Here is a 1,153,433-nt window from a genome sequence, read left to right as displayed (position 1 = left end):
GCATGTCCTACTTGACACATGTCTTACCTCCTGGAAATTCATCTTTCAACCCAAAGGTTCAGCACCTTTGAAGGAGGAAGAGCTTAAGAGAGAAAAAAGGATTATAGTGAGTACATACAGACCGTCCATGTGAGCACCTGTACTTTCCTTCCAGCCAGAAGGGGTGTGAAGCTGGAATACATTCCATGCTGAAGAGATACATCTGCTATTTCCCAAATAGAAGCATTATCCATGTAAAGTTAGACTATCCTGCCCAAAATTCCTTAACAGAGCTACAAGAAATGACCAGAAGTGGCAAGCTGAGAAACTGGGACACCCAGCCTTAGAAGGATGAGAGCCACTGCCCTCCGTCTCACAGCCTGTCCAAGCTCCAAGCTCCAAAAGTGTCTCATGCCAGTGTCTGGGAAGTCCACCTGGGGATGGAAGATTTGTCCCCTTAGAAACTACAGAAGATCCATGATCTTCTGAACCAACTGATCAGTATTTCCAAAGGTATCTCAAATTCCACTAAATGCCCCTGTTGAGGTAACTGGAGCCTGACCATTCCTGACCATCTGACTCCAACAGTTTGATTTCAAGGAGTGTTTGGACAACGCTCCCAGGACCATGGTGTGATCTTTGGGGTGACCTGTGCAGGGCCAGGGACTGGGCTCAATGATCCTGGTGGGTCCTTTCCAACTCAGCATATTCTATGATCTTCTCCTACACCCACACCCAGCATCTCTACCAGATTTGGAGGTTTAGCTTGTGACTCTTGGTTGCTCAAAGTCCTGAAATGGGCAGGTATTTTTTCCCTTTATGTCCATAGCAAAATTCTCACTGAACTCAGAGAGAAGAACCAGAGATCACAGCCCTCAGTGGTGGGAAATGCATCACAGACAAGGGATGAGGAGGGAAATCACAGAAAACAGCTCAGCTAAGGCTCCTCCAGACCACCAACATGGCCTCCTTCACCTCAGCCTACTCCTCAAGCACACGGACCCCATCTGTGTCCCCAGCTGCCAGGAACATTGTGCTTGGCACCTGATGTGCCTCCCGCAAAAACCCTCAGCTGTGCAGAGCATGGTGGGCTCCAATCTGGAAGCACAAGCCACTCTGAGAAGAGCTCTTCTCCCACTTGCTATGATGGGACAGAACAGGTCAATCCTTTTGCAAGGGTGCTAGGCCAGCTGCCAAGCCTGCCTGTGGGGAATCCATCCAAACTTGACTCATCCTCAAGTGATTCAGATTGTTCCCTTTGGTCCTTTGAAAAAGGTTATCAGACTTCTTGCATCAGGCCAGAGCAGGGTTGATGGATGAGGGAAAAGGCAACATGCACCACACTTGGCCTCCTTAAGAGTGATTTGAGACAGGCTATCCACTCATCCTTCACAGAAATCCACTTTCCACATGTGAAATGAAGGGGTTTGCACTTCTCTACAGCATCTGAGCACCTCAGGAGATGACCTTGGGCTAGCCAAGCATCTTGGCTCTACTGGACTGGGAGCCCATAAAAAGCAAAGCAAGGGCTGAGTCAAGCCCTTGGTATGCTGCCCTTGCAGCAGCTCTCTGCAGTAAATGCACTGGCCAGAGCACAAAGGCCAGGCAAAGAAATAGCACATCCAGTGCCAGCACTTCCTAGAACTAGGAACATCACACCCTCCACAGACATCCCCAAGATCACACTGCTTTCCAGGCTCTGGAGAAACCTGGGAGAAAATGCCTCACCTTTGCTGAGCCACCAAAGCCAGGAGAGGAGATGATCAGCATCAAGCCATGGGTAGTCACTGCTTCTTTCTTCCTCCCTTGGAGCAAACAAGCTCCTCATCCTCACTCTCACAGATGGGTGGGATTTCCCTCACTGGACATATCAGAGAGTTTCCTGGTAAATAACTGTTATGAACCTGTAGGAGGAGGACAGGAAGAGTAGATGGGAAATGGGAAGAGCAGCAGGGATACCTGGAAAGCATCAGTGTGAGCTGGTTCTGCAGCAACACACTCAGCACCACCAGGTTCTACACTTGGTCTTGGAGACTGTCTCCTCTTCTACTGAGCCCACACCTCCCCTTGCAGGCACACCAGGGAGATTTTAAGACCCAGGATAATTTAGGAGGAGATTTAGGCATCCTTTTGACTCAGTAGTGCTGAAAGTGAAAGAACAGAAATGAAACTAAGAACAAAGACCAGAATGTCTCTTAAAAATACAGACTCTTTACAAATAATGGGATATCACAATAGCCCTAATTAGATCAAAGACATAAAAGACAGGTCATAAAAAATATCATCTAGATGGGAAGTCATGCTTATGCCATTGTGTCTCATCCAAAGCAATCAGAAGTGACCTTGGAAGACCTCAGAACCAGAGGCTGACTCTGGTAACAGCACAGAGCAGCTGCACAGCCCCCATTTGTTTCTCAGTGCTTGGGTTTGCCTCAGAGCTGTGCTGGCAGACAAAGATAAATAACATCAGTTTCCCATTAATCTATGCCACATGGTCATTGGGTGCATGGAATCAAAACAATATTGCTGAGATCTACTTCTTTCCCCTGTTTTTATACCCATGGTCTTTTGTCAAAAGCTCCCAAAGCCATCAATACAAACAAATCAATAACAGGACTGAAATAATTTCCAGGAACGAAATGTGTATCTGTTTCTAGTAAAAACTAAAGGAAAGAGTTTCCATTCCTTGCTCAAGTCCACAGAAAGGCTTTATACAGAGAAAATTTAAAAAAAATATAAAATATACCAATGGACTAGCCATTCCTTAAATATTTCATTGCTGCTTTTTGAGTCAATGCATCTTCTTGACAGGCTTTTGGCTGGAGGCAGGTTGGTGGCTACCACCAGTTGTGTAAGTAGAGGGAGGGAGCTCGATGCTTCACCGCACATCAGCCAGGTCTGCACAGCACATCCCCTCCAACAGGCTGGTACAGCACACAGGGGGTGATGTCAGAGGCCAAGTGCACATCAGAAGAGAATCATTTTCTGAGCTCAGAAGGGTAATGACCCATGGCACTCTGTCCTTAGCAGCATCTGCCCAAGTGTGGCCTTGCAGTCATCTCCAAACTGCTGCAGCAAAGGCCGGTCCTGCTTCACCCACCACGACTTCCTGAGCACACATGAGCTCCCACGCTCCTATTCTGCAGAAAGGGTGATTGAGGAACTGCTCCACCATGGGATTAAGCAATGTTTAATTTCTCCAAGACCCTTTAACTTCCAATTCTCTTCTGTCAGTTCCTAAGAACTGACTCCAGCATTTGCCCAGTGCAAATGGGGCAGGAGAAACATGCAGTCGGGTGGGAGGGGAGGGTGAAAAAACTGCAGAGCTGTGACTGAAGCAGAGGAAACAAACAGAACCCCAGGCATGACTCCTGTCCACCCACAGACAGAGACACAACTTCAGAATGTGGCCTCCAGCTCTAGAGAACAGTTCCTTGAGAGCATAACTTTGTCACTACCAGACCCTTCTTACTTTCTCTGTTACTATCTTTATTTCCTCCATGCCAGAGTAGAGATTACAAAAAAAAATTACTACATTTGGATCCCTTTAGGGCTCCTTTGCATCATCACAGGAAATTTTGCATGTTTCAGACTCAGGCTCACAGGTGGATTTGTCTATGGAACATATCCCTACACATAGCACAGAGAATGTTGATGGTTTGGCATATTAATACCAGAAGTTGACCACTTTAAATTGTAGTTCAGACACAGCCCAGCCCTGCCTCTCCAAGGCAGGTTGCTGTCACCCCCTGCTCTGGGTGTAGATAAGGCTACTCAGTAGATACAGGAAGAGGAGCACTCAGCCATAGTCAGCCTGGAATTTAAACAGAAGAGGAATTAAAATAATTTCAGTTCCATCTCAGGTTTCAATTGGTTGGTTTTTAACAAATTGCTTTGGGAAACTCTGTTATCCAAAATGACCATTCTGGAGAAGACCAGGAGCAGATAATGCATCTCAAGTAAAGACACATAAAGTCCTGTGACAGCTCTTGCATTCATGTCACAGTGCACAACACATGGCCTACCATAATTTGTAATCCTGTCTAGAAGCCAAAGGACAGAAAGGAAAACTCCCACTGATTTCATAGAGTCATAGAATCATGGAATGGTCTTGGTTGGAGGAGACATTAAAGATCATCTCGTTCCAACCCCGTACCATGGGCAGGGACACCTCCCATTAGACCAGGTCACTCAGAACCCCCTTCAGACTGGCTTTGAACACTTCCAGGGATGGGACATCCACAGCTTCTCTGGGCAACTTGTGCCAAGGCCTCACCACCCTCACAGGAAAGAATTTCTTCCTAATATCCAGTGTCTGTCAGTTTAAAGCCATTCCCTCCTGGTCTATCACTACATGCCCTTGTCAAAAGTCCCTCTCCACCTTTTTCTACAGGAGATTTAGCTGCAAAACATTAACCCACAGGACTGCATCCATCATGTTCAGATTCTTGACACTTACTCATCAACATGATGGGATTGCCAAGAAGTCCACCTAATTCCAGCCAGCTGACTTTGGCCCAATAAAGTCCTGGCAATTCCTCCATTGGCTGCGCTGATCTACATAAAACAAATGCGCTATTTCTTTTCCAAACATCTCACCTCATCCCAGCCACAGACCTTTGAGTTTGGTACACACTTACAGCAAACTGACTGAGAGAGAACAAGGACACACTTAACAAGAGCAGGACAGGAAGAACATGAGTCCATGAAGCTGGAAATTAAAGGGAATAGATTTTTCCCTCCCTTTTTCTGCTCTATGATAGATAAATCCCTCTAATGTATTATCAGAGATGGTCACAGATTACATACTCACATATGAAATGAAACCACAGAATTACAGAATTATTGAAATAGGAAATGACCCCCAAGATCATTGAGTGCAACTTTTGACCAAACAACATCATGTCAATTAAAAGACAGCACTAAGTGCCACCTCCAGCTGTTTCTTGAACCTCCAAGGGTGGTGACTCCACCACTTCCCTGGGCAGCCCATTCCAACATTAATATTCCTTGCAGTGAAGAATTGCAGGTTACCTGTCAAAAGTCACTTTAAGCAGCCAAGGTACAAGTGCACAAAGGGACATTTCTAAACTGAACTGGCATTTTTCTGACACACAGCTTGTGGTAGCCCTTGTCAAGGTTGGGAACCAGCCCAGCTGGTGTTGGCATTGCTGCTATGCTGCTGGGCACTCATCCCATTGCACAGCAGGGATGAGAGCAGGTGGTTCCATCCAACCTCCTCCATCAAAAGTTAAACTGTGGAAAATTCCCAAGTGCCAGATGATCTGCCATTAACCAATCAGTCATGTGTGCCCTTCTCTGACCAGTTGAACTAGGACCCACATGAGCTGTGCTGTTGACTAATGGAAAGTTAAGCCTTAAGGGCTCTGAAGGTTGGGCCACTGAGCCTCAAAATCTCTCTGCTTTGCCAGTTTGTCTGAGACACTTTGGCCTGTATAGAACATTGCTGTTGGGCTTTTATTTTTATTTTTAATCTTAATTTTAGCCAGAATGGCACAGCAAGAGGATGGAAGAAATGTAGTAAGTGCATTTGAAATGGGCATGGAATTTTACACAGGGCAGAGGTCCCAAAAATAGCTACAAAACAGACTGCTTTAAAAAATTTGAAATGACAGATTTTATTGGTGTTAGAAGAATGATTTCTCAGGGCTGTATTTACTGTGGCAAGCCTAGAAGGAAGGGAACATGTGTTCCTACACAACAGAAAGGAGGAGATGTGCCATCACACAGCCAGACAGCTCATGGGACCAGGCTGCTACACCATGCTTATCACAGTGGCACTGCAGTACTGTATGTTCCAATGCCTTTGTAGATATTGACTAAAGACTCTTGAAGATTTGCTCACATCACAGGAGAAAAAGAGGAAAAGTGAAGACACAGATTGTTTGCAAACTGCTTCTTCACTTGGTCACTGTGGGAAAAAAAATATCCACATGTTCATGTGGTAAGGAAAATCCTCAAGTATAGTTTTGTTTTTCCCTAGGTCTGGTTTCATGCCTAAGTTTCTGTAATATGGGAAAGGAATAAAAGGAAAAGTTCATAACAAAATGAGCTCAGCTAAGTTCCCAGTATCCTCACACTGCAGCTCCTTTCACAGAGGTGCAAAGCAAAGAAACTGCAGGCTCTGAATGTAACCTCCAGCTCAGGCAAAAGCTCACTGGGAGAAACAATAACCCCTGGCAGGGCTCCAAATTAATCATTACATCTTTATGAGCCATTGTTTCCCATTGATGGACCTGCTCTCATTCACAAAAAGCTGCTTTTGTGAGGGAAGAGGAAAAAACACATTTGGAAACACATAAGTGAATCCTTGAGTGGTCAGGGTAGCATGGGAGCGCTGTGAGAATCCAGTTGTTATTTACCCCAGACAGCTGTGTGGACAGTGTTGAAATGTCTTCATGGACAAATCCTCTTGCTGTCTGCTTCTGTCCTTTATTCCTGAAAACTTTGCTGTGGAGTTTTCCCTTTGGAGCTGAAGTCTGGCTACAGCACCTCCAGCAGTTCCTCTTGCTTTCCATCCCACCAACACAACCCACATTGATCACAGGGCCTAAGAATTACTCAAGGGTTTAATGAGGACAAAAGAGGCTGAAATCTGCTCTGTTTCATCCCTCCATTGATCAATTGGCCAAATGACATGACCACTGCCCACTCAGCTTGGGAGATGGTACAGGGCTTCAATTTGGTTGTGCACCTGGTGGCACCTTGAGCCATTGGAGCTGTCCCTTGGTGCTCAGTCATGGCATGTGGAAGCCCATGCAAACAAAGAGCAAACACAAGTGAAGTTAGCACCTCTGAAATGACACCTACATGTGGGCAACAGACTGGGGACCCTCCTGGCTTGTGCCTGAGTCTCTGTGTAGGCTACCCAACTGTGTTGACTGGATGTCCAGTGGCTGGAGCAGGAATCTGGACACCCAGTGAACAGGAAAACAACACTTAGGATTCTTCACACCAGAATCTGTGCTCTGATGTCTAGTGATACCTGAGATGTTTTACTAAAACCTTCACTCCTCACAGGGCTAGGAGATGAGGGACAAGTCCTGCTGAAGATTTGTGAGCTCAGTGGCTTTTCAGAATCTCAGGTGGCACCAGGCATCTCCATACATACAGACAGAGTCCAGCCCCAAGCTTGTCTTCTCTGCTTTCTCCTCCCAGCCAAGCCATGCTGGCCCATGCCATGAAATGCACTGACATGCAGAGCTGAGGATGCCAGGCTGGGCTGGGGACCCAACATGGGGACATGGCCACAAGGTCCTGAGTGCCACTGCCTGCTCTGATGCCTCTCACAGCCCAGCCTGGCTCTGAAGAAGGACACAGCAGGATGGGAAAGGGATGCTTTTTTCAAATGCTACTAAAGCAAAGATCTCCCACTGTGCTCACAAGGATTCCAAGAGTGGTGTGCTATCCTCTACTGGGTGAGAGGCATTTCTTTGGCAGCATGAAGGGCTGAACTCTGGTTTGACTCCACTTCTGGATGTTCACTTTTGGAGAGGCCTCTGCTTTTTCTGGAATGATGCAGATTTGCCTGCCTGCAGAAGTGGTTTGGAAGCAGCTGTTGGAGCAGAGAGCCCATTCTGCTCTCCCTCCCCAGGATACCTTGGATGTTCATGTCTTCAAAGTACAGAGCCAAGCTCCTGCATGGTCCAAGAGCCACCTTTGCTTCCAGCTCTAGGAGCTGCAGGAAATATTTTCTCCCATCTTCAAAAACTCCTCAGATGTGTGCCAGGCTAAATCTACACTCTCCCAGCTGCTCTGTGTTCCTCTACACAGCATGGGATTGGAAAGCTCATCAGCTCATCTAAGTACCTAAAACACTTGGACGTTTGAAGCCTCTGACACTGCCTGGGGCCCCTGTCCTGGAGGAAGAGGGAAGATGGGGAAAGGAGCATCTTGCTTGGAGCCATGAGCAGCTGAATATGTACCAGGGCATCCTAAAGGCAAGGAGCAATCAAACCCTCCCTGCAGGGCCTGGAGAGCTGCTGTTCAGCTTTGAAGAAGAAATATCCCACAGACTGCAGCTCCCCAGCAGAGGATCTGTGGGACCCCATCTTCCTGGAAGGTTTGGGAGCCTTCAGCCTCCCTAGCTCCCACCTCAGGCTCCTATGTCAAAAGCTGTGGTCCTAAACCTCTCTTTCACCAGCTGCTCTGAAACCTGAAGTCTCCAGTGTACCTAGGGGAGCCTTGACAATATTTTTCACTGTGAAGCTGAAGACACCTTCTCAAGCATAGAAGTACCTGTGTTTTCAGATCTGGTCTGCTCACCAGACCCACCTCACCACTGAGTCTTGCTGAGACCAGTGGCAGCTCAGCCCAGGAGGCACCTCAGCACAAGCAGCCCTGCAGAAGAGCACCAAAAAACTAAGAACCTGCTTATTCAAATGTTTTTTATGCAATGTCTTGGAAACTCACTCAAAATAGGGAGAGAACTCTTTTTCTCACTGCAAAGTCCCTCCTATACACAGCAGGGTTCAAATCCACATGACCTGACCCTCAGTTACCAAGATAAAATATCCAGGGATGAGAACCTCACACTCACTGCTGTAGAAATTTCCTGGTTTCCACTAGGACTCCCTGCACAGACAGGGCACATTATTGTGCAGCTCTATAGACAAGGTCATGGAAGAATCTCCACTCTAATGAACATTAAGATACTTAAAAAAAACAGACCCCAAATATATTCCTCCAGAGTTAACAGAGCAAGGACTGCAGGTCTCCAGCAAGGCTTTCTTATCTATGAGACATGACAGAGATCTCTGCCATCCTTGAGTGTTATCATCATCTACCCATCAAGGACTATGTAATGAGAAGTGTCCACTTTTCATTCAAATTGAGATCTCTGAATCATGGCTTTCAAGTTCCTGCAGCCAGGTGCAATCAGTGTAGGGGCAGTAGATCTCATTTCCTGAATGTCTCTGAGAGCTCTAGCCAGGATATGACACTTTGCTTTCAAACTAACACCTATATTATCATAAGATCTCCCTGAACAACCCTTCACACTCACTAAAAGCTGTGAAATACTCTAAAAATGCCTGTCAGGTAAAGGAAGAGTTAATATTCCTGGGAGGTTATCACTAAAATGGGATTCCTGCCCAGGAATGATGGCTTTATGGGCACAGCTTCACCGTGATGCTTTCTTCAGATCTAGCTGATTTGCCTTCCTCTGTTCAGGAGGTCCATTTGTAGTAAAAATCTATAAATAGTCTGATAGGTTGGGAGAAGAGATGAAAAAGGGCCAGTGCTGGGTCATTCAATGTATAGACAAAGACATGTTCACTTCAGCTGTCATGTAAACCTCAACTGCTCAAGTTTATCATTCACTGCCAAAAATGCTATTACAGCAGCTTGAGATTAGAAAGACAGTTTTATTCCTGTTTCTGACTGACCTTTGGATGGATTTTTCAACTTGGAAAAAGAAAAAAAAACACTTTATATGATCTGAACTGAAGCTTAGAAAAGTCTAACACATTTCTAAGTATAGATGTGGTGATTTACAAGGAACTCTTTTTCTGGTTTTTATAAGACTCTGTCTTTCTTCAGCCATGAACAGTGTATTGGTTCTGACAAGGACACCAGGAACCTTGGAGAGTAGAATTATTTATGACTGGGAGTGCACAATCCAATGGATAAGAAACTGGACTTGGCTCTGCCATGGATGTGCTGAACAACAAGAGCTTTCCCTTTCTGTGTCTCTTCTACTCTGCAGTGATGGTACATCAGAGTAAAAAAATATTTTCTCACTTCTGTTTTCCAAACAAATCAGTACAGCCCAATCATCCTGGCAGCACCAGAAGATGCCTCCTTGTCTATAATCCCTGCTCCCTGCAGGGTTTTTTTGGCACAGCCAAGTGTCCTCCAAACCAAATACATCAATGTCATCAGGTCATTGGTGCTCTCAATGAGTCTGGTACCTGGATTCACACAGACCAATCTCAGTGCCTGCTCCTAAAAGTTCACAATAAATTATTTGTATCAAGGTACAGATGGTCTAATAATAGATGATAGACCAATTGTGTTAAGAGCTGGAAAAGTGATCCATGATTCAAAGAGAGCACAGGTTTAATTGTTTAATTACAGTTGGTGCAGCAGCACTGGGGCAAATTCTGTATTTGCCTTACCTGAGGCTCTGAGATCCAAGTGCTCAATGGTTTGCATCACACTACTCAACAGAAACCTAAAAAAAACCTCACCAGCATTTAGGGCATGAAAGCCTGAGTCTGGAATTCCTGGAAGTTATGTGGTCATGCAAAGGCATCTGGCTTTGCTCGTGGCCAAAAGAAACCCTAAACATAGGTGTGATTGATCTGCTATGCACAATTTGGTATTAGTGATCTCACTTTCATGCTCCACTTTCTGATGGTGTTCTCCAAATCCCTCACAAGTATCAGCCCTTTCCACACCCCCTAAAAATGCTCATGCACACTTTGGCTGCACAGTGAGTGCACCGGGCTGGGGGAGGGAAATTCTCTATGTAGAAGGTAGTGAGGTACTGGAACAGGCTGTCCAGAGAGGCTGTGGATGCCCCATCCCTGCAAGTGTTCAAGACCAGGTTGGATGGGACTCTGAGCCACCTGGTCTTGTGGAAAGTGTCCCTGCCCATGGTGGGGGGTTAAAACTAGATGTTCTTTAAGGTTCCTTCCAACTCAAGCCACTCTAGGATTTCTATAATTTCTGTGTGAGGGTCAGGTCTCCAGTGTACCCATCTTCAGGTGATGAGCTACACCCAGGATTACCTGGTCTTCTTCCAGCATGATCCCCTAAAACCTCCCACCGCTGCCTGCTCACATCACAAAACTTCAGCTCATCCTCACTCCTCTCCCTTCCCCACCCCTCCCCTCTCCCCTGAAGACATCCTTTTTACCAAAACGAGCCGTGGAGGCTCCAAAAGACACTGACGTCAACGCAAAAGTAAACCAAGGAGGTCTGGATCCTGTATCATCCATCCCGCGCCGCCCCGAGCGCCGGGAGCGAGCCCACGGCCACTCGCTCCGGGAATCCGCAGCGGGCTCCGGGCTCGGCAGCTGAGATTGCTCATCCCGGCAGGGTGAGTCCTGCCCGAGGCGTGATCCGGGCTGGGAGAGAGCGGGGAGAGGGAGGGACATTCACCGGCTGCGGCTTGGGAAGGCAGCGTGCTCTGATCCCGGCTGGGATGAGAGCTTGGAGGCATCCAGATGGGGATGGGAGTCCTTGGGAGCTGGGTCGGGAGCGGAGCATGAGGGTTTGGATGCGAGGTGGCTCCACGTGGGTGGGAATAGCGCTGGAGAGGAAGGAGAGTGTTCCTCACCAGGTGCTGGAGGGTTGGGGAGTTCAGAGCTGGTGCAAAGGAAAAGAGCATCATCGAGGGAAATGCAGGACCCTTCCTGCTCTCTCTGAATTATCTGTTTGGATGGTAAAGAGCCCTGTGAGGGATTCTGCATGAAAACTTGAGTATTTCTGGTAAACTTCCATATACAGATTACTTGTGTCAAGTCCAGCTGCACACACACCTGTGCATCCCACAAGTGAACCTATATAGGGATGCAGAGTTAGACACAGGATTTTTAGATTCAGGCCATGAAAAAGTGATCTGAGAAGGCTCAAAATGAACTTTATAGTTTAAGGTTAGGAAGCAGAAAACTTTCCCCAGGGAAATGATATGGAAATGTCCTTACTCTGATTGCTGTGTGGGTGGGGGAAGTGGCTGGAATGGCTGAAAGGGATGAATGGCCTCACTAGGTCTGCTGGCAAGTCTCTGCCAAGTGGGACATGTCTGGCCACAGTACAGCACAGAGAGAGCATCTCCCAGTGTTTACACAGCCCGCACTCAGTGGCAGTGTGATGAATTGGCAACGTGGCTCTTCGGAATCATTTCAGCTGTGTTTTGGTGACAGGAGGCGCCTTTTCCTCTAACATTTCTCACATGCCAGGGCCAATTGCTCTTCTTCAGCAAAAAGCCAGCTCTTTTCCTGAAATGACAGCTCCTTCTGCAAAGCTAAAACTTCCCCATTCAGAAATAAAACAGTGGGCATGCAAGTTTAATCCCCATTACTTGCGCGTGACGGTCCCAGTTGAAAACCACCAGGGCGAAAACCTCTGTCACCCACGATTAGATGCAATGCTGCATCCCAGCTCACTCTGTAAATCTCTCCCTGAGCAGGGGAAAGCTGGGCAGCCATGGAAAAACGAGGCAGAAATGCCCACCATCCTCCTATGTAGCATCTCCAGCAAAAGTGAGGGCAGAAGCCTCCCTTTGGCAGAAACCTCTTTACTAATACATTTTCCATCTCCTTTGTGCACAGATATCTCTGCCAACCCACAGTTAGAAGGAAAATCCCCATCTTCCCCCCATCCTTTCTTACAAGAACACATGGCAACTTAGCAATGCAATTGAGAAGCTGCTTTATTAATCTATTTCGGAGCAAATTCCCTCACCCTGCTCAAGCCTCCTTCCGTATGTCCCCAGTGCACTGAGATAAAACACAGACATGGAGCCACTTCTCCCCTCCCCACAGAGCCTAAAGGTGCCAAAAGCACCCCAAGAGTCTTCCTCCCCCAGTTTTGAAGCAGAAGGCAAAGGCCAAGGAAGGATTTGCACATGAAACATCTCTCACAGCACGTTCTCTCCGAGGCAGAGCAAGCAGAACAGAGGAGGCTGCAGAGCACAGCAATAAATCCCACCAGGCGCACGTACAGCACCGCCACAGCTCTGCTCCCCCTCAAGTGCATCATGCCCTTGGGATGACGTGCTTCTCACAGGGATGCAGGCTGTCCTGGCCCTATATCCCCTTTCAAAGGGAGAAGACCAAATCCTGCACTCCAAGTTGTCAGAAGGGCTGCAGGATTTTGGCAGCCCACGTTTAAGGGGCTGGAGACAAGTAAAGGGGATGTTTAGCAGGCAAGTGCTCATCACCTCAGGGTTCAAAGAAACCTCACCCATTAAGGACATGTGAATCTTGATGCCTAAAAACAGGAATCCAAATCCCTGAGCCTTTTTAAAATAGGAGACGAAAATTCCCCATTGGAGTAACATTCTAAGTTCAGATTTTTGGACTTCAAGTCCAGATTGGATGGAGCTTTGGACAACCTTGTCTAGTGGAAGTTGTCCCTGCCATGGCAGGAGGCTTGAAACTAGATGATCTCTAAGGTTTCTTGCAACCCAAGCCATGCTGTGATTCGATGATTCTGTGATTTCTCTTTCCACCCTGGGCTGTTATAGAAGGTTTGTATAAATGTCCAGTCACCATGTTTAGGAGGAGGTGAGACTAATTATTACCTAAAGGTACATGTTAGTGAACATCCCATGACTCCTGGTAAAATCTACAGCCCTTTCTGAGGAATGTCTGCTACTTCTCAGCCAACTCATCTGTAAATACTCTAAGGACCCTTCCTGCTCTCTCTTTTGCCTCTCATTCATTTTTCATCTTTGCATTTTAATTTGTTGCTTTTAGCTGTACATTTTTGCAGATCACAAATAGCTGAGCAAATCCAACTGATGGCTTAGCAGGGAAACACTTCCCATCCAGTAAATCCCAGAGAGGCACAGCAGAGTCCAGCCAAGCATGACAAAGTCCAGAGACAGAAGTAGTCGTGCTGAGGTGAAGGATGAACCAGGGGAATAGAAAAGTGAAGCCCAGAGCCAGAGTGGAGGATCAGTAAAGCTGTGGGGGTCAGATGGGATTAGGCTGAGCTGGCTGTGACAACCAAAGCAATGATGTCACCCATTAGGATGACACTAACCAGGGATGCTGCTGTTCAGTCTCAGCATGATATTTGCTGGGATCGATACACCATTAGTGTATAGACACAGAAGAACTGAATTCTTTATTACCTCTTACACATAATCTATAAAAGATGTACATCTCATCTATCACAGCCTGAAAAGCACCACTACAGTCATTACCACACAACAGAAAGGATGCCTTCTTCCACACTGATGCAAAAAAGATTTACTGTCAAAAGTCCCTTCCTCTTCATGGCTCCAGCCACCTTCTCTACAAATATCTGCCAAAAAGATGAGGCTCTGGGAAATGCCTCTAAGGCTGAAAATGTAGGGAATGGCTTCCAGTGTGCTGGTCCAGCAGACAGCTTCCCATCCTTGAATGTAATTAATTTATCATCCTGTCTATGGGACACATAGAGAGATGGATTTGGGACACTTTGGGGAGCTGCCCCATATTGAGACTGTCACAAGTAGTCTTTAGCCTCATAGACAAGGGCAGGGATGCCTATGGAGGTTTGCCAAATTTTTGTTTCATTCAGAGCTACCAACAACTGCAAAGACCTACACATCAGAGCAAATTGTTTGCTGCAGGTAGGCATTAGCAAGGAGAAACAGCTCTGAGCACACTGACCCACACAGAGACCAGCACTGGCATTTGTAACCCACCAGGGTCTTCTCAGAGTGGTGAACTCAGAAGGATGCAGCAAAGTGGGTACCCAGGCACAGCAGGAGAGGGCACTGAGACAGCCTCAGCAGGAAAAGTGGCTTTTTGCATGACATGAAGGAGGTTTCTAGCACTCAAGTGCAGAGGGCAGGAGACTGCTGGAGGTCACACACCTCCACCACACAGAGCTACTAGTGTGCAACAGCCTCTCCTCTCAGTGGGATCTATGGTCACCCTCTTGCTGGTCTGGCCATGTTCCAGCAGCTGATCCTGAGCAAAGTGAACAGGCAGAGTACACCTTTTCCTGCACCCACCACAGTCTAACTGATCATTACCCATCTCAACAGAGAGGCAGTGCATTATTAGGCTTATCAGAACCACAGAAATACAGAATAGTCTGGGTTGGAAGGTACCTTAAAGGTTGGACCTTACTTCCATCTCTGCTGCCATGGCAGAGACACCTCCCACTATCCCAGGTTGCTCCAAGCCTCATCCAGGCTGGCCTTGAACACTTCCAGGGATGGGACAGCCACAGCTTGCCTGGGTGACCCAGTCCAGACTCTCCTCCCCTTCACAGTGAACAATTTGTTGCTCATATCTAATCTAAATCTATCCTAGTTTAAAATCATTCCTCTTTGTCCTATCAGTAACTCCTTTTTCAAAAAGTATAGAATTATAGAGCAGCTCAGGTTGGAAGAGACCTTAAGGGAGACATTCAGCCAGATGCAGTTTCACCTTTATCCCCCAAGTCTTTTTCTGGCAGGACAGAGAGAGAAAGCTGAGTTGTCATGCTGGGTTTCACCTGCTTGGCACTCACAGAGATGCAGCTCCCCGACAGCCAGGCTGGCTCCTTTTGCCTGGGTTGAATATGCCAAGCAATACATCCTGAGAAAAATCCAGGCTGCCAAGCTGTGTTATGCTGTCTCCAGCTACCAATTATGTGGATAAATTGATTCTTGTTAGAGTGATAAAGTAGCACAACAAATACACTTTCAGGAACCAGGCATTTTTCACACACCAACTTTGAGGTTTCCCGCTGCTTTGATCAAACACACAGAAAATTGTCTGCTGGCTGCAGTGGTGTTAGAGACAGACTTGTGGAGACTGAGGAAAACCAGCAAGAGGCTTAAAATACACCACATTTGTGCACTATTTTGCAAGGCAGGTTGATCAGATGCTTTTTGAAGGGGCCACCATAAAGCTCCCTCTGACCAGCAGCCGCCTCAGAGGATACCCAGGACTGAAATAGCAAGGGGCAGACGTCAGGAATCAGGCACTGGCAGGAGAGGGAAAGGAAGAGGAGTCGTGCTGCCTCTGTCCCTGCCTAGATTAGATCTGTCTCATACCAGGGCTGCTCTTCTCCCACTCACAACAGTATCAAGTTCCCCCAGAGAATCAGAGCTCCTAAGATGCTGACATCAATAATTCCCAAGTGTATTATTCTTTGTGAGCAGCTTACCTAAGGAAGTGTAAGATTATTTTAAACACTCTGATTTATTAATACACCCAGGATGGCTCAAGCCACTTGTTCTTGCCCAAGGGAGTTCAGCAATGGAGCCCAGCATCTTGACTCACAGTATTGGGACTGATATATGACTAGCTATGATCAGATGGCATATCTAAAAATACAGAGCCTGCAGTTTATTTTTCTTGGAAAATAGAAAGACACCCAAAGAAGCAGAGCCCAGTTTAGCAATCACAGCAGGCTGGATTTTTGCTTTAAAGAAGCCAGCAGAATTTGCCCAAAAGGTCCCATCTTAGGTTGTGTTACAGCCATGGGATTAACCTGTGGCTCCAGCACCATGGGGGAACCTCTGGCTGATGCTGTGGCTCTAACTCTGAATGACAGAGGACAGGGATGCTGACTGCACATCCCTGCCCTAGGAGACACAAGCAATAGGATTCCTCTTACCCAAAGGAAGTCTCTACACTGAGACCATCACAAACTGGGCTGATCATCTGGTCCAGACTGGTGTTAATGAACTAAATCATGCAAGACAAACCCACCTTGCACCATTCCCAGGGAAGCTGCCTGGACATCTCCACAGCTGTTATCAGGTTTGCCTTCTGTTGTCTTTTCTGTAAATTAAACAAGCCCAATTCTGCTGGTTTGCCCTCATGGGTCATGTTTGCTGGCCCTCAGGTCATTCCAGCTGGTTTGGTTTGGTTGTTCTCCAACGCATAAACACATCCCCTTTCATTAGTCAATTTAACACTATTTATTACATGTAATAGTGCTTTTGTAGAGAGTAATCCCTCCAGGTGACATGAAAGGCAAATCAAACAGCACCTTGCAGCACTCCCAACATAACAAAGAACTGAAGCTGTCAGTACCAAGATGAAGGTATGGAAAGGAATGATTCAGCAGTGACAGGTGGAGCTTTTGCTCCTGATAAAAAATTTGCTTTGAGACCTTAAGCACAAACTAGAGTAGGGCCTTGGTCCTCCCTCCATCATGCCATCCACTGACCACACCTCAGTGAGTTCAAGACCTCACCAGCAGGGACAACTTGGTGCTGTCTGTAATCACATCCCAGACAGAGAAAATATCCCCTTGGATTTCTGAACTGTCATGTTTCCACCTGACTCAGGTCTCAGCAGGTGGGAGACAAAAGGGTCCATGACCCCATATCCAAACATACCACCACCACCACAAATAGTACCAGCTGGGTTCTGCTGCCCAGCCCCCTCTTCCATTTGTTTTTAGGGGAAAATTTATTATTTTGGTATTGTGGTTTCCAGTAAATCACGTATGTGATTCTCTCCTTTCCTTCCTGAATATTTCCCAGAGCACTTCTGCACATTGTGCTTAGAGGGATGGTTTCAAACATAAGGAAACTGAGGCACCTCCCCAGAAAATTGGGTTTTTGTCCCCAGTGAGGCCCCTCACACAGAACTTGCTTCAAGGACAGGATCTGTAATTCTAAGCAGCTGAGAACACAAAGGAACACATCCCCTCCAAAATAAAAGGAAAAAAAAAATCAGCAAATGTACCAGCTTCTTCCAGAGGCAGCAATTTTAGGAATCACTTGTAAGCAAGCAGCAGGGTGGTTGTTGGGAGTTTTTTTCTTCCCAAATGGGGCCCTTTCTTTTCTTCCCATTCCTACAGGGCTTTTCATCACTGTGGCATTTCCTATGATAATCCCCCAGATTTATGCTGCCCTGTTCCAGATCTGAGCATTGCTGAGCTCTGTGCACGTCTAACAAAAGACAGCCCTGCCCTGAGCCCTTCCAAATCTCTCCAAACCAGGCGAACAAAGGGAATGGGAGAGGAGGATTAACATGTTTGCACAGAGTGAGCAGGGAGAGGATGACTTTCTCTAAAGCCTTTTTTGAGGTTTGTGGGTCCAAGTACCAGATTTTCCAAGTTGCAGGTGTCCTTCCTCCTGGGCTAGGTTACTAATATAGCAAAATCCCTACAAATTGAACAGATGGCCCTGGGAGTCTCCTGCTGCCCCTTTCCAAATTTGTGGTCACTGTTAAATCAGAGCAGGTGGAGACACCAGACTGGGTCCTTAAATTCCCCAAAACTTCCTTTCCATGGGTTTTCATGTGTTCCTCTGGCCTCTGCATCCTTGCAGGGCTCAGCACATCTTGAGTTCAAGGTTTTCTAGCTCAGCCCTGCCACACTGCACTTCCCACTGCCACAAACAGGAGCAGAGCACAGAGAGCTCTCTGGGGGCTCTTCAACCATCCAGAACCAACAATCCTGCCAATTCCTGCTCTGCAGCCTTCAAACCAGAGCTGGGCAAGAGCCACTCCACCCAGCATTGACCTCCCAGGGCATGGTGCCCGAGTTATGCCAAAGCCCAAAGCTTGTGTAGCTTTCCCCTTCAAGCATTAGTGTCCCTGTGTGCCCAGTGACAAACAAAACCAACAGGAAATACTTTGCTGGGAATGGGAAGAGTTCTGCAGTGAGGTTATGACACTGGACATTGAGTTCTTGGCAATTAGCTTCTGAATCTTTGAAAAAAATAGGAAAAAAAAAAAAAAGAGTCCAAGGGTGACTGGCCAGACCTGGCCTTGGGGGCCAGAAAGGTCACAGTGGGACTCTGCAAAGGATCCCAAAGAGGTTTGGATCAGTAGGGGAAGGTGAGAGATTATATGCTTTGTTGGGTGGCCAAAAAGTCCTGGTGGCTCATTTTGCTGATGCCTTGAACTGAGGAACCTTGTGAGAACCCTCACAGTTGTGAGACCTGTGGTAAACTGGGCAGACTGGGATGGAGAGAGGGATCCTGGCTCACCCTCACATGGTGCATTTATAGCAGGTAAGGGACTTCACACCCCCTGTTATGCAAGAACTGGAGACAGTCAGGACCAATGTGCTCCAAACCACTCAGGAAAGACCTCAGGGCTGCCCAGAGGAGCAGCTCTTTGTGCACTGCAGACATCTTCATTTTTCTTTCAGCTCAACAGGTTCATCAGCAAAAATGCCACAGCCTGGGGAGAAAATGGAGGGGGAGTCAGTGGTCAGCAAAGCCAATTCCCAAATATGCAGCAGGCAGGCAGGAAACTGGCTCCTACACTCCTCCTCCCCCATGCCTGACTCACCCAACAGGAGAGCCATGACCATCATTTTAGGGCACCATTTGTCTTTCCCTGTCCCTCATCAAGCAGATGAATCACAGCTGGATCCCAGCAGAGGCCTCATATGGGGAGAGTCTGATCTCCCTCCTTGCACAAACACACAGATGGGGAGCCTGTTCAGAGGCAGGGATACAAAATTATGGTGGCTTCCAGCCCTTGCAGTGCTCTGAGGACAGCAAGTGACAGTCCAGCAAGTGCCTGTGATCCTGAGCAGTTGGCAGAGGACACAGACTGTGTCCTGCAGAGCTGCTGACGTCAGGAAGGTACAGCTGCCTCTGGACCCTGCTGAGATGCCATCAAGAGAGCCAGCTGGACCATCTTTTGTGGCTCTCCACAGCCCCTGTTATCCATGCTGACAGTCAGGTAAAAAGCCCAGGGAGTATTGAATATCACTGGGGGAGCAATCCAAGCCCTCCTTCTCCAGGGATAAGTAGTTCACATTTCTTTGTCTGTTTGGTGTTTCTATCCCAGCATCGCAGGAAAGGGATAAAGGCCATCCCTTGGAACAGATTCTGTCTAAGAATTAAGAGAGAGAACTCTGATCTTTTCCTCCAGTCCTTCCAGCTGCACCTTAGGCATAACCAGCATGAATGTCTCAGGGTTCAGAACCCAAAGCAGTCCCAGGATCTCCCAGATGTCCCAGCATGACACACCTGGATCACTAAAAGAACAGCAAAGAATGACCTCTCAGTAGCCCAGTAGGTGAAGCCACATGTTGCTCTCTTTGGCTCCAAACAAGCAAGGGCCACAAGTTAAAAGCCAGGCTGGAGACAGATGCCAGCCTCAATCTTCAGGGTTCTTTCAACTGGATTTTCCTTGGATTCTACCAAAAGCACCAGAAAAAATCCTGGATCTGCTTTCAGGGTCTGCCCATTTGTCATTATATTTCTTCCATAAAGTACCAGCTCAGAAGACACCAAAGAGGAGTGCTCCCACACACTTCTTTATGATAAGGAAGTGTAGTGGGGTTGAATAACACCTAACATAGGTAGAAAGTTCCTACATATTTGGGGAGAGCACTGTTGTCCTCATATTTCCCCCTAAATCAAAGGTGACTCCTGGAGGGTGGTTCAGTGCAGAAATTTCTCCACACCTGGTCCACCTGTGAGAGCCTGCATGGTTCTCTGGGTTCTGATTCACAGCATCCCATAATAGCCTTGGAGACCATGGACAATCAAGATTTTAGGGCTCCTGGGCAGTGCATATCATAGAGACATAGATGAACGTTTTCCAGCCCTTTTTAAGGCCTAAGGACATTCTAGGGTAGATTTACCAGAAGGAGGAGTAGTTGGAAAGGGTAAAATGGGTGTAAATTCTCCTCAATGCCATTCACTTTATCTGCCATGGTAAAGGGTTACTCACCTGGCAAGCTAAAATTGTTGCCCCTCCATCAAGCCTGCTGCTAAAAAGAGGTTTTCCAGATAGGACAGTGAAGATCCCACCCTTCAGTGTCTTCCATGCAGTGAGGATCCCACTCTTTGGTGACCTGCACACAGTCATGACCATGGGTAAAGGCTCCTCAGTTTTCTGAACTGTTATGTCTATGTCCAACACCTTCTGGGATAACAATTCTCCTTCACTGCTGAAGAAAATAATTCATTTGTGAGGATCTGTTCAGCATAACAGAACATAAATTCAGCTTCCTAAAAAAACACAGGCATGTTTGGAAATTGGATTTGGGTCCTTTCAGAGCTGGTCAACAGAGACACCTTGAAAGCTAATCTGGCCATTTGCCTTGAGCCCATCTCAGCTCTGTTAAAGTTCATTATGCAGTGCCCAATCTCACTCTCTTCTCCCACAGCAGGGGATCAAAGGATGCTCAGTTCCCTTTTTTGAATAGGACTGGAAGAGTACACCCTTCTCCTGACAAAAACAGGGCACATCTCCCCAGAGGGATGTGTGGTATCAGCTTTCTCTCCACCTCCCTCCAGAGCTGTCTGGCCTTCTGCTTTTCTGTGCCACAGAAGATTTTAACCAGAGCCCTATTCTGTATAGCAAGGTTAAGGGATTGCTAGGAATTACCGTAGGCTAGTAGCATCCTTCCCTGATATCATTATTAGTCCTTCTATGTGCTGATTTTGACTGAGCCAATACCTTCTTCCACCTACAATCTCACTCCAATATTTAATACCGTTGTATATTCAATGAACAAGCTTGAAAATTTTCCATTTACTAAAGCTTTACTCTTTTTTTTTTTCCCTGCCTTTCTCGCTCCCTCTGGGAGGATGATAAATGACTGAAAATCAAGAGATGATAGAAGCTCTTCATTTATCAGCTATGGTTGCAACTCCTAAAGCTGAGTGTGGGAACCAGGTCTGGGACAAAGCATGGCCCTGAGCCCGGATGTGCCTTCTCCACCTTAACAGCAGCATCTGCTTCCCAATATGGCATGTTCTGCACTATCTCAGGCACAACTTGAAACTTTGCAGCTGTTGCCACTCAGAGCCTAGCTCTAAATCCAGCAAGGAGGGAGAGGCTGGGATAGTGGGGAGTGGGGGAGTGCAGGGCACTGATTATCCCAGGCACAGCGATGGGAACGCAGCTCTCATGTATCACGTGAAAGTAAAAAACCAAATCAGTCCTCACAAAGGAAGAACCAGACATTCCCAGAGAAGGTGGACAGAGTGCAGGTACCAATAGTTCATCCTGGAGAAAAGTCATCTCTTTCCTAGAGCCTCACAAATGTAACTTCAGAGTCATTCCCTAAATATAAAAATTTTGTTGACAGGCTGGGACAAACTTAAGCATTTGCCACCATAGGCATTGAGATTGACAGAATCATAGAATTCTGGAAAGGTCTGGGTTGGAAGTGACATTGAAGACCATCTAGTTCCAACCCCCTGCCATGGAAGGGACACTTTCCACTACACCAGGTTGCTCCAAGTCCCATCCAGCCTGGCCTTGAACTCTTCCAGGGATGGGGCAGCCACAGCTTCTCTGGGAAACCTGTCCTGGTGCCTCAATTTGGTCTCATTTTACCCACCCTGCCCAAGATTATACCATGGGTTGGTTTCTTCTCTTTGTTTTTACCCCTGTTGAACTTCCAGGATGGAGGGAACTGAAGGCAAGATGATCACCCAGACAGGGCTCATGAAGACTTTCCAATCACACTTGTTTCCCAAGCATAAGGAAGTGAGAAACAAATGAAAGTTCAGGCATGTGCCTGAGCTAGAGGTCAGTTATGGAATGCCTGGATCAGGGGCTCATAAAGCTAAGGAGGATGTTCCTGAAACTGGGGGAACAGTCTGCTCCTCAATGTGCAGAAACTCAAAATAGAAAATCAATAAAATAACCAGACAAAAAGGATCAGCTCAGTCTTGCTGGGAAAGATCCAAGGGTGAAAAAGTAATTCCAGAAAATGAGGTCAACCTTCTCTAATAACCATAGCTACTGTTTGTGCTCCAGTGAGACATGCATGTGTGGAGTTTACCTCTCCTCTATTTATGGATTTGGCCTCTTGACCTGGAATTCAATGCCTCTCAGTTGATCCTGTCGTGTTGTGACAGGCCATATCCTGCGTGTTTATTGCATTGGCACCAGTGTTGTCTTTATCTAAAGTGTGATGCAGGCCAGGGCTGATACTAAAATCCAGCATCCATCCTCTCTGTATTTCTAAACAACCAATCTTGATGTAAGTTCTCTGGTTTTTTCTGCCTTTTCTCCCAGAGGAAACCTCTAAAGCTACTGAAAAGCTCCTGGGGAGAGCATCTGTGCAAATCCCAAAAAAAGATTGGGTTTTGGTACCAGTTTAGAGCAAGAAATGGAACTTGAGATGAAACTTGGGGGACTTTGAGTCCTTAGTGCATCAGCCAGCAGAGATGTCTTGAAAGCTGCTCTAGCTGTGTCATTTGAACCCATCTCAAAAATGGGATCATTCATTAAGCTTTGCACAATGTCAGTATCTTCTCATGTATCCAAGGGTGTAGAGATACTTAAATCCCCACTCTGAGACACCTGACACCCACAATGACTCTACCACCAGTAGGGAAGGGCTGTATGAGGATGGAGGAAATGTTGGAGGGCTTCTTGGTGGACCTCAGACTCTATTGCCACCCATGCTCGGCCATTTCAGCCCTGGATAGATCTCTTTATCTCCTCTCCCAAATGACTGCAGCAGCACTACCCAAGTGTGCAGGGAACCCTTTGGTTCCCTGTGCCAGGGGCTTTCTCAGGCTCTGGACAGCTGGGTTGGTCCAAAGCACATCACAGGCTTTGTGGCATTCGGTTCAGCACCTTCCTGCAGCTGCCAGGGATGCTTCTCTCTATTCCCAGTTCACATCAGGAAGAGGAAAAGAGGGGTATTTTCCTCATGTCACACATGGTGGTGGCATTGCAGTGGCCTTGAGCTGGCAAGTTCCCAGCAAAGAGATTTTGTTCCCACAAAGACACAAGAAAATTGACCTGGGGGCAGTTTTAGTTTACTAGAGATGTTCGGGCATTAGCACCGTGAGTACGGCTGGAGCCCTCTTCAACATTTACAGCAAGTCATAAATTTCAGAGAGATTTAGGGCAAGGAGCCAGATGTTTGGGGAGAAATTCTGAACACTACAGACAAGTGGAAATATTTTTTTTTTGGTAGTGTATATTTTTTCCCATTAGTTGCAAGGCTATATTTAGAAGGGGGATGGGGAGGGGGAAGAGAGGGAGAGAACGCAAGAGACAGATTAGGCATTTCTTCGTATTCTGTAGTCACTCCAGTTGTTCTGCTTGTAGGAACAGATGTCTCTTTCCTGGGCTGATAGCACTCAGGTCCACAAGGAAATTTTCTTACCAGCAGTTCCTCTAACATAGAAGGGAGATCGGGCCAGAGGTAAGTCAGTCCTTCATGCAGGAATACACTGCAGGGACCATTGCAGGGAATGCTTTGGGATATTGGTCAGAGACAAAGAGGGGGCATGGGATGGGGGACAGTGGGAGGCCAGGGAGGATTTGCTGGATATTGGACTCCAAGTCCTGGCTATTGCAACAGAGAGCCCTGGAAGGGGTGGGAGCGGAAAGGGTCCTGCAGTGAACACGTGGATGAGCAGCTCGGGAAGTCTCTGGCTCTGTCCATGCAGCAGGTGTGGAAATCCCTTGGGAAGTGCCTGATCAAAAAAGCCAGGCTGTGCCAGCAGCTATCAGGGGCTGCAAGGAGATTCTCCCTTGTGACTTTCTTTGCTTTTGGGATTTTAGGCAGTGTGAGGATATTTGGTTGTTCTTTAAGGAGATGGAGGTAATGGAAGCGTGCAAAGTTTCAGGCTTTCCTCCTTGAAAAGTACTGTGGCAGCTCTTGTGAGAAGGGGGGTGATGTTTGTGCATGTGTAATCCCAGGTGTAATTAAATTTTGGTGAAATGCATTCAGGAAGGTTTTGGAAGCCAAGAGAAGAGATGGTGCACTGCCTGGAATGGGGTCAGCTGCAAGTGCGAATGTTTTACCTGTTTGGCTATGCAGCAGGGTGCAAGCTCAGCTCTAGGAGAGGTGCTGTCTTCCCTCTCTGAACCCACTGGCTGGGTTAGTAGAGGAGAAAGCAGATCCTTTCCAAGGTCCTTAGCAGACCCCTGCAGAAATGCTCCCTGCTTTCACAGCAGCACACTCACCAACAACGCTGAGCTTTTCCAGGTTAACCTGGTGAATCCAAAATTTGCAGAACTCTGAAGGCACTGTGGGGTCTGCACAGCACTGTCATATGTGCCTTGCTAAGGAAACCAGCCTCCCAAAGGGTTAAGACATGGTTGTCCATCCTGAGATGCCTCAAAAACTCTCTGCTCCCTAACTGGGTCTCCCACCTTGCTGCATTCCCTGGGCCAAGACCACACATTGCTCTGTGCCTCAGTTTCTCCCTGCAGCCAAGAGAGCAGGACAGCTTGGAGTGAGTGCTGGGAGGCAGAGCTGATCCCTCTGCATCATCCCTGCATCCCTACCTGCACTGGTGTCCTGTGCTCCCTGGGCTGTGAGCATTGTTTCACCAGTCCTGCATTCCCTGGCTGTACAGGAGCCCAGGTATTTCCCCAACAGCAGAACTCTGCCGTTGTTCTCCTTTTATTGCCCTTCTCACCTTCTTGCCAACAGACAGAGCAAGCAGGCAGCTGAAGGCAGAAAGAGGAGAAAATTTGCAATTAAAAATTTCCTTCTTAAAAGCAAGCAGCAGCACACAGGCCAGTTATTGTTTTTGCACTTGCCTGTGAAGTTCCTGCATGTGCCTATATGGTAATTTTCACTGCACAGTTCTCCTTGCACACAGCCACAATAGCTGTTATTCCAAACTGACATTTCCAGCACTTTGTCTCAGGCACCCTGGAAACACTCAATGGATTACTGTAATCCCTATAAAATCAAATGCATTTCTTTTTTACTGTTACAACCTCCCAAGAAGACAGGCTCAAATCCATCTTTACTGGCTGGACCCATAGGAGTCCAAATCTATATGTTTTGTTTAAGATGCAACTTTTTTTTTTTTAATGTTAATCATGTTGGAAAAAAATTTTCCCAAAAATATGTGTTTTCCCCTCATGTATAATGGTCCACAAGGGACAGAGAGGGATACACTCAGGAAGTCATGCTCTGATTTCTCTGAAAGTAACAGAGCTGGAAACACACAGCACCTACTGCAGAGATGTCACTCCAAGCTCCCTTGTGACAGATGGCACTTGGTTCGAGCCCTGACAGGGTATGAGATATTGGTCTTTTAAATGCTAGCAGCATGATTGATAGAGCATTCACCAAGACACTTGGCATTTCTTTGATCTGATAACACAGAAAAGAGGGACATGAAAAATACAGTGGAATTGATAAGGCATTGTAGACATCCAAATGTTCAGGAGGGACTTTTCTAAATAGTGTAGTATAAACAAGCAAAAAGAGGCAAACTTCCTTTATTATTACCTTTCTTATAGGTGACCAGTACTAGAAAGCCTCATCAGAGATGTGTTGGGGGACCTCTAGGTGCCCTCCACTGCCGGGTGGATATTTGTAGGTCTGGAAGGGCAAAGTATGTACTATCCCACTTCTCTTTTTGCTTGCACGTGCACATCAGGGCTCGTTCTTTCAAAGATTGAGGCATTTCTGCTGCAAATGGCCATAAAGGAGGTATAAACTCATAAGAAACTCTGCCAGTATGTGAATTTCCTCCTCTGTGTATCTCTGGGAGCTTCATTTCACTGTTTTCATGCACACTCAGGACAAGGGCTGAGAGAAAACCATGCAGACCTTTCCAAGTTTTAAATAGATTGTCTCTGGGGTGTCCAGGACTGTGATCTGTCACCTGGTTTTCAGCAGCAGGTTCAAGCCTGGATGCAGAGAGTTGGTATTTGGTCCAAGCCAAGTGGCTTCAGTCCCATCTGGGTCACTTTGCTCCGTGGAGAAGAGGAATGCACTTTGGAGAGCTGTGCTCTCCCTCATCTAACTGGCAGTGATTCCTCATGGCCTAGGGTGACCTGCTGGACTAAATCATTGCTTGGGCACTCACAGACTATTTCTTGTCACAAAATGAGCTAGGGATGAGTGTGCCTCGCCTTCCAAGGATGTGATTTTGGGCGTGGGCCCACGGAGAGCACAGGATCCACCCATGTGTACACACAGCATTGAACTGGGTGTGGAGGGTGGAGCTCAGATCACAGCACAGGGCAATATCCATTGCCCATCCACAGCAGGGCCTTGGAGATGGAGGAGCACACAGAGGCAAACTGGGCATCTCAGGCAGGAGGCAAACAGCTCAACAGCACATCAGCAACCCAACAACCAGCACTGCATCAGCCTCCACACATCTTCAGTCTGTGATTGCTTACAGGCCTTGAAGGATTACCCCTATGCCTGAGACTGGAGATAGATGTTTTCCCCTTTGCCAGATGGGAAATCTGATTTTCATGGCCAACATTAGAGATTCAAAAGTCAGTTTTGGGGGGTTAATCTCTCTTAGCCTTGAGAGGAAGCTGTATGAGGAGCAGGTGAGCTGACTTGGTCTCTTCAGCCTGGAGGAGACTGAGAGGAGACCTCACTGAAGTTAAAACTTCTTTGTGAGAGGAGGGGCAGGCACTGCTCTTTTCTCTGTGGTGAGCAGTGACAGGACCTGAGGTAATGGCCTGAACTGGTGTCCAGGTAGGCTTATATTGGATATTAGGAAAATGTTCTTCACCCAGAGGGTGGTTGGGCACTGCAACAGGCTCCCCAAGGAACTGGTCACAGCACCAAGCCTGACAGAGCTCAAGGAGCTTTTGGACAACTCTCTTGGGCACATGGTGTGATTCTTGGTCCTGTGCAGGGGCAGGAGTTGGACTCTGTGATCTTTGTGGGTCCCCTCCAACTGGGGATATTCTGTGATTCCAGACAAAACTGTAATTCAGCACATGATCATTCAAACCACCAGACAAAGTAGGGCTTGCTGGGGATCACACTCTTTATGACACATGGGCAAGCAGACCATGGCTGAATAGTGCCAACACCCAGCAATTAGATATCATCTGTCCCAGTCAGGCCAGTTCTCCCATGCTTTGGCATAAATCTGAAATTATTTCTCTTCAGGAAAACAACAAGAAGCAGGCAATACTCTGTTTCACAGAAACCATCCAGCCCTGTTTGCTGTGTTTCAATGCCAAAGCAATTGTGAATTTGCAGGGAATAAGACCTAAATGAAAGGATGTGTAGTGGACAGTGTTAACAAATGACTTGCAGGTTCACATAAGAGGAAACAAGGATCACTCTCAGTGCCTGTTTGTGTGGTTGTCAGCTCCTATTTCCTCTGTCCTCCTAATGTTTTTCAATCTGCTGCCTAATTTTAACTAGAATCTGGCACGAGGGAAAGATCACCTCAATTTTCAGGAAATTAGGCAGCAAAGAAAGGAGAAAGTCAAACAAGTGTTGGAGCCAAGGGAAGAGCTGGAATGTGAGTGCTCATTAAGGCAGCCAAGTGTCCACATGGGAAAAAGTTATAATAAGCATCTCAAGCAGGGCAAAGCATTCCCCCAGCCCTGCAAGCCACTGTGAGACATGAGACTGCAAGAAATCAGGTATCATTTAATCTGACACTCAGAAAACTATGTGCTTTGTGTCTCCAAAGTCCCTTTTATGTCCATGGCATTGGAGGAAAAGGAATAATCCAGCTCTGCTCTGGATTTGGCAATTTCTAACTGCAATTCCTCAGAAGGTGGGTGTTTCACACACTTGCTCCAGCCACCCTCGGACCTGGAGGTTCAAAGGAGACCTCGCTGCCCAGGAATCAAGTGAGAGCAGAGATCTGATGCCCACGAAAATGGGATCTTACCTGCCCTGAGAACAGTCCCATTTCTGCTTTGGAGTAGAATCTCTCTCTCCCAGAATTATCTCTCTTCTCACAGCCCAAGGGTCAGATGGGCACCAGCTTTTTCCTTTCAGCAGCTGGATTCATTCCCTTTCTCTCCCTTTTTTCCTCTGTTCCCCCTGTCAGCAAACCCACCCTCCCCAGGCTGAGCGCAAGACACACAGAGCAAACTACCACATATAGAGGCAAGGCCGACATGCACAAAAACACCATATTTGGCCAGTGTGATCCAGAGTTGAGTGAGAGCTTGCCAGAAAGAGAATCATACAATTTAAATTGAAAGAGAGTAAGTTTAACCCTTCATTTATAAATATGATGATAAATGACCCAGGGAACTTTAAACACCAGAAGGCTGAAAAGCTAAACACACACTGCTGCCACCCCAGGCAGCAGAATATCACCAGCAGGCAGGACAGGGTGAGGGGAACAGGGAGGATGATAGAGGAGCCAGGTTGCCATATCAGATGTTCCAGTTCAGGACAGGGAGATGAGAAAAGCTGGAGCTGTTTATACTAAATTACACTTGTGCTTGTTAACGTCCTTTTCAACTTTCCGATCCCAGTGTGTGGCTCTGGTCTTCTCTGGGTCTGCACACAGAGATCCTTTCTGCACACCAATAAATAATCCTTTTGGCATACAGTTAGGGCAAAACTCAGTTGTCTGACCTGCCTTTTCTTCTGTATCATATTACTTGATTTGCTGAGCCAGATCCAAAAGTCCCCTGGGTTAAGGAAGTGAACCCCGTTAATTTCAGGAAGGTCAGGGTGAGCCTTAAGGCTGTCACCAGGCACAAGGTTGGGTGAAATGGAACATGGGATGGTCAAGGATCTCCTCCTGGAGCAGACACAGCACTGGGCTGCCCATGCTAAGTTAACAAGTGTGATGCCAAGCAGTGAGTGAGTGAGGGAAGAGGCTGCAGGACCTGTTTTCAGCACAGTGACCATCTGTTTCCTATTTGGCCCAAGAACGATGGAACTGGTTGTGTCACACAACAATGAGAAAGTATTTCAGAGCAAGTCCCCCTCTCCCAGTGCTGAGCAGGGACCTTTATCAGAACGAGGGAAAGCAGGTCAACCTCCATTCTCTGTCCCTCCCTTTATCCCATTTCTACCCAGATTCCTGCTGTACTTTTAAGGAAACGCTACCCACAGTTTCCCAGACAGACAGACAAAATCCAGCCTGAGAGGTGTAATATAACAGCCCAGGCCAACTGGCACGGTCAGACAGCACTCAAAAGGATGCATGTTTACCCATCTTGGGCTTTGCAGACTGCCAGCTCCAAGAAACAGGGATTGCATGGAAATCTGTGGGGCTGAGAGATCAGGAAGGTATGAAGTAGACTAAGCTCCAAGCTCTTAAAGGGTTTTAGGAAGGGGGTTAACCCAAAATCTATTTGCTCTGTAAATAAAGGTGGTTCTTGCAGCTCTGCATGAGCTCATGCCATAGTCACAAGTAATAAATAGTGCAAAACACAGCAAAATAAAGGTTTGCAGAGGCTGCAAAGTTTCTCATTAATTTAGCCATGCCCCTCACTGACTTCCATATGCCACCACGTCATGGTGATGAGTAGCTGAAATGACTCACTTTAACACCTGCGTGAGTATGTCTGATGGTAGGGAAAGAGACTTGGTTGAGATAGTATTTGGACTCCATGAGAGGAAGAATTCAAAATCTTTGGAAATGTTTAGCTTTGCTCAGACACAAGGTCAAGCTGCCTTTCTGTGTTGCAAATAGGGGCAATGTACCTTTCTCACAGGCTTGGAGTCCCACAATGGAAAAATCCTTAGCAGCTGTAAACTTGGGGTTTGGTCCAGCTCCATCTCATTAAAAACATTCAGAGGAATTCTGTTGCTTTGCTAGTGCAGTTCTCCATCCTTTCTGCTTGTGAGCCATGAGATGAGAGCAGTCCCACAAAGAAAGGAAGAGGCCATTCACCCAAACATCCATCAGTAACAATTTGATTAGATGAAGATTTTTCCCACCACAGCTCAAGAGGCAGCTTTTCCACAGATTGTCAGGGAGGAAATCTTCAGGATTAATTAAATTTTCTGGGACTTCTTTCATGTAGTTGTTTGGATTTTGAGTTCAGATAGGGCAGCAATGGACAGGGAAAGCTCTAATGCAGCACTTCTTTGCATATTTAATTTGGCAAACACAATGTTACCTGTTGTTTTTCAGCAGTTTACAATATCTGGAGTTTATTTCCTTGCACATGGGGCTTAGTAGAAAAGGTGGCTATGTAAGCCAAGACATTGTATATGCTGATTATTTTAATTTTCTATTTGTCTGTAACACGTCCTACGTCCCTCAAAGGCATTGTGAGGATGAAGAACATTTGAATGTATTTGGAATTGCTGATTTCATTGAAAGAAAGGCAAAATAAGATGAATATCAGGTGTTTGTGATAAGGGATCTCAGACTGAACAAAAATCTCCCAGAGGAGGCAAGCTACTAACAAGAGGCAAAATCAGAGCAAACAGCCAGTGCCATGGAATTACAATGAGAAGACAAATTCATGTGTAATTCTATAGAGTTTAGTGCAAGCTCAGGGATGGGATGGGTGATTTTGTCTTCTCCCCTTGCTCAGGTATGTGTCTGAACACAGACATACACTCTCACAATGCACTCCAGGGACATCAAAGTCTTTCTTTATTCCTTGGCTTCCACAGTGCTCCTCTTGATAGCATCTGCAAAGAGAAAGCTGGGAGCAGATCCAGGCATCTGCTCATTTCAGTTTGTTTTCATAATTAACAAAGCAAAACAAACAAACAGAGAAGATGGTGAGAATTTTAGGAAATCAGTAGAAAATGAGCCAGGATTTTGCATCATCCCCATGCTTCTTTCTCAGGTGCCAGACTTTGCAACTCCACTACCTTCAGCCTACTTTGGGGCCAGTTTTTCCTGGTTTTCTCTGACAGTGTGCTTGGCACAAAATGTGAAGAGACAAGACTCTCCCTCAGGAGCCTGCAGGCTCAGTCAGACCTAGACAAAAAGCCATGAACATGTGTGCCACTTTGGCTGCTACCAGAGCTCAGTGCAGGGGGAGGTAACCTGGTCACTCCCAAAACACATGATGTTCCAATGTCTGGTTTCTGCTGGGGATGGCCTGGAGGGAAAAGGAGACAGAAACTAGCATTGCTCCTCTCTGCCCAGTAGTTCTTTGGGGCATTACAGGTGGTCTGACCCCAGATTTCAGGATTTCAGTCCTGCAGTGTATTCTGGCACTAAGTTGGATCTCAAGAAGACTCTATGTTTCAGCATCAGCCATTCCAATGGTCAATTCAGCTCCTTGGGCTTCAGTGTCTACCTAAATAAAATAAATTTACATTTGATTAGAAATATCTTTCTGAGCTCAAGGACATTAAAAACCAGCTTTTTCCTTCAAACCAGTTCCACAGACTGAGAGGCAAGAAGAAACTAGAGCAATCCCCAGATTCCAGGCCAACAAACCCAAGATCCATCATGATGGCAAAGTCACTTCTCCAAGAATTTTCACACCTGGTCTTCTAAATTCTCAGTCTTAATCTCTGCTTTTTCTCAACAAATGTTCTGCTTCACTCTCACCTGGCTTGAATGAACCAAGCAGAGTAATCACAACTAGGCTGTAGCATTCCATGAGGACTGTTGATCTTGAATGTTGCCAAACACTGGTGAGACACATTAGGAGTGTTGTATGCAGGAAATGCAGAGAGACATGGGGGGCAGGCAGAAGAAGGCTTTGGCACTCATGAGGCAGGCTCAGAGCTGCTGTGGTGTTCTCTGGACTCAGTTAGTACTGTCCCGGCAGAACATTTTCTTTTGGGCAGCAGGAACTCTCCTTAGGACCTACTTTTCACTTTTGTCCTAAGTAGCTTCCTCCTCCACTTTGTACACAGCCACCAACAGCTTGAAGCACCTCACAGGTGATACAGCACCCTTGGTCCATCCTCCTGATCCCCATAAGCACAAAAGGATTGAAGGAAGGGAAAAAAAAATCTGCCAGAGGATGGGGTATGCTTGGGGGAACTGGATGGACATCCTGACTCCCTCAGCAATTCCAGACTTCCACACTGAGACACCCAGCCCAGGCACACTGCAGCTCTGTGAGCACTGGGAGATGTGTTTGCAGCTCCTTGTCTCCCAGTCCTTCTGCATTTGGCTCATTAGCAGGGATTTCAAACCCTCATAAATCAACTCTTTCAGCATCATTCTCTGCTGATCCAAGCTGATTTTTTTAACCTCAAAACCCTGCCCAGCCACTTTGAGATATTCCAGACATTTTTCAACCATTTATTTTTATTGAAACCAGCCAAGTCTCTGTATATATTGTGTCTTTTTTTTTTTTATCTTTTAATATACAAATCAGTTTAAAATAGTGTATAAGTCAGGAATGATTTGCAAATTAAACTGTCAAACCCTGGCAGGACCAGTGGCTTAAAACCTTAACTTGAAATCTTCTGGCTGCTGTTGCTGTGAACACAGATCTGTAGAAGATGCCACATAACCTTCTTCTGCTTTCTCAGACAGTTCAGCCTTTCTTTGATTTCAGAGAAATCTTACAGCTCCTGAAAACACTGCTGCATGTAACTCTCTAATGGGATCACCTGCCCAAGGCAAGGGATATGATATTTTAGGAAACAAATGCTGGGGTTATGGTTATGCAAAGGTCTTCTGGCCTTAAAATCATTTTTGTACAAGGAAGAGGAAGAGAAATTTGAAGTGGGGTGTGTATCTCTTCCCTAAAACATGCATCTGGAACCACTGCAAGGCACTAATTATAAGTCCAGGTATTTCCTTGCAATTATTGGTAATCCCATATTGGTAGATGGGGATCTACTTACTACTCAGGATGTGCAAATATGTTGGTTAAAATGTTTTTAAGTGACAAGATTTTTGAGCCCTAAGGAATGCTGACATATTTATCACTAAACCTCCATTTCTTTTCTTCCAGATTGCTGGAAGTCAGTGACCATGCCGACCTCCTCCACCCAAATGCTACCCCTTGACTCTATCAACTCCACCGAGGAACCTAACTCCAACATCAACTTGTTCTCCAAGTTCCTCAACTCAGACAAACAACTGTTCACAGATTTTTATAACCTGTGGATTGTCCTGATGGTAGTCAATGCCATAATTTTCCTGGTGGGTGTTGTGCTGAACAGCTTAGCGCTGTATGTCTTCTGCTTCCGTACCAAGACAAAAACCACCTCTGTTATTTACACCATCAACTTGATCGTAACTGATCTCCTGGTGGGCTTTTCCTTGCCTGTCCGGATCATCATGTTCTACAGTTCGGGGGATTGCAAGAATTGTTCCTTGGTTCACATCTTTGGCTACTTTGTCAACATGTACTGCAGCATCCTCTTCCTGACATGCATCTGCGTTGACCGCTACCTGGCAATAGTGCAGGTGGAAGCCTCACGTAAATGGAGGAACCCGACCTGTGCCAAGGGCATCTGCATCTTCATTTGGATCTTTGCCACCGTGGTGACTTTCTCCATCCTGACCATGGCGATACGGTTTGCTGAGTGCTGCCTCTCCAAGATCCTGGTCCTGATGGTCTGCGAGTACTTCTTCCCCCTCATCATAATCATCTTCTTCACCACCAGGATTATGTGTGCCCTGTCCAAGCCCAGCCTCATGCACCAGAGTAGGGAGAGGAGAATGAGGGCTGTGCAGCTCCTTATCACCGTCCTCATCATCTTCATGATCTGCTTCACTCCTTTCCACGTGCTACAGGTCGTAATCTCCATCAACCCAGACATGCCCCACAACGTCAGCCTCCTCGTCTACCACGTGACAGTGACTCTGAGTAGCCTCAATAGCTGCATGGACCCCATTGTCTATTGCTTTGTCACCAATAACTTCCAGTCAACCATGAAAAACATCTTCAGGAAAGCCGAACCAGAGCATACTAATGCAGACATCCTGAGTATGAACAAGAACTCCAAGGGTTCCAACGCAAACATTGCCTTCTCAAACACAATAGGAAGCCCTCTGAGCTTGCCATCACCAAGCAGTGTTCAGATATAACCCACATGTGATGGGACATGTTGCAGTAAGCCAGTGCCATGATGCTGGAATATTGATAGGATGCACAGTACTATAGTTTTTGAACTCTTTGTGTTTTAGGCTGAGGTTCAGACCAACAGTGGTGGAATTTATTCCTCAAGAACATTGTGGTCTGTTTGGAAATGGAACCTACAATGCTGTTAGTATCATACAAAAGAGAGTCCATAATTACTGTTCCCAGCAGGGAAGTTTTCTTTGTATTTTAATACAGACATTTTGCTAGCAACAAACTCTTTACTGTGGTTTTCTTTGTGTGTTTGTCATCGTAATGCAGCACTTCTAGGATGGCTTAGAAAGCAGGATAGCTGTGGTTTGTAATGAAAGATTTTGTGCCTATATACTTAAGAATAAAGGACAAGAAGGATGTTTCCAGAGCTATCCACAACAAAGATTTTAGATGCCAATGAAATGGGAAAGAAGTATTCTAGCCCACATGTCACTAGTGACAACTCATTCATTCCTGAAAAAGTCTGAACCTTCTCAGGGAAGAGATTAAGTCAAGCAGTGAAATCTCTTGGCTATAAGAAAAAATACATGTCAATGTATATATTTTCATACACATTGTCTGTGTTGGGGAGAGGTTAAGGATATATTCCACCTGTATTTGGATCACTAAATCCCCTGAATTGCAGATGAGTACACAAAAATCAGTGAAAATGAACATGAATCCCAGCAAACTCTGCTGTTCTGCTCTGTCTCCCTGAGGAACAGCCAAGATGAAAACCAGAACCAGACTATGATGCTATACTACTCTGGTTTGGTTTTTCTTCCTGGCATGTTGTAACATCAGGGCTTGATGTCCTAATTCCCCCAGCAGTCCATCCACTCAGTCACTCAAAAGTCAATACTTACAAGCACAGAAAAAGAATGCATCTCAGGCATCTATGTTGAAATCATTCACCCCAGGACAAACTCACTAGGATGTTTTAAAGAGCCATGTTTAAAGTCTCCTAAAAGCCTAAAGAGGCTAAGGATGCTGCAAAATTCTAGCAGTTTTTGATGACATTATATCAATGAAACAATGCAAATGCAAAAAACCAAAAAAAATTATCCTAGGAAAACTGCAAAACCTGTGGCATGAACAGCAATAACTGCTGTTGTTGCTCTACATTTCCTCACTCATATCTATGGCCACTCCATCTGGAGGGCTATTATGAAATCATCAAGTCTAGTGATCAGCTTTTCCTAGCACTCACTGGTGTTACCTGTCAGAAGAGCAGGCATTGGTCCAAGCTAGAGCATCCTGGAGTAGTACTCTGCTTCCCTGACATCTGACTGTGGTACAGCCATCTCCATTCCACAGAAACACAATATAAACAATGCCTCAAACTGCCTCTTGCAACAGGGTTTGCAAGAGTTTGCTTCTTGCAACACATATATGTTTAAACTAACCCATTTCCCTGACCAACCCAATGGGTATAAAACTTGAACCATCAATATCACTACAATACAGGGAACTGGGTGTTCCAGTACCTGTTCCAGTGGAGTCTGTAATTCCCAAGCAATGCAGCTGAGTCAGTGCCCTTCTGCTGGGACCTCTATTCCTTTGAAGAGGATTTCCCCTCCAGGGGTGGTGATGAGAGCCACCAACACTTTGGCACAATCCCTTGGGAGGTAAAACTGTTGTTCTGGTCATGGTTTCACTTCCCAGGGCCCAACTGTACCATGGCTTCCTTCTGCCTCATATATTTCCTTATTCCTGTAAATCACTGATACAGGCACCTCACAGCCAACATCTGTCAAATGATGCATCAGCACACATGGATCAGGCTCTGACTTCTCAGCCAGGCTGGCCACTTCACATTTCTGACACCATTTTCCACCAGTCCCTCTGTTGGAAAAAGCAATTTTTGGCCTCAGAGATCTGCACTTCCCTGCAAACTCCTGAAAACTCAAGCCTACCAACCCACCACACATGCTCAGATCTTTCCATGCCTCCCAAGATGCTTGTAATGAAAATGTGTGTTACATACACAGAGCTGTTAACAGCACTGTTTTGCCAAGGCTACTCAGAGAAACAGTAGAAAATGTGCAGGCCCTGTGCATAGCTTATTTTAGCTTCTTTGTTCCAACAACCCACAGATTCACACCTCCCATTCTCTTGCTATCAACAGTATTTTTGCCATATACAGAAATGTCTTAACATCTTTCTCAGTTCAGTTGTTCATTTGATGTCAGTATAAAATCTCTAAGATGATTTGCTTAGATTTTTTTAAACTTCCTAAACAACGTCTCGGTCAAAGCTCTGTCTGTCTGCTGTAAACTTCACTTGTGGTAGTCTGAATTCTCCTTACTGTCAGTGTATTATTCACTTCCCATAAAAGCCTCCTGAGACTGGATAATTCTCTTTATTTTTAATGCCTCTTGCCTTATCCAGAGCTTTCAGCAGTTCTTCTTCATTTTATAGCAGCTCCAAAAACAGGGTCTGGTTCCTTATCAAAGACACAGTCTCTGAAAATTGGAAAGATATCAATTTTTGAAAAAAATTAACCTATTTTTTTGGTGACCTATTGAGCTTTCTATTTAATGTATAGTGCTTAACATTGTGCTTTTCCTCAGGATGCAGTACTTGCTAAACTTCTTCCCTATTTAAAATCACCCATTTGTCCTCAGGGCACGAAGTTGAAAACCAGAACCAAAACCACAGCTATCATTATATTTCTATCATATTTCCTAAATATTTCCCCAAATGGCACAGTTTTGGGGGGCACCTTCCACCTGCCAGTTCCTATTGCTGCTGAAGCATCCCTCTGTGTTTCTGGAGACTGGGGCAAGGTCTCTCACCCCCTGATCTGCACCGTCACTCTGCTCAGGGCATCTCCTTGGGTTGCCTCTTATTAATCACCAAAAGGGATTAGAATTGTCCTGTTCCTACTCCAGACTGCCCTTTCTCTAATGAGAACAGCCAGACATGACAAAATAGGGACACTTCCAAGGACAATGTGTGTGATTCCACGCATCACTGAATACATGCAGAGACTGCCAAGGTAAAGCACACACACACAAGTCAGCTTTTGCAGGGCAGCCCTTTATGCAGAGTATTTAAAGATTGAGATGCCAAATTCTCAATGATTTCAAATTCAATCCAGTACTTAGCAGTCTTTGAGGATCTGGATCATTCCCTAGAGGCTGAAATAGTAATCAGGATGGATGGGCATTGCATGTCAAACTACCACCACTGAGTCTGTGGTAGACAGAAATGCGTTCTCTAAAGAGCTTAACAGCAATAAAGAGCTCTGTAAAAAGCCCTGACCTTTCAGGGAATTACAGCATTCATTCCTCTTTGATGTGCTGTGCTTCTCTTGTGCATCTAAAATCCTATAAAGTGAATTAGAAATATCCTCTTCTACCAGCTGCCCAGAGGCCAGCAAAGAAAGATGGTGAAAAATCTCTCACGTATTTCTTGGGAATCTCAGTCATTCCTGGGACACAAAATCTCTGACCAAGAGCCTGAGTCACAGCACACAGATATCTGGAATATGTTGACTTGCTAGGGGAAGGGTCTCCAGATATTATTATCTTTCTCTCCCTGTTGTGTGTCTCACCTGCCTTGTATCCAGCACTTGGATACAATACAGACTTCTGTCTTTGCAAGGTTTTTCCTGTTACAGCCCAGAAACCTGTAGCAAGGCAAAGCTGTACAATAGCCAACCCTCAGTCATACTGCAAACATATCAGGGCCCAGCAAGGCTGAAGATCTCCAATTCTGCACCAGAAAATGAGCCCCTGACCCCACACATTGGGTTATCTGCCAGCCCAGCTTCCTCCTGGGCTCTGAGCAAGCTCTGCCTTCCCTCCACAACCTCTTGGTAACTGCCAAGAGGAAACAACACAGCCACGTGTGAGGGCAATTTCTTCCTTCCTTGACCCTCTGGGGTTTGGTCTCTCTGAGATGTGTGCACAAGAGTCTCATTAGTCAGGCTAATCAACATTATTAAGCACTGCTAGCAGGTGTGGGATCTGTGGACAGAAAGGCTGAGGAAAATGGAATTGCCATTTAGGAATATGAGCCCAGGTCACTCTGCTCTTCTGTACCTGTCTTCCAGGTGTTAGGGCAGGAGTGGCTCTGGGCAAGGATTTGGGAGAAGACAGGTCTGATCTCCACAGCTATTCTAGGACAGAGGAAAATGAGGAAGACACTGCAGAGGAACCCAAGCCACAAAGTAATAAAGGAGGAAGGAGAGGAGAGGGACCCAGCAGGTTAAACAAAAAGTTGAGTTCCATGAAGGGCAGGGCTAGTAAGAACAAGGATGAGGAAAGTAGGACAAGGGAAAACAGACAGGGAATGCAGGGACATGATACCCTCCAAAGGATAACATAGGAAAACAAATGTGGGCTGGCTTGCTTTTCCCCTTCTGGACACAATTAGTCCCAAAACAGGAGCTCTGGGGAGGGTGCCAGTGCTTGGATCAGAGCTGAAAGACTCCCGTTTTAGGAAGAGAAAGCTTTTAAAGCAGGGCACTTTATCGCCTTCCCATGGTGAGGCCCAGGAAAGGGACAAGTGTGATCTCCCCACATTTGTCTGAGCTTTTGTGGTTGTGCAGCAGAAAACAGGAAGGCCTCCAGCGTGCTGAGAAAGAGGAAGAGGGTCTTTATCCCTACACCCTTGGGAAGAGGGTGCTGGGGATGCAGGAGGGGATCTGGTGTGGTGTGGGTGCTCCTGGATTTGTATCAGCATCCATTGTAAATGCTGGCTACATGATGAGCAGGACTGTCACGGGAAGTTCTGAGTGAGGTTTATGATAGGTGGTGCCACCTGAAATGTCATCACATCACAGCACATGTCCCCTGCTCTGCAAGGCATCCCAGGCAGGGCAGACTGGGATTGCAGCATGTCCCCTAACACAAGAAATAATCAATCACTTCACTGTAGTATTTCAGTGCTTTGTGGTGGGCCCTGTTTGGCTATTGGAGCTTAATGGGGATGCCAGGGAGAATATCCACTGCAACCACAGAATTGCAGGATCACTTGGTTGGAAAGGATGTATAAGATCATCAAGTCCAACCCTTCTCTCAGCTATGTCAAGGCCACCACTATGCCCCTAAGTGTCACATCTACATACCTTTCAAATATGTCATAGGATGATGACTAACATACTTCCCACCTTTCTGATTCCTTCTTCTTCAAATGCATCAAAAAGCACCCAAACTTCCCTGGCAGAGATGTGAGTTTCTCTAAGTGTTCTTCTAAGCAGCCAATGCTGGCAGGATATCAAGGTCTTAGTTCCTGAAACTGTCCTTCTTCATGATTCTTGTCAAGAGTGTCAGAGATCAGAATTATTTAGGTATGGGGGTATGGGTCTGAGTTCTAACACAAGGGATTTTGCTTTTCCTTCATGGCTGTATGCAGAGCTAACAGCCCAGCTCAGGACTGAAGTTCTTCTTTCCAGCTGCTATGTAACAAGAAAGAGCCTGTCAGATGAAATAAAGCTGAATTTAAATGCAGGAGAAAGTCCTGGTTCACCTCACAGCAATCTCAGGGAAAGCTCACAGAGAGGAGCTTCTGCCATCCCAGTATCCCAGTGAAAAGGTAATGGAATCATAAAATACCCTGAGTTGGAAGTCACCCACATGGATCACTGAACCCAACTCCTGGCCCAGCACAGGACCATCCCCAAGAGTCACACACCATGTGCTGAGAACTCTGATCCAAATCTATCTCCTCCAAGCACATCACCTGTGATTTTCTCAGCAGGAAAAGCCAAAGAGCAAGGACTAGTCTGAACTCTTGGGAATGTCTTCAAGGCCTTGCAGGATACCCCTAGGCTTCTCTTTGATCCCTCAGTAGACCTTAATATGACCTCACTAACATGACCTTAAAGCAACCAAACAAATTTCCCTCTAGGGGGTTCAAGTACCCAGAAGCAAAATAGTGGTGAAGGTTTTGTTTAGAGCAGTTTTACTTCCGTCTGCTCCAAAAGAGGACTCTAAAAAAGGCCTAGAAGTGCTTGTTTGTCTCTACAAATGGAGAAAAATGGAAATTGCTGCAGATCAATTAAACAGATTCCCCCAAGAGACTTGCCTAGGGGAAGTCCACATGGGAGTAGGGCATGGCATCAAAGCCTTGGACCAGAGCCCAGCTGTTGGCTCATCCGTCCTTTGAACCCACAGTCAGCATCTCTCCAGAGAAGAATCCTTATAAATTCATTCCTGAAGTTCATTAGACAGGAGCTTAGACCAAAGCCCAGTATCCAACCCCTTGATGTTTTGGATAGCTTGGAGACTGCCCAAATCCTGTCTTCCCAGGGAAGGCCTCTCTTGATTGATAGTATTTAGAGCTGGAAATGCCACCCTGCCCACATTGCTTGGAAAACACGGTGTGCTCAAGACGCCGGTTCAGACGGACTCCTCTGTACAGCTGCCCATTTGCAGAGCATGTGGTGGGAATCTGTTGATAGGTTCTTGACAGAAGTTATGGCTTGTTTATCTGGTAGCTTTACTTTGTGCCTCCTACCCAACCCGGAAACCCTTCCTCTTCTAACCTCTTGGCCTGCTATTATACACAGAATTGTCTACACGATAATTTTGGTAACCATGATTCATCTTACGACAAACACTGCGTAAAGCAAGCAGATTTGTATTGTCATAATTAAAGCAAATGATTGGATGGTTTATCCATACAATCCCAACAGTTCTGCCACTGCTAGTATTGTACCTGACCCACAGAGGTTTCAGTAAGTCACTGCAGGATGTATTAACCCATGGAATATTTAAACACAGTACGACCCTCCTGTTTCTCAAGGCTGGAAGGACTTGAAAGCCAGCAGGACTTCTTTCTAAGGTTATTGATTGCCTAATGGAGGTGAGAAAGTCTCTCCCAGTCATCCCAGCATCCACCCATTTAAACTGGAGCCCCTTTTCCTGAAAGCCTCCAGTTCTGCTCTAATTTCTCTGGGGTTTAGAGAAGATACATCTCCTTCTTTGTCTTTGCAGTGTTACATTCCAAAGCCACAGATATTTGCTCTTTGTCTAACAGATAACTACACCCTGAGATGCCAGACCTTTTTTCCCCAGCAAAAGTATTTGTAAACAACCCTCTATTCCTGCATTCCAAAAAAATTAAATTACTCTGTCTCTTCCTAAGAGACGTGTTTGCAGGGTCAGTCTTTCTGGTGGTTATTTGCTGAGCTTCTTCAGATGTTTCAGCTGCCTTTTCCAGGTTGAGGCATGAGAGAACGATGGGAATGGGGAACAGAGGGGAGTTAATCCACCAGTTGATTTAAAATAGGTTAAACCCCTTCTTTACACTGGGGCAGAAGTGGAGTGATACAAATGAACCAAGGAACACAGTTGATGTTCCAAGACACAGGAGCATGGTGCTTCCATACCCACTACCCAGAGCTCCAGATCTGACAGCCTCAAAGACCATCCTAAACATTTTTTGCTTCCTTTCAGCCACCACGCTATCTATCTGGACCTGCCCAGCAAAGCCCACATGCTCTGCACTTACACAGTCACATGTGAAGCCTTCCCAAGCCTAGATGGATTGGAGGAATGGGTGGGAGGGTGTTCTCTGTAGGTTTTCTCTACAGCTGCCATGTCTAATACCAACAGCAGCAGCTGCCACTGCAAGGGACGTGGATGTGCCATTTGTAACTTAACTCTCACAAACAATAGCACAGCTGTTTGTGCTGCAAGATGCTGGGAGGCAAGAAAAATCAATTGGTTCTGCCATGAGCATCCTGGAGGGTTATTTGTCAGCAATGCTGAGCAAGGCAGCAGCAGAATCCCAAGGAATGGATGCACAGAGGAGGGTAGGACACCTGCAGAGAACATAGCTGTGCAGGTAAGGGTGGCAAATATGGAGTGTGTGTTTGCAGTAGCACCTGTGTGATGGACAAACAGGGCAAGGAGCTGGCAGAGGCAGCTGCAGGCAGGGAAGTCCTCTGCTCTGTGGTAGGCAGCAGTAGCCTGCAGGTTGTTTAATATAATACCCTCAAATTCTGCTATGTGATGCAGATAAGACATCACCCAGATCCCAACCCAGCACTCACTTGCAGCCATGGAGGATTTCAGAGGAGTGTCTGGTGTCTGTTCTGGTCTATTTCTGGAAGCCCTTCTCACCTGCAGTTAAGTGGCATTGTGCAGTTGGGGACTTTGCAATATCTCCTGCCCAAGGACCCCAGCACGTGGCTGAACACCTGCAAATGGAAACACCTAAAAATCAGGGGGAAAATGTACTATAAATCCAAAGGGAAAAGTTTGTGCAACAACATGCTTGAGTGTGCCTGTGGTGAGAGAAAGAAATGCCTAAATGTGACTGGGGAGAGGATTCACAGATATTAATTAATTCACCATGAAGGCACAAAGAGACCAGAGAGATGAGAGGCAGGACACAGGTACAGTGAGGAGATGTGGGGTGAAGGCAAGAAGGAAATTGAAGCACAGTGTCTGCATTCAGGTTCTAGTAAAACATGTCAGGAGTTTATCTGCACCACATAAAGGGTGTCCCTAAGGGGTCTGGGAAGTTTCCTCCTTGCCAGGAATGTTTGTGGTGGGAGAGCAGACAGCAGCATGGGCACCAGCAGATGACATGAGCAGATCAAAACCACAAGATAACTTTTGTGGGGGAGGGAACTTTTTAACAACCTCAGTGGGGAAGGAGAGCCCTTCATTCTCCCTCCAGTTCCCCTCAATGACAAAATTTCTTTCCCGTACATGGCAAGGTACATTTTTTTCCCTGCCATCAGCAAAAATCTTTCACAGATTAAATATGTTCTAACAGCTGTCCAGGGCATCCTCTTTGTTCAGCTGTCAGTGCATAAAATCACAGGAAACAGCCTGTCTTAGGACTTTCCTCAGCAACTGGAGAAAAGATAAAGCTGCTGGGACACAGGTGTAAATATCCCATCAGTTCTTTTTAGACTTGGGCTTCATGCTGTGAGGTCTCATCCCTTTTGCCTGCAGCAGGACCAGAGGATGCTCAGCACCAGGCAGAATTGGTGTGAGAACTGTCCTGGGTATTGTAGATGCTCCATTTGGCCCAGGTCCTTTCATCTTTCAATGTTTTCACAGCCCTTTCCATATGGAACCTACAGAATATATTGATTTTGATTAACATGTATAGTTAATTTTTCCTGAACAAGATTTTTACCTAGGTTTCACTTTTAAAAGCCCCATACCTGTGTGGGGAGGAGCACAGACCTATGGCAGGCACACAGAAGGATAAAAGGCTCCAGGTGGGCAGGCAAATCATGGCAAAGTGCTTGATTTAATTTTTGAACTTCACTTCCAGTGCTTCCAGTCTCCAATTCCTCACAAGCTCTGCTCTGCACTTATTCCCCTGTTACAGTCATTCTCCTTCTCTTCTCACCCATCCTCACTCACACCAGCGCATCCAGGAACCCAGCTCTTCCTGCACAGAGCTGGAATCCTAAACCTGGACTACTCCAGCAACCCCAAGGCTCTTCTGCAGTATCACGTTCAATGTCAGGTCAGCTGCCACCAGCCCTGGACACAGCAACTGGCCAGGAATCCCCAGACTTGGCTTCCCTCCCACAGCAGCATCTGCCATGCCAGCATCTACAGGGAAACCATCACAGGAGTTGTCCCCCTTCCCTGGCTTTCTGGAGCACCTCCAGAGGAATTTTGCTGTTTTTAAGTAACTTTCCCAGGACCACTTAAGACACATTGCTAGGTCCAGGTGGCTGGAATCCCTGTGTTGAAGGAATCTCTCCTTTTTTCCACATCTCTTCCCTTCCCACGGGAACAGGATGCCCCAATGACAAGACACTGTATTGTATCCTTCACTCATATGAGCATTACTGGTTACAATTACTGTTTAGGGAAATTTTATAAACACATACAACAGGTTTAAGCTTACTTTTTATTTATTTTCATTAAGTACTTGTGGATAACAAAATGCCAAACTTCTCAAAAAACAGCAGTAAATCTGAAGATCTAAACAAGGTCAAGGAATCATTATCTTTTTCCTTGGAAAGTCTATATTTGTAAACTCACACAGGATGGGAAGAGGGAAGTTTGCTGAATTTCCCCAAGAGACTTCAGTGACCCACCATTACCTCTGCATTACACTGATGCAAGGCAGGGAGGATTTGCTTGCACCATCCTTTTCTACAGCTTTTTGGTATATTCTGCAGCAGAATGATTTCAGCAAATAGCATGGCAGTGTTTTAAGAGGCCTGACACTGCCAGCCAAGCAGTGACCAAACCAACCACTGCCCTCTGCTGAACACAGCCCAGAATCCCCACGGAGCTCCCAGTGATCCAGAAAATTATGGTCAAAACCCTATTTTGCTGTCAGGATGGAAAAACTCAAATTATTCCCTTAGATCATGAATCTTCCCTTCAGATCAGCTGCCAAAAATCTTATATTTCATGGCTTTCACGTCATATTCCTGCTGCAGTGATGCATCTTTGCAGCTCATTTAAGTATCTCCTTCAACCTCAGAATATTAATCACTCTGTTAACTAATGCAGTTTGGGTTCAGTTTCCCTCACTACAAGAGCTCAGGGAGCCCTGGGTGTTTCCTCATGCACACCTTGGTGTGCTGGACCCTGCAGAAATCCCTGGTAGGGTCCCCAGTTCACTGCTGACGATAGCATTGTTTGTTCATGGACCTGGACAGTAAGCACTGGGGAGACTGTACCCCAAATTCTGTGCTCAGTTTTGTGCCCCTAATGACATGAAAGACATTTAGATGCTGGAGTAAGTCCAAAGAAGGGCAGTGGAGCTGAGGAAGGAGCTAAAGCACAAGTCCTGTGAGGAGTGGCTATGGGAGCTGTGGGGCTCAGCCTGGAGAAAAGGAGATTCAGAGGGACCTTATCACTCACTACAACAAGAAGGTTGTAGCCAGGTAGGGGTCAACATCTTCTCCCAAGTAACAAGAGACTGAACAAGAAGAAATGGACTCACGTTGTGCCAGCATAGGTTTAGGTTGGCTATTCGGAAAAATGTCTTCATGAAAAAGATGGCAAAACTGCCCGGGAAAACGAAGGATTCACAAACTTGGAGGCACTTAAAAGACATGTAAATGTGGCACTTAGGTACATGGTTTAATGGGGGACTTGGCAGTGCTGGGTTAATGGCTGAACTTAATGATCTTAAAGGTCTTTTTCCACCTAAATGATTCTATGATTTTGTGGTTTCTTGTCCCACTCAGAGCTTGTCCCCAAATACCCGAGGGTAAGTCACCACTACCCCAGGGCAGTCCCTGCTTCAGGAACTCTGGCATGGCTGGAAATGGTCGCCAGAGCTGCATTTAGGCAAAGACAGAGGGTGAGGAGGCCCTGGCATAGATTGCCCAGAGAATCTCTAGCTGCCCCATCCGTGGAAGTGTTCCAGGCCAGGCTGGACAGGGCTTGGGGCAGCCTGGTGTTGGACAAAGCATCCTTCGGGCACAGCAGTGGGACGGGGTTGATGCTCAGCCTCGTCACGGAGGGGGAGCTGCAGGGCACATCCCCCCTGGGGCCCCTCAACAGGTCCCCGACATGGGCTGGGCCGTGCCCGCTCCTCGCTCTCTCCCGCCCCAGCCCCGTCCGGAGCCCGGCGCTGGTTCCCGGGGCCCGGTCGGGCCGAGGGGAGCGGAGCGGGACCGGCCCCTCAGCAGGTTCTCCACAGGGGCAGGGCCGTGCCTGCTCCTCGTTCTCCTTAGCCCCAGCCCCAGCTCCAGCCCCAGCCGGAGCCCGGCGCTGGTTCCCGAGGCCCGGCCGGGCCGAGGGGAGCGGAGCGGGACGGGCAGCGTGGCCGCCGCGAGATGGCGCTGAGGGAGAGGCCGAGGCGGGAGAGCAGCGGCCCCTCAGGGACGAGACCGCGGCCCCTCCAGGGCGGGCTCAGACCTCGTCCTCCAGAGACAGCATCTCCTCTATCCTGTCCCCTCTCTAGCAGGACCCCCGGTGCCTTGATGTCGGGTACAGCGTCCCCTCAGTGACCGCATCCTCATTCCCTCAGTGGTGGGGCTCAGACCTCGTCCCCTCAGTGGTCGGACGCCCATCCCCTCAGTGCAGGACTCCCCTTCTTTGCAGCAGGGGCTCTGACTACTCTGAGTTCTGCCTCGTCTAAGGCAGAACTCTCACTCTGTCCCTTGGCTGGGGAGGACTCAGATCATGTCCCCTCAGAGACAGGATACCCCTGCCTTGCTGTGAGGCTCAAGGCACACATGAGGCAGGACCTCTGTGGTGGGGCTCAGTCCTTGACCCCTCAAAGCCAGAACCTGCAGACCCTCCATGGAGTGCTGTGTCCCCTAAGAGGCAGGAGCACCCTGCCCTGCAGTGGAGCTCAGATCACATCTCCTCAGGGGCAGGACTTCTGCTCCATCCTTCGGTGGAATGCTCAGACTTCTTCCCCCAAAAGGCAGGGCCCCAACTCTGTCCCCTCGATGACCAGACCCAGGGTGTTGGAATTCTCTGGACACTCCTCCAGCCACCTGCAGTCAGAAGCAGGACCCAGACCAGATTTTGACAGTTGTGGCCAAGGCAAAAACCACTGTGACGATGGCCATAGTAAGAAGCACAGCTTCAGCAATAAAGGAAGCCCACAGATGCGCTGTGCAGCTCTGCTTCCCTCAGCCTGTGATGCAGGAAAGAGGACATTCTCCTCTCTTTGCCCACCCCCACACATAACATAGCTGAGTTGTGGCCCCATTGCTCACCTGCTCTGGGCATTGAACAGCCTACGTGCTCCCAAAACCAGCAGCAGTCAGGCATGGGACATGGTCAGGGCTGGGAATTGTCTTTGGGCATGGTCACAGCTGGGAGTTGGCTTTGGGTGATGCTGCGTAGGGGTAGCTCCTCCAGCTACTGGAAGGGATGTCCACCTGCTACAGGCTCTTCTCCTGTATGGCAACTGTACAAGAAGGGTTGCCCTGTTCTTACCTTCACACATGCTTGTGTAAATGCCATGGGATAGCCCTGGGGATAACCTTTCCCACTACAAATCCTTCCTCTGTATTTGATAAAGCCCTGGTTCAGTCTAAATGGCCCCTTCCATCCTGTAGCCACATGAGGAGGTCACTGTCTCTGTCTTGACTTGTTTGCTGAGCCATGTTCAGTGTCCCAGAAACACTTGGCCAGAGCTGCTGTCATGGTGTGGAACACATCCACTCCAGGACACCTGGTCCAAGCCCAGGCCTTCATGAGAACTGTGGTTATCCAGCATGAGTGCACTGCTGGATCCATGACTGAGAAATGCTCTGGGTCAGTCACATCGCTGAAGCATGTATGGGAATATTTTTTCATCTCCAATACAAACCTGCACAGTTACACACTACACTAGACTCTGACAGTTTCCTGTCTGAAACTGTTTCATTTGTCATATTCTTGAGTTGCTAGCAAATCAGAGGGGGAAAAAATGCTATGACTTATCTCTTCCACCCTGACACACAAAGTGGTCCTGGTTAGGTAATGCCTGCATTAGGAATTTCCTTTACGTTACCAAGTCACTGCAGAAGGAAAAGGTTCTCATAAGTCACCACACACAGTCCTGGGAACTGCTTACCTTGGAGCACAGAGCTCCAAAACAGATCACCATGGTCACCTTATGCATTGTCACCAGGCAGTAACTGCATGTCTGAAAAAGCTTCCCCAAAGCTCTGTTCAGAGTCTTGCTCAAATACAGCCCTTCATGGGCATCTCCAGCAGTTCACAGTGAAGAAAAGACTTGAAATGTAAAGAACTTTAAAGCCTCCAAGTACAATGTGCCATTGCAAAAAGGCAAGAGACAGCAAGTGTGTTGCCAAGGTCATGGATCCATGTCAAATGATGTCACCCACCCTCTGCATTATACAGAAGGAAGGACCCAGCCCAGTTCCTCTCTGACGTTAGGTCTGACTCTAGGACAATTTTTGGGTATGAGAATGAGCTGGGCACTTGAAACATTTTTTTCTTCTTCTAAAAGCATAAGTGGAGTGCTCAACCTTGCCTCAAGCTAATTTTGATGTGGGTCCATCCAATACTAACTGGTAAAGGGGAGAAAAAGATCCCAGGAACAAACTGAACCTGAAGCAAAGTTCTGCATTCCTCCTGGCAGAAACCCTGAAACATGGGAATAATTAAACCCAGTCAAAATGACATGTAACAAACTTAGAACAGCCATGATCATCTCCTTCCAGTACCTCCCTCATGGTATTGATGAATTCCACACCCTCACTCCCTGTGCAGTTCTTTCCTCAACTTTATCTCTTGTACACTGAAGGAGGCTTGATGCCTTTCTTCGGAAAGGTTTCCAAAAAGTCTCAGAGGCTTAGAAACACTATTCTCCTTCTCAAGCTGAATCTGTCCATGTCCAATTTATTCCCACTTGGTCCTCCACTGGTTCTACCTTTTAACAGAAATACTTCTTTTACCACAATATATTTAATATAAATATTTCTTTTTCACCCAGACTTCTTTTGCTTTGCTTACAAACAGCACCTTTCAGCTTTGGTTGACTAAGTGATTTGGATGCTTTTAACAAAAAATACATCTTGCTTTCTCTGATCCAAGCATAGTCTGAATTTCCTGAGGCTGTGCTGCACTCTGTGGACCTGTTTGTAACTCTGTGTGATTAATTCCTCCTTGATTTTCCTTAGGAGCAGAAACTTCTATGGTTCAAAATGCATCAAGGGAGGCAATATTTCCCTTCTCCCACTTCTATCTCTCATTGCACATAGTTCTGTCAGTGACACAGCCTTGCTGCAAGGCCACAAGGCATCCATATGCTGGGAACATTTTTTGACGTTCCTTTCCTAATCCATTTGAAGCCCTTACAATTTGACAGGTCAGGCAGACCTAACAGGTTTTTCTCCCAGCTGGCAGAGCAGAACAGAAGAGCTCATCCCGCTTAAAGCAGGACCCAAACGACCACAGGTGGCCACAACAGCCTCCAGCCCTGTGAAATTCGTGATTCGGTGAGGTGCTCAGGGAGACAATTACCAGTAATCCCGGAGCCTTTCCGTCTAATTCACACTCACAAGGACAGGGCATGTAACCTGCCTGTGACTCATCTCGTTCTCAGGCAAAGTGCCACAAAGGAAGAACACTCAAAATGGTTCCAAGTAAAACAGGAGAAAGAGAGGCAGCTGCAGAGTTGTTTCCAAACAGATCCACAGTGAAATGGTGACACAGCAATTCACACAAGTCCAAAACAGAGGACAGATCTGACATAAGCAGCCTCTTTTACAACCCAGCCTAGGGAGGGGGGCAGCTCACCAGGCTGGGGATTTGATCTGTTTCTGAGTGACAAGTCGATGCAGAAAAAACGTGGTGATGCATCAGTCAGAAAGAATTGTGTGCAGCAGCCAGGCAACTCCAAAAGCTGCTCCTTCCCCTCTTCTCTGCAGAGTTGTGTCCCATAGGTCAACATAGACTGTTGTTTCAGAGGCAGAGGAGTCTCCATCCTTGCAGATGAAATGTAGACTTCATGGAGGAAGTGCAGTGAGTGGCTACATCTGGATAAATTTCCACGTGGAGAAATGTCATCATTACCTCCTCAGCACTGCTGTCCATCAGAGCTCTGGGGTTTCCTATATCCTCTATCCTAAATCATTAACCTACCCTGGTAGATATTATGGTTTTCTCAGTATACTGACCTCTTGCTTTGACCACGTTAAGTTTTTATGTCTGCACTGTGAGAACTAAAGTAACTTTACTTCTAAGCAGTTTCATTCACTTTGTCCTGGTTTAACGCACAGTCTTTCAATTCACCCCTTGGGTAGTCAATTTAAAATGCAACTTCTCTGCAGAGATGAGCTCCCACCGAATTGCTCTGTGCCTTGGCACGCATCACAGCTTTCTTTCTCTGCACTTTAGTTTAGCCTGATTCTAGAAGTGGAAGCTCTGGAAACTGCAGCAGGAAGGACTAACCTGGCTAGTATTTGTAGGGTGCTGTCTACATCCTAGCTGAGACAATTTCAACATAAATGTTGACTGTACTTATTCTCCATTGCATTTGCTCACACAAGACCCACCTAATCCTCTTCCCACTCACATCCATCTGGTGAGCTGAGCCCAACCCTTCAGATCTGAGTTGATACCAAAGCTGCAGTGTGAGAAGGCAGAGAGACATGGGGAGAAGGGCAAATACAGCTACAGCCATCCAGGGAGAGGAGCTGGCATAAGCCAGCCGGAGCAGAATGAATGGGGCAGGTGTCCCTCTGAGACTGTGGGGTTGCTGTCAAGTCTGGAGCCATGGTGGTTGAAGGGAAGAGGAGAGTTCTAACAGCTCAGAGAGCAATAGATAGAGTGTTCTGGTCAGACTTACTCAAAACTCTGAATCCATCTTTTGCATATAGGGAAATTTGGTGGGAGAGGCTCCTCCTTCCATCCCTGAGGACACAACCTCATCAGCAGAGGGTGGTCCCAGCCAAAGACAAGGAAGAAGAAAAAGCATTAGTGACTTTCATGAAGAGGCCCTGCTGCATCCCAAATAATCTTCCTTGCTGAGAGTACAGGAGCCAGCAAAGCTTAGAATCACAGAATCATAGAACACCTGAGTTGGCTTTGTGTAATTCCCTTGGGTGCTGTAACTGGTCACCAGAAGAAAGACACTGATGCTGCCCCTCTGCTTCCCCTTTTGAGAAAGCTGTAGTTTGTCATAAGGACTATCCTCAGTCTCCTTTTCTCCAAGCTGAATAAGCCAAGTGACTTCAACTAGTCCTAATATGACTTCCCCTACAGATGCTTCACCATCCTTTGGATGCTCTCTAACAGCTTAATATCTTTCTTGAATTGTGGTGCCCAAAAAAAGTGCACACAATAATCAACATGAGGCTACCCCACTGCAGAGCAGAGTAGAACAATCCTCTCCCTTGCCCAGCTGATGATGCTGTACCTGATGGCCCCAGGACAGGGTTGGCCCTCTTGGCTGCCAGGGTGCTGCTGACCCACATTCAGCTTTCCATCGACCAGGACCCACAGGTCCCTTTCTGCAGCACTGATCCCAGGCTGTCCATACACCCAAGGTTCTCCCATCCCATGTGCAGAACCCATCAGTTGCCATTGTTGAACTCCATATGGTTGGTGTTTGTCCAGCCCTCTATTTCATCAAAATCTCTCTGTCTTTGAGGGAATCAACAGCTCCTCCCAGTTTAGTTACCAGGGTCATTCCTCCTGCCCTTCTAAAAAACTGAGACATTTGCCAGCTTCCAGCTGGCAAATATATGTAGATCCTACCAAGACAGAGAACATGATGAATGTCTTCAGGAAGGCTATTAAGCATGCAGAGGGAAGCTCACTGAAATGAGGTACTGTATATGTAAAAATGTAAATAATGCCTCTGCTTGTACATCATATTTCCCACAGATTGGAAACTGCATTCTCAGGAATGTCCAAGCTGATCTGTATCTCTGTAAAAGCTTAGTCTTCATTAATCCAAGGAAATGCATCATTTGAAGGAAGCCTTTTTGCACTCCAGACACAAACTTCTCCAAAATCACCCCCAGCTGAGGCAAACTGCTCCAAGACTTCACTCTTCTGCTGCAGTACAGGCAGCCACAGTGTTTCAGCTGACATTCTGGTTCTGGGAGAAGGTTCAAGTCTGCCCAGGATTATAACCAATAAGTGAAATTAGCAGTGGCTTCATCTCAGTTAGCCTCAAATTGCCTCTGTCTACACAGACGTGCCTTGAAGCAATTGAACTCAAGCTTTCCCTTGGCACTGGATCAAGCACCATGGATTTGCATTTGAGTTTTAGCTCATACTTCACATAACATTTATGCAGACAACAGGCATATATGAGCACTTGCCATCAGCTTCCCTTCCTTCTTCCTATTTCCACAGCAAATTGGCAAGGAGTGTTTCTGACAGGCTTTTAAAGCCCAAATGGTCAAAATAAATAGGTATGGTATTTATAGTCTGAGGCTATAGGAATAAAAATAAGAGCTGTAAAGCTCAGATTCAGCCTACATTAAAGCATGACCTTTAGAGGTCCCTTCTGACCCAAACTATTCTATGATTTTATGCAAGCCCCTCCACACACAGCACAAGATTTTACTGTGCATAGAGATTGTATTTACATGTGACACATGATACTACAGGTGAAGAATGCTTTAAAATTGTTCCCTTCAACCCCATCATTCCCAGCATTCTATGGCACAGAGGTCACTGGGACTGCCTTCAGAGATGTAGTTTCACCCACTGAGTCCCACTGCCTTCTCCACTGAGAGACACAGGCAGCTGGAAAAGTCAGTGGTGCTCTGGAGAGCCTGGGAATTTGCTTCATTGCAGCCAGGATCAGGAGCTGGTGATGCAGTTTGTTTATAGCAATGCCAACAATTCTTCATTCTTGCAGAATAAGGTATGGGTGTATCATGGCCACATCTCTATGGCTGCCCCAAAGCTGGCAGCAATACCTTGCTCGGGTGTGCAGATGTAAGAAAACAGAGAAAATTACTTGATGCAGACAAGGACAGAGTTGTGCCCTGTGCTTTCCCAGATCTCCAGGATGTTGTTCAGCACAACACCCTGTGCTTCAGCACACCAAGATCTGCAGAACATCCTTGCTATCACCAGTGATGTGCTACAAAACTTCAGCTAGTGACAAGGCTCTTTGGGATCTGACTAAAGAAATTCAGACACAGGCCAAAAGTGGAAGGTGGCCCATGTGGAAAACAAGTTCTGCTGAGAGACACCAGCCTTCATTCTCCTCTTTTGGGGATAACACCCACTCACAAAATTTGAGCAGTCCATAAAAGTGAAGCAAACTGAATGATGGCTGGAGGAGGTGGCAGAAATCTGTCTCAGAGGTGAGCACAGGCTGAGCTACAGCAGATGTCTGCTTAGACACCAGTTAGACAAAATTCTCTTTTGCCTCTTTCCTTACAAAACCACAGTCAGATAAACATCAAGATCTTTTGATGTTCCTGAAATATTGTGGGGTCTTGGCAAAAGACACAGTGAGATGTCTGGGACTTGTTTACCTGGTGCATTTATGTGGTAGTTCAACAGCATTTCTCATATCAAAAGGAGAGGCTAGGCCTTTTATATTCCAAGTGCACAAAGTCTGAAACCCCCAGATCCCTTCATTTCTGTTTATTTAGCACTTCCTTCGTGCTGATTTTTCATTTCCATCTGAAAACCTTCACTTTTGGATTCAGGTGCTGTGATGCGAATCAGATGCTGTCAAGGAATAACAATCTGTCCTCTTAAAATGACAATGTATCCTTTGCTTTTAAAACAAGAATCGCTGGCATTGATATACTTCACAGTTTCAATATTACTGCCTGCTGATCCCATTCCCCTTTAAACTGTCTCCCTTCCCACTGTCCTTCTGGACAAATGAACACTTGCAGATTATAATTCTGTTTTCCTGTCTTTTGATAAATCCTCCCAGAGTCAACCAGGTAGCCACATGTATCATTGCAAGGAACGTTTTCTACCTCTTCTTTCCTTTCAAACCATTATGCCCTGGAAAAATATCTCCATCCATCACTGCTGTTAAATTTCAGACCATCTTTCTCAGTTCTCTCTAGACACTGCAGGTTCCCACCAGCCCTTAGCCTGCCCTATGGCTCCACAGCCATAAGAGTGGCAGCTCCTGTTGTTTCAAAGATGCTTTTACAGCAGAGGCAAAACAGGAGGAAGGAAGATGCTCACAGAAACTTCCAGAGACTCCTTTCCCTAACAGCTTCAAAGCCCTTAGGATCAAGCAGAGGCATCTGGAAGACACCTGTGCCTCCAAGCCCTTCAGAAACCCTGTGGAATATCTTGGCTGAGCATTCTCACCACACCGTGGGCACTGAGGGGCTGAATGGATGCACTGCTCCTCTAGCAGACATAAAGCACACGCTGCACAGCTCCAGATCCTTTTGCCTTGGCCTGTTTATAAGAAAGGATGTCAGTGTCAGGCACTGCTCACTTAGCTGCGCTGTTCAGCACAGGGAAGGTGCTGGATCAGAGGCTGCTTGTTTTTCCCCTCCTAAACCCCTGGTACTACCCCTCATGGAAACTTCAGCCCAGACTCTGAGCTGTTACAAATGGCTATAGCACCATCAAAGGTGTTTAGGCTGCTGTAAATCAGGAAGGATCTGGATCCCTTGCCTCTGGTGCATCCCTGCATGTGTCGTGACTTTCTAAGCAATAACTAAGAATAACATTTAGCCTCCCAGCCTGAATGCTGTGCAGAATATCAAAGTAATTCACCAGGAGTGCAACAACACGACTTTCTTCTGTCCTTCACGATCATAAAAATGTCCTCGCCTCCCACATCCAGGGAAACAGTGAAGTCACTTATCCCCTAAATTATACAGAAATCAACAGAAGCAGCGGAGTCCTTGTTTTACCTGATGTTCCACTTGAGAAGGAGCAGCGTGAGAGGCTCTGTCATGGCAACTGCTCGTCCCTTGCAGACGAGCTGTCTCCAGGCCTCTCCGATTACATCTTTGCCGTTATAATTCACATCCTGCACTTATTAGTGATAAGGTCAATGGGAGCAATTACAATGGGAGCTGCTGAAAACTCTGTTGTTGCACATGCTCCCAACGACACTCACTGTGCTACAGAAACCAAAAATAACTTCCTGGTCTCCCAGAGCAGCATGGAAAATATTTCCCTGTATTTTCTAGGTTATTGATAACTTCCCTTTAGGTTTGCAGTGGCTATTTCTCCAGGAGAGCCAAATACATATCTCCCTTGGGGCATGTACCGTTTTCCTCTGCTTTCTCCCTGGAGATCTCCGTGTCCTCCTTATGAGGGCAAGAAGTCACTCTCCCTCACTTGTCTGATTCCTATTTACATGTACACAGCTTTAGCTCAGTATTTTTCCCTTTTTCCCAGCATCCTCAGAGTTATCTCAGAGTTATCCTCTTACTTTAAGGCTTTTAATACTTGTATGAAGGTGTGAGCTCTCAGTGCACACCCATGGCAGAGAGCAGTGACATCATTTGTGCCCTCTGTTGTTCCTCTAAATGAAACACATGAAACCCCTGAAAGTCCCAGAGGCTCTTTTTTACTTCCCTTGTAAAGAGAAGGAAGTGTTCCAGGAGCTGCATTTCTTCCCTAAGAGAAAACACATCTGCACTGCCTAGACAGCATGACAGCAATGGACCAGGAAAATTACTTCTGCTCAAGAGATCTAAATTTTCTGCTTCTTCCTACCACTTTCCCATTTCTTCCCATGCTGTCTGTCACTGTCTTCACCTGGGTCTGTCTGTAAGTGGCAAATGCAGAGACTGCTTCTCTGCACTGGCTTAAAAGCTCATAAATTATTTCTGATAGTCTATAAATGTTATTTGTTTTTGAGAAACAGTTGTAAATTACAGAACCACAGTGGATATTAGAGGAGACAGGAATGGAATATGAGAATCCAGCTGTGTTGAGAGTGAGAAAGAGGTGTATCCAGGGACCTTTGTGAAGGTCAGGTCCTGCAGATAAGTCACCGTGCCATAAAAGCCATTGGCACAAATTGTTTTTCTAGGAAGAATCCGAGTCCCTTTTCCCCATGTGTTTGAAAATACAACTCACACACACATGGGGTGACCCTAGAACTGCCATTGCAGTGACACCTGGAAACCTTAGAGGCCAGCAAGGCCCTGCTGTACTGTCCTATGGAGATGAGGTGAATTCCTGATCAAAGTAGGATGAACTGGCAGGGCAGAGAGGGCAGAGCAGGCACAGGCAGTGCTGGGCAGGGGAAGAAGGGATTCAAAGCCTCTTCACTCTAAATTTATTATTGCACTAGCCACAGAGAAAGATTCCTTTGCTGGGGCTGACCTGTCTGGCTGTTCCAGTCTCCCAAAGAAGCACATGATCTTCTGCAGTTTGAAGTATGCTAAAGGCTGTGACTTTCCCTGATCCAGATGCAAAAACCAGCTTTCTTGACAGCTACAGCTGTGGTAAATGACTTGTTGTCAGAGCAAACATCTGTGTCTCATCTAACACATGGGGCAGCACAAAAAGGGATCGAGTTATTCAATAAAGAAACTTTATGGTCAGGCCAAGACAAGGAAGGCTTTAAGCTGGTCTGCACTGTCTGCAGTCTCCAGAATATTATTAAATGTGTGAGGATGTGCAAGGCCTGGAACAGGGATCCCATGGCCTTTCCTGACCTCACATGCTGCATCCAGTTAAGATACCAAGCATCACCCTGTGTAAGCAGGCAGCTGCTCAGGAGGACAGCCTGGATTATGTAGGAAGGGTTGAATCCTGCAGGAGTAGGGTCTCTTCTGAATGGTAAAATTCCCAGCAACCATTCAGATCCCCTCCAAGCCTATGGCCTCTCACCTTCTTCTTCTTGATCATCTGAAACCAAGATCCCAAAACTTGGACTCTACTCTCCACCTCTTTGACCCTGTTCTCCCTGATTCCTGGTCCTTTTCAAGAAGACTTCCATCCATCCATCCATCCATCCATCCATCCATCCATCCATCCACCCATCCATCCATCCCATAAACCTCACCAGTCTTCTTCTTCTTCTACCATGCCTTCTACATATTCCAAGGCCCAAACCTTAGGTGTTTCAGAGCCAGCCAACATAGGGAACAATTTGGTTTGCTCCTGTGTCTTATGGGATCAGATGTGACAGCAGTGAACACAACAGAAAAGCTCTTCACTGGAGGAAGTACAGGGAGACTGGAGTTCAGATCTGATGACTGGGAACCATTTCAAGTGTTAATCATTCTTTGTTGTTCTTTATCCAAGTTGAAGCTAAATCTTAATCTCCTTAATCCCACTATTTCCATGTGAAAGGTCTGCAGGCAATGTGGGAGATAAACTCATTTATTTCTCTTAGAAATTATGTCAAGGATGGGAAGATCTGCATAGGCAGGAATTTTTAGGTACAGTCCCCCAGGGTGTGAGAGCAGTGTTCTTTTTTCAAACCTGATTAATTCTGCATCAGCTGGGCACATAATAGACACCATTTTCCTGAAGTCTACAGTGTATTCCCTGGGCCACAGCTGCTGCTTCTGCCACTACTTGCTATTTGTGGAGTGATTGCATCTGACAAATAGCAATGGGGAGACATTCAGCAATGACTCAGAGGCAAAGGCAATTTTACATCCAATTTTATATCCAAGGACAGCTCTTCACTGGTTACAGAAATATGAATGGATGAGGCTTACTCCCACTGCAGCATACTCTTGGGATCTTATCACATCCTAAGCCATGAGTATCCATCATCCTCCAGCATTTCTCTGCTCCAGGCACCGGGGGCAATGACTATCAAGCCCTCAGCACATTTCTTGGGTTTCTCCCAGGCTGGTGACAGTGTGCTGGGTTTGGATGTACCTATTTATTCCTGAAGGAGCTGCCAGTGATTGATCTCTCCAACCTGAACTACTTTTGCAGGTTATCAGGATTCACTAACTGGCTTTTCTTTCCCAGTCTGGTGTCCTGAGACATTGCACATAGCTGTGCTGGGATCTTGCTGATTTGCTCATCTAGTGGCCATCTACACCTGCCATTTTTGCAGCCCTCTGCTGTTTGTCCCTTCTGGTGCTCCTACACCAATCTTCATCCAATTTCCATTCTTGCCAGTCCCAGCATTTCTATTATAATTCCCCAACACACACAAAATCCCTTCTCCTGCTGACAGCATAACAACACCTTCAAGATGGGACAAGATGCTGCCACAAAGAGTCTGCCCACACAGACCTCATCATCTGAGACATTTCAAACACAGTCTCAAGTTCCTGTGGGAAATACTGCACAATCAACAAATTCAGGCTGCTGCTCTTGAAATCCCTCTGCTAGAAACAACTGTAAACTTTTAACCACTCTGGTGTAATCAGCCAAGAAACACCCTGAGCCAAGGGTTGCATGCTCACACCAAGCTGTCCCTAGAGGAACATTTATCTTTGGTGGCAGAGATTGGTGTGACTTTATCCCAGAGAGGGCTAAGACAACAGTAATCTGCCTTCCTCCCTTTCAGCACCATTGCACAGAGCAGAAGCTCTCTCTGCCCCATCCTGGGGATGTCTGTAACATGCTCCATGTCCACCAGTTTCACAGCACATGGCACTGCTGGGCAATTTGTGGAGTAGGAGCCTGGTTAAGGGCATCCTTATGCTGTAGTGATGAATTATCCATAGGGAACAACCAGCCTGGCAGTGCTGAGTGCTCAAGCTCCATCAGGGCAGTGAGAATTGAGGCTATTTCCCTTCACATCCAGTCCTTTCTGCAGCTCTGTCAAAAGCCCATTCAGGAAACCAAGCAGCAAGCGGCAGATGTCAGTAGCGCAGCTTGCAAGCTGCAACATTGTTGAGCTTCAGATACAATCCCAGAGCTGGCATAATCCCCCAACAATTAAAAATTGATCTGCAGTTCTCAGTTTCCAAAGCACCCACGATATGATGACAGAACATCAGTCAGGGTGGGATATGGCCACAGAGGTGACTGTCCTGCACCTGCAGGACCCACCTGAGAGAAGCCCTGTCCTCCTCTGTAGGAAAAGCTGACACTGTTTCCACATCCCTGCTACCCCTGCACAGAGAATCATCAAATCACAGAATCATTTGGGTTGAACATTACACCTATGATGATTTACAGGCATTAACCCAGCACTGCCAAGCCCATCACTAAACCATGTCCCTAAGTGCCACATCTACACATCTTTTAAATACTTCCAGGTATAATGACTCCATGACTTCCATGGGCAGCCTGTTCTGATGCCTGACCACCCTGGTCAAACCACACTGTTCAAAACCCCATCCAGCCTTGAACACTTCCACGGATGGGGCAGCCACAGCTTCTCTGAACGACCTGTGCCAGGGCCTCACCATCCTCACAGTAAAAAATTCCTACCTAAGATATAATCTTTCATCTTAAAGCCATTTCTTCTTGTCCTATCACTGCCTTTGACAAAAGTCCCTCTCCAGCTCTCTTGTAGCCCCTTTGGGTACTGGCAGGCTGCTGTATGGTCACCCTGGAGCCTTCTCCAGGCTGAAAAACCCCAATTCTCTCAGCCTGTCTTCATATGAGAGGTACTCCAGTCCTCTAAGCATCTTCATGGCCTCCTCTGGACTCACCACAACAGGTCCATATATTTCTAATGTTGGGGACACCAGGGATGGATGCAGCACTCCAGGTGGAATCTCACCAGAGCAGAGCACAGGACAGAATCCCCTCCCTCACCTGCTGCCCTCGCTGCTTTTGTAGCTGCCTAGGACACAATTGGATTTCTGGACTGCCAGTGCATATTGACAGCTCATATCCAGCCTCTCATGCACCACCAAGGCTACCAAGGCTGCTCTCAATCCATCCTAGGTCCAGTTTGTTTGGGAATGCCCCAATGGAAGTGCAGAACTGTGCACTTTGCCTTGTTGAACTTCATGAGTTCTCACAGTAATGGTAATTAACAGTAGACATTAACACCTCATTTTACTTCCATTGTTATTAATATTAATGATAGCAATTGTTGTTATTCCTCTGTTAATTAGAAGAATAGTAGAGTTATTGCAGATATGTGCTGTTGTCATTGACCTCTAACCCCGAAGCACCTCAGAGTGCTCAGCATGGGAGAGAACACCCTGTCCCAGGGTCCTCTGAGCCAGCCATGGTGGCCTGAGCCTCAAAGCACAAGAGGCTGCTTGGGGAGATGCTGGAGGGAGGTGAAGAAGTGGGGACATGAGACATGTCAGCACCCTGGCATGGTGAAAGGGTGCAAGTCGAGGAGTTGAGAGATCCAGAAGCATTCCCCATCTCCATCACAACCTTCCTGCCTGACCTCCAAGGAGGTATTTGGAAAGCCACCAGAGACAGGAGGCAGATGCAGCTTACAATGCTTAATTGCAGGTGTCTCCTTGTGTGTTAATGCCTGGTCTCACATTACAGCCACCAAGGAGCTCATCAGCACTGTCAGCACAGACTAATTAGCAATTTAACTGAGTGAATGTACAGCTAACCCATTTGCCTAAACATAAGCACCACATGTTATTTGAGATGCTGGAATATATCTCTGACTGAAACCTGCTGAATCTCTTCATGGTGCAGCTCCCCACCAGTTACACAGAGATATTACAGCTTGCTCTTCTACAGCTGAGTGTCCTGACATCCCACTCCCTGTGATAAGAGGAGCACAGAGCTCTGTTCTCAACTGAGAGACATCAGTTACATCAGTAACAACACAAGAGTTTTGCTTTGTGGCAATGCCACAAGGGTCAGCACCTGATTAACTCGGTTTTGGGCTTCTATATGAATCTCACATCTGCATGGAAATCTCAAGCCAAACACTACATCTATATTTTGAATATATTTACATATTTCACCCCATCCTGGAAGCTCATAACATCTGTGAATGAGAAGACAAGCCCAGCTGCCTATGCTGACCACATCATTAACAGGGATTCACTGTTCCAGTGAGGAACATTGCAGAAACCAGCATTGGTCCTGCTGGCCACCCTCTGCTCCCCAGGAGTGACACATGACAAACGAAATTCCTTGTCCTTCCCCCACGTGTGCCACAGCTTGTACCAGAGACCTTCCCCTGTCCATTCCAACCTGAATTATCCTGCAATCACAGGCTCTTGCAACAAAGCATGGATGCATGATGTGAATGTTGTGCCCACCAGTGTGGCCTCATGTCAGGAAGGGTTCTTTAAGGGGCAGGTTTTTGTTGATTCTGGAATAACATCACTTGTGCCATTTGTCCTTCTCTCATATCTCCTCTGTGCCAGGAGGCCTGGGGGGCTCTGCCTTGACAGCAGACCCCAGGTTACCCTGGACAGACCTGGCTGTGGAAAGCCTGCCAAGGCAGCGTGGCTGGGGCACCCCTCTGCCTCCATCCAGCTCTGAGCAGCAGCACAGCAGGGCCAGAGCATTGGTTTTGGCCCCCCTCCAGCAGGTCATTGACCTTCCTGCTTCTGAGCAGGGGTTTTGGCAACAAGACCACAATCAGTATTTATTTGTCAGTCAGACAGATAAACAGCAGTTAAGCCATGTCCAGAGAAGGGCAACAGAACTGGGGAAGGGTGTGGAGCATAAGTCTGGTGAAGAAAAGCTGAGGGACCTGGTGGGGCAGGGCTCAGTCTGGAGAAAAGGAGCTTCAGGGATGATCTTCTAGGTCTCTACAACTCACTGAAAGGAGGATGTAGCCGGGTGGGAGTGGGTCTCTTGCCCCAAGTAACATGTGACAGGACAATAGGAAATGGCCTCAAGATGCACCAGGGCAGATTTCAGTTGGATATTATGCAAAATTTCCCCATGGAAGCAGTAGTCAGGCATTGAAACAGGCCACTCAGGGAAGTGGTGGAGTCACCTTTCCTGAAGGAATTCAAAGGAGGTGTAGATGTGGCACTTGGGGAGGTGATTTAGTGGTGGAGTTGGCAGTGCTGAGTGAATGGTTGGACTCAGTGATTTTAGAGGTATTTTCCTACATGACTCTATGGATTCTATTTCAGCTGCCTTTCCTTACGTCCTTCTTTATGCTGGTGACTTGGAGCCTTGGGCTATGGCTGCACAGCCAGCCTGGATCCCCATGCCAGGAATTAACACTGGTGAGGGTTGTTGGATGCAGTTTGTGATTTCCTCCTCCTGGCCCAGGGCCATGGGAAGGACTCTTTGTTACTCAGCACCCTGTTTAATCATTTACAGCAGGGCAAAGCTGGGGCAGGCACGGTGTCCTGTGCTCTCAGGCCTCGGGAGGTGTCACACTGGAGAGCGTCCCAGCCTGCCCATCCTGCTCCTGCAACCCCACACCAGGCTGACCCAGGGACTCCTCCCCTGCTGTGGCACAGCTCTCTGGGAAGGTGAGTTATTTCAAAGAGGTTTCAAAACACTGTTTACTCCACATCTAGTCACAGATCTCCCAGGTAATGCCATTCTTTTGCTTCACACTATGTGCCTACTTGACCCACACCCAGTTCTTTGCCCTCCCCACCCAAGAAGAAATTAACTCCTTCCCACCCACGGCAAGATTCCCTTTCACCCCTAGGGAACCCTGGCCATTCCTGGTGACACAATCTCTGTCCACAATGCTGACACTCTCTCTGAGCCCCAAAAAGTGCCAGTGGGCATCCCAGTACCTCCCTTGGGGTCAGGAGCACCTCTGCAGTTCCCCTCCCCACTGCCATGCTCTGGGGGTATTCACATTCCTGGGTGAGTGCCTTGCTCAAGGATCTCTGTGTGTGTCAATCCCTGAATCCTCCACTCACAGCCCCAGAGCCCCAGGTACTGAAAACAATGTGGGAACAAGAACATTGGTAAGACATAAACAAGCAGACTGTAAGAAGCCTGTGTGTCACTGATGGGAGAGCCCTGTTTCCAGAGAAACTGGGTGGATCTTTAAACCACTGAGAGTGGGATTGGGAAGGACATGAGGAGCTGACCTTGTCCTTCCCTCTGCCCCAAGGCAAGATAAACGTGCCTGAGCCAGTCCTGAGAGCTCTCAGTTTAACCTGCCTTTGGAACATCCAGGCCCACAACATTTGTTGCCTCCAGCTCTGACAAGTTCTCAGTTTCCCTACCTGTAAAAGGAGGAATGGGCAGAACTAGTGGATCCATTGCTGTGTTACTGGAGAGGAAAGAAGTGGGGAGGGAAACTTTTGGCTGGTGACTGATGATTCACAAGCATCTGGTAAAAAGCAGTAACTAAGCCTGGACTATTGTGTACCTATAGGCAGGAACTGTGACCAGATTTCCAGAGGATAACAGGTATCTCCTTTTAACTTGTAGCAAGCCTTGTTTTTTTTATTTTTTGGGTGTGGAGAAGTGTGGGAATCACAGAGCTGGACTTCCTAAGGTCAACATTTGCTAGATTAGGCCAGCCTGCAACTGCAGTCAGCAGAGTGGCAAAAGGAGCATAATTTGTGTCCAACAGTGTGTGTACCTGACACTTGTGCGAGCAGATGATTCCAAGTACACCCAAAAGGGTGTTTTTAAAAGGGCAGCATTTTTATGGCACTTACAGCCTCAAGATTTGAACTCTACTGCCCTGAAAGACATCTTGAGCCTCCAAAACTGGTTATTGTGGGTCCAGGTCTCTGGTCAAGAAGAGTCTGAAGACAGGAGATGACAAACGCTCCAACATAGGCTGTGGGTATCAAAGTAATTTGGGTGCTGGGGCTCATGCAGAGGCACAAACTTATTTCAACTGTCTGAAACCATGGATGGGCTGCACCTCTGCTGGAAAACATTAACAAAAGGAGGCTGAACACCAGGCTTTTAACCCCAGATGCTTTCCTGCACTATAAGCCCATATAATGCATTGTAACAGCATTACAACATACATCCCAGAAACCTCCAATATGACAAAGGAGCAGGAAGAAAAAAATTAAACCAAAAAGGATTTTTTTCTCAAATTTGAACAATAGTTTTGGCACATGCCAGAGAAAACAGCTGAAGTTGATTTGGTGTCCTATATCTTATTATGTTCCTAATTTAGCTCTCAAGTCACTGCTTCAGCCAGTGACTTGATACACTAAACCTGTGTCATTAAATCATCTCACAGCTCTCTGGGGAGCAGATAAGATTCAGGATGGCCTCTCAGCATTACTGTGCAATTTAGGCCTCTGTAATTCCCTTTAGCCAAGAAATATTATGAAAATGTATCTAGGAGACCAGTAATCAGCCATACAGCTTCTATTCTTGACAGATGCACAAGCCCAGCTTTCCACTGATAGTAATTGCTGAGATCCAGGACTTCATGATTTATCCAAGGCTCTTAAGAGCTTGATAGCTGCTGTTCTACCAGCAAGGAAATGCAAAGTTTAAATATAAAACCTGCCTTGAAAAGTTCTGTGCAATCCAATCAGCCAGTATATTTCTTGCAGATGATAGCACACTGATCCTGGCGTAATCCAATGTTTCATAAATGTTTTAGAAGATTAAGGCGTCATTTTCTGCCCAAATGACAGAGGAGATTCACATGTCTGCAGAGTAAACACTGGCAACACTCTTGCATAAGAGCCAGCAATATTGTTAAAATTCTCCTTTGTGCTTCCTTACAAGGGCAATTACATAACCAGAAGCCTTCCATCTATCAAAATAAATCCTTTTCATTAAACAAGATGCTGTAGTGTAAGTGCACAAACACACATCCATGGGAAGGAAGGGAAGGTGGCTGCATTGAATTGCATGACTGACCTGGAAAGAGGATTTTAACCCTGCAGTGACTCACCCCTGCTGGCTATTCTCTTTGGTTGATTTCTAGCTCTGACTCATGAATCACAGACCCCAACACTGTGCTTACAATCACACGTCCCATTCTTTTTAACAGACAAGGGTTGTGCCTGCAAAGGGGAATGGGTCTGGCTGAAAGACCTGCAGGTGCAGAACTGCCAAAGAAACCTCACCAGCTGCTTGCCAAAAAGGATCCTGCTCAGCCAAGCTCCCTTAGGGACTTGTAGTTCTGCTGCTCCCTCTGCCAGAGGCTCTCTTAGTTCCCAGTTTATCCTAAACTGCAGCAAGATCTGCAAGTTACAACAATTCCTGTCTGAATCCTAAGGTGACAGCAGACAGGAGCAGGTGTCAGCACGTGGCCTTTCATCCAGATTCCACAGCATCCATGAGGAGAGACATTCCCAGGATGAGATGTCCTAGTCAAGCCTGTTTCCCTCTGACTATGGAGGGTGAATCTGTCACAATCTGCAGCACCTCTGCATCAGTTCTACAAACAGATACAGCAATGGGCAGCTTTGTCCCCACCTCCTCTGGTACTACACGTAGCAGCTGGCCCAGGAAAAATCACATCAAGGGCCATATATGTGTCATGACTAACCATGTCCAGTTATAGAACCAGCAAATGTGCCAACTAACCTGGAATAAAAGATCCCTGCTGTCTGCTCCCCAGCAAGAGATCCTGGGCTTGCTCCCTCACAGGAAAACTGTGGGATCTCTTGCCCTCACTGGAGCTTCACCTTGAGCTGGCTGCTCAGATTAGGACATATATATTCTCCTCAAGGGACAGAAGGCCAGGTTGTGCAGGGGCTCTGAGGATGCCCCTCAGGAACTGAGACGAGCCTCATGTCTCTTTTTCTTATTGCCATCCATGGTGCAGCTACAAGGGGAAAATTAAGAACAGAAAGGACTGGATTTAATACACAGTATCTGCTCTGAGTCAGCTGAGGAGGGATGTAATTCACCGAAGTGCCTTCCCTCAGAGGCAGAAACTTTCCTGACTACTGATAATGAAATAGCAGGAAACTGTATTTCCCTGCTCAGACCTGATAAGCACACAGCACAGAGGGAAGATTTTTGACAGAGGTCCTCTCAGAGAGCAGATAGTAACATGATAATTGGATGAAGGCAAATGGGAAGCAAGGAGAAGGAGGCCATGATGGCAAGGTCAAAGTCTGCAAGACAGGAGTCTTCCTTGCCTGGAAAGGAAGGGAAACAAGCACAAGGAAAAAGAGATTAAACAAGGAATTAACTGGGACAGGTAGCTAGGGACAGGACATGGGTGTCCCCAGAGAGTCCCCACCAGCAGCAGACACACAACAGACATAGAGCATAGCTGTGACCTGCTGGTGTGTCTGGGCCTCCTAAAGGCTTTTCCCTACAGAGCAAAAACAGGAAACCAGACGAGTTTATTTCTGAAAAGATCCCACCTCATATTTAGCCTCATCCACTTGTGATCTAAAAGTCCCACATTATCTTTCACTGCCATTTCTCTGGCTTCAATTCAGGCCCCTTGGGTTTCAAGGCTAAAACAATGAAGTGCCATAAACTACAGAATGGTTCAGTTGAAAAGGAAAATTAATCTCTGCTTTTGAGGCTGCAGGTGGATCTCATGAATGGCAAAAGGAGTTGATTTAATGAGCATAGTGATCAAGGCTGGAGGATACTTCTGTGGTTCTCCCTTCCATCACCAGCATGACCCAGACCACAAAGCCACCCTCCTGCAGTGGCACTTTTTGTGGTCTCTCAGCTCAAGTCCAGGTCCCAAACTGGGAAACTACAAAGGCAACAAGGTAAGGGAGACAACTTGACAAACCTCTGCTAATAATTCACTGCAATGAACAAGCTGTCCTTGGAGAAGTGGACCAATGAAACTTGCTTTGAAGAGATTGGAATGTTTTTTACAGAGAGATTTTGGAGATTTTTAGAAACTTCTGCTCTGGGGTAATATGTAGTGTCCTCATAGCATTGTATTTCCATTAGTGAAAGCACAAGCACTGAAAGAGACTTTTCCTTTATCCAGCTATTAATATTTGCAAAAGTGATGGGAATTTTGATATCTACCATCATTGGCACTTCACCAGACTTGGCTGAAAAGGGAAAGGATTCAAAGGTATGGAAGATGAAGCAGGAAAGGCACATCAAGAGAAAGCAAGGCAGTATTAGTTTCCTATCTCCAGTATATCAGAAATCAACATCCTTAGCTACTTATTGCAGGAACTAGCCCCTGAAAGGTATGAAAAGATGGCTCAGTAATTTCAGAGGTTCAGGATGATTTTGCCACTTCCCATTAGCATTTTCAGGAAAAGCTGGGCAGCCAATGGGAGGAGGAGAGCAAACACAAGGCGATTGTCTGAGTAACTTTCACATACGTTCACGCAGGCGGCTGTGCACTGAATGCTCCCATTGAAAGCGTTTCAAAGCCAGGCACGAGATTGGTCATAGGAAAAAAAGTTTTTGTTGGAAAGTATTAGCACTGGAACTAAATACCTGTTGTGCTCTGCTCTTGGCAAGGTTGCAGCTTATCTCCCCAGCAGCAAGAAAGCAACACAAGCCCTCCAGCAAAACAGCAAAACAGCAAACAGCAGCAGGATTAATTAATAACACCCAAAAAGGAGAAAGTGCAGCAACAAGCCATTACTACTGCACTCAGAGGCCAGACCTGCTCTAGGAAGCCACTTTCAAGCATTTGAGGATGAGACAAAAAAAGGCTTATAAGATCAATTATTCTTTGCAAAAGACCCCCTGTGATGGAGTTTCCATGGGTCCAGGCAAGGTCACACATAGGTTGTGGTGAGAACCAGGGCCACCATTCAACCTCTGAGTCCCAGCAAGGTAAACACAATGCTTGGGACAGTAGAAATGTCAGAGCCTGCACCAGGCAGAAGAAAAAAATACAAGGAAAATTGCTGATACTGCAGCTGAGGGGATTGAAAAGCTGAACTGACTTAGAGCAGGTCACTTCCACAGTGCTTGGAACTGCCTTCAAATTATCCAGTCAAATGAGTGTTAGATAAGCAGAGTCCTTCTGGGCCTGCAGGGGAATTCAGACAAGAGGGTTATTCAGCAGCTGGGTGATGACTAAAACTTTCTGAGGCAGGTGGGGAATAAATCCCTTCTGTGACCAGAGACTCAGCTGGTGCTGGAGGGCAGGCTGAGAGGGTGCCCAAGGGAACCCGGGTGGCTGAGCTGGGGCAAGGTCAGGGCCCTTGTCTGTGTCTGTCCTGCCCAGTTACCACATCCCTGAGCTCTTTGAGGAACCTTATTTCAAGAAGGGAGTTTTTTTTCCTCAGATTTGTATTTCTGTGAGGTTTCCTGAGTTGCCAGGAAATCCCCTTATGCAATTGCTGTGCATGACTGTAACTCTGCTCCTGACCAACAGTTGTTTACCTCACCAATGCAGGGCTCTCAGAAGTCCAAAGAAAGGTTTTTTCAACACATGATGTGAAAATGGTGAACGAGGAGAGCAAGGTGTTTGGGATCAAAGGGTTTAAGCAAAGCATGGGATCACAGTCTCTCTGTCCCCTCCATAACACCAGAGATGAGGACAAATCCCTGTAGAAAAGCCAGAGGATGCCCACCCTCAGACACACCTCAGGTTGTAGAGATGGACAGGAGATGGAGAGTGTTCCCATCTGGTGGGGATCATCTCTGCCTGCCTGCAGCCAGGGCTGGGCCTGCTCTGGGACCCTGGTGAGCACACTTTGTGCAGAGGAGGGACCTGGAGAGAACCATATCTGCAGTCTGGCACAGGGATATCCTTGGAGATAGCCTGGCTGGAGATGGAGAGGGCTGAGATTGGAGTCTGGCTGCTGCCAGTGTGTCACTGCAGAGCTGGGCAAGCTGCCTGTTCCCTAATGCCTCCACTCCTGGCAGAAACTGGGATACAGCTCTGTCCCCACACTGGGCTCTGAAATCAGCTGAAGGAGGCAGGGGTTGTTCATTAGCCATCCCAGGCCTGTCCCTATGAGCCTTGGGAAGGGAAAGGGCACAGTTTCTCTGCAGCCAGCAGGGTCACATACACAGCTGATGATTCAAAGTGTATCAGTAAGGTCAGTGAAGGGCACTGAAGTTATTGCTTCCCCTTCTCTTTCCTCTCCTGTTGTCTAAACAAAGATCTTCTCTTTTGTATGCTCTGATGAGAATGGAATAATTTTGGTCAGAAAGGTCCTCTGGGTGTCTCCAGTCCAATCTCCTGCTCTGAGAAGGATCATCTCCAAACTTTGGTCAGGATCTTACCCAGGTGACTTGTGGTTATTTCCAGGTGTGGAGATAGCACAGTGTCCTGTGTACCTGTCCCCTCTCCAAGTGAAAAAGATTTCCTTTACCATGCAGGGCTCCATAACAGAAATGTTCAGCCTGGAGGGAAGGTGGATGCTCTGTGTGGGTGCACCAGAAAGAACAAATGGCAGGGAAGGGCTGCACAAGCAGCACATTCTGGTGGCACCTGGCCGAACAGGCCAGCAAGATCCCAGCACATCTCCATACACCACCTCAGGACACTCAGGATAGGACACAAAGGCCAGTGAGTAGATCCTGGTGACTTTCAGACATGGGACAGGATGGAGAGGTTCAGCTGGTGACATCCCTTGTCCTCCATGGTTTGTAGAGAACCCTGGACAGATGACTTGGCCTTGAGTGTTTTGCTGCCAGACTGGTGGGTACACACAGCTGCTGTGGGCATGAAAGTCTGGATGCTGTAAGTGAAAACTTTTGTTTTGATTTGGGTTTAAAATGTAATCAACTCCCAACAAATTCCTCCTGTTATTTGTCAAATATCTGCATGAGCAGCAAGAAAAAGCTCCTGCACCTTTGGCAGCAAATCTTTAAGTATTTGCTGATAACTAACTTTCTCCACTCCATTTCATGTGTCTCCTCTGCTCTGCCTGATAAATTGGCTCCCACATCTCCATCTCTGCTGAGCAAAAACTGATTAGGAGCAAACATAAGAGAAACAAACAATAGAAGGTTCCTGCCAGTTTGGAGATGAAAGGGTGCCTTTAAATCATTAAGAAAATAATTGAGGGGAGTTTTCTTCCTCCAAAGCAGGAGCCTAGATCAGCTTTTAATTATTTCCTCACCCCTACAGCCCCCTTGGGAAGTTATTTCTCCAGCTGGTTGAGCTCATTGAGGCCCAGAAGCAAGAGCAGGAGCTGCAAGACTGGATGTCTGGGCTCCCCTCTGGTTCTGTCCCTGACCTGCTGTGGGAATCACAGCTCAGCCCTGCTCCTGATGGGCTGAGCCTGCCTGAGGGGTGGGTTTGTGCAGCATTTGTAATTTGTCACTGCAGCTGTGGTTTCACTGCCTGACCACTATGGTGCTCTAGTGCTTCCCTGTCTTCTGCGAGTGTCAGGAAGATCAGCTGGTGTTTGCTCAGCACTGGACAGATGTAAGGGGAGGGGGAAGTTTCTCTGCCAGCTCTTCCTTCTCACTGAGCAGATGCAATTCTCTCTCTTGTTTTCAAGGCCTGCCAGGATCCCTGTGCTTGCCTTTGCCTCCTCCTCTCCTGTGGCCCTTGCAGACCAAGGTCCCAGAGCAGAGCCTCTCCACCCAGCATGACAGGAGCCTTGCATGGGAAAAATCAAGGCTCTTAAAAGGCTTTTATTCTCTTTCACATCTTATTTTTGTGTCATCATAGAATGGTTTAGGTTGGAAGAGACCTTCAACATCATCTTGCCCTAAACCCCCTGCCATAGGCAGTGATACCTTCCACTAGACCAGGCTGCTCAGGGCTCCATCCAGCCTGGCCTTGAACACCTCCAGGGATGGGGAAGTCACAGCTTCTCTGGGAAACCTCTGCAAGTGCCTCACCATCCCCACAGTAAAGAATTTTTTTCCTAACATCTAATCTAAATCTGCCCTCTATCAGTTTGAAGCCATTTCCCCTTGTCCTATCACTTGAGGGCCCTTGTCAGAACTCTCTCTGCAGCTCTCCTGTAGCCCTTTTAGGTCCTGGTAGGGGCTCTAAGGTTTCCTCAGAGCCCCAGTTTGTCTTCTCCAGGTGGAACAACCCCAGCACTGACAGCCTCCCTCCATAGCAGAGGTTCTCCATCCCTCAGAGTATGGCTCAAGCTCCACTCTGGACAAGCTGAGAAACATCTACAAAGCTGACTTGGCCATCAGCTCTGGGGTATATAAAGTTCCCCTGCCAGTTCTTCCCTCTGTGCCTTCCTCAGCTCTCCATGCTAATGCACAATTCGCTTTGTCTGAGGGAATAGCAGCACAATTCCCTTTGTCTGAGACACTGTCAGGAGGAACTGAAAGTGGTGTCACAGCCCCACAGGTGACACACACCCCAGTGCCACCACACCAGGGTGCAGAGCAGCCTGGCTGCCTGGCTCTGAGCACACTCTGCAATGCAGGTGCCTTTCTCCCAAGGCTGACCAGCCAAGAGCTGCACCAGCTCAACAGCACAAAGCCAAGGCACGACCTGCCTCTGGCAGGGACATCCCATTTGTCTCATCTGTGGTCCTGCTGGCTTGTCATCCCCATGCTGAGCACTGCCTGCAGTCATTGGGCATCTCCTGATGCCTGCAGGTCTGCTCTGAGCTGGCAGAGAGGGTGCACCAGGGCTGCTGTGTCCCACAGATCCCTTCTGCTGTGTGGGCACAGGTCAGGGTGTAGGAAGGACAGACAGACCATGTGCAGCCAGGCTGATCAATCCCACAGCCCCTGGGGTATGTCAGGAGCTCTGGTTTTGGGGCCATGGCCCATTCTTGGCAGACCTTCCCCTCCCAGCATCTCCTGATCTTCCCAGCTGATGGCCTTCCATGTTTTCTTTGCTCCACCCTTTCTCCAGCCCCAGAACTGATGTAAGCTCATGTGCTCGGCTCTGCTCCACTCTGCAGAGAGCTGTGGCCATTTCTCCAAGCCATGGGGACAAACCCTGTGCTTTTAATGAGCCCCATGGGGAATAACCACAGAGAGTGCAGAAAAACAGCAGCCAAGCAGCACCACAGCCCTGCACAACTGAACTACTGTTTGAGGAATGAAGAAATCCCATTTTCTGTGACCCTGCATTTGCCCTGCTCCACTCCCTCTTTGCTGCCTGAAGCTTAGACACTGCCATGATTCATCCCCAGGAATAAGAGGCAGGTTAGCTCTGAGTTCCTTCCGATCCCTCACACAGTCTGGTGCCCGCAAAATCCCACATTGCCACCAGCTGAACCAGCTGCTGCTGAGTGCTGAGCCAGGCTCTGAGGCTCCTCTGTGTTGCAGATTAGCAGGGATACAAAACCAGCAGCATTGCTTCAGAAGAGCAACAGATATCTGGCTGCAGTGGGGAAAAGGGGATGAATAACTGGACTTGCTTCCAGCTAAAGGCTGACTTCACTGAAGAGCATTTGATTTCATGCCAACCCCAGAGCCAGTGGATCTTGAGGGGGAAAGAAAGAAATCCAACAAAAAAGTTCAAAGTGAAGCATTCCTGTACTTGGAGGGAGGTTTCATGAGGCCTTGACTCACAGGATTTTTTTAAACCTTATCTTTAGCATAACCAAAAGGAGGGCAGGAATCTCAGCAGCTGAGGGGACCTTCCTGTGGCCAAGCAATTCTGAAAGCTTTCTGTCAAGGAGGATTCTCAGGTGACACAGCCATGAGCAATCTCTTCCCACGCTGGAGCCTCTGCTGGGGCAAGGCTCCGGCTGCTGCCAAACTTCCCAACTTCAACAGAGGACAGCAGTCTGAGGCTTCAAGGAGAATTTATGCATCCATCTCCTTGCCCTCCACTTTCTGGTCATGCTTCTGATTAAGCATGTCTCCTTAAAGCCCAGGTTTTCCTCACCAAGCACCTCTCTGGTGCTCCACTCTGCATGTGCACATCCCAGTGCCAAGGGAGCATCTTGGGAAGGAGGGCAGCAAACACAGGGGTGGGCAGGAACCCTGCATGCATTTCTTGCAGGGACACAGGTGTGTTGCAGGTAGAGACATTGCACATCCACATGTTTCACTCATTTCAGGCACCTCTTTCACTGTGTGAGGTCAGTGCAAAGACAAGGCATGAGGAAGGCTCCCTCAAAGTCAAAGTCTCCCCAAATTTGTGTGCACAGGAAGCAGAGATTTTGTAAGCAATGCTGCAGAGCACCTCCTGGCCATGTAACACTCACAAAGCTTCTCATGACTCTGGTTAAGAGGGACCAGTGACCAGCATCTGGTTCAGAGTCACAGGGTTTAAGGCACATGGAATGAACAGTGCTCAGCAATCTGCCCTCTTGCAAAACCCAGCACTGACCACTTCTGCCAAGCCCACAATTTCCTTTTGAGCAATCATTTTGCTGTGTTGATTTGGAGATTTCCAGCAATAGAGAACCTACTGAGCACCAGCTACCACAGGTGGCTGTTCACAGTGGTCTGCAGCCCCCACCAGTCAAAGCCAGCAGGGGATCAGACTGACTGAACACATCTGGCCCCTGCTCCACATCACTGGATGTGGTTTGGTTTTCCCAGTGGGGCTGAAGTGTTGTTCACCCCTTGGAAAGTCTTTGCATCCACCTCATCCAGGTCAGCTCCTTCTTTTCTGAACTTCATTGCTGCTTGGGGCACAGCTGTGTCTCATCATCCACAGTGGCCAAGGACAGCTGTGCTCTGTTCCCTGCTCTGATGCCCCTGATTCCCCTCAGGGCCACGTTACACAAGATCTTCTCAGATGTTTAAAAACCAAGAGCCACATCAGGGCAAGGAAAGGCCAAATCAACATCTGCTGAACAAATTTCTCTCAAAGAAATAACAGAGAGGGTGCAGGACACACACACAGGATCTGTGGATATTATTGTCTGGTTGTACTTTTATTCAGACTCCACATCATGTGCTCTCATAGTCTCCACTGACCCCCAGCACATTTTTGGTGATCCTAGCAGTGCCAGCAGCCTGGGATCTCAGTTCCAGTTATTCTGCCTTCCTGCAGGCCCATGGGTAGAGGCAGGTAATCTGTCCCAAATCATCCTTTCAGCCAGAGGCTGCTTTAAGCCTGGGGACAGCCACTTTCATGGCATTTGTGTCCAGTGTGCAACTTGTTCTCCTTGTTCTCCCCGGGAACATCAGATCCCTGGAGACACTCTGGGCAAGGGAGGTGCCCCATGGTGGAGATGTAGGGGGTGTGGAAAGCCAGGATATGCCTTGTCCTCAAGTCAAACCCCAGACAAGCAGGGTGCTGAATCCCTGTGGAAACCCACCACAAGCACTGATAAACCCAAACCCCTTGTATGATCTCAGTGACCAACAAACTGCTGAGCTCACCCCCATCCCCATCTTGGACATCCTGTGCCCACTCCATCTCTGCTCTGGTTTTCTGACTGTAAAACCTCCTGAAGTAAAACCTCCTCCCCAGCATTCTGTGCCAGCAGAGAAGTCATTCTGTGCCTTTCAGCAGCTGATTTCACAGGAATCTTTGATTTGCCAGCACCTGCCAGGTGGGACACGGCAGGATCCCCGAGCAGCACAGGAGCCGCAGGGATGATCCGCGCAACGCCTGAGCTGCAGCCGGATCTGGAGGGAAAGCGCTCGCCTGTGAGATCTGACACGCTCACAACAATCCCAGCTGGCTGGCACACACACCGAGCCCAAAACACCCCAGGCCACCCCCCTCCCACCCTTCTGATACCATCACACCCCTCAGCAGTTAATTAAAAAAGGATTAAAGCGAGGCGGTAAGGATGTGGGCGATGCTGAGGTCAAGGGGTGCCTTGCAAAGCTACGCCAAGCCCCGCAGCTGGTGCTGGGACAGGGGCTGCCTGCTGGTGACTTCAGCTTCTCCAAGAATAAGGCAGGTCTAATCCAAGACCCAGGCAACCTATCTGGGCTGCTTGCCTGTGGCAGTGCTGCTCTGTACAGAGAGCTGCAGGGCAAGGATTGGGATCAGGGATGTGGGAGCCTGCAGGGTAAGACAGCAAGCAGTTATGGCTTGTTTGCCAATGCTTCCACACTGTCCTGCTGGCCCTTCCAGAGCTCATACCTTTATCCCACATGAGCCACGTGCACCCATCCCAACCCTGGCAGTGAGGTTCATCTCGTGCAAGCAGCTCTGTCACAACAGTACAGGCTGTTCCTACCTGCTCCCTGTTTCCGAAAATATTAATGTTTCACCAGGGCAGCGCTCAGAGGCTTTTTCCAGCCACAGTGATGCCAGGTACATAGGTCCTTCCCACATCCAGCCTCACTGAAAGCCCTGGGAATATGTGTGTGGATGAGGCACAGTGCCAAAGAGTCCCTCAACTTACCTGGCTGAGATGCCATGATCATGGATGGCTGGAAGTCACCTCTGCACGGGGATTAACCCTGGGGTTAAAGCTTCAGTATCAGTGAGTTACACCTTCAAGGGGGGACCTTTTTTTTCATAAGGAGGTGGAAAACAGGCTGGCTGACTCTGAGGACACTCCTACCCTGTTCAAAGGTCTTTGGGAGCAGACTCCATGACATACCTGGGAAGCTCCCACATGGAGAGAAGCAGAGGGCAAAGCTCAGCAAGGTAGGGGCAAATAGAGAGACTGTGGAAAATGCTATTTGCTGGCACAGAAACAAGGCAACAGATACAGGTCTGAAACTCAGCCCTGAGTGACAGGACATGCTGTATGGTGGCAGCAGAAGAGATGTCTCAGGCTGGTGATGGACTGCACCAACATTGCTGATCGGAACCCTCTCAGCTTGTAATCCCTGCATGGAGAACTGTCCCTGCAGGACACAAGTTGGCTCCTCAGCAGCAGATCCATGTCCTAACCAAGCCTATAACATGGGGCCAGTCCCTGCAGGGAAGTCAGTTGAGTCCATGGCACATTTAGTGCTCCCCATTTCACCCAAACCACTCTCACATCCCCCAATGCATTTTGGTTCAGCCTCAAACCCACCTCTTTCAGAGTGAGTTGGCCAAAACAAGCCTGAAGAGCTCAATAAATTTCTTCATAGTCTTTTTACCTCTTTCTTCTATGAAATCATTGCCTTTCCCTCCATCACCTAAGGGACTCCTGCTCCTTAGAACCAGCTGCTCCATGCAGAACCTGACCTTTTTTTTACATCCTAAGCGCTCCCAGTCATAGAATCACAGAATGGTTTGGGTTGGAAGGGACCTTCAAGATTGTCTCATTCCAACCCCCTGCCATGGGCAGGGGCACCTTCCACCAGACCAGGTTGCTCAAGGCTCCACCAGTCAGGCCTGGAACACTTCCAGGGATGGGGCAGCAGCCACAGCTTCTCTGGACAACCTGTGTGAGTCCCAGTGACCTCAGCAATTGCTGCTGTCCCCTAACCAACCCATCCTACTGTCACCCAGCCTTGAAAATTTCCTCCCTCATTACCTTGCACTTGCCAGAGAAGGCTGATTCATCCACTCTCTGCCTCAGGCATCCCACTCAGCCACTGATGATTGAGTTACTTAACAATTAAGCAGAGCCTTAAATCTTTGCAGCACTTAACATGTATTGACTAATTAATCCAAGCCTTATCTGAGGTAGGTTAGTTCAGTCTTGTGTGTAGCTTCCAAACATGCCCACGGCCGCCTCACTGGTCAAAGGCAGAAGCTGCTCTGCAGAGATGATGGGAGGTCCATCATCCCCACTGTCCACCCTGCAAAGAGGGACCCATGTAGCACTGCCCTTCTGTGCTGTTAATTCAGAGATCACTGGGCCCAGGGGACCAGGTCTCCAGGACTCCTGCCAAGCTTGTCCTCAACTGTCCTTTTCTCCTGCACCTTCTCTGGCCCTCCATGATTGCTTCATTGCCTGCTCTCCTACCCAGTGGGCTCTGAGCACATCCACCAGCTGAAGCCAGCTTGCTTGGACAAGCACCAATTTGCCTGAGGCTCTGCCAGACCTGGAGTGCAGGTGGGATAAACCTTCCCCTGGGGTCTGGCTGGCAGCCATCCATGAGTTCTGCTGATGCAGGAGAACAAACCTGGCCTTGGGAGGTGACAGGTGAGCACAGCACACTGCCCTGCTGCCTGCTGCTGAAGGGACACCAGGGCAGCCAGGCTTCCCCTCAGCCTGTTCACAGGGACTGCCTCAGGCACATCAAACCCCACATGCCAGCCCTAGGCCAGGTGTGGGAGGCAGGGAACCCATTCCCTGCATGGATGAGCTGCACAGGAACTTTGTGCAGATGAGTGGGATGGGAGGTGCAGGGACACACCCAGGGTTATGCAGAGAGTCCGTGGCACAGGTCAGTGCCTCAGTGGCTCCTGGCCCTGGGCTTTGGGAGAGGGAAGGGGATGGGGGTTGGCAATAGCTAAAGCCAGGGAGTTGGGGACCTGAGCTGGGTTCCCAGCCACACAAGCCTTGGGGCCTGATCCTGACTAAATCATCTCATTTTCTTCCACTGCAGTCACTCTAGTTCCAAGATTAAAGGAAAATGCCATGTTCCCTGTGCGCCACAGATTCCCAAACATTAGCTAAGACCAAGGCAGACATCAAAACTCTTGCCATGCCACAAGCCTCTTGCACTGGAGCACAGGATCCCCCCAGCAAACAACAGAGACCCAGAGATACAAGATTCTCTTTGACATAACACTGACACCAAAATGTTTCAGCCCACCTGAGTCCTCTGAGCGCCTCTTGCCCTTTCCCTGCCTCCCTGTCACCCCAGGGTTTCAGCTCAGTGATATCCCCAGCCTGACAGGCAGGTGATGAGCCTTGAGAGATGCTTGATGTGAAGGACATGGCAGAAGAAAGGGACTTTGTCAACCTGGGGAGTCATGGAGCAGCCAGGTGGAAGAGATTTTAATCCAAACAACCTCACTCAGGAAAGCCAGGACCAGCAGAGTCTGGATCTGCACAGTTCATGTAGAGCTGTAACAGCAAGGTGCTGGTTTGAGTCAAAAGGCATCAGCCTGCAGGTTATAAAGGCATCTCTGCTGCTTGTAAGGGCACCCTTCACATGCCCTCCACCTCCTGTGGCTAAGAATGGGTTCCTGCCTACCCCATGGATATCACCATTTGCTTGCTTTTTAACACATCTAACACCAAATGCAGAGGAGAAACTCCTCTTCCTATGAAATTCACCCCAGAAAATCCTGAGTAGTAAAGCAGAGCAACTTGTGGACCAACACTTTTCCTCTGGGTCTTAAACCATCACATAGATATTTTTTTTTTCCTTGACTGAATATGTGCTGATCTCATTCATCCTGGGAAAAGCACGGGGTGTTCTCATCCCAGCTATACCTGGCAAGCTGCACACATTGTGACAGAGGGAGAGAACTTCTGATCAGGCTCTGCAGTGGCTGCTGCCCAGCTTCTTGTGGCTCTTTCCTGGAGCGAGAGGCCGGCTTCTTCACCTGGCATTCCTGGGAGACATGAAGGGTAAGTCAGCAAATCAGCTTCATGCACTGCAGACATCCTCAGCTTTCAGCCATAGCAGAATTAGCTCAGGTCGGGATTTGCTGGTAACTGGGCAGAAAAACATCAACAGGGCTTTTTCCCCCTCTCCCCACCTCCTTTGGAGGGAAAAGGCAAGAAAATATTTTTAACGTTCTGGGTACAGGCAGATTGCAGGAGCCGTGGTCCCCGGCATAGCTCAGCAAGCCCTGCCGGGGAAATCAACAGGGAACGTTGCCGATGCTATTTTAGACACCGGCAGAAAACGCCAGATAGCAACACCGAGTTCGACGGGGCTGCGCGAACCCGGAGCGGCGGCGGCGGCACGGAGCGCAGGGACCCGCTCCGCCGCCGTGGGGGCTGCCAGCCGGTTTGGTGATGAGCTCGCTAACCACGACGCTGCTTTGACATGTCAGCTGGCGAGCCGGGATGCCTCGGTGTCATGCAGGCAGCTCGGTCTGAGCCCTGCGGAGAGCAGCTCAGATCCGCCGGCCGGGGTTAGCAATGAGCCGCAGTTAAGCTGCTGCAAGGGATCCGCGCTGCCGCCAACGTGAGTGCTCCGCGCCCGCCCGCGCAGGTGGAAGATGCATGCCGGGCTCCAAGGGGGGATGCAGCTCGGGCCGGGGCGCTGCCGGCTCCATCGGGAGCCTCCTGGCTTGCTTGCCTGGGAGACGATGGAAAGAGGGCATCTTAAGGGATTGCTGCAGCCAGAGGTGCTGCTGAAGGCAGAGTGTGAGATTAACGGCGGTATCTGAGCATAAAGATACCACAACCTTATTTAGGAATAATGAATATAGCAAGGCTGGTTATGTCCCCTTTGTAAATCGGGCTGTTTGGAGCAAAAAAGAGCAATTATGTGGATTCTGCTGCAGCTCATTGTGGTTGGGTTAATTTGGGAAAAGGATGCTTGCTGGCAGCCCGGCAGAGGGGTTAAAATGCACAATTATCAGACCAGGCTGCTGTTTTGAAATGGTACAATAATCCCAAGGCAGGGGAACATCGTTTGGTATGATTTATCTTCTGAGATAGTCAGGAGCAGGAAGACCTTAGCTTAGTGGGCTACTCTTAATAACATTTTTTTAAAAATATTTTCAAAGACTGACCCTGTTTTGCAAAGCCCTGACACCACAATGACAGGCACTGCTGATACCAGCTGTCCTGCCTGCCATCTGAATGCCAGGCCTTCCCAGAAACGCTGCTTGTGAAAGATCCATCACAGGGAAGTTTTTACCACTCCGGTTTTGTGTGTGGGTGTGAAAGCACATCTGTGTTTGGGGAGAAGAGATGTGAACTGCTCCCTGTACCCCAAACCTGGCTGTGCAGCCAAGGAATTTCTGTAGCTCTGATGATGAGTGTTAGGCAGGGCTGTGCTTTTAAAAGGACGGCCTGGCTGGGTTTAACATGGGGATCCCTCCTGGAGCTTTCAGCACTCATGGTCTTGGGCATCTCATGGATAAAACTGGTGCCTGTTCCTCAAAAGCTGGTGTCAAATGCCTGGTGCTCCCATAGGATCTCCTGCATGGACACAGCAAGGACACCAGATCCAAGCTGATTCACAGCTCCAGCTGGGGTGGCATAGTGAAAATGCCATGGAGGGCAACTTGGCAGGGTTTATTTGGACAGGATGGGGATTGGAAAGGCAGGCAAATAGCAGTGAATCTTCCTGGAGAGAAGGTGACCAGGGATCAAAAGAGAGAGGTGGAATTGGTGTGTGCTGGGACAGGTCTGGGATGTGAAGGGGACAAGGATTTGTGATGTCAGGGAGTGCTCTCTGTACTAACCCATCACTGTCTGCACTTGTCAGCAATGCACAAAGCCACAATTGAGAGATATTGTGTGTTTGCAAGAAAAGGGGAATTTGCTCCTTCCTCATTTCTCTACTAAACTTTGCAAACTGTGCCTCAGCTCTCCTTCCAGAGGGAAAAGAGCAGTTGCTGTGAAGGCTTGTTTTTTTAAAAGCAGCAGCACAAGGAACCTAAAGCACAACCTTCCTCTGACACAGCCTTACTCTAATCTCATTCCCAGTGGCTGCTTCAGGACTGACCAGAACCAAATCATTCAGCAGTGTGGGAGCACATCTTCTGCAGAAGCAACAGCCTACCCTCAAGGGCTACTTAATTTTCATTCATTAAATTTACTATTTGTATTATTTTGTTTAATGCTGTTGAGGGAAAAGGACCCTCTCTACTGAGCAATCCTATTAAAACATGCCTGTTAAACCTCACCCCATGAAATCACAGGGGCTAGAGGCAGTCCTGCTGATTCTTCTAGTCCTGAAGGGTACAGGAACCAAGCACAGACCAGCGTTGCTGTTGTCAAAGGCCAGGAGTCTGCTGGTATGAGAGCAAGAACAATGAGGGAAGGAGGGCTTACAGCTCTCTAGCTGGCAGGAGACCCTCCAGATGTCTTTTTCTTTCCCCTTTCATCTAAGGTGAAAAAGGAGATGAAGTGAAGGCTGCCCCTTTGTGCCTTGTTGACAGCTTGCCAGGCAGAGGTTTGGAGGAACCAGTTAACACCTGGGCATTCCTGTAATTTAGTTTTTCCAGCAACTAATGCTGGTTCATGATCTGTGTTTTCAGAAACCTCTCCATCCACTTCTGAAGCACAGTCACTGTTTTGCTCAGCAGGGATCAGAATCCTGGCTATCACTTGCTATTGGCATGAGCATAGCATTTTATCCTTCACACCTTCCCACCACGAAAAGATGAAGCCCCACCAGCAAACTGATCCAGACTGCTCTGTTCTATGGGGTGACATCCACAGGCAGCCTTTCTCTGCCATGGAGCCCTGTGCCAGTGCAAGCTGCTCTGAGAAAGGACCCAGACCCAAAACTGGGTGAGGGCAAGGGCCTCCAACACCCCAGAGCAAAGGGAATTGTATCACATGCACAGCAAACACTTTGCCAGAGGCTGCACCATATACTGAAGCAACCACACAGCCTGGAGCCCTGATACAAAACCACTGACCTGAACAGCAGCCAGATCATTTTTCTTATGAGGATGCACCATTCTTGAGCAATTTTTCCAGCACATCCCACGCAAACAGGTTTTCTGTGAACACTGCATGGCAGCATTTACCATCTCATGCCAGCTCTTGTTTTTCCCTAATGGCAGGCAGGGGTTGGAAGGGCTCTCACATAGCACCGGTGTGTCTGTGCTGGTGGGCACAGAGTCTGAGGAGTATTCTCATGGAAAATTGAGCATTAAACCATTTCAAGTCACCAGTTCTGCTGAAGACAGAATTACAGGATGGTTTCTGTTGGAAGGAATCTTAAAGATTACCTATTTCCAAACTTAAGTTAGACAAGGTCACACCTTTCTGCAGAAATCTGAGATCCTGGACCTTGCATATACATACTAGTCTAATAACACATCCTTCATCTTCTTGTCACTGCAACAGCTTTCCCAGGAAGGGCACAATGACTCTGCCCAGCTGGCATGCAGGGGGTTGCAGAAGCAGTGTTGATCCTTCAACACTGACACTAACTCCTGTTGTTTGGGATGTTAGGCTAAATTAGCTGAATTCTTGGTGGTAAAAAGCAAACATGGAGGGAAATGGATAATGTCTATAGAGTCTCATTTATGGCCCAGTGTATTTTGAGGTCACTCTGACCTGGAGTTTAAGCTACTGTGGAAGCAAGGAGATTTTAAAGCATTTTTTTTGGCCCAATTTATCAACTTCCATTGCACAACAGCACCTCAGGGCAGCCAGGGTGTATCACCAGATACATTAACTGGGCTTCTTAGTGGTGAGTGATGGCCATGTGCTATTTGCTCATAACTAAGAGAAAGAAATGGCCAAAATCCCTCTCTTCCCACATGGCAGAGATGGAGGGATGATTCCACAGGAGCAGCTCTGCTCCTTGGCAGCCACTAGTATTTAATCCAAGCTTGCAATCTTCTCATGTCCCTCATTTCTGTATGCAGGAGGGAGGAGGAAGCAAAAGCAGCTGTGCTTCTCCTACTTGTCTGGCCCTGATACTCCATACACTGATCTGATGGGAAGAGCAGGACAAAAAGGGTATTTATTCAAGATGATCTAATGAACATTTCCCATGTTGTCTCATTTGGTAAGACTGATACTCTATTTCTCCCTTGATTGCCCTGAGAAGTTCATTAATTTTAACCTGCCAAAAAAGGATTGGGGGATATAAAATTTGACCCTCAAGCAAACAAAAAAAAGAGCAGAAATTGAGTGTTTTCCTTTATTTGTAATGCAATGCACTAAATAATGTTAAGAAGCAGAAAATGCCCAGGGAAAAGCATTTCATCATATAATTTTACAAGGGAGAGAAGAAGCAAACCCAATAGTCATGGATTCAGTGGAGAGTGGACTGAGCCCTGTCCCTGTGCAGTACTGGAGTCAGTCTGATCAACGTCCCATGCCTCCTGCACTTGTCCTGTCAGACCTATCTGAGGGTATTTGAGGTAATTCTTACCTAATTGTCAGGCATAGAACCAACTTCTGTCTGGAATCACGACTGTGCCGTGAGCTGGGAACTTCTGGGTTTGGTTCCTGTGTTCACAAACTTCAAGCAAATGCCTGTTGGAGAGAATGAGCTGGGGGTGGTAAGCCAGGTTCTTCTTGCCATGGTCAGAGGATTCATTATGCTTTGGAAGCGAGGCAAGAGACTTTAGGAAACCAATTCTCATATACACAAGTCTACAGAGAAAGCAATGATCAGCATATAAAGAAAAACACAGCTTAACTTTAACAACCTACAAAATTCACAGCAGTGGTGCTGCACATGGGGGGCTTGGCATGATATGTGAAAAAGTTAAGTGGCCCCAAAAGTGAAAAGACAAGGACAGCTGCCAATATATTATGCAGTCCTCATTAGAGCATCCGAATTCCCCCTCAGTGAGCTGTGCTAGGCTGCAGAGCAGTCTGTAATCAGGAAGGTTGGCAGTGATGACAGAGATGTTCCTGGCATCCATTTTGACCAGTCTGTTGTGCAGCCGGGTCTGCAGAGCCTCTCTGGGTACCAGAGAGAACAGAGGCCTCTCCTACAACTGGGCAAGAGCTGTGGCTCTCCACACTTTGGACAGGATCCACCTCAGCCTCCGGCACAAAGCCCTGGGAGCAACGGAGCCGGGGCCACGTTGCCTCTTTGTACCAAGTCTGGGCAGACACATCCAGGTCACTCACTCCAGACAGCATTCATGACCTGTGTCTTTGCTGTTTTTCAGTCACTCAGAGCCTTGGCAGCAGCCCTGTCACAGTCCCCAGAGTCCCTGGGCTGTCCTGCCTGCTGAAGCACGGCGGCGGAGCGTGTGGCAGCTCAGGAACTTGGGAAGAGGCCACCACGTCCAGCTTGGATGTGATGTGCCTCACCCCATGGTGCCTTTTGGGTTCATTCAGGCACTCAGCTCATTCTTCAATGGCTGAAGGGAGATCCAAGAACAGGATTTAGCTGTGGCTCACCCTCCCTTTCTCCTCCTCAATCCTCTAGAAAGAATAACTGCTAAAGAGAGTGAAGGTCATCCATGGCCAAGGCAAGTCCATGCTAATCCCTCTCTGGAGTCTTGGCCTTTAAGTCCTGGGAAGTATTAGGAAATGGATAATAGAACAGGAAATGCCAGATTTTGGTAGCTGTGAAAAGGAGAGACACACATTAGCCATGACATAGAGATAAAGGGGAGGGTTTCCCTCTCCTCCCAGGCTAAGGATGCTAGAACTGAATGAACACGGCGTCCAGACTGGGTGAAAAAAGACTGTGGCACTCGTCTTGTGGGGCTTACAGGGAGGGCCACACTGGGAAAAGCCAATGGCTTGAGGATGACTTTCATGCTTGCTGCCTAACCCCTCCTGTACTTGCCCCCATGGAATTTTTAGTAGGCACCCTTGCATGTATTTCAGATGGAAATAAAACCTGTCTGACAGCCCATTGCTCTAGCAGATCTTCCCTTTCATTTCTGAGCCCAGCTCAAAAAGGACTTTTCTCTGCCATCCTGGAGAAAGAAGTGAAAGTGCATGATCAGCTGAAAAAGGAAGCTCAAGCAGCTGCAAGCAAACCTGACACCTTCTGCAACATCCAAGAGATCAGAAACTTTATTTGCTTTGTTTCTACACAACTGATCAATTGAAACCAATCGATGAAACACTGGGGACTGGCACATTCCTGCCTCCACCCGGTGGGCTCTGCCTGATCCCAACAGCAGCCCAGAGCTGGCTCCCATGCTAATGCAAGCTCAAGCACAGATCCTCCAGTGACATCTGATCCTCCAGGATATCTCATGGGTGTCTAATTATTATCTAAAGCCCAGCCTGGGTAAAACAGAGTTTTTGATATCCCTTTTCTCCCAAACCTTCTCCCTAAATCTTCTCAAAACACAGTGGGCAACATGATGGTTTATCTGCCATGGAGGCAACTGCTCTTGATGCCACTTCATACCTCTCCTTTAAAGCCCATTAATTTAGGCTGCAGTTAAACCTTGCAGAATTTTTCAAGCTCAGCTTCTCCAGCCCTGCAGGTAAATCTCCTGCATATCTCTTCCTTCATCTGTTACTGAAGCACTTCTCGTGGGCCCTGATCACACTTCACTCTTACCATTCACAATACCACCACGGAGATTTTTCTCCTAACCCTTCTCTTTTGTCCTGTTTCTCAGGCTGTATCCCTTCACTGGTTCATCCCATCCCATAACACCAAATTCAGGTCTTTGCTCTCAACACCCTGTGACTTTTCTGTCCATAGCCCTTCCCACCAACAACCAACCCACAATGGTGGCCAACCTCCTTTCTATCATGTCTTTGGAAATGCTCCTCAAAAAACCTCCAAAAATCAGTCTCTGGTAGAAACCCATCTTTGCTCCCAGTATCTGCATACTGGTCATGTTGCCACACAACACATTGGCAAATATCACTTTGCTTCTCCATGTTCCTATTTGTTTGAGCCACCCATTTTCCTATGTCTTAATCTTGGAATGAGCGTGAGGATTTGTTGCATAGCACAGCTCAGCCCAGCTGCAGCTTCTTGTCCTATGGCAACAGGAACCAGGAATAATAACAGCAAGGTGGTGACTCATTAAAACCAATAACCTCAATAATTAGACTTACTTAACTTTTCCAATTGTATAAACAGCTGAGAAAAAAAAAATTAGAATCTTATGCTTTTCCAATATTTTTCCTTCTTCCAGTTTCTCACACAGAAATTGTCAGTATTGGGCACTTGTCACAGTCAAATTTCCTCTCTCTCCACACAACAGTAAATTCATGGAGTGAACTGAAATGTTTGCTTTGTCCATATTCTGTGAGTGCTGAAGACTCTCCAGCATCTCTTTGCTCTGAGCAAGGAGGGGAACAGCTGCAGCTCTGCCTTGGTGCCAACATTGTTCCAGCTGCTGTTGCTATAGGAAAAAGGCAGAACTGTCCAAGTTTCGAGTTCCTGAAAAAATCTGTTTAAGTCAGCAGGGATAGAATCTGGATGCAAATTTCTCTCCACATCTGATGATCAGTGGGTGCCATCCACCACTGCATTCAGCTGCTGCTGGTTGAAGCTGCATCCTGGTACAGCCTCTTTGCTCCCCATCTGACCTGCCCCTCCTAACACTTCCCTGCCCACTGCCTCTATCAGAGGCAGAGAAAGAGGCTTGGACCAAGGAAAAAGCTGCCCATGGGATTAACAGAGGGTGTCTGTGGGACAAGGAGCCATCACAAGTAGGACAGAACTCAGTGCTGGAGGGAAAGGTAGCCTGGGGGCAAAACACTGGGACAAGCTAGCTGGTGAGATAAGGAGCAATCAGGCTGGCAGGGGGTGGGAGAGAGGAGGCAAGGAACCAGGGAGGTTCCTGAAAGGACTGAGATGAAAAGGCAATGAAGTGACCAAACTGGTAAGAGAGATTGGTGTCATCCCTGAGCAGTCCACTCCTCTTTCTCAGTCCTTATCCTTGCATTTTGGGCACACCAGGACCTCATGTTTAACTTTGTCCTTCTTTAATTTCAAAGGATCTCAGTCCCCTGTAGTTGATGTGGCTGCAGAACCAGCACTGCCCTGGAAATGGCTGCTCTGACCCCAGCAGGGCAACTTTCCTGCTGCCAGCATTGAGGGAACCTTAGTATGGATCAGACCTCAGGAACCTGACTGCCAAACCTGCCCCACAGACCTCGCCCCCCTCCCAAAAGAAGCACACCAGTGAGTACAATAATATGGAGTTAAAAATGGAAAGTGCTTTTGGAGAGAGATCAGCTGCTTTGTGAGGCAGCTGTATGTTCTGGAGCTCCTTTTGATGTAAATGTGTGAAATTACACATTTATTGCAGGATTCAAATGTAGCCATGGCAACATGATTATCAAACAGTTTCATATGGAAGTGTAAATCCATACAGGTTTCTGGCTGGTGAGATTAAACTGCCCAGAGACAGAGCTCAGTATATTCCAAGCCCAGACCCTCTGTGCCCAAAAGGATTCATCTCTGGCTTCTGTGCCTGGGAAAAATTCCATTTCTTTGCAAGCAAATTGGCTCCATTCAAGTGAGCCAGCCACCAAACAGATGCAGAAGAGCACTAAACAAGCCAGTACCCTCAGCAGAGAGAACTCACTACTGCACAGGGTGACCCTGTCCTGAAGGCTGGTTTGGACAAACTCCTCTGCTCAGCCTTGCCAGGGTCAGGGACCGTTCAGGCAGGAGCTGTGTCTGCAGAGCAGGTTTCAGTTACACCTCGAGCATCATCAGGCTAAATTCATAGAGTCCTGGGCATGAAAACAGGCTGGGCAGCCAAAGTCACCCCCTCACCCACGGTATCCTCATGTGACAGCGATCTGGTGACATGGTGACATCTGAAGAGGGGACAGCAAAGCTGGCATGTGTACTGGCTGCAAGTGGGAAAGGGCTGTGCCCTTACAGCCTCAAAACAGTGACCTTGACGGTCATTCCTTGGAAACAGGGCCCATCCATTCATTTTCCACAGCTGTCAGTTCCAGGCTGAGCCACAGTGTCACAGCCAAGGAAAGTCAGGCACAGTCTCCTTCCCTGGATATGCAGCAGGCTCTGACACCTCATGTAACAGTGTCTGCACACAGACTGGGCTCAGCTCAGGGACTTCGAGTGTCTGGAGTGATGAGTATCATCAGGTGGACTGTGAAACAACAAGGGGAAAAAAAGGAGGAAAAAGAAAAAGGAAAAGGAAAAGAAAAAGAAAAAGAAAAAGAAAAAGAAAAAGAAAAAGAAAAAGAAAAAGAAAAAGAAAAAGAAAAAGAAAAAGAAAAAGAAAAAGAAAAAGAAAAAGAAAAAGAAAAAGAAAAAGAAAAAGAAAAAGAAAAAGAAAAAGAAAGAAAAAAGGAACATGAACCCCAGTACGGAAACAGACTGGTGGGAAGGAAATAGAGGTTTAAAATAGGCACTAAAAGATTGGCAGAATTTGGCTGTAAATGAAAACAGAGTAGTGGAAGGGCAGAACTTTGTCCTTGTTCTGCTTTTTTTTTTTTTCCCCAGAGCCTTGATGAGGCTCTTTCACTGAGAAACACAAAAGTAGGGCACAGTCCTGCAGCAGGCACCCGGGGTATCCACAGTCCTGAGGTTTGGGGATCTGCAGCAGGAGCCCTGGCATCCATCTGGAACCAGGGGAAAAGCAGGTTATCTCCACAAACATGTGGGGAGCAGCTTCCTGGGACACCTGAAGCATCTGATGGCAATGCCCCCGAGCCACGACCTAGGAATTCACAGGATGGCTTCTCAGTAGGATGTTCCTATAGTTAATTAACCTCTGGTCCTGATTTTCAGCAGGAACATCTCTTGTTTTCATCTCCAACAAATGGGTCTAATAGATTTGACACCTGCTTTCAACTGGCACCCTCTTCTACTGCAGGTTTCTCTGGGCAAAATCCCTTCTCACCTTCCCTGCTGCAGTGTAAACATCCTGGAGCTCCACCACACTCCTGTTTCCAAACCTGTGAAGTCCCAGATGGTCCATCAACCATCCTCCTCAGTTTCTTTCTCTGCATCGTGAGACTTTCTAGCAGAACCTCTTTACCTTTTCTCAGGGACTTTTTTAATAGTGCTGTTTCACAGAGAATTTTTGGGTTGGGAAAAATATTGGCTCTTGGCACTAAACATAGACCCTTCTAGGTAAACATGAGGCTCTTGATTTTGTAAGTGACAAACTTTGCTTCTTAATTTAAAAAAGATTATTTTTCCCAAGCCTATTTAGAAAATAAAGAAAAATTATTGCTGTGCTAATTGCTATTACCAAATGATTTTCACATCATCTCCCACCTGTGGCCACACAAACACAAGTCGTAAAAATGGTCTTGGCATTCCAGGCTGCAGCAGATCAAATATCAGGTTTCTGGTTAACCATGAATTATCACTAAAAACTAAAGGCACTCCAGCCCTGTCATTAATGCTGCCTGAGTACCATGACTTGGGAGTGCTGCTGTGCCGTGCTTCCACGGCATCTGCTCCCCAAATTTGGCCTCTGCTCCTTGAGAGAATGAACCAAACCTCCCTAGCAGGGGAGGTGAAGCTGTTACCCATATCTCCTCATTCCCCTCGCTGCAGTCCTTTCATCTCTACGCTATATTAGCATTCTGGAGAGCACTAATGGGTGTGAAGTGGCTTAAAGCCATTTTCTTTATTGCTGGATTAGTGCTGGAAGGGTATGAAACTGCGGCGCTCGGCTCGAGCACGTTGAGAGCTTTCTGCTCCAAGCAGACACGAGAGCTCATAGCCCCAGTTCAGCTCACTGCTTTTATGAATGGAGTTAGAAACAACACACGCCATGAAGCTGCTGCTTAGAAGCTTTTTATTTTTTTCCTGATGTCCTGACTGGTCTGGCCAATACAAGCCCCAGTGCTCCGGAGCAGCACACGGCCATGAAAACAAGGAAGTGGGCAGAAAAAGCAAAGCACAGGTTCCCTATCTGTTCCCTGCCTGCCTTTAGTTGAGCAATTATACAACTGCAGATCTGTGATTATTCCTGGCAAGGTTTGTTCATCTCATGGGAGACTTTTGGAACAACACGGTGCTTTTGTAGGGAGTGTCAACCACCAGGCGAATGTGTCTTCCAGATCAGATTTTTTTTTTTTTAAATATGTAAGTAATTGTTTCTTTACAGATTGGTTCTTTGCCTTTTAATGACTCACATTTCTACCTTGTCAGCTTTCAGCACGGGCCCTGCCCTCCCTCCCAGTGCTACAATCCTCCCAGATCTCACCCACAGTGCCAGGTCACACCAGGTGAAATCCTGAAGGATGAGAATCCATTTTGTCAGCGCCCTGTCCAGACGTTCTGCTTACAGGGGCTGCTTTTTGGGGGGCTGCAGAAACTACAGGCACAGCAGTCAGAAGGCATAAAAATGAGGTACAAACCTGCCTCTAAAACACTGAAATTGGGGTTTGTCTGTGGTTTATTTTTTGGACAAACCCAGATACATTTTTACGGCAATGGTGACAGATTCTTATCCCCAGCACTGCTGCTGTGCCAAGAGTCTCATTCCCACTCTGGCCTCCTGAGGTGCAAATATGCTCTTGAAAATAAAGAGGGAGAATGCTTAAACACCCCTAAAACTTAAGAGGGTTGGGTTTTTTTTTTTCTGAAGCTTTTCTCCCTTCACTGCTCTCTGCAAATCTATTCAATGTGAGGCAGGGAGCAATTATGGAAAATTTCAGGCTGGATGGTTAAAGCATGGCCAACTTGTAAAGTAATTGGAAATGCAGAAAGAAAATGTTTGGCAACAGGGGATAAAAGGTGCTGTGTAAGTGGAGAATTTTTTCTTATTGCAAACTGTCCTCTCTGATATGTTAATTGTGTTTGGCCTGATCCCTTGACAGTCCATTAATTTTTTGTCCAATTGCAGGCTGCTGAGGGCAGATAAATTTCAGGCTATTATGGGAACACCCTAGAAGTCTGTATAGAAAGGAAACTCTCTGTTTCCTGTATCATCCTTCTGGGGATCTTGAAAGAGTTCACAAAAGCCACTTAAGCAAACTTTCCTTGCTGGATAACGGAAGGAAAGGAAGCTGTGAACAAGCAAACAACACTCAATTCCATGAGACAAGAGATACTCATAGGTCATTTGAGAGAAAGTAAAGTCTGTGAATGAAACACACACACATGCAGAAGATACTTTGTACTCTGAAAATAATGGGTATTTCTGCACCTCTGCACTCTTTCTGATTACAAACAATGTAAATCCTGCAAGCCATCAGTGAGAGAGGTGGTGGAACATCCATCCCTGCAAGGCGTGAATTGTGTGGAGGGTTTTTGTGGTTCAAATAATACATCTCAGGATGAGTTGGAGATGGTCATGGATCAGCTGAACAGCCTTCCTTCCTTCCTTCCTTCCTTCCTTCCTTCCTTCCTTCCTTCCTTCCTTCCTTCCTTCCTTCCTTCCTTCCTTCCTTCCTTCCTTCCTTCCTTCCGACACTTCCTTCCGACACTTCCTTCCGACACTTCCTTCCTTCCTTCCGACACTTCCTTCCTTCCTTCCTTCCTTCCTTCCTTCCTTCCTTCCTTCCTTCCTTCCTTCCTTCCTTCCGACACTTCCTTCCTTCCTTCCTTCCTTCCTTCCTTCCTTCCTTCCTTCCTTCCGACACTTCCTTCCTTCCTTCCTTCCTTCCGACACTTCCTTCCTTCCTTCCTTCCTTCCTTCCTTCCTTCCTTCCTTCCTTCCTTCCTTCCTTCCTTCCTTCCTTCCGACACTTCCTTCCTTCCTTCCTTCCTTCCTTCCTTCCTTCCTTCCTTCCTTCCTTCCTTCCGACACTTCCTTCCTTCCTTCCTTCCTTCCTTCCTTCCTTCCTTCCTTCCTTCCTTCCTTCCTTCCGACACTTCCTTCCGACACTTCCTTCCGACACTTCCTTCCGACACTTCCTTCCTTCCTTCCTTCCGACACTTCCTTCCGACACTTCCTTCCGACACTTCCTTCCAACACTTCCTTCCTTCCGACACTTCCTTCCAACACTTCCTTCCGACACTTCCTTCCGACACTTCCTTCCTTCCTTCCTTCCGACACTTCCTTCTTCCTTTCTTTAACAATGCAGCTGCCACAGTTCTGCTACAACCAGCTCTGTGTTTTTTGTCACCCACAGACAAAAAGCAAAGGCGTGAAGACCTCTAAGTTTCCCCAGGGCTGGCTTCAAGCCCAAAATTCAGACAGAGCTCAGGGAGCTGGGGCAAAACTCAGCGTTCAAGCATACAAAACTCAGTCTTCAAGCCCTGGAAATATTGGGGAGTTCCAATTTATAGGGTTGTCCCTGTCCCTGAATTTTACACCAGTAATCTAAGGAGGTGAGGTTGGTCAAACAGTGTGTCCCTTTTCCTGAGAAGTTTTAAATGCACTGGCTTCAGCTGCATTTTAGAGGGAGATCAAAACCACAGAGAGGATGCAATGGTGCAAGTTTGTTAAAATAAGCTCTTAGAGGAGGAGATTTGTAGCTCATCTGAAATAGGGGGTTTGTGGTATTTGATGTGAGTAAATCCATGTGGTAGAGAGACCTTGTATCTATTCAAACCACAGGAAAACAGGTTCAAGTTTGCAGTCAACAACAAGGCCTGGTCCTTTAAGAAGAAATGGTTTGGGAGAATACTTGGTTAGCAGAAAACTACCTAGGGACTGACTGAAAATTTCTTTAAGGCATTTAGGAAATCAATTCATCAATTGTGAAAACATCTTTTTCTAGCAGATTCTGCAACATATGCCTATGGTCTGACCAAAACTATTAATGGTGGGGCGGGCTGGGGGGTGGGGGGGCAGAGACAGAAAGAGCAAGGAAAATATATTAAATATTGAATATATTAAATATTTGCCAGCTGAAAAAAGAAAAAGGTTTTGGTTTCAAATTTGGGGGAATCCACTCAGGCCAGTTCTTGTTTAATTGGGACTGGGGAAGGCCTTTTCTGACAGAAATATAGCTGATTACCTGACAGGAAAAATCTAAATCTAAATTCATCAAAAACATTTCTCCTGGTCTCTTCTCAAAGTTATCCACAGGAACAGTGCTTCCCTGGGGAGCTTGTTAAACCTCCCAAATAACCTCATTGCTAGGAACTTTCAGTTTTACAAGCTTCTTTATCTTCAGCTGTAACTTCTTGAATCTGCTCTCCAAGTTGCAAATGATCTCCATTCAAATCATCTGTTGTCCTTCTGCGCTCTGGCCTAGATGAGGGCCAGCACATCCCTGTGGAGAGCATCCATCTGCCCAGTGTAATTGCATCACCAGTCCAAAGAAATGGGCTGGAACCCATTCAAGGAGAAAATGACATTATTCTGATAGTAATACAAAACTTTTGGTCCTACCAAAGCAGCCTTGAGTCTTTGAGGTGCTTAAGTTTGGAGCTTAGTTGCCAGGCTCCTGATATAAATAAGGAAAGAAGCTGCTGAACCAATAGGATTGTCTAAGGAAGGAGAGCAGCAGGAAAGCACAATTCCATCCTAATCTTCTTGGTCTCTGCTCTTGGCACAGTGTTCATGCACACAGGACACCTTCAGGTCCCCTTCAGCAGGTTGTGTTCTAGCCCTGGGAAGTGTTTGAGGGAAAATGATGAAATTGCTTGAGGAGAAACTGGAAAATGAAACTGTTTTTATAGGAGTCAGAAGTGAGAACTGGAGGCTGATTTGTTCTGTGAAAGGGCCTGACCATGACCTGCCAGCCTTGGCAGGCTCACACAAGGTGTAGGACCATGGCATGAGTCAAAGTGTGTGGTTTCTTCAACAGAAAATTATATATATATATATATTTTTTTTTTTTTTTTAAATTTTTTTTTTTTTAGGGTTTCCTACCAAATCAACTAGATGAACTGATTCATCCCAAGACTAAACTCTTACAATTCCTTAGGCAGAGTTCTGGGGTTCCACAGTGTATTGCCATGTATTTATCCCCACAAAAATGTCTGCAAATTGCATTACCTATCCCACATTCCAAAAGGCTTCTATCTAGTGCAGTCATTTAAGGAGATCCCTATATTTGTGGGGTTCTTCATAAGGGACCTTACAGAGTTCAAGAAGTGCCTGGACAATGTCATAAGATTTAGTTTTAGGTTCTGCAAGGAACATTGAGCTGGAGTAAAAGACCCTTATGGTCCTTTCCAAATTGAGATATTCTATGATTCTATAGAGCGTGAGGAGATGAAAAGGAAAGGAAAAGTTACTCCTTTCGGGAGTAATTGGTTTTAAAATCATTTAGGTTTAAAAGCAAAACTAGAACCCAAGAACAGTGGTGTGAAGTATCCATGTTTTACTTCAGGTAGAGAGACTTTCACAAGTCCAACACTGCATGAAAATCAATGACTGGAGTGACATTCAGGTCCAGAAAAAAGGGAAAACTGTTAAACACAAGTAACTCAAAACAATTGTTTTAAGTTAATTCCAAAAACTGTGAATGTTTCAGTTTATACTCAGCTTTTAGGAGCAGCAGGTTGGGAGTGGGGGGAATGATTAAAAGAATCCTAAAAAATCCCAGTATTTTGTAGGGGATTTCCACTCCAATCAACGCTGGCTTTTCATTTTTTCCTCAAAGTTTAAAATTACTTTCATAACAAACACTTTAGGGTCTGCAGCTGCTTGGTTCTCTGGTTGTGTTTGGAAATTCAAGCAATTAGAATAAAAAGTATTCACCCAATTTGGTTTCTCAGTCACAAGTAAAACAGCCTGCTTGGGGTTATTCTTGAAACTTGGGTTGCTTAAGTAATTTAAATAGATTTCTATTTCAGAAACAACACAAGAGCCAACAATTTCACAACTAAAAGCTCGAGGGCTACAAAACTTGGCTTCACCTAAGACTCTTAACATTGTTTTTCATTATCTTAATCACTAGGTTCTTTACATACTAATTTTCCATCCCGTTGCCAACCAGTGCCAATCCAACTTGCTTTTCCATCACCCAGGTGAGCGTTACTCATGTTTTCATGGAAATGTGAAAACACTCTGAATACAGTCAGCACAACAGTGTCCATTTCTGTGACTGCTCGCTGGCTTCTGCCAACACTGAGTCATATTTGTAACACAGGTGTAGCTTCTGAGTTCTTTCCTAGGATTTTCCAATTATATGGAGAATGCTGATGGTTGTCCAGATGCAGTTTTGATGACACAGGGCTAAACAATTTGTTTATGCTGGGACCCAAAATATTGCAAACACCAATTAGGTATGTGACTGATTAAGCAAGGGGAGAGATGAGATAAATCACAGCACGTGGTTCTAACAGGCCTTAGCAGAGCAGAGAATAAAGTGAATCCTCCAAGAAGGCTACAGAGGATTCAGGTCCCACCTGGTGATCAAAACAGTGTGCCCAGTAACACCTGCACAGTCTGAATCCAGCTGGAGCCACAAGGCTGCAAAACAAGCAGGCAGTGTGAACAGGGATAAATGCTCAGTTAACTGAAGGTCATCACTCAGTGTCTAGAGCTACAAACTAAGCATTTGTGTGGTGATCAGGAAAGAAATGGGATTTTCTTCTCTCTGAGTTAGCTCAACTGCCTATCACCTATTAATTAATCCATGAAAAAATGTGTATTATGACAAAGCATTAAGTAACCAAGAACTATAGAATGTTTGTGTTGGAAGAGACCTCGAGGCCCATCTCATTCCAATCCCCCTGCCACGGGCAGGGACACCTTCCAATATCCCAGTTTTCTCCAATCCCTATCCAACCTGGTCTTGAACACTTCCAGGGATGGGGCATCCACAGCTTCTCTGGGTTATTCATGCCACTGCTTCACTACCCTCTCAGTAAAGAATTTCTTCTAAATATCTAATCTTAACTCTCCCCTCTTTTAGTTTAAAACTGTTCCCCCTTGTTTTAACACCTTCTGGCTGTATAAAAAGTCCCCTCTCCATCTTTTTTTACAAGCTTCCATTAAGTGTGAAAGGCCACAAGATCTCTGAGATGAAACTTCAGAAAATTTGGCTTTATGGGAGGCAGCAGGAGTCTGTGCAAGCAGAAGACTAACTGCTCTGTTTTTAGACATTCACCAGTGTAAACTGAAAATATTACCAGTCAGCTTTCACCAGGGTAAAGCTAACGTGAATCAAGTCACTTGAAAATCATCTCAGACTTTAACAGTGTCCTGTACTTGAGGCTTGGGTTCAGGATTTTGGTTCTCTGCACACACAATATGATGAAAATATATCTGTTTTTCAATAAAAATAGAGCAACCAAAATACAAATATCCCTGTGCAGCAATGGAAACCTCATAAACATCACAGTCGTGGTTTCATAAGAGGCAGCTCAGAAGGAAAACTGACTAATCTCAGCTCATTGCCCAAGTGCAGAGAAACAGAAAAGTTTCAGAAAAGTAAACAGAATTAAAGAAAAATTAAAAAGAGAGGTTCTGATGTCTCCAAGACAAGGGAAGCAGTGACTGAACTGAACAAGCCCTGCAGTTCTTAAGTGCTGTCTGGCAGCACCTTAACTGCTCTTGGCACTTGAGGACTGAAAGCCACAGTTCTTGAAGGACTGTCACATCACCCCTTGACAACTATAAACTATTCTGAAGCTTAATTCCTCACAGTTTTATTGTGAAGATAATTATAGACCACATAAACTCAAGAGGCAGGATAATTTCTGCAGCCATTAATATCAGGTTTCAGCTGTGCAAACCAGGAAAATAATGACAGGGAACTCTCATTCTTCAAGGCATGAACTCATGATGAGACCTCACAAGTGGCAGAAGCAGCAAACCCAATCTTAAGCCTGTATGAGCACCTTGTAACAGAACTGCCATCATGAGCTCTTTATTTTCTGTAAGAGGGTGATGTGAGAGAAGTTATAGCTACTGCTTTTAGAGTCATACAATCATTTCATTGGAAAAGATCTTTAGGAACATAAAATCCAACCATCAACCCAGCACTGCCAAGTCCACCACTGAACTATCCCCCCAAGAGTGACAGAGATCACCTCTATCATCTCTCTTGTAGACAGTGATAAGGTCACCTCTCAGCCTCCAGGCTGAACACCCCCTGTACCCTCAGCCACTCATCATCCAGACCCTTCCCTAGCTCCACTGTCCTTCTTTGGACACACTCCAGGACCTCAATGTCCTTTTTGTTAGGGGTCCAAAAGTGAAAAAAGGATTAGAGGTGTGACCTCACCAATGCCCAGCACAGGGGGATTCCAGGTTTCAGGGCAGGACGAGGGCAAAGGGAACCAACACCTCCACCAACCTGTTTGCTCAGGACTGTTGACATTGCTCTGGGGTGGCATGAACCAACTGGCCCCACATGGGTGGACTCTGGGCTGGTGACAGGGCAAAGGGCTGAGTCACACTCTACACCTTGAGTTCTCTTGGAAGCCCTTTGGCTCTCAGAATTAGAAGTCAATTTTGGCTAACATGGGCAACGTGAATGGACCTAAAAATCTGCCTGTCTGGGTGCCAGTCACAAATTCAAACAACCTCCTGCTCTTCTTCATAAAACCTTCTTAAGACTTGTCTGTGTCCAGATAAAATATCTTTGGTTGACTAGCCACAAGTTCACATCTGAAAAAAACAGAAGCATCCCAATGCTTTTAGGGAAAAAAAAAATGCATCAAGGGACATGGGCCATTTTGTACAGCCATTAAAGTTCCATTGTAATGACAGAATGTGTTGGGGGAGGGTGGGAAGAAGAAGGACAAACAGCAGTTTCAAGTCCAGAGCCTGGGTCTCCCATCAGATATATCACCCTGGGGCTGAGTTACAGGCCAAATGTGTAAAAGTTGAGACTCATTTTTCATGTCCTGTTTATAAATCTCCTGGCTGGGAGACCTCACCTGGGTTTCTGGGTGCTCAGATTTGCCTCAAGCACAGCCTCAGGCTTCCCAAACCCACGGCCACTCCCAATCAGGAGACACCTCAGAGAGCTGGCTGTGTCAAATATCATTAAGTCTGAAAGCAAGTCAAAACAATAACAATCCCAAGGGCTTCTGTCCATCCACAGGGAGAATTACCTTTTTTTTTTTTTTTTTTCCTAAACTGCAGCTTTGAAAGTATTTAGGAGCAGCAGCGTTCTCGGGAGGTCTGTATAAATCTAGGAATCCCCTTGTTGCATATAAAGCAATTCACACTAGATCTGAACACTGGCAAACAGTCAGCTAAATCCATTATCGCATGATAATGCTCAAACATTTCATTAATTCCTAACCAGCTGTCCTCTGCTCCCTTACCCCTTTCATCATGCAAACATTTCTTTGTCTAAGGGAGGGGAGAAGGGAGGATCAGCCGCAGCCTCGTAAAATTCCTTCACCCGCTTGGCCTGCGGCAAGTTATTTCTTTTGACACGCGTGTAAAATAATATTGGGGGTGGTGTTTGTTTGGCTTGGCTGGATGGTGAGTTTTCATAACAATTCGGTAAGCCAAGTACCTGTGAAATGGAGTACAGAGAACTCATGGCAGCTTGTTGATGAGCCTGCCGTCTGGTTGATTAATATCTCATTAAATAGGGAAGACCCCTCACTCCAGCAACTATGCCAAGACAGAAGGCAAGGTGTTTGAAGCAGGATGCTGCTCTCCAGTGGTTTGAGGTCCTGTAGGTTATTTCTCTTTTAAAGTCCTCGGGCACTCCATGCCAAACAAACCAGAGGAAGCGAGGGGTAAGCAAGGGATCATTACCTTGGGGGCTTCTCCAGCTACGTGACTCACTGAAGTGGATACATGCAGCCAAGAGCCAGAGAGAGATTTTAAGGTGACTTGTGGATGCTTTCTTTACAAAAAGCTTTCCCTGAAGTGCCTCAATTCCTCCACGTTGCTTAGAGACTCTCCAAATAACAGGATTCGCCACCCTGCTGAGGAGAGACCTGAGGGGAGGGCTCAGGGGGTGTCTCCAATCCCGCTCTCAGCCTCCATCCAGGGGATTTTCTCCCAGTCCCTCTCCCAGGCAAAGGCAGCACACGTCTGGACAGCACATCAGGCTCCTGACTGACACTCGTTCCTCCCCTGCCAAGGCATGAGAGTGCGTTTATTTATTATGGGTTAAATATTTGGAGTTGAGTAAGAACCTCAGAGGGAAAAGGTGGGTCTGTTTCCTTGGATTTTTTTCTACCCCCTCACTCAGTATGAAAAATCACATTTTTTTAAACTAAAATGTTTGGTTTATGGAAAAATTCCCCTTTCTGACTTTAGGCTCAGCTAAAAGCTGAGACCTAACTGCTCCTGAGTGAAAATAACATGAGGAAATGCAGTGGAGAAATATCTGGACACGTCTGGACGTGTCTGGACATTGCCAGAACGGGTCTAAAATGTCAGGCTGAGGTAAGGATCACACTTCACCGCAACAGCAGGCAACAAAAGGACTGAAAAAGAAGTATTTTTAATTTTTTTTCAGTTATTTTAAAATGAATGTAAAACATGAGGTAGCTGAGGCTGTCACAAATCCATGGGTAACAAGAAGCAAATCTTAGAAGCTGTAATGATATCTTGAGATCCTTTCTTGGTGTTTTTAGGTATGTTAGGGTCTCAGAATTTCCACTAAAGTCATTCAAGACTTTTTCTTACCACACAACCATTAGACATTTCTATAAGTATAGGTATATTTTGTTTCTTCTGTGGAAAAACCTTTAATGTTTTATTGATGTGTATTGCAGTTTTGATACAATGGATGTTGTTTTACTGTCAAGAGTAGGTGTTACACTGGGCTGTTATGGGTGTGTATCCTTTATCTTCACCATTTGGCTACTTAAGATAATTATTTGGCCACTTTTTGTGTTAATAAACATCGGTAGTATGTCTAAAAACCCAACACTCTTTGAATGGACTTTGGACATCCTCACCAGAGCATGTTTAATTTAGTGAGCTGTGCATGACTGGTCATGCATGCTTTTCCGTCCTCAGTCTGAATTAGCCTAAAACCAAAAACACATTGATAACAGCATCATAGAACAAAATATTGCTCACTTTTTTTTTTTCTTTAGGACTTGTAATAAAGTCCCTCTTTTAGACTCAAGATTTATCTTGCTTTTTAATAGATGTGTACAGTTCTTCCATTTTGCCTTCTGTGGCTTTCCTTTTCTGAAGTCTGGTATGCTTTGTGGTTTATTTATTCATGAGTTGTAGAAAAAGAAGTTCACCATTAAAAAAACTTGTTTTGGAATATCTACTTAATGGTGTGTCAAGAAACAGAAAACAATTACACTTATGCAACGTAATGTGCATTTTTGCATGCCACTTGCAGGCTGCTTTATGTATCCCCAGTTTATGTAAGTAATGAAAATTAAATATCATGCTAGCCTGCACAATGCAGTCAGCACAATTAAAGCTAGAAGACCTTAATTGGGAATAAAAAAAACACACACCAGCACTAAAAACAACAGTCTTTTATGGCAAGTTTGCAGAGGGTTCTTCCAATTTGGCAGGGCTATGGCTGCCATGGGGAATGAAGTGTTTTCATGTCCTGAGAGTCACTAGGCACTGTGTGTTGAGGGTTGTGCTCTGCAGATGTGACAAATACATAATAAATGCCACATGTCATCCTCTCCATGGTGGCCTGGCACATACCCTGTCATAGGGCTGGACATGAGGAGAGGCAGCTCATGGCCTCTGGTGGGCAGAGCAGCAGGGGAAGGTGGGGCGGCAGGATGACACTTTGACTGCAGCCAAACATGAGGAAAAGGTATTATTCTCCTTCATAATGAAGGACAATTTCAGCAGCTTGGGGCCAGCATGTTTGCAGCATCTCAGGCAGAGAACAGCACCCACTCCTGCACTTTCCAAGTCATTGGCTTGCAGCTCTACTTGGCACAACTTTGCCTGAGAGAGGCAAGGGGGTCTGTGCTCTGTTTCTGTTCAAATGCCCACTGCCTTGGCAGGGACAGTGCAGGCAGAGCCTCCATCAGCCCTCAGGTTGCCACTTGTGCTCCCTTTCCAACCAAGAGCCCCTCTTCAACCCAGGAGTGGTGACAACAGGCTCATCATTCAACCCTGGGCAGAGGGAAAAACTCTTGCTACTCAAATGGGGGGATGAGATGCTGGAAAGAGCATTTCAGAAAGGGATCTGAGGGTCCTGATTGATGGCAAGATGAATGTAAGTCAACAGTGTCCTGGCAACCGTGTCCTGGAGCCATAAGGCACAACATCAACAGCTGAGCAAAGGAGGGCATTGCTCTGCTCTGCTCTGCGGTGGCCTCACCTTGAATATTCTGTGTGGGTTTGGGTACCACAATATAAAATAGAAAGCTATCAGAGAGCAACCAAAGGAGGGTAATGAAGATGCTGAAGGGCTTTGAGGAGACAAGGAATAGGAGAAACGGCTGAGGACTTGGTCTGATCATCCTGGAGGAGACTGAGGGGAGACCTTATTGCAGGGGGGAAGAGGACGGGCAGACAGTGATCTCTGCTCTGTGGTGACCAGTGACAAGGCTCAAGGGAATGCCCTGATATCGTGTACGGCAGGTTTAGCTTGGATATTACAAAAAGGATCTTCACCCAGAGGGTAGTTGGGCACCGCAACAGTTTCCCAGGCAAGTGGTCACAGCTCCAAGCGTAGCAGAGCTCAGGGTGTGTTTGGACAGCTCTCGCAGGCACGAGAGTTTGTTTGGATTGTTGGGGATTGTTGGTGCTGTCCTGTGCAGGGCCAGGAGTTGGACTCGACTGGTGAATATTCTGTGTCACTCTGTGACGCTCCCAGCCGCCAACACCGGCCCCGCCATCGCCCGCCTCGGCTCCCCTCACGTGGGCACCCCTGCGGCGCACGCCTGGGCGCCCCCGTAGCCCGCCCGCCGCCCCCCAGCAACGTCCCCCGCCCCCCAGCAACGCCCCCCGCCCGTCCCCACCCTGCCCGAGGCCACGCCCCTCATTACATATTCATGATACACGCCCACAGCCCGAGAGACGCCGCGCCTCTTGATACATATTCATAACCCACACCTCACGTACCCCCGGGAGGCCACGCCTCTCTCGCTGCATATTCATGACCCCGGGGGCGGGAGGGGGCGGAAGCGGAAGCGGAAGCGGGTGCCGGTTCCCGAGGACCCGGTATAAAGCGGCCGCCGCTGCCCGGTGCCGCCGCGCTCGCGCCGCCGTCAGTGACCTCGTCCCTTCCCTCCTTCCCTCCCTCATCCCCCCCGCCCTCCCCGGCGCCGCCGCCTCCCCCCTCCGCCGCACGGAGCAGGTCCCGGGTGCTGGGGGAGACCCGGGGGCAGGTAAGGGGGGCGGCGGGAGCTTGGGCTGTGAGGGGTGTCTGGAGCGAGGGGCGGCTGAGGAGCTGTGGGGTGGCGGGGCTGAGGGGCTGGAAGGCGAGGAAGGGTTTCGGGTGAGGGGGGCTGAGGGGCTGGTGAAGGTGAGGGAGGGCTTGGGGCGAGAAGGTCGTGAGAGTGAGGGAGGTGAAGGCTGGTGAAGGTGAGGAGGGGTTTGGGATGAGGGGCTGGTGAAGGTGAGGAAGGTGAGGGGCTGGGGAAGGTGAGGAAGGGTTGGAGGTGAGGAGCTGGTGGAGATGAGGAAGGGTTTGAGGTGAGGGGCTGGTGAAGGTGAGGAAGGGTTTGGGGTGAGGAATATGAAGGGCTGGTGAAGGTGAAGAAAGTTTTGAGGTGAGGGGCTGGTGAAGTTGAGGAAGGGTTTAGGGTGAGGGCAGTGAGGAAAGGATTGAGGTGGGGGAGATGAGGGGCTGGTGAAAATGAGAAAGATTTGGGGTTAGGGGCTGAAAAAGTTTTTGGGTGAAGGAGTTATGGGACTGGAAAGATGAGAGGGTTGAGGAGCTTTGGGGTGTGAATATGTGAAGTCATGAAGATGGGAAGACAATGAGTATCTTGGGGGTGAGGGAGATGTTAGGTTGCAGAGGTGGAAATCAGAAATACCATGTGCTGTGGTGAGAAATCGGCCAAAGGAGATGTTGGGCTGCAGAGTTTGGGAAGGGATGAGGAATGAGTAAGGTGATGTTGGAGAGACCTGTTTGGGGTGTCTGAGCCACCTCTTTCTCAACAGAATTTGTTAAGTGCCCCTTTAGGATTGTGTTGGGTGGAGACTGCGCTGGAAGAGGACTTGACAAAGGGACCAAAGATGGAAATTAGTGTGCCTTTTCAGACTATTAAACTTCAGTAGTCTGCCATTTGAATAATTCCACACTTAATCTGTCACCTGATCTCAAAGCTTTATCACAAAACAATTGAGTCTCTCCTTGCCTGATATGATGGTGGGAGGGTACTGGGGAAAGAAATTACTTCCAACTTTGCTCTTAAAACTCCATGAATGCAGCAGTTTTCCTTAGGTTCATATTATTAGTGATCTACAAGTCGTGATTTGCCTCAATTTAGCACCTTTAGCAGGTGCAGAAACTCTGCTTGACCTTGCAAAATACTCTCTCCATGGGGCAGTTTTCTGTTGGAGTGCTTTGCTTTCAGTATTCTCTAGGTATAGAGGGGAAAAAGGAGGGGAGGCAAAGATTCTGCCGAGGTTCTGACTTGGCACCGGGTGTGGTGAGTGAATCAATGTTTCTGCAGCCTGGCTAATTCAGGGACTTACAAATGGAAAAGCATAGGAGAGATACTGCAGGATATTGAATGTTAGAGGAGATGTTTTCTCCTTCAGGAAAAGAGATGTTACAAGAATTGGATCTACAAGGAGAGGCAGCACTGGGTACAGACACAGCCAAATAACTGCATCATGATGAGGATCCGTGGGAAGGAATTGCACTGTTACAGCATGTGTCCTCTGTGCTCTGCAAAAACTGCTCCAGTGTGAGCTGTGTCATGTTCCACTGTGTGATCAGAGAGTGCTACTGAAATATTTAATGAAATATGGCTTGAGCAGGTGCTTGAGCTCAAAGCTTTTTGCTTTCCTCCCCAGGTCAGGCTTTTTTGTAAATATCTGGAAGAGTGGGGGGTTGCTGATGTGGTTGCACTGCTTGTGTGGCTTGTGTGACTTCTTCCCTCCTACCAGTACTGTGAAAGATAAGGTTTTCCTTGCTTGGTTTGTTTAGTGATTATACTGGACTGATGAAATGTTCAACATGCCTAATTTTTCCCTTCCTAAATAAGGAAAGAGGTTTCAGACAAGAGATTAAACTATTTACTTGACACTTTGGCTATAAATGCTTACAGAAGTGCTTTTTACTGTAAATTTGAAAAGCTGACACTACCTTAAACTCCTAAAGATGCATCCAGTAGTCTCTGATGCACCCAAACCATCTGTGAGTTCCTGTTTATGTCAAAGGTAGTGGCAGCTGCTGTCTTGGAAGTGAGAGCTTCATTCCTCTATTAATGAGATTAAATTGGATACTTAAGGGAGTTTTCATGACAAAATAACAATTTCCATGATCTAATGGGTGGGATCAGTGGAACAACTTCTATTTTAGTTTGCTATTTGGAGTGTCAGAGGCTGCTTTACATGGCTTGGCTTGTGCCTCTCCAGCAAGTAAATGATAGCAGTTCTTGTGTTCAATTATGTATGACTGAGGCATCTCGAGCAAAAGGAAAATGTGTGGTTCTACAGATAAACCCTCCTGTGTGGCTGTGGGTTAACTCCTGCAGGAGCTGCTGCTCCCTGGGAGTGTTGCTGGGAAAGGAATGAGCAGGATCTGCTGATGTGATCTTGCTTGGATGCTGTGGGACTGCCTGCAATGAGGGCAGTCCTCTCCCTCCAAGCTGAAATGTGCCTAAAGAAATCAGTCTGTTTTAGTACAGTTGTATTGTGCTGCCTTGGGAGGTTGGTTTCTGCTGGAGGTGTCCTTATTAGTCATGTAAAGGTGGCAGGAACACTGACAGCTGGTGAACCTGCTGCTCCTTCTGTGTTGTGTTGCAGCAAAACTCAAGAAGTGCAGCTCTGTTCATTTGCCTTTTCAGTGGGGAGGCACAAGGGGAATATTTTAGTGGCTTCCAGTGAAGCGTGGTGTAACTGTGACTGAAACAATGCACGTGCTTGTATGTCTAAGTGCATGTGACCTGAAGTTTTCACACTGAAGCAAGTGTTGAGCCTGTTTGAGGAGCTTTCTGAAGTAACTGCCTTGATTCCTGCAGGTGGAAATCCAGGCTCTGAGAGCAGGCTGAAGCTGGACCTGTCTCACAGGGCTGTGACCTCCAAGGTTAATTACCTTTAAACTCACTCCACTCCTGGATTCCCTGGCAGATAGAAAGTTAAGAGTTGGTAATATAATGTTGCTCTGCTTGTGTGCTGAGGCAGGAATGCATGGACTCTGCCTCTATCCCTGTATAAACTTAAATGGATCATTTATAAAGGCAAGGAGAAAATTACTATTGGATGGTACCTGCAGAGTAATTCACCAGTGAACCTGCATCTAACATTTGCAAAACATTTAATGCAGTCAAAATATGTTGCCAGCTTAGAAAAGAAGTTGAAGCTTTAGGGGTCATGAATCCCTGGGTGGGAAGATGAGGCTGGCATGACCTGCCAGGTGTGATGCCTGCAGTTGTGAACACAGCTGCAGGTAACACTTCAGGACTTTCAGCAGACACCGATTTAAGCTATAAACAGTTCCTTTACACAGGAGCATTTGATCTTTTCTTGTCTGTAAACTCTGCTTGTGATGCACTTCTTATTTGAGCACCTTATGGCTTCCAGCAGCAATTCCTAGAGTAGAAAGCCAGTTCCACTGGCAGGATGTGGGCACTGCTGCTTGCATGTTGGGCAAAACCAGTGAAATCCTTCACACTGCCCATCACAAGAAGCTGGAGCTGGCAGCTGCTTTTGAGCTTTATTTGTGGTCTGTAACTTCTCTGCCCCTCTAACAACATAAGCCATCCTAAAATAATTTCATCAAATGATCAAGCAGTGTCTGTTGAGCAACAGTGTGTGTGTGCTGGTGTCATGTTTGACATAAAAACAAGCTTCACTTGCCCTTCAAAGTGACTGCAATGCTATAGGCTACTTTTAATAGTGTGAAAGCATGCTGAACAGAGGCAAAGCCAGTGGAGTTGGAGTGGAGCTTTCCAGCTGATCTGCCAGGAGAGCCCTGTGCAAGTGACAAGGCTGTCGTGTCGGAGGAGGAAGCTTTAGCAGCTTGCAGAGGAATGAGTAATATGAAGAACTGTTTGTGCTGTGTTTTAGTTTTGCAAGGGTCACTCCCATGACCTTTATATCTGTAATACTTGTAAGATCCCAGGCTATTCCAGCTATAGGCATAAGATTCACCAGAAATGCCAACAGAACAGCCTTGTGTGCAGTTGTTTCCTTTAGAGATGGATTACCTGATCTGATACCTGTTCTGCTGGAGCTCATGGTGCTTCAGCTTAGTGTCAGCCTCACTGAGCACTTTGATTCAGCAGTAGTCCCTTGACTTGGGGATTACAGAGTGCAGAGAGCATTGCTTAGCTTAATATACCAGCCTTAAACATAACATGAGTGAAACAATACTCTCCTAAGCAGAGCATTACACCTGCCCATAATGGCTGTATCAAGTCCAATAAACTTTCTGGGTATTGTGTGTTTAATGCTCCATGCAAAACCAGAAAACAATCCAGTTGTCAGAGTTGGAGCAGAATGTTGCCAGGATGAGTGTAGCCTGACAGCTGATGTTTCAACCTGAGGGTCATCTTTCAGACAGGAGATCTGGGCAGCCCAGAAACCAAGCATGGCAGCAGACACATTAAGCTGTGGGGTGTTGTGAGCCAGGGGCTGTGTGCTCTCAGTGAGCTGCTGCTGTCAGGTGACTTTTACAGTCAGCAGCTTATCAGTTACCCACACATCTTGCAGTTGGGTCACAGCCCTGCCCAGAGAAACAACCCAAAGCTTCCACTGGTAAACAGATATCATATCCTACTCCTGGGACTGTGAGGGGCTCTTGTATCCAAGCACTGAGTAATTACTGCTCTTCTAAATAAAATCATTACTCTTTAGTGTGGTAAAGAAGCATAGCATTCCTCCAAGTGAAACAAGGTACTCAGCATGCAAAAGAGCTGATTTCCTGCTATAAAATCTAGACCTCCAATAGAGTTGCCCAAGAGTGAATTTGCCTTGAGTTAAAAGCTGGGCTTTGGACATTCAGTGATGGGTTCAGAGCCCTGCAGTGTCTGAGCCATGGAGTGGTTTGTGCTGTGACCTAACTGGCACACGGTGGTTATTAACTAAAGCCCCTTCTTGCTGGTGCTTCCAACAAGTGCTGTGCAGTCATTTGGACTGCAGCTGGCATACGGCTTTGTAACAACTCAGGACAAGCAGCCAGGTTTCCTCATCAAACTTGCTCTTGGCAAGTGACTCTGGCAAGCATCAGGACACAAGGCTTTTGTTGGGTAATGATTGGGTTAGGCTTAAGAGCTGCTCCTGACCTTGGTTTGGCTCTTGCTGGCATGTGTTCTGCTCAAAACATGAATCTCAATCTATAGATGGTGGGAAGTTGGTCTCTACAATGTGGACCACTACCAAAACCTAAGACCCAGTTAAAGATGGGGAAGACTTGATTTCCAGGACTCCCATTTATGGGGGATAAAGGCTATTAAACTTTAGCTTTAGGAGACCTGGCTGGCCTGACACTTCAGGCTTGACTCAATCTCTTTTGCAGTGTTACATGAAGGCTGACTAATCTGGTGGCCTGAGCTGTTCTGGAAGGGGACTGAGACATACTTTCCTTGCACGACTGAAATTGTCAGTCAATAGCTGCTGCTCATGTAGCAAGGCACAAAAGGGTAGGAGATAAGGTTTGGTCTTAAGAGTAAGCCAAAGATACTTTAAAGAAAATTCTAGTCTGTAAATGGCAGTAGAAAGGTGTTATCCTGAATTGTTTGGCTAAACTCTGTTTGAAGTGGATTTTGTCAGTATTCTGGGGAGAGAAGGTTGGTTCTCTCAGCAGAGTGGAGAGAGGACCTAGTTTCCTCATCTTGTTTTAAATGAGGGCTCTAATGTTTTTGTAACTGAAATTGAAACCAGTGTTATGCTGACCCTGCATATTTTCTATCCTCTGCTGGCTGGCCTGGACTACTTCTGCATGCAGTGGAGTTCATTTATTTTGGAGACTTGAAAACAAGCCATTATCACCCTTCAGTGCCAGATAAATAAATGATCTAACTGGGGGCCGAACCCAGTGTTCTTTTACAAAAGCACAACGGCATGGCACTCTTATCTTCTGCATTCTGCCCTTGAATATATGATCAATCTTTCTGGACCACATCCAGAAACCAGGGGCTTAACCCAGCAAGTGATGACTGCAGAGCAGTCAGATTTCTGTGCCACTTAATTTCCTATCATCACTTACACACAGCAAACAGTGAGCACTGTTTAACCTACAACTTTCTTATCAACCACATGGAGGTACAAATAACAGAAACAGGAGTCAACTCTTAAATAGTCTTGATGCTGGATCTGGGCCTCCAGGTAACTTGAGGGGGTGTTGATTTTTTTGGTTGATTTGGGGGGGGGGGGGGGGCAGGGTAAAAAATCCTCCTCCCATTTCATGAGGGGAATATCTGAGCAAGTACACTGGCCTGAGCTGCCTGGCTCTGGGTACTCCCAGAGGAGTGATCTGACAGTCTGAACTATTGCTCCTTAGAGTAGTGTGGCTGGCCAGCTAACTCCCAAGAGTTCAAAAAATAACCCAAAACAAATGCACAGCTTGCTTTAACACCAGCCCTTCTAGTGCACGTCCTGTTTGTTGTCTGATTCATAGCTGGAGGAATCAGCTTGTGATGTAGGCTTGTTCTTGGCTCTTGTTCTGCTTCTAACTTTGGTGTAGAGGGAAAAGACTCCCACATCTCAATGCACAGGTACCCTAATTTTTTCCAACATCATAGCACTTCCACCTTCCTAAAAGTCAAATTCCCTTCAATGAACTGAAAAAAGAGTGAATGGGCAGTTACCTGTTCCCTTTATGTTCTTACAGCTGGAGCTTTTTCTGCTGCTTTGTTTTCAAATCACCTCTCCAATTTGTCATCTTCCAGGTACAGTCTGTTCAAAACTCTCATTATGCAGCTGCATAGCAGATATTTCAGCCTACTGAAGAATTGGAATTGAATCAGATAAGGTGTGTCCCCTTCCAGACAATTGCTCTGGGATAGTTTGCGTGACAGTTCAGGGTGCCAGTTGAAAATAAGCCTCTGACCCTATAGCACTAGTGGGATCTCTAATCTACTTTGTATGCATATGACCTGGACACTGCCATGGCTGTTCAATTGTGTAGTTGCCCCCAGTTAAGCTGTATATAAAAGGGTTTGGGTTCCCATACAGTGAATTTTGTGCTAACATCAGATGCCTGTGTGTCTGGTGAGTTTGGTCTTACACTGTTAGCAAGTCTTTTACTGGTTAGAACAGCAGGATATATTTGTGGCCAAGTAATAGCCTTGGTGTGATGACTTAAGATAAAGCCTCATTATTGTGTCCCAGGGTATTCTTAGCCTGGTCATGGCTAGATGTCTGTAACATCACTTTAATGTCAATGTAAAACCTAATGAGTCTCAGGGATGTACAGTATAAACTTGACTCTGCTCCATGAACAATTTCACTGCATCACCCTGACTTGTTTGTGGTAAAGATACACTAAAACCAAAAAACCCAGTGCTCAATTACTGCAAAGTATGAAACATGCACATTCATCAGACTTCCAGCTCATCCAGCAGCCCAACACTGCATGGCATTTCCCTCAACTGCACTTAGCAGTTTTCTCTTCCTCATTAACTATGCTCCTAAATTAACGCGTTCTAGGAGATCAGTTCCAGTTCTTTGTTAGGGCTGGCTACTGAATAACTGGTTGTAATTAATGCCTGAATTTATCACTGCTACAATACTGGCTACACTGTTCCCTGTGCTTCAGCCTCTTTAAGAAGCTCTTTGTCAACAGGCTCCCTGTCTGGGTGGCTCTGTGAGAGTCTGTGTATTGCTGAGTATCTCACTTGCCGGGTCCTTCAGTGAACCTGCTGAGTTGCCCTGATTGTGGATCACAGCCTCATTCTGTCTGTTGGGAACTTTGTAACTGATGTGTTCCTGATGGCCTTTTGTGACCTTTGAAGTTTTAGGGGCTACCCAGTGACAAAGCCATGCTCTAAGTGGGCCATGGTCAAACATCACTGACAGAGAAAGCTTTAAATCCTTATGTGAAATTATTGTATTGACTGGATATATATATATATATACATATACATATATATATATATATGTATATATATATATATATGCACACACATTCCATAGCTTACAAAAGACAAATTCTTTAAGTAGGGAATAAGATTTCAGCTTTACATGCAGAAATTGCTGCTGTCCAAATGATTTGGAGATCTTGCCCTAGAAGATGGGATAAGAAAGTTGCTGCAGTTCTGTGCTTCAGGCATTCACAGTAAAATTGCTTTCTCTGTGAAAAAAATTGTTTGAAATAAAGAGGTGTTGGTAGTGGTTCTCCAAGGTTTAATGCTAAAGGTGTATTTTCAAATAAGAGCATGTGAATACTTCAGCTCTGTATTTCTAACACCTTCACTATGCACTGTCCTCTCCTTGCATCTAAATGAATGTGGTCAGGGTGAAAGTACTGTGCAAATGAAAGCAACACTTGGTTTATCTCCAGTAGCAGCATTCAGTTCATTAATACTGCATTTCCCTGTGACTTAGTGGAAGCCTGCCTGTGTCAAAATATTAAATAAAAATGGGTTCCTTATTTTTGCATTAGTGACTGTCCAGCATAATTTTTAATTCTCACCTGATGCAGTTATGCTCATGCCATTATAATACTTCATTTTCTTACTCACTGTTGATGTAGGGTTTAAATAACTTCCTTTCTCATTGTCTGGGTAGTAGTCATATCTTTTCAAAGAATGAGAAAAACAAGAACACTGGCCAATTCTTGGCTTTCACCAGAGAAATTTTTAAAATATTGGACTGGACTGAGAGGAAAGCAGGAAGCCAAGGCTGGAAACTTCTCTACTCCATCCTATCTGATAAAGCAAGCAAGAGCCCAGAATTTTCCTTCATTAATTTGTTGGCCTCACAGGACAAACTGGAGCTCTAAGTTGCTTGATGTGAGCAGCTAAGACTAAAGCTACACAAGTCTGTCTTTTTGCATCTGAAAGGGCTTAGGATGGTAATAATGCTGTGACCCTTCAGCCTTGCAGGGAATAATGAAAATACAGCAGGCTTACATGAGCAGTGAATACATCCTGCATTGTTTATATCTGGGCCTGTAATTTCATGTTAGATCTTCACTCCCTTCTAGGACTAATAGTTTAGGTGCAGAATTAAACTGTGGATCATGCAGCAAAAGCCTGAAAGTCTGGGAAGCTTTTTTCATCATAGGTGGGGGGTTTCACTACCAGCCTATGTGGGGAGGATGTATCCAAAGTGACAGACAGATGTCACTGCTCTCAGACTGCTGGGATTCAGCTGTGGCTGCAACATTGAACTGCCAGTGCTTCTGAAATAGTTTAATCTCAGCAAATGCTTGTCCAGCCTGCCCCTCATGGTAGGGAGTATTTAATAAAAAGCATATGAGAAGGCACATACATGTGTGCAGTTTGTTTGCTGTTCAGCAGAGAAATCTGGGATCAAGCCTCTGAAGATCCTACCCAGATGGCTGATTTAGCCCATGTGTCCTAAAGTAAACTGGAGTCTGTTTTGATTACTCTCTTCTTCAGAAGGAGTTCACATTTCATACCTGGGAAATTTGTCTATGTAAATTTCAGTTCCACATTTTGAAGGCTGAGTTTTGCTCTCCTTGCCAGTGAAGGTTTAAGCCTGGTTGATGCTCATTGTAACATGACAAGTATTCTTTCATTGGGTAAAATACAGAATTCAGTTGCACATTTTATATTCATTGTGTTTTTCCAGACTTCATGTATGAGTGGTGAGCAAGGGCACACAAAGTCCTCGGAGGAAGATGAAAAAGCTTTCATAGCAAAAAACTTGTTTGAGTTATGCACGCTGCTGTTCACGTTACTACAGATAAGTAGGAAGAATTTTACAGGCACCATGTGAACTCTTTTCCTGCAGGTTTTATTTTTTCCTGATAAACTAAGACATTGTTATCCCCTAACTCTCTACCCCATAAACTGACTGCAGCTTGACTGAAAACCAGAATACAAGTTAAGTATAATAATGTGTCACATCATGGCTGTTTTAATATGGAATTGAAATTTAAATTTAAATATCTTTGGCCTTAAAAGGAAAGGTTTAAAACAAAATGGAAGTGACCTTTTGAATTAGGCCTGTTTTACTATATGATCATATGTACTTCTCCAAAGAAGTCTATGGGTCAAAAGTCTGCCCATGTGTTTTGCAAAAGTCTTTGTATAGAGGCAATACATTGAACTTTGAAATTTGTTACTGGAAGAATAATAACTTAACAGGAAGATAAATGGATTTCACTTAAATGAGATAACAAGGATGTGGTGTCCCTGTTTTATCTGTTAAATCTTGACTGCTGTACAAAGCAACATTAAATTATTTCAAATCTATTTAGACTCTTAAAACCTAAAACAGTTAAGGATATATTATGGTTAAGTGCTGATTGCTTTAATCAAATCTTATTCCTCTTGAAAATCTGTCAGGTGATTACTCAAATGATAAAAACATTAGTTTATTGCATGTGCTGGTCCTGTAATTGAAAAAGTAAAATGACTAAGCACAATGCTCTCAGTAAAGCTGCCAAAACAAAATACAGCCCAGAAGGGCAAGCCATGCACTTCATTAAAATAAGGTTCACTAAGCATGAAATTTATCACCCTAAGGGCTTCCTCACTCTGACAAGTGACTAAAGTGTAAAATGTCAAATACCTCTGAACTGACCAGTAACTTGCATTACGATTTTGTTAGTCAAATACTGGATGTACTTTCCTGTTCACAAGCTACAAGAAATGAATAGTTTTCTTCCTCAGCTTCCTGTGTTACTGCTGAAGGCTCACACCTACACACAGCACATGCAAATGTCTGTGCCTTTGTGGGCTCTGGGAGATGGGAAACTCTGTGTGCTCACAAGGAGGATGAAGGAATGGCAGGGAGCAACCTCAGCTTGCAGAGCCATGAGAAATTGATCCATGGATGGGACAAGGAAGGAGCGAACCTGCTGTTGTCCTCCCTGTAATGGATAATAGCACTTCTGTTACCCATTGCATCCAGAAAATACTCTCTAATTCTCTAACTTGGCCTAATCATTACCTTCCTCATGGAGAGCTCACATTATGCTGCTCCTTCAACAGCTTCTACATTTGAAACTCTCAGTCAAGACTTTGTTTAGAAATAATCCCATGCCCATCAGACTTTGTAGTCATGTCTTCTGGTTCCTGTCCTTTTGATTATTTCCTCTCTCAGTTTTTTCTGCTTGGCTCAATTTGATGTACAGCATGCTTTGCTCATGAAGTGTTTGGCTTGAATGTTGTTGTGCTTGATGAGGAATCATTTGTCATATGAGGTGATCCTCACCTTTAAAAGGACATTAGGAAAAAGGTGAGAATATCTCCTTTCCACAGGATGAACTGATTGGGTTGTGCTTCTCTGCTGGAATCCACAGGTCTTCCTAAAAAATGTGCAATCCTTTCTCTAAACCACTATCAGGAAGTAGTGTTTGAATAAATATTTGTTAGGTTTTTGGTTTTATGTCACACTATGCTTTTGAAACCTTACAAAGAGATCCCTGTTCAGTAAACCTGCTCTCAGGGCATGGGCTGATAATATTTCTGGACCAACACCAGAAAGCTCCTGAAATCTTTCTTGGGAATACTGTTATGGAATACTCCAGCTACTTGGGAGTACTCCAGCTACTCTTCACAGCAAAATTTGTGGGAGCTGTTGTAATGTCCTTTAAGTCTGAGTGTCCCACCCACTTCAGTTATGGTTTCATCAAAGTTTGACAGAGCCTGAATATATTCAGGAATGCATGGCACATCCTACTGCTTATTAAGACTTGTGAAATCCTATGTGATTGCTAATTTATTAAAGCCTTCAAGTGTTTCAGAGTAGGATTTCCTTGGAAGACTTCTTGAGTGACCCAATTCAGGCAATTCTGCTTGTCTAGAATCAATTCTAAAATCTCTTCCTTGAACCAGAGGCCTATAACAACCTATCCAATATGCCAAAGTGCTTACACAAGGCTTTTAGAAATTCCAGGCAAAGTTAATGTCACCAGGATAACTGCCAGTTCCTCAAAGCCTCATTCACTTTATATTTTTGGTTTGCCTGCTCTTAACAGCTGTATACTTCAAGCAGGTGTAGCACTTCAAATACTTAGGACTATATGTATCACTCTGTGAAGGTAACAACTTTTTGTCTGCTGTTCAAGGACTTGGAGTGGTAAAGCTGAATGACAAGTCTGTACTTATAAATGCCATGCAGACAATGAGACAGCAAAATAATTCAGGAATGAATGTTGTACCCCTTATCAATTCCACATGTGATTAATGGATTTAGCTGGTTGTGATGTTAGAGAAAGGAATCTGTAAGTGTTAACTATCTTCATGGGAACTGGGGTGGGAGCCAAGCCACTATCTTGTACCAGAATAAACTGATAAGAGAAAGTGTTCAGTTAAAAGTAGAGCAGTTGTTTAAAGAAATAGTCTGAAGATGTAAAACTCTTTGAAATGTTGAGATTAGGTAATATGTGCAGTATTCATTCAAGTACCTGACTTCAGTTTTGTAACTTTACCTCACCCCCTTGTAGATATGACAGCTGTCCTCCTGGTCTCCCCCATTTCTTCCCATAGATGCAAGCCTTTGATTTCTTCTGTAGCACAGAAAGAGAACATCCCTTTGAAATTTATCTAGTCAGGAACACCAAGCAGCTTCAGCCAGGTGTGTGTGTGCTCCCATCATCCTTTGTCTGACCTCTGCCATTAGTGATGCTCCTTGCTTGGGATGCTGCTGTGGGCAATTGCCATCTCCTCAAAGATAAACATCAAGACAATTTTAAAAACTGAGAAATTTAATATATTATTGCAAGTAGAATCTTGGAATAATAAGTTGCAAGGAGTTGACAGATCTGGAAATGTGACATCTGGAATACTGTGGGGTCAGGCTCAGCTTTCCAGAGGAGCAGTGAGAAGACTCTGCATCCATTATACTTTTAGGATCAGAGAACAGAAAGCTCTGAGAGCTTACAGAGCTGAGTCCCTGTCTTGGTGTGCCTGTTCCCAACAGCTGCTGCCAAACCATGAAGATGAATAAACCACAGAAAAGAGTAGAGACTAAAACTCTTGCCCTGGTATTTCTTTTGCCATCTGAGCAGAACAGCAGAGATGAATCCAGACTGAATGTGAGTGGAACAAGATGAGGAAAAGTCAGTGATGGAAGCACAGACTTTAGGCACAATAGTAAAGGTGTGTGGATGACAGATTATGAATGAGAGCTATTTAACTGAACTGTCTTCATGAAACCCACACTTTTGTTAGATGCTGTTACTCAAGTTTAGAGAATACTCCTGTCAGTTTGGTGAGATGCACAAGCAGGTAGCCCCAGAGCACTGAAGGCAGCATTCACTGATCAGCTCAGTTTGGTGAGTTCTTCCTCTGTTCTGTGAATAGCCCTACAGTCCCTGAGCTCAGGCCCTTTAGTGTTAGGTGCCTGTTAGACTAATTCTAAAGATTTATCTGAGCAAGATGTTGCTGTTCCTGTTTATCCTTCAAATCAGCCCCCACTCTCCAAGCTGTAGCTGGTGTGCCTTTTAGAATTATTAGGAGACACTCAGTCCTGAATTGAAGCTGTAGCTGTTATTTACACTCAGTCTATGGAGTCCCTTTTACATTCCTCCCTCTGAAGATAGCTTACACTAACTGCACGTGTATTTTGGTGTCTCTTTAAACAATAAAGGCACAAAGCCAAATTTATCTTGTTGGCAGTTCAGGTTTCTACTTCTTTCTCTGGATTTCCCCCTTGGCTTGAGCTTTCAGGATCTATCCAGGGTAATAGAATGAGCAAAAGAGATTGTTTGTTCTCTGAGTGCACTTTGCAAAGAGGATCCCATCCCTTTCTGAGGATATTAGATGTCTAGTAGGATAACCTGCCAGCTCAGCTGTTACACTTCAGTATCAAACTACTTTGTGCACTTCAGTTCTGGTGTTTCCTTCATTGTTTTGCACTTCACATATATTGCTTTCAGTGCCTGTACACATTAAAGCAGCTCTGCCTACTTAGAGAAATACCTGTGATATTATCTGACCACAAATTCATTCTGCCTCTGAGAATGATCTGGAAAGGCACTCCAGCTGGTATGCAATTAGCCTTGCATAAAGAAACAACCACTAGATTAGCTTTGTTTTCTAAACAATCAATCGTGCTTGTATAGGCTGAACCTCTCACTGCCCTGTTCTTTGTGTCAGCAGCCCTGGATCTGCAGAGCGACTCAAGTGCAATCACTTTGAATCTTACAGCTAAATTAACATTGGCTATGACTTGTTGATTTGAAATACCTTTTTAATGCAGAGAAATCTCCCCTTCCTAGAAGAAGCCTGCCTAGTCCTGTAGACACTCTTGCAACAATGTTTTTGTTCTTATGGATATTCAAGAAAAGCAGCTTTAGCATGAGAAAGATTAATTCACTGAGGATGTTTTAGGTAATCCGTCTGTGTTATCTGATAGTAACCTCCAATAAAATGCTTTTGGGAGGTTAGATGCCTTTCAAACAGCATTTGCTTGTTGTTTTGGGTGGGTTGGTTTTGGTTTTGTTTGGCAGGAGTTGGGAATAATATCTCACAAGGGCAACCAATGTTCAAGGTATTTAAATGTACATTAGCATCTCTACTGCCTTTACAACCTGCTTGTGGTAGTCCCAGCTGCCTTGTAACAAATATAGAGCGGCTGCTGAAACCATTGATTCCTCTTAACCACTCTGCCTTGGAAACTTGTCTCTGTGGGGACTTAGAGAGATGCAGGACCCATGATCTGGATGAAATGAGGATGCTTAGAGTCCCATGGATGAGATCTGCCTCCATCTCACAGAGCAGCTCTGTCCCTTGGGTTATATGTTGAGTTTCCCTTGGAGCATGGCAGCTGTCTGCTTTGCAGGAAGAATGCAGGAAAAGTTGTTGGGGCTGACAGAGCATGACTGAATTGTCAGACTCTGACAGGGCTAAGCCTACACTGGCTGTTGGGTTTGCTTTCAAATATTTCCACCTGCAGGAACCTCTACAGCGATGGCACTGATGTGACAGCAGGGTACAAACACTTCTGTGGTGCAGGAGTGCTGCAGGTCTCACCCCAGAGTGTCCAGATGTCTGTCTGCTGTTGAAGTGGCATGGAGGCTGGAGCTTGTGCATCCTCTAAGAGGAGAGCAGCTGACAGTCATTCCCAAATTAGGTAAAAATGCCAAATTCTGGCAAGCCTTTGCCAAGTATTTCATAGTTCTCCAGAGTCACAAATGGAAGAGGTTTGTGTCCTCTAAATATTGCCCTGCTAGCTGGGTTTCATGTATCGAGTCCAACTGCCAAGCACTTGTAACCTCTTATTATTTTAGTGTACATGTCAGTAAATATCTTATCCTGACAGTTCTAACAGGGTTAGAGCTTGGCAAAACACATTCTAAAATAGCATTTGTTCATGGTCCAACATCAAAATGTCCTGATCAAGCTGCTCTTAAATGTGACCATCAGCTTTCTCTGGGGCTGCTTATAAACCAGCTATCTAAAGCATTTTATTTGCACTAAAATGGATGGGTTATAACTTGGCCTAAATACAGTCTGTTTATTACCTGTATTTCTGTCTCCTACAGTGTAACTCTTTTGTGGTGTGGGTTCCCTTCTTTGTTAAAAGTACTGGTTGTGGAAGTTCTTACTGTATTGATCCTAAATGCTGTAAATAAAGTCTGAAATCAGTCTGGTGATGCAACCCTTTAAAGTGCTGATTTTTCCATATTATTGACCAAACAGTAATTCTCTGATTTTAAGGTTTAATAATTATTTGGGTTAAGAGGAAATTATTAATTTTGTTTGTCTTGTTTTGTAATCTTACACCTTACTTAAAATATACAGGCTGTGCATCACTGCTAGGTCAGTTCAAATGTTTATTTAAATAATTGAGAAACGAAATCAAATAGCTCCACTTCATGGCAGTGTACATAAACACGTCTGTCACACTGGTATTTGGGACAGCCTCAAAAACTGGAGCAGGGATCTGCTCAAGTGCTCCAGCAATCCTTTTTATGGAGTGTGCTTTCTCCACGTTTGTTTGTAATTATTTGTGCTGCTAAAGGGAGGCGCTGGAGGTGTTTACCGAAGGTGCTGCACCCTAAACCTGCAGTTTCCTCTGTTAGCACCACCTCGTGCATTGCAGATGTGGGGCCAGAGGGGTGGAAAGCAGCTCTTTACCACACCCTTTGCAGCAGATTTAAGAGGAGGTGGAATTCTTTTGGTGCCAGGAAGTAAGAAAGAAATAAATGTTATCTCTAAACACCTTTTATTCCTTTCTTTCAGTACTGAAGTGATGAGTTCCATTTAATACTTCATCAGGGGGTGTTGGAGTATTTTCCTTGGCTCAGATGGAGGGAATCTCGGCAAAGCTTGCGTGGGGAAGAGAAGGAATCTCTCTCCCTTGTGCTGACAGGAGACAATTTGCAGCAATCGAGATGAGTCGGTGTGGGCTCAGACTGCAGGTTAGGCTGTAAATGCTGGTTTCTTTACCAAGCAATCACGGTGATGAGGTTCCCCTTTGATCTGTGAGTCCACTCAAACACGGCAAAATGAGAGCACTTAGTGCAAGATGATATAACCAGTTATATGTACTTGTTTACAAACCCTTTGGAGAATCTGAAATGTGAGAAACCCTCTTCTGAGTTGTTTTGGTTTTTCTCTGAGGGAGTAAATATTTCCTCAGAGTTACTAAAATCCGGTCAAAACCTGACTTCTCCCTCTTTGTTGGAGGGTGAACAAAATTCTGGGGATGTTTTCAAAAGCTTCCTTTAACAGAGTTTTCTGAGATTGAATGATGGTAATGCGTTTAGGGACTGGTAATTGAAGATAATTCCAATGAATTAGACTTTGCAGACATTAATGATATGCTAGAGGAAGTCGGCTTATGAAGATCTACGCTGTGCTCTTTTTTTGTCTTGATCTATTGAATAGCTTCTGTAATTGTCTAATACATATTCTGTCAGTATTTGGGTTTCTGAAGTATTTGCAGCCTGAAGAAACCAGCCTGTGAATTTTTAGGCAGTGAATGTGATTAGTTTAAATGCCAGTATGTGGAAATAATGTGCTTTTCACAGTAGCATCTGCAAGGGATGTCTAACTTTGCAGATACAGTCTAAGTAATCAGTCCTGGCTTGACTTTTTTAATGGATGAATATTCATGCTAAACTCTAGTCTCAACCTATTATAGAAAGTATTTCTTATTCTGGAAAATCAGCAAAGGTTGCTCTGGTGAATTCCATTTTTCCCACTGCAATTGTGAGGACAGCCTTGGTTGAAAGAACTTGCAAAAAAATGCTACTGGGAACAATGTCCCAGTAGGATTATTCTGGCACCACCTGCCCTGCTGGGTTAGACATTGCCCTTCCTTCTGCAGGAAGGTGGGATTGGTGCAGTTAATCCACTTGGTTGTGTATTAAGATGTTTGCTGATGATAGCCTTAATTTTGTTTTCTTCTGTTGTTCTACTTCACAGAGACAGAGGGAAAAAATCTGTTTAATTCTGATGGGAGATAACATTTGGGGTCAACATGGTTTAAAAACTTGAAGATCTTTTAATAGGACATTCCAAGCTGTACCATAGCTTTAGCTCAAGCCAGAGTGAAGTTTGTGCTTATCTGACCAAATCAGTGAATTTTCTTACTGCCTTGCAGCAGTGTTAGCCCATAACACCATGTTTACACACTGGCCTGAGTGATCTCTGTCCCCATGAGGTTTTGAGTTCTGTGCTTTTGTGGTGACTTGGTTGCTAGCTTTTGGTTTTGAAAGCTCTTAGTGCTTGCTGTTTTGCCCTTTACCTAATTTTGGGTGTAGGACCTGCTAGTTGGAGATGCAGCCATCACAAATCAGGCATGCCTATGTGTTTGCTGTCCTGTGAAACTGCTTCTTAGTGCTTGTTTTCTTCCCAGCAGCCCTGGTCTCAGCTGTTAGGTTTTCCATTAGCTCTGAAGGCTTCTCACTGCTATTTATGCACATTCTCCCTTAGCTGTTTACTTGTTTCATGTATCTGTATTAATAAACATGAAGATAATGTGAGTATATATGACTTTTTTACATATCAGTAAATCAAAATACAAGTTAAATCAGATAATGACACCTCTCCAGTTTAACAAAATGAACTATTTCCTACTAAAAACAGCAGCAGCCGTGATTTAACAATGTAATCTGATCTAATATTAGTAACAGGCTGTGCCTTTAGGGAGCAGTATAATATCCAATCCACTGAATAAAGTCTGTCTCACATTAAATTTTGGATCTCTCTTAAAAAGATGGCGTCCCAGAAATGTTGCAGTAATTGCATAAAGACCCATGATTTCCTACTTATTTTTCCCAGTAATGAATGGAGAAATTATCTTGGCCCCCAAAATACAAATAATGATGAAATAGAGCTGTCTTACAAAGCTGTTCTCCCTAATGTCACAAGCACTTTCACCTCTCCACCTTAGCTCTTGAGCTTTCTATTCCTCCTCATGTGTCCAGGCAGGAAAATTCCCACCTGGGGAGTTTGTCCTGCCCAGATTGCCATCTGTGACTGCAGCACCACCTCTTCCAGCAGGAGCCAGAATCTTCCTCTTGGTCATTTGCTGAGTAAGCGTGAGGGGTGGAAAGAGGGTCCCAGGAAAGCCAAGGGGGTTCTAGTCAAGGCCATGCTTTGTGGAAAGAAGGAAGCAGGAAACTCTATGGAAGATTTAACTTAGGCAGGGCTGGAGTTTGTAAGCCTGTCAGGCTTTAATAATTTCTGGAATTTTGTATACATACTGAGGAAAGGGTGCAACAAGTCTTCATTAACCCTTCCAAAATCAAGCTGTTCACACCCTTCCTTTTATGTTTTGAGTTGTGGTTTGGATATTTATTTGTTGGGGGAGTAGAGGATGTCAGATGTTCAGTGTTAAGAGTAGAAAAGCTGCCAGCATCATCTGCTTCTCTCAGATGAATTTGTATTAGAAACATCATGTTTTGGCTTAAACAGCAAGGTTTTAAGAGACATCAACTGACTTAGAGTGTGAGGAGTCCTGAAGGCAGACAAAAGTTTGTGTTGGAAGAAGTGGGAAAAATGCTGTTTCTCTGTGTGAGGTGGATTGCTGCATATTGTTTTAATTCACAATGTGCTGCAGAATGACTTACCCCTGCCCAGACCTTGCTTCTGTGGCCTAAATTGTGTGGTAGCTTCAAAAGTAGGTCATGATGCAAAAGTACTGTGCTGGTTTCCAGTGGCTCTTTTCTCTTTCTTTTTTTTTTTTTTTTCTTTTTTTCTTTTTTTCAAATCTCAGGTTTCAAGATGAACTTGCTAAGAATCTGACCTGCAGTCAGTATTAGTCATAGGATTGTTTGGGCAAGATGTCCTTGTGGAAGAAGCTGGTTTATGCTGTTGTGTTTCAATGCCTTTGATTACCTAAATGATGAATTAGATGTTAGGACATGTCAAATGTGGTTCTTTATTGCACCCAGTTAGCCTTAACCTTTTTCCTTTGGCAGGGTTTTGTGATTCACAACAGGCCAGTCCAGGGTAATGTAAGACTGTTTTAAAGTGAGAGATTGGCTTTCAGAATCTGGAAGTAACACAGCTCATATATGGAAATGTTGTTAAGTAATACATAATATAATTGATTTTTTAAAAAAATATTCCTGAACAAGTGTAGTCTTCCCCCTCTGATAGGGTTAATACAGTTCTGTTTTTAGAAAGTAGTAGCTACAAAGCTTTCAATGTTTGCATTTAGCTGACAGAAGTCTTAAAGAGAATTGAAACAACTCCCTGCCTATAATTGCTGCCCTTTTGAACCAAAGGCCTTATGACTCACCTATATAGAAAGTCACAGAGTTTGTCTACACTTTTATGCTGGAACAACTTCATCAGATCACAGAAGGATAAAATCCTTCCTCTGAACTTCGAGTAGGGCAGCTGAGCACATTTATGCAGCTGGGCCAAAACTTCCAGGTATGTGTTCTAAATGTTTTTCTTCCTAGTGCAGTGACTGAACACTTCAGTATTGACATGGGCCAAAAAAACATCCCTTGTCACCAGTTCTGTTACTATAAACAGCAGCTAATTATTAGCAACAGAGCCACAGAACTGCCAGGGAGAAAATAGCTGCCTGCTGGCCAAGCCAGTGCTGTTCTGCCTTGCATCTGGCCAGTACAAGGGGAATACAAGAGAGGTCTGCCAGCATGTCTGAGGATCCTCCTGCTCAGCAGGTGTCTGGAGCTGGGCAGATGAGTTTGCTTTTTGACCTTGTAGCCTCAGGGACCCACCAACAGCTCCTTTCCTCTGTGAGCTGCAATTTCACCCTGGCTTTGGGTATTGCTGCCTAAAGGGACACTTCCCTCCCTGTCACTGTGGTGTGGATCCCTGCAGCCAACAGGATTTTAGAAAGGATTTCTTTAGCTGCTTGGACGTGTTTTTGTCAGCTTTGTTTTCAGCCTGGATCAGTTACAGTGTCTGGTTCACTGCTGTGCTGCTGTGTAGCTGCACAGGAAGCAGTGGGAGTGAGGAACAAGGGGCAAAGAAAAGGAAGAGCAGAATGGTGCTCTTAGAGCAAGCACTTGTTTGTACCAGCTCAAAGTGAAGGAGAAACCTAGAGTGTAAGCAGGTGATGTATTTTATTATGTCATATTTCTTTACAAAATCAGTTGCCTGATCTTACAGAGTAGTTTTTAATGTATTTTGGGAATGGACAAGGCTTTGTAAAGTGGTGCAGCCATGCTTGCAGAGGGATTGAAGGTTAGTCTTGCCTTTAAGAACTGCTCTTTTACAGCAGCATTCTCTTTGTCTGTTGGTGTGGTGGAGCACAGAGCATTTGAACTCAAAACACCAGCAATTATGTTTGGTCAAAATCTATTTTACTCTTGGAAAGGCACAAGCCCAAATGATTTGTCCTTTCACAAGCCAGTCAGATGCCAAAGACGAACCCATTGTGCACTTCACATTGAATTGTGGAAGGAATAATAAGTGAAGTTTGTCTGCAACATGGTGGTGGAAGTGCTCAGCCAAACACTTATGCAGCCTAAAGAAAAGACAGATAAACTCAGAATACCTTTCTTTCTAATGCTAATATTAAAGCTAAACTTAAATCAATCTAGATAACTCTTCAAGATATGGCCAGATTACTTGAAAACCTGAACATAAACCAACTTGGCAGAAAAGTATTTGACAAATAAATGGAATGACTGGGAACATACAGGCTTGTCAATCTGATATGATTCACAGGTGAGATAGTGTGGATGTCTGTGGGATGCACTCATTGAAGCATTGGAGGAGGGTGAGTTGTAAGGCTCTGGGGAGGAATGCAAATCCTCTCCTATTAGACTGGCAGCTTCTGCAGTCTTACTCTTTTTTTCCAAGTAAATATTTGAAAATTTCATGAAGAAGTACAGCTACTTGGGGTTTTTTGTTGTTTGGGGCTTTTTGATGTGTTGAGCAGAATGAATCACTGACATGTCTTAATGTGATGATGACAACTGTGACCAGAATTATTAAAACCTATTTAAATTCTGTAATAACTAATTGATTCTTAGCTATTTTCCCTTGGGAAGGTAGTGATAAGCAATGAAAAGTCATTGTATGCAGTGATGGCTCAAGGTGTCTCTTCATCCTTCCTCTCCTCATCAAGAAGATAAAATTAATTTAAACTGTAGAATTAGTGTATTTCCAACATCATTAGAAAATAATTCCTGTGAGCAAAACTGAATGCAGCTCTTCATGATTTGAGACAGCTTTGGTCAGTCTGTACCCTTGCATGTTAAAGAAACTCATGATAATGGAAGGGGCAGATCTTGAAGGCAGGAGATAATTACATGAATGACTGGAAGTTAATGCAATAAACTTCAAGAAGAGGATGAGATAAGGGGTATTTTATCTCTGTTCAGTCCTCTCCTTCTTTCCTTAGATATTCAATAGTGCTTGGGCAGAAGTGTTTCCATCGTTTTCAGTTTGCTCATTCCAGTTTTTCATAGGCTGTGCTTATTTTTGTCATTGTCTTTGGTTTTTATAATCAGTGCACACCATCTCTTCTGAGATTGTTTCTTACACCAATAAATGCCTGAGGAAATGCCCAATGGCTTTATAGGAAGAAAATCACCTGAAAGATTTGAAATCTTCTCCTGGAATCCAGTTGGGCCCATTTCACTGTTTTCTACTTGCCAGGTTTATTACAGCTCAGAAAAATACATTTGTGATTATCTGAAACGTGCTGTGTACTCCACAGCTCACAGTCATATTCTTTGGCACTGGTTCAGAAATTCTAGTTACTTGTCAAACAGTGCATTCCAATTCCGTGTTAGCAAGAGAGATCTGGAAACATGCATTAAAAATAGTTCAATCTTAAACAGTTTGGGCAGGATCACTGTTAACCTCATTTTATTTTGGTATTGATGGGTGTGCTACCAGACCTCCAGATGGTGGCATCACAAATGCAGGAACACTGCTTGTCAAACCCCCAAGTCCTGAACTGAAAAACACATTGAGATGTGTGATAGAAGTCATTTGCCCGAGGCATCATGTTGGATAATTATGTAGCATGAGCTCTTTGTGCATCCTAAGCATTACAGTGCTCCCTAGGGAAAAGAAAACCATGAAATTTTGTGGGCTACAGATATGACCTATATAACACTTGCTCTTCTGTGGCAAGCCCTGAGGAAAGGCAGTGATTTTCCTTTGGTTCTTTGATGGTTTACAGGCTCTGTCTGTGAAGAGTTCCTGTTTGAGGATTACTCATTTGTCAAGCCTGTAACATGTTTTGTGTTTGACACAGTTGTATTATGCCTCAGTGGAAGGTAGGTAGTAAAAGTATAACAAAGATAAGATTGGAAGCAATTTGAGAAGCTTTATAAAATTTTGCTTACAGATTAGGTTTTGGACTATATTACTCACCTGTTTTGTTGGAATATTAACTATTGCTTTATATGTTTTTGTCATTGCTAAAACATGGCCAAAGGTCAGAGTAAAATATGTGCAATTTAGCTGACAAAGAGCCAGTGTCATCAGTCCCCTCCTCCCATAAACACTCGGCAAGATCAGAAATATTTCTGTATCTAAAGTTCTCTTCACACCCAACCTGTGTACAATGCCCAACAGGAATCTTTTCCCATGGATGAAATTCTTCCTTTTTCTGCTTTATTTGTTGTTACTTATGAAAATACCCTTGAAAACCAGCCATGAAAAACAATTAGTGCTGGATGCAGACATCAGAGAATTCTGCACTGGTATTTTAATCCAGCTTCTCTTCAGGTGCCATTTACCTTGGTATTCTTTGCTGCATAAAAGCCTCTGTTATATTTACTTCCATCAGGTAAATGAATTTCTCTCCCTCTTTGAGAAGAAAGAATGCCAGTATTCAATCTTGCCAAATTCAAAATGAACTTGGAAAAAAAGAAGCAGAATATATATCAGTCTAAAATGAACATGAACACAACTGAGCAGGGCTTAGGAAAGAACTGAAGACCTTTCTGAGAGGCTCTTGTTATTCTCTGGCTCTTGTATTAGACGTGCACTTGGAGTCAGATGAAAGTGCTGCAGGAAGTCTAGCGCTGTGCTTACCACAAAATTGACATAATGGAACAGTAATTCTCTGTTCTTTTAGATAAAACCTGTCCATTGTGCCTCCTCCTATTGCACTTGAACACTGTAACTGCTTTTTCTGGCATGTTTAAAATGTGCTGTTCTTATCTGTGTCAATTACAGCTTCAAAGTCTACCTCCATCTACCACCCATTATTCCTGGCTCTTAAATTATCTGATCACTCCCCATCATCTTCCACTTCAGAAATAACTTTTTCAGTCATCCCTAAAGAGCCTTGCTCAAATGGGCTAAATCTCAGATATCTGCTTTTGTCCTGCCTCTTTATCCTTTCCCAGAACAAATGCTCCTGGCTTGGTGTCATCCTCCTTGCCATGTGCAGGCTGCCCCAGTGCAGCACAGAACATTCTGGAATGATGAGCTGCCTTCCTCAGTGCCTCACCCTGGAACTGCATATGGAAGGAGGTGTTTAGGCAAAGGGAATTAAATCCTTCACAGGAGGGGAAATCAGGAGTGAGAAAACAGAAGAGACTGTTTAAAACTTTAAACCATGTGCAGGAGAGTAATCCATGACCCTTAGACTGTAATGCAACATAGATGTTCTGCTGAGGTTTGGATAATAAGGGCTCACATGTATCCTTTCAAATTCTACTGAATGTCGTGATGCCTGAGTCTGCCAGCAGTTAAACATTTTATGACTTGTGTGTAATTAAAATAATTGCTCCTACTCCAGAACATGTATTTTGTAGGCTTTACTCTCTTAGAATTCATGTTATGTAAGGTGGATGTGGTTTTTTTAATACACAGACTACTTTACATTTATGATAAACTACTTACATCTTAATTTCTGTTAATTCTGAGTGGGTAGAGAAATGCTTTCTAAGTCCTTTTTGTTCTGAGCTATTTAATGATTATAGATAAAACCTTGAACTTAAAACTTGATTTATACTCTAGTTCAGTAACTTATTTTAACTTTCTCATGTAATTTTAAGATTTGTCCAGCTCAAAATAAAATTTTAGCATTAGTTTGTTGTTGAGGTGGTCAAATGTGAGAGTTCCAGTAATCTTGGGGAGCCTGGAAGAAGACATGTACCAAAAAAGATGCTTTTGAATGGAAGAATAAAATAAACAACTGTCAGGAGGGTGTCAGCAGGAGGGAGTGCTCAAGATGGTGTTCTCATGATGCACTTTCAGTAGAACAGTGTCTCAGTCCCACTGAAACAGAGCAGCTCTTGTGATTAAACACCAACCATGGCCTCTGTTTCCTAAGGCTCAGTTTTAGGCTCACCACTTAATGATCTGGTGTGTGCTCAGGCCCACAAAGAGTTTTTGTGGCCACAACTGAAGAGATGGGGAATTGCAGAGTGGGGACTTCTGCTGAGGCCAGCTTTGCTGCCAGAGCCAGCACTCATGGAACCATCCCTGAGGGGTTTTGTGCTGGGGTCACAGCTCAGTCACCCTGTGTGCAGAGATGTAAACATGCATCCTTCTAATACAAACTTTATGTTATCTTACTTTTTATAAGAAGCTTTGTTTTCTTCTCCTGAGTGTTTAAACACATTTTGATTGGCCTGGTGCAGTATTTGTACATCTGCTTAGATTTTGTCTGTGCCACAAAGGAGGGAAGGTACAGAAGAAAGTTGTCTTACCTGTTTAGAATATATTTTAATAATTTTAGTGTGGAAGATACTGTACCATTCTGCTTTCACAAATTTCAGCAGCCTCACAGGATGTGGGAGTAAGATGGTCTGGTCTTATGTACAGAAAGAAGATGAATTCATATGCTGTGTATATCTTCATTAAAGTTTAAATATTTAAATATCAATACATCATGGCTTATTTTGCTCATACTTCCTTGAGAAATATCTTCGGTATAAAATGGTGTGATAATTACTGCAAAGTAACTTGTAAGTTCCAAAAATCTAAATGGAGATGTGTGTGTGTGACCATGGTAATTGATGAATCATCTTCCTGGCATAGAACTGGAATATCCTATACTGTTTCTGAAAGCAACCTGCTTTAAATTTCCCAGAATTTTAGTCTTGTGCTCTTGTGTTCTGAGGATCTTGGACAAGTACCCTGACATTCTTCTGTGGCTTTGTGTAGGACCACAAACCAGAGGAACTGGAGTACAGTAAAGCATCATTTAAATACAAGGCACAACTGCTTTTCAATGGAAAGTGCAGAGGTAGGAGGGAACGTGGAATAAAGGACCCTACTCTAGGCAAGGACAATGGAAAGCATGAAGCAGGAAATAGGTTATATGGTTAAGGGGGGGACACAATATCCTGAAAAAGCCTATTGAAATTTTTAAATGCTTGCTTTTTGTTGCAGATTAATCAGCCACTCGATGGGGATTAACAGTGGAGCACCTCTTTGTGTCGCCTTTCCACCTCTGTGTAGCACGAATAACAACTTCAGCACTTCTTCAATAATAATTATGAAACTGGTATTAACTGAATGGCAATTATGGATTTTTAACTCTAACTCACAGTAAACCAGCAAGCCATATGTTGAAATTCTTACCAAATAGCTTTTCATTCTTAATGTCTCGTATCTCTACAAGAAGTTGCAAGATACCTGTTTGTACAAGAGGAATATAAGCATTACTTGCCTGAGGAACAGAAGCTGAAAGAGAAGACACCCTAACTTGTTTGTGGAGTTATGGTAGTATTATTTATATAGATATAACAAAGATATATATTTTTTATGGTAATGAAAATGGCTCCTCAGAATGCTGACTCGGAATCTATGCAAGTTCAAGATCTACCTGTGGCACAGCTTCAGAAAGCAGAAACCAAGGAGAATGAGAGTAGGGAGGAGACCATTAGTGAAGGATCCATAGACCGGATACCGATACGCCTGTGGGTGATGCATGGTGCAGTAATGTTTGGCAGGGAATTTTGTTATGCCATGGAGACAGCTTTGGTAACACCTGTATTGTTACAAATTGGTAAGTAATTCTCATTTCTGTGAGTCAAAGCTTTCTATGTTTATTTGCGTTGATTGAAGCCAGGCAAAGAGGGAAGATGCATCTGCCAGCTACAGGTACACAAGGTAAAAAGGATTTTGGTTTTTTCCTTAGTGACTGTAGCAGAGATTCAGCTGTGTGATTATGTTAAAGTGGGAAGGATTTCTACATTCATTCATCTTCTGTCTAATATTGTTTCCCTCTGTAAAAAATGTAACCTGATTTAATTCTAAAATTCTCTACTACAAGGTAAGTGTCCTAGAAACTAGAAACAATGTTAGGCTATAAAGGATTGCAGTGAAGCATTTTTTTAATTTATGGAGAAATGCTTAAGGTTACAGTACTTTACAATATCTAAACAGTTAGATAAATTGTTTTTTTCCAGTGAACTGCTGCATTTATTTCTAACCACTAGAGAGTCTTATTTTGTGTGATTAATCTGCAGTTTACAGCATGTGAATACACATGAATAAACTCTGATACCAATAGCCTTAGATGATAATGGGGTGAATGGTGTGGTTTAGAATAGGGGTAGTCAGTGTTAAATTTCATGGTGAGTATTTTCAGTAGGTTTCAAATAAACTGTTTACATTATTAAGAGTATCTGATACTGCCTTTATCAAATACAGAAAGTGGTCAATCATATATCAGAAAATATTACATGACACAGAATGGAAATGCCAGACTGAGTGGGGAGTAAACCAACCATGTGTGTGCACTGTACAATTGTTATATATTTGTATATTTTATGTTTGCTTTGGCTTACCTGTGCAGGTGTGCCTTACAGCTTGCTCAGCTGCGGCCAAACAGAAACACTCAACCAACTGAATAATAATGTTCAATGAATACTATTTACAACATTGTTTAAAAATTTCGAGGTTAGCATCTTGAGTTAATCACATGGGGGGTTTTGTTTGTTTGACATGAGAAAAAGGCATTTTAGATTCATCTTGTGAGCATGTGATGTACAAGTCCTTTCATGCAGTCTCACTGCAGTTAAAAATGTGTTTTCATATTAAATTGCTAGCTGGTTTGAGTGAATAATCAGTACAGTTAGTGCCATGGGAGATGCTGAAGAGTGAAGCCTCTATGTTTTCCTGAAAATGTTAATTTTCAGAGCTCATCAGATGGTCTTCACGGATCTGTTGTTTGCATAGTTAAAACAGATTCTAAAAGCTCCAAAAAAGAGCTTTTCTGATCAACCTGACTTGCTAAATAAAACAGATGCAGCTTCATCTAGGAATGTTTGTAATGTTCATAAATTGTTCTGAGGTTTTACCTTCTGGGTAAACTGAGATTTAGAGACTTCAGTACCTTTTACTGGCAGCATTGATTCAATAACTGTCTACCATAAACTCAAAAACTTGCATCCTGCTTTGCATGGGGAAGATCCCTGCTTTTGTAAGTGACCTGTACATTTTTGTTTGCTTGCTTTGTGCTGGCATTTGGATGATTAAAATGTATGGCTGGCTAAGCTGATTTTACCTTACCATAGGGTAAGGTCAGACAGTAAATAAACCATCCTCCTAATTACTGACCTATCTTCCAGTTTACATTTCTTTTGTGAGCTTTTCTAGCTGTTTCCTCCAGATAATTGAAAAATATCTCTTCCCTTCCTTCCCTAACTCCAGTGATCAAAATAACATTGGGATTTGGGGGAAGGGAAGAAGAGGGCTCCCATTTCTAGAAAAGCTGCAAATCGACAAAGCTGCACATTGTCAAAGTCTGTGGGGATGCAGCAGTGATGTTCCAAGCCACAGAGATCAGAAATGGAGGTAGCAGTTACAAATGTCAGTGCTTTGGGAGCTAATTGAAATCTTTCTGCTTGGATTCTGTGTCCTCAGCAGGGCTAAAAACAATGTTGGATTCACTGAAGGGTTAAGTTATTCATGGGTGACTTATCTGGCCTCTTTGTTAATTACCTCTTACATGGCTCTGTTTACCTTTATCAACCTCAACATCTGTCTGCCTCAGCAGGAACTATATTTATTCCTCACTGGAGGGGGTTGCAATATAGCTGTTGAACTGATGTAATATTCCCTTTGCTTCTTGTTTTGGTAAAAGCAAAGATCAGTTTCTGTGAGATTAAATTGACTTGAGAAACTATATTTGAGAATTGGCACTTGGGGAAGTGCAGTGACCCAACCAATTTTGCTTATAATACACTGAAGAACAAGAAGCCTCTTGGGTATCCAAAAAAAGATGACTCTTTACAGAATGTGTTGAATATTAACAATTAAACTTTTCACTGTGTGCCTGTGCTTTTCTGTACCTGGGAAAACTTTGATCACTGAAATAATCTGATATTCTTATCAGATATCATCATGAAAACCTTAGCCACATTAATATGGTGTTACACACTTTCTGCTTGCAAGTATTTGACTTTCTTTGCAGTTTGAGTACCCTGGATCAGAGGTGTAGTTATGATTTGGCAGATGCCCAACCTGTCCTACTTGTTCTGTAAGCCACAAGATGTTATCAGCTGAAGGAGATGGTCACTTGGATGGTCCCTTTCCAGTTCAGTGGTGGTTGAACTCACTGTGTTTAAGTTTCCTGAAGTTCTGAAATTTCAACAACAGAACTTGAAAGCATCAGTGAAAACTGCTTGACTCAATGCATACTGTGAATTGGAAAGGTGCTGAAGCACCCAAATTACTGCACCCCACTGAAAGAAACTCTAATTTCTGACCTTAATCACTGTCTTTATTGCTATAATTGATGTTACTTTGCTGTGTCAGAAATGCAGCTCCAAATCTCTGACAGCCTTGTAGTCATAGCTGGGCTTTAGTAGCCTAGCAACAAGTACAAGCCAAGTATATATTACATGTTTTTTTTAATTACAGCTTGCTCTTTGGTGTCTTAGCATTTGCAGCTTAAGAATTCAAAGTGAAGCAGTGAACTTGTTGAGAATTCAAACAATGTAAAAAAATGCCAAATATGAGAATTCTAGTCAGAGTCCAGATGAAATTATATTAGTTGACACTTGCAGAAGTTATAACCTCAAAAAATCTACATTAACTCTTTTGGGACCTGTTCAATAAGCAGTTTCTACCAGCCAGTGTTAAATTTTACTAGAAAATAAGCTTTCAGCACCTTCAGAACTTAAGTTTTACTTGTTCATGAGTCCAAGGATTTTGAGAAACTGACTCGTTATTCTTGACTATTAACACTGCTGTTTGCTTCCCCTGCACAGAAACTACAAATTCCATAGGAGCAGGATGAGGCCTTTGTCTTCTGAAACATCTGGTACTTAGTGCTGCTTATCTGTGAGAGGGAATTAAAATCCCTGCTATTGTTATAAATGGTAGTGTATTTTCTTCCATCATTAAACTTGGCTTCTAAGGATTAAGTCTCTAAAATCATCCCAGTTCATAAGTTCATGGAAGATTTGGATACATGATAAATTTATTTTGCATGGGATTTTGCAGGAATAAAAGTAAAAGGAGGAGAAACCAAAGACTGGTGTGATGTAAACTTGGAGAAACTGCTTTTTGAAGAGACTTACTCAGTGAAATCACAATACATTTTTCTGTTAAAAACACTCCAAACCATTAATAAATACATAACTTGGCAACTTCAGATTATTTCTACTTTAATTCAAATAAAATTTTGGTTTTAATACAAGATGTAAATACATTTTAGTTCTTGTGAAAGGTAAGATCTCTGTACCTTTTTCATTAGAACTATGGAAGAAAAAAAAATTTAAAATCTGTATTTTGTGACTTGGGGTGGCTGCTGCTTTCAGCATGAAAAACTCACTGTCTGAGTAATGAGTAGTGGTGGCTGTAAACATGAATTCACATTTTATATTTAATATGATAAAAGCTTTGTCAAGCCTTTACTGTTGCTTCAAAGGCTCTTTCAATGCTATTGAGTTTTTTATGAATAGTTAATAGACCCAGAAGTGACTGTCAGCACCAGAGCTGTTCCTCATTTCCCTGCATCAATTAAATATATTACACTGGTGCTCTTTAAAAGTATCTATGTACATTTACATAGTTTCAGAAGGAAACATAAGGAAAATGAGTTTACATGTGCTACTTACCTTTATAATGTCACTTAAATTTAGGGATGTTTGTCTGGTATGCTGCAGGAATAGCTAGGTGTTTTTATGCATTTCATATCTGAGTGCCTCTCTGTGATGGCATCACTTTGTTTTACTGTGAAAGTTAATGGGTTCCTGTAGTAAACATTGGCTAGTCTGCTATTAAATATTGAAGTTGGTCATTTTTAGCTTAACCCTGATCATCAGCGTTGTTTTTAGGCCACTGAAAAATAGAATTTCTGGAAATTGTATATGTCACTGCTAATTATTAGATTTTATTAAAAAGAAAGGCTGAGCTACACAGAGCAGAATATCATAGATTATTTTTGTTTGGAAATTATTTCTCTCATTAGATTATTTCAAATCAGCAAAATGCTGTAGTTGCTCTAGTTTCATATACATTGGAAAGCTGTTCAGGAGTTTGGGCTGTTATTTTACAGCTAAAGCAGTTATATATAATATCTCATTAAAAAAGAAATTGTCTAACATTCAAAATTCATCCAGCCTAAAGCTTAGCAGACTGTGCATAAAGGGTCCTGAAATCTAGTTCATGTGAAATTGCCAGTATGGAAAAAGTGTGCTAAGCAATAATTCAAACTGCTGATTTTGAGAAATCTCTGTGGTAGCTGAGAACTCATTATGCAGAAGAGATTCAATAGTCCAGAGTGAATTATTTTACTTTGCTGTAGTGACTCTCCATTGAAATGTATGTTGATACCTGCCTGAGAAGAATGCTTGTAGGTAAAGGGAGATTATGGAGATGTATTTAGAAACCAAGCATGAAATGTTACAGATGAATTGGCTTCTAGGTCTGTTTCTTCAAAGGAATTAAGGTATCAGTTGCTGACTCAATTCCTGTGGAAGAGGATAGCCTTCCTAAGGCTAAGCCTGAGATGAAAGGGAATCTAAAAACCTGAAAGATTTCTTGGGGAAGAAGGGAGCAAAGGGTTGCCTGGGCTGTTAGAGGCTGCCTGTAATTGAAATGAAAAAGAGCTGAGTGGCTGGAAAGCGTCTTGCAGATGGAGGAAGCTCTTCAGCACAAAGCAGCACTGAGTCTATTTCAGCTCAGCTCCAGGAGCTGAGTTTATTCCTCATCTCTGCCAGAGGTTACATTAAGGTTATGTATTTTTAACTGCCTTTCTGCAAAGCTTCGTCTTCCATTTCAGCTGTGTCCTACCTTACCTTGTCTTACCAGGAAGAAACTGAGTTGCTCTAACCTGAGCTTTTACTCCCAGAGTTAAATTCCTGTTCAATCCAGCTGCATCCCTGCTCCCAGGCATGGCTGCATTTGATGCTGAGAGTGAACTGCAGCATCTCAATTTCTCTTTGGAAGAATTCATGGCTTAAGAGCTGACCTGTCCCAAGAGAGGGCTGTAACACACCTAACCTGAGGGCAAGAACTGAATATACAGTGGATCCAGAAAACCTGGAATAAGAGACAATTCAATCCTTTTTTCAGCCTTGTTAGCTTCAGTTAGTCTGTAAGATCCTGTAAAGTTTGTATTCACATCTCCTGTGGTGGAATGTATGTGACTGCAAATACTGTGCCTGAGGCACATGTTAATTGCTCTATAAAACTTCCCCACCCATCTTTTCTTACTTATTGACTAATTTTATGCCCACTAAGGGGTTGTGTAAGACTAATTTTACTGTACTTTTTTTAAACTAACAAGCAAACAGGCTTTCATATCATGTATCACTCTTACATAAAATATCTTTTGACCTCGAAGCAATAGCAGCCCAGATTTTGAACACAGATAGCCTTAGTGGAAGGTTGGGCTGAAGACATTTTTAAAGCCCTTTTAAAAGAAAGATGCTGTGGAACTGTTAAGATTTTTAATCCTGGGGGCAGTTAGGAGCATGTGCTTTATTTCCATATGAAGGCAAATGCCATGCAGTTTGGCAGTTGTGCAAGAGCTGTTCTTTACAGCATTTTTTATGTCAATGTTCTGTTTTTCTTTAAGTAACACTGAATCTGGCATTCAGAGGCACCACTGATAACACATGGCAGATTTTCAGCTGGGTAATGTGAGGATTCCTGCTGGCTCTAGGGTCCTACAGACTGTGAGTTTGGATGAAAAGCCTTTCTAGGAGAGAGAAGTTAAGTGCAAATACCTTCACAGGCTTCTCCCATAGCATGAAATATGTTTCCTATTGCTACTTACCAGTAGATAACTTTTTGTTCCCTTTTTTTTTTGGCTGAATAAGGCTCACTGGAGAAGCTACTTCTAAAATAAGCTTCATAATTCCTTGAGCTTTTAATTGTGTGCTGAGGGAATGTTAATGTGGTTTGGGTTTTTCCCCCCCTAGCATAAAGTGTTCACAGTAAAATCTGTTGTGTGAACACTCTTTGAATCCTCAGAAGTTTTCACTTTTAGAGTTTGTGTGGTCTGAGGATAGAGCAAGTGACCAGTATATGACACAAGAAATATGAACAGAAAACTGTGGGCTGATAGAAGCAGCACAGTGCAGGTAAAGCAAACTGTGTGAAAATGCATGCTGTCAGCAAGGGATGGAGGTTTAAAAGCAATTTTTTATTCATTGTCACCTCTGTTCTTCAAATCCTCTCTTTTCCTTCAGAAATAGTCATTTTAGCCTGTGATTTGTCAGAAGAGCTTGAATCCTCCAAAAATAATCACTTTCTAAGAAGGAAATGTATGTCTCTATCCTTAGGTAGCTGCTTCTTCCTACCTGTAGATATTCCAGCATGCTTCCTACCTTTTATCTGGAGTAGCCAAGGGTTAGGAGAGGCTGAACTGTTTGTCTTGACTTATGTGTACTTTGAGATCTCTGTTCCCTTTCTTTTCCAAATTCCTTTTCTCCTGCTCAAAGATCTAGTACAGCACAAAAATAAAAACTGTTCACTTACTAACTAACTAACTAACTGGAAGTTTAGTGGTGAACTGGGTATGGGACCTTATTAAATTAAAGAACTTTTTAACAAAATTTTCATATCAGCTAATAGCGTTAAATTCTTTTTTCAGTCTATTATAAACAGGGTTTTATGTTTCTCTTATCACTGGCTGACTTGAAATTCTTTCCTCTCACACATTCCAGCCCCACCTTGTTGTGAGACTCAAGACAAGCCTTTCTGCTGCTTTCATGAGCAGTTCTAGAGTAGAAATGGGCACAGATGGGAATAAAGCAACTGCAGGATCCCTGGATTTTTACTAAGATTTCCTGTGAGTAGTGAGAAAAAGATGAGAGAAGTAGGGACAGACTTTGGCCTCCTGGAAATGCACTAAAATTGAGTGGTTTTAAACACACATTTATGCAACATCTTTCTCAGCCTAAACCCTTTCTCTTAATCTGCTTTTCACTACATGCCCAACATCTCTTTGTACTTCTGTCTAAACATCCTCATCTGGAACAAAAACTCAGGAGAAGCCTTGCATGTACCTGCATGAATTTTTCTGCTCAGAATTTGAGTTTGACCCTCAGCTCTGACCAAGTGGTAACTTTGCCATAGCAATAACAGGTGAAACATGATAGTGCTTCCATGCTCCTTTATTACAAAGTAATTGCCACCAGGGCAGTTTTCCAGCAGGGAATTGCCTGTTCTTTACTGTAAAAAGAAACCTTTTAGCTCTTGGATTGGGTTCTGGTGGCAGAGACTTGCAGATGCACAACTGAGATTTGGATTCCTAGCATTGGAACTGGCAATCCCAGCTTACTTCAGTGGGTTTCTGTTCAATGTGGACTGAGAGGTTATAGAAAGGGAATAGCTGGGAACTTGTTAGTGAACAGGAGTCTTACTTTTCAAGGAAATAGGATTAAAGCCACTTTTGCAATGAAAAGACTGTTAGCAGGCCAACTCTTGTAATGTTTTAATATGGGATTGTCAGAGCTGCAGCCCCCTGAGCTCAGTTCTCCTCAGTCTCCTGTGTGCTTGTTGCAAGATCTTGCAAGAGTCTTTCTGTTGTGATGGCCCTCTGGGACCCCATTTAATCATCCTCTTTTCACCAAACAACAGCTGAAGAGGTTTCAGATACACTTCCTGCAGGCTGTTTTGCAAGAAATTATTGGAAATGTTTTGTGCTACTGATTCAGTTTGATAATATTTAATACAAGTCCATTTAACTAAATAGGGAAAATCCATGTTATGGATTTGTCTGCACTGGTTTGGATAAATCTCCTATAGCTCATGTAACTCCATAAACATTTTCCTCTCCCCGAAGTCTTGAGTAGCTGGCTGCAGAGCAGCACAGATGCAGATTTATCCAGAAACAGATGAACCCAACTCTGTTAACATTCGGTGCTCTTCAGTTGGAGCCTCTAGGTGAATTTTTTTCCAGGGTAGTAGATACAGAGCATGTAAACTGCAGAATTTGAATCTAGCTTCTATTATTTTTAGGGAATGGTGACTGCTGGGCTACAGTTTTCTACAGCAAAGTTAGGTGCCATCTTTCCAGACTTTTTGGAGTGCTCCATGTGAGGAGAGAGCTTCCACACTTGGCTCAAAAATGTCTTAACACACTTCCAGAGCAAGAATGCTTTTCCCCATGGAGGTGCTGGTACAGGGAAGGGTGAACAGAAAGGCTCAGTCCCTGCAGTGGCCTGGTTCTGTCCTTGGTGTAAGCTTTGTCTCTGGCAGGTGTCACATCATGAGGCTGTGCAATTGCTTTTATTATGCCCATAAATTTTGTATAACTTCTGCTCAGATTATCTTCACCTTGAATTTCTATTCTCCCCTGAATCCCAGTGTCTGTTCTTTCTGGCTTAAGTGATAAACAGATCTTGATCATTTTCTATGTGTTCTCTGTATTAGCTGTATAAAAACATGAATTTCCTGCTTTTATCAGTTGTGCTGCTCTGTAAACAATAGTCTTTCAATAATTTAGTCTATCAGAATTGAGCTTACCCACCCCCCCCCCCCCACCCCCCAGGATAATCTGCAAATTCCAAAAATATCCTGCTTTAAATGAGCTCTTGATCTGGAAGTGTTTTAATACCTCTTACAAAAGTTATATCTGGACACTTCTGGAAAGTAAAGTATTTCTTTGGAGAGTAAGTTCAAGTTCATGCCTTTAAGAGTTCATGTAGGTGGCAGGAAAATAAATATTAAATTACATATTCTAAAATTAGTATTAAACTTGGGCACTCGGGGAAGAATCTTCATGAATTTAAACCAAAGTGTCTCGGGTACTCAGATAAATGATTGTTTACTGGGGTTAATTAGTTGTAGTGGAGACAGTTGTGGTATTCATTATGTTTTCTTTGCCTGATATGGAAAGTCAGAGTCAGTGTCCTACCAAGCCAGACATTTTCTGGCAAGGAAGAGTCATTACAGGCATACCTGCTGTCTTACATGGACTGCATCAGGTGACTTCAAACTGATTGTTTATCATACTCAGCTGCAATTTAAACAATTTGTGCAGCGATTGGATGTCACTGAAATATCTGATCTGCTGTTTTCTTCCAAGCTGCAGCAGAAAAGAAGAGCAGAGGCAGTTTGCTGTGCTCTTTTTTCCTCCCCTTAAGTCATTATTCTGCAAAACTTTAAAGGAATAAATTTCTGGTTGCTAGACTTTGGTGTCAGTTTATCACCTTAGTAGTGGTTTTGCACTACATGTGCTGCTTTAGAAAAAAGGGTTTGGGTATTCCTTGCATTAATGCCTTTGTAAAATAGAATCATAGAATGGCTTGGGCTGCAAGGAACCTTCAAAACCATCCAGTTCCATCCCCCTGCCATGGGCAGAGAACCTTCCACTATAAAACCAGGGTGCTCAGAGCTCTGTCCAACCTGGCCTTGGACATTTCCAGGGATGGGGCAGCCACAGCTTCTCTGGGCAACCTGTGCCAGGGCCTCACAGGTAGAATTTTTTCCTGATATCCAATCTAAACCTACCCTCCAACACAAAGCAAGTAAAGCTTACTTAATACTGACCTTAAATAAGAGCAGAAGGAAACTTTGTCATCTGTATGAAATTAAAAGAGAAATTATTTCCTTTTCTTGCTGTTGAAAGCAACAGAGTTATGCCAGAAACAGAGTTTTCAAGCCCAAACTGGCTGACGCCTCAGAGCTCATGGCTGGGCCTGTGGTGAGCAGCAGGGTTGACTTCCCTTCCTCGAAGACTTCCTGGGTCCCCCAGTATGGTCTCACTGTGTAACTTTGGGGAAGCTCAGGAAGTGCACGGGGGAGCCTTCACAATATCTGAGGTTGGCATGAGAAAATAAAATTATGTAATCAGATAAAAGGCTGAGGGTGGTTCTTTCTCTGTAATTTAATTAAGCAATAGTGCACCAAGTGCTCCCCCTTCTCTGAGGTACTCAAAGTCATGCGTCAAATTTTGTGCCAGGGACTCCATCGGTCTGGAGAGAGTCAGTGTGTGCCAGGGGTTATTTTTCTGCACTGTGTATTCCTACCCTATTGATGTGGCAAATGTGTTTAAAATAAGTTTTCAAATGTTTTAAAGCTGTAACATTCAGAAGAAGAGTTTGGTACAACTTTGTCAGGTATGAAAGGATTGCCAAATCTTGCAAATCTTGCAAATTATTTAGGTTTGAATCTTAAAAATTATTCAAGGTCTTTGTTGGATGGCTGAATAATGCTGTGTTGCTACACCTGTAACTTGTGTAGAACTTGTATATATGTATAAATAACTTACGTATATAACATATATAATAATATATAATATATATATCTATAACTTGTTCCATTCTTTTGTAAGATTAAATGGCAAGAAAATATAACATGCGGAGTGATATTAAAGAAAACTGGTTTTCATAATATATAAAGACACTTGTCTAATTGTTGGAATAGAGTTCTGTTTTGCTTCCTCCCCAGCAAGGTCTAACTCTCATAATTTGCACATTTGGAAAGGAAGAGTTTGATGTCATTTGTGCTGGTGTGCTCTGCTTGTTTAACTTCAGGTTTTATTGGTAAATTTATCTTTCCACGTGTAGCTTCACTGATTGGGCAACATAATACATGTGAGTAAAGATCACATTTAAGGGTCTGCAGTAAGAAGTCATATTCATCTTGTGTTATTACATTTTATTCCAGACTATCAATTCCTGTTATTTGGTGCAAAGGGACTCCATGGATCTCATTATCCTTCACGTATAAATGCAGTTGTATAATTTTTAAAGAGCTGAGTGAGGGTGGGGAGCCACTTCTCTGGGACACAGTGAGTGAGTTATTTGGAGTGATGCCTGAGACTCTGCTCTAGTTACTAAAATTTCCTATGAGAGCAAGCCTGTAGTGTGACCCTGCAAGCCCAAAATTCTAAGATCAAGGGGTTTATTAACTAGAATTTAGCAGACTTCAATTTGAAAGCAGCTCTGCTTTTAAATCTCCCCTGTACATGTATAGAACGTGTTTCACGTAAGTTAATGTTCAAGCCAAAACATGCAGGTTAGGAAAGTTTGAAAGTTTGAGGCAGGTTCCATAAAACACCAACAGTGTCTTTAATCAGCCCCAGAATTTCATCTGAGAGGATAGGTTTCTGTAATGCTTTACCACAAGGCAGGTGGTTGGTGGCATGAATAGCTGCAGAGAAAACCCACATTTTTTGGCAGGGAAAATCCTCAGTTGATTAAAACTCTCTGTCTGATAGTCCTCATGCTTATATCTAGAGATTGTTCAGCCTGTGGTGAAGTGCACTGTTTTTCCTGGAGTAGTGTACATGGAAAACTGTGCCTGCAAACTCCAACATGCTGTTCATTTGTTGCAGCAAACGGGGAAAGCACTAATAGGATTTCTGTTCCGCTTGATGTAGCCACATGAGGAATTAACCTCAATAAAGGCAACTGCATAGAGGAATGCAGTTTCTCTGTAGGGGATTAGGATAGGTTATTTGCAAAATTTGCCTGTTTGGCTTTGGTTTTTTTTAAAGCAAACAATGAATAATGAGTTAGAAGAATCAGCGTGTTTCTTTATATATTCATTCATATAATTCAGCAACACTTTTAAAATAGCAAATAATTTAAAAGCAGATGCTGTGTTACCACTCTCTGCTGACTTTCTGGTAGAGCTTCCCAGTAGCACAGTTTTGACCAACATGATCCCAGACAGAGTGTTTATTCCTGTTATAAACAAACCTGTGGTCCAAAAGCTTTTAGAAAGTCCAGAAGGTTGATTTTTCAGCATGGTAACAATTAACAATGCACTTTTTGTAAGCCTGTCATGAGAATGGTGCTTTTTTGTGAGGCTTTGAGTATTGAAAAGGGAAGTAAAGCACTTTGAGACTGCATGATGTCAATGGGCTAAGGAGTGTAGGTAGGATCAATTCAGCTTTTTTCTTTTCTGGCGATTTGAGGGGGAAAATGGCTTTTGGAATATGAAGTGTATATTGGGTAGCTATAACATTTATTAGGTATTACATTTTTTTCTGTTGGGTCAACCAGGGTAATTCTAGAAGGAGCTGCCTGCACCACCTTCTGACCCTTAAAAGGGCTATGAAAATGTGATCCCAGCTGAAATGTAAAGATCAACTGTCTGGTCACTAATCCCCAGGAAGAAAAAGGTTCTCAGATGGTGTTGGCAGGGCTACACAGGTCAAAAAACACCTCCTTAAGTCAATGTTTTCATGTGACTTCCAAGCATGTAGTCAAGTCTAAAAACTGGGGAAGGAAAGAATGATTTTTATCAATATGCAGTGACAAGCTCCTTGCATTTTACTCTTGAGGCTGGAAATGAACTGTTTTCTTTGCTGCTTGCAATTCAAGGGCACAAATATTGTGCTGACCAGACTCTGGCTGCCCACTCAACAACAAAAATACTTTTTTGGCTACCCTCAAGTCTGCTTGCCTTCCTTTTTCAAGTTCTGTTCCTGGATACACTGAGCAGATGCCATGCTGGACTATGTATATGCCAGTCATTTGTTTGGCAGGGTGAGCCAGATCCTTTATGATTCCCTAGGGCTTGGGAGTTGGTGGAGCGGAACAGACACATCAGGGGAAAGTTCTGCTGCAGTGGATAGGAATTAATATCTTGTTGATGCCTTCTAGCCCAGTGTTTGCTACAATGGTGGTTTAAAAGTCTTGGCCAGAGCAAGTCCCAGCCCTGCTGTTCATCTTGTCCTTGCTTAGTTATGTCAATCAGGCTTTCAGCTACCCTTGAGGTTGGGGTGGAGCAGTGTGGAATGGCACTCAAGGCTTCCTTTGGGCACAAACTCCTTGCTGTGTGGAGCAGAACAGCACCAGAGCAAGGAGGGCACAGACTGCACCTACTGCTGCCTCATGGTGCTGCTGGGCAGCCCCATATCGAATAGGTCTCCCTTAAGCCAGTATGATTTTAATTAAAAACTTGTTCTTAAGGTGAAAAGTTGTTTGTTGATCAGATTTTTTTAGGAGGTGGGAGGGCTGCTTCAGTTTGGGTTAAAGACCCAGAGTTAACAGTTGAGGTTTGACTCTCCTTGGAGTTACAGCTAGGGGTTAACACGAGTTTTTGGTTGGGATTTGACTCAGCCATGTAAGTAGATGGTCATATTCTAGGGTATTAATGTGTTAATCACTGCAACAAAAGCTCCACTGTTGATTACCAGAACAGGTTGCTGAAGGATTTTCTCTGTGTGTCTAGGAACCTCTCGGGTTTGGGAATTTTTGAGGAATTCAAGCCAAAGTCCTGTGTTTATAAATTTATCAATATTCTAGAAACAGTGACGAAAACCCCTATTGAGCTTTGGATAAACTGGGATGCTGCATCTCTTCAGGCAACACATGTCACAGTAATTGATGTGTAATCTTGCAGCCAGAGGAGCGGGAAGTGCTGCAGCGTTACGTAATGCCCGAGCCCAAGTGGGGCAGCACGGCCACTGCTGCCTTTCAATTACATCCCATGAGGGCAAGGGAAGGATCAGTGTGCTGAAACAGCTTATTGACTGCTGCACTCATCCATGGGCCTGCATACATTTAGACACTTTGTAGTGAAGGGAAATGGATGCTGATGTTGTGTGTGTGACCTTCGAGTCCTGTGTCTGCAGCTTGCTTAACCAGGCTGGGGATAAATACCCTGACATTGTGAAGTCAGCCTTGGGTGATTCTGTGATACAGAACACCACCTGTGTTTTTCTGGAATACTGAAGAAAGTTTTGACTTTTTTATTTGATGTAAACACCTCTGATATACCCTTAAAACTGCTCAACAGTGTTGGTTAAAAAGAAATTTTTTTATTAGTGCTGGTTCAGCACACTGGAAGTTGCATTAGATTTAATCTATATTCCATTTCAGCTTGTTAAATGCTGTGATGCAAATTTCTTATTAGTGTCAAAGTGATATATTTCCAAATATTGGTTAATAAGTGAGAGAGCAAGAAAAGTTATAAAAACAAGTTTCCCAAGAGCCAAAAAGGACAGCACAGATAATCTGGCAAACTTGAGTGAATCAGCCTCAGCAGTAGGTGGGAGCCCCTGGCAATGTTGTTTCCTTGGTCTCTCTGCAGCTTATTTTCCTGCTGCAGCATGGGGAAAGCTTGTTTGGCATTCTCAGCATTTGAGCATAAAAGGTTCAGCTTCTGTCTTAAGTAAAGCTGTCACTTTACACTGTACCCTGGCAAAAATAAATACTGTGGGTTTGATAAGGATATAATTCAGTGGAACCTGTAGGAATTGCTCATTAGCTACAGTAAAAAAAAAATCTACAACAGCAGTTGATTCTGTGGCCTTTCCTTGAGCAGGGCAGGTCATATGCATTGCTTTTGATTCCTCCTCCTCTGCAGCAGCAGGAGTACCAAATAAATCAAGTAATAGACATATGTCTGTCAATATTGGATAAGGAAGTAGGAAACTGGATTGTTATAAAGGCAGTAAGCCAGAAACAGTCTTCTACCTGAATTACCATAGGTTACCCCTGTGGAAGTAGGTTAGTAGGAGGATTAGAAACTTTAAAATAAATAATGGAAGCTTTAAAAGCTATGCTTGACAGCGTTTGTGATTATGCTAAAAAGAAAATCACATTTGCCTGCCTGCAGATCAGCCCATGTGTTCTCTCTCTGATTCCTCAAACCTCAGCTATTCCCAGGCTTTTGCTTCCCCTCTCCCCCTTCCACACATACCTTTGGCTCACTTCTCTTACCATACGCTTCTCTTTCCTGACACAGCACCATAAAACTGGGTTATAAACCAGAAATTGTCAGGAAAGCCACATAAACCTTTCTACAACTTTGGCAGAGCAGCCGTGCAGCAGCAGAGCTTAATGAAACACTGACGACTCCCACAGCTGCCAAATATGAGAAGGGGAGGACAGTTGTAGGAGGGTGAGAAGCAATAATTGAGCAGAGACAGAAAATGGGAGAGCTGGATGATGAAATCCTTTAAGAGGCCTGTCACTTATTTCCTTAATTCCATTTTCCAGAAGTGTTATTTAACCCACCGAGGTTGCTGCTGGCAAGCTATTGCATAGGGAGTTTCAAAAGGCAGAACAGCCTTGCCAGGAGATATTATTCTTCTGCAGCTTAAAAACACCTCCAGAACTTTCTGTGTGAAACACCACACTAATATTTCTGTATTGAAGCTGTTGAAGGGCAAGGGCTTTCTTTTATTACCAGTTTAGCTGGTCTTTCAAAATGGATGGCACTAGTCTAGGTACAGACATGGCATGAAATAGTTTCCAAATTTTCGGGAGTTAATTCTGCTGTAACAGTGTTGATTTATTTGCATCCAACTCCTAAGGAAATCAGAAATTTGAAATACAAGTTTTTAAAAAATGTCAGTTTTCCTGCATGTCTAACTTAATATCATCATTTTTATTTTCCTATTAATCATTTGTTCCTATGTCTCTAGTGTAGATGCAGATTTTGTCTTGAATCCTGTCCTTATGATGGGGAGTGACTAAAGCAGAAATGTGGGTGCATTTTAAAGGTCTGAATGTGCTGTAGAAGGTTTGAATATCACAGCAATGCAGGAAGCAGGTTCCTGTCCTAGAAGACAGACAGTGCCCAAGCCCCATCCCCTGCAAAGTGTCTCTTTGGTCCTCTGGGCTTTTCCTGACTATTCCAGAGTGGCTGCAGCTGACTTCTGCTGGTAGTTTTGGAAAGAATTTTCTGCTTTTTGCCCTTGGATGTCAGGTTTTTGCAGTGCCACGTTTTTTATGTCTCTGCAATATTCCTATTAATTATTTGTTCTCTTGATTATCACTCTCCTCAGTGCCCATAATGGAGAAATTGTGTTTTATCCCTCCGGTCTTGTGTCCCACAAAAAAATTCCTTGCTTGCACAGAGGAGGCAGCCCTGTACATCCTCCAGAGCAGTAACAGAGCAGCTGAGTGAGCTCAGAGCTCAGCTCCCCAGCCCTTGTGCAGCCATCCCTGCTGACAGGACCTTACAAGAGGGGGATGAGGGACAGGAGAGACTCCTTGCAAGGGGCTGATGTTTGTGTTCCCGCAGTGTTTGGCTTGCAGGGCACACGTGCTCCTGCCTGGGAGATGGGATAACGTGCTGACAGCTCCTGAATGTTGCAGGCTAAGCACAAGAGCTCTGATTCCACAGGCACAAGAGGAATTTCAGGATGTGAATTTTACCAGTGGGAAGATTGAAGGCACAGCTTTGAGATGCTGTTTATGCAGTAGGTTGTTCCTGAGACACTGAGTGAATCAAGATGCCTGACAGCTTGCTGGGCAATCATTTTAATGCAGGAAGTTAAGCAGCAGTGAAAAACCTCACAGTTTTGTTCTGAGTTCTTCCACCTGCTCTCCTGCAACTGAACTGAGCCCCGTGATCACAACTATTGGTCAGTTTTTCACCAGTGTTGTGCTGTTTGCTGCTTCTTCCAAGCAGATTCTGAACAAGCACTTGGCTTGAGCCAGTGCTTTATGCAGGCTGGGCAGGAGTCATTGAATGAAAAGCAAAATTTTAGTCTAAAAATGAAGTCCTGTATAAGCTTAATTTCTTCTCACCCCAGCAGCTGTAAGATATGTAAGATACTGTCACATTAGGGCAAATTAGAGGCTGTCTCGTCTCATGTGCTGCCAGACTCTGATTTCAAGAAGAACTTGAAATTATTTCTTTCTTAAAAGCTTGTACTCTGGCTGCTCAGATCATGGTAATGGGCACCAGGACCAATTACTGGGCTTTCTGTACTTTTTTTTTAGCCCTTCCCTGTTGGTCAGAGTTCCTGTTTCAATCCAGAAGTTAGAATGTGGTTTCTCATGGGTGCAAAAAACTCTATGTACAAGGGCTGACTGTACCTCAGTAGTGCTCAGACCACCAGTCAGGCCTATTCCAGTGCATTGGTTCAACATATGTTGGCTCAGGTGTGGTTTCTCTGGCAGCTCAGGGTCACACTCCATTAAAAATCCTATTATCTGAGGGGAGGTAGCAAGAATCAAAGAATATATGGTCAGTTTCATGTTGTCAGAACAGGCATTGCAGCTTGTTTGCCGTTTCTCTGGGAGACATAAATGTGTGGCAAGTATGTATTTTCATTTTAAATATAAGAGAATGCATATTTGGCTCAATTTATGAAATTTTTCTGAAACTCCTACTCCTTATATAGATCCTCCAAAGCTAAACTGCTTCAGTTTGCAGTGGTTCTTATAATTTTATGTATAAGATGAAAAACAGTTACCAGAGTTTAAACTCTTCCACAGCTTTTTGACAAGGATTGGTTCTGCTTGGTGCACTCCTTAAAAATAGTCTAAACAAAGCAGATTGTATAAGCAATGTAGTTTTAAACAGATCAATGTGAAATATTTTTAGCAGCATGCAGTATTTTATACAAGGATGAAATTGTGGAATAGAAAGCATTTGCAGGGCACGACAGCTTCTTGTGTTCATTGAGAAATTTGTATGGTGTTTATTTAAAGTGTATAAACAAGTCTCTAGGTGATGATTTCTAACAAATGAAAATAGGACCATAGCATCCTATTCCCATATCAGATCTTATTGTTAAGCTTATAAAGAACTATTTTTCCCCCAACAGAACTTATCAAAAAGAGATTTTGAATAGAAACTGGTGCATGGGACTTAATCTTTCTTCCATGTAACTCGTGACCTCACGCAGCCCTTAGACTGATGGTGACACAGTGAGCATTTCCTGTGAACCGTGAGCAGTGCTGGTCCCACTATTGTTGGGCACTTTTTTTGTCTGGGAAAAAACAAACCCTTATTTACTAGAAGCCAGTGTCCTGTTTGTTTGTAGCTGGCTGGGAAATGCCATATTACAAGGGTCTCAGTGGCAGTCGTCACTCCTAACAGAAGCTGTTGTTGTGTTTTGCTTTTTCTCACTGATTTGTATGAGACTTTTGAGTCTGCCTTGTGACCTGCTCCACATTCAGTTCACATTCAGCCACAAATACTAACCTTGTTTACCCAATATGTTTTTTCCCTCCTTGGTGTTTCCTCAGATTAGCTGTCAGTAAAAGGCTAAATAATAATCCTCCAGTTATTATTCCTCCCCCATGAGGCCACCAGGCAGCTTTTCCAAGTTGGTGGATGGCAGTTTGCTCTGAGAGCTCTACCTGGCAAGGCAAGTGTGGAGGTGGAAAATTACAGACAAAATAAAGGAACAGCATTAAATTGGTAATGGGATGCAGCTGCTTTGGCCTTTGAGTCTGCATGTGTGTCTCAGCAGCCTTTGCTAAAGGCATGTGCTGCATGAAACCACTCCTGGCCATACAAAATCCGTCCCAGCTGAGCTGTGGCCTGTTCTAGGGGGACACAGCAGCTCTCAGCAGTTGGGACATTTCACTTCTGGCTGCAAGAGGTTGTGGACAGGCTGTCAAATGGATGACAATCCCATGGCTGTGCTGCCTTGAAATCCAGTCCCAGCCAGCATCTGTGCATCTGTTGTGCACGTCAGAGCCTGGATGCTGCAGGGCTGCTGGCCCAGCACGTAACCATAGCCAAGTTTATTTAAAATACACCCCCCAGCTGAGTCCTTGCCACTGAATGGGGGCGTCACAAGGAACTTCTTGGTGTCAAAACATTCCCTCTGCCTCTACATTTCTGCTTATTGTTGTCTTTCCTGCCTCAGCTGCCTTCTGAACTGTCTTCCCATTTTAAAATATTGCATAAAATGGTGACATTCTGTAGGTTTGGCAGCATACATATACAGAAAAAGGAACCATTAGGATATGCAATTACCTTCCTCAACTTTCTAACACCCTTGCAGACAGAACTTTTATAAAGTTTCATATTTGGAGCCCATTCTTTTGTGGCAGAAAACTTCTGGAAGACTTAGGGAGGTTTCTGTTGTTTTATCACAGACACACACATGCATATATACACACAATTTCTTTAAGTATTTCAATTTTCAGCCTTTTTTTTTTCTTCTCTTGCCAAATCACACAAGCCAACCTAAATATTCATATCATGTATGCAGACATTCAAGATACTAAAATGAGAACAGACTCTTTTAAGGCTAGAATAGTATTTTGGGGTTGGAGTTCTCCTTGTCTGTCTGGAATGTTCTCATTTATATAAAAATGTCTAGCACTAAAGCAAGCTACTGTTGAAATTATGAAGGTCCTGCAGACTCTGCCAGCATGAAGGGTGAATTTTAGGAAAAGCATCTGCAAGGTACCTTTTGAAGTCTCACTTCATGGGGCAGTGGAGGTCGTGCTCAGTGCCTCAGAAAGCTCTTTCCTGGAAAACTCCTGCTAGAACATGGCTGTGAGCTTTACAAAAGTCTGATTTCCCAGCAACAATGCTGAGCACAGACATAAGAGGTGACACCTAAATCTGTACAGAGAAAGAAGACACTTCTGGGCACTAGAGCTCTTCAGAGTTTTGGTTCACTGGGCAGACTGAGTTTATCAATTACACATCTCAACTTTCACATCTAGAAAGCAAACACAAAGGGAAACTCTGGATAATTCACTTTCCTGCCCATTGCTACAATGATTGCTCTGTCTGCCTGTGCATTGCTCAGGTTGAGGAGGGAATTCTCCCAACAGCAGATTAATTTTTTCCTGTACTGCTTTTAGTTTCCTTGTGTGCCTGCTTCCCACCAGGAGTCTTCTCTAACCCCACTCAGTTGTTTTCCACTCGAGTAACCAAAGACATTCTGATGTGACAAACTCACAGTTTACATACTTACAGTAAAGCCATACACATCACTTAATAAATGGCAACAGTTTGGAATTCTGTATAACTGTATGTAAAACACACATGGTGGCTTTATAAACTGCTGGCTTACTCTTGGAATGCAATTTATCAGGGCCCTGCCATTTAGCTCATGCAAGCAGTCCCATGGCATGGCTTCTCCAGCAAGAGAGAAAGCAGGTTGTGCTCATGTCAGTGATTCCTGCCATCACCCAGTCTATGGGAATGGCTCGTGTTTCACTTGAAAGTTATCCCTTTCCTGTTTACTTGGGGGAGCACTCAAAGCTTTTTAGAAATTCTTCCATTTTTCTTGGCATTGGGCTATTAATTCTTGTATAGATTTTTATCGTGGCCTTTTTTTCTAAAGATAGAGATTTTGGCTGCTAATGAGTAGTTCAATAAAACAAAAAAAAAACAAAGTGGTTTTTCTAAAAAAGAATCTTGAGACATAATGTTCTTGGTGTTTCAAGTGTCCTTTTTACCCTTCCATAAAAGCTACATCCATGGCTCTGTTCTGAAATCATTGAGATTCATGTCTTCTGCAAAGTAAGCCATTTTTACTGTAAATATTTAGATTTAGGCTTTTATTTATAATACTTAGATGTTAGGAAGATCACCCTTTGCAATAAATAAAAATAAATTCTTCCCAAGAAAGCATTTCAGTCTCTGTCCTCTGACTCACACATGGAAAGATAAAACTCATTAATTTTAGTCATGCATCAAAGGTTAGGTAAAAAACCTTTTTTCCTTCCTTTTTACTGACCTGTAAAATCAAACCAGACCTTAATCTGATTTTGAGTTATTACATGCAAAGTTGATCTTGAAAGTACTTGAAGTCAAGTACTGATTGTTTTTGTAATAATTTTAGGACATTTTTATGACAGTTAGCTGTGGCTTTAAAGCGTAAAAAATACCTATCTGTCCAGTTTGGAAATGTGTGGGTTTTACAGTTGAAGGAGAAATATTTGTAAACAGTTTTTAGTTCTATGCAGAAGTAATTTCAAATCATCATTTCAAATGGTTTGTGAGTTTTCCAGAACTGTTTTTTTTTGTTAACACACCACAGAGAAGTGTCATTGCAGACTGGAGACAAAGTGGTGGCCTCAAGGACAGAGGGACAGTGAGCTGTGCCAACCCCTGGTGTCCCTGATTTGCACTTCTGTTGCTTCTCTGATCTACCAGTGTTTCCTTGTTGTTTCTGCTCACAGCCTCCATTGAAACAAATTGTTTGTCTCAATGGATGTTGGATTATTAAAAGAGAATCTTTGTGTCCATTTTACTTAAATGTGTCTATTTGATTGTTTATTCACATAAGATGTGATGAGGCTTGTTAGGCTGATGACAGAGCTCTTGCCAGCCTTCACCCCTGTGTTTATTTAAAGTCTCTGTGTGATTTACTGCAAACCATCCCAGCATCTCACAAGTGTTTACTGATGGATGAGCTCCATTGACACGTCCAAGCTCATAACTCACAAGTCACAACATAATTCAGCAAAGAAATGTCTGCTTTCAGCACACAGCCCTCATGCAGTGAAACACCATCAAGTTATCCCAGATGTTGGTGATCACTGCAATAAAGATCCATGACATTGGTTAAGCTGCAGCTTCTCACTGTGTTTGAAACAGACTCTGCAGGGACTTTGGCTCACACAGTAGCAGCCTTGGGTGCTGAACCACTGCTCCCATGATGGCTCTGCAGGCTAAATGGGATGAGTGTTTACATGTTGCCATTTCTTCTGTGTCCTGCAGAAAAATAATTCACCCTAAATGAATCATGCCCAGCCTTTAGTTTTACCTGCCTTGAACTAAAAGTTTCCTCTTCCCCATCGTTAAACCAGCACAGGCACTGATAAGTGTCAGCATCTTGGAGCAGGTGAGGTGCCAGTTAAACATGAGGTGCCTGAACCTGCTTGTGTACTTGGGAAGCTGTTGAACCTGGTGAAGTTAAAGGGAGTGTTAAAACCACAGGGGGATGGAAGTTTTCCTTGCACTTCTGCTTGAATTGCTGGCTTCCTGACTTGCATCTTTGATGAGGATATGGTGCAAATAAATGCTGCTGTCTGGAGGCACTGTGGCTTCTTGAACAAGAGCTTTAGGTCTAATATGCAAACACACAGAGAGTTATGTCTCAGCTAATACTTCCATGTCAGCCAAGACATCACCAAACAGCAGGAAAAGCCAAGCAGGAGATAGTGACTTGAATCATGATATGAATATGGTGCCACCTGTACAAACACAGCCTTTTCCTAAAGATCTGAATTCTTTGGCAAAGGGAATCAACATTTCCATGGTATGTACTGATGTGGAGGCCTCAGTGCAGGCCTGCAGCTGCCTGTGACAAGGAAAGGTGGCTGAAGCACGATGCCATTCCCTGGGGCACAAGGTTCATGGCAAGCACAGGTTGGGAACTTTCAGCAGGGGCAGGTCCCTTCCAATAACTCTGGGCTCATCAGGGCAGCTGTCACTGTTAGCTTGTTCACTAGCCAAAGTTGAGTCAAATCACACAGACCTTGGCCTCAGACCTGGATTTTGAATCCTGGTGATGAAATTGATTATTTATGCCAAAAATTTGCTTGTTTTCCATGATATAATCTCTGTATCACCACAGAGTGTACAACACTCTTGGAAAAATCTGATCTGTCTCGTGGAAGAAGCCGGTGTTGCTAGTGAAGATTTGGTGCTACTTTTAAAAAGCAGCAGATTAGACTTCCTAATTTGCATCAGAGGTTATTTTGGGCAGGGATTGGTATAATCCTGCTTGGTAATGGATGCCTCAATGTGCTGAACAGGGAGCACAAGGTACAGGTTGATCTTGCCAGCAAAGGTCAAATGCTGCTCACACTCACCAAATATGGGTTTGGATAATAAATGGTTTTCCTTCCTGGGATAAAGACACTGAGTTTTTCTGTCTTGGCATCAGTTGGACTGCAAGAAATAGATTGTTTTGTTTTTAACGTTATTCTAAGAACTGTGCTGGAGTGTTACCTGCCCTGTGCTGATAAACGAGCGGGAGGCAGGTCCCAGAGGAGCCAGCCTGGCTGCTGCTGTGGCCAGTCTGCCATCTGCAGGCCACTGCTCCCTGCTGGGGCTGTGCAGAGCCGGGCTTGGGAGCTCTTCTCTAGAAATTATTATTTCTAGCAAGTTGTTGCTTTCTTGTAAGTGCTATGTAGTAAATTGTAATTTGTTCCCATCTGATCCTATGAATAATCATCTCTGTTCTTAAAGAAAGCAAAGACAGTAGGGACAAGGTAACATTGGATTTATCTAAGTTGCTGAATAATTGCTAATTGTTGTTTTTATTGTCTGTAGTTCATTTTTGTAAGTAAACATTTTTGTGCTTAGAAATGGGACATTTCATAAGACATTCAAATTCTGTCCTTCATTCTCAGTCCATTAAATCTTTAATAACTCTTTTGTGGGTCTTAGATGAAAGCAGCACCACCATAATGTTCAATTTTGAATCTTAAAAGTTTGTTGAGCAGGGATTCAATTCTTTCTGTGTATATGACAGCCAAGCAGCTTCCAAGCACCCCAAAATCTTTGGTTTTATGTTCCACAAATCAATAGAGGACTCAGTAGCAGAAATACTCCAATTGTTACCTTCTTATTGCCCAGGTATTTGAGAGGCAAACAATCTTGCTTTCCTTAGCTGTTTTTTAACCATTGCTAAAGAATCTTAAGTTAGTTTTTAAGTTGGGAGAGAATTCACTGTAAATCAATTTACCCTTTTCAGTGCTGTAACAAAACTCCATATATAGAGTGAGATGTTTGGTGTGTACCACATAACCTTTCCATCATTTTTGTCTTCCTTTTAGGTCTTCCTGAACAATACTACAGCCTCACCTGGTTCCTCAGCCCTATCCTGGGCTTGATCTTCACTCCGCTCATAGGTTCGGCCAGTGACCGCTGCACGCTGAGCTGGGGCCGCCGGCGGCCTTTCATCCTTGCTCTCTGCATTGGTGTCCTCTTTGGAGTTGCACTTTTCCTTAATGGCTCTGTGATAGGTAAATAACAGGGAAATGCCCTCCATGCATCCCCTGCTAATGTACATGCTTTGAGATTTTAGTGCAGGAAGTAAAGATAATGTTCTGCAGTTGGTTTACCTCATATTTGATGTTAAAATCATGAGAAATCTCCACAACCCTGCACTTGAGCTCTGTCCATCTTGCCTGTTATTATTTGAATTCAGAGTTACAGCACTGTGCTGAGCATTGTGCAATCCTAGCTGTAACTGGTATTAATAACAATGTTATTAATACAATGGTTGCCAGAATAATGTTTGCAGTCGCTGAGACGAATTTGGTCGATCCTTGACATGGGAAAATTGTAGCAACCTGTTCACAGGGAAATGTTTCCTGTTGTGATCCATTTTCCCTTTAATGCATATCTGGCAACACATCCTGTTTCCAGCATTATTTCAAAAATTATCTTTTCACTTTTTCTTGTGCTTTTCTTAGACCCAGTATTGAAAAAGTCCAGAACACAGTTAATATTTGTTTATCAAAAACTATGTGGGAAAATAATTTTTCCTGAGCCCCCATCAAAGCTGGTAAAAATAGTTTCCCTTGAACATAGTTTACTACGAATTTAATCTACAATCTCTTTGTAAATTTATTGTAGGAGAGGTGACAGCAAGTATGTTTAGGAAAATGTTTACAAGATGATTGGACTGATGCAAACAAAAGGAACTTAGCACCTAATAACATCCTCTTGGCTCTCTTTTATGGGGTTAGATGCAGCTCTATTGTGAAACAGGTCTACTAATTGAGGGAAATGAGTGGAATGTTACCTTGGCTCAGCCTGTTAAAGCCAGACTGGAATACCATATGATTGGCTTCAATTCTCTGCAAACTGCAGTGGATAAACTATTCAAATAGATGACATTTAGTTTATGCTTTTTTAATTTATCCAAACAATAAATATTATTTATTTGAATTGTTATCATATGGCATGGTCCTGGGGTGACTGTATGGTTTGATATCAATTGTATTTAGTTGTCATCAATTGTATTGAGTTGTTGTGTCTCCAAGACTTACTCCTCTTCCTCCAGATGTTTGCAGGATGTTAGGCTGGAACCCCCTTACAAGATTTTAAGTGATAAGAAGCTCTCAGTTCCACACAGTAGTTTAGATCAGGAGTTATTGATACTGGCAAGCAAACCTCAGGCTCTGTTTATAGGCTTATTTTGAAGCCTTTTAATAAATCAGCACAAAATATTGTAGATTTTTCTGCTTTGCTTGCCTATCCTCAATCTCCAGTTACTTGCAATTTGGGACAACAGGAGATGCTGCAAAAACTGTATCAGACCCTGTTTCATAATGTGGCCTCTGGCAGTAGGAGTCATAGGGAGAGGAACCAAAAGCACAGAGGTTGGCTAATCCCAGTTGTGATACAGCCCAGGAGAACACCTTACCCAGCTCCTGTTCTCTCCTGACCTGTTCAGGTTTCCAGCAGATCTGCAGCAGTGTTGGTGTTTTCTGCTGTAGGGTTCAGCTGAATGTGGAACATTTATAAATTTCTTTAGCCTTCAAAGAGCTTGGTATAAATGAGGATTCAATATGCAGGAATCAGCGCTTGAGATTTAGATGATTTTTGGTGCCTTAGCCAGTTCATCTCCTTCCACAGACATTTTAATCAGTTGCACTAATGGTTTTATCAGCCTCACATGTGTAACTTCTAAATCTCTGTGATTCGAGTAATTCGTGCTTTTGTCACTGGTTCATCTCATGACAAATTATCCAGTTCTGCACTAATGCTGCCTTTCTACTCAGGAGACAAAAAGCATTTCATCTTATGCTGTCAACACAAGCTGACTGATGCTTTTTGCAATGCAAAATACATCCATGTTGCTTCATCCTTAAAATTTTTGCTTATAAAAAGCAATCTAGAAAATAGGAATGTTTAAGAAAAGCAAAGAGAGTGATGAAGGGGTTAAATTTCACTTTATCCTGGTGTACTGTGACATTAAACATTGTGTGAGGAGTGCTGCCAGCAGTGCAGTTACCTGTGGATGTGTCTGACAGATGAAATATGTCATTTCGGATGCTCCCTCTACCACCATGGCTGTCTTTTATAAAAATAGCCTTCAGCATCTGAAGGAAAATACAAGGGATGAATATGAAATAATACCCAGTGCTCCCAGAGGTTTAAGAGATGCTTTATAAAATAACATTTTGATAAATTTCAGTCTTAAGAACATAAATCTGTCTGTGTCCCAGGCCTTCCATGATGCTGTGCCAAAGAGCTGAAATTGCCATTTTGCTCCCTAAAGAAGTTTTTGCAGTGAACATATTGGGTCACCTCTCTCTGAAGATGTTAAGTTTGTTCTTAGGAGTTTGCCCTTTTTAAGTGAGATGCTCAGACAGCTCTCCCATTTCTCCCCAGGTCTGGCTATTGGTGATGTCCCGGACAAGCAGCCCATTGGAATTGTTCTCACGGTGCTTGGGGTGGTGGTGTTGGACTTCTGCGCCGATGCCACCGAAGGGCCAATTCGGGCCTACCTGTTGGATGTGGTGGACAGTGAAGAACAAGACATGGCCCTGAACATCCATGCATTTTCAGCTGGTATGGAGTTAGCTGAGATGTTTTTGGCAGCTGTTCAGTCTTTCTGAAGACCAGGTCGTGGCTGAATTGATTATTCTTGAGCTCACTTCTTGCTTTTTTCTGTTCCACAGGTCTTGGAGGAGCAATTGGTTATATGTTAGGAGGGTTGGACTGGACACAGACCTTCTTGGGTAGCATTTTTAAATCTCAAGAGCAAGTCCTTTTTTTCTTTGCTGCCATTATTTTCTCTGTCTCCGTTGCTCTCCACCTTTTCAGCATTGAAGAAGAGCAATATAACCCTCAGCAGGACAGGATTGATGATGAAGGAGACACACTTTCCAGTGCCAAATTCAGTGGCAGTCTCCCCCCGCTGAATCGGCTGAATGTAATTAGTGAGGAAGAGCCCTATGGAGCTTCCATGTTCCATGATGAGGTTCAGTCGGAGCATGACCTCAATATGGAGTTCCTTGAGGTGAACATTGTGAGAAGCAAGAGTGACTCAGTTCTGCACATGCCTGATGCCACATTGGAAATTGAATCGGAGCTGCTTTTCCTGCATGATATAGAACCCTCCATTTTTCAGGATGCTTCATATCCAAACACTCCCCACAACACGAGCCAGGAGATCATGAAGTCCAAGCTCAACCACCTGTCTGCTTTCCTCAGGGAGAACGAGAAGGAGGAGGAAATGTTGCTTGATAATCGTTTAAATGAAGATAAAGTCCCAAACATCAACGGCTCCCTACCAAAGGAGTTCCTCAACGGCCACGCCAGAATAGGCATGAAGCAATCCAGCACTTCCAACTCGATGCGGCGGCGCCGGCACATGTTCTACCGGCAGCCCTCCTACACCTTCTCGTACTACGGCAAGATCGGCTCCCACCGGTACCGCTTCCGCCGCGCCAACGCCATCGTGCTCATCAAGTCCTCGCGCAGCATGAACGACATCTACGACATGCAGAAACGGCAGCGGCAGCGCTGCCGGCACCGCAACCAGAGCGGCACCACCAACTCCAGCGGCGACACAGAGAGCGAGGAGGGCGAGACCGAGACCACCGTCAGGCTCTTGTGGCTCTCCATGCTGAAGATGCCCAAGGAGCTGCTGAGGCTGTGCGTCTGCCACCTCCTGACCTGGTTTTCGATCATTGCTGAAGCTGTGTTCTATACGGATTTCATGGGACAGGTCATCTTCCAGGGTGATCCCAAGGTAGGAGCCGTTCCCATGGGCAGACCTGCTCAGAGTCCCTCATTTCTGAGATGTGATCAGTACAACAAAGTGGTGTTGGTGTCTGTGTTTGTTGCAGGCCCCTTCAAACTCGACTGAGCTGCACGCCTACAATGCTGGGGTTCAGATGGGATGCTGGGGGCTGGTGATTTATGCTGCTACTGCTGCTGTTTGTTCAGGTAAGAGACTGTGCAGTCACACAGTGGAATGCAACTCATGCATATATTTTTAAGGTAAAAGTGAATCATGGAATATTCTGAGCTAAAAGAGACCCACAAAGATCATGCAACTCCTTGCCCTCCTGAAATAGTGTTGCTTCAGTTGGTATCCACCTCCTTGTTTAAGGTAAAGGATATTTTGGAAAAGCATGTCTTGTGGTCATAAGGGGAAGGGCTTCTTTAAGAATCAATATTAAAAAGTTCCTCCAAATGTAGAGGTGGAAATATGAACAGATGGTTAAGTGGCATAAAGCACAAAATGAAATCAAAGGATATTCAGTGGCATTTAACAAGCCTTCAGGAAACTAATCTCAGGCTTGGTAGATTTAAGCATATGCAAGAGGGTTCTTGCAAAGACTGTTTTTAAATCAAAATTATAAATATGTATTTCTGAAAGTCATTCTGCAGATAATTTGCACTTCCAATAGACTCTGAAATTGAGAGTTTTTGCCAAAGTTAAATTCTGCCTTTTGCAGCACACAGCAGGCCATGTCTGCTCAGCTCAGTACTGTGGGGACTGGCTCTTTCTGAAGCAGGAACACATCCTGTTCCCAATGAGACCTGGGCTGTGCCGGTCAGACAGCCCAAATACGAGCATCCACCCCCTGAACAGGATATAGGGCTGCCATGGCCACATCAATCCCCTAAAATTTTAGTGAGTAAACTGATATTTAAGGGGAAATGGCTTCAAACTGAAAGAAAGTAGGTTTAGATTGGATACTGGGAAAAAATTCTTCCCTGTGAGGGTGGTGAGGCTCTGGCACAGGTTGCCCAGAAAGCTGTGGCTGCCCCATCCCTGAAAGTGTTCAGGGCCTGGTTGGATGGGGCTCGGAGCAACTTGGGATAGTGGAAGGTATCCCTGCCCACAGCAGGAGTGGTTGCAACTGGATGGTCTTTAAGGCCCCTTCCAACTCAAACCATTCCATGATTCCTGATTTATTCTTTATCTCTGCAGCCTTGTTGCAGAAATACTTGGACAACTATGACCTTAGCATAAAAGTGATCTACATCCTGGGCACGCTGGGCTTTTCCCTTGGCACTGCAGTGATGGCCATGTTCCCCAACGTGTACGTCACCATGATAATGATCAGCACGATGGGAATTGTCTCCATGAGCATCTCCTACTGCCCCTACGCGCTTCTGGGACAATACCATGAGATAAAACAGGTATGTGGAATATTTGGAGTATGTATGGGAAACAAGGGGAGAACATTCATGTTTCTCTTAGGATCATGGTGGCAAAATAGATTTGTTAAGTCCCATTATTGAAGATACCTGCTTGGCTGAGATGTGTGCCAAAGAATAGCAGGAGCTGGTGCTGAAATCAGATAGTCTTGGCATTGAGTTGGCTCAGAGGGGTTCACAATTGCTTTTTCCAATGCTGAGGTATAAAACAATCTGGGTGCATATGGCAGATGAAGACAAATTAAATTATTATTGGAGTAAATATTTGCTATATATCTAGTTGTTACTCCTGTCTTGATGTGGTATGGTAGTGTTACTCAGGTTTTTCAGTCTTAGATTTTGAAGTGAGTCTGGAAATACAGCTGTAATTTTGGGGATGCATAAAGCAAAACAATTCTGCTGGAAACAAGGATGGTTTTACTTCCCAACAGTGTCATTCCACTGTTCCATTTGGATTACAAACTACAGGAGGAACTTTTATTAGGAGTTCCTGAATTGCGCTTGGGAGGAGGATTCCTTGTTATAATCATAGAATTAATGTTTCATGTAACAACAAATGTTTCATGGAAAGTTGTTTTTACAAAACCTAATCTTGGAGCTGATGTGAGCTAGCAGTGACCCTGTCAATACCTGCCTCGTGCTGCAGGGTCCTGAGGAGGCTGTTGATGAGCAGATAAGGAGGCTCTGGAGTTGTGTCATGGTGCTGCACAAAGATGATGTGAAATTGACCATGGGGCTGAGAAATTTGAGGAAAGTTCTGGTGTTTAAGTATTGCTTTCATCCATTGTTTTACCTCCTACTACCTTTCTTATCTTCTTGCAGTACATTCACCACAGCCCTGGAAACTCCAAGCGAGGGTTTGGCATCGACTGCGCCATCCTGTCGTGTCAGGTTTACATCTCCCAGATCCTGGTGGCCTCCGCGCTCGGCGGCGTGGTGGACATGGTCGGCACGGTCAGAGTCATCCCCATGGTGGCTTCCGTGGGATCCTTCCTGGGGTTTTTGACAGCGACTTTCCTGGTGATTTACCCCGAAGTCAACGAAGAGCCAAAGGAAGAGCCCAAGGGCCTGGGTCCTGCCGAGGCGGCCGAGGGCGCGGAGAAGCCGACGGTGCTGAAGCTGACGCGCAAAGGAGCCGCGGCGGCGGAGCCGGAGGGCGAGTCAGCCGTGTGAGGCCGCCGACACTTGCTCACCCACATTCCAAGGAGTGCAGGTGCAGGATCAAGAACTTTTGTTGTGTTTTTTTTTTTTTTTCAGGAAAGCAAATTAGGACCTTCACTACTTGTAGCTAAAATTTGCAGAAGAAAAGGCAGTTTCATGCAAAATTGTAAATGAAATTCTGTAGTCCTTCCTCTAGGTTTGAGCAGGTCGCTCTGATGCTAATTGCTTTCTCTACAACTTAGAAATGTCATTTCTGAACACTTTTTTATTAAGAATACATTTAGATTTCAAATAAGTTTTATTAATCTGCATGAGACTCACAGTGTATACAATTAGCAGTTAGAAAAATTAAGTTTTCAGCTGTTTTTAAACTAACAGAAAATGGAAGCTATCTCGACCTATAGTCTCTTGCCATTTTTTTGTCTGAACATTTCAGATTTCACTATGCTTAGACATCAATCGATTTTTTTCATGAGCATGATATTACTGGTCCGACAGCTACGTTAATTTTAGACTTCATGTTTTTCTTAGTGCAATTACTGCAGACTCCTTTTATTTGCAATTATTTTCAAGGAAAAAAAAAAAGCAATTACTGCAGTTTCTAAGAAACTGCCGTGAATTCTTTTAGTCATACTATTCACAACCACTCCCAAATCTGCTGCTTGTCAGGAGAGGGTGACACTGGGTGCTGGATGTGAGCTGTAGGTGGAAGGAGCAGCAGCTGGGAGAGGTGACCAGCACTCACAGGTTTCTTTATCACAAGTGCTGCATTTAATGAATGTCGTTGGAATACGCTGTGACAATTTTTAGCTGAGAGTTTCACATGCTGGTGTACTCGGGGGTTTTCTCAGCATTTAAACCTGATCATCTCTGGATGAAGCTGCCATGGAGAAGGGGCATCTCTGAGGGCAGCTTTGTGGAAGGGGGCATGCGGATTCTCTTCCATAGGGAAAGGAAGTCATTGATTAATTGCACTTTTTACAATCCTTTAACCTCCTGGCTGGGAATGCAGCAGCCAAGGTAAAGGCACGGGGTCAGTACAACAAGGAGAACCCAAGGCCTACCTCTGTCACTTTATGGCATAGTCTGGGTGTATAAAAATCTGTGTCAGAAACAGTTTTTAGGCCTTAAAATTCAAATGTTGCTGTTCCAGTCCCTGTGTTGGAGGAATTGTAGGCCAGAGCTCTTCTGAGCTGCCGTACCAATGTTGTCAGCACATCCTCCATGTCCCCTTCTGTGAGTCAGGACACAGCTGCAGCGCAAAGATACTTTTCTGGAAAGAGGTTCAAAGAGTTATGCTAACTTGGTTTAAAATAGGTTTGGATCATTATCCAGCAGCCATTTAAAGGAACTTTCAAAACTTGTGATTCACAAACTTCCGATTGTCATTTGTAAGACACGTTTGTGATGCTGTTGATTCATTTTGGCTTGGGCCCCCCAGGCTGCCTCAAACCGTGTGCTGGACAGGCAAACACAGCACGGTGTGAGATTCCTGCTGCCTCAAACTCCTCCTCCTCCAAGACTTGCAAATGCCTGTGTCAATCATGCTGCAATCCAGGCATTCAGACAAAGAAGCTATATTTCAATATGAAAAGCAGTTTTTAATGAATTACTTGAATTGTCAATGTTTTTGAGAAATGGATGTTTGGGTGTATTTGTAGGTGGCATCTGTGGGTTTCTCTGAAGGCTTCCAGTCAATGCCTATGGCCTCTGCTGTCAAGGGTGATGATGTTTTTAGGCTGGTGACATCACAGAGCACTGAAGTACATGTAATCACACAGGACTTGAGGTTGTGTTTGTTTTTCCAAGTGTCTTGAGGAAGTCTTTCTTTTTCTATGGTGAATATTTTTTATGTAGAACATGTACTGTGAACTGTGTTCAGCTAGGGGAGCAATACTACTGAAGAGTGTGAGACCTTACTGAAGAAAGCAGTTGTGAGAAATTCTGCCGTGAATTTTATCATCTCAGTTACATTTAATATATTCTGGTGATGTTCATGTGTGAGAGATAAGTGTTGTGTTTCACCCTAGAACTGGCATTCATGTAAGTTACATGCTGAGTTACACATTTTAAAGTGGCTTTAATATTTTAGTTTTGAAGCTCCTTGAAGATTCTGCTTTTGGTTAAATAACCGCTGTCAAGTATTCCTTATTTTAATCCCTACTGCTGGAAAGGTTCTTCAACAATTTAAAATCCTGCACCTTCTGACTGGTGCCAGCCTTACCTTTTTCCCAAGGGTTCCATGGACCAGCATGGATCAAATCTCCATTAGTCCACATGGCACTTTGTAAGCCAAGATCTCTTTCACTGCACCATCACACTGACCAAGTAGCTGCAGAGAGGGTGGAGAGGCTGAAGCTCCCTCTGACTTCAGATCCCACAGAGGGAACATGAAACCATTTTAGGAGTGAGCTCACCCATGTTTATGGAGCCTTCTCAGCCAGGGAAGGGCAAGGGCAGAGGAAGGACCTTTCATTTGGAACCCAGAGGCTTCAAGCAAAGGCAGGGCAGGGCCAGTTTTGTCACAGACAGCATTTGGCATGGCTTCATTTCTAAGAACTGGATGTTAAAATCTGTGTTTGGGAGTTGTTTATGGGGCTCATAGCACAGAAATATGCACATTGCCACAGCAGGAAGCTGATTTCACTCCCTGGTAAAGGCAAAGGAAATAATTATTCATTATAAATGTGCTGAAGTTTTTTGTAGTGTTGCCAGAAGAATTAATGTGGGGAGCCCCAGCCAAAGCATCTCCTCCTGTCCTTGGGTCAGCCTGGCAAACCCCCATGCTGGCTTCACCCAGTGAGGTGTCCCAGGGGCTTTTCCTTGGATGTGAAAGTCATCTTTTAGCCCCAGCACTGCTCAGTGTGGAGTGGGCAATGATTTATTTCGTCATCTGTCCCTGACCTTATCTTTTCATACAGAAATGATGTTTTCTTTTGGCCATAATTAAAGTAGTACAGTTTCATGTGTTTGTTGCAGAGCTTGTGGAAAGAGAAGTTTTAGGTGGCTTTTTTCATTATTCCTGGTGACAACTAACATCCTTTGTTTTGTTTGTATTCCTGTCTAGTTGAAGGACCATCAGTGTAGTAGGACTAAGGTTTAGGAGTTCAATTCTGTGTTGTTCAATACTATAAACAATTTTAACATGTTCTGCTGCAGTGCTGTATGCAGAGGCACTGCTGGGGTTGATCAGCTGCACATTTCAAGATGTTTCATGTGAAACCAGAGGAGCTTTAACTTTCACCCCTCAGAAAGGTGCAGTGTGGGTTTGGCCCTGTTGGGTTATTCCAGTCCAGTGAAATGTGTGCTGTTTGTGGACAGCAATTTCAGACTCCAGAAGCAATAATTTCTAAGTTTCTCTTAATTTCTCTTCCTGCTAGTTAGTTGACTTTCATAGAGATTTATTGCCTAAATAGGCTTTTAATAACACAAATATGGTGTTTTGCTGGTGCTGGCTGTGAGTAGCTGTGGAAAGATGGGGGTTGTTCATCATCAGGCGGAGGCCAGTAAATCCAGTGGAGGTTTGTGCTCTTGAAACACACAGTGTCCTTTCCCCTTTCATTTGGAGCCTTTCACTAGGCTCTGAAATATTCCCAGCACATCAATGCCAATGCTGGCACTCAGACCCCAGGATGGAACAGGCTGCATGAGGTTTTCCTCATAGGCAAGGACTGAGTCCTTCTTATCCCTCTCCCACCTCATCTGAACCCCCCAGCACTTGGACTGACAGCAGAACCACGGTGCTTTTTGCCAGGTACCTCATTAAAACCTGGTTTCCATCATTAAGAACATGGTCCAGGATCAGCTTGGCTTCCTCCAGCATCCACCATGAAAAGCGGGATTTTCCTGGCTGCCAGATCTCACAGCCATGCAGGTTGAGGTCACATCTGTGAGTAAAGGCAGAGAGGGTCACACTGTTCTGGGAGAGCTGGGACATCTGGGCAGGAGGGAAGCACAGGAGCAGGTGCTGAGATTTGGGGGTTTTAGGGATGTGTGTGTGTGTCTGTACCTCTGTGTTTTGACATTTCCAGACACACTGCTCAGGCCAAAATACCTTTGAGGGTTGTGTGTTGCTGTCACTGTTCTCCACAATGTTTTCAACTGAGTTCTTCCAGGTTTCCCTCATCCTAGTCTGATGCAAGACAAGCTCAGCTATAAATATGTATCCTATTGAAATGAACAAATGAACTCCTGCATGGTATTCCAAGCACATGTAGCAGCTTCAGCATCTGAAGTGTCTGTGGTGAAAGAGAAGTTGGTTTTCTTTGCAGCTGTTTTGTCCTCGTTTCCTTTGAATAGGCCAAATAAATGTAATGGACACCAAATATTGCACAGAAATGTTATGGATGACTGTGTGGAAGAAATACCAAATTTTATTTTTCTTTGCATAAACTTTATGGTTCCAGAGAGTTCTTTAGCTGTTTTCCTTCCTTAAATGAGAAAGCTGAACGTTTGTAAAGCACGTCACAAAATGGTCATTTGGAAAAATGGAGCTACCCAAAGCTTTTTCTCTTTGTCATGTTGCATCCAAAGGAGCTGCAGCAGCTCAAACACCAACTGGGGTTTGAATTTGAGGCTCAGCAGTTCAGAAACTGCCTTAGAAAACAAAAAAAGGCTCAATTCCTTTTCCTGGCATGGCCCTCACACCCAGTGATCTGCTCATTAAGGTGTTCCAGGTTTTCCTGTCTTTAAATTAAAATCACCTCCTGGAAAACCAGTTTAGTTTGCTTCCTCAGCCCAAGCAGCTTCACCTGAATTTCCACCTCAGCTTCCCTCACCCCTGGGAGTACCAGGGGTGCCCAGGAGGGACAAACACATCCCTCACCAAAAGAGAGAATCTGCTGTAATTAAAGGGCTTTTGATGCCCTTGCAACCTGCTAAAATTTTAAGGAAAATGCAGAGCATGGTTCAATTTGACCTGTTCTAGCACTTTAATTCTTAAATTTGGAAGTTTGGGGTGAAGCTCTGGGAGCATTTAATCAAACTTAGTGTCACCTTATTTACTGTGTACCTACTCAGTCCTTAGCAACAGCCAAATTGTAATAAATTACCCCAAAATCCAGACTTCTCTCTCAACAAATTGGCAGTTCCCAATGTGAATTTGTTTTGCCTGATGTAACATGAACACTAAGCCCTTGAAGTAGCCAAATGACCAGCTTATTTTAAATGCCTCGTATTACTAGAAAGCTGCATATAGGCATCTCATAGCGGGGAAAAAATTTAAAAAAAGAAAAAAAAAAGAAAAAAAGAGAATATTTAGTTCCTTTGTGAACTGGCCATATGACAACTACTTTTTTATCAACTTATTAAGTTGGGGCACTATAATAGCTCTTGCTGAGTTTAGCAATGTTTATAAGCATGTGTTAAACACATAATGTTGTTTTATGAGGAAAAAGGGATAAAGAAAAGTGATGTCACAGATGAATGTTTGAGTGCGTAGATGGCATAATGTATGTATGATTTTTATTTCTACACTGTTGAGCTTATTTTCTGTTTAAAGGTTAAAAAAATTGTTGCATGAGAACTGTTTTATTGTGTTCTGCACTTTCTGTTCTTTTTGTATAATCTTGATTTTTTTTTCATTTATGCATAGAAAAGAAAAAAATCAGTTTAGAAATATTCTACTCCACAAGACATTGTGTTCCAATCTGTTGTTCCGAAGTTCGATCTTAATAAACATTTCAGTAAGAGTTGGTGGCTCATGTCCCTGTGGTGTCTGTAGGGAAGGTGAGCAGAAGGACACCTGGTCCTGAGCTGTGCAAGGCAAATAACACTCACCTGCACCCCAGAGCTTCAGAGTATTTCCAAAAATGCTACAGCCAAACATTGCCTGGCCAGAGTGCAGGTGTTGCAATTCAGAGATGGTTCTGAACTCACCTTGCCAGGGTTCAGGTGTAACCCAGGAGACAGCACAGGTGGAGCAAAATGGGGATCCCTGGGGCAGGTGTGTGTCCCCAGCTCCAGGCTCTGCTCTGACAAAGGGTGGTGGCTGTCACACAGAATCCATCACCACTCATGCCATCATTGAAGAGCTGAGGGTCTCCCCAGTCACCTCTGAGTCTATGATTTAATAGCCACAAGCAGCTCCCAAATAATCAGTTCATATCCAAACTCATCAACCTCTGGGACTACTGACAACAAGAGGGGAAAGCTGGAGCCAGATCACAAACAGCAGCTGATAGGTAAACTTGCAGTGAAGAGCTCACTTGTCCCATTTGGTTTCTAGTTCCCTTGACAGATTTCATCTGTGATTCTTCCTAAAGGAAATTCCTCAGAACAAATATCAGTGGGCCTTGGTTCATTTTTCATAGAATCATCACAGAATCAATTACACTGGAAAATACCTTCAAGATTGAGTCCAGCCTATGACCAATCACCACCTTTGTTAAGTAGACCAGAGTGCTGAGTGTCACATCCAGTTTTTCCTTAAACAACTTGAGGAAAAGTGACTCCACCATCTCCCTGGGCACCCCTCTCAGTGCTTGGCAACCCTTTCCATGAAGAAAGTCTTCCTAATACTCAAACTAAACTTCCCCTAGTGCTAATTGAGGCTATTTCAGCTTGTCTTGTTCATAGGATGGACTTGATGACATCCAAGGTCTTTTCCAACATAGTTGATTCTGTGATTGTATGCTTGTGCCTCAGGAGGAGGCCAACACCCACCGGGCTACAACCTCCCGTCAGGGAGTTGTACAGAGTGACAGAGTCTTGCCTGAGCCTCCTTTCCTCCAGACTGAGAGCCCACAATCCCTCAGCTCCTCCTCACCAGGCTCGTGCTCCAGAGCTTTCCCAGTGCCATTTCCTGTCCCCAGACACGCTTCAGCAGTGCAATGTCTGTCTTGACATAAGGGGCAAACAATAGAAACAACACTCAGGGTGTGGCCTCCCCAGTGCCCAGCACAGAGGGACAGTCACCCCCTGGTCCTGCTGGCCACACCAGTGCTGACACAGAAGCCCAGGATGCCACCCTCCCCCTTGCCCACTTGGCCCACCCCAGCTCAGGTTTGGCCACTGTCAGCCAGCATCTCCAGGGCCTTTCCTGCTGGGCAGATTTGCAGCCACTCTGCCCCAGCCTGGGGCACTGCAGGGGCTTCTTGGGACACAAGGGCAGAACCCTTGCTCTGCTTGAACCTCACCCCACTGGTCTCACAGCACCCAGGCTGTAGAGCCTTGCAACTCTCCAGCACATCAACACTCCCACCCACCTTGTCATCACAATTTTACTGCCGAGGGTTCCCTCTATGACCTTGTCCACATCCACAGGACAGACACGGAACAGGACTGGGCCCAGGGGACACCACTAGTGACCTGACTGTTGTATTGCACTAAATAGGTTATTTAGCTGGTGTTTTGCACTGGGTTTGGTATTTTGCACTGAATAGCACGTTTGTTTCACATGGTTTGTTCCGTTTCTCCCCCAAAGCCCCTGTGGTGGTGGTCTCTCCCCAGGTTACTCCTCCGCTCACCACTCCCACCACTCACTTGTATCCCGTTGGCAGTGGCTCCTTTCCTCCACCCCCCTTCCCTGGGTTTAAAATCTCCCACCATCACACAATCGATCCCTTTTCTCTCTCCTGGACGTCTTGGAGTGGTTCTGTAATAAACGTAGGACGTTCCTTCCGAGGAGAAAGAGCCCCTCCCATCTTTTACCTTTGTCCTTGTGAGATTCAGAGGGGCCAGGGGTCCAGAGCTAGCTGAATCAGACCCTCGAAGGCCCCGAGATCAATCTTACACCAGACAACACTGCATGTGACACCATTCCCCACCACTCTCTGTTCCCGGCCAACCTGACAGTTCTTAACCCAGCCAAGAGCGCCCCTGCACAAGCCCTGGGCTGATGGCTTTTCCAGGACTCTGCTGTGGGAGATGGAGTCAAAGGCTTTGCTCGAGTCCCAGGAAACTCCATGCCCCCCTTTTCTCTCAGGCCTGATGCGGGTCATCCATGGCCCAAGGGACATCAGGTTGCTCAGGCAGCACCTGCCTTTCCTAAACCCAAACTTCCCTAGGCCTGATCCCTCAGCTGCCCTCTCTGGGCCCTGTGATCCCCCTCACCGTGATCTGCTCCAGAACCTTGCTGGGCCTCGAGGTCAGGCTGACAGGCCTGCAGTTCCCCACAGCCTCCCTGTGGCCCTTCTTGGGCCTGGATGTCACACTGCCTCCAGGCATCTGGGACCTCCCCAGCTGGCAGGGAATGATGACAATGAAGGATGGGAGAGAGGCTCTTCCATGGGCTCCCTCAGCAACCCTGGGGGACTCTGGGCCAGGCCCCCACACTTGGATTACAGGGGGTCTGCTCTGCTCCCTGTCCCTGTGTGCCAGCTCAGGGGACTGCTTGTCGTCAGGATAAGCCATCTGACTGTTGAAGGCTGAGGCAAAGAAAGCATTCCATGCCTGAGCCTTTCCTCATCCCTTGTGACCATATTCCCCTCATCCCCACATCGATTAAAGAAGGGTGATTTTCCTTGGTGCTCCTGTGTTCCTAATTTTCTTTAACAAAGACCTTTTGTTCTCTTTGAAGGTAATGGCCAGATGAAATTCAAACAGGTTTTTGCTGTTGTGATGACCTTTCTACCTAGGATCAGGGCAGGGACACGTGGGGGGCTGGGTGGGAATGGCACTTTGGCACAGCACAGGGCTTCTTTGGGGATGTTTAGGGGAAGAACACACAAGGTGGGACAAGAGAGAGCTGCAGGTTGATGAGGGAAGAACAAGTGTCAGCAAATTGAGGGGCAATGGCCTAAACAAGGCCTTTGTGACCAGGGACATCAGCATGGAAACCACTAGGCCTCTGGGACCACGGGTGGCCTTTGTGACCCGCAGTGACATCATGCCCAGAGACCATTGTGACATGTCCATGTCATGGCCCTTGGGGCTATAAATACCCTGCAGTGGCCACTCCCAGGACAGCAGCTTCTCTGGAGGCAGCAGCTCCTCAGGACACAGCAGCTCACCTTGGTGATCCTGGCCAGTGTCTGGCACAAAACCCTGAAGATGTGGAAGCAGCAGGAGGAGAATGCCCATGGCCAGCCCCAGCAGGAGCAGCCCCTGCTCTACAAATGGCTTGGGCCAGTAGCAAGGCTGCCACCAGTGCAAGCCACGCTTGGTGTGCCACTCTGCACTGTGGCCCAGATGGCTTGGAAGCACCTGGGGCACTCTGAGACAGGGCATGGGGGCAACATCTACAGGGATCTGTTCACAGGCCTGGGCCCGTATATGCAGGGGAACAGGTCCACCCTGAGAGCCTCCAGAAGGGTAAACGCCCACCAGGAGGCACAGGGAATTTGGTGGCCTGCCAAGCAAACCGCGTGGCACAAGCGACTGTGCCCAAAGGATGAGGCGGCTTTGGTGAATCATTTGCATAAAAAGAGGGAGGAGCTGGGCAGGTTGGAAGACAAAGTTAATGCAGAGATGTTTAGAGCTACCTTCTCCCTGTACAACAAAAAAAGTCCCATGACATCCAGGAGCATCCTCAGGGATCCACCAAGCCCCATCCTGGAGCCAGTTGCAGGCCATTCAGAAAGGCACAGAACATCCTGTGTGACCAGAGATGTCACAGGAGGGACACCAAAGTACTCAGAGTTTGTGTCTCTCGACCAGCTGTTGGCTGAGCTGTGCCCTGTCTCTGATGACTCTCTGTCCTGTGATACTCCTGTCAAGGAGCTCCTCAAAAACTGGGAGCAAGAAGAGTTCCTGGTCAGAGAAGCAGCAGGACAGTGGGACAGAGAGTCAGAGAGTGCCTTGTTTCTCCCACGGCATAACAAAGAAGGATGTGTCCTCAGGGACACATCAAGTGTCACCCCGGGACTTGCTGCTGGCTCCCAGGGGCTGCACAGCACTTCAGGAGTGACCAAAGACTCAGCAGAGACAGAAAACAACCCAGAGATGACACCTCCTGACTGGCTGGCACATGGGCACTCTGACCCTGGCAATGAGCCATCCTGTGATGCTCTTCTAAAGGAGCTCCTGGCAAAGCGGGAGGCAGGAAAGCTCCATGGCAGAGCCTGGGCAGGAGAGGGGGACAGCGAGGCAGAGAGCTCGTTGTCTTTCACACCAGAAGAAGACGAAGAGCCAGAAACTTCTCCAGACAGCGATCCCTATGGCAGGGGGCACAGCGAGCCTCTCCCCAGGCCAGAGGGGTTTGTGGGTTGCCCCTCGCCTGCCAATGCCACAGACAAGGCCAGGGCAGCAGGCATGGAGGCTGGGCGTGCCCAGGCCGCCCCTCCCCAGGAAAAGTCCCGTGGATGTTGTGGTGTTATGTAACAGCCCGGCTCAGTACCCCGGTTCTTTCCCCAGGTGCGCCAATAACCCCTCCCTTCCCCTCCCTTGCTCCCTGCTTAGTGTTGTCCGTCAATCTCTGCATTCCAGCAAGGGTGTTGTGTGACTGGGGAAGTTCAAAAGTCCTGGGGACATTGGGCCATCCAGGTGTCATTTGTCCCCTGAGACTTCCCCCCCTTTACCTGGTTGGTGGGATCCCTACTCCTTCCTCTCCCTCCCCCTGGGGTTAAAAGACCGGGCAACCACGGGGTTCTTCCATCCTGTTGGAGCTGCTGCTGCATTCAGAGGCTGTGTGCCAGGAATAAAGTTCAGGATCGAAACCCTCCAGCAGAACCGACTCCTTTTCCTTCACCTCACCTTGAAGCCTCTCCACCAGAGGTAAACCTGAGCTCCTGCACGCCTAGACTTGTCCCAAGTGCCCAGCTGCAGCATCCAGCTAAGCCAAAGGTGTCTCTGAGGTGAAACCACCACAGCTGCCACCTTTGGTCAAGCAGCAAGGGCCAGATGAGCCCAGGCACAATCCATCCAGCACTATTGGTATTTAATTCCAAATGTGGGGATGAGCTGCCGGCAGGAGCTTGCCCGGTGCCTGCCCAGCCCCTGGCACGCCGCGTTCCTGCTTGCCCCGCTGGCAGCGCAGCCGTCCCGCAGCCCCCGGCCCCACGGCCATGGCGCTCCATGGCCAAGACGGCTGGGCGGGCTCTGCGCCGCCTTTTCTCCTTCAGCTGCCTCAGGGGGCAGCCAGAGGAGTGAGCCTGGGGCCAGCAGCAGGACGGTGGCCAAAGATGCTGTGTCACCCAGAGGGTGCCCAGCTCCCAGGGGCAGCGGCAGGTCCCAGAGGGAACGGCACCAGGGAGATGAAAAGGCGGGATGCATGGATGGATGGGTGGGTGGATGGATGGATGGATGGATGGATGGATGGATGGATGGATGGATGGATGGTGGCCAAGGCAACCATTTGCCAAAGGTAGGTCCTGCTGCCAGCCCCAGCCCCTCAGCCCATGGCACCAGCAAGGCAGCCTGGTCAGGGAGAGCCGGCTGAGGAAGGATGACAGCACTGCATTGTAGAATCCCTGAGGAGCTGAATGTAGGCCCGGGCTGCATTTTCAGGGGGCATCCCTGCCCTGCCCCAGCCTGGATTTGGAGCTGAGAAATGCTCCTTGGGCCTCAGCATTGCAGGTAAGTAAAGGCAAACACATTCTCTCTTCACATGACAAATGCCTCCCTGCATACCTGCCACAAGGACTGGAGAGAGGTGTTAACCCTGAAAGAAAGACCCAGCATCCTCACCTCTAGAGGCACCATCGGGCCTCCAGTGCAGAGAAACACAAGGTGAGGGAAGACCAAGGGGATGCTACTGGAGCCCAGCCTCTCGGACTGCTGTCTGTTTAATCTCTTCTTCACCTCACCCCAGCCCTACTCTTCCCCATGCCTCAACACCCCAAATTTTCCCCATTCCACCCCAGATCTCCCCAGTCCAACCCTCTATTCTCCACCCCAACCACCCTAAACTTCCCCCTTGTCCCGTTCCTCAGCTGTTCTAATGGCCTGGAAAGGCTCGGGATGGCCTTGGGGCAGCCTGCGCTCCAAAGGATGAAAGGAGTCTTCAGGTTTTTCGGTCTTCAGTGTTGTTTATTAATTCTTATCTACAATATTTTCTCCCGGCCTGACAGAGGTCCTCACAGCAAGCCAGCCATGAGCACACTGACTGCCCTCGGGGCGGTCACTTATCTTTATACCAAAAACTACGTATAAGATATTTACCTTTTTCCCCCAATACCTTTCACCCTTATTGACAAGTGCACATTCAGTAAGAACCAATCTCAAAGTGCCACCATCACCACCGAAGATGGATGACAAGAAGAAGAAGAAGAAGGACAGGACACACCCTAATTCCTCCATCTTGTCCCTTAAAAACACCCCTGTACCAAAATTCCAAAACCTGTGTTTCACACTATAATTAATCTATCTCTCCACCATCTATCCCGGTGTGATCCTCCCATCCTCATACAGCTGTTACGTCCTGTGCAGGATCAAAGTCTAACCACCAAACACTTCTGGCAATGTTCCTGGACCTCCGAGCCCCCCAAGGGTTGTCTTGGTGACTCTGCACATCAGGAATGTTGTGCTGAGTTCCCACACCCCCTCTTTCCTTCTCACCCTCCTCTTTCCTGTCCCTTTCTATCTCTGTACCCCACATTTACAGTGAAATAAATCTCTGTTGTTCACTTTGATAGATGGTCTTTGTGGTGGTTTGACCAGGAAGAAGTGGGAATTCTGGGATGTTGTGGTCAAACCAATGGGTGCTTGGATTTTGATATTGGCACCTGGGGTAGCCAGTGGGTTTTAGGACACACCTCCGAGAACACCCAGGGGTTAAAAGCAGAGCTTCGGCCCTGGGAGGATCTCTTGGGACTTCGAGGGACCGAGGTCAGGTCGGAGCTCTCCCCCGTCCAGCCGCTGCCGCTGGGCGGGGGAGGGGCAGCCATGCGGTAGGCCTGGGCCTGGACAGAGATGGGAGTGAGGAGGCCTTGGAGGATGGAAGGGTGGAGGAAGAGCCCCAAGAGACATCGGACAGCCGTTTCCCCCCCCCCCCCCCCCTTTGGAGACAGACAGAGAGAGAGAGAGTGCAGCCTGTGTCGTTACCTTGAAATTCAGTAAACATGTGCTGGCAGCAGGCAGCCCAGCTGAGGAGATGGGGGGGGGGGGGGTGCAGCCAGGAGTTCAGCCGCCTGGAGGAGTTTTTAACCCCTTTTGGACAATGAAAACCCTACAGAACATTAACCCTTCCTAGACGAGTGATAAGAGTGGAGGAGGACGAAGGAAATGAACCAGTGATGGGGGTCTGGACCAGAGAGAGAGAGAGAGTGAGAGATGTTGAAAGAAGGGAGAAGATGGAGTGGCATTTTATGCTGGACTCTTTTGTGTAGCCATGGACAGAGCCATGTTTCCGTGTGATACAGAGACTGAGTCCAGGGGGAGAAATGTCCCAGTGCCAGAGAAGATTCAGTGTGGGTACCCCTCGGCCCCAGGGGGTATATAAAATATGGGGGGGACGGATGTCCCAGAGGTGAGAAGGTGAGATACTGTGCTTTTCTGGAACTGGACAAAGCATCCTTAAAAAAAGACAACCCTGGAAGCAGCCCTGATCCCTGTTCGGTGGTGAGAGCACCGGAACAAGGACGGAAGAGGCCACCATGACACATGGAAGGACTCCCTCTCCTCTTGGGGAGCTGAAAGTCTGAGCAATCTGAAGGGTGGTGTTGGACCTAGAATTGGTGATTTTGGAGGATGTATTGTATTGGGAATTTAGGGGGGAGGAGGGGGGAGAGTGTTTTTTGTGAGGTTTTTATTTTCCTCATTTTTTTTTTCTCTTTCTTTCCTCTTTTGTGTGTAGTTTAGTAATTGTTTGTGTGTAGCTTAGTTAATAAAATTTTCTTTATATTTAAGTTTGGAGCCTGCTTTGCTTATTCCTGGTCACATCTCACAGCAGACACCGGGGAGAAGGTGTACTCATGGGGGCTCTGGCTTTGCCAGGCCCAAACCATAACAGTCTTGTTGGCACTTAATTTGGGCAGAGTCATCTCTCACTAATCCCATCTCAACAGGGTCACACATCTGCACACAGCACTTGAGCTGTGGCCTCCCCAGTACCCAGCACAGAGGGACAGTCACTGCCATGTCCTGCTGGCCACACTGGTGCTGACACAGAAGGCCAGGAGACCACAGCATCCCTGCTCAGCTGGGCACACACCGGCTCAGGTTTGGCCACTCTCCGGCAGCACCCCAAGTCCTTTCCTGCTGGGCAGATTTCCAGCCACTCTGCCCCCTGGAGCACTGCAGGGGCTTCTTGGGACACCAGGGCAGAACCCAGGCCTTGCTCTTCTTGAACCTCACCCTGCTGGCCTTGCACCATCCATCCAGCCTGTCCACATCACCTTCCTACCCTTCACCACAGTGGCACCCTAACCCAACCTGGTGTTTTCACCCTTGGCATTAAAAACACTGGGGAATGCAGCCACCAATGCTACTACCTCTCATATGCTAAGTGAGCACTGGCAACTGCACTAATTCCCCTTTTGGCCAAACAAAGCTCATCCATACACTTTACCCTGGAATGAGTTTAAGGAAGATGTGAAAACTTTAAACAAAACAGACTGTACATCAGGTATAGCCTATGCAGTTGCTTTTTCACCAGTACAGAGAGGAGAATGGGGACCTTCCTCACTGGTGCAGGAGCCTCTCCAGACACCTGCAGGGCAGCCAGAGAGGGGCTGTGCTGGGTTTGGGTGGAATAGAGCTGAGTTACTTCCTAGTAGCTACTTGCCTCCCCTCCTGGTTCTACTCTGCCTCACCTTGAGGGACACCTGTACCTGGAGAGCCCAAAGTGAGGGGGGATTAGGCGCAAGGGAATTTCCTGCATCCCTGTCTTGTCCTGGCACACTGACAAGTGAAGGGGCCCTGTGCCATGTGTAGGAGGAGGGGAAACCTTGACCCTTCCAGCACCATGGCAGGATGAGGCCTGGAAAGAGGGACAAGAAGCAGAAACTCTTGCAATCCTTTAGGGTGATCCCCCTGCTCTGCTCAGGGGTTGTGACTCATCCCTGGCCCTGTGACTCTGATCCTTGTCCAAGAGAAGGATCACAGGGTGCTGCAGCAGGGGGCTGGACCTGGGCTGGCTGCAGTGTGCTGTGCTGGGGGTGAGCACAGTGGATCTGGGTCAGCCCCTGAGCTGTTGTTTATTACAGAATAACCCACAGTGGCCTTGGAGTGGCTCAGAACAGCCTGAAGAGGAGCTGCTCCAGCACTGCCTCAACTTCCCAGTCTGGACCAAGAACAACCAAAAACCAGTGTTGTACCTCCCCCAGCCCAGTCTGCCCCAGAGGGGACAGTCCCTGCATTCTCCAGGCTCTGCAGCAGCTGGGGTGTTTCCCATCCTGGGGGGCAGGGGTGGCACATTGTCCCCACATCCCCATGTCCATCCCCAGGTGAAACCTCGTGCATTTGCAGACCCTGCAGCAGTGTCAGCCTGGCTGTGGAACCCTCACTGCACACAGAGCTCACTGGGGACAGAGACAATTTTCAGCAGAACAGTGGCCCAAATCCTGGTGACAAGGGTGGCATTCTGTACATTTGTGCAGCAGTGTCCCTGTCCTGACAGCTGGGGTGGCACAGGGTCACCCGCTGCCTCTGAGAGCAGGGGACCTGTGCCAAAACACCAGAGAACTCACCATGGAGAGGGAAGCAAGATGCCAGGGGGAATCCTGCAGGTTACAGTGGCAGAAGAAAAGGATGCACACAGGTAAGGAATGCAATCAGGGGGTGAAGATGGGGTTTAGTTCCATTTGCCTCCAAAAGGACTCAGCTGGCACTGAAGGGAAATGGGGCCTGGTGCTATGAAAGCCCCCAGGAGGAAAATGGGGTCTGGTCCCATGAAAGCCCCCAGGAGGAAAATGGGGTCTGGTCCCATGAAAGCCCCCAGCAGGCTGTGAGCACAGGCTGGGAGGCAGAGGAAGGGGCTGCTTCCTCCCTCCCTGCATGGCCTTACTGGGGAGATGACAGCCAGCACACAACAGCCTGGATTTCCAAGCAGCTCCCATCTCCACAGCTGGGTTATTTCTGGAAGCAGACACTGCCATCCCTTGGTTTGATCAAAGAATCACAGAACAGCTCCATTTGGAAGTGACTTATATGGATCATTGAGTCCAACTCCCTGCTCTACACAGTGCCTCCAAAAACTGGATCATAGGACCAAGAGCACTGTGGGCTCCTGGCAGGTCTCTCTGCTCCTCTCAGGTGTTTCAGGTTGGGAGACCAGGAAAAAAAAAGAACAACAGCAAAAAGAAGCTGAACAAACATTAACCTTGAGGTTTCCAAGAAGCTGCAACATTTCCCTAAGAGAGAAGGGAAGGGGATGGCAGCACCAGCTGGCCTCAGAGTTTCAGAGAGAAGCTGACCAAGCCCAACAGCAGCACGGCCTCAGGGCCAGGGAGGGATGGGGAGTGCTCAGCCCAGTCACTCACAGCCTCCCTTCCCTGCCAGGGGCAGCTCCTGCTCCCTTTGTCCCTTCTCTGGGACACAGTGACTCACAGAGGCACCTACACCTGGCCAGGGTCTCACTGGCACAGTGGAAAAGAGTAGCTCTGAGGAGCTCAGAGGTGCCTCACCACCACCAAGGGACCCATGGGAAGTACCTGAAACTCTGCTGAAAACTGAACAGAACCTCACAGGGCTGTGACTGCAGGTCCATTCCCACAGCTGAAATCCTGGAGCAAAGCTGAGATGGTCAGTGAGCACCTAAAACCCAGCTAAAAAGACAAAAGCACGTCTAAAAAGTATGCCAGGAATGAAAATCAATAAAGACAGCAACAGGTGGGCAGCAGGTTGGTACAGCTGGTTCATTTCTGCAGCCAGGGAAAGTTCGTTAACAGCCCTTGTATGTTCAGTAAATTCAGTATTTAATTCCTGTAATTACCCCAAGCAGCCTAACCAAGCCAGGGCAGGAAAGAAGGAAACTGGAAGTCACAGATATGGGGCTCAAAAGGGGACATGTTACAGCAGAAGCTGTTTCAGAAAGGAGAACATGCAGAGAGAAAACCCCTGGCTATTATTTGTTACAGCACACAGAGGGGAGCAAGTCAGTGCTAAAATCAATATTCTTGGTATCAACAAACAAAGGAAAACAAAGGCCAGAGTATCAATATAGTGTTTAATATTCTTAAATGGATATAAAAGTTTAAAAAAAGGAAAATTTCTGTTACCATGCTATGATAAAAACTTTTATCAGCAGAAATATACAGAGCCATAAAATTTCTAGTCATAATATTTTCCAGTTGTTTATATCCTTTTATTTAGCCCTACACTGGTTTATATTTATTAAGAAAAGTAGCAGCCCATTTTGTCCTTCTATTTACAGTCTTTTAGACACTGTTTTCCACTCTGCACTCATGCAGATAAAACTATTCTGCACAGATTTTTCTGCAGATAAATGTCACCAGTGAAAAACCCCTGTGCATCAGGCACCAGTCAGGGAATGCTGCTCTGGAGACTCTTCCAGGCTGCAGCCCCTGGTGCTTGCTCCAGGGTTTGAGGAGAGGTTTTAGGACTGTGCAGAACTTAAAATAAAGCAGGTTCTACCCAAAATAACAGCAGTTCCTCTGATTGCAGGAACAAGAACTGAAGAGAGGAGGGGCAGAGGTTGGTCTGCACAGAGACTGAGAGGAACTTCCAAAAGCAAGTATAATATATACAGGAATTAAATAAATTAATGCTTCAGTTAAAAAAAAAATCAGTTTCACAAACTGTTCTAAATGCCGAGTGCTGTGCATTGCTTTCAAAGAAAAAAAATACATTTAAAAAAATAAAATATTCATTGGAAAGATGTTGTTTCAGCTGGAGGAGCTTTCAGTGCTGTGGGGAGAGTCTGCCTGTGCCTGCATTTTAAACAACAGCACCAGAAATCCCCCCAAGGGTTAAGGACACTGCCCACCCACAGCTCTGAGCTCAGAAAGACGATCACAGTGACAACTCTGCAAGTCCAAGTGCACTTGGTTTTCTAAAGGCATCATGAAATCCTTTTCTAATCAACCTTGCACTGCTGAGAGAGAGCTCCCATGGAATTACTGAGCTGGCTCTGGGGTTCCCAATGTGACCCCAAACCCTCCCCAGCACCTCATGTCCAGTTGGAGGACAGTGTCCTGTCTTCTCCCATTTCTGTTCCTTTACCAAATGTGCAGGAGCAGGACAAGGTGTGAGGGAAGATTTGCTTCCATTTCCATTTTCTACAACGCAGGGATGGAAACCCAATAAATACAAGACAATAACACTGGCAGGTGCTGAAGTAGATGCAAAATGCTGAAGTAAACACAGTCCCAGGTCTTTGCCTTTCCCCAGAGGAGGCAGAACATCTGGAACAGTGTGGCTATCCAGCCTTCCAGATGGCAATCTTCCCTTCTTCCCTCCCTGAGCCACTGAGGACGTACCTGTCCTCGGCTGAGCACAGCGCCTTCACCGCGTCAGCATGGCCGACCAGCTCCTTGTCCACACTCTTCCTCTCAGCACTGACCACATAGATCTTCCCTTTGCTCTTGCCCTGCAGCTTCCCACTGCTGCCAACCCACAGCTGGGGGAACAAAACAAACCCACATTTTCACTATTTCACATTTCAGTCCAGGAGGTTTATGTGGCACACTGGTACAGTGAAGGTTCCCTCATGCTTGGCTGGAAAAGGGGAACACTGAAAATTTCCTTATCAGTATAAATAAGGGGCTTGGCCACCATTGCTTCTGGCCACCTCAGCTGTTGTGGCATGTGCTGAGGGCTCCTGGAGGTTGCCTCTGTTCCTCAAAGTTCAGGAAACCCCCTGTGCCCCACACTGGAATGTTCAGCTGCTGATTTGGCCTGCAATGGGGCTGCTCTCCCTCACCCCTGTGTAAGGCACAGTGTGCCCAAACTACAAGAGCAGAGGAAATCCAGGGAAGAGCAACTAAAACTGCCAAGAGAAAGGAACAGCTGTGTCCTGGGGTCATATGAGCAAAGATCAGAAAATGGCTTGGGTTGAAGGGGGTTTTGAAGATCTCATTTCAATCCCCTGCCATGGTCAGGGACAGTTTCCATGAGACCAGGCTGCTCAGGGCTCCATCCATGAATGGGATGGGGCAGCCACAGCTTCTCTGGGCATTCTGTGCCAGGGCCTCACCACCCTCACAGGGAAGATGGAAAAGCCAAGACTCCTTAGGTTGGAGAGAAGGCAGCTAAGGAGCCTTTACAAAAGGTTTATGAGCTAACAGAAGAGCAGATAAGCTGAATGTAGAACCCCTGTTCCACCTGAAATTAAGGAAGTCAGGGACATGTAGGAACTAGAAATTGTTCTGTTTCACTGAGAAGAAAGTACTTCTCTGTACAGGGCTGGCAGTGAAATTCATGAACCTGCTGCTCTCCAGGGAACTGTGGCACCAGCAAGTTCAAAATGAAATCACAGCCGCAGAGATTGGGTCAAATACCAGGTAATAAAAGACACAGGCCAAGGTGTCAGACAGAACACATCCTATTTCAGATAGACACAGCAAGCAGCCGGGTTTCTTCCCAGTTTTTTAAAGAAAAACAATGGATTTTTTTTAATTAAAGCCTGTGACTGACAGCCCTACCAATGTTGTTGTCAGCCTTTACCAGGCTGCAAGTTCCCTCTCCATAACTCATTGCTGTAGAGGGAAAAGGAGTGTGAGTGGTGGCACAGGGTCTGCTTGGAGCCTGTCACTAGTGGTGCACCCAAGGGTCACTGCTGGGCTCAGTATTGTTTAACTTATTCATAAATTACTTAAGAAAAAGGAACAAAGTTATTGAGTAGAACAAAAGAGAGCTTAATGCCTTGGGGGGTTCCAAACAATCCTCTCACTCCCTTGAAACAGAGGTTAAATATATCAATCTCTGCCTTGGGGAAGAATATCCTAAAACGATTTTCCATTTTAGTACAAAAGTCTAACCAGAGGCTGAATACAGAGTAAATCTCCCTATTCCATTAAAAAAAAGGAAGGAGGGAAAATCTGAGAAAAGGATTCCAAAAGTCTTTTTCCCAGCAGATATACATTAGCTATGTATTTGCAAAGTAACCTTGAATGGACCCCTGTGATACACAGCTACAATCACTTGCACAGCTCCTGATACCACAGAAAAGCAGGTACACAGAGGCCAACAGTGACATGGACACAAGATGCCAAGGCAGGAATCCATTGGCTCCTTTGGTCTATCCTGAATTAGGAATGTGGTAACTAATCAAGGAAAAGGTCATCTACAAAAACAGGCCAATTAATTGGCATTTGTTGTTTGTCTGGTAACCTTTTTTCAAGGCTTAGTCTGAGGAGCCCCGAGATAAAATATCAAAGGACCTAAACTTTCCATTTCTACAGTTCCCTGGAAATGTCAATGGCTCATAAATGTCACCAGACATTTAACTACTGATGAGGGCTTTTGCTTGCCATGCATTTTGGGGTACACCTGCAACAGCCATTTGTGTTAGGCATCTTTAGCTTCTCTGATTTCAAAGAGGAATCAACATTCCAAACCTCATGTTCTTATGCACCCACCCAGTGAGGAAGCAATGACAGCTGCAAACAAACAAAACTTCAGTACAGAAATCCACAAGAGGCAAAAAACAGCCCAGATGTCTCTCACCTGATTTTTAACTCTTATCATACAAGTAATCTCAGAGCAATCCTGAAGATGAATCTTTTGAGGTGTACTTGAAAGGTCTTTGGTGTTCCAAATGTACAAGTCGCTACTCCCCGAGTAAGAGGCCCACACTTCATCTCTCTAAAGCACAGAAAGATACATTTAAGCACTGCTGACAGAAAATGTATCAAAATAAGCAGGGCTTGTAATGCCACATGGCCCTGCCTCCTTTAAGCTGTCAGAGTAAGTGCAATACCTCTGGAAAGAGCTGGAAGCCAAGGAAAGAGGAGCACACATCCTTCAGGTGCTGCTCGATTTTCATCTGCAGTCGAAACTCCTGAGTTGTCACTACAAGAATGCAACTCCTGGTACCTTCAATATTAAACACACAGAGTTAGTAACAGGTGCCCACTTCTTCCATCTCTACAAAACATGGATGAAAAAAGCAAAAAAAATTGGGACATCCAACAACTGTCTGGTTTCTTTATGTGAAGATGATTTGTGTAATTATTACAATTTGAGGAAGGGACTTACAGCACCACAGTTGGTCACTGTGAAGCTTCATGGAGGTGAGATTTTGGCAGGGCAGCTGACAGACACGGTTCACCTTGAGAGTGCTGATGTTCCAAGCAATCACCATTCCATCTAAACTGCTGGAATATGCTTCACTGCTGGCACAGATTTAAAAAATTAAGAAGTATAGTGTGCATTCATGCTCAGAAGAGAGTGCAAACACAAAAGAGACTTACTTGCAAAATAACCAATTTTACAGTAATCCAAATTAATGTTCATTTTAAATTATCTTCAGTATTATCCTTTACAAACTCTGTATCAACTAGAAACACTGCAGGCTAACTCAGAGCTCAGTGAATGAGAGCACATTACATCTGTATGAGGAGTAGAGCACAACAAAACATTCCCTATAATTCCTCTGAGCAATGTTGTCTGATGGATTTTCTGTTGAGTTGGAACAAAAATATCTCTTATAACATAACAAATATGTTCTTATTTGTTACTGCACCTGAGAAAACAACTTATACTCTCTTATTTTTACCTTTAACATTTGTTGTTTTAGAATGAGCAAAGCTTTTTCAGAAGGATCCAACAACACTTAAATTCTTCCTGAAACCCAGTCACACCTGCTGCACCACTGGCAGATCTACTGACCCTGGAGCTGCTTTTCTTATGGGAAGACAGCAGGTTAAGACCTTCAGCCAACACTCTTTTCAGTGCTACCAAAAGATTAAAAGCATTTTGCCTGAACAGAACAATAAATGTATTATTTTTTTTATAAACAGGCAGGAAAAATCCAGAAGCTTGCTGCAAACATGATGTGCTCAAAGCAAAAGTGAAGTGGTCTTTAAGCTGCATCTGTACCAGTTCTTCACTGGATGCTGCCAGTTCCTGGCTGTTCTCACCTTCATCCAAAAGAGCATTCACTCCTTTATCCTCTTTGTTGCAAACAGCACAGTGCTCTTTATTTAAAAAGGAAATTCTCAGTTGACATACACAATATGGGAGCTACAAAAATGAGCTAAATGAAGATTTTATTAGCAAGATAAACCCTCCCATTTAAAACAAATTCTTTCAACATTTAGGAAAATCAGATTAGATCTACCTGGGTGTTCCATTCTTCTTCTCCACGATGATGTCTGTGACATCAGAGCGATGATCATTCAGTTGTTTGTTACAAGACATACTGTGGGTGTTGATGATGTAAATAATGGAGTCCTGAGAACCAATCCACACTTGACTCTGTTCCACCATGACCATGCAAGTCTGGGGAGAAAAAGCTCAGGGTTAAGTAAAGCCTAGGAGAGAAATCAGTCTTTAATGGAACATGGAAAGGGCTGTGTTCAGATGATCACTGTAGGAGATGCAGACTTGGCTCTCCAGTGTTCTGTCCTTTGCTCTGCTCTATAAATAATGAGAGAACAGATCTCTTTGCAAAGTTTATCCTTCAGTAAATAGGATTAATAATTTATCTTAGGGACTGACTGAAGTGTGCTTCCTGGCCCAAACAAAGTAGAAGTTACAGAGGGGATCAGGGGAACTGGAAAGGTTTGTGTGCTCCTTTCCTCTGGATTGGAATCCAACCAAACTGTCCAATATAGCCACACTTCCTAGTTAATCTAAAAGTAGTGTTTAAGAAAATACTGTCTCCTGTGCTGTCTCTGGAATGTCCTTCCCCTCCATCACACTCTCTTCATTTACCTCCCTCCAGCCACCACTTGCAACTTTTTTAATCTTCTTTTAGGTATCTGACTCTTCTGGAATTCCATCATTCCTCCACCCAGCTCTTCACCATCAGCTTTACCTCTCCCTTTCTGACTCTCTCCCACACTCATCCATAACAATCTCTTATCTTTCACACAAGTGACATGTTCAATCCCTTTTCATGTGTTTTCTCTCTACTTGTGTTTTTCACCCAGGTGGCATGCCTGGTTCAGATTCCCTTTTCACAGAGAGAGTTATTCTTTCAGGTTGTCTTTGACAAACCACTCCCTTTCACCTGCTGCTTGAGACATTTTCTTCTAGAGCTCTATCTCCCTCTCTATAGCTTCTACCTGCTTTCCTTACACCTCCTCCCAATCTCCAGTTCTTCAGTATGGGTGAATTTTTATCTATTCCTAGGATTCCCCTTCTCTTTGGGCTAATTGTCTTTTATTCTTTCTCTTCAACTGTTTCAACCCTGCTTTTCTGCCCCAAAAACCCATCAGGCCCCTCCAAATCCAACCCATCACTTCTCACCACATTGACTTGTTTTACTTTTCATCCATTTATTCTCCTTTCTGTTTTTCTCAAAAATCCCCACTTTTCCAGATTAACTGAAGCCCAAAGAACTCAACAACTTTTAAGGAATGATGTGATTTGGGGTCACAGCAACAAAAGCACAGCCAGCTGCAGCAGGAGCTGTGATCCTGTGCCAGTCTCACCAGTTTAGAGCGGCCCATTTTGAAGCAGTGTTGCTGGATGGACCAGGTAGAGGCATCAAAGACCACAACCTTCCCCTCATTTAAAGCACACCAGAGTTTTGGATGAGCATTGTCCAGTCTTTCTGAAGGGTCAAGATGTCCTAGAAATAAAGTAGAGAAGAGAAGTCAAAGAAAACATAACATTTTTGGAGACCTGTGGGAAAGCCATTATTAGGCAGAGCAGGTTTGTAATGAAATGCATATTCTGGAGTTTGCATCATCAGTTATTGAGTGACACAGTTCTCACAAGGCATTGTGATTGTTAGCATCTGTTTGCTGAGTTCACCCAATGATTAAATCTCACACTCCAAAGATACTCAGAGCAGAGATAATCTCTTTCATTGATGGCTAAGAGCTGAGCTCACTGAGATTGCAGCAAGGCTTTTATGCCCTATGAATACAACTAATAAATTCACTCACTCTTGTCTACTCCATCAAAGCCTCTCTTAGTATGAAGAAAGAAAGAGAGAAGGAAGGAAGGAAGTGGCAGAAGGAAGGGGGAGAGAGAGAGGGGGAGAGAGAAAGAGGGAAAAGGGAAAAGGGAAAAGGGAAAAGGGGAAGAGAAGAGAAGAGAAGAGAAGAGAAGAGAAGAGAAGAGAAGAGAAGAGAAGAGAAGAGAAGAGAAGAGAAGAGAAGAGAAGAGAAGAGAAGAGAAGAGAAGAGAAGAGAAGAGAAAAGAAAAGAAAAGAAAAGAAAAGAAAAGAAAAGAAAAGAAAAGAAAAGAAAAGAAAAGAAAAGAAAAGAAAAGAAAAGAAAAGAAAAGAAAAGAAAAGAAAAGAAAAGCATCACTGAAACCAACACCCTCCACAATGTTCTTTGCATTGTGGTTCAAACTAACTCCCCCCCAGGACTCTGCTGAAAAATAAAAACCTAACAATGAATATTGATCAATGGGGGAGCATCATCCATCCATCCATCCACCTGGCTCAGTAAGTGAGCCAGAAATCTTAATGAGAAATCAGCCCATTAGCACAGAATTGAAGTCTGTGATAAGGGACATGTGCAGAGAAAGGCAAATTAAGACAGTGAAAACTATGCCTTGGAGTATCTTAATGTGCAACATTACTGTTCTTTTTAAATTATTTTTCTGATTTAGTATTCAACACACAACCAATCCATGTCAGAATGTGAACACATCAGGCAGGCATAATACCAGGTGTTCTGAGATAATGTGCTTTATAGGCTAATTAAAGCTGGGCTAACCTAAAGAGAGCAACACATCACCTTACCTGGGGTATAAAGCAAGACATCAATTGCCTGTGGAAATGTCTCACCAGCTGAGGGGTTGATCTTGTGCTTTAGTGTCTCTGAAGTTGTTTTGGGGACCATCATAGGCACTAAAATAGATTTTTAGAAGGTAATGAAGTGCACATTTAAGCCTAAAACACAACTCCAATTCTTACGAGATGTCAATTCTACACCATTCATTCACATTTCTCACTTCTCTTTCCCTCTAGCTTTAGCTGAGAGCCCAAATACCATTTGTATGAATTCTGGTAGCAGAGACATCCACCACCCAAGGAGGCTAAAAAACCAAGACAAAACACAGCATCCAAGATGGAGACAGAAGCAAAAACCAAAACCTAAACAAACAAAAAGGAAAAAAAAAGTGGGGGGAATAAAAAGAAATAAAACCCAAACAAACCCTAAACTTTCTAGTTACAATTAAATAAATTGTATTTGTGAAAGTGCAATCAGGCTAATGTCTTTTTGTATTTCTACACATAACCAGTTTGAAAATATACACACTGAAAGAGCAGAAAGAGATGATGCAGCACCAACAGGCTTTGCAGCATTGCTGTGACTGACCTTCATTTTTCATCCTGTCAAAGTAAGACAGTTTAGAGGCTGCATAGATGCTTTTGGAGGACTGCAGGGCACCAACCACAGCATCCATCAGGAGAACATTTGTCAGAGCTTGCTGGATATACTGAGGATCCTAAAAACAGAAGTCTTACTGTAGTTTATCTGTTGCTCATTATTCTTACAAGACACCATGCTCAAAATCACAACACATGCCATGCTTAGCACAAGCACCAGGCAGGATTGCAGCACAATTCCTGCCACTTGCTGGCAGACCCCACTCCCACACCCCATGTTCCAAGCCAGGAGCAGGGAGTCAGAAGCCAGTGCTATTACAGGAATGCTTCAGATCTGACAAACCTTGATATGCAAACAAAAACAAAAAGCAGACATAAGATGGATACCCATTCCCAAGCTGGATTTTTCTTCATGGGAGAGAAGCACCATAAAATTCTAAGACTAGTGCATGAATTATTTAGAACAGAGACAGCATATTCTTCATATTATTTGGTTACAAATTCCCATATTTATACCTTGTGATCATATGCCATTTTCTTTCCAGCCCACATTTCTTTCACTATCAGGTGCCAGAGATCACACTCAGTTTTAAGGTTGGCTTCAAAGACTTCTTTTTTAGATAATGTTTTAATCCTCAGAGTAGGTATTCTCAAAAGAAGGAAAGCTACAGTTGTGCTCTTAACTTCCTGGAAAGTTACAGGAAAGAGAAAACAAAGAGAATGTATCCAAATAACAGATGATTCAGCACTCAGCTTACAGGGCAGCTTTGCCTAATTACAGCTAATTATTTCAGTTGTCCATACACTCAATTAAGCAGAGCTGGATTTATGAAAATAAATTTAAACACCATCATACAGCCTTGGCTCAACAGTGGATATAAGCTGACCCACTGATACTTCAGCCACATGAGCACATTTAATGCTCATGTTATTAAACTTACCTACTCCATATCCATTTCTCTGAGGGTATAACCTCTTGATTTTCAGTCATGAAATTTTTGGTCCAAATCCCCAGAATTTTACCTGATCACTTTCATAGTGACTTCAGCACTGTTTCCTACTCTCTTTAGTGAAACTTTATGTTGAGAGCCAGCTGATTCTGGAGAATGGGACATAACCTCCCCAGGCATGCCAGAGGAGAGGAAGCTGATGCTCACCTCTATATCCCTGAAAGCAGCAATTGGGACATAGCCAGGCCGGCCTCCCTCGGTCAGCAGGAACAGGCGCTTCTGGGTCAGAGCTATTTTCCCCACACCATAGTTGGTTTTAACTGAGCAGGATAACTTGTACACCCATTCATTTTTATCTAGATGCTCAATTACTGCTGGTGGCAGATTCACCTCTTGAGCTTCTGCTTCAGTTTCTTTCCAGTAGTTGTAGAAATCTCGGAATGTTTCAGGATCAATTTGTTTCTGCTGTCCTAAAAGAATTTTAAAACCCCTTTAGTGTGAGAAACTATTACACAGATTTGTACAGGAAGATGGGTTTGGAAAGACAGTAACTGTCAAATTGTGCCTCTTTATTGTGCCTGTAAGTATAGACATTCCAGGCACATGTCCCCATCCCTAGGTTATCTCAGGCACTATCCTGAGATATCCCCCACCAAGGTACAACCACCCCTCGCTGAGTAAAATGTGTGACTGGAGTCACTCCAGCTCCACCTAAACATAAAGGAATGGTATAAAAGTGAGTTAAGAATGGGGAGAAGTTAGAGAAGATTTCATATAAATTCTGGGATCAGTTAACAGGCTGAACCTGTATTCTCCCCTACAGGATCACCTGCTGGGTAACAATCACACTCTAGGCACACTGAATTATTATTTCCAGCTGGCTCTTACTGGGGATTAGAGCTTGTCCATATAAGGCTTTGAATTAATATATTGCTTTAAATGTATTTTTGCAGTCAAATATTACAACCAGCAATTCTCAGACTTTAACCTCTGATAATTTTACTAATAGAGAGTGTTCTTTAAGCTGTTAATGTGAGTCCTGCAAGGGTGCTGGCAGTGGGTAAAGGGCACCCAGGAGGGGTCTCTCTGTTTTGCTGGGGATCTTCCTCCATGCAGCAGCTGCTCAGTGAATTCCACAATGGAACACTGACAGCCTGGTCAGGCACAAGGGGCTCAGCTCTCCCAGGGCACTGACAGACCAACCAACACTAAGAGTTTGAGTAAATCTCCCTTTTTCATGTCACAATGCTTAATAATAACCAAAAAAACCCCAACAATCTCATACTCACCTACTGTCAGGGCATCGAATAACCGGTGGATCGTGTCTATATCCCTGACAATCCCAGACTCCTGAATTCTCTTCACAAAATCATCCAGCTGCATGTGTGTTTTTGGCAATTCAAAATTTTTTACATGGTCATCCATTTTCAGAGCTTCCCTTTGTTTTTCCATCACTCGACTTATCAGCCTCTTGAGCTCAGGTTTGCGGTCTGCCTGCAAGCGCTCCGAGCGAGGCAGGCTCTCCACTATTTTTCTTACAAGATCAGTAGGGAAAATTCTTAAGTCTGTTTTTTCTAGGTTCTGAAAGTCAGAAAGTGCATTTAGTAGTTTTCCTTGCATCAAGCTAACAAGGCCCCGGAGGTAGAAGTACCTTGCCAGCAAGGCGGAGTTCTCGGGGGGTAAGGCACTGATGGCTTTGCTGAGGTGGTTGAAGAAGTCTGTGTAGTAGGAGTGAACACACTGGAACAGCAGAGGAAAGTGAATTTCAGGGATTTTGAACGTGGTGATGGATTTGGAGGGTGTTCTCATAGCTAGAAATAAACACCAAGAGAGTACATTGATCAGGGAAAGGAGCAGATTGTAAATATCTTCACAATCAGCAATACTACAAACAACAAACAGAATCCCCATCACAGCAACAAGCAGTTACAAGAAACAGGAAAGATTACAGCTGTGCTAGGGACACAAACACATTTCTGCATCTATTTCCCCTATTATGAGAATATTCCCTCATCAGATAACATCAATTCTGGAAAAGTTAAAGAAAAAAGGAAAAAAAAAAAACCCTCATGGAGTTCTTTCTAAACCACGATAAGCTTAAGCCTGTGTTTAAATTAAAGGTAGTAAAGAACTGGACATAAGTTGGGTGAGGACTCAGAAATCAATTCTCCAATATCAATCCCACTGGGACCAATCACTCTTTTGTGTTCCAGCAAAACTTCCAGCAGGATACTTGTGACTTCACAAGCCAGGGGAAGCACAGACAGGCCCCAGCTCAAAGTGACTTGGCCCATCATTTCTTCCCAGTGGCTGACAGTGTTTGTGTGACAATTACAGAATCACAGAATAATGAGGTTGGAAGAGACCTCTAAGATCATCCAGTCCAACCTATGCCCTAATGCCTCAACTAGACTGTAGCACCAAGTGCCATGTCCAGTCTTTCTTTAAACACATCCAGAGATGGTGATTCTACCACCTCCCTGGGAGGAGCATTCCAGTACTTCATTATTCTTTTGGTGAAAAATTTCTTCCTAATATCCAACCTAGACCTTCCCTGACATAGCTTGAGACTGTGTGCTCTGGTTCTGTCAGTGCTGCCTGGTGGAGGAGACCAACCCCACCTGTCTACAGCCTCCCTTTAGGAAGCTGTAGAGATCAATAAGGTCACCTCTGAGCCTCCTCTTCTCCAGGCTAAACAGCCCCAGCTGCTTCAAACGTTCCTCAAACTACTCAGTGATGTCACCCCAAAAGTCAACAGCAGAGTCTTTGTCCATCCCAGTGTTCCCTTACCAACAGCTCTCTCCACTTTTCGAAGTGAGGAGTTCCTGGAGGGCCCCTCTGGCAGTTTGATGTCCTGCAGGTTGGGCATGCTGATCACCATGCGCCGGCTGGCCTTGCGCGCCGCGCTCACGCGCTTGGAGGCCATTTTCTCTATGGTCAGCCTTCTGGGGGAGGGAAACATCAAATCTAACCTGAGAGAAATAGAAACAACACATCACTAGTGTCAGAACTCACACATAGACACTAAATTACTGCCTGTTTTTTTTGTTTTTTGTATAATAGTATTAAATCTACAATTTCAACAGCTGTTCATGTAACTCTTTAACAATAATCATAATTAAATGAGTTAGCAATTAATCATAATCTTACTTATAGATGACCTGAACTCATACCAATATGGACAAAAGGACTTTTATCACTGATACCAACAGAAGATTCAAAACCAGAATAAGAAGTGAGAAATCTTTACCTGTCCTCTTCAGACTGGGTACTCAAGTCAAGGCGAGCAAAAGCATCCATCTTCCTGTTCAGACGAGCTTTAAGGAAAGAGTGGAACATGTAGGTCTCTAAAACCTGTGAGACACAAAGGAGTTAACTGTGGATCATTTATAAATTCACATTTTTATTAGCATGTCTTGCTCATTTTTATTACCTTTACACATGCAAAACTGAGACCTTCCAATTTAGCAAACACAAAAATGAAAAGACTGGAAACTTCAAGAAAAAACTAATTAAGTTTCCATTCACTTTCTGGACTTTGATATTTGCTTAGTGGCAAACAGTAATCTCAAACTGCCCTCCAAGAGGTGAAACCAAACAAAAATGAGAAATACTGAGTAAAACAGAGCTACAAGTTTATTATTATCTTTTCTACTTAAGCCAAGTGCTGATAGTACTGTTTATGGTTTGGAATAAGAAGTTGAACTCTAAATTAACATTATGTCATCATACTGAAAAGACAAGTGAATCATCTTTTCTCCTGGTAATCCCAAAAATTGTTCCCTACTCAGGTAATTATTGTGATGTCATCTAGAAATAACTTTCTAAAAAGCTCAAATTGCTACTTTTAGGATAGAGGACGCAACAAAAAACACCACTCAAAACACCACTCACTGTGGATTAAAAAGAGGGAAAGCCACCACCACTCATCACTGCACAGTTAACAAGATGAAATCTGGGATTTGAGGCAATACAACATGTCTATGATACAAATGTTCAAATGCCTCTTACTTATCCACTTGCAATGCACAATGTAAAAAAAAACATCTCCAAAAGCATTAGCATTCCCAATTTCCAGTATTCCTCCAGTAGGTGGCACAGTTTGCCAGCAATTCTACGACCAGGAGATTCCAAATCTTAGTCCTTTCTAGTGGATTTTTTTGAGTTTTTTTAATATTATTCCAGACACCACTAGTATCTACTTCATAGTGTGTTATTTTCTAAGATTTACCTGAAAGCAAACCTGCCACTTTGCTATTTGGTATTTAAATGAGTCAGCTGCTCAAAGCTCTTCTTAAATATGTACATCTGAGTTTTTAACTAATATTAAACTTCAATTCATAAAATTGCCACCATTTCATTTATAATATTAGAAATTGCTGCTGAAAATATTTTAATTATTTCTATTAATCTGAAATCCTGGTCAAAAGATTTCAAATCAATTTCTCTCCTGAGGATATATTAAGATTTTCCTTTTAGTCTGTTTATTTTTAAGAATGTTTGCACATTGCAACAATATTCCATTGGAATGTTTATCCAAGAAACACTGCTTCTCATGTAGGATTTATTACTTCAAATTTCCAGATATTGGCATTAATCCTAAAATACAAATTTATTAATAGCAGATAATCACAGCACTGAATTTACCTTTTTGTAGAATGGCTGGTCTCCAGTTGCCCTTGTTTTCAGAAATTCTTCACTGTTAAACACTCTGTGTTCATAATTTAGGTGGTCTTTTACCTCTCTGGAGACAAAAATAAATAAATAGATAAATCTGCTTGGAGATTTGTAAGCAAGTCATACTTTTGAAATAGCAGCAGCCCACTGGTACTACTAGAAACATGCTGCAGCATCAGAAGGCAAAATAGAAATGTGCTGCAGTATTAGAAAGCAAACTCAGTTTTAATGAACAAGTGTGTGTTACTGAATCATAGAAAAAAGATTTCAAATTCTTACAAGTAGGGTAGTCTACCTGCTGCCAAACTTACATACACTGTAAGACTTAGCAAACCATGAAGGACAATCTGTGTAAATCATGATTTAGGCTCCAAAGCTGGATTTCCATTTACATACACAGTCCCTGAATCACACACAACCCACTGGAGCACAACAGACAAGTGCACCTAGATGGGCAATTTGAAAGATGTGACCTGACCTCCCACTGTCCCATCACATTGCATCTGTAACAGGGACATGAAAAACAGGGTTCTTACTACATCTTGTTAAAGTTTATCCAACCATATGGGGTCAGGAAAAGGTATGGTCAATGAAAGTACATATTTCTATCTCATTCTGTATAATTTAGCACTGTCTGCTTTAAACATGGAACCTCCACACACAAAATCACTACAATGCTTTGCTGAAGACAGAACAACTGCATCAGAAAGTTACTTTCCTTCAGTCCTGGATGCTGGCAGAGTTAGGAGATAGAAGAAACAAGGCTGAAAAAAAAGAACAAAGACAAAGTTTGAAGGAAAGGAGAAAGAAAGCAAAAGAATCAACTCCTTTGTGATACATATTATCTCTTAGAGAGCAAAGCATCTGTTCATTTTATGCAGCCAAATGTTCAGTGCATTAAAGAGTTCAAGCTGTTATGAGCAAAAATGCATTTGTCCTCATCTTTGTCTGGAATTATTGTTGCCAAACACTGAAATCCACAAAAATCTCACAGTGGAGATAAATGCATTTCAGTTTCCATAATCAACTGTCTGTAAAGACTGTTCTATTTCCCACACCCAGCAGCTACAGTCCTTCTTGGAGGGTCCAGACACCTGCAGGAACTCTCCTTAAGCTGATCCAATAACAGACACCTGGTATTTGGACTCTAAATTAACCCAGCTCCTTCTGACTGGAAGTGTCAAGGAGAATTCCCATGAGCAATTCAGTAGCTGATCCAAAGGGAAGAACCACCTCCAGCAAGAGGCCACATCATTGTTAAAATGCCAGTCCCAAACACAGCCAGTACCCCACATTTCTGACCATAGAATTATGGACTACCCAGAGTAGGAAGAGACCTACAAGGATTGAGTCCAGCTCCTGGCCAATTGTCCTTTCTTGTGCCAAAATTTGCCCTTGAGCTTAAACAGCTCCTCCTTCATTCTCAGGTGTTGCACTCTCCAGGCATCTCATCCATTCTCAGCCCAAACACACCCAGGTTCTGAATTCTTGTTCCTGCTTTCAGCTCTTCTACCCTGTCCTGGTTTGAATTCATGTGCCTCTAATAGGAGGGACCAAAACTTCACTGATATCCCTGCTGGGCCCTAAGCTTTTCCAAAACTTCACTGATATCCCTGCTGGGCCTAAGCTTTTCCAAGAACTGCCCTTCTCTTCCTGAAATCTTCCTTCAAAAGACAAGCTCAAAAGTAGAAGAGTTTTATCTAAAATATTCAAGTAATGTATATATACATCAAAACATCAATGACTTTTATTCCATCAGGCTACAGGATCTCCTTCTCATATTCCCTAACAAAACCTAAGCTTTACAAAGTATCTATAAAGTAAGACAAAATGAGAATATTTTCACTGATGCCTAAAATGCCTTAACCAGTACCACATGCTCTCACAATAGAAAATATTACACCCACTTACCTGAAGATATTAACAATTAACTGCAACATGGTTTGCTGCACATCCATGTTCAGTTTCTGCTGCCAAGCCCTCCTGCGGGTCTGGAGCTCCCCAAGGTCTGTGCAGGCTCGGAGATGGCAGAGCTCCAGATCAAAGTGCAGCTGCAGACCCTCCACCCTACACACAGAACAAAACTATTAACTTACATCCTAACACCAACAATTTTTCATACCTTTAAAAAAAAAAAAAAGTCATTTAGGGCCATGCATCTTACAGCTAGAGAAATGCCAGATTGATTTACAAGTGCTGACAAGCTAACAAGATTCCAGGGAGCCCCACTCAATTAAATCACAGTGCACTCAGTCTTCTTTGTAAAGTTCAGAGTGTAATGTGCATCAGTAATAAAAAGAAACAAGCATTCCAGTTGTTGCAAAATAATTTGACTGCTTAAAGCCACTTCTATACTAATTAATTGAAATTTTCAATTTGCCCTTTTCTAAAATACAGTGGGGTTTATATGAATGAAATAATATAATAATAATAAATAATACAAAATAAAAACTTTGGAGCATCAAGCATGGTTTATGCACTAAGATAGACACATCTTCAAGATCTTGTCACCTTTTTATGAAAGTTTCTGCTGCTTGTGCTGGAACATCTGGAATCTCAAGTTCCTCTTCAACCATTTTTGAATGTGAAATATCTCCATTATCTATATTAATTAGAATTAAATCTTCACCTTCCTTTTAACAAAAGAAAATAGAATGACTGTACATTTATTGCAAAAATATTGAGTTCTTATTTACATACTTCTCAATTAATTTCATCGAGGATGTAAGCCAGAAAAGGACTGAATTTTTTTCCATAAGTAGAAAATTGTACAGGTAACTAAACAACTACATTCAAGAAAAATAAATGCAATTGTCTTAACAGATGTTAATCCCAGTACATAAAACACTTGGTAATCTAATATTCCCTAATATGGAAGGGGACAAATGCACTGCAAGTAAAAATCAGGAGTGGTAATGGTGTGAAACATACCGTGCTCACTTCATCAAAATGATCAACATGGCATCCCATGAGGAAAGATGTTGGAGCCATCACAAAATCCAGCATTTGCCTGGACAGGATGGGCACAAAAGTGTGCTGCCACTGAAGGGGGTGCAGGTACAGCATAAAGCATTCAGCAATGAGTGTCAGCAGAGCCCAGTCAGAAGAGAAGAAAACAATTCTCTGCTCAGTCAAAATACAGGTCATGATCTGGAAAACAAAGCCAGAATGTTAAATGTTTGCAAACAGGTATCTAGAAAAACTAAAAATGCAAATATTTCATCTGTTTGTGAGAGTCAGCTTCAAAATTCTCATTCTTAGTAGTTATCTTACAGAGTTATAAAATGAAATAATGCCCATTTCAAGATGCATCAGCAGCACCATTTAGGATTTGAGATACTTTTATTCATAACATGCATGTTTGGACAAAACCCCCCAAAAAATAAGGCAGAGCTGCCAACTCTCATGACTGAGGAGGTTTCTTAGAGAAAGTGGTTCAGACAAAACTGATGACCTTAAACAATCTAACTTAACTTCACAGGTGGCCTTTGAGCAGGGAATTGGATCAAGAAACCTACAAAGGACACTGCAGCTTACATTATTGTAAAGCTCTGTGAATCACTGAAAAAAATTCTTTGCAAATAGCTTTTTGTATTTCCACACCATTTACATCTTATTTGTATGAGAGTGCCAATTGTCATCAATCCTTCCCACAGGCCCCTTTCTTAAACATGAAAAAATTACTATAAATCTTGTAGAAATGCATGTAGTGAAAATTCAAAATAAAATCTGTCAGTTGGCTTGGGTAGTTACATTTTAAAATATATTCTGAAGAAATTTAACACCAATTTCTAGACCACAGGCAAAGAAATGTAATATCCCTTAATCTAATCAGGTCCACCAATAACAAAATATCTTTAAGAAGTAGTATAGTTTATTTTGCCATAGCTCTAATATTCAGAACTAAGACTATTCTGAATTCCTGGATTTATAAAGTTTTTTGAGCAAATAAACATCTTGATTTTTTTCCTAAACTACAAATTACCAATACTGTCAATCTCTAAAACATTTAAAAGTATGAATTAGTTTTACCTGCAGCACCTGCTCTGGCTTGAAGCACAACAATGGAAGATGGAGGTCCAAGTCAATAATTGGACTGTCTGGATCCTCTCGTGAAGGAATTATTATTTGAAGTGGTTTCATGTGAAATACCTGTAATAACAGATGGTTTCTGTTTACTCCTTAATGAGAATGTTCCCACAGCACATTTAATTCAGGATTTTAGTTCCAACTACAAAATACTAACTTGAATTGAGAGCAAAAAGACAGGTATTTGCACACTGCAGAAAAGTAAAATAAAAAGAGAGGGAAATATTAAGATGTAATGGTAGTTTGAAAGATTAATATGTACTTGTCTCCTCTCATTCTCATAGGGTGACTGGCCAGTATTTTTTAACATCTTTTAACAGAATTAAACTTGCTTTATTATAAGCATAACAAAATAATTGAATTTATATTTGTAGATACAACTGGAAAATCAAAACTGTTGATAAAATTCATACAGGAAACAGAAAAAACTATTAGCAAAATAAGTGAGCATAAGTTGCCATGCTAAGAAAATAAAACAAGCCAAAAGGATGAGGTCTCTCAGAGTTTCAGATACTTCAGCTCAAATCTCTGGGGGTCGGGCCCTGCACGTGCTGCACATTTCAGCACTCACAGCTGGTTTAGCCAATCACTCAGATATTTTCCAGCTATGCTATTTTTCCTCCCCTCCTCACCCCTCATCCCAGGGTCAAGGAAAGCAGCTAAGGAAGAGCCCTTGGCTGAAGTTCTGCTTCCCCAGAAGGCACTGCAGTAGATAACAGAGTGTGTGCTGAAATCACTGACCCAGCTGCCATCTGGCTGGACTTGGGAAGGGTCAGAAAGGAACAAATACACAGCACTGCATACAAATGTTGATGTGAGTTTCCACCCTCAGCTTGCTCTTATCCAGGCAGCAGCCAATTCAACATTTCATCCCCTGCACACTGTCCTGCTGCTTCCAGACCTGCCCAGGCATCATCTCACACCACACATAGTTGGCATGAGCCAAAACCCTCCCAGAGGAGTGTTGAAAACTAAAGAACATGGCTGGTATGCCAGCACTCCAGCCTGAACCATGGTCACACTGTTATTTTCTCTATTAATAATGATTGATTATTAGTAGAGCCTGGTTTTTAAAGCACAGGTATTGACATCAGTTCCACATCACCAAGTAATCTCTGACCTGACACTCATGAATGTCATCCAGTTTATTGAAAACAGCATCTCAGTATCTTAGAAGGCATAATGTTAAAATCATGATGAAATTCAGGAGGAATAATTACCAAGTGGAGTGATCCTGGTGGGGGACTGGGGATTAAAAACAGCTTTGCTGCAAATTCTTTAATGTGCTCCTCGACATCTAAATCCCTCAAAGGTCGTAGCTGCACTAGTAAGCTGTAATTAAATGATAGGAAATTACTTATCAATAGTAACATGCAAACACAAAAAACTCTTTCTGCTGATAATCTAGAAAAAAAAATATTAGGAGTAATGAAGCTATTATTTCTGCTAATTAATTTCTAATTTATTAGATACTTCAGCAGCTTCATTAAATTTTAATGATGCTTCTGTGTCAGAAGCAGAGTTTTTTTGTACTCCCATGCATAAAATACTGCTGCATTATATCCATCAGGGGACACAGCACAGAGGTTTGGTGGCCAAAGGAAACCATGTGTGAGGTATAGCTACAGCATCTTCTAGAGACTGCTTGAGGAACCAACAGCCACAGCTGCAACACCTGGTGCTCCTCCATCCCCTGCATCAGACACCAGCTCAGAGATGGAAAACAGCACCAGAGGAAAAGAGAGGTTGTAGAACCAAGTTTGACTGCAGAGGACTGTGAAGCAAGAGCCATATTTAGCACAAGGCTTAGGCCTGTATGGACACTGCTCTTTGCTGTCATTCCTGCCCACACAAAGAATAAGAACATTTGTGTAAACCTGCTAAATATTTCTGGTTTTAAATTGCATTATCCTAACAAAGATCACATGGTTCACATATTACCCCAAATAAATTCTGTTACATTTAAACATACACACAATCAAGACTGAAAACTACTAACTCCCACAGCATTTCTGAAATGTAACAATTACCAAGTTAGGTATTTGTGGTCACAAAGGGTGTTTTGTTCAATATAAGATTCACTTGCATGTTTATAGGAAAAAAACCCAAATATTTACAAAATCAGAAATCTAGGCCTGCAAATCTATATATAGAGAAACCAGGAACTGAATATGGTTATCTTCTCCCTGGAGGTTTTACTTCAGTTTGCAGCTTTACTGGTTTCCTGCAGAAGAACACTTGCTCTTCAGGAAGGAAGCAACTGAATAGGTTAAGAGATAAATAAGGATCCAGGAAACCTTATTTGTGTACAGCATTTAGATTCCAGAAAAAAAAATCAAAATATATTCTGTCATATAGTACAGCCCTTTCAAATGAAATATTTAAATTCACAAATTTTCCTACTTGAAGACAGTCCTGGGCTGTTATATAAATATTCCCTAAAAGTCTATTAGCTCTTCAGGGGGTCAGAGAAAAGAAGAATTATCAAAGAAAACCAGACAGTTGAACCAATAATTTAAACAAATACTGTGTCACAATTAGTGATGCCTCAGATTTGGCCACACAGAGTAAGCAGACCTGCCTTTTTTTTTTTTCCTTGGAGACAAAAAACTCTTATCAAGACAGTAAATGTCACAGCAGACACAACATGACAGAGAAAGCAGCAGATGTGCAGAGAGGACAGTCAGAGCTCCCTGCTCAGGACATGGAGCCCCATCAATGCAGCCTAACAGCAGCTGACAGCTCTGCACTGCAAACGTCTGCAGAAATAAATGAAGTAATCTCTGAAACACTCAAGTGGAGAGCTCAGGAGTTTATGAACCTTTCATTACTGCTATTAACTGCCCACAGACAGGGGTTTCAGAAAGCAAGAGCAGCTCAGAATGGGCCCTTTGTAGTGCCTCGGTGCTGGCAGCTATTTGCACACTCCACCTTTTCTCAAGGCAGCTGAAAGGACGAACACACAGGTTGGAAGATTTACTGTTTGAATGCAGCCTATTCATCCATCCAAGACAGGAGTTCATCCAGGAGATTACTGCCAGGAATATTTCACTTTTCATGCAGTATAACAGATTAAGGTAATATCACATGTGCAACGTGGCAAAACCTCTGAAGTTTAACTGAACCTTTTCAAAAAAAATGTAGAATAATCCAACAGTCACTGTGCTGTGAAAACATTTAGGTTCACATCTGCTTGCTCTGGAGAAAGGCAGACACACCCCACACAAAATGTTCTGGATTTGAAAGCATTGAGTGCTAGCAATATGGAAATTAGTTATAAAATTAATAGCACAGAATACCAAGACCTTCATTACTATGATGACAGCTTGCAGATTCCCTTGCAGTTCAAAGCACCTACCTGAATTTATAACTTGATGTTGCCTGTGCATCTCAGCTTGGTTCAGTTTTCAGTTGTGATTTCTACTCTGCCACTTGAAAAAGTTTAGGAACCTGGATTTTATCTAGGAATACTTATGTAAAAAAATACTTTTGATGATTGTTCTGACTGAAAACAAGTACCATCTCACCTCTAAGTAATTCTGTGCACTTAGGTACTGAAGAAAATAATCTATGCACAGATTTCTGGAGGAAAAAGAAACCTTTTGCTGCAAAAAATCATCCTGGATGGAAGGAGAACCCCTTTAGATGTTACTTGAACATCAGATCTTCAGGAACAACAGCATTCTTGCACTAGGTATCACAATGAAAGGGCTACACACTGGAAATAGGTGGTTTGAGGTCCACCAGCAAGTGCTTTCAGAACTCCTGCCTGGAGAATGATGAATCAGTTGAAGCATCCTGCAGAACAGCTCTGCAGCCTACCAAGGATACAAGTGTGCTGTTGAAGGTGTTATTATTTGTTAAGTATAAGAGGCACTGCTACCTGAGTACATTCAAGCAACAAAAACACTTAATTAGATTATTAACCCATTGGTCACCTGATGACACACAGTAAGTCCCTTTCTGGTTTACAGAATCACAATGTCAGTGCTTTGTAATGTCCCAAAAAGTCAGAACATCTGCATCTGTACAGGGCACTACACTCAAATATCTCACAGAGGTCTTGGCTGCAATTGTTTATGTTGCAGCCACACACCCCAGCAGCTGTTTCATACCACATGGAAACATTTCAGTAGAACAACCAAAATAAGGAAAACCTGCACCTCTCCACCCCTTCCCTCCCCTCCACCCTAGTGTACTCGGGCATAGTGAAACACTTTTTCTAAAAAAAAAAAACCCAATACACCAAAATCAGAAGGGCAGACATTCTGAAATGAGCCATTAAATACCATAAAGGAAAAGGAAATTAAAAAAAAAAAAAAAAAACAAACAACAGAATAAATTTTAATGGAAACCTAATCAGTGGAGTTTCCAGCACCATGGGAAATGCCAGCTCCAAATTCAGCTCTGTCACTGGCACTCACTCCCCCTCCAGTTACACACACTCCCATCTCACAGATGCAACAGCAAAAAGGGGAAGAGCTGTGCAGCTGTGTGAAAAATTCCCCAGTTAAAAAACCAAGACAACACACAAGACTAATGTAGAAGGTTACTGTCCTGTTGAACTTCCCTATAATTATTAACATATTTACAAATCACTCAAAGCTCAGATTGTACAGCACTGATCAACTGAACTCCTCTCAGAAACCAGTACAGACTCAAAAGACAAATCTATGGACATTAATGCTTTAAATAGGTGCCAAATCCTACTAGATAAAATCAAGGCAGAGGTGTTTCATTATAATGTTTAAATAGTTTTCAAGTTTAAAATACCCACCCAGAGGCAGAAGCAGATCTAGGGGTTAATTCTATCTGGTTACTGTCTCCTCTAAACAGATACAAGAACTAGAAACACTTTTACAACATCTGGAATTTTCCATGGCTGTCCTGAAGATTTTCCCACTTCTCCCTCAGTGGGCTCTTCTAAAATCCATTTGCTAATTGACTGCTTCTCCCAGCTCAGAGATGTCTCACTTCATAGAAGAAATGACTCTTTATGAATACTCTACATAAACCACTGATGAGCACTGTCAAACTGAATCCATCTCCCACCCAGTGCAAAGCTGGTATGAGCTGAGCCCTCTCACAGGCTGAGCTGGCAGTAGAAAAGCAGCAGGAATCTACTATAAAAGCTGGATGGAAACAGTAGGCACAGCTGTAGTCAGAGCTGGAAGGGTTCCATGTGCAGATTAGCAGCAACTTGAGATTTGAGACTTGTAAAAGGCAGCAGTGAATCAGTTCCTGCACTACCAAGGGCTGATGTAATCCACTTAAATATAAAAGGAGGGGGGAGTGATCTGAGCAGGAAAGGAGAAAGGAAAACAAACATTTCCTTTTTATTTCACTGAACATTTATTTTGATTTCACACTGACCTGTGCACACCCTGTTTCCATTATGCTGAAGTGCCTTGTCCACATTAAAGTCCTTCACTAATGCTTTAAAAATGACAGAGCAGAGGTACATGTCCATAAAAGGGCTGCCAGAGTGGCTCATTTCTGATCTCACAGCCGTTTTGAGCCAATGTCTAAAATGCCCAGGAGGAGGGCACTGCCCTGCCCCTCCAGGGCTCTCCTCATGCAGCCCAGGAGAAGGAGTCAGTGCTCCAAGATCCAAATCCACAGCACAGGGAAGAGGAGGTGCATGGCTGGGAAAGGAGTGCTCAGCTCTCATTTGGGCTGGAGCCAGGTCAGGGCTGGGGATGCACCTGAGGTGGCACCCAGGGAGTGTCCCCTGCTCACCTGCTCAGGATATGAGCACCAGCAGAGCACAGGGGAAGGCCCAAGCTCCAGCCTAGAACCCCAACATCTTTCAGCTTATGTACAAGAAGCAAACACCTGCAGCTGGGTTCAGATTTGACTTTAGAAAGCTTGACTGAAATTTAGTGAAGAAAACTCTTCTATCTTTGGACAACAGGTCTGCAAGTGAAGACACACAGTAATGGCCAAAGTACCCAGGCAGGTCCCCTGATGTGAGAAGGTTTTAATCCAAAATAGATGCAAATAGATCTTAACAATTTAACAATAAAGTAACCTCAAAATAAGAGAAATCACTTTATAACATGATAAATCCATGTTCACTTACCTTTTACATCATCTACACTGCAGAGTATTTGACTGTTTCTAACTAGTGTATCCTAAGAATTTCTCTCCTAGCTCTACAACATCCAAGTAACCACTCCACTTCCTCAAGTGACTTGGATTATTTCCCTAATGTGTCATTAACTGCTTATTAATACATATATTCATGTTCTTATGACATTTATTTGGTGAATTAGAAAAAGCTTTTTGTGCTTTGAAAGCAATTTTCATAAGAGTGGAAAAAACCACTCCAAAAAAAAGCCAGCAATATCTGTAAAATATCCATTCCCTACACATTAGCAAAAATCCCCAAAGAAAATGAAGACAACATCATAACTAATACCCTTGGTATTCAGAATTTGAACTTACTGTCTGGGCTACATTGACATAGCATTTCTTCTTTTCCTCTCCCACAAAACCTTAACATAAAACCAACCACTGCTTTAGCATCACACAGCTCTCCCGGCTACATCAAGCAAATTCAGGTATTAAAAACCTGCAGCCATTTCCAGCAGAAACACACAGGGGAGCAAATCTTACCAAGAGAGACAATCCTTGAGGGCACTAAAATATGGGTATCTGGATATAACACAAACAGCACAGGGTACAAAGCAGGCAGGCACCTTCCCAGTCTGTGCAGATTCCCAAGGGCCCTGGCCATTGGAGGAGGAGGAGCCATCCTGCAAGAAAACTGCACATTAATGACTTTGTGTTAATTATCAAATTATGGCTGATATTTTCTTGAGAACCTTAGAGATGTGATATGCTATTCCCTCTATATTTCAAAGGGATTTTGATGTCTATCTCCCTTTAGGTCTTCAGAAAAATGTCAGTCTATGAGACTTAAACAAATGTATTAAAAAGAATTTCAGCACAAAATGTATTTAGGAAGAACATCTTTCATTGTTTGGAAAGAACAATCTTTACCAAAAAAAATCATCCAGGGGATAAAGTCTGCTCCTCAATATCCAAATCTCCTAAATGATATCTGTAGCCATTTTTCCTAATGAAATTTGTTCCAAAGTACTTCATTTAAAATGGCACCATAAAAGTGTGATTTGTCCTGTGCTCCTCCAAACATAACAACACACCTGATAACTAATTTGATAAATCAAATCTCACATTATATTCAAAGTGTTTTGCTTTTATATCTTTTAATAAGTTTTAATAGAAGAATGAGTTAAATCACATACTTGCATTGACTGGTAGTACTGTGCAACAACTCCATATGTTCTGTTACCACAGACATCAGTGAAGACCAGGAAATGGATGTGGTCCTCTTTTAACTCAGAAGTTACATAAAGTCCTCCTGAAATGAAGGCAGCAACCATATTTTTAATTATATATTGAACTACAGTTGTGTGAAAGACAATTCATGACAAATACTGCACATTGCCACTTCATTTCAAGAGAAATGTTTCATTTCAAGGGATTAAAATGTAATATACAGTCAATTTGAACTAAGGGCTGTTACAGAGGTTGTAAGCTGCACATTACTGAAGAAGCAAAGATGAAATTATTCTTCATTTTCAGAGGCAAAATATAAGAAATGGGTATAAATCACTTTTTCCCCCAAGATATCAAAAAGGCCTGCACTAATGACACACATACTAAAATTTCTCCAATTAAACCTGGAGGAAACATTCACTACTTCAGGCTTATCAAAATGAAAAGTGAGAGAGCACTCAGCCATTTTGGGGTGAAAAATATTTTTCAAGTGTGTGCATGTTTGCACTTTGCTCAAACCAAGATTTACCAACAAAGGCTAAAAAATAAGGGCTGAACTATGGGTCAAGTATGATTTACATTAAAACAATCCTCAACAAGAAGTGTGAACCCTCACGTACCTGGGAAGCAGAGCTGTGGCAGAGCAATGAGATCAATGTCCTTTGGAACTGTCACATCCTCTGTGTCAGGTGCTTTCTGCTCCCCATTGAGGCTCTTGACATTTTCAACCTTGGGTCTCTCTTTTTTCTTTCGGAAGGAGCGGCGTTTGCTTTTATTCAAGTTATTGCCAGCATGAATCATCTGAACATCATCTCTGCTGATAAAGGGAGGCACAAATACTGACAGCACTTCTGGATCAAGGGGAGGAGGATTTCTGAGTCTTCTTTGAGTGCCCTATAGAAAAAAAAAAAAACAAACAAACTCTGAGATTACACTCATCCTGATATGTGGGGGTTTTTTCATTATTTTTAATCTTGGTTTTCTTCTACCCCTAAAATTGTGAGTTTCAAATGTATTTTTCTGCTTCCTAAAGAATTGATTTTTACTTTTAAGTTTTTGTTTTATGCTTGTTAATGCAAGGAATTCTTCATCATTCAAAGTGTTCCATATCAGTATTATGCCTTTGGCAAAAGAAACTAACAGATATCAAATACCATATTTCCTCCTTTTCAGTGTTAAGATATACTTAAACTATATTTAAAATAAACACTGGCAACAACAAAAAAAACCCAAAACAACAGGCAATAAATACATGAAAAGAAACAGAAGCAGCTGAGCCTCTTAGATAAGTCTTTGTTTGACTTCAGGAAAAGCTTCCTTTCAACTCAGAACAAATAACATGCACCAAGAAAAAAACCAAAAACAAACCCTAAACAACACAAACACAGACTTTCACAAGACAAGGCTTAATTTTATAAGGCAATTAACAAAGCACAATTAAAAACTACAATCATTGTTACAATAAATACAACTTGAAGACACTGAAGCCATGAGAATCCCTCCATGTACTGATGGCTCAGTGGAACAGGCACCCCAAGAGCATGTATGAAATTACAACATTTTGCACAGGCAGCTTTGCAAAATGTGACTGGCCTGAAAGCCCTGACTGCCCTGCAATGAAATGCTGTGCAGGAAGTGATCAGAGAGATTTCCTCATACTGGGGAGCACTTTTTGTATTCTTCACCACACAGCTGAGCCAAGTAGCTGCATTTCCAATTACTTCATTGTCATTTTAATTCTTCCTGCAAGGTTAAAAAAAACAAGTAAAAGCTTTGTTTAACCAACGGATATTTGGAAACAGGAAAGGCGAGCCCCACTGTGGTAAAATGTTGTTTTGTTTTTAACTTTTTGTAAACATCTTCAAAGTCAGAGGAGGTGAAGCTTACATGGTGTTTTTATCACCAGATATGATGCAAGATGCTCCTTGAGAACCAGTGCTGGCCTCACCCATTATTTCCCTATTTTTTAAAAAAAACAGCTACAACATAGAAAGCTCTGTTGCCAATGTTCCACGCTCCAGGTTTTGAGACAGAAGTCTCAGCTCTTACATCCCAGCAGATATGTCCCCTAATAGTTTTTTTTTCCACATTTGAGCATCATAGGAAAAATGTGAAGCAATGTTTCATGACATGTTAGTTATGGTATCTTAAATTCCATAAACTAAAACCGTAATTATAATAGGATATTCTAATAGGATATTCTAAAGAAATTACTTCACTAAAAGTAAGAAGTGAAAAAACACACTTTTAATGAACAAAGAGCCAGAACTAAAATTAAACTGGTGTGGAAAAGAAAAGTTCAGGTAAGTGTCCAGTAGAACATTCAAAAGATAGCAGTGACTTTAAAAAGCACATCATGAATTGAGATACTGAGTGCCACATCCTCACATGCTAAGAACTTCAAGTGTCATTTCCTTAGTGGGCAGCTGACAAAGGCAATGAAGAAACTGGAAACACAGATAAATTCACCATGATCACCCTCAAATTAATGTGCAACTAAACATTTCAGGAGGAAATGAAGAATTAAGGCTCAGCCGGAGGCTGTTATGCAAGAAAAACACAGACAGTACTCCAGCAGCAGCATTTTCAACTTGGCAGATTTGCCCTGCTGAGGTTTTTACACAGAGCTGCTTTGACAGGGCAATCCCTGACTTACACTGAGGCATCTCTGTGCTCCAAAGTGCTGGATGGCAGCCAGCAGTTCAATGGCCTCACAGCCCAACAGCTCCTGAAATGGCAGATCCTTGATGTCTTGAGCTACTCCAGAGACATTAAAGACCATTTTCCCCCACAGAACAGCTCTGTCAGCACTGTCACTGACCCACTGACTCAGTCTCCAGCATTTGAGTCAGCTCACATTAATGTCTTGGCCAAAGTCACATTTTTACTCCTTGAGTTCAGGGATAGTGTATAAGCAGCAACAGAACAACATTCACTTGTTTCTGCTGTTCTTTGAACATTTTATCTTTTCTGCTGCTAGTGTTACTTTTTCACTTTGAAACACTTCCCTTTTGCAGCTTCTTGCTACCAAATCTCCTTGCATCACACATAGATTTTACCAACAGCAGTGGGGGATTTTACACCATCCCCATTTGAGGGTGTTCCTGTAACAGCACTGCTGGAAAGGACTCTGATACAAGACAGACTTTTACAATGACTGCACTATTTAGACACTAACAGCAATGTGTTGAAACCACAAATCAGAGCATGACTTCAGCTATCTGGTGTTTCCTTGACCTCATTCTCTTTCCATCACTGAAGAAGTTAGTTTCACTTTGAATGTCATGAAAGAACTGGTTTCTTTAACAAATAATTAGGCAGGGAAAGTATGAAGCCTCAGAAAAATTAGATCGGGCAGGACAATTAGGTTGTAGTAATAGGACAAAAGGGAATGGCTTTAAACCAACAGAGGGCAGGTTTAGATTAGATATTAGGAAGAAATTCTTTATTGTGAGGCTGGTGAGGCACTGGAACAGGTTGCCCAGAGAAGCTGTGGATGCTCCATCTCTGGAAGTGTCCAACATCAGGCTGGATGGAGCTCTGAACCAAGGTGGTTCAGTGTAAGGTGTTCCTGCCCCTTGGCAGGGGATTCAGAACTGGGAGATCTTTAAGGTCCCTTCCAACCCAAACAATTGCAGGATGATCTCTGCACATTCTTGTGCAACATTTTGCTCAAACTAGTGATAAGGGTGACATTAGGTCTGGTTGCATTGGGTTTCATCCAGCCAAGTTTCAGAAGTCCCTTGAGAAGGAGATTCTTCCTCCCTTATGCCCCAGCCCTCAGCACAACTTCTTCTGGTCTCACTCCTGTTTGCCAGCAGCTCTCCAGTATGAAGGTACCCAAATGTGGGACAATATTCAAGGGTTTTGAATAATAACAATAATAGCAATAATCCCTTCCCCTTGCCTGTGAGCCACAGCCCTGATGATGCAGGCCACTACACAGTTACTTATCAGACAATCACACAACAGCTTGGGTTGGGAGGAACCATAAATTATCATCTCATTTGAATCCTCCTGCCATGGGCAGGGGCATCTTCCACTAGACTGAGCCACCCAAAGCCCCACCCAATTTGACCTTGAACACTTCCAGGGATGGTGCATCCACAGCTTCCCTGAGCAACCTGTGCCAGGGCCTCATCACCCTCACAGTAAAATTCTCTTTAATATCTTATCTAACCCTGCCCTCTGTGAGTTGAAGCTGTTCCTCCCATTCTATCACTCCATGTCCTTGTCAGAAGAAGTGACATTCTACCACTCCATGTCCTTGTCAGAAGTCCCTCTCCAGCTCTCTTGGAGACCCTTCAGGTACTGAAAATCCTCAATAAAAGGTGACCCCAGAGCCTTTTCTCCTCCAGGCCAAACAGCCTCAACTCTCTCAGCCTTTCCTCATATGACAAGTGCTCCTCTAACAATCCTTGTGGCCCTCTGGACCCACCCCAAGAGCTCCATGTCTTTCCTGTGCTAAGGACCCCAGAGCTGGATTAGCACTCCAGGTACAGCAGAGGGGTTGAATCTCCTCCCTCACCTGCTGCCCACATTGCTTCGGATGCAGCCCAGGACCTGTTTGGCTTTCTGGGCTGCAAGTGCCCATGGCCAGGGCATGTCCAGCATCCACCAGCACTCCAAGTGCTCCCTGGCAGGGCTCCCTGCATCACCCAGTCTGTACCAATAGCTGGGACTGCCTTGACTTAGGGGCAGCACCTTGAACTTGGCTTTGGTGATTCCCAGGGCTCTCATGGATTCACTTCTAGGGCTTTTCCAGGTGCTTTTCACTGCAACAAGCACACACTGCTGACTGAGGCTCAATCTGATCACACCTCATTTCTTTCAGGCATCTTGACAGCCAGGGAGGCATTACAGAAGCAGAAAAAACTGTTTTGGTGAAAAATTGTCTGCATCAACAGGACCAGCTCTGTACCACTGACTGTGGTGGGCAGATACAGAACTCACTGATGGAACCTGTCAAAGATCTGAGACATGTCACAGACAGCTTGCACACACTTGCCAAAACCCAGCTTTGTAGCTGTAGATAACACAGGGAAAAGAAGCATCACTTCTGTTCATTTCATTTTTACTAAATAACAACTTCCAGTGCTAAGAAAGAAACCTCTAGCTGAAAATAGCAGCCTTTGATCTTTTCAAACTGAAATCTCAGAGTGACAATTTTCTTGGCAATAAGGATAAGCAATGGATGACAGCCCAGAAATTTCTGTTTCAGAAGCTTCAGTGGAAAACTATTTCTTTTTTTCCTGGACCCCCCATTGACAACAGGTCAGTCATACAAAATTTTTCTTCCTTTGGGGGTGGGTTATATGATTGTCCCACTGATTTCATTTGCTTTATCACTCCACGTTTAAGTACAGCTAAGAATGCACCAACACATTGTGAAGACCATGATTTGAACAACAATCAGGATTTTTACCCCCTGTAAATCTGTAAATATCATCAGAGATCCACTACTTTCATTTGGAATGTTATCTTCTCTCAGTAAAGCCTTTTCTTTCTACAATCACTAAAATTAGTAATAAAAAATATATTCCACTCTCCTCATGTAGACAGTCTCATGCTGCAGAAGGAAAAGGAAGTGGAGTAAATCTGTAAGCTTTCCCTAAGACAGTGACTGAAAACCCCGTGATGCAACAGTGTGCAGGGACCTTACTGAAGTTCATATTGACAAAAGAAAGGACTACTTTGTTTTCTGATACCTTTTTGTATCCTGAGCAAAGAAACAATTCAGAACCTGCAGTATGATCAGAATATCAGAATGGCTTCTGTAGCAAATTTCTTATTTGTTGTTCCAAAGGTTGGTTTTTTTTCAGAAAGCAGTGAGAACTAAGCAAACTGGAATGAATAAGAAATTCTCTTTCCTTTGGGTTCACTTCTCATGCTTCTGATAAAACACCATGTACACACATATTTCAAAAGTCTGGTGCTGACATTTAGGAACTATTTTCCCATTCTCAAGTACACATGAATGAGATCCTGGCATGTGAACCTCTGCTTGGCTGTTATCACTTAAGAAGCTGACATCAGCAAAAGCCGTCTCCTGAGCGAGCGAACAAGCAACAAGCCCAACAAAGACTTCTTTATCTAATGCTATTAGAGCACAATCAAATTCAAGTTCAAGCAGAGCAACTGAGATCCCTGGGAGCTGTCTGGCCTTTTTTTTCCACGTGCTGGCACCACTGCTCTTCCCACTGCAGGGCAGCTCGTAGGTACAGAACAAACCCAGCAGCACACTCGAACCGAGCAGAACCAGGAGGAGAGGGCTGTCATTGTGAGGCCAAATGCAAAAATTATCAACAAATTATAAACCACATATTCAAAGCAGTAACCGACCCACCAGTATCCAAGTGGTTCACGTTACAACAAACTCAGAGCACTTGAGCTCACGGGGATTTAGATCTGGTGTTTCCTGAGGACAAGAGTTACCAGCCTTTATTCTTTTGCTTTTCTCTGCAGCGGAGACAGGTCGTGCATTAACTCCCAGTAAAGAACGCAGCGTTAAAAGTTTATCTGCCCCTGCTTATACAAACCCACAGTGAGTTCTCCACCTAAACTCAGACCTTGGGGAAAGTGCAGCGACCTCACACCGTTACCAAATTCCCCCTGTTTTGCTGACGTTCGCCTGTCAAAACAACTTTCTGTGGGGACATTTCAGCTCCATGCGCCGACAAACCCAGCCCCATGCACCGGCACAGCCCGCTCGAACCCCGCTCACCTGCAGCAGCGCCCGCACCCGCTCTGTGGGCGCCCCGACCAGCAGACAGATCTCCAGCAGGCCCGAGGGCAGCACGTCCTCCATGGCACAGCCGGGACAGGGCGGCTCCTTCCCTGCGGGCAGCGGCTCCTTCCCTCGGGACAGCGGCGCCTTCCCGCCCTCAGCACCGCCCGTGCCCGCCCCGCGGGGTGGGGCGGAGCGCCCGCTCCGCGCACGGGAACCCTCCCCGCCGGTCGCTACTCTGCGCACGTTGATTGGCTGTTCTCCTGTCACTCTAAGGAGCTGTGACCAATCAGAACGGTGGAACGTGTGGTGGGCCGGGCGGGGGCGGGGCTTTGGGGAGGGCGCTGAGGGGGCGGAGGGCCGGGAGCTGAGGTGCTCCGGTCTGAGGTGTTGAGGGTTGAGGGGTGGAAGATAAGAGATGGGAGCTAAGGTGCTCCGGTCTGAGATGCTGAGGGCTCAGGATTGAGGGATGGAAGATAAGAGGTGAGAGTTGGAAGGATGAAATGCTGGAGGATAATGGGCTCTGGGCTGAGGGGCTCAGGGTTGAGGGACTGAGAGCTGAGGGGTTGAAGGGCTCAGGGCTGAAGGCTGAGGGATTGAGGGTTTAGGGTGCAGGGCTGAGGGGCTGCGATACACTGGCCCCGTTAAAAACTAGTGATGGGGTTTGTGATTTACAGTCACGCGATTTCCACGTTGACATGAGCAAGGACTATAATATTTGCTAGTTTTAAGCATCAAGGTGAGGACTTAATTGTTCCATCTCTTGGAAGTGTTGAATACCAGGCTGGATGGGGCTCTGAGCAGCCTGTCCTAGTGGAAGCTGCTCCCTGGCCATGGCAGCGACTTGCAGCTGGGTCATCTTTAAGTTCTCTTCCAACCCAAACCATTCTGTGATTCTTTGCTCACCTCGTTTCACTGTCACTTCCCGACTCAAGGTCGAGTTAATGTTTTCCTCGTGGGGCTGCTGGCCAGCAGGGGCTGAGGCGCCTCAGGGCTGCCTGTCACTCTGTCAGCCGTGGCTGATGTCATGGTTGGCTCCTTGAGGAGCACGGCCATTCCCTGCTGTTTGCTGCAGGTGACTCAGCAGGACTGTGTCACTTCATCAGGGCTATCACTGCCACTCCACGGGAGTTTTCTCTTTACTTTACCGCAGGTCACAGTTTCCACGGGCCGTAAGCACAGAGCCGGTGCAGGCTGCGCCGTGTTTCCCCTCTGGAGCAGCAGGGGCACAGCACAGGGAACTCCGAGGTTTCTTTCTGAGCTGCTTAATCTAAATACACCATGAGTCACTCCGTGTGTGTAGGCTCTGTGCAGGTCTGCACTGAGAGAATGTAATTCCTCCAGGACCAGAGCAGTACCCGAAACCAGAGATCAGTTTCTCTGAAACTGGAGGTACGAGATAAAGTTTCATCACAACCACAAACATTTTTTTTTTGTGGGCTAGTGTTCCGGTATTTTAAATGCAAAAAACATTCCCTGTCTAAATGGTTCCAGGATTTCATGAACTTCTTGTCAGTTCAGGGGTCAAATCAGGTCTCCTCAAAAAGTGTAAAGAACAAGGTGATTTTATTATTGCATGGGGGTTTTATTATCTGCATTTTTGTGGTGTTAAAGCTCAGGATTATACAAAATTTGAGGAAGACACACATCCAGAATATAGGAAACTGTTCATATAGTAGTGATTAAAAAAAGAAAATTCTTGAAAACCTGGAAGTTTGAGGGATCACTTCTCCAAAGTGGTAGAAGAAGATCCAAGGCTCAAAGATTTATATTCATGAACTCTGAGGTCATAAGGGATTGTTAAAATGTTCATGTTTAGCCTGTGTAGCCCAGGTCACAGAATCAGAGTGAATCCTGTATTAATGCTGTAACTTCTGACTGAGGCCATGCCATAGGAATTGTTAATAGTCACTGCTAAATGTTGGATGTCTCATTTTTAGTTTCACTTTTTAGCTTGGCTCTTTGTCACTGGATTATGTTACATACATTGGCTGTTGCTTGAACAGACTTTTTACTATGAAAAGATTGCTCTCTGCAGAGTTCAAAATTATTAATCTCTATTTCTAAAAGATTACACAACTTATATTTTTAAAACCTTTGGGCATCTTTTCTCAAAAATTTCAAAATTTTCCAGTATTATTTTTGAATTAGGAACAGCAAAACCAAAGCTGTGTTATTGCTTGGTGAATGCTTGGTGTAAATCACATTGCTGTTTCTGACTGATATCCCCACCTAATTAAAACAGAGACAGACACATGAATCATTCAGAGAGGGTGTAGTGTTTAATTAGTTATCCACTGCAACATGATGCAGTTTTCTTAGGGCTGTTACTTCCAACATGAGATCCTACATCTTACATTGCTTGACCTATGACTATGACCAAGCATTTGACCATATTATTTAAAAAATTACAAATGAACCAAGGCTATTAAGCAATTCAGGTCACCCCTAGTTAATTAATCTGTATCATGATCATCTTCTGATTTCTCTGCTATCTGCAATGATAAATACTGGATGATTCTTGTTCATAATTCATGTAGCACTCAAAGCAAAGATACAGTGAGGTTTTTATCAAATCAGAACTCCAAGAGGAAAGGTACTAATGTGAATCTGGTGAAATCTCAAGAACCCTGGAAGCAGCAAACCTGCTATATGGGGTCACTGGTGAGAGACAGAATCATTCACATGGAGAACTCCTCTGTGCTAAAAGAGATTCATGTAGCTGAGTAATTTTCTTCCTAAAAAATATTGTCAACTGAGGAAGAAATGCCAGCTTTTAATATGTGGGGTTCTTTGGTAAGATGACAAATACAGTAAATGTTTATTTGTTAATTCTCTAGGTGTACTGGCTGCTAAATACAGAAAAAACTGTGGTTCTTGGTATGTCTTCAACATGAGAAAGGCTTTATCAGACCTACAGGGCCATATCTGAATAATTAAAGATTCTCTTGGCATAGAATCTAATTTACTTTCCAAATACAGTGTTTCTGTTTTGGTCAGACTGTTAAGGGGAGAAAATCATTTCATCATTGTGTTTCTTTGATGTGATCTTGCTTATAAAATAACTGAGTGACTTGTTGAGTTGTAGACACCTCAGTCCTGAGGGATGTGGGCCAGATGAAGAGTCTGGACTCTGAATGTCAGGAGAGCAAATTTTCAGCTCTGTAAAGAATTAGTGAATGGCACTAATGGGAAACTACTCTCAAGGAGCTGAAAAGAGCTGGCAGCTCTCTGAGGACAAAATTCTTTGAGTGCAAGAGTGTTTAATTCCCATGTGTAAGAAATGAAGGGAGGAAGGCAGGAGAATGGCCTGGGTCAGTCAGGACCTCCTGCTCCACCTGAAGTGGAGGAAGGAAATGCACAAGCAGTAAAACAAGACACAGGTATCCTGGGGAGAATACAGGGACACTGCCCAAATGTGCAGAGATGGGATGAGGAAAGCCAAAAGCACAACTGAAGCAGAATTTGTCAAAGGATTTTATAGGTATGTTGCTCAAAACTGGAAGATTAAAGAAAGAGTCCACACCCACCCCCACCTTGACACACACAAAAAGGACAACTGCAGAAAACCAACATGGAAAAATCTGATTTTCACTCATGCTTGTGCCCCTTTCCAGACAGTGCTGGAAACCACACAGTGACCAACTGAGGGCTTGTGCATCCTGCAGAATTTCACCATGATGGCTGTAAGGTCTGCAGGAATTTTCATTTCACTGAGTACAGACATCACTCATGTTCTGCAGGTTTATTGATAGTTAAATCCTTTCCTTGGGCTTATGATCAAGCTTGTGGCCCAGCAGTATGTGTAGGTGAGAACTGAAACTCAGAGCATTGCTGCCTTGCACTGCCTGGCTCACAGGCATTGTCCAGAGAGGGGATGGTGCCCCATCCATGGAAACATTCAGGTCAGGCTGAGCAGGGTGAAGATGTCCCTGATCATTGCAGGGGGGTTGCACTTGGTGACCTTTAAAGGTCACGTCCAACCCAGACTGTTCCACAATTCTGATTTCTGTGTCCATGCTAAGCACAACTGCATAAATAAGAAATCTTTGTTCTGTCCAGTAAGAACTGTGTGTTCTAGCCAAAGACAAGACAGGACACACAGCTTGACCTGTGCTGCTCTAATACATATCAGACAACTCTTTGCAGTCTGGAAGTCCATTTAAAAACATCACCTCTAAGGATTTTAAACTCATTATCTCTAAATACAGTTCTTATGTCCTTATCATCAAGGTCATTCATAGGGTGAGGGATTTATTTTGAACAAAACTCAGGGAGTGAGGTTGACATCTTCTCTCTAATGTTAGCATTTCTCATTTTATATTCCTTCTTCCAGAATAATGAAGCAGGAGACTTCTGGGAATCTGCAGTAAAAGATCTTTACTGACAGACCTAACATTTCTTTCATTCAGGACAATTCACTTTCTAAATTTACACTGAAATTAGCAACCAAGCAACTACTGAGTATGCAAATCAAATCAGGATTTTCAAATTAGGGCTCTGCACAGCCTTAAAATTCCTCTCTCAGTGCCTCAGAGACTTATTGCCATTCTTAATAATGCTACAAAAACCTACTATGAGAATTCTTTATTGTTTCAGGTGTTGTCTAACTGAGTGCAATGACTTTGGCCTCAAAATTATTCTGTAAGAGATCACCAGGTTGAGCATAGACATGTCAGAGGGGAAGGATGACAGTTCAGAGATCTCTGCACCTATTCAGAGTTTTATTTGCATCTTCTTTCTATTTTACTTGGCTTGTCTGGTTTGTGCTGTCACCATTTATGGTATTACAGGATACAAATTTTCTGCAACATTGCCTGTCATTTGTCATGCATCTCTTTAAGAACACATGGATGTGTTTCACTGGCATTACAGAGAAATGCCAGCATGGAGCAGCTTTTACAATGTGTCACTGTGGGATTTGTGTTCTCAGCTTGAACCTGCCCATGTGCAGAAGTCACCTACTGCCTCTTATTTCCTCAGCTCCTGACCTATGGAAATATACCCCAGTTCAACCTTTTCTAGGGAAACACTCCTTAAAGCTCAGATCCCTGTGATTTATCCCATGTGCCAAAGGATTTTGCTGTGTTGCTGTGTTTCTCTGTCACCTCTGAGAAGGGCAGAGCATGTACTAAAATCAGGCAGCAGAGGCCTGGAGTGGAGCTGTGCTGTCTCCATCCTCAGAGGTTTTCAACAAGAGACTGAAGAAAGCTCTGAGCAAACTGGGCTGACTTGACAGCTGACCCTGCTTTGTGCAGGAGGTTGGAGTTCAGAACTCCTGAGGTTCTCTCTGACATGGATGATTCTGCCATTCTCAGGGGCTCTGTGGACTAACACAGCAGGAGGGTAAAAAATTTGTGTATGAAGGAAACAAGCTGTTAGAATTATAGCAAACAAAACAGGGAAAATCCTCAGCCAGTTGTACAGTCAATGACCTTTCAAATGGACACAATTTTTCTGTGATGGGATAACTGAATCCCAAGGAAATAGCTTTGGGTGTCAATGCAACACTTATTTCTCATCACCTCTCTATTTCTGATAAGGAAGCTGGCTGTAATTTTATTTTTTAAAGAAAAAAAAAAGGTGAAAGTCCTAGGAGGGAAAAAAAGGAGATTAGCTTTATCACAGCCCCCGCATCTAGAGAGATGTAGCAACACAGAGCTGTCAGGCCTTGGCAGAGAACCAGATTAATGGGAGTGCTGTGAATATTAGAAACACTTTGCATTGTAGATACTGTGAGATATTCCCGAGGCTACAGAAGAGCTTATTCCTGAATCTCATCACTCCAGGGGCAGTTTTAGCAGTGTTTTATTTATGTGGGATGCATAATGTGTTCCTCAAATCTGACTGGATTAATATGACATTTATTATACTTCCAGTTCTTTACCAGCTGGCACAATCTCGGGCAGCCAAGGAGATTTTGCAGCTGCTTTTTATAGTAGCATTAAGATTTCATAACATTTGTTCTTTTACAGCGTTGGTGGAAGAGAAATGCAGACTCAGAATTCCTGAAGTGGTGGGACAAGAGAGACAAGAGGTCAATTAGTGCACAAAGATTGTCAGTGAGGTACAGGAAGTTAAATTTCAGATAGACCAGGTTTTGTGTTATAGCTTCTTGTATACATCACTGTAAGAAAACTTAAAATACATTAGCATAGATATCATCCTTCATAACTATGAGCTGCTTTTTGCTTTTTTAAATTTAACCAAGTATGTTTGCTTTTTCTTCCTGGAATCTGGGGGATCTCGTGAGATACTCCAGTGTGTTCAGAAAAGATCTTTCAGCAGTTTCATAGCTGAACAAAAGCACCATATAGTAAACTTCACCCTTAATTATTTTAGCTTAGTTCAGTGCATATTAAAAGCCAAACACTTTCCCTCTTGATATTTTGTAGCAGCCCTTACATCACCCTTGTTATGAAAAAACAGCATATGTAAACAAAATTATTTTTGTTACATAAGAACAATCTTCTCTAAGCTGGTGAACTCTTTATATATGAAAAGGTTTTTCATTTTTACATATTCACATAACAAGGCTGTTGAAGAAGATTAATCCAAGCTTGCATCCAACCAGAATAGCCATCTTGTTTACCATGTAAAATCACCAGCTTCCAAGTGACCTCAGCTTATCTCCAGACAAAAAATGCTTTAAGAGGAACCACAGAAAGGCAGCACAGACCAAGTATCCTTTAGAACAGCCTAACACAGAGAATTCACAGGCATTGGGGAGTGTGGCTGTGGGTAATGTGAGACCATCCCAACTTGTGAGCATTCCACGCTGCCACTCCTCATTCCTAGCAGACAGCGCTACGTTGTGGAGCAAAGCCTCGTGGAAATCTTTTGTAAGCACAGAAGGGACAAAACAATCTCACACCGTTGTAACCAAAACTAGGAAGATGTGGACCAGACAGATGGACCACAAGGTGGTTGAAGGGTTGGGGTGAACAGCTTGAAATCTGAGTGAATGGCATTCCTCAGTGTTTGATGCAGGGCTAGAAACACTTGGCAACTCCCCCATGGATGTGGAGCATGGGGTGAAAGAAGTCCTCAGCAAGCCGTGGGTGCCACCATGGGTGAAGGCTGAAGGGCAGAGCAGCTGTAAGAGAAGGTTAAGGAGAACCCAAGTGCCATTCTCCTAAAGAGAAGTCATAAAGAGTAACACAAACTCAGAGGCACACAGTGGGAGCACAGGAGACAACATCTGGAAGTTGCAGCAAGGGATTTTTGACTGAATACAAGGAAAACAGTTTTCACCATGAGAATGATTAAGCACTTCAGCAGGTTCTCCAAGGAGCCAGTGTGACCTCTGTGGTGTTTGTGAGGTCCCCAGGACAAGATGAGAGATGAGAATTTACCTCCATGTTCTGAGAAGGCTGATTTATTATTTTATGTCATATTATATTAAAGAATGCTATACTAAAACTATACTAAAGAAAGAGAAAGGATACATCAAAAGGCTTCACAAGAATGATAAAGAAAAACCCTCAGAGCCCCAGTGAATCCTCAGAGCCTCGACACACCTGGACCATGATTGGTCATTAAATTAAAACAATTCACATGGTGGATAAACAATTTCCAAATCACATTCCAAAGCAGCAAAACAGGGAGAAGCTGAAGCTTCCCAGGAGAAGAAATCTTGGTGAAGGGATTTTTCAGAAAATATCAGGGTGACATGACCTCCTTCCTTAGAGATTTCTGAAACTTGACTGGATGAGAAGCAGAGCAACCCAATCTAACTTTGAAGTTGTTGCTGCTTTGAGCAAAAAGTCGGACTAGAGACCTCCAAAGGTCCCTTCTAAACAACATTTGTCTTTGATTCTATAATTAAGCCCATATTGCTTTATTTGCATCTCAGGTTCCTTAGAGATTTAACAGTGCGGCAGACAGAAAACAAAGTTCAACTATTTGCATGACTAAACATATTTTTAGGTGTACTGGTATAGCACTATAAAGGGAGTGTATTTAAATATTGCCTGACATATCAAATATAGGAATTAGGCCCGTGTTGCTGTGTCATGTGTGACTGAAACTGGGCAGAACATAACCTCATAAATAATTAACTCCTAGTTAATCATGTGTCAACTTCTGCAGTGAGAACAAGGAAGATTCTGCACAAGTGACTTTATAGAGAAAAGGGCATTTGTATAAACACTACCCTATAGTCTGTGCTTGTTTTCCATGTTGCACTTCTAATGTTAAAAAAGAGAAGCAAATTTTGGGTTGGAAACCTTCACTGACAGTGTGTCCTCACTGTCTTGTTTTCTGTGGTTCTTGTTTATTCCTCTTAGTGACTATTTCAATTTTCTGTAGGGGTATCCAGTTAGTTGAAGAGCAGAGAGAATATCTCACCTACCAGGGTGAATTATTCATCAAAAATATTTTAAATAATTTTAGAGCAATTTAGGCTTCCTTTTCTGGCACAGTTGAATCTAATGTTGTTTGTCTTGTTTCAATTTATTGTTCTGTGGTAGCTGGAAAATTTTTCAGAGTTAATTCACCTGTAATCTATAAGAGAAACCCACCAAAATATTACATTTCACATGAGGAAATAACATAAACTGGCATAAATGGAAATGACTGAAAATTATAAAAGTGAGTTCATAGTCCACAAAGATTAACCTTATGTCCAATTTTCAAGTGTCAGAAAGAGCAAACTATTAATGACATCTGGCCTTCCTAGGGCAGGATGATTCTCCTGAAGGGTGTTCTTAGTTTTCTGTTTGCAGAGCACACACAACACCAGGAGCCCAGCTTGTTTACCTGCCAAGTTATAATTTGTTACAGGAGTGCTCATGGTGACTGTGGGAAAAAAAAAAGAGTTCTTTTATTTTATTAGGAGTTGTTGTGAGGGCAAAGACAGTTACTGGGGTGGAAAAGGAGTTTGTCATATGATTTGGGGGAGCTTCCTCCTAAGAGAAGCAGTGACTCAGAAAACTGCTCATAGCTCCTGTAATATTGTCACCAATGCTGTTCATCTGCTGAGAGTAAAAGTGATGTAATATAAAAACACATGGAATTATAGCGTGTATTAAGTAAGTTTGTATGAAAAACTAAAACCAGGTATAGCCCAAGCTAGAGTTAGAAATAAATTTATTAGTACTTTTATACAGAATGGTAATTACTTTTATGTCCTGTCTAAAAGAAACCAGATTGTTTAGAGTTTTCACATTGTGCCGACTGAACACATAAACAACAACGTTTTCTCATTCATTCTGTTCCCAACTACATTTTTTGTATTGGCAAGTTCACTTGCTGCATCTTTCCTAAAATTAAGCGTTCACCTCCCTTTTTTTTTGTTTTTTATTCCTTAGGATAAGTCCCACACAAGTCATTATCGCATTGCAACCTGAGACTGGAAACGCCTGAGGGCGGGAGGCGTTTCTCGGGGCGCAGCTCAGCCGTCCTGCAGAGCACGGCACGGCTCCGAGGCTGCGGAAACAGCGCAACCATGACCGGCTGCCTTCTGCTATCTCTGCTAGAGTTCTCCATTGTTTTCAAGGAAAGCTGGTTTACATCTCGCAGCAGATTGCCTCGTTTGGCCCCTTCACCGAACATGGCTGGAAGGGAGATTAATATAAATTGTGAAATACATCATTCTGCATTGTCCCTGTTGCACCAAAGGAGAGGTGATTTTTAGAGCGTGTTAGGAATGTGCAGTTTGGCACAGCTGTGTGAGGCATTTTCTTTCAGACCTTTCTCAGGCACTGCAAGTTGCTCATAGGTCAAAAAGCCAATCATACATTGGTAGAATCCACGTGTTTTTGATGACCACAGTACATGCTGCTCATAAAAGCTGGTTCAACAAAATTTCTGGTGCTTTTTCTGTCTTTCTGTGGCTATAATTACAAAAAAGCAGCAGTGTTTAATTGAGAAAGCACATTAGTGGAGTTCATAAATGAATCTACAAACAGATTTTCCTGAAAAGTCTCTTCTTTAATTCATATTTCTCTGGGTTTTCTCCCACATTTAACAAGCTTTTTCATGGAAGCTTTCTTACAGACATTCGGTGCCAATATATTGCAGCACCAGCAGAGAGCTGACTGACTTGAACAAGATACAGTCACCTCTTTATAATGACATGCATGATTACCCCTGCAAATCATGCAATTATGATAAAGATTTCAAAGGAAGGAAGGTAATTTATTTATGCACTGTCCAGAAACATTCAGTCTCTTGTGGAGCAAAACCTGAATCTCAATATGGAAGACTTTAGAGTAACTGTAACAAGACCAATCAGCTAACCAGGAAGGAATCAAAGACTTTATTATTAAAGCAGTGCCAAGAGAAGTGCTACAAGGCACTGTGCTGCAGTATAGAGTTACAATGTGCTATAAAGGCTGCATTTATTTCAATAATAACATCTTTAAAAAGCAGCAAATTTTGTTTGTGAGACTGCAACCCTTGAGTTTCCAAGTGATCTGGACCTTTCTAATTCTTGTCAAATAACAACAGCCAAGCCTTCTGTTTTTCAGCACAGCCAAAAAGCAAGCTTTAAACATAAACAGCATTAAAGCTTTGGCACTGAGTGGGATTTGTAATTCAGCACTAAGCCAACTATTGAATTTATTTTTCCTAGCACCTAAATGTCCCATGGGGCTTATAACACCCCTGATGCTCGGTGCACCACAGCCCCATGGCACAGAAGATCTTACAGAACCCCCAGCCAAGCAACATGGGCTTGTTTTGTCTTCATTCTCTGAGTACAGATGGCATTCAGTTCTGCTTAGTTAAAATAAATATCAGAATTTAAATATAACAGCCACATCCTCCAGACAAGTGATTGCATAAATATGCAAAGTCTGTGGCCTTGCTTTCATATTAATTTTAACTGCATCTCACTTACATCATCAGGCAAGCTTTTCTCCTTATTATCTTTCACTATCTGTCTCATTTCAGACAGCAAAGCCAACTCCAACACTTTCCCACTCTATGATAACACAACATCCATGGCTACCTCTCTGGTCAATAGCAGAGCTCTGACATGGTGTGCTTACCCCTCCAGCTGCCAGCAAGGAAAAGGAGAAGGTGAATGAGATGAAGATTCAAAGGTTGTCAGCGCATAAGCAGCAGATACTGACTTCTGCTTTCCCTTTCTGTTCAAGGTAGAAAGAGCATGCCCAGCTCTTCACAGCTCTCCCACGAGATTTCTAGCTCAGGACATCTCATTCATCCTGTTTCCTGTGCCAGGGAGTGCTGAGTCTCAGCCAGGCATCTGTCCTCACTCCCTTGGATGACAGGGGTCAGATTGTCTGTGATCAGTAACCCTGAACTATGCACAGTAGAAAAATAGGGCTTTTAAAGTATCCTTTGGTGTCTGTGCTCAATATTTGTTAAGGTTGTTTTCACCCAGTAGCTAAAGCACCACTGAAAAGCATGGTGGAAATGCCCAGTGAATAATTTTGTCCTTTGTCATGTACAAGACCTTTTCTGATTTGCCACAGGGAAACATGCAAGGTTTCTGTCAAAGCAAAGGGTCAGGATGGAGGCTGAGATCATCAGTTTTTTCAGTTGTACAGAGTTTAAGGAGTTTACAGACTGCCTGACCCTCACCTTTGGAAATGGAACTCTCAGTTGTTCCTACAGAAGTCATTAGAACTTGTACTCCAGTGGTGCCTAAAGGCATCAGGATCCACATTTTGTTAAATGCAGTATAAATTCGAAGTCTTCCCCTTAGGGAATGTTTTCTCTCCATCTTTCCTCACCCTCATTGCATATTCTGCCCCAAGGCAGAATGGAAGCAGTTAGTGGTAGCTGGAACATGACTGCTGCCATGAGAACACATCTCACTGCAAACTGTGGGGATGCCAATACTGATTTCACATTTACAATTTCGTGGCATTCAGCCACCCTCAGTAATGGTTAAGTCCGAATTGCAAATTAGTTTCTGGTCTCCCCTCCTGCAAATCATCTACCCATCTAGTTTTAATTTCTTCTAATTGATAGAGAAGTGAAATTCCCATTCCTGAGCACCCTAATTTCATTGTTAGTTTTGCTTCAAGCAGGGGGATTAAGCTAGACACCTCCACAGTTCCCTTCCAACTTGAGTTTTAATTTGGTCTTACGTTTTATAAGAGATGCTTTATTGAGTGACCATGTCCAGGCGATGTCAAGGGAGAAGATGCAGGGGTGATGTCTGTGAAAAGAGTTCAAGGACTGCCCTGTGTCAGAGCCAGCTCCAGCCAGCTCCACAATGGACCCACCACAGGACACAACTGGGACAATCAGCTACACTGGTGGCACCTCTGGGAAAACAGTTTGGAAAGGCCAAAAAATCTGCACAGCAGCTGAGAGGAGTGAGAAAAATATGATAGAAGCAACACTGTAGACAGCAAGTTCAGTGAAGAAGGAGGGGAGGAGGTGTTCCAGGCACCAGGGCAGATTCCCTTGTAGCTCATGGAGAAGACTGTGCAGGTTGTTTTCCTGGAGCCTATGGAAGACCCCTCTGGAGGAGGTGGATAAACCTTGAAGGAAGCTCTAGCCTGTGGAGAACCCACACCAGAGAGCTTTATGGCCTGTGGAGAGGAGCCCAATCAGGAGCAGTTTTCTGGCAGGACCTGTGGCCTGTGGGGGACCTGTGTTGGAACAGTCTGTCCCTCAAGGTCTGTGTCCCATGAAAAGGACACACACTGGAGCAGTTCTTGAATAGCCTATGGGAAGGACCCACCCTGGAGAAGTACATGAAAGGGACTCCACACTGCAGCAGAGAAAGAGTGTGAGGAGGAAGGAGCAGCAGAGAGGAAGTGCCATGGCCTCACCACAACCTCTATTCTGCATCCCCCTGCATTGAACAGAGAGAGGCAAGGGTTTAGAAGAGTTCAGAAGAAAGAAGTGAAGTTGAGCCTAGGAAATAGGGTAGAGTGAGAGCAAGGTGTTTTCAGCTGTATCTTTTCCTCTCACTATCCTGCTTTATCTTTAATTGGCAATATATTAAAGTAGTTTCCCTAAGTCTATTTTGCCATGATGGTAACTGGTAAGGGATCTGTCTGTCTTTATATTGACCTTGACCTTTTCCATCTCATTCCTGCCCCCATCGTGTTGAGGAGGGAGAGGGAGAGCAACTGGATGGTGTCTGTCAGCCAGCCAAGGTCAAATTCACCACTGCAAACACTAAAACAATAAAACTTTCAGTTGTCAATTTAAATTCTTTCAATTATTAGTTTAAGTTCTTTACTTTCATTGCTGGTTTTCTTGGTAAATAAATACAAGTTTGATACATGTAGCACAGATGGTTTCTCAGCAGGTTAAGAAAAACAAGAAGTCAATAACAAGGCAGTACTAAAGGCTGGCAAACCAGAGCTACTGCAAACTGAAGGAGTGATTGGTTTCACATCCAAAGGTGAGCAGGAGTCATTGCTATCTACCTTCCTCCACTGCAGCTATTTTCTTTTTAGGTTTTAATCCTCTGCTCTCACTAGTGTCCACTTTTTTCCCAGAAGCAAGAAAAAAAATTACTTCTGGTAGCACTGAAAGGAATAAGCAAAGTACAAGCTTGGAAAAAGGCTGCACATATTTACTGGTGAATCCTGTGCAGTGTTTATCTTGCATGTGTTGATTAAACCTGCTTTGAATGTTTCCAACTGGGTTCTTGCAGATCAAACAGAAACAAAGCTCCCAAACCTCAGCAGCTGCAGAACAGTTCCAGGCCCAATGACAGCTAAGGAATTAGCAATGCCAAGTGAAGAATGTCACAGTGGATTTGCAATTAGATATTAGGAAGAAATTCTTTACTGTGAGGGTGGTGAGGCACTGGCACAGGTTGTCCAGAGAAGCTGTGGATGCCTCATCCCTGGAAGTTTCCAGACCGTATTGGATGGAGCTCTGAGCACCCTGGAAGGTGTCCCTGTCCATGGCAGGGGTTGGAATGAGATGATCTTTCCAGTCCCTTCCAACCCAAACTCTTCTGTGATTCTGTGATAATGATTTTCCTGTGAAAGAAAGGGGAAATGCTGTGTGCTATTGATGCATTTATATAGCAGATATGGCAGCTGTTTGTGGCACCCTGTAACCAGGCATGCTCTTCCTAGAAGGAGCCTGCCTTTGTAAGGGTGTGCAAATATCCTGGATGCAAATGATGTAACTGTAAACAAAGGTCCACTTTTCATTGGTGGTGTGGGCCAATGTGGTGTAAGAAAAGAGTTGTTACTCTGTAACCAGATAATGCCTATCTTCCAAGACTACCACAAGTACCCAACTATGCAAAGCTGCCAACAGGTAAGGGTGTTCCACTGCATTTGAATTTCGGAGCTTCACTGCCAAGTAGTTTTTTATGTTAGCAGGCCAAAGCAAGTGTTCTCTCTAGCCTGTCATGCTTCAGGCCTGTAGATACTGCTGACACCCAGCAGGATATAAAGATGATTGCAAAGTTTTGAAAATGTACTTCCTGCTTGTAACAACTTGGAGCAACTTAGAGCAGCATTCAAACTGACGTTGAGATGAGACCACTGAGAACAGAAGGAGCTTAGACTGGATTTCAGCTTGGACACTTCAGATGGTGCCTAAAGATTGATGTGATAAATCTCAGCTTAATTGTTCTAATAAGAGTTCAGAGATGCAAGAATAAATAATACATACTTGTGGAAAAAATGCAAGTTTCTCAAGAAACATTTGCGTGTCTGCAACTTTCCAGCTACAGCTGATGAGGGAAAAATCCCACGCTGGAAGTCATCTGGCATTCAGTGCTTAGTCTGTCATTGGAATGACTAAGCACTGGAGGGGTTTTTGCACCTTTTTGTTTTGACTGCTAACAATTACTAAGACTGGCAAATGACTCTGCCTGAGAGGTTAGCTCACAGTTTATAGTTCAGATGAACAAAAACTAACAAACTGGATTTGCCTTCCCTGACAGCCCACTCCTGTTTAGTAGTACCAGCAGCATTTTCTGTATGATGCACAGTAATGCTGGTTTTTGTGTCCTCTGGTTTAGAAATAAAATAATTCTATCTGCACCTCTCTTCACCATGTCTCATGTCTGTAATATCACAAGGGAAAAATCAGTGAGCAGCTTTCTTCTCTGTCAGACAATGTTGGTTGCCATCATGCCTTGACACTCAGGACCTGAGCTGCCTTCTTTGTTCCACATCTGTGCAGATAAAACAGATACAGTAGCTCCACAGGATTTATTTTATCCAGCTTATTTACCTTACTCCATCTGTTCAAGGCAAGGAACACTGGGAACAGGGAAGGTAAAAGGCTGAACTAGATGTACAGAGGTAATTACCTCTGTTATATTTTATTCAGCTAGTGCTCTTCAAATTTAATAAACAAGGAGATCTTTCAGGTACAGATGAGTGTACTTTCTTCTTCTATTCTTTCTTTGTAAACACATCCTAAATGGAGGCAAGGAATTTCAAAAGTACCTACTGGTTTGACTCTGTTTTTATGTATTGAGTTTGGAGTAGCTTAATAGAAATTTTCAGAAAGGCTGTCTCTGTGACTGTGGTTTCAGCCAATATAAATTAGATATGTATGGCCATGTGGTTTCTTGGCAGCTGAGGACATCTCTGAGGAAACTTCAGGGAAAATGATTTACCCCTTTCTCTAAAAAACAGAAATCAGATAAAATGCAGTTGAACTGTGGACTTCCTATCACTTCTCTTCTGCTGCTGATAACAGAGGAGAAAAAGCTACAATTATTGTTCCTGCCAGTGTGTGAAATCAAAGTCCTGTTTTCTCCGAAGGATCTACTTGGAATGAACTGTTTCCTGTAACCGAGGGGTTTCCCCCACCACAAAGTACTCCTTTTATCTTCCTTTTTATGTGCAGCGTCTTCCAGCTGAGAAAATCCCAGGTCCTTTTGTCTACAGCCACTTAACTCTTGGTAGGCCTGGTCTTAGATACCCCTGGAAAACTGCCTATTAAATTTTCACTGAGACTCAGCAATCCTGTTTCAGCTTTCACAGGGACTTTAAAAAAAAGTACTTGATGAAATACCCCAGCATATGTGTCCACAGCCACAGAGTGATCTCCTGTCTGAGCTTGCTTGAAACCAGAGCTCAGGACTTGTTAAATTAATTTAACATCAGCCTACACAGATCATCTAACCCAGCACCTCCCTTCAAGGACTGGAAAATACTTCCCATGTCATAAACTTCCCTTTTGGTGTCGGGTGATCAGACACATAATTGTCTGGAAGAGGAAGAATGCTGTTCTTCTGTGGGCTCCAGCTCTGAAGGTCAGGAGGAGAAGACAGGAGTCATTTCAATTTGTAATGACAGAAAATATTCATTCAAATACATTTAGTGTGTCAAGTGGCACTTTAACAATCTTTTGAGGGCAAGATGGACACAGCTGCAGGCAACTGCTTCTGTCTAGGCAGGAATAGGGCACAGAGGGGTCACATTTGCTCAGGCCTGAATTATCTTGCACAAATCACATTAGAAAGATTTTTCTAAAGGCTTTTTGAAAGAGATAAGATTTGACAACCTCAAATTCAGCTCTTTAAACTAGGACAGAGAAAATCTCATAAGTTTAAGAAATAGTAGTAGACAAATCTTTGCAGAAATTCAAAAGTATACAAAACCTGGAGGGTCTGTTTTCTGGGAAATGTATTCAAGATGCTGTTACATGTCACAAATAACTGTAACTTCATACAAAGCCTTTTTCAGAGTGGTGCTCCCAGTTGTCTTCGCTACAGCAGATGAAGAGTGTTCAGGGTCAGTGGGCCATGTCAGGAATTGCCTCTGAGGAGTTTTATGAGATTAAAAGTTGAAGTTCTTTGACAGTTATTTTCTGTTCCAAATAATAGTTTCAAACCCAAATTTTATATGGGTTTAGCTATGGTGCTTCCTTCATTACAGTTCCTCACTTGTGCTGAGATGGGCTTACTGCAGTGACAGGAAAGTGCTGGCTCTAAGTCTTGCGATGTATTTTTGTTCTTCCATGCCAACACACATAAATAGTTCTGTCACCCCCAGTGAGATGTCTTTTATTTCTTGAAATCAACACATACTGTACTGAAGTCAGAGCAGCCACCAGTATTTTAGCCACTGAAAATGAAAATAAAACCCAATCTGATACAGCAGAGACTGCAATTGCTAAAAAATCCCTTTGGCAATTTTCATCTTAATGATTTCCTTTGCTGATATCAAAAGGTTATGGCCTAGCAGCTTCCAATTTCTGCACTCATTGCCTGGCTAAAATCATTCTGCCTTTTTTAAAAAATTATTTCAAGACTTCTCCCTGGCCTGATTCATTTAACAATACTCTTCCATGGTATTTAAACAACTTAGATATGGTCATGAATTAACCTTCATAACCTCCATTACGAATTCATGGATATCATACTTACTACACAAATTAGTTACTGTTAGATGTTCAAACAATCAATTTCACACTTTCTCTCATGCTTTGGGCTTACAAAAATATTTACAGAGCTCTCTCATTAGCTTTTCTCAAATCCTTCATTAAAATTTCTTTTGCAACAATAGAGAAGCCTTGGCAACAGCTCATACCCTGTGCTGGATGCCTATCAATCACACTCATCGATTGCTTCACCGTTGCCTTAAATTCCCCTCCGTGACTGTACCCATCTGTTGTTTCATGTCTTACACCTCAAAAGCAATTTGGGGCAGGATTAGCTTTTCATTTCAGATTTTTATTGCTTCAGTCACAATGGGATCATTTTCTGTGACAGAAATTCCAAAATGCAACATGCACAGCAGCGAACAAATGGGGAAGACAGATAGGGAAAGGCAAAACGAGTTGCTTAAAATATCCTGTGAAAGCTGGGAATCAGGGCACTATTCATCGTTCTGTGTTTGCATCCTTTCTCTCACAGCTGTCATCCTTCTCATTACAGAGGAAGTCCAGGCATTTTAGAAAGGATGAAAATCAAATTAAAAAAAAAAAAAAAGAGAGAGAAAAAATAAAAGAAGAAGATTACAATGGGTAATTCTAGGGAAAGGGAAGAGTTACTCATCCAATTTCCCAAGAGCTCATAAATATGAGCCGAGCTCATATAAAACGTGTCATGGGTGTCTTTAACCACTAGGAGCCGTATTCAGACCATCTCCCGTCTGTAACGGATCTGGCAAATTTTATCATTTAGGTCAGGGGAATAGAATCAGAGAATCAGAGCATCGTTTAGATTGGAAAAGACCTCCAAGATCATTGAGCCCAACCAGTTAAAGTCTAGAGCTTATGCTCTACTTCCAGTCTGGCTTTCCTTGCTGTCCCAGTGCCATCCCATCACATCCAGCACAGACAGACAGTAGTGGCAGAGCTGGAGGGAGGAGAAGTGGTTCTGCTGAATCTTAACACAAAAACTTCAGGCAATATTTTTAAAGAGGATTTTAGGCATTTCTGGTTCTGGAGGGGTTTGTAGCCATAACTCTTTTCAGGATGTCACCTCAGCTAAAGAGCCAGTTTCATTTTCATCCATCCTCTTTTCACAGCACTCTGGAGTGGGGGCAAACATGGCTTGGCTGAGATTGTTAATTGCTGTGGGTTAATATACAAGTTTTTCCTTCTGTTTTCTGAAAAGCTGATGACATTTGGCATTTGATTATTTTCAATACCTGTTCTTGCAAAGCTGGAATGTTCCCCCCTGGGGAATTTTGCACTCCTGTGATATTCATCATTTCAAAGCTCAGATATCCCAAATTATTTTGAAAAGTATGCCAGGTCACCTGCAGAATGATTGGGATCTCTCTATCCACTGCCTGGTTACCAAACAGGCTTGAAAATATGAGAAGCTATTGAAAAAATCCTGATCTCCGCCATTTTCCTCAATCAAGTTCTGTCTAGTGTGACCAATTTACACCCACACAAGTCTGCAAGACAATTCACAAGCTGATACAGAATTCAAAATCTCAGAACATTATTTAGAAGCCAAAACTTTTATTGGATTTTTGCTATCTGAGGAAGTCAATAATACACAGATTTTTAGATATAATGTGCATGATTTATCACAGAAACTTCCACAGCCTTGGTTACACTGGCCACCTCCCTAGAAGCTGAAACCATCATCTCATATTTCCCAGACTACTACAAATGTGAACAGAGAAGATTAATTAATTGGCACTTCAATAGATATTTAATTTCTGTGTGATGCAACAGAACTGCAGAGTTGTGCAGTCCTCACATAAAGAAGCAGCACTGCAGCACTCAATGAACACCTGAATAAGCTACAGATGAATTTTGGTCCCATGGTTTAGAGTTCAACAGGTATGAGCCAAGCACCACTTGCTACAATCACAGGTATGAGAAGCAGCAGCTCTGAAAGTATCTTTAGTGAGGGGTGTGGAAGAGAGTGACCATTGTGTGCTGTTTGCATCATTGTGTGGGTTTGCATCAAAGTGCTTTGCAAACCTCTGATTAGAGGGGTAAATTTGGATGTTTTGTTAAGTAGTACATTAATTATTTCAAAGATCAGACTGCATTTACAGCATGGGGTGTGGACACACTGATGTCCTTTTCTGAGAGGAAGCAGTGATGTAGCTGTGCACCAAGTTTTGCTAAACCAGCTACAAAGAGAACTCTTCATAGCAACGTGCAAAACCTGTAATGTACCTGCACAAGTAATTTTTGAGCATCAGCACCAGTGAATCCTGGTTTCCTGAAGATTTGTGCCCTGATTGACTGACTTCCAAGCAAAATCACCAAGTGAAAGTTTTCCCATAATAGCAGCACCTACCAGATGTCCTTCTCACCTCTATTCTCTAACTATGCATGGGTTTGCAGCCTTTACTTTACTAGCTATGCTTACAGGTGCTTTGTTTTTCTGCCCTGGTTTTTCTGCCTGTATCACAAAGGTGGCTTGAACTTTTGTTCAGCACTTTGCCCTTTTGTCTTATTTGACTGAAAACAGATGTAAATATTATTAGCAAGAAGAGGATGGATGGGAAAATCCATCAGGTGCCATGGTTCTGCAAGTCTCCACAGAAAATCAATCAGAAAATAAGGAATTTAGCTCCAGCCAGCATTGGAGAAAGAGAGGAAGACACAACAGCTGTCATTAGACAGAATGAAAATGCTCTGATGGTACAAAATAACAACTGTTTCACTCTGTGCAGGTTTTTTTAATACAGCACAGAATATCCAAATCTCCTCCTCTGGAATCCAGCACTGAATGGATTTTTTTTAACTCAGCTTGCATATGGTGTTGCTTGGGAAGCACCAACATCTTTATCTGATCTCCATGTCAAAAAGCAAGGATAGATAGGTAAATTAGCAAAATCTGCTTTTCATTTCCTTGTTTAAAGAAAATAAGTTCTGTTGAGGGGGCATGGAGAGAAGGGCTGACAACTTTGTGGAGACACACAAAAGCCTCTTTTGGCTGCATTCCCAGTAGAAAAACATTCACTGTCATGATATTAATTGCATCCCACACATCCACACCTTTTGTGCTTTTGCAGGAGTTCCTACTGGCTGTTGCAGATGCAGCTCTGGTGGAACAAGCCTCCCTGCTCTGCAGGGTTAATGTCTGCAGACAAGTGCACAATCATTTGTTTCTGCTCAGCTGCAGGGACAATGCAGACACAGTTATGTGCAAACAACCCCTCCCCTTGTAGGCAGCAAGTCACATGCCTGACATTAAGTGTAAATCATGTGCAATCTCATCTCTGGCCCTTGTCCAAATCCCTGCCTACCCTCCCATTTCTGAATGTACAGCTTTAGGTGGCACAGAGCACCTCAACTGAAACTCTCCTTGATTTTACTGGAGTAACAACAGGCCACAGTTCCTTTGGTGTTTATAGTCCCACTGGTGGGAACAGCCTTGTGAATCCCAAACTACACACAGAAGGAAGTGCACTAAAAACATTTTACTACATTACTACACCATCTTTACTTCTAACAACAGTTCAGAAACTTCCTCCACAGCCTTGGCAGAGCCTGGCCCCCATGGCCTGGTGGTTGTGGGTAGCAAGTGGCCTGAACTGCTCTCCTGAACTCAGGGTGCCCTGTTATTCATCTGTCACTGACACCATTAGGTATGTCCACACTGTATATCACACCTGCCATGCAGGGTGAGCTGCCCAGCTGGGGCTGGTGCCTGCTTGTGGGTTCCTCCAGCCCTCTCTTCTCTGTCCCCTGCATCACTGAGCAGAGCTGAGCACAGGGTTCAGCTGAAGCAGAGGAAGCAGCAGTGGAACATCAATCTGGAACAGTTCAGTGCCATTCCAGCCCACCCCACTCCACCAAGTTCTAACCCCAGGGTCTCCTAAAGCCTTTGACCCTTTGCTAAAAGGCTCTGGGGCCTGGGGATAGAGGTTTTATGGTGTGATCAACAGGGCCAGGTTTAATATGTGACGTGAACACAGCCAGAGCAAGCAGGTGGGTGAAGTCTGAAATTATATATTATAATGAAGTTATAATTAAATATACACAATTATAGCTATTTAAACACATTCTAGGAGGTTGCTGAGATCTGGATTTGGAATGTTCTGTGCTTGACAGTCCAAATGCTGCTTGTGCACAGCCCGCATAGTGCCAGGGGCCAGCACAGCACTTCACCTGGGAAGAATTCCCTACAGGCTCCTGTGGGAGCAGAGGTTGCTTGTACCCATGGCTCAGCAGAGCATGAGGGCAGCTGAGTACCATCCCCTCACTTGACAGGCTCTGAGATGTGGATACTCACTAATTTAAATATTCTGGCTGGAGGTTGTAGCACTTCAGATATGCTTTTTAACTTCAAAAAAGGCACACCTGACAGCACAAATTAGTCACAGCGAAGGAAAACCTAAGAAAATGCATTAAAATTAGAGCAAAGACTTGGCTCCCAGGAGAGACTAGTGTTTTCATTAGCTGCAAAGTACAGATAAGATTTTGTGGCTGTTTCCTATTTACATTTTGAAAGCCAAAGTTGCTGGATATTCCCTTCAACTGGGAGCTCTTGAGTTGTTTTCCATGATTTCTACACTAAACACTTCTGTTCTGGAAAATTCACTTCAAACCCATATCTGCCTCTAATGCAGGGAATCTTCAAGGATCCAAAGGAATTCTTTTTGCATCTGTCTATTTTTGTATCACTAAAATATTTTCCTGCTGTGGGAGCCTGCAACAAAGTCCTTGCTGTCAAATTCTTACCATCCAAGGTACAATAGAGGAGGAAAACTGGAGGGAAATGTCCCTTTTGCAGGTTGTGGGGAGCCCTTGTGAGCCAAGCCAAGCCACAGATGCACAAATGCCAGATGTGGCCACCTCTCAGCACTCAGGCTGCCCTGCTGCAGCTGGAGCAGGATATTTTGCCAGGAAGGAAATCACCTCCCCACCCCTGGTGGGATTTCAACTGGTTTGCAGATGGCTCTGGTGTGATGAGAAAGCCCCACCACCTCCTAAGCAATTCCTCATCCCCCTCCTGTACCAGCAGGAGCTGCTGCCTCACTGACACCACATTTTCCAGGGAGCAGGAGGCTGCTGGGCAGCTCTCTCAGCCCTGCCCAGGCAGCAGGAACTGTGGGATGAGCAAGGATCTGGCTACAATCAGGAGATCACAGGGCCTTTGGTTTATGGTCCAGCTCTAGCACTCTGCCAAGAAAGTATTTTGCTGAGTTATGTTCAGGACCACTAATTAGACTGTTTCCAGATGTTGCCCAGAGAGGGATGGTGAAAGAGGAAAGGAGGTGGTGGATTTGGTATTTTTATAAAAGGGAGAAGTTTGTTTTATGACAGCTGGATTGCATTTAAACAGCTTGGAAAAACCTTACCTTAGCTTCAAAAAACACATTTTACTACAAAGTGATTTCTGCTACAAAAAAAAAAAAAAAAAAAAAAAAAAAAAAAAAAAAAAAAAAAAAAAAAAATCCAAACAAAAAACCAAAAACAACCCACAGGGGAAATAGGTTGGGTTTTATACAAATATTTCAAATTATCATTTTAGCAGAGAAAGTGAGAAAAAAGGCCAGTTCAAAATTTCACATTATCTTTCCCATGAATAATCCATCACTGTCAATCACAGGCCATGCAGGTGGATGGGAAGGGAAGAGATGAGCTCCTGCTGGAGCAGGACCTGAGAGTTCAGACTCTGAAGGAATTTCTTTGGTGTTATGGTACATGGAGGCAATGCTTAGCCAGCAGTGATGTCCCAAGAGCACAGAAAAACACAAGACTTTCATAACAAAGACAGAATTGTATTTGTGAAGGAACAATTGGTTTAAAGGACAGATAAATTAAAGTTTGGCCATTTACCTGAAGCCTCATATCAACACATTAATCAGGTGGGGAGAAAGGATCCCAGCATGAAGGAAGCAGACAGTGCCAAACCCAGGTCTGTAAAGATTAATCACCACAGAGGCAGAACATGAATATTAATTTAGTAATGAATATTAATTTGTGTACATATGCTTTTTAGGGGCTTGAGATAAACCCTGTTTGAGATGCATTTACCAAAGTCCTGTGCAGTGCTGGGAAATTTGCTCCTAAAATACAGGGCTGAAATCAGAAACACTGTGTTCATACAAATGAGAGCCTTCAGAGATAGGTAGATGGATGGATGGATGGATGGATGGATGGATGGATGGATGGATGGATAGATGATTGATAGATAGATAGATAGATAGATAGATAGATAGATACATACATACATACATACATACATAATTTTGCACTTTGGAGAGATGGCAACCATGATCTATAATAGTTTTAAATTGCTTAAATTTTATAGTGACTAAAAATATGAGGTGAGGGAAATGGGCTGGTCAAGGATGAATGGCTCTGGACCAAAGGGCTTGAGTAAGGTAACTGAAAGTAAGGATTTAGTAAGAGTTCCTGAGAAGACACTGGATCAGGAGAAGAGGTCAGGACCTGGGAGATTCTGAGCATGGCTGTCCTTTACATTGCAGCTGAGATGTCAGTCTCCTACCTGAGCTGTTGCTGAAAGCATGGGGGCTCTTTCCTGGTGACAAATATGTTTCTTTTTGCTCACCATGAACAATTTCCTGCTGGCAGCATCCTACATCACCTCTCACTTGGCTTTTGGACAAGATGCAGCACTTGATGCTTCTGGTTGTGAACTGCCACATGACTGCAGGAGCACATTGTAGGCATTGTGTTGAGGCACCTACCAGACCACCTGTCCCCACCTCCATCCTTCTCCAGGCAGCACCAGAGCTTTCCTTTTGTGTGTGGGCCCTTTGGCACGTGGCCTCTCCCTGCTTTTCCTACCCTGTGGAGGGAGGTGATTTTTTCCTCTCCTTGGGTCCCTCCTCTTCCTCCCTGTGCATGGGCGTTGCTGCCCGTTCACAGCACCAGCGCTGGATACCAGCACCATGAGTAAAAGCTGGGAGGCTACCAGCAGAGGAAATGCTTTGAAAATGAGATCTCCTACTTCTGTGCAGAGGAACAGGCTATTTTAGGAGCAGATTGTGTTGGAGATATGGGCTGGGAAGGGATAACTGCAGCTGCTGAGGGAAGTGCTGCTGTATCCAGCAAAGGCAATAGACATCACATAAAGAAACCCTCCAGTGCATCAGTTCATCTCCTCTCTCTTTGGCTTCGCCGCTGGACTCAGATATGTGGTTTTCCCAACCACAGACTATTGCTGATGTACAGCAATGTAAGAGACTGATCCCACTATTTGCCCCTTCCCAAAAGAATAGAATTTCCACACAGGTTCCAAATGACAGTAGAAGGAAAGAGTTATCTGGCTGTCAATCTTAGGGCAGCACGAAGGACCATGGTAACACAAAACTTCAGTAGTCCTGGGTACATTTAATGACATTATTAAGAAAAATTCAGTCCTGAGCAACTCTGAAGGAAATAACACCCCATTGTCTGCCTGAGATTCTCCCATTCCCTCTCTAACTGCAACTCCCCAGCCATTTAAATTACATCTGATAATTAAACATGCTGTGAAAGCAGCTTCAGTGCTTGTCAAAGCTCTGTTGAGTTTCACCAGAGACGGTTCAGTTGAAGCCTTCAGTTCTTAAATTTCTGGTATGTGGTCTGTTGGGACTGGCAGGACACATATCTTTGTCACCACCTGTATCTCAGTACACAGATCCTGCCTGCTGAGGCAGTGCCCTCCAGCCTACAGTACCCAAAGGCAATCCCAGCAGCCTGACCTGGTGTATGACTTTCCAAGCTAAATCCACGAGCAGGAGGAGCTGCAAGCCAGGCTGCAGAGCCCTGCAGACCTTTGTCCATCACTGTGCTGAACGGTCACCCAGAGAATTACCTGCAGATTTACTGCCCTTCACTGTAACTTGAGACGAATGTTGCTGTCTCTATTCTCACAGAGATTTACAGCTCATTCTGCCTAGAAATGGGGCTTTTTTTTCTTTTTTAATTGAGTGATCTGTCTTTTGGGGAAATATTTTATTTTGTGCTGCATGCTTCAAGGTCTTTCACTGTGTCACTTCCACTTTATTTAGCCACCCTGTCACACCAGCCTTGTGCACTCCCTGCTTCACTATCCATGGCAACATTCATGGCTTGTACATTTCTTTTTCCTTTATGCAGCTCTGTGATTCTTCCCAAACTGACTATAGAGACTGGAGTGTGGCCCTAAATTAGGACTTATCTGCATGGGAGTCCATTCCAGAGATTTTGGGATAGCTTCTCTCTGTGGAAAGCCTTGCTGTGGCATACATGTGCACAGCTGGGAGTTATACTATGGAGCTGCCACAGTTCAGTGTGCCTTTGTGCCACGATAAATTAGGATAAGCACTGACTCAGGAAAAGTCCTTGGCTATTACTGGAGAAAGGTCAGTTGAGAATTGCGTTCGCTGTGTGGCCACATCCGAAAAGCAAACAGAGATGAATCTATATAAAGGATGGGATGAAGGGTTATATAATTCAGTTACACAATGTATGTGATTGCTGTCATCAGAAGACGGTCTTCAGTGCTTGTTAGTCTGTTTCAAAAATAAATAATGGGATTGGGGAGTTCAGGGACAAGCAGCGTTCTCACAGCAATGAACAAAAAACCTGAAGGATTGGAACCATTTATCTGGGAAGGAAGGATAAGATGTAATAAATCAAACTATGAACAGTCTAGGACACATGGATTAAGAGTGCCTGTTTTCCCTTTCATATAATAAAAGAGCAAAGTGTCATTCAAAGAGATGAGAAATAGCAAATTATGATTTTACAGCACAACTTGCTTGACATAGTTACAAATGCGAGAGCACTTGAATTTGCTGAAAACCCAGAACATGAGAAATCTTGATGTGGTAACAGGAACATATACAGTTACAACACTGAAAACTAAAAACTTAACCCTCAAAACCCAGAAGGGAGACAAATACTTTGGTGTCTATTTTACATAGGGAATTATATTACACCATCAGGAAAAAAGAGCTATCAGGGCTTGTTTCCACCCTCTACTGATGTCTCCATTACTAAACACTCTCAGAAACAAGTGATCCCACCAAATGTCCATGGATCCAACAGTACAGTGATGTCTGTGTTCCCAAGGAACAATAACAGCACTGAGGGTAAAGGAGCTGCCTCTCATTTCCAGAAATGTGTAACATCTGCCTATTGTGCCCTTGCTGATGCTTGACATGGCCATGCACACTGGAGTCACTGTTCAGAAACAACTTCCAAAGATGCTAGTTCAGCCACTGAAAAATATTATGTCTGAAAAAGCTTGGATTTGGTGAACTTTCAGCAGAAGTGAATTCCAGCTCTGGTTGCCCTGGAAACACTGGGATGCTGAAGACACCTCATCTCAGGGCAGCTTTGTGCAAAGGCTTTGCTCAGTGCCAGGTTCCTCTCAGCCTCTGCAGCACTTTCCAAGACATCAACTTCAGTTTGACTCAGCAGCTTCAGGGTGGGTCAGATTGCTCCTCTCTGGGATTAACACTGGTTCATATCCAGCCCAGACTTTTTGAGCTGAGTTTTCTTAGTTCCAATGCACATCTGTGCCATATGGCAGCTGTACCTGACTTTGGATTCCTCATTCCCCAAGGTGGGTGTCTCTTATTTGCCCTTACAAAGCAGCAGAGGGAGCTCAGGCAGTTCAAACCCATCCCAAAAGAAAGTGAACAGTGAATATACATCTGACCACTGTATCACAGTCTGCTACCAAACACACAGATGTTCTCCAGTTGCACTGTGAGATGGAGGCAGACTGACTCTGCTCAGCTCCATTACCAGTTTTCCTCTGATCTTTCCAGCCCCCTGACCTCTGCTACATGAGGCTGAGGAACTGCAGCATTCACAGATTTCATTAAGAGTTTTGTGTTCGCAGTGCCTCTTGGACCAGGACCCTCTTTTATCCTGCTCTAGAAGATATTTTGTGGCCAAAGTTTTACAAGGCTTCCCAAGGTTTCACAAAATTCTAATGACAAATTTATGCAGCCAGAATCTATATCCTTAGTTTGTGTCCCTCTACCCAGGCACACTCCGACAGGGATGTTCACTGGTCAAGCTGGTAAAGTCACAGCACCCTGCCACATGAGCACCTTAATTCATCATGATAATCACTGTTCTCTCTGGAGGGCCTTCTACTCCAGAATTTCCAAAAGGTTTTTCTGCTGGTTTAAGTGATGGCTCTGCTCTGTGAGGTGCTTGATACCTGTGACCATGGTGAGTCACTTTAACTTCCACATTGATAGAATGAGGTTAATAAGAACATTCTGTTTCACTGGCAGGGGGATTCAAGATCTTGGGATGTTCGGCTTAGAAGAAGTTAGACTATATCAGTATCTAAGTAAAGAGAATCATGGAGGAAAAAGAGGTAGAGGAAAAAGAGGAAAGCACCAGAGTGAGAAGCTTTTCTGTCCTCCTCATTTGCTGTCAGGCCACCCTGGTAGCACACCAGCCTGAGGCCACCCAGAGGCAAAGTGGAATTGGAGACTGTCTGTGGGCAAGGTTTCCACTGAGGTGTTTCTGGTAAATGCATTCAGACCAAGCAGTCATTAGGACTAAACACGAGCTTTGGTTTAGATTTTTGCTTTCTCAACCCATCCAACCCAACATGAGCTTCCCAGTTGTTCCCTAAGTAACCAGTCCATATGTCAGGATAGCTAAGATTGTATGTATGAGATAAAAAACTAGAGATCCAAACAGTAGCCCATATCTACCTCATTTAGTCAAGAAAGTCACAAAATTTTCTCAGTTTCTATTAATTCTTTTACATACATGGGAGGAAGTATCTGTGGACTAAAAATCATGAAACTGTTATCTCTGCTGTGCATTTCTTGTCTGGCTAGAGAAAGAGGCAATTAGGGTTAAGGGAATGGTATGAAAAGTAACTGCTTCTGAATATTCTTTTCCAATTTTAATCAGTGTTAGATATAACAGTGGAAAAGTCAGTGTTTATATTTAATGACTAAGTTCATAACTCTGCAAATTATAAAGTTATTTTCAGGTAGAAGCAATGATAGGGAGCACATTCCACATTCAGGATGAATGGCTAAGATCAGATAGATATTCATGCTTGATCTTTCATGCCCTTGAATATGCAGGGAATGAAAACAGCATCACACTACTTCTCCAACTAGGTGGAAATAACACAGCCCTAATGTTGAATCAATTCACAGAATAAACCCTGTGAATAGCTGCTGAGGAAATCAATATGAGGAAACAATGAACTGAACATCTATTCTGCAAATGGCCAGAAAAAGAAAAAATAGATTGTGGCTGTTCTGGTTTTGGTACCCCTGGAAATTTGATCCTAAAACCCCCATACACATTAGCAAATTGATTAAGAATCAAGTGGGGAGATGGTGAAGGAAAAGAAAGGAAAAAAATTGAGATGGTGAAGAAAAAAAAAGGAAAAAAATTGAAAATAAAATAAAATAATAAAATAAAAAGAAGGATGATGGAGGAAAGCTGGGCAGTTACAGCTAAGCAGTAGAAGTAGAAATGAGGGAAGGAGCTGTTCAGAAGAAGGTTCAAGGCAGCAGGTGGAGAATAAATTCAACATTTTTCTTTCTGATACAATATGGGAGCGCCAGCAGGAAGCACTCTGTAAGAGAAAAAATTGTGAGATGAAGAGGACGAGACCTCTGAGAAGGTGAAGTGAGAAGAGTGCCAGAAATAGAGCCAAATGTGACTGACCACTAGATTTTATGTCCTATACAGCACAACCCTTAAATTTCACCTGCTGCCCTCTCCCTTTTTGACAAATGGAAGATTTCCCTGAGGTGATGCAGTCTTAAAGACCCAAAGAGCTGAAAAATACCTTGGGTAGCTGTGATCTTGTCTCTGACAGAGGAAGGGTTCCAGGGCCAGCATGAATGAAAGAGGAGGACAGGATGAAGGTGGTTGAAAGGAGTGAGAGTATTCAGAGGTAATGGAAGGGGAGGGTCAGAAAAGAGAAGAATGTCACAGATGAGTCAAAAAACCAGAGTGTAAATAAAGGTTTGTGCTGGTGAGAGGAGGAATGAGGCTGAGAAGGAGAGAAGGAATAGATGAGTGTTCTAATGTCAGAAAGACTGTCTGTGCATTGATGCTTACACAGCAACCAGTTTGTCCAGGCTTGAGGCAGATAATTGATACCATCCTTTGGGAGCTGCCGTTCATCAAAGCCCTTTAGTGTAACCCCAGAAACCACCAATCTCTCCTTGCCCTTAATTTGTTTTAATGGAACACTTTTCCTGCCTCTTGCTGTGTTTTTTAGCAACTCCTTGCAACCTTTCTTTATGCTCAGCACTTGAAGCAAGTGATAAGCTGCTGGTAACCTTGTTTGTAATTTGCAGTTCATTAGAGGTTCAGCCTGCAAGGGCAGCATTTGTGTGCAGGGTAAATTGTTGAGCAGATTGTTTGGTCAGAGCTTTGTCTCCGCCAGCCTCTGGTAGATGCCACCTAATCCTGATCAGTCAGCAGTCACTGGGCTTTCCTGCTCTGCAGCTCTGGTGTCAGTGGTGATAATCATTAAAATGGGGGAAAACCCCAAGTATTACCTGCACAAAACCCACAAAGTTCAACACAACGAGAAAAACAAGGGGCAGCATAAGATGAGCAATAAGGTTGAGAGATTTGTATATGAAAACACAGAGAAGCCCATCTCCACTGGGTACAGTGCCCTAATCATAGACACAGTGCCCCGATTGTAAATATATATTATCATATATACACTGCCCTGATTGTATATACATTGTATCATACATACAGGGACCAGATCACAAACACAGTGCTTAATTGTATCCAGGCAGAAACCTAACACCCTTCTCAGCCGTTCTGGTTTCCTCTGTTACTCCCCAAACATCTTTAAGCATTGAAATAAAGGTGCCAGAAGGAGCAGAGGCAGCTCCCTCATACCCTGAAAGAAACACAGGATTGGGGCCTGTCACATGGGAAATGTGTCCTCCAACACAGAATTTCTAGAAAAGCTGTGGCTCAGCAGGACAACTCCTTATCCATAATCTGTGCAACAGATGCACCAAGCAAAGCATCTCCTATACTGTCAGCTGTTGCTTTAGAGTCTTGTATCTCCAGTTTGCTCTTTTTTCTTTAATCTGCTGGATGGAGGTAATGAATATTTAAGTGCTCGGTGTAAAGCTGTCTGTGCTGGCAGAGTGGCTGGAGCTGCAGAGAGCTGCAGAGCTGAGGATCACTGTAATCTGCTCGATGGGTGGTTCTGCCTGTGGCCAAATGGATTCCATATGTGAGATCATCTGTCATGCAGAAGGCACCATCATTAGTTCCCTTTCTAGGAAGTCCTCCTGCTCTCCTAGGTGAAACATAATGTCACTGACCCCAACGTGTTGATTTGCCATGATGGTGCCATCATGGAATGAGCTCTTTGGTGACTTTTAAAACTCAAGTGCTCCTAGTCATTTTTTCTGGACTTCAGGTAGAGAATGTTACTATTTATTAATTTTATTTTTGATGCAATTTTAAGCCTCTGCATGGAGATCATTGCAGTGTTCAGATATCTTTGAAAAACATCATGTTGGGTAAGGAGAGTAGGCTGGTTTAAAGATATGCTATACCTCTGCTTTTAATTTTAGGCTTACATCACTACCAAAGAGCAAGAAGCTGCTATTCTGCAGATCTTTGTAACATGCTGGACAGTATTTAAAAGCCAACATTTTCATTCTCATTTCTCTTTTTGTAAGGAAGGCAAGTTCTCCTGCCCAGAGCTGCTCAGACAATTGTACATGAGAGTGGGCAAGGTGGCTGTGGAAAGGGAGATTGTAATCTGCTCTTCATGTCCCCTGGGAGTGGGTCAGGTGTGGTGAGTTTAAACTGAAATAAAGGGTTAAATTAGAGATGGCAGAACCTTGTTTGGTGGAGAGGACAGTGCATATATGTCTGGGCAGACTGAGACCTCTGGCACTGGCAGTTTTTCCAATCTGTCTCTCATCTCCCAGGGATTAATCTGGGGCTACTTTGCCAAGATATTTTAACAACCAGGTCTTCAACTCTGCTTTTCACTGTTATTTAGCAGCAGATGTTCAGATCCTGATTTTCCAAAGCTATCCAGTTGTTATTAGGTATAATTAACACCAACATCCTTAATCCATAAGCCTCTTTTAGGTTGGACTCAGTCCCATTCTGTTTACAAAACATTCATGTGAAGATCACCTCTTCAAAAAGCAATTAGCAATCCCAGCTCTTGGGCTCTCCCTGTGAGGAAGAGAAATACTTGGAGAATATGGAAAGCAAGGAATATTACTAGGACATGTAGCTGTTTCTGTAACAGCACCACAACCCAGCTCTCATAAGCTCTCCAAACTTATAGTGCTGAATTAATAAATTATTTATCCATGTATCTAAACTCAAGTGTTCAGGAAAGTGATTAACATTACTCAGAACTAGCAGTTGATGGATCATTGTCAGTAATCAGGTTGTGGTAGTTGAAGATCCCCATTTCCTGTGGTTGACAATGAATTATTCACATAGGATGTGCAACATAACAGAGTTAAGGTTATGGCAGCAAACACACCTTCTGGCATTTGGCCAGCTGACTCACATCATTTGGTAAAGATGAAATTGCATAATTCAGGGGTATTTTTGAGCCCTTGCACTAAACAAACACTGTGCTCATGCATTCTGGAAAACAACAATGTGATAGGAGTAGTCAGTTCACTCTGGGCTCTGGTTAAATAAATTGGAAGTGCATTGCAGTGTTTGGGAGGTTTCAGTTCTAAAGCTATTTCAAGAAACCCATGAGGATTTCACTAAAAATCTGCAGCTGCAGTATGGGCAGGCAAACAGGATGCTGTTCTATCACCAAAGGAATAACAAACAATTCCAGAAGAGGGGATAATTTAGTTAAATATAGCACTTGAAATAATATACCAAGAATTCATATATTTTGTGATCATTGTACCTTTTTTATGCAATGGATAGGAGGAAAATCTTCATTTTTTTAATGACTGCAAATAGTGTTCCCATAAGAGAAATGAAAATTTGGAAATATTAGACCAAAGGATGGAATGGTGAGCACAGGCTGATGGAAACGAGCTGAAAGGAAAATAGCACCTCAATGTCTGAGATCATTGCTTTGTCTGCTTCCCAGGCCACGTCCTTGAGGTCTGTGCTGGTTCTACCTGGGACAATTTTCTTCATAATAGCAATTCTGGGCCGGTGTTTTGGATTTGTGATGAAAACAGTGCTGACAATTCAGGGATGTTTGCATTATTGCAGGGTTTATGCAGAGCCAAGGCCTTTTCTGCTCCTCACCTCACCCCACCAGTGAGTGGGCTGGGAGTGCACAGAGCTGGGAGGGGACACAGGTGGGACAGCTGGCCCTGAGGGACCCAAGGGACATCCCACACCATGGGACATCATTCTCAGCATGGGAGAAGAAGGAGCAGAGGGATATTCAGGGAAGTAGTGTTTAACTTCCCAAGTCACTGTTACATGTGCTGGAGCCCAGCTTTCCTGGGCATGGCCAAACACCTGCCCGTGGGAAGTGGGGAATTAATTCCTTTCTTTTTCTTTGCTTTCATGCGCAGCTTTTGCTTCCCCTATTAAACTGTCTCTGTCTCAACACACAGGTTTTCTCACTTTTCCTATTCTCTCCCCTATCCCACCAGGGAGGAATGAGTGAGAGGTTGTGTAGGGCAGAGTTGGTGGCTGGGATTAAATCATGACAAGATTTTAAATTCACAGCAACACTGAGAAAAATGTGCAACACTCGGACCACTGTGAAGGTGCTGATGGTCAGTGCATTCTCTGATTTCATGCAGCCCAAGAACCAGTTGTCTCTAAGACTCCTTCTCTGATATCAGCCAAAGCAGATGCTTTGGGAAGAGAGTAAAAAGCAGAGTCTCATTTTGCACTCATGTGCAGTTCAGGGACTTCCTGAAAAGGTGGATTTAGTATATTAATAACCCTCAATCTCTCTTCATTGAAGAGCCTGCTTGAAGGGGTGCTTTTAAAGCCAGTTTTTAGTTCCCACAAAACACTGTGGCAGGAAGTTCCAAAGTTTAACTACAGGCATGAAGAGTCATTTCCTTCATTTTCCTTTGAGCTTGTCCTCTCCCACTTAAAATCACTGCTTCCTTCTTCTTTTATTGGAAAGTGCAATGAAAAAATCAATCTCTTCACCTTCTCCATGATGTTCATGATGTTATAGATTTATCCTGGTCAGCTCTTAAATTGAAGAGATAACTTATTTAGCTTTCCCTTACATTGAGTAGTTATGTACTTCTTATCAGCTTTTTAATCCTCTGAACCCTTTTTCACCTATAGTTTCCTTTTCAAGTGAGAGGACCAGAGCTGCACACAGGATACAAGCTAGAAGAGCCATAGATTTATGTATTTATATAATACTACTAATAATTTATATTATAATTTTAAAAAATTATTTATTTAGCAACATTTTCTGATTTGATCTCTGTCCCATTTTCTGGCAATTCCCAACATTTTATTTGCTTTATTGACTGCTACAATATGCTTAGCTGATATTTTCATGGAGCTATCTGTTACAGCCCCAGCTTTTCTAGCTTGGCTACCTCAGTGCCACATGTGAGCTGAGGGCTGCTTTTCCCCTCTGGCATCATTTCTCTGTCCAGTCACTGAGATTCTGCAATTTTTCCCAATTTTTAATCACCTTTATTACCTAGAGGACTTTGTATCATGACTAAACCTTGTCACTTCACAGTTTACTCCTTTCCAGTTCATGAATGAGTTTGTAAGCAAACAGCTCATACCTCCAGGAGACACCACTCCCAGCCTCTACCACAAGACCTGACCATGAGCTCCCACTCTCTGTTTCTTGTTTTTTTAATTCATTCCTTTTTTATTCATCCAGGGACCTTTCCATTTACGCCTTGACTTTCCTTAAAAGCCTTTGGTGAGAGATGCTGTCTGCAGCTCTCAGGAAATACAGGCTGGTTATATCAACAGGATATCCTTTATCCAAAGGCTTGTTGACACCTCCAGAGAGCTCCAGGGACTATGGCAGGACTTCCCTTTACAAAAGCCATTCTGACTACCACAGCACATCACAATTACCTCTGCATCCAATAATTCCTTTTATTTTTTTGCTGCTTCCGACAAAAGCAGCAGCACAATACCAACCTGTTCTTCAGCTTCTTCTGCTGTTGAAGAGCTGACAGCTCATGTTAAGCTGAAGGGCTGGGACTAAGGTGCTCCCACTGGATCTGTATTTTCCAGTCCATGACTTCCAGGTGCTGGAAGTGCAGGAGTTGGGATTTTTTTTCCCAGAGTTTCCTCTTAGTGTTTACTGTTGGTTTTGGTCAGATATAGAAGTGAGTGCACAGCATCCAAAGAGCAGCACGGTTTCCCCATGTCAGGATTCCTCTACCTACCCCAAAATCTCATATGCCAAATTCCCTGCTATAGTCAGTCCTTTCCACACTACCAGAATTGAAAGATGAGCACTCATTCCCTTCCTCTGCACCTCTGAGGGGCAGGAAATGCCTCTTTCTCACCATGTTCCCTAAAAACCTGTGGGTGGGGAGTCCTGCAACCGAGAGGAGGAAACACCAGACAAGCTGGTTGCTGGCAGCTGCTGGTTGCAGTCAGTCCCCCGGGAATGAGGCTATTCAGAGTGTGCTGGAATGAGTCTGTGCAGTGAATCAGGAGCATGGTCACAGCTCCCAGACAGACAAACCTCTCCCTCCCTTTTTAAAGGGAATTTCATGCAGGTGACAGTCTGGTTTCATCAAATAATCCAATGTGAATTATTTCCTGATCATAGCGTGATGATTTTTTGTTTTGAGGGTGCATATTCATCAATCAATTTATCTGCACTGATTGTCCGGCTAAACCATCTTAGTAGTCTCGTACTGTCCTCCTTCATGGGGTGGTGTGGCTATGATTTCTTTAAATTTTGGAAAATATTGAAAGCAAAATAAATGATGGAGAAAGAGCAGCTGCTAAACAGCTCAGAAAGGTCATTTCCTCAAAAATAAACCAGAGAAAGGCAAATAAGCATGCTCTCTTCCCATGAGAAGTACATCTCATCCCTCTTTAAGTTTGAACAATTTTTGAATGAAGGGAAATACCAGCACTTTTGAGATTTGCATTGACTGCATAGATCTTTCTGGACCCCTGAGCTGCCCAAGGAATGTATGGCTTTGAGTCTTTTCCCAAACCCCATTGCTGTATATTGCACAGAGCTCCCATCCCAAAGCTGACCTGCCAGGGAAGCTTGAAGAGGTGTAAAGATTTTAGCAGACACCAGCAGGAACCAGCTGCCCCATTGCAGAGTGACTCATGAGCTCTGCTGGCAGGGCCACAGATGTGCAGGAAGCAAACCTGGGTCAGGCTGAGTAATCCAGGTGAGCACAAAAACAGCACCTGAAGGCACCTACATGCTGGGTGTGATACCCAGGGCTGTGCAACCCCTGTGACCTTGGAGAGATGATTTCAGGGGTCTGTGTTATGGCTGCCCAGTCCTGTGGCTGTGAACCACTGTCTGCTGCCATGGAGAGGAGCTTCCACCTGCCTGCACCAAGGGAATCACACCGTCCATGCCTGCCATTCCTTCTTTCTTTCTCCCAGCCTGGGGATGCTGTGATTACCATTTCAAGAATCTTCTGGTTTGTCCCAAAGGTTCCCAAGATCAAGGCAGACGTGGGAGATGGGATATGAAGGCTGGAAAACCTCAGGACTCACTTTGTTGTTTATGTCATTCCTTTAAGAAGGGAGAGATAGCCTGAACACTATCTGACGTACCATCTCCTGAAGAAGAGACTGCGGTGTTGAAATAAATTATTTTTGAAACAAATTATTTTTGAAACAAATTTCAATACCTTACTTCTCACACTGGAACTGAAGGGCAGCTGCTACAGGATGCACAGCTCCATAGGGGTCTGGGTAACTGTGATTTTTTTAAACACGGGAGCCAACCTACTTTCATGTCCTGCCAAGAAGGATGTCCGGCTCTGTGATGCCGTCCCTGACCCCAACATGCATCCCACAACTTCCCTTTCACCTCACTGCTGTGTCCCTAAGCCACACTGTGCCAGTCCAGGCAGCTAAACCAGCACAGAGCCCTCCAGGTTTTGTGCCACAGAAGGTTTTTTGCTGGTGCAGTTCCCAGCAACAGCATGCAGCAGGATCAACACACAGGATTTAGTGGAAATATGCAGTCTGGTGAGCTTGACCATCCTTTCCAACACCTACCTGCTAATTAGGATCACAAATATGATTAAATCTCAGTCTCAGCCTCCTAATACCACTGTGCCATGCAGAGAACAGCAGTGGATGCCCGGGAAGAAGCAAAGGGCTGCAAAGGGAAGGAACACGCACTCATGAACGACTGTAAGAATTAATTTCCACCATGAAATACGGCTCATAATATGAAATGTCTGTGAACCTTCTCACAACCTTGTCCTCTAGCAGTTAATTTTAAAAGTATTAGTTATGGCTTGACATCACCTGAAAGCAGGCAGATGCCTCATTGCACAGCCTGACAGGCAGGGCTGCAAGCAGGGGAACCTGCAATCCCATTAAGGCGTGGGGACACGAGGACAACCATGGAGAAAAGAGAAAATGAAGGGCTCCAGGTGAAGCTCCTCATGGCAACAAGTACCAGCGTGTGGCTTAGTCATGGGCACAGTGCAGTAGCTTGTTGGAATTCAGGACATCCCTCTGGCTGTCCTGGATTGCCCAAACCCCTGCCAGGGGGCTCAGAGACCCTGGCACAGAGCCCAAGATGCCTGTGACTTTGATTATGACCCATGGAGCAAATTACCAACCTTAGATGAGGATCTGCAAGCCATGAAAGTCTAAGTAGAATAATAATTAGTTTGTCATGGGGTGAAAAATAGATTTTTGGGGTTTTTAGAATGGGGGTTCAGGAGGCAAGATGGATCAATCTGAGCATGTCCAGCCTTTCTCCTTCTTCTTCTTCTTGTCCTCCATCTTCTGGGTGATGTTGGCACATTTAGATTGGTTTAGAGTAGAAGCTCACTGTCTAACATAGGTGATAGGTATTGGGAAGTTATGGTAAATAATGTACAACTAGTTTTTAGTATAAAAAGATAACACTGCCCCAGGGGTGGCCAGAGTGCCTCTGTCTGACCTGGTGAGCAGACCTCTGCAGGCCAGAGAAAGAATTTTATAGATAACAAACAATAAATAACCTTGAGACTGAGAACTGCAGAGTTCTGACTCCTTCTTCAGCAGCCAGGCTGGGAAAAGAGACTTTCTAACGTATCTTGGGGTTACTCTGACCAGCAGAAGTCCCAAGAAGACAGGAAGGAGGGAGAACCTGCCATGTCTGGAAGTGAAGGGACAAGGGGAATATCTGCTTGAAAGCTTTCTGGAAGTTTTTCCTGATGCTTCAGCCCATGGAGACAAGTGGAGAAGGGCAATTGTTAGGGAGGAATCTGAAGGAGAAGGGTCTGCAGTGCTCTCCTGACTCCCAGCAACGCCTTGCGCTGCTGCAGGCGTTGATGCAGAAAGCAAAGCGTGCCAAATCAGAGCACAAACTAGGGGGTGACAGGGACACATCTGCTGCCTGAAACACTGACCTGGAGGAACAGGGAGGGATGTGAGCAGCTGGATGTGTGAGCACGTTTCATATCAATTAGTGAACAGGCTGCTGGAACCGTCACAGCTGCAGCACAAATTACTGAGAGGCACTTCAGTGAGGAGAAAATCCACTAACAAAAAGACCTTTGGAAATACCATCAGAAGATGGTTATTTCTAAATCACTGCCAAAACCAAGTCATATTGTTTGCATAAATTGTTGGCCTGAAGCAGAAAGTTCAGAAGCTGCCAAGGGCAAAGCCAGACACAGGTGAGAGCTCACAAGAGCTTGCCAGCCCCATGGAGTTAAGCTGATCCCATCATGGACAGGAACAATCCAAAGAGAAGCCAGGGTGTGGGAAGAAGGTGCACCAGGTGACCTGCTTCCCTTGGGCATGGTGCTGAGCCAGAGTCTTTGTGTGGTGACAAGAAACACCTCCAGGGGAGCAACATGGCCTAATGTTGTGTGTAAGAGCCATTTTGTGCATCCTTTACATGCAGCCCAATGGATCAATGGTGTTATTCTGCTCCAAGCAGTACAGCAGGAGAGCACTCAATGCAGAAACACTTTGACATTCAAATCATCCCACAAAATAAGAGGCTTGCTGTTATTTTCAGACATGCCACTAAAATCCCACTCAACCCCCTAACCCATGGTTAAAGATAAATTATTCGGGTATCTCCTGTTTACAATTAGATTTAGGAATTATCTCTGCTGCACACTTGCATCATCCCTAGGTGTATGTGCTTTTCATAGTCACCCAGTACTGGCTCTTGAATAAGCTGTAATGTACTGACATCCTCTAAACTGAACCCAGAAGTGTTTACTGGACTGAAAAAGACATCACCAGATGGCTCCAATATCAGCCTAGAAGGATTTCTGTTCCTCAACAGGGGCTAAATGTGTCTGAAAAACCAGCAGGCTGCAGAGTGTCTGCATAGTCAAATCACCTCTAAGAGGCTTTGTAATTGCATTCAGTTCTGCTGTGCTGGAAAATGAGGATAATAAGTTCAATGTATTACACTTACACTGGGGCTAGACTCCATATAGAGTGGTAATAAGAAACACAGGCTGAGGTTTTAACTGCAGTTAGTGGGGCTCAGCACTTTGCTTAGTGCAAAAGGAGATGCCAAGTCACCTTAGCTCCCTTGACAGTTCCAACCATGAGCTCCCAAAAGTCCCCAGAGATGGAGGATCTCCTATTTCAGACAGAATCATAGGCTCATGGAATGGTTTGGGTGGATACTCAGTTTTTTATTTGCCTCACTTTCATTTCTAGCTTTCATTTTGCAGCTCTGTGCTGACAAACTGCACTGAGGAGTTTACTAAGAATTTTCCATGCTATCTACCAAGAAGTCTTGAACACATTTTCATGAACATCTCTGTGCACCAAGTTCTTTTCAACAAAACCTAAAAAAGACCTGGTCTTCTACTATTTTTAGTCTGTTTTTACTGCACTGGGGATGGAGATCTGGATGGATAAGTCAGTAGGAGATAAGTCAGTGAGCAGATGAGTGAATAGATAAGTCACTCCAGTGAGTTTCACTTTAAAGGAGTCCTTTCCCTTCATGCCATAGGTTGGCAAACACTTTCACTGCTACGTCAATTTGAGCAATCCCAACATCTCCTCCTGCTGCCCACTCAGTTGGGTCAGTACAGCATTCCATGGGCTGCCCAATAAATCCTGCAGGGATCGATCTGGGATAATAATAACCTGACCAAACATGACTCTCTTTTTTTTCTTAAGCCCTTTTAACCCTCATTGACTCTACTTAGCTTGGTGCTGTCACTGAAAAATTGCACACCAGGCTGCATCAGGAGCAGAGGGGAATAAATCTGAAAGTTGGTTTCAAATTACCTTAGTGAGTCAAGCAGCCACATCGTGGTATGGAAATTCAGTTCAGTCTCCTGTTTTCATTTACCACCAATCTAGGGTCAGAGAATCTGCAGCCCCACAGACTTTGACTCTGGTTGTAGATCTGTTCCAGGCACAGGCTATTTTTATGTGCTACAAAACCATCAGCAAAATTGGTCCCACCATGGAAGCAAAAGCCCATTGCGAGATCCTGAAATCCTTCTGCAGCCCCTGGGGAGAGCAAGGTATTTTTTACAGACAACATGACCCCACAAACACCAGCCCAGGAGTTATGTAGAATGAACCAACAGGAAACACAAAACCCATGGCTGCACCAGAACATCATTAATGTCCCTTCCAACCCAACCCATTTATGAGTCTAAGACCTCACCACTGGGCAGCACATGGGCTACAAAATGGGCCCCTCCTGTCAGCCTGGCTTTCAAAGATGCTTTCTGGGCCCCAGCTCTGTGGGGAAGAGTGCAGTGTCCACCAAAGCCATCCTCAGCTGGTTTGCCACCCTAAGCGCCCTCTTTGCTTTTGGTTAGGTACATTCAGAGGAATTTTGCTGAAGACTTTTTGGATCAGGCAATGACACTTGGATTATGATTCATCTCATCTCACTTTAGCAGCTCATGAAATGCAGAGCTTGGATACAATTGGCCATCTGCCTACCAGACACCCAGTGCCACATGGGCTACTCTTTGTCACCCCAGACTTCTATCCAGGGCTGGCAGGTGTGACACTGAACACACAGGAGACCTGCAGGTTCTGCAGTGACAACCAGCAGAGCTTTTGTCCCCTTTGCTGAGGCACTTATTCAAGACATCCACCTCTAAACTAAGCTGATGGTCTGGGTGCTCATCAAAGATAGAACTGGTCCAGTCATTAAGTATAGTGTGTTGTTCACCCAAACCATGTAGGTGTCTTCTTCAGGACACTAATTACACCCTGTGTTCAACTGGCAGGTGCCTCTCACCCTACTGATTGCAAAAGTGACCAGGGTGTGGGATCTCAGGATCCACCCTGTAGATCCACCTTTAGTCAGATGGATCCTGGCACTGGAACAGAACCTCCAGGGCGGTGGCCAGAGCACCAAGTCTGCCAGAGCTCAGGCAGTGTTTGGACAATGCTTTCAGGCACAAGGTGTGATTTTTGGAGCTGTTGTGTGCAGGCAGGATTTGGAGTTCAATGATCCTTGCAGATTCCTTCCAGTCCAGGATATTATACAATTCCATGATTTTATGATCTCATGTCCAGGAGTTTTCAGGATGTGGTAGCTGCTTAGGCAGGGTTGGCTGGACTGCAACTCCACCAGAATCACTGCCGAAACCAAGAAGAATTTGCTCATGTGATCCTTTGAACTTCTCAGGACACAGACTGTCACCAGCTGGCAATAAAATGGATGTGTCTTGTAGGGGTCATCAAAGCACTTGGCAAAGCTCATACAAAGACAGTGTCTTGTTCTAAACAGTTGATTGAACTGGTTTGCAAGTTACTGGTTCCAGTGAGGCCTTTGCTCCTTGGATATCAGAGGAGAAGGTCATCTTGTTTGTTTAAGTCTGTTGGTGGCTGTTACCTGACCACTGCCAGTCCAGTGCTCCCATAATTGTTATAATGTGGACCACAAGAGATCAGGGTTGCTTCACACAGCCTTGGCTGGGAACTCCAGCAAAGCCTGCAGAGAAAGTCAGCCTGTGTTGCAGGAGCCACTTCTGACTCAAACTCAGAGTTCTGTCCAAGTTTATCAGTTCTGGTCTCTGGGATTTTCACCTCTTCACATCTCCTTCTAGGCTCATTTTCTCATCTGCATGGTGTAAAACCCCATGGGATCCCCCAGTGCTCAGAACTGGGATGATCTTTCCATCACAGTCACCTGGAGTTGCATTCCAGCCACCAGCTTGTCACTGGAAAGTTTCATGCCATGCTGCCCTCTGATGCCCCACATTTCCTGCAGGCTTGTGGGATGTTTCTGTACAGCCCAGGCTGTAAGTCCCTGCCCAGCATGGACTATTATTACACTGCCTGCATCATTCATTTACGTGGCTCGTTCAAGACAAATCAAATAACCGGGTACTGCCTCATGCTGCAGCTTAAATTAGAAAGAATAGACCACAAAAACAACTGCAGCGGTAGCAGAAGTGGCTATAAATAAATCAAAATGTTTCTCTTAGAAACCTTTGTGCCACAGAGGGAAATTGTAAAAGTGGTCCAGGATATTTTTGTTGCTTCTTTTTAATTTGAAATTTCATCGTTGGAAGCGCTCGCAGACGTCGAGGGCTGTGCAATGTTTTCGCTGCAGTACAGCAATTGCTAAGATTAGCACAGTAACAGATCTTTTCAGAGTAAATTGCATATAATTAATAGGAAGCAGGAGGAAAAGAGGAATAATTGTATTTAATCCAAATGAAAGTTCAGTTCTCCCAGAAGGTGGAATCAGCACTAAGGCCATGCTGAAGATGTGCCTGTTCCTTCCATTTCCTTCAGCTGGGTAGTGGGCAGCAATTATGTGCCCCTGTTGCAAAATTCTCATTTCCAATTTGTTTCAGCAAAGTGCAGGGATGTTCAAGCTGGAATTTCTTTTAGGCCTTTCCTAGCAACGGTGGAGATTATTGGTTTGTGCTCCTGGCTTATTTCCCATCCAATGTCAAAACAAGTTAAAGCATTAAAACAGCATTTCCCTGTGAAAGAGCTATAAAAAAAATCTGTGCAACACAACTTGCATTTTGGCCAAACCCTTTTGGAGTTCATGGTTAATAGGGGACATAGGTGTCCAGCAGGCTGAGTTGATTCTTCCCCTCTCCTCTGCCCTTGTGAGAGCCCACCTGGAGCACTGGATCCAGCTCTGGGGTCCCCAGCAAAGGAGATATTGGGGTGGGTCCAGAGGGGGCCACAAAAATGACCAGAGGGCTGCAGCCTCTCTGCTCTGGAGACAGGCTGAGAGACAGGGGGTTGTTCAGCCTGGAGAGAGATGGCTCTGGGGAGACCTTAGACCCTTCCAGTACACAAAAGGAACTTAGAGAGAGGGAGAGACTTTTCTTACGCAGGCAGATAGTGATAGGACAATGGGGAAGGCCTTTGAACAAAAAGTGGAGATATTTAGATTGGATGTTGGGAAGGAATTCTTTACTGACACTGGCACAGGTTGCTCAGAGAAAGTGTGGATGCCCCATTTCTGGAAGCATTCCAGGCCAGGTTGCATGGGGTTTGGAGCAACCTGGGATGGTGGAAAATGTCCCTGCACATGGCAGAGGGGTTGGAAGAAGATGATCTGTAAGTTCCCTTCCAACCCAAAGCATTTGATGATCCTATGATCTGTGCTGAAGCTTCATGACATGATGCATGATGAGCTACCATCTTCCCTCCCACTAAAGCACCCAAATTTCCCAGTGGATCATTGTGTGCAGCAATATGGAGGGACAAGTCCACACACCTGCTTCCCTCAACACATTTCTCAGCTCTTCACATCCCCACACTGACATTCTTCCCTCAGGCTGCTGCAGCATCCCAATATTGCTCAGATGCACAGCTCAATAGAAGTACTAAAATAAATCATTGCAGCCAAGGTTTCACTTAGCTGCTGTTATTAATCATTAGCAATTGCTATTGCTAATTAATGTCATTACACATCATGACAATCACAATCTGCTGATGCAAGACATATCGTCTCTCGTAGATAAGGAAGAGGAAGAAAGCAAGTGAGCAATAAGCAAACTTGAAAATGATGATGGGCAGTGTTGGCAAATTCACACTGCACACTTCATGCTAAAAGACATGAGACAATGTCCCTACCCTTGTTGCTGCCTCTCAGCTGTGCATGGGCAATGCCATTTGCCAGGAACCCATGAAAACTGGGCATACAGATTTAATATATTACTTAGTATATGACATTTTTTAATGGTACATGATCTTAAGCCATGAGAGAATGAGACTTCCATTAAACTGTCTCATCCATAGCACTGCACTGCTCCCCACTCCCTCCCTAAGACACCCCAATGTTGTCTTTACATCAAAGTCTTTCAGAAAGGGTTAAACTCTTCAGTTCCAATACAAGCTGTTGGACTGTGTGCAGAAATCACTGAGGAAGTGCCCATGACCTTTGCCAGGTAGAAGGTGTGATTAGCTGACCCTACAGATTGTTTGATCCATGAAGCCTCCAAAATGCTATAGTGCAGCAAATCATAAAGTGCTGGGTCATTAGGATGTGTTTGTCATTAGGATTTAAACACTCATTAATCACTGTCTTTTTTTCATTATAAGGAAGGAAAGGGAGATTTCCTTCATTTTATAGTTTAATCTCAAGTGAAAATTTAAATGCAAGAGTGGAATCAATTCTGCAGCTCACAAGATTGATTTGTCCCAGCCCTGAATTTGCAATATTTCCCCTTAAGCAGGAGTCAGAGCTGCAAGCACTCCAGCACTCCTGGTTTCCCTGCAGCACAGGAGAAAGCTCACACAGAGCCTTCAGCTACCTGCCTTCACTCTAATGGACATGGACATTGTCTCTCAGCAATGAAATCTCTAAGCAGGAAGCTCTTGGCAGTGTTTATACATCAATTCCCTGCAGTAGGAACCTCACAAAAGCTCAGGGCAAAGGGCAGGAATATCTGCTGGCTTTGGGTGCACAGACTGGGGTAATGGGGTGCTGAGAATGGTCATGGAGAGGAGGAGTCACCCCTCTGAACGAGGAATTTCTGCTGCATGTTCGGATGGCCACGTCTCCATCTGCCACAGGAGAAAGGGCTGTTGGTCACAGTGGTGAGCTCATTAAAGTGAGATCAATAGAGATTTAATCTAATGCTGAGGATTACTCGAAGTGGAATGCTCAATTAAGTGTGGAGAAAAAAAAAATGTAACACATCAAATGAATTGCCAGCTGATTTCCCTGCTTTATTTGGAATTTAGCCCAATATCAAGGAGGGCTGATAAGCTAAAGCAGAGCTGTGAAAAAACAGCTGATGCTGGTGGTAGCGGTCACCAGTTAAATGTGCCACATCATTACTCACACATTTTGCAGTGAACTCCACAGGTACATAGAGTTTTGCTGGGATTATATACTTCCAATTTCCACTTCTGTTCACACCAGTGGCTCTAAAAATATTTGAAAGCTGCTAAGGTGAGGATTTGCATAAACAGGATTTGCCACGGCTTTTGGCAAATTGGAAGAGTTAAGTGCAGTGACTGCTACAAAATTTGTCTTTCTTTGCTGTTCTTCTGTAATCCAGCCCATTTCTCCCTCTCTGCTTCTCCACCCCCAGAAATGAAACCACTGCCACCTCCCCAGCTCCTTCACCTCTCTGAGCAGCAGCCACACAGGGACAAAGAAGATTCTGTTTTGAATGAAACATTTTATTCTCAAGGCATGAAAACACGGGACCAGGCAGAAAGCCAAGAAGCAAGAAAAGAGAAACATATTCATTAATTAAAACAAGCATTGCTTGCTTTGAACTACGAAAATCATGTTAGAAAAAAATGGAGCAATGAGTTCCTGGCTTCTGGAAGAGAAGAGCACACTCCAGCCTCACCAGGCTGCATTGCTGCAGGAGCAGGGAGGAGCACGGGATGCATTCCCCAAACCCCATAACTGGCAGGCACGGGGCCCCCGTGCTGCTCACAGAGAGAATTCATCCCGACAGGAACAGCTCTGCAGCCTGTTGGCACAATATCACAGCAGTTTTTCCTTCCAACAAGTCACATTTAATCTTTGCCCAGACATTTCAAGGCAGAGCTGTCTTATTTCTCCCATTAGGGCAGGACACCTTCCCACGCCATTCCCTGAAGTCGTAACTTTTGGGAGATAGCAGGATGAGGTCCAGCCAGTCACAATGTCCCTTGTGAGTCTTCTTCTCCTCTTCCTTTAAGAGCCTCACCATCCTTAAGGCTTATGATTGCCTCTAAGAAGCTCAGTAATTTGCCATCCTGAATATTCTGCCCAAGTTCCCACACTCTGCCCCCCTCTTCCTGACCAGGGAGGGTAAAAACACCCCGAGGCTGCCCATTGTGAGCAGCAGATGAAGCAATGCTGCCTCTGAGGTTCTCCATGTTCCTTTGTGTCCTGGGTGGGAAAGGCCAAGCGCAGAGCTGTCTTCTGCTGCTGGTTGCCACGTGGCCCTGCTTCTTTACTATTTATCACTGTTGTTATCACCAGTTATCACTATTATTGTCATCTCTATTTATCTGTGGTCTGGGGTGTGCAGCAGGAGTTTTCCTTCTGTTCTGCCCATGTTGTTCCACGTACTAAAGAGGGAGTTTGTTTTCTAGAGTGCATCGTGATGGGCTCAAGGGTGGGAAAGCCCAGGCAGTACCTGTGGCTATAGATTCCTCAAAACAGCTGACTTTGGTATGTTTTGTTGCAATTCCCCACCAACTGGGAACAATAGTTTTGCAGACCCCCAGCAGCACTCCCTCCACTGTCTGTTCTTCTACTTCTGCAAAGTTTTTCTAATTCTTTTGACAAAGCTGTTTTGAACTCAGAGGGACAAGAGCCACATTGGCACTGGGGGGTTGCTTTACCCAAAACTGGTCAAATGCCTGTGGTATTTGTAGGCTCTTCTGATATTGCCCACAGGAGCCTCTCAGCTGATCCTGCAGAGAAGGAACTGTATTCATCTAGGATTGCAATGCAGAAGGTGCTCAGATTGTCACTCCACATCAATGTCTCTATAGCAAACTGGCAAACAGCACAAAAAAAACAAACTAGCTGTTCTAGGGTGAAACAGAGAGATTTTATAGCAATTCCTTCCAAAGTCTTCTCACGTGTTTATATGGAGGAAGAGCTTCCTGCACCTGTGGGGCACAGCATCCTGCCTTGTCCTGGCACTGCTGATGTCACAGGACCTTCTGAGCCTTGAGAGGACCCAGCAGGGACAGTGAATCTGCCGCAAGAGTTTCAGTGGCAAAAATTCCCCCACCAATGCTTCTGGTGTCAGCGCATGGTCAACAGCTTGTAAAGTCTGGGCTAAAAGCTCCAAAATAAGAGTGACAATCGAAACACAAAAAATTTCCTACATTTCTAAGCTCCTTAACCCCACGATGAGCACACTCCACATGCCAGCAGGTGTGATACTTTCTGTGGCATGAATAGACATGCAAATGGAATTTAGCAGGACCTACAACAGAGTGCAAGGCAGAAAAGCTTGATGGACTCACTAGTTGACTGATGGTGACTACAAAACCCAGAAGGCTTTAACTCTGTACAAATAAAACAGATAAATTCAAAGCAAACAGTATTCCCTGGAAAATGGGTAAATTATGAGGAAAAAAGCCACAGTGTGATTTTTATATAGCATAGATCTATATGCTTGGGCTTTTTACAGTCATAAATTCAAGACTTCCTGTAATATTCTGGCAATATTTTGTCTCAGGGTTATTTTGAGGCTGTTAGGGACAGAGAGTGCCCAGCTTTGATGAAGTGGAGGGCTGCTGGTGCAATTCCACCCTGACCATGCTGTCCCCTAGCAGTGGCCAAAGACAATCAGCACTGGCCCCAATGCCTGTGTGATCCAAGTGCCAGCATCAATATCTTCATTCAGAAATATCACTGTGGCCCAACACTCCTGTGGGCAGCTGAGAAGTACCTGATGCTTCCATTCTAGTCCAGCACCAGGGGAAGCTCTGGGAGATGAAGATAAATGCCCAGGTCAGGGTGTTTTCAAGGAGAAGAACAATCTGGAACTGGTGCAGAATCTATCAGGTCTGCACACACCCTGCATTGTCCCTGGTCATGCAACTCTTTAAAAACAAGCAACTTTTTGCAATTATTTGCTGGCACTCCATGAAAAGCAATGCCTCCTCCAATTCTTTCTTTTTTTTTTTTTTTTTTTTTTTTTTTAATTGAAACCAGGCACTCAAAAAAATCCATTTCTATTGGAAACAGGACATGAGAACAGTTTTTGCCTGTGTGGCAATTTTCTTCTTGTGATTTGCTCCTAGGGGCAGCCTATTCTTCTCCAGGACCTGAACAATGAAGGTCTCAAACAAAGGCAGCTCCCACAGCTGGGGAAAGGATGCTGGAGGTCAGGGCTCCTCCCTTAACCCCTGGTGAGGTCAGTGGGATGGGCTGTGCTGGTGCTGCTTTCCTGGCTGAGACTTCACAGGGAGCTGCGTCACCAAGCCCCCGGGTGGGAATTCCAGGGTCTCCTGCAGGATGGGGCTCATGGTGCTCTCAGACCTGTGGGGTTCAGCCCCTTGTGCTGCAGAGAAGTCATTTCCACCAAGGTCAGCCCTGGGCTGAAGGGCTCCTTCCATCACTCTGATTCCTCTGTAAAAGTAATTTTTAAGCCACAGTTTAGACTTCCTGGTTCTGATGAGATTTTTTAACATTTTCTAAGCCAAATCCACCCATTTAGGAAAACACACACATACAGAAATGCACAAATATATATTTTGTATGCAGCTCTTGAACACTTAATAACACTTTTTTTTTCCCCCCCTTTGGACTCCATGCCCCTCTTTAACATGGAAAACCCATTTGTCTACCTCACTGGGTACTAAGTGGACAAATACATTAACTACTTAGAAGCACATTGGCCTCTTTTTTCCCCAGTCAGAGCAGCAGCCTATCTGCACCTCAGCCAGACTCTGGAAAATCAGTGAACCACATAAACCACAGCACCATGGAGAGACTGAAGTGAGCTAATGCTCAGCTCATACAAACCACATGGTTATTGAAACTCAGGATGAAAAAGAAATCAATGACAGAGCCAGGTAAAGCTGGCACATTTCAGTGTATTTGTGTAGTTAAACTCCTATTTTCTCTGGCTAGGCAAGACACAAATGGCAGAGACTGTCATTGCTCTCTCTATTTTTATTTCCTCCCTGTCACTCAGGGCCAAAATGCCTTTTTTTGGTTGGAAACATTGTCTCTTCCATCCAAATGGTCGTGCCTGGTGCCTCCTCTTGCTGCTCTGGAGCCTTCCTGCCTCAATTTCACAGGTGCAGACATTTCCATAAAATAGTAGTGAGCAAAATCCCCAAAACAGCCACCACAGGCCAACACATTTCCTTCTGCCTGTAAATTGGGAAGGACCTTACACTTTCAGGACAATCATTTCAGCCCCTGGAATCCTCCACAGTGGGAATTCAGCAGGAGCTAAAGAGAATTCCATCTCTTTAATTCAAGTGTGCAACAGAGCAGATTCTTGAGGCTTCAGCTGGCATCAGCTTACTCTGAAATCTGGATGTTGATGCCCTACAGGGGAGTTTTTGACTAAAGGAATGGCCCAATATTAGGTATCACTTAGTTGGTGGTGGCTGTGCCATTATTTGTAGATAAAACCCTGGATGCTTTCATCTTGCACTTAAAGGGCTTCATGACAGGTAACAGAAGTCCAAAATGGTAGAAAAATTAAGGATTTTAAGCCTTTAATGTGAGAAGAATTTTTACCCCAGTCTCCAAGTGTACAAACCTGCAGGTATGCATTTATGCCATTCAAGTTGAGGGGAAAATTCCCCAGTGATGTTAGAAATAGAGATTCCTTCAAGAAATCTCAATGCTCTTGATTTAAAAAGAATGTGTCTGGAGCATGATCCTGCAGTTCAGGATGGAGGGATATGGAGATGCCCTGTCTTTGCCCTCGGTAAAGATGTGGAGCTTTTCACCTATTTGATACAAACATCCATTTTGTGGCAGCAGGAGTAACCTACAAGCACTGGAGCAGCTCCATCCCAGCTTGGAATTCCCTCCTCACCTCTTACACTTGTGTACAGCTGGAGGCCATAATGGAAGTATCCCATTCCCAGTGAGCTGCTGTCACAAAACCATGTTTATTTTTCATCCACTGTGTTTGCAAGTGGGGCGTTTTGGTTCTTTTCTTCAGTATATTTAACAAATTTTTACTGCTGTGGCAGAAAGGAGCTCACTATCATTGATGTGTCAAAAATCAACTCAGCACTGCTGGTTTTGTTACCTTCTGGTAATGTCTGTGTGAAGAATGCAAGAGAAATTCTGAGTCCCTGAGCAAAAAAACCCCACCTCTGTCTTCAAGGACAGCTCTCCCAGCGCCTCTTTTTGATGGTGACAGCCCCAAAGCAGGTGACAGCTGAGCAGACAAGCCCAGGGCTTCATTTCCCTCTGCAGAACAGAATGTGAAATGCAGTCACTTCTGCTGGTCATGGGCCCCCTGTTACTCCTAAACTTTTTAATAACCTCAACTGGAGCCACCTTCTTCTTTGATGTGGTGCTGCTTTCATTAGTAGTCATTCAAGGTGAATGCCTGATTAGCCATGGGGAGCTGGAGGGGTTTATTCTTCCCCTTTTTCTTTCAACTTTCATAACACTTACTACAGACAAAGAGCCCCTGTGCCCTCCTCATGTTAGAAATAAAAGAAGTGGTGTTAGGCCAAAGTGAGTGTGTCCATGTCTGGCAGCTAAAATGAATTGAATCTCACTCACACAGCTCAACTTTTTTGTGCAAGGTTTTTTCCATGCTGGACTTTGTGATGTTTTCAGTCTTTAAGGGCTCTTCTCTCTCTCAAATCCAGGGCAGAATGGCTGGGGACAAATATTTCAGTGCCCCTCAGCACAGTGACTCTGCTGCATGAGGACCATGAGAGATTTGGGAGCACACAAGATCTTACTGCAGGTCTGAATTCTATACCTGCAGGAACTGAGCTCTGCAGATGGATGAGTTTCAGCAAGGTCAAGGCTCTTTCTTCCAGGCTTCTGAAACAGACTTATTGACCCACTGGGAAATAGCCCTTCTGAAATGCCATAGAGACCCTAAATGTCTTTTTATCCCTCCTTTCCTGGGAAATCACTGTAATATGAGACAGATTATTTATATGTGAGTTCAAGTAGTAATTTGGGGAAAAATATAAGAAACATTTGTTTACCAGAGAACTCCTAAGAAAGAGTCATTGAACGTCTTGCAAAAACTTCACAGATTTCTCTCTCTGATTTCCTTCATGATTTTGAAGACAGAAGACACAGTAACAAGTACTCAGGGGCTCATGGAGATGCTACAAGCTGTTGACTGAATTTCAGGCCAGTTTAGACATCACTCCTTCTGCTTTTCCAGAGCCCATCAATGTCTCACTCTGGGTAAGTTCAATTATTGGTACAAAGGGAAAGAAACTTTCTCCTGCTTTGGAATCCTAATGTAACCACAAAAGCAAGCACTTAAAGAGCCATTGTGCACAGGAAATGTCAATTTGGTCTTTAAAATACCACATTACAGGCAGGCAATGGACACAGGGGAAGGTAGTGACTTGCTTGTTGCCATTCAGCAGAGCTGAGATGAGGATACAGGTTCCCTGAGGGGGAATGTAGTGGCTTAGCTAAAGGCAGCTTTACATAAAACCTCCAGCTTTTTCCACAATATTTTTCCATTTCACAGTATTTCTGATTTTGAACTTATTTTTCCCATTTCCTAGTAACATGCCAGGACTCCAGGGCCCAAAATTTTCATCTAGCGACTCTAACATGGGGTTTGACAGCTCATAAGGCTCCATACAAAAGCAGAGAGCCTGTACCTCAAGTGTATCTTGCTGGAACCAGCCTCACCCAGCAGCCTGCTGAGTCTGCTCCCTGTGGCAGACAATGCTGCATCATTCCAGGCAACGCTGAATAAACTTTGTATAATCAAATATCACCAGTGTTCTTACCAGCGTCTCACAGATTCAGAGATTTCTTAAAGGCAGGAAGAACCCACAGCTCAATTCCAGGAGTGCACAGTAGAATCTCCTCCTCTAGACCTGTTCCCAACCCAGTCACCTGGTGCTTCCCCACAAAGCACACAGGCACAGATAGGATGTCACCCTTCGGCTTCTTTTGGATAAACTAAACACACAAAGCTCCTACATCTGGCTACAAATCAGTTCTGGTGATCCTTGGGGTTGTCTCCAGCTTCTCCCTTACACCAACATCAGCTCATCCCAGTCTTCAACCTTTTCTAAATCTGAACATAAAAATGGGACACAGCATTTCAGCCATCTAAGGCCGAAATTCCCCCTGAGCTGCCCCCCAGATTTCCCTGGCAGTGTGGGGACAGTGTAGCTTTGCACCAGTCCACTTTAATGTAAATTTTATTTGTCCCAATCAGTTTATTAAGTCATTTATCTCACACTGAGTGATGTCCTGCCTTTTTAGCAGGATGGGATTTTAATCAAAATTGCCCTCTCACATCACTGTGAAATCAAGGTGGCTGGTCAGCTGGTAAAGTCCTGTTATAGAAGCCCAACTTTCATTCTTTTTATGCTGCTTAAATCCTAGGAAATTATCCCTTTGGAGCTACCCAATATATTCATTACTGTGCAGGTCCATTGAAACAGAGTCCCAGCCATATGTTCCTCAGATACTGTCAGCTTCCAACCAATCTGTCAGAATGGAATCTGAAATACTGTTATCTTGTGTTGGGTGCAATATCTCCTGGGCTAGAAAATGATCACACATCATTTGAGGAACTTCAAATAGATTTATTTCCGGTTATATGAGACTTCCAGCATACATCTTTATGATTGAAATCTCCCATTACCTGGTATTTCTTTCCATTTATTAAGGATAAAAGCTCCAGGAGCAGCTCACCTCTTAATGTGAAGCCATGGTCTGTAATCCCCTTTACAGGCACCACACACTCACCTCTCACTGTATCCCCCTCAACTTTGATAGTTACAGCTTTAATATCTCTGCATTTTACACTAAACAGGTCACAGTCTCTTTTCCTTTCTCTTTCCACCTTTTCTCTTGGGCACACACTGCTATTCACACACAGGTTGGAGTCAGCAGTTTTAATGCTCCAGTCATACAAATCAGCCTCCTCTCACTCCATTTTGGCAATTATCTCCAATTTCTTTTAATTAACAAGCACTTGCAATTCCTGTCATTGTCAGAAACATGAAGAATAAAGAAGCAAAGTGTTCATACAGCCACTGGAAATTAAACTATTTGCTTGGGCATGTGAATTGCCTCAATGGATAAAACAAATCTGCCAGGGGCATTTTGCAAGTTGCTTTCAGGCAAACCACTGCCTGTGCCCTGCTGCACCAGGCAGTGTGACTGAGGAGTGCTATTAAACATTGTCAGTCAGACATCTGGGGAGTAATAAATAAAATTCATAGAAGAAATAATATAAAAGTAGAGAGCTGCAGAGGACTCTACAGCATCTGCAGAAGACATTCAGAGCCAACCTTCTGAGCATCCTGCTCAGAGGAAAACCCTTTGCCTTTGTTTGGGCCTCTGCAGGAAAGGATGTTTATAGGCTGTGTCTTTTAAAGTACACCATGACTGAGTCAGAGCATGTGTTTACATTTGGTTGTTGGGTGTTTTAAATATCAGCACAAAGTCCAAAGAAAAAATTACTACAATGGGAAAATAAAGCAATGCAACTTGGTACTGATGTGACAAATTTTAGTGCTGCAAAGCTGATGGGCAGCAGGACAAGCCTGTGATTGGTGACATACCTGGTGCAGTCCATTTGCAGTGGTTTTGTTCACAAAGCTGAGCCCTGCCAGGTCCATGGAGTTTAGGGACAAAAAACCACACGTAGTGGTACCAAACACCACCTTATGATGGCAGCTTTTTGGTCCAGGGAGATGTAAACAGGCCAGAGAGAAGATGTAGCAATAATTGCTCCAGGCACAGGGGGCAGCCACTCCTGAAATAACCAAAACTTCCTCAAAGTCTCTGAAAATACTCTTCATAACTCCAACAAGAAGGGAATGGCACCAGTTCAAACAAGCACTACACCAGATACTGGTATCCCTCTCCCTGTTGGGGAGTAATTCTCTCTTGAAAGAGCAAAGCATCTTTGAAATCCTTAACCAGACCAGAAGGAGTTAGACATCAGGAAAAAATTATTCACTGAGAGAGTGATTGGGCACTGGAATCGTCTGCCCAGGGAGGTGGTGGAGTCACCATCCCTGGATGTGCTTAATAAAAGACTGGATGTGGCACTCACTGCCATGGTTTAGTTGATGAGGAGGTGTCTGGTCAAGGGTTGGACTTGGTGATCTCAAAGGTCTTTTCCAACCTTGTTCATTCTGTACAATCTTACTGTAATTAAAAGATCATGAAACAGTTTGGGTTGGAATGTCTTGTATTTGTAGGGTGCTCCATGGCTGGAAGGAATGATGAATCTGACTTCATGCTCTTAGAAGGCTAATTTATTAAGATACTATATTATATTAAAGAATACCATACTAAACTATACTGAAGAATACAGAAAGGATACTTACAGAAGGCTAGAGAGATAATAATGAAATCTTGTGACTCTTTCCAGAGCCCCGACACAGCTTGGCACTGATTGGCCAATGAGTGAAAACAACTCATAGCAAAAACCAATGAAACAATCACCTCTTGGATAAACAATCTCCAAACACATTCCAAAGCAGCAAAACACAGGAGAAGCAAATGAGATAATATTGCTTTCCTTTTTCTCTGAGGCTTCCTCAGCTTCCCAGCAGCAAAATCCTGGGCAAGGGGATTTTTCAGAAAATATGACGATGACAGGAATGGACTTCTGAAGTTCATCCAAGCCAACCTACCTGCAAGAGCAGAGACATCAACTAGATCAGGTTCCTCAGAGCCCTGCCTAACCCAGCCTTGAATGTTTCCATGGATGAGGGATCCACCACCTCTCTGAGAAACATTTCCCTGCGTTTCACCTCCCTCTGAGCAAAGAATCTCTTCCTCATAACTAATATCTCCAATTTTCCTAACCAGCTTCCAAGAGCCTGGGCCCATCTCAAAAGAAATTGGTTTCAACTTAGTGGAGAGGTTTGGACATTGTGAAACCCAAATGAATGGGCAGCAGAAAGAGGTAAGAGTGTTGGAGGTGAAGTCTTTAAATAAGCTGGCCCAGTGTTTCCATCAGGAGGGCCTTGTGTGCTGTTCACAATTACTTCCTTCTGTTATGTTTGTTTTATTCTGTATTTTTATACACTGCTGATATGGTGGAGCCCTGCCAAAAATGGATGTTAAAATGCCAAAAGGAGGAGAGGCTCTGCTGGAACCTTTCTAAATCAGTAGGAGCCAGGAAGCAGGGAAGCCACAGGCACTTCTGTTTGTGCACAAGTTCCAGCCCTAGAGGGCTGGCTCCAGAAGCTGCATTTTAGCTAATCATGGATTTAAACCCATAATGGTTCATCACAGCTTTAAGCAGGTGCACTTTTAGCAAGGCTAGTAATTTCCCTGAGAGAGCTGCAGCCCAAAAAACCTAAGAGAGTCCAAATCCCTCTGTGAGGTACTAACACTCACTACTAATTCACACAGAAGACCTTTTTTGTTTGTTTTTAACATGAATGCTGTCCTTGGCATCCTATAAGACATGCTACATTCCCATGGGGATAAATGGAGGTTTGTTGCAGCTTTGACTGGTCTCTTGTCAGACAGACAACATCTAATTCACTGCAGTATTTCTACTTCTCCTGCTCTGGTTGGATGCACATTCTCCCACCATTACACTGCTCCTTCTAGCTGGGACGGTTCAGATCTTCTTTGATTGCCTTATCTCCTGTAAAGCAAATGAAAGGGGGATGGAGCTGGGGATTGGTGTGTGGCTCAGCCCCAAGGCTGACTCAACATGTCTTAAGGGACCTTTCTGTTTGTACAGAATGGTATTGTGGGCTTTCCTCACAAGGGAGCACCCAGTCTCTCTCCCTGGGTGCTCCTCTCATCCCAGCCTGCAACTCTCCTCTAAGTGTCTACATCTGGATTTGGTTTATGATTTAATCATGGAAAGAAGCAGGTTCAGGAAGGATGTGGTTCACCTCAGCTTAAATTTGGCACTGAACCTGTCTGGGTGAACTGTCCCTGGGATGAGTCTTTGCCATCATGACTGAAAAGCTGCTCAGATGGGGCTGTTCTTCTTGTAGGCCTCACTTTTAGGTTAGGTCTGAGGAAAAATGTAGAGACCTGGCCTCTCATTTTCCTTGCTGAGCTGGGAAAGAAAGATTCAGACACAGCACATAAAACACTTCCCTTCCCACAGCCTTTTCCTCCCTTGTCAGTGAGAAGATGACATTTATATTCACACAGCATTCAGAACAAGGCACCCCCACCCCATTTCATCCTTGGGCGCCGCTCTAGTAAAAATAATAAACAGCTGAGTGTGGCAGTGGGGTTTGGGAAGGATTCCAGCTCACAGTTAAAGGACAGACCCAGTTATTCCTTGATGAATAACAGCATTTACAGAAGGCCTTTCACCCTGAGGTGCTCCACAAATTATAAACATACATTGCCACATCACAGAACTGGTGAAACAGCCAACTTCAAAGGCTCAGCTGGGAAAATCCCACAGCCAGCCCAGTGCAGGGAGACACCTGCCAGATAGCAAAGGGCAAGGCGGTGTTACACACAAAACTGCTGCTGCACTGGAGGGATGTCCAAGCTGCAAAGGAGACCACAGCATCACCTTCCTCCTCTCTGAAAATTATCTGTATGGTCTTTAAATGCCTGTGTTTAAACAATTCCACTCCCTCCATGCCAAAGTTGAAACCATCTGTGTTTTATTGTGTTTCAACATGTCTGTAAGGTCCATGTGATTGTTCACCTTTATTTCCTCTCCAAACAAATGTTCCTCTCCATTTCCCTCACACGTGCTTGTGTCAGCCACAAATGATTGCTGGTTGCTGTAACTCTAACCAGTGCAAAGACCCAAAGGAGAAACTAAAAACACGCAGAAAACATGTATAAAACTGACAGCTAAAGGAATTTTTAAAAAGGTGACTCGGGAGTTTAGCTGAGAGTGTGTCAGGAAAATTCAGCTGCCACAATTTGCTGTTACACCTTTGGAAACCTGAGAAAGAGCCTGAACCTGAAGGTGGAAGTGAAGAGTACACCCCAGGGGAGGTAAAGAAGATTTTCAAGCTGCTTGTGTCCTGAGGATCCAGCACCTGGGTCCTGAAATGTGGGACTGAAATGGGCTCATTTCTCACCATCACTGACCACCCATGTGTTTATCCATCTGTCTTCAGGAGCCTGGAGAGGGATCAACAAAAGGAATCTCATTCTCCTATTAAGTGACATTTTTACAGAGGAACCACAGGATAGAAAGTTTGTAAAAAGTCAGTGATCCAGAAAGAAACTTCAGCATCCAACTGGTATCCTTTAGTTGGTATCCACCAGTTTATATTGGGACTTTCTGCTTTTCAGACAGCTCCTTGTCTGTCCCAGTGAAGGTCAAGAGGCTTCAGAGCTGCTGGTGAGCACAGGGGCTTTGCAACTGGGGTTTTCCCCCTGTTTCAGGTAGCACAACAAAGGTTCATTCATTCTCAACTGGAACAGACTGAATCAGCAGATAGATGAGAGAGTAGCAGGACACCATTATTATTTCTTTATTATTCCCCACTCAGAAGTGAATGGGAAATAATAAATTTAAATATTTGGATGTAACTGTCCAAAGAAAAATGTAGGTCATGCAAAAATAAATGTTTCTCAAGAGTGCAGTTTATGAGACTACAAAATAATCACAGAAATGAAATATGGGAACCCCCAAATTTGAGACATCTAGAAACCATCTGACCACTTTGTTCCCCCTCCTAGTTTTCCCAGTGCTCTGACTGCACAGTTAGTTCTGCAAGGCCAGGTTTGGTTTCAGAGTGATTAATGATTACCAGAAGCAACAATTTTTTTCAATCCCTTCTGGAGATCAGGGGAGGAGAAAAAAAATGCAGCTCTGCCCCATGATTCCTGCTCTCAGCAGGGCTGGACTCTTTGAACACCACTGGGAGCTGCGGGTGTAGGAAGATCATTGGAGAGGATTTGCTCCATCTCCCAACTCACCTGCTCATCCCTTCCAAGCTGACTTTCCTTTTCTTTTCTGTTATTTAGGTGAATTAACTCCTCCCCAAAGAGTTTGCTGAGTGATAAGAACTCAGATTACCCATTACCCACCTTGTGCTGGGTGCCTGCTGTGGTTGGAATAAGATTTGCATGTGGTCAGACACACAGTCCTGCAGTCACAGCCTCCCTGAATGCATGTTAGCATCAATCAAAGCCTGGCTGCAGAGATGTTGCCTTCCTATTTTTTGTCTGTAATGGCTTCTGTTCTGTCTGCTGCTGCTGAAAGATCCTTGCTTTGCAATCAAACTGAACCTGAAAGTGTTATTGGGCTTCACCACAAACAAATCAGTTTTAGGCAGCAGATCCAGTTCCCAGTGGAACAGCCTTGCCCTTGCTGAGTTAAGCTCCCTGTGCCAGTGTTTCCTGTTTTCTCATGGTCTTTGGAACTTTATATTTAAGTCATATACAAGCATGAAATCAGAATTTAGGTACACTAAGAAACATTGAAATTATAAATTACCTAATCCTAATAAATGCATAGAAATAAATAGGGATGAAATATTGAAAAGGTATCTCTAGAGTTTCTCCTCAGAGTAGTACAGACAGTGTAGAAGACATGATTATACATTCTTGTGCCAAGTTAGACCATGTGATGCCTAGACATTATCTCATTAGCATCCTCTTCATTCTCAAATCTAAATCCAGATAACAATTGTTTAATTTTAATTTTGTGTGTGCATATATTATTTGTTCATTGTCCACCTTTATGTGAATTGATGACATTCAAGGCTGCTGCAAACACATGAATTTAATTCCTGCAGTAGATGAGCAAATTCTACAGGTCCTTTCTGTGGGTTCAAAAAGTGCCTTTGAAAAGGACAATTGTTTAAATTACTCTCATTTCACCCAAGGAGATGAATGAATTTGTGCTGACCATACCACTCACAGGTCACTAAAATATGTACCATGACCTAAACCCCATTGCTTCCTTCTCTATCAGGGCAAATACATTAGGAGCAATTTCATGTGAGATCCTGCTATAGCTGGAGAAAGGAAAGACAATCTGATAAATCTAATTTCCTGATAAAAATCACACCAGACACCCTGGGGGAAGAGGAAAAACATCCTGTCTCAAAATTTCATTCCACCCATGTTGCCCTCCAAATGCTGGAGAAGTCACTGACGTGCTGCACTTTGTTCACATCTGAATGGAAGCCTGAGGTTACCTTCAACATGTCAGAACTTTTGTTTTTAATCTTCATCTTACAAATTAATTACAAATAAGAGGTTCTCTGGTTACAAAGGGGTGGCATTAGCCCTGGAAAATCAGATTCTCTCCAGGACATTGGTCAGTGGATCATGTAACCGGCTTTCAAAGGGAAAGCCTGACACACCAGCACTGTCTGCAGCAGCTTTTCACCTTGCCGAGAGCAAGGCTGTGGGGGCAAAGATAACTTTTATAGCACTGTGCTGGTGTTCCCACATTGCTGCTGATACCCAAATGTGGCATTTTAACACTGTTATCTCCCATTACCCCAGTTTTAATGCAGCTCAGGGGAGTTTTGTGTTAGATTTTAAGTCTGACTGATGAGGGAATTGATGTTGGACTTCTGTAAGAAATTTGTCTTGTAATAGTACAAAATGTTGATGAAGTAACTAAAACAATACAAAACCACAGTGAAGCAGATTAAATGGATTAAGAATTGGCTTACTTCAAGTCTTAAATATTATTATAACCAGACAAATTTTCTTAGAGTGGGTGTGTGTTTGGACAGATCCCGTAGGGACTACTTCTTGCCTCTATACTATTGTATTTTATCAACAGCTTAGGAAAAAACCCTTTCAATCATTATCAACAAATTTTTCAGATGAAAAAGGCTGGGAAAATGTTCAAAAGAAGGAATCCAGGTCACGGATACCAACAAATAATTGGCAATCTGAAGGTAAGCAAGTACAACCAAGTTAAGTCACAACATTGGAGAAAGAAGATATTTGCCTGGTGGGGCTGCAGTGGTTCTACACTAGAAAGTTGTGACCAAAAAAGGGTTGCAAGTCATGGTGAGTAATCAGCTGTCCATGAACTGACCTAATCTTTGTGTGTATAAGCAGAGGAAATCCAGGGAGAAGAGGGTGATAATGTTGTCTGGGTATTCCCCATCTCCTGAAACTGCTGCCAACCCATTGTGCCCTGCTCCGGCATCCACAAAGCAAGGAGGCTGAGAAGCTGGAGAGAATCCAAGAAAGAGGCACAAGAATGTACACAAGTCTGTGAAAGATGACTTGCAGAGAGAGATTTAAGGAGCTTGGTCCACTTAGCTCATCAAAAGAAAGCTAAAGGGTGGCTGGACACTGATCCAAGAACCTCCAGGGAGAAATTCAGAATCAGTTGTCTTTAGTCTTGCTAACAGGAGTGTCCCATGCCACCAGCCTTGCTCTGAGTTCCCACACCAGGTGCACACCTTGGCCATGTCCTGCCACCTTAGCAGGGGGACACACTGACCTTTCCCTCCAAGAGGAGTCCAGGTGCCTGCTCCAAGCAGAGCTTGGCACACTCTGACAGGTCTCCAGCTGGTTTAGGGACCAGGAGCCTGTTGCACACCAGATTTTCAGTGTGAATGTGGCCAAAGAATTTGGGGCTGGGATCCTCCAGCTCTGTTTTCATTCTGTGGTTTTTGTCTCTGTTCTGATCCTGGTGCCAAAGAACTGTTGCATTGTTCAAGAGATGTGGATCTGGTGGCACAGCCTGGTCTCAGGACAAGCACTCCCAAAGCTCTCATCTGAGCTCCCAAGAGAGAAGCTAAACTAGAAGACAGAGATCACAGGCTCAGGCAGAGAAGTGGTGTGCCTTTCCCCCCAAAATCCAGGAAGGATTATTGCACTGACCATCTTGAGCAAGAGAAAAGAGAAAAGGCTGGAGAGCAGCAACACTTTGGAACCCTGTATATGAGAAAGACATTAAAAATAAGTTATTTACTGAGCTCATATCTCAACAGCATTTATTCCCTCATCCTACCTGCCCCTTTTGGAGACCTCTTATCCCATCACTTCAAAGGCCAGTAGCCAAACACGACAGTCACACAAAGGTCAGACGGGTGGTTCACATCAGGATGACTCCATCTGGCTGCAGATCCTGCCTGCACTGCAAGCCCTCCCTTTGTGTGGGGGTTTTCTTCTCAACTCTGCTGGGAGATGGCTGGAAGCACAATGAGGGGAAAATAACAAAAACGGTGAATACGTAACGGGAACAATTTGTTCTTGGATTTAGGGCTGTCCTCGGACAATATGTAAGGCAGTGTTTAAGTGAAATATTTGACTAATGAACCCTACAAGGATTGGCATAATTAATTAATGCCTGGAAGTGATATGCAGGGTTATGGAGAAGTTGGAAGTGGGTGTAACAGAGTGGGATTACAGCAGTAGCTGAGAAAAGCCCACACCGTTGGAGGTAGCTTTTCATAGGAGAACAAACTGTGAAGAAAGTACGTGCTGAAGAACAAGCTGGATGCTTTAGCACACTTTAAAAGTGTCTTTAACACATTATAAAAATGTGCTAAAAACAGCGTTCCTGTATTTTGCAAGCTGCATATTTTTAATTGCAGCAAATTACTGACTTGCACAAGCTTTACCAGCTCTGCTGAGACTCAGGCTGTTATATTTAAGAATAATTGCACGAACTACTTAAATATTCAAACACTGGTGAATAAACAAGTATTGTTCTTAAGAAGTTATACTTCTCAAGAAATTGTTGCTTCTTGTGCTGAGTGGAAAGACAATTTTCTTATGGCACTGCTAAAAACTTCTGTGCAAGTGCAAGATATAATTTGAGGACTTTTTCCTCAATTGCCCGCTCAGCTGACTCCTACACAACTGCTACATTCCAAAAGGGCAAAATTGGAGCTGTTTGTTTATTTTGTCTTCAGTGGGAAAACTAAGCTTTCCAGGGAGGAGCAACTGCAGCTGAACTGAATTCAGCATCACAATGGCAAAACAAGAAGTGCATTCATGTAGCAGCACGTTCGAGTGTGTGCGCTGGAGCCCCTCCGCAGTGTGGTTGCTATGGTGTCTGTGGGTGGTGGTGGAGATGACAGGAGATTCTCAGCAGAAATGCCAAACCACACTCTAATATATCTCATACTGACCTGCTATTAATTCAGTGGCTGCTCTTTTATCATAAAAGAGAACAAAAAACAAAAATAAAAAGATCAGCTCAACTTTCACTTCCAGAATAGATGTGAAATTTAAACCAGCAGTGGCTGTAGGGGTGTAAAGCACATGACAGAAACTTTAAAGGTTGGGTTTTTTGTTGCTGGGGTTTTCTGAAACCATAGAAGGATTGTGAGGAAATGGGAATAAGCTGATAGTCACATTAAAAAGTGTGACTGTGCACTTGCCCATGGATTCTGCTGTAGAATGTAATGATTGTCAGAAATGTACATTAACTGAAATACAAGGATTTAATTCCCTGTGGGTTTTTCCTAGGCTGATGTCAAACCTGTAGCAGAGCTGAGTATTTCTTTGGTCTTATTCTCTTTATTTACAAAACCTTAGGAGGCTTCTTTTCCTTGATCTGGAGAAGAATCAATAAAAAAAATAATTCTAGGTTCTTTTCCTTGGTACTGTGTTTACCATCTTTGTGCCAGAGGCTGGGACATCTTTTTCAGCTCCATGGAAGCTGTTTTCCATCCATGTGTCCTGCACATGCCTTTGTTTGGGCAGGGACAGCCACAGTTTTGTGTAATTTCAATTATCTGTGTCTTTGTCAAAGATGACTGGCTATTTAACAGTTATATTAACTCTAACACAGCTCCACACCAGTCTTGTGTATTGAAACACAATTATATAGGAAGCAGAAGGAATGGATTTGTGTTTTCTGCTCCAGGTTAGGTCCCCATGAACATCCTGGTGGCTGATGGCTTTGTGCTCTTAGGGAGGTGACACGCAGGCACACACTTCTGGAACTGCTCTGGAGGCTGATGGCAGCGGGAATTCAGGCTCTGCTGCCACTGGGATCATCCCAGGAGAGCAGCTGCCTCAAACCTTCTCTGATGGCTCTGAGAGGTTGTTGTGTGGTGAAAGGTGGGAGTAGGACATTGGTGCTGCTTGCCCTGGGGAGTAAAACCACACCACAAAGCAGCTCAGCAGAGGATGTGAAACTGGCTCAGAGGTGCCAAGGTTTGTCCTGTCTTTCCCTGCATTGTTTCCTGCCCAGCAGATCCTGACCAAGGTCACAGCCAGGGATTTGCCCATTTCCAATCCAAGAGCCAGCCTGAGCAGGGAATACTGAGGCCATTGACAGAGAGCACACAGGCTCACTGCACAGAGGCAGCCAGGGATTCTTGTTCTGTACAAGCATTTCATCTGCCTTTCAGTTCATCTGCCTTTTTCATTCAGCAGCATTAACCTACAGTCTAATACAATTATGTACTATATGCTCTTAAATTTTTAATTTGTTACATGCACTCGAGAGCAAATGGTCCCTTTTTCCCCTGATACACACACAGAACTCCTCTCAGCCTTAATGGGGCTTACATGGGTTTATCAAGTGATAATAAAAGCCAAAACATTGGCTTCTGCTGCCATTCACTGGGTAATTCCTGCTCTCAGCACGTGGGAATGTAACTGGGCACTATTAAGGGCAATGTAAAGAGGAGAAAAAACATTTAAGGTCAATGCTGAGCTTTACCCATGTTACATACATGGTTCTTTTGGAAGTGTTATGACAAGTCCCCCAGAAGGAAGCAAATCAAAGGAAAAACTGATTTAAATGTCGTGGGTGGGTGTTTTCTCCCCTGCAAAGGGCACGTCTGTAGCTTGAAACATCTGGGTGGGTGTCTGTAGGAGGCTGCAGGAGCAGAGCTGTGTGCAGCACCTCACTCTTGCTCTGGGGGATACTTGGAGGAGATAACAGCAGCTGGGCTGCTTTGAGCTATTTCCATGTGCCTACAGTCTCTTGTCAGGCAGGCATGAAGCAACAAGTCCCTCAGTGCTACCTCAGCATTCCTTGGGGCTGGAAATGGGGTTTTCTTCCAAAGGGTGGGATTTACCCCTCCCAGCTTCAGCTCTTTGCACCACAGGTGCCTCCCATGTCCCTAAAGCCTTCTTGTCCCTAAATCATCTCATGTCCTTCCCCCAAAACTAAGAAATAAAACTACTGCACCTAAAGTTCAGTCACAGCAATTCCACCTGAGCTGTCCCTGGCATCTCCATGATTTCTGGCTACAAAACCACAGCCTGGTTTTCCCCCTGGAAATGCCTTGGTCTTTAATGGTGAGAAGAAACTGCTACAAATGGGTGTGCACAAGGTGTGTCCCACCCCTGTTCTGTCCAGGCAGCTTTGGGACAAGAAGGGCCACGTCATAAAGTGGATTACTGAGACACAGCCATTGCCACAGTTGCTCAAAACATTTTAAAAGGTTTTCATAATACCAACATTTTTTAATGCTTTGAGGGCTGAATTTTGCATAAAAGTTTCTCATGCAACACAGAGAAACACACAGCCTGGATGTATTTTCTATGCAGGTTCAGTGCAGAATCTCAGTATTGTTCTCCCAGCCATTTCTGATGTGCCATAGCAGAGATGACTTCTAGAATCATCAAATGGTTTGGATTGGAAGGAACCTTCCAGATCATCCAGTTCCAACCCTCTGCCAAGGACAAGGGCACCTTCTACCAGACCAGGACTTTCAAAGAGGCAGCAGGATGGAAAGGGAGCATGGAAACACAAGCAAATTTATTCATTGTTCATACAAATTCTAGCCACATGCTTAACCACCTCCCAGAGAAGATCGGATTGGTGTTAGCAGGACCATGGATTCATTGGAAAAATTGAACAGGAAAACCTCTGCAGTGCAGGAGTGCTCCAGGCTGAACTGCTGTTGGACACGTGCTGAAAACTGATCTCCCCAAGCCAAAAGGGACACACATTTATTGTGCCCCCATAACACAGCTCCATGGAACAGCCATGTGATCTGCTGCCTTTTATCCAGTGGCTGAAATAAAACAGGAGAGGACTGGGGGGGTTTTAAACTTTTACATTGGAAAACTTGCCTGTTCCAAGTGGAATGTGGTGCAGGCTCAGCTGCAGGCAAATCCAGCCAGAGGCATCCCACACACATACCAGCACATACACAGGGAGCCATACACAATACGCAAACACCCTGAAATCCCCAACAAATATCTCCAAAATCACTTGTGCTCCAGAGGGAACAAAGGGGCCTGCCCACACACAGAATTAACAAGTTAATTAGTGTTTCAATATTTCCTTGCAAGCTCTGGCAGTATTACTGCTACAGTGAGTGTAAAACTAGCAAGAACAAGTGACTGGTGGAAGAAGAATTACTCTGGTTTTCAATATGCTCTGATAAATGATAAAAATCATGCAGGTAAACTGTGCATGGTTTTTATTACAGCTTTACTGTGGCATGCTTGGAAACTGAGGGAAATGCTTCTTTTTAAAAGCATATTCGTTTTGATCTACCAGTGACCTTTTAATATGTTCAGGTCCCTGCAGGGGAGACAAAGGTACTTGTGGTCTTCTGTAAGAAAGGATGAGGAAAAAAAGGCACTTCAAGATGACATAAAAGCCAGGATCAGCCAAGGGGAAATAAATTTTCACCCTCTGAAGTATTCACCAGACTTGATGATTTATTAATTTTGATACATGCCCCTATGTGACCTCATGGGTTTGTTGGCTCTGCCACGAAGACTCACCTGGAGCTAGAGGGGATTGGGGTATCTCTGCTTTAGCTGTGGGCAGTGAATTACCGCTCACCCCTTCCTGCAGTTGTTTTAATATTTGCCCACCTGGGAAGGAAGCTGTGATTTGTTTTGTTATCTCCTTTGAATGCCACCAGCTGAGGTAGTGCTGGGAGAATCAGAGATGTGCACAGCACCTTGCTGAGGTTTTTACTCTCCCTTTTCTGCTGCTGTACAACTCCAGTGGGAATACATGGACGATGGAAAAGAGTATGGATTTATTCTATAATATCTATAATATTCTATATATTCTGTATTCTATATTTATTTATCTATATTATCTATAATATTCTATATATTCTATATTTATTCTATAATATCTTTAATATTCTATATTCTATAATATATCCACACCTTGGGCTTTTCTTTTTTTAATTTTTTTTTATTTTTAATAGAATAGAATAGGATACTTCAGTTGGAGGGAACCTACAATGAACAAACACCTGATCAATACAGCGTTGTTCAAATGTTAAAGCATATCTTCAGAATGTTGTCTGAAGTTTTTTAACTCAGTGGTTTTTAATTTACCCTTAGTTTGCCAAGTTTGTAGGTTGCCTCTGAAGCAACCTTTTGCACCACTTGTGCTGTGAGAATTGAAGCTGTGCACTTCTTTTCAGGTCTTTGGGGACTGAGTTATAATTTAGGTGCTTCTGCTTCCAGAAACATGACTAGCAAGTCAAAATGCAAAGTCCTTGAATACTGCATTTTAAAAGAGCATGAGCAGTGAAGGGTTTGCAGGCTGAGGCACTCTGTGACCAGAATATGTGCTTGCTGAGCTAAGAGTCTGGTAAAAAGCTTTTTTACAGGACCAAGGCTTTATGGAAACATGCATCAAGGAGGGAGAGGGAAAACATGACCACTTTAGTGCCCAGCAATTGCTGCCTGCATTACACAGGTGACAGCCCAACACTTCACAGTTTGCTCCTCTGGAGGGCTGATAAATGGTTTGATTTTGTGTGAGATCCTTTGTCTAGAGAAGTTCCCTGGTATCCACAAGGATCAGATCAATGTTTTGAGCACAGCTGCAGCAAGGCAGCTGGCTGCCATCAGGACATATTAATTCACCTCTCAGTGTTCTCCAGTTTTGCCACCAACTCTTTGTCTGACCTTGAGCAAGGCATTTAATCCATTCAGGTACCTCCTGATGTGCCTGCAGATGGGAATCCTTCTTTCTTTCAGTGACTGCTACCCATTAGCTAAACCTGAACCTCTAATGTGCTTTGAGCTCTTCAGATGACACATCACAGTGGTGCAGGTGTTATTGAAACATGCAGGTAGAAGCACAGAAAAAGTCTTTCTGGAAATGACTCTCACTGCCTCGATTGCCTGTGTGCAATTGTCCTTGGTGCATTCTGGACACAAAGGTCTGAGTGTGGTTTTTTCTTTTAGGCATGAAGAAATGGATCAGGAATGTTAAAATGGCCCAGAAAGCAAATCATGTCCTGGCTGCATCCAAAGCAGTGTGGCCTGAGTGAGGGAGGGGATTCTGCCCCTCTGCTCTGCTCAGACCCCACCTGCAGAGCTGCTCCCGCCCTGGGACCCAGCACAGGAAGGACCTGGAGCTGCTGGAGCCAGTCCAGAGGAGGCACCAGGATGATCAGAGGGATGGAGCAGCTCTGCTGTGAGGAAAGGCTGAGAGAATTGGAATTGTTCAGCCTTTGGGGTGGCCTAATTCTGGCCTTCCAGCACATGAAGGAGCCTGCTGGATTATTTACAAGAGATTATTTACAAGTGCATAGAGTGGCAGGACAAGGAGGAATGGCTTCAGACTGAAATATATATTGGATATTAGGAAGAAATTCTTTACTGTGAGAGTGTTGAGACACCAGAACAGGTTGCACAGAGAAGCTGTGGCTGCCCCAGCCCTGGAAGTGTTCAAGGCCAGGTTGGATGGGACTTTGAGCAATGTGGTTTAATGCAGGCTGTCCCTGCCCCTGGCAGGGGGATTTGGATCTGGATGATCTTGAAGGTCCCTTCTAAACCTAAAAGCATTCCATGAATCTATGATTCTTACTTGTATTCCTTAATTTTGTTAGAAAACAGTTCATCCCTTTAACCATGAGTAAGATAAGAACTAAATAAATGGAAGTAAACCTGAAGGATTTTTTCCTCCCTTCTGGTTTACACAACTGATATGCACACTTGTACTTGCCTTTCAACTTTTAATTATATTTAATGATCATATAAGGTCAAGAAACCAATATAATATGGGTTTTTTGCCAGACAGGCTCCATAGCCCAGTTCCCAACCCAGTCCCTCAAGCATCTTTACTGACACTGCTGCAGTGCACAGGGCTGGAGTGAAAAGCCAGAAATGAGATCTTTAATTGGTTATTGCTTTTGAGGATTTAACATTTCCAAACTCTGTCCCAAAGGACTCTGCCATTAAGAAACTGCAGGCCTGAGAACCCCAAGGGTGCAAAATGTTTCTGCCACAGAGAATGACCCTGGTCCTATCCAAGGAGGGCAGGAACAGGAGAAAGAAGGGAAGGGGAAGAAAAGAACTGTTTAACCTGAGGGAAAAGGCAAACCCAGCACCACAGACAGACTGGTTTATGTTTGAATTCCAGTTCAGGATCAAGCTCATGCCATGAGGTGGTTGGTGGCAGCAGGACACTGCCCTGATGATTTATGAGCTTCCCTTTAGTCTCAACATTCAGGATGACCTAGTCTATATACTGCCAAATTTTTAGCAGGATACATCCCCAATCTTGAGTATTTCCTTGATTAAAAATAATAATGGATACTAAATTGTAGCATTTATTGTAAAATAAATAACAAATATCAATGAAAGCAGAAGATTAAAGGATTGTTCCTCAGCTGGGATGAACAGGGCAGCTCTGCTCATTTCTGTGGCCACCCTACAGCAACAAAGGATTTGGTTCAGATAAAATTAAGCACCAAAAAAAAAGGAATTGATCTTCTTTTCCTCTAGGAGTATCATTAGCTCCTTCCTTAGTCTTTTCTTCCAAAATTCTGCTGAAGAAGAGAGGAAAATGGATGAGTCATTGCAAAGCTGCAAATATTTGGCCAGTCTAAGAGAGTAAAAGCCATTCTCCTACATAATCTCTTCCTCTGTGGGCTCACTGCAGTTTATTTTAGCTCATGCATGAATGTGTCAAGTTATCTCTCGAAATTCAAGACAAATACTTTAATTCAGAGTGAAAAGGCAAAATAATGAAGGATTGTTGTTCCATGTGCTTAAAAATAAACATCATCAAGGCTGTATTTAAGGATGTCAGATATTCCACAGGTGACTTTCCGGTGATTCTAATAATTCATACTACAGCTGCAACAGAAGCCTAAATTCCTCATTTATTGTGGTCAATAGTCATGCATTTGTGTTATTTTTTCTGAGGGGACATTGTTCAGCACAGTAGCTTAAAAATAACACTCCTATTGCTATTGAATTTGTTCTTTTCCATTTTTGTTTCCTGTGAAGTATTTCTCAGGCAGAGACTGACTGAAGTGGGGCAGGGGCTGGATCCATTCACAGAAGAACAAGTGCTGAGGACTTTCTCCTAATTTCTACTAAATGTAAATAAAACTTTTATTTACAGCTCTTTATTAAGAGCTGCAACTCTTCTCCAGCCCTAGAGAAATGGTGTAGTCTGCACTGCAGGGAAATTACAGATTAACTTGAAATTCCAGAAGCTCGACTGCCAAATTTCATGTCTGTAAAATTCATTTTTTTACCTTTCTACAACCACATTGCTTTCAAATAGCTCAGTTGTTAAATCTCTCAGGTACCGCTTTAAATGAACTTGTGTAAGAGAGCAACCCTGTGCACAAAATTAGTTAGACTTCTTTTGGGATACAATTACCTAAGAAAAACATAAATAATTGCTTTAAAATTTTTCAACTCACAAAGACAAATCCAAAGTAAGAGTGAATACATGCATTTGTGATCAAAATAATAACTGGAAAATTAATATATATTTTTATTAATAAATTTTTGTAAAAGAGGAGTACTAATTTATACCATGAATAGTTTTAAATTGAAAGAGAGCAGGTTTAGATTGACATTAGGAAGAAATTCTTTACTCAAAGAGTTGTGAGGCCCTGGCAGGGGTTACCTGTGGATGTCTCATCCCTGCAAGTGTTCAAGGCCAGGTTGGACAGGGTTTGGAACAACCTGGGAGAGTGGAAGGTGTCCCTGCCCGCGGCAGAGGAGTTGGAACTGGATGATTTTGAAGGTCCTTCCACTCCAAACCATTCCAGGATTCCATGGTTCTATGAATGTGTACATCTAGGGACAAGAATTTGCATTTAAAGCATGAAATCTTCCAAATGTCTTAACAGGATTTTTTATTACATATTTATACATATTTTGTAACATATTTACTGCTTCTCTTTATTACATTTTGGTCGGATTAATCTGATTTAAATCATAGTGTAAGACAACACTTAACAGGAGCATGGAAAAAACTCCACATTTGCTGCACCTGCTTGGTAAATAAACAAAGCAGCTCAGCCTGTAGCTAACTCAACATAAACAGATTTTAAAAACAGTCTGACGCAGGGGCTGATGTAGCAACATCAAAACAAAACAGTAAGGAAATCTTTGCTTCTCTGTTATACACAGCTCCAGTCCCTCACTGAAACTGTAGGAGGGTTTTTATTAAGGTACAGATAAGAGGGTTGAGAAAACAACTGTAGGAAGAAAGAGAAAAAAAATCTGGCTTGTACACTTTGTTTTCAGTGTTCAGCAGCTTCAACCTCTTTTCTGAACCTTTCCTAATTGTAACCCCTAGTATCTTCCCTTAGGATCACATTGTTATGCCAATTTTATGGGCACTGACATTAAAAACTACATGAAGTTCAGAGCAGATAAAAAGACCTAACACTGCCCTGCTGGGTCTGACTTGTAAACAATGTGACAGTTAAAATCCTGTGTATCTGTTATGCTGAGAAGTAATAATCTTACAAAGTTAATATTGTGATGTGTAAAATACATGTTTCTAAAGAAAAAGAGTAACATTTCAAGAACAAATTCTGATTAAAAGCTGTATTATAGAAGACACACCTGCTATCAATTCACTTTTCTATGCCTAATGGTGATGTTGATGCAAGAATGCTAGATTGCCCCAAAGAGCAAAATTTCAGTGCAAACTGAAATGCACCTAGCAGGATGAGATGATCTTTCAGGTCCCTTCCAACCCTAAACATTCTTAGTCTGTGATTTTCAGTCAAACCACAAGTCTTCTTCTCTCTCACCTTTTTTTGGTGTGCAATATTCTTCCTACAAAATAAATAAACTCAGGTGAGGTGTTGAGGCTGTCAGATACAAAGGCACTTCACAGGCACCTCAGAAAATTTTTGTGCCTCTACTCAGAGACCCAGGGCAGAATTGTGTGTAGCATGGAGAAGAAATATCTTCTAAACACACCTGCTATGGTTTTAGTTCCATACTTGATGTGGTCCAGAGACTCTCTTGAAAAACTTTGTTTCACTGCAAGAGCAGTGTCTTTATTCTACAGAATCCTGAATGAGAATAAATGTTCAATTTTTAATTAGGCAACTAAAGAGTTCAAGAAAATGACAATGTTCTTTTATTCCATTTTTATTCCAGCTCTCAAAGCAGCACAGCATGAACAAATCAGAGGAGTGAGTGGAATCTTTCTTTGTCCCGGCTGACTTAAATTTATGAGGTCACTGTTTCAGGGGTTCCCAAGTAATGATTTCATGTGGAAAGAAGGGACTCTATGCAGCCATTGTGAAATGGACTCACACAGGTCAGCACCATCTCACCTGTAACTTAGGGTAACTCTTTTTGCCAAGAGGGGAGTGTAATGCAGGAGGATTTTGTCTGAAACAGGATAGAGGACAGGGACACTCACTCCTGAGAGCTGGAGAGGAGCTTTTTCCAAGGGCATGTGCTAAGAGGAACAAGAGGGATTGGCTTCAAACTGACAAGAAATTTGTAGGTAGCACAGATGAACAGACAGAGACTGGAAAATAAAGAAAACATTGTAAGGGTCAATATTAATATACCTTCCAAATAATTCAGTAAGTGTGAGGTTGATCAGCAATGACCACTAGTTCCCACAGAAAACAGTCTCTCTACTTAATGTACTTGGGTCTGTGTTTGAAAACACATTTTCAGAAAATGATTCTCTGCTATCTAAAATGTCATTTGTAGTGTCCAAAAGAATTGCAGAAAGGAGATCTTTCATTATGTTGCTTGCTCACATGTCAGAAAAAAATGTGAGAGAAAAAAAGACAAGTTTTCTCAGATGTGGTCATTGTAACCTTTTAGCTGATGGGCATTCAGAATATTAGCTAAAATTATCATATATGGAGCAAGCTTAACACAGACTTAAAAATAAAGAAGCAGAAATGTTCTGCACCAGCCATCCCTGCTCTCCTTGCTGGATTGATGTCCTGGGGGCCCAGTGGAGATGGAAGGATTGGATCCACACACTCACATCCAAGTGCTGTATGTGTGCTGAAATTTGCATTAAGTACAAGAACCCCTTTGATCAAAACATCTCACACATTTTACACATCAAGGGGCTCTAGGAAAAGTGTAAGCTTCCAGAGCAGCTGGAGGGATTTGGGGAGGGATTTGACAGAGAAGAGAGTATGATGCAACTGTCACAGCTCCTGCAAAAAACTGACTCCATGTTTAATGACAAAGGACTTCATAAGGACAAAATATATTTTTTTAAAAAGAGATTTTTTGATAGCAGCTTGAATAAGTAAAAATAAAAGGATCTGGGGCTGGCTCAGAACTGAAGAGCTGAAAGGCTGTGTCTTTACTGGGAAAGGCACCAAGTGCAATCCTGGAATGTAAGCCCTGGGGCTCCAATCCTGGCTGTCCCAGGAGTGTGCTCCACTGGCTGGACACAGTCCTGAACACCCTCCTTCCCTCCTGAGCCTTCCTGGGAACAGTGGGCACCACAGCTCAAGGCAGCAAAATGATAGAAAACAGCAGAATATGAGTCAAAGAATTCACATGTTTCTAAATATCCTTAAGACCTCCATTCCTTCGTGCTTCTGGGTCTCAAGAGAATGTAATTTTAAAATACATGGTTTGATTTGGCTCAGCACCAAGTTTGCCTGAGGTTTGGTTGGGAGAGGAAAAAACCCCAAGAAGCTGACTTCAGTCTTGGAAGCCAAAATAAAATGCAAAGACAAGAATCTGTGATGGGAAGTTCAGCCCTTCAGGACAGATCATGAATTTTACTTCCCTTGTTATTGAACCAGGGCTCCACCTGAGAGAGTCCTGACTTCATTCCTTCCTTGGAAGCAGCCTCACTAAGCCAATGTGGGATCCTTTCCTTCTAGAAATCAAAGGATTTGATTTTATTTTTTTCTCCTATCAGTCAGGAGAGGGATTTTATTTGGTTTTCTAGAAAGATAAATGAACTCCTGTGTCCCAGGACTGCACCTGGTGCAGGGTCAGGTAAGTGTTGTACAGTACCACTGGGCCAGTGATGCTGCAAACCCACATCAGAAAATGCAGACTCAGTACTGGGAGAGTTCCCTTCATGCCATGTTTGGTTTCAGCCAGTTAAATCCAGAACAGAAATTGTCTTGTTTTTGTTTTGTTTTGTTTCCCACTGGGAAATCTAGGAGGTTATTACCCTGCCTCTAATTAACACATTAACATTTGCTTTGGAGGTCTTAGTTAATAACAGCAACTCATCAAGTGGGTCCCCCAGCTGCTGATTTGTTTTTTTCACACCAGATTTTTTACCTGAAATTTCCTTCCTCATCTTGTGTGGGTTTGCCAGTTTCCCTTGGAGCTTTTCTTAAGAATTTCTTTGTATTTTTTTCTGTTTAATAAATTAGAAAAACTCCACTAGTGACTTTCCTTTCAGCTCCCACTCCAGGCACTGCCGAGAAATGCTGATGTAATATTTTATCTTTTTTAATACAAAAAGAAGCAGAGATGTATAAACATTCACATTTTGGTGCCTTTAATGGTATTTACTATGTACTTTTCCTTTACCAATGCCAAAGTACTATGAAGACTCCTTACATATGCAGTTGACTTCTTCATCTGAGGTTGATTCAGGTGATTTTTAAAAAATCCTTTTACAATAAAGGATGTTACTGTGTATTATGTCAAATATTTAGCATCTTGCCATTTTCTCTTCTCTTTTATTCCCCAAATCCCTATTTCATCAGCACAGCTTGAAATAGCCTGCAGTTCAGAGCTACCTGCTTGTTCTGGTTCCTTTAATGAATATTTACCATCCTGCAGAAAAGTGGAGGATGCCTGGCTGCAGCTGTGCTCCCAAACACCGGAAAGAACTCACTCTCCTCAGAGCCATTACCCCAGCTCTGTCACTTAATAGAAGGAAAGACAATACATGCTACTCTATAATGAAATTTCCTACCTTTTTGTTTATACCAGGTTTAATAAGCCCTGTAAATTAAATGAGGTAATGGCATGGACTGCTCCAATAATACCAGTAGTATTAAACTAAATGTCTTCCCTCCATATTAATCATTCCATAATAAATTATAGGGGACAGTTGCCTTTTCCACCTACCAACAACCTCTGTGGAGACAGAGCAGATGAGAAAATAATTTTACATTTCTACACAAGTTCTGAAGAATCAGAAGAAAACAAGAATTTGGAAGACAAAGGAACAAGTCACAACTTATAGAAGTTTAGCTGAGTAGAGATTTGGGCTAATTAAAGGGCTCTCCACTTAATTGAGAGGGAGGAAGGAAGTGTCGGAAGGAAGTGTCAGAAGGAAGTGTCGGAAGGAAGTGTCGGAAGGAAAGAAGGAAGGAAGGAAGGAAGGAAGGAAGGAAGGAAGGAAGGAAGGAAGGAAGGAAGGAAGGAAGGAAGGAAGGAAGGAAGGAAGGAAGGAAGGAAGGAAGGAAGGAAGGAAGGAAGGAAGGAAGGAAGGAAGGAAGGAAGGAAGGAAGGAAGGAAGGAAGGAAGGAAGGAAGGAAGGAAGGAAGGAAGGAAGGAAGGAAGGAAGGAAGGAAGGAAGGAAGGAAGGAAGTGTCGGAAGGAAGGAAGTGTCGGAAGGAAGGAAGGAAGTGTCGGAAGGAAGTGTCGGAAGGAAGGAAGGAAGTGTCGGAAGGAAGGAAGGAAGGAAGGAAGGAAGGAAGGAAGGAAGGAAGGAAGGAAGGAAGGAAGGAAGGAAGGAAGGAAGGAAGGAAGGAAGGAAGGAAGGAAGGAAGGAAGGAAGGAAGGATTTGTTTGTGGGTGCCTTGTAGAGCTGACAGTAACCCTGACTATCACCCTGCTTGTGCCTCACGAGTTTCTGCTGAGATTATTGGTTTGGATAATGAAAAACCTTTTCACTGGACATCACCACAGTTCCCCTCTCTCAGCTGAGAGCTCAAATTATCAGCTTTTATGGAGCTTTCTCAACATTTGACTAAAACCTGGATTCTGTAACACTAGAGAGATTTCCTCACACTTTTATCAAATCAGTATGTTGCTGAAGGCTTCTGCTTTTACATGCAATTTTCTGAAGAAAGGCAACAAGAAACCAACCAAAAACATGTCACCAGGACCTGAAACAGAATGTTCAGGATTTACTACAAACCATCAATTTGATAGATTATTTTGGGCTTGCCTTCATCCCAATAGAACCAATGGAAAATCTCCCAGGGACTTCAGACAACATTATTTTATTTTTTCCATATGAAAATGAAACTATTAGAAGATAGAACAGGATGTAAGAATCAGATTCACAGCTCTACCACTGCTCTGGATTTATTCTCTTTGCTCCATAAATCACGTAAATAACTCCTTAATAGTTTTTCCACCTGTAAATTGGAGAGAATTGGTACACTGATGTTGTTCAGAGAATCTGCAGAGCATAAAGTTCTAAAAATAGAGGAATAATGACTGTTTATTAAAGCAAGGACATTTGAAAAAATGTCTAAATGAAGAATGCTTATTAAATCTTTACATGAAATCAATTGGATATCCAATGCATGACAGAAAGTAGGTATTGCTGCTGTCCTGAATGCACAGGATACAGACCTGGAGAGGAGTTGTTTGCTTTTAGGCCTGCTCATCCAGTGAATTATCTGTGGTTTTGGCAACTTAAATACTGTTTCAGCTTTCCAATATGCAAAATGGGGATAACTATCTTCTTCAAAAGTTTGCTCACAGGCTACAGCACTCTGACATCTTTGGGTGAAAGCAGGGACAGAGGGGACATGATCAGTAATTGGGATTAAATTCTGGGAAGGGTCATTTAGTGCAATTCACTGCTGTTGGTAATAACTGTATCATAAAAATTTATGAAGCTCCATTTTCCCTTTCATTTTCTGTTTCCAGTATTTGTACCACCTCTTCTCTGTATATTAATCAGAACACATGCTCCTATTTCTCTCAGTCATTTCCTTTCATTTTTACCATTCCAGCCCTCAGGAGCATCTGATTTTTCCTGTGTGTTACCATGAACATCATCTTTATTGAGGTCTCCCAAATTTCTGGCACCAGTAGTTTTAATTAGCACATTTCTACCCTTTCTGGCAAGAGCACCAATAGTGATCCCAAGACCAATAATTATAAAATAAGTGAAATAATCCATCCTTCCTTCCTTCCTTCCTTCCTTCCTTCCTTCCTTCCTTCCTTCCGCCACTTCCTTCCTTCCGCCACTTCCTTCCGCCACTTCCTTCCGCCACTTCCTTCCTTCCTTCCTTCCTTCCTTCCTTCCTTCCTTCCTTCCTTCCTTCCTTCCTTCCTTCCTTCCTTCCTTCCTTCCTTCCTTCCTTCCGACACTTCCTTCCTTCCTTCCTTCCTTCCTTCCTTCCTTCCTTCCTTCCTTCCGACACTTCCTTCCGACACTTCCTTCCGACACTTCCTTCCGACGCTTCCTTCCGACACTTCCTTCCGACACTTCCTTCCTTCCTTCCTTCCGACACTTCCTTCCAACACTTCCTTCCTTCCTTCCGACACTTCCTTCCGACACTTCCTTCCGACACTTCCTTCCGACACTTCCTTCCTTCCTTCCTTCCTTCCTTCCTTCCTTCCTTCCTTCCTTCCTTCCTTCCTTCCTTCCTTCCGACACTTCCTTCCAACACTTCCTTCCTTCCTTGTGATCCAGTAGAAAGTGGTTGTTGTATCCTGTCTCCAGGACAATAGCCTGCTGGTTATGTCCCAGCATTTCTGCAAAAGATGGATGGGAATACTGGATTGCTCTCTAAAAGAGAGTTTCTAGGAATCATTTTTATGGTGCTCAGTGCATTTGTATCATGCTCAGAGCTTACTTAATGGATTGGCTCCTGGAGGGGCTTGGGCATTTCAGGTGGGATTCACCTGGAAAACTGCATTTACAATCTAGGTCTTTACTTGTTCATGTCCCCCTTGGGTTTCCTTACGGCACCTGGTAAACTAATAAATGTAGGTAAGTTTAAGAGTGGGACTTGTCTTACCCTGAAGTAAACTGCCTAGATTTTATCAGTGAAACTCACATTCCAAATAGCATTGAATATATTGAGTAGTTCTCTATCAGCCCTTGTTAGCTGCAGTCCAGGAGCTGGATTCAATGGTCCTTGTGAGTCCCATCCAGCTCAGGATATTCTATGATTCTGTGGCCCTGCCTGCAGTTTCCAGACACATGGTAGCTTCCAGAGGTGCAAATCTGGGATCTCCTCAAGCTCCAGCTGCCTGGGGCAGGCAGGAGAGCAAAACCTGAGTTCAGCTGCCATGAGAGATAAGGGAAAGATTAATAGAGACATTTAAAATGGCTCCTTCCCAGAATCACAGAATCATTAGGGTTGGAAGAGACCTCCAAAATCATTGAACTCAACCTTTGAGCAAACACAACCACATCAACTAAACCACAGCACGAAGTGGCATGTCCAATCATTTCTTGAACACCTCCAGGGATGATGACTCCACCACCTCCCTGGGCAGCCTGTTCCAATGCTTGACAGCCTTTCCCATGAAAAAATTCTTCCTGATTTCCAGCATGAACTTGTCCTGGTGCAGCTTGAGGCCATTTCCTCTTGTCCTGTCACTGGCTGCCTGGGAGAAGAGGCTACAGCTCATTTCATCTGGAATGTCCAGCTCTGGGCTCCTCAGAACAAGATCTGGAGCTCCTGGAGTGGGTTCAGCAGAGATGATGAAGGGACTGGAACATCTCTCTTTTATTGAGGAAAAGCTGAGGCAGCTGGGGATGTTCAGCCTCGGGAAGATATGACTGAGATGGGAACTCATCCCTGTCTGTCAGTGTATGCAGGGAGGGGTCAGAGCATGGACCAGGCTCTACTTGGTGTGCCCAGCAATGGGACAAGAGGAAGGGGCAGGAACTGATGTCCAGGAAGTTCCACCATTGCCCAGAGAGGCTGTGGAGTTTCTTTCACTGGAGATATTCCAGAACTCTCTGGACACAATCCCGTGCCTGTGCTCTGGGATGACCCTGCTTGAGCAGGGAGGTTAGACCAGATTACCCCATTTTGATGCCTTCCAACCTTCCCCATGCCATGATCCTGTGATTTAAAACTTATGTTTAATTAAATACACACAATGACTAATGGGCATTCAAACACTGTGGCCATTTTAGATTTTCCTTGAATTATTTCCTTGAAAGAGATTATCACAGACTCACATAACCACGGACTGGGTAAGGTTGGAAGAGACCAGTGGGTCACAGAACACAGAATATTCTGAGTTGGAAAGGACCCATAAGGATCACCAAATTCAACTTGGCCCACACGGGGACCGAACCTACAACCTTGGCGTGGTGCCCAAGCAGGGTCACTCCAGAGCACAGGGACAGGGACAGCTCCAGGGAGGGCACAGGGCAGCTCCAGGGAGGTTCCACAACCGGAATATCGCAGTGTTAGAACGGGAGAACAGTTGTGCCAGCCGGTGCCACTGAGCCAGAACAAGGGGTTAAACTTCGCCTCTTCCCCAGCAAATTCGCCAGATCCCGTCAGGATCCGCGCTGCCTCGGGGAAGTAGAGAAGCAGGGAGGGAGGCGGGGAAGGGAGAGCCCTTGAGGCGGGCGTGGGGACGGGACGCGCCTTCCCCACCTCCCCCGCCTCGCTCCCTGAGGGGCGGCACCGTGACCCCCCCCAGCCATGTTGGGGGGGGCAGCGCCGCATCCCATGGTGCAGCGCGCCGGGAGGGCGGGGAGAGAGGGACGGAGGGAGGGAGGGGAGGAGAAGGGAGGCGGCACTGCCCGCGCAGACCCTCCGGAGCCTTCTCCTCCTCTTCGTCCTCCTACCTCCTCCTCCAACGCGGCTTCTCCTCGCCGCGGCGCCGGAGGCGGCCGTGCCCGCAGCGCGGTGAGTGCCGGCGGCGAGCGCTGGCCGGGGAGGGGGCGGGCGAAGCGGCCCCGATTTACATCACGGGGAGGGGGTGTAGGGGGGCAGCGGCGTCTCCTTCCGTGTCCCCCGCCCCAGCCCCCGGCTCGGGGAGCGGCGGCGGCTCCGCAGGGAAGGGAAGATTGTCCCCGGTGCCGCCCGTTCCAGTGTGCCCGGGGAGGGGCTGCCGCGGCCACCGGGGCGCAGGAGGCACCGCGCGGTGGGCTGGGGGTCTCTCCGGGCAGAGCCGCTTCCCTCCGCGGGAAGGCAGGATGGGAAGGGGATGGCCGAGGAGGAGGCTGCGGGGAGAGGTCATCTGGTGCCCCGCCTGCCCCGTCCTCCACCCCGGGGGATCCGGCCGCCCCCTGCGCGCTGCCCGCCCCGCAGCCCCGGCCGGTCCCACCGGATGTGTCGGGAGGCGGCGAGGTGGAGCGGGACGGTCCGTAAAGTAAACAAAGGGAAAGGGAAGGGAGGAGGAGGAGGAGGTGTCCCCTCGCTGCCGGAGCCGGGCCGCCTGCCTTTGCCCCTTCCCCTCCTCAGGCGAGCGCGTAAACCAAACCCGTGGCTGCCTCTTGGAGCCGGAGCGGTAGCGCAGGGGAAGTGGTTGAGCTTTCTTCTCTTTAGGATTTAGGGTTTTTTTTTGAGGTGTGTGGGCTTTGGGGGTTTATTTTTGGTTTATTCTGGTACTGCGCTCGCTGGGATCGTGTGATCCAGAGAGATCCGGGGCAGAGCTGCGCTCCCCTGACCCGGGGACAGCCCCGGCGGGGACGGGCAGCGAGCGGCGTCCCCTCACCGCGGCTCCTGTCGGCCCGGGGGTGCCGCAGAACTTGGATCACACTGAGCCGCCTTTGCACTCCTTGGAGAAATGTGATATTTTTTCTTTTTTTTTTTTTTTCGGTTGTAAACCTGATTTTGGAGTACAGTGAGAATTGCAGCTGTAACAGAGAATCGTTCTCCTCAAATCCCCGCGACTAATTGTGAAGCATATGCTGTACGTGTCCAGTTCTGACATCTATTCTCTTCCCAGACCTCCTGTGCTCTGAGGATGCTTTTTTGGGACAGGGGGTAGACTTTACTCTTTGCTTTCCCGTTCTTTTTTGTTGTTGTTTTCTGTCTGAAACAGCGTTGGCTGTGCTGTTTCTGTGTTAGTCCTATTCCAGTGTATCCTGCAGGCCCTGGCACTGGAGCAATGTCAGCCTGGAGCCCAGTTTTTGCCAGTTTCACTGGGATAGGACCAGTGCTCTATGAAGGCATTAAACAAAAAGTTCACTTGTAAAGAGAAGCATTTGGGAATTTCATAGTGAAATATTTAATGCAAATGTTAGTGTAAGAGTGAAGTGGTATTGCAGTGTCCCTTTAAAATTCACACTCCTTTGGCTTTAGGTTGTTTGATATATTTTTTCCCCCTCCTGGATTAATTGGAAAAGTCCCACATTCCTCGAAGCTAATCTGCCTGTAGCGTCTGTGGTTCTGTTAAACCTGGGTAAGGTCAGGAGTGCAGCTGGATTTGGGCCAGAAAATATTAAATGTTACACAGTTATTTGGAACAGTTTGTTGTCCACATCCAAAATTCCACCACCTCCTTTCTCCACCTGTCCCTTTTTTGTTACCCCTGAGATCAGGCTGTTACCCTGCCCCCTTTGTGGGAACACCTTTGCCAGTCTGGTGTGATTTATGGATGGGGAACACAGCCCTTGGATTTTTTAAGCAGGGTTTGTGGCTGAGATTCTGTACAGAATTCGTGTGTGCATCTTTGAGATCAATCCATGCAGGAAATTTAATGGACCTAAAATCTGGGATCCTGTTAACAGGGTAAAAAGGGAAGAGACACTGGTTGCTGGACAAATTGTCTCTCACAGGGCTGTAAAACTCTACAGGCAACTCAACAAGAGAAAAACAGTTCTGAAATTAATTTGTCTTTTGTGCTGTTATGTCTTAAATGCAGTTTCTGTGGAACGTGGCTGGGATTGATGTTTGTGTTGGTTGACCTTTTCTTTTGCAGGAAGGTTAAAATGTATACATGAAAGGAAAATGACATTGTGCTTATCTGTCAAAAGCTCTGTGCTGTTCTTGGCCTCAGCCTTGGGCTTTAAAGGTACTAAACATGTGCAGGGACACAGCAATCAGCTAGTACCTTATTGGAGTACTTCATTCAGAAAGGAATATTCTTAGAATAACACTCATGTCTTGAATGTGTAATTTGCTGAAATAGCTTTAAAAATTCTTTCAAGATATCTAGTGATGTGACTTTGCTTCAGAGTGTGTTACCTGTTGTGGAAAGGGCTTTCTTTTTTCTTTTTTCTTTTTTTTTTTTTTGTAATATAATGGTTTGCCATCTGAGTAATAATTGAATGGGAACTCTCAGTATGATGAACTCCACCAAGCTAATAGATATTTTGGGGAGGATGATAGGAGGAGAGAAAAGCCAGGAGTGTTTTCTAGAGATTAAGTAGTACAAGTGGTGGCTTTGATGGTTTAGGAGATTGTGTTCTGTTTTTTTTTTAGTGCATCCATGAATGTGGTGGGTTGGTTTTTTCTCCACTAGGAGGGAAACTAAAGAATTAATAATTTATTTCTTGCCATTTGTATAACAAAATGATTTTTCCCCCTTGGTAGGCACTGCTGTGTGTAGTAGTATGGTCTTTATTTTGATAGAATATTAATAATAACAATACAGGCTTTTCCTGTTCATTTTACATCTTTTAGGATTTATGTAAAAATGCTTTTCCCTATGAAAAAGAACTTTCTGTCTTCTCAAACTGTAGTTTTAAAGAATAAATAGGTTATAATTTTGCTGTTAAATCTCTACAAAAGCACACAAGATTTGAGCAGTCTCACGTGGTTTCTTAAATTGGACCTTTGTACCTTTACATTTTATGCAGATTACTGCCTAAAGTGTGTTTTCACATTCTGGATAAATGTCAGTAACTGGGCAGAAGGTGCTTAAAAAGGAATTCATACTGGAATTTATATTCCAGATCTGTTTCCTGGTGTGGTTGATATTTAGCTCCATCAGATGTGGTTTCCAGACTAAATGTGTGTTTCCTCTCATCTCATTTTAGTGTAATTCTAAAGTTTCAATACCACAGACAACATGGACATATTGATTTAATCTCTTCAAAAGGTTTTAATTGCAAGTCAGAATTTTAAAAACTGCAACAAGGACATCCTTCCTGCATCACTTTGAGTTCCTGTCTGGGATAAGAGCACAAATGATGGAAAAACATTCTAAAAATCAATTCAGAATACATTTATTTAGCACCTGAACTACAGTGAGCCTTGTCTCCCTGAATGGTAACTTCTGCAGGATACAAATGTGCTAAAGGCTGTCTTTTTTATTCTAAGAAACCACACAAATCTAGAACCTTGATGCAGATGAATGCAAGAGCAGAGTTCATAAATTGTTAGCAATTTCAAGAGAGTCTCTTGGTTTGTATATAATGCCACTTAAAAGCCTTGAAAGTTGTGTGTTCTACCAGTGTTCAATGAATGTGCTTTATTGTGTCTGTCACAAAGACAGGAAGCTGCAAGAATGGGAAATTCAGTGGAAAATGTGGTGTCCAGAGAGATGCCTGGGTTTAAATAGGGGATTTTGGGGTGTAAGAGAGGAAGGACTTCTATGGAGATGATTGAGTAAATCTTTCTAAAAACTTTCATTCCTGCTTTCCATATTCAGGTAGAGGTTGATGGCTAAGAAAAACTATCAAAAAAAAGTGATTGTTTAGGGGCTGAACAGTTAAAAAACCTGTGTGGTTGGGGTTGTAGGCTTAATTTTTTATGTTCCCTGTCCCATTCCTGTATAAATTCTGTGTTTTTTCCACTGTGTAAGCTTCTTCATGTAGGAGTTTCTTGCTTGTCCAGCATTGTGCTCCTGATGCTGGAATAAAAATCTTGTATTTGGGCAGACTTGTGAGTGGTAAGGCTTTTATTTAAAAAAAAAAAAAAAAAAACACAAAAAAAAAAAAAAAACCACAAAAATATGATCAAACAACCAAAAGCACAGAAAACTCTGTGTGGCTTGATCTGTTTTTCTGGATTTGTATTAAAGCAGACTCAAGAGAGCCAGCTGTGATTGCCCAGGTGTGTGGTAGCTTTCCAAGCATCTCCATGCAAATTTCAGCAGTTCAAACGCCTTTCAGTACATCAGAGGGATGTGGTGGTGGAGGGAGTTGACTCAGGGAATCGTGTGTGGAAGGAAAAGTTTCTGAGGTGGCAGGGGAACCACAGAAACTGATTTTCTCTGGCTCTGACAGTGCTGGAAACGTGGAGATGCAGCTCAGTGGTGCTGTCAGTGGTTCATGGATGAGGAAGAAAATGGAAGACAGTTTCTGAAATCTGGTGTGCAGGATTTGAATGCAACTTCTGTCAAGTAAAAATCTGAATGGAAGAGGCAATTAACAATGCTGAAGGCAGCAGGCTTTGTTAGAGAAGCTCTGATTCACTTGCATTACTCTAAATTCTGGGTGTATTTAAATGTTCCTCAGCTCTGCAGCAGTCCTTGGCTGAACTGGCAAAACTCTCCTGGACTGGATTTTCTTTTTTGCCCATAACTTCAAGACTTTTTTCTGCCCTCTGTTTTTCTGCATTGCTCCTCTGCCCCTTTTTGTCACATTCAGTGCAGAAGGGGCACATGAAAGGAGTTTTAGGTAGTTTTTGTTTGCTCCCTGTTGCATGGAAGCATTACATTACCTTTTGTTTTTCTTCTGGGAAGGCAACCTGACAAGCACTCAACTGTGTTTCATTTTCCTGCTGAGTTCCATCTGGGTGACAGTGTAGGATAGGTCAGTTTAGAGTTAATCCCTCTCATGTTGGCTCTTTCCCTGCTCATGGAACTGCAGTTTAACTCATTTCAAGAACCCAGAATAATTTCCTTCCTTTTGCCCAGAAATGTATAAGCAAACCCTCTGCATCAGTGTCCTGCAGCCTCTGCTGTTGATCCAGCTACATTGAACAATAAATTTGGAATATTCAGCTTGTGTGTGTGTCAGGAGTCCTTAAATGAGGCATTTGTTGGCTTTGCAGAGACAGAAGTGACTGAGCTGAAGCAGTTCCAGTGCTTGGGACAGGGAGAAAGGGTCAGAGGGCTCTGCTGACTCCGAGCTGCTCCTGCTTCCTGCTGCCATGCTCAGGCCTTGCATTGTTTACCCACACAGAGAAATTCACAATTCCTGCTTTTGTTTTATTTTGGTTTGGAGGAGGAGAGAGGGAACAAACTGTCTGAGCCTCTGAAGTGTCTTTGGAAGGCAGAGATCATTTTTCCTGTAGTCCCACTGAAGTTTATAGGAAGGATTTGAAACAGCAGATGATTTTTTAAATCTTGTTTCCTGTTTTCTTGCTGCAATAATTAGGTTTCAGGGCAAAACCAGAAGTTTAGTTTAGCAGAGGCTCAGAATGAGTTAAATGATGTATTTTGCAGCTGTGAATGCACCTTTTTAACCAGGTATCCACTTCTTTGCTCGGGCTTAAGCACTGCCTGGAATTGTCAGTGATCTAATCACAGAATCACAGAAATTCTAGGTTGGAAGAGACCTTTAAGATCATCGAGTCCAACCCATGTTCTAACACCTCAACTAGATCATGGCACCAAGTGCCACATCCAGTATTTTTTTAAACACATCGAGGGATGGTGACTCTACCACCTCCCTTGGTAGATGATTCCAGTATTTGACCACTCTTTCTGTAAAATACTTCCTCCTTAATTCTAGCCTGTATCTCCCTTGGCGCAGCTTGAGACTGTGTCCTCTTGTTCTGTCTGTTGTTGCCCGGAGAAAGAGACCGACCCCCAGCTCACCACAGCCACCCTTCAGGAAGTTGAAGAGAGTGATGAGGTCACCCCTGAGTCTCCTTTTCTCCAGGCTGAACAACCCCAGCTCCCTCAGTCGTTCTTCATATGGCTTGTGTTCCAAGCCCCTCACCAGCCTCGTTGCCCTCCTCTGGACACGCTCAAGCATCTCAACGTCCCTCCTAAAGTGAGGGGCCCAGAACTGGACGCAATACTCCAGGTGAGGCCTCACCAGTGCTGAGTACAGGGGAAGAATGACCTCCCTGCTCCTGCTGGCCACACCGTTCCTGATACTGGCCAGGATGCCACTGGCCCTCTTGGCTACCTGGGCACACTGCTGGCTCGTGTTCAGCTGACTGTCAACCAGCACCCCCAGGTCCCTTTCCACCTGAGCACTGTCCAGCCACACCGTCCCCAGCTTATATTGGTGCAGGGGGTTATTGTGGCCGAAGTGCAGGACTCGGCACTTGGACTTACTGAACTTCATCCCATTAGATTCTGCCCATCCATCCAACCGTTCCAATTCCCTCTGCAAAGCCCTCTGTCCCTCTAAAAGATCAACACACGTTCCCAGCTTAGTGTCATCTGCAAATTTGCTAATAAAGGACTCTAAACCCTCATCCATGTCATCAATAAAAATATTAAACAGAACTGGCCCCAGCACAGACCCCTGAGGGACACCACTGGTGACTGGTCGCCAGCTGGATGCAGCACCATTCACCAGCACTCTCTGGGCCTGGCCACCCAGCCAGTTCTGAACCCAGCAAAGAGTGCTCCTGTCCAAGCCACAGCCTGCCAGTTTGTCTAGGAGAATGCTATGGGAGACAGTGTCAAAGGCCTTGCTGAAATCCAAGTAAACAACATCTACAGCCTTCCCTGCATCCATGGGATGTGCAGCAGCCAGTGAGGTCTCTGCTCCATCAGCATTTAACGGGTAATTTCCTTGCAGTGCTTCCAGGATTACTCTATTGAAGGTACTGGTGAGAGACTTAGAAATCCCAATGTCTGAGTTACACCCAGTGCTGGAGATTTACATCAATCAATACCTGTTTCATCCTGGCTGTTGTAGGTTTTATGTTCAGCATGAATGCTGAGGCAAGTTTGTTTTCAGTAATACTCTGCAGCCTTGAGATTCAGAAATTGTGTGATCTTCAAAAGAGAATTTCCTCTTACTGATTTCAGGCAATCTTTTAAATTCTTTTTCTATGAAAGGTAGTAGGAAAACATAAATCTGCCACCATTTTCTTACTTGCACATGGGTGTCTGCTCTTGATTTCTTTTTTTTTTTTAACTGGGCAGTTCCAGCCTTTCTGTCTTCACAGGGGCAAATAGTCTGTGTTCTGGGTTAGTATGCTGGCATTTTTATTGCCTGCTTTTTTCAAGTAAAGGTTAATACAGAAAGAAGAAAAATAAAGTTAGTGTTTAAAAGCGTACAGTTCCTTTTTATTTTTGGTTAACCAACCAAGTTGTTTACCAGTTTTTCCCCCTGCTGTTTCCAATACACTTTTCAAGCAGAAATTCCTTTTGCTGGTGGCTGAATGCTCTTGTGGCTCCTCTATGCCTGGGTGTACCTCAGATTTTAGCAGTCTCCTCCTCCCTCCCTTCTGCTGCTTTACTCATGCTCTGCTCTTTACAGGCAGAGTTAATTCATAATGGATGTCCCAGTGTAGGCACAAAAGGGATGTGTGACAGGTACCTTTGTCATTCAGTTGTTGGAACTAACTTTTTGTAAAGAGGTGAACTTCAAATTTAGTTTGGTACAAGTCCTTACCCCTCTTTCTTTACCTTTTTCCCCCCCAATTTCCAGAACTTGGAGGTGTTGTTGTGTTTTTGCCACTCTCCAGGACCCCTCATGCCTGCTGGTGTTGGTTTTGTCATCCAGGCAGCTGGGAACCACTGACACAGCCACAGTATCAGAAATTGGGACTCATTTTATTTCTCCTCTTGTGGCTTCTTCTTTTCCTTGCAATGGCAGATGAATTCAGCTGCTGTGTTGTTGTTTATTTGCCTTTAATACAAGGACAAAACTGGCACAAAACCACCTCAGTTCTGAGGTGCTTCCTGTGGAGTGCCCATCACAGGAGGAGCACAAACCGTGATGTTGGATCCAAGCTGCGAATTTCAGGTGCCATCTTACAGCTTGGAGTGAACCTGGGCATGGCCACAGCAGTTAATTCATGTTTGTCTGTGCTCCTTACCCCTCATCATGCCTGTTTCAGAAGTCTGATAAATAAAATACGTTTCATTTTACAAATATGGCAGAAAAAGGGCTGATAGTAAGTATATAGAATTGTACCTCCCAATTAATGAGCCACAAGTTGGAAAGTTTTAAAATCTCTTGAGTTCCATTTTTAATTGTATCAAAAACTATTTAATATTGTTTAATTTTAAACTTGTTTTCCATTGGCAGCTTTCACCCAGGAAATCTTCCCAGACTGCTGACATGTGTTGGTCTCTCGCTCTCAGTGAAGCTCTTTGCAAATGTTACAAATTACAGTTTCAGTTCTTGCTCTGGTGTTAACAGCTTCATTATGGGAACACTGTTAATTAATGGCTAAAGAAGTAATTCTGAATTTTTATCAGCTCTCATTTTCTATTTCAGGCTTAAGCACTATATCCTAGAGGCTTCTAGATTTCAGTTAGTTTATTAATTATCTTGTCATTTCCACTTCAGTTTGTATAAATCACAAAGCTGGCTGTTTTCTGCACTTGTTCAGCTCTACAGCCTCTGTTACTACTCCATGTTTAGTGCATTTTGAATTTTGTTGTTCAAATGTTCTGCTCAAAATACGCTTTTAAACTCCTGCAAGCGCTGAGTGAGCTGGGATGTGCAGGTTATTGATTGATGGGTGCTCAGTTTGTGATTAACCTCTGCTGTGCAGGTAAAGAAATGTTCTGCTCTGGTGTAGCAGGGGGGTAAATAATGATTTTTCTACTGGATTCAGCACTGGTAGGATTTAATTAGAATTCTGTTCAGTTTTGGGCACTGGACTTCAAGAAGGGGTTTTCTTTTTTTGGATGCTTTTAGTAGCAGATGCCTGAGAATATGACATCCAAGAACTGAACAAATTAAGATGCTAAGACTTAACAAGAGATAAGAAGTTAAGTTATTCCCATGCATTATGCTGCTACAGGGATAAAGATGATAAAGGATTACAGGGACTAAAGTGAGAATTAGTTGATTTAAATAATGGGACCAAAGACTTGGGTTGCTGCTTGGGGAGCAAGACTTTTAATTTCAAGAATAACAAACCAGTGGAATTGATTAAGGGAGGGACTCATCCCTGACAGTCTCCAAGAGCAAATTAGGCATCTGTCAGAAAGAAGATCTTCTTCATTCCTGCCTGAGGAGTGGCAGCCTGACCAGGTGACCTCTTGAATCCTGCCCAGCACTGGTTTTGGTGGTGAGAGCAGGTAAAGAATGTGGGGTTGTTATTTGCAGAATTATGGTGATAATCAAAAGGGAGCTGAGAATCCCCTGTGAGCTCCTGTGCTCTCTGTGATCTCTGCAGTTGTCTGAGACTGCAGCTCTGATGTGAATCTGTCCCAGGCCAAGCAGGTTGTGTTTCCGTGTTTCCTTTGTGGAAGGCTGGAACAGTCATGGGGAGAAGAACTTTCTGCAGATGGAACTGTCATGTTCTTCTGCAGGTGTTACCTACACAGGGCTTGGAAAACAGCATTATGAACTGGTTACTGATGTTACAACAATTAGTTTAGCTGCTGGTTATCTAATTTCAAGGAGGAAAACATGTAAGACTTTTAAACTCTACAAACAAGTTGGTTAAGTGGTCTTAGGATGACTTTTCTTATTTCTTTTATTATTGCCCTTCAATTAGTTACAATATATTATTATTTACTAATAAGATGAGCTTTGTTTTCAGAATAATAGGAATTTCTTTGTTTTTCTGTCAGTCTTTCACTCTTCACCATGATAGTTTGTATTTGATGTTTTACCACTAGGCTTTGTCTTAATCATAACTTAAATGAATCTGTTTTAAAGCAAGTCAGGATATTTCTCTGCATTTTGACATGGGAGGAACAAGTTGCTACTGAGATTGGGAAGCAAAATTAAGTAATCTTTAGTGAAAATATGTGTGAAGACAAGATGTAATCCTGGCTGGCTGTACCTGGTGCAGCTGCTGCTGAAATTTGGGATTCACAGAGCAGCCTGCATTTGAGATGATCCTTAGGACAGAGTAAATGCATGGATCTGGTAGCTTTTTAATTCTAGGTTAAAAATTAGAGGCAGAAGGTGTTGAAATTAACATTTCAGTGCTGCATCTGAGTTTTTGTGGTGCCTTTAGGCTAAAAGGTGAAGCTGAGAGTGTGGATCTGTGCAATGTGTGGGAATTTGTGTAAACTGCTGTGGTCTGGGGAAATAACTGTCACTTAAGAAGCCCTCAATTGGTGTGGAAGTAAAGGGAAGCCTTTTTCTTGTCATCTGCATTAAAACCTGTTTATTCTGTTCTAAAAACTGGTTTTCTTGTTTAGGATTGTCTTTGTAAATTGTGGGATTTCAAATGGTGGCTGAGGGGAATCTCCACCAAGGAGGAGGATTGCAGTTACTATATCCCTAGTGGATATGTACAGACATTGTTTCATACTTATTAATTAATGGTTATCAGGAAAAATCAATCAGTTTCCATAGGTAAAAAATATTATTTTTATTTTGCCCACATATTTTGATGATACAATTTGAGGATTGAAATGTATAATTTATTTATATATATTTTATATAATTATTATATATAATATTATTATATATAATATATATTACATTACAATAATATAATATTATTATATATAATAAATATTATTATTTATAATTTATAAGAGAAATAGTGGGAAAAAGTAAATGGGATGTGGTTTTTTGGGGAAAAAAACCACATAGTCTGACTTGGTCTTTTCTCAGACATTTTGTGAATATTAGGTTGAGCTTAGTCCCTCTGTTTCTTGGTTATGGATAGGAAAAAAATATCAGTCAGAACCTTTGTAAAACTTAGTCAAAGAGTGGAGTCCAAAGGAGGAGTGGGATGTAACCCTGAATTCACTTCTGTTCCATTTCCTGCCTGGAGTTCCTGACAGTATTTCATTTGTGTAAGAAATGGAGCTTTGGTACTCTGGGAATTTGCTACCTACATGAATTTATTAAATAACCAAGTGATTTTTTGGAAGATTAGGCCCCTTTAGAGGAAGCTGGTGTGCAGCACACAATTAATCCTCAGATGTGAATGAAGCCAGAGCTGAGTTGTGTCCCAGGCTCCCAGCCCCTGCTGATGCAGCTCAGTGAAGGGGGATTTCTCTGTGCTCCCCTCACAGTTCCAGCAGCCACTGTTGGGCCTTGCTCTCCTTTCATCAGAGGAGGAGAGGGAATTCTTCAAGTCAGGAGTGTGTAACATTGGCTTCATTTTACAACTGAATCAGCTTTTTCTTCTCTTAAAGGCAAACAAAACCTTTAAACTGTTTTCACAATCTGAAGAGAGTATTGAACAGAGCTTCCCTTCCTAGGAAACAGATTTTGGAGTTCTGAAATGTATTTGTCTGTGTGGCTTTTTGGTGGTAAATGGGGATTGCACTGTAGTTCCCTCTTTCAGGAACCATTGGTACCTCTGTGGAAATAGTTACTGAGCACCAGTATTCTCCAGTGGGAGTGGGAACATTGGTCATATTAAACTGAGGAAGAGATCATAGAGTGAAAGTACAAAAAGGGTGAGGACTGCACAAGTTGTGAAAATAAATGTACATAAAGCACATTTCTGTGAATACCTTACTCTTGAACTTGATAGAAGTAGAAAAACAAGGCAAGACCTTGTGGGTTGCGGGGCTGAGATTAGTTTTGCAAAGGCAAGATCAAAGTGGTGAGTTTGAGAAGGGGTTTGGAGCACAGTCAAAATGAAGTGAGGAGGGGAGAGTGGTGGTGCCCATGTGCATATAATGTGAGTACTTAATGCACAGCTGTTGCTTGAAATATGATAGTTTTTTGGACTGAGTCTGTGTTACAGCAGTTTGAAGTGTTGTGTTGAACTTGTGTTCTGTGTTGTTAAAGCTGTGTCTTTTTAGCTGATTTTATCTGCTGACTCATGTGAATAGGAGGTGATAGTAAGTATGGACTCAATTGTTTTTTGTGTGTGTTTTTAGTATGATATGGAATTGAGATCTTACTGATGTTTGTACTTCTTTTCCCAATTAAATTATAACAACCTGGTTAAAAATTTCTGCAGGAGTCCTGGTGGTGCAGCTGACAGTGCCATAGGGGGCTGAGTTTTGGGGTGATGTGCTTAGGCTCTATGTTTGGGTCCAATGAGGTGTCCAGATTCTGCTTTATGGACTAGATTCTTCTGGTGAACAAACCAGTATGCAATGGTGAGATGACATTAGTGCTTGTATGCTAATTATTCTGAAACAAAGCTATTAAATCCTCACAGCCTTGCCTGTGAGGTGCTTTTGAGTCTGTCTAGGATTCAGTAACTGCCCTGACTGTTCTGGGCTTCTACTGAGTCATTTGTTAATAGATTATACCCAGGGCTGTGTTGTAATTATCCTTTTGCATGGGGGTGTTTTTGGTGCTGCTGCTGCCAGTTCAGTGCTTGAGGTGTGGGAAAGGGGTGAGATAATCTAGGTTTGCATGGATGTACAAGTTGGAAGGGACCCAGAAGGACCAAAGGACCAAGGCTTGGTGCCATGACTGCTTCCATGGGGAGTTCCAGTGACTGAGCCCCTTTCCTGTGAAGAACCTTTCCTCATGTCCAATCTGAATTCCCCCTCATGCATCTTCATCCCCCTTTTTGTGTCCTAAATGTATATGTTCATACAGACTACATTTTTTCAAAAGACCTATGGAATGCTTCACTTCCTATCTTGTTAAAAAATTAAATCTTAGATCCTTTCTGCCTCCTTAAAACAAGTGGCTGGAGAATAATTCCCTATGAACAGTGTGCAGTTCACTGATGGAAATTTGTTTGTGGTTGCTCAGTGACGAGCCAAAGTTCACTTGGTTCAGTTGTTTGTGCAAGATACAGGAGAGTACAGGAGGAATAACATTGCAGATAACCTGGCTAGAATTGTCTCATCTCTGCTAAAGGAGATTTTACTTGTGCCCAGCAGTTGCTGTTCCTGTTCTTTCCCTGCCCTGACAGAGCTCCTGAAGCCTTTCCTGTCTCCTGGGATCCTTGTGGAGTTTTCCTTTGACGCTGCAGAGCCAAAGGGGCATCAGCAGAGACCAGATTAAGTGTTCTGTAAGGCTGCAGTGCATAAAATTGTTTATTTGCTTTGTTGCTGTGAATCGGTTTGTGGAACCACTACACAGGGTTAGGAGAGGGAAGTGAAACAAATAATGTTGGTTTTTGGTGGTCCCTCTTTGGCTTTGTGGAGATTGAAGTCATTGAGGTCACTGCAGTGTTGAAATGGATTGGAGAATCTGGGAAGAAGAGGTATTGGTGTGTGAAGAGAGTGAAGAGGACAAATTTTCTTGAAGAGAACAATCAAAGAACTTTAAAGGTAGCTGAAAACATAAGGAAGCTGAAAAAGGAGCTCCATGCCTAGAAGATAAATTAGGATTTTTACTCCTGGATACTGGAAATTGTCTAATGGTTCAATCCTTGGGGAAGGATTCAAATTAGAGAGAATAGAATGATCCTGGAGGACAAAACTTGAACTGTCAGGCCTTTTATGTGGACATTTAGATCTACAAATAAATTATCTTTTAATTAGAAATAGGTAGAATTCTGTGTTGATTTTAGGAGCAGAGTAAGGTATTACAGGGGAAGATAAAACAGAATAAGGAAAAATAAGGAAGCAAAACTGGACCAGGTGGGTGACTTGCAGCTGGATGGGACAAATCTAAAAGTTTTTCACCCCAAAAAGTGTTAAATTTAATATTTAAATATTGTCACTTAACTGAAAACCTTTCCCATGTGGAAGAAAGTAGAGAAATTTCAAAAGCTATGAAAAATCCCCCTCCCTTCTAATTTTTTTCCTCTGAGCAGCTATACTTGTTTGGGTTTATTTTATTTAAAGAAACCATTTTGTAAGATCCATAGATTTTTAATTTTTTTTTTTTTTTTTTTTTTTTTTACAAAAAGTCAAAATAAAAGCACAGATCTTCAACCCAAACAATTTTTTTGTTTAATCTTCTTTTGCCCACTTTAGAAGCTTTCAGCATTTTATCCCCATTAGAAGGAGACTAATTGGTCTTTTAAGAAGTGTTCCAACTGCTTGGAGCATAGGAGAGTTCTTGTCACCACTTGCTTCCTAAGTCATTGCTGAATGAAGGAAATCAGCAAGTAACCTGTGAAAACAAATATTGGCAAGGTGTGCCTGGCAAAGGGAGAAGAAATGATGCCATGTTTGGGTTGTCCTGAGTGCATTGCTTGTAGGAACTAATGAACAAATGAGAGGCCCTTGATGTGTCCTCTGGGATTGCCTCCCAACATCAAATCCATCCCAGGGCCGTGCATTTGTACACTGAATTTTACACACGTGGCTGCTTCCATTGAAAATCAGTGAGAGAACTTGTGTGGAAAATTTAACATGTCTGCAAGTGTTTGCATTATTGATGCCTCAGCAATTAAAATAATATTTTTCTAGCATTTGGTGCTTTTTTGATGCTGTGTGTGAGTCCCATGGTATTACACACACAATTATTTTAACAATATTTTATGGGTGCTACTGATGTAACTTCCCAGAGTAGGGAAAGGTCATTACTGCTGGCCTTGGAAATTAAATTTAGCTTTTGCTTTATCAGAAATCATCTTCAGTTAAATCAATCAGTGCATGGGTTTCTCAGTCTGAGAAACAGTCTAATGAGCAATTTGCCATGAGATCATTCCCATTGTGTTAATTATCAGTGTTTTTACAAATTGTCCCCAGTCATGACTAATTCCATAAAACCCTTCAGAGCAGGCATGATTCTGTTGTTTGCCACTCAGTCTGGCAGGGGTGGTGGGACGGCCTGACTTGGCAGATTCTGTTAACCATAAAATCAGGGTTTGGAAACACCATAAAAGCAGCTCAAGTTCTTGCTGGTTTTTTTTTCTGCATGGTGTGGATGTGTGTTTCAGGTAAATTCTGTGACTCTTTTTTCTGGTTTTCATGTTAAAATTAAAGTATTTTATTTTTCTCCCCCCATACCAGTTTATTACAGCTTTGATGAAACCTTAAGAGAAACTGTGCAGAGGTTATTTGAATTTTTTATATTACTTTATCTGATGAGATTTTTTTATGGAAATCTTTTGGTGGCCTTTATGTGTGTGGAAAATTAAGTATCTAAGGTGAATTAAGTTTGGGAAACAAACTTTATTCTTAGAAATCCAGTTCTAAGAGCATAATACATAAGCTTGGGCTTTCTGCTGGTACTGTCTTTGTCCCTATAGTATATATTTGTTTGAAAGGGAAAGAAGAAAAACAACTGGCAAAGTAATTAATACTCTCAACCCTCTGCATTACTTGGCTCTGGAATTCTTATAGCTCAATTGTTTTCTTTAGGAAACAAACCCACAACTCTCTGTGTATTGAGCAATATCTGTGTGTTTGTTACCTCAGCTGAGAGCTGCTTGGCTGCCCTGTGCTGCACACACCCTGAGGAGATAAATGCTTTTCACTGCTTCCTCCCACACACTTTGCATTTTCCAGGGAAGCACTTTCTAATTCTAGATCTGGATGCTGCTGATGTTTTGAATCACTCATCATAGTTTTCAGCACTCGCTTGTTTTTGCTATTAAATGTATATATCAGTAATAAACGTTCATTTTGTGATGTTTTAACCCTTTTCCTTCTTCAAAGGGACAAATCAATATAACTTGGGAAATTTTTAGTTTGCTTTCATGGGAACAACAGGATTTCAGGCAACTTATCTGTTTTGAGTTCAAATATAAGTCTCTGGCTTCTACAAACTTCTGTGTTTTGTTTTAGGGTGGGTTTTTTTGTTCTTTTCCTAAGAAAAGAACATCCAGCTAAATAATCTGCACTTATAAAATAGGATGTGTACTGCAGGTGGTTATCTTGTCTCCATAACATGAATATCAGTTAATTTGTTCTTAAGATTTTTGGATGTTAGACTACTTTGACATTAATTAAGAAAATACCCTAATGAATTCTAAATATTTGTTTCAGATTTCATGTTTCATCCTGTACTGAGCACCTGCTGCTGAGAGCTGGAAAGTCTACTTAGGGTATGTACAACAGTTAATGATTTCAGTTTCACACTGAGTTTTGTTCTGGGCAAAGCAGGTCAAGATGAGATTTCATTTTTGTTGTTTCCTTGTGATTATTGTTGAAAATCCTGATTGTTAACCAGTGGGTGTTAAAACAGAATTTCTTGGTTTGTTTTTTTCCCTGAGCCTCCTGGAATTGGCTTTTCTCTCACAGCCTGTTCATGGTCCCTCCATTCAGCCCAAGGTGGGCGGACCAGTGCACCAATTAATTTATGCAAGGTGTTTTCTCACCTACCAAAGCCACTTGGCTGAAATTTGTCTGACCAGTGCCATGTGCTGCCTTTTGGAGCAAAATACTACAAATAATTCTCTATTCTCATCTTCTGCATTTCTGTAGTACAGAAGAAATGGCTCTTAATAAAACAAAATCTTTGCTGTAGGGGTGCATGGCCTAATCTGAAGAAGTTTAGCTGAAAGCAGGAGTAGAGAATTGCAGCCACAGAATTCTTTGTATTATAGAATTTATTTCTGGTCTGCATGTTTTTGATTCCTTGTGACACCCCCATCCCCAGGGTGAATGGTTATATTTGAAAATTTCAGTTTTACTGCTCAGTGTAGTTGGTATTTCTGACTTCTGCCTTTACTGCAGCTCATATATATGGATGTTTGGAATATTCTTCCATTTGAGTGTGGCTAGAATAACTTGCTGGATCCTTATTTTTTCTTTGTGGTTTGGTTTCCTCCCCTTTCTGCAGCCTTCCCTGTGGTTGGTGGTTTGAGAGCCTGTATTAAATTTATTTTTTTTCTATTGCTTAGGCTTTGGCAGGTAACAAAATTCATCTCCTGCTACTTCAGGAGCACTTTTGAATCTAAGTTGTGGATGTGGTTACCCTTATTTAAAACTTGATATCACCTGGTCTAGAGTCATTGATGTTCTTGCCTGGACTGTGGTACAATTGAGAACAAAGCAGATGTTGCTGCTTGCATTTCACATGGAGCAGGTCCCTAATGGAGCTTCAGGCTGTGATCTTATCCACAATATTTATGTGTTTTCATCTTCAGGAATCAGCAGAGGGTCACTTAATGTCTCCTCACCATCTAAATTTGCAGGGACAGATATCTTTATTCTTCAGTAGCTTACTTCTGGATGTCATCAGCCTTTCTTAAATTTCAGTTTTCAAGCTTATGATGAATATTTGCTTCTCTTCTACAATTTTTTTCCCTTCCCTTTTCTGGTATGGGATGATGTTTGTTTATATTATGCAGTTAGTTTTTCCCAAGGAATTCCATCTACTCTTACTACTCCAAAGAAAAAGTTTGAATGGCTTAAAAAATAGTAGCCTTCACTTAAGTTGGAAAAAACCCAAAATAGTTCAGTTGGAAGCAGTACTGATATTTTTATCAGTTAAAATCAAAATTTGTAGCCTTGTGTCTCATGTTAATTCTGACTTATGATTCAGATGGAAACTCAGACACTTGAAAAATATTTCCTGCACATGGAAAACTAATAGTGTGGGAAATCCAGAAAACAAGGGCAGGGGGATGGGAGCCAAACATTTTATCATATATAAAGGCCTGCAAATCAGATCTGTGAGTTCAGGGGGTTTATAATGCTTCCTTTAATTTTGTTTGACCTTTTGAGAAGAACAGCTCTGCCTGTTGTGATGTCACAAAGAAAAGAAGTGCACTTGTATGTTTTGTGAACTGAAGCCAATTGCTCCCTGGAATACATGGTTCCAGTGAGTCATGTCCTGGTAAAACCATGACAACAAAGTATTTATTAGTTTGTTAGGTAAATAGCTTGCAGTACCTGCCTAGATAAGACTTCATAGAAAACCAGCCCAGTGAATAACAAGGCTGTGAAATATAATGTAGAGTAAGAGGAAACAGTGAGAAATCTTAAATGTAGATTGCAGGTACTTCTGACTTGTCAGGTTTATATTGAAGTCTGGTTTTTTTTGGTTTTTTTTATTTCTGGCTGAGGATTTGATAAGAGGAAGGGATTAGTGCTACTTGCTCTTTGAAAGTGGTATTCTATATGCAAATACTGCAAAGACATTTCCAGTGGAAGTGGCAAAAAATGTGCTGCATCTCTTACTTATCCAGCTGCTTTATAAACTGTTATTTTTTGTATTCATATTGATAGTCTTTTCATCATGTGCTCACAGAGGTTGTGATTGTGTGGAACAAAGTGTTTGCTCCCAGTCCCTTTGTGTGTTCAGGACAGCATTCAAGCCCTTCTCTTACAGGATGGAGTTTTCAAGTGTGCTGTGGTAGTGCTGCCTTCACCTCTCCATCCTGTGGTTTTATTGGTATTTGTACTGGGTGGAGTCTCAGAATTTAGGATGAAAGGTTTCAGTTTTGGCTCTGGGCTGACATGGCTGTTTTTGTTGTAACATTTAAAACTTGCACTCAGAGCAGATCTCTCTCTGATTTGACCAGCACTGAAATCACTTGGCAGTTCTGTATTAAACCCAGCAGGTATCAAGGCCATGAAAGAAAAGCAGGAAACTTGACAAAATCACTCTGCTAACATCATCCTGAATGCATGAAGGAAAGGGGGCTTGGGGAGACCTTATTGCTCTCTACAACTGCCTGACAGGAGGTTGTGGACAGGTGGGGATTGGGCTCTTTTTCCAGGAAACAAGGGACAGGACAAGAGGAAATAGCCTCCAGTTGCTCCAGGGGAGATTTAGATTGGATATTAGGAAAAAATGCTTTCACCAAAGGGTGGTTCAGCATTGGAACAGGCTGCCCAGGGAACTGTTTGAGTCCCCATCCCTGGGAATATTCAAAAGATATGGAGATGTGACACTGGTGACATGGTTTAATGGTGGCCTTGGCAGTGCTGGGTTGATGCTTGGACTCGATGGTCTTAGAGGTCTTTTCCCACCAAAATAATATTATCATTCTCAGATAATGAGTGCAGTGGACATAAATCATGAAATAGGGATTATGAGCAGCAGTTCTGTTTAGCTTTATAATTCTGACTTACTCCTCAGGCCAGTGTTTGAGCACAATATTGGTGCAGGCATTGTGTGGATAAAAATGTGTAATTTTACCTGTACTTATTGTGCGATTTCAAACACTCGTCAGCCATTGACAGGAGGTGCTGGAGCCCTTCCACCTAAGGAGCAGCTTCCAAAGATGTTCTCTGGATTTGTATCTCTACTGCAAGTGACTTCAGGTGCTTTCCAACTTTATGGTTTTATTCCAGGTGGAATTAAACTAGGATTGGATGAGAAACCTTGTTGTATCCAGCATACAGATGGAGAAATTAGTGTCCCTTTTTATATCTTATAGTTAGAAATACTTCCCCAGTGAAATCTCAGAGATCTGGGTTCTTGTGTGTTTTGGATGTTATGCATTTAATTTTGTTTTAATACATTCAGGGCTTTTCTCTTGACATAACATTTGTTTCAAAAGATTTCAGTTGGCACTTGAAGGGGTAAAGAACAAGCACTCTGTTCTCAAGTGTGAAGATAATTAATGGATGTTGCTCCTTGCCAGGAAGACCTACATGCTTATAGCTCCTCCTGGCTTCTGCAAGTGGAATTTTGCTGGGCTTCCTGCCTGGTTTGTTATTCTGGACTTCTGGGTCATTGCAGAAAGATTTACTTTGCCACCAAGGTTAGGATAAACTTCAGCTTCTTCCAGGGAAGCTGGGCTTGCACGTGTGTGAGTTGAGTACAGAACATCCTCTTCTCCCAGGCTGGGCCCTGCCAAGGGCTCTGTGCTCTGTCTGTGCTGACAGGCACCTCCAGGCTTTCACAGCACTTAGCTGGGGTGTGAGGAGCACAAACCTCCCTGGGTGCTGCCTGGTGCCTTCCTGAGCTCTGCCCTGGCCTTTGTTTGGCACAGCTGATCCTCCTCCTCCTGTCCCTAGAGCAATTGTTTTCTCTTCCAGGGGACTAAGTGGGCTTGGGGGATAAATTTCAGTGTTTGGGGTATTGTCCTGCATTGTCTCATCCCTCTGTGAAGTTCAATAAAACTTCAGCCTGTCTGGATTATCCTGGAATATGTTGTGAGATAGAATGAAGCACAGCTTCAGTTTCCCCTCTGGAGGTGCCAAAGGTCTTTTGTATCCCAAAGAAAATATTTGTTTTGGTTGTTAGCCCTCTTGTAAATGTGAACAGGGAAACATCAAGCAGAAAACAGTCTGACTCTGTAAACAGTCCTGCTTTGTGCTGCAGCTTGGATGGGGCTGGAGCAGCACATTCTGATGATGCCAGGGATAGCCAGGCAGTGCTGCTGCTGCTCCAGACTGTTTCAAGGGCAGCTTTAAGTAATGATATTCTGGTTATTATTTGAGGTGGAGTTTGTAGCTCTGCTTCTTTGAGAACACTCAGCTTGCTCAGTGGTAGTGCAAAATTGGCTTTTGATCTTTGTCTTGGTTAATGGGTTAAGATCTGTTCTGTCTGTTGTTTTCTGTAGGAAATGCACAAAAATGTTTAATGCTGGCCTAGGAAAGTTTCTAAAAGCAGCAGAATATTCTGAATCTTTGAACAAGACCATTGTTATACAAAATAATCAGTGACAATGTGCTCCTCACTGCTAGGTGGCAGATTTCTGAACTTTCCATTATGTCCAGGTTTCAGATACATAGTGAATCAGCTCCCTGTCAACCTTGCATGTCCAGATACGCCTTGGTGTTGAAGAAAATCTGAAGAGAATTTTCTGAAAACATAAGAAAACCAAGATTCAAACCAGATGGATTCAAGTCTTTTCAAGGGCTTGAAAAATCCATTTTTATCTTAAAAACTGAGTGAAGGTTTCCAGGCTTTTATGGCAGTGTTTGTTACTGGTGTAGCATCTGGAGTTGTAGTGTGGGGCAGGTTGGAATGAGTGTCCTTACAAGAGAACCAACATTAGAGGATACAAATGTACTGACATGTCATAAAATATAAGGAAAAAAAAGGTCCAGCTTGATAGGCAGCAGGACAGGTTGGTGTGTGCTGTGCTGAGGGAAGGATCTGGGTTATTTCCTGCAGACATTCATGGAGAATTTCCTCTGAAGGGAAGTGGGCTCAAGTGCACTTCCTGCCACGTGTTTTAATCGGCACTGCCTGGGAGGCAGGGAATCTCAAGCCTGGTGTTTTAGCCTGGCCCTTATCAGCACTGTACAAAGTGAAACCATTACTTGTCTCCCTCATTTTTGGCACACCCTGTTCACAAGTACCAACAAAATACTGGTTTTTTATTTATTTTCCGCTTCATCTCAGTAGAATCACAAAGTCTTGAGTTTGAAGAAACTCACAAGGATCACTGAGTTGAACTCAAGTGAATGTCCCATACAGGGATCAAACCCACAGCCTTGGTTTTATCAGCATCAAACCCTGACCAACTGATCCAGCAGTCCTTGTTCACTTTTGATTTACTGAACCCTCCCCGCTTTCTCTGGGATTGCTGTCTTGCTTGTAATCTCATTTTGTTTATGTAGGGTTGGTTATTCTTTCCTAATTTTAAAGCTGGTGGGAAGTCATGGGATGATGTTGGAAGCCTCTGATGTGACTCCTTTCCTTCTCATTGTTTCTAAGACACCCCAGTTACATGTGAGCGCCCTGGGTAAAACCTTTTACATCAGCCTGACTCCCCTTTGTGCCTAGATGCCTGTAGATAATTTAGTTTGATTATTCTCTCTTCCTTTCAGATGTTGCATCAGTCTTCCTGATGCATCACAATTCCTTAGATGCCAATTTCTTTTGCAACTACCGAGTTTTTGAAATAATGCAGTGTTTTCATGAAATCCATTTTCAATAACAAGAATTAGCAAAACTAGTGGCTTGTTTATGCTTTTGTGTGCTGCCCACACAGCAGTGAGTGTAGACTAGGTGACTATGAGAAGTGATATGATTTATTTTATTTCTTTCTGACCAGTAGCTGTGTATCAGTATTCTCTTTTCCAGGCAAGAAATAAAGCAGACAACGTGAATTCCCTGTCAAGAGTCCAGACAAACACAACTTGGGCAGCATTTTTGCAGTAAGGAGGATGAAGGATACACAAAGAGGCAATAAGAATCTGTAGCTGCACCTGAAAATAAATGAATTAAAGGAGATGAAATCTGTACCAAGAAGGGAGCCTTGATCACCTGGCAGGAGTTAATAGCTGCTCCAGGTGCCACTGAAATGCTGCCCTTTAACAACAAGTGGAAGGTTTATTGTTGGCAGTCCAACTCCCAGCTGTGTTGTGGAAGGTGCAGTCTTTAAATTGCTAACCAGGTTTCCCATTTAAAAAAAAAAGGTCATTTCTTATTTTAGGGTTTGGATTGTGCAGAGCAAAAGGGCACACAAAAAGTCACGGCTGTCAGCAGGACTCCAAGTTTGGCATTCCAGGTTATTTTTGGGTGTATTGTAAGCAGGTGGCTGTGTTGTCATTTCCCTCTTTCAGGATCAGTCTACTCAGCTGAAGTTCCAGGAGAGGATGGTAAAAAAGCTTGGCAGAATTGTAGAGAGTTTTAAGGTCCAAAGGAATTGGGACAGCTGTAATCAGGTGTTCTTCCTTCAGCCCATTCCTTTATTCTGCATGATCTTTGTTAAGAGCAATATCCAAAAAGAGTGGTAGGCTTTTTCTAGTAGTAAAAATACATGAGTGTTATACTTCCTTCCATTTCTGAAAGTATTTTTGTGGTTTTTTGCTAGTAGTAATATTCCTGGTAGTCTAAACTGTATTGTGTCATGGTTATTTTGAACAGAACAATTCAGGCTGTAATCCTGTGCCTTTAATGTGACTGCTGCTCACTCTTATAAATCCCTCTCCAAATCAATTTGCATTGGACTCTTAATATGGTGAATAATTTACCTTAGAAGCGTCTGCATAATTATTTTTGGTTTGGGAAAAATCCCAAGCAAGCAGGATGTTAATTTGCACCTCCTTTTTGTGTGATGTTAGAGGCTCTGTATGACTCCTCCTTTGATACCTTAAAAAAACTTTCCCAGGCACAGGTTGTATTTGAATTCAATTTGAGCCTTGTGCTTGTACTCTGTGCTAAATCCTAAACAGGAGTGGCACTGAATGAAGGTGGTAAATGAGCAGTGACTTCTGCATCCTTTTGGAACAGTTTTTTGTGACTTTGTTTTAATTCAAGGCCCACTTTTTCCAGGAGATGTTGTAGTCATGTAAGTATTTAATGAAGAATAGAACATTTGGTGTTGGTGGTGAAATCTGGGCTTCAGTTCAGAGTTCCCCTTGATAAGGGCTGAAGAGAAGCCAAGCCAAAGCTACCTGGAAGATTTTCTTTTTGGGGGGGTGTGTGTATAAACATATGTGGTGTGAAATTTCCACCAGCTACTCCTCAGCTTTGTGAAGGAAAGGGTTAAGTAAGAACTCCAAAATAAATCCAGAGTTAGTGACATAAAATCACTGAATCTTTTTATTAATATAAGGAATTAGTGGTTTTGATGTTATTGTTGTTAATAAACACTTAGCTTTGAAGACATACCCTAATGCAGCTCTCTCCCCATAAAGGAGAAAAGAGGACATGAGTGAAACAGTAATTTACATTGTTTAATATCCTGGTGGTCTCTGTATTCCTATATCCATATGGCCAGAGAATGCTGCTGCCATCCCTGCATTATCTGTGTGCCAGGAGTGTGAGAAATAGGGGTCAGAGGATGCCAGTTTAGCTTTTCTGACTAAAACTCCCACTAAAGAATCAAAGAAAATGTGTGATTGTAGCATTATAGATTTAAAAAGTAGCTGAAATGTTAATACAGAGTTAATTTTTTGTTGGTATCTTATGCTTTTCTGATATAAATTCTGCATTTCCTAATTTTAGTGGGCAAGGTGTGGAAGCACTGAGGTGGGGAAGGAGTGTTGCACTCAACTGGATGGCTCTACCAAGTCACTTCATTCAAATTCCTCACCTGGTTTATATTTTTAAAGAAAACATTTAATTCCTCAATTTGCATCTGAACTGTGAAATATTGTCAGGGAAAAACCCCATTTCTGTATAATTTTAGTGAGTTAGATGGAGTTTAAATTTGTTGCTTTAGTATGGATCTATTTTTTCTTTTTTTATTTTTGAAATAAATTTTCAAGATAAATGACTGTGAACCTGTGGACATTTGAAAAGCAATTTATAGGAAGGACCCAAAGTTTGGCCTCAGGGCTAAATTTTTTCTGGTTAATTCTAGAAGATTACAGAAACTGAACAAAAGGCTGGTTGCTTTGGGGTGGTAGAATTATTGTTTTTCTCAGGTCTGGAAAGTGGCAGCAATGCAGAATTTCTGCACATTGGCCCAATTCAATTAATCCTGGTTTTTTTTCTTTGAAAGCATCCATGTTTTCTGTGTAGCTGATCTGTTCAGGAAATCCTGATAACTTTGCATTTTCTTATTTTACAGTTCTCTCACATCATTAAAATTGCCTAAATGTGTTTTGAAGCAAGAACATGTTTTGATCTGCCCAGTATATCTCAGATTTCTGAAGAATGCAGAAATTTGAAGGAGGGATGGAGTCAGGGGTGTGAACAGCCCAAGGAGAAGAAAACCTCTCCAGTACTACAATATTCCTTTTGGTAGAGAGAGAAATAAGCAGGAAAAAGATGGTCTTTGATAATGCAAATAATAGTTTAGGAACCATTTGTAACTTAAATGGGCTGGTTGTTCACAAATTTTTGTTAAATTCAGGAGGCATTGATAGAAATTACATTGAAATATCCATCTCTAATTGCTGAGGCTGTTGTTGTAGTGCATGTTAGAATTTATTTCATTTTGTGGTTGATAATATATACTTTGTACATAGCTTCTGATACATTTTTAACTCCTACACAGACTGCAAATTAAATGTTGATTTGTGCATTGCTGGGTTTTGAGCTTCAAAACACTTATGAGTTGTGGTTAATTGGTCTCCAGCTCCAAACTAACACATGGAGGTTCTGAGACCAAGGCATCTGAATTATAAATTACTGTATGTTCTACACATGGTTCATGTATTTAACCAGCTTCACAAACTTAGTATTAACCAGGCTTTTTGTGCAATTTGCTCTTCAAAATGCGAAAAATGTGAAAGGAAAATAAGGATAGAAGAAAATAAGAAACAAGCTACTGCTGGCAAGTTTTCTAATGCAAAAATCATTTTAATTGCATTTGAAAATTCTGCACTCTTACCATTGGTGTTGTCCCTCTTGTGTCATTCAGTTTCCCAAAGACCCCAAAAGACCTGGATTTTTCTGGAGCTTTCAGTCACAAATATCAGTGTTTAGGCATTAATCAGGGCTGCAAATCCAGCCCAGGAGTGTTCCCCAAATAGATTTCTGCTCACTTAGTCTCACAACTTAATACACAGGAATTAAATAAGTTTCATCATCTGTCATGTTTTTCTTGAATGACAGGATTTTGTCCCTAAAAATATTTTTTTGTGGCTGCTGTCTGAGGCTATATGAGTTGATTTTAATATTTTATGCTTCTTAAAAATGTTTGGAGTTGTGTCCATTTGATTCTTAATAATGTTAGAATTGGCCAGAGGACAACAGATGCAGCTCCATCCACCAGCAGTTTATAAGGGGACAAATGTGTCCATTCATGTATATGAAATTGTTTTGTGGAAAAAAGTCTGTATTTCCTTATCCCCACTGCAAAACCCAACATATTTGCATTTTGAATGATTGTAGTTTTAGGGTTTGGAATAGAGGCCAAGGAAACAATGAGGAGTCAAATCATCTGGAACTTTTAAGTTATGGAAGAATAAAGTCAGTCGTTTGTTTCTCAGTATATCTTGGTATTTTGGTACTCTGAGGAAGATATGGAGGAGTTGGAATTTTATGATATTAATATTAAATTGTACAAAAGCCAGACTTTTCAGAAATAGACCTTCTGGATGTAGGACACTTCAGGAAGGTGAAACTGAGCAGTCTTTGCATTCAGGTGCTTTGGCAAGAGCTTTTGAGTTGAGTCATAGCAAAGTCACTGCCCAGCCTCAAAGCTGCACTTTGTGAGTTTTGGAACAGTGTCTAATTAATTTGTAGACTTTAAATTTTAGAGCTGTAGGTAATTACCAACCTGTTGGCATTGTCTAATGTCTACAGACAGATGTGACAATGTCTTCATTAGAAAGGTCTGTGTGGGAAATACCCCAAATCCTTTTTGGTTTTGCTTTTTGTGAGGTGAACTAAATGACAGTTAGCTGGTACATTGTGATGATACATCAGTGGGTTAAACCTTTTAGTGCCTGTGCTCAATCCCAGGTGGTTTGGACCAGAAGTTGCCCTTGTTCCCAGCACAGAAACTGCCTTGGACAGAATGGAACACTGCCAGTCACCACCCCTGCCATGTCTCTGTGGTTGTTATTAATGGCAGTATTGTCTGCTCTTACCTCAGTTTCCTAAATAACAAATCTTGTGCTGTTTGCCATCTTTGTTATCTTCTCCTCCATCTATTTTTTGGCCATGACCTGGTTCCTACCAAACTGCAAGAGGCAGAAGCTTCAAACCACAGCTGAACGGAGCTGCTGATTTCAGGCTGCCAACAGGAGCATTCACCCCCAGGATCATGGGATTATTTAGGTTGGAAAAGACCTCTGAGAGCATCAGTTGCAGAGCTCTTTTCCAGCCTAGATGATTCTGTGAGTTCCCCTTGGATGTCCCCCAGACCTGGGACATTTGGAACATTGAATCATTTGCACTGTGAAGGAGGGGGTTGGGGTCAGGTGAGTTTCAGACCTGAGCTGGCTTTGGATAAAGGAGCCACAGTGATGCTGGTGCTGCCTTCTCCTTGCTCAGGGGTGTTCTGAACACTGCCATGGTGTTGAATATAAAGGTGTGTATAAATAATGCTTTCTTAAGCTACTCAGAAAAGTTTCTCAAATTTAAGTCTGGTGTTTCTTAATAATATTTTAAGAAGGTAAAATTGTGTTGGTGGTGAGGCACTGGCAGAGGTTGCTCAGAGAAGCTGTGGCTGCCCCATCCCTGCAAGTGTTCAAGGCCATGTTGGATGGGACTTGGAGCAAATTGGGAGGTGTCCCTGCCTGTGGTGGACAAGCTGGAATTTAGGTGACCTTTGAAGGTCCCTTCCAGCCCAAACCACTGTGATTCCAGCCTTGCTGGGTTACTGGGGAGTGCTGTAGGCATCTGACAGATCTAATCCAGCCAGATCTGCTCCAGGGACCTGAGGAGTTCTCAGGTCAGAGTTGCGCAGTTTACCCCAAATCCTTCTACAGGATTTCTGTGGTTTTTCTCTTGGCTATGGAGATGCACTTCATAGGTTTCCTTAGGGCCTCATGACTTTTGTTACTCTGTGGTTCAGGAACTGGGGAAAAGGGAGATAAATGGATTAAATTAAATTGCATTGAGGTGGCAGCAGAGTTAACATCCCCATCACTTTGGTGAAAAAAATTTTTTTTGGTCCTTGGAGCTTCCTTGTGGTTTGCTCTGAGCTTTCAGTGTCCTTTTACTAAGAACTTGTACATTTTTCCCTCTGTGGGACTGCAGCAGACAAATACAAGTAGAAGTTATTCCAGCTTCAATTCTGTGACAACTTGTTTGCATATGCAGCTTGAAATTCCTTTGTACTGTCACAAATGCTTAGTTTGCAGGATGAGGAAATAAATATTAACTGTACCAGAGCTGACACTGTTGTAAGTACACACTGCAGTTCTCTAATTTGATCTCTTTTTTCATATCAGTGAAAAAGATGTGTTCAGAAGTTCCTCAAATACAGGAATCCTTGTGCAGCACCTGCCTGACTTTGTGCCAGAATTATTTTAATGTATTCAAGCAGATTTAGGTTCATGTCCATTCTGAACCTGATTAGATCTTGAAGGGATTGAAAATGAGTCTCTTTAATAATTACTGGAAATTTGGATAAGGTTTTTAATTTGGACTATTTTCTTTCTCATTTGTGCCTCAAGCTTGAACTCACAGGGTGAGTCTTATGATACATTCAGGAGCAATTTGGAGAGGGAAGGCTGGGGAACTGGAGACCTTGATGAACTAAATGCTTTTTCAATATTTTAATTTAAAATTTTTAATAATCACTGCATATGTAGTCTGCACATTATGAGAGGCAGAAGATACAGTTACAATGTATGCTAAATAATTTAGTGTGCTGGTGTACCTGTCACTTCATACATGATAAATTGAGAACTAGATTATAGAGTAATTAAAAAAATGTTCACCTTCCTCCTGTTACTGAGGTTAGAAGTGCATGAAACAACTGTCAGGTCTGCTCTGGATCATCATTGTGACCAAGTTCAGCTCTTTGTTCTCACTCTGGTGGAATTCAGTGGCATCTGACTCTGTCCAAGTTAGATCAGGAGCAGAGAAAGCTGGATAGGTTTCTTTTTGTTTATCTTCCCTGTTTTCATACCTGATGAATGATCAGAAATGGACAAGCTTTTTAGAGAACAAGTCTCAGATAATACATCCTTGTTTGAAATAACAGAAGAGGTGAGCTGATGTATTTTCATTCTGTGGAGTGGTGGGGCAAGGAATAAACTGCAGTATCAGTGAAGAATTTTAAAAGCTTAACAATGTTTTTCTTGTTTTAGGCTTTATTACTCTTGCTGTCCTTTCTTATGGATTATATTGTGGTACAAAAGATTTTTCTGCCTCCCAGCACTCATTGCTGAGGCAAAAGCCACATTTATACTGTACACTTCTTTGTGGTCTTGAATTCTTATCTTTGTGCAGAAAATATTTGTTCTCTGAGTCCAGCCTACACAGGACTGTACCAAATACCCTTTTATATATAAAATGAGGATACCCTTTTGTAATTAGGATATTTGTGACTCTTTTCTGTTTATTCTTAAAGGACTGCATCATGATTTCTTTATGCTCCAGCTAGCTTGGTTTGCTGATAAGGAATTGTTACACATCAGCAGGGTGGGTATTCACCATTAGTATTACATTTTATATATCAACAAACAAACTGAAGTAAGATGTAATTGTACAAGTGTATACACTATGTAATCCCTTGACATAAATGGAAAAAGCTGTTCCTGAAATATTTTCAAGTGAAGCAGCACTGTTCCTTAACATCAGCAGGAATAATACATTTCAGACTGTTTTAACAGCAGATGCATTTTGTATTTGATTTTTCTTTTCTAAGAAGTCACGTCTAGTTACAAAAGCATAGCTTTAAAATCCATTTCAAATAAACTTGTAACACTCTACTTAAATACTTACAAGGCAAGTGAGAGTTTCTAAGGGACTTAGTGATTCTTAGCTGAGGGAGTAATGAGTGTGCTTTGTGCCGGCAGGATTCCTCTCCCCGCCACTGCCCGCAAAATTGGCTTGTTAGTTATTTATGAGGAAAATTGGTCTGACAGCCCTGAAGGCAGAAGTGTTCCTTTCACAGCACAAGTTGTGCCATGGTGCTGTAGCCCTGGCCATGGCATGAGAGCAGCTGTTCTTGGAGAATCAGCTCCAACCCTGGGACCATTTGGGTATCTCCAGCTCTGGGACTGAACTGTGGATGTGTCTCCTGTAACTTGGGTAATCTTGGAGCTTTAGACTCTCTGTAGAGACCTCCAGACATATTTATGTGGCAGCTTTCTGTCACTGTCTTTTCACCTCCTGTAGATAATCTAAGTAGATGAAATTGAATTTTGGGTAGGGATGTAAGTTGTTTGTTATTTCATCCTGGACCTAGAACATGCTTTATTCTAATCTGTGCCTTTATCCAGCCTGGGTTTGGCCAGAAGCCTACACAGGAGAAGTTGTCTTTGGTATCCTTGTTCCTTCTGCCCTACTGTCTGTGGAGTTTGTCAGCATGGTACAAAAGAGCATTTTAGGAGATCTGACTGCAAAAATCACAGTCATGCCTTGTGTAGGAAGCGTGACACGGGTTGGCTGCTGGGGGGTAATTGCAGCATTAACTAAAAACCCACAGCTTTTAGACTTAGAGTTTATAGCATATCTAATATTTATCTGCCACCCAATATGTAATGAATCTTAAATCTTTCTGCAAGTATTTCTGGTGGTCTTAATCTGTTTCATGCCAGAGGCAGGGAGAAATAATGCTTTCAATTTTGTCAAATTAAGTTTTTACTGTGCATTAAATTGATTAAATAGAGCAGCAGATTAAGGCAAAAAATGCTATCTTAAATTGCAATTCAGGGCTGATAGAATCTTAATGATGCCAAGCTGAACTTTTTCAGTGGTTTGTGGAAATGAGAATCCATTAATCACACACGCTTGACTTTGTGCTGTGCCGAGCTGGAAACAAACTCTTTACTCATCTGGGCAAAGGCATCAAGGCAATGGCTGAGTTGGGAAGGTGCAGCCAAGGGGATGTGGGAGCTGCAGGTGTGTTGTGTTGTGTTCTGTCAAACCAGCTGGGTCTCCTGTTGATCAGGTCCTTGCAGAGCACAGAGCGTTGGGGGTTTCCTGTTAAACCAGCGCCGCTGTTTGAGCCGCTCTCCGACGGCGACACCACAGAACCAATGAGAAGAAAGCCTGTGCCATGTTGTGTGCTGCAGTTCTGTCTGCACTCTTGTTCCCCACTGCCCCTGTTTACCTTCATAATCTCTTTGGGTTTCTTTGTCCTGATGTATGTGTGTATTTTTCTTTTCCTGATTTTATTTTTTTTATTCTGCCCATGGTTCCTCCCTGCCTCACCTGTCATTGTTTTTTGCTGTCTTAATTCATTCTCCATCTATTTTCCATCTGGAAAAGTTTATAAAAGGGGACAGAGAAAACTTTCTCCTAGCTTCTCCTTTGCTTTTTCTCTATTTCTGCTAATGCATCAACGTTGTGGTCTGAGGAGGGAACCAGCCTAAGACAACTACTGCTAACCTGCAGCATATTAAGAAAAGAGCATTTTGTCAGTTTAGATGAATACATAATATATTGCTATGTAATGTCTCTTCTGCTCTTTTCTGATTTGTTCTCTTCTGTTGCCTCTAAACTCCTGTTTACCCTCTGAGGAGAGCTCGGTGTCTTTCTGGCTTATGAAGAACTGTTTATTCTTGTGAAATGACAGAAATAACATTTGGTTTAATCTTGCTAATTCTCATTGCCTCGTGTGTGCTCTGGTGTTTGACAAATAATTTACTTGACCTAGATCAAGTAAATTATTTGTCAATAATTCTTGAATCAATGTTCCTTTGTAATCCAAAGGTTTTGGAAATATTTTTTCATTTTTCTATTAAAACCTCCCCTCAGTAGAATGACACTTGGCAGCATGTTGTGTTTCCAAACACAACACAGAAGTTGGAAGTGGTGTAATTGTGTCCCTGGGAGGATGTGTAACACCCAGGTGACACTAGAGGAGTTGTTCCCATGCATAAGGTGGTGAATTTACTGGACTTTTTCTATCACAGTTGAGTGTCCTTAGTTCTCTTATTTCTAATATGGTTAAGAACCAAAACTGTCTTGTCTTCACTGCAGAGCTGATTTCAGCCTCTGTAGCTGTGGCTGTAAATGCCCATTTGTTGTGAAGGGATGTTGTGCTTCACTTTGAGAACAAGCTCCAGCTGAAGCAAATTCTTTCTCCATCCAGGGTGTCACAGTTGGGCTGAGAAAACCCTGGTATTCTCATTACAAACAAATTTCATCTTATTTCTTGAGGCAGGTTTGTGTACAGAGCAAAACTTGGACAGCTGCTGTCAAACTCGCTTGAATACTTTGGAATATTCCCATTGTGAGCAATAAAACATGTGATTTCTTAGGCACTATGACAGTGCCTAAGAAGTGTTGGAAGTGTTAAGACCTTCTCCCCTCCTTTTTTTTGTGGTGTGTTTTGTTGTTGTTGTTTTGGGGGTGTTTTTTTTGTTTTGGTAACAATGTGTGCGCAAAGATGATAATCTTCTGTTAAACTTCTCACAAACTACTTTGTGTGTTCTTTACTGGAAAACTCTTAAATATTTTCTCCCCGCTCTATGCTGGCTGCATTGATTATCTTCAACCTTCTTTCACCTATCTGTAACTTCAAATAAGAAAAATTTAAAACTTTCATTCCAGCTCCTGAAAAACTGCTGTAACAATGGAATCCATGTGTGGGCCAGAACCATGGAAACAGCATAATTTTACAGTGGTGAAACATGAAAGGAAGTGACTCGCTCAACTTTCTAAGAATTTGTGTTTTAACAAAAAAAACCACCCAAAACTTGCAAAATACTGTTCTAATATTCTGAAATAGAAGCTTTGGGTGGTTTTTTTGTTACATCATTAATCTGTTACTCTAAATTCTTCTAACTAGTTACTGTTTTAAAACCAGAACAAAACTCCTACTTGACCCCATCTAAAAAAACCCTCAAGAAAACAGTTTTCTCTTACATTGTGGTCTGGGATGTGCAGCTCTGTTTTGAGTTTTTGAATATTTTGCCTGAAGTAATTCCTCCTCATCCTTTCCCCTTGTGGTTGTGCCCTTGGCACAGCTCATTTCTGTACCTGGAATCACATTTATTTTACATTCTGGAGCACCTCCGTGCTCTGTGCTAAGTTCCTGTCATACCGAAGCACAACCCAGCCTTCAGTGACATGTAGAGCTAATTTGTATTTCAGTGCAGGAACTACACAATCCTGTCACCTTTTGAAGACGTGGGTGACTTGTGGTGGCACATTGTGTGTCACAAGTCCTTCATGGAAAATGACAAGGGAGCTTCAATCATAGCAAGCAATGTCAAGACAATGTTTCTTGAAAGGAAAACATCCACTGAAGCTATCATTTGGAAGAAGAAGCACTCTGTAGTACAAATAGGGGGTAGCTGCACACGTATAGAATACGTCTACAGCTTTCCCTAAGCCTGCCTGAGGGCCTGAATTGTTATGTTCATAAAATGTCACAATATTTCCATCAGGATTATCACAGATCACAGTGCTGGAAATATTCCTGATAAATCTGAACTAGTGCCAGCACACACATGTCCCTCCTTAAACATCTTAAATGCCTTTAAAGTTTCCTGGGCATGTTTAAACACATCTCCTTTTGTGATAAACCATTAAAAGATAAGAATATTCCTGTAGTGTGGCTGACATTCTTAGAACAGTACTTTTGATTGAGTAGGTGTTCTTATAGGTGATGTTTCAGCTCCTGACTTCACAGAGCCATGACAGGGAGTTTAAGACCATGAGAATCACAAAATCATTTTAGTGTGAAAAGCCCTTTAAAAGGGGTAGTTCCAGCTGTTAACCCAGCAGTGCCAAGGTCACCACTCACCCATGTCCCAGCAGCCTCTTCCAGTGTTTGAATGCCCTTTCTATGAAAGAATTTTTCCTAACCATGCGAAACCTCCCCGTTTGGCTGCCCTTTCTGTGAAATTAGTTTTTCCTAACCATGCTAAACCCCTCCTGACACAACTGGAGGCCATTTCCCCTTGCCCTATTGTTTCTTACTGGGAAAGGGACTGACCCCCACCTGCCTCCAGCTTCTGTGTGGGAGCTGTAGAGAGAGAGGAGATCCCCTCTGAGCCTCCTTTTCTCCAGGCTGAGCCCCTCAGCTGCTCCTTATCAGCCTTGTGCTCCAGCTCTGTTCCCTTCTCTGGACATGCTCCAGCCCCTCAGTGTCTGTCTTGTCATGAGAGCCCCAAATGTGAGCACAGGATTTGAGGTGTGGCCTCCCCAGTGCCCAGCACAGGGGGACAATCACTGGCCACGGTGTTGCTGATGGAGGAGATGCTGCTAAATGAGGCCAAGGGCTGCCCAGCCCAGCCCTGGCCCTCGAGGGCAGCAGGAAATGTTATTTACATGGAGTTTGCATGCCTGGCCCAGTGGCTGGTGGCACCTCTCTGCATCCTTTTCTCTTGCAGGAATTGCAGGGAGCTCAGTGCCTGCTGTGGGGAAGGCACTCTTACTGGTTTGAACCCAATCTCCGGTCATTTCCTCAAATGCTCCCTAATGCTCAGACTGGCAGGGTTTGAGTTGTGGTGCTGCATTGATTTGCTTTTTGTTCTTCTGTTTTCTTCCTCTCTTCTTCCCCTACCCCCTCCACTTGTTCTGTGATCATGTTCACCCTGAGCCTCACATCTTCCCTGCTGAGGGGGGCCCAGATTTGGTAATTTGGCCTTTCCTTGGCAGCTGCTCCATCCCTCAATCCCTTCCTCTGCCCAGCTCCAGACATCTCTGCCTCCTCCTGAACTGGACACAACGTGTTGATGCTTTTTTGTTTTGCACAGTAATGGGTTTAAATGCCATGTTTTCAGTACCCTTCCTAACGAGCCACAATGTTTTATTGCCTTTGGCCAGCTTCTCCAGTTGGAGCTGGTGATTTCAGAGAAAACAGTGACTCAGCCTTCCTCCTGCAGTTGGAGCTGGAGAAAGTGCAAGTGTTACTTGGTAAAGGAGGAATTGCTCAGAAGTTTTTCCCCAGATGCATTACATCACAGCCCTGTGCTGAAGTGCAGCTGCTTTCTTAGCAACTTGCTTAATTTTGTGAAATCCTTGTTGGTTTTTCCCCCATTGATATGACTTTTGCTGACCCATGAGAGCTTAATATGACCTGCAGACTTGCAGAGTTCACTTATACATTTTGTAATGCTGAATAAAACCAATTATTGGGGAACTTCTCCATCCTCTTCTCCATCCAAATGTTTCTTCCCCATAGGCAAAAGGTGTACATAGTACTTGTGTAGATACTGAGACTAAATTCTTTATCTGAGTTGCTTAGATACTGCGTGTTCTGTAACTCAGTATGTAATGAGATTGATCCCACCTGCCCTGAGTAATGACTGAGTGATTTCTCTTGCTCTTCTTAATCTCCTTAAATGTAACTTCCACCAGAACCTTTTCATTTAACATCCCACTGTTCAGTTTGCCTGGTTGAAAATTTGGCTCCTGGTGGCTGCATAGATAACTCGGTGGTCATGCTCAGTGATGTGGTGGAAATGAATTTGAAGTGTTAATGTGCATACAGAGTTCAGGGTAGAGTTCAGCTGACATGGAGGAAAATACAGGTGAATTATTCTGATGGTCTTACTCGGGGTTTGTATTTTTTCAATTTCAAAATCTAGTATTTAAGAAGCATAAGCAAAATGATTTTGGAGTAGTATCAGTAGGAGAGGGGAAATTGAGATTTGAAACTGTTTAATGATTTTTTTTTGGTGTAGATGCTGTAAGCTAAGGAGACCCAATACCAATTTTGTTTTCATATAGGAAGAGGAAAGCAGGTACATATAGAAGAGTGGGGTGGTGAGAGGAATGTGACAGTAAACTGACAACAAATGGAGAAATTATGGAAGCAGATATGAACTGAACGTGTTCCTGAGGTATGGGATGAATAAGCTGGTGCTTGTACTGGTGTAACACCACAAAGCTTTTGCATATTTAGAGGCACTTGAGGTGTGTCAGACATCATCACACCACAGATTGCCTTGTACCTGTTTTATCAACCAAACACTTAATTTGAGAAAACCCTTCATGTTCTGTGCAGTGTTTCAGTTGGTTCTCTCATTTTTCTTGGTTAAATTTTGTGTGGCTTTTGTGTTTCAGAGGCAGCAGCTTGCCTTGGAAGTAGTGCGTGGTTGAAGAGAACTTCTCAAAGGCACAGCACAGGCTGTGCACTCGCAGGGTGTCACAGCGGTTCATTGGCGGCTGCTTGCTCGTTAACCTTTTCAGCAGACAGAAACGAGAGCGTTAAATCATTACTGCTGCTACTCACAGCTGAAGCAAAGATTTCAACCAAGATAATAAGGGACTCCAGTGCAGCGTGGATCTCCTGTGAAGTATGGCTGTAAACACAAGATGTGTGGTTTTGTTTGCTGAATTTCTCTGATCTGGCTAAAGCACAAAAGAACTGCTGCCAGGTTTAGTGGGTGGAGGTGTCTGTCCTGTAGCTGTGCCCCCTCCATCTCTCCCCAGGGGAACAGATGAAGATTTGCAGCTAAGCTGGATGTTCGGCTGCTGCTGTGCCTAAGGCAAATGCAATAAATATGTTAATAGGGGGAAAAAACTCTAATCTGAGTAAACAAATGGTGGTTTTAGTGCTGTTAGGATTGACATTTAAATACTGTATCAGGTATTGGTGTTTGAAAAACGGGGCTGTACTGAAAGCCAAAACAGTTGGAGCATTTAAAGACTTGCAAGTGTAATAAAATGTTTAGGAAAAATGGTCCTTTACAGTGGGGCACTTCAGCCTCTTATTCTACATGGGTAATAAATGAAAGGATTTTAGTGAGTTGCATTGAAAATTGCCCTAAAAAACTGCCTTAATATGAAATGATCTAATAAAAGGTTGTTAGCATTCAGCCCTGCACATTGCTAAATTAGAAATGGATTAGATGTAGGTTACAAATGAGATGCACTTTTAATGATGAAGGGGAAAAAATACATATGTGGAACAATGCAACTGGTGGTTTATACAATCTTTTAATCATACTTTAAAACTTTTTAATAGCTTTTTCTTAATAAGTGTGCTGTCAGGATGTGATTGTGTCTTCAAGGTCTTTGTTCAGTAGATCAGATGGTCATGGATAAATCCTTGAGTTTCTCAACAAGTGTAATTTTACAAAGCTTTTCTTTTTTTTTTTTTTAAGATTACTTGTAGTTTGTGTTTACTTACTTGCTCTTTAAAAAAAAGAAAAATATTTTTGCACAGATGATGAGATCTCAATTTCATTAAAGACCAGAGGAACATCCTTTTAAACCTGCCAGAGAATATAGGAAAGGAGGCTTCCAGATGGTTGGATCCAGCCTCTAAGACAACATCCTTCAGGACCAGTGACACAAAGGCTAAAAGCTGAATATGCATCTGTATTCCTAAATTATTTTGGTACTGTGGCTAAAAAGGAAAATTGTGTTTTATGTTATTGTTTTATGATACTGCTCATCTAGCTGCAAGGATTGTCCAGTGACTTGTGTGTGCTGCTTGGCTTCTTGCAGACTGTGGTCTGTGGTTCCTTGTGTGCTGCAAGCCTCCACTTTTCCCTGGAAAGAGAGATTGGTTTGTGAATTGAATATCTGAATTAATTTCAAGGGAATGCTCTTAGGCTGGAGTCAGCCAGCTCCTGCTGCAGGAGAACAGGATTAAATTTCTTGTGGTCTGCTGCTTACCACAGCTCTGGAAAGAGATCAGTGCTGCAGATGGGGCAGAGTCTGAGCCTCTGGAGTTGTGCACTGAGCCACATTCTGGTTTTACCTTGAGGCAGGAATAGGAAGCTCACAGAACATTCCTGTTTTTGATGTTTAGATGTTACTCTTGGAAGGAGGATTTAAAGTTGCAGCTCCATTTTTAAGAAAACATTCATTGAAACTCTGCAATGTAAAATGCAGAGTTTTATAAAAGCAAATACAGTGCTGGAGAGATCTGGTCCTCAGGGCATCCATAAATCAGAAAAAACTGTTGGTGCTGGGATCCACAAAGCTTGTTTGGGGACTGTAGTGCCCAAAGCCATCTCAGTGCATACAGAAGCAATAATAGTATTTTTTCTTTAAAATACTTTCCTTTCTATTGATGAATTAACTTGCCAAATAAACCAGTTATGTACATTTTCTTTGGCTGAGGATCTTGTTTTGTAGCACCTCTAATGTCATTTCAGCTTGTTCCTGATCTGCTACAATCATCTGTGTCCAATATTACAGAAACCTTGCTTGGAAAGGAGATCTTGAGGCCATCTGCTCCATCCTCCCAATATCTACATGGGATAAAATCAGTTTTCCCTGAGAATTGATTAGCTTTTACAAAGTATATACAGGTTTGGGTATGATAAAGAATATGATGTGAAAGTAATTTTTCTTTCTGCCTGTTCAATCTGGCAGTTTGCTCCCTGCCAAGTAGCCCAGGAAGATACTTAAGAATATAAATGCAGAACATGAGTGATCCCTTGAAAGGATCAGTAGGAGCAGCAGCACTTGAAATATGATTCATTTTAGATTTCACTTTGAAGAACTACTTTGGAGCAGATAAAAAAGTAAGATTGGTTCCTGTTGTACAGCTGCTGTGAATGTGGTTTGTGTGACAGCACTCCAAGCACTCAGAATCTCAGTTGTAGGAGAAAAGTCAGTCCAGGCCTCCCTGGTGTGAGGGAATCCTTCCCAACAGGACAGCTCTCCAAAATGCTCTCAAGCCTCTCATTTTAGTCCCAAAGCAGATTAAAACCCTAACTTTGGGGTTTTTCCTCTTCAGATCTCAGCACTGGTTGAATTTCTCCTCTCTAGAGATTGAAATGCTGTGGTGTGCTTCAGAAAGGGGCAAGTTTTACACAGCAGGGGAGGCAGGTTTGTAAAAGCTACTGAAATGAGTGGCTACCTGAGTGTGTACCCTCAGTTTACTCTCTGTGAGGGAAGTTTGTAAAGCGTGGCCTGAATCCACTCATCTTTTTCAGTGTTAGATTTTACATGAAAAATTGTATTTGTGAATAAAGCTAAGAGGTTTCAAGCCAGAAAATATGAGAGTGGTCTGGAGAGATGGGGCAAACTCAATGGTGAGAAAGTTTCTAAAGTCACTCCACATTTAGAGGAACACCTGAAGGTAATGAGCATTTCACTGATTGTTGTGGTGTCTGGATACACAAAGGAGTGGAGTTGTTAATGTTATCTTTGGAATTGTGAAATACTTATTTCATTTTTGAATTGACATTTCTGTAGTGACTGGTGCTAAAATTAAGATACATCAGCCTGTAGAGGACTTGGTGCTTAATGGAAATAATTGAGTAATGCCATACAAGTAACCTCCTAAGTGCACATGTGCACTTTTGAGTGTACTGATACAACCTTCAGGCTTCAATTTCTTCTCTCCAGTTTGTTTTTAGATCTAATGGATGTCAATTAATGGTAGAAAAGAGTCTCTGGCACTACATTGTAACAGGAGAAGGTGCAGCTGCAGGAAGCTGTTCAGTAAACTTGTCCCAGGGGTGCAGCATCTCCTCTGTTAATGCGCTTGTGGGACTCATTTGCAGTGGAACATGGAAGTAAGAAATCTTCAGAGTGTTTGATTTAAATGTAGCAGCAGTGCTGGTGGTGTCAGTGCCCATTTGGGACGGTCCTGGTGCAGTGACAGGATCTGTGTGAGCCCTGGCAGGAGAGGTGACAATGGAAACAGCAGCTCAGGTGTTGGGGACAAACACTGAGATATGATCGGCTCTTCTTGAAGTTAAAAATCTCTGAAAAATCTCTATGTGTGTCTTAGCTGCAGAGCTTTTCCCTGTTTAAATTCTGAGAGGAAAGTGATTGTTTTCTGCCTGTGTGTATATAATAACAGTAATAACATATTTTTCTGGCGGTTATGTTTGTCATTATTTTCCTGACATCTGTTGTGTAGGCACATTTAGCCAAAGAGTCTGCTTGAAAAGTAATAAATGCTGTGATAAAACATCCCCAATACACAAAAATTAAAAGATTTTAATGCACTTTAAAGTGTTTGTAGTAACTTAAATATTTCAATAGTTGTTAATTAAAAATGGAATTTAAACATATGTTTCTGTCACTGTAGAAAAATTAAAATCAAAACTGGTATTTTCTAATCCACAGTTTTAAATGCTTTACTCATATGGCAGCAGTTCTATTGTATAGCCTGGTGGCAAGCAGGAATTTTTCTGTGACTTCATTTAAAAAAAGAGCCTGGAAACAATTAAGCATACACAAACAAAAAATGATGCAACATTTATCTTCATGAACCTTTCCAAATTAATTGTCCCTGCACATCTCTTTCTGCTGGATGAAAGCTCCATTCCCTGTGTGCTGATCTGGATTCTGTGCAGGAGCTGTTGGGTTTTTGCTTCCTGCAGTTCCTGTTTCTCCTTGACTGCATCACCTGTCTCAAGGCATATCTTACATGTAAGATGGTTTTGTTCCTAAGCAGACAACATGATGAGCATCCTTTAAATGCAATTTACTATCTTTATAAAAATTGTATAAATTTATAATTGTATAAATTCTACCAGACTAGGGTATTGACTATTTTCTCTGGGTTTTTTGTGGTGTCCTGTTTTCTTTTGATTTCCTACTTTAGGTGCATTTCAACTTTCTGTGTTGCTGTTTCATCATCTCCTCAGAGGAGTGCAGTTGATTTTTACAATTTTTAGTGGGATGCCTTTAAATTTTAGGTGTAATTCTCTTTGTTATTGAAGTTTCATCATGTTTTCTGGCCACAGACATGAATTGTAACAATCTGTTGGTGAAAGCAGGGCTAATAAATTTATTAAGCCTCATTATTTCTTGTAATAGGTAGCAGAGCAGTGACCATCTGCCCCTGTAATCTCTGCATCTGTTTCAGCTGCTACACCTGTGGTTAAAGTTCAGTTTCCATGTGGATTTTGTACCCAGTGTGACAATTTATTATTCAGCTTTGCTGTTTCCTTTAACCAAATCACTGTGCAGACCTTTTTCTTAAGTTCAGTTCAGTTTTTCTCTCATTTTATTTTATTATTTGCCCTTTCTCACAGCTCCCCGTCTTGTGTTTATTTCAGTTTTCATTAACCCTGTGATGCCCTGTGATGTGTGTCCCCAGTCCATGTCCTCACAGACTTGAGTAATTATTACTTTCTAGCTCTTTGTGGGTTCTAGTTTTTGTTTTGAACTCTGATGGGCACCTCATGTCCCAGTCATGATGATGTGTACTGAGATGACAATAGAAAAGCAGGCAGGAGCAATATAATGACTTACAGTTTAATATAATGTCTGTTTTTTTAGTGTATACTTTTTTATGTTCTGTTTAGACTCTGAGACAGTGGTCATTGTTTGCAGCTCAAGACAGCCTTAGTATTTACTATAAAAATGTTCAGCAACTGTGTCTAATGTGCCTTGGTGACAAAAATCAGTGTCCTTTCTTTTAATATTATTTCTTGTGTTCTGTGCTTATCTGCTTGCAAGCTTGACTACTTCTTCTCCAAAGATTTAAGAATAAAGAAAACATTCTGTAGAATCCTCTTCATTTGTAAAGACTGTCCCTGACACTTTGAGCTCTGAAGTTCTGTAGGTGATGGTGAATTTTGTATGTAACACTTGATTTGTGTGTAGTGACCTGTATTGTGCTGCAGTAATTACACTCATTGCCTTCAGTATAATCTTTGTCCTTCAGTTAGGTGAGCAAAGCATAATCCTGTTAATGAACAGGGTGAGACAAGGAAAATGCTTTTGATTTGCATGTGGCATTCATAGCAGCCAGCAAATTGCTTCAGATAATGTGCTTTATTAAACAAGTATGGCCTTGCAGAAAAATTATGAGGTCACTGCAGTTGTAGAGCTATTTTTTTCTTCTGTTTCTAAATGTATTTCTTTATTGTTACAGATATTTCAAGACTTCCCTTGCCAGCAGGTAAGTTCTCTTTTTTTTTCAGTTATGTCTTGATGTGACAGCAGGCAGCTTTTAAGGGCTTGCTTATGATACAGTCATGCTTTTATATAATCAGAATATTGGTTCTTACTGGCACTGTCATGGTACTTAGTCATGTGGGGATCTGAGGTCAAAACAAAACCTATTGAGGTACAGATTTTCCCATTTCAGTGGTGTATTTTGACAAGGGGAGGAGGTGACTGAGGTGTATTTATAGGCAGTTGTTAAATATGTGTGTGAGATAGTTAATGCTGAAAGCAGCTCGGCAGAACGTGGGATCCAACTGACAGGGAGCAGATTAGGAGCAGCCACAAATGGTTTTAGTGGTGGTTCAGAGGGGCAGAGTGCAGGGAAATGGGTTTGGGGGTTTATGGGGGAAGGAATCTCCCCAGGTCACAGTGGGGAAGGTGACACAGTGTTCACTTGGTGACACAGGTGACTTGTGGCTGAGCTGCTCTATTGGACTCTTCTATCAGTGGTGTTTAATTTTTTTTAAAAAAATCCCTAAACCTAAAAATAGAGAACAAAACCCCCCAAAAACATGGACCCCACCAAAAAACCCAACCCTGCTGGTCTGATTTTTTTTAAATAGCGTTTTTTGGTTATTGTTTGTTACATTTGGCCTTTAACAAAGTTTTAAAATCCATGCATTCGTTTGTGCTGGGGGCTGGAGTGGTGATGCAGAGCTCAGAGTGAGGATGTCTCCTGATCTTGGCAGGTGGAATTTGTCCATCTATTCCCTGTTGTAATGTGAATTCTGGAATCCTGACTGAAGTGCACTTTTACTCCTGATTGATCAAGGGATTGGATATTCCTTGCCCTCTGCCTTGATGATTTTGGTTATGTATTCATTCTTTCATTTGTTCTTGCTGATGCCAACACCTGCTGTGAAGGTAGCTGCTCTTTCCTGTTGGAAACAAATGGCAATTTCAGTTAAAAGCTTGATAGCTGATATTTTGTAGTCTTTTCCACAAGAACTTCAGAGCAGCTCTTCTGCAAAAAAATCATGTTTTCTTGAAGCAGTGAAGAGAAGTTTAAATGTGGAAGTCTTCTTTTAAGGGTGATGCTTTAAAATTATCTTGAATGCTGAGAGTGGTTGTGAAGCAGGCACTTGTGGAAAATGTTGGAAAAATAAATACCTGATGTTTAGGTCAGGCTGACAGGAAAATAAGGATTATTGTTGGGTTTTTTTCTGCAGCTTCAAGTACAAGGATGTGTGGTGAAACTTTCTCTGAGTTTATATTTGGGACTTGAAGAGTTTGGCTGGTGTGAATCTGAGTCACAATGAGATTATTCTTTTCAGTTTGAGTCTGTGTGTGGGAGTGTCCCAATTGTACTCCTTAACTGTGTCTTGCAAGTACTGATAGAGGGCAGAAGTTTTCCCAGGGTTCTCAAAGGATGAGCTTTTCCCATGGCATGGCAAGAGGACTTTAGAGAGGATATAAAAACTGCACACCATGGCTTACCTGTAGCAGAGATTGGGCAGCACCTCCTGGTAAGGGAAATAAGGAAATTGTTTTGAAAATTTTGGTTAAAATATTGTCAGAAGGGGAGGCTGGAGTCTCACAGAGGTCTGTATTGTCCTGTGGTATTACAGTATTTTTATTAATGACCATGAAAATGGACTCGATTTGTCTTTATCTGCCAGTAACACCAACACAAAAAGAGTTATGAGCACACTGGATGATGTGGTTAAAATTCAAAAGAAATGTGATAAATTGGAGAAGCAGCCTGGATAAGAGATATAATATAGTTGAATAAAGATGAGGTTCTGCATTCAGATGGGAAGTTTAAATCATCAAAACTCATCTTTGCAATAAATAATTGTATTTTCTTATTTAGGGTTTTAAAGAACTATTTTCTCCTGAGTGCCACTTTCAGCAGTGGACAATAGATGTCACTAGAAATGTTCTCACTATTGCCACCTGGTTTTTGTGCTATCAATTTTTGTCATAATGTCAGGGGGGGAGGGGGGCTTTTGCAGTGTTTTAAGATTTTGCAGTAAGGAGGAGACTACTTCAGGTGGTGTCTTTATTGTATTGTCTTGTTTGAAGTTGGATTACACATAAATTTGATATAGGCAGTGTATATGCAGGTCATGCAGAACACTTATTTCACAGTGAAATCTTGTAAGGAAGGATTGTTTCTGTGCAGGAGAATGCATTAGTTGATGAGGTTGTTAGTTAAATCATTGCTCAGGAGAGTTATCCTGAATTCATCTCTATCACTGCTTTGAAGTTCATGGGTAACTTGGGTTTTTACTGCCTTGTAATTGAGGCTGTGGAGATGAGCATAGAGAATTTTTGGAATGTCAGCCAGGAGGGGTTTGGAGAACAATTTGCTAAAATATTATAATTTTGAAGGTGGGTAGAGCACACAGTTCTTGTGTCTATAAGTGAAGTTCTCTTGCAACACAAGTGTGTTCACAGCATGCCTGGGGGCATGAAAGTCTAGTTTCCTCTGGTAAATGCAGTTAAACTTTCTCTGTTGACACTGTTGGGATTCAAAGCAATCCCTCCTGGATTTATTTTACTCTGAATTTAAAACAGCTCCAGCATCTGTGTGATGTAGGTGACTTTTCCTAAGAGCTGGTCCTTTGTTCCTGATCCTGCAGTGCAAATATGTCTTCATTACCAGAATGAAGAAATAGTAAGGAAGCAAGAAACTGTCTCAAAGAACTAGAGGAAAATGAAGACAAATACAAGAAACAAACATACACTGGATTTTTGGTTTAAAATTCAATAAAACATTATGTCAAAATTGAATCTCAGCTACAATTGTTTATTCTCAAAGACTCCTCCAGATAATATCTGGCGAGTCAAATAATATCTTGCTGGCTCCTAACATAAAGTATTAAAAAATTAATAGGAAATACACATCTTTTGCTTAGGTCTTGTTTCAGATATGCAGCATATTTTAAATGTGATGGATTTGTGTTCACTTTTTGCTGTATAATGTACAATTTAGGTAAGCACTATTTGCACACTGTCATTGTTATCTTGAAATATTAAATGGTTTTGTAACTATTTTTACTTCCAAGTCCTCATTTAGGACAAAAAAAAAAAAAAGAGTTACACAATTTCAGCTCAACCTAAAGATGTTCCTGAATTAAAGGCATGTCCTCATTCAGTCTCTTGGTGTGTTTGGCCTTTCTGCTTACACAGGGCCTGCTCATGATCCACTTAAGGAAATCAGATTCAGCTCCTGGCACTTTCCAGAGCCTTGAACAACCTCCTGCTTCCCCTTCCTCTTACCCACTGGGCAGGAGATGGGATATTTGATGTTGTGCTGTGCAAAAGATTCTCCTTATCCTAAACCTACGCCTGCCTGGGTGATGAACTTAAATACAGCAACCAGAATTTCCAAAGCCCTAAAGAGTTGGGTTCTTCCTATGATGTTAAAAGACAGAAAATTAAAAATCAGTTGAGGTATTGCCAGAGTTGCAGTAGGCAAGAATTGACAGAATTGAGGTTATGCAGAATTCTTAAAATAAATGTTCACATGTATTACAGAGGGTAATAAATTATGCAGCGATTATTCATGCAGCTGAGAATAAACTCAGTAGCATGAGCAGAGAACTGTTGTTAATATCCCTGCTTAAAGGGGGGGAAAAGGTAACCAACTGTGTAGGCACAAATAAAAAAGTACCAAATAGTGGCTTTTTGATTTGTCACCTCAGTTTTAAGTAAGAATTAAATACAAGCTGCACTAAGACTGAACAGTTTCTCCCATTTTAGAATCCCTAGCATGGTGCTGAAGAGATTGCACAAGGAAACCTGTACTGCTTCTCTAAAAGCTGTACTTTCAGTAATCCCTTCAAAAATCAGGATTTTTTTTTTCTTTTTTCCTAGGAATCTTTGCAAATGTTACTAAAAATTCTGGTTTTTAAGCAACAGTAAACTTAGTTTTCATAGATTTGTGATGGCTTGGATTGTAATGATTTTATTTGTGTGATGAGTATGGAACTGAAAACAAGTTTATGAAGTATCAGTGCTGTCAAGTTAGAATAGCTGCCTGCATGCCCTGTACAGCTCTGAAAATGTGAAAGAACTTTTCTTTTGATGCAGATATGGCCTGTAGCTTGAATTCTTTTCACTACCAGCAAGGCAGGTGTTTTTGCTGGATTTCTAAATTCCCTGTCACGAAACTGCTATTACTGCTGGATGAGGTTATTGCTGACAAAGCTTAAATGTCACTTGGAAGAAGTTTCTCTTGTTATTTGTGCATTAACTCTTCCTATTTTAGAATTTAGTTGAGTAGTTTTAAAAGGTCAATCATCTGTACCTCATAAAATGCATTTTCCCGTTGTTCTATACCTCTGATATTAGGAAAAGCAATGTAGCTTTTTGTTTGTTTGTTTGTTTTTGTTTTGAAGGCTTGGGGAGGTGACAGCTTAGACCTCGACAGGAAATCTGTGTCTTTGCCAACCTTTCCAGTGAAACTTTCTTGGCTTATTTTGGCTTTGTTTTTGACACTGCCCTCTTCCTTGCATTCCCATCTGTATTTCAGAGGTCATTGCCCACACAGGGCAAGAGCAACATTATGATTTGGGAAGAAAAACATTTTTATTAGTGAGGCTGACCTGTGTAGTAGTACTGAGGTGAGATATATTCAACACCTCAAGAAACTGCAAATTAGCTAAATTGTAGTGTTTTTCCTTTAGAAATTTGAGCCTGACAGTCCAGACACTTTCCAGGCCATCTCTGTCCGTTTGTTCAGTCCATAACTTCATCAGTTTGAGTATCATGGTGCTGCCATGGGAGACAGTGTTGAAAGTCTTGCTGAAGTTAAGAGAAATGACAACATCTTCTTCAAGCTTGTATTTTAATCACAGAAGTTCATTCGGTTGATCAGGCATGTTTTCCCTTTCATAAATCCTTGCTGACTATTTCTAATCACCTTATTGTCCTCATTTGTTTAGAAATGGCCTCCAGTGTTGTTACTTCCTTCACTTTGTCGGTGATGGAGGTGAGGGTGACCAGCCTTAGTCATCCAGGCCCTCCCCTCTTCAGGTTCCATTTGCTTTCTTCCAGCTGTCAGGATCCTCCCCCATTTGCCAGGGCAGTCTGTGAGATGATTTATAGTTAAGAAACTTGCCCTGGCTGCAGAACATTGTTTTTCTGGGATTGTGTATGGGGATAGAGGAAGAAGGAGGAGGGGAGGGAGAAGAAAAGAAGTTTCAATATAGACAATTGAGAGTATGTATTAAAAAAAATAAAAATCAGGACATAAACCAGGTTTATTGGGAACGATGTGGCACCCCTGGTATCTGCTCTAGACTGATTTTATGCTCAAATAAAGTGAAATTTGATATACTGGGCACTTAATGGGACTATGGCATGATTGCATAAGGAGGCAGAATGTAAGATTTGATGACATGAAAGGTCCTTCAGGTCCCCTGTCCTGTGTCCCTATGAATCTTAACAAGCTGGATCAATAAAGTCTGACACTTTAAAATAAACAAAAAATCAGCAGTTCAGCACATTCCCCAATCATTTCCTGTAGTTTGGGCTCCCATGGCTTTGGAGACACCCACACTGCTGTGAGGATTGTTCTTGCCTTATTCCTGGGAATTCTTCAAAGTAGAAGAATTCCAGCAATCAAGGGTGCATCATATGCAAATGTACCACTTGAATCTATAGTATCTAAGATTTTTTTCTTTGTTTTAATTAATTTCTTATTTAGAAAAAATTGGAAATTTTTATTTCCTTCCTTAGAAATTGATATTTCAAATGATATCTTTAGGAATTATGCTGGAGGGATAAGGATACTTTTTCTAGGGAAAATTGTTCTTTTGCAAGAGGCAGAAAAAGGTGTGGCTGCTCCACCCTGGATAACCTGAAATATTCTGAATTACAGTTGAGCAGTTCAGCTTTGAATGAAGTCAGCTGCACATACTCTTCATTTTTTAGATAGAGAATGTGATTTTATTCCTAGTTTGGAAAGTTAGTTTTAGAAATAATGAGATTATATTCATTTTCTTGCTGAGGATGGACAAGAAACTTGAGCCTCAGTATCATGTGGACACCTGGTGACAGTCCTCAGGCAGGTTTACCAGGGAGAGATTGGTCAATCTTCCATCTGAGAGGTGGTGAATTTGTGAATTTGTCTTGTGTGGTTAAGGGTGCAGGGAGTGGGGATCATTCAGTGCTTTATTTTAAACATACTAACAATTGGCATTCTTCTCAAGGAAAAAGACAGGAGAAAAAAAAGGCAATTTATAGACCTTTTGGACAAACTATAAAAGAGGAAAACCTTGACAATTCTTAAGGGTTTATTTTGTTGTGGGGTTGAAGGGACACCTTGGACAGAAACTATTGAATGTGAACTACAGATTTTTGTTGGTACAATATCAGAGTAATTGCAGAGGAACTTGGAGCTCTGTACTACATGCTGTCAAAAAATAACTTGTGGTAATGTTTTGCTTGGAACAGGATGCTTATGTACTCTGAGAAGATGTTTACCTGTTTTGGTGTCAAAGGAATACAGAGCAAAAATGGTTCCTTGTGGGTCCTGTGCCATTTAGTGCAGGTGGATATGCAGGACCTGACAGTTCATAGTCAGAAAAGTTCTTTGCACTCTGTACAGCCACATGGATGTTCTTGCTGGCAAACTGGCTGCTGCTGGTTGTGCAGAAACAGCTGGAGGGGTGTTGGCAAGGGTTATTCTAATGATGCACTTGGAGACCTGGATTAAAATTTTGTCTGGACTTTCTCAAAGTTACAAAAATGGGACATTTAAAAATGATTTTTAAAGGGTTTTTGATAAGTGGTTAGGGGTTTCAGGATTGTTTTTTGCTTTTGTCACAGCAGGTTTTTTTGGTTTGTAAAAGTTTTTGTATAGGCAAGGTGGAGGATGTGTATCTGCAAAGAGTGATTGGAGAATTCATCTATCTTCTTCTACAGGAGAAAAAACAAATCCAAAATCAGAGGCAGCCTGGCACATGGAGAACAGTGTGCAATAATCAGGGCATCAGGATTTTGGGAATGAGCTTCTGCTGCTCCTTTACAGCACAAAACCTTCAGCGGCAGCCACTGAAAGTGTCTTGTTCTGGTGCAGAATTACTTAAGAAGATGAAATTTGGCAAACTGAGGAGTCCAACAATCATGATTCCTAAATATGTGTCTTTAGTCTGTTCTGCTGATGCTCACAATGCACTCACTGTTTGTATGGAACTGTTCCACAGCAAGTGCAGCTCCTGTGAATTTCTGTAACCCCTTGCTGTAGTGTTGGAGTGTGTCACCACCCAGGGTCTTCACAGCAACAGCTATGGAGTAAAGGAAGGGTGGGGTTAACACTGTGACTGAGAGAAAGAGTCTCAATATCAAGCTGGATCTTGTGTAGTTGGCTCATACAGAATGTTAGTTATTAGTGTGTGTTTTGTTCTGCAAGACCTGGGCTGGGAGTGGCTTGGGATCTTCTCCCAAAATACACACGAGCTTGTTTGGAGAGGAACATCACTGACTGCAGTGAACCAAGAGGAAAAACATTCCATGGTGAACTTTCACCAACTGTTTTGTTGTAAGTTACGCCTAAAATGACCATAAATAAAGGATTCTATGATCTTTCCTTTAGTTTATTTTTACATCCTTAATGTATAGTTTGAACCCTCTCCTTGTGCCCTTAGCTCATAACTTGTTTGTGCTGGCTTTGTTTGTGCAGTGAAGACTGGGAAAAGGAAGTAAGAACAAAAATGGATACCTATGGCTCCCCCTTTCCCTTTTTTCTTTTCAGAAGAAAATATTATATTTAATATTTAAAATAAGAACATATTTAAGATATGATAGTTTGCGGGTCTTTTCCCTAGGGACCACTAATTTGAATATGAAAAACTGCAAAAATTTTTTGTCAGATATAAAGCTGGTCTTCTTCAGGTTTTCATATGGAAGGGTCAAACTTAACAACAACTAAGTCTGTTCTTGTAGCAAGTACATTTTTCCTCAGGACTTTACTCTGAGGAAGGGTCAGGGTAACAGAAGTGGGCTGTTAAATGCCTGTGCTTCCATTAGTGGGCTGGAATTACACTTGAGATAGATGAAAAACTTCTTAAGAAATTCTTACATTGTTTAACTCTGGCACAAAGATGTTTTCCAGATTATATCTTTGTGCACTAATTATTCCTTTAAGAAGATCTTTGAAGTTTCTGGTTATTGTCCATTCAGATGACTTACTGTAATGGTTTCACATGGTTTGATTTTTTTTTTTTCCATGACAATGAGGGAGAATTATCTGTCATAACTCTTTTTGTGAAAGGCTTAATACAGAGAAATACTGGAACTGTATTTCCAGGATTAATAGACTTTATGTTGTGATTCACATTGTCTTCAGATGTCTTAGTGGAGCCAATTTTCATGGATTTGAAGAGCAGCTGAACAAGTATCTCTATCTCCACTACAGGTCACTTCTCTGTGGTGACCAGGACCCGAGGGAATGGCCTGAAACTGTGTCAGGGGAAGTTTAGGTTGATTTTAGGAAAAGGAACAGATTCCCCAGGGAAATGGTCGCAGCACCACTCCTGACAGTCTGGGAGTGTTGGACAACTCTCTCAGGCACATGGTGGGATTGTCTGGGTTCCTGTGCTGGGCCAGGAGTTGGACTTGATGATCCTTGTGGGTCCCTTCCAACTTAGGGAATTTTATGGTACTGAGGAAAGGTCAGACCAAGATTTTTAGTCCCAGTAAAAAATTTATTGATCAGCACTGAAATTCCTGCTGACTGTTCTCTGGTCATCTCCTTGCCCTCCAAGAGGTGGAGTAAAAGGTGTTATTGAAACTTGGGGCTTTGCAATAGAGAAGGGTGAGGAAGCCAAATAACCCAGTGAGGTGTTAGAGGTAGTGACTACCACTGAGCTTCTGGAAACATCAGTAACATAATTACTGAGATTTTTATATAGAACTTCTAAAAGCAGAGTATTAAGTAGAAATTTTAAGGACAGTGATCAGGCTTTGTCTAATGACTTCAAAACTTGAGGGGTGAAGGAATTCTGTCCTACCCCAAGGCAGATGTGACTTAAGTCATTCCTTGAAGATATTTAAGCTATTAGATGACAGTTTTACATCTTCTTCTGCAATTTAAAAATTATTATTAGGCATTTATTTCAGGGTCCTTGAACTTTCCTACACCCAGTTTAAGTTTATGACTTTTCTTCTTGTCTGTGTGGCAGGACAAGGTTTATATTTTTCCTCTTGTTTGTGCAGGCTCTGATATTTCTTTGTCCTGATCTCGTGTTCACTTAAAAGCTTGAGTGCTGAGTCTTGAAATGCATCAAATGGGATTGTGGAGAGCAGTACCAGAGGATTTTTGGGAGCTGTGCTCTGCAGCTCAGAACTGTGCAAGAGATGAGCTCTTGGCCCTGTCAGATGCTGTTACATGCTGACAGTGCTGGCCCTGTGATGTTTGCTAAAGTAGGTCATTCAGGCTGCCATCAGAAAGGAGTTTTTTTGGCTTTTTGATCTTTTGTTTATCATCTGAAGACACAGGATACTTACTTAACATCCCTTCTTCAGATCTGAAGAAGGGCTGTGCCCAAACATCTTTCCCAGCTGTATCAGTTGGTTTTGTACATCTTGGCCTTGCCTATTTTCATTTTTATAGCAGCATTCTTGCACATCTGTTTCCAGCTTCATCAAAGCCTTTTGAGCTGAAGTTGTCAAGTCCCTGGGTAAATATTACTGCATGTAAAGCTCAGCTGAGTTTGGAGCTACAGAGCAGAGGTTTGGTCTGCTCATCAATTCCCAGCTCTGAAAGGATGCACAGAGGGGATTTGTGGGTGTGTGCTGCCTTTGACACTCTGAGTGCTGCTCCATCCTGTAACAGCTCCATAACTTCAGCTGCATTTGGTGCTGAGCTCCTGGAAGCCTTTCTTAAAATGAAGCAACAAGTTCTTGTGTTTCTGAGCTCTTTGACACCACTCTGCAGGCATTTTCCTAGGTAAACAGAACTTGTTCAGCAGAACTGTGCAGGCTTGTGTAATTGGAGGAGCAAACGAGGCTATTTAAGGTGGTGGATTTTGCATTGAATAAAAGATTTTGTGTTAGCTGAGGATGACCTTTAATTCCCTGTAGCAGCATAAAATGACTGCCTGAGGAGCTGTTCCTCAGAAGTTTATTGCTGATCTCACAAAGCAGCAATGTAGCTGAAAGTTCCTGAAAAGTGAATATCCCTTCTTGGTACAAAATGGGAAGAGGGATTTATTAAAGTGAATAGGAATTGAATTTTCTGTGGCTTAGAGGCTCAGCTACACCTGGCCTCTACTAGAGGTTCTCCTAAACAAAGCATCAAACTATTTTTTGGAATTTTTCAATCCCAAATTTTGCTAATTACAGAGGGAAAGGGGGATTTGTGCCTATTAACAATATTTTCTTATTTTTTTAAAATATGTGTTTCTTTGCTTGATAGCTCAGGCACTGAATTTGCTTGGTAATAGAGCAGCATTAATGTTTGTGTTATAAAACTTTAAAAAATGTTCTGTAAGAATTAAAAATTAATTTTTAATTTCTGCTTTCTTAGACTCGAAGGGCATCAGCATTGGCTTGTTGATTTGTTCTGTGACTCTGGAATTTTAAACTTAAATAGCTCTTTGTTTTAGCCTATAAGAGTTTGTTTATATAGAAGGGATTTACGCTATGCTCATCCTTCACTAAGAAATAAAATATGAACTGTTTCATCAGTGTGTTTTCATACATAAATGGAAAAATACTGCATTATTGTGAGGTCATGGATTACTGTTTTATTCAGTTTGTAATTGCATTTAGTAGCTTGGGAGTCTGAGGAGTTACTGATGTTATATCTGTGCTTTATGTAACACTGGGAGTCCGGTTCAACTTCTTCCTAAAAAGATGTTTGCAGCTGAAAGGGGTTTGATGAGCTGTTGTTTTAGCTTTGTATTTGCCATCTGGAGGAGAAGCAGGACAGGAAAGACACATCCAGGTGACACCATTTTTGGTAAATAACTGACTCTACATGGCTGCACAGCTCTCTTACTTTCTTTGTTTAATTGCTTCTTAGATAGATGAGAGAGAAAGCAGCAGATAGGAGACACTGAAGAGATTTGCTGACCCAGAAGCAACTTCATTTTCCTAGATCCCTCTTAGAAGATGTGGCTAATTATTTCTAGGCTTCCCTTGGATTAATAAAGGTGGATTTTAAGAATCTGTAAGGTCAACTGATCCACTTCTGGATCCCCTCCACTGAACAAAAGTAATCCTCACAAAATGCAATTCCTTTAAACAGCATCAAAGGGCTGGGTCCTTCCCCTTCAGATACCTTCTGCTGTGTTTACCTCATAAATTGAAGGGTTTTGCCATAAAAAAGGGAAGTTTTGTAAGGTGAAGGAAGGTTCTGGTGACCATTTGGATTGCCTATGGACTCCTTCTCCAGTCACCCCATATTGGAGGTTGAAGATAGGCAGTGCAAACTGATAAGCACAGTGAATCTGTCACAGACCAAATTATATTTTGCAGTAAAATAAGGAATGGCATGTATAGGATTCACCTTTTCTCTTTTTTTCACCTCTTCTCTCCAGGTGTCCATGAAGTAGACTTTAGCTTTAAGCAATGGAATAGTGAATGAACTTCTCAAAGATGTCCTGAGGATAGAAATGGTTTTGTTGGGTGGATTTTTTTGTAAATAGCCTAGAACAAGAAGAAACAGAGATTTTGAATGTGTCCTAAGGAAGGAGTAATTTTAAACCTTTTTCATCTTTCATGGCAATGACTTTATCCTTCTCTGTGCAGTAAAGTCTTCAAAAAGTAAATGGAAGGAAGTGGGAGAAGATGAGCAGCTTAGTCCACCCACAGGGAAATCTGCTACAACTTTCATGCCTGAAAACTAATACAACCCATATGGGCTTAAAAAATGGCCAGTCTTTATTTATGGAATAATAAAATTAAAGTTAACTTAGTGTCCCTTTTAATATCTGTTGTCTTAACAGCATAGGCTGGGAGGCTGCACTGCTGCCTGCTCTGCTGCACAGCATCACAGGATTCCTTGGACAGGGGAGGTGTGGGAAACCTCATTAACACTGAATTCCTCCTGCTCCCTCCCAGCACCCTGATCTGTCCTGCTCCCCACCTCACTACTGCCAATAGGTTAAGATTTGAAAATAAAACCAATGAATTCTGACAACTGCTATTATAAAATGTAGCTCAGATGATCATAAAGCCTAACAGGTGATCTTGGTTCAGAAGGTCACAAAGTTTTGTTTTAAAACTCCGAACTTTTTGGGAATACCCAAGATTATTCTACTATTAAGCTCACCAAATGGAGAAATATAACAATAAATTCAGTATTGGACTGACTTTTTGCCAGAAAAATGTCCTAAGCAGAGATCCTCCGCAGTTTATATTCTAGAATGAGTTTATCTGAGTGCTCTCTATCTTTCTTCTTCAGGAGAAAAATGGCCTAATGTAGTCTGGAGCATGGAATTAGAGTTTGCTCATATTGCAAAATCTAAAATGAATTCATGGAGGTGATGCTGCCTCTCAGATGTGCTGAATCATTTCTGTTGAAAAACCAGGCTTGGATTTTGACACTTAAAGTAAAATACCATTTTTCTTTCAGTTCTGCCTGTCAGGATGCTCAGAGTTAAATAAGAAAGGCCATCTCTGGTGGCAGGATAATGATGACAGAGGTTCTCAGTCTGCAGAGACTCTTGGAGGTCCTGGAGCCCATCACCTTGTTCTCCTCTGTGCCCTTTGGAAAAGGGTGTTCAGGAGGAAACTGAGCCAGAGGAGGGGTGAGTGGAGCAGAAAGGGCTCCTTGGGGGCAAGGGTGACAGATTTAGAGACCAGGTAATCCAAGGCAGATTTCCAAACCAACCTTAGCAAACCTGAGTTTAGAGTAAGGCAGAGGTCAGGAGTTGTCATTTTGGATTTGTTATAATTACCATGCACCATTTTTCAGTAGTTCCTGTGAATAAAGATGATGTTTGTTTGACTTTGGCTAAGAGGAAACTTAGGTAGATAATGTTTTCCACTTTTAAATAATGCATACACCCAAAGAATAATTAGAATATTTAGAAAAAACTCACACAAAGAACTAACTTGAGGGAATGAGGATGAATGAAGATTACAGTGCAGTTAGAGTGTCTGGACAGCATGTTTGGGGAATTCTGGATACTAACAAGGAAAAGCACATTAATTCAGATGCAGAAGACTGTCACTTGATCAATAAACAAGTTTAATTTTTAGAACATTCATCAGCCACTCTCAGCTTTGTGGGCTGCAGTTGTCATGGTAGAAAGCATTTGTGGCTTTACCAAAAAAATCCTGCACTTTTTCTGAGGGTAAATTTTGTTTGACAACTTTCTTTATCAGCTAGATGAATGCAATGAACTCTTCTTCCATCTCCTACAGGAATTTGCAGATCTCCTTCAAAACATTGCCTTTGTTCTTCAGCTTCTAGAAATTACTAGAGTGATAAACAGTAGCCCATGAAGTAGTTAAGACTGTGAATTATTAAATCCAAAATAATAATAATAAGCATCTCCATCATCATCAGAACAGTTTAGGTTCGGCAGGACCTTCAAGATCAGCTACTTCCCACCCCCTGTTATGGACATTGTCACCTTATACCAGACCAGGTTGCTCAAAGCTCCATCCAGCCTGGCCTTGAGCACTTCCAGGGATGGGGCATCCATGATTTCTCTGGATGTGTCTCACCATCCTCATAGTGAAGAATATCTTCCTAATAATTAATTGAAACACATATTCTTTCCGTTCAAAGCCATTCTTCCTTGTCCTATCACCATGTGCCCTGGTCAGAAGTCCCTCTGCCGGGACTGGAAGGGGCTCCAAGATCTCTCTGGAGCCTTCTCCAGGCTGAACATTCCCCACTCTCTCCTGTCTCCAGAGCAGAGGTGCCTCCAGCCCCAGTGCTGATGTCATGGCTGTGCTCTGGGCTGTGGCTCTTTGTTTTTCTTCTAACAAGTGAATGTGCTGCTCTTTTCTCCCTTGGAGGAGATCTCTGTTGCTGTTCTGCTCATCTGGTGGCTGAGGTGTTGAAGGAGAGGAGCTGAAAAGCAAATTTCTGTTCTGCTCTCCAGCACTACCCCAGTACCAATCTGTCTGTTTTCATCACAGTTTCCAAACCCTGAGTTCAGTTTGATTTCTCAGCAGAGTGGAACTTGGACAAGAATTCCCTGTTTGGATCTGTCCTAGTCCCCTTCCTAACAATGCTCCAACTTGCCAGCCAGTTTGGTCAAAATTTGATTAATAAAGATATTAAATGTGGAAAAAAAAATAGTTGAATAGCAGAGAGTTCCTAAAGATGGCATTTACTGAGGGAGAAGCTGGGGTCAGTTCTGTGCTGATGAGATCTCTGGGACACCCCCAGGAGCTCCAGCTCTGGACATGACCATGGGGAAAGCCAAGGTTTGCCAGTTTGTCTGATGGGCCTGATCTTTGTTTTTGTTTGGATAAGCTTGAGTGGAAAAAATCAGACAACCTTTTATATGTGTCACAATTGTACAAAACCCCAAAACCCTGCTGTTTAACCCTTTGTTCCCCAGAGCTTTTTGATTTTTGAAGGTGACATCAATAGGAGACAGGCTCAGCACCACAAAGAAAATTTTAAAAACTTAATGCCTTGATACAATTTTCAAAAATGCTTCTGATTTTTTTCCTCCCCTCTTGCTTTCCAAAAGCTGATGCTGATAATCAGTACTCTTTAAAAGCAAGCTGAAATTGAGCAACCAAGATCATAGTCATAGCAGAAAAGTCTTAACTTGAATTTCCTTGGGGCAGAATGCCATTTCCTAGCTGACCTTGCCTGTCTGTTGTTATTGGGGTAGTCTGAGGTTTTTTCCTGGTTAGAATGTGTGCTAAGGAAAATGGTCAATGCTTCTGCATATTCTTAGTAAAAACTTATGAATTCTCCTTTTTGTAGAAATACAGTTTTAGGTTTTTCTTTGATAGCTGTTATCATCCTTGCTTACACAGAGACTGCTACACACATACTATCAGTGTGTGTCAGCAAATGCATCTTGCACAATGAGAACCAACGCTCCTGTTCACAGCCCTAATTTCTGACAGATGTTTCTTACCTCAGTAAATGCTCTAATCTGATTGGCATTACTTAAAACAGATTACATAAATGCTGCCCAGATACCTCCTTGAGGAGCAGTATTTATAAAATGTTGTAAATACTCAGTATACTCTGTGTACTGGAGATGTATTTAACTTCTCAGGTTTGTTTTCTAACTTTGTGCCTTGTCTGCTTCCTCCCTGCAACTTGGAATTTTGGGGTTTCTGAACATCTCCATAACATAAATTTTATGCTTTTGGCTTTTTTTTTTTTTTTTTTTTTTTTTTTTTTTTTTTTTTTTTGTGCAGAAAAAGATTATCATGTTATTTGAAAGAAGAGATGAGCATATGTCCACTGTGTACTTCTTATAATAACAAATAGATATTAAGTATTTTTTAAAAAGCATCAAGGAAGCACTTGGTTTAAGTGAAAAAATACATATTCCGGGTGTAAAATGTTGGACAGCTTCTAAAATTGAATTTAAAAAATTGTCATGTTATGAAGTACTTAGTTTTCACCTTCATTTTGTAGTTTAATACAAAACCAAGAATTTATGTCCTTGAGAAGAATGAATATAATACTGGTATTATATGAGCAGGCAGTATCTCTTGACACTTGGATTGATAATCTGTATTAGCCTCATCTGTTAAAAGTGTAAAGAATACAGAGTCCACACATTCTGTTTATTAAAACTGTCCTTGGTAATGCACTTACGAGTTGATATTTAAAGGGTTTTGTTTTCATAAATAAATTTTAAATTAGACCTTCCCCTTTTTACTTCTTGATATTTTTTTATCTGCTTTTCTGGAAAGCATTTTCTTTTCATAGAAGAAACACATTTTTAAAAATATATTTTACACCCTAGAGCACAGATCAAACCAATTTAAGGAGAACTGAAGAAGTATCTGCAGTTTCCTTTTTTGAAGGAAACAAGTCTGACTTGCTCAAGGTCACCAAGGGAGCCCATGGCAGAGCTGGATGTGTAAAAGCAGATTTCCTGCCCTGCCAGCATGAACCAGAGGGACACTGAGCCTGTCTGTGCCCCTTCTGTACCCACACAACTACAATAATTGGGGCTTTAAATATTTACTGTAGCGTGTTTTGCTTTATTACTGAAGGTAAATATAATCGACCTTGTCACCAGAAGTGTTTGTCTGTGTGTGTAGCACTGAGGGGCTTGGAAAACTTTGTGGTGGGGGGAGGAAGGCACCCAGGCATGTCTTCAGTTCCCTTTGGCTTTCTTCAGCCCCAGAAGGAGCTTTGTGCCGGAGCAGTGATGCAGAACATCTGATGGGCCTGCTTGTGGCCTAATCTCTCTCTCTCTTTTTTTTTTTTTTTTTACCACAGAATATTTTTTCTCGTTTAAATAGAGAAGCAGACAACAGTTAAATGCAGTTACTGCTTCCTTTCTTCTTCTTTTTTTTTTTTATCAAGAATTTTGACATCCACCACTAATTCTGCAAGGCCAGTCAGTATATTGAGAAATGAGATGGCAGTAAAGAATGGTAATTAAACATATGCTGTAGCCCAGTGCATGCTGCTACAAGTAGGCAGATAGGTTAAGTTGAAGGCTGCTGGCTTTAGATTAATTCCCTTTTGGTTCTAGTCTTGGATAAGCCTCACGCCTTACTGCTGAGGGCTGGGAGTGAGAAGAGATTACCGTGGAATATATAAAGAGCTTTAATGAGAAGTGTGAATCTTGTTCCTGTTGATTTTAATAGGTGTTCTAGCTGAAACAGTTATTTATAATTTTTGTGAAGTACTTTGCTGTAAAATGGATATTTGCTTTATTTCTATACACACATTGTGCCTGGTTGTGTGATTATTATAAACATTGGCTTCTGCAGTATTTATACTCACCATTTGAAAAGAAAACTATTTTAAGCAGTTTTGGTGTTAGGTGCTACAAAATTAAGAAGAAACAAAGGCCGTTCACCATCTGGGGTGAATGTTTAAGGTGACCTTTGCCTTCTGATGAGAAATCAATAAAGGGTTTAGAGGGGGCTGGATGTGGCACTAAGGACTGGCATGGGCTGCAATATTCATTCTTTAGGGCCAAGCAGCACTGCCGGGCTTCTTCCATCCATAATCTCGTGGAGTTAGGCAAGTGCTGATGGAGAGCGTGACCCCGATTCCTGCTGAAGTTTGGGGAAGTTCTCCAGCGCTTTTAGGGAAGTTCTGTGCGCTTAGAGCCAAGTTTTGCTTTTAGGATGCCTGGTGTCGGTAAGCGGACACAGCAAATGTGTAAAAGCGGTGGCAGAACGCGGGTGCGGCAGGGGAGGGGCGGTGCGGGGCCAGGAACATCAGCGGTGGTGAAGCGAGGCCGGTCCGCAGCCGGGCCGGGCGGCGTTTCCAGCGCTCTGCCTCTGCGCACAGGGTGAACCGGAGCCGGCCGGGCGCGGGCAGCAGACGGGGATTAGCATATTAATGGAAGCCGGGTAATCGCCTCCCGCCCCTGCCCGCCCTCCTCCGCAGGGCTCACTCCGCCTCGGCACCGCTCCCGGCGAGGAGGAGAAGGGCGAGGAGGTGGATGATGCTCCGGGGCGGGGGGAGATGAGGCAGCGACGCGGCCTCCCCTCAGCGCAGCGCGCTGGAGCCCCGGGCGGGCCGGGGCACCGCGCTCCCCCCGCGGCCAGGTGAAGGCGCACCGCCCCGGGGAGGGCCGGGGCTCCCTCCTCTGCCCGGGATCCGGCACGGCCAGGCGGCTCCCGCCTCCCCCCGCAGGAGCCCGGAGCGCTGAATCGGGACATTGTGTGCCGGAGCTGGCCGGCATCGAGCACGCTCCGTGTATGTGGCTGCTGGAGGTGGCCGGGCAGCAGCCCCCGAGGCGGGCAGGTGCGGGCTGCATGGAGAAAAGCGGCTGCAGCCCTTTCCCCATGTGCTGGGCTAAAGGTACTCCGACCTTTTATTTATATATAAATGTGTGTGTCTATATATATGTATATAGCTGTATGCATTTCTCTCTCCCTCTTAATTTAACGTTTTACCACCTGTGGTTCTATGGTTTTTTCCTTCTCAAAGCCAAGCTAGAAAATAAATATTCTGGTCATGCGCTTGCAGTGCGGAGCTGCCCCTCTGCAGGAGCTGCTTCACCTGACAGCTGGGATGCTTCGGGTTTTGTAGGGTTTTTTTTTTCTCCCTCTGCCTTTAAGAATGATTTGAAATGAAAAGAGCGCTTGAGCTGTTTGGTTTGTACTTGTACTGATGTGAGGATCTGACGGCTTTGTTTGTGATCTTTGTATGTTTGAAGCCGCTGCGAGGGTGATCCTGCTTTCACTCACCTTTTAGAAGAATTAGTTTTTAAGTGTCTGATCCTGATCGTAGGGAGCGAAAGACTCACATGTTTTTACTTGATGTCTCTGAATTTGCCACCCCTATTACCCACCCCCAAACGGAGACCATAAGTAGCCACAGAGCATGAATTTATTCCAATGAGACGGTTGGACTTGAAATTGAGGCTTAACAATAGTTAGATGGACATGGGAAAGTCATTCACGTGATAATCTTAATTTGCACCCCAAGACTTTTATATTTACCGTATTATCATTTGGATGTTACTTGTATATTGGAGTTGTGGATGTGACTTTACAGGGATTAAGGTCGAAATTTTGTTAGTAGCTAAAGAATCAAATCTTCCTTAGATGGAAAACAACTGTAAAAAGTTTAATGTTGCTGATTGTAAGCATAACCTTCCTCGTGCTTGCTTTCACTTCAATGTACTTTCTTTTTTGGAAGAGAAAGTGGCAGTGAAGTATTGCGTCACCGTCATCTTGGATCACGCACAGCTAGTTACTTCGGAAGTACGGGGCAGACGTATCTAACTAAGGATTCGATAGGCATAGCTGCTGATTAGTTGTTTGAAAAAAAAATTAAATTTATTTACAGTTTTTATTGTCTAGTAATTAGGAGGACACAAGAAAAAGCATTTAACACTTTATCTTGCCTGCTTTCTGCACCTTTAGGAAATATTCAGGCTAAACTAATAATATGTCACACATTCACATATTATACTACATAGAGTAGAATCGACTTAGAAATGGGAGAAGTGGAACACCACACCCTGGTTTCATGAAGTGCAGAACCTGTCAGCTCACAAGGGAATAATATTTAGTAAACAATGAGTAACGGTAGCTGGAAACAAAGCTAATACAGAGTGTCCTTTGCTCTTAGTAAAACTTGTTTACCGTGAAGGGGGTAACAACAATGCCAGATCTGTGTGTCATAAATTGGGTAACAGAAGTATTAGATGAAATTGGGATTCCTCTCCTTGGACTGTTGTGAGGCTCAGGATGAAGGTACCTCCCAGAAAGTAACTTTTTAAAGTAGAGAAGAAGAATCTTCTGAAAGCAAAAATCAAGCTTTTGCCATCTGCTGTTCAGGCTGCTTAGTACTGAGGTATCGATTTCTCCCCCCTACTCCAGTCCCAGAGGATGCCCCAGCAGGGCTGGGGATGGCTGCATTGGGCCATGATAAAAGGTATTGATTCCCCCCCACCCATTCCAGCTACTGAAAAGAATGAAAAATGATCCCACCTCTTCCTCTGGTCGCCTGTGTTCTCAGAACATGACTTCAGGGAAGATTGCTTGTCCATCCCCTCTGCCCCAAATCTGGAGAGCGGCCCTGTAATCTCTTGTTATTCCTGGTGGGGGAGAAGGGGAACACCAGGGGTTACATAAGAGGACAAAGGCACCAGGATCTTCACAGCTGCCAGTTGTGATGATTTCTAGAAAAAGCTTCATCACAGCCTCCCAAAAAATAGGACAGATGAGAAATAACTTGAGCTATATTTGTCATTGAATGGTGGCCATGCCTTAGTGGATGATTACTTTGTGTACTGTTCACCGGCTTAACCTTAGGGAAATGAGACGGATCTGGCCTACTTTGATAAGGGCTCTGAGATATCTGCAGTCCAAGAAAGGTAATATATTAATGAGAGAACCATTTAGTTCTGATGTCTTTATTCTGCCTCTTTGGTTTTTCTGGTAAAGTGTCAGGTTACCTGTAGCAAAAACTGATAAAACTTTTAAAGTATTTTATAATGTCTTAAAATGGATCTTGATGTATGTTTTATTATCCATAACTTTCTAAGTGCTCTGTTCTCTTTTGAATGGGACAGATTGAGCTTTCATTGCACCAGGTGTGATCTCAGCAAATGTTTGTTCTTTGAAAAGGCTTTGAAATATTTCAGTGAGTCTGTGTTCATACAGAGGTTCCACTTTTTTTTAGCGTTCTTAAATCTGAAATCGTCAAATCTTCTTAGCGATAGCGTGGGATGACCTAATTGCAGCCAATTCTGTGCCTCTGTCTGTAGGGCTGCTACAGAGAATAAGATATTTACTTGCTTTAGAAAGTACTTGTGTGAATCTGTGTTGTTGCTTTTTGCCTCCTCTCCACATCTAAATCTAATCTAAGTAGTGTTACTGAATTGAATAATTTAGTCTGGATCTGCACACTCTGGATTTGAGGGTATTCTGGTGGATGAATGAAGAAAAAGTGTGTACTTTGTTGCTGGCATATTTCTTCTCAGTAAGTCTGTATTTCTTTATCAGGATAGCAGTAAGACATTTTTGGCTGCTTCCTCCCTCTCATTAAGTAATTTGAAACTTCAAATGTCAGGTCTTGTGGACTGATCATCCTTAAGCTCAGTTACAACTTCAGGGATGCTGAAGTGCCTGTCTTGATCCCTGAGCAGTCACCACTCCTTTCCCAGCTAAGTGCTGAAACTTTGTGCTGCTGTCATCCAGGACTGATTACTTTCTGCCTCTAACAGCAGAATAGAAAGTGATCATGGGTCATTAAAGACTTTTCACTAACATCTCTGAAATTTGTTAAAATCATTAACAGTATAATGTATTACACTTCAACCTAGATACTTTTGCTGGTAACTTTTTTCTTGTGTTCCCTGTGAATTTTAACTGTGCACAATAACTGGGTGAAATCAGTGTAAATGTGACAGCCAAGGGTAGTTGGGCAGCTCTGCTATAGGTCTGTGAATTATCCACCCCAAGGAGGAGGAAGTTGCTTGAATATCTTCCAGAAATGCTCTGTTTAGTCATTTATGAACAATTAATTGGTGTAATTCAGTGTGTGCCATGTGAGTTGTTACTGCAGGGTGACCACAGTCCTTGAACTCAGCCATTCAAACTAACATGGAAAATCTATACTGGCTTTAAATAATTGAGCCAAATTCAGTCAAAAACCTGCTCTTGACTAAAAGAAATATTAAAAATTTTAACCTGTGTTGTGAAGTGTATTTAATCTGCTGTGAAGGAGTTTTGCCCTATTGCAGATGTTGCAATCTTTTTCTAAAGAGAGAAGCAGTTCCAAGTGCAATGTTGTGGGTTTGTTTTTTGGGGAGCCCTGCTGATTGAGGGGGTGTGCTCAGATGGGACCTGCTGGTCATGTGTTGAATATAAGTAAGGCAGTTGGATGCATAAGAGAGGAGGTCAGAGCTGTTTCTCCTTCATCTCCATGTCATAAATCTCTGCTGTTTTGCTGACAGAGTGATAACATTCAGTCCAACAGGCCCTAGGTTTTTATGTGATAGGTGATCACTAAGAGGGACACAGTCATAGAAAATGGAGTAAAGGAAGTTGCTATGAAGGCTGTAGGCAGGTAAATAATCTCTAAAGAAAGATATCCTGCTTCTTTGCCATAGCCATTGTATATCTAACATGGAAATATAATTGTTCTTGTGTATAGAAAGGAAAAAAAAACTATTCTGTTTGTATGATTGTTCTGCTACATCTTCTCAGTGAGCTTCAGCTGAAGTGACTGGAGGGAAGCACCTGCTCTTGCATTTTTCTTTGCTCTATAGGTGTAGTTTAGGAGTGACATTTGGTGCTTTTCCCGTGGTGTCTGAGGGGAAAACAACTGGGAAAAGTCTGGTCTGTCATTTGTCAGTCTGTTGTTGGCTAACCACATGGGCTACATTGGCCATTTCCTTCTGAATGGTAATGTTGCCTAAACTTTTGTTAAACTTAGTGATAACTTTGTAGCTTCTTGAGCTATGAGACTTGAAAACCATGAAAAGCATCTCTTCAATTCCTGTTTTTTGGGGAGGTTTTTGTAGAAAGAAGAAAAATAATGTTAATCTCATCAAACCACTAAATTTTATAGGCAAAAAGTTCATAGAAGCACAGAATGCTTTGGGCTGGTAGGGACCTTAAATATCTGTCTAGTTCCAGCTCCCCTGCCCATGGCACCTTCCACTAGACTGGATTGCTCAGAGTATCATATTCCTGATATGCCTGGATATATTTAAAGGTGGAAAATAATCTGGAAAAGCAAGGGGAGTTCCCTTCCAGTGTTACAGCACAACGTGTGGTAGCTCAATATTCTTGAAAATACAAGAACTGTGCAGCTCAGGGAGTCTGCTGCGTTCCCACTGGGGTGATTGTTCGCATTCAAAGACGACTGGAATGGAAGATGGAGCTGGAGATATTCTTACAAGAAAGGAAAGTGATTGTTTTAAAGGGCTGGGGGAGCATTTGCTGTTCCCTGGGTAATGGAGATGTGTGATCTTATCAATTGTAGCACCTGGTAATGAGCCAGTGAAGCAGCTTGGAATTAAATTCTGAGCTGCCTGGAAAAAACCTGAAACTTCAATAAGGAAAACAAAATGTTTGAAAGATCCTTTTAAAGAAGGATTGGAAAACAAGTGTAACTGTGAAGTGTGGAAGTTGGAACCCAAATGAATGTTTCATTGTTGGAAATGATGCATTAAGCGGAAAAGTTAACCAGGAGTTTATCACCCTAATTGCTTTCTTATGCAGTTTATATTTGAAATTTCTTTATCGCAAGTCCCATTATGTGTTTGTGTATATTTATTTTCTGTATGTAAAATACATCTACAGACATGTGCATAATTTGATTTGCCCAGTTAACCTGGCAAGACTTGCTGTATTTCAACATTAGGTACCAAAGATGATCTCTTACCTGTTTTTGTGTTCTTAGCAAATGCATTTAATTGGGCAATGTCTCTTTTGGAAGCTTTTTTTTGTGGGACTGTGGTACTGAAATGAGCTTTTGTGACTGGTGTTGTATTTGTAAGAAATGTTTTAGGTTGTCTCAGCTCTTCACTTGATGTAGTGCTGCTGAAATTGAACAGTTGCAAATTCATGTTTTGTAAAAATGTTGATATGCCAGCAAAGATGATGTACTTTTCATTAGTTGTGTGGAAAAAAACCCTCACTCGTATTCCTAAATTCATGACCTGATACGGATTTGTTCATGGAATTATTAAAAACTGGAGACTTTATAGATTAATATACACTATAACAATATATAGGGAAACCTGTACAAGCTGCTGAATTCTATAACCCAGCACAACAGCCAAAAGCCAGACATAAGGAAATATCTTTGTTAAATACTATATAAAAGAAGCTTAAGTACAGGACATCATAGGAGTATTTGCTTATAGGAGTTACAGAAATACTGTATCATTCATGAAGATTTCATCATCGTGCTAAAGCAATGAGATCCCTGCAGTATCTCCTGTTGAATCCATGTTGAGAGCTGCCAGTGCCAGCTTTCCCTGCTGGGTTTGCAAGGACGGGGCTTGCTGAGGTCTGCAGGTGATTGAGGTGTGGAGGTCACTGGTGGTTGCCCAGCATGGATTTATTGGCATATGGAAAGAGGGTGGGATTGTCCTCTTCTGATATTTAATGTAGCTTAGCACAGATAGTAAGAAAAGCATTTCTGTGTGTATTCAGTCCTGCTGAGTCATTTTATTGAAAATAACCTGTAAACAAACTCCCCTTTCCCATGTATTGATTTGATAACCAAGGTTTGTTACTTTATCAGAAGGGAGATTGGTTAATCCTCTCCCCAGGCACTGTCACTGCTTTCTGAAGTGTTTCTCCTGCCAGTGATTTCAGATCCATAACAGCAAGCACTGGGGGTTTGTACTTCCTATTTAAATTGGAATCTGCTAATGAAGTGTTGTCCCTTGATTTACCAGGGAAATGTCTAAGGAGAAACAGCTTTTTCCATGGCCTGAGTCTCCTCATCTTGAGTGAATACAGGAGTAAAACCAGTGTGTGCTTCAGTTCTGCTGTGCCTTGGGACAGCAGCTCACAGCACCTGAGCTCTTCAGTGGTGTCTTGTGCAGCATCACATCAGCAGGGGATGAGGGTAATGAACTCAACAGTGGCATTTTGAGACCCAAAGCTGAACTTTTTACTTCATGTAGAACTAAAAGTAAAACCAGACTTTCCTCACTTGAACCATACCTCTCAATAAAGTAAAATTAATCACTGAATTGCCAGTATTTTGTCATGGATTCCCATACCATTTGAGTTTTCTCCTTTAACATCCATCTAGAGGTCATAGGAGCAAGGAACATTTTCATCATAAGTGATTGCAGGGTGAGTAATGGTCTGCAGTCCTGTTACATCTTTATTTCTGGGAAGGAACTGGGTGTGGTCTGTAGCTTCTTTGCTGATTTTTGAAGATAAGGGGCAATAGGATTGAAACTTCTCAGAACTTTTCTGCTAATATGTTTGCAACTCAGCAATGATCTGTTCTTGCTGGTATGGGGAGATAGTAGGAATCATGTTCCTGGAATCTCTGTGTTCAGCTCAAAGGGGGTTTTGTCTCAGCCTGTGTCACGATGGTTGGTCAAGATAATCTGAAGAATTGCAACAAAGGTACTTTGGAGTCAGCAGCCTTGTCAATTTGATCCTAACAAATGATTCCTATGCAACAAATTGCATTGCCAGGTACTTGAACAGCAGCTTTTTGTCCATTCAGGTGTTTGATTGCAGCAGTCCTGACTCATGCTGGCAGAATTAAAAGGTCTCTGATTTATGGTTCTGTAGAGCTGTACCTGTCAAATAGGAGCATGTGGATGCTGCAGATATCCATCCCAGCCCCTCCCCAGAGGGAAAGGGTGACAGGAGCTGTGTATCTGTTCCCAGTTCAGGGCTGATTCCTGTGTCATGTTTATCATGAGAGCGGCAAAGAAATTAAGATTTACACCCTGAGCTGTTCCAATCAGTGTCCTGTGGCATGGAAGTGGGATGGGCACGTAGGGATGGTGCCTGTCAGGTCAGTGAGTTAAGGTTTTATCAGCTAACCAGGTTCAGCAGAAGGTGGGCTTTTCTGCATGTGCTTCTGAAACTAAAATTAGGGGGACTTTGTTCTGGTTGTAATTGTGAGGACTTAGTGCCTGTGGTGTTCTTAGACAGAGTTGGGAGGATGCTGTAGAACCTCAGAATAGTTTGGGTTGGAAGGAATCTCCAAGATCATTTCACTCCAACCCCCTCAGCCATGGGCAGGGGCACCTTCCACTGTCCCAGGTTGCTCCAAGCCCCATCCAAACTGACCGTGAACACTTCCAGGGATGGGGCAGCCACAGCTTCTCTGGGAAATCTGTGCCAGGGCCTCATCACCCTCACACTAGAGAATTTCTTCCTTGTTCCTGTCCTTGAAATGAAAGATTTGTCCCTTCAATATTTTGCTTTTATATTTCTTAAATACATACACATAATATTTCATAGACTATCTAATTTAAAATATATTATATACTGTTTTATAGATACAGAATATAAAAACTGAATATATTAATAAAAGGCATCATCAGGTCTTTTGGTAGAAAAACATCCATTATTTTTCTTCTTTCCAGAGTAATTTTGGTGTTTGTATAGGTTCTGGTTTTATGTGATACTGAATAAACTTTTTGCTGGTTTTGGTTGCATTAATTTAGTTCTTCTGGAACAAGCTGTGTGGCCTGTATTGACCAGTAGTGTTGGACTTCATGTTCAAAGTACCAAACTTGCACATCTAAATATAATTTAAGTGTCTTTTGTCAGTCTAGGGGTGCAATAAAAATGCTTTTAGGATAATGTTCTAATCTGCCACATCTCACTTCTCTTCCCAGCTCTGGCTGTGATACATTTGGGCAGTTTAAGTAATCTCCCACACTGATGAAAACCAAGGTGTTGTCAGGAGCACTTGCTGTGGCTGTGGCTGCCAAATCATTTCTGTGCTAAACCCTCCTTCAGGTAGTCTTCTGCTCAGAATTATCCAAATCCTTAATTGCTGATGCTGAAATCAGACTGGAATCTCTGAAATTGTTCCTTCCTAAAATTTGAAGGGATAATTGTTGTCCTTTCTCTGTGTCTGGTGTGTTCTGGGAGGGAGCAGTGACTGTTGGAGATGGGAATGGGAATTATCTGAAATCAGGAACAAGCACACCCTGGGTGCTCCTGGATACACAGCAAGGTCATGTTCACAATTCCTGTTCCATCCTGTAGGAAAAGCCAGGCAAGTTAAAACACACTTCCTGTTTATCCAGCAGAGAAAAGCAATGGCAACCAGTCACTTCTGTTTAATCCAGATTTATCTCTAGTTTGTTTTTTTTTAATGTTAAAATCACAGCCAAGCCAAAGTAAAATAAACCACAGTGAGAGGATTTGGGTGTAAATATATCAGGAACAAGATAAAAAGCATCAAAATGGGGAAAAGCTCTCATACTTGAAACTGGCTGTAAGATGGGATCAAACTTGGGTCTGTATTTATGAGTTCACAGAGGTCAGAAATACTGCCTGAAGGATTTTTTAAATCCAGGTGTCTCAGGTTACTTGTGTGGTTGCAAAGGCTTGTGCATCTTCAGAAGAATGAGAAACGAGGACAGGTTTGAAACTTGCAGTCACAAATCTTCTGTGTTTTTTCAGCATGGTATTGGGAAATTCAGGAAAGATTAGTATGAACACAGTATTTGGAGACATAAAATTAAGAGGGAGGACACCAAACCTCAACTTAAAATAGTTTTTTTATGTCTGCAAAGAATAATAATTTTATTTTATGAATCAGTCACTGATGTCTCAATCCAGTGAGTATTTTCCTGTTCAGTGGTAGGAATATAAACAAGAGTTGTGATTTTTTGGAATAATGCTACATTTTGGGAAGTGAGAGTCATTCCCTTTCCCTAATGTGGGAATTATCATGAATTTCAGTTTTGTTGCTGTCTGTGGTACACGTGATGCTTCAGCCCTACAATAATTGTACAAAATAATAGTTAATCTATAACTTTTTGTAGGTTATTACCACAAAATTCTTGACTATTTTTCCTTCTCTTTTTAGAGCTCTCCTTGCTCTGTATATCCAGTCTGCACTCACATAATTAATGTTGCCAGTTTTGTTGTAAATGGGAATTAAAATGTGCAGCTTTATTTCTTTTCTCTGCTAGGAAAGTATCTCAGATCAGGCAGCGAGACTTGAGCTGTGCCCTTCTCTTCTCCCAAGGACAACCTCCTGCTCTGCAGTAAAGCTGCTCATAAAATGTGTCCTTTGTGACTGACTGGGCAGATTTTATAGAGCTGGGTCCTTTCAGGTGCAGATTTTATTGGGCTGGATCCTTTCAGGTGCTGAAATCTTCCTCCTTCCTCATCCAGGGCACTCAGCTACTCCAGCACTCAGCACCACCACACTTGTGTATTCCAGTCTGCTGGAAATCCACAGGGGTCGGTGTTGCTTTGTGTGATCAAGGCCCTACTGAAGAAGAAAAGTGGATCTGGAACACTTTAGGTTGTGGATTTGTCAATTCTGGCCTGTATTTTCTTTGTCATTGATGGTACAGTGTAATTTGGCACTAAATTTTTAGATGGACTGTTATTTTTTCGCTTAATTATTACTTTGTGGGTTTTTTCTTTTTTCTCTTTCGTTTCAGACCAGAGAGGTGCTGTTTGTTTTATCACTGTGAACTGTTTTCTTTAGCATATAAGAGAAGATTATATAATGTTATAATAACTTGATTTATAAGCTCAGAGCTTTCTGTCAAAACAACATGTTTATAGTCATACTCCCAGCCTAATTTGTTGTCTCCTTTTAATCTTAATTTTCTTGCATTGAAACAAACAAACATGGAATTTAAGCCTTTCCTCTAAAATATCCTATAAGAATTGACAAATTCTATCCCAAATAATTTCTTTGTAAATACCTTGTATTGGTGTACATCTTTGCTAAGTGCCTTTTAAAGCATTGAGATCAATCTGTATGTTTCATATATGCTGTACAGCAGTATATTGTCTTCTTTAAATTAGACTCTGAAAGAACAAATCCAATTTAAAATTTATGTCTTACATCTGAAAAATGAGGGAAAAAAGTATTTAGCATTTTTTTTCTGGGCATTTATCCAGTTTCTAAAAGCAACAACTCTGATTTTAGGTTGGATTTTTAACATCAGATATTGAAGGTGACAGAACTTAACAATGAAGGCAGACACATCAGGGAAATAATTTAACTTTTTTCAAGTCCTGTCCTGTTAAATGCTATGACTGAATTGTGATTCAAAGGAAGATGCAGAAGAGATATTTTTTTAAAATTACCTTGATATCATAAAAGTGATGTAAATAAAGACTGAACCAGGGTTGTGTTTAGTTTTGGTATTAGTTGTTTACATCTCCAAAGTCTTTATGCTCTGAGTTTCTTTTGATTCATTAGAACAGTGAAGAATCTTGAGTTGTCTAGTTAAAAAAAAAATAAAATGAGCATGCACTGGTGTCAAGAAAAACTTCCACAGTTCGAGTTGGTCCCAGAAACTTCAAATATGACGAAGAAGTTCTGAAATAAACTGAGTTTTCTGACCTTGAGCATGGCAGGGGATCATTGCAGTGAGTGGGGAAATGGGGCTGGGCTGTGCTGCCAAACCCGCCGGGATCTGTTCCTGGGGGATTTTTCTCTCAGCTTCACCCCCTCTGTGCCTGTCTCACTTCTGCTCTGTCACAGGCTGTGCAGCTCGGGTTCTTGCTGTGAAAAATGCATTTTCCACAAAGAAGGGTGGAACAGGGATGTTTTCAGTCGCTGTTAAGTGACATCTTAAATAAGGAATTAGTGTTGCCCATTAATGAATCAGAATTTGGTCTTTCTTAAAACTTTTAAAATGTGTAGGATTGCTGTAAGTGGAAAATAGTGGCTTGGGGCTGTTGGTTTAGGGGCTTGATCTTTATTTATTTATTTTTAAAAATTTATTTATTTTGCCTAAAGGGGTAGGGTAAACCATGAAGTCTCATCAAGTATGCTGCTCTGTACTCTTCTTTGTATTAGCAAAGTATTCTTCTGTTCACCTCTTAAAGTGGGAAAACTAATTTCCTTCTGGAGTGTGAAAATCATTTGCAGCTCATTTCTTCAGAGCAAATCCTATTAACTCTTGATGTCTCAGGTTTTCCTCTCAGTGGTGTTGTCTTTGACAGAAGAACATAACTGCGTTTTAAGTGAGCTTTTCTTGTGGAATTCCTGTCAGCCATGGAACTCACTTGCTAAGTGAAATATTCTGCAGCTGATTAAAATGTAATGAAATCATGTTCCTGACAAATGCTGAGCATCTTTAAAGACCATACTTTGACATTTGCAAAATAATGGGAAATAATTAGAGGTTAGTTGTGCTTATGCTGCTGTTGGCTGTGCCAGGCATATCTCAAATTAACCTTTTCCTTTACATTTCATTGTAGTTACTTGTTCTGTCATGTGTTCAGCTGGTCTCTGGTGGAAAAGAAGCACCTCATTACATCTTAAAAGTTCCTGTCACCTCTTTAAAATTCCAGTGCCTGGCGGGAGAGCTGTGGATGGTGCCGTGATAGTCACTGATCAGCTGTCTTGTTGATTTTGGTGCAAATTACAGGTGCTCATCGCCTTCCTCAGATGCAAACAAACCTTACTTGTTTATCCTGTTCCCGCAGAATTCCATCAACTTCTGCCCCTTTAAAGATCCTTGGTCTTTTTTATTCACATCTATCTGATTAGTTGGTCAAACTTGTCCGGGTACCAGCTAACAGTTAATAAATGCCTTTAAAGAAAGAGGAAAAAGTTGGAAATTACACTTGAATTTGTAATACTGGTATTTTTCACCTAATTATGTTTGTCTTCTTCATTTCAGTGGAATAGTTGTTCTTCATCTCCTACTTCTTCTCTGTCCCCCTTTGCCTTTCATCTTCACTTCTCTCTTGACCAGGTATTGAAAATCAGTAAATGTTATTGAATAGATTAGCAGCAGAGGCTTAGAGTGTCAGTTTTAGACTGTGAACCCCAAGAAAAATTAAACCCCCACCAAAACCAGAAAAAAATAAGGCCAGACTGATTTATTCTGTCTTAATGTGTAAAAGCAACTCAAAAATCATTTAAGCAGTAGGGCTCAGAGGGAAGCAAGGGCTCCATGGTTGGGGAGAGTGGATGAGGAAATGCTTGGCAGGGAGGAAAGGGGTGGCAAATTCTGCAGCTTTGGCAGCAGCAAGGACAGATTATTAAGTTGGTGAAGCAGCCTCTGGTGACAACTTGCTTGCCTTTGAAAAATTAACTCAAACCTCTGTACAAATACACTCTTCAGAAATGACCATTTATCAATTTTGTAGCTCCTAACACAGGCATGTCTGAGAAACCAGACAAATTCATTTAATGATCTTTGGATGTTAAACTATACATGGGAACTTAAACTGTGTGCAAGAAAATATTTTTCACAGAAACTTGAAAAATAAGGCCTGAGTGATGGGACATCTTTAATTTTCTTAGTTTTTGGTTGTTTGTTTTTTTTTTTTAAACATACTTATGTGAACCCTTATAAAGGATCAGACTATATTCAGTGTAGGCTTTTTGGATGTGTTCATAGATGGGCTTTTTTTCATAGGGTTGTTTATTTTTCTGAGCTGTTCTATAATAAAAATAGTTTTCTTTTAGTTTTCTGACTTGATTTCAGGCTTTTCTAAGCATGGACATCATTGTTTTGCACTGGCATCTATTGACTTGATAAATGTAGTCTGTGCAAAACCTTCCAAGGCTGTGTAGCTGTATTTTCATCTGAACTTTTTGGAAGCCCCAAGGGTTATATCTGACCTTTGGAACAAGTCCAGGAGAGACCATTAAGTTGATCATGGGGCTGGAGCACCTTGGCTTTAGAGACAAACCAGAAGAGTTGGGGTTGTTCAGCCTGGAGAGGAAAAGGCTCCAGGGAGAGCTTGGAGCCCCTTGCAGTGCCTGAAGGGGCTACAAGAGAGCTGAGAGGGATTTGGGACAAGGGCCTGGAGTGGCAGGAGGAGAGGGAGCCACTTTAACATGAAGGACAGGAGGTTTAGATTAGATATTAGGAAGAAATTCTTCCCTGTGAGGGAGGTGAGGCCCTGGCACAGGTTGCCCAGAGAGGTTGTGGATGTTCCATCCCTGGAAGTGTCCAAGGCCAGGTTGGATGGGGCTTGGAGCAACCTGGGATTGTGGAAGGTGTCCCTGCCCATGGCAGGAGTTGAAATGAGATGAACTTGAAGGTCCCTTCCAACCCAAACCATTCCAGAATTCTGTATTTCACCTTCAATTGCAGAAGCAAAAAGTGAAGCTTTTATGGATGTTCTTAATGTTAAAATAATTTAACCCATCAGTGATTGTCTCTTTGGACAGCATCTCCTACTTGTGACTCTCTCAGGAGAATGTGTGAGCATCAATGTTATCTACAGCCTGTCCTTAGATTTCTTCATTATCCACTGCATTGGAGAGTTCTAGAGAATCTTTTAATATCAGTTTATCCTTCCTTGTGGATCTTGTAAATATTGATCAAGCTCCCATCTGGAGTCCTGCCATTTTTAGGCTGCCTTCACGAGGCTCCTGCTCTGCCCCTTCATTATTTTAGTTGTGCTTCTCTGGACTTTTGAACAATGCAGAAGATGTTCTGGAAATTCCATTGACTTTTCTGTTGAACCTTAGGGCTAAAATAGAAAAAAATTAATCCATAATTCTCTGCTGGCAGGGGTTGTGTAATGCTGAAGACACCCCTTGCCTTTAGTAAGCATTGACAGAACCTCTTCCAAGTCACAAAGATCCCAAAGACCCAGTTTCAGGCAAAAATTGGTAATCTGATGAAAGACTTTGTCATCTTTGAATATTTCATAATTTTATTAATTTGTGCAGTTTTTCCTAATTCTTGCTCCTATTCACTTAAGGTAGGGTTTAAAGTGTTTCCAGGTACTTCTGACCCTGGTACCTCTGACTTGCTGCATGTTTATGGTATGGAAGGTGTATTGTCACAACATCCAGGTTTTGTGCAGAAATATTTTCATACATACTAAAGCACACACACTCCTTGCTGAAGGAGATTGTTCTTCTGTTTTCTCTCTAGCTACTGTGAAGTATTTATTTTAAAATTAATTCAAGCATATTAAGAGCACAGATTGCAAATAGGTAAGAACTCTGCTTCCTGAAGCTCATGTGCAAAGGTGTTTTAATTGCCAGATCCTTTTGCATTGTGTTCTCAGGCCAAGTCAGTTCAGCATTTCAAAACTGCACGTGTACAAGTGCATCCCCCCTCTCCAATTAATATTCCTGTGTGTTCTAGTAGAGGCTTGAAGGGGGATGGATTGATACCTCTGTGTGTGGGGTGTTAGCTTATGGAGGTGTCTTGTTTGTGTCACACCAACTTAATTTATTACCACCTGCTGTTTCTGCAAATGGTGAGATTGTCACACACAAATTGCATATTTCATCACCGTGATGGTGGGAATTGATTTATTGTTTCCAGGGAAATAATTGAATAGAAGAAAAATGCACTGTAAAGTAAGTTGCATCTTTATGAGCTTCTTACTTAATACCTGTCCATTATCAAATATATTCTAAAAAGGTGCAGTAAATTCTTGTGGGGCTGGTGAAACCTGCTGACTTGGTGCCTTCAGGTGTGCCTGAATATCTCCACCATGAAGATGTTAAACCATGAGGATGTTAAACCTGTCTCCTTTGCTCCCCTGCCATGATGAGGATATGCTCACACTGGTGGTTTGGGACCTCAGTGCTGCTGGGTCTGTGCTGATCCACCATGGATGGGCTGTCACAGAACCTGCAAAAACTCATTTTACTTCTGAGTTTGAAATGTGTAGCAGTAGAATTAGATATTTCTGGTATTTCTGACCCCATTCCCTGTTGTTTGAAATTACATAACAAATCAATATCTGGGTTATCTCAGGTGGGATGAGATGGATTAGATGGAGCAACCCAAACAGCTGCTTTAGTGGAAGAGGCTGATGTGGGTTTTGGCACAGGCTGTGTTGTAATTATGGCTCATGTGTTGCAAAGCATGATGAGGTTTTGAGCCAGGGTGTCTCCTGTCAGGGGGGGTTGGAGAGGAGATGAAAATAGTGCCACATGTACTGTGATTGATTATTCCTGTGGTGTTCTGCATGATTCCTTCCACAACTGGAAGTGGCAAAACTGAGGAAACTTAATTGTACTGAAGCTTGTCTTGCTTTAGGGAATTGAACCCACCTCTTCCAGGTTCCAATTAATTTTTCTACCACAGACCCAATATTTTATCCTTTTAAGTACTAAATTCCACTTTCAGAGAGCTCTCTTTAAGGAAGCCCTAAATTAAATGTATTTGGGCTGGTTAATACCAGTTGGAATGGCTTCCTTCCCCTAGCTGACAAACCTCAGGAAATAGTGACTCAGTTGGAAGTAGAATGGTCTAATGGCAGCTGTTACCTTCTTTAGCTCTTCTAGAAATTTTAACCCTTCTGGTCATTTGTGTCTCATGCAAAGCCAAATTTTTAGCTGATCTGACATATATAGTGGAGATGGTTCTGAAAAATGAATTTGTTTTTCTAACATCAGTTCTTTGGTAAGCTGTTGTCTGAGTCCTCTCTGTTTACTGCAGGTTGAAGAAACCCCTAAAACACACATTCTGAACCCACTTTATATTGTAATCATGTTATTTTGGTGAGAGCTTTCCCTTAAAATTGTGAATTCCTTATTTCTCAGTAGAGTATAAATGTCAAACTTCAGGCCCGGTGGTATATTAGACTTGCTTTAATTAATTAAGAAAGGTTCAGTATACCTGTGTTAGATTGAAGGTAAAGGACTGAAAAGTGCTTTGACTGGACACCAAAGGTGTTCTCTTGGATGATTCCAATTTTGTGAGCCTTTCAGTGTTGATGGTTCCATTCAGAGATTTAATGATGCACTCACTGGAAAACCCCACCAGAAACCTCAGAGCTTCATTGGGATTGAAAAGAGCAAAAGCCCTGAATGCCCTTCCCTTAGCAGGGCAGTGCACAGCACAGAAATCCCTTTTTTCTGGAGCGAGTGTGGGAACAAGGGACCCTGTCCAAGGCAGAATTCCAGCTGTCCAAGGCAGAATTCCAGCTGCAGAATTCCAGCTGGTTGGTGAGTTCTGGGTTTGGATTCAGCCCTGCACTGCACGTCAGGAGCACCCACCTGGGATGGATGCACTGGTGGGGAATCCATAAATTGTGTTCTGATCCAAAGCAGTATGGAATCATTGGTGCTGACTCCAGGAGCCTGATGATCTATTTGGAGTGGATGAAGTGTTTTAAATTGCCTTTTTAAGGCTTTATTATGTTTTGTTGGTTTTTGGTTTTTTTAAATACAAATCTTGAAGTGGTCCATGCAGTGTATGTTTATCTGTTTCTAGCTTGACTTAGCCAGAGTACAGAGTAAGGAATCATGTTTTTCTTGATTTCTGCCTATATACCAGAGGCTGTTGTTACTGGCTTTGAGAAACACCTGAGTCAGAATAAACCCAAGGAAAACTTTTTACAGGTCATTGAATTTTGTAAGAGGCCATTGCCCTGCCAGCAACAGCAAGGCTGTTGTCATGCTGTTCCTCCTGAACACTTAAGTGCCTTTTATCTCACACTTAAAATTATTAAAAGGTGTTAAACATTAAAAGATAGCTGGAACATTTTGAATTATAGGCTGGGATGGTGTCATTCAGTAATATAAAACCAGGAGTTCCCAGGTAAAATCGAATGGTGGCCAAAGCCAAATGTGTTAAGCCTTGACAGTGTGTAGTTGGGATATCTCATTGCTCTCCTCAGCTGCCTCTAGTTTCAGGGAGTTCTGGTTTTTAATTTCAGTGAAGCAGCCTTGCATCATCACCATTCTCATTAGTTTTTACCATTCAAGAAGGACAGTAAACTCTTCCTGCTTCTATTTTCTTCTAAAGCTGTTTGGAAGAACAGCTGGGCTATGTGGGTCCTCCTTGGAGCAATATTTCACACAGGAGTGTTAGAAAAGATTATTTGAATTCATTCCTTCAGTCCCATATTTCAATTTTCATAGCAAGGGCTGCTGCCAACAAGTAGTGCAGCTTCAAAATACACAGAAATTAATTTAAATCTTTATTTTAAAATTGCACAGTTGTTACTTGCTCATTTCTCTGGTGTCTTTTGAAATAAAACTGCACCCCTCTAATTCTCCAGAGTTTTCTAGAAGCAAGCAACAGAAAATTCAAGGGGAGATTAGTGTTTATTTGAATTTCAGTGGTGCCAGGGGACCACAGTGAAAGTTCAGAGTGCTGTTGAGAAATTAGGCAAGTATCTAACTGGATACTGTGTTCTAATTAAAGCTTGTACAGACATTGATTTTCTTGTATTCCCAACACAACTGATGTTTCCTCACTATTTAATTTTTTAATATTAAAAATAGAAAACGGTGCTGACTCCAAAGGGAATTGCTGATAGCGCAGATTATGTAATGTTCCAATAAAATTGGGTTAAACTGAGTATTTAAAGGTACATTAGGGCTTAATCATGTGGGATTTTTAGTGAGAAGGATGGGAGGTACTTTGAATGCAGGCTGGATGAGCACAAGACTTTTTGGGACATTTGGAAAATTGCTGCTTGACAGGACAAGCGTTTAACCATTGGTCTGTCCCCTGAAACTTTGTCAATCCTGTCATCCCAAGGTGCAGCTACCCCAGTAACAGCACTCAGCAAAATCCACTCTGAGTTCTTCAGCAGCCTTTGACCATAGCAGCTGTACAGGGAATATGGCATGGTTTAATTTAATTTAGGTGATGCATTAATTTATTTATACTTTGTTTATTATTGATTTTTAGTGAGTTATCCTTGTCTTACATTTACAGGCCCAGGATTGTCATATTGCTTCACTTCATGAGGGTCTTGTAGTTCATGCTGTGTCTGAATTCCTCCTTCATGCTTCCTTGAATGTTTAATCTCCTAAAACATTATTATAATTGAAATAAATGTTCCCATATTGGCAATTTGTATTGCTAAACTTGTTTTGACTTTGGTTTGTATTATCTTTCAACTGTATTGAGACACAGATTTAGTAACTTTTCAGGCAGTATTCCCTGAGGGGGAAAAATGGAATTGCCAGTACTGGTTTTCTATTCCATACTAATGCAGTGAAGTACATGGTGAGATGATTTAGGCTAAAATAGGTACTAAGAACTTGATTTTAAAATTGTTTTAATGTGTCTGGGTTTATACTTTGACCTGAGAACCTTGATAAATGCTTTTGACTACAAATACTGCACTTAAAAATAAATACATTTGGAGTAGGGAGAAAGCAGTGACCAGGGAGGGACTAAAAAGTGGCAGCAAGAGAAATAAATAAATAAATGTGTTCTTGGATGTAGTCATAGCAAATATTACCAAAACCAGTGAACATAGCTGAAAGGCAGGGTAAAGTGGAACAAAGGATTGCTCCTTTTTTCTTTTGCTTTTGAACATCAGCATTAGCTGAAAGAAGAAGTACAAGAAAAATAAACTCAGCAGGGAACAGACAGGGACATTCCAAAGTGATTTTTGGAAATAGCTGAAATTACTGAATGTCTTTAAAGGCTAAAGTGATGATAAAAGGAAAAAATAGCCCTTGTCCTTTCTTTCTGAGTCCATCCCTAATTTGAAATCACAAATCTGATGGTTTTCTCCAGGTTTCATCCTTAAATGTGTAACAAGATGTTGACATCAAGGAAATGCAAAAAGGGCTTGTCACACACCTGGCACCTTTGCTGCTTCTGTGCTGTGGATGTGTTTGTATCAGGTGATGGAATACCAAAAGTCAGCAATGTGCTGACTCTCAACACAGGCCCCAAAAATACAGCCTTTGTCATGGGGATCCTAGTTAAAATTGTACTTTACACCTTTCCTGTCTGTGAGGTTGAGATAGTCAAGTTAATATTTGCAAGGTGAGTTACAGCAGGATTTAATACAAGCTGTGAAAATGGATTGAGCTTGAAATGCACGAGATGTTTACTCTCTGATGTGAGATGTATTCTGGATGATTTATGATTTTAGAGTGTGAAATAAATCCTTAATTTGGTTTTTATTGCCAAATAACAAAATTTCAGATGTTGCAAGGCACCTGTGGAGATTTATCCTCCTCTGCCTCTGCTCAGAGCAGGGTCAGCCTACAGCAGCTTGCTCAGGACTGTGTCCAGCTGTGATCTGAATACACACAGATGGAGATTCCACAACCTCTGGGCAACCTGTTGCAGTGTTCAGCCGCCTGTGTAGTGCAAAAACTTTCTCCTAATACTTAAAATGGAAATTCCTGTTTTGTCCCTTCATGCCCAAATAAATAAATGTATCACTGGGCACCACTGGGAGCAGTCTGGCTCCATCTTTACTGCATTTACAAATTCACACATTTGGAAAATCTCCCTGAGCTTTTTTTCCCCAGGCCAAACTATCCCATTTATTTAAACCCTTCCTTCTATGACAGACACTGAAATTCCTGACCTGTTTTTGTGGCCCTTCATTGGACTCTCTCCATAATGTCCCTGTCTCTCTTGTCAGGATGGGAACAAAGCCCAGGAGCCTGATGGTTGCAAGGACACTTTGCTGGCTCATGGTTGGCTTGGTGTCACCAAGATATCCAGGTCCTCTGGAAAGCTGCTTTGCAGTCAGTCTGTCTAGTAAAGCAGCTGTTTGTCAAAGGTGCAAGCAATCTAAATCTAATCTTTTATTTACTTTAATAATTAAGTCATATTTGAAAGTATTTTAAGTCTTGCAGAAGGATTATTGTACCAGGACCAGAGAGCAAAATGAACTCTGAATCCTTACTGTATTCTTAGCTTTTCTAACAGATTTTATAGATTTTTTCAGATTTGTATAGGTTTGAATTTAGATGGACCAAGTTATTTTGCAGAAATGCCACCTGGAAGGGGCTTTAGCTCACAGATGTCAAAGCCTTCAAGCCTTAGATGGGGATCAGAATGTAGAGGTTAAAGAATAATAAGATTTCATGGTATCTACAAAGGACAATGTGGAGTCACAGTGTGAATAATGTGAGTAATTACAGCTTGGTTCCTTGTAACATGAACTTGTTAGCACTGCATTGTTGGCCATCAGCCAACACTAATAAGAGGAAGTGTTGTTTATTTTTTATATTATTTTTTATTATCAAACTGCTGATGTTGAAGACATTATTTGCATTGAAACCATTTTCCTTATGAGATGCCTCTACTATCACTTTATTAACCAATTTGCAGTTAATTGATTTAAATATTTTTTAATGACTTTTGACTGTCTCATTAGTGGAAATTATTTAATTTCTGAGTACTCAAAGCTCATAGTGAAACGTGACTTAGAACTTTGATTGTGCTACTGGAAGTCATAACACTGACTTTGTTTCTGATATAGTCAGCAAATGTGGGAATGTGTCAGGAGGAGTTACACTGAGAGGAAATAACTTCTAGACAGATTCAACTTGCCTAAATCTCAGGTACTCCCACCACAGTAAAGAAAACCCTCTCAGCAATAGTAAATACATCTTGTGTTGTAGTCTGGTACAACTGCAGCATCTCAGCAGGGCTGGTTTGCTTTGCTGGTTTGCTTTGCTCCTCCCCCAGTCTTGGAATAGTCCTTGACATTACTGAGAAAACACAGGGGTTTCTCTGAAGTGCAAGCCCTGGGAGAACAATAGTCCTTCCTCTTGGAAGCTCTGAGGGACGCTGGCACAGAGCCTTGCATACAAAGAAATTTGACGATGCTTGACTTTAGACCATTAGCTTTTTACACCACAAGATCCAATAAAATACAGTAGAATTAAGTCATAGAATCATGGAATGCTTTGGGTTGGGAAAGATCTTGAAGATCATCTAGTTCCAGCTTCCCTGCCATGAGCATGAGCTCCTTTCACTAGACCAGGTTGCTCTGTCCAAAATTTCTGATTTATATGCAGTCTAAATCTGCCTTCTTTTAGTTGACTGTAGCTTGTTTCTGGCCCATGGTAGCACACTCTACCTGTCTATTTAATACCAAGAGGATTAAAGCTGCTCATTTAAACTGAGATGTGTAATTGCAGCATTACTCACCAGTCTGGTTTGAATTTAGAACAGCCCAAATAAGCATCGTGGTGTTGTTACCTGAGCTTTCTTTGTATCGTAAAACAACCAGCAGCTCTTGTAAAGTAGTTGTTTAACAGCAGCTGTGTTTTACAAAGTTTTGGCCTGGGGCAGAGTTTTACAGTCACACTACAAGCTCAAACCCTGGGGCTGGTTTTAATGGGAATGTTAATAGGTCCATAAGCAGGGATATGGCATGTGTTTCTATACCTGGAGCTATCAGATTTATTGCTGCTTTGGTGCTTCATAAAGTAAACGTTGGGCTTTTTAAAAGAAGTTGTAAGGAACCAGTGATGATCAAATACTGAAGGAAAACTGCTATTCTAATTTTGTGGAGGGGGTTGTTTTACTTTGAAAAACCTCTGTGAAATATAACCGTGTGAAAACGGACCCTGTACCCAGTACTGTCAGTCTGATGTCTAATTCCACATTTTGATGAATATGGAAACATTATAATAGTGGTTTGCCTGTCCATTGAAATGACACCTTGTAAAGCACTTCAGTGTGTAGGTACTGGAGTCTTGCATTGCTTTCCTGTTTGCTGCTCCCAAGGGATGGAGATTGTCCATATTTAAGCCTATGGCTAGACATGTAAATGCTTGGTTTGGTGTTTCCCCAATAGCTTTTCTCCCTCCATAGCTGTTCTTCAGCCACATAAAACCTGATGAATTGTGTATTAAGTGGCTGGAGTGTGGTGAATTAATACTAAAGCAGGCATTCTTATGGTTCTCTGGGAAGACGTGACTCAATTTCGCTTTGTGTTGTAGCAATTCTCCCTGCTGTCTGCTTATGTAAACTTTAAATAAAGCTCAGCAGTTTCACCAGTGACCTTGAGGTAGAGTGGGTTGTTCTGAAGGATGCAGAGCATCCTGTACAAGGTCAGTGGCCTTGTCTGAGCCTGAAAACTGCAATTTCACTCCAAACAGTTGGAAGTTGGGATTCATCTGCCTGAATTTGTCCTGGTGAAACTCCCTACCCTGAGGACCTTTGGGGTTTAGCAATGGCTATTTTAACCTTACAGGAGAGAGTCTTGCACTTTGGAGCTTGTATAGTCTTGTTGTCTTGGTGTTACTGTGCCAGAGGGGAGATTTTGGTGCCTGTTTCAGCTTTAAAGTCAATGTTTGTGTAAAAACAGCTCACGGGCTCCTTTGGTGAGGAGAAGTCAAAGAGTTCCTGAGGGGCTGCTGTCATTTTCAGATCTGTGTCTGTTCATGAGGGGTAAAGAGGAGGAGAGGCTTTAATTTGGGTCTAAGGTTGGCTTAATTAATTTTAATTTATGGCCAGAAAAGAGGAACAATGAAGCTGTAGTGGTTTCTTGAGTTTTCACAGAGATAGGAAACTGGGTGGGGGAAGTCCCTCAAGGGTGAAACACTGGGGGAATGTTGGGAGAAGCTTCTCCTTGGCTTCTCTCACCATCTCCCCTGAGGGCAGGACATCAGAGGCCTTTTGTCTGTCCAGTGTAAGTTCCTGCCTTTCCCTTGGATTAATGCAGTTCAGCCATTTATTCAAAGAGGTAAAGACATCCTGCCCAGATGGGCTGTTGTTTCTTCTCTGTCTGGTGGGTCAGAATTTCATAGATGCTTAATACTTCCAGTCAGGTTTTAGCCTCACAAATGTTATCTACGATCTGGAGATTTCAAGCACTGATATTGCTGGTGCTAATTCCTGTTAGCTGAGCTCATGGTTTGTTACTGTGGCTGGTGTGGGCACAGCTGCTGCTGGAGGGGAGATGCTCTCCCTCACCCTGATCACTGCTTCTCTTCCTGTTCAGCACCTCAGGCATGGAACTAAGCCAGTTCTGAACACCAAATCAGCTGGGTTTTGTTTTGATTTCCCCCCCCCCCCCCCCCCAATAGTTTTCTGAGCCATTTTTTGGGCAGGTGACAGGGTGATGATGGCTGAAGCTCTGAGGGGCAGCCAGGCATTACAGGAGCTCAGCTGGAAGCAGGGGGGTCTCTCTTGTCCCTCTCAGTGAGGTGAACCAGGGCTCAGACATTCAGTTTACTACCAGCAAGACGTTCAGAGCGCTTTGCCAAAAAGATCAAGTTTAGTTTATTTTTAACTCACATTTTCAAAACTGCCTCCCTGTGAGGAGGAGGTAGGGAAAGCTCTGTGCACTTGCCCAAGGCCTGGAGCAGAGCCCTGCAGTCCTTTGCTCTCTGCAGCCAGCAGACTGGAATGATGCTCTGGGCTGGCAGGCAGGGAGGAGGTGCTCTTTGCTCTTTTTCTCTTGGACTGCATTGATTTCTCAGACACCATCTGCTTGTGGCTGACTAATTAGAAGCAGTAGCCAAGAGGCAATTTTCTTCTTTTTCCTTTGACATGCAGACTCATACCACTGTGCCTTTTGCCATCAGACTTTGAAATCGGGCTAGTGAAAAATAAAACTTAGCCACTTGTTCAGAAATTGCTGAGAGGGGGGATAGCTGTGATCTGAATGGTTCCTCACTGAATAATGAACTTCAGTCTGGGTGGGTTTGTGTGCCACTGGTTCCCAAACTAGAACAAAAGGAGTGAAGATTTCATTGTTTTAGCCTTGGAACAGGAGAGCCTGGTGTTGGTGTGTGGCTTCTTAGTGGGGAGCCTCCAGTTCAGTGCAGGGGTTTCCTTATCCCTCTTTAGAGGTTTGTTGTAGGAGCAGACTTGGCAAATTCTAGGGATGAAAACTGTTTGAACTGAAAGCTGCTATTTGGTGTTGAGGGCTTTGTCAGGGACCTGGGTTAAGTCACTGAGAAACAAATGGAAGAGGTTTTGCTAAAGATACCACTTCTGTAAATAATTGTGGTGTTCAAGTTCAGATCACTTGCTCCAAGGGGCTTTCAGTTTCTCTGGTAGTCATCTGGATAAGTTTTTATGTTTGTAGATGCATAAATATTTTAGTTGCTTTCCAAAAGGAAGTGAATCTTCATGGTTTTCTGGTAAATGCTTTGTATGAAGAAGTATAAGATTCATGCATAACTAAAATTAATTTCTTTCTTTTTTTCCCTTTCCCTAGAATATGACAGATACCTAGCATCTAGCAAAACCATGGCAGCAGCTTACCTTGACCCAAACTTGAATCACACCCCAAGTTCAGGTGCAAAGACTCACCTCAGTACTGGCATGGAACGTTCCCCAGGGGCCATGGAACGAGTCCTGAAGGTTTTCCACTACTTTGAAATCAACAGTGAGCCAACAACGTGGGCCAGCAACATCCGGCATGGAGACGCCACCGATGTCCGAGTGAGTCCCTTTTTTAGCTTTCTTGTGCCATCCTTAGCTGAAGTGTTATCTTCAAAAATGGGAGGTAAAAATGGGAAGCAAACAAACATAAAAGTTTCATGGTTTATTTTAAAATAATCTTAACCCTTTGTATATTTTGCATAAAATCAGGAACTTTAAGTGGTACCAACCTGTGTGACACCTCAAGGCAGGGATGAAAGTGACATTAAATGACATTTTGCATGTTTTAAAGAAATAATAAGAAATTAGTGTGTTTAATTGTAAGATGTGTGTATTTACGTGCTTAAAATGGTTAAATATAATGTGTACATCACTTAGGGAAAGAAATACTGTTTGGTTTTTCCCCCAGACAGTCATTCCATCCTCTCCCCCTCTAGTCACCTGCTGCTTGTGTTTTTATAATATTGTTCTTCAGTTCATCTATGGAAAAACCCAAAAGTTGTGACTTTCTAGAGAATAAGTATCTGTAATCTTTAGAGTTCTGTGGAAATGTTATATATGCATGAGAACACTTTATTGTGACTTACATCCTCTCTAATGTTGAGATCTTACCTTTTCTGCATTTATCCTTTAAATTTTTGAGGTTTTGTGGTATCTAAACTGTAACTAAGCCTAGTTTAGCATGTCAAATGCTTTTGTGGTTTGCTTGTTTTTTAATTATCCTCCAAGAGCAGAATCTTGCAGGGTGGTAGGTGGTGTGTGGGGTTGTTTTCTGCTGTGAGGTACTTGCTGTGGAAGCAGGTCCCCATCTGCTCCTTCCTTCCAACAGCTCTTCAAATTCCACTGCAAAGATTCTGCTGGGGAGAGAGGGTTGTCATGGAGTGATGGAGACTTGTTTCTCCTTCTATCCTCTATTAATTTTCCTTTGTGCAAGAGAAAATTAAATTAATAAAAAAACACGAAGAGTTTTCAATGTTTATCTCCCTTTCCCACTATTTATTTCCTAGCATGGCTGTATGTGCAAAGGCCCAAGAGAATTCCTCAGTGGGGGAGTTCTTGTAATCTTGAACACAGACCTGTGAAATCCAGGGATTTTCATTGGTGATGATCAGAAAATCTCTCTTGTCAATTCAATAAGCTCCAATTTGTGTTTAGGGATAATGTAGTGAGCAGAGGTTCAGCAACAGGAATCATTATCAGCAATTGCATACATATTTTATGTGGAGTAAAGTTTTTTTGGGTGCCGCTGGAAATGTTCTTGCTCCTTGACTTAAGTATTAATGGTTTGCTATCTCTAATCTGATTGATTTGTTTCATAAAGTGCATTACTCAGTACAAGAGGAGCAAAACTATGTCTCAGTATGTTTTTAACCTTGCAAACCTCTCCTGTGGATAAATGTCTAGGGCTCTTAATGTGGTACTTGAAATGAAGGCTGTCTTTCCAGAGAAGTATGTAAAACCCTGGAAAACAAAAGCAGATATTAAGTCTGTTTTTTTCCAGCTCAGGAATACCTGTGGTTATGGACTTGAAAGATACAAAACTTGGATTTGCTAAGAAATTCAGTGCTGAGTTCAGTTGGCAGTTGTATATTGTTTTTGAAAGCAAGAATATGCCATTTTTTAATAAAAGCAGGATCAAAAGAACAGGCACATAGCAGTTACTTGAGGCTTGCCTTAATTTTTAATTTTTACATGTATTTTAATTTGACGGATACTTCAAAAAAAAATGGGTTATTTGTATTGTTCTGATGGGTTGCTGTTAAACTTCCTTCTTTTAGCAAATGTCCTTCTTTTGTAATTTTGTGCAACTGGGACAGTGGCTGTTGAATGTGAATGTGCAGGTAGTAAAGGTCTAGCACTGATGTATTACCATGACATTTATTTTAGAAACAGTAAACCCTTGTTGGAGTACAAGCCTACATTCCATTGGAATGACTGCTGTTCGACCAAGCTGAATAATTTAAGATTAAAATAGCCTGTAAGGTTTTTATGCCTCCTTTTGTGGAGGATACTCTGCCATTTCTTCTGAATTACAGCTTGAGGGAGGAGACTGGAGCTGGGGTTGTTTCCAAGGAGCTCTGAAGGAATATTCAAAGGTGAATGTCTTTGGGACAGCTCTGCCATTAAAATGAAAAGAAATAAAGTCTTCCATGGCTGCTCCCTGGTCAGCACAGCTGCTGGTGATAGCTGGGCAGCATTTCCAGTATTTGGGGTACATTCCCAGTGTTAGAAGTCACACTTGGTCAGAAGTCTCCAGATGAGCCAGTTAAAGGTGTTTCTGCTGCTAAAGTCAGAGGACTTTATGGAATCTACCCAGGGAAAGTAAAGTTGGAACTTTCTTTCCTGATTTGTGATTCCTGACATCATCTGTTTCTAAGAAAGTGCAGTTTGCCTTTGAGAATGAAGGATATGTTTGAGAGTCAAACCAGCAATAAAAAAAAAAAAATCTTAAATATCCTAGAGTGTAGAGTAGAAACAGTGATTTAGCTGTATACCTTCTATGCAATTCCTTGGTCATAAAGGTAAACACTTTTTATTAAAACTTAGGTGGCTAAGCTCATATGAACAGAACTCGGCTTTCTGTAGGAGTCCTTAAAAGGATGGGCTGTGATTTCCTTGCTGTTTGTTTTAAAATATCTTTCACCAAGACAGCAGTGTGGCTCCACATAGGCTTTGCTTTGAGGAGAACTTTGGGCTGTGCACCTCTGCTTATTCTGGATGGATTTAGTCCCTCAAAAACTTGTATCCTCAGAGGGATGAAGGCTGTGCTCTGCAGTGGATGCAAGAGCAGCTTCTCAATTCTGGGAACTGCTTTCTTGGATTTCAAAGAACTGGCATGCTCTCATTACCCTCTTTTTCTTTGGTGTTATACTGAAGACATGCTTCATTTCCAAAAGAAAGAAAAGGCTTTTATGGATGTGCAAACAGTGGTCTCCTCCTGTGAATGTGTATGCAGACACAGCCAAACATTTGCCAGGGGAAGAAAAGTTGTTTATCTTCCTTGTTTATCTTGGTATGGCTTGTTTGGATGTGGTGTCTGGGTGCTTGTGCACAAAGGGATTTCCAGGGAGGGAATGCAGGGCATTCTGTGCCCTGCTCACAGCCTCAGGTGTGGCATGTGAGGAGGTGGCTGTTGCTGAGATGGAATTTTTTGGTCTCAAGTGCACCCTGAAAGTCAACACTGCTACTGGGTCTTGATCAGCACTTAGGAGAAAATCACCTCTGTTTTCAGATATGGTTGAAGCAGAATTGTAACCATCATTAAGGAAAAAAAAAAAAGACTGCGATGCATGTAGCAGATTGAATGGGTAGAGAAGATCTGGGATTTTTGGAAAATGGGCATTGGGAAACCTTGTGTGAGTCCTTAGAGGTGACTTTTTATAAAGTGCAGATCTTCTGTGCAGTCTCCTTTCCCATCCCAGAGGTGCCCAGCTTGCATCAATTACACCTTTTTTAAAAGTTCTAGCCTTTAAAGCTTGTCCTTGATTCTTAACCAGTTGTTGTGAGAAGTAAAGACATTATTTATGTGGAAATAACGAACACAAATCTCAAACCAGGTTATTGCCAGTCATGTGTTGTATATTGATTATCAGAAAGGTTTTTTTCTTTCCAATTTTGTTATACTGTCTACAACCTAAGCTGGATAGAGATAGCATTAAAACATTTAACCTGTCAGATTGGTCCTTATTTTTGTAGTTGAAGAGAAGCATGGTTAGAGCTCTTGAACAAATAAAGGTAATGTTTGGGGTTGCCTTAACCTGGTCACAATTCAGATCTCCTTCCTTTTCTATGCAGTACCACCTTGAAATGTCAGCTTCCTTAGTGTTGACAGAATAAGAACTCAAAAAGCTGAATTTAACAAGTACAGTAGCTAAGGGGAAGGATATTATCTAACTTTACAAAACCCTAAATGCAAGAAGCATTGGCTACATCCCATCCCATCCCATTTGCAAAAAGACCAGAGCAAATTCCTCAGCTTCTCTGCCCACCTGCAAAACCCTGCTCCTCCCAGGTATAAGGCACATGTGCAGGTTGGAAAGCTGTGTGCTCTGGTCTGTTCCCTAAGCTGAGTGCTTTAGGGGAAGGGCTGAAGCACACTCAGCTGGGTCTTCACTGAGCAGTTAATTCAGCTGTTACTGTGTTCCTGTGTTGCATCTTCTTTCCTGTCTGCCTCTCCCATTCAGTCCATGCTGTACTTTCCCCTATTGGTGCAAGAGAGCAGAATGTTTGAGTGGAGATCCAGTTTGTGGTGGAGGAATGGGAAGATCCTGCAATGCAAAGGTTTGAAATTCAAATGTTGTCCTGGTAAAGACACGAGTGTCATTGGCAGCTGGGCCAGCTCCCTCTTGCTGTTTGTTTTCTCATGCTGCCACTGTAGCTGTGCTGGCACAGGTGGTGTGACTGTTTTGGCAAACTCATCCAAGTTTAAATGAATGATTGTTTTGCTGTTGTTGCAAATCCAGATCAGTTCTGTAATCTTGTTAGCTGCATTGTCTTGCACCCTGACACAGCTGAAAAGGCTGGGGGGAGAAAGGAAATGCCTGTTCATGCTGGCACTGAGGGGACAGAGTATTAAAGCCTTGTTGATGAACATCCCTTGTCATCCTCAGCAGCATTCCTGGTTTCCAAGCATTTCCCAAGAAGGATATTGCCTGTTCTGAAAAAGGGCAAGAGGCTTGTCAGTCCAGCCTCAGTGCCAGATGTGATTCCACCCACTCACCTCCAAGTCTCCTTTTTCAAACCTGGGTTATTTAGAGCCAATGTCTGGACAAAAGGTGCCACACATTGACTGTGGCTACTCTGGAGCAGATCTGTGCTGCCCAATACTGATCCTGAACTCTCTGCTGCCCAGCTGTGGAATGGCCAGATGTGCTTTATTGCTGCTCAGTTCCTCCCAAGCCAGAAGCTTGAAGAGTTGTAGGAGAATGGGCATGGGGTGGAGCTGCTCTGGTGTTTCTACTGCAATCTGAAAGGAAATGCAAATATATTAATTGGATGAGTTTTTATCTACTGGGTTTTTCTTTTAAAATAGATTCCTACTAGATTTAAAATAGGTTCTTACTGGGTTTAGTAACAGGGAAAGCAGCTTGGTCACACAAAGCTCTGTGGAAAGAGGCTGTGAGTGCTGGCAGGAGTCAAAGCTGGATTAATATTTTTGGTGAAGTCAGCTCTTTACAGCAATGGTTGCATATTCAAATCTCATTTCTGTGTGAGTGCAGTGATATATGTGCTTTGAGGCAGTGGAATTATTTGATGTACAGAAGCAGACTGGAGTGCAGTGATTCAAACATCAAATAGATGTGTGTAAAAAATGTATAAAATCATTCCTGGTCTAATATAAGAGCTAGAAAATTGGTGTGATTTACCTTTTTTCTTTCCTTTTCTCTGCTGTGTGCCTGCATGAACTGCACCAGATAACAAGGCATAGTTGTATTGTTACTTCGTAGGTGCCTCCCTTCTGAGAACCTGAGAAAAGTAGCAAGAATTCAAAATTTTGAATCTTGAAATGTAAACAAAAAGGTGTATGGTATAGTGCTAATCAGTATACTAAGACTGAAGTATCCTTGGGCTTTGGAATGGCTGTTTTACTTGTGCAAAATACTCTTGATACCCTCAGATGAGTCACACATGCGAAATAACATTTTAAACCTAATCTCAATAGCCCTTTGACATTTTTCTGAAAACATCTAGATGTGTAGATGGGTTCAAGTCAATGTCCTGCATCAGTGTTATAACTGTACAAAAACTGGATCCAAGGGGGCTCTCAGACTTTGCCAGGGCACCTGAGGATAGGGAGTAGTGAAATACAGAATCACAGAAAAATCTGGGTTAGAAAGGACATTTAAAGGTTGTCTATTCCAGCCCTGCTGCAATGAGCAGGGACATTCTCAACTTCCCTGATCAGGTTGCTCAGAGCCCAATCTCACCTGGCCTTGAGTGTTCGTGGGGATGGGGCATCCACCACATCTCTGGGCAGCCTGGTCCAGTGTTTTACCCCATCACTGTAAAAAACTTCATAAATCTAACCTAAACCTTCTCTCTTTCTATTTAAAGCCATTTGCCTGTATCCTGTCACTTCATACCCTTGCAGAAAGTCCCTCTCCAGCTCTCTTGGAGTCCCTTTGGGCGCTGGAAGGGGCTTAAGGTTCTCTCTGGAGCTTCTCTTCTCCAGGCTTAGCAGCCCCAGCTCACCCAGCCTGGCTCCATGGGAGAGCTGCTCCATCTCTCTGATGGTCTTGGTGGCCTCTGGACCTGCTTCAGGAGCTCCATGTCCTTCCTGTGCTGGGCCCCCAGGGCTGGATGCAGCTCTGCAGGTGGGGTCTGACCAGAGGGGACAGAGGGGCAGAATCCCCTCCCTCACCTGCTGCCCACACTCAAAACTAAATTTATTGTCAGCTTTTCAAACAGCATTGCATTAATTTGGGAAGTGTGCAGTAGGATCAGAAAAGTGCTGATTAATGCAAGAAGACTGGAAAGCGGGGCTGTAGCAGCTCTGCTCTGTCAGTGCTGTCAGTGTGTGCTTGGAAGGTTCCCTGTGGGATTCTGTGTGGGTGTGAGAGGTATTTGGGGTGACAGATGTGAGCATGGTTGAATGTGAAAGGCTCTGAGGCTCTTGGGTGGATGTGCTGCTTGGGCTGAGGTGTCTCAGTGCTGGGATGGTGACAGGATCCTGGCCAGCAGGACAGTCTGTCTGCAGGCTGTGCTTTCAGAATTATCTTGTTGGGCTTCAGGGGCAGAGTTCTTGTGCAGCCCCATCAGTTTCCCAGTCTTGTTTATCATATGATACACAAATGTGCTTGCTGGATAAGCACAGGAATGAGAAAAGAGGAATGTGGGCTTTGTGCTTTGACTGTCAGTGTTATCAGAGGACAGCCCAGATTTTGGTATAGCGGGCACATTCTCCTGTATGAAAATGATAAATTAATTTTCATCAGACCTTTGCCATTTACTTTTGTTCAGCTTTTCATTTAAGCCCCCCATATAAATCTGTCATCAGGAGTTGCAATACTTGATATATCAATAGTGTTTGACATCTTTGAAGTGTTGCACAAACATTAGCACGCTGTGCCTCTGTCAGAGCTGCTACTTAAAGACCTTTTCTGGTGCAAGAAACTTTGTCCTTCCAACTAAATAAGGAAATTAGGTTTGTAGTCACACTGGGAGTATATTATTCTGTCTTCAATTTATTCATAGTAGCACATCAGTCTTGTTAAATTACAAGCAATCAATTCATTTTGACTCATTTACAGAAGCAAAGTGTTATTGATACATACTGGGAGAGCCAAGGGTACTGTGTGCCCTTCGGCCTTTCTCTGGTCTGTCTTGATTTTTCAACATTCTCCTAAATATATTGTACTGTAAATTCTAATTTTGGGCACATTCTCCTAATGTAGGGCAAATATTAATCTATTTTTTAAATTAGCTGTGATGCAGATCTGTGTTTCTTTGGACAAATGAGTAAAGATGAGAGCTATCCAGGTTTCTACATGAAGAAAAGCCTGCTATCCAGGTTTCTACCTTTTTCTTCTTCTCTCTGGGGTAAAGGGAGTGAAAGGTCACCTATCCCTTGCCTGTTATTGATAAGAAATTCCTCTGAAGGCTTCCCACTGTCTCCTGCTCAGCTGCACTAGTCTATTTTATGTTCAGAATGTAAATGTCAGCTTCAGAAACTTAATTAAAATCAATGTGGTTACACTAAACCACATTCAAGTGGCAGCTGATTGTGTGACTGCCTTGCAGTTGTAGGGAGCTGCCAACAGACACATGAAAACTCCTCATAGGAATTTATATTCATGTAGGGATGGATCCTCTGTACCCAAAAAGAAATCTCATTCTGGATTAGGTTTTTGCTGGAGTCAAGCTCTTTAACAAGCATTAATTTGAGGTCAAGAGTTTGTAGTCAGGTTGAAACTGCTGGTCCTTACCTGGTTTTTTTCCACTCAGCAATCCCTGTGAGGAGTTTCCTGAGCTGCTGGTTGCAGTAGAGTTTGGAGAGATTTCAGATTTCCTTGGCTGTGCTTGCAGCTGGAGGATTGTGGTGACATGTCTCAGCAGGATGCTGGAGTTGCTATTGTGCAGTGGTTAAGCAGTTAAGTTGTTTGTCTGGAAACTTCTGATGAAACGTTCTCATCAGTGCCACACACAGCATCAGGCTGCTCTGGCAGGGCTCCTCAGAGGCTGTCACCCAGCCTGGGGTGATGGCAGTGGCTTTGTTGGACACTCCAGGAGTCCCCACTGGTTCTGTGGAGCTTGCCCAGGAGCTGAGGAGGCTGAACATGTTATTTACTACTGATGGGAGTTAAATGCACTGACCTGATGCTGCCTGCAGCGCCAGTGCAAGCCTTGGGGATTAATCTTGGAATGTTTATAAAGAGCAGCCAGGCTGGGCAAGTCCCTGGGGCTGGATGAGGCTCCCTGTTCTGTGCTGGGTTCTCCTGATGGGACTAAATGTGTGGCTCTAAATGTTTTAGAATTCAAATCCTCTGGTTTATTAATAAAAAATTATATAAGCAAATAGTTGTTTTACTAGAGACTGCAAACCAGCCATTTTGGATATCTAAATCACCATGTTTCCTTATTTCTCCAGTTTTTGGTTCTGACTGTGAGTTGATAGCACCTGGAATGAGCTCTGCAGCTTTCCTAAACAACTGCAAAGAGAAGCACTTGATGTGTTTGTTTCACATAAAGCACCACTTCCTTCCTGACAATACATGGCTTTTTAGAATGTATTTTCCAACACTTGTACTTGACCTCCTGTGCACCTGTTCTGCTTTCTCCTTAGTGTTTGTGCTTTTTCTTGAGTTGCAGCATGTGCTAATTGTTGCTAATTATTTTCTTGGGCTGACAACAACTACCTCACTCCATACCTCACCCTTCTTATATAAATCAGAAAATATGTCTATTTTTGATTTTAGATTCTGTGATGGCTTTAGATTTGATTGATGATACAGAAAAGGCTTAAAATTTTGCTTGATTTTGGTGGGAATTAGGACACCTGACTTCTTAAGTCCCTTTGAAATCCTGAGAGGGTCTGAGATGTCCATCTTGATTCTTTCCTGAGTAAGCACTAATGGTTTCAGCTGAGCCTTATGCATCAGTTGTCTCAGTAGTTCATAGTCATAGATAATTTTACCATAATTTTTTCCTTTCCGAAACCATTTCTTATCACAGCAGGCATAACTATCATCTGAGAACACATACCTCCATTTTCATTATCAACTGACAGTGTCAGAGATGGGGGAGGGATGGATTTCAAAAATGTAATGCTGTATGCTGCATGTTCTGTGCAGGGTGCAGGGAGGGATGAAAATGAGTGAATCTCCTCTGTTTGCATAGAGAGAAGCTGGCACCATTCCCTTTGGATGAGATGCTAAAATGTTAGGCTTTATTAACTAAGCAGAGCTTGTCTTTTGGGTGAAGAAGAGGTTAAATATGCCTCAGTCTCTTCTGAGAGTACTTGGTGGTGGTGAGTGTTTCCAGGGATACAGGCAACTGCTCTCCTTTGTAGTTCGTGATACAAAGAGCCTCAAATGCAGGCAAGAAACAAACTTAAACAATTTACATTAAATGCACATTTAAAACCTGTTCACTGACCTGATAACAGACCTTTGGAATTGCTGGGGAAGGTTGCAAAAAATGAATTGCTGTAAGAGGAGACAGGATGAGTAATTGGAAGAGTTTCACTGTAGGCTGATGAATGACAGAAACAATGCTTGGCTTGGGAAATCCACTGGGATAAAAATAGGCTGGGGTTAGGAGAGCACTTGGGGGAAGTGTTCCCTTGTGCTTGCCTCGTGTTGCCTCATCCCTGGCACCCATCTGTGGCCTCTCTGCTTCCTCCTTGAGTTGTTTTCCCGAGGAGCCTGCAGGGAGCTGCTTCTTTGCTTCAGACCTTTGTTCCCAGCAGCTCAGGCACCTTCTGGCTGTCGGGACAGGCTGTGGCTGGTGAGTCTGTGCTGCTGCCAGCTGCTTGAGAGCTTGGATTTGCCCACAGTGTGGTGAAGTTTCCCTCCCACGCAATCCCAGCCTCTGCAAGCCTCCTGCTTGCTCTGCTGCTGTCCATCTTCCTTCAGGTCTGGGCTCGCCCTCCACTTTGCCCTGGGTCCAACCCCAGAATTGGAAGATAAGGGAAAAGGCTCTGAACCAAAAAGATGCTTCTGAGGGTGCTCACATTGCTGCTCTTGTTCACAGGGTCCTGTTGGGCTTGATGGAGCCTCTTCTTACTCAGTCTCCATGAGCTTACTAAACATGGCTTGTGCTTCCTTCCTGTAGGCTTGAAAGAATTTTGTTTTACATTTCTCTGTGCACTGTGTTGCTTCTGAGGGATTATTTAAAGGTTGCAGTTTGAAGAGATGTGTGAGCTGATTTAACAGCTTGATATCATCTCACCAACAGCATGATTCCACTCCTACATGTGTCATCTTCCCCCTCTATTTAGTGCTTCCTTAGTTCTCTTTTTGCAGTTAGTTTTCTGCTTGCTTAATTTGCAGAATCAGGGTTTTAAACATTTTCTTTGGGGTATAAAACAATAAATTTTAGGAAGCGATCACAGAGTCATTTAGGTTGGGAAAGACTGCTTAGGTCATCAGATCCAGCTCTGAGCCCAGCACCAAGTTCACCACTAAACAGTGTCCTCAAGTGCCACATCCACATGGTTTTTGAACACTTCAAGGCCTGATGACTCCACCACTTCCACAGGCCAGCCAGTTCCAAGGCTTTCACTCTTTCAGTGAAGAAATTGTTCCTAATACCCAATTTAAACCTTCCTTGGTGCAGCTTGGAGCCATTTCCTCTCATTCTTTTTCCATTTTCCCTGGGAGAAGAGTCTGAGCCCCACCTGGCTTCCCCTTCCTGTCAGGGACTTGACAACATTAATGCCCCCCTGAGCCTCCTTTTCTCCAGGCTGACAGCACCATCCTGTAGAAACCCCTTTCACCTAACTCACTGCAGAAGATCACCTCTGGCTCCTGTAGAACTTGCTCTGGTTATGTGCTGAGGTTTTGTTGGAATTCTGAGCAAGAATCCCTTGTGCATCTCTGCCTGCATCTCTGTGTGTGTGCACCTGTATGAGCATTTTCAGTAGGAAATTTCCAGACCATTCCAGGCACAGAAGCAAAGCCTGTTTATGTAAAAGACTCCTTTCTTGGGCAAGAGATCTTTAAACTCTGAAATTTACCTCGGGGCAAACAACATTTGTTGTGTTTGAGAATGTTCCTAAATAATTGTCTCTTGCCTGGTTTTATAAGAGATCTCTGCTGAATCTCAAATAAGTCAGGGAGGAGGGGGAAGGAAACCCAAGGGGCTGTGGTGTGACCTATGAAATCCTGGCTGTTGGGGCATTGAAGAGGATGAAAGTCCAAGATGATTTTCTGGTTCTTGATGGAGAGTGACTTTTAAAGACTGCTGGTGGGCTTTTTGAACTAATGCATCTTGCTTTCATCCACAAACCTGCTTTTGAAATATTGGCTTTTATATTATTCTGTTTTACATAGAGGAACTACTGGCCTGAATCTGATAAAATGCATGGAACATATTTATTGATGTTTTCTGAAGTCTTGCTGGTAAAACTTCAGCAATTATATTGGTTGTGTGAAAGAAAAAATGGCTTACAATAAAATATGTTTAGTATTTTTAATAAAGTCACTACCTATGTGCTGCTTAGTATTTTGTGTAGGGTATTACATGGTAATATTTAAAATTAAAATATATATATATGTAAAATTATTGTATTTTACAGCTTGTAAGGAGTGTGTATTTCTCTGTTTTAGGGCATAATTCAGAAGATTGTGGACAGTCAGAAAGTGAAGAATGTGGCCTGCTATGGGTTACGGCTCAGCCACCTGCAGTCTGAGGAGGTTCACTGGCTGCACCTGGACATGGGGGTGTCCAGTGTGAGAGAGAAATTTGAACTAGCCCACCCTCCAGAAGAATGGAAGTAAGAATGTAACTCTGTTCAATGTCAGTCATATAAGTCTTCCTGTCTTATTTTAAAAAATACTCTGTGGTTTAGTTTACTAAGATCTTGTAGTGGAATAGAGCTGGTAGAATGGGGGAAATAAACTCACCAAATTCCTCACTAAAAGCTGTGAACAATGTTTTGTTTGCTTTAAGGGTTTTTTGTTGTTTTAAGGGGTTTCCTGCAAACTGAAGAGAAACCTAGGATTTAGAGGAAGCATTAAATAGGAACAGAAATCTCCTAGTCATTTGTGCTGGAATCTGCGTTTTGTCATGCTTAAAAGTTTTAGGAAAAGAATGGTATTCCTAGTTGTGGTATAAGCACATGGCTGCAGTTTTAAAAGGATGAATCTTGTTATTTAAATAAAGCCAAAAGGATATTGTTAAATAGTGGTTGTACTTATTTATAGACTGAGCAGGAGAAATGTGGTTTGAAAAGAGTGAAATGCAGTCAGAAATAATTTTATCCCTCTGCTTTTGAAAACCTCTCAGTTGTTAAAACTTTCTTATATTGGGACCCAGAGCAGTAAGTGACATCTGCCTTCCTTCTGACTGTAATCTTCTGAAGTTATACCAGGAGCAACGCACAGTAGAAAGATAACTGCAGAATTTTGGGGTTTTTCATAGCCTGAGCATATTTGCTGAGGTTTTTCATGCTGCTGGTTAGTTGATTGAAAGAAGTGCCATAACCTAAGTTTCTTTAGCTTTTTAGGAGGGTAAGCTGTGATACCCACTCAGGACAGGAGGGAAGGAAACTCTCTCCACTTTCCTGGTAGAAAGACAAGAGGAAACTAAAATTTATTTGCAGAAGGACACAGTAGTCTACTAGAGGAAATGAGGAGCTCAGAGTTGTAAAATACCAATAAACCAAATAGAGATTAAACCAAAGGATAGATTAATGTGGTTACTTGTTCCACAGGGGTGTTGTGCATCTATTTCTGTGGTTTATGCTCATAACCACAATTGTGATGAAGTTGCTGGTTGTTTTAAAGGATGCACATACCTTCTGCAAAAGTATTGTAAATAGTCAATAATTTCTCACAAGTGGAGTTATTATATTTTAGCAGATGTCTCATTTGGCAATATTTAGTTTGTAAATTCTCTTTAGGGTCCCAATTTTAACAAATCCCACAAATTCAAAGAAATTAGGAATATTTAAAACCTGTGTTTCAAGAATGTTGCATATTCTCTTTTATGCATGTTATATTTTATTGTTTCAGTGATCTACACAAGTATTTTCCCTTTCATTGATAATATTGTGAAATCACACCTTAGAAAGGAGGAGATTCTTGAGTCCTTTTTGTGATTAGTGGTGTTATCAAGTGGTGGGTGAGATGTGAATAATTTATGCTGTGGAAATTTGTTACCTTGTGTACCAGTGTCAATTCCATTTTTATAAGGCAATGCAACTTGCATGGTACACATTGCAGAACACATTTAATTGGTTTTTAAAACAAAGTTAGATGTTGTTTTGAAGCTTGTGGAAAGGAATTGTGTAAAATGCTCGTGAAAGAGCTATGATAAGGTGTAAATTATTCAATACCTTTCCAAGTGTCATTTAGTATGTTATCAAATACATGCAGCCTGACATACCTTTTAAACCCAGAGAGATTTGCTGTGCATAATCAAAATGCTGCTGTCATATTTGTAATGCCAGAACACAAAGTGTCTAAGATCATATGACAGTACTTGTAGAAATATTTAGATTACTAAAGGGGAGGTAGTCTTGGAATGGTTCTTAAATTAAAAGCTTCCTATAGTGTTAGTAAACCACCAAATACCTCACGTGATTATTTTGTTTTTATCATCCAAATTAAAGGTTTGTGTATTCAGTGTTCAGAAATTACAGCTTGGAATTCTTCTGGACTAATCCAGATACCAGAAGTTACAGGAATTGTCAGTAGGTTGCACACAAAAGTTACCAGGGTAAAATCCATCCCCCAGCTGGGTGAGCCAGGGTTAGCAGGATGTGGGGTTTTAAATCACAGATACACAAAATGATGAGGGTGGGTGTCAATACTGAGCCTTGAGCAGCAGGCACAGCTGCTCTCCTTCATGCCTCTGTCAAAACCCTCTGTGCCAGAGCCCTGTTCCTTTTGCTGGTGTTTTGTGTCACACAAAAGAATATCAGGAGGTTCACATATCAAGTTATGTGTGTTGGAGCACCCTGTTCCCCTCAGGGCAGACACCTCCTAGCTCTGTTGGGGTTTGTGGAGCAGGTCCCTGTGACCAGGTGACATCCATGCTGTGGCTCTGACAGGCAGGAGCCACCCCAGTGCTCAGCAGTCCTGGACTCTGAGTTTTGGTAGCTGTGATGCAAAAGCCCTGGCACAGGTACAAGGCCAGATCACCTCTGGGATGGTTTGATGAGTTGACCAAGTTGCTATAACAGACCTGTCCCTCTCCCTGCTGCACTCTGTCTTCTCTCTTCTCTGGTTTCCAGTTATCCATTTCTTTTCCTTTCCTTCTGTGAGCCTTAATACTTCTATGAGCTGCAGTGAGCTGGTTCAGTTCATTAAACTCACACAAGACTTCCCCTCTGTCTGCCCCTTTGGTTCTCATCTTCTCTGTTCTGGTTACTTTGCTGTTGATGTGAACTGAATCAGAACCTGCTGGAAGTAGGGTTGGAATTGGCAAGGTTATTTCTTTCAGTGGCACAAATTGTTAAGAGTTGGATCATCGTTTTTCTTTTGGCTCCATCAGCTGCCCTGTAGTGCTTGCAGAAGCAGAGTGGTGATCTTCCAGGAATAATTTATCACACATAAGGGGAGTGATCATCAGCTGAGATGTTTGCTCTGAGAGCAGACCTGGTTTGTGAGAAAGGGACATGTCATCCTTGTCAGTTGGCTGCATTTCAAAGCCAGTAGAGGATGTTGAAAATTGAGCCCATCCTTGTGTTGGCCTTTGGAAGTCAGCTCCTTCATTCCCACAGGCAGAGATGAGGTTATAAATAGCTAATGAAGGTCACTCACAGTCACTGGCCCAGCTGAGCTGCTTTGCCTTACCTGATTTTCTCATGAGATCCTGTTGCAAGAAGCAGCACTTCAATGGCTGATCAGTTAAGAGGACAAGTCCCTGTAAAGGAGAGAGGTGGATTTTCCTATGTGGTTTGCTTTTTTGGTTTTTGTTTTGTTTTGTTTATTAATCCCAGAGAGTAATAGCGTTCTGCATCCTAGAATGACAGAATCAGTTGGGCTGGAAGACACCTCTAAAGTCATCAAGCCCTGCAGTTAACCCAGCTCTGCCAAGGCCACTACTAAACCATGTCCCCAAGTGCCACCCCTACTTTAAATCCCTCCAGGGATGTGATGCCACCACTTTCCTGAGCAGCCCCTTCCAATCTCTGACAGCCCATGAAGAAATTTGTTCTGATATTGAATATCTAGTTTTCTGATCTATAATTCAGTCTAAACCTCTCCTGGTGCAACTTGGGATGGTTTCTTCTCATCCTATTACTTGTTACTTAGGAGAAGAACCTGACCCCTACCTAGCTACATTCTCCTGTAGAGAGTTTTAGAGAGTGATGAGGTCTCCCCTGAGCCTCCTTTGCTTCCTCAGCTGCTTCTCCCCATATTTGTGCTCCAGGAGAGATTTAGGTTGGATATTAGAAAAAAATTCTTAATGGAAAGGGTTGTCAAGCACTGGAACAGGCTGCCCAGGGAAGCAATGGAGTAACCATCCTTGCAAGTGCTCCAAAGAAAGTGGATTTGGTACTTGAGGATGCTGTTTAGCGGTGAACATGCTGGTGGTGCTGGGTTGATGGTTGGACTTGAAGGTCTTAAAGACCTTTTCCAACCTTAATGATTCTGTCATTCTAAAACACACTGGATTATAGAGTCCCCAAAAAGAAGGAAGTCTTTTATACAGACTTGTTTTATTCCCTGTCAGTCTCTGCAGTTGTGTTCAGTAGATTTTAGTGGATATGGCAGAATAAAAAACAGGAGAGGCTCTGCTTTTCTGGACAGGGTGCTTGTGCCGCCTTCTCTCCCTGACACATAAACACCTGCAGGTACAATTCGGCTGACACCTAAATTTTAGTGAATAACCAGTTATCTGCTGGGGATCATGAAATGTAAAGGCTGATCAGCAATAGAAGGTGATTCTATGTTCCCTTACATATGAGCGTAACCTGTGAAAGTTTGTCTTTAAAGACTTGGAGTCTTTTTTTGTTTATCTGTGTCTGTGTCCTGTGTCACAGAATGGTTTGGACTGAGAAGGACATTTAAGGATCACTGAGTCCAACCCAGTGACAGGGCAGGGACACCTTCCACTATCCCTGGTTGCTCCAAGCCCCATCCAGCCTGGCCTTGAACACTTCCAGGGATGGGGCAGCCACAGCTTTTCTGGGCAACCTGTGCCAGGGCCTCACCACATTTAGAGTGAAATATTTCTCCCTTGTATCTACTGTAAATCTACTCCCTGTCAGGTGTTCTCAGCCTCCTGCATTTCACTCTTTAATTTAACAACATGTTTTCTGTGCACAGGACTTAGGAAATATATTGTCATACTACAACAAGGCATCATTCTAGTATTCTTTGTTTGTATACAGTGTGTGTATTTACAGTTTCCAAATTTTTTCCTTATTTTAATGGTTTCTAACAGGACAGTGTTTTTTCAATTAATTCTAAGTAAATAAGGATATTGCAAGTTCTGCTTGCTGTGGAATCCTAGGCAGCACTTACCCCTAGTAGATTTTTACCAAATCACCACATAAATCTTTATTACAGGCAGCCAAATCACTTGCTGAAAAGTATTTCTTGTTCTGCTGAAACCAATTGATTGAAATGTTGTAATATTTGCTCTTATCACGAGCAGATTATTAAATATACTTACTTTGGGAAGTGCTGTTAAGAGTGTGTGGTAGGATATGCTGTGTTGGCACAGCCCAGGGGATGGAGATATTCATTATCAGACTTTTCATTGAAGGAATGTGTCAGAGGAAGAAGCAAACAGTCTGTGTCAAACACCATAGGCTGTTACCACAGGACAAGCAATAATACTAAACTTAGGGATTGAAAGCAGAAGTTTATGACAAGAAATATTACTAAATTTAGGGGCTGAAAGCAGAAGTTAAGGTTTGAGAAGTGATTCAGATTAGGTGTAGGTTGTGGGTCAAGGCTCATTCTGAATTTCCCTCACTTCTAGTGTAGAATTACCTTTAAAAATATGACTGTCAGGTTCAAAACTGTTTGGCTTTTGCATGTGTCTTGATGATGAATAAGGGAGCAGAGAACCTTTTTACAGAGAAATCCCTTCAAAACCTATGGAAAATCCAGGGGTGAGTATTGGAGCACGGATCAGAGAAGGAGCAGGGTCCTGTTCCTTTGGTTCCCTGGTGAGTGACACTGTTTGTCACTCCTGGAGCAGCAGGATCAGCGTTTTCAGTCCCTCATGTGAGAAGCAGAGATGAAAGCTGTGTCCAGGGGTCATGTCAGGGCTTGTGGCAGCTCATCTGTTGTCACCTAACTGGGGCCTCCCTTCCCATGGATCTGGAGCTTATCTGCTCCAAGTCTTGATGCTTGGTCCTCTCTGAAGCTCTGAGAAGGCAGCAAGGCTCTGTTTGCTTCTGTTACAAAGGTCCTTTGTAAATATCTCTGTGAAATGTCTGTTACACATAAATTCCAGTTTAGTTCTCTTGAGTAATCAAAAAGGAAGTTTTTCATTAGTTTTCTAAGCTTATTTTGAGTTTATTTGTATTTTTAAGAATGTTGTGAGGAAATCTCAATTTTAATTCTGCTCAAAAGTCACTTTTTCTTGCTTTTCAGATATGAATTGAGAATTCGGTATTTGCCAAAAGGATTTCTAAACCAGTTCACTGAGGACAAACCAACTCTAAATTTTTTCTATCAGCAGGTATGTTTTGTTCTTCTGCTCAAAATCTTTTGCTGATTTTGCTGAATTTAGAGAACTCTGGGTTTGTTTGTGTGGGTAGCATATTACTGCAGAAGCAGAAAAATGGAAAAACTAAAGGTTGCATGTATAAGGCAGAAAGGGCACAAAGCCCATGGCATCTTTCTGCTTGAGAAGTGGTGAGGAATATGTTCCAAAACCGAGGTGATTCTGCAAGTGATAATTGTCCTAACTCAGATAAAATTGACTGTTGTTCCACTGGCTTCTTACAGTTCATTCACACTTGATTAAACTCATGAATTTCTTTATTTTTATTTTTAAGTGTGAGCGACAATTTCACTACAAACCATCAAATGCTTTTCCCACTCACATTTTTAGGTTATTTTCTTGGGTTTAAAATATCTTCTGGATTACTAAAACTGCATAATAGTCAAAGTTTCTATAAATTAAACATTAAATTCTGATTTTATTCAGGTAAATGGTTTTAATCTGCTTTTACATCAACAAGCTCACAATAAAACCGCTTGGGGGTATTTTGAGGGAGTTAGGACTAAAATGGTTACCCTAACTCCAGAAAGCACAATTGTGCACAAAACATTCTTGTCTTAGGTAAATTTTTTTTTTTTTTTTTTTTTTACTGTGTGATCCAATTTTTGTATTGATCTATGATGAAGTTGACTTCTGAAAAGACACTTCTCCTGCAGTGCTTCCTTGGACTTCACATTCTAGTTTAAGTGATTTGTGTGATATGCTGGATTCAGCCTAAAATGTCTGAATTTGGTGAGTTTTTAGTGTAGTACTGCCAGGGGATCTTGTACAACAAAACGATGTTCTCTTTTCCTTTAGCAGCAAGGAACTTCCTTCATACTGGTTTTAAACACAGGAGATTTCTGTTTCCCATGATAAGTTCCAAAATAATTCCCTGAACTTCATCACTTTCCTGTTCAACACCTGGCAAGCCTGCAGTGCCCTCTTATTTCTGCTTCAGGGAAATGCTTCTATAAAGCAAGGAGCTTGAAATGCCAGAGGAATATTTGTTAACTTCTAACTAAATTTGGAGAAATCATTACAAATGGCTCAGAATAGAAGGTTTTGGAAGGTCATTGGGACTGATAGGCAATGCTGACAGCTGCCTGTACCTGCAGTGCCCTGAATCCCAGTGCTGTTATAAAATGAAAATCAGAGGTTCTTGTCTCCTTGCTCTTCACACAATCCCATTTATTTTCTCTTCCCCTTTCTTTTTCACCTTATAGTGAGGTATTTCTGAATCCAGTTCTTTAAAAGTCACTGCTCTTTGTTTTGGGGTGCTCTGAGGTATTTGGGTCTCCGTTGTCATGGAAATCAGGTGCAGAACTTTCCAGAGCTGTCATTCTCTATCCATGATTCTGCTTTGCTCCATAAATTTCACTTGTCCTCTTGGATAAACTAGGACAATAACTTCTGTGTGGTAAAGTGTTAAGGCAGCAGCAGTGATGTATGAAAAGAAGGCAAGAGAACAGTTTAAGCAGTAACACTGCATCATAAACCAGGCCTACAGCAGAGAGGGGGATAAAAAACCAGGGAAAGATGATTTTTCACATTTTGCTATCTCAGTGTCATTCCTGCAACATTTTAACATCTTTTGCTTAACCACTGCTCTCAGTCAGATGCATCATGTTGTGTGTAGGCAAGAACAACAGAATGTACAGAATTCATACATGCATACATAGATATCCTGAGCTTTCTGCACAGAGGCAACTGTCACAGATAAGGAGTGTAGAACTCAGGTAAAAAATTTTAAAAATCTGACAGAAACAACGGCTCTGTTGTCGAATTAGGTTTTCTCAATGTAAAACTCAAAGACATTGCTGTCTTGTATGTTACAAATGTGTAAAAAAGATTTTTGTGAGGACCAGATGCCTTTGATTTTCTTGACAGGATGAGACTGGGAACCTTTTTTCTAATTTGGTAATATCCAAACACGTTGTTTGCCTTACTAAAGATGTAATTTTTAAAAAAATGTAATTTTAAAAAATGCAACAGATATAAAAGTTCATGGAGAAGGAGAAGAAACATGGTTCCCTCTGTCACCCATGGAATTTGAAATTTTAATGATTTTCTTGAATCTGAGTTGGAAGCCACAGTATTGTTAAAAAAAAAAAGTTTAAATCCTCAAGTGATCTTCTGGAAAAGTACAGAGCATTTTGTAAAGATAACAAAATGTTACTTTAATCACTGTCAACAGGCAGGGTTTATTCATGCAGCTCACCCAAAGCACAATTACCAGGCTGTTAAACCAAGGCTGGCACACGTTTGTGCTGCACATGCATGACTGCTCCCATTCACTGCAGCGACTGCTCTGCCCTCTGCAAATCACTGCATTTCAGGCTTCTCAGCTCGGGCTTGATATGTCAAATCACTATTTTCTCCTTGATGCTTGACTGTTTTAAGGATGCTGTGACCTTTGTTTGGTTTTAAATATTCTTCATCTTCAAGAGTCTTGACCAGATCAGGAGCCTGTGCCCAGAAGTGTTTGTGGCTGGACGTGCTGCTCGTTCTGCCATCTGCGGTGGGCGGGAGCTGCTCTTAATTGGGAGTGTAAAGCAGGGCACTTAATGAGACCTTTCATTCTGCAAGCTGTACAGCAAGGGATTAAAATTAGTGTGTGGGAGCAGGGGGAACCACACAACTCGTTAATAACATCAGAATCAGTCCCACTAACGATGCTCTTGTGCTCAGGCTGTGCCTCAGCTTTGAGGCCAGAGATGGGGAGAGGCTGATCTTTAGGTCATTCCCCTTCACTGGAGGAGCAGTGTGTTCCAGTCATGTCATTTCACATCCCATTTGAGAGCTCTGATCAACAAACTCATACTGGAACTGTGCCTTTTTGTTTTGTTGCTGCTCTCTTTGGCAGGTGTCAGAGGTAGTGGGTGACAGGGCTTCAAGGGTGTCCTCTCTTTTTTCAATCTGTGGAGCATTAAGGTGCTGATTCTGCATGGACTGCATTACTCCCTTGGGCCCAACTGCTTACAGTTTCAGCCAAATTAGGCAAATTGGATCCCACCCAGTGCTGTTGGAACTGTGAGGCTGAAATATTCAAAAATCAGGAAAAGCCAGATTTATGGTTGTCTCCACAGTTGGCAGATGCTCACTGCACAGGTTTTATGTGCCAGCCTTCAGTTGTGTCCTGTGGTATTGAATATCCAAATCTGAACCAAAGTGAGCTCTAATCCCACCCACAAAACCTGGAAAGTGTAGTACAGTGAATAAAAATACTGTAAGTTAAGATTTATCAAGAAGTGGCATTCTCTGTGTGTGTGTGTGTGTTCTGTTGACTGTTTTGTAAATCTCTGGTGAAGATACCTAGATTTTTGTATGATTTATTTACATTTTTCAGAGAAAACAAACATAAAGGTACAAAAGGAGAATTAAAAATCGCAGATTTTGAGTAATGAAATAAGATTTCACCATTTTCCTGTCCTTTTTGGGAGTATTTCCAGTTGCTTTAAATAAGTGTTGGTGAAATTCCTAGTGAGTGCCTTCCTTTCCCTGTGTTCCAGTGACATGGCAGTTGGGAAGTGGAAATAAAGGGGACAGGCTCCTCTGTTTTGCCTTAGTAGCTGAGTGGGCAATGAAGCCATAGCTCAAATGAAGATAGAATACAGCTTTTAAAAACATTCATGTAATGAGAATCAGACGTAAGCTACTTGAATTGCCTTCCTTTTGCACACATTTATCCTTGAATAACATGTTAGCCTGCAGTAATTGGAGATGGTTTATCCCTTGATGAAAAGGGAGTAAGCATCTGTATGGGGGGTGGGGGCAGCTCTTGGGCATCAGCTGTTCCATTGTTGCTGTCCTTGTGCTCAAACAGAAGACTTTTAAAGTAACTTTTTGGGGTTTTTTTTTTTTTAGACCCAGTGAAGAAGAAAAGGTTGTTTTTATCAGTGTTGAATTTTTCTCTGCTGCAGTGTGGAGCTAGCCTGGAAATGTTAATATATATAAAGTAAAGGAGACCACAGGACTGAACTGTTTTGAATTTGTTTTTTAAAATTAACCAAAGTTTGTGTAAGAAGAAATTGCAAGCAGGGGATGATCTCGAAGTTAGGGCAGGTCAGTGATGCTCTAAAAAACTGAGCTGAATTCTGTGCCACGAGGGCTCTGTGCCTCACCAGATAAGTACACTGCAGGTTCATTTTCATAAGAAAACTCTTTTTAAAAAGTAAAGATCAAAAAAACCCCCAACTTTCTCCTTATTAAAAAATAAAGGCAAAAACATGCTCAGAAAAAGTGGAGAAAAAGTTTTTGTGACCAATTGACACTTTTTTCCTCTGTAGTGTCTGTAAAGATTATGTTCACACTCAAAAGGTATTTCATTAAATGAAATATCTCTTTATATTGTGACAGATAAATACTTCATGCAAATTAAATTATTTTTATAACTCTGTTCCTGACATGTAGGAAGTTTTAAGTCCAGGCAATTATTGTAATAACTTAATGATTAAAGTTTTATAAGGCTTAGGTGCGTGAGATGTAATTTGAAATGCAGGGTGGGAATTAGACTCTTTAACCTAATTAAATAACAACATCTCTTACACCCTAATAAAAATAGGAGACCTAAAGCAAACTACTTTGACAGGAAAAGCTTTGAAGGAAATGAAGGACATTAGGAGAAAAACTGGCCTTGTTCCTGATGTTGGCAGCCTATTTAAAACAAAAAAAAAAACCTCAGCAAAACAAAAAAAACCCACCCCAAACCCAACAGATCTTTCATGGAGAGTTAAAGGCTGAGGCAAAAACTGTGCCCTGCAGGAAGGTGGCAATATAAGAACTGCAGCTGATTAAAAAGATACTAAAAATATATTTTTTGATAAAACTGTGAATTAATCTGGGCCTCTCCTGTCTGCTCTTTACAGCTTAAAAAGACAAAAGTGAGATTTCCTTGACAGGGGTAAATTTCTGAAGTTGCTGATATTCACAGTATCCTATGAAGTATTTTTTCTCTTGTAAAAGTTAATTGACCCCCTCCAAACTCTGCTGGCATTCTTGTTTTAGACTCTGCTGTTTGTATAGTTGTGGAACTGCTTTGGCTGCAAATGTTGTGTGCCCAATGTCTGCTTTCCCTTAGTGCTCTGTGGTGGGAATGTGAAACTTCTTATTCCTTAACACCTCCTAAGTGCTCAGCCAAGCTCAGGACAAAGGGAAGGGCTTGCTTTGATTTAAAATTTCCACCTGGCAGCCAGAACAGTGAAAATCTTCCTTTGTGGGCTTTTCTAAAATAGCTCATATTCAGCCTGATAGATTTTAAATTCCAGAGCCAGGTTTCCATGGACTGATGTGTGTAAATGTCTCTTTAGTAGTCTGGAACAAAACGTGACTGCAATTAGCAGGTTAAATTGTGTATAACAACAATAAAAACCCACAGAAAAGTTGATTTACCTTGATGCTAGGACTCTCCTGATCTGGAAACTCTGTGTTGGAAAGGAGAAGCATAAAAAGAGCTGGGAGCAAGGCTTGTTCAGCAGGTTGAGTTCTGCATGGCTCCCAGGAGTCCAGCCCTACTTTGTGCTGGAGGCAGCCGCGTCTCCTGCAGTGACATCTGGAGCTCAGCCCGCCCGCACAGACGGCACCATTTTTAGCTGCTCTGCCCCTAACAATGCCTTGTCACAAGTTGGTTTCCCTCCAGCCCATCTCTAATGCCCTTATTATTAACAGAGGAGCTTCCAAAATTAGTTAGAGATGTCAAAGATCAGCCCTAGATAATATAGAGACTGTGACCTTGGGACACGAAGAGGAGGAGCAGCTGAGGGCAGATGGCAGATGAATGTTATCCTGATACTGGATCTGGGCTTTTAACTCCCCTAGATGAGGCCAAAGCCCTAATTTTCCCTAATATTGACTTATCTCCTATAGCAAATTTAATACTATCAGATGGGTAAATAGGGGTGGGAACACATATGTGTTTCCCTCCTGTGTGTATTTTAAAAACTACCATTATGATCATTAAGGTGGTTTCTAAAAATACTGATGACATTAAAAGCAGACATTGGGCTTTTGTACATATGGGGCTTCATTCAGAGCAGATGAGGCACAAATCTTTCAGGGTTAATGCTGCATCAGATTTCTGAGGCTGTAGTAGTGAGGGTTGGGACCCTGTTCTTCAAGCTGATTTTGTAGTGATGAAAATTTGGTGTCCTACATAAACCTGGAAAACCAGGATTGAGGAGCAGTTTGATCCTTACAGATATCAGAATTTATACTGGGTGGCTGTTCCACATTAACCCAATCATGTGTCTGTCCTACAGTGATGCTGTGATGTGTTTAACACTACAAGGAGCAATACAGCTGAAAGCAGAGAATTGTGCATTTCCCAAATTATGCATTTCATAGCAGTAGCAGGCAATATCTGAGATCATTCTTTTTGGTGGAATGCACAGAATTGTGTCATGGACTGGGTTGGAATTGTGTGCTGTACCTGCTGCAGGTGCAGAGCAGAGCAATGTTCTTCGTTTTGAATGGGAAATTTTGGGGAAAACAAACGAGCTGTATACTTGGATTTTTGTCCTGGTCACAAAAGTGGTTGCTGAAGATCAGCTTTTCCCATGGATATATTGAGATATTCTGGTCTTTCATTACAGAAGCTGGAACTGGTAAATGGCAGGAATAATTTCTGTGGATTTTGGTGGGATGGGTGTCACCAGAAGTGTTGTGTGTTGTTGTAAAACAGGTAGATCCTGGTTGAATTCTGTGGTGGCTGAGGGCAAACTATAACATACAAAACCTAACACCAAATTACCTTCCAGAGTTAGAAACCTGAATGTTTAAAAGCAGGTGCTAGAACACACCTGAGCTGTTAAAAATAAATCCAGAGAAGTTACTGAGAATAAATAAATTATTGCATATACAGGACAATTAAGGGGCAGGTTGTATTTTTTTAACATAAATTTCACCAACTAAGTGGAAGTACATAATTTCCCAATATATAAAAGCACCAGCTAAAAATAAATGTGTAGAACAAATGTGTAGAAAAAATGATGTATTATAAATCTTTGTTTTCATGCTTCATTAAATGATTGTAATTAGTGTTTGTGTTCTATGTACTGAATGGAGAACAGAAGACATTTTCTTTGTTTGGCTGCTTATCTAAATATCTCCTATGTTGGGATGATTCTTTTTGGGTCTTTAACTTTTCAGTGGGAACTTAGTCACTGAAGGGTTGTTTAAATGCAGTGTTCAAAGAAGTGCAAATTTGGGAAAAAAATAGAAATAAAAAAGGACGAAGTTGTGTAAGTAGGTCACAGAGATTGAAAGAAAAGCAAGAGAAATAGATTGCTTATTTTTAAACTGTCCTCCTAAAAAATTGGAGTTTATCCTGTGGGAAATTTCTTGGTAACATTAAGCTGGGAAAGCCAGTAGTGGCTAATTATTGGTATTTGCCCTTTATGAGACACCATTTGATAGTACTGCTGCTAAAGAATTTCCACAGTATTTATGCTTGAAAATTCAATGTCAAGTTTAATAATTTTATGTAATAATTTATAAGGCTATAAACAAGTTTAAACCTAAAATATCTTTTTAGGACACAGTATCTAATAGCTTTTTTTAAAAATCCCTAAACTGGAAAGCATTTGCCAAGTTCAGAATTATTTTGCTGTTGTTCTTAATAAAGAAATCTAAATCCAGCATGGTGTTTTTATGAACTGCTTGTCAGCCTGGGTGAACCTTCTTCTGAAATACTGCAGCTGCATAAAAAACTCGTGTGCAGGAAAATGAAGCAGATGGCTTCTGAAAGTAGCAGCTGGTATAGAAAATACAAGGCCAGTGATAGATTTCTCCTTAAATCATAGCACAGGGCTGTTCTTCAATTTCTCCATCTTCACAAACATGGGCTTTCCTCTGTTTTCAATTTTTATTTTAAATTGTTCCATCTGGGATTGGCTGTCCATTTCTGTAGCTGGGAAACTGCCCATTATTTTCTGGTAAATTTTGAGAAGTTAGAAGTGACAGCATCAATAATTTCCCCATTCAAGTAAAAGAACAAATATTTTATAAGTCTTGACATCATAAATAAAACTGGCCTTATGTTTATGTGCCCATCTTCCATGTGGGAGAAGCCTTTTAGTTCACATTGTGTTCACCTCCTTTCTTTTGTTGTGATTTAGGAGTATCTTTGAACTTTTAATGTCCAAAATACTGGAGACAGAAAAAAGATTTCTGTTCTGGCTAAAAAGGGAAGAGTGATTAAAAAATTATAATATTGTTAAGAATAAAAAGGTGTTTTAAATAAAGTGAATTGTTGCTGAATATCAGGGCAGTAATAAATCAGGAAATATGGTGGAGGATTGTGTTGGATTTCAAAATCCCTTTTTCTTTGGATATTACTGCCCTTTCTAAGCATTTATTCACTGATGCTGGGTGATGTACATTCTGTATGTAGGGGCAATGTGAATTTTGTTTCATTTTTAATTTTATCAGAACACGTGAAAGAGTTCTTTTTCCTGCCTCTGAGAGGTGCCTTTATGCTTAGCATTCCTATTTTCCCCACTGCAGCTCTTTTTTGTACCAGACTTTTGTAGCTGTTGTGGCCAAGAAGTCAACTCCAAATGTGAAGTTTAGGTCATACTTTAATTCTGATTTGCCATCCTGTGAATGAACAAATTTCAGTAGAGTTGCTTCCTCTGACGCTGGCACTGCAGTAGCACTTGCCTGGAAGCCTGAAGCAGTTTTTATTTCCATTATTCCATGTTTAATGGAACTTAAATAGACTAATCCTTTCCCCCCAAAGCATGCACCTGCTTGACTGTAAATCTGACTTCAGCTTCTTAGAACATACTAAAAAAAAATCCAAGGGAAAAGGTTCTGAAAATCAGCACAGCAACTTGCAGCAATAAATTACTTTTGTCTCTTATCCTCCTTTAAACTGTTCTCCAATGTATTTTTCTCAGGGAGTTGAGATAAGCACATTATGTGGGAATACAAAATGAGTAACTCAGTGGAAGCAAATATGTTACAAGCAACATACACCAAAGTGACTCACTTCTGTTAGCATATTTTGGGGTTGGATTGTTACCAAATAAAAAGTATACAGGATTTTAGCAGTGTTGACACTTGAATTCTTAATCCTGGTGTCAGTCCAAGTGTTTGCCTTGTTGATCTTTCTGCATTTTCATTGCTGTGACATTGTGACCATAAACTATTGGAGATAAATACAGATTTCATGTCATTTTATCACTGCCAGAGCATCTGGTCTCCAGTATGGGGTGTAAATGATGTAGTGGCACAGAGGTTTAGCAGGAACACCTTAAAGGCTTTGCTGAGCTTGAGAAAGAGATCAAAGGTTGCTGTTCTGATTTTTTGTTTGGACACTTGGGTTTTTGGGGTGGCTTTTCTAAATCAGATTTGTGTGACAAGTTTGTATTAAACAGTTTTGTCTTACAAACTAGGTGAAATTAAGGTGTATTAAATAGCATCCTACAGGGTTTTGCCTTTGGAAGGATCCCATTCTGAACAATTAAATTGTAGAGAAGATTATGGCAGTGGCGTTTGATCTGCTTGAAAATTATCTGTGTGTGTTTATACATCTGTATATATAGACAGATGTGTTCTTCAGCTTCTCCAGGTTTTGCACAATTACTCAAATTTCCAAGCCATAGGAGGTGCAGCCAAAGGTCTGCACACACTGCCAGGGCGTGTGACAAGCTCACAGATAACAGGATCTCCAAACCCCACAGGGAAGGCTTCATCCTCTCTCTTAACATGCTTCTGAATTTGTAGTCAGCAGAAAAAAAACTGATGGGTTTTGTTAGATTTCTAAGAGTTCAGGTTTTGTGCCTTTGTATGTATATAGGCTTTGTGCTCTTGAAGATGGGGCCTTTGTTTGTCTAACCCAGAAAATATTCTCATTTCTCTCATTTAATTATATTAACAATAATAATAATAATAAAAGTTATAATTGAGCAAACACAAAAGGCTTCTTGGGAAACTATTCAATTGCCTTGTGACAGTGCATTTAATTACCATTAAATTATCTCTTATGTCTCTTCCACTTAATATTTGCTCGGGCTTTTTCCTTAGGAGGTTGTGCTGAACCTCCTGTGAAATTCTTATCTCATCTCTGCGCAGGCATTAGTTAATGCATTGATCTGATGCCATCTCAAAGAGAATAGTCAAGCAAAATTAAAGGTGATAAGAGAAGTTCTCATTGGTATTCTGGCAGTAGAAATTGAATCTGCTTTTTTTTTTCCTTGCTGAAATTGAAAGAAGAATGTGTGCAGGCAGGTTTATGAAAAAAGGGAAGATTCAAGCACCTTTGGTTATCCATAGTAGGACACTGTTAAATCCAGACCACTGGATTCTCACCACAGGTTTCCTAAAGCTTAAAATCTTTTATAACTCACAAAGTTTAAACACTGAAACAGGTGTACCTAATGTAAAATACTTCTTTTTCCCCTTCCATTTTGTTGGAATGGGGGATGGTATTTTACATTTTCTTAGTCAATATCTGATGTCTGTAGTTGCAGAGTCAGACTGGGAGCATGACTGGAATTTGTGAAAGCTCACAAGCTGCAGGGCAAGAGGAGATAAACCCCAAACTTTAAATATTTGGGTAATGTTGCTTATTTATTTGTGGAATAGGAGGCTACCAGCGTTTTAAAATCATGTTTGCATCAGACTGGAGATGCTCTTAAACTGTTTAGTTTAACAAATCAAGGACTGGGATCCACAAGGCAAAGAACTGTGAAGATAAATGAATCCACATTTGATTATAATACACTGGGCTTGAAATTATCATTGTTCCTGTGAGTGGAGGTTTGGTGTGTCAGGACTGAAAAATCACTTTGCTACAGCCAGTTCTTCTTGGGGTCTGAATACCTCAAGTAATAGGAGGATAACGGCTTTGAAATGTCCTGGTGATACAAAATTGTTGAAATGGTTCAAAAAATTGAATCTGTAGTTTTGGGGAAAATAAATAGTTCAGTGAAATAGAAGTGATCAGTCAGTGGGTATTTGATTTGGGTGGATATAGGACAGGTTAGCCAAGGGATTTTGTGAACAGATTCACTTGGTAGGTGGAGTAGTTTGGGCTGGACATGAAGGTAAATTCTCAGGAAAATACCATGAGAATTTCTGGAATTTGGGTATCCATGTATGATCTGACCCCATGTTCAACACTTTTTTTTTCATTTGGAGGTATCCCACATAGACCTGAGGATAAGGAGGGCTGTGCTGTTGGTCACCACCCACGTGTGTTTGCTGAGGTCATTTATAACAGTTTGTGCAGCCTGAAACTCCATTCCTGATTTACCTGCCCTGAGCTCCTGTCTGACAGTTTTAGTGCAGGAGCTGCTTAAAGTCCTTTCTCAGCAATAGAAAACCTGGTGTAATTTATTGCATTTTGCTGTTTATAGGATCACAGAACCATTTAGGCTGTAAAAGACTTGGAATATCAACCACTAACCCAGCACTGCCACCTCCACAGCTGAGCCATGTCCCCAAGGGCTGCAGCCACACTTGGAATGGCTCCAGGGATGGTGATTCCACCACTTTCCTGCACAGTTTCCAATCCCACCCTTTCAGTGGAGAAATCATCCTAATATCCAATCTAAATCAAATTATTTAAAATTGTGAGCATAATAAAGAGAATTATGAATTCATATTGTGTATACTATTACTGTGGGAATACAGAATTATTATTTCCATATGTGTGTACAAATAGCACACTATATGATGCTGAAGGGCAATTATTCTCCTGTCTCGTTAGTATTTGTAGGAATTGAATTGAGAAGAGTTAAAAGCTCATTATTTTGTCATATTGAGTGCCTGTATGAATTCAAATGTAAGAAGCTTTTTTCTCATGTTTCAGCTACTGTAATAATTAATTTCTTATTCTTGCACAGTTTATCATATTTCTTCTTTCATGTCTTTCAATAACAAATTAAAACTTCTAATGCAGTTCAGGTCCAGGACATTTTTAGGGATTTGTCTGTAGTTTGGAGCAGGAGCAGCTGCCACAGTGGTGCTGAGGGAATGCTGAGGTGGATGCTCACATGTTCCAAGGAAAATGCAGAGTGGAGAACACCTCCAGCTGTTGGATCCTCTGCTGTGCTTCCTTACCTCCAATTTATGCATTTCCCTGCAGTAGTAGTTTGAACTAATTGTTCTTACAACTTGTCATCACTCACCAAACCCACTGGGTGAAGTGTGCTGCATCATCTCCTCTTAGATCCACAAGTCAGTTCGTGGATTTTTGTGGGATTTCAGGACTTGCTGCAACTTCAGGATCTCAATAGTAACCTGATGTTTTCATAAGAGGAAAACAGGAGCTGTGAAGGAAAATCTGCTGAGATTTGTTACTGGAGCAAGATTTGCAGAGTGAAGTTCTTGGGAGCTCCTTCTGTTCTCTCTTTCTGCCTGAATTTTTTGTTGTTAGTACAGGTCAATTTCTTACTCCAGTGTGGTGAAACATTACCTAAAAAATAGGATTCTGCCCAAATCCATGCTGGTAAATAAAACAAGATGAAGATTTGAAGTGTTTCCTACTCTAGATGGTCACCACCCAGTTTCATTCACTCTTTGTTCTTCTTGCTATTTCAGCATTATTTTATGCCAGTGTGCAGTACAGTGTGTACATTCTTCTCTCTTTACTTCTATTTTTATTTTCACTGTAATTCCTAGGCATTTATCAGTTTTACCTGCATGATTAGATCTGCCTAGACAATTAAATCCTGTTGACCAGGATGGTTCAAGAACACAGCCTGGAATGCAGGTGTAACCATCTGCTCAGTCCCTCTGAATTTTGATAATATTTAATAAAACATAAGCAATATTGACATACACAAGAAATTTTTCAATCAAATTCATTGTGGTCAAAATGTGTGTCTTACCAAAGAAATTTGTGGAGAATTGTGTCTGCTCATTTGTGGAGAATTTGAGCACAAATTCTTATTTCTCTTCCTGGACTGTGAATTGCCATTCCAGAAAATTAAGATGTATTCATTCAAAAGTTGTTGGGGAGTATTTTAGTCTGTGTTGGCACTGAACTGATCTTTCTGTGATGCCTCCCTGCTTCTTTTGCTGTAGGTGAAAAATGACTATATGTTAGAAATAGCAGATCAAGTGGACCAGGAAATTGCTTTGAAACTAGGTTGCCTTGAAATCCGGTAAGCTGATAATTTAATTTATTATTCAACATCTTTCTGACAGAATATATACATTAATTTTGAAACTGCTTAAAGTTCATCAATTTCTGACCAGTGGAGTTGAATAAAACATCATAAGACCTTTTTTGCTATGAAGCAGTTTGAAGAAAAACTGAATACACTGTATTGTAACTAATTTCTAGTGATTTTTAAATTAACATTATTTTAAAATTTTAATTTAATTACATCTTGATACTTCCTTTTGGGTGAGTTCTTCCTCTGAATAATTCAAAGGCCTGTAGAGTACATTGAAGTATGTTTAAAAAAAAAAAAGCATCTGTGGTGTTATTTAGTAAATAGTCTTGTTATTCTGCATATATAAATCCTGCAGCTAAAGAATGTAATTATAGATAAGTGCTGCTACCTTTCCTCTCTGTATTTACTCAATTTTTAATGTGCTGTTTTGAAATTATTAAATCTTAAGGATCCTTTTGGGTGTTTTTGGTGTTCTTGTCAACTGTATAGACAGCTGGAAAATAAAGATAAATATATCAGATTAACAGATCCTTGAGAGAGTTCCCAGCTTTGAAATGCATGTGTTGGGTTTTGCTAATTTATGGAGAATTTCCAGCCTGAAACATTTGCTTTAGTTATGCTGGTGTCTCACACAGGGAGATTAGAGAAGTAAAATTGATAAGAAATTAATGACAAATGTAAACTTGTTAGGAGAGAATAAAAGTGTCCTTTGAACAGTACTTTCCAAATTAAAACAAAATTTAGGTTTATGAAATTTCCCAGGTACCACAGGAGAACCTGATGCCTTTGTTGTAAGTTTTGCTGGTAGCCCCAGAGAAAACAAAAATTCTTTGTGTAACTGCAAACTCCTGATGCACTTACAAAATCATTGTGCCTTATTTCAAAACATGTGATGAATGTAATAATCTGTGATTATGTTGTCAGCCAGGTCCTGCCTTCCCTGCCTCTCAAGCTGTGGCTCTTCAGAGCATTTTGATGAGATATTTCTCATAAATGAACTTGTGAAACTCTTAGAATGAGCATTTCTGGTCCATTTTATTCTGTGACAACGATGATCTCAGCTCTCTCCTAACAAAGCTATTTATTAATTTACTTGTTAATGTGAGCATGGCTGGATTGGAGCAGTTTTCATCATTCCTGTTCCATGCACAGGGGGCTCTCAGGGGGAAGTGCAGCATGAGGTGGAAAGGAGCTGCTCAAGGCCAGGTCAGGTCACTTTTGGTGGCAACAGTTCTGAAAATGCAATTAATTTGTAAAATCAAAATCTGCTCCATTGAGGTAGAATAATAATGTACTTCATACTTACCTTTGAATTCATTCTGCCAGTGTTTTCTGATGCTGAGTGGAAGTTTTGATTATTTGATGTTGTAGTTTTAAGCTGAATTATCCAATAATTGTTGCTTTCAAATATTTTTCCTGACTTCAGGAGATCCTACGGAGAGATGAGAGGCAATGCATTAGAAAAGAAGTCCAACTATGAAGTGTTAGAGTAAGTATTGTGAGGTTTGAACTGTCCCTTCTCTGCAGCAGGAACAATAAATTCAGTTCAGTGACAGAACTCTCTGTTCTAAGTTTTCTGTTCCATTAAGGTGGTTAAAATGCTTTAATGTAACAAAAGGATGATGAAACCCTTGATTGATATGTAGAAGTAGGAAAAATGCCTTTAACTCTCCAGAGAAACAGGTTTGGAGTAGTTTAAACTTGATCAGGAGGTTCACTGTGGTTTTCAGCAATTTTGCAAATGTTTATGGGATTCACAACTCTGCTTGTGAGGTGATTTTATTCCTCAGTGTTTTTCTGTGCCCAGTTGCATTCTTCAGCTGTGACTCATTTGTGGTAAAGTTTGAGTTACTTGAAAATGTTTGTGATATTGTTTTTGTTTCTGTTTGCTCACTGTAGGCATTTTCTGAGATGTGACCTTGCAGTTAACAAGGTTATTGTTTATCTGAGTATCCCAAATTTTAAGAAGACCAAGGAGCATCCTTGTAATGAAATATTTTGTTTGTAATGAAATTTATTGTTTACTTATTCATGTTGTACAGGAGATGGCTTCAGTTCAAACAAGCCAAAGTCCTTCAGCTTTTTAGCAAAAACCTGAAAACTGGTTTTATTTGTATTAATATAGTGGATAAGGTTTCAGACATACATGCAACAATGACATGCTCATCTCTACTAATTACCCTTGTGAAAAGATCCTGTACAGTTTAACACAAAATTGGGATAAAAGGTTGTTGCAGCAGTGAAGTCTCGATTTTTTAAATCTTATTTTTAATGACAAATGGTTGCCAACTTTTAGAGATGTGAAATTAGAGCATTTGGAGGAGGAAGGTAAGATTTTATACAACAATGAATAAGTTTACAAGGATTTTTGAGGGATCTATGATATTACTAGGTAAAGATAACTTTGATAAATAGCCTGCTTATTTAGCATTTCTGTAGTGCTCCTTTATTTATTCAGATTTCTTTTAAAACTCTGATTTTGTTTGAATTAGGGACTTCTAAAGTTTTTTTTAAGACTTCAGGTTTTTGTCTGTAGAAACATTAGTAGAAATATCCTGGTTGAGGAAACACATCACAAAATGAGAAAAGACTAATAAAAATAAAGGAGATGAGCAGATAGACAAGACTAAAAGGGGATATAAAAAAAGATTTGAAAGTATGTGAGTTATGGTTGGTGTAGTTTACATACATATTTTCAAGTAAGAACTTGAGTAAAGTGTTTTAAAGTCAGTTTTTTAGCAAGTCAGAAGCTACAAGCATGAGTAATTAGGTTAATGACTTTGGAAACAATGAGACAAAGGAAAGCAGGGTCATAACAGGTCACACAAAGTATAAATTAATAATGTAACAGGTGAGAGTTCCAGGAGGATTCAGTGTGGGGCTGCTTTCAGTTTAACAGTGATTTCTTTCCTTCAGTCTGTGTTTTCCAAACAGTGACTGCTTTGGTAGGAAATAATAAATTGCTGCTGTGAAAGGCATAGTGAAACAAAACCCTGAAATGCAAAATGTAACAGCTTAATGCCATGCGGAATTGGATGTGGAGAATTTTGCATTTCAGAAGTTTTTTCTTTTTTGAGAACCAGGATGTAATTTGTATGGGATTTAGCTGGGAGAGATGAAGGATAAAAACACCTTAAACTGACTGTACTACAGATAATTACAGACTGGAAAGGGTCTGCAGAAAGTGCCAGTGATCCCCAAAATGCATTAATTCGATCTTATCACCTTAATAGCCCATAAATGTTGAACTGCACAAGTAATATTTATTGCTCAAGTGATGCTTTTTGGTGTTTTTTGTGGGGGGATTGCTGGTTTTAGTACATCATGAGGCACTTAACCAGCTGAGAGCAATTTTTAAATGACCCTTTTTTGCATTGGGGGTGATTGCTCCTTGGCTGCCTTTGTCAGATGCATGTTTCATGTATATTTGTCTTTGATCAGATTGTCATATGAGAACAGATCTGGATGGGAAATGGTAGATGGGATCAAATTGTTAAGTAGCCTTTAATAATTGGGCCTTCATAGAGTGAAAGAAGAATTTCTTCCTAATAAATGTGAAGCCTGTTAGTGAGAACAGGGATAATTACAAGTACAGAAATGGAATAGGAAGGAACAGGTGCAGCCACAATTTGGTAAAAGGCATGTTCAAGTCTATTATGTTAATCTAGTATTACTTTTTTGTTGTTGTAACTTGAATTGAGGTGAAAATTACATGATACATGCTGCCTAAAGCTGCTTATCACTGTAAGACAAGCAGTATCACCTATCTGTAGTTGGTGTTTTATTAATCCAATTGAAGTTTGTACATTTAAAAATGGAATTCAGATTTAAGCCCACAAGTAGGCTGGAGTAGATGAGGTTGAGTACAAAGCTGCAGTAGAACTGCCTGAACAGTGCTGGTTATCTCTTGTTGGCAATCAGAAACCACATGGCTGAATCCTTCATCCAGAGCCCTGAGTTGGTTTCTCCCTTGTTGGCCATCCCACCCCCACACAGCACAGCTGGGAAGGAGTTTGTAGGGTTGTGTGTGTAAAACTGTTTGTATGTTCCAATTTCCAGGGCTTATTCTCTTATTTATAGGTATCCATAAGTTGTTGCTGGCCAGGGCATTAAATCTGTGTGGTTCTTTTTGTTAAATTCTCCTCCAGTAAATAAGTTTGCTGTCTCAGCTAAATACAGGAAATGCTTTATTAACAAGTTTTGTTAAGAGTTGTGCTCTGTTTTACTCTGCATAAGAATTTCTTCTCAGATTGTTGCTCCCAGATCTGTACAAAAGGCTGCTCAGCTTGTCCTGGTAATGAACCAAATGAGGCAGTGGCAGCCTCCCTGTGCTGCAGGACTGTTCAAATCAGGGATACCAGGGTGATGGGAGGTGCTTCATTTCAGAAGCACCAACTCTCTCTAAAATGCTTAATGTTAAACTAATATATCCCTGTCAAAATGTCTTTGCACATTATATAGATGGTAATAGTGTGTTAGATTCATTTAACTGTGTGGATGATAAACCAAGTATCATTTGCATTTGAGAAGAAATGCATGGAAGGAATTAACATTTATGAAGTTTTATAATCCTGCAGCTTACTGTCATTGCACAGATGCCAGTGCTGCACATGAACATTCTGCTCCTCCTGCTTGAGGATGTTTTTAGTATGAAATTGTATGCTACTCATCTTCAGAGAGCTTTAAAAATACCCTGGTTTATTCTTCTGAGTGAGCTTTTTATATTGACTTTAGTGTTGGCTTTGTTCTCGTGCTCCTAGGTAGCAGTAAATAAATCCTGAATATCTCTGCCTGCTAACAGCTTCTCCTTGCTTTGCCAAGTGTAAGAATTCCAGATGTATTTCTGTGAATGTTCAAAGCATGCACTCATGGAAAGCTCACTTTCATACTTGTTCCAGAAGCAGATAAGAATGTTTGAAAGAGATGGTAACATGCTAAATTTAAAGGAAAAAAGTCAATAACACCTTTGAGTTATAAATCCTTTTCCTATTTATATTTTTCTCTTATTTTTCCTTTTTTACGTGAGAGTTTTTTTACACTTGGTTGTTCAGTGGTGTTTTCTGCACTAATGTCATTGGCAACTTCTCAAGCACCTTTTTTTGAGGCTGATATTCAGTAGTAGTGACACAAACACATGTCAGACATAACATCAGAGCATAGAAATATTTACTGGCTCTGGTTTTCAAACCAGGGCTACAACCCAATTTATAGGTGTGAACATGAGCTTGATAAATTCAGTTTGCAAATTCTGAGCTCACAGTCACCTAATTGACAGTGGCAAGAAGTGAGGCTGCTTGCAAGAAATGTTGGTAATTTTAATTTGCTTAGTATGAGGAAAAAATAATGGTAGAAATCTAAAAAACCCCTTAATTACAGTGCTTCAAAGGGTAAAACAGTAGTAGAATTGCACTCAGCAGGCTTTGTGAGGTGATATCATGGGTATTCCTTTATGGATTCCTGGGTTCCTTAGGCCAGGTCGGGGCTCTGAGCAACCTGGTCTAGTGGAACATGTCCCTGTCAACTGGATGGTCATTGGGGTCCCTTCAAACCAAACCATTCTGGAATTCTTTTTATATCTTCTGCTCCGTTCTAACAGGGGTTTATCAGGGTATTCCATTTCCATGTTGCTCCCTTTTCACCTGACTACATGCTCTAAGAATATTCTTTCTATATGTTTGCAATTATTTAAAAATGTACAAATACCAGTTTTTATTCTCAAAACTCCTCTGTGCCCAAGCCACCATTTCAAATAACAGACTTTCCATACAGGTACCTGGTTAAATAATAGTAGGAATATAACAATATTTCTACAATTTCAACAATATCCTCAATATCCTTTGGGATTTAAACTAGAAGGTGCTGCTGTGCCACATTTGATGTTGGAGTGGCTCTAGTTAGAATTTTAATGGTAATGTTTGTCACTCTGAGGTTTTCAAGGACGTTGTTAGAAAAATGGTTTAGTAATCATATATGCTAGTTAAAAACAAAACAAAAAACAGACCCAAAGCACCATCTTGAAAAGAGAAATGTGATACTGCACAATGTTTTTGGTATTAATGGTGTGTGTATTTTCTCTTTTAGGAAAGATGTTGGTTTGAGACGGTTTTTCCCGAAGAGTTTGCTAGATTCAGTGAAGGTAATTAGAGTCCCAGTCAATCCTGTACTGCTGTAAAGTGTCAGAAATCTGAAAATGGCATTATAGTTTTCACTGTACAGTCCTAAGGGAATTGCTGTGCAGTTTTGCTTTGTGAAAACACATCCAAGCTGTCCATGGGATTGGTGGGATCTGAATCCCCGTCGTGCATCTGGCAGGACAAGGATAAAGTGATTCACACAGCCTTGCTGAGCTGCTGTGAGAGGGGCACAGCTCTGCCTCTCAAACCTTGGGGGTAAAAGTGCAAAACAAGTCCTTGGAGCCTCTTGGGTCAAATACCTTTTTTTTTTCTTTTCCTTCCCTAAAAGAAAAATGACATTTCTGGAGAAAGAGGAGGGGAACGTGTAAGAAAAAAGAGTATTTTATATTTTACTGGGAACTTGATAAACTTGATGCCTTCCTTGCTCAAGACTGTATCCAACTTATTCAAGGAAGATTTCCAGGAATTTCTGCTTAGGTTAATCCTAGCTAAGACTATAAACGTTCCTGAATCTCAGTGCCATTGAAGTCCATATGTTCTCAGAGTAAAAAATGCAAATTTGTCTAAAGTGTGTTGAAAAGGGGGATTAAGAATGGTCACCAAGTATTTTACATTTATAGCCACCTCAATATGAATGTCCTGGTAAAATGTCTCTTACAATTCATACATGAAAGTATAAATCATAAATTGCCATTTTGGAGCTGGTTTTGGTGAGCAGTGGAGCTTTATAGAAATAATAGAATTCAACTTGAGATTTGGAAAGAATCTGCATTGTAATTTAAATGGGTAAACACAAAAGGTCTGTCATGACAAGGTTTTGTTTCAAAAGACTTTTGAAAATCAGAAGCTAATGAAGTCAAGTGGATTTAAGTAATCCCCTCTGCATTTTAATTTAAGCAATTATCTGAAACTGTATTTTCTGCTAACGGGAAAAATTGTGGTGAAAGGCTCCAGACGTACAAGCATGAATAACTGTCTCAAAAATAATATTATGGAGCCAGAAAACTGACTGACCAAGAAAACTGCACTTTGGAAATCCTGAAGTGGGGAAAATAGCAGAAAGAAGTAACAAGAGTTGCCAGAAGGTGAAGCTGAGTGGGAACCTTGTAAAGAAATGAAGAAAAATGTTGGACATATGAAGAAGAAAAACAAGGGACGGAGAAATGTGTCTGCTTTTCAATGAAAATGAAATCCCTATTCAAAGTAGTACAGGATTTAAATCCTTAAATTGCTCTTCCACTTTGTGAAAACCAGGGAATTTGAACTGGCAGGCAAAGGAAGGTTCCCAATAGCTGTGAAATACAAAATTAATTATTTCTCTCAATTCTCTCTGCTTTGAACAAACACAAAGGGGGAACAAAACAGTGGTTCTTAGAAATACTTTTAAGATCACGTTTTCAGTGTAATTTGTTTGAAGTTGCTATTTGGAGATATTTCTGATAGGTGCTTCTGTTATGGAGGAGTTGTGGTTTTGGGGGCTGTTCAACCTGGAGAAGAGAAAAAACCTGGGGAAACCTGAAAGCTCCTTCCAATGCCTAAAGGGGCTGGCAGAGAGCTGGGGAGGGACTTGGGACAAGAAACGGAGTGAGAGGACACAGGGAATGCTTCACACTGGCAGGGGCTGGGGGCTGGATGGGATATTGGGGGGAAATTCTTCCCTGTGGGGATGGTGAGGCCCTGGCACAGGATTCCCAGAGAAGCTGTGGCTGCTCCATCCCTGCAAGTGTCCAAGACCAGGTTGGATGGGGCTTGGAGCAACCAGGGACAGTGAAAAATGTCCCTGCTCATGGCAAAGGGGTGGAACATGATGGACTTTTAAAAGTCCCTTCCAACCCAAACCAGCCTGTGACCCTGATGGACTTTCTATCTTTACACCTTGCTCATGATGTTAAAATTTAAAGTAACCAATGCTTCTTGGTAGACTGAAAAGAGCCAGATAACATATGCCAGAATTCCTGGCAGGAAATGTGATGCTGGAATTGGTCAGGAAAACAATCCATGGGCAGAATCTTTATTCAACTGAGTGGCTGAAATACTTGGGACGCCTTGAGCTGGCAAATGTTTCTTTATTTTGTTGTGTCTTGCTCCTGGTATTTGCCAGTGATAAGCTAAGGCTGAGGTTTGCACTTTACCTTGGAGTTGGTTTTGGTTTTCTCTGTAAAAATAAAGATACCCGGGAGGTGCAGTGTGGAGTGTCTGAGTCCCTCCAAAGCCTGAGGCAGCTCTGGGTGCCCGAGGGAATTTCCTGACTGCTCTGCAGCCTCCTTAATGATCCACCTGAGAGTTGGGTCTGCTAAATTGACAAAAGAATTCGAAATTACACAAAAGTTACAGATTTCTTTGTTAATTTGATGTGTATGCATCATTGCAAAACTGATCATTTTGTGAATATGCAACACCCTAGGATTACTGCTACTGGAGTAACTCCTAAACACCCCACAGAAACATTTCTGGCTATTTTGACTTCTGAACGTTCTGTAAAGGCTTTCTAAAAATGAGTGTCTAATCTGCCTGGAAGTGCTAACGACTAAAGGAAATTGGTATTTGTGTAGTGCCTGGGGCTGTTAACAGGCAGAGTGGGAGAATAAAGAGTTTTACTGCTGTTGAAATGGGACATTCAGATATGTTTGCATGGAGGAACAGTGGTAATTCCTGTCTTAACCTTGACATATTGCAAAGATAAGTGTGGTTTTGCTTTCTGTCATTGTTGGTAGTTGGAAGATGAATTAAAACTGGATTTTTTTAAGGCCATTCAGTCACTTTAGACAGATGTTTTTATTCACAATTCTTGATGGTTTGTTCAGATTGGGGGCATCTTAGAGATACTGCTTCTCAGGCCCTATTTTTATTTTCATATGAGTGGCTGCCTTTCAGGGATTATATATTTTGTAGAGGCAGATAATTCAGTTTTTTTAAGTGTTAGTTTAGCTGTCCTTTGTGCTGCTCCAAGTGGTTAGTTGTACTCTGAAAACAGGTAATAAAGTGCTAGACTACATAATTCATATAGTTTAGTTTAAAGGTTTGGTTTACTTTTTACACTTAGCCTACTATTTAAATTTCATCTATTTATATTGAAGGGGTTTTTTGCTTATTATCAGACTGAAAGAATCCACTTTATTATGGATAGTCTAAGTTATTGTGTGCAGAGATTAAGATACAGCTACAGCTGGCTTGTTATTGCCAGGTAAGAGAGAGAATGGTGGTTTTGATTTAAAAGATCATATGAAGGTATAAATTATTCTGGGTTTTTTTGTGGTGGGACACAGTTCAGAAGTTGAAAGAAATGAGGAACTTAGAACAAATTTTCCTGGAAGGGTTAACATGTGGTCTTCTATTTTAACTTATTTAAAATGTTATTAAATATCCTCTCTATGATATAGCAGAAATAATCTTGATCCTAAGCAGAAGTCAAAAGGCAGAACTGCTGCTTACATTTGGAAGCGTTTTTTTATTCCTTGAGAATTGTCTGCATTTCATTGATAAAGACACTGTTAGTACTACTGAGTGACCAAAACTCGTAAAATATCCCTCAGCTGGTAGATTTGAAATAATTATTCTCCAAATGTTTTGATACACAGGCCAAAACACTACGGAAATTAATCCAACAAACATTTCGACAATTTGCCAACCTCAATAGAGAAGAAAGTATTTTGAAGTTCTTTGAGATCCTCTCTCCAGTGTACAGATTTGACAAGGAATGCTTCAAGTGTGCTCTTGGTGTAAGTAGAGGAATGTGACAATCATTAGAATCCATTCTGGAGCTTTCAGTCAAATTGCTTTTGCTTGGTTCTGCAATAATTTTTTGCTTACATCCTTTTTTATTTAATTAGATTTCATTAGCAACAAATGGTATTTATTGATTTTATTTAGAGCTTTCTCTATTGACTGTCTAAAATAAATAATCATTCATTACTTGGATAAAAATTGTATGTAAAAGAAAATATTTTATAGGTGCTTTGTTTGTGCACTTTTTCAGCTGTTTCCACAAGGAAATGTCAACTTCTGTTAGTAAATTTTCACCTAATACCTTTTAATCTCTACCTATTTCAAGCAAATTTTGAAGAAGGGCCCCAAGTTTGGACAGTTTGTGAAAATGGAGACTCCAGCAGAAATTAGAACTTGAATATCAATGTTCATGAGAAGAGGAAATACAGGAAATACAGGAAATCCATAATTCTCATGTAGACCTAAGATAAAATGCATGGAAATGCAGTTTGAGTAGCAGAGATCCCCAGGAAACCAGTCATGAGCGGTTTTGCCACTTACAGAATTACTTGATTTGAATATAATTTTGTTTAAAGAGTTGAAAAGCTTCTAGATATTAATTACTAAAACCTGTAATTACCACATTGGATTATAGTGTTCCTTAGCAAGGCCTTGTCTTATTACTGAAATTCTGCTCTTTCTCCTTTGACTCCCAAGTCAAGCTGGATTATTTCAGTGGAGCTGGCAATTGGCCCAGAAGAAGGAATCAGTTACCTGACAGACAAGGGTGCAAATGTAAGTCTGCTCCTGGTTTGTGTTTTTTTTCTCAGTCACTGTGTTAACAGCCATGACCTGTTGTGAACTGGATGTCACAGAAAGGGGAGTGACCAGTCTGATCTCTGGGTTAAACACAGCAGAGCTGGGAGCTCTCAGCATGTACAGCTCTAAGTCAGGTATTAATTTGTGATTTGGGATCAGAGGAAAGGCTCTGGTCTTAGGTACAAAGACTGTGTCAGCTTTAGCACTGAATTTGTTGGTTTTTCTACCCAGTGAATTGTAGAGTTTGAAGTATTGGTGGTGGGGACTGAATTTCTTGGCTTGCAGAATTTGAAGCATTGGTGGGGACTTTTTACCAATGAAACATTAATTATTCTGAGTTGTTCTCTTTCTTAGGAATGTGTAAATGCAGAGCTTGTTTAACCAGTTGGTGAGCACATCTGTGCAGGCACTGCTTATTTACTTTCTTCATATCCTTCACAGCCTTTTCCTTACTTGATTCCAGCTGTATTTCAGTGTTTCCTGTGCACCCCCATGGTGCAAGGAGCTCTGTCCTGACAAATCCTTCAGCAAAATGTTTGGGAAATTTGCAATCACAACTTAAGCTGAGCCCATGTCCAGTTTTCTATTGAAATGAATTCAAAAGCAGTGAGAAGATGGGGAAATCAGGAGCACAGAGCTAAGAACAAACCTTTTCCAGCAGTCTAGGGGGATGCTGGGAATGTGTCAGTGCAGGTTCCATGTGGTTTGAACCTGTTGAGTTTTCTGTGTTGACACCCAAGAGGTTGTTCTGTGCCTGGCGCTGCTCAACAGTGACCTCTGTGGGCACAGTGGAGCTGGGTTCCTTTTCCAGCCGCTCTGGGTGTTTGTGTGTGTTGGGAGTGAGTGGCAATGAAACTCTAGAAGGAAACAGAGAACAGATTTCTGCACGTGTAGTTTGAGGATCAAAGTCTCCCTGTGCTTTTGCAACACCAGGGATTACAGCAGGCTATTTTGCTATAATTTTGATTTTTTTTTCCCTCATTTTTTGGTGTTGTCTTTCTGCAGCCAACCCATCTAGCAGATTTCAATCAAGTGCAAACCATTCAGTATTCAAACAGTGAAGACAAGGACAGAAAAGGGATGTTGCAACTCAAGATAGCAGGTGCACCTGAGGTATGTAATTGATATTGTATGTGCTGATAAACTAGCTACTTTGTGTTTCCTTGCAAGGAGTGGGATGTAACACATTCCTAATGTGGATGTTCTCTATATTGGACTTTTGTTCAGGGTTTAGTTTTAAAATAGATTTAAAGTTCATTCATGTTTTATGTTTTGCATCTGGTGCTTGTAGACTTTGATATTCACAGAAGAAGCTTAATATAAAAACAGGAGCTCTTAAATGCAATTTATTAGCAGCTTGTGCATGTGTATTGCATCCTGGAGAGGAAACAGCAATTCCACATTTATGTAAGGAGGAAATATAAAAGAAGGAAAATTTGTTCCCTTGTATTACATGGAATCAGTGCTGGAAGTGAAATCAAATAATTTCCTTGGTCCATTGCACCAGAAAACAGTGGAAGAGCAGGACTGAGGGAGGGTGGCAGATCTGTGCACAGAATGATGAATGTTGGTGCTATTGAACTTTATAGCTTGCCTCTATGTCTTTCATCTCTCTTTCCACTGTACATATTTTATTTTTTTTTAAATCTTTCTTGAAATGGAGAAGGGCTGTTTTTAGGCAAAGAACAAATACTGCAGAGAGTAGGGAAAAAGATTCCACCTGTGAGAGCTTTAAGGCATAAGCAACTTCTTCAGAATTGTCTTAATTGTAACTCTGGAAGTCATAGCAGTTGTATTCAACAGTTGTTTACACTTCATAAGCCCAAGTTAACACTACATTAGGTGGAGGGTTTTACCAGCTGTGCTTTCTGAACCTCCTGTTTGAAATTTGCTGCCCAAAAGCTCAAGCAGGAATCTCCCTGCTCACCCACATTGTTCTGTTTACGCTTTGTAGGCATGTGTAAAGTTCTGATGCAATGACACAGCTGTTCCACTCAGTGGCTGCAACTGCAATAATTCCTCTTTGTTGGTGCCTTGTTTTTTTCCCTTCTGTAGCCTCTGACAGTGACAGCACCATCCTTAACCATTGCAGAGAACATGGCAGACCTGATCGACGGCTACTGCCGCCTGGTCAACGGGGCCACGCAGTCCTTCATCATCAGGCCTCAGAAAGGTAAGGACACCTCCAGAGCTGCTCCCAGCTTATTCTGCTTTGAATACAAGACAGAGGTAGCAGAAAAACCCTCCCTTGGAGGCTCTTTTCTTTCAGGGAGGGGCCGTGAGAAACGCTGGTAGTAAATTGTCACTGCAGCAAAAATTGCTTAGTGGCTGAGGATTTAGGCTGATTCAGCAATCACTGCTTTGCACTAATTCCAAACTTAACTGGCAGAATTAATTGTAATTATTAAAGGCACTCCTAACAAGGGTGTGTTATCTTGTAACATGATTTCCAATATACACAGGGAAATTCAGTGAGGTTGGTTAGGATGCATTTGTATAAGTACTAATTTTTTAGTTTCTGCCTTTCTGCTAGGTACTCAAATATCTCCATTTAAAAAATAAAAATCTTGAGAGGTCTCATGAGTTTCTGTCATAAAATAGAACTAAAGCAGAGATACATTTTATAGTGGCTATCAGTTGTTTTTATAGCATCTCTTTCAAAAAGTGAGATGAGGTTGCAGGTACCCCTTGTTTTACAAAGAATTTGATTACATTTCATTAAAATTTTTTCCAGTTTCAGACAGCTTTAATTATTGAAAAACATGCAAGCAAAGCTGCTCAAGAATGAAATTTTCTTCTTTCATGTTGTGCTCATCTTTACTCATGGGAATTCATCCAACTTTGCTGCTTTCTAAAACAATAAATTATTTCCTTTTTCCGTGTTTGTAGTACAGGAAAGTACACAAACTATCCCAGCATCTCTCCAATGTGAGACTGAGTCTCTTTTAGCCACATGCTTGCTTTTTTCTGCCACAGGTTTTCCCTGGGGTGATGTTGTCAAAATAATTCAGGTCTTTTCCAGGTCCATCTATAACATCCTCCCTGTGTGTGGCTCAAAAAACCCCAAACTTAAACTTGAGCATTCACTAATAAAGAAATGTGATGTTAGGATCTTAGGTGTTTTGACAGCACATGGTAATTGTTCAGATTATTATTAAATTTGCATGTTTTTTGTTATCTCTGACCTTTAGTGTGTGTGTGTGATATTTAGCTCCAACACAAGCAGTTTTGTTAGAAGCTGTGTGAGTTGTACAGCCTTATCTCCACACAAATTAAAATCTTCCCTCAGCACAAACTCAGCTCTCCAAGCCACCCTGATGCACAACTTGGTGATGATGAACCATTGGCCCCAAAATCAGACACTAAAAGGATAAGCTAGAATCAGAGATAATTACAGTTTATTTTCTAAAAATAAAATAGGCATCACAATCCAAGATTTCCATGTCTCTAGACTAGTGTGTGCCCATGAGTCTTTTGTGCCTCTTCTTCTCTAAGAAATCATGGTTTGGGGTCTGCTACAATCCTTATTATTCACTGCCAGAACTTTCCTTCTAATGCCAGTGGATTCGCTGTGTCCGAGCCTGAAATGTTGTAGCCACACTTAATCCTATAAAACTTTTCATGTCTATACATGACCTCTTCCCTGAATTAATGGATGATTCTGACTCTGTCTCTGCGTTTCCTTTAGGGGCACACATGGACTTTGTCCAGTTCTTGCCACTTCCACACTGGTGGTGGCGCCCATCAAAACTGATCTGTTCTATTTGCAATTTTTCTTTCTAATTCCTGTCCTGCTCCTACCTGACTTTCTTAGCAACAACTGCTACATCTTCTAGGCTGACTGAGCTCTCTGAGGGGCAGTATCTCTGATTTTTCTGTGCCCTGCACAGAAAACTGAGGTTTTAACTGAGGTTTCTGGTAGGTGTGAATGCAGGATAAATCAGTGTTTCTCATGCAGGGTGTTTATTTGTGTGCTATTCTTATAACACAGAATTTGAACATGGAGCAAATGAGCAGTGATTGAACAGGAACATCAGATAGCACTGTGGGAACACTTCTCTTTATGCATACATGAAGAAAACCCCTCTAAAAATAAATTCTGGGTTTCTTTTGTCTGAGGTTTCTTTTTTTGAAGTTCATAGCAATACCCAACATATTCATTAAACATTTCAAAGGAGAGCTGTCCCCATCATGATCTGCATTCCCAGGTCCCTCCACAGTGAGCTTTGATTGTGTAAAACACATCAGAAAAAAATCATGGGGCAACTCTTGATCCCACAGATGTGTTTGATCCCCCTTTTGAGCTTTCCCATCCCCTTTTTGTTGTAAATTTACATTTATTGCAAGTGTCCTCAGAAATTGTCTTTCTTGATTACTAACAGAGTCTGGTTTTGGGATATCTGTTGTTCTATCCATTAATGATCCAATTCTTCTTAATTTGGGGAGAGCACTTGATAGTGTTTAGGACCTGGACAGTATTTGGCATTTTTCCATTAATATTTTGATGTTCAGGTCCCTTTAGACCCATGTGGAAATGTTACACTTAATATGTGTATTTCCATTATTACACTTACACCTCTGACAGGCCAAGAACACAAATTAAAAAATTCATAAACAGTTGAGCTGATTATCAGCTTTTAGGTTGTGGGGTGTTTATCACTCTCTACAAGCACTTGAAAGGAAGTTGTGGCCAGGTAGCAAATTGCAGACATGAGCAAACAGCCCCAGGTTGCTCCAGAGAAGGCTTGAATTGGATGTTGGGAAAATTTCTTCCCCAAAAGGGTGGTTAGGCATTGGGACAAGCTGCCCAGGGAAGTGTTCAAAAACACCAAATCTGAATAGTTGGTGAAGTTCTCCACTTAAATGCTTTCTGTTTTCACCCAGATTTACCCTGGGCAGGAATTTCATTTTAACAGATTGATAATGTGTTCCCATTTTTATGATACTGTTCTCTCTGTAGTTTGGCCCCTCACAGATTTTGCCCTCACAACAATTTCAGTCAGGTGAGGACAATTTCCAGTCCCCCAGGCTGGGAGCACTGGAGCTGCCTGGGTTCTGCTGTGTCCAGCATGGAGCTCTGCTCAGACCTGGACAATCCAAAGGAAAACCCAGCAGAGCCATGCATCTCCCATTTCTTTAAAAAATGTAGAATTGGGCAAAAATGTTTGGGTTTCAACTTGTGAAAAACAACATATGCCTTAACTGGGATGCTGTTAGTAAGAAATTTTGACTTCAGACCTGCAGGGGTACTAATGAATATTTGGTATTTTATTTGGGATATAAACTGTAAAAGGATGAGCACCAGTGCCTGAAGTGAGCAGTTTGTATCCAGAGCCTGTGGGCGTCTGCAGGATCAGGAGTTCCATGCTGATTAGTTTTTTCTTTAATTATATCCAGTGATGGAGGAGACATAGAATCATGGAAGAATCACATAATAGTTCAGGTTTGCTGATACCTTTAAAAATCATCTGTTCCAACCCCCTAGTACTACAACCCCTGGGCACCTCTTAACACTTAATAGTGTATGAGGTTTTTTTGATACCTTTGTGTGTTTTTTTTTTTTTTTTTAAACATCTACTTGCTTTTCCAGCTTCCCCTGTCCATTTACAGCCCTGCACTTGACACATCTCCAGCACACAAAAATGGGGTGTGTTGTCCCTGTAGCCCATCCCTGCAGGCACCAGGCTGTGGCTTCCAGGCAGTTCTGGGTGCTCCTTCCTTCTCCCTAGGGCTGAGCCTGCCTTTTCCACATCTCCCAGTTCCACAGGATCCAGATCTCTTGCTCTGATGCAGATGAGCACAAAGCCAGTTATGTCCTGTGGAATTCAGCACATTCAGTGAGAAGGGGGATGATCAGATGGAACAGTTTTGGGTGTGGTGGACCCATGAGTGCTGCTTGGTTTCCCAGTGGATCTGGAAGCAAATTCTCATTTCACTTGGATCAGAGTCTCTGCTTTTCTCTGTCTATCCCTATCTTTTCCTCACAGTTTTCCAGACTGCTTCAGTTCTCACCTTTCCTTCACTTTCTCTTCAATTCTTTCACATTTCCTTCACGTCTTTTCTTGTTTTTCAAACTCATTGACTACATCATACTGCTACTCACTGTGTAAAACCACTTCTATTCACATTCTCCTTATCTCACAAAGGGCTGAGAAAAGATTTGCTATTACAATGGAATCAAGATTTTGTTTTGTTATGATTTATTACATTTTATTATGACCTTTGCACTGATAGGAAACTGTTCAGAAAGTTGGATGGAGCCTTGTGGGAACAGAATGAGATTCTCTTCTTTAAGGAAATTTAATACCACAGTGGAAAGTCAGATTCTCTTTTTATCTCCTTTAGATCCTCTTTGATAGGTAGTGTTTGACTTCAGCACACATTAGCAGTTGCCACCTGTGGTATTTCTCACTTTCTTAGGAGGTTGGAGGAGGGAAAAAGTCAGATCTGATCTGATCTCAGCATCTTGAACATATGAAGCATTGTGGCCCTGCAAGTGTTGTGAAATCATAACTATCAAGTCAAATGAAATCATTCACTGATCTTTCTGAAGTCCCCAAATATGATACTCTACCAAAAAGAAGCCTTAGGGGAAATTAAAATTCCATCTTTAGAATGCAGTTTGAATAGGATGCAGTTAACATGAAATAGAGCTACATATTAAAGAGCAAGGAAAATTATTTTGAGTAGCTGCTTATTAATTGTGCATCCATTACCTTGATTTAAAAACACAGAATAATAAGGTAACTGCAATTCAGTGAAATTCTTTTAAAGCAGAGGAAGACTCTGTGTTCCACCAGTAACATGTGTGATTAATCAGCACCATCTAAGCCTTACATCCATTGCCAAGTCTAAGAGCAGCATTGGAACAACCAGCAGCATAAATTGGTGCAAAGCAGAACCCAGGATGATTTCACAACTAATGCTGACAGCTGTAGGTGTCATGTAAAATTTAAGGTTCTTTTACAGCCCTGGGGAGGCTTGCAAGCAGTGGGCAGAACTCTTGTGCCTTTTCCTTCCAGCTTGGTGTCTTTTGCCCAGTTTCAGCCAGGTTTTACCTCTTGTGCCCATCGCATTCTCTTTTTTGGGTACCTGTCCCCAGTCTTTTACTGCCAGGCTGCACCTCCACACCATTGCTCTCATATTTGTTACTCCACACTATCTCAGAGGATCTGTGCCTTTTGTTTCCTTCCCAAAAGGTATCACTTACCCAAACATATCACAGTACCTTTATCTCCCACCTGCTCATATAATCTTACTGTCCTCCCTCTGCCCCCCAGTTCCAAGTGCTTGTTTTTGTCACTGCTGAGCTGCTCCAGGGCTTTGAAATTGCAGCTTCTGGTTTCCCTTCTTTTCTGCAACTTCTTTTTCCACACCCTCCATCAGGCAGATCAAAACAGACTGATGTTGCTGAGCCAAATGTTGCTTTTCTACCTGTAGACAGCAGAAAAAATGAGCATAATAGTTTTTTGCCATGTTGAGTGTGGCTTTTGGGCATTCCTCTGCTCAGTCTCTTAATACACAAAGGTGAGACTTGTTTACACCTGTAAGTCCTGGAAATTATAACATGGGAGAAGAAGAAATTAGAATTTACATTTTTTTGTTAAAAAGTGTACATCACCATTTTCTGCAAGTGTGGCTGTTCTCTCAGGTCACTTTATCAGAGCTACATTAATTTAGAAAGTGAAACACACTTTATTGCCCATCTTCTCTCCTTCCCTGCATACTCCAATCTGCTGAAAAGGTGTTTTGCTGAAGGATTAGTAACTTCCTCACAGGAATGCCAAGGGTTTCATTAAATCCAAGAGGAAAAAAAAAAACCCTTTGAATAGGTACATCCAAGGTCTCACACACACTACCATTTTCAAAGAAAGACTGGCAAGGATTTGAATGTAGTGTACAAAAAGCTGACACTCTCTGGCACAAAACATTATTATTGTATAGTCTCAAGCCAGTGTGAAATCAATATGATAATATGTGCTTTAATGATTTATTTCAGTTGTCTTACTTGGAAATCCAAGTTGGATTGAATTGTTTTATTTATACATTAGAACTTAGGACATCTTGGAGATAAAAGAAAAGCATTTCTTACCAGAGATGAGATAGTGTCACACCTTCTGCAAGTGATTTATTGGAGTTATTTGTTAAGAATAAAACCAGCTTTTATATTCTGTGTACGTTGTTTCCTCAGATGAGAGTTTGCCTAAAGGTCTGTGTGAGTAGGTAGAAGGAGTTGTTGATAATGCTGCTGTTTATATATGTCTAGAACATTCTTTGAGCTCTCTCAGTTTCCCTGAGAGATTGTGATGCTTATTGTTTCAGGCATGTATATATTTCACTTTGAGAGAGGTTATTTGAAAACGTGCAAAAGCTTTAATCCTGTTTTCTTCTTGTTTACACAGAAGGTGAAAGAGCTTTACCATCAATACCAAAGTAAGTTTTGTGCTTTCCTTTCTCATATATTAAAAAAAGATGTTTTGAAAAATAGTGATGCTTTTGGAATTTCTTTATAACAGTAATTTTTATTGTTGTTTTTGGATTCCAGGACAAATAGCAGGTAGGGCATTAAAAGTTTACAGTAATATTAAACTACAAAGATAGCAGAAGAAAATCAGAGAACAAAAGTGCCTAATGCTTCCCATATTTGACAATAACAAAAGCAGGTTGTTTTGGAAAAGACTTGGCTGGGGTTCGGTAAATTTAATTATAGGAGTAATGCTAAATAGTTTGTACTGTTTATTTATAAATAACTACATTTAAATGTGATTGGTTTTCTATGTTTGACATGTAAATCAATTCAAAATAGTACAGGATGAGTCTTTTTACAGACAGAAACTCAATTCATACTCCATTTCCCACAGATCACACAGAAAGTATGAGCACACTCAGGTTACACAGATCTTAAAAGTGTGCACAGTTTGGCTTTTGTGGTTTCCTTCCAACTGCCCAGGTTTCTGTGGCTGGTTGTGCTGATTGAAAGCCACTCTCACTCCCCCAGGCAGGATGCAGTGGTAGATTCCTCTGTGCCTGGGGAGGTGGCTCAGCCCTGCTCATCACAGTAGGTGCCTGCTGGGAGAGCTCCCAGTGCTTGTGGAGAATGTCCAGCATTCAGCACTTCCAACTTCTGTTTTCCAGGCTGGCCAACAATGAGAAGCAAGGAGTGAGGTCTCACACGGTCTCTGTGTCAGGTAAGGCTCATCCAAAGCCAGCAGCTGAGTTTATTTCTGGGGCTGGCAGAGGTGCAGGAAGCTTTTCCAGGGCTGCTGACTGCCCCAGACTGGAGCTCTGCTCTAAGGAGAAACTTTGATGCAACAGCCACATCTGTGCAGTTACTGCAAAGCTTGTCAGAATTTCCACTTAACTTTGGGATGAAGTAGAATGTCTTGGCTAGAACTGAAATTACCTGAGTATGTGCTAATTGTGAGGGAGCAGCTTTGAAAAGGGAAAATAGGCAATTAAATATTAATCATTGCTTTACAGAAAGGAGAAACCTAATAGCTGTTTTTCTGTGGCTGTTTAGATAAAAGCATTTAATTTTTGCTATTGAAAATGACAAGTTAATTGAAGGATGGGTATGTGAGGTAATACATGTTGTTTCTGTTCTTTATAGAGTTCTAAGAATTCTCTAAGGTAACATGGAGGTTTTATGCTTGAGAGAGAATATGTTCCTGTTACAGAATCTTAAATAATTTTGAAGGATTGAGTCTTAGTAGTGTCTTAGTAGAAAATGTATTTCTAAATCAGTATGGATAAGGTTTATTAAGGGGATTTTAATGCCAAAAAGTATTTATAGTATGATCTATATTATTAAGATTTGTATTATGATTATATTATGTTTTAATAGGTTTCTGATATTTGGTCACTACTTGAAGAACCAATACTGTGACTCAGTGGATTTCCCTCCCACTTTTACATTTATTGAGCTCTTAGTGGCAAAAACTCAAAACCCCAACATATTTCATATAATAAGGAGGAAAGATACATAGACATTTAATTAATTTTCTACTTCTCAGATTCCTTTCCCCACCCTTACTCACTTCTAAAAGATATTTCAGATTCACTGCTTGGCATAGGAAACCCAAGTAGACACTGCTGGAATACAGGGGAGAGGATGTAAGTTAAAATGAGGAAAAAGCTGCAGTGGGGTAATAGAGCTTCACCAGCTCTCAGAGTCAAATAGCAGCTCTTCTTCCTCCAGTGCCTGGCAAGCAAGCATGCTAGATCAGGTGGATAAGCATGAAGCGTGGTCAGCACGTTCTCTTTGGATTCTTACCTGTATGGCTCATTTTAGCTGTTAAAAAAAGTTGGAATTTCTGAAGTGATTAGCTCTGTGCTTTTGTAATTATTCCACTCACCCTCCAAAAGGCCAATCTTCAGGACAAAAAAAAACTGTCTGCATCCTCAGATGTTCACTCCTTCACATTTTCTGAGCATGCCAGTAATACTTTTAATAATGAAAACAATAATAGTGTTGACTTCATGAACCTTTCTTCCTGTCAGTCTGCCTTTGCAAATTTAAGTGTCTTCTGAAGTTCTTAGGTGTTTCAAAGCACAAACACTTCTTTTTAAAGTAGCATTTTGAAATTAGTGTAGGAAGTGAGTTGTGCTACCCCCAGCTCTGGCATTGAGGGTTTCACATAAGAGTGGATGAGGGGGAAATGAGAGCAGTGCTGGGGGTGAGCTGCTTGTTCAGGTGAATGTCAGGGACACTGCAAACCTGGCTCCTGTGAGCTGTGCAGTCAAATTAAACCAGAAATATCATCCTCATTCTTGCCAGTACCAAAAACACCAATTAGGTATTATTTTTGTATTGTAGGAATGTTTTATATCTTTCCACAATAAAATTATTGTGCTCAATGCTTGTTTTTATACCATGTTAATAGTTTTTATACTATTTTAAACCACTGAAAATGCTGGAATGGTTTGAGCCAATGCATTTAATATTAAATCTCAAAGGTTTGTTCTTCTTGTAATATAATGACACAGAACACATGAATACTTTTTTGTTGTTGTTGTGTTTTTCCCCCCAAAGTTAGTTAAAATGCACTGAGTGTGCCATCACATTAAATTTAAAGCAGAGGCAGATTGCTGAGATGAACCCACATGACAGGGGTTATTCTCAGGAGCTGCTTTCTGTAAGAATCTCTTGAATCCCCCCAAGGAATCAGGGTGCTGTAAATGAAGTGATGCTTGGTATGGATGTGGAGAAGTGTCACTGCTGCTGTCAGATGGAACCCATCCATCAGTGGGACAGGGGAGGCAACAGCCCAGCCCAGGGCAGCCAGGGCAGAGGCAGCAGAGGGGCTGCTGCTCTGGGGTGCAGAACAGGAGCTTTTCTCTGCTGACACTGCAGGGGCTCAGAGCCAGAGGTTTCAGATAAGAAACCTACCATTTTTTGTAGCTCAATGACATCTGTAACTGCTCCACACCTTTGATGGTTTAAATCATGAATTAACTCTGCTGTTTGATTTCACTGACACTGCTCCCCTTTGTTTAGACCTCTCCCAATGGTAAAGAGCAAAAATGTAAAACAGAGATTCAGCAAAAAAAATTAAAAGTCATATACATTTATAGTATTAACACACTTAGTTGAAAAGGGAAGTTTCACAGTGAGTTCCCCACCACAACTGGGATAAACCAGCAATATCCAAACCCAGTGTGAAACATGATTTATTCAGGTATTTGTCTGAAGCTTTGCAAGTTTAAAAAGGAACCTGTTAATGAAAGACACCTTGTCTTTTTTAAGTACTTACTAACATACTTTGGAATATTTCTTGTCTAGTGAAGTGAAAACTTGGTCTTTTCCAAGTGCTCCAATACTCCAAAGCACACAAAAATAGAAGGTTTGTAAATCCTCTTGATTATTTTTCCTCCTGTACATAAAGCTCCTTTCAAACTAGTGAGGGATGAAGTTGGTTTCAGGAATCCAAAGCAGCAAATTGCTTGATCTGGGAGTCACTGAACCAGGTTTCACCACAAACTTCTTGCTGCTTCTCTTTCTTCTAGTGTTGTCTACCTTGATTCCTCAAATTCTCTGTTCCTTGCAGTGGACACTGTGTATAACCAAGATGCCTGCCAGATTCCCCTCCTTTTAAAAAGTATAGTGATTTTATGCCATTGGGGTGTGTGTAAGATTATAAATTACTGTAAATAAGCTAAACCAAATCAGTTGGATTTTAGATTTCTATGATAATCATCTGATGTTTTGGCTGAAGTTGCTGTGGTTCACCAGAAACAATGAGTGTTTCAGCTTATAGGGAATTGCAGCTTTTACCTCCTTCTCCCTCTGCATCTGCATTAAAAAAAGAGTTCTTTGTCCTTAGCCAAGGGTGTACACTCAGGAAATGGTAAGGCTAAACTATTTGCTCTGTGCAAATAATATATCAAATGTGTAAGAAGCAGCACACCAGTTAACTCTAATTTTATTGATTGTATTTCCACTGTTTAGCTTGGAGACACCTTATTAAAATGCTCTGCTCTAGTCTAAAGGAACTTACTTTGGCCAGCACTTTGTTTTTAAATAGCAAACATTAGCCTTGGTAAGGTGATCTTGTATTTCCAGATTCACATATTTCCAAAAATAATAACTTATCTGGTCCGTTCTATATTACAAAAAGTTTTTCATAAAATGAAATCAGTTCAGCAGTAGCTGCTTGCTTCCTTTCTACATAAATTCCTCCTGACACTGAGTTCTTTGGTTTCTTCTGCCCCTTCCTTGCTTATGTAAATATGACTAGGAAGAATAAATATGCTTTTGCATCCCCTGGCTGATCACTGTGCCTCCTTTGCCCTGGAGAATTCATGAATTTTTTTAATCCTAGCTCAAATGCTGCTTTCCATGCAGTGCCGCAGAGTATGACATTTCAAGCCCATGTGTTTCACTGAACAGGCAGAGGATTCAACAAGTCTTTGCAAGTTCTTGGCACTGCTGGGTTAATGGGTGGATTAGATGATTTTAAGGGTCTTTTTCAAGCTAAAGGCTCCTGTGATTCCAAGCAGTCCCTCCTGGCATTTGGTATTCAGGTACTATTGTAAAATGATGTTTTGGTGGGGAGGGAGCTGTGAGTGGGAAGATGACAGGAAGGGAGAGGAGAGCTGTCCTGCAGTAGCCAGCACAAGGGATGTGTCTGAAGGGGATTTTAGGATGTCCCACAGGGTTGGTCTTGCTTAAAGCAGGTGCTGGTTTTGCAGCTTTAGTATGAGCTTATTTGGTGAAGGTAATTAAAAGGTCTCTGAAAATACAGTCCCTGTTCCAGCTGATAAAGCAAAGTGTTCAAGGCACCTGAGTAGCAAACCCCAGGACACAAACCTTTAAGAGGGAAATAAATATATTTAAGAGAAACTGGTTTGTTATCCTGTTCTGCAGCTGCTGTCACTAACACAGGCAGCATTTTAGACTCAAAGGGGTGCAGTTTTTAAGTGCATCGTGAAATTTCTAATAATTCTGGTTGTGCCATTGCCTCTCCCATGGTTTAGATATATTCAGTAGCATGCCCCAAGGAGGATTTGATCTCTTCGAGCAAATATCTGTATAGAAGCTGAAGGATTTTAGGATCCTGAAAGAAGCTCCTTCTCAGCAACTTTCCAGGTTCTGCTTTAAAATCACAAATTTGTAACGTAACAATGTTAAATTTTAATCACTGTGATTAACTCCTGATCATGGCAGTGAAATGAGAGCTGCTGCTTAGGAGCAGATCCTGTTTAAGAGAGCTTCCAGTTTAGTCCTGGCATTGAGCTGAAATTTTAGTTTGAATGGAAAAAATCCCTTGTTTTGAAGGAGGTGAGCCTGATGTAAGTGGGATTTTATCATGAAGAAAAAAAACCAAAAACCTCTGTGGTATAGTTTGTGAGTAAAAGAGACTTTCAGGAGGTTTCCCATAGAGGAGAAGCCAAATGTGAAAATACAATAAACAGGAGAAGGAAAAAAAAAAATCTATTAGGCTGATGTGAGTGTTGCAGCACTTTGAAGTGCTCTGAATGAAGGAGATGCTGGCTTGTGAAAGGCCCTGTGTGCCCTGGGTTGAGGCTGATCACCAGCAAAGCTGTGAGCAGGATGGAAAAACAAATTTGATTTTATTGAATCACTTCTGCTTGCAGAGCACAGAGCAGGCTCTGTGACACAATTCCTGTGCTCTACATGAAGGTCTGCCCTGTACCGAGGTCTGAAAGGGTTTCTTGTGCAGGACTTGTGTTTCTTAGCTCCTTTTGAGTTAGTTGGTGAGGAAAAAGGTGCCCTTTGCTTGAGGGTGAAAAATTATTGGCAGTTTTTTAGCATCCATTTTGTCAAGACACTACAAAAAGACAAAGCTGAGAAGTGTAAGTAAATTTTTAGATGAAAAATTGTATCTTGAGCACTCAGGATTGTGTCACAGCTCAGCTTTGTTGCACTGCACAGCTCACTTCTGAAAAGAAAGACTTAAGAGTCTTGCCATAAATGACATAGTTATAAATTCAAATCAAGTAATTATTAAGTAATTTGAGGAATATAAAGACTTTGTTAGAGCTTTAGCTCTACCATATGGTCACAGCACTGGGAGACATTCAAGCTTAAAGTTTACTGCAGATTAATTTTACAAACCTTGAGCAAGTCATTAATCTCCAGGTTCATGGAGGAGGGAGTTGCTCTTAACTCACCCAGCTATGTCACTGATTAATAAGATAATATAGTTGAAAATGCCCTCAATGCTAATAAATTACAGTATTTCAGATTCCCATCACAGTTGAATAGACTGGTGCTGTTATCTTTTCCTATTTTAGCCTGACTGAAAGGCTTCTTTTCATGCATAAAGAGACCAGAATGAATTGTGGTGACAGTCTGAAGAGATTTCTTCCATATCAGTGTCCAGGAAATTCCTGCAATGATTCCATCAGCCTGTGGTGCTGGTTAAAGTTTTAATCAGTTTTTTATTCTCCTGTGCTCCTCCTCTGTGAGCCTCTTACTGGATTTGAGCAGACACTTCTGCTGTGCAAATAGTACCAGTGTGGTGTGAGTGGAGAAATATTCCATGTAGGTTTTGGGGGTTTGTTGTTCATGTAGAAACATATTTGATGTGCCAACCCCATAGTGCTCATTGGAGTTCAAAAGCTTAAAAATCAATTGATTTATTCTTTCTACAGGTTTTTGTTTCAGGGTTTTTCCTCAGACTGATTCAAGAATATATAATGAAATAGAATGGGATATTTTCAGGTTCAGCCTTTCCAGTGTTTGCTCTCTGCCCATACAAGGAGCTCCAGTAGTAACTGCCCTGTTAAAAAAGGACAGTAAAAACCTGGCCTCTTTCTTTCTGACATAGTTATTGCACAGCAACTGATTTCTTTCCTTATTTTTGCCTTTTTTTTTCACAATAATTTTAGTGAATACTGCATAGAGGAACTAAATCAATTAAGAAGTCCTGTGCAGTTTTCAGCAGCATTCTTGAGCACCAGTTATATCCTGGCTGGAAGCTGCTGTGGAATGCTGGAAATCCTTCTAAGTTGTATTCATTTCATTATGGCATTCTCTAGACTCCTGAGAAAGTGTTAGAACTTCTATTTTTTTAAAAATTTCAAACCAACTCTTTGGAATCAACTTCCTTTTGTAGCTAGACTTGCAGATGTGGTAAGTTTAAGGCAAAGCATCTTCCATTCATTGTGGCAGAACAGCTGAACAAGCTCAAATTGTTGACAGCAAATCATAAAGGCAGAGTTTAAATGCAAGGGCAGAATTGGACCATCACAGGGCATGAGGGCATGCACATGAATTAAAAACACTTTTACCTTTGCAGTGTGCCCTCATTTGAAATAGGCTTGCTCAGGTTTCAGCAGCTTGTGCCTCCCACCTATCAGTGTGAGGCTGAGCAGCATTTCAGCACTTTGGGCTTAATTTAGCTCTGTATCCTGAGCAGGCAGGTCAGGAGTTGAAGCATCTCTTCCCTTTTGGAGCTTGCATTGCCTGCAGTGACTCTATACCTGTTCTTCTCTTTCAGCACAGTGTTGGGTTCCCTCATTCTCATGTCAACACCCCTTCAGTGGTTGCTTAAACCAGCTGCAGTATTTTTTCCTTTTCTTTCCTAGTGTGTCTTAAGCTTTTTATGAGTGTTACCTGAGGTTTGTGCTAGAATGACAGTGCTGAAAATTGTCTGCCATGTGATGTTAGGAAGAGAAATCCCTTAGGAGTATCAAGGGGAAGAACTCAGAGTGTTCCCCTTTAAATTGTCTGAAACCAAGACAAATGGAAATACTGATACACTGACTTAGTCAAAAATTTTCCCCTCTCCTTGCACCTCTTTTAGTTTTCAGCATTGAATCTGATTAATGTTCTGTCTCTCTCTCTTATATGTGCATTTTCCCACTAGATTAATGATTCCTGTTTGCTCAGTCACCCAGCTGTTTTTATGATGGTAGTTTTTGTTGATTGTAGAAGTGACTTTTATTAAAATATAATTTTCCTTTTCTACCCTTCCTGCACTCCTCCCACCACTGAGGGTTCACTGTCCAGTAGCTGCTGCTTTGAAACTGGGCTTCTCTTTTAACACCTGCATCCCCACCCTGTGTAACTCCAGGTGGCTGCACCTCACTCCTGAGTTTTGGCTGTGAAGAGCTACCAGCCCCAAGATGCAGGTTTTTTGTTTAATTGGCTTTTTAAACCACTTCTCATATTTCCTTGGGGAGAGGAAAAAGGGGAAAGCAGAGAGGAGCAAGCAGGTAACAAGAGAAATAAAAGGAGCAGGTATCACCTCAGGTGCTGTGTGTCATCTTGTGTCCTTCTTTCTCACCTTGTGTGGCTTCTTTGTATTTTTTCCTACTCCAAAATTTCCCTTGTCCTAATGAGCACTTTGCTAAAACATTGTCAACCCTGCAGTGGGGTGACTGGGAAGGAGGTAGTGAGGGTGCCAGAGGTCCTTGCAGAGCTGGAATATCCATTGGCAGGGCAGGTCTGCACTGAGAATAAGACTGGTGGCAGATTTGAAATCATAGAATCTGTCAATGCTGTATTTCAGGGGACAGGGAAACCATGTTTTCCCTTGTTCTGTGTAACCCTGCTTATGTGAAATACTCCTATGTTGTTTTAAGGGTTCAGAGAGTCAGTACGTACATGTTTAAGTCTGGTGATTGCCACTTTAGCTGGAATACAGCTGTCACACAAGTCTGACAGATCATAGATGACAAACTTGGAAAAGCAGGTTGCACTTCTGGGATAAATGTTCTTTGTGTTGTTAATGAGTGGTGTACATAGCTGGCATAATCTGACTTTTTACTGGGTTCTAGTCTTCTAAAAACTGAAATATGAGTTACTGTAGAAAGGAATTTGAAGGAAAACACCAAAAATGCTTTACAGTTTCAGAGACTTTTGTATTTTTGTTTGGGTATACAGAATTTTAATGTAAACCTTTACTTTTATGTTCATTCGTTGTAGATGTTCTCTTCAGTCTCTTTTCTTTTATTTCCAAATAATTTGTTTCTGTTTTTTTTTTTCTCTTTCCTTTTCTTGCCTCTTTGTAAAGGAGTCAATCACTGTCAGCATAAAGTAAAGAAAGCTAGACGCTTTCTGCCTTTCGTCTTCTGTGCCCATGAGTCGCCGCCCAAGGGTACTGCTCTGCTCTTTGTCTAGGCTGCCTTATTAACCCAAAAGCTGAATTTACTAACTCAGTTACTGTTTGTAAACTACTTTAGCCTCAGGTAAACAGAGTTCCAAGAATAATTTTGTTACGTTTTCCTGCTGTTGAATTGGATTTTCGTGCAGCTTGCTGGTCCCCGTTTTTATGGGGAACGTGTTTTCGAACATCGTATGCTACAATGACAAACATATTAAATTGTTTTATTTATATAGTCATGCAGCCCTTGACTGCCATCTTTTTTTTTTGTAAATATATTTTGACTTCATTCTTGGACCCCTGACACAGCATGCTTATGGATGAAACAGAATAGCAACAATAAGCATCAGCTGAGATCACTTTGAATTAAACACGGACTACAGCGATGCTTTTGGCTGCATACTGGTCCAGCACTGGTCTAGACCAGTTTGGCTTTATTAGGGGTAAGAAGAATTTCCTATTATCTGTAGAAACTGTCTAAAATATTTGCCTTAGCTTGTGCCGTGGGGTTTGGTGCTCAGTAGGGCTGCTACAGTACACGTGGAATCTGGTGTTTGTTTGAAATCTTCCCTCTAGAGTTGCTCTCTTTGCCACTTGTTTAAATTTCAGCCTTGCACAAGTAATGCTCTGTGTCATTAAAACTTAGATGGTTCCATTTCTCTCTCATGTCTTGGTGATAGCTCAGGAGTGCATTTCTTCTGGAAGGGTCAACACCAACTCTGCTTTTCAAAGTCCTCAGTGTATGTGCAGAGTCAAGTTGAGCCGACTCATCTGGCTGTAGGAGAGCTGCTTTAAAGTATTGAATAAACCCAGAAATTTACTATTTTTAACAATGCATTAAAAGAACTAATTCCAGTTCCAAATTTAATTTTTGTCTACCTTTGTGTTTGAAAGTCATTAACTCTGTTTCATCATAAAAGCTTCTTAGAGCATATCTCTGTCCCTTGGGTTTTAGGTGAGAAGTCTTAAATTCTGCTGCTTTTCTGGTTTCTCTTGAGTCAGGTATATAAGATAACTACAGTCTGAATACTTTTGGATTACTCATGAATTTAATAGTATATTTTCCCCTCCCCCTTCTCTGTCCCCTCTCTCTCCCCCTCTTTTTTCTCTCTCCTTGCATGCCACCTGGATCTGCAGATGAAATTAGTGGGGACGGTAATATGTTTTCTAGTCTGTGTGTTACTAACGTGCAATATGCAACTCTTATCTCCATATACCACTTAATGCACATTTCAGTAATACATTTTATCCAGCTTTTAGTGTTCAAAAGTGGTCTGCTTTGGGTATTAGCTGATAAATATTGTACTTTACAGGCTGTGCAACTAATGCTGTCTGCTAAACTGGAATTGGAAAAGGAAAAATTCTATTTCAAACACAGGGATGTGGTGGTGCATGTGTTTGCAATGAGACTTGTGGCATGATGCAAAGAAGGTTTAGAGATTTGCAAGTGTCCAGTTTGATTGAAATGGTTACATTATCATTAATCTGGTCAGTGGGTGAGATCAGTGGGTGTAACACCTGAGAAATGAGTCTACTGAGGAATGCTTTAAAGGCATCAAAGTGCTCCTTGCATTAAAAGAAGCTGTACAAGATAGATTAATGTAGATTGAATACATGAATATTAACCAGGTTTCAGCTATTCAAACTAATAATTTTAAAGACAGGTTTTAATGTTTGGGGTTTCCTTTTAAAAGCTTTGAAACTTACTACAAAATATTTCACTTCTGAAGACTTTTAAAGTCTTTTTTCTTCTTAAAAGAAGTTGGGGTTTGATTTTTTAAGAGATTTTTGGCTATTTTTCTAAAGGATTTCCATCTGATATTGGGAAGGAATCAAACTGCTGCTACTGGTAGTGTGTACCTTTATTCTTCTAAGTAGGAGTCACAAAGGGCATAAAAGCAATATGCAAAGGAGGGTGATAAGAGGAAGTAGAGATCGTGTCTTGTGACCTTCCTTTCAGTAAAATATGAAGGAAGTTTATTAACTTTTCATCTCTTTCCCTTCAGATATAAGCTAAAGATAATACCACACCATTTTCTTCCTTTTCTTAAACATCAAAAGGACATTTTTTCTGCCATAAATTTAAAAATTATATTTCAGATACTACCCCCTACATAGTTTTTTATTGAAACTTGCCTTCTTTTATAAATTACAAGCTCTGATAAATGGGATAAATTATGAAAAAGAGAAGTTCAAATGTGTGCCTAAGGTCCTGGATTAACTATTATGGATTTAATACCCTTGGATGTTTCTCTCTACATTTAATAAATGAATTTAGATTCAGTAAAGCTCAGATTGGCTTATTCATGTGAGTGATCACCACTACCTTTTCCTGAAAGCAACTTGTTCATTTTGCCATCTCCAGGAATCATAGCAAGTGATGCTGCTGGGTTTAAAAAGTGCAGGAGGGCAGCATGATGAGCCCCCTTACTAAATCTGAGTTTTTCTAGACTTACCAAGGACATCTGGTATCCCAGGATGTGTTCAGCTCTTGAGGGTGCTGTGACACATCCTCCTTTGTGGAGCAGCCTGGAGAGCCCTGCCCAGCTCAGATTTGCTTCAGGCTCAGTGGAGGTTCTGGAATCTCTTAGCAGACACAGTTCTGGCAATTTGGTGACATTCTCAGTCTGCCATGAATGCTGGGCCCAAGCCCCTCTGAGGAGGTCAATTCTCTTTGTTCCAGACCACTTTGAGCACAGCCTGGACTGAATTTTCCTCTAATTCCCAAAACCAATGCCAGACATACATAGGAATTATTTTTTTATATATTTCTCTCCAGATTGTTAAATGTGGAACAAGAAATGTTTGTGTAGTTAATTGTGTACATTTAATTTATTTGGATTGATTATGAAGACTTCTGGTTTCATGATGGTTTTGGGCAATGTATCAAAAGCATGTAAAGTGCTCTGTGCTGCTCTGAGAATGCTTTTAGTATGAATTAACTCATTAATTTAAAATAGAGAGATGAACAAGCCCTGCCATTGATCACGTTCTGAAAGCAGGATTCTGTAACCTAGTGTGAAAAGTGTTTGGGGTCCTTTAAGTGGCACCAGTTTGGTTTCCAGGCTTCAAAAAATTTTCTTAGATGTGTTTACAATATTTTTTATCCAGTCAAGTTTCTAACATAAAGAACTTTCTGATATCTTCAACAAAATCCTATCACAATATTGGAGGAAATCAGAGTGATTTGTCTCCATCATGTTGGGGATTTTTTTAAAGCTTATTTTTAAAATCAAAGGCTTATTTTTACAAAGGCTTATTTTTACAAAAACATTAGTTTGTAATGTAGGAAAGAAAATAAAATACCAAGAAAGAGATAAGTGCTTCTGGAGTGTCCTGCCTGTTCAGAATTGTGCACTGTCTTTAGAATTTATTGCATTTTAATTAGATGATTGTGTTTTGCTATGTCCCAAATAGAAATTGCCTAACAAAATTTAAAACTACATGGAATGTCTCAATTCTGCTTTTACCTGGTGTATTCCTACAGGAGTTCAAAAGAAAAAAACAGCTTTAACTTTATTTAAAGAGTAAGAAACTAGGATCATAAAATTACACTTACTCCCTGAAGTAGGTTGAACTTCAAAGGTTATAGGCAACCTGTACTTTCCTAATTGTTGAATATTCAGTTTGCCTGAAAACTGAGCCTCTTGCTTGTCTGTGTGTGAAATACTGATGAGCCTGGCTCTGGTTTCAGGGCTGGGTTCAGCTCAGGGTCCATCCCATCCTTCTTCCCACTCACTGTGGCTGTCCCAGTCCAAGCCAAGGCTCTGGAATGAGGCCAGGCAGCTGCAGGGATGTATCCATGTGCTCCAGGGCAGATGGGGGAAAAGGGGGAGGAAATCATCACTTCCAGAGGCTTTCCAGTGCGTGATCAACTCAAATTAACCACAAAAACTGCACAATAGGTTTGGAAATTACTCAGTTTTGAGAACCTCTCTTTGTGGTGAGTAGAATTTGACAGCCTTGAAGTAAAAAATGAACCCACTGTTGTGGACTGGCTTTAAAACCCCTGGAGGAGTTGATCTGACCTTTAGGAAATGACCTCCACACACTGGAAGTTCTTTAGGACAAGGGAAGGACCTTCTGATAGGACTTGACACCATTTAAACCATTATGAGAACAGATGATGTAAAAATTGCAATTTTAAAACAGATGAAGAAGTGCGCTGTCATTCTTCTGAAAATTTTAGGGAGTTGTTTCCAAAACCTGTCCATGAAATCTTGAGTCCTGACAGCAAAACTAGTGGTGAATTTCCACTAAACAAGGAAAATTGTAAGAAAAATGGGGAAGAGAGTGTGGCTTAAAAAGGTCTTTGTGCTCTAGAAGATTCTGTGGTAAATAACTCACCTGGCCACATTGACAGTAGGGGAAGCTGCCCTGGAACATCATTGGTGTCTTCTGCCTGTTTGACATAAAAAATAGCAAACTGTTATTGCCAGTTTATTGAAGGTAAAGCAATTTAACTCGTTCATAATTTTTTCTCATTACTGCAATGGAATTTGCTGTTTAAAAGATTTTAAATCAACAGTTTAGATGGGTCTCAATTGCAAAACTTGAACTTTTTTGAACACAAACGAATCTTCCTTTTCTTCTTTGTTGAGTGCATCTCTGTGATGTAATGCAGTTGGCACTGAGGTCATTATCATATCATGAATTATGCATGAGCAAGTTTTAGTCATGCTGTATTAAATGTGACCCAGCAATGCTGAGCTTGGGATTTGGGACATACCAGCCTTGGTACATTGGAGTTGTTGTTCTGGAATTGTTTTCATCTGCTCTTCCCGAAACTCTTCAATTCCTCCCTTTGCAGAGACTGATGACTATGCAGAGATTATAGATGAAGAAGACACTTACACAATGCCCTCAAGTAAGTGCCATGGTTAACGTGGGAAATTTCCTATCGAAAAGTTTCCTTGGTTTAGCAGGAACTAAAATATTTCAGCCTTATTTAATAAATGTGCAAAGAAAATGTTCTGCTTTCCTGCTGTGATTTCACAGTAAAGTTTTTTTTTTGTCTCAAAATGCAGAATTTTTTTTGATTGTGATGCTGAACATAACACTTAAAGACTGGATAAGGTCTCTGTGATGAGAGCAGTGTGGCAAGCTGTGTGGATTGCTGTTTGTCAGTATCTCACCTTGCTCTGTGACAGATCTGGTGCTCTCCAGTTCCATGAGAAAGGAACACTCAACTCTACCACATGCAATTTTGTTAAAGATGAAAGACTGCAAGAACAAAAATAGAAATTCAAAGTTCTGCTGACTCTTCATCTTTGAAGTAAAAACAGTGGTGCTGTAGCCACCACAAGGATTTTGTGTTACAGCTTGTTTGAATTATGATACAATCCTAAACTGTCAAGTCATTTAACATGAAAGTCCAATATTCTGATTTTAAAAGCTGCATCTGGGAAATTCCAGTTGCATTTGGGCCACCAAGGATTTCTCTGGAAGCAGACAATCCATTGGTGCAGAATCCTGCCAAAAGCATCAGGTTTGGTCAGTGTGAGAGGGGAGGATGGTGCTGTGCTGGGGCCACAATCTGCTGAAGGACCATGAACTTGTGCAGATTTCTGAGCTCTCCATGGGGCAGAATGGTTCATGATCACTTCAGTGTTCACAGCATTGTTTCCACAGCTGTGGAAAACCTTTGAAAAGCAAGAATATATGTTTACAAAACATATATATATATTTGAACATCAGTATTTGAAAAGCAAGAATATATGTTTTCCAGAAATAAACTGAGCATTTTTAATATCTTGCAGTTAAGTGACTACATATTGTTTTAACATAGTTTCAGGTTCAAAACATACTGATAAATTATATCCTTTATTTTTGTTAACAAATTAACTTTGTGTAATTTATTCCTCCCCACCCCCCCAACCTTTTTATTTAAATTCTCATGGCAGTAATTACTTGTGGGCCCAGCCCTGGCTGTGCTGAACACTTGAAGATGGCTTCAATGCAAAACCCATGAGATGGGCTGTGGAGGGAAATTCATTAAGTGCTTTGCTGGATTGAAGGGGACTCAAGTGTTCAGCTCCCAAAGGACTGAGTCAGTAAAGATCACAAAAATAGACCTGTGACTTCTAATGTAAACTTTAAATTGCATCAGTATATTTCTTCTTTTTTTCTCTTATGTTGAAAAATGTTTGTCCTGTTTTGATTTTAAGAAGCTCTATCTAAGTAAGCATTTGATTTTTCTCTTAATTGCACTGCAGAAAGCTATGGAATAGATGAAGGTAACAGGAGACCCTTTACCCATCCCTGTATGCTTGCAGTTTGGAATGATGTGGAATTTTAAAGCTTACTATTCACTTTCATTTAATAAACATTATTTATTTATAGTTAAACCAATTAGCTTTGGGATTTTAAAGAGGAAAATGCAGTACTTTAAAAAAAGAGATGAAAAAGGCATTTATCACCTTGTTAGCCAGCTCTACATGACATTACTTCTGTAGTGTTAATGATGTCAAAGTCAAGGTTATGAAGTTCTAAGCTGGTTGGTTATGATTTTTTCTCTGCATAATTCAAGTAGAGGTGAAAACATATACTGTGCATGCTTTTCTGCTATTCCTGGAAGATTTTTCCATGTCTGCTAGAAATTAAATTGCAAATGAAATCATTCAATTGCAATTGATTACATGTTTTGCTGAAGTGCTGACCCATTTTTATCAGTATTATTCTCAGCCTATTAAACTGTGACATTAACAAAATTGCATAAGGCCACCAAACATCTCAATTTTACTTCAGTTACAATGGCAGAGGTGTAGTGCACTCAAAATTCTGCTCTTTCATTTTGTCTTTATTTGCCATCCTCTTGTTCCTGTATTTTTTTCTTGCAGTTACCTCTTTAAAAGTTCTCTGGGCTTTTTTGATGGTTCCAAAATCTAAACCAGCACATGGTGGAGTCCTCTTAAACAGCCAAAGGGATGTGTGCTGAGTTTAACATCATTGGTGTTGCCTTAAACTGTTTGTGTGCTTTGTCTTTCACCAGCTGTAATTAAAAAGGATTTAATTATACTTATTGCACTGAAATAAGTGCATTGTAATTAAATTAACAATCTCACAGTTCTTTTCCTGTTGCTTTGGTTCAAACTGAGAGGTTTGAGAGGTCTCCACTGTGTGTGTGCAGCATCTCTAGAGGTTGGTGTGCAGCAAATGTTAATCTTAGTTTTTCATATGTGAGACATTCGAGTGACTTACTTTGAGTTTTGTGTCTTGTGGATTATTTCCTTGCCCTTCAGCAGAAACTTAATATTTCAAGTGCATTATATTCTTGTAGCCAGAGATTATGAAATTCAAAGGGAGAGGATTGAGCTGGGGCGCTGCATTGGGGAAGGACAGTTTGGAGATGTGCACCAAGGAGTTTACATGAGCCCGGTAAGCCTCACTTCTCAAAGCAAAATTAGCAATAAAACTCTGCTAGGTTAAAAAAAATTAGAGTATTCCATAGAGGTCTTGGTCTGAGTCTTCCAGAACAAATAAAAATTTGGTCCAGTGACAGTCTTGCTGTCTCTCTCACAGCAAAGCCTAATAAAATTCATAAGTTCCTAATAAAGTTCCTTAAGTTTTCCTGAAATAAAATACAAAATACTTGGACACTGATCCAGCAAAATCCCAAAGCACAAGAGTCACCTCAGTGAAACCAGGGACTTGTGTGCTCATGAGTTTTTCTACAAAGACCAAGATTTCAGTTCAAATAGACCAAAAAAATGGTGTAAAATAGTAAGAGAAAGCTGCAAAAAAAAGTTAATTTCAACAAAGACCCCTAATAAAATATATATTTCATATTTGAAGAAACTGTTGGAATTTTGATAGATTATGCAATAATTCTTGTGGACAATAATATAGTTCTAACTTCAGCAACAGCTGGTTAGGGTCCTGGGCTGCGTGGGTTAAATAATCTTCAGTGCAATAATTAAGCAAATAAGGATAAATGTTCTGTTTCAGGCAAGTTTGAGGTCTGATCTGATACCTTATTTAGAAAGCACATCTGTTATAATTTGCATTGAGAGAGATTCTTATTTTTTATTTCATTCTGTCCAAGTTAACAGGAGTACCAAGGAATAGTGGTTCACTCACTTGGTGGATGATGGATAAGTCTAGAGCTCTGTAAAACTAATTAAAGACCATTTTCTTATGGGCTGTTGTTTTGAAAATGTTGGATTTTACTCAGGCATTCTTTGTTGAGGTTTTTAAACAACCACCTGTGGATTTATTTTATTGATAAGAATGTACTTCATTTAGGACACTGGGATATGTGAAAGTGAAACAGAACAGTGATGTCATTAAATTTTAATGTTCTGGTCACAGAGTGTAACTTACACTCTGGGAAGAAATCTTAAAATCAATGTAAGATTAGTTCTAATAACATGGTAGTGTACCCTTTATATGTTCAGCTTGAGTGCAAAAATATAAGGGATATTCCTTGCCTTTTGTTCTGCTAGCTCAAAGCTGAATCTCAAAAATTCCGTTTATCCCTGTTCATTGCACCTGCAAAGTCCTGATTCAGCATCCACCTCTCCCAGGTATTCCTGAAGGGTCGCAGCCAGCCTCAGGTGTAGGGTGCTGAATGGAAAATGGGTTTATAGCATCCTATTGCTCAGTTTTAACAATCCCAGGAATCCCAGATTGTCTTTAAAGGCTGGTTAACTGTGGAATTAATCCCAAAGTGTCATTTAAAAAACCATTCCCTGCTCAGTACAGAAAATGTGTCCAGTCTGATACATTCTCTCTGGTTTGTCTCCTTATCCAAAACCAAAAGGTCAACAAACCCCCAATATCAGACCTTTTCCAACAATTATTCTTCAAAATCTCTTTGCTGTTTTCAGACACTCAGATTCTTCCCTTTGATGCCCCTGTTGGTTAAAGGATATTTCAATACCTTGATGTTTAACACAGGAGAGGGATGGGTCTGGCAGGCATCCAGAGGTCTCATCCCCAGGCTGATTGTTCAATCCTGATTTCATAAGGGAATAATAAAATCATGATTTACCATCAGCTTTTTCAGTTAGTTTACTGGCGTTTGATGTGTGAGAAAAGGATCAGATCAATATTTTCCTGCAAAGTCAACTTGAAGATCTCTTTTGTGAGCAACTTTGAAAATAAGATACTTTATCCTGCAAAATAGAAATACTATTCTAATTCTGGTAATCTTTGTCTGTAAACAGATTTAAAATAGACCAAGCATGAGCAGAGATGGAACATAATTCTGAATCTTCATTTCCTACTGGCCTTAAAAATTGGATGAGGATATTCATCAGTGCTGTAGCATTTTGAGGAAAGGTTCATTTGTAAACTGCTCATTTAACAATGGACAATTCCCAGTTTCCCACTTGGAAGGAGGACATTCAGCCTCTTGAATAAGCCCATTCCAGTGTAGAAACTTAGTTTTAAAACACTTCAGCTGCTCTCAAGCCATCAATAACTTCTCATTTTTGGATATTCAGATAAGATTTTGATTTTCAATACATGTGGTTCAATTGAACCTGGTGTTAAAGCCTTGATCTGACTGACTGTGAAGATAATGTGTAAAAATCTTTGTTTTACTTTCCTTTTTAGTCTGGGCTCACATCTACAGCCAGTCTTTGCTGTGAAAAAGCCACAAAAAGTCTTTCATTTGGCTTTCTGGGTTGCTTGCTTGTATAAGCCAAGTGTGGTTTTTAGGCACATATCTCTTTCTTTACTCTATTTTTGCTAAATATTGTCAAGAGTTTACCTTCCTCAATAGCACAAAAAGTTTCAGTACTATTCAGTTAAACTTACCATCTTTTGTCATAATTTTTCAACAGTTTAACACACATTAAATATTTTCAAGACACATTAGATGTAAATGTTGTATGCAAGTTGTCTTGATTATAGTGGTATTTTAACACAGAAGCTTTCAACATGTAATTTCTCAGCTAAAGTTATTTTTTTTAATAGTAATTTTTTCCAAAGTAGTTTTACCAGACTTCTAAGGGCCGGCTTTTAGTGGGCTGGTTTTGGTGGTTTGTATTTCAGCTATTTCTCAATAATATTTTTCAGGAAAATCCAGCTATGGCTGTTGCAATCAAAACATGTAAAAACTGCACTTCAGACAGTGTTAGAGAAAAATTCTTACAAGAAGCCTGTGAGTATGAAGCAACTTCTTTTGGGATCATTTCTGTAACTTCTCCTTGCAAAGACTGTGGCCACCTATGCCAGAAAATTCTTACACTGATGTAAATATTTCAGTAATATATACCCTGATGTTTTCCCCTCCTACAGTATGTGCCAGGGGACTGCTCTACATCCTTGCATGGCCCATGTGTGTGACTGGATGTGGGTTCTTTGATTTTCCAAATTGAGTGGTGATGTCTGGCTCCTGTAGGGTTTTAGAACCAATTTTGGAACATTTGATGTGATCCTGTGATCCTCTATTTCCTTCTTTTTCCTTAAATGAATTTTTAAAAACCACAGCACCTTCTCCACTTTATTGCTTTGGAAGATCAGGTAGTTGTCCTTGCTAGAAATGATCTAACAGAGATCTGCTCTGAAAATTCAGAATTAAGATCTATGCCAGAATAGGCCATTTTTCTAAATAATTGCCCACAACTGTTGCATTCTCCAAGAAACACATTTCATGTGTGGAGGAAAGCTTTTTGCTGGGGTGAATAGGAACAGAAACTTTTAAAAGAATATTAAAGTTACTGATTCCTCTGTTGTTTGATTTTGCAAGCAAATTAAGATATGGCACTTAGGCCTTAATTTTTGCCTATTATCCCCTGCTGTTGTATACCTCTAAATGTTGTAAATGTATTGTATTTTATCAGTAAAGTAATTGGTTGCAGTCAGATGTTACAATATATTTTATTCACTATTCCTTTATTCAAGGAGTTTTTTCAACTCCTTCAGAAGACCTGTGTTAATAGCTAATGGATTCTCATTTTTGAATGTCATATTTTTTTGTAAATTACTGTAATTTTTTCAATTGCATTTCTATCTGTTGGAACAGTAAATACCATTGCTTACAGTAATAACTCAGCAGTCACAAGGTAGGCTGCTGTCTCCTGGCAGTGTAGAAAATAATTGTTCATTGAATGCTCCTTATTACGCTTCAAGTTTGACAGATTAGGAAATGCTGCTGTAGTCGACACATAAATAATACTTTTCAATTTTGATTTAATAGTTTTGCCATTTCTTCTTCCTCTTTTTCATTCTAATTCCCATCTGTTGCCTTTGTCTTGTGTTCAGACTGCAAATTTGCTCAGAACAGTTGCTTAGTTCACTGAATTAATACATTTCTTTCCTAATATTTTACTATTAAGAATATTAAGATATTTTGAGGTTTGCCTATGGTGGAGTTTCAATGCTGAAAAGATTTAGCAGCTGTTATTGCCTGTATGACATTTCATGTTATTTATTCCCTAAGCTATGCCAATGATAGGGATGTTTACTTTATTGCCATTTTCCCTGTATTATTCATAACAGTAATATTTTGAAGAATATATTATCTCCCATAAAGTTTCTTGTCAGGAAGATATGTTACTAAACTGTATAATTTTTGGTCTTGTAAACACAGTTACCCAAGGATTTTTTTGGGGGGGTTACTGTGTATCCAGAAGTAGAGAGTTCAGAGCTTATCAGACTATAAATACAGAAACACCTCCTGGTTTTAGTTTGTGGTTTGTGTAAAACAGAAGAAAATGGGATTTATTCTTGCCTAACTTGAGGCAGGACTCTTTATCAGGGAAGGCAGGGATAGGACCAGGGGTGATGGGTTTACCTGAAGGAGGGCAGGTTAAATTTGATTTTAGGATAAATTCTGTGAGGAGGGTGGTGATACCCTGGCACAGGTTGCCCAGAGAAGCTGTGGCTGCCCCATCCTTGGAGGTGTTCAGCACCAGGATGGATGGGGCTTGGGGCCTGCAAGGTGGAAGGTGTCCCCTGCCCCAAGGTAGGGGAATTGGAACTGGTTGGTCTTGATGGTCCCTTCCAACCCAAACCATTCTATGATTCTGTGATTCATGTGTCATACTGCATAAAACATACTGTGGCTGTGCTGCCAGGACTGAAATTAGCTCCATGGGACATAAAATGATGTAATGATTAAATAAGATTTTTGTCCATATCATAATCTGGCAAGCATGTTTTTTCCAGTAATTGAATTATACAGACTCTTTTTACCTCCTCTTCCAGTAGAAAGGCACAGATTAACTGGTTGTGCACTGGTTTAAAGGTTGTTTTATAAACTTAGGTTATGGCCATAACCAGATCCAGGGCTGAGAGGCAGAGCCTGACCTGACTGGCACCTTCCACAGCAGTTTGCATTTTTGTGAGTGCAGAACAGCACAGCTCAAGCAATCAGTGTTTGTTTCTACCTGCCCTCAGCACATGGAATGACCAGAAATCACTGCTTGCAACAGTTCTTTAAAGTCTATGATTATCTTCTCTGCTCATGGGCTAAATGCTTAACCAACAGGGGTTTTTTATTTTTAAGAAAGGTTTTATGTGATGCACTGAATTATTTGCTTTCCTTTCAGTAACAATGCGTCAGTTTGATCACCCCCACATTGTGAAGCTCATTGGGGTTATCACAGAAAACCCAGTCTGGATAATCATGGAGCTCTGTACACTTGGAGAGGTAGGAGAAATCCTCGTGCAGCTCTGCTCTCCTCTCTTTTAGCTCCCAGAAAAGGCTGAAAAAACACTTCACAGTACTAACACATGCTATCAAGCATGATATCATACTCCTTTGCAGGGTTATGGACTCAGAAACAGGAGTGGCAGCTTTTGACCTTCTCCTCCACCGGGGGAACTGCATCACCTCATTCCAGAGTGATTTAGTCAGAGTTTTCAGAACATTCAATTGCAGATCCAGAGTGAGAGCATGACCTTTGTCAAGATGATGATAATGTGATAATCAGTTAAACAGCATTTGCAAACATACCTTCCAGAAGTAAACTGTACATCCTTTATTCTTCCTGAGTAATGCTGCATTTTCCCTTGAAATTTGAATTTCTTATGTTGTTTTTTTTTTTTTTCCTGATATCTGCAGCAGGGGCTCTAGATAAGATGACTTCCCTCATTATTATGTTTTTTGGATGAATGCTTTAAAGAAAACGAGATCTCACTTTCTATAATCAATTTGTTTTCTTTGAGCCACGTTTCTGAAAATGTGAGCTGCAGTGATATTTCATACAACATTATATGATTGTCATTGCAATTATCAAACTCCAAAATAAAATAGCAGGGATAGATAGAAAAACCTATAGTGGAGATGTAATTTTCTGTGAATAGATTTCCTTTCCAGCGTTCAAATCACTTTTCAAAGCCTTGTTTTGATCCATAAGGACACTCTAATGCCACCTTCCAGTATGTTCTGCCTGCCTTATACTGGGAATAGAGCTGACAAATATTCTGTACTCACATTGGCCACTCTGAGCTAAATACAGTTGTTTTAGCACATATAGGTTAAAACTAATTATTAACATGAATGCTCCTAAAACAATACTGATCAATCTGTGTTTGGGTTGGCCAGGTTCTGTTCAGTTCTGAAGTGATTTAGGCCATAAATTGAGGCTGCACTCAAGGGTAGAAAAAACCAAAAAGTCCAAGAGTGCTTCACTCTGGAACAGCAACAGCAGATGCTTTTCAAAAAGAGACTGAAAGAATGCACAAAATTACAGTTATTTTTTAGTTTAACAGTTTTCATGTAGAAAAACTGTGCTTGAATTCTACTGCAGTCACAATTCTTGATGGGAAGTGGTTTTCTTTTCCTCATCCAGCCTTTAAGGCAAGGAAGTCATGCCCATTGATACTCATGTAAACTTCACAATTTGAAATATGCCTTTTTCAGCTTTGTTATTTTCTTGTCCTAATTTCTTTCTCTTTTTTTCTCCTTGGTGCAAAAAGCTGAGGTCGTTCTTGCAAGTAAGGAAGTACAGCTTGGACCTGGCCTCTCTGATACTCTATGCTTACCAGCTTAGCACAGCTCTTGCCTACTTGGAGAGCAAAAGATTTGTACATAGGTAAGATTTCATAAATATTTATCCCTACCTGTCTCTTTTTATATGTCACTGCTCATAACATTTTAGGGAGTGTCATTTTTGCAGAGGTTTCCATGAAATGACACCCTTTTCAAGGGTGACACCTGCTGGTTCACTCCTGGATTGACTTGGAGCTGGTGCCAGATTTCAATCGGAATCATTTTCAGTTGTTGCTTTGTGGTTACAGTATTTTTTCAAGCTGTGAGTCAACTGTAATCATTCAAATCTAGAAAAGCAAAACAAGGGCAGATGGCTTCTTAAGTAAAGAGGAATGGAAATAAAATATTTATAAAATACAAGTACTTGCTTAACCAGAAAATGAACCTAAATTTCCTTCATGGTGTGTTTTGAATTTTACTTCCTTGAATATGAACATGAGTTTTTAATGAGAAGAGACTGGCTTCACCTTCTTATTGTGTGCAACTAAGAGTTCACAAAACTCCAGTTATGAAGTAGAAGTAATTTTAAACTTAAGCAATTCCCTTGTGTTTAAATACTGGCTATGTAATTCTATATATGTTGTAGTAATGTATAAGCAAACACTTGCATGTAAAGTAATAGCTGTGCATAGATATGTAGATATTTATGTTAAAACATGTAAATAACAATGGGTGAGAAAAGGAGGCTCAGGAAGGATCTTGTTGTTTTCTGCAATGAGAACTTGAGCTCCTTACTAGGAAACCTACAGGACTGCAATCCTAAACCAGTTGCTTACCTTTGCAAGGCAGGAGATAAATTTTCTTCAGGTGATGATACTTCACCACTTCATGTTTTGAAGTTACTAGAAATATTGTTTCTTCTGTTTGGCAGGGATATTGCTGCTAGAAATGTGCTGGTGTCTACCACTGACTGTGTGAAACTGGGTGACTTTGGATTGTCCCGATACATGGAAGACAGTACTTACTACAAAGGTGAGGGCACCTCTGGGGCCTTCTTGCAGTGAAAACACACTTGCTTCTCACATTGCTGAGGAATTAACCAGATTTCCTTGGTCTAGCTGGTGCATTTGTATAAAAAGGCAAGTTATTCAATACTTAATTAATGGCAGTAAATTGCTATGTGTGCTTAAGAAGAAGGATCACAAGGTGTGATTTAAGGTGCAAAGATGATCAAATTCACATGTAGATTCAGATGAATGCTGAGTTTGTGTTGTCACTGCATGCTGCATATTCAGATGCCACTGGACTAGGGAGATTCAGTACCAAACTACCTTTGAAGGCTACTTTTGCCCCATTTTGGGTGGAATCCTGAGCTTTGATGTCTCCAGCAGCTGAGAGATGTCCTGCAGTGCTGAGAGATGGGAAATGCAGCAGGAAAATAAAGATTGCATATTGGGTGCCAAACAGTAGCATTCCAAAGCTGGTTTATATTATTAAACCATGACTACATAAATCTCATCTTTAATATTTTTCTGGTTTCATGTCTTTTAAATTATCCATTATCTGTCCCCTTACACTCTGTTGTGTTTCCTCATTTTATTTGTCTCACTTTGCTGAGCTACTTTTTATCTTTTTAATTGCTAAGAGGGGAAATAATTTTGACATGATCATTTCTTGGTGTGTTTTGGGGTTTGTTATTGGGGTCTTTAAGGGAGGTTTGGGGGGTAATTATTATTATTTTGGGTTTTGTTGGTTCATTTTCCATTTCATGTAAAGCCAAACAGCTTATATATCAATATTTGAAGTACTTCACTGGAGATTGGTTTTGCCTGTGAATTATTTCACTGGGAACAGAATCTATTTTTGAGCTCTGTAGTGGGGATAACAATCTGCCCTCTCTTGCCTTCCCTGTAGCTTCCAAAGGAAAATTACCCATCAAATGGATGGCTCCAGAGTCCATCAATTTCCGACGGTTTACCTCAGCTAGCGATGTGTGGATGTTTGGTAAGTGAAAACCAAGTGGGGAGGGTTCTTTGTGTCGTCTTGGACAAGCCCAGTGTTGATTTTGACTGCTATAAATGAATAATATCCAAATATTTGTCACAGTTTTTACTGTGCATTCTGAAAATCCAGTTTCTTCCAGCATGTTTTCCACCTCTGTATTTTTCTTTCCTTTTCCTGTTCAACAAGCCTGAATTTGTATGAATTTTTTACCTCTGGTAAGAAGCTGGCAGAAATGAAAGTGCAAGGAAATTAGCTCATAGTTATGACAGAGATTATTTTTGTCTGTTGGGTTTGGTTTGGTTTTTTTGTGTTATACCATTGTCATTTGCTGTTTCTCTGTTGCATTTTGACTTTTCCTTTATGTTGATATACATTTCCTTGCTTAATGTGCAAACATCCCATGAGATACCAAATTTCCAGATCTTTAATGCTAGATTCTTTAAAAAAATGCTAAATTAAAAGAATTAATTTGTCTTTCATAGCTGCTGGCCTCTTAAAAAATACAACCAGAAGCTCCTTAAATACAAGGGTAAATAGACATGTCCTGAAACCTTGATCTTTTTTCCCAAATATACAACATTTTATAATAATCTGATGTCCTGTGCTCCAACTGGTCCTGACTGCTGGCCTGTACAGACAGAACACAAAAGTGATGACACTTGAAATAAGAGCAGGATAATGAAGTGAGAGTTCAATTTAAAATTTGACTGTTTTTAAGTGAAGGCTTTGTAATAGTTTAAAGAAAACTCCACTATTGTCAGAGTTGGAAAAATGAAGCCTATGGAACATTTTGGCCAATTCTAAAGTGACAGACCACATTCTTCTAATGCCGTTTCAATAGAAATTGGTTTATTACACGTTTTCAGCACAAAAAAATGTGGATCAATGCCAACCCTAAAAACCCTCAAAGTGAAAATGCACTCTACATGTCAGAGCAGGAAGAAGGAGTCAGAGGGAAAAGCAAACACATTCTACCTTATAAGAGAGGAGATTTGAATATGAGCAAGCAGTGGTTTAGGGCAGGTAAAAGACTGTGTGAGGCAGCTGTGGGTCACTGTGCCTCATCAGTAGGTGAGGCTGGTGCTGTGTGTGTGATCCTGCTGCAGGTAAGTCCAAACCAAGTCCCTGGTTATATATTTTGGAAGAAATTGCATTATTAGTACAAAACTAGGGCTTGCTTCTCTTTGGGCAGCTCTGATTGTTTGCTGACAGTGAAGAAAAGGTGGTTTTGTGTGTGTCCCTCAGGTGTGTGTATGTGGGAGATCCTCATGCACGGGGTAAAGCCCTTCCAGGGAGTGAAGAACAATGATGTGATTGGGCGGATCGAGAACGGTGAGCGGCTCCCAATGCCTCCAAACTGCCCTCCCACCCTCTACAGCCTTATGACCAAGTGCTGGGCCTACGACCCCAGCAGGAGACCCAGGTTTACTGAACTTAAAGCACAACTCAGGTAGGGTTTGACTTCTGAGAGGTCATTTGCTTTGTTCAGAAATATTTCTTTTCACTTTATCTTCTGTTACGGTGTTTTGGTTCTGTGGAAAATCCGAGGCACGGTGTTTGGAGTTTTTATCTTCAAATGGCCAGGTTGTTGCTGGTCTTTGGGAAAACTGGGCTTTATCTGGTAGAGAAAATGAGATTAGGCAGTAAATTTAAATAACTGGAAATATGAATCACCTCCTTTCTCTCCCAAGAAAAACTCCACGTTTTACTTGCAATTTGTTTATAATTTTAGTTACAATCCTTGGGGAAGGAGGGAAAAAGAATTTAGAGTGATTATCTAAACAAACCTGCTGTGGGCTTCTGGGGCAGAGATATATCTTAAATAAATGAAGCATCAGGTTAGTGCTGTTGGAAGTTACTTTCTTGACATGTAGCACAATAGTTGCACAGTCAGAGCTGTCACAGGGCAATTGCAGAGCCTGCAGTAAATGCAATATCATAGACAGAAATTCCTTTGCCCTTTGTAAACCAGGATATAAACTACCTTTATGTTTATCTTGGAATGAGTGTGAGCACACACCTTGCAGACCAGTCTAAATTCACACCTTAGTTTATTCTGCAGTAATGTATTCCAGTGATTTCACCAGCCCCAAACTGGGAGGGATATTTAAGCTTTGAAACATCACTGAGATAATGTGCAGGCACATTTGATATTTGTGACCAAATTGGGTCACAAATGTTGTGACTTTTGGATTTCATGACTGCTCAGGATGTGTTATGCATAAGTCAGTGCAAGCTTTGAGTAACACTTAGGTTTTGCTCACTGACAATCCACACTGGGAATTCTTGTAATTCGCTGTTGAATTCTTTGCTTTGACTACAGGTTTTGTTTCAAAGTTGTGCTTTGTGGCATGTTTTATTTTCATAGTATTATGTTTTTGCTGTCACTGAATGTTGATGGTTTAAGATAATTCACTGGTGGTTAAATGAGAGACAATTTGAATGTAATTATGATGTTATCTCAGAGCTGATGTGTGGACAAGTGGAAGAAAGTTTTTTCTTAATTCTTAACATTTCACACAGTTCCACCATCTGTTACTCTGGGAATTCCTGTGTAGACTAATTATTTGTCGAAGTAAGGAAAGGCTTGACCCTTCTCACAGATAACTTCCCATCCTCTTGACTCTGTGGATTTAACACAAAGGGAGGAATGTCAGGGACTGCAAGAAAAAGATGTGACACAGTTGTGTGATTTGGGTAATAGGTGGAAATTGGCAATTCAGTTGCTTTTTGTCTCTTTTTGGCTCTGAAAGTACAGGATGATTGATAATTTGCAGCCAGGTTGTTAACTTAAAGCTGGTTGGCACAGATGAGAATGAAGCCCTTTAAAGAGTGACTGGAAGATGGCTGTGGTTTGGAAAGCCAAGCAGGGAGAGTATTTCACCAGGAAGGAAAGAGGATGAGTAAATCCAGAGTGTGCCCAAGAGCCTGGCTCTCCTCAGAACCAGCACTCAGGGCATGCAGCAAGGCAGGGGCTCATTGGTTACACATCAGAATGTTTCCCAGTGTGCTTGGGTGAGCTCTGAAACAGGTCACCCAGAAAGACTCTGGAATTTCCGTGCTGGCAGACATTGAGATTTGGACTGGAAAAGGCTCAGAGCACCTGGCCCTTGCTGAGCAGGGAGCCAGCCCAGCTTCAGCAGGAGATGAGAGCTGAGACCTCCAAGCACCTCTTCCATCTCATTCTGCATGGAAAGTGCGCCCACTGTGGAGGGGTGTTGGCTCCTCTGCTCGTGCTGGGACAATTGAAGCTTTGTTTACAGGGCAGCCTCTCTCCTGGGACCACTGCAACCCTAAAATCCAGTTTTCACTCTGTTCCCACCAAAGCATAGAACTTTCTGCCCCACCAAACCAGTGACCTTTATCTCCCAAATTTAGGCAGCATGGTTTTCCTTAGGGCTGCTTTTGCTGCTCCAGACAGAGCCAGCCTCTCACTGGAAATGTTGCCAATTCCCTGATGATGAGGCAGTCTCAGGCAGGATTTGGTTTCAGAACTCAAATTCCCATGAACTTGCAAAAACAATCTATTTCCCTGGTGGCCTTTCCCTGTGGTGTTGCTGCTGCTCGTTCTGGATGCTGTCCAGAGCAGTCTCTTCAAGCTGAGAGCGGGCTGGATGTTTCTTTGGAGCCAGATACAGCACTGCAGCATTCATTCCTCTCTGGTTTAATGAAAAAAAAAAATTCATGGCTTTGGGAAAAATCTTCTGCATCTGGAATAGCATAGATGGGAGCATAAGCATTTCACATGCTCTCTGTTATTTCGTGCTTTTCTGTTTCATAGTAACAGCTGCTTTACCCAAACTGAATTTGCAGCAGATTGTGCAAGGCAAAGGTGCTGATTTCTGCACAATTTATGCACTGTTATTTGTTGCTACATATGAATTTAAGTACTGTTATTAGAGTAGTAATTTTATAGCATTTGATATGTCTGAAGTGGATGTGGTTGAGTCAGTGTTCCCAGCAAACACAGAAACAAATGGGTGGATTGTGGATTTCCAAATGTAATTTATCATTGCATTCCAAGTCCCCTTTTCAACTGGTGGAGGGGGGTTAAAAGTCAGATTAGGTCAGGGCAGTGAGGTGCTACCCTGCTACTCTTGCAATTCTGACTTGGTCAGAATTAAAATATAGGGTTTTTTAAAATTGGGAAGTGTGTGTTGCCTTGCTGGTTTTGTGTAGAAGAGATTTTTTTGTCTTGCAAAATAATATAAATAATATAAATGGTAAATAATATGTAAATGGTAAATAATATAAAAGGATTTTAATTTTAAATTTTCAAATTAATGTCATTTCATCACATTTTTCACTGTGTCTTGGAACAAATTTTGTTTAAAGTACCTTTGCTACAAATAGCAAAACAAGGAGCAGTTGTGTCATAGCAGAGGTGACAGTGTCACTGTGTCCCATTGCAGGTCACAGATTTTACAGAGTGTTTCACCCCACTGGTGTCCTGGGGCTGCAGGTCACATTGTAACAGCTCTGAAATGAATGTGGGGACAAAAGAGACAGATACTATGCTTTTAAAGTCTGGTTTTATGACAACAGTGAGATAATTAACTGATGAGAGCTGGACCTGAGTCTTTTTGTTACTGCATTTGATGTAGATCCTGAAATGTTGCTTATAAATGAAAATTGGTATGGGTGAGGGCAGTTTGAGTCTTCTTTTATGGCATTCTAACAAAAAAAAGACTAACGCCTACCTCAAATGCATGATGGAGGCTTCAAAATGCTTTGCTGTTCTTCTGTTCTTTGCTTGTGACCATTAATAGTCTATAATCCATATAAAAGTGCTTTCATATTAGAGCAATATTGCAAGTATGTTCCTCTGCATCCAACTTTGTATTTCTGGGTGGCAGAAGGAAATAAAAAGCTGCTTTTTGGGGGTCAGCACTTGATGTAGGTTCCCACACCACTGTAGAGGAGACACTGGTGCTGCTGTACCTTTTGGAATATGAGGATACAATTTAGTAATTTAAATATTCCTACACTGAAGGTCCCCATAAATGTTTCCTTTTTGCTGTCACAGGCCAATTTCAGCAAGAAGTTCTTTGTAAATTAAGTAAGTTTATCAATTATGCAAACTTTTAATAGTTGAGATTTTTCTTGAGCCTTCACCTCGCAGAGTTGAGTTAAATTTGCCTGTGCTACCTCAAGGTTTGCTAGGTGAACCACAGGGATAGAATTCTCTGCTTGCTCCTCTTTGCTGCTAAAAATATGTGCAGTTTGGGAAAATATGCCTAGATCTGACTTCTCCTGACCTTCTGCAAATTCTAATAAACTGTTCAGAGAACTTGAGCAGCTGCACTGAGGAAACGTCAAAAATATCTCTTGGCACACTCTTCCTTCATCCACAGGCTGGTCTTCCCTTTGTGAAAACAAAGACCTTTCTGTGAGTCATTTTATTCCTTGTGGTTTTTTCTAGTAGTGCTTCTCTGAGGCATTTCTATTTTATATTCTTGTCAGCAGAATCAAGGGCATCCAAGTACAGATGCTGCTGCTGCAGCCCATCAGCCTCTGGCCAGGCTGCTCTGGGCTGCTGGGAAAGAACCTCCTGATGGCACAAGCAGGGAGGATGAACAGCCATTTTAAGGCAAAAAGCTGAGGTTGTGTTAAGAAAAAGAAGTAATTTCAAAAGAAATTTGTCATTTCAGGTGATACAAGCTGATGGTGTTGCACATTGGGGCACCAGAGATAAAATGGCTTTGATAGCAAAGCAGAGATATTGGGGTTTCATTCCTTTTTATGGAAAACCAGGACTGTGCTGTGACAAATTCCACACATGGCCCCAAATTGTCAGTAAGCCATCTCTAAATTTAGCCAGCTACTACCAGCCAACTCCATTCTATTCTTTTGTTCAGAGTAGAGCAACTGCTGTACCAACAGCTTGGTTAAAAACCTAAAAACCTACATTTTATTCATTTCTCTTTCATTAATCTGGGCAAACTTCTTTTTTCCCTTTTTTTTTTTTTTGGTCTTGTTTTGGAAGTGTGAGATAGTTCTAAAGCAGGGGTTCTTCATAGGTTCAAGTAGAAAATCTTGCATTTTCCTTATTCTGAAGGAAAAGAGAGGTAAAATAGAATGATTCTCTCTTCATTCCCTCTGTTAGGCTGTAGCTGTGTTTCCATGGTAGTTCTAGCAGGGTGACTTTTACAAATAACTTGTCTGATTTTGCTTTTGTTCCACATTCTTGCGTTGCTTCAGCAATGATGGATTGAAATTGCAGCAATAGTTATAAACTTGATTTAGCTGTAGAGAGACAAGCTTCTCTGCTTTTTAGAAGTGGCATAGTTTGGGGTTTTTTTGGCTGAGTAAGGAAAAGCAAAGTTCTTGTCTCCAGCAGGAATTTATTCTTGAAATAAGCAGTGAAGTTTCACGATGAGAATAGATTGCTGGAGTTGATCTCATCCCCTGAATGAGTAATTCTGGGTGGTTGTTTAACAGACTGAACAGGAGATTATAAACTCAGAACTTAGCTTTGTTTCTGGAAACTCCTGAGTGATAAAGAAACTGGAGTAGCTCCTCCACAGGATTGCCTTTACCCTGGGGACAGTGATATGGAAATAATCTGCCCTGCTCACATCTCCAGAGCGTCCGCGTAGCGTGCGGCTCCAAGGAATTGGCAGCTCCCTCTCTCAAAGCTTCTCTCTGAGTCTTTTTCAAATGGCAAATATCCAACATTAATAAGCCACATAGCAGAGCTGGGAGGAGGCTGGCTGTGGGGGCAGCAGGAGCACGTTCAGCTTCAAACAGGCTTTTTAATAGTCAGAACAGTGGTAAGTAGCAAACTGGTTTTACTACTGTCTTGTACTTTGTGAAAATGCAGCCTTTTGACCTGAATGCTTAGAAGCTGAGTGAATACTGTCAGATCTTTCTGTTTTGCTAAATTGCTTTGCTGAATGTGTTCCTGGTTAGGCTAAAATGTAAGAGCTGAAGAAGTATTTTTGACTGCTTTCTTTTAAAAAAGAAAAAAAAGTCCCAGTGATCTGAAGCTCTTGAGTTTCAGTAAAGAACATTTTCGGTTTGTTTTGAACCTTTGCAGCAGTTCAGTAGAATATTTTCTTGTGAAGATTAAGCTTTCATGCAAGTAAGTGCTTGATTGATTGTCTTTGAGGACTTCTCTGTGTAATTGCACATAAAAAGAACTGTTATGGAAAAAAAAATTGTGTGTGAGATCAACCACAGCTTTCTGAAAATTGATGCTGTTTTCATTGTTGAAAGCACCCTGGTAATCCTACAGAAATATTTCTTCCTGATACTGGTTTTCAGACACAAAACCAGTGGATGTAAAATAAGTTTGGCTCTCAGTGATTTTATAGAATTTCAAGTGAAGTACTGTTTATTAGTCTGAAAAATGCAAGGGCTGTGGGGAGAGGTTTGTTAGTCACTGAAATTGGAGTTTTGCTTGATTGCAATGTGTTTTCCTTAGTACAATACTGGAGGAAGAGAAGCTGCAGCAAGAAGAACGAATGAGAATGGAATCCAGGCGACAAGTCACGGTGTCCTGGGACTCAGGAGGATCAGATGAAGCTCCTCCCAAGGTAGCTAAGACTGCAAATTATGTGTGTTTAACAACAAACAAACAGAAACTTGCTTTTTATTCAGTTTATTTCTTCAGAGCCTGCCCTGATGGGTTGGTTCAGACCACGGCATTTTGGCCACTTCTGTCCCCATCTGGGAATCTTTGCCTGAAATGACCCAGCTCTGCTTGAACTGTGCTCAGAACTGATCTGTACTGTGATACTGCTTTAAAGGTTTTCTGTTGCTACTTGAAATTGTAAAAAAACCCCCATAGCTGCCACAAAACTGTCTCCTGGCTTTTTCTTTCCCTTCTTGCTTGTAGCACTCCTGTAAATTGTTGGCTAATGAGCTCTCAGGCCAGCATGAAGTTTATTTATAACACATTAGTGACAGGACAGGAGTCAGCTAATTGCATTTTCCTTCTTCTGGACAGAAAATGAGGGGCTTGTTTCCAAGTAACGTACGTGGTTTAGTTTCCACTTCATTTTCATTTCTGTCCTGTTTGGATGTCACTGATGGCTTCTGCAGCTGTGGGAGTCCAACCTCTCCAGTTCCCTCTCACTCTGCTTCCCCTCAGAGTTATTTTTGCAAGTTGTTGCTTGAAAGTTCAAGCCTGTATGTTGAAGAATTTATTTGTGTGCAGTCACCACTGTATTGTCTGTGTCCTGATAGCTTGTGGTGAATTCCTGGTTCTGGAATAATAATTAATTATTAATAATTCTGATAATAATTCCAGGAGTACTTGTGTGGCATCTTGTGCTGCACACATTCTCCAGCACTCATAGAAAGGCAAATTCTTGTGTTGATTTGAAGGGAGGGGGAGAGTTTGTGTTTGTCTGGGGATTTTGGGGTGTTTTTCTCTCCATTTCCAGGTTGTTGCCTGATAGATCAGATTTCTGAGCTTAGTTCTGCATTTTGGTATCTTGATGGCAAATAGAAAATGTGGGCAGTGGAATTGCTGCTTTCATTTCAGAGTTAGAAACACCAAACAATCCATCAGCCTGTTCAGTCATCTGAGATGAATTAGCAGGATTTGGTGTTTATCTAAACAATGTTCCAAGTTACAGAGGCAGATAAACTGCATAAATTGGACCAGCATAATGCTTAATTTGAAATGAGCACCTTTATGTTGATGTTAAAAATGCAGTTAATTCTTCCACTGGAGAGAATCTGTTTTGAGGGGGTTGCTGTGTCCTTGTAGAAATTCACTGTATTTCTGATGCTGTTGTTGGTTAGCTTTTTTTATACATTTCTTTTGTGTAAAATATGAATGTGCTTAATAATGACATTGGAACAAGTGGAATCTTGTAGGTATGAGGCTTTAAGTGTCTCTTTGATTATTATCTAATTTTTTAATGTGACAACTGATTTTTTTTATTCTTCTGCTCATTCATTGTATTGCAGGTCTTAAAGCTCCTGCACATCCTCAAACAATTCCCAGGTCTCACAATCCATCACTTGTATGAGATCACTTGTATCTCACAGTGATATTTCTGTTAGAATCCTGAGACAGAAAACATCCTAGTCCAGAATGAGAATGAATTTTTTGATCAAGCAATGATAAATTCTGCAGTATCCAATTGATATGGCCTTTAACTGCCAGAAGGACTGAGAGAGCCCTTTGCAGAATGATGAAGTTTGGGGTTTTTTTCCCTCTTTTGTTAATTTTTGTCCTCCTGAAATACCCAGCAATGCTGTTCCTTATTCAAAAAGAAACCCTCAACTATACCTTTGGAGATATTCTGAATAAGATCAAAAGCAATTTCCATGTTGAGGTAATTAGTTACACAGAAGTTAATAATCAGAACTAACTTTATACCTCAGAATACCACATGGAAATAGCCATGCAAATAAATCCATTTGGTTTGTGTTATTCTTACTGGAACAAAAGAAATTTACTTTTGAGAACAGTCACAAAAGCAGCAAATTAACAGCAAAAATTGGAAACAAGGCTGTATTGCACCTGGAATTTTGATTTAAGACTTAGGTTCTTAGATGATGTTCTCTCTAGAGTTGAACAGAACAGAGCAGGTCATTGAGTGCAAGCAATTAAATAAATACAAAGAATTCACAGAGCAAGAATTATTTATTGACATACTGAGCAAACAATTCAGCTGCATCCATTGCCAAGCAAAAATGGACGAAAACTTAATTTTAGTTGTTTAAAAAAAGTAATTACAGAAAATCTGTTTTGGAGTTTTTTTGAAGTTTGCCAAACCTGTAAATGTTTGTCTCAATGAAACATAATTTTCTGTGTTTAGCTGTGTGTGTTTAATGATTCTAAAAATTCCTTTTTCTTTACAGCCCAGTAGACCTGGTTACCCCAGCCCCAGATCCAGTGAAGGCTTTTATCCAAGCCCACAGCATATGGTACAGCCAAATCATTACCAGGTATTACATTTAATACCATGCATGTTGGTTTTTTTTACAAATGTGGGTTTAGATGCAGCTGGTGGGATTGATGCACTTCTTACATGGTTTATTTTAATTCAGTTCAGTTCTGAGTTTTGTTTTACATAGGGGAAAAAAAAAAACAAAACAAACTGAGCCTGGTAGGTTTACTCCAGATGGTAAATATTTCCACATCTGATGTGGTACTCAGATTCCTGAAACTGCAGTGAAACACATCAGCCATTTCCATATTTATTGAGGGAGTGTGGTGTTCATGTTGACATTTGTGCTGAGCTGTGAAATCCCTGGCCTTATAAAATGGCATTAACTGGGGGCCTTTCCTTGGGGTCATTGGTATTTTATTTTCTGTGTCCTGATAGCTGCTGCCTTTAGCTCCACCACGTTGTATACTCACAGGTTTTGCTTTTCTTTCTAAAACTGCTAAAGAAATTCAGAACAAAAGTTTGTCTTTAAAGGACTTTGAGCAATTTTAGGTTTTTCAAGGCTCCAGCCATATTACAGCTGTCTCAGTCAAGGGGATTTTTTTCCATGAAGAGAGGGAGGTTTTCATTGATTTAATAAGTACTTCAGGCTCATTAAAACTACTTGGATTTTCCTGTGGAGAAGTTCCCAGGCCACTCAGCTCAGCACACTAATTACATGCTGCCACTCAAGCCTTAAGCCTGTAAGATACAGCAGGGAGTACATTTTTATGGGGATCTGTAGGGTGATGTTTGCAGGCTCCTATTATCTGGAGCATGAACTCTGCATGTGGAGCTCTTACATATGTATCTATAGATTGAGTTTTGTCCTCAGAGGACTTTGATCTCCTTGCCTGCAGAGGTTAGAGCATGCTCTGATGCTGCTGGTTTGATAGGCACCATAAAATACTTCTCCTCAAAAGCTGTATTTGTGTCCTGTTGCAGTTATTCTAAAATAGTTATGTTATGATGAGCATCCTCAAAGACCTAAAACAGAGGTATCATATTTTGGCTCAGCTTCCTTCTGATGTTGCTTCTCCTCCTTCCTCTCAGTGTCTGCTTGAATTGAGTAATTTCTGTGCTTTCATGTCTTGGAGGAGATGTTTCCATTATAGGGAAGCACAGGTCTTACTAATATCTCTGTTTTTCTCTTTATTTTTGCCCCTGTGGGGTTTTTTGCCCCCTAAAGGTGTCTGGCTACCCTGGTTCTCATGGGATACCAGCCATGGCAGGCAGCATTTATCCTGGGCAGGCTTCTCTCCTGGATCAAACAGATTCCTGGAACCATCGGCCTCAGGAAATACCAGTGTGGCAACCAAACATGGAGGTAGGAGATCTGACACTGTGTCCTGTACAGTTCAATGCACTTTTTATTATTATAAATTGTATTACTTCTATTATTTAGGTAGATCTGTTAGAGGGGAACTGAGTTTTTCTGGTACTTTTAAAATTGCCTCACTGCAGTCAACTGGGTCTTGTATTTTCTGAGACCCTTGTCAAAGGAATGATGAATCTGACTCCATGTTCTTAGAAGGCTAATTTATTATTTTATAATGTATATTGTATTAAAGAATACTAAACTAAACTATTCTATAGAATAGAGAAAGGATACAGACAGAAGGCTAAAAGATACTAAAGAAAAACTCGTGACTCCTTTCAGAGTCCCAGCACAGCCTGACTGTGATTGGTCATTAAGTAAAAACAATTCACATATTGGATAAATAATCTCCAACCACATTCCAAAGCAGCAAAACACAGGAGAAGCAAATGAGATAACATTGTTTTCCTTTTTCTCTGAGGCTTCTCAGCTTCCCAGAAGAATCCTGGGCAAAGAGATTTTTCAGAAAATATTATGGTGACAGCTGGGCATGAAGTGTCACTTCACATGAATTCTTGATGAAGTTGTTACTACTTATCTAACTGAGTGATAGCAAATATTTGGTGTTTGTTAAGAGAAGGCTTTACTGGAACTTACTGCTGTTCACAGAGATGGGAACAGTCATAAAATAATCTCTTGGGAGATACCCAGCACAGCTGAAGGATTCTTTGTGACTTACCCAGAAGAGAAAATGAGAGGGTCTGAAAGACTGTTCTGAGCTGAGTTCCTTATGGGTGCTCTCCAGCCTGTCATGATTGCACTGAGCTGCTGAGGAATATCAAATTAATTCCCCCTTTAACCTCCTGTCTTTTTTTTTTCCTGTTCTCCATTGTTGTACACTTTTTAATTCCATTTTCACCTTCCACAAAGATTCAGTTTGTGCAGCTTCTGTCTTAATTTTTTTTCTTCTCTAACCAGCTCTATTCCCTGTGTTCTTGATAAACATTTAAGTGGTCTCTGAAATACAGGGAATTCTGTTACCAAATTTCCCTTGGCTTTTAAAAAAATACTAATTTATACACTATTTCCTAATGATTTCCAGGCAGCATTGGGGTATGGTATGTGGAGTATTTGTAAGCTTAAGACAGGCATAAATATTTGGTCAAAAATTCATTAAAAAATATTTTTGTGACATGCTTTGTAAGCTTAAGACAGCCATAAATATTTGGACAAAAATTCATTAAAAAATGTTTTTGTGACATGCTTTGCCACTGTTGGCTAACACTGAAGAGTGTGTTTGTTTTGATTTTAAAAAATGTATCTTGTAGCTTTTAACAACTGGATGGTTACATTATTGCTCAAGACCAAGAAAACAAGATTGATAAGTCTGGTTTTGTTGTCCAGCTTAAATGAAGTGCAACACAGGAAGTGACAATGTTGCTGAAAAACAGAACAGAATCTTTCAAATCTTTTTTGGTTGCAGTGACTAAGAGCAAGGCAGATAAAAACTTCAGGGTTGGAGGGTGTTTCTTCCAGTGCTCTGCTTCAGCTTTTTGAGGAGCTGAAGAAACTCTGCTTGACTGCTGCTGAGAATTGACTTGTAAAAAACTTTCCTTTTATCATCTCTAAGTTCTTGCACCTGTTGATAGGAATTGGAAATTGTGAGACTGAGTAACTTTCCTGTGGATTGCAGGATTCAGGCACTTTGGACATCCGTGGGATGAGCCAGGTTCTGCCCACACACCTCATGGAGGAGAGGTTGATACGGCAGCAGCAGGAGATGGAGGAGGATCAGCGCTGGCTCGAAAAAGAAGAACGATTCCTGGTAATTCTTTGTTTCACAGAGCTTCTTAATTCCTTCTGATTTTGGGGTTTTGTACTGCAGCTGGTTAAAACTGGTCATTTCTGTGAAATGAGAAAATTTACAGGATACAGGACCCCCAAAATGTGGGTTTGGAAACAGGTGTTAAAATAAGTGTTGGGCTAGTGAGAGCTGTATTTCAGATCTCTTGAACAGCTGTGGCTTTTGGTGAATTTTATCCTGTTGAGTGTTTGTGTGGGGGAAGTTGTGTGTATAATTCTATGCCCATCTGGAGGTTGCCTGTTGGTTCTTAGACAGAACTCTACCCCTAAAGAAGATGTAACCATCTAAGGGTAGTGGCTGTGCTAAGAGTTGTACCCAGCCTTGCCCTGGAGGAATAATGGCACATGTCAGTGGGAAGAAATAGTATAAGAGAGAGCTCTGTGAGGAGGGAAAAGCTCTGAACCTCACCACGAGCAGGAAGAAGAATTCATTGGTAATGGGATGTTCTGATGGTGTTTCTCTGCAATTCCATAGAGAAATGTTGTCAGTGCCACTCGTGTATGGTTTTTGGTTCAGCTCTGGCTTCCCAGTTGTCAAAATTCAAGTTGAGTGTTAAATTTCTCCTGCTTGAGGCTGATGGCTACGGATGGAGTAGAAGGTGGGAGTAGAATGTCACCAGGAGCCTGTGGGTGCCTGAGGCTCAGGGGACAGGGGAGAATTTACAGAGCTGTGTGTGGGTTGTGACAGACAGCCCTGTGCTTGACCTTAGGCATATTTCAAGGAATGTTTCAGGTTGGAAATCTCCTGTGTTGGAGCTGCTGGTAGATGCCCCCATGTCCAGGACATGTTCTAGCTGAGATCCACATTGTCCCTGAGCTAAGAAGAGACTTTTGATTAATGGGAGTTAAAACTGGTTTCCTTTAAAGTCCCCTTAGGAATTTGCATTTTCCCATTGGGATGACAGCAAACAAACCCCTGTGCCCAGATTGCTTGGTCTGAAGAGAGGGAGAGGAAAGGAAAATTTCTTCCCTAATTTAGGCATTAGCTTTTCCAGTCTTGTGTGGCACCACTTGCTTGTGACCTACACAACCCAGGAGGTCAAACTCCTCCCACTGACAATTAAAACTTGAAAGATGCTCAAGAACTTGTTGTGGAATCAGCTTTCTTGGGAAAAGGGCATTGACATTGCAAGTGGTGGCAGTAGATTGTGTGGAAACTTTCTGCAGAAAACTCTCTGATTTTTTGTGTAGAATAAATGATTATTTGTAGTGTTTGTTGATTCAGTCTCTGGACCATTAGGGTGTTTATCATCCCCCAAATTGACATTGAGAAGGAACTTGCTGATTTTTCTTATATCTGTAATACACTCATAGCATCTGTTTGGGAGAGATTTGCTGTGTTTCCATTTTGTGTTAGTTTTATTGTGAGGAAACACCATATCACTTGCATCTATTCTGTTGGGGAGTTGTAATCCATAAGAAATTTCAGTTCTTTTTCTTTCCACATTAACATTTTGACTGTACAGACTTTGAGGTTCACCCTTGGATGCCTATTAAAAATTTATACCCCCTGTTAGGAGCTAAATGAGCTGCTGATAGTCACAGGGTGCCTTTGAGCCCATAGCAGGATGTGTGTCAGGAGAATATTCAGTTTGTAGGTGGGTGTTTCTTGGAAAAGGAATGTGGGTGAGTTTCTAGATTTAGCCCTGAGGAAGTGAAGATGTGGAAAAGTCATAGTGGGGAGTCACTCTTTAAAGCTTTGCAGGTGTCCTGAAGATATCCACATTTCAGACATGAGAGTCCAAACATGTGAAAATAAGTGATTTATTGAGGCATTAAGGCCATGTAATGATGTCCAGCATAGAAATAAGCCAGGTGTTACACACACATGCTCCTTGTGTCCTCTAGTGAGTGACAACATTTCTGCTCTGAGAAGAAGGGCCTCCCCTATTTTCATTCCACATGATTTAGAGAGAAGAAATCTGGCCCTCCCTTGCCTGCTTTAGACAAGTTTCAAATAATATTTGTCCTTTTCAGCACAGAGAACAACAGAATAGAGTCAGATTTTAATATTTAACTTACTTAACTATAATATTTAACTTTTGTAACCATGTGTGGTGTTCTCAGTGTAAACTGTCTGCTTCCAAAACCAGTTCTATTTACCCAATCCTCAGGCTCTACAGCACATCCCACTTGTACTGCTGAGAGTTGGACTCACAGGGGAGCAACTGCAAATGATTTATTGTAAGACACTGCAACAAGATGGAAAATCCTCTGTGGGTTTGTGTTGGTACAATTTTTGTTTCCCCAGAGTAACACCAACTTGCTCATGACTTGAAATTTATTGCTGCTTCTGCAGGGAGAAAATACAGCTCACAGCACATTGGTACAGGGATAAACAGCACTGATGGTGCTGGAGGGGACTCCCCAGATGGGGAATTCAGTGCAGTGGCATTGAAATGGAAATGTGCTGGTCTTTGGGGAGCTTGTTATCAGTGTAAGCAGTTTGCTTGAAACTGGTCCTTGGAGAACATGGGACTAGTTAGTACTTGAAAGGATAAAAGTGTTGTTTTCAAGCTGCAGCCTTAACAGAATCCAGGATTGTGGAAATTCTGCTGTAAAAAGGGGAAACAAACAGGTCTCTCCTTGTGGGAAGCTCCCTAATGAAAATAAATCCATTGTGTAAAAGCTGAAGAGTAAAGAAGTGTTTGATTTTAAATTGTTCCAAATACATTCATTGGAGAGTGAGGAGAGAACTGGTGGAGGGGTTGATTTTGGGGGGTCCAGGACTGACACCTCAGCCCCTGACAGGGAGGGGAGGCAGCACTTCAGCTCTGCCAGCTTTAATGGACACTGATTAAAAATTGTGATCATTAAATTTTCATGCTCTATTGATAAAAGTGCTGTGGAGAGAATCATCTCCAGGAAGGACAGAAATAGGTGAGTTATTTTTGAGAAAGCTGAAGTGGAGACACAAAGCATTAGTGCCCCTAAAGCTTAATGCAGATCATTACAGGACACAGTCTCTGTCCAGGGCACCTTCAGATGAAATGGCTGCAGTACAAACAATCTAAAACAATCAAAAATTATCTCTGAACATTTTACACATCTCTTCTTTTGGGCCTAATTAATTGCCTGCTCCTTCCTTTATTTGGAGTTTCCACTTTGAACCTTCCTTTCTGGCTGGGCTGATGTTATGTACATTATTTTTAATCAGATAAATAAAGATATATATGTGCATGCCTGTTAGTAACTCCTCAGCAGACAGAACGGTTTTGTACTAAGAAATTTATAGTCCCTTCTGGGATAGCTTAAGAAGAAATAACTCACATATTTTCCTTATCATGCTTGGGTTCATTGTTTTTTTTTTCTGAAATTCCCACATAGTTGTGGTTTTTGTCCTATTTTGACACTGAGAACTTCAATTCACGTCTAATTGATGTGAACTGTTGCTAAAATAAGATTCTAATTTTAAGCCTGAGAAAATCCCACCAAGACATTACAATTCAGCATGTCCTGAGAACTCCAATGCTTACATATTCTTTTATTAGCAAGTAACCAGAAATACTGGAAATAAAGTGGATTATGTCCCACTTTGTCAACATACACTTCCTGTCTGAAAATTCCTCTTGACATTTCCAAAGATTTCAGATAGTAGGCTTATTTATTTAAAAAAAAAAAAAAAATCCATTTACTTTTGAAGGACTTCGTGTTTCTGGAAGATTTTAACAACAGTTTTTTATCTCTGTGGTTTTTTGGGAGGTCCAGAGCCATGGCAGGGACTGGGAAGATGGCAGGGTGTTCTCTGGAACTGTGAAATGGTGAAGTACAGAACAGGTTTGGTGTGAGGCTGAGTGTTAACCTAGAGAATGTTGCATTAAACGGCTGAAGGATCACAGAATTAAAAATTCAGCAATGCATTGTTCTTGTGGCAGCACGAGGGGCTCAAAGCTCTTGAAACTGCAGAAGTGGAAGAATTACTGCTGAATCATACTTTAAAATACAATGGGAGTTTGATCATCAAAATCACTTTTACTGTAAAATAATTTGCCTTCTGACATTTCCACATCTACACAAAAGAATAAACCAGAAAATCATTCAGTCAAATGGAGTTGTTAGAATTTATTAGAACATTAAAATCAGTAAATATAGAATTGGGACTTTTCTCAGTCATTGGACACAAAAGTTGAACCCTTCTCTTTTGTTCCATGTGTTCCTGACTGCCCAGGTTTTGATGGAGCAGAGGAGAATGTTTGTGGAAACTGAAAGAAGTTTATGTCCTGCTAAAGGATTTTTTCCTTATTTCTGAGGTGTAGCTGCTCAGGGTCCCTCAGCTTTGCCATCACCCCCTGGCACTTGGGATCTGCAGTTTGGGATCAGATTCTTGGAGATGCCAGGGCAGCACCACAGCCTTGTTTGGGTGGGGACCAAGTTAATAATCACCATTTTTGTGATGTTTGGTGAGCATTTTCAACTTTTCTGCACAGCCATTCCTGGGCTGTGGGTTGTGTGCTATCCAAGATGGGGTGTCCTGGAGGGAACTCAACATTCTGCATGTTGGCTGCTGGTGGAGACTTGGGGAATGAATTGTTCCTGTGACTTGGAGCCTTTGGATGCTGGAAGGAGGGACCTTCTCAGCAAGACAAGGAGAGGAGGAGATGGGTTTTGTGTCTGCTAATTTCAGTTTTTGCTTATATTACTAGGAAAAAAAGTCCTGTTACTTGGACTTTTGTGCATTTTTGTGCTTCTGACTCTTCTAAAATGCTCGATATTTCATTGTCTCTGGATTCTGGTCTGAGGGATGTGCTCTAGATGCTCCAGGGGAAGGTGCTCCTGGCAGGAGGTTGGAATGAGATCTCTAAGGTCCCTTCCAGCCCAAACCATTCCTGGTTTAAGGTGCATTTTTTGAGTAATAAATTGCTGTAACTGTAAAGAGCATTAAAGACCTCTGTGATAAAACAGTCTTTGGTTATTTCCAAAGAGTTTGGGAACTTCCCTGGCTAGAAATGAACATGAAACAATGGCAAATTGTGAGCATCACGGTAATAGAAATGTAGTTTGTCATATGCTTTATATGGATATTTAACAAGGGTAACTATTTGATTTAGCTGAAGAATACAATGAGAATCATGACTTTACCTGTCTAGTGAACTTTCAGACATACTCATATCAAATGAGACTTTAATCAGAAAAGAATTCATGTATCGTAATAAGGAAATAAACTGGAGATGAGTCATGGTAAGTTTCATCTTGAAATTTGTCACAAATTCCTGGAAAAACATGAGGAGACCACTTGTGTCTGTTTCAGTTCTTCACGATAAGAGAGGGTTAAATATTTCCCTGTCTGATATGATTTTCTATTTTTAATCTGCAAGTTCTTTCAGACAGTGACTGTCTCTGGCTGTGCCCCACTCAGTCTGCAGAAGACTGAATGAAAATCCCAAATGTGAGCCCTTCTGACATGGCAGCACAACTGGACTGTTCTTAATGACAGAAGATCACTATTAGTGTGTGTTTGCAGGTTCCTTCTGCCCTGTTGGTTTTTAGGGTCATTTAGTAGGATTTGTGAGTTGGAATTATTCTTTCATATTCTTACAGGAGGAAGGAATCTCAAATAGCCTTAAAACAAGAAAAGGATGTATTTGTCCCCTGAAATTAACCCTGAAAGAACATGTGGTCAGTTTAGTGACACTGTGTTTAGTTACATCTACATTTCTCTGAATTAAAAAAATGTTATTTCCATATTATGTGTGACCACTTTATCCCTTAAGTTATCAGTGACTCCTCATCTAGTCTTGTAGGAGAAAGTCAGATAAATCCTGGTTTTAAGTGCCAGAATTGGTGCACAAGAAGCACACTGTAATTTTGCTGAGCTTGTGTGTTCAGATCAGTGTTAACTTTGGCTTCATATCCACTATTCCTTTGTCTTCCCATGTAATCAGTGTTGTCCTTGAAGAATAAATAAAACATACCTGGGTTTCCTGGGGAGATAAGTGGGGTTTTCCTGTGCAGGGCCAGAAGTTGGATTTAGTGGTTTTTGTGAGTCCCTTCCAACTCTAGCATATTCTGTGAGAAAATGATTGGTTCATGTGTGAAGAAAAAAAAAAATCAGAATCAGTGTGGTTTTATTTTTGCTTTTAGAAACAACCAAGCCCCAGATTCCTGTATTGTGCTGCAAACACATGAAATATAAATTTGTTTGTTGCTTGTATGGGAAGAAAAGGGCATCTGGATGGCTTTGTTGGCTGGCTGCATGCACATGGAGTGTTTAGAGAGCTCCAGTAATTGGCCCCATTTGCTTGCAGAGGGAGCCAAGTACATTTAAGCCATCCTGGGGCAGGAAGCGGGAATTAATGCGCAGCGTTTCTCATCCTGTGGTTGAAATTTTGCTGTTGGGAAGCAAGCTTTTTTATTTTTCAGAAAAAAAACCAACTTTTGCTGCCTTTGAGAAAACTAAAATGCAAATTTTCCAGTGTTGTGTCAGCTCAGGGGTACTTTGGATATTTATTGGATATTTATTGGAGCATTTTGAGTCCTGTGCTGGGGGCGGCTGCAGGAGGAGCAGCCGAGGCTCCAGCGGGGGCGCAGGGGCTGGAGTGAAACGACATCTGGATTTGTCAGTGTGCATTTGGAGCAGCATTCTCCTGTCTTTGCACTGCCTCTAAGCCAAGGGCACACCACTGGGTGAGCAGAGCACAGAGTGAATCCCTGGATTTCTGTTTCAGAAACCCGACATGAGGCACTCCAGAGGCAGCATTGACCGCGAGGACGGAGCTCTGCAGGGGCCTGTAAGTGTGGGGGATCTTTTCCTCTCCCAGCTCTTCCTCCAGTTTCCTGCTAGAACGTTCTGTACACTGGCTTGGGGGTGGGAGATGATTTAAAGGTTTTGCTAAATGTTTCCACTGTTATTACATGGTGGTACAGCTTTCCAAGAGGCTCAGCTTCTGTGGGAACTGCAGCCACAGCAAAGTGGTTCATGCAGCAGTTTGGGGGATTTGGGGTTTATTGGTTGTTTTTTGTTTTTATCCCTTGAAGCTGTTCTTGAAACAAATATTAAAATGTTTCCACAAATATGTTACAATAATTTCCAAGGGCTCATGTGCTGTAGAATTGGGCCTTTTATTTAAAAATGGGGATTGTTTTCTGCAAGTTCTGTCAACAGGAAGCAGGATTAAAGTAACTTATGCAGTTGTTTAAATATCTGAAGGGTTTTCTTACAAGGAATGTAAATGTTGCTGTTGTATTACTCAGAAATCTGTTTGGGGTAAATGATCCACTATAAAACAATTGGAATAAACCCCACAGCCATTCCTTTATTCCCAGACAGCAGCTGCAGCTTGGGTGTTCTTTCTTAGTGGCTTAACTCCTGACTGTTTAATTTAATTAAAACCATTTTTTCAATTGTTGAATTGCCATTGGAATCTCTGGATCATACTGTTGGAAAAGGGGGATTAGGCTAGGCACTGCTCATGATACAAACCTGGTCTTCATCCACTGTTTCTCCCAAGAAAGCGGTGGATATTTTAAATCCACCCTCCTGTTTCATTTGGGATGGGACTGTTAACTCCTGCTTTGCCTTCAGCATTTCTTCACTTTTTAGGAATTTTGGGATTCTTCCTGCATTTGCATCCAAGACAGTCATGAATGAGTATATCAGTGACACACTGCAGCACAGTCTCTGGAGACATTCATGTCTGGAAACTCCTAAGATTTTTTTCCATGAATTTGGAAAAGATTCTTAGTTGCTGTTAGGCCTTGGCTGTTGTTGCATCTTTATGTAAGAGCAAGAAAAGTGTTGCTGCATTTTGTGCTGCTTGTGAAGATGCTTTGAGATGCCCCGGAGATTTTCAGGTCATGCCACAGGTTACAGATCCCAAACTGTTTCCAGGGAAAGTCCTGCCTGCCCAGATGAGGTGGTCCAATATCCCACCTCATTTGAAGAGTGTGAAAAAAACACTTCATGGTCATGGACAAAATGGGTTTTAAAAGAGACTCTAATTCGTGGTAACTGCATTTCTGGTCACAGAATTTGATCTTGTAGTTCTCAGTAGATTCAGAACATAACTCTGACTTCATTTGCAGTGGGAAATGCTTAATGCTGCTGTGAGTCAATTTGAGTTTCTGACAGAGGATGAGAAACTGGGCAGTGATACAAATGAGAAGTTACCACCCACATTTTGGCAGTTCCTGTCTGATCACATTCTTTTGACCTGTACTTTCAATACACAATTTTGTGGAAATAAAAATGCAAGAATTCTTCTAGTGGGATACCATTATTCTGCCTCTCTCTTGCTCTCTTCCTTTCCCCCTGGGGTTATGAGATTTGAAATATTTATGTTAACAGCACAAGTCAAAGATAATGACATGATTGAATGTCTCTATTTCATGTCCCTGTCTTTGAGGTGACCAACCTCACAGAGCAACAGACCAGTGTCATTTCTGCATCTCCTGTTGTTGTTGACATTTTTAAAAAGCCCTTCTTGTGGTGCTGTCCAGCTGAAACTGCAGTCAAGCTTTGTCAGCACCAATTCTCTCCCTGCAGTGGCAAGCAGCATCTCTGTAGGGATGCCACCTGTCCTTTTTCCAAAGTCCGTACATTTCCTTTGTCCTCCTAACTTCTAGAAGATCCCTGCTCTGCCAGGCCCTTTTCTGCCCTGCTTGCTTGATGTCCAGCACTCTGAATTGTGCTCTTGAAAATCACCTGACATCCATGGACTCCAGTTCTTTCAAAAGCAGATTCCCAGGGAACCTCACTATTTCCTGGAAAGCACCCAAAGTCCACTCTCTCCATAGCCAAGGTTTTGCTGGAATTTTTTCTGCTACCTCCAACAATTTGAAGCTCAACTCCTTTGTGGTTGCCATGACTGAGGCAGCCACTGCTCAGCACTTGGCCCATGAATCCCTCTCTGTTTACAAACAGCAATTCCAGCAATCACCTTTCCCAGTATTCCTTCATACCTGCACCCAGAAGTTACTTTCACAGGAATTTCCTGGACTTCTTTGTGTCCACTGTGTGATATTCTCAGTTGAATTTTGGGAAGTTAAAATCACCCCTGAGGGCCAGGGCTGTGGACACAGAGATATTCTTTAATTCTGTGACTCTTGGGCTGCTCACAGCGGTGATGAGGTTGGTGTGAAGGATGGATGAATGCCATTACCAGGGAAAGTCTCTTCAGTCTGTTACTAAATTTCTTCCAAGTGGATGAGCAAATGGGCCTTGACTAAGAGCTTTGCAACAAAACCAAAAAGCAAACCAGTTTTAAAGCGTGTTCCCATTACAGAAGCATTCAGCAGGAAGTTCTGCAGTTTCTCTGTTGTCATTTCTCCTTCACCACCATGACCTCTAAGTTGGATCTCTGGGCACAGACTGAAAATGCCTGTGACTGTCTCACCACCTTTGAGTAATAAGGATGAACTGCAATGTGGAAGCCAGGACTGTTGTGAGCAGTACAAAATACATGCAAATTCTTTTATTGCTCTATAAGTAATAGACCTGTAGTGAGGGACTGATGATGGTGAATTGGGATGTATTTTCAGCTGGTAGGAAATGTGCTGAGAGCTGGCTGCTCTTGCTGTTTGAGATTGAGATAGTGCTGATGAGAGCTGCAAGCACTGCAATAACTACTTTATATGTTTATTTTATTTTATTTTATAGGCTGGTAACCAGCACATATATCAGCCTGTGGGAAAACCAGGTAAGCAGATGCTAACATTTTGAGTATTTGATTACAAGTCTTGTAGCAGCAGCAGTCAACAAAAGTTCATGGCAATATTTCCATACAGAGAGGATTCAGTTCCATACACATTGATGTTTGTGTGCTGTGTGTTCAGGTTCCCCATGCAGGCCCCAGACATGCAGTCAGCAAAGGCAAGGAAGTGTTTAGATCAACAAGCAGGAAATTTCTAGAGCAAGCTGAGTCAGAGTGGGAATTCACCCAGGGTGGAGTTCAGACATGTAAAACAGCAGCAGACACCTAAAATTGGGTTTCTCAGTCTCAAAAGTGAATCACACAATTTGCTGCTGGGAAGAAATCCAGTTTCCCAGATTCACACAGCATGTGGTACCAGGGATGACACCATCACAGTGCTGGGGTAGCTGTGCCCAGAGCAGCAGCAGTTACCCCACAAAAGGAGTTTCAAATATTTAACTAAAACAATCCTGCTCTCCTAAAGTGCAGCTCCCACAAACAGTGAATTTCCTGCAGCACACCCAAAGATCTCCCATCTGTGGCAGAGAAGAGCCCATGCAGCCTTTGCAGGGCAGAGCAGGAGGGTGCCAGGTGCCTCTGACACTTTGCTGCTCTAAAATCACAATTTTTTGTCGCAGATCACGCGGCTCCGCCAAAGAAGCCCCCACGCCCCGGAGCCCCAGGGCACCTGGGCAGCCTGGCCAGCCTCAACAGCCCCGTGGACAGCTACAACGAGGGTGTGAAGGTAGGGGAACACCCAGAAAATGGAACATTCCCAGGGCCACTTTGTTCATTACCAGTGAAACAGCCCCAGCAAATCAAACATGGCAGCTCTGAGGTAGTTTGGTGTTCCTGAAGTAGAGAGCATGGAAAGCAAAGGGGACAGAATTCATGAGTAAATAATGTCATGGGGCAAACAGCTCCAGGGGAGTGGGGAGGGAACTCAGGGTCTCCCTGGCTGTGATTTAGTGTGCTCCTCACCTAGAACCTGCCCAGGTGAGCTTATTTCCAATGTGGAATGATGAGGTGTCCCAAATGGACCCAGCTCCCTGTTGGGCAGGGTGGAGCATGCCCAGGGATCCCAGTTGCTCAGATGGTACCAAAGTCTTCTGTCTTTGGTCACAGGAGGTGAGACCTCTCCTGCAGTGCTCAAAAAGCTCTTGCTGCAGCACCAGAGCTCCTCAAATACTACCAGCTCTGGGGAGCAAGGGAAGAGGGGAAATGGGCTGTCTGACCTGGGAGGGAGATACTTCCTGATGTGTTCTTTCATTTCCCATAAATAGCAATAAAGCCAAAACTGAAACTTGACAGTGGTTTTGTAGGAGAGGTGCTGCTGCAGGGTGCAGTGTCCTGCCCCTGCTGCAATTGGTGTCCACAGAACAGCTCCTAAGGATGTCAGGCACTCCCAAAATCATCCCTTTGTGTGCTGTTTCCTGCCTGTGGGACTCTGCCACCTTTCTAATCTCCAGGAAACAGCCCTGCCAGGCCCGTAGTAAAGAACAGGAATCCATGGCGTGGTGGCCACAGCAGTTGGGATGAGTGACCCTTATTTTAGGTGATTTAAGGAAATACAGAAAAAGCCCAGTTCATCTGAACATGAAATTCAGAACTGCCATCAGAGCAGTGTGTTCAGCACAACTTGATCCCAGCCACTGCCAGCCTGCCTCACTCCTGCTCGTGTTCTGGGATTATTGGAATGTTTAAGAACCAGTGTAAATAGCCAGCAGTGGTGAATTTGAGCAGGATTATTTATCATAAACTGATGCCAGTGCTTTACAAGCTGCCAAGCCTTAGAAAATGTCAAAAAGCAGTAACAGATGTGTTCCTAAACTCAGCTTCTCTGAAATTTCCTTTCTAAATGCTGATGCTGGAACATGAAATAATGTTTTTGAAATAAATCCTTCTGACAACAAACAAACCTGAGCAGTCAGAGACATCAGTAGTGACAAGTGAACGGGATTTGTGTACTAAATAGCTCTTTGAGTAGAAAAGAAGGGCTGATTTTTTTTCTTCTGTCAAAATTTTCTTGGAATTGGATTGTTTTATGCCCCTTGAAGAAAACAGCCCATTACTTTTTTGGCATAGGTTTGTTAATGGTTGCAATCCTAAACTGAAGATGCTTCTGGGGTTCATTTCAGACTCCCTTTTCTGTATCCCCAGTTCAGACTCCCCTTTTTAGGGAGAGCACAGATGAAGAGGATTGGAATTTCCAGCCCTTGGGAGCCTTCAGAGCAGGCTCCAGAGAGTTCAGCCAGTTCCACAAAGAAACTCAAAATTCTGCAGAGTAGTGGTGTTGATATTGGGGATAAGCAAAGAGAAACCAAGGTCTGAGAAACACAGTGTCCATAGTCTTGAAAAGTTTGGGTCTGGAGTTCTGAGGGTTGGGAATCATCTGGAATGGGTTCTGGGTAGTTCCTGGCCATGGCTGTGATGAGTTCTTGTGAACAAGTCCTGCACAGTTAAATCGCCCGTGTATTTTCCATCTCGACTTACCTAAACAAGAAGTTCCAGAAAGATGAATACAAAATTTGTATCCTAGACTGTTTGTGCAGAGGGACCAGCAGAGTTCCCAGGACAGGTTTCCCAGGCCCTTGCTCCACTCAGCACTCTGCCACACTGGCTTGCTCCTGTCAGCTTTGCATGATCTCCTGCCCGTGTGTTGAGTCAGGAGGAAGCATGGGGTGCATGGCAAACCCTTCCACTGCCCACAGGGGTGCACAGCAGCTCTTCTGTCACACAGGCCCCAGAGCTAACACGGGTGGCTGCCAGTTCTGGTGAGGATGTGTTTTCGTTGCAGGCTTTTTAACTGGTCTCTGATTGCTACACGTTTTGGGTTTGTTTGGTTTTATTTTTTTTTTTTTCTGCTGAGTTTTATTAATATTGTTTTTCTTTTTTTCCCTTCTTTTGGTAAATTTCTTTAACTTCCCCCCACATTCTGCTCAACCATAGCCATGGAGGGTAAGCAGTGCGTGAGCGTGTGTGTCCGTGCCCTATTCCAAAATGTCTTTGCATGTGACTTTGCCAAATGACTGTTTTAACTTCTTGATTGCTGAAACTGATTCGAATCACAGCCTTTTCCTGCTGATTGAAGCAATTACAGTGTTCTTTTTCCTAAGGTATTTTCTGATCAATGCACTAGATTGAATCTCTGTGGTAGCTGTTGGTATCCACTTAATGAAATGCTACAGAATGGAATCACCTTGTACTGAATCCTGCACTCCTTCCTTAGAGAAAGTCTCACCAAAGCATTCCACAGTTTCCTCAGGGCAGTGGATCAGGGGCTTGCAGTGAAACTGTCCTGGAGCTGGGACCAGTCCTGAGAGCCAGCAGTGACCCACTGTAGGGAGCTGAAGCACCATGAGCCATCTCAGATCCAGGAGGAAATCAGGAATTTTTTAACTTTCTACTCACATTGAGTTGTTGCTTGGGCATCCCATTGTAGGGAATAGCTGCAGGAGACTGGGATGCGTGGTAGTTTTACAGTTCTGAGATACTGAGGACCTTACAAAGGATGTTTGCAAAGTTTGTTTCATTTCAGACCTGGGATTAATTAAGTCTGTCTTGGATTTAACTCCAGACATGTTGGAAGTTTGACCTGAGTAAAGACCATAGGATTTTTAACTTAGGAGTTTTTTTCTGATCTCTTGGAAATCAACTGCCTAAAAGTGTTCTATGTTTCCCACCTGTACTGGTGACACCATTTTTGTTGCGCCTGCTGTAGATTTTCACTAACAGAAGAATAATGTAATAGAATCATGGAATAGTTTGGCTTGGAAGGATGATCTCATTCCAGTTCTCTCTTTAATATATCAGTTCTCTCTTCAACATATCAGTATGTTAACGTGTGCTCTGACATTATTTTGGAGCACAAAAATCCCTTCTGGAATGAGGGACCTGATATCTGTTGCCCTCGCAGTGGAACTTGAACCACTGGGACATGTTAAGTACTCAGTACTCTCATGCCTCAAATTATTCCCTTCTCTGTTGAGTGTTCCACTGGAAGCTCTTCAGGGAAACCCTGGTGAAAGTTGCCCAGTGTCATTTCAGAGATCAGGTTCAGTCAGAAGAACTATAAGAAACCTCCTCCATCCCGGAGCCAGCTCAGGCAGCCGCGGGGCCGGGCGGGGCTGTGGGAGCCGGGGAAGCCGAGCCCTTCCCGGCTGGGAGGTGGCCGAGCCCCACCTGCTGGGGACGGGAGCTCCAGCAGCCGCTCTGTGCTTGCAGATCCAGCCGCAGGAGATCAGCCCTCCCCCCACGGCCAACCTGGACCGCTCCAATGACAAAGTCTACGAGAACGTCACGGGGCTGGTGAAGGCAGTGATAGAAATGTCCAGTAAGATCCAGCCGGCCCCACCCGAGGAGTACGTGCCCATGGTGAAGGTATGGGGGCAGTGCCTGAACTTGGGGTGTATTCCTACTCTGAATGAGCTCTTCAAGTGGTGTAGGGGAAATCTTCTGGAATGCTGGAAGTAGAAAAACTGTTTGTGTTCATGTGGTCAGAGGTTGGAGCTTTGGATTCCATGCCCACTATTGTGACAGCACTGCTTCATGCCCAGCTTGCCTGTGCTTGTCCAGAGTCCTGAGTAGTGTGCTGTCTTCTCCACATTTTCACTTTTTATGAGAAAAACTTGTTCTTAAGTCTTTGGCATCTTGTTTTGATGCTGATAGACACAATTGCAGGGGGGATTGTGAAGTGCCATAGGCACATTCCAACTCTTTCCTTATCCAGATGAGCAATTAAATGTATCCACTGCCTCCTTGCACTCCTAAAATTCTCTCATCCATTTCTTCCAAGTCTTTGATTTCTTTAATCTTTTTTTTTCTTAGGAGGTTGGTCTGGCACTAAGAACTTTACTGGCAACAGTAGATGAGACCCTCCCAGTGCTCCCTGCAAGCACCCACAGAGAGGTACGTAGAGCTCTGCTTACCTGCTGCTCAGCCACTGCCTTCCCAGTGAGCCTCAGCTCACTGGGACAGGTTTTGGTGCTCCCTTCATGGCACAGACCTTTTGGTTCCCTGAGCAATCTGAACTCCTGGGTTATAATTCTGCATAAAATTAATTTAATTTAAATTGCTGCATGAACTTAGGCTTGGTATTAGCGAGGATTCTTAAACTGGATATAGGTGTCACCTATAGGAAGTGACATAAACACCAGTGTTCCACAGCAGGGAATCGGCTGAGGGTTAATTCTTAGTGCAGATGTCACTTGTCATTTGCTTGCACACCAAATCATTGAAGAGGTAATTGGGCAGAGCTTGGTACAGCTGGAAGGTTGTCTGTAGTTCTGGATAAGGAGTGACTGAGAGCTTTCAACGAAGTTCATAATTAAAACAGTTTTCCTCCAAACCTTGAATGAGTGGGGTTCTGTAAGTGCCATCTCAGAGGTTCAGGCTGACTTAGCTGTGTGCTTAAGTAACCTGTATCTGCCTTCTTGTTTCATTTTTTAGAGCTGCTTCTATGCTTTAGAGCTGCTTCAGTAGTAAAGAGAGTAAAGCTAACAAGAACCTGAAAGCCCATTACAAGCTGTTAATGCCAAGTTGTGGTTTAAAATCCAGTGCTTGGGTCTTGGTGCTGTTTAGCAGTGGGTGGCTCAGCAGGTGCCAAATCCCATCTGCTGCTCCCCGTGGTATTGCAGAAACAGCCCAGCTGCAGTCAGGGATCAGCAGGGGCTGTGGCTCTGTGGAATTGCTGTGAGTGCAGGGTTTCAAACCCCCAGGGCTGATGGAGTTGTCTCGTTGCAGATTGAGATGGCACAGAAGCTGCTGAACTCGGACCTGGCCGAGCTCATCAACAAGATGAAGCTGGCCCAGCAGTACGTCATGACCAGCCTGCAGCAGGAGTACAAGAAGCAAATGCTGACGGCTGCTCACGCCCTGGCTGTGGATGCCAAAAACCTGCTGGATGTCATTGATCAAGCCAGACTGAAAATCAGCCAGTCCAGACCGCACTAAGCACTGAGGGAAGAGCATCGTCAGCCTCGGAATTCTGCTCGCGCCAGGATGTTCCTTCACCTTCCACCAGCAGTGAGGATTCACCCAGCGCAGTCCTGGCCGCCCCCTGGGGGTCTCTCATTGCAACAGTTGAAGCGAGCGGCTCTGCTGGAGCCGGGCTGGCTTCGGGCCGTGGTTAGCGGCAGCTGAGTTTGTACAGGAGCCCTCGGAGCTGGGGCACGGGGCAGTCACTCCATCATCGCATGGGACACGCTTCGCACCGAGCTGCCACCATTGAGCTGCCCCCGGGCCACGGCCTCGGAGCCAAAACTGTTGGAGCAGCAGATGGGAGAAAGATATTGTGAAGTGAAGAATTCGGGGAAACCTCAGGGCTGAGAATTCTTGCCCACAGTATATGAACTATCCAGACTGGAATTTTTTTTATTAGAACACTTACGTCGCAATATGCTAATCACAATTTACAGAGAAAGAATAAAAAGCTATATTTTCAAGACTTCAGTCATTTCAAGACAAACTAAAGCCCTCTTCATCTTCCTGCCTTTTACTTTGACGTGACTGTGTGAAGCATTTGTTTGGAACTAGCTGTAGGACACAACTGAACACTTGAGTTTTTCACCAGGATAACGTGCCAGTTCTTTTGTAGCAATGTTGTTTTCCTTGGAAGTGAAAATGCTGCTTTGTACCAGAGCAATTCAGAGCTGCATTTTGAGGAGACCTGTAACCATTCATGTCCCCCATTTTTATATAATTTATAATGACAGATTAAAGCCATGATGACTATTTTAAACCCACTGTAGTTAACTAACCCATCCTTTTGTCTATCTTGCCTGGGAGGAGTTACAGTAGAGCAGTGTAATTAGATTTTCCTTGGTTTTCCAGTTATGCCATCTGTTCTGTTAAAATAAAAACCACACTCCCTTTTTGCTGTTGAGGGATATAAATTATTCTCAGGAAGAATATAATGAACTGTACAGTTACTTTGACCTATTAAAAAGGTGTTACCAGTGAAACTCTGACTCTTTATTTCATGTGTGTGCACTGCAAAAGAATTCTTCCCTGGGTACCTGTGTCTTTTTAAAAATGAGTTGATAATACAAATACCTACCATTCTGTCATGAAGTTGTTATATAAATGTAAAAGGTGGGACAGTGCAGAGTCTATCAGTGTTTGTGGAAGTCTCCCTCCACAAGTTTGGTGTCTCTTATACACCTGGAATTCTGTAATGCCTCAAATGCTTTGGAATACCCACTTGGAACATGACTCTTCCCTTGTTCAACTGCTCTGGAAAAGTCCTGTTCAGAAGTTATTTATGAAATTCATGCCTTTTAAGAACTCCTTTCCATTGCAGTGTGACCTCACCTCCCACACCAGGTAAATACATCCTGTACCTTCCACAACCTCAGCCCTTCACCTGAGCATTGCAGCCTTTTCCCCACTGTGAAAAGCCCCTGGCCTTGCTGTGCCACAGCTGTCACCACACCCCTGCTCACTGGGATTTCATCCCTCCCTCCATCCAAAGGCTGTGGGTGCCTTTTAGAGCTTTAACTGTTCTTGTGAAACACCAAAAAACTGACAGGGGAAGCTGTAAAGCCCCAGCTGAGCACTCATGACAGCAGCTTCAGGAGCTGCAGGTAACCTGGCCACAAACATCCACCTGAGACAAGAGTACAAGCAGATGTTCTTTATTACAGGCTGGTACAAAACTAATTAGTCAAAAAGACCAAAGCCCATGTCATCATCAGATTCCTCTGATTCTTCCTTCTTTTCCTCTTCTTTCTTCTCCTCAGCTGGAAAAGAAACAGATTTATATTTCAATTTATCAGCTCATAGAAGTCACTTGTCACAAAAGGTGTCACATGCAATGATTAACATCAAGTAGTCCTAAAACCTAAGCCAACAGCCCAAGAATGTTGTTTGTGCTATTAGCAAAGTGGTTTTGTTCAGAATTAATTTCCAGCAAACCCGAAAAATTTTGAGAAGATGCTGATGCTCTGATCCTGATGACACACAGGAAGAGCAGTTTTAATTCTGAGGGAACACTAATGATGTGCAATGCTCCCTTTCTCAAGGGGAGGGCGTGCTTTTCTCCAGAACACTCACGCACACCGCATGGCAGAAACCACACGTGAACAGCTCCTGTACCACTCACACCCTCTGCATGGCAAAACCCACATGCCAACAGCTCCTGTAACTAGTGCTTGCAAAGCTGCGGCTGCCCCATCCCTGCAAGTGTTGGATGGGGCTCTGAACAGCCCGGTGTAGAGGACGGTGTCCCTGCCCACGGCAGGAGTTTGCAAAGAGATGGCCATAAAGCTCTTCCTAACTGAAGCCATTCCATGGATCCCTGGATCCACGTTCCGAGCCTCGGTCGGACGCGGCCGCCACTTACCGGGGGCGGCTCCGCCGGCGGGCGCGGCACCACCCGCGGGAGCGGCGGCAGCCGGAGCCCCGCCACCGCCCGCTCCCACGTTACAGATCAGGCTCCCGATGTCAATGTTCGCCAGGGCCTGCAGGGAACGACAAGCGGCAGCGAAGCCTCGTTAATACGGGCGGGAGGAGCGCTGGGGAGCCCCACACGCCGCCCACCCCCGGCCCGCGGCCCCTCTCGCCCACCTTAGCGAAGAGCCCCGGCCAGAAAGGCTCCACGTTCACTCCGGCTGCCTTGATGAGCGCGTTGATCTTGTCCTCCTGCAACGAGACAGCGGCGCTCAGAGCCCGCCCGGCCCGGTCCGGCGCGGCCCCTCAGGCGGCCATGCCGCGCGGCCGCCGCCATCTTGTGCGGCCGCACTCACCGTCACGGTGACCTCGTCGTCGTGCAGGATGAGGGCGGAGTAGATGCAGGCGAGCTCGGAGACGGAGGCCATGGCGGGGCGCGGTGCTGGTCGCCGGGTGGTTCGGCCTTAGCTTCGTACGAAGGACTCAGCACCTTGGGCCGCCGCGGAACGAAAGGGGCCGGCTTCCGCGGCGCGGATTTATAATGGCGATGCGCGTTGCGTCATCGGTGACGTCACCCCGTGACCCGCCGCGCATGGCAGGTACGCGCTCTCCCTCCCTCCCTCAGCGCCCTCACGGGGAATAATTCACCCTAAAACCGAGAATGGCGCCGGGTCCGGCCGCTGCCCCATCCCTGCCAGCCTCAGCCGTGCCCCGAGTGCCACATCCCCACGGCTTTTGTATCCCTCCACTACCCTGGGTGAAAACTCTGCTGAGGCCATTTTTCCAGGATCCAAACTAAACCTCCCTGGCACAGCTTGAGGGGCCCAAGCCCTCCTCCCCCACAACTACTTCAGGTGTCACTGCCTCGCTTAAACACTCCGTTTTCTGTATGTAATAAAACGGGGAGAAAAGGTGCTGAATAAGCCCTTGGTACAGGATTGTGTACTGTGATTTTTTTCCACCCAAACATGAGCAAGAGCATCTTTCCCATCAATGACCAAGCACTGAGCAGTTTGCCCAGAGAGGGTGTGGGGTCTCCCTCACTGGAGATATTCCAGCACTGTCTGCCCACAATCCTGAGCCTCTGCTGGAGCAGAGAGGTGGCACCAGGTGACCCCACCGTAGTCCCTTCCAACCTCATCATTCTGTGGTTCTGGGATTCTGATGAGCCTGAGCAAATTCCAGAGTTTTGCTCCAACGGCATCATTGGATTGTGAAAAATGAATGTTCTCTGGGTTTTATTTTGTGTCTTCTTGACAGATATGTGTTTGATGAGTCTCAGCTCAGTGGCTGGGCAGATCATGGAACAGCTTTCCTGCAAGCTGTGCTGGGGCACTCCTGGAGGACGTGGAGGGGCTTTGGGACAGCCACAGCTCCATCAAGGTCAAGTCCTGCTTGATCAACTGAGGGGCCTTCTATGATGGAGTGACTGTGCAAAACGCCAGTCACTTGTTCTTAAAATTTTAAAAGTTTAATAGTAATAAAATGGTTATAAAAATAGCAATATAATTAGAGTAATAATAATTTGGACAATTTGGATTACGACAATATGAGACAATAGAAACAAAAGGTTATGGAAGTCCGGGTACTTTTTTGGGCAGCATAAGCCCGAAAAAGGACACACATTAACAGAGGATTAACCCTTAAAAACAACAGCCTCTTGCATATTCATACAGCTCATACATGATGCATAAATTCCATTCAAACACAGGATTATGTCTGGTCAGTGCCAACTTCTTTCTCTTAATCCTGACGTCGTGTTCATGGCTAAGCAAGTCAGGAGGAAGTTCATTTCTTCTGATAATGGGGCAATAAATTCTCTTTCTCTGGAAGATTTAGGTGTCCTGTGGCTGCTATCTGGTGTGAGTACCTCATTCCTTTCTTAAAAAAATATCTCACGTACATAGTTTCTATTTTAACATTATAACCTAAACCATATTTAACACACTACTTAAAAAAATTAATTCAGCATAACTTTCTAACATATAATATTCACTTTAATATTTGCAAAAAGCCAATCATAAAATACACATTTTTCACATGTTCTGATGAGCCCGAGCAAATTCCAGAGTTTTGCTCCAACGGCATCATCGGATTATGAAAAATGAATGTTCTCTGGGTTTTATTTTGTGGCTTCTTGACAGATGTGCATTTGATGAGCCTCACCTTGGAGGCAGATCATGGAAGAGATTTCCTAGAAGCTGTGCTGGAGGACATTGAGGGGATTTGGGACAGCCAGGACTCCATCAAGGTCAAGTCCTGCTTGATCAACTGAGGGAGCTTCTATGATGGAGTGACCACACGGAATGGACATGGGAAGGTCTATGGATTTCACCTGTCTGGGCTTCTATAAAGCCTTTAGCACAGTCCCACACAACATCCTGCTGTCTAATTGGAGAGAGATGGGTTTTATGGATGGGCAGTTTGGTGGATGAGGAATTGGCTGGATGCTCACACCCACAGTGCAGTGATTGACCCAATGTCCAGATGGAGATCAGTGATGTGTCCCTCAGCTCTGTTTGGCCCATTATGATTTGAAGTCTTCATCAAAGACATGAACAGAGAGATCAGGTGCACCCTCAGCAGATTTGCAGATAACTCCAAGCTGAGTGGTGTGGCTGACATGCCTGAGGGACAGGATTCCTGCCAGGCTGGACTGGGCTCTGAACAACCTGATCCAGGTGAAGATATTCCTGTGCACTGCAGTGGGGCTGGGCTATCTCACCCTCAAAGGTCCCTTCCAACACAAACCAAATAAGTAAAATTATAAAAAAATAAGCTTAAGTAAAATTATTCCAAAAAATGCAAAAAGCTTGAAATTTTAGAATCCTAAAATGACAACTTTCTATTACCAGCAAAGTGTATCCAGCCTGCTTTTGTAGTGCTCCTTTATAGAAATCTCAGGATTTGTTAGACCATTACAAGTGAAAACTGAGGTAGGCAAGAGGGACTTTACCTCTTGTACCGATCCCTTCCTAAGGATCACAAACAATTGAGAATTTCACTGAACAAAGATCTAACACTGCTCACTGCTGGAGATGATAAATGCACAGCGATGCAGTGCATAATTTGTGGGTGTTTATCCCTATTAGTGGAGTCAACAGCTCTGAATTTAAGCATTTACTTAAACTTCCTCTTCAAGGCACAGGACAATTGTCTACATTTTTATACCTAACTCAAAGCACAAATAAATGCACCTTTCCAGTAGGATTAAATATCCAGGAACCTCTGTCTTTGCTGGGTGCTTGAGGATGGGATCTCACAGGGACTTCACAGTGTGAGCCTCACTCCAGGGCTGCCAAAGCCCCCAGTGCTCCATGAGATGATGATCTGACTGAAAAGTAGCAGCAGAGAAATAAGATTCCTTTTCAATCAAATAAACTTGCAAATGTTGCTGGCCTGGGAGATGAGCACTGGAAGTGTGCAGGCAGTCAACAAAATTGTATATTTAATAAGACATGGTTTTGTAACAGTTCTGATATAACAGTCCTTAAGCTAAAAGTTATTAGAAATGCTGATGGGCTGTTAAAAAATAAAATATGAAGACCTAAAATTTAAATGTGACATTCACATAAGCTTAGGCTTTGGTTGGCAAAGATGTTAATTAAATGAGATTTGCCTGCATCCTTGCTTCATGGCTGTCTTGCTGCATCTATTGAGTGACACTGATAAAGCTGCTCTGTAGGAGCCCAGAAGAAAGTTCTGATGAAAACAAATCACTGTGTAAAAGAAAGCAAAAAAAAAAAACCAAAAAACAAAAAAACAACAAAAGAAACCCCAGTTTTGCTGCTTCTGAAAGGTTTTGGAAGCCTGGATATGTGATCGGGATTGCTGGTTAATAAAGCTTAATTAATAAAGCTGGTTAATAAAGCAGAACAAGGTTCTAGAAATTTGCAGTGGAAATTTTTCACCTCTGATCCTGTAACTGTCTGTACTTTTACTGTCTAACACATCACCATCCTTTTGGAGCAGAAGTCTCTGTTCTGGATGAATCTACAGCAAATAGATGGAGGCTTAAAAAAAACCCCAAAATCAAACAACAAAGCCCCTTACATTCTTAAACCCCCTTACATTCTTCTGTGAATTCTGCTATTCCAGGGTGGTGAGTTATTCCCAGGCTGGTGAGGTTTAGGAGGATGATCCAGCTGTGTGCTTGCAGGCTGCTGCAGGATCACACAGGGCTCTCTTCATGATAAACAAAACAAGTGACTTGGCTGGGAAGGTTCCCTGGGGTGGATATTTGACACTTGGGGGATGGATGGTGAGGAGCAGTGGCAGAGATCTGGCTGGAGGTGCCTGTGCATTGCCAAGGAAGATGAGAACATCAGCAGGATCTGTCATTATCATACCCAGAGCAGTCAGCCCTTAGCACCTCACCCTGAATTCACTGTGTGATGTTCACACAGAGCTGATTCTGAGTGTTAGAACATGATAGAACATGACCAAGGCCACTGGTGGTCACCAAAGTGGTCAGACTCAAGAGGTCTTTACCAAGGAGAGTTGAAGTTCTTTTTTCTTGTCCTTGCTTAACTATTTTGTTGCTGCTTTTAACCTTCCTGAGGTGATTCTTGTCTCCTTAAGTCTCAGGATCTCTCCCTGGTCAGTGACCGCGAGAAAAGTTCGAAAGTCTCTTTTCCCAGCCTGGCACTCAAAGGAGTCAGAGCTCTTCATTTCTCAGTCTCAAGGTTGTTATTTATTGTTCCTTATCTATAAAATATTTTCTCCTGTCCAGCTGGGGTCCTCTCAGCAAGACAGCCCAGGCACTCTGCCTGTTCCTGGGGCAGTGTTATGTCTTTATACTAAAAACTACGTATACAATATTTACAATTACTTTCCAATACCTATCACCTCTGTCAGACAGTGAGCTTCTACTCTAAACCAATCTAAAACCAACATCACAGCAGAAGATGGAGGCCAAGAAGAAGAAAGAGAAAGGCTGGACATGCCCAGATCCCTCCATCTTGCCCCCCCTGAACCCCCATTCTAAAAACCCCCAAATCTACTTTTTCACCTTGTGATAAATTCAGTCATTCTACTTAAACTGTTTGTGGCTTGCAGATCTTCATGTAAGGTTGATAACTTGCTCCATGGGTCATAAACAAAACCACAGGGGCATTTTGGGCTCTGTCCCAGGGTCTCTGAGCCCCCTGGCAGGGGCCTTGGCTGCTCAGGACAGCCAGAGGGATGTCCTGGGTTCTGACACTTAATCCACCTCTCTCCAGCTCCCAAGGCTGCAGTTTCTCAGTGACCAAAGGCCAAGTGTGGCCAGCAGGACCAGGGCAGTGATTGTCCCCTGTACTGAGCACTGGGGAGGCCACACCTCGAGTCCTGGGCTCAGATTTGGGTACAAAAAGGACATTGGAGCCTGTCTGAAGAACAGGAACAAAGCTGGGGAGGGAAGGAGCTGCCTGGCAGGAGGCTGAAGCCAGGTGAGGTTGGTCTCTTCTAATGCTAGGGTGAGAGAAAATTACCTCAAGTTATGCTCAGGGAAGTTTAGATTCACTATTAAGAAAAATTTCTGCATGGAAAGGATGGTCAAGCATTGGAACAGGCTGCCAGGGAAGGGATTGAGCCAAGAACCTGGGAGGTATTTAAAAGACATCTAGATGTGGCACTTAGGGACATTAGGGCTTTTTTCTTGGTGAACTGTCTCAGGTACAACATTTACTTCTTTTATCTTCTTTTCGGAAAGTCCTTTTGTTCCTAGTTGGGTGGGGTTGTTTTGTTTTGTTTTGTTTTGTTTTTGTGTGGGGTTTTTTTGGGGTTTTTTGGTTGGTTGGTTGGTTGGTTTTGTTTTTGTGGGGGTTTTGTTTGTGGTTTTTTTTTGTTTGGTTGTTTTTTTTGTTTTGGTTTCGGTTTTTTCCCCCTGTAACAAGGTCATTACAATAAAGAACAAAACTCTGGTACTTCTTGAAACTGTAACAACCAGTGTGTGTAACACATCCCCAATAGGTGGTGCTGCATCTTTTCCATCAAGTTGAATTGTTACATTGTTGATCCTGATCACCTGGGAAAATTGTCTTTTTGAATGAAGTTAGTAATCTAATGATAATTAGTTGTTTTGTTTTGTTCTGTTTTTTTTAGAAATTATTATTGCAATTCATTTGACAAAATAAGTGAAATGCAGCTTTGTAGCTTGGTAGTTGGGATAGTTGTCTGATTATAGAAACTCAAAAAGAAATTATTTTGGTCCCTCCACCTTGGATTAATTGTGGATAAATATTTAATTTTTAAAATAACAAACAATTCCTGAGCAGGGGACCAGAACCCTCAAAGTCTTTGTAAAATGTAAACACTTTAGGGCACAGAGCCATGGACTTCTTCACTTTGGTTCTGATTTTAAATTCTGATGTAAAGCAGAATGCAGAATATGTGACAGGTCTCATGCATGTACTCCAGGATAACATCTTAAAAGTTAGGCCAGTTGAGAGATGGCAAATATAAGCCTAAATCCTCTCCAAGTCAAGAATAAAATTTACATCTTCCAGCTCTGAGTGAAAATTTTTGCTATTATATCATTGTAATCACTGACTGTCAGACATTTATAAACTCGGGGGGGGGGGGGTAAAATTAATTCCATTTAAAATGGGAATAGTTGTTACTTAGGGAGATCAAGGTATGTTTTCTCATCAAAAGAAAAGCTCTATCATTTGTCACTGGCCTATTTGTATATAAAATATTTTCCCTAAATTGCTGCCACTGCTATAAAGGATTTTTAAATGCTGCTCCTAAATACCATCTTTGCTTCCAGAATTATTAGAATGTGCTTTTATCCAAAATTAATAATTTCTTCTGTGACAGATATCAGTTCTGGGAAATGTCATCTTGAAATACAGCAGTTAAGACAGGTATTGTGCCCAACAATCACTCTTTTTTTTTTCTTTAGAAAACCCTAATTTTAAGCATTTAAGCAGCTGTTCTTACACTACCATGTAATTGTTAATACAGCATATAAAGACCATGCTTAAAAGAATGCTGTTACAGAGCTTTCAAACCTCTCTTTCAGAACAAACCTTTTCAAGAACTGGAGCCTTTTTTGGGTGAAATGGCCCAGTAAGACATAATTAGGTTTCACTGTGCTCCAAAACAGCAGTTGTGAGTGACAGAAAGCATTGGAAATGAAGCAAGTGACATGGCCCAAAATGAGTGTGTGAACAGAGGCAGAAGAGAGCTGGAACTCTCTTTCCTCAGCTGCACAGAAATGCTGCTGGAAGTGCTCAGCACCATGAAAATATACCTGAGGAACTGCAGCACTTGCACATGGGAAAACAGGACTTAAATAAAACAGTTTAATTTATTATTTAGCTGACTGTGCAGTTCTACAGTCTTGTATGAACAGTGACAAATGCTTTTGCTTATTAAGTGCTAAATCCAGAGAAATCAGCTTTAAATCAGTACAAGAATGTTGCACTCTAGGATGTTTGAGGCATTCATTGCCATTTTTAGATCTCTGTTTTTTAGGGAACTTCTGAAATCGATTGCAGAGGATTCTGTGGAGCCAGAAGGAAGTGTGGGATGAGTGTTTAGTGTTTTGTAAAACCTCCCCTTATATTTCACCTGTCTTGTGATGCTTGCTAGCTTATTATTTTCAAACTGCTACCACAGTACCAGAGTGGACTTGTAGGTTCAGCATATGTCAGTGCTGATAGCCAGGGTGACCAAATTAATCCAGTGAACATTTCCAGAAAGTTGCCAGTGTGTTTTATCCCATTTTCTTTCTTAAATGCAGGTCTAACAGGCACAAGAGTATGTCTAATGTTAGAGAAAGTTACATTCCTAATCAGGTTGAAAAGATTGGCTTAAATATAGCATCAAAAACTAGATGTTGATACAGAAACTGCATATTTTTCTCCTGCCACCTCAGCAGAAAGGCCAAATGTGCCTCAGATAATCCTCTTCTGGCTCTTGTTTTTGGGGATTTTCCCCCATCCACCCTCTTTTTCAGCCTCTAGTAAGGTTATATACCAGAAATTATTGGTGATTGTAAAAAAATGTTACCCAGTTCCTCACAAGGAGGAAAACAGCAACCCCTTTGCCAGCTCCTTTGTTTATCTTTTTGCTAGAGCTGCTCGGCTTTACTTTAAAACTAAAGCTGACCCATAATTTTGTCCTTTATTTGTTTATAGTTATGGGTAAATCTTTACTTTCCAGCAATTTGAGAAGCCTGGAATGGAGACAAATCCAAAATCACTCCAGTGGAAACTGCAGTGGTGACAATGGTTTCAGGAACAGCTCACTTGAAGTGAAAGCTGAGCTGTTAATAGCAGCCCTGGAATATCTGTGAGTGTGACCCAAAGGGGAGAGTAAATACTTTGGAACAGTGAGATGCTTCTCTATCACTTGAGATGTGACCTGATGAAGAAGGATTTTAATTGGCTTGATGAACACTGCAAGCTGTGTTTGCCTTGCTCTCTGGCAGATAATACTTGGTGAAGGAATGCAGTTGACCTTGATGGGACTTGACTGTTCTGGGTTAAAAACTGCATGAATTTTTTAAAGGCTTCCACATCAACATGGAGGAGGTGATTGAAAGTATAGATCATGGCTGTGCTGGAACTCTGGAGGTAACTCCAGTGGAAGTGAGCATAATTAACTTGCTTTATGCCTCCTTAGCAGGTTTAACTTTATTTTTCCCACTTTCTTCTGAATGGAAGAGGTACTAACTAGGTGACTACAAAAGGATGACAGTTGCTGCAGGAATTATCATCTCTGATGTGGAATCACAGAATTGTTTAAGTTGGAAAATATGTTTAAGATCATCAAGTCCAACCATTAACCCAAGCCAAGCCCATCACTAACCCATAACCCCACATGCCACATCCATGTCTTTTAATTTCCTCCAGGGATATCTCCAGGGTCTCAGTGCATCATACTGATCACTCTGCCTCTTCTATATCCTTTCTAGTTTGTTTTCCCCACTACATTATCTGGTTGTACTAAACTTTACTTGTGTACAGTACCAGACATTATCTGGTTGACAAGGACAATAAGGCAACCCCACCACAGCTGGGTTTCACAGATATGACTAAAAGTGGATATGGGAATCCATGAGGTAACTGAGCTGAGGTTTTCAGAGCAACAGGAGGAATAAAAGAATATAAACAAACAAATCCAAATTTAATTCAAGATCCAGCAGTATGTATAATACTGATGTAATTCCAGCATACCTTTCAAACGTGTAACAGGGAGAGGTAGTGGAGAGGGTGCTAGAGGCACTAAGTCATTTTCCAAGGTCTCACTGAAAGCCACAGGATGACAGAACATAGTCTTAAACTGCGCCAGGGGAAGTTTAGGCTGGGCATTAAGTGGAGTTTCTTCACAGCAAGGGCGATTAAACATTGGAATGGACTGCCCAGGGTGGTGGTGGAGTCACCAGCCCTGGAGGTGTTTAAAGACTGGACACGGCACTCCGTGCTCTGGTCCGGTGATGTCCGGTCGTAGGCTGGACTCGGTGAGCTCCGAGGACTTTTCCAACCTGGCTGATTCTGTGACTCTGCGGGCAGAGTTCAGGCGGGGGCTGCAGGCTGGGATCGGGGGCTGCAGCAGGGATCGGGGGCTGCAGGTTGGGATCGGGGGCTGCAGGCTCAGGTTGGGATCGGGGGCTGCGGGCTGGGACCGGGGACTGCAGGCTTAGGCTGGGATCGGGGGCTGCAGGCAAGGATGGGCGGCTGTGCAGGCAGGGAGCCGGGGCTGCAGGCTCAGGCTGGGATCGGGGGCTGCGGGCTGGGATCAGGGGCTGCAGGTTGGGAACGGGGGCTGCAGCAGGGAACGGGGGCTGCAGGATCAGGCTGGGATCGGGGGCTGCAGCAGCAGGGACCGGGGACTGCAGGCAGGGATCGGGGGCTGTAGGCTGGGATCGGGGGCTGTAGGCTGGGATCGGGGGGCTGTGCAGGCAGGGATCGGGGGCTGCAGGCTTAGGCAGGGATCGGGGCCCCTGGGCTCGGCAGCGCTCCGATCCCCGTCCCGCTGCCGCTTCCCGCCCGCCCGGCCGGAGGGCGGAGCGCCCCTTCCCCGTGACCCCGCGGCTCCTCCTCCTCCCCTCCCCGCTCCTCAGTGCCGACGAGTAACCTGGATTCCCGGCCCTCCTCCTCCTCCCTCTTTCTTTTTTTTTTTTTTTTTTTTTTCCTCCTCTCCCCTTTTCTTTTCCTCCCCCCTCCCCTTTCCTTCCTCCTCCTCCTCCCCTTCCCCCGACAGCGTAGCCGGGGCTTGGGCTCGCTCCCTCCCCCGTGCCCTCCCCTGGAGCCGCCGCCGCCGCCGCCTCCGCCTCCGCCGCCGCGCACACGGAGACATGTACCCGGGAGCCCCCTCCGCCGGACCCGGTGAGCTTTGCCCGGGTTTGTTTCCCTCCTACGCTCCCCCCGGAGCGGCTTTCCCGGTCCGTGCCCGTGGGGAGCCCCGGGAGCGCCTCGTCCCCCCCCGGCTCGGGCCTGGCTGGAGCGGCGGCCGCGCTGGCCGGGGGAGGAAGGAGGGTCAGGGCGCCGCCGCCACTCGGGCAGGGCCGCGTGTCCGGAGGCCCCTCTGAGGGGAGGGTCGCCTTCCCTGCCCCGCTCCCCCCTCCCTCTGCCGAGCCCTGAGGCCGGCGCGGCTCCCGCTGCGGACCGGGGTCTCCATTTCCTCTCTCCCGGCTCCATCCTGGGATTCCCGGCTGGCCGCGTGTTCGCCGGCGGCCGCGCCGCGATAGTTGCGCTGGGGAAGCGCCCGCATGTCGGGAGGGCTGCGAGAGGTGAGGGCTGCCCTAGGTGTCCTCGGGCTCGCTCTGTGTGGGAGCAAACCTGGCAGCAAAGGAAAAGTGGACGTGCAAAAAGGGTTACCAACTCCCTTAGGAAGGTTTAGTATCACTTTGGGAAAATATAGGTTAATACTGCGCGAGTCTGTGCAGCTCATATGAGACAATGTTTTCTCCTTTTTAGTGTTAGGCTGTTTCTGCGGTGAGAATTCTTATGTAGAAACAACAGTGTTTGGGTGACTGGCACCTAGTTTTCTTCTAGAAAAGTTTCAAAATAAATGGAACTTTATGCTGTTGCTCTCAATTGCTTTGCATAAGATTTCTTTGCTTAGAGGGATAATCTAGCAGGGACTGGTGTAGGGAAATATAGGACCTGTAACTGAGATGTCTTTTAGTGCTCCTCTTACATACAGATGCTTCTGTAAAAGCATTCATATCTTGCGATCCACAATTAGGTGTTGGGAGTTTTTTTTTGGCTTTTTTTTTTTTCTCTCTGACTTGGTTCTCCTGAAGGGGCAATAATTAGGAAAGATAATTAGGAATATTGTTTTCCTCTTGAAGTACAGTTGCTCTGTTTTTACTTTCTCACCGGGCTCTTGCTGGCACAGCAGGCAGATCGGTCTCTACAGCTCTGTGTCCCTAGACTGATGTTGAAGGTCCTGCTTTCATGTGTGACACCATTGGCACATTTCAGCACCAATAACGTAGGACTAGAGATGTAATCCTTTGGTTTTTGGTGTCGGCACAGGTTCAGTTTCAGTTTACAGGTGCTCATGGTGGCTCACATCGGGCTGTTGCTGTGTTCACCTCCTGGCGATAGATCTTGTTCGAAATTGTGCTTAAGGAGACAGATAATTAAAAATATTACCAGCATATGGGCTGGGAGTAGTTTCATGTGTGGGAGTCTCTTTATCTTTATTTACTCTCTATCCGATCCTACCAGTTTCCCTTTCACTTGGAATAATCTCGCAGCTGGTGGCTGCTGTTTGCCATCAGGGACCCACGTTCGGTGTGTAGGAATTTTTTCCCCTAACTGGAACAAAAGTACCAGTATCAAGCTCCTGCCGCTGCTGTGCTTTCACCAAGTTCTGGCTGGCTCTGTGTTGTCACCGCTGTGTCTCCGGCCGAGCTCATCTCGTGCCTTGTTTACTTCCGAGTTTATCGGGGTGGCTCAGCCCTTTCCCCGGGCATCGGCCGGGCTGGGAGCTGCGGGTTGTTCCGCACATGGGGAGCGAGGCTCTGCTTCCTTCCTGTGCAGTCATCCCCGGGCAGCCCCGGCAGCTTCCTGCTCCGCACACAAGGCATCGTAGAGATTTTTTATTGTGGGTATTTTGTTTTTATTACAGCGAGGGACTGTGAAGTCCCCTGCCACATGTTAATCTGAAAACTACAAACCCACTGTGTGAAATCCTGCCCGGAGCAGAGAGCACAAGTGTGGTTTCCAGCCCCTCACCGAGGCAGGGCTGCTGTGAACACAGCCGAGAGCTGCAGCCTCTCCAGGTCTGTCAGCACATCCTTGACACCAGGGACAGGCTCCATTCATCTCTGCTCTGTCCTGCTGATGCTCAGGAGCTGCTTTGCCCTCCCAGTTCGTGTCCAAGCTGGGCTCTGCAGCCGAGCCCATCCGAGGTGCCCCTGGTGCTGGCCTGCTGCCAGGGGAGCCGCTCAATTTGCCACAGGGTTTGCTATTTTAGTCTTAATTCTTTTTCTGGAAGCAGTATCAAGCAGTTAGGAGGCCATGTCTGACTGATTTCAAAACATCGATGCTGAACGTGCAAAGTTTGATCAAACATGCTGTTGTGTCAGGAGTAAGGTGGGGTTTTGTACACGAAGGGGTTGTCACAAAATCACTGTTTCCATAATTAGGAAATTAATGATCCCTTTTTGCTTTTTCCCAAATACTGTCTGAGTTCTTGACGTGGTGTTGAATTTGCTGTGACATTGTGTCCATACCCTTTTTTTAGCTTCAAGAAAGTGTGAAAAGTCAAGAATCTGAAAATTTTTCTTTTTTGCAGAAAAAGCTTGATACTGCTACTTTTTTTTGTGTACTTTTTTTAGAAGGAAGAACAGAAAAATGTCATAATAAAAGTACCCTCATTCAGCTAAAAGACTTGATCAAAAGCTTCATAAACTTCTGGAACTTGCACTTCTAGGTCTTAATGTATTTAATAATTCTGAACTTTGCACACCACAGATTTCTCCTTCATTCTTTAAAAGGATAACTGGTTTTGCCGAGGGTCCTAATTTATTGTTGAAGCAGTAATTGTCTGAAAAAGAGTGTGAAGTTGATAATAGCTTTGCATGTGAAATACCAACTTTTTTTCCGTAGCTCAAAAAGCAACTTTATTAAATTAGTGGTACTAAAGTTATTTTCTTGTCATTTAGTTTTAAGTTACCCTTTAAAAATTGTGAATAAACTGTTGAAACTTTTATAAGTCTGTTTTAGTTTTCAGTGCAGGTACTTGTTTTTACCTTCCATATGTTTTCTTGAAGATTTTGGATGTTAGATGTTGATTCTCTTGGGGAGTCTTCAGTCTTAAAATGTGGTGCAGGGAAAGGTGTGCTCATACCTTGACTGAGGTAGTAGAAATGGCAATTTTTATATCTTCATCTGCTTGAATTTAATCCACCAGTGTCCTCCTAGCTTGTGTTTCAGTGGCAGTGGATGTTTCCCCTGTACAGCCTGTTAAAGGTGTGTTTTTCTTTTCTTAAAAAAAATCATTTTCTGTTCTCTTGGGGGTGGATGTGGACCTGTCTTACCCTGCTGCTGCTGCTATCACAGAGTCATCCAGTTTCTTTGGCTTAATTTTAGACCATAAATTAATGCTGCAATTCCTGGTAAGCTGCCACACAAAGAGGAAAGAATGAAAACTTTGTATGCAGCCTCAGCTCTCTTCATTTTTGCTAAAATTGAAATTGCATTTGACAAAGTTACAGCCTGGAAAACACAGCATGACTTTTTCAAATGTGTTGCTGTCATGACCAATATATTTTCCTAAGGAAAGAAAAATTCTATATCATTATGTTGCCTCAGATAACTGTGTTGTCTTCAGGTGGCTTAAAGATGAGGTGGTTTGATGGAAAGATAATTGGTGGTGTCAGATGTGACGCCAAACTTTCTCCTTTCCTCTCTGAACTGAACTATTCTATTTGCTATTGAAAAGTGAAACATCTTTTTCTGCAGTGATTCTCCTGCTGACTTTGCAGTTGCATGGCATTTTGTGCACTTATTTTTACTTCATCTTGAAGTTTTCCAGTTTTGCAGGATTGTTGTGTGCTGGTACATATTTAGTGGTGCATTGGAATGTACAGAAGCAGTGCAGAGAACACCAAACCTTCCTGACTTCCAGGAAAGTTCTTTTTTCACAGTTTGCAGCCCTTCCTTCACTGCTATCCCCACCAGTCTGCCTCTCTTTCACAGAAGGGTGGAAAAGGGATGTAAATGCTTTAATTCAATAAGAAAAAAATCCCTTAGATGATCATCTGGTGTTCTTGTACCCCTTAGAACTGTATAGGAAGGAGAGATTTTTCCATTTCAGAAACCAGCCCTTCTAAACACTTCTGGCCTTCCAGAAATCACAGCAATCAGCCAATGAGCACAGTAAACTTCTGCTAAATTTGCTTTGCAAACCCAGATAGTTTTAACTAATTAGGAACTTTACATGCCTGCTGAAAGTCCTGCTCATGTTGGCCTGTCCTGACAGCAGCTTCACAAACTTGTCAGAATTTGGGTGTTTTGCTTCCCTTACTTGATATTTATGCAAAGTACCTGGTCCTGTTTTTAGTGATGATGTTTCTAATATTCAGCCTACCAGAAATGATACCTAAATCTCTAAATGAAGAAAAGTCAGCCTCCAGTATCTTATTTTTGGTAAGTTATGAACTAGAGGGGAAAAAAAAAAAAGCTGGTGGAAAATATTACGTAGTTTTGACTGTAGTGGCTGTGGGTAGGGATCTGTTCCATGCATTGTCCAATTAATTTGTTTTAGGATCTTGCTTCCTCTCTGATGTACTCACAAAGAGCCCACTAGAATGTAAAATGTCTCTTATCCTATCGACTGGGGAAGCACAGCCCTTTGAGTTCAGTGCAAAGGGATTTTTGGTTGGGTTTTTTTTTTCCCCCATGTATTGTAATACACAAATTTGAACTTAAAAATTTCGTTGCACATTTTATACTGCAGAAATTGGGAAAAGACAGAGCTGGATAGTATCCACCCCAGGTAAACTGAATTTGTGTAGTGCCTGTCATGTTTTACACCAGAGCTGTAATTTGTGAGTCCCTGTGGTGTAGCCATTTCTAAGAAGTTGTGCTTTGAAGAGACTTTCTAGTACTGCCCAGGAAGTGGAGGGTTTTTAATTCCTGGAGACTGAGGTGCTGCCTGTATTTTTATATACTCAGGAGTGTTTTAATCAGTGCTGTCTTTTAGTCTGTTTAGTGAGCACCACAGATCAGTGCAATTCATTTTAACCTCTCTATTTTAATTGTTTTACTTTTATTGTTCTCTTTTCAGAACAATATTTGGTGCTTACAAATAACAAGTTTTTGTGTGAGCATTATTTCATTTGTTTCTGTACTCTGTCTTTGCATTTCATACTAAGCAAAATTGCCTCTCCTAAATGCCCTGCTTTGTAGCTGTGCTGCAGCTGTGAAGCCACGTGGCACCTGGTGTCCAGGCTTTCTAGGAAGGAAAGTTTTGTTTGGTTTTATTTCTTTATTTTTTTTTACTGTATGACTTCACAAAACTGGACCCAGCCAAGGTGGAAGCAACCCACTGATTTAGATGAGAAAATACTGTGGGTCCTGGAATAATCCAGTCAGTCCAAGGCTTGCTTTGAGGTTTTTCTTTTGAATTGGGTACTCATTGAGCTGTCCACAGTGCTACCAAATTTTGTTACTGTTTGGGTTGTGAAAGGGATTTATTTATTTTTTTAATCACGGGTGTGGTGAGAGTGATTTGTTGTAATTTGTAATTTGTTTGTCCTGTTCTATTTTTTCACTTGTGTTCTGTCTTGTGTGGGAGTTTATTGTCCTCTGTAGTGAAAATGTTGGGGAGCAGGTCCCAACATTAGTAAGTCTGGAGTCATGCAGGTCTCTCTCTTTGGGACCAGCATTACAATATTTAACTTCTCAGAGATGCAGAATAACTCCATTTATGGGCTCTACATCTGCAGTTTTGAGCCCTACAGTTTTTCCCAAAAGCTCTCCTGGCACAACCTGATTGAATTCCCTTGTACAAGCTGCTTTATGATCAGAAGGTGGAGAATATTCTTAATAAAATATGTGTGAGTTCTGAAGACTGTGTGTTTAAACAGTACATGAATTTATTGTCTCCTTGTGTCACTTCCAGCCTGTGTTGGGTGTGACACAAGCAGATGGAGAGCAAAACTGAAATTTTCTTTTTTTTGAGAAATAAACAAATCTCAGCTTGTTATTTTGGGAAGCTTGAAACTTCTGAAACTTATCAAGTGTATCAAGTGATATTTATGATTTTGTATATAGTCTAGGAAAAAAGAAATTCTTTTGTGCCTTGGCAGTGTTGGACACCATGGGTGGCTCTGTTTGAGCTGCTCATGTCAGAAAATGGCAACTTTTTGTCTCAGCAATGCTTTTTTATGTTCCTAGTTAACTCATTAAATTTACACAAGAGCTTATTAATGTGAGAAAATAATGAAATTTTAATTTAGTAGTAGGAAGTGTGTGTGGAGGTGCTAATTTAGATTTATTTTAAATAAGCCAATTTTAGGAGAATTCCCAAGAGTGGGGGTTTCACTGGCTTAGCCAGATCAATCAAAAAATTGTTTGAAGTTAAACCTGTCATGTAGATGAATAAAACTTTAAAACACAATTATTACTGGGGCCTCATTATATACCTTCTGAAACTTGTTTAGCAAGTGTTTGCTATTAAGGGCCAGGCATCTGTTCATAGAGAGGGTGAGTTCCTGTCTAAGTGTTGCTGTGTTCTTGACTTTGATAATGAACTTTTCTCTGTCCTTTCATACAGCTTGTGGTTTGCACTGAATGCTCCCTTTCTGCTGTTTTTTGTGGGCTTTTTTTATTAATTTCTCTGTTGGTTTTGCACTCTTGCCCCATCCTCCTCCTCCATCAGATCAGAAATCCTCATGGGGCACAAGGCTTTGGGAGAGCAGGGGGTTTCTCTTATTTGTGGTTTTTTACTGCCAGTGAAACAGAAACTTTCTCAAATTATGTTGTCAACTTCAGCTCTGCTGAATATTTCTGTTGTGAAATAGAACTCTCTCTACTGAGAGACATGGGTTTAAATAGAAAACCCTGAAAACCACCAACCCTCCAAACCATAAGCAAAACAAAAAATAAAACAGAGCAGAAATCCAGGTTCATGTAGAAATGACAATGCAGAGGAATTAATTTCTCAGTGAACCAGTGCATTTCATTTTGGGAAGAGCTTCAGTGTTTAATGAGGGAATTTTTAGCAATAACTCATAGGATTCAGAATATTTGCATAAGGGTGTGTTGTTTAAAAGTCAGAGCTCCTTTCAGGAGGAGGAAACTTCCTGCCAAGGCAGGGAAATGAAGCTTTGTTGTCTGGGTCTCCATATGTGATAAGAACACACTAGTGGTGGTTTTTTCCTAATTGTTTGACTTGCAAATTCCCATTAATGCCAAATTTCAGGGAGGCCTCTCTGTATCAAACTTTTATGTGGCTTTTTTAATGTTTCACAGCTGAGTTTTAGTTTGTATCAGGTAATATGAGAACATCAGTTGCTTACAAGAAGCAGGTGGAGGAAAAAACCCTGAGGTGTAATGGAAAAAACAAATTCTGATAGGGGACTTGTGCTGCCAGCCCACACTCTGTAATAGCTCAGTTATTCCATGATTAGGAACCTGCATTTTGCCCTCTTTGCAGTGATGCTGGAAACCACAGCCCTATCTCTGGAAACCACAGGAGATACTGCTGCATGTTGAAGATGCTGCTACAGCTGCTCCCACTGTCTGAAATGATAAAATAAAGCATAACCTTGGTTCTTAGCTGGGAATTTTCTATTCTGAACCTAAACCACGAGAGTGTTCATGTGTTTGTAGATTAATCCAGTGTGGGTATGGGAAAAGATTGTTTTTTTTCCCAAGGAAGACACGACTACTTCTGAATTACAGCTCTGCAGTTGAGTTTTGTATATTAAAAACTGTTAAGGAATGAAGAAAACCTAATTTTTATTTTTACATTTTGCACAAAACCACTGCCAGCGAAAGCCTGTGTGGGTATGAAATGTGCTTGCAAAGGTACAGCTCAAAGCAGAACCATCCTAACTTCTTTCTTTAGTTAGCTGAGCACAAATCACTTCTGTGTTTCATTAAGTTGTGCACAATGCAGATCCCACAGGGAACGTGGATCTGGGGCCTCTGTGGCACCAGCTCCCAGCTGGTGAGGCCCAGCTCATGGAAAACCATGCCAGTGGCCATGGAACAGAGCCTGAGCCATGAAACTCATAAATTCAGTGGAGCTGTGGGCACTGGTGGCTCTGGAAATGCAGGAGGAGAGGATGGGGGTGATGGTGGGGGAGCAGCACTGCTGAGAGCTCTGACTCTGCTTTGGGGGATTTGATCTCTCCAGCATCCCCTCATGGGCTGTAGTGCAGAGAGCAGTTCTTACTGTGTCTGAGCAGGACAAAAATCCTCTTTTACACTCTCTCACAGGGTGAGCTGTGCAGCTCTGGAGGTGCTGTGTGGTGGCAGCTGGGTGTGCAGGTGTGCAAGTGCCTAAAGACGGGGCTGGGTGTCCCTGCTGAGCTCAGCTCTGCACCTGCAGCACTGGATTCACTGTGGCTCCTGGGGACTGGAGAGAATTGCTGTCTGTCTGTCTGTCTCATGTTCACACCAAGCGGTGATGGAAATTTGAGGCTGTGTGTGAAGTTTTTTGGGAGGCTCAATCCTGATGGATGAAGAAGTCATGCTTTACCAGCCTCATAGTGACCCAAAACCAAACCAAGTAACCCAGTGCAGGGTGGGTTGGGCTGTTCCCTACACACCTGTGCAGTTCCAAGTGTCTGCTAGTACAGGAGGAGGGGGAGCCACATTTCTTTCCTATCCTAAATGCAAACAAGGGGTAAGGGAAGCATGATGTGGGGTGATGAATATGGAACTTCTGGTCTTACCTTCTCTGGAGGAGAAGCAGCCTGAAGGGAGCAATAGGTGCTGGTAGGTGGGTTGGGGTTTTTTGTTCCCTCATAAAATATGTGTTTATTCACTTTGGGTCTTTTGAAATGGCAAAGAACAGAGGTTGTATTGAATGGAGGCATTGCTTTTTATGAATGCAGAGAATACCATTATATTCTGTATTTCAAATTGTTAGGAAAGACATCTGGAGTTAGTTCAGCATTTTCTAAGGCATGGAAAAGGGAATGAATCATGATGGTCAAATGTGATAAAAAGCACTAAGAATGTTCTCCATTTCCCCCTTCATTGAGTAGAAGCTTGTCTGAAGATGGGGTTATTTTGTACTTTGAATTCACATTTAACTTCAAACTGGGCTGCTGACTTGTGGGTAAGCCATAAGCATCTCTCCATTGTTTGGCTGAGGCTCTCTTTTGGATGGCTTAATTCAAGCTGCAGCTTGTAATTAAAAGCATTTCTCTGGCCCTTAAGGAGGGTTCTGGTAGGACTTGGTCAAATTCCACATGCAGGGATGGGTTGAGGCACCTGGTTTGTGAGCAGTGAGGGTAGAAGTTCTGCACTTTGGGTGCTCTGGGGGTGCTCTGCCACTGCTCACCCCACTTGCAGGTGCTGAGAAGCAGCTTGTTGACAGTCAGAAATTTGGAGGCTGACTTGGAAGGTCAAGGCTGCAAGGAGAATGTGGGAGGAAAGCAGAGTACTAACACTTGGTGCCTTTTGCTGGTTGACATTGTCCAGAAGCAGCTTGTAGGCTGGAAAGAGCTTTCTGCTGGAGCCTTGATCTCTTCCATTCTTCTTTCTGCTGCCTCCTTGATCCCCTCCTCTTCAGTTCTTTTGTTATTGCATATTCCTCTTTGAAATGTTGTCCTGACTTTAAAGCAGGCTGGATTGAAGTCTGGCTTCTCCCTTTGATGTGTGACTGCAGCTCACACCTCTGGTGTCTGGGGTGATTCTGCTCTCAGTGATCACATCACTTCTGGCACTCTGAAAAGGTCCTGTCTGTGTCCCACAGAGGTCACAAAGGCATCAGGGTAACCAAGGGAGCTGCAGATCTGTAACTGGTTACTTATTCCAGACAAAATCATCACAGAATGGGTTGGGCTGCCCCTCTGCAGATCATCCTGTCCAACCTGCCTGCCATGGGCAGGGACATTTTTCAGGAGGTAAAAGGGTTGAGTTGGAAGTCAATCTTGCATGAATTCTTTCACAGGAAGTGCCCATTATTCAATAAAATGATGTCTGGAGTAATCTGTTGAACATAATGAGATTACAGTTATGAGGGCAGTGCTGTTTATCCAATACTTTCACTTTTGTTAAGGTCTTTAATTTCATACTACAGCACTAAGAAACTGGAAGCAATCTGGCAGGGTAGTATCAAACATCTCAATGGTCATGCAAGGACCTTAAAATATCACCAAATGTGAGCTCCTTCATTTCTGCTCATCAATATTAAGCCAACCCTCTTGCTTGTAGCCCACTTTGACACATGCAATGTGCTGTGCTTAGAAAGTGTGCTAGCTGCTCACTGAGAGACCAGAAGAACCTTTTGAGTGGGGTTTTGACAAAAATGACAACTGAAAATCTGATTACATCATTCCTCTGCTCCCTTTGTGGCTTGTTGAGTTCTTGCAGATTAATAGGTACCTCTGTAACATTTTTGTTGTGCATTATCTAATGAAGAATGTTATAGCTTCTGGTTTCCAGGCTCTAAAACATCCTTAATGAGCAGCAGACAGACTTACAGGTCCCATATAGATTCCTCTGGCCCTAAAATATCAAGGGACTGTGAGCTGCAGCTTTGGGTTTCCCTTATCTCACAGAAAACACTGCCAGCCTCTCTCCTATCGTTCCCTAACGGTTCTTAGCAGAAAGCCAGAAGTTAAACTTCTTTATAAAGCCCAGACAGTCAGGAAACTTGTAGAGAGCCCCAAGTTTTTCTTTAGTTGGGTCCCAAAAAGAAAAGGCTGAACTCCCTGTATTTTTTTTTTTCTTGCTCTATTTATGTGTGACTAAAATACATAAAAAACTCTGCACAGATCCTGTCACAGGTCCGTACTGGGTGTTTTCCACATTCTTTCTGAATTCCTTCTGTTACTGGCAGTTGAATAACTATTTGTGGAAATCCTGTTTCCCCTGGTGTGGGGTGTCCCCTTTCCAAGTCTCCCTTTCTCTCACTTCAAAGAGCACTTCCAGGAGGGGACAGTGGCCCTTGGGCACTGGGGGAAGGAGCATGTGGCACACCAGGAGGGGTGCAGGGAATCAGTGGGCTCGGCCTTAGGAAGAGGAGGGGAAGGGGTGATCTCAGGAACCTTTGGAGCAGATGGAGCCAGTCCTGTGGCAGGTGCACCAGAGCAGGGCAGAAGCTGGAGCACAGGAAGCTCCAGCTGAGTAGAAGGCAAGTTTGTTTTACCAGGGGTGTGGAACGGATTGTAGAGGTGTTGTGGAAACTCTGTTCTTTAAGATATTCAAAACTTGACAAGTCAGCCTGGCCTCTTCCCACCTGTGCTGCTCTGTGTTCATGATCCTCTGCTTCTCTGCAGCAGCTGCTGGAGGGTGTTCCTTTGCCAGCCTTGGTTCTTTTTAACCTGCTCATGATGAACAAACACATTTGTCATTTGATTTATTTCTTGCAGTTCTGGAGGCAAAATAGCTGCTCAGTAGTTGAGGACAAGTTATTAAATCCCTTTTTTTGCCCAAAGAGCATCCTCTCTGTGTCTGTGTGATGGCATCAGACACTGACCTGGAGGCAGCAGTGAATGTGCTCAGTGGTTATTCCTGAAACACCTTCAGTGGTGATCTGGAAGAGCAGCCCCGTTATCTGATATTGGAAACCTTATCCCAAAGTGATGCTTTCAAATAAAGCTTCTTTCACCTTGGTTTCATTTGGAGATTTTAGAAAAATGGTTTTAGAGAGTCTTCCCTTAGCAAATGTAGATTGCATGAGCCCAATGCTAAAACCTACTGAGAGTTGTGAAAACATCACCTGGTTATTAAATATGAGTTAGGACTTGCCGCACAAGGAAACTTATTGATATAATTGCACTGGGGTAATTATGCTCAGATGATTTCCTGTGTCAACAAGCCCTTCCATGCAACTTGTTTGGCCCCTTCTTATTTAGAAACTCATTAGGCCTCTGCCTGCACATTAAAATTGCATAATTCTTTGCTAAAAAATCTCCAATGTGCAACTTTCATGCTGACTGGCAGCACTTCCAGCATGCTGAGCAGGCCAGCAGTTAAGCTTTAAAAAATGGTGAAAGACAAAAGAAATGAATGGTCCAAGTCTGGGAAATGGTTCATGGAGCACATGGTGCTGGAAAACCATCACTGCATAATTGTGTGGATTTTAGAGTGAAAGCTTGTCAGAGTGTGTGGCTCATTCACACCTTTTATAGACTGGGAGTGTCTTGGCCTGCTCACTCCCTGAGTCATTTTGTCTCTGATTTTGATCCTCAGTAATGTGCAGCAGTAAGAGCAGCTAGCCTTGTGTTCACAATAGTTTTCAATTTGCAAAAATTATTTTTACTAGCACAGCATTTCTATGATTATCCAGGTTTCCTCTACTGCCACCTTCCCCCCCTGTCTTTTGACAGAGTAATTTTGCTTGATTGCTAATTTTATTTCATAAAACTGCCACAAGACTGTTATTTTTCTGATATCTGTCTTTTCCAGATTTTTTTTTTGGTGGAAATTGCTGCTTTTAAGATTGATAGCTATGAACATTTTGTTTATGTAAATGGGATAAATTATAATAGGAAGTCTGGTTTCTTTCTTGATAAAAGTAAGCCTAAAGACAGCATGTGGGCACCTCATTATTCCACACCCAGCTCACCTTAATTCACACCTTGAAAATGTGGCTCTTGATGGTCTCAATCATCATATCAAGGCTGAAATGCTCTTATTATTCATTTTATCATCTGGCAAATGAGATGATAAAATCCATCCATCCAATTCTTACTCCATGGATGCTCCAGTTTATTAGTCTTCCATCTTTTTTCTAGTCCCTTCTTTCCTTGACAGATTTTTAAAACTGAAATCCAGGAATACATGTGGATTTTCCAATGCTTTGAAAACTGTCTCCAGAAGCAGCATCTGTGTTCATGAAGGTGTCTCTGCATGAATTTTGGCAGGTTTCCCTGGGCAGGGCATCACTTCCAGCTCAGATGTCCAGTGCTGTCCTCTGTAGCACCACTGAAAAAGCTTCCTAAGGAACCTGGGCACTAAGGAGAATATTCCTGTATTGGTGCAGCTTCTGTCACATGTAAAAGCGAGTGGTGGGAGTTCTGCAGGGGTGTTTGAACAGGGAGATGGGGCAGCTGGATCACTGAATGCAGCAATTGTGCCTCCTGCTTTATTTCTCTGTTCTGCCAGCACCAAATCCAGCATTTTGTGATTCTACCCTTCACAGCTGCTTGCTGCAATAACTTCCACGCCAGATAGTTTGATTTTGCTTTCTCAATTTGAGGCAGTAGTGCAAGGAGTGAGTGCAGCTGGGTGGGTGCAATATTTGGTGTTTGGCCCCTGGAGCTCAGTTCCCATCCCTCACACATCCGTGTCTGTTTCAGATGTAGGCTGAGCTCTTATCGGGTCCCTGCTGCTGTTTAATAAACAGCACTTATCTCCTTGAAGCAACACCCTGCCCTAAATAAGTTTTGCCTTGGGAGTTGAGCCAGAAATAGCTTCACCCCTCTCCCCACCTTATTTTTTTTTTCTCCTTTAATTGGATCGTAAAACCCAAATAATTGAAAAAACTGTTCAGGATGGAAATAGAGGGTGGCAGTGGTCCTGCTCTCTGGGCAGCTTGGTGCTTTTTTATCTCTGTGAGTCATGCAGGTTATAAAAATGCCTTCACATCTTTCCCCAGGAATCTGTGCTTCTCTCAGTGTTTCATCTTAGTCTCAAAAATGGGGCTGAACCCTCACTTTTATTCACTGTTTGTCACTGAAGCTCCAGTGGAGGAATTGAGCAACATGTGTCCATGCTGATCCCTGAACATTTACAGATATGGCTTTGTAATGCCCCTGTGAAGCATTAAACAATCCCATTTTAAAGCAGAGGGAGGATTTATTGCTTAATTACAGAATTTCTTAATTTGGCATAAATAGCTTGTGGGGATGTGTGTCCCCTTCCACTATGCTTCTCTTTGTACTTCCAATATCTAAGTGTAATTTTTTTATTATTTTGAAAATTATAAAAGTCATGATGTACAAAATATGGCACAGAAAAGGAAGAGCAGTGGAATTAGGATGTGGCAGTAGATACAGAAATGTTAGAAGGCATAAAAATCATTGGGAAAGAGAAGGGAAATCAATGTATTGATAACAGTTGGCCAGGTAATAGTGGAAGGCAATGTGGAATGCAGGGTGTGGATTACAAGAAATGGAACTGTTAAAATACAGGAGCCTGGATAGAAAATTAAAATATTTTGTAATGGGTGGTGTTATGAGAATCATGGAAACACACAAAAATCACAGAATAAAGTTGATGACTAGGACATAATTTTCAAATGGAATAATTCTGTTACAGAAATATGAAAATAAAAATGTGTGCAGTGGTGATCTGTAAAGGATTCAGCAGCAGAGTGACTGAAAATGCATGTGGGAGACAGATTATTTTAAAATTTGGGCGAGGGGGTGGAAGTGATGGCAAACTGGATTCTGGAGGAGGAGAGGTGGCTGCTTTGTGCACATCCTCCTGATCAGATTTGGAGGTGGATCACAGAAACCTTTGGTGTATTGCAAGTACAAATATTTGTAGGAGTATTTTTGTATTTTTTCTGCTACTTCTGCCACTCCACTGGAGTGGCAGTGCTGTCAATAACTCTGTTAGGTGTCCTGTCCTCAGCAGAGGATTCCTTCCATCAATGTCACATCCAGTGGGAATTTGTCACACCAAACAGGGGAAATGGTGACTGCAGGGCCACCTGAGTGAGTTAATCACCATCAGAAAAATGTGAAATCACCAGAGGGCCTGGAAGTGTCGGGAAAAAATGAAAATTGATGTCTTAGAAATCAGGATGTGTAGGAATTTAGGAAAAATAAAGAGCCAAAGGTTGAGAAGAATCATGAGCTGTGTTTTGTCCTGCCTTGAGGGATGGAGGTGGGTAAGGGCAGATGCAGAGGGGCTGCTCCTGGCAAAGCTCCCTTACAGATAAGAGCTAAGGTGATATCTAGGGTTGGCTTAGAGATAAGAACTAAGGTGATATTTGGCTCCATTCCTCCGGGCAGCTGTGGACCCTGCAAGAGCAATGTGGATGAATAATACTCAAATAAAAATTGCTATATTGCCATTGAAGGCAAAACTGAAGTACTGAAACATGAAGTTTTAGGTTATGGAAATGCAGATTTTCAGCAAGAAGTGACTTTAATGTGTTGATTGTGTTTGTGTTGGAGAACCACAGTGTTTAATGGTAATATTTATAAAAGGGAGGGGAAATAAGGGAAATTGGGTTTCAGTAGCCTGAATTAGAAGGGTGGATACCATAGAATATGTTTGGGAGACCAGAAACAAGATTTTCAAAAATTAATAAGATCAGAAACAAGATTTTTAAAAAATAACAACAAACCCCTCTATCATTTTCCCATTGTCAAATCTGATTAAGTATTTGGTGCTTGGGAAAATTGGTGCTGACTGTTAGGAGGCTGGTAAAAAAAGGGAGACACTCATGAGTGGGAAACTGGCTATGGGAAGTGTTGAGGGGTAATGTGGGGCATTGATGTTACTGATGTTGGGAATGGTTTAATTATTTCATTAGCATTGAAATGAAATGTTCATTAGGAAATGTTCATTAGCAAACATTGCATAAATGTTAGGGATAAGTATGTGACATTTCATCAGAGGTATAGGAGGCATTGTCAGGAAAAGGAGAATCTGAGCATCATTCAGCAAGCAGCAGGTTAATAGATATGGATTAGAAAAGTTGATTTATTAAAGACAATGTAGCTGGGAGTTCATGGGGAATTGGGAGATGATCATAAACACCTGAAATGGGTGCACCTGCCCTGAGTGGTCACTGGAGGCCTTTACAAGGCAATGGTACAGCAGGCAAAAGCAGTTTAGAGCTCATTAATCTGCCTTTTCCAGTTGAGAGGTGGAAGCACAGTGTGGTTATCACTTAGTCTTCCCCAGGAAAAATTACTGGAAGGATGAGAATGATGAAGCCTGATTTTTGAGCATGGACTAACAGAAGGAGCATAGCCTAAAATTTAGTCTTAAATGTGTATTTGGTTTAAATCTAGAAGTACAGTCAGGAGTATTCAATATGAAGGCCACCAAATATAACCTGCCATGAATAAATAAAAATGGAAGGATGTTTTCTGAGCATTAGAGAAAGGGTGGAAAAGTGGTGACAGATTTGTTAATGAAGGGATGTGAATTGTTTCTGGTGCTAGCAGAGAACTGAATTTGATAATCTTAAGAAACCACACCTGGATTCTTACATAAGTAATGAGAAACCTCCTGGCTTGTTTCAGGTGTGGAGATTTTGCTGCAAGTTGTTGTTGCTCCAGAGCACAGAACACCTGAGCACTGCGGCTGCAGAAATTTTGAGTGCTCAAGTTGGTACCTTGCACACTTCTCTGTGGATTTTTAATGGATTTTCCTGGATTGAAACAACAGCAAACTGCCTCTGTGCTTCTGCTTCATGTTATCTGAGCAACAGCTGATGTTTGAGCTCAGGAATTGAGCACAGCAGCAGTAGAGTATTTGCTCTGTTTTCTGTGTGAAAGAAGCAGTAGGATATAGTTCAGTTCTTATACAGGACTTTGCAGAGAGCTGCAGCACAGAGGAAAGTGATGGAAATTCCATTTTATAGGTGTTTGCTCAAATAAATGTGGGTGGATTTGTTTTAAAATGAAAGGAAGAGCTTGGTTCTTGCTTTCCTGCTTGCTCTGTGAAATTCCACCCAGATGACTTGTATAGGAAAATGCAACTGATTTTAAATTTTTTTCAGTATTTGGGGCTAGGAAATTCAACAAATTGTGAACCAACCTGAGAAAGAAAGAGAAAACAGAATTCATGGTCTCCTGAAAACGGGGTTTGGGCTTTTATTTTCTTTTTTTAAGTTGTTTAATATGCTGGGCTTCCCTGGTCCAATAGCCTGTAAATTTGCTGAAATGTCAATGTGAGACAGCTGATGGCTAAGTTGTGCTTTCTCTCTTTTGCAGTGCTCACACCTCCTCCCCCGTTGCCACCACCAATACAGGGATATGCCTTTAAACCTCCTCCTCGACCAGATTTTGGCACTTCTGGGAGAACAATCAAACTGCAGGCCAACTTCTTTGAAATGGACATTCCTAAAATAGATATCTACCATTATGAATTGGATATAAAGCCAGAAAAATGTCCTAGAAGAGTTAACAGGTAACACTGTGCTTTGCTTTTCCTCAGTTTATTTGCAGTCTTGTTTTTCTTTGAAAAAGCTGGAGCCAGGTGCCCTTCCTGGTGTCTGGAACGATGTCTGGCTTTAATCAGTGATTGCACTGATCACTTCAATTAATAAGACATGTAAATACTTTTTTTTTTCTTCCAAATCTTTACTGGGATTGATTTTGTCAGAATCTTAAGATGCTGCTGATTGAAGCCACTGGTGGCAGATGGATAAGCTGTATTAGCTCTATTTAAGCTGGGTCAGTATAAACCAGCTTGATAAAAATGATTTCTTATTACCTAAATAAGGTTAAATATTGGGGTGTAATTGGCTGAAGTCCTTCAGGATGGAGCTGGTGATTCCAGCTTGTTTTCCCACCTTTCCCTGCTCACAAGAGGTGACAAAACCCATTTGTTTGTGGGAGAGGATTATGGAGTTACTAAAGCAGGTAAGAAATTCTCCTTCATCAGTAGATTCTATATAAGGGAAAGCTGTGCTCCTGAAGGAGAGAGCAAGGTGAAAACAGGGCTCAGCTGTCCAGGGAAACAGCAGCCAGGTCTTGCCTTCGGCACCTGTGCCCTGTTGGAGTGTGCAACTTCATTGACTTGAAAAAGGAGCAGCCTTGCCAGGAGTGAAACTTGAGAATGAGACTTGGCACCAGCTGCAAACCACAAGTGTCATCATCATAACTACACCTTGACTCTGGAGGATTCCAGTGGCCTGTTTGTATCCTCAAGAGCAAAGCCTTTCCTTGTTAAAAGGTGACATGGGTGGAACCAGCTGTCACTAGAATAAACAGTGTGGAGTCAAAAAAGCCACCTGAAAGCCACGGTTTTCCTGCTGTGAGTTAATAAACCTGAGGGCATTCCCATTGTTAAACTGAGGAGTTGGTAATGATAGTGTTCTCACAAATCAGCATCACTGCGCTTTGCTGCCCTGTTTTTTTTTTTTTTTACTTCCTGTGGTGATCTATTATTAGTTTAATTTTTCAGCTAGTCAAGAGCTGAGGTTAATTTCAAAAGCAAACACCGTTGTTAAGTGCATGAAGCTGAACTCTCTTCTTCCCCAAGGCAACTGCTGATTTCACTGAGGTGCACTGGAGCACTGCAAAACACTTGGAGCAGTCACTTTTTTCATAAGGGGAGCTGTGAGAATTTTGCTTTCCTGACCTGTCCCTGCCACCACTCCAGCTGTGCCAGCTGCTGCTGCTGATCCAGATTTCCTCTGCAGCTCTCTGGGGGCCAAATGCTGCACAGCTCAAGTGTATGTGAGCACCTCCCTTACAGTCCTCCCTTGCTACAAAACCTCAAGCCGTTTTTTCTCACTGCAAGGGCAGATTCTGTTCAGTAGCAAGTTCTTCCTCCAGTGCTTGCTGATGACCTGCTCTGCTTGGCCAGTTAGTCACTCCTGTTCTGTGGTGACAGGAGCAGGTACAGACCTACACAGGTGAAATGCCTTTTGCAGTAAGCAGAGATGCCACAGATGCATTCAGCAGTGCTGTGGTGGATGTTTCTCAGGGCAGTGTGGTAAAAATACAATTTGGATTCACATGCTGAAGTGTGTTTTGTTTCTTTTGAGTACTTACTGTATATGTTCCTATACTCACCTGCACCTAGGTTTTTGTGAGCTGTGACCTGTGTCTATACATGCTATACATGAATTTCTGTGTGTGCAAATATATTCATATATATATATATTCAAATACATATATCCTATATATATATTAATATATATATATATATATTCAAATATATATATATATAATATATATATATAGAGAGAGAGGATTATGCAGGATGCACATGTAATCCAATTCTGAATGATGATTTTTTACAGCTGCATTACAGGTTTCTGGTATTTTGATTCTATAATTCACATGTATATAGTAAGTAGTTTTTATCATTGCTTTATGTGATACAGCCTCTACAAAGGAGAGAGGGAGGTTTTATTTTTTGCTCTACTCCCTCATGTGTGTCAGCTTTGTTCTTCAGTTTTACTGCAGTTGTGCTATGACCCTGCAGACCCCATTGCAGGGTGTATCCACTGTAGATGCAAGTTCCACACTGAGACATGAGCTGGAGCAGGACTGGAAAACACAGCTGGGACAATGTGCTCCTGAATAATACAGTCTGGCTACAAACTCTGTACATGAGGCAGATCAGTTTGGGTGGTTGGGCAGGCAGAGTGGGCAATGTGAGTTTAATTCTGCACTCTGGGTGCGCTCAATTTAATTTTTGAGGATTTCTGCAAGGTGAGATCTGCCTGCAGTTGCCAGCCCAGGGTTCTTGGTGAGCTTACATGACCTTGGTAGAGCAGTTGTCCCAAAGGGCTGAAGTTAATGAAGTGGTAAATAACTCTTCTCTTAACTCTGCATGGAGAAAATAACTTATTTTTCTTAAAAATCTCTCCACCCACAGCTGAGAAGCACCATTGCTAATTGTCGATGTGGTTTGAAGCTTGAAAACATAAATCAAGTGGAAGTGTTCATTTTTTTATATAAAGCAGTTAACAAGTAGAAGAACTTGTTCAGGAGGAGAGTGGGGTTTCCATGCTCAATCTTAAGGTTGAAAAATACCTTCTTCCTCCCAGTTATGTACTTATTCAGTCACACTCTGAGGCAGATATTACTGGGTCAGGTTTGATTCATGCTTTGAAATAGTTTCAGTGGCCTCATCTTATTTTAAGATAAACCTTGGGACACAGCAAAGAAATTGTTTTAATTGGCAATCTCAGTTCTTTCCTTGAGTGAGTTCAGTTTTGTCTCAGGTTTTGCAGCTCTGTAATCCCTACCTGAGTGCTGGGTTAATTCCCTTGCCAAGTCAGGGTGCCTGAGCAGCCTCTGTGAGCTGGTGCTTGTCAGCAGTGCTGGGGGAGCAGTGGTTTCCTTTCTGTGCCCCTTTAACCTCTCAATGCCCTTTTGGCCCTGATTGTGTGTTAAGATTGCAGCCAGCTGATGGATTTTAGGTAGTACAGGTGCACTGAGGTATGTCTCTCTGGGACCAAAAGACCTTTGGCATCCAAAAATGTTATTATTCCAGCTTCAAAAAATGTTATTATTCCAGCTGACCTCTCACTGACTGCTGAGCTGCTTTGGATGACCAGTGTGTAAACACTGTGGTTTGACAGGAGCTGTGTGAGTGGTTTCCCTGTTCATACAAAAATGGAATCTAATTCCAGCTACTTTTAAATGAATGTGTACTGTTGATATTCACAGCTCTACTGAAGGCACATACCCAGTTTTGTTGTGTGTATGAAAAAAATGTATTAAAAATTCTTTTTCTCAGGGAGCTGCAAAACATTTCACTATCATTGTTGGCATAAACTGCTGTCCTGACTTTGGGGCTCTAAGCTGGGATAATGATATTTTTTGGGATAATGATATTTTTGAAAGCTTCTCAGCCTTTGCTGGGCTTTTGGTCCAGGGTCCTCTGCAGAAAGGGCTGTAGGACAGGGGAGCTGAAGCCCCAGATCTATCAGGCACTTCTTGTTTTGAGCTTAAGAGAGCATGAGCTTTCACTTCACACAAAAGAGGAAGGAAAGTTTAAATCTAAAAAAAACCCCTAAAAATAGCAATTTTAAGAAAACAGTTTAGTCTGTGAAAAAGTTGCATTCAGTTCAGATCAGTCAAATCTTGCCTTTAATAGGCAGCAGTGGACAACCCTTTCATTTACCTAATGCCTCTGTTGGTAAATATAGAACTTGTCTGTCTCTTAATATTCAAAGTAAAAAGTTGGATTAACTTAATCTTTTTGCATTTTCAGAGAAATAGTGGAGCATATGGTTCAGCACTTTAAAACCCAGATTTTTGGGGATCGCAAACCAGTGTTTGATGGAAGAAAAAACCTTTATACAGCAATGCCACTTCCCATTGGGAGAGATAAAGTAAGTTTTAAATAGAAAAAAATTCTAGAGATTGCAATGTGGTGTTTTCAGAATATTTTTAATAACTAATAGAAACTGATTTTCTGTTTGTTTCTGCAATAGCTGTCTCTGTTGTTGCCACTCTGCTTTGCCAGGACACAAGTGTGAGCTTGCTGCTATCCCAGTGGTCACTCCCTGTTCTATATCCCTTCATTCCTCCCTCTCTCTCCCCTCTGGTGTGATTTCTGCTCCTTTAGGGACCTGGATCAGCTGCCCCAGACACAGACAGTCTCCAGAGTGGCACTGAGGAAAAAGGGACGGCACAGCTGAGTGTTGTGGGAGAGAGGAGGAAAATCCTGCTCTGGGCAGCAAGAAGCTGTTGTGTCACCTCACTAATCTCATCAAGGCCCCCTCTAAGCTTATTCTCACTATCAGTAGCTGAAAGAAGCTCCTCCATCTCTCTGTTGCCTGTATTGGAACTTCTCCTCCATAATCCTTGATGACTGACAGCCAAATTAATTTACACTGCACAGGTTAAGACCTGCAATCTTTGCTCTGGGGCAGCTGGAGAGGGCTGGGGTTGTGTTTGCCAGCTCCTGGTGGGGCAGTGACCTCTCTGGGCTCTGGCTGTGGCTGCTCCTGTGCCCATTGACTGCTGGAGTGGAAGGGACTCTGTTGCAACATGCAAACACACAAGCCCTAGTAAATAATTGAGCCTGTGCATCTGTGATCTCATAGCAGATTGAATTTTCTGTGCCTTGTTTTCATTCAGGTGAGTCCCTGAGGGAGGGCACAGTCATTCTCTTTGGTACTGCAGTAGTTCCCTTCTGCCGGGGTGCACACTTACAGGGAGGACTGTTCTGTCTCCAGCTTTAGACAAAAATAAAACATAAGGGGGGAGATCAATACAGAGAAATGGCCCTCTGAAATTCAGCAGCTATAGAATAGTTCAGGCTGTTGTTTGCTGTCTCATGTTCAGTGCCTGTGCAGTGCTTGTAGTTAATAGTTCTGCCTGAATCAAGCTCCTAATCTCATATGTGTAATTTTTATTTCCTCCCAATTCATTTAAATGAATGCCATGCAGTAAAGGTCGGACTCTATTTCAGTGACAATTACTTTTCATCAGCTGATAAAGGAGTATCTGGGAAACTATAAAGGAATCACTAAAAGACTTAGTGGTTTTTTCCTTGCTTTCACATACAACATTACAGTTCCTACAGGTTTGACACACAGGACTGCAAAGTATTTGCAAAGGTGGAAGGATACTTGATGAGAGTCTCTTAGGGGTTTGAACAACACTGGATGTGTGCAGAGTTGCCTTTAAATTTTACTTCACAAATTATGGGTGAATTACAGTTTACCTTATAACAACTATGAAGTTCCTCATTTAATAAGTAAAGTTAAATGGGAAATGGTTTATTTATACATGATTAACAGGGTTCAAATTAATCCTCAGATCTAATGAGACTTCATGGGATGCAAGTTGACCCTCCTTGCTCTGATAACCATTTTGGATGGGACAGAGTTAACAAAGCCTTTCAAGTCAGCCTTTCCCAGCTGTAGGTTACACTGTTTGCAAGGACACAAAGGAATTGGGGCATTAGGAGCATTTCCTGCTGCCACACTGTCCCAGATTTCAGTTTCACCATGTGTATGTCAGTGTGTGTGGGCTTTAAAATCCAAAGCATCAGGAACAGTCCTGTCTGCTCAGCACAGGCACAGAAGGAGCATCTCACCCAAAAAATCATCTCATCCTTTCCCAGTCTTGCCAGAGCAGTCATCATTTGGAGTGGGGGGGTCACTGGGGGAGGTGTTTGTAGTGGAGTTTATCATGAGAGAGTTTCAGGTGGTTTCATTTGTGGCTCACTTTCAATAAACTCCCATTTTCCCCCTGTTTCCCGTGGTGAAAGGGCTTTGTCACTTGTTCTGCTCCACATGTATTAACATTACCCTGGAGGAAAGAGCTAACAGAGATAAATCTTGAGCTGTTTTAAATGAGATGTGGGGAAATTTAGCTTAATGAAGGAAATTTTTACATGGTGCTAAATTGGTTTAAGCATGATTTAAACCACTATAAAGCTTGTAGGTATTAGGACTTTCCTCCAGCATAATTAGATTAGCTTTCTTTGGTGGGTGTTTTTTTTTTGACTGTTCTGTACATAGCAAATATAGCAAGTTTACTGCACATCTGATTGCATTTAGGATCATATTGAAAAGATTAATGAACATACAGTGATTAGTCTGTGTGGAAGGTCTTAATTGACTTGCACTATGCACTGGTAGTGGAGAAGCTGATGTTAAACAGAGGGCTGACACCAAATTGCCAAGGTTTTTCTCCTCCTGTTGCTCTTTTAATTTAATTAATGCACTCTGTCCTCATCTCTTGCTGTAGTGGCTGTTCTGGGCTTGGTTTTTTGGTACTTGCTGGCAGCTCTGCTTCTTTTATAACTTGTTCTTCTTTATACTTTTCTGCTTGGCTATCATGGTTATCAAATCGGTTTTCATTCCTGCCTTAGTGTACCTAATTTTCACTCTTTAATTTATTAATTTTTTTAGACCTTTTAGAACAAATATGGAATATGTAAATATTAACATGATATTTTCATAGTTTTTACTTGTACATATTGAGAAGAAAGAAGTGTTTAGGACACTGTCAAGGTAGGAAGATATTAAAAGTCTCCCCTTTCCCTGTAGGTTCTACACAGCAAACCCAGGTCACCTCTAACAGCAGCCTTGTATTCAATTTCTGCTTTACTTCTGTATTTCCCTAAAATATCCTTCTACAGTTAAAAGCTGGAATTTAATTTTACTTGAACTTGGAATTTTGCTCACCTAGCAAGGTTCAAGAGCAACTGATGTATCTTAACCTACATCTTCATTAGTCTTTTATTAGAAAAACAGTAATTAGGAATGACCAGAGCAGCAGTTTGGTACAGAAATCCTGCTGCTATTCCCTTTTCCAGAAGGAAAGTGTTAATTCTGTCTGTGACCACAAATTTGCCTCTCTGAATTTGTCTTTCTGAAGTATTGCTAAAGACTCTGCACATGATAGAAACAGCTCTTGCCTACACCCATAGCTTGTTGTTAATCTGTTTTCCTCTGAATCCCTGGGAAGGAAAAGCTCTTGGATTAATGGAGAAAAGGTACATTGTATGCTCAGAGCATGATAAATAATCATGTGATGTTGCATTTATTTCATGGAGAAGAAGAAATACTAAGAATTCCTCCAAAACACATGGTCAGGTGTAAATTTTCTTTTAACAGTGAAAATTCTGATTAGTGTGAGTCATTCAGACCACATCATCTTCAAGACCTATTCTTTTTAAGAATAGCTTTGAGATTTTTATACAGGCTTAATGATTTTTCACATTCTGACAGTGAAATGCCTTTCATTTTAGCTCCCTTAGCTGCAAAATTTTCAACTCTGTTGCAATTTAGCAGTGGGTTGACCTGGTAGCATCCTGACATTTATTTGGGGATAGAGAAGAAAACAAATCTTGTATTTTGCTTTAGAATGTATCCCTAATAATAAAGGACATAGTAAAATTCCCATCTAAAACTACTTTGTCCTAATTTTTCATATTTTGCTTACTTTGCCAAACAGGAGTGTGTTCATTTGTCCTCAAAAGTACAGAGTGGGATAAATAAAATATTGCTGAGAGAGGAAAAATTCTGATTAGCAGTGCCTAAAAGTATATGTGAACTTTTGGATGTGGATTAAGGATTTTTTAAAATATATTTTCATGATTTTTTAATAGGGTGAAATATTTAATTAAAAAAAAAAAAACACAGGCAAGTTTTATTTAAACCTTACTTATTTTAGCAGTGACTCCTAATTCAACTCACTTGGAGTTAGACCCAGCAGCAGAAACTGTTTTGGGCCAAGTTCAGCAGTCACAGCTCTGCTAACTTCTACTGGTATTTGCAGCTGGGCACCTGGAATAGAAATTCTTCAATCCCTCAATTTTAGTTCCACCAGGGACAAGGTGCTGCAGCACAGATTGCTCTTCATCTCCCATTCCATCATGGTGAAGGAGTTTGTAAATTGATACCAAGAGAGGGAAAAAAAGTAAAATTAAATATTTTTTTTTTAGATTAAAGGCACCAAAGCATTCAATAATCAGATGAGTTGTGTATTAGCAGTATTGGGAATAAGTATAGAGTGGTTGGGGTGGGAAGGGACCTTTAAGGCCACCCTGCTCCAAGCCCTGCCATGGGCTGGGACACCTTCCACTGCACCAGGTTGCTCAAGCAAGAATGATGAAACTTGATTTGGAGGAGAGGCTTAAAGGAAAATGCAGGTCAGGTGTGACACACATCTTCCCTCTGCTGTAAATGAGAGGCAAGGTGAGAACTTTTTGATGGTGTGGTGGAAAAAAGACCTCATGGAAAGCTTCCAGCCTGTGTGAGCTGAAGACCACAGCAAAGTTTCTTTGCACAGCTTTCAGCAGGGCTGACCTGGGCCAGACTCACAGCAGTGACCCCAGATTAGACTCAGTTCCCATTGCCCTCCCACAGCTGTGCAGCTCCTTCCTCTGCTCCAGTCTCCCTGGGGAATGATGTTTGTGCTGGAGGAGAGATTCAGCTATAATATTAATTTTGTGTGCCTGCTATAGATGGTCAACTCATTTATAGGAGCACATGGGAAGACTTCTTATTTTATATATAAGTTTTTTATATATTAATAAGTGTTTTATATATAAAAAGTATATTGTATATAAAAAATAAGTATTTTATATATCAAATAAGTGTTTTATATTTCCTTCCTATTTTTGACCAAAGAAGAAAATTGTTGCAAGAGACCAAATGCTAACAGATATTAGTTTGCTGTTAGCCACCTGTTATTTTTGCTAATTACACCTTGCCTCTCAAGTGAATGCCTTTTATATTTAAATTACAAGCTCCCTAGCAGGGAAAATGCAATGTTTTTGTTTGTATCCAGCACAAAGGATACTCTGATCTTGTTATTTCTTGTAGTCACTCCCAGACCTCCTGATCCTTTCAGACAAGCCCTAATTTTAGTCAGCTTAACAACCTTGGTGCTCAGACTTCCTTTGTTTTAAGAAAGAGGAGAAATCAGCATTAGAAATAATTACAAGTAATTGGCTGAAGTAATTTACCACAATGTAGTTTGCCACTGCTTTTTAGACAAAAAATTCAAAGTAGGGCATACCATAGCAAAGAAGTGCCCCTGTTTCTTACCTGATACCATCACTGGGACTGGGGCTTGTAGTTTATTCTTTGTTTTCTTACTTAAAAACAGTTTTGGCTTGGTGGCTTTTGTGGGTTTTCTGTCTTTGGGTGATGGATAATTTGTTTTCTTTCCATTTTAAAGCTCTTTTCTTCACTTGTTTGAGCTGTGTCTGCAGCAACAGTATGTAAAGCACTCTGGTGAGGAGAGCAAATACCAGAAATTCATGAGTCTTGGCAGGTGGTGACACCCCATGCTTTATTTTAGGCGTGCAGGAGCTGACACGAGAGCGAAGCGCTGGGGCATGTTAGGGATCTGAAATCAGGTTGTGGGATCTTCACTGAGACCTCCCCGTTGATATGAGCGGCTCCAAGTTGCAGTGTTGCCTCACAGAGGAGATAAATGCCAGCTGGAAGGCCCTCCAGGCTCCTGAAATACCCCTTGGGGCAGATGGAGCTGTAAAAAGGGGCTGTACCTAATCCATGGTGTTGCTTCATCCTCGCTTTTTGTCTGCTCCCCTGCTTTGTGGCTTGTTCACAGGAATCCATTGTGCCTTCTGATTTCCCCCCTTCCAATGGAAAGAATCATCTTGGTTTGTTGTTTGGCATTGTTGCAGGTGGAGCTGGAGGTCACTCTGCCAGGAGAAGGAAAGGACAGGATATTTAAGGTGGCCATCAAGTGGATGTCCTGTGTGAGCCTGCAGGCTTTGCACGATGCTCTCTCGGGCCGGCTGCCGAGCGTCCCCTTCGAGACCATCCAGGCCCTGGATGTGGTCATGAGGCACTTGCCTTCCATGAGGTGAGGGGAGGCCCTGGAGGTGATGTAGGTGTGACTTGGGTGTTTGACAGAATCACAGAATAATGAGGTTGGAAGAGATCTCTAAGATCATCGAGTCCAGCCTATGCCCTAACACCTCAGCTAGACTGTAGCGCCAAGTGCCATGTCCAGTTTGTTTTTAAACACATCCAGAGATGGTGATTCTACCACCTCCCTGGGAAGAGCATTCCAGTACTTTATTTTGGAGGCTCTTTGGGCAGTCTGTGTGGCAGTTGTGGCTGTGTGGCAATGGCAGGCTCAGCAAGAGGCCATTGGTGCTTCCCTGGTCACCTCCAGCCTGGACATGGGAGCCTTTCCCCAGAGGAGTCAGACTGGCCCATGGGTGTGTGTCTCAGGTCAGGGGGGCTCTGCCATCTCCTTCTCCTTTTCTAGCCTTGGAGAAGGAGGCTCTCCCCAGGTGGGAAGTGCTTGGAGGTTGGTAGATTATTGTATTTTTTGGGAAATGCCCTGCCGAAGGCAGGAATGATGAATCTGGCTCCATGTTCTCAGAAAGCTAATTTATTATTTTATAATACTATATTATATTAAAGAATACTAAATTAGACTATACTAAAGAATAGAGAAAGGATACTTACTAAATGCTGAAAGATAATAATGAAAACTCGTGACTCACTCCAGAGTCTCAACACAGCTTGGCCCCAGTTGGCCAAAGAGTCAAAACAGCTCACACCAGAATCCATTGAAACAATCACCTGTGGGTAAACAATCTCCAAACACATTCTCTACATGAGCAAAACACAGGAGAAGCAAATGAGATAAGAATTGTTTTCCTTTGCTCTGAGGCTTCTCAGCTTCACAGGAGAAAAATTCTGGGCAAAGGGATTTTATCAGAGAATGTGAAGGCCACAGTGGATGTGGAAGGGTGGATTTAAAACAACTTCTTACTCTGTTCCTGTGTGTCCTTGGATGGTTATTTCCAATTTTGTATAAAAGTTGCAGTGCTAGGGGGACATTAATGTCACCCCGTGTGGCTATTTTGATAGGAAAGAAAAACTTGGAAATGATTTGTTTGTTTTTCAAGTGGGACCTACAGCATTTTCAGTCTCACCCAAGAGATACTGGGCTTAATTCTGCTGCTGTGCACAAGTCACTTAAAATCACTGTGCAAATTATATTTAATTAGAAAGCAAAGAGCAAAGTTTAGTAGGGCTGAACTTGCCCATATCAAAGTTCTAAACAGGTAATATGAGTTAAATATGAGTGTCTTTAAATAGCCTTATGTTGACTTTATCCTCAAATTTAGGATAAAAAAAAAAAAAATTACTTCAATCAGGTTTTACAGCACAGAAAGCAGCCCAGAATGTCAGACGCTTTTGTTCAGAGGAGCACATGGGCTCTGGATATGATTTGTTTGTTATTAAGTTTGCAGTACTTAATTATCAAGATGAAAGATAGATCAGAAATATTTGTTAGATCACTTCACATAATGTCTATAATTCAGAGTATGGGGAGAGATTGTTACTTTGTTGTTTTAATAGCAGAGACTTTGAATTCTTTTCTTATGGAGGCACAGCTGAAGTTTTAAAAGAATACAGATAAAAAGTTATTGATGCTTTTTTGTTGGAATTAGTAGATATATTAAATTTAAACCTGAGTAGTAGCCAATTTCTTGCTGTAACAAGCTGAGTTTTGAGAGATGTGACCTGAGTCTGGCCAGGAATCTCAGATTTTCGGTAATTTTAAACTTTGTCATTTCTGTGCTTTTGTGAAAAGGAATTTGCATTAGTTATGGATTTATTGCAATTTTTACTTTAGTTTTCTGATGTGAATTTATTTGTTGTCTTGCAGGTATACTCCTGTGGGGAGATCTTTCTTTACAGCATCAGAAGGGTGCTCAAATCCTTTGGGTGGTGGCAGAGAAGTTTGGTTTGGCTTCCATCAGTCAGTCAGACCTTCATTATGGAAAATGATGCTAAATATTGATGGTAGGTACTGGGAAGTATTTTCTTGTTTCTTCTTGCTCCTTGATGGAAAGGCAAAATTTTAGTTCAATTTTTTTAATTTCCTAAGAATTTCCTTGGTATTGTTGTAACTCATCAATAATGTTTTTGTCTGCAGTGTCTGCAACTGCATTTTACAAAGCACAGCCAGTTATTGAGTTTGTCTGTGAAGTTCTGGACTTCAAAAGTATTGAAGAACAACAAAAACCTCTGACAGATTCCCAAAGGGTAAAGTTTACCAAAGAAATAAAAGGTAATGGGGAAATTATAAACAGCTGCTTTATTCTGTCTGATATGTTACCACTATGTGTTCTAAATATTTTCTTCAGCACTTGCCAGAATGGGAGACAAAAAATTAATATTTTTTGCTTTTGGAACATATCAGTAGTACCAATCCCAGATTCATGACAAAAATATTCCAGTTCCTGATCTGATGATTTCTAAATGTTTACAAAGGATTGGGATTTAATGTTTTTTTAATTACCCAATCTTAAATTTTTCCAATTACTGATATCAGGTTTTTCATATTTCAGATTTTACTAATAATTTAGCAGTGTGTTTTTGCATATTTAAGCATCTGTCCTGCATATACTTTTCTGGAAGCAAATAACAAGTTATTCAAGTGTGTAGTGACTGAATCAAAGAGAACAGGAGGAAGAAATCTTACTGGTTTTGTTCACTGAAGGCTTCCTCTGCAAAATGGAGATCCTTCCTTCCTGATACTCTTGGCAGAAAGCAAGCAATTTTAAAAGGAATAAACCCATCCTGTTTCCATATTTCCAAAAAAACATCAACAAAAATTAGCTTTGCCCAACTGGAAGTTAGCAAGGAAAGTACAAATAAATCTTGAGTTTGCAGTGGTTGTGTTTTGAAAGGATAATCAGGCACCAAAGTGCTTCACTGTGGCCTCATTCCCATGAGCTCCTGAGAGGCTGTTTGGGGATTCCCCTCCACCCACACCCCCAGTTCATTGCAGGAGTTGGAGGTCTTACAGACCCCATCTGTTTAGACAGAAAGTGTAAATAAGGGGTTTTGTTTCAAGGAGCTTTTGTGCCCTTTTGTCCTTTCCCCATCCCGGGCTTCCTCAGAGGTCCAGCTCTGGAATTTGCAGAATGTGCTCAGCATCATCTGTGTCCTCTGGGGTCTTTGGGATTTCATCTTGTTTCTGAAATTCTGTGTTGAACTTTGGCTGAAGCTCAGGAGTTTTGAATTTTAAGACTGTAAATTGCTTTTTGAGTTCTCTCTGGGCTCTGCCCTTTGGGGCTAAATAGAATGGATTTATTACACTGTTTAACTGGTCTCCTGTAGCAGTTTCGGGCTGACATCTTGATTTTGTAGAAACAGTAGAAACAGTGATTTGTTCTTTCCAATTTTTAGGTCTGAAGGTGGAGATAACACACTGTGGACAAATGAAAAGGAAGTACAGAGTGTGCAATGTCACCAGACGACCAGCAAGTCACCAAACGTAAAATATATTTCTGCTTTTTGAGCTAATGTTTGGTCTCAGGTAGTATTTTTCTGCTTTTTAGGCATATGTTTGGTCTCAGGTAGTATTTTCCTGCTTTTTAAGCATATGTTTGGTCTCATGCTTGAAAAATACCTTGCCTGCCTTACTGAGGTGGGAAAAGTTGCCTTGAAAAATGATGCTTTCTTTGGTTAATACCCTTAAATATACCTCAAAGTATTTTCCCAATTTTGTTGTTCTTTTTTTTTCTATTTTTATACTATAGTGAGTATCATAGCATTTGATTTAACAAACCATTTGCTCTGTTTTAGATCTGGGAGATTTTTTGGTTGGGTGGGGTTTTTTCTGTCATTTATGTGTTTCTTTAAAATTGGAAGGACAGGGTGTCCTGTTTGTAGCATGATGTTTCCCACAACTGGAAATTTAGAAAAGTGGTGCCAGTTGGGATCAGCCTCCTGATGTTGCTTATTTGCAATCTCTTTTTCCTCTGGAAACAAAGTTTAACTACCAACCAGAGATTTGCAGATAACTTGAATATGGAGACAGTCATTCCTATTTATAAGGAAGCAATATAAAGAACAAAACTGATAACAGCTTTTTACAAGAAGATAACTGATCACTATCTGAATCTGGTTTTTAATTGTTTGGGCTTGGTTTCATCCTCCTTCAATAAGTGTAACTTGTGCCAAAAAATTATTGAGGAGCTGTGGGGAAGCATTTTACATGAAGTAATAGCTGCTTTCCATGTTTGCATTCCAACAGATTCCCACTTCAGCAGGAGAATGGACAAACAGTTGAATGCACTGTAGCTCAATATTTTAAGGACAGGCATAAATTAGTTTTACGCTACCCTCACCTTCCATGTTTACAAGTTGGACAGGAGCAGAAACACACATACCTTCCTCTGGAGGCAAGTAAACTCATAGAGAATTCTGTATTTTGGGGCTGGGGGAAGGGGGTCAGAGGGAAAAAGGGTTCAAATATTGGCAAGCTGTCTTTTGAGCAGCCAAATGTTGAGAAATTCAGTGGTGCATCAGTGGAAGAAAAGCCATGAGCCAAAAAAAGAATTGAGCTGTGTTTAATTTTCTTTCTGTGGGGAAATTTCAGGTGTGCAACATAGTGGCAGGACAAAGATGCATCAAGAAACTCACTGACAATCAAACTTCCACTATGATCCGAGCCACTGCCAGATCAGCCCCGGACAGGCAGGAAGAGATCAGCAAATTGGTGAGTGCTGTGCCAGACACGAGGCAGGGCTGGGAATGGGTTTAATTTTGCTCACCTTTAGCAGGTGCTGATGTGTTTGTGCCCTGCACACAGGTTATGGATGAGCTTGGTTTTGTACATTTTGATCATTTCAGATGCGGAGCGCCAGTTTCAACACGGACCCTTACGTGCGGGAGTTTGGGATCATGGTCAAGGATGAAATGACAGATGTGACTGGCAGGGTCCTTCAGCCTCCCTCCATCCTCTATGGAGGCAGGGTATGTCCAACAGTCTGTGCTGGCCTCTGTAATGTGGTTATTTTAAATTAATTGTGTTGTGTGCAGTCAGACAGCAGGCATGGGTGTGAATTTGAATTTAGGTTCTCAAAGTCCTTAAATGTATTGGCTGATTTGCATATCTTCTGATTGCTGTTTTATTTTGGAAAGTAAAACTGGGTTAAAAATGCCTTCTTTGCCTCAAACACTCTGCTGCTGTGACACAAGTCACTTAAAACCACTGTGCAAATTATATTTAATTAGAAAGCAAAAAACAAAGTTTAGTAGGGCTGAAGTTTCCCATATCAAAGCTCTAAACAGGTATTGTGAGTTGAATATATGTAAGTGTCTTTAAATAGCCTTATGTTGATCTTATCCTCAAATTTAGGATAAAAAAATATAGAATTACTTTAATCAGGTTTTACAGCACAGACTTCCATTGTGTGTTGTAAGAGGCAGCCTGCAAATAGTGGTTCAAATCAATGTGTATGGAGAACAAAGATTATTTCAATTGTCATTGTGTATATTTGAAAGTATGCTGAAATACTGCTGAACTTCTGGCTGGTTTTGAATATTCTGGGTGGAGCAACTGTGTTTAGGGCAGCTGTCTTGAGGTATCATCTCTATCAGTCTTTCCCCAGAGCTCTCTCTTCCTTTTTGGAATATTTACTCACAGGTTTTTATTTTACAATGGCTTTTCAGATGACCTTTCTGACAGAATCTTTCTCCTGTGATATCTTTTTTAAAAAAGCTTGAGAAACAGGATTGTCCATCAGTTATATACTGGGATTTTTTGCAAGATGAAAGCTTTAATAGCTGGGATAATTTAATTTGTGGAGGCTTTTGATGAATCTCTTCAGATCATGCATTGCCAGCTGAATAAAATTCTGTTTCTGTGCACAGCAGAGCCTCCAAACCCATAATGGGAGAGGATCTTGAGTTCCCTGCCTAAAATTCTTCAGGTGACTCAGGCAAATGAGCTCAAACCTCCCTTCCCTGGCAGGTTAAGGTACCCCAGGCCTGACCCCGCTGAGGGCACTGCTTTTATGAGCTATTCTGGCACCAGCAGAACTGGGGGAACTTACTGGCAGATGAATGTTGAAAAGTCATACTGGGAGAGGCACTGCCTTCAGCACACACAACTCTTTGCAAAATCCATGATCAGATTCACATGTGTGTCCTGAAAAATGCCCAGAAGCTTTAGTTGCTGTTGCTAGGTGAGAAGGAAGGCATCATGGTAACTTGTCCAAAGCATCTATCAGTATTTATTAAGGTAATTAACATCACCAGAATTACTTTAGCTGCTTTATTACATCCCTTGTCCTCTAGATAATCCATCCCAGTAATATCTGCTTGGTGGGAGAAATAAAAATGTTGAATAACTGATCACCTTTCTCAGCTTGTTCACATTTTTTCTGGAGTTGTGTGAGTGACATTGAACCACTATTTGCCTCTACTTGGTGATGTGTAAAATATTCATAATACTTAAATTAACTTTCCCTTGGAAAGTTCACTGAGCAGTTGTAAAGTCACTGTAGAAATGCAGATTCTTTTAACTTTCCATACCAAACATGAATCCTACTTCCCATATATAATTTCTATTTGCTGCTGATAAATGCAACCAAAGGCAATGATCAGCAATAAAAATGAACGATGTGAGTTTTAGTTTTCACCTGGCTAAGAAGCTGTGTGCTACAGTAATAAAATGATTATTATAAGATGGATGGATGTTTGTACAGGGGAGAGATTGACCTGAGAGTATAAATCACCTCCACATGGAGGGAAGTAGAAGCAAAGCTCATTTTTGTTTAGCATCAATCAAGTTTTGCATTAATGTTTAATTTTTACCTTCCACTTGCAGAATAAAGCAATTGCTACACCAGTGCAAGGTGTCTGGGACATGAGGAATAAACAATTTCACACTGGAATTGAAATCAAGGTTTGGGCAATTGCCTGCTTTGCTCCCCAGCGCCAGTGCACTGAAGTTCATCTTAAGTAAGTGTGTTGTGTAAAGTGGTGATTTTATCATTTATTAAGGATGCAAATGTCATGATTTCACTTTTATTAAGAACATATTTTTGCTTAAATTCTTAAACACACAGCAATACATTTTCTGTGTCTTAGTGTTTTGAGTGATGCCATTCTGATTTCAATGCCAGCATCGGGAAATTTTCCAAATCAGAGTTAACAAAAGCCATTTCTGCTTTTGTGAATCCTTAGCACAGGGTTTAAGATAACAGAAATGATGTAATGATGGGTGTTTATCACTGAGTGTTTCTCAAGAGTGACAGCTAACATGTGTGTTCTCTTAGGTTCCTTTCCTTGTTATATGGAGTAGAGTTATTAATGTAGAATTTCTTTAAAAGGAAATTTCTTGTCCAAAACCTTTTCCTCTTCAGAGTTTCTGGAATGTGCAAGTTGCTGTATTTGCCAGATGAGTAGGATTGGTTGTTCTATTGGCTTTAGGTGTTTGAATGAAACTTCCAGATTTGGTTTCTTTATCTCAGGATGGGACAGGATTGTTCAAAGACTGTTGTTACAGTGACATCTGCATTGGCTCAGGGAGGGTGTGCAGGCCCAGATCCATGTCTGATCCCTCCTTCCACGTGCAGCTGCTTTCCCTTCATGCATGGACAAGTGCAGCAGCCCTGGCAGTGACTCAGCTGCTCTCTGGGAGGTGAAGGCAAGGCAGGGATTGCTCACACCAGTGGCATTGCCAGGGCACTGTTCCTTCACATGGTTTGCTGAACAGCTTGGGAATTTTTCTCTAACAAGTGATGAGCAAACAGTGGGAATCTTTTACTGTCCATTGTGTGAGGAAGGGAGGGACTTGTTCTCTCCAGGCACATGTCAGGAACTGGGCTGCCAGAGAACTTTCTTTTCCATGATGTTGCTTCTAGTGGAAATGCTGTGTAAGCCAAGTTACTCAGTTTTGAGAAATAGACAGAAGTCCTGGACATAATGAGCCAAAATAAAATTATTTGGATGGCTTAGAATGAGTTTGTATTTACCACGAAAAGACATTGCTTCAAGCCAGGAAAATGTCTGCTTCCTGTTCCATCCTGTGGTCTCTTGTTACATCGTGTTGATCAAGCTGGAACTCAAATGCTGCTGATTCAACAGAGGAAACACCTTCAAATGCTCTAAAAGTCTTCAAAATCATCCTGCTTTACCTCTTGGGAACAGAGAGAGAACCTTTCCTTCCTACAGTAGGCACTGTACTTCCAGATGGACTCAACCCTGACTTGTTTCAGACTTGAATGTTGAAATCCCAGAAAGGTTTGGGTTGGAAGGGACCCTAAAGATCATCTTGTTCCAGCCCCTCTCCCAAGGGCAGGGACACCTTCCCCTAGACCAGGTTGCTCCAAGCCTCACCCAGCCTGGCCTTGCACTCTCCCAGGGATGGGGAGGTGTTCTGCCACTGACTCTGCTGTAGTGAGTGCTTGTTTTTCCAGAGGAAATCTCCATTTTCTGCAAGGAGCTGCAGGGCTGGAGCTCACAGGCTCTTATGATTCATGCAAGTTAACAACAGGTTTGGAAGAAGCTGAATCTTCACACCCTCTCAGCCAGTGATACCCTGGCACCCTGTGGTGGGGATAAGCAATGTTTTAGACAGCTGTGGGGAGGTTAATAAATAAAGGGCTTTTATCAGTGAGCTAACAAGGCTCTCAGGTGGAAGCCTCTGAAGAAATTTATCTCCATATCTGACCAGTTCCATCAAAGGGTGATTTTTTCCACCATCCTAGGAGAAAATTTGCCTTCACCTCCAGGATTTTACACATTTTCTCTGGTATCTATGAAATTATGCATTATTATGGATGCTAAAGCAATTCACTGAGACAATTGCTGGTAATTTCTGTTGATTGTTTTCATCATGAGGAAAAAAAAGGAATAACTCCAGCCCTTTCTCTGGTGGTAACATGGAATTATGTTAGAGCAGGCTATGCCAAATTGTCATTATTAAAAAGTATTTTATCCTGTATTTCTCATAGAAATAAGGTAATAAGTTTTTTTCATCAATGATGTTATTTATACAGTATATTTCCTGTCTTGCCTTCAGTGACCACACAGGCATTGCCAGTTAATGATGCACATGGGGTTAAATTCCCAGATTTTTGAACAGCACAACTCTGCAAGTTTAACAGGATTGTTCCATCAAAAATAAGATCAAAAACCAAGATGGGTTTTAACTGTCTGATAATTTAATGTATTTGTGTGCCTTGCCCAGGTCCTTCACAGAGCAGCTGAGGAAGATTTCCAGGGATGCTGGGATGCCAATCCAGGGGCAGCCCTGCTTCTGTAAATACGCGCAGGGAGCCGACAGCGTGGAGCCCATGTTCAGACACCTCAAGAACACTTACACTGGGCTGCAGCTGGTCGTGGTCATTCTGCCAGGAAAAACACCAGTCTATGGTCAGTGAGTGGAGATGGTGCATTTCAGTCACAGCTTTGTGTGTTTTTTGTGAGCTGTCCAAAGGAGAGAGGTTTAATGCTGGTTTAACTCTATAAATTCCAGTTAGGGAATGGGCTGTAAATTAATTTTTCTATTTTTCTTGTGCTGTGTGATGTTTTATATTAAGACCTAAGTATTTTCAGTGTCTTCTCTATGCTTTTAATTTGTTTTTTCCCATTCTCCCTGATGGTTGTATTTGAGAAAGCCAGCATAGGGTTTGGTGAGATTGGCATTGATAGGCAGTGGATTATAATATGCTTAATAAAACTTGTGTGCTGAAAATTCCAAGTGACTGAAGAAGTAATGACTTCAAGAACTCTTTTACCTTTTAGAACATATTTGTTTACTCAAACAATCTCCCTTTGGAAAAAAATGTTGAGTGAAGGAGATTTCAGTCTATTTTTCTTTTAATTTCAGTTTTTTAACTCGGGTGGCAAGGATACAGGTGCATAGAAAATGAAAATTCAGCAAACTAAAAGTTATTTTTGAAACAGTGACAGTTGGTGCATTTTACATGGCATACACACATGGGTTTTAATATGTTTTACATAAACAATGCATTTTCCAGCTCTTCCTATAGGCAGGACTGCTTTTTTCCTGTCCTGCCTCCCTCCTTTTTCACTTACCCTGCCCAGCTGGAGCAGCAGCCACTGTTTTTCTCCCATAGCTGTGTGCACTCTTCTCTGGTGGATCAGATCAACCAAGCAGCTGCAGATTTGTTTTATGCCATCCCTCACCATTTTAATATAGCACAAAATAATTTTCCAACTTTAATATTAATCTGCTACAAGATGAAAAGAGATTAAGCAAGGAACCTTAAGGAAATAGTACTTTTTTCCCCCTTGAATTCAGCTTGCAAAGGAAATTGCTCGTCTCTAATTTGTACAATAGAAATTTGGTGCAAAATGACATTTTTACTATTCCTGTTTGGCATTAAAAGGGAATTCTTTTCCTCTACTTAACCACTGAGAGGATGTGGTAGCACTCTGATCTTCTTTCTTTGTCATTATCTTTAATTATAGTTATTTCTGCCCCCTCTAATCATCTCTCCTTATTTTCACCCTACGCTCTTCCATACCCTGCACTTCCCATACCCACAGTCTTGTCTTTTCTTCCCACCCTGCTCTTTCCCTCTCCTGTTGCCAAAGAGGAGGGCTCATCTTCTCTGAGCCAATCTTGGAGCCTAAATTTCTTCCCTGAGTGTAAGAGTGTGTGGGTCTCTGAAAGTCTCAATTTTGTTAACAATAGGATTTGATTTAACCACTGAAATTGTACAGTACTTAATGAGTTTCTTTGAGTTTTTATGGACCATTGTCTGCTGAGCTGGCCACTTTCCTGTGCAAGTGATGAACTTGCAGTGAAGAACTGATAAACTGCTTGGTTGAATATTGCTCAGCACTGCTAGATTTGTGTTACTATTCCAGTGTTTAATAATGCAACAAGTGCTTAATATCCTAATATTATCCACATTGCCCACATCATTAGCCAAAGCTGATCATATGATGCTACAATTGTAAAATAAGAATTAATTTAAAATGTAATATAATATAAGTTAATATAAGGCAGCAGTGCCTTTAGTTACTGCATTTAGGACTTGGTTAGGTGGAGCAGAGAGAACTGGGGAAGGTTCTGGAGGCTGGGTGGGTTTCATTGTGTTCCTTTAAGCTTGAGCACCACTTCACTAAAACTTCAGGTGTAGTTAATTGTAGTTAAATTCAAGTCTCCTCCATGGTTTGATTTGCAATTTGCAAATCTTGTATTTTGTTTTTCTCATTGTGCAGCGGAGGTGAAGCGCGTCGGGGACACGGTGCTGGGAATGGCCACTCAGTGTGTGCAGATGAAAAACGTCCAAAGAACAACACCACAAACTCTGTCCAACCTCTGCTTAAAAATAAATGTCAAATTAGGAGGTGTGAATAACATTCTACTGCCACAGGGAAGGTAAGTTCATCTTTCAAAGGGGAAGAGGCTTTTGTATTGCAGAGAATGTGAGACATGCTGAGATAACTGGGAGCCTTCATCTGCAGCCACAGCACTGCAGCTTCAGTGACTCTTCAGACAAACTCTTTTGGCTTCTAATAAGTAGTCCTGCAAAAGTTGGGTTATGAAGACAGGAGAGGAATACTCTAAATAGATTAGGCCTATCAGCAACAGCAGCCATTGTATGATATCAGCATCTAGAAATAAATTTGGACCCTTTGGAAGGTGCTGGGGTACATCCAAAGAAATGGGTGAAGAACTGGGGAAAACTCCCCGCTGTATTGCTTCCTCACAATGGGCACCATTATTAATGTAACCCCACAGACATGAACTTAGCCTGTGAGAGTTGTACAGCCATGTGTCCACATGCCAGGGGAAGTTTAAAATTCAGGAATTGCTCACCTTATTGACCTGTTGTGCAAACTCTGGGTAACAGCCACAGTAGCTTTAGTCATAGGATCCATGTTTAAATAAGGAGCTGCAAAAGGGAAAAATGTATCCACAACCATGTGGCAGCCAAACCAGGCTAAGTTAGACCACATGGTGCCTAAGGAGGTTTCTGTGTTCACACAAAATTAGGTTACCCAGAAACTGTTATTCCTTTTTCATCATTTCCTCTCAATGCCCTGGAGCCCAACACTGGGCACCAAAAACTGCTGGGTTAGGAGACAGGTGTCTGCCAAGGGAGGTGGGAATCTTCCTGGAGTGGAAAAGATGACCCTCTCCCTCCAGATTATTGTAACTCTGGGGGCTTTCAGGCAAAGATGGGGGTAAAGGAATAACAGTTTTTTACTAAAATATATAGATAGATATATATATATACAGACAAAAAAGCCACAATAGCAGCAATAACAAAACCCAAACAACAACAAAAAATTAACAGAATTCCAAGACACCCAGCTATTTTTTTCTGTCTCTTAAGTACAGTCCATTCATCATCTCTTAGGCAAAAAAATGTGAAGAAAATTTCCTGAGAGAAAAAAAAAACAATTCCAGAAAAAAACCAAAAAAAGCCTAATCATCAACATTACCTTCCCATTTCTTTTAAAGAAGGTCTGCAAACAGATAGATAAATTAATCTCCATAACCATTAAATCATTCCCCCACAAAGAAATTATGGTGGTCCAAGATTTCCTGTTTGAAATTGTTTCATTAAGGAATAGAGTTGAAGTTTAAAACCTGTGTTGTAGTGCTTTGGTGTTCCTCTCTTGGGGCAGTGGTTTAATATCTTAACCTAAAGATTTGTTTAAAACTTTCAAGCTCAATTAAAAAAAAATATATCTACTTTGCAAGTAACAACTTTGATACCTAGTATTTTTGGACTTCCTTACCAAGACTGTTTTTTATTAGGAAGAATATATTTGTTCACAGCATCTGCATATGTGCACAGTTATTTAATTTTCTCAGATGCCATTTGTTACTAAGGGATCAACTTTTACTCCTTTCTTTGGTTCATTTGATAAAAACTGCAATTCTTCAAGTTAGAAAAAACCAGATATATTTTAAAACTAATTTTTAATTAAGAGCAACAATTAGCTGTGCTTTAAAAATCTGCCTAAGTATTTAGCATGAGAACCTTAATCAGGATTTTTAATTCCTGCCACAGAACAAGTGACCAACTCTGATCAAGTGCCAGTTGTTGATGAATTTCCTGCAGGAGTACAGAGTGCTGTTTATTTGAGTTTTAATGTGCTTTATTAAGCATAAATCTTGCTGCTTTGACAAATTTCCCTTTTCTTTGCCAGACCCCCAGTATTCCAGCAGCCTGTCATATTCCTTGGTGCAGATGTAACTCACCCTCCAGCTGGGGATGGGAAGAAGCCTTCCATTGCTGCAGTGAGTAAATTGTGTCCTGCTCTTTGTCCCTCCTGCTGCTCAGCTCTAATGCATTTTATTGCTTTCCATCCTTTTGTGGTCCATTGCTTCTGATTGCCTAATTATAGCATTATAAATTATTTTTCTGCAGGAATTTACTGAAACTTCAGAGAGCTTGCTTTGATGCTAATTACTTAAATGTGTGTATTAGCTTGTAAAATGCCTGAGTTGCTGATACACAGAGGAGCTTTTTTGGGAGCTGATATTTATTAGCAGGCTGATAATGAGCTGGTGCATGTTTAAATCTGCTTCTTCAGCACTTAGAAATGTTCAGAATTTCTTCATTGCTGAGAGGGAGCTAGGCTGGCTCAGCTGTGGTTTCTGGGGATTCAAGCTTCCAGAAAACACAAAATGTGCACTAATCTCTTGGAAATGTCCTTCTTAAATAAATACAGGGAATGGTCTTTTGCTTGGATTGTGTCAAACACCTGTAGTGGCTGCTCAGGATTGTTTAATAATGAAGTTCTTCGGTGATGTTATGGATCTGTTTTAGAAAGTATTATCTGGGACCCCCATCAAGGGGAGGAATGGTGAATCTGACTCCATGTTCTTAGAATGCTAATTTATTATTTTATGTTACTATATTATATTGAAGAATACTGTACTAAAACTATACTAAAGAATACAGAGAGGATACTTACAGAAGGCTAAAAAAAGAAAAACTAAGAAAAACTTGTGACTCTCTCCTCCAGAGTCCAACAGTTTGGCCCTCATTGGCCAGTAAGTAAAAAAATTCACATGTTGGATAAACAATCTCCAACCACATTCCAAAGCAGCAAAACACAGAGAAGCAAATGAGATAATATTGTTTTTCTCTGAGGCTTCTCGGCTTCCCATAAGAGAAATCCTGGGCAAGGGGATTTTTCAGAAAATATGACAGTGACAGAGATGTGGTCACTTCTTTAGGTTTTCATTGTTTGTTTATTTTTAAGTCCCATGCCACTTTTACAGCATATAGATGTTAATGTTTCATTAACAGAAAAATCCCTTCCCTTGATAAAAGGTGTGGATATTTCTGTGGTTCATCACCATTTCAGTTTGATGGATCCAAAAAACAGGCTTGGTGTCCCAGAATTCCAACTCCTATGCAACAGTCTGAACTATCTCGATGGCTTCATGGTATCAGTGCTCCAAACTCTATTTGAGTTTTTAAGTGCCTGTAGGTGCAAACAAGAAATGAATCTTTCAGATTTAAAACAATTTTCTGTTTCAGCAGGGTGTGCTGCCACAGGTGAACTAAACCCAGAGCTGTTTCCAAGCACATTTGAATTTCAAATGCATCATTGCCAGGCCAAGCACTCCGTGTTCAAAACAGTGCATTTATCCCTTGAAATAACCTTTATTTTAGTGCTCTCTGGTTTGATGCCAAGCATTTTTTCCAGGTTGTGGGAAGCATGGATGCTCATCCCAACCGTTACTGTGCCACGGTGCGGGTGCAGCAGCACCGGCAGGAAATCATCCAGGACCTGGCTGCCATGGTCAGGGAGCTGCTGATCCAGTTCTACAAATCCACCAGGTTCAAGCCAACTCGAATCATCTTCTACAGGGATGGTGTTTCTGAGGGGCAGTTCCAACAGGTGATACTTGTCTTCTTGAAATTCTCATCGTGTAGTTTCGTGGTAGTAATGGAATTTTAAAATTCCACCTCTGTGTGGTTGGAGTTATAAGAAGTATAACCTCAACAAATCTTCCCTCAACAAATTTGTTGGATTCTAACCAAGCAAGCAGAAGTGTTTGCATACTTTTCATGTGCTTTTGAAAGTAATTTTCCCCTTTAAAATATTTTCCCTGACAGAATTGTAAGTGAAAAGTGTAGTTTTAGCACTCAAATTATGTTCCACATCTGTTTCCTATTTAGTGTATATTAGTCAGAGTGTATCCTATAGCACTTGGGCAGTAAAAAATAATTATATATTTTTTTAATACAGGATTAATAAATACTGGATTGTTGCAGTCATTTTTATTCTGATAAAACTCATCCTCTCATATTTATTTTGTTTGCTTGTTAGTACCATATTTTATTAAATACTTTTCTATATATTTTAAAGACATTTATGTACACTTTTCTATACAGTATTTAAGTATGTAAATAAAAGATACAGACTTGAGTTGGCTTCTCAAAATCTAGGGGGAAAAGAGGAAAGGTCACTTGCTAAATTTGAATTGATAAAATAATCTTTGTATGAACTTTTGATATATTCTCTTTTCATTTGTTATTGCTTTTCACTGAAGTTTTCATGTCCAATTAACCCACAGACTGAATAATTGGTTTTTTGGTGTGTTTCACTTTCCTTATTATTGATGTCTGTAGTCCTGCATGGAACTGCAGAAAGCTGGGAAAGAGCAGCTGAGCACTTCTGGATTTTATCTCTTGTTCTAGTCTGAAAAATAATTATTCTGTTGTATTCAGCAGCCTAATTAAATGTTCATTTATATTTGGTAGTTAAAGAGATTTTGACATGCAGGTTATTAGTCTGAGCCTTGTGATTGGAGCTGAACAAATATGGAAGCAGCTTTCTCCTGGCTCAGGAACCTGCTGATGTAATTTGCCCTCAGCAGGGGAAGAAATTGAGATTTGGTCCTGAAAGCTTTGACATCTCATTACTCTGAGTGACAGTGCAAGAAGGAACAGCATAAATTATCTGTGGCTAAATAAAAGAAATGTGTAGTTAAATAAGAGGAATTTGTATGATGGCAATGGTTCATGCTGATCCCACCTCTCTCTGTGTGTGCCTCAGGTTCTCCACCACGAGCTGCTGGCTATCAGGGAGGCTTGCATTAAACTGGAGAAGGATTATCAGCCTGGCATCACATTCATAGTGGTGCAGAAAAGGCACCACACCAGACTCTTCTGCACGGATAAAAACGAGCGGGTACGTTCTGCTTGGCACCCCAGAGCTCCAGCCAAGTCACCCATTTCTGTTCATTTGTGGTACTTTGTGGGGGGAGATCAGACTCCCCAGTTTGATTTTTGGTACTTTCTGTGTGAAGAGGAGACTCTTCAAGAGCTGTTGCTGAGAATGGAGAGTTCCTCATGGCAAAGATTTGGCTTTCCATGTTCTTTTTCCTTCTGTCAGGCTTCTCTGTGGGAGCACTTGGACCCCACCAGGCTTCAAGGCAATAATTAGTAACTCCCAAAGCTGACATGAACATGGTTGTTTTATTAATAAATGCTGTGGTTACAGATGCTGTGGTTACAGATGTTAAATTGTTTGAAAGTTAAGAGTATTTTGACACTCTGTTTTGAAGAGATTTTGAGGGAAGAAGTGGCCTGTCTGACAAGGAAGGATTGTCCCCTTGCAGGTATAAACAGGAAAAGTTACTCCTGTTCTGGAGTGGGAAGGTGGAAAAGAATTTGACAACTCAGTTGCAGGAAATTCTTTTTACATTATTCAGAAAACCAAATTTTTTAGGTAATTTCTAAGAAGATTTTGCAGCTTATCTCTTTTTTTCTTTCTCCATAGTAGAGGCACTGCAGATTTTCAGTTGGAACAAAATTTCAGTTTTGCACATTCTTCTTCACTTTCTGCTTTTTATAGATCTTTTTTGTTTGTTTGTTTTCCTGGCTATACAGCTGCAAATAAAAAAAACCCCTTTGTGTTGTGCCTCAATGTCTTTGCATTTGCTGTTTACACAGGTTGGAAAAAGTGGAAACATTCCAGCTGGTACCACAGTGGATACAAAAATCACCCACCCCTCAGAGTTTGACTTCTACCTGTGTAGTCATGCTGGGATTCAGGTAAGGCATTTTGTGTGGCATGGTAACTCTTTAACTGTTAATGTTTGTACTAAAGCTACTTTATCAGATGGCTTTTTGTCAGATCTGAGGTTTTCAAGATGAAAGTGCTTTTCAGAGGTGAAATTTTGGGAAACACAGCCCTACCAATAAAAGGGCAGGGATTAGTTTGATAGGCAGCAAGGAAGGAGATTGTTTGCCTTTTAAAGGAGTAACCAGCTGGAATGTGTAGAGCTGCTGCCCGTGGTTTTTGAGGAATCAGCCATTTCCCTGCAGCTCCCAGCAGAGGTTGGAAGCTCAGGAGATGTTTGGGAATGCTGATGAGCTGTGTGCTCTGGCTGCAGGGAACAAGCAGACCCTCTCACTACCACGTGCTGTGGGATGACAATCGCTTCTCGTCGGACGAGCTGCAGATCCTCACCTACCAGCTGTGCCACACCTACGTGCGCTGCACGCGCTCCGTCTCCATCCCTGCCCCCGCCTACTACGCTCACCTGGTGGCCTTCAGAGCCAGGTACCATCTGGTGGATAAGGAGCACGATAGGTGAGTTCAGAGTTTTGCACTTTTGCAGAATTGGAAGGCAGTGGGGCTTGTTAATTCTGGGGTCAGTGGTGTCCTCAGCAGTTCGAGAGTGGATTGGCTCTCACTGCTGCAACAATGCAAAGGATGTTCCTATATGTGCTGTTTACTGTTTCAGAACCTCAGTGGTGCTTTGGTCAAGCATTAATTACACTTATTCTGTTCAGAACAAAGTAATGATACAGAAACCTGTGCCAGGAGAGGCAGATTAAATGGGGTGTCGCTATAGGACACAAAACAACACGACACGCACACGCTGCTGCTCTCAAGGTGAAAAAAAAGGAGTTTATTTTCTGACTCCCAACATTTATAGATTTCCAAAAGTGACAGTGGACTGGAGGTGAAAGTGCCACCTCTCCAATGACACTGAACAAACCAACAGTCCATCAAATTTCTCCTCCTCCATAAAAGAATGCAAAACAATGAGTTATTTACAGAAAGTTTGTTACAAGAATGTAAACAGCAGAAAGCTTAGAAATTCTTAAAAAATCAGGGCAACAGTAGGGTTTCTCTTCCCCCCCCCCCAACCTGTTGTTTTTTTGTTTCCCCCCTCCCTTCTCTTTCAGTGCTGAAGGAAGCCACACTTCTGGCCAGAGCAATGGCAGAGACCACCAAGCACTTGCCAAGGCAGTCCAGGTGCACCAGGACACGCTGCGCACGATGTACTTTGCTTGACACCTTCTCATGTTCCACGGCTCCGGACATGGCAGAGTTGGATTCACACCAGACCAGCTGCACTTAGACCAACAGATGCCCCAGCCCAGGGACAGCCAGCAATGAGTGATGCATCTTTATTCCTTCCTTTCTTTCCCATTTGCAAGGAAGCCTTCCGTCCAGAATTTCAGACTTGATCACAAACTGCATTCTTGTACCAAACCCCGCTGTTGTCGGAAATGTGGTTTGCCAAAAATCTCTGAGCTGCTTGGTATAAAACAGACCCAGATTTTATAATTAAATCAAGAGCTGCAATCTCAGGGCGTAGGGAAGATAAACAAAAAAACCAAACCAACAACTCAACCCACAAAACTCCTCATTCAGTTTGCTGTTCATTGAGTTGCTTTTGATAATTTGGAAAGATCTAATTCATACTAAGGTTTGATGAGCTAAAACGCTGTGAATCAGCTTTTAGTACAAAGGAAAGCAAAGCATTTTTTGAGTATTTATGAAGCCTTGATTATTCTAGATGCATTTACAAAATTTTTATTTTCCAAATAAGAGCATGACAAAATTCTGGTTTCTAATTGTCTTACGAAGATTATTCTCAGATTATTCTCTGTGTGTCTAAGGACAAATGTATTTTCTGAAGCTTGTTCTTGAATGTTTTTTATTGTGCTGCATTTTAAAATGTTTTTCATAGACTAAAGATGAACTTAAAAAAAAAAGAAAATAGTAAACCTGTACCTAAGCTTTTAATAGCTCCAGTTAGATTGGCAGAAGAAAATGTGCCATTTAAAAAAATTTCTAAAGATTTTTTTAAAATCATACTGACAGCTAACTTTAGGATTTGTCATACAGGACTGTGACACTTACTTTCCAAAGTCTCTAAAGAATACGGGTCTGTGGTGATAAATACAGTACAATCCTTTTTCACTGTTGTTTGAGTTAATGTAAATTTTATATATGTTTCACAGTATTAATGTGATAGACTAGATGCTATTATTTATTTTTATTTACTAAGGAGTGCTCATTATACTTCTGTTAACATATCAAGAATGCTTTGAACTTAGAAAGTAAGATCCTTTTTGTGGGGACATTACTCTTCAAATGCAAAAAAAAAAAAAATATGCAATTGATGTGGTGAGAGGAGAGAGATGCAGCCAGTGTCTGTTGTAGCTTGGGGTTTGCAGAAAGGCTTTTTCAACACAGCAGGATTTACCTCTGCGGTTCAGACGCACACAAGACCAACATCCTACATCCATTCAAGCACAAAACAATTTGTATTTTATTTATATGTTGAGTAGTGGTGAAGCAGGAGCTCTGCTAGAGGAGAGTGGCACGCTGGAAGTTAGGCACAAGTCAGAGAATCTATGCAGTAAAGGTAAAAATGAGGAAACTGAAGTTTACTTAGGGAGGGAGGTGAAGCTCTCTTCATTATGCATAAGATCTGTAGGAAAGATGAGAGTTTTGCCATTCTCTTAGGAGAAGCATTAATTAAAACTGATAATTATGAGACAGATGCTTCTGTTAGTTTGCACACTGGATTCATAAAAACCATAACACACATGTAAACCATTGCACTAATGACAATGCCACAAGCAGGTTTAGGAGAAAATGGAGAAAACCCAGGAAAGTTGTTTATGCTGACTTGATCTTGTTTGTTTTTCCATGGGGTAAGTGAAATAAGATGCTGAGATGCATGTTGGAAAACCTTCATTCTCCTCCACTGATGGATTTTGGTTTGTCTTTTCCCTTTTCTCTGGGCTGCTCAGTCTCTGTTTGGACACTTTTACCTCTGGCCACTGGGATGGGCAAGTAGCTTTAAGCCATGCAGAGCTCTGGGCCACAGAGCAGCTTAGCTGCCACCAGGTGGTGTTGGATAAGCTAGAAAATGCCCAGCCTTTGCTGCATCAAGACTTTTTTAGGTACATAATTCCAGTTCAGATCTTCACCTTGTAGCAGTGTGTCAGTTGTCAATGTTTTGTAGGTGACATGTAAAACCTGTTAATGGAATAATCATATTTGTACTATTCTAATTGGGTGATTAGGCTGCTGGCTCAGAGTGTCTTCTTGGTCATAGTTCTATAAATTCAGATTTGTGTAAATTTGAAGCAAATCCTAGGTAGCATTGTCTGTCTTGCTGTGTGCCAGCGAGGTTGTACCTACCTCCCCTCACGCTGCAGATCCTCCCCATGGTGGGTGTGTTGCACTTCTCTGTGTTTCCTTCAGAGCTTTCCTATTTCAGTGAAGATAGTCATTTGGCAGAGTTTTATATAAGAATTATTTTTGTATGAATTCTTCTTATCAAATAGGATAAAGATCATCCATTTTAAGGCATCATTTAACTTATTTGCTGTCTGTTATGCAGAGACCTCTTGGATGTGAAATTAATCCCCCTCTTTCCATGCAGATCTGAGACAGTGGAATTGTATTGGTGGGGTGGGGAGGGCAGGATCTGTCTTGACCTCAAATCTCATTTCTGAAGCAGCCTGGGACTGCACTGCATCCTATTTAAGGTGTTTCTTTTGTGAGAAAAGGAGTTTCAGGCAGGACCTTAATCTGAGAGTAGCTGTTTGTGGATCCTCTTGGAACAAGCAGAAATTATGTAGCTTTCCTTCCCTAAGTATGAAGAACTTGGGATGTTTATGTGCATTTCAGGACATTTTTACCTTTTACAGACCTTTCTAAGCCTCTAATACTGCTAATTATTTATGCCTTGTGATTCACAGAAAGACTCCAGAACTGCTAAAGTTGTACAGTAGGTCTGTATTTATTTGGTGATGGGCAAATTAATTTCTAACCCTCATGTCTCACTTGTGTCTCCTTCCTTTTCCCTCCCACCAGTAGTGAATTAGTGAATAATTTAAAGCATTTTTAAAAAATGCTGATTAGGTATATACCTTGTGAAGTACAGCATGCTGGCAGTGCAGCACCTCTCTTTCTGGGAATATTTCTAACATAAATCACACATTCAAGATTGTCTCCTGTCCAAAAAAACCTGCCACAAGCACATAAAATCCTAGAATTATTTTTATTCTGTACCTCCCACATGTCTGGTATAGAACAGCAACATCTCAGGTCAGCACAAAGCCCAAGAAGTCTCAGTCTGCCCCAGGCTGTGGTGGAGCAGTGCCAGCTGAGGTCACAGCTCTGGGTCTGGGTCACTGTGCAGGTCAGCTCAGCAATAACCAAATTTGTGCCACCCTGGGGCACTTGGGGCATTTTCCAGCCCATGCAGAGGAGTCCCATTGCACAGCCCCCCCAAACAGCATCAGCAAATCTGAAATGCTCCTCTTGGGAGTTGACAAGTACTGTCAAAATACACAAAATACTTTAAAGTTTGTCTTTTTCCCCCGATGTGCAAAATCTAATGCAATAATGAGGTTTCCTTGGTGGTGGAGATTTCTGCTGCAGTGGCTGAACAGAGTCACCAGTCCACTCCATCTGTTCCAGCCCCCAGGAAACAACTGAGCTGATCCTGGGCAGCAAAGGTCCTGTGGGAATTGCTGGAGGGAGGTGGATTTGTCTCTGCTTTATTTGGCATTTTAGACAGCCCTATGCAATTTAACACATGTTGTGTATGCACTGATGTACAGAGTGAGGTCACTTGTTTTATTAGAGCTCCTTTTTTGGCTTGGCTTGCTTTAGAATGTTTGACTTTGTGAATTACAATCAATGATCTTCCATGTTCCACAGGAATTCCCTTGTTTCTTGATCTGTCAGGTAACAAATCCCTTTGATCTCCATCCAGGCCCCCAGGCAGGGTTCCCTGATTGGCAAAGCAAAAAGGTTGTGAAGGTTTGGCTTTAATTCTGCCTCTCTCAATAATTCCTTCAGCCTTTGTTGTAACAGAGTCTTGTTCTTGTTGGATCATTTTTATAACATAGGACAAAAGGTTTTTCCACAAGGATTATCAAATCAAAACTTCTGGAGAGGAGGTGTGAGGAGTTTAAGTTTTTTTTCCTGACTAAAGGCTTTTGATTCAATAGCAGACTCAGTCAAATAAGCACCTCTGGTGGCATAAATAACCCATAAGGGACTTTTTTTTTTAATATATCTTTTACTCATTAGCTAAAAGAATGTAAGAAGGGTTCTCAGTATTTTTCACACTTGAGACCAGTGTCATTAAACTCACTTGTTTTTCTGGTTTTTTAATACTCTTCTCCTACCGTAGTATCTCTCTTTGTGTGGCTTTCCCCATTCCCAATGCAGGGCAGTCCTTTGTTTTGTACTTTTATATTCCATTTGGTCACATGCTTCTTGATGCACACATGCCATCTTTCTTAAGGAAAACTTCAAGTAGAAGGTAATTGCACTGATTTCTGGGTTTTTTAAATTCCCTTTTTACTGTAAGATTTTTTTTTTTTTTGCATCTGCTGTAGCTGTTTGAAAATACTGTAAATAGTGCTCTGCACAGCAAGTACAGAAATGCTGGGGATGCCATTCCTAGTTCTATTTTCCACAATACTGCCATGTTTTCCAGGGCTGAGGTGGGAGCTTTGGTGTTAAATGCTGTTATACTCTGTGTGCATTATGGTATCAGTGCAAGAAGGGCACAGTTGGAGATATTTAGGGTTTGTGTGAATTTATAAAACATTTCTTCCTTCTCTCCTCTGTTCACATTTCTCCCAGACCACAGAGATGCAGTTTTTCAGCTCTCACTGTGCTCATTATCTGTGCAAGGTTCCAATGCCAATTTTGGTATCAGTTTGATGCCTGATGGCATTAATGTAATATTTGAATTATCAGATGTAGCTCTCAAGGTGTTCCTTGCTTGTGATTCTTGTGTTGTAGAAGCAGAATCCTTGGATGTGGCAGAATTAGTGGAATGACAGGGATTTGGGATCCAGTTATGATGTCTTGCTGTCTGTGTGGGACTGGGCAGTGCAGAGGATGTTTCAGTGCTCTGAGCTGCCCTTGGATCTCATCCATCCATCAGCAATTGCCTTTTGCTTCCAGAACCCCCAGGGACAGGACAGAGCCCAGCTCCAGCCCCACTGGCTGATGTTAGGGTGCAAACCAGCAAGTTCTGCCTTCTGTTTCTGAGAGCTGATGACTGGAAAGATGCATTTCTGAGAGGGTTTAATCCAAATTGTATGGCAAGGGGGTGCTGTGTGTGCTTGGTGTGGCACAGAGCCTGTTTAATCCCATTTAGTGTTTCAGTTGCTTTGTCAGAGCTGTTTCTTTGAAGTGTTAATTTGAATGTAATTGCTTGACCAAATCACTACAAAAGTGGCTTTGGAGGAATCTTTAGTTTCAAAGCAGGTGCAGTTCAAGGCTACCTCCTGTATTTCTTCATGGGAGAATTAACTGAAGTGAAATTCCCCCTAAGCAGCCAAAATGCTCCCGGAGGGACTGGGCAGTGCCATCCTGTGATCCTGGCTGGCTCCTCAGCCTTCCAGAGGCATCCCTGTGTACTGAGAGGGTACCAGGCCTGGTAAGGGGCACATCTGGCACATCTGCTTCTGGTCAGGGTCACTCCATAGCAGCAGCTCCCTCTGTGACCTGTCCCAGTTTCTATACTGTTGTTTTCCAAATGAAAAATGTTTCTGTACTTTACCTGTTGGCCAGAAAGTGTCAGGTTTTCTCTGCAAATGACATGAAGGTCCTTGAAATATATTTTGAATCTGAGACAAAAAATATGTATTGGATTATTTTTTAATATGTCTTTTAGGTAAGGTGATGTTGACTGTAAGAATGAAAATACTTTATTCCCTGCTCAGAAAATTATAATCTTTAAAATGTGGGGGGGGGGAAACCAAAACACCAAAAAACAACCCCAAACCTGAGTATGTTCATCTTGGGACTGTTTAGTGTCAGTTCTTTGCAAAATCTTGGCCAAAACTCAACCTTGACATCAGTGCACGTGGACTGAGGGTACTTTAGGTGACCTGAAATGAAACTGTAGAAAACTGTGCTAATGCATCAGATTTTGTTTACAATTATTCTAAAAGCTTCCTCATTCCAGAACAAACCACTCTGCTGACAGAAATATATGTTGGAGCACAGTGTTCTGTGTGGTTTCATAGCAGTGTTAAAGTTGATTTTTTTTTTACAAGTTACTGAGCTTTCCGCTGTGGGTTTTGGCCTGTCAGAGTGAGTTTCTTGAGATTCTGATTTTCCTGCAATTTCCTTCCCTTAATCTCTGGCCTAGACACTAATGAAGCTCATCCATGGCAGGAGGATTGCTTTATGGCCTGGCTTTGTGGAACCCAGATTTTGAAGAGACTGAATAAACCATTTGGGTTTATTCTGTAAAATCCTGTCAGTTTGGTTGAGTTCTCAGTCATGATTTAAAAAAGCCCCCCCAGAAGTGTGAAGTGCAGGGTCAGTGGCTGCTTTGGAGAAGATGTTTCACTACATTGTGCACTGCAGCTTGTGGACACTATTGCTGGCAGGGCTGGCACTGAGCAGAGATGCTGAACAGCTCCTCTGTCACTGATGGCAACAGAGTTTTGTGTTTTCCAGACAAGGCAGACCCAGGATCATCAGGAAGTTTGGGGAGAGTAGGAGCTCAGTGCTGCTCATGCCCCAGAGAAGAGAAACCCTGGGTACCCTAAGCTTTGGGGAAATGAGAGAGGAAGGAGAGGAGCCATTTCCTTCAAAATTGCCAATTTAAGCACTTTTAAGGTGACAGTTTAATTCTTAGTTTTCCTTCTGGCTTGTGTGCAAGTGCCCCTGAGGAATCCTGCACCCATCTGCTGGCCCATCCAGGAAGGGAAGGCTGCAGGGAGCTCCCTGAGTTGATTTGTGATTTTGGGGGGCTCTGACTTGGCTGGGGCTGGGCCAGGGGTGCTGCTGGATCTGGAGGGACGAGAGGTTGTGGGAGTTCATTGTGGGAGTTGTGCAGGTGGCAGCCCTGCAAACCCACAGCACCAGCTGCAGGCTGGGACTGCTCCTTCCTCCCACCTAAATATCCCCAAAAAAGCAATTCCTTTGGATTTGTCCATGTGCTGCCTCAGCAGATCCATTGTAAACCTGCCTGGGGCTCGCTGAGGAGCCTTGGGTTGCAGGGCAGTTCTGTATCAAGGGGAATGATCCTTTCCACAGGGCTCTCAGGAGTGCACAGGTTTTAGTTGTGTTTTTTTTCCCACATTTTGGATGTGCTATAGAACCACAGACTTTAACTTTGTTATTTTTTTTCCTCCCTTCAAGCACAACTAAACCACTGCTCCCTGCTCATCAGCAGGATTGCAGATGCTGTCTGACCTGGGAGCAAGCCTAGGAGTTGCCCCCAAAATACAAATTTAAACTTTGGTCATTTTATAGGGTTTTTTTTGGTGTGCTTGGCAAGCATGAATGGTGCATAGGTCAGTAGGCAAGCTTGGGAGTGTCTAACCCCTGGGTGGTGCTGGTTGTGTTTGCTTTGTTAGCTTAGATTTCCTGTCAGAAAAAAAAAAAAGAAAAATGTGGACTCTTCTATATTTATCAGCTTTTCCTGGTTTTAAAGCCATTAATAGAGGAAGCTTCAGTCATGCTGGTTTTTGTGAAATTGCACATTTTTTTGTGTACTTGACTCAAAGCAGATCCTGTCTGGGCTCTATGGGCACCCCAAAGCTTCAGCTGCTGGGGGTTGGGTCAGACCTCTCCTGTACCAACATGACATGCAGTGAATTTTGTTTCTAGATTTCACCAAAGTTCTGCATCAACTGTGAGGTGCTCAAACCTCACTTTTATAGCACTGCTTCTATGCTATTAAAAACCAAGGATTTGACCCAAAGTCTGTCATTCCTGAGAGATTTTCTCATGACACTTAAAGACTGAGCCCTTCAATTCTCATCTCATTTACAAATGACAACTTCATAATTGCATTTTAAAGAAAATAAGAGGAAAAAAAAAACCAAAAAACCATCAAAAGCCATTAAGGAGTAAGTTTTACATTTATCTTGGAAAATCAAATTTCCAATGAGGTGCAATGAGGAATTACATCTGGCAAAGTTCTGTGCCATCCTGAAGAGTGTTACCACTTCCTTTCTGTAATTTGTTGGTGAAGTTTAGATTTTTTAGATCTGTGTGTGTGCACACACATGTGTGACAGGACAGGGACAGTGTATAGACTGTCTGTAAAAGATACAAAGGCAGTATTTGACTGGAAAAAACAAGCACAATTTTCCTGGCTTTTGCAGTATTTTATTGTACAATCACAAAGATTTCAGCATTTAGGGCAGTTGATAAGTAAAGATCCAGCCCCAGATTACTGTGCAGTGGAGTGGTTGACTTGATCCTGGGGAGGGCAAGATGGAAAACAGAATGTATTGATTAAATTTTTTTTTTTGCTTTAATTTTGGTATATTGCAAAATTAACTGACTTTATCTTTTAAGGTTTTAATCTTTTAATAGTTTCAAAAATTCTTTTAATATTATTTTTTATAAAATAACTGAAAAAAAAAAAAGAACCAAAAATCAATCCAGAAGCTTCCATATTGTAAATGTTCCTTCCAATCAAAATGCTTTTGTGACCATTTAAAGTTTGTGGGGTTTTTTTGTTTTTTTGAGGAGAAAAGAAAGCTATGATGTTAAGGTTGTTCCAAGTGGTACTAAATGTGTGTTGTGTTGTGTGTGTGTGTTGCATCTCTGTGGAACTTGTGCTTGCAGTATAGAAATGATTGGTGCTGGCTGGGTGGGAGTAGCACTTGTAATGCAGAACCAGGCCCAGAATTGCCCTCAGCTGATGTGCAGGGCATCCCTGGCACTGCAGGGTTGCCCATGGAGTTGTGGCATCACTTGGCAGTGCTGGGGGCTCACAGGGCTGGGATTCACCCATTGCTCCTCTCGCTGCCCTGGGTGGGCACTTGTGTGATGCTGTGTGGCCAGGCCACTTTAAACTAAGCCTTAACTCAATGCTAAATGTGTCAGATTCCTCTCTCAGAGCATGCAGAAATACTGTTTAACTACAGGAGAGTTCCTGTAGAGCTCCAGTGTTAGCCAAGGCAGAAACAAGGGACACCTGTAGCTCTCCGTACTGTGATGCCTCTTTGGGCGCTGGCTCTCGGCCATTCCTCTGGCAGCTGGCCCCAAACAGGCTTTCCCAAATCCCAGCTTTGTGTTGTCCTTGTTGTCAGACTTATTCTCCTCCCTCCCCCTGCCAGCAAATCTCTGCCTGAAGGAGGATTGGGATTTAATACTTCAAATTTTACAGCCCAGAAAAAGCCATTCTTGAATTCCATGCTTGCTTTCGGGTAGGTGCCATTGCTTCCACTTCTTATGACTGACATAGGATCCTTTAAACATTTGAAATAGAGGCAAAAAAACCCCAGTGTTGGGGACCCAGCTTGCTTTTATTTTATTTTTTTTCCAATTTGGATCTACCTCATGTAACCAGTTGGGTGCTAATTACTCAAATTGTCAAGGAGATTTGGCAAAGGCGACCAAACCGATCCCATCCGTGGCCCAAACCCTTGGGTTTCTTGTTCTGAAACAATCTTGGATTTGAGTTCTATTCTTTGTGCCTTTGTGTTTTTTTCTCCCCAGTGCACACAACAATCAAAACTCATCTTCCTGATTAAAAACAGCAGATGGTTTTTAACTGCGCCATGAAAAACTGATTTTGAAAATATTTTTTGGTGTAGCAAGTTGTAAAATCAAGTATCACAGCTGACCTAGGCAAAGAGAAATAGCCAAAAAAGGTTTTGGAAATGTTTAATCCTCACCCCAGATCTCTACATCTCTGTGTCTCTATATATGCACATAACACATGACTTTGTGTATGTGTGCATATATAAATATAAAATGAAGGGATACACGTGTAAGGGTGAGGGAATAAAACATCACTGACCTTTCCACAGTTTTGTATGTAACAGTTTACAACTATGTGTAAGTTTTTTCTACTATGTGAACCTTTTTTACTCAAAAAGAACTCCTTTTTGGAAAGCTTTAAGTTGTGATATGCTATCATTTTTTGAAATTTAAAAAACTTTTAAAAAATTCACTATTTACCAGTACCTACTACAGAGGGGGAATCTTTGCTGTAAAATTGTATTTAGTTTAAATATTAAAAGAAAAAAAATCTATAAATGGGATTGTAAAAGTGCATTCCATCATGGCAGGACTTCCCAGCTGTTTCCTAAGGCTTTCTGTTGCAGAGATTCTCAAGCAAAAGGAAAATGCCTCTGTTCAGTGTTTTTATAAAACTGCTCCATCAGGTCTAGACTTAAGCTATATTTTCTAAAGCCTAATCATCCTTTAATATGCTGCAGATAAATGATCAGCATGGTTGCACTTTCTCAGTAATAATGTTTGCCCTGCAATTGGCTCTGATAAGGACTTTAGTTTTTTAACAAAACCAATCGTACTTTGGGCAGAAGGTAATATTTATATAGGTACCTCAAGATAAAAAAAATAAAAAAGAGCCTGAATATGCTGCATTTTGTTTCTTTAACATTTTTCATGTAGCATTTATTTGCTTTTCTGGTTTTTTAGGAGATGACTTAGCTACCTGTTTGCTTTGGGGGACCCCAGTAGTGTTTTAGGCTGTTGTTTTCTCTGGATCTCACAGAATGTAGAATCCTGCCTTGGGATCCTGCAGGAGTTTGGGTGGGATGTGCCCTGCAGTGTGTACACCCGGGGAGGGGGACCATGGAAATTTGCTTTATAGAAACTTCAGAAAAGGAGGAAAAGGATACTATATTCCTAAAACAGACAATACTTGTTCCTAATTCTTAATTATGGTTTGTGGGGTTTTTTGGCTCGTTCTGCTTTCTTGACTCTTTTCTCAAATACGAGTGTGGAAAGGGGCAGTTGATTAATGGGGGCACACAGTGACCAAACCTGCCCCACTGGTGAGTGTTTTGGGGGTGATTCCCCAAATCCATGGGTAAGAGCAGTGCCCCACATTGGAGCAGGACCCTCCTGCTCTCTGCCTGCTCCCTACTGCAGGTCCACCCTCGACTCCTTCATTTCTGAGTCGGTGAAAATCTAAAAATGTGCAGAGATGGGGAATTTTTGTTGGGAACTTTTGAAGGAAGCTTCAAAGGCTGTGAAATTGAGCATTTATTGTCATGTTTTTAAGCTTAGGTGGGTCCTTTTCCAAGTTTGTTTTACAGCTTGCAAGGTAAAATAGTTTGCACTACTTTTGCAATAAACTCATGAAAAACCTAACAGGTTCTGTTCTGGTTTCTTACTGTATATATACAACTAATACTAAAGATTTAGCATAGTGTTTTTCACCTCAAAACATAAGACTTGTAACAAGCTCAGAATGCTGTAATTCCTGACAAAATAATGATGTGAATGATATTTTATAAAGTTATTTTGTATGGTGTCAATTTTGTTTTGCCTCATAGTATGTCAATAAAATAAAATTCCTCATCTTTACAAGATATTGTGTGATGTCTTTTCATTTAATTTTTGGGCATTTTCTGCACTTAACTTGTGCACTGTGAGACTCTGCCAAAATCTCTGGTCCATTGCTCCCCCTTGCATTTCTCCCCTTGTTTGTGTTTGGATGTTTCCCTGTGCTTCCACCCTCCCTGTGCCCAGCCAGGCACAATCCGTGCTGCTTTAACTGCTTCCAAGTTGTAATCCTGGAATTCTTTTGGGAAGATGAACATTTTGGAAACCACATGCTTCAAATTCTTGGTTTTTATTTTTTTCTTTCTCAGTGAATCCCTACAGTGATCAATTTTTAAATGAAGAAAATGTAGCACCTGGTGGTGACTATAAAGCATCCAACAGAATTGCAAGGATGCCAAGGAACTTCCTTTGGGAGCCCAACCCTGCAAACACAGATTGCTTTTACTCAGTAAATATGAAATACTGTCAGAGCTGTCTCTTCCCTTTATTTTTTCCATTGTTTTTTGAAACACCACTTTGAATTGGATGAGGTTTTGCTCTGGGTCAGGCTCTTGGGGAAAACAAATAACCCTTCACTGGTTTGATGGCAATGAGCTTTGGCAGCTGCAGGGCCTTGGAGAGGGCTGTGGCAAATTTTGGCAGCTCTGAAGTTCCCATGGAGGATTCTGGGTGAATGAATCCAGAAGGGTGTGCACATTATTCTGGGCTCAGGAATTCAGAAAATATGTTCATCATCCCACAGGAAACTTCTGAGAGGGATGAAATGTGGTGATTTATCCTTGGTAACCACAGTTCTTTTGTCATTTTGGCACGTTTAGGAAACTTCACGTCCTTTGAGCAGCATTGGCTGGGCTGGGGAAGGGTCTCACAAGCTGGTGGTGTGGGGGGGAAATGATCGAAACATGTATAATAATAATAATAATTAATCCAGAAGTGTCCCTTGGCCTGTGATCCATTGCCTAAAATCCCACACCACCTTAAACAGTTCAAGATACTTGGGCACTTTTGAGGATGCAGTTGGCACAGAGGGAGAAAATAGGATTAAAAAGTTCAAGGGTTGAGGTACAGACAGCAAGGTCACTGAAAAGTTGCTGTGATGGGCAAAACAGATGTGACTGGAGGGAAAATATCATTTACTGACAAATTAGGTGGAATTAGAACATCTTCCAACCCTTTCCCAGTCCCTTTTCCCTTCTCCCATGGTGCAGGGATGGGGCTGTGCCCAGACCCCTGAGGGCTGTTTGAGGATGTTCCTCTCTTTGCTTGTGATCCATCCATGGTTCAGGTATTTGCTTGTTGCCCTCACCCCTGTTTCTGCTAGAGATTCACTGTGCAATTTTGTGCTGGTGGATCTTCTTTTCTTTCCCAAAAAACTGGCACCCCCTCCCCCCACCAGATTTCCACACTCAGTTTTCCACCCATCTCCATGCACTTTTAATAATAAAAAAGCACAAACCAGCTCTTAGAACAATGGTTTAGTTCTGCCTTTCCCCACTTGGGAATTTTCCCAGTGATCCAGCTCCACTCAGCACTCACTGCAGAATTCCTGGTACAATCTGATTTTCATTTATGGCAGCTTCAGGAACATTTCTTACAGTGCAGCATCCTCTGCTCTGTTCAAACAGCAGGAGCATTTCTGGTGTGGCTCAGGAGCTCTGCCAGTCCCTGACCCCACCTGCCCAAGCTTTCTTAGAATGTGTAATGTGCTGGACTGTGGATGTGCTGGAGCTCCCTGCTATGTTTTAAGAGAAGCTGAGTGTGGTTGTGCCTTCAACCCAAGAGAAATTGTTCAGCTGTTCAGTTCTGGTAACTCTTTACCATGCCCTCCAAATTAGGCTGCTGCTTGAGACAAATTCCTGGCTGATTTGCTGCCCAGCTTTTTTGGTGTGGGAGGTTTTTATGACCCATTAACATTTCCATGCTTACCTGGGGCATTTTTCACCCCTGGGGACAGATCTTGGTCACTTCTCTCTCTCAGACATTGCCACACTGACCACATGTGTGACTGAAACTGGAAAGAACTACAGGAAGTTTCTGCATCCATTGTCAAGTTTTCATACAAAACATTTATTTAAAAAGTTGCATGTAAAGTTCCACACAGGATGGTTGCCATTTCTGTAGTACAAAAAGAAAAGCAAACCAAAACCAAATGAAAAACCCATCTCTGTCACTCACATGGTAAAGGAGCTGCTCTTTCTCAAGAACCCACAATTAACAGACTTCAATGTGCATTTTGGCAAGAGACGCTGCAGAATTGGAGTTCATTCAAGAAGAGGGTTCTGGATGCACACATTTACATAATTTCCTACCCCATTTACCACCACAGCTACAGAACCACCATTAGCTCTTGGGATGGATCTCCTCCTCTCCCACATGGCTGCTTTCACAGACTTTTTTAAGGGACTTGGTCCACTTTTGGAGCTTTTGAACTGAAAGCTGCCTGTAAGAAATTTTCAATTTGGGTAATGATTGTCTGACAAAGTCATTTCAAATCACCTGACCAAGCTCTGCTGTCAGGTTTGCACTGTCTCTTCCTGCCCCACTGTGTTTCTGAGGGAAGAATTCCATTCTCCAACGAGTATAAAGTTCAATTTCTAAACTTCTCAAAGCAAAAGCAGATGGCTCAGTGTAAAAATACATCCAGCATCTGGATTCTCAGTCACAAAAATAACATCCTTTATACAATAGAAAAATGGATCAACTATGAAACAATTCTCCATTGGCCTTAAGATCCAACACTGTCACCAACAGCTTCATCTTCATCCTCCTCCTCCTCAGCCTCATCATCGTCTTCCCTCACTTCTCCATCTCGCTTCTCTTTTTCAAGCATTTTTAGGTATTTGCTAGCTAGGATCTTCTTTGGCAAGATATCTGAAAGGCAGAATTGCTGCTTTTATTACCTATTTCAATACTTGCATTGCATTGTTAATACTATTGTATCCAAACCACTGAAGAAATGAAGTCAAAAAGAAATATTCCTATTTTTAACAAACCTTGGGTGAATAACCAGGTAAGTCAGCCTGACTCACACACTGCTGTAAGAGTAGAAGGGAGTTGCCCACTTATGGCACAAGTAACCAAAGATAAGGACTCTCTTTCATGACTGATTACTGGCAACTTTTACTGTCTGCTGATGTAAACTGTTTGATGTAAAACAAAGTGCTCAACTGCCTTAGATACAATGAGCCATTAATATAAAATCCAAGTATCAGTAAAAATGTGTGTATCTAGAAGCTTAGAGGGACCATAACTTATAGATTCCTATGTGTCATTTTTAGTCCACATAACTTCTCACCTAAAGATGTGCAATAATCTTCTTCCACAGGCTGAAAGCTTTCAGATGGAACTGCTGCAATTTAGGAAATGCTTAAGGCAATATCCTGAGAACTGTATACAGTGTAACTGTATAATTTAGAGGCAGCAGAAAAATCCCCATTCACAAAGAAATGTTTTCAGGGAAGTAGTTTATGAGTTCCAGCTGAATGCTAACCAGGAGATCAATGACCAGTAGGAGAACTGGGTCCTCACAAAACAGAGCATTAAGAGCAAGATTTTATTTTCCAAAACAGACACTGGATTTACCCTTGTGTTAGCAATACCTGCAAGGAACTGAAAGGTCTCACACTCTTCTGCTGTATGAGACAGATCAGTGTACGTCAGAGCGTTCTTCTCCTTCCCTCTGCCGTGTTTGTAGGAGTATGTAGCCAAATACTGAACAAAAAGCTCCTAAAAAATGAAAACAGAAATTAGTAGTAGTCAGACTAAGAATTCAAACATATCATTTATTCCTATCTAAAGGCAGAAGCCCCATATTTAACTGCACATACAATGGGCGCCTCAGTGCAGAGACTCATTACATTTTAGTACCTGAAGGGAATCTACAGGGAAGATGGAGAGAGACTATTTACAAGGGCATGTAGTGACAAGACAAGGGGGAATGGCTCCAAACTGACAGAAAGCAGGTTTAGATCAGATATTAGGAAGAAATTCTTCCCTCCGAGGGTGGTGAGGCCCTGGCACAGGTTGCACAGAGAAGCTGTGGCCGTCCCATCCCAGGAAGTGTTCAAGGCCAGGCTGGACGGAGCTTGGAGCAACCAGGGACAGTGGAAGGTGTCCCTGGCCATGGCACGGCTTTGTAAAGAGATGTTCTTTCAAGTTTCTCCCAACACAAACCATTCTGTGATTCTAGACTCGGGATGCGGGCAGAGAAGGGGAGCAGGAGCCCGGCCCAAGCCGGGGCAGCGCTCCGAGGGCAGAGGCCCCTCAGCCGGGGACGGGAGGCGCGGGGGGCCCGAGGGCAGGGCAGGGCGAGCCGGTACCGTGGCCTTGGCCGTGAGGAACAGCGCGTCCTGGTTGATGCTGGATACCTCCGGGGAGCTCTTCATGATGACACGGATCCGCGACAGGGGCAGAGACACCAGACGGTGCTCGGTGCCGCTCAGCCGCGCCGCCGCCATCTCAGCCCGTCCCAGCGGCAGCGAGGGCACGGCCCGCCGGGAGCTGTAGGCGGCGGCTGCCGGGACTACAGCTCCCTACAGCACCGGGATCTCGACTACAGCTCCCTACAGCACCGGGACTACAGCTCCCTACAGCACCGGGATCTCGACTACAGCTCCCTACAGCACCGGGACTACAGCTCCCTATAGCACCGGGATCTCGACTACAGCTCCCTACAGCACCGGGACTACAGCTCCCTGCAGCTCTCTACAGCACCGAGATCTGGACTACAGCTCCCTGCAGCACCGGGACTACAGCTCCCTGCAGCACCGGGAGGGACCCGCCTCCTATCCGGGACTACAGCTCCCTACGTCTCCCTGCAATACAGGGACGCTCACACAGGGACGCTCCCTCTGCAGCATCCCGGCCCCACCGGCGCTCTCCTCCCCGCCGCGGACAGACAGCGGGCCCGGGGATTGCCGGGCGAGCTGAGGCTGCGGCGGCTGCGAGTTCCTTCATAGAATCACAGAAGCAAATAGGCTGGAAAGGATCTCTGAGATGATCGAGTCCAGCCTGTGACCGATCACCAGGTGGCTGCAGAGTGATAAGGTCACACCTCTGAGTTTCCTTTATTCCAGGCTAAACAACTGCACCTCTTCAGAATTGTGCTCCAGCCCCTTCACCGGCGTTGTGTCCCATCTCTGGACATGCTCCAGCACCTCAGTGTCCTTCCTACATTGATGGGCCCAGAACTGGACACAGCACTCGAGGTGTGGCTGCCCCAGTGCCCAGCACAGAGGAACAGTCACTGCCCTGGTCCTGCTGGCCACACTGGTGCTGGCACAGAAGCTCAGGAGGCCTCCTTGGCCAGCTGGGCACATACCGTCTCATGTTCAGCCACTGCCAACCAGCACTTCCAGGTCCTTTTCCAGCAGGTCATTTTGTGCTGAGCAGCTTTCAAGTCACTCTTCCCACCTGGGCAGGCAGGAGCAGCCTTGGGGCTTCCCCTTCCTCAGCTCTCATCATGGCTCCTCAGCCCCAGGCTGGCACAGGAGGATGGGAAGCTTGTTCTAAATGGAAACTGGGCATCTCCTGTGTGTATCCCAATTACAGGCCACTGCTAACAAAGCTGTTAACCCAAGCTGTAATTACAGGCTGCTCAACACCTCTGCAGCTGTAGTACAGTGCCAGGGAATGCGTCTGGTCATCCTGACACTTGTCAGAGCTGTGGGGGAGGTGTGGAGGGCAGGTGTAAGCTATGAAGTGATGATGGGCCTGTATCTTCATTATTAGCACATTCCCCACATTTACACTGTGGGCCTGCTGCATGAGAAGGTTGTAAGGTGCTTGTGGATGGGGTTTTGGTGCTGCGAGTGTTTGCTCCAGAAGTTTGCCTGTGCCTGTGCCTGTTTGGGTAAGAGCTGCAGGCCGAGTGAGCACTTCCAGAAGTGATGACATTGTTTGCATTAATTCATTAATGGTTTCAATCAAAAAGATTCCAGTATGCTTTACAAACAACATGCCTGATGGTTTGTGTTGGTAAGAAATCTGCTAAGGCCACTATATAATCTCCACTTAATATGAGAGAGAAGAGCAGACCTTTTCCAGAATACAGAATAATAATTCACATGGAATTTAGGGGAGAAAGGAATGTACCCACAAAGAATCATTACATGGAAAACACAGGAGTTTATTGACTGAATGTTACTATTTTATACAGAATTTGCCCAGTACATAAGGCCAAGCCTACAGATGATACTGATTTATTGATAAAATATAGCACCATGAACAGTTGGAAGTGCAAGGATAACAACAGTATATGATAAATTCCAAAATTCCTGCATTTGGGGACATCATTTATAGTTAGCTATTGCAGATAATCTCTATCTCTTAGGCTGTATAATCCTTTGAGATTATATTTTATGTGAGCCATTGTATGTATGTTATATCTGAAAGGAAGCACAAATATCCTAAGATGCTGCCTGGATGTCTGGAAGGATTGGTTTCTTTCTTCATCCTTATTGTCTTGTGACATCTTGTGGAGACAGCTGACATTGCTCCAGCAGTGAATTTCTTAAAAATACTGCCGGGGTCTTTCATGATTTCGATATACAAATAAACCTCATCAAACTGCCAGGATTTCTGAGGGCATTGAGCCTGGTGGTGGGAAGGCACTGGTGAAGGACCCTCTGAGCTCCTCAGAGCTGCTCTTTTCCCCTGTGCCAGTGAGACCCTGGCCAGGTGTAGGTGCCTCTGTGAGTCACTGTGTCCCAGAGAAGGGACAAAGGGAGCAGGAGCTGCCCCTGGCAGGGAAGGGAGGCTGTGAGTGACTGGGCTGAGCACTCCCCATCCCTCCCTGGCCCTGAGGCCGTGCTGCTGTTGGGCTTGGTCAGCCTCTGTCTGAGACTCTGAGGCCAGCTGGTGCTGCCATCTCTCCAGCTCCTTTCCCTCTGGGAAATTTTGTCCATTTTTTGGAAGATAACAGAAGGTCAAGGCTAAAGTTTGTTCAGTTCCTTTTATGCTGCTGTTTTTCCTCATGTCTCCTAAATTGGGGAAAGCCAAGAGGAGCAGAGAGTCCTGCCTGGAGCCCACAGCTCGTGCCACAGTGGCTGACGAGACCTGGAAAGAGGTTGTGGCCAGGTGAGGGTTAATGTTTTCTTCCAAGTAACAAGTGACAGTACAAGTGGAAATGGCCTCAAGTTGTGCCATTGGGAGGTTTAGATTGGATATTAGGAAAAATTTCTCCACCAAAAGGGTCGTCAAGCATTGGTACCATCTGCCAAGGGAAGTGATTGAGTCACCATCCCATAAGGGATATGAAAGACATGTAGATGGGGTCTTAGGAACATGGTTTAGAGGTGGCCTTGGCAGTACTAGGTTAGACTTGATGATATTAAGGGTCTTTTCCAACCTAAATGATTCTGTGATTCTACCCTAAATGCAATTGTACATGCAGATTTTTCAAGCACTGCGAGTTCTATTGAAGTTACTTTGTTGGAGTGCCACTACTTTAACTCATGACATGGACCCTTATGAAAGGCTGCAATAAGGTCCCTGGACCCTTCTCCAGGATGAGCAACCCAAACTCTCTCAGGCTGTCTCCACAGGAAGGGCACTTCAGCCTTCTGAGGATTTCCATGGTTTCCTCTCGAGCTGTTCGAAGAGGTCCATGAATTTTTCTTGTACTGTGGATTCTAGACCTGGAAGTCTCACCAGAGTGGAGCAGAGGGGCAGAATTCCCTCCCTCACCTGCTGCCCACACTGTGGGATCAGCCCAGGACATGTTTGGCTTTCTGGATGTAAGTGCACACATGGCCAGCTCACATCCAGCCTCTCATCCACCAGCACCCCCAAGTCCTTCTTGGTGGGGCTGCTCTCAACCCACTTATTCCCCAGCCTGTGCTGATACTGGGGTTTGGTTATCCACATGCAGCATCTCACACTTGCATCATTAAGGTTCCCACATCCTCCACCAGAAGTTCACCTGAACTCTCATACAAGGCTCAACTTCTGGAGTTTTGTACTTCCAGAGTCTTCAAGATTTTGCCATTTAAGCTACGTGACTGAGAAATCCTCTCAGAGGAAGATCTTTCTCTTCTTGATGAGGCTCAGGAGGGACCTCATTGCTCTCTACAATTACCTCAAAGGAGCTTGTAGTGAGCTGGGGCTGGCCTCTTTTGCTGTGCCAGCAGTGTGAGGACCAGTGGAAATGGACTTAAGATGAGAGAAGGGAGATGCTGATAAGAAAAAAAAAAAAAATTGTTCGGGTAGTCGGGTATTGGAATACACTGCCCAGGGTGGTGGTGGAATCACCATTCCTGGGAGGGTTTCAGGTGAAAACCTGAGTCTGGCGGTGTGGTTCAGGGGTTACAGTGGCACTGCTGGGCTGACAGTTGGACTGGATGATTCTATGACACCAGACCAGTTTCGGGATTTGGGAATGCCAGGAAGGCTCACTTCGTTCTAAGGGCTAGCTAGAGCTCTGTAGGTTTTCATACACAGTCGGCTGAAGTTCACCAGGTGAATCACTCGTTCGTCCACTCCTTGGAGCAATGCCTCGTGTTCACAGGCTCCCAGTCCCTGTGGAATCCCCGGGAGCAGCACCGCGGACGACAGCAGAGAATCGCCGCGCTCCCCCTCACGACTCTCCCGCCATGGCCCGCCGCGCATGCGGGGCGGAGCGGCCATTGCCGTCAGTTCCGGCGGCAGCGGGGCGGCTCCTGTCCCGGCTGTGAGTGCCGCTTCCCCGGTTACCGCCCGGCAGCCGCGTCCCCCTGTGCTAGACCGGCTCCTGTCCCGGCTGTGAGTGCCGCGTCCCCCTGTCCTAGAGCGGTTCCTGTCCCGGCTGTGAGTGCCGCTTCCCCGCTTAGCGCCCGGCAGCCGCGTCCCCCCGTCCCGGCTGTGAGTGCCGCTTCCCCGCTTAGCGCCCGGCAGCCGCGTCCCCCTGTCCTAGAGCAGTTCCCGCCCGGGCTGTCAGTGCCCTTTCCCCGGTTACCGCCCGCTCTCGCTGCCCACAGACCGGCTCCTGCCGGCAGCCGCGTTCCCCCGTCCTAGAGCGGTTCCCGCCCGGGCTGTCAGTGCCCTTTCCCCGGTTACCGCCCGCCCTCACTAGCCAAAGACCGGCTCTTGCCGGGCTGTCGGTGCCCCTTTCCCGGTTGCCACCCGGCAGCCGCTTCCCCAGAGCAGCTCCCCCGCGCCTTTCGCTGTCCCTGACGGGGCTCAGGGGGGTGTGCGCCTCCGCCGCGCCTCTGCTGCGCTTGGCTCTTCTGCAGTTTATTCTTTTTCCCTCCTAAACTTGGCCGGCCCGGGGACAGGGAAAGGGGGGAGCTCCCAGCCGCTGCGGCCTCTGCTGGGGGAAGTGGCAGGACGGTGCTGCTGCACGCTGGGAATGGGGCTGCTGCCCTGGAATGGGGCTGCACCCTGAGAATGGGGCTGTATCCTGGGATGGGGCTGCACCCCGGGATGGGGCTGCACTCAGGAATGGGGCTGCACTCTGGAATGGGGCTGTATCCTGGGAATGGGGCTGCACACTGGGGATGGGGCTTCACCCTGGGATGGGGCTGTATCCTGGAATAGGGCTGTACCCTGGGGATGGGGCTGCACCCTGGGATGGGGCTGTATCCTGGGATAGGGCTGTATCCTGGAATAGGGCTGTATCCTGGAATAGGGCTGCACCCTGGGATGGGGCTGTATCCTGGAATAGGGCTGTACCCTGGGGATGGGGCTGCACCCCGGGATGGGGCTGCTGGGCAGTTCCCGGGCAGTGCGGTGGGACACGGGAGCTACAGTCCATAGTTGTGAGGAGCCTTTCCTCCAGGCAGCTGTTTCTTTGTCACTTGTGTCCTGGTGGGCTCGGAACTCGTCGTTCTTGTAAAACCAGTGGTGTCAAGTCTAAAGCTGGGCTGAGTTTGTTTTGTTTTGTCCGTGTGTTTGTTTTTGTGGAGGTTTGGGGTTTTGTTTGTGTTTTTGGGTGGTATTTACGGTTCAGGGCTTTGGAGGTGAAATTCACGAAGGGATCCGTGGGGTCCAGGAGGTCTCAGACATGAAAGGATTCAGGGATGTGCATCTTCATTCAAGACTCAGCTGCAGTGCAGTAATTTGTTTTAGAGAGCTCAGGAGAAAAGGGATTCTAAATACTTAAATGTTAAAGCAGAAAACATTGCCTGGTCTTTACCTGTGTGTGTTTTGAGAAAGCAAGACTTTGCTTTTCCTTAAAAATAGGTGGTCTGGTTCTGATTTTCCTTTCCTTGGCCATGTGTGATCACTGACCACTGCGTAAAGTTTGGTGATCCTGATTTGGTGCCTGTTTGCACCTGACCCCACACAGTTTTGCATATTTCCCTAATAAAATGAGACTGAAGAGCCTGAGTCTGACAGGCTGTCCTGAGCTGGTATTTCTGCCCAGTGGCTGTGGTAGAGACTTGTGTAGCTGCACAGGGAGTAAGATTCACTTGGAAAGTCCTTATTTACAGAGTTTTATTTGATAAATGACTAAAAGTAGTCCTTGTGCACAGTGTAATGTCAGTAGGTTGCATGGTTGAAGATTCAGTAAAATAATGAAAGAAACAGTGGTATTGTAGCACATAAATTCAGGCTGCAGAAATGTTTAGCATCAAGCCCTGGTTTGATTCAACAACCCCGTGCACTTCTGAAGGTTAAAAAATAATCTGTGTTTTTCTTTCACTAGCCTGCAGCTGATGCAAAATGAGTGTTCCTGACTACATGCAGTGTGCTGAGGATCATCAGACCCTCCTGGTGGTGGTGCAGCCCGTTGGCATTGTCCCTGAAGAGAGCTTTTTCAGGATCTACAAGCGCATTTCGGCCGTGAGCCAGGTGAACGTGCGCGACTCGCAGCGAGTGCTCTACATCCGCTACAGGCACCACTACCCCCCGGAGAACAACGAGTGGGGCGATTTTCAGACGCACCGCAAGGTCGTGGGGCTGATCACCATCACAGAGTGCTCTTCAGCCAAGGAATGGCCTCAGACTTTTGAAAAATTCCATCTTCAGAAGGAAATGTATGGCTCTACTCTGTATGACTCCCGCTTGTTTGTCTTTGGGCTTCAAGGAGAGATTGCAGAGCAGCCCCGCACAGATGTGGCCTTTTATCCCAGTTATGATGAGTGTGAGACTGTGGAGAAGAGAATAGAAGATTTTATTGAGTCCCTCTTCATAGTGCTGGAGTCCAAGCGTCTCGACAGAGCCACTGATAAGTCTGGAGACAAGATCCCCCTGCTCTGTGTCCCTTTTGAGAAGAAGGATTTCGTAGGGCTGGACACCGACAGTAGGTAAGCAGCTGCTTTTGTCAGCTCACAGGTCTTAAAACACCACATCTGTGCCACTTGCCAGCTTTTAGGATAAGCCTATTTGAAAGGACAGGGTGAGCCTTGTCCCAGCAGAGCTGTGCCCTGATCTTTCTGTGTCTGCTTGCTGTAGTTTTAAGAGAATTTAACACATAGTCTCACTGTGTTTGATGTTCTGAGCTTGTTTTTATGTATACATTTAATTGATGAAGCTCATCAAATAGCAGGAAGAAGTCACAGGAGTGGTTTGACAGATTCTGCTCTAATGAGACTTTTTGCTGGAAAACTTCCAATGTTTTATAGATATACAGTATTAATAAAAAAATTCAGTCAGCATCAATGAAACTATTTTTATATCATGTTGAATAGTAGTTGACTATCCTACTTACTGTATTTTTTCTCTTGAAACCTCTGTCTACTTTTTCATTCTATAGACAATGGCTGTTTATTTTGATAATGAAGTCCAGCATCTTTCCCTGTCCTTCTTTGTTTCATGTAATTATTTGTTATCACTTTTTACCTGTCTTGTTTTGCTAGCTGTGTGGTTTTTTGTATGTTAGAGTTTTATCCCCCTATTTTTCCTTCCTCCTCATTTGCATATTCATCTGTCAGATTTGAGTGTTGCATAGTTCCTTTGCAAGGGATAAGTAATTCTGGCTTGATAGCTACAGGCAGGTGCAAAATCTCTTTGACTCTGCTATTTGCAGTCAAATCCAGGGGATGGAAGCATCCACCTTTTGTCCTGGCAAAGACAGAGGTGGAGAAGCCATATGAAAACCCAGGAAATAATGGTATTCATATCAGAGGTTTTTATGTGTGTAAAAGCTCAGAGGTGTCCAGGCAGGTCTGTGAAGCTTTTAGATCAAATTAATCAGCTCTGCCTGCATTGCTGGTCCTGGCCTTGGAATCAGGAAGAAAGCATTCCAGGTTTCTAATTAGTTTGAAGCTTTTGTTAAATTTTGTTAAATGGCTTGAAGGACCATCAGTACCTCAGTGCCCTGCTCCTCTTTGGTGAGCACTTGAACTGGCTCTGACCAGTTGGTCCCTGTTTGTCCCTGCACTACTCTTCAGTTATCAGTATGAATTACTGTGTTACTGCTTTTTGCATGTGGGTGGTAAAGTTGAGAAGTCTGGACAAGCCTTTTTAGAATCTTGTCTTTCATTACTCAGCTTGAATGAAATTTGGCTGAATGTAATCAAAATCTCCTGTCCCGAATAGGTAGCAAATGATAATTGTTGGCCAAGAGTCTCAAAATCAGAAGGAGTTCTGCTGTTCAGTTGTGTCCTATAAAAATTGTGATTTGGAAATGGTTTTTTAGATGAATGACTTGTTTCTGAGCAGTAGTTGTGTTGTAACTGGTGGGAAATATTCCTTCCTTGGGAAGTTCTGAGCTGGAGTGGCAGCAGAATGTGTGCCCACACATCTCCAGGCAGGTATTTGATGCTGTTGCAGTGAGGAATTCAGATTCAGTGTGGTGCTTCAGTTCTTGGCAGAATGGAGGGTGTGTGACCCTGCCTGTGGACACAGGGGTTTATCCAGAGTTAATCACTGCCTCAGCTCTGCACACACCTTGCTGGCAGGTCTGAATACCAAACAGCTTCTCAGTGAGTCTGGATCAATGGATGCACTTGAAATGTTTCCTGCACTGAGCTGCTCAAGGAAAAGCTGTTAAATATTCTAATTTTCAGTTCAATAGTAAGAAAGTTCTTCAGATCTATTTTGCTGTGGAGTTAGTACTTCTGATTGTTTTAAAACTTAGGATTTATACATTAAAACTTAAGAAAGCTGAATGAAAATATATTTCTAGTTTCTCTGCACAGGAGCCTTTCTAGGCATTTTCATGCACCCTGATGCATCTCTGCCCTCTGTTCTAAAGCACAAACTCAGGTCCATGGAGTAAGGTTGAACTCAGATCAGTTTATATCAGTTTAACTAACATACTTTCAAGCCAAAGCCTTTGGATGTGAGCCAGTGACAGTAACATTGCATTTCATTATTTGTGCGTTTTTTGCTGCTTGGATTGCAGTTCACAGGATTTTATTTTAGCACATTCCCTTCTGTAGTGACAGATTGACTAATGAAGGGAAAGCACTGCAGACCAGGGAGAGACAGGGCCAGGAAGGACCTTCTTCAATAGAGAGCAGTTTGTGTTTTTGCAAGAGTGGGTGTGTAATTCTGATCAGGGAGGGCTCAAGGTTGTTTGAATGCAGGAAATGGGTACCTCTGGTAGAACAACTTTTGCTACTTTGTTGGTTTTGAGTCTGTCACCATAATGATTTTACAGAAAGAAATAAAAACATGATGATATTGAGATACTGAGACAAATGAAGCAGCTTTTTCTAGCACAGGTGGAAATTTCTAAAGGGTTAAAGGCAAAGAAAGTCCTTTGATCTTTTCTGTATACTTTCTGTCTATTTGCAATTTTTGTATACAATGTATCCTGACCTCCCAGTCAGTGTGCAACCAATTACTTAAAACCACAAATGTTCTCTGTTAAATAAATGTCAGAGAAGACACACTGTTCTTGTAACAGAGGGTGTGTGTCTGCTGCTGTAATTGTGGATACCGACTTAGGCTAAATAAACATATATTTTCCTGTATCTTCTGAAATTGAAATTAAATGGCAGTATGTAGCAAAGGTGTAATTAAGTGTGTGGTGCAACTGCAACCTAGAGGTGTTGGGTTGATAGATTGAGGGAAATATGTTGAGAATTTGCATGGGCCACATAATTCTGATCACATGATTTGGAGACTAATTAAAACTATTGAACATAGTTTGTATCTTAAAAGATACTCTTCTGCAAGTATTTTATGGTCAAATATTAATGTTAATATTTATGTGATGATCAGAGCTTTATATATAAACCTGATCTTCTCCCTCACCCAGTTAGAAGACTTTCATTACCTTGGTTGCATGATAATTGCCATGCAAGTCAACTGATTGGCTGATTTTAAGATGCAAAGTTCATAAATTAGGAAGATTAATTATTATTTCAAATGAGGCAATTCTTGGGAAAAGTAAGGATGATCTTTGTTTTTGGAAGTTGTTTGTATAATGAGCAGGAGAGACACATTCCCAGAGCTGACTGAGATGACAGCACACACAAACTCACTGAATTTTGTGTGTAGAACAACTTTTTTTGGCTGGTAGAGAACTTTATGTATGAAAAATAATGGGCTGAGTCCTAAAATGTTTTGAAGAAATGTTGTCCTGTTAAACAGAAATTGTAGGACTGAGAGGCTGACCTTGGGTTAATTCCTGGAGCATTCAGCCAAGTGGGGTTTTTTGGCAAATTGATTTATTTTTTCTTTCTGTTTCTTCAGCTGCAAATTGGATAAAATATTTATGTGGTCACAGGGCTGCTGAGGATAGTTGAAACATTTTCTGAAATCAGTTGCACTTGATAGTTATTTGTAGAGGCTGGGAGATTGATGGAGAACAATGGAAACACGTTCTCATGGTGATAAAAACATCCTACAAACTGAAAACTAGGAAATATATGTGCCAGAAATACTGAAAATCCCATTTGTTTTAAGTTTTCAATTTTATTTCTGTTTTCAGCTAAAAATAAACATACTTAAGTATTACTGTAAATCTACTTGGACAAGCTCATTTTAATGTTGCTTACACCAGTTTGTGTCTTAGGTTCTTTCTTTTTTTAATACTGGCATCATTTAATGCTGTGAAGGGATGAGGATGTAGGGCCCTGTTTGTAGAAGTGTCACAGCTGGGATTTGTGCACTGATTTATCAAAGCTGATGATCTCGGTATGTGTATGTGGCTGTTAATTTCCTTTCTGTTCTCTGTCTTTCTAATTTCTGTTCTGTTCCTTTCTGTTTTTCCCCCCCCCCCTTCTTCTCTCATACTGCCCTGTGAGTTTGTTGTTGGGTCTAAAAAGGTAGGATGTGATTGTGTATCTTTGAAATTAGTTAGCTTTTTTCCCATGTCCTGCCTCTTCACTTCGCCTTCATTGCATATTTTAGTGTTGCTTTTTATCTTTATTTTCTCAGTACACACAAGAACAGTCGCTGCCTGGAGCCTCCCCACTGCAGCTGCCCCCTTTTGGCGCATTTGGCAATTACATCTGGTAGCGATGCTGAGTGTTTTTGTAGGACACACCTAGTCTGCTTAGGTGGCTGCTGGCCTCTGGAATTTGCTTTATTTTTTAAACTCCAAAGCCATGAAGCTGTTGCTGCCTGTGTTTGATTTCCAAATTCAAAAGTTCTGGCAGTTGATCCAGTGCTGTAGCTGTGTCTCTTGAAGTCTGGATAATGTTATGATTGGTGATTTCTATAGCTCTGCATGCTAACTGGAATTAGTAGAACTTGATGGAAATTTTTGTTGGAGCATTTTGCATGACTACACTTTTGAGAATTGATTTTGCATGTTTCTTGTTTGTAAATTTAGCCAAATTTGGAGGATCCAGAAATTCTGTCAAACTTTTTTTTCTGGATGGTTTGTAGTGAAAATAAATTCTGTCTTAAAACATAACACTGTAAATTTTCCATAAAATTATCCTGGGATCCTAGAAAAGAGCTGGAGATGAAAGAATAAAGCACATGTCCTATAGAGCAAAGAAAGCAGAAATGGAAATCAAGTAGTTCTTCATAATTCCTGGAGCAGATTTATTGTCCCCCACTTTGCAGTGGTAGCAGTGGTCACTGGTCATGATTGTGGTGATTCCTCTGAATATAAGAGTGTGTTTGGTAGAGCATTAATCCAACCAACTTTAGAAAATAAGGTTTTAAAGTAGTTTTGCAGTCAATGGGATTTTTCTGTGTGGTGAGGACCTTCAGAAGAGGAGTTTGGGTGGGTGACACCAAGGAGCTTTCCGTGGGTGGCCCTGCAGGAGGTGGCACTGCCTTCCCTGGGGATGTTTCTGAGTGCATCACACACAGGAGGGGCTTTGTAGGGAGAGACCTTGGGTAATTCTTTGAAATTCCATGTTGTAAATGATCTTCTAGAGGAGAAATTAATAGGAGCTGCTCTTGGCAGAAGGGTGCTGCAAGGAACTGGCCTAGAGAAAAGTTGTCCTCTTATCCTAGAGAAAGTAATTGTTAATTTATGTGGGCTTCCTGTCCCTAAATAGATTAGGATTAAGCAGGAGAGAGCTGAAATATTTTAACAGGGTTTTAATAAAAAATAATTCAGAGAGAAGATATTTGTAAGCTTCTCACTTTCAGGTTCTTCAGCTAGATCTGTGAAGCAAAACTAGCTCAGTATTAAAATGAGCAATCACTTTATGCTGAAACATATTTTTATATAATATATATGAATATACATTCAATAGGAGAATTTTCCCATTAAATTTGCACCCCAGGATGCACAGAATAAACAGTGAGTCCCTTGGACATGATTTTAAGGCCCTGATGTTGTAGATAGTAGATTTTTTAAAAAAGAGGCTTCCCAAATGTGAAGTGAATTAAGTTTTGCTGGCTGTGGAGAGTGGGTTTTGTTTCCATGCAGTCTTTGCCTTTTGTCTTTTTGGACATACTCGAAGTAATTGAATTCACTGTACTTAATTGTGACTGCCTAATTAAGACAGTTTATACATTTCTTTGGTGCAAATTTACTTTATAATTAGTGAGAAAATATTTTCCAAGAGGATGGCAGTGACTTGCAGGGACTGTAGGAGATGTACCCTGTCTTGGCAATACCTTGAAGAGCCTAAAAATAGGTGGAGTGAATTCAGTTTTTGAATAACTAATAATAAATTTCTTCCTCACCAGGAATAAATTATCTGGTTTTCTATAAATAAAGGAAAGTTTCTCAAAGAACAGTGGTTTTATAAGCAATATTTATTTATGTCTGGGTGAATAAATGCCTTCAAACTTCAGATGTATTGACTGGGCATAAATCAGAATTAGGTGGTGAGGCTGAGTGATCAAAACTGTTCTGGTATCAGGTCGTGATTTAGGAGTCAGGCATCATCTCTGCTGTATGACTCATATTTATGAACTCAATCATCTGCTAGCTGGAAAATCTGGAAGAAAGCTTATAAAGTACAGTTTTGAGAGAATAAAAACTTTAATTTGTTCATAAACATAAAGATTGCTTGAAAGCATAGAGATGGAGTTGGAAGCAGTGGCAAGTTTGAGAGGAATTAGAGCTGGGTAAGGAAACAGTGATTCTCCAATTCCACCACTGCTGTACAAAACCAAAAAAAGTTAAAGCAATTTAACATTTACAATGCTATTTTCATTCTGGAGTGCAGAGAGTAGGACAATCTGATTTATAACCAATTTAAACTCTCCTGTGCAATGCTGATTCCAGATTACAAAGGAGCTTTTTGATGGAGTTGTTTTTCTATAACTCACAGCTCAGACTGAAATATTGGTAAGATTTGGTGCCCTTCCATAGTTCATACAGAGCAGCTTTAGCTTTCACTTTGAATTTTCTTGCATTTTTGTTCTTAAAAGATCTATAAAATACATACTTGTTGAAAAATAAAAGACAAATATTTCAATTCCTGACACATCTGAAAGATGAAGAACAACAGTTGTATTGAGCTTCACTTAATATCAACACCTTCACATCAATTGTGAATATGGTGTGCTAGATCAGGAAAGTTCAAACATTTATATAGGAATTATTTGTAACTTTTTAGATGGAGAGAAGCAATAGGAGACCTATTGCTTGTCTCCTTTTATTATTTCCTTTTTTTTTTTTTGCAGACAATAACACTGGTTCTGATAGCTTCTCTCTTCAGTTTTTATAAGGCTACTGTCTGTACTTCTATATATCTTCTCTTTTTCAATTTCTGTCCCCTGTCCATATAAATCAGTTCCTTTCTCTTCATCTCCTTTTTCCAAGCCAGCTGCAGGGAATGAGACATTATTTGGTGGCTGAAAAGATGTTTCTCTGTGGTGTAAACTACCCAAGCCAAACTGATGGCCTTGAAGGCAAATAAACCAGTGCCACGGAATTGTTTGGGTTCTTGCCATTCCTCCTGGCCCTTGTGCCTTCAAATCTAAAGGAAATAAATGAATGTCCTTATTCCTCCCCTTACATTTCATATGTTCTGTGCCTCTTCTCCTTTTCTCATTTCTACATTACAGTCCTCATGGGGATAGTTTGTTCTGATGCTTTATGGAGATTGTTTCAGTGACATTTCAGTTCATCTCTTGAAAAAAAACCCCACTGCTCCACACCTGGTTTCATTCCATAACTTTGGCATTCCTCTTATATTCTGGTCTCACTCCAGGGAATAAGAGTTCAGCATCTGGAGTGGGGGTGTAACTTTAGGGGTTTTTTTGGGGTTTCTTTTTTATTTAAAGTTGTTAAGTTCAAATAGTCTTGGTAACGTTTTAAAAAATCACTGGTTTGAGCTGGAACAAACCTTAAAGATCATCTCTTTCCAGCCCCTCTGCCATGGGCAGGGACACTTCCATTATTCCAGGTTGCTCCAAGCCCCATCCAAGCTGGCCTGGAACACTTCAGGGATGGGGCATCCACAGCTTCTCTGGGCAACCTGTTCAACTTAATTTAAATTAAATTAATTAAATGGCAAAAGTATCACTACATCTCCTAAAAGCTCAAAGTTTACAACTATGTCAATCCAAATTGGTTCTTTGTATTTTTACCAGATTCTTTGGCTTTCGTGTATACAGTAAAGAATGGCATCTGCATCAATTCTTCTAATTAAATTTTCATTTTTGATAGACCTTTATTTTAGTTTAAACTATCCAAAGAAAGAAGAGTCTATTTTTCCTTGGTGTGATATTTGTAAAGTAAACTTTCATACCTCTCTGGATGTTCTTAGAAGACACTGTTAGAACAACAAGATATACTATTGAAAATAACATAGATAAATTAATAAAATATCTCAATTGACATTTAAATTTCTTCCTCATTAAACAAGTTTATAATTATAGTGCAAGGACATTCTTGCCAGGGAATACTTTTGCAGGAGGCAGGACAGGAGGATTGTTCATGGATTTGGAGAGCAGAGTTGTTCTGAGCTGTCTCTTAAGCCATGAGGTGTTCTCTAAGTCCAGTGTGTCTTGCTTTGCATCTGTTACTTTTAAAACTTTTCTTTAGGTGAAATGGACTAAAACCCCAAACAAAACAGTGGGATTAGTTTGTTTGTCACACAGATTTATGCCCAAGTTGCCTTTTCAGCTGTACCAAGGTGTCTGTTGAATATATTCAGTAGATTTTGTTCATTTGGGAAGAACATCACCATTTATTTTAACATGTAGAAAAAGAGGAGGAGGAGAAATTCTGTCAGCTGTTGCCTGAAGTGATGGTGCTTTTTCACTCATCATCCCTTTAAAAGAAGGGGCTGGAGCAGGGGGAGGTTTGTGGGGGTCTGAGGGGGTTCTGGCCCCCAATACCTTTAGGTAGGGGAGAGGCTCCCAGCAGAGGAAACAGGCCCAGAGCAGGATTTGGGAAAGGTCACCTTTAATATGCTCAGAGCCAAAATGTGAGGGATTCCATGGGAAACATCCCTGGAGTTGTGGGATTTATTCAAGAACAGCTTCCTGGAAGCACAAGATCAATCCTTCCCCTACTGAGAGAAAGGAAAAAGGCAGAACAAGAGACCACCCTGGCTTAACAATGAGCAAAAAGACCAGCATGTCAGCTATGGACAGGCAGCCAGATACTCACTGTAGTCTGCAGGAACCTTGCTTTGGAGGTTTTCAGGGCTTGTGACTCTAGCTGTGTACCCAAAACATGCCATACATGACTTTTTCCAATATATCCTCAAATTGTTGCTCCTTTTGCACATGACATTAGTTAGCATTCATATTTGCTTAGAAGCAGAGAGTAAATCCACGTTGATCTGCTATGAAGGAGGGAAGATAACTGCCCTGAGGTGTTTGTCAGCCCAGAGCAGATCCCTGAGGTGCTCCTGTCTGTTGCAGACACTACAAGAAGCGCTGCCAGGGCCGCATGAGGAAGCACGTGGGGGATCTGTGCCTGCAGGCGGGCATGCTGCAGGACTCCCTGGTGCACTACCACATGGCAGTGGAGCTGCTGCGCTCTGTCAACGACTTCCTCTGGCTTGGAGGTACGACTGGCTGTGGCACTTGTAGTCCCAAGTGTGAAAATGTGGATTTTATGTAAATATGTATTTCATTTTGGCTTTTCGCAACTATTAAAGTGAATATTGTATGTGTTACGTTAGAAAGTTATGCTGTGTTAAGTTTCTTAAGTAATGTGTTAAATATAGTTTTAGGTTATAACATAATGTTAAAATAGAAACTATGCTACATGAGATACTTTTTTTCTAAAAAAGTAAGATACATAAGACACTTTTTTTCATTTTGTTTGTGTAAACGGACTTTACCACGGGATGGTTCACTTCCTGCAAATGTCTCTGCTAACCCTTTGGCTTTTTTTGCTTTTCTCTGCAGCTGCCCTGGAGGGGCTGTGCTCAGCATCTGTCATCTATCACTACCCAGGGGGCACTGGGGGTAAAGTTGGCTCTCGCAGGGCCCAAGGAGGTTCTCTGTCTGCTGAGGCAGGCAACAGGCACAGGCCAGGTAAGGATGGCATTTCTGGGTTATCCTGTTTGCCACCACATCTGAAAACTTCCCCCTACATCCTAACTGTAAAATTATACAGATGACAGCATTAATCAGAGGAGGGAGGTTTGGGGAATAATTTTGTTGGGTTTTTTTTTTTTTTTAGATTTTTGCAATTATTTTTCTGTTTTGGTGTTAATGTCAACACATATGCTTTGCACAGAATTGCAAAGTTTTTGATTTCTTCACCTGATTGTTAGTAGTGTCTGTGTTAGTTTGAATTTTGCTGGAGGAGAGGCAGACAGTTTTCATAAAATAGGATCTGGCAGGGCTGCATGTATTAAAAAGAATTAAGTTGGGAACATTTTATCAGAGTTTTTTTGCTACTCTAAAGTCAATGAGTAACAAATAGATTTTTTAAAATGAAATGCCAATAAACCAATGTAATTTTTAAGATTTAGTATACTTTTTCTAAACTCTTGGACTGCAAAGGAGATGGCTGAGGAGAAATATGAGAACAATCTGTAATGCAGTGAACATTGTGGAAAAGGATGGGTAGGGCTCACAGGTTCAGTGTTTGTTTCAAGAGAAGAACTGGAGGACATCAAGCAGAGCTTAGCAGATGGAGAAGCAGATGAAAGGAGTTACTCTTTACCCAGCCTCCAGGTATGCCATGGAACTCCTTGGCATTCAGAGGTGCCAATCTGGTGCTGTGAGAGAGAGGCCAGGCTGCTGCAGCTCCATGGCCCCAGGTCCAGGCAGACAGGAGGCTGAGCAGGAATTCCCAGCAGCCTGGAGAACACACAGGGAGCACAGACACAGCCTCAGTCTGTCCAGGAGCTGGCACTGCTCTGCACCAGGGACTGGCACCTCAACCCACAAGGCTGAGAGCCAGAGCCCATTGCAGCTGTTGGTGCTTAGACCAGCACACACACATTCACTCCCCTCTGCTTTTCCATGCTTGGTCCCTAAACTGCCTCAGTCCCTCCTTGTGCTTGTCTTTGGCTTGTCCCCTACACCCCAGAAGGAATCTTGTACAATCCCAGAATGTTCTTTCCCCGCAGTGAGCCCCATATCCCTGTAGGAGTGACCCCCCAGTCTGTGTGTGAGGGATCCAGAGAGCTGCTGGGGTAACTGAGCTGGGCTTCACCCCCCAGAGCTCTGATCAGCTCTGGGCTTCACCTCCCCAGCTCTGGTGGCTCTGATTTGGTTGTTGGGGCTCAGCTGGTGGTCACTGATCCTCTCCACTCCTCTGTGGCTGTGCAGATGAGCCTGTCACATAACCTGACACTTGTCACGTGGTGTTACAGCTCCTGAAGGGTTCTGTGGCTTTCAGGAGAGGCTGGGCTGGGGTAGGAAAATGGAAATACATTGGTTAATGGGAGCTACACAGGCCTGTGGGCTAACCCAGCACACCTGTGTATGCATTCCCTCAGCACTGAAACATAGCTGGGTTTCAGCGCTGGTGTTTTCTCTTGTGCAATGTGGTCAGAAGTAATTATTTCATCCAAAGAAGCAACCACCCATCTTTATTCTAAGTCACAATCTAGTAAACACTTGCTTTGTATTACCTTTATTATCAACTGTGTGTATTGAAATCAGATAATTGTGATAGTAAAATTACCTTATTTCAGGACAGAATACTAATTTTTATACCCTACCTAGTCATTAAAATCTGTGCATTTGGTCCCATGACCTATGGATGCATTTTACATTGGCTGTTACAATTTCACCTGGTTAATGACCTTTATCTACTTTTCAATGAATATTTATCAGGAGATGTTGCAATCTGTTTGTTTGTTATGGGTACTCCTGGTTACTAAAGAAGACAAAAAGTCACAGTTATCGGAATAATTGAATTTTTTTGGGTTTATTATTGCTGGTTTCTATTTAAATTGTCTTGTATTTCAAAGTCCAGTTTGTAAACTTGTTAGTGCAGTTGTAGTTTAAAAATGTTTTAGGTTCATATGAAAAGATTTTTCAAAGGACTTTTCTGTGAAGAAAAACTTATTACAGTTTTTTTTTGTCATCCTTTCCAGATGAAAATATTACTTTGTGGCCCATTAGAGACTGTTCCCTAACTCTAGTTATGATCTCTGTGTTTGGAGGTGTGAACTGCTGAGTTCCCTCTGGCCAAACAGCTGTTGCTGTGATGTCATTTTCCTACAAAGTTTTCTGAAAGTTTCTATTTATTACCTATTCCTGACTCTGCAGTGCCTTTCATTTGAAATCCTTTCAAACTGCACCTTTGGTTATAGTCTCTTTCACTGGAATTGATTTTGTGAGGACAGTGCTCCATCTGGCAACAAATTCTGCTGTATCTTTCTGTGGGATAAATCCAGAAAAAAAGGGATTCCAAATTCTGCACAAAGAAATGCCACACTTGGAACTGAAACTTGTGCCTGATTTTGAGGCATGTAAATGTGAGAGTTACCTTTAGTGCTTCCCCTTGTAGCTGGAATTGCACCTCTTGTACTTCAGCCTTCACAGGATGCAGTTTCCTGCCCAGATCCAGCCAAGAGAAACATCTTCCTCTGGAATCCCTTGAGATTTCCATCCTTTGGCATTTTTAGGCTGCAGCACAAGACCTGTCTGCTCAGCAGATGGGGGTGTCTGCTTTATATTGAAACAACTTTGGAAAGAAGGCTCCAAAATACAGCTGAGCTTCTGCTCTGTGCTGTGGCTGCCCATCCCTGGAAGGGCTCAGGGTCAGGCTGGATTTTTGAGCCATCTGCTCTGGTGAAGGTGCCCATGGACAAGGGGTTGGAGTTTGATGGTTTTTAAGATCCCTTTCCAAACCTTTCTGTGAAAAGGATGCTTTGACTTCTCAGGTATCTGAACCCTTTTGTTTGCATGGGGACAGATTAGGCTGTGTCCCCTGGAATTCCTGGATGTGTCTGTGCAGCCTTCAGTGTAAAGGAAGATTCTGAGTTGCTCAGTTCCTCTTGGCCAGGGAATCTGGATGTGCTCTGTCAGCTGTGGGATTTGTATGTCAAACAAGATGAGTCTGGATTGCTTTATGCTTAGGTCACTGGCTGCTCTGGATTTCTCCACTGGGTTTTATTTGTTGGGAATTATAAGATCTTGATTTTGTTGCTTTTTCCCCAGGCAGAATTATGACACCTGAGTGAAGTGTTGGTGTATATTTGAATCTAGATCTAAATCTCTGCTTCACTTGTCTGGAATCTGAGCAAGTCAACTGAAGGGAGGGTCTGTCTTGCTGATAAAATAATTGTTTTTGACTGCTTAACCCTTGATGTGAACAATTTTATTGCCATGTTTAACCAAAGTTTAGGGCAACAAGGTGTTCTGTACTGGTAATCCAGCTCTGCAGTACTCTTCCAGGGACAGTCTGGCTTATTGGCTTGACATGACTCAATTATTCAGAAAATTAGATGGAGAGAAATGAATGACAATTAAAAGGGATAAAATTACTTGGACATTTTATTCTAGAGTATTGTGCAGATTAAATGAGCTCCCACAAGGAGATATAAGTATTGTAGGTCCTGGCACTAATATTAAGTGGACTGTAATGGAAACTTGCTAATCAAAACAATAAACATAAAGGAAAAAAAAAGATGGATTTAAATTATACACTGAAAATTCTGAAATTCTTCTTAGTATGTCTTAGAACTCATTGCAAATTTATAGACTTTGACATTTATTTATTAACAAAATAAGATTTAACATATGGGGACTACTTGAATTATTATTGGCAGTCCTTCACAACAGCACTGATTACCCTGATGAATCTGATGATTTTGTTCAAGCCTGATGTTATAAAACATTTTAAGAACTTACTTTGCTGGCTCTATTTAAGGCTGAAAAAAATCATTTTTGTTCCTCCTTTTAGGGGCACAAGAAGTTCTCATTGATCCAGGTACATTATTTTCCTGCATGTTTCCAAAGTATTTTCTTGTATTACTTAATGTGTTTTGCAATTGTATATATGGTTATTGCCACTTACCAAAACTAGCAGTGATCCCTGATGCTTCAGTTTTTGGCTCTAAATCTTGAGAAATTATAGAGACTGAAGGGTAACTGGCACAAAATAAATGCTGTAATTCTGTGATTGTGTCTCAATTAATTCTAATCAATAAGATTTCTTTCCATGAGTAGTGAGGATTTTGAAATATTTTTGATGTGACCAACCTGAATAATCATATGTGATTCTTTAGAGTCATGGTGCACCCTCAGTCATCATGAACAAACATCTTGCACTTCCATAAAATAATCTCCAGATGTGCTTGGTCTGATTCCTTAAGGTTAATAATTATATTAAAAAAGTTGCCTTGGCATTTAAGTATGTAAAGAAACATTCTTTCCGCTCCCTGAGTAAATTCAGAAATACCTTTCACAATAGTTTTTAACTGTCTATTGACAGTTAGGGCCAGCTCTGAAACACAGAGATTTTTTTGCCATTTTTGCAGAGAAACCTCTTGGAGAAATCAATTAATGTATAATCCTAAATAAATTACAGTATAATGCTGCAAATTAAGTAATATGTAAGAAGGTATTGAGCCTTGCCAAGCCTTTGATATGTTTCCACTTTTATGATGTTAACTCCAATAAAATCAAATTCTAAAAATAGAATTTTCATGTTCTTTCTAAAAACCCAGATTTCCTTGGCTTCTATTTCAAATTCTTATCCTTTATATAGACCCTTTCTGTCTCTTGCCTTCTTTCTTATATAAGAAAACCATTTTCTTACTGTTTTGTCTGAGCCCTTTTTTTTCCCTAAGGTGTGCTTTAGAAACACAGTTTTAAAGTAGAAGAAGGAATAGTTCAAAGATTAAAACTGGCTATTCAGATGTGGCCATAAAATAATTTTAGCAATCTGTATTTTATTCATAGTCTAAACATTCAAATAAAGGCTAAAAATAATGATTTTTTTTTTTTTTACAAAGTGAGAGATTATTTCCTTTCTTTCTAGGTTGGGCAAGTGTACCCTGTGTATTCTGTGTCAAACCTACAGCATACCCTAGCTTGCTTTTTAGATATTTAGCATTTGCCAAGAGTCCCTGTGCTCATTTCTGACCCTGTTCTGTTCCAGGTGCTCTGACTTCCAATGGGATCAATGCAGATACCAGTGCTGAGATAGGACGTGCCAAGAACTGCCTGAGTCCTGAAGACATCATAGAAAAATATAAAGAAGCCATTTCTTACTATGGCAAGGTAATCCTGGTTATTTATAAATGAACACTTCAAGTTCTTTTCAACCATGAACTCCTGAGGCTTTGGTTTTGGGGGATCTTTTAAAGCATGGCAGTGAGGTTTGTAAAACAGCTTCCAGCTCTGCTGGAGCACTTTTTAGGTTTTTGTGCAAATGCTCAGAGCCTGAGATGGAAAAGGAACTTAATGTCTGCAGTCATAATAAGAAAAGAAAAAGAATTGTTTTTACTGTGAAAATAGTGGCTCAGTGTCCACATCAACACTAAAGAGAAGTTTGATTGTATTGCAGGGGAGTTATTTAATCACTTTTTAATTTCAGGTATTTCTCTTGTTTGATAATGTATCTTTAAACTAAGCTTATAAATATTTATTACAGGCATTTTCATGTCCATGTTAAAGGGAGACTCTCCAAGTGAAACAATTTCAATTGTGTGCATGAGTTAATTTATGATCAGGAGCAATGAAAGGTGATAATTCTGGGCACAGTGTCAGATAAATTAGAATCCATCAGTAAAACAATAACTGTCAAGGATGCATTCAGCTTTTTAATGTTACCTTAAGGGTACATTGCTCATCTTGAAAGGGTGGGATGTCTCTAGGAGTATAAAATTATTGGACTTAGTTGGGCTTAAGGCAGGATATTTATATTTTGATTATTTATAATATGCACTGTGCTCTCAGCAAGTAATAACTGTGCTTCACTGCAGCTTCACTTGAAATAACAAAGAGATTTGTGTCAGGACTGATTTATAACCCTGCAAGACAAGCACAGTTACCTCCTGCCTGTTCCAGACCTACAGAATAACTCCTTGCTCTAATGCTGAGGAAGCAGCACTTTTCTGGATGGTTTTTATGTTCTCACTCAACTGAAAAACTTTTGTAGCACCTTCTAAAATAGATTCAATCTCCACTGTTTTGTTTTTGCTAATATAAATGCATGAGAGAGGAATATGTGACAGCTTTGCTGGTGTAACTCTTGCATTTTGTTATTGAGCTTTCTTTCCCCCATTGGTTTTCAAATATAAATACCTGAAGAGAGCTCAACTTCAGCAGAAGGTGGGAAAAATCAAATACCCAGTATCAATGTTGTCTGGGGAAATCACCAGATCAAAATTGCCACTTTGTTATCTGAGCACCAACAGTTCAATGCACATCTGCATTGTCTCCTTAGCTTCCTTAAGCAAGCTAAATCACTAAACAGTCATTTACAGCAAATGTTTTGCAAACAAATATTGGAACAGCCAGACTGGTTTCTAATTCTCTCATCAGGAATATTGTTTTAACTAAAGAGAAAATGGATGCAGCAATAAAAATATTTGCATTGTAAAGGTAGAATTTATTTGCAGCCACAGCACCCACAACCAACCATTTATATGAGGTTACCCCAAATTGTTCCAATATTCCCAGCTTTTCTCCTCATCTGAACTCTCAAAATGAGAGCAGTGAGTGAAGAGGCTGAAAGCAGCTGTTTTGCACAATAATATTTTAGATGACACCTTAACTTTCACTTGGGCACATGTTGATAATTTAACAGTGCCATCATTAGCATTAAGGAATTGCTGGGTTTGGAGGATGTGACAGCTGATTTATGTGCTGAGCAGAAATGCTCATAAAATCTAACAGGTGCAATACTTCAATATTATTTTAATTTTCTCCCTCTCCAAGTACAAGAATGCTGGGGTGATTGAACTGGAAGCTTGTGTGAAGGCTGTGAGAGTCCTGGCCATGCAGAAGAGGAGCATGGAAGCCTCTGAGTTTCTGCAGAACGCAGTTTACATCAACCTTCGGCAGGTCAGTTGCAAAGTCCAGGTTTTCTTCTCTTGTCATTTATCAGAATCTCCTGAAAATTACTTAGATTCAGGAGACTCCAGTTTATTTTCTGTACCACTGCCTTTCTTCTGACAAAAGCTTGACTTCTGAGGATTTTCACATCTGTGAGTCTGGGTTACAAGGTATTGAGAGTTCATCTAAAAACATGAGGACTTAGTTTGAGATTAAACTCTGTTGCTTCTTCTCCCTTGTGAAGGTAAAAAAAAAATCCCATTGTTGTTCTCTTGTGATGCTGTACTAGGGAAAAACAGCTGCCTGGGACTGCTCTGCAGTGGATTTTTAAAATTTTCTTGATTGCATCTCATTCAATGGAACTGAGCAAATCAGGAATGGCCTGTTGCAGAGTGAGCTGAAGGGTCTGATTAGTGTTCTTAATCAACTGAATTTTGTTGTGTAGTGCAAAGTCTTAATTAAGCCAAATCAGAAAGGAATTCAGGGGGGAAATCAGTGTTTGGAGCTGTGTGGAAAGTGCTCAGTATCACCACAAAAACAACATTAACACTTGAGCAGTATCTCAAGCTTGGTGTCACTGCTCACAGAGAGATTGCTGTGGTTGAAAGGATTAATAAAAAGCTAGGTTTATATGTTAGGTTTCATAATGGTTTTTGGTTTTTTCTCATTACATCTTGGTAAGATGAGCAGTTTAAATCCACAGCATTGACCTTATTAGGCCCAGACAGGGACAGAAGATTTATCAGGGAGGTAGAACACTTTCTTTCATTTGCTAAGAATCCTTTCTCTGGAATAAATTTTCTAACAAAGCATTAATGAGACAATAATTAATTGATAAGCTGTCATAAAAATCATCAGTCTTGTTAGAGTGTGCCTTAATTGCCACAATCCTTGTCATGCTAAAGGCCCTCTCTTTAATTCTGTAACCTGTTTTTTTGCTGGCAGTTCTTTGTTGTTCACCCATCCTCTTGTTCTGGAGCTGTTATTCTTGTTGCCTCCAACATTGTTGTTGTTTCTTTTTCTGGAAGCAGTTAGTGGCACTAAGAGAATACCCTGTTCTCCCTGACACCACTGATATTGCAACTTTCACTTCCCATCAGAGGGAACCTGTAAGACCCAGCATCCTGGTTTGAAGGACAGGTGTCTGACAAGAAAGGCAGGAACCTCTCTTGGAATAGAAAATGTGATCCCCCTTCTCTCCAAATAACTCTGAAAATCTGGGGTTTTCAGGCAAAGACCTGGGAAAAGGAATCACAGTTCTTCACTGGTGTGTGTACCCTCACCCCCTGGCCAAAATCTCTTGGTATTTTTGCCCTTCCTAAAGAGAAAACCCCCAGGTGAGAAAGGAGTCAGCTGCACCCTTCCCCACCTTGGCCATTTTTTTGGTCACTGTTAAGTACTGGTCCTTGTTGTCTCTTACCTACAGATGGGACAAAATTTCATGAGAGAAGGAACCAAAATGAGAAATCCTAACCCCCAACACCCAGTGAATGGCAAAGTACTTGCCACTTCAATAATTGGTATGAATTGCCTAATAATACACAAACACAAACTTGGCAACATGAAAAACAGACCCTGATCTAAGCAGTGAACCTGCAACAAAACCAGCTCAGACTGGGATCTCTGCAGGGCTGGGAGCAGAGATTGTGTTGGCATTACTGTGTGAAATAATGTAGGATAATCCTTCCAGGGCTTTTCAGGGCTGGGAAATATGTTTTCCATAAAGAGAGGTATGGCTGGGAATTGTATTTATGGCTTTTTAAGATTTACTGTATGAAGCATGTAAACAAATTAGAGTTGTATTTATAATTTGGACTAACTCATGAGGAGGAGTCATCCTGGGATAGCTGAGGGAATAAACTGTGGGACAATGCTTTTCATTTGTAGGTAAACAGAACATCAGCACAACCAATATTCTGCAGCAGAAAAACACCTCAAAGGTTAAAGTGTAAGACTTGTTCCTATCCATAAATTTAATTTCATACTCAGTCTAGTAATATCATGTAATTGGTATTTTCTGATGAGCTGCAGGGTAATAAGACTTAACTTTGCATCCAGTTATGAGGAATAAATTGTAAAATATAATTACAGAGAAAGTGAGATTATAAAATTTTAATGTAGTAAGGAATAATTAAAAAGCAAATAAAAAGCTGCATTATTTGAAAGCCTGGCTTGAAACAAACCTGAGGAAAAACTCTATTACCTGAAGAGTGACCTACAGCCTTTCCAGGTGCAGTTGTAGCTTTGTCTGGTAGAGCAGTCAAATAAAAATTAACCAGGTGGAAATAATGCTGTGCTTCAGGTGGTGCCTGTTCTGCAGCCACTTTACAGGCATTAAGCTTTTATAAATTTGTGAGGTCAGGAAAGATGTTTGTGGGTGTTACAGCAATGGCCTGCAGAATGCCTGCTGCAATCTTCCCAGAATTAATTACTTGGAGTATCTGGATGGGTTTTTTTCTCATTTTTTTCTTCTTTTAAATTCCTGGATGGTAACATAACTGTTTGTGCTTAGGAAAATGCAATTTTGCTGTCTTTGTGGTGGTGAAAATAAGGTTTTCTGCAACTGAGGAAAATTGACTAACTTTGGGGACAACCATTAAGCAACAAGTCATGTAACAGTGCTAAAAACTTAGATATTATGAAAATAAAACTTTCTGGGAATCTACTGCCTCTCTCATAGTAATTCCAATTATTACTGAGGGCTCCTGTCTAACTAAATAGCATTGCCCTGTCTTTTATCATCTTAAAGAATTAGTGAACATTGTTGGTATTTGTATTTAAGGAATAGCTTTTGATAGGGTTTTTTAAAGCTTTTTTTTTCTTTATTTCCTGATCATGTGCTTGTGCCCTTTTCAACTTTGCTGCCATATTTTTCATTGCTCTAACTTGTTAAAAATGGCATAAATAGGTGACTTCAGTATGATATCTTGTGTTCTTTCTGAGTGATTGCTTTTGGGAACTATGGTAACTTCTCCAAATTATTTCCTGTGTTTTCCATTTGTGCTTTTTGGTTTTTTCCAGCTGCACTGGTTTCTGAAAGTTTTCACCCTAGTGCAATTACCTTTTTTCACAACTCATGATATACAGGGATGGTCTTAGGGATGGGTGGTATTTTTGTGTCAGGCACTGTCTTCTGTTGTAAGTTCTGAAAAAACAGGAATTTCAGCTTCAAAAATTGCCTGAACTCTCTAAAATGCTTTGCTACTCTGTGTGTTTCTTCATAGCCTGAAGTACAAAAATTTGAAGTGTCGGATAAGGTCATGTACCCTCTGATAACTCCTCTTTGATGTGTCTCATATCCCTGTGTCCAAAATTAGAAATGACTTTTGAGACCAGACTGCTTTTTGTAATTATATCAGGATTTGAGTGGCTGAAAGACATTTTGAAGCTCTGCTTACAAGACCTAATCCTTTCTTCAAAGAAACCAGCCAGTGTGGTGAGCAGCTTCCCTCTGACTGTCCAAGCCTTTGAGTGCCTGAAGTTAAGCAGACTGATTGATACTTCCAGTTTTGAAGAATGAGTTGCTGTTTCTGTCCTTTAGGGCTATTTTTGGGTGAAGTTTGTCACTTGAAACACTTTGCAAAATGTGTTGGCAGCTTTAGAGTAATTTCAAGCACGTTTTATTTCTTTTGATTGTGCCAGGTCCTGTGCACTAGGTGTCAGCATTGCTCTGTCTGCAGGTTCCTGGGACACAGAGCAGGAATCATCCAGAGTTTCTGTGGCAATCTCTTCATGGCTGGCTGACTCCAAAGCAAGATTATCATGCAGGCCAGAGGCAAAAGGAATTAAGTTACCTGGGACTTAGGCCAATACACTGATAAGCTAAAGGAGCACATGGTGGTAGTTTCTTATTAAGTTTCAGCTTTAAGCCTAACGGGACTTTAACTAAATTTCACCTCACTTGTTGGCAGTGTGCAACTGTATCATGGAATTGTTTAGGTTGGAATAGAGCTCAAGACCAACCATTACCTCAGCACTGGCAAGCCCAACACTAAACCACGTCCCCAAGTGTCACAGCTACACATCTTTTAAAGCCCTTCAGTCATGGTGACTCCACCATGTCCCTGGGCAGTTCCAATACTTGACTCAGTGAAGAAATCTATGTCTTTCCATGACATTTTGCTACTTTAACATTATTTTTTACCTTGTTGGGAAAAGCTCCCCTTGAGCTCACTGCTGCCCTCCAAAACTTGCTCATGGTGAGGCACTGGCACAGGTTTGCCAGAGAAGCTGTGGATGCCCCATCCCTGGGAGTGTTCAAGGCCAGGTTGGATGAGGCTTGGAGCCAGCTGGTTTAGAAAAAGACATTCCTGCCCATTGCAGGCAGTTGGAACAAGATGATGTTTAAGGTCCCTTCCAACCCAAACCATTTTATGATTCTGTGATTCAATCTCACGGTGTATAAATCACAGTGCGGTTTCACGGAATGAAAAATTTGTGGTTTACAAGATTAGAGACATAAAAATCCAGACAGTAGTTTCTTGCCTTCATAGCCTGAGATTTCAAGATTAGATTTAATCTTCAAGGGATGAAAATCTTAGTGAATCAATAAATCTTGGAAGTGCTATATTTTTGCACTCCTTTCATTCACACCAATATCATGTTAAGTATCTTCCATAAAAAGTGGAGCTGTTTAGCTGTTACTGACTGTTTTGACTGTTTACTTGTTAGTACCACTTACAAATAAAGTTGAAGCTGCAGAACTTCATCTTTGCAGTTTTTATTAACACTTGAACCAAGCTTAACTTTCCCTGGCTGCAGAAGCTGTCACGCCTGGCTATGTGCAAATCCCTGCCCTTCTGCAGCGCCAATGTCTGCTACTCCTGTTTGTTTTTTAAAACTCAGCACTTGAAATCTGATTAAAAACCATCCCTTTCCTCCTTCCCCTTCCAACTGCAGCTCTCAGAAGAGGAGAAGATCCAGCGTTACAGCATCCTGTCGGAGCTGTACGAGCGCATCGGCTTCCACCGCAAATCGGCGTTTTTCAAGCGCATCGCGGCCATGCAGTGCGCGGCGCCCAGCATCCCCGAGCCCGGCTGGAGGGCCTGCTACAAACTGCTGCTGGAGACCCTGCCTGGCTACAGCCTCTCCCTGGACCCTCAGGACTTCAGCAAAGGTCAGTGGGATTGCCACTTAGCTGGCTTTCCATAGTAATTCCCTTGAGAGATTTCATCCTGGACCTACGTTGTTTGGTCATCTGAAACTATGGCAGCAGATAAAGCAGTTGTTTAACACTGTGCCTTCACTTTCTCTTAATGTTGTTCCAATAATTTCAAATTTCTGCAAGTCACTGCTGAATGTGTTGCTGTGGTTCCCTGGTTGCAGGAAGTAATGATGTGTTATTTATGAAAACTTAGTTTCTTATGTTTTTCAAAAAAACATTATTATCTTTGTTTTGATAATATGTTTCTCAATACATGAAAAGGTCATCTATTATTCTGGATTACTTTTTCAATTAAAGTGTCTTCAGGTGTTCCATCAGAAATTGTATTTCTTTTGGTCTTATAGCTGTTTGACAAAAAAGATTAAAAATCCTTTTACATATTTTTGTATATAGATGCAGATAATGTAATTAATAGGGTCAAATATGTCACATTTCCCCACAAATGAGATCAGAGACAGCTAAATTGCTGCTTGGCAGCTCCTTTTGAGTAAACCTTTCCAACACTTTGCATTGTGTTATAGAGCAGCAGTTTTGGGGACCATTTCCTAAATGTTTTAGCTGCAGGAGAGGAGCAGGAAGTGATGGGCTGAGCTGTATTTGTGGATGGTTGGTGTTGGGTTTTATAAAACTGTTCTGATTTGGCAGTCAAATTATATGTGAGAGGAGGTAGCAAATGCCAAGTGGACTCAGTGGAAAGATGCTAAGAATCTAGGAATAGGGAATGTGCTGGGAAAAATATGCTGTGACTTGGGACAGGACTGTGTTGGGAGAAGAAGTTGTAGAAGTTCTGCAAGAAATTATAAATAAAAAAGCAAAGAAAAGACATGACTGGTATTTATCTTTCATTTCTCCCTTACCTTCATGATGCACTGAAGTGAGTTGTCTCATTTTTTATCCCTGAAATGGCTCTTTTAGAGACATATGGAAAGATCACTGCAAACTCTAAGATAGAAATGACATTTCACACATGAAAAATAATGAGACTCTCAAAATATAAACTCTCAAGGTTTGGTTGCAGTAAATATTCCTAAAACAGTTTGCCAAATGCTGATGGGTGATATTACAAGGAAGGCTGTTGAAGTTTATGAAGTATTGAACATCTCGAAATATCTGTTATTTAAAAATTATTGCTTACTACTAAAAGCAGGTTAAGCTTCATGAAGAGTGCTGCATATTATGGTTCTGAAAGGAAGGTTGTGTTAAGATCATCTATTTATTCTTCCCATAGATACTCTACAAATATGAAGTAATTCATAGCCTGAAACTTAAAGGCTGAAAATCAGGATATGTGCCTTGTGTCCCAAAGTTTTATTGCTTTTATTGCCTGGGAAGGCATTTAGAAAAAGATATCTCTTGCTTGATCTTTAAAGAGTTAAGAATTACTGGGTAGTTTCTTTTCTTTACAAGGGCATGGAGTGACAAGACAAGGGGAAATGGCTTCAAGGTTTAAACTGGATATTGGGAAGAAATTCTTTACTGTGAGGGTGCTGAGGCCCTGGCACAGGTCGCCCAGAGAAGCTGTGGCTGCCCCATCCCTGGAGGTGTCCAAGGCCAGGTTGGATGGGGCTTTAAGCCACCTGGTCTAGGGGAAGGTGTTGGAAATAGATGATCTTTAAGGTCCTTTCCAATCCAAACCATTTTTTGATTCTATTATTTCAATTTCTGTATGAAATTTCATGTGCATTGTCCAGAGAATTAAAAAAAAAACTTTATATGTTTTGTGCATCATTTTTGTTTTTGGGAAGTGTTAAGTTCATCTTCAGAATTTTAACTGTATATTTATCAGTGAATAGACAAGCATATAAAACAAAACCTGATTTCATGTTTAGATATTCAAGCAAACACAACAATCCTATTTTTTGTGTTAAGTACAAGGGTTGGATTTTGTAACAGCCATTGGGTGATTGGTATGAGTGCCATAAAATTACAGCTTAGCATGTGAAGAAAGCCAAAACCAATGTGTTAGTGATGATTTCCAAGTTTAAAATACATGAAATGTAATGATTTATGATGATATATTACCTGCATTTTCCCCAGGAACTCACAGGGGATGGGCTGCAGTGCAGATGCGCCTGCTCCATGAGCTGGTCTATGCCTCCAGGAGGATGGGCAACCCTGCCCTGTGTGTCAGGCACCTCTCCTTCCTTCTCCAGACCATGCTGGATTTCCTTTCTGACCAAGGTAGGGCTTTTAAAGGAGCAGATATTTGCACTTTCTTCTGATCCATAATCAAATAATGTGACTCTCTTTTGAAATACAATTAATTTGTAGAGCAGGCAAGTTGTGGAGTTCTGTGTATGTCTGAGTGGGTTGTTGATGGTAGTCAGTCAACAGAATTGAAATTAGATGATCTTTAAGGTTCTTTCCAACCCAAAACATTCTGTGTTTCTAACTTTTAGAAGCTGAATGTGATGGACCTGAGTTAAGCAGTCTTTAACTGGGACAGTGCCCTTAAGTTCCTCTACATTCTGCACTTTATTTATTTATTTTTTTAAATTCAGCAATATATTTAACAGGATTTGATTTGTCAAAGGTTGACAATGCAATGAATGTGTCTGTGGATGATTTTCAGCAATGGGAATGATGTGTGTGAGGACCCTTCTGTGGGGTAGGACCATGTAACATTTACAGAATCACCTGAAAAAGCCAAAAGTGACAACTGTTATTTTGTATTACGTTTCTTAGGAAAAAAAATATTCCATAGTGACTTATCACCCAGCTTAATGAGATCAATGATTTAATGAGTACTAAATGATTTTAAAATTTAGTTTTGCTTCTCAGTAAGCCAGGTAAAAAAATGCATTTTTCCCAGTTACTCCTTTGTTTACAATAAGAGGATGGAAGTAAAATGTATAGGGTTTTTTTTTTTTTTTCTTTTCTCCTTCTGTTGTAGCCAAATGTCTCCCCTTAATAACTCCTGCAGCAAAGAATTTTATTGGCAAATTTTAGGTATTTGCCTGCTTTATTCCCTCTGTTTAGTGGCTCAAATCAATGCTGGAGGAAGAAGAGGAACTGATAAACTGGAATAAATTTGCTTTCTGCCTGTAGATCTTATTTGCTGTTAAAAGGTCCTTGGATTTTCCAGGACTTATAGTGGAGCTTTGTTGATTTATGTATGGAAAGTTGTGCTGAAGACAAGGTTTGAAACTTTTCCACTCTGCATTTCCACGTGTGATATTGTTAATCCCTAATCCTAAGAAGGTTTGAACTCCCAAAGACAAGAATCCTCTGTGTTCTTTGCCTTCAGACATTGTGTGTCTGAGTAAAGTTTCCAGTGTCCTAAGGCCTAGGATAACTGTGATGCTTAGTGCCTTTGAAAAAAATCAAACTAAATATTCTCCCATATGTTTGAAGCACAGTTGAATATTTTTCTTTCCTTCTCTCTTGAATACATCCAAAATAGAACTTGCTGTTGAGTTTGGTGTCTTTTATTGATAAGAAATGCCAGAAGTGTACTTCTGCCTGTATTTTTTTGGTAACTCTGCTAAGATTGATAGTGTGTGACCATAGAATCATTAAGGTTGCAAAAGGACTCCAAGATCATAAAGTCCAACCTGATGTTGTGCAGGGGACCATTTAGCATAGAAAATTACTTTAAATTTATAGTTCTTATAAAAATATTGGAATGTTAGGAAAAAATAAACCAACAAACCTTTAATCTTGAATTGTAGTAAGGGACAAAAGCAAGAGAATTGAAGGCAGAGGATTAAGTTACAGTTTTACTTATTGTGAACAGTTCCCTTATAAACTGCTAAAAAGGTGTCATTAGAGTTCTTCTCTGATGCTACATGACTGAAATTTCCAGATTTTGTTAATTAATTGAAGGTTTAATTAGAAAACAGAATTAATGCCAGTGGTATTGGATTCAAGAGTGCTCAGATTTTCATATTTTTCTATGCTGCATAGAAAGTCACCAGTTCCTAAGGCTGAAGAAAAACTCAGTCTTTTGGGAAGTCAGTTTTCACTTGAATGTGTTTCTTCCTAAATAAACTTCATATTTTTAAAGCTTGTTACTGATTATCTGCTAAACCCTTGTATTTAAAGTTTGGGTAGTTTGCAGTTAATTTTTAAAATTAGAATAAACAGAAGTGAAAACTCCTAAGCTGAGAGGAAGTTACCAGCTAAACATTTGGCTCTGGAACTTGACCTTCTAACCCTTTTTCTCTCAGATTTAGCTGCCTCTAGACAGAGAAAAGGAACATTTTCTCATTTTTAAATTTAATTCTCTTCATTTACTAGTTCAGTTGAAGCTGAGATACTGATTTAGTCTCCAATTAGAAGCTCAGCTGCTGAGATTTATTTGTTCCAATGAAATCTAGATCTATTAATTAGAAACTCTTGCTTCTATTAATGGACACAAATGCATAGTCTAAACTGGTTTGTGTTTAAAACAAAATTTAATGTTTGAATTGAATCACACACATTTTAAAATACAGCTTGTCTATGTTTACTTGAATTTACTTGAATCTCCAACCATGCAGCATGGCAAATCTAAATAAAGAATATCATCAAGTAAATGGGAGATGTCAGTCATTATTTTAACAACATGGAAACTAAAAGTTTGATTTAAAATTAAGCTATTTAGTTGCATAAATATGTAAAATGCAGTCTTCTGCAAAGCAAAAAGAGGTACTAAATTCTGTGTAAAACCTCTAATCTCAAGCTATTATGTTTTAATGGTAACAAGCCCTTAAGAATCACTTTCTTTAAATAAGAATTAAAATGTGCAGTTGCAAAGTTGCTTGGAATTGAACCTATCTTTTGCATAATGCTTTTTGCAACAAAACTGTGAGTACAGCTCAGTGAATTTGAATTGAGTAATGTCAGATATTTGGAAAAAAATGCCAATTATTTTACTGTGGCTCTTCACTGATATTATTAATACAACTTAAATGGGTTGTGGCTTGCATTGAGTGCAAATAATTCTGTGTTGGCTCATCTGTTAGGGCCTCTCTAAACACAGAATTATATGGAGACAGCTGCTAAGGAAATGTGACCACCCACCAGGCAGGCTGTGGTGAATGAATACAGAGTTGGGAATGTTTCTCCATTGCCTCTTGAAGATTTGAGGTTTGAAAGTGAAAGCTTTGAACTGCTTTCTTTTAGAAAATGAAGCACCTGTTTGCAGACCACTGCAAGACCTTGATGTTGATCTATTAGGGAAGGGAGGAATGAACTTTGGGAACATCAGGTGAACTTGGCCTGGGTACCAAGGAGCAGCCAGTGGATTTTAGGGGAGCAGAGATGGAGGTCACCAGTGATGTGCTGTTCTGGGAGGTGGATGTGAGGTTGCCACTCACAAAATCCTCTCTAAGCAAGCGCCCCAAAATCTGTGAGGTCTACAAAGTGTTGGAGTCTTTGCTGTCCTTTGCTCCTGTGAGGCTGCTCCACTCTGCTGGTGCTGCTGCCCTGGCTCTGCTCCCTGGCTGGGCAGCTCTGGGAGGGACCTGGGGAATTCCCCATGCCAGGGATTTCTCCCATGGCCCTGGTGAGCAGTGCTGGGGCCATGCTGGGGTAACCCTTTCCTGTGCTTCTCATCATCATTGCTGGCATTCTCCTACTTTCCTGTTTTCTCCTTCTTTCCTCCTTTATGAAGAAATGAAGTTGAGTTGTCACTTTGGATCCCAACATTTTTTTGTGTTTTAGTCTTCTTTTTGGGTATGTTCAGAACCTCATTCCTTCCTGCATTTGTGGATCAAGGCAAAACTTGTCTCTCTTCAGCTGGAGCAGATCAGAACAGTCCCTCACCCCTGCAAGTTCATGTTCTTTCAGACATTCAGCAGGTTTCCAGGATTTCAGGATTCCTGCTGTTTGCCTCTGCTGGCAGGGATCTCCATGTTCTGGGGTGGTTTTCTCGTTCACAATGTATAGCATGGGATGGAACTAGGAGTAAGACTATTCCATTCTTTGTTTTGTGGGCTAATTCCTAAAAGATCTTCAAGGTTCATCTATTTTGTTGTTTGGGAAATATTTATCAGTGTAGCTCTGCCAAGATCTTCCTGTCCCATGGTTATTGTTGCTGCACTTGAGTTCTTTGCAGTCTTCTGGTGAGGTGACAGCCTTCACATCTGAGCTCTCCACTGCTCTGTCATGTACTCAATGAATTAAACTGCTGACTCTATGATGATCTGCATTAAACATGCAGAAGTAATTTTTCATCTGTTGATCAAGGATTTGGATTCTTTATTCTTGAGAGAACTTCCCAGAACATCCTGGTGTGTCTGTCCTTCCTCTGTGTGGTTGTTTCTTGAATCATGTTTCTTAAAGATGTTTATTATCAGCCTGGACTGAGATCATTGTAACTAGTGAAGAATTTCTGCCACAATTTCTGCTGAATGCTGTTTCAGGTCCCCTCATCCTGTAGATGAGTTGGGATGGACTTGCCAGTGTTGGCTGGGAAGGCCACCTTGATGCCTTGACAGCTTGGACTGGTTGGTAGCTGAGAATCTCACACCATTAATATGAGGGTTTCCACACCATTCCATAATTCTGGAACCTTCTCCTTTCCAGCCTGCTGTGCTCAGGTGAAATATCAGCTGGGCAGGGTGAGGTTGTGCCCTCTGCAAAGAATTTATGAGCTTGATCTAAGAAAGAAACCCCAAACCTTGTTCATCTTCAGGAATTATGGCTAAACCTGGACCGAGTGTAATTTGGTGATGTCAGACGTGGTGTCTTACAACTCTTAAAATATGTCTTTCCATCTTGCATTTTGGAAGAGGAAATTATGCAGTATTTTAGACATTTTTATTTATAGAACAGATTGCATATGCATTCCCTCAGTGTCATTTAAATTTCAAATTGCTACGTGGAAGTATGGAAAATAAGGAAGAATATTAAACTGGGCTCCTGAAAATTGACAGCTAGGCCACAAGTGAATGTGGGAATGACTTTAACCCTTTGTAGCCCTCCTGCCAAGCAGCAATAAGGACCAGACTTGGTTTCTGAGGATCTTTACTTAAAATTGTAATGTCCTGAATTTCCATCCAAACCTGGGAAAATGAAGTGAAGCTGCACAGGAATTTGGTGGGTTCTATCTCCCCACAGAGATTGGGGTAAATGAATTTCACTGGAGCAGGGGATAGGAATAACCTGTGAGCCCATAAATGACTTTTGGGCATGGAACAATTTAAAATGGCTTTTTTTTTTTTTGAGGGACTGCTGGAGCAGCTTGTCACTCTGTTCACCTCACTGCCTCCCGTTCTGTTGTTCAAATCTTGCTGTGACTTTCTGATTCCCCCATGTTTTCTGAGCTGTAGCCAGAGTTGTTGAGAATTTCAGCTCATTTCAGTTTGAGCTGATTGCTCACCATTTCTCCCCTCTGTTTGCCATTTCTCCAGCCTATTCTCATAATGCTGCTCTTCTTTTTTTTTTTTTCCTGTTTTTTATATTTAGGTTAGAGGAAACAAGATTATAAATATTACAAACAAAGACATAAGCCCAGAAAAGATTTTGAGGTGTAACTTGCTCAAGTCATGAAAAATAATAACTTCACACAGAAGCAGGAAGCCTGCCAGAACTGAAAGATAATTGAGGTATGGAAAGAGACACTCAGGGAAGATTGAGCTGTATCAGAACATTTGGATCAAGGTTTTCTGTTTAGGAAAGAAGATTCCAAGGCTGCTCCTTCCTCTACAGAGAATAAATCTGGGAAATTATTTTGAAATGTAATTAGAGGTGGTTTATGGTGGGGAGTGATCTGAACTGTAAAATGAACAGTAATAAATTTCAGGTACCAGATAAGGTTCAAAGGCACTAAAAGCATTTTAATTTTAAACAGCTGAATTACAGTTGCAGTTAATTTCTTAAAGTGTTTTTATCCTCACTTTAGAATCACAAATGGCAAGTGCACTGCTGTGTTTTTGTAAGAGTTCAAGAGGGATGGAAGTTCTTCCAACTGATATATCTGTGTCACAGTCTTCCTAGTGACCCTGGCCACAGCAGTGATTGTTTTTACAAGATTCATCACTCCCCCTACACATCTGTGGCCCTCTCAGTACTGACTAAGTGACCCTGGTCATGGATGCTTCTCTTGAAGTGAGGTAAACCAAATTCCATCCTTTGAAGCCCTCTGGGTTTCAATAGATTTGGCTCAGTACTGGTTGCATTATAAGAAGCTCTGGTAAATACTGGTAGGTATGTGGATGATTGTGATTTAATAGGAAGAGGTTGGAGCATCTTTGAAGCCTGATTTATTGTCAAGGAATGATGGAGCACTGAAATGAGTGTGATTTAGTTGATATAGTATTCCTGAATTAAAAAAAAAACCAACAAAAACATTTATGAGTATGTTGGTTCATTAATGATTAGAAGAGATAGAAACAGTAAGTGAATGAGTTTGGGGTGCTGAGGAAAGAGATTCCCAGCCATGTACTCAGCAATAACCAAATCATCCCTGTATTATCAACATTTTTCAGCACAAATCCCAAAACACAGCCCCAGCCCAGCTACTGTCAAGGAAATTAACTCTACCCCAGCCCAAAGCTGCACTTGTCAAAGCAGATGTCAGCTATTAGCAAACTGCACAAGTGACAGTATCACAATTTGTTGCCAAGCCAAGGTTATTTAGAATTTCTAGAGTAGACTTGATTGTGATGATGTTACTTGAGAGTTCAGGATAAGAGATCCTGTGTTGGACTCCTGCTCTTCCAGAGTCTGCTGGTGCTGTCCCAGGTAATCCCCAAGCTCTGCAATGAAGGCACAACTGCTCTGCTCTGTTGCTTCTTTTGTTCTGCAATGCTTAAAATACTTTAAATTGCATTTAAATTAGGGCAGCATAGATCATCTGTAGTGTGTAAATTCATTTTTGGAAAGGTAAATGTTACTGACTGCAAGGGGTAAAGAGAATGATGCTTTAATCAGACTGAACAGAGAATTTAGTGCAAATTAAAACTTGATGTAAACTTCAGAGTTACAGTGAGGTTTACTTTACTGACACTGATGAACTGGTTTTAATGCACTGTGTTGTATTTCAGCTGACAAAGACCTGCAAGTTGGTTTTGCCCAACCAATAAACCTTTCAAAAGGGAGCTACTTTGGTTGGTCTGGTAATATTCAAATTGCCTGATTTCAGGATGAAGATGGAAATCTACAGTGTAATTACCAGGGAATATTTATAGCAGCCTGGGTAGTTCTTAGCCATTACTTTGAAATATTTCACAGCTTCAGCTTAATGTCATATCTTGCCTGTGTACTTATATATAAATAAGTGTATGTGTGTATATGTATGTATAAAAATGTAATTAAACAGACTTGTCTCCTTGTGTGTTTGATGTATAGCAGTGGCACAGTGTGGTCTAAGAATGAATATATTAAAAAAAGCCTGAATGGAAGTGCTATCTGATGTGTTGGAATAAAAGACTTGGGAGATTTTATCTGAAGTAGAAGGAGGCTTCTTAGAAGCCAGTTAAGTTTTATTCATCATGGCACTGTGACTTCTGCCGCTTTTCATCTGCTTCTGTGTTTTCATCAGTTCTGTGCTGTCAAACTTCAGCACTGCTGTGTTCCTGCTACACTTCTTCACTTCTTCCTGCTTTTTTTAACCCCCCACTTTAGAATGTCTCCCTGGAATTTGTGTTTTGTAGAGACAAGCCAACTTTTTTAATAGCTTTGCTCAAACTGCTTTATTAAGTGGGTGTAATTTATTTACCTGAATTACATGTCTTTTAGACTCTGATTTTTTTTGAAAGTTTGAATGAAATGGAGTAAACTAGCAACAGGAATAAAAGATTCAAATTCATTTGCATAGCACTAAATATAAAACACAACAAATTTTAAATTCATATGTTATATGACAAAAATAATGTACTGTGAATCAAATATTTAGCATTACAGACCAGCCTGAAAGTCTCACACAGGATCTATCTTTGCTTAGACTTGTGTGTCAGTGAGGTACAGACAAAAACTCCAGCCAATGCCATAGCCAGATTCTTAGGCTGTGATCAGCAGATCAATTGTTACAGTAAAATAGTGCTTTTTTTATGGCAAAAATTTGCTATTAATTCTTTAAGGTCACTCATGAACAAAATGAAGTCTTTGAGCTTTAGTCCAAAATTGCTGTCTTCATGTAGGTACCTCTGATCTTGAAGAAATGTGATTTCCCTCAATTAATTGTGGGAAAATATACAGGTGTGCAAATGGAGGCACATTGCAAGGTTTTTATTCCAGGAAAAAAAAAAGAAATTCCTTTGGGGAAGAGCTACTTCAATTGGACAGATGAAGACATGAAGAATTTGTGCTGTATTATTAAGTGCTATTTTTTTTTTTTTTTGTACCAAAGGAAGCTATTTTAGGAAGTGCTATATTACTAAACTTCAAATATATTTTATATGACATTTAACAGACTCAATACGGCTCTCTCACCCTAAATTCAAATTAAAGCACTGGAGTCAAGGCTGCTGTTGAAATTGGCAGTTTATATGGAAAAAGAAATATCCATGTTTAAAAATGGATCATCCCTGTACCTCAGTGAGCTCCCCATGTGATGTCCATTGGGTGGGATTGGATGTGCCAGGGGAAGATGAGAGGGGTGGGAGTGATACTGGAGAAATGTTTTTACAGAGGGATGGGAAAAATCAACTGTACATTTGGAGAGAGAGCTGACATGTCTTCATTTTAAATTTTCAGCCGGTTTCCCAGTTTTTTCAGCAATTTAACCATCCTATTCTGAAGCAAGTTTAGATCACTGGTGGAGGCATTGAAGTTTTGAATCCTGATAAACCTTTCTGGCCAAATTCCTGTGCATAACAGTACATTGGGGAAAATGTTCTGCAGAAATCAGTGTTGTTCCTTCCATCCTCTGCTTCTTCCACATAAAATCCAGAATCAGATGTGTTTATCAGTTACACCATTGTATCTGGGAATATTTACAAAACTTGCCTTGCCCATAAGCAGCTTTGCAGCAGTCCTGAACTTCATTTATTGTTAGAGAAGTTATCTATGTCTAATTTACTCCACTTTTTGTAATGGTGGGACTCCTGGTATTCCTTAACATGAAAAAATTAGTATTGATTTCAGTGATTTATATACTGATTTTGTGAGTACAAAATGTATTTTTTTAGTATTGAAAGTATGCAGATATAAAGTTCTGAGATATGATGGAGAACCAGACACTGAAATTTTGATGGTGTCTTTTATGAACTGTCTTTCAGCTATGTCAATTTTTCAAGTCAGGTTTTAAATAGAAATATTTGGCTGCAAACTGTGTATGAATTTTATACAATTATTAAAACCCTTGGAAGGGTTTTATAGGTAATGGAAGACTGTGATGTGTTTAGTCTCCTCCTATTCTTTGTCTCTGTGGCAGTCTTTTTAGAAGTGGAAAACATTCTGCTTCTAAAAGACAGCTATTTTTATTTGTGTCTAAAATATTTTCTTCCCCTTTCCACAAAGTTAGTAGTAAACTGAGAACTTATTTTTCAAAGATGAGCTATTACACAGGCAATAACTGAATCCTTTGTGTGGGTGGAGTCAGTCTCTGATACAGTTCATGATGCTCTGTTCATGAAAGCAGATCTAACTCTCTCATAGCATAGATTAATTATTTTCTTCTAGTTTCTGCTCTTCTCTGTGTCAAACAGTGAATTTTATTAGTCTCTGCTGTGTTTATTTAGTGATTTATGTTGCTTGATTTCTTAAAGAAATGGAATTCATACTCTCTGGTGGCTGCCAGTGCCTTTCTCCCTAAGAAAGCTTTGGAGTCTGTGGGGAACACACACATTTATTGCAGCAATGGGATGAACCCTCAGGGTTCCTGTGTTCCTGTCAAAGCAGCTTGTTCAAGTAGGAGATTTCTGAGCACTTTGAAGTTGTGCTTACCTGCTCCATGTATTTTTCAGAAAAATATGAATGGTAGAAAGTAAATGTAGAAAGTGCCATCCCCCAATGCCTGTCAGGGTTAATTGGGTGGAGAAGCAGAGGGTGCTGCCTGCAGGGACAGGAGCTGCTCTGTCTGCTCAGTTCCAGCCCTGGTGATGAGAGTGGATTCATCCTGCAGGTCCTGCCCAGGTGCTTTGCTCACACCTCTGGCTCTGTGCTTGGGGAAGGGGGATACCCTGAATACACAAATGTGGTGCTCCCTGCCCAAACCAGAGCTCAGGCACTGCCTGAAAGGCTGAGGAACTTTGCACACCCCCTGCAATCTGATTAACTGCAGAGTAAAAGCTGTGTGGTGGTTGCTGTCTGTGAAAAATCAATTCCTACTGCAGCTTTTGTGAGGGTCTTAATGTATTTTGTGGCCTTTTTGAAATTCTTTAGTTTAAAGAGTATACTGCATTTTCATGGCAGAGTGAGACTGAAGATTTCCCTGGAAGTAGACATGGACTTCTCTTCTCTAGGGCTTACCAAGCAATTCTCATTTTGTGTGGGTGTGTGAAGGAAATAGCACAGAATAGTCTGAGTTGGAAGCAACCTTAAAGTTATCATCTCTGCTTTGGGCAGGAACACCTTCCACTGTCCCAGGCTGCTCCAAGTGTCGTCCAACCTGGCCTTGAACACTTCCAGGGATGGGGCAGCCACAGCTTCTCTGGGCAACCTGTGCCAGAGCCTTACCAGACTCAGAAAATAGGTTTTTTTCCTAATATCTAATCTAAACCTGCCCTCTGTCAGTCAGAATCCATTTTCCCTTATCCTGTCACTACATGCTCCTGTAAAAAGTCTCTCTCCATCTTTCTTGTACATTCCCTCCATGCACTGGAAGGCCATATTTGTGTTTATGGGTGCAAAAACTGCTTTTCCTCTTTTTTTTTTTTTTTTTTTTTTTTTTTTTTCCTGTCATCAGACTGCCTTTTCTTTCTTGTTATATATTTCTGTTAACTCATTAAGGAGATGTTTGAGTCTGTCCTGAGAGAGCTGGGTCAGGACTGCTGCAGGAGCTCTCCTCAGACTTCTCCTTTGTGACCATTATTTGATGTCTTCAAGGGAGGAGAAAGCTCAGCCAGCACTAAGCACCCTGGGCAATGAGGGGTTTTGTTAAAATGTTGATTCTGGGCCTATCACTGAGGTAAAATTGGAGTCAGATGGTGTTGAGCTATTTGTTTTCAATATTTTAGTGAGCTCCATAAGGAAATGAAGTTGTTCCAGTGGGATTGGTGGGTCAGACAGGAAATGTTCCCTTTCTTTATTTCACCTGGCTGTAGATTGTCCTGCAGGGTTCACTGTGACTTGATCAACACAACATCAGCCAGTTGTTGCCAAAGAACAAATGTTGCGGTTTTGTTCTTTGCCTTGGGTAGTGACTGAACCCAAGTACAGCTATTTTGAATTTCTTCAAATATTCAAGAGCACAGTTACAACAATTGTGTTCTTCCAATTTTCTGTGTTATCTGCCAAGACATGAACTGCTGTTTGTGTTACACTGTTAAATCACAGTTACTGAAGTGCTTAAAAACATCAGTCTATAACTGACCTTCTGTCCTGTCCTGGTCTGATTTTTCAATGGCTCCATTATTGTGAAATATTGCTCCACAGGACTGTGAAATGAGCAGAAAGTCTTGTCTTTTTCACATTTAGTAGCTTTCAATCACTAATGGTTTCTGACTGTGCATGTGAGGCTCTCAGATTTTTGTGTTCTCATGTTAGAAGAAGGTTTGAAGCAGCTTGGACACAAAAACAGTGCTTGTTATGTTCAGGTGAAGTAGTTGAGCAATGAAATTCTAAGAGTATGGGTGGGAAAAAATGGCAAATTTTTTGGTTGTGAGAAGCAGTCAAAGCCAATTTGGTATGAAATGGGGAAAATGCAGTGGGGTTATACTGAACAAACTGAGCAGAATGTGCTCACATGCCAGTGCTGCCAGAGGCTTTGCTCAGCTTTATTTGGTTACAGCCATTCTGTGATCCTGAGCTTTCAGTCAGTCTGGAGAGAAAGTGAGGGCAAAAAAATTGTGAACATAGTTAATCCAGATGAGAAAATAAGCTGTCACTCCTCACTCAATAAATGAGTCTCTAATACCTACACAAGAACATCCAGTAGTGCTCCCAGCTGCAGGACAGGCTTTTAAAGCTGTTGAGGTGAATTCTCAGGTCACAGGATCAAGTGGTGATTGCCTTCCTGCTGCATGAGCATGAAGGCACCAGGTGGGTAAAGACCTCCAAGAGCAGCTGGTTTTTGTCTCTTCTTTTCAAAAAGGTAACTGCTGGTGATAATCACAGAAATCTCCTCACTGTGGGTCAGGAGTGAGGTTGAGGAGTTCAGTGGTTCCTGCCAGGAGGTTCTGTCAGATCAGGATGTCAGGCAGCCAGAAGCTGTGAGAATTCAGAGCTGCAATCTCTGTAGCAGGTTTGTCCTGGTTTTGACAAGGTTTTTGGCAACCATTAAGGCACAGAGGTCAGGGAGCTGAGGTGCTCCTCGAGGGAGAAGGTTCCAGTGCTGGGTTTCAGAAGTGGCTCTTGGGCAGGATTAGGCAGCTCTTTTGCATTGTGAATGCTTCCCATGGTGTCCTGCTGATGTAGATTCCTTCAGCATCTTGGCTGAGATGTGGTGCTAAGAAAAGGGAACTGAGCTGCTGGCCTGGCATGTTTAAAGCTGTGTTTCACACCACATCAACATGGAAAAATGGTTTGGTTTGGTTTTTTTCTCATGGAAAGCATGGGGAGCTGCTACCAGGAAATAACCATAAGATTCAAAAATCTGTTAACAAATTCTTCTTGCAAATGGCAGCCTGCTTTCTTTGAGAACAGTAACTGGCAGTGTTTCACACTAGGGAATGAAAGGCAGTGCTCTGGCATGGCAGACCTTTGGTTTCAAGCACAATTAAGCAGATGCTGAAGCATTACCTTCATCATTCCTGGTAGCTGTGAACATTTCCATCTGGGTGGATTCTGCTTGCACTGTGTGCCCCTGCTCATAATATGGCAAATAACCTGAAATTTTGATGGTAATACTCAGCCTTGAACCACTACAACTCCTGACTGTGCTGTGCTTCTCGGAGTCTGTATGGATGTCTAATTAATGGGATTTTGGGAGCATTCCCTACAGGCAATTAAAAAGTGGGGAATGGCTCAGTGAAACACAGACATGAGCAAGGCAATTTGTCAGTTATGTGCCATTAATTCCATAGTGAAGGGGATTACAATCAATGTTGATTTGCTTTGAAGGAGTGTGTACTCCTTGTGGCTGTAGAATTCACAAACTGAGCTGGATTGGTGTGGGCAGCACAAGCATTGCTGGATGTTTGTGCTTTTCAAGGCCCAAGATGGTGTTTTGGGCAGGCTTTGGTATTTTTGGCACGGTTTACAGGATATGTTTCTTTCCCATTTTTCTCACTCCTCCCTCTCACAGCTGCTGTGAGCATTTTTTACCCTTTCTTAGATGTGTTCTCTCAGCATAACTGACTGGGCCAGCTCTGGGCAGCAGCAGGTTTGCTTTGGGGTTGTCTGGAATGGAAATACCCTGGTGCCTTCACCCAGAGGCCACTCCTTGCTACCAAAACCTTGCTGCATACCCAGTACACCTCTAAGCAGGTTTTTCTGGTAGTACTACTACTGATAGCTAACTGTTGTCACCCTTCCATTTCCTATTGAGTTTTATCATTGAGTATTTAGATATTTTAAGTATTTTCCTGACACAGTTTTGATATTGAATAATTATTTCTGTTGGTAGCACGTACATGGAACAGCCTGGTGGAAGGTCAGACGTGGAACAGTCTGGTTTAGTGAAAAGTGTCTCTGCCCATGGCAGGGGGGTTGGACCTTAAGGTTCCTTCCAACACTCTTTGAATATTCACTTTTAAACAAGATCTTTTCAGCTGCCTCGTTCTCCCCTCTAAACAAACACTGCCAGACTTTTCTCTATTTGCAGTCTTCCATTTCATCAGAGAAATAGGGAATCATACAATTGCAGAAAGGTTTGGGTTGGAAGGCACCATGAAGATAAAATACAATTTTGTGTTGAGGCTTTATATTTCCAAAGAGACTTATTTTTTTTCTGGAGACACATTTTATGTATTATTGAAAATAATTGCTGGATAAAACTAATATGCAATCATTGTACATTCTTGAAGATAACCCAAATAATATATATTTGTTTGAATGTTCTTGTATTTTTAAGCAAAACCAAAGAAAATCTTTCTTTACTGTTGTTATGATTTAGTAGCATAACACAGTGTAATTATTTTGAAGATTAGATAGTTTTCACACAAGTTAACATTCAAAGTAATTTGTTTCTCTTCATTGCCTTTGATATTATTTAATCTAATATTTCAGAGCAGTCTTTGTTCCCATACAATGCTATTATTAATAACCTTAATATGTGTGAGGCTGATTGTTTTGTTTGGATATATAGATTTAATAGGTAGAATGGTAAAAAATTGTATTTTGACAATAAAAAACCCTAACAAAAAGTAGGTATAGACTGGCACTTGAAAAATTCTGAGAAATCCAGAAGACTCTTTTGCTTAGGATCACTTAATTATATTTGATCCATCTGTCGAGGTTGAACATTACTCCAAGTGCTGAATGCAGAAATTAGCTGGCATGCCAGTTGAGTTATTTTGTACAAAAAAAAAGGCTATAGTCTCAATTAAATGTGAGTTTGAAATTGTTTTCCACTTTTATTTTCTAGAAAAGAAAGATGTCACACAGAGCTTGGAAAGCTACACGGCAAAGTGCCCTGGGACAATGGAAGTCATCACTCTTCCAGATGGTTTGAAGCTACCTCCTGTTCCCTTCACCAAATTGCCTATTGTGAAGTAAGACCAAAACACAATCTTTAGCTTTTTCACAGTACCTGTCAAATTTTAAAGGATACTGAAAGGATGCAGTCATCTCACTTTATGCATGTGGATCACAGGAACATGGAAAAATGTCAAAATGTCAAATTGTTTTGAGAAGCTCTTGATCTAAAATAGAGCCTTTGACCAGAAAATACTTTGTGGCCTTTAGTTTCAGAAAGAGAGAAGTTTTGTTTTTTGAAGAACTGTCCTTCAACAGTTTCTTATTCAATTGAAGGAAGCTATTTTGCTGCAGCTGAGATTTTAGTTGAGTACTTGATCATTTCAATACTGAAAGTCCATGAGTTGGATGCAGTTTTCATCCACAGAGCTTGGAACTCACCTGGAAATGGTGCTTTTTGTACCTCTCCCTTTCCAGATGCTGCATTTTCAAGCTGGGACCTTCACTGGCCTGTTCTAAATCTCAGTTCCATTCAGGCACATCCTGCAGTCAGGCCAATGAATAACAATTTGTTCAGGTTGAAGCCTGGCATGACATTAGAGAGAATCAGAGAGAGAGAAAGTAGCCACTGGGTATCAATAATAGAAGACTGAAAGGGAATATTTTCTTTTTGAAAGAAAGATAATTCCAATCCAGAAGAGGTATGTTGAATAGTGAAGAAAATGGAGGAAATACTGATTGAATCCTCCTTCATGGGAGTAATGAATGTAGTGATAGCATCATAGAACCATGGTATGATTAAACTTAGAGAAGACCTTTGAGGTGATCAAGTCCAACCATCAACCCAGCACCACCACCACGTCCACCATTCAACCATGTCCTCAGATGCCACATCCACACATTTTCTGAACAGTTTCAGGGATGGTGACTCCACCATCTCCCTGGGCAGCCCCTTCCAATACTTAACAACCTTTTCCATGAAGAAAATTCTTCTAAGACCAAATTTAAACCTCCCCTGGTGCAATTTGAGGGCGTTTCCTCTTATCCTGTCGCTTGTTACCTGGGAGAAGAGTCTGGAAGAAGAGCCCAGTCAGAACTCTGGCAAGAGATTCCCAAGACTTCAGTGGGAAAGACTTCATGTCAATTAAAATGTTTTTTATGCTGAGAGAAGGGGACAAACATATCCACTTACATTATCTACTTGTCTTGACCTGGCTGTGCTTGGAATATTGGGAATAGCTCCTGTTTTGCCATGGGGCAAGGAACCCAGCATCAACTTTATTTAACATTTAAGGACTGCTGCTCCTCTCCTCCTTCTTGTCTGTTAAAATTTCTATAAAAGCCATAGTAATAAAAATTTGTGCTCCAATAAAATGTTAGTTGAATTTAGATATAAAGGCTCTGGTTCCATCTGCCCAGCAGATCTGGTGCTCTAGAGCTGCCCAGCCCATTGGAACCAGCTGTGCTGCTGGACTGCAGAGCTCTCTGAGCTAGATCGTGCTAATTTTTGTGACATCAATTATAAATGTGTGGAAATGTCATTTTGATGAATGTTGAATAACCTCAGCTTCTGATTCAATCCATGTTAGAGCCCTGTAGAAACACACATTTACTGATGGGGATGACTTCTGTTTACTGTTGGCATTTCATGGTCTACGAGTTTTAATCCATTTAATGTGGGGTGCTTATTTTGGCTGTGAATTTCTTAATCAAAATACTGTCAGACATGGAAATGCCACAGTGAAATAGGAACACAGTGGCAATGTTACCTTTTCTCCCCAGTACTTTAAAGGCAATAGAAGAGATTTGGCAAGGCAAAATCTTTATATTTTATTACTCATGTTCAATATAAAATCATCATCTGGTATTTTCTCAGATTAAATAATGCACTATTCCCATTTTTATAATTTACCTATGTTAAAGGTAATTGTCTTACTAATATATTTAAAAGCAGAAAATTTTCTTTCTTTTTAGTACTGCTGCTTTTAGTTGTCTTTACACATTTTTCTTACTACTTCAAATTGACTCAGTGCCATTTTTTCCCCTTCCCTCTGTTTACTTAGTGTAGTGAGATTTATTAAAAAAAATAATATTTTTCCTTTCCCATCTAAGCAAGGTTGTTTTTAATTAACATTTTCCAAATACAGGATTTTGATCCTCTGGGTAGCTAGTGAAATCAGTTAGTAATTCTTAATTGTCACTCATTTGCATTCAGTGGTGTCAGGCCAGGGGACATGACTGAAGCTTTTCACACAAAGGTATTACAAATCTGCTCTCTTCTATGTCTGACCTGTGAGGGTACAGCTCTCTGATACATGTTTGAGGAACATTCCTTCCACTGTCATGCATTCAGGTAAAGCAGGTTATCCAGTAGTATTTATATAATAACCACGAAGGAGCCAAAGCACTTTCCTCTGTATATAAAATAAAATTCCTTTTTATTACCTCTACATCAAATTCAGTGTTTGTTTCCTCAAATAAGTATAATTCACATTTTTGCTTTAAGTTGCATTCTTATTTGTAGAAAAATTCTATAGAAGAAATTTTAAAATATGAAATATCAGAGGTATTTTACAGTTTCCATCTTATTCCTCAGGCTCATTGTCTGTAATTTTACATATGATTTTGATGCTGACATTAACTATCACCAACATGTAACATATGGATGTGATTTATTTCTTGTTCAACGCACTTTTAGTGTTATTTAGTAATTTCTTATCAGGTGTTTTTATTCACAGAGAGAAGTTGTCAGTGTAGTGCTGCTCTCACAGCTGCATTATTTTTCAGCAGAAACACATTATCTTGGTTTCTTGAGTGTGTCTACTTTCTATTAGTGTGATACTGATATATCTGTTCTTTGCTGTGCTGAGTTCCTGATTTGAAGTAATTAGGTGTCCTACAGGTTTATAGAATGCTGCTGATTTTACTGAATATCCACCAATTTATTGCTTATTCTTCTGCCCACAATTTAGTCTTTACTTTCCCCTGAGCATTGATTTCCCTGCATGGCATTGTAGGAATTGGGCCTAGCAGGGATGCAATCTAATAGATCATTTGTTTTCTATTTGTAATTTGCTTTCTGGTTGTTTAACAAACCCACTCAAATTTCTGGGACATTTTCTTCTTTCCAGCAGCAACTCTGCATTTTCACTGTATTAAAATCAGCTTTATTCACTGTGGAGAATTTTCTTTATTTGTCTTGCCCAGTGAAATCTTGTCTGGATTCTAGTTTGGGTTTAAGTTGAATATTTGGCTGCTTTCTGCACTGGCATTGTGGTTCAGTCTGTACTCAAAAATTAATAGCTGGATTTCAAATCACTGTTTTGGCTAGTTTTGGTTTTGTTGTTTCTAAAGAAGATTTTTTTTCTTTGTTATTTATTTTCTGAGAGCTTTCTGAAACTGCAGTTTCCTTGGGTTGATGTTTCTTCCTTTTTTATTGTAAATGTTTGCTTCAAGTGTTCCATTTCAGGTATTTTATTCTCAGATTGGTATTTCATATTTATCAGTTCTTTTTTAACACAGTCACTTGGTACAAAATAGAATAAATGAAATAATTACAAATTATTTTTACTCACCAGATCTGTGAAGCTCTTGAACCTCCCAACCAGTCTCCGACCTCACAAAATGAAAAGTTTACTTGGTCAGAATGTGTCAACCAAAAGCCCCTTCATATATTCTCCAATTATTGCTCACAGTCGTGGGGAAGAACGAAATAAGAAAATAGGTAAGAATAATTTACAGTATTTTCTGTTCTTTTGTTAAATTAGAGAATCTTCTGTGGTCAAGGAAAGCAAACCTGAACATTGCTGTCTTTCATTTCAGATAATCAGTATTTTAGCCTCAAGTCCTTAAGGAACAAATCTTTTTTTCTCTGGGGCACAGTTTCATATTCAAAAGAGGAATAAAGTCTCATATATGGTAATACTGATTTTTCAAGAAGAGATAAACTAGTTTTATTTCTTTCTCAAACAAAAGAGAATTCAAGGAAAACTTAGTTCTGACATGCTCTGCTTGGCAGCCACCACAATTTCAGTGCCCTGAGGAAAATGCACTTTTGTGGTTTTTCCTTTTCCTATTCTGATTTAACATAAACTCAGAGTGATGAACTGTCTGATTGGTCCCTTTTACTCAAGGACAGGTCAGCCCGGAAAAGGTTTTATACCCTGTTAGGAATATTAGTAATTTTCTTTTTATAAAGATTATAAAGCCTTTCAGTGCAGTAATTGTGCCATTGGAAAAAGATTAGAAGTTTGTTTAAATCCTGGATTAAGTTACAAATATTGGTAGTTCTTTTTGTGGCTTTTGTGCCTATCACATGTGGTAATTTTTACCAGAGGCATCAGTGTCAGCACAGAAAAGATTTATGTGACTGTGGAACAGAACTGATTGTAAAAACTTGAGAAATTTGCAGGATGTTTTAACTTGGCTCCTTGTTCATGTGGACTGTGCCTGCCTGCAGGGTCAGTTCTCCAAGAATCTCTGTGGTTTCCTCTTTCCAACAAAAATGGGCTGAGCCCCTCCTGAGGACCTGGTTATCAATAAGGTGAAATCCCTCACCCTGAGAAGAACATGCACATTTTCCACTTGAGTTTATGGTGATGTGTATTTTCAATAAACAGCTGAAACAGGAACAGTTGGGATGTGCAGAGCAGGGATGATGATCTGGCAGTTTCGGTGCACTTGGCTCAGTGTGACTTTGCTGCAGCACTACTTTGATTTCAAAAGAGAAAGGCTAAGAAATTAAAAAAAGATTAAGAAGAATTAAAGGATAAATTGAAAAAATGTGCATGTAGGGGAACATCTTAAAGTGCTCTCTTGATTTCTCTTAATAATTCATTGAAAGTTTAATTAATATTAAATTTTCACCATTTAATCTCTTAGCTATACCGTGTCGTGTTTTTTTCATTAAAATAAAACCTCATTCCCAGTTTTGTCACATAATTGTACAAAGCAATATTCTCATTCCTTGATGGGTACAAAAGGAACCTGCATTTTTGAACTGGTTAGCATTTGTTTGGTGCTTTGTGTACCGTAAGAGATTTACATTTTACACTGAATATTCTTCTTTTAGGTTTTTATTTAGCCTAAGGAGATGTCTGATTGCTTCTGATCTTGTACAGCATTTGTCTTTTGAAGTATATAAACACTGCAGTCCCTGCTAAAAGCCTCTAATGTTTCAAAGTTCAGCAAACAAAAGAAAATACACAATAAAAGCAGATACTTCTTTTGAAAGAAGCTGAGAAATTTATTAAGTTTGAAATTAATGAGAGTAATTTAATGGCATGGATTTAACATTAATTAAAAACCAGAATAACAAATGAACTGTTTGTCTTACATGGAGATAGTACTCCATATTTTGGTTAAATTATTGTTTTGCCGCACAGGAAATCAAGCACTGCTGACAAACCAAAGGGAAACAAAACCCTTTAGAAAGTCTTGAAAGGTTTTCAGCTTCCAACTTGATAAGCTTTTCTGATTGGAAAAAATAACAGGGATAATTATATTGTAGTTAAATTGCTTTAATAGCATGCTAGTTGTAAAAAATAAACCTCCTGATTTTTGACATGAAGTGTTTTGTTGGTTTTGAGTGCTGATAGTCTAAAGCAGCAAGAATATATAATACAGTTCTGTTAGTAAATCCAGCAGCTCTGTCATACCTGTATTAGCTGGTACAAATATGGCTCATTTTACCTTGCCTTTCAAAACCTTTTCCCCCAAGGAACAATTCTGTAGCCCTGCCCTGGCACATTTTTCATAGGGGATTTCAATTTCATCTCAAAAAACCTCCATTGATTCAGACTCCACCATGTCCCTGAGGAGGTTGTTCCACAGAATCACCGTTCTTACTGAAACAAAACAAAAAAAAATAGTAAGAAAATAAAACCTGTTTCAGTCCAACTGGTGTCTGTTATCCTTGGTCTTCCTGTGGCTCCTTGTGAGGAAAGAGCTTCTGTTGTCTTTATGCAGCCCTCGAAGTTCTGGAATACTGTGATGATATTGCCCCTGAGCCTTCTCTTCACCCTAGAGGGGATATCCCTCATCAGGGGGGTCCTCAAGTCCTTGACCACCTTTGTGGTGCTCCTTGGGATCCTCTCCAGTCTGTCTGTGTCCCTCCCAGCTGTGGGGACCACAGCTGGACACAGCTGTGCCTGACAAGCTCAGGGTGGAGTAGAGTGGTCACCTCCCTCTCTGTGCAGTGGAGTAGCAGATGGACTCAGAACCCAAAGCAGAGGGACTGAGAACCCAAAGCAGAGGGACTGAGAACCCAAAGCAGATGGACTGAGAACCCAAAGCAGGTGTACTCAGAAGCCAAAGCAGATGGACTCTTAGAACCCAAAGCAGATGGACACTCAGAACCCAAAGCAGATGGACACTCAGAACCCAAAGCAGATGGACACTCAGAGCCCAAAGCAGAGGGACTCTCAGAACCCAAAGCACATGGACTGAGAACCCAAAGCAGATGGACTGAGAACCCAAAGGAGATGGACTCAGAGCCCAAAGCAGATGGACTCTTAGAACCCAAAGCAGATGGACACTCAGAGCCCAAAGCAGATGGACACTCAGAGCCCAAAGCAGAGGGACTCTCAGAACCCAAAGCAGATGGACTGAGAACCCAAAGCAGATGGACTGAGAACCCAAAGCACATGTACTCAGAGCCCAGCAGGGTGATGAGTGGAGGGATTGTCAGTCAGGGGTCTGTTACAGGGGAAGGATGGAACCAGGTCACTGCATGTACCAGGAGGAAGGTTCCTCCTCCTGTTACAAGTAGGACTGGCACCTTCTACCACAGGGGTGAGGCTCTGGAATGAGAAGGCCAAACAAGTGATGAGGTGGCTGAGGGTCCTTCTGGGGCAGAGGGGCCTCCTAAAGCAGCACCACGTGGACCCTGCATCACAACCTCCTCTGCTGGCAGGAGAGGAAGGGTGATCCTCACAGGAGACTCCCTCCCTTCTAAGGGGAGCAGAGAGCCCCATGTGCAGACTGACCCAACTCAGGGGAGGTCTGCTGTCTCCCAGGGTTTCAGGTCAGGGACATCCCTAGAAAATTCCATCTAGAAAGACTCTCTAATTCCTGTCTGCTGTTGGTTGCTCAGACTGGCAGCAACAAAACAACAAAGAGAAGTCTGACACCAATCAAAAGAGACTTCAAGGCCCTGGAACAGCTGGTGGAGGGATCAGAAGCACAGGGAGTGATTTCCTTCATCCTTCCAGAAGCAAGGAATAACAGTGATAGGAACAGGCAGCTCCATTGATGTGTGGCTCCAAGGTTGGTGTCAATGGGAAAATGGGGGTTTTTTTGACCATCTGTCAACACCTGGCCTGCTGACACCTGATGGGATGAGCCTTTCTCAGATGGGAAAAGGAGTTCTAGCACAGGAGCAATGGTGCTTGCTGACAGAGCTTTGAACTAGCTTGGAAGGGGGAAAGGGAGAAAACCAGGCTCCCCAGTGCTGAGCAATGGGATTTTGTGCCAAATCTTGAGGATCCTGATGGGATCCCTCAATCTGCTACACCAGGTGTTGGCCACAAGGTACCACACCTGAAATGTTTCTACCCTGATGCCCACAGCATGAGGAACAAACACCAGCTGGAAGCTTTGGCCCAGTCCCAAGCTTTGACATCACTGGCACAAATGAATCATGGAGGGATGAGTCCTGGGCCTGGAGAGCCCTGTTGGGTGTTGTGCTTTCAGAACTTTCCTCAGTGTAGTGATTGTTAGAATGTGGAGATTCAGGGCTGCTGTGCTCCTGCAGATGCCTCTGTTGCTGTAGGAATCCACAATGTTTAACTCTGTACCTGTGCAGAGCAGTCACTGGCTGTTTTGGGGGCTGCAGAATGTACAAGACATCATGGACACTAATAAGCAATTAAATATGAAATGTGGAGAACATCTCATACCACTGTGAATGTGAATGTTTTGTTTTAATCAACAGTTTTGCTTTTCAGGTTTCACAGTAATATCACCCATTAACATCTGTGGATGTATGTGTTTAATTTCCACTAGCATTAATTTGAGTTAAACATTTGCATTAAGTACATCTCCCTTGAGCTCTCTAATATTGCCTGCAAAATGTAATCAGAAAGTAAATGATTGTGAATGTACAATTAGAGTACAGATTGCTTCAACTGTGCATTAAAGTCTTAATATTGATTATCCAGGTTTTTTACTGGACATTTCTTAATATCCTAGTAGAAAAATTGTTAGCAATGTATGTTAAAATAATTAGGTAAACTAGTAAGAACTAATCCCTGTATGCTATAATTTAGCTTATAATCATGATTTATTTAACAAATGTAATTAAACCACCTTTTGTTTACTTGGACTGCAAATCCTCAGCTTGCAGGGAGAATCTTGCCACATTCAGTTTAAAGTCTGCACTTCAGGTGCATGTGGTTCATTGTGAGAAATTTGGAAGGTAGACACAAACCTGAGGGCTGAAAAGGTTATGAAGTGCTGATATAAAATAATCTTTTTGCATTGAACGGTTGCTCAAAATTTGCATCTCTGCTTCTGACCTCCATAATCTCCCACAGAACCATAGAATTACAGAATGGATTGGGTTGGAAGGGACCTTAAAGATAATCCAATTCCAACCTCCCCTGCCATGGACAGGGACACCTTCCACTAGTCCAGCCTCATCTCCTTAAATTACAAAACTCAAAAAAAAAATTAAAATTGGCAGAGTGAAGTATCTTTAAAGTTGACTTGTCTCTTGTGCTAAGATATAAACTGCAAGTTCATCTTTTTACCTGGCCCACTTTACTTCACTGTCTCTTTATTTACTCCATATAATCAGCTGTGCCTGTATGAGGACTTGTGGTTTCCTTCTTCCTGTTGTGTTCATTTCTTACCTGGCTGATTCTTCTCCAGGTCTCCAATATCAAGGCCATGTGCACGCTACAAAACTCCAATTATGGAAACCTTTAAGTGTTGAACATGAAGGATGTGTTGAAGCAGTGTTTTGAATTGCTGCATGAGTTAATTTTGCCAATGAAGCATTGGCTCTTTGGAGCACTCTTGCTGTGTTAATGAACATTTCCAGTCCCTTCACCTCTTGCTTTGCCTGGGATTTACATCTTGTGTCACACAATGCTCTTGAGCAGGACTTGGACTGTGAAGATTATAGAGATATATTAAGTATTATAGCAATCTGACAGCTCAGCTGCTGCTGTTTGTTTATAAGCCTGTGATTAGGTAATTCCTGCCTTAATTTTGTGATTATTCTTGCAGATTTCCAGTGGGTCCAGGGAGATGTGTGTGAAGTTCAGCTGATGGTGTACAACCCTATGCCTTTTGAGCTCCGAGTAGAAAACATGGTATGCATCTTCCTAAATCTTCTCTTTCTGCTATTTTTCTGAAGAAAAATCTCATTTGGATTTTCGAATATGTTTTTGTATAAATATTCTTTAAATATGGTTTAAGCCAGCATAATCTCAGTTTAACACTGTGGTGTTAATCAATTTTCTCATATTTTTGGTGATGAGGTATTGAAAAGAAAAATCTCTGCAACTCAGAGTGTTTAAATGCTTTACTGGCACTGACCCATAAATCAGTTCTGTACATTTCTGTATTGAATAAAACTCCTGCTACATGATTTACATAGAGTGGTTTTCAAGTAATAATTATACCCAAAACCTAATGATTATTCTACCCTTGCTACTGTTGTTTAAAAGTCTGCATTCATCCTTGCTTTTCAAATTCCCATTTTGACCACAATTAAAAAACCTGATGAACTAAAATACTTAGATCTGAGAAGCTTTGGGTTTTAATAAAAACTTCAGCTCCTGGACTTCTTGTTCCCAGTGATTTATGTTATTTCAAAACACTCTAATGTCAGATGAACAGAAGGAAGTGAAAAAAAAAGGCCAAACCACTGGATAAATATGTGAGGTGAGAAGGATCAAGCCTCAGCTCTCTACTTCAGCTGGCTGCTTGCAGTGTATCCTGAAAAAAGGGAAATTGTGGTTTTTTTTCCTTTCTTTATTCCATCTAACAGGATTTTTTAAAATTGTGATCAATTTAAACATTGAGAGTTCTGTAACTACCAGACCAACTTAATATCCACTCAGTTCTAATCCAGCATTTTCCTTTATGTTAAATACTTTTACTTTTAGTATTGCTTTAAATATAAATCACATCTCTTAGAGCCCTTTGTTCTGTCAAGCTAATTGAATCAGTGTACATTTGTTTACACATGATTTTTGTTTGGGTTTTATTTTTATTGATATGTCTACTGCAGTGTCTAGTCTGACCTAAATTACTGATAATAAACCACATATAATAAAGTGCTTTTCCATGGGAAGTGAACGTGCCCAAAGATTTTGTTTTATAGCACAATAAAATTAATTCTTGGAAGCTAACATGCCACTTTCTCCAGCAACCTTTCCTCTCACCCTCACAGAAGTATTTAAATTTTTTAGGGATTTATAGAAAAAGTAGTTGTAAAGCTGCACATCAGAAGGGTCTCTGTGGGAATTCATTGATTAAGAACATTTTGATTTACAGTCCAATTAGTATTGTGTAAGTAATGATGTTGTTATATATTAAGAAAACTTGGAAAATTTCTAAATGAGGAAATTCCTTCTGAGTGCTTCCATGCACTCAAGAATTCAGAATGCAGTTGTTTGTGTAGATCTACACAATATCCATTCCCTGAGCAAATGAACTGTAGTAGCACCAATACTTCTCTTTACTGTTGTTGTGGTGAAGTTCTGTCTTGGAATTACCACTGAATTCCAGTTCCAGTGGAAAGCACAAGAGGAATTAATTTGCCAACCAGATGCAAATCTTTGAAGTGATTAATGCAACTCTAGTCAGTGCTTTGAGAAATTCTCCTCCTCACTTGGAGAAATTGGTTGATTTGGTAGATTAGTATCTTTATCAAGACTGTAGCAAGTTGAGGAAAGTGCTTGTTCCCATTGATTTGGAATTTCAGAGATAATTTCTTTGGAACTGAAGCCAGTTTTGAGCTCCCCAAATGACAAAAACACCGACATCTGTTCAGCCTATAGAGGAGAAGAATATTGGGGTGATTCCTACTGCTCTGCTCAATCCCAAAATGGGAAAGTGCAGCAAAAGAAGAGCTGGGCTCTTCCCAGAGGATGAGAGCCAGGGAGTGAGCTGCAGCCTTGGGAAACTTCCCTCCCTGATAAAAACTCCCTTTTCCCAGGCAGGAGGGGATCATACACTGGGACTGCTTGTCCAGAGAGAACCTGAGACCTCCATCTTTAGAAATCTTTAAAACTTCAGTGAACAGGATGTGAAAAACCTAAACTACCACCAAAGTTGCCCCTGCTCTGAGCACTGGGCTGAACAAGATGACCTCTACAATTTCTTTCCAACCTAAGTTGTTGGTTTTCCAGTCTCATCTGTGAACTTTCTGGAATGTGGGAATAGGCATTACTTCATCATAAGAATAAACTCCTCTGTTTTCATTTTAATAATTCAGAGTGCTGGTTAATATTTTAAAATGGTGTGTTTTATTATTAACATGTACCCATGCCTGCCGTTCCCATACTCTTTTCTTGTCTGATTTCTCATCACCTATCAGATGCTTTCAGATTATTTACTCTCACTGACTCAGTTTCATAGCAAGTGTGTCCTTTTCTGTCATTTAGTGGCAGTTTCAACTTGTTTTTCCCATGACTTTTTTCCTCCTGCCTGACTCAGCACCTCACCTTTGCAAGATCATTCAGGCTTGTTTCCAGTCATCTTTGAGTTTTCCATTGCTTGCTTTAATTTTTCTTTGTCCTTTCCAGGCTCCATCATTCACCAATATATAACTGTACTGAAATCTAGAGTCTTTATGTTTTTTTTAATTTTCTCCTTTCCCTCAATTTAGATTTGTTGTTCTGATAAATTACTCATTTCATGTTACATGAAATCCAAGCTTTTGCTATGGTACTTTTCCTACTGTGTCTTCTGTTGTGATGGTAAACAAGTTAGCATTGAGCACAGGTTGTTAAGGAGAATGATTCCCCATGGAAAGGCTTCCAGAGTTTTTCATTAATTGAAGTATTAATGCTGAGTCCATGCAGGTTAATTGAGGTGTGCTTAAGTAAAAGGCATTGAATTTCTAGGCTTGATATGTGGACACAAGACTTTGATTAGTGTTGCTCTGATGATAAACCCTGAACAATTGATTTTCTTTTGTTATTTTTATTTTATTGTTCTCAAGGATCTTGGCCCATTTTTGTTGTTTTTATTGTTAATTTCCTGTCATGCATATTCCTGATTTGGGACTTTAATTAGGTACCTATTCTCCATTTCTGTTCATTTTCTGTCTGTTTCTATATTGTCCATATAGTTAGAAGGCTGGTCCAATGGAAAGTGCAGTAGTGTTTGTAAAATGACAAATGAAAATGTTCAATCATGGAGCATGGAAGTGATGAGCTCCCACAATTGTGTGAGCAATAGAGTGAAGTAGGAGAGATCTTGGGGCTGATCAGAACAAATGCTTTAATAAAACTCAGCAGGTACCTTAAATCAGCAGAATGAGAGACAAAAATGAGCCTAACCAGAGCTGGCTGGGATGGATTAGACAGAATATTTTTGCCATGCTGGTGCTGGGGTGCAGCTCACCTGGAGATGGGATGTTCAGCTGCACATTTGTGCCACCACTTCACCTTTTCTGCCAGGAATGTTGATTTCTGTACAGCCTTGTTCAGGTCTCTCAGGGATGGCCTCCAGCCCTTTTGCAGTTTGTTCTGATGTTACTGCCATATATGCAGTTTTCTGTGCAGCAAAAAATGATCTTCACATTTCAGGCCTTCCAAAACAATCAAAAAATTCTGGGAAATCTCCTGTGGATTTGTTTAGAATCTTGAGACAAATACTTAAAGCAGCAAACTGTACAATCTGGGGAGATTTAGTACTAAAATACATATGAAGATCCAGTGCAAAACGTTAAGTTCCCTAAGATTTTAACTTCTTTTTCATCTTCTTTTTCATATTTTTATCAAGTTTCCTATTAAAAGCAAAAAAAAAAAAAAAAAAAGCTGAGAAATTAATTTTGAGGTAATGTTGTGTATTGTGGGAAAGCATTTTCTCTGCTCTTACTGTGGAGAATACAGCCATGGTTCCAAGAAAGCTATAAGATCTACATACAGTAGATCTGTCTGTATTTAATAAATAAATATCAAGAAATCAATAAATAGTTAATAAATACAGAAAACTGTATTTAATAAATAAATATCAAGAAGCAAAAAAATGCTACCCCCTAACCCATGAGAAGATTATAATTTACAATTAATGATGCTTTAAGAATGGCCATTGCCTTTTTTTTTTTTAATTGAAAATTGTGCTATTAGTCAAGAGCTCTGTGTTGATATTTAAAAAGAGAATCTAAAAATTTGATAAATCTGATTGTATAATCAGTCCCACAACTTTGCTTATGATGGTTTAAATTGTTTCCATGAACTGCTCTTTCCTGAGTTCACATCTTTTGCTGTTTCTGATGTCTTGAGAGAATGTTTAATTACTGCTACACTACATTTAGTGGAGAATGTTTTAGTCAAGAAAGGTGAAGGGGGGAAAAGAATAAAAATGGTTGTGTTTGGTGTTTTTCTAGGTCTGCCTGAAATAACCATATTAGAAATAGTAGGGAAAATTTCCTTAAAAAGAAATATTTGACAGTTTTTGTGTAAAGTATTTGACAACATGGTACACAAGTATGTTCAGCATGGAAAGTAACTTTGAAGGTCGTGTTACTTTAAAAAAAGAATGATTGCAGTTTGGGATTGGTAAGTAAAGCCTAAAAAAAGCAGTTACATACTCCTGTTATTTTAACAGCATCCCCAAATGCTGCCATTTACATGCAAGTTGTTTTGTTCCTCTAAAACTGAAATGAGATTTGAAGTGATTGAAAGCCATGCTGTGATAAAAGCATGCATACATTCTCTCCAAGACAATTTAAATTGTTTTATAAGAATACAAAGAAAACAATTTTTTGTGCGCCTGACTCATATATTCCCTGGAGGAAACCTTGGATTTGGATGATCTGTTCCTGTAGGGTCAGAAAGAGAAATGATTACCAAGTGGTGACTAAATAATTACTAAATATTACTACTTGAAATAATGTAATAACTCTCAGGAAAAGAAATCTAACACATTTCCCTACTTTTGGTAGTGTGGCTGAAATCTTTTAGTTAATGGATGTGAGAGTACTTCAGCCTTGGTTAGGCTCTTAAACTGCAAAACTTCAGGCACCAGAGGGCAATGTTGGGCAAATATTGCAGAATTGTGCAATTCAGCAAATTGTGCTCTTGAAATCATTTTTCAGACATTCTAAGATGTGTGACTGTCCTTTAAAAATCGCTTATGTGGCCTAAGTTTTAAGGGTAATTGTCATGATTACAATTTATGTCTGGAAATCTGAAGTCTAGTTGATTTTTATATTGACTTTTCCCCCCATTTTTATGAGTTTTAATGTTTTCTTAATGTCTTTACTTTTCAAAACTTGGAAGTTTTACTGAACAGTAGAACTGTGAAAGGGGAGGAATCGACTGCTGCTTTCTTGATTTTGTGTTAGTGCACTTGAAGCTCTTCAATTTCTAGTCCAGGCACAGTGTGTGCTTAGTGCAGGTATTTTGGCATTTAAATTGTGTTTGTTCTCTAAAAAATCCCTTTGTTTTCAAGGTTTGCATTACATATCAGAGAATATTTAGGGGTCTCTGTCAATTTGCTACAGCTGATAGTAAACAAGCCACTGGAGGGTTTGGGGGGTTTTAATCACTGATTTTGCAGGACTTGAAGTCCTTGGATGAAAGTTTTTAGTTGAGATGAATCCTGAATAATTCAAATGTATTTGAATATTAGGCCAAGTGATAGATCAATGGTTTTGAGACTAAAATAAAGTTTTAAAGCCTTCTGTACCAGTTTTAAAAGTGAGTTCTGGAGAGTGTATGGGGCCAGCTTTTTTTTTGTGTTCTAAGGTTTGGTTCAGCCAAAGCAAAAGCAGCAGAATTGTAGTGAAAATTGAGGCAACATGAGTGTTAAAGAGAGAATGTTCATCCCATTTCTGTGGGGTGAATCCCACTGGAAGGATTAATGTGGGAATCAAAGAATCTCAGTGCTCTGATACAATGGGTGCTGAATATACAGAAAGACAAAGTTAGGTTTTACTTGTGTTTTTGGGGATGGTTTCTGACAGCTGAAGTCTGCATGTGAAATGGGAGGAAAACAAAAATTCAGTAGAAATGAGGGTGCGACAGAGTATTTATTTACAACTCAAGTACAATGGAAATGGAATTTTATGCAGCCTCAAGGACAGAGTTCTCTAATGCAGCTTTCCACAAAGCCAGAGTAGCTTTGGGTGAATTAGGTGTTGTCTCAAGAGTGTCAAGTCTACAAAGAAGTAATTGCTAGAACAGAGATTTTACAGATTTTGGATATGTTATGTGTTTTTCTGTGGCTCAAACTGTGAGTTTTTTAATCTCTCTTCAAAAAAGTACATTCCTCTTTAACAGGGCTCTCAGTTCTCATTAAGCATCCACACAGAGTTAAGATTTAATCCAGTTGTGCTTACTTCTTTTATTGATGGAGGTCTTTGTAGCATCCTTACTCAAAAACAAATATGTGTATAGAAAAACAATGGGTAACTTGGATTTATATGTTTTCCAAAATCAAGTTTACTTTTAACAGCACATTCTATGCTCAAGCATCTTCAATTCATTAACCAAGCTTAAAGAAAAGCCCCAGTCTAGTAAGAACAGTAATGTTGTGCTCAGAAATTTCTTCAATGATTTTTTTTTTCTGCTTCATTTCTCATTTTGTCCCATGTTTTAAATTTAGAATGCTAAAAGATTTCTCTGACACTAAGGGAGTAACTGCAGGCATTTAGGCTTGAGAGGATCAGTTCAGCAAAATGAATGCATTATTCCAACTCACTGAAATATTTAGGTTGGATGGTTAAGCTCGACTTGCCCTGTTATCTGTAAATACAATTTCTTTTTTTCCTCTTAGAAAACATATTTTGGGTATGTAATCAGCTAAGCAAGATCTGTGATTTCCACTATCAAATATTGATAGATAGTGGTTTGATTTCCACTATCTATCAAATATTCAAGTTAAAGTCACGGGTACAATTAAATATAGGTACAAAACAGCATCATGCAGATGATATCTGTGATTTTTTTACTGTGCTTGGATGTAAATTTTTATTAGTGTTTCATTCCCATCTCAGTTCCTGGAACACATTTCCATGTTGAATACAAATCCTGCTGTAATTTTGGATGCATGCTGCAGTCAGTGCAACTCAAACCCCAGAATAACTGCTATGAGTAAATTGGAATAAATCATAAAAGTTTGGCTGACGTAAAGCATGGGATTAAAATATAAGTATCTAGCATAAAAATGTAAGTGTATATCATAAATGGATTTATCTGTGTATTGTCTTTTTTCAGGGTCTCTTGACAACTGGAGTAGAATTTGAGTCTCTGCCTGCTGCCCTTTCCCTCCCTGCAGAATCTGGGCTCTATCCTGTGACTCTGGTTGGAGTTCCCCAGACCACAGGGCAGATCACTGTCAATGGTAAGGGATGGCTCCACTCACCCTTGCTGGCAGAACAACCTGAGTTTTCTACCCCTGTGCCTTGCATGGCTTTGTTTGCCACGTGTGTGTTCACCACTCTGAATTCTCCTCAGTCAGGAAAAGAAAACAGGAACACAGGGAATCTGTTCCCTGCACCAGGCTTCATTAAAAACAGCCTGATGAATCACTTGGCTGCAGCAGCAGTAACAAGCACATTCTTGGAGTATCTCATGTGTGAGAGGAAGAGAATAATGAACTCCAGCTCCCCTTTATTAATGCTTTCATTTGGAAAGCTTCTGAGGAGGATTACTGTAACTTTTTTCTTAAGAATGCAGAAGATAATCTTGCAGTTTTTTTTTTCCCTTAATTAATCGTGTTCATGTAAGATTACAGAAATTTTTGCTTCCGTGGAAACAATTTAGCCAGGCTGTATGGCCTGTTGCAGTCAAGATATCATTTCATTAATAAGCCAAAATAAAACTGTGTGTGTAGTAAGGAAGGAAATTAAAGAGCTTTTACAAAAGGCTAGCAGACCTAGAAAAGGAGGCATATGTGGAGAGGATGGATTCAACATGTAGTAGGAGTGAATCATCTTATCAAATCACATTTTTAAATATGTCTTCCTGGAATGCAAAGTTAGGATACAGGATAAGAACCATTTTGGTAAAGCTAAGCTCTAAAAGAAGATGTCTTTGAACTTGAAGAAACTGTTTTCACTGAGTTCTTCTTAAGTGCTTTTGTGTCTGCTCATAAAACAATTTTTCATGTGATTTTTTTTCTCAGAAACTATTTCAGTAAATAGCATCAAAGCATTCAGAACATTTGTACTGTAGTTGTCTCCTTTTGAGTTCCACATACTAAAAATGTATTGCAAGTAGAGGAGTTGATTTCTGTACTTGGCAGCTTTTTGTTTGTCAATGTATCAAATTTTCCTTTAGTCTTTCGTGGCAGGTGTTTGTGTTTATGCATGCATATTTTTTCCATTAATAATTTCCTTTAGGATTCTTTTATCCTTCTGGATGTAGTTGAGATTCTTTCCTGTAAACATTTTTCTGAGGAAATAGGGAATGTGTGTTGAAGGTTGACATGTTTTATGTGCCCCAGGGAATTTGGTGACAGGTATAAAATGGTGTCCATGCTATGACTTGTGATGTTGATCTTGTAAAGAATTCTGCAGAAGTTTCTAATGCATTGTAGAAATCAGAGGCTCTTTACAGTTTATTTTATTTTACATGCCACAGATGCAGAGGTGACCATTTGTTGTTTGTACATTGTCAGGTACTTATAAATGTTGTTTCAAGGGTTTTGATAGTCCTGTACATATTACGTGTCCTGAGAAGATTTTCCTGTAGAGAAGGTGGTGGTTTGGGTACTTTTAGACCTGCCAGAAAAAAGTACAATTCACAACATAACTGGTGTTTTATTCTAAAACTCAGGTTATCATACTTCAGTTTTTGGAGTCTTCAGTGATTGTCTTCTGGACAATCTGCCAGGAGTGAAGACCAATGGCTGCACTGTTGAAGTCATTCCAGCTTTGCCAAGGCTGCAGATCAGCACCTCCCTTCCAAGGTGAAAAATTAAATTAAATGATGATTTTATTAGGTTGTATTTAAGTGTTAATCACATGCTGAATAAAAGCTTTTCCACCTGAGTGCATCATCTATGCTTGAGTAAAACAGGACATAATCTAAATCTGCATTATTTGCTTTAGAATACAAACCTGAGGTTTTTGTTTTACTGCTTTAAACCATGGAATTTCACAGAAATATGCAGAAATAATTTTGCAATGTTTTATGTGCTCACAACTTTGGTTTTGGGCAAAGAGGGATGTATCAAGCCAAGAATTCACTGTTTATATCTTAAAAATCTAGTCCAGGCATGACTGTTAACTCAGATCAATTATCACAGAAGAAAAAAAGAAATAAGAGAGAAAAAGATATAGAAGAAGAATCACTAATAAGTACATGTACATTTATCACTAATAAGTACATGTACATTTATACAGTAACTGAAAACAATTTGTTTTCCTTTTTAGTATGCAATTCCATGATACTTTGTCTCAATATGAGGGGGAATAAAGAAATTCCTTCTTCCCTTTCACTCCACATGCTCAAATTCCAGAGCCCTGAAATGCTAACAGTACATGACAGCACATTCTGAATGATCAAAAAATACTTGAAGTCCTCATCACAGATCTGTTCTGAAATTCTGAAATCTGCTCCTGTTTGTGGAGGCTGCTTGTCTTGTGGTAAGGAAGGACAGGATCAAAGGGAAGGAGGGCAGGAATACCTGCAAAAAGAAGTGGAATTATTGGTCATTAATCTCAGTGACTTCTGTCCTTGTATCCTCGATGCCTTCTGACCGCTCTGCATCAGCACAGAAAGTGCAGTCAGGAGTGGAACCTCTGCCCATCTGTCTTGTTCTGCAGCCTCCTTCCCTCATTCCTGCTCCAAAGAGTTCATCTCCACGCACTGTTCCACCCTTCACACTGGGAATTTTTTCCCTGGATCCAGTGCTGTGAGGTTTCTGCCCTGCACTGTCCACTGAACCTGCTCCTTATAGTGACCTGCTGTCACCGTCATGTTTTCTCGAAAAATCCCTTGCCCAGGATTTCTCTCCTGCCTGGGAACCTGAGAAGCCTCAGAGAAAAAGGAAAACAATAATTATGTTGCTTCTCCTGTGTTTTGCTGCTTTGGAATGTGTTTGGGCATTGTTTACCCACAGGTGATTGATTGTCTTCATGTGAATTGTTTTACCTTAATGGCCAATCACAGCCAAGCTGTGTCAGACTCTGGAAAGAGTCACGAGTCTTTATCTTTTAGCCTTCTGTCTGTATCCTTTCTGTATTCTTTAGTATAGCTTAGTTTAGTCTTCTTTAATATAATGTAGTATCATAAAATAATAAATTAGCCTTCTAAAAACATGGAGTCAGATTCATCATTCCTCCCTTTGTCTCAGAATCCCACAAATACAACAACATGCTCTTGATTTTTTTTTTTTCCTTTCCCCTTCCTTACAGTTTTTGCCAGCATTTTAACAAGCTTTCAGAGTTAGACTGTGTATTTTATATTGCTTGAAATCTTACTTGTCTTATGCATAAATTATTAATTTTGGTCCTCAATGATTATAAAAATGGGAATGGAAAATATTATTTAGCATCTTCAGCAATAGTTTCTGAGTCTTCCAAAAATAGTGAATAGAGTAATCAGGACAGGTTTTTACCATTTTCATCATAATAATTTGTTTGTCACATTTTTAGGTCTGCTCATACACTTCAGCCTTCTTCAGGGGATGAAATCTCCACTAATGTGTCTGTCCAGCTGTACAATGGAGAGGCCCAGCAGCTCATCATTAAATTAGAAAATATTGGAACAGAACCTTTGGAGAAACTGGAGGTGACAGCAAAAACAGTCAACACCAAGGGTGTGTATACTGATTTATATTGGGAAATATTTATCCTGACTTCTCTGTTGAAAGGGAGATTATTTGTTTTCTACTTCTTTTAGGTCAGTTTAGAATAAATATCGTAGTTCCCATTACAGAGCTGAAATAATTAAGTTTGATTTTATTGTAGAAATATAGAAATGAAAGAGAATGTAAGAAAATGTAGAAAGATGAAGGAAATTGTAGAACCATCTCTGTGTTAAAGGGTCATCTGCTTTTTGGAAATCTAAATTTAATTTCAGTGTTACTTGGGGAAAAATCCTGAGGCAATTACTTGTAATGAGGAAGAATCTTGGGTCTAAATTATTTTCTCCTTATGTCTAAATATGCTGATTAGTTCATTAAATAAATTACTGTTAGCAGTAATGTTGTCCTACTTGAGGGAGTGGAAGCAAATAAGCCTGTTTCTATCTTACTCAGTGAGCAGTAAGAAAAAAAATAGAGAGAAGACTTAAAAAGACAAGGCAATAAATAAAATAAGCTATTGTGAGTTAAAAGAATAATTGAAGCTCTGGATGAAATACAGCACATCCCCTGTGTACACTTAATTCTCTTGAATTGCTCTGTCCATGTTAGTATTAAAAAGTGGTCTGATAGGTGACTCCTGCTTTTGTTTTGTGATGTATTTTTTTTTTTTTTGGTTTGTCCTCTGAGGGATTGTTATGAAAATGATGTTAACAGAAGCACTGCAGGTGACAAGCACAGAATCTTTACTGACAGTAGAAATACCTTATTTTATTGCAGGTTTTATTCTGTCAGTGCCAAAGCATTAAAATGCAGTGTGATACCTTGTGATTTCTGTTCATTTCAGTATTCAAGCTTGTGATTTTTTATAACAGAGTATCCCCTTCTCCACAACCTCAGAGAATAGGAGTTGCCAATCATCTCAAAATAGATTTTTGGTCTGAGACTTGTACCAGGAATAGTTTAGGAGTTGGAACGTATGATGACGTACAGTTCTTATTTCAGAAATTCCAACATGCTCCTCCTGGGCCAGGGGCTGCATGTGTGGAATGGAGAAGCCAAATACAGCACTCAGGTGAAATGGAGAAATTTATGTATTAAATAGTGGAATATATGGGCCTGTGGGTCACATGTTAATCAGAAGTTTTGTACATAACATTATACATTTAATGGGTGCACAATGCTGAAAAAGAGATTCATGCCAACTTTAAAACCACCATCTCTCCATGACAACTTTTGTTAAAGGCAGTGGGGGGGGTGGGGGAAAAGGAGAATTGTTGATACACTCACCTCTCAGTTCAGTAAAACTTTTAATTTTATTTCATCCTGTATTTTTTTTCTCTCTCAAAGATGTTTGCAATGAAGCCCCTTTGTGTATCTGACTGTCTTTAATCTTATTAGGCATGATAACTATCAGAAAAAGGAAAATTTCTGATGAGTAAACTATAAGCATGCATACTCAAAAAATGCAACTTAAGTCCCTCTCTCAGAAAAACAGAAGTAAATTTTGAGAGGCACTGAATGATATTTGTTCTGACAGTGTGAGAACTGTGCCATCAGAATCATGCAATCAGAAATGTCTGTGTGGGCAGGGACCTCTGGAAATCATCTTAACCTTCTTTTGAAAGCAGGACTTAAGGTGATCCAGGGTCCTGTCAAGCAGAATGTTCAGTTTCTTGCGTTGTCTCACAGAAGTGAAATGCACCCCTGTATTTGGAACTGTGTGCTTGAGATGATCTGTGTTATTGGAGGAAAAAAAGAAACTGAAGTGTGACTTTTTAAATGACTGCTGTGGAAACACTGTAAAGCACTAGAAAAGGCTAATTAGAAGAACTAATAGTCCACATGAAGCATACAATAATTATGTTATTTCAAATGTGATTGTGTGCAGGTGTTGGAGAGTATCATAGAATCAGTCACTGAATGGTTTGGGTGGGAAGGTACCTTAGAGACCTTGGACTTCAGTTCTCCTGCCATGGCCAGGGACACGTTCCACTATTCCAGATTGCTCAGAGCCCCATCCAGCCTGGCCTTGAATATTTCCAGGTATGGGGCAGTCACAGCTTCTCTGGGCAGCCTGTGCCAGGGCCTCACCACCCTCACAGGAAAGAATTTCCTCTCAATGCTTAAGCTAAACTTGTCCTCTGTCAGTTTGAAGCCATTCCCCCTTGTTCTGTCACTACATGCTCTGTCCAAAGTCCATCTCCAGAGCTTGTGGAGCTCCTTTAGGCACTGGACAGAGCTTTAAGATCCACCCAGAGCCTTCTCTTCCCCGGGATGAACAACCCCAGCTCTCTCAGTCATCACAGCAGAGGTTCTGTGATCAACTCAGTGGCTCCCTCAGGACTTTTTCCAACAGGGCTTTCTTGTGTTGGGGATGGACTTTTGCCTTTTCTCATGGGCTCTCTTCCATTTGAGTTATGACCCTAAATTGATACAAATGGATGAGGCTGGGCTGACATTCCAGTGAGATGGGATTCTGGTGGCCAACAGGGAACCAAAGTTTTGTAATGTCAGCAGCTCCTTTTGCTCAGTGAATACATGCATGGAACTCCTGGGGACTGGGCATTAAACCATCTCAAACAGCCACACAAACTCTTGGTGTTCCACATCAAGTTGAGAGCATCTGCAGGTGTCCATGGTGTGTTAAGAAGTTTTCCCTTAGTTGTTCTGTACTGAAATGTGCCTGTTCAAAGTGCTCAAGGTGTCCTTGAGAGCTGGTGGTCACCTTCATTTGCCTGACCACAGCTTGCCAGTCAGCTCAGGAGCCCATGAGGAGCTTTGGCCAGTTCCAGCCAAACACAAAGAGCTTTCAGTCATCTTTTGTTACACCCAATTTCCTTTGGTTCTTTTTGTCTTGGCAGTTGTGAATCTCTTGCAGCTGCTGCCTGCCTGACCCATTTCCCTACTTTCTGTTTCTGGAGCCACAGCTTTTAGCACAAAGATGAGTGCTGTAAATGGCAAACATTCTCTTTTTTACTGATGTTGGATTTATAGCTAGTCACTGTCCTTGAGGAATCCAACTCCTCTGGCATTGTTGTGGGTGGTGTCATGTTAATGAAACCTCTGGAGGTAAGATTTTCACACTTGCCTTCCTTTACCTCTCTTCTGTCACCATCAGGGGCAGCTCTGTGGGTTTTCCACTCTGGCCCTCAGATAAATAAGAGTTTGCAGCTCCCCCTGTGCAGTTCATGGAGGACATCCCAGGGTTCTGAGTCCTTCAGCAGCTCTGTGCTACAGAACAGATCCTGAGGCACATCAGCAAGAGGGACTTGTCATGCTGCCACAGCAGACATGTCTGTCATGGCTTTTAGTGTCTCAGTGCACCCCTGAGCCAGGCTGGGCCATCTGTAGGTTGGATATTGCATGTCCCTGCTGCCAGGGTCAGCTCTGTGTCACCTTACACTGTCCCTCACCAGGTCAGACAGTTTAATCCTTTTTTTGGAAAGATGACCTGTGCAGAGCTGGATGCTTTCCCTTTGGCTGCAGTCAGCTTTTTTTAGAGGCTTGTTGTGTCTCAGATAAGGGAGTGCAGTCCAAATGCTGTGATAAACCAACTATTTGATCCACTGAGGGGCAAATATAACCTTGGTGTTTTCAGACTTGAGACTTGAGAAGAGCCCACTTGGCAATGTTAGCACGAGTGGTGAGCCCAGATACACACATGGAATGAACCTGGATGAAGCCAAATCCTCACTCATCTTTCCTAGCAGTGACAGACCTCAGGAATTTAAATGTAGAGAAACAGGTTCACCTGTCCAGCTGCATTATTCCCATGGCCTTTGAACACATCTGCCAGAGCACAAATGAAAAATCTACTCTGAGGTTCAGGAAGAACTGTGAATATCCAGGACTAGATCTATTTCCATTTTTGATAAAGAAAACTTGGTAAATTCTTTTAAATTGGAGTTGGGTTACTGGGGTGGGTTGGCCCTGGCTGGATGCCAGACACCATCAAAGCTGCTGTGTCACTCCCCTCCACAAATGGCCAGGGAGAAGAAAATACAATGGAAGTCTCATGGGTTAAGGACCAGGAGAGATCACTCAGTGATCATTGTTTGTAACAGGCAAAACAGACTCACCTTGGGGATATTAATTTAATTTTATTGCTAACAAAATTGGACAGGATAATGAGATGTGTAAAATATATATTGAAAATAGATATTTAAATATATGAAAATCAATTAGAAAATATAAAATTTATATAAAATATATATTGAAAGTAAAATATATCTTGAAAACACCTCTTCCCACCACTCCCTCTTTCCCAGGTTTTCCAGGAGGGGCTTTGGGGGTTGCTCTCAGTTCATCCCATGTTGTTCTTGCTGCTGTTCAGGGAGAGGAATCCTTCCCTGGGCTCCCCTGGGCTACAGGGGAATCTCAGCTCTGGCTCCTGGAGCATCTCCTGCCCCTCCTTCTCCACTGACCTTTGGTGTCTGCAGAGTTGTTCCTCTCACATATTCTCACTCTGCTCTGAACACAATTGCTTCTGTGCAATAACTTCTTTTTCTTCCTAAATGTGTTATCTCATTGGAAAGAGCAGAACAAGTCCTGCAGCTTCATTTCTATCCACCAGGTCTAGGAGAAGTTAAAATGTATGAATGGCAATGCCTGTGCATTTAGAACTGATAGTTATTTTGAGTTTATAAAATAAACTATAGCAAAAAGCCAGATTTACCAGGGGATTTAAGATTGAAAAGAATTGTGTAGGCAGAAGACTTTATCTTTTCTCTATGCAAAATATCAGTGTGGACTTTTTCTTTAAAATCTGTTAAAAGTTAGGGTGGTCTAGAATGAGCCAGTTAGTTTCTGGGTAAGCTTTTATGTGATATTTGTTAGGATTTTAGTGATTTAGCACCCAATAAAATGAAACAGGTTGTTATTTACAACTCCTGATAACAGTTGCTTGTAACTTGTTTGCTAAACACAAATTTTGGGCTTGAGAAAGGGCTGAATGCAGGCTTGCCCCAGTTCAGCCTTCCACTGAACTGAGGTCTGAAGCCAGAGTAAAATTCACTGTAATGCTGATTACTGAACAATGTCAACATTGTTAAACTATAACCAAGTGTCAGATAAATAGAAATTAGCTGTTTCTCCACATCTACAGCTTAGCTTTTAGCTCCAGCATTTAGATCTTGTGTTGTAATTACTGGTGTTAATTAGAAAATATCTGCAAGGGCTGTTCTCACTTGAAAAATCTTTTCACTTGTAATGTCTTCAAACAGATCTCTTACTTAATGAAAACACATTTTGGGAAGAGTTTGGTGCTCACTGCTTGGGATAGGTCTTTTGTTTTCACTAAGGGAAAACACTCCTTGAGCATATTGGATTTTACTTTACAGGAAAAGGGGATAGAGAGTGCCATACTTATTAACTTACTTTTTTTCTTGAAAATAGAAGCAAATTACCAGAATGGTGATATGATTCCAGCTAAATCATTTGGTGAGGTGGAAGTGAGATTAAGGAAATAATTTGTTGGTAGGATTTTTTATTTTTACCTTGTCTTTATTTTTTTATAAAGAAATCTGTACTGTTGATTTGCTGGGGAAAGACACAAGACAACATCTGGTGCTCTGTGAGAAGAGTATCTTTCAAGCAAAGCTTTTATTGTTTAGGTAGAAATTAATGGAAAAAATATTCTCTTTGTCTTCTTCTTTTCCTAGAAAGGGAAACCAAAGGTTCCTGTGCAAATCATCATGATTTGGACATAATCTGGAATTCTGATTGCTGCTTTTGAAAGATCCTTTATTCCAGGTTGTGGTAGTTGAGGCAGTTTGCCCACCCTGTTCCCTCACATGTGGATCTTAGAGCGTGGTTTTGGAAAGGTTCTGAAATCACAGCAGATTTTAATTACCTTGCTCTTACCAAGCAGCCTGGGAGGATGTAGAGATGAACTGTGTGACTTTCAGTGGTCCCTGCTATGCAAAGCTCTGCTCAAAATGTGTTTAAATCAGCTTTTAGAAGAATTCTCCAATATACTTGGAGATAACATACATTGCTATAATACATCACTAAACATATTTTTAGGGCTCTCCCAGCCAAACATCATGATTATTTATTGTACCAATTGACTTTCTTGTAGTATTTAGCATTGGCTGTCTTGCATACAGGAATGAATTTATGGATGGGGTGGGTTGACCCTGGCCAGAACTGAAGACTCAGTGTAGATGAAGAGTAAATTCTGGGGTTTTCCCCCCCTTGTATAATTTTCTGGCATAAGGAAGGACTTAATAATTACATTAATTACTTAACAATTAATTTGTCACCTATATCAAGTGGATAAATGGCAAATAATTTATTAAACAAATTTTTTTTTGTCAACAACTAATCCTGTCTGGCATCCTTAATGATTGGGTCTTATAAAAAGCTGTTTCTCAGCTTTAAGAAAGGACTTTATGAAAGGATGAAGGCCAGTACCCTTCTCAGCCTTCTCTATTGCTCAGTAAATAACTGAAGAATGGTGTTACAGCTGTTTCAGAATTTCAGCTGATTAAGTTTGGGTTATTTTGATGAAAAGTGCTGTGCATTCATGTGACACCTCCTGAGCTGAACTGTGTAGGATTCCAAACTACATGAACATTTAGAACCCTTGCAGGCTATATTTAAAGTTTATATTTAATGCTGCCCATTTTTTTTTTTCTGGTAGAGATCTTCTTCACTTAAATTCATATTTTGAGCTCTGTGATCTGTGTGACTCCAGGTCAGTGTCAGTACCCAGTAACTTCTCTATCTTTCTAGTGCTACATTAATTTTAATACATTAATTCTGAATATTTTAGATTTTAAACAGGACATGACAGATTGGTGAGTACTCTCTACAGCAGTTAAAAACTGAAACTTCCTTAATGCAGGGCTTATGCTTATGAAATATTTACTTATTTTGCTACAGAGAAGCTGTATGGAGATTTCTTGAGTTGGAATCTAGAAGACACCCTCTGCCAGTTTCCTCTAAAACCTGGAAAGATTGCAACATTTGTTGTGAACATTAAAGTGAAGCTGGACTTTTCTTGCCAAGAAAACCTTCTGCAGGATCTCAGTGATGGTGAGTTTTTCTTTTCTCCTTGCTTAGGAGGGTTGTATGTGCTGCTGGGAACACTTTGCTAACTGCTGTGCCCTTTGTGTTAAAGTCATTTGGGATGTGGCTGCATGTTTGAGTATTTGTGTCTTGTAAAGCACAGTCAATCCTTGGCTGAGCTCTGCAGATTGAAGGGTGAATTTCTGAGAGAGCTGTGGGCATGAGAGTCTGGCCCAGCTTCCCCATCGTGAGACCTTGTCCTGTTGTCTTTTAAAATACGGTTTTGGGGTATCTTTTTGTATCCTTACCTTATGAAGATAAAGAAAATAATTCACAAACATTAGTGGTCTTTAAAGAAAAATAGCATTGAGTTGATTATTTAATTATCCAGGTTTGCAGAATTCTGAATAATTGCTGAATGCCATTTTGCCTAAAGTGACAGATTGAAATTTAAGGCAGAATTCCCCTAATATTTATACTGCAGAGAAAGTGCCATGTGTTTAAACTTATTTTGAATAAAAGGAAGCTGCAGTGTTTGCTTCTATTAGAATTATTTGGAATTACAAGTACCAGATACTTGTAATAAGGATTTCCTTTTTATAATAAACACACAGTCTTTCTGGAGTAATTACTCTACTCTGTATTTTTTCCTTCGTCTGATATGTTTGCACTGATTAAATTACCTTGATAAAACAAGATAGTCCTGTATTAAAAACTCTCTTTTATTTGGATTTTTTCCCAGGATCCACTTGCAGGTCTGCATTACCTTTATAAGTAATCTTTCAGTACAGAATAATACAACAAAATTACATGCAGAGCTTATTCAGGTTGAATAGCAATGATTTCTGTGAGTTACCTTGCAAATACATTTAGACAAAAATTATAGTAGTTATTAGTAATGATTGAAAGATTTTGGTTTTGAAACCTCCCTAATGTAAAATATAAAGATACTTTAAAAATATTTTAAAAGTTTACTGCACAAACTCCACAGTGTTGCTACACTGCAGTTCAGTTTAGAGCTTGTGGAAAATGCTGGTAGTGAAGGGAGAGCCCACCCTGACACTGGGAAATACAGGTGCCAGGAATTGAGACTTTGAGGAATTCCCCTTGATAGCAAGTGAGATTTCATAGTAAATATGTATAAATAGATATATAAGCACACAAATATATGGAAAATTTCTTTCCTTTGCCCAGAGTCCAAAATGCTCTGAAGCTGCACTTGTCCAGGAGCTTTTCTGATGAAATAATATAAACCCCAACTATTCTGTAGGAGGTGGAGATAACACACTTCATGGTATGGACACTGAACACTTGTGGGATTTGGGATTTGGATTTTGGCCTCTCTTTACCTGCATCCAGCTCTTATGGGACCACAGATGCACAAAATATTTGAACACCAATTTTACCCTACTACTCCCTCCTGCTTCTCTGAAAGATTGTGCAGCTGAAGCAATTCAGCTTTTCCTCATTTAGTGATGATAAAGGAGTAGGATCCATTCCTGCTTTGTTGGAACTTTGGTATCTGTGGGTGCTGTGTACTCTCTGTCCTTTGAAAGTGTTATTAGGGATGTTAAGTATATTGAAAATTTAGTTGCTACTTTATTATTATGTATTGCTTTTAACTTTACAAATGCTAAAGTTTCCAAAGAGGAGGTGAGAGCCTGATGGGAAGAAGAGTAAAGAGCTGGAAAATCAATGGCAACTATGACAAGACTTTTAATCACAGGATACTGTGGTACCATTTCCTTTTGAAAATCAACCACATTTACAATGATGTTCAAAATACTTTTGTCTCTTAAAAGCAATGTCTTTAGTAGGGCAATTTTTACTTCCATGTCTTTCATTTGCTGCTGGAATTGTTTCCTTTTGCACTGTTTGTAATCAGGACATGCTGCAGAAGGGATAAATTACTGATGTTTTTGATGATACACATTTATCCATTTGGAAAGTAAACCAAGCTCTCAATCTGAATTGCTGAGATGTGTTGATTGTGTGCTGCCTCACAGGGAAAAATGTTGGGTGTTTTTCCAGATTAAAGGAAGCAAAACCATGAGTACATGACATCAGTGACCATCCAGCCAATATCCTGACTGTAACAGTGGCTAAGAACAGATTCCAATGGGATAATACAGGAAAATTTGTGCACTAACTTCTGTTTTCCTCTAGGCCTCTAACTATTAGCTTAGGAGCTTCCAGGGCTGAATATGGTTTCTCTGGTTCTAGGCACTTTTACTCATCCTTAGTGGGATAAAAATCTCCATTCTTCCTGTCAGCTCTTCACAACATGCCATGGCAAGAAGAGTCACAGCTAAATTACTTTTTAGCAGCTTTGCACTTACTGGTGGCCTTGTGTTCCCAGGTTCTTAATTGCATGAGAGAGGTAACAGGACATCTTCCAAACATGGTTCCTGCAGTGATTTGATGTATTTTCCCAGGGTATTGTCACAGCAGACTGGGGGTTTCTAACTGTTGAGGGTTTGGCTGTCCCTGTTATAGGAACTGTTCCAATGTCAGTCTTGTCCCTTTTGAACTCTCATTTCTGTCAATTTGAGGGAGGCTTTACACAGTGAAAGCTGATCCATGTGTTCATGTGATGACCTAATGGTGCTCTTTGTTTTATATTACTTTCCTTACAATCATGGGATTATGCACTATTTATCATTTGCTTTTTTGACTGAGCATTGATTTGGGAGATTCATGAATGTGTGAACCACAACTCCATGATCTTGCTTCTCAACAGAAATGATATCCTGAGAGCCTCTTTTTGCATGTATAAGTTTAGGATTCTTTCCCCCCTTTTTATTTATGCTGAATTTTGTCATTTTATTGGGTGTTGGTCTTTTCTCCCAGGTAATAAAAGGCAAGATGAGAGGAAATGGGCTCAAGTTGCAGCAGGGGATGTTTAGATTGTCTGTTAGGAAACATTTCTTCACTGAAATGGTTGGAAAACCTTGGAACAGGCTGCCCTGTTCACCAGCCTCACCAGCCCTGAAAGTGCTCCAAAAAAAGTGCAGATGTGGCACTTGGGGATGTGGTTTAGTGGTGAACATGATGGAGGTGCTGGGCTGAGAGTTGAACAAGGATGATCTTCAAGGTTTTTTCCAACCTTAACAATTCTGTGGTCCCATGTCTTAAAGCCAGTTGCCCAAGATTTGGGAGATCCATGCAGGGAGATCCATGTTTGCTACAAATCTTAGTGAAATTTTGGATCTCTTGTCAGCTGGATGGTTCAGGGTTCCTCCTCTGGCTGAGGAGGTCAGCATGGGCATTTAATTTAATTAAATTAGGTTGTTACACTGGGTGAGGCAGGGGGAAGCCCTTGGTCTGCTTGGTACAGCCAGGTGCAAGGAGCTGAAGCACTGAGATCTCTGTCACCTGTTCAGGTGACTAAAAAGGTCAACAGGATATTCAAATTATGAGCATAATGAATTCCCCTTTCCAGCTATTATACAGTTTCTGAAATTCTGCATTTCCCTGACACTAAAAATGGGGTGAGAACAAAAGGTGCTCTTTCTCTACTGTATTGTACACAGTGACTCGTTTGAGGTTTTTAACAAAGCTCCTGTTAGGTGGGGACAGAGTTTTTTAAAGTTAATGAATTAATTTGCAATGAGTACTTCATTGTGTAGAATGTTAATGTTCACTTATTCCCTGTATAGGGAACCAAAAGACAAGTGTGCGAATATTTAAATTCATAAACTCATCAAAGGAACTAATTAATTACACATTGAGAGAGAAGCAAATCTGTGCCTTAAGTCTCTCCTTCCCTTCTCTTGATGCCTGGAGAGGCTGCCTAGAACAGAGGCTAGACAGTGCTAAAGGAATAAACCAGGGATTCATTAAAAAGGCCTTTAAAGGACACACCTTGGAGAGTGCAAGAGCCTGGCCGTGGCTCCACCCAAGATGGACTGTGAGTAATGAATTTTCACACTTTTAAAAGTTTTGGCCCATTTATATATTGGAGTTAATTGTCCAATTACAGCTTCAGGTTATGCAGTCCCACCCTCCCAGTTCACTCTCCTCAATTCTCTGTTGTTTGCACTTTTTGGGCCTGAAGCTGCAGTGGTGTCCTTGGTTCTGGGGCTGGAAAAGGATTGTTTTGTCTGACTGAGCCGTGAGGAGAACTTGCTAACACTTAATATGAAGTTCAGAGTTATAAACTAATGTAGTACAGAATCTGGAAATATGAAAGCTAAAACTTGAGGCGTCACTCCTGTTTCCAGGGGGAAAAACGTTGCAGAGCAATAATAGCATATTTCTAGGAGCACTAATCTTGAATATTTTTAACATTGGTATGCAAGACCAGTATATTTTTCATACTCCCTTTGTTGTTTTTCTGCTTTAATGTCCAGATTTTATCTGCTTTAAAATGTCCCTGCACTTACACAATGTACAGACAAAGCCTTTTTTTTTTTTTTTTTTTTTTTTTTTTTTTTTTTTTTTTTTTGTTGGAATGATACCTGGTTTGGAATCTAAATGTTCTCTTGACAGTTCTTCCAAGAAACTAAGTAGCCTGGAGGACTCTATTAGGATAATGGTATCATGGTATCACTGATGATGATGATGGGGTCCTCAGAGATGTTGCAGTATTATCATTTCCATGTTACTCTGCTTAGTAGCCTTTATTACATTTAATTATTCTGAGTATTCTTTTGAAGTGACTTGATTTCTAAGAAGTTTTTTTTTTTTGTCTCTGCAGTTTGAAGATACCAGTTTGGATGTACTGTTGAAATGAGTAAATTAGGTTTTTTCCCCTTTTGTTCTGTTTTTTAAAAATACAGATGCTTCTGTGTCCTCCATAAATTCATCACTGTGTAACTTTAAAAAATATTCTTAATATTTTTGAGAATTATTTTCGAGAATTCTTCTTGAATTCCAGCTTTAGTGATTATGGAAGATAAGGTGCCCTCTTCTCTTCCCCCTGCACATTAAACCAGACAAATCATCTTGTCTCATGGTTTGACTAATACAGAGTGGGATTTTTTAATTGCCATAGTACTCCAGCCACTACAAATACACAGAGAGATGGTGTTTCAGACCCCAAATCTTTACAATGTAAATAACTAAGACAAACATGAGGCAAATAACAATAAATTGATTATTGGCACATACAGGCCAATAAACCTGCCATCCTTTTATACTGGTCCTTTGCTGAGGCACTTTATTTTAGCATCTAATGTAATCTGCATACATCATCTCTAGTTTTATTATGAACTTCTTTCCACTTCATTTGTTCTCTTTCATTGCATTCACCCTTATTGTAAATTTATCTTCCAATTTTAGTTCAGTTCAACAACCTCAGGAACATAAATCCTTGCTTACAGTGCATTTGTTATTTATTATTGTTAATTATTGTCTTCAAAGGTAATGGGGTTTCAAAGAAGAGCTCAAGTCTGGTTCATGTTGGCTGTGCCAGAGAGCTGCTGCATTCCCAGGAACTTTGCCTGGAGTGCTGCTGCCTGGGTTCCCTCCTGTGATGGTCCTGAGCACATTTTGGACAGAGGGAAGGAGCTGCATCTCAGTGCCCACCTGAGGTGTGAAGGGTGGATTATATTGCCTCAAACTCTGTGTGTCTTGGTGTTATTCTGCTCTTTGTTGCTGCACACAGCAAGTTTCTAGAATTGTGCACACATCATGAGAATACAGATCTCTTTTTCTAGGGGGAAAAAAAAGAAAAAGCATTCAAGTTCAGCAAGCAGAGTCTGTCTCTTGTCTCGAGGTTTATTTTTTTTTCCTGCATGTTTAAAGAACTTCAAAGCTGTTACAGTGTTCTTATGAGATATTGCCTAGCAAGAGGTTTTTGTTTTGAAATTTCAATCAGGCAAGAATTGACAAAATAAACAAATGGGTTGAAGTGGCATTTAGTTTTCATATGTTATGATCAAGCTGTGTACTTTGCAAAAACTCTACGATTCTGTGACGTAGCATCATAGAATGGTTTGGATTGGAAGAGACCCTCAAGATCATCTCATTCCACCTCCCTGCCATGGACAGGGATACCTTCCACTATCCCAGGTTGCTCCAAGCCCTGTCTAACCTGGCTTTGAACACTTCCAGGGATGGGGCATCCACAAATTCTCTGGGCAACCTGTGCCAGGGCCTCATCATGCTCTGGATCAAGAATTTCTCCTTGTCAGTTTGATGCCACCCTCATCTTGTCTTATCATTCCATGGCCTTGCAAAAAGTCCCTCTCCAGCTCTCTTGGATCCCTTTTAGGCCCTGGAAGGGGCTCTGAGTTTTCTCTGGAACCTTTTCTCCAGGCTGCACAGCTCCAGCTCTCCCAGCCTGTCTCCAGAGCAGAGGCATCCCAGCCCTTTGAGCATCTTTGATGCCTCCTTTGGAATTGGTCCAGCAGCTCCACATCCTTTTGATGTTGGGAGCCCCAGAGCAGAGCAGAGGGGCAGAATCCCCCCCAGAAATATCCCTGGGCTGCAGGAGGGATCCTGCTCCAGGCCAGCAGCCCCTCCTGCCCTCCCTGGATGGGCTGCCCAGGGTGGTGGTGGAGCCTCCATCCCTGGAGGTGTTTCAGGAAGGGCTGGACGTGGCACTCGGGCTCTGGATGTGGTGATGTCCGGTCACAGGCTGGACTCAATGATCTCTGAGGCCTTTTCTGACCTGAATAATTCTGGGACTCCTCCTCCTCCTGCCCCTCTCAGGGTCCCTGTGCTGCTTTTGAGGAAGCTGCAGGAAGCAGAGCTGCAGTGCTGTTGGATTGTATGAAATTCTCCTGGACAAAAGCAGCATTGCAGCCTAAAACCTTCCACAGTTTCCATTTTGTGTGACATGGAATTGCCTGGATACTGCCTCAGAATCCCAACTTTTGTGGTGTCACTGGAACAGTTTTAAAGTGTTTCCTTTCTATGGGGTTTGGGACCTCCATGGCTGTGATGTCCCCAGTTTGATGCTTACTCCCATTCTGGATACAGGCACGCACAGGATGACAAAGATACAACACAACAATTTAACAGCTTCTTTACTGCCAACAAGGTGTAACTTGAAGGTAAATAAATGCACTGCAGCACATTTGGGGTCCTCAACCCAAAAACTCTAAGCACAAATTTAAAATGTTTGAAAAGTACTTGTTGAATCAAAAGAATTAGAAGAACAAGAGAATTGAAACAAGGAAGCTTTAACAAACAGTAAAAATAGATCCATTTTTGGGTCAGGCCAGTGGTCCTTGCACAGCACAGTGTGACACAGGCCAGGAACTGTCCCCTGCCACCCCTTCCTTCTGTGCTCATTGTAATTCCACAGTTTTAACTCCCTGAATGCACTTCCCTCATCCAAGTAAGAAATTTTGTGGGATTCTTCTGTGCAGAGTGCTGGGAAAGTGGCTAATGAAGTTAAATTGACAATTTACTTAACATTTGATAGGAGAGAGGAAATGCTGGTAGGAGATTTTGCTCTGTTGTGACAGCAGTGACTGGGATGTTGGAAAGGCAAGCTGTGTTTTTGCAGTTACCATGGGAAAAGTGTTGGTCATATGCTGTTACCATGGAAATATTCAGTGTGGATTGTTGAAATTAGGAAAATTTCTGGACAGAGTGGAAAGATAATTGTACTTTTTATATAGTACAAGGCTGCTCAGGATGTTTGACAGTTGGGATTGACAAAACAAAACTATGGAGGATTTAGCATCTTCACCTCTCTGAACTTCATGAGAGAAAATAAAAAGTATGAAATCTCAAAAAATATAAGTATCAATAATGTTAAACTTCTGGAGAACTGCTTCATTAGTGCTCAGTGTTTTCTCCTGCCATCATTAAGTTTTGCAGCCTAGCAGGGTTTTTAACAGGATATTTAATGTATTGCAGGGGAGCTGGGCAAGGTCCTTTCTGCCATTGCTGCCTGATCAAAGAAGAGGAGAAACAAAATAATTTAAAAAAATAGTTGTTTGTGGTAGAAAATGATTTTTTTTGTCCTCTGGCAGAGAAGTTGCCTTGAGCAGTCCAGGCTGAGAAGGGCTGAGTCATTTACAGCATCACAAAGTGCCTGGCACTGGTTCTGTGCAAGTGCCACAGACTGGAGACAGAAAGTTCAACCACTACCAAGTTACCTTGGACTTCCCTTTCATCCTGATGTCTCCTTTGTTAGAAAACTTCCTTTTTCAGATACAAATTAGAGATTTAAAAATGTTTTCTTTCCAGAAAAAATGTTTAAGCGATTGTTTTTTCTTCCCCCCACCCCACTGTAGAAATTAAAAATAAAATGGGATTTTAAAAGATAAAGTAATTAAGAAAGGCATTAGCTGTATCTCTGTGATGTTTTAGGTACTATCTATTCTTCTCTCAAAGAAATAAAGCTCATGCCATATAAGAAGTGGAAAATGTGATTAATGCCATGCAGGTTTTCATACTTGGTTCCTTTCATGTTTTAATTTGCAATTTTATGCACCAGTCAGTGTCAGTTTTTGTTCTAAATATAGAACTAGTGAAAATCATTCATCAGTTGGAGAAGAATATTTTTCCTCAATTAAAACTTCTAATTTTCATTTTGAAAGAGCAGCTTGCAAAGCCTGTGATCAAATGTAGTTCTCTATTTATTTCTGTGTTTTGTCTTCTTCATGGTCCTGCTGCATTGCATGGGCAGGATGCTCACCTCCTGTCCTGCTCTCCCCCAGGAACTGATAGAATTTTTTTAGGATATTTATTCAGTGCTAAGGTGAATTTTAGAATTACTTAGTGAAGGAAATTGCAAGTAAGGGAATATGGGAATAATCCCTTTGTTTTCTCCTTTGGATACCTGTGAAGTTTAATGAAGCAAAACCCTTTCATGTTCCATCTTGTTCTTGTGATTTCTTCTTTTGAGGAATGTATCTTCAGCATGTCCAGATTTCATAGGAGCAATTTAGGAAATTTGTTTGGATTTTCTGTCACAATTTGGTGTTTCCTGTGTGTTCAGCTCTATGTCTCTGCTGCTGTACATGAGATTTTGCTTGTATTTAGTTGGTGTTTGTGGATTGCACTTGCTCTGCACAGCATCAAGGAACAAAGTATTTCTATTCTTTGGATGTAAATAATAACAAATAGTGAATCTATTTTTACTGTTTGTTAAAGCTTCCTTGTTTTAATTCTCTTGTTCTTCTAATTCTTTTGATTCAACAAGTAATTTTCAAACATTTTAAATTTGTGCTTAGAGTTTTTGGGTTGAGGACCCCAAATGTGCTGCAGTGCATTTATTCACCTTCAAGTTACACTTTGTTGGCAGTAAAGAAACTGTTAAGTTGTTGTGTTGTATCTTTGTCATCCTGTGTGTGCCAGTACCCAGACTGGGAGTAAGCACCAAACTCTCAGGACATTCCTCTCAGGGTATTTTTAAGCTTTTTTGTTGACTCTTACAATGGAAACCTTAACTTTCCATTCTGCCTCCTTTATATGTGAGAACTATTTAATCTATTTTTGCATTAGTAGATGTACAAAATATGACATCTCTATTTTCTGTCATTTTCCACAATATACACTTTAAAAAGAAATCCTTGTACCGGAAATTAATTTAAGGATCTTAAGGAGCTGATGGGATCACACTGACATGGAAAACCACAAACTTTGATTTTTATTTTAATACTGTAAATGTTAAAAGTAATTTTATATTATTAACCTGGCATCTCTATTGTGATTATTTCAAATGCAGTTTCCATCCTTCCCCATGATATTCACTGAGTTTTTGGTGTGGTCAAGTTTGATTATTTTTGGTGTCCTGGAAGAAACAGCCAAATAATCTTTGTCTTTTGTTTTGTCTTTTTGTGTAAAAGGTTAATATAAATTTTGTGTCTTTTCTCTCCCTTTGATAATAAGATATAATATTAATTGGAACAAAACATAGCATGAGACAAGCAAAAGTAATTCTCTTTGTTCTGTTTTCCAGATGGAATCAGTGTCAGTGGACTCCCACTCTCCAGTCCTTTCAGGCAGGTTGTCAAACCAAGAGTGGAGACCAAACCTCTTAATCCCCAGGAAAGCAGCAAAGTTGGTGATTTCAGTCACGTCAAGGTAGGGGAATGACACCAAAATAAGTAAAACCTGTCGTTTTTTAGTTGTACTGTGCTATGGTTTGTTGTGTGATTAAAAAACAAAGGTTTCCTTGTCTCATAAATATTTCCCTTTGGTTTCCTTTAGCACAGCTTGATGTTCTGTGTTTGGATTGTTATATTAGAGCCAACAAACAAAAAAGGTGAAGAAAGTTCAGGCTAAGAGTGGAAATTGCAGAGCTGGCTGTCCCTGTGGTGTACTGGGGGAGCTGTCAGCTCACCTCATGGTGCTTTCTCAAGCTATTTACTCTGTAGGAAGGTGCTTCTCTGTGAATTCTTGGCTTTCTTGCAGTGAGGTTTTTTTTAGTGATGTTCCTACAAGTAATAAAACAGAATAGTTGAGAGAGTTAAAGGAAAAGTAAAGAAAAGTAGCAGGGTAGAAGAAGAGTTGTGTAGGTGGAAGCTGCACTGTGCTTACCAAATCTGCCCTGGCCTAAGCTGCTCTTTGCTTTTCTGGGGCAGATCTTACCTGTTGAAAGTGTAAAGTTGTTGTTTAGAGCATGAAATAAATTTAGCTTCATAATGGCCAGATTTGAAGATATAATTTGAGATGAAAATAAGAAAGATTGTAAATAATGGACTGCAGCGCTTCATTGGTCTCTTCCCAGCTTTTGGTGAATGTTGTGTTGTGTGCAGTATTTGTAACATTTCCTGCACAGATCCATGTTCTGCATCAGCTCATCCTGTCAGGAATTAGAGTGACTGTTATATGTGGCAAAATTTGGCTTTGTGTGTGTTTGGCTGAGAAGCAAACACAGGCTCTGCTTTTCTCAGTGACTTGCTTTGCCTGTGAATTTGATACCTTCACAGTTCACAATTCTATCTGAGCAATTAACAGGTGAAGCTGTTAATTTGTAAATGTGTTTCTTTTGGATCATTAGCACTGTTAATTCATCATCAATTGATTCTGCAGCACAGGAAAGGTCTTAGCAAAATTACTCAAGTCTTTGTTTTTTATGACATAGTCAGGTGTTTCCCAATTGTTTACAAATGTAAATGAGCATGATTGAGGAAATAATTTGCTATTTAAGTGAACAAAATGTCTAACATTAATTAAGTTCAGAGATTTGTGTAGCATGTCTGACCTGTAGACACTTCTCAGTTACAGCAGCAATGGGAGTGTTACTTCAAGATAGGACTAAAAAAATCTAGAAATGCAGAAGTTTGTTCCAAGTACAAAAGAAAAAAGAATTTTGGTGCACTTTTTGCTTGTCAATCAGTTGTCCTGGCAACCAAGAAGTTGCAGGTTCCCAATGATCTGTGTGATAGTATTAGAAGGATATTGAAGGGGTGTAAAGCAGAAACTTGGCTTTTAGCATGTGTAGAAAAACTGTGGTGGGAAGGCACATGCTGGATCCTGTTGCCAGGGTTATGGAATTAATTTTGATTTAATTGGTATTTTGTGATGGAAGAACCATTCAGATGATCCAAACTATGTTGAGTAGGGAATACACATTCCAACAGCACCAAAGATTCTTTGCTGAGTAAATGTCTCTGTGTCCTGAGCCTGATGAGCATCACTGCTGTACAGAACCTGTAGCATGCTTGGAGTTTGTCCCAATTAAACTACTATAAACCAATAACTGGATCTGCTTGAATTAAAAATGCCTATGGAGCTCAAAACTATTTAGAACTATGCTAAAAATGTTTTTTGATTCACTGGGCTGTGCACATAATTAACTCTCTACATACATGGACAGACATAGTGGGTAGTGGGTAAATGACCAGAAAAAATGACCTGTTTTAAGTGAGATGTACTTGCCTCTTTAAGCAGTCATTCTGTGATAATGTGGATTTCTGCTTGTGGCTTCTGTTTTGACACTGCTCTTTAGTAGTAAGCAGCATAGGAACCACCAATAGCTTGAAATGAAAGCCAGATAAATTCCAAACCATAAATAACAGGGAGTTACTGTAAACAATCCAGTCAATTAAGAATTTATAGATATCATTAGAATGTGCTGTGATCCAGTTGTCTTGGCTGAGTTTTGAGGAATTTGCTGCAGTTTTGGATTTCAGTCTCTCTGGTTTAGACTGGGTGTCTTTGAGTACATGAATTATATTCATTGTCAAATGCTTTTGCTCAGACATTGCTGTGTGAAATGAAACAAGCTGGGATCTGCACATGAGAGAGGATCCAAGATTCCCTTTGATGCTGAGTCTCAAAATATTTGATATTTATGAACCTTTTTGAGTTCCCTAGAACCTCCTTAAAAGATCCTTGAGTTTCTCTCTATGGCAGCTGAACAAATCTGGATTTTTGGGCTGTTTGTCCCTCACAGAGCAGTTTGGGATGAGCTCTGGGTTACATTTGCTTTATTGTTGTGCCAATTAGAGTGGTTTGACAAGGACTAATGTAAGAAGCAAGTGGGAGTTTTAAACTTAAGAAGCAAGATGGATCTTAAACAATTTGTATGTGTGGTGAAAACACTCTGCTTTCACTTATTCATGATTTAACAATAGGTGTCTGGTGTGAATATTCAGGGGTAGTGGTTTTTTTTCAATCCTGCATGCTGTGCATAAGCTCATCTTCAAATAAAAGTGAATTTCTGCAAATGAAAGTGAGTGTAAATCAATGCTTCTCGTGTTGCTGATTCTTAAATGTCCTTGTTCAGATATTTATAAGCCTCATGCTTAAACCTTCCCTCCCTACTTGTTTGCCTTACAGATTTTGGGCTTCAGTCTTGGATATTGCAGTCGAGCTTCTCTGCAATCTTTGTTTCCAATTTTGCTGTAGGCTGTCTCCTAATAAACCAGTCACTGGCTTCTGGAAATGACTGTTACAATGAGCTCATAAATTCAGTGTAAAAATTGCTTTATGACCTCATCATAAAGCTTGCTTATACCCTCAAGCTGAATGGAATCTCAGGCTGTAATATTATGTTCAGATATTCTTTTCTGCTGTTCAGTGCTGGGTTGTTGTGCTGAGCCTTGTCTAAACTCCTTGGTTGTTCCAGGGTGCATCTGCATGAAAGGATTAATTACTCTGCTGAGGGTAACTCAGCCTTTCACCATTGCTGTGGTGTGTGAATGTCAGGTTTGAGGCTGACTCTGTTACTTTTTGAGTAACACTGCAGTGTGTTCAGATATTCAACTATTCTATGTCTCCATGCAAAAGCTGCAGTAAGAAATGTAACCAGATGCCATAATCTCTCAGCAAACACAGTGCCAGTTTGAACCTCGGGGATTCTGCACTGCTTTTCATGCTTGGAAGCTGAGATTTTGTGGTGGGGTCTAGTTCTTGTCAGATGGAAGAAACAAACTGGCACTTCAGTCCTTATTCCATATGGACTTGAGCTTCAGAGATCAGTCCAACCCAAATGAAGAGTTGAAATGGAGAACTCTTCTGGCTGGGTGATGAAAACTTTGAAAGCATATTGTGAGTTTTTCAAACCCTTGGTTTAAGCTGTTAAACATTCCCAGTGCTTACTGGGCAGTTGTTTGGCAGACAGAGCTGGTTTAAAATTTATAAGGGATTTGGCTGACTTCTTTATTTGTTTTGAGACTTGTTTGTTCAGGAGAATTTCCTTCTGCATCCTGAATGTGAGCTGTAATTCTGGAGATTCAGCTGCAGAAGCTGGAAGGTTTTAAGTACTCTCATAAAACTGCTCTGTTCCTGCACTCTCAGTAAATGGTAGGAAGTGTTAAAATACAGTATGTAGAGCTAATTTAATTTAACACACTGTCTTTAATGTATCTTTTCTGATTTACTCAGCAGTGTATTAAGATGAGATGCAGGCCTTAATTGGATTTTTTTTTCTATTCAATTCTCAGGCTTTACTCTTCTATTTGAAAGTGTGCTGCTAATAGGGATAAACTTTATATTGTTGATACTTTAAGTTCTAACTCCTTTTGTTCATAAACCTTATATCTATTCTAAGTTTAAGCCCTTAAACAGAACAAATGGGATTTTTTTTTAAATTTTAAAAATAATTTTGGGTGCTGCTGAATTTAGAGTAGATGTAGAGTCTATAGAACACAACTGAAATTTAGATTCCTTTTCATTGCAGAAATGTGAATATAGGAATAAGATCTTAGGCACAATAGTCCAGTTAGGATGTTGTACTTCCACTCTGTCCTATTTTGGAATTCATTACTATGCTTATAAATTCTGTGGCCCTGAGTTCTCCCTCAATATTAAACATGTCAAGTTTTATGTTTCTATCTCATTTCCCTAATAACTTTCAAGATGGTAGAAGATAAAAAATAAACAAAGCTCTTTCACTTCCAAATCTGATTTTTATCAAAATAATACATATCTTATTTTTTATAATTGACAATTTGTGATGCGAGTGCCAGAAGGCCACTCACATCTCCTGAAGCCTGCTCAGATTGGAGCTGTGAGCCACATCAACCTTTGCCAGGTCAGCAAGGTGTTTTTTATTGCCTTCCTGGCCAAAATTTGCAGTTTTCTTTGAGATAAAGTGGATTATAAAAACAGAGCCATTCTGCAAAAACAAGGGAGAAATGAGTTTTTGGCAGCTGGTACCTGTCTGGCAAAATTTGATTACGATCTGGATTTGGATCTGGATGAAAGTTGGCAATTTTTGAGCAGTCTGGGTCTAAATGCTTTTAGCTTTCCTTCCCTGCCCAGTTCAGCTTTGCTTATCTTCCCTGGAGTTCTATAAATAGTTGAGTGTTCCACACAATTTCTGCTCTCCACTCCTCTTCCTCTCCTTCTGTGAATTGGTCTCTCAAGAAAGGAACAGTCTGTTGTGCCCTAGAGAGGACTGCAATTCAGAACATTAAGAAAATACTTGACTAAATCTATTCCCTAGAGCCAGGGGTGGAAAAAAACCCTACTGCCCCTTGGGTTTGGATAAATTCAATTCATTCAGCTTGTCTTGTATTTTACATTCAATATTAGCACAGTAGCATCTACAATTTCAATGTGATTTTGTTTGGAACTTGCTATTTTTCCCATTTTATTTGACATGAAAGGAGGATTAAAAAATTTATAAAGTACTAGTAGGAAAAAATTTGGAAGAATTCACTGTCTGCATGTCAAAAGCACTTTTTTTCCGACTTCCTTCATTGTCACTCAGAAAACAAGTGATGATACCCTGCTCATACCCATCCAAATCTCTCATCAGGAGTAGCTGCAGGTGCAATCTCCTGTATAAACCACACTTCATCTCTTTCTTGTCTAAAGATGGACAAAGAGAAGTGAAAGTTGACACCAGCACAATAAACAGAGCTTATGGGACCAGCTGGAGGTGGTCACATCCATAATGACATTGTGATAAGTCAGGAAAAAAATCTCAATACTGAGGTTGGCTTTTGTAGGAGGAGGTTGGCTGCATAGAAAGTGAGGGGAGAAAAGGAGGGGAAGTTGACTGGGTTTGAATAATGGAGAAATAATAAAGATGGGCTCATGTGAAGAACTGCTGAGCTGGAAACTTGATGTGGAGGGAGGGAGGGAGGGAGGTTTGGAACAAACATCTGGAACAGGGTGGTGAAAGTCCAGTCAGCTCTGTAAGAAATTTTAAGAATAATGAGAAACTGAGATGTTTGTGTGAATGCTCTTGCACTAGGTGATAAATTTCCTCAAAATTTTCTTCCAGAGGTCAGAGAGCCCCTGCAGCCTGGAGCTCTCAGAGTGTGACCTGCTGTGTGCTCCATGGTCGGGTGTCACAAATGCAGAATCCCTCTGGGGTTTTACACATTAACTTTGCACTTGCAAGTTCTTGCATGTTCAGTTTTCCTCTTTTAATGAGAACAGATGAGGGAGGTCAGGCAGGGTTTGGACCACAGACCACTCTTTATTTCAGATGCCTTATTTACTTGGTTCTTACCTGGGCACATTTACAGTGCTCGTGTTGTAGATCCAGACATTTGCTGCTGAAGTTGTTTTCAGCCTCATGCTGCATTTTTACTTCAATATTGCTCATCCTGCATATGATGATGTTTTCATTCCAAATGTTTGATGGAACATTTTTGAAATTCCATAAATTTTATTGATTTAATAATTTTCTGTGGTCTTTTACCCACAAAACTCAGTGCATTGACAAGTAATGAGGAATAGCTGTACTGCAGGCTGTGATAAACACTGTGCCATAGTTTTTTCTCTCCATTTGAGAATAAATAAATAAATCTGCAGACAAGTTAAATTTCTTAATATTTCAAATAACTTCTTTTTTAAATTGAAATATTTTCAGTTCCTCAGTCATAGAGGCAGATCATAGTAAGGCTTAGAGTTTTGTTCTGATTTTTGGGCAGCTGGCCAAGGAGATAAAGAGCATCTTGATAAAAGAAAAATAAAATCTTTAGACTGTGAGTGTTCTGTTTAGCTAGAAGTGGCATTGTTAATAGCTGCCTTCCCCAGGAATATGAGAAAGAGAAGGAACTATAGTAATTTATCACTGTGGGCACTCCAGAAGGGTGGGTCAGGTGTGGCAGCTTTGCTCAGAAGAAATGGGAAGTGCAGACTGTGTTGGTTGTAATTGGTGCCAAAGCATTTTTGAAAGGGCTCCTCAGAATCTGCTTTACCAACTTTGATTCACTGAGGGAAGTGACTGGAGAATCATCCCAGCAAGCTCCACATTTGCTGTTTATGGGTAAACCAGGTTTTAAATGTGTTAGATTGCAATTTTGCAGTAAGATGGTCTGCGAGAGGGATTGCTTAATAGAATTTCAATTTATTTACAAGTGTGTTTCAAGCTTTTTAATTTAGTACTAATAATGATGATGTTCTAAATTTATCATTGATCAGTCAGAAGCTAAGTCTTTGTTAGCAGGAGTAGGACAAGATTGACTTCAAAATGCTGAAATTTCCAAGCAATGGAAATTATCTAAAACCATCAAAAGTAGAGGAGAGGAAATTCTTTGTAAGACAAAGAAAAAAAGCCCTGAGACTGAAATGAATGCAGCTTTTAATATTGTGTTAGATAAAACAGATCCAGCTCAAATTTTGTTGGTCATTTTATGAAATTGGTTTCTCTGTGTTGTCATTAAATTGCTGATCTCGCTGTGAATTGCAGCGACTGATGATGTGAGGGAAAAGCAGGTGATGAAAAAAATGTTCTGTGAAGAGGGAAAAGTGTAGGAATTTGAGGGTGTTGATCAAATAGAGTGTCATTTCTTAGATGTTTCTCTATGATTCATTAGACCTGATTTTCTGTAGGTGTGTAATCTTAGAGTAAATTAAATTCCTAATGTTCTTGTGTTTAAATGGAATAAAAAGCATGTTCTCTGGTAATAGAAAATCAAAGTACTATGAATATTACATTGGGAAATTTAGCCTTTAAACTGGTGCATGTTGTTTTTGTGTGGAGTATTTGCTGCACCACTTAGAGCAGTGTAGTTTGATGATAAATTAGTATAAATATTACTGTTAAGTGACTTGGATGTGCTTCAGCTGTCTGTAGTTATTAAATACAGTGAGCATAATACATCACATTTTGCAGATTGGTAAGAGTGGAGGACTCAGAATGACTTGCTAATTTTAAACCTGGGGCTCTTAAAACATTATTGGTTTAGCTGAGATAAGTCTGAGAAGAGAAAAAGACAAATGACAAGAAGCAATTAAAATACATATTTTGTAATAAAGTAAATCTCTGGAGCAAGGAAGCTTCTACATTGCTTCATGGCAGTAACTGATGTGTCTAATTTTTTTCAAGTTTACTTTCAGCTAGGTTAAATCTTTGTATCAAATGCCCAGCAAGGTGAACAGTCCATTTCAGTAATTTGCTCGAGTAATTATGTGAAATTCTACTCATTTTTGGTTAGACACTGTGCAAATGCAAGTATTATTTTTATTACTAATAAATGGAAGTCATAAACAATTATTGCTGTTCCTACCATTTGATGCAGCAGCTGAGAGTCCAGAACAAGGAATAAATTGCTTGCCCAAGATCACAAAAGATGTAGAGTTGGGAATATTGTCACAATAAGCACCAAATGCTCCATCCCATTAAAAGGGTGATGTAATCTTGTTTCTTAAGAATATGAAAAAATCATTTGAAATCCTGCATTCTTCACTGAGAATTCAATATTAGTATTTCTTGGCCTAGAACCTTGATCTTTTATCAAAAGCCATTTCTGGATTTTGCCCCTTGCATGGTGCTTGTTCCCTATGGCAGCTGTCTGTGTCTTTTTGTTTTAATTCTTCCATGTTATTTTTCCATGTTCAATTCTTCCATGTTATTCTTCATTTGTTTTTCTACCTCTTGTTGGTCAGTGCTGCTGGTGATCCACATCCTCTCCCTGAGTTTATCTGCTTGCTTGGTCATCACCTGTAGACTATAGGTGTTCCAGGCTAGAATAATGAGGGGAATAGCTACAAATGGAGAGCAAATAATCTGAATTATAAAAAATTGGAAAGTTATCCAGATGCTGGGAATCTATTCTTGTAGCCTTGGTGGAAAACTTTCTACTGATCATCCATCTAATCTGATCCTGATAAATTTACCTCTGAGGTTTCAGCATCATGCCAAGAACTCTGAGCTGAAGAAGGCATTTTTGGAAGTTAGCCAATTTTATGGAAATATTTCAGTGGCAGAAAACTTTCTCCATCCTTACAGCAGTTCCTGTAATGGTGAAATAGCCTTTTAAAAGTGCATTTTACCATTAGCTCTAATTCGTCTTACCTTCAATTTCCACCACTGGATTTTAAAGCAAATAAAGGCCTTCTGCCCTAGGTATCTTTTTTCTCTACTTATTGTAAATGAGATAATGTGGGACCAATTATTTTTAGAATTTTATTGGGAACTTCTGTGTATGACAGAAATGTCAAATTCCGAAGGAAGGCGGACACTGCTTTTCCTTTGCTATTATACAGCTCGGTGATGATTGCCCCCAAAGTGCTGCTTTTGCTCTTGAAGCTGTATTCCTGTAAAGTTTGAAAGTTTTATGAATTATAATGAACATTTTTTTAATGTTTCAGTTTTGAAGCTGACCTTTTGGCTTTCCTTTGTGGTGGTACTGTCATGCAACTATAATGCATAACTTCACCATGGCAAATTTTCTACCACAAAGAAGTAAAATAGCTTGAATTGTAACTGTTCTTTGTACTTGGTATCCAAGTGTGGGTTATGATCTCCAAGTCTGGATGGAATGGAGTTGAAATTGTGGCTGATTGTTAGATTTTTAACTGAAAAATTAATAAAAGTAGAAATAATTTTATTATCATGTTCTATACCACTTCAATGAATATTCCTGGGAGCGATGTTCAAATTAAGGGAGTTGAGTTGGGGAAAAGCAAAAGCTGTCCCCAGATCTGAGCAGTTATAACCCTGTATTTTACTAATAACTTTTAATAGTAAGTTTCATTTCTGGGGTGTGAAAGTACTCAACCCTCCCCAAAACCCAAACAATCCAGTCCTCAGATGTTTGTGTAGTGCAGCTCTGCTCACCTCACTCCTTTGTGAAAGCCACTTGCTTTGAGAAGTCCCTGATGGAAAAGGCAACACAATGAGCCTGTGGACATTCTCTCTTTATTTACTCTATACAGGGGACCGTGTTTCCCCCTGAAAATCAGAATTTGTGACGTAACTGTGTGCAAAACAAGATGTTTTCTGCACTCTGCAATGCCAGAGTGAAAATAATTCCAGAAGGACAACCTGAGAGCAGGAATCTCAAATAGCTCTGCTTGCCCATAACTCCTGATTGCTGCTGTCCAGGGACAGGAGAGAGGGCCCAGATCAGTTCTGACGCCTGCAGAGTGTCTCCCATGCACAAAGAACATCAGAACAGCAAAGTCTGTCTCACTGATTTTCCTCCTCTGGAACACTGACATGTTTCTACTTTGGTCTAGAAATGTCTTTTGTTAATATGATTTAATGAGCTCTTTGTAGCTTTTCTGCCTTTTTTATTTTGGTTTTTGTTTTTGTCTCTTCTCATCTCTCATAGTATTTTCTACTCACTGTTGCTTTGCCATGTACAAAATCCTGGCTGTGTTTTTCAGGAATCTTGCCATCTGTTGAGTACCTTGTACCAGCCTAATGTGTGAAAGTCTGTAAGGCTCAGCTCATGCTCTCTTTGCCTCATTTGTTCAGCTCACAGGCTTGCATCTTACTCAGAAAAAAAAAAAATCAAACTATGACCATCAGACTTTTTAAGGATATGTAGAACATCAAATGGGGATAAAAGTCTGTCTGTGATTCTGACTCTGGTACATTTTCATTTTGCATCTTAATTTTTACCTTCCTTCCTCAGAACAACAAAATCTATTTCAAAACACTCACAGTGTGTATTAGGAAAAAAATCTTCACTGAAAGAGTTGATGATCTTGGATTTATAGTTCTATGATTCTTATCTGGCTCATGTCCCTGCTAAAAAGAACTATAAAGTAAGAACTTTGTGCACTTGTCCCAGAGACTGAAGGTTTAATTGCCTTTGGAAGAATTAGAAAGTCTTTCTTTGTATCTCAGGAAAGAGAGCCTGGTTGGCCACTGCTCCCTGTGCTTTCCCAGCAGAGTCTGAATTTTCTAGAAGTGGAAGTTGCTTTTGGACATCAAAACCTGCAGGTTCCAGGATTAGGAAAACAATGGAAAAATGTCCTTTGTGAACTTGGTCTCTAAGACCAGAAAACTTCTTTATTTTTGAAGGAGTTAAAATTTCAGAATGCAGCAAACAAAGTGAGGAGCTGTTCATCCTTTGTGCTCAAATGGTTGAAATTTGCAGAACAGTGAAAATCTTCATTAAAATTTTGTCAGCCAGGCCAAAGAGTTGGCCTTGGACTATCCTAAAGAAATAGGCAGGACTGGCTCTGGAGCAGTGTGGAGTTCTGCATCACAGCACAGTTTCTCAGCTTCACAATCTTTTATTTCCCCCTCTTTTCCCCCTCTTGCTGCATTCCTTTGGAGGAAGGTACAAATTATTTTGATCATTTAGTTCCTGTGTTTTAAAGCTGTATTCCTTAAATTTGCCTGGTTACCTGTTTGGAGTTGTGGTGGGCATTTTACTTTCCCGACCCTTAAAAATAAGCCTTGAATTTTAGCTCATCACCCAGGATAAACTGAAATTTTCCATACTTCTCTCTCTGCATCACCAGCTTGCTGGTTTATATTTTCCTGCTGTTTTATGAATTGGGAAAATCTTAAAGGATAGCAGCAGGTTTGAAACAGTGTTTTCCACATTATGCTCTGTGCAGTGCAGTGCATTTCCTTGCAGGTTTGTCTGTGGGTTTTGTTCAGGCTCTGTTTGATTTGGAAGCAATTAAATGAAAAACAGACACTGCAGGTTTGGAGTTTCTCTGCAGCATTTAATACTGGGGGAGTAGGTTCAGATCTGGAGTGGCTGCTCGGAAATGATGGAGGAGATCAAATGTGGAGTTTCAATATTTCAATTTTTAACCTAAACACCAGGTTCTGAGCTTTTTCTAGGGAATTCTAAATTGAAAGAAAGATTGATTGAGTCAAGCCTACTATTAAATTAATTTTAATGTGAAGTGATGATGAATATCTGTATGAGTTTTTCTGTAATACATTTGTTTATATCTAAATACTTTTTATTAAGAGACGGAGTGACCAAAATTGCTGAGACAGGAAGAATAGGAAAAGCTTTTTTGGTTATTGTCACTCAAATTTAGCAATAGCTGAGGTTTTTCTCTATATTTAACTCCAGGGCATATACAGCTCCCAATTTGAGTAATGCTTTATCTGTGATGAGGCAAAGATACACCTTTTTGTGAACTAACAGTATCAGGATGATGCTTTTCATCTCCTTTTTTGTATTCAGTTCAAGTCCTGTTTCCCTATGTGCCTATCCTTGGTTTAGCTCAGCAGCAATCAGTGGGAATAACTAAGGCTGCAAGGAAAATAACCAGGAAAAACTCTGAAATCTGACTATTCCTTGCCTTTTCCTTTACATTCTATGACAATGTCCGAGTTCTTTAAGATATTTGTGATTGCTGCTGGTGTTTTTTTTTTCCCTCCCATCTCAGGAATTTCCCTAATTGCCAGTGCCACTTATTCAGGTCTTTCTATCAGTTTATGATCATATAATTTATTACAATAATTTATTACATTATAATTTACTACAAATTGCTACCCTGCATCTTGAATGAATATTCAGGACACAGAGTGAAAACAAATCTATGACCTCCTCGAAGGAGTTAAGATTTTTTTTTTCTGCTAGACGTTTTAAGCAGCAATATAAACAATATAATTTAGCTGCAAATAAACAGAAGGGAATTGTCAGTGTTCCCCCTTTTGATTGCATCGCTTCCCTTTTGCTTCCTCCTGAGAAGGTTTTCTCTTTTCCTTTTTCACGTGGGGAGTCAGAAGAAGGAGATAAAGCTCTGAAACTTCTGTAGTTTTGCTGTGGCTGCAATGTGAAAATGTCAGCAGTGTCCCCATCCCTGTCACGGGACCTCTCCGAGCTGGATCTTGCTGGAATCGTTCTTGGAATTGTAGGGATGCACCTGTTCTGAAATTAATTCAAGAGGACATTTCAGTGTTGTGGCAGTCTTGACAAGTGTTGAATGTTTTAATCCTTATGTCCTACCCAAACTTGTGTGCTATTTGGATAAAATTCAGCTTAAATTATCACAGCATCCCAGCAACTTCTGGTGGTTTCTTTTTTTCCTTTTCCTTCTTTTTTTTTCTTTCTTACTGAAATCTGAACCCTCTTCTAAAGAAATCTGATTGAAAGTTAAGCCTTTTATTTAATATGCCACCGAAATAAAACTTCCCCACATTTCTTCACAGACAATGTAATTTTAAATAGATTTTTATTTTCCACTAATATATGGTTTAAGGTAAAGCTGAGTTAAATAATTAGTTACTGCTAGAGAACGCATTTTTAAACTAACTTATCTTTTTGCTTGTCAGTTATGCATGACTGAGAGTTCATTATATTTGCAAAAATAAAATCTTACAGGATACTTAAATTCCCTGTGATTTGTAACCTGGAGTTTGCCTGTACTACCACCAATTTGTGATTGATTTTGAAGAGAGACTAGAAAAATGACTGTTGGAAATTGAAAAGATTTGTTGCCCACATGGAATTGGACATTATTTAAGTTAAGAAACTGAAGTGTAATCTAAGCAGGAATTCCTGATATGAATTTAATATTTCAAGAAGGAAATTTAGCCATGGTGCAAATATGACTCCCTCCTATCAATTAAATATCCACATGGTGGATCCATGTGAATGGTAAACCTGTTTTATAAATGCAAATGTTTCATTTGTGGATTCATATTCTGTGGAAAGTAATTTATTTTCATATCCCACATACTGGAGTGTGTATTTTAAATACATACTTTGTGTGTGTGTGTTGGAGGTTTGTACCACAAAATGGTGGGGAAAACTCCAGAAATAACAGTGAAGAGAGATCTTCTTCAGCAGGTACATTTATGTTTATATTGAAAGTATTTCATCTGTTGGGTCTTGAATGCCAATAATGCAAAAGACTGAAATTACCAGTTTTAAGGCCTTTATGAGTTTCTAAATTTCTAAGATATCAAAAAACCAAAGACTATAATGCACTAAGCCAATTTGGGAATATTCAGACTGCATAATATGGAAAAGTGTTCAGAAAGATCATTTTTCTTAGATTCCATTACATAAAAGAATTGAAATGTCCCCATTTATTTAGTACCCAGGCTAAGCCTGTAAGCCCAAGTCATCTGCACTTAGTGATACCCCTCAGTTACTCAAATGTTTGAAGATGTCTGATATAAACACTCAATAACAGAGTCTGCAGGAAGAAAACCCCAAAGCAAGCAAGGCTTTGTGAGCACACAGGAAGGAGACTTGAGTGAGTACAAACATTTAGGTTTGGAGCAGAGGGATGTGGAGCTGCTCATTTTTAAGGGATATTATTGAAGGCTACCTGGTTACTAATCTGAGATGGATGCTTGATGTAGCCTTCACATTCTCCTGTTGTGTCCCTTATTTTTTTTTTTTAATACATAATTCCATCCTGTATTCCCTGGAAAATTGTATACTTTCATTAAATATATCAGTGCTTTTAGTATTCTGATCTGTGGCTCAGGTTTTGAGCTGCATAAGCTACAAGTAACTTGGAAACTGCAAGATAAAATTAATTCATTCAGCATTATGAAACAAAATTTAGACTGACTAATGCCAGTTTAGATAGTATATAAACATGGAGATTTAAAAAAAGAGAACTATAACTTCAGCAGCATGAAAAACAATTTAAAACTGAATAATGCCAGTTAAAATTGTACACAAGTAGGTAGATTTAAAAAAAGAAAAATAGAACATGTTTTTATAAATGAAACTGAAGATATTTCAGTCTTGCTTGATTTATATTTAGAAAAAAAAATACCGTGACTGTTCTACTGCTTTCAGCTGTCATTTTTGTCAGTTCTTAATTTACTTCTTTCCAAACAAGTTTACAAATTTGTTCATTTAAAATGGAAACTTGACTGCTGCTGTTTCTGTTTAACACATGCTTGAAAATGTGCTCCTTTTGAAGATGCTTCTTTAGGTGAAAGCTGAAGTCAAGCATTTGAGCCTGTTTATTTTCAGAAATCTGTTTCAATTGCAACCTGACTGCATCTTCCAGTGTTCCTGTTTGATTTTAACTTAATAATGGAATTCAAACCAGCCACATATTATTTGTTTAATATGTGGGGCTGTTTTATTTCCACTGAGTAAGAGATTGCATGGATGTCTATAAATGTAGAAAAGATTCTTCTCACTTTCTCCTGTGAAGTTCTGAAAACCTCAATGAAACCTCACCCTGTTGGAGTTCTGTGAACTGAATTTTTACCCCGAGGTTCTGTGCTGAATGTTTTAATCATGAAAGGGGAGGTGATAGGCGCTGGTTGGGATGTCACAGTTGGAATGAAATTTTGTAACTTCCTCTTGTCAAGAGAAGATTTCTTGTTACAACAAGCTGTTAATGGCAGGCAGATGAATAGGCTGGTGATAGGGCACTTGCTTGGAGTGGTTCAGCTTGAATCAAGCAGGAAAAGGCATTTTGAATAGATGTTTCACTTATTATAAAAGTGCACTTTAAGGGTTGACTTTTGTCAACTGTTCTTTCTTGACATAAATATTTCTGAGAACTGCAGAAGACCCAGAATCTTAACACAGTAATTTTGGATCAAAAGTCTCCTTTTCAAGAGACCTTAGCCCAATTCAGGGCAGTACACTCTCTTTGGAGAATACTTTTCCATTTTATTGTGGGTTGCCCTGTGCCATATTTCATCCAAGAACTTCAGGGTTTAAGTTCTGAAAAATAAAAAAAATGGAAGACGTTTTTCAGCATCAAACTGTGTTCTTTTAGCTGTTTTATCATCTTTCTGTTTTTCCTGAGTCAACTGCAGCATTCCTGTGGCATTTTTTACCTGTAAACAAAATAGTCTTGAGAATATGTAGTGCAAGGTATATTGAACATCAGTCATCACTGATGGGTGAAAAAACATAAGTAAAAGGACAAAATTATTTGAAATTTTAGGTTCTACTCCATTAAGGAAAATTAATAGCTGCATTACAGAGTTGTGTTCACTGACTAGGAACTGTACAGCAAAAATCAGAACAGTATCTGTCCCAAATATAGCAGAACTGTAAGTCTGAGGCCAGATAGAAGAACACAGCACAGAGAATTCAAAGAAACATTCCAATCTCATCTGCTTATTTATCCAGCTATTTATTGATAAGGTAGCATTCACAGAATCAGACTCAGAATGGATGAGGTTGGGAGGCATCTCTGGAGATCACCCAATGCCACTTTATTGTTTTACAGTCAATGAGAAGGTAACACCTTACATGGCTAAGCCAGGTCAGTATGAGTACAGTATTTAGTATAGAAATTGTAACCCTTTAGTCATTTTAGTCCAGACTGAATCATTACAGGAAGAACAATAATACAGCTGGAATTATTACACACTAAATTCTTAGCAGAGGAAAAGGGGCAGGAGCTATGGCCACCCTCCCAGTGCTGTGAGGTTCCTTCACTGGGTGGAACATGCCACAGGTGATTTCTTTTCTAGGATGCCTTTTCTAATGTGTTTTTACACCTTACTTTTTCTTCATTGGTCTGTGGTTCCTTGTTACATCCCACATCAGCATATGTTAGATGTTATTTGTTCCTGCTAGCCCTGAGCAGGGTTTTGTCCAGCTGTGCACCTGCATTTCTTTATCTGATTCTTGGTGAGTGGTTTACAGCCTGTGGGGTTTTGCTTGTACAGCTGTGCTGCAACCACCTCTCCAAGTGTCTGTCATCAGACAGGCCTTTTATTTATTCACACCACATGATTATCTTGTTCCTGAATATCTCATTCTACCTCTTGCAACTCTGTGTGTAAAGCTGTGGTTGGCCCACACAATTAAAACAAATGAGACACAGCGTCCTGGTCAGGTGGACAAATTGTTGTGGCAGCTAAAGCTCATAAAATAAAGTTGCAGGCAGGTCAATCAGAGCAAACTGAACAAATCTCAGTCCTGAGGCCTTGTGAGGTCAATACAATGCACCAGAAATACAAATAATACAAATTCAGGCCCTTTCCTGGCTAGGACACTGCAGTGTTACAAGACTGCCCAGCCCGGACGAGAGTTGGTTTGCAATGATGAGCACGTGAGGGAAGTGGACACGAGTTCCAGTCAGTTCTCTCATGAATATTCATTCAAGTAAATAGAAAATGATTCTGTGGCACTCTGGAATATTAATGAAAGAGAATAGATGAGTTTAATTACAATTACTTGGGAAAGATTGGGTCATTTTCCCCCATCCAATTTATCAAATAGTTGTGTATGCTCATTTTTGTCAGGAGTAGGTTGCATTACCCTTGAAAACCAAAACTGTTAGCTTTTGGGGGGTGAAGTGCTTTCTAGAAAAGAATGGATAATGGAAAAATTATTAATAGCATGGTTTATGGAAAGAAAACTTAATCAGAATTTGTTGACCTGCATAATATGTTGAGAACAGTTCTGCTTTACTGAGTGTGGAATCAGAGCAGTTTCTTCCAGTGAAAGTATCAGAAGCAGCAGATTTGGGGTTTTGAACAACAGCCTTAACTATTTTATGCAGTGAGTAGCAGGCCTGCTGAGTTCTTCCCTAAATGGACTGTGACACTGTCTTCCACAGAAAAAGAAGAAATAATTATTCCCTCTGAGCATGCCAACTGTTTAATTATGGGATGGTTGAAGCATTTTGTTACTACTGGTACTGGTAGCAGCTGAAGTAATATTTAATGTTTTATACACTTGATTCCATGTGAATATGCTTAATAACAAAATAGATATTGGACTGGAAATTGAGGTAGTATCAGCATAAGAAACAACAATATGAATTAATTTTCTAACTCATCATTATGGACATTCATTTTATATTAAGTTGGTTATGCCTGTTGAAAGCCTGAAATAAATGTAGTATTACATAAAATCCTTTTATTCCAGAAAGGAGAAACAGCAGTCCATTTAAAATTCATGTCCAATAGCTGCCTCTTTCTTTCTGTAACATTTTCTGGCTGCATAGAATCATAGACTGGTTTGGGTTGGAAGGGACCATAAAAATCCTTTAGTTCAGTCTCTCTGCCATGGGGATTTGGGGGAATTGTCTATACTGTCTTTACTTCTAATTTGATATTTTTCATGCAGCATTTTTTATATTAAGGAAAAACAGTGCCGGGTATAATGTGTGTTCCTCTTTTATAGATATGCCATGTATTACAGTCTTGTGACTTATTTTGTTGTGGGGAGAGTTGAAGGGTGAATAATGATGGGAATATTTGTTGTAAGTTTGGGGAAGGGGTAAAAATAAAGGTTAACACCAATATAAATCTTTCTCCCATGTTGCTGCTTTCATCAAAGTGTCAGAACTGGCTCATAACTGCTGTAAATTGTTAAAAGAGATAAAATATATAACAAACCTGGGAAGTCTATTTGAATGTTTCATATGTGGATGCAGTAAGCTGATCAATACTGATTTATCTTTACTAAATGGATGTATCTGCCACCACTTTTTCAATGAAAGCTGTGGTAACTTTAGCAGCAGGATTTGAAAGGCAGTTTGTGCTTTGTCCTTGCACAGCTGGCTTTTAGATGCCAATTTCCAGGGAAAAGCAAAAAAAAAAAAGCAAACCCTTCCATTCATCTCTTTCTTGAGACCAGCTCTTCCTTTTCAGCAATAGAAATTTTATTCTTTTATAGCAACATTCATATACCTTAGTGCTTAAAATCCACTCTGTTCCTAATGAACTTCTGAGTTCACTTGAAGAACATGTAAAATGGAAATCTGGAATCATTCCATTTCCTGGAGAGCTGTTCCTGTCCTCACTTTCACATCAGACCTAGGAGGAGGTTAATGGATGACATGAGGTGGTTGGATGAGCCTAAAAGATACCATCTATTTAAAATGTATAAGGGTATAAATAGTCACCAGATGGCACTGTGACTGAGATAAAACACAGCACCCATAAATATAGTCAGCTACAGCTCAGAATAAATGTTAGTTTGCTCTGAAGTTGTTATATCAAACAGTGGTAGGATTTTTAAAAATTATTTTTATTTTTTCTGTCTGTGTTGAACTTCAGTAGCTCTGTTGGCTTCAGTAGCTTGTGCTTCATCCAATCAAGACCATTTGTGTCAATGCAGCCAGCCAATTGATACTTGCTAATGATTAATTTTAGACTATCTGATAAAATTATAATAAATTCAGGCAACTTTTGGTATTCTTCTTTTACTTCTAAGGGAAAATATGCAACAAATTACTTGAGGAGAAAAAGTCATTTTGATGAGTGTCTCACTCTTCATTGCCTGGTAGAGTTATGGAGGAGATTATTTTGGGAGTTACTGAAAGTGCAGGTACTGGGAGGCAATGCAGTCATTGGTCTCAGCTTCAGGAGAGCAAAGTCCTGCTTGGCAAGCCTGGCTGCCTTTCATGAGCAGGTCACCCACCAGCTGGGCAGGGGAAGCCAGCTGATGCCATCTTGTTGGGTGTCAGCAGAGCTTTCACTACTGCCTCTCGTGGTGTCCCTCTGGACAAAATGTTCAGCCCCCATCACGGGATGGGTGAGCAACTGGCTCAGGGGTCAGGCACAAAGGGTGACAATGACACTGGTGACCTGTCACTGGTGGGCTTCTGCAGGGCTCCATCCTCAGCCCTGTGCTCTTCAGAATCTTCATAAGTGACTTGGACTCATGGCTGGGAGGGACACTGAGCAAGTTCACAGATGGTACAAAACTGAGGGGAGCTGTTGATGCCCTTGAAGGCAGAGAGGCCCCACAGAGACATGAACAAATGGACTGGGCAACCAGCAGCCACTGAGGCTCAACAAGAGCAAGTGCCAGGGATGAACAGCCCTGGATGTACAGACAGACAGGGGAATGAGGCTGGAAAGCAGCTGTGGGATGGGACCTGGGGGTCCTGGTCAATGGAAAGTTGAATGTGAGTCAGAAGTGCCCTGGCAGGCAGAAGGACCAACCCTGTCCTGGGGACATCAGGTGCAACATCACCAGCTGGGCAAGGGAGGGCATTGTTCTCTGCTCTGCTCTGGGGTGGGGTGGCCTCACCTTGAATATTGGGTACCACAATATTAGAAAGATGTGAAGCTGTTAGAGAGCATGCAAAGGAGGGTAAAGAAGATGGTGAAGGTTCTGGAGGTGAAGCCACATGAGGAGTGGCTGAGGACACTTGTTCTTTTCAGCCTGGAGTAGACTGAGGGGACATCTCATTGCAGTTACAATTTCCTTGTGAGGGGAAGAGGAGGGGCAGACACTGATCTCTGACCAGTGACAGGACCTAAGGGAATGGCCTGAAATTGTGTTGGGGAAGGTTTAGGTTGGATGTCAGGAAAAGTTTCTTCCCCCAGAGGGTGGTTGGGCACTGAACAGGCTCCCCAGGGCAGAGCTCACAGCACCAAACCTGACAGAGCTCAAGAAGTGGTTGGACAACACTCTCAGGGCACATGGTGGGAATGTTGGGAATGGAGCTGTACAGGGCCAGGAGTTGGACTCAATGATTCTTGTGGGTCTCTTCCACTCATTCTGTGATCCTGTGAAATGCTACTTAACCAAGTATTTATACCAGGACAGAGTCATAAAGTAATAGTCAGATATTATTCTGTTTTAATTTGTGGTATAGGTTTAATTGGAGATCTTAGCAAAGTTTTTACATCCTTGGAATAACAGCACTTTTGTAGCTGACATGGAAGTTAAGTGGAACAAAAATTAATTTCCTTTGCACAGAGGTTTAACCTATATTTTGTTTTATTTGTAAAGTCAGCTACCTAGATGATGTTTTAAAGGAATGGTATCACTCAAGCTATTGCTCATTCTAAAGGCTTGTTCTCTCATTAATTTTCCTGTTTGATGAAGTATTTTACCAGATCTGACATGATTTTTCTTTAGTCCTCAGCATCACACTTTGGTTGAGAAAAGTCTTCATGGTGGTAATATCACTTGGCAGATATGCAGAAATCCTAGAGAGATGTGGAGTAGTACTGTCAGTAGATTTTCAGAAGTTCAAAGTTGTAATGTGTGCTCTATGTTCTAATTCCCCTGTGATAAATCTAGAAAAAAGATTGGAAGTGTTTAAACTTTAAAGAAAGTGTAGTTGATAATGGGCAAATTCGAGTAGAAGTGTTAATTTTTTTTGCCTTGCAGCCTGAGTTCACTGCCACGGTCAAGTTGATCCATATGCCTTATGAAAACAGCAATTCTACTTATCCCAAGAGCTTAATTTTCTTGCCTGAATATTCAAGTCTCATACTACAGTGGAGTTGACTTTCATTATCTAAGTTTTAAATGTCAGATTACATTCCCTTACCAAAACCAAGCTTTAAGAAGGATACAACACGTGGAGCTTGTTCTATTTAAGTTGTAGTTCATCTTTAAGTAATCATCATGAAAGATGGAAGGTGTAATTCAAACCTATTTTAGAAACTGTATTTAGTTTTGGCTGGGAGATAATTTTTCTTTTCCTTGGGTCTTGTTTTCACTTGCATTTGGAATTATATATCAAAGGTCTTACCTTTAATTCTGAAGAACACAAGTTCAGTGCACTTTAAGCTGTGTTTAATTTCTTATTTTTAATGTAGATAATACCCTTCAAAACCAGTGTTAATGAAATGTTATACACACACATATATTTATGCTTATAAAATAAAATTGGATACTTATTTTGCCCTACCAATGGCATAGGCTGGGTGGTGACTGGATAGAAAGTCATGGCAGAAAAAAACCTGGATGGATGTTGATGGAGGAACAGTCAGCAGTGCCTCTGTGCCTTTTCAGTGAAGGCCAACTCCAACTGGATGTACCAGGAAATGTGTGGTCAGCAGGCTCAGGGATTCTTCCCTTCTGGTCAGTGCTTGGGAGTGCTGTGCCCAGTTTTGGGTTCTCAGTGTAAGATGGACAAGGAGATGCTGGAGTGAGGCCAGTGGGTCCATGATAGATGTGGTGAGATCTGAGGTTTCTGCAGCCCCAGGATGTGATGGGACCTGAGGTTTCTGCAGCCCCAGGATGTGATGGGACCTGAGGTTTCTGCAGCCCCAGGATGTGATGGGATGTGAGGTTTCTGCAGCCCCAGGATGTGATGGGACCTGAGGTTTCTGCAGCCCCAGGATGTGATGGGATCTGAGGTTTCTGCAGCCCAAGGTGGAGGAGGCTGAGGGTGTTACCTGGGGCAGAGTGTAGAGCCAAGGGAGCTGGGCTCATCTGGGAAACACACCGTGAAAAAACAGTAACAGAGTTGCAGAATGGCTGAGACTGGAAGGCAAATCTGGACAACATCTCTGTTCCACCCTGCTCAGGCAGTCAGGTGTCCAGGATTGTGTCCAGTTGACTTTTGAGTGTATTTAAAGAGGGAGATTCTCCAGCTTCCTGGGGAGGTTCCATGCTCTCACCCTGTGCTGGTTTTGGCTGCAGTAGAGTTAAGTTTGTTCATCGTGGCTGGTGTGGGGCTATAGTTTGGGTTTGTGCTGGAAACAGGTTGATAATTCAGGGATGTTTCCTGATGTTCAGAGGGAACCTCCTGTGTTTCATTCTGTGCCCACTGTCTGTCACTGGGCACCATCCAAATTCCAAGCAGTAGGAACAAGCCTGAACATTTGATGCAGTCACATATGAGGGAGTTTTTTCTTGTTCACTCAGACACAAAATGGCTGCTCAGAGATGTTGCAGAGTCTCCATTTTCAGAATTTGGCTCAATGAAAACAACCTGCTGTAATTTAGCCCTGCATTGAGTGGGGCTGATCAGAGAACCTCCAGAGATTTCTTCTCAGCTAAAATACTTTATGCTGTGTGACATGATGTACTCTGTGAGCACATCTTTTTCTTTGTAGAGACCTTCATCATTCATACCTTTTTTTTTTGATGAGTCACATTTTCCAGTGTACAGATGATTATTAGGTAATTAGCAATTGTATTTGATAATTTAAAGAAATGCAGGCATTTTCCTGAGTAATGAAGGAAACTGGTTTGTTTTTCATCAGCTGGCTGAACTGGTCACAGGGGTATTACTGCACTGGTATCAACTGGGATTAAACAGATGAGGAAAATAATAAAAGTGGGAAGCAAAAGGTACTTACTGAGAATGTATGTCTGAATTAATGAAATCTTCTGTATTTAGAAACCTGTTTTGAGACAATTTTCCTTTCTTCATATTGAGTGGGGGCTCATACAGTTGTCAGTAACAACTGTGTAGCCATCATTTCCCTGTTCCAGTTCTATGGACGTGTGTTAGAATGAAGCTGAACTCCAGCAGCTCACACAGATTATTTGTGTGCTCTTGATTGCCATGTGGGTTTTTTCCCTCCTTGAAAAATGAGTTTTGATTCTGCTCTTGCTTCATGTACTTTGAATTCTAGGCATCACTTCATGTTTTATAGCAGCCTTTTCAAGATTGTTGCTGTTGTGCTTTTATTTGTAGTGTTCTAGGGGGGAGGGAGGTCAAAAAATGTCACACCGTCTGTCTCCTGTGTGCCACAGAAGTTCATTTTCAGCTTCATGCAGGGAAAAAAAAAATTGAAATTTGCTCTGTGGATGTGACAAAGTGTTTCTGAGGACAAGTGTTCAAATGCAATATTGTCAAGCTATTTTTAGCCAACTGCTGTCCCTATAGTGCTGTTTAAAGATTCAGCTCAGGCTGCTAATAGATATATTTATAACCATTCTGTCAACTGCCACAGCATGAGTGCTGTTACAGATGATAATTCTATTCTTGGAAGCAGTGCCATGGTTACCAGTCCCTGAGCTGCTCAAATAGAAGCTATACATCTGTACACACTTAGTAACATTTTAATATCCCAACACATTTTTACACTGCAAGAACGAACAAAGCTAGACATGATAATCAAAGAAATGATACATGCAGAAAAGCACATGAAAATTAAAATCAGAAAACAATACAATAACTTCTTGAGTATTACATATTCTGAAGGCTGAGTGTGAAACAAACTGTAAGAGGGTTTCTTACTGTATTTTGTTGGTGTTTATTGTTAAGCAGTTTGATTTCAATGGGTTTATTTCATATTGGACTGGTAATGGATTGACACCAAGTAGAGCAGGAGTGTGTGTGGGCATGCACTCGGTACTGTAGAAAGTCACTATGCTGATGAGGTTAGTGTTGGGCCTTTGGAGAAATAACAGAATTGTACTCAATTAGTGATTCATCTGCATTCTAGTGAAGTTTGATGTGAGAGGTTTCCCATGGCTGGACATTTGTGTGTTGAGCTCCAGGGTTTGTGAGTCACTCTTTGCTGTGAACCCTCAGCCGTGGCTGCCTGGCACCCCAGCTTGGCTGAGGCTGGGTGTCCTGTGGAAGCCTTGGATGTGCCTTCATTTGAGCCTAAACCCCACAGGATCCAAGGTCCTCTGCAGCTTTCTTAGTCCCACTCCTCGTCCCTGGGAGTGTTCCATGACTCTGTGACTCTCTGCGGTAGCATTAATGCAGAGCCCAGGACTCACCTCAGCTTTGCTCTGTCTGAGCATGGAGGAGGCTGAAGGTGTGACTGGAGTGAGACCATCAGGTGCCACCTTTGAACAGAATCCTGCAGCTGCAGCACTGTGGCATTACTGAAGACACCAGAGAAGAGAGTGTAGACCTGCGTGATCGTGGAGCTTTCAGGGCTTTGGAGATCTTTGGTTTATTTTTGTTCTGTTTGTGCTGTAGAATTTGTAGGGAATTGCACTTGGGGCCATGAGCAGCAGTAACAGGCTCTGATCAGTGGTTGAACAAGGCTTGGGATGATTTATTATCACCCACCATGCTGGAAAAGAGGATCCAGTCTGGTTTTACTGCTGTGGAGTTGGGGAAGGGGCTTCTGTGATTCATGAACAGCAGTGGTAGATTTTAATTTTCCATTAAATTTGTTTGTTTGATTACAGATTTTAAAAAAAGCTATATTGATTTGTATACAATGACTGTAATAATAAAAATAGCAGTATGCTTTTTTAGTGCATCATCGTCATTGAATGTATCCATTTTCTGCTATATGTTGGACATGGAATACATATCACACCTCCCTGGAAAATGGAAACTAAAACTAACTTTTTTTCTAGGAAGATCTGTAGTAGCATTAATATTTAGAAGAAGACAGTGCCAGTATTAATAGCTTTCTTCAGCTGTAGTGAAATTTTAATATAATCAAAAGGGAGTTTGTTTTCACAATGTGCATAATGCAAATTGTAAAATTCATTGCTGCTAAATGTTAGGAAGGCCATGGCAAAAGACAGGTTCAACATGGAACAAGAGAAATAGAAAACTGGATTTGCTACACAGCCTGCTGTCCAGATGGTCCAAAGGCAGGGCTGTGCTAAAAACTTGTTTGATACTGACTATAGATGAGAGTGATGATTGTTTCATGCCTTACTTGTCATATTTCTCCTCAGACAGGTAACTGCTGTCCGGTGTAGGATGCAGAGCTATGGAAATGTCTGGTTTGTTCCAGTAACAAAAGCTCTGTATTAAGACCCAGAACTACATAATTCAAAACCCAAGTTTCTTTGGTTTGACTGCTCAGAGGAATTTTTTTTTTTAGTATTTTCATGCTTTTTTGCTGTTCTGTTAAGTAAATTTTATCAAATCTCATTAATTTGCTGAGCAGTTTATTTTTTTTTTAAAAAGATAATGCAATGGCTTATTCTGTAATAATTTTGCTTTATGCCCAGTTTTCAACAAAACCCTCAAAAATGTTCAGGTAATGCAGATGTTTTTATGTAGCTAATAGCAATTAAGGTTTAACTGGTATTCTTAGCAATAACTTTTGTTGTAATCAGTGAAGGCTTGAGGTCTGTGTTTTCTAATAGTGAAGATGGTAAGGAGTGGACGGACACAAATCCAGATTCTTTTTATGGGTTTGCTTAAATTTTGCACCACAAATGTGAATCATGCTGCAATTCATCTTTCTTGTTCAATACTAGAATTGTGATGTGCCTGATTGTGTCTAGAAATGAGGCAGATACCCGGCTGCTTGTGGGAGAACTTGGTGTTTAGTCCTGGGAACGTATCGCAAAAATATCTGAAGTTATAGTAAAACCCCAAAATTTGTAAAGATTATGCTGGAGGGCATGAAATTAATATCTCTTGGTAGACAGAGGAATTCTGAAGGAAAGTGTTAGTTTATTGTTGAGTAGCATTCCACAGATGGCATCCAGGTGTGACTTTTGAAGTGATGCAATCAATTTTTTCTTGAAGTCTGGGTTTTTTTCACATTGAAGGGGCAAAAGGTTTGAGATTGGTAACTCAGGAAGGCTCCTGATGATTGAAAAAAGTATTTTATCTAAAGGAAAGATAAGGAGGGAGATTTGGGGTTGCACAAGTTAGTCAGCCCAGTTGGGTTTCTGATGAGATGATGGAGCTTTTCCAAATATGTGAAAGAGAAGAACATGGTTGAGCACAATCAGCGTGGAGCTACCAACCTCAGCTCAAGCTTGACTGACCTCTTTGTCTTCTTGGCAGAAATGGCTGATTCCTTGATGATGCTGAGGCTGATACCATCCAATATCTGAAAAATCCAGATGGTGAAACAGAATGTGTCCTCAGCAAATTCCTGGATGAGACTTGAGTGTTAAGTAAACATTGTAAGTGGTAGAGATTGAGTGTAAAAGTATCTTGGGAAATTTGAGGCTGGCACCAATAGGAATTTCAGAAGTTGTGCAAGGAGAAATGCAAAGTTCTGATGAAAAGGTCTTTGTAGTCACAGTGAATGCCAAGTTTAATATGAGCCAGGAGAGCGTTCTTGCTGGGAATAAAGGACAGCTGTTCCTGCTTTATATTATGGAGTATTATAGAGTCCTTTGTGAAGGTAAAAAAGTTTGATCATTGTCAAATTCTCAAGTACATTTCATCTACTTCCTCCAAACCTGCAGAAATCACACTGGATTTATTCCTTAGTAGAATTATATTGCCAACAGAGGATGTGAAGCACAAGTGCTGTGTTTGGTTTCACCGGTCATGAGAGATGGTTGCCAGGTCTCCATGTTATCTCAGTGTTTGGTAGTTCCATGCTTTAATTACTCCCTTTTTTATTCTCTTCCAGACAACTGAGTTATTTGAAGCAGTTGTTTCTTCTCTTCCAGAAGCTTTCTCATGGAATTTTTTAGATTCCTGCCAACTGTGCTTTTTATGTGAGACTGCAAAGGAGGTTGTGACAGATTGGTTTGCAGTTTCATCAATATGCTGCTAATACTCATTTTTACGTCTCTCTTTCATGAAACACAGATGGTCAGGTTTTTTAGATGATTAGTGTGTCACTGAAATTGGGTTTTGGCTAAGAGTGTTGGCTGAAACTCATCCTAACTGAAGCAGATGACACTGGTTGACTAAGGGGAAAAGATGAAAAGGTAGGAATTCTTCAGGAAGGTGTGGAGCTGTATAGTTGTTAAGACACAGGGTGCTTGGTTTAGGTCACATTGCTTTTGCTTTTCAGATATGAAGAAGAGGCATCCATATTTCCTAATGTTAATTTTAAATGCAACTTTTTCTTTTTATTTTACTGATGAGATACTGGTTTTAGGGGTGGCATCAAATGTCATTTTCGTGGCTTTGCCTTCGGGTGTATTGAATTCCAATTACTGATGGTATCTGTGCTACAGCATGTACCTTCCTCTGGTGTTTTGCAAAGAACACATTATATACAGCCTTTTGCAAAGAGCATCACCTCTCAGAATGGATTTTATTTCTGCTTGGAGTCCTAAAACAAAATTTGTTTGCATTTGTGTATCTCAGTTTCCTGTTCTCTTGACTGAGAACAGATAGAATTCTGAAGATATGGTTTGTAGATTGAGTTGCTGTCATTCATCTTCTGCCTGGCATATTTGTTGCTTTCCATTTAAGAAATAATTTCCATCACTCACTTATTGACAAGTGTGCATGGCCAACAACAGTTCATATCCCCTTGTACTGAGATGTTCTGCATGACATGATTTTGGTAGCACGTAAATGCCTAAAAGTCTCAAGCAAATAGCCTGTATTTGAACTGAGATTTAAAAGAGGTATGAAGTTATATAAAAATCTCAGTAAACCTAAAATATTACTTAATCTTTGAAAATGTTACCGACTTCATTTTCGGGGTAACCAATTCCATGTATTGGAGCCACACATCGAGAGTTCCACCCATGTGTGAATAGAAATCATTCATTTTTAGGCAAAAATTTTTAATGTACTTGGACAAAGTGGAAATTTATTTTGCAAAACATTCCTTGAAAGGCCATGTCTGGTTTGTGTGGTGATTTTTTTATTTTAATCTCTTTAAAAACTGGTATAGAACATTGACAATTATAAGGAGATCCAAGAGATCGAGTCTTTAAATTCCTGAATGCTTGAATGCTGTGGTACAAGTTAAAACCTCTGAAACTTGGTCTTTGGAAAACAGGAGGAATGTTATCCTCACCATGCAGATATGGGCCATGTTTTTGGATGTTCTGCCTTTTTCTTCATCCTAATCTTCTAAAGAAGACTGGTGGACTTGGTCAGATTTCTTTGATGTCGTGAGTTAACTGAATGGGGTTCTCAAAACTTTTTTCTGAATGTCCTGTGATAGTGACATGTAAATTTTGGCATCCATATCCACTCTTCCAGGAACCTTGAGTTCTCTGCTACATTTTTTTCTAGCAGAGCTTGGCACTGTGACATTGTAAGAGAAATCCTGCAAATGATTGGTTGTCCAACTGCCCCATTCCTCTTAGTTTCAAAATCCATCATTAGCAAGTTCTTGTTTGTCTGAAAATTTGTGGCCAGCTCAGCATTTATCTGGTCTGTATTTAAGAGAAGATTATTGCTGCCAGACTCCTTGTAAGGACTCATCATGGCTTGTTTGTGGCTGTTGGTTTTAGGATTGTTAGTGGAAGCACTGCTGATGAAAGCTGAATGCTCCATTATGAGAAAAAGGAGTAAGCTGCCTCAGAAAGATCTGACTTATAAGTGCAAGGGACTAATTTTTATAGCCTTAATGAAAGGGCATCCATCTTTCCTCTTGATAAAAGAGCAGCCAAGAATACTCTGGTTACTTTAAAGTGCTGGGTAAGCAGATCAGTACAAAAAGTATGTGTTTTACCAAGGTAAAAGTAATTTGATATGTAGCAACAGTATTTTTTTAGGCAGATGGAAGTTTCCAAAAGATTAAAGAATGTTTAAGGCCTGTCCAAGATCTGTGACAAAAAATGACCCTTTCCACAATCCAGAAATGTCATGGATTTCTTGTGTCCTGCAATGTTACCTTCCCAGTGCATGCTGAAAGTTTTTTGTCTCCACTAGGAGGAGGTGGGAGATGACTTTGATTTGTTTCAATAAGACTTTGTCCACTTCAGTGTGAGCCAGTCTGTTTTAAGAATGTCACCGAATCATGGAAAGAGTTAAGTTAGAAGAGAGCACAGTGTGTTGTCTGGTCCAACCTTCCTGCTCAGGCAGGGCCATCATAGAGCATATGGCACAGGATTGTGTCCCAACAGTGCTGGAATATCTCCAGTGAGGGAGACTCCACACACTTTTTGGATAAACTGTTTAGTACTCGGTCATTGCATGGTAAAAAAATTATTCGTCATATTGAGGTAGAACTTCTTTGGATCAGTTTCTGCCTGTTGCCTCTTGTCCTATTATTAGGCACCACTGAGAAGGTCCATCCTCTGACACCCTCCTGAGAGACAGTGATAAAACCTCCTCTCATTTGGGGCTTCTTGAGGCTGAACAGGCACAGGTCTCAGAGCTTGTCTTTGTAAGAGAGATGCTCCAGTCCCTTAATCATATTTATTGTTCTCCAGTGGACACACTGCAGGAGCTCCAAGTCTCTCTTGTTCTTAGGAGCCCATAATTGGACACTCCAATGCCCCTCTGTAGGGCTGAGTAGAGGGACAGGGTCACCTCATTTGATCTGCTGGCAAAACTGTTCCAAATTCACCCCAGGATCCCACTGGCAGTCTTTGTGGCCACAAGGGCACTGCTGGTCCCACAGGAAAGGCCCTGGTGCTGACCAACAGTGGCTAAATATTAGTTGGTGTGTGGCCAGGTGGGCAAGGAGGCTGGTGGCAATAGTGTGGCCAGCAGGACCAGGGCAGTGACTGTCCCTCTGTGCTGGGCACTGAGGAGGCCACACCTCGAGTGCTGTGTGCAGATGTGTGGCCCTTTTGAGTGGGGATCAGTGAGAGTTTCCTGTGCAAAATTAAGGTGCCAACTATCTAACAGAATTAACAATGGGGGTTTTATTTAAGAAGGAATGTGGTGTAGAGAGATAGACATGGGAAAGGAGGAGGGCGAGAAGGAAAGAGGGGAAGATTGAGGGTAAGGTGATATGCAGAAGAGCAGGGCTGGGGTGGGGAGGGGAAGAGATCAAGCAGAGGTCAGTCCAAGATGCTGGACTCCAGCAGCACCTTTGATCTGTCCTGACCCCGCATGTCCCTGCACTGGGGATCCCAGAGGTTCTGAAGACCTCCGGTTATTCATCAGGCATTAAGACCTTTCCCGAGTTTATGTTGCAAGTATCCAGGGAGATGTTTTCCTGTTTGCCATGTGAAGGGAGGATGGGTTTGCCTTCATTTATCTGCAATTCTGAGGCCCAAGGAGCATTTCTCAGCCCCGAATGCAGCCTTGGGGGAAGGGTGGGGATGCCCACTGAAAATGTAGCCCAGGCCTAAAGTCAGCTTCTGTGGGACTCTACAAGGCAGCGTTGTCAGCCTCTGTCAGCGGGCTCTCCCTGACCAGGCTGCCTTGTGATTTTCTCATTGATGCTGGGCTGGGGCCAGCAGAAGGACCTACCTTTGGCAAGTGGTTGCCTTGGGCACCATCCATCCATTTGGGACATCAAATGTTTTTCTCCGCCTGATGCCCTTGACTCAGGGACCTGCCGCTGCCAGAGGGAGTTGGGCATCCCCTGGGTGATGCAGCATCTTTGGTGACCACCCTGCTGCTCGCCTCTTGCTCACTCCTCTGGCTGCCCCCTGAGGGAGCTGAAGGAGAAAAGGCGGCGCCATGGCTGCAGGGCCGGGGGCTGCGGGACGGCTGCGCTGCCAGCGGGGCAAGCAGGAACGCGGCGTGCCAGGGGCTGGGCAGGCACCGGGCAAGCTCCTGCCGGCAGCTCATTCCCGCAGGGCTTTTCCTGGGGAGGGGCGGCCTGGGCACAGCCTGCCTCCATGCCTGCTGCCTTGGCCTCCTCTGCAGGGTCAGCAGGCAAGGCACAACCCACAGACATGTTTGGGTCTTCAAGCAATGCTGTGGGGAGAGGCTGGATGCACTGCTCGATGCAGGGATCGCTGTCCACGGGAGAAGCTGATGGTTCTGTGGGAGAGACAACAGGCTCTCTGGCTCACTGTCACTCTCTCCTGCTGCTGCTCAGTCAAGGAGCTCTTCTTCCTCTGCAGGGATTAGCAGCCCCTAGGCTCATGACATGGACATGCGTCACAATGGTCTCTGGGCACGATGTCACCACGGGTCACAAAGGCCTGGTGGCCGTGGCCACCTGTGGTCCCAGAGGCTTGGTGGTTTCCCTGCAGATGCCCTTGGTCAGAAAAGCCTTTTTTAGTCCTCTGCCCATTGTCTTTGCTTATGCTTGTTCTTTCCCCAAAGATCTACAGCTCTCTCTTGTTCCACCTTGTGTGTTCCTGCCCTAAAAATCCCCAAGGAAGCCCTGTGCCATTCCAAAGTGTGACTCCCACCCAGCCCCTCATATTTCGCTGCCCTGATCATGGTGAGGGGGATCACAGGGCCCAGAGAGGGCAGCTGAGGGATCAGGCCTAGGGAAGTTTGGGTTTAGGAAAGGCAGGTGCTGCCTGAGCGGCCTGATGTCCCTTGGGCCATGGATGACCCGCATCAGGCCTGAGAGAAAAGGGGGCCATGGAATCTCCCTGGACTTGAGCAAAGCCTTTGACTCCATCTCCCACAGCAGAGTCCTGGAAAAGCCATCAGCCCAGGGCTTGTGCAGGGGCACTCTTGGCTGAGTTAAAACTGTCAGGTTGGCCGTGTCCAGAGAGTGATGAGGAATATTGTTGCATCCAGTGTTTTCTGGTCCCTAGCTGTGTCCCCTGGGCCCAATCCTGCTCGGTTTCTGTCCTGTGGATGTGGACAAGAGCATAGAGGGTACCCTCAGCAGTAAATTTGTGATGACAACAAGGTGGGTGGGAGTGTAGATATGCTGGGTGGTTGGTTGGCTCTTCATGCTGGCTAGGTGGTGTGAGGCCAGTGGGGTGATGTTCAAGAAGAGCAAGGTCTTGGTCCTGGCCTTCTGTCCCAAGAAGCATCTCCAGTGCTCCAGTCTGGGGGAAGAGTGGCTGGAAATCTGCCCAACAGGAAAGGCCCTGGGTTGCCAGCTGCCAATGGCCAAATGCGAGCCGGCATGTGCCTAAGTGGACAAGGAGGAGGGTGGCATCCTGGGGTTCCGTGTCAGCACTAGTGTGGCCAGCAGGACCGTTGCAGTGACTGTCCCTCTGTGCTGGGCACTGGGGAGGCCACACCTCGAGTGCTGTGTGCAGATGTGTGGCCGTGTTGAGATGGGATTATCTAGAGATTCCTGTGTGTGAATTACAAATCATGGTGCCAATGAGACCAGTCCACCAAAGTAAACAATGGGGATTTTCTTTAGCAAGAAATGTGGGCTAGAGAGACAGGAATGGGATAGAGAAGGGTGAGAAGGAAAGAGGGTGAAGAGTGGGGATGGGAGGGTAAGACTGGGGAGTGTTGGGGCGTGGGGGAGAGCAGGGCTGGGGTGAGGAAAGGATCAAAGAGAGGTCCATCCCAGAAGCTTGCCTTCATCAGGATCTCATTGGTCCTTCCTCATGCTGTGCTTCTGCACTAGGGGTCCTGGTATTTCCTGTGCAGGTGAGGACCCTGAGCCGTTTGTCAGGGGTTAACACCTTTCCCCAGTCTATGTTGTTGTTGGTATCCAGGGAGGCATTTTCCTACTTGCCATGTGAAGAGAGGATGGGTTTGCCTTCATTTATCTGCAATGCTGAGGCCCAAGGAGCATTTCTCAGCTCCAAATCCAGGCTGGGGCAGGGCAGGGATGCCCCCTGAAAATGCAGCCTGGGCCGAAATTCAGCTCCTCAGGGACGCTACAAGGCATTGCTGTCATCCTTCCTCAGCCGGCTCTCCCTGACCAGGCTGCCTTGCTGGTGGCTTGGGGGTGAGGGGCTGGGGCCGGGAGCAGAGCCTACCTTTGGCAAATGGTTGCCTTGGCCTCCATCCATCCATCCATCCATCCATCCATCCATCCATCCATCCATCCATCCATCCATCTGTCACAGACATTTTTTCATAAAAATCCTCTCTTTGGGATCTTTCCTCTTCTGGGAAGCTGAGGCCTCAGAAAGAGAATGTAAACAATAATTATCTGCTGATGTGGAATGCAATAGGTGCACCTGTGATTGGCTCATGTTCCATGTTTACATTTAAGGGCCAATCACAGGACCAAACTCGGGGCAGATTCACAGAGAGCTGTCTTGTTTTGAGATTCCTATTCTATTCTTAGCTTAGCAGCTTCTGAACTTCTCTCTATTATTTTTAGTATAGTCATAATGTATTATATATCATATATTAATAAATCCAGCCTTCTGATCACGAGACCAAGATTCTCGTCTATCTCTCTCACCCTGAGGAACCCTCACAAGTCATGTAACACCACCCACCTACCCCCCCATCCACTCCATCCACTCCATCCATCCATCCATCCATCCATCCATCCATCCATCCATCCATCCATCCATCCATCCAAGCATTCAGTGTTTTTCTCTGCCAGGTGCCCTTGACTCTGGGACCTGCCGCTGCCCCTGGGAGCTGGGCATCCTCTGGGTGACTCAGAATCTTTGGTGACAATCCTGCTGCTGGCCCTGGGCCCACTCCTCCAGCTGCCCCCCGAGGGAGCTGAGGGAGAAAAGCCCACGCAGAGCCCGCTGGCCCGTGCTGGCCATGGAGCGCCATGGCCATGGGGCCGGGGGCTGCGGGACGGCTGCGCTGCCAGCGGGGCAAGCAGGAACAAAGGGTGTGAGGAGCTGGGCAGGCCCTGGGCAAGCTCCTGCCGGTGGCTCATTCCCGCAGGGCTTTTCCTGGGGAGGGGCGGCCTGGGCACAGCCAGCCTCCATGCCTGCTGCCTTGGCCTCCTCTGCAGGGTCAGCAGGCAAGGCACAACCCACAGACATGTTTGGATCTTCGAATAATGCCGAGGGAAGAGGCTGGATGCACTGCTCGAAGGCAGGATCGCTGTCCACAGGAGAAGCTGATGGTTCTGCTTCCTCCTCCTGCAGTGGGAGAGACAACAGGCTCTCTGGCTCACTGTCACTCTCTCCTGCTGCTGCTCTGTCAAGGAGCTCTTCTTCCTCCCACATTTCTAGGAGCTTCTCGAGAAAGGCACAGGAGGGCGAATCACCAGGTGCAGGGCACAGGCCTGCCAACAGGTCAGGATGTGTAATCTCTGCATTGTTTTCTGCCTCTCCTGTGGATTCCTTGACAAGAGCATCACAAGTCAGTGTGTTGTCTGTGACAGGGCCCAGCTCAGCCAGCAACTGGTCAAGAGACACAAGTTCTGAGTAGGTTTGTGTCTCATCTGCAGTGTCATTGGTCACACTGCAAGTGCTGTGCGGGCCCAAGGGGCCTGCAGCTGGCTCCAGCGAGAGGCTTGGTGCATCGCTGAGGATACACTTAGATCTCATGGGTCTTTCTTTGTCATCCAGGGAGGAGGAGATGGCTCTAAACATCTCATCATGGAAGACTTTGTCTTCCATCTCCTCCAGCTCCTCTCTCTTTTTACGCAAACGATGCACCAAAGCCTCCTCATCCTCTGGGCACAGCTGCTTACAAGGCACAGTTTGCTTGGCTGGCCAAATAATTCCCTCCCCCTCTTGCTGAGCACTTAACCCCTTGGGGCTTCTCAAAGTGGATGTGATGGACCTGTTCTCTCTCAGATATGGGCCCAGGCCCATGAACAGGTCCCTCCAGGTGTTGCTCCCATGCCCTACCTGCACCTTCATGAGCACCTCTGTCTCAGAGTGCCCCAGGTGCTTCCAAGCCGGCTGGGCCGCAGTGCAGAGCGGCACAGCACGTCCGGCTTGAATGGGTGGCAGGCCATAGCCCTGCCTTGCTGCTGGCCCAAGCCCTTTGTACAGCAGTGGCTGCCCCTGCTGGGGCTGGCCGTGGACATTCACCTCCTGCTGCTTCCACATCTTGAGCGTTCTGTGCCAGACACTGGCCAGAATCCCCCAGGTGAGCTGCTGTGTCCTGAGGAGCTGCTGCCTCCAGAGAAGCTGCTGCCTCCTCAGAGAGCTGCTCACCTGGGAGTGGCCACTGCAGGGTATTTATAGGCCCAAGGGCCATGACATGGACCCGTGTCACAATGGTCTCTGGGCACAATGTCACCAGGGGTCACAAAGGCCTGGTGGCCGTGGCCACCTGTGGTCCCAGAGGCCTGGTGGTTTCCCTGCAGATGCCCTTGGTCAGAAAAGCCTTTTTTAGTCCTCTGCCCATTGTCTTTGCTTATGCTTGTTCTTTCCCCAAAGATCTACAGCTCTCTCTTGTTCCACCTTGTGTGTTCCTGCCCTAAAAATCCCCAAGGAAGCCCTGTGCCATTCCAAAGTGTGACTCCCACCCAGCCCCTCATATTTCGCTGCCCTGATCATGGTGAGGGGGATCACAGGGCCCAGAGAGGGCAGCTGAGGGATCAGGCCTAGGGAAGTTTGGGTTTAGGAAAGGCAGGTGCTGCCTGAGCGGCCTGATGTCCCTTGGGCCATGGATGACCCGCATCAGGCCTGAGAGAAAAGGGGGCCATGGAATCTCCCTGGACTTGAGCAAAGCCTTTGACTCCATCTCCCACAGCAGAGTCCTGGAAAAGCCATCAGCCCAGGGCTTGTGCAGGGGCACTCTTGGCTGAGTTAAAACTGTCAGGTTGGCCGTGTCCAGAGAGTGATGAGGAATATTGTTGCATCCAGTGTTTTCTGGTCCCTAGCTGTGTCCCCTGGGCCCAATCCTGCTCGGTTTCTGTCCTGTGGATGTGGACAAGAGCATAGAGGGTACCCTCAGCAGTAAATTTGTGATGACAACAAGGTGGGTGGGAGTGTAGATATGCTGGGTGGTTGGTGTGAGGCCAGTGGGGTGACGTTTAAGAAGAGCAAGGTCTTGGTCCTGGCCTTCTGTCCCAAGAAGCATCTCCAGTGCTCCAGTCTGGGGGAAGAGTGGCTGGAAATCTGCCCAACAGGAAAGGCCCTTGGTTGCCAGCTGCCAATGGCCAAATGCGAGCCGGCATGTGCCTAAGTGGACAAGGAGGAGGGTGGCATCCTGGGGTTCCGTGTCAGCACTAGTGTGGCCAGCAGGACCGTTGCAGTGACTGTCCCTCTGTGCTGGGCACTGGGGAGGCCACACCTCGAGTGCTGTGTGCAGATGTGTGGCCGTGTTGAGATGGGATTATCTAGAGATTCCTGTGTGCGAATTACGGTGCCAATGAGATCATCTACGAAATTTAACAATACTGATTTTACTTATCATGAAATGTGGGGTAGAGAGATAGGGATGGAACAGAGGAAGGTGAGAAGGAAAGTGGCTGAAGAGTGGAGGTGGGATGGGGAAGACTAGGTGGTGTTGGGGTGTGGGGAAGAGCAGGGCTGGGGTGGGGAAGCGATGATGCAGACAACATTCCAAGACTCTTGGCTCCAGCAGGATCTCATTGGTCCCTCCTCACGCTGTGCTTCTGCACTGGGGGTCCTGGTAGTTCTTGTGGAAGTGAGGACCCTGAGTCATTCATCCAGGTTTAACACTTTTCTCTAGGCCTTCTTTCAGGTATCCAGAGAGGCGTTTTTCTGTTTTCCTTGTGACGAAAGGATGGGTTTGCCTTCATTTATCTGCAATGCCGAGGCTTCAGGAGTGTTTCTCAGCTCCAAATCCAGGCTGGGGCAGGGCAGGGATGCCCCCTGAAAATGCAGCCTGGGCCTAAAGTCAGCTTGTGTGGAGTGCACAAGGCCCAGCTCTCCCTGACCAGGCTGCCTTGCTGTTGTTGGCGGTGAGGGGCTGGCAGCAGGGCCTACCTTTGGCAAGTGGTTGCCTTGGCCACCATCCAAACATCCACTGAAGCATCAACACTCCCTGGTGCCATTGCCTCCTAGACCTGCCACTGCCCCTGGGAGCAGGGTGTCCCCAGGGTGAGCCATGGCATCTTTGGCCACCGTCCTGCTGCTGGCCCCGGGCTCACTCCTCTGGCTGCCCCTTGAGGCAGCTGAAGGAGAAAAGGCGGCACAGAGCCCGCCGGGCCCTCTTGGCCATGGAGCGCCATGACCGTGGGGCCGGGGGCTGCGGGACGGCTGCGCTGCCAGCGGGGCAATCAGGAACGCTGCGTGCCAGGGGCTGGGCAGGCACTGGCAAGACCCAGGGCTGCTGTTGCTGCTGTGCTGGCAGATGGGGCAGCTTGACCCTCGCAGAAGCTGCACTTTGCATTTAAGGGCTGAGCTGGCAGGGAGTTGCAAGTGGCATCTGAGGGCCATGGTGAGGCGGCAAGTCTGACACGGACAGTCTCTGTGGCCCTGTGATGCTGCAGTGTGACGTGTTCTTTGTCCAGGTGACCTGAGGTGCCGCCTGTGGCTGCCTAGGGGTCTCCTGTGGGAAGCAGGAGGAGGCACAGGATGAAGGCGGCTGTGTGAGCACAGTGTCCCCCACGTGCCTGCAAGCTCAGGAGTGGCCCCAAGGCAGGTGCTGGCCACAGCAGCCAGGCTGGGCCGGGTTCCCAGCTGGGCTCGCTGCCTCTGGGCCATTGCTGTGCCTGGGCCATCCCAGTGCTGGGCCCTGCACAGAGCATGGCCTGGTGCCAGGCCTGGCTGTCTCTGTCCCAGGGCTTCCCCCAGGTCTCCCTGCAGCCTCTTCCTCCATCCCTGCCCCTCACCTTTTGCTGCTTGGATGTTAGTGGCTGCCCCTCATGGGCCTCGCCATTGGCATTTGCCTCCTGCTTCGGTGACATTGTGGGAGTGCTCTGCTGAACACTGGCCACAATCTCCCAGGTGAGCTGCTGCCTCCAGAGAAGCTGCTGCCTGCTCAGAGAGCTCAGAGATCTGCTCTCCTGGGAGTGACCACTGCAGGGATTTGTTGCCCTCTGGGTCACCCTGAGGACCAGTATCACAATGGCCTCTGGGCACCATGCCGCCATGGCTCACAAAGGCCTGGTGGTCAAGGTGGCCATGTCCTTGCCTTTGTCCTGCTCATGGTACAGTTGAAGCCCCTGGACAGGCTTGGCAGCTCCCTTAGGCTGGGATCTGTTCCCCTCCTGCCATTGGCGTTTGTTGCTCCTTGGTGGGCGTTCAGAGGAGCTGTTTCCCCAAGAGCCTCCTGGCAGGGACCAGAACGTTCTGTGAAGGATATTTTCTGCCCTAATTACCAATAAGCAATATTACAGGAATGTAGCAGAGATTTTTTTCTTGACTGTTCTTACATTTTTGTCTTTTGGTATACTTTTAGCAGCGTGTCTTTTTATACATTTTTGGGAACAGAAGAGTAGACTTTTTTTTTTTTTGAGGAAACGCTTGAGGGAGAAATGCCATGCTTGTCACAGAATGAGAAATGTACTGAATAAAGGTTAATTACTTTGTGATTCACAAAATAACTGAAAGCACAGTTGAATGCACTGTGAAGACTGACTTTTGAAGCAGGATCAGAGTTGACCTGAAATGCTGAAAGAAGCAGTGAAAATGCACTTTTAGACTAAGAAGATAGCAGGGCTGTGGTTAATGTCCTGTATTTGAAAAGCTGTGCTTTTTTATAAAGAGTATTATCTTTTGTGTCGTATTTCAGAACTTTTTGCTTAGGAATTTTGGCTATATCTTTATGTATTTATTAACAGCATTATTAGACTGGGATGGTTTAAAAATTGTGTGAGCATTTTTGCACTAAAAGGTTTTGGTAATAAATTCATATGTAAGAAAAGACAGTCTCTCAGCTATATAGATGCATTTATATCTCCAGACTATTTTGAGTGCTAGATCACTACTCCTTAAAAAATAAAATAATACTGCTTTTTAAATATTTGATGAGAAAAATGTGCATGCTAGTCCTGGTGGTTATATTAGTCATTCACCTTCTGAAAGTTGTAGAAATGGTATTTAATGTTAGCAGTAATACTACAGTTTTCTTTTAATATTTTAGAGTCATGAAATGCTTTCTGGTACTTGATGTTTGCTTGATCTTGTGAATGGTTAACAACACAGTAATACAGGCAAAGTTTAGAATTTGAAAAATTACAGATTCTGTCATAGACAGGAGATTGCTGATGTGACAGAGAATTAATACAAAATTGTACTTTATATTTTTCATTATACTTTACTCTGTCATCTTTCTTCATTGAGAGGTGAGGTTATCTGGTCTGTAGCTGCCAAACACATTGATGTCCTTTTTGCAGCTGAGAACTAAGTCAGTAAAACCTAAATTATTTTCAAATTCCTGGCTAATCAAAAGCAAATGTTAGGTTCTTTTCTGTGTATGCCATTAAGATAAGGTAGCTTCAGTTAATAATACTGCTTTATGATAAGCTTTTGTAGCATAGTATTTTTAGAAAGCTTCCTATTTGACCTAATGGGAAAGCAGCTTTCCCAGAGAAAAGCAGAATTTCAGTCAGTTTGTTCTCACTTTCAATACTGACTTCTTAAACAACTATTCCTGCTGCCATTAATGAATTTTCCTGCCCATGTTTACATGAGAGATGCTAAACAAACCACAGAAAGTAGAGCTGGGAGAGACTTTGATATGACATCCAGTCTCCATCATGCTCCCTTGAAAGTTGCAGAGAAGCCTTGGCTCTTCTGGAAGAAGATCTGGTGATAGAAGTTCCACAGTCTGCCTTTAATCATCTCCAGCCTTTCCTATTGCAGGAAACTACAGACAGCTTTTCCTCTTTTCTCTGTGAGTTCTTCCTCTTCATGTTTTTCCTGTCCCCAGTGGAAACTGTTCCTGTCCTTTGCATATTGAATTTTTGATGACTTAACAGCTGGTATTTGATGTTTTCTATCGAGACTCTCAGAGTTTTACACGTTAGGAGAAAGGACTAAATAGGAAATAATCAAATTTTATTCCAAATCTCCATCACTAGTTCATTTGCTGGATTTGGGAGAGACGAGTAATGCAGTCATTTCAGCAAAACCTGACTGAAGATGAGGATCTGCTACATCTGGCTGAGCAGGACTAAATTCATTTCCTGGGGTGGAGAGTTTCATTTATAGTGACAAAGCTGTTTCACATGGAACACAAAACTGAATTTTAAAAAAACAATGCTGTAACTAAAAACAGTGGTCCATATAAGAAGTAGACAACTTTCATGGATTAAAAAACTTTAAACCAGCTTCTGGCATTCTGTAATGTTTGGGTTGACTTAGCAAATCTTTAATATCAGAATGACTTTGATTATAAATTGAATGGTATCTTAACATTTTGTGCTTTTAATGAACGAGTTCATGAAACTAAAACTGATTATAGTAACAGTAGAATTTTTAAAATTTCTGCAATTGTGATATTTCTTCTAGAAAAGGATATTAAGAGGTATGGTAAATAAAAAGGTCAGTGAGCACTATTAGCCTACAATTGGAGAAAGTAGGAGTGAATTCTTTGTTCATCTGTGGTACAGGATTTAGGATGCCTTTGCTTTCTTGGGTGTCATGCAGTTATAATTTATTTTAAGGCTTTATTCAATAGGGCAGTTGTTTTTTTCTTTAGGCTGTTACAGGCTGAAGTACCATATGGCAGATGGGTCATTGAGAAATAAAATAATTGAAAAAAATAAATGTATGTTATAGTATTGCAGCTTGAAAAAAAAAGGTAATTTTTTATTCCCCTTACATTTTTAATACTTTTTTCACTAAAATGCCAAAGGTAGGAAATCAGTGGGAGACTCTGAATTAAAAGAAACAAATTAACAACAGCTGTTAATTACCTGGCTGAGCAGTCCAGAATGGTGACAGACAGAGTGGGGACAGGAAATGCAGTGGATGTGTGTGAGCCAAGACAACCAGTAACTTTATTGATCATAGAAACTCAGTTCAGCACAGAGTCCCTTAAATAAATAGTTTAGCCTTTAGTATATGGATTAATTATTCATAATTTCTATTTCATTCCGGTACTGTGGGTTTTTTTATAAATTTTCATTATCAGTTTCAATTGCATTAACATGATTACAATTTCTAAAACTTCACAATTAAACAGGGATATGAAATTGAACAATACATTCTCCTATTTCCTTTCTTTATTTTTCCTTATCAACATCCTAGGTAGAGTTGAAATGAAAGTTTAAATTATATGCAGCAGTTCCTTGCAGAGATGAAATGGTTAAAGGAATGTATTGGTTGCCTGCAGAGATGTATTTTCTTTTTTTGACTGTGGATAATTTGAACATGACCAAGTTAAGCAGTGTATACCAGAAGTGTGGAAAGATGCAGGATTTGTTTTATTTATACATGTTATATATGTTTATAAGGTTTATTTTTACTACTTGTGAAAGATTTAAGTGCACTGAGCAGTAGTTCTATTAGCTTTTGTGCAAATCAGCCTATTGATGGAGACATTTTAATTCAGAGAAGACTGAATTTCCTTTTTTGTTAATTTGAAGTGAGTGATCTACATGGAGGTGATAATTCAGTTTGCCAGAGCTGGTATTTCATTAAGTTTTAACCTTGCACAGAATATATTAAGTGATTTACTACACATGAAACCATTTATTTCTAATTACTATTAGTTATAAATATTTTAGAAGACTCTATAACTGATACACTCTGAACCAAAATTGCCTTCCTAAGTCATTAATTTGGAAGTTTCAGAGGTTTTTATAGTAACAGTGGAAATTTTTATTGTGGATGAAATATTGCATAAAACCTTCTTAAGCATGAAAACTCTCAGTCATTTGATAATATATGAAGGAAAATGTTGTTTTTTTTGTGATGGTTTTGTCTTTTCAATGTTTTCTTGCAGGGAGGAAAGACTTATTTCCATGCATGTTTTAGTGATGTTCAACTTGTCTGGGTGTAGCCAATGAGTGTTTCTGCAGAGTTTTGAGGCAGTGTCTGTTTTAGTGAAATGTTTTTAGGTGGAATCCTTCCACATGTTGTTAAATGTTTTTCAGTCAGTCTTGGTTTATATGAAGCCTTATGGTGTTTTGTTAAGTCTTCAGCATTATTTGAAGTTACTGTCCCAAATTTCAGCAGTCACCTGATTTGCTTGTCAGTTCTTGATATTCCTGTACATAATTACTCAAAATAACTTGGAAAAACAGATCACTTTTTCCTGTGTAACCATGTGTTTGCAGTATGTGCACAGTAATGTTAATAACTTAGAAAAACAGATCACTTTTTCCTGTGTAACCATGTGTTTGCAGTATGTGCACAGTAATGTTAATGTATCTTTCATTTGATTTCCATCTATAAAATGGTGAGAGCTTGTTGGTTCTAAGGTCATATTTAGTGGGGTTTAGTGGACTCAGCTATAATATTGTGCTCACAGTTGACACTTGTGATTAGATTTTTTTTTTTTGCTCGTTGCTGAAATAATCAGGTAGATAGTTATTACCATAAAGGAGCAAAAAGTGATTAAATTACTTGCAAAAATAACAAATAAAAACACTCTGGAGACTTTAGCTATACTATGGAAAAATTTAAATTTTGATTAAGCAGGCTTTGAACAGAAAACACTTTAATGTGTATTCATAATGTACATTTTTCTGCATCATGAAATGCTCAAAGCTGGAGCTTTTTTTTTTTTTTCTGTCTAGGCCATGAACTTAGAATCACAGAATCACAGAATGGTTTGGGTTGGAAGGGACCTTCAAGATCATCCAGTCCCAACCCCCTGCCCTGGACAGGGACACCTTCCACTATCCCAGGTTGCTCAGAGCCCCATCCAGCCTGGCCTGGAACACTTCCAGGCATGGGGAATCCCTAGATCTGCTTGCTGCTGTTTTTGTGCTGGACTTTGTACCTCATGAATGATGTTGGCTTGGGATGGAGGATTCAGTTGATCTGTAAAAAGTCTGTTTCTTGGCTATACAGATATGATTTTTCACAGGAATTTTGAGTCCTTTTATTTATATATTATTCTTTGTCTGTTCTGGCTTAGTGGCTTACACTGCTCTCCTTTTCTATACTGTGGTAGTTGTCTCCGGTCTGTAACTTGGAAGGAACTTCCTGTCAATGGGTGTACTTATTGCTTTTTCATTTATTTTTCTCTCAATTTTTTGTCCCTTTGACAGTTTGTGCTAGCAGTTTTTTTGAAAGAGCACTAATTGGGAGTTATACAGATGTTCAATTATATTTCAGTCACTACAGTTATTGGAAACAGTGTTTATTGGCAATGATCTTGCTTAACAAAACGATTAAAACCCCCAATTTCCAGATCCTGTTTTTGTCTCAGTATTGTATTTTATCCTCTAATCCTTTAAGATGTACATTGACTGTGTCATGTATAATATTATGATATCTCTCCAGAGAATGGGAGACAGGTGTAATGCTTCAAAACCAATATTCTGGGCAATTCATTGAGCCTGTGTTCTTTTCTGCTGAGTTGTTTTGTGGTTTTTTTGAGACTGCACATTAACATCCTGCAAGGTTGCCTGGTTTTGTCCTGTACAATATTGCATTGATCTGTGATTCCTGTAGTCAGTGCCACATCCTAATTCAGCCAACTTAAATAGGTTTAGGACTCATTGTACTCCAAGATCTTAGGATTTTGTAGATGTGAAAGGTCAAGGAAACACCAGTTCCAAAGTACTGGCTTGGTGGTGAAAAAACTCACCAAGCTGTTGCTTTGAAGAAAAGTAGCTTTTAAACTGCATGACAGCATCAGAACATTAATTTGAAGAGTGGTGTAATTAGGTACATTTTCACTAGCCTGCTTAATTATTAGTCTGAATTAACTGATTATTGCATTAATAACACTCCAGGTATTGTTTTCACTGCCTGAATTTTAAATGCCCTTGCCTTGAAGTACTAAGGGAATGGGTCAAAAGGACCTTATGAATGAGGATCTAGGAGAGAATAGGGCTCTTCTATTCTCTTGTACCTTTATCTAAATTCACTGACAAACATTAAGCTATTTTATAAAGTCTAATGTTCTGTGAGACTGAATGACTTTAAAGTCATTTTCTTGCTATCAAGATGAGGACCTCAAAAACAGTGATTTTGCTTTCCTGTAAATAACCTGTCAGACTTTTGGGTGAACATGGTGAACAAGTAAAAAATTAAGGAATGTTTCTCCATTGCCTCTTCATTGCAAATTAAAGTTTTGAAATGCCTCTAGCAAAAACCTTAGAAACTGCTTTAATTTAGAAAGTGAGGCAGGCTGTTTGAAGGTCATTAACAGAGCCTGTAGTTGATCCATCAGGTGAACAAGCAGTAAACTTCCTGATCCATCAGGCATACTCAGCCTGGATGCCAAGGGGTAGGAAATGAATTTCTGGGGAGCAGAGATGAAGTTCTGCATGGACATGCAGCTGCTGTGAGGTGGAGGTGACACTGCCACTCTCAAAGCCCTCAAAATAAGCAAGTGCCCAACCCGCCACATGTTGCAGCCTGACAGAGTGGTAGAATCGCTGCAACCTTCTTCAAAGTGTCTCCTTCAGCAGCTGCTCAGAGTAAGGACACAAGAACAGATATTTCAACTCCTTGCACACACACATGCCACAGATAGCTCAGCAGAGGAAAGGCAGGAAGGGTCTTTGTACGATGTATTCCAGGAAAAGTCTACTCCAAAGCCTGCCAAATGGAACAGGGAAAAAGACAAAACCACGTGTTGCGCACAGGCTTAAGTATGGGGTCAGTGACCAATGACCCGAGGGCACAGGGGCGGGCACAGGGCAGCAGCCTGTAGGGGGGATGAGGGATCAGTGATTGGGGTGGGCAGTGCCAGCCGGCCAATGGGATAAATAATCTGGTGTAGATTGGCAGAGGTGCTGCAGAGCACCAGGGGCTGAGTCCTCTCTGTCAGCCTAGGTGGGGAAAACTCTGTGATTGATTCTTCCAAGGTAAAGCCCTGGGGATTTCCCTGAGGGGAAGGGAGGTTTCAGAGGACTGCACAGCCAGGGGCACTGCAAAATCTACAAAATGTTGGAGTCTTTGCTGTCCTGGTTGATCCTGTGAGGCTGCTCCGCCCTGCTGGTGCTGCTGCCCTGGCTCTGCTCCCTGGCTGGGCAGCTCTGGGAGGGACCTGGGGAATTCCCCATGCCAGGGATTTCTCCCATGGCCCTGGTGAGCAGTGCTGGGGCCATGCTGGGGTAACCCTTTCCTGTGCTTCTCATCATCATTGCTGGCATTCTCCTACTTTCCTGTTTTATGTCTCTTCTTCCTCATTTATTGGGAAAAAAATAAAGTTGAATTATTGTTTTCTATGCCAACATTTAGTCTTGTTTGTGTTTTAATCTCACTTTGGTGTGTGTTGAGAAGTTAATTCCTTCCTGCATTTGTGGATCAAGGCAAAACTTGCTTCTCCTCATCTTAAGTGGATTTGGACAAAGAATTGTGAGCATTTAGGAAATTATTCTTTCCTAAGCCGTGCATAGGTGTGTTTTATGAGTTTCAGACCAATGAATTGGATTCACTACAAGTAAAGTACTAATGAGCTTTTTAAAAATGTCTATAATAAAAATATAAAATGTCTTCACGAGGAGATACCATATTGCAGAGAAAATCACTGTCATGCTGCAAATGTCTAATATAATTTTTTTAGAAGTGTGAGCTAACAAATAATTTAACATTTGCTTACAGTCTTTAGCTCTTTCTTTACAAGGTGGTTTTGTATTTTAGGATTAAATTGGGTTGTACATTTATTTACATGTTACTGAAGTGTTCCACAGAGTGAAGTGTTATGGAAAATATTGTTAACTAAAGGAAAAGGTGGATCTCATGTTTAAAGAAGAGTGAATTTATCATCAAAGGTTAAAAAGTAGGGTAATTTTAGTGGAGTCATTGAAAGGCTGGCTTTTATGTCTGTGATATCAAATGGAAGTGGTTGAGTGTAAGTTTGAGGTGCATCAAGAACCAGACTGATAATCTCTTCCCTTCTAAAGGAAACCAGCCTTCTGGATTACTACATTAGGTGCCAATTTATTCCGAAAGATAAATATGATACACACTTATTACTACAGAATGTACAAAATATCTATAAATCAACTCTGGGATAAGTGTATAAACTCCTCAGAGAGGGCTTCAGAAACTTTTTCAGCAAGATGATTGTGGTTTGCTGGATAGGTGCAGTTGGATGTCAGGTAGTCAAGTGTTGTTTCAGTGCTTCTATTTTTCAGAGGAGTGATAGCTTATGTTAGCGGGATGTTTTATCTCACCAATGGCAATGCAAGGTCGTGAAAGTAATCTCAAGTAAATAAATCTAGTCAGAAAATATTGTCTTATTTTCCTGGTGTACTTCTATATACCATAAAAGAAGTACTTTTATACTTGTTTTTATCAGTTATAGTCTATTGAATGGCTGCTATCTTAAAAACTGTAGTGTAAGTGCTAAACTTTCCTGTCATATTTCAAAAAGAGGATTTAGTTATTTTATTTTCTTCTTGTCTGTTTCTTCCCTTATTCTAAAGTCTTTGTTTTGCTCAATTTTTTAAACAATTGAAACACCTTGGTTCCATTCCAGTGATTGATGCATGGAGTTGATTTGAACATAGAAAGTTCCTATATGAAAAAAATATAAATGTTATGAAAAAATCACTTCCTACTCTGACCCTTCTCAAGCTTTTCTAAAATTTTACCTTTGATATTATAGTCTTAAGTCTTTGAACAAATCAAGCAAGTTTGTTCTGTTTTTTAATCTTGCCTGTTAAATTCTAAGCAGTGTGTTGCTTTGACTTTATCCATTTTCAAGGCTATTTTAGATGTTTTCATTCTTGCACTTGGTCAGTCATTATTTTGTATGAATTTTTTTAAAACTCCTTGTATTATTTACCTGTTTCCTTCTAATTCAGTATTTCCTATGTGAATTATCCTTACTCCACTCTCTGGTGTCTGAAAACAGAAGTTATGCACATAAAGCAGGGTTTTCTTTGGCCATATTATAGAAACCAACTCCATTTAACAGAGAAGTAGCTTTTACTAATAAATAAAGGACTCACTGTTTAAAACTTGGGTTAATGAATCAGTCCCTAACCTGTGCCTGTGACTTAACCAAAGATCCCATAAACTTTTCAGCACAATTTTCAAAAATGCTGCTTAATTCTCAGTTGCATTTTATATCCTACACAAATTGCCTTGCTGACATTTAAAACTGTCTACCCATACACTGCTGTTTATCTCAGTGGCCTTCTAGTTCCTCATGTTCTGGTCTAAGAGCTAAGGTGGTGTCATTTGTTCTGGTGACTCTTAGACATTTGAGATCACAGGAGTAGTTAGTTGGAATGTAATTGTCCAAATGAAATTTGTCCAAAACATGAAGGTTAACACTTCTCTGAATGTGAAAACAATCAGGTTTTATGTCTCAGCAGAAATAGAATTCTCTCAGCAATGTATTTAAATACTAGGATATAAAATCACTGTCTTCTCCCAAAGTAAGAGCAGTGCCTTCTAAAAGATGAAGGATTTCCTTTCTTTAGGCTGTTTTATTGACTTTTAAACTTTACTTTCTCTTTTCCCACAGCTCAAATGCACTTCTGAAATCTGTAACTTGACCCCCTGTACATTTTGTTTTCTACTTAATAAAAATATAAAATGTGAATAGTTCCTTTTGGTTTTGTAACTGGTAAGGGTGCAGTGCAATGCAAGTGACACATTTACTGTGGTTCACCACCTATATTTAACTCAGATTTGGTGATGTTTCTGACATGCTGCTTGCATTTAGACCAAGTCAGCAGTTCCCCATGATGACACATGGGCTGGAACAGGAGAACTAATCATCTGTAAAGGATAGAAAATAAAGGATTCAATGGCATTATGTTAGGGAAGACAATTTAAAGTAAATACTGAGAGCAATTATTATTGTTAATTTTAATCTTTCAGTTTGACATCCCTGAAGTGCTGAGTGCATTATTTTTTGGGTTATACTAAATATAATAACTGGAATGAGCCATAGGGTTGAAGACCCAGAAAGATTTGGTTCTTCAGTCTTTACAAGTACAAGAACATGTTGTTAAGTTTCTACATGCTGTATTTTATTGATTAACCTTTTTGAGTTCCTATTATGATCCTGACTCAGAACTTCTGTGTTTTTCTAGTTATTTCCAGTATATAATTTATTGTTAACAAATACACTAGATTCCTATCAAGAATTGCTTAAAATTTTGACATCAAACGATATAAAAAAAGAAATCAGGAGAGAAGTGAGTTCATGTTAGAATGCTACTGACTGCAGTTGTTTTCTGAAGCCATTTTAAGAGAGAAGAGAATTACCCATTTGAGGTTTAGTAAGAAGAAAATTTAAATTAAAACTATGTTTTTATAGACATTTCCGGTATTGTGGGATGACCTTGGCTGGCTGCCAGACACCCCTCCTGGCTTCCTGCCAGCAGTAGGATGGGGCAGAGTAAGATGTAAAAGCTCATGGACGGTGATAAAGACAGACACAGGCAAGAGTCAAGACTGCACATTGCCAGAAAATGGAATAATTGTGGGGAATGTTTTGTTGTGAAGGGCCAAGGGTTGGTGTTTGTGTGTGTAAAGTGTCCACCTCTGTTGGTGGTGTTGATTTTGGCCCAGTCCAATGAGCAGAGGCCATTCCCCCTTGGCCTGTCATTCGAGCCCCTGTCCAAAGTCCCTCTCCAGCTCTGCTGTGGCCCCTTCAGGCACTGCAAGGGGCTCTAAGGAGCCTTCTCCAGGCTGAACAACCCCAGCTCTCCCAGCCTATCTCCAGAGCAGAGGTGTCCCAGCCTTTGGAGCATCTTTGTGGTCCTCTCTGAACTCTCTCCAGCAGCTCCACGTCCTTCTGATGTTGGGAGCCCCAGAGCTGGATGCAGTATTCCAGGTGGGAATCCCAGAGCAGAGCAGAGGGGCAGAATCCCCCTGGAAATATCCCTGGGCTGCAGGGGAGGACCTGCTCTGAGCTGGCTGCCCCTCCTGCGCTTCTCCTCCTCCTGCATCCTTTGAGGTCTGGAAATAACTTCCAGCCAAAAGTGAGAGGATCCTTTTGCCCTCCTTGTTGGCTTTTTGCTTGTCAGATCTTCCTGATAAAATTCCTTAGACTCAAGGTGTGGACAAAGTAACAGTGGATAATGGGATACTTTTGGAGCTGGTGCAGGAAAAGGCACCTGGGAGCTCTGCTGAGTGTGTGTGTAATTAAAACACAAAAATATTGCTGTGCAAAACACTTATTACACCATCCATCACGATCGTTCAAAGGAACTGCTGTTTTAATAGCAGAACCCAATTTTAGTTTGTTTAGCTGTGAATTTAATGAGTAATTTGCTGCTAAAATACTCAGAAAATTTGAAGTGAGAACATTTGCAGGCATATTTGGAGTATTGGGCTTTTTTACAAAGAAGAGGTTTTTTCAGAGATAATGATTTTTAGGTGTCATGCAGGAAATCAAACTACAGTACTTTCTCCTGTTCCTTGTGCTCTCCTCCATGTGGTGCTGTGTATCTGCAGCAGCACAAAGCTGAATTTCTGAGTAGCTTTTCTATACATTAAAACATTTGACACCAACTTCTTAGTTTGATTGAAGTAAACATTTCACATGTGTGGATAAATCAGTAACCTGGAACTTGGCATGCAGGAATTGTCTGTCACATCTCTTGATATTTTGAGTGATACAACCACTTAAAAGTACAGGCAGATTAGTGGATTCCATTAATAATGACTTAAAATATATTAGCTTAATCCTGAATTTATTACCTGTCACATAGTTCCAGGCTTAGAGATGAGTGCAGGTATTCCAGAAGTGAGGAAGACTCACTGTGCTGTGGGATAAAAGGAGATCTTTTAGACAAGGCTGTGGATATTTGAGCTTTGAAGTCAGTGCCAAACCTCAACCATACCTTAGCAGAATGACAAACTACAGAACTTAATTTTACAAATTCTGTTAACATAATTCAAGGTGTTTGATGATTTCCTCTGCATTACAATGATGGGAATTTCAGTGAATTCACAGTGATCTTTTTTAAGGTGGCACACTGCTGCAAATCAGGGAAGATTTAAAGCAAAATGGATTAATAGATCAAACATATCACTGAGTAACACAGAATTTCATAAAATCACGGAATGCATGCAACCTGTTCCACTGTCTTGTTATCCTCACAGTAAAGAATTTATTCCTAATATCTAGCCTAAAACTACTGTTTTTAAATTTGAAGCCATCCCCTATTTTATTTGCAGAGATGCCCCAATGAAGGAAGGAATGATGCATCTGACTCCATGTTCTCAGAAGGCTAATTTATTATTTTATTATACGATATTATATTAAAAATGCTATACTAAACTATACTAAAGAATACAGAAAGGATACTTACTGAATACTAAAAAGATAATAATGAAATTTCTTGACTCTTTCCAGTGTCTCAGCACAGCTTGACCCCAGTTGGCCAAAGAGTCAAAACAGCTCACACCAGAATCCATTGAAACAATCACCTGTGGGTAAACAATCTCCAAACACATCCCACATGAGCACAACAGAGGAGAAGCAAATGAGATAAGAATTGTCTTCCTTTTCCCTGATACTTCTCAGCTTCCCAGGAGAGAAATCCTGGGTGAAGGAATTTTTTCAGAGAATGTGAATGCCACAATCCCCTTTGTCTTGTCACTAAATGCCATTGTAAAGAGTCTCTCTCCATCTTTCTTGTGGGCTCCCTTCAGGTGCTGGAAGGCTGCAGTTAAGTCCCCCTGAGGCCTTCTCTTTTCCAGGCTGAAAAATGTTATGTGGAAAATAATGTGGCGGGAATGAACAAAAAAATATCACTGTTGCTGCACCCCAGCACCTCTGGGAAATGCTGTGATGGTTTAAATTGCCAACTGCAGTTTGTCACCTCCTGCTTTCAGCCATCTCTGTGCCTGTGCACTGATTGACAGATGGCAAACATGATGCCAGTTCTTTCTTAGAGCTCCAGATCTGGGACACAGTGTACTGCTGAGCCTGATGGCTCTTTGGGCACTGACAGAAACTCTAATCAGAATTAGTGGACACATGAGTGTGTCCCATAGAACCTGGCTTTTGTTTTGCTTTTGAAGTCAGTGCTTCACAGCCCATATGCTTGACATACTGGAGGTCTTTGAAGATGTGAAGAAACACTTGAAGGAGGGAGATGGTGAAAGTTCTTCTGGATTCAGAGAAACCTTCAGCAGGATCAGAGAAAAGAGGAGTACTGAATACATAGAATTCAGCTTTATTTTGTGCAGAAAAAGATATTCACACCCATTTCTCCTCTCATTTTCAAGTAATCTCATGCTATTTGTGCCTGGGAGAATGGGTTGAGAGGTATTTTGTGTTTTGGCACTGTTCTTTAGATATCCTGGTCGTGTTGCTGTATGTGGCCATTTCTTAGAAGTATGAACTGAGAATTTTTTTCTGTAGACTGTGCCACTGATAAATTTTATTTTAGTTAGGATAAAGACTCTTTCCTTTTAGATTATAGTAGTGAATCACAGTAAATGCAGGTGAGCAGGTGTCCAGCTATGGAAAACATCAGTCATGTTGTGTAGTACTTTTTTCACTGAAAGACAGAACAGCAAATGAGCATTTAAAACGTGCTGCCTTAGACATTTTTGAAGATGCATCCTAGCAAGTACTAAGAGCTGTAAGCCACAAGAAATCTGGAGTAAAAAGCATCTAGTCTTTACATTATTGTACTGATTTTAACTTTTTAGGGCATGGATTTGTATTAGAACTCTTAGTGCGAGCCAGGATTTATTTTTGATTCATATTTGTATGTTCATGCATTGATTATTGCATCAGATATTTCAAAGAAACACTTCAAAATATGAGTGCCCATAACATGGTGTTATTACTTTAATGCAGCCACTTAACAGGACTTTTGGAGTATTTATTAAAATCTCTATTATATGGCTAAACCCCCTAATTATTCTCTCTCCAGTTACCAAACTTAAATTGTTCATTTTGTTGGTCTTTCTTTGTATTTTTAAAATAAAAATATTTGAATTTGAAGCAGGAAGAAAGGGAGAGCAAGGCCTGAAACATTTGAGTAATGTGGGCAGTGGGTGAGCAGTGTATAATAACTTGCCAGATATTTGCTCTGTAGAACAACATTTTTCCTTGACATCATTCATAAAGCTGTCATCCCCACACCACAGTAGAAAGATACTTCCCTCTACACATTTTACAATATCTTGTAAGTTTGTTTGACAGGGCACATGACAGGTCTATCAAAACTGGGAGTCTCCTGTGACAAAATTCAAGACAACTGGCAATCCTGTAAATGGAAAAGGTGGAATTTATGTATGTCAAAAGCAACCCCATTTTTATTTAAATTTGTAAGAGTTGTCTTCTCACTTTTCCTTCTCATTTTTCTATCTATATGATTTGAAATATTAAATGGGAAACAGGCTGAAATGCTGTCTAGCTGTACCATGTTTTTATGAAACCTTACATGAACACTTGCTTGTCCTACCCTTGGATCTCTTTACATCATGTATTTGGAAAGGATTAAACTAGAGCAAAATTAGGAAATAAACTTAAAAGAAACCTTGTATATTTCCCTTAACACATCAGAGCTCAGTGAAGCAGGTGGCTGAACCCTGCTGAGAAAAGCTTGGGAGTTCTTGTGCTCAGTGAAGCACACAGAAAAGCTGGAGAGAAGCTCAAGGTAGTGATGGACATGGATTCCATCAATCAAGCACAAAAGCTGCATTTAAGTGCCTGAGAGCATGAGCAAGTTACTTTTATGAATTTGGAGTATACTTGGAATGGTGCAGACTGCTGTCCACAGCACTTTTGAAAGTTATGAAGTTGATTATAACCCTTTAAAATGCTCAGTCACTCACCTGTGTTACACAGCTCAACTCAGAGGCCTTTAGGAAAGAGGAGCTGTGGGCTGTGCTCTTCCCAAAGGGCTTCCCTGGGTGGCAGAGGAGGTGGCAGGAAGATTCCTGTCTCCTGTGTGCTGCCTGCTGCCTGTTCTGAGCTGTTGAAACCCTGGATGCTGAGAATTCTAAACTTTCTGTGCTGAAAGGCACAGGCCTGCATGAGAACACTGCATTTGTCCTGAGGCTGTGGAGAAAGCTTCAAAAATTGATTAATAGTACTGGGATTATAAGTGTGTAGTTGGTTACTAGTGTGTAATAACACAGGGTGGAAAATTTAAGAGTTTGGGGTTTTAGGATATAGTAATAAATATGAAGCAAGATGGAGGTTTTAGGGCAGAGACAGGTTGTTCTTTATCTTCTTCACCTTTTTCATGGGTTTGGGTGGTATTTTGTAATTGGACAGAAAAGTCCTCATTGTGGGCATTGAGTAATCAGTTACTGGGTTAAAAGGGAAGATAATTTAGGTGTCATTTCTTAATTGGACAGTTTAGCCTTAAAAGATCTTTTAACAAGAGATAGTTAGCCATTTTGTGCCGTGCTAATGAAAGGCTGCAGAACTCAGGGCTGTGAGCTGTAACATTGATAAGAAACAATAAACACCTGAGGATGAACACAAACTATCATCTCAAGTGCCTTCAATCCTGACCCTGATAGAGGCAGGAAAAGGAAGCAGAAAACCCACATGAACCTTCTGGAGAGGGAGAGAATTTTCCATTTGTGGAAGCAGATCAGAAGGCTCATGAGGGGAGGTTTACCAAGTGAGTAGTGGGAAGAAGGAAAAAGGAATGGCCTGAAGGAGGAAAGCTCTGAGGATGTTAGACCTCACCAGCCAGGGACACTCATTGGAGCGGCAAAAATTGGATCACCATCTCTCTCTGGTTACAAAATGGATTTACATTGGTAAGAAATGTGGCAAAAAAGCCTGCAGAGTTTTAAAGTGAAGCAGGGAGTGCTGAGGATAGGATGTCTGTGCTGACAGTGCTTTTGAGGAGGGGTGGATTTTATTTATGTCTGTAATCTGATGTTGTGGACTTGAATGTCTGGTAGTGGATGGAGTGTATCTTCCAATTTGCTATCACACTTTCCTTTCTCTTGGAAAGAATGTCTTGAGATGGTCTGGCCCAGCACACTTGATCAAAGCATGGTCAGCTACAGCAGGTTTCTCATGGCCATGTCCACTCAGATTTTGGATATCTCCAAGAATGGACACTTTATAAGCTCTTTGGGCAACCTGTTCTAGCATTTGTCTATGCTAACAATAATAAAGCTGTTTGTGATTAAAGGGAATTTTCTGTATTTCATTGCTCCTCACCTTTCTGCTGGAACCCAGTTGGCTCCATCTTCTTCAGGCCATCACACAGGGTGTTCATATGCATGGGTGTGATCTCCCTGAGCCTTTTCTTATCCAGGCTGAACACTTCAGTCTCTCCTCAGGTGGTCAAATTCCTCAGCCTTTGGTGACCCTGGGCAGGACTTGCTCCAGTGTCTGGGTCTCTCCTGGGCTGGGGAACCCAGCACTGGGCACAGCTCTCCTGAAGGGCTGAGCAGAGGGGAAGGACCGCCCCTGGGCTGACCTGCTGCTGGTTCTCCTGATGCAACTCTTGTAATTAACCCTGAAATGATCCAGCTTCATTCTTCAAGAACAAAGTCAAGAAATAAAAGTGAGGAGGAGACTGACCACAAAAGTATCTCCCTGATCCACACAAAGCAAATCCTAAAAGTGTCCCCTTAAAGTCTCATGGTGGATTATCACCAAGGTGAACTGATTAAAAAAGTGTAAGAGTGTAGTGGGCAGGGGAAACTTATTTAAAAGCTTTAAAATTTCTGTTCTATTTTCTATTTATTTATTTTTAAATGGTACCAGTTCTCAGAAAATTTTAACTTCTAGTGGATGGAAGGAGAGGATGGTAGGAGACAGAAGCCCAGTTTCTGTTCCAAAATTGGGCTGACTTCAGGTCCCATCACGATGTTGTAGTTCATATTATCCTGTGATATTTTAAACTTGGATGTTTCTTTTCAAAATTTTGAGCTTAATGCAGTTACCTTAGCACAAGTGTGTTATCAGATATTTGTAATATTACATGTAAGTCTAATAAATTTCATTTTTCAGAACTCATTAGGGTTTCTTCTCTGCTTTAGAAAGTTACTTTCCTTTTTTTAAAACGATTTAGCTTCTTTTTCTTTCTGACCTGAGTTGAATGCAGGTGGGTAGCTTCAGGCAAACAATTACCAATCAACCCTCAAGCAGAGACCTTAGGAGTAATTTACACTTTTCCTATGTTAAAGCTGTGATGATGATATATTTAAACTGATTTCTCGTGTGCCTTTATTTCAATAGGAAAAAGTTACGCTCCTGATACCTGGTAAAAATAGATCATAACTTGCCAAACAGATTGTTTACCATTTGGTGTGATAAAATTAAAATCTTAGAGATGGACAAGAACAACTTGATTCTTTATAATCTTATTATATTTTTTAAAGCAGGGTGAGACACTTGTCATTTAGATGCAGGAATATGGAGTCAAGTATTGATGCCTTGCTGTTGCTTGACTTTTAAAAGCAACTTTTGGCTACTATTTTTCTTCTGTTAATGAGGATGTCAAACAAATTTATTGCCAAATAGTTCCTGACCTTAAAATGATACAATTCCTGACCATCTTCTAATTATTGAGGTTAAAAAAAGGGGAGTGGGCATAGAAGGAATTCTGTATGTCTGAAATTATGTATTTTAACAATTTATAAACAAATCTGATTTCTAAAAAAAAAAAATAATCTAATTTTAATGTAATTACTCCAGTCAAAAAAAACCCCACCAAAACCACAAAAAACAAAAAAAACCACACCCAAGAAATCTCAAAACTCCTGAAATCTCCCAAACAAACTAAAAACAACAAAAAAAAATTGGTTTCAAATTAAGCAAAACCCAATCATTCTGGTTGAATAAAATTGAATTAGAAAATCAAATTGCTTTTCTATCATAACTATTTGAATTGTCTTTTTCCCCTACTCTCTTTTTCTGTCTGAAACTTTAGTACGCTATACAAATATTTCAAGAATAGGAGACTGTTTCTTTTGACTACTGACTATTGTGTAATTGCCTGGGATCATACCAAAAATTATTCCTGTCTTTTAGCTGGGGTTGCTGCCATAAATGGGAAGCATTAACACATCTGTGTTTTTTACAGTGTGGATACATTAACTTGCCTTTTGGTGAAATGATTTCTAACAAAGCCAGAATTTTACTAAGCCTTAGGAAAATTATAAGGAGTTCTTGTTAATTTTACAGAAATCACAATGTTTGCAGTAACAACATTTTTAGTTATGCCAAATTTCACAAAAATCAATTTCAGGATGAAATAGAAGTATTATGGTGATATTTATCAGAGTAGCCCATTAAACATGTATTCTTAGCATCATAATCCTGTAGGAATAGGTAGCTAGAGCATCTCAGTGCATTGTCTGACCAGGATTCTTGAGTTGCAACTCTAAATAGTTGTACACAAATAGAATTTTATGGAGAAGAAACTTGGAGATTGTTGCATGTTGTTTTTCTTTTTTTCTAGATTAAAACAAGTTGTCAAATTTGTTTTGCTTTTTGTTTGTTTTCCTCAGTGAGTCATTCATTCAAAATAAGGTAAAGACAAAAGCCACTCATTGCATAAGTTGCAAGGTAAAGAATTTTCCAAGTATGTTTAGATGAAATAGTGTTTCCACAGGAATTGTTAAGAATCAACACTCTTCCCAATTTTCTGCCTCCCATTGTGCTCTTTTCTCTGCCAGGCTTAATGGGTGGTCAAGTGGAATTCACAGAACAAGGATGGGTTTTGCTTAGGATTTAATCGAGTATGAGTAACAGTTGGAAAATGCATGATTGTGTTTTAAACCTCTGAAGTGATGAGTCAGTGTTTGGGAGTTTCCTGCTGCATATTTATGAAGTGATCAGAGATGACTCATTGTGTTTTTTAAGTAAGCATTTGTAATCGTTTTAAGTGTGTGCTAACCACTTAGGCTGGGAATTAAGTTGGCATCCTAAATAAAATCAAAATAGTGGTTTAAACATCAGGTACCAGGTCCTTCCCTTCCTTCCCTACCTTCCCTTCCTTCCCTACCTTTTTGTAGGATCATTTGTTATTTTTGGAGCATTATTGCTCTGTGTGAAGAATACAGATGCATCAGTAGTGACAGCTTGAAAACAGGAATGGTTCAAGTATTGTCTGAGCTCATGCTCAGAAATGAGCAGGAAACACTTGCTGCAGACTGGTCAAATTGTCACTGACAAGTCTTTTATAAATCTGTATTTCTGAGAGAGCACTGTGTTACACCTCTCATTTGCTTTGTGACCTTTGCCTCTGGAAAATTTGTCTGTTTTTTTTTTTGGTAACATCACAGACTTTAAAGTGTATTCTCAGCCTTCAGGGCTCCTCAGTGCAGGTGGAACTGGAGCCAGCCAGCAGAGGCTGTGTCCACCTGGCTGAATTGTGCCAAAATGGGGACAGCAAAGAGTGGAAATAAATTATAGTGTCATCTCCATGTCTGACTCATATCTGCAATTATTTTTCATATGTTTCCTGAAGAGCTAAGTCCAGATTCCCTGTCCTGGGGGAAACCTTTGAGGGAATCACATACAGAGAGTTTATAGGAGCACTGACTTGTGTTTCAATGGTGTAACTAAAGGCTTGGTTGCTTTCAAAGAGCCTGCCCAGGGAAAGAAGATATATCAGAATGGAAAGTGTTGTTTTTCTGCGACTCAAAGAACCCATTTCTAGCCAGAGTAGAGGACAGATTTAATTTCTGAAGTCTTAGTTCTTGAAAACTAATTTCACTATTTTCTTATTCTGTTAGTTTTGATCATCATATTAAGGAGAAGGAATTTGTGCTATTCATTCCACATTAAACTCATTAAATCAGTGATAAATTTAGCTCAGTAACTTTACTGATTTTAAAACTGATTGTGCTACTGGAGCATTTTTTTCCAACCCAAGCAGCAGCTGAAAAATATGAAGTGCTCAGTCTCTCATATTTATGTATTAATGTCTGTGCTGAATAAACAGATCTAGAGATAAAATTGTTCAAGCATTCCTCTTTTAAAGCCCCTTTCTTCATTTTCTTCTACTTTTGAAAATTCACTAATTGGACTTATCCCTTCTAATCAGAGGAATTCCTAAAAAAATGAGGATTATTTAACCCAAGAATTCCAAAGAGATCTCCTATAAAAATCTTATCAGTTCCAAGAATCTTCTATAGAATTGATTATTTTTCTGGTTTGCGGGATGCATTGTTTCTTTTAAAGATACTTCTGTTATTGAAGAGGAGGATTTTTATCCTTTAGGGTGTTACTATATTTTTTCTTCAGAGTGTACTACAATAATATTATGAATAAAAATTATACACATAGTGAAAGGAGCTGGCTTCTTCAGCAGAGTGTTTTGAATAGTGTATGGATTTGATACCTTCCTAAAACCATTTGTATGGGATGGATCCCTGCGATGTAAAATAGAAACTCTGGACTTCTGTAAGACCTTGTGCTCATAGAGGGGTGCATGTGATTCTTCTTTCTTAGTCTGGAATATTATTTTCATATTCTCTGATGGTTCAAAAGTTTGTAACTTTGGCAAGTTAAGTTGTATGTTGCCATTGGGGAAGCAGAGCAATTAAAACAGTTACTTTACACTTACTGTTGGTAAATGTGGTAAAACCAGAAGTGAAACTGCAGAGTTTCGGGGTTATTATATTGAGTTATAGGCTACATATGTTGTTAGGGGTATAGGGTATTATTACAGGATACATTTGTTGGGGAACTGTTGAAATGGGTTTTGTTAATGAAGGGCAGCATCACGGTAAGCAAATCTGTCCCTGTTCTATATTCAGAGCTCCTGAACAAACAGAAAATCATTGATACTGCTCACTTGATTCCTAAAACACTCCCAGAGACTGACAAAAAGCTCTTTGAGAGAGGCAAGTGTGCTGTGAGATGAATGTGCAGGTCCCATCATGAGTTGAGCTGGTTCAAGGTAGGATAAGGGGCTCATTTGCACCCTGCAGGGTGGGCTCCTCCCTAATTCCTTAGGGCTGTGTTGTGCCTGTGCATGCTCTTAAAGGATCTGAGCATTAGGGTGATGAGGAATTGCCAAAGATCAGCAAGGGTAGCACACATGGAAACCAGCTCTCAGGGATTACAGGCTTATCCTGCAATAGGGCTGGGGGGTTAAAGTTTGAGGTGAAGATCAGCACTGATCCACATGTGCATGGTGAAGTTAATGCACATGAAGAATTTGGAGTCTTAATTCCAAATACATGAAATTGGAAGCATGAGATGCTGTACAAAGACAAACAATTATTAGGAATAGAATATTAGAAAGTAAAGGAATAGAGAGCAAACCAAGCAGTTTTTTCTTTCCCTCTTTGTGTGCAATCTTACCCTCTTTGCTCACAAAGGACATGGTGGAAATAGAAGGAACAGAGAAGGGGTTGAGGAAGAACAAAACAGCATAGAAATCTTTGGCATGAAAAACAAAAGTGAATAACTTTTTGGTGTTACCCAGGGACTTGAGGTTGTTGCATATCAGCCTATTCAGGGTTGGTGGTGTTGCTTTTGTGGGAAGGTTGGAGGAGGACTCACCCTGGACTCACCATTTGCAGACCTTAGTAGTGTTATAGAGCTTTGTGAAAGTCTCACTTGGTAAGCTGGGAATATGTTCTGAGAGGGCATGCTTGTTTGCTGAGTCTGGAGCAGTCAGATGTGCTGTGGAGCCAGAGAAAGTCCTGTGCTCACTCTCTCCAAGGTGAGAGGTGACCTGCCTGTGAATGAGCAGCAGCAGTGAGCAGAGGTGTCAGTCCCAGCTGGCAGTCACTTCTTCAGCACTTGTTTCTGGTTTTTACTGAAGTTCTTTCTGAATTGTTACTGGGTTTATATGTAATTATATGTAATTTCATTTAGGGTTTCATGACATGTGGGGTTTTTATGCTGGAGATGTTTCTTTGTTATGCCCACATCTTGGTTTTATCCGCCTCTCCCTGGGATGTGCCTTTAGTGAGAAGGATTTGCCAGCATTTGTGCCTTTACTCTTGGGCACTCTGCCTGGAGGGTGAACTGAACAGGTTCAAAGTACAAATGTATCCTATGATAATACCCCATACCCCTAACAACATATGTACCCTCTAACCTAAGGTTTCAGTGAGGAAATAGGTGCAGTGATGCTGCTTTACAGCCCCCAGCACATCCCTAGCCATTGCTGGGAGAACCAGGTGGTCTCACATAGACAAATTTCCCCTTGGAAGGGTGTGTGTATGTCTGTGATTTCTTCATCAACATGTGTCCCTGTATTTATTCTCTGTTTCCACCTTCCTACTTCAGAGTCAGGGCAGGATTTATCCAAAGCACTGATCAAAGGAGGGGATTCTGCTCCTCTGCCCTGGTCAGACCCCACCCACACTGTCCAGCTCTGGGGCCCAGCACAGGAAGGATGTGGAGCTGTTGGAGCAAGTCCAGAGTTGGAGGGATGGAACAGCTCTGCTGTGAGGAAAGACTGAGAGAATTTGGTTTATTCAGCCTGGAGAAGAGATGTCTTGGGATGACCTCATTGTGGCCTTCCAGTACCTGCAGGGAGCCAACAGGAAAGATGGACAGAGACTGCAAGGCCTGGAGTGACAGGACAAAGAGGAATGGCTCTTCCAGCTGAAAGAGAGTAGGCTTGCTTTAGATAAAAGCAAAAACGTTCTTTACTATGAGGATGGTGAGGCCCTGGCACAGGTTGCCCAGAGAAGCTGTGGCTGCCCCATCCCCAGATTGTTCTAGAACAAACTGATGAGGCTCTGAGCTGCTTGGTTTAGTGGAAGGATTCCCAATGCCAGAGGGGTTTGGAATGAGATGGTCTTTAAGGTCCCTTCCAACTGATGCCATTCTTTGATTTCAGAATCAGAGAAGCTATTAAGGAATATATGTTCTGACTTGCCCCTCCATTCCTTCTCATCCTCCAAGACAAGCATGCAGGGTTTGTTCCCCAGCATGTTTTTCTAACACATTTTGCAGTTTAGTGTCAGCAGACAGAAAACTCTCCATGGGAATGTTCCACATAAAAAGTTACTTGTGTTTAAATTATTTTTAATCTCTCATCTGTAGCTCAGCCAAGAATGAGATGCTGTGCTAGCTGTGGTCAGCAGTGCTGGGACCCAGGCTGAGGGAGGTAAAACCTCTGAGGCAGCTGAGAATGGGCATCAGCCTCTTGGGCATCCATCTGCAATAGTGGGACCCAGGAGGCCTGGATGCAATTTACCTTTAATTAAAGAAGGCAGAATTCTGTGATTAATGCAACAAAAATAATTATGTATTTCCTGAATATTTCCAGAGGGATTGAAGCTCTAGGAGGGAATATTGTCCAGGGGAATTATGCTGTGTATTCCTGCCTTCTGTCTTTAGGAGCTAACAACTTGTATTCCAGCTAAAAAATGTGCACAAAATCACTTGTGAATGTGTGGTTGCAATAGTCAGTTAGGAAATGCAGAGTTTAATGAGAGATGAATGCTCTTCAGTACAAGATTGCTGGATATTATATTTTATCTGTCAACCTGTGTATCTGTTTGTCAGAGCGACCTTTGATTCACCCTATTTGTTAATGCAGAATGACTACACCAGCCGTGCCTTTAAACTTAATATTATTCTGCTCACATCTCCATTCTCATTATAAACATAGCTATTTTTAGCCTGCACAGATTCAGAATATGCCTTGTAAGCTTAAGGGGGATTTATTGAGCTCCTGTGTGTATTCACTAGAGATTCCTTGTTGAAGCTTACTGATTTAGGATTGGGGAGGGGTGAAATGTACTATTTAATTCCCAGTATATGCCTGCAGGAGCTATATTTAGCTTCAGCTACTTGCCATTGTGCTATTTTTGCTGAGAGATGCAGCACTTTCATTGTTCGGGGGTTTAACTAGACAGAAATGTGGATGGATGAGCTCCATAAACCCTGGTATGGTGCAAGAATTGCTGCTGAAAGTCACTTGAGTAACACTGCACCAGAGCTGCACACAACAGGCACCTTCTTCACTAACCTGGGTGTGCAAAGTCACCTGTTAACACAGGTGCCAAAAATGACATCGAATTGTGTGGCAGACTGATAGAGAAGCTTAACAGGAGTGGCAATGTGGGCTTTGTTTGTATTTGTACATGTAAAGGTCTGACTTGCTGCAGAGGCACAATTTATTTCATTGCTTAATCAGTTGTTAAGAATTTTATCCTGGCTTCTGTAGTTGCCAAGTGTATTTTCAGTGGAATAGAGAAGAGAAAAATTAGCATGGAGAGTGTGTGCTGCAGTTGGGTCCAGGAGGATGATTACATATGCACTACAAGATCATTACATATGCATATCCTTTTTGTAATGCATGTATCAGGGCTCCTGCTATCAATTACTGCACTGTTTGGTGCTCTAAGGAACAATATCTACAGGGAGAGTCTCCTTTTCTTACTTGGGCAAAATTTGGAATTCTACCTTGATCAATGAAGTATTCCAGTGGATTCAGATTTGCTTCAGGACTGGCATGCAAACAAAAGTATAGGATTTATGTTTTAGCAAAAAAAAAAAAAAAAAAAAAAAAACAACAAAAAAAAAAAAAAAAAACAAAAAACCTAAAGGACATTTTGTGTATCAGAAAATAAGACAGGTTAGCCATGAGTGAAGAGATTGATACTGTCCAGTGAGACTGCAATGAATAAATCTCTTTCTGCAAAGCAAATGGATCTCTCCCTGCCTTTCTCAAGTCCATGGTTGGACTTGATGGTCTTGGAAGTCTTTTACAGCCTTAGTGAATCTATGATTCTGTGATATCCCTCTGTACTTTATCCTACCAATTATTTTCATGTAAAAATTCAATATATTATTACTTTTTAATAACAATAATGAGGTAGGCATTTCTGCAGGCAGAAAACTTTATAAATATTTAATATAAAATATATAAATATGTTCAAATTCATTTCTTAACATGGACCTCTCATGGCAGCCTAAGATTGTGCCAGACACTAAAGACATTAGAGAGAAACAGTTTTTTTTTTCAATTTTGAAACAATACTCACCTTGAATTAACCCTTTGAGGACATCAAGATCCAAGTCCTTCAGGGAGCTGGGACCAGAGACTCCATGCTAAGGAGTTGTGCAGATCTCAAATCCCAGATTCCAGCAGTGCTGTTCTTTCCTTGGGGATGAATAAAGACAGGAATAAATACTTCTGTCATTTAACTGTCAGATTTTTTTCTTCTTAGATTGGAGATTTTTGTAGAATTCCCAAGTAGAATTATAGGATTTGAAGGTATCCAGAAGTGTCTCTGTTTTTCCTCTTTAGCTGTGTGGGAGTGTTTTTTTTTGTTTCCCCTTTTATCCTCCTGAGAGCAAGTGGGCAGGAGGATATTCAGCCCATGGACATAGATGCACCAATTGCTTCTCCCAACACTGCTATTAAGCCTCATTCTTTTTACACAAAATCATCCTTTAAGCCTCTTTTTTAAAATATAGGTTTTATTCTTTGTCAGGTTATCATGTGTAACCATGGGCTGTAGATTCAGTGATGAGAGGAAGAAGCAAAAATGACAGGAATTCTTTTGTTAGACCTTTGTAAATAAAGCTCAAGAAAGTGCTAATCTATATTAACTTTGGTAGCCAGATGAATACACAAGCAGAGCTGTGTGCATTTCCAAATGCCAGGACTGGGATTGGAGCTCAGTGCTAAACATAGACACAGTCCTTGTGTTCACAAATTGCTCCAAAGTGGAAGCTTGATGTATTTGAGTCTCATCTTCCTTGGTTTCAGCTATTTAGGCATCTCCATTTCCTTCCCAATGCTCACTTTTTAGCCTTTTCCTTAAAATAAAAAAGATTCAGCTGTGTCCATGCCCTGTATTTGTATTTGAAACGTGTTCCTGGACCAGCTTATCCCATGTGCTTGGATTAAAAGCTTGCAGGACTTTTTGAGGTTGATCCAGTTCTGCACGTTTTTGGGGACATCTCTGCTGTTGTCAGGAGCTTGAGCATTGCCAGGGTCACCTGCTGCCCTTGGAAAGAGTGTGATTAATTAGAGAAACTCACTTTCTCCTCGTTACTGCCAGATCATTTAATTAGTTACAGCTAGGCAGCTGAAATTCCTGATCCATGGTTTATTTACACAAAGCTCTTTTAAAGATTTTCAGCATTCCACCCAGCAGAACAAATGGAGAAATTAATTTTGTTGAGACAGATCCTCTGGTGCCTTTTGTGAGATAGAACTGATGAAGTATCAATTTTTTATTTCTCTTTTTTTACTGATGAGAATTTTACTGACTGTTGCTCAGAGTAGAATAAGAGTGGAATGGTCAGAGAAGAAGAGGAATGAGGGAGGGAGGCAGAGAGAACTTAACAAAATTGGGGTTTAAAGTAAGGAAAAAAAAACCACACCCAAACCAGAAATCACAAGGCAACAGGTGAGAAAAGGGGCTAAAGTCAGAAAAAATGGCTGAACGCTTAGGAATGTGTGGAGCCAGAGCTGCTAATGGGAGTTTGAGAGAGAAGAACATCAGGAGTAGGATAGGATTTGGGAATAAATCATATTTACAGTTGGGCAAGTAATCAGTATTTTTTTTTTTCCCAAAGGAAGGTGTACTGGAAGGTTACACACCTAGAATAAATTATTTTTTTTTTAAATTTCAAGCCCTAATTGCATGAGAAATTATACTCATTAATGAGATTGTGTTCTAAAAGCCATTCAGAAGCTAAACTGGAAAGATTATGTTCTGAATTTGTGTATTTTGAGTCTGGTCTTCATGCTATTTTTTTTCCCCTTTAGTTTTTAGTTTTTAAGTGTTGTGGATTTAAGGAGGAGTCTGTAGTGCTACAGTCTGGTATTTCTTCAGTCACTGCAGTCAGCATCTGCAGTTTCTTGGGAGCAAACTGCCTGTAGCACTGACATTTCATCTTCTATTAAGTGCTGAGATCTACTTAGTGTCATTTTTACTGTACTAAGGGAATTTAGAAAAGACCTGAAAACATAGTGTATGTGAGCCTTGCTCATAAATGATGATGATGCTTTGTGTTCTTCTATGGAAACTTTATTTTCCTTCACCTAGAGCATATAATGATTGCATCTCTGCAGGTGGGCCCTTATATCCTTGATTTATAGTTCCTTAACATGCTCTTGGTGTAAGAAAATTCTTGACGTAAAATTGTGCTATTTGCCACACAGAACTGGAGCACTTTTTAGAGGGGGCAAATTTTCTTGAGTCTAGTATTCAGTCAATCATCTCTCAGTTGAGAGAAAGGGCTGAGCACCATATTTCACTTGTCAGCACTAGAAATACCTTTCACACAGCTTTCCCCCCATTCATTTCTCTATTTAATTTATCATTGTCTGTTTTGGACTTTTCTGTTCTCAGTAACATTCCAACTTCTGCATGAGCAGCAATAATCTGTAGAATTAGGTGGAAATTTGTAGGGGGATACAGAATGGGTAAATGAAAGTGGAATAGAATGTAATCTTACTCCTTAAAGAGTTGCAGCTGAGTTAATTATTAAGTATTAGAAGCAGGCCTGATTTTAACAGGCCACTCCTGTAGCTAATAAGAAGAGTGTTATAAAAGAGTGGATTGGTTGGCTAAGGGGGAACTGGAGTCAGTGCCTAGAGGAGCTGCCTACAAGAAACATCAAGGAGGTATGAAACTCTGGCAATATGGAACCCTTGCAATGTAATGATAATAGAACTCTTGTAATATAAAGATGACAAATGGTGACCCCGACGTGATTTGGGAAAAAGGACTCAAATGCTAAACTGTACGACCCCGTGGATTCAGGATGACCCCATGGATTTGGGGAAGCAGTACTCGAATATATAACCCTGTGGATTCAGGGAAAAGGACTTGAATACTAAACTATTGGTTAAATATATCAATTGCAGCTATTAGTGTTTGTTAAATATGCGTACAAAAGATTTTGAAGGTAAGTACTTTGTAAACTGAGAAAAGCTGCAAAACTGAACCAACACCCAGAAATATATATATTTGTACTATAATATGTTGTCTGAACATTTGTATAACTCTTAGTTCTGAATGAAATGTATGAATGTGTCATAATGTTAATTTATTTGAATGTGTGCTTCTAGAAATGCTGCAACTACATAATTAAAAGAAAAAGGGGGAATTGTAGGGGGATACAGTATGGGTAAATGAAAGTGGAATAGAATGTAATCTTGGCCCCTAAAGAGTTGCAGCTGGGTTAATTATTAAGGATTAGGAGCAGGCCTGATTTTAACAGGCCAATAAGAAGAGTGATATAAAAGAGTGGATTGGTTGGTTGAGGAGGAACTGGAGTCAGTGCCTAGAGGAGCTGCCTACAGGAAACATCAAGGAGGTACGAAACTCTAGCAATATGGAATCCTTGCAATATAATGACAATAGAACTCTTGCAATATAATGACAACAGAGATTCTCTTTAGATTTGATTTTGCTTTTGTGGAGGAAGTACTGTGCTAGTAGTTCAGTAGAAATACTTGCTCTGAGCTGTGGATTGCAACTGGATTGGCAATTAAAAATCAGTATTAGAGGCGTTGCTGCTCAGAGTCATCACTGAGATGTTGGCAGGTAGGTACTGACTGGTGCCAGTGAGTGAGGAAACTTTAGTGCCCAATTGCTTTTTGAGTTGCTTTTCATTTGTGGCATCAAACCTCAGTTCCTTTCTAGCTTTGCTTTAAATTTTATTATGAGTCAACAAACTGGTGCAGCTTTATGCTGAAAATACTTGGAGGAAAAAAAGCATGAGAAACCAAACCAGGAATTTTTGATAATTTATCTGCAGAATATTTCTGGTAGGTGTCATTGATAGTGGGTGCTGTTGGTTAAGAATCTCTCATTTGGAATTTAGATGCAGGAACATTTTTGTTTCCTTTTCTTCATCAATAGAAGGAAAGACCAATGAAATAATAAAAAATGTATCAAGCCAAAGCCATCACAGTAAATATTTACTGTTGAGTTTCCAGAATGGAGCTCTGCCTTAAAAACAAGAATCCCCCCAAGTCCACAGGTTTCTGAATTTCAAATGTGTTCAACAGTTATCAATATTCTTTTCCTGCCTGCCCTGAAAGCCTGGTGCACTCTCTCCTTCCTTTTGTTTTTCATAGATAATCTACAGGAAGAATGGTGTTCACATTCTGCCATCTCATTTTCAGTCTGCAGTGGTGCAAATTGGAGAATTCTAAGTAATGCTATTTGGATTTGTAAGGATGAAGAGAATCTGCAGCTCAGGCTGTGATTTCTGTAGGTTTCACAAGGAGTCAGGGTACAACATTATTTAAATTGGGGGCTGTAGCATTTGGGCTATTCTCTGCAGGTGCTGTGGGAGAGAGTAGTAAATTATCTGAAATTTGTAGGTTTATGAAAATGTAGCATTTTCTTTTTCTATCACAGAGATAGAAAATCAATCTTTCATATTATAGGTGAAGTAGTATTTGAGGTTTTAAAGGAGATTGAATTTTGTTGTAGTTGTTGTGGGTTTTTTAAAATATTTTGTTCTGTTCATATTGCATAAATCCTAAGCAATGAAGCTTTCTCTAACCATCTGAAGGGTCCTGAAAAAAATAATTATTTCCTTCAGTCAATCTCCTCTCCTGCACATCCATCTACAGTCCTGATGTAAAGTCTGCCTGATGCTTTTTCTTTGTGTGCACATGCACGCGTTCACAGACTGCTGCAAACCATCATGGCCAGAGAAAGAACAGAAAACAAAGAAGAGGTTTGGGTGTTCTGTAGTTGTCAGAATCTCTTGTCTCCCCAGTCTTTACTGTGCCCTGTTAGATCTTACATTTTGGGTGGGAAGGGATGTCCTGCTGCTGTCTGGATTAACAGAAGATGGTTGGGTTTCCTTTTCCTTGTTCTCTCCAGTGGGATTTCAGGAGACACAGCATCATCATCAGGATTTCCCCCACAAATTCCTCACTGCAACAGGGACCAAAATTATGATGGTGCCCTTAAACTCTCCTGCCCATCGGTGGCACATAATGGTTGTGTTTTGGAGGTTTTTCACTTGGTCTGGGATGGAAAGGAGTTTGAATCTGGAACAGTGATGCTCTGTGACCTTTCAAGCTGAGATCTGTTGTGTGTTTACCTGTAATGACACAGGGCTGGTCGTGTTGAGCAGCTTTTTTCCATGGTGCTGTGCAGAGGGAACCATGGAGCTGCTCCCAGCAGGACTCTGAGCATTACAGCAATAATGCAGAACATGCACAGAGTTTTCACCATGCCCTAATTGAAATTGAAGTCCATTCTCACATTACAGCATAAGCAGTGTCAGATCCCTGTACTTACAGAGCCTGGCTCTGATTTTTATGAAATCGTCCAGCTGGTTAATTAGGATGAAGTATGTTTTGAATGGGTTTGTGCTTTTTTATTTTTGTGTTTAATATTGATTAGCTCTTCTGACATAACATAAACTTGAGTTCATTAAGTACAAATTAGGAATTGACATAAACAGAGTAGATGGGTATGTCCAGAGTGCCCAGTCAAGGGTTTTATTTGTATTGTAAGGTGGCTCTCATGAATTTTAATAACACTAAATTAAGAACTAAAATTATTCCACTTAAAAGGGAGTTGGAAATAGGCAGAACAGTTAAGTGCACACATGCAGCAGAACATTAAACTCTTGATTTTGGTGTTCTTTAAATCACTGGACTGTGGTTATTTTAAGAAAATGATTCTATGTCTGTTTCTTTTCCTTCAGCCAGACTTATAAACAGAATGGTATCAAACAAAATTGGAGTTTTTTGTAAGTTGTAAAATCCTTAGATTGTTCCTTAGAGCTTGTGATAAAAAATAACAGGTCTCATAAATTTTTTGTGAATCTTCTGTTGAAAGGCAGAGTGCTTTTACCTTCCTGAGGCTTGATGGTGTCTGATAAATAGATTTGCTGGCTAAGTTGTTGACTTGAAGTTTGGCATTTTTGGCCTTTTTTTATAAAGAATGAGCTAAAAGCCGAACAAAGGCGAAATTGGTGTTGTTTCTAAAGCCTTTTAAGAAGTGTCTGTCCTTCCATAAACAGGTTTCAGCATAATATGTGATGTCCATGTCAGGCTGCAGGGCTGGCACTGCCTCTGTCCTTGCTCTGAGGTGTGGCAGTGGCAGCTGCCTGAGGACCAGAATAAAACCAGAGGAAATAAAAAAAAAAAAAATCCAGTGCTATTTCCCAAATGCTCACCTTGTTTCCAGCAAATCATATTTCAGGGACATAATGACAGAGGAGGTGGTGAATGATCTCTCTGGATCAATCAAAGGGCTGTTCTGGGTTTGAGCACTGGTGATGATGTGGGGACTGTGCTGGGAAGCTGCTCCCATGCCGTTCATCGAGGGGAAAGGCACAAAGCCCCAAATTTTCTCACAGAAGTAAAGGCTCAGTGCTGCTGAGAGCAATGAGTGCAGAAGGCTCATGCTAGAGAATAATTTCAAATATTTACTAGCCAGCCATTTCTATAAAATGAACACAGAGACAAGGTGCATGTAGTTGGGCGTTGCTCCAGTCTGTTACTTCATGGACATGAGAATTTTAGCTTTGTATAATCTTTATCTGCCCCCCAGTTTTGAAGCTTTTCCATTTGATTAGATAGTGAAGTGGTGAATATTTTTCAAGAGAATGAAGGAAAGCAGCATTGAATAAACCCTAACTCTTTTAAGCAACTTTTTTTAGTTTTTTGGTGTTGAATGTGATAGGGAGAGGAATTATGTAAAGGGAAGTGCAGCTGACTTTGTGCTGCACTTTTTAGTTTTCCAAAGGATTAGGCAACTGTTTGCCTAAGCTGCAGTTATTTGTTAGATTGCCTTTTTTCCTGAGATAACAGAATAGATGGGTTAGGAAAGCAAATTTGCAAATCACTTCTGTGGCCTAATTTAATTGAACTTGTGAAATGCACAGTAGTGAAAAATAGCTAACAGGGAATTAACTTTTATTCCTCCAGACACTGGAAGCCATTTTGAACTTCAAGTACTCTGGTGGACCAGGACATGCTGAAGGATACTACAGGAACCTTGCCCTGGGGCTCCACGTGGAGGTGGAGCCCTCTGTTTTCTTCACTCGCATCAGTACCCTGCCAGCAACAAGGTGAGCCCTGCCCTGACTCTTGGAATCTCACTCATTGTCTCTGTTCCTTTGAATGTAACTTAAAGTCCATATTGGAAACATTTTTAATATCATCATCAACGTGTAGGTAAAGAATTTTGTGAAGAAATATTCAAAATTGCTCTTTTAGGACTTTATTGGAGCAATTCATGTTCATTCAGCACCTTCTGAGATTCAGATGTTTTCTCATGATGATATGTGATGTGTTTTAGCAGGGTCTGGAAATCTCATGTTTATTGCACAATTTGATAACTTTTTTCTGTATCTCTTAGCAATTGTAATGTTTTGTGTATTACAGAGTTTGGAGTTTTTATAACAGAATCTTACTGCAAACGAACGTGTGAATGATGTGACAAATAAACTGTGACCAGACTCTCCTCTGGTGTTTGTTTTCTCCTGGAAACCACAGAGCAGTTTCAAATGCCATAGTGAATATTAAAATCAAGGCAACTCTTGATGGTGGTCAAATGCTGTGATAATGAAAATCTTTTTGAATAAAATTTCTCAGCCACTGAATGCAATCAGTTTTAATAATTAGTAGGATTATTGTAAAAAAACTCTCTATGCACAGTGGGAGCAAGAATTTGGTTTGATTAAATTCTGAGATTGTTTCAGTGCAGTTATGTATGCAACACCAGGAATAATGGTTGAGAGGGAACATAATTGATCCAAGAAATTCCTGCTGGGCCTGGGACCCTTTTCATGACAAAATGCAGAAATTGAAAGATGGGCAAGGAGGAAATGCCAGTCTAGGAGATACTGGGTGAATATTTAATTTTCAAAGGAAAGAATTGAGTCCTCAGTATCATACCATGGCAGAAATGTCCAAGGATAGATGGACAGCCTGTGGTAGCAACATAGCCTGAAAAACAGGGCTGTGAGCAGAGGAATTAAAGCATCAAGGAAAGTTTTAGGCTTGAACGTGAAGAGAAGTTGGAGAGTCTGGAGCAAGAAGAGTGATAAGAGGGGATTTTTGCTAAAGCATATGTTTAAAGCAACTTCTCCTGCTGAAGGGATGATGACTGACAAGGGAGTGGAGTTTTTAATGATGACACTGCCAAGAGGGATGGGATCCTGTTCTTACCCACAGGGGACACAGCAAATAATGACCTTTGCAGATAGCAAGGGAATTTTACATTAGGCAAAGACACTGAAACTCTGCAATAGTTTTTTTTAAAGAAAATGTTCAAAAATGAGACAAACAAGATTATTTTTAGTGAGTCATTTGTGTCCAGCTCTTATGAAACCATATGGTTCTATTAGTAAGCAAGTTTCTTGAGCATTTTGCTGCTTGAAAGTGTAGCATAACATGGTTTTATTATGTTAGGAATTGCTCAAGTAAAGCAAATGTGATGCTACTTGGCAAAGTCAGAACACAGTATCCAGAACAACTGTTTGCAAAATTCTGGGCCCCTTTTTAATGATATTCAGTTTCATCCCTGCAAAGGCACATTCTTCAGCCTTTGAAAGGTTTTCAAGAGTGAATAAGTGATCTCTCTTGAACAACCTGGAAGTACCACAGCATCAGCTAAAAATAGTTTTCAAGAAGGCTCAATAAAATAACCAGATTTCATTTATTATTTGAATGCCTAGTTCCCTCCATTCAGTGTCAAAAAAGCTCTCCATGCTCTCAAAATGTATATTTTTAATGAACAGACTGCTCTGTGGTTCACTGCAATTCCTTATAGGGTGGATTGGGAGTGAAGCTGCAAACCTTCCACAAAAGCTTCAAATGCAACCTGATGCTTTTATTTGACTCTCCCTTGTTGGGATTTTGGCTTTTTGTGCTTGGCTTCCCCAGCTGTGTTTTGTGTAGGCCAAGGTTATCCCAGCCCTGCTTTGTCAATCTGCTCTCTGGAGTTCTTGATGTGGGGCAGGCATTTAATCCTGAAATCCTTACACACAGATGGAGGTGATAATTCAGAGTTTCTGAGTTAGCAGGACACAATTGTTGTGTGGCAGCTGGTGCTGTGTTTAGCGGCTCCAGTTGATCTCACCTTGTGTGTGTTTCCTTCCTCCTTTCCCTGTTCACCACTCAGATCTGTTAAGTCATGGAAACTTTCAGTGGTTTCATGGTTGGAGATGTAGTTAAAGATGTGCCTGCTTTTCAGGGTGCCTAAAAGCTTTACTGAGTTAGAGAAAAAGACTGTAATATTTACATTTCTCTCAGAAATGTTTTCTTGCCAGACCTGTCTAAAAGCTTTTTTTTTATTTTGGTTGGTACTTTAGGTATATATTGTTTGCTAAGTCATGAATGGATTTTGCGTTCTCTCGTACTGCTCATTCCATGTTATTGGTTTAGTGATCTGTAACACTGTTCCTTTGCTCTTGTGCATCCCTGTGCAGGTTCTCCATCAGAATTTGATATTATAATTTAGAGGGAAAATGGCAGAAATATGTATTTCAATCTGCTAAGGACAGCTTTTCATCATTAGAGGAAACAATTTGTTTTTTACTGTTGATAATCTCTGCCAATATCTGAGACACAATGACAGCAAATTATAATTGGGTTTTTTTTACTTGCTCTTGCAAAAACTCATGTCTGATTTCCTTTTGGTTTACAACTGAGACTTCATTGCTTAAGTACTGTCTGAGGTGCTGAGCTATTTTTGTTTAGTCATTACACGAAATTGTATTTTATAATTTACCTCCTTAGCTGTCATTTCAGAATGGAAGTTATCATTGCTTTCATTATCTGGATTAATTTTTTTTTCCTTTTCTTTTTCATTTTATTGTTTCTATTTTACATTTTTGCCTCCACAAAAGTAAGAAACATTAGCCTACTAACTCCTGGGCCTAAAAAGTCAAATCAAACTAAAAAGACTCTGAGCATTGATTCTTCCCTTAGGCCTTTAGTGAAAAAAGCTCAGGAAAATTGTTAATGAAAACACTTCTCCCCCCACTGTAACATAAAGATTATGGTTTATGTAGAAGTCTTCCAAATTTAATTGGTATTTCTTCTATTTAGCTGCTGGAGCAGAAGTGCCTGGGAAATATCACTGAAACAACTGGGGATTTAGGCTTGGCTTTGTTTTTTAAATATCTAAGCAAAATTATAGCTTCCACTTATGCACAAGTTCTGCCTCATGGGGAGAAGTTTCATTAACCACACCTCAAATATATCTTCAGTTATTTAGTCATGACAACAGATTCCTATAACCTTTGTTTGTGCTGCTCTGGGGGGGTTGAAATGGGGTGGATGCAGCCCTTGTCACACTGCAGTGCCTGATCTGCTGCCTGAGTCTGGGCCAGATCTTTCCTCTTCCAACACCCAATTCTGGTTCAGATCTCTGCTCTGCCCACTTTTGATTGTGGTTCAGATCTCTGCTCTTCCAACACCTAATTCTGATTGCAATCTCTGCTCTACCCACACCCAGTTCTGGTTCAGATCTGTGCTCTTCCAACACCCAGTTCTGGTTGGGATCTCTGCTCTGCCCGTACCCAATTCTGGTTGGGATCTCTTCTCTCCCTGTACCCAATTCGGGGTCAGATCTCTGCTCTGTCCACACCCAATTCTGGGTTAGATCTCTGCTCTGTCCACACCCAATTCTGGGTTAGATCTCTGCTTTGCCCACACCCAATTCTGATTCAGATCTCAGCCCTGCTGTTGGTACAGAGGATGCTGTGTCAGTGAAGAACTGACAGAACATCCCTGAGGAGCCCCTCATCTGCTCCCAGGTCCTTCCCTGGGTGTCACCCTGTGCTCCCTCAGCTGTCTGCACCCAGAGGGGCTGGCAGAGCAGCCTTGTGCTGGGAGATATTCCCTCTGAGGATGTTCCCTGTGTTCCTTGGCTCTGCTTGCTGGTGTGAGCAGGGAGGGGACTGTCCCAGGAGCATCATCAGGAATGCCCTGGAATGGGGTATAAGGGATAAGGAATTACTGTTGAAAGTTCTCCCACTCTGTCCTGCAACTCAATGAAATCTTGAAGGGCTTCAAGGATCTACTTACTGAACCACTTATTTACCATAAAATGTAGATACATCTATATAGTAAAACTGTACTAATTATCTCCTGTAATTGCCTTACCACATTAATTGATTCCATACCAGGGCTCAGCCCCAAACCCTGCTGTGCTCCCAGGCCTCCAGGCAGAGCAGTTCCCAGCAGGTTCCAGGCTGCCACTGGGGATCCCATGATCTGTCCCTAAACTGTCACTGGAGATGGATTGCAGATGCTTCAGTGTATAGAAACATTCTGTTGATAGTTTTGGGTGATTCTTCTCCTCATTTTGATATCCTGTTAGCTCTAAGGAAGTCTGCTGTTGAAACTTATATGGGTTGTCTTGAACAATCTTCTTTATACCTGTTGTTCCTCTCAGGTGTCTTATCTGCCAGTTTTTATGGGCACTGAATGTCCTTCCTTATTGCCTTTATAAAAAAGCATGAAAATATGTCAGAAATAATACTGCAGGTCTGACAAGAATTCAGTAATGTGCTCTGCCCACTGTGAGGGACCTGCTGGTGGTCCCCTTGTGTCCCTTGCCACTGTTCCATCAGTACAAAAGTGTCTTAAATAAGAGTCTACAAAGGCCAGAAAATGTTGATCATGTTTTCTACATGTGTGGTGAGACAGTCTGAGTTTGTAGATGAAGTTAATCCTCAGGGATGGTACCTTCACTTTTAAGCTGAGAATCCAGATATATAATAATATTCTTACCTGGAAATTCTACAAATTCAAGATGATAAGATTTTTAATCTTTAATTTTTTTGGGGGGGGGCAGAATACTTTCCTTTCTATCTTAAAGCTGCCAGAATACTTTTCTTTCTATCTTAATGCCAAGAAGAGACATCAGCTGCAGATCTCTTCTGGCAAGTGCTGAGCCTTAGACTCTGTTTCTGGGTTTAAATCAGGTCTGACACTGTTAATTCAAAGTGCCAGTTCACCTAACTGTAGGTTCAAGGTAATTGTCCTTTGTATCATTAATGTACATCCTTAGATCAAATGATTTGGTTTTGTCCAGAAGACATCAGCTCACAGCACAGTCTGCAGTGCTCCCTAATCTGAGACTACTCATGTTCTGTATTTAAAGTTAGGGTGCTGTTTTTTGGTTTCATTGAGGGTTTGGAGACAGAGAAATCTTGGCTTTGGTGAGGGTTCTCAGGAGATCCTCAGTTGGGTGGGTAGAAATTTGAGGTTTAATAAAATCAGACATATTTTTAGAATTTCCATTCCAGTTTCCAAGGTTGCTCATAGTTTCACTACAATAAATTGCAACATGTAAAGTTTGAATCAGAAATCCTGATTATTGTATATTTACAAATTATACAAGGGAAAGAGTAAACAGCATTGTTTCTTCAGTTGTGCTCTAACAGACTTTTTTGTTATATGATGAAAAGTTATGTAGCAATTCCTGAAACCCTTGTTGGTTTTATATAGCCAGATTTTTAAATTAATTGTTCACATTTGCTACATTCAGAATGAGAATCAGTCACCTACTGATAGGCAGCTGCTTATAGTCTTCTCTTTTTTAATATTTTGGTGCTCAATATGTCATAGAGCTTTGAAAGGTGGAGGAAAACATCTCTTGTTTGGTTGCTTGAAGAGCAAGATGTTTGTTTGGAGGAGGACTGAGATATGACATGTTTAAATTGATATGATGTTTTTACATGGAGAAAATAATTAGTATTAAATTCACTGTTTTGTTAATGAAAAATATTAATAATAAAAGTCAGTCAAATTTGGAACCATGCAAATTCAACTAAATAAAGCAAAGAAAGCTCTCATTTGCTGCAATTAAACTGACAAATCATTAGGAAAATCTGTCAAGCAATGGATTTATATTAATGTTCTCAGGAGTGGATGTCATTCTAAAATATATTCCTTATTTATACACTATTGAGCTCAATATAGATTCTACTGAGTGGTAACTCATGACATGTGGGAGGTTACACCCAATAGTTAAATTATCTTGGTAATCAGAGGTATTTAACTCCTGCTAATGCTGTAACATTGCAGTGGGTTCATGAAAGAGCAGCAGAAAGCAGCTTGCAGATTAAGAGAATTGATTTTTGGGATCCAAATGTTAAATATGTATGGTTTGACACATGGACATGTCAGAACATAAATCTGCAAATATTTATAGATGTGCTGGGAATATTTAGCATAAGTGCAAAGGTTTACAACTGGGAGAAGTCAGATGAGGACTCTTCTTGGAATTTGTGGAAAGGCCTTTTGCCAGTAAGGTGGAGAAACTGACTTAATCATCTGAAGTTAGATAATTTATTAAAAATTAAAGAGGCCCTACTGAAGACACAAGAGCATCAACAAAGGTGGTGTAGATCATTGTTGTGCTGTGCTGCTCTTTGTGTTGGTCAGTGGATTCTGGAGAACAGGGTTGTCATCTGTCACACCATTGTCACCAGACCCAAAGCTTCTCTTCCCTGTCTGTCCCTTTCTGTGCAGCAATGGCTGCTCAAAGAAAACAGAAGAAAAGAAATTTTAAAAAGTGGATCTGAAAATGCTCCATGATTTCAGTTGATGGGAAAGGGAGATGAGTCAGGATGCAGAAAACTTGCCAGCCCTCCTGAGAATTTCTTGTTTAAAGTGACTTTTAAACTGAGCTGGAGACAGAACGGCAGAGATTGTTCACTGAAGTGAGCCATCATTGCAGCTGCATTTGGGGTTTAATTCTGTGTTCAGTGTTACTGAAGAATATCCTCAGCTGTCATTTCAAGTAATCACAATCCTCCTGAAAGAGATTTTTAGATCGCAGTGTCATTGTCACTTGCCTAAAGTTCCCATGGCCCCAGTTTTGTGACTGTTTTTGGAACCATAACTGGCATTGTAAGATTTTAAAAATACAGCATGATTCATTGTGCTGCTAACTTTTGCTTGTGCTGTGTTCTCAGTTCTACAGTAGATGATAACAGAAATTCATTTATACACTAAATCTCTAAGACATTGTTGAACTAACTAAACTTCAAATTAAAAAAAAAGATTTCTTAATTGTTTTTTGATATCAGCATTGACTTAAATTTGTAATTCTGAGATGTTCAGATGATAAATCAATCTACTGAAAACATTTCCTTCTAATTCTAGTTTTTACCTCTAGAACCTTCTGCAGTTTTGTGTTACTTGTGAAAGGAAATCTTGAACATGATACTTATGGAAGATTTTTCAAAAGCAAGCACCATGAACAAATCAGGAAGATTATCAAAATGGAAGAAATGTTTGAGTGCTGTCATTTTTTGGTAGGCTGAGTTTTTGGACCAGACTTCCTTCCCATTAGATGGGAAGAAGAGTCAAACCCTCTCATGAGCTTTTGTTCTGTATCCTGGTGTCTGTTCCTGGTCCAGCAGTGCTGGTGATGGTTTCATGTTGTGTGTCTGACACCATCCTAAACCACCAACCCAGCCCACCCAAACAGAAACTGATTTATTCTGCATCTGTTCATCCCTAACCTTCGGAAGGAGCTGGTAACAAATAATGACCCCTAAAAAAGACTGGGAAGCCACTGGTGACCCTTCAGAATGTGGGAAATGTGGGGGATGGTGTTCTCTGCCTTCTCTGAGATGAATGGTAGCTAACACCTACTTAACTCAACTTAGAGGACTCAAAATCCACCCTCCTCAACCAATAAAATATTTAGTGTAAACTCTGACATGGTGGTGGATCTTTTGGGAAAGGGAGAATAAATTGTGTGTATATATGGGCAAGTCTTGCCCAGTTCCAGACATCTGTGGCTTATGACTGGGGTTTCTCTGCCAAACATGTCAGTAGGGCATTTATGGGCAATTATGGTATACAATGTAATCAACTTTAGATCCATTTATTATTTTGAGTGGTTTAAGGGTTTTTTGTAAGCTGGCAGATTTTAAAAAAACCTGATTTATATAGTGTTGAGGTCAGCATAAGTGGTCCAAGATTTGGTAAATTGCCTTCAAATCCTTAAAACAATTTGATGTTTGGAATTTTCTGGTAAAGAGCTTGGTTTAAGCAACACATTTCTGACTGCACTAAAATATAGGAGTTCAGCAAAATCTTACTGAAGTTTCTTTATCAAACTTGCATGAATATGATTTGCCTCTCAAATCTCCTTTACTGACACTGAAATAAGTTCTTTAATTCCTGTCTTGCAAAGGATGGCCTTCTGTATGTTCTGTTGGAGGGAAAATTGATATTTATTTTTGGCTTTATTGTTACTTCTTTGTTTTCCTGGAACTTTCCTAACTCAGCATCATGAGTTCTACACAGTCCTACTAATTGCAGAATGTTAAAGAAAAAAAAAGATAAAACTTCGTGCTAGCTCTCAGATCTTCAGCAAATTGTCCTTTAACAACTTCAGGGTTTCTTTTCTTCCTTATTTTTAAACTTTTTTTTGGCATTTGATTTGGCATTTGATTTTTTGGCTCTGATTTTCCAGAGCTGATGCTTTCTTGGTTTCCTTACTTGGATGGAGCTTCTGTTTGGTGCTTCCTGTTTTAATAATAAAAAAAAAATTAATCTTTACTTGCATTTGGTTTTCATTGCTATAATAGTCTCTTTGATACTGTCCTGTATTTATTCTGAAGATCTAGTGCTACCTTTTCCTACAGTCTTAATATTACTTTCAATTCTTTCACACTAATATCTTATTCTTCTAAGCTTTCAAGGTACTGTAATAATTCTGTAACTTCAAATTTTATGTATATATATATTTTTACCTAAAGATTTCCTTGTGAATTAACTTAAAATTGCAAGGAAATAATTATTTTTTTCTATATGTCTATTTTGTATAGTGTTGGAGCAGGAGGAAATAAATGTCATGGTGATGAATAATTTTCAAGAATTCATATTTGGGATTTTTTAAAATCAATGTTGTTAGTCCTGAGGGGCAGCTGCTTGTGTAGGTCCTTTGTGGCATGAATTGTTTTGTTTGCAAACTTTGGCTCTGCTGCCAGAAGATACTTCAGGAGGCTTGAATGTTTTTTGTTTGGGTTTGCTGTGGCAGAAATAACAAATTCCTTCCACATGAAGTTTTTAAAGCTAATCTGCACTGGAAGTTTCTCTTCCAGACCATCGCCTTGTATCTGCCGGAGAGGCAGAGGTGTCTGAGACTTCACAGGTCTTGTCCCACTCTGCCAAAGATGAGGCAGAAGCTGATAAAAGCTGTTCCCCCTTTTCTTTTCCATTCCTTCCTGGTAACTGACTCAAGCACTGCCCTCCCAGTTCTTTCTTTCTTGTGAGTTCTGAGGAAGGAAGTTTCTAACAAGAGCCACATCTCCTTATCTCTTCTAAATTCTTGAGTTTTGACAAGTTTGCTTCAGGCACTCAGCTGCCTCCCTGCATCCCCCTCTATACTCAGCAATCATTGGGGTTTTAGGAAGAGAGAGAAATCTCTTAAAATATATATTAAAAAAGCCTCCACCCCCACCCCCCCCCCCCCACTTTTGCTTTTTAATATTTTTGCTAAGAGATTTGGTCCTGACCCCAGCAGTGCTTGCTTGTCCTGCAGTGCCTGGCTGCAGGTGACATTATTGTCACTTGGTGACCCCAACCTCATCCTCCTGGGCTTGTCCTGGGAGTGTTCCCAACCCAAGGGTTGGCAAAACATTTCCTCCTCTGTGTGCTCTGCAAGGACATCTTTGATTTTCAGAACAGAGTTGTATTATGGACCAGAGAATGTATTTCAGAGTAGAACAGTTCTTAAACTCTTGTCCCTCTGAGTTTAATTGCCTTTGGAATAGCATTTCAGTTCAGTTGTAAACTATTGTGCAGTAAATAAAAATAAATAATATAAATATAAATACAAATATTCTTGGTTGCCCTAGACACACGGCTGTAGCTTGATCATGCACATTGAAGGATGACTCTGACAACTCTCACCAATATTCCTTTCTTCCTTTTTGGGGATATTTCTAGTTTGTTCAGTGGCCTCTTGGAAAGTTTGGAATTTTAGATAGGTTGGTAAAGTGTTATTGCAGCTGTCTGATAGGATTTGGCATTTTGGTACCTGGTTCCAATAAATTTTCATGTGTATTATATTTTTATCATCAATGCTGCTATTTCTGCTTATTCTCACAAGGAAGAAAAGGTTGTAAATTAGAAAAAAAATTTCCACAATCTTACTTTGAATAAAATAATTTAAAATATTAACACTTAATTGTATTAAGTAGTAAATGAGTAGTAAATTTTTATTAGTATTACATAATAAGAATGGTGAATATTATAAAAATATTAATTATGATGAAAAGGTTTATTGGAATTAACTTCTGCAGTAAGGTTTGTATTCTGCAACTTCGTCACTTTTATTTTCTGAGGTTACCAGAAGTGAAAGTGGTGTATTTCTATCAAATGCATCTAGGGAAATTTGGATTTGAATATAAGTTTAGAAACAATGGATAGTAGCCAACAAATGTTAAGTTTTTCTGTGAGAAGTGCCTGTGTTTCCCAGTCTTACAGAGGGGAGAGAGTTCTCCTTCTCAGAGAAATTCCTCTCAAAGTTAAGTGCTCCAAATGCCAGCTTGTTTTGGTCTGTAGACAAGCCATGGAAATGGAATTTCTCCTTTATAATGAACTTAAACCAATTTAAATTTTTGCTTGCAAATTTGTGTCTTAAAGAGGTAATGTCAAGGTAATTTAAAATAATGCAACTCTTTTTTTTTTTTTTCTTTTTTTTTTTTTTCTTTTTTTTTTTTTTTTTTCTTTTTTTTTTTTTTTTTTCTTTTTTTTTTTTTTTTTCTTTTTATGTGAAGGCTTTAAGAACTGAAAAATGTCTGTGGCTTTCTCCACAGAAGTGAATGTGAAAGCTGCAAAGTGAGAATGTAGAGAGGTGAACAAAGGGTTTGATATTGTGCAGGACAGAATTGTCATGGGACTGCTTCTCTTTAGGATGCACCCCTCTGCTTTGTTAGCAAAAAAAGAAAAATCTATTTTTAAAAAGTTTTTTTTTTGTAAGGATATTCTTACAATTGGAGGAGGAGATAAAACCTCTATGCGAATGAATGTATTCTTTGTATATATATTTATATCCATGTATAAATACTCATTTTAATAACCTACAATAATATCACTGAAATGGTGTTTTTTTCCCTCCATCTGAACAGCACCAGGCAGTGCCACCTCCTTCTTGATGTCTTCAATTCCACAGAGCATGAGCTGACCATCAGTGCCAGAAACAACGAGGATTTAATTCTGCACGCCGGGGAGTGCCAGCGGTGAGTGCTGCCTCTGCCAAAGGGCCCAGGGTTAGCCCTGGTGCTTTTCTGTACACAACTGATGGCATTTAGGTGCCTGTTGTTCTTTTTAAGCATTGTACACATGTCAAAGAATAGAAAAGTTTTATTTCTTGGGGGTGCATCGCTAAGTTTTAGCAATATCTCACGTAAATTTATTTGGGCTCTGCATGTAGTGATCCTGGAAATAATGAAATACAAAGCAGTTGGTACTGAGGTGTACAGCTCATTCAACTTTTGTAGAGTGTTTGAATGTAATTTCCACGTGCTCTGAATGTAATCCTGGTGTTAAAACCTGAACTCAGTAGTTTGTTATCCTTTCCCAGTTTTAAAGTTTCTTTATGTGGTTCCCCAACCATTTCCTCGCTTTTCCTACAAAGAAAACTCCAGGAAAGAAAAATAGAATTGAAGAAAAAGCAATTCCAATCTCTGTGGGAAAATATATTTCAGATCAAGCAGGCTGTTGTGGGTATTGATTCTTGTAACCCTACTAGAGTGGTGTACAGCTCATTATTAACCATTATTTGCCATTACACACCTGCCTCAGGTTCCTGCTGCTGGCTGTAGCCCAGGGCGGCCTGCTTAATCTCCTTCAGGTGATCATTGCATCTGAATTCCAATTTCATCCTGGAAAGGTGATAATGTGAAAAAGGGAATCTTGCTTTTGGGCTCCCTGCACTGCTCTCCTCTCTGGGAGAATTTAAAAACTTGGTTAAAGAGAGATGTTTTGATGTCTGCAAATCCCTGGCTGAATATTAAGTTCAAAGTCAAACCATGTTAATTGCAAGGAATGCAGCTGTCAAAAAGAATTACAGAATAGGTAAAATAGCAGCACATTTGGAATTCTTTTTGCCTTGGTGACTCCCAAAGCACAACCAAGTGGAAATGTGTTGACTCAAACTCAGGTTGAATTTTACCAAGCAGTGGACAAAACCATCAGTAACATACAGTGCTTCTTCCTTTTATTTGGAAAGAATTGCCTTTTTTCTTTTTTAAAAAGCAGTCTAAACAGTTATTGTATTTGCTGGGAATGTCCTGACAAAGGCAGGAATGATGAATCTGACTCCATGTTCTCAGAAGGCTAATTTATTACTTTATGATACTATATTATATTAAAGAATACTAAAATATACTATACTATACTAAAGAATAAGAGAAGATACTCAATGCTAAAAAGATAATAATGAAAACTCATTACTCTTTCCAGAGTCCTGACACAGCTTCGCTCTGATTTGCCAAAGAGTCAAAAAAACTCACACCAGAAACCAATGAAACAAATTTATTGTTAATAAACACTCTCCAAACACATTCCGCATGAGCAAAACACAGGAGAAGCAAATTAGATAAGAATTGTTTTCCTTTTCTCTGAGGCTTCTCAGCTTCCCAGGAGAGAAATCCTGGGCGAAGGGATTTTATCAGAGAATGTGAGTGCGACAGTCACCAAAATATTTTTCTTCCTATATGCATTGTTCTATAATTTTATTTTTATGCCTATTGGTTTTTTGCATTGTTTTTGTAGTTTTAAAACCCCTGAAAAATTTTTCATTCCCAGTTTTTGGGACAATATATAACAGATAGAAATTAAAGTAACAAATCAGGTTACAAAATTTCTTTGCATCCCTTTGATTGAATTTTATTTTCCTATGGATTTAAATATCCTTAAATCACTACATTGTGATGGGTATAAACCCTTTCACTAAGTCTTTTGAAACAGTCATTTATCAAAGGAGATTGCATATGTGTTGCAGGTATTTAAACATTTACAGTTATTTTTCTTCTTATTGCAAAATTTGTTTTTCTTGTTGATTAGAAATGGCACAGTTTTTCATTGTTTCTAAACTCATTTATTATCTATTTCTTGAAGGTAAGTGCTTTTCATTGTAAAACTGTGTATATGCTTCTATGTTGCCATGAGCTTTAATTCTTATTCCAATAGATCTACTACAGAAAAGCACGTGAAACATACACTGGGCTTTACGATTAGCTTCCTGCTCTTAGAAAAAGGCTTTTGTTGCTCTTTGAAGGGGAAAAAGAGAAAAAATAAATAAAAGAAGGAGAAATCTTTTCCCTTTTTAAGCAATGGCTCCAGATCTTTGCATTTTAATACAGGGCAGGCATTCCCTGGAATCTGCTTTTGAACCAAGGTTTTCAACCCAAGTATACAAAGATTTTCAACACATCCCTCTTCTTTTGGAGTCTCCTTTTAGGATTTTTTTTGTTGGATATTGATGGTTATTAATACCTGATTAATATTTCAAGAGAGGCTTTTCAATCAAGTTCATTATTTCCTTCATTTCCCCTGTACCTTTTCTGATGCTGCCCTCATTCTTAATGTTTGCCTCATTCTACCTTTATTTAAATAGTGAGTTTTTGCCAGCTTTGGTCACTTTCTCTTCCTTTTGTAATTTACTCTGCCTCCATTCATCACCCTCACTTTGAAATCTCCCATCCTGACAGAGTGGAGGTAGCAGGAAATTGTTTTCTTTGTCCCTTTTGTTATTGCTGGGGAGTCTGAGTGTTTTCATATTCTCTGCCTCCAGACCCACAAAGAAGGATAATGCTGCATCCTGCTTACTCTGGCCTCTTTTGCTTCCCACTTTGGATGCTTAGAAAGTAAAATAATTTGGGAATTTTGATATGTTGCTTCTCTTCTCTACACTACAGAGTTGTCACTGTAGAATATTTTTCCCTCCTGAGAGGGAATTTGTAGGGGATTCTTTCATTGCTCCCATGGAAAATGAGGAATCCTGATGGATGCTGCACTTAATAGAACACTCTTTGTAATATAATGTGATTTATAATGAAGCTGTACAGTTGACTATGGTGCTGGCAATGGGAAGGGTGAGGAGATCAAAAGAGAAATGCCAAAGAAAGTCTGGGATTGCCAGCAGATCAGTGCTGGCACTGCCAAACCCTTCTGAGCCCATCAAGGGCAGTCCCTGGGATCCATTTTGTGGGATACATTTTGTGGTATCCACATTATTTGGTGCATTCCAACCCTGTCCTGTTCTGTCATATTTGTATTAATGTAAAATTGATCAAGTATGTAGAATGATGCACAATATTTTTATTTTAAGGTCTGAAAGGCAGTTTGCTTCAGTTAACTTAGAGACAGGGCAATAATAGCTGCTACAATAACACTGCATATGTCAGGAAAAACTGGCATTATACTAGTTAGGAAAAGAGACATCCTTTAGGCCATTAAAAAACTATCTGGAAAATAGTTGCCTTTTTCTACAGTAAGATTATTCTGCTGACTAGTGAAAATTATCATTTTAGCTTTCAGAAAAGCTTAAACTTACAATTTGCTGTACTTTTAAAGCCAATAATTGGGATTATTTACTGTGTGCATTGTAACTGTTATTGGAGATATATATAAGCAGTGTTTCTGAGAAGTGACACTCTTCTCCCTCTATTTTAGGACAGAGAAACATTTTGCTCCCTGTCATTTTATAGTCAGAAATGATAATTTGGGCTCAATCATTATTTTGTTCACTCATCTTTGTGTCTTTCATCATTGCTTGTTTTGCAGACAAACAAATGAAAGGATCAGCCTTTTTTTTTCCCCTATATCCCAAGATGTTAATTAGAGACTTGATATTCCCATTTCTTCTTTCCACATGACTTGAAATGTTCCTTCCTATCCCATTGTGGGACAATTAGTGACATGTTTTAGTCTGAGGTCTTTTTTCCCCTCAAGATTATGATGGAGAGAGAGGAAAACCAAGATTTCTTTGGAGTAGAGAAGGAAAAGACAGGAGATTTTTCTTCCCTCTCCTGTGAGGTTGGTTGAAGAAAACAGAGAAGCAAGAGTTTTGGATGGTTGTTTGTTGAACTCCTGAAAATAATTTTAGGCTTCATTGCAAAGCTAAATTCCAACTCAAATTAATTTTTGCTGCTTTACACCTGCAGGAATTTTTTAAAACTTCAGTATCCACAGGGAAATGCACTGGAGATTTGGTGTCCTGATGAAAAGATGTCTGCCAAATCTTTCTGTGGAAGTTCTGGCTGCAGTGAGTTGGGTTGAGGTGTTGGCAATATCTTCAGCTAATTTCAAATATCACCCAGTGGTGTCAACATGTTTTGTTTCCTCTCCAGTTGAACACATGACGTGATGATGATGAGGGAAGCAAATTCTCTCATGTCTGATATTGGAAAGCTCAGCCTCCTGAGATTTTTTCTGGACTAGCTGAGTCTCCAGTTTCTTGAGGAAGAATAGAAGCTGTTTCTTGAAGCAGTCAGCTGCACTGTTAAAGGAGCTTTGCAGTGAGCAAAGTGCAAGTGTTTTGAATGTAATCAGTGGGAAATCTGAGCTTGTTTATCCCAGCAAAGAGGTAATCAACAGGTTGTTCTGACATGGAAAAATATAGCAGACAGCTCTTGGAGGGAATTGTATTAATGCCTGTGAATAAAAAAGTGTTGCCACTAGCAGTGATCTGAATTTATTGAAAAACCCTAGGTACGGTAATTATTGTGTTTCTTACTTGATTATCGAACCATTAAAATTAAATTTCATGACAGCCCTCATTTATGCCTAAATCACTTCATAATTTATGGTAAGAGATGTAATCTGGTTGTGTGCCCCAGGATATCTCATTTTGTACCACACACCCTGCCTTGCCTCCCCATCCCCATTCTGTGCACTGGGGGGAGATGGATGCTGGGGAGGGTCTGGGCAGATCAGTTCTCTCCTCTGTCCTTGTGGGACAGCACAGCTGGGCTGCTGAAGCTTTCCCCATGTGTGACACTGCCCAGCTGGGCTCTGCACATTCACACATTGCATTTTCTAGCCTCTTCTGGCCTTGGTGTGAGGACCATGGGGAATAAAGCTTGGGATGCCCAGGATAGGACTGGTGTGAGGAGCTGAGAGATGAAGAGCAAACAGGACAGGTCGTGGTAAATGAGGAAATAATTCTGTTGGTAATTCAAATCAGAGAGGCTTTTGTGCAAAATTTACAAGTTCTGACAAGTGCTGGTGACCCTGGGGATGCTGATGTGAAAGAACATGATGGAATTTTGGCCTTTTCATTTTTTTTAATTGGAGGTTGCCTAATTAAAAATAAGCTGAAGCAATCCTGCAGTAGCAAAGTCAACACCCAAGTTCAGGCTTCCTATCTGGGTCAGCAGTTTTACCCTGTCTTTTAGCAGGGTTACAGGGTTAAAGGAGTGTGTTTGCTTACACGTATACTCTACAGTTAGTTTTGTTCTTTTTTTTAAAGTCAGCAGAATTATAGGTATAATGCTCAGTTTTGCTAAGTGAACTTTTGTGTGTATTGACTTCACTGGGTTTGATTTTTTTTTCTGTTACATTCTAATGAGACAAGAATAATTAAACAAATTATTATTTTCACTTTTATACCTTTTATCCCATATTGTGGTGGTTTTTTACCCATGGAAATGAAAGAATTTTTAAAAGTCCTTTGTGTGCATACTAATTATGAGTGCCATTTCTGCTGCATAATTATTTGATGTAAATGCCTTGATTAATTGAGCTGTAAAGTCTGTGCAGTGGTACACTGCAATTTCTGCAGTGTTAGTTAACAATGCACATTTTGAAGACACTTTGAGATAAGTCCTCTTTCAAAGGGAGCAAGAACTAAAAATTCTGCCCCATTTTGAACCAAAAGTTCCCCCAATAAATTTATTGCCCATATGTAAGTAAATGATGATTGTTATTTCTCAGAGCTGCCAAGTCAGTGTTTAATTTGTGTGTCTGCTTATGACAGGACATGTTGTCTGTATGGGAGATTAATGATTTTTTCCATACATTGCTGTTACAGTTTATGTTTTAAAGACAAAGCTGCTATGATTAAGGCTTTGTCTGCTGTCAAGAGAAAATAAAATTTCATAGCAGTTGCCCTTGGTCTTCATGTTAAATCTATGGCCTTAATAATCTGGATATTTCTGAGATACTTCAAGTCAAATTCTATTAACTTAATCATGAAAATCACCCTTTGTTGTCAAGGCAATAGTTTTTATTTTGTCTCTTATTTGACAGTTGTTAAATACACTTTTAGTTTTTTTAAGGCTTGCCTTTTTCTACTAATAGCCAAATCAATCTTTAAACATTGTACATAATTTTGAGTGAATAATTATTTTCAAACAAAAAAAATTTAAAGGAATTGTTTGGGTAGGAAAGGGTGATATAACTATCACTAGTCATAGTAATAACTAGTTATGATGTTCATATTTATTTCCAAGCACATTGCAAAAACTGGAGATGCTAGAGCAGGATTCTGCAAAAACTATAGAACTGCAAAATAACAAACAATAATTAAAAAAAAGGAAAGAGCAAGAGAAGAAGTAATAAAGAGAAACTTCAGTTTTGGACTGCTTTGTAGCTGAAGCACCCAAGGAATCCATTTGCATCCCATGAAAACTTCTGAGGTCCCTCCCGAGCTTGTCCTGCCTGGTCCTGGTTCCTTTGTAAGGGGTGAAATGTCCCACCCCGACTGGGGGCTGATCACAGGGATCCTGCAAAACCCAGAGAAAAAATCTGAGAATAGGAGAGGCAACAGAAAGAAGGAATGATAGGAGGGAATTTTGATATTCAGCTCTGGTCACACTCACAGGACAAAGAGGAGATCAAATGGGAGAAGATTCAGGTGAGCAGTGAAAATAAAAGCCTTTGGCTTTAGTTTGACACTTGCAGTAAAATTTAAAGGCAATTTAATGCTTTGTATGAGGTGGGAACAGGGGAAGGCTCTCCTGGAAAGGTTAAGGGAAGTGAACATGGGATAAAAAATGAACTTTGAGCTGTGCATATGAATGCATCTGGAAATGAAGAGATTTCAAGGCTTCAGGCATCATCAGACCATCTCTCCCATGGAGAAGTGGAGGCAAAGACCTTCACGAAGGCTGGTTCTGAGGTGTCCTCCCTGGAATTGCCAAAGATCTGCCTGCAGTTGCCACACTTTCCAACTGGAAGACCTTTTCCCGTGTTCTGTCCCTGTAATGATGATGAAAACAAATGCCCTTTTAGGTTTAACAGGAATGTGTTCCTGTTCCTCTCCTTGTCCTGTCCCCAATGCCATTTCTTCTGAACAGTTAGGATGCATTTCCATAGGTAGTGTGCAGGCAATCTATTTCCTGTGATTTGCATTTGAATTTAGCATTTGTTTCTGTCTAGAATTGAGGAAAGAGGGGTTATTTCTCCTCTTCCCTTCCCTCCCTTCCCCAAAACTCAATGTATGGATTATGTCAATCCTGTGGTACTGCCCTGAGTAGGCACCTCTTTTGTATTACATCACTTTCCCTAAGATTCTTTTTCTTTTCCCACTTCTTCAGTTGCCTTTTCCTAAATCAGAGGTGACTAACTCACTGCATCTAGCCTGCATGGCACTTTTTCTGACCTCTCTGAACATTGCCTTGGCCTCAGAAGGCCCAATTTGCACTATTTATAATATTTTGTGTATGCAGCTGGGGAAACAGGAGCTTGGTGAGCACAGGCCAAGTTTGTCTCTGACAGGATTTATTAAGTTTAATAAGGTACAACATAAATGTGGCTGGGTAGTTTGGCCCTTATACAAAATATCCCATGGATGTAGCACGAGTTTGCTGTTCCAGTTTTAAATGAGCTATAAATCACTCAAAATCCAGACCAGTCATCTTAATTTTCCCCTTAAATCCTAAGTAGATTACAGGTTGTAGGACTCGCAGGGTTCAAAAGCTGTCTCTTGGAAAAAAAAGGCAGAGTAATTGATTTCAGGATTCAGATTTAGAAATTAAAAAAAAAAAACAACCTTTTTTTCTCATAGAAGAATCCAGACCTTTTCCTTAATTTCCTCAGTACTTGAAAAAAATTATTTCAGTATTGAAATTTTTGGGTGCTAGGCACAGTTGTGGAAGCATTTGACAAAGTGCAGGCATGTTAAAAAATGGACTGAAGTGCTAATACTTTTTAATTGGGTTTTCAGCTTTGTGCAAGGAATGTGGGGAAAAAAATGTAAGAAAAATTATAATTGTTTCTTTTGTTAGATAACAATGGAACAACAAGTTAAACAGGAAGAAATACCTTTTCCTGAAGGAAGTCAGAGTTGAAATGAATTGTGCTTGCCCTTAATTCACACATATTCAAACCAATAAATTCAGACTGTAGTTTTAGAATATCATGTTTCAATATTGATGAGTGATGGAAAAAAGTGGGGGATGAAGGTGAACATTATCAACCTTACACTGTGAATTAATTTCCCTGCAAAAAGAACCCCAATATTCCCAGGAAAAAAAGATTCCATGGAACTTTGGGGTTTGTCCTTTTTCCAGTACGTTTCTGAACGCTGAAGTAGAAAGGAAAGTTGTATTAATCAACATTGTTTTTTCTCCCCATGTTTGTCTGTATTTCTGTGGGATGGATACTTAATCAAAATTTCTGTTTTGCCCCAACCTACCCTGTGGTCAGCACAACTGAGATATTCTGTTGGTTGTCTCTCCTCATAAAATCCATGTTAGAAACTTGGGGACCCTGAGTGAAACCATGGCAGAAAAGAGGTTCCCTCCACAGGAGCTCAGACAAATGGGGGAGTGAATTTTGCAGCTGCAGCACAGCTGGCACAGCCCAAATTTCTGTCAGACTTGCCTTGCAGTGTGAATACAAGGCAGGCTGCAGAGATTGTTGCTGCAGAGGTTATTCAGAATTCTTTCTTGTTGCAGAGGTTATTTCAGAATTCTGTGGGATGCAGCAGTGCCCAAGGCTGGGCAGGCAGGGGGAGCTGCCCTGAGCTCTGTGCCTGCATGGGAGCAGCAATGCAAAGAATAATTTACTTGCCTGCTGCTGTGCTGCCAACCTGGGGCTTCATGGCCAACTTCTGTGGCCAACTTCCAGGTTTGAGTGGATACTTCCAGAGGGACCTCCCAATCTACACCATTCTTTGATTTGAAAATCTACCTACTCATTTGTAAGCTTCCCTTTTCTTCCCAAAGCCAACAGTTATGGGCATATGTCCATAGGAACTGGTTTTTCTCTTGCCTTCTTTTGTCCTCCAAGACTTCCTGTCTTTCCAAAATTTGTCCTAATCTGTCTTGGGGTTTTTGTTTACCCTTCTCTGGAGGAATTTTTTTTCCCTTAGCCTTTTTTATTTGTTTTTTTCTGCTGTTACAGATGTCATAGTGCCACTTTTTGGTAAGGCTTTGAGCTCTAACTCATGTCTTATTTTAAGTAGTGTGTTATAGTGAGAAATGTGAATTTGCACAGTTCTCCTCCATTGATTCAGTTTGGTGCAATACTTCTGCTCACTGTCACCTGGTGCCTTGTATGTTCATCTAACAGATGAAAAAACTCTGGAATTAATTTTGCCTAATAAATTGCTCTATTATGATATTTGGACATAAGGAGTGAAGGGCATCTGGGTGCACTTAGACTATTTAAAGAATGCAGGACAAAGTGATGAAGGGAACTGAATAATATTAGTCCATTTCCCAATTAACCATCATCTTTATTTTTTGTGGAAAACCTCCCTAACACATTTCAGGTAATTTTTTTGTTTGTGCTGCCAGTAAGAGACTGAGCTTTTGGGTTTAGGTGCAGCTCCAGGTCACACCTGGTTTGATCAATATCTGTAGATAAATAGATTAATTTAGAGCACAGCACTCCCTGTATTGAGGAGCACTTGGCTGTGTTTTGTGGCTGCGTTAATGGGATGAAAGAAGATTGTCTTGAGTGGCTGCCAGTTATGTCTGCCTTAATGGCCAAAGGATTTATGAAAGTTCCACTCTGATGTTGCCCAGATTTGGCTCCCTGCCTGCTCTCTGATGTTCTGTAAAAAATCATGAGGGTGCAGCATGGATTTTCTGAAGTTGGAAATGAAAATATCCAATTTCTATTAATTTGTTTTAGATGATCAAAAGTATAATTAAAATAGCTGGTTTGTGAGTATTTCCGTCAAAGAGAACACTCATTTAAAATTAGTGCTTCATCAGCTTGAATTTATTCCTTACTCTTGACATCCATTTAATTCTGCCTTCATTAACTGGAAACAAAAGCTGAAACAACAGTGATTTGAAAAGATCATTAAAAGATGTTAAGTAATGCTGTTGTATATAAAGCCAACCTTTTATGACATTTTCATTTTGCAGTTGCAAATGTGTCACCAGATGCTGATTTGGAAATTCTGTTTTCTTCCCCCCTCACCAATGCCACCATAATAACTGGGATCACAGGCAAAAAGTTGAAGCCTTCTTTGAAATAATGGAAAGATTTATAGGTCCTGAATTTAAAAAAAAAAAACCCAAACTAGTATTCTGCTAAGTTTGAATAGAATTTGAGATTTTCCCTATAAAAGTGTCTAATCTTGGCATGGAATGGGGGATGTTAAGTCTGTAGTTTTTCTTCTTCAAGGTATTTTTCTGCCCACTGCAGCCCACTCTTCCAGTGGTTCTCCCAGTGAGAGCTTTGCCATGCTTTGCCATGTGAAAAATGCACATTATTTCTAATTCTTCATAACAATGAAGAATTCTGCTCTAGTCTTGGATTTTTAAAGTATAATTGACAATTCTGAAATAAGATCACTGGGAATTGTTTGATTTCCTGGCCCTCAGTGGGAGAGCAACTCTCAGTCTGGATTGTGTAGTACCTTGATTTCTGCCTAGTGCAGGAGGTGTGTTTAAAACCTCCCTATATACACTTATCAAATTACTCCTTATCCTATATGGTGCTTTCAGGCTATGAAAGATCCTGACATCATGGAAACATTCCAGATTTGATATGTCAAATAATAAGATGGAGGAAAGAGGATGACACTTTCTAAAGAAGGTTATTTACATGTTTATTTCAGTTTTATGTGTACACTTGCATTGATTAAGTGTACCGAACTAGGAAGGAGTAAACAGGGCTTTATGCAGGGAAGATGTAGCTCATAAATCCATTTTTATGAGCTTATCCATTTCCAGAACATTGAAGTTCTGGTCAGGAATGAACAAGCTTCTGGGTGAGGAGGGTCTAATTAATGTCATTCTTGACATGGGAAGGAGTTCCCCACCAGAAGCTGATAGAGAAACCAAGCTGCTCTGGGATGAAAATGGAAAGTTAATTAATTAACTAAGAAAGTGATTAATAACTTGTAGAGCTCAGGTCCTCATTCAAGCCCCTCTGGAATGTGGGCTGGGCCTGAACTGCTCAGTTTTGTTTGGAATTGGGTTGGAAGGGGGGTGAGCAGAGGGCTGGGTAGGTCCCTGGTGCTGGACTGTGAAGGAGGGAGCTGATGTGAGGAGTTAGAGAGGACAAGATGATGAATTGTCAGGTGAACTTCAGTCTTAATAAATCCACAGTGATGAACAGGGTGGAAAAAAATCTGAGCTTTAAATAGTGGATGATGAGCTCAGGGCTGTCTTTTACCTCTTAGGAACTGGATCCAGGTTTTAATACATCTGTGAATATTTTACCTATGGCTCAGTAGTGAGCCAAAAAAAGCTTTTTTTTGAGCAGAATGTTTTGTATCAGCACAGGGCAGGATGTTTTCACTTCTTTGGAATAATCTCACCAAATGAGAAGATGATACTTGAAAACTGTTCAAGTTGAAAGGAAAAAAAATATTTGCAAAAGGGAGCCTGATATGAGAGAGGAATCCAATGTTACACTTGAGGGGAAAAAAGAGAAAATAAAAGCAAGCACACATTGTGAATAGAAGAATGAAGTATAAAAATATTTCAAGTATAATTATCTGAGATTATTGATTTTTTTTTTCCCTCACCCAGTTACAGGATAAAACTTTGCAGGTTGGTGTAACTGTTGTTAAGGTGGTTAAATGGAAACTGATTTTATTGATTCTTGGTTTATTGATTCATGTCTTCACAAAATGAAATATTTACTTCTTGGTGAAGGTTTTGCTGTTGTCCACAGATTTTTTCCTGACTCCTAACCTGAAGGTTTCTGGGGTGTTCCCACACATGCAGTTGTTGCAGGATTTGCACTGCTGAGCAGAGGAGCTGCTTGGAGGCTGTTTATGGTAGATTTTTTTGGGATGGAATAGAGATTTTCCTCACCAATGGCAGGAGCTCTTTCGGGTGCTTCAAATATTCTATTTCTCCTCTCCCCTGTTGTCTTTTCTCCTCCTCAGTGTTTTCTTTCCCTTGGATTGTGCTGATGCCAAGCAGGTGGGTTTAGGTCTGGGCTTTAACTGAGAGGGGAAGGCATTGGCCAAGCAAGAGAGAAAACTTTGCTTTAATATTTTTGGTCAGCTGAAAGAGTTATAAACTACACAACAAAACAGTTATAATCTGGATAAACTCAGGTATTTGTTGCAACTAGATAAATTCAGTGTAGCAGAACAGAGTTGGGCCAGAGATTTAGTGTGCCTTTCATAGAATTAATTATTTTTTTCTTCTTATCTGTATAAGTCTCTATAAACAAAGCTTCTTTTGGAAAGAATCTACTGAGTCATTTCTTGCATGAGGGAATTTTTCTCTCTGACTCCTGCTCTGACAGTTTACTAGGTCAGGAGGATTTTTCCTGAAGTATTTATTCATTGTCTTTTTTTAAAAAAAGTTGAAACTGAAATATAAGTCAGCTCTGCAGAACACATGGCAGAATATTAATTCTGTTAATAGTAGGCTGTGAAATGTGGGGTAAAATCCCAGCCAGGGGATTATCTCAGCTAAAACCTTTTCCTCTGACAAGTGAGGGCCTCACGTATAAATTATACTCACACCAAAGTTTCCTTCCAGGGTTACTTCATCAGAGAAGCTTCTCAGCCCCATCTTTTATATCAAAATTGAGTTAATGAGTTGTGCATCTCCTGATGAGTTGGCAGAGCTTTTGCAGCTTCAAGGAGATCTAACACCTGCTAATATCAATGCAAAAGCTTGGCTGCAAAGTTGCCAAACCCACATTTAACCTATTTAAATCACAAGCTAGCATTGATCTGGTTTTCACAGTGTGTTCTCCTGAGTGCTTTGGGCTTAGATGTATTACTTAAAGAAAGATTTTAGTATTTAATTTGCAGTGTTTAAAAGGAGAGAAGCTGCCTCTTTAGCATTGAGAAAGGAAAAAAAAAATATAGCAGTTTAGTAATTTATTGCTAATTAAGAAGAGGCATGAAAAGGATTCTTTTACTGCATGAAGATTCAGTTTGGGATGAAGAAAACCAGAACTTGATCAAGAAAAACAGTGAGTGGCAAGCTGCAGTGAGGGGTGTGTGTGTGTGAGCAGTGAGGGCAGGAGCAGGGGCTGACCCTGGGTGTGAGCCAGGGCTGTCCTGAGCTCCCAGCACAGCTCAGTCACCCCTGGCACTGCCCAGGCTTTGGGAGGGGGATGGTGCCCAGCTTGAGGCTGAGGTGGTGTTGAACAAACCTCTCCATTCAGTGTTCAGCTTGAAATCATAGAAACATGGAGTGGTTTGGGTGGGAAGGGACCTTGAGGATGATCCCCTGCCAATCCCTGGTCAAGGACACGTTCCACCATCTCAGGTGGCTCCAAGCCCCATCCAGCCTGGAAAACTTCCAGGGATGGGGCATCCCCAGCTTCTCTGGGCAGCCTCATCGTAAAAGCCACTTTCCTTACGTCCAATTTAAATCTGCCCTCTTGAAACCACCGTCCTGTCACTGCAGGCCTTGGTGAAAAGTCTCTCTCAGGTTTTCTCACTCCCTTTCAGGCCCTGGAAGGTGCTTTGAGGTCTCCCTGGAGCCTTCTCCTACCCAGGCTGAGCCCCAGCTCTCCCAGCCTGGCTCAGAGCAGGGGGCTCCAGCCCTGGAGCATTTCCAGGGCTCCTTTTGGGAGCCCCTTGGGCAGATCTGAGGTCTGTGCTGTGCTGGGGAGCCCAGAGCTGCCTGCAGTACTCTGAGAGGTACCAAAAAGCTGCAGCAACACAATTTTTTAAAAATTTTTTCATGGTTCTGAAGTTTATTATTGAGGGTTCTGATGGGAACTGTGTCACACACATTTTGTGTGTGCTGTAACAAGTTATTCCAAGCTTGTCCCTAATGAGGGTGTTTGTGGCAGTGACAGCCCAGATTTGAAAAAGACTTTGCTTGCAAACACTGGAAATGAAGTGGACTTTGTGTAGAAAAAGGAGAAACCTTATTTTTTTAAGCTGTTCACTGTTGAGTATTGTCTGTGTATATTTGGAGAAAGTACCAAAAAAACAAAAAAAAAACCAAAAAAACCCCCCCAAAAAACAAAACAAAAACCCCCATAAAAATAACAAAATAAATCTGAGATAGTTTCCATCTAATAAAATACATTCTTTTAAATGATAACAGCTGCACATTGTATTGGCAAATAAGAGAATTTATGCAAAATTTTTCACAAACATTTTTCTTGTTTTCTTACTCTAAACCTGTGTCTATATAATTTTTCAAGGTAAAAACCTTTCACTCCTTGGAGGTTTTGGATGACTTGTGAGTTGAATTTATTTTGCAAAGAGCAGGCAAAGAGTGGGTAATGTTTGTAAATCTGACCTGTTCAATTTGGATAAATCTTACACTGAGATCTTAACAGTTCACTGAATGAAGGAGTGGGGGAAAAAATAAAAAATTGGAAAACTGCACATAGTAAAGCTACTTTAGTAGCAGTTTATTTTCCTGCTGCTCTTTGAAAAAAGGGGGCAGGGGAGAAAAGTGTCTTTAAATAGCCTGTTAGGCTGCTGCTGCTGCATCTGCTTGCTTGTGTGACAGATACTGCATTTCTCATTAGAGGTACCTTGCAAGGACCCATGGTCACCATAGTAACTATCTTGGAGCATTATACCTTAAATTTATCCTGACAAAGGTTACTGTGGCAATTCCTCAATTCCTACTAATTGGCTTTTTTTTTTTAATTTTCTTTTTTTGCTGCTGCTATTTTTAGTTCATCCCCTCCTCCTCCATTATAAGTTCCACATCCTAAGTGGAATGAATGAGGAGAATTAGTGAGAAAATGCTTTACAGGGTAGGACTAATTGGCAGCTAAACTCTGTTTTGCTCCTCAGTGTGAAAAAAAAATAAAAATCTAAATCATAACTTCCAGTGGTAACTAAAAGGTTGTCAGATTTGTCCTCCAAATGTTTTGATATGAAACAATATCAGTGCTCTTGAGACATGGGTTTGGTTTGTGCAGACTTCTACTATTGTTTATTATCAAGTATTAGTCATGTTGTTTATTAGCAGATATTACTACCAGCAGAGATAGAGGGAAACAAGCCATATCCTGAGGAGCTGAAAAGCTCATTTAAAGCAAGCCTGTGATAAACAGAAGAGTTTCTTGTGCTGAGCTATTTTGGTACCTGGGCCAGGTGCTCTGTTGGTACAGATGCAGCCACCTGGCATCTGCTGGTGCAGCAGGTTGAATGAAAAGTTATTCATAGGCTGATGATATCATTGTTTAATTTCCTGTAGGTGTATTAGAGGGTGACTGCTGCACTTCCAGTGGCTCAGAAGTCTCAAATTTAATTGCTGGATTGACTGCAGCTCCATTTTCCAGGCTCAGGATGGAGGGAGCAGTGACCTGATGAGCCCTCCCAGGGTGCTCATATCCCATGGGCAGCAGGGAGGAGAAATCTGGGCTGGAATGGGGCTGGAAACTGCTGGTGTGGGGAGGGAACAGCTCAGTTCTGCTGAACAGGGAAACAAGACTGCAAATATGGGCACAAAATGTGGCCTTAAAGAGGGCAACAAAGTCAGAGAACATCAGACCATGGCAGTGAGGGAAGAGGAAAGGGGAAGAAGGGGCAAGGGGAAAGAGAAGGGCAAGGGCGGGAGGGGAAAGGAGAGGAGATTCTCAGTTTTTCAGCGAGGTGCAGGACACAGATGCATGTTCAACCACTCAGCCCATCTCTGTGTGGCAGAGTTCACCCAAAGATGCAGCCAGCAGTCACTTGACCTTTTCCTTCTTTTTGAAATGTAAGAGAAAAACTCGTAAAACTTCCCATCCTTTAAACACTGAGCTTTCTCACTGTAATATCAATTCAGTCCTGGTGTAGATCAGCACTTAAGTTTGGCACAAGGCAAGCTCAGAAGATGTAGGAGATGTTTATCAGTGTTTACTCTGAAGCACCAAGGATGATGCATAAATCCAAGAATCATGCACTAGAACTGGTTAGCACAATTCAATTTTCTTCCCATTGCTTACAACAATTTCATTTTCTTCCCATGCTTCCTCAGCAGAAATTTACAAGGACTGTAATTTCATGCCTGGGAATGGGAATTTGCTACAAAGCTAAAAATTTAAAAAATAATTAAATAATGGAGGCCTGGGAATTACTTATATCCTCAAGGGCTGTGCAGGACTGTGTTTTATTTGCCATTGTTTGTTTTTTTACCTGTATATAACTTTGAGCAGAAGCCTCTTTTACAATATAAAACCAAAAACCCTTAAAATCTGGAAGATTGTCATTGGCTTTCAGCAATTTTAATTCTTCTTTAGCATGAAGGATAAGATGAAAGATTTCTCTGTAGATGGACAGAGATTAAGTAGATGGACAGGATTTGTATCTTGTTGACAGTAAGTCTGCCTTTCATGTAATTTAAAACAAAGTTAGCAGAGTTTTTTGGGATCCAAAATTGGAATTTTGTGACTGTGACACTAGTTCAATGGGCTTTGTAGAATTCTCATTCTCTTTCCTGAGATATTGGATGTTACAATTCCTGCCACACTGTTGAGCATTCCAGATTTCCCTGTATTCTTCACTTGGAATGTCTGAACAGGAACAGAACTGAGAACTGGAATTTTGCTCATTTTTTGGAAACTTTGGTCATTTCACCTAATGGGTGACCAGAGATAACAAAGTCCCTCTCATGTGGTTTTTTTACCCATATTCTGTTATTAAAGAGATGCAAGGTGTGATTTGGAGCCTGAGAGACCAAATGAGGAGTGGTATTTTGGGCAGGAAAGGGCCAAGGGCAGGAGCACAATCTGCTCCTCTGGGTTTGTGCTGAATTCTCTGCCCTGGCAGCAGCTGAACCTGCCCTGCCTGAGTGGAGGTGGAAATACCAGAGCTGGATATTGGATAGAGCATCTTCAAGGTTTCCAGAAGTTTTTATTTGAAATACATCAGCAGTGGTGATATGAAATGAAAATTATAATTTGCGGTCATGTAGAAATTTGCAATGTTGTTCAAGACCATTTCTTCCAGTGGTCAGTCCTGGAAATACCTGAGTCCTGTTGGAAATCTGAAATTACATGTGGGTTGAATAAAACAGCATTCACATGCTGTGGTAATTTTTGAAGGCATAATTTTTTGAGGCATTTAAACTTTAATTTTTTGCAGCAAATAATACTAATTTGCTGCTTAAATTTTGTAGCTGATGAACACCTACTGAAGATTATTTGTTATTTTGTTGGCTTTTATATTGTGTTGACTATGAATTTTTGACTGTGGTTTTTGTTCTTCTCAGCAGTTTTATATCTTCATTTTGATCATAGATCCATTGGCAGTGGGATGCCTTTTTTCTGTGTGTGTTTTCTCCCTGACACAAAGTGATTCTGATCAGTATTTAGGTTTGAACACTTGCTGTTGCAGGAATTAGAAAAGATTAAGGGGTAATACAAAATTATGGAAAAGAGGAAAACAATAATTTAAGTTGTAGCAGCAAATGTTTTCTCATGTATTTCACTATTTCACTTAAGTTTACAGAAAGTATTTAATAAGTCATAATTACTGGTTTTGTTATTTTTGGAGGAACTAGAAAAAGTTTCAATGGAAGTTAGTCGTACACCTGATTCTAAAAAAATTTCAGCTGACCTACCAAAAGTGTTCAGTGATTTTTTTTCAGGGTTTACGTTGCTGTTTGTGTTAAATCTAGGCCTGGATAGTTCAGGAGAACTAAGCAGAGGTAGAAACTGAATGAAGTGCTCATGCTGTTGACACAGTTCTGTGCTTTCTTGCTGTGTGAATCCAGTTTATGAATGGCTCACAGTAAGAGGCTTGTGAAAGCTCATGGAGGGTAATTCTCTAATAAAATCTGCAGCAGAAATGCACTTGTTTAAAATGGCATTAAATTTTATCCTCATGTACTAAAGTATGAAACATATGCTCCTGACAGCTTGAGCCATTCCAAGTTTTTTTCTTCATCTATCATTAGTGATAGCAAATGTAGTTTAAATACTCAGCAACTTTAAGACCATTTTGGTTTGGATGTGAATGCTCTGCCAAAAAAACATCAATGAAATGTGTTGTCACAGCATCATTCAGGGGCTTTCAGGTTGGAGTGGACTTTTTGAGGTCAGATAGTGCCATGCCCCTACTCAAGCAGGGTCACCTAGCACAGGTGTAATCTGCTGCTGTGCTGTACAGAATGTAGTGGTTGCTAAAATTTCTCAGAGGGAAAGGAAAAATTTTGACCAAATACTTCCTGAGCTTTCTCTACTTTTTTTTTTTCTTTCTCTTTTTTTTTTTTTTAAACTAAAAGATTCTGAGGTTTTATCTGCACCTGAGACAAGTTGTTCTATTGACAGTAAGGAGCACAGTAACTTCACAAAGAACAGAATCCCAGTATTAACTGTGCTGTTTCTCCTAAGGACTGAGTTTCCTCAGACAGGATTCCTTTTAAGCTGCTGTTTCTCCCTGCTCCCAAAAGTGTTTGAAGAACGCTTTTAGAAGTCCAGGCATTTATCTCTGCCTCTGATGGGACTTTGTGCTGGTGGTGAAAGGGGGAGGAGGGGTCCCCCCAGAGCAGCTGATGAGTGACTTATGGAGATGCTGGAAGCTCTCCCTGAAATTACAATTATCAGGGAATGTGGTGCCCAAGAAAAACTGGCCCTTCTGGGGTCCACCCTAATGCCTTCTCCCCCTTAACTTTTCAGATCTGTTGCTTGTAAAAAAGGGTTTGGTCTTTTTTGATGGTTTTAATTTTTTTTTTTTTTTCTTTCCAAGATAAAAAAATAGTTCCAATATCACATTCAGTTTCTTTAACCTTTTCCTTATCCCTTTTTAAGGTGGTTTTGTTGATTGAGTATGAAGTCTGCCTTACCTTTTGTCTAGATCTAGAAAATCTGGAGATGGTTTCCATTGTATCATTCTCCCTCTTTCATGGGTTTTCTCTTCCCTAGCAAATACACTGGTTTTAAGTATCTTAAGAGTGAATTTTCATCATTATCAGATCTCAAAATAAAGTTCTCTCTCCATTTCTTGGTGAGCTTCCTGCAGTTCTCTTTAATCCAGGTTTGACCCATGGCAGAGATTGGTGCCTCACTCTTTTGTAGACTGTTCTTTCTTTCTTTCTTTCTTTCTTTCTTTCTTTCTTTCTTTCTTTCTTTCTTTCTTTCTTTCTTTCTTTCTTTCTTTCTTTCTTTCTTTCTTTCTTTCTTTCTTTCTTTCTTTCTTTCTTTCTTTCTTTCTTTCTTTCTTTCTTTCTTTCTTTCTTTCTTTCGACAGATGTATGTATATATATTCACAATTACATTTTTACACTGAAAGCTTTTGAGTTTTATCTTGTGTATTCATTACCTTTCCTATCCTTTATTTGAGGAGTATTGAAAGAATATTAGAAAACCAGAAGCTGCTTTTCCAGTTCAGAGTTTTCTTTTAGTTTCATACAGTAATTAAAAAACATTCAGTTTTTCATTACTTAAAGGTTAATTTATGAAGTGTAAGTAAATTTGTCACTTTAAAATTATGACACTGTTTTGGATGGGTGTCTAATCTCTTGGATCAAGAATTACTAGGGTTTTAACTTTAGTTTTTACTTCTGAGAGATACCTCAGTATCTCAATACTGTTAAAAGAAAATTTGGGTTTGGTTTAAGGTTTTTTGTACCCTCTTTTCTGGCAAAATATTTTACTTTGTTTCATTGAAGAAAAACTACAAACAGGTTGTGTCCATCTGTGCATGAAGACTGAATGGATGCTTATCAAGAATAAAATACTTGGATCTTGAAGAAATTAGCAGGTTTTCAAAACTACTTTATTTACAAGAACATATTTTTGTGGCATCCAAATTACAGCTAAGCCTCCCAGGCAGGATGCTTGAGAAAACACAAGCAGTGCAGATGTGTTTTTCTTTAGTGAAGGTGAGATAAAAACATCCAAGTATAGTGTTACAGACTACCTGAGGGATTATTTGCTTTGCTTTATTTGGAATATTTTGGTTATCTTAAGCTGATTCAGATAGAGAAGTAGCAACTGCATGACAGAGAAATATATACAGGAATTGCAGAAATAGAACATTAAATTTGATTTTTAAAGAAAAAATAATTCTCCTTATTTAGGTGTGGAGTACTGTGGAATTGTTTAAATAGAAATGGTAGAAATTGCAGGCATTACTCTGTGGACATGAGATTCTGTTCCTCGTGGTAGAAGATTTAAACCAATGGAGGTGCTGTACTTCACTTCAAATGATTGCAAATCGAAAAGTAAAACTGAAGAAAATGGAATATAATGTTTTTGCCATTTCTTGGGTGTGGAATGTCCCCCAGTGCCAGTGCTTGGGCACCTTTAGGAATGTAATGTGTGCTGGGCTCTCAGTTCTTGCTTGGAAGAAGAACAGGTCCTGCATTCCTGATTTCCATACTGGAATTTAGTGAAAGTTTTAGCCTTGGTACCTTCACTGCATGTTGGGTCCAATTAAAAACTGATTTAGTCACAATACTGCATGCAACAAGGCAGTAGGAAGTTATTTAAGTAGGGTTTGGACACCAAGTCTGAGGAAGGCATTGTAATTTTCTATTTTTATTTCTAACCCCTTTTACTGTGATGAGCTCCTTGAATGATTGGACTGAAAAAAGTTCTGTCAGTGTCTGTCCCAAAGTTCTGGCAAGTCCATCAGTGATGTCTTACAGGTACCTGTGGGTGTGTTGCATGTTTTATTTTTGATCCTTATTGATTATCAACACTCCTGATTCCACCACAAGTGTGCAATTGCAATTCTTTGGTTGTAAATGTGTTGCACTAAAAACTAACAGTGAATCGAATTTGCTTTTCTGAATCCACTGAAAAGCAAACATGCTGAGAGCTGATCACTTGGAAATTCATCAGTTTTCAACTCTGGTTCAGAACCTACAAATTAAACTTATTCACTGCTAAGCGTGATGTCTCGTATATTTACATAGAATTCACACTCTTATACAGAGATAACAGCCTACAGGGGTTTAAAATAATTCAATGTAAATAATACATATTATGGCAATATTCTGCTGCTTGGCTGCGATTTTTTTTTTTGTCTTAATAATCATCCTTCACTGTTATACATGTATTTAATTGTTTTTTTAAACATTTTTCCTTGCTTCAGTTCAGAAATGTCTGTCAAGTTTCCAAACCCAGTGTTGTTATCTTAGTGTTTAAAGCAAAACTAATTATTGTCAAAGGTCTTGAATAATGTACAGAACATGATAAAGAAATACATTATATAACCTGAGGGAAACAAAACTTGACTTTCCAGAAGCAGTTTTAGAAAACATGAATAACATGCACAAGATAAAGAAGCAGTAATGTGCCCTTCCAACTCAGAATGTCTGGGATCTGGAAATAAAGATTAAATATTTGTTGAAATAATTATACAGATGGTCATATTTGGTGTTGATGAGGTGTTGAGACTGTGAAATGCGAGAAGCAGTAATTAGATTGGAGAACATGAAAAACTGATTTAGGGGAATAAATTTCAAATTTTGTATACCACATTCAGTCATTTCAGATTTACACACAGAGATTCTGGCCAGGGATGGAGAAGACAACGCTGGGAATTCTTAGGCTGGAAAGAAACTTGCATTTTAGGGTCACAGTCTGATAAAGTGGAAATGTAGAAAGAAAAAACAAGTGAAAGAAACAAAAATATGGGAACCTGGGTTGAAACAGCAAAAAACATCAGGACAGAAGGGTTGATCTCACTGAGAGCTTAAAAAGCACAACGTCCTCCTTTTGTGGTGCTTCTTACAAGAGCACCAGGAGGAGAATTGTGCCTGTGACCTGTCCAGTGCCCAGCAGGACAATTGTCCCCTCTCAGGTGCAAACTCCTTCCCTTTGTGCTCATCTTCCTCCTTAGGTTCTGCATTCCCCAGCAGGAGTCTGAATCATCCTGAGACCTTGGTCTGCTAAAGAAATAAACCATCCTTCTTGTCTATAAAACAAAGGTTCAATTTTGCATGATGTGCCAGAGGAGTGATTATATTTGACAGTTTCAATATTTTGATTTCACAGCGAGCCCCATTTGGAATTGCATCTGTCAAGGTAAAGGAAAGGTTTGCTCCTACAGAGAGCATTGTCCATGAGACAGGATGGTCTTTGTTATGCTGCTCAATAAATTAATGGATTTCTTTCCAGATTTGTCCTCAGCAGGCAAAGAATCAGTTTCATTTTGGATATGATTAAAAAAAGAAAGTATCAATAAGGAATTAAGCAGTCAGGAATCAGAAAAGGCCTGATAATGATGGAGAGTTCTATTACAATTTTGAATCGGTTTTTTTTCCTAGCTAGTGGAATGAAAATGCAAGTATAAGAAGTAAAAGTTACAGAAAGTAAATTTAAAAAATACCCAAATTAGCTAATTTGGTGTGATTTAATGATGGGATATTAGTTCTCTTTTCTTCTTGTACTCACCAGTAGTAATTAGTTTAAAACAACTTGTTTTGAACATACTGATGTAAAGTTGGAACAGTACTTTACTTGTTTTGGTAATTTTCTCCTTATTGCTATTTCTGTGTTACTGAACTGGCTGTTGTCAGAATTTTTGTGATCCTTGAGTCAGGTATTTTCTAGAGAGATTTTGGAACATTTTGATGAGCTAGAGAGAGAACATGCGAATAAGAAGGTTTATATTTCTGGTGGAGGAGAGCTGTCTGCTCATGAAGAGTGAATCAATGTCACATAATGAGCATACTATTTTGAGTTCCTTTAACTGATTTATAAAGTCACAGAATAACATAATACTTTGACTTGGAAAAGACCTCAAAGATCACCTATTCTCACCCCTCTGCCATGGGCAGGGAACCATGTAAGCCCTGCATATTAATTTGTTGCAAGATAATCAATCTGAGAAAGTAATCAAGGAGGATTTTTTTCGCCCTGAATCCAGCAGAAATTCATCCCTGAAATGCAATTTAGGAAGGAGAATGTGGCATCCAAATTGTTAGTTATTCAGGATGTTGCTAGAAGATAAATGATCCTGAGTTTATCTGGGCTAACTTTCACCTTCCTAGATGGAAAGAGAATAAAACTTCTACTGTAGCAGCAAATTATTTATCTATCTGAAGTTCAGTGATGTTTCACCTGAGCTATCCTGGTGTGTTATGGCTGATATTCTTTAAAACTATGGATGATATTCCTTAAAACTCTCTGACCCAGCAGCCTCCTCCTCCTCTGACAGAACTCAGCACTTGAGATTCCCATTAGGACCCAGTTCCCTGTTCATCAAGAGCTCCTTAAAGTGATTTATTGATGCAGAATGTTCTTGAGCGAACTGGCAGCCATAAACACTGTAGTAAATAAAAGTCTTAGTAAAATGCAGTTCTGCAATTGTTGTGATGGTTGGGCTTTATCCTAAAAGCTCTCTTTTGTGAAATTCAGAGCTCACTTTGGGAGCTGTATGGGTTCACTTGGGTTTGTCCTCTCTCTGTATTTTTCCCTGGATGCTAAGGTTCTAAGTTCTGCAGGCTGTGTCCATCAGGTGTTGAGCTGGAATGTGTATTTTGTCTGCTTTGTATCAATTCTGGGTGCATTAAGTAGCCACATATAAACCCCAGAATTATAAAATTCCTCAGGGCTTCTTTTGCAGCTTATTCCTCTTTTCTCTCTCACTCATTTCCTTGGTTTAGTCTCTGTTTTTCTCTCATCCCTTCACCTTGAGCTGCTCTCTATCTCAAGTAAACATATTTTGGAAGCAAAAGAAAATTTTCCCTTTTTTCCCCCCTCTCCCTTTTGGCAATATTTTGTTTAGACATTGGGAGTAGCTGAAGGTTGGAGATATCCTTACAGAGATTTCATTTTGGTGAAATTAATTGAAACAGCAGTAGGAAATGAATGTAAAAGAAAACTTCAATTTTTTGAGAGGGCAGGGATAATGAGCAGGAGATGATCCCAGAAGTTCTTGTGTAAATTTCTCTTCCACTGTGTTAAACATGTTTTCTGAGCTAACTGTGCCTTATGCAAGCAATCCTTCAAGTACTGAATGTAAAAAAAACCCCAACTCTGCATAACTCCACCTGATAAATAGAAATGCTGTTCTTCTGCATATTTATTCATCTAGAGCAATCCCCTAAATGTTTTATTTTGTCTTTAATAATTGGGAATATTTTATTTATTTTTCTATTTAAGATTTCCCCCCATTACTTTCTAATTATTTATTAATGAGCAAAATCTGGACTTGGTACATATTAGAGGAAGTACATTCTGGAATAACCTTCAGACTGTTTTTTTTCCCTCTCAGTCTTGCTAACCAGTTTGAAGACAGAACTGATAATTTTATGAGCAAGGCCACAGAATCACAGCCACAGTCATGGACTGCAGAGCCTCTCTGAGCAGTTCCAGGGTCAGAATACCCTCACAAGAATAAAGGTTTGTACCATGTCCAGATGAAATTTCCCTTATTTTGATTTGGGTTCTGGCACTGGGCACGACAGAGAAGAGCCTGGGTCTGGCTTCTTTACTCCTTGCCCCCATCAAGAATTTATGGATAAATTTCTCCTGAGCTTTCTTTTCTGTGGGTTCTCTCCCAGCTCTCTCAGCTTCTCCTTGTATGACAAATATTTGTATCCATTAATTGTCTTCATGACCCTGGGTTGGACTTGTTTTTGTTTGAGAATGCTGCTATATTTATTTTAAAGAGGGAATACAAAACACTGAATGTTTTTGCCATGTATTTTCCCTTTCCTTGTGGCCTTAGCTTTATTTTCAGTCAGTTGTTGATTTGGGACACCAGATCAATCCTCATTTCTTTCTTTTCACATCTTCATCTTTTTCATTAATGGTGCTTGGTCTTCACAGGATCCCAGAATCCTGGAATGGTTTGGGTGCGAAGGGACCTTAAAGATCATCCAGTTCCACCCCCTGCCATGGGCAGGGACACATCCATCCCACCATCCCAGGGTGCTCCAAGCCCCATCCAGCCTGGCCTTGGACACTTCCAGGGATGGAGCATCCACAAATTCTCTGAGCAACCTGTGCCAGGGCCTCATCACCCTATTAAGAATTTCTTCCTCATGCTTAATCTAAACCTCTTCTCTTTCAGCTTAAAACAATTTCAAAACTATGAAAAAGTTACCAATATTTGAGTTAGGTTTTTCATTTAGAAGAACATCTTGACTTGTGGAGGCATGAGATAATGCTGTGTTTTTCCTAGAAGTAATTATTCTGCAGTTGTGTCACACTTTAAAGCTTATCTATGGGATTTCACAACCTTTCTCCTCAGATACAGCATTTGTTTCAATTCTTTTTTTTTTCTGTTCTGACTGATGTTTGATGAAGCTTCTGCCAATGAGGAATAGAAAGGGATATTTGACATCTTGTAGAAAATGTTATTTTCTGAGTTTCACTTAACACTTAAATCAATTCAGCTTTCCTGTTGGTTTCCCCATTTAGATAACTCTTTTGTGGAGTAGAACCATTTATGCCCATTGCATCAAGGAAAATATTTATTTGCAAATAAATTTGCCCTTCTCAGTGTTTCATTAAGATTTCCATCCACATAAATACACAATGTTTTTACTACATAGTCAGCTGTTTTACTTAATATCATATTCAGTAAAAAAACCCAGAAAACAAATAAAACCCTACAGTTTTTCATCAGACATTATTAAATGTTGCTACAAACACTTTCTATCCTGGTATGTGCTAGAAGAATTTTGTTGACACATGGTGAAAAAACTTCATTTATTCACGGAATTACAGAATCTTTAAGGTTGGAAAAGATCTCTAAGGTCAGTGAATCCAAATGTTAATCCAGCCCTGCCTACCTTGTCCTTAAGCACAACATTTGTCTGTATTTTGAGCTCCTCGGGGATGTTGATTCCACCACTTCCCTGGCTGTGCCTGCTCCAGTACCTGACCAACCTTTCTGCTTTGTTTCTTCACCTTTCAACTCATTTGTTTTGGCATAGATCCACAGTTGACTGTATTGCTCTTCTTTAAGGATGTAACAGCCAAATTCACCTCATTTAATTTAATACCTAATTTTTCAAGCATTTTGTAGTTTCTCCAAGGAAGTTATGAATTCATCCAGTTGAAGGGAGATTCATAAAAATGAGTTAAAAAACTGTTGTAATGTTCATGACTTGTTTCAGGTTGCATTACCCAAACTTAACAAATCTTACCAGTAAGACTGAAACTGAAAATCCAATACAATTAGTGAGGAAAGTGGTATTTTTGTGCATAGCTTTAGCTAAAAATAGCAAGGACCCTCAGGATATGGTGGTAAATCTATTTTTAAAAAAGAGCATTGCAATTTAATGAAATGCTGAGCCCAGGGAATGCAGTCAAGGATAATCAGAGTCCCTTATCACCTTTGACAGGCTGCAGTATTTATTACAGCTTTGTTTCAGCCTGTGACTTCTTACCTCAGTAATTGAATACTTTCTGTGCCCATTATTAAGGAAAACATTAAAGCTTAAAAAAGGCATAATAGTAATTAAACCAAAAAAAAGGGTGTAGCTTCAGGGGATGGGAGCATGCTTGAAACATCAGATTTGAAATATTTAGATTCCTTTAATCAGGCTTTCAAATCACAGGGGAGCAGGCGTAGACTTTCATCCTTTGCAAGCCGCATAAACTCAGCTCAGTGCAGAAACATTGAAATCCCTCAACTGTTGTATCAGGGAATCACTTTACTGGTGTTCAGAGCACACTTACTGATGCTCTTGTCAGATTGTTCTTCAAGGTCCACAAAGAGCAGCTCTGTCCCTTGGGATGGGACATTCTGCCAAGTGTGGACCTGCTAGAGCCAGAAAAAGGAAATTCTCAATGCAGTCTCAGCCCCCATCACTGCCACTATTTCCACTCTGTTTTTCTACTCTGAGAAGTATAAAATGTGTTAAAAGAATGGTTGGGCTGTGATGATCTGGTTTCCATCAGGAGCTGGAGAGGAATCCATTAGCAGATCCACATGGAGAAGTTTCCTGATGTAGCAGGATCAGCATTGTTTGTGACCTCTGCATTTGTGGTAGTGAGCCATTCTGTACTACCCTGAAATGCTGAAAATTGCTGCTTTCTGCCTTCATGCACCTCAAATATATCCATCTTTATTCTCCTTCAGCACATCATTTGTAAAGAGTAGAAAGGACTCACACCAAAGTTTGTTTTCAGTCAGTAAGTTTGAATAAATGTTTTTCAACACCAGCAAAGTTCTTCACTGGTGAGAACTGCATGGGCAGAACTCAGCAGAAGTTGACACAGAACTGTAAAGAAATAGCTGTGAACCAGTGGCAACACCTTCATTTTTGTCAGTAGTGTTTTCCTGTTGGAAACCCTTCACAGAGATTTATTTCTTTGCATCTGCTCCTACTGACCTTGAGGGTGGGCAGCTTAAAGTTATTTTTAGATCTTTTGTGAGGGTATTTATGTGGCACTGACTTTTTTAAATTTGAAAAGCCAAGTAGCTTTTTATACCATTGTTAAAGAGGCAGTGGTTATGGCTCAGTGGTTAAAACTGAATTCTGTTTTGCACTTAAAAGCTGAGATTTATCCTTTTAAGCCTTGTGCTGGCTTAATGATTCAATGCAACTGTATGTTTTGCTGGCTGCTTTGGTCTGGTTAGGTGGTTTTCTGCCTTAAAAAACCCCAAACAGGTATAGTTTGTACTGTGTATCATCTCTATGCTGTATTTGTAGACATTTTTGAAAACCAGTGTATTTTCATGGTAAAATCCAAGCCCCAGCTATATCTAAACTAGCCTAAGGTTTGAATCAGCAATGTAAACCAGAAGAAAAAAATAGATACCATAACTACCTGCACATTATTCATTAAAATTTCAATAAATTTACAATTGGAACTGCCCACAGAAAGGCTGATGTGTAAGGTACAGGTAGAGTGGCAGTTTCTCCAGCAGTGACTTGCATTTTGTATTTCTGGGTTTTTCTCCCTGATGGGATTGAGAGAAGCTTGTCTTGGAATCTCATAAAATACCTTGCTTCTTTTGCTCACATTGTTTGATCAAAGTCTAGGATCTGCAGGTATTTTTCTGTTAATGAAAACTGGCTGTGGAAAAAATGCTTTACAGCACCTACGTCAGTTCTCTTTGTGTTTTGACAAATTTTGATGTTAAAATAGATACAGATAGGCTTTTTTTACCTCTTTCAGTGATTGCCCCATGTGTGCTTTCTAACCGGGATGTGTTTCCTTCTGCTTGTCACCAAATACTTCAACTTCTCCTCAATTAATTAATGCCCTTTAAATCTGTGTGTACCTGCAGGAGAGATTAATCTACCTGTGTCATTCTTAACATGACATTGCAGCTGCTTTTATTTTCCTTAATGTCTCTTTTAGAGACATTAAGGAAATTTTGCTTTGCTTGTGTTCTGAGAGCTTTGACAAAAAATATGTACAGGAAGTTTGAATTTGTGGGTGTTGACTTTGAAGCTGTTGGGCTTTGATAGCCTCACTCGATTTTTGATGTTTGATCTTTCCTTGGTTTCCTCCATTCAAATGAAAACAACAAAAGTCTCAGAACACCCAGTCTTGAGGAAGGTCTCAGTGTTCACAGGGAGAGGTGGAGCAGACTTCAGTCAAGCTGCATTTAGCAGCCCCAGCCAAGAGAAGAATTGTCTTCCTCAGCTTTGGTTGTGCCTGGAAGCATTTCTGCCATCAATGCCCTCCTGCAGCCTCCAGTGCTCCCCAGTAATTCCAGGGAAATCTCATTCCCAGTCTTTCCATGAAGCTTCCACAGAACTTCCCAAGAACACCTTGCAAGCCTTTTCTTGGTAATGCAATTATGTTAATGGAAGTGTATAATCTCCCTGCATCCCTGAGGTACCTGGAATTCTTCCCATCCCCAGCGTTATTCCCAACACACCTGTTCAAGCTGATGTGCTGAATTAAGGCAGGTCTGTGTCACTGCAGTGTCACAGGAGGGTGCAGTGGCCACGTCCTGCAGCTTCAATTGTGTTTTCTCAGAAGAAACAAAGAGGCAAAGCACTCTGCCAGTAAGAAATTTAATTTTTTAAGGAGCTGGAGACCAGGAAGATGCAGTTCTTTGTGCCTAATGGGAATCTCTGAGGCTTGACCTGGCTTTGCAATCAGTTCTCTGACCCTGTGATGGAGCTCCTGCAAGGATCTTCAGCTGCACAAGAGGATTGTCCTTCCCCCTTATCTGCCTTGGGGGCAGTTGTTCAAACCCAGCAGGAATGGAGGCATCCCAGATCTTGCAGGAACCATCCTGTTTGTCACCTTCCCTCAGGTTCATGGGTATTCCAACCCCAGTGTAGACACTGTGGGTGAGAACAACTGCTTTGCCCACCAGTTTTTCCTCAGTCCTTAGGAAAAGGCTTGCGAAAGCTGCTTGGAAACACTGCTCAGTGTCTTCCTCACAAGGTTTACTCTCACTTGAGAAGAACAGAGTTTTACAGCAGCTGTTTCATGGCAACAAAGAGAAAAAAAGTACAGAGACTGGGTTTCAGAAAATGGTGGTTCAAGTTAAGTATTGTGATTGAGGTTGAAAGAAAATTCTATCCCTTCATGGGGAAAACTGATTTGTGTCTATTCATCTTCAAGGGGGTTGGTGTGCTTTTCATATTTTGCACGTTCTTGTGTAAATAGAATCAGTTTTTTTTAGGTGAGAAGCCCTGTCTGTACCAGGATGTGTAGTTGGATTCTCTGTAACTCCAGAGCTGCATATGGAGGTCCCTGCAGCATTAGATATGGGCACTTCAGGTTAAGTAAAGGGGGTTTTTTGTCATTACTTCAAACAGGTACAAAGATTTCTAGAGATGATTGTGCAGCTGTTTCACTTACTGGAGATAATTTGAGCCATGCTTTTTGTTTGATGATGAGTCATGACCAGCATCTGCAGAAAGGAGCCTTTCATCTTCAGCCCTTACCCTGTTTAGGTTTTTCCCTGGTTGGGAGACAGGATCTGTGTTCCCTGGAAGTGCTTTGGAGCTCTGGGCTCCATCATGCCCAAAGCATCTTGATGTGCTTGAGCCATTTCTGGGTTCCAAACAAAAGAGGTAACATCAAAAATCATGTCCTTTAGTTAATTTTTAGCACTGAACCCACCTGGAATTTCATGTGTGGGAGATGCCAAGCAAAGCTTGGATTCTGCTGTGGGTGCTTTGCTGACCCAGCCCAGCTGTGTGTCTGATTCACTGGTTGTGATTAATGATGGATGCTTTACCTCAGTTCCAGCTCTTACTGAAAATACCTTAGCAAGAACTCACTGAAGCTCACTGCAATAATTATATTCATATTACCATAAATGAGTTTCCAGCAGCTGCTTGATCTTTTGATTTATGAAAATGTCCTGAAGTTCAGGATGGAAGTGCATGGTCTGGGAGCCTCTCTGCACTTAACTGAGTGGTGAATTTACCCCAAATCAGCCAGACAGGCACTGACAGCAGGGAAAGATGCAACTCCTCTTCATGGTGGTGGAGAGGCCAGAGATGATTAAACACCCAGCTTGATGGAGTTGATGACAAACTCTGTAAGACCTGCAGTACTCAGCTGATTTGTTCCCTTTATCTGTCTCATTTTTTTTTAATATTGAATTCAGTTTGAACATTGAGAGAAGCTGGAGGGGGCCAGGGTATTAAAATGTCCTTTTTTGGGTCATTTTCCAGCAGCATGTGGATGGGTCAGAGTGTGAGTGAGACGTTGAGTGAGGGTATAGGGCTGAGGCTAAAAAGATGACTTAAATCAGAGGTTGAGTGTAAGCAGAACATAAACACTAAAGTGAACATGGGCATCTTAAAAGAACTTCCAATTTTTGGTAAATAAATTTCCATATTTAAAAAATGAGCTAAAAACTGATTGCCTACTGGGGTGCAGGAGTGGGATATGGAGAGTCATTATAGCCTGGGCCATGTATTATCTACAGAACTTTTAACTGAATTCTTGTTCCTTGGCCAAATTTTGTCCTTTCTTTGCATTTCTTCCTCTTCTGGGAATAACAGTGACTTTGGAAAAGTATGTTATTGATAGTGATGAATAAAAAAAAAACCACATTAATAATCTGAGTGTGGGGATTAGAAGACTGGAAGGAAGGAATTAAATGATAAACAAAAGAAACTTGATTTGGAGTCAGTGACCCAGTAAACTGCAGGATAGTTTTTTAGAATATTAGTGCATCTTAAACAAAGTGTTATTATGCCCCAAGTTAATTCAGTTTAAGCAATGAGCATTTATGGGCAGGGCAAAAGTGTTGTCTAAAGACTTGTTGATATTTTGAAAAAGCTTTTGTGCTGCAAAAACCCCTTTTTAATTATTAATAGAGCTGAGATTGAGAATAGATGATTTCTCCACTGTAATAAAAAGAGTACATCAAAACATAAAATGCTTTTTGTACCTTCCCATCATGAAACCTACATCCCTTCTATAGCTGTCCCAAGGATTGGTAATTTATTGTTGTAGAAGGGCTTATGACAATAAAAATCATGGAACAATCAGAGTTTCCTTTAGAGAAGAAACTGCATTATGAAGTCTACTGAACTCTGGAGGAAATGTGAGTTAAAGAGTGCAGTGACATTGGTAGACTGAGTAAATATTTCACCATTTTTAAGTCCATGCACTTGGAAGTCTTTAGGGTTTGGTGATTTTTTTCTCTTCTTACATATTTGATACCCATTATTGTTACAAGCATTGTCTTTTTAGCTGCTTGATCAGACCTTACTGGTTTGGATCCTGACATGAATGTAACAACTCTGTTTCATTTCCCGCCCTGAATTCAGTTTAGATTTATTTCCAGGCATTACACTCTATATTCTATATTATTTATTATCCACTGGAGGGAAAAGCACAGTATGTATGTAAAATGAAATGAAAGGTGAATGTTAAGAAATTCAAAACCATTAATTTCAAGGTAGAAGAGCAGAGGCATCATGGTGAAAATTGAGTGAAGTTCTATTTTTCATTTGGGTCTAAACTGATTAAGTACTAAATTTGGTGAGGGAAATCTGTTATAAGTCATTGGGATGTTTCTTAAAATATCAATAATAATAATACATAAAATCCTGATCTGTGCTGTGTTCTTTAAATAATGCTGTAACCTGTTTCTTATTATTGTGTTTTGTGTTACTCATGAGCAGCCTTTTCCCCATCTCTTCCTACAGCAACTCTGCTGAGCCCAACAATGTCAGGCCCAATAAATCCACATCACACTTCACCAATATTTCCTTTTTCCCTCTTGATACATTGATGGAAAGCATCTCTTAAGATGGACATCTCTAGCAGCTTATTTCAAGCTGTCACTTATTTTCTTTCAGAATCACAAGGACTTGGACAGGATGGGACTTTGGAATATTCAGTCATGATCTCCAACATGAAATAGAGAATTTTGTGAGAGGATTCCCCCCACTATGGGGGGATTAGTGACTGCTGATTACATGGTGACAGCAGGCAACAAGTACATGTGCCCAGGCTCCAATGATGGAATTTGAATTTACATGAGGAATATTTTCATGTCAGTGCTCACTGTTTCTGGGGCCATTCCCTGTGGATTCAGAGCAGCTTCTTTGTTGTGTTATCTCTTCTATTTTGACATTATGTCTCCCTTTCTGGGAAGAAGCATCCATCTGTAATTTGAAGGAGAGCTTCTTGCCATTTATCTGGCATTATCTGGGAGGCTGTGCAGGCTGGACTCCTGTACAGTGATATTTGCAAGCACATGGTGACATTAGACAGTGGGTTATGTCTGTACTACTTGTCCTCAGAACAGGCTCACCAAAACAAGCCCTGGTTTTTGTCTTTGTCCTGCCTCTTGCTTTTCTCACTGCTGCTGTCAGCTGCACTAACTCACTTACATTTGATCCCTTCTGCACAGGAACTGGTTTATACAAATAATTAACTTTTAAAAATATCTATAATTTTTAAAAGCTGTTAGTTCTTTTCATATAAATGGGTTATTTTTTTCCTAAGGCAATTTAAGCCATGTGTTTTTTTCATTTTCTGCATTTCCATGCTGTTCAATCAAGAAAGCAGATCACTTTTTTCTAAGTCTCCATTTTAATTTGTGTATGTGTATGACATAAACAATAAGCTGATTTTTCCAATATTGAAGTAATAATAGTGCTTCAAGGTTTCTCAGCCTGCCTGGCAAATGTGTTCCTCTAGGATAGGAACTTTCTTTAGACAGAAAATAATAGATTTGCTATTGAAATGGTACTATCTAAGAAACATAAAAAAAGAAATAGATAAAAAGTGAGTTATTGGGAATTACTGTGAGGAAAATATCAATTTGGCTTAGGGCACAGAGGCTGTGAAAATGTTTTCCCCCCTTGGTTGCTGGACAATCACAGAATTGATTTAATTCCAAAAGGCAATTTGTGCTTAGAGTTGTCAGTCTATTTCTGATATTCTGATTATCATCTAGATGAACAATTAATAGTTTAACTAAATAGTGCTCTTCTCAAAATGGGGTGCTGATGGCTTTTTGCCTGCTTTAGCCAATTTCCAGAAAGGAAAACTGTGGAAAAGCACCATGGGCAGAGGTAAATGTTGCTTCTCCTCCTCCTCTGCTTCCTGTAGTCCAGGACAGTCCCTTGAAATCTGCATTTTGGAATTATTTCCATCACAGCCTGAGCTCCAACTCCTGTATTTTGGATTTTATTTCCATCTCAGCCTGGGCTCCAGCTCCAGGGGCTGTGCAGTGGCACGAGGAGAAGGCTGAGCTGGTGCCTACAATGAGCAGGTTTTGGGCTCAGTGCTGGGAATGGCAAGAGATGAAGAACCCAAACCTTGTAGGTCAGAATTGTTTGCACTGCACTTTTTTTCTTCCCCACTGCATTGTTCCATTTGATGATGTTTGTGAACACAAGCCAAATTATCCCCAGTTATTGTCACTCACATTTGATCTGGTGGTTTCCTGGCTTCTGGGGATCTCTGTAAGAGAATGGTCCCACTGAAAAAATGTGTGTGGGTACCCATCTGAAGGATATTACAGCTAAAAAAGGAGAAGAAAATGACTTTTTATGACTTTGTACTCAATTATGCATCATCAAAGTCTTGTATATCTGGGAGGGAATGCTGCTGTTTAGCCAATTTCCTACCACCTGGAAGTAACTTGATTTACAATTAAGAAAAATGCTCTTTTTGTAATATCCAAATTCCTAATGTACAATTTCAGTGATGTGTCCTAAAATGTGTCATGTGCTGATTAAAGTTGAGTTTTGTCCTTTTTGGGAATGATTCTAATGTAGTCTAGTCAAAGAATTTAATTTAACTACATGTGTAATACAACTTTCTGCCTTTTACTTAATTGGTCTCGCCTACGTTGTTTCTGCCTATTAGATGACAATTTAGCAATTTCCAATTTGTATGTCCCTGAGGGAGGCTCAATGGGAATAAATGGGAGTAAAAACATCTCTGCAGCTTTATTCCTTGATTTACTTGCTCGATGGCATCTCTTTTGTAGTTGTGTGGAAGATGAGAAATGGAGAATAGTAATAAAAGGAAATATTTTGTGTGAGAGGCTTATGTTGGGAACAAAGCAGATCATGTAATCTTTGCTTTGTGTATTTACAGCATTATTTGCTTAGCATAGGGTATATACAACCAATTTTAATAATAATATACTTCCAGTTTTAGTATTCACCCTCTAATCCATTTCTCACTGTTTAATTGAGTAACTCAGGGCAAATCAGTGCATCAGAACCACGGCAACTTCTCAGCTGTGGATGGGGAGTTTATAAAACTGCTTCACAATTTTGGGGTACAATTTTTCTGGTAGTAATAGTCTGTCCTTTTGGGATAATCTAGGTCTGGAATTTCTATGTTAAATTGCTCTTTGTAGATAGGAAAGAACAAAAATAATTTTTTCTTTGACCTGTCAAATTGGCCCAAAGCTCTGTGTAGGTTAATGTCTGTGCCCTCTGTGGCTTTTGGGGGGTTCTGACCTTGCAGGAACTGGCAGCCTGATGGCACAGCATGATTTTAAGATAAATCATGTTGGTGATCTATATAAAAATGAATTTCAATTCTTCCATAAGCTGGAAGTGAAACTATGATAATTTTGGCAGAGAATATGAAACTATGATAATAAAGGCAGAGAATAAATCTGGTTCCTAAACAGGAATTCAGTTTAAAATAGATGCCTAAATCTAGATATGCCTGTGTTTTTTATAGTCAGAAAAATCTAGTCAATGAGTGAAAAGTAGATATAATTTTCATAAAAGAGATGGCAAAGCACTGTTTTCTATTTCAATATCTTTTAACTTTACTTCTCAGTTTCCCTTTTTTTCCTAAAGGAAAATTTGTGTGGCAGATGTTTAGATACCATCATCTTCTGGACTTTTATTACATATAAAGGAATATTACAAATAAACAGATAATAACAGAATATTGATTAAAATTGTTTCTTAGTTCATAAAATTTAGATTTAGGTGATTGAAAAGACTTCTAAAATTTCTATGCTAAACATAAATGATGACTAAAACCACCTTCAGTATTTAAATATTTTAAAACATTGCCAAACCTTCTAAATAATACCACATTAATGTTTTACTTGAAATAATCCCTTCTCAGTTTATGAAGCATTATAAAGATTAGTCTAAAATCTCCATATTTTCAAAGCTAGACATTTCCAAAGAGTTATTTCAAGTAGACATGAATTAAATACCTAAGTAAAAAGTTTTGTCACTCCTTTATCATGTAAATGTATGCCTCATTTTAAGAATAATACTTTCTCCTAAGAATCATGAAAATTCTGAAGAAGTTTAGTAGCAGACTTCAAATTATACCTTCAGTGTAAACCTGTAATGGAAAGGTCATATTTTGGGGGTTTTGTTTTAAATTGTTCCACAGCGGAGGCTTTGTGCTTGCCATGATAAGAAAGGATGCTCGGACAAGTCGATTTTTAAAACCAAGATGTCGGTCTCAGACACCATGAGCTGACTGCTCGTAACTTGTAGTGTTTATAGTTCCTTTTCCCTCACTTCCTCCAAATGTAGTGAAAAAATCCATTCTCGTATATGAGATTTGTGTCTATGAAGTTGAGAAGAAAAGTTGCTTTATGAGTGGCACCAAAAATCCAGGGTTTACCTCTGAGATCCTTTACACAGCTGCATATTCTGTGAAAGCTTCCCAAGTATTGCTTTGCTGACAGGTGGAATTTCCCTGGCTAAAATTTAGGCTACTGTGTTCAACCTATTTCTGAACCACAGGAAGCAGGAGTAAAAATCCCCTTGATCTCATTTGACTTTGGTGGTTTGTTTGATTAATTTTAGTTCTTTGAGGATGGGTCGGTCACTGCCTGGACATCAGGGCATGGGTGAACAGGATCCATTGGCCATATATAACTTGTGCCCTATACTTCCCTAATTGACCAAGGGAGGTTAATGTGGCAGGAAACTGCTCCTAAATGAGCATCATTCCATCACAGTAATTAAGTAAATACTGAATTTCTAGGTGTAGTGTTCACATCTGAGTCTGGTGGATGTTTGGCTTTGCTGCCCTTTCCCAGGGGAGCTCAGGCTCAAGGCTCACTGAGTGGGAGAGCACCTGGCAGGGCAGTTTTGTGGGATGGTGATTTCCACACGGGGAGTTTTGGTTAAAATTAAAAGGTGTTATTATTAATAACAAGCTGTGCTCATTTTCTGATAAACTGGTAAAGCACATCAGACAATTAACACAGCTCAGGAATATGTGGGGCAAAGTGTGCAGGGTAAATCAATATAAAGGAGATGGGATGAAAGTGAAGGCAACCCCAGATCTGCATTTGGCGGAAGCTGCTCCCAGGGCTGCCAAAGGCTGAGTATCATGAGCAACAGAAACAATAGAAGCAGCACCTTGATTTATTTATTACCCATTATTATCTTCATTTTAAAACATTATCCCTTGTTCTATCACTACAAGTCCTGATGAAAACTCTGTCCCCATCCTTCTCATAACCCTCTTTTAAATACTGAAAGGTGGCTTTGAGGTGTCCTCAGTGCATTTTCCTCTCCAAGGTGAACAATCCCTGCTGATTTGTTTTCTGAAAATAGCTTCTTTCTGAGCATGCTTCTAAACACACATACAGGTGTCATTGCTGGTGAAAGCAATAAATAAACTTATTATATGTACAGTGATTTTTGTGAAAAAAAAAAAAAAAGGTTTAGGTGAAATAGTGTGTGGGTGAGTGAGATGTGTTTCATTTCTGGTATTAGTGCTGAGCAGTTGACTGCTCTGGAACCTGTGACACACACTCACTGTGAGCTGAGATTTCTGGAGCATGATTAAAGCTTTTGTGCTCCCACTCATGTCTGTGAACATTATTCCTGTCACTAGTTAAGAATAAGTTTTGTGGGTTGAACCTCCTGGACCACATTGCTTTGCTGGGAGATGTTCACTGCTGTTCTGGTGCTTTGGTTTCTTGAACTGAGGGTGTCCTGGCTGTTCCTCAGCTTTGCCCTTTGGCAGAGATTCTAGATTTCCTTTTTAAAGTATGGCTTCACTCACAAAACTTGCATCCAGGACTTGAGAATCTGTAATAGAATCTGTTCAGCTCTAGAGGTGAAAAGAATCAATGTCTGTGGCAAAATAAATATTTTAAAGTCAATGGACTGAAATAAAAGACTCTTCAAGAGACTCACCAAAGAGTGAGTGCTCTGAACAGAAAATGTGAAAGTTGCAGGTTATATTATACAGCTTATACTGGGAAAACAGGGACTTGAAAAAGAGTTTGTTTATTACACTAAATCATCTTGAGGTGAACTTCTGCTGCAGTGCTTTGGGAAAAGGGAAAATGTTCCCTTTGTGTATAAAAAGAGAAGACAAGCAAGTAGATGGTAAATTAATAATTCATTATGAATGTAAAGTCTAATTGTATCTTGAAGTGACAGTCCATGGCAAAATGTGTATTCTTGCACACTGAGCATTCATGCATCCTGTGATTCTTCCCAAAAAAAAGTTTGAATACTTTCCTTTGTGAAAAACTTACATTTTCCTTATGTTGTGTGTAAAGCTCTGTATCTCTGCATTCTCCCTGGAGTAGTCACTGAGATGAACTCCTCTCATGTGAATAATTCCCCAGATGCACAGGCTGTCTTGGGGGGTTTTGCCCCCTAGTTTGGTTTTTGGGTAGGATCTCAGCATCTTCTCTGAAGGAAACTTCCAGCTGTGTGCCACATGTCACAGTCACATTCCTTTAAAAGAGGAGCACTGGGAATTTGGGAATTTTTCTTTTTTCTCACAGGCAAAAGTGAATTGGTGCTCCAGGTTTATCAGGAGGAGGAGGCTGTGAGACCCTTCTGAGTGTTTTGGGGTGCTGCACACACCCAGCTCCACTCCTCTGCATCATCCTGCAGGGCTCTGGGACCAGCAAAAGCCATCAGAGCTGGGTCAGGACAGAGCCCAGGCTGGGGAGTGATCCAGGGGTGATCCATGACCAGCATTTCTGGTTTCTTTGGGACATTCCAGGAGCAGAGACATTTGGTGGCTTTGTCCCTCAGTGCTCAGTGTGACAATGGAAATCAGATTTGCACCAGGTGAGCACCTGGTTCCTTCTTTCGAGGCTCCCTGGCAAAGATGCATTGAACAGAAGTACTGACCTCATTCCACTTTTATTTTTGCTGTTTGTATTTTGGGGTGGGCAGTCTTCTCAGTCTTTTCCTGAGGAGGTTCAGACAGCTGGAGTGATAATTGGATGACTGTAGAATTGAGGTTTTTTGGTCTTGTTTGTTATATCTGGCACAAAATTCCATGTTTTTAGTTTGCATATGTTTTCTTCTGAACTTCTTGCCATATGAAGGCAATAATGAATTGCACAAATGAGCAGCTGAATATGAACATATATATTTTGACATTTATTTCTCTGATTATTGGTATTCCACTGAGAGAGAGGTAGGAGGTACAGTATGGCATTATTTTGGATAAAGAGAATTTTGAAATCCTTGTGCAGTTCAGCTGTCATAAAGGGAGGATATTTAACTCAATTTTCAAGTATTACTGTACTTAAAATTTTCCAAATTTCCTAGAATGAAAGGCTACTGATTAATGGTCTTTATGCCCCCTATGGCAATTGGTGTATTCAGAAAGTAGGCTATAACCATGATTATTATTATTTTAAATTTCCTATTTCTTTAGGTAGCTAAGAGCTTTGCTGCGTGGTGATTGCCATGGAAGTCCAAATTATTTAAGTGAAAAAAGAGGCAAGTTGAAGTTAATTGTTCTGCCTCTTCATTTGCAGTTTATGATTTTCAGATTTGGAGTTAGGAATTAAGAAGCTGTATGACCAGCACACATAGTATAATCACATTTAAGCAGAAGATTTATGTAGCCAACTATCTCTTAGCACTGCTCTATTTTCAAATATTACATTATATCCAGTGGAACAATTCTTTGGTTCTCTGGTTTAACTTTTTATTGTCTTGAATGTTGTCGCTCAGATAAGTCTAAGCTGTTGAATATTCAGTCTATAGTCTGACTTTTATCTCCTCTTCAATTATTTTAAATAAATAATTAAGTTCTAAATGCAGATTTTTAAATTTAATTGACCTTTCTTGAGATTAATAGAAAAATTTATCTTCTGCTCTGCACGGTTCAGATATTAAAGCATTCATTTTTCTTTCTGCAGTCAGTTTTAGGCCAGGAGGAGAGACCATTACTTGTGGGTCACTTGAGCTACTGAATTTTAGTTGTATTTTATAGTAGTGAATGAAATGCAGATTGTTCTTCTAAATCTGTGAAGTAATAACAGATTAACACAAATACAAGGAATATGTTAATTTGCATTACTTTACATTATTATTTCCAACCAATGATACATATGTGTTCACCTCACAAGAAATTTGATTCTTGAGGTCCCTCTTTGCCTGTAAATTATTCTGTACTGGGGCATCACATCCACTTTGGTATCAACTGCAGGACTTGTATTTAGGGTGGAACTATGTGCACCTGAAACATGAGGTTATACACTACAAGTAAGATTACACAATGAAAGAATCAGGCACAATTTTAAAAGGAAACTTGGATTATGCATTTTTTTTTTCCCTCTTGAATGTGAGAACAAGACTATCATCATCGCTTCATGTCACAGACATATTTTTGTGAAAATCTTTTCTTAAGATTTTTTCTCCTTCTGAGGAGCTGAGGCCTCAGAAACAGAATGTAAACAATGGTTATCTGCTGCTGTGGAATGCATCAAGTGGATTTTTGATTGGGCTATCTTGAATGTTTACAATTAATGGCCAACCACAGACCAGTTAGCTTGGACTCTCTGTCTGAGCCACAGATCTTTGTTATTCTTTCTTTTCTATTTTTAGCTAGCCAGCTGAGGAAACTTTTCCTTCTATTTCTTTTTAGTATAGTTATGTAATATATATATATATATAAAATAAAATAATAAATCAAGCCTTCTGAACATAGAGTGAACATTCTCGTCTCTTGCCTCATCCAAGAACCTCTGTGAACATGGTCACAACTTCAAGTTTTCCTGAAATTTAAAATCATTGAGTGTACAGGCACTCTTCATGCACATAAGCATTCTGCATAAGTGGCAGTAACATGGTCTGGCATAGAGTCCCTACTGTCTACTTTATGTAAGAAAGGAGGATGAACAGGAAACATAATATTGAATAAAGTCTCCAACTGCCTCCTGTCAGCTTCATTTTGGAAGCAGCTTGCAAACTCCTCGGTGGATGATAGTATTTAAATAGGTAGTTAGCCATGAGGAAGAGTTTTTGGGTTCCTGTTATATTGTTTTTTCCTAAGGATAATTAAATAAGGACTATCTCTATATTCTATTCTCCCAAGCTAAGCAGCAGTGTTTTATTTACATAATGAAAGATGAAATCTACTTATGTTGACCAGATTGCTGCTTTTCTTTTTATACCATGCCTGTTCTTAACCTCGTTTTATTTGGAGAGTATCCCATAATTAATTTCACTTTGTAGATTCAGAGGAGGACAGGGTGCATCACTGAGGTGCATCACTGGTGGATGGGAGGAGTTTGCAGTGATGCTCCATACTCAGTTTTTCACCTATGATTTTTTATTTCTAGTTGCCATTTCTGTGAAGCTGTCAGTGCTGCTTGGTTTTAGGTGGCACTGCTTTGGGAAAGGGGATTTGGAAGGCACTGGCTCGGGAACAGTCCTGATGTCATTTGCAGGAATTTGTTTTTCTCCCTGCAAATCCTTTCTGCTGAGTGTTTGGTTGTCAGGGAAGGATAAGATTTCCAGTAAAGTTGCAGCTCTTTTTCTGAGAAGAGGTGAAATGAGCTGTCCAGTGCCTTTAGCAGCTCTGCACTGTGACTTTAATGGGACTTTAGGTGACTGTCACTGAGATGTTGGCTGTGCCATCAGGAGGTTTGTCACTTGTTTCCCTGTAAGCCATCCTGACAGGTGACGTGAGATGAGACCGTGCAGACACATCATCAGCATTGCCAATGAGCTGACCTTCTCCTCTCCATCCTTTTCATTTCTATTTGAATAATTTGCATCCCTGTATCGATGCTCAGTTGTCTGAGGAGCTGTCACAAAGGCTTGGGCTGCTTTCGTGACAAAACCCAGTAGTTTCAAAACATGGTTGTTTCATTATTCATGAAAACTGTTGTTGCTCTATTCCTCCTCCTGCTCAGACAAGTTTGGCCAGAGAGAAACAAAACCTGTTTTGCATTTGCAGGATTGGGTATTTATTTTTTTTTTATTTTTTTGCATAATGCAGTGTTTTTATACAAATATCTCATCATTTATTGAAAACTCATCTAGTAGGAAATTTGGATAGCTCCCCATGAGGCAAAGAAGTTAAAATGGAATTCTAGTCCATTTTCCTGGAACAAGTTTATTTCTGAACTTCTGAGTTGTAAGATATTCTCTGTTTTCCCTGATATGTAATTACTGTGAAGGGCAAGGAACAGGTGCCCTTGCACAATGTGAGCTGTCATTATCCTGGCTGTTTGCAACAAATTGAATGCCTGTTTCAGACTGAATTGTCTATTTTTACCTTTTTCTTTTTAGATCCATAGATTCTTGTATATCACAACAAGCAAGGACAAATTTGGGGAGAGGTGCAGGGAAGTCTTGACAGGAAACAAGTCACAAAGTAACTGCAGAAGACAGCAGAGAATTATTTCTTTGGCTAGAACACATTTCAGTTTCATTATTCTGATGCTCAGCCCAGTGACAAAGTTGGTGATGTTCAAAAATCTGCCTTTCACTGCCCTCTCCTTCCTCAGGGTGAGGTCCATGTGATCTCTGGAGATCACTTAAAAGCTGAAAAAGATCCTTTTTTCAGCTGGTGGTTGTAATTCATTGTCCTGTTGTCCATTTTCTCATTCCATCAGCTGGCTCTGGGAATTGTTTGTCCACTTGTTAACACCTCCCTGGAGAAATGCATCTCTTGAGATGGGAGAAATCTTTGTATTTAAAAAGAAAGTGAAGAAGCTGGGTTTGAGTAGGGGTACATTTTTCAGGATGAATGACTGATTTAGGTTATGGTATTTATATTTTGTTTTGATTCTTGTGCAAAGCTTTCCCATGTTCCATAGGCTGAGGAAAAAATACTGAAGCAACATTACAGATAAAAAATGCAGAAACAAAACTTAAAATGAATATGTTTAGCACTAGAGGAAGCAGAATACACATGATAAAAAGCAGATACCTTTAAGAAAAAAGAGCAAGGATTTTATTCTGTTGTGCTTTGCTTTGAGAGGAATTATAGTCTTGAAACATTTTATCACTCTTTATTGCTTTCATATATCCTACCTAGGGCTGTGTTCATAGTACTGTTTTGTGGGATATTTTTCTCTCTGTAATTCTCTTTTACTCAGACTCTTCACTTTCTAGCTGGCAAGTGTGTCGCTGGGGGTGTTTCTGTAGCTTCTCATGTGACATGAGGTGCTACTGTGCTAAATACAGTATAAACATTATAAATAAAAACATAGTTAGAAGATTTGAAAACTTAGTAGAACCTCTGAGTACTGAGAGCCCTGTTCACTAAAGTTTTCCACAACTCAGAGCTTAATAAAAGTTACTTCCAGCAGAAATGCACAATGGAGAGTTAAGAGCAGTCTAGGCTGTGTTCCTAAAGCTGATGTGGATTTATTGGAGGCTGTTGGGGTACAAAGTGCTTACATGCATATTTAATTTCCAGACAAAAATCACTATACTGACCATAATGCCAGCAATGATCCTTCAACAGAGGGATGCAATCTGAATGCTGCATATTTGCAGCATAGTTGTATATTAAATATTGTTAGGCAGGAATATATTTCTCAGATAGCAATCACTTAGAAAAGTTTAACATTAATTAGACGGGAGCTGTTTTCCTGGTCCCTTCAGAGATGGATTCTAAATACTCCTGACTGTCCAGAAGCAAAGGTAATTTGTTAAAATATGGCTAGAGGAATCTATATTTCTGTGAGACTATCAGCATTACTGTGTATATCATAGAAATCAAGTACTGGTTTGCATCTGCTCATGTACCACAAAGGGGTGGGGTGATCTTGGAAACAAAGACTGAAATTCAAAATATTCCAGTTGTGTTGTCCCTGTGCATTGCCTGTGCAAAATCCAGGAAATCCATCCTGCCATTGCAGAATCAAATCATACCTCAATGCCAGTAAGAATTGATGTTGTTAGTCATAGTTTCAGGCCTGGTAATTTTTTTTCAGAATCCATTCTTCAGATGGTATCTGGGTGTTTCTCATTATAGTCTTTATTTCTGGCTTGATTCTGGCAGTTACTGTGATCCACTTTTATAACTCATCTTTAGCTTTTGAATATGCCCAGCACTTGATGGGTTCTGCATGCAAATGAAGAACTTCTAATGATCTCTTGCTGCATTAAAAATAGCCAAAACAAAACCCCCCTTAGAGAGGAGCAGATTAAATCCTCTGCCTTTGGGATGTGAGGATCAGCAAAGATGCAGGCTGCACAAGTGGGAGCTTATAGAAACCTTTGCCTGAATGCTGTATTTGAACTTCTTCTGTCATAAAATCATGGAATGCTTTGTGTTGGAAGGGGCCTTAAAGGACATTTAGTTCCACCCCTCTTCCATGGGCATGGATACCTTCCAGTAGAATGGAAAGGGGAAACTTCAGAAGCTTCTCCTGAGATTTCAGTTTTTGCTCAGTGTTGATAAAGCTTATTTGAATTCACCTTCCCACTGCAAACTTCACATGCTCTAGATAGTGCCTTTTAATTGCCATCTGTTTTCACCCAGTTTCTTTTGGGGTCAAAATTCTTCAGAATTAGTGAGAATTATAGAAAATATTTTCTGCTCTGGAGAGATTTCAAAGCTTTTTCTTCTTGACATTTGTTGCTGGTGTTTTCCTTTTGGCAAAATTCATGGAGTATGCTTTTCTCTTTATATGGAGAAATAGATAAACGGATAATAGTAATCCTGTGTTTTGTGAAATGCCCTTCCCAGCTTCTCAGTTTGCAGTTGCATTTCATCCTGAATGGTTTTCAAAGCTGTTGCTTGGTCTCCTTAAGTGCAAAGTCATCTCAAGAGCAATATATTTTAATTCTTCCCTAATTATTTTTCTATTTCAGACAATTCAGGAAATTAAAGCTGTTTTGGCAGCACAGTATATTAGATCTTCCATAACCACATTTCATGTGATGTGAGCTGGTCTAAATTCCCTTTTCTATTAGATTAGTGATTCTAATTTAACATATCAATATTTAGTATGCATTATAGTGTACTATATTTAATTTGATTACCTTTTCTGCCTTACCGTACATTTAATAAAGCAATTATTTAACCATTTGCTACCAATGAATTTTACTGTGATATGGAAATTAATATGGTCTGTAATTCGTGAAGATGCACAAGGCAGGAGAGAAGTGTCCAAGGGCCACATTAAGGCCCTGCTTCTGTTATATTTTGTTTTTCCTTCCTGAGTTTTGCCAGGAAAAGTGGGGAATGTGCCTTGTGAAACCAATGGGCTCTCCAATGTGTTACAATTCACTTCAGGAGACTCTTTGATACATAATGTTTTGTTTCCATTTTGTATGGGTTGGTATTAAAAAAACAACTTTAAATAGAATATTCTTCAGCTTTTGGCCGAGTCTTGTTTTTTTCAGCAAGTCTTGAGCACACCAGGAGATTTCACCTACAAGAGTGGGGGCAGGTGAACCTCTGCAGAACCACAATGAGGTCATCTGCTTGCAACTGCAAAATAAATGTCTTGTGCACCTCTCACAAAGTCATTGAGATGTTGATTGATGATTTGTAAAACATTTTTACCATCACAGGCTTAGACTTCCGTTTTCAGTAGCATAAACGAAATGGTTTCTATGTCATTAATAACAGACTGGCTGCCACTGGAACCAGTGTATTGATATTGTAGTGCCTGTGTTCAGTGGTCTGCAGTTTCTCCAGAACTAATATCAGCAAGAATGATGTTGTTGGCTTTTTTCTTTCTTTTCCTTTGCTACAGCATGGCTATCCAAGTGGACAAGTTCAATTTTGAGAGCTTCCCAGAATCCCCAACTGATGGGGCACAGTCGGTGAATGCAAAGCAGCTGGAAGAAGAAAGGCAACAAGCAAGAGGCCTGGAGATTAACAGCAAGCTGGATATTTGCTGGAAAATTATATCCTTTCATAAATACTTGCTTTAAAAGTATATAAATAGATGCCCTCTGATACATTTTATTTTATAATTCCACTCACTTCGTGGCAGTGTTACTGAAAAGAAAAGTAATTAGAACTGTGAAGCTTATCATAATTATAGACTGTTTAAGGTTAATTGTGCTGTATATTATTTAGGCAATGCTTGGGTCATCCTATAATGGCTTTTTCTGAGTCACTGGGCATGTCATAAATCCTGTGTGTTTTTCCCAGCTTTTAGGGAACTGAAGAAGTGTAGTTAGGATTGCTGAGTAGTAGATTCATGGGGTCAAATTTCTCTGTTCTCCCCCACACCGAGTAACTGAATCATGAAGAAATTAATGAAGCTGGATTTAGAGAGTTTGCATAGATTTAATTAAATTTGGGTAAATTAGAACATATTAGAATAATTTATTTCCAAGTCCTCTCTATAGATTTAGTAATGTATCTAATCTTAGGTAGCTTTTTAAGGCTTAGACAGGACTTGTGTGATGACTTAGTCATTCTAAGCATGAATTCCCCACAATAATTCTAAATGCAGTAAAATATCGCCTTATGATTATTAATAAGAAATAGCATTCAGAGTTAAAATAAACCAATGGTGTTGCTATAAATTTCGTGATTTCTATAAAAAAAATCTTGTGCTTGGCTTGTCAAAAATACACTTTCTCATGATTTTCTTCAGGAAACATTCTGTACAGTAAACAGTCCCTCAAGCCATGTGATGGTACTCAGCACTTCCCTGGAGATTTATATTTTTCACTCAGATCATCCTCGAATTCACATGATAGGGGGTGGCAGAAGATGAGAGAAGAATGGCAATCAAATCATGCTTGATCTGTTTGTAATTTTAATTATACTTTAATCCAGTGATCTGAAATGATGTTTCATTACTAATTATTGTGAGGAAGAGCTTCTGTACTGTGAGGGTGGCTGAGCACTGGCACAGATTGCCCAGAGAGGCTCTGGATTCTCCTTCCCTGGAGATTTTCAAGACCTTTGCTCTGGGGACCCTGCTTGAGCAGGGGGTGGGCAAGGTGACCTCCAGTGGTCCCTTCCAACCTTAACCATCCTGTGATGATTAAATCAGATCAGGATTTGTCAAAGGCAAGGTTTGAGACATAAATGAGATTCCTAATGCCTGGTTCAGTCCAGACTCCCCAAACAACATTTCAGAGAGCTCCTTTTATGCAAAAAATGTCAATTTTTAACCAGAACTCACTTAGAAAATGTCTGTGTTGGGAAGATATAAATATTCTGTGATAGCACAGATGAATTCTTACACTGGAATTGAGTCCACAGTAGTAATCATTTTGTCAAGGTGTAAAAATTCATCCTCACTCATTCCAGTTGCTGGGTGACGCTGTTTACATCCATTCTGTGCTCTGGATTTAACCCCAGTTTTGATCCCAGTTTTGGTCAGTACCTTAGACACCAGTGTGGGTTCTGTGTGTTAAATTCAGTGCAACCATTAGTTTCTGTATTTTTAATACTTGTTATGATTTTTCTATCTGTTCCAGGAACTAAAACTAATCTAATTAATGAAAGGCAACAAGTTTCCCATGTGCTTGAAAATCCTCAAAGAAATGTGTACATTATTTTCCAGTTGTCATGTCCTAGCTAGAGTTAGTCTTTCCCATAGCATTGTTGATTCATTAATGTTGGAAAAGACCTCAAAATACCTCCAAAATCATCAAGTCCAGACTTGAACCAAATACCACCAACTAAACCACAGCACTGAGTCCTTTCTTCAGCACCTCCAGGGATGGTCACCCCACCACCTCCTTGGGCAGTCCCTCCAATGCTTGACAACCCTTTCCATAAAGAAATTCTTCCTTATGTTCTACCTGAACATCTCTAGCTTCATCCTTTTATTTCTTGCAGCAATATTTAGATGTGAACCAGTCAATAAAAAAAAAAAAATTCTACTCCATTCTGCTAAGTGTAAGAAACTTGGTTTCTGAGGTATTTTTCTCCCATCAGAGTAATTGGAACACAGGTCAGGAGAGTTTATACTGATGGACAGACAGGCAGAGAAATGGATGGATAGTTCAGTTGCTTTAGCCTTGTTTTTCTTCAGGAGTCAGCCTCAGTGCAGCCAAGAGAGGAAGAGTATTTGCGAAATGACAAAGGGGCAGAATTACTGATATTTCCTACTGGAGGAGGCATTTTTGCAGGTCTCTTGAATGGTAATACCAAGTGATCCCTTTGTTATCCATCATCTCTGAACTACTTAGAGCTCCTCAGATAACTTTTCTGATCAGATAACAACTGCTCAAATAACTCAGAGCTCCCCAGATAACTTTTCTGTCCTGACTGTGTGCATGGCATGGGAAGGGGATGGGCTGGGGTGAGTTAATGTCACAGAATCTGCCCTGAGGTGTGACCCAAGGCCCATGGTAGATGCTTATACCATTGCAAAAGCATGTGAAAGAGAAATTAGAGTGTGCACAGGGAATTATTAGGAAAGGAGGGATGAGACAATTGAAAGCTTTTTCACCAAGCACAGAGTTGTCCAACAGAGTGAAGTGCTGTGTATTTATTACAGACCACCCAAACAAGAAGCAAAGCTGGATGAACTTTTCTTTAAGGACTGGAAGAAGTCTTCCAGTTGCAGGGGAGCTTATTTCTGAAATACTTTCAGGGCAGTTTTTTTGTACAGGTGTTGGATGGTTTGATTTGGTAGATGCTGTGTGTGAGATCTGCTCCCAGCACAAATGATCCAGCTGGAGTGTTTGAAGTTTGGCTGCAGCTGTCCTGGGATGATGGAGCTCAATATCCTGAGGGAAGTGAGGAAGGCACAGGGCAGGATAATGACTCTGGACTTGAGCAGAGGAGAATTTGGGGGGAAGGCAGGATTGGAATGGATGCTGGATCTGTTCCCAGTGAAATTTCTGGGCCTCCAGGAGAAACCTCCTCAAAGCCTGGGAGTTACAGCAATCAACAAAGTTCACCTGACCCTTGGAGCAAGGTGTGTCATGAGGAGACTGCTAAATTCCAGTTAGGCAGTAGGAAAATTCCTTTTCACAATGAGGCTACTCATTGTTCATACTGGAACATCTTGTCCAAAAGTGCTGTAAATTGCTGTCTTTGAAGATGTTAAAAAATTCTGGACAATGCCCTGAACAGCCTGGTGCAATTTCAGTATTTTCCATGCTTTGAGCACAGGGCTGGACAGTGACTGGAATTGCCTTTCAATATAAATTATTCTGTGATTTGTGCAGCTGGGCAGAGGGCTGGGTCAGAGAATGACTTCTGAAAACCAAACTCTTTGCTTCATCCATCTTCTGCTATCCCCAGGTTTGATTGCAGCCAGAGAAATTTTCTAATGTACTGTGAAGGAATTGCTATTTCAGTGAAATGAGACTATAACATTTTGGGGTTATTTTCTTGAAAATATTCTAAACCTGGCCCTAACATCCTTTCAAAAAGTGAGACAGACTTCCAGTGCCACCTTAAATATCATGTTCCATATTTAACTTTTGTAATAGTTAGACTTTTTTTTTTATTACTTCAGCCTTAATTTCTGTGTTGTATAGGAAGTCTGTCCTATTTGCAATGTTCCCTTACATTTTTGGAATTGTATTTTGTGCCCATTCCTCAGTTTGTTTCCCATATTTAAACCTAATTGCCAAAATTTCTTTCAAAGCACATTTTCTTTCAGTCATATTGCTGATTTTGTCCTGCACTGCAGGTCTATTTTTCTCAATATGTGGGATCCAAAGCTGGAGGCAATACTGCAGGTGAGATTTCTCACAGAACAAAATTGGACCTTCCAGGTTTCAGAGGTGATCTTTTCTCCGAGAACTATTCTTTATTTCTATTGTTGGATTGATTTTTTTTTTTGCATGTGGTCCAGCATAACTGACTGGATTATTATTCCCAACTTTCATTTATAGATTTGTTGATTTCTTCTAGAGTGATACTTGGAACTTTTCAGCATTTCATCTCAATGATCTTCATAAATTCCACTCATTTGTTAGGTTTGTGAACACTGCCATCTTTTCCAAATACATTAAAATTATGAATGTTTTTGTATTTCATCATGGAAGCAGCCAATCAGGATTTTGAAATTATTATCTATCTGACAGAACCTTGAGTCATCTCATTTGCTTCACAGCAAATTACTGATAACTCTTATTGAAATTCACTTTTCTGTGTCTATTCCACTTTTGATGACTTTATCTTGATCATAAATATGAATCATCAGCTATGAGAGTATTACATCTTGTGGAACTTCTGTGCATCAGTAAAGGTTTCTTTAAATTTCTATGCTGCTTCTTATTGTTTGCAAAAATAACTATTATTTAAGACTCTAAATAACTGCTTATAATTAGTTCTAATATTAAAATTCCACAATAATAATCAAGCAGAAAGCTTAAAATATGAATAAGGCAACTGCTGTCCGTAAAATGTGCCATTCATGCAGATTTATTTTTAATTAGCATAATTCTTATTTGTGAACATTTGCTATTTTTTATGATAATGTGCATTCTCCCACCTGCATTTATTTGCAAAGGACGTATGTATTGAAAATAATTTCTTTTAGGATGCAAGATATGGAGTGCTGTAGGGAGAAAAAACATGAGTAACTTCCAGATAGGAGCCATATTTTAAAACCAATTGTCGTTTTAAGCAGTAGGTTTTAGGTAACAGACTGTGTTCCAATTGTGAGTACCCAGCTACACATGAGGCAATGCAGAGAGTGTAAAAGACCAAAGTTTTCCCTGGGGAAATAACTGCTTCATTTGAATGTCATTTAGGTTTTTGGTATGAAACAGTTTATATCATATTCAATCTGTTGCCACAGAAATGTGAAATAAGGGTATCAACTGTGAAAAATTAGGTTTTTAGGTTTGTTTTGGTTTGGTTTTTTTTTAAACAGCATCTGGTGGTTGTGTGTTTGTTCGCTCTGAGGCCCCCACTGGGGCTGATTTGATTGTGCAGATGAAAATATCTTGAGCTGTTAAATGTGAGCTGTTGTGCTGGAAGCTGGAAGTCAACTTTTTAAATCCTGTGATGTTAATAACAAAGATTTAACTTTAGGGAAGGAGGCCTGGGTCAGCAATGTGGCTCCAACAGAGGAACAGGCTTGTGATGGCAGTGAGACCTCAGCAAAATGTGTGGAGATTTGGCTAAGTAGATAAATTCTGCAAGGTCAGACTTCACCTTGGCAGCCTGTACTCGTGTTTATCTGGGCAGTCTTTTTCAATGAATTTTAAATCCTGGATCTTACACTTGTGCCTTTTATCAGCTTTGCCTTTGAGCTAAGAATAAAAGGGTATCTTGGCAACCCTGTTCAACTCCTTTGCTTTCATTGACTTCTAAAGGCTTTGTCTTAGGCAAACTCTGGAGTTAAGCTTTTCTCTCTTGTTCCTTTTATATTTTCTTATTGCATATTTTGGTTGCTTTTCGTCTCTAAGGTAAGGAGTTTGTTGCAATTTTCAGTTTTGTATTTGTCCTATAATGAGAAATTTTGTGTGATTGCCTGACAATACAGTTAGGAGACAGATCACTGAGATGGAATTCCATGATCCAGGTCCCTCTGTAGGTCCATGTGAACACATAATTCCTTTATGTGTTTATTCCTTTCTAAGTCCACTTCTTTGGTTATATCTCAACCTCACCTTTCTCTCCTTTGCCACCAGTCTCCTTTCTGCTGCTTCATTCAGTGATCTCATTAGACAAATTAAATTTATTTCATGAGTCAAATAATCTGTGCATGGCCTAACCAGTTAAATGCTGCATCTTTCTTTCACACAGAACGGTGAAAGTTGAAATTTCTCATCAGTTCTACAATCCATAGCCATGTATCTAAGATAAACTAATACATCAATTTGTTTGAAAAATAAACAAATACAATCCTGAACCTCCAGATTAATCTACAAGAACACTCACTGAGCTGTTTCTTGTCTATAAAATTCATTTTGCCTCTAGATGACAATAAAGCAGTGTGTTAAAAATGAGCTTGGTGGAATTTTATTTATCTGAAAATTTGGGCTGTGAAAGTTTAAACTGCCTTTGAGTTATTACATATTTTTTTTCCTCTGTTAATCAGTTTGTGTGTTTTTCTAGTGGGTTTTTTTTTTTGTATTGGTGGTTTTTTTATTTGTTGGTTTTGTTGCTTTATTTTTGTGTTGTTTTTGTTGCCCTCCCCATTTTTTTTTGTTTGGGGTTTGTTTTTGGGGGTTTTTAAAGCTTTTTTTAGCTTTTCCAAAGAACCATTCAGTTTGATTTCTGACTTCTTTTCTGAAATGTGTGACCAGAAAACTTCCAATAGTATTGGAGAATGGTTCAGGCTGGAAGGGACCACAGTGGGGTCACCTGGTGCCACCTCCCTGCTCCAGCAGGGCCATCCCAGAGCACAGGCACAGGATTGTGTCCAGACAGTGCTGGAATATCTCCAGTTTGGGAGACCCCACACCCTCTCTGGACAATCTGGTCACTGCACAGGGAAGAAATAATTCCTGATGTCCAGGTGGAACTTCCTGGGATCAGTTCCTGCCCGTTCCTCTTGTACCATTGCTGGGCACACTGAGCAGAGCCTGGGCCCTGCTCTGAGCCCTCCCTGCAGACACTGACAGGGATGAGATCTCCTCTCAGTTTTCTCTTTTTAAGGCTGATCATCCCCAGCTCCCTCAGCCTTTCCCTGCAAGAGAGATGCTCCAGTCCTTTCATTTTCTTGTCCTGCTCCAGGAGCTCCACATCTCTGCTGTCCTGAGGAGCCCTGAATGGACACAGCACCCCAGATGTGCCTCCTGTGGTTTTATGTTCCAGGAGGAATATTCTACCTCTGAATACATGGATCTGCTTTGGTAGCATTTACCAACGATAAAGAAGGGAGAATCACCTGTTTTATTATAATTTTATAGTGTTAGTTGAGACATTAAGCTTCCCATGAAGCTCTAAACAGTGAAAATTTGTGATATTCCAGGCATCACTGTGAGTCTGTTGTAAGTAAATTACATTAAAGTTAGTTTAATGTTACAGTTAATGGCAGCCACTCTGTTTTAAAGCATCTTTTAAATACTGCCTTTTTATTAGTGTTTTCTCTCACTTACAGTCCTTAGATTAAAGATGTGATAACAGAATTATTTATCTGCTGTACCTGTGAAGTAATTCAAATTATTCTCTACCCTCTAGTGTGTTTTATGGAAATTATTGAGTTGTGCTGATGTTCTGAGTCTCATTTTTCAGCAGCAGCACTATTCTAAGGTGATATTCTGCTGCCTTCAGTTTTCCAAATAGATGCTTTTCTTTAATGGTGTTTACAGCTTTCAGACTCTTTGGGATTTGTGAATTCTTTATTTGTGGGCTTTTTAGGAGAAAAAAATGAGGTGCTATTTATGACATTTTCAGGACATAATGAGAATATTTTTAAAAAATAATGGCAGGAATCCTGTACTTGGTATTGATTTTCCACTTCTATCATCTCTGAGCTCTTGAGTCTCAATCACTGTTAGATTTGTGTTGTTTTGAGCTTTCAAGATCTTTCTTTAAATCTCCTGGAGACCCTGCAAGATTGTGTCCTGTGGTAGAAATTAGTTATCTGCAGTTTTTGTTAATTTTCTTTTAACTGCCACAGGTGAACCTGTTCTTCAGCAGTCAGATGCTGTGTGTCCATCTCCAGGGTTTACAGAAAATGGACTGATCACATTGAGAAGCTGTTCATAAAAGCTCGGATATTCTTTTATTTTTTGATGTGTTTTTGAGCACCAGAGTTCCAGTACTTTTGGAGTAGTTGGTTGAAATCTTGATGAACCTCACCAGGAGCTTATTCCTTAATTATGGTGGGACACATGCCTGGATACAAGATGGTGCTGACATCTGCATGTGCTTCCAAGCCCAGTGAATCCAGTGCCTTTCTGCAGTCAGGGAATTAGAAAAAAGAAATCCAGCACTCTTCCTGTTACAAATACATGTTATCTTGATTGACTCATCACACAAAAATATTATTAATTTGTTTAAGTGCATGATACTGGCTTTGCATGACATGGGGTATTGTCTATGCTTTTATTTCAGCACTTGTGTAACCTGTTTTGAAGCCCTTTTAAAAGAGATTCTTCTGTCCACAACAGTTTATTTCAGTGCTCTGCTGTCCTTAGAGTAAGAACAATTTCCTAATTTGTTCACTTTTCAGTCTGGGCTTGTTTCTGAGCTCATGCAGGGAAGCTTGCAGGTTCTGTGCCCGTGGTTCTGGTGTGATGTTTGCCCTCAGTAATGACCCTGTCACTGTCCAACATCCCATGGAACTGGCACCAAGTCTGCAGCCAGGGCTGTCCTAGCAGACATTTGTTCTGTTTTCTGTTGCCCTGTTAAATTTTGTTCTGTTTTCTATTGCCCTATCAAATTTTAACCTCTGTTTTCAGATTGTTCCTCATTTATCCTTCTGAATTCTCATCCTGCACCACATACTGAAAGGTTTTGCATTTTTGCAGCTCCTACACTTTTTTACCCTCGTGTTTTATTATGGTTCAAGTATGTTTTAGCTTTGCTTTAACCATCCTCAGTGGAATTAAATTTTAATTTTCAGAAGATATCAACTGCTCTACTTTTACTGTCGGTCAATTGATGGGTTAATAAACCATATTAATGAATCTGTAGATGGAATTTTTGATTTGCAATAATAAAAGTTGTGCATATCCCATGCCCTTTTCCTCTCTGGAACAAAATTTTCCTTAATTCCAATTTACCCTTCCTTGAAGCGTGAAGGGGAGGCAAGTGTGGAGGGGGTTCTGAATCAGCTGGTCCTGGAGAATCTGCAGTTGGCTCCTCTCCAGTGGGGTGAGTGCTGACAAATTTATTGATGATCTTTTATAGAGAATCTATTGGCTTGTAATTTTCAGCAGCATGAGAATGATAATGTTTTCATTTACTGACAGTCTGTGATAGCAAAGATTTTGATAGGAATTTTATTTTCCTTTAGGTGTTTTAGTTAGCTGAAGATAAATGTAGAATTGATATCTGTTTTATTTTAAGTACCACTGTTGGTTGGTAGTAAATAGGAAACCTGACTGTGCACTTTTTCCTGTAATTTTCAGTTCTAGTTGTCTTGTATGAGAGGTGGCTGCTACTTAAACTTCGCCTTTTTCTTACAGTGTGTGTTTTTAAAGTAATTTCTCTGATTTTTTTTCATATGAATGGTAATGTCCTTGTGATATATTTCTTATTATGGTCCAGACAATTGCATTACTAACTTTTGAGGTGCAGAAAATGTTTTTACTCTGGGTAGCACAGAAGAATTACTTGTCCTAATTTTCCATTTAGAATGATGTTCCCACAATGAAAAACTGAATTAATTTAATTTTGAAGAGTCATAATAATGCAACTTTTGTCTGAGGGTCTCAACAAGGCTTGTTCAGAGGCTTTGGAACATGAGATGTTTCATCCCCAACATTTCCATGTGAGTTGCAGGTTTCAGGTAAAGTCCCCAGATCATCAGCAAATTGTGGCCAAAGCTTTTGCTTTTAAAGCAAATTTAACTCTCTGATCCATATTTTAATTCTTTGATGACCTAGTGAGGAGCAACTTTAGGGAGCAATGATCCATCCCTATTGCCTGTGTTAATTATTAAAATTGAAATTACCCCAAACTCCATTATTTGTGCACTCTTTTAATTCTTTGGTCTTTTTCAAGTGTGTTGACCACCCTCAACTCATATGTTAAAACTTGTGAGCACTTTGAGCATAAATAAGAAGTTAAAAATGGTTTAAAGTAGTTTGTTTTAAGTATGTCCAACTTTAGCCATAATCAGCTGCCTCTAAAATCAAGCTTACCTGGCCTCAGTTCTTCAGGGGATTCAAAGATTTGGCAACATTTTTAGTATGATTGGTGGGATTTGGCCATGATTGCCCTGGACCAGTAAAACCAGTGGTTTGTGTCAGTGGTTTGTGTGTTCTGAGCTCAGTGGTCACTTCTGGGCTCTGCAGAGTGGCTTTCACCATCAGCAGGTTTGTAACCTGGGCTCTGTGGTGGAAAACCTTCCTTTGGCACTTGTGCATAAGACATCAGCTTAAGGATGAAAAATGTGTTTTTTTTCTTTCCCTGCACCCTTGGTTTGCTCCTTTTAATTCTCTTTATGCCAAATTCCAGTGTTTTCTTAGCAAAAGAGGCTTTTTGAAGCCTCTTGGTTTGTGCCTTTTAATTATCTTTATGCTAAATTCCACTGTTTTCTTAGGAAAAGAGGCTTTTTGAATCATAGAATTGTGCCTGGCATTCCTGCCTGAATAGTGATCTTTGATGCAGTGGTTGAAAACCATGAACATAGTACTGATTTACAACAAAATCTCCTGTGGTTAGTTATTTCTCATGCTGCTGATTAATTCACTTAAAGAGTCCCAGTTACTTGAGTTTTCAGCCAGAACTCTGTGATATTCTCTGCTTCATAGCTGCAAAATCTTTTGAAGCACAGCCTGTTGACTGATGGTGTTGTACATGTTAATTTTCTACACTGAGCAAAGCAGGGAAAGGGAGATCCTATGGGATACTGAATGCTTGGTTTGCTACCACTTTTATATTACATCTCCTAGTGGAAAGTTCAGTTTTGCAGAAGTCTACTTAACTTTCTTTGTTTGATTTTTCCCAGTCCCAAACTGCTAATGAATATTATCTGTTTTGTATAACACATAAAGTCTGTCCATGTGGAAGCTGTAGTTTACTGCTGAGATTATTGAAAAGGACATTTTTGGTTAAATGGCTGATTTTACTTGGAAAAAAAGAGCAAAAATGTAAAATTAATATCAATGGAAACTTTTTAGCTTCTTTTAGTTCACCATATTTTGGAATATTCAGCAGTTAATTCTTTGGTAGAGCTGTAGGCAGGTAACCCTACCTGCAGCTCCTGCAGTTGCTCCAGACTGTACCATGGCAATACAGGAGGATTTTTTCCTTAATAATGTGTGGGATGCAGGAGGAATTAAGAGATTGTTATTATTGATTGGTGGGTGGGAGTAATGAGGAGCTGTTGAAATGTTTGGACAGCCAGGGGATGTGTGTGCCTTGTACAGGCACTTAGGCAATGTCACACAAACTCTTTTGGACTTAAATTCTCTTTCAGTGCCAGAATACATTTCCCATTCAATTCTTACAGGCATGCAAACATGTTAAGAGTTTAAAATACTGTAATATTGTAGCATCAGCTGGATTTTTTTTTCTTTTAATCATTACACTGTTTGTATTTACAACCTGGCTTTGCTTTGAGTTTTGTTTTTCTGTATTTTAGCAATAACTTGTGTTTTAATGTGAACTCTTTACTACTGGCCATCATTGTGACATAGCCTTTGCATAAATTGGCTAAAAATTTGGCTCAGTTTCATGTAATAAAATTGATTCTATGATTATTCAAGGAGTTTGCTACACTGTTGGTCACATTGAAGGGTTTACTTTATTATAAGTGCTCACAGTGAAACATGAATGAATATTTAACATGGTTTTGATTAAAAAAATGACTGGCTCTTATTCAAATTTGTAGAAGCTGTACTCCAACACTCCTTTTAAAATTGGCATATTTAATTCATGTAAGAGTTAATATTACATCTCTGGAATTATGAAAGCATATTGAAATAATTTTTCATTTAAATTTGACAATCCTGTCCTTTTTTCATTAAATAGAAGGCAAAGAGTTGGTGACATTGAAATTTTGGTCTGAGGGTAAGAAGTTACCTTTGAAATTTGTCATAGAGAGGGGGAAAAAGTAGTGAAGAGTTTGTTTTATAATTTAATGAATGGGGAAGGGAAAAGTATTTAAAACATGAGGAATCATAAGACAAGAAAATACTTGAAAGGATGGAGTGAGAGTTTTTAATGTGTTGTTAGAATTGATTTTAAGATTTAGGAGATCTCAGTAAAATGAAGTTGTCTGTGAGGCAGGTGAGTAAATCACATGTAATTGAAAAGCATCATCTTGCTCAACACCAGCAGCTTCAATGTTCTCTAAAATTTATGACATATTTTATTTTTACAGCTGGGCACCAAACCAAATGTAGGCATAGATGTGGTTTTGAGGTGAATACATTAATTCCATCAAATCAAGGAAACAGAGCCTGCAGTGTGTAATGAGGAGAACCAAACCTCCTCAAAAGCCATGCTGGGGCTGGGAATGATCTGATGGAGTCATCTCTGGCTGCTGCCTGGGCAGGGCTTTTTCAGTCTCTGTTTGATTTATGCCTCTGACTTTGCAAGCAAGCAAAATCCCAGGAGAGAAAACTTCTCAGTTTTGATGGTGCTCTGCTGATTTCCATAGCAAAATTATCTTAGGTACAAATGTGTGCACCAGATTCCATTGAACTTGAAATAGAGTTTGAACTTGAACTGAGTTTGAAATTGGCTCCTGATTGACCCTGGAGCAGGCTGGGCTTGGCATATTCCTGCATTCAGTGAGAAGTTCCTCTGAAACAAGAGGCTCCTGACACTTTGGAGTGCTGTAAACAGTTTTCACAACAGAAACTTATTTTGAGTTCTCCTGCATAAAGTGAAATAAATTTAACTTCCTTCACTGCCTTCAAGCACCAGGTATAGGAATCTTTCCCTGATGACCCTCATGAGTATAAGAGGGAAGATTTATTGAAGAAAATTGGTTTAGGAATTTAGAACTGTAGACACTGAAAAGTGCTAGAGGTTTTAATATATCAAACAAATGCTTTTCTTTCTCCATAGCAACTAACTGAATAACCGAGAATCAATGATCATACATGAACTCTAATATTACTAACAGCAGTGTTCCAAGAAACATGCATTTGTCAAGCTTCACCATGGAAAAGCTCCAGAAATAGATTTTGCTTCCATTCACTCTTTTATTTCATTCGTTCATTTCATTTATTCTTCCCTTCTTCATTTAAAAAAATGTGAATTTCAGTACAGTTTTAGTGTTTAAGTGTACTTGGATGCCTTTGCACAATGCAGTGCATTTTATTTCCTAGTATGTGATTACAGGAGAACTGAAATCACTGCTGCTGGATGCTGCTCAGGCCATAAATAAGAAAAGGGATGGGCAGTAGACAAAGTCTGGATTATTTACTTATTGGCAGAAAATGCTGCACTCCTTGTTATGGGCCTACAATAAATTCTGTGCCTACTGCAGCATGTAAGAGTATTGTACTTAGAGAAAACCAAAAAACTCAGAAGTGAAGGTGGTGTTAAATTGTTCCTTAGAGGTAGCTGGAATCAATAGAAGATGTTGATTTTAAAGTCTTTTGAAATGTTTTATGAACATATGGTTCATGACAGCTTGTTTGGAAGTTCAGTCTGGTAAAGTTTCACAAAGCATCTTATGGAAGCATTACTTTAAAAATAAATTATCTTAATAATTAACTGTATGGTTTAGACAGCACCAAATCATAATCACTTTTCACAGCTTTATGTTTTGTGGATATTAACATTAATTACTGAAGCTGCACACCAATTTTATTTTGTAGTTCTCAGCCTGACCCTAAAAAATAATTAAATCTCTCTTTCCATAATTCATGTGATTAAGGGATTTCAACAGTGTGAGATGACTGCATCCCAAATACACAGGAAAATATTTTGTAGTGTTTACCAGTGAGTAAATGATGCACCTCTAAGCTGTGTTTTGATTGTCCCCTGGACAATCTTGTCCCCATGGGCTTAGTTAAAATGATCCAGATCTCTGCACACAAGAACATTATTCAGAGTCTGGTTTTAGCCAGGTCAGTCCTACAATGTTGCTGCTCCATATTTGAAATTCTGAAGCTGTTTTCAAAGACTGAATTTAATGGGGAGCTGTAAGGAAGTAGTTTTGCTTTCTCTTTTAATAAACAAACCCCTCCTAGGTCCTAGACAGGATAATTTATATTATATAGATACAGGCTTGGAAATGCAAAGAAATCCGCAGGGTATATAAGGGCCTGCACTTGAAAAAAAAGGTGAATGTTACTGTGTTGGTTCACCAAACTAAAATATTCTACAATGATTTCTATTTTAGCATTTCAGTAGTCTGGCCATTGTCATCATTGGAAAGATGAACCCAAGAGCATTAGCCAGGAAATCTCAAGAGTAAGGTAGAAAATCACAGTCTGATTCACAGGACGACCAAAACTGAGAAACAGTCTGGTGATAAATGGATTTTGCAAGGTAACCGACCTTTCTCATCCATTTAGAAAAATCTTCAGGTTTTTCATTTTTATTTTTAAGATCCAAGAGAGGTGGGAACACTTCCATATCTTAGCAGCTTGTGTGCAGGCTGTTTTGGAGGATATTTTGGCAATGTCAAGCAAGCAACATGCTTTAGTTCCTGCGAAGTGTTGAGGGACTGGGGTAGTACTCAGAAAAAATGGACTAACTTGATGAAACTGGGGCATCTGGCACAGGAATAATGGTCTCTCATGTCAAAACACACTGTTGTGTGATGTGTTTTGAAGCAGCTGTTGTTTCTGATTCCTACCCAAGCTTTGGTTACTCAAAACTGAAAAGAAAAACTCACACAGAGAAGGTTTCAGATATAACCAGGTCAGTAGTGATTTCAAAAGAAAGTTGCTAAGAATAAAGAGAGCACCCTGAAGTGAAAATAAATCAACAAAACCTCTTATGGAATGGCCTGAGAGAGGTTGTGTGAGTCCCAGTGGTTACTTCATAGCAGAGTTCTGAAGGGACTGACACCTGGAGCTTCAGGTCCAGAACTTCCAACAAAGCAATGAGAAGACTGGGAGGGAAAATGGGGTAATAAATACTGGAGAAGTCTAATTACTGGTCCAGCATCATCCACAGATATCCTGGGCAACCTGTTCCACACTCACACCACCCTCATTGTAAAGAATTGTTTGCTTAAGTCCAATCTAAACCTGCCATCTTCAGTTTGAAACCCTATTCCCTCATCTTGTCACTGCAGGTCTTGGCCAAAAGTCTCCCTCTGTATTTCTACAATATTTCAGTAATCTAAAAAACCAAATGCCATTAATGAAATGGATGAAATGTAGTCCAAAAAAGGTGTTTATCTGTTCTGAAAGAAATAACACAGAAATCTGCTACAAGTTCAGCTGTCTGAAGTGGTTGGAAATTATTTAATTGGGTGTTACTCTGAGCCACCAGAGTAATTCAGCTGTCAGGAAAGGTGTAGGTGACATTTGTCCAAACCTCTAATGAAACTTCTTACCAGAAGAGCTCAAGTCAAACCAGAACAAGAAAATGTAGTTTCAGAGGTGATCTGGGAATGAAGACTTTTAGCAGCTTTATGCTATAAAGATATTACACTGAATAAAATTTCATCAATTCTTCAAAGTTGAGAAAATCTTGTGAGTGCGTTGTGTTCACTATTTAGAAGATCTACAGTCTGCTTGCTTTGAGTTGCAGTGTCTTTGAGATGCAGTTTTTTTAATTAGCAAAATCAAAAGTTGACTGTTCTCCAGGAATCCATCAGAAGACCAGGAGGGCAGCAAAATTGCTGAAGTAGGGCAACTTTTGGCATGGGAACATAGATGGTTTTCAGCACAATGTTAAGGGCTTTAGAATAATGTTCCAGTAGAGATACTGGTGGAAAGTACCAAAAGGTGTTTAATCAGCTACAAAAAAGAGAAAAATAAGCAGGACATTGTGGAAGAAGGAAAACTAACTCATTCAAGCTTGATCAGGCCTAATACATTTTTTTTGTGTTGAGAGACTATGTTCAATATTTAATTTATAAAAGCATTATATTTTTAAAGGAAAAAAAAAAGAACAGCCGTGACTTATTTACTTCTTTATAGGATTATTCCTTATGACATTTCAGTTAAGCCATAATAGGTGATTGAGAAACACCATAATGATGATAAATTGTCATGCAGTTATGCAAGGTACTTCATTTTCTAGGTATTGTTAGAAGTAAATTGAATAATAGATTAAATGAACATCCAAATTAAAAAATGAAAAGCTTCTGTAATAATTATGACAATGGGTTATGCATTGAAAAAGAACTGTGTGAAGATAATTGTAAAGAAGAAGATTGAAAAGACAAAAAAGCTGTCTTGTAAGGTAGCTGGTGAAAAAATGTCAGTAAATCTGCAGGGAAATAGATTTCTATTACTTTAATGAGCATAGAAACTACCATTTGAATAAAAATTTAGAAAAAATATGTTATAGCTTGTGGACAACTTAAAAATGGAAATTAGATCAGAAGATGTATGTATTAACAAGAGAAGCAAGAAAAATGCTTTAATCGGGTAAGATTTTAATGGCTCAACAATTAAATTAATTGTACATTTAAGTGTGTAGAGAATGAGAAATGGAAAATATGCTAATTGTAGTGGAGAACTACTCTGAACAGCCTGGGTAGGTCGGGTTTTACATGAGATTTGGGGTAATAAACAGGAGGGGAGTCCTCAGTCCAGAGGCTGACACTGAGCTTTCCTCCTCTGCCTGCTGACACTTCTCAGCTTTGGTTTTATTTATTTTGCTTTTATTAAAAAACATGCTTGGGACTGAAGGCCAGGAATGCTGTAAATGAAAGGAGCTGCCTCACTGGCCATGCTGTGCTTGGGATCAACCCTTTTTCAGCAGGAAAATTTGTTATTTGACTGGATTGTGACATCTTCTCAGTAGAAGCGCTCATGTACTCTGCTGTAGATTGAAGTTTGTACTTAATCAAGATAAATTGAACATTTACCTCTTATTTTGTTCTACTAAAAGCAAATTTTTCCAAATATTTCCACAAGTTCTTCCCCCACCTCGTATTTTGACTCATTGGTTAAGGCCTGTGTGATCTTCCATCAGCAGAAGTTCTCCAGATGTTTGAGGAGAGGGAAGTCAGCTTCATTTTCATTGTTCATTCTGGAGTAGTCCTTTACTTCATCAAGGAAGCAGAAGTGAATTACCAACTGCAAAGACCATAAATCCAGCTCAGTAAGCCTTGTAATTCTGAAATTAATGGCTTCCAACTGTCAGAACCTCAGCAGCACAAACAGAGATCAGAGCAGACAGATTTGTATGAAGAAACATATGCTTTGACTGAAGTGCTCTCTTTCATGTCCTTTCATTTTCTCCTTTTCAGTCTCTCTCAAGTTTGACATCTAGCTGTCTATTTTTTAGCATATGAGATTTTTTCCTCCATTTTGTGATTTTTCTTAGTCTGTTGCATCTCCCTGTTGTCCCTTTATTAAAACAATGTCAGAACTAGATATTACTTTTGTTTTTGATTTTCTATCCCAGACCTTTGGATTAAGAAACTTAATGGATTTAATTTAAATAATAAAACTTAATTTCATTTGTTTGATTTGAATCATTAATTGATTTGATTGTACAAAGGGAGCCAGTGAAACAGAAAATATTTTCTGAGCTTTAATTGTGTGTATTTTTTCATAATGTATACTCAATAGGGAACTTGGACTTTTTATATAATGTCTATTTCCTTACTAAGCATAAATTCAGGGTCACTTTAGCAACATTTCTCATTACCTGTGGACACATTAGAAAAAGTTACAGAGGGAGAAGAGACATTTTTCCATCTCAGAATATAAACGGGAAGCTGAGCAAATGCATTCTCTAGGATGGCTTTGTTCAAAAAGACTTTTGTCAAATGATACTCGAGTTGGTTTTTATTACTCCTTGCATTTCGCATAGTGTCATATGAAGCTGTGGCTCAATAAAATCAGACACAGAGCTGTTACAGAATTTCTATATCAAGGCCAGACACATTAGATGAAATAAGGAAGAGTCAATTAAAAATGTTAGTAGGATATGGAAAGGATAAAATATCTCGACAGTATTTGGAATTACACAGAGAAGTAATTGGTTGCCTCATGTGAAAACTTCAGGAAAGAAAGAAAAGGCAGCAGGAGGAATCCTCAATAATTAAAAGAAGTGTTAGAAGATAATTACATTTCTGTGCTTTGATAAAGAGTCAACTGTCAGTTTTCTGAGTGAAAGATGGGGTTGAGTTGTTGAAGTCAAAGGAAGAACCCAGGTATTAAAAGCATTGGAGACCATAAATCAGAAACCTGAGAGCACAATCAAGTGCCACCAGCCTCAGATGGTTCTGGTGGGAAGCCTTCCCTCAGTGCCCACAGCTGTGGGAGCATTTAGTAAATTTGTTTTAGCAGGACATGAAGTCAGAGCTGCTTGGATGCTGCTCACAGGCTGCAGATTTCATCTGGAGATTTCACCTGCTGGGGTGTAATCACCAGCTCAGACCTGGCCGGGCTTCTTGGCTGGGGCTTGGCCTTACTCAGAGCTCAGGCTGAGTAAAACACAGCTTTGCACCTCTGCATTGGGCCCCTTGGAACCCTTCTCTGAAATGAGACATATTTATAGCTCCTTCTTTGTGCCCAGTAATTGAGGCCCAGGTGTAAATCCCCCAAGGAGGATTGAGTTGGGTGTCCACACTGTGCTGCCCACTGAGCTCCTTTGTGGTGCTTGACTCCCAACAAACTGCAGCACCTCTCTTCTCACATGCATGCTTCACTTCCAGGAAGAAACCATCCAGGTTTATCTCACTAACCAAATGGCCAAAAAGCAGTTGTGGAGCACAGAAAATAAAAGCCAGTGAGAAGTGTGGTCTCAGATCTGAGGCTGGGATGGAAATAAGGTCAGTGAGCAGCTGTCAGTTGGAGTGAACAACCTGAACTTTTGCCTGTTAGAGTCAAAATGACCTCTTCTGTTTTCCTAGCAGCTATAATTTTGTATGTATTTTTGCTGGATCAACGAGTTGAGTTTCTGAACATCTGTTCCTAATGAAGGTATTAATCAGCAATGTGCTCACCATTCACTAATTATGAACTGTTTTTGTCAAACATTTTGGCTGTGTTTGAAGGAGATGATTTCTGCTCATGGGTACTTAGTAGATTGTGCTTTGTCTGCATATTGCTTTAAATTAATCTCATAACATGAAATATACATCTTCATGTTGTTTAATTCAGTAGACTGCAGAAGGTGTCTCAATATAATTTTGTTTGGAGAGCCTTTTGTAAACTTATTGAGCTCTGTCTGAGATCCTTACTGCAAATAGGAATTTCAAGATTAAATTTATTTGTGACTCATTTCCAGCTCTTTTGTTCTCATGTCAATATTGTTCTTTAGTTGAAATAGCTTTTCTCAGTCTCTTATGTTTGCCTTTTATCACTCTTGCTCTTTCTCTTGCATCTTGAGACAGCAGTCAGGACCAACTCTCCGAGTCTCTTTGATAGCAGAGGGTTTTTTTTTTTTTTTTTTTTTTTTATTTCTCACCCCACAATTATCTCAGTAGCCTTTGTCTGTGTCTGGTGTAAAGTGTGGTTTTTGTTTTCTTAGATCTGCTTGACAAGCTTAGATCTTCAGTAGCATTATTCCTGGCATGGATCCTTAATGATCATCCTTAAGATGAATCTGTGGTATTTCCAAGGCTCTCTGCTGTCCTTCTTTAACCACCAAGTTATAGTGAATATTTAGTATTTCACAGAGCATGATGTAAGCTGTTGAAACCAGCACTGCCTGTCTCACAAGCAGGAGTTTGAAACAGGCAGTGATGGAGTAAATCCAGCTTGTTAAACCCTCTGGCTCATACCAAAGTTTATGAATTAAGAGCAATGTGAGAGTTGTTGGTGTTTGACAAGTTGCTGCTGTGTTTCTCTAGTGTATCTCTAGTAGGATCTTGACTGTTTAAGACTGATAATAATGTAGTCACTTTGATTAAATACAGAATAATTAAAGCACCAAAATCATTAGAAGCTAATTTTGATTAAATTTCAAGTTTCAAGTACTCAGCACCATGACCAATAATGTTATAAAGCAGTGTCAGCCTTGCAGGCTGGAAATTTAACAGTTGTTAGCAACCCTAGATGTGCAAGTGAATTTCAAGTTTATGTTAGTTTCGGTAACTGAATTTTTGGGAAGGTTGTTGTGCAGTTGTTTGGGGTCATTAATACTCAGAAATCCCTGCAGAACAAATAGATGCTACACAAAGGTAAGAAAAATTCTGAATGGCACAAGACAAGGAATGACAAAGAGGCAATACAGGATTGTTTGCTTGTGAGGAATTGTTTTGGCTTTGTGGCTGTCATAGTACCTAGTTTTGTACCTCTGAGAATGCTGTGCATGAATCAGACAAGTAAAAATGAGCAGAAGGGAGCAGGAGTGTGACATGGAGTGATACACATCTGATAGGGGAGGCAGCTCGTAATCGAGGTTGGCGCTGATAATCTGGAAGCTGTTCTTCAAAAGGCACAGTGGCAGACAATGAAACTCTTCTGCTATTTTGAGAGAGTAAAACAAATCCAGCCACTTGTTCATCATGCAGAATTAACCTTCATAAACCCCTCTGTTAGTGCAATAAATAATTTCTTAGGCTATCTATTGAGTGAAATCACCAATTCTGATATATGGCATGGCATCATTCTTAATCCTTCTCGTTCTCCTTTAAAATGTCTTTTGTATTCCTCTGGTGCTGGCAACTTGGTAATAATCCAGTCATTTTACCTAATTTATGTAAAATACCACAGATGGCATTTACCTCTGTCATTCAACTGGAGTTTCAGAGTGTGGAGCTGTTTGTTTGCCAAAGTGCCATAATAATCAGCAAACCTTAAGTTCAGTTGGATATTTTGATGGTATGAACTCAGCAGAAAATTGTTACATATCTAAATTTAAAGGTGAAGGGACCAAAATATTGCAGAAAACCAGAGATGTCATTTATCCCAGGAACTGCATTTTATTCAGATTTAGTGGCCTGTAGGTTCTAAAACTCAGAGCTTTTGAAGCAGGCTGGCTGTGCCATCAGTTCTCTCACATTATAGTTTACTCCTCTACTTAGAACTTTACTGTTTTCTGTATGGATTGGGGACATTTCTTGGTGGCACAGGTTCCGAATGTGACCCTCAGCTGCTCAGTTATTGTCTTTATTCCCAGAAGTTCATGCTAAGAGCATTCAGACTTACTCCCAGTATCCCATTAGGTAATACTGTTGGGTGGTACTATTTATACATAAACTTGCAGTAATTAAGTTTTTGAACCACCTTTGAGAAGAAGCTTTAAACTGAAATAATACAGTGATGACTCCTGTGCCTTTCCAGACAGGCAGAAATCTAGAGAGGAGGCTATATGGAGAGGTTTTCTGAAATAACACTGATGAAACAGGAGATTCTTGTGAAGCTTCAAACATTTCCAGTGCTGAAGTTTCCACTGGCCCTGAGCATTTCACTAGAAAATAGATTTGAGTACATGATATGTGCTAATTAATAACACATTGCAACCACCTTTATAAGCAGTGATTATCCAGTCTTTAATTTTATGACTTCATATTTTGATGGCAAACTGAATTTGTTAAAGTTTGCAAACACAGGAATAAACACAAGTAAATATTTTACTCTGTAAAATTTTACTTATCTGTGATAATGTCTAGGAGAAAAGTCATTGAGGATTTTTTCGCTTTTGAAACAGGGATTAAAATGCATCCAAGCCATCTTATTATTCAATAGGTAGCTCACTTGTGCTCCATTACAAATAATAAATGATATGATGGGAAAACTCATCATTATTAGTGAAATTTGAATATCAGCAAGCAAGTCAATAGATACAAATAAAAAATGAACTATAATCAGCATAAAATGTCTTGAAAATTTTGAAAACTGTATGGTGAAAATCATGATTGGATACCTTCTGCTGCCCTAAAACTCAAATTTACCAAGATCTACCTGGAGAGCTGTTGCCTGATTTTTCCATTCCCATACTCCATTCAAACTAAGTGTAATTGCCAAGACTAGAGAACATCTCCTTTCTTCATCCCTGAAAATGGGGGATTTTTGAATGTACAGATAAATTCATTCTGTGACATCCTTAAATGTCAGAAATAGCTGCAGACTTCTTTCTTCATATATATATATATATATATATATAATCCAGTCAAGAGATTCTGATAAAATCCCAGCTCAGATCCCCTCCCCATTTTTGGGGTTGAATATCTTGGACTTTTGTGGGAAATCCTGGGGAGTCAGAAGGATGGTGCTGTAGAAATACATTTTTCTTTCTCCTCTGCCCCCATCCTCTCCTTTTCAGTCTCCTGTATTTGGAGGTCTCTCCCTGAAGAGGAATCATGTTTGAGATTTGGAACAAGTGTGGATTGAAATATTGTAGGCACTGTTGGATGCCTGAAAGCGCCAATGACACGAGGAAATTTATACTTTGCTCTGCTAATTGTTGAAAAATATGAGGCCTTGATTGGTATGCAATTAGAAGTGTAACATTCTGTTAAACATATCACACAGCATATGGCATGTTAGTAGCAAATCTTCTAATTTAAAATGAAAAAAAGGATGCAGTTCTGCCTATTAGCAATTTTTGCAGGCAATCAAAATTTCCCATTTGTCTAAATGTCAGAGGGGAAAAAAGCCATCCTTAGTTATTTTGGTAATCTAAATTTGGTTTATATTTGATAAAATTTCTGTTCTCTAAAAGTAAACAAATATAAAAGAGGAAAACCCAGAATATAGTTATTGCTTTCAACTACTCAGATCTGTGGCTTTTATTAAAAAAAATTAATTTGAACAACATTACCACATCTGCTTTAATTCAAACAAAAGTAGTGAAGCAAGACCACATTTGCAGAACCTTAGAACAAAGAATCAAAGACCCATGAGTGGAATTCATCGATGGGCAATCAGATGGTGCACTGGTTTGTCAATTAAAAATACAGAATGGCTCCACAGACAGATGTTCCTGTCCTTAAGAACCTCAGTGGGTTGAAGGCTTGATATTCAGTAAATATCATCCTGATCACCTTCTGATCTATCTGATGGATGTTTTGGGATGAGATGTTCAATACACATGGAGATGCTCCAAGAAATAGCCTTTTATTTGAGGCTGAAGTCTTGTTTCTGTGGGCCCAGGACTGGCCAGTGCTTGGAGCATGCAGTAGCCAATTTGTGAGCATTGTTAATTGTGAGCACTGCTGGTTGTTGGCTGCTGTGGCTCATGGAGAGGTGGCTCTGCAGGCCAGGCTAAGATGGGATCAAGTGAACTGCACCTAGGAATGGGATAGATTCCTTTTTCCAGTGGATATGCAAAGTTACTGCATATCTTCAAATGCAGTCAGTCTCAGAGGGGTTGAATTTCCTTGACTGACTGCTCATTCTCCACCATTTGTACCAGTGAAGTTTAAAATATCTGAATATTTCAGACACATTTTTGTAAAAAAGAGTATTTGATAAGTTTGTCTTCTTCTAATATTTTGTGGTGGTTTGACCAGAAAGAAGTGGGAATTCTGGGATGTTCTGGTCAAACCAATGGGTGCTTGGATTTTGATATTGGCACCTGGGGTAGCCAGTGGGTTTTAGGACACACCTCCGAGAACACCCAGGGGTTAAAAGCAGAGCTTCGGCCCTGGGAGGATCTCTTGGGACTTCGAGGGACCGAGGTCGGAGCTCTCCCCCGTCCAGCCGCTGCTGCTGGGCGGGGGAGGGGCAGCCATGCGGTAGGCCTGGGCCTGGACAGACACGGGAGTGAGGAGGCCTTGGAGGATGGAAGGGTGGAGGAAGAGCCCCAAGAGACATCGGACAGCCATCCCCCCCCCCCCCCCCCCCCCCGCGGAGACAGATAGAGAGAGAGAGAGAGTGCAGCCTGTGTCGTTACCTTGAAATTCAGTAAATATGTGCTGGCAGCAGGCAGCCCAGCTGAGGAGATGGGGGGGGGGGTGCAGCCAGGAGTCCGGCCGCCTGGAGGAGTTTTTAACCCCTTTTGGACAATGAAAACCCTACAGAACATTAACCCTTCCTAGACGAGTGATAAGAGTGGAGGAGGACGAAGGAAATGAACCAGTGATGGGGATCTGGACCAGAGAGAGAGAGAGTGAGAGATGTTGAAAGAAGGGAGAAGATGGAGTGGCATTTTATGCTGGACTCTTTTGTGAAGCCATGGACAGAGCCATGTTTCCGTGAGATACAGAGACTGAGTCCAGGGGGAGAAATGTCCCAGTGCCAGAGAAGATTCAGTGTGGGTACCCCTCGGCCCCAGGGGGTATATAAAATATGGGGGGGACGGATGTCCCAGAGGTGAGAAGGTGAGATACTGTGCTTTTCTGGAACTGGACAAAGCATCCTTAAAACAGACAACCCTGGAAGCAGCCCTGATCCCTGTTCGGTGGTGAGAGCACCGGAACAAGGACGGAAGAGGCCACCACGACACATGGAAGGACTCCCTCTCCTCTTGAGGAGCTGAAAGTCTGAGCAATCTGAAGGGTGGTGTTGGACCTAGAATTGGTGATTTTGGAGGATGTATTGTATTGGGAATTTAGGGGGGAGGAGGAGGAGAGTGTTTTTGTGAGGTTTTCATTTTCCTTGGTTTTTTTTTTTTTTTTTTTTTTCTTTTGTGTGTAGTTTAGTAATTGTTTGTGTGTAGTTTAGTTAATAAAATTTTCTTTATGTTAAGTTTGGAGCCTGCTTTGCTTATTCCTGGTCACATCTCACAGCAGACACCGGGGAGAAGGTGTACTCATGGGGGCTCTGGCTTTGCCAGGCCCAAACCATAACATATTTCTAGATGGTCAATTTATCTCTCATTTGGCAAGTAATGTTTATCTTTTTCTTGGAAGTTTCAGACTTGCTGGTCAGCATTTTAGTGTTGCCATGTTGGGATAACTCATCACTTTAAAAATGTGCCTTATTTCAGCTTTAATTTCAGCTTTAATTACATTTTGTCTCTGGTCTTCTTCCCATGGCTGCTTCCCACCCCTAATTCAGGCTTTATTAAGTGCTTACCCTGGGATGGGATGTGGGATTTCCATTCTGCTGCTCCCCTTGTCATCCTGCCTTTGTCACCCTCCTGCTTCAGTCCCCAAATGTGGCACCTGCTGCAGCACAGGCAAGCCACAGCCCAGCCCTGGGAGAATTTGTGTCCCTTCAGGAATGGGAATTTTCCTGCTCTAGCAGAGAACTGATCATTTGTTATGCTCAAGCACTGACATCAGTTTTGTTGTGGCTTTGTGCTCCATTTTGACATTGCATTATACAGTCAATTTGGCATCGAACTGGAGAAAACGAGAATAGTAGAAAGCTGATTCCTCAAACTATTAAATTTATACCAAAATCAGCCCTCCAAAACATTGTCTGGAAGGGGGGAGGGCGTTCTTTTTCATTCTGTTTTACTCACCAAATTACACAGTTACTTCATAAACCTTAAAATTGAGTAAATTTAAAATCAGCCTGTGCTACAAAGCCTGAGGTTTGGTATTGGCTGCTCCTGTTGTGTGTTGTAGTCACTAATCCTTTTAATGAAGAGCTTTTAGAATTGAAGAGATTCTATTTATAGCAAAGCCATTAGAGCATAAAGCTCCTCATTGCTATTCTGCAGCATGGAGCTGTAATGTTTGGCAGTGGAGAAAAGCTATTTTTAGGTGCAGCATTGAAAAGCAAGGCTGAAAGGTCAAGAATCCTCAGGGGGATTTGTTCTGCTACATCAGTGCTATCACACAGCTGCTGTTTACTCTCTTATCGTGCCTCAGTAATAAGAAGATATTTTTATTGTGACACCGAAGGTATAAAGCATCAAAAGGATTTTGTGCATGAAATGAAGGCTTGGGGAGTGATGTATCCAATCACATTAAATGTTCTGCTTCTTAGCAGCATGATTTTATTTTCCCAAAGACTGTCTCAATACCCATTCTTCAAAAGATTCATTCTAGGAAAGTTGGGGTTTTTAATTTTTTCTTTTTTTTTATTAAAGGAGATAAGACCTAATGTGAGCAAAAGACAATCTGCTGAAATAGTGAAGGATTTCAGGCACACACTTTTCTGCCTGACATCCACACCATTCATTTTTTTAGCAGTGCATGAACAGGAGGCATAAAATCAGTGTGGAGTTTGCAAAAGGAAAAACAACCTGGACATTTCTGTGGGTAATTTGAGGAGCAGAATTGTGGGTGGTGGGTGATTCTCTCTGGCACAGGACAGCTTGTAGCACACTGGGTAGGTACTCAGGAAGCACAAAAAGATCATGTGGTCCTATTGAAACAAGATATGATAGATGATATGTGAAAGGGAGAAGGGAGAAAGGAAGAAGGGGAAAAAGCATAATTATAGGAATAAAGTCTGCATATATTAGCTAAGTCTACAGTGTGGAGGCTTCAGAGGGTTTTCTAATATCTTTATATAAAAATCAGGGGGAAAAGAGATTAATTGCCACATTGAGAAAATTAGGGTTGTATGATCAAAGGGAAGGCAGAGAAGAAATGGCCTGTTGACAGATGGCTTATAAAAATGAAAAGATTTTTCTGAGGGTATGAGTTTGGAAGTTTTTGCTGCTTGGGGAGACACAGGCACTGTAATCATATTTTAATAATAATAAGCTGCTATGTAACCCTTTTTATTCACCAAACATGTAGCACAGGAAAAATGTGAGTACAATAGTGCACTGATGGGTACACTTTCTTCTCAGGGTATAATGAAATTAATTGTGCTTCTCTGAGAATTTATTCAAGGTCTTGCTGCTGAAACTTCCTATCTTCTGACACATGGAGTCCATTATCCAATGCCTTTTAAAACATTTTCTTTCATATCAGGAAATTATTTTAATTCTACTCCTTCTGTATACCCAAACCAGTTTTTAACACAATCTTTCCCAAGCTTTCTGTGCAGTATTTGGCTAAATCCATGTGCTTATAACTGATAAATTGTTCCCTCTGCAAGAATTGTGCCAGGCAGCAGCACAGAGTGAGCACACATTAACAGGCAGCTCCTGTCCTCACTTCATAAATAAACCAAAAAATTGAAAGATTGTCAAAAAAGAATTGGGGAAATTGAAGGGTTTTCAATTCTACTTTTTCTTTTTTTTATAATTGAATGAGATTTAGGTAAATAGGCGTTGGCTGAAGAGAAAGACAGAGGAAGGAGGGTATGGCTTTGTGAAAAGACAAGGCAGTAATGGGTTATTCCTATCAAAACTGCCAGATGTTGCTCAGTCACATTATCTCTCATTTCTCACTCTTATCTGAAAGAAACTCAGGTGTTTCTGGCTGTGTCACTTCATGGCACAGTGACTCAATTCAACTCATTAAAACAGCAGGGAAAAACAAACCAAAACCAAACCAGAAGAAAAGAATAACTTCTGGTTTTGGGTGGGATGAGGCTGGGGGTTGAGTCCGTGTGTCCTGCAGCCCTGGGTGGGCACAGAGGAGGGCAGGGGGCAACTCTTAGTTCTGCTTTGCCATCTTGTGAACCAGGAGCCACTCAGAGGAGCAGGAAGCAGAGGTGGAGAGAGGCTCATTCAGACTACAAAAGGAATCAGCAGAGAACATGATAAAAATGACATAAACTCATGATCCATTATGTTAACTGCAGATTAATAAATTATTTATTTATGACTTTCACATCTATTACAGCTTCATATGTTTGTACCTTTCACAGCCTAGGTATTGTGGGGAAAGAAAGTAAATTCTAGGTCACTAGGCTGTGACCTAGAATAAAATAAAATAGTGTTTATTTTCTGTGAAAACGCTCTATACCAGCACTAGCTGCTAGAGTATTACTGTATGTGAGTTTTCTTCCACCTCTGTAGTTAATCTTGATGCTTTTTGTACTCATTAGTCCTCAGCAGTCCCATGTTTGCAATCTGTCTTTCTTTCTTAGACTATTTCACTCCTGTTAGGGTTTAGACTGGCTGGAATTACTTTAGTAGTTGTGTCTTTGTTGAAATTTTACAATCACTGTGACATCCTTTTCTTTTTCCCCCACAGCTGCTGTTTTCACAGTTACCTGTTCACATACCACCCAATTTGCTTTATTAGACAAACATTTCTGAGACAGAGGCATTTTACAAAATTTATTTTGTTTTGTTTTTCTTTGTTTTTGCTTTTGTTTTGTTTGTCTTTTTTTACCATTGATGGTTTTGGTTAGTAAAACCAAAGAAAGGTCTTTTGGGGTCCAGTGGGCAAAAGCTCCTCCTTGGTTGTGCCTTGGCCTGAAACTGAAGGCTGGTAAATTTGGTGTCTACTGACACTCAAATTTGCAGTAAATTTGAAAAATTCAATGCAAGTCAGTTGCTAAAACACTTTGTAATCATTAAATTCTCCCCTGAATTTCTTCCTTGTGCAGAGTTAGGTTGAAAATAATCACAGAGTAAAGACATTCCAGCCTCTATTAACACAGAGTCAATGGACATCCAGCTGTTGGCAGTTGTCTTTTACTTTCATACTTTAAATACAGAATTTTTGTGAAAGAGTGGAAATGTCAAAGCCATGTCAGTAATTGTCTATAATTACTGTTTTCTGAATTATTTTCTTTTTCTGGAGGAGGTTTTATCTGTTCTTCTTTCTGCTTTATCTGAGACTTGTATACTCTTGTCTTCATTTGTTTGTTAACCAAGGGGAATTTTTATCTTCTTACTGTCATGTTTTAAGATTTATGTGATTGCCTCTAATTTGGAACTTGGCAAACCTTATGAAATATGGAAATTATATAGTTCTGACCTAGTTCTGACCTGTTATACCTACCTTGCATCTTGTAGCAATGCTCTTGGCATGTTTGATGGTCCTGCAAGTCCCTTTATTTGCAGTTTGTCATCACAAAATGGATTTGGCTCCTCGTTACTCTATAAAAGGATTAATGATTCCTGACACAGCTGAAGTTCCAGTTTAGGCTTCTCAATTTAAATCTCATTGCAATATCTGAAATATCAAGGATTGTTATTAGAGACATTGAGTTGTTTCAGGAGGTGTGGGGAGGGTGCAGAGCTGTGTGTGTGCATCTGAGGGTGTCATCTTTTCACTTCACTTTATTGGCTGTCACAGAGCAGTGTCTGGAGAGTCCAGTTTATCTATCTGAGTTAATCTGTGACTTCAGTTTACTGTATATACCCAGCCTATGCTGCAGATCCAGTTCGAATTCAAAGTGCAAGGTCTTGGCACTTCCCTCCCATCTGAAGCAGCAGTTTGTTTGATGGTGGCAATGTTGGGAACACTTTTGCAAAGAAGGCTGCAGGCAGTGGTTAACATTTTAATTGTCCTGTCCTTTAAATTTGCTCATTTTGGGAGTCTTGTCAATGCTAATGCTGTCTCCCTCATGCACAGCAAGGCTGACTTGTGAATCCAGTCCTATTTGTTAAGTGAATGTATTTCATTTGCAGCTAATGACTTGCTGCCGGTGGATGGTAAGTGCTGATGTGTTTCATTGTCTGTTTAAAGCTCTCATGAATCTCTGGAAGAGTCTTTAGATTCATTTTTGCTGTGGTTTCCTGCTTGTGGTTGGGTGTCATTCAAGATTTGTAAGGAATTAAGAGCTGTGAGGTTTCCTCGTCTGACTGCATCTCTCAATGTGGCATTTCAGCATTTGGGATCCAATGCAATTCACATTGACAAAATCTAAATTGGGATGCTGAAAGGGTAAAGCATTCTGGAAATTGACTTTGTTGTTCTTGTTGTCAATTAAATGAGTAAGTCTCCTGTAAATCTTCCTGTTTGTTCAGGATTCTCACTTGTATGCCATTGACATGCTGGAAATGCAGATAAGATGTGATAAAAGGTGCTGTTACTATGGCCTGCCCACAGATGGAATTTGTTTGCTGCACAAATACACCTACAGGCTTGTTCCATGCAGGGGCCTAACAGCTACATAGAAACATATTCTGGTTTTGTTAATTCACAGAATTCTTCTGTGGTGTGTTCAAGATAAATATAGATAAATAAGCCAAGACTTCATTAGGGAGAACTCTGTTTCTGCCAAGTTGTATTTCAGTTGGCCAAAAAAAAATTCCTTTCAAAACATTCCTTGACGCTTCTGAAAGGAATACCTGTGGCTTCTAAAATAATCAATCTGTTCCTATGTAGTAAAAGTTGAAGATTAAAGGATAATTTTGCCTTTTCACTCAATAACTCTGAGCCTCAGAACTGTACAGTGATTAATTCAGGTTTTTAAAAACATGGAGGGAGAATGTTGGTATGGTGTGGGGAAGCACAGCCTATGAAGATGTCTAATTTGGACGTCATGTTTTGCATCTAAGAACAAAGTGAAATATGAGCTAGAAACATGGAACATGACTGAGCAAATACCATCTTTGTTAGGTCAAGTGTCTAACTAGTTCCCAAAAAAAAAAGGTTTCAAAATTCTCCTGCAGAACTGCTGGAACTCCTGGTTCATGGTGTGCCTTTCTGAAGAAATGTCATTGTCAGCCTCTGCTACTGCATTGCTGATCAAGGCTCCAGTGGAATTTTGATAAAATAAATTAGCAAGTCTGTTTAGCTGCGGAAGCAAATTCCATCTCCTCCATTTTATCTGGTTGCTTTCCTGAACTCCTCCTCCCACACCTCCTTTCCAATTCAGCTTGCTGGAGATGCTCTACAGCATCTCCATCATTTTTTGGGCTTGTGTGCTTCTCCCAAGCTGACAGAGCTCAAGTCTTGCTGTTCCCATTCTCTCAGCATTCATGGGATGATGTGAAAGATCTCATCACTTCTGGCTCCAGATTAGAAATCCTGGAATTGTCAAATGGGTTTCTTTCTCTGAGGGCAGGATGAACTTTTGACTTTCTTCTTCTGGCCAACATTATGTTTATAAGGCAGGAAGCACTCTTGAGAAGATTTAAAAAAAATTATTTATTTTTAAAATAAAACTTGGTATTGAAGAACTTGATATTGGAGAATGGTATAATTCTAGGTAAAAAGTTTGTTGTAACTTTTAAATTGTCCAGCTGCGCTGATATGGGAAGACAGTTGTTTTCCCCCTGTTGCTTCCCTCTTGTGGATTTATGATGCTGTTTTTCTGAGAAAACCGAGATGTTTTTTATCATCACTGAACAAATCATATCCCTGAGAGAAGCATAATGTGCATATTACATATAGACAGACTGAGAAAAGATCATTACTTTGCCTCAGGCTACAGAATAAGACAGTAATATAGTGGGAAGCTCAGTCTCTCAGCCTCCTGCTTTAACCAGTGAGTGACTCATTATAGTGGCTGAAAAAAGCCCTGGGAGTGAATGGTGGTGAATAAAGCTTGGGAAATGATTGGTCAGAACAGAGTGTCCTGTTCAGGCTTTTTAATAACCTGGGACTTTCACACCCATTTCGAGATTGAACTGAAACTATGTAACTGTATTGTGCTTCTGGCAACATCCCTGGTTAATAAGCAAAGCAAATGTTGTTTTTGCACTGACTTGCTGTCAGTATCTTTAGTTCAGACCATAAGAGCAGTCCTTTTACTTGTGGTTTGCCTTTTTGGCAGATTTTATTTTGTTGCTTCATTTGCCTGTGACTGGCTTGGCAGTGAGGTGGCATTAGGGTTCTGTCCTTCCCATTGAGGGGACTTCTGAATATCCCCCTCAGCATCACAGCAATATTTATATCCAGAGACCTTCCTGATCCTGGAATTGCAAGAAGCCACCTCTAGGAAGAGGTTTGATTTTTAATTGCAGATACAGGATCCACATCTCTGTGCTCTGTTTATTCCAAGCCCATTTTCAAGGCTCAGAGGAACTTCAGATGGGATGTCAAATTCCCAGTGTCTTCCTGACCCTGCAGCCTCCTGCTTTCCTTCTCCTTTTTCAAGAGTAGTTTGGGGAGGATTTTTAATTGACCCAAGATGAGGGTTGGTACAATCTTTGTGCATCTCCTACTTCCCAGTTGTGTACTGGGTTTGGCTCTGGTGTTTGTATCACTGCCAGGCAAGGCAAGTTAAGGAGTTTTCACCCATCTTGCTCCAGATGATTTCCTCAATTACTTTGTGTATTTTTACTTCCTAATTCTCTGTACTGATTTACCAGACCAGTCTGAGAGAAGATAAACCCAGTGAGAAATGCCAGGAGTTTTCTATGGCATCAATGATTGGAAAGGCTGGTGGGATGATTGCCTTGATTGCTTTGAGAATTGCAGACTCAGATCCTCTGCTCCCAAAAAGGGACAGAAAATAGATTGCTGAGGACATGAAATTTCCTTCATTCCTGTCTCAACCCTTCTTTATGTGATCCTCATTAAAATTATGTTTTATGGTCAATGCCTGTGTCCCTGGGCTTCAGTGTGCCAACTTCAACACCTTCCAGTGCTGGAATAATTTATAACCCAGGGTTTTTCTGTGCACAGGAAACCCCACTGCAGAATACCCTTTGGTCTGTGTACCTTTTCAGCTGGATATTTTGAAATACAAAGCTCTTCTGACTGCTCAGTTCTAACCAGAATTTGCAAGTTATCTGAGGGTTTCGTTTTCCTCCAGAGTTGTATGACTAAGCATGAGAAGGGAAAACAGATTAATCATCACTGAAAACAAACAAATAATGACTTAATAATCACAAATCTGACTGAGAAAGCAGTATTAATTATTCATAGAGGGTGATTTACCTTAAAACATACTGTTAGACTGGCAGCTGAAATAAAGACAGATGTTTCTGCTTTGTCCCAGAGGGTTGGAAATACAGAATTGGAATTAAATTTGATACCCACATAATGATGTGGGAGGTTATGGAGGTTTGTATAGTTGTTATTTGTGTATGAAGTTTGCTTTGAATCACAGATGGAAACACTTTATTTAGTATATCTACACTGTTTCTAGTTTCCTGGACTTGTAGAATCATAGAATCATGGAATGGTTTGGGTTGGATTTGGATTTAAAATTCATCTCATTCCACCCCCCTGCCACAGGCAGGGACCTTTTCCACTGGACCCGGTTGCTCCAAGCCCTGACCAGTTTGGCCCTGAACATTTCCAGGGATGGGGCAGTCACAGCTTCCCTGGGCAACGTGTGCCAGGGCCTCACCACCCTCAGTAAAGGATTAATTCCTAAAATCTCATCTGAGCTAATATAATCTATGTTGTGTAGAGACTGCGCCATAACATCTTTCATTTAACACTCACTGCATGTTTTGGAATAGGAATGAAGACAAATTAAAAATGCTATGTATTACATTGATAGTTTATAGTTATAAAATCACTCCTAGTAGTTACATTCCACTTTTGAAGTGCTTTGCAAGCACACCTAAATGCCATAAACCCAGAGTTTCAGAATATAGCATTTAGATTAAAGATGGAGGCCCTTAAATAAAAAGGAGTGAAAAGGAAGGAATAAATTTCTGACAAATCTTGCAGTTTCAACTCTCAGAAATTGAGAGTTCAAAACCAGAACTCTCTGGTTTTGTCTTCCACTTTCGTTGTAGATGTGTTGTGATGCTCTGCAGAGGTTGGTTTGGTTTAATTTTGTTGAAGGGGTATTGTGAGTGGCTACTGAAGTTTTACAGAATGTAGGTGAACTGGAGCTGTGCCATCACCATTCCAGACCCCACTCAGAGAAGGGCCAGTCCTATTATTGAAAGGAAATGCCAAGTCAGGCTTTGAAAAGGAGCAGTGCCATCCTTGTTTTGTAATTTCCCGACCCCAACATATGCCCTAGAGCCAGGTTTCATCCTGGGTTTCCACCCCAACACTCCCAGTTAATTTCCTCACAGATCTCTGCTGAGGTTTCACATGCACTGAAGCTTTTTTTCTGTAGTTACATTATTTATATTTAGAACTTAAGGTGAGAGGAAGCACTTGGGGTTATGGAAAAGGAAAAACAAGTTGTGAGGGTTAAAAAGCTTTTCTAGAATGGGAGCTCAGAATCTGTTGCCTTAGTTTAAGGTGTTAAAAAGGTGCAAGGTTAACACAGGAAAACTTGTTCATAGACAACATTTTTCTCCTTGTGTAATTTCATCTGCTAAAGTATATGGCATCATCTTGGAAGTCTGACAACATGATTTTTATTTAAAAAAAAACCTCCACAAAATAAACTTTAATCCAAAGCAGCATGTATTTGTGTTCAGTGTTCATCTTATTGATCAGCAGATATACTGAAAATAATCCAGATTTACTTGAACCCATTGGGCAAATTTGTGGTATTTACAGTTACATTGTTTTTACATTGTATTTGCATTGTATTTAATACATTGTATTTTTCATTGTCCCTGACATTTGGGGTGTGTACTGCTACATAATCTATTAGTACATATAAATAAGTCATACAGTAGATGTAATAGCTTTTTATTTTAGCTCCCATTTTTTCCTGGGCACCCTGAGAATTCTTTCTATGAAAATCTCCATCTCAGAAATTTTAATAATTTTTCTCTAATAATTTCCTTAGAGAGTTGGTTGGTTCTTTCCTGGAAGCTTGTTGCCAAGCTATCTTCATTATGTTATTATTATTTAGGTTTTCCTTCCACGAAATAACACCAGAATTTCTAAGAACTTAATTTTGTGAGAATGGTTGACCTTTCAAGATACTGAAACCCCACACATTTTCTTTGGGAAGATGGCTGCATTTTATCTGTCTGGACAGACTGAGAGAACTTCTTGAAAAGAACTTCTTCCAGCTACTTTTCTGTGCTGAAGCCTAAAATAAAATTAGTAATAATTGCCAATGCTTCCTTCACATGGTTTAATAACAGAACTTATGGTAGAACATCCTATCAGCTGTTGGCTGCATTTATCATTCCAAGAGAGAAAAGCCACATGGAATTTTAACAGCCTCCGACCTTTTCAAAACAGGTGATTTTTAGAATTTTAATTGTCTGTTGAGGGCAGTCATTAATTTGTTTCAGCATTAGCAATATTTGGATCCCTGACTTAAATGCAGTCTGACTATTGTTCTTACCTTTTAGCTAGACTCAAGTGCCTGATGTTATAGGAAAGGGCTTTTGGCTCCTAATTATGCACATTCTTTTGTATATGTTACGAAAAAATTATTTTGGAATTATGCCTTCCCTGTCCAGGAACACACAACTTTTGTATATTAAAGTTAAAGCAAAACATGAGACTAATGGATATCTGATTTCCTTGGAAATAGGATTTTGCCACATAATGAATTCTGGGTGAATAATTATTACGTGTGGTCGTCACACTACGGCACATATTCCTGCCACCTAAATCAAACTGGCCACGGTGAATTGGAAATTTCCAAGATTTAATAGTCTTTGTTCCTTTATCCTGATCATCCTGGTATTCATTCCAGGATGTCCATATTTTCTGTCTCTGCTTTCACATTTTTCCATAAAATGTCTTTGCTGCTGTTTCTATTTCTAGACACAGTTTTATGAGTTTGTATTTATAGAATTCCTTTTGCATGTTTACATGTCCAAAAAAATGCACTAAGGCTGTATGTGGGTCAGCTTAGTTTATATGTTAGTGTGTATTTGTGCAAAAGAAGTTCAGATTTGGAGGGGAAGAAAAAAAATTGTGGAATCCAGGATACAGAAACTTGGTAATTTAGTTTTTTGAAGAAACAAGTGATATTTTCACCCTGCAACCACTTGCTGAATATTCTGTAAATAGACTTTATTCATATCCCTTTAGGAGAAACGTGGCTGCAATTTATGGAAAGCTCATCATGCTTCATGGAAAAGCTGAATGCTGCAGCTTTCATTAAAGCTCAGTGGTTCATAAATGTTGCAGTGCTATGAGCACTATAGAAGTGCTGGGTTGTTGGGGTTTTTCATTTTTTTTTGGTGTTTTTTTTTTTTTTTGCCTTTCTGGCAGGCAATGTGATTTTGTTGCTTGAAAATAATTCCTGCAGAGTTCAAAGAGGGGAAAAAATGTGAATTCTCAATGAATTTCTGAAAGAATTTGGTGCTGGCTAATGAAAAGATTTTCAGAACAATCTAGAAGCTGATTGACAAGGTTTCAGTGGACTGTGCACTTGTGTGGCGTCCCCTCAGACCTGTGTGCAGTGTCACATCCCAGCCAAATCATCCATTCTTGATTTGCCTGTCAAGAACTGAAGTTCAGGTAGAAACTTATGCTGGGGCCCAGCTCTGGGTAGCTGCAAACCTCACAGCTTTCAGATGTTAACAGTGGTGAAAAAATGGATCAGCAGAAAAGAGCTTTGCTGTGGAGTGACTTTCATTTCCAAAAGATGCAATCTGTTAGTCACAACAAATTATATTCTCCCTTATCCCAGCAAGTTCTTCCATCCTGAGCAGAAATCCTGGGACTGGTGCTCGTGGTGTCCCTGCAGTGTCCTTGGCAAAGTGCTTGATGGATTAGCAAGAGAATTGTTCTATTACACAGATTATGGGCAACTCATTCTTTATAGTAACAGCTGAGTGTGGTGCATTGCTATTTACCATCCCAGGCAGACCAAATTAAAGTTTGAATATGGGTATATTAAAGCCATATATTAAAAAAAAAAAAAAAAAAAAAAAGAAAAATATAAGAAAGAAAATTAAAAAAGGATTCACTGTAGTTTTTAACTTGCTGGGTTTGTGAAGCATCTCCAGCCTCAGGACCTTGTGTGGACACCAAGGATTCTGAGTCATGTTTGAGGAGGGAGCAGCTCTTTGAGTTCATGTCTTGTGTGTTTAGGTGTAAATGGCCAAACATGAAGTAGATGTGAGAGTACAGATGGAATACAGAGAATATGGCTTCACTCTGCTTTAGGTGGGCTCTGGTCTGCAGCACTTTCCCTCATTTCTGTGGTCCAACTCTGACCCAACCTCTGTTCCTTCCCAAGCTGAAAATAGGATATATACTTGTTGCTTCCATAAATATAAATATAAATATCAATATAAATATAAATATAAATATAAATATAAATATAAATATAAATATAAATATAAATATAAATATAAATATGTATTTTGGCTTTTCACTAAATGGAGCAATCCAGAGTATCAGAAAGAGGTAAAAAAGCCCTAAAGAAATATTGAAACGAATTAATATTTGAAATGAAATTTTTTTTGTCTTTTTTTCTTTTTAAGAAAGTAATTAGCTGTCATGACTATTTTGGTTACTCTGCAATAAGGAAATCCTTAAGGGATGAAAATATGCTCTAACTAGCTGCTTTGCAAATGTATAAAATTCATAATGTGTTTGATTAAAACGTCTGTATTTCTTAATTAAGCTTTGCACTGAATTCTACAAACATTTCATGAAGAGTAATTCATAAATCCTATAAGGTACACACACACACACACCATCTTTGTCAAAGTCTGATGTATGGCTATTGAGAATTAATAAAAATATTCAAAACTAAATAGGAAGTTAGAAACACTGAAAAGAAGCAGCTCTTTCCATTACTGGGACCTTGGGCAGTGTTGAGACTTCATATTTTTTGTTAGAATTGTCTTTGTGATATTTCCATATTCTTAAGCATGCCAGAAATGTGTGACAAAGGATAAATGGGAAAGAAATGCTGAAAAGGGCAGAAATGTGGACCTTGAGTTCTAAACTGGCAGCAGGCTGCTGAAGGGATTTCTACTTCATTTGTTTTAGTATTTTAAAAATAGAATAATTAGGATAATTTACTGTCTTTTCCTGAAACTATTTTCTCCCCAAACTCTGAATCTGTGGGTGAACAAACTGATGTGGTCCTTTCAGTGCAAACAGGGACAAATAAAGTCAGCAAATTAGCTTATAAATTCTTGTGCTGCACACGGGAATTGCATAACATTTAGAGGTAAATAAAGTGAGTTTATCTAAATAATGCATGCTCTGCAAAGGCTGCCAGCACGATGCTTTCCAATAACCTGTTTCTTGAATGATCATCCCCAGGTCACCTGAAGTACCCTTCTTCCCTCTTTGCTGAATTTTATTATACACACTTGTGATTTTCCGGCTCAGAAAGAGAAAAGAGCCATAATGACATTATTGCTCTGGTTTTTGTTGCTGAAATTTTCTCCGAGCCCTTCAGCAAAGTGAAGCTGAACCAAAATTGGTGGCATTCATCAGCCCCAGTGAACAAGCAGGGATCACTCTTCACCACAGAAAGAATTTTAATGTTTCATTGCAATCCAGAATTAAGGGCTGTTCTTTCCTCATCTCCCTCTCCCCATTCTGTTTTTCTTGGCCATTCATAATCCTGGCATTTGTGCTGACCTGTGTCCCTGGAAATTGTTTTGTAACTCTTTAATTCCATTGTTTGGAATTACTCTGAGGTGAATTTTTTTTCTGTTCTCTTCAGTGACAAAGGCTGTTAGAAAAACCAGCTCATCTTAGGATAGGCTTAATCTCAAAAATCAGCTCCACAAGGTTTGACAAGAAAAATACTGAGTACAAAAATAGGAAAGTTGCATGGACAACAATGTATGATGTTACAATAGGAGGGAAAGAAAAATCTCTTGGATGTTTCCATTCAGAAATCTGAAATCATAATGCAGGAAAACATCACAAGTGATAATTCTACTTTAAGGACAGAGTAAATAATTAAAATAGAAGAGCTTAATTTATACAGGTTTAAAATTCCTGATAAAGTGGCAAATAAAATAAAAATCTGTCAGAACCCAAGAGATTCCTCTGGCTGCCCTGGAGGACTCGAGCCCCTGTCTAGGGAGTTCAGAGACCTTGGCACAGAGCCCAAGACCCCCGTGCCTTTCATTTAGCCCTTGGAAAAAACAATTACCAACCTTTATATGAAGAATTACAAGCCACAAAAGTTTAAGTAGAATGATAGTGAATTTATCACAAAATAAAAAATAGATTTTTTGAAGTTTTTAGAATAGAAGTTCAAAGACCAAGATAGAAGAATCTAAGCATGTCCAGCCTTTCTCCTTCTTCTTCTTGGCCTCCAGCTTCTGCTGTGATGTTGGCACTTTTAGATTGGTTTAGAGTAGAAGCTCACTGTCTGACATAGGTGATAGGTATTGGAAAGTAATTGTAAGTATTGTACACATAGTTTTTAATATAAAAAGATAACACTTTTTATATAAGATAAGCAGACCTCAACAAGACAAGAAAAAGAATTTTACAGATAAGATACAATAAACAACCTTGAGACTGAGAAATGAAGAGCTCTGACTCCTTCTTCAAGCACTGGGCTGAGAAAAGAGACTTTCTAATGTGTTTTGGGGTCACTCTGACCAAATAGAGACCCCAAGAAAAATCATTTTGCTTTCATTTCACTCTAAATTTAAAAAGTTAGGGTGAAAGACATGAACTTGAAATAAAAATTCCATTCTAGATGTTTCTGAAAATCTTTGTAGTTAAGTCAGCCCATTCGGTGTTTCTCATTCAGCATTTTTATTATAATAAAATCACTCTATTTGACAAAATCAGGGGTGATAGAAATGCCTCAATGAGCTTTGGATTCCCACATGCTGTTCTGCCTGTGGCCTGAAAGCTGCTTTGAAGGGGCAAAAAAAAAAAGGAAAGAATTTTAAAAAGTCATTTATTTTCTCTGGCCAAAGCCAATCACAGCTCTCCTTGTGCACTGCCCAGTGCAGCATTTGGAGCAGCTGCTTCTGGTTTTAATTTTGGTGACGCCCTGGGAGTGTCCAAGGCCAGGCTGGATGGGATTGGAGCCACCTGGGACAGTGGAAGGTGTCCCTGCCATGGCAGGGCTGGAATGAGATGATCTTTAATATCTCTTCCAAATAAAGCTTGGGAGCCCCAGATTTTACCCTCTCAATATAATTTAATGCACAAGTATTAAATTGTCTTTTTGCACCCAAGTGTGACCAGCAGCAGATCCAGAACATGAGTTATTATGCAGATTTCTAAGAGATTTCTTTCTGCTCTGGAGGAGAACAAGAATCGTTTATTTCAACAGAAATGTAAAATTCTCAGCAGCTGATAATGTTGGCCCATTTGATCTCCAGCCAGGGGAACATCCAAGACCTTCCAGGCTTACAAGGAGCATTTTAAACTGTACTCACCAGCCTTAACCAAATCCTGCCATAAGAACCAGTTTCAAATGACAAATTTTATTTTAAGATTTTCGGCGTGAGACTTTAGCTGCAAAATTTGCTTTCAGTTTTCCTGTGATATAGAGAAGGCTAAAAAGAAGTTTGTGCTTAGGAAGAGGGTGGCTTTCTTAACTTTCAAGCTGATTTTAACTCTGTTTGATGCCTGAAGAATGTCCTGTGTAACTCATCTCCTCTGCTCAGGAACTCAGTGGTGATGATGATGGTGGAAAACAAGCAGTGATCTGATTTTAGTTCAGGAATGTCAGGTTATTCCTGGTGTTAAAAGCTGTGGCATTTGCCTGCTGATGAGATTATGGAAAATCAGTTTTCTTGTCTTGACACAGTTTCCCTTATGGGTTACTTTCAGTTGTGGATTGCAATTCCATGGGTAAAAAAAATTTTTGGAAGAGAAGAATGTGGAAATTTATTAGCTGCATCTTTGTATTTTGGAACAATATTGAGGATTGTATGTATTGGATTGATTCATTTTCTTTGCTCTTAATTGCAAAAATCCATTTGAATTTACCCAATTTCTTATTTCAATTTGGCAGTGCATCTGTACATGATGGCTAGCACAAGTGCTTTTGAAAATACAAATCAAATTGATTAACAAGCATTTAATCCCAAGGAGACTTTTTTTCTGAAGACTTTTTTTCTGTCCAGTGATCATTATAAATATTTTACAACCTGCTGTCTTTAAATGAAACATTATCCTTACATTCATATAGAACTAAAAAAAAAAAATGCAATGTCTTAAAAAAAATAAATATGATGCATTTATAGTTATGACTTATGATTATTTTCTAAACAATTTTATTTTCCGCTATTTCTGCTTATAGATTCCAATTTAGAGTCATTGAGCCTTATTTCAGAAGAGGAGATTGGCTGCATTTTCCCCTGCTCACTCTGTACTTTATATTTAACTTTCCACCAATTCTGCCTGAGTGAGTGGGCACCAGTATTTGTTGAAGTTCCTTGTGTGCTTACAGGAAAGTAAGAAATGTAAAACTGTATTCAGAAAAATAATTTTCAGTGAGAACATATTTTACAAAATAATTATTTAAAACCAAGTGATACACACACTGAGCCAAGTTCCCCTGTGTTTTTTTTATAGTTACATCCCTCTAATTTTACATAGTTCCTGTTTTTCCTAAGACAGCAAGTGAAATAAAACCATTTTCTCTATAAAAAATACCACAGGATAGACTCAATTTAGGTTTATTTTACTGGATTTCAGTTGTTTACCCACTCTGGCAGGAAAGCAGATATTAGTGCAAGCCATACCATGGAAAGTGAATTAAAAAAATATGTGTTTAATTAAAATATGCTTCATATTGAGAGAGGTGTTAATGATGCAGCAGTTTTCATTTAATAATTGTACAGCATCAATCCAATATTACCAAAGAGCCTTTAGGTCATACAGTGCTTCCATCAACCTCCTTCATAAACTAAAAATATCCAGGTTGATATTTTGACCTTTCTGGGGTTCTGCTGATATTTCTGAGAGAAAATTCTGACACTGTGTGAAAAATTTCCCAAATTGTGCTCCAAGGAATCAGGAGCAGAGCAATGGAGCCCTTATCTGCCAGCTCCTCATTCTGCCCCTTATCCTGCAGGACCAGCCCTTCCCTCATTTCATTGGAAAAATTGCTTTTGCCTTTGCATTTCTTGCAGGAAAATCAACCTTTAGGAAATCTCCCACTTCTTCCCTAATTTATAAATCAGTGTTTGATGGTATATTAATCCCTGTTTGATGGTGCAGTTCCTTTTACCCTGTGCATAAATGGGACACAGATCTGTAGAGACAGATCCTAAAGGGGACCTGCAATAAAATCAGAATTAAAACCAGAAGCAGTCTCACACTTGAGTGAGCTTTTCTTTCTTAGGGATGCTCATTCAGGCTTCTTCTCCTGGTGCACACTGAGCTGCTCTGAGTTCTCTTGGGCTTTTTTGGGACTCTGGGCAGGCTGTGACTGCAGCAAAGCTATCAAAAAGCTATTTCTATAGGCTGTGTATTTTACTTTTTCTGTCTGCACCCAATTCTTACCTGACATACCAGGAGAGCTTATCTTCTCTGCACTACTGCTTTCTTTGGCTAGACTAAAAATAATTTCCATGCTTACTTTTTTTTTCCATTCTTCCTCTTTTAAGAACTGAATTGACAGAATAGAAGTTGAAAGTGGAAACATGTAGTATCAAGAATGAGTTCATACTGAAATATTTTACAAACCACACATGAGTGACCATGCAAGGTGTATAAGGGTGAAAAGCGCACAAAAAGTTCCTGCTGTACCATGGTTTGCATTGCCTGTGGAGTGAACCAGCAAGTGGTTACATACAAACTTCAGCTTTCACCTAATCCTTGCATCATTTGGCTTTTTTTTTCTATCTTTTTCCATCAAACTTACCAAGTTTAATAAATTTATCAAATGAAGTTCAATGTAGTGGTTTAGTCCAGGGCATAAATCCCGGCACCTGCCTAACTTGAGAGAGCTGAAGTGACCAAAATCATATTTATTCTATAAAATGCTTAATTTAACATTCCATTTCTCCCTCATTTTTAAAGTTAAGCAAAGGGCAGCTATTCCACAGTCAGAACATGCTGGTGTTAAACCAACGGGCTTCCTGCTCTCATTTTAAATTGTTTGGAAAAGTCTTAATTTGATTCAGAATCTTAATGAGTGATAACCTCCTTTGGTCACCTGAATCTGCAGGCAAGTCCAATGTACAGACCCTGGTGTGAGAGTGACCCTGCAATGCCATGGAGTCATGGAATGGTTTGGTTTGGAAGGACCTAAAATTAAATCTAAATTCTATTTAAATAAAATTTCTGGCTCATATTGTAGGGAAATTGGTGCTTATTCCACCAAAATTCTGAGGGTTGTGTCCTGTCTCACTTCAGCCTTTGCAATTGTATTTGTGCTTCCTTTCCCTGAGAACTCCTGCAGCAAACTGGGCTTTTACTGCTGCAGAATGTTCTTGCAATTTCACAATTTACTACAGTAATATTTCATCCAAGACAAGAAATTTAACAGGAGGTTTTCAGGAAAAGAAAATAAATTAAAAAAAAAAAAGAATTCTCCTCTCTATTACATCAGTCCATTCCCCTGTACAAAGCAACCCTCACTTCAGAGAAGAATTCTAGCAAGATCTATCCTTGTTTAAGTATCATGGAAGTTCACAAAACCATCCATCAATTGTTTTTGAGGTACTTTTTAACTTCTTTCAACAATATCTCAGGAAGTAGCTGAAGTTGCTTTGTTTTGGTCAGAATGTTAGGTGGATAATGCTGAATTTTTGAGGTCATTGTTGATGTGCAGTGTAACACGGGAAATAAATCAGAGATGATTTTGTTTTGATGTCAAGTAACCATCCTAGCTGTACTCAGAATTTTTTTTTAATGCTGGAAACCTTTATAGAACTGTCAATATTTTAAACCTTGTGGGTGTAGTCTGTGTCTTTGTGACAGTGTGAAAAATGGAATGGTTCTCATGGCAGAGTTTCCCTTCAGAACTGGAGGTTAGCAGTCCCCATGCACAGCTGAAGCTTTGAAATTTGGTTTTTCCAGGGGTATCTGTGATGGATTCACATTCACCCATGGTTTCCCATGAGAGCATTCTCAGATTGGTCTCCTGAGTGGGGATTATCCCTGTACACTGAGGTTTACAGGAGTTTTTGTGCCCTGCTCAGAAGGCTTGGCACAAAGTCTGGCCTTTCTTCAACAGGCAATGTAGAAAGTGAGGCGTTCTTCAACCACTTAAAAAAGAAAAGTGGTTTTCTTCTTTTCAGGTTTTAAGTTTCACCACTGTCAGAAGGCACAGGATCACTCCCAGATTTGTTCTAGTGTTAGGGACACAAAATACAACACATGCACAAAGTTCTCTGTCAATGTCTGCAAGGTAGTTGAAAGTTTTTTTAAAAATTCAGAATTGCCCAAATATTGATGAAATCAGCTTTGGATTACTGTAGTGCAGTGGCTGCCTTCCCTATTCCTGAGTTTATGTAGCAGAGCTTTGAGCTCAGTGACAGTCCTGTGGTTTCCATCACACCCTGGCTCTTCTCTCAGTGCACCAGGATGGGTTCCCCACTCTGCTGCAGGATCCTCCTGCTGCAGAGAGCTGGGATGGTTCTCCCTGAACACATCAAACTGTGCCTGCAGCACTGCCAATCAAGGGGAAATTAAAAAAAAAAGTAGATAATACATCTATTTTTTCATAGTAATGTCTTTTTTTTTTTTTTTTGGCATTCATTTTTATGAAGCCACAGTAATAAGGTTTTCACTTTGGAATGAGAGTCTGAGAAATCCTTCATAATTACACTGGAAGGTGCACAGTTTGTTAACATGTGTGTGGTATTTTGTTTTAGATGCTTGAAGTGGTGTTACCTGGAACAGGCATCAGTAGAAGTGCAAACAATGTACTGTAAAGTCAGGGGATGGAGTAGGGATGTGGGAGCTGCTTCAGGCTCTTGCTGTTTCATTTGTGCTGGTTTAGGAGGCATTGGAAGTGCTTCTGTGATTTCCAAACCTAATAGCAAAATCTTCTTTCTCATAAAATATAAATAAATTATAAATCTTTTTGTACTCATCCCAGTGGATGTTGCATTATATCATGTGTTCATCTATTTTTCTTTTTTTTTTACCTTCAGTTTATCAGTGTTTGCACTCCTAGGAAATGTGTTCTCCTGCAAGGAGAAAAAAGTAAAAAGTTTTCAAATGTTGATGGCAATAGAAATGAATGAGATATACATTAATAATAGAAATGGGTTTTATTCACTGGTTTCAGAGCACTGATGTGTTTTGGTAGCAAAGGGAGTGGGTAATTTTGACATTAAGCAGTGTTGCCCTGGGCTCTGATCAGGCTGAGAGAGTTGGAGACACAAAGCAGGTCGTTCTTGTAAGCATTAATTCAGTTTTTCCTCAGCTCCTTCTCTTTGGGGCTCTCTCAGGAGCCAAGGGGGAAGAGGGTGGCTCTGTGAGTGCTCCTGGTTTTGAAATAAATGTCAAATGCAACCACAAATTTTAAAAATTGCAGAAAAAAATCCTATCCATATCTCAGTTTGGGGTGTCAGAGGGAAAGCAGTGACTGCATCTGCCTTGGCAGGTTTGCATAGCACAGAAAAAGGGATTATTGCAGACCACTGTGTTCTTTGCATCCTAAATTGTCAGGAAGGGACAAGATAAAGAAATAAAGCAGTCCAGTTCTTAACTCTTCTAATAAACCCCAGATTTTTAGGGAAGACTGAGGGGAATTTTATTGCAGTGCTCCAGCCTTGCAGACCTGTTGCAAATTGGTGTCATTTGTATGAAGGGTGACATGGGCTTAGGGAAAACAGTATTTACTTCCTTATTTGAAAATCAGTTTTCCTAAGAACTCAAAGGAGAAAGTTTAATTTCAGCTTGTTTTCTGAAGTATGGATTTTTAACATTATTTTTAGTTATGACAAATTTCAAGAGGTGGTGACACAATGCTGCTGGATGCTTTGCTGGTGGTACAATTTTTTTTCATAGTTCTGCAGATTTTTCAGTTCATTTGGTAATCTCAACTCCTGAAATAAGAGTGCCCTTGTCTGCTCTGCAGGTTTGGAAGTCATCAATTGTCCCTGGCTTGTGTAGATGAAACAAATATAAAAATTGTATTCTGTTATGTTTAAATCTATTATTTGTATTGCTTGAAGCCTATTAATGTGTAATACACCCACACAGTGCCAAGTGGAATAATCCCTCAGTGATTTCCAGGATGCTGAACCAGTGACTCTGAGCTGTCATTTTATTGGTGGCATAAGAGAGCACTTAATTTGTGGGTTTTACTTTCCAAGTGTTCATTAGCATCATCAATTCCTCTTGGGGAAAAAAGAAAAGGGAAAACATAAAGTGTTGACTTGAGACTATGTCACAAGGTGGGAAAAGAGTTAGAGCTGGAAATGTGAAATATTACAGGATGCTGTGTTGAGTTCTCAGGAAAATATTATTATGAATTTAAGTGCTGGATGTTGAGGGAAGGAGTCTCTGGTCTGCAAATGGCACCTCAGATCTTGGCAGAAAGGTCAGCATCAATCACCTGGGAAGGGAAATTATCAATCAAAAGTTCTGCAAGGTTTCTTTCCCAGATTGAGGCAGAATATTGGAAAATGTGACCTCACTCTGGAGTTCTGCTTTTAGGAAATTGTGCCTGCTTATTGTGGGCTGCTGCTGGAATCAGCAGTTGAAGTATTTTCTTTAGGACTGCTTAAAAACTGTCCAAATTGTGTTCATTAATTAAAACAACTTAGCTGAGTAAATTTATTTTGAAGTATTTGTCATTTTCATGGCAATAGGGGTCTAAATAAGTGGGATTTTGTCATGCTGAAATGACAAAGGAAATGCAAATTGGATCTTTAAAAAAATGAAAGAGAGAGTTGCAGTAAAATGCATTGATAAATACTTTAAAAACTACTCCCCCAATGACTGGACAAGATTTAAAATTGATAACTCATAGAAGGTATTAGTTATTTTTAATTTCAGCACAGGAGGAGACAGCTGGCTAGAAACCAGCAGAGGAAAAGTTTTAAGTCCCACATCTTGTCTCTAGTTTTTCTGTTGATTATAAAGGGAAAGATTCAACACAGGCTTACTTTTTTGTTTTTGTGATGTTGATATGCTGCTTTTTAAAAATGACACAGGATCATTTTTTCCATTAATTAAAAATAATACTATTTTTCTTTTGCATTTGTGCCCTGAGTGGAAGAATGAAACTGAACACAAAAGTTGCTGTGGACTCTCAGGTGTTGTTTCAGGCCTGAACCAACTCTGATATCTCCCATTTCTGTTTCAGCCACTTTAGAAAACAAAAACAAAAAGCAAGTCACAGCTTTTCTGTGCCATTAATATTATCTTTGCTTTACCTTTTAATGTTATCTTTGCTTTACCTTGCCAGAGTGCACCAATGATGCTGAGGTGTCTCCCCAGGCCCATGTTGGAGCATCCTGGGAGAGCAAAGCTGTTCTGTGCCTGATTTTGGAGGGTGACATTTTGGAGATGCCGGGAGGTTGATTTTTTTTTCCTTTGTAGGCAGGGATGAAGGAGAATATTTGAAAATGAGTGTTGGATATAATAGCTAAAAGGTATTTGCTTTCTTCTTTCATTTAGCTTAATTTGAGAACTGGTGGAGTTCCTCACCTCTATAACATTAACTTTTTGAGAAGCCCTTCAGAATATTATACTTTAGGAACTCTGCATTTGGTTGAAGTAATAAAATATATTTAAAAAAAAAAGTTACTTGAAAGGGACAACTTGATTTGGAGATTGTGTGATTGATTAAAACTTGTTTTATTATAGAACCTGATACACTTGAGCAAATCTGAATCAGATAAACAGAGTTTTGCCTTTTCCACTCTGCAAGAATTGTCATCAAACTCAAACTCAGCTGAGTTGCTCCATGTTTTGCCTCAGCCAATCAATTAGCAAAGCATTAATTTTTTATAAATGTCATCCTGCTATAAAATCACTTTGTGTCAGTTGATTTTCCCCTGGAACTAATTTCTATGGCACAGGGAGAAGTATTGAAGTGTGCAATATTTTGGATCTGAACAAGATTTGTTACAGTAGCATTAGAACCATATGCTTTAAACCAGATGGGATGTAAGTTGTTTTTTTGGTCTGCTTCCTTTCACAAAACTTTAGATGAAAAAAAAGGATTGTTTATCAATAAAGGCTTTTTTCTCATCCATCCTGATGAGATTAATCATCACACATGAGAATCATATCTCTATCACAGGTTTTCCTAAGCAATACTGATTCATAAAATTATTTCTTTCTTACTAATCCAAGGAAGAATTGGTGTCTTGAAGTGTTAAATTGTTGCTACTTCTATTTTGCTGCAATTTTTGCCTTGGGTATAGGAAAGAATTGGGAGCAGAAGTTTGTGTAAAGATGGGTCACTGTGGTTATCTCTGAATTTTGTATCAAATCTGTCAAGTTTACCTGATAAAATTTTAACCTCTGAAATTGTGCCTAAATGCATTTGGCATTTTGTTGTGTTTACAGGGAAATAGAGTGACTTTCTTGAAATTTTACTTGAATATTTATAACTTCTTACTGTTGTAAGGTGAAGTTTTTAAGAGCCACCACTGGGCTCTTCAGCACTCTGGAATAAGCCAGAAATGGAAAAACCAGATCTGGGGACCAATATTCAGTGTTTTTCCCAGCCTCTCTCTGTCCTCTTGCAGTGGGAAATTTGTGCTGAGCAGCTTTCTATCAAAAACTCTTGTCTTGAGGATTCTCTTTCCTAGCAGCTCACTCAGCATTCATGAACAAAACCCCAAACTTTCTTCTCCTTTTTGGTGTGAGAGCTCCAGTGAGAGCTGTGTTAAAGGAGACCTGGGCTTGTGATGTGAGAGCATAAAAATTCCTGTTTGCTCAGTTCTTACAAGTGTGAATTCTAATTTACAAATGCAGGACAAAAATGCTTTTCTTCTCACTTTCATCTGAATTTCTGCAGAAAGGGACACTTTTTCCATCAGAAAGGAGTCTGCATTTTCTAAAATCTCTCAGCTTTCTAAAATCCCTGCACTTCTTCAAAGCTCTGCTCACAGAGATGATGGGTGTACAACCAAATTTTTAAATAGTTCTTCAATAACATTACTGATTTCTCCTTAATATTCTCATGCTATTTTTTCTCTACAGTGAATGCAGAGCTGCACTCACCTGGGAAATCCCAGTTTTTGAACCAGAATGTGTCTGTTTGTGCTACTCCTGCTTCTCATTCCCTTTGATTTTCTGTTTCAAAACACAACCAGCTTAAAAACATTTGGAACTTCTTGCTAAGAAGCTGATTAAAATATGGCAATAAAAAGAAATTATATTTCAGGAATACTTTGCAGCTGTCCTGGTGCACATTTGCTTTCAGATAAGGCAGCTGGTTTTTGCTAGTGTTTGTTCAGGAACATAAATCTGTATCTTGTGTCATACAGATTTATGTAATACTTTGTTTAGGTTTGGTGTATTTGTGTTCATTCTTTGTGACACTTGTATCAACCTGAGGGTTTGTGAAGGTTCATAAACAAAAAAGTGGCCTGCTAAGAGCCCACTCAGCCAGTTTAATCTGCAGTCATTGCCAGACAAGAAACCTTGAGTCAAAAATATCAATGTTCCTACAAAGCCGTTTATTACTGTCTTTCTGAAATAGTCTCATGTGGGAGGGCCACAGTGCTCTGTGCAGAAGGAGAGGGGGCATAACCCAGGAGTGCACCAAGAGTGAGCACTGCACTCACAATTTAAAGTGGCCAACAACCTATTTGCAATGGCTGGGATGTAAGGAATACGAGGTGTGCCATGTTTCTGCCCCTTGCAACAGCTGAATTTTCTATTTGGAGTTCATTTTTGGCACTTCTGGTGAATTTTATATGTGTGCTGCTCATCAGACTGACAGTAACACAGGTTCTGATCCATTGGTATGTCCACCTCATTATTTGGAACTTTTACACAGATTAAAATTGTTGTTATCCTTTTGAGTTGGAAAAAACCAACCAAAGGCATTAATATCCTCAAACAAGAGAATAAAATTAATGAGCATGAAAAAAAAATAAATTCATGATCAAGGAAAAAAATCTGGTTTTGCAGGAGGAAGTGAAAATCTCTAAGGAAAGAGAAGAACCAGGTTGTGTATTTTGGGGAGCTTAGTAAGGTTTTTGACATTCCTTCTTATATATAAAAACACTTGAAGCTGAAGGGACATGGTTTGGATTGGTCTTCTGTACAAGAATGTGGAGTTCCTTGGAAAACCATCTGTAGAAAAATCATGAAAGGTTCATTGAGACTGGCAGGATTTGTGGAATGGAGCTCAGAAAGACTTTCTGATTAATATTTTCATTACCAACCTTGTTGGTGGACTAGAAGACATTAAATATACAGGAAAGCTGGGAGAGAAATTACTTGAAGAACTGGAGTGAAAAATGTAAGGATTTTTATAGGAAAAAGGACAAGCTCCTGAGTTTAGGAGAGAAGCCTTTGTTGATTCTCTGGTGTGCCTTTGTAGCAGGCAGAGAATTCAGAGTTCAGTTGTGGTTTTGATTAGACATCTGCACAGTGGGAGCTGAGAGAGAACGAGAGAATCTTTTTTTGGCTTGACAGCAGACCAGGAGGTGCATGACAGCCCTCTAATATGTTACTTCTTGTACTGATTTTGGCTGGGATAGATAATTTTCTTCACAGTGGCTTGTAAGGTGGTTTGTATTTGAGATGAAAGCACTGTTGATAACGAGGATGTTTTAGGTATTGCTTACAGAGCATCAAGGCCTTTTCTGCTCCTCCCTCTGCCCTGCCAGGGGAGGCTGGGGATGCACCAGGAGTTGGGAGGGCACAGCCAGGACAGCTGACCCAAGGGATATTCTATAAACCCTGACAGGTTATATTCCATAAACCCTGTCAGGTTATATTGGGCACAGCAGTAAAATCTGGGGGAAGGAGGAGGAAGGGGTGGGTGATGTTTGTCTGCCCAAGTCACCGTTCTGATGGAGCTTGGCTTTCCTGAGCACCTGCCTGCCCATGAGGAGGGGTGAATGAATTCTTTGGTTTCCTTTGCTTGTGTTCATAGGTTTTGCTTTCCCTCTTAAGCTGTCTTTGTCTCAGCCCACGAGTTTTCTCAGTTCTGCCCTTCCAGGTGTCCCCACATCCCAGTGAGGCTGTGCTGGGCTGAATTGCTGGCTGAGGTTAACCTCAACACAAAAATAACACATTTCTTGTTTTTCTGGTTAAAAAGAAAAAAAGTTGGAAATAAAGTTCTATGAAAAGTGTATTTTTATACAGTGTATTTGGAAGAAAACCAAAACCACAAAGTTATGGGAAGAGGTTGTCTTGGGAAGCTGTGGTGGCTTTACTGTGGAAACCTCTGAGGTCCAACAAGACAGAAATGTCTCAGAAATTATCAGGTGTGGCAAGACATTCATGTGGGGAAAGGAGATGGAGCAGATGTCTTCTCCAGAAGCAAGATCCTCTGATTTTCATTACAGCCTCATGAGGTTGCCCTGTGTGGTACACCAGAAATCTCTGTGCTCACCCATCCTCACCATTTTAATTGGTGGGTGTGTGTTCAGGCATATAAACTTGTCAAGCTGTATCCTCCATTGTTGATGAGTGCATAAATTAGCTCTTTTATTTTTACATTTATGAGACTATAAAGCCTTCCTTTGCATATCAAAACAGAAACTTACACATTTCCTAATGGCTTGTGGGAAGCAAATGAAGCTTGAATTTGGTTCTTTTCATTTTGACAACTGCTATCGATATGAAGTGTAATGAAAGCAGCCTGTTTGTTAGGCTTTTAGTTGTTTGGGATGCTGTTTCCAGTCTTTAATTTACAAGGATGAAATAATTGACTCTTGTCCTTACAGAGCTGGCTGGGAATTAGTGGCTGCAGTTATGTTTTATTTAACCTGTAATGCCTGTGAGAATAAATGGACACCTGTCTTTAATAAACACAGAGGATGGGCTGCTTAAATGGTTAAAGATTTTTGGTGCTTGATAACCTTCTGATTGCACAAGGATGGACTAAAAAAACCTTGTGAATGATGAGCAGTGATAAAGTCAAAGGAAGTGAAGCAGAAAATGTACATTAATGTAACTACTGCTGAGTTTAGGTTCTCATGGCAAATACAGAATATTTTGCTTTATAGTCCCTCAGCCAAGTTCCAAGGCACTTTTGGAAGAGCATGATTTTGGGTATAATAATAGGAATTATTTTAGTGATATTATTGTTTTCTTTAGTTGGATCTGATGAACACACAGGCCAAAACTGTGAATCTGAATAGTTGTTATCATCACAGATGTGAATATCCTTTGCAGAAAGTCTGAGGATTACTACTAAACATGAGTAAACCTTGCAGAGCTCCCAGGGCAAAGCCACAGCATCATAGAAAATACTGGCTTATTTTTTGCTGTGGTTACAATTAAGGTCAGATTTCTATCAATTAGCAAAGTTGAATTTCATATCAGTTGTACTGAATTTAAATTTTGGTGAGGAGTTTACATGAGCTCTGTGACTGGCAGAGTAAAAGATATGGCCTGAATAATTTGAGACATCAGAAAAAACAATTCTTACTGACAGTAACTTGACTCCTCCCTCTCCTCTATACCTGCATTTTCAAGCTGTTCTCCCACCCTACAGCTCTGATCTTGTTTGGGTATGTCTAATCAGAATTTCTACATAATTATTTTAAATTATTAATTTGGAAAGTTATATAAAGAGTGGATTTTCTTGTATAAGAAAGGTGGTGGGCAGCTGCCCACAAAGACTTTTGCTTAATTTACTGTGAAGAAAGCATAGCATTGTCATTGAACAAGGAATAATCTAAAATTAAAATGCCTAAAGATAATCACTTGAAGCGTCAAATTGCCTTTTGCCATTCCATTATACCCACATTGCCATGCATTGTTTTGTTTTGACTCATTATAAATTATCCACATAATACCAAACTTTCACATTTGCTCCACAGCCACCTCCTTTGCTCCTAGTGCCTTTCATGATGCCACCTCTGTTTTTATTCTCTACTGGCCCCAACTTCTCTTTTTGACCTCCTCCCTCCCCTCATTTTTCAGGGTACACTGTATTTCCTTCTTCCTGTGCTCTTCCTGCCATACCCATTGAAGTGCTGAGGTTCCCAGCACAGGAGGAGGAGATGGTGGATCCCATTCTGTCATGGGTGTCTTGCTGCAATATTTGTCACTTTTGGGGTCCTCTCTCCCTTGCTCCCAGGGACAGTGACCTGTGCCAAGTTATTTTATTTTCCCTAGAAGTGTTTGCTCTCATGTTAACAAGCCAAACCCATACTGGATAAAGTTCTAGTAGCTGCTGGAGCTTCATTTCCCACCTCTTGCCACTCCTCTGCTCTTCCTCTTGCTTGAATTCTGCCTGGGTTCTTCAACCCCTGCCCAGTTCTGCAAACAGATTTATTGTTGAAATGGTATTATTGGTATGGTACCTAACACAGAGCCTCTGGGTGGCACCACAACATGAATAATGATAATTATAATAAGTTGAGTCAGCCATTAAATCACTTCACCTTCAAATCTTGGCTATGTGTGGAGGCCTTTTTTATTTCTAGAGCTGACTTCTTCAAATCTAAAATTCATTACTCAGTGCATTTTTCATCTCCTCAGACGTGCTGGCGCTCAGAGAAAATTGGGCTGCAAAAAGAGACCGAAGAAGCTTTAATTAAAAAGCAAATAGCATTTTTCAGCAGAGAGAAGAGGTGGTGAGATCTCCCCCAGGCTTTTCTTACTATAAAAAGATCCTTCTATTTTTGTTTCACTTGCCTTTTAAAAATCCACCACCTACCTTGTTTGTTCATTCCCATTTGGAGTTTACTGATCCAGATGTAAGAGAGGTATTCAAGATTAGCAGCTGTGCTGTGGCAGCCTTAAGGGGTCTATGACTCCCTTCTGTAAAAATAAAATTGCAGGCTCTGCACATTGCTACCCAGCCAGGGGGAGGAAGCTCTCATAGTGTCAGTACCTTTTATATCCAATATTTAATTGCCCAGTGTGTAAAGATGGATTACTTTTGGCAATAAGTAGAGCAGGTAAAATGTGTGTGGGGTGTTATTTATTTGTTAAATTTTGTTTCAGAGCAGACCATGATGGTTGAAGGAGGAAAAGTGAAATGCTGTGCATTTTACTTCAATTTTTGCAGTTTCATTTAGTATGGTGTGGGTTGTTAACCCTACTATTGCTATTTTGGGGAAAGTTAGGAGATTTAACATATGTATTTTTTACAAATGTAAATCACATTATGTTGTTTAGGACATGGTTTATTGGTGAACCTGGCAGTATTATGTTAATAGTTGATCTTAGGGGTCTTTTACAACCTGCATGATTCTCTGATTCTATGACAAAATAATGTATTTATCACATTCCCAGACCTGGCAGAGTTGGCTGAGTTGTGGTACAACTGCTCTGAAAGCTTTTTTCTGCAGTTTACTCTCTTGTATTCAAAATCAAAGCAATGAAAGCCCATTAGAATTTATTAGCTATTTGATGACCAGTTTGAAATGAGATGTGATCTTTCTTTGTACTTCACAAGAGCATGTCTTGTTCTTTTATATTTAGCTGTAATTGGCATCTTTATTGGCAGTCTGAAGAAAATGAAATGGTAAGGTGGGTCCTGGGAGCTGATTAGACCCTCTTAATTACTGAATATTTGTACTCCTGGGAGACACTCAACTGTAGCTGTGGTGAAGGGGAACTTTACTCTGCTGCTTCTTTTTATCTTTGCAAAAGACAGCAACTGATGCTGCTGAGCTTTCAGTCCTCTCTCCTCCATGTGAATAAAACCCAGGAATTCTTTTCCTGAAGCAATTTTAATTTCCATTTGAGTGTTGGGCAGTGTATTTCTAGGTGCTTCCACAGGTGCTGAATGTTTCCCTGACTGGAACATGCCATCCATCCCATGGATGTGGTTTTAAGTTCTCAGAGAGAAACCCTTTTTTTACTTCAGTACTTAAGAATTTGATTTTTGCATTAGTGGCAACAAGGATTTCACCTCTAATGTCATATATTAAGAACCTTCAGGTCATGTAATGAAAGTTTCTTGGAAGTAGAGAAAAAGGTATATTTAGTATTTTTTCTTAATTAAAATTTAAAATTATTACAGTCTTACACTGTTTTCTCTGAAATAATGGTTTATGAAATTCTGGAATGACAAACATTGATTAAAAGTAACTTCAAGCTATAACTTGATTATTCTGAGAATTACACTCCTTTTCAAGTAATGTTTGGCATTTTGAGGATTTATTCATTAACAGGCACTGTCTGGTTGCTGTGGAAAGCTCTGCTCCCTCTGTAAATGTTTAAAATGTCTCTGTGCACTCTCTCTTGAGAGAAGATTTGACTTTTTAAATGTGCCTCGTTACAGCCATTTTGAGATGGAGAATTTGCACTTTCCAACATTTTCCAAGCAGCAGGGACATTACTTACAAATGTCCCTTTTTGAATCGCATAAACTCCAATCAATCAATCAATCAATCAATCAATCTCTTCTTGAGCATCAGGGCTTTCCTTCACCTTTGTAACTGAGAACTGACTTGTTCCTTATGATCAGAATATGCACTTACATAAAACTGCACCTGGAGGTGATATGACAGCCTGGATTTTTTTTAGATTTTATTTTTGTTTTAGCTCATTACTTTTGATAATCAAATGTAAGAGACCTCCCTCTTTTTATTAGGATGCAGTTGTTTGGTATCAGTCCTTCCAAGCAGTCTCTTTCCAGCTGGTTGTTGTGCATTTGTGAGAATATAAATCCATGAGAGTCGCAAGAGCATTTAACCTCCTGCCACTCAATGTGTGCATAAAACTTTAAGACTTCTGGTTTTAAAATGTTTTAGCAGTATAAAAACTCTTGAAGTCATCAATTTTATTATAGACCTTTAGGTGCTTTTTCATTCTTCTGAGGGACAATACCTTTTCCTTGTCTGATGCACTGGAGTGCCTCTTCCTCAAGTCCTTTAGTACATAACTCTTAGTGAATTCCAGTTCCAGTGGAATTTGCAGCTTGATTGATGTTCTCCTATTGAAGGCTGCTGATAAAATGCATTCTGAAATGTATGATAAAGAGTCTTGAAACAAATAACCATTCAAGTTGGAAGCTGTACTCAGGATTATTCTAGTAATGGTTAATATATGCTTCAGAAATGTCTTTTTTCTTACCCAGGTTATAATATGCTCAAACTTATTATAAAAATAAACTGGTATTGAATGTGTTGAACAATAGGGTGATTTATGTGATTAGAAATAAATTTTCTGTGTTACTAGATGGAAATATTTCTAATTCATCTCTTAAACACTTAGTGGAATTCTTTTATAGTGGCCTTGGACACACAAACACAGTGTCAGCTTGAATCATCAGATGGAGGCTTTAGGTCTGGCTCTGATGTTCCTCATTTTCATTTTACTGCCATATAAATTGTATTCTCTTGGCTTTCAGGTTTTTTTCTCATCTTGTTTGGAACAGACTATTCTACATATACTTTGATTTTTTTCATAGTCCCTTTGTTTCTAGATTTTTAGGCAGTGTCCATCACTTCTGTTACATTAAGCTTCTTGCCTTTTTTCCATGCCTAACCATCTGCCCTTGTCTTTATTTCATCTCTAACCAGCCCCATGCCTACTCTCCTTGTAAAATTCAGATCCCCTCAGATGATTTATTTCCATTATGATGCTGACAAATCTGTAGACAAACTATAACTGTGCATTTTATAGGCATTTTATTCTTTTAAAGGCATTTACTAAAAGGGGAGTGTAATCGCAGTGCCTGTTTTATTTATACATGTACCATTTTTCTCTAATTCTCATCTGGTTTTAAATGCCTAAATTTGCATATTGATTACAAAGAGAGAAAAAAAAGAAAGAAAATAATGGGAATTTGAACGTTCTCCAAGTAACTGTCTTTTAATTGTCATCTTTCTGAAGTAGTTGCCTACAAATTACCTACAGATTGTTCACATGTCTAAACTCAACTGCAACAGTAGGAATCATCCCTAAAATCTCATTAGAATAGTGCTGGCAAACCTGTTAGACATTAACAGTAGTACTCTAAGATCTGGGAAATGATACCTTAAAATCATCCTCTGTAATTTAAATATTATTAAAGGAAAAGAGGGGAAATTATAAAGTGTCAGCAGAAGTTAATGATGTGTAAGGTATCCATGTTATTAAATATGTATCACAGGTTTAAAATTTTCTTGGAAGTTTTCATAATGGAAGTACCAAGCAGCAGAATTTTATATCAGTACTTTAAAAAAGCATTTTTTACTTGTTGGGAACAGTGATCTCAGCCTCTCACAGCTTCAGCTCTTAGACTTGGAGACTCATAGCAGCTTTTCTGCCCAGTGATGAATGACCACTTAGATTTTCCTTTCAGTTAAAATTACTTTTGTGTAAAATACTATAGATTTTAAATTGGGAGAGGAGACTATTTATCCAGCCCTTGCTATCTGTTGTATTTCTCCTTTAATATTGCTTGGAAAAATGATCATCTTTACACAGAAACAGGTTGTAAACATTAGACAATTTGGTATCAAAAACCACATTTCTGCCCTTAAATATTCTCTTGGGGAAGAAGAGACTGCCTGAAGTTCCCCAAGAGCAGGAAGACAGATCTGTGATATTGGAGGCTCAGTACAGGGAATAGTGAAAGGATCCCACAGCACTGGAGTACTTAAACTGAGAGGAACAGTGAGGTGATACTCAGTACATCAAAATCAGACGGAAGCAGGGAGGAGGAGGATGGGGTTGTGTAATGTGTCCTTTCAACTTCCCAGTGAAGTTCTGTTCCTCTTGGGACCTTGCAGTTCCCCTTGGGATCTTCCACTCCCCTTGTGACACTCCAGTTTCCCTTGGGACACTCCATTTCCCTTTGGGACACTCCAGTTTCCCCTTGGGACCCTCCAGTTTCCCTTGGGACCCTCCAGTTTTCCTTGGGACCCTCCAGTTCCCCTTGGGACCCTCCAGTTTCCCCTGGGACCCTCCAGTTTTCCTTGGGACCCTCCAGTTCCCTTTGGGACACTCCAGTTCCCCTTGGGACCCTCCAGTTCCCCTTCTGGACCTTCCAGCAGGTTTTTGTCCACCTGCCCACAGGAGCAGCCCTGCAGGAGGAGGACACAGATTTATTTCTTCTGGTGGCACAAATTGTCTTCCAGTCCCAGTTGGTGGCTCAGAAGGGAGTGTGAGGAGCAGGGACAATGCCACATGATCCTTTCCCATAAATATATGGCCAGGGTTTACATTCCCAGCTTCTGGGAACAACATGTTCAGGACTTTCTCATATTCAGCTCCAGTGAATTTATAGCTGCTAAAAGTGTGATGCTCCACAAGTGGGATTGATGTCTCTGTGGGCTGCTGGACTCATGGCCCCTATAGCATTTGGTGGTGGTAGAGTCCCACAGCTCATCTGGGCTGTCTGAAATGTATTTTCCAGGGTTTGCTTTACATTTGTCACTTGATAACTGTATTCGTGTCCCAGTTGTGTCATGTGGAACTGTGGAAGAATTAGTCCTTGTCATCTTTATTTTATAATTCCTGATTTTATCCTGATTTTATACATCTGTATCAGTTCCTGGTTTACCAGCTATGTAATGAAAATGCTTGGCTTTTTTCTCATGTTGAAAGTACTGTGGATTTTGAGTTTCTTTATTTGTTTTTTGGTCATACCTTTTGGAGGTTTTTGTTGGTTTTTTTCCTGCTCTCTTTATTATTGTCTCACAGTAATAATTGTTTTGTGTTGTGTGCTGTGGCTCTCACAGGACTGTTGGCCATGTAGCTGAGATTGCTTCACAGAGTGGTGATGAGTAAGAAGCTGTCAGTGCTTCCCTTCCACCCCAGAGCTCTCTGCTTCCCTTTGCATTCCAGCTGCTCTTCCATCCCCCCATCCCTCAGGTGCTTTATCCAGGGGGATTGACCTTGGCTGGACATCAGGTGCCCACAAAGCCACTTTGTCACTGCTCTCTTGTGTGACCGTGTTCACAGGGGTCTCAGGTTGAGGGAAGAGACGAGGATCTGACTCCATGTTTCAGAAGGCTGATTTATTATTTTATATATTACATTAAAACTATACTAATAGAAGAAAGGATTTCATCAGAAGGCTAGCTAAGAATAGAATAGGTAAGAATGATAACAAAGGTTTGTGGCTCAGGCTCTTTGTCCAAGCCAGTTGTGCTGTGATTGGCCATTAATTACAAATATTTAACATGGACCAATCAAAGATCTACTTGTTGCATTCCCCAGCAGCAGATAATCAATGTTTAAATTTTGTTCTTGAGGCTTCTCAGCATCTCAAGAGGAAAAATCCTAAAAATAAGATTTTTCATAAAAGATGTCTGTGACACTCCTGAGCTGGACAGGGAGAGAAAATGTAATAAAAGACTCATGAGATGAGAAAAGGGCAGCGAGGGATCACTCCAGTTACTGTCATGGGCAAAACAGGCTTGACTGGGGGAAAAATGTGATTTATTACCAATGAAATCAGAGTGGGATAATGAGAAATAAACAATAAATCTTAAAACACCTTCCCTCATCCCTCCCTTCTTCTTGGGTTTAAGTTCACTATCATATCCTTTACCTCCCCCCCAGCAGTGTAGTTGGGGCTCCCATTTTATCTCCCCATCACTTGGATGCCTTGTGCAAGGCTGCAGCAAACTTTTGGTTTTGATTATTCCAAATGATTTTCTGTTGTCAGCAAACTTCATAACTATGCCAGTCAATCATTTTCCAGATCATGTGTTAATCTTTTCAAATCCACAGGTCCCCTGTGTGTTTCCCTGCTGTGGAGAACTGATAAGCAAGCTGTAATTTTAGAAAGCTATGGATTTTTTTCCTGCAATATCCAGACATGTGTCTTTTTGAAACTTTCCAGTGAGGTGCATGTAAAGAATTTGGTGGTCTTTGGGCTTCTGCACATGGCTCTCAGCACCACCAAGTTACACCTGAGCCGGTGTTGAAGGGAACTCCCTTCACCTTGTTGGGTTTGGAGGAAGGCTCATGACTGCCTTGGCTGGGAGAGATTCATCCCCTCTTTTGGGATTAGATGGACATTTAAGGATGAATCACCATCAGCCTTATCAGCCTTGAGGCATTGCTCATAAATGAAAAGTGGTTTTTTTTTTTTTTTTTTTAGGAAAATTTATGAAGCTGTGCAATGATTTTTTTTTTTTTGCTGCAGCCATTGCTGTGTTATAATTCTTTAGACAGAAAAATAGCAAGCAAGTAACTATTGATCATCTGATAGTCCCCATATTTAGATGCACATAAGTACAATTTCCCTTTGTTGGTTTGCTCTACAGCCCTAGGCTGGCCATCACAATGAAGTAATGTTTACATATTTCAGTTTTATGGTCCTTTTTTTCTAAAGCAGAGCTGTCTGATCAATGCTGCTGTATTTAATATCCTTTGCTGTATTTTCTTAAATTGTATGATAGTGTATGCTGCCATGGTGGAATAAAACTCTAGACAGCATAATGGATCAAAAGTTTATATTGCAGTAGCTTTCAGCAGTATTCCAGTGATAGATTTTAATTGTCATCATGTGAGCTGTTTACCAGAGGCATTGATATATTTAGATTGCAGGGGGTTTTTTTGTTATTTTTTGTTGTTCCACCTTTTTTTTTAAGAGAAAGCCAAATTCTGTCAATCTGAGGAAAGCTCCTGCAGAAGTGATGGCAGGGGTTGGAATCAGATGATCTTAAAGGTCCCTTCCACCTCAAATATTTCTGTGGTTCCGTAATAAATTAAGGTATTCCTGCAACTACAACCAGGGCAGGCTAGCAATAAATCAACACATTATTTGTAAGCTAATATATTTTATTATACTTATCAGATACTTAACCATGTGTAGTTAAATTCAAGGAATCTCACACAAGATGTGAAGTTTAGCTGGATGCAATGACTTTTCTTCAATTTGGTACTTTTTTGTGCAGGTGTTAAGTGGAACCCTTGGAGACTCTGCTTATTGGTGTTAGGGTTGAATTTATGTCTTCTTGGAAATAGCTAAAAGGAAAAATAATAAAAATGGGTGCGTGAAATATTTTATTAAAAAAAAAAATCAGTATAAATGGCAATTAGACCAAAATCCACCTGGGTTTTGATGACTGGTACATTTATTAAAGTTTTGGTACAGAGGAAACTCCACTATGGAAATACACATATTGAAGTTTATTAATTTATTATTGTACCTAAAATTTGAGAGCTCTCCTGTACTGTGAAATGGAATTTTCTATGGCTGTACAATAAAGTTGTTCAGGAAATCTGGCAGGATGCTGTGACAATTCTGGCAAATCCCAACTGCTGCTGTTCATGTTTGTGGTGAGGATGCATTCTGTGAGCTGCTTCTGCCTACTTGCTACTTTAACTCACACTTAATTTTGGTTAACTGATATATTTGGCTATTCTTCCCAGTGCTGGAGATTAGGATCTGAGAGAATGAAGAAGCTTGGCAGGGTTCTGGACTGATGAGCTGTGAAGAAGATTTTTCATGAGACAGTTTTGAATTAGGGTGGGTTTTATTCCCCAATCACTCCTTGTATTAATGCTAGTTCAGTCCTTTGTCTGCTGGAAGTTGTGGTCTCTCAGCTCTGAAGGGCTTCTGAAAGAAAAGTTTGTGCTGGATTTGAGGGGGAAAAGTTTCAATAGTATTTCTGAACTCCACCAGGAAAAACTGAAACTACACAAAATCATGAAAACTGCTTTTAAAGACTTGAATAGAGAGGGCAAACACTGTGTATTTTTTTAGACATACATTAAAACCACAACCTTTCTTATCAAAGAGGTGCAGAGACAAATTAGTGATGACACCTTTCTGACACTGTAATGGCTGTCACTTTGTAATGAGTGAGTGAAAATTTTACAGCTTTTAGAGCTTTTCATTACCCCATGGATTAAGACTTGTGAACTGCTTGTTCTGCTGCAAGAACAGGTTGCTGTGGATGTGAGTCCTGGTGCAGATGAAGTTGTCACTTTTCTTGCCAGTCCTATTAGCAGTTTTATTATTATTTATTTTCCAGCAGTTCCAATCTCCTGTTTACTCAGTTACCTGTTAGTTGAATTGGCAGCTCCTGTTTCCCAGGGTTGTTATTATGTAGCTGCAGAATTCATTCCAAAATTGCTTTCAAATGCTTTGAAGTAATTTTTTTCCCCTTCTCACCAGTCTTGTTTAAGGACTGTGTTTAACAAACCTCATTGCAGAACATGCTGGAAGCGGTCCTGTATTGAGAACAGCAGCAAGGAGGCAAGGGGGAATGCTTTCCCCTGGAAATTCCTATTAGCACAAATTGGAGTCACAGCTTGGAGTGATTTGCACACTTGTGGGGGAGGTCACTTGTTTCTAGGTACTGCAGGCTCATCCCTGCAGTGAACAGCATGGCAAGGAAGCATGGGCTGCTCTAGAAAGTGATATCCTAAAGGCCCTTTGTCCTGCTCCAGATTTGTGCAAAGTGCATGAGGAAGGAGGGCAAGACAAGATTAGAGAGGATACTACTGTCTGCTAATTTTATTTTCTTCACCTTCATTCAAAGCACAAAACCTGAATATTGAGTGGTACAATAGCATTCTGCAACTATTTTCAACAAGCATTTGTTTATAAAGGGTTTCCACAGCAATTTCTCAGTGCAAGGTGTTGAGTTCTTGGGGGAGATGATGCAAGATTCCCTTCCCTAAAATCCTGCTAAAACATCATTGTGATGACATCCTTTGGTTGCATTGCTGTAATGCACAGCTAAGTGTTCAAAACTAATTTAAAATCATAAAAGGCAGCATTTTGGAATCTATAGTTTGCTCAGTGCCTGGATAAATAAATAATTGAAAGCCTAAATAAATAAACAAACAGCTTTCAATGAAGCTAAATCCCAGTGGCTTCCATTGAGTCAATAATGGTTGTGGCTAAATTCAGCTCCATGCCATTACAGGTGACTTGGGCTTCTTAATTCATTAAATTCCAAATCTCAGAGAAGATTCAGTACTTAATAATGTATTTTCAGGGCTGGATAAAATTAGTTTGCACTTGCATGTTATTTTTCTTCCCCTAATAAATTCAGAAATTAGTAACTATGGTGTATCCAGAGACCCTGAGGAGAAAATATCCCGAAGAGCAGAGGTTTATAGCATGAGGTGTGCTCAATTAATTTCTGGCTTATAGAGTATTCAGCAGTGATTTTCTCCGAATTTTCTGGGACTTCACAGCCAGATTTCAGGTAAAGAGAAGATAGATTTTTGAATTAGAAGTATGTAAAGGCTGGAGGGATGGATTTTTATGAATTTTATCAGGATGACTGTGCATTTAGACACAGATATTAGAGCCAGCTTGCAGAAACCTGCTAAATTTGCCAAGAAGCATTAGCAATTAACATAGTTAATTAACAAGAAGCTAGGTTAAAATTAGTTTGGGCTGGTGGGGGGGGGGGACATGGGAGTGAATTGTAATTAGAAAAGGAAATCACAGCTGCTGTTTGGAGGATTGGTGGGGAAGTTCTCAGCTCTGGCTGTTGGGAGAGCTCTGCATTGCGGCTGTGCCTGGTTCATTTATTACGGCTCTGTTTTCTAGGAAAGAGTTCTTTGGGGTTATGCATCACCATTTCCAAGGATTATTGACTACCCTAATCAAGTTTAACTTCTGCAGGCTAACACACTAATAAAAAAGTACAGGTTTTCTTTGTTTGGGTTTTTGGGTGTTTTTTTTTTTCAGAACTTCTCAGAAAGGTGGGGCTCAGTGTTTCTTGAGCATTTAATGTTCAACAAATTATGGTGATTTTCTCCAGTTAAGGTTTTGGATCCTGCTGAGTAGAATTTGCTCAAAGAAAAATGCTGCCTTTCCCAGCTCCTATTACCCTGCATGCTGTTACTAAGCAGAGAGGAAAAATCAAGGCATTTATCTTGGCAAATTGAAGTGAGTTTCAAACTAGAAATATGTGAAAGTTGCTAATGAAGTAGTGAATGTCTTACACATACCATTTTATTTTCCCAGTGAAAAATGAACTACAATTAATTAAATAGATTCTTGAATAGGTCTGATGTGAGCTCAGGGAATTTTCACGTCCTTCTCATATATATTTATTTCAAAACTAAAATTGGACATATGGATTAGGATGTGTGAAGCAGGCTTGAATCTCAGATTTACTGTGGCACAACGAAGCACATGATCAATATTCTACATTACAAATGTTTTAGTGGGCTGCTCCCATGGTGGTATGGAGGAGATATAATTTATCCTGTCAAAAATTATTCTTTCTTGGCTAGTGTAATTAAACATTTCATAGGTAGTGAAATTAGCTTGGTGTCTTCTAAACATCACAGATCTTATTGCTTATTGCTCTGGGTACATTCGAGAAAGGTTACAAGAGATAATATTTTTACTCTTTTTAAAAAGGATTGGCTTTTTAGTTTAACATTTATTTGACTTTTTAATACAGTCAATACATGCTGAAAAGGTCTGTATGTACAAGCAGTTCTATTTAAGGATTATCAGAAATGCCATTAATAGCAAGCCTGTAGTAGCTGCTGCTTCCCATTCTCCTCTAGAAATCACAATCCTTTGTTTTTGCTGACATAATTACCTCCATATGAGCCAGTTCTAACAAGGCAGAATTAAGAGTTCACATTATAAATGAGCAGCAGGAACAGATGGACTGAGAAAATAGTCAGGTTCCATGCAAATATCAATAAAGGTGATTAGGAAAGCAATAAAAGCATTTGGCTCATATGTTTCTTTGTATTAATAATATTAATAAAGACTGCCTAACTGGAAAAGGCATGAGGCCAGTTGGAGGTCTGGAATGTGAGATGTTCTGCTTCTGTATATTGCAAGGCCATGTTTTGGGTTGTGAGAAGATGTCACTGCCCTGGGTGGTGTCACACTGCCAGGCCTAATACTGAAACTCATCATTTTTTGTTTGAGGGCTGAAAGCACCTCATGTCATCCAGTGAATCAGACACTGGGCCGAGGAGCTTAACTTTGATTAAAACACTTCTGTGACCAGGTAAAATGGGATAGAGGCCATTTTTGCCTGGGTTTCAGTTTTCTGCTTTGTGAACCTCCAGCTGCAGATTCCTCAGGCTAAAAACCTTCCTGCCCTGCCTCTGTCCTTCCTCCTCCTGGTGGCACCAGAATTGTGCTTTGCCTTGGCTGTTCTGGAGTGATGCTGGGACACTCCTGCGTTGCTCTGCACCGTGTGGCTTTGCTCATTAGGAGATCACCTTGTCCTGCATCCATCAAGAGAGAGGGGAGAGCAGCACAGGCTGCACAGGAGGTGGGGAACATCTGCAATGTGTGCATCAGCTGCTTAGCACATGTCTGCATGTTCCTCTACAGGATTTTTTGGGAGAGAAATTTCACTGTGCATTAGGTAGCATTTGCATGTTCCCTCACGGGTCTCTGGGCTTATGGCAATGTCAGCACACACTTCTGGATGTTGTTTGCTGGGTTATGTGGAATTGCTGCCCATGGAGTTGATGCGTACTGGAGGTTGAATTTCTGGACACTCAGATTGACTCAGATTTGCCTCTCAGCTATCTGGAAAAATACCTCAGAATTTGTCTGAACATCATTTCCTGGCAGAGATATCTGAGAAAACTTCATCAGCTCTTATTTAAATCAGAAGGTTGAGGCTGCTTCCCCTTTTCCTCATATGCTCAAGGCTGCTAAGAGCCACAGCAATGTGGACATGTATTTTGTGGGGGGGATACTAAGGGTTTGTGTAAAATGCTATATTTGCCTGGAAAACAGAAGTAATTTCCCAGTCAGATAAAGCCCTGTATGAGAAGCATTCAATGACATTTTTGCTTATTTCTCATTTCCTAATGAATGAACACTTGGAAGAAAGTAATTTTTCACTTAAAATTCAGTTGTAAATCTAGAAAACGCTCATTGCTCTAAGTGAGTCCTTAGGCAGAGTAAAGTGGTTTACTGAGATCTTTGATGTCAATAGGCTTTTTCATCGAATGCTTTGGGTTTTTCTACCTGGAAAAAAAAAAATCTCTTGTGACTGTCCCTGACTAGTACATGTATTTCTGTCTCTAAATGTGGAGCCTTGCAATGAATTCAGAATTATTTTTGGAAAAATAATACTGGGGTGCATTTCCATCTCTTGTTGGCTTTGAGTCACTTTGAAATACTGCGCATTCAGTTATTTTACCTTCCACTTAATAGCATTTTTTTCTCCATACTAAACCTTGGCTGTAGGCTGGCTTTCCTTACTTTTGCTGTAACCATGAGAATTTCTATCCAGAGCCCCCTCTCCTTTCTGCAGGCTGCTCTGGGAGGGCAGGAGAGCTTTCTCAGCTGGAACCAAAGCCTCATGCATTTCACTTAGCTCCTGATCGATGCTGTTGCTGCTCGCTGTTGGTCCTGTATTGAAATGTATTTTTATTGTTGTAAGCTCCTGTGTGCTGTGGTGGTTGGCAATCTAGAAATGTGTTAAATAATATTGATTTTTTTTTCCCCCCCACTTGGCAAGAATCTCATTCCACTCTATCTCTAATACTATTTTAAGTATCATTTACTGGTTTTATTTTCTTTCTTATTTATGACTGAGCATCTCACAGAGCAAGGGGCTACCACAGTGCCCGGAGAGAAGTCTGGGAGAGGGCACTCTACAAGAATTTGCCTTCCAATTCTGCTAAATGCCTTTATATGCCAAGATGAGTTTACATATTATATTCCTATGACATCATTCAGTAGTTGGTGTGCATCAGAAAAATAAAAATTACTTTGCTTTTCACTGCAGTGCATATAACCTGCCAGGTAGTCACCCTAAATGACAAATACACTTCCAGAAAACATCCAGGTGATAAAGCTGTGGTCCCTAAAAGTGATTTTCATTGCAGCTATTAAGGGAGCACAAAGGCCCTTTCAGCTGTGGTGATTCTCTCTTTCTGTTGAGAATTGTCTTGAAATGATAGTGGGGGGTCACTTTTAAATCAAGGAGAGGTTAATATGGTGCTTTATTGTCACCATTTATTTATTCCACTTCTGCTCTGTACAGATTTGCAAAACTCTGCATTGTTTCTGGCCATGTTCCTGAAGATTTGAAATGTTTCTTTAATCAATAGTTCTTCTATCCCAAATTTCACACAACTGTTGAGGCTGTTTCATGTTGGAGCTCCAGACCTCAGTTCAGGTTTTATGGTGTCTTCTCTAAACCTCTGCAGGTGTGAGGGCAACAGGGTGAATGTTTTCCCTGAAAAGATTTCTTTAATTTAAAATTCTGAACAAAAATTTTCAGGCTGGATTTTCCAAGTATGGAAAAATATTAGCAGTTCTTTTTCCATTTGGAAATCTTGTATCTTGCTGTCTGGGAAGGATGGGGCAGCCACAGCTTCTCTGGGCCAGCACCATCCTCACAGTAAAGAAATTCTTTACTATCTTTACTTAATAGCAAATCTAACCCTGCCCTCTTTCAGTTTGAGGCCATTTCCCCTCGTTCTGTCACCCCATCCCTTGTTCCAGGTTCCTCTCCAGCTCTCCTGGAGCCCCTTTAGGCACTGGGAGGGATCTCAGGTGTCCCTGGAGCTTCTCTTCTCCAGGTGAGCACCCCAGCTCTCCCAGCCTGGCTCCATAGGGAAGCTGCCTCAACCCTGTGATCATTTCCATCTAAATGGGGCTTTTCCCCCATAAGTCAGCATTAGCTGAAGTGTTAAAATTTATCTCATTCTTCTGAGTAATGAATCAGGCATTTGAAATGAAATCTCTCTTCTCAGTAGACACCACATTTCATCTTGCTGAGGCCTGGGATTATCTGTGCTTGAACGTGGAGGCACCACTCAGAGAGTCTGTAGCATCACATCTGTGTAAGCTCCATTCCAGCTCCACTGACACCACAATGAGAATCTCACTCCTTTTTACTGATGTAAACAGAGCCTTTCTCTCAGCTCCCTTCTGCAGCTCATTTACAATTTTAACCAAGGCATGTTGGGGGAGTTAAATTTTGGAGATAATGTTGGTGCAGAGTGTTATTTTTGTCTGAAACTACAGCTGTATGCACGACAATTTCCACATGAATGTAAGACATGAATCCTAATTAACTTCCAGTCCAAACTGAGCACAGTGCAGGCTACAGCACTGGGGCAGTGAGCAAAGGGGAGAGGCAAAGCATATGGTGACATGATGATAATAACATCATGTGACAAAGCTCTGCTCCAGTATCCATTTGAGTTTCACTGTGCTGTGTTTCTAACCCAGACCTCCCCCTTGGAGATGTCAATAACAACCAGAGTCTCCATGAGCCTTTGCCATAGATCTGTTTGACAACCTGATTCTCCTCATCAATTGCTTCCTGACCTCACTTCCACTCTTGTTTCAAGTGGTTTTCTTAATAGCTTAGCTAACTACAGTTGCCAGCAATTGAAACTTATTATTTTTTTTTTTAAATATAGCCCAGCATTTTCCCACCATCTGCTTTTTAACTGCCCATTTGTGGGGATTCTTTGCATAAATATTTTGTGGTTCATTTGATTCTCTGCATAATTAATTAATTGCTTCTCACTTAGTTTTCTGCATAACTAATCTACTGCCACATAATTAACAAACTCTTTAATTCCTTATTAATTATTTGCTGTTCTTTTGAATATTTGAATTAATTGACTTTAAATTTGCCGCTGTGGTGATTTGACATCTTGCTAATTGTTTTGATTAATCAATTAATTAGCTGCTTAATCTCTGCTAAAAAGTATAACCCCATGACTGCCTTGCAAATGTTTTAGCACCCTTCCCTGCTCCCTTCTCATTCAGTGCTGTCATCTCATCCACATCGTGATGCTCCAGTTATTGTCCAGACACGTGGACCTTTTTAGTTTCTGTGTGTCCCTCTGATAAAGCCATCTCTCCAGCCCCACTGATGCTCCTTAGCTTGGGTCTTCCTCCAAATGTGATTTTTTTTTTTCATGTTGCACACTGCTCATACACTGAAACCTCCAGAATGATTTGTCTCTGCTTGGTTATGCCAAAAAAGGAGAGAATCAGGAAAAAAGACATTAAAATATTGAGTTATGAAGATCCATGAAATAAATGTGATACAAGAGCTGACTTTGAGAATTTTTGTTGCACACAGGACGAGGATGTTTCTGATTCAATATAACTGCTGAAGAATTTTTTGGTAAATTGATGTGGCTGATAAAGTTCCTGAAACTTTATATTTATGTATAGCTCTTTCACTAGACCTCATTGAGGCTAGGTTTTTTCTGCTTCTTTATAGTAGAAAGGAAACTTTTCCTTCACACTTTGCTTTATTTATGTGCTAATCTTGGACTTAAGATTTCACATCTGGTTGCTGTAGAAACCACTGTTCTCTTTGAGAACAGGACCTTAAAAAGAGGTGTTGCCTGAACAAGTAGTTTGATGTTATACATCATGAACAAGCCAACAAAAAAACCCCATACCAAACATGATGAAAACTCCTTCAAAATTGAATGTTTTATTTAAGTTTTCCTCAAGCTGCCAGCTGTTCTTTGAAGGTAATAAATTGTGGCTTCTGATGCAAGTGGAAGAGTGGGAAGGGAAGTGGTTTTATCAAACCTGGAATGAGAGATGCAGGGGGTATGTTCATGAGCATTATGTTTAACAACAAGAGAATCCAAACTGGTTGGACTTTTTCTTATATTTGATGGGCACTGTCCAAGCTTATTGGCTGATGTTGATCAATCTACAGACTTAATAGTGGGAGAAGTTGCCAGAAGTAAAATACTTCTGCAGCACATGAAAATGTCTTAAAACTTACCAAAGAAATTTCAAATGCATATGGTGGATTATGCTGTTAATAATATGTGTGCAAAAATTTGCATGGTATGTATGTTATGATATGTTTTAAAGGGATTTTTTTTGTGTGTGATTGGGTGCCTGATGAATATTAAACAGTGAAAGGTTGGAGATGGTAGAGCAGTTCCCAGGAGTTTTTGTCCTGGTGCTCCTCCTCCTGCACATCACCAGCTTTGGTGGCTCCATCTCCATTCCATGGGGCTGGAAACACCAAGTGCACATGGAGAAACCCACCTGCAGCTGACCAAATTTAGATGTTTTGCTCTTGAGCTGGATCCTACCCCCAGGCAGGATTTTGGCCAAGCCTTTGGCAGGAAGGCACCAGAAAAGTCACCTTTAGCAATGTTCTCTGTGCCCAAACGTGTGGGACTCTCTCCTCTGCTTGAAAACACTGGAAAAGATGCAGAAGTTGTTAATATTTCAGGGAAGTGGATAGAAGAGCCTGCTAATCTTGTTTTATCTCCAATTGCTCTGAAACTGATTATTGTGAAAAGATGCTTGGCAATATGCACAACCTTGTGTTTTTGCAGGAAGTGTAGAGGTGAAGAATTTAAAGTAATTTGCTTTTCTTTATTTACTTTAGGCAATTTGACTTGAGGCTTTTTCAGGACTGTTTTGCAGCATATTGAGTTGAATTCATAAAGAATTTGAAATAAATGGATTCCCTGCACATGTAGTGAATAACAATCAAAAACTGTGGTTGAGGTTGTTGTTATTCCATATTCTGATGCTATGTTAGTGTGTGATACAGAGTTTGCTGCCAAGAATGGATCATCTATTAGTCCTGTGTGTACCCTATGAATATAAAAAGTTAGATAACTCAATGGGCCCGAGCCCTAACAATATTCATGCTGCAGATTTCCCTCTGCAAAAAAGCCCCAACAAAACATGTTTGAGAAGAGGTGCAGCCTGAATAAAAAATGAGCTTTAAAAAAAAAATTAAAATTGCAGGAGAGGTGTCATAATGTAAGAGAAAAATGTAAGAAGGTGCTATAGGTGGAATTAATTAAAAATATTATCATCTCTATGTATGTACACATATTAATACTTACCATCAGCATTTCTTCCTAGTGGGAAAAAATATGTCAACAGCTCAGTGGTCTACAGGTATTATTAGAGAAGGTGAAATAGCTGAGCCTGCAGGAATATAGTTCCCATTCAGCTCTGTCTCATTGCAGTTTTATGTCAGTATAAATTCACTGATTCAGTGAAATTCAGCCCACACCTTGATTTCTCTGTCTAACTAAAGCTGTGCAAGCAGAAGGCTGAAAATTTCTCAGTTTCCTTTTTATTTACTGCTGATAAAGTATTATTCTAAGGTGGAACAGAGGGTAATATGGTTATTTCTTTGAATATTTCATTTTGTTAATAACCAGAACTTCTTCCTTGACTTCCTGTATGTTTAGTAGCTCAATCGCAAATTAAAGATTGCTTTCATAATAGTGTATTTGTTTTGAATTTTAGGATTCCCCAGTCTTATCTTCTGAATGTAGAAGAAAGAAAACATAAAAACCTTATAATTACTGACTTGTTTAAAAATCTGCCACAATTTTGAGATGTTGCTATTGATTCCATCAGCAGAGTTGAGGAACAGTACATCAAGAAAAAATCTAAAACGATGGCTTCTCATGTACACAAACATGTTGAATACTGACTGATTTCTTTTTTCCCCCCATGTTTACCTTTCTATCTTCCTACTAGAAGCAAAAGTTTGTAATAATAGGTAAAATGGAAAACACCCATTTCTCAGGATTTGGTGTTTTTATGTGTGATTGAGTGGTTGCAATTGGCAGAAAGGGTGGAGGCAGAATTTGAGAAACCGCTGATCTATCAAGGGCCTGCGTTGCACTCGGCTTCAGTGAGCTGCTTTTTAATCATTATATGTAATTTGTAACATTTGAAAACTGTAAGAGAGGATGCAGTGTTCATACTGGAAGTGTATCAGCCTCAGAATCAGATTTGCATTATTTTAGCAAAACTTTAAAAAATTAAGTGCTAAGTGAAAATTGGTTTTCTTTGCTGCTTGTTCTTCAATTAAGAATTTATTTAGAATTTCAATTTATTTGAAAATAAGATATTGGAGAAGCTCAGCTCTTAGCAATCTGATATTTTAATTACTCAATATTAAATTTTGCTTAATTACAGAACAACACATAGAGCTGTTTGACATGTGAATATAACATTAGCAGAAGCTTGCTTTTAAATAAAAAAATACAAAGACAAAAGCAGATGCTGAAACATTTAATAATGTTCAGACATTTTAAATGACAATGGAAAGTTTTCATGGAATATTTAGAAATAATTTAGCTGCTATTATTCAATTTATGTAAGAAGCCAAACAGCAGATATTTTTGCATCTGGGTACATGCTGCAGTACTTTCAGTAAAAATGACAGAAGTCTGTCTTTGAATTTGTATTAAAGTAGCCCAGTGTTGTCTTACAGCTTTCCAGAAATGATGGAGTTGCTTGTACAGGCACAAATCAGGTAAAACTAAAAAAAATAAATAAAATAAAAGAAGTCTATATTGAAACACTCAGCTTGGTCTGAGAGGATTTCTTTTGCTCAGCTTTTGTGTGAAGCATCAATTACCAACATAAACTCTTGGCTTTTCACTGTGCTTAGAGATTATCTACTCCTCATGTTCCATTTGTCTGGCAGAGGAGGTGAATGATTTTCAAACCTGTGGAATAAACTGGAAAGTGCCCAGAGCAGCTGTGGCTGCCCCATCCCTGGAAGTGTCCAAGGCCAAGTTGGGCAGGACTTGGAGCAACAAAGGTGGTGGAAGGTGTCCCTGACAATGGGAGGTCCCTTCCAACCCAAACCATTTCATCATTCTGTGAAAAAATACTGGAGCTCTCTCTTCATGGTAATGTTCTGTAGGCTTGTGGTTCAAACATTGCAAAGTACAGCAGTTCTTCTGTGTAAATGGGAAGTCGGAGTAGACTTCTCCAACTGTATGAGATGCAATATGGTGTTAAATCAAAAAGATCTCTGAGTTACACCTCATTCTGATGTAGAAATCAGTTTCTGTTTAATTCTCCTTTCCCACTGTCAGGTGGGAGCTGCAGAAACCAGAAAGAAATTGGTCCTTTAAGGCCCTGTCAACTCTGACTCTGAGCTCCCTCATTTTCAGCAGCTTCTTTACAACCAGAAGGACACCCAGCAGTGCTGGGTGAGTGAAGCCCCACTTCAGTAGTGTTCTGAGAACTTGGCTTGCATTACTTGAGAGGAGGAAATGAAGCACAAAGCAAAACCTTCCACCACAGAGAGCAACACTTGAGTTCTGCTCCTTCACTCCTTGCCTTGGCTGCCTCAGCCACAGAGAGGGGGCTGTGATTCCCTGTGTTGGACCTCAGCACTGGATCCCTCTCTTCTGTCCTCCTTCTTTCCTAGAAATAATAGATTTCACCAGGAAAAGTTTGTCAGGGAATTAGGGAAAAGGTCAGGGAAATGACACAGGACACAGGGCCTCGGGGAGGATATTTTTTTAATAGGGGAAATAAAAAGGTCATTTAAGAAAGAGGAAGATCATGGGGATTTAAGTGTTTTCACAATTTGACCATGTGTTGCATGGTACCATTCAGAAAGAGATTTGTTTCTTAAATAGTCGTACTATTCAAAGCATTCTGTAAATTTTAAATTCCCCTTGATGGTAACCTGTGATTATTGTCCTTTCCGTAGAAAAATTGGAATGTGAGCCCTCACTGGGTGGATGCAGCTAAATATCAGCAGCTTTTCCCCCTGTCTGAGGCACCTCCTCACTTCAGCTGCATCCTGGGCTGTCTTTGATCTGAACTACTTCATCCTGAAATCCTTGAGTATAACACTGGCCCAAAGTCAGTAGTGCTAACTTGTTTCTGAGATTGCTGCCTCCAGAAAAGGACACAGTTTTTACTTTTATGCACATAAATAATATTTGGCAGAACTATCAGCCTGAAAGTTGTTGGGTTTGACATTTTCCATCAGGATGACTGCGTTGATTCTTTCCTCTTTTTCAAGATTTTAGGTCTTTTCATGAGACGTCTTCCATCCTTGAGCCACTTCTTCAACTGTGATGATTTTAAATTAAAAAGACACAGCAAAACTGCTGCTTTGCCAGTTCACTTATAAATATTCAGTCTGCTTTCTGTAGCTGTTATGTGCAGTAGGACTAAAGTAAAGCACAAGTATTTAATGCTGTTAAGAGCTATTCCTTTGCATTGACTCATTTTGCTACCAATTTCCAATTATTTTTTACTCTCCTTCCAATAGATATCTGTTTTTGGTCCCCAAAATATCTTCTAAGTTTCAGTTGCCCAATATTTTCTTCATAGAAAGTTGACATTGCTGGTTACTCTCCTGCTTGGTTTTGCATTTTAGTAACAGCCTGTCTCAGTAACTTGGACTTTTCTACTGTGTTTTGTTCTATAATTGTGTTCCAGCAGAGTTGAAGAACATGAATGTCTTTATTTTAAGCTGTTAATTAGCAGTGCAAGCAGGAATGTGTAGTAAGCTTTACAAATTTAACATCTCATTTTAAAATGATGACGTTATGTTGAAGGTTCTGCAGAATATAGAAAAAGGAGCAATAGAAAGTTTTCATTTTTACCCTTTCTTCAGAAACCACATGCTGAGGAACAGGAGAGTATCTAAAGGTAAATGGGAGAACAGGAAAAACAAGTCTCATCAGGTTGGAATTTAACAACCTGAGAGATGTTTCAAAGGCTGTTTTAAAAGTTCTTTCAAATAATGGCTTAAGATTTGCTGAGAGCAAGCACAGCTTGCATTTGAATGACAAATGACAATACAGAAGATCTTGCAGTGTTTAATATTACTCTTGGTTGTGTTAGCATGTTAACATTTACTTTTTTTTTATTTCCTAAAATCAGTGAGTTGTTTTTTTGCTTCCAGCTCTGATGCTGACCCCCCTGATTGTCCCTTAGTTGTCTTTGTCAAGCTGTGTAATATTTGAAGATGACTCTTGTAATTAAGGTTGCTGTAATTATTATATTTAGCTGATACTCTGCCTTGATAGGAACTGAGCTGAACCATCACATTCTTATTTTCCTCATTTTTCATGTCTACTTTTGCACCCCATGTACCAGACTTCATGGCTTTCATACAGCCATTTAACATCACTAGGTTTGATAACACACAACAAACCAGAAGGAAAAGGATGGTGCTAAAAATCCCTCCAGGGATGAGCCAGGATCCATTCACAAAATCCTATTGCTTTTTGCAGGCAAATAAAGAAGACATTTTATATACCAGCCTTTTCTAAAAGCTTCTACTTTTGATTTCAAATTTCACCAAATACTAACTTTCTTTTGGATCAGTTTCAAATCCTCATGGCTTTAAAAAAAAAAAATAAAATGTTCATCTTGTTCAAGTTTCAGCATGTTCATGTTTTTGCTTCTGCTTTTCTCCTGCTTGCAGTGTAGTACATTGGAGCTGTGTTTGTATTCAAGACCTCTTAATTTTCCTACAATTTCATAAAGCTAAATGAAAGGACAGTTTTAATAAGTTGGGTACATTGTCATTACATTATGAGTAGTGCTTTCTGCAGGTTTTTTCCATATCAATATCAAAACAATATTCTAAGCTTAGTGTGTTCATGGCAACAAGTTATAGTGAAAGCACCCAAAAAAGGAGAGACTTAGGAGCTGCTCTTTCATTTGGTGGTGCAGTTTCATTTATCTCTCTCTGCTTTCTTTTTGCTGGTGGCTATTTGCTGTTGTGAACAGTTTTGAGACCTGCCTCTTGTAACACTAAAAAAATATATATTTCTTATATTTCTTTTCTTCTTTCTTCCTATATTTTAAATATTATGTCCTTTGTAAGTTGAAATGGGTTTTTTTTTGCACCAGGACATAAAGATTTTGTAGAGTGTGGGGGTGTCAAATACCTGTGGGGTGAGGAACCAAAAAACCCTTCCCTTTTTCCTTTACTTTGGGATGTTGTGTTGTCAGACTGTGTCTTCTCACTGCTGGAGAAAAACCAGTTCTGGTGGATCACTCAGAGCTCCTTCAATGGTATGAAAGGCCACACTCAGACAGCACTTGTGGTTTGGAGATGATAAAGGAGTTCTTGTCTGTGTGCTCCTGCTGATGCTGTGATGGAATCACTCCAGGAAAGTGAGGTGAATCAGCCCATGGTCCACACCACTGTGGCCAGCTGGTGACAAGGGTAAAGCTGTCTTTGGGGCTCACACAGGCTGAGAGAGCTGGGAATGCCCAGCCTGGGCATGAGAAGGCTCTGGGGAGACCTTAGAGCCCCTTCCAGTGCATAAAGGGGCTCCAGGAGTGCTGGAGAGGACTTTGGACAAATGCGTGAAGTGATAGGGCAAGGGGGAATGGCTTCAAATGATAGAGGGAAGGTTTAGATGGGATATTGGGATGAAATTCTTCCCTGTGAGCCTGGGGAGGCCCTGGCACAGGCTGCCCAGAGAAGCTGTGGGTGCCCCATCCCTGGAGGTGTTCAAGGCCAGGTTGCATGGGGCTTGGGGCACCCTGGTTTAGGGGAAGGTGTCCCTGCCCATGGAAGGGGGGGTAGAAGTTAATGATCTTTAAGGTCACTTCCAATCCAAACCATTCTATTATTTTTGTCTGTATATTGGATGCCTGTCACTTTTTGGATGGTGGCATTGAGCTAAAGCATGAAATGAGTCAGTGGCAGCCCAGTGTTGACCAGGAGGTTTCATAAGAGCCCAAGTGAGTGCCTTACTCTGCTGGCTGGAGGAGCAGGTGTTTTTCCATGGGAATCAAGCTCCCTGCCTCTATGGAGCTCTTTGCTTATACAAATCCCATAAATATATCCTGAAGAGGCAGTTTAACAACCTGAATGTACATCTTGTATGCCATCTAGCAAAAATGAGATCTAAAGATTTAAATTTTGATATTTTTGATACTTCACTACTAAATAGCATTTTTGTCTTCAAAATATTTTTTGAGATTCTGTGTAGCTCATGTGCACAATTTTTGGGATGCAGCTGCTGGGAAAATATTAAGCCAAAACTGAAAAAGTACATAGAGTTTGCACCAACATTTGGACTCAAATCTGTCCCTTTATTACTCTGTTTTCCATAAGGAAGAGAGGGAACAAGATTTACTTTCAAGTGATTGGATGGATATTTTTGGAACATATAAACCATAGTTCCTTTGAGAGCAATGTGATCACCCAAATAGTAAAGAAAGATGGAAATTTTGTTTAACTCTCAGCATGTGGGTGTGCAGTGCCCAAGAAAAGTAAATCACCTTGAAATCACAGACTTGAGCAAGAACAGTCAGCACACTCCTGGTCACGGGCTGTACTCTCAGAAATGGGAAACAGGATGATCGCTCTTCTAGTTTCAAAGCTGAGCCTCAAACTCCAAATGTCTCAAAGACTTTGTATGATTTTGTGTATCTTTTTGTGTGCAAGGTAGTTAAGGATGCTTGATGTTTGTAACAGCTTCAATATTCAGCTCCTAAACTAGAAAGGGGTTATAAGCTCATGGAATGGCACAAAACTCAGGTTCTTCTCATACTTTCAGCTTCAAAAATTGAAGCAGACAGCATGAGGAAAGAGCATGAAACAGGTTGAAATTATAATGTGGATAACCAGGGTTTGCTTAGTCCCAGTCTGGAAAGACCAGAACCCTCGATTCTGTTGTTGAGGCCTGTCTGAGCACTTCAGGATGAAGAGGATTCTCCTCCAAATTTTGGAATCACACAAGAATCCTCCATAGGTCACTGTCTAAATTTGCAGAGCAATAAAAGACTAAATAACACTGCTGAAGAGGCTAGCAATTTTTTTTCTACTTCTCTTATTAAAACATTGAACTATTTCCATATTAATATATTTCAGAACCTGAAGATTTTTTTTCCTTCTGTGAATGTAGAGTGTGACTCAAGGGCTCTTCTTGTAGCTGTTGTGGGGTGCACCTACCCCAGCTATCAGCTGCTGTATGGAGTGAAGAAAATGATGTTTATACATGCTCACTATTAATGGTAAAAATAATCAAAGAAGGATCAGATAATCCAACAAGAAAAAAATATTATGATGTTCTATGTCTGTCCCTTAGGGATGGGTCTATATGGAAGGTCTGGCAAGATGAGGTTTGGTATCTCTGCTGGTTCCTCAGGGCTCCATCCTTTGTGCAGTATATAAAGGATAAATATAGAGTAGATAGCAGAAAAAGGCTGATTTTGGTCCTTGCAATAGCAGAGAAATAATTCTGTGTCTTACCTAAACCTAGAAATTGAAATTGCTTTTTCTTCTTTTCTGGATTTAACTCTCCCGACGGTGTCTCTTTGCTGTTCTAAACTTCATCCTTTCCAGGAAAATATGTGGGTCCTCCCAGGAGTGGCAATGCAGGAAAAACTCCTTCCACTGATGGTGCAGGGTGTCTCTGGAGATCCTGCTCTGTTCCTCTTCCTTGACATCCAGGGATGCTCAATTCCTGGCACAGATCCTCAGGTGCATAACCATTCACATGTAAAGATTCCACTTGAGGATGTGTTTTATCTAACAAACTCAAACTGAAATGCATTTTATCACATCATTAAACCTTAAAGGATCAAAAAGTCTCAAAGCCAGCAGAGCAGCCTTCTGAGGGAAGTTAACTCTGCTCATTTTACAGCAAGCAGCAAGTTCCCCAGTGTTGAAATTTGCTTGCCTAAGATCAAAGTGAATTGACAACAGATCTCAGACCAAGACCTAGAAACATGGTTTCAAGGCTCTAATTATGAGCTGGAAAGGGAATAGTTGTCTTAAGCTGTTTTATTGCATTGCATAGTTGACCTGAACATAGTCAAGAAAAATCAATATTTTCCATAGACTTCTGGAGGTGGCCTTGTGGGTGGATGGGGACAGGCTGCTTTATTTAATGAGGCTGATAGCGTGAAGTAAATGCTGTCACAGAGTTTGCCACCACATATTGGAGGGAAAGCAATGATTTCTAAAGAGGCTGCTATTTGCACTTTTATTGATCTCTTGGTGGAGCCGTGGCTGCTGGTCCTTTTGTAATGCCAGATTATTTTATCAGTGACACATCATGTGTTTCCTCCTCAGTCCATTTATATTCCCCCTAGGCTCTGGCAGAGCATGGCAAAGCAGCCTCAGTTTTCTGGCAGAAGGTGGCATTTTCTTTTGTTGTTGGAGCATTCACCCTCTATTTTCACCATGCTAAAAATTTCTAATAAATAGAATTTCAATAAAAATAATTAAGAGCTGATGTAAGTCTGCTTATAAAGAGCCAGTGGGTTCTGACTGCAGGCTCTAAGGTTGTTACTTTATGTGCTGTGTCTTTCCAACATAAAAATAGAAGAGTCTCAATCTACTGTTCAGTGTAGCAAACACTTCTCAGGCACTCAGAGGCTCCCAATAAGTCACAAAAGGCTAAATAAGAGAATATCCATCATTGTTCTTGATAGCCATAAAAGACAATTTATGATGACTTTTGGCTCATGAATTTAAACACCAGTGGAATTAAGAAAGCCTCTTACAGTGCTGCCAGAATGATGATTGCCAGTTGCAAATGACAGGGCTTTTTAGATCTGCTTGCTGTGTGATGCAAAGTCACTTAGAGAAAGATTGACTTGATGGTGTATTTTAATGTTGTTAAACAGCTGCATGTATGGTATAATGAGTCCCTAACCTTATTTGATCAAAGTGAATCAAGCAAACTTGTTAAAGTCCTTAAAGTCTCATAATTTATGAAGTTTAAAAATTATTTTAAAAATAGAGTCTAATTGAGGTACATATTGCCATTTCTGTTTCTTCATGCTCCACAAAACCAATTAATTCTCTGAGCAAACCAAATGTGTGACAAGGAGGAATTGAGCACAGCTCAAGGGTACTCAGATATTTGAAGGTTTATTTTTGGATGGGATGCAGGGAAGAAACTTTTGAGCCTGTGAAATTCCAGAAGTGTCTCTGTGGCACCGAATGCCATCGATGTCTGAGCTCAGGGAGATGGATGGGATGGGGACGTTGTCTCAAATGGGTGTTCAAGAGGTTGGGTGAGCTGGTGGAGGTCATTTGGTGGTGGGAGTTGGCCATGCAGATGTTGATGTTTGTAAGATCATCTATTGCAGCAAACTCAGTTTTTTCTCTGGAGTGGGCAGGCACAGAGTTTTCATGTGTGGCATCTCCTTTAAGGGGGTTTGGAGAGATGCAAATCTTCTTTTCTTAGAGTGCTTCCAGCTGTCCCTGCACCACTAGAGGGAAAAGGAGGCTGGTCTAGGGAGATCCTGGTCCAGATGGCTGGTGCAATTTTATGGCCCAGATTAGAGTGGTGCCAAAGGTTACATTATCAGCCAGAAATTGCTGCCTTAGAGACAAGCTTTTTTAGCTTATCTTTAATATTCATAACTTCCAGATACTTAGATCAACCCTTCTAAGTCAGAGAAGATAAATAAAACATTTCAACAGTGGCTTATTAGTGGCATTTGGCATCATCTTAATTCTTTCTCTCCTTGGAAAATTAATGTTCAGATAACAAAAGTCCCATAAAACATCAGGCCTGCACTCTGATTAATTATCTAATAAATATTTGTTTTCAGTTCCTCTGTGTCTACTACTTGCAGATGTTTGCATCTAAACCAGGAAAGTTGTCTATTTACAGCTCACAGGATAATTTCTTTCCTACCTGGCACAAAGATCCTGGTCCTTGTGAGCAGAATAAAACAACCACTTGCCTCTCTACCCTCTGGTGCTCTTTAATCAGGTTGGTAAACTGATTTTGCCAGCCAGGGTTTTCTTAGTACTACCAGTCTGATACTCTGAAGGGAGATATCTTGTTTTGCTGGTGTCTCTGTACAATGCCCTGAGCACAAAGTCCTTATCTGAGAGCTACAAACTAAAATTGATCTGGTTTTGGCTTAGCACAATTTCCATGTCTGGGCTGACCCGAATAGTATTGTCCCACAGGTTTCTGAAAATGTCAAGAGCCAGAGGGGAGGTCCCAGTGAAATTGAAGTTCTTCCTTCCCTCAGAGTAACCGAATTTTCAAGTCCCCAAGCCCTGTAAATAAAAGAGAAAAATTGGTAATAAGAAAGGGAATTAATAGGATAGTCTTTCACACGATTTATATAGCTTTCAAAAACTGTTGCACTGTTGTGTTTAAAAGTGCTGGTCTGCAGCACTTTCACACTGGGAAGATAAGATTAAAAACTTGAAGGGGCAGCTCTGGGAATTAGCAGCCAGAAGAGCTGATGGATTTGAAATGAAATAAAAGCTGCTATTGGGGAAAATTTATTTTGGAGCTAAAATAGCGCTGCTGCCAATAAAGTATTCAACAGACTCAAATGTTTACTTTAATATTGATGTCACATTTCCATTTAGTGGGCAAGTACTTCTTTTCAGCTACTGTTGTCATTATGGAAATCAGCTGAATGAATCTCTGCCATGTAATCCATTATGGAGTAAACTGGAATCTGAGGCAAAGTTCCTGTTGGGCAGATGTGAAATCCTGTTTGGATGGGTGTGTGAAGTTGTGTTATTGCAGCCCTCTGGAATACGCTGCACTGGAATGGGAAAAAATTCAACCAGGAGTTAGAATGGTCTTTTAATTAGAAGGAAGAAAAATGAACAGGCACTGATGCATCTGCAGAGCATCTGTCTTTAATAAAGATTTCTCTTTCAGGGAAGCCATTTATTTTAAACTCCTAGAATTTATAATGACATACATCTTTGCAGGGAGTTTTATTTAAGGGAAACAGGGTACAGGTTCTAGTATCAGAGGTGGGTTTTTCACCCTTCATGACATTATTTTTACTTTATTTCTGTATCTCTGTGAACTCCTCTCCCTCCTCTCAAATGTGTCCATGTTCTCATTTATTCTCTGAAAAATGGCTGAATTCGTAGGCACATGCATAGAAGTGGGGCTTTATTCACAATTTTACAGTGCAGTTCATGCATTGGGGATGAGATTGGGAAGATTGCTTCTGAAATAAGGTACTATTGGATCATTGCATGTTCATACAGCTTTCCAGTTTTTCCCAGAAATCTTCCCTTTTGAGTATTTTTGCCCTTTTGCAAAAAAACCTCCAACTTTGGTTCTTTATTTTGAGCATTCCCTGCATGAAAACTCATGTGAAAGGGGTCAGTGTAACTGAAATAAGGACGGGACTGCTAATTATTGCTTTTAAATGGATTTGTGTCTATTCATTGGAAGCTTTCTTTTTTTGCCCATGGTTTGCTGTAGGGAGCTTTTGCTACGGATTTCCGTCTCCTGATATTGTTGAGGTGTCTGTCTGAGATTTTTTCCCTTATGAGAGCTTTACAAGTTCTCTGGGCAAACAAATTGATTGTTACACTGCAGTGTGGGAGGATTTTGTGTTGCATTTGTTTGAAAATGTTATTGCTCCTGGAGCTTCATGTTAAACTAGCAAACTTCTGTAGTCCCTGCTCTGCTTTCTGCTCCATTTGCATATGTTTTTCCCCAACTCTACAGCAGTGCTAAAAGGAAGTTAATGAACAAAACATGAGAGTGCTGCAGGAATTAACAGTACTGTGAGTAGATAATGCATATTCTTAGAAAAAGTTTGGTGTCAGCAGAATCCAGGATCACAGGATGAATTATTTCTTTTCTTTGTATTTGTTCTCAGGCTATTCATCTACAGTATTTAGTACAAAGGGAAACAGAATAAAGTTTCTACCAGAATTTCCAGGAAAAAAAAAAAGGAAAAGACAAGTTTTATTTTTGCCTATTTAGAAACAAAGTGAAGCAAAAGCATGTAAAGAAGATTGGGCTGAAAGTTTAAAAAAAAAATTGCCTGTTTTTTTCCAGGACATAGCTGCTATGCTGTTCAGTGGTAATTAGTCTAGTCAGACCATAAAGAATACGTAATATAAGAAAGGAGCATTTGTAGGTATGTTTTACACCCAACAGTTCCATAAGGTGCAGTGGGTGATAAAAAATCCATGCTTTGCAAAAATTTGTGTATCTGAGCATGAATTCCACCACTGACAATGTTCCAACACAGAAATCAGCTGCATTTTGTGGCATGGGCTGCAAAGATGATACAGAACCTCCACTATGGATTCAGGCTGAGAGAGCTGGGGCTGTCCAGCCTGGAGAAGAGAAGGCTCCAGGGAGACCTTACAGCCTCTTCCAGTGCCTAAAAGGGGCTCCAAGAGAGCTGGAGAGGGACTTTGGATGAGGTCCTGGAGTGACAGGACAAGAGGAATGGCTTCAGACTAAAAGAGGAGAGATTGAGATCAGATATTAAGGAGAAATTCTTTATTGTGACGGTGGTGAGGCCCTAGCACAGGGTGCCCAGAGAAGCTGAGGCTGCTCCATCCCTGGAAGTGTCCAAGGCCAGGCTGGAAGGGGTTTGGAGCAACCTGGGATAATGAAGATGTCCCTGCCCCATGGCTGGGGGATGGAATTTAATGATCTTTAAGAGCCTTTCTGAACTCAAACTGTTCATTGATTTTTCCTGAGCTGCAGCAATTCACACAGAAACACAACACACCACAGAAACAGAAGGTCCCGTTGACCACAGCTGGTGTTTGGAATGTGTATTGAAATCGCCAAATAATCACAGCATATGCTGGAGGAGGGGAATCACCCTCTCTCCCACCTTTCAAACACCTCCCCAACACTGCAGATGCATCACCAAATGGAGCCTTCACATCAGTGCCAAAAATTAAGAACTGAGTACAGCTCGTTGGTACTTCTTAAAAACCATCCTCAGTGCTCTCTACAGAATCCTGAAATTTGTGTTTTAAATGTGGGACCAGCCTAGAGCCCCAAGGTGCCAGGTGAGGAGCCAAAGAGGTTTTGTATCTAGCTGTATAAATCAGCTCCTTTCTCCTCTTTGTTGGGTTTTATCACCTTTGTTAATTAAGACAGAGCTAATTAAGACTTGTGTCTCTGTTTTAGCTGTGCTTTGATGTCATTCCCATAATTGGTGATGCCAAGGACTGTTTTGGTCCTGTGTCTTTTCCATCTGAGGAGAAGCACCTTAGCTGCACACACCTCCAATCACAGAATCATGGAATCATTCAGGTTGGAAAAGACCCTTGAGATCATTGAGTCCAACCATAAAATTGCCAAATTGCTCTTGTGTACTCCTACACAAGTTGGTGCTTTTCAAAAGTGTTCACATGGCTAGTTAAAACCATTCAAAATATCCTTTCTTCAGGCAAGTTTTCTGTCATTTTTGTGTACCAGCTAATCCTAAATGAGGCAATTTGTCGATGGCAGCATCCCCTGGAGCCTCCATTTCTATGGGCCATTTACTGTTTTTTTAGTAGTCATGTGCATTTTATTCCTGGTTTGGTGTTTGTTTCAGTTTGGGTTGTGTTTTTTTTCAGTTGTAATGTTGATGTTACTCTGTTATTTGGCTTTGCCTGAATGATTTTCAAGTATGGAAGGCAGAAATTCCACAAGTATGACACAACTGTGTCAATCATAAGGACTCCACTGGTAGCGTTGGATTTTTTATATTTACAATTTTACCAATATTTTAGTGCTGAATTATAAATGGTAAAATCTTTTGTACCATGAAATTGCCCAGGGATTTGAATAAAACTCACCCAAAACCCGACCCCATGCACTTCTGCTCCTAAATTCATGTAGAAATTATGGTCAGTCCAGTGCCAAACAATATTTTGGGACTTGCTGGATGCTCAGCACTTCAGACTACCAGGCAGTTTATCTAATCCTTAATAATTAAACCAAATCCTTTTCATTTTTAATTTGAATTTTATCTTAAATATTGTGACTTTAAAAAAAGAGATATTAAAGTCAGGAACCCAAAACAAAACAGCTGGAAGGTCTTTAAATATCCAGAGGAGTGGGAATTTCTCCTCAAGATTTATCCAGAGATCTCTTCATGTGTTCCACTATGCAGCAATGACTGAATGAAGTAAGCAGGCTTTGTTTTAACTCCCCTGGGGACACAGGAGAGCTCCCAAGAGAAAATGAGGGTGTCTTTTCTGCATAGACATTTAACTATCCTCTACATGTTGCATCCAAGCCTTGAAAGTCTTCATATCACCATGGTTTATGCCCCAGTTCTTTTAGAAACAGAACTTTTTACATATGAAGGGAAGGGCAGAATTTGTTTTATACTTTATGCAATGTTTGAAGTGTTTAAAGTGCTTCAGAAGCCGTTTCCAGTAAAAGTTCATATAAAATGTTAGAATTTTTGGCATTAATTTCTTTGTCAATGGCCTGAGAAGATGGTAGAGTCCTTATCTGATGGCCTGTACATCTGGAGGGGCAAGAGGAAAAATTGAATGTGTTCTACTGGGAAAACAAAAAGCTGCTTCTGAAGACATGGAACAAAACTTGTGAGCCAACAAAGTCTGACCAGCAGATAAATGTAGAATGAAGCAAGACTGGTACTTATAGGATCATAGAATACCCTGAGTTGGAATGGACCCACAGGGACCATTCCAGCTCCTGGCACTGCACAGGACACCCCAAGTGTCACACCACGTGCCCAAGAGCATTGTCCAAATGCTCCTTGAGCTCTGTCAGTCTCTGTGCTGTGACCACTGCCCTGGGAAGCCTGTTCAATGCTCAGATATCCTCTGATAGATAAAGAGAAAAAGAACCTTTTCCTAATATCCAACCTAAACATCCCCTCAGACATTTTCTTGCTAAATATATTATCATAGTTAAAAATGAGGATCAGTGGTGTGATACCTTTCCCTCTGCTGTGGCACAGGCAGCTCTGAGTTACTGTGATTAAATAAGAGCATTGTCCAAACACAGGTGAAGTGTTTCATCTCATCATTACTCTCAAAAGCAGTGATGTCCCAATCCTGGAACTTCTCCAAACTGGAGTGGGTGCTTCGGAAAGGATGTTGTTACAGACTTTGAAGCTTCTTCAGCAAAGGTGTAACCAAAGAACTGATAGGAGGAGGACAAAGGCCATCATGGGACATCTCACTTTGCTGTGGTTGGGATGGAAGGGTTGACCATGCTTTAAATATTTCATACTTCCCAGAATGATATGAAAAAGTAGATGTCATCTTGACACGCACAGGCAATGTATATGCACATGGTAAATGGTACATGCAGTACTTGTGCTTTTGTCTTGCAGTGCTGTTATATTCTCAGTGTTCAGTTTTATAGCAAAACAAGAGAAAATGTATTTGGATTCAGAGTAAATCAAGCCACACTTAATAAATAATGTTTTTCTGGGCATTCTGGGTAGCATATCTAAATATTTGTGCTACAGGAAAAAGATTGTGTGCCTTAGACTGTCAGCTGTGCTCTGCCCTTCCACCCTTCCTGCTGTGAACATATTCTCTGTCTGAAGCCCCAGGTGTCAATCTGACTCCCTAGAAATTATTCTTGTGTTCCTGAAATTTCCAGCCCTTGTTATCTGAAGGAACTGGCAGTCATGACCAGAAGATGATTTCTATGCTTAGATTCTTTACTTTAGTTTTCAGTCATCTGTTATTTGTGCTGTCTGGTGGCAGAAACAATTGGAATATTTGGCAATTGCTGCTAGCACTGGTGGTTTTTCTGACAATGTACCTGTTACTCAGTGTTTCCTATCTGTAAATTGACTATCCTCTCATTCCCACTTCTATTAGAGATTTTCCTTGATTTGCCCTGCTTTCATCCCTTGTTTGCTCTGTAGTTCTTCTTCCAGTTGAAATTTGGATGTCTCACCCCTAAAGCCTTGCAGAGATTGCAAAGAGATTGCCAAGATGATGGTAAGTGTGAATTGAGATGGGAGACCTTCATGTGAACCTCAAGTGTGCTGGGACCTGGGTACTGGTGGCAGTTCTCAGTCATTTCTCTCTGTGATTGAGAACCTGGATTAATCTATCTTCTGGGGTTTTTTTTCCTTTCTCTATTAATATGAAGTTTATTTTGTAGCTGGGGTTTTCTCTCACTCACAGGAAGAGCAGAATTCAAAGTCCCCTGAGGTGTGTCAGAGGTGTAGGCAGAGAATGAGCAGCTGTGGGAGCTCTGGGGATTCCACTGCCCAGGAAACTCTGCAAGACAAGCCCTGAGAAGGAGGAACTGAGGTTTTGTTTAATTACAGCAGCAGGTAGCCCAGGATGCAGTGAGTAACCTGTCCCTCAGGGGTGATCTCCCGTGCATGTCAAAAGTTTCAAGATTCATGAACTCTGAGCAAATTCTGGGAGAGCTGAGCACTAAATCTTCATAAAAATCACATGCAGGCCAAGCATTTGCAAAGAGAAACTCCCAAGACAGAAAGCCAGCAGGGGGGTTGTTTCACTGCAGACACAAGTGAAATCATTAAGTTCCCTGAATTATCTGATGTGCTGTGATTTAACACTGGCACAGGTTGCCCAGAGAAGCTGTGGCTGCCCCATCCCTGGAAGTGTCCAAGGCCACATTGGACAGGGCCTGGAGCAACCTGGGATAGTGGAAGGTGTCCCTGCTCATGGCAGGGGGTTGGAATGAGGTGATCTTCAAGGTCCCTTCCAACCCAAACCATTTAAGGTCTGTGAGTCCATGATGTCCCAGATTGACATAGCATAATGATCTGTTATGGGCCAGAAAATTCTTGGTGATGAGAACAGATTTGTCCAGAGAAGCAGGTGAGTGGCTTGGCCTGGCTTAGCTTGTCCTTTGGGCAGAGCTGGGCTCCAAAAATGAGCTTGCTATGTTAGACAATTCTATGAAAATAGCCTTTTTTTCCCCCCCTTTTTTTCCCCTCTGAAAATGCACAAGGGAAATAAAGTGCCTGTCATGGGGAGAAAAGAGAGAAGCATTTTCCCTTCCTTGATACAGTAAAAATTCAAGAAAGTCTAACTATGGATTTTGTTTTTAATCTAACCTTGATGATGTTGGATTTGAAGAACTGGATGAAGTGTGTATCAAGCTAATGCTGACAATAATCCCCCAAATCAATACTGAAAATGCCATCCTAATTTAGTAGAAATGTCTTAATTGGGACATTCAAGGAACAAACAAAAATTAACTGCTTCCTTTCCAAATATTTGAAAGGCACATGTTTTCTGATAGAAGTGATTTATGTGAGAAGGAATTTCATTTAATGTCAAGTCTTTAGGCAATCATCTCAGCTGAGAGCAGAATCCTATTCTTGCACACCTGTACTATGAATTCACTTGTTATTCCCTGCATTTATTAGTCTGTTTTGACTGATCTCTGTGGAATTAGGCTTTTGCTTATCTCTGTTCACTCTCATTATGTTTTAACCCATCAGGTAACCAACCTCAAATTTAAAAATAGTAGTGGAGGACTCAAATGTCATTTAAAAATCTATCAGTTTTACAAAAAAAAAATTGAAGAAAAGGACCCCAAATGCTACTGAGCTTGGGAAGAATCTGAAGAATTTGTCAGGTTGGTGTGGATGTGGTGCTTAGGGACATGGTTTAGTGGTGGACCTGGATTTGCTAGGTTTATGTTTGGACTCAGTGATCTTAGAGGTCTTTTCCAACCTTAATTATTTTATGTTTGGCAGTAACTGTAGGTCCAAATTAACCCCAGTGCTTAACTGCTTTTGCTTAGTGAAGGTGACCTTGTGATGGAGGGGATGGAGGGGCAGAGCACACACATCCTTTGGTATTTCTCCTGCCTGCTCTGGTGGTTTTTAGCAGCTTGGAGAAGTTATTTTGTGTCTTAGGGAAAGCTCTGAACAGAAGCCATAGGAAATAGCAGCTGTCTGGTGTGGACACCTGAAGTGCATCGAGGACTCCTGCACGAGGCCCTGGCTGTGCTTTGCTTTCCTCTCAAACTCCTGGTTTCGAAGCTGCTTCACTCTGCTGGCTCTTTACTAGATGATATTTTTTTTTATACTGCTCAGCACAAGGACTGGTTTTTGTTGTGGGTAAATGGTAAAACCAAAATGATTCCCTTGGGATTGATCAGCAGTATCCAGTGGTGAAGTGTCTCTCTGAAGTGTGTCTGAGTACCTTCTAGACCTCCCTAAAAACTGAACAAAACTCACATTACAAAGCCTACTTTAAAACTCGGGTACATGCCAAGAGCTGTTTTGCTTGCTTCTGTCCTTCAGAGCAGGCTGAATTAGTTGGCTTTGCTTTTTGATTCTCCTTTGTGCAGTAAAGGATTGTGCACTCCAGTTTGTTGGGGAAAGAGGCTCTCATCCTTTACAAACCAGTACAAAGTGATTGATGAGGCTCCAAAGACATCAGAAAGGCAGTTTATTAGCAGGAAGGTGAGATGAACAAATGATTTGTTGTGATGGACATTGAGTACAGAATAACAAAAGAGATCTGTAGTTTTTTTCCAAAACAGTTACATTTTATTCTTTACTAAATGTAAAGAATAAAATGGTTTTTGCTCTTAAAAATCAAAAAACATCATCAGTTGTTCTGAATTATGATAAATAACTCAAGCTTCTGCTGAGATGACAGTAAGCTTTACAGGGCTGGTGGTGTACATTAATTTCTTGGCTGGTGTAATGAGGCATAGAGTTGTTGTGCAGGGTCACTCTGGGCATAGGAAGCGGTGCCAGTCGGAAGTGATAACTTGCATTCTGTCCTGCCCAGGTGGAATCACAAAGATTTGGCTGCACCAGCCCACTCTGTAGCCAAGAGCTCATCATGCATGCAGGAACTTGGAAGATCAGATGGTGCCTTATGAAAATGGCAGGGGAGCAGGGATTAGTCAGGAGCAGATACAGTTCGTATGTCAGCGTGTTTTATGCTTCCATTCTTTATTCTTGACTTCACAATTCAAATCCATTGATATCTACCATGCCATCTTATTTCCTCAGCTTCCTTGGCAGTGTTTTAGCCATCATTGGTATTGCAGTCCTTTCTCTGCTGTGCTCCTGACACAAGCTGAGGCTGCATCATTTAGCATGATCCTGTCTTTTGCTTTGTTCGGTGAAATGACGACAGTAGGATGATGTATGTGGTGCTAAATATATCCTCAGGGTTTAAAAATGGCATTTGGTTGGACATATGGGGCACTGCTGTACGACATCAAAAGTCATGCTTAAAAAGATCACGCTTCTTCATAAGAATCAGGCATTTCTGGCAGTTCTCAAGGTGTGTTACAGACCCAGTTAGTTTTGTCACTGATGTGAATTTCACAACCTGCTTCTTTGCGACCTGACCTGAACTATCATATGTGCTAAAACAATGTTCAAGCCTTTATGTCAAATAGTGGAGGATGTTAATATAATCCACAAGAGGTCTTTTTAGTCATTAAAAGCAAGTCAGAGTATTTACTTAATACCTGTTCAAAAACCTGGTCATCTGTTAACTGACAGATCGTAAACAGGCTCTGATTTTTAGAAGTACTTTGGGTTTTTTTTTTTTGCCTGATTGGCCATATGACTTTGAGCTGTCATTGAAAGGCTTCTTTGCTGGAACCAGTGAGTTAGTGAGATTCAGTGCAATGTGGTTTGGGTTAGGAGAATTTTTCCATTACTCAGTTATCATAAAAAATGGAAGGATTTATTCTTGGCACTTTTCGTAGTGGAATGGAAAGAATAACTGTTATTTCAGAGGCATCCTGCATTATTGATGGCTAATCAAAAATAGCTATTTTGAACTTAGAAATAAATTCATAATGCAAAAAACCTCCTGAAAATCCATTTGCCAGTAGAATCCAGACTTAGGCTTTTGAGAAGATGCTTCATGTTTCTTCTCATGGGCTACACACAGCTGGCACCTGGCTGTTCACCTGTTCAATTGCTTTTGAATCACATTCATGAGCTTTTTATCAATGTCATTTTAGTATGTGCTTGTGAGTGAATTGCTTATTGACTGGTGTATGAGAACACTAAGTGCAGTTTAGAGGTGCAGAGTCAATCCTCACACACTTGCTCAGCCATGCTGGGACACGACAGATTGGCAGCATGTGCAAAGTTATTTGGAAATACTGTTTTGGTTTCTATGTGAGCTACTGGGCAATGATGAAAAGGGATGGGAAAGAAAACAATATGTTTTGGAGGTGGTAGCCCAGAATCCTTCATCCCATAGGGCTTAGAAGAAAGCATGTTATCCCTGGGGAAATAACGTGGTACATTGAAATGGCAAGGTCACTGAGTTGAAGGCCAGAACTCACATGGTCCTAGCTGGGGAAGATAAAGATGCAGTTGAAGTAAAGAAAAGAGGAAAAAAAATTGGCTTTCATTCTCAAGAAAATCCTTGCTTTGCAGCCTGGTTGCCTTTGCAACAGCAGGAATCAGTTACTGCAGAGCTTTGGGGAAGGTATTCTGGTGAGTTGTTTTAGTGTAGCTCACATGATGAGTTCACCTCAGGAAGAAACAATTGCAGGAATGAGTGGCATGTAGAAATAAGCTGTTCTGAGCCTGGCAACACTCATTACCCTGCTTGAATCTACATTTGGGAGCTCCAAAGTTCAGCAGTGAAAAGGCATCTGGTGACTACCAGGTGAATGAGATCCAGTGAGTCATGCTGATTTGTTTTTACTCAAGAGATGTTTCCTGGAAAAAGATGCCTACGCCAACCTGATTGTCCTAAAGAGGATGGAGTTTCTCATGTTTCTCTATCCTTCCCCTTCTCCTGTGGTGGTACTCACTTTCTTAGTATTTGTATAAGGCTTTTTGCCCATTTAAAGTTCTGCTTCTTGAAGCAAATGTGGTTTTGCTATCATACAGGGGGATTTTGAATTCCTGTGCAGAAAACAGGTAAAAATTTTACTTTAGTTGCTTTGTCCTTTATTCACATAGAAGGAGAAGTCAGGCAAACACAGTCAGGTTTACTCATATCCCATCAACAGACTGAAAATATAGTCTGATGATGAATTTAGAAATCATTTAGTCGAACTTTTTCCTGATGGATTTTCCTGTGATTTGGTATGCTTAGGAGCTGGGGGAAGAAGAAGCAGAAAAGCTTTAGCATATAGACTAAACTGAATTTGTGGATGCTTAAAAATGAGAAAAAAGTTCCCTGTCAGCCTTTTTGTGGAAAGTTAAAGAAGCCCCAGGCATGTTGAGCAAGCTGTTGAAATTACCTAGTAATGAATAATACATTTATACCAGTGGAGAGATCACACTGCTGATTATTTAAGTGAATATTTCTGTGGCCAAACTACTTGTGAAATATGCAGAGGATTTATTATCAGCAGAAGTGATGAAGAGAAGATTGGACAAAGCTGTTGAATGATGGGAGCAGAAATGATTTGTTCCAGGAGTATTAACCACCCCAGTTGCATGATTTTTTGGAAGACTGGCCATGTGTGTTTGAAATCAAAATTATCATCATGAGCCACAGTGTAGAGATTCTTCAACATACCTGGCTTGGGGGATCTTACCTGGAAGGCAATGCAGAGCATCACAGTGCAGCGAGGTGTGGCCTTAAAGTCAGATGTTTGGCTAGCAGGAGGGCGGCCAACACGCAGCTGTAAATGTGTGAGCACCCCTCGGCGTCAGAAGGCTTCGGGCTGTGCTCACAGCGGACGGAATCGCTGCTGGCCGACGAGAGTAAAGAGTCCGGACACTCACTGGGGACTTGTCAGATTTACTGTCAACCAGGGAGTGACAGACACCCAGATGTTGAATCTAACGAATCTACCAGCAAGTGACCAAGAACAAAAGGTGCAACAGGGTTATAAAGGGGAGGAGGGATCTCAGGGAGGGGTTTACAAAGGACCAATAGGGGAAGGGAGGGGAGTGAACTTAGGATAACAGGCATGAGAGAAAACCCAATAGAAACAATGTAAAGGAGGGGCCCCGGAGCCACAGCCAATCAAGTCTCCCTAAGCACAGAAGATTCTGGCAAACTAGGAGGAGTGGGGAGTGATTGACTGGGCCCAGGGAGGAGAACAAATTCACATATAAGGAAACACAGGGGAGGGGAAATCATATAACAGAGAGGATTGACATAAACTGTGGCGGGAGTAACCAAGGTAACCAAATGACAGACAATACCATGGCGGGAGTTGCCATGGGAACATAATAGCTGACAAAGCTAAGGTGGGAAAAACTGGGAGGGCAGAACCATTACAGAAAATGGGGGAGCAATACAGAAAATGGGCGAGCAATTAAATAAACTAAGAGAACACACTACAACATCACAGCTATTTCATTGTCTTTCCCTTTTTTCTTGAGTAATTGTTACTTTTTTGTCCCAAAGATGTAACAGTGGGAGAAGTGTGGTGCTCCTGATAAAGATTTTTCATGCTGGGGGCAATGGGAGAGGCAGATTCCCACATTTTAGGAGTATCCAAGAAAGGCAGAACCAGTTTTTTACCCTGTGACTGTTTCTTCAGGGAGGCTGACACTTGCATTTCACTAAGAGACAAATTAGGATTGTGGCTTTCAGTGAAACAAAACTGCTTCCCTGCTGTTTGAAAGGGTTTTGCTCTCAGGATGTAAATATGCACCTGTCACCTCCACATGTCCCCCCAGCTGAGCTCAGAGCCCCCTCTGGAGCTTCCCTGGATCTCTGGGATCCATGGAGCAGCAGCAGCAGCTCCTCAGCCCAAGTGTCCTTCACACATCCAGGTGTGTGACTCCAGCCAGTCTGAAATTAGATGATGAGAGGAAATTCTCTAATGTGGATCTGTTTAAAGTTGCCTTCAAGTATTACATCAAACAACAGCACTGTGCTGGCTCTTCTATTTTTCACTTGTTTGGACTTTTTAAAAAAAATTAAATGTGGACAGTGAGATAGTCATCAAAACCAATTATTTTAAGATGTTGGGGATATGATCTTATTGTAGTTTACTTGCTGTATCTCTTTTTGACTTACCTAACTTAGAGAAAAGGCAGAAAATGCATTTAAGGTTCCTTATTTAAGAATTGTACTGTATTTAAGAATTGTAGTGTATATTAATGACAGAAGCTGTGGGTGCAGTAGCTGGCCTGTCTGAATTTCACTTCTTCCCCACAACAGAGCAAGCATCCCCCAAATCCAGTTCAAGGGGAGTAACATCAGCTTCTTTCACACATAAAATTTGACTTGGGCCTTTGTTTTTATGTTAAGGTGCCTTTGTGTGTTATTCACCCAGTGTTATTTCAGCCACTGTAGTGCCCAGGCATTGGATACAGGATGCAAAAGACATTGGGGAATTCAGGTTGTTGGAGAGATTTGTGGCAGTGTCCTTCAGCTGCTCATAAATGTTCTTAATTGACCCTTTGGCACTCTTTGTACCCTTCTGATACTGTGGGAACTGAAATCATTGCAGGAATATCCTCACTGTGTGTTTGACTGTACCAAACACCTCACACAAAACTCCCAGCTCGTCATTTGATCAGGTAACAAGAGCTTTGGCTTCACTTCCAAAACTTACCTCTCAAATCAAGGTGGCTCTCACCTCTCAAATCAAGTCCCACATTCTCTGCTTTGCTTTAATTTTTTTCAGCTTTTAAGCAAATTGCCTTCTTTTTTCCTCTTGTGGCCTCTAAAATATTTTTTGGCACTTTTTGCTCACTTTTAAGATCATGTAGATTCCTGATCAGAACTGTTTTGTTTAAATTCATATTAAAAGGATGATTTTCCTTTCCTGAACCTCTGTTGACCAGACTGTAACTCCATGAAAATCCTGTACCAAACCTTATTTGCTTGCACCTCACTTTAGTTTGTGTGCCTCACTTTAGCTTGTGTGCCTTGGCCCTCAGCTTTTATGTTTCAGTTCTGCTTTTTCTTCCAAGAGCTTCACAGGTTTTGAAGCTCATTTTTAAGTTTGCTTCATCCTTAAAGTGTTTGCATCAGACATTGTCACATTCCAGTGGCAGAAGACTTAATCTTGTAGGATTTTTTTAGTTAAATGGAGATGTTACTATTGGGAATTCATTCTAAAACTGCATTGTGATTTTTCTCAAACTCTTTACAAGTATAACTCAAAATTCTTTCTAAAATTGCATCCTGAGAATGTGACAGAGATCAGGAGCTGGAAGTTCAGTTCTTGACAAAGATGTGGCACTTTGACACTCATTGTCTCTGTTCATCACTGCCTATTATTCATAGCAGAATAAATGCCACATTGGTTTGCCCTGGTTCTGACCATCTCTGGCTTCTTCAAGTTCCCTTCCTCTTCTGTGCAAGCAATGCAGAAATGAGCACAGTTTATAAATAGAATGAAGTGAAGATAATTGGTGGGACAGAGGAAGAGTTTTCAGCATTCTCACGGCTTGGATCACTGGTGACAACTAGATTTAAGTTCAAGAAAAATAATTTTAACAAGAATCTTTGCAATTTCTTCCCATTGCTGCCTGTCCCAGGAAATGTCTTTCTACTTCAGAGCTTTCATGTGCTCATCTGTTTTCTTGCTTTTGGGTGAATTAATGGAATTTACCCTGTAGTTTCATTGAGCAGATATATTGCTTTTCTGTTTCATTTAAGTTATGTGAAAGATTTGAGGAAGGAAAAAGGCTGTGCAGCCTTTTTGGGAGCAGAGATTGTTAGAAGCACAAATACTCCTAGAGTTATGTCTTAGTAACAGTTTATTTAAAAGAACATGTCAATTGTAATGGAACCAAGACACAACTAGGTATTGATGCTTGCACATTATTTAGAGTAGCAAGTTTGTGGTTTATTTCTTTTTGAGTTTTTTGGTTTGGGTTGGGTTTTTTGTTGTTGTTTTTTTGGAGTCTTCTAACAGGATAGTCATAAGTAGAAGATAGTTTTCAGAAATATGAAATATACCATAGAGACATGGAAACACAACAATTAACTTGATGTGTAAAAGAGATTTAAATGTGGCTGACCGAAAAGGACGGGTTTAAACCAGCCTGATGATAAGATTTAGGCATCAACATGGGACTAAAGAAGCTATTTTTGGGAAAAACAATAATAGATCCTGAGGATCTGTTTGGTTAATCCCCTCTGTGGTTTTACTGATTGCTTTGTCCTCCTGACCTTCAATATTACATTGTTTAGAGCAGCCTTTTGTATGGGGCTGGAGGAAGTTTTTTCTCTGGGTATTTATGAAATGTTTGTATAATTTCAGCCTCCACTGAGCTGCAGAAACTTTGGTGACCCCATGGTGGTGTCCCATTCAGAGAGAGGTGCTGCCAGCAGTGGGTCAGCTCAGATGTCACTTGTCCATCGGAGGCTCCTCAGTCTCCTCAGAAGTTCCTGCACATTTATCTCCCTCCTTCCAATCACCCATCCCTGACCCTCTGGAGGAGCTGTTGGCTGATCTGTTCTTCAGCTGCTGGCACTGATTGCTGAGTTTAAGCTCAGCCTGTGTGAGGCCAGCTGCACCCCTGTGTGTGTGACTGTTTCACCTCCCAGGACACACAGTTTGTGCCAGGCACCGAGTAATAAACATCAAGTGCCTCAGTGCCAATATTGGAGCAGGAGAATTGATACAGCTGAGAGAGAACCAGATCATTTGAAATGACAAGCCGTGCCCTATGCTGTAAAAATACCTGAGGAAATAAATCCAAAGCTTATCCTTGCAAAAGATTGACTCCCAGCTCATTAGAAAGTCTGATTCACTGGGTACTGCCATGCAGCAGCCAGTGGCTACTACAGGAACATGAAGCAAATTCAACTCCTTTCACCCAAAACTGTGTTCTTTTGTTCTGTTTTTGCTGTCTAGCCCAGTTTTTCTCACTCTGTGTAATCATTCAGACTAAATCTTCTGAGAAAATTTTCTTCATCCCTACAATAAGTCCTGGATGACAGGGGTCAGTTTTGGAGTTTGCATAACAGAAAAAGGGTTATATAGAATAATAAAATCATAGAAAATCTCAGGTTGGAAGGGATCCACAGGGATCATTGAGTCCAAGTCCTGCTCCTTTCAGAGCTACCTAAAACTAAACCATATGACTTGACTTAAAGCCTCATCCAGTCACTCCCTGAACTCTGCCAGGCTTGTGGCCACTTCCAGATGCAGCTCCAGTCCTCAGCTGTAACATAAAGAGGGAAGAAAGTGACCTCAGAGCCCCAACAGCAGAGTGTGGTGGCTGCAAGAGGAGATGCAGAGACATTGAATATGCAATATCAGGACAGTGGGTTCTGGAGGCAGGTATTTTCACAGAGCAATATTTTCCAAGACAGTGGCCATCTGACAGCTGAGTTATGTCAGGGTAAAAAAGCAGCTGGGTTTTGTCAGGGTAACATGCTCCAGATCTACTGGAAGATGTTCTTTTGTATGAGGTGAACTTTCCTTGGCTATTGGCAGATTGCACTAATTTGCAGTTTCCCTGGAAAGGAGGAAAACCTGTCTCTTCTTGCTGTGTAGCAAGTTCTCAGCATCCTGTTGATGTGGAAGAAGTCAACTTTGGAACTTGTTCAGAGTTGCCTGCTCTCCCTCCCTGGTTATCCAGGGGCTGACTGGGATGCTTGTAAGGTCATAGCTGCAGCCTCGTGAAAGCTTGCTGCAGGTTGTGGTCAGAAAAATCAATTTTCTCTAGCAATAGGAAACAAAGTGAAATACCTCTTGCAAAAGCCCTCTGTGATCTGTAATCATCCTGTTTGTCTGTGTCGGGGTTTTGCTATGCTGGAAGTAGGAGGCAGCACTTGAGTTTTTAATTTTGTGCTATCAGGAGAGTGCAGTCTGAACTGACATGTCCGAAATAAAAAATGATGATGAACTTGCAGCCACTGGGCAGATATTGAGCAGAAGCAATTGTTAGCATTTCCAGATTATTTTATATTTAGAATCTGAATAAACTAAATCCTGGATGAAGGATTACAGCAAACCTTTCAGATGGAACACTACAACAGGCCCTTTTTGAAGAGATAAAGAAACTGTATTTCTGATAAGGTTTGCATGCAGAATCCTAGAATCTTCATTTCATTGCAAATGAAAAGTCAGTTTATAAGGAAAAAAGCCAATGTAAAGAGCACTCCCATATGTCAGAAAACTGAGAGAGCAAAACATTTTCATAACCATTCATAGTCATAATGTGTTCAAAGAACTCTGTGTACATTTGTAAATTGTCTTGAAGCTGGAGAAAATTAATCTGCGCAGCTCCTGACCGTGCCTGACGCATTGGACAGACGTCAGGGTTTTCCACTGACTTCATCTCTCCCTGTCTGAACCCTTGATGTTTTCATTTCCTTTAAAGTAAACTGTATGTCTGAATTTCCCAACTTTCTGATACTTGGAGTTTTTTTGGTGTATCACTGCAGAGTTTAAAATTACAGAAATTTCCAAAATGTGCCTTCAGGCTTCACTTTGTCTTAGCTTTTATTTGCAGGCATGTGGCACATTATGGTTCATCCTGATGGCACTATAAAGTTGGACTTTGAGCAAACACTAAGCTTTTATTTGTAAACATCTCATTTTAACAGTAACAGTCAGAGTGAAACAATTTGAGTACCACTTGAACTTTTGCTGGAACATTATGAAAAATGGATGAGACTAGAGAAAATAATAGGTATTGACAATTACCTCTTAGTCAGATTTTCCCCAGAAAATCTCCTTACTTTGCATGCCTTGCAAAGGAAGAATCTTTTTTTTCCTTGTCCTTTAGTCCATATCATTTAATCTTGGTTTGTTGTGTACCGGCTCATAGGATTTCAGTTATAGTTCAATAGCTTTTGTCTAGAGCTCATTATCTGTAATTGAATGTATGCACCAAGCTGAATATGTTTATTTGTAACTTGATAATTAAGCTACTGCAGATGCTTATTCTGGGAGGAGAGGAGACAGTCAGCCTCTTATCCCACAAATGCTGCTCTGGCTTGGGATGGGAGAGACAGGATGTGTTTGAAGGTAATCAAAATTCACCTCCCAGCAAGTACAACCCCTGTTCATATCTCCCAGAGGGTTAGGTGTTTTGTTTATTAATTGTCTTGTCTCCAAAGTAAGTGAACACTGAAGAAAAGGGGCTTCATTGTTTTTTTTGTATATTGTGCTGTTACTGAAGACCAATATCCTAAGGTTGTTTGAGAGTGATGCTGCCCAGGTCTGGCCTGCAGCTTCCTCATGAGGGGAAGAGGAGGGGCAGGCCCTGATCTCTGGTGATCAGTGACAGGAGCCAAGGGAATGGCTGGAGCTGTGTCAGGGGGGGTTTGGGTTGAGTGTTAGAAAAATGTTCTTCACCCAGAGAGGGGCTGGGCACTGGAACAGCTCCCAGGGCAGTGCTCACAGCCCCAAGCCTGGCAGAGCTCACAAAGTGCTTGGACAATGCTCTTGGTCCATGGTGGGAATGTTGGGGTGTCCTGTGCAGGACCAGGAGCTGGACTTGATGATCCTGTGGATCTCTTCCAACTCAGGATATTCTCTGGTTTTATGTTTCTGTGAATTTTTACCACTGTAGCTCCTGATTTGAAACTACCCTGCAGGTTAAGGAGTGCTGATTTCACATGTTCTTAGGCAAAAAATGGTAGGATATGTGGGGTCATCTCACCATTGTGCTGAACTATGTGAAGCTTCTATTTTTAAAAAAGAGAGAGGGGAAGAAAGTTTAGTGGGAATGTATTGCTTTTTGGTAGTTCATGGTGATGAAAATGAGAGCACACTGACGTCTGGTAGCCATGGTTGCTAACATTTCAGGAAGCACAAAAGCAGGGATGAAAGTAAAACTCTTTTTTTTTTTTTCCCCAGTTCCTCTGAGGTTTTTGAATAAATCAGACATATAGTGCCACCTTAATTTTTACTAAATATATCTTAGTTTGCTAATGCTTTCTGGGAGCAGACCTGAGATGGCATTGTAGAACATAACTGCTTTGTTTTTGCTCTAGTTACCCTTATGCATTTTTAAAAGTTGAGCATGTTGGGTTGAGTTTTTATTTTCTGTCAAGTGTAAGAGCTGCTGCTACATTAAGACCCATTAATCATATTTTTTAAAAATAAATGCAGATCCTGAGAGGAAAATCACTACATTCACTGATTGACTTTCTGGGTAACAAAATAGAGAAAATTGCTTTGCATGTTGCAAGGTCCTGATCACTGGCCATGTTCTGGTGAGATAATAAAAGGCACATTTAATGTCTGTGCCTAAGTTGTCCTTTTGAGGCCAGTAGGAGCAGAGGTCCCATGAACCTGAAGACAAAAAAGCTGTGTCTCCTCAGAGCAGTGTGGTGCATGAGAGATGAGCCCTTCTGCTGCTGGATTTAAAGGCATCCTGACACACAGTGTGCAGAGTAATCTGAACACACAGAGAAAAATTCAAGGAAGAAATTTCTATTGGTTTATAGTAAATACTGTAAACCAATACAATGTTAAATATTTGTTTTACCAAGTATTCAGTCTTAGGAGTATCCTTGCAAATAGTAAAACACAGCAAAGACGAGTATTTTAAGATGGGATTGAGATCACTGAAATCTGACTGCCAGGTTTGCCAGGCTGTGCTGGAATTGTTGATTTGGGAGCCTGCAGCTGTTTATTTTAAGCTAAAATGGGCCCTGATACATTGACATGGAAGGTACTGAACACTGCTGAACATTCATCTGTGTGCAGAACTTCTCAAAGAAAGTTCTGGTTTCAGGCTGAGCTCCTACCAGACTTCTCATTAGCCAGGTAAAAACTGGTTTTGGATCTGGACTGTCATTGTCCATGAGTTAATTCCACAGGAGTTAAAAACTGCAATGTGTCAGAAGGGAGCAGCAATTGTGACAGTGAGCAAAGGTTATAGAGCACGTCTTGGAAACTGGAAGGATTTTTTGCCTAATGGGGTGTCCATGTATAAATAAGCCCATGGACAAAGTTGCACCACATTTTGTACCCTAAGGCAGGGTTTATTACCTAGCTGTGGTTTATTTCCTCTTGGCTCTGGGCAGCTGGAGGTGCTGGGTGCACTCAGAGCTGGGAGAGGTTTTATGCACACCTCTGTCACCTCCTGGGTGCTGAAGCTGTCTGTGATGATGGCCTTGGGCCTCCAGGTTTTGATGACAGGACTGTTTTCTGCCTATTTTCTTTAATAACTGTTGTTTGGGGTTGTTATCTTTTGTTTTGAGCTCAGGGATGATTGTTTTGAATGTTGCCAGCTTCTCTTGGTATTTATTTTAGTTTGTGAGAAAAAAATATAACCAAAAGTCATTCTGAGTTAGAGCATCTTTATGGATAAAAAATACAAAGGACAATTGTGTATGAAGCTGCAGATGGATTTGGGGCTTAATTTCTTCATTAGAGACTCAAACAATAGGCATTATTATTAAATTGCTGGATTCATAATCCCTTAGAACTAGTGTTATATTTTGAAATAAAGTGAAATATAAGGGAGACATAAATAGCTGCCTCTAAATTCACTTTCCCTCCTCAAAGCTGTGTCACTGAGTCTCTGCCTGGCACTGTGTTTGAAAGACCATTAAAATCATCCACTTGATATGCTACTGTGAAAACCTTTTTAATTCTGAAAGGCTGTGTTAATGCAGAGATGTGAGTTTAATATATAAAATTATTAAAACTTCTGAATTTGTGGAATTTTTGAATACAGCAGAGTTTTACCAGGAGTGACCATTGCACCATGCTGCTATAAATTATTCAAGTACCCAGGAGGATGTTTTCTCCACAGGGATTTACCACCCTCAGTTCATCCTGTAAAGTCATTGCTTCCTTTCCATGGAATAATTTCAGTTCCAAAGATGACAATTTCTGGAGGTCATCTCACTCACCCTCTGTACAAGTTCACCAGTCTTAACATATATATATTTGTGTATAACAAGAGTATTGTGCCATTTTAGGTAATATGGATAAAAAATCTCTTGTTTTCTCACATCTGCATTTCCTCAATGCTAATCTTTCATAGAACTTCTCAGTGAAATATTTTTCAACAAGTGGCTCTGTATCTTGTCTCTTTCTTCTGTGGTTTTTATGTTGCCTATATTTTAAAATATTTTTGAATGTTACATCTCTCTTCATTTCAGCTTAACCTGAAAGTCTGTGGTGTTGCTGTTTATCATTCTTTTGTGTTTGGAAGTGGGCAAAAGTTAGGATTTATTTGTGGGTGGGAGGGAGTTAGGAGTTAGCCTGTGGTGGATTTATTTTGCCAGTTTGAATGCGGTGAAAATAATTCACTGAGGGATCACTGAAGAGATTAAAAAAATAATTAAACCCTTTGAATATTTTCTCTCTTTTCACAAGGAAGCTGTCTTAGAGGCAGAGATAAAATGAGTTTTTAAAATGAGATAAAAACAGTTTTTAAAAGCATCCCACCCAGTAAGCTGAGAGTCAAGAGTGGAAATGTGTGTGGAGATCTTTATTGTCTCTCTAAATGCATTTATAAATGTGTTTGTGTGTGTCTGAAATTGTAGAACTTCTGTGTCCAGTTCCTAGTCGGATTCTTTATGTCACACACCATTTATGTCACACTTTATGTCACACTTCAGTTCCAGCATGCACAGCAAATTATGTATGGTGAACTCTGATGTGGTAATGAATCAGCGATCACATTAAACATCATTACTACCTTAGATTAAAGAAAATCCAAGGCTATTCCTGATCAGTGTTGTCTGTGCACTGTGTGTTCCTGTTACCTTGGTAAGGCACTGCAGCAAAAGGATGGTGAGGCTGCCTTTGGGGTGGAATTTAGGGTTAGGAAGGCTTGTTCTGTGCTCCTTTCCATTTGAGGTGGGAGGAGAACATGCCAAGGCTGCAGCCTTTCAGCCTGGCACCTCTGGCCAATGCCCACAGCACACAAAAAATCAGCTGAAATGGCTTCCAAAGGAGATTCTTTGTGTCCATGAGGCTGCAAACTCAAATTATCAGACAAAATGCTTGACCAGTTGGCTTCATAGGCATCTCATAGCCAAATATTTATACAAAACCTGGTGGAGGGGTGTTAATTTTATTTTCCCTTCTGCCCAAACAAATGCTCTAGTTTTGTATTGTTTTTTACTAACAGGGCTAAAATCTGTTGCCCAAAATTGCCCTGCACTCTGTAGTGGTGTAAGCAATTGAAATAGGGTTTCTTTCCACATCTCTCTTTTGCTTAAGGTAGACTGTTACAAACAGGAACTCTGGTAGCAGTGGAGCCCATTTTTTGGTTTTTTGCTGAATAATAATGAGAGTTGGACCTATTTGATGATTCTTGGATGGGCATTTTTTTCTTGAATACTTGACCTGTGATTTCCACAGTGACTGTTGGTGATAAAACAGCACCACCAAAAAAAAACTCCAATGCAACAACTACAAACCTGACCCCATGGGAGCCATTTTGCTCATAAATTATGCAAAGGGCATTTTATGATTCTTTGTGTGGATATGGGGAGAGAGCAGAATGAGGTGCCCTTTTAAATCTAAATTAATGGATGCTGCAGAGTGGGATGAGACTGAAAACCATTTTCAAATGGGAGGGAAGAGCAACTTCCAAATCCTCTAAGCAAAGTTGGAGTTCCTTCTGAATTCCTGGCAAACTACAAATGGCAAAGTTTGGATGGCTCTGATAGCTTTGTACATACCAGAGTTCAGAGTACATTTTCCAGTCCTTTTGGAGCAACTGTCTGGGTTTCTCTTCTTGCTTGAAATGCAAATGTTAAGATGAATTTGTTGCCAACTGACAGAAAGCAAGAAAAATTATTTTAGAAGAAAGAAATCAAGCGAGCAAGCATAGCCATTCATTATTTAAATGACAGTGTTTCATGGCAATTTTGTCTTGAAATAACCTTCTGGGTTTGCAAATTGTGCAGCACTATTTTTCAGTAGCCAAAACTCTTTGTCACACACTCAAAACTCCTTTGTGATACATGCATTGCTATCTCAGTAATGGAAAGGTAGAAGCAGATAATTGGCAAAAAGTATTAACCATCATTCTGTTCCAGTGAGGGCACTGAATCAGGATTTTGCTTTGGTAAATGCATGTTAGTGCCCAAGCAATTTGGCAAGGTTTTAGGTTTCACTTGAGAAAATAAGGAAGAGGATGTTTTTGTGTGCCCCCAAGAGTTGTCTTTCCCATCCAGAAATCCAGTTGCCCTTCCATCCAGAAATGTGGAATTGAGAGGTTTTCCCCCACCAGTGCAAAGTTTGCTTCTTGACCCTGGCTCCTTCATCAGGGAGACTCCATAAGATGGATGTTCTCAGTGAGGGTCAGTCCCTGAGCTGGAGTCATGGGATGTGCCAATTTTTGAGGCTGCCAAGGTGTTTCAGGAGATAAGTAATGGCCATGTTGTACATCCTGTATTTTTTTTCTTTGCCATCTGCCTGAAAGAACTATCTTTGAGGAGATTCAGATCAGGGAAGAAATTGCAGCAATTGTTTCTAGATGCCTTATTCTGTGCAGAATCAGTTGCTTTAAAGCCATGATCTTTTATAACTACTTCATTAGAGATATTTGGCATTTCCCCCGCCTTCTTTCTATTAACCCACCAATAATGCATGGGCATCCTTAGCACAAAAAGAGAAGATCCAAGTTAGGTCTAATTTTCCATTAGGACATGATCAAAGAACCAGTGATACATGTAAAATCTGTTGTTTCTCCCTGAGCTACTTGTTCTAGAAGAGAGTTAATATCTGCAAACTGTGACAAACCTCCATGCAGCCACCTCAACACTGCTGTGCTCAGGTCTTGGGGCAGAATGTCTGAATTTGAAAGCCACTTTTAGATAACAAAATAATTGCCTTGGGACTCCAGTCTCCTCATGGTTGCAGAAGGATTTCTCCTGCTGTACCCAGAGGGAGCTGCTGCTTTGTTCCTATCTGGCTGTTTTGTGATCTGGCTGATATTTTGCTGCTGATATTTGGTGTTTTGGCTCCCAGCGAGGTGCCATGTGTATTATTAGAGCACTGTCCCTGACAGTAATCACTGTGTCTGCTCTGATAGGGATGAGCCCCACAAAAGCTCTCATAAAAAGCTCCCATAAACACTGGGTGAGAATAAAGGGCTCCCAGCAAGAGCTTGTTGAAAAGGTGTGTTGTGTTTTTTATGTGCAGTTCTTCAGACTCTCAGTTCAAGAGTTGTTTACTGGAATTAATTTTATTTTATATTCTGACATTAAGGAAAAAAAATGCCACTGGTTATTATTTCTTGAAGTAGGCTTTTATTTTGATAATTGAAGTTTGGAGGGGAGGACGAAGCTGTGATACACCTGTGTAAGAGCCCTCAGTTATCTACAATGACTGTAATGATGGTGTGCATTGCCAGAGGCCTTACTCATCTGTGTTCCCTATCAAATCAACCTTGTTTTAATGGGTTATCATAGGCATTTAGTAGAAGAACTTTCAGTTGAGGAGCAGGAATTGAAGCTGTTGCTCTCTTGTCCCTTCCTGTACTCTGGGATCTGCCCCTTGGTGTGCAGCTCTGGGGGAGCACTGCAGTGTTTATCCATGGAAAGTGATAGTACTTGGTGTTTGTACTGCACATTCATGTCTGGAGCAGAGCAATGCTTTATATAGGATTCAAGAAGTATTATAATAATAAAATTTAGCTCCCATGCCTGTTCTGTTTTGGGAGAGTGGTGTTCAGAAGTACAAATAAAGCAGTGAGCACACAGAAGGAAGGGGCTGTCAGGCAGAGCCCACACTGGCACAGTTTGTACCCAGCCCCTGAAATCATGGCTGTGTCATTCCCGGGGCCTCTAGGTATGGTCATCATTCAAAACATCAAATAATCTTCTTCAGTCACTATCTCTGTCTTATTAAATCAGTGTTTCATGACTCTACACAACAAAAGCCTGTTGTTGTCTGCAGACAAGTGGGCTGTGTTTTAGACCTAAAAAGGGAAATTAAATTAATGAATTAGTGATGATATCTAATTTTATGTCATCTTTTACTTTTTTTTGCGTCCTGGTACTGAGATTAGCATCTTACAGGGATGCATCAGAAAACACCTGGTGTTGCAGCTCAACTAAGTGCACACTTAATGTTCCACAACAAGATGTGACGAAAGCAGGCAATGAAAAAAAATTAGTCTGTTATTGGCAAAGATTGCACAGAAAAAAAAATACATTTCCATCATGCTGTGGGAAGGAAAAAAAATCAGCAAGGATGATGAAGACTTTCTTAATAAGATTTTGTTTTTAAATATTCCTTTTCAGACCTCTTAATAAAATGAATGCACAGGGCTAAGATCACTATTGAATGAGATTATGTTCTCATCCATTTAATAATGATGCAGTTGTAGTTTCTTTTCCTAACTTCTCTTTAAATATTTGGTACTGGGCAAATTTTGCCTGGGTTTAAAGAGGTTTATAATAATATTTTTAAAAATAAGCTTTCAATTTGTGTAATCTGAATGGAGCTTCATCTCACAAAAGTCTAAACATTTTTTTCTAGTCATCTTGTGACTTCAGTGTCTATGTACTGCAGAGGCCACGTGGACAGGAGGATAGCATTTTGAAAATTGAATTTAAAGGGAGCATTTTGGTTTAATTTGCTGGATCAATTTGTTTAAATGGGCAATAATCTTGTATTTTTCCTGGTGAGACCTTGATCAGAGTACATTTGGGCATCATTTTTGATGCTGCAGAATATAGCACTTGTGCTAATAAATGCTGGTAAACTGATAGGTTTATGTATTTTTACTCAGAATGACTGATTTTTGGCTTATGTACTATTTGTGATTGATTACAGGTTGCCTGTTCATTTCCATTCTGGCTGGGCTATGGAAAGAGAAATTACTCTTTCTCTTTGCTTCCTTACTCCCCTCTGTTCTCAGCCGCCTCCCCAAGAGATCAGCTCCAATCTCAGCACTGTGTGACAGTTAGCAGTTGTGACAGGCTAGCCTATTTTTGGAAGTCTGTCCCCACTCTTTCCCTGCTGGAAGAGAAAAGCAAGTTATCTTTAAAAATTAATCCATTTGGAAGAGGAGCAGGGAGCTTTAGGCAGCGCTGGAGCTCGGGCTGCGGCTCTGCCAGGGACGTGCTCAGCTCGTGTCACGGGCTGGGAGAGCTTTGCACTTGGCCTGGCACGGATCACCTGCCCTGGAGCTCTGCAAAAACCCTTCTGCTCTGCAAGGAACAGGCAGCAGAGTGAAGTACAGCATGGAGCTGCATGGATGTTGTCCAGTCAAGTCTTATATTTCACACATTCCTGAGCTGCTTCTTCAAACTCAGAAATACTACTGCTTGTCTCCAAGGAGCAGAAACAGGAGTTCAGAATTTGGCAGTTAGGGTGGAAAGACCTTTTTTTTTTTTTTAAATCTTTTGTTTTGACCCTCCTTTAGGCTTGCAGACTCTACAACGAGTAGAGTACATGTGTTAGGTTGTACTTGCAGTTGGATAACATCCATAGCACTGCTCCATGGGAGGAGTAACTGCTGTGTGCTCAGTCATTACACCTCCTACTTTGATGTGATCTCCTTATAATCAAACTGCTGCATCTCAGTGCATTGCAAACTCATCCCAAAACAGGCCGACAGTCCTGGATTTTTCTCAGGATAATCAATTAAAAAATATCAAGCAAATATTTTCTGGTAGGGAAAGGTATGGCAGAATTACATTGTCAATGGATGGTTTCTATTGTGTGAAGAAAGCAAGAACTTAAAGTACATAAAACTATGACCAAAATAGCTTTTATATTCTCATTCTATGTTGTCTGTGTCCCTAAAGCTGAGGAGCACACTGGGCAGCTGATGTTAGGGCTGATCTCCTAAAGCACTTTTATTTTGTTTTCTCATAGGTGGTTATTATTGGAACTTTAAAAATAGACTCTGCTGTCTGATCTATTCATTTAATCATGTTCTTGATGCTTCACTTTTTTTCCCTTGTATATGATGTGAATACCTCTGTGCCCACACTTGGTGCTGCTGTCATGGCTATACAATATCAGAACACCTTTCCCTGGAAAGTCAGTGCTGAGTCACTTTCAGAAGGTGCTCCTGCTCCCCACATCTGCTTGGTATGCAAGGAATTAAGTACTCAAAATATAATTTATTTAGAGGCCACAAAATGAGTGGGGAGCACTTGGCCCTTCAGGGCTGATCTTGTATTTTCAAGGTCTGTGGAAGTTGTGTTCTTCAAGGCTCCTGAACCATAAAGCACAGATTTAAAATGTTAGTGAGCTCATGAGGCAGAAGCCATCAAAATCTATAAAATAAAGTACCTCTGGAGGCAGGACTGTGATACCTTATCACAGTGCTCTGTTTATATGGGTACCATCCAGCTCTGGGGCCCCTAAAATGCTGGTGCAGGCCCAGAGGAGACCACAAAGATCATGAGAGGATTGTAGCACCTCTGCTATGGACACAGGCTGAGAGAGTTGGGTCTGTTCAGTCTGAGGAAGAGAAGGCTCCAGGGAGAGATTAGAGCCCCTTCCAGTCCCTAAAATGGCTCCAAGAGAGCTGGAGAGGGACTTTGGACAAGGGCATGGAGTGACAGGGCAAGGGGGAAAGACTTTAAACTGGAAGAGAGTACCAATCAATATCCAGTATTCAGTCAAGGGATGACTGGATATTAGGAAGAAATTCTTTGCTGTGAGAGTGGTGAGACACTAACACAAATCTCCCAGGCAAGCTGTGGCTGTCCCATGCCTGGAAGTGTCAGGGCCAGGCTGGATGGGGCTTTGGGCAAACTGGGATAGTGGAAGGTGTCTCTGCCCTTGGCAGGGGGTTGGAACTCAATGATCTTGAAGGTCCCTTCCAACCCAAACCATTCTGTGTTTCTCTAGTTCCCTGAATGTGGCTTTCCCTATGTCCCCTTTAAAGGGGGACATGTTTGCATGTTAACACTCTGTGGCTCTTTTTGTCCTCTAAACCTACTGAAGCTCAAAAGGTACCTCAGCCTATCTGGGTGGAATGGGTTAAATTGAAAGTGAGTCAGTGCATTAACTTACAGCTACAGCAAAGCATGTATTAGTTCCTCCCAAAGAAATATATCCATATTTTACACTTTTTAATCCTTCGGGGTTAAGAGTTTCCTGAGGAATATAGCTCATGTGATTATATTCTTACCAAAAGGCTTTTCTTTCATTATCGTGTTACATAAAATTCCCACTTCTGTCTCATCTCTGCCTTCATTGCCAGAAAGAGAAGCCCCTGAGTGTGCAGGCAGACACCCCACATTGACACTTTCCTGTCAGCCAGTGGAATGCACGTGCACACTGCAGAAATTCAGTGACACAACCAGCAAAGAAAGCTCCACATGTCTGTGGGGTGTCTGTTCTGGTGTGAACCCTGCCTGAGCTGAGGTGAACTACACACAGGGAATTCTGTGGATATTGGGGAAGTTTTATCCGAACAGGTGTTTCCATGCCCATGGCAGTAACCTTGGATCTAGCTGACCTTTGAGGTCCCTTCCAACCCAAACTTTTTGATGTTTGTGTAGAACAGAAAAGTTTCATTGTGGAAGACAAAGAAATGAGAGAGGAGAAACAGTTTTCAAGATCAGTTCTGGTACCCATGGATCATTTCTGGTACCCATTCTGGTATCTATGGATGGATGGGTGGATGGGTGGATGGATGGATGGATGGATGGATGGATGGATGGATGGATGGATGGATGGATGGATTGCCTGTTTTTTTTCAAGGTAGATCAGTAAAGGGCAGCTTTCTTTGGGTTTAAATTCCTTCTGCATTGTTTGATGCATGTTTGATGTTTCCCTAATTCTACCCCTCATGTCATTTCTAGAAAACTATGCATAATTAGGCCTGTAAATTGATGATCACTTTTTTTGTATCCATCACTGATAGGATGCAGCATTTTTAAATACTTATTTAAAGTACATGTGAACTAGCAGAGTAATGAATGAGCTGTGCTTCTGGACTCTGTCTTTTCATATGCTAAGCAGTAATAGTTAATCAACATTGGTATGTGGTGCAACATCAGATCATCAGACCAAAAACATCCATCTGCCTCTCTTGAAGTGAATCATCATTGGAGCATCCTTGCTCAGTGTCTTCTGTAGAAGAAAAATGAAACAAGCATCTTTTAGCCTACAGAGGGTTTGCTTGCCTACTGTAAATGAATGCTTAAGAGGAGAGGGAAAAGAAAAGAAGTAATACAGGTTTGTATTTGTGTAAGGCTGGAGGATCTGTAACATTTTCTCTACATCCTTTCTATCAGACACAGATGTGCTTCTCCACATATTGGCTTGCATGGACATGTGGGAAAATCTCTCTTCCTAGAAGCTTTAGAATGCACTGAATTTGTATCTTTAGTGAGAGACTCCAGTCATCTAATCTTTCTAGTTTTTTGGGGTTTTTTTTGTTTGGTTTGATGTTTTTGTTTTTAATATGAATTAATTTAATGTAATTGCATGTATTTCAGTTGAAAACCTCATGTGCACGGTGATCAGAAAATAATTTGTTCCTTTTTAGACTGTAACTGTAGATTTTATCTCTTTATCTTCCTTTCTCCAAGTGTTTCCAGACAGACTGGTCTGAATTTCTTAAATCAGTTTTGTGGCTATAAAGTACTGTGACGAATTTCAAGGCAGTCTATATTTGGACACACAGAACAAGTGCTGAGAAGTTGCTCTGATCTATTTCCATGTCTAAACTATTGTCTTGACTTAAAAAAATCATTCCTCCTGCTGGAGTTGAGGGCTTTTCCTTCACCACTCCAGTTACTTTGAGAATGAGTGCTCCTTGTACCTTCTTTTTTTTTTCTGTGATCACAGTACTTTTAAAATTTTGTCAATACTTATTTAAGACAGATGATTAAAATAGTTTTGGCTCTGTATCAGACAATAGCTAATTAAACCTATCAGCTGCCAGAAGTTGCAACAACTGTTGCTTGTTGACTGTCTAATGGCTGTAACAAAAATGCAGCCAAATTTTGGCCTTTTTTTAAATTGGAGGATCATCCTGCTTTGTCTAGTCTGAATTGAGTGCCCAGCAGCATTGATTGGCAGCCTGGATGGAGTTCCAAAGACTGTCCTGGGTTGTTACTGCTGTAGAAGTGGTTAAATTGTACATAAGACATTTATTAAAAGTCAATAGAAACTTACCCATGTAATGATTATGTGGAGCAGTGTTTTGTGTGTTGTTAAGATGCTGAAAAGATGTTTTGTATCTATTGTATATCAATAAACCCCACCTGGAGCACAGCATCCAGCTCTAGAGGGAAACATCATGGAAAGGACATGGAGCTGTGGTAGCAGGTCCAGAGGAGGCCACGAGGATGCTCAGAGGGCTGGAGCAGCTCTGCTGTGAGACAGACTCAGAATTGGGGCTCAGCCTGGAGGGGGCTCTGAGGACATCTTGGGACACCTTCCAGTACCTAAAGGAGCAGCAAGAGAGCTGGAGAGAGACTTAGACAAGAGCATGGAGAGATAGGACAGAGGGAATGGCTTCAAACTGACAGAGGGCAGGATATCAGGGAGAAATTATTCCCTGTGAGGATGGGGAGGCCCTGGCTCCCCAGGCTGCCCATTGAAGCTGTGGATGCTCCATCCTTGAGAGTGTCCAAGGCCAGGTTGGACTGGGCTTGGAGCAATCTGGGATAGTGGAAGATGTCTCTGCCTATGGCAGGGGGTTGGAACTTGATGATCTTGAAGGTCCCTTCCAACCCAAACCATTTTATAGTTCAGTGAAATGATGCATTTGCTGGGTTGGCCACAGAGGACCATGGTCATCTGGATTAAATAACTGAGAAAAAATTGTTTGAGGAGTCTCCTGACCAACTCACACAACCTCCTAGAGGAAGTTTTGAAAATGTAGGAGAGCAAAGAGGCAAAGGACTTATGTAAGGATTGAAGTTGGAGTTGATCCTTTGAGATCCATGGAAATAGATGTGCAATGTGCCTCTGCACTCAGCTGAGGATGTGTGACTGTCACTTGGAGCAAGTGACAAAGTCTCCCCAAGGCATCTGGCAGAAGTTGTGTGGTTCCTCCTCTCCCTCCCACCTCCCCTGGTCTCCAGCAGTGTCTCCTGTTGGAGTTCCTTCAGGGTGTTTTGCCATAACAGCTGCAGGTCTGTCCTCTGTCATTTCCACTCCTTGGAGCCTGAGCCAGGGAGTTCATAGTGCATTTGAAAACGCAGAGGAAATCTCGGTTTTGCCAGCCTGAGGTTGATTCTCCCGTTGGTCAAAACTTGTTATTTCTGTCCCCATCCATGTTCATCTGGTTTTAGTATTAAATACCGTTCTTGTTCTCTTTTCATTTACTGTAATCTCATTTAGTTATGAGGCATTGCCTGTGTATTTTTTCCTAATTCTACTGTTTCAGTTGATTTCTAAGGGCTATTTATGCATATTATTGTAATTCTGCATGTTATGGGTGTCACTGAAATTCCAGATCATTCCAAGAGCTTCCATGTGGCCACCTGGGCTTTAGCACTTAGTTAATCAGGAGAGGGAAGGGTTTAGATGGATTTTTTTTTTCCATATGAACATCCATGATTGTCCTTATCTCTATAACTTTAGCATCATCATACCTTACTCTGGTAATTATCTGATTGCAAAAAAATGTTTCTCTTTATAGATTTGGTCAATGCACTTCTTTCTCTTTGATTACCAGCACGCAAAGCAGATCAGTGTCAAGCAGCTTCCATAATATTTGTAATAATACAGAGTAAATCAATATTTAGTGTAATGGAACAAGAATATATCTGTTAAGATTGTGAATTAGGTAGTGTCTGGTGTTGTTTAGTGTTTCTGTATTCCAGCCCTTCAGAAGGCTGGGATGATGTTGACTGACAAAAATTATATAGAAGAGATGGTTCGTGTGATGTTTTCTTGCCTTGGAGTCCAGGTAAAGAGTCCTGTTTGTTGTTTGTGTTATTCTTTAACAGAGTAAATCAGGGTGCTCTATGCTACAATCTAAAGCCCACTGTGAAGGCAGTTAGTTTTTATTTATCTTGTACCTACAGGGAATACTCCATATCATCCCCCTCCTTGATTAAAACAATTCTGTATTTACATTTACACCAAACGCATCAAAACAGGAGTGAAAGCACTGATTTCCAACAGCCAAATATCTCAATGCTAATGTGCTTTGTTCTCCTGCCCTACAGACTAATAGTAATGAAAACTAAAATGACATTGTCACACTTGCATATTAGTATGCAGAGAGCTGACTGTGTTTATGTCAACTGAGCTATCAGATAATAATAATAATAACAACAAAACCAACAACAATAATAATAAAACAACCTGATTTTTCTCAGTTTTACTTAGAAAGGAGTTATCTAGAAAGGAGCTTTATGCCACTCTTCAAACCTTGCTCATGGCTCTGTTATCTATGTAGTTTTTTTGCTGAGTTGTGTGGCAAAGTGGTTTTTCTGCTTTTATTCCTTGGGACCCTAGAAGACAGTTCACCAAAGACAGGCAACTAATGCCTGTGCATCATCATCATGAGGCTTTATAGCCTTCCTGAAATGGCTGTGCTGGATTGTTGGAAACACACTCTTCTGCTCCTTTGATGCATTTACCTGTACTGCATCCATCATGACATCTCACTTTATAAACACTGTTGGTGCTCTTGCCATGTTTCCCAGGAAAAATGGATGTAAGAAAATACAGGAGCTAGTTAAGGGAATAATTCATTAACATGATATATTTCTTTAGCAAAGGCAAAGCTCTTTGGGATGTGAGGGTATGGCAAGTGATTCCTCAGCCTTCAGATCCTGTTGTATCTGAGGAATGGATTTCTTATCCCCAAAGTGAGTATTTGGAGATAGTTTAGGTGTCTGCAGATCCCTTGGAGGCATTAAGAATGTAGGGCTGTGTTAATTAACTGGTGTTGATGGCACTGATGGGATCTTTGCTGTTGGTGATGCTCTGTGAGGAGATGGTAACACACATTCAGTTTCAGATCAGTTTTAGATCCTGGGTTGATCATGGAGCAGCAGCTTTTAGAGGAGAGCAGAATTGTTGTGCTAAGCATGGAAATCCACAAGGCTGTTAGTCCAGGAATACTTTTCCAAGCAGAATCTGCTTCTCATCTCCAGTGTCCTTCAAACTGTGTGCTTTTATCAGATATTCAGGTACCATGCCAAGGATATCCCAACCCTGCTAATTTGTTCTCTGATCTTTCAAGTGCTTTCCTACATCCTTATGTTTATTCATGTGGATTGTTCATTTGACTAGACTCGTTGCAGAGTAGGAGATGCATAAGTAGTGCATTTTGAGTGTGTTATGCAAAGTTAAGGGAGATAAGGGAAAGTGTGTCTGTGTCATTGCAGGCTCATTTATTTCAGGGTGTACTGTACAGAACATGCCAGCATGTTCTACAACACAATTTATCCTTGTGCTGCTGGTGGTGCAGAGGAGTGAATAAAATACATTGTTATAGCATAATAAATCATATTAATATAAAATAAAATAGCATAAGGATCTTGTTATAGATACTGTGTCTGCAATATAATCCAGGGCAATATGGGAATAAGTAACATTTATTAATAAGAGTAATTTTCATGCTGCTTTGAAAGTGACAAACATTTGACATGTTCAGCTAATAGGTTTAATTAAAATTCAAGATTCATTATGGAGATGAGAAACTCTCCTTCATTACCTTTGTAGGAACAAAAGATACATTTCAAGAAAGAAAATATGATTAACCCAGTAACATGTATCAGAAGAATTGCAAATACTCCCTTACAGGAGCACGGATCATGAATATTAAATTCTGCCTCCCCCAGCAAAAAGGGAATGAGATTCAAAGAAATTGGGTTTGCAGAACTGCTGGATTTCAAAAAAGTGATTTTAAAATAACTGTAAATGCACTTGTCAAAGAGGTGAAGTGTTGCTTCAGACAGATCAGAGAAGATTAGAATAGGGGAAGGTGTTGGAGTCTTGCTGTAAATTTCAACATATTATTGAAGAATAACTCAGGTGTAAAACATTGATAGTGGGATTACTTCCCTGGGTTTAAGTTTTTGAATATTCATCCCATAGTCATGTAAAAAAAACTCATAAGAGGGTATTAGACATCTATCCCAATTCTTCCACTGTTTCCAAGAAAGTGGCAACACCAGCTGATGCATTGTAATACATTACATTTATAGGTCAATTTAGCAGCTTTTCTTATTAAGTCTTGTCAGGCTCTGTGATTTATATGATATTTATTCAGCATGCCTGTAGCAGATATGACTGGCTAAGTTGAAATATGTAACGTGTTAACCTCTGAGTTGAGCTAATGATAAAGTTGAATGAGGCTAATAACAGTTTAAAATAGCCATATGTTTCCTTTCAATTTTGTAGATTTTCAATCTTAGATCTGTTTTAGCCTCATACAAAAATAAAAAAAATTATTTTTATGTAAGTACAGTGTGTTGTTCTGAAGGGTCAACTCCAGGCCTCAAACTTACAAGTAGAAGAAAAAGGAGTTTTTTTAATATGTTATGAAATTCCAATTTTTTTTTTAAAGTTGTCTCCTTCTTTTGTTTCCTGTGTCAGTCATCGATATTCAGCTAAGGTTTCTAATCAATTGCCAGATCTCACAGCTGGTTGAACATGACCAGCAGAGATTTTTTCATCTCTGCAGCCTTTTCTCTTGTGTTCTTTGAATTAGCTCAAAACGAGCTTCAAGCACCACAACTCTCACAGCCTTTTATGGGTTTGATGTGAAAACAAAGCCCTGCTGTACTGAGCATACAGAGAGACCCTTGAAACTTTTCTGATGAGAGAACATGTTGGCCAGGATTCAAGTCCTCCCTATCAAACTTGGCAAGCAGGTTCAACTTTCCAGAGCTGCCCTCACTTGGGTGTCATCTTGGGTGGTTGGTGTGTCCAGTCTTGTGTGTGCTGCACACAAACTGTTTGAAATGGTAAATACTACTGAGCACCCTTTTACCAAATGGACTGCTCTGTTTTGCTCATAAGTGACAGAATTCAATTTTTAGGAGCGATTTTGGTGTCAGTGTCATGCCTTGAAGGGCACAGTTTGTTTAATGATGTCTCATCCTTGCTATTCCTTTTCTCCCACTGGTGTATCCCATCAGTTTGGATACAAATTCCTAAGGAAATTCACATTCAAGGGGTTCATTTAGACCTTGCTTCATTTATGACAGCAAAATGTGTCTGGCAATGGGAATTATTAGTGGAACTCCTGGACTGGGAGAAGGCAAGGTGTGGATCTGAAATGGTCCCTTCTGTTCTACAGGTTGAGAAATTCTCATTGCAATTAGGAACTCCCTGCTGGTGACTCCATCAACTGCTTTATGAATATCCAGGTGTAGAAGTAAAGCTTCTTTATGTCACTGAATAAATGGTAATAACTAACAAATGCAGAAAAATTAGAATATCCCTTACCTCTTTTTTATTTCCAATGATTAATTTATATACAAAATTTACCCTGTTTTCATTGTGTTGCTTAACAACAATATGTTTTTATCCCTCTTCAGGCAGGTTTTTATAGGTAAGTGTAGATTGAGCACATTTGCTAGCACCCAGTGGTCATGAAGCCTGGCTGTGGTGTCTGGCATAGAGGGCTCAGAACAGAATTAAGTTCCCACCAAAAAAGAATCACCTCTGTTAGCTAACTCATCTCATGCCTGGAGAAACCCCTAAAATCCCACATTTGTGCTGTGTAAATGGTGTTTGTCAAAATGTTTCTGTCAGGGGGATGTGGGTTTTTTGTTTGGATGCTTCAGCAGAGAGCTCTGCTTTGCCCTGGGCAGTGCAGTGACCTCCAGATCTTGGCTGTCACAGCACAGGTACCAAGCTGGGGTGGATTTAGGTTTCTTTTCAGCTCATGGCTGTGGGATAGGATTGGAAGAGCCCAGGACAATCTTTAGAGTGGGGTGCATCAGTCCTGTATCCAAATGTGTTTGTGGCTCACATGAAAACTTCCTGTAGTGTTAAGCAGTGAGTACTGCATATTTCTTGGGTAAGGCATTGCCTGGTGGCATGAGGCACATCTGAGTAAAATAAAGATTGTCTGCAGCACAAATAAAAGCCAAAAAGAAATACCATAGTTGGACAAGCTATGCTACAAGTTGATCTTGTGTGTCATTGTCCCCACTTCTTTCTGATGTACAACCTTTATGTCAGGAGCTAATGGTCACTCAGTGGCCTCCTTCTCATCAGGCCACCTCAAATGGTTTCCCATTTTGGCAGCAGTGATTTGGAAGTCACTCAGTTATTCTTCATTGTGATACAAATGGAAAATCTGATGGATTTTCTTTCTTATTTTAAGCCCAAAAAAAGCCCTTTCAGTTGTTTTCTTGAGAAACATAGGTCCTAGATTTGCATCATGGCAAGTCACCAGCTTAAGAAAATGTCTTCTGCCCTCTGTACAGGATCACCTCGTTGGCTTCACTGACACCTTCCCAATGCAATGGTGAAAATGTCCTTACAGAGGATTCATCACTTTCTGGACCCTGGTAGAATCTGCTTTCTCAATGCCTTTCAATATGAGGCCAATCTTTAACTCATGGGATCATGATCACTGCTCTGCTTTGCTTTAGGATGTGGGGAAGAGCTCTGGACACCTGTGGTAGCCATGGTAGCTGGTCTAACCCAAAAGGATTATCTCTTCTAGAAATTAGCTCACACCCAAGAAATCATTTATTCCCAAAGTTTAGAGGCCCAGCTGTTGTTGGAAGCTGTCACCTGATGCTGGAAGTTCAGCAGGAAAAAATACAAAAAGGAAAAATACGGAGTTCTGCATCTGCAGATATATTTAACATAATTATTAGATATAATATTATTTAGATCTATTATTTAGATATATTTATTATTTAGATATATTTATTATTTAGATATATTTAGATATATTCATTATTTAGATATATTTATCATAATAGTGCATTTTGGGGAGGAAATAGAAAACGTCCGTGTTTTTCAGTGTAGACAATTTGTGGCTGAACAGGGGAGATTGCAAGGTCACAAGGGCAGAGGCCAATGTTTGTGTGAGAGGACAAATGATTGCTTTTCTGCATGGTTTTACTGTTGAGATTTTTTTGTTAGGTGAAAAACAAATTTAAACCCTGAGCATGTTTGGATGGTTTCTGAAGTGCCTTAAAACAAAGAGCAGGGCTGCATTTCAGCCTTTGCAACACAGAGCCTGGGAAGTTGGCTACTCTGAGAGGTGGAACTGCGGTCTGCTTTTAGCTCTGAGGATTTCTTGGAACACAGAAAGATTTCAGAAAGGGGAGAAGCTCATCCTTTCTACATTTGAAAAGTTCATAGTCTAGAAGCAAGTAAAAATAACCATTGGTCTGTGCATGTCAGTCCCTCAAAAGGGGGTCAGCAGAGATCTCTTCCATATTTATTTCTCATTTTTCTTTGGAGAGCCCTGGAAAATTGGGATATTGGATATTTTTCGTAGTAAGATTTCTTATACTTTACCAAGGAGGTTTGGACCCCAAAGAGTCAGATCATGCCACCTTTAAAACTCTTATTTAGTAAGATCACAATTTCTCATATTTAGGCAGGGAAGTGAAGGCATATTGAAAAATAACTGGGGCTTCATTTCTTTTCCAGACAGAGTGATCTGAATTTTTCAGACCTGAGATGTCCTTTTTCCCCTTTTGTTCTCTGTCTGGTGCCTACCTATAAATAACAAGCCCTTTCCTGCATTTTACTGCTGAACTTCTCTGTAGCATCCTCTGTGTCTGGGCTTGTGGGATGTCACATATTAGAAAGTCTCACCCTGATCCTCCTGTGTTTCCATCCAGCCTTCATACAAACCAAAACCAGGTGCCCATAGGTTACACTGAAAAAGAAACATTTTCTTAGAGCTCTTCAATTCTTCTCTTTAGGTTTTTGGGGTGTAGAAAGAGCAGCCCCACCAAAAGCTGTTTTAATGAGACCAGAGGTGTCCCCAAGCCAGTATCCCTTTTCTGACAGTGGCCAGTAGCATTAAGGGATTTTTAGGGAATGAAATGTCAAGACTGAAGCAACACTTTACCAAATTAGTGTCCTTCTACTTTTGGAAACCTGCATCCTGGGCACTTTCTGAGCCAGAGGTTGGATCCCCAGCTTTGTGTTTATTAGGTCATGCTGAACTTTCTCAGACAGATTTATCTAATTAGTCTTTCAAACCACACTTGTACTTTTCAGTGCCTGTATCACAGGGAGTGATTTTTTAATGCATATTTTAAGGCAGCCTAAAAGAGCTCCTATGATTACCTGCAATTGTGGGTTTTTTTGTTTACCATAAATCCTTTTCTAAGTGCATAAATCCAATTAGTATAGCTTTTATTCTATCTGTTAGCATTTTAGCAAGCATTTCTGCATCAACATTTTTATCAACAGATTTATATAACAAGCTGCTGTTCCAGTTCCTGTGTACAGCTCTCCTTAGTCGTGGGAGAAGGAAATGTTTTTACTTGCTAGATTTTATAAAAGAGACTTACTAATAAATGTTTTAAGCTCTTTTAAAGCATGTAAAATTCAGATATGAACTCATGTATAACTGGATTATCCAACCTTATCCTCTCACCTTCTTGTTTTTACTGAAGCTGGGTTCAATCCATAGCAGGGTTGGTTGTCTTTTATCTGAAGATATATCAGTTCCACATAATCCTTTATAAAACATGTTCAAAAACTTTTACTATTTGTTCTGAGCTAGTTATCAGATATTTCTTGCTATTCCTAATGAACTGAATGGCCTCATTGTTCATTTTCCCCCTTAAACTTAGCATCCTACTGTTTTCTTTACCTTGTCTTTTGCTTTTTCTCCTTCCCCTATTTTCTTTGTAAAGTTTTAGATCTCCTTGTTTTTAAATTCCAGGGCTAATGAGATTTTTTGTCAGATAGCATTCAGTGCCTGGGCTTTAGGATTGAAAGCTTTGTCAATTAAGGATGCTTTTCATCATAGCCATGCTGGTAACCAGTTCTGGGTTTTATGTATTTCTTCTTTATCCTTTTCTTCCAGTTCTGAGAAATCTTTCATAATTTTAAGGGGCTGAATCTCTAAGGGTATTGCTTGTTTTTTATTTCCAGCCTCTTCACCCTAAATTGGTGGGTGATCTTGTATCTACAGTGTTCAGTGTATTTCTTAGCAGGCAGAGGAGAATAATGGGCTTGCTTTAATATTTAATAAGATATCTCTTCTGGAAGCCTTATAACACACAGCTTTTCTTCTCCATGTTCTCTGTAGGGCACTTTTTTTCTTTCTTTTTTCTTCTTTTTTTTTTTTTTTTTTGCAATAATCTTTATTTTATTGGTCTTGTCTTAGGTGTAGCTTGTAAAATGCATTTATCTCTGGCTTAGAGCCTGTACTTGCAGTGCCTCTTTGATTCAGTTTTGGAGATTGGATTTCTGATCCCAGCTCATCAGGAGCCTCTCCCCTTCTAAAGGCTTTTTTTTTGTCTCCTCTGCATTTTCTGTTTCCCACTTGAGCCACCTTATTTTATTTGCCAAATCCCACGGGGTATCCAGAGCTGTGAACCCTCCTGGGAATTTCTGTTGAGAATAGCACAGGTAATTCCCCCCTTGCATGGAGGATCTGTTTCATAACCAGAGGAGTACAGGTAAGAGTGAACAGGGACTGGTATTTTTGGAAAATTCTGACTTCTCCACCTTCAAACTCTGGCATCATCTGTTCCTCTTCCTTTTTATATTTTTAAAGATTTAAACATAAAGGCAAATTCAGAAATTAAAAAAAAACCCAACTATTTGGATGCAACTAACAGGCGGTTGTAAAAGATTAATACCAGAGTGTGTGTGTCCTGCAGACTTTAAAGTACCTGAACTTGCTTTTAAATTGCCAATCCATGCTGCCAGTGTTCCTTATTATCATAATATGTATCCTTATAAACCCCAAAGGAAATTGTAAAACTTCTGCAGGTAATGATTTCTGCACAGGAGGAAAATATAGTTTTAAGAATCCAAAATTTGTTCTTGTTATAAAGCACTGTTTTCAAGATTATAACAAGTTAAGTGTTTCAAATTTTTATAGTTGTTTATATACAATTTGTCCGGAAATTGTTGAGCTTTTCCTGTAATGAAAAGTCTTTTAATGGAAAACCTTGCAGCAATAGATATTGTTCAGCTCCATTTGTGGAAAACTGAGGGAGGATAAGAAAAACAATAACAACAAATGTTGTAGTGTGTTCTGTTAGTTTATTTAATTACTCCCCTATTTTCTGTAATGGTTCTGCCCTCACCAGTTCTTCCCGCCATGGTATTGTCTGTCATTTGATTACCTTGGTTACTCCCGCCACAGTTTATGTCAATCCTCTCTGTTATATGATTTCCCCTCCCCTGTGTTTCCTTATATGTGAATTTGTTCTCCTCCCTGGGCCCAGTCAATCACTCCCCACTCCTCCTAGTTTGCCAGAATCTTCTGTGCTTAGGGAGACTTGATTGGCTGTGGCTCCGGGGCTCCTCCTTTACATTGTTTCTATTGGGTTTTCTCTCATGCCCGTTATCCTAAGTTCACTCCCTTGCCTTCCCCTATTGGTTCCTTGTAAACCCCTCCCATGAATTTCTCCCCCCTTTATAATCCTGTTGCACCGCTTGTTTGCGGTCACTCACTGGCTGACACGTGTTAGATACCAGCCAGGCTGTCTCTCCCTGGTTGACGCGTTGGGTTCTACAGTAAATCTGACAAGTCCCCAGTGGGTGTCCGGACTCTTTACTCTCGTCGGCCAGCAGCGATTCCGTTGGCTGTGAGCACAGCCTGAAGCCTTCTGACGCCGAGGGGTGCTCACACATTTGCAGCTGCGTGTTGGCCGCCCTCCTGCTAGCCGGACACCTGACTTTAAGGCCGCACCACGCTGCAAACAAAAGGGAGGAGAAAAGAAAGGCTGTGGGCTTGGTGGCTTCAAGAAGGAGTAAAGGGCCACGAGAAGGAATAAAATCCAAGATACAAAGCAAGGATTAAGAGCCAAGAACATGCACGTGCTGTTTTTAGAGGTGGAGGGGATGACTGTGCAGTAATAGCTTAGGTAGCTTGGGAGGAAGGGAAGAATATTTCCAGAATATAAGGAAGGTAATTTTAACAGCGGAGGTGAGAACTTACATAGGCAAACATTTTGCAGGTGGGAGAGTGAAATGAAAGAGAAATTGAGCAAGTGCTCAGAGAGGAGGTGAAAGTTTACCCAAATTTATAATCACACTATCACTCCATCCCACAGCAGAGAATGAGGCTTCTCAGTCACACCCAATACTATTTCCACCAGCAGGTTTTGATTTTTTACCAAACTAAGCCTATGCTGTGCTTCCAGCTGGAGGGGAGTGACATATGGTGTTGTTTAATAATTGAATTTATTTGAGAGCATGGTGTAACATAACTGCCCTGGAAGTTGTGTGCCCATTGCAGAGCTGGCTCTGAGAAGGGAGAGCAGCGCTCGTGTCATGCCTGTGACTGTGCTGGGGGTGTGGAGCAGAGCTGAGAACATCCACATCACATCAGTGATCCCCAGCCATGGGAGTGATTCTGGAGCTGCTGAAATCTGGGGAGGTGAGAGATTTCTCCTGGCTCTCTCTCTCTTTGCTTTTCTTGTCAGCTGGTTGTGACCGTTTGCCAGTCACGATGAGACCGAGTTAAGGCACCTGATTGTCACTGGCTATGAATGAACTAAATAAATAAATACCCAAGCACTTGCTATTCCTTAACTCCTTTTGGTCCATTAGTACTTTCATTTGTAAAAATAGATAGGGAAAAAAAACATTGCTATTTACCCTGCTTACCCTTCCTGCATCTACAAATTTTTCAGAGTGTGCTTTTGCTTAGGCTCCTTTTGCCCTGGCATCCTGCTTTTAACAGGGGTGGTGTTACTTATTAAAATATTTTTTAAAATTTTCATTTCGCCTCTTCATGAGATTGAATGTGAGCCAGAAGCAGCAGGATTGATATTCTGCCTTGGTTAGATATAAATTTTTTAGCATATTAGTAATTTTCTTTGTCATATTGGTTTTCTCTTCCAGTACAAGGCGTTCAGATGTTTATTTTCCTTTTGATCTGAAATAAATTATAATTTAATAAATGCAAATAGTTGCATAAAAACAACATTAGGACTGAGGGGAAAGAAAACTATGAAATAATTTTTATAGAGGTAAATATTCTGGTTTTTTTTTTTTTTTCCCCTCCTGTTCCTGCAGGGCTCCAAAGTAGACATTCCTGGTTTAGATTCTGCTTTGGTATTTTGCCATGCAGGAAATTTCCCTGTGGAAGTGACCACAATGTGGTTCTTCCTCACACTTCTGTGAACCAATCAAGGATGGTAGTTAGTTAAATGGTTTCCCACCCTCTTGGATTTGTGCTTTATTTATTGTAGCATAGTATATAATCTATTGTGTTTTATTACCTATTATTAATGATATTAACTACAGCAAATAACTTCATTTGTAGCCTTCTACATGGTGCTCATAGGTCCTTAAAAAGGTAAATCAACTCTTAGGGACCTTAGTGGAGGAAGTTGTGTTGCTTCTGCCATGTCACATTGGGTCTTCAGAGCCTCCATTAGTTTTCCTGCCACTCCTGATTGCTAGTTCTTCTCATTAGAGGGAAATTCCTGTCTTTGAAACAGTTAAATCACTGTTTCTAGATAATTATTTGTCTCTGCAGTGTGTTTTTCTAGTTCTGAATTATACCTGGAATTGCACTTACTTTGGGGGAAAACCAGTCCTTTCACTGAGCTCTCTCAGGAAAGTGTTTTTGCCAGCAGATGTTTCAGGAAGCAAAGCCAGAAAATCAAAGGCATGAGTCCATTTTGAGCCATTAACCCTGTGCCACAGGGGCTTGTTTTAGCTTTTTCCTCATGCAAGAGGCAAATAAGAGTGGCTGAGGTATCACCCCTTCCGTCCCTGTCTTCCATTTCCTTCTGGAGAAAATGAGAAGGATAATATGGAAAAGAGCATCTATATATGTAAAGATCTCTCCGGCAGTTCTTCTAGCTCTGCAATCACAAATTACACAACTTATAGCCTTAAAGGGAATAATAATAGGAGCTGTGAGGATGTACTCTTCTGGGGAGGAAGGGAGTTTAACCCTGTGAGACTTGCCATGGCTCTTACCTGCCTGGTCAGGCTTTATTTCTTTATACAAATTTAGTGTTTGAGGCTATTTGAGCTCCTTTAGAAGGCTGAATTTCCAGCATCTCTCAGGAGAGATTCATCTGTGACCTCTTGGAAAGGGAAAACCATAAACTTTATCTCCTGAAAACCTGTGGGGGAGATTTGTTTCGAAACTCAAGGCACTGGAGTTTCCGTAGGAGGAAGAAATGAAATTATATGTGCTGGGACATACAAGAGGTCAGAGAAGAAGATATAATATTACCTGTTGGTGCTAATGTCTGTGAATCAGGAGCAAACTCCCCAAGGAAACATTCATAAATCTGAGCAACTTCCCAGTTGAATTTATTCTAAACCAAACTGCTGGGTTGGTGTTTGGCTTCTCTGCACCATGAACAGCAGCAAAGTCACTTCACCTGGTATATAAGAACCTGAAATCTCTGATTATCTTTGCAGAAATTATAATTGTTTCTGCCTGATATTTTCCCACTGATCTGCATGGCTTCATGAAATCCATAAAAGAGGGAAGACCATGCCTGTAATTTCCTACTTCCTGCTCTGCCCAAAGTTTACATGAAGGCTCAACATCACATTTTACTGTTTGATGAAGGTATATTATGACATACTATTATTTCCCTTTCCATTTCTAGCCAACAGAAAAAAAACCACCAAAAAATCCCTCAAAACCAATCCACCATTTGGCATCAGAGGTGCAAAGCAGGGCTGTTGGAAGAAAGGCTGCTACAGGCTGTGGAAGAGAAACAACAAATCAACAAATCTATTCCATTCCAAGCAGGGTTTGGGATTTGAGTAGTTAAGGAGAAAGTAAATGTGGAAACTCAGGGCACTGGGAATATTTCTCTGTCTGCTCTGGGGTGCCCTGACCCTCAGCAGAGCACTGACTTTGATCCTCCTTCATGGAGAAAGTTCCCTAGACTTCAAGATAGACTGGAATCCACAAAAATGTGAAACAGATTACACAGAGTAGTGTAGGTGTATCACTTGGTGAGAAATTTAGGGTTTGGGATTTTTTGTATGTTGTGGATGGAAGCAAGATGGAGGGCACAGGGTGTTGTCCTGGGTTTCTTCTTCATGCTGCTTCTTCCTTCTTCTTCATGGGTTTGGGTGGCATTTTGTAATTGGGCAGAAAAGTCTGCATTGCAGCTCTTTGGGATCAGTTATTGGGTTAAAAGGGAAAATAATCTAGGTGTCATTTTTTAATTGGGTAGTTTAGTCTTGAAAGATCTTGTAACAAGAGACTGTTGGCCATTTTGTGCCTTGCTAATGGGAAGCTGCCAAACTCACAGTAGTGAGACTGTTTTACTGATAAGAAAGGGTAAACACTTGAGTCCAAAGATGAACTACTGTCTCAAATGCCCTCAGTGCAGACCCAAAAAAACCAACAACTGATACCATCTCAACTAAATAGCAGCCTTGCATTCATTAGAGAGACTCTTTATTTGTTTGCATAAACATCCAAGAAAAAAATTATATGTAGTTTTAAAATTATCTCAGGTGATATTTGGTGAAAGGAAGGTGTTTTCAAACAGAATCAGGAAGGACAAGATTCATGTTACTCTGTGTAGTTCTCCATGAGTTGTCCTGTTGTGTGGGGGTGCCTCTAACACTGAAGTGCAGCAGGAGGCACTGGCAAGGTTGGAGTTGCTGTGTTGTCGTCTGGGTCAGGATGTCTGTGTCCCCCACCAGCCTTGAGGGGAGCAGAGGGAGGTGTAAAACTGCTCAAACCCAGCTACATTTGCTCAGCTGAATTCTGCCTTAATTATAAGGAGCTAAGTTTGGTTTTTCCCCCAGCTCTGTGAGCTGCAGAGCACAGCACTGGAACAACTCCAGCCGTGCTTTAGGGTGGCATGGTGATGAAATCTTAATGGTTATTAAGAAGTCAAGCAAGGTTTGCACTAGCTACCAACCCAAATGTTGCTTTACATCCTGCTAACAGCCACTGGCATGTGTTCCCTCCCAGAGCAGTACTGGTATATAAATATTTAAATGTTGAAGGGAATGTGCAAGTGCTGTGCATATAAACTATAAATGAGATGAGATTGGTAATACCAAAAGGTGATACCATTAGAAGAACTCTACTTAAATAGTTGCTTTGTGCACTAAAGTAATTTAGGGAATGTTTATTGTCTCAGATAAAAATTTCAGAATGGAATTTGCTTCTGGGAAACCTGGAATGCTCTGTAATATTTCTAAATGTGTCTGTGGGCAGGATTTAAGGGGCACACAAAGTGCTAAACAGTGAAATATGAGCAAGCCCTCGAATTATTGAGTAGGAAGAGCAGAATACACATTATATTCATAAAGTTATTAAAACTCCAGCATGCAGCATTTAGGGGACATTTGAAGGATGCAGGTTAGTTTTACTGGATCAGACCTAAACCAGATGGGATTTTAATACACAAAATTAAGAGGAGGAACAGCTTCAGAGTGTGTCTTGAAATCTGACAGCTCAACTACTGTAGTTTGCCCCTGGAATATTAAAACACTAATTTGTTTTCTGAAAATGTGAAACTAAATGAATCTGTCTGCTAAACTGTTCTTGTTTGTTTGCTTTTCTCTGTTCCCTTGATCTTTGGAGGTATTGGAGTTGAGTAACTTTGTTTATTATATTTTATTTTAAATTGTAGCCCAGAAATCAGATGCTACTCAGATAAAGAAAGATCATTTTCAAAACAAATGAGATCTCCTGAGCTGAAGCCTCTGTTGACAGCTCTGTAGGGCTCTCTCTAGAGCATTGCCAAAGGTAGCTGTAATGCATTATACTGAATTCTGTAAATATAGCAGCAATTTTCCTTTGTTTCCCCTGCAATACCTATTTTCTATTGTTATAGTTTGGCTCTTCAGCAGTTCAGACCATGAATTTTTATGTGATGCAAAAGAATGTAATTTAAAACCAAAGAAAAAAGGAAAATTCTGTGTGTTAGATCTTACTGCAAGAAAAGTTATGGTCGTCCCATCACTGCAGGGCCTTTGTCACTATTTAAGAAAAAACATGGGAAAATATGGACCAATCCTTTTCTCTTTCATAAACTTGAACTCCTCCGTGTATTTCCTACCCCAAAATGAAATACTCAGCTGGAACTGCCTCAGCCTCATAACTTCCTTTTCTTGTTTCCCATTGACTGCTTAGCCTGGAATTCCTTTATTCCTCTCACTAAGCTTCAATGTCTTTCATGTCACATTTGGCCACCAGACAATTCAGGTGAAAGATCACCTGAAATTATACATCCAGAAACTTAGAAAAACCCCCAAACATAAAATCAGCAACCCTGACCCCCTTTATTCTATGTATTTAGAACTTACTGAGCTCATTAGTACCTTCTAAATGGACAATATTTAACTTACTCTTACATGGGATTCTCCATATTCCTGAGGCTGTAGGAGGGATTCTTGCACATGTTGAGCCAGAAGTTGTGTGATTTAACAGAGCTTTTTTCTCCTTAATTCCCAAGATTTTTTTTTTTCCTCATGAGCTGGCATGCCACTAGCCAGAGATATAAATTGTTCCTGTTCAACAGTGAAAATCCCATTGGTATCTTCTAAGCTAGAATGTATTTCCACGTGTCTGTGTCTATGGTGTAGGAATAGTTTTCTAATGTTTAGAAATAGTTTTAGTGCTAATATTAGGATAATTTTTCTTTAAAAAAGAGGAAAAATAAAGAAACCTAAAATAAAGTATCTTTTCTGAAAGCAATAATAAGTGCTAAAGTGGGAAAGCAAATTAGGAAATACCATCTATGAAAATGGAAAAATTGCTTATTTATTTTCCCAAACTCCTAATCAGTTAATTATTATTTCGTATTTGTACAAGCTTGGAGCCTAGAAATCCTGCTAATCCTGCTGAATAACTGGTGCACTGCAAGCAAAGAGACAAAAAAAGGAGATTGTGTCCAGAAATAACCATCTGTGTGAAAGATGAAAGGAAATCACTGAATGAGCTGGGGGGGACACAAGAAAACCAGGAGATGCTGTGGCTCATCCCAATAGGCAGTGATCTCTAACATGTCAACAGCACCACCCTTGTGAAGCCAAGGAAATGCTTCAAGGAGGGGATAAAGCAGAAAAATTCTTCCAAGAGCCAATGGGCAGCATGAGCAACAGATTGAAGAAAAAAGCTTGATTTAAACTCAAACAGATGGGCCATGGATGTTCTTAGTTGCCTGCTAGAGGTGAGCACAGCCTCCTAGTGCAGAATGGGAGAGGAAAAGACACAGGAGGACAGACTGCAGGAGAGGCTGAGAGCAACAAAATGTGGCAGGCATTACATTTCCATACTTCTCTGGCAGGATGAAGTCAGAATTCGTTAAAGTCTTTTTATAGGTACGGTAGCAACACCATATGGAGCATTTCTGTCTGGCTGTAGACACATGATAGTGTCTGAGGAATACCATGTGCATTCAGGATGAAGTCTGTGACACTGGAACTCTAGATGTGTGTGGAAGGGATGCACACACAGAACAGAATTAAATTTATCTAGCACACAAGCAGTCATTTCCTGGGGGAGGTGTGTAGTGGGCTGACCTTTACCAGCTGCCAAATGTCCCTCCAGCCACTGAATTGCTCCTCTGCCTCAACAGGATGGGAGAGAGTAAGAAATAAAGCTCATGAAGTGAAATAAGAATGGGAGATTACTCACCAGTTACCATTACAGCAAAGTTCATTAAGTGAAAGCAAGCAGGCCATGTTTCCATGTCTCATTAACAGATCTCTGCAGCTCCAAAAAAATAATTGTGCTTCATGTGCTGCCACTTAACATAATACATTAAGCCCAACTGTGACCAAATATCTGCTTTCAAATGCGCATTCCAGGGAAGTGGGAAGCCCAGGAAGGCTTTCTCTAGTGTTCTGACTCTTTCTATATTAGGTGTTAAATCCTATTGGTGAATTAACTTCTAACAGTGTGGAGGAGCAGCCTTGGGTGAAAATGCCCAGTCTGAATTTAATATCTCTGAATAGACAAAATCCCACCTGCCTAAACAGCTGTAAACTCAGGAATGCAAATAATCCAAAATGTGGGTGGTGGTTGTGTTGCTGCCATTGTTGATAAATATCAAAATACTCCAGTTCTACTAAACCAGGGAGTGTTTGCAGCTCTTCATCACGTGAAGCCCAATTCAAAGCAGAAGATATAATAAGAACACTGATGCAAGTCTCAGTGCAGATTGCAGATCTGGGGCTGAAACCATTTCCATTTTCAGTTCAGCTAATTGGTTTCCAATTGCCTCTTTCATTTCACTGCACCCAAATGCTTATTTTCAAATCTGGGAGCAACTAACTCTATAAGACAGAAATATTTTCACTTAGCTTGTTGATTACCTGAAGCATTTTTCAGGTATCAGTGAATTTAGAGCTGCTGCTGAATAGTGAGTCTGATAACCAGAGTTACTTAATTTACATGACTCCTGCAAAATGTGAAGTTAAAAGGTTCCAGTTGGTTCCTACTGTGCTGTTGTAGTCATGTTGTAAGGTCATCACTTGAAATTACCATTAAGGCAGGACAAATACTTCAATGTCAGAAATGTTTTAGATTTGAAAGAAATTTGCATCATGGAATAATGCAGGTTTTGCAGGCTGTCTGCACCCATATGGTGTGTCACACTGCCTCAGTTGCATGTGTTTGATGTGTGTCTTTTAACCAGCTATCCCTTGCCAGCCCAGAATAAGAATTATTTATAAATTTGTCGTGATAGACTGTGGACATTTTTATTTTTCTTAGGTGTTTGCATGCAAAGGAAGACTTGTTATTTCTTCTAAACAGAGGTTTACCTCACTGTCCATGTTTTCAGTTTCCCAGGCTGAGGTTGTCTATGCCCATCCTCTGTCTGAACTGGCCCTGTTCCTTACAAAGAAACCTTTGAGAAAACGTTAACCAGGAAGATTTCATTGTTAAAGGCAGCATACATCATGTACAGTGCATTAAATACAGTTTTTTCCCAGTTATCTTATGTAACAGCATTATGGAAATCTGGATAAAACCTGAATATGTTAATCCAAATATATATATATATATATATATATATATATATATATATATATCCATTTTATATATACTCTTTGCACATTTTAAGTTGTAGGTTATTTTTATGTTTCCTTTTTTGTTGAGTAATACTTTTATAATAAAGATCTTAAAATGTTATGTTAAAGCTATATGGGTGCCCAACACGTGAGCAGATGTTGATGCACTTACATCTTTAGACCATCACAGTCATATCTAGCCTGTTGATACAAAGAAAAATAGAAAGAGTTTTGAAAATTTAAATGAGATTCAGAAATGCTCAGATGAGTAGAAAAATGTGTTTAAAGGATTGGGAGGGAGCTTAGTGTATTTCGTTGTAGGAAGACAAGGATCTGGGCTGTTGGTTACAATCTGTGCATATCTTTTTCGAGGAATGGAATTGGAAAATTGGAGAAAAAACCTGGTGGTAACAAAGAAACAGTCCACCAAACTGTAGTCTGAAGCTGGACATCAGACTTGAACCAGGTTGCTTTTCTGGACAGAGAGAACAACTCAGTAATCACAGGAGGACTCACATGAAGAGTTGGGATTGACCAGCACTCAGCACATGATGTTTTTCTAGGAGTTGTTCCCATGTGAGCACAGATAAATTGGAGGATTCTGGTGGTATGTGTTGTAGAGGTCACACTGCAAGTTCTGAGAAATTCTGTTTTGTCCCTGGGTTGGGGCCAGGTGGGCGTGTTAGAGATGGTGCAACTGTGGAAGTGACAGTGACAGTGTGATCTCTGGATGAGCTCAACCATCCTTGGTGCCTGTTCTCCTCAGGGCTGGGAGTGCTCTCTGAATTTTTGAATATTTTCATGCCCTACATCCTTTATGTGTAGCAGGCAGACTGGTAGGAACATTTGCTGCTCCATCATGAGAAGAAGGTGAAGTTCAGTTGTTCTCCTCATTACTCAATAATGTTGGAGGGAAGTCAGTGTAGCTAGCATACCTAGGTAATGATTTTTCAAAGTGACAAGTTTTTCTGCTCCACTCTCAGGCACATGATTTATCCCATTGCGTGACTTAGATTGAAAATAAGAATGCTGCAGTTTGCATTTTTTTTTCCTAGTGCAAGCTGAATGCTACAAGCTGAGTTCTCCAGAGAAGGTTAAAGAAGTCCATGCTTATTGATGGCAAGAATTATGCCTGTTATATTTCAAGACCTTTTGTACAGATTTGGTTTATTTGTTCTATTTTCTTTCTAAATTGAGATCTCCTACAGTACAAGTCTGCAGTGATCAAAGAGAAGGATGCAGGATTTCTTAAGACTTTTTTTTCATCCCTCACTGGAGGTAGTACAATATTGGAAGAATGTCACAAAGGCTCAGACTCAGATTCTTGGTTGATTATTGATTCCATGCTACCAGTGAAGCTGCTCTCCTTAAAAAAAAATTGTTGTTACTCTGCATTTTATAGTTGCTGAAAACAATTCAGAGAATGGGATGAATGAAACTGGAATATTAAATACTTAAAAGGAAGTGATGGTGATTTAAGTCACAGGTTTCTTTTGTTGCAAGTGGACAACCTGTGAGAAGCAGAAATGTCCCTTTTGGACAGGAAAAGCTTGAGGATTCTTCCTGGTAACCAGCATGTGCTTGATTATTTTTAATGTGAATATAAGTGACTTTACAGCCTTGAGGAACAGTACCTCTGTTTCACATACAGCATCTCTCTTTTGCAGACAGAAACCTGTAGCAGTGGCACACATGTAAATATATCCATACTTTGAGTTCCTGTACATTTGGTTTGAAATCTTTTGGTATATGTATGCTACTTAAAATTATATTAAATGGGAAAATTATTACTGACCAATAAATCATAATGAAATACACATTTACTGGTCTGTACTAATCAGTAGAACACAAAATACTGTGTTTTCTGTACATTGTGGCATCCATTCTGAGAATACCTCCGATACCACTATGTTACAAACCCCAGTATAGATTTTTAATACACACACACTTCCAAAAAATTTATAGCAGTATTTCTACCTTCAAATCCCACATCTGGACTAACTGTGATCACTTTGCTACCATGGAGTTTTAAACAAGAAATACCAACTACACTCCAGGGACAAAAGGTTGTCAAGTTACTGGGAAAGGGAAAATAATCTTCTGGCTTTTATCATCTCCTTCTTTATTTCAATCCCTAGTTGAATTCAGCAGTTCTTACCCTCTTAAAAATTTTTTGTATATGTAAATATATATTTTTTTAATAGTCTGAGTTGAATGGTGAACCCAACAGTAGGAGCTAATAATCATGTGTATTAGAAGATATACACTCCTGAAATTGAAATTTAACTTTCTGGAGGAAAAATACTACAACTGGTTTTGTATTCTTAGATCTGGACTTGGAAATGCTAAGTCATACTGATCAGCATGGGCTTATTGCATTATTTCAACAGTGGAGATAATTAAATGAATGATGACTAAAAGAGGGCATTTATATGACATTCAATTATTTAATGATGTAAACTGTCAAAGTTTTTTATTCCAAGCCTCTAAAAGCTGAATTTGGAAGCCAACGTAGTGAAGTCATTGGAATTGACTTTTTCATTAGCTTTAATGACTTTTCTCAATGGTTATTGTATGGGTCTTCTGCAAAATGCAGTAATTAAAGTACTGGTGGTAATTAGAACTTACAGAAAATAAATGAAACTGAGTTTGAGAATAATGTGTGTCTTTCTGCCACAGGACTAGAGCAAAGGCAGGTCTGCATGCTCTGTTTTCAGTTATCTTGCTTTCCTTTCACTGGTGGAAGCCACTGGGAAATAATTTCTCAGAAATGATCTTTGCCTTCCACCACATTATATTTAAGGTTCTCTTAAGGGGGTTTTTGCTAGTAAAATTTGGGTTTCTGTTACCAGAAGTGTGTTTCTGTGCCAGGCAATGCTCTTTCTAAGCCTTGGACATTCTGTATGAACACTTCCTGCACACAGCCCCAAACATTTTGACCATTAATAGTTGTGTGGAAAAGAGTAGATGTCCATTTTCCCCTCAAGCCTTCATACTCCATCACTCTTCAGGTTTGTTCTTAAGGGTGTAAATATCAGAACATGGCATAAAGCAGCTCACCTTGAGGAGATTGGTGCATGTCCTTTGGTTCCACAGTCTGTGGGGATCCAGGTAAAGTGATCATCCTCAGCATCTGTTTGATTTTGACCTCAAATGATAGAAGGAAAAGGAAAAGGAAAAGGGAAAGGGAAAGGGAAAGGAAAAGGAAAAGGAAAAGGAAAAGGAAAAGGAAAAGGAAAAGGAAAAGGAAAAGGAAAAGGAAAAGGAAGACTCTTGAATATTCATAGCTGTTACCAATAGTGTTCCTTTCCAAGGGTTAACTGTGAAGTGAAAAGGTATCTAACATGATTGTTTGACAGACTAAGGAAAGCTAAAGGCAATAGAGAATTTTTGTTTGTTTTCTTTCTATCACCTTGAAAAATAGATGAGCTTGTCTTGTTTGTTTCATTAATATGCAGCAATTATAAATGTCTTAACTTTGGGCAAGTTCCCGAGGAAATACAGTTATTGTTTTGGTTTTTGCCTGGGTTTTGAATCATCTGTTAAAGTCACAGGCCCTTGTTGATAAATCAAAATCCCAAAATGTGAAGCAGAATAGTAATGTTTTGGATATTACTCTTTATTTTTGCTCATGTTCTTCCAAAGCTCTCTTGTCTCAGGAAAGGGTGTACTAATAATTAATATTTCAGGTTTAAATTTTTTTTTTTAAGTACTGTTTGGCTTCAATAATCAGTACAAACTCTTTCCTGGTTAAGTCTGTTTTGAGTTTGTAGTAAAAATAGGATTTAAAGTTTGCAGATGTTCAAGTTTTGGAAGCAGGCCAGACTAGAGCTACAAACTTGAATTTCTACCCTCTAAGAGTAAAGAAACTTGAGAGTTTTTACCAAGAATTCTTTACTAACAGATCGGGTCTTCTCTTCAGAGAAAGCTGCCAATTGAAGAACTCCCTGAGATACTTACTTATGCATTTTGGTTCTAAAAGGCAGCAGTGATGGGCCCAAACCCTGTTCCTGTTGAAATTCAGGGGCTCTGCCCTTCATCAGCTGTGACTCTGTGGCTGGGAGAGGCTTTTCCCCTGCCAGAGTGCCACCAACAGCCCGGAGCCCAGCTCTGAGGATCTGACTCAGAGTCCACCTCAGGCAAGAGCAACTGGAGACCTTGCCTGAGGAATATTTCATATAGGAATTCCTGGAATATAATGTGATTTGTAGTAAATGAAGGAAATTTGATTCCTCATGAAGTGCTGACACGCAATTCCCGTTGGGTCATCCAGGGAGAATTTATTTCTTTCTGTCTGATCTTGTCTGCAGACCCATAAAAATCCTGTTTTGTGCCACTGGCATGCTGAGGAGGTGACTGCAGGTTCTCCCTGCAGTTTGGGAAGGGATGCCTTGGTGCAGAGGAATCTTCATTAAATCACTTCATGCCGACCTGAGTGGCATCTCAGAAATCTGAGAAACTTTTGGGAAATGGGTAAAGTTACTTTTATTTTAAAACTGGCACTCACTTGCTGTTTCATTGGTATTTAATGAAGACACTTTCAAAAAAGTTTAGTACCATTTTTCAGCCTCTGCTGGAAAATTCAAGGTTTTTTTAAATGCTAGTTTTTTGGGGACCAAGGCAGAAGAATTAAAAGAGTTTATTGCTCAGGTTTTGTCTCTCCCCCTTCCACTGTACCAGAGGATGAAGCTCTTTCCTTTCCTCCTGGAGTCCCTGGTGCAGAGCCAGTGCTGGTCTGGATGAATTTTGTGTGCAATTCCCCATCTGATTTCCACAAACATGAACTTCCATAAAATTACATTGCTGATATTTTGTGTACTGAAACCACAGATTCCTTCTGACAGAGGACGTAAAGATGAGTGAAATTTCATCCTTCTGAGACATACTGGTGGGAAAATTGTTACATCTTCCCATCTTGAGAGAAGGGATTTTATAGAACCAGCTGAAAGATCCAGTTGAGCTTCTTTTGTCTGGATAATAATGGGTTCAAATCTACCTTGCAGTCTGGAGTCCTTTTAATTTATTTTTTTAATGAATTGGTATCAGGAGAGGAAAAGAGAGTGTAAGTGGTCTTGTGGATGGTTTCCCCAATGGAGAATGCCTGAGAAAGCTGCCTTTGTCTGAACTGTGAACTTCATCCACCACTCAGAGAGCAACAAGTGATTGCCAAGACAGAGCTCAAGCAAGCAAGGGCCAGAAAAGGGCAAGAAGGGTCTCTAGGGGTGCTTTCCCAATTTCCCCCCAGGAGTCACTGGCATCTGTGCTCTAAAGGATGGATAACAAGAGAGCTTTGTGAAAATCTGCTGAAAGTTATTTTGAGTAGAAAAAAAAAAATTATCCTGAATCCCTTCTGTTACTGTGCCCGTAGTTGAAAGAGCTTTTTGGCCACCAAATTCTCAGATAAAAAAGTTTGAGATTTAATTGGAACCTCGGTTCTTTGGGATGATTTTCTCCTGTGCAAGTACAAACTGTCAAAAGTCAATGTTTGAAGTGTATGATATCTGAAAATTCTGTTTTCACTTGATTTTTGGAACTGCCTTTGAGGGAAGGTGGCATTGTGTACAATTTTAAATGTATAGATTTAAACCTGTAGGCTCTTAATTTGCAAGGTAAATTCTCACTGCAGTTATGGTCATGTTTAATCTATCTGCTAAATAACTATGCTTGCTTTCAGACTGTTCCTTAGAAAGATTGTTTTGGTTTTCTGAGAGAATGATGATCGAATTTATGACTGTTCTCTGTAGCAACATCAATTATTCCAATAAAGGCCAAATAAAAAGAGCTATTTACTTGTTTTCTCAGACAAAGACTTGCTGGGACTTTCAAGTAGCTCAGATGTCTGGCTCACAGCAAGCCTCTGTAGCACAATGAGTTCTCATGCTGCCCTCACATATGTGCCCACACTCTTCATTAGGGAGGTCCATGAAAAGGCAGGTGGTGATACTCTAGAGACCAGCTTGCTGTGGTGCTTTCTGTAGGCTCTTTCCCCATATAATGCAGTTTGATGCAATGCAGCTCAAAACAGGAGTCAGCAATGGTGAAAATGGCTTTGCTGTTTCACTGAGTGAGGGTCACTTTAGCAGGAATGTGTCTTTGCTCTGCTGGGCTAAAATAAATTTGTTGCTGTTGAATGTGAGAAGCTAGGAAGCTTCCTGCTGTTTGTTTTACAGGAGCAGAGATTGTTGTCTTGCTGTTGGAGTTTTTAGTGTGCTCACACAGAATAGAGAGACATGAAGGGAAGCGTTTTTAAAGGACGGAGAAATGTTCATTTCTGCTGATAGGAGGCAATTCCGTTCTGTATGAGAAGTGGGAAAAGGGCCTCGTCCCATGCATGTGCCAAGTGACTGCTGAAGGCTAAAGGGTAAGACAAGATCACCTCAGTGATTCACTTGGGCTCTGCTAAGTTATCACTTTTGCTCCATTTATTGCACAGCTGATGATTGCTTGGCATCAAACTTACATGAGTGAAATTTCTCAGATGTCCTTTTTAAAAATTGCAATGAGAATTAGAATTAACATGGGATTTGGGTAGGTTTCTTTATGATTCTAAGAAATTTCATTTTCATTGTCTTACTTACACTGACCATGATTTCTCTTGAACTAAAACAAGGGAAATGATCTCTCCAATTTAATATTTTCATTTGATTAAAATTGTGAGTAGGAGCATGTTTTATACTTCTTTTTCTTTATCTGTACCACTCAAAGGGCTCTATAAAGGGGCAGGTGGAGGCTGAGGTATCATATTGTACCAATGGCTTTAGATCTGCTCTGGAGCCTGCTGAGGGATGATGTTTATGGAACTCATTTTTCAGTCATGTATTGCTTAGTGCTGATAAAAGATGTTAATCCACAGTATCTTTTAAGCACTGGAGATGAAACAGAATTTGAGTTTCTCTATCTTCACTATTGTCTGCAAACAGGTGGTGAAAAGTTGGAGCAAACAGTACAACAGTGCAAAAGGGATGGCCTGACTCTGATATCTAATGATATAAATGAGATAAACTTTGTAAGAAGAGGTCATTTCTCTCCAAACCCTTCATTCTCATTAAGATTCATTTCTGTTCCCTCTTCTATAGAAAACATAATCATGAACCAAAATGTCTGTTCCCTTTGAGCTTTGTCACCTCAGGCCTTACAGAGTTATTTCGTTTGGGTTCTCATTTAAGAAACTACTCAAGTGCTGGTTCTGAGAGAGGTCTGGAATGTTGATTAGGTCCAAGAGGTCTGTACTGAGGGCCACCAAATTAATTTTTCTGCCCTATGTAGATACAAATCTCAGCTTACTGAATTGAAAAGGCTGTTACATTATATGCAAACCATTGTGCCCTGGAACTTCTCAATATTTATAGAATTTATCTGCCCCAAAGAAATACTTCTGCTCCTTCAGGGTGATTGAAACACCTACTTGACAGAGGAAGGCAGCCTCCTCTTTTTAATTCTGACTTGTGGAAAAGGTCTAATTAAAGTTAAATTGAAGTAATAAATACATTCTTATTTAAACCATAAGGCTTTTACTGGGGCTTCAGAATTCTTGGACATTAAAAGCATAATGAGAAGAGTCCAGCATAAAAACTGCATCTGAAATACTAAACAAAGCTAAGTGTTAGCAGACGGGAGGAGAATCCATGTCCTGGGTTTGTTTGAAGGAGTTAGAACTTTATATTTTTGGTGTTAGAAGTGCATTTGGATCCTACAAGAGAATTGGGTGTGTCATTACTGCTACCACAAAATCTTATGACAGGCTTGCATCTGGGTCCAAAGAAAAATGAAAATTGTGACCAAAAACCTGAGGAAAGCATCACTCACAGAAGCCAAAAAAGGTGCATAAGGATGTAACCTGCTGTGTAAATCAATGAAATTATGAGTTTCAACCATTATTGTAAAGGAACTTTGGACTTTGGGGCTGTTGTGCATTTTATGAGATAGAGAGGGCGGGAGTTGTCTTGGGATTCCTTTGGTTCATTTCTCTGCAGTGCCTTTGGCTCTGAGCTGCTTTGGATGTTCAGTCATTTGTGAGCACCAGCTTGAGCCTCACGTCTCTCTCTGCCTCATCCAACTCATCAGCACCTCAAATACCCACCTAGGAAACCTAATTCATTTATAAAAGTAATGTCAGTTGGGAAGGACATATTGAAAGTGTTCCTAGGAATGAACTGTCCCTGTCCCTGATTTGGTATTTACTAAGGGGAGATAAGCAGTAATTGCTTGATGATACTGAGAGCTCTTACAGTTTAATTAATGAATGACTGTAGATGCACTGTAGATACCCAAGACATAGAAAATACAGTTGTTCTAATGTCTTATTGCCAGGACTCTGTCTCCAAATGAGTATCTCTGGGGTAATACAATTGTCATGATAGTCAATTAAAAGTTCATGTGCCTCCTCTGCAATTTTTTCTTCTTTTCCAATTGTCACCTCAGGAAGAAATTATTCCAGTTACATTTTTCACAGCCAAGCTGTAAACCTTAAGTTCAGCTTAAAGGAAACTAGGAAAGGAGTACAGTAAGAAACTGCAGGTTTTTGTGTGATGTTGGGAAATACAGCATAATTGGGATTTCCCTCAGAGCAAAAACAAAGGTGCTAATCTGTAACACAGAACAAAAGCAAAGTTCCAGCTTCTGATATTTTGAATGAGAAGGGCATTAAATAAAGCACTTTACTGAGTTTTGTACTAAGGAAGATGGGTTATCCAGTGATGGGAGATTAAATAGGAGCTTCTAACTGAGACCTTTTCAGGCCTTGAAAGAGCCATTGAACTGTGACTTGATTTCTTCCTCAGCAAAATTAAATTAGGGATTGACATTTTGGTTCAGAATGTTGTGATAAACATAGGTGAGTATATTTGAATAGTTTTTCAAATATGTTTGCTAGTAAGCTGAATTTCACCATCCAGGCACTTGCAGCTGTTATTAACATTGCATCAAATAAATTTTATTTTGTGTGTTTTCCTTTAATCACTCAAAACTAAACCACTGATTTGATGTCTTTGAAGTTCTACTTGGGGACATACTGGGGTTTTGTTGGCTGCTCTTCTTGCCTTTTGCCCAATCTGAAAATGAAACTCAAGATAATTTAGTAAGGAGGTAATATAAAAAGGGATCTTTAATGAAAACCTTCAGGAGTAGGTTGTGGAAAGATGCCAACAAAAGCCCATTTTCCCCCAGGGGTGGGTACATTTTTATAGGTTTTAGGAAATTAGAATAGTTGATAAAAAGCACCAGTTAGGAGGACAAGTGGTGATGCAATTCCCCCCAGGTCAAGCCCCTTCTCTGGAGTCAGCACTAGCTGCACTTTGTCCATGAGAATGGATCTCAAAGTCCATGAATTGTTCTCAGCCTTGGTTCCCAGGAAGAGCCAAGATAGTGGAGGGCCTTGTACTTCCCAGGGCTTGGAGCTCTGGCATTTGTTTTGTGTTTCTGCCTAGGGAAAGAACAGGGATAAGTATGGGAAGACTAGTCACTAATACAATAAGCTACAGAGCTACAAATATAGGTGTGAGGATACAGAGAACATATAAAAGAAAAAAGGGCAAAACCCAAACAGCGTCACTTTATGTCTGACTATTCACGAAAATAAGTCACAGTTCCTTTCCCTAAAAAGTTTACCTGGTAGAACCATGGTAAAGTCAGTGATACATTCGTATTTTGATCTCATATGTGTCTGTTCCCCACAACCTTGGTGTTAATTCAGAAGACAAATTTGTACAGTTTCTTTTGGGGGATTCAAGGCTATGAGGCTTGGTTTTCCCAACAGCAGATGGATTTTCATTTATCTGTTCCATTTAATTTGTGGTTCTTATAAACCTGATCCCTGAAGGTATGCAGCAGTCAGGAATGCACCTTATTGCTTTCCTTTCCCAGTGGGAAAGTAGCCAAATGCATCGTCACTAAAAGTTGTTTTTATATCATAAAAACCCAAGGAAAAGTTAAACATCACTGCAGAGAGACTTGACATAGCTGGAGGTGTCTGCCAGGGGAGTGACCATGGATGGAGAGATGCCTTTAGGTTTGTAAATGCTGTGATGTTGGAAGTCTGAGATGAAAAACCTCTGTGTCATGAGCCCAGTCAGCATTTGGGAGGGGAATGCATCTGTCATCAGCACTCTGATTTAAAAGCACCAAGTGGCATAAATCCAATAAATTATTCCAGAAGTTTGTGAGGTTTCTTGCATCTTTTAAATGCATAAACTTACAGTTTTCCTTGTGACAGGCATTAAGAAATATCTCAGTGAACTACAGAGTAATAGATTCTCTAAGAATTACGACCCATATCGTAATGAATATATGGTAAAAAGTCCCCTGGCAATAAAAGGACATGGCCAAATCCATGGCAAAAAAGGAAAAAGAAAACATGCCAAATAATACATCAAAACCAGGTCATGAATTATCAAAACTAGAGCATAAAAACTGAGCTGGCTCTAATGTAAGTGGGTGTTTGAGGCAATAGCAAGGACTTGGGTAAATGAATGTCCAAGGTGCCACATCCATGGGTCTCCATGCTGCCTCCAGGGATTTGTGTTTCCACATTTTGCTGACAATACTCAAAAAGATTACAGTTAATATAGACTTTAGCATAATGCTTTCTGTGTGTTAGTTTTGATTAGAAGGAAGAGAGTGTTCTCTTTGATCCCTGTGTCTTCTGAGAGAAATTGACAGCCTGTGGATTCTTGGTGTATGTGTTAAAATAACAGGAACGTGCCAGGAAAGGGTTTGGGAAGTGGCAGTGGGATGAAGCATTGCCCTGACTCTGTAGAAAACATGTCCAGAGTGGAAATAAGAGCAAGCACAGGACTAGTTATCCATTTGAAGGGTTTTAATCTCCGGACAAATTGCTGTGTGGCAAATAAGAAGTTTTCAGTGTAAATTGGACAATCAAATAAGGCATTTGAGCCTTCTAAAATAATGTCTTTGTTAAAATGGAAGGTGAGGAGATTATGAGGAACATCTTTGTGTCTTCAAGATTTTAAGGGAAGTACATGCTGAGGTAATAGGAGTATTTGGCACTTGAGCAAATTCACATATGCAGTGCATGGTTAAATCATGAAAGGATCCTTATGAGGTGTCAGTGAATGAAGAGTAATTCTTGATAAATTCACACTTTGTGGCTTAAAAATGCATGCTTTGATCTTTGGGAAATCATGTAGCTCTCTGTTAGTGAATTAATGGCAGACCATGATTATAACTTGGATGTATTTCATATCCAATGCCTCTCTCTTATTTGAACTGTGTGTGTTGAGAAGCCATAAAAACCTATGTGGCTTCAATAAAAAAAAAAAAAAGGAAAAAATATAAATATAGTAATAAACATACCCCAAGGCAACAACCCAGTGAGTTCATGGCTACAAATAAAAATGCATTTAATGATAATGCTCTTTTTTCCCTATCTTGTTTTCATTGTTCTGGATACTCAAAAATATTCTTTCCGTGTTGAATTAATGGTTTCAAGTGGTATATCTGCTGCAATGTGTTAAAAATGTGAGATGGAGTCAGGCTCAAACCTTACTAGGACCATCTCCAGTGCAATTCTGACATCTTTCACTCTGAAATTTAGAAAAAAATTGCAGAAATCCCAGATTGTAGCAGAATAGTTTGGCTTTTTATTTTTCGCTGTTCCTTTGGCAAATGAAGGAAGTTACCATCATCCTCCAGTGATTTTTCTACAGAATTCTATTTTTCAATTGCAGAGAAGCAATGTATGCTTGTCATTTGGGGAAATGTGTAGTCCAATGCCTTGAAGACCTTGCGTGGTTTGATTATTTTAAATTTATTGCTCCACAGTCAGCTCCCTGGGCATTCCCCTCTGCCCTGTCCTCCGGGGCTCCTTCACATCACTTTCAGGTCTTGAACCTCATGATGTTTGAGCCAATATTCTCAGACAAAATATCTCCAGCATTGTTGACAGACAGAGGAAATATAAAAGCCAAAATAGAGGCCAACAAGGAGCTTACAGCTACAGGTGCTCACAGCTTTCAGCATTGCTGGCAGTGCTTACCTGGCTCATGCCTGAGAACATGTAAAACCTGTAAAACCTTTGAGGAATCACACCTTCACCATGTGTGAACCTTTGAGGAATCACACCTTCACCATGTGTGAACCTTTGAGGAATCACACCTTCACCATGTGTGAACCTTTGAGGAATCACACCTTCACCATGTGTGAACCTTTCAGGAATCACACCTTCACCATGTGTGAACCTTTCAGGAATCACACCTTCACCATGTGTTGTTTGTCCTACTCTGGGTAATGGAAAATGTTTTCAGGGCTCAGCTTTAATAAAACAGAATGGGGCACAAATAGAATAAATCCTGCCTGGAAGATATTTTTAAAAATTTTCCATCTCAACCAGCTCAGATAGCTCATGCTCTTCACGGCTAACCAGGAGGAGCATTTGTTTAATACTTTTCTTGAGTGACTTTCTTGAATTCCCCCCACAAATGCTCTTTCAGGGGGAGGGTAGTGAGTCCTTTGGAGAGCATGTGGCTTCTGAGGGATTTAGTTAGAAATTCTGTTGCTAGGAAGCCTGTAAAGAGAAATGTGGATGAAAAGCATGAATGCATACAGTAGTCCTCAAATAGCCCTTCTATCCATCTGTCACGTGTCAACATTTGTTTATGGAAATATCCTTTCCCAGATGCCAGTCTACTTCATTCAAAACTTCACAAGTTTGCTATAAAATTGCTTTCTTCTGCTATGCAGATGACTCCCAAGCACCTTAAAGGCAAATAATAAGCACTGACCAAAAGCAAAGCCCTTTTATTGTTGAGTTGATGTACTTCTCCTTTAGTTTTCTCTGCCTTTGTTCAGTTATATGCCTAATTTATTCTTCATTTAAATTATTTTCTGCTACAGATTTCATAATTGCAATTAAATCATTACACTGGGACAGGGCAAAGATTAATTTGATTTTAATTCATTTTTTAATTGCAGTCTTCTCTAAAGCTTGAATTACATTTCTTTGTGTATTTAGATTTGCTACACTGTTCTAACATAAATATTAACCCACTTAAAGCTACATATTACTTTTAATCTTAGAAAAATCCTCTCTTTGGTTTGGAAGACATTTCATCTCTGTTCACTGTGAAATTGTCACAAATAAGCAATGGATTTGTGCTGTTAATTCCATGTTCATGGCATTGAATCATTATTCTTGAAGGCATTTATGAATTATCCTTTGAATAAGGAATCTAGTTTTCAAATAAATTTGTGGATTTAATATCTCAGAGACGCATCTGAATTTTTCACGTTCTATATCTAGACTATGTTTGTCTAGGCAAGGGCATTCTGCTGTCCCTTTTGGTGACAGGAAAAGGTTAAACATTTGAGCTAGAAATAAAAACAGTCTGAAGGAATCACAGTTGTCACCAAGTTTTCCCACTGTCCAAGTGTGCTTTACAACTCAAAATCCATTTGGAAAACAAGTTTACAGCAGGATCTCCATCCTTGTTGCCAAGCACCACATGTAAAATAAAAAGATAAAAAATGTGGATTCATCTTGGTATTGGCACATGGATAATTTGATAACATGTGTCCATGTTGGTGCTACTTCTCAAAAAACTTCAGAGTTTAAGGTTCCACCATTCCTGTTCTCGTGGAAAGATGTCTCTACTGTAAATTGCTTTCTTTCCTGGAAAGCTGGTTGGGCCAGGATGGGTGATAATGCCAGAAGCAAAAAGGATTATACAAGTCTTAACAGAGCAGAACTTCTCTTCCAAATTTATCTGAGGAATTAAAAAACCAAAATGATAGTTATGATAAAAGCCTTTTTAAATTTCTACGATGTTGGTAGTTTTGTCACTGTAAAAGTTTTGGGAAACGAAGGTCTTTGTCTCTCACACAAACCTGAGGACCACCAGGAACAAGGACCTTTCAATCCTCACATTAGAATCATGCTGCTGTTAGTAAGAATGACAATTCCAGTTAATGGCTCTTTGTTCCAGGAGCAGGCACAGGTAGTGTTTGATGTCTCCTCCAGGTTTGCAGTTTTACTCCAATGAAATCACTTTGAGGGAGCAGACAACATCTGTCAGCCCTTGGTCATGGAACAAGGCACCAACTGCTGTGTCACATCATGATCCCAACATGGGACCCAACCCTTCCCTGGGTTTGCTTTGTGCTCAGCAGCATTTCAGGAAGATCTGTGAGGATTTCAGGTGCCTCTTGTTGAGGAGTGATGCTCCAAAGGCAAGGGGGTGCCGTGGTGGCCAGCAGCTCCACCTGGATCAGGCGATGGCAAAGCACACAGAGACTGAGCCAGGAGTGGGGCCAGAGGCTCTGCTCAGCATCACACACAGCCCAGGAAATCACAGCCTGGAGACAGCTCCAGGGCCAAGCCAGGAAACCCAGGGGTCAGGTCCGGGTCTGGATGGAGGAGACAGGAGACCAGATGCAGATGCAGCTGCTCTGCAGCCGCAGTTTGAAATCAGCTCCAGCATTTTTACTGATTTCATCCATTTCACCACATTCCTTTTCTGCTAGGAACAGCATATTCCAGCTTCCCAGCAATGCCATGCCCCTGCCTACGTGCTGCTGTCTGCCAAGGGTGGAGGGGACACTGGAGCATCAAAGATCACAGCAGTGACCAGAAAGACTTCCAGGAACTTTTCAAAGACTTGCAGGAACTTCAGGCAGGATTGCTGTAATGGATTCACCACATTATTTAACAATTCTGAAGTATCTGAGAAATGCATGTATGCCCCAGCAATTCAAGAGCCATTAATTAAGGTGTCACTCAAGTGGATTATTCCTGCTTGTACAGTGTCACCTAAACACTGGTCCTGCCCATGATGTGTCCAGCTTGGTGACAGTGATGGAGCTTTCTGATGTTGTTAGGAATTTGTCTGTGTGCTAAGCTTTTCTGTAAGTACCAGTGTAATTCCCATAAGTTTCCTGGATTTTATGTGCTGTTCTGGGTACTGGCAGCTTAAGTGCTTTTATGGGTAGTTTGTGCTGCCACTATGACATTACAGCATTTGGAAAGATTTTGGTGAATCTCTGCCCGGTACTGTGCCCTTCCTTTACAGAAAAGCTTTTATTGGTGGAGATTAAGTAATAATGAAGGAATCTACAAATTTCATGTTTATTTAAAACAGAGATATATTTATTTATTGAACAGGTAATTAGTCAGAAGAAATATGAATATATCATCTCAATGAACTCACTTCCACCACATGGTAATAACATTACAGAGCTGCCTCTCCAGCACATCTCACTGCAACCTTGTCAATGTTTTAATAAGGCAGCTGGGAATTACTGTGTTTTCACACTGCATTTAGTGCCATTTTACACTTAGGCTTTGTAAAAGAGAAGTGAAAGAGGTAAGGATTAAGTGTTAGTACAACTGTAAGGCAGCAGTTGTACAGCAAGTGCTGGTAACGTGCCCAGTCCTTGCTGCTGTAGATACCAGTGCTGAGCCTGTTTCAAATTTGCTCATTGTCATAGTATCTGGTCATGAACAATGAGTTGTTGTTTCATATTCCACATTAACAATAAAACCAGAGCTTTGCCTAAAGTTTCTGTGCATGAACTCTCTGGTCTGTTTTTCAGGTAGTTTAGCAAAGAGACCTAAAGCAGCATCATAAATAGGAATTTAAATTATTTCAGGAAGTGTAGTTTAGGTCTGCTTGTTTGATTCCTTCTGCTGAAATGAGTTTTTACCTTTCTTTTTCTGGTGGTTTCTTTTCCATTCTACTGGATGTGAATTTGTCTCTCAATTAAGTGTTTAGGGTTTGATATATTCATGAAAGGATGTCTTCTCCAAAATCCATATAGTGCATATTATTTGCTATATGCCTTGAGCCTTCTGTGCAGTCATCTGCATTCATTCTGGAAAGATGACAGAAAGATTCCTGGTAAGAATTGGGTGATAAATCAGGATTGCACTTTAACTAAGGTAATTGCAATCCTGAATTTCCTCACGTGGTTAACTTCCCATATTACTTTATTCTAAACTTAGAAGTGATCTGAATGTTGGGTTTTCAGCTACCAAGATGAATGGAAGTACTTATTATGTAGGTGGCTGGCTATAGGGTTTTATCACATCTCTAAAATAGAAACAATATTCCTTTTCATTTTTGTGGAGACTTTTGCCTGAGGATGTTAATGCAGCTTTATAACATTCTTGGGAGGGAGAAGAACGTTATTAAATCTACTCTGCCATCAGAGTAGATTTAGTCACACTCTAGCAGAGAGCATGTACCCCAGTGGGGCCCATATTTTCCCTGTCTCTGGAGTTTAGAGCTTATATTGTACAAAGTCTTGGTGGCAAATGCATATTTATTTGCACATCAATAAGTGCTTTGCAGCATTCATTCTATCTTGTCAATAGGGTTCATCAAATCAGAGGAAACTGCTTGCAGATCATTGGGATCAATCTGGGACTAATGTAAATAAGCCTGTGTCTTCCTAACAGCAGTTCTCCCCATTTAATACCATGTTTAAATCTGACTTAAATCAGGGGATGTCTTTTGTGTGGGATAAATAAAGATAAAACAGCACAGCATTTCCAGGACCCTTTGAAACATGAGAAACCCATGAGCTGTTCTTGTTCAGGAATCAAAGTTCAAGGCAGAGGAATTTTTTTTTAGAGATGGGCAGGTTTGTTGATGAGAAACTGAGATTATACTTTTTCCTTGGTACATGGGTCCTGTGAAATTCCTTCTCCCAGTGGTCTTGACCTCGTTCTTCCTTTGGAACATGTAGGTCAAATTTGATAGAAGATTTTCATAGAAGACATCAAGGCGTCTTGGCTTTGTCTCTGTATGTCTTCCTTGTGGTCTAGGAACTATCTCTGTAACTATTTTCAGGTGAAGCACATGAGGAGCACAACCTATTTAAGGCATTGGGGGAAAAGCAACTGGAAATTTATTTGGTCCTCAATTCCTGGAACTTCTTCATTTGACTGAGAATACATGAAGAATTTAATGATCTTACAAAGGACAAGGCCTCAGAAGGAGGGGGTGAAGCACATGATGGGAAAGGTGGTGTTGGAGGCAAGATGGGTTCAGCAGTACTGAGAACAAGTCGTGTGCTTCAAAGGGCTTGGCTGTGTGCTCCCTGCATAAGGCAAACTAAAAAAAGCCTCCTTCACCTTTATCACTTTCTCTGCTTTCTAGAAAATTCCAACAAACTCTACCAGCTTTAGAATTGCCTTGTTTTGCAGGCAGGATTTTTTTTTAAATGGACGTATTTATGTGTCAATTGATAGGAAAAAAATCTAAATAACAAACATCTATGTGATGAATTCTATGTGTTTGCCTGAGGAATCAGTGCCCTCTTTGATTTTCACTGTGTGTTTTCAATTATTTCTGACTCAGTCTGAGACAGTTTGGGTTGTTCAACCGGGAGAAGGAAACGCTCTGGGGAGACCTTAGAGCCCATTCCAGTGCACACAGGAGAGGTGGAGAGAGACTTTGGAAAAGGGATGGAGTGATGGGACGTGGGGGAACTTCTCCACAGTGACAGAGGACAGGATTAGTTGGGATATTGGGAAGAAATTCATTACCCAGAGGGTGGTGAGGGCCTGGCACAGGCTGTCCAGAGAAGCTGTGGCTGCCCCATCCCTGGAAGTGTTCAAGGCCAGGCTGGATGGGGCTTGGAGCAACCTGGGACAGTGGAAGGTGTCCCTGCGCATGGCAGGGGATTGGAATTAATTCATCTTTAAGGTCTCTTCTAACCCCAAACATTCTTTGATTCCATGATATGTGCTGAGAGAAGCAGGAAAGGACTTTTCTACAGGAAACAAAATGATTCCATAAGTATTTTGTTTGCAGACAAAGAACATCATGTGTAAGTGTAATGGATCTGTCAGCTGCAAGTGATTTCTATGTATATAATGAGAGATCAAAGATATAACCTCCCCAAAATAGACCTCTTTATGTAAAATTATTATAAAGTATTACCACAGGCAAGATAAATAGAGGCTCCTCATGGTGATAGAAAGTTGAGTTCAAGCCTTATGAGAGAAGTATTTTGCTATTATTGCTGTTCATGTATTTTAATTATTTATAGGCATACTATCAAGAACAAGAAAGGGTTTTATATAAAAACAATTTAGAAAGCTGATATATTTTTCCCTTTCATTTCTTTAAGGTTTTGACCAGCAAAATGTTTTATTTGGGCTATCTGATAGCAGTTCAAAGCAGGAAGAAAATAAAAATAATATGAAAGGTTTGAGTATTTGACTCAAGTGAAAGGAAGCAACAACTTAATTAGTTTATAGCATGGAGCATGATTTCAATTGCTTTTCCTAGGGAAATAAGGTATGAACTTTTAGATTGTGTTTTATGAACAGCTTTATAAATCCCGTGTAAAGTTTCAGTAGGGGTGGAGAAAGCTGATCTTGGAAACATTGTGTAGAAGCAAAGATTTAGTGTTGTTTATAAATGTTTCTAGGGCCAAGTCTAAAAAGAGAAAATAGGTAGTGGAGGTTTTAATTCACCTTGCATCCAACAGAGAAATGTTCAGAAGGAGATGCAGCAGGGAGAGGCACCTCTGCTGGTCCTGCCCCCCCTCCTCAAACCAAGGACTTGAACAGTGCAGTCATTCTGTCTTTTTTCTTTTCCTCGCAGTGGTAATTTAATTATTATTTGGCCAAGCTGCACTTACTGCAGTATCTTTCATACTAATTTAGGCACTTCATCTCTTGAATGATTAATGTTGACTGTGCTCAGAAATCTCATTGAACCTCTCCAGCCCTGAGATGTGTTGAAGTGTCTGAACTGGTTTTGATGTGAAGTCGTCCGTGACAAACAAGAATTACTAATTTGGGCTAATATATGTATTCCGTAAGCAGCCAGTGACCTTGCTGTCTTGGCCAGTTTCAGGCTGTGTCTGAGTTACTGTCTGCTGCTTCTCTGGGGGCTCTGGGGTTGCTGCTTTCTGGAGTTTTCTCTCCTCCTGAACATCTTTTTGATATTAGTCCCCCTTACCTACAATGCTTGCTGTAACTCCAATTCTGATCACTCTACATTCATTCATACCTGTATTTTAACCTTTTCCATCCTGACAGTATTGGCAAGGCTCACTCCAGTGACATATATGAAATATCTCATTTTAACTAAACCCAGCTCCATCACTTGCCTCACAGCTCTAGCATTTATTAATAAACCCTCTGACATCTACCATTACCACTCCATATCTGTCCTTTGATCAATTCCTGTTTATAAATAAAAACCATAATTAATGTTTCATTTCAAGCCCTGTAACTCACAGTGGGGAGAGGGCTTGCTTGGATTTCAGGCAGGCAGTCAGATGCACCATGTCCTCTCCATTCACCAATTTGTGGAGGCTGATGAAAAATTGCTTTCCACATGAAATTAAATATCCTAGGAGAGAAGATGTTTTGAAAGCTGTGTGGCAAGAAATGTTCATACAGTAATTAACATTCAGTGCAGAGGAGAAGTTGGCTGTTAATTTTCACAAGTGTTTTATGATGGCAGGAGTACTTTAATACAGAAAGCACTTCATAGGTACAGAAAATAACTATTATCTGTGAACAACAATAGAAGCTATACATCAAGCTGTTGATGTAGCAATCCCATTTTTAAGATTTAGTGAGGCTTGCTTTTAATTTTAGTCTCTACCAAGCCATCCTGACATATCACTGCAATGTCTCTCAGTCTGTTATGGCGCTAAACTGAGTGCAGTCTCCCCCCATCAATAAACACACCCCATTATTGTGTTGTCTGTGAGTACAAAACTCAAAAGTAATATTTAGGGAATAAACTTCCATAAAATTTGGTTGTTGGCTCCTCCATTTTTTTTTGTCTTCTCATTGACAGTAGATGTAAAATGAAATAGGAACATAAAATTTGTCCTACCAGCTTTCCTGTGGTTCCTGCCACTCACTTTTCCCAGGCCAGGCTCCTCTGGGTCCTCTGAGCAAACCTGAACACGCCTGGGGTCAAGCATCTCTGAAAATACTTGACAAGAAATAAAATGGCTCCACAGCCCTCCCACAGTCTCATCTGCTTCTCTGAAGGTCAAAATGTGCATCTCTACCACATGTTCTTTATTAATTGAAATAATCACCCATTGCTTTTGTAGAGGAAGGAAAGTTTATAAAGTCTGACTGAGTCATTGTATTTACTTTGGAGAATAGGTTTGAAAGACTTCTATGAAATTGCCTTTCTATTTCATATAAAATGCTAATCAGATAGTTGGTGTCAATGTGGGGTGTTTTCATATGTGTAAAATTTGCGTTTGGGGGATTAATTTTTTTTTTTTTTTAAGTTAGACACAGTTAGCAAATGGCTGCAGGGAAGGCAGAGCACTGTGAGCTGCTCTGTCTGCTTAGACTTGCTTTAATTACAGTGCCCAGCAAACAATTCAGGTCTTAATTTTTAGTGGAAGGTACTAATATTGGACTTTATTTCATGGCAAGTCAGTTGCCAAGGAGGAAGCAAAAATCCATTAAAAATTATAAAATCTTGAAAAGAGAAAGCATGTTCCAATGAGTATTTGTGCTGCTCTCCCACACACACTCATGTGTTCTACCCTGGGTCAAGACCTTGTCATCAGAATTTGATTGAAATTATGGTTCTGATCTCCACAGAAGAGGTGAGGTCAAACCATCCTGTGCCTGGTGGGATCCTTTAGGTCATAAAGCATCCCAGAAATGAGCTGTGAGTGTGATGGGTTATTCTGTGCATCCCCATCAGACCAGCATTTCTCAGGATGGGGGAAAGACCCTGGCAGAGTAAATGAAAATGAGTTCATTGCTCAGGGAGGAGAATTTGTGGTTGGAAATGTTTAGAAACCACTGCTGCAAACTGCCATGACTCTGCATCTTTGTCCCCAGATAGATGCTCGCAAGGGCCACAATTAAAAGATAATCCAGTTCTTCTGACAACTTTACACCTTCTGCATGCTGTGGTGGCTCATCACTCCAGTGTTGGTGGAACTTGCAATTATTGATCCTGCTGCTCTCTTGTGAACATTGATCCTGCTGCTCTCTTGTGAACATTGATCCTGGTGCTCTCCTCCATCTCTCTCTCTAAATACCCTGGAGGAATCCTGTGATGGATCTCTGCTTGTTGGGCTGTGTCTCAGTCATTAAACCTGGCAGCAGTGAAGTATGGGCACCTCCAAAGCTCTGAGGAGACTGGGGTGGAATTTCTGCTCAGTCTCCTGTAAATTTGTCTGAAGTTGCTTGGGGAGGTGCCTTATGTATGGGTCAGCACAACTGGTCAGAAGAGGACATTATTCCATTTGTGTAGAGGACATTATTCCATTTGTGTTTTGACTTCCTGCTGTGCTTTTCCTGAGTCTCTGTTGGACAAGAAAGAAAGGTAGAAAGAATCAGCCCTACCAAACACTAAAGCTGGGGAGTTCCCATGTGAAAAACTGATCTGACAAGAAGAAAAACTTTATTTTAATCCAATTAAAGATGATTTTTTAAAGAGAAACATAGTGATAAGGAAAACAGAAAAAAGACACAAATTGTTGATATGATTTGAATGTTCTTCAGTAGAACAATGAAAAGAAAATCTAGTTTTTAAAATGTTGTGCCAATGAAAACAAGATTTGCTTGTGTTAAAGAAACACTCAGTGGCACATGGGGCGAATTAAGGATTTCTTTTCCTGGATGATGCCCAGCCCTGCTGTTGGCCATGTACCTGCCTATGCAAAGTGCTCTATGTGAGGTGGGACCATCAGGGGGCCTGGAGGAGATGTGTTTTTGTTCACAAAAAGATTACCAGTGTCCTGAGGAGTGGGAGACCAATGGGATCCAGCTCTATGTGTCTGGAGAGTGGATATTAATGTAAGGAATTAATGTATTACATTAATAAATGCATACATTAATTAATATTAATGTAAAGAAATTAAGTTTGGAGTTCTATCAGTTTTTGAAACCTGAGCTTTTGAGACTCTGAAACAAAACCTGGCCTATTCCAGCACTCAGTGGAAAGCTGACTTCTTTCTTTGTATTTATTTTTAATCTGCTCTTGAGATGTAGCAATGGGATTTCTACCACTTTCTCAGCTGGTGGTTTTGGATGCTCATCTATTCTTTCCAAGATGTTTGCCAGGATCTGAAACAGTACTCAGAGCTGTCCTGTTCTTCCACATACTAAATTGAAATTATAGCTACAAATTTCAAAGGTGATCATGAAGATTCTGAAAAAAAATTAGAAAGAGTATTTTTAGAACAGCTGCACTGCAGCCTTTCTCTGAAATAGGAGAATGAGGAAACATCAGTATTTTATTTCAAGTAATGAGAGTATCCCTGTTGATGATGGATAAAAGAGTATTTTTTTTTACTTGGTTAATGGCTGTTATTTTAGTATTCATAAAACATGGAAATATTTGCATTTCTGTTGTAATTTTTGGGCCGAACAGCATTTTACAACTGCCAAATTATGGCAATTTTTTTCCCTGCCCTCTCTTGAGAGAAATAAAACCATATTAGGAAAAGCTGCAGATATTGTGGTTCTTCCTAGCCAAGAGCTAAAGCATCCAGCCTCATAGCTGGAGGGGTGAATTGGGCTGCAAGATGTGGATACAGACCTGTGCTGTAAAACACTTTGAAACCAGCGCCACTTCCTATTTTGCAAAGCAGCTTTAGCCCTGTCCAAGCCTTCCCAGAGAAATCCCAGCCCCACCTGCCAGGTGAGGGGCACATTTTGGAGCAGGGCAGTTGTGAGTCCTCTGGATGCACCAGGATGATGCTCAGTGGGTACCGGAAAATAGGTTGAGCCTTGTCTGTACTCTGGGGGGGTGATATTTGATGAAATTGCATCTGTGCTTCCTCATGTTATTTATATCCAAAGATATTGCCTTCTGATACAATCTCTGTGTTATCTCTGGTACATACAGTCTCCCTCAGGCTTCTTGGGAAAATGAGGCATTTATGATTTCCCTGGAAAATTAGATTTTACCTAAATACAACCACACTGATTACAAAAGGCGCTGCAAAAATCCTCACGTTTAGGGTTGCATGAATGTTTCCATCCTAATTCTTCGACTGTGACATTAAACCTTTCTGAGTTTTTCCTCTGAGGAGAATTTTTCCCATCCTTATATCTGCCTGAAGACTAATACATGGCTTTTCAACTTTGAGTAAAACTTGTCCATCTACTTTTGAACAGAATGGGGGACAGAAATTGTATTTTTCTTATTAAATAAGCACAAGCAAATAGATCTCGCAGCTCAGGTTATATCTTTGGTTGTATAGAGAACCATCAGCCACAGCTTGAATACATTTAGAGGGTTTAATAATTTATAATTATTTTTAAGGGAACTTTAAGGGATAAATTAACCCTTAAAGGGTTAAACAGAATTTGTGGTATTTGAGTCTGGACCAGAGGACCCCACTGTGGTCCCTTTCAACTTAATCCATTCTGTGATTCTCTGATTCTGTAATAGTTTTTTCTTGCTTTAGATTTTGTGGGTCCTTTAAAGAAAGTTTTCTTATGGCTGAAGAAAAAACACATAGGATTTTAAACTATTATTTCAAAAGTGACTGCATGTGAAAAAACAAAACCAAGACTTGGGTAGAAATTTGGCAGTTTAGCGACTGCTTTGTATCAAAAAATGGCACCATATATCCTGTAGGCTACAACATGATCTCAAAGACAGTGATTTGTCTAAATCCAATCTCTAATCCCAATCTAAACCCAATCTCTAATTTCTGTTGAGACTATTCAGCCTCTTTTATCTGTATTAAAGTATCACTTTAGGGGAGCACCAAGAAGGGTTTGGTTCAGGAATTTCTTTTGCTAAATGCCGTAACAATAAATGGCAACAGTTTTGTTGTGGAAAAGAACTGGGGCAGAACTTGGAAAAGAACTGTCCCTAGCTCAGTGAAGGTGATATTTCCAGCAGGAAAAAATCTTTTGGGGTCTGATCACTGGCAGGGTGCTCAGAATTGACAAAATGCTTGGAAGTTACAGGATTTGTCTGGATTTGTATTGCTCCTCTCTGTAGGAAAGGGGCCAGCCAGGAGATCTCTCTGTCTCCACAGAAGGAGGAAAAAGTGGATTTGGCCAGACAAGATGACTGCTACTGAAAAGAAGCATCCATGCCAATTTGCTGTTCCTCATATTTGTTGAAATGCAAGGGAAGGAATTCTTTCTTCACTTGTAAGTCACCAGCAGTGCATGAAGTCATAAAGAGGGGGGTATTTTGAGTTTTGGCAGCTGTGAATGGAGAAGGAAATTGTTTTCCAGATTTATATTATCTGTCATGGTTCCACCTTCCCATTTTTTCCTATTTAGCTCCTGGGAAGAAGGGCAGCCTTTAAAAATTAATAAGTGCAATAATGATAAATGCTACAGTGGACGGGAAGGGAGGGGAGATTAGTTTAAAGGGAGAGTTGGCAATCACACAGAAACATCCTTGAGCAAAAATTTAGAATTTTTTATGAAAACCAGACCACTGCATCTGAAACACTTGAAAAAGAATATAGAGCCCAAGCAACTGAAGGTTAATTTCAATTTTTAATGATAACATTTCTGGAATTTACTGAGCAAACTTAAGCAAAGCATTTGCTTTTCAACAGCAGTATCTGCTTCATCCTCAGTATGTACTTGAAAACTTCTCTGTGCCTGCTGAGAGAGAGCTGCAGGAATGCTTGTTGCTGTCCCATCCAATGTCATCAGAGCATCTTCGAGTTTTGTGAAGAAATTCTGAGTTACTAAAAAAAATCAGCACCGTCCAATTTCATATGTTAAATTATTTAAAGAACTAAGGGAAAAAAGAGCATTGGAGATGGGTGTTGGTAAAGCTGAGGTATGGTACACCAGCTTCTGTGAAATTCAGTAGATTTGCATGCATAACTAGAAATATGTCTAGCAAAGTGTCTTAGCACAAGTGTTTTCTAGCACTCTGCATATTAAAAGTAGAGCCTGGTTGCAAATTCTTACATGAAAATGATCACCAGGTTAATTGGATAGAGAGAGAAAATGCATAACCCCAGAATCACAGGATGGGTGAGCTGTGAGGGACCACAGTGTGTCACCTGGTTATCTTTTCACATTATCTTCTCACATTCACCTTCACACCTCAGGATTATCTTTTCTATTGGCTTCAGGAATCCTCAAGAGCACAGGTGCACACCTATTCCTTCATGGGGTCCAAAAGAATTCCTTCATGAGAAGCAAGCTAAAACCCATTACTGTAAATCTGTTGTTTCATGGAAATAACTGAGCTGGGTGTGCTGATGGTTCACATGCTCCTCTGTCATGCTGCTTATGCCAAATTAAATATGTTTTTGGACATCCATTAACTTCTCTTGGGTAATTCTACGTATTTTGAGCACTTTAGTGGACACAATATAGAGGTAATGAAGCAGCAGTGCTAGAGATCAAGAATTTGACCCTGCTTGGGAAGCAGCTCAGTTTATTCTTTCACTGCATCACTGTCATTGGTGTGCCTGGGCAGAGTTTTACTCTGTAGCTTTTGTCACTATGGAAGTAGGCAAAACCTGCAGATTTTACTCCTTAGATTTGGTGGTTTAGCAGAGCAAAGGGAAAAACTGCCTGAAGCTGTTGTATTTGGGTTCCCCCCAGGCAAAGGAAGGAATGATGAATCTGACTCCAGGTTCTCAGAAGGCTGATTTATTATTTTATGATACTCTGTTATATTAAAGAATGCTATACTAAACTATACTAAAGAATATAGAAAAGATACTTAGAGAAGGTTAAAAAGATAATAATGAAAACTCATGACTCTTTCCCTGACACAGCTTGGCACTGATTGGCCAAAGAGTGAAAACAATCACACCAGAAACCAATGAAACAATCACCTGTTGGATAAACACATTCCAAAGGAGCAAAACACAGGAGAAGCAAATCAGATAATTATTGTTTTTCTTTTTCTCTGAGGCTTCTCAGCTTCCCAGGAGAAAAATCCTGGGTGAAGGGATTTTTCCAGAAAATATGAATGTGACATGAAGGCTGTAATGGAAGCCTTTGCTCCTGTGAAGTGCACCAGCTTGGATTACTTTGGAAACTTGTCCTATTATTGTTAATGGAACCTGTTCTTAAAATCTGTTTCCCCAAATGCTCAACAGATACAAAGCATCACACAACAAGATTTATAATTATAGAGAGATGTCTCTTCTCCTTTTTGTACTTTGCAGTTTATTTGTGTTTTCTCCATTACACAGAAACATATGGAAGAGAATAAATAGAAAAAATCAAGTCATGGGGGAAGGCAGAGAGAGATTATGAGACATAGCCAGAAAAAAGAAAATGTTATTTCCATGTGTGTCACTTCCATCATTACAATCCATCAAGTCAGTTTATAATCTGTCTCCTCATTCATGGGAGCATCACAGTCCTGGCCAGAATTTGATGGGCTGGAGCAGAGACTCCTGAGCTGCCAGCACTGACAAGCTCCCTGCTGGAGCCAGGATGGCCCTGCTGCCTTTCTGGCTCTTGTCCCAGGTGTGAGACACAGCAATGGGGCAATCTGTGGGCAAGGTGGCTCTTGTGACAATGCACAGGAGGTTTTACTGTGCAGGACATGCCACAGTGTTCCAGGCTTTCAGTTTGACTGTCAGATCAACTCTGCTTTCTCAAGACCTTGCAGAGATTTATAATGAAGGGCAGAGACTGAAAGAAATGGGAGGAGAAGGAAGATTAAGTATTTTTGTAGACAAGAATTGAAACACCTGCCCAGTGCTGAGTTCTCCTGGCCAGCCAGCCCCAGTTGGTACAAGGCTCTGGGAAATTAAAATAGCTCCTCATGGCTAGCATGGATTTATAGCCTCCATCAGTTCTGTTTGAGCTCATAAATATCCTTGAAAAACTTTTAAGATGCATACCTTGCATAAAATGGTACAAATAATAAAATATTTCATATATTTAGAAAAATTTGAGCTTGTTCATTTAATTACTGTGTTTTGCTGAAGGCCAGTGACAACAGAGAGAATTTAGATAGGAAGAGCTGAAGCACAGAAGCAAGCTGAATTTTTTCAAGTCTCTGGTGCAATCCAGAAACCCTTGTAATATTGATCCCTTGCTTTGTATTAGCTTAAGTGGTAGAAATGCCCCTTCTGAAAATTTATGAAAGCACTTGAGAAATATCAAGACTTAGCTGTAGGATTATTGTTCCCATTGATTATAATTTAAAGTGACTCATCTGCTTTCCTTTCTGTTAAGGCATGGGATATCTTCATTTTGTGTACAGATCCACTTCTCAGATGAAATGTGTACCCTTTGCCTTAAGAATAAAGGCAGCACAAAACGTTGAGCATTAGCTACCAAAATAGTTCCTGCACTGTTGTGTTTAGGGCTTGCTTTGTAGAAAATTGTTTCTTTTCACTGTAATTTTGCTGTTACAAAGAGGAAAGGTAGTGGCACATTCTGCCAGAGCAGGGCAGTCCATTAGAAAGTTCTCTCTTTGATCAGAGAAAAAGCAAAACTAATTGCACCTTATCTTGTCACCCAGTGGATTGAGGCACTTCAGGCTGCAGTGGCCTCTGTCCTTTGGAGATGTGGTATGGCCTGATATTGATCCTCTCACTTCTAATTGAGCAAAACTCCTTCGTTAGCAACCTGTGAAATGGGAGTGATAATTGTTACCTAGCCAGGAGCAGTGTTATGCAGTCTAATTAGGGAATGTTTTGGTGCTCATGGGGGCAAAAAAAAAAAAAAAAAAGAAAATAAAGAAATACAAATGCTGCATTGATTTTTCTCTTTGAAGACTGTATTAATTCTGCTGTTTTGGAATTGTTCTCAGGGCTTTCATGTCCAAGCTGAGCAATCTAAATGGGCTTTGCAATCCTAAAATACTCTAGGTCTCAACCAATATTAAGTACAAAGGCTTTTTCTCACAAATGTAAAGAAAATAACACTTCAGAGCCCTTCTCTGCCTTTCAATAGGATGTTCTAAAGGGAAACTGTTTTAGATAGAGATGCAAAACAAATCATAGCACTTCAATAACAGCCTCATCTCGTTGTTTAAGGGTGTAACTTTGCACTTGTGAATTTTCCTGTAAGTTTGCAAGGCATACTCAAGTAAAGTGTGTCCAAGACAGTGTTTCCTGCCTTTCTGACAAGCTTAGATGATTCTGTCTCTGTTCTGTCTTTGTTCTTTCTGGTTTTGGCTTATTTTTTTTTTTTTACAGTTTCTGTCTTTGTCAGTACTTCAGCACTTCTAAGTAAATTAAATTTACCATAGCAGGCTTCCAGTGGACTGCTTGTACTCTTCTTCCAAGTGGTTTTCTCCTTATAAATATGTTTAGTAAATAACTGTTACACAAAGTATGGGTAAGCTTCACAAAAAAAAAAAAAACCCAAACAAACAAACAAACAAACAAACCCAAACTAAGAGTTGTGTGCTGCTGGGAAAACATCTCTGAGCTTGGCGTTCTTGGGGGAGTTGTCTGCTGGTCAGAAGTGCTGTAGCCCCGTCTCTGCTCTGTTTTATGCTGAGCTTTGTTAAAAATATCTTCCTTAAGGAATGCTTTTTCCAGACTGTCATGGATTGGGAACAATGAAAAACCCCAACACATTTCCAGTGAAATGGTAGCCCTATGAAGATAATATGAAGAGCTGAATAGAAGAATCAGTGGGAATGCATTGCTGCCCAGTCTGAGATTGCAGCTCAGAGCCAGGTAAAGGGCTGGCCAGGGGTCTTGGCCTGATTTGGCCGATAATTTTAGCAGACTGGGAAGTGTGGGGTCACTTCATGCAACAGCATGTCTGGGATTTCAGAATTGTGGCTTCAGTTTCTGTTGTGAGTTGTTACCTGTAAGAAAAGGTAAATGAGCCAAGTGACCTCTTTGCCTTCTCTCTGTCCATCCTCTTCCCTGCTGGAAGAAATCCATGTGGGATTTGTGGATTTGTTTCTGTTTCTGTAGCCTGAAATCCAGCACAGGATAGTAAAGGGGCCCTGCCTGAGAAAAGCCTGGCTTAACCAAAGCCAGCCTGGCTTTTCCAAAGCCAGCCTGGTTCCATTTTAGGCAGAGCAGATTTCAGCTGGCAGAGGAGAGATTGCAGCTCTGTGCTCTTCCCACCCCTTTCCATCTTGTGTACATAAAATAATGCATGGGCTGATTTTTACTTGCTGTTGGTTGATAATTTAACCATGTAGTGGCAGAAAACATTTCTGCCACATCTTTACATTTAGGAACAGTTTGACTTTGGGATTTTGTTCCCTGCTGTCCATTATTTTGTCTGCTTATGCATTAATGGGTAAGAGCATCTCCCCTGTACCTTCTCTTACTGAAATGAAAACTTTGCAAGGACATCTTGAAGTTTAGCAAGGTGATTATGGTTTGAATTTAATTGTTAAGACAGGCCATAATATAATTATTATTTAATTAGATAATTGCCTTGCATTAACTTCAGAAACCATTAAGGAAAAAGAAGAGTGTTTAAATATTTGACCATAATTTTGACAGACTAATCCTTGCCTGGAGCAAGGGCTTCTCTTAGGTGTTCTGCCATCCTAAGATTATGCAAGCTCCTCCTTATTTTAATTTTTCCCTTGATTAATTCTATTTTGTTTATGAATTTGTTATTTGCAGCTGACTCCCCAGGATGCTAATTGCTACTGTAAACTACAGATACTGCTGAGCTAATGTATTCTCAATGTATCAGGAAGAGATGTACAATTAAAAAAATGAACCACTGATTCGTAATTTTCAATTCTTTCCAAAACGTATCATATAAATACCTTATTCTTTGGTTTTGGTTTGTGTTTTTTTTTTTTTTTTTTAATCTAAGAAAACATCAATATCTTCTCTATTTATATCTATGAAAGATGAGAATGAATCTGGTAAAAGAAGAGGATATTTTTGGTATTTGCTCTTGTATTTGATACATTTTATTTTGTAGTTATTAAGAGGACAGTATGACCTCACATATTCCAGGAAAAATTCAGAAGTTATCTAGAGTATAATATTTAGGAATTTAGGAATAGACAAAATCACAATCTAAATGAAAGGAAAAGTAAAAAATGGAGACATAAAGCTTACAAATTTTTGCATTTTCTTTTTGCTGCTTTTTCCTATTGAAGAAGAAGTGAGATGATCAGTGGAGTGCAGATTAGCTCAAAAAAATCCAAGTGAAGGTACCAGGCCTTGCACAGGGAGTTACTCTGCTGGGCAGTGTGATGATCTGGATGAGGATCAGAAAAAGTTTGTGCTGCCACATTGATCTTGCAGACCAAGTCTGACAGCCAGAGAAGTTCCCCCTGCAGAGGTTGGCTTTTGGGGGAGGTCTCTGTGTGGACACCCAGGGGTTGTGAAACTTTCAAATGGCCTGAGGCAAATCAGTTTAATCGCTTGGACTCAAATTTTTTATCTTATCAAATGTAGGCATGTTTGTGTTTCTCAACTGTTATAAGATCTCATGGGGAGCTCTCCTTCCCTGCCAAATGTCAGAGAAATTTTTATAGTCACTGTTTTTCACTATTTCTAATAGGTTTTAAGTGGCATCTCCTTTTCAGGATGGATTTTGTCTCCCTTCTCCACCTTTTCCCAAAGTATGACTTGTCTTTTATCCCACCCTCAAACAGAGCCTTATCTTTATCCTCTGGGCAATGCTGAGATTTTATTTCCTTCTTTCTTGTGGCTGGACAATGGATTGCTGTGTGGCAGTGAGAGGTGGACTGCTGTGTCAGTGAGAGGTGCTCTGTAGTAGCCTTTCCCCTTCTTCAGTTTTCATTAAATACCTTAATTGGAATGTCTCTGCCTTCAGGCTGCCTGTTCTTAATGGAAGAAACTACTGAAGAAACTCCTGGTAATACTTTCTGTGTCAGATTATCTCAAATATTTAGACACACTTGTCTTCAATATTTGACTCTTTTCTTTATGTGAACATTGAAGATTTCTTTGCTCTTTACAACTCCCCGACAGGAGGTTGCACCAGGTTGGGATCAGCCTCTTCTCCCAGGTGAGCAGTGACGGGATGGCCTCAAGCTGCACCAGGGGAGATTCAGATTGGAAATCAGGAAGAATTTGTTGACTGAAAGCTTTGTCAAGGCTTTGGAAGGTTCTGCCCAGGGAGGTGGTGGTGTTACCATCCCTGGAGGTGCTCAAGGAACGACTGAAGGTGGCACTCAATGTTTTGGTTCAGTTCACCTGGTTGTGTTTGGTCAAAAGTTGGACTCAATAATCTTGGAGGTCTTTTTCAACTTTAATGATTCTGTGATTCTACTGATTAAAGAAACAAAAGGGTGGTCAGACCAAGGGCAGTGTCCTCCTCCCACCAGGGCCTCTGGCTCATCCCACTCATCCTCCCACACCCGCACTCTGAGTGTGGTGAGATAACAAACAGCTGCAGTTAAAACATGGTGTTACTTCTCAACAGGGAAAACATAAATCAGCTGTAAAGTAGATGATGATCCCTATAGGAGTTGCTTAGATGGCCCTGACTCTCTCCCCAGTGGGGTTGATAGAGTTTAATAATCAGGGCAACAACATCTTTGCCTGTGGGAGCAGACAGCCCTGTCATGGTAACATCTGTCAACTGCAGGAATTTCATTTACAGCCCCAAAGAGCTGTGCTGGGACACCTCTTACCAGTGAATTGCTGAAGCAAAGGTGCTGAAAGCTCATTACACTGCAAAGAGGTGGTTCAGGCTGTGGCTGTTGTAGCTGGAGAGCCTGCAGGAATGGATGATTCACCAGGCAGGCACTGCTGGCCACTCAGGGTCTGTGAGGTTTCTGCATGAACCTAAGCAAAATGCAGTTTGTGATGTTTGTGCAGGAGCTAGGGATGGGCACTGTGTTTTCATGCTGTGTTTGGGCTGAGACTTTGAATTTTCATTGGGAAATATTAGCATCCTGTAATATCCTGAGGATGAAGCAATTAGCTTAATAGATGCTTCTGTCTTAATGTGTGGTCTAGAGCCTGCTCCTTGCCATCCCTTTCACAGTGTTACCTTCTCTAAAATGCAATATTAACCACCAGACTCCTGCGGAGTGTTCAAAATAGTGGAAAAGTATTATATTGCATATTAATGCAGCATAATAATTATGGTATTCTAGTATTCAGAGATCAGAGGCTGACTTAGTTTATGCAGAAAGAAAAAGAATCATTATTTCATTATCTTTATTTAATCTTGCAAATGGGAATTCTGTGTGGTTTAACATTCATCTCCCTACCTCTGGCTTTTTGTTTAACTTGGATCCAAATAGGCTGATTTTTAGACCCTTGATTGCTGATTCTTTATTTTTCTGATAGATGGGTTCTTATGGCCCTTCTCCTCCTCTCTGACACCACACAGTATTTTGAACTTCAGGCCCAATAAAGAAATAGGAAGTTTGCAAGTTCTGAAATCAAAGCAAATGTTAAATCAGGATGTGCCCAGTAACTATTTCACTTGATTAGCATTTTGACTGCATTGGAAACCTGAAAAGTGCTTGATAGATGCAATATAAAGCTTTGCAGTGGCAGCAAAAGATATTACTTGTTTAATGTCAGCACTAAATAATGTAATACTGTTGTCAAATGTCAATTTTCATTGCTGTTTTCAGAGCAGCTTCATTTCTGGAAAATTAACCCATCATAGTTTCAGAAATTGTTTCAGCTTTTCCTTGAAAATGTAATCTTTAGAGGGAATATTCTGAAGAAGAAAGGCTCCTTCACTCCAGACACCAAGTTTTGAAATTCTTAGATTTTATTTATTAAGGTCAACAGGGAGGGAATAAATTTCAGGCTTTCAAGTTTTAAGTTATAATTTTGAAAATCTTGTGATCTGAGACTGTTCCATGGGAAAGAGCTGCAGCTCTCTGCTTTGCATCATTAATGAAGTATCAGACTTCTCATATAAATAATAACCTGTCTTAATTAGAAAGTATTTAACCAAATATTTAAATCAGAGCAAATGTAGGGAAAAAACCATCCTGATTTAATTAGAAAGCAGTTAAGAATCATTTCAAGTCTGAGAGGTGAGGGAAATATTAGAAAGTATGGACAGACTCCTTAGGAACATCAGCTCCTTGAGAGTGGCTGTACAAGAAGAGATTCATGGAATGGTTTGGGTTGGAAGGGACCAGAAAGATCATCCAGTTCCAACCCCCTGCCATGGGCAGAGACACCTTGCACTGTCCCAGATTCCTCCAAGCCCCATCCAGCCTGGCCTTGGACACTTCCAGGGATCCAGAGGCAGCCACAGCTTCTCTGGGCAACCTGTGCCAGGGTTTCAGCACCCTCACAGTGAAGTTTCTTCCCAATACTTTACCTTCTGTTCTCCCTACCAAAAGCCTCTGCCTTTGCATGGACACATCAAGCACCTTAAATTGATTTTATTTTAACTTAAACCCTAACACTGTCTCCTTGGGTGGCAGCTTTCCTTAAATCTGTTTGTGTCGGTTGTTTGTGTACCTACATTACAAATATTTCTTCAGCATATTTTATACTGACATAATTTAATGGTTTTCTTTCAAAGTACAAGTGAGTATTAGCCTGCTAAATTGCATTACTGCTTGGGAATTCCCTTTGGTAGTTTTTCTTAGTCACTAAAAATACCACAGTAGTCTAAAGCTGCATTTTGCTTAAAAACAGTCTTTATTCCACCAAGTGGGGCACAGGCTCCTCAGCTGCAATGTGACGATATCAGGTTCTGCAGATGGAAGAAAAATTTCAGTTTCTTTATTCAAGACAGTTTCAAGGTGAGGCCATGATTTGTGTGGCTGTAAATCTCAGCAGTGAGGTTCTTGGTCAGCTTTTCTGTGATTCATCACCAAAACCTGTTGGTTATGAGACACCCCAAAGCCAGTTTGCTGCTGGAGTCAGTGTGTGCTTCTGTGATTTCTGAAAATGATGCTGAAAGAGGGTTAGGCCAGGAAAGGTAAGACTGACTGGCAAAACTCAGTCCCTAAGGAGTCAGGAAATGGAGAAATTAAGGCCTCTTGTATGACTCTGAATCTTGATGGACATTGAAGCTTTTCATAGGCCCCAGTTAATGGCCTGCCATAGATGTGGCCATATAAATACAGATGTGGGACCTACTGTGGTTAATTCTTATTATTATACATGTGAACTCATTTTGGTTGAGGTCTCATTACTTTTCTTTCATTATCTTAGATGTGGAATCTGTTGGGAAAACCACATTTATGTGAAGCTGTCAGGACTCCTGGGCTTCCTTTCCTGAGCTGTTTGAGTGTGGGGAAGCCGCTGAGGGAAGTGTGGAGGTGCTTGAGCCATCCTGCTCCATTCCCACTCCTGCCAGTGCTGAGACCTTGTGAGCAGTGTCCTTTTCCCTTCTGGAATGGACACACTACAGATGTGGTCCTCAAGAGAGCTTTAGATGATAAAGCTTTTTACAACTATTATCTTCCCTGTGTATACATGCACAGTTGTTCTTTTATTTGTTCTGTGAAAGCATTTTGTGCCTCTGCTAATTGTTCTTATCCCTCCCAAAGTTTTCTTGACAAACTCTCTTCTGCTTGAACTTACGGAGAAGAGAGGATGGGGAAAGCAAGCAAACTCAGGATTCCTGCTGACTTGCATGGCAACAGCAATCTCCTTCCAGTTCAGAATTTATCAATTTTGTGGCTGTGTGAATCAATTTATCTGCTGCATGCTGTCAACTTATTATTAAGAAAGTGAAAATGAGTGCTAGATAATCACTCAGAACAGCTTGGAGCAGCCTTGGTAGTCACAGAAATAAAATTATGGAAGAAATGTTCTCTTGATACAATGCCTTGAGATGCACTGATGTGACAAGTGACCACACCAGAAAGTTGCTTGCAGTCAGTGCTAGGGGATTTTTCTCCAATTTTGAATGAAGAATTCTGTGAATTTAAGAGAATTGCAGGAGAATATGTTGATTTACAGCTCTAATCAGCTTAGGGTTCAATGTTAGGCTACACATTTGAAGCAAAAAGTACAAACCCAAGAACCACTGGGGCCAGAAGGGGATCCAAGGCTCTCAACAACTTTTTCAATTTTAAAACTCTTGCAGGAAAATAACTCCTAACTTTATACCTTAAATAGTTATGGTCTCCATCAATGTCTACAAGGAATAAAAACATAACAAAGGACGCAACATAGGCTCTACAAAGACAGAAACAACAGCTGAAGGAAGATGGAGATTTATATGGGAAAAAGTTTCAGAGCTGCTGTTACCAGGACATTACCATTCTTGATTCAAAAATGTATTTTCAGGGGGTGCCAGAATGTTTCTCACTTATCCCAAGATAGTACTTTAAAATGAATTTTGTAACAGTCATTATCTCTGGAAAAAAATCTTTGAAATCGTGTGGTTTAGGAATGGAGATTTGGTGGATCCCTACAAAACCTCTTGTACTTTTCACATTCAGGTGATTTCAAGCTTTTGTTAATAAATGGGAAAACCTGGAAGGCAAATTAATGGGAATGACACAGCAGAAGAAAATCAGCTTTTTGCAGCATATAGAAAGCAACCAGAAAAAATCTCAGTATTTTCTACAATGTGAAGTTATGCAGTGTGTGGATTCTGTCCTTCCTTTAAAATATAATTGTAATAAAGAGTCTCTGACCATCCTGGTCTGGTGGAAAGTGTCCCTGCCCATGGAAGGAACAGGATGATCTGTGAGGTTCCTTCCAACCCAAACAGTTCTGTGTTCTGTAATATTAACAGTACAAAGAAATTGTTCATTGTGTTGATGATTCACCAGAAATTGACAGAAAACCTCTGGAGAGGTATCAATGACAATAAGTGTAATATCTGTAAAGACTGGGTAATGAGAAATAAGAGGAACTTGAAGTAAAGCTGGAAACAGCAAAAATTTTAATTATTACTCAAATAGGAATATATTAGCTTTGCTTAAAAAGGATCTTATTACCAGAAAAAAACTGTATATTATCCTCTCTCTATTTTTTATGTAGATAAAAAAGGATGTTTTACATTGAAATTCTAGAAATACAGAATTTTTCCATATCTTGACACTACAGGAGCTTGTTCAGCCAGGGCCAACAATGCAGCATCAGAAATGGGGACACAGAGGTGCCCTCTGCCTTTATCAATGGCCTGTACCAACTTCTCTTCAAGAGAACACCCCCCTGAGACTGCAGACATCCTGAGCTTGAATCTGCATCCTTTATGGTCAATTAAAAATACTGCTCTGTAAATGCAGGCTAAAACATTGTTTGTCTCTTTTAGTAGGTGCTGAGTGTTTGTGGAATATTGGGTAGAGCCTGTGCTGTGACAATCAGTTAAAAAATCTGTGAACCCTTCAGATTGAAGCCAGTTTATCGATTTGGTTAAATCTTCTTTACCAGCTTAAAGTCCACGTGTTTTCCCTGTTTTGTTCATGTTTGATGCTACAGGGAGCTTTGGAAAACAGCTCTTCTCACCAAAACCAAAGCATAACATCAGAAAGAATAAAACAACTGTTAAGATTATCAAGGCTATCAGACAAACAACCTGGCAGGGAATGTTTGCTGATGTGTAGGAAATAACCAAAAAGAACTCCAAAATGCTGCTAAGATAAATCCAATTTTTGAGTTGTTTTTTTTTTTTTTTACTAGGAGAGGTTGAAAGTATAACAGGCATATGATTAAAAAGTGATGGACATGAAGCTCTCTAATACCTTCATGGCTGGCATGTAGCATATGAGATTAAATTTCAGCAGTGAATAGCAGATAGAAAAATATTTAACTGTCTCTCCATGTTGATATCTGGTTGCAAAGACTATCCTTCAACATCTGAAAAAAATGAGATTGGTTATAATATAGTGATGGTTTGCAAAATTCAATTTTTTCTGTTTCATCTGAGTGAGTCACAGGAGCTGAGACTATGCTTGGTTTGCTTTAAGTATTAAATACTTAGGAATAATTAATACTTAACAAAGCTTGTAGCTTGCATTACACTGAACTGATAAATTGATTTATAGTTCAGAGAATTTTGGGACAAAATTGTATGAAATCAAAAGTTCTTTTTACCCCCAGTAGGGTCTTGTTTCTACTGTGCTAACTATGCCAGACTAGTTTGGAAGTTCAATTCCTGGACTCCTTTCAGCTAATTTTTCTTTTGACAGTTTCAGGATTTTATGTGCATCTTTAGGAATTAATGAACATGCTTTGGCTGTATTCAAAATGTTGTTTAGGATAGTGAATGAAAATGTGCTGAAACTGAAGTGCCCTTAAATTTTTAATTATTCCACAGTGGTTTAAATAAACCTGTATATTTAGCTTGTACTTTATCGTTGTTTTGAATGCAAGTCCTTTCCTGATATTTTAATATTAACTTTTTACAGTGTGGTTATGTCTGAGCACCCCCTATTTGTTTTTTCTTTGGCTGACAGCACTCTCCTAAATTAGGGAGGAACTTTTATCTCTGCTGTGCAGCTGAGAAGCAAGGGGAGAGAATTCGTGCCATGCCTCAAGGTGTGCAAGAACGCTGTGGCAGAGCAGGGAAAGAAACCAGGGTTCCCCAAGTCCTTGACTAGAGCAATGTGACTAAATCTTGCAGTTCTGAACTGCCTTCTTGATTTGTTTCTTTTCATGGAGCCTTTCAGTCCCACTTGGACCGAGGAGTGAGAACTCATTTTAGGTTTGGACATTTCCTCTGACTCTGATTAGGGCCAGAGAGAAACTGTTCATAGTGTGAACAATTGCAGCCAGCACTTGCAACTACTTCTTGTCTCAATGCTGGGGAAAAAAATGAGCCAGAGCTGACTAGTATTGCCTTTTATTAAGCTTTATAATCCCCATTGAACTCAATGTCTGAGTTCCCTGGGCTAGCATTTGTTATCCCAACTCTGGGCTAAACCATCCTTCTTCTCCAATTATAGGCCCTGGCATCAGTGGTTTTTATAAACCTTCTTCTTCAAAATTTTTTTCCCCATGGATAAGATTGGGATATTGAATGACTACCTTTCTGTAAGCTAATCTAATAATGCAATGATTTTCAGGCTCTTGGGTACAAAACGAGAGAAAAGCCTCTTTAGACTTCCTGCTTAATAAGATTTACAGTGTTTTTTATTATCCACAAACTTAGTTTCATTCCTAGCTTGGAATATGTTTGCTTCACAGTCAGGCTTCTTAAATTAATGCCTGGTTCTTTCCCCAGCAGTTTTTCATCTCTTTTAATTGGCCACTCTGGTCACATTTTGCTCCTGCACTTCAGCGCTGGCCACTGCAGCCAGAACCCATCTGTTAAACTCCATTGATCCCCACCTTTCTCTCCTTCAGCCCTTCCCATTCCATCCCACCAGCTCTGCTCTCTGCTGGCAGTACCAAACTTCCAGGGCTCATCCCAGTCTTCTTCACGTACCCAGCTATTTGAGAAAGAAATGGCTTATTTATTTCAGTTTACCTTGTTTTGGTGAAAACACCTTAAAAAAGGTGAGCAAGGTCCAGCAGTGTCTTCTTTAAAATAAAGCTCTGATCTTTTTGCAACTTTTAGGATGTCAAATGTTGAAATCATAGTTTTAAGAGTAACATTAAATTCTGTAATATTCATCTTCTGCATCCTGTGAGATTTATCTACAGAAAAAATGTCATATATGTAAGCCTAATTTTCAATTACATAACTAAAATGACATAACTTGCTGACACACATTTTTACTGTGTAACTTCTCCTCTGTAAAAACATATTTTTTAAAAACAGTTCCTAATTATATCAATAATGGCCAACACACACCTACTCACTTTTCCTCATGTAGGTGGTTGTTTGTGCTTTCTAGCAGAAAGACTGTGGTCTGTTTACTTCTATTTTTTGTATTTCCTCCTTTTTAAAATAATGCTGTAGACTTTACTCCTGTTTATCTTACCTTACACTGACTTATCTGCATTGACTTCAAGAGAGTTAACCATAATCTTCCCTTATGTAGGAGGTAGATTGTGCACATTTAGCTAATTCTCTAGGTGTCTGGGCTCAAAATGTAGTGAAATGGATCTTAGTCACTGCTGTGTTTTCATGCAAACTGTTAAAACAACACTTTATTTGCAGAATTTCTCGAAGCAATTGGAAATAAAGACATTCAAGAGCATGCTTTTGGCTACAGAGATGCACATCTAAAGATGTGCTGATTTCACAGTGAATGAAAGGAACTTTAGTGAGGTCAAGGACACTCCACAATACCAATGGCCAAGAAATATCTCCATTTTTGATTCCTTTCTAAATATTTTCTGAATATTTTTATGCAGCCTTTTCTAGTTTTATTCTCCCTGGAGCTGAGGTGGGTTCAGCAGGATCCCTGGGAAGCGCCGGAATGTCGCTAACAGGAAAGATAAACCAGAGCTCTTTGTCACTCTCTGGTTTTAATACCAAACAGAAAACAAAACTGTAACTAGTGCAATATGTTTAGACAGAAGGGTGTAAACATAAAGTGGTGAAGAGACAGCTGGGAGCTGCTGGGTTGGGCTCAGAGGGCAGATGCTGTGCTGGGTGTCCCTATGTAAGGAGTTGGAAAAAACCTCACCTAAACTTGCACTGGTCCTCACAGGTGAACTTAACCATCCCAAAAAACTGCTGGAGGGACATCAGAGCTGGATTACAACAGTAATTCAGGAGGCTTCTGGTGTACATTGGTGCCAGCTTCCAGATCTAGGTGATTGAGGAACTGGTGGGTGGGCATGATCTGCCCAGGCCTGACCCTTTAAACGAAGAAGAACTAGTTAGGGCTGTGAAAGTTAATGGAAGCCTTGGCTGCAGTGACCATGGGATGGTGGAGTTCAGGATCCTGGGGAGATGAGAAAAATGGTGGTTTCACTGCCCTGGACTTCAGGAGAGCAGTTTTTGACCCAGTTTCCCATCACATCTGCACCGACAAACTGGACTACAGAACTTGGCTGTGAGGTGGATGGGGATGTAGGGTCTGACAGTCTCCAGTTCACACAACAAAGCTTCAGAAAGCCTCCTGGTCCTGCCTTTCCCTTGTATATTCTTGGGTACTGCTCACTGTCCAAGAAGAAATTTGGAGAAGTTTTCTGTTTTAACAAATTCACCCCTGCCCACTGCTGAGTCGCTCCCAGAAATCCTTCAGAGTTGCACAGGGAACTATAACTTCACACAACATGATTTTATGTGGAAAAGGAAAATGAAGGAAACAGCTGTTAGTAAAATCTCTTGGTCCGCAGACCAGCTTGCACTGAGATCCACTGGGTGTAGATATTTAGAATGACATAAAACAACATAGGAAGCAGAGCACAGAGATGGAATCAGAGGCTGCACCTTAAGTTCCACTGAGCAGGGCAGCAGCGATGCCTTCAGGCCCCTGCTCTGCTCACCGGAGCTGCAGGCTGGTTTTGGCTTCTGCCTCTTGTATGATACAGATTAACATTTTGTCTTCTGAGGGATGACATCTTTGTGTTGTAGCACCAGTTCATTCCCATTCCAGCTTCCACATCCCCTCTGTCTTCAAACTGCTCTGCCTGGCTTCCTTCAGCTCCCATTCGTTTTCTGACGCTGCCTCCTTTCTGAGTTGGTAATGAATATTTTTATGCTCTTCTATTTGTTGTGAGGATGTCTGGATGAGGCCCTTGCCATTCCATTCTTCCACTGCCATCCCAGCAAACCATCCATCACTCCCTGTTTCCAGGTTTTGTCTCTGCTCCACAGGCATTGTTGAATTGAGATAGCTTTCTGGGAAAACCAGGCTGCCAAATGAATAAATATGTGAGAGGGTGAGCAGTCAATCAGTTTTATGAAAAGCTCTGAGTCCAAGAAGATGGAAAAACTCCTAGTTCTTGCAGACCTCTGACTGGATCTTTCCTCCCTTTTCCATTCAATACAGGCTAATATGCACTTGATGTCTCTTTGTAAAGCATTGCATTTAAGAAGATCTTTGGAAATTATCTCCTTTTCTGTAGAGAACTCTTTGTTAATGGCTATTTTGACCCAATAAAATTAGATCCTTGTCAGACACTCCCTGCTTTTCCAAAACCAACTCAGATATCATCTATTCCATATATATGACATCTAGAAAAGCAGTAATTTGTATTTGTGTTTTAGGCTTATTGCTTTGTCTCCGTCTCCATCTATATGAGGATGTCTGGGGTTGCTGTTGTTAATTGCTGCCCCGAGATGTGCAGGATGTCTCTTCTTCAGCCCGTGCGACTGTAGAACAAGTCTGGACTCTTCAGTTTTCAGTCTTGAAGTTGTTTATTAATTCTTATCTATAAAATTTTCTTTCTGCCCAGCGGAGATCCGCTGAGCAGGGCAGCCACAAGCACTCTGACCACCCCCGAGGTGGTGTTGTCCTTTTATACCACAAACTACATATAACATATTTACACTTAATTCCCAATACCTATCACCTATGTTAGACACTGCACTTCTACTCTAGGCCAATCCAAAAGTGCCAACATTACTGCAGAAAATGGAGAAGAAGAAGAAGAAGAAGAAGAAGAAGAAGAAGAAGAAGAAGAAGAAGAAGAAGAAGAAGAAGAAGAAGAAGAAGAAGAAGAAGAAGAAGAAGAAAGGGTAGACACGCCCAAGTTCCTCCATCTTGTCCCCATAATCCCCATACCAAAAATCCTAAAAATCTACATTTTCACCCTGTGATAATTTTATTATTACACTATTCAAACCTGTGTGACTTTCAGGTCCTCATACAAAGTTGGCAACTTCCTCCAGGGGTCAAAATCAAATCCCCAGGTGTTCTGGGCTGGTCTCCGAGCCCCCCAGTGGGGTTCTCAGCAACTCTGGACACCTGGAGGGATGTACTGAGTTCCAACAAAAATGTGTTACCCCAACTCCTGCCCTTCCCCATTGCTCAGCCCCAGAAGGTGACTGAGGAGCAGCAACACGAGCAAAACCAGGAGGGATTGAATCCCTGTCCCAGGGGAGGGGCTCACACCCCATATTCCCTGCTTTAGGAAGCCACCCTGCTCTTGTCATTCCCTGCCTGTGTCCCGTCAGGAATTGCTGAGCTGCATTTATTTGCCTTCACCCTTCACATCTTTCACTCCTGATCCTCCCACCCAGCCTTGCCCTTCACAGCTGCTGAGTGCACTTTCTGCCAGATTCTTTCCCCAGTTTTGACAAGAGACTCTCTGATATCCCATTCTAAGCCCCAGCGTATTGCTCTCATTCCTTCCTTTCCCACTAACCACTGCAAATGGATCTCCTTGACTCCATGGGATTTATAAACACTTCAGTGAGAAGGTGCCATTCAATCTGATCTCCTCCTTGTTCTGGGAGCTTACCTGGCCCTCCTTGCTAATACTTTGTTCTCAGAAGCTCAGGTTTGGTTGTAGAAAGCCTTGGTCTTCATAAGAAGAGGTCAGGATGGGAGTAATCCTCCTGTTCCCTGCCTAATTTCAATTTCTGCTCCAGCTTCCAGCCCTTTCCTTTAGTAACAATTTTCCCCACTAGAGAGTCCTATATTGCTCTTAATTTTCTGTCCATAGAGATATTCAAAAATCAAGTAATTTTTACAATATTTCTGATAAACTAAACAGATTAGGCTTTTAAAGTCTTTTACTAAAAATGGACCAACCTCCAGGGTTTTTTCCCCCCTCTTTTCCCTCCTACTGCCCTGCAATCTATTCTGACATCAGAACAGCATTGTGGTTATAGGTTTAATGTTACTAATGGCAAATGCAAAAGTAAATTATTTATTTCTGCTTATGACCTGTTTATATATTCCACAATTTTTTTAATGCAGTGTGGTATTAGAAGGAAAAATTACCTATTTGATAAAAAGATAAAATGGTTTGGATTGGATGGGACCTTTTAAATCATCTCATTCCACCCTTCTGCCATGGACAGGGACACCTTCCCCTATCCCAGGTTGCTCCAAGCCCCATCCAACCTGGCCTTGAACACTTCCAGGGATGGGGCAATATACACCATCCTCTAATGTAAAGGATTACTATACCTAATACTTAGAAAAAAAAAAAATCTGTGAATTCTTCTCTTGTAGGGAGGCAGATTAGGAAAGCTCCATGACTTCTGGTGAATTTAATGCCCTGATATTCTGTTGCTGAAATATTTTATTTTTCATATTAAAATGCATTCTTATCCATACAAAATATCAAGGGTTCACTTCAATTAGGAAGATCAGCTCTTCAAACACTGCCTCACATGGAGAGGATCAATTATGAACTTCTTGTTAGAAAAAATTAAAACACATCTTGTTCCTTCTTGGCGGTGACAACACACTGGCACAAAGTCACCTCCTGAATGAGTGGCCTGCTCCATGTGCTTGGTCTCCTAAGGCTTCAACATTGCATAAAAGGGTTTCAGTGGGGGAGTGCTTTTTAACATGATGCTGGTGATAATTTCAAAAAAACAACTTTCAAAATATTTGATAAAAAGAATATTAGAGTGAAAATCAAGTTATTTCAGTTCTGTATTCTACTATTGCAGCAAAAAAAAAAATCTACTTAAAATAGGGACATAGGAAGTAATGGGCAATGGCTCAGCACTGCTCTGTTAAAAGTGTTGAGAGTGTAGTGCTGAAGGCTCTTCCCAAGGAATTCCAAAAGGAAATTGTGCAAAAGGCTTGGAGAGAAGCAGCTTTTTGCAGTCTTGAAGAGGGGATATCCTCACCTGGGTCACTCAGTGCTTCCTGGGACATCTCCAGTGTTTGTGTTAAACAGACTTTTGATTCCAGCACATGTGAGTAGAACAGGGACGTTTCCATATAATGATCCATTTCTGAGCTGTGTTTGCCTCTTATGATCCTGATACAAATAGGGCTCAGTCCCTCTAATGAGAACCTGTTCAAAACTTGGAATAATCTCATGTAGAAACTTGGATCGATCCCTGCAATACACTGAAAAACGAGTCTAGAGCCTGACCACAGCTCTGAGCCAGAGTGAAGAGAGGAGATGGGTCTTTCACACACTTGTGGCTGGTATTTGGGGAAGGTAAAGGTTCCCCAGTTCTAGCAAGGGTGACAGAATGGAAGCTTGACTTGTGGGCTTGTGTGTGAAACCACAAATTCAGTATTTCAATGGCCCCTTCAGATTTGCACAACTTTTTAAAGAATCATGAGATACAGCAGCAGTGTCCTATGAACCTGCCCTGCCTTTTGTATTTTTTTATTAATGTGACTTCTCATAAAGAAGTAATTTTTGGTAATCCAGAAGGATTGTAGGTCTCAGTATCAACACTGTCCCAAGTAGTGACTTTGGGATTTTGAGAAGGTGATTTTCTTTCTTGGCGCATCAAGCACTTAGCTTTTCTTGTACTAAATTGAATTGTTGGAATAACCAATTAGTCTGTTGATCCAAAATCATAAGCCAATTTGGGAGTGAAATAGGCTTGGGAGTTACTTCACAGAAAAAAATAGATGCTGTGAGAAATCCAGAGATAACTATAAACTATTTCCTGCATAAGACCTCACTGGGACTGATTTAAACTTTTCTAAATGCGTATCAGAGTAGAAACAGAGACTCAGACATGTTCTCCCATTTTCCTCTTAGTTTCCTAACTTTTTACCAGGAGGAGAGGGAAAGTAGATTACTCTATAAATCCTCAGTTGAAATTTCTATGAATTAGGGCTATAAGTGAATAATGGCTCTTCCCCCAGCTTTCCCCTCTCCTGTCTCATACATATACATTCACACTCAGAAATAGCATATTCTACATGCAAAGGTTCCTCTCTTTTCAAATAAAACCAATACATTTTAACATGTCATATGCCGTGGATAACTTGATTACCTCATGCTCCTAAATTCAGCTGTTAATTATTTATTTGGAAGTGTAGGGTGGGCTGCCACAATTAGCCTTGACATATTAAATAAATAGTTTTTTACGGTAATTGGGGGTTGATGCCATGCTGCTTAGAAAAAGCTCCAGCATTTCTTTCCTGTCTTGGAGCTAACTGCAGTTTTTTAATTTCATGAAACACTTTAGGAGACCATAAGAAAAAATAATCACATTACAAGTGAGAAGTGTTGAGTAAATTTCTTTTACAAAGAACACACCAGTTATAAATTTAGCCTTTAATTGATGGCATTATGAAGGGCTGAGATGGAAAACAAACAGCGGGAAACCCAATAATCTGTAATGTCAGGAGTCTGCATGCTCTGCTTGCCAGGCTGTGCATGGGCTCTTGAAGAGGTGGAAGCTTCCAGTGGCAAAACAAAATAACCTTCCAAAATTCTGTGCCTGTGGTGGGAAGGTGTCCAGCTGAGGAAAAAAGAAGTAGGTAATGCCCTTTTAGTTCTAATTTACTTTTATCATCTTGGCCAAAGGGTTTTCCTGTGCTGCTGCCTCCAAAGCAGCAGGGCAGGGCTTTGGTTCTCCAGGTTTTCTTCCTGCCAGGCTGCACGCTTTCCATGGACAAGCTGCCCTCTCTGTTTGATCCTGTCTGTTGTTTGCATCCAACTCTAGGAAGGCAACTGGGGCTTCTCAAATCCCAGTGGAGGGGATGGAGGAAAAGCCCCAGATGTGGCTGTTCTGGGCTGTGCAGGGAAAAACATCTGGCTCTGCAAGATCTTCTGAGTGACTGGAAGATGTCCAAGCTGAAAGATTCCCTCTCACCTCGCTCTGGGTGTCCTGGCAGAGCAAGGCAGGGACAGGATTTGGGTTTATAAAGCAAATCTACCCATCCAGGAGCTCATCTGGAATTCCTTATGCTGTGCCTCTCCTTCCATTACTGTGCAGGGAGTCTACCCTGAAGGAGGCACAAGGAGGATAAAAAGGGAATTTTGAGAGGTCTACTGTATCTCAGGCTTTTGTACCTTCAGTAGAGTAAAACAGTATTGATATTTTTGTTGACATGATTCTCAGGGAGCTTCAGCCCTCCTGTTCTTCCCATTTTCCCTGGGTTATGTCAAATTCAGAGGCTGCTTCCTTTAAGTTTAGGTCTGAATCTGTAACATGGTAATTGTCCATCATGGTGGGCCATTTCAGTAGCATATTTGGGTCCAGATAATACAGACCATGATCCGTATGGTTCTGGATTGCTCACCATTTTGAGGAACAGTTTTGTGTTTGAAATTTCTCCAAGCTCTCCATCTCTAGGGGGCTTCTGGTTGTTATTTGTGGACATTACTTGGGCAATTGCCCTCAAGCATCTGAAAATTACTGATATCTAGTTAAAAGTCCCAGAACAATCCTTTTTGTACTGGAAGTCTGTGAGCTGTAGAATTTATGGTATTTCTGCTCTTTTCTGCCTGTAGGAAGATGCCTTTCAAAGGCAGCCTTGAGGGAATTGCTGCTTTCTGCTCCCCAGTGCTGGAGGTTTGATGGGTGCACATTTCCAAATGATGGACTTTGTGCAAGGAGATCTGTGTCTCAGCACGCTCAGAGACCTGCTCATTTCCATCCCTCAGTAGCTGACATTAAAGAAACATTTTTAGCCCTATCTTCCTCTACCTACTAATCAGAATTCAGTTTAATTTTGTAAAATATGTAGTAATTTCTCTGTACAGCTAAAGCCTCTGACCTTGCTGTCTTTAAATCCAGTATAGCTGTATTCTGAGAGGCTCTGAGACAGACTTTTTTCCTGATACCTCTACAATTCCTCTGCAATGCTGTCTATTAAACCTCTTGTCTCCATCAAGACTTCAAGAAAGAGTAGCCACAAGCATATTTTATGAAGAGCAGCTAGATTTTGATTTTGGGGTGGTGTTTTGTGGATGGGTGAGGGGAACTGCATGACAGAATATCTAATATAATACAACATAGAGGAATTATATAAATTCTTACTGAAGGACAAATTAACTTCTGGATTTCCAGAAGGCTTAGAGTTTTCCTTTAATTTTTTTTTTTCATTATCATGAAGAGGTAAGAAGTCTTGAAGGAGAAGATATGGAAATGGGAAATGGGAGTGATGGGGGGAACTGTGATAGACTTTGCTCCTTTTTTCTGCCTTTTTCCAGGGATAGTGTCTGACCTGGCAGGATTCCTCCTCCTGTAAATCCCTGCTGCACCAGTAATTTCTGACAGCAGAGGGAACAAGAAAAATCTGTTTGCTTTTTTTTTTTCTCTTCAGAACTTCCCAGTCAATTATTGTGACTTCTTACACTGAGTTGTAAGAATAATCATTATCACAATAATCTCATTCTCTGCTCCCTTCACACACTAAACTGCCCTTTTCAAGGGGATGAACTTCTTTTGAGAGGAACTTGTGAACTGAGTGACAGACTGTTGTCTAACACTGAAGGAGATAAGGCTTTTAGCCTTTATCTTTCCTTTAGGCATCTGTATAAATTCAGACAGTGGTGTTTGATGTCATGATTGGTTGAATTTTAATAGAAGTTTGAATTGAATTTTAATAAGACTTCTATGGTGACAAATAAAGACAATTTCATAGTTCAGGAAGCTGAATTCATCTCAGGGGAGGAACTAACTTCTGCCCAGTGCTCTGGGAATTTGTTCCCTTCCTAAATAAATCAGTTATGTGGTTACTTGTTTCTCTCTTGGAATACTCTTCTATCTCTATCTGAATTTTGTTAAAACACATAGTGGAAAAGTGTCTACCCAACAAATATTACTTGTGTGTAGTCCTATGCTAGCAGTAATTATGGCCCAAAGTGCAATGATAATATAGTGAATGTCTCACTGAACATATTTTAGGTTTTGGGTTTTGGTTTGGTTTTTTGGTGTTGCTGTAATTGCACAGCTCCCAGCCTCATTGCAGTAGACATGGCATGCAGAGAAGATACACTGAATTTATCATCTAAACACCAAAAAAGAGACTCCAGCTGTTGACAGTAAAGAGAGCAGGGAGATGACAAAGATGAGCATAATCTGCTTTTTCTGAGTACTCAGGGCCTGGCACGAGCACTTGGGTGAGACATCCCTGGCGCTGCTGCTGAGAGCAGGGACAGCTGTCACAGCACAGGTTTGCAAAACTCCTTAGTTTGAATGCAAGGAGGAGCTGGAATATGAATGAATTTCATGAGAAGATGATACAATCTGTCTCCAGTGTCTCACATCTATTATCTTTCTATCACTTTTCTGTAAACACTTGAGAATGGATTTTCCAGTGGGCGAATTAAAACCTTGCTGTGACATCTCGTGCTCCTGAGAAACTCCTGTCTCCCTGTGTGATGATTTGGTGCTGTCACTGAGGGGGTAATTTTGGATTGTAAGGACTTTATGGCATAAACACAGGCTTCTTTGATGTTGGTCTGATTTTGCTAGAATGTGACTGTACTGGTTGGCTTTAAGAGCATGTCTGAGAGGAAAGTAATCAAAACCTGATAGCAGCAAAAATTAATGAAGTCAGAAAAAAATCCTGTTCCTGTGCCTACCCAAAGGGAAAGACACAAACTGAAATGCAGCATGTTAATGAGGACTGCAGCAATCTCCCTTTTTCATTTCTCAGCTGGGCTCTGCAAACTTTTGTGCATTCTGGCATTCTGAACATAATTCCAGTAATTTAAATGAGGTTTTGGGTATCCTCAAGTAGAAAGATTTTAAATAGATAGATAGATAGATAGATATAGATATAGATAGATATAGATATCTACAGATATATATATTTTTTTAATAGTGGGAACCACTTTGGGGTAAGGAAGACAATTTCTTACTATAAATGATGGGAGCTTATTTTGCATGTACAGCTAGATCCTCCAGCATTTCCCTTGACCAACCAAATGTTAATCTGCAAGTCACAGATGATAAAAACAAGTGAGAATTTTTCTTTCTTCAGGTTCGCCATAATATTAGGTCTCCTTTTTCTGATAGAGGATTGGTCCTTTGGGGAGAGGAGAGGTCATTAGGATATTGGTGAGGGCTTTCTAAAATCTCTGGTTTCACTTTTCCAGCCTCATGTCCTGGTGAGGTGCATTTGTGTTGCAGTCAGTGTTTGATGGGGAGGATTGCCAAGGTAAAGCTGACACTTAGCAATGGGGTAGGGTCTGCTTGTGCTTCCACCATCTGCACAATGAACAGAAATGACGAGCAACTGCACCCAAAAAAATCCCTTTGACTGCTCAATAGCATAAGCAATTTTTTCAGAATGGCTTTACACATACTGAAATACATCTTGTTTGATGAAAGGCTGATTTGCTGTAGGAACACATTGTTTTCCAGAGACTCAGTCTCATGGATCACTTTTATGGCTTTCCATCTCTGTCCTCCCTCCACAGTCTAAACAATGAGTCGTTTCTAGCCACAGGCAGTTTGTGCTGCTTCCTCAGGGCCCCCATTCTGGGCATTGCTTTTTACAGGGTTTTATGCTGCACTAAAAGTGAAGATTAAATAAACTGTCCAGATGGGACTTTAAAGATATGGAGTGTGGAGATGTTCCATCTACACACACTGTGAGTAGTTTCTGATAGTCCTGCAGCACTGTAAGGGAACAGCACTTTGTGGGATTCCTTCAGCAGAATCACAGAATGGTTTGGGTTGGAAGGGACATAAAAGCTCATCTCATTCCAATCCCCTGCCAGGGGCAGGGACACCTTCCACTAGACCAGGTCGTTCAAAGCCCCATCCAACCTGGCCTGGAGCAGCTGCTGAGGTGCTGCTGGAGGGGTGTCTGTGAAGGTTTTTATGATACTTCACACAGAACTGCATGGAAACAGCACTTTCATGCTGCAGTGGTTTGACAGTGATTTTAATTTGGTTATTTAAAGGTCCAAGTCATTGTATTGTCACTACAAAATCTCCAAATGCCCAACAACCTCCAAATGCTCTGACAATCTCATGCACATCTGAGCTTTAAATGGAGTCTGTCGCAGACATCTTTTATGAAAAATCCTTTCCTTAGGATTTTTCCTCCTGAGAAGCTGAGAGGCCTCAGGAACAAAATGTAAACAATGGTTATCTGCTGCTGTGGAATGCAACAGGTGCATCTGTGATTGGCCCATGTTGGTTGTTTTTGATTAATGGCCAATCACAGTCAGCTGGCTCGGACTCTGTCTGAAACAGAAGCTTTGTTATCATTCCTTATTATTCTATTCTTAGCTAGCCTTCTGATGAAATCCTTTCTTCTATTATTTTAGTATAGTTTTAATATAATATATAACATGAAAAAATAAATCAAGCCTTCTGAAACATGGAGTCAACATTCTTGTCTCTTCCCTCAACCTAAGACCCTTGTGAACACCATCACAGGAGTCTTCAAATGTCAACTTCAAAAATGCTTTCTGAGTAATAAAAATTTAAAATCCCATGGTTTTCACAGAGTTGTATTCTATATTTCTCAGTAGTCAGGTGGCAAAAAGCAAGGGAGCCATGGTGCACTGCAAGAGGACCCTGGTTTGGGTTTTGGGGAACATGATTCTGGAGCTGAGCACCTGTGTCCATCAGCCTTGACATAATTCAAGATGTAAATACAAATTCTAGGCCCATAGATAAGTTAATTCACTTTTTGGGTGCAGGATGACCTTCCCATCAAAATGTAATACAGCAGTAAAATGTAGTAAAAGAACATGTCTGTCCCAGAGAGTAAACCTGAGCCTTATGTTTTGCTAGAAACCTAAATTCTCTAACCCTTCAAAACCATCTAATTTACATTATATAATTTCTTAGTCCAAGCAAATGTCTCTTTATGCCAGTAGTGTATTCTCCTAAGCTAAAAGTTTTGCTTTCACTTGCTAACACATCAGTACAAGGATAATAGCAAAGTATGTTGATTTAATTAATTGTGTGTCAGAGCATATGTTTAAAACCCTAAAATAAATCTGTAGTCTAAGTTCAGACTATTGAAAGTTGTAATTTATACTATTGAAAGTATAAAATCACGTAGGTGGGGAGAGCTGTAATTTGAAAGCAGGAGATATTTTTATTTTCTAAAGGATATATAGATTCAGTGACAAGGCTAGCATAAAGATGTTAAAATATATAGAATGGGTATTTTGCTCAAGAAAACAATGAATCTCATGGATTTTAATGTCTTTTGATGAACTATCCTCAGTATTTATAAATTCTTGAACAATAACCCATAAATAGCATGATATTGATTGAATAACTTAGTAAATGACTTTTTCAGTGATTATCACTGCATCTCTGTTCAATTACTTGATGACATGTCCAGGGCAGTTCCTGTCAGCTGCATTCTTCTACCTTTTATTCCAGTGCTGATTTAGAGGAGAGTGAAATAATCTTTTACAAGTTTATTTTACGGTCTGGTCTAAGGTTGAGAGCTAAATCTTAAATTTATAATGTCCAAGTGAATGAAGGCATTAGGTGGAATATAAAGATTTACTTGATAGACATATCTAAAAAAGGGAAATGAAGCATTGTTTTAAGCCCAAAAGCTTTCCAGTAAGATCTGGGGAGTCAAGGCTGATCACTGGATGATCACCAGGTGTGGAGGATCATGAGCAAGAGGAGAATTTGCTTTTTCTAACAGCACTGCTTCACCTCAGGCACCTCCTGGGCCCCTTCCAGAGAAACACAGGTTTGGATCAGCAAATTGGCTGGGAACTGCCTGGAGCAGCACACTGGGTTTGGGCTGAGCTGTGCCTTGGATTAGAGGGGACACATTACCAGAAATGTCATGCTGGAAGGGAATTGCAGAGGTCTTGGGCTTCACAACTCTGGTTTGCTTCGTGGGCTTGGTGCCCCCAGACTATGAAGTGGAGAAATTGGAGAAATTTACTGTCCTGCTCTAAGTGTTCATTTTATGAGTGCAGAGGGTGGTAAATTCTCCCTCTTTGCTTTTCTGCTTCTCTTCCCTGGCTGTCCCAATGATTTGTGGGAATGAATTATTTTTAAAGTTATCATTTTAAAAAAAGTAATTTTTAACTTGACAGCCTTCCTGTCAAGCACACTTGGGTGAAAGGGACTGCACAAGGCATTTGCTGCTGCTGAGGAGATCAGAAAGGATGAAAGTGGAGAGTTGGAAATCTTTTCTGTTATAGACCTTGGGGTTTTGCATTGTTGTTTCTCCCAACATTTTATTTTTTAAATAAACTTTCTGACTCGAGCAGTGTTCTAATGTCAAAGCCTGATTTCTGTCCCCTTAAAATACCCTTAAAATAGTAACCAGTGTTCTGCTTACCTGTTAATCTTAGCCAGGGTTTTCTTCCAAAGAAAAGATACATATGAAATGCAGTCTATCTGAATACAGGTAATTTGGTGTCTTTTGCAGAAAATGTAGCACAAAATTTTTAGACAAAAGAGACTTTCAAGTTTTCTGTGTCCCACAGAAGGGGAGGAACTGGGGGAACCATTGTTAGCTGACAAAAGCTTAACCAAATTCTCACTGCAGGAAAAATGAGGGTAAGAAAGAAAATATCTTCCATAAGTTTTTGAAAAAGTTGTTTTCCTGTTCATTATAGGTGAATGGGATCGGTGTGTTATTTCACAGTGATACTGAAAGATGTTCCCAGCTGAATATCTCATTTAATGCTTGATCAGGGAAATGCTTTTCCTCCTTCATTCTGAAATCCCTAATAAAATGTCAGGCTGTGTTCAAAGACTTTAGGGGATTGGCCACTATTGGTTTATTTTAAAATTGTGGGTTTAGCTGCATTAATAATGATATTCTCATTGGCAGTATGTACAGCAGTCAATAAAACCCTCACTTGTTTCGTTTTCTTTTACTGTATAGGAACCACTTTCCCTACACACTGATAAAAAGCACTCTATAAATATCTCTGGCCTTTGGAAATAAGAGACCCTTTTTTGCACTTTATATATCCTCAAAGTATTTACTGAGGCAGAAGTGCCTCCATTTCAGAGTGTTTTGCTCGTTGCACGTTTCCCTCCCCGTTTAACAAGATATTAAAAAGATATCCTTCAGGGCAGGCAGTAAAATGTAACAGCAGAAAGGTCACCCAAAGAGCATGAAGATGGCCTTTGAAGAGCTATTTCTGCAGGAAATAAAGAGGAGAAAAAATTGCTTTCTAAAGTTTCATTTCAGGAATAACAGGTTTTCTTCTCTTCCCCACTTTCCCCATTTTGAACCCAGAATTTCCAGTTTTCCCCCTGCATGATTGGCAACTTCCCTGTTTTAAATTTTTAGGATATTTTTCTTAATATTCTGGATATTTTGTAGGGGGCCCAGAGTGCTACAGATTAAAGTTGTACCTAGTGCATCTAATTTTGGGTTGTGCTTCAAAGGCCTGTTTTAGCTTGTGGAAAAATTAATAGGCCTCTGTTTTCTTAAAATGCTGCTACTTTTTATAGCTTTGATATGAACTTTCTTGCCTGATCATATTAGTAAAAGGATGAGTCTTTCTAACTCTGAAATAAAGGAGTGCTGACAAAGTGTGTGTGTGTAACTGGGGTCAGCTGGAGTTGTGAGATTGATGGTGGCTGGTTTGTCTTCAAAGATCCTTTCTCCTGAGTAATGAATATTTGTTCCATGGTGCTGTTAATCCTTCAGTTTAAATGGGAGTCATCACACTTTGTGTATGAGTACAGGAAAGAAAACAGTGCACAGAAGGAACTACAGCATGCTCTTACCCCTTTTTAATTGCTTCAGTTCACCCAAGCAATTTAGAGGCATTATTTTTGCTACAGCATCATTTGTTGAGAACTGCATGTCTAGTTCTAGTCTCAGAGTTTTAAAGTAATTGAAAATGTTCGTGTTATCTTTCTTCCTAAATTTCTAGTTCACTCAGATATTGCTGTTAGGGCAACGAGTTATCAGAAATGTTTTTCCACAGATAAAAAAAAACCAAAGAGTTTCCTTTGTTTGAATTTAGGTTAGATATTAGAAAAATGTTATTGTTTTTCACCCAGAGGGTGGTTGGGCACTGGAACAGGCTCCCCAGGGAAGGGGTCACAGCCCCAAGGAGGGCTTGGAAGATGCTCTCAGGCACAGGGTGGGATTGTTGGGATGGAGAGTCACTTCAAACTCAGAATATTCTGGGATTCTGTGAAGTTTCACACCCCTGGATAGCTTAATGAATGATAAAGCATGAGGAAAAGAGAGGGATGGAATACTCCAACTAATTAATCACTTAACAAAGTAAATCAATAACAGAACCAAAGCTGTTTTGATGTTCCAAACAGATTAGTCAATAGAGCAATGACATTTCTCTGAATCAAGAGTTAAAATTAGTAAAGGAGCTCTGATAGATTAACCAGAAACTTTCCATTTCATTTTTATGCCTTCCTTTTTCTATCAATTTTCTGCTACCTGTATAGAAATACCTTTCCTTGGGGTGCTCTGTTATTACAAACAAGCTGTGTCTGTTTCCTTCCTACTGTTTCCAGACTGGCTCTTCAGAAGTTATTTACTGGAGATCCCATGTGGAAGGGCTGTGTATATTGTGCTTTATAGAACACAGCCATTCCAGGTGCTAAATTTGGATCAAAGCCTATAGATAGTTAGGTATTCCTCTTTGCTAAGGACATGTCTTCCATAAAAATGAAACATGATCTATGATCCCAGCATGAAAAGTTTTTAAAGATATGGCCAACTCTTACTTCAGCTGCTGCTTCTTTAATTTCAAGTTTCGGGGATGGATGCTGCTTTCACTAAGACTGTAGGTGTTTTGTTTTGCTTTGTTGGGTTTTTTATTTCACTTATTTATTTTTTAAAATTTCCCTCAAAGAGTTTGTATTTCATACATCATCTTAATGCCCTGGAAACTTCTTAGGAGCCCAGAACAAAATAAGTTGTTATACCAGTATATGAGTGACCTTATTATGAATAAAATGAAAAAGTAATTTTATTTTGCTACCCAATTACTGTTTCAATCAGTAGTAATAGGAGAAGTAGGGTACAGATACTCAAATAGCTGCTTTTCCTTTTTTTACTATTCCAATCACCAGAGCTCAGTCCTTTCCCATGCTCTGTCAGGGACTATTTCTACAATGATTTTACATTCCTCCTGAATATTTTATTGGAATTAATATAACTCCCTATAGTCTAAATTCAGGAATTTTTAAAATAATTTTGCTAGGTGTAAATTCTCTGTTAAACCTTTGTTGAGATCATTAAAACACAAGTGTTAGAGAGGCAAAATACTAAAAGTACAAAAACATTTTTTCTTTTTATGCTCTATTGCTCTTAGAGTAAATCTGTCTTTTTTGTCAAAAGGTTGTTGACTTAGCAAAAGATGCAGATGCTTAATTACTTAAAAATAAAAGTACAAGATGGGAAGTTTCCAGCACAGTCAGAGCTGTTGTTCCCCAGCCCAGCCTGTAGTGAAATTATTCTCTGGACTAACCAGATAAAACCACCGTGCAGGTTTGTGTCTTTGTGCTGTTCTTCAGGAAGCCTGTTGATAACTGTGAGCTCTGGAATCTGACACCATGACCTAGAAAACACCCTGTTCTTTGATCTCTAATTTTTTTACTTGAAAAGCAGAGGTGATTCTGTGCCGCTGTTTGGCTGCTGGAGCTGTGCTGCTGCTCGATGGGGGTGCATGGCAGGGGTGCTGGTTTTCAAAATGATCTAAGCATGACACAGTGAAATAGAGACACAGCTGCTGTTGTGAAGAACATAATAATTGTCTCTGTGCTTGCTGTTGCCCTCTGGGTTTTATTTCTTCATTCCCTCAGAGGGAAAACTGGGAACTGAATCACAGCAGATCAACTGCTTTTGGTCAGACTGAGATCCCCTGGTGGCCTGGAAGCTGAAGGTGCTCTTTCTCTTAACACCAGAAGAAACAGGGAGGTCACCCCATCTCTAATGAGCTGCAGGTTTTGGCTTTCTTTCTGCCTCTCAGTTTCTGGAATCCTTAAAGATGTGGATAAGTTGTGCCAAGTTTAAATTGTACCCTTACTTCTCTCTTCTTGAAAATCAGTGGTGGAGTCCTGACTCCCTGGCCTGCCTTTTCCTGCAGCAGCCATGATAAAAAATAGAAGTTAAGGAATGGAGATCTAGGTATTAAGCATCATATAAAACTTTTGTTTGCAAGGTGTGGTGGTGTTCACAGGGGTCCCAGGAAGAGGGAAGAGACAAGGATCTGACTCCATGTTTCAGAAGGCTGATTTATTATTTTATTATATATATATATATAATATTATTTTAAAATTTTACTAAAATAATAGAAGAAAGGATTTCATCAGAAGGCTTGAAAGTAAAGCAGAGAATGGAATGGAATGACAACAAAGGCTTGTGACTGACTGAGACAGTCCGAGCCAGCTGACTGTGATTGCCCATTAATTAGAAACAACCACATGAGACCAATCACAGATGCACCTGTTGCATTTCACAGCAGCAGATAACCATTGTTTACATTTTGTTCCTGAGGCCTCACAGCTTCTCAGGAGAAAAAATCATAAGGAAAGGATTTTTCATAAAACGTGTCTGTGACAGGAAGGGCCTTCTGGAAGCCAACTGCTCAAAGGAGCTCTAACCTCCAAGGTTAGGTCATATTGCTTGGATAGCACCAGCAAATCTCCATGGACAGGGAGTTTTCTCATGATGTGCATATTTTTTTCCATATCTCTGATCAAGATTGCCTTCACTAAAACTTTTAACTATTTCCCCTTCTGTGCACCTCTGAGAAAATCTTACCCTGTCTTCTGTGTAAGGTCCCCTTGCTGCAGGACATTGATGGTGAGCAGCCCCTGAGCCTCCTCTCCCAGTTTATTGAGTTTTTCCACATCCATTGTGTATTCCAGCCCCTGGCCATGTGACTTCAGCCCCTGGCCATCTGAGTTCATTCCACTTTGTCAACATCTCTCTTGTGCTGGGGGCATTCCAAAACTGGACATTGTATCCCAGGTGAAGCCAGTAGAGAACTTGCAGGCTCAGGGCAGCAATCCAATGTGCGTTTAGCTGCCTGGACACCTGTCCTGAGATTGTTCCTTCCCAAATGCAGGATTGGCCTTGTGCAGCTTCTGGAAGCCCATTCTGGATGTTCCTATGAACAGCAAAATCCTCCAGCACCTTGACAGCTCTTCCTCCCCAGTTTGGGACCATCTGCAAACTTGCTGAGAGCTCATCTGATCAGCCAGGTATAGATAGGAAATGGTGTCAGCTGTGGTACTGAGCCCTGAGAAACATCCCTTGGATCCCTGTAAAAGTTCATGCTCAGAAGCACCACTCTGCACTCTGGTTATGCTCAGTTTCTTTCTATGCAAGGAAAAAGAAAATAATAGAGAAAACAGAGACTCTTTAGTTGTAATGAGAAAGTCCAATTCTTAATGTCAGATGGGGGCTTTTTGAATGAGAATTTGCTTTGCTGAGTATTATGACAGTGTAGTAAAGTGGAATTATTGCATAAAAAAGCAGAAAAGGATCATCTTGTAATTTTTTGTGTGCAGTGTGATAGTCAATTTTGTTCTAATTGGTTTACTATTACTTCTCATCTATTTCAGTTCAGCTGCAAAAAGTCAAAAGTACTGCTGCAGTTATTCTTGACAAAATGCCCTTTCAAAAACCAGCTTAAAGCTTCACAGAACCACTGGTATGGAACGGCCAGGACTGGTCCTGGTCTCCATTCTATCGATGTGTCCTTATGCCTGTGGAAGATGAACACACTGAGCCTCAGATGAGTTTGACTGACAGAAGTTTGTGTGTGCTTGGGTGAAGGATTTGGGGAAAAAGGAGGAGGAGGTTTTCAGCATGTGGCTGTGGAGAGAGCTACCTCATCACAGCCCCAGTCCCCTGTGATTCTTTTCACTTAGATCAATTTAATAACCTGACAGATACAAATTTCTTTGCTGTCAGCATGGCACAGCCAATATGAGAGTGAAGGATCCAGCAGAGCCTGTTTGTCTCTGGACTCCTCAGCACAGGGATGAGGATGGAATACGGGGGGGAAAAGGTCACTGGCTGATCTTTGTGTGCACCAGGCTGGGCTTGCAGCCTGAGCAACATGAAATATCTTGTTTTGATTTGTAAACTGAGCAAGCAGAGAATGGGGAGTAGCTCTGGGACCACGTAATGCCATGGCTGTGCGTGGCCTTCATACACAAAGTCAGTGCTTCTCCCTTTCCTTTGCAAACCTTTTCAAATAGACCAAGATGATTTTTTTCCTTCTTAATGACTCCCTAGGCAGCTGACTTTTGCTGTGTGCTGGGGATTAGAGCTAGAGGAAATCCTCCTCCCCTTACACACCCCCCAGGAGCAGCATTTTCCTCTCCTGGGAAAGCACATGTGTGCCAGATCTGTCCTCAGACCCAGCCAGGAGCAGCTCGAGGGCTGACCTGGCCCACCTGGGTTTCTGTGGATGCTGCTGAGTGGTCACAGCCCAGCCTGCAAGCCCAGCATTTGGCTGTTTGGTTTTGATTGTTTGAATGCAATCACAGGTGCTGAATGACTGCTGCTGAGGAGTGTGAGGGGATGGCGTTAGCTTTAGCCTGGCTGGTTAATCATTGATGGACAGGCAATAGCTCCTGGCCCCTCTCCTCCTTCCCTCCCCTTGCTTTCATTCCCTCTTTTCCTCCACATGAAACTCAAATTAATATGCCACATTATTTCTGGAAAAAAACCTGATCTTAAAATATGCAAAATAAAGTTCTCAGTTCTATTTCTTCAATCACCTTGGCAGGGGGTATTTTTAGCCCAATTTCCACATGAATATTGTATCATAAAAGGGCTGATTAAAATGAGGTAACATGACAGGGTTGGCTCGTGGTGAATGGATATGTTATTTATCCTGTTGAAAGGACATTACTGTAACCTTGCCTCCAATCCTATAGAGTGGTTCCCAGTAAGTTATGTGTCATCTAACCTTTCCTGAAATTTATTCCTAATAGACATGTAGATTATCAATGCAGCAGAAATCTTGTATATTCTTTTCAAATGGGGGGTGGCAAGTAAGCAACCTTTCAAACAAAAATCAAAGGTGTCCATTGATAAAACTGGAGATACATAATTTAGAATTTTGTTTTAATTCTGGGTTTCAGCAGAGGAGTAAAAGAAAAGCATTGAAAGAATTTAGAAGTAAAAAAAAAAGTAAGCTTTTTGTTCTCTTTTCAAAGGGTTTTGCCTTCACTTTGAGTAAGGTGTTTAATTTCCAAAGCGGATGCCTGCTATAGTGTGAGCCTATTATTTTAGGAAAAAATGACAGTCTTATCTTTTGTATTGAAGATTTACAATTAACCCCAGAAAAAGTTTCCTGAGTTAACAGTAACCATGACTTTACTGAAATATTGTTCAGCAGTAGACCTTGAAGCAGTAAACAGAAAACCCCCAAGGGCATCCTTCACGGCTGACAGGTGGTGAAAACAAAGCTCACAGTGAGCCACCAGTTTGCCCAGCACACCAGCTCTGCCCCAAATGCAGGGTTCAGAACTCTGCTGTGCCACTGGGTGCTCCCAGTGCCTTGGGCATCGTGCACTGGGGCACAGGGAGCTCAGCAGTTCCCCATCTCCTGTTCAGAAACATCAAGGAAATATTGGAATTGCAAACTGCCCGTGAAATCTCTTTGCAAAAAGCTGGTATAGAGTTCTTGACCAGTGTATTCTTCTCCTTTAAGGCATCCTGCTTCTCTTCTCTCCCTCCTTTTCACAGATCTGGTGTCTGGCTCTGAAGGAGAATTGCTGTGGTCATTCTGTTCCTAAATATCACAGATGATACTACTTAACTTCTTCATTTCTGCACTAAATTCTGGTTGATGTGCCCCAGGATTTTCAGACAAATACCATATTTTGCTTTGAATTTTCCATGTCCTTTAAAAGTCAACCATCCCTATGATTCATCCTTAATTTCCCATTCTAATTCCTGTAGGTTTAGCCTCTGCCAGTGGATGTCATGCTGATTTTGCTAGAGTGGAGCACCTTTTCCATGTCAACTAAATGCAAGCAGTCTCTAATATCAGTTTCCTGAGCAGATATGGTGACCCAGGTGATGGTTCATTTTTTTCCATTCTGCCTTTCAGTTTGTGATCAACAGGTGAAGACTAGTTGAGAAAAGGACAAAAAACATTCCCTGTAATCAGGGGTAAAGGGCTTTGAGAAAGACCCCAATGTATTATTTCTTCCCTTGAAACTGTGCCTTTTTTCTCTGCTGGTTGAGAATTTTTTAAAAAAAGGCCAAAGGATATTTGCAGTTCTAATGATAAACAGATACATGGACATTGTGCACTTTGGTTATCAGCTGCTCTTGTGTTAATGATTGATGTAACTAAGGCTGTGCCTTGTTTCTTTAGCTTGGCTCTAAGTTAGGATGGCTGCAGGTAGAGCTAGAGACACATGGGGTTAAGGAAAGGGGATTTCTGTCTGGCAATACAGGCAGGAAGCTGTTTTTTAGCTTTATTTCCTAAGGAAATTGGTAGCTGCAGTGCTGTCTGTTTGCCTGTCCCCAGTAATTTTTCAAGTTAGTGATTGATTTCAACAGTATTTGAAACAGGACAGAAATCTCAGAAAGTAATTATGTTCTACAGGTTGGCGGAGGTGAAGATCTCAGTGGGACAGAGAGGGTTTCTTGTGGCCTTGATGGGGTCACAAGAGACTGGGTGGGAGCCAGGGACAGGACATGGGACAGTAATCATAAGCTTTTGAGGGAAATTGGGAATTTTTTTTTCTCCAGCTTGCAGGAAAACATATTCTGGCATTGTGCAAGGGCAGGGCTGCTGCTGCACTGGGACACAATTTGGTGCAAATTTCTCACTTTCTGTCCTCTCATTCTCTTTTTGTGAAGGAAAAGTGTTTGTGGCAGAGGATTCACCTGACTCAGGGTCTGCAGTCAGTGGAGCCAGAGCATCCTTGGGTGGTTGAGGCTGAGGCTGATGGTCAGGCAGCAATGTGCTGCTACTTTGGGCAGAAATATTTTTGCTCATTTGGTCCCACAGACAGGGAAGGGAGGTGGATGCTGAAGAGATGGTTAGGACAAGCTGTTTGTATCTGGTCTTAAATAGGAAACAGTTTCCCCGTCCTTGATTTCTTTCTCACTTTATTTGAGCTATATTAAGTGAATGTTATGCTCAATCTATTTTCAGAAAGTGGTAATTACATTAAATTTTCTTCTTCTGGTATTCTTTCATTCTGTAATGCATTCAAAAGCTGCTAAGATATTGTCCAGACAAGATGATGATAGAATCTGATCATCTGTTACTGTTTACTAATGAAAGCAAAATTAGAAGATTATGTAGCAACTTTGAAAAGGGTACTTTGACAGTTTTTTTATTTTATTGGACTTGTTCTAGTCTTTTATTTAACAAACCACCTCTTTATTGCTTAAAGAAGTGATTGCAGAATTTCACAAGGAACTCATTTGTCTTCAATTTCTATTCACTCATGCAGTGCTCTTCTGAGAGCTTTGTGCTCTGCTTCTCATGCTAAATCCTTTTAAAGCAGTTGCTGGATGAAGTGAATTAATGCAATTTGGCATTCCAGCCCCTTTCACTGCCTGGAAATACAGTGCCCAACACAACCTGGGTCAAGCACATGTATTACCACTTCAGCACAGGCTGATGGTAAACCTGGCCACTCCTGAGCCTGCAAAACCTTCATCAAATACCCTTTATTTATATGCAGAGATAGCCCTTTTAAAGACACTGAATAAAGCAAATAGTAGAACATCTTTTCTAGCTCTGGCAGTGGCCAAAGCTAAATATTTGTGCAGAAGACAAAAGTGTATCAGCAATTGTAAATACTGTAAACAGTGCTGGAACATTGCTGCAGGTTTTTGATCAGAGACAACCATCAGTTTGCTCTCTGGTGCTATAAATTATTCTGACATTTCAAATCTAGTGAGTGAAAACTGTATTAATACATATGAAAATCAGCCCTGGTTTGAAGCTCTTGGCAGGGATTTCTGCAGGTTAATTGAATTAGGGTCTGTGTGTGCTGCTTCATTCTATCAATTTTTATCTTTTGGTTTTATTGATAGATCATTTGCTTGTGTGGTCATGAGAAAATGAGAGTCTAACCAGCTTTCTCATTCTTTTTCTGCTGTTCAATCATCAGTGCTTTTCATTTCTTGTCTATAAGGAATTTGATGAAAATGTTTTCTACATTCCTGTAAATACAACCAGGCAACTTCCATTTAGGCTGCAAAGGTTTGTTAGGTCTAGCTTCAACCTTCCTACTGTATGTCTGGGTGAAAATAAAATATTCTTGTTTTCTTTACACTTAAAGATATTTATGAGAATATATATATATATATATATATATATATATATATATATATATATATATGAATATGTATGTTTTGCAGAGATAAGAAATTTTGGGATTTTATAGTTGTGAATTGAAGGTGTAGCAAATGACTTCTGTTTGCTACACAAGCTGTCAGAGGAACTTTTATAGAGGTTAGGAATGGAAGGTGGAGGGGTGGCAGTGGCAGTGTATCCTGTCATTGTCTCTGCAGGGCAGCTCTTAGAAAAGGATTCTCCTCTGTACATCCCCAAGTCTACACTGAGTCAAAAGCAGCCCTGAACAGAAGTTGGCAGTCAGTGAACGTGGAGAAAGCAGGTGGGGGGGGGGGGTCTTTCTTCAATGCCTTCGTCATTCTGGTTGTTTTTTCCCTTCCCCAGTGAAGTGAGGGAAGTTTCTGCCTCCTGCTCCCCCCTGGCACCAGGAGCTGGCAGTTCAGGAGGGTCCTGATGCAGGGACAGAGCAGGTTGGGGTGTGACAGGGGTGGTGCAGCTGTGACAGCCTCACACGGGTGTCCTGAGGGAGCTCTGGGGACAGAAACCTCCCATGGAGAGCAAGGGCAGGAGCTCACTCCATGTCCATTTTCAGTACAAATACAGCCCATGAAAGCCAAAAATTTTGTGATTCTTCTGCCTTTTGGCGTTTTAAGCAGGAGGTGTCAGGAAAGTTACCACAGCGGGGACTGGCTTGTGGCAGCCAAGTGCTCATAGCAATGTTGCTTTTTGAGCCTTTCATCGTGGCTCTTCCTGCCATTGGGAAGCAGAATTCACCAAGCATTGGATTGCTCACTATGATAGGGGATGTGAGCTGGGATTAGATCTTTGTGAAACGGGGTGGTTTTACCTACTGATGATGAATTATTGCAATCTCAATCCTGCTCAGTGCAGGGGGAGCTGCAGGTCCTGGTCTGTACTCTTGGAATCAGCCCTTGACCCACAAACTTTTGGAATTTTTCACAGGTATCCCAGAGAGGTTTTCCAGGGATTCCACTCCATCCCTGGAAAAATTCAAGATCAGGTTGGATGGGACTGAGAGCAGCCTGACCTAGGAGATGTCCCTGATCATTGCAGGGGGGTTGGACTGGGTAACCTTTAATGGTCCCTTCTAGCCCAAACAATTCTACAGCTCTTAAACTGGCTTGGAAGTCTTTGCCACCGAGGAGCCATTTTACAGTCAATGCCCTGTTTCACTTACCTGAAAGACAAGCCCATTGCAGGGGTATTCAGCAACCTGCTTGCTTTTATTTCTGCTGTTGCTGTCTTAATGTTTATCTTAGCTGTTAGGTCTCAGGCTCTTTTGCAAACAAAAAACAAAAGTGTGTTCAGTTCTGTGCTGTGGTCTGGGGATTCATAGCTTGGTGTGTTTCATCAGACACTGTTTGTTCCCTCCCCTCAGCTCCCAGCCCATACTCATGGCATGTCCATTCTGCTCTCACAGGTTGATTAAAGTTGAATGCAGAGATGAGGTTGCCCTGCCCTGGCCTGAAGGCCTGGGAGAGAAGAGTCATGCTCCAAGTTATTATCAGCTTCCCAGCCCTCCTGCAGCTCAAGGAATGCAGGGATGTCTACAAACAGCGTGTGTAGTGTTGTGATGTTCCTACAGTGCTCAGGAGCAATTCCTGTAGAATGGTGAAAGGCACTTTCAATAAAACCCCGACCATTTACCACAGGCTTTCTTAGAGGACCTCTGTTGCCACTGGGGCAGTCACTCTAATGGAACTGGAAAGGTGTCATGCTGCAGTTGTTTTCATATTTGTGTGGCCTCTCTTTATTACTTTACTTTTACTGGGTCCACAATTATGTTTCCCAGTTGGAGCTAAACACTCCTGAGCCCTGGGGATTTTTTGCAATTACTGCCACTGACAGAGCAAACAGGAGTGAGGAATCTGAGCCGTTGCTATAGAGGCTGTACATGACACAATGCCTGTGAAGCACTGGGCATAATAACCATAACATGAAAAATGAGCTATTGATTCTCTGCCCACTTCCAGGGAATGAAAAATTTCCTCCCAGTCTGTAATGCACTGGGAACATTGTCCTCCTGAGCGCTGGCCATGGAGGTCTGACTCCATTCTGTGGGCACCATTCAGTTTGGGCTAATGAAAAAGTGAGCTTCTTTGAGGGAGAAGCTGGTGACAGGCTTGTTCAGTGTCTGTGCAATGTCATCTGTGCTGTGATTTCATGGCACTTAGGCCTGTGAGGGGCTGCTTTGGCTTTGGATGGTCACCAGTCCTGCCTTGCATCTCAGGGAGCAGCCAGGGCTGAATCATGGAAAGCATCAAGTGGCAATTTGGCATCCTTACTCATTCTGAGCACTGTTTCAACCCCTGTATAAATATCCTGCTTGATGTGAGCAAAGATGTCACAGTTCTGGTGATTTTGGCCTAATCATGCCGGAAATGTGCCAGAAAGATCAACCCCCAGTCCTCTGTCTTACACAGAGACAATTTGAGTAGTGACCCATCCATCCATCCATCCATCCATCCATCCATCCATCCATCCATCCATCCATCCATCCATCTTCATGAGCTAAAATGCAGCTGTTTACTTTGATGTGATCGACTATTGAGTCATTCTTGAAATTTTCCTTTTGGTTCTCTTTGTTGGGATTTCCAGCACTGCCCGGTGCAGGTTGGCTGTGATCTCTTGGTGACCTGGGAGATGGTGACCCTGCCACAAGGCTTGACACCCATTTTGCTTCCCATAATATCCCTCTCATTGGCTTTAGATCCCAATTTCCAGGGCAAATAGCCCACCCAAAGCAGTATCAGTTCTTTGTGGGCAGCTGAAAGAGAAGTACCACGTAGATATCAGCAAAACTTGTCTGCTTCTCTTGCCAGCCTCAGTTCCAGCATTTTCACTTGTTGGCTCCATGCAGATCTGGGACCTTGTGTTTCATTTGGAATTTTGCTTGGGACTCAACCCAAGGTTGGGAGATGATGCTGCCAAGTTTTCTCTGGTTTTGTGTCAAGAGCAACTTTGGATGGAAGCTGGAATTGAACCAGGCACGTGACCCAACTCCTCCACTGTCTCCTACATTGAGGAAAGCCAGTCCTGTCTAGCCAAAATGGAGTCAGACAGAGGGTGTTATGGGTTCCTGCTGTAAGATCAAAGCAGCATCCATGGAGGTTTTTACTCTCCCATTTTCTCTCAGTCTCACAAAAGAAGTTTTGTGGGACAAACCTTCAAGCAAAGGTTATGAATGTTCTTTTTTCCCCCTCTCCATTTCTGAAGCAGTGGGTTAGAAAATGACTCTGCCCTTTTTGAGTATGTGGTTGAAAGAAAAGGATGTGAAAGCAGTGAGTGGAGCTCAGTGGTTGAATGCCAGATGCCTGGAACTGCTTCATCTCTGCAGTCTTGGGGAGAGGTCCCCAAAAGCAGCAGCTTTGAAATCTTTGAAATATTTTTCTGGGCACTGAGCAAAAGGCTGTATATTACCTGAGGGTAATATACAAGAAGCCAAGTAAATTGTTTGATGTGTCAGCATTTCTGTTGATACAAATAATTAATGAGAAAATTGATTTTTGGACCAAATTCCTTCTCTCAAGGAGAAAGATTCTCTAACTAAAGGTATCTTGCTGTGTATTTAGGTATGTGACTATTTGTCATATGCCAAATAACAGGAAAGAGGATTGGAAAGGCATTTTTAAGCCTGTTTTCAATGGAATCCATAGCATGAAATTAATGAGTGTGAGCATGGCTCCCTGTAACCCCACAAACAGGTGGGAGGGGCAGGCAGAAGACCTCTCTGTGCCTGCAAACACTTTTTTTGTGTCTCACTGTTGCGTCCCTTAGATCTTCATCCTTTTATTGGGTCATGTCTGAGTGCTGCTGTGCTGAACATCTCTGGGTCCCTGACACTGGGTCCAGAATAAGAAAACCCTTCCATGATTTTCTGCTGGGCTTTGCCTTAGCACAGAGGGCAGACCATTGGGTTGAGTGTTCCCAGCAGGAGCTCCTGTGGGTTTTGGTCATGCTAAACACCTCTGCTGTTGTCAGGAATTAATTTGCCCAAACTGGGAAGAACCGAGAAATATGCTTTAGGGTATATTTCTGTTTGGGACTGAGATATAACTTCCACCTATTCATAACCAGCATGCTTTGTTTTCATCATTTGCATGCAGAATAATAAACAGAGAGGGTAGGAAAAAGGACACCTCAAACTTTGTTTTCAAATGTATAGAGAAATCAGTGCATTTCATGTAGTTTCAGCTCTCATTTCCTAGCAGTGTGTGTTTCTGAGCTCGGTGCTGAATCAATCTATTTGCTTTCCATCTTGGGCTGCCTTTCAAGCAATACCTGACCAATGCTGATCAGCCTGGAGAGATGTGATATGTGACCTACCCCCTTGACTTGCAGCAAAGCAGGCTCCACACAGTCTATTTATAGAAGTCTGCTTTCTGTGTTAGGCTCCTGGAATTCTGCGTTTGCTTCATCTGGAGTACAACAAAAATCTTTTGATTAATTTTAGAGGCAAAGCTCCTTGGAATAAAATTTGCTTTAATAATGGAAGTGCATTAAAAATTTATATGAGAAGCAGGAATTTATGTCTCTCTGGGAGCTGAGATTTAAATACAATCTTACCTGAAACAGGCTTTCAAGATGTAATAAACACCAGATTCCCACTGGACATGTGAGCCCTGTTGTGGTCTCCAGTCCCATCCTGTTTAAAAGCCTTTCTGGTTGAAGCTGGCTTCTCCCTCACAGCTTTTCCCTGTTCTCTGGCATAACTAACACACTCTGTTGTGAAGTGAAAGCTTCCTTACCTCTCCTATTACCAGATTTCTGACCTCTTTTCCCACTGACCTCTGCTGAGTCTCGCAATGTTGGTGCTGGAGCTCCAGCAGCACTGCCTGGGGTGGAGTGATGCTCTCCCAGACTCTCTTGAACATCAGCACAGCCCAGAGGAACCTCTGCTATTTGGCTTTACAAGCCACTTGTGCCTGATTACCCAGTCTGGACCAGAGCTGCTGGTCCCCAAGCCAGGTTTTTGGGTAGGTTTCTTTTTTTAGCAGCTAGATATTTACATTTGTGTTCTCTTACTGAAGATGTGTGTGTTGATATTTTGTCCTCCTCTTCAATGAATTGCATTTTGCTGACTTTTGGTCTGTCATCAAAATCCTGTTAAATTTTGTTGTTTGCTCCAAGTCATCAGTAGCATCTTCTATCTATCTATCTGTCTGTCTATCTATCTCTCTCTCTCTCTCTCTCTCTCTCTCTCTCTCTCTCTCTATCTATCTATCTGTCTATCTCTCTGTCTATCTCTCTGTCTCTCTATCTCTCTCTTTATCTTTATTTTTTTAGATTATTTTTCCCCTCCTCCTCGAACTTAAATTGTCAGTGGAAATATTGGCTAGATCTCAGAGCTCACCCTCGTGGGTTTCATCTCTTTGAAATATTTTTGGAAAAATGAATACCACATTTTCAGTGATCTCTCTCTGAAGCCAGATTTTCCATTATCTTTAAATCACATGCACTGCACACAGATTCAGATCACAAATGGAAAGACAGACAGTGAAGTGCCATGGCACAGGCTGTCAGTGCTGTTCTTCCATCCCATCTGAATGCAGGAAACTCTCTGATTATCAATAATTATTGTCTGGGTCAGCTCAGTTTTTTAGCCCTGCCTCAGCCAGAGGGAGGATTTAAAAGCAGGTAACCTGTAAAAATATTATATCTGTGACAGTGTGAAACAGGCACCCTGAGGTAGTAGATATTTTTGAATTTGAGTTCAAGAAAATGAAAGAAGAGATGATGTCATTTAATTCTGGGGTCTGAACACGAGGCTGAGAATCCTGAGCCTTAAAACTTTGCACCTGGCTCAGTGACTAGGCATTGCAAAAGGGAAATTGTGGTTTTATGACTTTGTCTTTTTTTTTAAAAAAAAAGATGTGTGTGGGCAAAATGCAATAATTTACCACTGTGAAGGCATAACATTTTTTAAACTTACTTGTACCCACACAAATTGAAATGGAAACTATTATTTTAACATTAATAATTTCTTCTTTTTTTTTGTTATAACACAAGGTACTCCTTCTCAATGAGGGCTGGCCCTAAATCAGATCTCATTCTTACAAATCAAGCTTATTTTTTCTTCCAACTGTCTTTTATTTTAGTTTGTTTATTGCCTTTTACAACACTTCCAAAAATCTATTTAGTTTTTGTGTTCTGCTTAATATACTCTCCCAATATTCAATTTGTCAGAGGTTAAGAACATTCTGATTGAAGTTTCCATCAGTTCAGAAATGGTATCAAAGGCAAAAACTATAAACTGGGGAAATCTAGGGTATTTTTAAATTTAAAAGGCTAATTTAGGCTAAATGGAAAATGGATGTGAACAACTACCCTAGCAATTTCACAATAACCAACCAGATGCTGTCTGAAAAAGAAATAGCCTTAATATCCTCATTTCTTTTTATGCTGAAACATTGGCAGGTATTGATATAGGAGGCAAACTAACTTATTTGCACTAAATTGGGCAGTTCACACTGTGCAAAAGGCTTTCAGCTGCAGTTGCATAGAACATGGTACAGAGGCCCTTGGATCCTGGAAAGGAATGTGTGAAATTGCCTCCCAACCATAGGTTTGGCAAATTACTGTTTGCCTGTAAATATCACCCACTTCTGAGTTGCTTTTCACTGAGATTTTTCTGTCCAACTCCTCTCACTTCCAGGAGTCAGAGTGGAGTAATTGCATCTGAAATTTGAGAGCGCAGGACTTGGAGTAAGGAGGGTGGTACTCTGCTGTGAACAGCCTCTGGGGCAACTCATTTCAAGTATAGAGGAAGAAAAATAACAAATCAACCAGCACAAAAAACCACAAACCAAACCCAACAAACAACCCTCCCCCCCAAAAAAAAACCAGCACAGCAAAATGGTTTGGATATTTTCCCAGAGATTAATTTGGGTTTTGCTATGGTAGTGATGATTTGCATGGGAGGAGAAAATTTATGATTGTTAAGATTGGTTGAGATTGTTCTCTTGAAAATGCTGGATATTTAAATCCTCCATGGAGATGATTGTCATCACAGCAAAGAGGGTCCTCTGAAAGGTTTTCTGTGGAAGTAAGAAACCTTTGGGTACCCAGACTACCTTTTCTTCTGATGTATTTTTAGCACTGATCATTATCTGTTAAGAACAGGAGTGAAACACTGGCTAGGAGATGCCAATTTGTTTTTATTTTATAGTTTATGAATATACCCTGTGTGTGGCTAAAGCTTCCTGCTCAGCTCAGTCAAAGCCCTCTCCAAGGATCAGTCTTTCTCCCATCCCTGGCTGTGCTGTAGTCAGTATCATCTCATTTAGGGTTTTTTTTCCCCCATAATATATCCATCCTGAAATACTCATCCTGTTGCTAAGAGCACAGTCTATTATCTAATTCAGTATGTAGACAAGCAGACACAGTGAATGACTGGCCTGATTCAGCTCTGATAATTCATTAACTACACAGATGTACAGCTGTTGCACAAATATGTTATTATTGCAGGTAACACCAGAATTAAGTCTACAAAAAAAGCCATCCCACAGTACTTGGAAGGTTCAATCAATCTATGGAATGAATTGGTTCCATCAATAGATATTTGAGGGCATATTCTGGAACTCTTAATATCAAGAAATTTCACTCTGGTGAACTTCAGGAAAGTTCAGTTGCTTTCTGATATCAGGGTTTTGATCCTATCCCATTTCACAAAGAAAATTATCTTAGGTTTAGTTGGCTAGCACAAGTCACACTGAGGATGATGAGGATTAATTGTGGTGCTGCATGAGCTTTGTTGATCTGCCTAATGCCTTTGCAAGATGCAGCACATAAGACCAAAAAAAGGCATTGGGAAATCAAAAAAGAAAGGAGAAAAGAGCCCACTATGGTGTGTGTGAGTTTCTCTTTTGTAGCATGATTTATTGGTCTCTCAGTTTTGTTTCAGGCCCCAGCTTGGATGACAGGAGCTTTCAGTGAGCCCACATAGGCTGTCTTGACAGAGATGCATGTGGGATCTGTAATGTAGAGCAGCTGGAAGGAAAGGTGCCTCAGAGTCCAGGGAAATAAGGCAGCTTTTTTCTTTTTCTTTCCCTTTTCTTTTTTCTTTCTCTTCTTCTTTTTTATTTTATAGGAGGTTGTGCATAACACCACACATTTGCTAAATCATGTGTTTTCCCTAGGCCATGGAAAGTTTATATCTGCTTGTCCTCATTATATTTTGGCATTGCTTGCTACTTACAGAGAAATATAACTTCATGCCACTGATTTCCCTTTAATGACCAATAAGCTATGAATCAGCAGCAAGATAAACAAATTCCAAGAGTATTGCCATGCATTGATATTTATCTTTACAGTGGATATGAAGCAAGATGAATTACAGAAACCCCACCTACACTTGTGACACCTACATATTTCTCAACTGTTATTATGCCCATGCTATCTGAAAATGGATTTGGTGTTAGAAATGTGCCTTCAAAATATTGATAACAATAAAAAGGCAGCCTAGTGAATTACTGTTAAGGTTGTGACTGTGGGAGTTTGGGCATAATTAGCTCACTTGTGGACTGTAGGTGTAGATATAGAAATTAATCTCCTTTAATTTGAAATGCCTGAAAGTCCAGGCTCTGTCCACTGTCAGTGGAATGAGATTTACAGTCCCAGGCCAGTTCTTCCCATCCTACAGGAGCTGCCCAGGACAGATGGAGTGGAAATACATTTGCAAGTGTATTTCTCTCCATGAACTTAAAGAGGATCTTGCTTTTTCATGGCTGCAGTTTGAGGAGATTAATCCTACTGATGGGAATGGTTGTATTAGTTTAGAAGGCTTTTATGTGGAAGACTTTGCAATTGCACCTGTTTTATGGGGCAGGTCTGAGGAAAAAGTGAGGAAAAAACCCTCCTATGTGGAAATACACTCAGAGATTCAGCAGAAATGAAGGACAGATCATCAACTCTTTTTGTCACAGCCCACCAAGTGTCACTCAACTACAATATTACCAGCCTGAAGACATTAGGGATTGGATTTCAGTCTTCCAGAAATTCAAGTGTGGGCTTCAGGCAGAAAAAGAAGCAAGAAAAATCCTGGTGCCCATGCCCATGGGCCATGTTAAATTACTGTGTAGGTGGAATTCCTTCGGGATATCCCATCCTCCCATCTCCCAGGGAAAGTTGAAAAATCCCAAGGCATGGGAGGCACAGTCTGTGCTCCAGCATTGCTGTACATCAAAAATAGCAACAGCTGTCTCACATGATGCTCTCCTGGCCCTCATCTTCCTGGTTTTTCATTAAAATGCAGAATTTGTCGCTGCTCAGTGTGACTCCCCTTCGAGGAGAGGCTGTGGTTGCTCCGTGTGCCTCGCTCTTCCCTCTTGGTATTCCCATCATGGCTTTGTAGGGGTCGAATAAGTTGGGGGGGGGGCAATTGAATGGGAATTGTTTGAAGCAGAGGGAAGATTATGATTTTCCACAGCAAATGAAAGTCTTGGCAGTGTCAGACAATAACTCATCCTGGGTTCTTCTGACAGATTGGCTCGATGATGGCTGATGAGGGCTCTATAGCCACAGTGGCAGTGAATCTTTCAGAATCATTGCAAATGAGTCCAACTCCAAATAAAGCGATGGAGACTTTTTTCTTTTTTTTCTTCTTCTTCTTTTTTTTTTTTTTTTTTTTTTCAGTGAAACCTCTGTGACTGATGCCACAGACTGGTTTGGCATGACTAAAAATTCACTCTGTCCATTTTCATTCAATAGCTCCTATTCAGCCTCACAATGTCCCTTTAATGAAACCATTTAGGAAAATGATTCTATTTTGCAGTAATACTGGCAGGCCAGGGAAGTTCATGCTTGTAAAGCAAACTGGCTCATACACTGACCAAATCACTTCAGCAATACACTCGTCGAGAAGGCATTTATCACTAAGTGTTTGTTAGCACAGAGAGAACCCAAGCTGTTTCTAAACCTTTGCAAATCTAATACTGACAAGGCTTACCCTAGAATATCTTTTTAGGAGGTGAACTCAGGAGCTATTAAGAGGCTAGGGTATTGTTAGCAGAGAGAAGAAAATAAAATACATGCTGAAAAGAGAAAATAAGATTAAAGATGATAATTCTGCTGTAGGGGCCCCTTTAGGCGCTCTGGAGAAGGAGAATAAGGTTTGTATGGCCTTATTCTCTCATATCCTAGAGAAGTCTTCTTGTGCAAAATATTTTTAATCTCGTTTTCTATTCTGAGACTCTGTTTCACAAAGTCATTTTTATGCATCCCAGTATAAACACTGCAGCAGATTTAAGACGGATTTTGTATCTGTCAAAATTAAGTGCATCAGTCTGTGTGCAAGGCTGGGAAATGTTGGGAGGCAATCATAGTGGAAAACAAACCTACAAAAAGGGGAAGCATCAAGTAAGGAATAGTTTTATTTCTCAGATAAGTGACTTTATTCCCAAGGCTGAGTGGTGACGAAGAGAGAGGTTATTCAGTGGTTATTGCAGACAATGGATGATTGGGGCTTTGGGGTTCTTTTTCTTTGCTGACTCATTTTCTGGCCTTTAATGAGTCAAACTCTGTGTCATTGTAGGCTGCAAAAATGGGTGTAATAAGGATGTGTGTCCCAGAAGGATTCTGGGTTAATTGACATGGGTAAAATATTCTGATATTTTTGTTTGACGATGCAAAAATGAAAATAGTGTCACTAAGGGAAGCACCAGTGCTTTCCATGTGAACACTTCTGCATGGAACCACACCCTTGTGGACCTCAGTCTTTTGGATTTTTTTTGCTTTTCCTTCCTTTTTATACTTCATGGATTATGAAGAAAGCTGAATGGTTCCACTACTGCATTCAGCAATTCCACTCAAATCGGACATTTATCTCTTCCCATGTTTCTCTTTCATTCTCAGGCAGGAACGCTTTTATATTGAAATTGAAGGTTTATCCTAACTGAGCTTTCTCCTTGACAGTTCCTGTAACTCTGCTTTTGTATATGTTGCTTGTTAAGTCCCTTTCACATGAAAATCTGCAACAAAATTCCATTGATTTTCAGTAGGGCAGGATCAAATTCAATATTAAGAAAACTCCATTTCCTGCTAATAATCTATTTTGGTCTCCAGACAATTTGCAGAGTTGTCTTTAAAACAGATGTCTAAATCTGATTGTCTGCTTGTTTTTGTTCTCTCTAAATAACCTGCAAAAAATTGCATTTATAAGGCTCAGTCCTGCAGATTTTTATCAGCATTGCTGCTCCTCATTCAAAGGTGACCTTTTATAAAAATCAGGATTTTTTCTTAGAATGAAGGCTGGCAGAATCAAGCACTAAAATTCTCACAGCCATTTGTATTTCAGACCAAATTTCATGTCAGTCACCTGACTGTGTTTGCTTTGACTGCAATGAAGCCTGGCAAATAGAAAGTAGATGAATTAATAGTCAGCTCGACTAAATCAGAAAATTTTGAAGAGATAACTAAGGGGGAAAAAAAAGTCTTAGGCAAATAGAGATGATGGCTTGAATGAGAGAACATTTCTGTCCTGTTGGGAGGGCACTTGGATTACATGGTCAGTAATGCTTTGTGCAACATCAGCCCCATTCTAAGCATCATCTGTAAATTTTATTAAATAGAATATAAACAGGTCAACAGATTATTTGCAAATAGGGATTGCATAATTTAAATCAAAAGAAGCATTAAGAAGGAGGGATAGACCCTGTGAAGCAGAGACATGGTTATAGTGGAAGTTCCAGGAAAGGGACACTGAAGTGATGAGAGTTTCTTGGCATCCTTGATGAGATGTTGAGAGGTTCAGGGCTGGGCAAACACAAATCATGAGAGAAAAAACTGGCAGAGATGTGGGGCCAGATTCAGGCTGTTTTTCTATAGGAGCCTATCTTTAGCATCTGAATTTGGGAAAGTGATCAGTGATTCAGGCCACCTACAATCCAGCACTGCCAGACCAGGCTGGCTGTGCTGTCAGAGCAGAAGAGCAGTCGTGATACCTAAATTAGCTGCTGGGAGCAGATTATTCTGAATAAAGCCCTGAATTTAGGAAGGGAAGGAAGTTCTTGTACAGTTTAACAAAAAAAAAAGGTTGCTGAAACAGCTGGAGACCCAAAAGGATGGAATTGTGCACGTTGCTTGGCTCTGATTTCCTAATTTAATAGCTGTGGAGGAACATGAAAATCTGGTTAGCTTCAAGGTAAAATTTAGGGGAAAAATATAAGGAGAAAGCAGGAAGTAATAATGCTTTTCCCAGTGCCCATGCATATTTTTGGGCAAGGATTTAGTCATGCACAAAGGGAAATTCCCAAGTGTTCAGTCAGGAACCTGTAAAACAGGAGTGAAATTAACTGCAGAAAAAAGGCCTTGTATTGCAAATAGGATTTTGTTTAGCTGGTAATGGTGAAGCCAATGAACATATTTAGCAGAACTCACTTATTCAGTGTTGCTCCTTATCTTTTTTATATGGTTGCTTATTGTCAAGGTTGTTTTGCATTGCTTTGCTTTTTTTAGTCCTATGTTGGTTTTAACTCATTGTCAGGCTGTAAAATTTTAGCACTAATAATAATTACAGACACGTTTTAATTGTCCCATGTGAGTCATTATCCTCACTCATCCTTGTTTGGGTTTTTTCCCCATTCCTTAGCTGGTGTGTGTTGTGCTTAGATTTGTGTTCAATAATGTCTAATGAATTTCATGGGTGAATAAAGAAACTTGTGCAAACAGGAGGCAAAGAATAGAGAAAATGGGGATGCTTGAGCTCAGAAGCATAGGAAAAGCTAAGAAAACCAGAATAAAATCTGCATTACACAATTCTCTTGCATATCTCTGACAAAGATGATTTTAGCCTCTCGATTAAAAAAAATAAAGAAAAAAGAAAGAAAAAAGAATTGGAAGTTTGTGGGTGGTTTTCTAATGGGTTTTAGCTGACTAATACTCTGAGTCTTAAAGAATATGAGCAAAGTACTGTTGTTATCTCTGTGGCAGTTTAACTGTGTAGCACTCGCTCACTCCCCACTCCACGGGGGGATGGAGTGGAGAGCAGGGAAAGGTGAGAGCAATGGGTTGAGTTAAAAGCAGTTTAATAATTGAAATAAAGTAAAATATGATTCTAAAAATAGCAATCCCACCAACAAAACCAGGAAAAATTAGAACAAAGAAAATGAGAGAGGAATAAGACGCAGAAAAGATGAGTGATGCACAATACACAGTCCCAAATCCAGGGGGAAACATCATCAGATATTTTTTTGTAGCAGGACTCCTAAGATGAAGCAGATGAATGCTGTCAGTCTCTCGAAACTCCTTTGGCTCAGTTGGGCACAAAAAGATCTTCCTGGTTTTGAATGGCTCAACATAATGAGATTTCTGTAAACGGAAGGAGCAAGGCGGGTCAGAAAGTTTTGGGCATGTTCATCTGCAGGTGAGGAGTTTGTGGCAGCAGAGATCTGCCTCTGGGATGTGCCTGTGGACAGGTGGTGCCCAAACAAGCCTTGACCATCACTCAGAAATTGGCCTGAACTTCTTTCCAAAAGAGGAAGTTAATGAATGGCATTCATAGTGCTGCTGCTCTCACTTGCCAGGCAGAAGCCAACCTTGTCAAACAGTGACACAAAAGAAAGATCAAACACTGAAACAAAAGAAAGTTCTCTCTCATTTAGGGTTGTTATCAAGACAGAGGTTGCTGTCAAAAAACCCAAAGGGCTTTTGGTATTTTTTTAACATGAGAGGCTTGAGGAGGTTTTGGTGAAAGGTGGTGGTAAATAAAAGACATTTTATGATGGAGTCAGAGCTCAAAAGGCTCAGTGGAGTTCTCCCAGTCTTCCTTCCCATAGCAATTGGGCCAGCAGCTCTGCCTGGGAGTGTATGATGGACAATTAATCTCTTCCAAGCAAGCCAAAATTGTCTCTTCTCAACCCAGTTGAGGTAATGGCTGGCATTTCAGGCATCTTTCATGCCCTGTGTGGGTGAACATTGTGTTAATCATGATGTGTGGAAATGACCAGGTAAATACATGAAGCATGAAGTGTTCCAGCTTCTGTCCTCCAACTTCCCAACATGGGCAGCAGGATCTGTCCCACTGGACTCACTGCCTGACAGTGCTGCTGTTTGTGATGCACAGGAACATCTTTCACTTGACATTTTTATCTGCTAACTTTGATCTCAGCTTTAGCATTTTGGAGAGTCTGACATTGTAACTTTTTTCCTCGACTCAGTCATTCCATGAGGAGAAATACCACCAGGAGGACATAACGTGCTGTTCCATCTGCTCTGTCCTGCCCGATATCCTCATCTGGATTTGCAGATCAGGTGATGGAAATAGATGTTACATGGGAGCCAGAACATAGGAATTACAGCAGCAGGTCAGAGCAGTTGTCTGCCCTGTCTGGGATCCTGTCTGGCAGAGTTGGCACCATAGGTCCCAGAAAAAGAAGTGTTCTGGAGAGGAGGACTGTGCATGTGCTGGGAAGATGAATGGTGGTTCTGTGCCTTCATACATCTGTGTTCAGGACATCCTGAAAGGACAGGAATTACCACAGGCACTGGCCCCTGGAACCATTGTGTGGGAGGAAAACGAAAACTAAATGTGTGATCATTCCTGTCTGGAAAAAAAGAGAAAGTGTGCTTGCCTTTCTGAATTTCCTTTCTCCTTCAGTCTCCCCAAATATCTTTTGAATTTGCTTACCAATTTTTTAATGCAATTTGATAGATAGGTAGAGAGTCCAGTGACAATGAAATTCCTGCAAATTTGTGAAATCTGGGTGAAAGGAGACAGACTTGAGAGAATGAGGGAAAGACACAAATGAGCAGGTTCTAGTTTGGGCAAAAACCCTTGCAGGCACCACAAAGACCCTGTCATAGGAGGTGAAAATGCCCCTTGGAAGTCCTGCAGTCCAAAGTGTGTCAGGTCAGCTGTGCCTGTGATGAGTCTCAAACACTTCTAAGGCTGGAGATTTGACCAGGGAGCAGAAATTTGGTTCCTCAATGACCATTTCCAGCACTTCACTACTCTGCAAGTGAAGAATCATTTCTTGATATCCACTCTGAACCTCCACGTTGTGATCTTCTGCTCATGACTTGTCTCCATCATCTTTACAATCGCTTGGAATAGTGGTAGGCTGAGATTATAGCCCTCTTAGCCTCCTCTTCACAAAGGAAGCTGATGTTGAGTCAATCAACCGTAAGAAGAAGAAGGAGCTGTAGGTTATCAGTACCCTTGGAATTACTTTTTCTTTTATAAAGACAGAAGGATCAGAATAAGATATTTCTTCACTTACTGCAAAAATGCATAAATACGACACTGCAATGCATTGATCTCTACTTTTACCTGTATTCCTAGAAGAGTAACAACCACTGCTGCAAAAACAACTACAAAAGCTTTCTTGCTGGACGAGTGATGTCAGCATTATAGAACAGAAATCAGTCATCTGCCTGCCAATGTTCTCTATTCCAGGGAAGTTCAGATGCTATTCTCTCTAGTGCAGTTTCTAATCAGCACCTCATTTGTAGAGTTTATGTAATGCCTCATTGATCTACCATAGTGGCCCCCTAATGTTTGGAACTTTGAGTTTCAGTAGATGGGTTTTAAATAATTGCAACATTGCAAACTTAATTGTTTCTTTGCTTCCCCCATCACTTTTAAAAATCATTAAAGTATTTCCATTTTATTTTTCACACAGAGATTTGTGACAGCTGTTGGTTGCACAGGAAAATAAAGGCACTAAGAAAAATGGATAATGTCAAAGCAATGTAGAAATTTGCAGTATTTCTGATTAAATGTCAATTTTCACTGTCTGGGCCAGTGATGGGATAGGATTTAGCAACTCTATTCCACTACAAACTAAGAAGGTTCCACTTGATGGCTTTTGTATTGTTTGTCCTTAAAGTTGTACTCTTCCCTCTATTTCCAAATAAAAAAGGAAGCTTTCAGCAGTAAATTCAGGAGGTGAGTGCAGCTGGAAGAGGCAGCCAACAGATGAACATTTTCTGTGCTTTCCTTTGAGCTCTCCTGGGAACCTCCAGGGCTGTCAGAGGTCTCCAGAGAGCTCTTCAAGGATTTTCATGGTGCTGGCTTTGGTTGGAAAGGATAATTTCCAGCAGGCTCTAACAGCTTCTTCCAGCCATTCCTGATCAGAGTTGGGGAAAATCAAGGAGCCTTTCAGCAGGTGCTATGGGTGTGGTTTTTTCAGGGTCCCCTGATGAAGAGAGGAATGATGAATCTGACTCCATGTTCTTAGAAGGCTAATTTATTATTATATTATATTATATTATATTATATTATATTATATTATATTATATTATATTATGCTATACTAAAACTATACTAAAGAACAGAGGAAGGATACTTTCAGAAGGCTAAAAGATACTAAAGAAAAACTCTGGACTCTCTCCTCAGAGTCTGACACAGCCTGACCATGATTGGTCATTAAGACAAAACAATTCACATGTTGGATAAACAATCTCCAACATTCCAAAGCAGCAAATCACAGGAGAAGCAAATGAGATAATATTGTTTTCCTTTTTCTCTGAGGCTTCTCAGCTTCCCAGAAGAAAAACCCTGGGCAAGGGGATTTTTTCAGAAAATAAGACAGTGACACTATGGAGAAGCCCCTTCAGCTGCAGGTCCCTGATGCAGCAGCTGGTTCAGAAGTGGTCCTGAGAGAGAGAGTGACTGATTCTTCTCCAAGATCATGCTGAAGATACAAAAGACTTGAGCTCCCAGCTGTACTGAAGGATGTGCTGGGAGTCTGTGCTAATCAGAGTGGGAAATGAAGATTTCTGTGATGGCAAACTCAGAAACTTGTGACCTCTGGTCTCTGGAGGAAGGCTCCTGCTCCACCTGCAGCTCCAGAGCAGCTTCTGGGTTTGGATGAGGGGCTGGAAGCTCTGTCCAGTGAAGATCTGAGCCAGAGCAGGGTGGCTGATAGCAGCAGGGGTGACTCCCTCCCATGGGGCTGTAGCCCCCATTTCACAGCCTGACCACTCCTGGGATGTTTAATGCTGACCAGGACTCAGTTCTAGGGTGCTGGAGATTGCTGAGGCCTGTCCAGCCCCTGGGCAATTGTCCCCTTCCAAGTGGGCTCCAGTGATCCAGTCAAGGAAACCTGAGCATAGCAGATATTTCCAGATGGTTTCACAGGTTGTGATTGAGCATGTGCAGCCCAGATTTTTGTTTTCTGCTTTCTCCTTAAGTGGGGAGGACCAGAGAAGGAGTGGACAGATTGTGGAGGTCAGCACTGTTGTTAGCAGTGAGGATCCAGCTTCCATGACAGTGGGATCTTCTTTGGGAATCAGAGGTGCCTACAGGGAGATGGGATCTGCCTGGCCAAGTGGGGCAAAAAACAGGAACAGGAATGACAGGGGAAGGTAGTGAGGATCCACAGCAGGTTTTGCACTTGGCATGAGAGTGGAGGGAGAATTGATGGAACTCTGCCTTGAGATGGATGATGGATCAGCTGGGAGCTGCTGGGTCTCTCTCAGAGAGCAGAGCAATGAGTTGTGAACATTTAGCTCAGGCTGACAGTGAAGGAAGAAAGAGATGAGCCCTTCTTTGGACTCAGGAAGAACCCACCCCAGAGAAGGGGATTTTATTCATGAGTACAAATATCTGATGGGAGGATGTAGAGACAGAGCCAGGTTTTCAGTGGTATCCAGTGAAAGTAGTGATGGGCACATATTGAAATTCAGGAAATGCCATTTAAACATAAGAAACTTTTTTTTTTTTTTTTTTTTAATGAGTGTCTGAAAGCTGACACTGGCTGTCCAAAGGGGTTGTGGACTCTCCATCCTTGCAGCTGTTCAAACCTGGGAAGCTGCTGTGGCTGGCCCTGCTTTGGGCACAGGTTGGACTGGATGATGCTCAGAGGTTCCTACCAGCCTCAGTGACTCCACAGCTCTGTGAAAAAACACATTCCTGCTTTTCCTTTACATCAGTGAAGCAGCACACAGCTGTGAGGAGCAAGGCACTTGATTTCTGGGGATGTGCTTGGAGTTTCCATGTAGAGAAAACAAGTGGGAAAGATTTGCAGCACAACTTTCCCAGGCCATGTTTCCTCAGAGCAAAATGTAAATTTTCATGAGTGAAATAATCTACTTTGAATCACTTAATTATTGACAATAAAAGAAACCACAAGACCGACCTGCAAATTACAGGGATGAAAAACTAAGTGCAGGTGTAGACTGCACTGAAGCTTTGTTGAAACTCTGTAGGGATTCCAAGTGTATGTTTAAGAATGTCAAATGAATAAATAACAGTTACTGGAGCTATGTACTCTTTTTAACTGCAATTACTGGTACACTGCAATATTCTTCTGAAAGTATTGGAAATCTTCCAGAGACAGAATAGGCCTCAGCATTTTGGTACAGTTGGTAGAGATTAAGTGATGTGATGCCCTTGCAGGTGGAGGAAGGAAAGCAAGAACAGAATGACCAGGCAGATGCTGGATGGTAAATATCTGGATTTCAGCTCAAACTGGACAAAAGAAAAGACTTCACAGGCTCATAGTTAGACAATAACTGGTTTTATTCATAAAACAACATTTTGAAAAGATCTTTAACATTTATTCTGAAAAGAGCAGCAATGAGTAACAAATTCATGTATTTCAGTAGCAAATTGTGTTCAATGTAGGTCATTTTCTAAGTGCTCAATTCCAGTCATTCATACATTGTATTCAATTAAACATATTTTAGGAGATGCAGGTTTAATACCTGTGGGAATGTTTTAAGGACCATTCAAGTAACATAGAAAAAATAAGCTGTTTGATTACATCAGAAATGGTAGCAAAGGGAAAGTCACTGTCATGGTAAACTTGTTTAACTGAAGAAATGCGTTTTTTTGGACAGAAGGCAGCTGCAGAAACAAAGTTTGAAAGTTCATCCAAGTTACCAGCAGTGAGTCAGAGCACGTTGGATGGTGGATGAGATGGCCAGAGACCTGACCAGAGCAGCTGTAATGAGCAGAAGTGTTGGCCAAGTGCTGCAGAGCTGCCTTGCAGAGAAATGGGATCAGTTCTTTCCTGCTGTCCAGGATGTGCCTCGGGGGTGCAGGATCATCAGTGATGGAGTGACAAGAGATTGTGTGCTGGCTTTTGGCAGGTGCCGCTCACATTCTGCCAGTTTGCAGCAAAGCTGCAGCCACTCACCCAGGGAAGGTCTGGTCTGTTCTCTCTTCCTGCACAGAGTGCAAATGCCTCAAGGGTGAATGGTGGCTCATCCCCACAGCCTCTCTCCAGTTGCAACATCTGGCCAATGTTGATGTGATGACCAGCAAGGTTTCCTTCTTACCTTGCTTATTTTTCAGTGTCCCATTACTCTGTTGCTGACAGACTGACCACTTTCCCTCTGGAATCTTTTTGATCTTCAACTGGAAGATCTTTTCAGGATCTACAGTCTTGCACCCCCTCTGTTACTTCTCTTCACCTTGACATCAAAATTTCACTTATTTCTACTTTTCTTCTTGTCAGCTCCATTTCATGAAGTCTGCTTTGTGCAGGGCTGTACTTCCTTGTCTCCACTTTGATGATTCCTAGAAAATCCATTATTATTTATCATTGTGTTCCTTTGAAAGTTAGCTGTGAAAGTAGATACACTACAGTATTTACAGAGACATAGCAAATAATATCCTAATTCTATGCCAGACAGCTCTACTACAGCTCACCCTTCCCTGCTGAAGGGGAGAAAAGAATTGTCTGTGTAGCTAATGCCAGTGTGGGAAAAAGAAAGTGACTTCAAAGGAGTGATGAGTCTGTTGGTTGCTATGCTGAAAGGGAATAAACTACAAATGAAATAAAAACAAACCTCAAAAGGTGACATTCTTCTGCAGAAAATGGAATAAAACTATTTTTACCTAGCTTTAAGTTCTTTGCTTTTTTGAAGTTTGGAGCAATTATTTCTTATGTGCGTTGAAAACGAATTTGTTGTTAGAGGCAGCAGTTTGGGGGGTCCTATTCCCACCCCTGGATTTGGTGGTGGTGTAACTGTAAGAAAATTGCTTTCCCACCTCTGTACCTGTTTGTCATGATCAAGTAGGGCTAATGATCTTTTCTTCATAAAGCTTTTTCAGTCTGATTGGAGATCCAAGCTGTGAAATGTGCATATCCTGCTGCTATTACACAGCAAAGTATTTTGAATGCTTCTTTTAAAATTTAGGAGAGGACACATCTATGTATATCCAAAGTCAGCCTGAAGCATTGCAGCTGGAATATTAAGACCTAAGAATCCAAATAAACAGGAGTTGGTGCCCAATCCACATTTTTATGCTTTATGTGGCTGGTTGTTCATATGTAGAAGAGGATATTTCTTCTGTTACCCACCATCCTCTTTTGACTGTGTAAATCTTTTTAAATTGCCAAGAATAGAAATGAGTACATAAATGGATGTATTTCTAAACCACCTTCCTCTCCTTACAGAATGTAAAATGAGGTTATTTCTGCTATGCTATAAAACATGTGTAGTTGCAGTGGCTTTGAGAGGCTTCGGCACCATAAGCTTTACAGTTTAAGGGATGTGGTTCTGTTACTAGGACACCACAGGATCTACCAAAAAAGAATGAAAAATAGTCCTTTTCTTCCTTTATTTCTCCAAGGCATTGTATTTTTATTACAGTACAGAGTGATGTGATCTTATTACTTCAAAGGCAATCTAACTTTGAGCTCCTTGTGTCTGTAACCATTTGGTCATCCCACGTTGGTCTCCCTGAAGGTCTTGGGTAATGATGTTTCCATCAGAACTTTTATTCATGGGTTAAGCATTTTAGGGAGTTCATACGGCTCTGCTGCAGGGACAGCATTGATAATCTGCTTTCCCTTTCTGCCTTGCTGTTTGCCTTCTGAGATAGCTGTATTTTGGGTGAAAATCTGTGTCTAAACAAAGAGCTTGGTCACTGTAAATATATGCAGGAAGAATGAGTTCTGCAAACAAGGCAGACTTTGCGTTGTGACCTCTTTTTCTGAGCTGATCCATGGGGAGAGGTATGGATGAGTAAAAGTAATAGACTTAGTACATTGACTTTCTGGAGGGGCTTTAGGTCAGCCTGACTAAACCTGTGATCTCTTGAAAAATATGACTGAGGAATATTATTTCAGATGTGTTTGCTGCAAGGGTTGGCCTGACTCTCAGCACTGAAATCAGTGTGTTAATCTCAGTTTAAGCTCTCTGTTGGTATTCAGTGCAGATTTGCTAAGAGTTGTCTTCTGAGAAATGTTTGAAGATCTCAGTCCTTTTTATCCCCCTGATGTCTGCACCTACCTTATTTGCTGTTTAAGCAGAGAGAAGAAGACTTCATTGTACACAAACACCCCCTTTAGAGAGCTGAGCTTCAAATCCAAATTCATGTCCCACTTCTAGGACTAATAATGGTCACATTCCTCCCTGTGGTGTTAGGGGGATTCAAACCCAAAACTCAGTTACAGTTTGAAAACCTAAAAATCCTTCTGCCTTGGAATATATTTTCATCTTTACATTTCATCTGTCAAAACACAGAAGTGTTTTACACCATTGCCCAATGTGTGAGCTGTAGATTCAGGACAGAGTACTGTAATCCCACATTGGGATGTTTCTTTGCCAGGACACGCAGGATTTTTTTATTTTATTTTTAATCCTTTATGTCTATTTATTAAACAATTAAATAAATATGTAAAAAGGAGACTATTTCAAATGGTATCTGTAAAGAAGTGAGGCTTCATAATGTTCTCTCTTCAAAAGCTAAACTAAAAGTTTAAATACTTAACTAAAACCATGTGATAGACCATTATTATTAGCCAAATAATTTCTGAAAAGGAATAGAGGGTAGGATATAGGTAATATGGTCATACTAAATAATTGGTTTTGGTTGTGCCATAAATCTGTCTGAAAGCAGAGAAGTTGCAGAGTTGTGTCTAATTTGATTCACAGCTGTTAGAGATTGGGCTGGACACAGAGCTTGGGAGGGAAACCTGGTACTGGAAATGGGACTGGTCAGTGAAGGGAACATGGAGGGCATCTGGATAAAAATTCTTTTTACAAATTCTTATTACAAATGCAGAGGACAGTATTTTACAGAGAGTATTAGTTACAGGAATTTGGGCTGAGGAGGAAAAAGCATTGTGCTTTACATGAAAGCAGCTGCACCTCCCCAGCCAAATTTCAGACCCTGCCTAAAATGCCTGAAACTGATAGAGCTGCTGAGGAAAAAGAAATCTGTGCAAATTCTAAGATCAGATTAGAAACTTTTGAGTCATACTAGGAACCATACTAAAAAAAACTCCTGCTGTTATTGTGCCAAAATGAATTCATCTCAATGGTGAAAGACAGAACTGGCATCTTTGGTCAATATTTAAAGGATTATTGAAAAGAAAAATCTCTCTGCTGTCACTCAGACCACTGTATTATCAGAAGAAATTTGTGGTAGCATTCAAGAAGCAAAATTAACCAAAACACAACTCTTCTTCTGTAGAAAAGCAATTTAACATTTAATAAAAAAAATAACTTCACTTGAGGTGGTGAATCTGCAGCCTATCAAGCCTGCCATGTAATTTTAAATTTTATAACTCTCATGATTAGAAAATGTCAAGATAATCAAAATATAGGGGAAAATACAGCTGCTACAGTAAATGAATGTTCTGAAAGTACTGAGATTGTGTCATGCTGTAACCACATAACAATCCTGACTTTTAAAACACTCTTGTCACACAGTGTTTTGCTTATACATTGCTTGAAGATAGTGAGGGTTTGGGTATGATTTCACAGTTGATCTTCAGAGTGAGTTGTTAAATTTACATTTTTCATTTGATACACGGCTCTGATAATGAACCTGTGCTGCAGAGAAAGTGTCAAAAAAGTTTAATTTCTTTTGTGTTCAAACCCTCCTTATAAATCTGCGTGGGTAATTAAATTATAATCACATATTCATGCCTCTTTGCAAAATAAGTGTAATGATACTTTCTATTCCCTGGGCGCCAGCTCTCACAGGTTCTTCAGGCACTTTATAAACATTAATTAAGGCTCACACCTCTGCATTGCATGAGCTCTGCACTGATCACCTGCATTGTTTTGGAAAGTGTCTGCCTTATTTTGATTACTCCAGAGCCACCTGTTAATATTGTGCTCATCAGTAAACTGAGGCAGGGCAGTTAAGTTCACGTGATAAAATTCCTGCACATCAGTGATTAGGGCTGGGGCTGCACTTAAGAGCATCTTGTTTTCCAGTTCTCTGTTGGAACCACCAGATTAACTCCTGTGGGGACTTCAGAGTATTTTCAATGATTCAGATCAGTTTCTGTGTTGGAAGAGATTTAATTCATGCCATTAATGGGTGTAGGATTGTCAATGCATTGTCACCTGGTATCTCTTGAGGGCAAGCATGTGACAGTGGGACAGCCATGAACTGAACCATAAAAGCTCTTTGCTTATAATAAGCTGTGATAGGGATCTGTCTGCAAGCATAACCTATTTTATGATGTTGAGTCTGTGGCTCATTTATGACGAAATGGACTCTTTTTCTGTTGGTCCTTAGCTTGCAATGTGCTACTTTTTCCTCATTTTCCAGTCAAAAAACCCTGTACCTTCTCATGGAATCATCTCTGCTCTGCTCTCCTGCCCAAGGCTGTTTTATTAATTCCTGTCCGACTTCCATTTCCTGTCATTTTATGCTGCTTTTCCAGCTGAAAGAAGACAGTGGTCATATCATGTCATAATTATTTTCTTTAGTAATTGCCACGAAGATGCTGAGTGTTTCCTAATTAGATCAGGCAGTGTTCATGGTGAAACCTCAGAGATGCTGTCTGAGGACACGAGTTTCCTTCAGATCTTGGTAATTGAGTTGTACAGCCCATGCTTGTGCAACCTGAGTTTCTCCCTGCAACTCCTGAGGCACATCAGGGGATATTTCGAGACAAAAAGCAAAAAAGCTTAATATGAGAAGTAATGGGATTTTTTTTTCTCCTTGTTCTTTATAAATGCTATGGTGTGGAAATCTCCTCTGTACCTTTGCAACTCAAACTCTGTACCTTTTTTTACCTCATCACAGGCTCATTTTCCAGGTAGAAGATTGGAGCTTGTTATACTGCTGTATAGGTGAGGATCAGCTAAAAAAATTGAAGGCAGATTGGTTTCAGGGGCAGATGGATAAAACTTATCCAGGGATTGAAAAACCATTTGCAAATGTGCCATTATTTTGATGTGGAATAACTCTACAGAATGTTCCAAATAGTGCCTTATTTTGCTGCTGGAAAGCTGTAAAACTGTAGATCATTGCACTGTAGATGAGATGTTAATACAGGGGAATTTGTGAGCAATATAGAATGGCTGGATACATTCAGTGTGCTGCTTGCTTTCATTTTTATTAGTCAAAATGAGCAGGGCAGTCAGCATTTGAGAGGCCTAACAGTGAGGATGTTCCACCCTCAGGATTAGTGTTCATGGCAAATGTTGGAAGCAATGGGAGAAATGGGAAAATTGGCCTTCATCTAACACTGTGGCAGGGGGGAATATTGCCTTAGCACTGCTATTTGAGTTAGACGCTCCTCCCTTCCAACTTTTTGTTTAATGGATAGGGATGGGATGTTTAACTGGAGGTAGGAATTGGGGAGCTTGTCCAGGGATAGACCCCCAGGCACCTGGGGGTTTGATCTGATCCTCCCTTTGGCCATTGATGTGCATTTCCTGTGCCAGTCTGGGGCTGGATTAAATAATTCTCTGCCCTGTGCAAGCATCATTACAAATCAGATTAGGAGGGAGGAAAAGCTTGCTTTATCCAGCTTGAAGTTGAGGTAAATGAAAGGGTTCCTTCCACCCCTCAACTCTGTAATTTTTATTGCAGATTCTTTGTGGTTCTTGGGTCTGCCCTGTTCAGGGCCAGGAGCTGAACTCTGTAATCCTTGTGGGTCTCTTCCAAGTCAGGATATTCTGTGATTTTCTAAAAACAGTTGCAGCTTCTTGACTTCATATCTTCTATGTAGAACCTGCAACAACAGTGTCCAGGCCTTTTTTGGGGAAAAAGAACTCATTTTTGCAGCACAATGTTTCCCTGTGCTCCGCCCATTATGTCATGGTCAGACCCTGTGCAACTTGGCTTACGACTTTCATTGAGCTTTCACCTTTACATGGCTAAAAATTAATTTGATCCTTAAAATACTGTAAAAAATTGAAAGTATCAATTTAAAAAGGATTGTGAAGTGTGTGTGTTCTTTTTGAGTTGGCAGGTAAAATGCTGGAGAAAAGGGAGCCATAGGTTAGCAAGGCAAAGGAAATAATTTAGTTTTATGTTAATAGCTGTGCTTAATAATAATAATTGTTATTATAGCAGATGATACTTTTCTGCTATGATGATAAAAAACCAAACAAAGTCTGGTCTTCTAAGTCTGGAGTGATACTTAGGTACCTTTTTTATACCAGTTATTAAACCCTTTATTTGATGAGCCACTTAGTGTAAGTGCCTTGATGTAGCATCTAAAAATTACTTGAATCCTGAGGCACAGGCAGAACACAGTTATTTTGCTAAGGAGGAGGATAAAAAGGGAACCATCCCCTGGAAAACAGGTAAAAAGGCAGGAGAAGGGCATGAGCCATCTGCTTGTCCCTTACCAGTCCTTGTGGTCTAACATCTAATGATACAAAATGCTGCAGAAGGACACCAAGGCAAAGCAGCCTTTCCTTTATCCAGCAGGTGATGGAAAATGTTTCTGGCATTTCCAGGGCTCAGTGGATTTGCTCTGCTCACCAAAATCTCAGCCTGTGCAAGATGGGAGTGGAGGTAAGCTGGTGCACACTGCTTGAGGAAGGGGCAAACATCAGCAGCACAAATATCAGCTCTGCTTTGGTGTGCTGGCAGGGGCTCAGGCACCTTTCTCTCTTAAGAAAGAACAGGAAGAAATTCAAGAAAATTTCTCCTCACAGACAGAAGTCACTGTGATATGTAGGATGGAGGAGCTGAGGTGTATCAGCAGGGCTTTATTTTTCATATTATTAACGTAAATAATAAATTCTTGACCTGATTCAACCTGGCTTTCCAGCTGAAGAGAAAATAAATATTTGCAAGATTCTAAAGCATATTGTCATAAATATGGAGATGTGGCTGGTTTCTTCCCAGTGTTTTGTGTTCTCTTTACCATTCTCATTTGCCAGTTATTCTCCTTAAAGTCTGTAAGGTCATACACATACTAGAGACTTTTAAATGCTCACTTTGATATGAAATAGCAATCACTTAGCTGGTAATTAATAACCGAAAAAGTCTTATGTTTTCTTGCAGTGTGTGGCAACAGCTTCTCAAACACAGCCCATGACTCAGGAGGCAATTTGCAAAATCCAAATCAAAAGAGTTGTAATTGATATCCAAATTATGCTGGTCAGACCTGGTTGAAGAGTTTGTTGCAAAACTAATTGGCCCTGGATTAAAATTCTGAAAATCTTAATTGATCCCTTTGACCTTCCAAAGATTGGTGAGAATCCAAATAGTGTTTAGGGCATATGGTTCCAGCTACAGTCTGCCAGACTGATCTTAAGAAAAAAGAAATTTTTGAAAAAGATATTCTGGACTCTGCAGGCTTTTTTCATCATGAATAAAAGCTTTTTTTCATTTATTTATGATCTATCAGATCTTTTTCCCTGCAGTTTCCAAGTAGAAGGTGTCATCATTGTTGCTGTACACACTACTTTTTCCATACAAACCAGAGTATTGTTATTGAAGTGCTTGCTGTTCATAGTGCCTGAAAATCAAAATAGCAAAGCAATGACCTCTTAAATGAGATGGCAAAGAAGCAAAAAGCAAAACACAGAATCACAGAATGGTTTGGGTTGGAAAGGACCTCAAAGATCACCTCATTCCTATCCCCTGACATTGGCAGTGACACCTTCTACTAGACCACGTTGCTCAGAACTCCATCCCTTGAACACCTTCCAGGATGGGGCATGTTTTTATGGACAGCCTGTGCCAGTGCCTCACCACCCTCACAGGAAAGAATTTCTTCCTATATCTAATCTAAACCTACTCTCCTTCAGTTTGAAGCCATCCCCCCTTGTCCTGTCACTTCATCACCTTGGGAAAAGTCTCCATTTTTCTCACAGGTACTGAAAGGCCACTATTAGATCACCCCAAATCCTTCTCTTTTCCAGGCTGAACAATCGAAATTTTCTCATCCTTTCCTCATACCAGAGGTGACCATCCCTCCCTCAGCTTGGTGGCTCATTCCAGCAATGTCCTTGCTGTGCTGGGAACCCCCAGCTCAATGTGGGTCTCACGAGAGCAAAGGGCAGAGTCACCCCAGTGACAAAAACGGGGACAGCTGAGCACAGCCTGGCTTCCCCATGCCTGTTAGCAGAGTGAAAATATCCTTTCTGAAATCATCACACATGGCAGCAAATGTCCCTCATAACAGGCCTGAAGAGGCTGCTAATGAAATAAAAGAAGGTAATTTAGCAGAGAGATGAGACACTTTGGTTTTCCCTCGGTGTTAGCAATGGCTGGTTTTTCCTACTTTGTTTAAGTTGCTAAGGAACCTTATTTGCTCCTGAATCTATTTTTAATTGACCCCAAAATGAAGAGTTTTGTTACATGAAAATGCTTTCTTGAGTCTAGATATCTGAATCAATGTCATTCAAAGTAACAGAGTTCATTCTGGACTGAGCTGTCTGATGTTTTCAAAGCAATTTTTTGGTCCTTCAGAAAAATGCTTAAAAGTAAATGCAGACTGTAATACACTGAAGCCTGCTAGATATTTTGGAAATTGACTGGGATTTATTAGTTTAAAAAGTTTAGGAACAACTTTACCATTCTTCCCTGAGGGTGCTATGTTGAAAAAAGTAAAATTCCTTCTATCTTGAACTAATCCAGGTAAAACCACAAAGAAAACTAAACAAAAAAAATTCCACACCAAACTGAAGTGAGACTGCTGGTGATCACAGCCATGAGACATGGTCTGACTTTAGGAATATATATTGAAATTTATTATTCCCTTTAAAATAACTTTCACAAGAATTACAGGTTTGAGATTTCGATGTATCACTGTTTCATTAAGACCATCTGTCTTCTGATGATGAAATGCTATTTCTTGTAGCACAGCTCGTATCAGAGTTGTGGAATTATTAAAAAACAAATTTAATCCTTTTTTTTTCTTTTTCTATTTTTTGCCAGGCAGAGCTGCTTGGCATCAACACTGTTGGTAAACAAACACAATCAAATATTCTTCCAGTACCACATTCCCATGTGTGTTTGTTGGAACTGCAGCTGAAATGAGCTTGGATGCAGCAGTTGTACCTGACTGCAGACAGCACAGAAATATTTCCCACTCAGCTTGGAGAAAGCACAGGCTTGACAGGCAACTTAAGTCCTGTCCAAGGCCTTCCCACTGGAGATAAGTTTGCTGAAAGACAAAGTGAATCATTTTTAAAAAAGAAATTAAGTGGGTTTCTGAGAAAGAAATGAACGTACCTTTGGGTGCTGCTGTATGGCATTTTTAGATATTTTATAAAGGCCAGGAAGTTCTAAATTAAAGAAGATATGCAAGATTCTTCTTGACCTTTTGTCTTAGATCACATTTAATATTGGATTAATTTAAGGTATCCTGTATTCAGGGATGCATTTGGTAATCTAATAGTCCTCCTCCATTTTTAACTGCTCTAATTGTATTTATCTTAAAATTATCTGGCATTCATTGGCTTTTCTGACAATTTTAATTTATTCTAGTGTATTTTTCTAATGTCTTCCTTTGCCAGAGGGTAGAGGAGGACAGAAATACTAGGATACCAGCACCATGTGAGAGTGGAATTACTTTGAGGCCAGAATATGGGCAATAACTAAGAGTAATGGGATAAAATTAGAATGGGAACATTTAAACTGAGACTGAAGGAGCCTTGACAGTAAGATCTATTGAACTGTGAAGGTATTTCCAGCAGTATATGGGGGAAGTCTCATCATTTTTAAGTTGAAACTAGACTGGATAATTCAGAAGAATTACTGCACATGGAGCAATCATAGTCTTCTTACAGATGGAGATTACCTGTCTTTTCAATCTCAAATTTGGCTGTTTCTCCTCCTTTGCTTTACTGAGCTCATTCAGTGGGACTGGAAAGAATTTACAGAGAAAAGAATTTGCTGTGTTTGTGTAGAGGATTACCTGAGAAAGCTGCACTGCCAAAAGCATCTGTAGCTTTTTCCAGTAGATTCGAAAAGCACCAGAGCTCTGATTTTCCTCCAGTTCTACCTGCTGGAGAGAGCAGTGCTATGCCTGTTCCCTGCCTTGCTCCCTAAAGAACTAATAAGACTGGTTGTTTCCATTGTTAACAAAATTTTCTGAGACAAAATATGCAGATTGCAGAATAAGAGATTTCTTTGCATCGCTGTGTTGAAGGCAGTTATACGATAAAATTGAATTTTGATTCTTCATCTGAGGCTTGTGCCTTTCTGAAGAGCTGGGTTTGATAACAGGTGTTTTAGGAGAAGCTGGAGAGCATTTGAGACCAATTGGTGGCAGGGCAGAGTGTGAGGAAAACCAAGGCCATGGTCATGGATGGAGATGGGGGCACAGCATTACAGACCAAAACAATTCTGTAATTCTAAGCAGCAGTGTGACTTTTTTTTGCAGTGAAACATAGGCAGTCAAGGTCAAGACATAAAGCCAGGCTATTTTGCCACTTTTGAGTCTTTTTCTTTGAACCCATCAAGAGTCTTGCGTTGTGATCACCCCTTTTTGGTGTGTCAGACGTGATACCAGCTTTCAGTAGGGATTCATTCATTCCTGAGGCACCTTTTGGGTGCTGCCAATTTAACAGACCCATGGCAGCAATGCAGTGAAGATAAAGGAGAGAAGTGTAAGAGAAAGCAAGCAGACAAACAAATTTTTAGTCTTTGGAGAAGAAAGGAATTTTTATCTCCCCTTGGCCTGAGTGATCTTTCTGAATAATAACTCTTTCAGGAGTTTTAGGACACACTTCATATAATCACTGTTGCCTTCATTGCTCCAGGTCTCTTTCTGCAAGGCAGCAGAGAAGCTGGAAAAGCTGCAGTCATAACACTGGCTCTGCTTATTAGTGAAACAACCTGCAGATAAACTTTGGCTGTTTTATTAATTAACAGGTGTATCTTTCTATCCTGGAAATCTCAACAGAAAGGCCATTCCTGTGGCTGCAAAGGACAAATGTCTCAGCTCCCAGAGCCCAGGATGGCAGATGCTTTTCCAGGGCTCTCAGCACAGCCTGTGTCACATTTTTGTTCTGCCCAGGACTTGGTGAGTGGGCAGTCAGGGAAATGGTGTTTGCTGGCTTTGATGGCATTTCATGCCATGGCCAAGCAATAAAGAGCCACGCTTGCAAATGATCCAAGAGAACATTACAGCCCAAAGTTCCGGACAATGCCTGTTCTCATTACAGGATTCAAGTATTTAGGACTATTTTGATAAGTCTAGGCAAGGTAGATTGCTGCTCAGTTTTATTAACAGGCAAATTGCATCACAGAACAAAGATTTGTGTAAATAATTCAGCAGGCTGCAAGAAAATGAACATCATACCATTCTCAGAAGGATTTTCTAAAGTGATTCTGCCACAGTTGCTTTCAAATATTTAGATATATTGCTGGGGTTATTGTGAGTCCATGAATTCACAATGCATGAGTAAATATGTGCATGAAATACTCCTGCATTTGCAGGGGAAAGGCTGACTGAGCAAATGAAGCCCTTTTTCCATCTTGGTATCAGGTAGAAATATTACAGGTATTACTTTTAGGCATAGAAAAGCTGTTACTGGAATAGGAAGAAGTCTTTCTGGACAGGCATAATTCAGAAGGAAATTCTACATTTAGTGAGCTATGGACAGGGATGGGTAAGGAATATTTGAGAACTCCCAAGATCTGAAATGCTGCAGTGACTCTCAAATGTGCAAAGGGCAAAGGAAATTGCCATGGTTAAATGTACCTGATGTAACTGTTATGTATAGATAGCTGCCAGCTATTAATCAGCTATTAACTATTATTAATAGTTAATCAATTTGCTATCTTAAAAATGAACCTGATACATGGAATTAGTGAGTACTTATATTTCCCTATAAACCTAGTGGGTGCATACATGGATAATTACACCTATCAGGAGTTCAGCAAGGTCCTAATACCAATTTTCAATAAATGCAAAAAGCCCAAATGCCAAAGCTGGCATAAAGTCCTGTATATTAATTACAGAATCTTATAAAGCTAAAAGACTCTTCCTTTCTAGACCATCACACCATGGGCAGGACAGAAATTATCCTCATGACTCCTATCAGAAAGTATCCCCATGCATTTTTGACCAGGTTATTTACTGTTTACTCACAGAAGACATAATTATCACTTATATTTTGTTAACCAAACTGCAGCTTACGTTTTATGAACCATGGGCATGTTTCTGGGTTGAAAGGATGTTTTCTTCTTGTGAATTTTGTTCCTCATTCCCACTTCTCTGAACTTTTTAAATCATGTTTTCTGATTAGCAGAATATAGTTGTTTAACTCACTTGTTTAATGAGGTGCTTTGGGATGATAAAGACAGCAATCCATTCTGCTGAATGACTTTGAGATGTTAAAAATTAAATAAAACTTCTAAATGCCAACAGACCTCCTGCTGGTCTTTACTGGTAGAAGTTCTTTGATGCGAGAGAATATTCAGTTTCTGTTAGTGCCACACCTTCAAGAAAAATTCATTTTCAGACTGTTGTTAATAACAAGCATTGGCACATTGTGGCAGAAACTGGTTTCTTTTCTTAGAGAAATACTTAGATTACTTTAAGAGTAGCTCAAAGCTTGGCTGATTTTCAAGCAATTTAACAATTTTATTAGTCTTTTATACAGAGAAGATAGTGATATTTATTTATATTAGATTTCAAAGAAAAGTGTCAGAGGAAATAAACCTCTGCTCATACAAAGCATTTTGTTTTCCTTGAGGCTGCCATGCTCTGGAAGGTAAAAATGGAGCCCAGCTACAAGTAGAATTGGGAAAACAAGAGGTTGGATTCTAAAGTTGAGTTTTATATCATTCAGGTCATTAAAGACAATTGGAATTGATCTTTCCTGTCAAACTCAATTCTCCCATATTTTTCTGTAATTTTTGGTGCTTTCTTTTGTGGGTTTGTTGTTCTGTCCTACTTGTGAAGGAATCCCAGGAGCAGAGTTACTTTATGGCATTTTATAGTGATAGAGATCTTGGCTTAGCATTTTTAAGACAGGGAACAAGTTCCTGTTTTCCTGAAAGGTCGTGTGTTTGGAATGTGTTTGGAGTTCAGTGGGCACAACATCTGGATATGGCTTGAACAGCTGGCAGACTTGTTGGGGAGCATCTGCCTCCTATTACAGCTACTTTTCATTGAGGCAGATTGAATGTGGCATTTGAAAGGGCTCATTGCATACATGGAGATTTCTCTGGTCATTATGTGACAAACTGATTATTTAAGGGCACAGATTTTCCCTGTTTTCATGTAGGGCCTGGTGCACTGTAGATGCTGTCAGAGGCAAATGGAGGAGACATTAAAAATGGTCAGGAGCAACGTGAATAAAGAGGAAAATAATGAAGAAAATTTAATAAAATCCTGTGTCTGTAGGTATTTACTACTGAGCTTCTAAAGTGCTTCTAAAGAACTGAACATTGTAGTTTTGAAAGAAATGCTTCATTTAACAGATTATTCTATTCTGATGGATGTTTAAGATTGATGCAATTTTTAAAACACTTTCGACGTCAAACCTCTCATGAAGGTGATTAATTCTTTACCTCTGGTTTTCCTTTCATTTGTTTTGATCAGGGATACTCAATTTGATAACTAAATCTAATAAAATCTCATAGTGTTTCTACAATAGTAGCATGTAATTCTGTGCTGTTATCATGAGATATGACTCAGTGATACCTTTATGGAAGAAGTAATAACTTGGATTTGGCCAGTGATCTTCCAAAAGGATCATCTTATGCTGTTGTTTCTCAAGAAAGGATTTTAAGAGATTCTTACTGACTGAGGTCAACCAAAAAATGCCTTCAGAGGAAAGGTCTATGAATGGTTTCCTAACTGGTGATTATGTAGCTGTGGGTAGGAGGCTGAAACCACCTGCACCCTTCCTGCATTCTAGAATATCATTGAGACTGTGGGTCAGGACATTTTGCTGACTCATAGTAACATCCTTGCCCATCCTCATTTGTTCTGGGAATTCCATCTTTATTTGAAGAGGGAAGAAAGAGCTCTCTAGATGTGCAAAAGACACACCAGCAGGATGATCTGCTGAGGCTGGAGCCAGCACTCAGTCCCTTGGAGCTGGTGGGCTCATGTTGTATTTGATCAATGAACCTCAATGAGATCAAGATTTCCAATGAAGTTTCCTAAAGCTCTCAGGTATCTGAATGTGAAGAATTTCTATGAATTGACTGCAAGTTGCTATCTTCCTACTCCCACCCTGACATTTGACATCCATTTTAAAACCTAAACCAGGAAGCACAGTTTGCATTCTCTGGGTGAGCTCAGTTGTATCCCTGGTTTAGAAGAGGGACTGGAATATCTATTCAGGACCACTGTGGAAAAATAGTTCCTTTCTATTGTTGCTTGTTTCTGCTTCCTTGTAGCTGTTTATCCAGTTGTTCTGCTGTGGTCTTGCCACCAAGCATGCTAATGCCATTAATGGAAATGGATGAGAGAACTTCATTTGTTCCAGAGAGCTTTCCAGGAGAGGGCAGCCATAGTTAATTCTGGGTCAGTTCATGCAATCCAATGTGAATATAGATTACTGGCAGCGTTTGTCTGCAGTGCTCCATTGCCCAGCATGGTTTCTGTGCTTGCTTCTCTTAATTTGTTCTTTTGTTTGGATTGCAAGTGTGTAAAAGATGGACTTTTTCACAAATTAATGCTGGAAAAGACAACCCACATAATAGAGTGGTTAACTCCCAGTGCTGTGTACTTGCTGAAATCCAAATGCTCTTGGTAACAGTTTCCATTATGTGTCACTGTTTGCTTTATATACTTTCCAAGCCACTCATGAGCTTCTCTCCACTCCCTTACTTCAAAGATATTTTTGGAAAAGCATAGGCTAAACTGCTGCTAGAGACCTGAAAAAATCTGGAAAAAATTTCCCTGGCTCTGAAAACTTCTACTTCTTTTGTTTAGAAAGGATCAGGACAAAATGATCCTCTCTCCTTTCCTCTTTGCATAATGAGGATGCATACAAAGCCTCTCTTGGTTTGGATGTAAGGATGATAAGTTAGCACTGAGGGGCATATCCCACATGCACAGTTTGGAGCTGTGCTCATGCAGACAGCAGCACTGATGCAGATGGCATCAGGAGCTTTATTTAGTACTGCCCTCCCAGGGGCACAACTTCTGGGGCTGGGCTTGGCAACCAGGATCTCTGGAAGTACACTCAGGCTTTGTATTAAGACTGCAAGGAAAATTTCCTTTCGATATTATATGGGTAACTTCCTTTCTTAGGTCAGTTCAAACCATCAAAAAATGTTTTTCTTTTATCTTTTTTTTTCACATTTAAAACCCCCCAACTCTATTTTCCAGCATGGCTAAGTAAAAACCATTTGCCAGACCCCTAGGTAATGTAAATCCGTGGATTTTTATGAAGTTAAAAATCTGGTCTCAGCAGTTGATAGGGCTTGGGAGGATTTTCTGTTCCTGTTTTTAGGTTGAAACACAATGCAGCTCTTTGCACTTCACATGTAAAATCACAGAATGATACGTCACTTCAGAGGTACACTGAAGAAGCCATAAAGTCTTTCCATGCACTGAATTTTGAAGACTTTCACCTTTAGTTTTTTCAACTTTCTCAACTTTCTGTACTTTACAATCTCATTTCATTTCCCAGGCATTCTACTAATGTGTATCAAACGTACCCCATAATCTCAAAATACCAAAATACATAAACCAGGCCAAGATTGTGCCAGAGAAGCCTTGTCAGATGATGCAGGGCTCTTGCCTGACGTGGAGGGTGAGGAATTAGTAATTTCTCATCTCTATGTCCATGGGTCTCTAGAAGGTGGAGCAGCCTGCATACTGTGTCTGCAGATGAGCTGATAACTCTGGCTGGCCTGTGCACAGAGCCTTGGGAAAATAATTCTTAGAAAAGGGACTTAATCAGCTGCCTCACTACGCTGATTTGCACATAATTGTGTCTGTCTTTTAAAGCCAGAGATAAAAGGACAGAATTTGACACCTGCTCATTGCTCATTTCCCCAGCAGCTCTCCAGGCTGGAGCACTGTCCCAGGGTTTGAGTGAGGAAAAAGGTTTTGGCACCCGGGTTGTCAATGGGAGGGAGAGGGGTTTGCAGGAATGCTTTGCAGCACTTGACAGATGAAGCCCAAGGCATGCCTTGCAGTCTTGGATATGGAGAGGATTTTATTTTTTACTCTGTCTAGCTGAACTCAGTGTTTCTTTTCTTCTTTTCCCACAATGTCATATCTGCAGTTTTATTTAAACTCAGAATTTTCATCCTCTGTGCACTCTGTTGTGCTGATATTTGAGGTTTCCTTTCGCTCAAAATGCAGTGATGGGAAAGAAAGGATTTCTAGGCTCTTACTTTAAGCCTTTTCTCAGAGAATTCTCCTTTAAACAGCATTATTTTTATTTCAATTTACTTTTCCTTGTGGTTGGGTTTTCTTTTATCCCCTCTACACTCTTCCTGCATGTCCTGTAAATCCTCAGGCTTTACATTTGGTTTAGTGTAAGAGTTATTCCTGTAAGAAGCTGGTACTTCTTACAGGAAGAAGATATAGATATAGATATAGATATAGATATCTATAGATAGATATCTATATCCAGCATTTTATATCTATCTATCTATCTATCTATCTATCTATCTATCTATCTATCTATCTATCTATCATCTATATCTATATATCTATATCTATCTAATCATCTATATCTACAGATCTATATATCTATATCATCTATCTGTATAAATATATAGATATATACACACACATGTAAATATATATGCCTGTGTTGTATACTACAAATATAAATATGGTATATGTAAAAAAAAGGTGAGCGGGAAGGAGGAATAGGAAAAATAATATACCAGATTGATGAAAGAGAAGTAGTTTTGCACACAGGTTGTACCCCACAGGTGACAGTGAGCACAATTTGCCATCTCTGCAGCAATTCTCACCAGGTTTCTGTGGTTATTGCTGTGTGACCTCAGCAATGGGTTTCTGCTGGCACAGGAATAGATGGGTCATTGTGTGGGAATTGAGCCTGGGCTGAGCTTTACTGCCATATCTGGAAAGCTGGGAATGAGATCCATGCAAGCTGCCATGTGCACATAGCCAGGTCATGGACCTAGAGGATGATATTTGGTGCAGGGACTTCAGGAGAATAGAAAGTCTGAAGGTCTCAAAAGCAGAGATGAAGTGACTTTAATTTTTAAGGTGTATAATCCAGTTAGATCTCAGAGGAGAGCTTGGCACTGCAGGCAGAGCAAAAAGGTCAGTTTTGGAGAAGTTCTCTAGAAAGTGGCATCAGGATTTAATCACAGGCTGTGGAGGTATGAGTCATGAGAGGATATCAAGTCAAAGTGAAAGCTGAGATTGGCAGGAAGAAATCTGATTTTATTTCTGAAATTAAGACAGGTATGGGGAGAAAAGGACTTAATGAAAAATTCAGGAGCTAGGTTTTGAGCATGTTCAGTTTTAGACTAGTAAATTATTAACAGAAATATCTCCAAAAAAGGCCAAAAGTAGTTTGGTTTGATGACTCTAAGCTTAAAGATTTCTTGTTTTCTACAAGCTTGATTGTTATTTGAGTGTTCATATCCAATCTAGCAAGGAAAACTATGGATTTGTGTCAGAGAGGATGACTCGAAACTTCCATCTACACATATCTATTACTGCAGTTCTTTTGTGCATTCAGATTGGATTTTGAGACAGGTCATGATATAGAAGCAGGATGCAATCAGAATAAAGAAGTCATAGTAGGGTTTGAGAGTTTCTCTCTTGCACCTGCCTGGATTATTGTCTCATGCTTTAATGCAAAAGTGAACTAATCATACAAGGGGAAAATGGGAAAAAATTAAGACAATCCATTGGCAAGTGAAACAATTAACAGTCATCAGACTGAAATATGCTGTGAGTAAAATTCAAAGAATCTTCATGGAGAATATGTTCATTTAGGGGGATCCCCAGGGTGTGGACATTGGGCACAGGTGGCCTGGTACCCACAGATCTGCCCTGCACAGAGCCCCATGATGGCAGTGGCTGTGCCTGACCCTGTTGATGCCCTCATTTAGCTCAGCTGGGTGCATTTCAGTCGTGGCTGGGCTGAAGGAGGCCTGAGAGGCTCAGTGTGCTCCTGCTCATGTTTACACAGCCACTGAGATGTGGTAAATCATCTACCTGCCTGTTAATGGGGGGTTATAAATTATCTCGTACCAGGCTGTGCCTGGTCTACAAAGACACAAAAATTCTTATGGCCTGGATATCTCATGCAGTGTCTCATGAGGTTTTTAAAGACAAGTATGGAAAATGAGTCACAAGCCCACAATTTTTTCTTCAAATAGTCAGTATAACTTTTTTTTACTTAAAGCATCTTGCACTGGTGTCTCTGTACATCTGGGCATGGAGAGACTGCTGTCTCATCTCTCTTCTCACCTGAATTTGAGTTCCTTCTGCTTGAGACATTACCTCAGACATCTCTTCCTACAGGCCTTAAAAAAGACAATTATACTACACATAGGATTAGTTTAACCAGCAACTTAAAAAAACCAAAACAACTCCTTGTTAGGTGTTACCTCTGTAAGAACCCAGAGCACCACTCTGTGCTTATTGAATGGGTAATGCAGAAAATACTGTTACGACTTGAAATGGTAGAAAATACAGAGAGAAAAAAAAAAATCCACTTCCATATTGCCTAATTCCATTATATTTTGGGTAATTAAGCTGTGTGGCTGAAGTAAAATTTGGCTTTGAATGCACAAAATTGAGTACAGCAGCTATTTAATAGCCTGTCTCTGCTATTAAATAGCCTTGCTTCTCCTGTGAGCAGTTGTAGTTCACTGCCAACTCCATGGGAAACGTGCCACAATCACCACCCTTGTCACTGATTTGTTGAGCAGGTAACACTCCCTGGAGGTCTGCAATCCATCCAGTGTCTAGACTAAACCTGCTTTGAGGCTGACACATGCTCCCAAAACAGCACAAAGTGCTATGGGCTCCTTTTTTACCATTAACTTTTGCAGCCACAAGTCAGACACTCTGACAAAGTTGGCATGAGGCTTTTCAAAATCTCTTCTACAGAGGGAGAGGTTTGTCCAACATCCATCACTGCAGAATGGCAGGAAAAAAAAGGGATAAAATTTAAAGTCTCATTAAGCAACCAGTGAGGAAAGAGGTGATTGCTTTCAGTGAACTATGGGTTAAGTTATGCCATGGTGTGATTTTTAGGTTTGTCCTGTGCAGACCCAGAAGTTGGACTCAATGATCCTTGTGTGTTCACTTCTAATTCAGGGTATTATATGATGCAGTTCAATTCTTGCAGAGGTTTTGCACAAATCTGCCAATATACCAAAACCAGTGTTATATGATACTTCCTCATAGGTTTTAGTTTTGTTTAAATGTATTATAGGGCTTTTTTCCCTCTCCATTTTTTCCCCCACAGGGCTGGATTAGAATGCTCTGAAAGTCGTCCTGACACAGACAAGCTATAGAAATAAAGTTTTCAATAACTTAAAATAAAATGCAAATGCCAGGCTTGTGAAATTTCAAACACAAGGCACACACCGTATGCCAGCCTGACCTCCAGGCTGTGTAGCAGATAATAAAAAGAAATTTTGTCAAACCTGCTTGTGATTAACAAACAAAAAAGGGTTGTTCCACGTTCATAAACGAGACTATTTCAGCAAGCTGGGGCCATGTCATGGAATATTTTAAAATAAGTCAAGAGGAGCTCAGGCTTACTGTAAACCACAGAGCTTTGAGCATCTTAAAATCTCAGAGATCTGCCCTTGTGCATTTAGATTAGGACTGGGCACAAGCAGAATAAACTCTGAAGTGATTTTTCACTTGATAGCAAATTGGGCAAAGCACCAAATCACAGGTTATCTTGGCTGCCAGAGGATGAGACAAGCAGGTGCCATCCATGTGCCAGCAGTTTCTTAGGGAAGGAGAAATGTCTGTCATAAAAGGCATGTGTGAAGTAAAATAACTCCCACCAAAACCAGAGAGGTTAAACTGAACTGACACATTTCTGAAATAAATCTGTGCTTAATGTGCATTCAGGTTTTAAGATCCCAAGCAGAAGCTGGAGGCAGTCAAACCCCAGAGTCACGTTCATGATTCCCTCCTCAGCTAGCATGACCCTGTTTTGTGGAGTTAATGGAAGAAGGTTGTGCCACATTTAAATGTTCATAGCCAAGATCAAGGAGTGCTAAAACTGAATGCTGGTCACATGTCTTGGAGTTTAAAATTGGACATAAACATTGCACTGATTTGGAGGAAGGAATCTTCCTCAGGACAAAGGACAAGGTTGAGGAATCCTTTTGCAACGAGGCCCAGGGGATGCTGCAGCATCCTCAGCCCGTTGCCATCACAGAGTTAAGAACAGACACCAACTGGGAACAATTTGGCAAGAAAGATAATGGGACCAGTTGGGATCTGTCATCAGCATACTGGGCACTGCAAAAGAGTGATTAAATAGGAAGACATGGACAATTATCAAACACTAATTGCTTATTGTTGCTAGAACTAGATTTTAAATGTGTTTTTCTTTTTAATTGCTTTTGGAGGAAAAAAAAAAAGTGTCCTTAATTTAATTCTAAAATGTTTGGGAATGGGAAGTCTGCCAGGAACGGGGCAGCTCAGAGGTCCTGTGAAAGCAATTGTCTCTTTCACCAGCCTACATTCATGTCCAGTTATCCAATCCTCTGCCAGCTTTCCTGTTTTCTGGTTCATGCCCCAGTGTTGGCTGAAGGTCTCTGGGTTGTTGGTGCTTGCAGGAAGCTGCAATAGTTTGTTCATATCCTTTTCTGTATTTTTCATTCACCACTGTCCAAGGGCCTTGACCCAAAGAGGAGCTGAACTCTTCAGGTCCGCAGGGGGTTTGGAGAAGCAAAAGCTGAGTATGAGGGCAGTTTTCAGAACAGGACTAGCAGTGGTTGACAAGGTGAGATATCTGTGTAGTCTGAAGCTGTTACAACAAAAACATCTGTATACCTCTGTGCTCTGGTGCTGCTGACTGCAGGGAAGTTCAGCAGGGGCTGGATTTGCCTCACTATTGTATCAGTTTAACAATGGATGAATATGAGGATGTTATTCCAAATTAAGATGTTCAGGTTTGGTGCAGGGAGCAGGTCCACATAATAGACAGAAAGTTTAATGCAAGTATCTAAGAGGGTCTTGTGTTATTAAATAACCATTCAGCATTTTCCTGATGAAAGTGACAGGGAACACATTTTCTATATTCATTGAAATATCTTTTGTATGGATGTATTCAGCTCTGAAAGGGCTGCAGGACCTCATCATGCACAAATGAATGTAACCAAATCTGCCTCTCTGTGTGCAAATAATTTGCAGGAATGGTTTGGAAAATGAAAGGAAACTGCTCTACATTAGGGAAAACAAGTGCAAAGAGGGGAAACAGAAGCAGTGTTTAGGTTCATACTTCAGAGGAAAACAGGAAAATTCAGGGGTCCTGTTGTCTCAAGAATGCCACATGTCACCTGCTCCTCTGAGCTGCCCCAAAAAGCAGAATGATAAATCTGATGTTGACTTGACTCAGAGCATGAGGGGAGGGATGGGAAACTTGGTTGTGTGGACACTGCTCTGTACAGAGAGTTTGCCTCTAGTACAGACTTTTTCCTCCTTTCTCTCCTTTCTGATCTTTTCTTGCAGCTGCATAAAATGTAAGATCAGAAATTGAGAGAATTGATTAAACCTATTTCTGAATAAATTATTTCAAAAAGAATTCCCTTTTCCGTGTTAAGGTTTTTGCAAAGTCCTAAACAAATACTCTTGCAAAAAAAGAAAAAGAAAAGAAATATATAGAAGTTGTTCCAGACATCGTGGTTGGCCCTTTCTGTGTTCTTTTAAGGCAATTAGAAGGAAAGCTGGCCTGAGCAAACATTTTAATCAGCTTTTTAGATTTTCTGAGCACAGAAAAACTGAATCATTCCATGAGATCTTAATTGCAGCAACTCTAGCATGGGTCTGGGTCTTTGGCTTTCCTCCATCAAAGTACCTGATGGGCATTATCCAAAGATGTCAGTGATGCTGCTGCTCCTCTCCCCTCCCCAGGCCATGGCTCTCCTGGTTCACGGGCCAAGATAAGTGAAATTAGTATTTTTTAATTAAAAATTGCAATGGTTGATTAACAGAGTACCCTAACTATAACAGCAAAGCTAGGCAAGACTTGATTTTCTGGTTTTTCTTTTATGTGAGCAGTAATTACTCATCTGGGCATCTCATGCCTGGAGTTTTGTTGGCCAGCTTGTTTGTGCAAAGCCATTTCTCTGTGAGGTGTTTGCTCAGATTCCTCAGAGCTGCAGAGAATGGCAGAGGCCAGTGCAAGTGCATCAGCTGGGGATTCAACATCCAGTTTAAAGGGAAATATCCAATGGAAATTTCTCCATCCCTCCCCTGTAAAGATCAGCAAAACCACCCTGCCTTTCTCTGCAGTTTGGTTTTTACTGAAATCAGCTCAAAAATGAGTGAGGAGAGAAAACATTGCTGAAATATGCATTTCCACTGGGATTAAATGTATTTGTATGTGGCTTTCCAAAATTAAACTTGGACAGTGGCAAAGAGGGACTTGGGTGTTAAAATGCAATTAGCCATGACTCAGGACTCTTGATATGCAGGGGGACCAATGAGTTCTTGCATGGGAACTTGAAAAAGTGGCAAAATCAACTTACTGTGTGTTAATATGAGCAGAGTAAATGTTATTAATGTTTGGTGTTCAGTTCCAAGCATCTCCTTTGGGTGATGTAGACACAAGTGCACCTGGCAGGTGATGGTAAATGATGTTTTTCTTGTGGAATAGTAATTGTCTTTCTGATAGTAACATTCATTCCCTTTTCTTGAGAGTTCTGAGGTCCTGAAAGAAAGACATTATAAGAATTCTGATGTGTTATTTTTACATAATGATCTCTCACAGACTTCCTGTGGTGGCAATAAGCATCACCCATCAGCTGGGCCATGAAACAGCTTTTCCATCTTAAAGATTAATTCATGGATATCCTAAAAGGCTTGGCAAAGGCTGTCAATGAAAAGGCAAGGCTTTCCAATCACCCTTCTCAGTGGTTGTAGCAGCCTCATCTTCCACCTTCCAAAATGTGTTGGATAACATTTTCTCTCTGGATACAATAATCATTTAGGGAAGGTCCTAGAGGGAAAAGAGAATGGTCCTGTGCCTGTTCATTAATGTGTGGCAGAGACAATGCCTGTCCTTTTTTATGGCTGTGAGGCACTGCAGGGTAATTCTGGCACCCAAGGATGCCAACACAAGTGGGCATTGTAGGTAAATGAGCAGGAAAAGGAGTGGGGAGGGCAGCATTCTGTTGGTTTATTGCATCACTTCAAAAATTATTTAACTTTTAATTAAAGGAGTTTGGGAGATTGCTAGGTCTTTATGCTTCCCCCCCTTCTGTCATCCAAATTTTATGCTGCCACTTTTGAAATGCAATTTTTAAATGCAGTTGGAATTCAACTTGGTCCTTCTAATTTTCTCAAGAGCTGTTTCTCTCGTATCTGAATCTTCGTAGGATGGAGACACAGCCACGACTGATTTCTGTGCTGGTGACTGCATCTTCTGATTCAGAGCTCCTGTGCTCTGGAGCCAGTCATGATTCACTCTCACAGCAGTGGTGTGAGCAGTCTCAGCTTTTCTGTGCCATCTGTGTGAGGGAGCTGAATCTGCAGAAACGGGACCCTGTGCACATGGCTTCTCCTCTGCTCATGGGTGAAAATATTAAAGCAAATCCGTCTGGTCCATGAGATGTTTTCTGTGTCAGGAAGGGAGTAAAGCTGCCTGTCAAACCAAGCTGTTCTCCCTGATGAAAGGGGGCTGTTTTTAAACACTCCTTTCCATAGTATTTTGCACGCCAGCCATGTGTGCTCTCTCATCTGACATCTCATTGAGATCCTTGGCTCTGGTACTGCAGGAGGGAAGTGTGTTCTGGGAAGGAGGGCAATTATCTCTCAATATGTACACAAACACATGTGCACACACACACTTTTAAATCAATCTGAAAGAATTGAATTTTTCTATTTTTTTATTTTTAGGAATGAGAAAAAAAGTTAATCTGGTTGAGCCAGACTTAAATGCTTCCCTTTTGCTTGGATTTTCTATTTTCTCATGAAGATATTTGAAAGAAATGCTCTGAGCTATTATTAGATACAAAGGTAGAGATAGAGGGCAAAGGGTTCATTTACAATTCTTACAGCAGACCATTGAAGCTAAGAGGCAATTGATGAGCAGCTTGAAAATATAGATTCATCCACTAAGCTTAGGGAGTATTTCCAAGGGTTTGCGATGGTCTGGGGATCTAACCCTTTGCACAGGAGTAAAACCCACTAGGTGGAGAAGCAGAAAACAAGTGGGTTGTTGTTTTTTTTTTTTTTTTTTTAGTTAATGAAAGGAGTCACCTTGCAGGGAGAAGCTTGGAAACAGGAACTGATATAAAGTAATGAATTGATATAAATGCACTGCTTTTGAAGGAAGCAACTGGACTTCAGCTCTGTGCCAGGAGATGGGGAAGCATAAAGGTTATATACAGACACACATTCTTTGTGTTTTGGTATTGGAACCAGGACATTTCTCTGGCTGCCCTGGATGATTCGAGACCCTGGCAAGAGGCTCAAAGATTTATAAGCCACAGGAGTTTGAGTAGAATGATAGTTAATTTGTCACAGGGTGAAAAAGTAGAATTTTGGGGATTTGGAATGGGGGTTCAAGAAGCAAGATGGAGGAACCTAGGCATCTCCTCCTCCTTCTCCCCCTTCTCCTTCTTCTTCTTCTTCTTCTTCTCCTTCTCCTCCTCCTCTTCCTCCTCCTCCTCCTCCTCCATCTTCTGCTGTGATGATGACACTTTTTCATTGGTTTAAAATAGAGACAGACTGTCTAACATAGGTTATAGGTATTGAAAAATTGTTGTAAATGAAGTACACATAGTTCTTAGCATAAAAAATAACATAACACCACCCGAAGGGCACGCACTGTGCCACAACCTGACCTGCAGGACAGACCTCAGCATGTCAGGGAAAGAATGTAACAGATAAGAAAAAATAAACAACCTTGAAAAGCAGAACCAACGAATCTCGACTTCTTCTTCGGTCGCGGAGCTGGAAAAAAGAGACTTTCCGACACCTCGGGGTCATCCCAACCACAGAAACCCGAGATTTTGGGAAACCCAAGTCAGTTAATGCCTGAAAATGGGATGCCATTATAACCCCTACTTCACCTCCATGATCTCAGGGCAATACTGCAGGAAGCAGATTGATCACGTTGGGCAGGACAGCCCAACATTACTGCAGCATTAGAGTGTGCTGCTGCAGGAGAAATCCAATGCCATAAAGGTTTTCTAGCCCTTCCCTAAGACGCAGTGGGTGATTATCACTTTCTTTCAGAGAATCACAGAGATGGGCAGGGACCTCTGGAAATCACTGTGGTCCCATCCCTGCTCAAGCATGGCCTCCTAAAGCCCCTTGCCATGGACCATGTGCAGATGGGTTTTGAGAATCTGCAGGGATGGAGACTCCACAACCTCCCTGGGCAACCTGTGCCAGTGCTGGGCCACCTTCACAGGAAATAAATTATTTCCTGGTGGTCAGAGGGAAGCTCCTGTGTTTCAGTGTGTGCACAGTGATCCTGCGCCTGGGCAGCACTGAGTCAAAGAGCCTGGCTCTGTCCTCTCACCTCCTTCCAGGTGTTCATCTATGTTGCTGAGATTCCCTGGAGTCTTTCCCAGCCTGAGCAGTGCCAGTGCTCACATCCTGTCCTCATGGGAGGGATGCTCCAGTCCCTTAATCCTCCTCATTGGCCCTGCATTGGAATCTCTCCAGTGTGTCCCTGTCTCTTGTAATGAGGAGCCCAGAACTGGACTCAGCACTCCAGGACTCTTCAACAATGCTCTAATTGTCAAAAAAAAAAAAAAAAGAAGAGAGAGAAAGGAAATTTTGGAACAGGGGCTGTTCCAACTGGGACACCAGCACTGGTTTTGGATAGCTTCAGCTTGAACACTGAAGGGGTTTTTTGTGCTCTTTTTGCCAAACCTCTTGTATCTAACACTGCTGGATTTGGGCAGCTCTGGTCGAGGAGAGGTTTTCATCTGGGTACCTCAGCTTTGCTGGCCTGACCTCTGGAATAAATGTTCCTTTCTGAACTTGTTTCTTTTTTGGCAATAACTTTAGTTTGTTTTTTATCCAGTGGCTGTGTTGAGGCTTGTTCAGTTTGCCAGGCTAAAGGGCATCACAAGAACATGCATCGTTTTGCACTTTTTGTCCAAGGCAACGAAACAAAGCAAAGTTAAAAAAATCATTTTGGTGTAAATTTTTTTTTCTGTGAAAACTCCTGGAGCATAAAAATAGTGTCTTTCCTTGAAGAGGGGATATTACTCATGTAAATCTAATGCAGAGGAATAATATGATGCATGTCAAAAGGCAAGCATCCAAGGAGGAGCAGAAGTGATGGAAATGCCTCATGGGCATATGAGATTGTGGGGATAGGTATTCATACAAAGGATGCTTTCTTACATGTGCCCAGGGCTTTCTCTTATCTCTGAACATGAACCCATAGTGAAATAGAAATGTTCCTGTATTAATAGTGCATTGGAGATAACCCTCATCTGAAAAATACAGTAATACTGCACAACTGGGAACCCTTTCAGAGCAGGGAATTGGACTGGCAATTTCATAGTGTGTTGGTAATGAAACATTTTGGTTCTGTATAAGCAAATGGGCAAGGTTAATGGACACATTACTCTGGCTGTCATTGTCCCAGCAGTAACCAATTTGGAGGCTTTATATTTTCTGCGGTCCCAGTAAGGGAAAGAAAAGTAGAAAATTAAAAATAGAAATCCCAGAGTGATTTAAAGTGCAAAGAGTGAACAAGCTTGTAGCACTCCAGTATAATTTTAAAATCCTGCTCTTCCTTATAATCAGTATTTTAATTTATGTAATACATTGCAAATTCTGCCAGTATCTGTCCTGCTCCAAAAGCTCACCTCCACACAGAAGGATTTATTCTGGCTGTAACACATGAACATGAGCCTCCAGCCCTGGATCTCTCTAGCTGTTGTTTGTATTGATGGTTCCTGTTTGTATTTCCCTTCACCTTGTGCTGTTGGTTTGCAGAACCGTGAGAAACGGTCTGTGGCTTTGGCCTTCAAGGGAGGAGGTTAAAAGTGCCTGTGTATATATCATAATTCTGGTGCCTGTGTATATATCATAATTCGGGTTTTTTCATAGCTCTTTCAACAGCTGTGGACAGACATCAGCCCCTCATGAGCTGGTTTTACTCAAGCAGGTGCCCTGCACAACAGCATAGCATTGAGTTTTCTCTCCCAGGATTAACTGTCCCACACTCCTGGTTCCACTGAGGTTACTTTTTTCTTGTTGTGCCTCCTGCCAAGATTAATGCAGTTGCTGAAGCAGGTGTCCAGCTTGTCCTAATGAGGACCTGTCTCCTTGCTTTGCAGACATCCTGGTGGATGGCAAGGTGTGTGACTGCGACGCCGTGGTGACGTGCCAGGTGGGGGACCCTGTGCCCCTGCAGGTGAAGCTGACCAACTGGAGCAAGCACAGCGTGGGGCCCTTTGCTCTGACCATGATGCCCTACCAGGACTACCAGAATGGGGTGCACAACTACGAGCTGCAGGATGCCATCACCTTCGTGGGCTCCAACACCTTCCACATCGACACCGTGAGTTCTTTGGTGACAACTATCAGCATTTTGAGTGATGTGCATTTGAAAGGGGCTTCATTACTCTATTGTACATTTTAAAACAGATTAATTTTTTGAAATACCCATGATTATGGCAGCTTTTGCTAACAGGGCTGCTGCATTCATCTGGAATGGTCTCTGAAATGGTTTAAGACTGCAATTTCCTACCATGTAAACCACTAGTAAATTATCAGAGGCAGCAATTTCTGGTCACTCCAGATCTGGCTGAATGTGAATGGGTAACCCTAGATTGAATGTTCAATACCATATTGCCAGTCCCTTGAGTCTCCCAGCACAGCCTGCAGTAATAGATTTTAAATAACTTTTTTTTTCCTTCAGTCTATAAGAAACATTCCCCAGGCTGCGCCAAGGAACTCAGCAAATCAGTTCTAGTCAGGTCCTGAGGAAACACAACAGACTGCAAAAAGAAAATGCTAAGCATTAATGGCCAATCTGATGAGCTGGTTCATTTCCTGGATGCTTAGCATACTGTTATAAAACCATAAAGAAATGCATAAAATGAGGCAAAAAAAAGGCCTCTTTTTAAAACAATTGAGATTATGATTTTTCTCTAAATTTCTCTAGAAAATTCAAGTCTAGGAGCCTTTTGCTTCTAAGGCAAGAAAAATAAAGATAACACCACTCTCTCCCACATCCTTCCCTCCCAAAAATACAACAACAAAATACCTGGAATGAAAATTCACAGGCAATGCTGCAGAATGGAATGAGAAGCATTTCTGGTAACTGATGAAATAAACATGAGGAATGGGGTGAGTGTTTGGGATTGTGCTTAGGACCTTTGTTTAGGTCAGCTTTTCAGATTGTTAATAAAATGTACCTGTCAAAATTAAATATATAAGTGAACTTTAGTTAGAAAGAAATGAAAGGTTAATCACAGAGACAGTCACCATGCATATTTTTCAATTATGCATCACAGAAGAAAATATTTCTAAAAGCTAATGAGCGTGAAATATACCATCAGCTCGATTTTTAATGGGGGCTAACTGCATTCTTGTAACTGAATAATTTAAATATGCCAACAGAAATCATCCAGGGATGGCTTTCTTTGACTCTGGTTCTGACAATGTGGAGTTTTTAATCAGAGTGGTGGTGTTTGGATGCCCAGCTGCCAAAGGGCCTGACCCTCCAGGCTAATGAGGGAAAAGGGAGATGTCAGTGTGATGTATTCTTACCTTCTGATTGAGTCTCCTACGGGGCAGAAAGTCAGGAGGTCACGTCTCTGGTGCCTGCCCAGGCAGCCTTCTCATACGTTCCGGTCCCTGCCTTTGCCCCATTGCTCAGGAGTTTGACATTTCTCCTGTAAACACAACCCCCAAGAAGTTAAAAATAGAATTGTTTTCTGCGGCTTGTCCTCCTCTCCATACAAAAAGGTGAAATGAACAAAATGTCGACTCTTAGACAAGAAGGGTTACATTTCACTGTGTGTGGTGCTGGCACCACACAGGCTCCAAGGGAAAGTGCTTGGTCACCTTCTTTGGGGTGTAGAGCCTTGATTGTGGAAGAAAATCCTTTATGTCTGCCAGAGGCCCTTTCTTACCTCATAATGACTAATTTAGAATAGATTTCAGAAAGTTCCACCTGTCTGGGGGGGGAATGAGGGGAAGCCCTGGTTTGTGCATTTGATGCTTCAGGGAAGAACTACCATGCTCAGAATTGTGCTTTTGCTCTGAGTTTGGCCAAAATTCAGACAGGCACTGGTTAGAAAAGCAGAGAAGCTCATGGCTGAGTGGGATGAGAGACAACCTGAGTTTCTCTTTTTTGTAAACAAAAGTTGAGATACTGGACCAGATTCCCTGCTGGTTTTCATCTCAGTGCTGCTGTATGGAAGCTGTAAAAAATGTCCCCATCATTTTTTTAACCTGAGGTCATGGACACTTGGCTATTTTTCTTGTTTAGTGGAAGTGGCTTGAGGTGCTGTCCTTTCCCAGCTGCTTGTGAAAGATGCTCCCCTCTCCCCCTGCAGGCTCATCGGGACAGATGCTGCAAGAACTTGTTTTTGTGCAAAGTTGTCCAGTTTAGCAAAAACCACCTTGGTCAGCAGTTTAAGTTAATTGGGCTGACTTCACACTGACACTGGCACAAGGATGCTGACATGATTTATTGCAGGGCTGAGCTGGGTGGGAGGGAGGATGGAGAATCAAGTCTGGTTTGGTGCATCACTGATGCGTGGTCAACAACGAGTGGGAGCATCAGGTATTGCAGCAAGGGCAGATACTTCTCACAACCTGAAAATTCACTCTGTTGTCATGCAGAAACTTCGTTATTGGTACAAAAAAACCCCAACAGATCCCTCTGCCTTCCTAAATGTTAAGTCTCATGCTCAAAATTCACTGTTATTTTTGATTCCAGACTAAAAAGTCTCAAAGCAGTTTCTGCTGCTACCTGGAAGACAAAGGACATATATGGGAATTTTCAGGATGCACCTGCTGCTTTGCAGTGTGAATATAAATTGTTGAAAGTGTAAAAGTCACACAGTTTTGTATTTCCCTTTCTTGTGGCTTGAAGTCCAAGTTAGATTTATCTTGGAAGTAATGTAGTGATGCTTATTCACCTCTTTGTGCTTTTACCTCAGTTTGATGCAGCAGCCTGGGTTTGTGTCACAAAGTCTCTGCTGGATATGATACTTCAAAAAGCAAAGTCTTTTCTGGAAAATTTTTGAAGGATATTGAGTTATTTCCATGCATTTTAAATTAAGTAAAGTCTGCATTTTTAAGCATAACTTCTAATTTGGCTAACCTTACTTTTTGTAACTTAATACTTTCTGTATTTGACAGAAAAAGTGACTTTCCCCATTATGACTTAAATATTTAACATTTTTTATTCAGTGGGTGATTTTGAAACATGAATTAACATGGTGGAACTTACACATTAAAATACAGTGGATTTTTTTTTGTGTTGCTTCACCACATAAAGTTTATCTTTTACTCTATTATTAATTTTTCTTAGTGCTTACCTCTGTTTTTTGTTGAATAATTAGTTGATCAGACAGAGTTGGTTTTTTTACAAATTGAAACCAAAAATATTGCCTTCTGTGGAGAATCCTGTAACTCCCAGCAATTCATCCTCTCTTGTTGCCCCTGCTTGTGCCATCACTTATCTTCAAGCAGGATTTTTTCCTGTGTGTGTTATCACACGCAAGCTCAAGCAATTGGTAGTGGGAGATGAGGAGAAATTCATTAGTAGATGGTCATTTTGAATCAGCTCAGAAGCCATGGTGAACATTTGCTCACTTCTGGCAGGTCCTCTGTGGCCCATCTGGAACAAATTATTTTTCTTGGCACTGTTTTATTCACACTGTAAACTCTTTGGGGCAGCGAGCAGTAGCTGGCACCAGCCCTAATCTCCAACTGAGCTCCCTAAGTACTACAGCAGTATAAATAAGTAGTAATTAGTTCTAAGCAATCACAGTCCCACATGGTAGCCTAAATCAGGGAAGGATTGGGATGCAGCTAGAAACTTAATTTTTCTCCTGTCTTGGTACAACAAAGGACTAATGTGGACTTTTTTCCCTCGATTTTCGATCATTATTTTCTGAGGTACAAGCTGCTCATCTTTGTTTCCATGAATGGTGGAATTTTAATAAAATCTATTTTAACTCTGCCCTGGCTCAGGAGTGTCAGCATCCTGATGAATGATTCAGCAGACACACAGGCACAGGTCTGGGCAGTGGCACATCAGAGCTGCTGGGCTGGAGGACAACACGGATTTGGTCTGGGTCAGGCACGAGTTGTGCTCCTCACGGCTGAGCTGGGTCAGGCACTGCAGGCTGTGGGGTGCAGTGTCCTGCCAGCCATGGAGGTGACCACCTGAACAAGCCACTCTGAGTGGCTGAGCAAATCATCAGACTAATGCAGTTGTCTTGGTTTGGAAAGACAGGAGTCTGGTAAGGAAGGCAGGAGCCTCCCCTGAAATGGAGAATGTAAACCCTCCCCACCTCTCCAAATTGCTATAAATTTTAAATTAAGGGGCTCTCAGGCAAAAAATATGGGAGCAGGAAATAACAGTTCTTTACTAGGGAAAGGAAAAAAATTAAAAGGATAAAATAAACAATGCAGTACACCAGAAAAACACTGATAGAGTCAGAACCCAACCTGACACCCTGTGGGTCAGGCTGTTGGTACCAGTCCAATTGGAAATGTGGCTGCAGCCCTCCTGGAGTGTCAGGGGTAGTTCTGTTGGAGCAGGGGGTGCTGCAGAGAAGGATACATTCTTCCTCTGAAGATCCAGTGGAAGAAGAGGCAGTTGCTGTTCCTGTGGGGAATCCAGTGGAGAAAGCCGTGCTGGTGTCTCTGGATTATATCTGGGTAGCAATGCTTGGCTGCTCCCTCTGGGCGGAGCATCTCACAATGGGATGTTCTAGTTCTTATCAGTCATGCAGTGACATTCAATGGTCTGTTATCAGCAGATGTCCCCTACCAAGGGAGGAGTGATTGTGGTCACTCAAAGAGAGAGATAAAGCAAACTGCCCACTTGACAAAGATAATCTGCCATACAGATGGAATACATCTTGCAGTGCAATCTGGAACAGCAGTGTAGGGAACATTTTGCCTCATTCTATGTTTGATCAGGTGAGTCTTTGTGTTGAACAGCTGGATAAGATGTGGACATCCACTTTACAGACACTTTGGTGGATTCAGTTCCAGACTAAGACACCTGAATGAGGAGGTTCCCAGGGGTGCTGCCCCACTAAGCTCCCATGAGGCCATGGAGGTGTGGTCTGCAGCAGCTAGAACCTGGCTCAATAACACAGGGCTGAGATGCCTAAAAGCAGATGTTTGCCATCATATAGGTGCTGTGGGTATCCTACCAGCCACCAGATGCTGCCAGAAATCCTGTGAGACCTCCTGGGCATCTTCCCAGTCCTCAGTGCCTTAGACCATCCCATTACCTGTGTTTAGGTAACTCTGTTCTGGCTCTGCAGGCTGCCTGGGGAGACCATTCTGTGTCTGCTCCACTGTCTCATTGACTGAGTATCCTCCTTTTGTAGTAGGACCTTGGACACCTTTTACTCCTAAATGTAGGTTAGACCTCAAAATTAGTCCTGTGCCTGGTGTGGCAGCTGGGCTGGATGTGACCCTCTGCTGCCCTGGCTGCTGCAGCTGGATGTCTGATCTTTTGGGAATCTTTGTAGGCACCCCACTGGAGACACAGCCTTACTTTCCAAAGTTGGTTCCTGTTTTGAAGGAAACATCTGGTAACTTCTGCAGAGCCACCTGCACTTGAGCAAGGCAAAGGTTTCAAGCTCATTTTGCTTCCCCGTTTCTTCTCCAAACCACAAGTGTTGATGCAGTGGTGGTGGCACAACAGAAGTGGGTAGAGCCCAAACTGGCAATGTTTGGTGTTGATGCCAATGAACCTGGAGCCACCTCCCTGCTTGCCATGGGCTCTGAGCTGTGCTGTCACAGACATTCCTTCGTGGTGCAGCCAGATGAGGAGGAATGGACCAGGAGCTTGAAACAGTTCAGGGTGCTCAGCAGGCTTTGTTTGCTTTTTGCCTGCACCCACTGCTGGCATTAGTGCCTGCCCCTGCCCTGCTCTGCAGGAAAGGCCACATCAGCTCCAGTGAGGCAGAAATCAGGCAGGCAGCCCTGGGAGAAGGGCAGGGGAGCACGAGGGGACATGTTTGGATGCTGTTCTGCGTGTCCAGACGCGGTGCCAGAGGGCAGGAGCTGTTACCCAGCCAGAGAGGAGATGCCAAGGACAGGGTCAGGGGAACAGCTGTGCCTGCTCTGATCCCTCATGTGGATGACATGATGATGGTACAAGTTTGCTGTAGGTCAGCAGAAGTGCCCAGCACCAAAACCAAAGGGAGCCTAGGCTCTCCAGCTCTGAGGATGTGAACAGAGAGCTCCTTGTGCAGGAGCTGCAATTTAGAGTCATGGAAGCACAGAATGGTTTGGATTGGAAGGGAACTTAAAGCTCGCTTCATTCCAGCAGGGACACCTTCCCCCATCCCAGGTTGCTCCAAGCCCCACCCAGCCTGGCCTTGAACACTTCCAGGGATGGGGCATCCATAGATTCCCTGGGCAGCCTGTGCCAGGGCCTCACCACCCTCTCAGTAATATCTACATATATCTATATCTATATCTATATCTATATCTATATCATCTATATCTATATAATCTATCTATCTATCTATCTATCTATCTATCTATCTCCTAAATTTCCCCTCTTTAAATTTGATTCCCTTAGTCTTTGTCCTATCCCTACACATCCTGATGGAGAGCCTTTTCCAGCTTCTCTGTAGCTCCTTCAAATACTGGAAGGTGCTGTGAGGTCTCCACTCAACCTTCCCTTCTCCAGGCTGAACAACCCCAACTCTTTCAGCCTGTCTTCACAGAAAAGCTGCTCCAGTACCTTCAGCAGCTTTGTGGCCCCTCTCTGGATTTCTTCCAGTTTAGGGAGGTCTAACAAAGCAGACTGATAGCCCAGGGGACTATACAGGAGGCTGTCTCCTGGCTAAAGGACCCAGCAGTGAAAGTTCAAAAAAAGCTAGAACAGGAGAAAATGCAAACAGCTCATTCCCTTCACTTCTGAAAGCTGCAGTGAATCTGCCTTGTGGAAAGTGGCTGGAAGTTTTCAGCTTTCTGGAATATTCTTGAGTTCCAAGAACCCCTGATCAATCTTCTGTTGATCATTTGCCTTCCCCCTGTTCCCCACCGTGACCCTCCCATCATCCCTGTTCTGGTCTTCCCAAGCAGTGGCAAATTGTCCTTTAGCAAAGGGTGTCCATGAGCACTTCCCCAGTCCACATCCCATTGTTCATGTCCCAGTTTACCATATAATGACATTTTTGTAGTGGGGAACAGCCCTGCTCACCTGTCTCAGAGCCTCAGCCTTTATTGGGACTCTTCTGCTGGGATGAAGCTGCCTTTTCACAATTTTTGTAAAAATCCCATCCAGTGGAATGGCTCTGTGTTGATTTGGTGTTTTGCATTTGCTGCAGCTCAGTTCTAGGCATCCTGAAACTGGATTTAACATCTTGTGGAAGCAGATACTAATTCAAACATTATCACATGCTGAACAGTGGTGGGAGTGTTAAAGTTAGAAATTACTGAAGTGTCTTGCTGAAATGATGGACTGAGAAATATTATTTGTTGTGAAGATATGGATTGTAGATGGATTTGTGATGAAGGAAGATACATAAATGTAGAAACAGTGTGAACTCTGTATATTTAATTTGGACAAGTAAAATCAGGATGGCTACTGTTTTTGAGAAGTTTCTTGCAAAACTTCATTATTTCAATGATAGTCACCCAAGTTCCTGATTAGAATTTGCAGTCAGATTGTGTCTCAGTAATAAGGGAGAATGAATTTATTGCTAAGCTGTTAAATGGTGTTTAAACCATGTATTTAGCATTAATTCAGAGATGTGATTTAGAACTTTAATAGAGATGTTGGTAAATACAGTCTAAGGAGAGATTTAGGGTGATCTCTACCTTAAACGAATTCTGGTTTGGAATCAGTGACTCTTAAAGGTTCATATTCTGTTTTGTGCTGAGTGGCACAGATTTACTGCATGAATGAATAACAGGATTAATTTTTTTAAGTAACATTTTTACTAGAATAGGGACGAGATGTTTACTCCTTTTTGTATGAAAGCATTATTGAGATGTGAATCTGGAGTACTCTGAGACCCTTTGAAGGAGCGAATGAATTGCAAACTGCAATTAATTTGCTTTGTTGATGGTTTATTTGTACTGATTTTTGTGTTCTTTTTACCAGGTAAAGCCAACCAAAGACTCTGTGTACTTTGGAGCACTTCTCTTCCTCTACACGGGCGATTTCTACCTGAACATCAAATTCCATGAAGACAGCAGCAGCAGGGAGCTGCCTCTGTCCTGGCTCTGCCTTCCCAGCGTCCACATCCGTGCCACAGAGCCCGTGGCCCCAGCTCAGCTGTGAATATGGAATATGTGAATGTGCACTGGGCGCTATTGATCACCCAGAGCACACAGCAGAGCTTGGCACAGCCTCTGCTTGACCCCAGCTTGTTTCTGTCCAACGCCAGGACACAGTCTCTGCTCTGGAGGAGCAGCTGAACACTTTCTGAATTGGCTGACAGTCATTTGGACAGCTGCTTCAGCTAATTTCAGAGGGAGAGAGATTATAACTGTGCTGAAGTTTTCCTCTGTTTTCAGAAAGCCTTTGAAACTATTTGCATTATACTTCAATATGCTCCATTGATATCAGTGGTTTGAAAGAGTCTTGAGGGCTGAATTTTGCCATGTGTTTGAAGGTCTTAAATCCTGTTTGAATAATCCTGTTTGATCATTTTTTTCAGTAAGATTCGTGTGTCTGTATGAAATTCCTCCTGGTTTATGCTGGACCCATGGCATGTTCCCTTAGGATATAGATCTCTGTTAGATTTGTTCACTGGCTTGCTCTTGTTCATTTGTTTGCTTAGAATTTGGTGTCTCTGGTAGCAAATAGCAGTAGTGGTGCTTTTCAGTGTGCTACTGAAAGAAAGAACAGCCTCCAGTTATTCTCTGACTCCCCTGAGCCCAGTGCCGCTTGCTCCTGGTAAAGTCACTGCCTTTAGTTTGGCAGATCTATGAACTAGAAGGAGAGAGGGTGAGGAAGAGCAAAAAGAAATTTTGTCCTTGAGAGAATAAATAAGCCAACTTTTGGGCTGCCTAAGGCTTGGCTGTGAATTTAGGCTTTCACAGTTCTGTTCTACACAGTCATAGTCACTTGAAACATTTGCAGACTCTTAAAGATCCACCAGAATTAATCAGATTATCATTAATATAACTTTTCATGAGTTTTTGCAAACTCTTCTCACCAGATTTTTCATACTGATATACTGCTTTTTAAATGTGACTAGTTTTTTCCTTTTCTTTTTTTTTTTTTTTTTTTTCTTAAAGTTTGGGATTTTTTTTAAGTTTAATTATTAGGCAGTTAAGGCCATGGAATTCCTGAGTGTGAGAGTAGTTGTTGAATGTACAAATAATTTAGCCTATTTTTCAGAATGATGTTTTTGTACGGCGAGACATGTTTTTACCCCATGTAAAGCAGGGAGATGTTTTAGCTGTATGATTAATACATTATTTTGTGGACCATATGTTTAAAAACTATCTCAGTCTTGTCTTAAATGCACAGTTAAATTTGGTGGTAGTGTGCTTTGGGGGTGGATACACCGAGATGTGGCAGGGACACTCCAGTTGGCTCTACATGATTTAAATCCACATGCACAACCTCTCTGCAGATTCTTTGTTTCTTTAGATTTCATGCAGACATGGGCCCCCACTGAATGCCTGGCCTGACCCTTCCTGCTCATTCTGGCTGTCTGCACCAAGCCCAGGGACACTTTTAAGTGTGATTGGTGTTTCCTACAGTGCTCCAAACCCCATTCATTGCATGCTTGCAAGTGACTGTTCATCCTAAATATATTCCCAGCCTGGGGAACTGTGGCTGTAGCATGGTAGCTGCATTTCCAGTGTATGCAGGGTATTATCTCTAAAAACCTCTGTTGTGGCAGGTTATCAATGTTTGTGCTTCAGTTGTGGCTCTGGACTCAGCCTTGAAAGTGGAAGTTTTCAGTCTTGACCTGGTGAAAATCTGAGCCCTGCTGAGGATTTATTTGCAGTCATTCCCTGCTCTGTCAGGTGCCAGTGAGGTCCAGTAACAAAATCCCTGGAAAGAGGGTCCTACAGCTGAGTTGGGCCTGCTTTTCTGTGTTGGTGGAGCTTGGCTGACCAGATTGTGCCATGAGGCTGAATTCTCTGTCACTGGATAGGCAACACCCAGAAAAATGAGATCCAAGGAGAGCAGGAACTAAACCAGTACATCTTCTTTAAAAGCTTGGTTTTGACATGAGTGTCTGGACTATGTTGCACAACACTGTTGGAGTAAAATTTAAATTGGGTTTTATTCAGTGTTCCCAGAAAATAATCTGCAGATTCTAGGAATACAGCTAAGGCTTTATAAGGACCACAATGAAATAAAAATATTGTAAAGTAGATGTTGTTGTAGTCAGGATGCTTCAATTTACTCAGCTAAGGGCCTGTTCTCTAATTATTTTTCAACAGCATTCTCTGAGAGAGAGGGTCTTGTTCTGTGGAGCCTGTTCTGGGATGCAACATTCCAGTGCCTTTTACTTATGAAGGATTCTTATCCACTGAACCTGTTGGAATGGGAACAGGTTTTATTATAAGAAAAGCAGGCTGCATATTTTCTAGGTATCCAATATGCCATTATAAATCTGCCACATGTGCACATAAATATCAGTTCTTATGTGTGAGCTGACCCTTAAAGGTCTATCTGTTCATTATATAGCAGACTCTGTCCCTTGTCAACTTGGACACTTAGTTGGTTTTGGCATTTATGATATCTTCCCCAGTTTTCTCAGACTTCTACTTGTCTTGGTGAAAGAGATTAAACACAAGAAGTTCTTCCTTCTGGGGGTCATTTCTAACTTGTCCAGAAGGAAGATATTTAAGTGTTAGTGTAATTTGGAGAGGGGTTGAGGGAAAGGTGCTTAAAATCACTGGGGTTGCTGTCAGGATTGGTCCTTGTACTGCTTGAAAGAAGAATGATATTTTTCTTATTTGCTTTCATTTCTTGGTACCAAAAACTTCTTTTTCTTCCTCTGAAACACCCAGCAATTATTTTGAACATGATGAGCTGAACTGTTCATTGTAAATCTGATATGAACCAGTGGTTGCAATAAATTATTCCTAATTTAAATGGCCATTGCTGAGAGCAGATGTTGATCCCATATATGAATGCACTGGAGAAGCATAAGTTATGTAACTTTACCTGAATAAATACTTGTGGCTTGTAATTTACACCTCTGCCAGTCTCTTTAGTCTGTAGCCCTTGGTGCTGTTGTGTGATTTTGCTGATAATAATGTGCATCCCTTGATTCTGTGTTGTGTCTCTGAAAGGATGTGTTGGACCCTGGAACTGAAATTTCCTCTTCACTCAAGTGTGGTGTTGTGAGGTCCCTGGGACGAGGTGAGAGATGAGAATTTGGCTCCAAGTTTTCAGAAGGCTGATTTATTATTTTATGATGTTATATTATATTAAAAGAAATTATATACTAAAAATATACAAAAGAAAGAGGATATATCAGAAGGCTGGTCAAGAATGAATAATAAAAACCTAAGACAGACTCAGAGACCCTCGACACAGCTGGACTGGGATTGGTCATTAAATTAAAAAAATTCACATGCTGGGTAAACAATTCTCCAAATCACATTCCAAAACAGCAAAACAAGGAGAAGCTGAAGCTTCCCACCTTCCCAGGAGAAGAAATCCTGGTGAAGAGATTTTTCAGAAAATATCATGGTGACATTCAAGTTTTCTCTTCCTAGATGAGCTCAGGGGTGGTGAACCCTGTCTGCTCTGTGGTGTGGCTCCTGTGTCAGCTGAGGAGAGGGAGAGGCACTCGCATGAAAGGCAACAAATGGCCAGAAGTTGTGTCCAGGGAGGTTCAGGTTGGACATTTGGAAAATGTCCACACCTTTACCCAGAGGGTGGCTGGGCACTGGAACAGGCTCCACAGGGAAGGGGTCACAGCCTGACAGAGCTCAAGGAGTGTTTGGACAATGCTCTCAGGCACAGGGTGGGGCTCTTGGGGATGGTCCTGTGAAGGGCTGGGAGTTGGATTTGCTGATTCTTGTGGATCCCTTCCAACTTGGCTCAATCTGTGACTCTGAGAAATGCCTCAGTGTCCCAATACTGGTGTTGGGGTTGGTGAGGCCCTGGCACAGCTTGCCCAGATGGCTGCCCCACCCCTGGAAGCGCTCAAGGGCTCTGAACAACCTGATCCAGCTGAGGATATCCCTGCTCAGGGCTGGAGGATTGGAACTGGACCTGTAAATGTTCCTTGCAACCCAAAGCATTCCATGATTCTTTCACCCTTTCCATCCTTTAAGAAACAGCTCAAAGGCTGGAAGGACCATCTTGGAAGACTGAAAGCACTAAAAACCATTTGATGCCCAGCCTTGTCTGAGCTCCTTCTGTCAGTCCTGGGGCTCCTGTGTTTGGATTCCCAATCTAGAAGCTCTTAAGGATTCCTCAGTGAGGGTCAGCTGCACCCTCCCTCCCCTGATTCCTCTGGCTCTCCTGGGTGTGGGCATTTGTTTGTCCCTGGAGCTCTGCATCCCCCCTGCTTGCCCTGCAGAGCCCAGAGCAGGGCTGGCTGCCACTCCTGGGCTGGAACCAAGCCCTCTGCAGCTCTTGTGTGGGCACAGGGGGCATTGGAAGGCTTTCCTACAGGTGGCTGCTTTGCAAAGCTTTGCAAACACTCGTGCTCTTTTCTCAATGCAGAAGACACAAAAAGATCTGAAAAAAATTTTTGTGTCAAGTGTTCCATGATGGCTGTTTCCTTCTGGGGTTAGGTCAGGATTCTGGGGTTGTTCAGCATTTCCTTAGCTCTCAGCTTCTCATCTTGCTTTTTCTCACCTCATCCTTCCCACTGACTCTTCCACTCACTGCACTTTTCTGCTTTTCTTTGTTTTTTTCCAACAGAAAGGATCAACTTGTCCCTTTCTTTTTTTTCTTCCTCTGCATCTCTGTTAGACCCCTCCTAACACTTTGTTCATGGTGGAGAAAAAATGTTTCAAACCCAATTTCAGTTTCTAAACTGGAGTTTGATGCTGTCCTTAAAGCATCTTGAGCTATTTCAGTTGAACAGGATCTTTTCTGTTTTGTTACAATCTGATGTTTCTTGTTGGAAGGACACTTTAGGCCACTGTGTTCAGGATGCATCAACTCCATAACACCAGTGGGACTTTGTGTGTAGGTGACATCTCATTTAACACACACTGCTCCCTTCCTGTCCCTGTGTTCCTGATTCAGCAGATATACAAGCATGTGTCTAATGTTAAACATATCAATAAAAATACATTAATAACACATTAATAGGCCCTCTTTTGACAGGTAATTCAGTCACTCCCTGGAAAACTTGCTAACCCTGTGCCCAGATGTGCAGTCTTCATCTGAACTACATTTTTGACATGGAGGCCCACATGCCATTGTGTTGCCTGGGCCATCACCAGTGGTTCCCTGGAACCCTGGCACGGGGAGAAGGCATCTCACCAAAATCTGGCACTGCATTTATACAAGTTTGGCAGTGAAGAAGAACCTCCCAGGGCAAGGTGTGCTCGGTGTGTGGCTGTACCAACCACAGCAATGCACCCTGGAGGTGTAAATCAGACTCACAGACTTGCCTGGGGAGCCACATTGTCCCCAGGACTCAGGCAAAGCAGGGCTCAGCCACCTCCTGCTTGCAGTTGCTCTTCCAAGTGTTTCTCCCCCAAGGGCTGGTGCCTGCACATCCTCCCAGCCTCTCCGTCTTCACAGCCACAGGAAAACTCCTCAGGAACTGCTCAGGAATCACTTGGCATAAGGGAAGGCATCTGTTAACAATGAGGCAGCTCAGCACCATTTCTGGGATGGATCCTCTGCAGAGAATTTGTTACAGCCCAGAGTTCTCTGGTGCTGTGGCTGGAGAGGGGAGACTTCAGCCCCTCTTCAGCCTGGATTCAGCTTGAAAAAAACAATGTAGACACTGGCAGAGAGAAATCAGGCCAGCTTTTGGAACAGTTTAAGAATGAGCATCTTGTTAATGACTGTGAGGATGTCATCACTGATCTGTGTCAGAAATTGGGCCCTTCTGCTCTCCAAAGTCTGCCCATGTCCTGACAAACTGCTCCAGGCTGGTGGCTGAAGTGATGCCATGGTCTGATTTGGGCTTTCCACCTCCTTTCCCAACAGTCCAGATCCAGAGCAGAGATGCCATTCCCTCCCCATTCCTTGGCCTGATTCACCTCTTTGTGTGGCCACACAAGGCTGAACCCATGCAATGGGTTTGTGTTGAAAACGGCAAGGAAAAGGCAGGGGAGTGTTTCCTTTAGTGTGTGCACACGTGAGTGAGTTCCTGATGTGAAGCTGCATCATCACACAGGAGCCTGTGAGGCTGCAGCATCCCAGACCAGAACTTTTGGGGCAGAACAGGGGTAAATGAGCAATGGGAGGAAGGGAGGGAAAAAATTGCAGAGGGAAATGGCACAGGGCTACAAAGAGAGACACCTCCACAAAGGTGCCCGAAGTTAACTGAGATGAATCAAGGTGAAACAGGTTATGTAACTGCCACAACATTAAAAATAGGTTATGCTGTATATTAAGATTTCATTTATGAATTGTTTATAAAGCATTCATAAATGTTAGATGTGGCAAGCACGTTCTGCACACAAACACTTTGTGTTCCAGTGTTATCGATGGCTGTGTCCACAGCAGCTGCAGGAGTTATAGATGGTAAAATCACAGCTCTGAGACCTGCAGGTCAATAGCAATACACCATAAATGATTCATCAATCACCTCAACATGTATCAAGGAATGATGTGCTCTTTGTAAATGGAGCCTTAATATGAAGTGTGATCTTAGGAACTGTGAAACAGGGAACTTTTGCCCCTTTCATCCTTTTTTTTGCTCCTAAAAAAACCCCAAACCAACAAAACACCAACACCAATTCCCCCACCTCCAACTCTCAATTCACCAGTTTAATAATGATTGTGCTTTTCCTCACCTCTGGCTTGAGGAAGGCCACAGGCTCCTGAGAATTAAAGGGTTTTATGGAACACACACAGCATTTGGACGTGTTCCCATCTGCTGCAAATGTGTTCAGTGTGTTTTGGGGACATGGACTCCAGGGATGCAGAAGGATGTCACCCCAGCAGGATGTCACTTTGCCAGCCAGGGTGTCGGCAGATCCCTGGAGAAAGCACAAGTGCAAAAGTAATGTGAATGTAAACTAAGTAAAGGGAAAAACAGAAGAGCCATGAAATAAGACTTGACCATGATAATTTAATTTGAAATGAACCCTACATCCAGCTCTGGCCATTTGCTTGCATGGAATATGTCACCAGAGAAGATGCTAGCATTGCAGACCCTCAGCACAAGGCAGGCCAGGTGAGAATTGTCCTTCCCTAGCATGGCATCCTCCATAACCCTGGAGGAAGGCATAAAGCCTCATCCCATCCCATCCCATCCCATCCCATCCCATCCCATCCCATCCCATCCCATCCCATCCCATCATCTCTCATTCCTGTGCAGAAGTGAGTCTCACAAGACTCTTTTCACAATGGAAGAGAAAGAAGATGCTCCTTTCTTTCCACTCTTGGCTGAAGTCCTGGCCAGGGCTGAGCCTTCCCAAATCTCTTGAGGAGGGCGCTGGGACCTGGGCCAGCTCTGTAGTGTTTGAATTATCAGTATTAGCCACTTGCATGTGGTGTCAGAACAAAGCCCATGGATAATGTGCATTTAAATGTCACACAAAAATAAGACAAAATAGGTGTATATGCTTTGGAATATTGTTTTCAACACAAGTATTAGGTAAATCTACCAGATTTTCCCTTTTGTGTAGCTCTCCAAGTGTTGCTGCTGTTGGTTTCAATATAAAATCACATCCTCTAAGGCTTGTCCATGCTGGGGGCTCAGAGTCAAACAAGCTCTGTTGAGAGAAACAACAGGAGGGATCAGTGATGCTCTTAACACAAACCTCTTTATTAAAAAACACTGGATATGAATAGGAGTCACAGGATCTGTGCTTCCCAAAAAATCCACCGGGCAAGGGGGCTCTGTACTGAAACACCCACCCTGCATCAGAAAAGTTTCCAACCTGAAATGTCTGGGTTTTGCCAGTGGCTGTAAAGAGAGACCAGGATGATAAATTGGCATGGACACATCCACTTATCCAACCAGTGTATTCAGATGAGATAAATCAGAACCACAGAATGATCTGGGTTGGAGGGAAGCTTAAAGATCTCATTCCAACCCCCTGCCATGGGCAGAGACACCTTCCCCTAGACCAGGTTGCTCAAAGCCCCATCCAGCCTGGCCTCCAACATTTCCAGGGATGGAGCATCCACAGCTTCTCTGGGCAGCCTCTGCCAGGCCCTCACCATGCTCACAGTAAAAAATTTTTTCTAATGAACAATCTCAACCTATTTTCTGTCAGTTTAAAACCATTCCCCTTTGTCCTACAAATCCCCATCAAGCATGGATGAAGTTTGCAAATGCGTTTCAAAGTTTCAAGGGACCCAGGGATAAACCCTTGAACCCCAACTCTGAGCACAGGAGACTCATTTCCTTGCAGATCAGACAGAGCAAACCCCTTTCCCTCCCCATCCAGGATGCAGCTCCATGGGGTTGGTCATTCAGGTGCTGTGGAGCCTCTCTCATTGCCAGTACTTTTCCTTTTCACTGCACCCACCATGGGCCAGGTGCAGGGTGACCTTCAGGGCCAGCAGGGCACCAGGCAGCCTGTCAGCAAGGAGCCACATGATGGGGACATGCAGCTCTCCTGGGCAGCACCCATGCGAAATGTCCAGGGGAAGAGGAAAACCTGCTGCAGCTTTATCTCAGCTTTGTGCAGACCTGCCCTGATGAGACCTTCAGCTGAGAGGCTTTTTGAGCTGTTCCTGAATGAGCATGGTCATATTTTCCCTCTCTCTGTGCCCTGCACCCTGGCTGTGCTGTAGATAAGGCAGCAGTGTTTTGGCAGCTGGGAGGTGATGCTCTATCTGTTTGCACATGCAGGACACACTAATGGAAATGTGCCACCCATCACCATCACTGGGGCCGGTTCGTCTCTGCTCACCGTGCTGGGGACATTGGCTGCTTGTTTTGGTGGCAGTGCAAAGGGCAGCAATGCTGGGGACAGACAGACCAGGCAGATGCCAGCTTTCAATACCAAAAAAGCTCCTGCAAAATTCTTGCTCACTGCTCTCTTGCTCAGTTCCAAACCTCTTTCTCTCCTAGTTTCTTTAGATTTTTAGTTTCAGGGTATTTTTTTCTGACATTAGATTTATTTATTTCATAGCCCCTCACTGTTCTCAGTGTCTCTTTTCTGAAGACCATACCATTTTTCCTGTTCATTCAAGCCCTGGGTTTCTGGGTTTGGAATGCTCAGAGTCCTTCATCCAGTGCCATGGATGGAGTCTTCCCTCTCTGTGTTCAAGTGCATCTCATGGCTTGTCCAGCTCCTGCCTTGCTCTGCTGCCTGCTTGATCCCAAGGTCAGGCACTGGGAGAACAGGATCACTCCTGCCTCTCTGGGCTCTCCCTTTTACCTGGCACTTTTGGTTTGAATTAATCCACAACACTTTTGTCCACTGCTGGCACACAGGTAAGACAGGTTATGGTGGCCTTGGTGCACAAGAGGAGGCAGGAGAAGAGGAGGTTAAGTATCACAGAATCACAGAATTTTTAGGTTGGAAGAGACCTTTAAGATCATCGAGTCAAACCCATGTTCTAACACCTCAACTAGATCGCCTCACTGTCTCCTGCAAAATCCATGTTTTGTTGCTTGGCGACAACATCTTTGTACTCATTCCCAGTGCCACACGTGAAATGCTGAATGTGAGGCTGCCACGCAGCAAGTTTAGCTTTGGAAAGTGTCACATCTTACTCAGCACTGCTGATGGAGCTCCCAGCTCCTCTTCCAAGAACTGAAGGGCACATAAGGCCCTGGCACTGCAGATGGGCACAGCCAACCCAAGCTCCATGGCACTCCAAAGCAGGGGTGGCTCTCTGCCATATTCAGAACATCCCAAATATTGTTTGTGTCCAGGAGAGAGTGGGATGGGATCTGGGAGAAGATTCTTGCTGTAAAGAGAGGCCAGGGTGATAAATTGACATGGAGACATCCACTTATCCAACCAGTGTATTCAGATGAGATAAATCAGAACAGAGTTCCTCAGACCAGCCCACAGAGCTCAGGAGTAAAAGACAACTGTCTCACACATGTGTAGAAATGGCTTTGCTTACTTTGACCCAAAGTTTATTTTTATTCCACAGCCTTTCCCAGGAGGAAACACCTCAGCAGCTCTTTTCCTCACTTCCACCTGAAGATAAAAAGGCAACTCCTAACTGTTTTCAAGCTTCTGTCTTGTGGATACTGTAATTCACATTAAGAAAGGAGACTCTGGAGATGCAGACAGTGACAGCCAGAGTGTGTCACAACCCCAGAGACAGGAGCAGGGGAGAAGATGGACCTGGCACCCTCAGCTTGTGCTTGGGGAGCACCTGGGGCTTGTGGGTCCAACAACAGGGAAGGGAAGGGAAGGGAAGGGAAGGGAAGGGAAGGGAAGGGAAGGGAAGGGAAGGGAAGGGAAGGGAAGGGAAGGGAAGGGAAGGGAAGGGAAGGGAAGGGAAGGGAAGGGAAGGGAAGGGAAGGGAAGGGAAGGGAAGGGAAGGGAAGGGAAGGGAAGGGAAAAGAGGAAGAGAAGAGGAAGAGAAGAGAAAGAGAAGAGAGAAGAGGGCTGTTTCAGTTGGAAGGGACCTGTAATGTTCATCCAGTCCAACTCCCTGACCACTTCAGGGCTGACCAAAAATTAAAATTAGATATTAAGGTTGTTATCCAAATGACTCTTAAGCACTGACCAGTTTTTTAGGAAGCTGCTTCTAGTATTTGACCTGACCCCTCAGTAAAGAAATATTCCCCCCCTGCCCCCCAAGAAAACCCCAGGTATTGTGAATTAGGAACAATCAATTACTCAGAATTGGACCAAAACTAAAAGAGTGGCAAAACTCCCCATCTGTATCAGAGAGAAGAGCTCAGAGACAAAAGCCTGGTTCAATCAAAATGAAGAAACTGCTGTATGAAAATGTGTATTTCATGGGCTGCCTGTGTCTGACAATGCACCAAGTGTATTTTGGACAGTCTGCCTTGCTAGTAAACCCTGCCTAATCCATTCAGGGGACTGGAGAGGCTGCACAGCCTTGTCTATACCAAAATAATATTCCATTTCTGTCTTGTTTAATATTGTCTCATACAACGCAACACAGTCTCAGCTGAAAACTGCATTGCTGCTCTTAGAACAAAAAAGCTCTCTTTTTAGGTGAAGTATTTATTTGCATTAGGAATGCCCAGGGGATGTGGATACAAGAACATGCTTTATCCACAGGCAAGGTTGAGCAGGACTCTTGGTAAGCCCCAGCTCCTCTGTCTCAGGAAAAAAAAATTAAAATACCAAGTCAGGGCTGTAGCAACACAGTTGGACTGTATTTTATCTGCCATGCTGGGCAGCAAACCTGCACCTGCAATGGTGCACAGGAGGGCTGTAACAGCAAGAACATACCTCTGGAATGGATTTAGAGATAATAAGAAATCATCTTAATGTGACTGTTGAGTGTACAAGGGACCTGGTAATAGTTACCACAGGTACACTTTCATTAACTCCCTTTAATTTAAAAGCTCAGTGTTTGCAGAAATCTTTTACTGGCAAGAAAAAGTGAAATCAAATGAAAAATAATCTTTCTGAATAGCAGGGCTGCTGTTTCCCCTAGGAGCTGCACACACAGCCTGGAATCACCCACCCTGATCCCTCCAGGCAGATCCTGCAGCCTGGGCACAGGAGCACTGCCAGCCCTGCAGTGTCACCCCAGTGCCACCCCAGTGCCGCCCATTGCCCCTTATCTCTGCAGCAGGGACGCCCCCCAGGCTCACTGAGTACAAACAGGGCTTGGCTGGGACCTTTCCAGTGAGCAAAACACAAATAACAGCACCCACCACGTCACCAGAGCTTTTCCCCATGCTCCAGGTGAGAGTGGGCACAGCCCAGGCTTGCAACAATAATGTTCCTCCACCCAGGTGTCACAGACACATTTTATGGAAAATCCTTTTCTTAGGGTTTTTCATCCTGAGAAGCTAAGAGGCCTCAGGAACAAAATGCAAACAATGATTATCTGCTGCTGTGGAATGCAACAGGTGCATCTGTGATTGGTCTCATAGAGTTGTTTTTAATTAATGGGCAATCACAGTCAGCTGGCTCGGACTCTCTGTCTGAGATACAAGCTTTGTTATCATTCTTTTTCTATTCTTAGCCAGCCTTCTGATGAAATCCTTTCTTCTATCCTTTTAATATAGTTTTAATATAATATACATAATAAAATAATAAATCAAGCCTTCTAAAACATGGAGTCAGGTCCTCATCTCTTCCCTCATCCTAAAACCCCTGCGAACACCATCACACCCAGGAATAACCCATGTTATTGTATATTATACCAAATGTTCACGCTCATTGAAAAAAAATAATTAAAAAGGTGGTTGAATACCCAAACCTAGTAGAGCTCTGCAACAAAATATCTAAATAATGGAATCAGGATCTCCTGAAAGTTAATAAGCTTTCAGGATCTACCCAATGCTTTATCGGCTCAAATCAATAAACACACCATGAAAATTAGGGATTTCAAAACAAAGGCATGGAGATGAAACTTGTGATGGCTGAATCCAGGGGAGACAGAGCATTGCTCCACCTTAGGGATGCCCCATTCCCTCCTCCACTCCCTGCAGAGGTTTGTCAGGGAAGGAGGAGCAGGGCTGACCCAGCTACCTGCTGCTTGAATTTTCAGCATCTTGCTGAGCTCTCCTCCAGTTATTCTTGAGCTGTTCAGCTGTGTGATTAAAGGGAGTGTGAAAACCATGCAGATCCAGAGGACAAATGTTGGGAGGGCTGTAGGAAATTTGGGTGCAGTGATGGAGCATTCCTGTGGCTGCCATAGGAAATGCCTTAATGGGCGGAAGCAGGATGAGGGGTGGGGACACAGAAAGGAAAAATTGTTGGGTTCAGGAAAGGTTTATTGAAGGAAAATAACCCAACCATTAGATGCTATCTGTATTATGAATCATGTGCATTTCCAGCTCAGCTTCAGTAGAGTTCCATGCTCCACAGGGAGTGTGGTGTTTCAGTGAGGTGACCTTTGGGCACAGCCAGGATATTTGAGGATAAATGTGCCAAAATTGCTTTACTTTACTGTGTCTCTTGAGAGTCTCTTGAGACTTCTGTCAGAGGAGAATTATGAGAAGGCACAGCTATGGGGTTAACTTAAAGTTTTTATTAACGATCCAATGATGATCAGATGGAAATTAATTGGTGATTGAGTGAAAATCAATTGGTGATTGAGCAATAATTGAATGTTAGTGAAACAGGGATTTAACAACGAGTTGACAATGATTTGCCAAATACTTAATGATGATTTTGGTGATGATTTGAATGATAGTTTAGACAGTGATTTGACAAGGATTCCAAAAGTGATTTAAAAAGTGGTCAAACACTGCTACTTACTCCACTTCAAATACTTAACCTATGGCTCTATACATGGTGCTAGCACACAATTTACTTGTAAGCCCAATGTGAAATATTGCTTATCTCTTTCTAGATATCAGCTGTTGGGTAAGGGGTCTCTGAGGCTTGAGAATTAACCCTGAGAAATCTCTCTGCCCAAGGGGTAGATCAGTGCTGTGCAGCCACTGCCATGCAGGAGCCATGGGACATTTCTGTGCTGTGGTTTTAGGTTTTGGTGTCCTGTCTCTGTCTCTTTTTCCTTTTATTGACTCCCAGGATGCAATTCAATGCAATTGATGCAATTCAAAATAGCCTGCAAGAAGCTTTGGCTGCACTGTAGGCAGTTCACAGGAGGATTTGTCTGGGTCTTGGTGCCTTTCAAACTCTTCATTCTTCCCCCCAGCATTCCCACAGGCTGGAAGGACACACAGAAAGTTGTTGTCTTTTCCCACCCCACTACAGGAGATTGTAGATGCTTCCAGCTGGGCCCACCTGGAAAAAACAAAGGGTTCAGGGCTGGGAGTTTTTATGGGATAAACCAGGAATGCAAAATTACTTCACAGGAGAAGAAAATCTGTATCTATGGGTGTCTTTGGGTGTTTTTCTTTGCAGTGAATCCAGGGCAGCTCATTGCTCTTGGTTGATCTTCACACCACCACAAGCTTGAGGAGAAGCTCACATGGGCTGTGGAATGGGAAATATGGGAAATATGGGAAATATGGATTGAGGAGAAAGAGCTTCATAAGAAAGAGCTGATATCTTTTATTCCCAAAGGGAAGAAGTTGGCATGCAATTGAATGGCCACTGTCCATTGTTATGTATCAGTTTCCAGGTAATATTCCAACAAGGGTAGAGGTTTAATTAACATCAATGAGGCTGATTGATTGACTGACTGATTGATAGCTAAAGCAATTTTTAATGCCAAAAAGGGTGTCTGGAGAAGGAACTTTGCAAAGAAAGCTGGGTCACAAAGTCAACCTCACAATGGGGCATGAGAAAGTGATCAGCACAGTTAGCCTGGTCTTTACTTCATGTACTGGAGCCTTCCCAGGGCTGCTCCAGCCATGGCAGCCTGAAGCACATTGCTCTCTCCTCTCCAGCACTGCTGCTGTTTTCTTATCTTTCATTTCTGACTCGTTCACAATCCAGTTTAGCCCACCTTGCCATCTGAGGTGGCAATGTCCCCTTTGCAGTTGGGTTCCAGGAGCAAAAGGAGTCCTGGCAAAGGCCAAGCTGGGGCAGGAGCCCAGGAAGGCTTGACCCCAGCACCTGAACAAGGGGTGAGCATTCCCTGAGACCCTCTGGCATCCTCTGAAAGCCTCTGGTCTGCAGGCTGAGCATGGGAACAGACACTCAATGGGAAACAGCCCTGAGAATGCTCCTCTCTTAGTGAAGCTCCCCCAAGGCAGCTCAGCATGTGAAATGTGTGAAATGCTCCTCCAAACCCTTCTCCCACAGCCTCTGCTGCCTTGCCCCAGGCCAGCAGGAGCAAATTCAGGTGGAATTAAATCCCTCTTTCTCTTGCAAGGGGCTCTGTAGGGAGCAGCCACCCCAAGGATTTGGGTTTCATCCCCCACACCCAACTTTTCACCATCCCTCTCCTGGCCTCAGGTGCAGATGGAAACCCTCCCTGTCCCCTGGTACATCTGGCAGGTCTGGCTGTGTTTCTGCAGGCAAGGAGAGCTGGCAGCCTGTGAAAGGGCCATGCAGGGCTGCATCTCTCTAAATACTGATTTTTGCAGCAAAGGCACCAGAAACTCCTGCAGGACTCAGCCCCACTGAAGGATGACAAGCAGTGCAAGTGTCACTGGGTCCCTCTGTGGGAGCTGGAGGGAGCCTGTCCCCATTCAAGGAGCAGCTGGCACATGGAATTTGTCTGAGCAAGCTGTAAAGGCTCTGTGAGCCCTGCAGGGTCTGTGCAGAGTGGCTGGCACGGCTGCCTCAGCAGTGAGTCACACCTGTACTCCCCTTTCCAACACAAGGCTTTACATGCAAATGTTCTGGGGCGTTCTTGGCAAGCAGCTTCACGCTGGTACCCCCTTTGCCTCTCCCCTCAGCTACAGCACCTTGTGTAACTGAGAAATATGGCATATTTATCCCATTCCTCAGGCTGTCTCTATGCTCTTTCACTGTACCTTGGAAACCAAATTTCTATTCTTGCCAACAAATCACTTTCAGATGAATGGGGGAGTATGTGGTAGCTTGGATTTCTTTTAATTTTTTTTAAGATTTTTTTTTTTTTTCAGTCTAAGTAAAGACTTTAGGTTCTATTTTTAAAGATAATATTCCCCCCCTCCACCCACTGTGCTGCAACAACTGAACACTTTGGCTTGATGAGAATATTAGCAAAGCAGTCACAATCTGTAGGGTGCACTTCTTAAAACTACATTGCATAATGGGAAAAGCACAACACAACAAAATGCAGTGGGGGCTGGGGTTTTCTGTAGTATGGGAACTGGAAAGTCATGTCTTCAGCCAGGATTGATCACCAACCAGTTCACAATAACCCACTCCCTGACCTTTCCTGCTTTTGTCTCCCAGATATAAATCTATTGATTTTAGAGCTATGCTAGAGCGTGGTTAATACAATGTTTTGTGGGAAATGTACCTGCTTAAACAATCTCTTTTTTCCCCCTTGATATATTTTGGTATTTAAGGAAACCAATAAGTACAGTAATGGCAATGATACGCCTGTAAGATGATTTGAAAAGTGTGGTTTAACCATTAGAGTCTGGGGGAATTGCATTAGCTGTAATAAAATCCTATAGGACTTCAATGAGGGTAATAACTTTAAAATGTTTTTATTAGCAGCATTGCCAATATCTATTCTGAGATCTGCAGTCTTAACAAATTAGAAGTGATAAAAAAATTCCCTTTGATTCAGATGAAGGCTACTGAGTTCAAGGGAAAACACAGCACTTTCTAGATTCTATTGTGAGTCCTTGGGAATTAGCCACCCACATGGGGTGTAATGAGCGATTAATGCTGGTCATGTGCTATTTATCCTTTAAAATGTGATCAGGAGCTGATTATTTTGTGATTTGATTAAGGAGCTGCATGGACTTGGATTCACAGGAAAACACAAGGAAGAAGGGTGGAATGACAAAGGTTGCCTCTAGGTAAGGATGTTCCTGGGACCTTGCTGTAACCAAATATCTCTGATTAAGATTCAGCTTTTGCAGTGCTTTAGGCTCCTGTGTGCTTGCATCGTCTTAGAAGAACTGGGCTAAGTCAATGAGGGTAGATGAGTGAATTTGGCCTTATTCTGCAGATCTCAGTGCAGCTAAAAGCAATAATATTGCACTTCAGGCCTCTGGAACATGTGGGGGAGTGTGACAGTGTTCACAGGGGTTTTTGGATGAGGGAAGAGATGAGGATCTGACTCCATGTTTCAGAAGGCTGATTTATTATTTTATTATATATATTACATTAAAACTATACTAAAAGAATAGAAGAAAAGATTTCATCAGAAGGCTAGCTAAGAATAGAATAGGAAGGAATGATAACAAGGGCTTGTGGCTCGGGCTATCTGTCCGAGCCAGCTGACTGTGGTTGGCCATTAATTAGAAACAACCACATGAGACCAATCACAGATGCACCTGTTGCATTCCACAGCAGCAGATAATCATTGTTTACATTTTGTTCCTGAGGTCTCCAGCTTCTCATGAGGAAAAATCCTAAGGAAAGGATTTTCCATAAAAGATGTCTGTGGCAGGGGAGAAAGGGGAGAAAAGGTGAAGATTTGATATAATGTTTAAATTTTGAAAAAGAAAGATGTTCATTGTGAGCTGAGCCCCCCTCTTTGAATAATCCCTCTTTGGGAGTGCCTTAGGACACAGCAAACAGGAAACTTTGGATGATAATAATGATAAATTAATGCTGTAATAATTAATAGTGTCCTGTGGCTCTGTGCTTTGGCATATAATGAAGGACACTGAAATACAGGTACATGTGACTATCCCTGCCCCGAGATGGGGTAACAACAAAGCACCACAAAGTCCTGGGATGGGTGTTTTCTAGGCCACTTCTTGTTTCTGATTTCCTAAACTAATCTGTGCTGGCCTACAAGAGGGTTGAGGCTACGTGTCTGGGGCAAGGTGAAAAAAAAAGCAAGATATTTCCTTTTTAAACAACTTTCTTAAGCAAATTTTGGTCTACCTTCTTTTGGGGTTTTTTTGGGGGTTTTTTTGATAGATTTTGATTTTTGAAGCCCCGAGATGTGACCGTCAAAACTGAGATGCCTTCTCCAGGAGGTGCTGGATATCAGAGTCTAGAAAGAGTCTTGTGAGAACCAGAAGATGGTTTTGACTGAGCTACAGAGGAGTCACAAGGTGGATGTCTGCAAATCTGAAATCTGGTGGCCTTCTGCTGTAATTGCAGGGAGAAGAAGAGGAGGCCGGGTCTGTGCACATGTGCAAAACAGTTGATGTGAGAATTGATGCTTATCCTAATTAACTGAGTAAAAGCAAATTCAATTTGTCTGGCAAATATGTGCATGTTGAATTCAGTTTACTTTATAATGGTTTGAGTTTAACCCTGTTAAAGGACTGTGATCCAGGGCAGAATGCCTGGAAGTAAATGGAGAATTCAGCAGTGAGGGGTCTGTCCCCATCTGAGAAAAACCAGGAGGAAATGTAGAATAAAAGACAAGGCAAAGAATTCCCAGCTTTGCTGTGTGGCAACCAGTTTTAAAACAGACTGATTGTCAAGTTTAAAAGATGGTCAATGTTTAGAGATCTCCAGACAACAGATCTTTAGCCCTTTCTGGCTTTGCATGCACAGAGATGACATCAAACATGATGTGTTTGCCCTCTTGGTGAGGGACAGGACAGAGGGGTTGGCAGGCCTTGCAGGTAGCTGGTGTTTTAGCCTGAGAGCTTAAAAGAAGGTGAACTTATTCACACAAAAATCAACCTTGTATTGAATCCTGTCATTCATAGTTTCTCTAAAAGCTCTTTGATTCAGAGGAAGTTTTTATGTTGTTTTCTAATTTGTTTCTTCTGGAAGTGGTTCTTCTTGTCTTCCTAAGCATTGGTGGAGATTTTCTTTCTGAACAAATGTCTCCATCTGCTTTTGCCATCTTGAATCCCTTCCCCATCTTTTGTGCTCCCTTGCCCTCTTTTGTGCTTCCTCCTACCTTCCACAACTTGCCACTTTTTTGGATGCCTTTCCCTGCTATGGCAGACACACAACACCAGCCAAGGACTCAGCAATGCTTCCCTCCTGTAGCTCTGCTATGTGTCCCACACTCCTTTCCCCCAAAAACCCAAAAACCACTCCCCTCTGGTCCTGTGTGCTGTTTTGGACACCACAATATAAGAAAGATAAAAATCCATTAAAAAGCATCCAAAGGAGGGTAATGAAGATGGTGAATGGCCTTGAGGGGAAGATGCATGAGGAGAGGCTGAAGACACTTGGTTTGATCATTGTGAGAACCGGAGACGGAAGGAGACCTCACAACAGTTACAACATCCTTGTGAGGGGGAGATGAGGGGCAGATGTTGATCTCTTCACTGTGCTGACCAGTGACAGGACTCGAGGACACAGCTGGAGCTGTGTCAGGGGTAGTTTAGGTTGGATATTTGAAAATTCAAAGGGTGGTTGTGTTGTGAGTAGAAAAGCTGCCCATTTTTTTAAAAGGTTGCAGAGTTCACAGGTTGGGCCAGTTGCTGCCCCGGTGGAGTTCTAACTGTTTGTTATTGTAATCACCTGTGGTTTTCATTAACTACCTGTCCTGATGGTAAAGAATTCCCCCTTTTGTGAGTGACACCCTGCTGCTTCCTGGAGGAAGGCACTCCAACGGTGAAGGGGAAGGGACAGCAAGTTGGCATGCAAATTACCTGGGAACCAGCATGCAATGGGAGAGACCCCTCACCAAACCCTGCCAAAAACCCCTAAAATGAGTGAACACAAAATTGATGGATCAAAGTGATGTCTAGACATGAGGAACAGAATCTAGTATCTGCCAAGGCCCTTTTTATTCCTCACCCTAACCTGAAGATATTGGCTAGACAGAGGACCTCGAATGTTGAGCCAAATAGAAGGACATCTCCAGATGCTCTCCTGAGGATGGAATCCTGAGCTCTGCCCAATGCACAAAGCCGCACTTTTTCTCCTCCTCCTTGTCACTCCTGGGAGCAGCGACAGCATGAGGATGAACCTGTTGGTTCTCCCCACCCAAGCTGATCGCTTTTAATAAAGACATTAAAAAGGAGAAAGGTCTCCTGCCCGTGTTTATTTCAGTTGGGCATTGGAAAAGGTTCCCCCGGGCAGTGCTCGCAGCACCAAGCCTGGCAGAGCTCAAGGAATGTTTGGACAACACTCTCAGGCACAGGGAGTGATTCTTGGGATTGTCCTTTGTAAAGCCACTCAAGGATTCTTGTGGGTCCCTTCCAACTCAGACTGTTCTCTGATTTCATGATTCCTGGCCATCCCACTGGCATGCTTTCTGTCCTCCATTTTCCATTTTTTTTAACTCAAGCCATACATAAATCCTTTCTTGTCTCACAGTGTGTCCAATCAGTGGATTCTCAGACTACGTCCAATCCCTGGATCCTATAGATGATATTAACATTTCTGTCTGGAAGTTTTGTAGGTGCTCCACCCTCAGACTGCTCCTTGTGGTCCACAGCTGCTTCTTGAATGGAATATATCATGCTGCACAGCTGGCTGTGAGGGGTGATGCAGGACCTTTGCTGTCGGTCAGGTCTAAAGCAGCCCTGTTTTCCCACCACAGAGACCCACAACACAGGTGCCACGTTTGAGTTTGGCCACCCTGACCTTGCCAAATGACCAGGCAACCACAGTGACACAGCTTTACCTGACAGGCTCCTTTACTGAAGATTTTGAGGTAAGAGAAACTCTGCCTCTTTTGATTAGTGGTTGGAAATACCTGGAAGAGTTTTGCCTGTCATTAAAACAATAGAAGGCAGAGTTTATTCCTCCCTGGAACCCAAACTAAAGGACAACTTGCAAGAACTATCTCAGGAGATGGCCAGCACAACATCCAGAGAAGAAAGGAGTTAAATACCTCAAATCAGAGCTGCACTTGGTGTAATGTGGCATGAGTCCACTGAAGTCAAAGGAAGAGCTCAGATTCAAACCAGCTGAGTCTCTCTTTCTACCCCCAAGAAATTTCATACAAGCTTTAGATGAGACTGGTTTTGCACTAAACAAGCCAGCAGAGAGACCCAGGGTCTCTTTTTGTTCTCATAACAGGGACAGAAGCCAGCACAGGCTCAGTTGCAGCAGGGATGGGGACTTTTAGGCAATTATTGCATCTTGTTTGAGATCAAGAGGCTTTTGGATTTTTAGGCAATTATTGCATCTTGTATGGGATCAAGAGGCTTGTGGAGCATTGCATGGGACCTGGGCAGGTCCAGTGGGGAGCAGGAGGTGCTGATGCTGTGCTCCCCTGGGCTCAGAAGGATGTGACAGAAGTGGGATTTTCAGCTGCTTGTCCCTTTGAGACTGCCCCATGTCACAAAGTGCTGCTGAGATCTGCATTAGTTAGCTGCAGTCAGGGATCCAGGAGTGTGCTGGGATCAGTCTAATAAATCCAAAATTCTAACTGAGAACCAGAGAGGATCTTGCTAGTACTGACTCCTAAATAATAAGGCAGGAGTGAGAGCTAGGAAACCAGAGTCTCATTTATTGTTGCTTAAAAGAGAGGAAGACATGTTCAACATGGACAAATTTGCTTTTTTTTTTTCCCATTATTCTTTTTTTTTCTAAGGCTGGAGAAGCTGTTTCAGAACTATTTCCCACAGAACTGCAAGATGCTGCAGTGGAGGAGATGGCTGTAATTTCCAGGAAACCCAACTAAAGAATTGTTATCGACAAGGCTCTTCTGGCAGACCATTAAAAAACCCAGCAGCCATTTTTTCACTCCTGATATTGTGTGAGATAATGGAGTCAGTGGCTGCACAGACAACTCCTGCCTCATTACTCTGACACTATGGTCAATAGATTCAAAGAAGCAGCTGATGGAGGTGGGACCAGAGGGTCTGCAGGGAGTGACTGAGGCACATCCAGCAAAGCCTGGATGGAAACTTCTGCCAGCAGATCAATCTGGGCAGACAGAGACCAAAACCATGGCAGGGGTGTCTGGTGGTGGGGGATAAAAGTGACCCTGTTAGGGGATAAAAGCAACCCTGGGTCTCTCTCTGATGAGATGATAGATCTGTTTCTTTCCTCCTTTGAGAAACCAGTTTCTAAACCATTAATTTTCTCATCCCCTCTAAATGATAGTTGAAGCTCTTTGTAGCTCTTGTTGTTACTTTAGTGAATGAAAATCTGTGAAATTTCACATGATGGCTCAATTTATTTCTTTTTAAAGCATGATTTGTTAAGAAAACCAAGGCCTCTTAATTTTCTAGAGGCAAGATCCAGTAAGAGACTTTGATGGAGGATGTTTCTGTGTAAGGACAAGGTACCTTAGTGATAAGGGGAAGAAAACACAAAACCTGTGATCTGTGACTCTAACCCATCTCTGACCACCTAGATTTGGTACTGCACCAACTGAAATGAAGGAAAATTCCCATTACTTCCAGCTGGACTAACTTAATTCCCTAAGGAGAATCGTTTGGAGGTAGAAGCTTGGTCCTTTCCCTTTGAAGTCTCATTAGGATTCCATTGAAAGGAGTCTGACATGGGCATTTCTTCCAAGCCACAGGACTGGAGACAGCTCAGAGCAGCAGTGACTGGATCAGTTGCCCTCTCCTGCATGATCAGAGGCACTCAGGACATGGACAGATAGTCCCAGGGCATCCAACTGCTCAGATGTCCACACCCTCCCAGCCAGAGCCTTTGTTCCAGGCTCAGGGGTGCAATGAAGATGTGGCTGGCCATGCATGCTAAATTATCCTCTCATCCTGTAGGTGATCCAATTAAGCCAAATTTGAAGAGAACCAGAGAACTTCATGCTCTGCCTTGCTGTGCATGAAGTCAGCAACTCACTAATGGACATTGATCTCTGGGGCTGTCAGTCTGTCCGGGGCTGGGTGGAAGAGTTTTCAGATTTTTTTTCCCATCACATCATTAGGCTTCATACTGCAAGCAATAAACTCTGTAGCCTGCAGCTGGGAAAACACTAATTTGAAAGATATTCTGTTTTATATTTTTGAAAAGTTACAGCTCTATTTCTGATATATATTTGTATTTTTCTCAAAAACCTTAAAAAAATTTCTTTCAGTTTATTTTTCCTCTTTTCTGATTTTTCTCAACTTTCCTATCAATTAGACTATCTTTTTTGGTCCTTCCTTTTATTCCCCCTTCTCTTTTTTCTCCTTTCTCTCCCTTTTGTTGCTAGAGCAACAAAAACCTTCAGAGCAGAGGGGATTTACACAGCAAAGACTGTAAACATACGGTGACACTAAAGTTTTGCCTGTTATTTATGAATAGGATATGAACTCTTCTGGATGTCAATCATCCATTTGTTAATCTAATATTGTCTTCCCCCTTTCTAGGACTGTGATTTCCCAGATCTGTTGACTTCATTCTACATCCTCAGCCTTGTAAGATCAAAAGAATAGCCCTTGGCTACGACTGAGTGACATTATCTAGGATGGGAGCTGTCACCCTTCAGTGGCATGTGCAAGAGCATCTCTTTCTCCTTTGTGTTTTATTTCTTTCTTCACCTTGTGTTTATTCTCCAGAGATCTCTCTGCTTTATTGGTCCCTACAGCTCCTGATTCCTGTAGTAGTTCGCAAAGCAAATTTTTCCAGGATAGTTCTCCACCTAAAGTATCAGAGGGACATTGTTATCTCATTGTTGTTATATTTCTAGAGTCCCAGCTCTCAGGCTGCCACAGCTCTTGGCTGTCCTATCTTCTATCACGTCGGGGTCACCAATTGTCATATTCACATTGCTGTTATCATATTTCTAGAGTCCCATACCTTCTGGGTGGTTTTCTCACACACAGACTCTTCACAGTAGTGTTGTTCCCACTTCTTCACCAGGACTCCTCCAAGGCTCCCCTTGACTGGCCAACCCACCCCCTTTTATCCCAGTTATCTTCATTAGCCACTGCTGCCACCCAGTTAAGGATATCACAGCTGCAGCCCATTTAGAACAACTAAGATCGGGGCAAGGCCACTTATACAATACGTATGTTTTACTAGGACTCCTACTATAGGACATCAGTGTAAAACCTGGCCCTGGGCATTGCTGTTTTGAAGGCAGCAATAAAATTGAGACAATTTTATCAGCCTGTGTCTTTTGCCTTAGTGAAAGAAAGTGCAACACCTGCCCTTCTGCTGTTGTGGGAGGTTATGGTTAAACATGGAAATATTGCACTGGGTGAGAAAAAGCCACATTTCTGTCTGAGCTAAACACAGGCTTGGAAAATAATAACAGGAGTTAAAGTGTGACTAAGTACTTCCAAGGGTTGTTGTGCTTGACACTGAATGCAGCTGGTCATGCCCTTAAAGTCCTTTTTAATATGATTACTGTGTTGCTCATTATTCAGAGGTCTAGAAAAAGCAAAAATTGTTATGTTCTTACAAGGGTAAGTAGCTGCTCAGGTATGTCCTTATTATTCCTGCACCAGGAGCCCTGAAAAGCCCTCTCTGCCATGACCAGGTAGGACCCATGGAGTTTAATTCAGGATTCTTTCTCACTGAGTATTTTATAATGAACCATGGCTCATCCAAGTCCTCAGGTTTGTGCCTAATTACATCTGGAGTCAGAAGCTGCTGCTTTCTCTGAGTTACAGAAGGCACAGTGGTGCCATAGCCCCGCAGAGCAGAGCTGGGGAACTCCCACCACCAATCCTGAGTGTCACAGTGTGGTCACTGCTGTCCAGACAGGTGCAGCCCTCAGGAAACAGTGCTGGATCTGCCCCTGCAATTAATGAACAAAAAGAAATCCCTCTCCTGTCTGAGGCAATGCTGGGCCAGAGAATGAGCCATAGAGGAAACTTGACTTTAATTTCCTTTTCAATCCCCATGTTCAAATCCCCACGACTGTGATTCATTACTGAGAAATGACTCTGTTCTACCTTCCTATGTTGTAACTGGATTAATAGAACCATTTCACATATATTGGTGATGATGGCCAGTGCTCAGCACACCTGGGATTGAATTAAAAGCTGCTGGGGCTGAGAGCTGAGTCACAGGCACAGGCTGAACTTGGGAGCCAACCTTTGGAGCTGTGGTTGAGAAACAGCTCCTGTGGATGAAGGAGGTGTGAGGCTTTGCACAGAGCTGGGACCTCAGCCTCATCCACTTTTACATTGCAAAGAGGAGTTGCTGGCTCAACACTGGCACGTCCATGGGACGGAGAGCCCAAACATGAGGGGATGCTTGGAATACTGACTCCTCCCACCCTCTGCCAGGCTTTCTGGAAAGGATAAATACATTTGAGATCAGATGCATGGAAAGGTTTGAAGGAGTGTCTGTAGTTGCCCATAGTCATTCATGAAGGTTTGTCTCCGCCTGAATTCATCTCCCAGTGCAAGTGCTGCTCTGGGTACCTCCAGGAAGACGGTGAGGACCAGATCTGTGCAAAAATACAGGGCCAAACCAACCCTGTACCACCAAGGAGATGGTGAGAACCAGAGCTTGTGAAAATACAGGGCCAAACAAACCCTGTACCACCAAGGAGATGATGAGAACCAGATCTGTGTGAGAATACAGGGCCAAACCAACCCTGTACCACCAAGGAGATGGTGAGAACAAGATCTGTGTGAGAATACAGGGCCAAACCAACCACAGAATCATGCTGTGTGCTGAGTTGGAAGGGCCCCACAAAGACCATCAAGTGCAAACCCTGGTCCTGCAGAAGACAACTCCAAAAATTGCACCAAGTCCATGAAATTGAATTTCCTTTGGAAGAGTAAAAGAGATGGGAAACAGAGCTTGTCATGATTGTCTGAGATTAACCAAAGCAATTAAGAGGTTATTTCACCTACCCTGGATAAAGCCAGAAGCCTCCTAAGCTGGGGCTGCTGTGAGTTAAAGTGCTGGTTGTATTCATGTTTTCCCTGTTCTTTGGCACAGGTCCAGCATTATTTGCAAACCACAAGCAGCAGAAGTCACTGTGAATTTTTAAATGAATTTGTTCCTCTTTTTTTTTTTTTTTTTTTTTTTAATGGATTAGGCTGCTTTTGGATACAATGAATTCAGGTTAATTTTCAGTTTGTATAATGGGAGCTTAAGCTATCACTGACTTCTTTGAATCTATAGAAATAAGAATAAAACATGACCCTTCATGTCCTCAATGGCTCAAACTGAATTGAAGTAGATGATTATTTAAGGTTCAGAGCAGGTTAGATATCTCCTGTGTTTTACTGTCAAGTCTCTCTCTCTCTCTTTCCATCTCTTTTGTACTTTTTCTTCCTCTGCACTCTGGCCAAGTCCTGGAAAAAAAAAAGCTATGCCAAAAATAAAACAAAAAACTTGGATTATATAGGTTCTTATCCAAAACAAGGTGAACATACCAGAAATTCATCAGGAAAAGATATTCTCAGAGGCCAAGTGATCTGGATAGTCAACAAAGCTTAAGAATTACTTAGTGACTAATGTTTATTGTCACTATGGATTTTGTTTGTTTGTTTAAAGCTGAAGTGTTTGGTGCTGCCTGGACTGGGCTTGTGTTTGTTAATAAGCAGATTAAATTTTCAACAGAGAAACACTGAAAAAAAAAATCACTGTTGTGGTGTAGCCCTATCCATCTATGATGGATACAGCCTACAGATCTGATCCTGCTGTGGAATGTTACCATTCCAGCACAATTATTAGTTTTATAACCATTTTTCTTGCTGTCATTGGGAACCTCTGGTATTTGGGATCAATCTGTAACAACTTCTAAAATCTGCTCTTTGCATGCCAGTTGTTTCTACTGGCACTTATCTAATTCCTCTGTGCAGAACTGGTGTTGAAAGCATTTTAGTCTAGACTCAGCCATCACAGACCAAGACACACAGACCAAGACACAGCCTTTTTTTTGCAGTAAAAGGCTGGAGCATTTTCTACTGTTGCATGTAACTAGAAGTCACTCTGTCTGTTTTTTTATGTGTCAGAAAATCAATGCCATAATAGCTATTCCTTTTTGGCAAGAGACTGATAGCATTGGCCAGCACCCAGAATAATGCAAGCTGGAGATATAGAGCTCTGCCAATGTACCTTAAATCCCCTGACCTTCAGCATCTCAAGATTTCCAGCCCTGAGAGGAGAGCTTTTGGGAGGAGAGATTGATAATTCTGCCTGGCTGCGAGACAGTGTCCAAGACAGAAACTCCAGTGGGAAACTGAAAACCTCCTCTGTGTTGCTGCTTCTTTCACAGTAAGGTAAATAATGGCTGATGCCACTGAAGCCAAGGGAACTGATTACTGAAACTAGGGCTAAAGACAGCAAAATCAGTCCTGCCAGGCACGTCCTGGCTCCGGGACTGGCTGTGCTGGGTTTGCTCACAAAGCTCTGTTGGATGGAAATGGGGATGTGCTTGGGGTGACTGTTCTGCCCCACAGATCAGCCTGGGTTTTTGGGAGGGACTCCTTGTGGGTGCTGATGTGCTCGGCCCCTGTGGGCCACCCTCTTTGGGTCAGGCTGGCTCCCAGAGGCTGGGGGCTCTGTGGCCCTTGCAGGCTGTCCCTGCAGCTGCCACTCAGCATCTCCTGGTGCTGGGAGTGCCACTGGAGCTGGTGTCACCCTGATTAACCTGCAGGGCTGCTGATGTGCCAAGGTAAACCCTCCCTGCTCCTCAGACATCAACATTTCACTTCTTGCTGAATGGGAGGGTTTGGTTCACTACTCAGAGCATGGCTCTGGGAGCCCAAAGTGCTGACAGGTCAGTCTGCCTTGAGCAAGGACTTCACTGCATGACCTTGTCTCAGATGCTCTGCTTGATTTTTCCTTCTGTAGAAATGGGTTTGTGAGCTTTGGGATCCACCTTTGCAGGACTGTTTGCTAACATGCAGAGCAGTAACATTTCCCATTTCCTTGTGAGCTTTGGGATCCACCTTTGCAGGACTGTTTGCTAACATGCAGAGCAGTAACATTTCCCATTTCCTGCTGGCTTGACTTGCTTCAGGATCTAGAGTGGGTTGCTGGATGTAATGATGCAAAACAAACATTGCCCCAAGCTGATCCCCATGATATAATAATAATTTCATTTCCACCATGAAATGTGGCTTCTGAAGAGATATCAAACACAAAGATTCTTATGCATGGTTATATCTTTTCACTCCTTCCAGATTTAAGCTTGCAGCCCTGTTGTCTACAAACAGTTGCTGCTCTAATCCTTCGTGTATTACTTAATCTGAGGAAATTCCTTCCAGGGGTTATTTTGTTGTTCATCTGCACAATCTTTTTCTTTATAGTAAGTAAAACCACCCTGCCCACATGCAAACAGACTGATGAGGAGTGAAGAGGTAATGTTATTGCACAGGTCTTAGATCAAGTGCATCCATTATTACTGTTGAATATAATCTTCTGCACGGTCAAACTGTTGAATTTTGCCAAGAGATTTTTGCATGCTTGTGTATTTTTTATATAAATAATATTTATTTAACTTGCTTTTCTTTTCTGAAAAAAAAAAACCCCAACATCAAGCAATGTCTCTTCAGACACAAGTGTCAGGAAAAAAGGAGAAGCAAGAGTTAAACTAAACTGGGAAGTGACAGCAGTACCAGATGCATTGACACTAATGTGCCTCTCTAAAGTTCATGCCTAAAGGCTTTGTGTGCAATGATAAATATATTTGTTTTGGTTGCTGGAGGTGCCCTTAAATTATTGAAAGACAAAACAGAAAAGGGACTTTTCATTTTCTAGCACCATTAACTTGTTTCACTGGCCATGAGAGACTCAAAAAAGGATTCAGCATTGAAATATCAAGGCTCAGACAGCCCTAAATTCAGTTATAATTTTCAACCTTCTGTTGTATTTCATGTTCCTATCTGTCTAGGCCCTGTTAACAGTGTTGCTTAATCATAAACCCCACAACCTCTGGCTGCTGCAAAAGTCTCTTTATAATAAAAGAGTGAAAATAGGGCATTTTCAATATTTCTTTCTATTGATTTTGTGTATAGGAGAGAAGAGAAAGGGAAAGAAAAAATACACCATTGTGATAATATAATAATGCAGTACTGGTATAATTTTAGCTAAAAAGAAAAATGTTGAAGGGGAAAAACTTCTGGATCTATGAAATTCTTTGACACAGCCAAGGACATATTTAGGGCTAAACTTTTTAAAGTGGAGATTCACCTCCATCATGTATTACCTTTTATCTCTTCAGACTGCATTTTAGCTGCTGTTGCCCGTTCATTTAACCTGTTGCTCCCTCCGTAGCTTTTCCCATCACAAAGTTCTTTAAAAAGGCAAGACCTCATCTAGAGCTTGTGGAGCTCCATAATTACATTGGGGTTTTTTTCCCAGATTGAAAAGAAACCATTTGGTTTCATGCTGCAGCTCCCTTTCGCATTCCTCTGGGCACACACAGCTCAGGTGGTGGTCAGTGTGCTGAATGTCTGTCAGTCCTGTTTGCCTGCACCTCTGTCCTCCTCCACTCAGGTACAGACCAAATGTTGGTAAGTAGATATCAAGCTTTGGGTCTGTCAGTTCTGAAAATAGCAACTTTTGGAAAAAAAGAAAAGTTGTTATATTCATTAATTACCATGGAGAACATCATTAGGTACAATATTATGAGACACAGAACAGCTTCCAAGCTCAGTTAGAAACTGTCTCAAGGTCCTTGGCTGATTCTTACAGCAACATCCTGACTGATGCCAAAAAAAGGAGAATATTCCACACCAAGACATGCCCTTCTGGAGGGAGTGCAAGTCAACCAGATGCATCTGCCCTCATGATTTCTGTGCCATGAAGAGGGGTGAATCTATACAGCCAAATGCCAGAGGACTCAGCATCCCTGCAGTCCTACACATTTTCATGTCAGGCCCCTCCTACCCATCCTGGAATGAGAAGATCTTTCAGGGCTAAATAAAACTAAAGACAGTGGTTCCCTAGGTGGGTTAAATTTGTAAGTAAAGTGTCCCACAAACCTTCAAGAAGCTGGCTTTTCTACAGAAAAAAATCTATTTGTTTATCTTCTAAAGCTTTCAGACTGAGGAAGGTTCTTATGTAATAACCTATGGTGATCTTTATCCCATTAAATACATAAAAATATCTCCCTTGTTAGTGGTTTGCACAGCACACAGTGCTTTTAAACACCAAATCCCATTCATTTCACATGTAGTGCAACAACAATTTAAAGGTGCTGTGAAAGAAAACCTGGGTAATCAAACATAAACATACACTTGGATGCAATTAGAGCAGCAAATGATTGTGTACAGTAAATCTGTGTTTAACCTAAGCCATGCAATCACCTTCTGAACCTTTCCAGTATCTTATTATTAACCTCTTGTCTGTGGAAAAGCCCCTCTCAAAATGAAGGAGCAAATGGGAGCAGTTTTAATGGGAGGCTTTAAATCTTAGCTGGGCTTTTATTTGGGAACAAGAACAGTCAGAGCTCACAGTGCAGCCCATAAAGCTTCCAAACACTGCCACTTCTGTATCACTCCTATTTTTGAAAGTTTTGCCATATTTTCCTACAACCATGGAGTAGTTTTAACTGCCTTGACTTAAATATTCTGTCTGCCTATTTATGAGATATGTATTTCTGGGGTTTTTGTTGTTGTTATTATTGTTGTTTTTAATTATTATTTTGTTGGTTGGAGGTTTTTTAAAATATAATTTCTTTCCCCAAAAACCTCTCCCTTAATTTTAGCAAAAATTATTTGTCTGTAAGATATAAGAAGGAAATGGAAAAACTGCTTTTTTGCCCAGTTTCCTGGAATTTGTTGGGAAGTGGAGCATCCAGATGTTCCACAGCAGACATGATATCCCCCTTGTGCCAGAAATGTGCCTTCTGCTACTGCTATTAAAATTCATCTCCATTAATTTTAATTATTAGCTGCTGAAATGTGTTTGTACATCCTTGTGGGGGATGTGTTGGAGTCTGCCTGCTATGGTGCCACCCACCCTGAGCATGTTCCTCTCTTGCACTGGGTGTAAAATTCCTTAAAATACATGTGGCTAAATATGTTAATCTGCATTTCAGCCATTCCATCCCCTCCTGAGCAAGCCCCACATCCTCTAAAGGCAGTGCAGAACTGTCCCATGTGGTCAATGGAGATCAGGACATGATAAATTTCATTATCCTTGGTGCGATGATCATCTTTGGTCAGAGCTATCCTGAACCCCGAGCTCTTCATGAGACTTCAAACACTTGGGTGCAAACATCTACACTGTGAACAGGAAAACTTAGTGGAAATGAATTTTGTCTGAGTTTTGTAACTTATTAGTCCAGTACTGGAGGGATGGAGCAGAAACATGTCCTGAGAATCTGTCATGATGAAATATTTAGAGGGAGAAATTTCTTGCCTGAACATTTGTTTAGCATCATTTCTGGGTGGAATTTTTGACACTATTTCTTCCCAAATTAACTCAAGCTACTAGGGACTTCAGGCCAATTCTAACTTTTCTAATGGAACAAGCAAAAGAGGACAGAAGCTGAAAACCTCCAAAAGCATCAAGCTAGACAGATGCAGTGAAGTGCCAGTGAGAAATTTTTATTATGCAAAGATTAAGAGAAAAATGTACAATGCTATATAAACTTAAACCTTTAAACAAAGACACATATTTCTGGGATAGAAAAAAAAACCTCTATGATAGACAAAAATTATCTCTCTCTCAAAAAAAGAAAGTATTTTAAAAAAAAGCTAAGAGTTAAAATATTTTGAGAATACTCATGGAAATTGTTTCTGGGGGGAAATATAACTCTTGGACTCACATAAACTCAGGTGGGATTGCCTACAGTTAAAATACATATCTAAATGGAATATGGCAACCAAATTCAAGTATTAGTTTATATTGTTACTCTGGACTTCCTAGATTCAAATTCTGCCGGTGCTCTGAACTAATAGGCTTGTTAAATTAACTTGGATGTGCCTTATTGACAGCAGGCAAGCCTGCAGGTTGGCATTCTCTGCATATGCACTGAGCTTCCCTTCCCCATCTGCTTTCAGGATGGGCATTACCAGTGCTCCAGAGGCTGAAATGGCTCTCCAGACGTAACTGGTGAAGCACCAACTGTGCCTCAAGACTCCACATTATCCTTTCTCCCAAGCCTGCTAAATTAAATTCAGTTCCTTGCCCAGTTTCTGTGTGAGCTCCAGAAAGAGTTGAGCATGAGGATGATCCTCTCTTCTGCAAGAGGCAGGGAAAGCAGGAACTGCTAAGTACTGTTTCTTTAGAGGTGGACATAGCACAAGAAATCACAGTTATTCCACTCCAAAATCCAGTCAAAGAGCAAAGGACAGCCAATCCACAGAGATACTTCATAAAGATCTGCTAAGGACAACAATAAAAAATGGGCAGTTCTGTGAATTTGTGGGAGGCTGAGGATGCAGATCCACAACCAGCAAATTCCCTGCTCTCCTGACTCATGGCTTGTGCTCCCCTGTTCTCTTGGTTTTCATCTGTCTGCATTTCAGTGCTGGGGAGCCTGGGCTCTCCATGAGCAGCATCTGCAGAGCAGAGAGAGCCTGGCAGGACAGAGCTCTGCTGACAGACAGTGGTGCTGCCCAAAGTGGCAACCTCTGCTGCAGCCTCTGTGAACTGCTCATCCAGAAACTTCTCAGCTGTTTGTTGGTTGCTGCACTTGAGGACATGACAATGCCTGGTGCTGCTGGAGAGTCTGTCTGCTGCTGCAGCCCTTAATGGGATGCAGCACGGCTCTGCTGTGTGTTCTACCAGCCCTGACTGCAAAAGGGAGGAGGGGAACCAAGGGAAAGGGCTTTGCTCCTCCTTCATTTTCCATTAGGACAGGGGAACCAAGGAGAATGGCTTTGCTTTCCTGCTTCCTTTTCCATTAGGACAAAGGGAAGGAGGGAAATGGTATTCAGCTCTGAATGAATGCTGGGCTTTGCCAATCCCTTCAATGTCTCCAGTTTACCCTAAAAAAACCATATGAAAAGGCTTGACTCAGGATTCAGTAGCACTGACTAGTTCTAGGCATTTCCAGCAACCTCACAAGTTCACGGGTAGCTTTATGTTTATTCTTTGAATATTGCTGCTCATAACGATGCAAGCAGTCATCATGGCTTTGGGACTTTGTGCAGAGTGTCAAGGAAGGAAGGGAAAATATCTGGTCATTCATTTTATTTCAAGGTCCTTTCATCCATGGCATTGTAAGTTTGGAAGCTTGAGGAAGAATTAAGACTGAAGTGAACTGCTGCAGATGGTGAAAGATCTCATTTATTGATCACCACGAGTGAAGGATGTGTCACAGATTCTGCTCTTCTCCACTACACTTGCCTGCTCTCAGGTTCACAGGTAGAGGTGAAGACTGTTCATTTTTAAACCTGAAAAATACATGCTGAAGGGTTTCAGGGGAAGAAAAGTAATAGTTTTGACATGATTTCTATACTGGAAGACTTTGCAACCAGATTTAAATACAATGCTCAGTGATCAGAGTGAAGAATAGGGGGAGGTGTGCTCAGAATTTGTGGTGAGTTAGTTGGGTGTTTGTGTGTGTCTGTTTGTGCTACTCCTTCCTTTCCATCCATGAAACAGACATCCAAAACAAATGAGTTGGGCTAATCCAGGCTAGACTCTTCATGCCTTTTGAAAAGGGAATGCAGTGTTGTCCATGTCCAGAACAAGATATTTCATTTGAAAGTAAAAATAACTGGTTTTTTCCATCCTCAGGGAACAGAAAATACCTTAAATCGTATCCTCTTCTCTAGTATCCTAAAGAGAACTTGTTCCTTTATCTGCCATTTGATCTTTCTTGTAGCTCTTTCTACTGTTTACCTCACTTTCACACTCTAAACTTCATTACTTCACTGTCCCTCTGATTTCCCTACAACTCCTTTATCCTTTTTTTCCCCAGTAGCAACATCCTTCCCCAGCTCCTCTCACATGTTTTTCAGAGTTCACAAGACCCCAGAGCCCTCACACCACCATGTTCTCACGGGTCTGTTCTGACAGGGATTTTCTGCATATCAGTGTAAAAACCATCAGGAGGGGGCAATGACCTTATAGGTGTTAGCAGGTGGGTTTTGTGGGGAAATGTAATTCAGATCCAAACAGCCAGCATAGCAATTAAATAATGAGAAACCCAAGCTGGACATCTGATATCCACACCGTACAATGTGTCTGCAGACTGATCTCATGGATTAACATTTGTGGCTCAAGTGCCTGAGGTTGTTCAGTTCCTTTTGTTCAGTTTAATCTAAAATGAAATAAATTTCAGGTGCAATCCCATTCTGTGTGGGGAAGTGCAGCAAGTGTGACTGAGAAATTCCCTTCCAAGGCAAATCCTGATCTCCACTACAAGTCCAATGTGGACAAATCCAGTATGTCCATCTTATCTACTCTAGAAGAAAGGTGATACTCTTCAGTTATTTTTTAATAAAAGGCATTGTAAAATGTGTTATGGGTCAGTCCTGAAGGTTGCAATGAGCTGTAATTGCTGGATTATGTCTTTTAAAACTATAAAACAGGTTCTCTTGGCTATACATCAGGAAGGTCTCTCTTCTGTTTTCAAATTCAGGTGCCTTGTGCCCTGATGTTTCCCACTTAGATAAACTTCTTGTGATTGCTCACATTTTGAGACTTGATACAGTTCAGCTCAAGAGACACTCCAAAATTTTCAAACCTGCAGGCAGATAAGTTTCCAGATGTGGGCTGTTCATCCCAGCTGCTTGGTTTTTAGGGCAGAAGCAGCCAAACAGAGCTAGTGCAGAAATTTGCTGAAATTTGCTCTCAGCTTCTCTTTAGCTGCCTGCCCTTGCTCTGGTGGGGGGACACAACCTAGTGGTCCTCCTCTGTCTCTCCTCTTGGTAAGCTCTGCCTTGTAAGCAGTCCAAAGACCAGGATCCAGAAGAATACTGGGAGCTAAGTTATCTTCTGATGGCTCATCCACCCACCACTGACCCATTTGTGAAAGGGAATTTTTGCAACAGAAAATTAGAAATTAATATGTTATGGGGTTTTCTGTATTAAATATCTATAAGGCAGGGGAGAAAAACACCTTGGAAGCAATGGTACTGTAATGGCAGATGTTTTACATTTTGTTTTATTAGCTTTTCTAATGGCTTATTGCCATTTGTCCTAATTTTGTCCTAGTCTGTTTACACTCTTAAAGAGCAGCACAGTAATTCTGCACTGATCTGTTGGTGGTGGGTGGCTAAATGAAATTCCAATAAGATTTTCCAGGCCAATAATATTGATGCATTTTTGGGAAAAATTTAATGAACATTTTTTCCTGCAGTTAAAAACATCTCTCTCAGAAGATTTGCAGAGATCTTACCTTGAGAATGAGGAAAAGCCTGACCTGACCAGCTTGGCTTTACCCTAGAATGTGCCATGCCAGTGAGGATGTCCTGGTTTCCTATCCCACCTTCTCATGTTTTCCCCACAATCACGCAGGTAAAACCACAGCTCAGCTCGTGGGGTGTACCTTCTCTCACCATCTGGGAAACGTCTGCCTTGGATACCAGAACCTCGGATCTGTACTGCTGAAATTTGGAGAAGGTCTTCTTTAATCTCCTCTCTAAGCTTCTTATGGTTCTCCTCTATCTTATCCTCTAAGCTCTGCAGACGTGTTTCTACTGCTGCGATTCTGGCATGTGTCGGGCCATGCACAGCATCTGCATGTGCTCGGAGCTTCCTTGCCATATCCAGCACAGTCTCATCCCTCTCATCCCTCTTCATGATGGCTAAGGCAGAAGCATATTCGTGTGGCCCAAGTCGTACAAGTTTTCGCCACATCACAGACGTGCATGGTACTAAGTCTGGGTTCCTAGTTGTTACATCATCTGAGAAGATAATCTCTGCCACTGCCATTTCTCTCAGGCATTGGATCCCTTGCTCTATTGTCTTCCACTGAGTTTGCTGCATATAGAGATCGTCTGCACACAGGTATCTTTCTGCTACACTTCTTAGGACCCGTTCCCAGAGGCTGTGAGGGTTAGCCCCCCTCATCATTCCTTGGTCTATGACAGGATCCTGTGACAGGGATCCCAAATGCCTGGCTTCAGTGCCATCCAGAATTGTAGCCTCGCCTGCAGCATCCCAGAGACGGACCAGCCAATTAATTATGGATTCATCAGACCTTCGAGTGTAATCCTTCCGTAGGCCACAAAGGTCCTTCAGGGAAAAGGACTCATCTGATCTTGCACCTGCTGCTTTGATTTTATGTCAGGAGGCATTGAAGTTCCTTCTTCATCATCATCATCATCATCATCGTCCATTGGTCAATTGGTCTTGTCCGTGCATTTCCCACTTCTAGTGCTGGTAGCAACAGCCATGGGTTTAGATGCTGGCTTGGATCCTGGGCTGTTGGCTGCAGCCTGAGTCACCGGGACAGTTGCTGATTTATCTCCCTGCCCCCCTGCCTCTGTCTGCTGCCCGACAGTATCTAGCAGCGTGCGATAAGCGTATGCCAGGGCCCAGCTCACTGCAATGACCTTCCTCTCCTTAGGCTCATCCTGGTACTTCTCTTTCAGATATTTCCCCACCTCAGCTGGGTTCTGAATTTGTTCATGGGGAAAATCCCAGATGATAGGGTCAGAGAATTCCTTCAGGATTTGGCCCATATCCTCCCATTTCCCACACCACTTAGGATTTTCCACACCGGGGTTTACTCCTGAGTCAGGGGTCTCATCAGCCCGTCTAGACATCTCAGCCCTCATTCCAGAGAAGCAGCAGGCTGTATAGAGGAAGGTTACCAGATTGAATACCAGGAAGATGGTTTCTTTAACATTGAGGGGAAAATGAACATCCTTCACTAGTGATGCAACAGATTCATAGGAGAAGGAGGAAAGCAGAGGCTGAAAAACCTCATTCTCTCCTGCTCCTCCTGCAACAAACTGGATGCATAACCATAGCCATGAACCATTCATACCTGGAGCAGACCCTAGCATGTTTATAAACTTCTTGCACATTATTGCCACCAAGCCCAGCAGGATAGCTGCTCTGGTCACTGCCCCTCTGATGTAAAAACTACGTATTAGGGGCAATACTAAAGCTATTTCTGGATAAGAAAATAAACCTAGGGACCAGAGAGGTATTAAAATTTCAAAAAACCCTAGGGACCAGAAATGCATGCAAACCTTCACCCCAATAGACATTATGAATTCAAAAAGCATGGCTATTAGCTGATTTAAACGAACACAGAGTAATAGCAACCAAAATGCAGTCAAAACAGGGTTTTTCCACTCTCTCTCGAGCCCCACGTTTGGGCACCAATATTTTGTCCTGGTTTAGGGCAAATTTGTTAAAGAATCTGCAAAGGAGGGCCCCTCCAGAAAGCAAAACCCACACGGCCCCTCCCCCCAACCGGTTTGGGAAAAAGTTCCTGGAGAGAAGTGGAAAGAACCTGTTTATTTCAGGCACAGCACCCCCCAGCACACAAAATGAACAGCACCCTATGACACCGCTCTGAGAAAGATGGCAAAATCAGAAAGTCTCTTTAGGGGTGGTTGCTCTGTTCTCAGTCCCTCCGGCGCTGGGCAGCTGCTGCAGCCACAAGGTGCAAACCCTCGGTGTTCCCAGTCCCAGTCCGGAGCAGGTTCGAGACGGTCACAGAAACAGGAGAGCAGAAACAGTCCAGGAAGGAATGTGGACTGTTTAGCTAGACCTAGCTAATAAGCAGAGGCCAAAGCAGAGCAGAAGTGAGAGCAGAAAAGAGAGCAAGCAAAGCAGCAAGCTGAAAGCAAAAAGTGAAAAACAGCCCTATGTACTGCTCGTCTTTGTGTCCCTGATAAGAGAAACCCAAACAAAACTTCCACTCTTCAGAGCCGGTCTTAAAGGCACAGAACAGATGAATGGGGATACAAGCATCACAACGTCACCCCAGGACATTGGAGAAGGGGTTCTCTCTAGCTGGGTGGGAAATTGCAGCTCTGAAGGAAGCCACTGCATCAGTTCTTTTCCCTGCCATTTCAAGTTGGCAGAGAAGATCTGCATAATTAACTAAGCCCCACAGCCACAAATGTACCCATAGGGTTATTTTACAAGCTAGGAAGTCCAGTTAGGTGGAAGATATCCCTTTGATTTATGACCCTCAGGTAGTCAGCTCATAAATTAATGTTTGCATTGGCAGCTTCAAGATGCCTTTTTGCATCTGAAGGCTGTGGGTAGCAGAGAGTGACAGGAAAGCATCAGACTAAGATGTGTAAAACATACTGAAATTGTGTCTATTTTCTGTGTTTCAAGTGAGAAGGCATTTCACTGTGAGTGTTACACCGTGGCTCTTTAAATGCTTTATTATTTGCAGACATGACTTGGAAATTATTGAAAGCAAGACTTCTGGGTGACAGGAGTGGGCGAGGAGAGGTAAACATGAGGAACAATGCAGTCAGACACAGAAGGTCTTAGATCATTTAAGTAATTGGGCAAAAGGGTGACAAATCCAGTTCAGTGCAGATAAACGTAGAATAATGACTCTTGGAGCAAAGAAAATAAAGACAGAAAATGTTGAGGAGGAGATTGCAGCACCCTACTGACTAGCAAAGAGATGAGGAGAGCTAATGGAGGGAAATCTCTTTCATGATTGGGATAGAACTGCTCCTGAATGGGTGGAATTCAATGGAATAAGAAAAAAGTTAAGAATTTAATTTTTCATAGACATTGAACTCACTTACGTTATCTTGTCCATCCTCTTGCATCAGCTGAGAGACAATTCTTTCTGCAAAGAACCCTATTATATTGAATTATGAGGACTGTCAAGGTGATTTATAGGATAGATTTAGTTAGTGTGAACATTTTTGCTAGCCAACACAAAAACCAGAATATTTTGGATGAGATTTTGACCTCCCTGACACAGATGTAAATAAAACCACCTGTAAAATCTTCAGCAGAATCTTTCATGCTCTACAGAAGTAAATATACACTTATTCTTGCAACTGCAATTTTACTGCAGGCTTGGCAATACTGGGATTTTAGCTACAGGTGGGACAATGCAGAATCCAGTGGAGATGGGTTTTCCTCCAGGGAAATTCATCAGACCTGTGAAGCCCAAGCTGACTTAAGGCTGTTCACTGAAATCCTACTCCACCTCTTTCCTGGCTGCTGCCTGGTTATTCAGTTCAGAAGTTGATCTGAATAAAAGGTTATCTGCTCTCTCAGCACTCACTGACTTCAGAGGTACCATTGGACAGAGAAGAGCTGGAATGGACTCTTGCAGTAATTATCTAAACATGGAAGGCAAGATTCCAAGCCCAAAATTATGAACTTCAAATCCTGTGCTCAACTCACCCTAGAAGCACACACATCTATCAGGGACTATTTTACAGCAATGTCTTCCAGGGTCTGCTCTGTTCTGGAATCTGCACCAAAGCCCATCTGGGATCCAGATCTGATTGTGATCTTCCTCCAAGGGCTTCTTCCTCACACACTTTACATTTAACAGGCACAGAGGCAGTGAGGGGAACCCAGAGCTCCCCTTTCCTCATGAAATCAGAACAGACCAGTCCTCTTGTGCTTTTACACAGCAGACCAATGAAAATTGTGCCCCCTCTTCTTTTGACAATACAGGTGAAGACTTCTCCTTCTGAAGCCTGTAATTACAGACATAATACAAAGGGCAAGATATATCTTGCTTTGAGGAAAACACTGATCCAAATGCCTCTGTGAAAGAGCATGAGAGCTCCAGCTTTGCTCTAAAATGGAAAGAGCCTCCTATCCATGGCTTTTGGATGATGGACCATGTTGCTTCTTCAGGGAGGGTTGGGGGGTTTCAAGGCTTTCAGTTCTGAGAAGACAGAAGAAGCCCCCACCAGCGTGTGATGAGTGAAGAACCAATGAAAACAAGGAATCAGTGCTGTCTGCTGGATCTGAAAACCAGGAGGTATTTTGCTTTTCTGGGGTCCTGAAAACCAGGCAGGTATTTTGTATTTCTGGGATCCTGAAAACCAGGCAGGTATTTTGTTGCCCGAATCTTTCATGAAAAATCCCGAGATTCTCAAGCGACCTTAGTGCAAAATTAACAGGGCAATCTAATCAGAGCGTTGTTATTTTGTTAATTCAGCCTTGGAGAAACTTCCCTCTAGGTAAGGAATAGCTGTAATATCCTTTTTTCATGTCAATGAGGTGCATATTCATCTGCACCATTTGCCTCTGCCAGTTCTTATTTCCAAACCTTGCTGAGGCACCAGAAATTGCTTATGCTGTTAAGCACCAGCAATTTAAGATGCTAGCACTCCACTAGAATTTGAGATGTTAATTAAAAGTTTGATTTTGCAACCTCTAGGGGTTTTTTTGTCTTCTTTTTGCATCAGTCTGGGCTGTACTTCTGAGGGGGTAAAGCTGGGGCTGGGTGAGGTAGAAATAAGCAGTGCAGGGTGGGATGGAGGCTGTGGTACACACATCATCACACTGTGCTGGGCCCAAATCAGCTCCCTTTGTATCAACAGGTCTATTTTTACAATGATTTTCAAAGAGATGGGCATGGAAAGTGGAAAAGAGAAGATGGGGAAATGAGGCAAACTTTTGTTCCTCTTCAAGGTTTTCCATTACAAAGGAATTTCTGTTTTTATATCACTGTCTGTGAAACCCAAACAGCATGAATACAGAGCTCTTCCCCATCCTCCAGGGCCAGGATACTGATAAATGCCTTAAACTTTCTGTTTCTGAGAGCTTGGCCTTGAGAGCTGCTGTGACCCATACCCTAAAGACAAGGGCAAACCAGGTTCTTGTTAATAGGTCCCTTGAGGTGGATTAGAGTGAAAAAAACACTGAATGATCGGTGCTTTTAACAATATATATGTGGGGTTTATTTTAGAACAATTTGGTTGCAATGAAAATCAGTTATGCAGCCATTTTGGTTATTATGATCTATAGCAATATAGCAATATAAAACATAAAAATATCTCTTAAGAAATGTATAAGGAATAGGAGGATCTCACTGCTTATGGACCTCACAATGAGATTTGTTTGTTGTAGTTTCAGTGCCTGTTGGTAAAAGTGATGGTCACAGTCTGGATCTGTCAGGGGTGGATTAACCAAGGGAACTCTGAATTTCCATGGGTTATAAACACTCAGGAATGCTCAGGAATGTGGGGAGTGCCAGCTGGATGCTGTAATGCTGTGGATCAGGGAACAATCCGTGAGCCTTTGATGGTCCCAAGCCATGAGTTTGAGTCAATGGGGGCCCATCAGAAGGGAGAGAACCTCCAGGCTGTGTGTGCCTGTCCCAGCACTTTCCCGGGGGAAGTTTCCACAGCTGAGCCATTTGTGTAGGGAATTTGGCATGATAAGAAGCACTGCCTACCTTGAAGGATCAGCCTCTTATCAGCCTCTTCCCCTGCCTTGCTCAACACCCAGCTGTAGCCTGAGGTGGGGCTGTGTCCTCTGCACCTGGGTCATTGCTTTGTACTTCATTAGCTACCCCCTAATTGTTTGAGCCATCAGCATTCCAGTCCTTCTCAGGAGCCTCCAAAACACTTGGGAGAGATTTTTGAAACTTAATTCTTATATTTTAAGACATGTGCTCTTCCAGTAAAATGTGTTGTTTAGGGGGAGACAGTAGATTCAGCTGAAACCACACGCAACTCTGATATTTTTGGAAAAATAATTTTCTTTCTGATGAGTTACTGACTTTCTTGGGCAGTGCCAACAAAATTCCATTTTATTTATTATTCTCATTTTCTTTCCAAGCTGGAGTTACTGTCAGTGTCTACTAAAGCTGCTAATAAGCCTTTGCAACAATTTTTTTCCTTCTGAGGCATTTTTTGCAAGGCCTTTGAAAAGTGTGACATCACACTGGCTTTTCAACATATAAATGAAATGTTTTTTGGTGCTCTTTGATCTGCTATAGCTTCCAAATGCCTTTATATTTTTATCAAATGGATGCCAGTGTTCAGCTACATGATTATCAGGTATTCATTTAACCTTTTTGACACACCAAAATGTCAAATGCTTCACAAATGCCTTTTTGAATACAAAAGGCTACAGAAGTTTCTTCTGAATTCTGACGTGTCTTAACAACTCTGAGTTTCTGTTGTTTTAAATACTGTGTATGGCTTTAAAATGAAATCCTACCCTGCTTAGTGCTAGTCACAGGATCATATAATCATTGTATTTTTTGGGTTGAAATGGACCTTAATGATCACCCATTTCCTACCCACCTGCTGTAGGACACCTTCCACTATCACAGCTTGCTCAGAGCCCCAACCAACCTGGCCTTGAACACTTCCAGGGATGGAGCACCCTCTGCAAGGGCCTCATCATCCTCTGGGCAAAGAATTTCTTCCTGAAATCTGATCTAAACCTACTGCCTTTCAGTTTGAAGCCATTCTCCGTTGTCCTGTCACTGCATGCCCTGGTGAAAAGTCCCTCTCCATCTTTTCTGTCAGCTCCCTTCATGACTCGAAGCACTGAAATTTGGTCATCCTGAAGCCTTCTCTATTCCAGGCTGAACAATCCCAACTTTTTCCTCATGGCAGAGCTGCTCCATCCCCCTGATCATCCTGGTGGCCTCCTCTGGACTTGCTCCAACAGCTCCATGTCCTGACATGGGGCATGAACAGACTATGAAATTTGGGTTTCTATGGGCACAGGAAATAACCCGATCTGATGAACAAAATGGAGCAATTCTCCACGAGGTTGATGCTATTTATCACCTTGTCCATCAATGAATCCTTTCTACAGTGCTGCAGATAATGTTCCCCCTTTTGGAGGCGAGGTCCCAACACAAACATAATCTCCAGTGCATGGTGATATTCACATAGTCACATCCCACCAGTTCAGACCCTGGATTAATGTCAGTTGAGAAAGAAATTCCACATCTGAAGCACACAATAAGATTCTTCCTAAAAAATAAAAGAAGAAAAAAATGTCTGATATGTCTCTGTGGGATGATATGCTGAGGAAGCAGGACCAAAAGGGAATTGAATACACTGGGATACACAAAACAGCGATTTTTGCAAGATGGATGTGTGCCATGTGGCATATTTTACTGCAAACAAAAAATAATCGCCAGCTGTAACTGGCGTAACTACTGGGACAATTCCGTAGAGGAAAAATAGTGTCCTTTCACTTTAATTTTTTCTGTCAAGAGTGGCTATCTTTCCAAAAAGTATTGCTTATTTCAAAGAGGAAGGAGAAATTCAATGCAGTGTTTCCTGGCTGGAAATTATAATAGCTGGTTACAGTCCTTCAACTTTAGGGACTAACCCTCAACATGAGTTGAGAGGGTTACAGCCCTCTCAACTTGAAACTCCTAGGTGAGGTCCTGGTTTCTCTAGAACAGATGGAGATGGGATTTTACCACATCAAGTTATGTTTTATACATCCAGAAGATATATACACATATATCTGTATTTTAGATTAAACCAGAACTTGAAACGCAGTTAATTTGCTTTATATGACTCAGTGCAGGGAAAAGTCCAGAATCAGCTGTAAGAGACAAGTACAAGCAGTATTTGATGGAAAGTTGTCTGCTATCATCCCAGATGGATAAAGATAGAAATTGCTGAAATGCTGGAGTTGAGTCAGAAAGGCCAGAGGATACCATCCATAGGACTGGTTTCTGAATCTTGATAACAGGCTCAGAGCAGGACTCTAAGAAGAGCTGTTGTAGAGGAGGACTAATGTGGGCTGATTTTTGAAAAAAAAAAATGGGCTGAGATCAGCTGCACCTCTGCTTTTAGTGTCAAAGCAAACCTCAGTCTGGGACTGTGGTAGGACATTGTCACACGTTGGCATATTTACAGTCATGGAAATTGCTGTAGGCTGGAAGGAGAGTGAATAAAATGTGCTATAAATGTAGTCTGTGTATGTGTGTGTGTGTGTGTGTGTATACAAAATTTGGTTTGTATTGACTATATGGTGTGTTAAACACCTGAACATGAAATGAATGCACACGGGGCATTTGGATTTTTGGCACATCCATTCCCAGTGAAGAGGGAATTAGATTGCAGGTAAATTCAGCAAAAGAGATCTGAATTCTCCTACAAGCTTTGTTGAGACAACCTGACCTATGGAAACACTTTGGACAAAGTGAGTGCAAGTCTGTGCCCATCATCTTTGCAATCAATAAATGGGGACAGAGCAGCACTCAGTGAATTCCACTGTGACCAAAACCTTGATTTCAGAGTTAGGAGGCTCAGAAGGGATTTATGGTGCTTGGCTTTAAGGATGAGCAAAGGACACACTACTCACTCCAAAAAGAGGATTAGGACCTTCTTGTGCCTTCTACTTCTCCAGCAGGACATTGCCATTGGTGAAGCCTCTGATTAGGAAGCAGTACTTGAGAGATAACAAATTTTCAGTGATTACCATGGGAACCACAAATGATTTCATAAGGGTGGAGAAATTATAAAAAGTTCTAATTGAGAGAGAGGATGAGGCTTAAAACAGTTTCCATGGAAACCAGAGGTAGCATCCAAAAAAAGTGTGTGTACTAATCTGATAGTCTGATTGGCAGGTAATTGGTGCAGTGCTGGAGTGGGGAAGCCTTGGGATGTGAGATGAGGTGTCCATCATACAAACAGATTAAACACACAGCCTTCTGAAGAAGAGCTGGAACTTCAAACTCTTCCCCTCCCAGTAGAATACACTCATCACTCAATGGTGATTCATTTTCATTCTTGTCCCTGTTCTGAGTATATATTTTTTTTAATTACACTATGAAAAACTTAAACAGAGCTGATGGATGGAACTGCTCCCTCGCCTTACCCAAAGAGTGGAAGTCATGAAGGTGCATTTATGGACAGCAGACACGACCTCCAGTCTGCTTCTCTTCTCAGGCAGAAGAGAGAAGTGAACACAGCATTCACTAAGCTCTCTGGATAGCTGGATGGGATACTTGCCTGTGCTTTCCAGGACTTCAGTTTCTTCTGGATGGCTGGCCAATATCCAGTTAAGCTCATTTCACAGAATTCAGAATTTCTGCAATACTTGTCAGATCCCACTGGAAATTCTAAGGACACAAAGTCTGATATCACCTGTGAAGGAACTTACAGGCATGCATTAAACCAGATGACCAAGGATTTATATCCACCTGAACTATTTGCTTTTAGGGAGAGTGGAAAACTCTTGTCAAGAGTTTTGTGGAAGACATGGGATGAGCAAATCCAATCTTTGCTCTCTTTCACACGGCTACAGCCCAAGTACGTGATGATATCTTTCAGCTTGATGCCTAAAGAAGGAAAGTATTACTGTTGTCAATAAATTAGAAAAATAACAGGCCTTTGGCCAGCTGCAACTTGCTGAAGTCCTCAGCAAATTCTTTGCCAGCTCAGGGGTTTGGCAGACACAGATTTTTTTGCCAGTATTCTCTGAGCTCACCAAATTCATTTCTCCATTCATCAGATGCAGACAGAAACTGCCACATTTAGAAATAGACAACCCCACAAAATAGAAATATTCTGTGGATCTGAGGTGTTTTGGAAGAAGATAAACCTCTCTGTTGTAAGATCTAGAATGCTGGTCTGCAATCTCTGTGATGCTGATGTTCAAGGCTCCCCAGTGTTATCCAAAATCATGATTTAAATGAAGTATTGAAAAATTATGAGGAGAAAAATCATCCTTTCACTTAGAAAATGTGCATTTAGAGAACTTTGCTCATTTCCTGATCACAGAACTAGCAGTGCCAGCATGGTCTAGGCTGGAGCCATCTGCAGAATGGCCACACTCCCCATGGCTGGTGGCAAATTCTTATCCATAATTGCTGCCATGTCGTAACCTCTGCATACTTCAGCATAAACTGGATTTGAAGAACAGTGCACAAAGATAATCAGGGAGATCAGGAAGAATTCTAGTTCCACTTTTGATCTGCCAGTTTAGATGAATTCTGGGTCAAGCAATACTCTATTTTGTATATAGGACTAAGGTTAGGTGAGTCTTATACATATCACACTTCTGCAAAACTTTGAAATGTCTGCCTGGTTAATAAGCTTAAGAAGTAGCCTTTCAAGGATTCTGTCTTTATAGTGTGATAAAAAATTGTTTTCCATAGACTGAAGGGCTCAGAGATGCTCTGAAGAGATGGGTGACATGCATTTAAAGAAGGCTCAAAATTAACCACCTTAATAGTTGTCATGTAACTGAAGGGGCTCTCAGGTGGTCACCTTGCTTTGTGGTTCAGTGAATCCATCACTGCTTATACCACATCTTCTTTCTAACAACATTTCACAAAAAAACAAGGCAATGAACTAAACAGAGCAGAAATATAACAGAAGACGTAGCTCAGTTCAAGAGCATCCAGGGCTCCACTCTGCTCACTCTGCCTGGGTAGCCTTACTGTTGTTTTTTTTTCTCACAAAAATTCTTCATTTTTGAATTTTCCCATATGTTTTCATTCCCACTGCTGCCCTTGGGCAGGGAGACAGAAACAAACTTGACCTTGTAATACTCCTGGTTGATTGCTTGCACATCTGCTTTTTCTCTGATTCTTTCATGGATGGTGTTGGTCTGTGCCCTCTCTGTTATGTACCATGCAAAATTCTGGCAACGGAATCATTAATCCATATTTCATTTATTTAATTTAGTTTAATTTCATTTCAGGTCTTGCAAGTGCACTTCTCAGAAATGCGTGTCCATGTAGTGGATGGTGTGCAATAACCGGATTTATACACATGTTCAGTAGAAAGAAATAATGTAAGTTTCTGGTTCACACAATTGAGCATTTCTCTGTGTGTTTTGCAGGTGGTGCTTCATCCTTTCCATTTAACATGCCTGTAAATTTGAAGTCCCTCTGGAAACTTTCACTTTTTTTCCTATGCAAAGAAAATATTCCATTAACTACAGATATATCAGAGTTCTGTAGATGCAAAAAGGCAGCAATCCTCCACCACTATGAACAGAAGACACAATTTACCTCCTTCAGTAGCTAAAGAGGACTTGCAGGAAAGCTGGAGAGGGAATTCTGACAAGGGCTTGTAGAGATAGGACAAGGAGGAATGGCTTTAAACTAAAAGAAGGAAGGTTTAGATTAGGAAGAAATTCTTTCCTGGGAGGATGGTGAGGCCAGAATGGATGGGACTCTGAGAAACCTGGGATAGGGGAAGGTGTCCCTGCCCATGGCAGGGGGTTGGAACTGGATGATCTTTAACACCCTTTCTAACCCAAACCATTCTGTGATTCTATGATTGTGGGGGATCAACACGCAGGAATAATCACTGGGTCAGGAAAGTTTGCAGGGCTTAGACAAAAAGAGACACAGAAGTGTTTGAGCATGTGCAGAGCAGTTGGTTATTTCACTTAGAAGCAGCATTTTGAGAGTAGAGGAATACTTTGCACGAAAACATAATTGTGCTGCTCCACAGGGGTCGAAAATACAAATTAGGTGTTGGACAAAGGAGTTGACATCATAAAAGAGAACTTCATTGTACCTATGTGACCCCACATTACTTACATCCTGATGACTGTATGGAGTTGTGTTCCATCTATCCCAAAAAGGTGCAGTAGGCCTGAATTTCATGGAAAAGGTGACAAAGCAAGGGACAACTGTGTGAAGGAGGATTCAAAGAACAAGAATCTTCTCCCTTAGAAGTGAATAGCAGAGGAGGAATTTTAAAGAGGCCTTTTAAAACCTGAGTGGTGTGGAGAAAATTATAGTTTACTTGATGTTCTCTTTCAATAGCAGAAGTAGGGGATAATAATGAAACTACCAGGCTACAGGTTCAGAGCCAAAAACAAGAGGATACTGTCCCTTGTGTAATGTATAATTAGGCTGTGAAATTTCTTCCCATGGGATGCTGTTATGAGTTTATGTGGGTTCAAAAAGTGATTAGGCAGATTCATAGAAGAAAACGTGCTGAGGACTATTAAATGCATACACACAATGCCTGTCTGAGGAAGAAGTCACAGAAGATGGGCAAATGTCAGCACATGCTGACTCAGTTCTTTCTTAGGAATCCTCTTCTGGCCAATGTGTGGGATGGCATAATGTGCAGAAGAAAATTTGGGTCTCACCTGAAAAAGCTGCTGAAAAAACACCCTCCTGAAAAGAAATGGACTTGTGCAGGGATCTGGCTGTGAGAGAGACAGGCTGAATGTGGAATGTGGAGCACAAGGTGCTAACGCAGGATAACAATGATCCACTGATGAGAAATGCAGCTCAGGAGTAGCAGATCAGCTCTCAGAGCACTGCTGACTTCTGCTTGAGTTGGAAATCATAGAAACTGCACTGTGAGCCCTTCAGAATTCTTGGCAGAATTGTGAATGCACAATCCAATAGAATAATGCTTTGCTGCAATTTTTGGAGCTCAGATAAAGGCATATTCAAAGACCCTGATGTTCAGATTGTGAGTAGTCTCATCCCTGTTCAATAATGTCATGAGGCTCAGGAATAACCAGGATCCTGTGAGGAAATTCTGTTGAAAGAAGTTCACATCCAGATGTTTGTCTGGTCCATATATGCAATGAAGAAATTTTATTGAGTGTCTTCTTTTTTGACTGTGTTTTTAGCTCTCCTTAACATAACAGTGCAACCTATGTGTCCCAGAGTAAAACTTCATTTTTTGGCAACATTAGAATCATAAAGTCAAGTTTTGGAGGAAGGCAGAGTGAGGCAAAGTCCTCATGTATCATGGCTTAGATAGAGCAGGTGCTTTTAAAATGCAAATCCAAAATTGCTTAAAGTTTTTCTCTGAACGTAGTTGTTATTTAGGCCTTAATGACCTAATAATGCCATCAAAAATATTTGTGCAGACTTAAGTGAAAAGCAAAGAATTTAGCTTTTTATTAAAAAAACATAAAAGGCAAACATGCATGTCCACAATCAATGATAAATCAAACTTTAAATTAAACCATGCCAGTTCTATTTGCCAACATGCCAACAGTTACTTGAGAGTGAATTCAAAGTGCATGTTCTTGAAGATTGCTTACAGTGATCTGCTTGCAGAGTTTGCAAATACAATGATTTCCCCATTTGTTGAGTGACAGCTAACGCAGTAGCCTGGCTAATATACATCAGCCTTCCTTTCTCCAAGCTCTGAGGTGGGGTAACATTAAAGGAGGATATAGAACAGGCAGTTTTGGGAGAGTAAATTGCATCAATAATTTCTCTGATAAATGTTCCTTTTTCTTTTTTTTTTCTTTTCTACACAAATTGTCGATTAATAGGTTATGGCTAAAATTATGTGCTGAAGCTGAACAATTTCTGCCACTGTGTCTATCATGAACTCTTTTCTATGAATGTATGATTGACTAAGGTCAAGCAGCTTTGTCTACACACATATGTTATGTGCATTGTTTCTTTTCCATCATTGGTTGGCAGGAAATCTAAGAGTAAAATCTGGAAAAACAGCTCTGAAACCAAATTCTGAGTCTGTCTGCTGATTGATTCAATTATATTTTGTTGTCTAAGCTTTTTGAAGTGCATTACATGTTGCCTTCCAAAAGACATCATTCACAAGGAATCTGATAACTCTTCATCTCAAAGGCTGAAGAAAATCATGAGCTCAAGTATAGAAGCCTTCAGATCCATCTTCCATGCCATTTAAAATTAATATTGCTCTTTGCCTAAACACTCTGGACAATACATTTTTCTTATAAATATATTTTAGAATCAGGGATTACTGTAGGTTAGGAGGTACCTCTGGAGGCTTCTAGTTCAACCTCCTGCTCTATGCAAGACTCATTTCATGTCTGGGTCAGTTTGCTTGAGGGTTCTCTCTAAGAATGGAGAAATCACAGCCTGCCTGGACAAACCATTCCAGTGTTTAGATGGAGCATTGAAAAATGCTTCCTTGCAAGTAGCAGAACTTTTCCTTACTGCAACCTCTGATGCTTCTCATCTTTTCATCAGCACCCCTGAAAAGAATCTATCTCTATCATTTCTATAAGCACATACCAGGAGTTAATGAAATCTTTGGCCTCAATAAGAGCAAATATGAAATATTGGAAGCCATACCTGTCTGGATAAAATTATGTGAAAATGAGAGCTACTTATAAAATTAATCACTGGGATATTATCCTAGCTTCCAGTGGCAAAATTCATCAGCACAGATGTCATTGTGACAGGACACATGAAAACATAAAAGTGAAGAGAGTAAACAGACATACTTAATGCATGGTATAGTTTCTATGTCTCTAAAGCTTCTTCTTGCAGCAGTACTCTTCTCCTCTCCAAAGTACCCCCATGCCACTACTGTGTGCACATGTAATCCTCACAGATCCTGTCTCAAATATCCTTGACTTTCTGCAATTTCCAATACTTCCATGGCATTAAAAGACTCCCATATAGACCATCAGAGACAAAGAAGCCAAACCCCACCCTGTGCCACTGAAACTGCCTTTGTTCTGTGGGAAATCTCCTCCACAGGCCATAGCCCAGGCAATGTGATAGCAGGATCATTTCAGAGTGGTTTGCTTTAGTCCCTACAATGCTTGTAATTGCCAAGGAGGATTTTTCAGATGAGATTAGCACAGACTTTGGGGATATACAGTTACAGAGCCATGGGCTTTAATGGTGCCAGTGGTGCAGAGCACTCGGCCTGCTGGCTGGAGCCCTGAGGGACAGGGATTGCTAATGCTGCTGCAGGGCACTGGGGTGGGAGTTTTCCATCCTCCTGAAGGTGGCTGAACACCAAGTTTAGCTGTCCAAGGGACTTCTCAGCTCTCTGTCCCTGCTCCCCTTTCCCACACTGGGAACAGCAAGACCTCAGTATGGTCATTAATATTCAGGCTTGTTGGTGTAAAATTAGTTTTACCCTTTATGGGGTACGCTCAGGAAAGGACACTGAATGTCTCAGAAAGCACACTCAGTTCAGTTATTGCTATCAGTACTGAGATGTTAATTTCTGAAAAAAAAACAAGTTTCAAATGATTCATTTCTGCATAGGCAAAGATTAAAAAACCCTGTTAAATACCAAAGCCTTTATTCTCCTGTGTGTGCTAACCTAGCCCTTCAAGGAAATTTTTGGCACATGTGTGTCACTAATCAGACCCATTCTCATTAGAGTACAGCTGTTTTAGCATCTTTCTGTAACCCTCATGGATCTCTCTGAGGCACTGAGTCAATAAGTGATTTTAAATGAACTGTTCTCTCCAGATCATGCATTAGGGGTCTGTGATGGGTCTCTCTCACAGGGAAAAGAGGACACAGGCAGAGCAGGGCTGGGTGCTAGCCCTTCATGGACAATGGGATCTCCATTATTGACCTTGAATCTCTTTTAACCAACACTGTGAGCAGACAAAGAGCCACCACATGAACCAGAAGGGCAGGAAGCTGGGTTAAAGCAATCTTGGCTCATATCAGTTGTTGTGATGAATTCAGGCATCTGGAGCAGGAGCTAAGACAAATTAATGTGTGGTGCTGTTGAATGGAGGCACTGGAACACTCAGCCCCAGACAATGAACTGCAGCAACCAGTGTAAAGCATTCTCTGCTGGCTCAGAAGTGACAAATTATTTCAGTTAGGTTCAGAGCTAGCTGGTAACTATTCCAGCTGGCATATGTTAAGTGTAGGCACCTTCACTGCACTGTATGCTGATGTTAAATTGCACTAAAAGAGGGGCTCTGTTAGCAGTCTGGCCATTGACTTTAATGAAACAGCTAATTTGATCATTTTAATTATGAGTTGAGGCGAAGCAAGAGCATAAATGTTAAAATATCATTTCATGCCAGTAGAGAGAAAAGTTGACATTTACTTTAACTAAGGACTAGATTGCTGAGAATGAAGGGAGAGATAATGAGCAAATGCAAAGGAAAATAGGAATGAAAAGGTGAGACAATCTGAAAGCTGACAAGATACTAGAAGGACATGACCTGGAGCTAGAGAGGGCTGGAAAAACCTTCAGGCTGGGAGAACATGAGAAGTTTAGTGAAAAGGTTCCATGTGCTTTTTTAGTCAGGAAGAATCTCGGTGCTGAAAAATGGAGCCTCTGTTTCCTGCAGTTCTGAAACAAAGTATTGGATACCATACAGACAACAACATCTCTGGATTCTCTTCTGAATGGAATTATTTCTGCATTTGTAAAGCTAAATTTGATCAAATTCCTACAGGAAGAGAAGCAGGCACACAGACTGTCTTTTTGTTTTTTGGTTTGTTTAAATAACTAAAGCCATACTTTCACTGTGACAGGCTAACAGCTACAACAGGTTCCAACAAAGTTAGCAGAGAACAGGTTTCTAAGAGAGAAAGGAAAATGGGATTACACATTCCCTTCAATACCAGAAGCAGGGCAGAATTACCAAAGCACTGCAATTGCAAACCACTGAGGCACCAAAGTACCTCCTCCTCCACAGGCTGAGTTCTTTGCTCTAGCCCTTTATGAGGCGTGTGGACTTTATATGAATCATCTAAATTCCCTAAGTGAACTTGTGGCATAGAAATTTTAACACTGGTCTCACTGAAGGCCAAAATGTTGTTGCCCAGACTTGGTAGGGGTTTCAGTCACTCCCTGTTTGGGGCTCATTTAGAATTTGGATGGACATGGATGGACATAGCCAGGCTGTGAGAAGCCTGGCTATGTCTGAGGTGGATGAACTTCTGCTTTATAAACCTTATGGTAGAGCCATAAGATTTTCCAATAGTTTTTCTTTTAAACCATTTTTTGTCTTTATGAAGAAGTAAATTGGCTGCAGTGAGTTGTGTCAACACCTCTACCCAAGAGCTGAAGCCTGGTGCTGCCATTCCCTAGGCAGACTTAACATGGGTTTGGGAAAGACCCATGCTGTTAATTGCTGTTAATCAGCACCCTCACCAGGAGATCCTGAATGATATCTGATGGGAATTCAGAGCTGCAGGAAAGTTTCTTCATCAGAAATTTCTCATGAGAACATGTTTCCTTACAAAAGAAATTCCTATTTCTAATAAACTATTTCTAATAAATTCCTGTTTCTAATAAATTTATTAGCAATATTGCAAAAAAGAGAATGCTTGCCTCACATTAAGAATTTTTGTTCTTCCCAATCCAGCAGAGAGAAATTCCCCAAGATCTCACATTCTAGAGGACTGCTTTGATCTTCCATTAAAGGTATATAATATCTGACAATTTTAGTTGTTTATTGTTTGCATAACTGGATGCAGTGAATGGATTGGGTCAAATTCCCAGCAGGTGTAAATGACACTGTTGGCAGCTTTGAAGCTGCATTTTCTCCACTTTCTGTCAGCTGAACATTTTGGTTTGGCTTTGAGTTTATCATGTGGTGGTTTGAAATCTTGTTTGTGAGGGCCTGACTGGGGAACAGTTGTAAGGAAATTTGGTCCCCATAAGTGCTGGACAGGTATTGGGGGAGCAGATTTGGCCTTTGTGTCTGCATTGCTTTTGGTTGAGGTTTCTGATCTGCACAGGTTTCCTGTGGGCAATGCTGCAATTTCTCTAAGATGCAGTTTCCTGTCTGGAAGATGAGTGTAGTAATTCAGCACTGAATTTCTCCTCAGTCAAGTGATGCAAGGAGAAATCCATTAATGCAAGGCAATTGGGTAATAGGGTAATGGTGACTATGAGCATCATGAATACCTGGAGTTAGTCCTGCAGAAATGCACTCTTATATTTATAGGGAGATAACAGCCATGCTTTTCTATCTGTTACTGAACCAATTGACATTCTGTGTTGAAAAAGCACAAGACAGGGAAATAAATATCCTAATTGCAGTTCCACAGAAGAATCATGTGGAAATCAAGAATGGAAAATTGAAAAGTGCTGTTTTAACTTCTGTTGTCATTTGTTCTTCCAAGCTATATGAAGGTTTTGAAAAATAAAAGTGCTATTTTGTGGCTCCTGCTCTCCCTCTGTAATCATTCCCTTTCTCTTCTCTTAAGCACCATGACAGTGTGTCAGTTAATAGTGATCTTACATAGAATTAAATTTTCCCTCTCTCCTCACATCCCCTAGATTCAGCTCCAGGTCAAGCCTGGAGCTCCTATTCTATTCCTTAACTGCAGAAGTTGGGCTAGGATGGATTTAATGACATATTCATAATAGATGCTTTGGGCTAAATCCTAAATGTCTTTTCGTTCATTCTCAGTCTCTGCTCATGCAAACTGCCAGTGAAACCAGACATTTCCACCAAACTCTGGCTTTGATTTTCCAGACTTCAAGACACGCAGAGAACCAAGCCCTGAGTAAGGTTCTTCTTCCCATAAATGAAGAAGCTGTAGCCCAGAGGAGTGCAGAGCTGCCCCATGCTGCAGAGCCAGGAACACAAACCTCTGCTGGTGCCCCATGAAGGTCATCCCAAGCTGTTGTCCTGTGTCACGACAGAAATGATTATCCCTGAGGATTTGTGTCAGCTGGTGGCATCAGGGGTCAGCAGGCAAACCGAATCCAGGGAAGTGAGAAGGAGGGAAAGAAGCATGGAGTCAGGAGAGGAAGAGCAAGATAAACAGAGTACAAGGGCCAGAGTAACTGCGAGGTGGGAGGAGAAGCTGAACGATGGCGGAGGATGTGATAACAGATGAGGCTGCTATAAGAAGCCTTAACTATTAGTAGCGTATCAGTCTTCTGTTTTACTTAGCAGTGTACTGGAAAGTGTGATGAATTCAGAGTTGTGTAGCCTGTGGAGGGATGGTGCTGTGTGTGTTTGAAATGCAGAATGTGCCACGGTCTGGAGCGTACCTCAGCCCCAGTTTTATCTTGCACACCTGACACTTGCTGCAGTGGGAAGTGGAGTGCAGTTTATTTCACAATATATGAAAAACATTCAATCATGTGCCCTGCTGTCTCATCCTCTGCTGTGCTAAGAGGATGAGATTGATAGTAAGTGGCCTTATGAAGCTATCAAGCAGCTTCATATTCAGAGCTCAGATTTCTGCCTTTTCAGTCTGCTCAAAAAAGCCCTTTGCAAGGCTTTCCAATCTGCCCAATGGGTCTTTTCAATCTGTCAGAAATTATTTAACCTTGCCAAGGCATGATCTTCAGAGAAAACCAAAAAGTCCTGAGCTCCTCCTTCCCCACCTACTTTTCATGGCTTGGCAGGCCAGAAATATAATTTGCCATTGTCTCATAAACTTTTGACCTGCCACTCTTGTGGGTTATTTAATGTGGCCTTAGAGCAGGTTCGGGGAGGAAGAGCCCAGCATCACCCTGAGCACACAGTGAAGGACCAGGGCCAGCACCAGTGTTGAAGATTGCAATGCAAGTTGTTTTCCATTACCATCTGTATGGCAGATTATCTTTGTCAAGTGGGCAGTTTGCTTTATCTCTCTCTTTGAGTGACCACAATCACACCTTCCTGGGGAGGGGACATCTGCTGATAACAGACCATTGAATGTCACTGCATGACTGATAAGGACTATGGCATCCCATTGTGAGATGCTCCGCCCAGGGGGAGGAGCCAAGCATTGCTACCCAGATATAACCCAGAGGTTTTGAGGCACCAGCATGGTTTTTTCCACTAGATTCCCCAGAGGAACAGCAACTGCCTCTTCTTCCACTGGATCTTTGGAGGAAGAATACATCCTTCTCTACAGATCTCCCTTGCTCCAGCAGAACCACCCCTGACACTGCAGGAGGGCTGCAGCCACATTTCCAATGGGACTGCCACCAACAGCCTGACCCACAGGGTGTCAGGTTGGGTTCTGACTCTATCAGTGTTTTTCTGGTGTACTGCATTGTTTATTTTATCCTTTTAATTTTTTTCCTTTCCCTAGTAAAGAACTGTTATTTCCTGCTCCCATATTTTTGCCTGAGAGCCTCTTAATTTAAAATTTATAGCAATTCAGAGGGGTGGGAAGGGTTTACATTCTCCATTTCAGGGGAGGCTCCTGCCTTCCTTAGCAGACTCCTGTCTTTCCAAACCAAGGCAACCAGCCATGCTCCTTGGCCACCACAATCTTTTCACTGGCCAAGCAGCATTGCCCTGGGCTGTGAGAAGGTGTGAGCAGCCACTGTCTAGCTCAGCTGGTACCAAGTCCTGAAAGCAGTGTGGCTGTCCAGCAGAAACCTTGTGCTGCAGTCAGACAGCTTGCTTTGCTGGTGGAGAAAAGCTCCTAAGCTTATGCAAAGCTCTGCTTTGCAGGCAGGACTCTGCAGACACTTGCAAAGATGCCTTTCCACTATAGTTTAGCAGTAGAGAAATTAATCCACTCCAGACATAAAATTAATATCAGGGAGTGTCTGTTTAAACAGCAAGTTTCCCTCCTAAATTGTCTTTTCAGGAGAATGGCTGGGTGGTGTTTTATAGGTGCTTTAATACCCCTCAGACATTGGAACACACAAGGGTTCTTCAGCTGCACTAAGGCACATTGGGAACAGAAAACTGAAGAGCTGGTGGAGATCTGGCTCTTTTTTTTCTTCTCACATATCTTCTCTTGACATGCAAGCACAGGCAAAAGTCTCTGCAGTGTGATGTCCATGCAAGAAAAAAGCCTTAGCAAGAGATGTGCTCAGAAATCTTCAAGGCACACAGTTCAGGACAGAGTTCAGGTCTGAGAGTCCACTTTATTATGCCAGTATCAGGCCAGTGATAACTTCACTGGACATAATGTGCCTTTCCCAAAAATCCCCTGGGTTTGGAACATTGCATGACAGACTGCCTGTCCCCCTGAGGAAAATAAAATGCGGGTGCTATCTGCTCCCTCCTCTACTTTGTTGCCTTCAAGAAAAAATGCCAAGAGGATTCATCCAGAGTCTCCAGACAGCTGGAAAAGCTGCAGACACAGCTGAAGTGGACATTGATAAACATTTTCTGAGTTCTGACTGCAATTTTTTTCTGCCCAGTGTCAAATGACTGATTGTACCATCTCCCTCCTAGCCCCACATTCTCAGCATCCAATTTCTCTGTTCACTTCCTTCCTCAGTCTCCTACATCTTCATTCCAGTCAGCTTTTTTGACCATCTAGGTTAGATCCTCTGCATGATGACCTTTGCTGTCATTCTTTTCACTCTCTTTGTGCATTCTGCCCTTACCACTGATCTTTTATGTCTTGCACATCTATAGTGTGAGCCACCAGTGGCAGCCATCCCTTTTCTTGACTTTTCCTTCAGGATGGACGTAGAGCCTGGTTGGCAGTTGAGCATCTCTAAACCTTCTAGGAAGCACACTTTTTAAACTTCTACTTCAGTGACTTAGATGCATTACACAGAATCATCACAGAATCACAGAATGGATCAGGTTGGAAGGGACCACAGTGGCTTATCTGGTCCAGCCTCCCTGGTCCAGCAGGGCCATCCCAGAGCACAGGCACAGAATTGTGTCCAGAGAGTTCTGGAATATCCACTGAGGGAGATCCCACACTCTCTCTGGCCAATCTGTTCAGTGCTTGGTCACTGCACAGGGCAGAAATTATTCCTGATGTCCAGGTGGAACTTCTTGGGCATCAGTTCCTGCCCGTTCCTCTTGTCCCATTGCTGGGCACCCTGAGCAGAGCCTGGGCCCTGCTCTGAGCCCTCCCTGTAGACACTGACAGGGACGAGGTCCCCTCTCAGTTGTATCTTCTTGAGGCTGAACAGCCCCAGCTCCCTCAGCCTTTCCTTGTAAGAGAAATGCTCCAGTCCTTTAATCACATTTTGTTGTGGCCCAGATCCAGGAGCTCCAAGTCTCTCTTGTCCTGAAGAGCCCAGGACTGGACCCAGCACTCTGAATGTGCCTCACTAGGGCTGAGTAGAGGGACAGGATCACCTCCCTTGATCTGCTGGCAAAGCTCTTCCCAATGCACCCCAGGATCCCATTGGCCTTCTTGGCCACAAGGCCACACTGCTGGCTCAGGGACAGACTGTTGTCCACCAGGACCCCCATGTCCTTCTCTGCAGAGTGGCTTTCCATCAGATCAGCTCTTAGCCTGTGCTGGTGCCTGATCATTCCTTCCCAGGTGCAGGATCCATTTACCTCTGCTGAATTTCAGACAGCCCTTCCCTGCCCATCTCTCCCACCTAATGAGGTCCTTCTGCATGGCTGCACAGCTCTCTGGGGTATTGGCCACTGCTCCCAGCTTTGTGTCATCAGCAAACCTGCTGAGGAGGCATCTGCCCCTCATCCAAGTATTTTAGATCTAAGTTAAAAAATACCAGGCCCAGTATTGGACCCTAAGGGTATTGTGGATTGTCAAGAAAAACCAAGAGTCTCAGGATGATGAGATGTGACACCATGAAGATATAAAGACAGCAGTACCATGCTAAGTTGTCAACTTTTGTAGCCAAGAGACACAAAACTACAGAAATTCTTGCTGTGTTGTGAGCAGCCACAAGGAAGAAATGCTGTCCCAAAGCACTGCTCTGTAATAATCAGGATACAGCAATCTGCATTTGGTTCATGCTCTGCCACTAATTCATTTGTTGGGCTTGTAACCACATAACAATGCTGTGCTTCAGAGCAACCATCTGCAAACTGAGTGTAGTACTTACTGAATCACAGGCGTGTTGTGAGGCTTCATCAATCAATTGTGGTTTTTAAAAGGAATCTCAACTCCTGGCCCAAAAGTGTAAATCATCATAATTTATATCCTTGTTAGATTTTTTTATATACAGGACTTCTTTTTTCTATTCTTTTCTCATAACAAATGTATACCAGGTCAATTCTCAGTGGGTTATTCCTGATTTAAATGTGTGTAAGAGAACTATAAGAAGCAAATCTCTCATCTTCAGACAGAGGAAGGCTCTTAATAATGTATCCATTTACACACCCTCAAAAATGGAAGCTGTTTAAGAGCTTTGTTTGACTTCAACAGCAGGAAAATGTGCACCTCACTTTGCTCAGCATCAGTCCTTTTTAAAGCATATTGTGTGTTTACAAGCTGTCTTGAGCACTGAAATTGGTTTTAGATCTGGGCAGTCATTAAAGGTTCACTTTCCTTCCCTCCTCCAGTTTCAAAATAAGTGATAATATGAGGTGGTGGGAAATTGTCTCCAGGAGCTGGTACTGCCTTTGCCTTTGACTCTGAGTTTCTCAGGAAAGGTTTTCACTGCAGTAAATATCCTGCCTGATCTCTACCAGTAACACTATAATCTTCCTTTCAAAGAAACAGTTCAGCTTTTTGTGTACATACAGGTTGGAATTTATTTTGGAAAATACCCGTAAGAGACCCTGGCAGAGCTGAATGTAATCAAATTAGCTGAGGTTTAAGCTGCTGCTATGGTCTTGCTTCCATTTCAACACAGTCAGATAGTTATAACAATGTTCAGCACCAGCCTTTTAATTGCTAGCCAGTCCAACCACTGTCTGAATTTGTAGAGATAAAGCTGGCACTTCCAGCATGTCTGTGGAGATGAGGGGAGAAGCTTTTCTTCCACTTGCTCCTCAACAGATTGGCTTGGTTGGCCTTAAGGTAGAGCTCAAAGCAGCATCCACAACTGGAATATTCAGGGATTATGTTGGAATATTCGGATCATGGAGCACTGAGGCAGCTTGGCAAGAGCTGCAAGTGGAGGCAGTGGGGACACTCCACCAGGTGCCATTGAAATTTGTCAGATCTGGGGCAAGGTTGCAGCTGGGCACCCCATTCCTTCCAAAGTGTTTCCATTACTGGGAGGCAGTCAGGTCATAAACAATGGGAGTAGAGGCCAGAAAAAATATGTTAAAACAAAATGTACTGTGAAAATGATGGAGGTAACTGCAGGGTGAGTGTATTCATGTGTCCTCTAATAGGAAAAAAATTAGAAGGAGGTGTGGAAGACCCCAGTCAATCTTTTCCAAATAAAAAGGATGAGTATACATTAACCATTTATTCCAAAGAGGAAAAAGCTGGATCCTGCTGCTCAAGCAATTAAAAGAGAGAAGCAAGATAAACCAGAAAATTTCATTCACATTTCATTCAGCATTATTCTAAATATTCTAAGCATTTTTTTTTCTGGACAGAAAAGGACAATTCCACAGTAAATACACATGACAGCTCATATTTTGCCTTTACTGTGGCATTCCATTAGTAACAGTTGCAGCTTATTGCACTAGCTAGCAAGCCCCCTCAGCAACTGCTTTCCTTCTTCAGTTGTGGTTTTAATGAAATGCACATTTTCCACCACTTCATTCAGAAATTGTTGCACCAAAATACAGTACCCATTGCTGCAGGAAGATGTCTCTCTGCATCTCTGCAGCTCAGTTGCTTCTGGTGACAATGGTGAGGGCTGTACCTGCTTAGGGATATTCTGTTTTAACCTTGCCAGGGTTTTCCTCAAAGATGTATTCTTCATCAGGGGCAGGTTTGGTATGGGAATTATTCATTTAAAATATGCATCAAATATCACATTGAGGCATCAGCTGCAGTAAATGCAAAAGTGACAGTCACACTGTGAGCATTTGGTAAGCTACAAATAGACCTGGAAGTCACAGTGGCTCAGGAAACTTAGATGGAGTTGATTCAGTAAGAAATGCATCCATATCCAACACCTTTGCTGCATTAATTCCTCCAAGCAGTTCACTCCTCTATAGTGTGCCTACAAGACGTGCATACATTACTGTCAGTGACTGATGCTGTCCCCGTGGCTGCTCATGTTTAATGAAAGCTTTGTGCCTATATATAAATTCTGTGCTGGAGTGAAATATCTTCCAAATCCTTCACAGCAGTTCTGGAAGAGACCTTTGGCTTGTACACCGAGAAGTGAACTCACCCTTTCTGCCACGCACAGGCACTGCAGAATAAAAATGATATGCCAGGATAAAAATAGAACAGAAGAGACTATTTATGTTGGACCAGATGCTCACATTCCTGCCACCTAGGTGGGTTTAATATTAGCGAATTCCCTGTGAAAAGAAACGGGTGTGGGAAAAATACGAAGCGTAGGTCTGATTCTGTTCTTTTTTTTTTTTTTTTCTCCCACGTGTGAAGTTGCTTCACACAAGCACCCTCTCCCTAAGTCAATGAGACTCTTGGTGCATGTTTTCTGTCACTGCTGATTACTTTCAAGAGGACTGTCATGTTGCAGGCACGGGGGGGATGGAGGCAGGAATTAAAGCACCAGTCCCCTGTTCCAAACCTGCCTCTCACAAACACTGCCTGGTGAAAGGAAGGCTGTGGAATCATGTGAGCCCTGCCCGAGTGCATCCCACAGAGGTTGCACTCCTTTGAACATCAATGGGAGGAAGGCACAAAGAGGAAAATGAGAGCTGCGCAGGGAAGGTTCCCTCCTCCATCATTTTCCAGAGCTACTGCTCTAAGGACACAGGTGCACTCACCCAGTAACCCGAGCTCAGCTTCCTCTTGCACTCAGCTGACTGAGTCCATGGTCCACAAACACTTCAGTGACTGAGCAAATGCACACAGCTGGCGGAAGCAAAGGATGCAAAGAGAGCCTGTGAAACTAAAGGGAGCTCTGACTCCTTACAACCCAGTCACTAATACTTGTCATCATAATGTCTGTGTTCCTGATAACAGCCTGATCCAAAGGCCACCAGAACTGATAGATATGGCTGTGACAGGCTTTGAGTCAGGCACTGCATTTTTAACTGAGCCACTTCCCAGTTCTTAAAATTGCAACGTTCACTTCACTGCTGCAGCTGCATTGTAAAGGACAGACTTCATTCATGGCCAGATCATTTAATGAATGAATTTTGTAGACTGCAGGGAAGAATTTTTATGGGGGACCTCTGGTGATTCTTAATGACTGAAATTGCAGTATCTTTCTTATATATTGCCAGTCTCATTAGGTCTTGGAATTGTTACAGATTTGCAGCCCTCCTCTCATGTGAACAGCACGGCAACAACTACTCCTTGTGTGTGACCACCTTCTGTGAATTGTCACTTTAAAGAACATCCACAGCAAAATTCAACACAGTGACTCTTTTATAGTAGCAATTCAAAGAAATGCCCCAAAAGGGCCAGAGACATTTTACAGGGATACACCTCTGCCTTGCTCACCTGTACACCTGGACCCTGTTCCTCTTACTTAGCAGAGATGGGAGAGCCACATGGAGATGTCATTTTATGGTCCTGCACTGGGAACAGCGGCTAAAAACAGAGTAACCTTCTTGAACTTCAGTCTTTACCAAGCCCTGATGGCATGGAGAAATTTCAGTATGTTCTCTGTTCCAGCCCAGGGCCTGGGGACCACTGAAGGAAGCTTGGACAAAACAGATAAAAGGGAGCACTTTTCCTGCTCTGAAGAACAGATCCATTGATCCATTCATCTTCGGGAAGGATGAGAATTTTTAATGGTTTCATAGAATGGTTTGGATTGGAAGGAGACCTTGAAGATCATCTCATTCCAACCCTCTTGACATGGGCAGGGACATCTTCAATTAGACCAGGTTGCTCAGAGCTCCATCCAACTTGCCCTCAGCTTGAATTTTTGCTGAGGAGGCAAAAAGTTTCAGCTGGGTTCAGAAAGAGAGAGGACAAGTGCTTGGGAGAAAGATCCGTCATGGGTCACTGGATAGAACAACTAAATAAGAACTCAGAATATCCACTGATTTAAGGTAGTCTGAGGTTGGGAGAGTATTTAAAGAGATGAAAAAGGACTAGACATACTTGTTCCACTGGCATTTCTCCCTTGTGCCTGCACAGCCTCTGTGGATGAGCAGCTTCTGGGCTCAATGAACCTTGACCTGAATCAGAACTGCTGTTCTGGCCATCTTCATGCCACCATTTTCAGAGAAAGATAATGGTTTCTTAATAACCTGTGTTGAAAAATAAACAGGTTAGGTCTTCTTTCTAGTACTGATCATATTTTTCAGCTATTTTTCTTGTTTTGGGGGCTTTTATTCCTTTTCTGGTTTGTTGTGACTCCTGTAATTCACCTGGAAGATGGCTTATGGATTGGCAGCTCTCATCCCGTTCTTGCACAGAGAGAGAAATCAGATTTCTCTCAAGGAGAGCCTCTGTGAGGTCCAGAGGCTGGATAGGAGAACAACTCCCAACCCAAGTGCCTTGAGGCTGGCTCTTGCCTTTGCTGCAGAGTGAACTCAAGGTAAAACAGGAGAGCTGCTGTGACACAACAGCACCCACATCCTCTTACCTAAAACGTGGGAAATTTCAAATTCCACTTGGCTTTTTGTGGAGACAGTAGGTGCAACTTTGGGTTAGCAGAGCTGTCAGCAGCCAGGGCACCCAGTGCACATCTCAGAGCTGTCTTCCTGCCTGTGTTCTCTTCCACAAATTAGACTAACCCAAGAGGAGCTAAGTTTTGTGTTGACCCTTTGAGTTAACTTTCCTTTTGGTGACTAAACATAGTTTGCCTCTTTGGTAGCTCCATCTGCAGCAGAATAAAAGACATTTATTTATTTATTTATTTATTTGTTTGTTTGTTTGTTTGTTTTTAATCTCATGGAGAAAACTACTGTTCAGGAATTTTTAGTCACTTCTGTCTATATTAAAGGAAAGTTCTTCACTCACCACCTACCCCTCCAAATCTTTTCCTACCAGAGATATTTTCTAGATTCTTCTTTACAGTTTCCTTTTCTTTTAGTCATGCTGTATACCCCAGGTCCAGATCCTGCATTCAGGATGAACTTTCTGTTCCTGGGTGTGTCTCTGCCTCTCACTTGGCTGAAGCCTGCCACTTCAGCGGAGCCCATAAGCTGAGCCACAGACCATCCTGCTCAACATCAATCCTTCTCCCTTGGAGTTTGCCTGGCAGCTCTGTTGTAGATGGAAGGATTGAAGGACACTCCCCTTTGCAAGTTATTTTCTCTGTGGCTCAAATATGTACGTGATGTTGAGTCTGGATGAGCAAAGATTGTTCCTCAGAGTGGTGGGTACTCCCTTGGTAACAGGGTCAGCAAAAGAGAAGAAAACTGCAGATTCTTATGGAAGTAAATAGAGGTTTAAAAAATAACTGTTACTTTTCTCTAAGCAATGTTGAAATATTGGTGAGTACACAGAACAGCATGTATTTTCTGTTCCAAAACCCCAGTAAAATATCAATATTCAGATATTTCTCCAGAAAGCACCACACCAATCAGCATCCTGTCACTGTCGCCTGACCAAAGGAAGGCTCTGAGCTCATGGCCGTGCCTTTGCCCCCACAATGTCACACTGCTCTGTGCCCTGGGTCCCACAGAGCCCTCATCCCCTCCCAGCTGCCCACAGGCCCCACTCTGGCCTCCTGCTAACCATCACTTTCAGCTAAAGGTTAATTACTCCAGGGGACATTTCCATCCAAGCTGTTGCCCGCAGGTTGCAGTCCCTGCCTGAGTCCTATTTTTAGACCATCTCCTTCCTTGCTATTGATCCCAGTCACCCTCTGTTAATTAGATACACACAACACACACAGCATTTGCAACTCATTTATCAATTCTGTTCAGCACCTCCCTCCCCTGAGATGTAATTTGGAGCCCTCCTTGAATCATGCTATTGATCTTTCCCAGCAACTTTGCTATAGGATTCTGTGTGTTGCAAACTATTTATAGATTCCTCTTCTCCTGCTCTCCCTTGAGGAATCAGAAATGGGCAAAGGTAATCAGACTTCTATATTTAAGGAGTTGATCGAAACCAAATATTTCCTCTTTTCTCCACCTTTCCCCTCCTTCCCCTTGTTGCTGATCTGTACACACTTCTTTTGGCAGGTGAGACCTTGCTCCATGTCGTGCTGCAATGATTCTGGTAACTCTCAGGTGATGTGATTCAGAATTTGCCCTGGGGGAACTCTTGTTTGCTGAATTGATGGAATGAATTCTTTCTCCTCCCTGCACCCCCTTTGAGTTTCCCAAAGGGCCTTGTGACCAGCTTCATCCACTCAGCTTGGGGTACACCTTTCAGTCTTGGAGATTGACTTCTGATCTGATCCACCTACAAGGCACTGGGTTCCCTTTGCCCCTGCATGCCTCAGGAAGGGTATCCAAAGGCTTTAGGCCAGGAATGAGACAGACAGAGATGCTTTATGGATGGAGAATTACAGTAATGAGCCCTGTGGTCCTAGGATTTGAGAAAGACCTAAACCAAGGGAATGTAACCTGAGGATCAGAGAAATCAGGACTAGCTCATCCTTCACTGGGTAAGGCTGAAAATCCTAGCTCTAATGCAGGAGGATGCCTGAAATTATAAGCAAGACAACACGAGGAGGGTCAGCCTTGTCTCAGGGAGTACAAAAAAGCAGCCTCAGGCTCCTGTGGTAACACCTGATGGTGAGTGAGAGGCAGGATGTGGCTAGGGGAGCTGAGGGATTGCAGCCTCCCCAGGGTGGTGGCTCAGGAGCCATGGGGCTGGGGATGGACTCTGTGGAGCCAGGCTGGCTCCTCTGAACCATTGGGAACATTTTGCTGCGTGTATGTAGGTTGCATGCAACGAGTACAGAATCACAGAATGGTTTCAGCTGGAAGGAACATTAAACATCATCAAGTTCCACCTCTGTGAACCCACACATGGGTCTGAGTGCCTGCCTGTGCTTTGGAGTTTATGCTGAGGCTGGGGAAGGGGCTTTGAAGTGTGGAGGGAGGTGGTGTGAGCAGGTTTTGGAGTGTGTGATGCTGCGGCACATTTGGTGGGGACCTGAGGGAATTTTGATGTGTGGGGCTGTGGTATGTGTGGCTGTGGTGTGTCGAGGTCAGCGTGTGTGTGTGGGGTGCCTGAGTGGAACTGTGCTGTGTGGATTCCTGTGTGCATGGAGTATCAGCACACGACCTGCAGGTGAGGTGAGCGACTGTGCTGTGTGTGACTGTGGGGTGTGATGCTTGGGGCGTGTAGGGCTGTGCAGGTGTGTGCATGGGGGCCATGCTGTGTGACACTGAGGGTGTGCAGGGCTGTGTGTGTGCATGTTCGGTGGTGTGCATTGCGGGGCGTGCAGGGATGGTGTATGAGGCTCGGGATGTGCAGGGATGGTGTATGAGGCTCGGGGCGTGCAGGGATGGTGTGTGAGGCTCGGGGCGTGCAGGGCTCTGCCTGTGTGTCGGTTCCGGCGGTCTGTGGAGAGGCGGCGGTGCAGTAGAGCCCGCGGAGCCGCTATCCCCGGGCGGCGGAGGTGGCACAAACCGTCCCGGCCGCTACGCGCGGCTCGGCTCCAGGGTGGGAGCGGCTCCGGGCTGTCCCTGCAGGCACGGCTCAGCCCTCCCGCCACCGCCCGGCCCCGCTCGGCGGCCGGGGCGTGGCCGAGCCCGGAGAAGGGGGGCGGGAGCCGCAGCCGCGCCGGGGGAGCTCCGCGGCCGCTCCCTGCCGGTGCGGCGCCGAGGGGGTTAAGGCGCTCCCCGCGGCGGGCCGGGGCGGGCTCCGCATCCCGCCTCCCGCATCCCGCCTCCCGCGCCGGAGCGGGCACGGGCACGCACTCACACACACACACACCCGCACACACGCCCGCACACACACGCGCAGGCGATGGCTGCGGGGCGCGGGCTCGCTTCTCCCCGAGATGATGTCAAGAGCCCGGGAGAAGGAGGAGGAGGACGGTCGCTCTTTTTCTTAACGGCTTTGTTCTAAAATCATCCTAAATAAAGCAGCCCCGGTACCGACCGCCGGGGTAGCAGCCGTGAAAGTACCCTTTCATTTTTCCCTCCTTTTTGCCTCTTTTTCTTTTTTAATTTTTCTTTTTTTTTTTTTTTTTTTTGGTCTTATTTTTTCTTCTCGCCTCCGTCTTTGTGTCCGCCCGGGGCCGAGCTGCCCTCACGCGCTCCCCGGGGAAGCCGCCGGCGATTCTCCGCTCCTCCCGGCAGCCCGCGGCCGGAGCCAGCGCCCGCCGCCGTCCCGCCCCGCCGCTGCCCCGGGCAGGTGCTCGTTCCGCGGCCGCCGCCGCCGCCTCCTCCCCGCCCGCCGGCCGGGGCGGCTCCGCGCCGCTCCTCCCGCTCGCGGAGCGCCGGCTCCCCGCCGCCAGGGCCACGCCGCCGGCCCGGCGCCCCCGCCTCCCGCCCGAGCGGCGGCGCGGCCCGGCGCGCCCGGGGATGCTGCCCCCGGCCCCGCGCCCGCCGCCTGACACCGCCGCCGCCGCCCTCGCCGCGCCGGACGCCGCTCCGCTGCCCACGCCGCGGCCACCTGCAGCAGCAGCAGAGGCAGCAGCAGCAGCAGAGGCAGCAGCAGCTGCCCGGCTCCCCGCCGCCCTCCGCGCACCGCGGCGGAAGGAATAGAGCGCCCAGCCCGTCCCGACCCTCCCGGCCGGCGCTCCCGCAGGCAGCCGGGGCCGGGGCGGGTCGGGTCCCCGACGGCCGGAGCCAGGGAGCCCTCCTCCCCTCGCCCCGCTGCTCCTCCGCGGATGGGCGCGCTGCCGCCGCCCGGCTCCCCCCGGCCCCGCCGCTCCGCCTGAAGAAACTTGGGACGGCGGCGGCCTCCGCCTCCCCGCCGCGCCCCGCCCGGGCTGCGGGCGACCCTTCCCCGCGCCGCCGCGCCAACTTCGCGGGGGGACTCGCCCGCCGCAGGACTCCGTGCCGGGGCCGTCGGCCCCTCGGCGGGGACCCCCTGCCCCTGGCCTCGGTGCTGGGGAGGAGCGGGGGGTGCCCTGGATGGCCCTGCGCACTGGGACGGCTTGGTTTGGGCAGGTCCTGCGCAGAGTTTCCCGGCTTCAGGGCACCTGGTCCCGGCGCTCCAGCAGCCTCCTGTGCCTCTCTTCTTCCCAGGAGCCCGAGCAGGCGGGCGGGGAGCGACCGCCGCCGCAGCACAAGCTGCCCCGGAGCGGCGGCAGCGGCGGCGGGCGCCGCCGGCCCCCCCGGCAGCTGCTGCCCTGCTGTGGCTGCTGCGGCCTGTCGGAACCCCGGGCGGCCAGGGGGGGACATGGTCCCCTCACTCGCCCCTTGCTGGCGGCCATGAAGAGGCAGAACGTGCGGACCCTGTCCCTCATCATCTGCACGTTCACCTACCTGCTGGTCGGGGCTGCCGTCTTTGATGCCCTGGAGTCCGACAACGAGATGCGGGAGGAGGAGAAACTCAAAGCCGAGGAGATCCGGCTCAAAGGAAAGTACAACATCACCAGCGAGGACTACCGGCAGCTGGAGTTGGTGATCATGCAGTCCGAGCCGCACCGCGCCGGAGTCCAGTGGAAATTCGCCGGCTCCTTCTACTTTGCCATCACGGTCATCACGACCATCGGTGAGTGACTCCCCTCGATGAAACCCTGTGGGGCCATGGCCGGGGCTGGGGCAAAAACTTCCTGGGCTGGAAAAAAAGGGAGAGGGGCAGGGAGGCTGTGGCGTGCAAGGGTGTCTGTGCTGGATGAGTCTTTTTGCTTCTGTCCCGTGTTACGTAATTTAATGCTCTTCTTGGGCACTTGTTGAACTTGAGGGTGTCCCGCACCTCTTCTCCTGGAGATGGATCCTCTGTCTCTTGTGTGACTGGAGAAGAGTGGGGCTGGTCTGGCTAGGGGCATTGGCACTGACCAGGTGGCTACCATGGTTCTGTGGCTTGGATGGAGACATAGAGGGAGGAAGAGGGAAGAGGCAGAGTGACACTCCTGGGGTTCCCCTCAGGAAGAAGGCCCTGTTATTACACTCCTTCTTCCACCTTAAGAGACACGGGGAAAACTTGGGCAAAAAGCAGCCTGGAGGAGAATGAAAATGATGAGGGCATGGGAACTGGATCAGCTGGGAAAGCCCTTCACGTAGCCAGGCATGGGTAGAGCTGCTTTTGCAAACTTTGTTTTGGAGTTGGCAAGGGCAGTGGTGGTGGTTCCCACAGCTGTGCCCAAACCCTGGGCACTGACAATGTGTTCCTGGAGTTTTTATTGCAACTGGAGCGTCTGATGTGACAACAGGTCACAGTCTGCATTTCCCCTTTGTGGGCAAATAGTCTGCCAGGCAAAATGATGCTGGCTGTCACATCCGTGCTGCCCAGCCTCCCAGATGTGCTGCTTCTCAGGACAGTCAAGGGGCAGTCAGTGGACACAGCCACAGGCTGTCATTTTGTACTTCCCTGCTTCCCGCAGCTGAAGCTGAGAATTTGTCACAAAGTTTGTTTCTCTGCCATAAAAATAAATACCACGGTGACTCAGAGGCTGCGGAGTGCACCCAGAACTGTGCTACAACTCTGGCTTTGGCTGGATGAGCAGGTTTACTCGTGCTGGTTTGTGTTCTTTTAAGGTGGGTTTACTAAGACAGTTGATAATGTTTTTTCTCCCAGAACTTTTAATACCTGTGGAGGTCTGAAGCGACCCCTCTAACTCAGTGGCTGTTTGATAGTGCATTATACATAACGGGACATGAAATTAGTTCTCTTGTTAATACATAAGGACTTGGTCTTTTTGCCACGTAGGGATTGTTATAAGAAATTTTCACAGTGCCGCCGGAAGATACTGAGTTTTGAGCAGAACATGCTGTCCACTGCACTTTGAAAAGTGTCTCCTTATGTTTGTATTTGACTATATTCTACCTGGGGCAGTAAAAAATTTATTTTGAAAGACCATCTGACAGTATAAAGCCTATTTGCCCTTACAAAGATAAGATGTTTAAGGGTTAATTTCCTCTACCTTTCTGTTATTAGCTATATTAATACAAATGCATATATTATCAGGTCATGGAACATAAAGTAGAATGCAACTTTGGCTGATGATTTGTATTTCCCGCTGTTGGTTACAATGTCAGAACTCTCTTTCCTCCTTTGACCACTGAGTCTCTCCTCCTCAGCCTGTCTCTTGCCACTTGTGTGTGCTAAGTGAATGCTGTTCTGCTCCTCTGTGTTACAACAAGCCTTCCACACACTCCTGGTACTCACAGTGCCTGTACTCCTGCCCAGGAGCTGCCTGCAGTACTTGCTATGTTCTTAAGCTCTGTTGGTGACAGGTAGAAAGGGTTGTTTGTACTGTAGTTTGCTGGTTTGATGGTATTTTACCCATAAACAAGTACAACCTGCATGGGAAGTTGTAGCATTTTCTCCTTCAGAGGGCTGGGATTTGTTTAGGAAGCTCAGAGTACCTCAGAATGCATTTCTGTAGGCAGGGGTGCTTTGGGATGTATGAATTGTTTAAATTTAAAAATGTGTATAGCAACAGGGAACCACTGGGAGGAAGACTGATAATAAAGAATGGTGCAGAAAGTTGCAGACATTCTGTAACAATTGTTCGCTTGGGAAGCTGTGCTCTGGGAGGATATCTGATCCGTCTTTCAAAAGTTTATTAATAGTTGCTCTCTGCATCTTGCCAAATGCAATTCTATTTTTTGTATCATCTCTTCAGTACTAAAGTGGCTTCATGATGTTGTCTGATCTACAGCTAGTCTGTAAAAGTAAGCATGGAAGATTTTTCTTTAATTTCTTATTTATCCTAAACTAATTTGTCTCACGGATGGAAAAAAAAACCAAAAACTACTTTAAGTTCTTAGAAAAATAAGAGTTGTTATCTATGTTTCTTGTCCAGGGAAGTGACCTAAAATATTCATACTAATATTTTGTGCTGGTTATTTCTTTTCAAATTTGTGTGTATGCTCTTTTCTCCCTCCAAAACCTTCTGGATAGACTTCCAGAAGCACATACAGTAGAGTGTGCATTGGTGAACCTGCTTTACTCAGTAGATACTCCAGCAAAAGTGTGTCTTAAATATCATTGAAGGCTGACCTTTAAAAGAGAGTGAACAAAGACCTTGCCTAATCTATCTCTACAAAACGTCCCTTCAGACAAAGCAGTGATAAGAATCGGCGGACCACAAAGTCGAGCAAGATGCATATGGTTGCAGATTAATTTATGTCTAACTTAATTGTGCTCTGTGATACTGCCATGCTAGCAACATGTCTGGAGTGATTACCTCTTCGCTGTGCTGATTTCAACTACTGTGGCTTTAATTTAATCAAAGGTGTTCACGGTTGGCCATGGCCCATCAGTTGCCAGGAAGAGCTTGGTGCTTCTCTTCTAGTGCCAGGGGACAGGTCCAACAGTGTCCCCAGACCATGGCACAGGTGCCCCATTGCCCCTGAGACATGGGGCTGCAGGGACAGCTCTGGCAGTGTCCCCAGTCTATGGTGCTGAAAGGACTCACACGGCAGTGTCCATGGTACTCAAGGTCTAAGTCTGGCAGTGTCCCCGGTGCGTGGCACTGGAGGGGCAGCTCTGGCGGCGTACACTCTCCATGGTACAGAAGGGACAGCTCCGGCAGGGTCCCCAGTCCGTGATTCTGCAGGGACAGCTCCGGCAGAGCCCTGGGGCTGTGGTGCTGCAGGGACAGGGACAGCTCCGGCAGTGTCCCCAGTCCATGGTGCTGAAGGGGCAGCTCCGGCAGTGTCCCCAGTCCATGGTGCTGAAGGGGCAGCTCCGACAGTGTCCTCGGTCCGTGGTGCTGAAGGGACAGGGACAGCTCCAGCAGGGTCCCCGGTCCCTGGTTCTGCAGGGACAGGGACAGCCCCGGCAGAGCCCTCGGGCTGTGGTGCTGAAGGGACAGGGACAGGGACAGCCCCGGCAGAGCCCTCGGGCTATGGTGTTGAAGGGACAGGGACAGGGACAGGGACAGCCCCGGCAGAGCCCTCGGGCTATGGTGTTGAAGGGACAGGGACAGGGACAGCCCCGGCAGAGCCCTCGGGCTATGGTGTTGAAGGGACAGGGACAGGGACAGGGACAGCCCCGGCAGAGCCCTCGGGCTATGGTGCTGAAGGGACAGGGACAGCTCCGGCAGTGTCCCCTGTCCATGGTGCTGAAGGGACAGCTCCGGCAGTGTCCCCTGTCCATGGTTCTGCAGGGGGAGGGACAGGGACAGCTCTGGCAGTGTCCCCGGTCCGTGGTGCTGAAGGGACAGGGACAGCTCCGGCAGTGTCCCCGGTCCCTGGTTCTGCACTGACAGGCACAGCCCTGGCAGAGCCCTCGGGCTGCGGTGCTCAGGTTCGGCTCCCGTCCGCCGCCGCAGCTCCGGACTCACCTCCTCGGGTAGGCTCTGCCGCTTGTTGCTTGCCGTGGAATCGCATCATCAAAGATCTGTTTGGAAGGGACCATGAAAACCTGGAAATCTCCTGTGTGAGGCAAAGCACTGAGATTTGGTCAAGTCTCTCATTTCCTCTAATCTGTGGTATTTGGCTTTTATTGGCGGATGCTTAGGGGTTACTGCTCACTTGTTAAGCTGAGTATTAAATTTAAAAGTGAGAGCTAATTAAGTATATGAAAACAGGTTTGTTTTTTTTTTTTACCTGGGGCAGAACATGTGTTTCTGTTCCTCAGGTGCAATGTTCTTGTTCTTTCTTTCCTTTTCTTTTTTCTTTTTCTTTTAAACCAACACAACAATGGAAAGGTTGACAACAGCAGGTGCTACAACACTAGATGAGTCTGCTCTTAAAATCAATTAGCAGAACATCCTCTCCCCCTCCCCTTCTTCTCCCCCAGCTTCTACAAAGTTTTGGTTGTGTTTGAATTGTGTAAAAGTTTTTAGGGGATCAAAAAGAGTTAATAAGCTTTTTTTGGCTCTCACCAGGTGCTGCATTCATTTCAGGACTGTTCTTGTTTCAGAGTGAGCTAGTATGAATTCCTATCCATTTCCACTTGCACAGTCAAAATGATGAAAAAGAGTGGTTTAATGAAGCTCTTCATCCAGCTATTTGTCTTCTATGAGATACGCTGTAGAATATGCCACAGAGTTCATCTAAAGGCTTGATACTATGAATAAAAGCACCACTTTCCAAAAACAAAAGATTATTTCTAGGATTTCTAGCAAGTTTTAATGCCCTTTTCTATAGGTCATTAACCTGCTTTTCTGTAAGCAGGTGTCAACACTGTCAAAATGTGTTATTGGTATGGATATTGCTCTATCATTTAGGGCTTAAAGGGTGATAGTTGTACTTGATTTAACACCACCAAACTCTAGTAAACATTGGAGGCTTGTGCAGAATGTAAAGAACTGAAAGCTGCTTGTGTCACCGTAAATTGAAATGAAACAACAAACAGATTGAAAATCTTTATTCATTTATTTTTTCCTGAGAAGTTACTCTAAGGGGACCAAAATTAAGGCAGTGTGTGCTGTGAATTATGAGTCTCCTTTTGAAGCTTTTAGGACTCTGTTTTCAGTTTTGAACCTACTATAAGCAGTGAGTGAACTATTCAGATAAAATACTTTTTAAAAGAATGTCGTGCAATACCTGTAATGGTGAATGAACATCCACCTCTTGACAGCTGGTTGGCTGCTGAGTAGCCAAACACTCAGGAGCTGTCTGCATCCAGATGAGGACATTTCATACTTCTGGCAGATGGTGTCCTGACAGGGAGTTTGAACCTGCATTAATGAACTAAGCAAACACATGCTTAAATCCATTTTGGGACAGTGGTTGAGTCTCTGTGTTCTTTCTCTGCATTGTTTTACCCTTCCATAAAATGGGTGAAAAAACACCAACTTAGTAGTGCAGTGATGTCTCTAATCTGGGTAAGGAAAAGATTGAAGTGTTCTCACAAGTGAATTATTTTGTCTGTTGCTCCTCTTTTAAGACTAACCTCTGGTGTTTTGAGTCTGCTCTTGGTTTTTGGTGGATGGTAATATTTAGAGCTAGTGCATTGAAAAAGTTTGAGTAGGCAATCGTGGCAGATGGACAACCTGCAATGGAAAGAAAAAAAAGAAAGGAAGAAAACAAGACATGTAAGGGAAGAGATTAAAGGTAAAGACACAAATGCTTTGGTCAATTAACTGGGGCATTCATGACTTGCCAGGACCATGAAGGTCATATCTTGTAAAAAAACCAAACAAGCACAGAGTAGATTAAGCCAATCAATTATTAATAAATTCAGGTGAAAGCAGAGAGCAAGATTTTCTGGTGAGACAAATGCTTGTAGGTGCACTGAAGTAACAAATCTCTTCATTCATGCCATCTGAAACTTTAGTGGAGAATACTGGATGCTGAGGACCTGAATATCTGCTGGTGGTATCTCCAAAGCAAGAAGGAGGTCTGCTACAGTGAGCCCTGTAAAGATGGACTGTGTGTGGGATTTTTCTCCCCTGCAAAACTAGAATAGTCTGGAAGATTGTTTCACACTATATTATTTGTCTGATGAAAATTAAAAAAAAAAAAAAAAAGAAAACAAAATCAGAATAGTGTTCTGCCAACAAAGGAGACTTTGAGGCTACTTTGCTCACATTTGTGGATAAAGTTCTTTGAGTTCTTGAAAACTGGTTTTGCAATGATACCTCACATTCCTGCCAGAGGCAATTCAGCAAAAGCTTTTTAAAAATCACTGATAAACAAATAAAAATTACAGCTCAGAATAATGTTGAGCTGCAACTTCCCACAGTGTGGCTTATTGACAGTGCAAACATAATAGTAAGAGTTGGAAAACAGTTTTGGGGAAATATTGAGAAACCTCTGGCCACTGAACGAGGTGGAGGTGTCTGAAGACTTCCTTAATGTAACAACACCGGAGAAATGAGTGTCTTGTGGTTTTTTAGTATTTGGTGCTCACTTTCTCCTAACTACTCATAACTTCTTTTTTTACCTGAAGCAAGTGAGATTTAGATTAACCATGAAGAAAACTCTTCCCTGCTGTCAGGATGGTTGTGTGCAGGTAGAGACTGCCTAAGGAGGCTGCTTTAAAAAGAGATAACACAAAAATTTCCCAGGAATGAATAAGCTGCAGCTGCTTTTGCCTTTGGGAAGGAAAGTGGACTGGCTGACCTCTTGAAGTCTTTATCAGCCGTATGTTCTATGATTTTCTGAATCTTCCTCTTTTTCCCTACTTCTTGAGACCTAGTAGTTCTTGGGTCAACTTGTTTCTCTTGAGAAAAAAACCCACAAAGATATATGAAATTCTGTTTTCTCCACTTTATGGTCTTTGCTTATTGATTATTTTTCTAGCCAGTAAACCCATTTATGGACCCTTGCAAGTGTCAGAATAGAAATATCTGTGTTTAGCCACAGTCAAGGTTAGAAGCTAGAGGTGTTGGTAAGTGTTTTGGGAAAGAAGTTAGCTGAAGGAGAAGATGATCCTGCTGATACAAGGATGGCAAGCAGAGGTTCACAGGGCAGAACTTGGAGTGAATGAAGGTGTTTTTGACTAAGAATAAGGAAATAAACTTAGCTATTGGCAGTGGTCTTATGCCTGCTTCAAATAAAAATAAAAAAAAAACCTTTTGCTTTTTCTTGGGACAGCTTCACAACTATGAGGCTTGACCAAAGGAAAACTGATTAATGGAGAGCTTCCCTGTTGGACACCATGAGTTTTGGGACTGATGCTGCTGGTCTGGCACCAAGGACAGCCGAGAATGCTGTTGTGTTTCCTCGAATGCCATGTGAGCTGAGGTGCTCAGTTCCTTCAGTGTCGGAGCATGTTTCCCATAAATGCTGAAATCCTTTCTCGTGGCTTTGAGCTGGAGCTGCACAGAACTTTATATTCAGAATGCTGTACTGACATTAGGTGATTCATCTTCACAACACTTCTGTGTAAAAATTATCCTCAGTTTAGAAAAAAGAAGAGAAAATGACTTTCTGAAGACTCAGGTTGGGAGCTATTTTCTAATTGCCAAACTGCTCACTTCTTTCTCTTTTGGCTGACATGGCATGAGTTTGCAGCCAGATTGAACAGTGGAGATGAACCAAAGTCAGAGGTCCATAAGGAGTTCAAGGTGATACTGGCAAACTCCTGCAGCCTAGGTCTTCTGACATGCAGTAATAGCAGAACCTGGAGCTTATTTCATGGAAGTTCATGTGCTGTTCTGGCTAATTATCTCTGTTATTACTATGTGTCTTCTGTCAAAGGCTCTTTAGGCTATCAGGTATCCACTTGCTGTGGATTTTACTGAAGGTCCTTGGCTGGATATAGTTAGAGGCCACATCAAAGATCCCCTTCCCCTCTAACAGAAACTAGCAAGGACACTTACTGGTGATGCAGAGTTAATGAGTCCTTGATGCCTGTATGTGGAGCTAAGAGGTTACTGCAACAGATGTTTGCTGCGTGTAGCAGGCTTATTCTCCTCTTTTTGGATAGTTTTCAATGAAGCCGTGGACTCCTTCAGAAATGTCACCCATGGACATTGCTGCAATGCAAATCAGTTATAATTTGTTATTTTCTCAGGATAATAGCGCATGGAATATGCTGATTTTAGGCAGATTTCCATGCTACCAATACCCACCAGGTATCTCTGACTTGATTAGCTACAACTAAAATTGATATTGCTGATGTTGCAGCTACAGCATTTTCTTTGATTAAAGTGAAACTGTCTATGGACACCTCCTCTATAAAAGAATATTTGGGAAAAAAAAAGGAAAAAAACCCCAAAACCCAAAACCCCAAACCCAGAAATAAAGTCCTGATTCAAGGTTTATTATAAGTAACAGAGAAAATATTTTGAGTAACAGTTGTTTTGGATCAGGCCATTATTTGACAAGAATTCTTCAATGCGAGGAGCTATATTCTATAGCAAACCAACTAATGGAAAATATCTTTAAAATTAGTTTTCATATTTATTTATTTTTAATAATGGATTTGACATTGATATTTATACTGATTTGTATATTTTAAATTGAAACTGAAAGGCTGAACTTACATGCCTACTGCATACCTCAAAATTGAGCAAAGAGAAATCTTGAGGAAGAATGTTGATGTTTTTATTCTATTTTTTTTTGGTGGAGTGTGATTCTTTTCTTGCTGTTTGTGTGTTTTCCTTACTTTCATGACTCCCAGACAGTTAACAACTTCTTCTGATCTATCACTTTATGATCCACTGAGATGCTTTTCTTGTTTTCTCAAGTATAATGGGCACTTATATATTTTTCCATTTCAAGGGAAGAATCCCTGAAGTTTCTTAGCAGTTTTTTTTTTTCTTTCTAAGGAGTTCAATGATTTTTTTTATTAATACCTGGCCAATTGCCACAAGAGGCTTAGCCAGCTATCAGTTGGTTAAAGGGTTCAATATCCTCTTTAACTGCTTTCATTATGGAGGTGATTAGGGCATGCCAGTGAAAAGAATCTCTCTACTAAGGGCTCCTGTATTTGTTACTTATTAGGATGATTAGAAGGGAGCAGCTTTGTCCTTTCAATTCCCTGCACCAGAAGGGAAAAAAGAGCTTCAGAGAAAAGCAGGCAAGTAGTGGGGTTAAAATATATCTGATGGGAAGCTGATTGTCTCCTTGCTTTCCCATCAGAGAAGAGGACCTTCCTTCTCAAGCAGAAAAATTTCACAGAGGGCTTGAGGGCACAGATTGATGAACGAAACCTGCTGCAGTTCTCTAATTGTGTAGTGCAGGAGATTATCTCTAAGGAAATGCTCACAGACTCCCAATTTAGGGATATTCTTGACATATTGAAGGGAAGATAGAAATAAGGAGATCCACTCCCAAGGCAATTGGCAATGTCAGCAATTTCAGATGTGTGCTACCATTAACTCATTACAGGGGTGTTTTGGGTGGAGATAGAATATTCTATTTCTTCCACCCTCTTTTCTTTTGATGTCCTCTGAAGAGGATGTCCTCCTCCTATGTTTAAACCCACAAGGGCTATGGGAACTGTGTCAGAAATTAAATGTTGTAACAAACCTAAACCACTTGAGTTTTGATTTGTCACTCTGCTGCATTTCACACCCACATGGAACTTCTCAGGACCAGACACAGTAGGAAAAGGTGTCAAATATTCCTGTTTCAAAGGGATATATCTCCATTACTTGAACTAATGAACAGTTGCTGTTAGTTTTTAGTAGTTTGAACTGTTATAGTGAAACAAGGCTGACTTCACTCAGTGCAAACAGTGTTTGCAGCAGTAATAATTTCTAAAAAATCTGCAGTTTGGTGCTTAATTTAACTTTGCTCTGGATACATCTGAAATACTGTACTGCAATAAAATGAATTCCAGCACCAGGAAGGATGTGGAGCCCTGACCATAAGGCTCTGCATGCAGGCTGTGTCATGTAAGATACTGCATCAAGAATATATAAAAACAGTTCATGAAATAAAGATGATTGAACTCTCCATTACAATCTTGCATCAGAAAAACATCTCATACTTGTAGAGGTGACTTGAAGTCTCAATGCTGGCTTGCATTTTTTCTGGCCTTTGGGGACTTCTTGGGCTTCCAGAGTAAACCATGAATTTTAGAAGAGTTCCTTACAGAATAAAACATATTGTATTTTCTGCTGAGAACTAGAACAGTAGAAGGATGCTTTTTCAGCATTATTCAGGATCATCACATGTACTAAGCTTTCAAAAAGACTGGACTGCCCCAGACTGCCAAAGAGGAAAAAAACCCTGTATTTTGGGATGTGGTAGTCTGGGGACCAACATTCGGGGAGTGAAAGCCTCTTCCAACATTTAAAGTTATCCACCCACCCTCACTTTGACATGTCCTCTAAAAACGTTCCTGATCTACTGTTTGTTTGTTTGTGGACACCAAATATGTCTTTGTTTTTGGTTTGTGTGGGGCTCTTCTCTCTTCTCTCTTCTCTCTTCTCTCTTCTCTCTTCTCTCTTCTCTCTTCTCTCTTCTCTCTTCTCTCTTCTCTCTTCTCTCTTCTCTCTTCTCTCTTCTCTCTTCTCTCTTCTCTCTTCTCTCTTCTCTCTTCTCTCTTCTCTCTTCTCTCTTCTCTCTTCTCTCTTCTCTCTCCTCTTTTTCCTGGTTTGTTATTTTTTTTTTCAGTGTTACTTAAAAGTGTTAGAAATGATATTGGGCCGGTTCTAGGCAACTGATAGTTAAAGCAGCAACACTGGATCTGTGCCATTGGAAGCACCAGGAGATCCCAGTGAATCGACCTGAACTCTTCAGTTGACCTTTCAACTGATATATTGACAATTCAATGATCTTCCCAACCTCTCTACTTTGGAGTTTCTCCCTTCTTTTGCTGTTCCATGTGAGAATGAAGATCCCAAGATGAGGAAGGAGGTGGTTGCTGTTCAGTCTGTACTGATGCTCTATCGGCTCTTTCGTTCATTTCTGGTATTTTTCTCTGACAAACAAAAAATGATCAACCAGTCTTTTGGCAGCAAAGGCTAAAGCTCTTAGAACACATCCTGCCTAGTAGTAAAAGGCCTCTTATTTAAAGGGCACTTTTCAAAACAATTAGTACTTCAGCAGCAATGTGTTTGCCTTAATGAGTGCACTCTGGCAGTCAGGGGAAAGAGCATGAGCTGATACCTAGAGATGTGGGCTAACATAGGCAAATTAGCAGTGCTACAAGTCAGTGACTGCATGTACTACACATCCAAAAGGTTTATTTTAATGAGTGAAAAGCACTAGGTATGATCCAGAATGGCTTAATTTTTTTTTCTCCCCAGATATCCACCCCCTTTTATATCTTCTTTCAGAAGGCCTTGTACCACTCCTGTACTTGTGATAGTTTATGCTGTGTGGGTTGCATTCAGGTCTGGTTTGACTTGCTGGACTGGCACCAGAAACAATTTTTCATAAAGTTTCAGACTTGCTTCATTGCTGTTACTGTCTGATGTTTGAAATCAGTGTCTTTATGATGTAGGTATGCTGCTGGCATTTTGGTATAACATAGATTTCTCTTTAAAGGTTTCAGGAAGCTTTTCTTTTCCCAAGATGGATCACACACAGTAAAGGCTGGTGGTGTTGAAGAGGCACAGGAGGCAAGCAATAGCTCTCATGGGGAAGGTTGCTGGCTCCTGAATTGGATAACTAGATGGAGCCTGACTGGAAGTTGGGTGATGAGGAATTAAAAACTATTTCCATGGTCTCTCTGACAAGAATCCAGCCTGTGGAGCATTTAAAACCTGACCAAAACTCCAGGTCTGTTCCTAAAGACCTTGAGTGTGGCACAGTGAATAAGGAGAAATGTTAACAGCGAGGAAGCATTAGAGTGGCAACAGAGAAAAAAGAATTTTCTAGCAGTGATACTTGTGAAAGAGAAATGTGTTGGTGGGGGGTGCCCTGGGCTCTTCTTTGCCAGGTCTTGCAGAACAGGATGGACAAGCATCTGTCAGGAATGACCCATGCATTCTGTCCTGCCTTGCGGCAAGGTATGGACTGGCCTCCCTGTCCTGTATTTTTAATGGTTCCCTACACACACAGGCTGTTTGAAGTTTGCCTTGGATCTTACTTGGGATCTATGGATGTTTATCTTGTCCTTTTTTTTTTTTTTTTTTCTGAAGGTTTGGGCTTCCCTGAGGGCCTATCAGTGCATTCTACACTTCTGTCTCCAGCTGAATATCGGGATAAGAATCAAACCTCTCCTCTAACAGCAACTGCTCGGTGTTAGCAGTGCCACCAGCTTTTTATGGCTGCTGTTTGAACAGCCCTACCAGTGGCTGTTGCAGGGAAAAACAAACATGCTGCCTATCTTTAAAAAAGGGACAGGAGAGAACATGGGCAGTTAATGCTCAGTCAACCTAAATTTGATCTTCAGAAAGATATTTGACCAAGCTGTTAATCGGCATGAAAGTACCTAGGGGATAACAAGGGACAAGCTGGAACAACCCCAAGTTTTTTTTAGTAACTTATGTTCCTCTCTGGGTTGTTTTTATTCCAGCAGATAGCTGATGGAGAGGGAATTTATGATATATATGGCATGATAATAGCATTGAGTTCTCATAATTGCAGTAGAAAATCCTAGACTGGGTTAAACTGTGAGGTGGCTGTAAAATCTGGATGGACACACACTGTGGACCAGAGGCTGGACAGTGACTGTGCTTTTCACATGTGTGAAAAACACATACACTGTGCAGGTGTAAATGGGGCAGAAAATACAAGCCCACAGATCTGCTGAATCTGCCACCAGATAATTTCACACTAGGATTTAAAAATGCAGAAGTATGTTTCACTGGTTTTCTGGTCAGGTTGGGTGGACATAACACATGCAGTCATACAGGAGTCTGTCCTTTGGCTGGTACTATTCAAGTTTCCCATTAATGACTTGTCTGGTAGAACAGAGAGTACACACATTAATTGTGAGGGGTGGCTAGCACTGCGAGGGCAGGAGCAGAATACAAAACGATTTTGTTAGATTGGAGAAATGGTCTGGAATCAATATGATGAAATTCAATAAAGTCAAGTGCACAGAATTACACTGAAGAAGAAAATATCAAAGAGACATATAAAAAAATGATATAAACTGAGTAGATGCAGGTACTACAACATCATGCTGATAAAGTGGTAAGGCTTCAGCCTGGAAACTGAGTGCAGTTTTGGGCACACAGTGTTTTGTGGAGGGATGAGAAAAATCAGAATGCTGAAAGAAAAATTAACCTGTATTCAGTGTGAAGTGTACAGATATTATTTAGCCTATATGGAATACTTGAAGGGGGGGAATAATAACAGCTTCAAACATGGGAAAGATTGTTGTAAAGAGGACATTGATAAGTTTTTTCTGCATACATACCCAGATGTAGGCTGATCATCAGCTGTGAAAACAGCTATAACATGATCTGTAAGGAACCTCCAGTGTGCCAGTACTGGGACATTTGTCAGAAGTGGTTTAACAATTGTCCAATTGGGTTTGGTATATTTCAGCCTCCCTCAGTTTTGAAAGGGCTCAGTGACCTTGGACGCCCCTCCAGCCATGTGTTCCTAGGAATGGGTGGCTGAGAGCTGACTAACCCCCAAGCAATGGACTGAGGATCTGAGCATCCTGCAACAGGTCAAATGGTTTATTGGGGTTTCTCCCAGCCCTCACCTTCTGGGATTATGCACTCAATGGATGTTTCTAAATGCTGTGCTCAATGTACAGCAACATTTGCTGTCTGACAGTGGGCTTTGTGATGGTCAAGGCTGAATTTGGCTCTAAGAGAGTTGTTCTGCTAGGACAGACATCAATATTCATCTTGCAGCCCCTGCTCACTTGGCATTTTGGGTTGCATATTCTGTAATGCTGAAACAAAGAGGTTCTTCCTCTTTCCCTAAATCCCATGCATACAAACCAGCAATTTCCATAGCACAGACAATCATCCAATCTGTTATCTTGGCAGACACCAATGCCTTTCGACTTTGGAGGAAGGAAATCCATCCCATAATACACCTGTGCAATATATGGCGATGGCGATTTTGTTGCTAACCCCCGCAGCAATCAGTTTATGCCCTCAAGCATGAGATTTGATTATCCTTGTCATTATCTAAGCTACAAATGTTATTAGCAGCCATAAAATTGTCCATTAAAGTGAGAGGAATTACTTGCCTGCACCAGGGGGAGAACAGATAATTTACCACACAGATTTAAGCCCAAATGCACTTTTTTTCCCCCAGAAGAACCCTCTAAGCCTTTGTACAGCCTCCATTTTTCCATTTCAAAATCTGTTTCCCCTTCCATGCCTCTCAAGTCTGGGTCTTTTACCATAAGAGTGACATGGATACCTGCTGTTGAAATAACCAAAAAGAGAATATGACCATGTATTTCTTCTATGTTCCATAGCTTGGAATGAATGCTTCTCTAATTCTGGAAGTGCAGATGCCCAAACTTTTGTTGGGTTCCATATTTTCTAGACTTCAGCACTGGGCTGAACTTCATTTACACAGAAGCAGTTCTGGATGCCTTGGGCTGACTTGGCACTCATGGACTGACTGTGCACCACTGGCTGGGTGTAGGATCAGTTGATTTGCTCCTAGCAGGGCCATTTTCAGGTTTTCTGGATCCTGCAATACTAGGTTTTTGTGAGAAGGAGAAGTGATGTATCACAGGAGCCAAGAAAAGATGCTGTGTCTGAGTGGGTGAGATCCAGGGTAGTGTCTGAAAAATTTCTTTGTCTTCCCTGGGACTGGCTGATTCATCCCCTTCCCACCACCCTGTTAATTCCTGTTCATATATCAGTTCACCCTAAAGCTGCTTTTTTATTCCCATGTGGTATTGTGTTCCCACCCCCTTCCAACAACAGGGAGTGGGAGAGAACACCCACAGCTTTCCCAACAGACAAAAATGGTGGATCCTGACAGACTGGAACAGATTCTGATCAGTTTTTCTCTGTAAATTCTGCAAAACTTGGTTGTTTTGGTGTATTTGTTGACTTTAAACGAAGATAAATGTGTGCAGAATGTGGTCTGGAGAGCCTGTATTTTGAAGGAAGCATTTCCTCCTACTCACCCAACAAATTTACACACACATGGTGTAGCATTGATATTAGCTCCTGTAGCAAATGGAAAATATGTCAGTAGCCCAAAAGGAATAGAAAATGTTCTCAAACAGGGCTTAAAAAAGTAAACAAACATCATATAACCACCAAAATCAATACAGCTCCATATTAGCCATTACAGATATCTCTGTCTTTGTCTACATCATACTGTGCACATTTCAGTGCTGTGGAAAATGTAGAACCCAGGGGACTTAATTTCAGAACTTGGAGATGGTGTATTGAATGCAAGGCCTGGGATAGAAGGCCTGGAAGAGATTTATGTTAAATAACAGAAGAGATTTTCCCCTTGAATCCTGCAAAAGAGCATTACTGAGTAAAAGATATATACAAAACCAATACATATTAATTAGTGTTAAAACATTAATAGAAAACACTCCTTGAAAACTCCTTTTTTTTTGAGTCATCTCCACTAGCTTAAGGAAATCACTTTGTGATAACTAATATTAGGTTCAGGATGTCCAAGAGGAGGAGACAGCCTTTCAGCTTTCTGTAGTCTAAAAGCTTTGTCTTCCTTAGCTGCTCTTCTGCTTGGAGGGAATCCGAAAGAGAGAAATATCCTAATGCTTTCCAGCCTTTGCCTCATGGCCTTCCTTTACTCTTCATGTCTTCCAAAACAAGCAGTGGAATTCAAGCTGTTCTTGTGGGCTTCCCTGTTGAATTCCTTCAAGCCAGCTCTCCTGGATGCTGTGAGCATTCCCTCTTCCCCTGTTCCCTTGAGAACTTGGTACTCTTATTTATCCAGGAAGAGTTGAGGTGCAGACTAAGCAGGTGGTTGATGCTCTTCCTAACCAGAAGAGCACATCTCTGTAGAGGCTGTGTGAGATTTAACAGCAGGAAATGCTCCTGTGACCCAGTGTCATTCTTTGGTTGCCTGTCTAATACACTGAATATTGAGGGAACATCCTGTGTCTTTTGGATGGTGACTTTTGCTTCCGTTCACAGTGCAGAGCTCTTTGGCAAGGAGGGGCTGGCAAGATTTCCTGCACAGGACATTGGTAGAGACATTGAAGAAGAGGAAGAAGCTGGAAGCAGCTATTAGGACAAAATGGACCATTGCTTGGAATCCTACACTCAGGTGATTTCCTGAAAGAGAAATGTTTGGTTTTGGTGGTCTTTGGTCTTCTGGAGTTTTGGTGCTGTGTGTCAGCAAAGCTTTGCTGAGTTTGATGGAGACCCGCAGGAGCTGTGCCTCCCTGTGTTTGCTTTTCAGCTAGAAAGATAATATTACTTGAAAGATAGATAGATAGATAGATAGATAGATAGATAGATAGATAGATAATTTATTTTCTTTTAATGTAGTGGGCTCCAACCCTTTAACAAGTGTCCATAGGCCCTCTGGGAGGTCCACAGCCTTTCATCCTGAAGGGTGATACAGAGGGTTCTTGTCCCTCTTCTGCCTTCTGTTCCACCTCCCTGCAGTGCTTGCTGCTGATCTCACTGTTCAGAGTGCCTGCAGCATGCACGAGACCCAGGGGCCTGGGTTTCTTGTCTCTTTAATGGCATTCTATGAGCTTGTGTTCAGAGAGAGAGACAGAAAGATCAAAGGCTGTGCAAGTGCACTGTGCTTGATTTTGCTTACACCAATACAAATCGATTGACTTCACCGAGTTATGAGGGATTTACAGCTAGGGGAGAACAGATTCTGACCTAATGGCTCCAAAAGAGGCTTTTCTTGGATGAGCAATGTAATTAGAGCACTGGAACAGACAGATTTTGACTCATCTGTGGGTCTGCAGTCTTTTCTTTGCTTCTAGTAGGGTGCTCACTAATGTCACCACACTTTCATTTCACCCGTGGGCTGATCTAATGAAGGGCCAACCTTTGCTTGAGCAGAGATCTCTGTTCAGCTGCAGAGCATCCTCCAATCTTCATGTCACTGTGAAGACTTCAAGCTCAGGACCAGACACTGGGGTGGTGGAAAATTTCCACTCTTTTCATTTGTTGTACCGAAGCAGAAGATTAAAATAACTAGAAAAACAAAGCAGGGGCCAGGGAGAATGGACTGATAAGTGAGCCCACTTACCAGTCTGAAACATGCATCCTAGCAAGGGGAAAAATCATGTGCCAAGATCAACCTGCTCTATATATCCAGCTGGACAACAATACATGAAATCAGTTGCTGCTTTTCACAGCTGGGTGGAGGTCTGGGGATGAAGTATTTTTGTTAGAAGATGCCACCTCACTGAAACTGCAAGACATTCATTTGGGAAAATTTGTTGGGAATGTTTCCTAAGTTCGGGAGTGAAGAGGAAGCATGGCTAGTGTACAAGGGACTTGGCATGGATTTGGGAGGGCTGGAGCTGAGTGCAGTCACAAGGCTCAGGCCTCCAGGTGTCTGGGGGCTGTGCTGGGCACAAGGGCCTGGCAGAGAGCTGACAGCACTCAGGATATGGAGGTGATGCAGTTTTGGCTTCTGGTTCTCCTTTGGTCCCAGTGAACAGGAATTGGAGTTGGGGGCCAGCTGTTGCAGTTTGGCTGGTGGCCATGACCGTGACAGCAATAATGGCAGAGTGTGTCAGGGCAGAAGCTGTCACCCTTCTCTGTGTGTAGTGCCACCTCTTTCTCACCCACCCCTCGTTTCATCTGAGCTCGAGCTGTGAGACCCCTTCAACACAGTGGTTTCAGGAAAGGGGAGCAGTGGTGCAGTGAACTGGATTTTAGCATGGTTGGGAGAGATTAGACAGTGACACCAAATCTGGAATCACTGATGGTTCCTTCAAAAAGTTTGGGGGCCACTGACATGGGGAGCTCAATGGAGATGCTCACCTTACATGCAGCCTTGTCATTTGTGTCTGTGTGCTCTCTCTGAAGCCTTCCAGGTGCCAGATGCATCTGCTCTCCAAAACCACAACCTGCTGCAGCCATCCCTCTGCTGGATGTACCCTCTGAAGTGCTGCTGCTGGTGGGGTTCACATTCAGCACAGACTGCAAGACCCACCTGGAAGAAGGTGAACTTCTGTGTGCTGAATCATGTGCCTCACCACTTGGCAGTGGCAATAGCACAGCTTTATGTGCAATTGGATTTGATGTCAGTTTTCTTCTGATTTGCCACTCATTGAAACTGAGAGCCAGTCAGGATGATTGGTCCTGTCCTTGGATTCAAGCCCTGCTGCACTGGGCTCCCTACCAGCACGAAATTCAGAGTAATTTCAAAAAAGTGTCTAGAAGACCACAGAACTAAAGCTCCATTTTCAAAAGTAGCTCTTGCACTTAGGAGGCTGCTTTCCAAGCCAAGGAACCTCATACCTGCCAAATATGGCTTTAGAAAACAGGTTGGTTGGAGTGTGAAGTCATTGAAGAACAGGAGAAAAATATGCCTTTCAGGACAGTTTATAAAAAAAAGGAGTACAGGTGCCTGGTAACTCCAAACCCTTTGGTAATCCACTTCTTCAGCTATCTGTCACACTAACATCCCTGAAAAGATTTTCCTCTCTTGTTACACCTGAGGAAGTAAGTCAGCATGTGGAGTTATAATGAAAGCTACTGTTTCTTGTACATTAAAACTGCTCTTTTTGCTTGCTGACTCATAAGGTACCAACTCACGTTGATTTTCACTTGATGAATACCTGTAAAACACAGGAGTAAGTCTGTGCTTTAGAGAAATTTCTGTTGCTTTGAGACAGGTCATTAAATGAGTGTAACAAGCATTAGGATGAAGGGAGAGGAAAATGATAACAGTTATATTCTGCTAATTGCTCATATTTGCCACCATCATTGATCAGATGAAGAATTTATCCCAAGAAAGATACTGGTCTTGTGGGTTAGTTCAGGGACGTGTTTTGCATCCAAGATGCTGTGAGGAAAAATGCCTGGAGATGTGTTTTGAAGGAACCAAAAAATTGTAGTCACAGCTGGCACAAATGGCATTGCAGATGGGAAAGTGGGTGATGAGAAAAGAGAACTGGGAAAGATGGGGACAGGGTTGTGTGGTCATGAAAAGCTTGGAGATGTGGGAAAAGGAGAAGTTAGTAGAGAGGAAAGGGGAAAGCTCTTGAGGCTTTGTGCTGCTCAGAATTGAAGTCTTGGCCTTGGTTTGCTTTAAAGTTTTTTCCAAGATATCTCCCCTGAGCTGAGTAGCCTGCAGGTATAGAACATCCCAGCTTATACAAGTGCAGTTTAGAACAGTCACAACTTGACTGACCTTCCCTGGTGGTGGTAATTGGACTTGGCTGAGGGTTTTCTTTCTTTTCATGCCATGTATGATTGTGGGGATCTGGATGCAGGATGCACTGTTCTTTCTGAAGGAGTCTGAAGCTATGTATTTTATTTTTAAGCCTCCAGAGATAAGCACTGCCATAAGTCCCCAGGCTATTTGCACTGCACAGCTATCTGTATTATGGTCTCATACAAAATTAGAGGTTCACAAAGTTCCAATAGAGGCAGGGTCAAAACATCCCAGCAGTGTTTTGCCTTAACCTGCAGGTTTTGTGTGCTCTCTGCATGGGTTTTAACATCAGCCTCATTAGTAGCAGAGCTCTTTTTAATGATTACCAACACTTTAGCAATCTTTGGGGTTAAAACTCTGATGAGAGAGTTATAAAACTTTTTGTGCTGTTCTGACCTGTAGAGGTATTTGGCTTTGGGAACAGATATGCCTCAGCAGGATTAGATAATATAGTAATGCTAGACCTATGCCATTAAAGCCATTGATCAATAATCTGCAATCCTAATTTTTTCCAACCTCAGAGGTTTCTTAATGACTTCAGCTGAATCTGTGGCCACCTTCCAGCTCTGGGTGTTTGGAAACAGAGCTCTAAGGAAGGACTGCAACATGTGGCAGACATGCTGATGCTTGTTTTCAGCCTGGGGCAGGGCCATGCAAACCCTTCTGAGGCTGTTCTCCAGATCAAACCATGCTGGGGGAGCACTAAATATTGTCCCTATTTCTTGTGTGACCAGGGAGAGCTGAATCACCCTGGGGAGGAGGGAACCGGCCAGATCCGCTCTGGTGGCCGCACCGCCCCGGAGAAGAATGTGGATGGTGAGCACAGAGCTCCAAAGTGCCTGTGATGTTCAGCTGCCAGCAGTGCAGGGCTCAGGCAGATGCGCTCCTTCCACCCTGGATTGTGTATTTGGAGCACGTTTCAGTAGTGCTCCAAGTTAACATTTTTTTTTCTCTTCCTTTACAGTGCCAGTCATTGGCTTTTCTTCATTTCAGTGATTAATTGCTCTAAATACTCCTGCTCCTGGGCTGCAGGAGTACAAATTCTGTGCTGTATTTCATCTGAACTTGCTATGCAAGTACAGGCGAACTTGGGGGAGTGCACACACCCACGTCTTGCTAGGTAGAGATGGTTGCCAGAAGGACACCAAGTAAAAGAACAGTTAGTTCTTAAACAAGGGTATAATCTAATAAGAGAAAAAAAAAAAAAAAAGAAAATTACATACTGGAATCTTCAGTGCCTTTCCCCTTCCCCCCTGTTTCAAAATTTACTGCTAGTACAACCCCTGACTAGAGCAGTGATTTAAATATATATAGGCATCTGTGCTTCTAAGAAAAGGAAGTGTGTCTGTTTGGGGAGCTGTGTGGAATGAGTTGGTGGATCTCAGTCCAACTTCTGGCAGACAGGTTTTCACATTGCTCAAAGTCACCCTCTCACCCAGCCCCCCTCCAGGGCTTGTGCTAAGGGCTCTTTGTCTGTTCCTCATATGATCCCACCTGCCTTAGCACCTTCTGCAGAGATGGAGAGCTCCTCATGCTCCATTGTGTCCTTCTGGGCTGGGGCTCTGTCAGCCCTGCACGTGGAGGGTAGGCTTGGCTGTGTTCTTGATTCTCCCCAGTGTAGCTGCTCCTTTGCATCTCACTGCACGTGATCCCCATGTGTTAGACACTTTTAGCCATCCACATGACTGGTTTTGCCTGGCATGTGGCATCATCTTTTCATCGTGCTGAAAGGAGGCCAGCTAGAAGCACAGCAGTGTCTCCTGACAGGAGCATGGCATGGCTGCTGTCCTGGATGTGCTGAGACACACCTCTCCTGGGGCTGCTCTGGAACCTGGAATTCAGCTGGGGTGTTGTAGCACAGTGCTTCTTCACCTTTTCTACACCTGGCTCTGTTTTGTTACAGGCAGAAAGCTTCAGGGCTTGCAACAAATTTAGCAGCTCAAAAATAGATTAATTTTTGCCTGGACTTTGCAATTTCCTTTTCAGCTCCTGGGTGGAAAATCCATGGCTTGCTGCTGGCCCCCTTCACCTGTTTGTAGGATGTGCATTGCCAGGATCCTCAATCTGGTCCTGTTTATGTGCTGCCTTCCAAACCTCACTGTGTGAGTGAGTTACAAAACTTTTGCTATGCCTGCGTGTATTCAGCTATTTGAAGGATCCTCTCTGCCCCTTGAAAAGCACAACAGCCCTTTCTGATGGCAGCCACAATCTTCAGGCTGAGTGCTTTTACCTTGACTCAGAAACTTAAAGAGGAAATGTTAATTGCTTTAGTGGTGTTATTGTTGCAAAAGGCACACCAGGCTGACTAGCTTGGAAAGATGAGTCCTGTTGCTGGTAAGGGAGAGAACGATCTCTGTGAGCCCATGAAAAATCTGCAGTGCCCAGGGCAAACTCAAAAGTGGAATAGAAATGTCTCAGTGCTTGTCTCCCTTGTCGCTTTTGTCTGGAGATGGCAGAGCTGACTGGCATCTCTGGGCTGCTTTGCTTCTGCAGTGATTTGTCACAGGCTCTGTGCTGCTGCCTGTGCTGCTTTCCCCGCTGTGGCACATGGCCAGCTGCAATGGAAATGTGAAGGGAAGAGGGAAAATAGGCTTTTTAGGGAATACATGAGTTACAGGACTCATCGAGAACATGGGCAAGGTGCGTGCTTGCTCTTCTCCTGGACTTGGAGATGCTGTGGGTGCAACAGCACAATCAAATTCAATATTCATTCAGCCTTGGGGGTTGAGTAGGTCTGGAACAGGTGGCACAACCCTCTGGGAGCCTGGGTCTAGGACTGGGGCATTATACCCCAGGAACATGAGGGTGTCCTAACAAGTTCCCTTTCCCAGCTCCCATCTGCCATAAAGACAAATCAACATGTCCTTGCAGTTGCTGGTTTGAGCTGTAGGTGATGTGTCTCCATGTTTGGGGCTGACTCAGGTAAGCTTGCCTACACTCTTCTGTTTCAGTTCTTTTTACTTGAATTTTTTGTGAATTTTTGAGCTCTTCCAGTTACAGCAACCGCAGTTTCTGCAGTTTGGCATGTGTGCAGAGCCAAGCCAATACTCTTTTTTCAACTCAACACTTAACACACATTAGGCATCCCCAGGATAATAAATAGAGGTTACTTGGAGCAGGAGAAGGTGGGGAATGAGCACTTTCTCTGTTTGCTGTTAAAAATGAGCCATTCTATCAGCAAGGATGCTGCAAGAGAGAGGAGAAGGGAGGGAGCAGGGATGCTGTAGAATGGTGATCAGATGAGGAGGAAGCCTTTGATGGTTTTTGTTCCCTGAACTGATTCTAGATTTTTTAATTTGAATAAAATACTGTGACAGTCATGGCAACCAACACCTTTCAAGCCCCTCAGAAAAGGTTTTGAGTTTTACTCTGTAAACTTGACAAAAAGTGTGTACATTTCTGTTTTGAATTTTACTCTGTAAACTTGACAGAAAGTATGTACAGTTCTGTACCTGGTGCCCCAGGACCATTCTGCTCCTACCCTTAATCTGCCTGTGTCTCAGTTTCCTGCAGGTGACATAGTTTTTTGTGCTTCCTCCTTCCCCTGCATGTGCAGTGTACCCTCACAATGAATCCTTTCTTTGTCTTTTGCTGCATTTTTGGAGCACATAATATATAGATGCTTGGCTGGGGATTTAGAAGCCCAACTCAAATCCAGTGAACTAATGTGTTATTTCAATTTCTGTGTGCACCTGTTACTGTTCTCCAAATTCCTGGATTTTTTTTTCCTTTACAAATTCATGCTCATTCTCCCCAAAGAGGTTTTAATGGGAAAGAGAGAATTAAGGTAGACAGCCTGTAAAAATCCAGACACTTAAGAAAGAGCAGCAACCTAAATTATCATCTCAAGTTATTGCTCTACTGTGTTAGTGCTTACACTACAAAGTGCTTTGAGCTGTGAGGAAGCAGCTGGTCTGGAATTGTGCAGCTGGTTGGTATCAGGTAGAGAAATGCCCCATTATTTGCTGGGTATTAATGGTGGTATTCTGCATGAGAGCATGGTGGAAGTTCTCTTGCATCAGAGAAATGCCTGGTGTCTCATGTGGCCACAAACAGGTTATAAATGGAATTTATTTCATAGTGTCTTCACCTCATACAACAGAATAATCAAAAAGATAGCTTGTTATCAGTTATTCTTTATGCTGGCTTGTGGTTTAGGAAAAAAACAGCATAAAAATCATCCTACTTAACAAAGCATGAAGGAAAGAATCTGTAGTTTATAGAGCAGGAGATAGAGAGGTCTGATCCAATTTTGGGAAAAAATGCAGCCTTGTGGTCTGCAGGCTGATTTTTCTTGCTGTAGCACTCACTAGCAGACTCATTCCCTATGCATAACTTTTTTTTTTCCCCTTAAATTATATCACAAACTAACTGCTCCCCTTCTAACCCTCCAAACCCTCCACCATCCCCATCTCCCTTTTTGATGCTTAGCCTATGTTGCATGAATTTCATAGAATTTCTACCTGGGCTCTGATGCTGAAGGGTTAATACAGCACATGGTAGGTGCACAGTGGTGGCTATAAATAAGTGCCACTTAATGCTTGCTTGAACTATTCAATAGCCTCTAAAATTGGCCACTAGCCTGAGACATTTACAATATTCCCAGAAAAACTTGGGCTTCAGGTTTCACAGACAACTGAGAGTATTTAATCTTAGCATAAGAGAATGCTTTTCCTGCCCTGTGACTTTTTATTCCTGAGTAATGAAGACCTTTTTTCCTATTAAAGCATTGCTTTAATAGGACTGTGGCAGATTGTGGCTGCTTGGGTTTAACAGTTCACAGTTGTGATGGTGTTTGCATGAGTTTCTCTTGGTTTTCATGTCAGTCTCTTTTTTCTGGCATGGTCCTTCTTTGTGCTTGTCATTGTTCCAAAGGGAACAGGAGTGGATGGACCAGGCTGGTAGTGAAGACAGACTTGGGTGAGATTCATGTTACCACTCTGTAATGGCTCAGTAAGATGGAAAGTAGGGAACAAGTTCAAGGGATAGGGAAGGAAATAGTATTTTTGGGAGCTTGATGGTGGGATCAAGTCCTTTGTGAATGGAATTCAATCTAATGATGGTGCTTTTCAGCCTGATCCTGGTCCGAAGGAATGCTGTATGATAGAAGTGGTGTGTTCCTAAGTAGGGGAGGCAAGAACTGAATTGAGAGTTCAGCTAAAAAATACTGTGAAATGGCTGAATATTCAATATCTGTCCTTGTTGCTGCAAGGGAATCCAGCTGTGTGTCCTGTGTGTCTCCCGGCAGAAGCAGCAACTCTTCATAGAGCTAAAATTAAGTACAAACCCAGTGCAATTTTGAACTCAAAATGAGTGAAGGCTCTTTAATATGTGCCTGAAAATGCAATGGGAATCCAGAAGTGCACCCCGAGTTCTGCATTCTTTGGTAAAATCCAAGCAGGCAGAGAGAAAGAGAAAAGAGTGAATGCCTTGTACAATTCAAGTGATGGAAACAGCTCTGTCCTCACAAATCTGCTTTAGGTGTGTGTAGGCAGGACAATGACTGCTCCTGGAAGAGTTGTTACTGCTGGGCAGCCCCAAAGATAATCTAAATATGTCTCATTATTACATCTTGAGGAAGTTACCTTTTATGGCCTCTTGTAAGCCAGGGCAACCCTGAAAGGAGCCTAAGAAATTGTTTTAAAAGCTGTGGATCAGTGGCAGGGATCCTGGGTGTGGGGGGAGGCAGCTGGCAGGTGGGACCTGGTGAGCAGATGAGGACTCCCCCAGAACAAACCCATGGCTATCGAAGTGGGAACTTCATTACAAAAAACTTCAGGGAGCCAAATTCTTTGTTTCAGCCAGCGTGAACTAATTTAATACATTTTCCAATATTCTGTGAGCAGGAATAATGTAACTGTGGTGCTTTCTTTTATCCCTGATGCTCATCAGGAAGATGAAAGCAATGATGCTGTGACTCAGCCAACTTGAACGAGCCTGACAGTTCCCTCTCATGGGTTGGGACCAGGTTATGATGTGGAATCATTTACTCTTAGTTGGCTTTTGTGCCATAAGGACTCCAGAAATGTCCCTGGTGAGGTAGGGATGAGGGCACTCAGCAAAAGCTGGTTCTTCTCTAACTGACCAAAAAAAACCCCCCAAAAAACGGTGAGAAGCTCCTTATTCCTGGTAGAAACATAACGTTGACTCAAAGAAGCTGGAGTGGGAAAAGTGCCTCATTCCAAAGTGTGTTTATCCATGATAAAGTGCTTCTATAAAAGGCATCTTGGGACTCCAAGTTTATTCCCCCTCAATGCTTTCTAGAGGCTGGGTTTGCTCCATTTTCAAGTCAACAGGGGTGATGCTATTTTCCCCTACTGCCAACCACATAAACTGAGCTGGGTTCTGGAAATAAAGCAGTGCTTTCTCCCTCACAACTGTTGCCTCCAGTAATATCCTGCAATCAGCACATGGGAAGCATCTTTATTGGTGATACACGAGCCAGCTTAGATCCCAGTTCATCCTGCCCCCCTCCCAGTGACTTTCTCTGCTAAGGATAGGAAAAAACTGTCCCTCTTAACAAAATCAGAAGGATTAATTTGCCACCTTCAGAAAGGGATTGTTTTTTACTTTGACACATTGGTTACTGTTGGCTTACCTGCTTTTTCCTAGTTCCTGCACTCATATTTAAAGATCACTGTGGTGGGTCATTGATGCTGATGCATCTGTACCTATTTTGTGGGGAAGAAGAAGGCAAACTCCTGTTTGTATGTGTGTAGGTATTACTCCTCTTTTTGGAGGGTTGTATGGAATTCTCACTTGTATCATACAGAATCTTTAGGCTGGGAAGTGCTGTGTTCTGAAGGCAGCAGCTCAGAGAGTGATTCTAAAAGGTGAGCATGCAAAGGTGGCATTAGATTTCCATTTGTGCCTCTGAGATTTTGGGTGGATTTTGGGGTCTTTAACAGTCTCATGGGGAGGGGAAGGAGAATGATTTCTTAGGGTTGTTTCTGATGCGGTTCTAAATCCATTTTGTGTTTCTGAGTGCACTTGCTCCTGAATTTGCTCAGTTTTGGTTCGAGTCAGCTCCTTATGTAGAATCACAGAATGGCTTAAGATGGAAGGTCCCTCTGTTGGGCATCAGTCCAAGCCTCTCCTCCAATTAGCCCAAGTCCTGAGTTAGGTTGGAGCCTTATCTGGTTGTGTTTTGATCATCTCCAAGGCAGATTTTTACCCAGCTGAGATGGCACATGTTCTCCGCCCCGTCAAGTGTTTGTCATAAAGATTTTCATCCTTAAACTTGAGTTTCTCTGTCTGCAATTTGTCACCATTCTCTCCTGTTTTGCAGTGCACAGCTCTGGGTACACAGCTCTCCCTTCTCCTGACCTGCCCCTTATGCTCTCACTGTTGCAACTGGTGTGCTCAGCCCTCGTTGCTGCAAGGGCACACTGCTGGCTCCTCTTCAACTTGCTGCCCACCAGGACCCCAGATATTTTTCTGTAAAGTTCCCTCCTAACCAGCCATGATAGTTTCCAGACCCCTAATGCCTGTGTCCAGCCCTTTCCCTTCCAGAGGATCATAGGGGCAGCAGAAAGGGGCTGATAATCCACCTGGATGAATATTAGAAAAAAGGAATGAAAAGCTTACAGTGAGGGATCTGTCACTGAGGCTTCCTTTTGTAGCTGGAGCGATGTTTTTTCCCTCCCTTAGTGTAGAGCTGCTGAAAACTGCACAGTATCAGTTGTAACAGCAGCATTACAATTTGCAAACATGCTCTGCTAAGCAGTGAGTGTGGAGCTGCAGTCTGAAGGTTCCTGCGCTGATTCCGGCTGAATCCTCGCAGATGTCAGGCTGTTCTCAGAGACGCTTTCACTAAATTAAATCTTTGCTTTTCCTGGGAAAGATCGCTTTCCTCGACAGACTATTCCACTCTGATAAACCCAGAGTTGGGAGGCAGCTCCTAATTTTTAGCTGGCCTTTTGCATTTCATAAATTCCATCAGTTCTTGATAGTTTTACTGTCTCTAGTAAAGTGTTTGCATCTTTCCAATATTTAGAGGCTGCTGTAAAGTCCTCAGCGTAGGTTATATTTAGTCCAAGAATATGTGTAATTGGCTGATTTAATCTCCCCTTGTTAGCCAGTTCTTTCCAACACAGAAATAATTTCTCATGCCTTTCTTTGGAGTTTCTTATCTCATTCAATTTGTTATCCTGCCTTTCTGGGCCAGGGAGTACTCTGGAAAAACAATCACAAGTGAGCATTTTGCCTCTCATTTTTTCCCAGGACATTCATGTTGGTTATATTTCATCAGTGATTTAACTTTTTAATTTTGCCTTTCCTGATGAATGTGTGAGTGCAAGAGTGGTGCAATTACATCAGAAAGTGCCACAATGAGTGGAGGGCTTCTGGAAGCAAAAGCCACGTCTGTAGCTGAGGCTGAAGTGGAGGAGGAACATACTGGCCTGTAACCTCCTGTTTTCCTCTGCTTTGGGAAGCATGGCTTTTCCCAAACTCAGTTTAACTAAAATCAAGGACCATCAGAGTTAAATCCCACAGACTGGCAGGACTTTGGGGACAGGAGGGTCACAGATTTACCTCCCCCCTTCTCTGAGGGGATGCTTAATGCATATTCCCTGTAGACTTTCCTGAGCAAGAGGTGTTCAAGGAACGTTGGGTCACCGAGGCAAATGAACACACTCCTCCAGTCCTCAGTGACAATACTGATGGAATTGGATGGGATGGGTGCCGAGTGATGAGGGAAGAAGATTTTGAGATTGATTAATTCAGAAGCCGTTCAGAATTCCTGAGGCTCTGAGAGATGGCACAGGAGCTGATGGATAATGTGGCACTAACTTCAGTTATATTGCTGGTATTCATGGCAGTGCTTAGGATGCCTTGGGGTGCCTTAGTCCTCATGTGCATGATCTCAATCACAGGAATAATTTGTATCACCCAAAAGAGACCCTGTTGTTGAGAGCAACATTGTAGGGGCTGAATGGGGTTTGCTTTGCCCTCCTTTTTCTATTTCTTTCAAGCAAGCTGACAAAACGCTGTCAAGCAGATACCCGCGTTTGCAAACTGAATTTCCAGGGTATGAGGACGCTTTTTTAATGGAGCAAGAGGGAAAGGGGCAGAAGGCTCCCCTCCTTTCCCAATTTCACAGCGGAGACGGCCCCGAGGGGGGGGAACCGCGGTTCCCGAGCTCCCCCCAGAGGCTCGCCGGCATCCCGATCCCTGCCCGCTCCCGAAGCCTCCCAAAGCCTCCCAAAGCCTCCTTTCTTGGCTTTTTCCACCTCTTTTCCCTCTCTTTCTCTCCCCAGTGAAGCCATAGGTAAGTAAACACTCTCTGATCATCAGCACAAATGCGCCCCCTCCTCCCTTTCTCCTCTCTTTGTGGAATTTTTTTGGTAGATTATTTTGGGTTTTATTTGCAGAATAATGTGTCCATTGCCATCTGCAATGCAAAAAAAACCCAAACCTGCAGTGCCAGGTACTCTCTGGTCAACCAATTGTTAAACCTATTGTGGACTCTGGGATAAGAGGAAAAAAACCCCAACCAAACAAAACCACAAAAAAAAAAAAAAAAAAAAAAAAAAAAAAAAAAAAAAAGAGGAAAGGAAACAAAACGCCTCAAACTGTATCTTAAACATTTTTATCAGTTTTATTTTTGGTGTCGGCTTTTTTAGGAGAAGCTTCAGGTTAAAAGAGATTTGCCAGTGGCTGGGAGTGTACAGACACTTGTCGTTTAGGCTGCCTGCTTCAGTACAAGCCATCACTGGAGGGAGGGAATAGAAGGCAGGAGGGACAAATGTGCTTGGTCCTTTTGTGCATCCTCCTGTTGGATGTTCCCATTAACTCTGGATTCCTGGCCAAACCAACCTCCCACTTCTTGGGAGTGCATTCTCATGTTTCTAGGTAACGCTTATTTCTGGCTGGGCTGTTAGGATTTCTGCAGGTTTGAGGGACGTGATTGAGCCTGTGTTTTTCTTCTGGTTTTGCTGGGGAATTTTGGATCAATTCCTCCTACGATCCCACTCCTCTTCCCTTCTTCCCCAAAAGGGTGGGTTATTTTGATCAAGAAACATGAGCTGCAGAGAATAGCAACATCAGTTACCCTGCAGTGTGGGGACTGTGGGGTCAGCCTTGGGGGTGTTTTTGGGCAACCCAGTGGGTGCTGTGGAGGAGAGGGATCATACATCCACTAAACTGGTGTTTTGTAGGGGGTCTTCAAATTACATGTTTTGTACGAAATATTATAGGAGGAGGAGCTAATTCATTGTCAGAACTCATCTCCCCAGCCTGTGTTACTCTGTCTGGTTAACATTAGAGTGACATTTAGGTAGTGTCACTGGCCTTGCTGAGATGAAGGAGAAGACAGAAATCTATGTGTTGTCAGCCTTGGCCAAGCCCTGGTACTTCAGTGAACAGGCAGCAAAGTGCAGCTGAGGAGCTGTGGGGGTGTCAGTTTATTTGTAAAGAGCTCCCATTGCAGAATGGTGGCATTTTCCTTTCTCAGCTTCTATTTGCTTTGCCGTAGACACAGTCTTTCCTCCTTTTTAATGTGTTATGTATTCAGCTGGGACATGCACAGACTGATGGATTCTGTATTGGATGTGTTTTTGGCACCGGGGCTGGATTTTTACAATGGACTGTGTACTTACCAAGGTTTATTTTCTGGCATTTCCCTCTCCATTTTACGCAGTCTGACTGTACCTGTCCTGCTTGAGCAAAGGCTTGAAATCTCTCACCTAATGTGATTTATGTCACTTAAATGCTTTTAATGGGCAGGGAGTAGCATTTGGTGTGGTTTCTTCTTGTCCAGTGAGGAGTTTCTTCACTCGATAGTAAATTTATTTAATCTAAATTTGAGGCAGAGTGGGAGCCAGTGTGAGACCATCTGGGGAGCCTGAGTTCAAGCTCAGATGATGAGTAACCCTGTCAGTGAACATGTTCTCAGGACACTTGCATGTTCCATGTGGCAAGCAGATATTTTCTGGTGGAGCTCCATGCTGTGTGTGCCACCCAAGGCAAATCTCCAAGATTCTCTCAGGAGGTTCTCCATCAGCATGAGAAGAAAGAGTAGGCACATTCTGTTTCTCCAGTCAGTGGGAGTTATGTAGGCATTTTGAGTGCTGCAGCATGTTCTTCAGCCACGACTTTTGATGTCAGCTCAGCCCCCTGAAGGCTGTGCCCTGGGGTCACTGCAGCTGCTGGACAGCAGAATAATTCTAGTGGACATCAGAGAGGCTTTGACATCTGTTGCAGGAAAATATCTACTGGAGCAGAACTGATCTGAAATTGGCTGGTTTGGTTTTTCTTACCCACCTCCTCTGTAACCATGGAGCTCAGTGGGGATGGAGTTGGAGTGCCTTGCTTTTTCTTCCTTAAAGTATATTTTCTAAATTTTTGGTAAATGATAAAAAATTAACAGACTTTCAGGCAGTGATGTGCAAACAAGAAATAAATAGGTTCTGGTGATGACATCCAAATATCATAATCAGCAATGCTGTGTTAGATTAAAAGGACAATGATACCAAGTAAAACCTTTTCAGTATGTGTGGATCTCATTCATGATAATATATTACCTTCAAAAGTGCTCTTTGTTAGCCAGTATCTAGTTAAACTTGAACTGTGTAATGACTATGAAAAAAACCCCAACACCTGTACCTCATTGAATGTGCAGATATAAATCATATTTAATTCTGGTTAAAAGATGTTTAATAAAACAGAGTAAGAAAATGATGCTTTAATAATTTTCATCTCAAAGACTGTAAAAAGCATAAAACACGGTGAAAAATGCATGTTTTAGATAGATACACTGCTTCTAATTCAAGAAGGTTTTATTATAAGAATCATGAGAAAATATATGTTGAAGTACTTCTTTTAAGTATGTAGTAAAAAACGTGTTCAAAATGACCAAAGAATTCCACAGGAATGATGCAGAATTAAGTCTCTATTGATACTTTGTTAGGATAATGATTTTTTTTTTTTACTTTACAGACAATAAGGTTTCAATAAAGGGAAGCAAAATTGAAGAACAACAGTGACATTCACATTCTGATGGAATTGACTTAAATAATCAATTCTCTTGTCTGAATCATTCAGTTTTTCATCAACAGATTCATTTATCTTCTTTTTCTCCTTTGATTTGACTATTCAGAAGTGCCACTACTTTATCATAATCATAAGAGACCATTTTTAGTATCTTCAGCAGAATGATGTTTGGTGGGAAGAGGAAATTAAATAATGAATCCTAGCAAAGACAAACAAAGAGGTTCGATATTTTTCTTTTTTTTTTTTTTTTTTCTTCTAGGAAGGGTGCTACTACAATGTTAGGTGAAAATTATGATATGTTTGAAATTGAAACCAATCTTGCAGTTTGCATTTTCAATTAGGAGTATCAGTGAGTCATGTTCTAACTCCCACCCCAAGTTCTCAGTAGGAACCAGTCCCACACATGGGATCAGTAGTCCTAGAAGGACCTGCACTGACACAGAGTCTTAGAATAAACTCAATACTACCTCAGTTATGAAAGGACTCATTAAGGCCATTGATTCCAACCCCTTGCTCCTCTCAGGACTATTAAAAACTGAACCATATGAGGAAAGATCATTGTCTAGACCCTCCTTGAACTTTGATAGGTTGGTGCCATGACCACTTCCCTGGGAACCCTGTTCCATGGCTGACCACCCACCCACGAACAATCTTTTGGCTGCCAGGACTCAGTGCTGACTCACATTCAATTTCCACCAGCCCAAGTCTCTTTCTGCAGAGCAGCTCCCCAATTTCTATTTACAATAATAATGACTTCTTACACAAATGGGTGACTAATGCATTGTTACCTTATCATCTTCATTTTTGGCACTACCTGCCAAGCTCAGGAAGCCTCTCAGGCCCTACAGCTGCATCCCATGGAGTAGGATGCATCCCATCCCTCTCTCTCAGGACTGCAGGACTTGGAAAGGAGACTGGGGGCAGCCAGAGCAGCTCTGTGCTCCAGTAAATCTGTCCCTCCCTACAAAAAGAGCCTCCTGCACCTGTAGCAAAATTAAAACTTATTCTCAAAATCTGGAAGAAGGAGGATTCTCCTGGAAGCCATATGAGAAGTCAGAACTGCCACAGTAGCCACACTGGTGTCGTCCTACCTTTATCTTTCTGTCTATAAACATTTAGAGGGAGAGGCAAACCTCTGTGAATGGTCAGACTCTGACCTGACAGTCCGGTTCAATGGGTAGATTTGGGATATCCTTTTAGCTTAGCTCCTTCTTTCCTTTGTTTTGTTGGGTCATTCCAGACAACTGGCTTGAAACTGCTGCCTGTTTCCTTCTCTAATTGTGACAGTACCCACTGCCTGCCTTCCTGAATCCTTGCTGAGGATTGTTAATGGTGGGAGTGAAGAAATACCTCCAGAAGCGCTAGTTGTTAACTTAAGTGAAGAAATGCTGTTGTGTGTACAATAATTGTGCACAATAATTTTGCATTTGGATGAATTGACCAGTGGCAAAATCAGCTGATGTTCAGAACAATTCACTGCAAGGCCCTGCTTAGCTGGGTTTATCAGGCACTGGATTATGAGCCTGGGGTATTGTTATATGTTGCACAGTGAAGGCATTATATCTGCACCAGCAAAGGCTCTGTTAGCCAGGCAGGCTGGGTGTGAAGCTGTGAGCTGCAGCCAAGCCCAATTACCACACGAGAATGCCTCTCCTGTTCGGAGCCTGCCAGCCATTTCCTTTGCATATTAATGATATTTATTCTATTTAAGTGCCTTTGCCATCACGTCTCCAGCTCCCATTCCTCTGGCTGCATGGCTGTAAGCAGTGTCAGGCATGGGCAGAGGTTGTTCCAGCTTGAAGGTGGGATTAATTGTCCTTTGAGGACAGGGGAGGGGTTTGGGATTTGGGGTTTTGGCTGTATTCAGGGGTTTAGCTGTACTCAGCAGCACTAACCACCTCTGTCATTTGGATGGGGTAGGAGTAGAAAGGTTGGTCTGTTGCCATTTCCCCCAAATTTTCCTTCTTACTCCATTTTGCCCCAGCTCTCTGCACAGTGCTCTTTGGAAGAGCTCCAGCTTGGCTCCAGACCAGAGGAACCTGTGCAGTCGGGTTTTTCTGCACCAGCCTTTTCCAGCCTCTGTGAGGTGACCCCTGTGATGGGGCCCCTGCAGTCTCAGCCCTCTGGCTGGTACATCAGCTGGTACAAAAGGGGGATTAGGCCCACACCTGATCCCCCCTGCTAATCTGAGGAACATGGTCTGTTCATTCAAGAGCAGTTGCTGTAAAGATTTTAAGGATGTTGTCACAGCTACACTCGCGGGCAAATGGAGCAGTTCATCTGCTTCAGGCTGTGAAGATTTAATTGAGCTCCAAGGGAAGGCTTGAGGCTGAATTAAATCTTTTGCTGATGGAGAACAAGGTCTGCCATGAAGAAATTCTCCTGATCCTTGTCTCCCCTGAGTGCAGCCATACCAACCCAGGATGAGCTCTGAGACAGTCCAGAGCAGAGGTGGTGCTGAGAAAGGGGCTGTTTACCTTCATGGACTTGCTTCCTATAATTAAATAAATTATTTTATTCTCTGTTCCACATGTGTAAAAAATATTCAGAGTAGCTGAATGCCATCTTTTAATTGCTGACACACTCTAACTAGAGATTGCGAGATTTGCAGGCTTTCAGTCGAAATGTCATAATAAGATTATTCCCTGTAATCGTTTAAGAAGAAATAGCATATGTGAGAGGAGACAGACCAGGAGAGAATAGTTTATCACTTTTCCTTAAGAATGTAAGTATGACACATGTATTAATTTTGGAGCAGACTGTGGAGATCTGTAGTAGGACCCTACATTTTTTCTTCCTGGATTTTACTCTTGGATAAATAAATACGCAAGTTCCAGCACATCATGGGTCTCAGGCCATTTTTTCAGCCTCCTTACTGCCAGAGGTACCTGGTTAGTCCATCTCTGTAAGGATTACACCTGGAGGTCCTAAGGCACAAATCTTGTGCCACTTGCTTGGAGTCAATTCCCCTGGATTTCTGCTCAGTAAACACCTCTTAAAATGACTTTTAAAAAACACCTTCAGCCCTTCAGTGCTTCTGTTAGTCGGACAAAAACATCCTCAGCAGCCAGGAGTCCACTATGGGATCCTCTGGAGATAGCCAGATTTAGTCCTGAGCCTCAGAAACCCCACAATATCTTTAAGAATATGTCAAAAAGGGCTTCCATGGAAAGAAATGTTTATGCAGAGTGTCATCTGCTGCCTTGGGTTTGTCTGGGCTTTTTGGACAGGAGGATTTGGGTTGTTCTGTGAAACAGTGTTTTTGTTTAGGATCTGTAATGTTTTTCACATGAAAAAAGAAATACTGCAAATCCCTTAAAACCCCAGGAGGGTCAGATGTCTGGGTAAGGGGTAGAACTACAGGATACTGGTGGCCCTCAAAGTTCTGAGAATATGTAAAGTGTCACATTTTGTTACTTAAAATAGAGAGGTGCTTGCTGAGAAGATATTTCTGCAATAACACAATTATTTTCATGGATTTCTCAAGAATTCAGAGGGATCTCCTGCTATTAGATGAGTTAATTAACAAACCCCAAAAGTCATTGTTTTAGACTTCATGTCTTTTTCACAAATCCTCCCCATTTGTAATGTGCCTGAACACATTTTTATTCAGATGTAACCAACCTGGGACCAACCCAAAGGTGTCAAACGTGTTTAAACTAGAGGAGAGTTATTACAGAATTCAACCTTGAACTGCCTGGGGTTACAGGAAAGGACAGAACAAACCATGAATTATGGGGAAATAGATGTGAGGTGAGTGACAGGTAATATTCTTGGAGGCTTTAGGGTTCCAGAAAAAAGTGAAATGTGAAATGCATGGTGAGACAAAATGAGAGACCCTTCACAGACACTAATAAATCTGATGGGTGTTGATTAGTGCAATGTTTGTGAGCAGATTCGCATCTTTTGTGCAATCAAGGGAGAATTCTTTCTGAGTCAGTGCATGGTAACTTGGTTCTCACCTGGTATAAATCACAGAGCTGATTAGTTTTAATAACATTTTACCAATGTTCTGGACAGGAAAAAGTGAAAACAGCCATCATAGCAGATATTCTGTGTGGGGATACCAATCATTGGTTCTTCTGGGTCCGGATTGAAGGCACTTGAGACAGTGATTCGTGTTTGGACTCAAGTGTTTATTATTTCTTAGGAGTAAAACAGTTTCACTACTGTGAGTTTTTCAGTCTTTCATTAGCAAGGCCCAAAATGGCCAACAATCTCTTGTTACAAGGTCTTTTAAGACTAAACTATCCAATTAAGAACTGACACCTGGATTATTTACCTTTTAACCCAATAACTGATCCCAAAGAGCTGCAATGTGGACTTTTCTGCCCAATTACAAAATGCCACCCAAACCCACGAATAAGAAGGAAGAAGAAGGAAGAAGAAGCATGAAGAAGAAACCCAGGACAGCACTCTGTGCTCTCCATCTTTCTTCCTTCCACAACATACTAAAAATCTCAAAACCTAAATTTCTCACCAAATGATACACCTACATTACTCTTTGTAATCTATTTCCCACTTCTGTGGATTTCAGTCTATCTTGAAATCTAGGAAACTTTCTGCATGAAGGAGAGTCAAAGTCAGTGCTCCCCTGGGGGTCAGGGCACCCCAGAGCAGACAGAGAAATATTCCTGGTGCCCTGGGTTTCCACAATATTGGTTTTGGTCCTCTGACTGGGATTTCATTGCACAGCCTAGGTCTCAATTATTTTGCCTTTCACTGATGTAACAAGAGGAGTCTAAACCAGACACGGCTTAATCCATACCAAAACTTGAACCAAATCCAGTACAAAAATGAACAGATTGATACCTGTGACTGAAGCTTGTGGATGCCTCACCCCTTCTTATGCTGAAACAGCTCTGGGAAGGGTTTGCCTCCCCCATAGGAAACCCAGTGTCCTATGGGTCTGAATTAGGTGTTGTGCCTTAATTCCTCCTGGTGCTTTAGGTATCCCATCAAGCAACTCTGCATGGAGATGATTGCTGGAGCCAAGGCTCTCTGTGACCTTGCTGAGGTTAATCCTCATGTGTGCTAACGTGGAAACAGCACCCAGTCCATATGTTCAGCCTTGCCTGTGGCTCTGGGCAGTGCCTTGGCTGGGTGCAGTGTTAAACCAAACCTCTGCCTCCTCGGGGAGAGGGAAGCTTGCCAGCACTGGAGGGGGAAATGTTGGCTGATGCTCCTGAAAGCAAGGAGAGTCATGGTTTTTCCTCCTCCCACCCAGGTTAGAGACTTGGAGAACCTCAGGACTTTTCTGTTTATCTTTGTTTAACGAGCAAAGAGAAAGATTGATTTTGATTTAAATGTCAGATGACAGAATTATAGACTTGCCAACGTCTTGGGTGCCCTTTTATTTAAAAGAAGCATCTGTGCAAAAACTGGTACCCACAACAAAGCCAAGGTCTCAGCCAGCAAAATTGAAGTCACTCTAATAAACTGGTAAATGCAAAGCACAAAGATGCCTGAATCTGCCTCAGAAACTTCAACTTCTCTTGAAGCTGCAGGATGGGGGCAAGAGAATTTTCTAATCCTCTGACTCACACTCCAAATTGCTCTGCAAAGCCTGTGAGCCACAGTATGTAACATTGTCTCTATGAGATGAAGGAATGGGAAGATTTAGGAATAGTTTACAGTGGGGGATGATGGTGGTTTTTTGGGGGTCAGTTGCTCATTTGGCCCTGTTTGGTCATCAGGGGGCTGATCCTGTGTCTGTGTCTATTTTTTGGTCTCCCCAGTACAAGAGAGGCACAGACATACTGGAGAGTCCAGAGAAGGAGCAGAAATATGATTAAGGGACTGGAGCTTCTCTCCTATGAGGAGGCTGAGAAAGGTGGGAGCTCAGGGGGAATCTCATCAAGGTGTGTGAATATCAGAAGGGAGGATACAGAAAGGACAGAGCCAGGCTCTCTTCAGTGGTGCCCAGTGACAGGACCATGGGAGGGTCTATCTGAACATCAGGAAATGCTTTTTTACTGTGATGCTGACAAGGTGCTGCCTGGCTGGTTGTGGAGTCTCCTTCCTTGGAGATGTTCCAAAGCCTTTGGACTTGGCAGTAGCTCTGGTGGTCCTGTGACGGGGGGACACAGGATGAGCTGCAGAGGTCCCTTCCCACCTCCACCATTCTATGATTCCTTGTAAAACTAAGGGTTCAGTTTACCAAAAGGAATTACATCCATCTAACTACAGGTGTGTATGACCATGCCAATATTTTTCTGTACAAGAAGTCTCTGGTAGAGGATATCTCAGGTTCCAGAGCTCCACATGGAAATGTGAAGCTAATCCAGACTACAAGATGGAGATGTGCAGGCTGGAGAGGAGCTATAGGCTCTCTGAAGTGATGTTTCACTGTGCTTTGCTCCTGTAAATGGGCTTTGACAGAGGAAGTTCCCTGCAGTGAGGGAACCTGGCAGTACCTCAGGTTGAGTAGTGGCAATGTCTTTATCCAAGGGACAGACTCTCAACCTCCATCCCATGTGGACTTGCTTGGAGCTTTGCAGTGTACCCAAAATAGCAGCACACCATGTCTGACTCATTTCCTGCACCACTGAAACCCTGTGCAGCGTTGCAGTTGACCCAGCAGTGGCTTAATAACATCTGCAATTCCAGTGATGTCTCCTGGAGAGAACTGAACTGCTGACACCATGTAGTGTAGTGGAATAATGGGAAATGAGTTTTGATGGGAGGGAGGGTCACAGTAAAGACAAAAGTCCCTTCTAGATCAAGAGGTTAATGCAGGCCAGGCCAGTGGAGTGTTGCTGGTGGAGGTGCTGATGGGCCATGGAAAATTTACAAGCTGACATCCTGAGCCAGACTGCAAAACACTGACCTCAGTCCTCTGGGCCTGTCATGCCATGGCCAGGCAGGGGACACTGAGTCTCTGCAGGAGATGAGGTTGTGTGCTGATGGTCATTCAGCTTTCCCTGCAGTGTTCTTGTAGGATCTGCTGATCTCTGCACACACTGTGTCATCCCAAATACAGCTGGGTGTCAGATCTGTCTGCTCTGAAAATGCAGAGCTGAGGCCTCACTGGAGGGTTGGCAGGGGGTTGGGGGCTGGCTGGTCTCTGTGCTGAGCTGTGGGCTTCACTGGAAACATGAAGAACACAATTTCACATCAGGTAGGGGTCTCTTTGGCATAGCAGTGCCCTTGTAATTGTTCAGCATTCTGTTCTCTTCATTGATGCTTTTCTTTCTTCATAAAATTGCTGAGTTTGCTTCCTTTTGTCTGAAGAAAGGGAATATTCTAGCTCTTCTCAATTAGGTGAATACTAACTTAAAGAGTTCAAAAATTCCTATGAGGATACAGGTTTTATACCATGTGTCTTCTCTAAGCCCTGGGTGATGTGCTCAATGGAAAACTGGGAGTCTCCCAACATCTCAGTCCCAAAGAGGAAAGACTGGTTGGAGCACCAGGCTAAAAATTATCTCAGCCGTGTCTTCCTCTCACTTCTGATCCTGACTTGCCCTGATGGTTGTAGAGGTGCTTTTCTCCCCCTTCAAAGCAGCTCACTGCCTCCCTGGTGTCAGAAGGTCAGGTTGCCTGGTGTTTATAGAAATTGGAAGTCCTCCAAGGAAAGGCTGAGTGCTATTTCACTCCTTTAACAACCCACCATCCTGTGTGAGCTGTAACCCCCATGACAACCATATGTCAGTCTTATTTTAAACCTAATCTGATATAAATTTGCTTATACAAAATCAGAGAGAGAGATGTGAGGAGAGCTGACCCCCCCCCCCATATATCCAATTAGATTTCCAGTTTGAAGACAGTGTAAGTAAAGAGTAAAACCTGAGCAGGCTGTTCAGAGCTTGGGCCCTGGGCAGCCCTTTTCTCCCAGATAAAATGAAAGCAGCAGCAATGGGAGCTCCTTGTCCCACATCTCTGGGCCCACCTCTTCCTGTACTCTTGGAGACACAGGTTGTTTCCACCTCTCTGAGATCCAGCCCTCTCTACCATGTACTGTCTCACATGTGGGACACAAAAAGCCAAATCCAGACAATGCTCTGGGGCCAAAGCTGGCAACTTCAACTTGCAAGTGCTGAGAATTTGGTGTCCTTCAACTGTGTGCAAGGCACTAGCACTGGAGATTTGGGCCATGCTGCCTGACAAAGGGTAAATGGGTGAAATTGATACAGCCCAAGCCAGCTGGGGTCTGATTAGTGGTGTCCAACCCTCAGAATGGTCAGGCAGCTGTTTGTCTTGTGAATGATGAAGCATCTGCTTGCAGGGTAAATCAGACAGGTAGTTGTGAGATATCCAGCTGAAAATTCTCCTAACACATGCTGATTGAGTACTGGTTAATAAAAGCTTGAATTGTCTGGGTCCTGTTGAGCTGTGCAACCAGAAATCTCAAAGACTTTACTGCTAGAAGTCAGGGGAAAACGTGGGTACATGAAATGGCAATAAATCAGAGCCTGAAAGGTTTTTAGATTTAATGGGGCAGTGAACAGCATGCAAACAGGACCAAGTGTTTCCCCTTCTTCCATATTTCTTTGTCTCCCCTTCTCCCTTCATCTTTTGTGCTTTGCCATAAGGGAGTACTGAGGGAGGCTGCACAACATCACTTTTCCTAAGATGAAGTCCCTAATTTGTTCCATTCTGCAGCCACAAAATTTACGATAACAATAAATCGAAGGTGGTAATGTGCTCCCCAATTTATCAGTGAATTCATGGATAGAAATGAATGTGAAACACAACCTTCCTGCTGCTGACTTGGAGTGTTGTTGCAAGGCAGCCAGAAACTACAGATCCCTTTTCCATTGCAGTGGGGACCCCTCCTACTGGCTTCATTCATGAAGAGCAGATCAGGCTTCTCATAAAGCTTTGCAGGCACCATTTTCAAATTAATTTCCTGCTTGGGCTAATAAACAATTGATTCATCTCCTTCTTCCCAGTTACAGACTGGTTGTGGTGACACTAAATACCAGACAGTCAAGGTGAAAGGGAGGTGATGATGGGCAATACACAGACTGCAGAGGAGCTCAGTCACTTGTTTGCATCAATCTTCACTCGAAAGCTGTGCTCATATTGGAAAGGGTTTGGGCGACAGGGTGAGAAGAGATGTGTGGGAGGGAATCCCTTTCCTCTCCTGAGTTTTAATTTCTGAGTGCCATTGAACTATTCCCTCTGTGAGGCAGAGTGTTTCAGGCACAGTGTCTCCCCTGTGAGTGCATCACTTCAGAGCAGCTGAAAGACTTTCCTGACACTGGGGCTGCAGGTAATCCAGGATCCCACTCTGGAGAATTTTTCCGTCTTTGCTCGTGCTTTGCCAGTAGGATAATTAGAGGGGGAGGGTAACAGAGAGACTGAGAAAGGGAGCCAAAATCAATATGGCACTGGAACAAAGTGGGATTTTAAGGCTGCTGCTCAGTAGGGAGCACATCATGGGCACTTCTCTTGTACCCTGGTGAAATTGGGTGGGTGCAGCTTTGATTCCTAAGGACCGGGTCCCAGTAAAGAGGCACAGATCAGGGCAGTGGGGAAAATTGAAGTGTTCTGAAAGAGCTGAGTAGTTCAGTATCACATAGAAAATGCACAACCATGCATCAAAAGCAGCTAGAGGAACAGAACAATGCTGTAGTTAAAATATTTGGCTTGGGTTTTTGTGACAGCTCTTGATTTCGTTGTGCTTTGCTTAGTTCACTTAATGTTGTTTGCAAGTATGCTGAAAGCCCCAAAGGATTTGGGAAGATATCTTCCAGTCTTCAATTTATCCATTTAAATGATATTAAATCAATTTATCATTGATCAATGATTTTCCACTGTAGTTTGTTGCTTCTCTGATAAAACTGTTATAAAAGATTGTGGACACTGGGAACCAACTAGGAACCAACCATTAAAAGTAAAGAGTAAAAGGAAATTATTTGCAAATATCTCTAAGTCTATTTTTCAAGTGCTTATAAAAAAAATCAATACATTTAAAGAAAATCAGGATGGCTCCCAAACATTCTGCTAACCAAAATGAGGCTTTATTAATAATAAATACTATTTATGATGAATAATTGGACTAGGAAGAACTGGAGAGAGGCTAATGTATCCATCTATTTAATATGAACTATGGGTGATCCAAAGAAACATAGACTTCTCTGTCTTATTTCATCTGCTGAAAGAATAACTGAGAAATTAATTAAAGAACAGGCAGTAAAACACCAGGGCAAATATGAGATGAAAGAAGCAAAACTCCATGGATTTTAGGTGTAAAATCACACATTCTTTCATTCACATTTTCTGGTCAAGGTAGGGATTACTCCTTTCACTGGCATTTCTGTATCTGCTAAGATCATGAACAGAGATGTGGGTTTTCACTGGGTGTAAGCAGACCTTAACACATTGCCACCTAATCTTTGGTGATGTCTTAGAAGGCTGCAGCACCTGAATGCAGATAATGTTATGTGTCTGCTGTTAATAACCCCTCAATTTCTTTGGGAAGATTAAGAGCAGAGCAGATAATGGATGACAGGCAAATACAGTTAATTTAGATTTTCAAGATGCTTTTAAAAAAAAAAATGCATTACAAGAAGCTATTAATGGGATTTGGTGAGTATGGAGGAGGAAGGAAGGCAGAGGCATAGCTTCAGCAGTGGTGAAGGGGAGGGACAGAAAGACAAGGGCCAAGAGTTCAATTCTCAGCATGGGAAGAGGTTAATAACAAGTTCCACCCAGAATCAGGTTCATGGAGATTTGTGAGGAATAAAAGCAGCTCCATAAAAGCCTAATAAACCATTAAACTTGCCAACATGAATTTCAGTATAACCAAGCAGAAGGAAGTGCTGCTCAAAAGGGCTGATGTAAAGGTTCCATACACACTGATGATTTCTGTATTCAATTTAACCCTCTAGACATAGGGACATAATTGCTAGCAACTGAAAGAAGGGATTCAGGCAGCACACAGCAGGGCTTGCAACAGTGAAAATCCTGCTCAGCTGAGTTAAGGAATGGGTGGAGGAAGCTGTGTCCAATAATAATGATGTTTCTAATAATAATCCCATGAATTAATGCTTCATCTGTGCCACCTGCTGTATCAAGTCTGATCACCCTTTTGTTGAGAAAAAGAATGGTAGAATCAAAGAATCATGAAATTGTTAAGGCTGGAAAAGACCTTTGAGAGCACTGAGTCCAACCGTTAACCCAGAACTGCTAAGTCCCAACAGCAAACCATGTCCCCAAGTGCCACATCTACACATCTTTTAAACACCTCCAGGGGTGCTGGCTCAGTCATTGCCCTGGGCAGCCTCTTCCAATGTCTGACCACCCTTTCAGTGAGGAAATGAACCTAAACCTACCTAAACCTTCCTTGGCACAGCTTGGGACTACATCCTCTTGTCCTGACACTTGTTAGGTGGAAGAAGAGCCCAACCTACAGCTTCAACCTGCCGTCAGGGGGTTGTAGAGAGTCAGAAGGTCCTTCCTGAGCCTCCTTTACTCCAGGTGGAACAGCCCCATCTCCCTCAGCTGCTCCTCATCAGGCTTGAGCTCCAGACCCTTCCCAGCTCTGTTCCCTTGTCTGGACACGCTGCAGCCCCTCAGTGTCTTTCTTGTTGTGAGGTGCCCAAAACTGAACCAAGAATCAAGGTGTAGCCTCCTCAGTGCCCAGCACAGGGGGACAGTCCCTGCCCTGGTCCTGCTGGCCACACTGGTGCTGACACAGAAGCCCAGGATGCCACCCTCCTCCTTGCCCACATGGGCGCATGCCAGCTCAACTTTGGCCACTGTCGGCCAGCACCACCAGATCCTTTCCTGCTGGGAACATTTGCAGCCACTCTGCCCCAGCTGTGGCACTGCAGGTGCTCCTTGGGACACAAGGACAGGACCCAGGCCTTGCTTTTCTTGAACCTCATCCTGCTGGCCTCACACCATCCATCCAGCCTCTCCTCATCCCCCTGCAGAGCCTTCCTCCCCTCCAGCACATCGACACTCCTGGGTGCCATCTGTGAACTTACTGAAGGTGCCCTTGATCCCCTAGTCCAGATAAAGATATTAAACAAGACTGGCCCCAACCCTAAACCCTGGGACCAGGAGCCAGTAGTGAGGGGCTGCCAGCTGGGTTTACACCATTCACCACCTTTCTCTGGGCTTGACCACCCAGCTAGTTTTTTACCTAGTGGAGACCGTGTCCATCCAAGCCATGGGAAATCAATTTCTGCAGGACTGTGCTGTGGGAAATGGTGTCAAAGGCTTCACTGCAGTCCAGGTAGACACATCCACAGCCCTTCCCTCAGCCACCAGGTGGTCACTTGATCATAGGAGATCAGGTTGGTCAAGCAGGACCTGCCTTCCATAAACCCACACCATGTAGCCCCACAATTCTCTTCACAGAGAAAAGCAAAGCACAAATCTTCCCAAGAATATTTCTGGGTTTCACATTCTCTGAACATCAGAGAAAGAAAACACAATTCTTATAATTTGCTGTGCCTGTGTTTGTGCAAAAGTAGAATGCAATATGGAGATTGTTTACTCAAAGTGATGGTGTTTTGTTTCCTTGGCCTAGCAGGGCCAAGAGTGTGTGTGTGTGGGTGTGTGGGGACTGTTGGGTGACAGTCACGGGATTCAGTGCAGTTGAAGTGTGGTTGTGTGCAGAGTGGAGTGCCTGGCATGTTCAGTTTTAGAAGTATCGAACAATATAGTATAATAAGCTAATTAATTAGCCTTCTGATATCAATGGAGTCCTCCTCATCATTCCTCCTTCGTTGGGGCCTTCACAGCACAGCAATAGCTGGGCCTGATCACCTGGTTGTCCTGTACATGTCACATGATGGCACTGCAGATGGACTTCTCCATAGCCTTCCTTGATTCCTGATCTTCCTTCCACTGAAGTCAGGTTGACAGGCCTGATGTTCCCTGGATCCTGCTTCTGCCCCTTCTCACAAATGGGCACAACATTTGCAAACCTCAAACTGGGATCTCTCCAGTTTGGCAGGAGTGCTGGTAAATGATTAAAAGCGATTGGTGGTGCAAATAGGAAAAAAATGACAGTGATCAGCAACATGTAGTTTTTCCTTGCAGGCTTGAGGGAAAATGTTGCAATTTAATCCATAGGGAAAGAAGATAAGTTAGAACTCATATATTTTATAGGGTTAATACTCAAAGGGAAGAGCTTGTGGGCCCCTTTCCTGTTTTGTTTTTTGTATTTTAATCCTTTTTATGACGTAATGAATACAGAAAACTACAAAGACAGTAAAAGGCAGTTTGTTTCACAGAACTGTTCAGAAGCTGCAGGACAGAGGCTGTATTTTAAGTTTGTGGACCTCAGTGGGGGAAGTATTTCTTGGTGGCAGCTGTATACTTCAGTAATGTATGCTTATATATGTAATATAATATATATATTATAAAATAATATATATATGTATACTTTTAAATTAAGGATTTAGTACTTTCAGGATCTAGAATTTTAGTACTCTAAAGGAAAGGGAATGTCTTGGGCTGTGAACATTCAAGGTACATACTGATCTCAAACTGGGAATGGAAAGGGATGTTGTGCCATGAAAATACCACCCTGCTCATGAGTGCTGCTCTGCACAAAATAATTTTCACTCTGCAGTGATTGTAACATGGGTTTTCTCCTTCCAAACTGCACAGGTTCAGATTTGTTGGCAGTTTGGGGCTTTAGGTCAGGCTGTCTTGGAGTTGCCGAGTGTGGTGTCCCACACCAATCTGAAATGCTTGGGCAGGGGTGTGAGGCTTTGCCTGCCTGTGACTGCAGTTTTCATTCAGTCTGAAGCATTTGAAACTGAGAATGAAACATGGGCAGGTCTGTTTATCCCAGCTCTTGGGCAGCAAAACTCCAGACCTATTTTTTTTTTTTTTTTTTGAAGAATTGCAAAGTGAAATCCCTGCAAAGCTGAAGAATGCCATGAGAAACACCTGTGACCTGGCACTCCTGGGTGTGGTGACACAGGCTGGGATGTTGCTGTGCTGGTCTGGGAGTGACAGCAAGCTCCAGGCAGCTGTGAGGTGTTTGCTGATGGTGATGCTGCTGTGAGTGAGATGTCAGGGCCCTGTGGCATCAGTGGGGATCACTTGCAGGAGAATTGAACATGTGCTCTCTGCATTTCTCTGTTTTGCTGAAGTCATTTGATGTGGATGTTAAGATGTGACCACCTGAGGCACCTGATTTGCCTTTTTTCCCATCATGGTGCTTGCTGGCCTAGCCCTACACTAATTGGAGTCCTCCAGCTGGTGATGAGCAGTCACCTGCTGTCTTCTTGCCTTACCTCATTTTTCCACAGCACTCTTAATGGCAGAGGCAGCAAACAGGGCAAGGAAGAGCTCTCTGGATGCTAAATAAGCACTTAGGACACTGATGAAATGTGACACAAAGATCACATCTCCCCTTTGCTTGAGAAGGCAGGGAAGTGCTCCAGCCTTCAATTATCACTGGGGAGCTGAGACACAGAAAATTTTCTGGTCACACCATGAAGAAATTCAATGGTAGCAGCTGGTTCCAGCTTTCCTGGAGTCCAGCCCTGGCTGTAAAGCAGAAGCCTGACCATTCACAGAGGCTTTTTTATTCTCCGCTGCCTGTTTGTCCCTGTGTCTCATTGTGTCATGCTTAGAATTAACATCCACACGTGCTGTGGACAGGGCAGGGGTTTCTGGGGTGCTCTGTGGGGGATAAGCCTTAATTCAGGGCTTTTATGCAAATTCATACCAGCAATGATCCAAAAATAGTAATCCTTAATCATGGATAATTTCTAAAATGAATCAAGCACATTCTTTTCCAATGAACGATTCTCTTAATAATGATAAGGACTTTCTAGTGTCCCTAAATATGTTTTTTTAAAAGGCATAAGTCTCTCCTTTTAATAAAACCCCTTTGGAAATATTGTGTGTAATTTGAAAACCTTAGGAAAAAAGGAGAGTCTGGTTGAAGGCAGTCACTGCTCTTCAGCCTTAATCACATCAAGATGGTTTTTGTCTGCAGATTCCACTGGTGTGTGTGGATGTGTGGCTCAGACCTTTCCTTAGGCATGCACTGATTTGATAAGCTGTAATGACCATGTGAGTGACCCATGGATGATGGGTCACTGGGAGATTTTGGGCATTTTGAAACTGCACCTCTCCATCCACTCTGCTGCACCTTTGGGGGGTTTCTGGGGCAGCCACAGGAGCTGGTCTGTTCCAGGAACAGTGATTTTGTACCCAGCACAGAGCACCCTGGAAATACCTTGGGTAGAGATTTTCAGCATGCCCCTGGCCTTTGAACTACTCTGAAGAACAACTCTAAACTGCAGGAAATTGTGCCAAACCAGAAAGCCAGGGGAGGTTGTGCTGGACCACATTGCTTTGCAGAGGTATTGCTTTACTAACTGAGCATAAAGCTGCTGTGGGCCTACTGAATAACCCTAGGAGAAAAAGGAGGAGCATAGCCTGTCCTAGAGACACTCTGTACAGTCAGCAGAGGGATCCAGGAAATATCTGGCTGGAGATGTTTGACTCTGAGAGGGGACATAGCTGAGCCAGACCAGAGAGACAAGAGCAGTGCCACATGTGCCACATGTGCCCTCACTGCCAGGAGTGTAAAACTTTCAACTAATATTGGTCTTTCCTTACTATCTGAGCCTTTCATTCTGCCAATTTAGAGATTAAAAAAACCCCATAGATAGTTTCCTTAGAGTGCTGACATTGTGAGTGCTCAGTTCTATTTCAGGGAGGCACAGTTGCACTCAGGAGTTCCTGGCACTTTGATTCATACTTCTCCCATAGGATGTCCTGACCACCTGTGCAGTAGTTGTTTTACCAACTTATGTTTGGTAAAACATGTTTGTTTTATGTTAGTCAGAAGTAGGAAAGTGTGGAATTACTGAAAAAAAACCTTCATTCCTTCTTGGAATGTGTTTTACCAGGAATTGGGAGCTTCTCCCAACATGCAGTGCCCGAGACCCAGGGCCAAGGATGAAAAATTTCTTGTCCTGCAGCATGATTGCACTAAATATCCAGCATGAACAACTGATTCTGGCTTTTCCTTCAGTTTTCAAGGTTGTCCCACAGACAGAAGCAAGATCCCTGCAGGGCAATGCAGCATTAGGGTTGAACTCTTGCTCTGGGATAATGCACAGTTCTCTCTTGCATTTACAAGTGTGTCAACGGGGGGGACATGAACTCGTGTTGCAGACCCATAACTGTGAGTTAGAGCTTCCCTTTGTGCCCCTGCTGAAGGGCAAGCAGGTTTCATAGTGATGTGAAGAGAAAGCTCCTTGTCTGAAAATCTCATGATCTAGATGGACACCATTCAAAACTAAGGGGTGTGAGGCAAGTGAACATCCAAACCAAGAGCTGAATTTGGAAATTTACTGCTCTTTTAGCCTGTCCAGTGTTGGGTAGATGTGGTCTCAGAGCTTAGATCAGTGGAACTGGTAGTTTTTAATAAATAAGATATAGGAAAGCTTACAGAGCTTTAACTTTTAATATATAGCTTTTTATAGCTTTAGCTTTTAGCTTAAGCTAGCTTAAAAATGCATATGCCTGTGCTTAAAGGTGAGGGAAAGGTAAGTAGGTTATGGTGAAATCATGTGGTATGATTGACTTGTTTTTATAAACATGTTTGTTTACTTCTCCTCCTAAAAGCGTGGGTGCTAGAACAGAGGAACTGTGGTGTATCTTGTAGCAGGAAAAGGATGGAGGCAGGCAGGCAGAAATATGTGATGGAGGCATGGAAATCTTTTAAACTGGATTTATCTCTGAGGATGTGACATGAAACTGCCCCCTTCAACATCAGTGTGCCAGGATGGTCATCCTCCTTCCCATATCCCTTGGGACAACCCAGCTGATGTTTGCTGCAGCTAAACAGCAGCTGCTCCTTGGCTTTCCACGTGCTGCTTTGTGCTGCACAGAGCCTGGAGATCATTCCTGGGCAGTGCCATGGAATTGTCTCTGTCCTCTTGTGGCTCAGTTCCCCTTGCCTGGTATTGCTGTCCCTAGGGTTCACATGGGTTCTCTGCCTGGGTCTTCTCTCTACCTGTTTTCTCCCTGTCTTTGATGAAAAGAACCTTTTCTCTTTGAGTTGGTGGAGTAATTTGACTTAAAATTATTCTTTGATAATCCTGATTTGGATGTCATGCAAGATCCAAGGTGTTTCTACAGAATGAGACAATGATGCTGTTTGTTATTGCATGGGGCTTAGAGTTACAGAAGGTAAATGCTGAGGAGTTCTTTGTATCCCATCATCTAAATTTCATTCTGTACATGCTTTCTTACAGAGAAATTGTTCTGCAAACACTGTAGAGAGCTGTAAGGTATTAAAATTGGATTTCGGTTAGCATCCTCCCACCTGGAAATCCAGGTGCTTTACTTATCATGACTTGAGCTCTCCAGAGCTTGGAGACAACCATAAAGCTTCTGTGAACATCCTTAAATAGCTGTTCTGCATGTATAAATGCTGCTCCTAATTTCCCGAGCAAGTGATGTGTATTGCTGTGCCTGGCTCTCTCTTTTCCTGGGTATTAATTACCCCATTCTTCTGCTGAAGAGCACTGCACCAGGAGTGGCTGGGTTTGTGTTAGGTACTTCTGTCTGGCCAAATTCCCCTTCTCCATTTAGTAGAAGGTGCAAGAGAGAAGAAATGCTGTGTGAGAGACAGGAAAAAGGAAGAAGACAGTGTGTGGAAAATATAAAAGACTATAATAAGCGGTAGTCACTGTAGGTGTGCAGATAAGGTGGTGGAGGGGTAAAATCTGTAATCCTCAGTGTTACCCTAGCAGCTCTCATCACAGGGAAATAATTTCCCTGGTATGGAGTAGAGAAATTATTTTTAAGGCCACCCTAAAATCTAAGCTCTGTTTTCATCTGGTGTGGGGTGGCATAACTGCATGAGCTCAGCCAAGCTCAGAGGATTCACTGCACCCAAAGTCCTGGTTCATGGTCCTACAGCCATAAAACACACCACAGGCTGGTTCTAGGTGGTGAACACAGGGTGCTGCATCCAAAGAGACATTTTGAGGGAAGCCTGGATAACACAAAACTCTCTCACCCTGCCCTGGTGCTGGGATTTAGCCAGCAGATGCTTACGAACAGGATGGATGGCCCTAGTTGTAGCTGTCCCCTTGATCCACACAGCTCCCAGGAACCTCCTGAGCCTTGGGGTCAGTGCTGCCTCTGGGCAAGAAAAGCTGCCAGTTTAGGGGCTGGCTGCCCGATGTCCTTTCCTGGCTTATGTGTTGGCAGGCTGATTGCAAAGTTGTCATCTTGGGGAGAAAAAGGTGGAAAAGACAAATGGGGAAAGGCTGGTTGGATTTTGCTCTCAGCCTGAGGAGGTGCAGAGTTGGAGTGTGGAGTTTTTTGGGAAATGGAGGCCTAACCCAGTGGCTTTGGAAATCTATAGGAAGCCTCCAACTGGCTTCAGTGTCTCTTTGTTCTAAGCAAACAGAAGATTGTGGAAATAGGAAAACAAAATGATAGCAAAACTGTAGAATGCACATTTATCCTGGGCTCTGTGGAGATGCAATTACCTGTCTAGGATTGTGGAAAGACAAAACAGTGACTTTCTCTTAAGGAAAATGACTTAAACAAACAGACAAACAAACCAACCCAAATAATGCATTCAGGGGAATTGCATGGAGCGGTCTGCAAAGGAGGAGGATTAAAGGCTTGGTTCTGCCTGCTGCAGTCCTACACAAACCTGAGTCTGAAAGCAATGTGAAATAGTACAAGGAGCAGAGGAGGCAGCCCCAGTTCTACAAGGAGATGCTAGGTTTGTTATCCAAACAGTAAAAGAGAATAAATAAAAAAACAACTAAAAACTTCCCAGTGTAGAGTCAAAGAACTGAGATCTGTTAGAACTGTATGGAAGGGACAAAACACAAGTTGGCAATAAATTAAAAACAAACAGATTGTCTTGGGAGCTTTCAATCTATCTGGTTCTCTGTGAATTTATCTTATACCTGGTGCACTCTATAACTACAGCAGAAAACCAGAGTGGTCCATGATGTTCATGAGAGTGTTGCTCTGCATATGTATTCCTGAACAATGCCTGTTACTATGGTGATAGGCACTATAGAAAGTGTTCATATGGAATCTTTGACAATTTGTAATCCAGTGGGGAGAGTGATGGTCTGAGAGGGTGTCTGGCAGATGGAGAGCCTCCAGAGAACACCCCTGCAGGGATTAGAGGGTCCTCACTGGAAACCTTTGATTCAAAGGCTGAATTAATATATTTTGAGAGAAATAAAATGAGCTCTACACACGAAACATCTGTAACTTTGCTGGCTTGACATTGACCCAGAAACTTATGGACAAATGAGTAAATACACTGTATTTTGCATTTAGTGAGGCCTACCAGATATTTGGACTTGTATCTGCTTTTAAGCAATTAATTCCATATGTAGGTGGTACTAAGGATCTTGAACAGCCAATGAACTGGGATGAGACTTGTGCAATCAGAGTCATGGAGGTTTGAAAGGACCTTGGGAGGTCACCTAGTCCCCAGCTCAAGCAGAGCCAGCTGGTGGTTCCTGAGGGCCACATCCAGATGGAAATTCAATATCCCCAAGGAAGGAGAGTCTCTGAGCAACTTGTTCTAGGAGTGACCACTCTCATAGTAGATAAGTTCTTCATGTTAAAATGGCATTTCCTGGATGCCACTTTGTGCCCATTGCCCTGTAAGTGGGCCCCACTGAGAAGAGTCTTTGTCTTCTTTACATTCTCCTGTCAAGCATTGATACACATAGACAAGGTTCTCCCTGACCCTTCTCTTCTTGAAAGCTGAACAGTCCCAGCTCTCCCAGCCTCTTCTGTGCCTGATCCTCCCATCCTTTATGGCCCTTTGCTGGACTCACTCCAGTATTTCCATGTCTCTCTGGTATTGTGGAGCCCAGCCCTGGAGAGCTTGGCCACAGGCACTGTCCTTTGGCCACCATCCACATTGTGCATCAGAAAATGATCAGAGGAGGCAGAATCCAGACCTGTGTGTCCCAGCTCTCAGCTCTGACAGCCAGACCATGCTTTCTAGCCAGGCTCAGAGATGGTTCCCTGCTCTGGCTTCTCTTCCTTGCTGCAGTGGAAGCCTGGTTGGAATGATGATCAGAAGTGGAGAAGTTGATGAGTCACTGTCGTGTAGAGCAGCGCAGTTTTGTATGGAACACTGGCTGATCTGCCCACCCATCTCGGGTGAGGATTTATTTATGGTGCTCTCCCAAGTGATACTGTAATATCCTTTCCTAGCCCACATTTCTCTGGTGCCTGCTCACTACGAGATTTCTTTCTTTCTTTTCCCTCCCCCCAATGTGTTAAATGAGATTATACTGTATTGAGGTTGAAGGGAGCAGGATATTATTAGGATTTTTATCATCACATTACAACTTTAGACAATTTGGAAGTCTCTTATCAGTCATGTAGAGCACAATGTCCTGGGCCTGGCCTTGATATCCTCTCTGAGCACAAAGGCAAGATTCAGTGATCACCCAGAGGTTACCCAGGGTAAAGGCGAAAAACATTTTGGTGTGAACAGCTGTTCCTGGTGCTGGCTGCTTTGCTCTCAGGGAGGATTCGGGGATGTTGCATTTGTCTCAGTGAAGCTTTTCCCCTGTTTGCTAAGTTGTGCTTCACTAATGCACTCATCTGCCAGGAGGCTTTTTCAGTTTATGCCCATTCCAAAAAGGAGAGAGCATCTCCCCACTCCTCCCCACATCCTTGTTCTGCCCAGGGAGGGCTCCAGGGGCTGGAGGAGGCATCCGATGCCTGCAGGAAAACGTGAGTCCTTTGCCATCTGTCTTCCATGCACTGTGACATAAGTGATCTGTTGAAGGGGTCTAGGGAAGGTAGAGCTGCTCATCCACCACTTTCTCCTCATGTGTTGCAGGCATGGAGGTGGTCAAGTCATATTTAATTTTGGAATGAAATTAGATTGCGTTTAGAGGCAAATTCAGTGGGTTGCCTGTCAGGGAACCTGGATTACTCTCAGCACTGATAAGTTTAGGTTGCTATGTGCAAGTGATAGAATAGTACCTTCTCTTTTTCAGAAGAAGTTAAATATCTCTATTTCTGATAATTTATCAATTTCATTCTATACTTCTATTCTAATAAAACAATGATATTTGATAAAATCACAGGTTATAGAAATGCAACAATGAGTTTTGGATTCCCAAATGCGGATATGTTTGTGTCCTGAAAACTGCTCAAAGGTGGCAAAAAAAAGACTGTTTCTTTTCCCTGGTCAAAGCCAGGCACAGCTTTCCTTGTGCACTGCCTAGAGCAGAGCTCAGAGCAGCTTCTGGTTTTCACTTTGGTGACATCCCTGGAAGTGTTCAAGGCCAGGCTGGATGGGGCTCTGAGCAGCCTGGTTTAGTGGAAGGTGGCCCTGCCCTCCAACAGGTGTGTTGGAACTGAATCATCTTTAATGACCCTTCCAACCCCAAACCATTCCCTAGTTCTAATTCCCTGGTGAATGCATGGTGGTGATACTCCTTTCCTCTGCTGAAATATTAAATTTTGACTTTTTATTTTGACTCATGCCACCCTTCAAATAGTTTTGAGAGCCTATTCAATCTAACACTCAAAAATTAACTCTGGGGGCAGCAGTGAAGTGGTTAAGAAGAAGGGCAGTGGAGCACAGCGATGGAGATGAAAGGGAGATGAGACAGGATTATCCAGGACAAGTTTGTGTTTGCCGCAGGGGGATGACTCAGTGGTGACGGTGGCTAATGTAGATTTTGAGATGTGAGGGATTTTTTTCCAAGTGAGATTTTTGATGGAAAATATGGTTTTAAATGTGGACTAATGTGAAATGATACAACAGGGACAGTAAAAATGCATATGTTAAACTGGGCAGCTCTGCAGCAGCTCCCCAAGGAAAGGACTGATGGGTTATTTATTGCAGATTATGTGACAGGGGAAGAAATCTGGCTCATCAGAGGTCAGGGAAATGAAATGTTGTCCTCTTGTCATGGTAGATGCTGAAATCGATCTGTTACCTCCTGTTACCTCCTGTTAAATCTTTTGATGGCCATGCAGAACAGCTTGTTGCTCAGTGGATGAGGTCAGGTTTTAGAGTTATAGCTGACTAATTTCTAGGCCAGCAATAACATTTCTGGTTTTGAATCTGTCATAAATCATAGAATTATTTGGGTTGGAAAGGACCTTAAAGATCATCTAGTTCCAAGCCCCTGCCATGGGCAGGGACACCTTGCACTAAACCAGGTTTCTCAGAGCCCTATCCAACTTGGCCCTTGAACACCTCAAGGCATGGGGCATCCACAACTCCATTTTGGAACACAAAATGCTTTCTCCATAGATAAAGAAAAACAGCTTAGCAGATAGACTATTGATTACCCATTATGGAAGTGTTTTTACATAAAGACAGCTTCTCAGTACTATCAGATAATGGTGCTACTAGAAGCATGTTAATGAAGCAGACTTGCCTTTTTTTCCCCCTGTTTTGTGGAAAATTTTGACTTCCATAGGTTTCAGGAGAGATTACCCAGTTTACAGCCTACTGGGGCTTATCCTGTTTACATGTCATTAACTTCTGTGGCAATATGTGAATTGCTGTGTCTCTACTTCCCTGTGAACATGTGACAGCATTTATCAAAGTCCAAAAATGTGAATGTGCTAGCCCAGGCAGGTTAAGTCCTGTGCTTAACATTCAGTCAGCAATACTGCTCCCCAAACCCTTCTTATATCTTTAATGATGGAGCTGTTCAGGGCCAGGCTCATGAGGAGTGGATCACCTTGGTCTAGTGGAAGGTGTCCCTGCCCATGGCATGGGAGTTGGAACAAGATGATCTTTAAGGCCTTTTCCAACCCAAATCATTCTGTGAATCTGTGATTCTGTGATGAACATTCACACACAGTCAATGCTGTTGGTGACTGATTTAGCTGACCTGAGTTTTCTAAAAGCAGGAAAATGTATTTCCTTCTCTGAAAAGAGTAGTAATTTCTTTACTTATCTGCCAACATCTGTCAGTGTGTGCCAGTCACAGTTTATGTGTTTTAATTCAAAGCATGCCATGGTCTAGCACCCACAAAGCCCCAGGCCTTCCTTGGCTTCCTTGGCTTATGCCTGTGGCTGTTGGACACCATTGCTAAACAAATTACTAAAAGACAGCATGGATGCCATGGCCCTCTGTGGCTGTTGATGCCAATATTTGGCAGATTTTGGCAGGAATGCTGAGCACTGAGGGTTTTGTCTTATGGCACCCTTGATGTAAGTGGCACAGATAGTGCTAACAGGTACCTAAGCAGGTAGAGCTGGAGAGAGGTGAGCACAGCTTTTCCTGTGTAAAGGCAGAGTAGAAATCCAAATCTACCTTATGGTAACATACAGCTAAGTTTTTGGGGGGACTTTATGTGTAAAGTGATTGCTTTTCACTGGAGAGACATTTCTTCTGTTATGAGGAACCTGGTGGCTGGTACCTGACTACGGGGTTCATTGTATTGGGCTTAGAAAAACACTGCTTGTATATCAGCAAAGATTAAGGGCTGAGTCTGTTCCCGCTGACAGCTGTGAGGTTACCAAGCGAAGAGCACCCAGCATTACAAAATGATTTGGTAAATCTGAGTGAGATCAGCAGTCACTGGGAGCAGCCTAAAGAGCGGCACAGAGGAGGCAAGCTGAGTGCAAGCCGGATAGAAGCTGTTGCTCTGTGCAAGAGACAATCCTCTGGAGTCAGGACATGGCAAAAAGCAGGGCTAACCAGCTTAGTAGGCAATTAGGCCGTGGCTGAATGGAAGGAAATGCTTGTGTGATTTAAATGCCACCAAATTGTGAGACACTGTCCCTAATTTGTCAGTTGGGAAGAGCTCTGGTGATGTGAGGAATGGGAGGGGACAACCTGTGGCACAGCCACTGTTAGGGGCTCAGCCCTGCATCAGGGGGTGATTATTTGTGGTTATTTTCTACTGGTCCCCTTGCCCACAGATGTACCTGAGTAGGTCTGCTAAATATGCTGAATTATCTGTTTGCCTCTAACAGCCAGTGAAATAGTAATTTTGGCAAAGAACAGGTTTTCAGGAAATCAATTACCTAAAATTCAGCCTCCAGCTGGGTGAAGTCTTGCAGATTCCAGTGCAGTGTTTATGGTGCCTAATGTATTTCTTGTGTTGCGAATTGCTCTCTCCTCATTTTTATTATGACCACTTTCAACAAATGCAGCAAGGAACGCCCTTTAAAACCCTGTCAGTCAGCTCTTCCCCATGCACCTTTCAAAAATGGGCAATGAGGCCGCTGATCTCTACCTTGTTACATCCAGAGATCATAAAATGAGACTTGTGCTTAAGTGGATTATGTAGTTTTGCTCAGTGGCTTCATGTGGAGAGCAGAGACTGTGAGCCAGGATTTCTGGTTCCCTGCACTGCCTGTTGGCAATGGCTGGGCTCTTCCACAGTGTGTGGCATGGCCACCTGTTTCATTATTTGGTAGGAAAAACTGGGGCTTCCTTTGAATGCACCTTCCTAGGGGACTGTCCTGGATCCCTCCTGCAGAGCTGGATTATTTCCTGTTTATTCCTTTCCTGTTTTCATTACATGCTTTAGTCTTAAATTCTGCAGAATGCAACTGGAAAGGTGATACATAGATGAACTTAGAGGTTCCAGCTTGTGTGTAAATCCCCCTGGACTCTTGGCATGACTTCCAGCTATGCTGTAGGTGCTGGGAAAGAAGTAAATGGCTTCAGACCAGGATATAAAAAGTGCTACACTCCCTGCAGGCACAAGCAGAGTGGGGAGAAGAAACCACCAGTACAGGCACTGGGAAGAAAAATGGATGAGACTGAAGGTGTTGTACCCCATTAAGAAAGGGAGTTCCTCACTTGTAGTTCTAGTAAGAGCAGATATTTGGATCTTCTTTTGTCATTACCATAAAAAAACCCTGGAAATGCAGGGAAATAGCAGGAAATGCACAAAAAACCCAGTGGGAAGGCACTGTAAAATACTAGTAAGGGATTAAATAATGTCCAAGGGATGCGTTAAAGGGCTTGTGCTATCTAGCTACAAAAATTTAATGGGTGTAAAAACCAAAGAAAGGGGGGAATGATTTGGCTTAGCAGGAATGGGAAAGGGAGGAAGGGAGAGTTATGGAATGTTTCAAACAAAACCAGGCTGAGTACAGGAGAAATCTGCAGTCAGATGTGTTGCTTGGGAGAATAAACTTCCATTGGGATGAATGACACTTGGGACAGTTTGTGACTAGGTAAGGGCACAGAAGGGATAAGGACAAATGGACATCTGGGGAAAGAAATCTGTGTGAGCAAGGCTGGTGGGACAGGAATGCATTTGAAGCTGTGTTGGGAGGACTCCTGGGTACCTTGTCCATAAATAATGTGGACAGAAGAGCTGGGAGAATCCAGTGGGATGGCTTTCCAAGCAGCTAGCACAAAGAAGATTCTTATGAGAAAAATCAGAAACCAGCAGGGTTTATCTGAGCATTTTTATGTCTAGTGCTTGCTGTTCAGAGATCCCACAACTATTTCCACTTACTGATGGACAGACACCACTCTTCCTGATTTATGGAGACAATAAAGAGAATATTTGAAAAGGCAAGACTCTCTGTAGTCACTCAGTTGGTTACTGACCGACTTGAAATGAATTATTCTAATCATTTAGGCTTTTGTCTGAAGTGTACCATCTCCGAAGCTCATATATACATATACAATTTATATCCTTTTCTTTTTTATCCTTTTCCAATGAGTACTGGAACCTGCTATACCCAAAGTGTTGCTGGGAAGCTGTATCATGGTTGGGGGTCTATATCTCCATCATAATCACAAGAGAAATTGTACCTGTCATATTTGCTTCACAGCTTTGGAGATTTTTCACACTTTTTCAAAAATATTTGACATGGTAATTGTTCTTCAGACCCAAATGAAGAAATATCTGAGGTCTCTTCAGCAGTCACTTCAGCAGCTCCAACCAAACAGCAGCTTTCTTGGCTTCTTGTGGTGCCTGTTGTTAAAATCAGTATGAAGGAGTTGCTGTATTCTAAATTTCCAGCAAGTCACAAGTTCATGTGTTCATTCATTTATTTTTCATTCATGCACTGAGCAGGAGTCAGCCAACAGCTGTTGCACCAGGATTCAGGGAGTGAGAGAATGGCAGCAAATCAGGGATTACAAATAAGTCCCTTGTGAACAAGAGGCAAAATTTCCAGGTGAACAAGTCAGAGATAGAAATATCTGTAACTGGTAAAAAAAGTAGTCCCTAACTAAGAAGTTGGTTTCATGAAGAGTCAGCCTGGAGCTCCAGAGAAATTTCCTGAGAAACAAAAGCATTTTAAATCTGCAAATCTTGGAGTAGCAGTGAATTTGTCCTGAGATGGATAGGTCCAGTGGTGACAAGAGACATTCCATTTTCTTTTCTTTCCTCACTCATTTGATGTGCCTGTTTATTCTTGGCCACAGTCATTTTCCCAATCTCTCTAACGCCCCAGGATCCATTTCTGCTCATTCTTCATTCTGTATTTATTTAATACATGCAAGAAGAAGTTGGTTGATGAAACATAATACTGAACTGAATGATGCCATCAGAGGAGAAAATGGGTTTATTTTTCTCCTTAATGACAATTCAGATAAGTAGGCAATGACTCTTGGAGGATTTTGCATTGAGATCACAGAGTTACAGGCAGCTCTCCTTCTATAGCTGCACTCAAAGCCTCATCCTTGGTCCTGAACATAGAATTGCGGAGTGATTGATGTTGAAAGGAACTCAGTGGTATCATCTGGTCCAAACTCCCTGCTCAGGTGGGGTCTTCTTGGAGCACTTTGCACAATGAGGGACACGGTTGTGTGACATTCATGAGCTTTGTTCTGATGGTGTTGTGCAGGGAGACGCTCTTGGGACTCAGAACCAAGCACAGGGTTGATGTTCAGAGATCCCATGTTGGTTCCCAGACCCACAAAAGTCAGTAGACAAGCACCTCCCAAGCACCACACCTGAACCTGAACTGAACCACAGAGCCAAGTCCTTCCTCTCCATCTGGGTGGAGCTGACTGAGGACATCAGAGGAGGCAGCATCTGTCTTCCCTAAGGCCCAGGTTTGAGCACAATGGTCTCCAAATTGGCAGCTGGAGAGCCAGGGCCCCAAGCCCATGAGGATTCAAAGGTGGTGCTGTGAAGCTGGTGTGAAGGGAGGCTTTGTCAGACATTCAGCTGCAGCCTCCCTGAGCCACCTGCTGCAGAGGGGGTGGGTGGTGTTGTGGCCACCAGAGCAGGGCTTGACCAGCTACACAAGGTAAAGTTAAAGAAAAGCCACACAGTGCTAAGAGTCTCACATCTGGCTGTTGAAGAGGATCTGTAATGTTCCCAGACCTGTATATGGCTGAATCTGACATCCTTTACTGCTCAGCTTAACCTACAGACTTTGCAGAAGCAAATATCTCAGGCATGCAAGGAGCAAGATCTCCTTCCTGTCTAAGATGGGATTTTTTCCTAATTTGGTTAATGCCAGCTGCCTGTGCTTCCTGGTAAGCTGAATAAGTGCAGTTGGGATAATCTTCATGGAAATTTCCATATGCCCCTTGCAGAGAAGCCAATAACCAGCTGTCAGGCAATGAACCTCAGCCCCAACACCCAACCAGGATGGCTGCTAAAAGGGTGTGGAGGGAATAATGGCTCCACATCCATATCCAACTCCTGCCTCTCAGTGGTGACAGGGTTGCAGGGGTGCTGGGGCTGCTGTGGAGTGGCTGCCTCACCCATGCAAGAAGTTTCTAAGTGGAGAAATGGGACCTGCTGCTGTCAGATTGCCCATTAATTCAGCCCAGTTGTGGATAGAGAGGATGTCTGCTTCCTTTGGTGCACAGGTGGAATGAGATGTTGTCATCAGTTCTGGTATATCATAGTTTTTGTTGGTTTTTTGGGGTTTTTTTTGTCTGGTCTTTCCTCCTCCAGCCCCTACAGAGTCCCCAGGCATGACCACAGGGTGAGCTTTGCTTTTTTTATCAGCTTCTCAGCAGTAAAATCTGTTTTTGAGCTTTGTTCTTTCATTCCTTGAAACACAGGATGGTGTCTCCCCTTTCCTTTTTGCTGCTCAGGGAGTAGTAAAGGTGGTGGACTTGGAGTATTTAGAGCAGAAGTTTTTTCAGTTATTTAATCTGTAGTTTGAGAGAAGTAATATATGTTATATGTCATTCAGGAGTGTATGGAGAGAGTTCTTTTGTTATTATTTTATTAAAAGTGAATTTTTTGTTAAAGGGGATCCTTAGCCAATAATCAAGTAAGAAGCAGCACATCATTAGAAAAACAATAAAGGATCAGAGTAATGACTCTTAGGGCCTCATTTGCTCTCCAGTTAATTAAACAGACAACACAGATGCTACTGCTGTTAATAATATCATTCAATTACTGTGCTGCTAAGTATTATGATCCCTAGGAAACCATTACCCAGTGCTGATTGAGAAGAGGAACTGTGAAGGGCTACTTAGGGGACAATAAACCATGTCTCTGTTGAAAAGGGGGCTGGAGGCAGAGTTTTCTGGAGACACGAGGTGCTCAAGCACAAGTAGGTGCAAGGTTGTTTGAGGTGATGGAGGAGAGGAAGAGGAATCTGAAAAGTCACATTCCTACCGCAGGTGTGCTGATGAAACTTGGAGCAGCCATCTGGGGGTCACTGGAAGGCATTTTGTGAAGAAATGGCTGGGGAGGAAGGTTTTTTGTTTGCAGAAAGGAGAGAGTGTATGCTTATTGCAGCCAGGAGATGGATGGGAAATAAAAGAGAATTGGAAATGGAAATGAATGTACCTCAACACCCCAGAGTGTGCTAAGCATCTCTCCAAGGGGAACAGGGAATATCATAAAAGCCTCATTGAGCAGTGCAGGTAAGAGATTCACTTCTCTGATATTTCCACTCTTCCACTTTGAAGGTGAGCAAAAAATCCAAGGCTGGCAGGAGGAGACATCATCTCAGCCACTGGGACTTTATCAAACTCAGCTTTCCCATCCAGGCAGTGCAGGGACAGGGACTACTAAACTGAAGGAGCACAGCCCAGCGTGGCCCCAGGTGTCCCATTCATGGCACACCCCTGCTTCCCTCAGCATCCCAGGAGGGTGAGGCACAAAGCTGTGAGAGAGCAGAGGATGGATGTTGAAAAAAATCCTGGGCCTTCCCCAGAGTGCTGATGTCTCTTTGCACCATTTCCCCAATGCCAATCCATTGTGTATCCCTCATTTTCCCCACAAGGACTAGAGGGTGTTCATTTGTTTTCTTTTTTCCCCAATGCAAATCCATTGTGTATCTCTCATTTTCCCCACAAGGAATAGAGGGTGCTCATTTGTTTTCTTTTTTTTTTTTCTTTTTGTTTTCCTTTCTGTGTTTGCTCATGCAAAAGGAGCTTTTGTAGTATTTATATATACTGTGGTAGCAGCTGGAGACCCTAACCAAGGATATAGGGAATCTTGTACACTGTGATGCTCAAACTGACCATTATCAGGCTGGGATTAATGGTCTGTGTGCTCAGAACATTCAGCTGCTCTCTGATCCCCAGGAAATGCCTTGGGTCGTGGCCATAACAGTTAAAGTAATATGAAGATATGTGTTGGAAAATGCTTGGCAGTAGCTCTGTGTAAGAAAACCTCTCCTGCATGCCTGCCCTGATATTTCAAGCACAAGGAGGAGTTTAGGTCTGTGTCAGGATTCTTTGTGTGCTCTCAGGGTAAGGGTGTGGATATGGATGTTTGGAGAGCTCTGTGTGTAAGGAGGTGTCACAGTGACAGGGCTGCACTGCCACATGGTGACACCCAGCTGCATCCATTTCACCTGGCTGTGCAGAGGGATCCTTTGGTGAACTCTGCTGGAGTGCTGTGCCAAGATTGGGGTTTCAATTTGCAAATTAAATGCCAAAAAAAAGAATTTATATTTGTGTGTGGATTTCCCCATGATGCAAACTGATTCAACCCCAATCCAGTAAGAAGGGAGTCGTACTCGATTTTGAAAGATGCTTGGGGGAATGTGGTTCATTTTCTTTAAAGCTCAATTTTGAAAAATATACTTATGTAATTTAACCAAACATGCATTTATTCATTCAAGTTCTTCTTTATCATTAGATTAATAGAATCATAGGGTCATCTAAGCTGGAAAAGACCCCTACCATCATCCAGTCTGTTAACCCAACACTGCCAGCACCTAAACCAAACCATGTCCCCAAGTGCCACATCTACATCTTTTAATTACCTCCAGGGCTGTTGACTCAGCCACTGCCCTGGGCAGTCTCTTCCAATGCCTGACCACCCTTTCAGTGAAGAAATGTGTCCTAATACCCAACCTAAACCTTTCCTGGCTCAGCTTGAGACTACATCCTCTTGTCCTGACACTTGTTAGGTGGAAGAAGAGCCCAACCTACAGCTGCAACCTGCCATCAGGGGGTTGTAGAGAGTCAGAAGGTCCTTCCTGAGCCTCCTTTACTCCAGGTGGAACAGCCCCATCTCCCTCAGCTGCTCCTCATCAGGCTTGTGCTCCAGACCCTTCCCAGCTCTGTTCCCTTTCTGGACACGCTGCAGCCCCTCAGTGTCTTTCTGGTTGTGAGGTGCCCAAAACTGAACCAAGAATCAAGGTGTGGCCTCCTCAGTGCCCAGCACAGAGGGACAGTCCCTGACCTGGTCCTGCTGGCCACACTGGTGCTGACACAGAAGCCCAGGATGCCACCCTCCTCCTTGCCCCCATGGGCACACACCAGCTCAGGTTAGGCCCCTGTCGGCCAGCACCACCAGATCCTTTCCTGCTGGGAACATTTGCAGCCACTCTGCCCCAGCCTGGGCCACTGCAGGGGCTTCATGGAACACAAGGGAAGGACCTGGAACTGGCCTTGCTGAACCTTGCCATGGTTCAACCCCATCTGGCAATTTAGTACCACACAGGTTCTCATTATCCCTGCTCCTGCCACCCCAGTGGGGAGGAGAATCAAGGAAAAAAGTTAAACCTCATGGGTTGAGATAAGAACACTTTAGTAATTGAATGAAAATAAAACATAATAATAGCACAAATCATAACAACTACAACAATAATAAAAATTGTAATGAAGATGCAATTATTACAATTGTAATTGTAATGAAATGGAGAGGAAGAGAGAAATAGCACTCAATATAAATAAGTGATGCACAACAACATTGCTCACCACCCACTGAGTGATGCCCAGCCAGTGCCTGAGCAGCAACCAGTGCCTCACAGCCAATCTCCTCCAGTTAATAAACTGGGCATGATGTTCTGTGCTGTGGAATATTCCTCTGGCCAATCCAGGTCACCTGTCCTGATTCTGCTCCCTCCCAGCTTCTTGTGCACCTGCTCCTGGCAGAGCAAAACTCACTGAAAAGTCCTTGACTTCAAACACTGTTCAACAACAACTGAAACATCAGCCTGTTATAAACATTATTCTCACACTAAATCAAAAACACAGCACTGCCCCAGCTATTAGAAAGAGAATGAACTCTATCCCAGCTGAAACAAGGACAGAACCACATCCTGTTGGGCTCGACCCATTGATCCAGCCTGTCCAGATCCCTCTGCAGATCCTTCCTACCCTCCAGCACATCAACACTCCTGCCCAGTGGGATTTCATCTGCAAACCTACTGATGGTAGGTTTGCTGAACTTGATCTCCTTGTCCAGATCATTGATAAAGATATTAAACAGGACTGGCCCCAGTTCTGAGCCTTGAGGAACCCCACTGGTGACCAGATGCCAACTGGATGTGATTCCATTCACCACCACTCTCTGGGCCCGGCCATCTGGTCAATTTTTTACCCAGGAAAGAGCACACCTGTCCAAGGTGTGTTATACTATTCCCAAATGTATGTCATATATTATCTATTATATATAATTGATGTGATAATCTGTATATTATATGTATATTATATATCTGTGGGACTAAAGCCATTTGAAATTTTTGGGGAATATTACATTATAGTAATAGATAGATATAGATATAGATATAGATATATAGATATAGATATATAGATATATAGATATATAGATATATAGATATATAGATATATAGATATATAGATATATAGATATATTCTCCAAAAATTTCAAATGGCTTTAGTCCCACAGAGACCTGCACTCCTCCCTCAAATTCAGAATGCAGAGACTGTTCTGCTTTGAGGAGGTTTCATCATGACAAGGCAATTGGCATCTCTGCACTTCTGCCATGAAGAATGTACAGAACTGGGAATTCACCAGGATCTGAGACCTGAACCAGCCTTTGGGGTATAACAGGGCCACAAAGGATGAGGCTAAGCCAAGTCTGGTGGTGTTACCAGGGTTCATGTTCCTTGGCCCAAGGCATGGCCAAGGTCAGTGCAGTGTGAGACTGAATCTCTCAGGATGTGTCCTAGCAGGGACAAGTTTAGAGAGGAGGAGACACTGCAGTAGTTTCAAAGGACATTTGAACTCAGTTCTGTGCTTAAAACAGGGTAAAATGGGGCTAGTGGCAATCAGGGGGGTTAAATGCAAGAGCAGCCCAGACCCTTGCAATTGCCAGTGCTGAGAAAGGAGATTTACTGTGAGTGAAATCCTTCTCTGGGATGCTTTGATGTAAGCAAAGCATCTCCTTGTTTCCACATGATTTGTTTCTTTGTGGAACCCTCTGGAAAGGGGCTGGCAGCCCCCAAAGACACTTTCTGTATGGTCAGGGGTGTTTGGTGATCAGGCAAAGTTCCCCAGCGCTTCCCTTTTTGGTGCTATCAGCCCAGACCCCTCCTTTACTGCACAAGTATTCACGGCTTGCTATCTGGCTCATCTCATCGTGGCATCCTGGTTCTGTCCCAGTAATGGAAATATTAATTAAAATCAGCCCCACTGTGAGTAACTCCACATGTGCTTGCAGGGATGGGACCTCTTTCCTGCAAGGCTTTGGCACTTCTGCCAGTTGCCCAACCACTGTCCCTTGTCTGCAGCCTGCTGAGATCTGAGATTCCTCATTTTCATGAGGGATTCCCTGTGGAGCATCTTAATTAATCTCACTGAAGTACAATAGGAAACACACCTGCAATTTTCTTTTTCTTTCTTTCTTTCTTTCTTTCTTTCTTTCTTTCTTTCTTTCTTTCTTTCTTTCTTTCTTTCTTTCTTTCTTTCTTTCTTTCTTTCTTTCTTTCTTTCTTTCTTTCTTTCTTTCTTTCTTTCTCTTTCTTTCTTTCTTTCTTTCTTTCTTTCTTTCTTTCTTTCTTTCTTTCTTTCTTTCTCTTTCTTTCTTTCTTTCTTTCTTTCTTTCTTTCTTTCTTTCTTTCTTTCTTTCTTTCTTTCTTTCTTTCTTTCTTTCTTTCTTTCTTTCTTTCTTTCTTTCTTTTCTTTTCTTTTCTTTCCTTTTCCTTTTCCTTTTCCTTTTCCTTTTCCTTTTCCTTTTCCTTTTCCTTTTCCTTTTCCTTTTCCTTTTCCTTTTCCTTTTCCTTTTCCTTTTCCTTTTCCTTTTCCTTTTCCTTTCTTTTTCTTTCTTCCTTGGGATATTCAGGTTATACATTTGAGAACATGGGGAATTTTTCAGGCCTTGTTACCAGTTTCCAGCAATAATTAAATATCTTTCTGCAGGAAACAAAAACAACACTTTATTCTAATGTATGGCTCATACTCATCTTACCTTGTCACCCAGATGCTTTCTTCCCTTACATATCTAAAGAGCCCTCTTCTGTTGTTTCAATGTTTCTTGGGCCATTGTCGTATTATTCCTACATATAAAGACTTGGACATGGATTTGTTGATTTATCCTTTTCCCACTCCTCTTAAATGTCCCTGACAATTCTTCCCTTGCAACAAGCATTACTGTAATCTTGCAATAAGTTGCAAGATGTATTGCAATAAGCATTATTATACTCTAATCTTGGTATTCTTTGTGAATTTGTCATGGAGAAATCTCAAGCTCCTTTGTTACCATCTCTGCATTCTTAATTCCAAGTGACTCAGTTACTAATCCCTTTAATTCTTCACCCTTGTGCTTCAGAAATTAAGGACTTTGATACCTGTTTTTGTTTATCCTTCCTTTAATTTCAACAATAGTAGTGAACATCTGATCAAACACTTTTCCATTGAGATCTAAACCAAGTCTAAAATAAAATTGCTTTTTACTGGTTCTGATACTATTTTAGGGGGAAAATATCTATTGTCTATTACACCCGGGAAGTGCTGAGCTGAAGTATCACTCATAACAGTATTTCTTCACTTGCCATCTAGAAAAGCACAAAATGACACATTTCCCAGAATTTATCTTCCAAATGGTTTCCAAGAGATCTCATGTCATGTCTGGATCCGGTGGCAGAGATCTGCAATGACTTCCTGGAAAAGGAATTATATTCAGATGGATCCTGTTATGTGCATGGTCTCATCTTCTAAACCTGCATGAGGTTTATTCACCCGTGTCATTCACCCGCTCTGCAGCTTTGTGGTTACTTTATTGTGCCTTTATTTCCCTCTCTGATGATATTCCTCAGCCCTGCATAATGACCGTATCATGTTCCTGTTGTCACAAAAATACTCTTTCATATCTGGTACCTGGAATTCTTGTTCTTCCAAGCATCCACATTGCATATCTGACATTTTTATTGGGCAGAGTTCCCTCATCTTTTTATTTCCTTCTTACTTTCCCTTTTTTTCCCTCTTTCTTCATATCCTCCTTTATCTTTCTTCCCTCTTTGTTCTGCCCATTTAATATCTTTTCTATACCCTTTCCCATCTCATTTTGCTCTTTCCTCACCCTCCTTTCCCTTTCTCCTCTCTCACTTTGAAAAATCTTCCATGTTTTAATAACTCCATTTGTGTTTCTCACAATCCATGGTGAATCCATGGTGGATTCTCTCACCACTTTAGGTTAACCTGCCAAAAAGTAGCAGGGAATCATGCTTTAAAGGCATTTAACCTGTTCTTAGTCTGTAAAACATGGAGCACTCTTGAATACAATGATTTTGTCTCTGCTCATGTCACAGAATCACAGAATCACAGAAGTTCAAGACTGGAAGAGACCTATAAGATCATCAAGGTCCTGGTGCCTCAGCAAGAGATGAAGTGCACAGCCTGGGAAAAGGAGAACAGTGCCTAAGAGCTGATGAGGAATGGGGCCTGAGAAAAGATATTGAGGGTGGAAAGGGGTAATGAGCAAAGAAAGTAAAGAAGTTTTGGGGAACCACCATGGTCAGGATGGGGTAAGAAGAGCCATTTGGACACCCAAATGGTGCTGGGGATAGTGCCATGACCAAGACAGTCTGTGCTCTGTTACATTCCTGATGGGAATTGGTGGAGTTGGGCTCTTTTCCCACACAACCAGCAATAGGACGAGGGGAAGTTGCTTCAAGTTACACCAGGGGGAGGTTCAAGTTGGGTATTTGTATAAATTTTTTCACTGAAAGAGTGGTTAAACACTTGAACAGGCTGCTCAGGGAAGTGGTGGAGTCACCATTCCTGGAACTGTTCAAAAACCAAATAGATGTGTCACTTTGTGATAGGGTTTACTGGGTGTCATGGTATTTAGTTGAAGATTGGACTTGATCTTTTCCAAGATCAGTGATTCCATGATTCTGCATGCAAGGCAATGGAAGGAAAGCGAGCAGAAAGCAAAGAGGAGCCAGTGTGTGATGATAAAGGAATGGGAAAGGACCAAGAGTTATAATATGCACAGAATTGGTATGAGGTGAAGGAGGAGCCCCCCTGACTCCTCTGTTTGTCTCTCTCATCATGGGGAGCCCCTGTTCTCCCCCAGGTCCCACTTGGTCTCTGGGATCCTGGCACCGTTCCCTGCCCACTGCCCCCTCCAACAGCAGCAAAGTGCCAGAGTCAGCTGCTGGCAAACTGCTTTGGTTAAATAACAAAACAACAACAAAAATAAATTTATATACATAAGAAAAGGAAAATGAAGCAATGATGGGTTGGGCAATTAAACTAAAAGCATTTTAGAGTGTAATCCAGCTCTCTCTATCAATAATTCAGGAGGCCAAGATCAGTCTAATTGATTGAACACCTTCCGCAGTAGTCAGCCACTAAGACAAATGAAATGTCTTTTTTATTGTCAAATCTCCATCTCACATTTGCTCAGGCAAAATCCTGCAGGGCATTTCATTTGAGGAGCTTGGGTATTTTTTTCCCTTGATGGAGATAAATTGAAGGCCAGCATCTGTTTTTAAAGAGCAGTAAATTAAGCCTGTCTGCTCCTTTGGCCGTGGGTGGGTGGAGAAACAGAGCTGTGCTGAGCAGGATTCACACGTAAACCTTGTGTGGGTTGTCAGGAGTTGAACCCAGTTCCCAGAGGATGTGTTTTCACTGTGTAATGATTTGAGTGCCTGGGACACTTGGCCTTGACAGACTCCAAAGGACTGCAGATCCTACCCTAAAGCTGATGTCTCTCACTTCCTTTCCTCTAAAGAACCTCATTAGTATCCCTGTTTCCCTGATGCTGATATTACTGCTTAACTTGTGACATGGCACAGTTGTTTAAAAGGTGCTGAGCAATTGTTTAACTTTTCTAATTTATATGAGCAAACCCTGTCACAGATTCTGGGGAAAAAAACAAAAAAAATAAAACAGGAATAGGAACTGGTTTATGTTTTATAGCTTTCCTCCAAAATCATGCCAAATGCAATTATTAGGGGGACATCTGTGAAGACAAAGTAGGGCATGCCCAGCAAATTTGCTTGATTTTGTTTCCTTTGGACTGTATCACTGCATGAGGGGGTGATTGCCCCAGCATGGAGTTTGTGGACACCAGCTTCAGAGCATTGCCCATCTAATCAAAAGCTGATATGAGGAAGGGGTAAAACTTGAGCTACCACTGATGCACATACAAGTGCCAGTCCACAGGGTGTAAATCTGTGTGTGAGAAGGCTTCTTTAAGCTCAGATACTCACCAGTGATTCTAAAACATCCTCTTATGCACAGAGGCTCTGGGACTGGATTTTTAGCCAATATAAATCAAAGTAGCTCCTCAGGGCATTCTGCTGACTTATATGAGCCAAAGATCCTGCCCTGGGGTGAAGAAAGAGCTCTGATTATGGTGTATGTGTGTGTATTTAATTAGGAAGGACTTCAAGCTGTGTCTGTGCTCTGGAGTCCCCACTGAGTTAACCCAGCATGGCACAAGTAACCTTGTGAACAAACCCAAAATCTGGAGGTCTGGTAATGACTTTGCTCATTTGCTATTATGATATGTGCTTCCTCACAGCCTAGATAAGGAGGGAGGGAAGGAGGCAAAGTGCCTGAAAGGTTTTGTTTTGCCTGTATTGCCTTTGAAATATGATATAATGTGTTTGAATGCTTGATCTAACCAAGGAGTAGTTGTTTTACTTCCTAATCTAATAACTTCCTGATGTCTGTCTCCTCTTAGCTTTGCTGTAGCTTGACTGCACAAATACCATTTAATTGTGTTCTTTTGGAAGCTAAAGGCCAGCAGCTTTGCCAAGAAAGGCTAATTTCATAATGCCCCATGCCAGAATTAGCTTGACAGCTGAGATAAGGCTGATGGTTTATAGTTGGCAATTATCATCACAGGAGAACTGTTGCATAGGGTGCTCACAGGTTATGGAGTTCTCTTAAATATTGTGCATTGCCTTTGGAGGCAGGTGAGGTGTTTGCTGTAGTTAGAGGAGAATAAAAAAGGGGCAGATGGGAATGAAAGAAAGTGGGTGACAGAGGAGAGGAAAACAGAACCAAAAAAAGGTGATAACAGGAAATGGAAACAATTAGGGTGAAGGCACGAGAACAGCAATGGAGCGATCAATTGGTGGAGCAGGCAAGGAAGAGGAATGGATATGCCCAACAAAATGGGAGGAGTGTGGAAATGAAATTGAAAGAAGAGAATCAGGCCAATGAGTACAGAAATCTGAGATTCAGTGTAGTCAAAGACCTTTTTGCTGTTGTTGTTTCGAAATTTTCAGCTTCTGTCTTTTGGCCAAGTCCTTGTCTGCCTGGTAAGAAAAGCAGCTTGGTTACCCAGTTGCTGTGCTGGTGCTTACTGGAGTCTTCTCCCTGGGACAGGTTCTTTGAGGCTGAGAGCTGGTCCTCTGCAGAGATAAATGAAACCTTGCCAGGTTTATAATGCTGCTGCTGCTGCTGTTACACAGCTGGGGAGTCAGAGGTCTTCAGGACTCAGGAACAGCTTCAGACTCAGTGTGAGCACTTGAAGCTGCTGACAACAGCTCTATCAAACTGTTTATGGCTTTGCAAGGTAAATTGAGACCCATCAGTGAATGAGGTAGCAAGTCTGAAAGTGAAGATGTTACTTCCAAGAGTTGCAAGCAAGCAACTAAGCAAATATAAAATAGCTATTGGTCTGTATTTGGTTTGTGTGGAAAGGTTTTGGCTGCAGGGGTGGCTTCTGTGAGAAAACACAGGGAGCTGTCCCCATGTTGGACAGAGTCAGCTCCAGCCAGCTCCAACATGGAACCCACCATGGCCAAAGCTGAGCCCATCAGCAGTGCTGGTGAATCTCCTTGATTTAAGAAAGGGTTAATAATGCCAGACAGCATCTGTGAGAGAGGAGTGAGAATATGAGAGAGGAACAACTCTGCAGACACCAAGGTCAGTGCAGAAGGATGGAGAGGAGGTGCTCCAGGAGTTGAGATTCCCCTGGTGCAGGCCATGGGTGTTCATGGGGGAGCAGAGATCCACCCCAGAGCAGATATCCCACCCTGAAGGCTTTGGAGGACTCAGTGCTGGAGCAGAGGGATTTGGCCTGAAGGAAGCTGTAGCCCTTGGCAGGCACGCCCAGGAGCAGGAATTCCTGGCAGGAATGCCATGGAAAGGAGCCCATGCTGGAGCAGGTTTGCTGGCGGGAGCTGTGGCCCTGGGGACCCACACTGGAGCACTCAGTTCCTGAAGGACTGTGCCCTGTGGGAAGCACCCACACTGTGGCAGTTCTTGAGGAACTGCAGCCCAGAGAAAGGACCCAGGCTGGGGCAGTTTGGTCAGGATCATATCCCATGGGAAGAACCCTGTGCTGGGGCAAGGGCAAGAGTGTGAAGAAGAAGGAGTGGCAGGGACAAAGTGTTGTGGACTGACCACGACCCTCAATCCCCATCCCTCATGTCAAATTGGGAGAGGAGGAGAGGGAAGAGTTGAGAATGAAGGACTGAAGTTGAGAATGGGAAGAAGGAAGAAGTAGGGATAAGGAGTTTTTGGATTTGTCTTTTTTCTCACTGACCTTGTCAGAGAGTAAATGGCAACAAACAAAATTACTCTTTCCCAAGCTGAGCGTGTTTTGCCCATGAATGTAACTGTTGGTCAGTCAACTTGTCCTCACAAGCCACAGATTTTTCAATCCTACTTTTCCCCCCTATTCCATTGAGGAGAAGTGAGAAAGCAACTTTGTGGCCAGCCAAGGTCAACTTACCAATGATAATATATATTGATTCCCAGAAATGTGCAGTTGAGGAAACTTGACTTCCACAAGACTGTTCTAATAAACTTACAGATAGTCCAAAATTGAGCATGTATTTGCAGTTCAAATCCCAGACTGATGAGTGTGAGATGATAAATAAATCCCACTGTAAATGCAGGCCCCTTGCAGATGCATGGGACAAGTGGAGGGATATTCTATCTTTTAGGTCTCCAGTAGACCCTTAGCAGTGCTGCTCCTTATTTATATAAGCTTCAAAAAGCCTGCAAGTGAAGCTGAAATAGAGACTGAAATCACAACAAGTATAGTTCTGGAGAATGTTTAAGTCAAAGAAGTTTTTAAAAGGACAAGAGGGAATGGCTTTAAACTTAGATTTAGATTAGATATTAGTAAGAAAGTTTTTGCTGTGAGAGTGGTGAGGCACTGGAAGAGGCTGCCCAGACAAGCTGTGGATATCCATCCCTGGAAGTGTTGAAGGCCAGGTTTGAGGGGGTCCTGTGCAACCTTATCTAGTGGAAGGTGTCCCTGACCATGGCAGGGGATTGGAATGAGATGATCTTTAAGGTCATTTCCCACCCAAACCATTCTGAGATTTTATGAAATAACCTTTCTAAGTGTTTTTTCTCTCATGTTGAATAGACTAAAAACTCCTCTCATTGCAAAGCCCTTTTTTGGGGGAGGATATTAAACTCTCAGACTGATCTGTAGTCTTCATGACTAGGCCTTCTCCCCCTCTGATATCCATGCTTGGAATGTGCAGATGGTAATTCTGTGTGTCAGAGCAGAATTGTGAATAGTTAAGGACCATCTCATGTGTCATTTATATAGCTCCTGCCACTGCAGGGTCTTGGATCACAGTGGAGGTTCTCAGGTATAAAAACTGTGCAAATGATGTTTATGACTGCTCAGAAATCTTCCATTAAGTACTTTGTCAGTCTGATTTATTGAGCCACCTTGTATGGAGGAGTTCAGTGATGAAATAAAATGAAAAACACTGGTTGTGATATTAAAATAATATAGTAGGTCATTGTTTTCCACCCAACAGAAGATAAATAGTGAGGGGTTTGACAAAGTTTTTCTAAGTGACTTCCCATTTCTCCCCATTCAGTTTGACTATTCCTTTTGGCTGGGAATAGAAAACTGAAGTGATGGATGGCTCTGATTATGCCTAGTCAGGTGCATTAAATGGTGTCTCACTCTGCTGCCTCCTGCAATCTCTCTGCTTGCTGTGCTTATCAGGGCTGGTGGGGAAAAGGTAAATGTCTGCAAACAACAAAGAAGTAAAAGGGGAGGTGATTGGTCTCAGCAAAAGGATTTTCTGGGCACTGGAAATGTGTTGAGGAGTTTGAACAGATGCACTTGTAGAATACCTAATTGGGATATGTCTGTCAGCTTCAGGATTCGGTGCTGCATGTGAACCCCATCCTGCTTTTCATGGGTCATTTCATGGGAGAGTTGCTTGCAGTATATGGAAAGTTTCTTTTTAGCATCCATCTGTTTGATGCTACATGGAGCTTAGCTCACTTAGCTCATGCTTGCTTCTGGTTAAATCATGAATTCATGTGTACTTGAGTTACAGTGCTGTGAGTTCACAGACACCAAGAAAAATTACTCCATTTTCATCACTGTAAGACAAAATGAGATCCTATGGATTTTTAGTTACAAACCAAGGACGGGTAGGTTTGAGATGCAGTACTTCATTTCAGGTTTTGTGTCAGTGCTGTATACAAGAGCTGTCTAAAGTTGTATGAAATACAGTTTGAAGTCTGTACAAATGCACCATTGAATTTCTGTGGTTCTGTATCTAAATTTGGGTTGTTGATGTCCAAGAAAATTGAATTCAAGCTGGAAAGGTGGAAAATGCTATCAAAGTGACCCTGTCTAATGCAACAGACTAGCTGTGACTGGTTTATTCCTCCTTGGAAAAAACACACAAACAAACAAACAAACTAGGCTGGTGAGATGTGGCTCATCTTTATTAGTCTGTAGGAAAGGCAAATTGGGTGGGTTGCTGTTTGAGCTGAGAACTTCCATGAGAAGAATCAGACCTCGAACAAGTTTGGATTGAAAACAGGAAAACTTTTAGCTGTAAGAGCAGTGAGTTTGGGGACAGCCTTACAGCTTGATTGGTGGAGATGGGAGCCCTAACTGAGGTGTACCTCTGTCTTTTTAGGAAGGAGCTTTTCAATGCACAATGAAGTTGTGGGTTTAATATCTCTTAGGCTCATTTTCCTGACTTTAGCTGGGCGGTTTCTGATGGCTGGAACAGCATCCTATGAGAACTGCTTCTGGCTTTGTCTTTTTGGAGAAAGGTACCAAGGTCTCTCTGCTCCTGGTGTGTCCTTGCTTCTGTGAGATCAAAGTTGCCATCAGAAAAATGTCTGAGGTTGCTTCAGCTGAAAGTGCCAGCCCAGTGAGTTAGGCTGGTGTGATTACCCTGAAACAGCAATTCCAGGAAATCTTCCCACAGCCAAAGCTGAACAATGGTGCAAAACTTTGACCTTCATGTTTTAGCTCAGCTCTTCTGTCTTTAAAGTACAAGGACAGATGTGTCTCAAAGTTAGAACTGGCTCAGTGGAAAGCTGGACAGGACAGCACCATTGTGCAATATATTTACATTATCTTTCTTGGTTTCAGCTTCAAAAATACTTTCTCAATCAGAATTGAACTTCTTCCTTCACAGAAGTTTTGATTGAATGATTTCAGTTTTTCAACAATAACTGACAGAACAGACTTTAAAGTTTGTAGGGGATAATTGAGGCATCTCTCTTTGCTTGTATTTTCAAGCATAAGGCTTTTTGGGGGGAACAATAGCAAGAGAAAAAAGAAAGAAAACAAAACATGTACCTTGGTAAAAGAAACTGAACCCAAAGCATTTCAGCATTGTTTTTACTTTGTTTTTAATGAAATCCATGTAGTGCTTACACTGAAATCTATCTATAAATCCAATAGAAACACTGCTCAGCCTATATGTGTTGAACTTGGGTAGAAATTACAGCAGATTCCACTGACTTTTGCTGTTAGATCATTAAAGGCAGGTTTCAATTAATAAAGCTGCTGCAAAATTAGAGTGTCTGCAGGGGAGATAACCTTGGCCAAAACTGCCGCCAGGCAGATTCAGAAGATATATTTGGGGATGCTTTTCTTCAGATAAGGGTACAATAAATGCTGTAACTGATTTAAAGAAGTCTATGATTGCAAAGTTGTAGAAGCAGGAAAACTTTTGTCATTCTGGCTAGTTTCTTATTGTGGTCATTAAGGGACAGAGAATCACAGGCAAAGGAGAGGGAAGAGGAATTATTGGTTCTTTCAGACTTGGCTGTTTACCTGCTGACACAGAGACTTCCCTGGAAGAAAGGATTTTGTATCTGTGTAAGTTTGTCTAAAACAGAGAAAGCTCTGATCTAGACAAAGTTGTGTCTCTAAATTGATTTGCTGGCATGTTTTTCTAGCAGGGACTGAACCTAAGCACAGTGGGAATAACTAACCCTTCCTTTAGCTTAGGATGGGGAAAGTCCTCAACAGCAGAAAGGAGAATCTACTTAAAATACCATGGACCTCTTAATATTTTTTTAAAGTTGGAAAAAATACTCTTCCACATGGGAAAAAATCTGCAGTAGAAACAGCACAAAATTGAAACAGATCCATGAGCAAACTCATGGCAAGTTGTCTGTGCTCCTGTGTGTCCCTTAGCTGCACAAAGGGGAAAGTTGTAGAAGGAAAAATGCAAGTTTTTACCTCAATGCAAACACATCTGAACCACTTTCCTGACCATCACCCCCTATCTCTTGCTGGGTGTGCTGTGTTTTAGCAGACCTGGCAGCATTTGATGTCACATGGATTTATGAACATTACTCTGTGAACTGCACTGGACAGTGACATCAGAGTTCCAGAGGATGTGGGTGCTGCGTCATTAATGGGCTCAGTCACTGCTCTGAGCTGGCCTTTGGTAATCTTTGTTTTACAGGGTTTTTGTTCAGATACAGCTTCTCAAGCCCTGGCAGTGTCAGACTGAGAGCTGAGAGCAGGATCGTGTTAACCCTGCAAAGACTCAGACCTGGCAGTTTGAAAATAACTAATTCTTTGAAAAAAGTGGAATCAGAAGTGTAGCCACATCTCTCTTCACAGAGAAAAGCAAGCCACAATTATCCCCAAGAATATTTCTGAGATGCACATTCTCTGAACCTCAGAGAAAGGAAGAACAATTCTTATCTCATTTGCTGCTCCTGTGTTGTGCCAAAGTAGAATGCAATATGGAGATTGTTAACCCAAAGTGATGGTGTTTTGTTTCCCTGGCCTAGCAGGGCCAGGAGTGTGTGTTGGGTGACAGTCACAGAATTCTGTGCAGTGTGTGCAGAGTTCAGTGCTTGGCATATTCAGTTTAGATGTAATGTAATATAGTGCAGTATAGTATAGAATAATATAGTATAATAAAGTAATTAATTAGCCTTCTGATAAGATGGAGTCCTCCTCATCATTCCTCCCTGCCACGGGGATGCCTGCAAATACTATACAGAAGTTTCTCATGCTTCTTTTTTATTATCACAACATAGAAGAAACCCATTAATTTTTGGTCTTTTGTTAAGATATGATTCCCTGTGCTTCTTCCTGATGTATTTCCCCCGATCCCTCAGAGTGCTGTTTGGATCATCCTCCCAGCTCTGTAAGTGATGAGTCCTTCATCTTCCTCCCTCATGGAGAAGACTCAGGTCATTGCCAATAAACTGTGAGCAACAAAAGTCAGTTACAGAAAACTATTAAAAGTGCCCAAGAAGTCAATTTATATAGGTGAATATGGAAAAAATGCTTATTGCAATCACACCCATGGAGTGCAAAAAGCCTTTGTGATGTAAAGCAATGACAGCATCAAGTAAAGTTTGCTATGCAGTGAGGACATAAAGTTACAGTGATGGTCAGTCACATCTACTTATGCAAAAAGGATAATATTTTGCAGTCCAGGGAACTGATAACCCTGACACCACAGTTCTGCAGCTAGAAAGGCTGCACACAGCTCTAGCAAAGATCCTGAACTTTTTGAAGAGCAAGAGTGGTTGCAGACAAGTGCAATAAAAGTGATCATATAAGGAGCTGCTTCTAAAGAAAGTAAATAGGAATAGTATATATATATATATGTATATGTGTTGTAGAATGCCTCTTGTCTTTCTTGCTGCAGGATCTGCCTCCAAGAGCTCTGTTTATAACTAATATTAACTAAGGAATGAAGCTGTGGCTGCCTCCAAGAAGTATAAAGGAGTGAGCAGCGATGGAGAGAAATGGAGGTGTTGGATTGAGGGCTACAAAAGATCAGTGTCATAAAAGGCAGCATAGAACAAGAAAAGTATCAGGCTGTGTATCACAAAAGAACTTCCTAATAGCTGAATCTACTGGACAGGGCAACAATTTCCTAAGGGAGAGAGCAGAAACCCTGTTATTTCAATCATTTAAACAAAACTGGACAAAGCCCTGGAGAATATATTGTAAGGAACAATCATATGCCATCCCCTGGGAATGGATAACACGACCTGATAAAGTCTTTTCCTAGTGGTTGCAAGGATTCTCTTCAGATTGAGAACTTGTTCTGGGCATGATTTGTCTTGGGACTGGATGTGATGTGAGCCTCAGGTCAATCCTCTGATTGATTCAGAGAACCAAGCAGAGAGGAGGGAAGGGAGGAAAAGAGTGCAGGGACAGTCAAAAATAGAGCTCATGGGAAAATATTGACTCAGAAGTCAGCTGTCAACTGCTGCCCAGCTGGAAGGAAATCCAGCAAAGAGCTGCTGTTGGTTTTGGGAAGAGTCAGGAATGGTGCACTAGACGCAGATCTGGTACACCAGAATCGCTGCTGCTCAAATGGTTGTCTCCTCACAGAGCTGGAGAGGAACCTCTCCTCTCTTCCCAGCCTCTTTTCTGGAAAGCAGAGGAAATTTTAAGGATGAGCTGAGATATTGTTCTATCTGTACAAAATGAACTGGTGAGTGTTGGCAGCCTTGATTTCTTGGGAGGTGGTAAACCAGGTGGAAATTACCTCAGCTGCTCTGTTACCTTATTCAAAAGAATTGCCAGGGACTGCAGACATCTCCTATCTAAGCAGTAAAAGTAGAAGCTAAGTTCAACCAGAGGAGGTTTGAGATAATCAGATCTTCTGTGTCAGATAGATGAGCAAGAAGACTGTGATTTCATGGGGCCATTTGAAGTTTCCCACTTTCTCTTATTTACTCTTTTAGTAAATACTCAGAAATATCCCCAGTTCTCTTGAACCCTGACTTGCATCTCCATCCTTGCAGGCAGATTTCCATCACAGGCTGTTTTATAAGGTTATGGAGAGATGTTATTCCTGCAGTTCTCTCCTATGCCTCTACATCTCACCCCACCTTGCAGGACCTCCAGCTCTGTTTCTTTGCAATCACTGGCCAGAGAATGAGCTGATCCCAGCTGCAGCTGAGCCTGCACTATGGGTGTGTTGATTTTTAGGCCCTTTTATGTGTATTCACAGATTGACCAGATGGCAGGCCCAGCAGAACAGATCACTATCAAGTTCACATTACAGTTTCTTCTAAGTGGTGGAAATTGGTGAGCAGCTTCAAAGTTACCGTGGAAGAAAAACAGATGGGCAGAGATATGGATATAGATGGCTCATCCTTACCAAGAATGAGAAAAAGACTGAACTAATTAGAAAAATGAAAGTTTTTTAAGCCTTGGTTTAAACCCATAAACCTATTCCTTACTGCCATAACCCAGTGAGTGTTTGAAAGGCCCAAATGTGACCAAATCTGTGTTTTTGCATTATGCAGAAACAAGAGGTCTCAAAGGAGAGGAGCTGTGTCCTGCTGGGGTCTAAATCCAGGAGGAATACAAGAACTTTTCCAGGGGAAGCAAAGAAATTCCCAGGAATTTCCACCTGGGGGAATGTTGAAACTACCTGGGCACAAGTCTCTGACAGAATAAGCAGCACCTCCAACTGCTCTACCCCAAGGAACTGAATGGGTTTGTGTCCTCATCTCTCCAGGGAGGCATCCAGCAGGGAAGAGAAGATGTACATGCTGGTGGTGGAGTCCAGGCAGGGAACAAGGAGGGGAATGCAGTCTAAGCAGTCTGAGATCCTCTGAAACACAATTCTCCAAAGTGTCTCATGAACATGACCTTACTGAGAGCCTTTCCGGGACTGGAACACATTATTTGCCTTGATCCTTTGAGAATCCAAAGGAAATCTCTTCAAGAGGGTCAACTTCTTATAGAGAGAACACCTGACTGTATTACATGTGGTCCCCAGCTGAAACCAGCCAACCCAGAAGTCCTGCCCTGAATCAGAAATGAGCATGGCTGTGTTTCACTACATTTCTGCCTTTGGATCCTTATAATTTCAGTCAGTGTGAGAAACAGAACTGTCTCCTCAAGTTCCACCCTCAGGAGCACTGCCCAGAATGCTGTTACAGCTGATAGCTTCAGCTCCTGCTCCACTGAGGCTGTAAGAATTCATGGCTGTGCTCTCAAGCAGCTGCACAAGCACTCTTGGTACTTTCCCTATAGTTGAACCTTCCAATGGAACATGGTTTAGCCACATCTGGTGATGGTCAGGGCTGGGGACTGATGCCAACAGGCATTTTGGGTGATGCAGAGCATCCACCATGCCAGAATTTACTGCAACTTGGTGTGGGAGGAAGAGAAGCTATAGGAAAAAATTGCTACCACTAATGCTCCAGAGCAGGAGGTTCAGGTTCCATAAGGGAGATCACGTGGGATGGCTGCAGACCTGGATAGTAAAGGGAGTGAGGAAATGTGGCAGAATAATGAGTAGTTATCAGTCTTATCAGTTTTGGATGAGTCCTTCAGGTCTGCTGCTGATTGAGCAGCAGATTGAGCATCCCAGGTGAGCTCACAGGAGCCACTGCTGCAGAAGCCAAACTCTTGTCTGTCCTGACCTCTCCTGAGGCCAAACTCTTGTCTGTCCCACCTCACAGTGTGCATGAGTGGCCTTCCACCTGCAAGACTGGCTTTGGCTGATTTCACCTGCTGCTCAGCAGATCCCAGAAATCACAGAGAGAAGCTTTTTCTTCCTTTTCCTTCTCATTTTCTTGCTGCATGTTGCCTGTGCCTGCCTCTCCCATCAGAGTGATTTTGAAGCTGTTTTCCCTGAACATCTTGCAAGTTTGATTTCAAGATCAAGAAGAAAATAAGTTTTCCTTGTGGTGGGGAGAAAAAAAATCCCTGGAAGCCTGTTGCATCCTTACCACCCAGAACAGGAGATCTTCTGAAGGTTTGATATAAAACAAAGCACTGAGTGTAATCTCCAAAGTGGTGAGACCTTACTTCTGCAGCCATGACATGGAGGCAATTTTAACAGACCAGGGATGAGGCAGGATGAGAGGCCATGACAAGTTCGTTGAAGGATATAGGATTTGAGGGTGCAGATTCTTTTTCCTCTCCTGTGATGTCCCTGTCTTCACAACAGGAGATGATATTATCACATATTGCTGTGTGTTCCTGTAGGGAGACATGTGCCATGCTTTATCCTGACATCAGAGACTGTCTTTTGAGCATGGAAGGGGAGGATGTCTTTGAGGATGGAAGGGGATGTGCAAAACTAAGAGAGATTGCTCAGCTGAAGTTGATAGTGAGACCAACTGACGAGGGAATAAAAGAACAAAGAGGTCCTGGAGATGTTTGAGGAGAAAGGCAGCAGGATACAGGGAGAGGCCAGACGTGGCAGAGAGGAGGGGGAGCAGTGAGCAGAGCCCATGTGCCAGGAGGATGGTGTAGCTACACAGCAGCTTTCATCCAGGTAACAGCAGCTCTTGATTACCTTACAGGAGAAAGCCTTTGTCCTGGTGAATGAGTTACTACCAGTTAGCAAGATAAAGCATCTCTCTGATCCCTCCTGAAAATCTCTTTCATCTGCACCACAAAGGCCACGTTGTTTCTTCTCTCTGCTGAAAGCTGAAAGCACAAGCAGCAAATCCAGCAGACACAGCCTGATCCTTGTGGTGGTTCCTCTGACGTAGATGAACCTCTGAAGTGAAGTGTGTGACATCAGGAAGATGTTTTAATCTGAATCACACTTGCCCATCTGAAGAACAGGTGCCATTATCCTCTCTTCATTATCTTCTGGCCTGGACTGCTGCCAGCATGAGTAAGAATGGTTTGAGTCACAGGGATGGAGAAGTTAATTCCTTTCCTGGCCGAGATGCCCATCATGGGGATGAATGATGTGTAGATGAATGAGGGGAGAAACCTTCTCCTAAGAGAAACAGAGCATCCCTCATGAATAATGTAGAGCATTGCTTTGAGATTCAAGATATCCAAGACTCGTTGCACATTGAATGTGAATGTGATTGAGGCTCAGCTGCTCTGAAGACACACTCTGGCCTGAGCACAACCTATAACTAACTCACCACTGCCACAGGTTTTATTTTTTAACACTGGCATGCAATGTACTTGGCCTGGTACATTGCACATCTAGAGACAAACCTCTCTCAATCTCTGACAGAACCCAATGCAGAAAATTGCTCAGAAACCAATGCAGGCTCCATCTGTGCTCTAAGTGAAGCAGGACCTGCGTTTTGTGGGACACAGAGGCCAACAGAGATGTCACCCTGAGTGCCAGAAATAGATAAACACATGTTCTGCACCAGGACAGTGCTGGTTCCAGGGGACCCTGGCCAGTGTTACCCTCCATGTGTGGAGCAGGCTTGGGCTTTGCCTAGGACAGTGCTGGTTATTCCAGAGGAAACCATAATCTGGGCTGCTGGCAGAGTGTGAACATCATGGGCTGGTGGTGGAATTCATCCTCAGAATCACAGAATTGTTAAGATTGTAAAATATGTTTAAGATCAAGTCCGATGGTCAACCCAGTACCAGTCCCATGTTTACCATTAAACCATGTGCTCAAGTGCCAAATTCCCAGGTTTTCTAAACACTCCACTGCTTCCCTGGGCAATCTGTTCCGATGCTTTACATTCCTTTTCATTATTTTTTTTCCCTCATATCTAACCTAAAGCTCCCCTGGCAGAACTTGAGCCCAGTTTAGTTTGCTAGAGTAGATACTGCCTTGCAGTGTTGGAGATGGCTACTATGTAGATGCAACACACTGAATATATGCAGGATTTTTTCCCATAATGTTTTCTTTTTGTTATGAATTTACTTACTCTAAGAAGTCTGTATCATTACAATAGCATGAATTTGTTTAAGATTCTTTTTGCCCTAGAAGCAAAGTGTTATTTCAGGGAATTTGTGTTGGAGGACAGGACAGATGTTGCAGACCTGTCTGTACCCTGCAGCTGAGTGTGGTGCAGAAATCACTGATGTAGATCTCAGCAAGCTGCTCTGCCCACATGAGGCTGCAAAGTGTTAGAGGTACTTGCTTGGGGCCTGAAGGCCACATGGAATTTTTGGGATAAAAGGTCTATAAAGTCATGAGTTACACAAAGAAGGGGAATGGGGAATGATTGTTCCTGGTCTCTTCCAAAAAGGAGGAGATCCCATTGCCATCAAATGATAGAAATGAAAGTGAAGTAAAGAAGCAATGGCAATTTTTTTAGAGAACAGATGGTTGTTCTATGAACCTTCTCGCCACAGGATGTCAAAGACATGGAAGGGACAATGCCCAGGCTCATGGAAGAGAAATCCATTTTGTGTTACTAAACCCAGCAAAAACTGACTTAAGAAATCCCTGACCACCAAATAATGAACCTGGCCCATGAAGTTTTTGGGGAAAACTCACACGTAATTATAGCATTCCTAGGCTGCTCTTCCTCAGCCATCTGCTTGTGGTCACTGTTGGATTCAGGGTGGGTGTGCACAGAGCTCCTCTGCAGGTTCTGCTTGTGGGCTGGTACACCAGGACAATGTCTCTTTAGAACCCAGAGAAATATACTGGGGTGTTCCCCAGCTGGACCGCATAGAGATTGTAATGAATATTTTCTCTCTGTGTCTCATCTGAAAGGTACCATAAAAAATTAAGTGTTGAAGAAGGCTCTAAGTGGTTTTTCTTCAGACCTTTATAGCTACAACCTGGCAAACAACAAAATGGAATTATTTTTTTCTTCTAGAATTACATGTAGGTGCACAAGTTCTTTGAAAGTTTTTCATCAAGGAATGGAAAAGGCCTGGAAAAACCAAAGGCAGGGAAGATCCCAAACAGAGAACTGATTTGGGGCTACCCCTTACAGTGTGATTCTTGTCTTCCTTTGCCTACACCTTCCTACAGTTCTGCTTGGTGTCTGTAGCCCAGCTGTTCCAGGACTGGGAGGAGATGGATTTTGTGGGGTATTGGTGCTTCACAGTCCAGAAGTGACACTGAAACATGACATTTCTTTGTGCCAAGCTGTTCTTCTTGGTGCGCGCCCAGATGAGCTCTTGAAACCCTAACCAGCTGGGAGGGGGTTTGAAAGTGAGGGAGGGCCCTAATGGCATTGCTTCCAATCAGAGGGAGAGTTATTTAGACTTTCCTTGATCATTCCAATGATATCTCATTAAACAGCAGACCAAGCTGCCTGCTGTGGTCACTTTGCTGTGTTGTGGTACCTCAGCAAAGCAGTTACTGCACTGGAGTAGGATGGGCAGTGTTTGTTCAGTTGTGGTCCAGTGTAGAGCTCCTTCTATGCCTTTCTCACTCTTACCTCAGCTCTGTGGCTTGTTAAGGGATGCATTTCCTGTACCCAGTACTAAGGTCTCTCCTGTTTGATATTTCTTCTTCACCATGGAAGAGAGAGAAGTCCTGATGTCATCATTAATGCTTCTGTTTTTCTTTAAGCCTTGTTTTTCTTAATGATGACACAAAGTCATCTCTGTATACTCTGCTAAAGGGCAGTGACATTTGTGTAGAGGAAATCAGGAAGAATTTTGGTAGCTGGAGTCTTCTACCAAGGCAGTTGCTTCCACTTCTGCCTTTCCTTGATGCAAGTAAAACCCAACTCCCTGGAGACTGTGACCTGTGTCCTTTGCCAGCATTACTGCTCCTTTGTGCCCCTCTTCCTCTGGCAATTACTCACCTTCCCCTTTTTCCCAGAGGCAGTCTCTGATGTTAAGAAGGCAATGGTTTATAATAGATTCGAAAAATACTGAATTTCAGAGAACAGGCACTGCTGCAGTTTGCTTTCCATGTATTATTCTGTACAATGCTGAGTGGGTTCTGCAAAGCTTAAGTAACGGAATGGGGTATTTTCACACCCCTCATTTCAGAGTGTTTAAGGCAATGGCAATTCCTTATAGCCATGTTGTATAGGATAAATATGTGTCTCTAATCCTCTATACATTAATCTATTTGTAGACTCTTATTCCAGCTTCATTAATAAAGTTCTTTCTTTACCCCAGATTCAAGGTGAAAATGCAGTAAGAGACATTTATCTGATATTGGGGAACATGAGTATGACTTGGAGCAGAATACAAGTCAGAATTTCTGGATTTTCTATCTACATATGTGAATTGGAGGGAAACTAAAGCCTGCTGGTGTCTGTGCTTCCCTATCTGTAAAACAGGGATATGGATATATTTGTATTTTATGGCATAAATAATTACAAAGTCAGTGAAAAATCTTAGAAATTCAACTGTGAGATAACATGCAAGCACATAATATTAATGTTGTATTACGTCCCTAAACTGTTTCTTGGGGATATATTTGATGGGAAGGATATAGTGAGATCAAAATAAACTTTTTTTCACCCCAAATATTTTTTTAGAATGCAAAGTAAAAGTTGTTTCCACCAACTGCTATCTCTGCAACCATCTGGAAAATCACATTTTCTGAAGCTTTCCTTCTCTTTATCATCTGTAACTAAAGCTGTAAAATAGGAAGACGTCCCTGGTGTAATTAACACCCCTGTAGTTCAAAAGCTGATCTTAGTAATGAGAGGCAATTATAGCCTTTATTGAGTGACAGTCAGGTGGAACTAACCCATCATCAATCTGGTGAAGACACTTCCTTTTCCAGGTAATTTGGAAACTGCTTTTTATGATGAACAGACTACCTGGCTCAATACAACAGGTGAATCTCTTTCCTCCGTAACCTGGAAAAGAAACTCCTGTTTTGAGTTTTGTGCTTCTTTTGTAAAGTGGTTTTTACAACCCATCCATCAACAAATACCAACTTACCTAAGAATAAACCTGTTGCTTTTTGAAGGGGATTCTTGCTGGTTTTCTTGTTTTATTTTCCTTTAGTCTAGTCTCACTTTACATTTTGAAGGTTGCCTGGTGTTTGTATTTTAGTTCTAGTAAAAGTGCAGACTCTGAGATGCAGCCCCATCCTGAGGAAGGCAGAATTCTGCGTTCTGCACCTCAGCACTGGTGTGGCAGAGCTACAAAAGATCCAGAGAAGGACATGGAAATGATCAAGGAAATGTGATTTCTGCTATATGAGTTAAAAAGGCTGTGGCTTCAGTTTAGACAGAAAAAACCTGAGATCAGAGATAAAGCTGAGTTTAGCTGAACACATGAAGGTGGTAGATAAGAAAGATTTAGAACTTCAATTCTGCAACTAAGGTGTTCCAGCAGAAACAAGGAGATAGACTTGAAATTAAAAAGTACCTTTTTTACATAGCAGATAGTGAACTTCTGGAATTTGTTGCCACAGGAGACTGAGGAGGTGTGCAGTGTCAACAGTTTAGAAAAATAATTAGACAAACTCAGAGTAGCAGGTCCATGACCTGAGTCTAAAGGTGATGGGCAGGGCTCCTCAGTAGTATCTCATGTCAGACCTGTCCTCCAGCTTCAGATCTGTAAGATCTGTGTGGGTCTGCTGAATGCCCTGTGCTTTATCTACCAGCCATCTGTGGGTATCCTCATATCTCAGGGGTCTGGTATAAAGATAGATTGTTCTTTCTGGAAAACTGATTTAAACCCTCAGTATCTCCAATTCAGGCAGCTGCACTGGAGACAGTCACTCAAGGCGACCATCATGATTAGGGTATCTTCATTTGGCTGTTTACAGGTAGTTGTCTGCCAGTGCTGTGGGTGTCTAAATTCTTCTGTGGTCAACAGATGTCTAGTCAGTCTAATGGGGACCTAATGAACATGATCAATGAGCAGTCAGAACTGTCATTTCTTCCTGCCAGACTTGGGATGGTCAGTGAAATAACTCACTGCTGCCTGTTTGCATAGCATTTTTGTTGACTGCAACAGGAGTTTGGACACATAGAACACATGCAGACACATAAATGTAGGTGTATTAATCTTGAACAGAGTTCTGTCCCAAGATTTCTATTATAATGATTGTAGAGGAATAGATTTCTCCTGAGAATAACTCACTGACCTGTTTTAGACATCTCTGTGTACACAACAGGAACTGCCCTTGTGAATTTCACAGTTCTTCTCACTGACTGTAAAGGGACTCTAGATAGTGGTACCCACCTGGTGAATGGACACAAAGGGCAAGTGGGTCCCAGCCATCTCATTTTGGAGACTTTGGTACAGTCTCTTAAAATCTCACCTGTAAGAAACCTAGATTTTTAAAGCAATGTAATCTGAATAGGTATAATTCTAAAATCAAAACAGCCCCCTGCTTATGGTTTGATTTAGAATGACTGGCCATGATTTTACCCTCTGAAAACTATGCTGTGAAATGTGGTACATCCTCTCTTCTTGGACTAGTTTAACATCCTGATGAAATTGCCTTTTCCATACTAACTGTCAAAGCTGTAAAACTATGGCACAAGCTGGTAAGTTGTTTATTCTTCCAGTAAGTAAAGATAGAATGGGCATCAGATCCCTAAATTCCTATGGTGTTCCAGCAATGAGTCACTTTCATTAGGTAACTGGGAGAAAGGCTTATTCAGAATGGGAGAGTTTAAAAGAAATTTCTTTGGCTGGTGAGCCTGTGGATGTTGTTAACTCTGTGCTGTCAGCAGACACAAAATTTGGATGCCATTACTATACTCTGGTTTTGGGACAGACCAACACCAACTACTCTCAAAAACACCCTGAGAAAGTCGATCTATTTCTAAAATTTCCACTTTTGCCTGTGACACTGAACAGACATGAAATTTCTCCAGTTAATGAATGTGATATAACTCTGTTTTGGAAACTCAGCATTGTTGAGGTAGAACATTGAGGCAGAACATTGAGGCAGAACAGGCTGCTCAGTCTTTCACCTTTCCCACTTCTGTGTGAACGTTGTTGTTCTGTGCCTTGTTTACTCCAGACACAGGGCATGGGTGAGGAGATATGGGAAGATGGTGTGACTGCAGTGTCCCTGCAGCTTTGAAACTGGCTGGGGTGTCATGTGGTGGTGTTTGAGGGTCCCCAGGACAAGGGAAGAGATATGAATCTTGACTCCGTGTTTCAGAAGGCTGATTTTATTATATATATTATATTAAAAGAAAATTATGTACTAAAACTATACTACAGAAAGGAGAAAGGAAACATCAGAAAGCTAGAAAAGAATGGAATGAATAATAAAATCTTGTGACTGCTCGCAGCCTTGACACAGCTGGCTGTCATTGGTCATCAAGTAAAAACAATTCACATGCTGGGTAAACAGTTCTCCAAATCACATTCCAAAGCAGCAAAACATGGAGAAGATGAAGCTTCCCAGCTTCTCAGGAGAAAAGATCCTGGCAAAAGGATTTTTCAGAAAATATGTCTGTAACAGCATCAGAGTGATTTATGTGGCTTGCTTGATGGGGGAACCGTGACCATCCCCTGCCCTGCTGACTGAAATAAACATGGGCAGGAGACTTTTCTCATTTTTAATGCTTTTAATAAAAGTGATCAGCTTGGGTGGGGAGAACCGCTGGGTCCGTGCTCAAGCGCTGCCGCTCCCAGGAGAGACTCGGAGAAGGAGGAAGATGCAGCTTTGGCCACTGCTCTGTGGGCAGAGCTGGGGGTTCCTTCCTCACGAGAGCATCGGGAAAATCCCTTGTTCTCTTTTGTGGTTTGACCTTCAGGGTCCTGCCTCTAGCCTCTAGGTCCTCTGTGGCTAGGGCGAGGGGCAAAAAAGGGTCTCAGGGTCTCTGCAGGCTCTGAACTTTGTTCCTCACATCCAGACATCACTTCAATCTCTTAATTCTGTGTTGGCTTGTTGTTTTTGGGTCTTTTTGGTAAGTTTGGTGGTGTGGCTTTCCCGTGGCATGCTGGCTCCGAGGTCATTTGCGTGCCCCCCGATGTCCCCTCCTCTCACTGTCCGAGAAGGGTCATCCACCTGGCAGCAGGCAGGGTGGTACTGACAAAAAGGGGAATTCTCAACAATAGGGAGTTAACCACCGACTCTTAACAGGTGATTACAACATGAAGTTAACAAAGAACTCTCCTCTGCCAGCAACCAGCTCAACTTGTATCTCCCCAAACTTTTAAAACAAATGGGTAACCATTTTTTTACTCATAACACTGACTGTGGTGTGTTTCCATCCCCCCTCCAGGTTACGGACACGCTGCCCCAGGGACGGATGCAGGGAAGGCTTTCTGCATGTTCTACGCCGTGCTGGGGATCCCTCTGACCCTCGTCATGTTCCAGAGCCTGGGTGAGCGCATGAACACCTTCGTCAAGTACCTCTTGAAACGCATCAAAAAGTGCTGTGGCATGAGGAGCACCGAGGTCTCCATGGAAAACATGGTCACTGTGGGGTTCTTCTCCTGCATGGGGACACTCTGCATTGGAGCAGCAGCCTTTTCCCAGTACGAGGAATGGAGCTTTTTCCACGCTTACTATTACTGCTTTATAACATTGACTACGATAGGCTTTGGAGACTATGTGGCCCTGCAGACCAAAGGGGCCCTTCAGAAGAAGCCTCTCTACGTGGCTTTTAGCTTTATGTACATTCTAGTGGGGTTGACAGTTATCGGGGCATTTCTAAATCTGGTTGTTCTCAGGTTCTTGACCATGAACAGTGAGGATGAGAGGAGGGATGCCGAGGAGCGGGCGTCCCTGGCAGGGAACCGCAACAGCATGATTATCCACATCCAGGAGGACTCCCAGCACGGCCGGCCGCGCTACAAGGCCGAGGTGACAGACCTCCAGTCAGTTTGTTCCTGCATGTGTTACAGGTCCCACGAGTACACCAGCCGGGTGGTGTCCCACCAAAATTCGTTCAGCTCGAAGCTGAACCCCCAGTACTTTCACTCCATCTCTTACAAGATAGAGGAGATCTCGCCAAGCACATTAAAAAACAGCCTTTTCCCATCTCCTGTCAGCTCCATCTCACCTGGGTTGCACAGCTTTACAGATAACCACAGGCTGATGAAACGGCGGAAGTCCATTTAAAGGGATTTGTCTTATTTTGCTTTCCTTGTTTTTCCCAGTTCTTTGTTGTTTTGGGTCTTTCTGTTCCTTGAGTGAGACGGAGCGAGGCCAAAGGGAGTCGAGCAAGCCAGTCCTCCTCTGAGACTCAGCTCTTGAGCATGAAGCATGGATTATTACTGTTCCAGCAAAGTATGCCTTACATTACCCCCTTGGTGGATGTCAGAGGATTCAAGGTGACGTGAAGTGGGTACCAAATCCAAAGTTGCACACACAGCTGGGAGCCTTCATGTGCCACTGGCACTCCTGACCTAACAAACTTTTTTCCTTATGAGCAGGTTGCAGTGTGTGTGCGTGTGCCTGTGTGAGTGCTGGGTGTGTGTGCCTGTGTGTGTGCGTGTGCAATTCCACAACCAGTGCCATGTGACAAAAATTAAAGCATCAGGTATTATTTTTTTCTTTTGCCCTTGAAGCAGTTGTGTTCCAGCCTGCTTTTTTTAGATTGCTTCCAAAAGGAAAGGGGAGGGTGGGAGGGGAGCCAATTTGTTTTGGTTTTCTTTTTTTGCCAAGAGAAGCATGCGCCATAAGCAGTCAATATACCAGGTGTATCATGGTAAATTTTTTAATGCTAGATTTTAGATTGTATTAACATTAAAAAAAAAAAAAAAAGGCAGGAGAAGATGGATCATTTTAGCTTGCCAGTTCAAAATTAAAAAAACAAAAAAATAAAGCATGCACTTTTTAAAACTGGTATGCATAATAAAAACACAATAAAAACTAGCAATGGAATTAATAATCAAAAGCAAATAATCATATTAATTTAACTATATTTAATTTTATAATTTTCAACTGTTCCAACAATTTGCAAACAGAATTCCTAGGATAAATTGGAAAAATTGTTGGAACAGGAGAGTGTATTTTGTTATTTCAATTTTATTTATTATTATTATTATTATTATTATTATTATTATTATTATTATTATTATTATTATTATTATTATTATTATTATTATTTTGTGCAGCAATTACCTGCATGAATAGGATTTTCTATTCTTTGGAATGCTTGGTTGAGATGGGTATAAATAGGAGGATGTATATTTTTTCTTATATAATAGTGACAGGGCATTCCTTGTTTTAAATAAAAAAAAAATAAAGATGATTGTCTCTAAATGCTTTTGATTTGTAAATAATGGAAAGCCTTTGTTGGTCTCAGGAAGAATTCAAGGGACAGTATCTTGTGTTTGGC

At 41.7% G+C, this 1,153,433-nt stretch overlaps 9 protein-coding genes across 12 annotated transcripts; 6 read left to right on the top strand and 3 right to left on the bottom strand.

Annotated features, from left to right (window-relative positions):
- Window positions 1-33,172: 33,172 nt before the first annotated feature.
- Window positions 33,173-34,329, top strand: GPR20 (G protein-coupled receptor 20). Its single transcript, XM_058818197.1, has one exon. It carries the CDS (start codon window positions 33,173-33,175, stop codon window positions 34,232-34,234), a length of 1,062 nt encoding a protein of 353 aa, XP_058674180.1. The 3' UTR covers window positions 34,235-34,329.
- A 66,106-nt stretch (window positions 34,330-100,435) lies between these two features.
- Window positions 100,436-162,954, top strand: SLC45A4 (solute carrier family 45 member 4). Its single transcript, XM_058806187.1, has 8 exons — window positions 100,436-100,597; window positions 126,269-126,887; window positions 150,748-150,936; window positions 153,317-153,496; window positions 153,607-154,682; window positions 154,780-154,879; window positions 155,874-156,085; window positions 156,926-162,954. Exons 2-8 carry the CDS (start codon window positions 126,644-126,646, stop codon window positions 157,274-157,276), a joined length of 2,352 nt encoding a protein of 783 aa, XP_058662170.1. The 5' UTR covers window positions 100,436-100,597; window positions 126,269-126,643; the 3' UTR covers window positions 157,277-162,954.
- Window positions 162,955-174,252: 11,298 nt separating this feature from the next.
- Window positions 174,253-206,367, bottom strand: DENND3 (DENN domain containing 3). 2 transcript variants are annotated; one of them, XM_058803974.1, is made up of 23 exons: window positions 206,247-206,367; window positions 200,143-200,416; window positions 199,489-199,604; window positions 198,836-198,975; window positions 193,438-193,549; window positions 192,161-192,280; window positions 191,060-191,278; window positions 190,640-190,761; window positions 190,040-190,195; window positions 188,099-188,195; window positions 186,702-186,805; window positions 186,242-186,423; window positions 184,741-185,262; window positions 183,659-183,921; window positions 183,018-183,188; window positions 182,491-182,620; window positions 181,911-182,018; window positions 180,643-180,782; window positions 179,325-179,485; window positions 178,241-178,377; window positions 177,963-178,078; window positions 177,710-177,847; window positions 174,253-175,661 (listed from the first exon to the last, which is right to left on the bottom strand). In XM_058803974.1, the coding sequence occupies exons 1-23, from the start codon at window positions 206,328-206,330 to the stop codon at window positions 175,461-175,463; spliced, it is 3,813 nt and encodes a 1,270-aa protein (XP_058659957.1). In that variant the 5' UTR covers window positions 206,331-206,367; the 3' UTR covers window positions 174,253-175,460. The 2 variants fall into 2 exon arrangements, with proteins under 2 accessions (XP_058659957.1, XP_058659966.1); XM_058803983.1 differs by having other exon boundaries at window positions 178,241-178,374.
- Window positions 206,368-321,084: 114,717 nt separating this feature from the next.
- Window positions 321,085-472,686, top strand: PTK2 (protein tyrosine kinase 2). 2 transcript variants are annotated; one of them, XM_058802084.1, is made up of 35 exons: window positions 321,085-321,185; window positions 325,641-325,667; window positions 367,787-368,013; window positions 379,722-379,888; window positions 385,674-385,761; window positions 398,818-398,897; window positions 400,339-400,401; window positions 404,994-405,048; window positions 408,625-408,765; window positions 409,469-409,546; window positions 410,576-410,683; window positions 411,626-411,743; window positions 417,973-418,003; window positions 418,706-418,758; window positions 427,054-427,137; window positions 428,281-428,298; window positions 431,954-432,010; window positions 433,359-433,379; window positions 434,423-434,520; window positions 437,167-437,251; window positions 439,644-439,744; window positions 441,016-441,131; window positions 441,960-442,060; window positions 442,943-443,032; window positions 444,278-444,482; window positions 450,459-450,570; window positions 452,855-452,941; window positions 454,112-454,249; window positions 455,934-456,065; window positions 462,769-462,831; window positions 465,699-465,738; window positions 466,371-466,477; window positions 469,957-470,112; window positions 470,560-470,640; window positions 471,475-472,686. In XM_058802084.1, exons 3-35 carry the CDS (start codon window positions 367,819-367,821, stop codon window positions 471,682-471,684), a joined length of 3,279 nt encoding a protein of 1,092 aa, XP_058658067.1. In that variant the 5' UTR covers window positions 321,085-321,185; window positions 325,641-325,667; window positions 367,787-367,818; the 3' UTR covers window positions 471,685-472,686. The 2 variants fall into 2 exon arrangements, with proteins under 2 accessions (XP_058658067.1, XP_058658058.1); XM_058802075.1 differs by lacking the exons at window positions 321,085-321,185; window positions 325,641-325,667; window positions 427,054-427,137; window positions 428,281-428,298; window positions 433,359-433,379 and adding an exon at window positions 343,412-343,601.
- Window positions 472,687-473,350: 664 nt separating this feature from the next.
- RPLP1 (ribosomal protein lateral stalk subunit P1) lies at window positions 473,351-474,662 on the bottom strand. The gene is made up of 4 exons (XM_058815953.1): window positions 474,477-474,662; window positions 474,298-474,372; window positions 474,074-474,191; window positions 473,351-473,471 (listed from the first exon to the last, which is right to left on the bottom strand). The coding sequence occupies exons 1-4, from the start codon at window positions 474,546-474,548 to the stop codon at window positions 473,392-473,394; spliced, it is 345 nt and encodes a 114-aa protein (XP_058671936.1). The 5' UTR covers window positions 474,549-474,662; the 3' UTR covers window positions 473,351-473,391.
- A 9,566-nt stretch (window positions 474,663-484,228) lies between these two features.
- Window positions 484,229-540,732, top strand: AGO2 (argonaute RISC catalytic component 2). Its single transcript, XM_058815418.1, has 19 exons — window positions 484,229-484,439; window positions 501,158-501,353; window positions 505,122-505,242; window positions 511,029-511,210; window positions 513,038-513,174; window positions 513,308-513,442; window positions 514,567-514,654; window positions 515,417-515,564; window positions 515,762-515,881; window positions 516,016-516,138; window positions 517,997-518,130; window positions 520,364-520,548; window positions 522,370-522,529; window positions 524,314-524,404; window positions 525,826-526,020; window positions 527,182-527,316; window positions 528,081-528,182; window positions 528,524-528,723; window positions 529,326-540,732. The coding sequence occupies exons 1-19, from the start codon at window positions 484,409-484,411 to the stop codon at window positions 529,432-529,434; spliced, it is 2,592 nt and encodes an 863-aa protein (XP_058671401.1). The 5' UTR covers window positions 484,229-484,408; the 3' UTR covers window positions 529,435-540,732.
- A 2,019-nt stretch (window positions 540,733-542,751) lies between these two features.
- CHRAC1 (chromatin accessibility complex subunit 1) lies at window positions 542,752-545,207 on the bottom strand. Its single transcript, XM_058815135.1, has 3 exons — window positions 545,028-545,207; window positions 544,308-544,434; window positions 542,752-543,579 (listed from the first exon to the last, which is right to left on the bottom strand). The coding sequence occupies exons 1-3, from the start codon at window positions 545,163-545,165 to the stop codon at window positions 543,434-543,436; spliced, it is 411 nt and encodes a 136-aa protein (XP_058671118.1). The 5' UTR covers window positions 545,166-545,207; the 3' UTR covers window positions 542,752-543,433.
- A 6,142-nt stretch (window positions 545,208-551,349) lies between these two features.
- On the top strand, window positions 551,350-998,757 carry TRAPPC9 (trafficking protein particle complex subunit 9). Of its 2 annotated transcripts, XM_058802177.1 has the most exons (22): window positions 551,350-551,933; window positions 560,818-560,963; window positions 561,310-561,438; window positions 565,274-565,300; window positions 566,474-566,595; window positions 568,258-568,383; window positions 573,274-573,490; window positions 575,576-575,719; window positions 590,094-590,220; window positions 593,722-593,867; window positions 599,375-599,460; window positions 606,547-606,673; window positions 608,110-608,242; window positions 609,933-610,096; window positions 616,970-617,122; window positions 626,961-627,085; window positions 696,318-696,460; window positions 707,504-707,614; window positions 752,965-753,118; window positions 761,828-761,918; window positions 989,669-989,892; window positions 997,660-998,757. In XM_058802177.1, the coding sequence occupies exons 1-22, from the start codon at window positions 551,350-551,352 to the stop codon at window positions 997,837-997,839; spliced, it is 3,459 nt and encodes a 1,152-aa protein (XP_058658160.1). In that variant the 3' UTR covers window positions 997,840-998,757. The 2 variants fall into 2 exon arrangements, with proteins under 2 accessions (XP_058658160.1, XP_058658168.1); XM_058802185.1 differs by lacking the exon at window positions 565,274-565,300.
- Window positions 998,758-1,064,201: 65,444 nt separating this feature from the next.
- KCNK9 (potassium two pore domain channel subfamily K member 9) lies at window positions 1,064,202-1,152,211 on the top strand. Its single transcript, XM_058818184.1, has 2 exons — window positions 1,064,202-1,064,784; window positions 1,151,370-1,152,211. The coding sequence occupies exons 1-2, from the start codon at window positions 1,064,202-1,064,204 to the stop codon at window positions 1,152,209-1,152,211; spliced, it is 1,425 nt and encodes a 474-aa protein (XP_058674167.1).
- The last annotated feature ends 1,222 nt before the right edge of the window (window positions 1,152,212-1,153,433 follow it).

This window comes from Ammospiza caudacuta, chromosome 1 (genome assembly GCF_027887145.1).
Source record: "Ammospiza caudacuta isolate bAmmCau1 chromosome 1, bAmmCau1.pri, whole genome shotgun sequence".
NCBI lineage: Eukaryota > Metazoa > Chordata > Aves > Passeriformes > Passerellidae > Ammospiza > Ammospiza caudacuta.
Note: the sequence above shows the minus strand (reverse complement) of the source record. Positions and strands in the feature narration are given on the sequence as shown.

Excerpts from the sequence above, each read along its gene's own strand:
- GPR20 (XM_058818197.1), top strand. The coding sequence starts at position 33,173 with ATGCCGACCTCCTCCACCCAAATGCTACCCCTTGACTCTATCAACTCC.
- SLC45A4 (XM_058806187.1), top strand. The coding sequence starts at position 126,644 with ATGGTAATGAAAATGGCTCCTCAGAATGCTGACTCGGAATCTATGCAA. Across the intron at positions 150,937-153,316 it reads CCTTAATGGCTCTGTGATAG|GTCTGGCTATTGGTGATGTC; the intron begins GTAAATAACAGG and ends ATTTCTCCCCAG. Across the intron at positions 156,086-156,925 it reads AATACCATGAGATAAAACAG|TACATTCACCACAGCCCTGG; the intron begins GTATGTGGAATA and ends ATCTTCTTGCAG.
- DENND3 (XM_058803974.1), bottom strand. The coding sequence starts at position 206,330 with ATGGAGGACGTGCTGCCCTCGGGCCTGCTGGAGATCTGTCTGCTGGTC. Across the intron at positions 188,196-190,039 it reads TTAATTGTTAATATCTTCAG|AGAGGTAAAAGACCACCTAA; the intron begins GTAAGTGGGTGT and ends TTTTGTCTCCAG. Across the intron at positions 182,621-183,017 it reads AAATGGCATATGATCACAAG|GATCCTCAGTATATCCAGCA; the intron begins GTATAAATATGG and ends TTCTGTTTTTAG.
- PTK2 (XM_058802075.1), top strand. The coding sequence starts at position 343,499 with ATGTGGCTGCTGGAGGTGGCCGGGCAGCAGCCCCCGAGGCGGGCAGGT. Across the intron at positions 411,744-417,972 it reads CATCATCAGGCCTCAGAAAG|AAGGTGAAAGAGCTTTACCA; the intron begins GTAAGGACACCT and ends TTGTTTACACAG. Across the intron at positions 466,478-469,956 it reads GCTACAACGAGGGTGTGAAG|ATCCAGCCGCAGGAGATCAG; the intron begins GTAGGGGAACAC and ends CTGTGCTTGCAG.
- RPLP1 (XM_058815953.1), bottom strand. The coding sequence starts at position 474,548 with ATGGCCTCCGTCTCCGAGCTCGCCTGCATCTACTCCGCCCTCATCCTG. Across the intron at positions 474,373-474,476 it reads ACGACGAGGTCACCGTGACG|GAGGACAAGATCAACGCGCT; the intron begins GTGAGTGCGGCC and ends GTCTCGTTGCAG. Across the intron at positions 473,472-474,073 it reads CGCCGGCGGAGCCGCCCCCG|CTGAGGAGAAGAAAGAAGAG; the intron begins GTAAGTGGCGGC and ends TTTCTTTTCCAG.
- AGO2 (XM_058815418.1), top strand. The coding sequence starts at position 484,409 with ATGTACCCGGGAGCCCCCTCCGCCGGACCCG. Across the intron at positions 518,131-520,363 it reads TGCACTGAAGTTCATCTTAA|GTCCTTCACAGAGCAGCTGA; the intron begins GTAAGTGTGTTG and ends TGCCTTGCCCAG. Across the intron at positions 528,724-529,325 it reads GTGGATAAGGAGCACGATAG|TGCTGAAGGAAGCCACACTT; the intron begins GTGAGTTCAGAG and ends CTTCTCTTTCAG.
- CHRAC1 (XM_058815135.1), bottom strand. The coding sequence starts at position 545,165 with ATGGCGGCGGCGCGGCTGAGCGGCACCGAGCACCGTCTGGTGTCTCTG. Across the intron at positions 544,435-545,027 it reads TCCTCACGGCCAAGGCCACG|GAGCTTTTTGTTCAGTATTT; the intron begins GTACCGGCTCGC and ends TTCATTTTTTAG. Across the intron at positions 543,580-544,307 it reads GACCTTTCAGTTCCTTGCAG|ATATCTTGCCAAAGAAGATC; the intron begins GTATTGCTAACA and ends TCTGCCTTTCAG.
- TRAPPC9 (XM_058802177.1), top strand. The coding sequence starts at position 551,350 with ATGAGTGTTCCTGACTACATGCAGTGTGCTGAGGATCATCAGACCCTC. Across the intron at positions 568,384-573,273 it reads TTTACATCAACCTTCGGCAG|CTCTCAGAAGAGGAGAAGAT; the intron begins GTCAGTTGCAAA and ends TTCCAACTGCAG. Across the intron at positions 575,720-590,093 it reads GGATTTCCTTTCTGACCAAG|AAAAGAAAGATGTCACACAG; the intron begins GTAGGGCTTTTA and ends TTTATTTTCTAG.
- KCNK9 (XM_058818184.1), top strand. The coding sequence starts at position 1,064,202 with ATGGCCCTGCGCACTGGGACGGCTTGGTTTGGGCAGGTCCTGCGCAGA. Across the intron at positions 1,064,785-1,151,369 it reads CACGGTCATCACGACCATCG|GTTACGGACACGCTGCCCCA; the intron begins GTGAGTGACTCC and ends TCCCCCCTCCAG.